Source organism: Galleria mellonella, unplaced genomic scaffold (assembly GCF_026898425.1).
Source record: "Galleria mellonella isolate WM207_F2 unplaced genomic scaffold, CSIRO_AGI_GalMel_v1 utg171, whole genome shotgun sequence".
In the NCBI taxonomy this organism is placed as follows: domain Eukaryota; kingdom Metazoa; phylum Arthropoda; class Insecta; order Lepidoptera; family Pyralidae; genus Galleria; species Galleria mellonella.
The window spans coordinates 3898371-4916429 of record NW_026442014.1 but is presented as its reverse complement, the minus strand read 5'-3'; the positions used below and the strand labels follow the sequence as shown (position 1 = coordinate 4916429).

The window sequence follows — 1018059 nt, the reverse complement described above, 5'->3', positions numbered from 1 at the left end:
GTGATGGTTGAACTGATATAGAGTATATTGCTAGTAATGCGACTGTTAGATCCCATGACTAACTATCCCCTGACGAAGCACTAGTGAAGGATGAAACGGTGAGGATGAAGTCAAGTTAGTTGGTGTGGCCAATTCAATAGAGATTAAGCAAAATGGTTTCCGGTGGGATCGCGTCGAGGCTTAACTGATAAGATCTATTGCTAGTAATGGAAAGTAACCTCTTATTTAAAACTTCTTCCCTAATCCGAAGCATTTGTTCATTATTTTCGTTGTGGTGAAACGAACAATTGATATGTCTCACAATTTGTGGTTTAGACGAACATACTATGTAAATTATTACAGTTTACCTAAATGGTTGTATTTCTAATAAACCATATTAAAAATTGTTTGCTTTTTATTTTGTTTAAATTGACCCACATTGCAATTATCGTTAAAATTTAGTGAACTAGTTTTACGATGAAAATTCTTAGGTTAATAATAAATCTGACTTTTTTTTTTTTTTTTTTTTTACAACACAGGGGGCAAACGAGCATGCGGCTCACCTGATGGTAAGTGACTACCGCCGCCCATGATCACCCACAACACCAGCGGCATTGCAGGTGTGCTGCCGGCCTTTTAAAAAGGAATATACTCTTTTCTTGAAGGTTATGTTGTCGTATCGGTTCGGAAATACTGCTGCTGGAAGTTGATTCCAAAGAATGGTTGTGCGTGGAAGAAAGTGCCTTGAAAAACGCACGGTGGAAGACCGCCACTCGTCTAGATGATTGGGATGAAACTTTAGTTTGTGGCGGGTTGTACGGTGGTGAAAATCAGCAGCAGGTATCAATCCGAACAATTCCTCAGAACACTCCCCATGATAAATTCGGTAGAAGATGCACAGAGATGCAACATCTCTACGCAGTTTCAGTGGATCAAGTCGGACAGTAAGGCGTTGACTATCGATAATTCGAGTCGCCCGACTCTGAATGCGGTCTAACGGAAGGAGTTGGTACTGTGGCGCTCCTGCCCACAGGTGAGAACAGTATTCCATATGCGGCCTGACTTGGGCTTTATATAATTTCAGGCGGTGTTCTGGCATGAAATATCGTCTCACCCTATTGAGCACTCCTAACTTTTTGGAAGCTATCTTAGCCTTCTCCTCCAGATGACCGCAAAACTGGACGTCGCAAGATATATCAACGCCCAGAATTCCTAGACTCGACTGTTTATCAAGGGAAGTGCCCTGAAAGTGAGGAGATACGACAAACGGCGTCTTTTTTGCGGTAAACGCGCAGACTTGTGTCTTTTTGGGGTTAAATTGGACAAGATTTTGTTCACCCCAGATCGAAACTTGATGGAGTGAAGTTTCGATTTCAGACACAAGTCTATTCCGGCACTCATCGGTATGTGCCCGCGAGATCTTTGCATGACCGGTATATAATGTATCTCCTGTACTGTCGTCTGCATAGCAATGAATATTACTTATCTGTAACATATCATTGATATGCAGAAGAAACAGAGTCGGAGATAGTACACAGCCTTGCGGGACACCAGCATTCAAAGGTTTTAAATCAGAGCATGCTCCGTCGACTACGACCTTAATGCTACGTTCCTTGAGAAAACTGGCGACCCAAATGCACAGTCTCGCAGGCAACCCAAATGAAGGTAGCTTTGAAAGCAGCGCTCTATGCCACACCCGATCAAAGGCCTTCGCGATATCCAGACTAACTGCTAAGGCCTCTCCCTTACTCTCGATTGCCACTGCCCATCGGTGTGTTAAGTAAGCTAAAAGATCACCGGCCGAACGTCCCTGTCGAAAGCCGTACTGGCGATCACAGATCAGCCGGTGCTCTTCTAGGTACCGGAGCAGTTGACGGTTAATGATGGATTCCATAACCTTCGAGAATAAGGAAGTGATAGCTATGGGCCTATAGTTAGCTGGATCTGAGCGATCTCCCTTTTAGGGATCGGATGCACCAGAGCAGTCTTCCAAAACTTTGGGACTATGCCCGATGAGTAGCTAAGCCGAAAAAGACGCGTAAGAACCGGAGCCAACTCTGGTGCGCACGTCCTAAGCACAATTGGAGGAATACCATCGGGCCCACTCGACTTATGGATTTCGAGGGAGAAAAGTGCTCTACGCACTGAGCTATGCGTGAATTTAATGTCAGGCATAGAGCTCCTACAACACGTGATGGTCGGTGGTGATTTCTCCCCGTCATCCAATGTCGAGTTTGACGCAAAGATGGATCCAAGAAGATCGGCCTTTTCCTTAGCGTTCTGGGCCAACGAGTCATCCTCCCTTCGCAATGGTGGAAAAGATGACTTACAGAAATTCCCTTGTGCAGCTTTGGCAAGAGACCAGAAAGCTCGAGTTCCAGAGGGCAAACTAGCCAATCTCTTGCCAATTCTACTAATATGCTCTGACTTCGCTGTGGCTATAACTCTTTTGAAAGACCTAGAGGCAGAGTTATACTTCTTTTTAAGAGCACTGGTGTTAGGATCTCGCGACGCCACACCTTTAGCCCAGGCTAGGAAGCACTCCTGTTTCAGACGAGATGCTGTTCTACAAGAGGCTCCATACCAGGGCTGGGATTTCCCGCCGACGGGCACCACAGAGTTAGGAATAAATAATTCCATTCCCTGAAGCACCACATCAGCAATGGAATCGGCAATGGCGTCGGGATCATCCAGTGTGAAGCAAACCTGCCTCCATGGGTAAGATGCGAAAAAAATCCGTATCTCATCCCAGTCTGCTGACCTGTAGTGCCAAACACGACGTCTACCCGTGGAACGTGGTGGAATCGGACTCATGAGAGGCACCTCGCTCCGCACCAGACTGTGATCCGACGATCCAAGCGGAGCTTCGACGGAAATCACATAGTTGTCTGGGTGGGTGGTCAGCAGAAGGTCCAACAGTGAAGGTGAATGGTCCAACACATCAGGTATTCGCGTAGGCGAGGAAACAAGCTGCGTCAGACCATAAGCCAAAGCAAAGTCATGAACAGATCTTCCCGCATAGTCGGTTGTACGTGAACCAAGCCATTCGGTATGGTGGGCATTAAAATCACCAAGAATCACGACTTCAGCGGAAGGAATCTGTTCGAGCAGGGAATCTGTAGCCATTTGGACGTGCTCAATGAGTTGGTCGGTTTCGATGTTACCGCTGTGGGACCTGTATAGGCATGCATAGACTCGAGGATGGTCATTGCAGTCTACGCGCAGCCATAAAATAGACAGGTCCCCGTACCTTCAAGAGTTCCAAGGCGGCGACAGCAGATATCCTCTCTGACATACGCGCATACACCGGCACGCGAAACAAAACAATGTTCAAGTTTATAGCCCGGGTACGTCAGGTATGAAGTTTCGTTTGGAGAGGATATCTGTGTCTCCGTTAGAAAGAGCAATGCCGGCCGCGCCGTTTCTAGGTGGTGGTGGACAGCGTTTAGGTTAGAGTGTAATCCCCTGATATTGCAGAAGCTCACATTGAGCGAAGGGGATGCCGTAGAAATCTTGCTCCGTTTGCCCTTGGTTCCAAAGAGCGGAATTTTGCCCCCCAGAATACGCAGGGCAGCCCGAGCGTGGTTGCTCGAGAGAGGATTCTCCAGCAACATGGTTACTGGTACCTCCCTGGGGTATGTTATTTTTTTTTAATTCCACTGCCATGGTTGCGTGTTGTAAGATAGGGGGACGGGGTTGGGGAAAGGATTTTAGGAATAGGAAAGGGATGGGTATGGGATGGGTATGGGATGGGCCTCCGGACTCCCTCACTCACCATACGGAATGTGATCGCACTGAAAGTGCAACCACTTAGCGTCGGTATTCTGTGAGGGTGTGGTACTTCCCCGGTCGAGCCGGCCCATTCATGCTGCAATATCTTATGGTATTACAGCGTGGCTCTACCACCTATAAAATCTATTAAATCTTAAAGAATAAAAATACAATTGTTATTAATTTTCTTGTCTTGGGTGTGATAAATAATAAAACAGTATATGAAAGAACTAAATTCCTAGAAGTCGTTCAAGCAAACTTATAAGTTGTACCTAGCTATTAACTTAAACTTTCTTCGTGTGGTGACGAAGCAAAAATACAATATGTCTTCACTCCTTTGTATTTCCAGGTTGTTGCTAAATGCAATTAGCGAATAACAGTAAAATTGATACTATGATATTTATGAAAGAAAAAGTTTTTTTTTTATAAAACTCCTGGCTAATTTGTTGGTAATAAATCTCTTGCTTGACTGTGATTGCCAATCCGCCTGCCAAGCGTGGTAACTACTGGCAAAACTCCCCAAGGGGGAGGCTTATGTTCATCAGTGGACAGTTAAAGGCTGATATCACGATATGTTGAATATTTATTGAAATAGGTGAGAGAGACTTCTTGCTTAGCAATGAAATGATTATTGAGAGAGATACTATACCCAGTAGGGATACAATAAAGGGTTGTTACGATGACGATGATGACCGAACGAAATTTTTAATTTACGAGTTATAAAAAAATTGGTTGCATACAACGACTATCATAAATTGCACATTCGAAAAGACTTGCAACCAATCATAATATTCTTGAACAGATTAGGTCTAAAGTACCTATTCACAAGTATGGTGTATAAGCTAATCATCGTTGAGTTTAACCATATTATAGAGAGCCCAACTAGCTGAAGGCCCATCTGATGAAAAGTAACCGTCGCCTATAAACATGAGCATAACAGTACCATGGGCATACTAGAGTTGTGTTAACTTGTTTGCCATTCTAAGTTGTATAAAAAAAAATGCCACATATTTACTTGAATAATTTATGAATGTATTTTCTTTATTTTAATTAATAGTTGATTAATATCCTACATTTATTAGAAGAGATTGGAGAAACTCCTTGCATAGCAATGGGATACCTTTCATTTGGGGAGGATTCGCACCCAATAGAGAAATGATCATCATCATATCAGCTATTACCTGTCTACTGCTAAAAGTAACTCCTCCATAGACTGTCAAAGAAAAGGTCCTGAGCCAACTGTATCCACTGATACTCTCTACAGGTCATTTTTCATTTCATTTATTTATTTTGTGATACATTAGTAACAGTACATAACAATAGATGGTAAAAAGTCCTCTGTGATCAACTTTATCTGTCGAGGTATACAAATTTACAAACATATATATACGAACAAAAACAAATGAAATCCAATAATGACACATTTACAGTAAAAAAAAATCATAGCATTAGCATAATATTGAGGAAATTATATTTATCTCCAAGGAAATCGTCGATTGAATAGTATGTTTTGTTCACTAGGTATTCATATAGTTTATAGTTTTGTAATTTTTTAAGTTATTTGAGGTCGTCACTCTATCTAATGGGACATTGTCCAATACTGCATTTGCCTATACGAGGCACGTCACTAAAAAACGTTTCTTCCCTATTAGAGAGATGATAATAAGCTGAAACGATGGTAAAAAAAATTATCATGATGACGAATTACTTAAAACTAGTAATTTACAAATTACGATTTGGATTTTCTGCCATTAGTATAATATGCATTTTCAGTGAGCTTTCCTATGCTGTTCCCTGTTTATATGCAAACCATATCTCTACGGTCAGAAAGAGAATGTTCTGAATAGTTATAATTCCTTTGAATTCATATAAACTATTCTGTGGAGAACTTAGACTATTCCACGTTACATGCAAGGAAATTTGTTTCTTGTATGTATGTATTTTATTATCATTATCTAGCCTACGTCGATGTACGCTACATTGCGATGTCTCATATATAATTTCATTCCGATATCGACCGTAAGCAACTTTGAGTAGGGAGTCACTTGAAATTATGTACATAGTCGTAAAGTTTATTGTTCTTTTTGCTAAGCAATAAAAAATGTATAGTTCTCAAATATTCTAATAGGTTAAGTGTCACTTTTTTATCTATTTGTGAAATTTAAGTTACTTAATACAATTGTATATAAGTAGAATCGAGTTATCAATATTCTCTTATTGAAATACAAAATTTAAACTTTATTTTATAATTAGCAATCATCATATTATATCAGCTGTTACCTATCCACTGCTGAACATTTACCAGAGGGAGACTTTGTACAAAAGTCGATTGCTTGGGTACCTCTGTCCCATTCGTGTTTCAACCGTAAAGCAGTTGTGTTTGCATGGCTATGTGTCGGTTTGAAGGGTGGGATATGGTGTGAATTTACTGGGTACGGAGGAATAACACCTGAGTCTTCAGGAATGGCAACGCATTATCATGGGCGAAACAGTATAATCTGTTATGTTCATGGTACTGCTCATGTCTATAGGCGGTTAGCACGTTCCATCAGGTGGGCCGTCAGCTTGTTTGCCATTCTAAGTTGTATAAAAAAAAATAGATAGGTCTCCCCTTTACGGCGGGTCTTGCCAGTAGTTGCTACGCTTGGCAGGTGGGTTGGTAATCGACTGCGATTACCAATGTTTAAAGAGAGATGTTGCTGCCCATTCCTCGATTATTAAGTTCGCCTCTTACCACATCCACGGGAAAGGAAGGGGTAGGAAGGGATATAATTAGTAAAGGTAAGTAATATAGTTAATAAATAAAATTATCTATATCTATAATCTAGATGAATGATGTCTATAATATAGATGGCGCTATATAACAATATATTTAAAGGTATTTATTTATTATTCAATTGCTGGATATGTGTAAATTGTAGATATTCTCTTATTTTCATAATCATTTCTAATTAAATACGTTTTACAAATACACCATGAATTACTTGTAGTATTTTTAACGCAATCGTTGTGTACTCGCCTCTTGAGCATGTAACATCTTTGTCATTAGAGTAAGCTGTAAACAAAACCCTTAGTTGTGCCCGGGGGAACGACAGCTGTCCCCAAGCCTCAATCTTCAACCATTAAACACCCACGTCGGGTTTCATAACAATCATCTTCGCAACCTAATACCCACCCTAATCCGATACTCAATAAAGTCGTATTTTAAATCGTTGTTTTATTGTAAGCTTCTGAAAATTTGCAGTGCTCTGAAATAGACTTTAATGTTATACAAATAGATTGCTTTTTGTATAGACTCCATTAAAGGAAATTGTATTAGGACTTAAGTGTAAGAAAAAGTGCGATCAACAGAGGGGATAGGAATTTTACCAGTCGATTACTCCTAATATCTGCAACCGATGTGTGAGTATATACCAAGTTAATAATTAAAATATACATTATTTAATAAAAATATAATTTTAATTACATAATTTTATTTTAATGAATGAATGAATGAATGAGTATACTTTATTTGCATTATACAATATAGGAAATAAACAAGACAATTTACAAACATAACGATACAATTGTATAAGTACAGTAAGGCGGTCTTATTGCTGAGAGCAATCTTTTCAAGACAACCTTAAGGTAAGTTAAGTACCTTTAGTACTACCTAAGTTAGTTACCTTTAAGTAGGTTAGACAGAGGCTGGGAGTATTTTTTCTAATGCTACCGCATACTAAAAATAACTCTCGACTTGTTTAAATATCCAAGTGTTTATTTAATACATTTTTTTCACTTTTACGAGACAAAATTTTATAAAAATCTTTCGCTTTCTTTTGTTTCTATCGATAAGCAAGTATACTCACACGGATGTGTTATTCCGTGAAGGGCGAGATGTGATAATGAAATTACTGAAAACATAGATATAATACCTTATCCGGTGGAAACGAAGTCCGCTGGAATGCAGCGTCGCCAGGTTGTAATTTTTGTTTTTGCAATTTTTTTAATAAAAATTTGTCCGTTCGTAAAATTTTGGAGTAATGAAATTCTTGGAGAAAAGTATGTATTTTATTTTTTTATTTTAGATAATTCTTAGTAAAGTAGAAAATTTATGTAGAAACTTCATAGAGGTATATAAATATGATAGAATATATGAATGAAGATAGCAAAACAGAGGATAAAATAAGGCGAGGGGTGGCCTTATTATATGTAGTCCTGGCATATAATAAGGCCACCACTTCCTTTCTCGTGGGTGTCGTAAGAGGCGATTAAGGGAACTTAATGATCAACGGATGGGTATCAGCGTCCCTCTTAAAATATCACCAAATCCTAACTGCGGTTTCCAACCCGGCTGGCAAACGTGGAAACTACTGGTAAACCCCCCTATGAGGACATTTATATACAGCAGAAGACATCATCATTCAGTTTAATTAGTGTTTTTATGCTATATATACATTATATATGTGTATTGACGTACATAAGAAATAATATATGAATAAAGGAGATTGATTTCATTACACTACCACTAATTATTATTATTAAGACAGGGAGTTCACCCTCATACCTTACAGCTTAAATGGTTGCGTACAACGCGGTTTCAGAGATGTTTTCTCACACGAACACTCAGGTTATGGAATGAGCTCCCTGCCGAGATTTTCGAGAGAAACTACAGCATGGGGTTCTTCAAAAGGGGGATAAAGAGGTTTCTTCAGGGTCGGCAACGGGTGCGTAATACCTCTGGTATTGCAGGCGTTCATAGACAACGGTAACCGCTTACCATCAGGTGGGCCGAATGCTTGTTTGCCATCTCAGTGGTATAAAAGAAAAGTTATTATTAACCATAAGGTCCACCATCCATGACCATTTCAGTAATATATGAATAAAATACTATTTACCATATATAAGTAAAAAAAAACTGAGACGTTTCCAATTTACCTATAAACGATAGTAAAACAATTACAAACATCAATCAACAAAATGTACGCGAATATCGCATTTTTTAACTTATACAATTATAGTAATGAGATTTTAGTGAATTTACGTACAGTACCGAATTCTTACAATTTTTCTTACAATAAAGCTTACCTATACCTCAAATTGAAACCACTACAACTCGCTTTATGCCATTACGAGTATTACAGCCCTCTAATCACTTATACGACCGTCGCACTAGTAATCAGTGCAATTGTTTGACGACAGAAATTATTAGATGAAAATTAAATAAGCGCATTGGTAAACAAACAGTGCATCGGTGGGAAATCGTCACATGGGTAAGCTGTGAATAAATTACACTATATCCACTAAGTGGTTCGTAAAAGTGTGTTAAGCATTATACACGTACAAGTAATAAGTAAACGTAAAATATATTTTTTTATACCACGAATGTGGCAAACAAGCATACAGCTTTTCTGATGGTAAATGATCACAGTGGTCTTTTTTATTTATTTAAACTCTTTATTGTTTCCTTCAAAAAATGATAAAGATTATAAAGATTAACATGTATACAAATAAACTTAATACGTAATTACATTACATTATAAGCAAAGCAAGATAAAGAGCCAACGATTAGGGGCTTTATCGCTAAATAACAATCTCTTACAAGTAAGATGGAGGAATAATTAAAACTGTGTCTGGTCAAAATTATGATTAAAAAAAGGAAAAAAGTGTTAAAAATAAATTTAAACGTACTTTTGTTTTAAAGTTTATAATTTATTTATTTACTTTTTTATCTATTTTTATAGTCTACTGTTAACATTTTTTATGTAGTTAGAAATATCGAACAAGGTGACGGAAAATAGTAAGCGTCACCTATATAAATGAACATTTGTATATTACTTTTGTTTAGTCTTACTGTTTAGTTACAATTTATATGAATATAACGAAGTATTTTAGTAGAATTTAATAAACCATTTAGCCTACCTGATTCTCTATCAATTGTGATACTATGACGTCTCAAAACACTACTGTACTCATGGGTCTTTAGATAAAACTATCATTGATCGGGGAAAGAGATTGTTAGTAATGGGGTCCAACAGCCCTATTTCTAGCAAGGGTATATTGCAATCAAGTCGACTTCCACGTGGTCCCCCCTGGAAACTATCGTAGTTGATTCTTGTTGAATTTGTAACAATGGACTTGCTTTCGTCGTTACCTATCATCTCTTCAGCCAGCTTCTACCATTCCATTTGCATCCATAAACAAAAATACTCATCATCATCATCTTCCTATCCTTTTTCTAATTATTATTTGGGGTCGGCGTAATATGTTTTTTATCCATATTACAAAAAGATTTGGTTTATAATTCTACGACCGGCCACCTGCCTAACGTCAACCCTCTTTGAGAACGCATTTGTTGGTGGTTTCTGTCACGTACGGTATGGAGAAACGGATTGAGGAAAAAGGAAGGAAACGTTGGAAATGGTAAATAAGGAAAAAGGACTTACTTAGGTAAGGATAAGAGGAACACTAAAGGACTTACTTATTCTAGAATCGACAGATATCGAGAAAGGGGACGCATAAACAAAAATACTATTATTGATTAATTCCTGCGACTCTTCGTATTTGTCGGTGCTTATATTCCACTATGTATGTATTGTGTTGTATTATATTATACTACGATCTGTCAAGCGTGGCAACTACTGTCAAATCCCTCCTTACGGGGAAAGCTTATGTTCAGCAGTGGTCAGTTAACAGCTGATATGATAATGATGAATGTCTATAGTGCCTATTTGAAAAATCATCAACAGCACTTTTGAGCAGGCGAACTGTCATCTTCAGTCTTTACTACTACAAATTGCATAAAAATGGCGTATTTTTCCTCGGACGAAAAGGGCGATAACGTTACGATTTTGTTTCTAATCCCAGGCACGATTCGTGTGCCTACTTAACGCGTAGCAACAATCAATGGTCGCGTGCTAAACAAACCAAATTCATCGAAATAAATGAACATAGTGGAGAATTCGTTCTATTTCTGTACGATTCCCCTCGTCGGCGCACGCGCACCGGGCCTACACGGCGAGTTTAATGTACTGAAATGATTGCGCCGGAGAGTGACGGCTGAAAGCTTTCACGTTGAAGTGGCGTTATACGACGTATATTCTATATTGTACTTACGTTGTATTGTATATTAGTATTAATATTCTTTGGTATTTGAATTTTAGATTAAAATGTAAAAGATGTTCATGTATATATCCGTATCATATCGATGTTCTTCTGTCGTATATTTTTTTTTATGTGATAATAATAATATAACCCCTTCTGTCATACCGGTATTCGATGAAAGGGTATCAGTGAAAAATGATAGGTGAATATGAAGTCAGATCAGTTGATCCATTGTAATGAATTCACCGAAAATTAACCATGATGGTTTCTAGGCGGGACCACGCGAAAGTCGGTCTGATTTCTTGACTCGATACCAATAATTTTTCCCCCTATTGTATATAATATAAATTTCACTGTCTAGTTACTATCTTACTGTATGGGCAGATCATCACATTGCCAAATTCGTTTAGTATAGGATCTTATTTTGATTTTACATTTTTTACAGTAGATAGTGTATTTTGCTCCTGTCGTGTGGTCTCGGCATAAAATGGCCTACCCTTTCCTTTCCGCGGGTATTGTAAGAGGCGACTAAGGTAACTTAACAGAGGGATGGGCAACAGAGTCCTTCTTAAAATATCACCAAAGTCTAATTGTGGTTGCCAACTCGCCTTCCAAGCGTGGTAACTAAGGCAAAATCCTCCAATTAACAGTTGATATATTGATATGTATGTATTTTGCTCTCTTAACTACTCTTGTCCACGTTCTGGGTATGAAAGAAGTGGTAATGTCTTATTTTCACTCCTTCACTTTATAATTTAAAAAGTACAGTCTAATTAAAGCCCTTTTCCACTTTGATTTCTGTTAGTAAACATTTAGCCAACCCTTAAGAACTTAATATGTAAGCACACGACTTTACTTGTTCGTACGGCGGCAAAACAATCTGCCAAATACAGCAATAAATTAACTGTACGTGACTAAACCTCTGGTGACTAGCAATAAAAACTAGAGAACTAATTAGACCAACACCGAAGGAAGTTAAGAGGCACTAACCTGTAATTGACTTAGAAAATTTGTAGCCAATATAAGAATAATTCCGCGCGCCTATTTTAGAATATTGATGCTATATCGTAATATTAGGTACCTAATTAATGGATATTTTTATTATTTTCCATAGCACCGTTTAAAAATACAATCATATTCATCTCCGTCTCTATGAATGCTTCGAAAGCGATATAAAAAAATAATTAGAGGTTCTCAGGTTTTGTTGCATATTTATTTAATCATTTTTTTTAGTCTGTTACCTCAAAGCTCCGTAATTTACTAACGGTGTTTCAAAATTATTATTTTTATTTAAAAAGATATATTTATAGATTAGTCTCATTAAGTTTCATCAAAATCAGTAGTTTGATTTTAAATGGAAATAACTAGGGATGCCAAAATTGAAGTTTTTTTTGTGGATAATTTTTTTTTAACTTTGTCAATCGAAATAATTATCCTTTATAATAATTAGCGTACGTATATAAATAAGAAATAATAATTTAAATAATATTAATCTTTTCCCACCTAATATATTTAATTTTTTAATTACTACTACCATTATACTATATTATGTATGCAAATTTGCAAATAGCATCTTCATTGAGATACACACTGCCATCTGCAGTCTACATTCTAGATCGGTACCATCCATATCTGCCCGTACCGATGTCTTCACGGGCTCTGCTAGCTGGAGTTTGGAATGCGAAAAGAAACGCTGTGACGCATAGGGGTCTTACGCATCTTGAAGAAGTCTTTCGAATGAAGTTGAAACAATTGTCGGAAACGACAAAGACAGTAAGTTTATAAACTTCCCGTTGTGCATGTATATATAAGTAGATACTGTTGATATGGTAGCCCATTGTTATGGACCAGGTCAGCTGGCCCATCGTTATTGCCCAGCTGCGAGCTGACCTGGTTCATTCTCACCAATCATTCTTCACTGGTGCCTCGCCATTGTAACCAATAGCGCAGGCGAGGCTATTATTTCACCCACAAACAAAACATCTCTGTGTCTCAATTTTGAGTTATTACCCAATAATTTAATTACGCCATTCAAACTGGTAAACATACTCGTAGTATGCAAAAAAGTTACTTGGTGACAGATATTTAAATAATGATTTTGAAGTATACGTAAGATAGAGTCTACATATAGACTGTCTGTTAAAATAGATCATAATGAAATTGTAACGAAAAAATAAATGATAGTCTTTCTTCTTTTTTAATAAAAATGTATACAATTATCATCGTCATATCAGTCGTAAACTGTCCACTAGTGAAGTGAAGTGTGAAGTGAGTTTTCTCAGTAATTGCCACGCTTGGCAAGCAAGTTGGCTACCGCAATTAGGCTTTGGTGATCTTTAAAGAGGGCTGCTGATGCTCATCCCTCGACCAATATATATATATATACAATATTTATATTATATTATTTAAAAGAATGTTTGAAAACCCTTTATTGTTTCAAAGAAGAATACAGATTATAAAAATTAACAAAATGCACACAAACAAAGTGAATATTTAATTACATAAAAAATTACATAACAGCAAGATAAAGAGGCAACAATGGGTGGCCTTATCGCTAAATAGATATTATATAATAAAAAAATATATGTATTTTCATAGAATTACTTTGTTGTTATATTAATTGAAATGTTCTAATTTTCTTTAAATATAAGTATGTGTGTGTTGTAAAAGTCTAAAAATGTGTGTTCTCATAAATTAATTTTAACATACATTTTATTATAAAGTTATATATAGTATTATCATTAATTTATTATTTACCACTATACTATATAAATCGTTTAAATCACTTCTAGTTAATCTATTAAAAAACCTTTCTTGGTTACTTACGTTAGTATTATAGCTGATGAAGAACCTATTTTAAGTTTGTTTATGCCAACCAAAGCTATATAGGCACGTTTGTTTTGTAAGTAATCGTGTTATGTACCTTATTCACTGAATGTTATTTTGTTCCTGAAAGGAAGTAGGTACCAAAATAAATCCTTAAGAATTTTATTAAAACTTTTTAATGTAAAATTACAAGAAATGGACTTTAGTTCTAAAGAATGTGTACTCGGAAAATTAACATGTGTTGGCTTTGTCACTAAATTTTATATCTGAATACAATAGCGAATGTCTTGCTCACCTGTAACTAGACTAGTATTTTATTATAACCTTAACTACTGTATTGTTATTAAATGTCTAAATATGTACGTCGTTGGTTTACCTTAATAAATAAATAATAATAAATGGGAACTCATGATTTAATTGATGATGAAGGTGAATATTATGATCGTCGCAAAGAAATAAAATTTTAATTAAAATGGGGAAATCTAAATCATTTCTAATATAACAGGGTTTAATACTTATTTTTTTTAGATACAATTTAAATTAATTACGACTTAATTAATTTCTTAGTACCGTAATTTTTTATATTTAAAAACATATGTTATTTTTCTACAAGATTTTAGACAAACCGTATACCGTTATCATTAACACCATTTTGAACTCCGTGTGGCCTGAATTTTTTGTGACAAATATTTTTTTTTTAACACGTAGGTATACGATGCATACACAATGTGCTACACATAACTTTTAACCTTTCGCCTGTCTCATTGGAGTCTCCCACAAGGTAACTCCGAACATTAATAAAGACGTAACTCATTGTTCTGCCCACTTAAATTTAAATTGTGTAATAAAAATATTAGAGTCTATTTTAGCCTGGCTACATAAGTGATTATAATACGTTTAAGTTCATTATCTTTTTGCTTAGGACCCACGTGGTGCACCATATGTGGGCCCGTCCAATACCGCTACAACCCGGGAGATACCAAACAACATAATTTAAAAGAAATTTTATCATTCCATTGTATTCCAATTTTGATGAGTTAAAATAAAAATATTTACATCACAACTAATGTATACTTATAAAATCATTAATAATAATAATCATTAATGTCAACTATGGGTGTTCATAACTATTTACTAAGTTTAGAAAGTCGAAATTTGGAACATAGGTTGTAAGATTTTTGAAAATTTCAACTTTAAAGGAAACAACACACGGAAAACTACAAGGAATAGTTAGTTTAAAACAAAGTAGTTTGTAAGGATAATACAGAAAATAATGAGTTGCGTAATATTGACATAATAATTTTAAGGAAACATTATACATTTCGAATGATTTCTAAAGATTTAAATAATATATTTGACTATTTCTTAAATAAATAAATAAATATTTTTCACCGCTGAAAAATTACAGTAGGTATATTAAATCATATATTAATCAGAATATTAATTATAAATAATATTTATGAAAATCGAGTCTTTTCACAGACAATTTATACAAGCAGAAACAATCTTTTGCTACAGAAACAGAAAAGTAAGTAATCATTAGAAAATTAAAATTGAATTTAAATTTATTTTTATTATACATACCTACTTACTTGTTAATCAGTGAAATTAAGAACAAATAACCCTACACCTACTTAAATGAAGTATAACATCATTAAACTTTTAATTAATTAATAATATTTAAAAAATCATAGTAAATATTATGGTATTCTTAATATTATTCGTCAGTAATAAACACAAGCATCTTTGTGTAGTAATTTTTTTTATGAATCTACCGCCCAGTTCGGAATATATTTTCAACTGAGAAGAACGGGCAAGAAACACAGTTGTTGGTTTTTTTTAAATAAAAGTTAATTTTACAACAAAAAAAGTTAACTGTTACATCATCTAAAGTCTTTGTGTAATTCGGCTTCACATATTAATATAATGAAACCATCTTAATTGTGAGTCTTAATAAAAGGTATTATTTAAAATGCTACATGACAAACGCCAATGAATCAGAAATTCTCATGAAGACAAAGCGGCGCAGGCGCAGCCACATGCGGCGCACATTTCAAATATCTCCCCTCTCCCTCCTCGAGCCTCGTAACGACACCCTGTCTGTGAAACGACTGAAAAAATTGACCACAGCTAAATAAATGGTCCTTATTATTGAAAACATAAAGTTCGAAATGAATTTAATGTTTTTTTTTTGTAAATTATTTACAATGTGACCTTTTTTGTTGATTTAATGGGGTTAATGACCTTATTTTCGTTCTTTCAGGTATATTTACTTTTATTATTATTTGTCTATTTGCCGTCTACTAATACTGTATATGTCTATGAATTAAACTTCTTTTATAGCAAATTATGGGTTGGAAGAAGTTTATAGGTGATTTTTCAACCGACTTCGAACAGGAGAATTTTTTTTAATATTTAGAATGTCATATAATCTGACAGATCGTCAACTTGTATGCCATTTATGAAAAGTAGTAACTGTCGCCGATAAACATGAAATCCACCGTACCATAAATGAACAACAAAGATTTTACAATACAATACAAAATTTCTTTTCGTTAAAGTTGATTAAATACAAATATAATAATAATAATAAAATAACATTGAGTTATAACATCCAAACGATATCTAAGATTACATTATCAAAGATAGTAACTAATATCAATAAATATCAGATTATGCTGGCATCTCAATGGAGATTTATAAAATTTATCTTGGAATATTTTATTTAGAATAGAAAAAAAAATATTTCGCCCTGTGTACCCTGGAGCAGAATGGGCTACCCCTTCCTTTCCCGTGGGTGTCGTAAAAGGCGTCTAAGGAAGGGAGCTTAACATCATCAAAAGCCTAACTGCGGTTACCAATCCGCCTGTTAAGCGTGGCAACGACTGGCAAAACTCCCCTTATGGGGCAGGGCTTATTATCCAGCAGTGGACTCTCTTAACAAAATACAACAAAAATACAAACAGGTACAACTGCAATTGCATATTACAAGAATTTGCCTATTATGTCAGTACAATATTTAATGGACATTTACAGAGTGTGACATTATACAATATTTCTTAAACTTAATAATATAAATTCTTATTCTTTCTTTTTATTATGCAACTTAGTATGCAATCAAGCTGACGGCCCACCTGATGGAAAGTGGTAACCGTCGGCTATATGTACATGAGCAGTACCACGGACATAACAGAGTATATTGTTTCGCCCAAGATACCTCCCATGCGTTGTCACTGCTGAGAACTTAGGTATTATTCCTCTGTACCTTTTAAATTCACTGCCATATCCCACCCTACAAACCGAAACACAGCCATGCAAACATAACTGCTTCACGGTAGAAACACGAATGGGACAGAGGTACCTTACAACTTTGTACAAAGTCTCCTTCTTTCTCCTTCTTTCTGACTGTTCCAGTTTGTTTGGGGTCTGTTCTCCTAATAGTATTAAATCTATTTAGATTTATATATATTTATATAATAATTACCTTTTACCGGTTATCTCACTCATGTGACCGAGTTACATAATAGCCTAATTCCTTCTCCATATTTAAAATATTAGTAAGGACTATTATTAAATATTATTGTTCTACCCGCACATTTGCTTTTTTGTGTTAAACAATTAATTATCATTGTTTAATTGTATTTAAACACACTATTATTCTTTTATGAGACTAAGAATGACAAACAAGCTAATCAGCATACGGTTGCCTATAGACATGAACACCACCACTATCATAGAATACACTGTAAGGTACAATATAAGGTATCTCTTATTCGTGCCACTTATAAGGAATATAATATTATTATAATTACATATTCGGTTGTTTTTTTTTTGTCTTTATTTTTCCACTCTTGATTGTTATAAATTTAATATGTCTGAAGAATTGTAGATTCTAAAAGGATGGACTGATTTTTAGATAGTTTTTTTAAAGGTAATTTGATCAAGACTGATCTTACATTATGATACAAGGAAAACTATTTATCCGTTTATTATGAGAACTATGTGCTCTGTTATGGTTGATGAAAGAAATGTGAGTAATTTATATAATTCATTGATATTGTAGGAATATGGTACCCCTAAATTGATGCTATAGCATGATTTGGAATTATATAATATACAAGTCTTTATTGACGGATCAGAAATATTATAATTTGAGTATTTTCAATAAATAGGGTATAGTCATTAGGATCTAATAATGAAGCAAAGTAAAAAATAATAATAATTTGAATATCAATATGTAATTATTAATAACAATGTGTTCATTGCATTTTTTTATATTTAATTAAATACTTGTACTTATTTTCTAATGAATTGGTTTTTTATACATCGGTGTGTACGCGGAATTCGATAATAGTCTTCAATACTGTGATAAGATATACCAAGATCTATGACAATATGTGACACTTAATCTTCAGTTCGATTTTAGCATATGCAAAAGAATGTGGTATATTGCAAGTATTTTTAGTTTTTTTGTACTTACGTCATGCGAAGGACAAAATCCTGTGGTTTCTATACGACAAGGGACTGTTATTGGAAATTATGTGCAAGATGATAATTATTTTGAGTTTCATGGAATTCCCTACGCCGGTTCTACATCAGGCATCCATAGATTCAAGGTAAAAAAAAAGTATTTAACGCAAATCTAAATATACATATATATCATACATATTGATACCTACTCCTGTTTATTGATCTTTAGTGAAACAAAAAAAAAACAAGTATTTGCTTTAGTACTTGCCTTGATGTAAATAAAATAGTTTTTACTATATAAAACAAAAATGCATTTAGACACAATAATATAATTATCTTTTTAGGCACCTTCACCACCACCCATATTTGAAGAACCCTTTGTGGCTAATCGGACAGACATAAAATGTGTCAGACCTCTAGGCGTAGGATACGAAGGAATAGAAGATTGCTTAGTGGCTAATATTTTTACTCCTACTCTCGACAACAATCGAAATCTACCTGTAATGGTTTGGGTGAAAGGAAAAGAGTTTGATAAAGTGTATGAGCCTGAACTGTCTTTTCGAAACTTCATGACGAAGGACGTTGTAGTAGTTTCACTTAATTTTCGTGAATCAATATTGGGTTTTCTTTGTCTTGGAACTGAAACAGCCCCTGGAAATGCAGGCCTTAAAGATATTGTAGCAGGATTGCGGTGGGTACAAGAAAACATTGTTCAATTTGGAGGAAACCCTAATGATATTACTTTGTTTGGACATGGAAGTGGTGGTGCAGCTGTAGATTTAATCACTTTATCCCCATTAGCAAAAGGGTTAGTACACAAAGCAATTTCTCAAAGTGGCAACGCACTTGCTCCATGGGCAGTATCTCGAGACAATTTAAATTACGCAAAAATTGTATCCGAAGCTCTTGGACATAATTTGGATAGTACAGAAACACTATCTGAAGTATTCACTAAAATCAATATTGGCGCTTTAATGAGCGTTATTAATGAGCTTGATCTTACTGATAATTCATTGGCATTTGCTCCCTGTATAGAAAACAAAGAGATAAACGGAGTTGATCCCTTTTTTATCAAATCACCGTATGAAATTGTTACTGAAGGTGATTATTGGCCAATACCATTTATGATTGGTTTTGTGGATAATGAAGGAACAATTAGAAGTGAAGAATTGATAGAGTTCGATTGGTATGATAAAATGCTAACTTCATTTCCTGATTTTATACAATCTGATTTAAATTTCGATTCATTGGAACAGAAAACAGAAGTGAGTGAGCAGATTAAAAACTTTTATTTTCAAGGAAAATCTGCTACTGATATTGATAGATATCTTAGTTATCACGGCGATACTATGATATTAGTGCCTACTATAAGAGAAGCACGTCTACGATCAGTTACTTCTTCTGCACCTGTCTACTTATATCAGTTCTCTTACAAAGGATTATTGGGCGAAACTTTTGTAGGTCCGTTGACAGATTTTGTAAAGAGTGCAGCGCATAGTGTAGAATTAGCTTTTTTGTTTTATGATAAACATGATGAAGATGGAGTGCCTGTGTTAGATCTAACAATTGGAGATATTTTAATAGAACGATGGACGAATTTTGCTAAAAGTGGGTGAGTATCTATATTTTTTAACATGATGGATTTTTAAGTACAGTTCTGTACAAATAATTATTTGTTAATAAGAGATATTTATTACGATTACTGGAGTTAAGAGCATTCATTTACTTTGTTTTCTAAATTATATTGCATCTGTTTTTCTATCAATACCTAAAAAAGGCGTTTTGAAGCTTTATTTCGTTATTAATTATTGTCACTATTATAAAACTGTAATAGAAGTTATATGTATGGATATTTATGTCCCACCCGTGTTACTGCCATAAATTAATTGTATTCACATGGCATTGTATTTCGGAAGTGAAGCGTGAGATATGACAGTAAAAAAATATACTGATAAAAATATAGTACCATAGTCTTCACGAATGGCAATACTGAATACGTTGTGATGTTCATTGGAACATCACAGCTTATTAAGCGATGTGCATTATAATTGTAGTTTACTTGTTTACCACTTATTACAAAATAAATCAACAATATGTTTTTTTTCAGAATACCAGGTAGTGAAACTTCTAATATACTTTGGGAGCCATTTACTATGGAAGAACAAAAGTACTTAAGAATTCTTGACAAGAATGAAGTTGATTATGGAGGAGAAATAATGTTAGAAATACCTTTAACAAATCCTCATGGGGAAACTATGGCTTTATGGGATGAAATTTACGAAGAACATTTCTTGGATGCCAAAGGTAGATGGAATTTAGGCGAAAGGAGTAAAAAATATAAAGCAATAGATTACGACAACAAATATGAAAATGATGATATTGAAAACAAAGATGTAGATAAAGGTAACAAAGAAGACAATGAAAATAAGAACGAGGATGAAATTGAAAATGAAGATAATAATGATAACGTGGATGAAAATAAAGACGAAGATGAGGATGAAGACGAAGATGAAGACCAGGACGAAGACGAAGATGAAGACCAGGACGAAGACGAAGATGAGGATGAAGATGAGGACGAGGACGAAGACGAGGATGGAGATGAGGACGAGAACGAGGATGGAGACGAGGACGAAAACGATGATGAAGATGAGAACGAGGATGGAGATAAAGACGAAGACGAGGACGAAGACGGAGACGAGGATGGAGATGAGGACGAAGACGAGGACGAAGATGGAGATGAGGACGAAAACGAGGATGGAGACGAAGATGAAGACGAGAACGAAGACGGAGACGGGGATGGTGATGAGGACGAGGACGAAGACGAAGATGGAGACGAGGATGGAGATGAGGACGAGGATGAAGACGAGGATGGAGATGGGGACGAGGACGAAGACGAGGATGGAGATGAGGACGAGGACGAGGACGAGAATGGAGATGAGAACGAAGGCGAGGATGGAGACGAAGATGAAGATGAGGACGAAGACGGAGATGAAGACCAGGACGAAGACGAAGATGAAGACCAGGACGAAGACGAAGATGAGGATGAAGATGAGGACGAGGACGAAGACGAGGATGGAGATGAGGACGAGGACGAGGATGGAGACGAGGACGAAGACGAAGATGGAGACGAGGATGGAGATGAGGACGAGGATGGAGATGAGGACGAGGACGAAGATGAGGATGGAGGTGAAGACGAGGACGAGGACGAGAATGGAGATGAGGACGAAGACGAGGATGGAGACGAAGATGAAGACGAGAACGAAGACGGAGACGGGGATGGTGATGAGGACGAGGACGAAGACGAAGGTGGAGACGAGGATGGAGATGAGGACGAGGATGAAGATGAGGATGGAGATGAAGACGAGGACGAGGACGAGAATGGAGATGAGGACGAAGGCGAGGATGGAGACGAAGATGAAGACGAGGATGAAGATGGAGACGGGGATGGAGATGGGGATGGAGATGAGGATGAGGATGAAGACGAGGATGGAGATGAGGACGAGGACGAAGATGAGGACGAAGACGAGGATGGAGACGAAGATGAAGACGAGGATGAAGATGGAGACGGGGATGGTGATGAGGACGAGGACGAAGACGAAGATGGAGACGAGGATGGAGATGAGGACGAGGATGAAGACGAGGATGGAGATGAAGACGAGGACGAGGACGAGAATGGAGATGAGGACGAAGGCGAGGATGGAGACGAAGATGAAGATGAGGACGAAGACGGAGACGGGGATGGAGATGAGGACGAGGATGAAGACGAGGATGGAGATGAAGACGAGGACGAAGACGAAGATGGAGATGAGGATGAAGAAGAGGGTGGAGACGAGGATGAGGACGAAGACGAAAACGGAGATGAAGACGAGGACGAAGACGAGGGTGGAGATGAGGACGATGACGAAGATGAGGGTGGAGATGAGGATGAGGACGAAGACGAGGACAAAGACGAGGACGAAGACGAGGATGGAGATGAAGACGAGGATGAGGACGAAGATGAAAATGAAGATGATAACGGTTTCGGTTACGGAAATGGTGAAGATGAGAACGGAAACAGTGACAGTAACGAAGATGGGGACGGCGACGGAGACGGAGATGAGGATAGTGAAGAGAACGGAGATGGGGATGGGGACGGAGACGGAGATAAGGACAGTGATGAGAATGATGATGGGGATGAGGATGAGGATGACGGGGGTTCCGATTCGGCATCAACTGCTATCGGATATACATTCACTATAATATCCATATTTGTATTTTTAAATCAATTCCATTTATCTCAAGTACTTTCGTAGAAAATACTAAGCACCTTAATGTAAATACGAGTGTAGAATACTAGAGGCTTTCTATTAAACCGTCTACAAAAAATACAGTCTTGTACAAATTTTATGATTAAATTTGTTACAAAGACTTCATTGCTATAGATGTATTATTATTTAATATCTATGCAATAAAGTAGAGATAGATAGACTTGATTGTTATATAAGTATTTGAAGTATTTGTAGTGAAATAAACCACTAATCTCGAGTACTTTCGTAGAAAATATTTTGCAGATTATTAAAAATGTATAAAGAAACAAATTATGATTGGCCCACTTTATTTTGCATAATATTTGAACATGTTAATTATCTTGTATAAATTTTAGAATGAAATTTATTACAAAGATGTAATTAATATAGAATTAATATTATAAAATAGATTTGGATAAGAAGTAAACAATGTTAATTATTTATATTTTTGTAGAATAAATTTATAATTGTATATCCTTTGATATGGTATTTCTATATCAATATAAAATATAACTTATAGAAAGATTAAATTATATATGATCTAAGTGAATATGAGGTAATAGCCGAACTCTTTTTAACTAAACGGAAAAGAGACTGCATTAATTTGTGGGGGAGGAAATAAAATAATTCTAGAAATATAAAAGTTTATTCACAGTTACAAATGTAATGTTACAAATTAAATTATTACATTCATTATATACAGTAACATAACAACATTTGAAACTAATGTTTGCTAATGCTAACTGAAATTTATTTTTTTTAAGTTATATTTTGAAATACTTTTATTTCATTTATTAAGTAATTTATAGTACCTCTCTAATTTTCATTCACACTAATACGACCGAGCGAGTTCTCACTTATTATTCAAACTTTTCATTAGAATTATACTACACACTAATACTCTTCACTATACATTCATCTTCTTATTCATAGAAACTAAAATGTCTTATAATCTTTGAAACTATGGTAAACGGTGTTGGCGGCAAATTTACTCAATGTTTTCTTTGATTAATGTTATACATATATTAATCTTTATTTTAACACAATACAGTGTTTTGTCACTTTCAATCAAAATGGGAATTTAGCACAAAAAAAGGAACAAAATAGTTTAATAGCCAAAATAAGTTTATGAGATGTTTGAATTTGTTATGAATAAGGAGGTCAGTCCATAAAATAACAAATATCTTGTACTTAAACACATTGACTCCTAGAAAGTTTAAAGAAACTGTCGAAGAGTTTTTTCAATGTCATGTTGGGAATAAAAGTAAATAAAACTGTTAAACAATTTTCATAATTTGTCATCATGTTAGAAATTGTTTGCGTGTTATTTTTTTTTTAGAATCAGTAGGTATTAGACAATAACGTATTAAAATCATTTGAATTTGATTTTTATTTATAATTAAACTTAATCAATAGTGAATATATATATTTTAGGAAAAACATTCAAACTGTTTATAGTAAAAATCGATTTCATAATGTGGCTAAATGATTTTTTTGCAATTTGTTTATGGCACAACTTATAATAATTTGATAATAAGTAAGATGTTGGAATATGATTTCGATATTTTATATTTTTATTTCAGATTAATTATAATAAATAGCTAAATATATATATTTTTTTTATTTTATTGGTACGAGTACCATTACTTACATCAATTACTTTGCTGTTTATAAGTAATTAAAAATTAAATAGGAATATAAATTCATCCCTGTATCTAGCTAGCTACGTGCTGGTGGATAAAAGGTCAGGGGTTTTTTTTTTTTTTTTTTTTTTTTTTTTTTTTTTTTTTCAATATTATTTGGTTCGCGATTGGGAGATGAGTATTAAGCTTTAGAGTTTTAGTTGACTTAAGCTGCGAAAAGGTCAGGGGTTTGCAACTCTTGTTGACGGTCATAGGGTCAGTTGATTGTCAAACTTTTTTATGTAAAATGCACTATATATTTATAAGTATAGGTAAATATAGACATAATGTCACGCAGATATTTAGATGCACTTTATTTTTTGTGTTTAGTGACCTTATTACCTGTTTTACAGTAATTAATTCATTAGATATATGTTGACTTACAACACAAAGTATGTAGTTATGAAAAAGAGATGAATTGACTAAAATTCAACGTTTCGCTGACTGATACACTCATAGCATAATTCAGCTGAGTCATTCCTTTCAGTTTAAAATAATTTACCTATAATTAAAAATACAGACTTGTTAAAGTGTTTGTATAAATATGTAGTGAATCAAAGCAAACAGGAATGACAACCATGACCGGTAACATTTGCGTCACAGTATATTCTGTAGGCTTGTTTGCCATTCTCAAGTTGTATAAAAAAGTTGTTGTTTTCTAGTAATAAACACGTGCGGTAATTATTATTACCTTAACTACTGTAGGAAAGAGGAAATATTTGAATTTTATTTTGTTTGTTTGTAATGGATAAACTCGAAAATAATTAAGTAATTTTAAAAATTCTTTAAAATGCCAATCCCCCTGTCTGGCAACTACTGGCGAAACTTCCCTTATGGGGAAGGCTTATGTTCAGCAATGGACACTTAACGGCTGAAATAATAACCTCTTTTGCTATACCTATCGTCCCGTACGAAGCTGGGTAGATAGTACATTAAAAAGAAGAAGTATAGAGATAGAGTATAGTGATATAACCATATCAGTCAGTTCGTAACAATGGCCAGTATAACCTACTTGGTGTGTCGAGATAAGCTTAGGCAAGTTGTTTGCAGTTGTGTTTGCATGGCTGTGTTTCGGTTTGAAGGGATATGGCGTGAAATTACAGGGTACAGAGGAATAACACCTGAGTCCTGAGGAATGGCAACGAATGGGGGTGTTCATCATCATCATGGGCGAAACAGTATACTCTGTTATGTTCATGGTACTGCTCATGTCTATAGGCGACGGTTACCACTTTCCATCAAGTGGGCCGTCAGCCATTCTAAGTTGTATAAAAAAAAGACAAAACCTTAACTAAAAATAAAGAGAGAGAAAAAATATATCTATTTTAACATAAATAATCTGGTCAAGTACCTCTTCTTTGAAACCATAAATCATGAAATGCGAAAGTCTCGAAGTTAATATATTTAAAAGTTGTACTTAAGTTTGATGATTGAGTAGTCAATCTTTAACGCGAATTTCAAAGAAAAGTGTCTTCTTAGAATAAAATAATTTTCTCATTTACGACATTATCAATTAATTATCTGAAAAGTTCTTATAAAATAAATTTTAAACTTACGCGTTGTTTACACACATTTTAAATACACTATCAAGATTTAACGCGATGAGATTTTTTTGCAAGTAAATAGTACCTACATACCTGCTTCTTTATTGTCGACGTTTCGACCTGTATTGCACCACGTGATGACCACGACATAATGCAATTCTCATCGCATTAAATTTTAATTGATAAAAAATTAATTAATTGATAGTGTATTCAAAATAAGTTTATATGGAGAAAAAACGTAATAATATTTTAACAGAAACACAGTTGCATTGTTGTAAACAAAAGCGCGTGCATTAAATTAATTTTAGAATTTTATGGGCCATTGCATCGAGCCCCCTTAGCAATGTTTATAAGAACAACCAACGGTGACTATAAAACTGTTGGCCATGGCAACCATTAAAATTGCAAAAGTGCAGATTTGCAGTCTGCGTTTAATGTTTCGTAGCATGCTGCAACAGCTGCATTCTCGATATTACCAGCATATTTTAATAATATTGTACATATTTTTTACTTATATTATAAATAAACTTTTTTCTCGTTGCTTCAAACGCGTTTTCGGAAGTAGAAAACTAAAAAAAATCAAGTCTACTTTTAGATGACGTATCACAAAAAATACCAGATTTTCAGTTAAACCTATAGAAACACAACTGTGAAAACCGTGTCCAATTAGGTGCATTAGTTTTTACGTGACGCCAGAGCAAATAGGCAGACTAAATTTAAAAAAAAATATATTATTATTGGCTTTTATTGACCTTATTAAGACTCCCTATGTTATTGTTTCTTAAACATCTCCCATGTACAGATATCTAGTGATAATTTTATTATATTAGTGACATAAAATTTATAATTTTTTTTTAAAAGAATAGCTTCCTTTCTTCCTCTGCTGGAACTAGATTACCACATTTAATGGTAGAATTAACAGGGCGTTTTGTTACTCTTTCAAATTAAAAGTTTAGTGTAAAATCAAAAGACAAATTTTATTGACTAGAACAGGTTTATGAAACCTTGGTAGTTTTTATGGATAAGAAAGTAGGAGTTTGGTTGATTATTAATAAAAAAATAGAATAATCATTAAAATTGGTACAGTATTTTGGAACAAGTGGTGTAATGTTATAAAAGACAGTTATTCAAATTCTACATTTGTTTTTTCTATATGAATGTTGTTCTTGACTGATTTCACGATTTAAAAAGTTGGTTATATTTGATTTATTTTTAAAATAAATGTATTATTAAAAAGATAAAAAAATTAGTATTTTCGAAAAAATTAACAACCTGTATCTATATTACCGGCATTACACCACAGACTACAAAGTACAAGATATGTACATACCAATTATTATGTACTGCAGTAAATACAGATACAGGTTGTTCTTTCTTTGAGAACTTTATTTATTTTTTTGATAATATAACTTTATATATATAAATTGGAAATAAAAATATTTTTCTAAGAAAATTAATTTTTTTAAATACCAATTTTAAGGAATGGGATACATTAACATACTTCATCTTTGACTTTTTTACCTTTTGCTTTTATTTTCATTCGATATTTAGTCCCAAGTAAGTACTTGTGCATATGACTGATTTGCTGAGCACACGTGCTAGCCATGTAAATTTTTAATGTTACCCGTTCTTTAAAAGTAAGAATAGTATGGACATACCACTAATACTACATACAATATAATTATTTATTAAAAAAAAATAAGTCATTATCTAAATAAACATACATAATTGTCGACGAATGCCTCACCTCTGATTATTCTATCACATATTACTGTTACTACATAATTTAGATCGAATAATTGTTACATTTGTAATGAGTTAGGCTAAATTACATATTGTTATTACTAGATAACACTTATACTCTGTTACAAATTTATATATTTGTCATCATCATCATTATACAATACCTACTTGTATAACAATTAGTCTATTACTCTAAGATTGCCTTGAAAAGATTGCTCTCAGCAATAAGACCGCCTTACTGTACTTATACAATTGTATTGTTATATTTATTAATTGTGTTGTTTTTCATCTATATTGTATAATGCAAATAAACTATACTCATTAATTCATTCATTCGTTCATCATTATCATCGTCGTCATCATCATCATCGTCGTCATCATCATCATCGTCATCATCATATCAGATTTTAACTGTCCACTGCTGAATATAAGCCTCCCCATTGGGGGATTTTCTCAGTAGTCGCCACGCTTAGCAGGCAACCGCAGTTAGCTATATTTATAGTTATAATTTGCTAATATAACACCAATTTTACTTTTGAAACCATGTTTAAAGATTTTTTAAAAATATGTTTCCTATGTATTAATTTTATGTATTAAAAGATTATTATGATCGTTATATAATACTATAATAAATCAAATAGGCAGAAAAATACTAAGATTTTTATATGTATAAACTACTGAGGTTAGTAGGCCTCTCCTATTGATACGACACGCTGGTACAATTTCATCGGTGGATTAATTGAAATAAATTATATTATGATTCGTTAATCATGAAATTATATGAATAAATATAAAATCATCTAAATATATTTTAATATTAGAAAAAAGAAATATTTTATTTTTGTGTTTGTTATTTTTTGTTTAAAATGGATACTCTCAAAAACTACTCGACCGATTTTAAAAATTCTTTTACCTGTAGAAGGCTATATTATTAGCAAGTATATTATTTTCAAATTAATTAGAGATCTTTATAAAAATTTCAACTTGCCAACTTGTGCAAAGCTAGGGCAGATCGCTAGTATGTGACAATGTGATTACTTTTTCATTAGCGGTGTGCAAATTTGAATGATTTCTTTATTCGAATAATTGGTAATTTTATTTCATACAACTTAGAATGGCAAACAAGCTGACGGCCTACCTGATGGAAAGTGGTAACCGTCGCCTATAGATATGAGCAGTACTATGAACATAACAGAGTATGCTGTTTCGCCCATGATACCCTCCATGAGTTGCCATTCCTGAGGACTCAGGTGTTATTCCTCTGTATCCTGTAAATTCATTGCCATATCCCACCCTTCAAATTGAAACACAGCTATGCAAACACAACTGCTTCACGCTTAAAACACGAATGGAACAGAGGTACTCAAGCAAACTCTGTTATTACTTATTCATATTATGATGGTATAGAGGAACAAACTAATTTTTTCGATAGCTGATTAGTAATGAAAGTTGCTATTTTTAACCTAATATACTAAATTGGCAACACTGTTGATCATTCCGTTCGAGCGATCGGCTCAACTCGGCTACGTTCGCACCGATTCGTACGTCAACATAATGAATAATTTTAGCGACTGGCAGAAGCAGTATAGTCAATGAATAAAATAAGTAGTTGAATGAGTTTTAGATAAATTCGATTGTTTCGAATCAATTGCTCAGTCGAATAATTAGTAGTCGTATTAGGAAATTCGCGCATCGCTACTTTTATTTAAGATCTACTGAAACAGAGATTAATTTCGATTTGATCTCAGTTTGATTGTTTTAGAAATCACCCCGTTGGGGGAAAGGGATTGTTAGCAATAGAGTTTGACAGCCTCATTGCTAGTAATATGCCTTATTAGGTCGACCTCCACGTGGTTCCCCGTGGAATCCATCGTGAACAATTCTTGTTGAATGCGTCACGATGGGCTAACTGACCTACTTCATCCTCACCTATCATACTTCACTGGTGCCCCGCCGGTGTATACCGATAGCGCGGGTGGGACTACCATTCCATTATCATCCATTAAAAAAAAAATCACCCCGTAGGTCCATATAATTCTCACAGTGTACAGTATGATGCTATAGGCGCCCGCGCCCGTGCCGCAGCCGCCTCTTTCGGGCCATGTGGCTCCACATCCTGCCGCCGACCCGCGCTCACCTTGTTCAGGTTACGACTGCACGGAACGTTATGGGAGGGGAGCTTGCAAACCATTATTGTGTCTACAGTCTATTTGAATGGAATTTAATGAAAACGTAAATGAATGAACGAATGACCCGGTCATAAGATATTTTGTCAATAAAGAATTGCTGTCGGAGATTGATGGCTAAAATGGAAGGTTGTGGAACTTCCAAGGGAACTTGTAACCACGAGTTCCCTTCCCTTCCTTTCTCATGGGTGTCATAAGAAGCGAATAAAGAAACTTAATGGTAGAGGGATGAGCAGCAGCGTTCTTTTTAAAACATCACCAAAAGTGTCAATACGATTGCCAATCTGCTGCCAAGTGTGGCAAGTAAATAAATATTTTTTCTAAAAGTGAAATTTGAGCACTTTTTGGACTTACGGGTAATTATTTCAAACTGTATAAATGTAAATAAATGCATGAAAATATACGAAGGAGTAAGAAAAGCTAAAAGTAGAACTAGAATGAAAGACCTTTTTTCGTCGCCATAGCAAAACCGATACAACATAGACAGCCATACAAGTTACCCTGTGCTCTGGCGCAATTTTGAGTTAACTCAGTGAGTCGGCGCAGTTAGGTGCGCCTGAGTTTCTGAGCTGATTTAAGAAATATCGTCGTGTTAGGGGGAAAGGAATTGTTAGTAATGGAGACTAAGAATCCCATAGCAATATACCTAACCAGGTCGACCTCCTCGCGGTTCCCCCTGGAAACTATCATGGTCAATTCCTAATGAATTCATCATGATGGGCTAATGGGCCTGTTTTCATTCTCATCTATCACATTTCACTGGTGCTCCGCCAGCGTATCTCGTTAGCGCAAGCGGGGTTACCATTCCATTTTCACCCATCAAAAAAAGATATATCGTCGTGTTACCCATGTCGAAAACATCCCTGGCATTTAGCATCGAGGAGGAATTTTTTAGAAGTCACAGATAAAATTATTATTATTTATACAACTGGTATCTTAACTTACCTATAGAATAAAATTGTAACTAAACAATATTTGTCCCGGCATCACATAAAAACTACTACACCAAATTGGATGCAGTTTTCACAGTTGTACCACTGAAGGTGTAACTTAAAAACTGGTGTATGTGTTATTTTAATATACCATCTAGAAGTAGTTTATTTTATTGAATTTTCTACCACTGAAATAGCGTATAAAAAACTAGTTGTTTATAAGTCTATCATAAAAGACTAATTTTCCAATCGTCACACAAATCATTGAAAACTAATAACCGAGTAACACAAAATGTCATTTTGATTGATGGGATAATCTTTCCGCGGCGAACACAGAATAGTGGATTACGATCTGTTAATGAGCCAAGAGTGCTTTTTTTACGATTTGACACTGTAAGTCAATTTTATGAGAACATAAACCTTTGTAGGGAAATAAATGGTTTCGGGATATCACTTCCGATAGATATATGAAGTGGAAAAAGGCCATATTATAACAGTGCTGTAGCGGTAAGTAAACTGCTATAGCATAATGCCATGTTGGCAACTTATTGTTACAAAATAATGTCTTTTTTTGTTTTGTAAATGCTATTGATTGTCAATAGAGTTTTTCTTTTTTCCTTTCTCTCTTTATTTCTTCTTTATTTATTTATATTACCTATATTATTAGTATCTTATATATCTAATATTGTTAAGTAAACATACTAAGAACAAAGAAAGGGGTTCAATTGCTCAGAATTTTTGCGGTTTTGTTGGTGTTAGGTGCAATGAATTTTGGATTTTATTTTTACAACCTGTAGGGTTTATTTCCGTGTCTGTTCCATATTAATACTAAAAATACCATTTTTTTTTGCAGAGAAAAACCTTTTTTTGAATGATTTTACTTTTTACTAATAAATAAAATTTTTATTTGACGTTTTTTAGATTAGAAATATCTAAGAAAAAATTATGTGAGTAGTCTTAATAAGAGAAATGAAAGCTAAAACGATAATTTTTGCTTTGATGAAATGTTTTTTTTTTCTATCTGTCCGTAAAATTGTTTCAGTATCATGCAAAAACTACTGCATGAAGGGATATGATGATTAGATGTGTTTTTCACAGCGGTATTCTAGATGATCTAACTAAAAAACTGGTATAAGTTTTATCTCGATGGAAATTATCTACATATCTGTTTCCCATCAAAATTTTAGTTTTTTTGAAAATATTAAACAAAATAACTAAAAAGAACGAATTCGTCAAAGAAACAAAAATACATTCATAATAAAAGTGTCGCGATATAAATTTAAATGAAGTAAAGTTTTGAAATGTGAAATTAAATTTCACAAGTCATTTCGGAATCACGGAACTTTAGTTAATTTTTCTTGGAGAAAAGTAACACTTTTCATTTACTTTTTTATTTCTTTCTTAGCTTTATGTGGGCGTAGAGTAATTTAACTCTCTGGACAAAGAGAGAAACGTTAAATGTGGGAATCCTTATTAATATTATACTTATGAAAATGAATTTGCTTGTTATCTCATTGGCACCTCATGTAATTTGGCATGCACGTAGTGATTAGTATACAGTAGAAATATCACCATCATTTTAGCCTTTAACTGTCTACTGCTGCACATAAGACTTTCCCATAAGGGGAGTTTTGCCAGTAGATGCCACACTTCGTAGGCGGGTTGGAAATCACAGTTAGGCATTCAAAGACGTTTTACGGGGGACGCTGCTGTCCGTCGTTCTACTATTAAGTTCCTTTAGTCGTCTCTTACGACACCCACAGGAAAGGAAAGGTGGGCTATTCTATGCCAGGACTATTATTAGAAGGATATTGAGTTTTTATTCCGCTTACTCCAACGACATCACAAATACAATAGGTCATTATTATTCATTAATAATATACTACGATTATTACTGAAAAAGTAAGAATAAAAAAAAACGTTAGCTTTAATCGCCATATAACTTCTATTGAACCAATACGAGAGTAAACTTTATTGATTCTAAAAATAATTATCATTGTCGGTTTAGAATTTGCTTCGGTTTACTTATTATTCGGTTTACTATGAACTAAAGGTTGTCTGTAGATTGCCCTATTAAGACCGCCTTTTATACCTTTATGTGTATATTTCGTATTTATGTTACTGTATTTCATTTGAATTATTCACTTGTCATTGTATATTTTTATTTATGGTGCAATAAAGAAATAAATAAATAAATAAATAAAGTAGGGCCCTATGAACGCGAAAATGACTGGATAGACGAAAGATAATATGAGAAACGCGAAAATGAAAAAAGAGAAAAAATTTTTTTATACTACTGAGGTGGCAAACAAGCATACGGCCCACCTCATGGTAAGTGGTTACCGTAGCCTATGAACACCTGCAATACCAGAGGTATTACGCGTGCGTTGTCGACCCTGAAGAAACCTCTTTAAATATATTGTAATGATGATGATGATGTAGCAACTTAATAATTAATCTACACTAAAAAGATACAATCAAGTTGATGATTGAATTTTTTTCTTAAGTCTATAAAAATATACCAGGGTATCATGGGCATTGTGAAATGAAACAATCGAAGGCAACGTAACAACTTGTTGTATAGTTAACAATATGTAGTTGTCAATGACAAACCCAGTTGCGTGCCAATGTCATAGCAAATTTTCATATAGATTAGAAATATCCCGTGGGGAGGATTGTGTTACGAACAAAAAGGTCCAAGGTTCAATTTGATCTGTATTTGTATTGTGTAATATTGTTATTACAATTTATTTATGTTTAATAAGCTTAATTGAGATTTGTCAGTGTTTATATATTTAAAGAATATCTACGTACAGATTTAATAATTTAAAGTAAAAAAAAAAAAATTTCAAAAAGCCAGTGAAAGAGTTTGTAATTATTTGAATTTCTTGTAACATATTTCCTAAAAGGTGGAGATTTGTTGATAAATTTTATACTGTATTTATAACTTATATGTGTATGTATTTATGTTGGAAAAGTCATAATTTGAATTCATTAATCACTTGATAAAGACATAATGAATATTCATTTATTTTGTTTATAACAATTTTACAAATTAGACGGTGATAGGTATGACTTACGAAATTTTACAAACATTTTACAAACTCCTGGCAAATCCCCCCCCCCCTCCCCCCTTTATGGAGGAGGTTTATGTTCAGCAGCGGATTAATGATATGTTTTTTTTTATGCAACTTAGAATGGCAAACAAGCTGACGGCCCACCTGATGGAAAGTGGTAACCGTCGCCTATAGACATGAGCAGTACACATGAAAAACACAGCCATGCAAACACAACTGCTTCACGGTTGAAACACGAATGGGACAGAGGTACCCAAGCAATTGACTTTTGTACAAAGTCTCCCTCTGGTATTACAACTGTTGCTACTGCTGTTTCTGTATACACTAGTACCTCTCTTCAATTTGGGCGATAATCAGCATAAGCTATGAAAATTTATTTTTTGGCGAGCTGATTACAAAATATTGAATTTATTAAAACTTAATTTTGAATATAATATACATACAAACTTTCCATAAAAATATATATAATCTAAATTGCCGCAAAACCTGTATTGAGATCCATTACGTAGTTGAGAGAAGTAAACAAAGAAACAGATGGACGTGTAGATTTTGTTTTATACTATTTATATATTATCGATCAATCTGTTGTACTTTCGTACATGTAACTAAATCCGTATCTATTCCTTTAGATCCTTGACCGAATATTTAAAATCCATTGAAAACGTGGCCTAAAATACTACTCAATAGTATTACGGGCAAGACTTTAATTAGAATTTAGTGCTAAAATTATAGAATTATTTGTTGTTCATCTATTTCTGTTGATACAGATATTTATAACATGATATTGAATGCTTTATAGGAACGGTTTTCTATTTACAATATTGACACGCGAGTTTTTTTAATAGATAACTATAGAATGGTAATTTTGCTTGCTCGTAATTTTACGTTATTATATCCTCTATCTTGCTTTACATTATAGCTTCATCATATCAGTTGTTAACTGTCCACTGCTGAACATAAGCCTCCCCCTTAAGGAGTTTTGCCGGTAGTTGCCACGCTTGCAGCGGATTGGCAACCGCGGCTAGGCTTTGGAGATATTTTAAGATGTTAAAAACTCATATGATGATGATGCAAAATTTAATATCTAAGGGCACACTAAATTTGAAGTCTGTTATCTATTTTGTAATAATAAAATAATTTTTTAGTGTTTTTTTTTTTGTTACTATTCAACGTTTTGTTTAAAAAAAAAACGCAATGATAGTTTCAAATTCAAACGGATCGCAGTTACGTAAATATCTAATTATATTTCAGGTTTGTTCCAAAAATAAAATATGTATTTTTTATCAAAATATAATAGAAATATTTTAACTTATTCGTATCATCGTTATTTGCACATTTTCTTCTTTAATACGACAGTACAATCTAGTAATAGAGAAAAATAGTGCCTTCTGAATTATAAAACCGGCAGGTCGAGGTATCGGGACAGTTCGACAAGCTCTCTGCGAAATGAACAGTCAGACATTATTATAGTAGTTGTGACGGCTAATATCTTAGCTCTTGCACTGCCTCTGAGTAATTGAGGCTATATTTGTACTCGTTTTGACTTTCAATTGATGTAGAATAATATAATATTATAAATTAGCTGTTACTCACTGATTTGCTCGCGTGTATTGATATATACGGTATGTATTAATCTAGAATATGGTTTTTAAATGTACTAAACTTAAGCGTAATTTAGTAACAAACATCTAAATATCTGTTGGTGTATATTCAGGTACATATTTACTATTTTATTTAGTTATATAGTAGCTATTACAGTTAGTTACTCTGTTACTAACTGTAATAGCTACTAATAATATAATTTATTATTTATCATATTATTTTTACACCATATATGTTATGCTTTATAAACAAACACTTTAAAAGATAAGTCTACCTGTGTACATTTTTAATATTACCTTATATTTATATTAAAAGTGAATGTACAAAATCATATAAATAAATATACATCTTAATAAATTCTCAAATTTATAATATTATTATATTATATGTTTAATAATTCTAAGTTCTATTTTTTATACTGCATACAGCTACCCCCTTATTCATAAAAAAATTCTCATACAAACCTATTTTAAATATTACTGTATTTTGTCACTTTCATTCAAATTGAGAATTTAAAATGAAAGAAAGAGACAAAACAGTCAATGACTATAATAGGTTTATGAGAGGATTGATGTTTTTATGAATAAGTATAATTGACACGGAATACGTTCTACATTGCATTTAATTACACAGGTAAGCTGTAAATAACTACCTTTGTAAGAACTTGTAGTTTCTTTAAACGATTTTTTTTATTAAACTTGATTGACTCTAGCTATAAAGTTTTATAAATTTCATGTTATTAAAAAAAATGAAGTAATCCAAAATACGTTCTATTTTAAAATATAATTATTTTTTGGGTTAAAATTTTTTGTTCTAATATGAATTTAAAAAAATAATTAAATAGAACAGAATATGTATGGCCAGTACATAAATATGTAAATGTAAAAAGTAAGTAAAAAAGGATATTTGTTTAAGTGCCTTGGTTTCTTAAAATAAAGGCTTTAGTAACAGTCTTTGCTTTATAAGGCCTAATAATTTGGAACAGTATCGTTGACTACGTTTTTAATATTTTTAGAGTGCTGCATTAATTTCTAGAAATTGTTGTAGGTAGGTGGTAGCTGGTTCACGCTCCTATTAGTGCAAACACGTGGAGATAAATGAAGCTAATAATCATTATTTTAATTTTAATAATGCGTATTCTGTTTTAGTTACATGATTATATATTTTTGAAACTGATATTTTTATTTCTGAGTTAATTTCGTAAGGTCATTATTAGAACATCTTAATGTTGGTATATTCATTTTATTTTTTATTTGGTCTTTTAAAATAGAAACGCTTGAGAGCTATCATAAGTGACACAGTATACTCTGTTATGTTCATAGTACTGTTTATGTCTATAGGCGACGTTTACCACATTCCATCGAATGGCCGTCAGTTTTGACATTTGTTGGATTAAAAAATTTTCATTGACAAATAGATACAAAAAACTAATTTACTCTTAATTTTTTATTTATCATTAGGTTTTTCATTATAGAGATTAAAAAATCCAAACATAATTTATATTATATTTATTAAGTAATTGAAAAATCTCAGAATAATTTCGGAGACATAACACTTTAAGCATCTGGAACAGTAAACATAATAATAGATATCAAAATATGTTCTGTTACTTGATATATCCCGTGGTATCAGCCGTGTGAATTAGTACATAAAGTTTCCTATATATTAAGATATAATTTACCCGAGTATCAAATTTAATATTAACTCGTTCATTAATTTTTGCGTGAAAGAGTGTCATCCACTATTCATCTACTCAGTCATCTATCTATCCACCCATCCATCTATCGTTTCAAACTTTTGCATTTATAATATTAATAGGATAAAAATTGGGCTTTTTATATCTATAGGAAACGGTTACCACATTTCATTTGGTGAACTGTTAATTTATTTGCTACTTCAAATTGTATAAAGAGGGTAATTGTGAAATAATACTTGTAGTATCTACTTCGTGTACGTGATAAAAATTCGTTTATTTGTTAAGTATATTGTATTTTTAATATATTTCTTATTAAATATTATATTAACTTGATCAGTCTATAAAGTATCCTCTTTTCTATGTTACAATGTAACACTACACTACACGTGAACCAAATTTCATTTAAATCTAGTCAGTATTTTTTACGTGAAAAAAATTGTTAGCAGAGAGAGACTTTGTACAAAAGTCGTTTGCTCGGGTACCTCTGTCCCATTCGGGTTTCAACCGTAAAGCAGTTGTATTTGCATGGCTGTGTTTCAGTTTGAAGGGTGCGATATTAAGGTAATTTTACAGGGTACAGAAGAATAACACCTGAGTCCTCAGGAATGGCAATGCATGGGGGATATTATGGGCGAAATAGTATACTCTGTTATGTCCATGGTACTGCTCATGTCTGTAGGTGACGGTTACCACTTTCCATCAGGTGGGCCGTCAGCTCGTTTGCCATTCTAAGTTGTATAAAAAAAAAGCAACTAACATCCATTGTGGTTATGTTAATTAAAAATTAGTATCATTTAATTTACATTAAATATGTAATGCCTTTGTTTAGATATGAAATAATATAATAGACTTACTATTTAATAAAAAAAAAAATCTAACATCTCTCGTACATATAGGTAATATTGAAATTGATAAACATCCACAGTTCCGTATTTCGTTATGTAACTTTGTTCACGAAAATATCTTGTCCTAGATTTCCGGCTAAGGTCTAGTCTAAATCAGGCGGACTGTGCAATGGTTGTCGCTCAATTTTCATTAATAAACTACCAGGTTAAGCGGTTTTCTGTGTTCATAGTCCGAAAATAAATCACCGATGCATTTCCAACTGTTACGGCACATTGTCACATTTGATTAAACGTTTTAAATTGAAACTATATGCATTAATTGCATCGCTGGCTCCTGTTACATTTTTAAATTTTATTTCCAACTAGCTTTTACCTGCAATTTCGTTTCAGTGGATTTTGTAAATGTGATTCTAGATAACATTTTTTATTATTTCAGCCGTTAACTGTCCACTTCTGGACTGGCCTTCCCCATAAGGGGAGTTTTGTCAGTAGTTGCCACGCTTGGCAGGCGGGTTGGCAACCGCAGTTAGGTCTTTGATTTATATACCAGATTTTAAATTGGATCTTGAGAAACAATTGTAAAATCTGCATGTAATTTAATGCAGTAATTTTTGCGTGATGCCGGAACAAATGCACAGACAGACAAGAAAAAAAATCTGAAAAATTATTGAAGTATTGGTTTCTATTGCTTGTATTATTACTTATGTATAGTCATCATCTATTAACGATTTTATTGTATTAGTAAGATAAGATAGGACATAACTATTACAAGCTAGATAATTTTTCGAACATTTTAGCACATCGGTTAGCGTATGTAGTCTAAGGTGAGATTTCACTATATATATAGAAGAGTATATTCTAGATTATTCCCAATATATTTGTTGTCTGATCATATTATCTACAAACATACAGGTTAATATATATTTAATTTTTGTTTTGTTTGACATTTCTCTATATCCTTTAATATATAAACCTTTTGTAAAAAGGCTACATAAAAATGTCAGAACAAAAATTAAATAACGTTTCAATGGGTCGGACTTATTGCTCGCTAATTAAAAAAGTCTGTATCCACAGTTAAATTAAATATTATGCGAAATATTTAATTAAGCCATTTAGCTACCTTTTTTTTTACACAAAAAACAACTCAAAAACGTCCTTGCCCATTAAGTACCCCTAACCCCGTACCCACAAAACGGTAAAATACGCGGCCAATAGGTTTAAGGTCATTCTCTGCTAAGTGACTGGCATTTTAGCACGTGCATAATTGGGCGCGGAAGTGACATGCCTCCCAATCCCCCTGCCCCCTCTTTCCCCCGGCTATCCCCCTTGCCGCAGTGGGGGGCGGGCGTCGACGTGTCAAGTCAGAAGGTAAATAATGCATAGCGCGAGTAGGCGGATGGTTCTACCACTTAGTGGTGCCTGAATAATGTATGCAACAGCTATGGAGCGAGCTATCAGACTGTTTGCATTGAAATCCAGAAACTTTATGATAGTCATTCTTCTGTTAAAGTTCCAAGAAGTGCCTGCAAAGATTTTCCAGAGATAGATCATGGATAAAAATTTAAAATTTTAATATTCATTACAGTTTCGTAATTCATTACTTACATATTAGTTAATAGCTTTTTTACATAAATTCTAACAAATATTAACAATATCAAGTTTAAATAAAAAATGTCCTTTTGTCTTAGCATTAATATACAATTACGTGATTTCCTAATTTGTTCTTAAATTTTGCATTTATTAAAAAAATATAAATAATATTGGGTTGAGCTATTCTAGTTTTACGTTGGGTATATTATATATGTAGATATACACACATTAAAACTGTTTAGAGATCAAGTATATTTTTAACTATAAAAATTGTTCAATTAACATTTACCAAGTCTAGTTCTCCAGAACGGCTTCTCACTTTTATTCATATGTCTAAGTTAACAACTTATCCCTGTCTTTTGTATAAATTAAGAAAAATTACAATTTTTGCAAATTGTAAGAAATTAACCGTCAATTAAATAGCAAAAAAAATAAATAAATAAAAAAGTGATATTTCTTTAAATTTTATTATAAAAATGTAGAAATAGTAAATAATGAAATTTACTAAAAAGAATCAATAGCGTTTCAAAAAAGTTAAAATAATAATCCTCCATTGCGGTGATATTCTAAATAATGATTGTTAAACACTTTTGATATGTATACGAGTATAACGTAATCAGTGGTATTTGTTTACTTCTTACCACAGGATATCCTAATTTGAAGAATAATGATTACCTGACATTTATTTATATATTTAGATTAAAAAAAAAATGCAATACAATGAATGCTTGCGACGTCTCATGTACGAATAGATAGGTATCGATTATAAAAAATTATCTATCAAAATGAATCAGACGCTGACGTTATCAGCGTCACGTAAATAAATCTTAAAAAAACGTGGTTTAGAACCATTATGCGAAATTTCGTGTTTTAGGATTCCATAAATGGAGGTTCATACGAGAATGTAGTGCAGTGAAAACAATATAATATTATATCAGATAGTCGATTGCCTGGGTACCTCTGTCCCATTTGTGTTTCTACTGTGAAGCAGTTGTGTTTGCATAGCTGTATTTCGGTTTGAAGGGTGGGATATGGCGTGAATTTACAGGGTACAGAGTAATAACATCTGAGTCCTCAGGAATGGCAACGCATGGGGGGGTATCATGGACGAAACAGTATACACTGTTATGTCCATGGTACTGCTCATGTCTATAGGCGACGGTTACCACTTTCCATTAGGTGGGTTGTCAGCTTGTTTGCCATTCTAAGTTGTATAAAAAAAATACATTATTATAGTATTTGATAAATAGAAATGTAACTTATAAAGAATTTTAGTACATTTGTCTTAATATAACTATCATTTATTTGTATGTTATATGTATTTGTTATCATTATTATCTCTTTCTTTTACAAAATTATTATTATTATTGCATGTAAGTATACTATATTAATAATAATATACTTATATATTAATACTATATTACATATTGTTCTAGTCCTCTATCCTCTATATTATTTCCAATAAAATCGTATTACGATATGATTTTCTGTAAAAATATACTTATAACTATTACAATTGTATTTCGCGGCTTTGTCCGTAGAAATTAACGAATAAAGTAGGCACCCTATTATATTAACATAGGATATGCTCTATGTATTCAATTCAAACTCATATAAACATTTAAGAGTAATTGAGTAACAAAGATCTAAACATACATAAAAAAAAACACATTTATTATATTAGTAGGTAGTAGGGATGTGTAAATATATAGCAATATGTATATATTAGCATAATGAAAAATACCGGTTGTTTAATATATAATATTGAAATGAGTTAACCGATGCAAACGGAGATATCTGACTAGTGTGAACGATATTGAAATGGGTGATGACCTTTTTTCTACCGCAAATTCCCGAGGAACCCAATATATAGATATCGGTGCGATACTGATATTACCCATGTCTAGTAGATAGTCCCTATTTTATGAGAATTCTCAGACTGTAAGAGGAAACGCCATTAAAATTTTTAAGTTAGCCTTTGTAGTCCGGAAATTTCGTAATTAGTCAGTAAGAAGATATTTCCTTTTTATATTATATATCTATAGAGAAAAGAACACGAAAGATCTTTTATCAGAGTATACGATTTCATGACCTGATTTCAGTACCTACTTATTGGTCGTTATATTGAAAACTAAATTATTATTTTTTTTTTATACAACTTTGAATGGCAAACAAGCTAACGGCCCACCTGATGGAAAGTGGTAACCGTTGCCTATAGACATGAGCAGTACCATGGACATAACAGAGTATACTGTTTCGCCCATGATACCCCCCATGCGTTGCCATTCCTGAGGACTCAGGTGTTATTCCTCTGTACCCAGTAAATTCACGCCATATCCCACCCTTCAAACCGAAACACAGCCATGCAAACACAACTGCTTCACGGTTAAAACACGAATGAGACAGAGGTACCCAAGCAATCGACTTTTGTACAAAGTCTCCCTCTGGATGAAAAATGACGTACTATACATATTATACTTGTAATAAATATTATGTTATGACTTTTAATTCGAGTTTTTAACGTATCCATAGACTGTCATAAGAAACGGTGTTGAGCCACCTGCGTCTACAGACTTCCTGCAATGCATTCGAGGTCGTCGCACCAACTAGTGAGGGGAGAGGGTCATCCTATACTGTATTTACGCATAATCACCCGGGTTACCACTAAAGAGGTTTTCTTCCCTATCGGTTGTCGGTTCTTCGAGCTATGCGACCAGTCCATTGCCACTTCAACTTGCTTAACCTTCGAACAATATCGGCCACTGTTATTTATACTACTATAATGGCAAACAAGCATACGGCCCGTCTGATAATAAGCTGAGTTACCAAAGCCTTTAGATGCCTGTAACACCAGAGTATCACGCGCGCGTTGCTGACCCTTAAGAAATCTTAATACGACCTCTTTGAAGAATCTGTCTTGACGGTTAGCCTCGGAAGGAAGATAATTTCATAACCAAAGTGTTCGCAGGAGAAAATTTCATAGAAACCGTGTGACCATTCTAGTTCTAAGGTATGAGGATGGATTCTCTGTCGATGGTGAGCAGTACGATGATGAAAGGTGGTTGTAATCACTGTACATCTTAGCATCTTTGCAAATTTTAATATTTATTATTATATTATTGCGTTCACTACGCACTAATATGAGCTCGTTCTCGTAGTAGTATTATTTGTCTAAAAATACTGGATATTTTGTGCCGTACCATAAAAACCTCATAATCTAGGCATCGCTTAATTTATAATTATGTAGATATATAATTATCCAATATCACATAATTATAGAATTCAAGGACTTTATAATTGGAACTGTTTCTCTAATAGGGCTCGATAATGATTTATAAAGCTATGATACGTTGTACTTATCATAAGAATATAGTAAATACAGTTGAAAAGAAAGAGTGAATAATGCTTTACAACGTCTGCAATTCGATTCCTGATCTACAATCTTTGACTATCTTAAATTCATATTGGGATTATTGAAAAAGATTACCACTTGTTGCACTGCTTGTCAGTGCAGAGTGCATGTACGGCCGACATCCAGTAAGCTTTGTCAGAAGCCCCTGAGTATAATGAAAAGCTCTAGAAACCACTCTCAAAAGAGAAACAAAATTTACAGGGTACAGAGGAATAACACCTGAGTCCTCAGGAATGCCAACGCATGGGGGGTATCATGGGTGAAACAATATAGTCTGTTATGTCCATGGTACTGCTCATGTCTATTAGCGACAGTACCACTTTCCATCAGGTGGGCGGTCCCTTGTTTGCCATTCTCAGTTGCATAAAAAAAAAAGAGAATGGAATTTATTCCTGTAATTTTTTTTTTGTTTATTCCTATATTAACAACTAGCTGTAATCCGTGGCTTCTCCTGCGTAAATCAGTATTATAAAGTATCCTATGTGCTAAACTAGGATATTACCTATCCGTGTATCAAATTTCATTCAAATCCGTTCATGTGTTTTTGCGTGAAAGATTAACAAACAAATATGAATCCATCTGTCCTCACAAACTTTCATATTTATAATATTAATACCATGCAGGGTTAGTCGTAAAGGGAAACTCAATCAAATCGAAACTCAATGATTCACAAAACTGAACAACTTTCGCCGAGAAGCGAATTCGAAGTATTAAAAGTATATTACTGAAATTTCCAGACAAGTCACTCGGTCACGTGATCAATTTAGTATGAAACATTAAAAAAAAATTCAGATTATGAATACTCTTTTTGGGGAAAATTGTTTATTTATAACGATTGAGTTTCGTCTTATTATTCCCTTTACCACTAACTCTGTAACCGTTTGAAAACAATTTGTTACAGTTTTTGTGTTTAAAATTGAAAAACTGTAAGAATAATATTGAGGTTAAGCGACAATTTTTCAAAATAATGATCCTATCAACACTGAAAGCAAAAAGTCCATTACTCTATACCGTAGTGGAGAGTATTAAAAACCAATAAGTCAGTGCGCATGCGTGACTGATGGAGACGGCGCGCGCGCAGGTGTCGCGCCGGATGCGGCTGAAACGCGAGGGGATATGAGGACAGAGGGGACGGTTGGGACGGAGGAGGGAGGTGAAAGAGGGTGAACACTCCGTGTCCATATCGCTAAAGTGCTACACTCACGGGATTTGAGATTTAGTACGATTTACTATAGGCGTATGATAATCCTCCTTCAATACTCCTTGACATGTTTATGCGTTTCTTACACATATACGTTTACATACATTATGTACTTAGGAGATATTGTCGGCGATAGTTTTGTGTAACTATTTAGATATTATTAAATTTTACTAAATAGTTGTTATTTTGCGGATGTCTGTATCATTTACTGGTCATCTAGATGTGTTCCACCTACATATTTGAGGGGAGAGAAAATTGTTAATAGTGGGGATTAGTAAGCCTATTGCTAGCAATATACCATATCAAGTCGACTTTCGAAACCATTGTGATTAATTTATTGAGAACGTCGCGTGGGCTAATTAACCTACTTCATCCTTTTCTATTTTTCCTCAGTATAAAAGTGGTAACAATCGTTACCAGCTTCTATCAAGTAGGAGATCGCGCATCAAAAGTGGTCATTTGAACATTTTCCAAGTCGGTTAAAAATCCACAGTATAATTGCTGCTATGATATTTAAAGTGGATACAATTACAATAAGTATACTTTAGTAGTCACAAAGATGGCAATTATATAGCTCTAAGTAATTGTACGAAACAATAAAGTATCTATGTGAATATTGGTGTGGGAAACAAAAGATTGGACCAAGTTCTGTTTATATATAATTTGGAATCAATACAGTTATTTGATTAATTAAATTTAACTTTGCAACATTCTGCAACAATATAAAAAAAAGTTTATTCAAGTAAACTTAATTATAAGCATTCGTGAATAGTATTTTTTTTATAAATCTACTGTCGATTTCAGTACGCAATTTCAGCTGAGAAAATTGGGGAAGAAATTCAACTGTCGCTTTTTGCAAATAAAAGTTCAGTTTACAACAAAAATGTGAATGGACAAAATTACTATTGCAAACTTCATATTGATCATCATCGCCTTCCTACTGTTATCCCAATTATAGTTGGGGTTTTCCCTTCTATTCTTCCCTATTCACAGTCATTGCCGCGTTCACTCTTGTTCTGGCCATATCATTTCATATTTATCTATATAATTTTTAAACGTCATATTGATAAAAAGAAAAAAAAAAACAATAATCAATAATTTAATTATATCAACTGTTTACTATCCACTGCTGCAATAGGCCTGCCCTTTGAGAGGTTTTGCCAGTAATTGCCACGCTTGGCAGGCGGGTTGACAACCGCAGTTAGGATTTTGGTGATGTTTTAAGAGGGACACTGCTGTCTATACCTCGAGCATTAAGTTGCCTTAGTCGCCTCTTACGACACCTACGGGAAAGGCAGGAGTGGCCTATTCTATGCTGGGACCACAAGGCGAGTGTTCTCTATACACGTTCTATTTTAAAAAGAATATTATACGCAAATCTCTATTACGTATGTGCATCATAAGGATACTGAAAAAATGCCCCAATAGTAAGCAAATCGCCCTCTGCATAAGCAAACTCCAAATGTTCACAGTTCCTGAGGGCACGAAGGGAGTGACGATGTAATGCACTCCCCCGTGAAAATTGATTTCACGTGTGTTTATAGACAGTTTTACGATGTTGGAAATAATTAATGGTTAAATAGCATATTATTGTTAAGTACTAGCTTTTGTCTGCGTGTTTGTCCGCGTGACCGGAATATGTTTACTAATCGGGATAAGTCTATGGTCTTTTCCAACCCATACAGTACGTGTATATAAAATTTTACAGTGATTAGTTAAATTCTTAAGTCACTATAAGGTAACGAACAAATAAACTCGCTTTCAATTTTATAATATTAGTAGGGATATAGGTATACTAGCAAACTCCTGCGGGTGCATGGGTAGATAGATAAAAAGATAAATTAGTATTTCATAGTAGTTTGAACAAGCATTTTTAATTTTTATTTTTTCAGTTACACTATTGCATTTTTTGTAGGGTTCTCGATTTTTAAGTAATAATATATGTTATTCGTTTATAATATAGTTTTATAAAGACGAAAGAGTTTAATCGGTTGGGTAATTTTAGAGTTTATCCATTACAAACATAAGCAAAAAATAATCATTGCTAATAAATGGAATATTGTCTTTTATAATGTTAGTACAGATAAAGATTAAAAAATTAAAGTACTTATTTAAAGTTAGTTTTTTAGCATTTAGTTTCCTAATTTAATTAAAAATATTGTTATAGTCTAGGGTTTGCTGTACAAATGTTTACAAGGACTATGTATGATTTAAAAATATATACAAATGCCAAAATTAGTATTTATAACATACAAATTCTTATTAATACTATAAATTTTAAGGTATGTTTGTTGTCTCTAAACATCATAATGGCTTAAACAAAATCTGTGAAATTTGCTAAAAATGTTCGTACTATTACTATTTATCTCGATCAATGCATATGTCCCGGTCACGCGGACCAAGTCACGGACAAAAACTAGTCTTATTATAAATAAAGAATATAATGGTACACTAGGTATTTCCCTTTCATCCTCAGGATGTCTTATGATCTGACTACGAAAATTTAATAAGGTGTGATTCTGGCACTTATTAAAAAAAATTATACCTACTGATGCAAAATACGGAGAATTCAATCAACGACTTTCAAAATTCCACAAAAAAATTTCAAAAGAAGTGAATACCTAATTCCTTTGGTACTTCCAAAAGAATTTAATTGCAAAAATATTTGTACGATTAAGAAAAAATTAGGACATGTGTGAATCATAACATTTCGACTGATGCTGTAAAGGAGAGTGCATATGGTCAATGAATAAATTTTAAACATCAAAAATTATATAATTAGATAGGGTTTGCTTAATAAATTTAAAATTAAAACTAAAAAAAAATGTTTATACTTAAATTTACAGAAAGAAATATGTATTAAAATTATTTTTATTAGTAGAAAATTATACTTTTTACAGTTTATAAGAGACGAGAATAAACGTGACTATATAGGTAAGATATGTTAATTTACTTGGGTTATTTCGACCAGGTTACACTGGCCGTGGTCACGAGTAGCAGTAGCGTACATACTCTTATGAACTATAAAATATGTATAACGAAATTCTATAAAAATGAATTGACGAAACACGAAACTTAATGAAAAAGGGTAAATAAAATTTATATTACTCTATTGAAAAAAATAAGGCCAGGTTTCGACTGCGAGGATCATAGCAATTCAACGGATGCAGTAAGGGCGGGTACACATAGTTGGGGATCGGTCATTGACCGCGCGTTTTTGTGCCCACCGGCTGTGCTCGCTTCCTGTCACAATTTGTCTGTATTTTTTTTTTGTTACACTGTTACAGGAATAACGTTTTTGTAATACCGTTATTTGATTTTGGGGTTTCAGTTGAGATAGCGCCTGTTATGTTATTGTTTTTGTTAAAATTATAATTTTAATTGAACTACTTTTCTTAATTCTTATAACCTTTTGTCAGTTATTGGAGCAAATAAAACTAGTGGAATAGAGCGCTTCTTAATATCATATTATCAAGATAAAACATATACCGGGGTTTAGGTTAGAACTTCCGCAGTAAAACTATGAAAACTACATCTAATTTTGTGCAGTAACTTTTGCGTGATACTGAAACAAATATGCTTATTTCACTTGCCAGCAAGTGAGTGGATATTAAAACAAATATACGGAGAGACAAAATTAAAAAAAATATTTTTTTTTTAAATATCTTCCATGTACAGACATCGTTTAGTAACAATTTTATTATATTAGTAAGATAATTCTAAAGGACTTCCAAAAGGCGAATATTTTTAAGACGCTTACATTTCTTTATGCAATCGAGGTTGTTTTTTTGTTGCGCTAAAATATTACTTTTTTATAACATTAGGTGCAAACGAGCATGCGGAAACTAATAACGAATAAATACCTATTTGTAAATTTCGTGTTCTAAACTCAAATACATATTTTATGTACACAAAATATTTACATATTTTGGGACAATTGCAATACTTGTATTTGTTTGCGCAAGAAAATATAAACTTATTACGTTTAATAGAGACAAACAAATTTTGTTTCACATAAACCAGAGATACTTTCAACATAAAGTCATTGTGTGCACGTTGACCCCTGTCTTGTAGTCCATTAACATGACTGACGACGAAGCACATTATTTTACATTTTTTGTACATAAACGTTGCTTGATGAAAGCTTCGCCACTTTTCCTGTTACTTATAAACAGCAAATTAATTTATTCAGTTGCTAAGTAATGCAAATTATTCGTTGATTACCAGTTATTGTGTTTTTAAGCAAGGATGTTTATTCGTAAATTTCTATTAAGCGACTCTTCAGTATGCGAATAATTTTAGAAGTTTGTATTTAAATTTGGAATTGTGAAATGCTCGCGCTTAACCAAGAAAAGAATCTAGATGAAGTCACATTGCAAGGACCTCAATTATAAAGGAGAGATTTATTGAAAATCTACTGCAATCATCATGAAAATAATAACTACTCTGTCAAGAATATACGATTGAAGAGAGAGAAAGAGAGAGGCTTTTTTTATAATAGCTCTACATGTGATGGTGCAACAAATGCCTCCAAAAGCAATTTTCGGTGCACAATTCATGAACAAGATCAATCCCGCTATATCTGCTTACTAACTGCATTTCCACGTGTCTTTTACATATATATTCAAAAAAGAATTTGAAGAATTTAAAATTTTATAATAAAAATATTTTTATTATCTCATTTAATTCTGTAAAAATCTATAAGCTGTAATATAATTTGCCTTCTCCGACAATTTTTTTCTTTTAAAGAGTTTGGTGGCTAAGATATAAAACATTTGTTAGAACTTGTTTCAAATATTAAGAATTAACAACCTGCCTCAATAATAGAAATCTTACAATGCTATCATGGTTCTGAGCACGCGTACTGAAAAGATAAGGCTAGCTGTGCTCGCAACTTCGTCCACCTGACCGGAACATATATTAACTATTTAGGAGTCCAGTACCACAACTACTGTTCCCATTTAATATTCTAATATTAACATTCGTGTTTCAACCGTGAAGCAGCTGTGTTTGCATGGCTGTGTTTCGGTTTGAAGGGTGGGATATGGTGTGAATTTACAGGGTACAGAGGAATAACACCTGAGTCCTCAGGAATGGCAACGTATGGGGGATATCATGGGCGAAACAGTATACTCTGTTATGTCCATGGTACTGCTCATGTCTATAGGCGACGGTTGCCACTTTCCATCAGGTGGGCCGTCAACTTGTTTGCCATTCTAAGTTGTATAAAAAAAAAACATTAGTACTGTAACTTATGAAACTACAGTTATGTTTTTATCAAATAAATCTCATTTAATTTCATATCACTTGACTGCGATTAAAAATTCAGTTATGATTTGGCGTAGTATATCTAAGCCATCAAAGCATCTCACTCACATTAATTATCATACTTAAATTTGTACGTGTGAGTAAAACACATTTATAGTTCGAATTAAAAAAAAATAGCTTAGTTTTTTTACTATTTCGTTTAATTTCTGTATTATTCGTATGCATCACTGACATCTAGTGCAGAGAACAAACAACTGTATCTACCTCTAGCAGAGGTTACAAAGGTTCTCTGTTAGTAATATTTTTTTTAAGTTGTTCGGGATGACAGTCCATTTAATGATAAGTGTTAATGGTTTATGGACATGAACGCCTTATGTTATTTTTTTATGCAACTTAGAATGGCCAACATGCTAACGGCATGCCGTCGCCTATAGACATGAGCAATACTATGGACATAATAGAGTATACTGATTCGCCTATGATACTCTCCATGCGTTGCCATTCTTGAGGAGTTCGGTGTTATTCTTCTGTACCCTGTAAATTGTCGTTGTTATCACACTCTTCAAACCGAAAAACAGACATGCAAACATAACTGCTTCACGGTAGAAACACGAAAGGGACAGAGGTGCCCAAGGAAACGACTGTGTTGCAACAGCATAATATATATAAAATAATAATATAAAACATTATATGCTCTGAAATTTTTCTGCCATAACCTTATCATTTTTACCAAATAACACTTAAGCTGACACAGTTTTTGGCCGGTAGAAGCATGAATAGAAGAATAGAGAAGAGACAGAGGTATATGTACTGACGATTTTTATTTTTTTAATTTTCAAGATGATTCATTATATTGGCTATTTATCATGAGCATATTACAACTACTAGCAAGGTTGTTAAGGCGTCAAGAGTCAACAAACAAACAAATTCACATTCACATGTATTAGTAAGGATTCTGCTGTAGCTGCAGTTGCTAATTTAAATTGACACATTAGGCCAGACGAAAATACACCGCGACCGTCTGGCGGATCGCGGAGAGTGTGGGTCGGGTGTGAACCACCCCTTATCTCAGTTATAGTATCACAGTGCAGTTCCCTGTTGTCATATAGATTGACAGTGTGCTCTTACCTTTACTCATAAAAGCGATGAAATTTAAATGCCTCATATTATACGTTCCAGTCATAAAATTTATTCTTTTTGGTAGAAAGCTATCTCTATTCAGTTTCGCTAATATGCATAAAATTTTCTTTTCTACATTACACCTCGGTACTCCAGTATGTTAGAATTAATATTCAAATAAATCCACGATATTAAACTATATGCTGTCTTAGTTAATGTTAAACTTTTACGTTGTTAACACATATTTCACATAAACGTCGACAATAAAGAACAAGTGTGTATGTAGGTACTTTATACCTGCAAAAATTTTACATCGTGTTAAGTCCCGATAGTGTATTTAAAATATATATGGTACCTTATTAAGTAACAGTTATTCTTTTTAAAAGATGACTTGAGCTGAGAAGCGGGGCATTAAAATATTAAAAGTTTTATAATAAAAATAAAATGATATAGTCACCTTGTCTGTGCTATCGATGTTCAATTAAGAGGCACCAGGGAGGGATGATGAATGAGGATGAAGGCAGATTAATCAGCTCGTCGTGATTAATTATTTAAGAATCAACTACAATAGTTTATAGGGGGACTTGATAGAGTATATTACTAGAAATGGAGTAGTTAATTTCCATTACTAATAATCCCTTTCCCCCGCATTTAAAGGTTGTTATGGTGAGAGAAATATTAGAGTTATTGAAACTGGCGAGATGAGTTATTAAGTTATATAAAGATATAGATATATGTAAGGATAGTGTTTTTTGCCTCTAGCCTCTAAAATACCTCTAGCTACTCCGTATAATACTCTACATAAATATAGATAAATCTGCTATAAAAATATATATTAGGTCATCTTACTACTGTCTATTCTATATATACTTTCTATATATTAAAATGAAGAAAAATATGCATGACTCTAATCTTTGAGAGGGTAAACAATGGTATTTATATGTATATATATATATATATATACATATATATATATATATATATATATATATATATATATATATATATATATATATATATATATATATATATATATATATATATATATATATATATATATATATATATATATATATATATATATATATATATATATATATATATATATATATCCTTAGAGTTTCCTCCTATCGGTGCAACTAATTCATGCATCTTCCTCCAGCCAGCTCTATCCCAGGCCATATCCTTTATCTCCCTATACGACATGACGCCTAGTGTTTCCTTTATCTGTCCCATGTAGTTAATCCTCGGTCTTCCTCTTCCTCTTTTGCCCTCTATCTTTCCTTCTATTACGCTCTTAAAAAAATCGTCATGTCGTATAAGGTGGCCCAGCATTTTGCCTCTTCTATTCTTTATTATTTTAATCAACGTTCTCTTCTCGTTTACTTTTTTTAGGACTTCCTCGTTCGTTAGTTTTTCTGTCCAGCTTATCCTTTCCATTCTCCTCCATGTCCACATTTCGAATACCTCAAGCATCTTTCTTTCCTTCTACGTGATTGTCCATATATATACTCATATATTTCTTCTTTCTTTCTTTCTCATATATATGTATTATATATGATTATTACTTAACATTATGGAGAACAAGTAATTATATAATGAAAATTACAAAAGGCAAATCTACTTTATGATATTGTACCTAAATATCTAAATTAACCTTAAAAAAATAGGTTACTTCAATATGCAAATTTATGGGTGTGTTGATATTTTTTACAAGTATAAATTCTTATTGTAGAAAGTTAAAGATCTATTATTGTAATTGTATTTGTTATATATTGCTCGTTAATTTTGACTGTATGTTTTTAATTTAAATAAACTAATAAATTAAAAATCATATCAATCACATTAGACATTAAATGTCCTCTGCTGTATATAGGCCTCCCCTTGGGAAGTTTTGTTACTAGTTGCCACGCTTAGCAGGCGGGTTGGCAACTGCATAGACTTTATTTTAAGAGGGATATTACTGCCCATACCTCAACCATTAAGTTCTATTAGTCGTCTCTTAAGAATAAATTTTAAAAAACTTTTTAAAAATGCAAGCGTTATTAGATTGTAATTTTGAAAACATTTAATTGAGACCGATCGTAGCACTGTTTCATATTAGAATATAATATACCACAACCTTTCCATAAGAATGACATAATCCCAAGGTCATAATAAAATAATTATGATATGTAAGAATGCGTTTAGAACGTAAGAAATATATAAAGGTCTCTATTACTCTACTTTCAATTAGATACTGAGACGGTAGCAATTTGACTATAAATATGTAAATAGCGATATCTAAAATACAGTATTATTTTAAATTAAGAATTTATAATTTTTTTTTTAAATTAAAGAGTCTTGACCAATACTTTCAACTAACAAGGAAAGTGGACAGTATAATAGTCGCCGGAGTGATACTACGAGAGCTACGAAAGCGCGACGCGCGCTCTTACGGCGGCGCTGTACGGCGTCCACTCCCGCGCACCGATCCTCGCAATCAATGTATAAATAATCGTTTACCAATGCGTCCGAAAACACGCAAACCACCGCCGTAGTACGATATTTCAGGAAGGTATTCCCCCGTCCGTCAGACGCAACTTCAGCACATCCTATTTATAAGCGTCTATGTATAAATTCACTAAAAGTTAACACCACAACACACGTAACGAATATAAACTCGGAAAAGCCTCTATTAATAATCGACCGACTGACTTTGCTACCAAAAATAATAGTCTAATTGTGAAAAGTTTATGCGCGATGGGTCGTGGACCGGGGCTATCTTGGGGCGGCTAAACTTAGTGGTGCGTACGAGCCAGATGGTAAAATTAGTGCTGTGTTTCAGTACGAGACGCTGTCTGCTCGCTGCTCCTCATGACGACACGGATGCCGCGTCCATTCAGCTCACGCCAGCTACGGCGACGGACACGTAACTGCCAAACTTATGACATTCCATTTACGAATTGCGCGCCATGTTGCCAGGTGAGCGCCAAAATGACCGCTCTCTTGCCGCGCTACAATAACGTAGACTGCCCATAATTATGGCATTGTTTAATAGGATCTTGGTAAAAATTTTAAACTTGTACATGAAACCGTCCAAATTTTTTTAGAAATACTAGACTCCTAAGGATATTGTAAGGTTGCCCGAAACTATAATAACAAAGGTAGACAAAAGGTTGTTAAATTTTTATTCATAGTAATATATAATGTAAATTATTAAGTTCTGAACGAAAGCATAACTCAAGGGCTTTTAAATTTCAGGCCCTATTGAGTTTGGTGGCTTTGACCCGATGAAATGTGGTGGAGCGGCAAATCAAAGGGTTTTTAAGGCCCTTTTGTTCCCCGGCCCATAGTAATGAGAGGATAATTATCTCGAATGACCAGTGGGCGTTCCCTGAAAAGGTTTGTTGATTAAAATTTCTCTTACGGTCAGCGGTCAAGTCTACGCCTTGTTGGGTGCTCTAAATACGCTAAACGGGGATAACTTCGATTCATAATTCACAATTATCCCATTAATGTTCCATATTGGTAACGGGATATAGGCCAACGGGCCAGGCGGTTTCGTATACAGATTTTCTTCTACTTGTACTGGTATATTATCATTTGTCTTCGATGATAGTAGGAATAGGTAATATAGATATCTATATATTGCATTGGATTTATTGATTAAATAAAAATTAGGTACAAAAAGTGGACTTGATGCTAGTAGCATTCTCTACCGGTCAACCTTTGGGATGAACAGTGAATCACGAACGCGGTATTTCTTTATTGGAATAGATATTGAAACTAACAACTAATAATGAATACCTATACAAAATAAATAATAGATATAAAGAAACAATCATATATATATATATATACGCAGTTTGTACAAGTATTCTAAGTTTTGTTCCTATCGACATCATGCAATTTCGTGGACGCATAATTGAGCCAGAAGATATGGACTTTGTACTCTTCCTTTAGCATATCTACATACATAATAAACAAACAAATGAAATAGGCAGTAGATAAACTAATTTGTATTCTCCTTAGTATTGTATTCTTATTCTTGTATTCTCATTTGTATCTATGGGACCAACAGAAATATCATTGCAAGAATTTCCATAGTCCTCGTCATATTATGATGTGTGTCACAACATAATATTTGTATTTTGTTTGTAAACAAAAAATATTCCGTCTTATAGAATTTGAATAGGTACATACTTTTTATGATTACTAATATTTCTATTTGGCGGTATTCTATGGCTTTGGCTACGTAAATTGGTTTAAAATATAGTCTGGATATTGATCTAAGATTATACCTAATCTATTCTGATCTAATACATATATTTGTGTATTGATTTCATACAAATGCATTCAGCTGTTAAAACATAACTGAGTACCAAATATCTGATATTGGGGGGAAAGGGATTGTTAATAATGGGGACTGAGAATCCCATTGCTAGCAATATACCCAACCAGGTCGACCTCCTCGCGGTTCTTCCTGAAAACTATCATGGTTAATTCCTGATGAATTCATCATGATGGGCTAACTGACTTGTTTTCATTCTCATCTATCACCCTTCTCTGGTGCTCTGCTAACATATCCCGTTAGGTCAGGCGGGGTTACCATATCATTTCCACCCATTAAAAAAATCCGATATCTTCATGAAGTTTCACATTTGTGATACTTGGTAACATATACGTAAATATGGACGTAATCAGGGGTGAAAAAGTATATATTCTATATATACATATATATATATATATATATATATATATATATATATATAAAGTTTGAAAATAATTAATAAACATTGGTGCACTCACTTTTATAGCATATCTATGAAACAAACGCACAGACAAATTACAATTAATAGATATATAACAGTTGACTATCAGTATGCATTTATTGATGCCAAAAATATATCTAGTTAAAATTTAAACAGTTTCAAGTAACCTTGACGCTGTACCCGAATTCATTGGAATGTTGCCAAAAAAGATGACAATATTAGTGTTTAGAGAGAGAGAGAGAGCTATTAAAATTCAATATATCTGCGTCGTAACTTTTTTGTTTCTTCTACATAAATATATTTATTTGTTTGTTACTCTTTGGCGTCTTTACAGTTCAAATAATCGTCACCATTTGGCTGAACATAATACCTATTTAGGATAGAGAAGAAAAAATTGAAATATAGACAAACCAAAGTAACTGTTGCTGGCAGTTTAGCCAGCCGGTCTTATTTTATATTTGTATTTTTATTTTATTCATTTACATATTCTTTTTAGTATGTATGTTGTTGACATCTTTTTTTTTTGATAGTTCAAATATATAGAGTTTATGTGACGTACAGCTTATTATACCTCTATACACAGTAATCATACTTTGGTTTATCTATATTTCTAATTTAATTCAAAACTGTCCAGCCATTTAAGATTAGTTATACTTGATTGATTATTTACTTATACTTTTGTACACATAAAAATATGTTTTTTTTTTTTTATACAACTTAGAATGGCAAACAAGCTGATGGCCCACCTGATAGAAAGTGGTAACCGTCGCCTATAGACATGAGCAGTACCATGGACATAACAGAGTACACTGTTTCGCCCATGATACCCCCCATGCGTTGCCATTCCTGAGGACTCAGATATTATTCCCCTGTACCCTGTAAATTCACGCCATATCCCATTCTTTAAACTGAAACACAGTCACGCAAACAAAACTGCTTCACGGTAGAAACACGAATGGGACAGAGGTACCCAAGCAATCGACTTTTGTACAAAGTCTCCCTGTTTACAAGACGGATTAAACATCTGATGACATTCTCTACCAATCAACCGTTACACTAAACATAGAGAGTAAATGCTGGTGCATTGGTCTAATAAAATCAATTTGTAAATGAAATAAATATTTTGATAGAAAACAACATTTTAATATGAATAAACATACATATGTACACATAGAATAATAACAATAATTAAATATTGTAAAAAAAACTTTCATATTTTATTATATATTACACAGAAACATAAAGGGAATTATTAATATCTATAGGACATTAGTAGTTGCCACGCTTAGCAGGTAAATTAGCAATCGCAATTAGGTTTTAGTGACGTTTAAGAGGGACGCTGCTGCCTATCCCTCGACCATTAAATATCCTTTGCCACATCTTACGACACCTATGGGAAAAGAAAATGTAGCCCATTCTATGTTGGTATCACCACGGCTATACCAAATGTTACGGCTAATATGAAACGACAATGCTACGCAGAATCACTCCAACTACTACTACGACGTAGCTCTTTGAACGGCCAGTAATAGAGTTTTGAACTTTACTAAAAGCTAAAAAGTTAAATAGATTGTTATTTTGTCTGTAATTAAATAAAAAGTATAAAGATTATTAGAGATTTTTTCATAAATTGTATTGTATTATAAAATATTTATTGTACATAATTTATATTGGACATATCAGAAGATTTAAGTACAAAAGTCAATTGCTTGGGTACCTCTGTCTCATTTGTGTTTCAACTGTGAAGCAGTTGTGTTTGCATGGCTGTGTTTTAGTTTGAAGGGTAGGATATGGCAGTGAAATTACAGGATACAGAGAAATAACATCTAAATCCTCAGGAATGGCAACGCATGTGGGGTATTGTGGGCGAAACAGTATATTCTGTTATGTCCATGGTACTGCTCATGTCTATAGGCGAAGTTTACCACTTTCCATCAGGTGGGCCGTCAGCTTGTTTGCTAAGCTAATTGTATAAAAAAAAATATTGTATTATAAAATCTTTATTGTACATAATTTATATTGGACACATTAAAAGATTTAATATACAATGACAGACTTATAAAGGGATCTCTTACAGTTAAACCTTTGAGAAGCTGAAAGAAAACTATAGAATTTGCAAGGGTAAAAACCGTACAGCTAAAGACTCAATCATATAAATTAAACATACAATAATACAATAAAAAAATAATGGACTATTAATGGCTAATATCGTAATGACGGTTGAGTACATTTAGTATTTTTTATACATGTAAACTTAAGTATTTTTATACTGCCCCCCCCCCTCCCTCATACCCCGAAATGGCTGTCAAGCGCAGCAACTACTGGAAAAACCCCCTCAGGGGAGGCAGTGGACAGTAAAAGCTGATATGATGATGATGATGAAACCTCGAAATATATTTTTCACACTTGAAAGTATAGAGGTTTTCAGAGTTAGTTAAAAAGTAACCATCAATCAATGTACGATGTAACATTTCAATCACACGCGCCATTCAGCCACAAATTTAATTTGAACTGATATTGGTATGTCTTTTTTTATTTTGGTATTATTTTTTGATGGAATCTATATTGTGAAATATTTTTTTTTATACAAGAATAAATACACTGTGACCCCTGTGGTACACATGCGTTAAAGTTTTTGACATCTTAACTATTATGCCTGGAGCAAGGGATTGTTATTAATGCGTATTACCAGTCTCATTGCTAGCAAAATACTTCTTCGCTTCTAAATATTCTTTTTAAATATCGATAAAATCTACTCCCATGTTGGTTATAATAATTTTGTCATAATTGAAGTGAAAAGTTGTTGTTTTCTTTTCATGATATAACATGGAAATGTCACAGTAATGATTAATAATTACAGAGAAGAAATAATCACCTAAGAGCAGGCATTTGTCGGCTTACCACAAAAAGGTTAAACATGCGATAGACAAGTGTTCAATAGATGGTCAAACCTTTGCTAAGAAAATATAACATCTGTTTATGTTTAAATATAGGAAAGTCTATGTTATTAAAAATAAAAGGTGCATAAAATAAGTAATAATTTTTACTATAATAATCTATAGATTTTGGTTCATAAAACTATAAATAAACTTTATTTAATTGACTCACTAATATTGAATCATTTAGACACAGTTTTATTAAATACTGGTTAGATAAATAGTATTTTGAATTAATGAAAACTCTTTATTGTTCTCTTGTGTACAGAATGATACAGATTATAAAAAGTGGCAATCTATACACAAACAAAATTAATATTTAATTACATAAATTTAATTACATAATTAGGAAAAAAAGGCAATAATAGGCGACTGTTTTAATTTTTTTTTGTATATATACTTTTGCTTATTTATTAATAGCGAAATTTAACTTATAAATTGGAAATTTCTAAAAACGTTTGCTCGATTAAAATTAAATGTAGTACACGGGAAAGCCTGGTATACAGTTAGTAAATAATAAGTTAAAATGTCGCCGTGTGGTCCTGACATAGAACGGGCCAGCCCTTTCTTTCGCATGGATGTCGTAAGAAGCGACTAAGGGAACTTAATAGTCGAAAGATTGGCAGCAGCGATCCTTTTAAAATATTACCAAAGGCGTTAATTGCGGTTGCCAACCTGAATAGCAAGCGTGGGAACTACTGGCAAGACCTCGCTTATAGGAGAAGCTTATGTTCAGCAGTGGTTAGCTGTCCACTGCTATGATTGATATTTGATTTGATGATCACCATAGATGATGATGATGATGATGAAAGCAAAATATATTATAAGTTTCGAAATCCCACCAAACGCCAACAGTCTGTATAGTCATGCTAATGGAATGTTAATGTTGGATATACTATAAATTCATATGGTTTATATCGTGATATCACAATAATCTAAGTGCAATAGTTTCTAAAGGCGTTTATTACTCAATCACACTTGGCCAGATGAATTGATTTGAATGGAATTTAGTAAACAGATGGATCACGTTCTAGATTCAACCTTTTAGCCCAACTCACTTGGATAAAGCCTCGAGCTAGTCTATATCTATATTTTAATATTATAAAGATGGAAAGATTTGTTTATTTGTTTGTAATGGATAAACTTAAAAACTACTCAGCTGATTTTAAAAATCCTTTTATCTATACAAAGCTCCATTATCAGCGAGTAACGTAGAATAGGGTCGGCAACACGCGCGTAATACTTCTGGTATTGCAGGCGTTCATAGGCTATGGCAACCGCTTACCATCAGGTGGGCCCTATGCTTGTTTGTCACCTCAGTGGTATAAAAAAACTATATATAGCCTATATTTTTCAATAATATAGTAGATATACCTATTTATTCATGCGAAGCTATCACTAGTGATCTGTTCGATCTGAATAAACTCACTGGTTATTTGAATAGAATTATTTTGTTTAATTCCACTACCATTAGTATGTGTGTGACTGCCAGATGCTAGACTGAAGACGGTTTTTTTTTTTGTAAACAATGTAATTATATATTTTTTTTATATAAAACATGATATATGAAAGAAAAAAAGAGGGTTATTTTATTGAACTAGGTGTTATCTTGCAGAAGACCATATCACTGGTTATTTGATTAGAATTATTTTGTTTAATTCCACTACCATTAGTATATGTGTGACTGCCAGATGTCAGACTGAAGACGGTTTTTTTGTGAAACTCAATGTAATTACTTTTTATTTAAAACATGATGTATGAAAGGAAAAAGATGTGGGTTATTGAATTAGGAGTTATCTTGCGGAAGGCCATATCACTGGTTATTTGATTAGAATTATTTTGTTTAATTCCGCTACCATTTATACGTATATGACTGCCAACACTCGAAGATTGATCTATTACTACCAGAAGTTCCACAACCTTCCATATTAGCGAACAATATTTGACTGTCATTTTGTTTATGCACCTTTTGCGTTTCACATTTAAACGAGGCATCTTCAGACAAATTATTAGATCGCTATTCGGAACCTAGTGTTGATTATTGGTGCCCAAGCTGCAAATCACAGTTAACACTAGAACTGAACCGAATGGCTCCAAGTATCTTACTAATATAATTACTAACTTACTAACGGTAACTAGATGATGTCTGTACATGGAGAATATTTTAGAAAAATTAATATAAGGGACCTCGATCAAACTTAAAAATGCCAAAACAATAATCTTTAGTGGGCTTGTCTTTTTGTTTCTGTCTCTCTCTGACTGTCTGTATATTTATTCTGGCATCTGTACGTATGCACTAAATTCAATTTTGTTTTCACAACTGTATACCTGAAGGTCTACCTTAAAGTCTGGCATATATTTCATCTTGATACAACACCATACAACAAAGTAGTGGGAAAAAAGCCTGTAAATAATAATAATATGAGCGTGTATGAAAAGATTGATACATGCAGTGGAAGCAAAAGAGATCTGTTTGAATCGAAGCATATGGCGTTCCATTCTTTCTCCCTACCCTAATGGGAGACAGTTGTGACAGATATGTATGTATATAATAATAATAAAAAGCGCAACTTACCTATTTAAATAATGCGGTCAAATTGAGAGCTTCCAACTTTTCGAAGTCAGTACAAAATGGGTCATTGTTATTACATATCCAATAGGAACGGGTTTACAGTCGGTTCTTTTTATAGACACGTGTTTATTGAAAAGGTTAGTAAGTCACATTCTGTTGATATTCATCTCTATTTAGTGACGTCACTATGACGTCAGTGGCTTAGAATTTGGCAGGAGATGCTTGCCAAGTGAGGTCTTCCGGGTGAGTCCTGTACACATATGGAATGTGATAAAATAAGTTTTATTTAATTAATATTAGATATGTTCTTTTTTTTTTAGAATACGGAACAATCAATTATTAAATAATATACAAAAATATTTTTTATTCAATTAAACTTAATTATTAAGTATTTTTGAATTGTCATTTTTTCATTATTGTACCGCCCAATTTGGAAAACAATTTAAGCTAAAAACAGGAGAGCGCCGCTAGTATTATATAATTTTATTTATTTACTTACCTCAATTTGTTTGCAATATGTGGTATAGGTATAGAGATAGGTATCTATAAGGAAAAATATAGTATGCACGTATTTCGTTACATTGATTCGTAGCTCTGCGTCCCCAGACAAAGTACAAGAAGGGAAGTGGCTGTAGCATTTATCAGTTATTCATAGGTTTACGAGTGCAGCCTGTCTATTGGTAGAACAAGTGTCGGCCGATGTCGAGGAACTAGATAGTTCGACGTGAGTTTCTGATTGCCACCTCCTGAGTTACACGAAACATAGTTCACTAGTGATTCGCCCCGGATTTGAATAGTTGCCATAATAATTATTTCGTGTAGAACCCATATTTTGTTTGTTAGTAAATGCATAAAAGAAAAAAGTTCCTAACCTATATGCCAGTATGCAAACAAACGACCTAAAAATAAATTTTAATTTATTACAAAACATTAAATTTATCTTTATATTACTAAAAAGGACTTATATTATTTGACAATGAAATTATTGTTATAAATACTAAATTAGTTTCGCCGTTTAAGGTATTTTTAAAAATTTATTGGAAATTAAGGGTAAAGAGTAGGCGAATTTAGCCGAAAAAATCATTTAGGCGATTCTTGTATGTGGCTAGCACTGATTAATTAATTAATTTAGTAAAATAATTTATTATATTGTTTATTCCATTCTATCCCAATATTCCATATTCGAACCATAGTACTATAAATATGTAATAAATATTGAGATATTAAATTAATTATATAAGTATCAATAACAAGAATATACATATAATACAACATTATAATGTTATTAGTCGCAGTCGCTGTACCAAATTATTTCAAATTGATTCAACTATTTAAAAGAATAAAAACCCTTACAAAGTGAAGTAACCTTCTGTCTTATAGCGTTTGAAACAAGGTCTATTTTATCCAGTTACTAGTCAATACTCTATCACTAATGTCTGTGGAAATCCAAACTCGTATACAAAAATTTTTGCCGGCATAGTGTTGCCAACTGTTGAGAATAGAATATTCTCTTTTCGGTTGATCGCATTCATGGATCATATTGTCTCCGTGTTCGCTCACGATGGTGTGGTCACATGTTGTTCTATAACAGAAATAAAAATAAATACTTTCTAATATTATAAATAAAAAAAGTGTTTTAAATTATCATATGTTCACATCCAATTTTTTGTAAAAATCGTCATTCACATAGAAACTAGCGGTAATCAATCAATACTCCAGTCACCTCGACGAAATGTAAATAATAACGAGTTATCCAGTAAAGTAATTTTTTAAATTACATTTTAAATTGATATCAATTATAAAAACTGTTGATTAAATGTCGATTGACAAACGTGTATGGTTTTAGTCAACCAAGTACTATTAAATGTTAAAGGTATTAAATGACCATGTCGTTTTAGATATAGTACATTTAAATAAATTTATATGATGTTAAAAGAGTAACTGATGAGTTTCTTACAGGTTCTTATCAGCAGATAATAAAATTCCGAACCCAGCAGTAAAATCATTAAAGTTCATGATTTAAAAAAGCATGTATATAGGTTGTATTTGAAAAAAATGCTTTGATATTAAATTCTGTTAGATATTGATTTTTAAAGATTTTTCATAGAAATTTGATAATTTTATTTAATGGTAACACAATATAAAACTGGCTGATAACACCTATAGGTTATATTGTTAGAAAATAAAATTACGTTTTATGGATGTTTATACAGCAACGCATATTACGGCGTCCCTAATCTCTCGTCATAGTAAACGGCTCATTAAAAGCCGACATCAAGATGGAAAATGTACGCCTCGGCCGCCGGCGACCGCGAGCTAGCACCGCCACAGAGTAAAGAAATGTAGATACATTTATGCTCATTAAAACAATGAATAAAGTGGAAGGGGATTGTTAGTAAGTAGTTCCATTGCTTGCCATTTATTCTGTCAGGTCGACCTCTAAACAGCTCTCTGGGAAATCATTGTGGTTATTTCTTTGCGTATTTGTTCTCATGGGCATATATTTATTATTTTCTGTAATTGAGGTCGTTGCTCTGTTTAACAGAAAAAAAACACACAGTCTAAGCTAGCTTTTATCTGCCATTTCATTTGTGTGTATATTGAAACAATAAAATGGCCCATTTCTAAATGGCGTATCAAATTAAAATGTACACTAAATTCTCAGGAATACAGCTGTGAAAATCACATATATTTTAGTGTAAAACTTTTTGTGTAATGTCAGTAAAACGTACAAGCAAAAAAATATAAAAATTATGTCGCTCTTATCGAGAGCTCTTATTGTACTGAACTATTTCCAGAGAACGACCATCGTCTATTTACAATTTTATTATATGTAATATAATATGCATTCACAATTTAGAGTATTAATCAATAATGCACACTATTTGTCGTCTCTATTCAACGTATTCGATGGCGGCGTGCGGCAAGGAGAGCAGGGTGCGCGGCAGGGCGGGCGCCGCCTAAAATAGCACGCACGTGCCGCTCGGCATCTGCCCACGCGCAGCCAAGATGGCGGTCCGTGCGTGTGTGTGCCGCGTACGCCCTGTACGTGTTTGTACGTGTACACAACTGATGCAAGCGATTGTGCGACCTCGTTGGTGAGGTACAAATTGTTTATTGTATATAGGGCTCGATTGATTTCGCTGTAAAATTTGATGTATTTCATGCCTGCGTCATTAATGTGAGTGTTTTATTGTATTTGTGTGTATAACAGTGAAATTTAACTCTCCGTATGCTGTAATATTACGTTATGAAATCTTGAATAATCTGGTATTAAAACGATTTCAATTTATAATATGAATTTTTTAACAAAACACATATTTTTATAGTATTTTTTGATAAAATACAATTGAAATATGTTCACGATTGTAGTCTTTAAGGAGATAGGTATTTATTATCATTACAATGATTATTACACACTATATAACACATTCCGTTGAGAATATTTGAATCCGACCTAACGTCGTCACACGGATTAATTTCAATTAAATTTTAAAGTCACCTAAAGAGTTTTTTAAATAGTATATTTGTAGGCTTTAATAATAACAATACTATATAATAATTAATAAAAAGAAATATAAAATTAAAAGTAAACTATTTCCCTCAGACTCAATTTGGCACAATCGAGTGAATCAATGAATTTTTATTTAAAAAATATTGAATTTATTTCAAATAAAAATCATATTGAAGAAACGTTAAATCTTACCTTATTTTGACATCTAATGGATATGACTCCGTTTTTATATCAATTCGATTGCGTCAAAGTCAGCCCAGCCTACGTTGAATAGATATATGTTTTTTTTTCTTTTTATTCCTCAAAAGAAGGACGCCGCTACTGATAGTATTAATGAATCAACTTTGTCTCATCTCACAAGTATTCCGGATACCTATTACTTAAGTATTCCGTCACATATGTGTTCCAGACGGCTACGGAAGCTTAATGAATCATATCTAGACAGACACAATGTAATTGGAGTTGAAAGTTGGTTGTGGTGTTTAGAAATCAACATAGGAATCATGCGTCAACCGGAAAGAAAAAAAAATGCAATAATTTCTAGAACATTAGCTGTGATGATGAATTTGATGACGAAATTGTAATTCAGAATATTATTTAGAATTTGAGCAAAACCATCAGTTGCAATGAATATGCATAACACTACCACTCGATCTCGTATTGTCTCGAGACATTCCGCACAATATAAACGACGAAGTATATATATATACATATGTCTAGAGATATCTATGTATGCACAAAACAATTACCATTTAATATGCGTAGTAGACGTTCTGTTTCGCTTAAGACTAAATGGTGCTGAGTAAAAAAAGTCTAGTAGTAAAAAAAGAAACTTTTAAATCATTGTTATTAAAAACAGCAGCACCAAAAGACCTAACAGGTTAATAGCCAGTTTATAACATGTGTTGCATTAAATACCTAAAACTCAAGTGTGTAGGCGTAATGCACGGCTATGAATAATAAGCTTTCAGACGTCAATATTTACAAGGAACTTCTGGTCCGGCTACAAATTATCTCCAAACAGTCAAAGTGTTAACGCCGATAGAAAATAATAACTTTCATGAAATTTTACACAACGTCGAATATTAATGGACTAACCGCAGTAATGCGTACGTTTGATGTATTTGTTTAACGCAATATGAGCTTGTGGTAAAAGGTTGTGGAAAAGGTGGTAAACCACCTTTTCTTTATGGTGACAGAGGAATACAATATGATACTAATACTTTTCTTCCCCAAGATATGATAAAATTTTGATTCTGCAAAGGTAGTACAATTCACCATTGTCAAAAAAGGAAAACTTTTTTTATTATTAGGGAGGCAAACGAGTAAACGGTCTACGTGATGGAAAGCGGCTACCGTTGCCCATAAACACAACAGGAGTTGCTTGCGCGTTGCCGGCCTTATAAATATTTGTAGGGATGATTTTTTAAATTCCCCTTTTTATAGTGTAAAGAGAAACTTGAAACAAAATCCACCGGGTCAGCCCAAAGACTAACTAGTCTAATGTATATTAATGCTACTATCTCATTCTATCTCATGCAAACACGCAAACGTTTCTATTGAGAGAATAGTTTGCCGTTTGTTTACATGTGACTGAAGTACGAGCAACAATGTAAGTAAATATGCAGTATATAATGTAGTATCTATAATGACAATACCTATAAGGTGATTTATTAACATTTTCCATCAGGTAGGCTGCGTTTACTAATTGCAATTGTAAATGGCGTTTACTACGCAGTTTTTTATACAGTGACTGAAATCATTACTTTAACCATTCTTATCTATTACTGAATATAGGCCCATTTTGTAACGCTCTAGAGCCTTCATCAATAGATTTCCAAGAAAGGAAAGTATAAATATATCGAAATTGTTTGGGCATATTCCAATACTGCTGTGAATCTTTATGCTAGCTTAAATTTCATATTTTCACAATTCATGGTACAAATTAATCTTTTATATAATTTCTCTAACACAATTGTAGTCTTTGATGTAGGTACTTTGATTGGATTTCTATTCAGGTGCAACTAAGTTCACTGCTCCCCAGTCCAGGTACATCCACCATTACGAAAGTACCAGGCTCGCATACTTCAAAAAGAGCTCACGCACACAAGCCCTGCTTGCGCACGCGCATAGCCGGTGCGACGGCGCGCGCGCATCTAAATATAGCAACGTAGAACGCCTCCCGTCGAGGCGACCACCGTCTGATCTGGAGATTTCCAAGATCTTTTTTTCATTATTACTCTTTACACGAGAGGGACGTTGATTTACGGGATTGTTCACCATGTTTCGCAATTTGGCTTCATTAATTATGTTTACTTTTTTATGATACTTAAATCGCAAACAAAGCGACAGCCATTTTGATCTGAAATAATTGCTTACCCTTGCCTATAAATATGAACAGCATAGACATTACCAAATATTCTGTGATGCCCATAGTACCGGATCAGGTCTCTTATGTAAGGCGGTACTTTCAGATATGTTTTTGGAAAGCTTCGTTTGTACTTTAGGGTGTGCACCAGCCAATTCTCCTCTTACATATGCCTATGGGTATCATGCAGAAACTACTGCACTAAATTAGATGAGGCTGATTCAATTGTATTCTTAAAAGTCTAACTTTACATCTGATCTATATTTTACCTTGATACGCAGTCTAGAAGTGACCTATTTTTTTGGTTTTTCTACTTCTGAAATCCACGTGTACGAAGTAGCGGGCAATTAGCTAGTAACAAATAATATAATCTATGTATTGATAACGAGAGCAGAAAAAGAAACATAAAACACCAGCTGCGCTACCGTGAAACAACCATAAATAAGTGTTTACCTTTATCGAGGGCACGCGACAAACGACTCATTAATTAACCCATAAAGTTCAGCTTAAGATCTATACATTTAAACCTTTCTCCGAATAGATTATTAGTAATAGGGACTAGCAGTAATATTGCTAGCAATATACCCTTACCTTTTAGGTCAAATTCCTCATGGTCCCTCTTGGAAACCGTCGTGGATAATTCTTCGTAAATTCGTTCCTCGCTGGCACTTTTTCAGTGTAAACCATAGTGCAGGTGGGGTTACCATACCATTTTAATCCATTTAAAGAATATTATTCACTGAGGATAACCTTCATTACGCATATATATATATATATATATATATATATATATATATATATATATATATATATATATATATATATATATATATATATATATATATATATATATATATATATATATATATATATATTAATTTATTTATTTTAATTTATCGTATTTAGTCCAAAATACACTGACAACATGTAAAAAATTTAATGACTTTCCAATAAATTCTAAAGAGTATGAGAATGTGCAATAAATTGTTTGTTTTTATAAGTAGATCACAGAAAATACTGTAGTGCCCATAATACTCTTCATGTGTCGCTATTTCACCGTCTGGCATATACACGGTGTTTTTTTTATGCGTGAAAATGGCATGGTTGCCCCGCCTGCACTGTCGGTATACACTAGCGAGGTACCAGTGAGCGGTGATAGGTGAGGATGAAAAGGCAGGTCAGTTAGCCCATTGTGATGAATTCAGTGATAAATTGGTCAGGATAGTTTCCAGGGGGAACCGCTTGGAAGTCGAGCTGATAGGGTATATTGATAGGGATGCTATGCAATGGGGACTAAACTCCTCATTAGTAACAATCCCTTCCCCCCTATATACACGGTGCTGTGATATCATTTATATATTCAAATATTCAGTATATAATTTACATCAGTATCACAAAACATAATATACACTTGTGAAGAGTGTATTGAGATCTAGAAATCTGAATGACCTACTCTATTTTTATCTTTAAAATTTTTCAGCGAAATTCGCTATTTAAAAAACTTTTTCTTAAAAAGTAATGATTTGACATAACCTGCGTAAGTAATACATGCCTAAAGAACCTGTATCACAAGTCGTTAGTTTGTAACAGTAATATATTAGAATAGTAACACATAAAATATACTCTATATTACTTAATACATTGTAATAGATTATTTCACAGTTGAATGGCATTTTAATGATATATACTACTATCACAAGTAAAATAATTCAACTGAATGTAATAACAATATAATTCAAGCGAATAGTCTCATGATTTTTGATTAGTAAATATGTTTTAAAAGCACGAGAAAGAATTTATTGTTAAAACTTTTGTAAGCACACATTTAACTTACGTGTACCTAATTAGATCGAAAAAGTTCGACTTGTTTCGGAATTGTTCAGGCTCGTGCTCGCGTCACAATCGCTCATGGCTAAAGATCTCGAATGGATTCCAAAATTTGTTGAGTTTTTTCGATCTTATTACACGTACGTTAGTTAAATTGGCAGTTATTACATTAAAATCATAATTTATGCCAGAGTTTGTATGGATTAGACAGAGAGCATAAAGGATCAAATAGTTCTATATTCAATTCATAACTTGACTATTCATTCACTCTCTTAATTCATCTTATACATAACCATTGGATGTATTGGATTGTTGTGGAAACTCTTAAATTGGTATGACTTAACTAATATCAAGCAAAAACAGAATCACATAAAAATAAAAATAAAATACACTGCATAACAAAGATATTGCACTAGTCTTTTTCGCATTACGAATAGATTAGGGCCCAATTAAAAACAATTCTTGAGGTATACAACAGCGACAAATTTACTACATTACCTTATAGTAGAGTATGTAGTTTAAAAATGATAGGATATTTTTTATCTTGTTTGTTTTCTACACTACGTTTATTTCTAAAAGCATAATATGATGCACTAAAAGCCCAATATTTTGCAGTCTGCTTTATATGTTGTTTGCCAAAAAGATGCAGAATAGATTTAAAAATCAATTTGGAAATGTTTCTATATTATGTTGAAATATTCGTACCTTCGTAATATTTTATCGAAACTACATACTTAAGGCAAATATGTCATATAATTTCACTTAATGTTCTGTTGCAAAATATTCAACTAGATTTAGAGTATTAACTATAAGAATAGTATATTTTTTATTCTTAAACCTAATCTTTAAACATACCTCTTTAACCATTAAGTATTATATACTAAACATACTTTTTAATGATCTTATAAAAAAAATATGCGTGTGTATTTATTTAATAACAAAATACTCAAACCAAAACAAGGGTTGCGCATTTCGAAATCCTGCCTGAAATCGGAAACCGAATGTTTTACTGAGACACGTTAATGTGTTTTTTAATTATCGGCAATAGAGATTATTTTTGCGTGCAATTATGATGTGATTTACTTTGTTTTTAATAGTGAAATGTTCTGAAACGACACGTGCGCCGTGCGCAAAGTAAACTGAGATCCTTTGGCAGCTGCGACTCAATTGTGACGTTTGCATGAGTCACACTTGGGGTTATTCAAACAAGATCATTTTTAATTTAATAAAATATTATCTGTCTCAGATTTTCAAATTGATTTTCATTATTGTTTTTATACATACATATGTAATTATACATACATATATAGTTGTATTTTTTTCATGTAACTTTATTTTTCTGTAAAATTTATGAATAAAATAAATAAATAAATAATAATAATTTTCATTATTAACAGGTACTTTAAAACGTAGACAAAGAAAATCAAGTATCTAAAGTTTCGTCTATATATTTTTTGGTAGTAAAACACTGAACCAAATATAAATATGTTTAATAAAAAATTGTAATTTTTATATTATTTCATTATTAAACATACTCTATGTATAGATGATAATGTATAAGAAATAAACAAATTGAAAGGAATAGTAAGAAAGGTCCTTCAACAAAAGTTTTGGGAATCTACGCAACTAGATAATTCTACTCATATTCCAAATTATGAATCAGCTAATTTAGTGCTGTGTATACTTTTCTTTGAATATTTTGTATTTTATTTACGGATATATTTACGTATCATTATATATATTATACAACTTCGTTTCGTTTTTTTTTCCATCAGTAGGTAAAACGAGTTAAAATTAGCAACTACTTGTGTTAAATAATTCTCACATACTTATAATTTTATATCCATACTTTAACTACACCGGATAGTAACAGACACATCTAAAATATGTATGCAATTACAAAATATTATAACAAAATTTGTTATTATTAAACAATAATGTCTACAAAATCTTCAAGAATTATTAAATTTAAGAGTCACTAATTACATTTTTAATATTATTCTTTACTGTATTAATAATAACAACATAAAATAATAATAACAACCAAAAGTGAATTTATCTCTAAAAAAGAGCCTTTTCAGTCAACCTAACATAGTGACATAGGAAGTAGTAAGTGGGTAGCTAAACAGAAATCTAAACAATAATAACGAGAATTTACAAAATTTACATATTTTACATTATGAATTAATTTATATTTGTAATAAATTTGTAATATATATTATTAAAACTTATATATACAATATTATTTATATCATATTATATATATAAAATTGCAGGGAGTCAGTGGATGCAGGTGGCTCAGGACCGTTCCTTAGTGCAGTCTATGGCGGAAGCCCAGTGTGGACGGATAATGGCTGAAATAATGATGATGCTGATTATATATATATATATATATATATATATATATATATATATATATATATATATATATATATATATATATATATATATATATATATAATTTGAGACCACAATGATGACAATATTGTAATCAATAGTAGTAGCACAAATAAATTAAGTGATATTAGAAAATAATGTGATTTTAAACCTTTCTTGAAGGTACCAATTTTTTGTACCAAAAAATCTCTTTTAAAATTATTATGAAAATAAACTTCTTTAGTTAATAACATTTTATTTTGCATAGCATTTACTCTTAGTCTTAGTATAAACTAAGGCCAGGCATTTAAATTATAATGAATTGTTAGTTCATTTTAGGTTTGTTTTCGTATGTTACACTTGAACGAACTTGATAGAATCGTTGTAATTAAGTCTGGTTTATTCTCCTGGAAGGACCTGAATGCTATTTCGACATTTACATAAACTAAGTTATTAGCATATAAAAATTTGAGCTTTATTATAAATAATATAATTATAAATTTATAAAAAATAAATTCCTCTCTTTTTTTTATTTTGCCATAAGTATGGCATAGCTGAAAAAAAGAGTTTCTAAAGAATTATTATTTAATTCGCCAATTTTTTTTATCTCATTTCAATATTTATCATATATTTTTGTCTAATTTGATAAAAATATTTTAAAAAATAAGCTTACAATTCAGTTTTACATAATTTTTCCCTATATTTATTTTATGTATTTTAAATTGTTGAAAGAGGTTTAAGATTGTTCAAAAACTTTTTAAGATCAGCACCTTAACAGATGTTTACAATCAAAACATAATAAGCTTGCCAATATCGTGTACAGAAAATAATATGTAAAACTCATAGCGAACTACGCGCCTAGTAAATCCGTTAATTCAACCTTTTGCTAGTCGAATCAACGGCACTAGTCGTAAAGTCTACACCAATAAGCTAGGAATGCGTTTCAGCTATGTCCTTAGTTCGTTGATCGCGTAAGCTGACGGAGGTTGCAGTGTGTGTAGTTTCGTAACGAATTTCTATTCGATAAAGAATAATTTTACCAAATACATTAATATATTCATCATGTATTCGTATATGTGCTCAAAAAATAATGCATTTTTTAAATAAAAATAAATACATTATTGAAACGCAATTAATTAATTATATTTAACGAATTCCTTTAAATTTTCAATTATTATAATTAAAATATTATTTTTGGTAATATAGTTAATATACAATGTACGTATACATAATCATAATACATGAGAAATACACGTATGTATTATTTCAATCAAATTAATTTTAACATTTTTTTTTTATTTGTATATAATAATAGTATTATCAGATAGTAATACTTATGAATTCATATTTAATTCACAACAGGATGTTATGCACTATGATAGTTCAGAGAACAAACTTGTAGAGACAGGTGTACTAAATTCTTAATTTGAGGCGACCAAAAGTCCATGACCTTAATTACGTCGACCGATGCCTCATGAAATATCATCAAGAAGAAATTTATTCGTCACACATCACCCACTCGATTTTCGATTCGCTTTCGATTTGAAATGTCCGACTAAGCACAGAGGGGGGTGATTTGGTGTGTTGGCATATTGCCAGGCGGCGTCTTTGGCTTGCAGCCAAATCGGGAGCATACAGTGGAAAAAAATGGCCGTCGCGCATCTTTGATATGCGTCAGAGAGAGGCGCGCACGCAGCCGGGGCCAACGTGTTTTTTTTTCAAGGAAGTTTTCTCTACGATATGTTTTTCAATCGATGTAAGATTTCAAGTGCATGTTAGTATTACGCAAGTAAATTGTATGTGGAATAAATAAGAAAATATTTTTTTTATATTCTTTGTAATACTACGGCATTTAAACAATATTTATGTATTGTTTTTACTGGCGATCAAGTTCAGTAAGCTATTTCACTCTTCAGTCAGTATAACAATGACTAACTAACTTTTGTAGTCGACAATAGGTATATATACTAGTATGTATACTTTCTTCCACGCACAACCACTCTGGAATCAACTTCCAGCAGCAGTATTTCCGAACCGATACGACAACATAACCTTCAAGAAAAGAGTATATTCCCTTTTAAAAGGCCGGCAGCACACCTGCAATGCCGCTGGTGTTGTGGGTGATCATGGGCGGCGGTAGTCACTTACCATCAGGTGAGTCGCATGCTCGTTTGCCCCGTGTGTTGTAAAAAAAAAAAAAACTTTTTCTATATGGATTACTGGGTACCGCGAAAAAAATGAGATGATGGTGTCTACCTACAAAACTAACATTGATGTATGTTTATAATTTTTGTTATGAATTTTATAAAATATACATATATTAAAATAATGAAACAAAATTGTTTTTTTTTACGACTTTTTCTGAATTATCGGAAAAAATAGATGTGATTTTGGTATTGACCTAATTATGATATAATTTGGAATTGTAAATTTAATAAAATGTTAGTTGATCCTGAAAATGTTGTTTTGTTACTTGCCGTCACCTATCGGGCCCGTTTATTGTTATCTGGATAAAAGCTGTCATATCTCTCGAGTCAGATCAAACAATACACATTTACTCAATTTCACTAAAATCAATCAAGTAGATAGATAGATCTCTCTCTCTTTATTGTTTCCTCCAAAAAATTACAGCAATAAACTTATTATAGATACAAGCAATTACAAGAAATTATTAAACTGAGAAAACAATGGGAGGCCTTATCGCTATAAGCCATCTCTTCCGGACAACCTTTGGTTGGATGGAGAGGAGTAATTACGAGTATAAACAGTTTGACAAGAGGCACCAAACTCTGTTAGTTTTTTTTAATACATATACAGATATAATATGTACAATAATGTGAATATATATGTCGTCCTGGCATAGAATAGGTCATCTCTTCCTTTCCCGTGGGTGTCGTAAGAGCCGACTAAGTGAGGGCGAGGGATGGGCAGCAGCGCCCCACTTAAATATCTCTAAAGCTTGATTGCGGTTGCCAATTCGCCAGCCAAACGTGGCAACTACTGGCAAAATCCCTCAAGGGGAGGCTTATGTTCAGCAGTGGATAGTTAAAGGCTAATCTGATGATAATGTTGAACAAACGTACGAACTATTCAGTTTGAGTGATTGGCGTGTAAAATACCGTGTCTTGGGTTTTTTTATTTATAAAAATGAGTTATCTTAAAAAGTAAATACACAAATTAACTGGCAACACCAGCTGTAAGACTAAACGGATCATCAACTCGTATCCAGTTACTTGTATTGAACAATGTGGATGCTTTCAATCACGCATGATGGATGACTCGTACAAAAGTTGTACGCCTACAAAAATATATTTACCGGCACACATATGGGAAATTGGGAATATAGAGAGAATATAGTACTCGGAAAATATATAACTCGATGTGTGATATCTGAGAAATGATATCAAGATTTTTAAATCATAAACACCTACGATAAAACATTATTGATATTTTGTTTCTTTTTAGTTGAAGAGATACCGATTTTTACACGTATTATATTTAATTACCATCATCATATCAGCTGTTAATTGTTCACTGCTGAGCATAGGCCTTCTACATTTCCTGTTGTTGCCACGCTTAGCAGGCGGGTGACAACTGCAGTTAGGCTTTGGTTATGTTTTAAGAGGGACGCTGCTGCCCATCACTCGACCAATATGTTAGACATTTCTATACCTCTACACGGCATATATTTTTACATTTTCTTTTAAATATTTCTAAGCATAGAATTAGAGATGAATATATTTTTTTAAATTAATTTAGCAAAGCACACTAACAGTTTACATATATATATATATATATATATATATATATATATATATATATATATATATATATATATATATATATTTATTTGTTACCTTATAGCGCCTTACTGAACCTGCATTAACCAATCACTATGAAATTTGGTATACACATACTATATGGGATGGTGAAACATATAGGCTACTTTTTGTGCTTTTCAGTAAATATATCCCGGTCACGTGGACGAAGTCTCTGTTAAAAGCTAGTATTAATATTTAATATTATTATTAAATAATGTTAGATTTTTAATCTAATAAATAAATACTGCCAAATAAGAATGTTAATATAAGCTTCCATTTTCAAAATTCTGTACCCTACAGTCGAGTAAATATTCCATAAATAAATGTTTTTGAGTATATTTTTTTTAATAGGTTAAGGAAACGTACATAATATGGGTTATTCTAATAATCATCATCAGCATATTAGGCGTTGACTGTCCATCGCTGAACACAGGCATCCTCCATAAAGGGGTTATTCTTAGAATAGATTGCCATTATTATTTTACTAATATTAATTACGATTAATAACAGCTAGAAAATTAGTGATAAAATTTCATACATCAATTGCGTGTGCGTGTGACATTTTTAATATTAAAATATTTTATTAGGATACCTCATAAAATGCTTGCCAAAGAATATTAAAAATGTAATAAGATGTTGACACATTTTGTACGCTTGGTATTTGCTTGTGAATTATAATGCTCTTTTCTATTTTTAGAGTCCCGCATCAGAATAGACGAAAACAAAATCCTTGTAATTATAATCACTTTGTGGTCAAGACGTCTCTTCGAGGCCCTATTTTTCTAAAATGGTTAAAGGTATCCAGATAAAATCTAATACTGACAGATAAAATACAAATTAATAAATAAAGTTACGTGCTTCGGTTATCTTAATTCTAAAAATTTTTAATTAGAAAAAAAATGTCTAAAGTTGAATAAATAACTCAGTACGGCATTCGCCAGTACAAAGTACAATAACAGAAAGATAATAAATTGAAAAAGTACAGTAGAATATTTATTAAGGCCCGTAACTGAGTGATAATAACATTTTTTTTTACTGGGTCATAATGTAATGGTTTCCCCGCTTGCGCTAACAGTATACGCTGACGGGGTACCAGTGTAGAATGATAGGTGAGAATGAAAACAGGTCAGTTAGCGCACAGTTATGAAATACACCTGGAATTCAGCATGATGGTTTACAGGAGGGACCACGTGGAGGTTGACTTGATAGGATATATTCCTAGCAATGGGACTGGCAGTCCGCATTACTAATAATCCCTTCCTCCCAACATGGAATTTATGATCGTAATTCTGTTTTGTGAATAAGTATTTTTTTCTTATAAATATATAATTTTATATAAAATATAAATAAAAAGTACACGGAACCCTCTGGATGCAAGTTTTACTCCATTTTTATTTTTTATACTTATAAATCTTTTTCAATATACGTATAAGTACCTATGTAGTAAATACACTCTATATTTGTACTCCAAGTTATGCACAATTTTAATATTTTTTTAACGATTTCATAAAATGAGGTATTTAAACTTTATGTCAATATTATAATTGTGAATAAACTGGACATGAAGTAGACAGTGTTTTTTCAACGGATTACAAAATGAAGGAGGTTATTAATTCGGTTATATTTTGTTTTATGTTTGTTATTTTCTAACTCCGTCAGTTCTAATTCGATTTGCAAAAGTGGGAGGGGGGACCCCCTGGAAACCATCGTGCTGAATTCCAGGTATAGTCATCACGATGGCCTAACTGACTTGCCTTTTCATTCTCACCAATTATTTTCACTGGTGCTCCACCAGTGCATACTGTTAGCGCAAGTGGGCTACTATTCCATTATCATCCATTAAAAAAACATGGATTTTATTATTTTTATTGGGAGACGGGCTTTTCTAAGCACAAAATCCTGTGACACCGCGACCTTTCCATGATCTTTTGTGCTCGCCCTTTTTAAAGTTCGCTGCTAATTCCTATCATTGATAGAAATTTTAAGATGTTTTTTGTAGCGATGTTTTTTTTTAATTTTCTCAGAATATAAAGTGTATTTAGAAAGGAAACATGTTATTTATATATGAGTGGGCTACAACTACAAATTAACTACTGTTTCTTCCTCATTGTGACAAAATCTGCAAACACTTTTTGGGCATAAGCCTAGTTGGGCTATGTACTCGTTTAGATTGCATAGTCCAGTGAGAGCGTTTGTTAATAGACACATATTATATATTTATATGCTTTTGTACATTCACTTATAGATATTAGGTTATAACAAAAATGTACACAGGTGGACTTTCAGTCAACCTTGAGAAGAATTATTTTACTCAAAAGAGTTAATTTCTTAGAGTAATTTTCTGAAAATCCTTTAATCAGGGGTTTTGAGTGATTTAATCCAACATGGATATGTGGATATATTCCTCTGAGTAACATTTGTGGTTTTTACTAAAATGTAGAATGAAATTTTGTATATGATTGTTTTGGAACATTTTATTAACAGTATGTACTCTTAAGTAATGTATATTTAAAAAAAATATTATTATTAAGATCACACTAGTTCTATTTTTAATTCTCATCCTATAATACAACTCTTTATGTCTGATATTATGATTATAAAGAAAAATATGTCTAAATATTTCATTGAACAATATAAGACAATGAAACTCATAAAAAAAATTTACTACGAAATTGCGGTACAATTGTTTCTTCTGCCAACACATTAGCGCCTTTCCATCGGTGTAATTATCTCACTTTTTAAATACACGTCACAGGTAGGTAGTAAAAAATATAATAATGACCGATATTGTAAAGAGGACATATACGAACGATCCACTTAGTATTGTGAAAAACCACTGAGCTCCGGTGTGAAGTGTTTTGGCTCGAAGCCAAATAGCAACAGGCTGACCGCCCTCGTCTCCTATGTCGTAGTGTTGTTTCATTCCCAAATTCGTATAGGTAGCTATGTTTCAGTCACTCGTCTATATGCAACTAGTTTTTTTCCGCGTCTCCGTCTGCGTGACCGAGATATATTGCTTGATCGGTATAAAAAGTAGTCTATGTCCTTCTATATTACAAGTATATGTGTGAAAATTTTCATAATGTTTGTTAAAGGCATTAGAATTAAGAATTAATCTATGGATCAATTAAATTCTTTATTTAGAAGAATTATATGTTATCATGATGACACAATACAGAAATATATCGGGGGGAAGGGATTGTTAGTAATGGGGAGTTTAGTCCCCATTGCTATCAATATACCCTATCAGGTCGACCTCCACGCGGTTCCCCCTGAAAACTATCGTGACCAATTTATCACTGAATTCGTCACAATGGGCTAACTGACCTGCCTTTTCATCCTCACCTATCACCGCTCGCTGGTACCCCTCTAGTGTATACCGATAGCGCAGGCAGGGTAACCATAACATTTTCACGCATAAAAAAAAATATAGAAATATAAAAACTACATTCCTATACAACAATACTATCAAACAAACATCTACATAGCTATCAAACAAACTCGCTTCCGACGATGAAAGGTTGAAAACAAATTTCTGTTTATTGTTTTTGCCTCAATTCTTTCTATGATTTTAGATAAAATCAAATGGTCCCATAATCCGTTGTTTTTCTGCTTGTTTTTGTGTGCATTTTACATAATATTTTCGCTCATTTTAAATTAGTATTGATGTTATAAATATTTTGTAATTAATAGGGTCATTTACTTCTATATTTATCACGTCACATGTCACGAAAATTTAAAAGTTATTCTTCCTAACAAAAAAAAAGAAACAATATTATTTTCTTATTTAACTAATTGTAATAAGTATTTTTAAAATTTATATGGTATATTTAGGAAATAAAGTAATGTAATACTAAATATGGGTTGAGCATTACGTTATTTGTGATGTTGCTGCTATATAAATATAAATATTACTTTTTGTTTTATTTTTTGTTGCTTTTTTTTGTTTTTCATTCTTTTATCTCTTTCACTGTGTATTATGTGTATGTTTTTATTGTAACTTGTGTGCTGTAAGTAATGTAAATAAATTATCTATCTATCTATCATAAAAGCCGGCAACGTACAAACAACTTCTATCGTGTTGCAGGTGTCCATGTGCGACGGTAGCCGCTTTCCAGGTAGACCGTCTGCTCCTTTGCCTCTAACAATAAAAAAAATTAAGATTGTAGAATTTTGTCAAGAGATAGTATATATATTTTAATAAAAAAAAAATCAAGATCGTTTATCGAATACTACCGACTCTCCCGGGCATCGCACTTGTTCAATTAATTACAAAACATAATTAAACCTATTTATTTATAGAATAGCGTAATTACGATGTATCGAGAGTATATTTTTACGAGATAATAATCTTCCGTAAAAATATCTAAATAAGATTTACAATATATTAAAATTCATCGAGTGGTTTAAAAGAAGTAAATAAATAAAAAAAGACTGACTTTGTTAGTATTTAAAGAAGAAAAAGCAGATTATACCTACCATTAGCGTATTTAAAGGGCGGAAGGAAAGTAGGTTGTGCCCACCCCAGAATTACCTGAAGCCCACCTCAGTATAAGGAGCGTAGTTTTCAATTTTAGCTAAAGACAAGTCTAAGTATATATATGTGTCTTTTATTAATTAATCAAGCTCCGTCTAGAAAATACACAGTTATTTTTAACTAATGTGGCTGTTATCGTACACTACCCTACAATTGTAATTTTTTATGGTTCCAATAAATACTAAAAAAAAAAAAAATCTTAAATACATCAATGGTGAAGATGATATCAGCCGTTAATTTTTCACCTTCTGGGGGGGTTTTGTCATTAGTTGTCATGCTTGGCAGGTGGATTGGCAACCACAGTTAGGCTTTCGTGCTGTTTTAAAAGAGACGCTGTTGCCCATATCTTGACTAGTAAATTCATAGGAAAGGAAGGGATTACCTATTCTATGCTGGAACCATACGCCAATAATACCGATATTAGAAAATTTAAACAAATATGGAAAATTTTAGTAGTTATTCTGTAATATCAAAGTTCGACAACGAGTAGGCATATTGGCTTCGTTCCAAAGAGCAACAGGCTCTCGTCTCAATTGTTGGTTGCCCGATATTGTAAGCTATATTTTATAAATAATTAAGTTAGTATTCGTCCATAGAAAAATATGCAGGAAAGTTGATAAAATAGAGGCCTATGTTCAGCAGTGGACAGTTAATGGCTGATATGATGAACTTGAAACTAAAAAAAATCCTATACAAAATTTATACTAATGTACTTATTAAGCTGTCGCTGGAAATTTGGGTTTTGTTGGCATAAAAGTATATGAAAAATTCCATAGCAAAGTATGGAGTACATGCATAGTTTATAATAGTAAATTTTAAATACACAATCGGGACTTAACACAATGTAAAAACCGTGTAAAAGTCGTGGTCACAACATAGTGAAACGTCTAAACAACGGCAATAAAGAAGAAGGTATGTTGGTATTATTAATCTGTAAAGTCTTTTGAATCGCGTTAAGTCTCGATTGTATATTTAAAATATGTATAAACAATGTGAAAGTTCAAAATCAACTATTAGTAGAATTACTCATATCTGCAAGGTGTTCTACGGTTAACGTTCCAGCTCATACGCAAAGCACTTTTTAAATAATCAATCATAAATATTAAGAATTATTCAATTGTGTTTTTTTATTTGCTAGATAAATGCGACGTTGCCATACTTGAAGGCTTTTAACAATCTTAGAATGAGTTTTTAAAGAATTTTGTGATAAAGAAAACTAAATTATTTAATTGGTTTTTGCTATTTATTTTATTTGTTATTATAGTAAAATGTACTAAATAATATAATATAAATGCGAAAGATTCTAAAGATGTTTGGATGTTTGTTGAACAATTACGTTTGATGGAGTCGAATAAAATTTCGTACAAAGAATGCGTCCTAGATTAACATATTAGATACATTTCAACCTAATCCAATTGAGCACAGCCATGCAGAACAACTAGTAAATTATAATCTTGTTATTGAAATGATTTGGTTTTCATTATGATTTGGATAAGAAACCAATTTCAGATAAGTACCTATCAGTGTTGGCGCGTAGCCAGCTTTGAAAGTCGTAGTGGTGAAAATTGTTTGTGTGTATGTATACCATGAAAATGTACAGTCTTCCTGATATTATGTACTAGTGCTCCCGTTAAGCATTTGTGTTGTAAGTGACCTAAATAACTGAAGAGCCAAATGGCGTAGATTGCGATTAGTATCTTAAAGTGCCTATTAATAAATTTAACAACATATTATTAGTACATTGAAACAACTAATTTCAGAAGTAGAAATCCCAATAAAATAGACTACTTATACATAGCATATCAAGTTGAAACGTACATTAGATTTTAAGTTAGATTCAATAATACAAAATACACAGGAACAAATATACAGGCAGACAAACGGTCAAAATAAAAAAAAAATACTAGTTAATTCTTATTAAGACCTCTTAAATTATTATTTTTGTTTCAAAATTCACATCGTCTAGTTACAACTTCATTATATTAGGAAGTATATTTAATGCTAGTACTTTCTTTGACTACGTACGCGTAATAGTATTTTTTTTCAAACGGAATTTCAATAAGTTCCACTATTAAAAATAGATGGCGCTTTCTAGATTTTTTTAGCTTACGTTAAATATGCAATATCTCCAATTACGAACCGATTTTGTTAATTTATTTTAAAATAAACAATGCTCGTCCCGTGTTCATTGTGTTACCATTGAAATTGCCTTTTTTTACGGAGCAAAATCAACTTGTCAAATAACCGAACTGTCGCATTTATTAAATAAATTGAATGAACTTTTTTTTACTTTCACAAGTCAATTATCCGTCGTCTTGAAAAGACTACGTGGGACGTAGAGTTGAACAATGGCCTTTACGTGAAATAATCGAGTTCAAGGATTCGTATTGGAATTCATCTTAAAATGGCTCAGAGTCGAAGCTATTATATTATTCACTTCAAACACGTGGTCCTACGGGTTTAGATTTTGAGGCATCACGTTACAAGGTATTTCAAAGTGGTTAAGGTTTACTTTAAACATTTCGTATTTAAAATAGGTCCCAAAATGAGAAATGAGAGTACTGGAGCTTTTATATATTTATATAAATGAGGTGTTTAAATTAAATTATCTTATTTCTGAATATAAACAATAAACAAGTGTAAAATAAATATGACAAAACTGTAAAAAAAATTACTGTTTTGTAATTTTAATGGTTGATATTAGAATGGTAACCATAGGTACGCTATTAGTTTAGCATTGGTGGTTCAGTGAGATATAATAAGTAAGAATGAATTCAGGTTAGTTAACCGATTGTGACGAATTCATAAGGAATTAACCACGATGATTTACAAAGAAAAAGGGAAAGATATATTTCTAGCAATGAGACCACTGTTCTATGTTCTAATAATTTTCTCTGATTTTTTATGCGACTTCATAAGGTCAACTTATATTTTATAAATCAAGAAAACCAAGAAATCACAACAAATTAATATAAGGGTTTAGTACCAAATAAATTGGTCGAACTGTACGTGCTAAGAGACGATGACCTCGAATGGACGTCTAGCCAAATGTCGGCATGCCGATGCGGCACGTCCCTACAGACAAACAGCTCAAGTATACTCGAACGTTTGGGTGTGTAGCGCAACACTAACAAGGCGGCTACGACGTAGAAATACAACGTAATCACACACGCGCACCTGTTTGCATGTAACTGGTGTTGTAGGCAGAAAACTCGTGCCAATTTTCACCGTTCATAGCAAGTGTCGATTGTGGATTTTCTGTATGTAATTTCAAATTGCCTAATTGGTTTTATGTGTTACTTTGTTCGTTTTACAACACTTTATTTTAATTATTAAGACTATTTGACTACATATGTCATTATTATAAATTAAGAGGGATATTTAGAAATTGTGTACTTTCTAATTTATGTCATCATCAGATTGGCCGTTATCTATCCACTGTTGAACATAGGCCTCCCCATAGACTACCATAAGGAATGGTCTCGAGTCACTTACATGCACTTAATATGAGATTATATATACTTCTATCAAAATGTAGTTTGAATGCCTATTTACTAGTATATTTTATATAATGTTTATTAAAATTTTTATTTCAAACTATAAATAAAAAAAAAAAATTACAGCTTCGGAATTGAATTTATTTTAAAATACAATAATATTATCATCCTTCATTTTTCGTTTTCAAATTTTAATTATTTTATTGCAAATTCTAAATCTTTAATTAAAAAATATTGTAAATTCCATGTGAGTAAACATGGTAAACAATAATAATATAAACAATAGATAATCAATATATCTGCAAACAACAATAAAAGTAATCCTGTTAAAAATAATATTAAAAAGGTGTTAATAAATTAATTAATTTTCAATAAGACTACGTGAAGTGATAATTAAGTATACACGTGATTCATTTATAACCAAAAATGAAAGTACGTAATCCTTTTCAAGACGATATTAAAAGACACTTTTTTCAAGAAATACTCGTAGTATGTACGAAAATAAGGGTACGTGACTAATAAGAGATGGTCGGGATAACCGAACGATATTACCTCCTATTGGATTATCTGATATTTATAAAATCCGCCCTAGAAAAGAAGTAGGCTTGTTTCAACTTAATCTGCGAACTAAGGATTCAATAAACATTTTTCTATAATGCTATGAGATATTGAGTATAGAATGGTAAATGTTTCGATGGTATTTGTTGGTTAGATCATCAATTAAACTCTTTTGAAATACTTCAGTTGTATCAAATGTACTATTCTAATAGAAATAGTTACAACTGTGTATTACTATAATACTATTACTATGATATCGTAAGGAGGGCGTGGGATGGGCAGCAGCGTCTCTCTTAAAACATCTTCAAAGCCTAACTGTGGTTGCTAATCCACCCTTCAAGCATGGCAACTACTGGCAAACACCAGTACTCACTTGGAAAGTCCCAAGAGGGAGGCTTATGTACAGAAGTAGAAAGTTGGAGGCTGATATGATAATTATAATAGAGAAAAGGTATTTGCGGTTCTAAAGTGAATAGAAATTTAGTGTTGGTATCTATGAGTTGATACTCATTCAAAACTTTTTTTTTATAACACAGGGGCCAAACGAGCATGCGACTCACTTGATGGTAAGTGACTACCGCCCCCCATAAGCATCCGCTACACCAGAGGAATCGCAAGTACGTTACCGGTCTTTTAAAAAGGATTAAGCTCTTTTCTTGAAGGTACGATACGACTTCGTAGGTATCGGTTCGGAAATACTGCTGTTGGAAGTTGATTCCAAAGTGTGGTTGCGCTTGGAATTTACATGTGTGCGTAACACATACATCGAGAGGGAGGGGGAGATTGTTAGTAATGGAGTCTAACTGTCCCATTTTCATCCTTTAAAAAAGAAGAATAATAACTATAGATCGATATTGTCTTATTGTCATCATCGCTTTAGTCACAGACGTCCACTATTGTAAATATTCCGTGAATTCAACTTTCCTATGATCCACCCTGAAAAACATGTTAAATTCCAGGTGTACTCATTACGACGGCCTAACTGACCTGCTTTTTTATTCTTACCAATTAGCTCTCACTGGTGCCCCGTCAACGTTTACCGTTAACGCAGATGGGAATGCCATTCCATTATTTATTAAAAATACTACCACAGATATTGTATTGTAATTTATCTTTATTTTACATAATGTACATTGGATGCATTAAAAAGATCTAATATGCAATGGCAGACTCGTTCCATAGAGGGACCTCTTACAGCCAATATTTGAGAAATTGATAAAATAATATTATAATACTGGTTTGTGTTTCTTTTTTTTGTAGCACCAGTGAATACAGGAAACTCCATTAAATGCTACGAGTACTATCGATTTTCTAACTTTCTACGAAATGTTTGACGTCACCGCTCGCAGTTGCTACTTCTTTTGGAAACCCTACACCCGGGCTCGGCTGTTTAAAACTAATCTTCTTTTTTGTTTCATATGTATAATAAAATAATACTTTTTTTTATAAAGAAAAATGTTAAATAAATGTATAACAAAATAAAGAAGCTATGTCATCAAACGTATTTAATTAAAAAAAAATATATAATATAATAATAAAATAGAAGCAGCATACATTTAATAAACAGCAATCGTCGTTTAAAAATATGGACAGAAATATAAGCGTCACATTAACTCATGTGTTGCCATTCTTAAGAAATATATTCTTAAGAGTATAAATATTATGCGTCCGTATATATTAATTTTACTATATATATATATATTCTACCATTTAAATCGAAACACAGTCATGCAAACGTACCTATTTGTTGATAGAAATACTGGTGGGATAGAGGTATGTTTACAAATTTTGGAAAAAGTTGTCAATAATAAAATTATTAATTAAACTTACACATAATAATAAAATCCAAATCGTCATCATTTCCACTGTTACTGTCCACTGCTGAACATAAGCCTTTCTCATAAGGGGAGTTTTGCCAGTAGTTGCCACGTTTGGCAGGCGGATTGGCAACTGCAATTAGGCTTTTAGAGATGTTTTAAGATAGATGCTGTTGCCCATCCCTTTTTAACATTAAGTTCCCTTAGTCGTTTGCTACGATATCCACAGGTAAGGAAAGGGTTGGCTATTCTACGCCGGGACCACACGGCCGTATTAAGAATTTACATAAGTGACAATTATCTGACAACACTCATGAGTGTTTCAACAATATTTATGTTTCCTTTGCCAAGAGCCGGCGGTGGGCGGGTTACAGTGGTAATCAATTCACTTTTTAGTGGACAATCTCAGTTGAATGCCTCGGCTACTTGTAATAAAATTGTTGACTGCGCGTTAAATGTGTTTTTAATTCCACTAAATGTATTACTTACAGGTACATAAAATGGAGTTATACTTGCTCGTTTATTACAATTATACATGTACCTTCTTATTCATAAAAAATAATCTTATATAAACCTATTTTATCTGTTGGAGCGTTTTATCTAGGCATGAGTAATGTGGATACCGATCCGATATGTATATATGATTCCTCTGGACATCTGGATTTTCCTGTCATCCAATATTATTTTTTGGATAACAGACTTTTTACACATTCGTTATTGGACCAGTATATAGTATTTGTGATTAAAATATATGGATATTGCTATATATTATCCACTTTAGTGTTTCTCTCGTTCTTTCAAACTGGTAATGTAAAAAAAATAAGACAAAACACTTCCATACCCAAAACAGGTTTATGAGACATTTGTTGTTTTTATGAATAAAGGGATTAGTCTAAATATGGATTACAGAGCCAAATAAGAGAAGAAGTATACAAAGCGGTAATATAGCTGAGTAATATTAAATTATTGTTTGATATTGATGCTCTTTTCCACTTTGGGTTTTCTGGAAGAGACCTCTTTTAGAGTTAAGCTCGCCTTTGTACATTGGCTTACCCCTGTCATGTGTTTTTGTATTAGTAGTTGTAGTATGTACAATAAAATATAAATAAATGGTTGTGAATTTATATGAAAAATCTTAATTATTATTTTCTGCTCTGCAATAAAGTGACTTCAGTCATAATCAAGAATGGCGAGATATTTTGTAGCCAAGTTATATTTAATACTTGAATCAGGACGTAGAATCGTGTTTTAAGCAGTAAATTGTATCGTAGACAAAACGGTGACTTAAATAATCATAAAATTACTATGAGACCAACACAAGCGTAGACTCTATCATTTGTGAAAATATTTTTCATAATTCACAACTGAATAGCGTAACATAGTCCCAAAAAACAATTCAGAATCTCTCTTTTAAAAAGCGCTTGAAAATTGTAATAAAAACATATTCAACCTACGTTATGACGAAACGCATCGGACGCGTGTGCTCACCGCACGATAGGAAATTAATGTTTTTCCCACTGTCGCCATAACGTGTAAATTATTTGTGGAAGCTAGAAAAAAAGTGGAGCTCGAATGTGTCAACACCAGTGAATTATAGGGGCGGCGTCAAGAACACTAGAGTGAAAACGTCTCCTACAAGTTTTTGTGTGCAAAAGAGATTTTTATGTAGAAAAAAATATCTATTTTTATTCACAAAAATTCGCTTTTTCTCCTTGTAAATTACGATGAGATGTATCATTTATGTATTAACCCTGAATATGGCCCATCATCATCATCATCATCTTGGGCAATATTCGTTTACTGATAAATCATTAAGCTATTTTGAACTCCATATTCGATATTATCTTCAATTAACTGTCAGCAGAAATATACAAAAATATATAAAGTCACTTTTAAAAATTATATTATATGTTGTAAACTTACCACACAATAACTTTTTATTTTAAACTTCACCAGGTCTGCTATAATAGAGAGTTACATTTCACCCGTTTAAATATTTGCGAGTACGGTGACGGACAGACAGCAGATAGGCCACTCTGACCTCGTTAGCAGCCGAGCCGCACAGTCTGCGGGAGGCGTATATTTTTGTACATTTTTAAGTTTAAAATCGATTCTAATTATTCGGGAAAAAAGTTCATTATAAATTTGCATTAATAAAAATGAATCGCTAAATGTGTTGCTATATGCAAAACTCAAGAACGACTGGATCAATTCGGTTAATACTTTTGTAAAATATAGATTCAATTTCTTTGATCTTCGATTCGAAGAAGGTTCTAATGAAGAGAAAAACTGAAAAAAATACTCGAAAAAATATAAAAACCTCATTTTTCTGTCTGAAGTTAACAATTCAAATATTAGAGTTAATATTTCGAGAACAAGACATTTGTCGGGTAAAATAATTAACAATCACATTATTTATCTTTTCACATGGTTACTTATAGCATTTTATCATTGGGGAATTTTGTACTGGCCACGCTGGGCAGGCGAGTGTGCAACCACATTTTAGCTTTTGGTGATGTTTTAAAAGGGACGCTGCTGTCCATCCCTCGACCATTAAGTTTCCTTAGTTGCCTCTTACGACACTCACGAAAAAGGACGGGATAGCCTATTCTACGCCAGGATCACACAACAAATTACAGAGTACGGAAAGGTTATGCCATAGTACTCAGGAGTGGCAATGCATGAAAGCTACTATGAGTATCAAATTTTAATCCGTGATTTCCATTTTTAGTTTCAGCTCCCTATCAGATAGTTCATCAACTTTTCTGACACTAAAACGAAAAAAGAGCCGATTATTAAATTTGTATTTATAGATATTACTTATTAAAAATAATCTGTTAGGTACACTATTATTTATTATTTTTGGTGAAAAATATATATAAGTATGAGTATGTATATATATTTATCATGATATTTAATATTCCTTATTACACTAAAATAGTAATAATAACAATTAGAAATAATGTATGCAAAGATGAACTACACCAAAAGAGATCTCTTCCAGTCAACCTAACACAGTGGCACAGGAAGCAGTGAGTGGGCAGCAGTAGTGCAAAACAGAAATCTAAACAACAATAATAAGTATTTGTATAATTTACAAAACATTATCTATTTTTGAAATTGTTTATATTTGAAAAAAACATCTGGATGAGTGGCGGTCTTCTACTGTGCGTTTTTCGAGACACTTTCTTACACGCACAACTACTCTTTAGAATTATTCTCTAGCAGCAGTATTTCCGAACCGATACGATAACGTAACCTTAAAGAAAAAGCATATTCCGTTTTAAAAGACCGATAGTACATCTGCAATGCCTATTGTGTTACGATTGCTCACGGGCAGCGATAGTCACTTACTATCAGCATTCTCGTTTGCCCTATGTGTTATATATATATATATATATATATATATATATATATATATATATATATATATATATATATATATATATATATATATTTATGTCGTTTGTGGACCAGTGTTGTCAAATCAGGTTAATTAGCATTATGAAGAATTAATCATTAGGTGGCAGAAACAATGGAACGCCAAATACTTCGATTCAAACAAACCTTCTTCGCTTCTCCCACATTCATCAATACAACTTAAAATGGCAAGCATGCTATGTATTATATATATATATATATATATATAAAATCCATCAGATATACCGTCAGCATGCAGCAGCATCAACCATTCCCATTAGTAGATACATGTAAAAATATAGATCATTCGTTTCGATATAATAACAAAGCGTGTTACTACTTCCAAAAATAATATAATAATTACTAAGGTTGTTTTCATCATTTACTGTAATGACGTCAATGCTTTGATTCGTCATTATTTTGAATTGACGGACATAGATAGTAATTTATTCAAGGTCCCATGTTACCATTATTTTCATTATGTTTTATCAATCTCCAAGTGGTGTAAGGTATATGGTCATGGCCATCCCTTTGTTTCGCGTAGGGATCTTAAAAGGTGACTATTAGAACTTAACGGAGGGATGGGCAGAGGTTCCTTTTTGGGGGAGGCCTATATTCAGCAGTAGACAGTGGACGGTTGATATTATTGAATGAAAGTAGGTGCATTGTGTCGTAGCGTCTCTAATACTCTCCCTGAAGAAGACTTTCCGGACGGAGTTGTCAACAATTGTCGGATACAACAAACATAATACCTTCATAAATTTTTTGTTACACGTATATAAATACATTGATAAAAACTGAACGTAATAATAGAGAGATCAGTGTCTAACACTGAGACAGATCCAGATCCTTCAAACTACTAGATTTAAAATATAAAAAAAAAAAAAAACTTGTTTGTTACTTTCAAAAGAAGAAAGTTCTGTTACTTCAATTGCAAACAAAGAGATCAGGTTTTTATGTTTGAACGTCTATTTTTTCTCAACAATATGTAAATTCATTCTATTACTTTATATAGTTTAGTATATTTTTTATATTCTCTATGCTTTATTCAACAAACAATCACTTTATACAAACCGTTCATGTTTTAATATTTGCTATTTTATTGTGCTAACGGAATACAATTTGAACGCTTTTTATACTACATTATGCAAGTTGATGGTCAACCCGATGAAAAGTGGCATCCGAATCGTTAAAATAAATTATAGTGTGATTGAAATATTAATGTGGTACCTTTATTAATTGCTGTTGGTTCCAAAAAATATTGAGATTAAATACAAAATACCGAGTCCAAATGCACATATGTTTTACTACTAAATAAAGTTCAGGATAAAGTCAAAAGTCAGGGGAAGAACAGGAATTTGCTTTTTTATCATCATTTCATTCATTATTTGGCAATTCGAGATTAATTGTCTTATTATATTACGATAAAAAATGGTCTTAAACCACCTACACTCACTAAGTTCTTGCGCTATAATAGATTATCGCTCCATCTAGTGGACATTTGATTACATGTTCTAAATCCACTTCTACATCGTAAAAGATGTGGACATAACAAAATCATAAAGAACTCGACTGTAAAATATTTTTTTGACAGTTTATAGCCGCCTTGTTTATTTCATAGAGTCGTCACTAAAACATTCTCACAATTAAAACGAATTTAACGAAGTGTCATTTATAAAAATCCATCAACCGTTCAGTCTACATATTGCGCCAAAGAGTAACTACCGAAAAACATTACCCTCTTTTCTTTGGCAGTCGGGTAAAAATAAATCAAATGCGTTTTCTTCTACGATTGTCTTACGGCCCGTAACCTTTAACAACCGCGTCATACATTGGCCACTCGTTGTATGACTAACTCTCTGGCATCCAGCCAGTAACTCGACCTATATACTGCGTTCGATGTCTTCCTAGTAGAAAAATTAATGAATCAGGTTATGGTTGCATGTATCTCTTTAAATGGCTAATTTAGTACACATTTGTTGTAATTCATTAACGTCCCACTGTTGGGGAGGATACTTGCCTGCACTTACCACTTTGGCCAGAGGGTTCGAAATGATTATTCATTACAAGTCTTCTTTCTTTCATACTGGTGTTATTTTGTTTTGATTGTTTATTCACAATATAATAAAAAAGCAAAATGTATTCATTCAATTTATGAAGATTGCTTTAATTTCCATATTTGTCTATAATTTTGTCGTAGAAATATAGAATTTTACAATATAGTAAAACTATATCGTGACAATAAAATCGTGTCGTGACGTGCTGTGATAAATTATAAGAATGACTATTCCTTGTTTTTTTTTTATATAACATACAATGGTAAACAAGCTGACGGCTCACCTGATGGAAAGCGGTAACCATCGCCTCTAGATATAAACAGTACCATGAACATAATAGGGTATTCGTATACTGTGCTACCCATGATACCCTTCACGCGTTGTCAGTCCTAATATAGTATGTTGTTTTCGATTATTTTTAACAGGACAGGTCAAGTATACTTTTTGAACACGTATGGTGACAAGAGAAAAGTGTGATTAGAAAAAATGGGTAAATTTGAAAGTATTTATTGTAAAATTAAGGCAACACATAGAAAACATGAACATCTTAAAAGGTAGCCAGTAAGTAAACATTTTCACGTGTTAAAATATAAATACTTCTAGTTGTAGTATGAAAAAGTTGAAGGGTGGGATATGGCGTGAATTTACTGGGTATAGAGGAATAACACCTGAGTCCTCAGGAATGGCAACGCATGGGGGGTATCATGGGCGAAATAGTATACTCTGTTATGTCCATGGTACTGCTCATGTCTATAGGCGACGGTTACCACTTTCCATCAGGTGGGCCGTCAGCTTGTTTGTCATTCTAAGTTGTGTAAAAAAAAAAAATTAAATCATAATGTTTGAATAACATCATCGTCTGATTTCAGTCATTATTTGTCTACTGATTATATACTAGTACCTCCCCCATAGACTGTCATAAGGAATGAGGATGTTCCTTATGGCAATTTACCATTGGTGGGATTGAATATTCAATTACTTTACAATTTCTCCATATCATGGCCTATTTTTATATCATAATATTTCATATCATAGGTCTTTTACTCAAATAATTATTTCTGAAAATTATAAGTACTAAGTTCCTAAAACTTTAGAGAAAATTAACTTAATTCGTAAATTCGTAATACTTTATATAGTTTTAAAAGATTATAAGGGGATTCACAGACTCGAGTCTAAAAGTTTTGTTTCTACACAAAGGATTATATTGATGTAATAATAACTATGATATCACATCGATATTTATTTATTTTTATTTTTTTATTTATTATCTTATTATATTATGATATAATATCAATCTTAAAATTTAACTGTGTAATATTATCCATTGTATGTACTATTTCAACCGACGTTTAAAATAAGAGGTTTTGTATTCGATTGTATTTTCTTTAATGTTACTGCTTCAGAACTCCGTGATTTATAAATCAATTTGGAAAATTCTTTTTTGCCTGCAGGGATTTACTTTTAGATTGGTTCTGTAGACATTTTAACAAAATCGGTGCAGCAATATAGGTATTAAATCTATTTTGATTTACTATATATACTAGATACTATATTACTATATATATATAATAGTTATTGATACTAGTTTTTTTTAATGGATGAAAGTGGCATGGTAAATCTGCCTGCGCTATCAGTATACACTGGCGGGGTACCAGTAAGAGATGATAGGTGAGGATGAAAAGGCAGATCAGTTAGCCCATCCTGACGAATTCAACGTTAATTAGTCACGATAGTTTCCAGGGGAAACCGCGTGGAGGTCGACCTGATAGAGTATATTGATAGCAATGGGGACTAACCTCCCCATTACTAACAATCCCTTTCCCCCTATAGATACTAGTTTTGCCACGATTGAAATCGGTGTTTTTTATGGAACAAAATTTTTAATTATTTACCTTAACACTAGCTCATGGAATATGTTGACTAACCGAGATAAAGTAGTCCTTAAACCTAAATTTTATGAGAATAGGTTGAGTTGTTAAGATTCCAGGAGGTAACAAACAAACTCACTTTCACATTTATACAATAATATTAATTAAAATAATGTATATAAATTTCCCTATAGAGATGTAGTCAAATTTTTACAATTAAAATATGGTAAGATGGTAGAAAAAAACTACTATTATTACCATAAATTTTAATAGTTAAAAGCCTTAGATTATATAGATAGAGCATTAAGTCTCAAAAACTGATCAAAATTAATTAGCTGTTTGACTGGTTAATTCCGCTACCATTAGTATGTATAAACAACATTATCCTAATCAAATAAACAGTGATGGACTTCCGCAAGTTAACACCTAGTTCAGTAAAACATTTAGCTAAGTTGACATTCGGTTGATTAAATCTTGGCACATATTTTTTTAAATAAAAACGTGTTTATTTTTCAGTGTTGCAAGTTGGAGTTTCAGATTAGGATTTTTTTTAATTTAAAGTGAGAATTATTTTATTTTATATAATATATACACACATACCCACGCACGCACGCACGCTCTCACGCACGCTCGCTCGCACGCACGCACGCACCACACACGCACGCACCACACACGCACGCACGCACACACGCACACACATATACACACATTATTTAAAATGGCAGCCATTTTTAATGACGATAAAAATATTAAAAATGGTAAAGTATCGTTCCTTTGGACTTTTATGGTAGGATTTACGACAAACGAAATGTTAAACTCCATTTACAGGGTCGATTTCGGTACGAACAAAAACACGAAAATGTGCCCAAAAATTCGGAATTTCATTTCATGATAGACCCCCAGATATCATTATATCAGCCGTTAACTGTCCACTGCTGAACAAAGGCTTGTCCTTAAGGGATTTTACCAGTAGTTGCTGCGCTTAACAGATACTGAGATATAAATCAAGGTAATCAGTAAAACAAAGTATCATTACGAATCATTTACGTACTATTGTATTTATCTTATTCTTTCAAATATATTTCTAAAAAGATTGTTTCAATTTAATCTTACAATAAAATTTCTCTTATATACTGTGTAATAAATATACATGACGGTAACACTATTTACATACACATGAATAAAAAAATTGATCTGTTTTTGGCGAAGCATTTGAATGGAGAGATTCTATCTATACAATGTAATAGTAAATTTCCTTTCATATTTTAAACGCAGTATCTTTATTTACTCTCCTGATAAGTAATACTCGATATGCATAATTCAATTTCACAATTCGAAGAGAAAGAGGCTCTCAAATATAAATACATTTAATTCATTCGTGACACGGCACAAATTCCCTTTCGTGAACGTTGGCGTATAACAATTTCTATATTTAGAGTGGACAACAAATGACTTAATATGATAATGATGAAGTGATGTCTCCCATTATGATATTATTTATAAAATTCTTACAAATATTGTAAATGTGAAAGTGAGTTTGTTTGATCAGATATTACTTCCTTAACAATACCACTGATTGTTATAATATTTGGCATAGACTTTATAACAATTAATATAATTTGGCATTAAGAAGGATATAGGCTACGTTTTATCCCGGTCACTCAGATAAAGTCAACTACACATAGTAATAATTTGGCATTGAAAAAGATATAGGCTACATTTTATCCCGGTCACTCAGACAAAGTCATCTGCATAGAGTAATAATTTGACAACAAGAAGGATATAGGCTACGTTTTATCCCGGTCACTCAGACAAAGTCAGCTACATCTAGTAATAATTTGAAATTGAGAAGGATATAGGCTACGTTTTATCCCAGTCACTCAGATGAAGTCAACTACATCTAGTAATAATTTGACATTGAGAAGAATATAGGCTACGTTTTATTCCGGTCAGTCAGAAAAAGTCAACTACATCTAGTCATAACTTGACATTGAGAAGGATATAGGTTACGTTTTACCCCGGTCACTCAGACGAAGTCAACTACAACTAGCAACATCATATTTATTATTAAGGGAAAGGGATTTTTAGTAATGAAATCTAATATCCCCATTACTAGCAATATACTCTATCAGGTCGACCTTCATGCAGTTTCCTCTGGAAACTTTAATTTACAATTTTAACAAGCACTGTTACATGAAAATAATATTTTAAAGTACAAAGTTGACCTATCTATGCTACGGTCTAAGTTTTTATATTACGCACTGTGTATGTAACAAGTAAATTTCATAAAATACGGTGCTGTATAAAATGTGTGCATTTCATTAATTCAATTCTACAACACTCATGTAATTTCGATATCACAATATATTAATATTTAACTCTAGGAATCATGCGGATCAACAATCTGATACCACAATATTTAATAATATATTTCACGTAGTTCATTCGTTCTCCTACTTTTGAAATTCATGCGTATAATGGAACAGCCATAAAACTAATTATTAATATAATTAATTTTGACAAAAATTTCATTTGTAACAAAATAGGACTATCCTAAAAATAATCTATTAATTTAAATGTAATAATCTTTAAAAGACATTATATAAATAGAGATATGATACAATTCAATACGAAGTCTGTTCCTTCTGGTATTATTTTTCGATTCAGGATTCTTAGAAACGAAAATGGATTGTAATTTCAAAGGGTTTAATGTTAAAGGAGTTATCAGTAAATAGCATTTGCAATATCATAGTGAGTGCTCGTACAATGATGATGAAGAACATGTCGGCTGCAAAGAATTGACTCCTTCCAAGACATTATAAATAATGTCTTGGAAGGAGTCAATTGATGCAGGTGGTAAATAATCATTCCCTGTAAATAATTTAAATGTTTAGTTATTATAGAGTCTATAATAATATAATAAATGGTAAAGTAAATTTGTTTGTTATCTCTTAGCGCCTCAACGGCTCAACTAATTAGGTATCGTGAAATTTTATACACACTGTGTGAGACAGAGAAGGACAAAGTTTAATATTTATTCTGGTCAGTCAACATATCCCAATCAGACGGACGAAATCGCGGGTAAAAACTAGTCTTCTTCTTTAGATACTTAACAATTTGATAACTTTATTTTTGTGTATATATAAAATTTTTTTATACAACTTAAAATGGCAAACAAGCTGACGGCCCACCTGATGGAAAGTGGTAACCGTCGCCTATAGACATGAGCAGTAGCATGGACATAACAGAGTATACTGTTTCGCCCATGATACCCCCCATGGGTTGCCATTCCTGAGGACTTGGAGGTATTATTCCTCTGTCCCCATGGGTTGCCATTCCTGAGGAGGAGGTGTTATTCCTCTGTACCCTGTAAATTCACGCCATGTCCCACCCTTCAAACCGAAACACAGCCATGCAAACACAACTGATTTGGGGTTGAAACACAAATGGGACAGAGGTACCCAAGCAAACGACTTTTGTACAAAGTCTCCCTCTGGTGGTAAGAGTAATTATAAACAATCAAATTGTTTATAATTACTCTTCTTCATCAAGAGGTTGCCTGGAAGAGATCGCTTTTAGTAACAATACCGTCCATTTTTTCTCTGTGTGACCATTTCTAGTAATTGTTTGTGTCTATAATAAGTTTACTACTGTGATCTTTTGAAAGAGACAATAAAAATTATCTATTTAACCACTATAATTAACTAATTTTAAAACGATAAATACTAGAGCAACTGCGTAGTTGCTGCAAATCCCAATACATTTGCAGCTGTGTATGTGAAATGCCTAAAACTACAGAGCGTCATACGAGCATCACTGTGGGCGGGGCGTGCGTGCCCGACAACAGCCGGCGCCCTGACGTACAGTCGTTAAGATAATATATTTTTATATATTCATTCATTCGTGGCATAAAATGTAGTGGCTCTTTGCTGGACAGGGACCTTCCCCAACTGTTTCCATCTTTATTGGTCGATGATCGAAGCGTATAAATTTTTGTAGAACCGAATGAGATCAGCTCTGCATCGTATACTAAGTATATTGCGACTTCTGCTTTGATTAGTAGAAGTCAAGATTTTCTATCTATCGCTTGGCGTACGAGTCATATGTACTTATGCAAAAGTAATTTTGTCAATCTGTGTATTACGTATTAAATGCTGAAACCCATTCGAATGAGAATTAATAATAATTTAAAATATTGTTTTTTCAAAAAAAGAAAAAGTAACTTCAGTCATAACCAAAATATAAGGCTATTTTATATATTCTTCTCCATTATAAACAAGGCACATAGAAGTACTACTTTGCAAATATTTTTTTATTATTAATATGTAAGTTCCATGCAAAACTTATTCGAAAATCGTAGTAATAAATCTAAGTTCCCTTATTAATTACTTAATTACTATATTGTAGTTTACGGTATCACAAAAATGCCTAATATTGATGACATCATACTTTTGGTTTGTTTTCACGTCAGGTATACAAAAATATATTTATTACTAGCCTAATACCGTGGCTTTATCCGCTTTATTCGGAAGGTGGGCCCTCAGCTTGTTTACTATTCTAAGTTCCATAAAAAAATAAACAAATATATTAAGTATCCTATATACTATGTCGGGATATACGAAATTTTTATACCAAATTTTATTAAAATCCAATCTGTAGTTTTTTCGTGAAACAACAATAAACATTCGTCCATACATTCTCACAAACATTCGCGTTTATAACAGCAATAGGATGTTACATAAATCTGTATTTATTAAAATATAATTTAATTGTAAACGAGACGTAGAACAGTTTCTGTCGGCAACTGTAGGTATGTCAGATGCGCGGGCGCACGCCATATACGGGGCGCGGCCCCTGCGCCGCCCGCCCTGCAACACCGTTGGCTCACATTTCGTCATAGATTAAAAGTAAACGATCGATATTATGGCTACAGAGTGTACACATTATAATTCCTAGTACTAATTTTAATTATTTTCGTTAAGCTGTTTTTAAATGTCGTTATCTGAAATATTGTTCTTTTTGGAAAAAAATATTATTCATTTATATTATGCATCTTACCGAGGCAATATAAACTCTGTTATAAAATAAAGATAACTTTAATTCATTGAAATAATTTTAAAACTTTATATTACAATATTTTATACTATATTTTAAAACTCTACACTTCCTAAATAATAATGACTTTAATTTTTATCTTTTATTTTTCTGCTAGCAATTAGTCATTGTAATTTTTTATTTAATGAAAAAGAAAGCATATATAAGAAATATGTAATACTTATAATCTGATAAACTCCAATAGTATTAAATTGTAAATAATAATACTTCTTAGTAGACATATCATAGGATACAGATTTATTATACGTGTCGTAGTATAATGCGAGAAGTAATATGTAAGCAGTTTCTCTTGTTAAATTTTTAGTATCAATATCACTCTAATATTCATAATTGTTACCATCTCAATATCAAGTGTTTTACTGAATTCGCAAGACGTTTTAATATTTTTGTTTTGAGGTCTTAATGACCAGTCACTTATACCAAGCTATAGTGGACGGTGTGTAGTTTTTCTGCCTACTTCCCCGTCTGTCGGTATATAATCATCACAATGCGTACGTGATGTTTGTTTACACGGCAGCCGCGGTGCATTTGTTTTTTCTCAACGCGTTGTGTAGTGAGTTAGCTTGTGTGATATACTCGTTTACTTGTATACGAGTATATAGCAAGTAGCCGATACCTGCGACTTTGCCCGCATGAAATGTTTGGTCACGGTCTTGATTTATGAAAACATGAATTGTTTCTAAGAAACATATTTTTTAATATTAGTCCAGTAAAATAATCGACTATTTTTTTTTTTCACTATATGGTAAAAGCAAGGTTCTGCAGCCATTTTGCAGCACTGTGTTGATTGTGATTTTTTTTTTAATTATTTTTTTATATATTTTTCAGTAAAAAAGCAAACTGCACACCTGATGGTTGGTTAAGTCATACTAAGATAATGGATATAATATGAATGAACTAAATTTCTCTTTATATTCTTTAAAAAAGGCGTATGAGTATTTTTGGACATATCTTCAGTCTCATCCTGTTGCCCACAGGTATTTTTGCGGTAGGCACAACATAGGTATTAAAAGTCTATAGCCGGTGCACTTACACAATGTGTGAATTGCAATTTGAAGGATTTTAACTAGATTAATTATTATTTAAAATTATTAGAAGCATTAATTAGAATTAATTAATTTATTAAGCATATTACTGAGTTATTATATTGGTAAAATAAATATAAAACACCCAGACTAATACAAACAGACATTATTATTAATAAATAATGTATTACACGGAGATCGAACCCATGACTATTAGAATGCAGTATCTTAAACGATTATACCATTGGTTGTTATATGCAATGCAATGCAATATAATCCCATAGTACAAAATCAATATTATCTACTCTTTACTAGCCGTATATTCGTGGCTCCACCCGCATGAATCAGCACATAAAATATCCTATATGCAAAGTTACCTAGTCATATATTAAATTTCAATTAAATCCGTCCAGTAGTTTTTGCGTGAAATAGTAACAAACATTAATCCATCAATCCATCAACCATAACAAACTTTCGCATTTATAATATTAATAGGATCGGTACATATGTAAAATCACACGTAAGTACTAATTGTGCTTTGATGGCGTATCACGTTCTCGCCAGAGTATACTTACGTTGATTTTACGTTGTTTAACGTTAACGCGCTCGATAAATCGCTGTTGCTTCCGTTATATTTACCACCAGCGTTTGGGTTACAGAAGCCAGTTGCACAACACCACGATTTGGCAAAAGGTTTCATTAACCCGAACTTTATCTAAACCCTTTATAATACTTACATTATTTAATCTGACGGCCTGTCTGATGGAAAGTATACTTAACGTCACTGGAGTAATACGTTGCTATTCCTGAGGACTAAGGTCTTAACTAATTCTTTACCGTATGTTATTCTTCAAATTGCAACACATCTGTTTAACCATTTACCATTAAATGGGCTTGTTTGTTACCTTTGTGGTATAAAAAAAAAAACCATCGAAGCACATCCATATCAGATAAGGTAAAATTATTGATACTGATGTCAAGTCCAAACCAATATCTACTGCTATATGTACATAATTAGCAATAAAAGTCTATTCTGTTCTATCCACGTAAGTTTAGCTGCATCACGACGTAAATACGAGTGGGCCAGAGGAAGGTGTCTAAGCAGACGATTTTTGCATAACGCCTCCTTTTAGTTAACATATTTATTTATTTATTTAGAACACTACGTAATTTCAATAAAACGGAATTTATATTAAGATCATTGTTGTCAATACGTTGCCACATTTTATTATAATTTGCAATTTTCTTTTATTGAAAATAATTATTATTATATCAGCCGTTAACTGTCTGCTGCTGAACATAAGCCTTCCCCCATAAGGGGAGTTCTACCAGTAGTTGCCAAGCTTGACAGGCGGTTTAGCAACCGTAGTTACATTTTAACAGATATTTTAAGAGGGACGCTGCTGCCTATTCCTCCCTTATCCCTTAGTCGCTTCTTAGGACAATAATTTGTAATTATGGTTTTAATAAACTTTTATGTCGTAGTCAATTTAAACGATTGTCTAAATTAACTAACGGACGGTACAACTCGGCGCGGGAAGTGCTTGCGTCGGTTTACTGTTCTGGGTTGAACTGTAAACGCAGTTCGTTATATGTTATTACAAAATAATAGGCCTGTCCGTCCGTCTGTTTTCAGCGAGTAGAATTTACTGCCTAGATTTAGATGTCAAGGTGGTACACGTTTACGCGCACAATAATCATAATTTTAACACTAACAACATAGCATTCTAAATTCCACAACATTTTTTGGCAAAGGGCAAAGAAGCATGTGGCTCTTGCTTCTTTGCCCTTTGCCCTTTGCCATTTGCCTTTTGATGGTAAGTGATTACTTATCGTCGCCCATGATCACACACAACACCAAAGACATTACAAATGTGCTGCCGGCCTTTTAAAAAGGTATATGCTCTTTTCTTAAAGTTTATGATATCGCATCGCTCAATATATCTATATGTATGTATGCATATTGTACAAGGGAATGGTCAGGTCGACCTCCACTCGATCCATTTAGAAACCATCGTGGTTAAGTCTTATGGAATTCGTCACTGTAGTTTAACCTCACCCATCATCTCTTATTGCATTTTCGCCAACATAAAATATATTGTGCATACTATATATAAACAATTATTAAGATGAAATGTATGTAAAAAATTTACAATTTTTTAGCTGAACTTTAGCATTTTTTAGACGTTTTTGTTTTAAATCAGCACTTTTATAAGGAACAAAAAAAATAATTCAAAATTTATTCAAAGCTGTTTTTGAGTAGCATGAATAACATACAGCAATTAATTTTTTTTTATATATAGATAACAATATAACAAATACATAGATGTGGAATTGATTTATTTTGGATTTTAAAGTCACTTTAACTAACTATAAAGAGGGACATTTTATTATATATGTATTGTCATTTTGCTTGTAGAAAATTAATAATACTATATTACTTTTAAATGTACACATAATGCTATGTAAACATTAAAAATTGTTTAAAGAGTAAGTTTAAAGAATTGAGTTTCTTGCAGGTTCTTTTGAGCAGATAACAACTTTATGAACTCTGCATTTGTAAAAAATAATGATTTAAAAGTGCTTGTAAACAAATCTATTTAAAAAAAGATGATGTAAACTTAAAATCCAAATCTTTATAACTTTACACACAGCGTTTTAATCTAGTGGTATAGGTACTATCTCAACTAAAAATTATCGCTGTGCCAATTTATTATTTATTTATTTAACTCTTTATTGCACTATAATCAAAAATATATAATGACAATTGAACAATTCAAGTGAAATATAGTAACATAAATATAGATTGAAATATATACATAAAGGTACAGAAGGCAGTCTTATCGCTAGGGCAATCTTTTACAGACAACCTTTTTAAAACTTCTCAAGAACTCTTGGGTGCCTAATTACTCAAAGGGAGACTTTGTACAAAAGTCGATTGCTTGGGCACCTCTGTCCCATTCGTGTTTCAACCATCAAGCAGTTGTGTTTGCATGGCTGTGTTTCGGTTTGAAGGGTGGGATATGGCGTGAATTTACTGGATACAGAGGAATAACACCTGAGTCCTCAGGAATGGCAACGCATGGGGGGTATTGTGGGCGAAACAGTATACTCTGTTATGTCCATGGTACTGCTCATGTTTATAGGCGACGGTTACCACTTTCCATCAGATGGGCCGTCAGCTTGTTTGCCATTCTAAGTTGTATAAATAAAAAAGTACAAAAAAAAAAATTACACAATACTCGCTCACTGCTACAGTGTATACAAATATACTCGACTAAATATGGGCATATTAAGTTTACTTTAACGGCATATTCTCTGTTCTTATGGTAACATACGAAATATCAAATAAACTGTTGATACTACACGCACGAAGTTATTATTTAGTCGGCGCGTGCGCCGGCGCAGCTTGTGGTTGTAATGTGATATGCGCGCGCGCTTTCCGTATTCCGTATACGGTTGTAATGGCGACTGCGGACCAATCACGGCTGAGGGAATTTCGAACGCTGCCGCTAATGGTTATGGCTCTTGTATTTCAATGTAGGTAGGTATATAGAATAATGACGGGTCTACACAATGTCAACTTCGAACGGCAACTTGCTGGCAACTAAAATTCATATTTTTAGCAATTTATAATTGCTACAGTGTGGATCTGGCGTAATAGGTATTAGATACCTATCATATCAGCCAAAAGCTGTCCACTGCTGAACACAGGTCTCCCCCGTCTCCCGTGGTAGTTGCCACGGTTGGAAGAGTTATCGATATTATAACGACTGACGTCAAATAAAAATATATTTATCGTCAATTTGTTTATAAATTGCTTTAAAAGTACATCTATTCATTTTTTGGGGGAGTAATTCTCATCACAGATAGTTTATGTATATAGTATGAAATGAATTTATTTTGCTAGAATGTAAAAAAGAGGTTTATATTTCTATACTATTCTCTATGTCGGCGTGACATAAAAAATAAAAAAAAATTGCTAGCAATATTAAATTTATCAATTGTCTATAATATTTTTTTTTAAATACAATAGACTAATTAATTATTTCTTTACATTTGGGAATTATTCAATTTAATCTCCTCGGCCTAATCATCATTTAAAAAAATATATTACCGGCCTGTAGAGAATATCTCTGACATATACTTTACAATATAAAATTGTGAGGGGAAGGGATTGTTGATAATGGAGTCTAACAGCACCTTTACTAGCAATATGCCCTTACCGGTCGACTTCCACGCTACTCTTCCTGGAAACCATCATGGTTAAATTTTGTACAATTCGCCACGATAATCCAACTAACCTGCTTTGATCCTCATCTATTATCTCTCACTGGTGAGCAACAGTGAAGGATGATACGCGGCAGGACTGCCACTGTATACCATTTCATCTTTATCCATTAAAAAAAATTAGATTGTATGATAAAAAGCTTTCAAATATTAAATTTGTATGAGTTTAAAAGAGACGAACTTAATACGATTATGTTGTATGAAAGTTGATAATACGCTTAGGAGAAAAGTGTGTACAAACAATAACAATTGATGAGGAAGAAGGACAAGGAAAACATATTGCGCCGAACGCATGAAATTATATTATCTGTTTGTTTGTGTATCAATATTTTCATTGTAAGTATTTAGATATACTCGTATAAGCACATTATTAATTGAAGAATTACTTAGAAATTTAAACTGGATTCAATAATTGAAATTTCCAAAGATCTTTACAAAGTTTCACATCCACGGTATAGTCGCGTCGTGTCGTGACTTCAACGATAATTTTCGTGGATAAATAAAATAAAAATTATGTTCATTATAGTACTCGTAAAATTATAGAAGCACTCATTGATTATCTTATTTTTATAGTTTACACTGTTATTTTTTTTTTTACTTCCGAATCATTTAGTTTTTTTCAAATCTCAACACAAATTTGAACTATGTAAGTATTCTTTTCAAACAAATGTTGTATTTTACACTTGAAATAATTTAACGTTACGTATATTTCAGATTTTCAGACGAATAAAAATAAATTATTTGTTTGAATATCGAATTGATTATATTTATATTTTGAATATATAAAAATATATTTAAAAATTTTAGTAATAATCTTTGAGATTTACTGCCTGTTCCAATAAATAGGCAATTATACATATCTCATTAAAATACATATATAAATTATATTTTATACGAAAACGAAGGCATAGGTTAATAAAATTAAGTATATGCTGTATCTACCTACTTTTGTAGGATGTCCACAGAGATTAAAAGTAGAGCGATCGTTTTAATAGTGATCATGATTCATATGTGGAGAAGAAAAATAAAAGAAAAAACATTTAAAATTAGTATTTAACGTGTTATAATTTCAAATATAATTATTAAAAGTAACTGATAAATCTTAAAATCTATTATTTTGTGCAACATAGAATAGTAAACAAATTGACTTTCCTAATAGATATCAGCAATAACCCTATACATATCAGCAATGTTCTATATAATAACTACTCTATTCATTCTACTGAGTGTAACGCAGCTAGCGCGGTTGCGTAGCTACCGGGGGATGCAGCCCCCTTTCATCCCACGTGCCCCCACTCTTGGGAGCTCCAAGGTAGACACTTGTTGATCGGATGCTAGCTAATACAGTATGGAAACATTGGCAAATTGTTGCGTTATTGCGTATAATATATTAGATACAAACTCATTTCTAATTTATTTACAATAATCTAGTAAATAATAAATTCTCTCTCAAAAGGAACTTTTTACACAAAAAAGAACATTTATACAAAATTAAATTAGAGAAAAATAAGTTAAAAACGCTATAAATTGGTGATTTGTGAAGAGCATAATTTTGAGACAACATGAGAAAAACTATTTTTTTAGTACTAGATTAAGAATATATATATATATATATATATATATATATATATATATATATATATATATATATATATATATATATATATATATATATATATATATACTGTTACAATAGAACATCGTTTCTCAACGGGGTTGCGACCCTTGGGGGGGTCGTGTTTGTTATTAAAAAAGGTCGCCGTCTGTTGAAAAATAATAACCTTGAAAGATTCGTTTAACATAGTGATCCGCAACTTTACTAATCCTGCTACAACTTATTCGACTTAGCAATTCATTCGGATTATTTGAATGATTTTTAAATCATTTTCGATTTCATAGTGACGAAGTTGCAAAACTTTTTACTTCATTTTTCGCGACATAAAACGGCTGATAAAAGGTGCAGAATAAAATAAAAAACATAACATACATTTGAATTTGGAACATGCCATACAATAACAAAAAAGAGTAAAGAGATTTCTTCAGGGTGGGCATAACATACATTTAAATTAAAATGTTAGGAACATGTAATATACTCACGACTACAATCCTACTCTAGAAACTTAGAATAAAGTCTTCACTCAAATGCTTCAGGTAAATTTTTTATACCTGTGTGTGTGAATAGGGTTTTCATGATATACGAGCATATTTATTACTCAGTATATAGGAGAAATTATATTGTAAGGTTAAATTGAAAGACAAACAATATTAAAAAAATATAAATATTCTTAAGGATATACTTGTGCTAATATAAGTAAATAATAGTAAAGATAATAAAAATTAAATAATAAATAGGTGATATATATATATCACTATGATATGTATATATGCTTATCTTTACTAAATGTTTTGATTTACATAACTATATATGTGAGAATAGTCATAAAATATGTTTTTGTTTTTAATTCATTCAAAATAACCGCCATTTTAATTAATACACGTATATTAATTTATAATGTATATGTAAATATTTATATTATGTCAGAAAAAAATGTTCCCAATTCAAATTAAAAAATCGGCATGAACAAGTTACTTGAAACACTGAAAAAAACACGTATCGGTTGAGTTTAATACCCGATACTCTATCTATATACTTTAACCGTAGAAAAAGAATGCCACCGCTGGTATCCTTAATCTATGCTCTAGAATATTCATTTTCCGCCATTTCTTAGCATTATATTGTTTGTATTAACCGTAACCACTGACAGTAATGCCATAAATGCTACTAAATAAATCAGACTTATAGGTGCATTATTGTGAGTGACAGTAATGTATGGGGTCGCCTTTGCACGTAAGCCTAGTTACAACCAAACGATGGAAGAAAGCCGTGATACATTTCATATAGTTATAATTAAGTAAACGTAACCCTTAGCTTCCTATATAAAGTAGAAGTAAAAGTGTACCAAACATTAATACGAAATGTAGTCTATTTATATCCCAAACTCCATTAAAGTTTGTTCAGCCATTTAAGCGTAACTGGTTACATCAAACACCCCAATATTATATAAACTTTCATATCTATAATAAAAAGATAATTCCTAACTGATACATTCATCATCGCAGGTTTGAATCTAGTGGGACTATAAAAATGACATTAGCACAGTAAATTGTCTATATACATATACAAGTGAGAGTACAAAAATAAAAAATAATTTAAAACTTTATCCTTTAAAAGTTTGCATCTTTGGGAATTTGAAATTAAATATATATATTATTTCCTAGTTGACAAAATGATAAAATGACAAAATCCGTTATTATATAATAAAAACTAAATTATTGAACTGATTATGGTAAAATTTCTATGAGACATATCTGTAAATACGAGTATAACATTTCAGACAAAAAATAATGTTCCAAATCGTTTTAGTTCTGACGAAGTTATGAGATAACAATAATAAAAAAAGTACAACCAAATTCAGAACTTTGAAGTCGGTAGAGACTTCAAAAAGAAAGAGGTTGAAAGCTAATAAAAAATATCTTAGTTCAATTTCTTTGTTGAGAACTCGAGATTATGTCTTTAAGTATCCTTTGGTATTAAACAAAACTTTTTCAATATTTTAGCAAAACGATCTCTTAAGGAAATGAATTAGAAGTCTCTTGGGGGAATATAATATTTTTTAGATAACTACGATTTTACACTTAGACTCTTGATATAAGCTTTGAAGACATGAATTCAAATACATTTTAAAAACTATCCTCTGACATAGGTTAAATTAAAGAGAGTGAATATCTGTCAGTCAGTGATTTCATTAGAGTTTGAAGATTTTATATTTAGATCTTTAATAGAAAAAATCCTCTTATTATTAAAAATAAAAAAAAAAATATCATAAAAGTACTCAACTTCGTTTTGTCTTTTTAATATCACTCGGCCGTAAATTTCTTTCTTGCCGCCTTCGAAAATAATTCTCTAAGTATAATATAATGGGAACGGTGAAGTAGTGTTTGTTCATCAAGTGCCTACATTTTCGTCGACGTTAAATAATAAAACAAGGACAAGGCCACTATGATTCCACTATTGAAGGTTAATTTAAACTTTCCTTTGTCAAATTACGTAGAGAATTGTCATTTGGTATTATACTTTTTAAAATAACCTATTCACATATGTATGTAGATACTTACGAGTGTATATTTATCCAAAACATTGTTTAAAATAATACTTATAGTATTATATTAGTGACGTGTACGATATTTATATTTTACATATGTAACTAAATATATATTATGCTATCACCCATATCACAATCATTATCGTTTGAGCCCTATTTTGCCCTCTACTTCCTTTCACATAGACTACCACAAGAAACAATTCTGAACCCTATGCATAATATATAAAAAAATAAAAATTCTACTAAAATTAAAAATATGAATATTAGAATATCTGTTAGTCACACGTGAATATCTTTTACAGATCACAAGTTAAATAACATCAGATATTCTTATTCACGTGCGCAAAATCGCGACATATTTACATCTTTCAATAGTAGGCACTTATACAAACATTATGTTTGACTTGTAAGTTACCTACTTAAAAGGCTTGAATGAATTTGTACCATGCGCCCTCCCCTCATTATTACATATCTTTGTATCTTTTAAATGTACATTATAACAAAACATTAATTCCTCTTTCTGCTATGAGTATCATCATCTCAGCCATTATATGTCCACTGTTGACCATAAGCCATTCCCGTAGACTGCCATAAGGAATGGTCATGATTACGTACACCCAAACTCCCTGCAATTCATTTGTGACGGTCACTTCATCTTATGGGGGTATCCTACACTGCGTTTGCCCATACGCAGTCGCCACTCAAGAACCTCTCTTACCCATCAGTTGTGGGTTCTTCAAGCTACGTGACCAGGCCGTTGCCATCTGTTTACTACTAACTACTGTGTATTACTAAGCGCTCTTAGTATCAGGTATTATTTCAATTCTATTCAACAAACAATTCTAGGTAAATGCGGTCCTATAATGCCACCTACGTGAGTAGCAGTTGAAATATTCAGTAACAAGGTCGCCGTGCGTGTTGTAGTATCGATTGGCGCCCAATACAGGCGTCATTACTAGATATCGATAGTTTAATAGGCGGTTACAATGGGTTGTTCCATGTTTAATCACATTCCGATTGCTCGATTGCGAAAAGAATATCGATTATTGTAATATAAAGGTCTTGCAATAATCGATTTAGAAGCAACGTACATTTTACTCTACAAAAAAATCCTATAACTTATTAAGAGACAGAGCCCAGGCAGTGACAATGAAATAGGTTGAATGATACCGCCGTTAACTGTTCATTGCTGAACATATGCTTGCCCTTAGGGAGTTTCGTTAGTAGTTCCTGCGCTTGGTAGGCAGATTGGAAACCGCAATAACCCTCTTAAAACATTACCAAATTCTTGGTGATGTTTTAAGAGGGATACTGCTGCCCATTCCTTGATATTAAGTCATCTTTGTCGCCTCTTACGACACCCACCGGAAAAGAAGCTTGCCGGAACCACAAAGGTTAGTAGGTTAATTCTATAGGGGGGAAAGGGATTGTTAGTAATGAGGTCTAATAGCCCCATTACTAGCAATATATCTAGGTCGACCTCCACGCGGTCCCCCTGGAAACCATCATGGTTAATTTTTATTTTTTTTTGTCGAATTCATCATGGTGGGCCAACTGACCTGCATTCATTCTCACCTATCATCTTCCACTGGTGCTCCGCCAGTGCATACTGATAGCGCAGGTGGGGTTACCATTTCATTATCACTCATTAAAAAAAAGGTTAATTCTACATTTATTCTAAATATACCTTCTATTTATTTATTTTAATTAAATACTCACTTCTTCCGATTAAATATTATAAGTAATACCTACTCTCATAACAGGGATATTAAGTCACGCTTCAATCGCGTGACCATTTGTGTCGAGAAAGCACCGTAATAGTTAATTCGCGGTAAAGTGCAAGTGTATTAGAAAAAAAGCTATAAAATAACTTTGCATGTAAACTAGTCACGGCATGGTATGACGAGATTGAAACATCGTTTGAGATCGTTAATCTCTAACAATTTAAAAACTTTTTTTTTTCTCCTATTTTTTTATTTTGGCAATCAGTATTTCCTTTAATCCCAGACATACTACAATATGTATTTCTTTAATATAGATATACTACAACCACAATATAAAGTACGTTACTTTTATATAATTCTTGTCTCTTTCCCTTTAGGAAGGAAAGTAACCGTCATATGCTTCTATCCTGATACTTCCCTAATTTCATACACATACATACTTCTCTTAATACAAGTGCGTTGATTTCAGGTGCTCCTAATTTATCCTTCCTTTGGGAAACCAAATTGTTTTCATAAAAAGTTTTCCTCTGTAGACATATGTATTTTTATTTCTTCTATGAAAAAAAAATATAATGTGAGGGAGATAGTATCCTATATAAGAAATGTTTTATTTATTAAATTTGAAATTTATAATCCAAAAAACCTCACCATCACCTCTCTGGTTACTTTATTAATATTATAGAAGATAATATGTGTGTATGAGTATCTATCTTGTATGTATGTATATTTATATTTGTATGTAAGTTTTTATGATATATATTTGTAAACATAAGTAATATTTGTTTAATGTATTCATGTAGGTATATGATTATAATGTGCAGCGTTATCCATTGTAAATATATGTTATATAATTTGTAAGTCAATATACGAGTACATACGTCTATAACTGTTTACTCACAACAATTTTTTAATTTTTTACCGCATAATTACTTTTCTGTTTTTTCAAAGGTTGCTGGGAGAGAATGCTATATAGTATTAAATCCGCCTTTTATACTAAACGTTGTGTGATGTGGTCAATAAAGAATAAATAAATAAATACTTAATTGGACACAAAAATCAATAGTAATTATTATTTAATTTCTTTTTCCTCTTAAATATGAATACACTAAATAAGTATAATGAAGTAATAAACACATCTCCTATTATTATTTTATTTACAAAGACTGTTTAGACACAATCGTATTAATAATGCTTTTTACTGAAATAAACAAGTGTGCGGCGCGAGACGTTACAAAGAAATTATTTGATATGTAAATGACACGGCACTTTGACGATATTTATTGCCACGTCTAATTTGGTATGAAAATTACTTGTCATTAATAGGTATTGCATACCACTTTGAACTCTGTACACTGTTTTTAACGCCTGTAGATTTTACTGACTACTTTATTTGAATAAAGGGGAACAGTTTTTTGCTCATTTTTTTTATATAAGATTGAATGGCGAAGAAATTGATGACTCGTTGGTGGAAAGTGGTAAGCGCCATGGAAATCACATAATACAATGTAATACTTATGGTACACCCTAATTGTCATTCCTGGGCGGGAAAGGGATTGTTAGTAATGGAGAGTGAGAATCCCATTGCTAGCAATATACCCAACCAGGTCGACCTCCTCGCGGTTCCTCCTGGAAACTATCATGGTTAATTCCTGATGAATTCATCATGATGGGCTAACTGGCCTGTTTTCATTCTCATCTATCACCCTTTACTGGTGCTCCGCCAGCATATCCCGTTAGCGCAGGCGGGGTTACCATACCATTTTCACCCATCAAAAAAAAATTGTCATTCCTAATAACCATGATAATGGAATGGTAAAGTAAATCCGTTTACACTGTCTATTAGAGGTTTCCTTTCGAGAATTTTTCTTCACCATCGGTTGTATGATAGATTTATTTCAGCATATCTTTCGTACTCTATTAATCACTTTGGGTTTTTCTGCAGATATCCTACTTTCGAGTTTTATCGCACAACATATTCTTAGTCTCAGTGAAAATAGACAAAACCATAATAATTATGTAATTATGATCACCATCATATCATATATACATATACGAATATATATGTATATATACAAAGGGAGTCCCATTCATGCTTCTGCCGTGAAGTTGTGTTTACAGGTGGGCCTTCAGCTTGTTTGCCAATTTAAGTTGCATAAAAAACAAGGCTATCTTTCGATTTTAAGGATGGAATATGACAATGAAATAACAGGGTACAGAGGCATGACACCTTAGCTCTTAACAACGGTAACGCGTGACGTATATCATGACCGACATAGTATATTTTGGTAAGACTATAGTAATATTATGTCTATAGGCAACGGTTATAACTTTCCATCAGGTGGGCCGTCAGCTTGTTTGACTTTCTAAGTTGCATAGAAAATACCTGAATGTCTATGAAAACTAAGCATTCCTTGATTTTTAAACCGTTATATAGACACATGGCAATTTATCAACTGCAAATTGTTTTAGAAATATTTTTATATCAATAAAATAGTTATACTCGTATTTTAAATGGGTAATTAAAAAAATGGAAGCGGTCAGAATTTGAAATCGTACCATACTGGGGCAGTGCGACGGCTCATTGAAGTTTTTCAATCACAATATAATGGTTATTTAAATATTATTTCCATTTTTTAATAATAACTTCCATAATTATTACGGATTTTTGTAATTTTTATGAAATATAATCCTTAATTATTTGAATTTAAGGCTCCTTATTACGCCGTATTCGATTTGTACCTCCCAGGAGCCAACAGTAGCGTGGAGATTCAACTTGGAAACATAATACTTTGTTTGATGCTGCGTCTGATAACGCCCACACGCAATCAAGTGCTCTCCATCCTAAACAAGATAATGATATACGTTATTAAAGTAATTGTGAATGGTTTTCGCCGTAAATAAGATTTTTCATATAATGTAAACAACTTTTTTTATACTTTTTTTTTCAGTAGCTACCAATCAGAGAATAATGAGTCTTAGATGGAGTGGAAAGTCCTGGATGAAAAAAAATTGCAAGTTTTTTTTGTAATTTTATAACGTGACGTCAACTCCTTTTGGGAATGCATTTTTTGTTGGTGTCCGCTACCTACGGTATGGAGGAAAGGATTGAGAAAAAAAGAAAGGGAACATCGGAAATGCATAAAGGAAATTGCTAAATAAGAGGAATAAGGGGCATATGTGGGGAAAGAAGGCGGGGCACTACAGTTGCGGAAAGGATTGAAACACTGCAGCGGCTCGGGAGGCCGGGGTCGCATACTCGTATGCCCTCATTCTAGAATCGGACAGATTTCTAGAGAAGAACACCCCTGATGATAGAAATAAAAGAAGAAATAAGCTAGCATAGATATATATCACAATATTAGTTCATGCACAGGTTGAATCCGCAATTATTAGCGTCCTTTTGAAGAACTATTACCACTTCTACTACTACTACGCGCGCGCGCATACACACACACACACAAACACTTTTTTTTCCAATATTAACTTTATTGTTCTTTTTTTGTTATCTCCTACTATTAATTATTGTTTTATATTTTTATTTTTGGATTGTGTAATTTCAGTGGAATGCATTTCGTTCAATTATTATTTGAACACATATCGGTTGGGGGCCTGGTGATCTGTACTACAGGTCTTAACCTATTACAGACACCAGCTCCTCACAGCAGAGTTCCATATTATTTTTATTTTATTTTATCCTAAATACCTATGTGTAAATTTAAGTTGTTTGTGAGGAGACATAAATAAATATATTATATTATCATATTACTACCACTACTTTACAGACTACCAGCATCCCACTTTGAAATGACTTTTAAATGAGCCAAGTACCAAAAGCTTATCCTTACATACAACTGTTTCATGCACTTTAATAAATAGTATCATGCATATACGCAACTAGTTCCGGAGAAATAAAAAATGGAACATGGTATTTCTGATCATAATAGGTTCATCGAGATCTCCTCTGGTATCTACGTCTATTAATTTTCGTTTTGTATATTTGTTTTGTAAATTTTTTAACTAACATTTTTCCACATGACCGGACTTACGTAACGCCCTTCCTCAGTCTTATCCAACACTTTCTTTCAAAGCAACTCAAATTTACATTAAAAACAAGAACATTTGTTAAAAAGATATTTGAAAAAAGAAAAAACTTTCCTAATGTAATCCGCCATCTTGTGGCTGCGGCCATTTTGAATGATTATAATATCTCGATATTATAATCCGCAGGTACTATACTTAATCTTAGAAAGAGTATCATGCTTCATTTATGATTGTAATACCCTATCATCTTCATGGTGTCAGCCGTTAACAGTCTACTGCTGAACATAGGCTTCTCTCTTTGAGGAGTTTGCCAGTAGTTGCCACACTTGGCAAGCGGGTTGGTAACCGCAATTTTTGGCATTAGTGACATTTTAAGAAGAACGCTGCTGTCCATCTCTCGCTATTAAAACCTCTTAGTCGTCTTTTACAGCACCCACGGGAAAGGAAGGGACGGCCCATTTTATGCCAGGACCACAGTATATGATTATAATTATGATAATCTATAATATTACCTACTTATTATATTGTCATCGTACTGAAATATCAGCAAAATCAGTGTGAACTAATAATTAAGTAGAAACTAATAATTCATCAGCATGCAAAATTTGTTTTAAACTAACCAACAAACATTGTGATTTAAATAAAAGCTTGTAAAAGACAACATAACATAAGAGCTCATAAAACCATAATGCGTTTCTGGATCGCCACTCGTACGATGTTATCGACCGACAAAGCTACCGTAGTTACCGGCGCCCAGGCTGCCACCTGACCCTCTTGACTCCACTTAATGCGCCTCAACTGAAGTACTCCTCAAAGAGGACAGTGTTGCTGGTTTCCTGTTACTCTTATGGGGATCATGGGAAAATGTATTGTAGATATTATAATTATTAATTAGCTTATTAATTATTTGTAGGAATTATAGAATAAAATTATTAAGTATCTATTTATCTGTAGTGTGTATTTATCTACTTTGACCCAAAATTCTGATTAAAGTGATTACTAAATTACTAACAAACTAAACTTCATATAGTATTTCTTTCTTATAAATTTTTGAGACTTTTCAAAAACTATGCTTTCTACATCTTCATCTGCTGCAATAGGTAGCCCAAATATATTTAGACCCGAACTTAACGATTTTCGCTGTACAACTGGTCGACTCGTTTAGATCTTTCTTCATGCTGAACGAAGAACAGAAAGGATAGGGCAGGTGTGGTATGGCCTACGATTGCGCTCCTCAGTCGCAGGACTCCGTCAGTCAGAGAAATAACATCTTATTTCACCAAATCGTATTTGCAGCAGCCAATCTGGTTTAGAAGTCTATTGAGGCATTTCCAGATTGACTACTGCAAGGATCAGTATATCCAAGGGAAGATGCTCATCCAGACGAACAAAATCTGATACTATATCATTCTTACGACAAATTTAATATTATTCTTCTAAATAAACTACAGTACTACTAATATTGCAAAAATATTTGGTCACGTAAAAATACATGAAAATCTGGAACCCCTTCTGTTTAGTTTATCGGAAACTTTTATATTACCACAACACACATACACACACGTACGTTATAATTATATATATCAGTCCCTGTAAATGCATAACTACGAGAATGTATGGACACTCCTCTGGCGCGGACTCCGCGAAATAGTAGTGTTATTTTCGCGGGAGATCGAACTTTACAACCTGCACAATTTTTTTTGGAAATTAATGCAACTATTCGCAAAACATCGATTTATTTGGGATGAGTCTACGGATAATTTAATTTATTTTCTATAAGTGTACACATGAATGATTGGAAATAGGCATCGATAATTCACCTCTGGGAATCTCTAAATAAGCGACCCTAGTGTAAGATGAAGTAGGTGATGAAAGCTAAAATTCCACCGAAATACCTTTATGTAACACCTTTATTCTTCAACTTGTTAAAGTGACAGGGTAAAACCGTTTTTAGGTTCATATTATACCTGCCTATATACTTACATATTATAAATACAGTTCTATAAAATTAGAGAAAACAAATTTCATTATATTTAAATAAATTAAAATTTGGCAATAAATCGAACATTGAAATTAATTTTAAATTTCCAAATCATGGCAAACAGAAATGATAATTTTCTTTTACCTAACAAAAATTTTATAAATTTTACATTAATTTATTACTCCAACTTAAAGTTAGTGACATTTACTTGAAGTACAGGGTGGCCCATAAGTCCTTAGTAATGAAAACAATTAATTAAAATAAAACTAATTACACTATGAATAATATTTTTATTTGTAAATATAGCTAGAAAAACGGGAATTATTTTTTGTAAATAACGTCGTCCAAATGTAATCCGTTACAGTCACGGCACTCTTGCAAACGCCTTCTGAAATTGTCGATGACTGCGCGGCACGTCACTGCTGAAATGCTTGCCATTTCTCTGCGGATGTTTTCTTTTAGGTCATTAATTGACCGCGGGTTAGAGTCGTACACTTTAGCCTTAAGGTAGCCCCACAAAAAAAAATCCATTGGAGTCAGATCCGGGCTACGTGGTGGCCAGGAAATGTCTCCTCTCTTAGAGATAACTTTGTTTGGAAAAAGTTGACGGATAACGGGCATAGCAGTATTGGAGGTGTGGGAAGTTGCTCCATCCTGTTGAAACCATGTTCGGGCATTAAAGCCTGGAAAGTTTTGCAATTTTTGTGTGAAAAACTCCTCGATCATGGCCACATATCGCTCCGAAGTTACAGTAACAGCACGCCCTCTGCCGTCCTCAAAAAAGTAAGGCCCTATGATGCCATGGGCTGACATAGCGATCCAAACTGTAACTTTAGGGCTATGTAAGGGCTTCTGGTGCTTAAGTTTTGGATTAATCGGGCTCCAATAGCGGCAATTTTGTTTACTAACATGTCCGTTAATGTGGAAGTATGCCTCATCAGAGAACATTATGTTATTGAACGAAGTAAACCGATTAAACATTTCATTAGCATAATTCACTCTCTGAATAGCATCAGTTTCTTTTAATTCTTGCACCAACTGAATTTTGTAAGGGTGCATAAGTAAATCTTTCTTCAAAATCCGTTGTAATGATGTCCTGGATACGTTTAATGCACTGGAACGCTTACGAGTTGACTGTGTAGGATTTTCACGAATAGATTGTGCCACTGTGTCGATGTTTTGTTCCGTACGTGATGTCCTTGGGCGACCCAACCGCGGTTTATCTAACGTCGAACCGGTCTCCTCGAACTTAGCAACCCAATTCTTAATCGTTTGGAGAGCTGGGGTGTCATCAAAGTTGTGTAAACCTTTGTGTTCTCGAAATTTACGCCTCGCAATGGTTGCCGAATTATTGTTTTGATAAAACTCGCGCACACAAAACGCACGGTCCGCTCCGGTGAAACGCTCCATCGCGACTAAATTCCCAGAAACCGAAGTTACTGCCCCCGCTTCCCCTGCACCGCTCACGCGCGCCGTTTTCGTTTAATTCAAATTTTACTTTTCTAAGGACTTTTGGGCCACCCTGTATTTATTTTATTATATTTATATAACGATGTGAATTAATAATATTTCAATGCCGCTATAATAAAATTAAATTTATTTTTTATTACAAATCAGTTTCAGAATTTGTATAGACTTCAAAGGTAGGTATTGTATATTCAAAGGAATTTTTAAGTATTATTAGTTACTAGGTGCATCCCCTGGCTTAGCCTGCGTGTATAAGTATATAATGTACTATAGACGTTAGAATATAACCTACCCGTGTACCAAATGTTATTCAAGTCCATTGAGTAATGTCTGGATGTAAGAATAACACACAGCCATTGTTACAAAGTTTTGCAGTTATTATATTAAAAGGTTTTATACCTAAGACATCAGTGTGACTGGATTATGCCAAAATTACATGACAATTGATTAAGTCATTAAGGAGGCAAAATTTTATAAAAAAATAAACAAACAACCTCACTTTCATGTTCATAATATATTTTTTTACGAAAGCAAATGTATTTTGGTAATTGTTCAAGATGAACCTTTTTTACATATACTGCCAATTATAGTTTTTTTTTTTATAAAAAAGAAAATTGATAAACAATTGAAATAGAACAAAAATATATATACAATACATCAAGTCGCATTTTTAATTAATATAATATAATTAATAAATAATATATACAACAAGAACCAGCATATTTTACAAACAGTAATCGTAACTAACTCACCGGGAAATAAAATCAATGGTTTCAAGGCGGACCGCGTGATAGTCAACCTGACCCTATATTGATATCAACTGGAACTGGTCTCCACATTACCGATAACCTCCCCCTTTTTTTTATACAACTTAGAAAGGCAAACAAGCCGACGGCCCACCTGATGGAAAGTGGTAACCGTTGCCTATAGACATGAGCAGTACCATGGACATAACAGAGTATACTGTTTCGCCCATGATACTCCCCATACGTTGCCATTCCTAAAGACTCAGGTGTTATTCCTCTGTACCCTGTAAATTCACGCCATATCCCACCCTTCAAACCGAAACACAGCCACGCAAACACAACTGCTTCACGGTAGAAACACGAATGGGACAAAGGTACCCAAGCAATCGATTTTTATACAGTCTCCCGCTGGTGCCCCCCTCTTTTTCATGTATAATATTTTTTACTTCTCCGGCCTATGCTATCGGTATACACTAGTCAATTAGCCTTTAGTGAAGAATTTGTTACTAATGCCTTTCCTCTCATATACAATGTTAGCACAGTCTAAATAACTAGTAACGCATCAAATACAAGAAATTGTATTAGTATAAACACCTCTGGTATAAGTTAAGGGGAGAAGGAATTGCCACTGATGGGGTCTAAAAGTATATCACTATATCAGCCTTTGACTGTCCACTGCTGAACATAAGTCTCCCCCTTGAAGGGTTTTGCCAGTAGTTGCCACGCTTGGCAGGCGTATTGGCAACCGCAGTTAAGCTTTGGTGATGTTTTAAGACGAACGCATCATTCGCCTTCCCTTAGTCTCTTACGATACCCACAGGAAAAGAAAGGGTGGCCTATTCTATGCCGTAACTCCTCGCCAAAACATCAGCAGGTGTACATAGACATCTCATAAATAGGTGTACACATCGCCGGGCGCCATGTTGCTGACTTACTGGCAGGTGAATTCTTTTTATTTTGCGTTATAAACGTCTAAAAAGTAACATGTAACTTTAAAATTTATAATATTTGTAAGAATTATAAATAATGTTATCAACAAAACATTGCTCGATCAATTTTCTATTCTTTTTCCAATTATTATTTGGGGTCGCCATAATATATTTTTCTCTTTCACTCTTCCCTATTCGCAGTCATTTTGCTATTCACTCCATTCTGGTCATATCATCTTATCTCATTGTTATTATTTCATATGTTATTATTTTTACATGCTACGCAGGCTTCGATAATTCTGCGTAGCATGTACAAATTGTAGCGTATATGGCCTATAGGGGTTACAATGAGACTTCAATATACTAATAACTGCATACAAGAAGAAAGAAGAACCTAAAAGAAATAATGCATCTCTTTCAAAGTTATAAAATTAGTCGTGTACCTTTAAAAGGCTTATTTCTTCTAATACATAGGCCCATAGAGGCTGTTGCAAAGTCGAAAAACTTCTAATTTCTTTATACAATGTGAGTTTTTTTTTCGAAAATTATTACTTTGTCTCCCAACGGAGTTAAATATTCTTGAATTCCATTTGTTCTTGCCTATTCGTACTTAAGTTATCAAATACTTATTTCAGAATAACTTCACTAAATATGAAAATCATTTTGGCTACCAAAATTAATATTATATTTTTTTTCATGAAATTACTGTCTTGGTTGTAATTTTAAAACCTTTATATTCATTTTCATAAAGAGATTATTAAAAATTCGTAAAATCTTAATTATAAGAATCAATATAAATACGTCTGTAACTTATATACATAGACAGACATACGTATATAAATAATTTACACAAAATTAAATTGGAAGAATATAAATTAATTAAGGATTTAATTCCCAAAGTAAACCGACATTAGACGTAGCAAAACCCGTAATTTTTATTTAAGAAATGACCTACAGAATCAATTTTGATAAAATTTCTCTGGAACCAATGAAACCAATCTGAAATCTGAACCAACTTTCAAATAAATAAATAATTTTCCAAATCGGTTTATAAATAATGAAGTTATGAGGTAACAAACACAAAAAAATACATTTAGGTTGATAAATAATAACTTCAATATGGCGTATACTACTAGCACAGTAAAGTGAAAATAATTTAAAATAAAAATAGACAGTTCCGCCGTTGTAAACGAATTTTTAGTCATAAAATAATTAATCACACTGTGATAGGTACGTAATTGGTGTTTAATTATAAGGACCTCGTCTATTTTTTCTTTGATGTGTCCTAAAAAAAACATACAAGGGATTATTATTGGACTACACCATATTTGGAATAATGCTACAAAATTAAGAATAGCCATTAACTCAATATTGTATTTTGCCAGCTTGTATCTTTGATAACTTTCAATACATTCTTCGATTTATATTATTTCGAGATGTATTTATTCCATTAAAAATGTTATTTATGTTCATCCATAAAATGCTTTACTTTTTCCACCCCCGTATAAAAACTAATATCTTCATATCTACCGATAACGGTACTTTATATCAGGTGAACCAAATGCAAATAAAAACAAATCCCTCGAAGTCCGATGTGGTGCAAAAAGTAACAAAACTGTGATTTATAAATAAATTATTTTCCTATCATCCATGTAGCCGAGCTACGAAGCGTGTCGCACCGTGAAACGTATTCATGGGTCATCGCGCCTGCCTCTGAGCCTATCGCTATGTTCAGTGCGCGTGAGATCCTTGCCTTTCCTACCTATCAATGTAGTAAGTGTACCTATATTAAGTTCTCCAACATCGGCCACCCACTCAAAATCACTTAAACCTTCACTTTCATGGGTAGATAGATTCCTATCTATGGCTTTAAATATGCATTTTAATATATAATTTCCATGCACTGGCTGTTTCCTATATTGACAATAACTAATTGCACTTAATACCCATGTTCTAATGATATTACGTATGAACCAGTCATATCGAGTGGATTTCTTGAAATCAGATTATCTTATATATAATAATCTAACAATTTTACAAGCTTTTCACATTATTAGTACAATGTCAAAATTTATAAATATATATTAATGTGTAGATTTTTTTATGTTTATATTAATAAACGCATTTGAATAAAATAATGAAATAACTTACCTAGATTAACATATACTTTTACCCTGATATATGGCAGTACATTTTCGGTATGAAGTCATTTCAATTTTAAGCTAGAAAGTGTTAAAATTCTGTTATGTAACTGGATTAAATTTGTTTATACAAACGCAACTAGATTTAACTTAATAACGATTATTATGAAATAGTGGAAGAGCAAAATATTCATCTGCATCCATTCTAATGAATGGTCGGAGAGATGGGAAACAGCGTTTCTCTTAAAACATAATCAAAACCTAACTGCGGTTGCCAACTCGCCTGAGAAGCGTGGCAAGTACTGGCAAAGTCCCTCTCATTCAGGAAGCCTATGTTCAGCAGTGGACAGTTAACGGCTGAAATGCTGATTCAATATTTGCAAAATACAAAAGTATAGGTGAAAGTAAAACCTCTTCCTTTTGAAAGTAACCTAACAGGAAAAGGTCATATTAATGAAAATAGGTTAATATTGTACATTTAACGTCAATTGTGGTAAGAAAGTTGAAATCTTCAACAAATCAATCGGCATTGTTAAGAACTTCATCTTTCCTCAATATATTTCCTTCACTCAATTTGGATCTACTTAATTCATTACAACTTCAACCAACCGACCAATATATCCCTGAAGTTTGTTGTGAAATACAAATTCTTGATGTAACGTATCATTTTACAGATGGTTATGATCTGAGTTATGAACTTTCTCTATGTTATGAGCAGCTGAGGCTCGGCTTCATACAGCTTTGCTGCGTAGAATTTTCATTTTAAATGTATTTTAATTTTCGAGTATCTAAATGATAAAATTGTACAGGAACCGGATTGTAAATGGCAATAAATATAAACAAAATTAGCCACTCACTGACTACTACGATACAGGCCTGCGAGCCTAGTGTCGTAATCACTGTATAAGAAATTGTGTACCCGACTTTTAGCTACAATAAAGTTATTATTATTATTATTATTATTAGAAATGCAGCTGTCACTTTAAAACTGTCTCTCGGTTCAGTAATCCTGCAGTCATGTAATAGTAGTATTAGTAAAGTTACCCTAGTAGAGTAGACATAATCTTGAATTGTTCTTTTTTTAAAGAACTCCTTACTTTATTAATTTGGAAAAACATTGGCAACTTCCATAAGTGTTTGACTGCCAGGAGAAATTAGTCTCTCCTTCTGTATCTAGAAGCATGTGTAGGTGTTCTGGGTTAATAAATAAGAACAACTGGCTTTATCTATCTACATATATGGTATACAGACGTATATCCAAAAAAAAAATACAGAAAATTTATGTTAATAGAAAAATAGAAATTAGGAATGCGGGAACCGAGCGATCGGGATAGAGAGGATGACAGCGAAAACGTATGTCAGAAGAAACGTCGCTGTCATGTCTATGCGGCTGGTCAGAAAGAAAGAGGAGAAGTAGCTATGTACAATTTAATTAACCTACTTGATGGAAAAGGAAATAATGATGTTAACAAGTGTCTATGAGATGAATATGTACAATATTTATTTATAGACATTTGATTAGGTAGATACATATAATACCAACCTCTCCTTTTGTATTTACAAGTACATCTGCATACTAAGATTAGTATTAGGAGAGGAGATCCTCTCCTGCATTTAGAATCCTGATTGCATATTAAACTCTTCTTCTACATCTATAAACGCGGCTACATCTATCTCTCCTTGTGCTTCTAGAAGCACAACTGCATATTCCTCTAACCTTTCATAGCCTCTCTAAGATTTAGAAGCATAACTGCATTCTGACCTCTTCTCCTAGGTTTTGATGACTTCATACTAACCTATTATGTCTAGAAACAATACTTTATACTGACTCCTCCTACAGCTAAAGCACAACTGCGAGGGGAAAGGAATTGTTAGCAATGGAGTATGACAGCTTCATTGCTGGCAGTATGCCCTGTTAGGTCGATCTCCACGTGGTTCCCCCTGGAAACCATCATGAACAATTGTTGAATTCGTCACGATAGGCTAACTGACCTGCTTCATCCTCATCTATCATCCTTCCCTGGTGTCCCGCCGGTATATACCGGTTGCGCGGGTGGAGTCGCCACTCCATTATCACCCATTAAAAAAAAGCACAACTGCATACTGATCTTTTCTTCTGCGGCTAGAAATATTTCATATTAATTTATCTTCCTACAGTATATATGACTGTAAACTATCCTCTCCTGCTGGGTTTAAAAACATGACTGCATAATAACTTCCCTTCCTTTATTTAATAGCAAGATTGTATACCTACTAACCTGAAAAAATAGGCCAGTTCCACTTGTACTTCCAACTTTCCCCTTGGGGGAGTAAAAGTGGAATTTTTCTTCCATATTTCCCTACCATTGCGTGTCCTGCAGGGATAAATGGAAAAATATACCTCTTTTCCCTAACATTTTTTTTTATAATAATAAGTTATCTAGTGCAAAGGTGATGTGTGGTGCATATTCTTTCTCTTTTCACCTGCGTCAAGGAACATGACTTCTTACTAATCTGCCCTTCCACATCTTTTTTAGATGACGACTGCTTATTAACCTTTGATCCTGCCTCTAGAAATATACAGTCCGTGTTAAATGGACTATTTTGGAATGAGATATTTTGTTTTTAATGATCAATGCGATTCGTTTATTCACTTATCAAATCCAACCCAAACCCAAAGAGATGAAATTGAAGTATCAAATATTCATGGTGAAAATGTTGTACGTATCGATTGACAATGAAATGCTCGTATCAAGGTTTCATGAAAATTCAATTTTCAAAAAAGGTAATATGTTCCTAATCAACTCTGTATGTGCGTTTATAAGGGTATAAGACTGGATATTTTGTCAGTGAATTTATTTATATATTGTATATGGCGAGAATAAAAGAGCAATTTGTGTACTAAAATACATTTCATATATGTAAAACTAATTTCATATATGTAAAATTAATTTCATATATGTAATATATTCAAATATATCGCATATTTTAATTCTATGTATATAAATAGGTACTATTATTGCTGTATGTTTTTTTTAATGGATTAGAATGAAATGGTAACCCCGCCTGTGCTAACGGTATACACTGGCAGGGCACCAGTGAGGGATGATAGATGAGTATGAAAGCAGGTCAGTTAGCCCATTGTGACGAATGCAAGTAGTATTAATCACAATGGTTTCCAGGGGGAACCGTGTGGAGGTCGACCTTACTGGGCTTGCTAGCAATGGAGTCTTTAGTCCACATTGCTATCAATCCCTTTCTCCCCATTATTGCTGTATGATCCCGGCATTGAATGGACCATAATAATAACTTAATAGTCAAGGGATGAGCAGCAGCGTCCTTCTTAACCATCACTAAAACTGCATTACTATCAACCCCCCCCCTCCTTATAAGTGATAATAATGAAGTACCATTATTAAAAACATTAAATATGGATCTTTAAATTACAATATTTAAATAAAAACTACACTTAAAATGTTGTTTAAATTACAACTCCTTTTTACTCCTATACAAGTTCAAATTTATAATATACTTTTTTATTCATCTATTTTTATACATACGATACATAATTTTTAATAAATAAGCAAAAAATTGTGTGGTGTATAAAAATTCAGTACGATTTATCAACAACAACTCTGTCACATAGAACCTGATTGGAGCATATCTCTTTAAAATACTTGTACCGATAAAATAAAATCTAATAAGTCTTTCAGAAGACCTATATCATAATAAATTAATTACACTTGAAAGTTACTGTTCGATAAGTGCATCATTAGGTATATATTGTAAATAGGTGAAAGAAATTTCTCACAGGTAGGTAGGTAATTGATTGAGTACCTGGGCGCAGGCGGCGTGGGCCGGTTGCTATGGTGACGCCCACGCGTTCCCCCACTCCCGGTCCCCCATCCCCGGGCAGCATTGACCCGGCAGACCTTGACCTCACAGCTGATCCAGCGCGTGCGGGCTCCGATCTCTATGATGTACTATGAGGACTCCATCTTTTCCGGATGCAAAGTTCTGAACTTATGTATGTATATATATATATTTCCTGTACGTGGCGCTGGTACTACTGAAGTAGTAATAGTGGTATTATGTAAATAAGATTATTTACATCTTTCTAATATTATTATTTGAAGTTCAATGCACAAATATATAAATTAATACCTATGGTAGACTTAATATCTAACGACGTGCTCTGTCAGTCAGCCATAGGACAAATAAACAATTAAGTAGGCGATACATTTTTTTTATAATGTAGGCTCAAACGAGCATATGGCTTATCTGAGGGTAAGTGATTACCGCTAGCCATAGGCACCCGCAGCATCAGAAAATTGCAGGTGTTTTGGCGGCCTACTATTAATATTATCATTAAACTATCAAATATATGGACTATTAAAAACAAATATAACAAATACTTATATAATATTATACTATAACATAAATTTAATGATCGAAAGATGGACAGGAAAACCCTTTAAAATATCACCAAAGGGTATCAGCGGTTGCCAACTCACCTTCCAAACGTGGCAACTACTGGTAAAACCCCCTTCTGTCGGGGAGGCCTATGTTCAGCAGTGGACAGTTAAAGTCTGATATGATGACGATGACTCTATAATTACAATTTATAGCTGCAAGATTTTCTACCAATATATATCTCGAAAATAATTTTCTTTATAAATACTGTGTGTTTTTATAAACCAGTTTTTATTTGTACACCTTGTACTGATCTTAGGGTGTGTATTCAACAAGAGCTATCATGTGTAATGACTCAGAAATGAATATTACGTCAATACGTAAATGAAAACATAACCCTCTAGTGTGTAAATATCCTAATGTAATATTTTTACGACTTACTGACTAGTGTTACAATAAAAATAAGGATTGTTTAATCTTACGATGCTACCTAATAATCGTAGGGTATCGATTTTTGAGTAATCTTTATTTCGATGAAACTGCTACTAACAAATGATTATAAACAATGATTCGATTATAATTGCTTTAGTTACATTCGATTATATACAATCGATAGTTTCATACTAATAATTAGGCATTATGTATAATCTGTATTGTTTTTAATTAACTATCAATATAATTGATACTGTCGGCACCATCGATTAAATCGATATTATCAATATGCCAATCAATAGTTACAAGTTTGAAGTTGGACAATGACAAATAAAAATATTTTTATAGTTTAACAGGGTATTTTTATAATTTTGTTGCGTAGTTTATGACTAAGTTCAGGTTACCCCAGATTTTCTCCTTTATCTTTTCCGTAACATTTACATGACGGAATTAGTTGCATGACAGTAGATTTATTAAAAAATCGCGCGAAGCACGAACCTGTTTTATTAATTATAAGTTTACATGTAACATTTTTGATCAATTTTTATATCGTAGTAATTTCTTGCTATTAATTTCACAATAGAAATTTCGCTTTATACTTTCACGTATATCAGATAATGCAGTGTGTTAAACCATCATGTTAATTAAATACATCTAATATATTTTAAGATTGATAAATAATAAAATATTTTTTTTATAAATTAATTATTAATGCGTTACATTTACCAATTTCGATAAAAAAATATTTTTTGAAAAAATTAAAATTGTGTTTCACAAAATATAACGACTTCAATTCTGGTAAAACGAATTATTTTCATTTAAAAACTAAACTACCAAAGCAAATTTAATAAAATCTATAAGGGAGTATTCTGTAATATATTTACAGAATTCCCCCTTATAAATTTTATATTTATGTCTTTCAAGTATAAAAGAAAATTTCCAAATCGGTTTACCACTGACGGAATTATGAGGTAATATACATATGTAAATTAAAAAAAAATACCACCGAATTGAGAATCTCCTTTTTAAAATCGCTTGAAAAATTGTTTTATGTCAGTTAGGATTATTTTATTTAACAATGAATATTTATTGCAATATATTCAAACTTAATCGTTCGAGTTTAAATATTTACACAGATTTTTTTTTAATAATAATACTAATTTTATATCCCACGGCATTACTCGCGTTAGGATAAAAAGACTCCCATATTTTAATTTTGAATATAATCCATGTTATAAAATTTTTCACTCAAATCCTTTTAACCGTTAAAGCGTGACCGAGTAACAAACATCTATCACATTTATAATATTTATAAGCTAAGTAGGATTACAACTAGCTCGTAATTATTAAACTTTATAAAACAACTTAAATTGCCTTTTTAATACGGGGCTTTAATGTCTAACGTACTTTATTATTTACTTTTCTATACGGCACGTCCCCCCTACCCCTTAATTCAAGGGTGGTACAGACGGGTGGAGTGACGTCACGGCGTAGCACCGGCGATGTTGTGTGAGCGAGGCACGCGCGCGGCTGCGTCACGCTCGCCCGAGTATTTATTTTAGTATGAAATCGCTCCATTGTGGTTGGGAACCGGTGTGTATATATTATTATAAATAATATATATATATATATATATATATATATATATATATATATATATATATATATATATATATATATATATATATATATATATATATATATATATATATATATGATGATAATCACGGGTATTTTTTACTATTAAGGCAAGGCCGATGATAGATGCTTGCCAAGCATTGCTTGGGTTACGCCAAAAGAAGTATGTATAACCTATGTATTCAATCTTCTTTTTCCTTTTCACACACACAAGAGGTGTCAATTGTAGTATGCAGTTTTACGAATTCATTACGGCTTGCCTGATATCAGTATGGACAAATGAGGCACATAATTTTGAAGCATTGTTTTGGACATAATGTTCATCGTCTACATCCGACTTACTGCTATTTGGTATCACTTTTTTATACTACAAAGGTGTCAAACAAGCATATAGCCCGTCTATAAACGGTTATTGTAGCCTATGAACGCCTGTAACACTAGGGGTGTCACGTGCACGTTTTATTTAATGGATGATAATGGAATGGTAACCCCACCCGCGCTATCAGTATACACTGGCAGGGCACCAGTGAAGGATGATAGGTGAGGATGAAGTAGGTCAGTTAGCTCATCGTGACGAATTCAACAAGAATTGTTCACGATGGTTTCCAGGGGAATACACGTGGAGGTCGTTACGTGCGTGTTACCGACCCTGACGAAACCTTAACCCCTTTTTGAAGAATCCCATATTGTTGGCAAAGCCTCGGCTGGGAGTACATTTCACAGCCTAAGCGTACGCGGGAATAAAATCCTCTGAAACCGCACTATACGTGACCATTTAGGTGCAAGCGTATGAGAATGAATTGCCTGTCGATGAAAAGTGGTACACAAGTTTGGGTAACGACCACTTTTGATTATCGATATCACTCCCCGTACGATACAAATATTTATTTTCATGAATATATACTTAATTGGTTTACATCTGTTTGAAGGACTGTTTTTGGCGTGAATTTACTGGGTACAGAGGAATAACACCTGAGTCCTCAGGAATGGCAACGCATGGGGGGTATTCATGCTCATGTCTATAGGCGACGGTTACCACTTTCCATCAGGTGGGCCGTCAGTTTGTTTGCCATTCTAAGTTGTATAAAAAAAAAAGAATGTATTAAAATCGTTACACTTGTAAAATTTTTTTCTGTATAACAATTTTGCCACAAAACTAGGAGCAAATTATTCGCCTATTAATAGAACGTCATTAAAATGTTGAAATAATATTCTAACGAATTTCAGTATGTTAAATTGTTAACTCAAATTTTACGCAATGGAAGCTATATAATAGACTCATTAAACAATAAATAATAATACTTTAACAATTTTCCAAGAAAATGTTGAAATATCTAATTATTACAATAACTGTCCGTCATTATGAAGCGAAACTTTTGAAATATTCCATTGCAACAGTTTCCTTGTCTACGAACTCCGATGAAACTCGAAGAAGAAAAAAAATCGTACAAAGTCCAAACTCTGTGATATTAACAATAGTGAAGTAAATATGTTGTTTTAAATTGAACTGCTTTTATATATTCTCTTAGATAACTGGCTAAAAAACTTACAAAGGAAACCGAAATAAAATTCTAAAGCAACGACAGTCCATAGACGCATACATTTTTTATTTTGTATTTATTTGGTACACAGAGGGACCGTATTCAGGATTAACTATTTCTGTCAGGTGGGACGTTAGTTTGTTTGCCATTCCAACTTGTATAAGAAAACTGGCCAAGTGCGAGTTGAACTCGCGCACCGAGGGTTAGGGGTAGGCACCGTAAAAATTATAAAAAATGACTTTTTGTAATGTAACTACAAATTTACGGTTTTTAGGTTTTTTTTTTCATTACCTTTGCTGTGCGAGATTTTTTTTTATTAAATTTTATGATTCTATGTTCGCATCTATACGAACAAGAAGTATATTTCCTTTTTCGAGAAAAAACCTTTTTTTCTTTTCAGCTGCAGAACTCTAAAAAACTACACGAGATACAGTTGAGAAAATCTCTAAAGAAAAATTTTCGATTCTCTGTTACTCAATCATGCCAACGACTGAACACGTTTGGACCGAATCTTACCTTACTGATATAATATAATAAAATTCTAACTAGATGTCTGTACGTAAAAGTTTCTTAAAAAAAGTTGATATTAGGTGTCTCAAGCAATAGAAGTCAAAATAATAATTTTCAGAAAGTGGCCGCATTTATGGCCCTGTGGTCCCAGTATAGAATACCTTACCCCTTCCTTTCCCGTGGATATCGCAAGTCGACTAAGGGAGGGCGAAAATTTGTAAAATCTGAGTACGGTTGCCAACCCACCTGTCAAACGTGGCAACTACTGGCAAACCCTTCAAGGGAGAGACTTATGTTCAGCAGTGGACAAAGGCTGATATGATTATGAAGATAATATATTATTTCACGTTGACAAATTATAAAATAGGAAAGAAAGAAGTAAAAGGAAATTGTTATTATAATAAAGAAAAATAAATCCTCGAGCGAATCAGTACTTATACACGTCTTTTTACCAGACAGATTTAGACGACTGTTAAGTAAATTGTGACAGCAAAATTTGTGACAATGTACTAAGAAAATAAATGCTTAATAGCGTGACAAGTACTGGCAATTTAAATAGCAACCTTATAGGGAGGCCTATGTTCAGCAGTGGACATTTAATGCCTGATATGACGATGAAACAATAAGTATTTGGAAATGAATAATGTGAATTAAATTTAGAATAATTTAACTTTAATTTTATTTGAATTTAGAATTTGTGTAATATTGTAAAACTAAACTATTTTTTTGTGTCAAATGGTTATCGCCTTTTTTATTTTTTCCTCTACCCAAAGGTTGTCTGGAAGAAATTGATTTAACGATAAGACCGTCTTTTCTATATTTTGAAGCGTCATATATTTTTTATATTATTCTTTAAGTGGTAATAAAGATTAATGTTAGAAAGTTTCAATAAAGAGTAAATAAATAAATAATTATATTATTTTTGATCGTACTCATACATCATACAGTTTTCAATCGTCTTCAAAAAGAAGTTAGTTCTCAATTCGAATGTATTTTTTTTATATTTATTACTTCGTAACTCCGTCAGTTCTAAATCGATTAGGAAAATTATTCTGAAAGAATATATTATAAAATATATAGTTTTTTATCAAAATCGATTTAGTTTTTAGATCAAAGTAACTGGTGTTGTCACAATTGAAATCTTTTTTTATTTGGGACACAATCTTTAATTATTATAATTTACAGTAATACGAAACGTTATCAGCATATCGTGGTAATAAAGATTGTCTTTGTCTTATGTTTTTTTTTAATAATAATATGACATATGACCACACCATCTTGAATGAACACAGGAACAACATGGTCCATGTATGCGATCAACAGAAAACAGAATGTTCTGCTTTCTAATCACAACTAATTGGTTTATTATCATTGATATCCGCCATATTGTTCTTGCCCTTTGAGGGGGGGGGGGGGTTGCTAGTAGTTGCCATGCTTAGCAGGCGGGTTGACAACTGCAATTCGGCTTTGGTGATGTTTTAAAGGAAATGCTACTGCCCATACTTCGACCACTAAGACCTATTCTATGCCAGGACCACACGGCATTAATGTGACTAAATGCAATTAGTAATAAATACTGGTGATAATTGATATTACCTTTCAAATTAATCAAAAATAAATTAAATAGCTATTAAATAAAAATCTTCAATTTGAATACTACACCTACGGCGATGGAGGAAAATTCCTTTTTAATTTTCTCGCCATTTTCCTTATGTTATTACATAATATTTAACTTATTCGTTACTAGTTTTTACCCGCGTCTTCCTCTGCGTGACCGGGATATGTTTAATGACCAGAATAAAAAGTAGCCAATACCCTTCTACATTCCATATAATACGTGTATATCAAATTTCATAGTAATTGGTTAATCCGTTTAGACGCTAATAGTTTACAGTTAAATAACCTTTATAGTCCCCAAAATACAGGTCTGGCCTAGTTTGGGGACTGATGGTAATGCAGATATTTTTCTCGTTGAATATAAATTGTAAAAATTGTAAATTGTACTTTATGCAACTGTATCTCTTTTGAATAAAAATATTATATTAAACTCACTTTCACATTTATAACATTGGTAAGCATTATTAAACCGTGTTCAGAATTAAACCACTTAAAATGTATAATTGTGTATATCCTATTAATATTATAAATGTGAAAGTATGTGAAGATGTTTGTATGTTTGTTGCTTTATAGCGCTTAAACATTGAACAACAACAATGGCAATGAAATCTGGTACATGAGTAGGTTATATCTTGATAGACTTAAAAAACCGAAACATGGTCTAACAGCTTGCCCGTATATAAAAGCTTCAAACTACTCAGCGGGCTATGGAGAGGATTATGCTCCGAGTCTCTTTGCGTGATACGTAGAATCTGAAACGAAGATATCCGCAAAAGAACCAACGTAACCGACATAGCCCGAAGGATAAGCAAGCTAAAGTGGCAATCGACTGATCAAATAGCTCAAAGCACCTATAACCGATGGGGAAGAAAGCTTTTTGAGTGGCGATTCCATACAAGCAAACGTCTACTAGATGGAGTGACGACCTAAAATACATTGTAGGAAGTCAGTGGATGCAGGTGGCTTAGGGCCGTTCTTTATGGTAGGTGAGGTTTATGTCCAGCAATAGACGAATACAGGCTGAAATTATGATGACGTTGTGTAATGTTTCTCACAGCTTTGTTCATAAACGGTACCTTCATACAAGCTTTTCAATTTGTATAGCGTGTCTGCTAGCATTTAGAAATTAATTTTAATATGATATCTCTCTAGTTAATCGTCTCTAAAAGAACAAACTTGCCATACGAATTTAAATTTTTATCCAAACGTCAAATATTTTTTTATCCAAATCGTATTTCTATACTTCAGTCCCAATCGCAAATTTGTACCTTATTTACAACGTTTTGCTATGCCATGCCATAAAGTGAACGGTGAAAAAATAAAATAAAAAGTATAAACATTACTTCCCTTTCTATTTTTGACTTATGTTAGTTACCTTCTCCTTCCCTGTTTTATCCCATTCTCTGTTTTGTTACCTTCATTCATATATTTTATTGTACCTATTTATATAAATACAATAATATATATACAAACTGTATAGAGGTATGAAAACTGTTCAAAAAATTACCTAAATTTCTCTAAACCCATTTCATTTTTCTCCGAGGATTTCATTTCTACAAAATATCACAGATAGTAAATTTATTACCCAAATATTATGAAATAAATACGCAGTCTGGCAACGCTGACTGTATGTAATCCCTGCAAAGCCGATGTGAACACGGGCGATAACACGTGACCTCTAGTCGTAGGTACGCACCTTGAAAATTAGATGCAATAATGTATGAATGACATAAAAAAAATATTAATTTTGTGTTCTCGATCTTAACAATTTAGGATACCGACTAACCTTCCTATAGCAACGTCACAATGGAATGGAATAGAGTTGGGCACTGTCCTGCTTCCATCCTCCATGACAGATATGTATATATCTATAAGAAACTTTGTTCATACTGGTTCTTAGAATCAAGATTTTGCTGTGATATCCAACTGGAATATTAATTTTAGAAATAGATTTAAAGAAATAGGGCCTCAGAAACGACGCCATTGTAACTAAGGAGCATATAGTTTTTTATAGCAAATCGTCACCATTTCTGTACCCATGGACGTCAGTAACACCAGGTGCGTCACGTGCGTAATATCGACCATGAAGAAACCTTATTACACCATAAAAATCTCCAAGGAAAATGTCGGCAGCTACCTCATTCTTGAGTTGGTTTAAAGAAAGTGTCAATGTAAATAGAAGAAAGAAATTGCTAATTGGATTCGGGGCACGTGGAAAGAATTTCTGATGAAATAACCAGGAAAGAGATGTATTATATACAGGGTTTCATATACTTTTGCTCGGTTTTGATTGACTAATCTTAGTAACATAATAAAATTGTAACTAGACGATTTCTGTACATGGGAGATATTTAAAAAAAAAAATTAACCCCACAAATTTAACTAACTTCAATTGTGACAAAATCAATTATTTTGATCTAAAAATTAAACTAATGACACGATTTTGATAAAATTCTCTATATCTATGGGACCAATTCATGTCTAATAGGTCATTACCCTTCATTGATGACCTGCTAGTGTACACCGATAGCGTAGGCGAGGTTACAATTTCATTTTTACTCATTAAAAAAATATCGTGTTCTAAAGAAAAAATCGAATCTTTAAAACTGGCGATAACGTAGCCTTGAGCACTTGGCCCTCTCTGCCTACCTCGTGAAGGATCTCGCATGTAGGTAGCTCATTCTACAACCGTAGTTTTATTAGATCGTAACTTTAAATAAATTGAGCTAGATTTCAAATGATACAATGTATTAGCTAAAGCCATAAAAGTATTTGCATTTTTGAACTGTGTTTTGCATGGTTGTATTTGGGTTGGAATGATATTATGGAATTTAACTGGCATATCCTTAGATTATGAAGTATATAAGTTATACTAAGTATATATATATATATATATATATATATATATATATATATATATATATATATATATATATATATATATATATATATATATATATATATATATATATATATATATATATATATATATATATATATATATGTGTGTGTGTGTGTGTATCATAGATTGAAATGAATGTCCATCCCTCGCTCACGACTGCAGTAGATTATAACACGAGAAAGAGGCTTAAGTGTGTCTTATAACACCTATTTATAGATATTATGTTATGTACTAGTATTTACGATGTACTACTTATTTAACATTCTACTTATATCATTGCTATATTTAAGTACATAATACTGCTATTTAAAAATTTTGTAATTCGAATGGAAATAAAGAGAATTGTTTGGTTTTATATAAACTATAGGTAAACAGGGAAAGAAACCTTCAAAAGTTGCAACCCCATACGGACACATACAGTGTAGGACGACTCCACACTAGGAGTGGCGACCTCAAATACATTGTAGGAAATCAGTGAAAGCAGGTTGCTCACGATCGTTCTTTATGGCAGTTTATGAGGGAAGCCTATGTTCAGCAGTGGACAGATAAAGGCTGATATCATCATGATGACAAAGTAGATGAATGAATGAACCTTCAAAAGGCAATGTAAAGATCTAATAATTAGTACATTATGTTTATTGAAACATCCGATAAAAACAAAAATATCCGTTTTATTTATTTTTAATTACCCGAGGAAAATAAAATTCAGACGACATTTATACAAAATCTGCCCATTCACGGGTGGGACTGAAGTAGCCAAGTGAACGCCGTCTTTCTTATTGGCGACGATGCCGCAAGCGCCTTCAGCTCGCGTTCACCGGGCCAAGGCACCCAGTCAAATTCGTGCACGCGTCACATTCGCTCATAACTAAGGATCACAAATTGATTCCGAAAGTAGTCGAGCTTTTTCGATCTAATTACACGTAAGTTAAACTGGTATTTATTACATTAAAATATTAGTGTATAATGTTGTTCCCTCAGTTACCTCTTACTATATTCTGGGGAGTGTTGATTGTATTGTATAACTGAAGCATTCACTCGACACTGTTTGTATGTAGAAATATCCACTACTTAGTAATCATTATCACACACGCGTCGTGACGGGGGCCAACGCGACGCAGCGGGAGAGAAAACGTGAGCCCTCCCCTTGCCTCCCATATGTATGTCCTCTCACCCTATCAAGTGGCCACCACTATCGAGAATGTACTAGTGTTATTAGTAAATCAAAACTGTACCTATACGGGAGATTGCGGGGGAAGGGATTATTTGAACCGTGAAGCAGTTGTGTTTGCATAGCTGTGTTTCGGTTTGAAGGGTGGGATATGGCGTGAATTTACTGGGTACAGAGGAATAACTGCTGAGTCCTCAGGAATGGCAACGCATGGGGGGTATCATGGGCGAAACAATATACTCTGTTATGTCCATGGTACTGTTCATGTCTATAGGCGACGGTTACCACTTTCCATCGGGTGGGCCGTTAGCCTATTTGCCATTCTAAGTTGTATAAAAAAAAAATAGTAATGGGGACTAGCAACCCGAATACTAGCAATGTACCCTCGCGGTCCTTCTGAAAACTATCGTGCTTCATTCCAGGTGAATTCGTCACGATGGGCTAACTGACCTGTTTTTTTATCTTCTCCTATATTCCTTCACTGGTGTTTTGTCAGCATATACCGTTAGCGTAGTCGGGATTAATATTTCATTATCAACCATTGAAAAAAAAAAAATAATGAGGAGAAAGTAAGTTAGAAATGAAGGGTAACGATCTCATTGCTAGCAGCATTGCTCTGCGACGTTTTACCTCATAAATGTTAATGGTCTTATATTTGAGTAAACGATACACATATATACATTTGCAAAATTTCTTTAAAATCGGTTCAGCGGTTTTGGAGATCGAAACGAACATTACCGTAAACGAAAATCGTGACACGGGATTTTTTTATATTTATAGATTATATTAACGGTATTCTGTACATATAAACGATTATTATTAACTCTTTAGTAACACAGTGCCTATTTACAAAACTACTGACCAATTGCAAATGCCTTACTAATGACGTCATTTGACATAAACCACTGAGTGACTATTTTAGAAAATATTTTAATTATGTTAGCTTTATCATTTTTCTGGAAATTTGTCTATTTAATTAATACATTTTTTCTTATAACACAGGGGACAAATGAGCATACGGATCGCCTGATGGTAAATGACTACCGCCGCTCATGAACATCTACAACACCAGAGGCATTGCAGATGTGCTCCCGGCTTTTTAAAAAGGAATATGCTCTTTTCTTGAAGGTTATGATGTCATATCAGTTCGGAAATACTGCTGCTGGAAGTCGATTCCAAAGAGTGGTTGTGCGTGGAAGAAAGTGCCTTGAAAAATGCACGGTGGAAGACCGCCACTAGTCCAGATGTTTGGAATGAAACTTAAAAATAATAGATAAATCTTTTATTAATAAAACAAAGATATTAAAATATATTATATTTTATTTCTGCATTTCTGATTGAACATTCGTCACAACATGAGGTAAACAGTATAGGATAAATTTATTAAACAATAAAAAATTTGAGCTAGAGCATTATTTAAAATGTAGTCAGTTACAAAAATATACATTTAAAAATATTTTTTTGGAATGATTTACTTTATAAAGTAAACCAATATATGGTATAACATCATATATTGGAATGCTACAGAAATGCAACTTTTTGGCATTAATAAATAGTAAACATAATAAATCAAAATAGCTGCATAATTCACATATTCAATTATAAGAAATTATATTTATATTATATAAATTATATATATATATATATATATATATATATATATATATATATATATATATATATATATATATATATATTTTTCTATAATTTTATAATAAACTTGACAAAAATATAATCCGTTACATACCTAGCAGCATTATAAATATTTGATGACGGAATAAAATGAGGACGTAGCATTTTGAAATTTTTAAATGCATACATTTTATTTACGTAATAGTACATATCATACATTAAATCTTTCACAAAAATTCATGTAATCTAGTTATTAAAATAGCATAAACAGATGATGTTCGTATACGAACAAATGTAAGGAATATGAGTCGGTCTTTTTTCGGTCATTTGTGAGTCACAAAGGGGATGAAGGTAAACTTGAAATAAGTGCGAGGAATGGCCATATTGTATGGAAAGAAAGAATTTAGAGAATCATGGGATTCACTCAGTAACGTATAAGATGATATAATACTGTAATATGTATACAATGGGGTCGATTCCGAGGCACCAAAAAATTGCAATTTCAATTTGATATCATATTGTGAAATCTTTATTCGAAAGACCAGTATGAATTAAATATTTAATCAATTTAATTCAAAATTATTATAAATTTAGTTGATAATTTCGCAAAACTATCTAATTAAAATATTAAAATTAAAAAAATATATAAATATTAGGTTAAGAGATAAGTTTAAAGAAACGTCACGGAATTGACGGAGAGGTGTTTAAAAAAAGAATATTTAGATGATTATCGTTATTACTATTAATACTGCCATATTAATATAAATAAAGGATAGTGATGTAACACATTGAGCTTTATATATATATAATTATGGATACCATTACTACCACTATATTCAAAATAGTTTTGAATAGGACCTTTGTATTTTCGTAGTAAGAACATGTTTTAATTTTATTTCAAAGTATTATAGTTAAATAAAAACTTATAAGTAATGTATTGTCAGATGTAGATACGATTGGACATTTTTGTAACTGATTGTACTTAGGAAATAAATTAATGAATCCAATATTACTATATCCTTTCACGCAACTCATATGATATTTTTTAAAAAGAATTATAGTGTAAAAAAGTTTAGATATAAACATGTCAATTCAATGAACATAAAGCAAAAATAACACATTTTTGTATTTGGAATTGATAATTGAATATTTTTAAAGACGTTGTCGTGTCTAACACGCATTATGATGTCTAATACAAACATTTATTTACATTTTTTTTTCTAGAATAACGTGACTCAACATTCTAGATGGCGCCACTAGTCTTATCGAAACATTCCAAATTCAAACAAGAAACTGTTTTATGTTTGGCATTCCTTTCAACTATACAATGTCAATAAGTTATACATATAATTGTATACATATGTTGGTCACATTATTCATTACAATTTATATTAAATATTAATCACATCGAATTTGATACATCAATGTATTGGGAACTTACACGTGCGTATTATGTATTTGATACATTTCTTTCTATCTATTTATAACACATAATTAATATGACCTTCTAATGTCAACATATACATACACACACAGTCAAATAACCATATAAATATATTATGAGATAACTATAGATTTAGGGGATGAAACAATAAGAAAGGTGAATTAAAAGTAAACACTTAAAACATAGAATACAAAGAAAGACTAGAAGAAATCTATGTTGATGGTGAGTTATTTTTTTTTTCATCCCGTCTATTTGAAAAACAATTATTGGTTCTTAAAGTTGTTCCGTAAGCGAATTTTCAAAAGATTAAATATAAATTTTTAGTTCTTACTTTGTCTATTATGCATTTAGAAAAAAAGTATTTCTATCACTTGTTTAGTGCCTATACTTGTTTTTTTAATATAAATAGTACATAACTCATCCTGCGCTATCGGTATGCACTGGCAGTGTCTATGTTATAAGTTCTGAGTGGTCTAGGACTAGAGGGCGCTGTATAACAGGTTCAGTATTATTTATTTACTATTTTTCTTATAGACGGGTATAAAAATTAGAATGTATCACTCGGTCGCAATAAATTGCATTCGTTTCCTTGTACAGTTCTTGGCGTGTTATTATTTTGCTCCCTTGTGATACAATCTTATGTACTTTGATAAAAACTATAATACTACATAGGCACTTCAGAAAAATCAGCAGCTAGAAATACTCAGATTAGTCGACGCTAATACTATTGTAAAATTATATTTAAATAAAAAATGAACTAAAATAAATAAACAAAATTTAAGACACCGCAATTAGGTACTCGATTATTACACGACTAAATCAAATGCGTCCCATCTAGTATAAAAAGTTTTTCATTCATAACATTTTAATAAATAAAAAAAAGTTAATAAAGAAAAAACTTAAATAAAACAGATTTGCATAAGACAAAGAGAGGTATTATAGATAATTACAATTAATTAATTCGAAATTTGCAACTTATAATTAAAATGACAAATATTTTATTATGACATAATATATTATTTAAGTATCTATCTATATACAAATCAGAGTCCACAAGTCGTGCCAGCGTCGTTTTTTTTTTTTTTATTTAATATTTGTAAATAATTATACTTAATATTATTATATTAGTATGTTAATACTAATATTTTATATTTAACACCGACGTTACAATTTGCTAATTTTGTATACGTTTCCGATGAAAGGCTTCATCGAACGATGTTGATGAAGGCTTTCATTGATTAGAAATGAAGATACAGTTATCATTACTTATTAAATACAAAGTTATATTTATAGGTATAAGTTATTTTTCTTTTTCGGGGATCAACTGAAAGTTATAATTAAAAAAATTTATTTGTATTTAACTACCTATATACTTAAATTTTTACTGCATTTTAAACTTTGATCGTAATTTTTTTTTTATATCAACTAATAGTTTACAAAGATATTAAAAAAGAGAATGTATTAGAATAGGTGTATTTAAAATGATATTGATAATGATAATTTTTATTTTTATTGGTATAAATGCGTTTTCTTCTTTAGAGTGGACACACTATAGGGTGTATATGTAAGTTTCAAATTAGGACACATAGATACCTTGTTTACAATAATCAGACATTTTATTACCTAATACTAAAATAGTACCTTATTTTATTAATTAATTCATTTATCATATTATTATGCCACATGTATTGTTATTAAATAAGTAAGTTTAAGTTATGTAACGTAAATTTGCTATATAATTCTACTTTGACTTTATTTACCTGCCAGTATCATAAAATAAAATATTTTCACTATTATATCTTGTGTTAATATTATCTTTTTATTTAAACTATATTTTGCCTATAAAGATATTTTAAATTGAGAACTTGACTCTATTTACCATGTCTACCAATAAAGCCTTTGGATATTTAGAAAATAATCTTGTTTAAGTATGAGTGTCTTGGTATTTTTTTTTTGGTTGGTATTTTATTAATAGTGTTTTGCACTTTAACAAATGAACTATTTATATTAGCAATTAATTAATTAACATTAAAATCGTAAATTGTAATAAATCAGATCTATATCAAAAGTAAGACGTATAGGTAAAATAATAAAAAAAAAACATTAAAAATATTATTATAGCATAGTATTTACTATACTAACTATAAATGTCACTGTTTTAAAAATAAGTCTACTTTATGCCCGAGATATGTCTTTACCGATTTTGACTAGAAGATAGAGATATATATGTCAATTCATTTTATATCAATTTTTCTTAACAGTTACATGGATAGACGATGTTGACTTTTAAATATTAAATCTCGTATGAAAAAAAAAAAATTAAATGTAAATTAATTTTAAACATTTTAAAAACTTTAGCAACATTTAAAAATTAATCATAACCTCCTTTTAATTAAGTTGAATTTCGTATCAATCAATCACATTCGTGTTTACTTAATATAGAAAACTAATCAGAAGTTAATTACTATTTGACGCAAATAGAAGGTCAAATTACCCAAAAGTATATTTTTACAAACCGAAGGATCATTTTATAACAAACTTGTATGAAATGCTTTCTACATTCAACCTTAAATCTGTGGCATCAAGGTTGCATATTAATTATAAACAGATCTAATAAATATTCGAAAACATTAGGGAAAAGAAATCTACTGATATATATATAGTATACAATATAAATATGTGTATTTAATATTTAAAGGGATGTTTATACAAGAAATTACCAGTATCCTTAATAATCACCTCATTATATTAATAATTTCATTTTTAATTCTTGTAACAATACAGCAATTATATTGTTAAAAGTTTTTTAAGTAAACATTATATTTTAATGTAAGAAAACTCGGATTACATACATACATACATCTGTCACACATGTCAGAAACAATAATACGCTAAATGTTTGGATTCCAACAACCCGGATTAAAATACACCCGGATTAATATACAAGTTAATCCGGGTGTTCTTCGCATCATCATCGCGATTATTGATATTACAATATATTATTGTTTGTTTTACTGCAGTACAGAAGAAAACTAATTATTTTGTAATTGCCTTCTGTTAGTCAATTATTACTTTTTAGTTTCATATTTTATTATAAACATAATAACATAGTAGTCATTACAATTATCTAATAATTTACTGTTGTTACATTGAGATTTAAAAAAAAAATAAAAAATTCAAGTCTTCATAATTTCATACATAATTCTACCCTGTTATATGAGGAATGTTATGTATTTTAACAAGCTACAATCTGATATATAAAAAAAAACAACGAGATCGAATAGAAATTTCAAATGTGGAATGATTAACTAAATTTAAAAAAAATGAAGTATTAAAAGCAAACCTAAAAAGCAGTGAAATAAAAATAATATTTTTTTAATTTTACGGTCTTAATCAGCTAAAAAAATTAACTAAAAATGTGACCACTAATCTCATTAAACTTATCATTGTAATGGAGATTATAAATTTTTATACTTAACGACATCTAGCGGTGACAATAATAAGTACCACTAGATGGAGTCAATGCAAAATGTGATACATAGACAAAAATCACAGAAAAATATTACATAAGTCAAATTTCGATAAAAAAAAAAACATTAGAGATAGTTGAGGAATGATAAGTCAAAAATAATACCACTAAGATCTTTCCCTCTTTCTCTAATCTCCTTCTCCTCTTATTAAAAATAGAATTTGTTATATAGGCGACTGAGATATTGCACAAAGATTCAGCAATAATTTTTTTTTTGGTATATTATTTTATATAGTTTTACATTGTATTTCGTGTCTTATTATTATCATATATAAATAATAAAGTTTTTAAATTTATATTTCATCATTTTATACATCCACATTATATATTTGTTTTTAGACACACTATCAATGTTAAATATTGTTTATATTTTACAACAAAGAATATACAATATCACTTAGTAAGTTTTTTTTTTTAAATTAGCTGAAGAGAATATAAGATTTGTCGTAATTAATACAGCAAGATTAAGTAAGCGTTCAAGAAATTGAAGAACTTTGAATTTATTTAATTTTAAACTTTCGTGTTGTTTAAACATATTTAAATACTGTATTTACTAATTTTTTTTATAGCATTAAGTCCTGATAGTGTATATTCATAATTAAATGAATTTATTTGAGTTTTATCTTGGTACACATATTAATACTTACTAAACCATGTAAATGATTTTTTAACACAGATAAATTTTACTTTAGCTGTAAGCTGATATTTAGGATATGAATATACCCTGCATTTTAATACACAGGTAATTTAATGTAACATTTATTCTTAAAGAAATTCAAAGATTTCTTTACACATTATAAATATGTTAATTAAGTGAGATATATAAAGTCCATAATATAAATTGGACTATGAGAAAGGATAAGGGACTATGTTTAAACATGTGGTCAGCTTTTACCCAACATTTTCTCAAATATTTGGAATAAAAAGACAAAATTACATTCATTTATTTTCATAGCAAGATTTACCTCTTCATGGTCTAAGTTTACTTTTAGATATGAAAAAGAAAATGAAAAACCGCTTTACATGAATTGTAATACATGATTCATTTTGTATAACCCGTCAAATTAAATAGGCCTCTCGCGTTAAGAGCGGAATATTAACAGGTTTGTGCAGTTTCTTTGACGGGTTATATATAATGGATTCGATTTGTATAACATGAATTAAATCTTACCTCGATTCATGTAACACTGGTTTTTAACCCATGCTTAGTAGTCCAAATATTCCTTCATACATTACAATTTTGCTAATATCCCGTGATTTACAACGTGCTGGCTTCTAGTTCTGGAATGCGGTTGAAATTCAACGGTGCCTTATGCCAATAGTAGAAGGGAGGTCCAGCTGAGAAACAATACTTCTGTTCCAGTGGCGAGTCGTTTTGAACCCAGTACATTAGATAGAAGTTGCACATTTCGTCCTTATTCGTGGCTCTGGGGAAATTTGAAAACATACTTACTTCAGTTATTGCTTCCAAACATATTCATGCAATGGTCGCGCGTTCTGATGTAAAGAAGTTATAGGCCGTACAAAAAGGATTAACATATCTTTTGACGTTTGCTTTTCATTTAAAGCAAACGTCAAAAATTAAAGAAAAAAAAAGCAGTTAAAAAATAATACACGAATCTAAGTTTTGCGTTAAGAACTTGGTGATTAGATCATATTTCACCGAATAAACTATGCTCGTTCATAGTAAATTAGTAACAATATATATAATTAATATTATAGAAAAAGGAACAAAGGACTGGGTTTGGACAGGTCAAATAGAGAAAAACAAATTTTACTTATAAAATAAACAATTTTATAGTGATGTAATGAGAATATATTGTATATGCCATATCTCTTCCAATTTACCACTTTTTCTTTCTAAGATATCGTATGAACCAAAAAACAACAAATAAAAATACACCAGTGCAAGACAAGGTAAAATGCCAAGAAGGAAAACAGGAAACAGGAAACAATTATTATTTTTACATTTAAAAATGTGTGCCCACTAACCTCACAAAATTTCTACCATTGTAATAGAGATAATAAATTTCTATACATAACGACATCTAGCGGTGACAATAATATTTACAACCAGTGATAAAAAGACAAAAAAATACAGAAAAATATATAATTCCAATTTCAATGAAAACAATTAGAGATAGTTAAAGAATTAACAAATGGAAATTGGTCTTTTCGTGGAGAAAATATTAAAACTTTCAAACCTAGCAGTGGGCCGTTAATGGGTCATTAAGATAAAGAAACAAACACTTACCCGATGTTAACAGGGAAATCATTGGTGTTGTTCATAGTGCATCGGGCTGCTAAAACGTCGTCTATACCAATCGGCGAGTCGTTCACAACAGGGTAAAACATTTGAGGCAACTGCGGGTCCTTTTTGCCGATAAGCTGCCAATCGTCGCCGCTGTCCTTTCGGCGAACTACGTATCCGGATACCACTTTGCCTGTAAGGTACATACTTAGATTATATAAATAGAGTATCTCCATACAAATACTTCAAGAAAAGAGGATCAACATTTTCATATAATTTTGCGTGATAAATAATTATGAATGTTCCCTTTATAACTTCTATATTTATTTTGTTTTATAATTTTTGCATCTTTTTAGTGCTTAAAAAGTAATTTTATTAATTATATAATGAAATATAGATACGTCAAGATACATTGTGCGTGAGTATAAAGGACACTGATAAAAAAACGAGTCAACTAATTTGATAATTAGCTGACAAAAAGTTAAGCCGTTTCTGAGACTCGATGCTCTATCTATATAATCTAAGGGTACATATTATTTTACATTTTTATAATTATATATATTGGACATCATAGATCATCATACATGTCATGCTTTGCCATTCCTGAGGACTATGGTGTTATGTAGGTCCCGGTATAGAATAGGCCACCCCTTCCTATTCCGTAAAAGCTGACTAAGGGAACTTAATGGTCCAGACATGGTCAGCAACGTCCCTTTTAAAACATCACCAAAGCCAATTTGTGGTTCCCAACCCGCCTGCCAAGCGTGGCAGCTACAGGCAAAACCCCCCTTATGAGGGAGCCTATATTCTGCAGTGGACAGTTAACGGCTGATATTATGAACAGCTTGGTGTTGTGCCTCTATACCTTGTAATCTCATTACCATATTCCTTCAAACCGAAACATGGCCTTGCATGCACAACAGCTTCACGACAAAAATACGGATATATTCTTTTACGGAAGCGAAACCATAGCGAGCTGAAAATAATCTTAATTGTATAAAACTCACCAAGTGCATGAGTGTGCGTCCTGAATGCAAACGGATGTATGACCTTGTCTTCGCGGACGGTGCACGCTGTCTCCATGTGCTCAATGCCGTTTGGCGGCACCATCCCACCAGTGCCGAGTAGTATCACGCCGGCTTGCCGTGGCATACTGAAGGAATAAGTAAATAAATAAACACTCCTAGATATATGTCATTCAGCGCCATCTACACACAAACTAAGTAACTTGTGCTAGGGATACTAGAGAACTGACTTTTTTTAGAACAGAAGATTTTTTTGGAATATAAGAATCATACTCACAACTTTTTTAAGGTATGATACACCGCTACACTACTAACGTTGTCTAAGTTATTCATTATCTCTCACTGGAAAGAATAGGACTCCCTGGTGATACATTTAAGGTTGTCACTCCTCTGGAGTATATAGATCGCCTTGTCTTTCTTCTATATAGGTTATTATCATGAGCAAATATAAATTCACACAATGGCTGTTTATATACACGGCTTACGATGGCACTAGAGAGTGCGACAATTTCTTTTATTTGTCGTCTTTATTTTTAGATACACATTCAAATTCATTTATTTTGAATCATAATCAATTTATATAGCTTTGCCTATTGTCATATTCCAGGAATAAGATTTCCAACAAATGATCCGACTCGAAGGACTCGAGAAGGAGAGAGACAGAAAGATTATATATCTCCAAAACAGACAATGCAAAGAAGTTAAAAAATAATGTTAAATATCTAATATTTAAAAACTTACTGTTTCTTTGTGTACTTGAGAAATACTCCCGAATTGTCGGTTTTGCCTCCTGAAATTATATAATACACGAATCATGCATAATTCAAATTGTTTTATAAAACGCCAATAAATTAGTCACATCCTATTAAGTCGGATGCTTTGTAATCAAATGAATTTATGTTTATTGATTTTTAATAACATACCTCATTATGTTTATCAACAACTCGGTATCGAGGTATATTTTTATAATTATTTTTATTTCATGTGGTACTAAGATAAAATTATTGATATAATATTTTTTTTTTTTATTACGAAGATGGCAAACAAATTTTCATTCTAGCTTATGAACACCTATGACACTAGGGGTGGCACTTGAATATTATACAAAAAAAAAAAAAAATTCAGAAAATTTTACTACAGTTTGTAAGGAACTAACGAAAATCAATTCAGAATTGACAAAGATATTGCATAATAGAAGTACAGAAAAAATTGCAGCTAAACTGAAAAGCTACAGGAGGTTTTAAATTATTAAGATTATATTTCAAGTTTCATGGCACACGATCTTAATTAATTAACAAATGGCAGTATAATTATTTCGCTGTTTGATTTCGGCATAGAATAGGCCATCCCTTCTTTTCCCGTGGAGGTAGTAAGAGGCGACTAAGGGGGAGCGAGGGTGGTCAGCAGCATTCCTCTTAAAACATCTCTAAAGCCTAACTGCGGTTGTAAATCCACTTGTCAAACGTGGCTACTACTGGCAAAATCCCCCAAGGGGGAACTTTATGTTCAGCAGTAGATGGTTCAAGATAGATTTGCCCATATATAATCCTTCCATTTTATATTTCTTTTAACACGTTGGTTAGCTATTTATAATCAATCAGTGTAAATTTGTTGTAATATGTAACACAACAATACCTATAATCATAAGTATGACGAAGGTTCAATCGTCATATTCGTGGACGCCTTTATAAAAATCATAAATAGATTTCATACCTGGAAAACCATGCATGTAATGCACTTGCAGGACTAAGTACTTGATAGGCGAGTCCTTTCCAATGAGGAAACCGACGTCCTTGGGCAGGTGAAGGCTTGGTGCGTCACGGGCCCAGGCGTACACAATCTGTAATAGTGGAACATTTGTGATATTTAAAAAATGAGTTTTATAAAATTTCTAAGCGTCTTTTTCTGTATTTCTCTCTGCAAGTAATTCATTTTAAATTAAGCTGTGTCCAGCGACTTTGAACAGTTAGTCTAAATTATATCCTGTGTTATTTCATTATAATCAAATATTTTTTTAATTTATTAAAATATATTTAAATTAAATACCATTTAAACAAAAAAAAAAGAACCTTTACAAATTAAATATGATATAAATTATTCAGAAAAATTAAAGTAATTTTTGGTGTGTTTTGTAACTCTATGTTTTAATTAGGTATTAGCTTAAAACAAAAAGACAACACTATTATAGGTTTTTTAGATGTTTGAGATTTTTATACGGGGGTTAGTAGATATAAATAAGAAAAGATGTGACAAGATGTAAAATAGTCATCATAATCATCTTATACCAATTATTATTCAGGTTCGACGTAATGTTTTTCTCTTCCGTTCTACTCTATTTGCAGTAATTTCCGCATTCAGTACCATTCGGGCCATATCATCTCTTACACAGTCCATCCATGTCTTTATAGGTCTTCCTCTGCCCATATAGCCATCTGCATTCCCATTTAATACCTTTTTTAAAATATGCTCCTTATCACTGCACATCACATGTCCATACCAGGACAGACGGTTAATCCTTAACTGTTCTATCACGATGTAAAATAATAACAGACATAATATTTAGACATATTTAATGGGTGGTGTTCGTACTCATGAATGGAAGGGTAGGTTTTTTTTTGTTTTTAATGGGTGATAATGGAATGGTAACCCCACCCGCGCTATCGGTATACACCGGCGTGGCACCAGTGAAGGATGATAGATGAGGATGAAGCAGGTCAGTTAACCCATCGTGACGAATTCAATAAGAATTGTTCACGATGGTTTTCAGGGGGAACCACGTGGAGGTCGACCTAATAGGGCAAATTGCTTGCAATGGGGCTGTCAAACTCCATTGCTAACAATCCCTTTCCCCCCCGGAAAGGTAGGTTAGGTATTACAAAACCCTTTTAATCTTTTACCAACTCATGTTGATAGGACCAAAGATTTGCTGGTAAAACTAAGATATTACCAATGCATGAACTTTTATAGTAAATATAAATTACCTGAGACCCAGAACGGCAGGGACTGGCTGTGTTGTACATATCATCAATCTCGTTGCTTTGCATCTCACCACAACTCCTGGAAATTGAGAGTCAGTTAAATTTCTTTGTATCTTTATATCCATTTATTGAAATGTTAAATATTAAATACATTTGCATAATTCAAGCAAATATATTACAAAAAGCAAATAACATAACAGCCTTGTAAGTTACAAGTTTATCTCTAGTATAGATGAATATCCATCGATTATATTGCATCGAAAAATATACCACGTTAGAGGCTCTCGTAAAACAGATGGCCTTGAAACTTGACGCTAGAGGGCAGCACCCTCGCACAAGTAGTAATAATCACATTCAGAGTTTCCTGACCAGTCAATTGCGTTAATAATATAACTCAATTGGCATCCTTCATTTGATTTGAAGGCGAATGAATTGAAATTCGTTACTTCTGCCGAAATCGAACGTTTAGTTCGCCTTTAACCACGAAATACAGCAAACATATAACAACAGAACGAGCAATAATTTTGAAATTGTTAAAAGTGACAATTTCAGAAATGTTTTTGTATTTTTTTTTAATTGATGAAAATAGAATGATACCTCTCCTTATGCTTCTGTATACACGGGCGGAGTACCAGTGATGAATAGCAGATGGAGAACAAGTCAAGTTTATAGACTCCTTGTGATGAATTCATTAGGAAATGACCGTAATGGCTTCTAGATGGAATAGAGTGATGGGTACCTACATTATTGACAAAGACCACTTGTCCCCATTACCTTTTAATATATTTCCCCTCGAGTAAAATGGTTGATAGTCGCGATTTCATTATTAAGTCATAGTACAGAGGTGATAATGTACCTACGAAATCCCCCCTGATATACATATGTTTATAAAGAATATTGAAATTGACTTACCATACTGAATCATTGGAACCCGGTTCAGAACAGCCATAGAGAAGCATATGATGAGCAGTATGCATAGACGCGTTCGGTTCAAATCCCACTGAAACAACATATATATATATAATAATTTTTAATAGGTACATTCGCAATAACTTGCAATAACAAAAAACAAATATAAAAATGCTTAAAAAAGACACCATTATTTTAAATAAAATAGTATTCAGAATCAGAAATTACGAATATAACACTAAAAGGACATACCTATATAATAGTTGGTTTGTGGTGAAATCCTTATCGGGGTGCAGAGGTACAGCTCGTCCTAAAATTAAAATAAACGAATCATACTTAATTCAATACATTAAAATATTTATTTTTCGAAATTAATATATTCATCTTAACCAATGAAAACATTTTAATGAACGGTCTTATAAAAATCATAAATCAAACCCAGAACTCAACTGAGGCAAAAATCACGTATTAATGCGCTAGTCTGTGAAAGTATTCTACAGTTCTTTGTGTGTGTAGGTATCTACTGTTTTTCATTTATCAATAATAATATCATACAATAACGGAAAATAAAATTTTTCATCGACTACACTCATGTACTGTTCTATAATAACTATACATCACTAATAAATATACAATTCTCATAGCTCGTCGTTGCACTGAGTCGAAGGGTATGAATATATGGGTATGAATTTTTTATATATTTCTTATACTAATTCCACGCAAAAAGATTTGATTACGTAATATGGATGCCAGTCTGTAATAAGAGTCAATATTGTAATTGGATGAACTAAATAAACTATTAGAGTAGGCGTTATAAAAACCAAGTTTAAATATCATTACAAAGACTGAGTAAACATCACCTATAAAATCCACTTAACGACACTCCTACGCGCGAATGTAGGCGTATCGAAGTGGATATTGATCAATATAATCTTTATCAGTGGTCAATTTGATTCCCATCATGTGGATAGAATAGAACTGATATCTAAATTAAATCGCAAATGGCAAAATTGACGATAGACTTTATGGTTTATTGCAGAGAGTCTTATCTTTAACATTAAATACTTCTGTATTTTTTTTTGATGGGTGAAAATGGTATGGTAACCCCGCCTGCGATAACGGGATACGCTGGCGGAGCACCAGTGAGGGGTGATAGATGAGAATGAAAACAGGCCAGTTAGCCATGATGAATTCATCAGGAATTAACCATGATAGTTTCCAGGGGGAACCGCGAGGAGGTCGACTTGGTTGGATATATCGCTAGCAATGGGATTCTCAGTCTCCATTACTAACAATCCCTTTCCCCCCAATACTTCTGTATTAACCTGTATTCGAAAAAGTTATCTTTCATTCATTTATGGAATATAGCACATACTAAGTTATCAAGGTCTGAATAAACAATATTATGTGACCTATGCCCTTAGTTACACCAATTAATTTATTAACAGTATGTTAAATGGGCATGTGAGGCAGGGAATAAGAGAATGTGGTAAGAAGGTATTACGTATGAACATGGTTATAAGTACAGAAGAGGGGGGTGGTAGATTGTTAATCATACTGTTAGCGCAGGCTGGGTCACCATTTCATTAACATCCAACAAAAAAAAGTACAGAAGACCCAGAAAAAGATAGACGCACTGTTAGAAAAATGACACGGCCTGAAAGGAAATGACTAGTGAGATGAGTGCTAATAGAGACGAATGAAAGAAAATATATTATGCCGACTCCAAATAGTTATTGGAAAAGGGCATGAAGAAGATATTATATGTGTATATATGTATGTATGTATCTATATATGTTTGTATATGATAATATTTATATAATAGTGCGCCACCTACTCTTTGTCTTTTTCTCAATGTCCTCTACCCAAAGGTTGTCTGGAAGAGATTGCTTAGCGATAAGGCCGCCTTTTGTATCACTTCTCATTAATATTTACTGTATTTGTTATTTCTCTTTTTACTTGGTGCAATAAAGTTTAAATAAATAAATAAAATAAATAAGATACTTCCCTATGTTCAATGAACAATTCAATAATTAATTTATACTCGTATCAAGGCTCATTAATATTTTTTTAATGGGTGAGAATGGAATCATACCCCCCATCTGCGCTATCGGTATAAGCTGATGAGGTGAGAGTGAGTGACCAGTGAGAGCTATCGTGACGAATTCCAGAAGAATTAACCACGATGATTTCCAGGGGGAATCGCTTGGACATATTGCTAGCAATTGAGCTGTTTTTTTATGGTTTGCGGTACAGTATTCAAGGCATCCCGTCCTCGCTATTGGATACGGGTGACGGAATGCCTATACAAGAGGGTACATGGTGGGCGCAGTTTAGACGCAATATTTGAGGAGCATTAGGAAGGCAAATGAACGGCCAGATACTGCAACAAATGAGTACGTGGTCGACCCCCGAACTGTTGCAATTGGGCTGTTATTACTAGCAATTCCTTTCCCCCTACACTCACTAATATTATATACCAGCTTTTATCCCTTACTTCAACCAGAGATAAGTCTATTGACTAAGAAAGAAAACACTTGTAGCCTATATCTTTCTTTATCCTATATTGGAAGTATATACCAAATTTCATAACAATTAGTTAAACCATTAAGGAGCCAAGATGAACAAACCCCAATTTTTGCATGTAGTTGTGATTTCAATTGGTAGCCCTTGATTCATTAACGACTAAACTATAGAATACACCCAGAAGGAAAGCTTTTATGATGTGCTGAAAAGTATGTAAGGATTGCTTAAATTAATATAATATATATTTTTATAATAGCCACTAATAATTACAGCTTGATCACAGCATCCTTACAGCACAGCATAACTTACCGTACCATACAGCATATGTTTATACTCAATTACACAGTATTCACAGCAGTATATTTGTTATTTAAACATGCTTAAATAGCTGAAAGAATTCGAATGAAATTTGTTTATATCTAACTTAATACATAAGGCAATTTTATACCAATTCACGTGAAATAAAGTCGCAGACTATAGATAGTTTCTTATAATAATAATTTTTAGTAAAATTCTTCCATTTTATTTAATTTAAGATAATGTATTGTTAGAGTGCACCTATAGATGCGAGCAGTTCAATAATATATGCAATGAAGCGGCTTGTGCAGGGTCAGCTATTATCCAATTATTATCCTATACCGTGCATATATTGAAACAGATGTTCCAAATAACTGAAGCCCTGGTTTTCACAAACACACGCAAAAACTTAAAAGAGATGAACTGTAACTGAGGCCACAGGAATACAGATTTTATAATCTACTTACTACTATAGAGTAGTAAATATACTATAGAGTAGAGATACATTTAAGCACAGTAGCATGATGTATCACGCTAGAGACTATCTCTCACTTTCTCTTAGTACCAATTTGTAGTATATTTCTTGATAACCTTTTCAATAAAAATTATATTGGAAAGTTTACCAAGTTTTGTTGAAATTATTAAAAAACACTGCCTTTTGTTTTTATGCAACTTACAATGGCAAAAACGCAGATATCCCACCGGATGGAAAATGTTAAACTACACCTATAGACAGGAACAGTACAGTAGATATAATAGAGTATACTGGACATAGTATACTCTATTATATCCACTGTACATTATATTATTGTAGGGCATTATGGACGACAATCCATAATGCCCTTCAAGTGTTGCCCTTCCTGAAGTATTATGCCTCTACAGCCTATAATTTCATTGTCTTATCTCACCTTTCAAACCTAAATTAAATTACGATTATTAATTTCTAACTGAAATTACTTACAAATCAAGACATTCAATCAACTGATCAATTTTTAATTTGTATTAAAAGTATATTCCACCAAACAGACTTCAATTGTGGCAATACTAGTTATTTTTATTCTTAAACTACCAAACTGATTGTGATAAAATTTCTAAGTGGCCGATTTGAAAGTACATCCTTTTGAATGAAAAAATATTTTTTTCTAAATCTGTAACTGACGGAGTTATGAGGTAACAAAAGAAAAAAAAATACAACAAAATTGAGAACCTTCTCCTTATTTGAAGTCAATTGAAAATAAGAAAATCGTGTTAAAAATATCAAAATCCATCAAAAATCAATGAAGATATTGAGCCATACCAAAATTGTATGAAGTACCAACAAATAACAACAAAATTATTTTGGTAGTGAAAAATAATTCATCAAATAAGTACCTAATAGCTGTTATCAAAAAAATTACTTTTCCAAGGTTATACCTATCCAATTTACAATTTCATGGGCATTGTACATTCAAAACTGTTGATTTAACAAGTACCTAAGGTACTAAAGATATACTGCTGTATTATGAACTTATAGCCATCATTACTTTTAAATTATCTGACATTTTATAAAAAAAGAACTTAAAAAATATAAATCTTTTTTTATAGTGATATTATACACATTTGCTTGGATACCTCTGTCCCATTTGTGTTTCAACCGTGAAGCAATTGTATTTGCATGGCTGTGTTTCGGTTTGAAGGGTGGGATATAGAGTGAATTTACTGGGTACAGAGGAATAACACCTGAGTCTTCAGGAATGACAATGCATGGGGGGTATCATGGGGGAAACAGTATACTTTATTATGTCTATGGTACTGCTCTTGTCTATAGGCGACAGTTACCATTTTACATCAGGTGAGCCATCAGCTTGTTTGGCATTCTAAGTTGTATTAAAAAAAAAACCATTATATTATAAATAGTATAATTTCATAAATGTACATTTATATATTAGATAAACAAAAATAATACACAAAAAAAAATTATAAAGTTAATTTTCATTATTTAAAAAGCTCTGATAGCAGACTACAATATAAAATATATATAATAAGATCTTAATAATCTGAAATTTTACAACATTGTGAAAAAGTATTTTTTAACTTCAAAACCAGAATATAAATGATGAAGTTGGATAATTTTAGTAGCTTTATAATGTTATAATCATTACTTTTGATACACAAAATGACTACAAATCAATCCTCACAAAATTATAGATAAACCCTATAATTTAAAAAAAAATCAACAAACAATAAGAATTAGTAAAGATCTAGCATAAAATAGCTGTAGGAAAAAAATAACAGTTGAATTGAGAATGAACATTTAAAAATGAATTAATAATTAATATAATTATTTTAATTACATGGTAGTTTAGCAAAGCTACCACATGTTATCAGACACCACACAATAATATTAATAAACAACTTGATCTAGAACACCCAAGCTGGAGTCAATTTAAATTTCTTTTTTTTTTTTCTTCTTAAATTGACTCTACTGGCAATTAAAAATTATTTTATAAAACTAAATTGCTCTACAAAATGTACATTCTGAAAATGAAATCTATTCTGAATTTAAATTTAAAATACATATAAATAGTTATCTTTATGGTAACTATTAATATTTTTTTTTAATACAAGACACAAGTAGAGTTGAATACTTACCAATTTTCACAAATTATGTAAGAATTTTTTAGAATGTTTAAAGTACAGTCAGTGGATGCAAGAGATTCAAGATCATTCCTTGTGGAAGTCAACAAGACAAAAATTAGGAACAGGTACAATAAACAACTAAAATTATACTTTTACAAAATAAATAATTACTATTTAGGTGCTAAAGATAATTTTTAATTTTTTTATTTGAAATCATTCTGTAAAATGTAGTCAAATTGCCAGGTACTTACCCTATGAGGCCAAACATTGGGCATGAGAAATTCATAGGTATCCACTTCATAAGCGTTCGTAAATACAAGATAAATACTTAACGTGGCCAAAATTCTAAGAAACATTTTGTTCGTGTCAGAAAATATGAGAAAAACTTAATATAAACTGCACTAATCGAACGGTATTTCCCGCCACGCAAATTATAACACCTATGCTAATTTCTAAGATAACAATATTCAATAAAGTACGGTTACACTCTTTGAAGATTGATTTTTCTCTGAAGGTGGCCAAAACTAAGTGTTTGTGTATTTTAAACGATACCAATAATACGATCGATAAAAACACAACTTGTTACTTGCTACGAACGTCATAGACTGGGTTGTCAGCTAATAATTTTCCCCATAATCGAGGTAGACACCGTAGGTACGTCATAGAAGCAATTCTAACAAAATATCTGCCTATTGGGAAATAAGATCATGAACATACAAAGGATATATTTTTATTAATTTATATTAAATAAATTCTTTATAATTTATACAAGAGAATATTATTTTTTAAAAGGTTAGCGGTACACTTGCAAATCCTCCAGTGTTGTGATTTCCTATGGGCGACGGTAGTCATTATCCAACAAGTAAACCGTTCACTCGTAAATATTTTCGATGAACTGTTAACATATCGAGTGTTATGTTTATCACACAATAACGTCAGTATCTAACAAATGATTTATTACAAATTATAGATATGAGCATATTTATTTTAATATTATTTCCAATTTATACATTATTAACTAAAAACTGGGTATTTGTTCGGCGTATAAGGTAAATTTTATTTAGGAAAATGGTAATATTCAAATGTCAAACATTATTTGAAACGGTATTCTCGTTTGAAGACATAAAACGTCAAAACTTCTCGCTTTATGTTTATCGAGAATAGCATGTAACTTTTATTTTACTTTTAACGATAGATGCCGCTAGTTAAATAATATTCGATATGTACCTTTATATTACATAGATGGCAGTGTTAAGAAAATATTTTTGTGGTATTTTTCGAAGAAGGCAACATTGTTACTAATACAAAACTATAGACCAAAGCGAATTTATTGGTTTAATTCAACTAAAAATAAAGATATATTAGCATTATGATTAACATTGAAGGTTGGAAAAATAATATCACAATCATAAGTCAACGATAAAAAAAAAACAAGCTAGTATTTGTAAAGTTTTATATATCACACAAATATTATAATAGGTAGATAATTTAATTTAGGGTAATTTATAGTCATTAGAGATATCGAAAATAGGTGTTTTTTTTCATTCCCGAGATGATATTCGTAATGAACAAATAAATCATGGTTCGTTTTCACTTCACAATTATGCAAAGCATGCTTGTATTTTTTTATTATATATCTATTTAATGCAACATCTTGACCGATTTTGTTTATTGTATGAGAACATAATCAGCTCAGTTGGCTCACTATAAGGAATTCACTAGGAATTAACCACGATAGAAACACGATATTTTACAGATAAATTCTGTAAAAAGTTTCCGACTGGTAGATTCTGTACAAAAATGTAACATAAAAAATTTAATGCTAAGTATATCATTAGATAAACTAAAAAAAAAAAACTTTGTGCAAAACTCTATCACAAAAAATGTGAGATTAAATATTTAGGTCGATATTGCTTTTGTTGGTGCCTGGCGTTTAGCATAGCAACATTAGCACAGATAAAAAATATAATAATAGTATAAAAAAGATAAAAAAAAAAAATTAAATGATGTGATGAATAACCTAATTTATTATTATTATTGAAATTATACAAGATATAGTCTTTATCAATAGAATTTAATAAAGACATAAACAAACTAATAATCGGCCCGACTATACAACTAATATAGTCGAATATTGTTCAAAAGTAGTACAAATCGAAAATCGATTGAATATTTCAATTTTATTTAGAGTATTTCTGTGAAAATTTCAACTAAACTTGATTCTTTTCATTGAGTTCTATTGAAATCGATTACAAGACAACACATAACACTCATATAAGTAGGTACGATAAGGCTGTGTTATTGCTGAAGGCAATCTTTCAGTTTGGTTTAATATCAAGGGATAAAAGGGGTGTTAAATCACGCAAGGCATATCACAAATTGGCGTTTTATTGACATACCTACAATAAAATGTTTTAACGATGACCTCTGCTGACCTATTCTATGATTTGGTTATCTGTCTATTATTATTATATTAGACGTTAACTACCCATTATTGAATATAGACCTCCCAGGGTAAGGGGGGGGGTCTAGCCAGTAATGCCATGTTTAGCATGCAGATTGGCAACGACAGTTAGGCTTTGGTGATGTTTTAATAGAAACGCTGCTGCCCATCTCTCTACCATTAAGTTCCCATAGTCGGCTCTTACGACACCCACGAAAGAGAAAGGCCTCTTTCTATACCGGGTTCACACAGCAATCTGTATATTCTTCTTTTTCGAGTTACACCCCTATTGGAGGTTGGACAACAAAGGAGTAATTCTAATTTTTGAAACTGCTGCTCTGAAGAACGAGGTGGTATTACAGCAGTGATGACTCCTAGCGTCACTTCTTTTAGCAGCAATCTTACCTTAGATCTATCTATACGGATACCTAATTACTATTATAAATATACAGACTACCATCTCTATATTTTAGTCTAGAACTAATGAAAAGCGTTATTGTAGGTAAATTGCCTAAATACATACTTACTGTTAAATAAAGAATGCTGGCGACTATAATCAAAGTTTAAAAATAGTGTCTGCGTACCAACTATAATCTTAGATTGAGTAGTCAAAGGCATTTATATTTTTGTTTTTTTTTGTTATCTGTGGCATTACATACAGTCAACACTTCGTAAAATAATACTAATACTCGTAGTAATTAGTTATGGTGGCAATACAGTGAGTCAGTGTATAATGATAAATAATACAATAACAAGTCCAAGTGATCCTTTTGATTAGGAACCTTATTGCATTTATAATGAATAAATTATATAGCGAATGAAAGGGTGTACAAATAAAATGTAACTAAGTGACTACTTGCATAATTAATTTGAGCAAACACATAAGGAATAGTATATGTTTATCAGATTAACTAATATACTCGTTTTATCAATTGTATCGACAAAATAATAAGTTTGTGTTGCAATACGTCGACGTAGAATTACAAACGAATAATTTCTATTCGATTATTTCAGAACGAATATTATAAGATTTTATATGTTATTGTAATAATAAAAAAATGACTGAACAATTTGACAAGTTATTTGACAAAATTAAATTAGAAATTCAAAACCAAACCAATATAATAAAAGATTCTACAACGACGACTATACTAGAGAAAATTGATGAACGTTTCGAAGTTTCAGAAGATAATGAAACATTAGAATTAGAATCTGGAAGAATTAACAAAATTCAAGAAGATGACATAAAACAAATGACTGTGAAAGAGTTCCTTTTTTTATTAAATCATAATGATAATAGCCTCGAGAATCGTTTTCAATTCTTGTATAATAATAATGAAAAAAAGGCAGTTGATAATTTTGCAGTTTCTTCAGTAGACAACAATGTTTTCCAGAACAAAAATCCTGATTTTAATTTAGAGAATAACAATGAACCAAGTTTTATGGTACCAACTTTAAAAAGTGAGCCTTCAACATCAAAGGATCTTCAAAGAGATAAAAATATTTTAGTGAAAAGTTTTTCATATTCATGTAAAGAAAATGAAGATAAAATGTTTGATACTCCACCCGTATTTGTTTCTACAGATAAAAGTGTCACTGAATATGTGCCTCAGAAAAAACGCCTTGGTTTTTATTTAGGAGATAACCATGAAGAGAGTTTTGTATCACCAATTCTAAAGAATGAGCCTTCAACTTCAAACGACTTTCAAAAATATACGAAAAATACCGTTAAAACGGTTGATGCTTTTGCAGCTTCGCGTTCATTTGCTTCTACAGACAAAACTATCGCTGAATATGTGCCTCAGAAAAGACGTCTCGACTTTTATTCAGGAGACATTAATAAAGGGAGTTTTGTACCACCAGTTATGAAAAATGAGCCTTTAACTTGGAAGGACTTCCGAAAAGATGCGAAAAGTCTTTCATCTTTGGTCAAAGATCACACTGATACAACTGTTGACATTTTTACAGTTTCATCTTCATTTTCTTCTAAAGAAAAAAAGTCCTACCAAAAATCTGCGACAGAAAAGACGTCTTGATTTATATTCAGGAAATATTAATGAAGGGAGTTTTGTGCCATCAGTTTTAAAAAATGAGCCTTCAACTTCAAAGGACTTCTAAAAAGATGATAATTTTCTTAAAAAAAAAAAAATAAAAAAAAAACATATAATATTCGTAGTTTTATTCCACCTTAATTTGTCAATACATAATAAAAAAAAAAATTAAAATAATTTATTTACAGTAATTTTATTCATATTATTTTTTACAGTCTATATGCTATCTTGAACTGTTTAAAGGACAATAGTAGCGAAGATGAGGATCCTTTACTGTCAATTATGATGACACCAAACACAAATACTTATCTCCGAAAACACCATTGTCTATTATTCGGTCAGTAAATTTGATGATCAGTGACTATTATTGTGAACATTTGAGACACATTCGTAGCTGCTAATGCATAGCAGGCTTTTTAAAATGTTGTAGGCTCGTTTTGTTGTATCGCAAAGGGAAGCCTCGAAGGATCTTTCATTCCATCTAGTCGAATGCCATGTACATAGCAAACGAGGACTAATCTTTTTGGTGAGACGTGCAGTGGTTGAAGGTGAGAATAATTGCCGGTCATGTAACTCCACAGAAAATACTCCATTATATACACGGTAAAAAATTAAGAGAGAAGCGATGTCTTTTCTTAAGCCCAGTGAAAGAATAAGAGATGATAGATAAGATTGAAAACAGGTTAGTTGGTCCATCATGACGAATACAACAAGAATTATCCACAATGTTTTTCAAGGGGGACCAAGTACAGTTAGTTCGACCAGGTGAGTATGTTGCTAACACTGGAGTCCTTATAATTAACAATTCGTTCCCTCCGTTTGCCTGATATTGGGCTATCTTAGCCCAAAGGTGGGAACAGTACCCCACTTGTGATCATATTTGCGCTTTCTATAGTGAGTGTCTAGGAGTGAAATAAACTTTTAAATAAATATAAAATTTCTTATTTATGATAGAGTGAAATTTAAAGAATTATAAAATTTCATTTATTGTTCATCTAAATGTTAGATTGCGATGAGTATTAAATATAATTTATTAATAAAATCAATTTAATATCTATTATTAGAGTATAAGTTTGATATTTAACTTCTATGGTATATATAATTTTTTTTTATATTAATGACACATACAAAAAAGTAGTTTATATGAATTTTTAAAGATAATAACAGAATCATCAATTCGACCAATCGGTTAATATAAATCGAATAATTAAGTTGTTATCCAATTACGCAGCTAGGTATCAAAGATAAGGTATAAATAGTTTTATTTTCGAGTGATATGATAGGAAATAGACTAGAAATGCTACTTTTAAAAGAATAATGTTTGTGAATACAGTAAACAGAACGATCGGTTTGTTTTTGTATTTGTTTATATAACTACAGGTACAGATATTTCCAACATCTATGTCAGTCATATTATTCTTATTATCAAGTTTTACATTGTTTAATTAATTGTGTTCTTTATTTTTATGTTTCAAATAAAACAAGATAAAATGAATGACCAACTGGAACTATTGTTTAATAAAATGAAACTTGAAATGCAAAACCAGAAAAATCATGTGGAACATTTTATAACGAATGCTGTAGCAGTAAAAATAGAAGAAAAAGTCAGTGATTTTATAGACCAAAATACAAGTTATGCGTCGAAAGTTCAGGAAACGAATCTAAGTCGAATATATCAAAACACAGACATGCTCGATGAAAGAAACATGAATAAAATGGACAATACTACTTTGATGGATAATAAAAATATTGTAGTTTTTCAAAAGGACATTATTCATTCTAATGATAATATAGTCGAAGAAATTAATACAGAAGAAATAAAAGACATCAATGACAATAATAGTCCTACATCTTCATTCTCTTCTAAACAGAATGTCAGCAGACGAAGGCACAGGAATACACGTCAAAGTCAAGGAACAATAAAATACATGAAGCCAGATCCATCAGTTAATAAAGTATTTCGTGAGAAGAGAAAAATTGATTTTTATTCAAAGGATAGGACAGAAACAATGGTCTTACATATAGATTTAGAAAAATTCAAAGAAGTGATTAAATACGCATTTGTTCGTCCAGAACCTGAACACTCTTTGTTTACTCCTTGATTAATTTTTATTTTATGAGTATTCATTGCCTATTGTAAAATATATTAGTAATATGAAAATGTTATGGTATATGGTCTTCATATCAGTGTAAATTATCGTGTGTAATATGTTTTTATTAAAATATTTTTTTATTAATTACATATAATTTATATATGTATTTATTTATAGTAAGTTTAAATATATTAATCACAATTTTCTTTCTTTGTTTATTTTAAAGCGCTTCTGGCAGGATGCCGATTTAAAAAAATTTTTGTATAGTCTACTTAAAGTTTTTTTTTTTTATTTTGATTTTTTTTATGTAGTGGATTTCCTAGAATACAGTAATACCATTATCTGTCAAGGCCAAATGAATCACTAAGGTCTCTTACCTAATATAGCAAAAGATCGAGTAACGTAAACCAAAACACTAATGCCCGGTCTAGGTACCAGTATTAAAACAAATGATTCTGAGTTTGAATATTACGTTATATTAATGCTAGCTATTTCTATTACCTAATGTGAATTCAAAATGCATATTCTTAGCGCATACCTACCTAGACACCACGATCTACAAATTTAATGTTCTACAGAATATCTCATATCGAGTATAAAGTTATTATATTGTCTCAAATATATAGGACTTACTATAAAAATAATGTATTTAAGTATTCCTTATTCACATTATTATGAAAATGGTAATTTGAAATTTTATAACACAAAATACGTAATTTATAAAAATGCATAAATAATGCAATGCATAAAAAGTAATGATATTTGTTTTCAACATGGTTATGGTTATTATTTTCATAAAAATATAAATCCTACTTTTAATATAAATGCGAAAGATTGTGAGGTTAGATCTATAGATTCTGTGTGTTCCTTTTAAAGCAAAAACTACCGAATGGAATTAAATGAAATTTGGTGCAAATTTGGAAAATTTGGAAGTTCAATTATTAAAAATTCCACTTAAGTTTTAGCAAATACACATAGTATACAATTTAAATACGTATATAATAAAGATATCGTAGATATTAATGTAAAAAATATCGATATATTATCAAACGTTTTGACAAATTGTCAATAACTAGTAGTAGTTTGTGGCTAACATAAGATGTAAGTATATACATAATATTGCTCGTTTTTATAATTAAATTTTAAGATAATAAGTATACAGTATTAATCTATGGTTAATATATTTTACATTATTTAATATGAGATTTTTCTATTTTTTTTAACCGTATTTATTAATAATTTTATGTAGGAATCAAGGTTATAGGCATGTATTTTTATCAGTATTACTTAGTGTTAGTCATAGTTGTTGTAATTAATGAACATACGTTTCATTTCATGCAGATTAAAAATCAACTGTAAAATAAATAGCGCTATGGCAGACAATTTTGAAAAATTTTTTGAAAAGATAAAACATGAAATGCAAAAGCAAACTGTAGATTTAACATACTCTATAACTACAGCCATAATGGATAAAATCGATGAGAAATTGAAACCTATTTTAGAAGAGAATAAAATTTTGAAGTCAGAAATTGCAATTTTAGAAGAAAAAGTAGAATATTTGCAAAAAGATAAGAAAAAAAGTAACATCATAATATTTGGCGTAGACGAAACAGAGAAAATACGTGATGATTTATTTGAATTAATAAACAGCAATATTAAAGCAGCGTTAAACATGTCTGTAAAAGACACCGATATAAATACCGCGTTTCGAATTGGTAGCAAAAAATCAGAAAGTACAAAACCTAGACCGATTTTGGTATCGTTTACCAATATTTGGAAGAGAGATGAAATAATAAGAAATAAACGAAGATTCAGTAATATTTATGTATCTGAAGGTTTTACTAAAGAAGTCCTGGAAAAAAGAAAACTGCTACAAGTTCAATTAAAAGAAGAAAGAAGCAAAGGAAACATAGCGTATCTTAAATATGACAAGCTTGTAATAAAACAACGCACTGGTAAAGTGGAGCAGGATAAAGAAGATTTTGAAAGTATGAAATCTGCTGAAAATGCATTACCAATACAACGAGCAAGGGTAAAGAGAGATGAAATGGGAAGACCTCTATTAAATTTATATAAGAAAATTACCGATTGATTTGAGAACTTTTCATTTACAAGTATTTTAATACGTAACTATTTTAGCATAAATTTTGATATTTATGTACAATTATGTTTCTTATCCATCCTTGTATTTAAAGGTTTCGTTTAATAAATCGTCAATTAAATCAATCCATTCATTCATCTGGAACTTGAAACTTACTTTTGCAATTTTCATTATTGTAAGATTTTTTTTTGTTTGTATTGGATGAATCAGCAAAACACATTAGTAAATAATTAAAAAATAAAACCATATTAACTATTTCTTGATAAATAAAATATATCTTAATCCATAGAGCTATAATATGAAGATTAAATTAAGATAATGCAGAGCCAGGTGAACGTAGCAAACAAGACCGGTCTAAATGAAATTACTATAGAAATTTATTAAAATTTATTATGTATATTTATTTAATAATATATGAATTTATATATTATTTGTATATTTATTTGTATAATTTATTTTTTATTTATAAATTTAATTTGTTACTTTTTCACGTGAAAAAATATTAATATAGTTTTTATTTTCTTAAAATTAAATAATATTGTATAAAGATATGGGTATACATTCATCGCTAAGGGAAAATTGTGGTGTATCGAGATTTGTTTGACCGAGTCTGAAAAAATTTTTATAAAACAATTTATAAATTGGACTAATATCAATTTAATAATAATATTCCATTGGAATTAATTTAGTCATTTTCTCGCATTGATATTTTATAATAAACAGAAAGATGCTCGTTCTAAAACTGACTGACTTAAACTTCAATAACTCTTTTTTTTTTAAATAAAAATGTATTTCTAAATTACCCACTACATATTTCTAAAAACACAACTGCAATTTCTCTGATGTTACGCGTACTTATGGGCAGCGGTAATAATTTATTATCAGGTGAGCAGAATGCTCGTTTGCCTCTTTATGTTATTAAAGAAAAAAAAATATTTATAATCATAAGTCTAAAAGCCTTCGGGCTTCTAGACTTTTCTGTCTTATGGTACACAGAAAACAAAATATATATTTATTATTATTTGATAAATAAATACACTTTATATCTGTGTATTACCAAGTAATATACAGTATCTATTCAGATAACGGTCTCTTTAGATAGTAAAAATAAAAATCGCTTTTCGCATCTTTTTATCCGCTTGCTTCTAAACCACGTATCGTATTTTGATACAATTTTTTTTTTATTATTTTTATATAGGTTACACCGACGTTGAAATATATTTTTAAAGTAGAGTTTGTACATACAATACAGATGTAATAAAATTTTTGTAAAAGTAGATAAATTCAATGATTTGTAATAAATTGTATCCGTGCGAGGCTGAGAGATCGCTAGTGAGAAATTTTTTTCTTAATATATAAATCATTCTCATGAAAACACATAAAAAAAATCTATTTAACTATTATTAGATATTAATGTAATGGAATGACTAAAGATAAAATTTTGTGCGCGTGAATTGGAACGCAAACTACAAGAAAGACTGATGTCAATGTATGATATGAGTGAAGTGAGGAACAAATGTTCGATTAAGTGTTCGATGTTTGAATGCGACTACACGCGAAAAATTATATATATATATATATATATATATATATATATATATATATATATATATATATATATATATATATATATATATATATATATATATATATATATATATATATATATAGATATATAGATATATAGATTTTCATTTACACATACGAGTAGTACAAAATTTGTAATTTGTATTATCAAGTTATTTGCCCATTATATATTACCTATAAGCAGTTACTATTTTATGAGTTTTTCTCTATATAATGAATTCTTCCTTTATTTGCTTTATAAATATACAGTCAATAATATTTGTACACCTAAATTATTAAATTAAAAATATTTTGAATTACGAATAATTATTGTTATTAGTTTAGAATTTTAACAATACTTAAAGGTAGTTGATTTTTTATGGTTCTTTTTTACTATTTTGGCATAAAACGCTAAGATGGAATCAGGAGATTTTTTTCTTATTCGATTAACTTATAACTATTTTGTCATGTAGTTAAAATAAAGGGAGTTACAATTCACACAAAGGGAGTTAGAAAACATGGATAATATTTTAATTAATTTAATTGTTATTTTAAATTTTGGCAATTATTTTATAGCACACAGTAATGCTAGGAATTATCTATTATATTTAAAAAGATCTTTAAAATTGATTATTTAATTTTTTTTTTTAATTTTTTCTTCATACCATTACAAGTATTCTAATATATTTGGAATACATTTCCAATATATCCAAATTTAAAAATGATTAAATAATATCAAATTTTTATACTGCGACTTTGTACACATTAATTAGTACACAGAGTACTACATGTGTTCACCTAGGATATGGTATTCAAAATTTCATTTAAATCTATTCATCAGTTTAGGAAGGATTAAGTGAACTTCTAAAAATCAAAATGTGTATTTTTATCAAAATTTTATATTTAATATTAACAACTAGTTGATGCTCGCGACTTTATCTGCATAGTATTTGTTATTCCTGTTTATATGTTATACCTATTTGTTATACTTATTTATATATGTCTGGGAATACTGAACCAAAATTAACAAATGACGTGTCGTTCTCACTCTTTGCCAGTCTTCTTATGTCAAAATGACTATACTTAAATACGTCGTATACTAAGTTGTATAAGTCACTACAGTTTTTTAACTATCCCACAGGAATTCTTTAATTTTCCGGGATTAAAAGTACCTAAAATGTTGACCAAGAATGTAAGGTGCCATCATGCAAAATTTCATTTAAATCGGTCCAACAATTTTGGAAATTAGAAAAAAAAATCTGGATGTGTTCTACTATTCTCCTTCTAACATCCCCCTGATTTGGTTTTTAGCATTTTTTTTTCTAAGTAGAGACATTCGACCTCTACAGTTTTATTATATGTATAGATAATATAATAGTTAAAATTATATATCTCACTACAATACCCAATTACATTTCCAGATCATTACTCTCTAGAAAGCCGTGATGTATCTAAAATAATTTCAGATCTAAGAAAGAAATATAGAAATGTATTATTTTATGACGTTTGATACGAGCTAGAATGCCCCATAGACGTGGGCACAGAATATTCGCGTAGACTGGATTTCTTAATTCACGAATTACAATTTACTTTCTACCTATCTTAGTATGCTTAACGTAAGTTGTAGTTATATATATAAGTGTTATATAATTAGTTTAAAAGTATATTATACTATCTAACATGTGGTATCATATTTATCAATAATTATTAATATTGCATCTATAACTATCAACATATTTATATATAATATGATACCACATATTACTATATATACTAACGGAAAAGGAATAAGATAAATGAGAAGTGATTATCCCTTAGATTATAAAATATATAGATTGGCAATGTAAAAGAGACAAAATATAATAATATATATGTGAGAGTGAGATAGATATGTAGGGTACTCATTTACACAATATAATTTCGAAAATGATTTGGCAGGAGTATGAACAATTTCTAATTATTTTTAAAATTAAGTGATAGTTATAAAATTATTTGGATATAATATAAATTAGAAAATAAACCCACAAATTTGCAAATTTTAATGTTTTTTCTACATTTAAAACATTTGTCTCTTTAAATGCGACAGAATAATTGGAAATTGTACAAGCAATGATGGAATAACTCCAAATACAGTAGAATTCATGAACTGCAATTGAAATAATAACAAATTTCGACCTGTTACGTGCACACCTTTACAATACTCGCAGGATTTTATGTGACCGCATTTGCAATCTATTAGTACGTAGTATATTATATAATATTACATTTATGGATTATCTTTAAACTATGTAAGATATAATGAAAAAAAATTGAAAATAATGTGCATTTATAGCTTCATAATTTGATAGTTATTCTAGATATGATCCTCATAATAATTATAATGTATCCTTTCATTAAGAATTTTAAATCAAAATATATTCAGTAACGTTAAATATGATGAATAATATTACGTATTATATATTAATTATTATATATTAATAAATATTATTAATTACTTATAAGTATAAGAAAAGTTTCGATTATAATTTATACATAGTTTTAAATCTTAATATTTTATTGTAGAACCGCGAATGTAATAATTGTTAAATTAGCCCATATCTATATTCAATATATGTTTGTTCATATTAATAATGTAATGTTGCTAGTAATAAAGATAACAGGAACTTTATTTAGAAATAAATAGAGCAAATCTATACATACTGTAACATTTTGTCCACATAAAAAAAAGCACTCACGCACGCACGCACGCACGCACCCACGCACGCACTCACGAACGCACGCACGCACGCACTCACGCACGCACGCTCGCACGCACACACGCATTTACAACAGCAACTTTACCTAGTATTATTTAATGTCTTAATATAATAAATATAAACAAATAGATAAACTTATTTTTATATAGTAACAAATTATTATAATATTTAATGTAATTTAACTAGAATTTTATGTTACTGGGAATATATGACGAACTACTGAAACAAATAAAATTGTTTTACATAAGTAATACTACATTACCCTCTGTGAGACAGTCAGCAATTCTTACAATTGAACTTGCCCTTCTGTTCTCACCTTACTCTTTGCTATCGGGTCATTCGCACACAAATCACGTAGTGGCCGATGTATCGAACCATGCGTCAAACCAGCCGTAATGCGCTCACGTCCGACCTTCACGTGACTTACGGTGCGACCCATTCACCCACATAAATGAGCCTTTGGCGATATATAAAAAAGCAGTATCAGATCAGATTGGGATTGTCGTAATGGTCACTTTTGTGATTCTATTAGGAACTATAATCAATATAAATTACTTATATTGATTATCATAGTTTTAGATCGATTTATGTATATGCCATTCATCATCATCATATCAATCTTTAACTGTCCACTGCTGTACATAAGCCTCCCCTTTGGCCATTAGTTGCCACTTTTGGCGGATTGGCAACTGCAGTTAGGCTTTGGGGATATTTAAGAGAGACGCTGCTGCCCATCTCGAGACTTCCTTTAGTAGTCTCTTACGACGCATACGGGAAAGGAAGGGGTGGCCTATTCTATGCCTAGACCACACAGTCATATATATATATATATATGATTTTATTTTAAATTTCATTAAAATTTTAATTCTCCAATAATTAAATATAGTACAGTAGATATGACTAAAAAACTCCATCTTCATCCAATTCCGCTTGTTTTGATATTTTTACAATTAGTAAATTACCAAGTTCGGCTTCAAAATACTTTATACTATTGTTATAAATAGATATTTACTAGTTTATGTTCACGACTACGTCTGCATAATCGAGATATTATAATTATCGGCCAGGATAAATAACCACTTCCCTTCGTAGCCGTTCTAAGTAAAAAAAATATGTTATCCATACTCAAAAACTGTGCAAAATATATTGTATTCAAAATACAAAATACAAAGTGTTTTAAATCATGCATTTGTTATTTAAAATACAAAATATGAGTTTTAAAAACAGTCAAATGTTAAGTAATGTAAAAAGAAAAAAAAAATCCTTTAATCAAAATGAGATTTTTAAACGTATTGTCAGACAAACAACCTCTTGTTGGAGAATGAATAAAACGTGATAAAAAAACTTTGTACAGGTCCTGATGAGGACAAACTTGTGTTAAACTATATGAACGAAAGATATCGAGAGTTATTTTCTGCAGAACGCACCCACTAATAAGATGACTAAATTAAGGCTAAATATATTTACGTTAAATGTAATTTTTAGATGAAAGAGTTTTATATGCAACTGAGAATGGCTTTTGAGACTTTGTACAAAAGTCGATTGCTTGGGTACCTCTGTCCCATTCGTGTTTCAACCGTGAAGCAGTTATGTTTGCATAGCTGTGTTTCGATTTGAAGGGTAGGATATGGCGTGAAATTACTAGGTACAGAGGGATAACACCTGAGTCCTCAGGAATGGCAACGCATGGGGGGTATCATGGGCGAAACAGTATACTCTGTTATGTCCATGGTACTGCACATGTCTATAGGCGACGGTTACCACTTTCCATCAGGTGGACCGTCAGCTTGTTTGCCATTCTAAGTTGTATAAAAAAAAAAACTTAAAGAATAACAAACCTAGTCCAGTCATAGGTTCTGTTACAAATGAAAATGCATATTTTTATGAAGTAATATTACTAAAATTTATGCCATATTTATTAAAGTTTCAGCAAAATAAAAAAAAATCTATTCGAAATGAACACCTTTGGCTTTTATACAGGTCTTTAATTCATTTAATTGGCTTCATACCCACTTTGTGCAATGCAATCACAGCAATCCTACGGGTATTTTCTTTAACATCCCATTCCATATCGTAATTTGATAATGAACACGAAAAAATATGTGAAATGGCGTGAATTCGAAAGAAGTTTTTAAAATAATAAACGTGTTCCAAATTCAAAATAATTAAAAAGTTGTAAAAAAGAAATGTTTTTATGTAACAGTATTTATGGCCAGACTAGTTATATATATTACACATATGAAATACAAAAGGCGGTCTTATCGCTAAAGCAATCTCGTCCAGACAGCCTTTATCTATCAATTTCCTATAAGTTCACAATCCTACACAACATATCGCAACCACCCCAACTCAAGTCATTTGGAAGAAATCAAAATACCAACGGATACAAAATATCAGTGAGCTGCAATCGTGTTGCATCGCGCCCCTCGTAAATGCCCGGTTTGGCAGCCAATTTCTTTTATCAATAAGGGAAAGCATAAAAGAACTTGTTGGGGTCCGATAACAATACGTGTTTGGTGGGTGTAAGGCCACGAGAATAAGGACTAAGTAGAAGCGACATACTCGCCAATTCAGTAATAATGCCGTTTTCACCGTTTGAGTTATATGTACATATATCAACTTAAAACAATAGAAATAGTATTGTAAAAGCTGCGTCCAATTTGATGCGGTAGTTTTTGTGTGACACTGGAACAAATATAGACATAAATAAAAATCTGAAATTTATCGTTTTCACTTCTAATGCTCTTATTAAAAGTATTTATTACAGTTTTTCTTAAATATTTCTAAGTACAAATATCGTTTATTTACAATTTTTAATATACGCATAAATATAAATGTAGTGCTTATATTTATACACATTGTTTATTTAAATATTAAGGAAGATGTATATATTATATTAAAGCCGACGTAAATCGAGATGGTGAAAATCTAACTTAATATAACATAATATAATTATATATATACACACACACACACACACACACACACATAGACATATACAGACTCTTTTGTTTTTATATCTGTTATTTGTGTGCTGTAAGTACTCCAAATATTATATATATATATATATATATATATATTTAAGCCAACGTAACTCAAGAAGGTGAAAATCTGATTTAATACTTAATATAATATCTATAATCTATCGATCATTATAAGTCATAAAAGTGTTTTATGGCAGAAAAAAAAAATAGAACAGTGGTTCTGGAATTTCTTCTAGTAAATTTAGTAAAGAAAAAATAGACACCTAAAAAAATGCTTAAAATTTCACAAACATCCTGGATTCTAAATTAACGACTCTCCGGCATAACACAGGCTAGAACATTCAGACACAAGTCAATTAAGTAAAGTTCGTTTTCATAATTGGTTCGGCAGAGACTGCAACCGGGGACCTCATTAGCCCTGCCACTTTAGAACCATTGGTGTTCACAATCAACATGTTAACAACCTTATTGTTTGCAGTGAGCTTTTTTGTCAACAAATATCTATGTGATTTTTTACAAGTTCTCATTTCTTTTTTGTTTACAAGTTTTTACTGTTTACCAGGAACTTGCACACTGCTCGCGACTTTGTTCGCGCGGATTTTAAAAGCAGGATAACCAATAAAATACACATTTAAACTATTTCTAGATTTTCACCTTCAGAAACATAACCGTAAACACCTCATCTAAATAAGTATTACCTAAATAGTAGTTTTGTGTGATACCAGAACAAACTAGTAGTTGTAATATTTATTATTTAAATTTTAATAATTATTTGTTTTGGCTTTTACTCATATTACTCTTGTTAAAATTCTTAATTTAAATTCTACAATAATATCTCCTATATGCAGATATAGCATAGTCACAATTTTATTACAATATAAATTTAGAAGGTTACATAGGTACTATGACTCGCCTAGAATGGAGAATTATGATATTTCTTTTCGTGTGAGAGTGCCGGTTTCTGGCGTTAAGCAAGTTCGAGAGTTTTTTTTTATTATAATTATTTTTTCTTTTATTTTTAAAATCAGTAGTTCTTAATTAGTCATTTATTTATTATTTATTATTATTAGACAAAATTCTTATTTATACATTAAGGCAGCGTATCCAAGATATTGGCAGCATTACCTCTTTGGATACTTTTTTCTGCGCAAAGTCTAACTTTTATATATATATATATATATATATATATATATATATATATATATATATATATATATATATATATATATATATATATATATATATATATATATATATATTTATGATATTAATTAGTTAAATTGATAAATGTATATTGTCAACTTCTTCAAAAATGGAGTTGCATTTCTCATACGTACTTGATACCTACTTGCCTAACCCTTTTAATTAAGTTATTTTTGGGTAACGTAGCTATGACACGCAAGGTCGCCTCTTATTTTGACGTCGTATTACAGAGTAAAAATATAACAAAGAGAAAATTGGCATTCGGATATTAAATATAATGATTTACGTAGTAGATTTTTAGTCTGTGCAATGAAAACGTTTTTAATGGACGATGTTCAATTTATGGGGGATTCGCATGTTTGCGTGTTTCATAGTAATTTCTACTGTGAAAACATATGTCATAGTAACTTAAGTAGTGACCAGCCGGGTTACTGGGTTAAGTATAAAATAATTAAAGGACATTTTGAATAACTTGTTGGATGGTAAAATAGGCCTCCCTTAATTAGTGACAAACATGTGATATCGTTATTATTTCTGTCAGTAATTTTAGTCATCTTTAGCCTACACTGATAGTCCCTGGATTTTCTCGTTCAAGTCCTTAAGTATATATTACGACGATTTATTTCTATTTAAGTTTCCTGCAATGGTTTACTTAATTAAAACAAATATGTACTTATGATGGAATAAGTAAAACTTAAATATATTGCGTAATTTCTTTCATACTGCTAAAATTGCGCTATCCTAATTTCTTTTACTTCCAATTCTTGATTATGCCGATATTTGTTACACTCCGTCAATTCTCTTAATGTAAGGTATTCTGGGGGTCTCCAGCTGAAGACTCCAGTATATTTTTCTAGTTTTTACGACAAATCGTTTACGGTGCAAACTGTACGGCTATGGAATAGTTTACTAGTCCCTAAACGAAGTATAAAATGTCTGCCTAGTTTTAAAACAAAACTTAAGGATTTTTATTTGAGCAAGTTGTCATCTTCTTAATTTGTTTATTTGTCTGGTTAGCATACTTATTTCTTCATATATCTGAAAATTTTATAACTTTGTGTTTTACGTATACATGTGAGCAGTATTTATATATTGTTATGTATTTGTGTAGGTGTTTGTATGCATGTGTAAATGTGCATATATAAATATAAAGTATATAAGGATATATAATTAGTAGGGATATATATTTACATTGTTACATGTATCACATCTCTATATATTTAGAAATAATAGAATTTCATCGTGCCTCCGATCAAACTGTTTATAATTACTCCTCTCCATCCAAAGGTTACCTGGAAGAGATCGCTTTTAGAGATAAGATCGCCCATTGTTTTCTCATTGTGATTATTTTTTGTAATTGTTTATATTTATAATAAGTTTACTTTTGTAATCTTTTGGAGGAAATAATAAAGAGTAAATCTATCTAAATAAAAATATAGTTGAACCAATATCCCGAGCAAATATCTTTTAAATTCTATAATGAAGTATGTACAGGACAAAATATGGGAGTCTAGCGAAGCGGAAGGGACTCTCACTGGCCGGGTGGCACTGCAAACGGAATCTATACGATCCACTGCAAATTGTTTATTTTTGTACGGCACATTACATTTCAGTTAACTGTGACCATATAGATGTTTCAATAAATATTTAAGTTAAATTTCGGAATTTCTATAAGCTTCATAGCATTAAGTAAACACTGTGTTATACTTAATAGTTTTTTTTTTTAATGGATGATAATGAAATAGTAACCCTGCCTGTGCTAACGATATATGGTAACGAGGTACCAGTGAGGGATGATAAGTGAAGCATGAAGTGACAGAGTACAGAGAATATGACAAGTGAAGAAGATGAAAGGAGACCAGACATAAATTAATGTTACAACTCTAGTGCTTACATACAAAGTTATATTATCGGTGTTTAACCCGATTCCAGATATTTCTAAGCCGCTTTTAATGTCAGGCTACTACTAAAAACATCAATGATATTTATAGCGTTATTTAATACCTGTACTGCGTGAGTTAAAGGAGCATACTGTTGGTAGGTTAGTCTTGACTGAAGGGATATTAAATGTAACATAATTATTTCACTTTCTCTTTCCTTAATGGCTCAACCAATCGGCATGAATCGCGGTCACTCGGACGAAGTCGCGGGTTAAAAGCTAGTAATAAATAAATAATCCTGAACGGATACAGTTAGAAACTAAGCATAGTTTATACTGGATAATAGACGACTGATTACTGATTAGATAATACATATAATTTATTTGTACTTCACACGACAGTTAATGCCGTGATATCCAACTAGATTAGTTACTCAACATTTACTACTATGGTTTATAAAATAAAAATTATCTATATTCTTAAACGATCTGGAAATGAAGTATTTTTATGTATTTATTTATACTTTATTGACTCATAAAATATGGTACAAAAGGCGGACAATGCTACAGGAATTCTGTACATTAGTTAGTTTAAATAATAAAATTTTAGTGTAATATGGTAAATTATATATACGTACATATAAACATACATATACAATATTCGTATACATATAATATTCTTAATTATTTTTGTATTGTTATTATTTATTTTTCTATTACTCGATTGTTTCATATTTTCAAAATACAAATTTATATTTTTTTAAATTTTTTTTTTAATTTTATAATTGTAGTATAACAACTTAGTTCTTAAGTAAAGTGCGCGCGTTAGGACTACCGTGGGCTTCACATTGCATTCCGTGATGTATTTGGTGCTGTTCAAATGTATAAGAGACGGACCACTTTCCATCATGTGGTTTGTTTGGAATTTTCAGTTGCATAATTAAATATTTTTATTTTCTTATCGATGAGTATTATTTCCAATCAATAGGGTTTACTTCCGTGTACAAGTAAATCCTATTGGCGACGATTGCAACTAACATATTTCTTAGAAAAGCAACATTCTGCTTTTTATGAACCAAAATCTACATATACACACGATTTAGTGTTTTAAATTAGTGTTCATCCGAACGTTTTACTCATTTTAATATAAGATTAGTGATGTTGTTAGTTGTAATACTAAAATATTAATTTTGTTACAATTAAAAAAGAGTTTATAATAATTTATCGTCGTTGCAGAAATGCAAAAAAAGAAATGTTTCCGCCCGGGATCGAACCGGGGGCCTTCTGCGTGTTAGGCAGATGTGATAACCGCTACACCACGGAAACGTATGATATGGTTGACTATTTTCTGATTCGTTTCAAATACGAGTACTTTCAATTTTGTAGCCTGAGGCTGTTCTTTATCTAGAACACGTTGCGTATAACTTGTCAAGTTACTTAATTTGTTATTTTAATGTTTTCGTACCGAATATTCAAATAGTATGACACAAGTTATGTAGTTTGTATAATCTAACTACACGACTTTATATTTTTTTTATGCAACTTAGAATGGTATACAAGCTAACGGCCCACCTGATAGAAAGTGGTAACCGTCGCCTATAGACATGAGCAGTACCATGGACATAACAGAGTATACTGTTTCGTCCATGATATCCCCTATGCGTTGCCATTCTTGATGACTCGGGTGTTATTCCTCTGCACGCTGTACATTCACTGCCACATCCCACTCTTCAAATTGAAACATAGTCATGCAAACACAACTGCTTCACGGAAGAAACACGAATAGGACAGAGATACCCAAGCAAACGACTTTTGTACAAAGTCTTCTTTTGGTCATAATTTAAAGAACTAAATACAGCAAGTAAAAAATAGTGGATAGCCTGTGACTGCTTGTATCTTTTTAGAAGAATTTTCATCCTGTGTCTCCATAAAACTTGATCCAAATATGATAAAGTATGAAACTATAAATACACGAATTAGTTATAAATGTGCAATCATTAATATACGCAGATTAAGGAATACTGTTTCTAGATGGAGTTAAAGCGTAGGTACATTTTTTCTTCGATTCATGAGGACACTTATATACAACTTAATACAAAAATCTCGTAAACGAAAATTGTGAGATGCTCATTCACAGCAGTCTCCGAAATTGTTCATCCTATTTTTTTTTAAATTTTGTAAATGTGTATTCTTTGCTGTAACTTGAGAGAAAGAAACAATGTTTCTTATAATTAATAGTATGTTACTAATTGATCTAGCAAAACAACGTTTCCCGGATCACCAAAAGCCTAACTGTGGTTGCCAACCCGCCTGTCAAGCGTGGCAACTACTGGAAAAACCTCCCAATAGGATAAAGCTATATTCAGCAGTGGAAAGTTAACGGCTGATATGATGATGACAGTATATAGTAATTGTGTATTAGCGTTGCGTTTTTTTTAATGGTGAAATATTTTGTACAGATATTTTTTGAGAACATGGACATAAAAGAAACGGAGTTACATTTCCTAAAATCCTGGGTTGGCATTTAAAATATTAGAGAATATACTGTGATGTCTTTGAATAAAGTTATGATTTTTTATTATGATAATTGAAACAGAATGTGTAAATAATTTTGTCGAGTTGAGTAACACATCCACGAGACAGTGAATATGTAAATTGAAATACACAAGTGAGTTCATTTTTAATAACACTGTGAAGAAAACAATAGCAGTTCATTACTTCGTATTGTTTATAAATATTACAGTATTGTTATCAAATAAGATAAATTGTACTGTACAGACTTGCATTGACGCTAGACAATAATTACAATCACAGAGTCTTACTATAAAAGCTATTTAAAGCACTATCTTCCTATGTATATGTACGTGTTAAATTTTTTTTTATATACAACTTAGAATGGCAAATAAGCCCACCTGATAGAAAGTGGTAACCGTCGCCTATAAACACGAGCAGTACCATAGGCATAACTGAGTATACTGTTTCGTCCATGATATCCCCTATGCGTTTCCATTCTAGAGGACTCGGATGCAATGCAGATGCACAGCCATGCAAACACAAATGCTTCACGTTAGAAACATGAATGGGACAGAGGTACCCAAGCAAACGACTTTTGTAGAAAGTCTCCGTTTGGTGGTCTAAATGATTAAAAATTGTTTAGTTGGTGTTTACATAAATGTTTGTTTCTTCAGAATAAAAACTATAGCCATAAAATCGCAATGTTACCATATTATTAGCATGGCAGTATTTAAGACAAGCCGTATCATGTTTCGCCAACGTGAATAAGGTTATAAAGTAAACTATATGCTAAGTTAGGATATAGTCTACCTGTGTACTACATTTTGTTCAAGCCCATTTAGTAGATTTTGCGTGAAAGAGTAACTTAGAAAAGTAGTAAAGAGTAACTAAACGTGTATTAAAAAAAAAGAAAAATGAATGGTCGCCCGATACTCCATTTTGTAGGTACGAGAAATCAGCTATATTATATATATATATATATATATATATATATATATATATATATATATATATATATATATATATATATATATATTATTTTTTCTGAAATAGAATTAAGAAAACGAACTTTTCGAAATTAATTCGAATCCGGATATTCAAGGTTTTGACTCTAGTTGTTATAGCCTGTTTCAATAGAATTTAATGAAAATGTAAGCAAACAAAGGAGCGGCCCGACCTTGAGACAGCCTGTTTGAAGTCCAGTAGTTATACAAATAAAAAATAGATTAATTGATTAAAAGCTTCGATTTCGATCATTTTATTCAGGGTTTTCTTTAATAATTTTAATAAAATTAGTTCATTTCACTTCTCCATCGAGATTTATTGAAACAATTTGTAACAATTAGAGGCAGACAGGAGGGAAGTTATTGTTAGTATTGTAGACTACCAGTCCCATTGCTAGCAATATACCCTGCTAGGTCGACCTCCGCGTGGTTCCCCTTGTAAACCATCGTGCTGAATTCCAGGTATATTTGTTAGGATGGGCTAACTGACCCATCTCTTCATTCTCATCTATTATCCCTCACTGATACGCCCATGATATCCTCTCATGCGTTCCCATTCTTGAGGACTCATTATTCCTCTGTACCCTGTAAATTCACTCTCATATCCCACCTTTCAAACCGAAACACAGCCATGCAAACAACAATACATCTATATATAAAAAAGTCGTGTGTACATCACACAGCGATTTTGAACTGTATAACACAATTATACCGGGGTCCCAGCCAGCTAAAAGCTCGGGCCTAACTAAATTACTTTCGTTCTCGAAGCGGCGCGACTAAATTAATTACGCCATTTCGCGTAGTTTTCACGTGATATCCTATCGTGTTTCAAAGGGTGTGCCGATGTTTAGCTTGTTTGATGGTAATTATTTCAATTTAAGGGTTGCCTTTTACGTTATATGGAATATCTTTTAGTTCGTTCGTTACTTTAATAGATTTAGTGCAGGTTAGATTTACATAAAAGAAACGCATACTGTATGGCTATTAAAGTTTACAACCATCTACCAAATAACATTAGAGAAGTAACAGCTCATACAGTGTTTAAACGTAAACTTAAAAATTGGCTGTTATGTAACGGGTTTTATACCATTAATGAATATTTCGCTAAGAAAACAAATGCACTTCACAACCTACACTAGAGATACAGTTGTTAAAATATTTTATTAATTTGGACAACTATTGTACAGGCTTTTATTTTTTCTGTTTACTGTAATAAATAATAATAATATATTGTATGACTAAGGAAAGGAAATATAATGTAGAATATATATATATATAAATTTATTATATTGTTAAAAATTTGCACGCCGACATAGAGGCAGAATGTACACGGGAAATATAAACCTCTATCATCTAAAATTACCTGCATTCTAGCAAAATAAATTTATTTCATTTCATTTCAATATTGAGTTTGGATGATCCTTACTAATATTATAAATGTGGAAGAGATAGATAGATACTCTTTATTGTTTCCTCCAAAAGATTACAATAGTAAACTTATTATAAATATAAATAATTACAAGAAATAATCACAATGAGAAAACAATGGGCGACCTTATCGCTAAGAGCGATCTCTTCCAGGCAACCTTTGGATGGAGAGGAGTAATTATAAACAATTTGGTGGGAGGCACGATGAAAAATTTTGTTAGTTCTAAATATGGGAGATGTGATACATATAATAATGTAAATATTATCCCTACTCATTATTATATATATACACACACACACACATGTGTATATATATATATATATATATATATATATATATATACATACTAACACATATACAAATACATATACATACATATACACATATACATACATGCATATAAACGCCTACACAAATACATAAAAATATATAAATACTGTTCACGCAAGAAATAAGTATGCTAACCAGACATATAAACATATTAAGAAGATGACAACTTGCTCAAATAAAAGTCCTTAAGTTTTGTTTTAAAACTAGCCAGACATTTTATATTGAGTTATTGTATATTATTCAAGTATCTTATACAAGTATAAGAGAGTTTGTTTGTTTGTTATAGCGCTTTAACGATTCAACAAATCACTAAGAAATTTGGTATACACATCCTATATTAGATGGAGAAGGATATATGGCAGTTTTTATCCCAGTCAATAAACATATTTTGGTCATGCGGACGAAGTCGCGAGTAAAAGCTAGTAAATAAACACTACAAGGTATACACAGAACTATCTAATCCTAGACTAAGCAGAGCTTGTACTATGAGTACTAGATAATTAATAGAAATACTTTTTTCAATACATGTCTAATATACATAAAAAAAATACATCCAGACGTCAAACGGCAAAGCAGACTATTAACGCAGGTGGGGTTACCATTTTATTTTCATCTATATGTATAAAAAAACTTTCTATTTTTACAAAAATCTAATTTAATCAATACTAATCCTTGAATCTATTGTCAAACCAACATTGCTGTTATAATGTCTCTAAAATTATATATTATTTAATTAATTACCAATTATGATAACAGATAGAGTCGGGGTCGAGCCACCACCTCTCGGTTCCTCCTGGAAATTATAGTGCCCAATCTTAAGTGAATTCGTCACCATGGATTAACTGAGCTACCTTTTCATCTTTACCTATCATCCCTTACTGATGCTCCACCAGCGTATATCATTAGCACAGGCGATGGTGGAACACCCGCCAGACTATACCGTTAGCGCAGGCAGGGTTAAAAAACAGGTACGACTCGGTAATCAATTGCAAGCGTATTCATCACGATGAACTAAGCTAACTATCAACGTATACCGTTAGCGTGGGTGAGAAGATTAAAAAAAAAACAGATAGACTTGGCAATTTTATTGAAGCAAGCAAATCCTGAGCGCGATAAATATTATCTACTTATATAACTTTCGTTTCAGTTGCAGATTCAACAGTTAAGAGATCACGGCGACGGACAGTAACAAAGGAGTCTGTCGTAAAACCGTGGTCTTAAAAGTTATTTACGCGGTCAACATAGTTTCAGACGTGATGAACCAGCGGAAAGTTTTCCTCTGTTTGCCCATTAGCTTTATGGTTCTCTATAAATCTTTGGGGCTGTGCTCTTTTGTTTTTTTTTCTTTTTAATCTGTAATCATTGTTACAATTTAAGACTGTGATCCATAAAAAAAGTACTTTAATCCTGGCATAATCAGTTATTTTTATTTAAAAACTAAATTACAAATCTGATTTTGATAAAATTTCAATGAAACTAGTCTGTAAGTCTATTCTTCAGAGATAAAAAAATATTTTAAGGAATCGGTTTACAACTGATGAAGTTATTAGGTAACAAACTTAAATAAAAATACAATCGAATTGGGAACCTTTTTCTTTTTGAAATGGATTGAAAATGGATGGAGACAAAAGGATGGCTCGATATATTCATGGGCATGACTATTTGTACTGGTTATTACCATGAGGAAATACCAATATCCTAAAATAATAAATTTTGATCTCTGACTATACAAATCTCGCGGTTGCGTTATCGATTTAGTATGAAGTTTTAATAAACTTATTTAGAGATTTTGAATATGTTTTTTGAGGCACGTTGTTTAGTTTTATAAAGTTCGTCATTGATTTAGTATATACACCGTCCGCATGTCTGAGATATGTTGATAGCAGTTATTTTCAGTGACTTTGCCCGAGTGAACCAGTACGTCAAGTATATTATGTGCTAAGTTAAGATTTGAAATATCCGTGTACTTAACTTTATTTAAATTCATTCTGGAGTTTTTTAATGAAAGAGTAACAAATATCTTTTCTTACAGAAACTTTCGTTTTTATATTTTTGATGGGAATCATCATAATTTTATCCATTATCTGTTCACTGCTGAATGGCCTATGACTTCCCCATAGACTGCCATAAGGAACTGTCCAGAGCCACCTGCATCTATTAACTTTCTGTAATGCTCTCCATCTAGTGGGAGATCGTCCTACACTGCGTTTGTCCCTATGGGGTTGCTACTCAAGTACCTTTCTTCTGGATTGGTTCTTCGAGCTATGTGAACCGCCTATTGCCACTTGAGTTTGGCCGGAACAAATATATACATATAATAATAGTAGACCTTGTCGTTTTTCTCCGTTTCTAGTTCATTTATACAAGAGATAAGGAGATTATTAGTAATGGAATCTGGTGATACCATTGCTTACAACATACCCCATCAGATCGACCTCCACGCGGCCCCTTCTAGAAACTATTGTGGTTACTTCTAGGTAAATTCGTCGCAATTGGCTAACTGACTCAACATCATCCAACTCATTCTATCAGATCTTATAGCGCAAATAAAAATGGAATAATAACCTCGTCGTTTCATTTTCATGTGTAATTGTTGATGATTAGTTGAGTCGTTAAGGTGCCAGGAGGAAACATACAAACAAATTTACTTTCACATTTATAATATTAGGAAAGATTTTGCAGTATAATTATTATATTATGTTTGTATACTGTGTTCCTGCGTTTAGAAATACTTGGGGCAGTTAACGCCCCTGTGAGCAAGTTAATTGAATGTGGCTGGCTGTTTCAGGATCTCTAGGTCCTTTGATGATCTGTCTCGTTATTGCTGCTGTGGTATAATAAAATATCATACAAAAACAATATGGCTCACTGATCAAAGATGGCATTTTTAACCTTATATTTACTTGTCTAAGGTTCTTTTTTCATATTAATGTTAGAAATCTTAAACAAATAAGAAATTTTTGTGATGAACATCATTATTTATACTTATCTTACATACATACATATCTTACGTATTAAATGCATCACCTATTTAATTTTCTGCTTGTCTCGTGGTTGACTGGTAGAGAACGCCATTAGGTGTTAACTTATATAATTGTAACTTCAATAGTTTAAATAAATAAATAAAATTAGTCGGACGAAACTATTGTACTGGGTGAAACAGAAATCACTAATACTATTTTAAGGAATAATTTTCCAATGAAACTCAGTATTGCGGATTTTTTTTATACTACTACAAATGGTAAACAAGCTGACAGTCCACTTGATGTAAAGTGGTGACAGTCGCTTATAGATATGAATAGTACAATGAATATAACAGAGTATATTTTGTTGCCCATAATGCGTTACCATTTCTGAGGACTAAAGTGTTATATGTCTATTATTATTATCGTTAAATTGAACGTTAAGAAACGTGGCGAAAAATGACAAAAAATTTTTGAGCCTCCTACAGCCAATACTGAGACGATACATACATCTTTATAGATAGTGTGGAAATTATTTCATAAATTTTATATATCTAATATATGTATAAACAAAAAAAAAGCATTTTTTAAATATATAATATATAATTTTTTTATATCAGTGACGTGGCAAACAAGCATACGGTCCATCTGATAAAGACGAGTAAGTAAAAAAATGGACTTCAAACTAAACCAGTGATTTTGATTTAAAAACTAAACTACTGATTTCGATGAGATCAATCTGTAAGTATATCCTTTTAGATAAAATCAAACATAAAAATATACAACCGAAAGCAGGACGGTCTCATCCTGCTTTTTGAAGTTGGTTGAAAAAAGTTAGTATTATAATCTGTTAACTTACGCACGGTAATTTAAAAACTATATTTCGAATACGCTTCTTGCATTAACGATATATTTTAGAGAACGATATATTTTCATCTACGTTGCGTTTATTTTAGTAAAAAAATGGCGGGAAAACAAATAACTCCAACTGACTAAATTGGTGCTCGTTGCTTTACTTTTTTTGTTTTAATTTTATTCAACTGACGCTTGATGTCATCTGTCGAATAAACGATTAAACAAAACAAATAACGGCAATTCAGGTTTTTAGATTTGTTTATTTTAGAAGTTATTTAGAATAAAATGATGTTCAGTTTATGTTCTTTTATCATATATTTCATTTGAAAAACAACTCATGTCAGAAATGAATAAAAAATATAGTAATTATTTGTATAAAAACTGTAAGCTTGACCATATATTTATAATAAATTACATTGTAAAATCATATATAATCATAGATAATCAGAAATAACCACAGATAATATAATACTATGCTCTAAAATTTATGTGTTATGATATCTGATTTTTTAAAAATTATTTATTACCGGATCACTAGTAATTAAAAAGAAATATTTTTTGAATGTTGGTTGCCCGGCTTTTCACGGTAAGTATAATTTTCAAAAATCCTATAATTATAATAAATGCAAAAGTTTATAGCGATGGATGTATGGATGGCGCAAAAACTACGCTGCCCACACCTCGATCATTAGTCGCCTTTTACGACATCCACTGGAAAGAAATGGGCAGCCTATTCTATGCCGGGACCATACGTCAATATATTCTTACTTAAAATATACGATATTGTATGTACTGATTTACGCGGCCGAAGCTGCGGGGTAAATAGCTCACGTGTACATACGTGAGCTATACGTAATACGTACGTACTCTGCGTACGTAAAGTATTCCAATTGCGAAAGGAAAATCAAATTATGTAATAGTTAAATCAACTAATCGAAGCGTCAAATCTGTAATAGTCTCCAATGAATAAAATACATACTCGTAAATATAACTCCAGATACGTATCTTGCTAATTAGCCCCAACTCTATTTACTGCATGTGTGCACATGCCCTAACCCTTAGGGTTGTACGCGTTAACGGTTCTCTAGTCACGTTAATTGAAAGTGGATTGAAGGTGACAGTGTAGAACGGGCCTTTTTGTTCGCAATAACACCCGCAGTATTTTGTGTCGGCTGCTGTACGGGTTCTGATTTTGCACTAAAAATGAATGGTAAATTGTAAATTGGAGTTTTTTTAATGAATGATAGTGGAATGGTAAACACGCCTACGCAAACGGTATACGTTGACGTGACACCAGTGAGGGATGATAGGTAAGAATGTAAAGACAGGTCAGGTTAGCACATCATGATGAATACAACTAGAATGCACCACAGTGGTTTCCAAGAGGGATTTATAGAGTTTCCATGTGGAGGTTGACCTAATAGGGTATATTTGGAGGGAAAGGGGTTATTAGTAATGGAGACTAAAAATCCCATTGCTAGCAATATACCCAATCAGGTCGATCTCCTCGTGGTTCTCCCTGGAAACTATCACTGTTAATTCCTTGTGAATTCGCCATGATGGGCTAACTGGTCTGTTTTCATTCTCATCTATCACTCTTCACTGGTGCTCCGCCAGTGTATCCCGTTAGCGCAGGCGGGGTTGCCATTCCATTTTCACCCATCAAAAAGAACAGGGTATATTGCTCCTGTTAGTAGCAATGGTCCTGTTAGTCTGTATTACTAACAATCCCTTCCCCTCCTGTGAATTAAGGTTAGTTGATTTTGTATATTCTTTACACTTTGTAGAGAAAGTGATTACGATATAGTACCAAAGCATTTTTTATACTTAGAATAGCAAACAAGCTGACAGCCCGTTTGATGGAAAGTGGTAACCGTAGCCTATAGACATGAACTGCACTATGGTGATCATAGAATAGTGTATATTCTATGGTTAGATCATTGGATTGGAGGGACAATACATAGTCATTTATTTGGTCTTCAGATTTCAAAAAATTTTAAAAGCTATAATTATCCCGTCGCTTCGTAATAAACTATGCTATCTTCTAAATTAGAACATAACCTATGTGTATATCAAATTTAATGCAAATGTATTCTGTAGCTTTTGCATTAAATAGTCACAAACATCCATTTATTGTCACAAAATTTCACATCTATAATAGTAACAGGATAATAACTTCATAGCGGTTTAAAAATATCACATCAATATCGACATAGCAAATGCTTAACTTATTAAATTAAAATTAAATGTATTTAAAACAAAAAAATATCTACATTTATATTTAAGCTGTAGAGATAAAACATAGAGTGTACTGCAATGGGATAGTCCCTTGTCTCGATTCTTATTCTCAAAATAATATTTTTAGAAAAATGTGTCGCGACACAAAATTCAATGTGCGCCGCCGAGAGGCCTCAGTCTCCAGTGAGATCAAACATGTACCGCTTAAGTTATGAGCGAGAGAGTTTATCATATTTTTTTTATTACTATTTAGAAAAGAACATTATACGTAATTAGAGATATTTATAGAATTCTACCTTTAAATATATTCAGCGAAATTAAATATGTTGTGTATATTTAAATCCAACATCGGAGCGACTAATTACTAATAATATTACTTGTAATAATATTTTGGCAATTGTTAATGTTTCTCATCTTTATGATTTTGAGATATCACTAGTTTACATAATAAAATTTTGTTACCAGAATTATGTCATGTGGCCCTGACAGAGAATAGGCCGCCTCTTCCTTTCCTGTGAGTGTTGTAAGAGGTGACTAAGGGAACTTAATGGTCTAGAGATGGGGCAGCAGCGTCTCTCTTAAAACGTCATCAAAGCTAAATTGCGGCTGCTAACCCGCCTGCCAAGCATAGCATCATTATCATCATATCAGTTGTTAACTGTCGTGGTAACTACTGGAAAAAACCCCAACAAAGGCGCTTATGTTCAACAGTGGGCGGTTAACGGCTGATATGATGATGATAACCAGAATTATGGATTAAGCTTCTTCCATTGATAAACTCTTACAACTATAATCTTTTATAGAATAATCGGAAACATTTATTTGTACTGGCGAATATAATACAACGGTAAAAACATTAGATTATGATAGGTAGTAAATATTCTAGATTACAAAAGAATCGTCTGTATAATGTATAGCAAAAAAAGATAATAAAATTTGCGAACATTTTTGATTCGCAATGATTTCTGTCTACTACAACATAATTTTGCGCATGATTTTATACTTCATCTGATGGATAATTATAACAAGACCTGGGTTAGAAACAGAAGACAAGTCTCAAGCGTATACTTCCAGAAACATATAACTAAGTAGAAAGAGCATTCCATTCCTTAATTGTTTGCGTTAGAAATGATGAGGCGAAACGCTTCATGTGGATTGTGGAATTTCTAGAACGTATTAAAATAATTGTGCAATTAAAACGACAGATCTTATACCTCGCACCAGCTCCTAAGGGTCTCCGAATCGCTATCCATTCTGTTCGCCTCTATTCGCGCGGCAAAATGAGATATCAGTGGTTATTGAATGACGGCGTGTTACTGTGAACGCGGTTTCAAATACATATATTCTTTCTCTCTTTTTTTTTTCGTAAAATACAAAAGGGTTTCTATATAGGCAGCTTAGGGTCTCCAATGTGGATATAAATTGTATTGTTCGGTGGGATTACAGATAATAAACAGTTTGTTTGGACTCGCTATGGTGGTTTTAGTTTGGGCATTTCGTTTCCGTTATTGCGCAACATTCGTGTTTCATTGACAATTTGCTACATAAATTTTTATGGTTTCGGTAGATAAGCATTTTATTTTTGGTGAGTTCCTCCTTTGTTAGTAATGTGTATAATTTTTTTGACGATTACTTATTTATTTACAACCAGCTTTTACCCGTTACTGCTATTACCTTTTTACGCGATAAATGGAAGCCCGTTTTGCTTCTCTATCCCCTATAGTTGCCTGGATACTAAAATGTATAGTGATTAGCTAAACGGTAAAGATGCTAAAAGGTAACAAAAAAAAACATACACTCTTATATCTATATTAATATCACGCAGAAAAAAGATTTGTTGCATGAAGTCAAAAACTGCTCAAACTATTTTAATTCATTTTTCATAACGAAATATACAGTATTAGCGATTTACTACTGCTGCTATTAATATTAGTATAAAAACTTAGTTAGTTAGTTTTACTTTTTTATAAAGTACAAATTTATCTTTCTAACTATCTCGGGTTCTGCATGAGTAGACACTCGTGCGAACTCGGGGCGGATCACTAGTCTATAATATTAGAAGAATTAAAAGTCTAAATATTTTTTTATGGTTCCTTCGCCTCTCGTACTACAATATAAGGCTTACCAAAATTGACTATAAATTTTTAAACGGGCGGCAATGCACTCTCAATTTTTCTCGTATGCGTTGAATTTCTGTACAGTAACCATTTTCCATCAAGTGAACAGTCAGCTCGTTTGCCTCTCTAACAACAAAAAAGCCATCAAGAGAAATTATTTGTTTTTTAAAGTTATGATTGAGAGATATATTATATTTAGAATATGATATATATAGGAAGATGGATAGATAAAAAAGCGAAGAGTTACGATGGGAAATACGACCGGAAGATTTACCAGAGGGAGATTTTGTACAAAAGTCGATTGCTTGGGTACCTCTGTCCCATTCGTGTTTCAACCGTGAAGCAGTTGTGTTTGCATGGCTGTGTTTCGGTTTGAAAGGTGGATATGGCGTGAATTTACTGGGTACAAAGGAATAACACCTGAGTCCTCAGGAATGGAACGCATGGCGGGTGTCATGGGCGAAACAGTATACTCTGTTATGTCCATGGTACTGCTCATGTCTATAGGCGACGGTTACCACTTTCCATCAGGTGGGCCGTCAACTTGTTTGCCATTCTAAGTTGTATAAAAAAAAATACGAGTTTATACTAATGTCATAAAAGAGCCACGGGATGTCGTCGATCTTAAATAATGGGAAGTAATGATGTTATCGAAGATGGAACTCGCGAGTCCATGACCATTTTAAATCTCATACACGACATGTTATATCAAGTAATTTTTTTTTTTCACAATCCAGTACACTACGTTACCCTGCATCTAACACAGAGTGCGTTGTTTTTGAGCTGTCAAAAACATCCACTATTGACGAGGGTAACTCACGGAGCGATTATTTAGTTGACCTCAGGCGATTTAGACCGTGTTAATTTACGCTTATCAAAATGTCCATAAACAATGTTCCGAAGACCAATCTGTAATGGATGGTTGGCTTTGGTTTATTAAGGGTTACCTAATAAAACGAATCCATTTTGCTGTAAAGTTTTGAAATTCAGAAAGTTCCATAAGAAGACGCAAATTGTAAATAGATATTTTATTTAATAAGTAAATTAAACAGGAGTTCAGTAGTATACGAATTTTAATTTTTAAATTAAACATCTATAATATATATATATATATATATAATATGTTATGTAGGGTAAAAGGTTTTCATAGTAATTTAATTACGTAATTCTAACTTTACATGTATGTGGTTTATTCTTTAGCAATATAAAAGTTGAAAGCCTTTTAGTAATAAAGATAAATAAAGCATAAGTACTCATAGTTCATTTATTTTAAAAATTATACTATTAAATCATATTTACTTAGTACATAACAAATAATATAATATAAATACCCAACTTCTGTTAATCCATTGTCCAATCCATACTGTATTATTGTACTATACTATATCACATATTTACTTATTTTATTTTGTATATGACATATAATAAATAATATAACATAAATATCCAACTTCTGTTAATCCATTCACACTTATTTAACTATGGTTTCTTTAGAACTTCCATCAAAAACAATTGTGATATATTTTATATAATGACCACGTGATTTTACTATAACTTCTTCACTTTTGATACATCAGGAAGCTTCGCTGTGTTCAACATTTGGACAAAAAGTGCCTCCCCACCCAAATAATAATCATTTTTATATCTATACGACCGAATTCGAGTAATCAAGTCAGCGAAACCACGTGTTCTTACAATTTTATTACTTTTTATTCAAGTATCATGAGTATAAATAATTATAAAATTTATTAAAATATAAATTATTATTATTATACACTACAAGAATAATTTATTACAAAATTTGGAATAAAAGAAAATTACATTTTATTATTTTTAAAGTAGTCAGTTTGATTTTTATTAAGAAATGTAGGTACACAGTTTGACACTAGATGTTTAAGAAAACTAAAGTGTTAGGTAAGGTATCATTTCTGTGTATAATACTTTAAGAAAAATAATTTGTATATTTGACTAAGCTAAGTATTAAAAAAATTATATCAAACCATGTGATATTGAAATTGTACATGTTACACAGGAACCGGATTGTAAATGGCAATAAATATGAACAAAATTAGCCACTCACTGACTACTACGATACAGGCCTGCGAGCCTAGTGTAGTAATCACTGTATAAGAAATTGTATACCCGACTTTTAGCTACAATAAAGTTATTATAAAGTTATTATTATTATTATTATTATTACATTGAATTGTATGTTACTAGCATTTATAAAAAAATATGAAGGGTCTTAATGATAGCTATAGAAGCCAAAACAATATTTAAAAAAATATGTATCTATCTGTCTGTCTGTATGTGTATTCTAGTATCACAAAAAACCCATTGCATCAAATTGAATGCGATTATTTTATTTTAATACGTTATTTAGAAGTAGCCTATTTTGTGTTTCCTACTTTTGAAATATATGTGTAGGAAGCAGCGGACAAAAATCTAGTTTACAAAAAAAAAATATTTAATAAAAAAAATGTATACATTATAGGCACCGGTGTATCTGTATTGAAATCGATCTTAGCCTCCCTCAGGCGAGTCGTTGAAAATAAAATCGAGCGCACCATGGACAATTTGCTGTCTGCTTATTCAGTGAACGGAAAACATAAATAAGTGTCAGTTGTAACGTTCAACTAAAAACCGTCATACGGAAGAGGAGGAAGTGCAGAGCGGATGCACCCAGTCTGCAGCGAGCGCTCTTATTTAGCTCACATCCAATTCTGTACAGTCTGGAGTTTTTGGTATGAAAGAAATTTCGTTTTTTGCAGAAACTGAGTGAAACTTGTGTTAATATTCGACTACATTTTCCATTTAGTAATAATAATATTATATTTTTTTTACTACATTATTGTCCATTAAAATTATTTTATCGTAATTCGATTAAAATTTTCCTCGAACGTTATTATAAATCTAGTCTTTAACTGTGACTTCCTCCGAGTAACTAGGTCATATTCATTGACTAGAATAAAAAACCTATGCCCTTCTCCGTTCCATATAGAACGTATATACCAAATTTTATAATGAATCTGTTAAGAGGTAACAAATTTACGAACAAACTTACTTATTCATTACATTAATAAGGATTAAAGTCTCTTGTCGGACTTAAAAACTTGTGAAGACAAGACATATATAAAATAATATTTTATTTATAGACATAACGTCTCTTGTCCGTGTATGAAAATAATAAAAAAATATTATATGCATATATAAATATAATATGCATAGAATACTCGTATATGTATTAATTACATAAGAAAATTATTAGGTGCGGTATGTTACTGTAGGTACAAGTTTAGTGAAATGAGGTGTTATATTTTGGGAGACCTGCGACTGTGGAACGCAATCGCAGTTCATATCTTGCCCTCATTCATGTCTTTTGTGTCCTTCATCCTACACGAGGGAGGACCTGAATAAAGGGAGTTGGTTCCCTGTGGAAGTTGCTAAGTTCTGGTCCAAATATATTTAGCTACGAATTTATTAAAATAATAATAATAAATAAATAGAATTATTAGTGAATGTAATATGAATGTCACAGTGTATACTGTGCTGCCCATAGTGTTATTCTACTTTTCATCAGGTTTGCTTGTTTGTCATTCCAAGATGAATGAAAAAAGCATGCTACTTCTCAAAAATGATTTGAATACTTCTACAGTTTATTTTGTGATGCATCATGGTGCTGTTCCTTCCTACAGGTGACAGTTGCCTTCGGAAGGCCGTCAGTTTATTTTCTATTTCAAGACGAATAAAAAAATATATATTTTTAAATCGAAACCTGTCCGAATATGTATTTCAACTTCTCACGAAGATCCGTTTCCGCAACGTGTGAAAGAGACGGTAGCGGAAATGAATAAGTCTGTAAGTTTGTTCATTGAAAGATTCTGTTCAATAACTAACTGCCGTCGGAAAATTAAAATAAGTTATCTAAGATTTTATATTACATTGGGTATTTATTTTAACTATTATTATGCCAGAGACTTCCTTCTTGAAGCACTTTCTTTTACTATGAACTTTTTGTGAAACAATTCATATAATTTTTTATGCAACTTAGAATAGCAATCAAGCTGATGGCCGATCTGATGGAAAGATAACAGAATATATACAGTACAAGAAGTGATTACGCTGAAAACGTTTCATATCTCAAACTACGGAACAAATAAAATTTGTCAGCTACAACGAGGTATGTACACAATATTACGCGCCATTATAGATAAAAGCTTCCATTGGAGAGTACTCGAAACCCCGGTAATCATGTTACATTATGATCAAGTTACGTTCCCGATTCGTGGTTGATCCGGGAAAAAGGGCGACTGAGAATATATTTGTGGTACAAGTTCATAAGCGAAAGCGAATTCTTCATCATCATCATATCAGCCGTTATCTGTCCACTGTTGAACATAGGCTCTCCCCATAGACTGCCATAAAGAACGGTTTTGAGCCGTTTGCATCCACTGACTCCTTGCAATGCATTTGGAGTCGTCATTTTATTTAGTGGGTGATTATCCTATACTGCGTTAGCCTATATGGGGTCGCCACTCAAAAATTTTTCTTCCCCATCGGTTGTGGGTTCTTCGAGCTCTGTAACTAGCCCAGCCAGAAAGCGAATAGTTTAATATATAAGTTAACTAACTCGACTAATACTTAATGTAATAACAATAAATTTATAATGTCAAATTTGGTGAACGTTTAAACTCAAAACAGAGTTATTTACACCGGATTATATTATAGGATTCGGTTGGTTTCTAGCTAAAGAGATTATTTTAATCTCTATACTCGACTGAGTTACCTGTGAATTACTGGTTAGTTTTAAATATAGATATCAATACCTTTGTATGAATGAGCTACCTCTTTCTTTTCTGTGGATGTCATAAGAGATCAACAAACCAAGATGCGCATAAAGTAAAACACATGTATGCTATCGAGGATGAAAGCTAGTAATTAAATAAATATTAAAATACAAGTAATACTATTTACGCTATAATTGCATTACTTGGACTCCACAGTAAAGAATACATACGTACATTGCGCAGTAATATTGCTCGATTTCTTTAGGAATTAGATTTTTTATGGTTTAAGTAATTTAAGATTCGCTTTATAAAGCAGTAGGTACTTTATATATGTGTGTGACATATTTTTCTTTTCCAATAATAATGAAAGGTAAGAGGTAAAATTCTTTATTAAATTCTTATACTCATATATTTCATTAAATCTTCTAATTTCTATTATATTACATTATTATTGTAGTTCAGATTTCTATTTGAATGCAATAACTATTAGTTTAACTTACGTATAATTAAATGGAAAATACTCGACTAAATTCGGAATCAATTCTTGATTCTTAGTCATCAGCGACTGGACGCCAGCAAGAACTTGACTGTTTTGATTTTTGTTTTGCATTACTGCAGTCTACTCACTACTTCCTGTGCTACTGTGTTAGGTTGACTGGAAGAGATCTCTTTCAGAGAAAAGTTCATCTCACATTGTTTTTGTCATCATTACTGTGTGTTTTAATGCAATAAAGAATATATTTCGAAGCCTAAATATATGAAATATAAATTTATTTACATGATCGATATTAATCCTATCTATCCTTGCTAATAATATGTGAAAATGACTGTTTCCTTACAACGTCTTAACGGCTTAATCAATTAGTATGAAATTAACTATACCCGACCTATATTGGATGAAGAAAGATATAGGCTACATTTTATTCTGGTTAATAAATATATCCCGGTCATGCGGACGAAGTTATGGGTACAAGCTAGTATAAAAATTATTTAACTAGCTTTATCCGCAATTTTATCCACCACTACGTTCATTGACCGGGATTAAAATAGCCTATATCTTTCACCATCCCATATAGTATGTACGAGAATATAACAAAAGTTATACTTATTGGTTAAATTGTTAAGACTCCTAGAGGTAACAAACAAACAGACAGTCGTATTATACAAATTTAGTAATGAAAACAGTTGTAAATGAAAATTAACGCAATAATAGTAATAAAGTTCATTCAAGTTCGAAAAGAAACAGTTTTTTTTTACAACACAGGGGGCAAACGAGCATGCGGCTCACCTGATGGTAAGTGACTACCGCCGCCCTTGATCACCCACTACACCAACGGCATTACAGGTGTGCTGCCGGCCTTCTAAAAAGGTATGCTCAGTTAATTGGATTTGTTCATAGTATTCATCATTTGTGTATTAAGATTAGGTTTTAAACGAGAATTATTCATAGACCGGTATTAAAAAGTAGTCTATGCCTTTTTCCATTTTATATAGTAATGTAATATAATGTAAGAAAGACTCTGTTTTCCGCACTTAGCCTCCCATTTGGGCCGTTGTGCGTGTGAGTCGTGGCTAGTACAGCCAACCTAGCTCCGCCCAGAAGCGCAGAAGCTTCCTGGGTTCTTCACAGGCTTCACGGAGCGACCTCACCGTTCCGAGGATTTCTAAACGTTGATGGGCCACAGCCTCACATTCCAGGATTACGTGAGCAGCCGTTTCTTCAGCGTCGAAACAGCCTCGACATAGAGGGCTGTCTGTGGCTCCTATTGTGTATAAATGTTTGTTTAATGGACAATGACCCGTTATTGTCCCTATCATTATTTTGAGGTTTTTTCTATCTAGATGTAATAAACGTTTTGATAGTCGTTGATTCAACGTAGGTACGGCCAATTTTGATTGTCTGCAATCAGTAGCCTGTATCCATCTTTGGTTTTGTATGTCAGCGGATCTTTGACGAATCCACATTCGAAATTGCGAGAACGGAAGAGGAAGAAGTGGATACGGGCCTACCACCCTCGTTCCTGAGCCTCTTCTAGCCAGTTCGTCTGCGGCATCGTTACCATAAGATCCACTGTGCCCTCTTATCCATTGGAGGATAACTCGGTTATTGGAAGATATCCTATCCAGTGAATGGTGGCATTCAATTATCAATTTGTTGTTTGTCTTGTTGTTTCGTAATGCTTTTAGTACTGCTGCGCTGTCAGATAAGAATCTAATGCTAAAACCATTTATTCCTAGCTTATGTACAGCTGCAGCAGCCTCGGTTATTGCAACACATTCGCATTGGAATATTGAGCTGTGTACGCCAAGCGGTATGTGCACGTTTATATTCAGGTCTAAGGAAAAGACTCCGGCTCCTGAACCGTTCTCGGTTTTGGAGCCATCGGTGTATATGCGTAATTCATGTACACCGGATTGGTCCTTTTCCTCTTCTTGAATTTGTATTTGGTATTTTTTGTTAAATATATAATGATTATGAGTCCTGTCACACGGAGCCGCAATCAAAGGTTCATATTCGATTGCCTGGTTCAGAATAGAAGTGTGGGGACTGTAGTGATTTTTACCCCATAGATCCAGATGCATTAGTCGGATAGCGGCTAACGCCGCTTCCTGCTGTATGTGCAGGTCTAGGGGTGTTATGTTGAGGGCCAACTCTATTGCTGTTGTAGGAGCTGTTGAAGAGCTGACAGAAGAGCAAAACAGTCTCTGAAAGCTTTTTAGTTTGGCGGCGGTGGTCGATAGTTTTGTCCTCGGCCACCAAACCAGTGCACCATAGACCAACATTGGCCTGATTACAGCTCTGTACAGCCATAGAGTTATTTTTGGCGAAAGACCCCATTTGTTTCCTAGCATCTTTTTGCACTGGTAGAATGCAATTGTGCTTTTGTTAAGTTTGTAGTCAAGATGTTTATTCCAAAGCAATTTACTGTCTAGTATTATGCCAAGGTACTTGACTTCTTCCTTAAGTTTCAGTTCCGTATTGAAGAGTTTTGGTAGTCTGTAAGGACATGTAACTCTTCTATTTGTGAACATGATTAATTCTGTTTTTGTAGGATTAACCGAGAGTTCATGCTGTGCGCACCATCTCTCAATTATTTCAAAAGCTACTCTCATGCGATCACACAGAGTACCTTCGAAGCTTCCTGTTAAAAGTACAGTTATATCATCCGCATAACCTACCGTGTAGAGGCTGTTATCGTTAAGCTCTATTATGAGCTCATTTACGACTATATTCCACAATAGTGGTGACAGTACACCGCCTTGTGGACAGCCCCTACCGACGATTCCTCGTGTGGTAGTATTTACAGTAAATTGTATAGCTCGTTGTTTAAGCATGTTATGTATCCATTCTCTAAGTGTTATTTCTACTCCATGTGTAGCTAGTGCCCGACCTATACTGGCAAAGTTTGTTTTGTCGAATGCCCCTTCGATGTCTATAAATGCACCTAAGGTTGGCTGCTTCGATTGCAATGCATTGCCTATTCGGGATACTACGTTATGAAGTGCTGATTCAGTTGACTTGCCTTCACTGTAAGCATGTTGGTTAGGATGTAAAGGTTTGCACAGGGAGACTTGACATCTAATCTCTTTGTCACATAGTCTCTCCAAAGTTTTCAAAAAGAACGAGGTGAGACTGATGGGTCGAAAGGATTTGGCCACAGTGTAATCTCCTCTACCTGGTTTAGGAATAAATATAATTTTTACCTCACGCCATTTCAAAGGTATGTAACGGTGAGCTATGCACGCTCGGAACAGCTGTACTAAGTAGTCAGCTATGACGCTCCCGCTCCATTTCAGAAGGGCTGGAAATATTCCATCCAGGCCTGCCGCTTTAAATGGTAGAAAGGTACTGATTGACCATAGTAGTTTTTCTTTATCTATAACTCTGTTTGCTACTTCCCAGTCCGAGCTACTGGTTTCCCTTTCCTTGTATGGTTCCCATGACCACTCCGCAGTAGTCTGGAATCCTGGAAAATGTGTGGTTAGTAGCAATTCGGTTGTTTCTGTGTCGTTCTTTGTATAATTATTATCAGGTTTCTTGAGGCAACCTATTGTATGATCTTTCTCATTAGAGAGACATGCTTTTACTTTAATCGCCTGGTTATTGTTTTCTATATTTGTACAAAAACGCCTCCAGCATTCATTTTATATAGTACGTGTGTATCTAATTACAAAGCAATTAATTAACTCGTTAAGGCGCTAAAATGTGACAAACAAACTTACTTTCATATTTATAATATTAGAAGAACTATTCTTTACATTTAATTTTGAGTTATTAGAGATAATATTTAGAGGTAGGGATGTACATATAAAGCTATTAAAACAGCTCACGTTAGCTGCTATTTAAAGCTCTTAAAATCGTTTTAAAGGCTAATATTTTTCAACAACCAGGGATTAATGATCGAATCGAAAGGGATCGATCAAAACTAATCTTTATTGGTAGCGTAATAAAGATGGCATTGCAGCATATCTTATCACCTACACGTCCCAAGGATCGTTGTCACTTGCAGGTCTCCATAACGAGGGTGGACGTAATTTCAGTAGTCGGTCGGACGCCTCAACTTGACAAATCCGCTTAAATTTCTCGAATATGAGGGCCTTTAGATAGGGGTAGGGAAATTTGGAAATAATCACGTTATTGGGTTCGGATTATTATTATATGTATGCTTGTAGGAAGTATGCGCAGGGGATGTTTTGCAGGTAATTTTAAAGTTTGGAATAGTGTAAGAAATATCTTTCTTAACGATTTTGTTTTGTAACTAGTGATCTCTTCCGTAGTCGTAGATGTAGTTTTTGAAGTTATCCATTAAAAATAAACATACAAATGAAACAAACCTTCCTTTCCTGTAGGTGTCGTTAAAGACGACTAAGGGACGGTAAGGGATGAGCAGCAGCGCCCTTCTTACAATATCTCTGAAGCCTGATTACGGTTGCTAATTCGCTTGCCAAACATGGCAACTACTGGTTAAACCTCCCAAGTGGGAGGCTTATATTTAGCAGTAGACGGTTAAGGGCTAATATGATGATCCGGTTCGGCTTCGCATAGATAGACAAAATTTTCGAAAATATTATGTATACTATAGCTTATGTTACTCACTGATAATGTAGTTAAACGAATTTAAAAAAACAGTTGTGTAGTTTTTGACTTTGCCCATTACCAACAAACAATCAAATCTTTCCTCCATTACTAGCTTTTATTCACGGTTTTGTCCTCGTGATCAGGATATGTTTATTGATAGGAAAAAGGTATCCTATATCCTTTTTCATTCGATCATCATTATTTTATGTTTTAACTGTCCATTGATAAAGATGGGCCTTTTCTTATGGAGGAGGATTGGGGGGGAGGTGGTATTACGATACCCCTGGGGAAAGGACGGGTGGTCTATTCAATGCCAAGAATATAGATCTGCTCCTATTGGGGCCTTTGCCAGTAGTTACCACGCTTGGCAGATGGATTGGTTACCGCAGTTTTTTTTTAATGGGTGAAAATGGAATGGCAACCTTCCTGCGTTATCGGAATACGCAGCGGGTCACCAGTGATTACCGCAGTTAGGGTTTGGTGATGTTTTAAGATATTGATCCTCATTCCTCAACCATTAAGTTCTTTTGGTCACCTCTTATGATACTGACGGAAAAGGATTGGTAGCCCATTCTATGCCGGGGCTATACGGCTAATTTAAATATCTAAGGGTGACAAATTATGGAAAATCCATCCTTTGTTATCACTTAAAATATATTAGGAAATTTTGTGTCAAATGTAATACTTCTATAGCCACTATTTTAGGCTGTAGTTATCCCTACATTATTTGACACAAATACGAATTTAAAATAGAGAATGCTAGTGCATATTTTCATATGCTGGTCTGTCAGCTACTCCAAATAAAGAAAGTCAACAGAAAATCCAATATTGTTTTATTAAGTTAAAACTATTATTGGAAATCTTGCAGTGCTCAGAAAATGCAATTACAACTCATCTATAATTGTTAATGGATGAAGTCCCGTTGCACCGTGTAACAAGCCAATAGCTACGAGTATAATTAATTTGGCGCTCCCATCTTATTGACTGCGAGCGTCAATTAATCATAATAAACTTGTAGTTTAATAATCTATGGTGAAGATTGAATCAGTTGATAAGTAATTATTTTGAGTACTCAACAGTATTAAATAATTTATTTTGTATTCATATGAATGTGGGTATATTTTTTAAATATTTTATAATTTTTTGAAAATACATTTTTAAAGTTGTTTTAAATTTAGATATAAAATCCTATAATTAGATTTTTTCTTACGCGGCATTTAGTAATTGATATTGAATTATTGTATTTTTACGAAAGCGATTAAATAGAAGTAAAACATGAAGACTAATTTATTCCATAAAAAAGGTGATTTCAAATCGTGAACACACAAACATACACCGACAAACGACGAGACCTGTTTATATACATGAACAGAATTGCCTTTCATGCTTTTCATCTATTTATTGTCTGTTGGTTAACAATCAAATCGGTACAAATGAAATTTGGTAGGTGCTCAAACATTGTGTGACAAAGTGAAGTTTGGTAGCCGTGTACCAAACTTTAATTAGGCAGTCTACAACAGAAACACTGCGGCTGGCTTAAGAGGAAGTTGTCACGTGAAGCTGACTTTATTATGTGGACAATCATAAGTACGCGCTATAAATGTAAATATTTGGTAAGTTTATGAACTATGTAGTTAATTAAGAATTGTGTAGTTGCTAGAGATCGTTGGTGGTCGGTGATCGGTGAAATTTTAAATTAATTTCTATAAATGTAAATATAATAATGTAAAAGTTTAAATCTAGTCTGTAATTTTTATTTAGAAATTTGTAATTTTGCACGAAGATCTTTATGTGAAGAAGAGAAAGACTGAAAGGAAAAAAAGATTAATATAAATTTAAATATTAGTCATTATTATTAAATTATCCTAAGTTTTATCCATTATTAAATGAATTGCCAACTTTTATAGACAATAAAATTATACTTGATAATAGGAATTATCAAGTATAACATCTTATCCAACATACTTTCCATTTAATAAATGGAAAGCATGTTGGATAAAAAAAAGGGTAAAGGACAAACCTGGTTCACTTAGTTTCCGCGTGTAGGTCTTTTGTACGCGTTCTCGTTCTCTCTTCAAATTACTCGTATCCAACACTTTTATTGATTTGCATAAGATGTCAGTGTATGTTGCGAGGAGATCGCGGCTGATTGAATAATTCGCAACTGGCGGAGATTTTTCGTGATCTTGGCGGAACTTGATCAGCTCGACACGCAGTTGGATTATAGACTGATTTTGTCCATCTACCCCCCAATGTGATCCCAGATTTGATAGGGAATATGGATAGGTAAGGAGGGTAGAAGGATATTGCGTTCGGAAATGTTTAATGCATATACAAATGATGAGACTATATTTACCATATATGTATATACTTGGTAAATAGAATATAGTAAATAAATAATAAATATTATTATGAAATATTATATAGAAATATTTTACACATATAATTATATCGTTTTTTGTATAAAATGGAGTCAAAATTATTAGTTTCCTTGATGTATATGAGCACTAGGTCGGCATATAGGATAACTGTGAATAAAATAAAATTCGTTAACCTCTGATAAGTGAAGATATTCAGAAAAGAATATATTTATGTATATTTTATACTAATTGTAAGAATATTTTCATATACATATTTTTAAAGATAAAACATACCGTCCCTTAACAGATCGGGGAAGTGTCGAACATGCGGTGAAGGCTAGGAACTTTCATTATTTGCATGCCGTTTCCCGTCTGTAGAGTTTCAATTTATTTGTATTAATAAAGACTATGTAGGTATACAACTAATCTACTGCTTCGATTTTGATAAGTATTATCGAATTTAAAATGTGAGTAAAGCCCATATAAATAATTACTATAGACAAGTAATCGATGAATTATATTAGGAATCCTAGTTCGTGTGGTCCTTGCATAGAATAGGCCATCCCTTCTATTCTTGTGCGTGTCGTAAAAGGCGACTAAAGGAATTGTATGCTAGAAGGATGGGCAACACCGTCCCTCTTAAATAAATTAATCTTAATCAAATGCTTAACTGCGGTTGCCAATCCATCTGATAAGCGTAACAACTACTGGCAAAATCCTCTAAGTGAGATACGCTTAACAATAGACAATTAACGGCTGACATGACGATGATGGCACAAAAGTTGTTTAAAAAGGTAAAGCTATCTCCCTACTATTTTTTGCTTTATCATATCTTTTTATTATAATTTTGGTTTTTGATAAGTTTATTAACTTTATTTTAAAAGAAACAGTAAAAAAGTTAATCAACTTCCGAAAAGAGAAGGTTAGATAGATATTTTATTACTTACTTACCTTCTCTTTTTTGGGGGAACGGGATTATTAGAAATGCGGACTACCAGTCCCAATGCTAGCATATTCTCTGTCAGGCCGACTTCCATGTGGTCCCGTCTGAAAATCATCGTACAGAATTCCAGGTGCATTGCATACTGCAGTGTATACTGTTAGCGCGAGCGGGGGTTGCCGTTCCATTATGATCCACTAAAAAAACCTTTTCTTTTCGGAAGTTGATTAAGATAGTGGGTACTCTTTTTTCCAGGTAAAAATAATATAAATGAAGAGCAAAAAAATATTGAAACTACCGTTATCACGTAATACATTACACAGTGTCCTGTTACATGACGTATTTATTATATACCCGCCGAACTTGCCCAACTAATGTCTCCGGATGATCTATGGCGGTGCCGGCGATAAATTACTCCGGCTTCTACTAAAAACATTATTAGAGATAAGCCCGTATAACTCTGTTAGTTGGTAACTTGAGTATTGTATTTGCTCTAGCTCGGTTGGTAATATTTCACTGTGTACCCACTATCTTATAGAAGAGCGTTCATACCAAAACGCGACAATATCAGGTTCTATGTAAATAAAAAAAAAATCAACTTTCAATGTGTCTGATCGATTATTTAAAAAGAAATCTGATAACCGAATAAACCGATAGTTAGAACAAGTTGTACCACTGAAATTTTTACACATATTTTGCTTCTAAAATTTTCATATACTTTTTTGCTTTGTAAATCCAAATTTTCAGTTTTAGCTATAATACTTTATATAAAGTAAATTTTGAAATACTGAAATTTAAATTGACAGATAATTACTGAAAATACTATCTTTGTGTATACATGGTATGATCACACTGCTTAATATCTACACCTGAAGTAATATATATGTACTTATAAAAAATAATAATAATGAATAATAAATAGTATTTATGTGCTAGCGATTCAGCTTCACTTCGTACTAGTAGATAGGATTTTCGAAAATATTGTACAATCTATGTTACTCTCTGATAATGTTGCATTTTTTTAGATGCGAAATAATTTAAAACATTTTTCGTAGTAATAATATTATATTACTATTGTTTTGAAGTGTTTTTTAAGTTTATGTATTACAAACAAACAGTCGAATCTTTCTTTTTTATAATATTAGTATAGGTAGTATAGATTACATTAACCGAAATTAAAAAACCTGAAATTTTCTTTGTGAAATATATCATCGTAACATTTTTTTAACTATATTAAAATGGAAAGGTGAACCCGCCGGTGCTAATGTTCGCTGGTTGGATACCAGTGAAGTATGATAGGTGAGGATGAAATTAGGCCAATTGTCTTATCGTAAAGATTTCATCAGGATCTTTTCCCGATGTACTGCATGGAGTTCGACCTGACATAGTGCATTGCTTGGTGCATTAAGAATTAGCATTCCCATTACTAAAATACCTTTTCCCTCTATCGTTAGATTAAATGCATGTTGTGGTGATTGTTTATGGTATTGTAAAAGTAAAATTGTAAGTTAGTGTCCCATAAAATTTATATTACTATATTATGTGTCCCCTATACTGGTATTATATCTTTATGGATGCCATAAAGTTAATAGTTTTATGAGCTTGCTAAATGGACGATAAAAAGTGTACGTCAGCTAATTTAATAGGATGAATGCACTCATAATTTGATGTTTTTAAATGACTTCTAAAATAAGGTATTTCTCAATTTTTCTGTATTGTTTTTGATTATGTAATGCAATTATTTCTATATTATACTATATTAATAGAATTTACTCCCGTATTGATTTCGTAGTGGTAATATTGTTATTACTAAAGCTGCTATTTTTTACGCATCAAAATTTTGTTTCTTATTAAAATATTTTTAATCTAATGGATGTACAAAACATTACGCGTTTCGGTTGTATACCACGAATTCTGAATTGAAGTCTTTGGCGTTTACGCTTTTTATTGGGTAAGATATACTTGCTACTTATCAAATTTATCAAACGTGTTTTAAATTTTAATATATTTTATAAACAATAGACATGTTATTGAAATAAAGTAATTAAAGAAATTAAAGAAAGCTATTTCAGTTGTCAATAAATTAATACAGTCCATTTGGTGGAAGTTTTTTTTTTATACGACATAGCAAACAAGCTGACGGCCCACCTGACAAAAAAATGGTAACCGTCGCCTATAGACATGAGCAGTACCATGCCTATAACAAAATAGACCGTTTCGCCTATGATACCCCCATGCGTTGTCTTTCCTAACGGTTCAGGTGTTATTCCTCTGTACCCAGTAAATTCACGCCATATCCCACCCTTCAAACCGAAACACAGCCATGCAAACACAACTGCTTCACAGCAGAAACACGAATGGGAGTAATCAATAAGCGATTACAAAAATAAAACACCTACAACTATTAAGAAGAATAAATGACGGTTTTATGTAAAAAGAATAATGTAATTTTAAGACAAAAAATAATACGGTGATCTTTGATATACTCATATTTAAACAAGAATGAAATTAAAATCACTTCGAATGGATTTGAAATGTTGGCAACGCGAAGGCAAGTATTGGCGATGATTTTATTTTACTATTACTTAGACAATCAGCTTGTTTGGTTTCGCTTCCCTAAAAATAAAAATAAAATCTTACTTTATATTTATTATATGCTTTCAATTATATCAGAACTCACCCCGCAGATGTTGTTGGGGGGAAAGGGATTGTAAGTATTTAACAGCCTCGTTGCTAGCAATCTATCCCCTCAGGGCGGCCTCCACGGAATACCCCTTAGAAATAATAGTGATTCATTCTTATTGAATTCATCCTGATGTCCATCAGGACGAATTCAATAACAGACCTGCATTCATTTTCAGTTATCATCTCTACCAGTCTATATAATCTCTGATATACCGCCAGCACTCTTATAATAATATCGTATGAACGGAATACAGTTCCATTCTCACCCATAAAAATGTAAAAATTTTTTTAACAGGTACAAAAAGAAATAGCAATAGTGAGAACATAAATGTATATTTAGTAACAACAAAACAAGGGTTCATATGTAAAACTGTGTCGAGTTGCTTGTGTTATACTCGTACATATGGATATGTGTCTTCTGGAACTGGAGTTAGCACTACTTTCAAATACAAAAGATCCCCGTCATAAGAGAGACCCACTTTGAGCTATTCATTATTCCCTGGTACTAGACTGTAACTGAGGTACTGAGAGAATTAGTTTTTGTGGTAGGTTTTATTGGGCAATTAGATAGATAGATACTCTTTATTGTTTCCTCCAAAAGATTATAATAGTAAACTAATAAATATAAATAATTACAAGAAATAATCACAATGAGAAAATAATGGGCGATCTTATCGCTAAGAGCGATCTCTTCCAGGCAATTAAGTTTATTTTTTTTTTATCTTTTAGATCCTTATTAATATTATAAACTAGTTGATTTAACAAATTTACTGAAATGTTTGAAACAAATAAATAAATATATTATTATCTAGGAACAGTTTGTATGGAAAAAATAAAAATGTAGTTTACGTTTTTGGGGGCATTTTTTTCATAATAAACTTCCTTCAACTTTAACTAGTTTAAAAAATTCGAATTTGTCTATTTGTGTTTTTGAGTTTAGCGCATAGCAATATATACATAGCAAAATATCTCATTTATATACTGGCCTTTGTCCGTTGCCTCATACGCGTGAATTTTAGAATTACTTCTTTTGAAATTGAAGCATAGGAAGGAGCAAATAAAAAGGTAATCATAAAGTAACCACTAAGATAGATCATTGCAAAAACATAGACCATATTGTAAGTAGAACATTTCGAAACACAACTGTGATAACCGAATCCAATTCTATGTAAAAATTTTTGCATGATGCCGGAATAAACATACAAATAGACAGACAGACAAAATCTAAACATTATTGCTTTGGTTCCTTTTATTTTTATTAAGATTCCTCATATTAAGTTTTCTTAAATATCTCTCATTTCAAGTCGATTGCTTGGGTACCTTGTCCCATTCGTGTTTCTACCGTGAAGCAGTTGTGTTCACATGGCTGTGTTTCGATTTGAAGGGTGGGATATGGCGTGAATTTACTGGGTACAGAGGAATAACACCTGAGTCCTCAGGAATGGCAACGCATGGGGGGTATCATGGGCGAAACGGTATACTCTGTCATGTCCATGGTACTGATCATGTCTATAGGCGATCCACTTTCCATCAGGTGGGCCGTTAGCTTGTTTGCCATTGTAAGTTGTATAAAGAAAAAAAATGTTCAGGAATACATCAGTGAATATCAAATCCAATTTGATGTAGAATTTTTTGCGTGATGCCGTAATAAACATACGAATAGATAGACAGACAAAATCTAAACATTATTGTTTTGGTTCTTTTTATTTTTATTAAGACCCCTCATAACAAGTTTTTTTTTATTATCTCGCAATTTATTATATTAGTAAATTGTAGACGAGAATCGAGTGTATGTGTTATTTTTTTGTAATTAATTTCACTATAAATATATGATAATATATTTCTTATTACAATTAAGAGAAAGCCTCCACTTTTCGTATTTAATTTTCATTTCTTTTTTTTTCTCTCTCATGAATACATTCGAATATGGGGGGAAAGGGATCGTTAGTAACGGGGTCAAATAGCCCCATTACTAGCAATATATCCTGTCAGGTCGACCTCCACGTGGTTCCCCCTGGAAACCATCGTGAAAAATTCTTGTTGAATTCGTCACGATGGGCTAACTGGCCTGCTTCATCCTCACCTATCATCCTTCACTGGTGCCCCGTCGGTGTATACCGATAGCGCGGGTGGGGTTACCATTTCATTATTACCCATTAAAAAAAATACATTCGAATAAAACTTAACCGATTAAAAAAAAACTTTTACTTATAAAACGCCACATTATCAGCAAGTAGGTGGGTTATATTTTATTAAAAAAAAATATACGAAGAAGTGGCGGGTTACTAGTTATCAATAAAGTTCCATTCATTCTACAAGGAATTCATATGTTCAACAGCATTTTCTTTTCAATATAAATTCATCACAGCCAGTTTTGATCATTTTTCTACCTGGGACGTTATGAAAACTGCATTCCGTTTTAGTGCAACAATCCAAACTGCATTGCGCACAAAGGCTTTGAATGGTCGCAATAAATTACAAGAGCTATGAAATGATGGCGACAGCAAAACATCGGTGCTTCTGGAAACTCGACAATTTCCTTCAGAAAAGCACTTGGCGAGACCGTAGCGGAAGGTACGGAAGTACGGATAACTCTCACACCGCAATGTAACGGGACAGTGTGAATTCGTGAACTATTAAAATCGTATTCCAATAATAAATTATTTTAAGATTGGAACATTTTAAAGTGGTTGTAATTTGAGTACACTCCATCCATGATATACCAGGGCCAGGGGTCTTACCAAGGGTATATTGTAAAATATCTTTCTAGTGTAGTATAATAATGTATTAAACTCTTCTTAATGAGATAAGACTATTAATTGTGGAAGAGAAAAAATCTTGAAGGTTCACTGGTAGAGAATGTCTTTTTTTATTTTTTTTTATACAACTTAGAATGGCAAACAAGCTGACAGCCTACCTGATGGAAAGTGATAACTGTCGCCTATAAACATGAGCAGTACCATGGACATAACAGAGTGTACTGTTTCGCTCATGATACCCCTCATGCGTTGCCATTCCTGAGGATTCAGGTGTTATTCCTCTGTACCCTGTAAATTCACACCACATCCCACCCTATAAACCGAAACACAGCCATGCAAATACAACTGCTTCACGGTAGAAACACGAATGAGACAGAGGTACCCTAGCAATCGTCTTTTGTACAAAGTCTCCCTCTGGTAAATTAATTAATTAAGTCTATAGCATTAATTCCCCTTTTTCTACCATAGTTTAACGGCGAATAAAATTTAAATAAATATAAGAGATATAAAGAGTAAGAGTAAAAAATATTCGCTACGGTGTATTTGTAGCTCTTGTCTGTTGAAATTGTATCAAATTAGTGGTCAAATATGCGGCGAAATCATTCGGATGCTGAGTTTACATTTTATCTACACAGTCTTATCTCTGCTCGATTATAGCGACCTTAAACCATGCAAATAAGGTTTAGTATAGCATAAAATTTAATTTTAATTCGTAAGACTGACTGTACGTGGTTGTTAGCATGAAAATTGTATGAATTTCTGTAACAAAATCCGAGTAAGTTAACTACATATTTATTTATTTCAAGGAAGTAAGATTAAAAATATAAATAAAATATTAATGAATAATAAAACGTTAGGCAGATAATATAATTAATGCAATTAGAATGGACTTTTTTAACATGTAATTTAAAACAGTTTATAAAAAAGTAAATAAAAGGCGATTAAAAATCTTTATTCAATTTTAATATAATTGGAACAAAGTAGTAAAAGAGGCCGTAATATGAAAGCACTTAAAAAGTAAAAATATAAGTTATAGTTTTTTAGGGATAATACGAGCATTGCGCTTTGCGATTTCCAAATTTGTTTTTGTGAAATCTTAGCTAATCGTCCAGATCAGCAACATATGTAGGTACATAATTCATTCTATCTTTCCAATTTAGTTTAAATACAAAAATGATAAGAAGACTGTCATCATTGTGTTCTCTTGTATTTGATATTTATATGTTGTATTTGACGTGTGTATGTGTATATATATATATATATATATATATATATATATATATATATATATATATATATATATATATGTGTGTGTGTGTGTATGTGTGTGTGTGTGTGTGTGTGTGTGTGTATGTATATATATATATACATACACATATGTATATGTATACATGTGTATGTATATATATATGTGTGTGTGTATATATATATGTATATATATATATATATAATGATTTATAATTTAATTTCTGTCTTGCACTACTACTGCCCACTCACTACTTCCTATGCCACTGTGTTAGGTTGACTGGAAGAAATCTCTTTTAGAGATAAATTTGTCTTTGCTAACATTGTTATTAACTTATTGTTGTTACTGTATGTTTTAGTGCAATAAAGAATATATATATATATAAATGGGAAATTTATTCTAAGCTCAATTTCTATGAGGATTTTATTCATATATTCAATCTATGCAACCATTTTTTACTAAAAATACTACCAACATTAGAAATTGTAACACCTATATTATAGAACAGATTTATCAATACTTAGATATTTACCGAAGCGAATTTTATCATCCGTTGAGCATGAAAATCACAGTAAACAGCCACAAAAAATACCACCCAAAAATCTGTTAAGCTTCTCGCAAAACTGCTAGGGGGTTGTAACAACTCTTGAGTGCTCTCGAACGTCTGCTGATGTTGATCGGAGGGTGTGAACGCCACTCCTTATAGATACCTTAGGGCTGTAAGTGGTTTTAATATAAATAAAACAGAGGATATTAAATTTTTCCAATCGTTTTATCGGGAGTTTGAGCACTATTGTTTTTTAAACGATTTAAAAGTAGGATGAATTTTGTTTTAAAAGTATGTATTAAATTTCAATAGTGTATATTTATATATGTCTGTATGTAGATTGCTTGTATGTATGTAGATTGCTTAGCGATAAGGCCGCCTTTTGTATCACTTCTCATTAATATTTACTGTATTTGTTATTTCTCTTTTCACTTGGTGCAATAAAGTGTAAATAAATAAATATATGTCTATTAAATTGATGCGATAGTACCTTTGTGACTATTTGATTTTAACGAAAAATAAAATTAGTACTACGAAAGTGTATTATAAAAAACCGATGTGAATCAAATTTTTTAAAATATTGTCCAAAGACAATTGTCAGTGAATTGTATCACCAAAAAATGTTTTGTCCATTGATAAATTCTCATCTATTACACATATACTCGTATTACTCTTCATTATTCAGAAAATTTCTATATTTAGTATTATTCTTGGAAAAATACATCTCAAATAGAAAGCTTCTATTATAATGTAACTAATACTTTTATTACATAATGTGTACGTAAGAAAATTTAAGAATTACGTACTTTCATATATATTTACAAACTTATAAAGAAATCAGTAAAATATTATTTCTTTTTAACATCAACACACTTTAATTAGTTGTGAAATAAAGTTCATAATTTTTTTATTATTTCCTTATAAGCATTCCCTATATGTTGTTCACGGTATCAACTGATCACTCCCCTATACCGTGTCTGTTCCTGAGTTCTTCATATCAGTGATAGATCACACATTGCAAAAAATACTCCACGCCACATCCGAATATGCCCGCCCAGACTGAACAAAAACGAAGCAACGATCCAAGTTTCAGCTTTATCTTGAAAGAACCTTTCGACACCAAACGATTACATTTCAAGATCTTTCTGTAAACAATAATGAACTTTATTGTTTAAAAAATAAATATCACTTTACAATTTTTATGAAACACTACTTTTGTTAACTCTTGTCGTCGAATGTTTATTTTTGTGAAAACAAAATATTGGCAATGGCAATAATTTTAACGTAATTAGTACACAAATTGATTCTTATAAAAATTACATGTCATGAGTGCTTTGTATAGATTATTAGCTTTTACCTGCGACTTTGTCCGTGTGACTGGAATATGTTTACTAACCGACATAAAAAGTAGCTTATATCCTTCTCCGACCCTTATACCTAGTACGTGTATACTAAATTTCGCTATGGTGCTATGAGGTATTTTTTTATATAACGGTATGTTTGTCAGATTATCATCATCATATCGGCGATTAACTGTCTATTGCTGATGATTTGCCAGTAAGCAACCGCAGTTAGGCTTTTGGTGATGTTTTAAGAGGGACTCTGATGTCCATTATTAGACCATTATGTCCTCTTAGTTGCCTCTTACGATACTCACGGGAAAGGAAGGGGTGGCCTTTTCTATGGCGGGTCTGCACGGCAATGGTAAGTTACGGAATTGAAAACATTTTTCAAAAGCTTTCTATAAGTTATATTAAGCTCCTAAAACAATAGAAAATAATAAACGTAACGATTCATCAAAATATTTGGTCATAACAAAATATCTATAATTATTTATTAATTTTACTTCAGATCCCAAATATCATATTCAATACTTAGTTATTACAATAAAATAGCACTAATGTCAGCTGTTATTCATACTGCGTTATAATGATATATATGTAATTTTATGCAGTTTTTTTAGAAACCTTTAAATATGTAAACAATAAAACATACTATCGTATAAACAACAAAAGTTTGCAACTACATATATGACGACAACTAATAAACTAACTTCATTAAATAATGCACTGGGAACTTGTCCAGTGAGAATATTAAGTCTACCATGTTAGAATTTACTATTGGATGTGGCAATTGTTGTTTGTTCAACTAAAAATAATATTTTAATAAGCTTGAATATTTATGTGAGGAAAAATGGTAAGTTTTTCTATGAATGTCTTCTGGAAATGTCACCACATAAAGAGTGATTTTTTATTCATATATCAAGTTTCAATATTTACTGTTGGTCACAAATGCCAAAAATATCATTACACGGGTAGTTTATCATATTTTGCTATAAAAAGACTAATCTATGTGACATGATCTATCTATATTCTTAGAACTATATTAAGTTACATAGCTTGAAATTGTTGTGATTATTTATTCTTTAATATATAGACCGATATGATTCAAGCTCACATATCTTAGTTATTTGAATCAAGTGTATTCCCAGTTATACCAAGGAATAAATATAAGTAGGTAGAAAATTTCTCATTTTTTTAAACTTCATGAAAAATAAAAATAAGTTTTGTTCCCAAATTTGTATTCTCTTATCTTTTTGGAGAAAATACTTACCTTGCAGTTTAGGAAAATTTGAAAAACAATTCCTCATAGTCTTTTTAAGAGAAAAACCTGTAAATATAATTAAAGATGCTTAATTAAAAATTGCCCAAAAGATGCTATAGTATATAAATATAATTGAATATAAATGAACGAATAAATGAAAATTCTTTAATATATTCAAAGCATGATACAGATTATAAAAATTAACAAAATGTATAGAAAAAATAATACGTTTTTAATTTTTTTTAAATATAAGTTTTTTACTTAAACTTAATTACATGAAATCAAAATATAGAGGCAACAATGGGCGCTCTTATTGCTAAATAGCGATCTCTTCTAGACGATCTTAGGATGCAGAGTAATAATTAAAATTGTGTCTGGTCAAGGCATAATAGAAAAATAATAATATTTAAAAGGGAGAAAAAAGAGGCTAAAGATAAATTTAAATGTAGGTAGTATAAATAATATAAATAACAATATAGGTACTTACACATAATAATAATAAAATACTTATATTGTAATAATACACTTACTTACAAAAATGTATTTAATAAATATTCAATATTAATATATCACGTCCATAATTATTAATTGTTGCTGCGATCATAGTACCTAACTGTGTTCTACAGTGTGGGAATCCCGTCACCTGAAGTTGGGACGTCCATACAACGTTAACGCTATGTGCTAACTTCAGCGGGAAATTGAATTTTATGAATACACTGAATAATTTTGAAATTTTCTATGACACGACCAAGTGTAGGGTTAAGCTGGTCTTTATTATTAGTACAATTTTCAAATTTATTTTTATTTGTTGAAGTAAACGTTAAAAAATAAATAGTACGGAATTATAAGAAATGTTATAGTATGCATATAGTGCAAATTGTAGGTAACGCTAATGCGTTACCTACAATTTGCACTATATGCAAGACAAAATTTCAGTGATCACTTAGCATTATTACTACCCTCCTTTAATACATAAAATCAATTTATAAGCTGTGGCATCTGTAAATTAATATTTATCTCATAGCCACTTGTAAATATCATTACTTCCTTTTTCATCAAGTAGGTTAAATAAATTTTACATAGTTATTTCGCCTCTCTATTTCGTACTGGCCGCACAGACATGACAGTGACGTTTCTTCTTACATACATTTTTCATAATATTGTCTATGTATTTGTCGCTTGTTTTTTACACTACTTATTGCCTAATTTATATTTTATCTACCTATTATTTGTACTTTTTTTCCATTGTAAATACCTCGTGTATATATGTTAATAAACACAGCTATTTTTTTGTTATTTATATTATATGAACCCAGAACAAATACAAGGTTACGTTAGTTATATACGAAGAACTCTAACGTAAAATATGAATCCAGTAGCAACATCTCTTACTATAATAAAAGGTCAATAAAAAATATGTGTTCAAATTTAAATCTTCTTTATTCAATTAGACTTGTTTATAAATACTTTTAAATCGTCATTTTTATATATATACAGGTTTCGTAAAGTTGTTATCCGTTGAAAAGAATCTGCAAGAATCTCAACAGTTACTCTTTTAAATCTCACATCTTACATTATGTGTATTTATTTAAATGTACTATGTTCTAAATTACAAAAACATTGAAAAGCCCGTGTTTGATCGACCAACATCATGCACATTTGTTATTCAAGTAATATTTTGTTTGCTTTGTTCAATAAGTGTTCTAATAACTTAAACTATACTTCGGAATAGCAAACAAGTTTTATATTATTTATGTTTTGGTAAAGCCCTTTTTAATGTCCTATTTACTGCTGAGACCTGAATTCGGGTCACTTACTCTTATTCTCTCGGGTCCGCTGCATAAAAATTAAATTGGTTTTTTGATAAAACTTGAAATAATAAACAAACTGACAGTCCAGTTGATGAAAAGTAGTATCCGTCGCCTGTAGACAAAAACGGTATCATGCACATCATAGTATATACTATCATACTCACGGTCGTAACCCATTAAAAGGCTTTGCCTCCGTACGCTGTGTGTGCATATCCTATCTTTCAAACCGAATTACGGCCAAGATAACAAAGTTGCTACACTGCAGAAACATGAGTGCGGCAGAGGTATCCATGTTTATAACTTTTGTATAAAGCCTCTGACTTACGATTATTATCTTTTATAGGATAATCAGAGGCATTCGTCAACCATTACCGTTATGCATAAACATACCAACATATTAACTACACTAACTAAATAATATTTAAGCGAAGAAAAGGATTTTCAACCGCACGAAATACATTTCAATTCAAACAAAGCATCTTTGTCATAACTTTACTCCGTAGAATCAATTTTATTTCAATTTGAAATGTTACTGTCAAACAAAATCCTCAGATATAAAGCGCTTGATCGCTACCGAGTTCAATATGTAGAAAATTGTATTCCCCAAATACACATATAGTACTTTATTCTTTGACGTACTATTTTCATTTTGTACTTGTTGGAAGTTAAATGATTGAGCGCCCGCTTGGGTGATCCTTGAACGACGATGCGAAAATTGTGACGACACGTGTTTATTATAAACGTTTAATTAATTTGAAATCAACACAATTAAGATATGCTTACATCAAAGTTTATTTACAGAACTGAAGTACGTTTTCCTATGTAGCGTGCCGTATTTAATAATTCCAACTTGCTCGGCGAATTACGAAGAGGTAAAGCTACGATTGACGAAGTATTCTAAGAAAAAACCAAAGTGACTGAAATAGCACATAATCGTTATAGGAGATCAACAATCAATTGTAAAAATAATTATCAACATCGTTTTAAATAACTTTTTCCTATTGAAAGTTGCTTGAAATATTATTGAAGTTTAAGTCCTTTTAGAGTACATTACTTCGGGAAGAAAAATATTTTTTTTCGCATCGGACGGTGAGGCTTAATAAACCCAAACTTTTTACGCACCATCAGAAAATCATTTCACGCCACTTCACTCACTTGTATATTTCTACAAAATTATTAAGAAATCAAGTACGGTACCGACCCTATGATTATTTAAGAATCAAAATGTATATGCGTAGAAAAAGGCCTTTTAATATGACACTACTAAAACTTGTGAGTTTTGATATTTTTATCTTAAATGTCACTAAAAATAATATTTAAGATACTATACCATATCAGCCGTTAACTGTCTACTATTGGACATAGGCCTCCCCCTATTGGGGGGGGGGGGATTGCCATTGTTGGCATTGTCATGTTTGACAGGCAGGTTGATAGCCACAGTTAGGCTTTGGTGATGTTTTAAGAGAGACGCTATTGCTAATCTCTTGACTGTTAAGTTCCCTTAGTCGCCTCTCACGACTTAGACGGGAAAAGAAGAGGTGGCCCATTTTATGCCGAGAACACACGGCGACGTATTTGATAAAACTGCATCAATTTTGCATAAAAACTCTTTTTATAAATTTACGTTACTAAATAATAAGTACTTATATAGGTATCAAACCAAATTCTATATAAAGTTAACCATCTTTTAAACATACCTTCTCGTGCGCCCATATGCATGAATACACACACACGCACACACACACACACACACACATATCGAAATGAGACACAAATTCTTTCGTAAACTAGTTAAATAAGTAATTACTGTAATAGGCCAATTTTACTTTTATCATTGAACACTGTTAAGACTTCACACTTACAGTAGTGGCACCGGTTGTACAAATTTTGTTCTTCACCCCTGTCGTAAGGGGACTTCGAGTGGGGGACTTGTGTACAGAATGCAATTTCCTTGACAAAGGCCCCTGGGCCCTGGGCTCGGGTCTAAACCGGCATGTTTGACCGATACGAGTGTTTACTTATTTTATTTATATCCACTTCCATTACATACCTAGTTGTATATGTATATAAGTATATATATAAGTGGAAATATATATGTATATATAATACGTAAGTTCACTAAACTATAATGAAATGAAATGAAATTTATTTGCTAGAAACGTTGTAGATAAGATGTTGCATTTGTGAAGTTTATAAGATGTTCATTATGTTTCGCCACATCAAATGGAATGCAAATATTAACTATTGAATTTACCTACAGATAGGTTATTTTATATAGGTAAATTATATATTTAATTTTCAATTATTTACTATATTATATAATACACAAATCACTACTGGTACCAAGGCACACTTTATAAACAGTCATAATAATTAATTAAAATGTACAACGTATTCGCAATGCTTTAAATGCAATTTAATTATTAAAAATTTGCTTTTGATGGTCTTTTGTTTCTTCATTATCTACTAATATTATTTAGTCCAACAGGTATTTTATATTTAGTTATCCAATGGCCAAAATGGGAACTTATAATTTGATCATGTCTATCTATTTATATTATGCTAATCAGTAACAGAAAGTAAGTTATCGTTCTATAAAAAAATTGTCATCGTACTTGCCACAATTAGTAGGGATAAATACAGTATAATTTTTCAAAAAGAAATTGTGATAATTGATTGAGAGAAACATAAATTTGATAGTTTTTTTAAACTAACTTTTGTTTATTTACATAAAGAGAAAAGATAAGATAAACTTACAAACTACTCAATCTTTTAAATGGGGAGCATACCCCATATATCTATACCTCATGCTATATAATAAAATACATTTTAATTACAAAAAACCGTGCAAAGTCGGGGTGGCCCGCTATTATATATATACGATATCTAATTTTATAAATTTTTAGTTTATTTTTATATTATATTTTTACTATTACTGTAATAAATATAAAAGTTTCTAAAGATATTTGGATGTATGTTATTCTATAACGCTTAAATGGCTGACTGAATTTTTATGAAATTTAACATATAGATAGACTATATTCTTAGGTAATGAATACTTATACATTTTATCTCAGTTGAAGTAGGTAAAGCCGCGCAATAGAGTTAGTAAACATAAAAATGTTTATAATCCACTTAGGTGCTATATATAAATGTTTATAGGTCGGTATGTGTGTGATGTTTATGTATGACAGTTCAACACCTACAGCGACTCAATGAAGGCAATCAGCGGTTATTGAACCCAGGGGTGAGTGATCAATATTTCGGCTTTCCATTCCAATCGACGGCCTAATAGGTTTCCGATTATTTGGAATGCCAGTTTATTTAGTAGAAATTATTTTAATTGTCATAATTCCATATTCTAATTAGTTTAATTGTATGAGTATGTTGTAGTTTATTATTAGAGGGTCTTACGTTTCTAGTATTATAAAAAAATTACAATATATCTGACGATATTTTTTTAAATTTATTTGCTTCTGCATTGCCCCGAAATGGATGAATCGATTTGAATAAAATTTGGTTGGTACATAAATAGACAATATTTTAAGTTTATATAATTATATTGCCTGGAAGAGATCGCTCTTAGCGATAAGGTCGCCCATTGTTTTCTCATTGTGATTATTTCTTGTAATTATTTATAATTAATTAATCATAATAAGTTTACTATTGTTATCTTTTGGAGGAAACAATAAAGAGTATCTATCTATATTCTAATTCATTCATTTAATTTCAATTCAATTCAAGTTTGTTTTTTGTATAATAGAATGGCAACTCCGTCCGCGCTAACGGTATACACTGGCAAGGTACCAGTGAGGAATAAGTTAGCCTATCGTAATGAATACACCTGGGAATTTTTTTTGATAGTTGAAAATGGTATGGTAACCCCGCTTGCGCTAACGGGATACGCTGGCGGAGCACCAGTGAAAGGTGATAGATGAGAATGAAAACAGGCCAGTTAGCCTATCATGATGAATTCATCAGGAATTAACCATGATTGTTTCCTGGGAGAACCGCGAGGAGGTCGACCTGGTTAGGTATATTGCTAGCAATGGGATTCTCAGTCTCCATTACTAACAATCCCTTTCCCCTTTACACCTGGGAATTAGCACGATGATTTCCAGAGTGAGCCGTGAGGAGGTCGACCTGACAGAGTGTGTTACTAGCAATGGGGTGGGGGGAGAAGGGATTGTTAGTAGTGGGGATTAGTAGCCCCATTGCTAGCAATATACCCTGTCAGGTCGACCTCCTTGTGGTTCCCCTTGGAAACCATCGTGATTGATTTATTGTTGGATTTGTCATGATGGGCTAACTGATCTGCTTCATCCTCACGTATAATCTCATTGGTGCCCCGCCAATGTATACCGATAGCACAGGCGGGGTTACCATTCCATTTTCATCCATTAAAAAAAACTAGCAATGGGGCTACTGATCACAATTATTAACAATCCCTTCTCCTCCCAATTCATTCGGGTCAGAGGGAGAAGAGGTTGTTAGCAATGAAGATTAGCAATTCCATTGCTAGCAATTTAATTTTAGAAGGTCAAGCTAATAAGATATCTATTAGATTGACCTCCATGCGGTTTCCCCTCAAACTTTCGTGATTACCTCACGTATAATCTCATTGGTGCCCCGCCAATGTATACCGATAGCACAGGCGGGGTTACCATTCCATTTTCATCCATTAAAAAAAAACTAGCAATGGGGCTACTGATCACAATTATTAACAATCCCTTCTCCTCCCAATTCATTCGGGTCAGAGGGAGAAGAGGTTGTTAGCAATGAAGATTAGCAATTCCATTGCTAGCAATTTAATTTTAGAAGGTCAAGCTAATAAGATATCTATTAGAATGACTTCCATGCGGTTTCCCCTCAAACTATCGTGATTAATTTATTGTTGATTACGTCACGATGGGCCAATTAACCTACTTAATCATCATCTATTACCCCTCAATGGTACCCTACCAGTGTACACAATAGTGCAAGCGAAGTAACAATTAAATTTAAAAAAATCGCGCGGGCCTCGAGTCTAACCTTAAAAAATAGAGCATCATTTCATAAATACTTTATTATCACGAGTTTTAGATAGGAATTACTATTTGGAAGTATTTAAACGTTTACAAAGTAATTAGACAATTAAATAATTATTAGGCCATTGCCTGAATAATACCCATGTCTCATTGTATTTATTATGCTTTGTTTTGTACTGATCCGCTTTTATTTATATTATATGAAACGTGAATTTCTTTTATTGATAGAATCAGATAGAGTGCTATTTTATTTTATATAATAAATATTAATTGATTAATTGATTATCGTTTATAATTGTGCAGTTTTGGTACAGCACTGACAATATGTTCATTCATAGTGTCCAGATTTTGTCATTGTGTGCGTGCCATTTTGCACACACACTAACATGTATACGAATGAGCGCTGCTTTTTACAATAGTCGGTAGAGAAATTACTATTTATTTCTTTACATTGCAGTACAGTTGATAATAAATAACCCGTAAATTTTCATCACGAGCGAATGGATAATCCTAATGTAGAGATATTTAATACCCAGTAAATTTACTGCCACATCTCACCTTCCAAACTAGAACACGGTCTCGATTTCGTCAGATTCGTAGTACTTTTAACATATTAATTATTATTGTAATGTACAATTGCATTTGGACATTTTTTTTATAGATGATAATGAAATAGTAACCCCACCCGCGCTATCGGTATACGTTGATAGAGCGACCAGTGAAGGATGATAGATGAAGATGAAACAGGTCAGTTAGCCCATCGTGATGAATTCAACGAGAATTGTTCACGATGGTTTCCAGGAGGAACCACGCGGAGGTTGACCTGATTGGGCATATTGCTAGCAATGGAGCTGTCAAACTCCATTGCTAACAATCCCTTCCCTCCATTTGGACATTATTATTGCTGATTACTGATAGACGTACATGTAAGTATAAATATATGTATAGTATAAAAATAAGTATATTGCCATGTGATTCCGGCATAGAATAGGCCACCCCTTCCTTTTCTGTGGGTGTCGTAAGAGGAGAATAAAGTACCTTAATGAACGAGGGATGGGCAGCTGTGTTCTCCTTAAAACATCACCAAAACCTAACTGTCTTTGCTAACCCACTTGCTAAACATGGCAACTACTGGCAAAACCCCTCTTATAATATAGACCAATGTCCAGTAGTGGACGGTTAACGGTTGATATGACGATGATGATGATATACCTAGTACAGGAATCGAAATCTTAATCGTCGGAAATGCATTTAAATCATACAATTAATTTATTTTATCGCTATTTTTGAGCAAAATACGCAAAATTAAAAGATAAAATGTCAAAGCGGTTTTTAGGGTCCAACAGTCAACATCTATCTCACAATCGCCGGCATAAAGGCCGATCAGTCACGCGTGTTCCGTATCTCACTTGCACACGCGTTCATCCTGACCGGGGGCACCACTGTTAATATATGAATGGAAAATGCGGCGATATTTAAAATTATTTAGTGAAAGAACATATATTTACATATATATATTCTTTATTGCACTTATACTTATTATATATTATATAATTACATAAATAGTTACATTTATAAATATTATGAGCAAGGATGGAATTATTACATACATACATACATATCTGTCACGCCTGTTTACCATTAAGATAGGCAGAAACAATGGAACGCCAAATACTTCAATTTAAACAAACCTCTTTCGCTTCTTTCACATTCATCAATATTTTCATACACGCTCGCCGGTTATGGGTACTTTTAATTTGGCACTTCTTCGGACTTATTAATCAGCATTAATTTTAAAATGATTTGGAAAATTCTTTTTTTATTTGAAAGATTTTGACTCGATCTCTATTATAGATTGATTCCATAGAAATGTTATCACTGTGTTTTGTAGTTTAATTTTTTTTTATAATACAGGGGACAAACAAGCATGCAGCTTACCTGATGGTAAGTGACTACCGTCGCCCATGATCACCCGTAACACCAGAGGTTATAGCAAGTGTGCTGATGGCTTTTTAAAAAGGAATTCGCTCTTTTCTTGAAGGTTATGATGTCGTATTATTTCGGAAATACTGCTGTTGGAAGTTGATTCCAAAGAGTGGTTGTTTCATGGAAGAAAGTGAAGGACTGCCACTCATATAGATTCGGTGGTGAAAATCAGCAGCAGGAATCAATCCAAACAATTCCTCAGAGCACTCCCCATAATAAATTCGGTAAATAATAACTGATTTTGTTATAATTGCAGTAAGTGTTTTTATGGCATACAATGTTTAATTTATTATCCAAATTTACACAGTCAATCCGCTGCACTGGATACAGCTAAATACATAATAAATATATTTTTTTTCATACTTCAATAACATCAAGTATCTAATTACAAATATATCTACATCACTAAATGCTATTCTTAATAACACTACTTTACGTACAAACAAAATTTGTAAATTACAAAAACAATTTAAATTAAATATTCAAGATAAATACACACATCGTACCCATCGAAGTGAAATGGAAATAGCATTAGGTAAGAATAGTTCGCCGGTATTAATTTACTAAATTGCTCAGAAATAACATGCTACGTTTCATTGTCGCCTTAGCTTAAGAGTTTTTAACCTACTTCAAATAAGGAGTATGTTCTAATTTTACTTTTTGATATTACGCAATGATTTTAACTTCGTATCGCAATTTCAGTCAATTTGAAGACAGAAATAGTTCTTGATTCGATTGTTTTATGTGTGTGTATATATTTATTTATTTATTTTATTTTATTTTATTTTTTAGGCGCACATAACAGAAGTTTACAAATAAAAACTTAAATTATAATATGCAAGTACATAACGGGTATCAGGTAAACTTGCCACAACATGTGCACACCGCATGATCCAATAATAAATGCGACTGCAACAAAGCTATTAGGTTGCAACTATCAGTGAAAAATTTAAACATAAAAATAAACATAAACATAAAGAAAGTTAAATAAAAAAACCAAAACAAAATTATTTAAGAGATTTCTAAATATTACATTATTTTATATAATTGTCTGCGAAATTGATAATAACTGAGCCCAAATATGTCAAGGTCATTTTGATGAGCGTCATTGTACGATCTACACACATTGGCTATGAGGTTATTTAAAGAAATATTACTGAATTATATTATTGAATGTTTCACTAATGCTTAATTGGCTTAAATAATTTTTCTTTTCAACCGACTTAAAAAAGAAGGAGGTTCTAAATTCGGTTGTATTTTTTTATGTTTGTTACCTCGTAGCTCAGTCAGTTCTAAACTGATTTGGATAAATTATTTTTTTTTATCTAAAAGGGTATAATTACAGATTGGTTCCATTGGAATTTTATCAAAATCGATTTAGTAGTTTAGTTTTTATATTAAAATAACTGGTTTGAACACAATTAATAAAATTTTTATTTTTGTGGTATCATTTGATTATTAAAAAAGAAACTTTAATGTTGAAAATATTAGTATTGAAGTAACACTTATGATCATTTTACTGAATTTTTTTGTATGTTTTGCATAAGTCCATATCATTAATTAGTTGATATTCGGGATTAAATACATTAACTCTAATCAACTAACTAATCCACTTCATAAATGACTCTATTATAAATCATTAGAAAAATCTTTTTAAAACAAATTAATTAAAATATATATAAACATACCTACTTGTATTTTATCTTTTTTTATTTTCTATTCTTTTGTAGCGAAGTAGTAAAAACTATGCGTATTAATTAAAACCTATGCTCGATTTTAGTTAGATAAAATTTAGGAAACAAACTTTTCCAAAATTGTTCGCCGTGGGTTTTTTCTGTCGTTGTAAGTATACATACATAATATCAATTTAAATTGAATTTTCATATTTCTATAATTAATTTTACAATTTAAATGTAAAAAAAATTCGAACTATTGGTTGCCAATGTGAAATAATTAATACGAGTGTCAATGAATGTGAAATTTAAGTAACTTCAATGTCAGATGGGAATAAAGCTCAAAATGCCATGACTTAAGTAAAAGCAAGCCCTTGAGTGCGTTATCAACTAGAGTGCATCCGCAAACATTACTTAAAACGCTTACTTTTCTTCAATATCAAACAAGTCTAGACAGCACCACTTTAGTCTGACCTCTGTTACCTCATACAAACGTTCTTTTTTCGCATTAGTTAGTACTTATTCAAAGGAACGAGGAAGGTCAATATTTAATGGTCATTATACAGGATAAGGGTGCATCCAGATTAACAGGGAGATCGACAAAGAAATGCAATTAAATGTAAAATGGGGGCTGTTTCACACGAATGTTGACACGGCGTGACGAATGGGGATACGATTGGTGCTAGTGAATTCCTTTTTAGCGTTTTTCTATTTGCATATGCACCCATTTTGAGTGGGAAGTTGGTGATTTGCTATTTGAAAGCGGAATTGATTGAATTCTTGACTGAAAGTTTCTTAGTTGAGTAACTTATTTATTTTTTTATTATACCACGACATGTGTCGTGTATGCGCTGGCATAGAATGGGCCGCCTCTTCCTTTCCCGTGGGTGTCGTAAGAGATGACTAAGGTAGAGCGAGGAATGGGCAGCCATTTCTAAAAGCCTAACTGTTGTTGCCAACCCGCTTGCCAAGTGTGGCAACTTCTGGCAAAATCTCCTTATGGAGAAGACTTATGTCAGCAGTACATAGTTAACGGCTGAAATAATAATATTAATAATGCGAGCACATCGTCCTGAACGAACACAGAGACTATATGGTTCATGAATAGAATCAACCGAAAAGTTGGCCGCACTATACCGTGAATTTTTTAAGTGATTCATACTAAGTGATTTTTCACACTACGTTTGAAGAATCCAAGGTTATAGGTAGTTTATTTTCTTCTAAAAAGACTAATGATCTATTATAATATATCGATAAATATATAATAATGTTTGTATAGTAATTAGTAATATAACTTGCAACGATTTACATTAGGCCCATCACTGTTTAATTTGGTGGTTTTTGAGATGTCGATTATTGTGTTATTGTTTGTTTCAATATTAACTTATTTTATATAATAATTATAAAAAAGTACTTCTTATTTACTTAAAGTACTTTAAAACATCATGTATTTTTTACCTCTTTTAATTTTAGTTAAAATTCTTCAGAGCGATGTTTGAGATATTTGCAAGCTAATTTCGGTCAAGATTTAAAGAAAGATGTTTAAATGGTAGAAATGATCAATATTATACATGTATTTGGTTTTGTATATAAAAAATATATAAACATGTACGTTTAGGTTGGTAGGTATTAGTAAATAGTAGTAATTATAAACGTCTGAATTTTAAATATGTATCGTATTTTCGTAAAGAAAAAAACGTGTAGATTGAAAAACGACAGGAAACCTACTCATACTATGTATTTTGATTGCTGGGGTCTGTTATATCGAAGGCTTAAAATTTTATATCTACATTTTACTAATGTTTGTACTTTGTGAAAAATATTTAGTTTCATAAACAGAAACCTCGTACAAGAATGCTAGCTAATGTTTTATAGGAGACTTTACCTGGGTTATCTCAAATTTTCGACCAGGTTGCACCAGCCGTGGTTACGAGTGAACTAATGATGATATGACTGACTTTGATTAGAATTATTTAGTTTAATTTCGCTACCATTAATATATGTGTTATTGCCAACAGTCGAAGTTTGACCACTATTATTGCTACCAGTAGTTTCACAACTTTCCACATTAGCCATCAATCGTCGACTGTCATTTTGTTCGCGCACCTTTTGCGACACGTGTTCACCTGTAAATGAGGCATCTTCAGGCAAATTATTAAATCGTCGCTCGGAGCCTAGTGTTAAAGTGTAAGTGTTGTTTTTGTTTTGTTTTTAGTGTTAGTGTGTTTGTTGTGGCTTTACTCACGTTTTAAATTCGTTTTAGATAATTACAATTAAGATGTATTTTTATCCGAATACATGAAAGTTAATATGTTAGCTAATAAATTCAATATTAAGCAGCCCGTAAATCCTAAGTCTCTTCTATTACTACTTACATCGATGTACTCCCAGTATCATATATTAAGCGATTACTTATTCATAAAACGGAAAGTTAAAACTCGAGGGAATCCAGTTAGCGGACCGACTGAGCCAAGGAGATTTATGCATTTTAAATTACTCCTGAAACGTTGGGGATAATCCTTACATGCTACGATGTCGACGCGATTTGTGAAGCTAAGAGTAACAAAATTACAAAATAGAATACACTAAAATATGTCTGCCAGTCTCTATAATCTGTCATTGCATTATGGGACTATCTTATATTTCATACTACCCTTATGTGGTCTATAGTACCTCTATAACCACAGTATAAGGATTAATCATATCGTGTGGTCCCGGCATAGAATAGGTTACCTATTCCTTTTCTTTAAGTGTCATAAAAAGCGACTAAGGAAAAGATCGCGGGATGTGTAGCAGCGTCTCTCTTAAAACGTCACCCAAGCCTGACTGCGGTTGCCAACTCGCCAAGCGTGACAACTACTGGCAGTGTTACAAGTGCTACTGGCCATGGTTAGTGCTATATTCAATAGTGGATAGTTAACGATTGATATAATGATAATGAAGGAGTAAGCAGTAGTGCAACAACTTTAACATGCCCCGAACGATTTCAGTATGTACAGGATATTCCAAAGAATTTGGCATATTTAAAATATGATATATCGGGATGCATTTTCTCTTTTCCTTCGGATGACTGCTAGGAATTTTCTACTAAAACTGTGAAACTGTGCTACTGTGAAATCTTATGCCACCTCCGCAATAAAAATCTATCAATCCTACTAGTCGATTACAACCAAAAATCTTGTTCTCTTGGACAAGTGGTGTAAAGCCTTAAGAGCCTTAATTTTGTTTTTTTTTTAAATTAATAACAAGTGCAAGACCATTATACCAACTGCCTGGTCCTCGAGCTAGGATGTCCTGTGCTGTGAAGAACTAGGGTCATCTTCCAGGGTTATCTAGCCAAAGAATACCTGGATGTTCGTTGACTAGATATCCCCAATGCACAATTCATTCAGATGTGAGTCAATTTAGTAGAGTTCGTTCCATATATTGGTAAGATCGAGATTCGAAACCTGGACCTCACTAACGCAAAGCAACATGCCTACCGTTGCACCTCGGAGGTTGTCAAAATATCTGTCGATAGATATGTTATCAACAGGCAGATATGAGAGTAAGAGAGTAAACCCTATCAGTTATAAGAATTATTAAAATCCATTTAGAATTGACGATGAAATCGCATAAGTAATTTACATCCTTTAAAAGTCGCTGAAAAATTAACGCAGAATGCTTACTAATATTATAAATGTAAAAGTGAGTTTGTTTCTTACACTTTAACGGTTTAACCAGTCACTATGCAATTTGGTACATATGCACTACATGGGATGGAGAAAGATATAGGATACTTTTTTTATCCCAGTTAATGAACATATCCTGGCCATACAAATGAAGTCCCGGCTAAAAGCTAGTTAGTAAATATATCGCATAAACATACGAAGAACTGAATACTGAAAAGGCTCTCAGCTTTTTCAGTTTAAAAAATGGTGTTATAAAAGGTCTTGCAAAATTAAGTATATACTTTTTAAAACTATTTTATTAAATTAAAACAAATGACAATGCTCACTTTAAGAGAAGCGAGACACTAAAATGTATCTTGATGAGCTTGAAGAATATTTCATCTATCACCTAAAATACTAAAGGCCAATATAATCCTTATTTCGAGGACTTAAAGTGCATATAATTTCAAAGTACGGATAGGAAGCGGTTGTCGAAAACCAATCTTAATACTCGGGTATAAAGTATACGTGACGCGGCGAATGGCGAGTGCTGACTAGTGATTGATGATGTAACGTCTCCAGAAGACTGATGCAGCGCAAATGTCCGGAAGTGACCTTAGACACTTAGGATACTCTATCAGAGCTCGCATTAGTATATTGGGTATGGCTAATATAATACAAGAGAGTCAAGTTGGGTGTAGAGGAGGCTTGGAATAGTACCATATTTTACTGCGCGATGATAATTATGAGATATTGGATACAATCTATGGTTTTAATGACATAGATAATTATTTCATAGAATATAGAATTTGAAAAAGGCTATAGCATAATGCGGGACAATATTTAATTTTATTATATACTTATTACTTTTAAAACTTATGTTCATTTTTTAACTATGTCTATATACTGCAGCCCGCAGTGCGAGAAGAAACATTGTGACGCAAAGAGCCGTATTCTGGATAAAGTCAAAATAATTGACGATAATAACAAACACAGAAAATCTATAAAATTCTTGTTGCACATATATAGAAAGAAAGAAAGAATATATAGACATACTTCTTACATATTTACTTTATTTATCAATATATATACGTTGAGCCGTTTAAGGGTGATCGAATAGTCTTCCAGCCTTTAAAAATTAGCGTACGAGATAGCAGGGAAAAAGCTAGTAAGTATATAATAAAATTTATATGAACATGAAACCTATGCAAAGAACACAATAATGTACACAATACATTATAAAAATACGCCATGTTGAATTTTTATGAAAATTAAAGGTATGTTTTTACTGTGAAAGTGATTTCGCTTGTGTAAAGAGGGTACTAAGGATCCGCAAGGTGCACCCCTTGTTCGTTTCGTTTGCAAGGGATGATATTAAGCGAGAACTGAGCATGAACTACATTATCATAAAGTGGATGTGTACTTATTCAAATTTATTGGTTATATATAGCTGTAGTGTGTTTGTTAGTTGTTATCTCTTAACGCCTAAGTTTCATAAGTTTGTTATTAAAAATGAAACTAAGAAAATCCTTATTGATATTAAAAATGTAAAAATGAGTTTGTTTGTTACCTTTTAAAATCTTAATGATTTAATTATTAACTTGAAACTTCGTATAAATGCCCTATATGGGATAGAGAAGGATATTAAAAACGTATAAATACTTCACCGCAGCTGGAAAAGAGTCATTCGCTATTTAAGCGCTGAACGGCTAACACTCCACGGCTTCAAGCAGCGATTTATTAATTTGCCTGAAGATGCCTCGTTTAGAAGTGAAAATGTGCGTGGACAGAATAGCAGTCGGAAATTAATGGCTAATATAGAAGGTTGTAGAATTTCTGGTAATAATAATAGTATTTAATCTTCAGTGTTGACAATCGTATGCTAATGGTAGCGGAGTTAAACAAAATAATTCTAATCAACTAACCTATATTTGTTACCTCATAACTCCGTCAGTTTTAAACCGATTTGAAAAAAATAAATATTTGAAAGGATACACAAATTAGCTTTATATAAATATTATCAAAATACGTTAAGTACTTTAGTTTTAAAACAAAATAAATGATTGTGTCACGATTGTAGTCGATTTTTTTGTGAAACATGATTTTAAATAATGTTAAAATTATAAACCGACGTGTTATTTATTATTATTATTTATTTATTATTATTTGCAGTTTACAGATGATTAAACTCTAACACACTGCAGGTAATTTCAATTTATGTACATGTTAAGTTATTAAAAATAATTAATACTAATAATTAACTATAAAAGATTACGATATAAATAAGTGACATGAATACGGAAAACCGTCGCGACGATGCAGTCGTATCCATGTTATTTAAACGTTCCCCTACTAAGTAATGCGGCTAGAATGACAGTTTGATTCACTTAGTTCGTGTTACACAGTATAAACGCGCCATCAACCGTCGGAGGTTTGGCAGGGGTTGGAGCACCTCGTTTTGTAACAGGGTGTTTTTTTCACCACCTGTCACTCAGGACCGAAATGTGGCTTGAACTTTATTTTTCATAGAATTTTTGTCGTGTCATTTGCAAATACATCTGTTATGATGATAGTCAGTAAAGGAGATAATATATTATATATTTGTATTAAAAAAATTACCGTGCGATCCCAGTATAGAATGGGCCACTCCTTTCTATTTCGTGGATGTCGTAAGAGCTGACTAAGGGAACTTTATGGTCGACGGATAGCTAGCAACGTCCGTCTTAAAATATCACTCAAGTCTAACATTGCCAACCAGCCTGCCAAGCATAGCAACTATTGGCAAAACTCTCCAAGGGAGGCCTATGTCTGGCTTGGCAACTATTGGCAAAACCTCCCAAGGGAGGGCTATGTCTGGCATTAGATAGGTAACGGCCGATATATTAATAATAATATAAATTTAAAAAATGAATAATAATTTGATGAAATATCTACAATAAAGTCATCATCATGTCTCTTACTCTATTTTTTTTTGTTTTAATTTCTCTTCTATTCTTCCCTATTTGCAGTCATTTTCACATTCACTTCCATTCTGGCCATATTATTTTTACAAAGTCCATCCAAGTCTTTTAAGTTTTCCTCCGCTCTTATAAATACCCTCATTCATATAAAAGTAAATAACATATAAGCGAACTTAAATCATAGTGTGATTATCCACTGCGATTTCGTTTCTATTTAAGGAGATATATTTATAACTATTTACTAGTTAGGTATATCGAAAACATATGGCCTTATTTTGGGGAATCAGATCGGTAGACAGAGTAAAGGAACAGAGTAATACTAATCGAACCGTATGATTCACAAAGGATGTCGCTCAACCTTTATGCAAAATATCTTCTTTGAGAGCAACTGCATGAATTCGAGATATAAAATATTACTGGAAACGATATGATAAAAATTTTAGTAATCTTACTCAAAAAAGTGAAATTTAATAAAGGTGTTAGGATATTTGTTACTCGTTGCGCTTAAACAGCTGAAATTTAATACACAGGGTACTTTACAGATAGATGCACGTGAATGAAGCGACGGGAAACAGTTGATATCTAATATATCTCAGATGGGAGGAATCCCTAATATGCTTTCATATTTACTATGACATAGGCTACCATTCCATTCTCACCATTTAAAAAAAGTTCAAGCGATGAAGTGTTTGACTATAGCCTGGGAATTTCAAAATCTAATTCTAGCTCAGCCTTCTGAATTTTACAAATCCAGGTTTTGATCTTTTAAAAATGCTTATCGTTTACCTTTGTACTTTTGATGTATTTACATTTAATAATCATTAATAATCAATAATATTATTCTTTAAGTGATACAGTAAAGATTAAATAAATAAATAAAAGTATTTATTAAAATAAACCAGATGATAAGTACTTTTAAAATCTTTCAGTTCAATTGATGATATACTTTGGTTACTAGGTTTGGAATATTACTTTTTCAAATATATTACCTATTTATAAATTAAAAAACCTGATTGGATATAATTACTGTCACAATTAACATAAATATATCGATCAGGGAGGCTTTTTGTGATGGATGCGATGCAATATGATGTTTTAGCTACGTTAATTTAAAACTAAATTTTAAAATTATTTTTGTAATTCTTTAGTTTCGTTTTGGGATAAATTAATTACCACTCTAAGTCAGTGAAGATAGAAGCCATGGAGCGTAAAACTATATATTGCGAAGCATAATATATATGCAAATACGCAAATACGCAGTCCCTTGCTTCATTTGCCTGAATACGTACATAGAATATCCTATGTACTAAGGATATTATCTAACAGTGTACTAAATTTCATTTAAATCCGTTCAATAATTTTCGCGTGAAAGAGTAAAAAGCATCCGTCTTTCTGTCTATCATTACAAATTTTCGCATTTATTATATTAATTATATCTAGGTTATTTACGACGTGTCTCGTTGTGTGTTACCTACAAGTTGAAATATCTTTTTTGCAAAGCAATGCAGATATGTATAATAAATCATATAATGATAAGCTGTAGTAGAAAATGCTATACGGTAATGAGCTCGCTATTTGAACAAATTTCATTCTGCAATAAAAAAAAAAAAAAATTAAAATACTTTTTAATAAAGACAGTGAAATAAAGTATACAACTTTGTTCCACTGTCTTTATTAAAAATAAAAACAACCAGTGAACTATAGTTGCATATTATTTTATAATCAATAGCAGTAACTGATAAAATTGTAAAAGTAAATAAATAAAATAAAAAGAAATCAAATCCATATTATCATTTCTATTCAATTTAGATCCATGTTGAGCAATATTGGCACCGACACGAGCCAGCTACGCGTCGGCTGCCCACCGCACGCGGTTTCGCAATTTCGACCAAACAGTCCGCGCCGTCCGCAGGCGCCGATAGCTGCATTATTACGTATACGAGTACATACATCTGATTCTTCCGTTATACTAAAATATTATTTTCATTTATTTAATTATTATATATTCATTAGAATAAAATATTTTTTGCGAATATTTTCTCATATTTCTAAATTCCTCTTAAATATTCTGTCTCCTAGAATATTTACCTCAGTATTTAAATTTATTATAAACAAATTAGATTAAAAAAAATAAGGCTTGTACGTCTATGGCGATCCAAACGATTAAGTACTTTTTTTAGAAACTGTTTTCCAACTAGAGCGTATGATGAAAACTCTACACAAAACTAGTAGAGATGTAGACCTCGATATGAACATAACTAAAAATACATCAAACTTTTTAATTTATTTTTAAATATATAATGACAATAGACAATTTTCATAAATACAATAAATAAGGAAATATGCAGAATATTTTATTTATTTTGGAAAATAAATAAGTTTTTAATTGGAATAACGAACAAATACATTTTTGAAATAGTTTTTTTTCTTGGGTAAACCGCATGGAGATCGATCTGTAGCTAGATCTAGTATCCGTTACTGGGGGGAAGGAATTGACTTTTTTTATTCAATTTACCCTATAGAGACACCATTACTAGGACCATAGCAATATATTATAACAGGTTAACTGCTGCTCAGTTCCCCATAGAAACTATTGTGGTTATTACATGATGATTGAAAATTATGAATGAAATCTATCAACCATGCAACCGTATGGAGATATCACACTATAGTCTACAATAATAAGAATACATGAGGAGCACCATTGTATCACAGTGCATTCTGTGATATCCATCATGTAGGTCGTTAGCTTGTTTGCCATTATAAGTATCAAAAAAATAAATTATTGGTTATCATTACACGGAATAAGTGCATCAGTCAGTGTCCGCAGGGTTGGTTCGCTGAAATCCGCCGGCCGTGAAATCCTTTGGCTTAAATCGTTTAAGCGGACACCGTCGCCTCATCATGGCCTGAACAGAATTTATTTGTTGCGCTTTTTTACGCTCTTTGCGCTTTTTTCCGTTGTTACACAAAATTAAATTTCTATTCAACACTTCATATGAAATCGCTCGGAAACCTATATTGAAATTGTAATTTCGTCAGAAAATTTCGATTGAGCGTGTTGTTTCATTAATTGAAATTGAAACGTTCAAATAATGGAAACAACATTGAGTGATGTGTTTGTAAATATAATTATCTTTTGCGTGTAGGTACATTTTAATTTGTTTGAATTTATTTATTTGTACTGCATTTAAATTCACTGTGTAGTTTTGTGTAAATATTATTTAAAATAAAAAGTAATGTGACTATGATTAAATAGGAATACAACGTAAAATCGCGAATCTACAAGTACGTATTGGCTCGCAATAAACAGTGTTTTGCTTCATGAAAAATAATGTCAGGCAGGAGCATCACAGTATCAGCTTGTAGATCAATAACTTATTCTCCGATTTGATCCACTGAAACTGCGTAGAGATGTTACATCTCTGTACATTTTCTACCGAATTTATCATGAGGAGTGCTCTGAGGAATTGTTCAGATTGATACCTGCTGCTGATTTTCATCACTGTACAACCCGCCACAAACTAAAGTTCCATCCCAACCATCTGGATATGTGGCGGTCCTCCACCGTGCGATTTTCAAGGCACTTTCTTTCATGCATAACCATTCTACAGAATCAACTTCCAGCAGCAGTATTTCCGAACTTATAGGACAGCATAACCTTCAAGAAAAGAGCATATTCCTTTATAAAAGGCCTGCAGCATACCTGCGATGCCTCTGGTGTTGGTGTGATCATAGGCGGCGGTGGTCACTTACCATCACTTACTCGGTGAGCCACATGCTTGTTTGCCCCTGTGTTAAACGAGGGTTAAATAAATAATTTAATAATCTCATAAAAATTATGTGAGTCAAGATATTAAAATAACTGAGACTAAAATAATTCGAATCAAATAATCAGTAATATGGATTTCCGCAAGAGAGTAGTTAGTTCAGTAAAATATGTACTTCACAGAACAGTACATTTATATATTCATTTATATTTGAAAGCATAGATTTACTTTTTAAATGCGGACCACTTCGGGTGCTTCCAGAAATCATTAGTGATTCTTGGGCTATCGCTTAGATAGTAATATTTTATATCAATGCCCAAAAGGTATCTTTGACTGTTTTAGTATTCAGGCTATCTGTAGGTACTTGAATGCGTTGCGGTTAGTGTAAACCACGTGGGTGTAACAGACACGTAGTGCATAGGACACTTGCGGTTTTAAATGTTCCATTAATTTTAATTTACAGAAAATTATACTTATTTAATTACTAATAAATTAATAATTTTGATATTTATAAATAAGTATTTTTTTTATTGATAGGGAGGCAAATAGTAGACAGTTTGGATTGGATGGAAAGTGGCTACCGTCGCCAATGAACACCTGCAACACCAGAGGAGTTGCTTGTGCGTTGCCAGCTTTTTACATGTTTGTAGGCACGTCTTTTTAAATACCCTATAATGTAAGGAGAAAATTAAAGACATTCTCATTCCACAACTCAAATGTACGAGGTAGAAATGAACGGTATGCATGGACTGTAGTAGTATGCCACGCACCCAAGAAATTAATTTTTGTTCGTATACTACTATGATGTTCTATGTGAATAATTACATCATACATTACTGTGTTTTGATTGAAGAATAAAAGTGATTTCATTAATTTTCAATAGAGACTCTTAAAAGATAGAACACAAATTCATCACTATATAATATATATATTCTTTATTGCACTAAAACATACAGTAACAACAATAAGTTAATAACAATGTTACCAAAGGCGAACTTATCTCTAAAAGAGATTTCTTCCAGTTAACCTAACAGAGTGGCACAGGAAGTAGTGAGTGGGCAGTAGTAGTGCAAAATAGAAATTAAAATAAATATTATATATATTCCATACATAATAATAAATAGCAATAGCTCGGTATAAGTCACCTCCTGAAGAAAGAAGACGACCACGCTTCACCCAAAAGGGGAAGACTTCTAGCTCGCGACGCGATGGTAGACGAAGTTGAAGTTAGGGCAAATTGGTCCACCCCGAGGCTTCCACCTAAACCTTCCTATGAGGGTTTACAAGACCTGTCGTCGGCGTCCACTATCCATGCTGACACTGATATAGTAGTAAAATAACAAAATACAGAGGTATATCAGTTCTCAAGAAAACTTAGCAATACAATGGCATGACGAGGACTATGGGCATCAGAGTATTCTGTGATGTTTAAGTCGTGTGGCAGGCTTATATGCTATTTTAAGTTACATAAAAAAAGCCTAAAAATTACTACCAAATAAAGAAAGCTCTTTTTTAAAACTAGTTATTTTGCTGAAGTCCATATCTCTCATTAGTTGAATAGAAATATTTTGTTGATCTATTAATTTATCTAGAGGTGAAGTACATATCATAAAAGGTACGTGAATTGAATAGCGGTCGAAGATTGATGCCTAATTTAAAAAGTTGTAGAGAAAATATGATAATGTTGGCATTCGCACGCATATTAATGTTAATGGAATTAAACAAAATAATTCTAATAATTAACAAGTGATTAATATAAATTAGTAAATATTACAAAATTATCAACCTCATATAAAATTAAACACGCTTTTAAACAATCTTGGCCCGCGCATCTCGGGCGTGGGTAAATTCACTAAGTGCTTGTTGCAACAGTTGCTTAAGTTGAAGTCTTGAATTTCTTAACTCACTCTAATTACTTAATGCGGAAGAAGTTCACCCCTCATATGTCGCAAGTTCCATAATAGTTATAAGACTTAACGGAGCTCTATAAATATGAAACGTAGCAAGTTTATAGAAGCGAAATATTAACTAGCTACAGCGAGTTATAATGACGTCAAAGCTTAAATGAGTTAATAGCTGTATTCGTGGTTTTGATTGCATTAATTAGGATAGAAAATGCTCCATATATTAACTCAGGATATGGCCTATCTATATAGTGTATCTATCTTCGTGTAGTAAAGAAATAGTGCAGATATCTGCAACTTTAAGCGCGTAACCGGAATGTATTGATTAATCGAAATAAAAAGTAGAAAAATAGTAATGCCCTCCTTTATTTCAAACATTACATCTATATATGTATATTTTCCAGACGGAGACTTTGTACAAAAGTCGTTTGCTTGGGCACCTTTGTCTCATTCGTGTTTTTACCGTGAAGCAGTTGTGTTTGCATGGCTGTGTTTCGGTTTGAAGGGTGGAATATGGCAGTGAATTTACAGGGTACAGAGGAATAACACCTGAGTCCTCGGGAATGGGAATGCATGAGAGGTGTCATGGACGAAACAATATACTCTGTTATGCCCATGGTACTGCTCATATCTATAGGCGAGTTACCATTTTTGATCAGGTGGGTCGTCAGCTTGTTTGCCATTCTAGGTTGTATAAAAAAATAATATAAATCCAGTAACTCTATTGGTCTTGTCTATATTGAATCTATACAATTACGGTTTTGTACTTTAAGTTTTAATAATACCAAGCAAGTTTTCAGTCTCATCATAAATTCACTAATGATTAATATTTTACAAATTAAATCTAAGACACTCTAGTCAGATATATTTTTCTTCATTACTATTTAAGTAAAGCATAAATATTAATATAAATAAGTAGGTATACATTAAATAAACGATTCCGATCTCCAAATTGTTGTTATAATCTGAACAAACTGAAATGAGTGGATTCCAATAAAAGTACCATATTACGTATTCAGAGTTTCAGCGGATTCGTCGGCATATTTGAATAGAGTTAACCCCCATCTGGATCGTGATGGTACGATGATTGATTTCTGTTTGCACTGGGGGATGGGTTGCAATTTAATATCTTATTGTTAATCGTACGCGGCGTTGTTGACTTAGACGCGCGCGTTTGCGTTCCGGCTCCTCTGTTAATTATTATAAGCATTTATCGATATCGTTGTGGTTCCCGATTAAAATTTCGCTCCGTTTGCGTTTGCATTGTAATTTATGTTTGTTGTATTGTGTGTATCTAAAACAGGATGTGGCTTAGAACTGTTTTGCTTTATTAAGAAGAGGGGAATATCTTGTGAAATAAATTAAATTTATTCGAATAATCAGCAATTGTATTAAATTGTAATGCGTTTATTTAATAGAGTTTGATTTAGTTAAATTTTTTTTAGTTACTCTTTTCTTCAGCAACATGAATCGCGAGATACCCACTCTTATAACAAAAAGTAAAAGTAAAACTAACAATTTTAATCTTTGGCAAAACAAATATTTTATAGGTGTAATTAAGTAATTGCACAAAATATATTTTTGTATGTTCAAAGGTTATTTCAAAATTTTAATCTTGATAAAAAATATCAACTAGATAAAATGTTACGTATTAAAACAGAACTTAAACGAGGCAACATAACGCCTAATCGAACTCAAAAATGACACCTACCGTGTAAATGAATATAATATATGGATATAATCTAAATATTTAATATCGATGTATATCTTAAAATAACCAACTTATCTTCAACTATTTTTTTTCACTGCGTAATTACATTTTTGATTTTCCAAAGGTTGCCTGGGAGAGAATATTATATTATTATGCATTAAGTCTGCCTTTTGTATGATACATTATTTCATAATGTAGTGAGTAAAGAATAAATAAATGCATGTATAACTTAAATATTAAATGCAAATTATAAAGTGCAATTTTAAAGTACTAGAAATTTACTGGGTACAGAGGAATAACACCTGAGTCCTCAGGAATGGCAACGCATGGGGGGTATCATGGGTGAAACAGTATAGTCTGCTATGTCCATGGTACTGCTCATGTCTATAGGCGACGGTTACCACTTTCCATCAGGTGGGCCGTCAGCTTGTTTGTCATTATAAGTTGCATAAAAAAAAAAAAAAAAATGATTATGCTAAAGAAAAGATTTAATTGAATATCTGTGCTGTCCTTACCAAAACGACACACTCATAGAATTAGACGAGCCCCTTTTATTCGTAAAAAAGTTTTCATTTACTCTTTATTGTATCACTTAAAGAATAATAGAAAATGTGTACAAATATAGTATTACAAAGTGTTTTTTGTGACAATGAATATTTTTATTAAAAATAAGACCTCAATTTATAAGTCCTTTGTTTAGGCATCTAGTTGGTGTTCTTGATCGAAGTTATTTGTACCTACGAGTGCACAGTGTTGTTATTACTCATTTATCATTCGATTATAACAAGTCATTAGGCTTAACCAAAATGGCTACAGATTTCCCACTGCAGTAACCTGATTAATTTCTCATCAATCTTTGTTTTAGTTTGCAAAATGCAGATCCACTTCTCGGATGAGGTAGTAACGTAAACTTTTTCATTTGATACTACAGTGACAATTTATGCAATCGTAGATAAGTAACACACAGACGAATATATTAACGAACTTTGCAAACTCTTTGCAAAGTTCGTACAAATATTACATAGTTTAATAAGTCCAAGGCCTAAGTAGTAAAACATTTTTTGTAAAAATTCTTCTTTATGCATCTACTAAATGTATCCTGCGGCTTTGCCCGCGTGAATTCGTATATAAAATATCTTATATAAGGTAAGTTCACCTTTCCGTGTACCAAATTTTATCTAAATCCGTTTAGTAGTTTTTACTTGAAATAGTAATAAATATCCATCCATCCTTACAAACTTTCGCATTTATAATATTAGCTAGCTTTTACCCGCGACTTCGTCCGCGTGACCGGGGTATGTTTACTGAACGGGATAAAAAGTATAGTATATCCTTCTCCATTCATTCATTATATGAAATTTCAAACACGTATTCGTGTATATAAAATTTCATAGTGATTGGTCAAGCAGTTGATGCGCTATAGGTTAACTAACTAACTAAATAGACTTTCATATTTATAATATTAATAAAGATAGCATAAAGTCTATTTTGGCGGCAAAATGATCATTTAAATGCTTTTGTAACTCTAAAAAGCCACATTTGGCATAGTCTATTTTGGCGGCAAAGCGATTATTAAAATTGCTATTCGAAACCACATTTGTAGAACAATTTATCTTTGGCCTTAAAAAAGGCTTCGTTTTTACATTTATAAAATTAGTAAGGGCAATATTATGTATAGATTTTTGCATAGTTTCTGATCCTATAATATCGTGTGTATTGAATTGAAAAGAAAATTCGTAATCACATTAGTGTAATTGCGATGCAAGCCGGAAAGTTTGTCCATTAGTGACTTTATTGATGGGTTTCAAATTGCATGTGGTCCCATGGGTTCGAACCCTGCACCAGGTTGATATTGAAGGGGTGACACACCGTGTTATTTTACTATTTTCTTAGTATATTGCTTTGATACTCGCATTTTTTTTCACGTCAAAAACAAGTAAATTTTGTTCCTTAAACAAATAGGTACATTTTTATAATAATTTATTATTGAACAATTGGATGAACTTACCTAAGTACCGCCTGATTATAATATTATGAACGTTGATCGGAAATATAATTGATTGCAAGTGTAGTACTGCATTACTACTTCATGGCATCGCAGAACTAGCGAGAAACAGTATTAGACTGTTAATTAATTATATATCCGATCAACGTGAAATAAAATCATTATTATTATACATATATGAGACGCTTTGTATACACTTTAGATTTGAAAATACTTTTATTCAAAACTAGCTTTTTGCTCACTACTTCGTACTAGTGGATTTCAAAAGTAGGAAGAAAAGTGAAAAAGATCACTTGTAGATGGAATATCAAGATAAAACATATATTAGTTTGTAAGTACTTTTTTTTAGGAATACAACTATGAAAACTATATCTAATTTGTAGCAAAATTTTTTGCAAGATACCGGAACAAATATTATGATTAATGGACAAGCAGACAAACAGATTTTTTTTATTTTGTTATATTTATATATATATATATATATATATAATATTATTAAATTTTATCTATAGCTGTACAATTTTTACCCTCGAACATTTTATAGTATTTTTCCAGCTTCTCAAAGTTTGATTGTAAGAGAGTCCTCTATGGGATAAGTCCACCCTTGTCTATTAAATCTTTTTTAAGTATCCAATATAAATTATGTACAATAGAAGACGTTACAATAACAACAACAACGAATTTAGAACTTTCTTATTTTCAAATTCACTTTAAAATAAAACACTTCAAACCTTAACTATATATGTATATATGTATCTTGCCTACGCATATTTCCTTACAAATTAGCACTAAAAATTCAGTAGGGAGCTTGTGAAAACACTCGAGTGTACCCAATTTGTCGGCCGCTAGCTTGTTACGAACCCGCTGTGACCCAACTTGGCAAAAACTCCGGAACTTGCTAGATGACAAGTTAAGGTCAAAAAGTTGCGCAGAAATTTTACTTACGTGTCTTGTAAGTACGCGTATTCATTTAAACTTTGTGTATTATTTTATCTTTAAAAAATATGTGTATAATAGTGCCACTGGACATTGATGCAGAAAAAAGCTGATCACCAATTTCGATATCGCTCATATTGATTGGATATCTATTTTCGATATGTTAAAAGTCTACTTTGCTTTGGAACCTATTCACTATTAGACCAGTATATAGGTATTGTAACTAAAAAAATACCTTATTTGACAATATCTAATTACTTAAAAAAATTTAAAATTGTAACTATGTAATGTCTATACATAGGAGATATTTAAGAAAAAAATATTGACCATTATGATTATGGAAAACTGCTTAATACTATACATATCACATTCCATTTAAATGTAATAACTATCGGTTTAACTTACGTGTAATTAGATCGAAACTTCTCGACTAGTTTTGGAATCAATTCGTGATCCTTAGTCATGAGTGACTGTGACGCGAGCACAAGCCTGACTATCACATTTCACCGAGCATATCAAAATCCGACTTACAGCCGTTACTAGGATTACTTTGGTTTGTTAATGAGATTTTCCATCATTGAAGATGTATTTTAAATACAAAATCAGTACACCATTCTTGTCGTGACCACGACGTGGTGCAATCCACGTCGAAACGTCGGCAATAAAGAAGTAGGTATGTAGGTCCTATTTACCTGTAAAATGTTTTACATTCCCGATTGTGTATTTAAAATATGTGTAAACAACGCGAAAGTTAAAAATTAACTATTGCAGACATAGTTAGAACTTTAATTGATATAATTAAATATTCAAATGAGCTAACATTTAACAACTGCACGTCATGTAAGCTGGAAACTCGGGATGATTATGTTAGCCAAGTCTACAAAACGCGAGACTAAGTGCGGCTAATGGACTCCCATTTATATTAGGTACAATACAAATTCCCAGTGTTATAGTTCATTTAAATACATTTAAATAACATAAGGCGATAATATAAAAGTAAAATTGTAGATTAGTACAAGTGTTTTTGCAGTTATTATTTCGCTAGCTTTTACCCGAGGTTTCGTTCATGTGACCGGAATATGTTCACAGAGTAAAATAAAAAGTAGCCTATGCTCTTCTATTTCTCAAATAGTTTGCGTATATTGAATTTTATAGTGATTGTTTAAGTAAGTAAGTAGGTAACAAACATGTAAAATCACTTTCACGTTTTTAATTTTGTTTTTTTTTATTTTTTTTTTATACAACTTAGAATGGCAAACAAGCTGACGGCCCACCTGATGGAAAGTGGTAACCGTTGCTTATAGACATGAGTAGTACCATAGACATAACAGAGTATACTGTTTCGCCCATGATACCCCCATGCGTTGCCATTCCTGAGGACTCAGGTGTTATTCCTCCGTACCCTGTAAATTCACGCCATACCCCACCCTTCAAACAGAAACACAGTCATGCAAACACAACTGCTTCACGGTTGAAACACGAATGGGACAGAGGTACCCAAGCAATCGACTTTTGTACAGTCTCCTCTGGTAAGTTTTATGTATGTTACCTTATAACTCCATCAGTTGTAAAACGATTTGGATATTTTTTTAAACGAAACGAGAAACTTATAGACGAAATCTGTAGAAATTTTATCATAATCGGTCCATTAGTTTAGTTTTTAAAGCAAAATAACTAATTTTGCCATAAATGAAGTCCATTTTCTATTGTGGAACACAATTGTTTTAATAAAGATTAAAATATAAAAAAAAAAAAACCATCTCCCTCTAAATTTCGGGCTTTCGTCTAGCTAATACAGTCTCTTTAGTTAGGCCAGCGAGATCCTTCAACTTTGGCACTTTAAAAAGTGAAATGAGGTATCATCTAATGTGTCCCACGGTAGCTATGTGCTAAATTTAGTTTCAAACAGTACCGTAGCTATGGATTTGAACAGCGGCCAACTCTCGCAATCAGAGTCGTATGTAGGACAAGAGGCTGCGGTGGTCCCGTTTCTTTTTATCCATACAAAAGCGACTTTTATTTATTTTCTACTACAAGAATGCCAATGACTTTTCCGTTTGTAGTTTTTAATGTATCGTATAATCCTTCTATTATTTCTAATTTAAAATACTAGTATTACGAAAAGTATAACTCTCTCTATATTTATTTATATTTTATAGTTTAAATTCTATTAATATCTATTAATGAAACTTAGTCAAAATTATGGTTTAGTTACACAACCATTTTGGTACGGACGTTAGAAATAGAAAAATAGAAGAAAACGAAAATTAATTCTATTAATCAATATAACAAATGCGGAAGTTTGTAACGATGGATGGATGAATGGATGGATGTATGTACGTTTGTTACTCATTTATGCAAAAAACTACTAAATGGATTTAAGTGAAATTTGCTATATGGGTAAGTTATATTCTAACTTAGTATATAGAATACTTTAGATGTTGATTGACGCGAATGAAGCTGTGGAATTCAACTAGTATTATCTATGATACGCAAGTAAAATTATTTGTATTTATTAAATAATGTTAAAGATTACTGCTATATCTGTTTGCTTGCGTACCTCTGTTCCATTCGTGTGTCTATCATGAAGCTGTTATGTTTGCATGGCTGTGTTTCGGTTTGAAGGGCTATGACAGTGAATTTACAGGGTACCAAGGCATAACACTTTAGTCCTACAACGAATGGGCGATATCATGGGCGAAATAGTATACTTTGTTATGTTCGGTTACTACCTTCCATCAGATGGTCCGTCTGTTTGCATTATAAGTTGCATACAAAAAACTAACACATACACGTTGGTCCAGAGAAACTTATAACACATAATGTACATATATAAATGTAAATAATCCACACAGCAACATACAACCTATCATATGAGAGGTCTGCGACATAGCAAAAACGTTTCCTATCCCATATTTGTCGGTAAACATGTCTCGCTGATCAAACAACATATCCGATGGAATATTTGCTTGAACCTTAAACATCTAGTATCGTATTTGGTGTGAGTCATAAGTGATATACATAAATGTCAATTTTTGTTGCTAAACATTTATTATTATTACATTAGTAGGTCAATTAATAATATTTATATTTTATAGTTTGATTATAAAATATTTAAAGTTTGCCAAATGTTATAACAACTTGTATCATCATCATCATCATATCAGCCTTTAACTATCCACTGCTGAACATAAGCCTCTCCCGTGGGGGGTTTTGCCAGTAGTTACCACGCTTGGCAGGCGGGTTGGCGACTGCAGTTAAGCTTTAGGGAAGTTTTAATAGGAACGCTGCTGCCCATCTGCTGCAATTATTGGTAGCTTTCTTATAGTGGAGGTTTATATTTAATAATGGACAGTTAACAGTTGATATAATAATAATGAAAATTATTCTGAATTAACATTGGAATCGGAATGTTTTGCTCGGAAAAACGCGACTTCAATTGTATAGAATAAGCAGTTTTTGCTGTACAAAAAAAAGAAACAGCAGTTTTATCACAAAACTATTATGAGACTAACACGAAAACTTTCTTCTTCTTTTTTTCCATTTAAGAGTTTCCTCTTATCGGTGCAACTAATTCCATTCCATTAGTTTCTACTTATGGGATTATAGTGCCGTAGTTTCCCATCTTGCTTTCTGCACCGCAGTTCAGAGACCGATATTTCGCTCTCTGATCGCTGACTAGAAGCCCTTCCAGAAGTCTCTTCCTTGGCCTTCTACCAGTACTAATACGGCTGCTGCCCCATATCAGAGGAATGCTTATTTACTGGCGGCATTGATTCGTCATGTCATAGTATCGTCATAAGATTCTTGTAGCTTTTTATAGGTAATTTTGTCCCACCAACATTCCCACTACATCCTGTTGACACTATAGCTGTTGGTTGGGGGCTCCTTATTCTATATATTCAAAGCTAACCACCATATGAACCAAACCACCACTTATAAACTTATCGATTGAAAAAATAGTTATGAAAAGGGGGAGGTTTTCCTTAGATACTATAGTATGGAATCCTTCAAAAAGGGTATATTAAGATTTTTTTAGGATCGGCAACGCGCACGTGACACTCCTAGTGTTACAGGCGCCCATAGATTACAGTCACCGTTTACTGTCTGACGGACTGTATGCTTGTTTGTCTTTGTAGTATAAAAAAAAAAAGAAAATCGGTTCTAAATTTAAAACGGAACATAAAAAAGAAAACAAATAAATTTAGAACCACATTCTTTGACAGTTGTTTAAAAATATACTTAAAAATGTAAAATATATCGCTAGCGTTTGAGATGAACACCAGCGTACAGAGATGAAACGGGGGTAGTCTACAGGATAGTTTCACTTTTCTGCACCGATGAACTGTGCACCATGAATGTATGTACAGAAAACTTTAAAAGTGGAAATCACACGTCCCCTGTAGAGACGGTTGTTGGAATTTTTAAAATTTAAATTTCGCCTGCATTCCGTCGGAATGGCTCGGTCTGGTCAGAGTACTGAGAGCTATTTGGCTTTCTTGTATGTTTTATTTTTCGTCTCTTTTTATTTAAATTGCTTCTCAAGAATTTTTTTCAAGCTAGATGTCTAAGCTAAATATCTTTACTAATATTATAAATATATTAGCGAGTTTGTTTGTTTATTACCTTTTAAGCCTTTTAAAGGCTGAACCAATAACTATGAAATTAGGTATACATGTACTATATTTGAAAAAAAAAAAAAGTATATAGACTACCTTTATTCCGGTCAGTGAATATATACCGGTCACGTGAACGAAGTAGCGAGTAAAACGTAGTGATATAATAAAACGGAAAAGTTTCTTTTTTTGTTTGAATACCTTAATCTCGGAAAGTGGGGGCATTTCCCCCACTTGGTTGTTAGTAATGCGGACTACTAGTCCCATTGCTAGCAATATACCCTGTCACCTCCGACGACCTCCACGTGGCCCCCTCTGGAAACCATCGTGCCCAATTCCTGGTGTATTCAACACGATGAGCTAACTGACCAGCCTTTTCGTCTCCAGCGTATATCGTTAGTTCAGGCATGGTTACCATTTTGTTGTCATCCATTAAAATATCTCTGAAAGTACCAGTCGGGTTGGAAAGAAATATTTTGCATTTTGAATAGCATTACTTCAGAAGGCTATATAATTCAACATTATGATACGATTACGAGTGAAGCTACGGAATATATCTAGTTAAATAAAATTTCGAAATGCACGCAGAATAATTTAATACTGCGGTTCAAGCTGGATAAAGTTGAAATAGCTTTATTTGAGGCCATAATGAAATAACTTATTTTTGAGTAATTTTGTTGCAAATAATTGCTACCCTAGGAAAACTAATTTATCGGTTGGTTAAGTATGAATAAAAAACGATTTCATTCTATTTCATGCACGCGGTAGCGATAATATATCTACCGACGGTCTCATTTGCCATTGCTCTAAGTAGATAGGCATTAAATGTTAAATTGTTAAAATATCTTTAAAAGGGGGGGTAAAGAGGTTTCTTCAGGGTCGGCAACGCACGCGTAATACCTCTGGTATTGCAGGTGTTCATAGGCTACGGTAACCACTTACCATGAGGTGAGCCGTATGCTTCTTTGCCACCTCAGTGGTATAAAAAAAATATCAGCCTTTAATTGTTCACTGTTGAACATAAGCTTCCCCTTTGGATGTTTTGCCAGTAGTTTCCATGCTTGGCAGGCGGATTAGCAACCGCAGTTAGGCTTTGGAGATGTTTCAAGAGGGACGCTGCTGGCCATGCCTTGCCCTCCCTTAGTCGCCTCTTATGACACCCACTGGAAAGGAAGAGGTGGCTTATTACGCTGGGACCACACGGCAAATGATAATTTCAGATATATACACGAAAAATGCAGTAAATTTGTGAAAGTGTATTTGTTTGTTTTATGTTTGTTACCCCTTAGCGCCTCAACTAATTGTAATGAAATACTTATACCATAGGATACTTTTTTTTATACAACTTAGAATGGCAAACAAGCTGACGGTCCATCTGATGGAAAGTGGTAACCGTCGCCTATAGACATGAGCAGTACCATGGACATAACAGAGTATACTGTTTCGCCCATGATACCCCCATGCGTTGCCATTCCTGAGGACTCAGGTGTTATTCCTCTGTACCCAGTAAACTCACGCCATATCCTACCCTTCAAACCGAAACACAGCCATGCAAACACAACTGCTTCACGGTTGAAACACGAATGGGACAGAGGTACCCAAACAATCGACTTTTGTACAAAGTCTCCCTCTGGTATTGTTTTATGTTTGTTACCCCTTAGCGCCTCAACAGCTCAACTAATCGTAATGAAATACTGATATACCATAGTATACATAATGTTTGGAACATTCTTCTTTCCAGCTATTTTTTTTTTTTTCACTTTTTATTCCAGTAAATCAATATATTTCGGTCATGCAGACGAAGTTACAGTTAAAATTAGTAAGTGAGTTTACAACTAGATCAACATATGTATTACAGGTATGTAGTGTACAGATCTTATAGACAGGACTTTAGAGATAGCAGTAAGCTAGACCCGTCTTTGATTGGAGTATGTTCAGCAAATAAGTCTATCTATTAATAACCTGTATATTTAGCTAGTGTTTGTTTATTCATATCATAGTATACTGTTAGTTAGCTGTGTAGGTCCAGATCGGAACACCTCTTCCTTTCCTGTGAATGTGGTAAGAGGCGACTGAGGAAACTTTATGGTCGAGAGACAGGTAGCAGCGTCCCTCTTAAATCATCATCAAAGTCTAATTATGGATGTTAATCTGCTTGCCAAGCGTGGCAACTATTGACAAAACCCCCTAAAGAGAAGTTAGGGCTTATGTTTAGCAGTGGGCTATTAACAACTGAAATGATGATGTCTGAAATCACTAAGTCTATTAAATTCTTGAATGTTACTGTGGATGATTGTAATGATTGGATGATAAGTGAAACTTGGAGGAAACAATAATTCGTATATTTATTTATTCTTTATTGTACAATAAAAACTTAGTACAAATAGTGAGCTTAATGCCTATATAATATGATTAAACATTGATCTATGAGTTAAACATTGGGTAAAAATAGAAAGTGTATGAAGGGCAGCGGTGGTGAAAAAGATGTGATATAATTGTTATTACGTACCGAAATAATTATATATACACATCGTGTATAATATAGTATATATCATATATGTGTAAGTATATTTGTTATTCATATATATTTATTCGTTTATATATGTAAATTTAGTATGTATGTATATCAATAATTAGTAGTACCGCATTCGAGTATTCTGACACTTCCCTATGGTTGACTGGGAGAGAATGCTTTTAGCATTAAGTCCGCCATGTACACATATTTGTACTAATGAATAAATAAATAAATAAATAAAACATATTAAATATACATACATATAATACATAAACTTTAATTATATATGTATGATTATACTACTCGTAATATAAAAGATATAAGCATTATGAAATGTAGTAACTATTGAGTAACTGTTGTTTCTAGTCATATAGAAAAAAAAACTAAATAATACAAAACATTTTTTGAAACTTGTCTGATGTGTTTTATTGTAAAATGACAGGGTGCTTAAACAAATTTCGTCTTATCACAGTAAACTTGAACGTGCGATAGACAGGTATTCAATACATGTTTTGACGTTTTACTAAAAAAGCATATAGAACATCTGTTTATGTTTAAACAAAAGAAAGTTTGTCGTATTAAAAATAAAAGGTTATTAAAGTAATAAATTTATTACAATAGTTTATGGACTTTGGCATATAAATTTACAAATAATCATTATTACATCAATTAATCAATGTTAAATCAATTAGAGTTTTGTTATACGCTGTTTAGATAAACAGTGTTTTAAATTATTAGACTATGTCTACGAATTTGAATTATACTTATCACGCAGGTCTAAAATATAAAATTAGAAAATATAATTATAATAGTACATTTCAAATATAATTACGCTCGTCTGGATTCTGTCGACAGAAATGAGAAAAAAATACTTCACGGCTAGCGGACAGTTCTTCCCTCACGGGCCAATTCTCGCACTTTCCAATTAGAGGACAAAGGGTAGAATCGTACCGTTTTGCACATAACAAAGGGTAGTTGCGCTCTATTCCGGCCACTTAGTCCCCTTTCTCTTTGTGCGCATTTTAAATTCCATCTAAGGGACCACTACTACACCGCCGCGTAACATTATGCGTCGCGTAATTTTAGCTATTAAAAAGTTACTAGTGCAGTGTCTGTAACTTCAAGTAGACTGTAAATAATTAATTATAAATTTATTAAAATATCCAGAAAATGTCTATTAATTTTTTGGTTCATAGATTTGATGAGCCTGATGACTCTTCGAAATATCTTGAATTACGTACAAAGCACCACTTTATCTCACTCAAGAAATGCAGAAAAATCCTAAATATTACACATGTATTAAGGATAGCTTCTAGTATAGTGGACTGCCCTGAACTACTACGTGAATTAACATTAAATATTTTACTAAACTAGCTATTATCTTGCACGAGTCGCAAAAGGTGCGTGAACAAAATGGCAGTCGGAGATTGAAGGCTAATATGGAAGGTTGTGTAATTTCTGCTGGTAATAGTGGTGGTCAATCTTCTAGTGTTGGCAGTTACACATATACATCAAAATCAAAGACAATCCTACTCTATTTTTGCGTCTAGTGTCATATAAATTATAGATAAAATCTGAGATTTAATCTTTTTCCGAGATTTAAACTTTAATCATCATCATGTCAGCCATTAACTGTTTACTGCTGAACATAGCCCTCCGACTACTGAAGGGCTTTGCCACTAGTTGCCATGTTTAGCGGCTGGATTAACAGCATTAGTTAGGGCTTAGTGATGTTTTAAAAGGAACGCTATTGCCCACTCGAGTATTAAGTTTTCTTTCACACAAAGTGATTTTGTTAGTTGGGAAAAAGTCAATAATGAGGATAAATAAGGAATATTTTATATTGTTTATTGAAGGCTGATAACTCCAATACCACTTACCAAGTTGACCTTCACGCGGTCTCTTCTAGAAACTATCATTGCTAATTCCTGGGGAATTAGACTAAAATAAAAAAAATACTATGGTCTGATAGACGGCTAGGAACTTGGAACCATTGGAACCAATGAAAGTGCAGCGATGCGTTTGGATTTGAGCAATTATTTTAGTTTTGACTCGTTCAAGTGGAAAACTTCTTGGAATGAGAAAGTTTGTTACAGGCGATATTGAAAGTGAGGTAGACCGAATCAAGGTTCTATTCAATTGAATAAACCGTATACTTGTAATATATAGAATACCTACCCACTTATTGAGAATTTCAGAGCTATGAATTGGTTATGTTTATTTTCTTTTTAACGTTTTGGTTTCATTTGGTACATAATATGGTACATGATTTTATTAGTTTTTTTGTGAGTGCATTAATAAATATGTAAAGCTCACCAAAAATATGTATCTATAAATAAATAAATAATCTTACAGACAAATTAAAATTCTATGTTTTTTATATCATTAAAAAAAACTATGATCATTCTGCTATAATGCATAAGTTAAAGCTATACTCCACTGAATAATTAAAAGATTTTTTTATTTACGTTCAGTGGAAAATTTACTTTTTTTTTTTATTTGACACCTGCGTATTTGCACCAAACAATAAACAGTGAAATATATGATAATGTGAGTAAATGGCGAGCTATGAACCCATGGAAGGTTTATGTTTGGACGACATGCTAGGACGGTGACCACTCGCATGACTGTCAACCGTTTGATTCAATGCCTTGGTGTGTGGTACCATTTACAAGCTGATCGTTTTACTTTAAGTTATTTCAAGTTTAGTCACATAGTTCAGTGTTGTAACAACCCATTAGTTTCTCACATAGGTTTTCGACATCATATATATATATATATATATATATATATATATATATATATATATATATATATATATATATATATATATATATATATATATATATATATATATATATATATATATATATATATATATATATATATATAAGTTCTTTTAGTTGCCTTTTATGACACCCACAGGAATGGAAGGGGTGGTCTATGTTCTATGTTCCATGTCGGGGCCCTGTCAGGTCGACCTCCACGCATGGTTCCCCCTGGAAACCATCGTGGCTAATTCTAGTAAATTTGTCAGTATGGGCTAACTGACCTGCTTTAATTCCTCATTAGTCATCACTGGTGCCCCCCATTGTAGCGGAGTTTGTAAGCGGGGTCTTAATTTTTAGCTTTAATATGTCAGTTTATCTAGTTACAATTTAAATATAATAGGTAATTTTAATTAGTAGTTTATTTTAATTACTTTATTAAAAAAAACAAGACAAACATTTCAGTATTAGTCCCTGATAAATCTCTCCATCACCTTTTAATTTTAAATACAGTGCTTTTGTAAAATTATCTATTCGCTTATAAAATACGCCGTTCAGTTTCAGGAACATTAAGGCTTTCTAGGTTTACGAGTTTATAACGACGCGCTAAACACCGTAAATGTGTCAAGTCTTGTATTGCTATATTAAGGCAGTTCAGTGTAGGTATGTTATTTTTTAAGGAAATGTGTTTTTAAGGAATATGTTATTTTTAAGGAATATGTGTACCAAGTCTCGTACTTTCTTAGCATGAAAATATAGTATTTTCATTTGAATGAAATAGTAAGATAATATCATATATTTTATATTTTTTTATTTCTTTCATAATACTATTAGTGTGAGCATAACACTAACTACGATCACAACTTGTTGAGCTTTTTGTATCTAACTCATCAAGGGACTATTATATCGCCATCTGTAGGATTAATTTGGTTAATTAACGGTGTTTTCCATCACACGAAAATTAAGATAATGAACACAGAGTTTGGTATTGTCCAGTTTAGACTGTTATGAGAACTGTTACCATTTCATAATTTTATTTCAGTGAACAAAAATATTATAGTTAGCTAAATTCTATCTGATATTTGATAAAATAAATACAATATAATTCTTAGTAAAATAATTTTAGGTAAATACAAATATAGGATAGATATAAGAAAATATTTAGTGAAAATATAATAAAATTGTGCAAAATCTCTTATTACACGACACTGGAGCGTTTACTTAGTTAGAATTTGAAAATAGAAACGATAAAACGTTATAATATTTCAAATAAATATTGTTGGTAATCTAATATTTACCCTAATATTATATATGCGAAAATGAGTTAGTTTGTTACACTTTTACACGTAAACCACAGAATAAATGGGTTTTGGTATAGAGATAGATGTGATTATGGAGACAGTTATAGGCTACTTTTTGCAAAAAAATTGTAAGGGATGGGGTGAAGGAGGGGTAATTTTTGCTTGAAAATTTATTTACTTGAATACGTCGAACGAATTGCTTTAAACTTTGCAAAATTATTGTTTACAATTCGTAATTGAACTATGCATATTTCTTTTTTTTAATTACTTCTTGCAGGTAGTGGGTTCTTTTTGTAACTATTATATCTCTACCTATATATAATATATCAACAACCAGAATTGTTAAACACAAAAAATATGAACGCGAGTAAAGCCGCAGGTAAAACTAGTATACTAATAAATATGAACTCTACGATTTCCTATAGAAGATGGTCCTCAGTCCAACCGAATTATTTTTATAGTTATATTAATTGTTACCTGTGGCTTTGCAAGCATCGTATCGAGTTTCTTTTTTAAGACTTTTTTTAATACAACTTAGAATGGTAAACAAGCTGACGGCCCACCTGATGAAAAGTGGTAACCGTCCCCTATAGACATGAGCAGTACCATGGGCATAACATGGGGGTGTCATGGGCGAAACAGTATACTCTGTTATGTCCATAGTATTGCTCATGTCTATAGGTGACGGTTACCACTTTCCATCAGGTGAGCCGTCAGCTTGTTTGCCATTCTAAGTTGTATAAAAAAATTGTAAAACAAATCTACAGACTAACAGTAAATAAGACTATAATACCTCATAAGCACATTGCTTACTGTTTTATGCTTTATTCTTAGCAAGTTTATCCGTCAAATTCTTAAATGTCAATCCGTTATGTTTTCTAAGAACAAAAATGTGCAACAGGAAATTGTTTCGCTTATTAACAACACGCCGTGGTTCAGTTTAAAGTTACCAAAGTCCACTCAAGTTCGCTGTAGGCACTTTAGTTGATCGGGACGAGGGCGTCGTCTAAGATAGCTGAGACTTCCCATCATAAACTTAATGTAAATAAAGGAAGTTCACGATTTTGGTATTATTATTATTATTATATCAGTCATTATCTGTCCAATATTAAATATAGGCCTTTCTCATAAAGGTGGTTTTGCCAGTAGTTGCCACGCTTGGCAGGCGGGTTGGCAACTGTAGTTAGGCTTTGTTGCTGTGATGTTTTAAGAGGGATACTGTTATTTATCTATCTACCATTAAGTTATTCTAGTCGCCTATTACAACATCTACGGCAAAGGAAGGGTCGCCTATTTATGCCGAGACTACAGGGATTTTAGTGTGCAAAAAAATAAATATTGTAATAGTGATAAAATTAATATACAAGTAAACTCATTGCAAGATCAAATATAAAAGTCGTTTCGGTGAAGCTGTCGTTTAAATATGAGCACATACATATAAACAAGAAACAATAAATACCTCCATTTTAATAAAGTTTCCGAAGTATTTTAACATGTTTGAATATGCTTAATGTTTTTCGTAAATGATGAAGCATTATCGAATGCTGCCGAATAAAATGTTACTGTATTTTTGTCTCATCTTCTCAAGCTTTTAAGTCCAACAAGAGATACTTTTAGGTATGCTACTGGGAGGAGAGGAATGTTAGTAATGGAAACTAACGGCCCCACTACTATCAAAATACAATACAGTATCAACATACAGTCAGGTCAACCTCCACGCGGTCCCTCCTGAAAACCATTACAGCCAACCGATCTGAATTCATCTTCGCTTATTCACTGATGTCCCATTATAATTCTATAATCAAACATATACTAAAGTCAGTTAAAACAGTAGCTGAATTATATTACAGGGCACGGTAGTACCTTTGCCAAGACGAGCATGGACTTACTGTTCTTTTTATCGAAACGACTCACAGCATTTTTCACCCCCCGATAACTTCATTGTAGATAAAGCAAGAAGTTTGAATTTTCAGTAATCAAGAGGACATACTATATAAGAAAAATCTAATATAAAAATACTGTCTCGATTACTATGTAAGTGCACTTAAGAGTAAAGTATTTTTAATAGAATATTAACGTACTGTTACCAAGTCATTATAATTAGATTTAAGATGTCTAATAGAATTAGAATAAAGATGTCTAATATTGATACGGTTACTATAAATGTTGATGGGCAATTGATTTGATAATAATTTATAACAAAGTTGTAAATTAGATACATTAACTGATTTGCGAGACTTGGAATCTTTTTACGTTTTATTTTTTTGCTGGGACACATACTTACATACATTACGTTAATATATTACGTAAAGAATATGATATTATATAAATGAAAGCAATGAAAATTCTAAAATACGTTATACTTACTTAGACGTATTTTATTTTATAAAAAAACTTTAAATGACAAAAGCGAAATATGAAGACGAGGGACAAAGTTCCAGGAAATTGTGACTCTCAGAGAATATAATTTGAGACTGAGAGGAAAGTTTGGTATATGAGCTATTATAAGGTTATTCTTAATATAACATTGTAATTCTGAGAAAATATTGGCAGCGTACGGTTCTTATCCCAAAGGGGACAAACGCTCATTGTAATAATATACAGAGTAATAAAAAGTATAAAAAATAACGGGATACAGTGATTGTTACCGATGGCATTTATGTATTTTTTATGCAACTTAGAATGGCAAACAAACTGGCGCAAATATACATAAGCAGTACCATGGATATAAGAGTATACTGTTTCGCCCATGATACCCCCCATGCGTTGCCATTCCTGAGAACTCAGGTGTTATTCCTCTGTATCCTGTAAATTCACTGCCATATCTCACTCTTCAAACCGAAACACAGCTATGTAAATACAACTGTTTCACGGTAGAATCACGAATGAGGCAGAAGTGCCGAAGCAAACGACTTTTGTAAAAAGTCTCCCTCTGGTTGAAGGTGGAATAGAGGAATAGATAAAAAAAAGATAAAGAGGTTTCTTTAGTAATGCCCTTGATATTAAAGGCGTTAATAGGCTACGTTAACCGTTTACTATCAAGTGGGCCGTATACTTGTTTGCCACCTCAGTGGTATAAAAAATATGGAATTTACTAGCTTTTACAAAACAATAGTGAGCGGCGACTTCGTTTGGCAGTCGCGTAATCTCTTCGGGTATCCTCTTACTATATTGTGTATTTAAAATATGTGTAAAGAACGCGAGAGTTTAAAATTAACAGAGATTGCATGGAACTGTTTTATTCCAAAATATGTAACTAAGAATATACTCTGTGGTAAGAGAAGGTGGGAAATTTTTACAACAATAATTGTTTGTATACTTTCAAATATAAAACAGAATAAATTTGCAATTTGCATGCAATGTAATTATTATTATGTAATAGATCAGTCCCTACGAGCACCATTCGTTCACAAATATGATGGAGGAGTTAACCATCTTTAAGTTCAACTATGTTACTTTCTGAGCTCATCAAATAGTAAATATAACATTAGTTGTTTAAAAATATGAAAGCAAATTCAATGATTATTGTTGAAATCTATATTATTAGAGATAGCGAATAACTTGTAAAATACGAAGTTGATGTCTCAGTAGTTACTAAGTTATTTAGCTTTCATTTGAGTTTCCAAGTGATCTCAGCTACTAACTATTATTACAGCTAGAAATTTGAGATTGTACTCAAACGTACAGTTCTATGATTCAGTTTCAACACCAATAAAATCTATCTGAACTGTTATTTTATTTAAAAAGAAATACGGTTTATTAGATTCTGCAAAGTTCTATATGAGTAAATAATTTTTCATATGATTTGCATATTATTGATAATTTTATATTTTCTTATTGTTTCATTAGTGCATTGTGCTTTACATCCTTAATCGTCGCTTTCGATATCCAATAAATCAAAAAGTGGAGACGGGTACGTGTAATCAAGTTCCGTCAATACCTGGATAATCAACAAGGTATAGGGGGAAATTAGGACTTCAATTGCTCTGTTCTATCAGCAGCTCTATCAGATAGATTTTTACACGGACATCATCGTGATTTAAAACCCTTGGTGAGGCAGTACAGTACGACCAACTATTGAAAATAGATAATCACTTTTATGTTGATTTCATTTATGCTTCATATTATTCATATATTCATTCAGGACGGTGTGGTCACATATCATGTTGTTATGAAAAAATCATATAGAATTAGCTACTGTAGCGAACTCCTTGCTACATTTTTATATTCTTATTGTCATTTGAAATTTATATTTGACCGTGTTGCCTCTCGAGCCGGATGAAACGGAGATAATACTTTTAATATGCAAGGAGAGGATTTTAGAATGGAAAACTACAGAAAAGATGAGGAGACAGACATTAGCAAAATATATTTGAATGTAAAAACAATGTCAAAAAAATATAAATTTCGAATGACAAAAAGAATATAAAAATGTAGCAAGGAGTTCGCTACAGCTACGATGGACCAAATGACCTGACTTCATTCTCATCATTTCATCCTTCATTAATACCCCGTTATTGTATATTATTGTGAGTGCACTATTCTATTTTCATCGGTTAATTAAATGCAGAAAGTATGTAAGAGGGAAATCAATAAAGGAATTTCACTAAATCCCCGCCAATACAGTTCCAAACATCTGTGACCTATCGCAGCGTTTATATTTCCAAGTAATTCTAACATTCAACAGAACAGTATTCAGCCCAAGATTATTATAACATGAAGGCAAACAAGTGATCCAATATTGGGAGATTGCTAAATGTTTGTGTGTACTGTATAAATATCCCAACATCCTTTAAGTAAAGGTTTATAGGGATGAACCAAGATTTGACGTTGATCAATTTCCTTGTGGATAGAGATAACTCACTACTAAGTTTATAGCAGGATGATTTACATTTTTTAAATATTTACAATTAATATGAATATAAAGATAGGTTTATTTCTCTGAGTGAATTTGATGACACAAATATCATAAAATTGTTCGACGTGAAAAAGAACATTTGGCGTTTTAAAAGTTCGAGCAATCGTCATGAAAATTGTCATATACTCGTATATAGTGGTTATAAAGACATAAATATCTATGTTTGCGTATGTGGGCGTACGTGCGTGCGTACGTGTATGTGTGCGGTGTGTGTGCATTTGAATAATATTCTCAATAGCTCTATAAAATATTACTCCTAATTACTAAACTTTTAATTCAATCCTCCACGCCCTGAAAATTAGTTTTATTATTCCACCAGTACCAATGCTGCCATTGCACTTCCAGACTAGTTGTTCAATAATTTTTCTCATACGAAATCGAAAAAAAAATCCAAGTGAAAAGTTTGCACCGAGCGTGCATGCGGGCATGAACCGCGTGAGTTTCCAGAATTTTCCGAGAGACTGCGCTTTGGTGCTGGGTGCATTCGTTGCGGGGGCAACGCTGTCTCGAGATGCTTTCTTTGACTGATGTGTGAATAAATTTGTTACTACGAGTATATTTGTAATACTAACAACAATTATCACATTCATAAGTTTATTTAGACATATGCTTCCAATGCCTATATATGCTTCGCTAGACCACTGATGAAAGTTAGGTTATAAAGATCTATATTTATTATCTTATATTTATAATGTGTTTAATATGACATTATAAAATAACAAGTGCATTATATTTCGTATAAAAACAATGACTATAATCGAACCAACAATTCATAAACATATTCAATTGAAAACGTTTGAATTTAGAAAGCGAAATCGTTATCCTATAAAAACTTTCATGTTTAATTATCATAAAAATAATATGGAACAAATACGGAAGTAAACAATAGGTAAGTATCGATTAAAAAAAAAGAATTGTTAAAATCGTTTCTGAATTAACGACTTAATCGCGTCACATAATCACAAATGTTGAAACGAATTTTGGATGTAGTTTAAAAACGAAATGTATCGTATTGTACGTATGTATTAATGCAATATAGTCTAGTTAATATAGTACTTACTCGTCTTTGAAAATTGAAAATTATTATTATTATTTAACTCTTTATTGCACCATAAATAAAAATATACAATGACAAGTGAATAATTCAAATGAAATACAGTAACATAAATACAGATTGAAATATACACATAAAGGTACAAAAGGCGGTCTTATCGCTAGGGCAATCTCTTACAGACAACCTTTAGTTAAAGGAGAACAGACAGAAAAGGGCAGGTGGCGCAAGAGTGAATTAATAATTTAATTTTAATAAAAATCCTATTTTATACCCAATTATTATTAATCAACATCGCTTATAAATTTTTAAATATTATTTGAAAGAAGAAGAGAAAGAAAAGGCGTACTCGAAACATAATTTTGTAGGTACCAATCAGACTCGTCATCCATTACTACGTTTAACTATATTTCAGCAAACTTAAAAATCCAATCTAACATCTCACGATCAATGTATCATTTCATATAAATTTACAGGGAGCAGTGTATAACATAAAACTACAATATTTATTTACCTGGTATTTGCAAATACCAACTGTTATTGACAGATTTTGGCAGTTACAAAATACACGCGAATATCCGCAGATAAATACGAGTTATATATGTGTATATCAGTGTTCAGACTAAAGTTTAATGTTTTGTTTATATGTTATATATTGTGAAATTAAAAACTTATACGCCTGATCACTTTTAGGTTCTTTTTTTTCAATGGGTTATGATGGAATAGTAACCCCGCCTGCGCTAACGGTATACACTGGCGGAGCACCAGTGAGGGATGACAGGTGAGGATGAAAAGACAGGTCAGTTAGCCCATCGTGATGAATACACTTGGAATTCAGCACGATGATTTCCAGGGGGGACCACGTGGAGGTCGACCTGGTTGGGTATATTGCTAGCAATGGGGCCCTTAGTCTCCATTATTAACAATCCCCTCCCGATCACTTTTAGGTTAGGTGAGTAGTCAGTTTCTTTGCCATTTCAAGTTGAAATAAGCCCTTACACCTTTACCCCGAATAAAGGTTATTCAAATATTTTATATAAAGCTCTGATTAAGAGGTACAAGTACAAATTTAGCGTAGGTCGTTCCAATAACAGGCGAAGTTTTCTTTAAATTGGGCAGCTTTATTTTTAGACAAAACTGTCTATTATGCAATTCTAAAAAAAAAAAAATGTAAGAGCAAGTTAATTTGATAGTGAAATTACTGTGATTTGATAGTGTGAGGATAAATTCAGTATATAATCAGGTGCTTAGCAACTTCTCGTTTATTAACCAATGCCATCCATCAGTGCCAGGCTGCCAAGCCGGCAGCGGTGCGGGATTCGATTACTTATGCATTCGCCGCAATAGCTAATCCGCAACAACATGGCGCTAGAAACTTACGGTCGTTTGATGTACGAGAAACGAAAAATCTGGCAGTTTTGTTGTCGATCAGCTAAATATAGATGATCAATCTATATTCTCATTTCAGCGTATAAAAAGATAGAAGGCCTCATTAATCTCCCACTGATCTTGACTATAAGACATGGTCAAAAATGTTACTATTTATTTAGATCGCTAGCTTCATCGTGTATCATCGTGTGATAACATAGAAATGAATATATCTGCAGAAAAACCAAGGACGTGAAACTAGTGACCACACAGGTGTCCTTGGCCGAAGCATATGAACTAGATTTAAGAACCGACAATAGACAGGAAAGAAATAAAAATTGGAAAATAAAAGGAAAAGAATAGTACACAATTCGTCATATCAGTCATTAATTGTCCACTGCCGAGTACAGGTTTCTTCCACAAAGGGATCAATAGTTGCTACATTTGGTAGGCGGGCTCGCAAACGTAGTTAGGCTTTGATGATATTTAAGAGAGACGCTGCCGCCCCTCCTTGATCATTTATTTCTCTCAGTCACCTCCTACGACACCCATTAGAAAATAAGGAAGTGCATTATTATTTTTTACTAAATAGTATGATAATCTCATATATGTTACAGGGAGTCGGTGAAAGTAAGTTCAAATTATAATCATTACTCATGACACTTTGTGAGAGTGTAAAGCCCAGTAGTGGATAAATAACGATTGATTTCACTTTTCTCTATTAAAGAAAAATAAATTTAGATTTCAAGTTTGCATCAAACATAAAACAAATATTCATAAATATACAGATGCAGTCAACCGATGCAGAAAACGTGAGCTGTCGTTTCTGCTACAACATCTGTTTGCCCAGTTACTTTAAAAGCAGTTGATAAATTTTATTTTGATTTTCTCCATAACACTTTGCCTGCTGCAAAAAGGTATAAAATGTAAAAAGGTGTTGTAAAATAAAGAATTATTGAATCTCATTGACCTAGATTAAATTTAGCCAAGCCAAGTTTTTGTAACTGAAGCAGCCGAGCCAAGTCTGGGTAGGTATAGTACAAAGTATAGGTACTAAATGGATTACTACTTCGCGACTAAGATTGTCTGCTGGTTAATTGTGTTAATACAGCTATGTATTGAAGCTTGAACCGGCACTCTATGAAAAGAGTAATTTTGTTACGTCGGGTCTAATGCAAAACGGAATCGCCTTCCCTAGAGACAAACTCAATTAATTCCCTTTAAAACAGGAGTCTCACTCAATGAAAGGCTTTCAAAATTTAAACACATTTTGACTTCAACTTTCGAAAGAAGTTCGCGATACATCGAGTACTCGGTTCTAATTTTGTTACGGTGGACGATAAATTCGTCGATGGATTGTGTTCTGAAGCGGTAAGTACGATCGTAGGGCGCATGTCAGTAAGTAACTTGTTGGCTCGTGGAGACTTTGAGAGCGGCAGTGCGGCGCTTCGCTCGCGGCCTACTGTACCTGGCCTGGCGCGTTCCGGTTCCGGGAAAAACAGTTTTCGATTTTACGTATTCACTTTTTATATATATTTTTTTATTAAAGTTTATACTGTGTATTCTATTTTTAAATGTTATAAGTAGTACATATTGTTGCTTCTGTTTGATCACAACATTTTTATTTCTTTTTCAACTTTTTTATTTTAATTGTGTTTATTATATTTAAATTTAGAATTCTTATATCTTTATTTATAGATAAATATATAATTAAGAGATACAATGTAACAATTAAGTTTTTATGAGAACTAAGTGATAAAATGGACTCGAAAGTGAAATTGAAATGACTGAAAAATGATGTGAAATGATGGCAGTCAAAAGACTTATCATAGTGTGGGCGGTATGGCTCGTGTTGCCATTGGCAACGGGCCATCTCAACGTGCTCATCAGTAAGGTGGAAGTAATGAAGCTATTAGGTAAGACTTGGATTTGTCTATTATTTAACATACAAACATGTACAACTGTTCACATTCTATATTTTCGATCATCTGTACTTTGTAATTAGTTAAGCACGTAAAAAGCTCAATAAGCAGAGAGTCAGCAGTTGCCACACTTGGCAGGCGAGTTAGCAACCACAGTTAGGGCTTTTAGAAATGATTTAAGAAGGATGCTGCTGCCTATCTCTCTACTATTAAGTTTCTTGAGTCGCCTCTTACGACGTCCACAGGAAAGGAGGGGGGTGGCCTATTCTTTGCCGGGTCCACACTAGTATTTTTAATATATTAATTTTTAATAAGTTATATTAGTATATTAATTTTAAGAGATATATTTTGGTACTTTACGTTACATTATTGTATATAGCCTCTGTGTAACTCGCTGATAATGTAGCTATAGAAGAATTTTTTAAATGGGTTAAATAGTTTTTGAGTTTATCCATTACAAACAAACAAACAAAAAATAAGACTCTCTTTATAATATTAGTATAGGTAATATGTAAAGGGATTCTATCCTTATTAATCCTTACTAATATAATAAATATGAAAGCAAGTTTGATTGTCACCTTATAGCGTCTTAACGGATTAACAATTATTATGAAATTTGGTATACATATATTATATGGGATAGAGAAAAAGGCTACTTTTTATTACAGTCACGCATACGAAGTCGCGGGCAAAAACTGTATTAACTATGTAATATAATAAATGTGATTTAATTTGTTTGTTCTTTGTTCGTACCATATTGGTTTAACTAATAATCATGTTATGTGTAGTATTTGGAATGGAGATCAAGCAACCTTTATTCCGGTCACTCAATATATTCCGGGCAAAGTCGCATGTGAAAACTAGTGATATATAAACCAATCTAGGGCTCGTATCGCCCGAGGCAGTATAAGATTATCCAAACGAGAATTACGAGTGACTCTCACTTTTGTCCCTAAAAAATGTCTAATACTTGAACTTTATCACTTTTTGCTTGGATACTGCGAAGTTTGGGAATTGATATACATACATACATATATATATTCCCTAGGGATATTTTAAGGCTGTTATTGCCCAAGAATGTAGTAAACCTATAATTTTGTAGATATGTCACGCGACATCATCATTGATTTTGAATTGAATCGTCAATGTTATAACAGGCAATAAAACTGATAAATATAAATTGAAATTATATAAATTGTGTTGTCAAATAATGTATGACAAATTTAATATTGAAGAGTGTCCTCTATAAAAAAAAAAAGAGTCATAGAACTCCATGTCAGAAGTAAAAATTGCTGGGGTTTACAACTTGTAAACGTTGTTTTTGGGTTTGTAAGAAATATTTTTTAAGAAGTAGGTATATATTTTTCATTAGATATAGTTTTTATCAATATACTAATAAAGCATTTATTTATTGAATAATTTAGATATACTCGTATACATCTGAGCGCGACGATCACATCGGAGCAGTGCGTTTTCACTTCAAAAAAGAATAAAAGTAATCATTATACTTATTACATCATTCATCATCATCATTGTTTACTTCTCTGACCCTTCTTTATTTGTTCTTTGTTTTGTCAAGATCCTTTTTGTTTAAATTAACAATAATCAATAATGGCCCGTCAACTTATTTGGCATTCTAAGTTGCATAAAAAAAGTGGAAATTTCTACCAATACCTATCAAACCTAATAGTTTTATAGAAAATTTCAAATGACTAAATCGATATAATAAAAATTGATAGCCCGTTATAACACCCATTTTTATAGTAACAGGAGCGTGATAAAAATAGATGGATACCTACTTTCGATTGTTCTAGAAACTTAAAATTTAGCAACGTAAAGACAGATCTGTTGAGTGTTATTTTTCAATCGACTTCGAAAAAAAAATGATGTTTTCTCTATTCGGTTGTACTTTTTTCTATGTTCGGAGTTAATATAGAAAAAAAAGGTAACCTTTTCCTTTATTTATTCCGTCATTCATAAATTTTTTTTGGAATTTTATATTTAGATTAATGCCATTAAAAAATTATCAAAATCAGTTCGGTAGTTTAGTTTTTAAATAAAAATAACTGCTGCTAACGTCCACTGCTGAAAATATGCCCCTACTCTATCGACCGCCACAATGAACGGTCCTGAGCTACCTGCATCTACTGACTTACTGCATTGCATTTCAGATCATCACTACATTTTGTGGGAGTCGTCATACACTGTGTTTGCTCGTATAGGGTCGTCTTTCAAGAACTTTTCTTCCCTATATGTTGTTGATTCTTCGAGCTATGTGACCAGCCCATTGTCATTTCAACTTGTTTATCGGGCTCTGACAGTTACTTCGGTTCTTTTGCGAATATCCTTCTTTCGGATTTTATCACGCAAAGAGACTTCGAGCGTAACCCTCTCCATAGCTCGCTGAGTAATTTCAAGCTTTTGCATACGAGCAATCATGTTTCATCAAAGTCACCAATGGCAACACGCACTGGTTAAAGACCAGTGCAGTCTTCATACTTTGGATGCGAAGATGTAGCGTAGTTTTCTGAACGCTGGCTCTCCGAATTAGATTTGTCGATTGACCTCTCGGACGAAATTGGAATTACCAGACTTATAACCAGTATAGGTGTGACATAGATGTTAGATATGGTTTTAGTCTTGCCTATGTTCATCTTAAGACCAACTCATTTAAAAGCACTATTGAGGTTATTGATCATAGTACACAAGCAACTTCAAGAAATGAAGTGTAATACATCAAAATTGTCTTTTTATATGAAGAAAAAGTAGCTGTAAGACTATAACGAAATATGTGATAATGTTCGTATTTAGTACACGTTATTAATAAAGCGATTAAATCACATTAAAATTTGAAGAGTTGTAAAATATATACGTTAGTTAATCCGACTATATTTACAATTAAAATAGTAACAACATTCCATTCATTCTTGATCCTTATCTTTAATAACAACACTACCAACCAGCTGTTTTCCATTTATTTGTTCATATCTCTATCTTTGACACTATCAAAACAAGTCTAATACAGAGGCCTTATGAATCGGCATTGTTGACGTCATCCCCAGCTTCCGAAGATCAAAAAAATGTAATTATCAACCCTCGATCTACCCTCAACAATTTATATTTGTTCTACAAATTCGACGCATTTCGTGTACGCAATTGCACACGTGTCCATTGTGCTACGCGATCTGTCACGTTAAAACTATAATATAAAATATATTATTTAGTTTTTATTATGAATGAAATAAACGTTTAATAATATAAACAAATAAATTAAATATTTTGTTATCTTTAATACACTTCTTGATAATTTCAAGACACTTCTCACAAAACATCTATCTACAGAAACAACTTCAGCTGAATGTATAGGTATAATAAGAATTTAATTCGACTTTTTTTCTTCTCATTAACATATCTGTACAAGATGTAAAATAATATAAATATTAAAATACCGATAATGACGTATTTAGTATTAAACATAATTATTAAATACTTACTTAGTAAAGTCGCAGTAATTTCCAAAAGAGAATTCAAATCATGAATAATTAATTGATAATTCATTCTATATGGATTATTATACCTAATATTTAATTTAAATAAAGTTATATTTTTATAGATTTATATAAATAAGCTTTGTATATTTCACAGTCTATGGTTTGTTTTTTATTTTAAAAATATTATGTAATTATAAAGTTTGTTGAACAAAAACCATCAATCAATGGAAACGCACCACCAACGAGCACTATTACTAGTTTATTACTTTAGGGAGCACGAGACATCAGACCATCCGAATTGGAATCTTATTATAGATAAAAGAAACTTGCTCTCGTGCAATGCATACACAATTACGCACTACACTCATATTGAGTCATAAACCGAGCTGTCAAAATGCGAAACAATGTTAGTAGAGTGAGATGTATATATTATAGTTTGCATTAAGCCTATATCACTTTTACCATAATATTTAAACAAATAATAAATATCTATATAAAATCTATACTTATATAGTCATAATACTTATATAGTTATATTGTCAATAATTATTCAACATTATGAATATTAATTTATTTTATTATGTTGATGTTTTCAGTTGGTTACATAAATTTACTTCCAGATTCATCAATATAAGGGTGGTGCCGGTTCTTTCTGAGTAGTTTACTTGTAATTTTCATTCATTCATTCGTTCGTTGGCGGGAACATATGAAAGGTTGTAATCAAGATTATCGTTATTTACAATCAAACAAGTGAACTGTGTTGTTTGGTATCTGATATTGTGGTAATGATTGTCTAATGTCTATTATTATTCTTATGAGAATACTGTGTATTCTTTTTTGTATTTTTTTTATATCTATCGATAGAATAAAACATGGAGTGAATATAGGTTTGTCGTTACATAATAACAGTCACTGTGTAGGTAATGTTTGAAATTAGATGTTTATCTCTATAGAAAAACAACGCTGAGAGCCGTAATCTCTCAAGATGCTAAAAAATTATTAAATTAGTAGAAATAGGTAAAGTTATATGGTAAGCCAATTCAGATCCTTAATCTATGGTCTCAGGTTTGCTTGTATTATAATTTTTGTTCAATTATTCTTTCTTTAGCAAGTATATTTATAAATGGTTGTAATCAGGAGCAGAATTACAGTTATTTTAAAACAAACGACTTAACTGTATTATTTGGTATTTGATGAAATCTCAAGTGTAAGGGCATTTTGATTAAGCATGGATAATGTCGATACTGCTTTGCAATAACTCTATGTTCAGAACTGAACAGAAATTATGGTAAAAAAGGTCTGTACTCGTTTTGATATCGCTCATACAAGTCAGAAAATATTATATATTGAAAAATAGATATATAATACATTCTTTATTGAGCCAGTATTTAGATATTATAACTACAATATATAGATATTATACTCACCCCTAATTTTGATTAATAAATGAAACAAGAGCTAAACTCTAAGGTACTTGTACTACATTGAATAAGTGATAATGACTTTTATGCTTTAAAAAAATAAGGGAAGTCACGTTTTTTCTTTCTTAATAGAATTTTTAAACTTTATAACCTTTTGCCACAGATTAACTAATTTAAAAGGTTTATAAAAAATTTAAAATATTTAATAGAAACTGTATTATAACAGACTTAAATGATACATAAAAAACAATTTTATTTAAGTGCCAAAATATTCAACATAATATTTTACAGAATATAAGCTGTATGGCTTTGTGTTTTTGCCTTTCTCGTTTATATAAACTGTCTACTACTGCTTTGTAATATCATAATAACTAACACCTGTCATAGAATGCAAAGGATATTACAAAGTAATTAGAAAGATGACCTACAAAGATATTTTAACAAAAAAATACCCACCTACCTAACTACATGGAATTACAATTTAATATCTACGAACTCAATCCTTCATTCGATTATACGCCATCACAGTTATAAATCATCCTAAATGACAAATGACAGTTGTATGTGTCAAAAATAATAGACGAAAGCGACATCTGTCGGTCGGCGGGAATTAATGGCAGTTCAAACACCAATTTGGACGAAGTCTTATCGCGCCGCGCCAGCGTGGGGTGCCAACTACTTGCATAGAGGCGACTTAATACCCACTGCATACGGTGGGTGAGATAATTGGATGCTTTTTATATCATAGATGTGAATGGTTTCCCCGTCTGCAACTATCTTAATTACTGCTCTGTTTAGAACTCGTAATGTAGTATTAGTATATATGGTACAGTAATTTAAGATTTTCATATTTGTATTACAAAAACGTGCAATTTGCGTGATTAATTTTATAGATCTTATATATAACTAGAAAATAAATAAAAAAAGTAAATATTCTCACCGTACCTTCACAATACAAGTATATAAACCCAATCGTTTTGTATATACGTAGGAATCTTCAACTGTTTCTTAAAAATGGTGATTTCAATAATCTTAACAACAAATATTCTTAACATTAAATTAGATAAAGTTAATAGGTTTTTTATGAGAATAGGCATTAAATGTTGTAATAATATATCGATGGATATTTTCGATCTACCTTTTAATAAATTTAAAACTTGTTAAAAAAAAACACTTATTGAACAAAGTTTATTCTTCAGGGTCGGCAACGTGCACGTAATACCTCTGGTATTGCAGGCGTTCATAGCCACTGTAATATTACCTGTGGTATCGTGTTTGTTAGTTATTGCGGTTGCCAATCTGCCTGCCAAACGTGGCAACTACTGGCAAAACCCTCCTAGAGGAAGGATTAAGTTTAACAGTGGACAGTTAAGCCTGATATGATGATGATGACATTTGAATAAATACACATAATTTTAACAGAGATTTAAAAGAGGTAACTGTTGAGTTTCTTGCGAGTTCTTCTCAGCAGATCGGAAAGTTGTTTTTCCGAACCCAGCAGTAGATTTATTTTAGAAACAAGTCTATTTGAATAGATTATTTGAATTTGAATTTATATATTTATCCACGCGACCACACCTGTGGGATACAGCTAGTAGACAATAATCCTAGACTAACATAATTGATAATATTACTTTCATTCACTTTTGTCATTACCGTTCAACAATAAAATCTTGTCGTGAGCACAAATACGAGTATTTTTCTGAATCCAGTAGGAAATGAACCACTTGTTGTAACGACGCAGTAGTAATGAAGCGTGAACAAGACGTATTACAGTCTCCCCTGTTATGTCTTCCCGTAGTGTGAGTTGGGGAGTGATAATATACCTTGGAGTATATTAAAAATAATTATATTATTACATTACGCATCACTATTAATTAGAGGTCGACCGTGGTGTAAAAATAAAAAATATTTCAGTCTCTTGTATAAAATTTACACTTAATAAAACTATTCTAAGCTTGAAATAAAAATTAATATCCTAAGATAAGAAAGAATTCTCATAAACGATTAATTCGTGTATATAAAATATTTAAAAAAAAACATATTTTTTGAAAACAGAATTCTGTTATTGCCATAATGTTTTCTACGTGTCATTTTATTATTTATAAGTTATTTTGTCTTGTCATTTGTGCTATAGTTAACGAAAAAGTTTCCGGAGGTTTTAATTTTCCCAATTAAATTCTGTTTTATATTTTTTTTGTGCATTTGAGAAGTATAATAATTAAGACCTATAATGACATGTTCATTTTTATAATGTTTACAAATGTAAGTATATATTGTATATTATACTAGTATGATATAATACCTATTGTTTCAAATATAAAAATAAACATAGAATAAATTTATAGTTATACAATACTGTTCCAAATACAAAAATAAATAAATATGCTTACGATTAAAATGTTAAATTGTCTAAAAAATACCACCGAATTGAGAAACTCCTCTTAATTTTGAAGTCGGTTGAAAATGCAATTTATATATGTATATATATATATATATATACACACACACACACACTATAAATGTAAGTATATATTGTATATATTTATAATTAAAATATTAAATGGTCTAAAAAAAAATACCACCGAATTGAGAAACTCCTCTTAGTTTTAAAGTCGGTTGAAAATACAATGTATATCATTCAGAAAGCATTTTCAAAATTAACCACGAACTTTTACTGTAATAAAATACTATAGATGCATATGTAAATTGCATTTTGCAAAACTTCATTTCAAACTGCCACTGAATAAGTATATAATATAAATTTTAATATCGACTTTGTTGACTCAAAACAAATATTGCACAACACAATATGTAGATAAAGTTCCTACAGCTGAGCGCTATCACGGCCGTTCAATATTCCGCCTACACTGTGCCGCATTAAACTGTTACTAGATACGAACTTAAACTGTTTTATTTTAAAACTCTGTCGCACAAACGAGGTCTCTTAGTCTTCTTTAGAAAGTTTTTTTAGCAATTTGCTGACAATTTACCTACTCGTTGAGTTTGGACTTTAAAGTTTTTCACGAATTTAGACTAACAGCACTAGCAATTTAGTTAAAGAAGGTTTTCGAAAGCCTTCATAATAATTAAAGATCCGACTTCAGTTGTAACAACATCAGTTATTTTCATCTGCAAACTAAATTATTTTTGATAAAGTTTTTATGGGACCAATCTGTATATACTTTCAGATAAAAAAAGAAATTTTTCAAATTGGTTTAGTACTTAAAGCGTTATGCGGTAACAAACAAAAGTAATTGAGAATCTCCTTATTTTTTAAATTGGTTGAAAACGAAGTGATAGTATTTTTTTTATATTTATTACTTTAGAAATCTGTTATTTATAAACCGATTTAAAAAATTCCTTTTCTATTCGAAGTACTTGCAGATTGGAACTGTATAAATTTCATTAAGAATTGGTTCAGTACCGGTTTTAAATCAAATTAACTGGTTTGAAGTCTTTTTTTTTTTATGGAACTAAATCTACTTTTTCATGCCAAGTACTATGAACTATTTAAACCATATTTCAATAATCTAAAATAAAAATCCATTTGGCTAGTCATAATATTTTATGAGTATTGCTCAAGCCGTTTTATAACACGGGAGTATCTCTAAATTAATCTCTTAAATCGATTCAGAATTTGTGAACATAATATTCCAGTTTGTGTGTACCTCTAGCATATAAATATATATTTTAATGTAATAAATATAGTAATAATAACCGATAAACTTATATATAATTCAGTTGAGAAAGCTCGACTAGTTTCGGGACCATTCTGGACCCATAATCTTGAGAGACTGTGACACGAGCATGAACCTGACTACGCGCCTCGGTGCTCGCCTCACCTTGTGTATTTATAAGACTCATAATAAAAAATAAATATAAGACCGAATTGGGAACTACATTCTTAAAAATCAGACTGACTTTAAAAATAATCACGGAAGTTACAATAAATATTTGTGTCATATTTTTAAAATCACTTTCCACATTGCATAAGTCAAATCTATAAACCGTCCACACGTGAAAGTTACTAATGCCCCCCCATTTAGTCCATATCGCGTTTCATTTTAATTGGGCGGTTTGTCTTGTGACATTTTTCATACCGTTCCGAGATCTGTAATACATCATGTTGGATGATGAAGAGGGTGCGTATTCGATACAAATCGTTCTGACTCCAAGATAAATTAATGTGTCAAAGGTTCGGGTGTTAAGTCTTAATTCATTATAATTGAGCCTTATTTAAACTTTATAAATGGTGATTGTCGGTTTGTCTGATGATAGATTTATCATTGTGAAGTACATAGTTGTTTTAATATTGATGATGTATTCAGAGGTTTGAGTAAATTAACATACTGTTTCACCTTCCAATGTATCTGATCGTTTGCATTCATGAGTCATTATAACATTCTGTATTGGTTTAAGTAGTCACGGCTTCTTCCACGTGATCTGGATAAATAAGTTCCATACAATCCTATCAATTGCCTGGTCCTCAAGCCAGGGCATTCTGTGTTATGAGAAATCAGTGCACGAATATTAACAAAAGTGTCTAGGTCGCCTTTATTATATAGGAGGATCTCTGACATAGATTATCTGATGATGGTTTTATGTGCTCTCCGAAGCACGAAGCAGGTGACAATATTTTTTTTTAAACCAAACAATAATTTGAAAATACAAGATAAGGCCTGTATATTTTCAAGTTGCCCTAAGGCTGAAGATACGAGATGAGGACTCTATCTCCTTCTCTTTCCTCCTCCTTGGACTGTAACCGTCGTCCGACTATGCTGTTATTGCTCTATAACAACTGTTACGCATTTAATTAAAATTTTATATACTAAAGTATTAGCTATATCCCGCAATTTCACTTATATGAATAAGTAGTTAAATTATTCTATGTGCTAATTTACAATATATTCTATCTGTGTACTAAATCTTATTCAAATCCATTTAGTAGTTATTGCGTGAAAGAGTAACAAATAATCATCCATCATTACCAACTATCCCATTTTAAAAGTATATCTTCTTCTTCTTCTAAATTTAAATATACACGCTTATATATATTATTTCTTTTATATAGAACTATAAACTGGAGTATTATATTATGTAACTATAATTCTGGCAATTAAAAATTATTTTTATTATTACTTTATTATAAAAAAAATATTATTTAATTATTACCAGAGAGTAATAGTCACAGAATAAATAATCGCACGAATGACAGCAAAGAAAATAATATTAATAGATTCTAACAATGTTTTATCATATCAGGAGTTTTCCAGTAGTTGCCACGCTTGGCAGGCTAGTTAATAAGCGCAATTAAAATTTGATGATTTTTAAAAGGGTCGCTGCTGCCCATCTCTCGACTATTTAGTTCCTTTAGTCGCCTCTTACGACACCCACGGGAAAGGAAGGGGTGGCCCATTTTATGCCGGGACCACACAGCGACAATGTTTATAAAATTGTAAATAATAATAATAAAACTGCAGCTTACATATTATCTTTAATATCAAGCGTGTACTACTAAATTAAAGGAACTCAATTATATATCCAGAATTTATTTTACAATTGCAATAACACTCATATGATAGCATCTGTGGAGCAATCAACATAATCTGATACCTCCAATGGGATGCCATAAACTAGATAGGAATTAAATGACTGTAAAACGTATATTTCAACGGTTATCATTTTTGGCCAGAATTTTGCTTTTCAGTGCCCGTGGGTGCCGTTTGATAGGACATGGAAATATCACGTTTGGTTTTTAAAACGATTTATAGACCCATAGCCCTTCGTTGTAATATATACCTTTTTTTTCATCTTGTCCACGTTTTGCTGTGGATTCCTCTTTGGTCAATTCTGGTTATTATATTTATATTTATACTAGTATTTACCTGCAACTTCGCTCGCGTGTGGTATTCGATTTTTCATGAATTTAATTTCGAGTCATAAGCTTTCGTAAAACTCGTTTTACCCTTTTAGGATTGAATTTTTAAAATTTATTTTTTATTATTCACATACAATACATAAAAAACGTATCAGCAAAATATCAAGATTATAAATTCAATAATTTTGGCTGTGCGTTGATGTATAGGACTGTCAGTCAGTTAGTTGATACCGAAAAATTAGTAGAACATCATGGAAAAAGCTTTTTTGGTTCAAAATAAATACACTACTAGTTGTAACTAGGGGTTTTAGACTTGCATAAATAAGAATAAAAGTATGATAGCAATGTATTAATATGGGTTATGATCTATCTGTATACCTACATACCTAATTTGACTGAGGAAATAATAAAAATCCAAACATTAGAATTTTGAATAATTTTCGTTTTAACAATAATTATATTTTATTATATACGATGTAGTATATGTGTATATATGTTTATATCTACGATTATAAATGTGTAATTTTTATGACATAAATTTTAATGTGCTTACATACTTGTTTTTTTGTATGTTTATAATTTGATCATGTTGTATACACATATTTCTAGAGGGTAGTTTAAACAAAACATTGTTGCACCGTATAAATTAATATAATACTGACAATTCTCTGTAATGTGTACCTACTGAACTGAAAAAAAAAAATTGAAAGATATTTAAGAAAACAAAAAAAAAACTATGTCAGTTGACTTCTTAATTACTGCTTTTATTATTGATTCTCATATTGAAACCAAGACTGGTGCATGAATTCTATATTCAGAGCTCTGAATCAATTAGTGATAACTAAAAATATAAGTTGAATTATTCTTATAAATTTAAAAGTAAATCCGTACTTATTGTCTCTGAAGTAATGCTATAAATAACCTCCCAAAGGGAACCGTGGGAACCATCTGGTGCGACAACGTACGAAACCGTTTGTCAACCCTTTCAGCCAATTACTATTTACCCTGTTCGCGGAACCTTGAGAATTAAATGCCGGTTTACTTGATAGCGTTTGCATTGTTTTAAAAGATATAAATAGAATCGAAAGTGGTAATACTACGAAGACTTACGCCTGAATTACTAATAAGTTTGTTTAGTAATTAAGGACTAGTTTTTATTCGTAACTTCGTTATGGGTACGGAGAAATAACACTTGAGTTCTCAGGAATGGCAACGCATGGGGATATCATAGGCGAAACAGTATACTCTGTTATGTCCATGGTACTGCTCATGTCTATAGGCGACGGTTACCACTTTCCATCAGGTGGATCGTCAGCTTGTATGCCATTCTAAGTTGTATAAAAAAATTTTCGTAACTACGTTTATGAATGAATGAATGAGTATATTTCATGTAAGCCCAAAATATATATTCTATTCATTCCACATATCAATGTGGAATGAATAGAATATTAATATTTTGTTCCATAACAAATACCGACTTCAATAGTGGCAAAACTAGATAAGTATATCGATTTAAAGCTAAGATACTAAACTGATTTTTATACAATTTCTATGGGGACTAATCTAAAAGTATACGTATATCCTTTAAAATAAAAATAATAATTTTTCAAATCTATTTATAAATGATGAAGTTTTGAGGTAACAAACTTAAAAAAGTTGCAACCGAATAGAGAACCCCCTTTTTTTGAATCGTTAGAAAATGTATAATGAATTAATTTAAATGTACTTATTCATATAATTTAAAATTAATTAGATTAAGAATTTAGTACAAACATTGTTATTAATATTTGACATCGTTTACATTGTTTAAGATATAAATAGAGTAGAGAAAATACACAACGGAGACATAACAACAGTGTTTAAATTACTAATAAGTTTAGAGACTAATTATGGTGCACTCAGTTAGTGTCTACTGATATTACGTAAAAGTACTTAAGCCAAGAATTTAATAATATTACACTCTCTATTTAATGGCTTTTATACTGTGTAAGATATAAATATATTCAGGAAAGTAATAATATTATCAAGACCTGGATCAGAAGTATTCATAAGTTCGTTTAGTAGTACGTTTAAAACTAATTTAAACACACTTACTGACATGACGTGAAAGCACTTAGCCCGAGAACTCAGTAACACTGTCCTATCCTAAACGAATTATACACGATACAAACCTAAACAATCTGAACCGGACACTTATGGCCAAAATAAACGAACCGTAAACTGTTTACGTTACGTGAGCCCCGTGTGTATCGTGCATGAAAGTGTACCCTTAACTTGTCTGGGAGTGTTCGTGCATGATGGAATTATAACTGTTGAGAATTTTTTATTTTTGAGCAATGTTGCAAGATAAATCTTTCGAGTGTGTGTTAGTTTTATATTTTTATTTAATATTATTTTATGAAAATTAAGTTTATTGATAGCGTATCAAATAATAGTATTTATTAAGAATATGTAATATCCACACCGCTCTAATATATATATATATATATATATATATATATATATATATATATATATATATATATATATATATATATATATATATATAGAAAATATTTATTGGCAGAAAAACACAATTATAACAAAGTGCAGAAAATAAATATATAAGACGTGTTTCATATTAGGCAAAAGGAACTAGCTCAGCCGATGCTGTGAGTGTATCAATGCAATGTGTACAGCTGCACAGCGCTGGTTTTCAGCCAGTCCCTCTCTTAACGAAATACAACCAAAATGCAAATCAGTAATATATTGGCATGGCGGAAAGAAGGTCATTATCCATGTCTGTACTATGGATAATGGATTATCCATAGTAGTCGAATATCTGTTTTAATTTCATATGGTGTTTCATTTCAATATTATATATTGGATGATCGCTATTTAAAATATTCTTTATTTGACCAATATAAGTAATTCAGAATATTTATCGTTAAATTTCCAAGTGAATTATCATGGATTATGTCTAAGTTCTTTTATATCTGTATCTATATCACGTTCAGACTAGGGGCCATCAGAGCCACGCCTACGTTCACTGTCATATAGTTTGGCGTGCCCAAAGATGAATTGGCGGGTGTGCCAAAAGGAATAGTGAATTGGTGAGAGTAATTATTTTGTAACGTAACTTTTTTTTGTTATCAGAAAATAATATATTCATTAAAAATGTAAAAGTGAACTGGGATAGAAATTGAAGTAAATGCAGCGAGAAATATCGTTGTGTCAGAGTTAAATCAAATATGGTATCGCTTTATAATAACAAATTTAAAACTTTTTTAGAATACTTCATACATCATCATCATATCAGCCTTTAACTGTCCACTGCTGATCATAAGTCTCCAGTCTCCAGGAGTTTTGCCAGTAGTTGTTACGCTTGGCAGGCGGATTGGCAACCGCAGTTAGGCTTTAGAGATGTTTAAAAAAGGACGTTGCTGCCTATACCTCGCCTTCACTTAGTCCCATCTTACGACACCCACAGGAAAGGAAGGGTGCTACTTATCCCATACTATTACTCACCGTAGTTAAAGATACGTAAAGATTCATATAATGAACATTTCAATATTTTTTTTCTTTTTATAGTTTTTTTTATTTCCAGCCAAATTTTATTACACAGGGAAAAAAATGTGTGTACTTTGGAAATACCTAAATTTTATAATTATTGAATTACCTATACTTTAGATTTTGTAATAAATTCCTAAACGCTGAAGAAACGAAGAAGAATCGAGAAAATATCCACATTCACCCGGAACAAAAAGTAGGTATCTACTTTTATTTTTGGATGAAAATAGAACTTATTTTCAAAACAATTGAAGGTGAAACAAAGTTATCTAAGATAAACTTACCGAATGTTTTTTCTTGTGAAGCAAAGTTTCGGAGAGAAAACAAATAACGGACGAAATGATGTGAATTTATTTATGTAACACAAACCACTTGTTGATAGTTAGCCGTGGGTGGTCTACATTTTACCTATTTGTCATTTTACCGTACCGTGTTATAAGAATATATTTGATTACTAGCTTTTTTCTACAGCTCCGCTAGATTGAATCTATATCTAAAGTATAACTGAAGTATAACTAAATTTACTATTTAAAGGCTTATTGAAGTCATTTGAAAATCGGTTCAGAGTTGACGACTCAGTGAACAACAAATCAATGAAGTTACAAAACAAATGAAGTAGGTTTAGTAATACAGACGATTTCTACTGAGAACATTATTGTTTCTACAGCCGTTTAATATTTCTATAGCATCATGGCAGTTAATAAAAATAATATTTTGTTTCCCCCCAAAACATTATCTTGGCCACTTGTTGCCGGTGCGTACGTGCGTTCAGTACCCACTTAACCCTGAAATAACGTCATTGTTGTCCCGGGGCGGATGTTGAGCCATCTTTGTGGGCAAATTAACCGGAAATCCGACGATATCGGTCTCTGATAATACCGTGATTACTTTTGCAATTCGATTGAGGGGCTTGAATGTATGTTATTACATAAAGCTTTTATTGAGTGATATTATGACTGATATGTTATCTATGTCAGAAAGGATTTCTACGTATTTTTATATTATATTTACGCAATATTATATGTATTCCAACATGTCCAAATCTCATTTATATATTCAGTTCAATTAATCATAATTTATTCCCAATGGGTAAGGTCTCAGTTTCTTATTGTCTATGATCTAGTAAAAAATTTACTAGGATTGTCTATGATTAGAATTCTCTTTCATTCGCGCTTGAGGAAGCAAGTGTGTCTCAGTGACCGACTTGACCCACTGAAACTGCGCAGAGATGTTGCATCTCTGTGCATCTTCTACCGAATTTATCATGGGGAGTGTTCTGAGGAATTGTTCGGATTGATACCTGCTGCTGATTTTCACCACCGTACAACCCGCCACAAACTAAAGTTTCATCCCAATCATCTGGACGAGTGGCGGTCTTCCACCGTGCGTTTTTCAAGGCACTTTCTTCCACGCACGACCATTCTTTGGAATCAACTTCCAGCAGCAGTATTTCCGAACCGATACGACAACATAACCTTCAAGAAAAGAGTATATTCCTTTTTAAAAGGCCGGCAGCACACCTGCAATGCCGCTGGTGTTGTGGGTGATCATGGGCGGCGGTAGTCACTTACCATCAGGTGAGCCGCATGCTCGTTTGCCCCCTGTGTTGTAAAAAAAAAATAAGTGATGTATTTCAGTAAATTATAAAAATAAAATGCACTTTGATATTGTAATTGTCAGTGTGTAACAAGAAATAAAACAGAAAGTGAATACAGTAAGTTTGAATTTTATTTGACAAGTTATCAAAACCACGTGTACTAATTACGTGCATACTATATAAATAGAAGTCTATTGTCGAATGTTTATAAGCGCATCACTTCAGCTATGTATATATATCAAGGTTTCTTCAGGGTTGGCAACATACACGTGACGCTCCTAATATTGCAGGCATCCATAGACTATTCGTATCATGACAGATTACCATCACAGAAGCTGTATGCTTGTGTTGCCACCTTCGTGTTATAAAAAAAAAGATACTGTACCTATTACTGATTCTTTTTCTTTTATGTAATCGTCAGGATAAAGTATGAATTGAAAATTCGTGAGGAAAAATGAAAAACTAATATTACAAACAGGAAAGATTTAATTTTTTGTATGTTTCTTTTTCATAGATAAAATCAATAACTATTTAACCGTCGTACATTTATTAATATAGGCTACATATTTTCATGCCTATATCTTACCCTTTAAATCTAAAGACAACCATGCAAGTTTAGCTGCTTGGCGGCAGAAATATGGCTGGAACTGGGGTACCAAAGCAGACTTCTTTTTACAAAGATTTGTTTTGTCTATCCATTAGTGAAGTTTACTATTTTCCATCAGTTGGGCCGTCCGTTTAATTGCTATCGTAAATTATATAAAAAAAGTCCAGTGTATCAATTTTTAGGGTTCCATACTAAAAAAGCAACCCTTATGGTGCGACTTTGTCCATCCGTCCATCCGTCTGTCGTGTTTGTCGTTTCAGCAACTACTGAAACTCAATCGATTCAAAATTTGGAATAGTTTTACATACTATTAGTCTAAATATATGGCAATACAAATAATTTAAAAAAAAATTTTTATACTCATTGCTCTGAAAGGGGTAAATTAGATTAAATTAAATTATAAAGTAAATTTTATAATTTACTTTTTTATTTCGTATGAGAAATGTACTGAGGCTCCGGTGTGTGAGTAACTCGAACCTGACTGGTTTTATTATTTTTAATAGAAACAAATCTAAATAATTTTTCTGATTAAATATATAATGAATGTAACTACAAGAAGCTACGGTAATTCAGTCTTAATAGAATAAACCTTAATACTCAAGGCGTCTTGGTGTTTTTGCTCGGTCACAAGATTTGACTAATGGAGCGACTGTCGGGAACACCCCTGCGTTCCCACAGCTCTTTGTGGGATACAGCAAGCAATTTAATGTAGCTATATAATTTACGAAATACCTAAGTAATTGTTTTAAATTCATTGTGACTTTAGATGAGGAGGTTTGGTTTTGTCGGTTGGTATATATTTAGTGCACAGTTTAATAGATTTTTGTTCTTTATGTTTCATTTATTTATTATTAATTATTATAAAATTTTATATTTATAATGATGACTGCTAATTTTAACAATTACAAATGTCAAATAGATTACATTTGAAAAACATGTCATAATTTAATATTGGCATTTAGTCATTCGGTCACGTTATGAAAAGGTTCTTGCTCAAAAAATGATTTCTATTTTTAAATTTGTTTCTTGGAAATTGTGTTATTATAGATTGTAATTTATTATACATTTTATTTTTTAGATTAATACCTAAGTAATTTCTTTTAATTAAGTAATTTAATGTCACGTGAGGAGTTTTGATTTTCTTAGTTGCTATAACTAAGAAACACATGATAGATTTTCGTTTTTATCTATGCGATTTTTTTATCTTGTATCTTTAGTTGTCTTTACAAATATAAATATGAAAGTAAGTTTGTTTGTCACCATTTGATGACTCTGTCATTATTATAATATTTGGCATACATATATTATTAGATAAAAAGTGGTCACCTGCGACCGTGACCGCGACTCTATTAAATTATATAAATATGAAAACAAAAAAAAGATGTCAGTGACGCCAAAAGAGATAAAAAGTCTAATTTTCTACATCATGTTTAGGATTTTCTTTATTTATTAACATAATATTTTGTCTACTACTTTTAAAAGACTATAAAAATCAGAGCTAATCCTAAGGCAGTGTTAAAATAGTATTACAAAAAGAAAAATTATGGAATGTAAGTAATTTTTTTTCGTATAAACGAAATTAGACGTACAGATTGACATGAACATAATTGGCATCGTTTTAAACAAAAATTTTACGATAATGGCTGAGAATTTCTCTAAAGAAACACGAGAAAAACATTTTATTTATTGCGCATGCAATTATCATGTTTTGAGTAGTTTTAGGAAACTCAAAAAACTCCATATTTCTTTGGGGAAAAAAGTTTAGTTTGCTATGTAAAAATTATCTTAAAAGGATTTTATAGAGTTAGATTGTTGTGTCTATATAATAAATAAGCAACTGAAAGAAGATCTCCCTTCTTCGATGTTGACGTCATTTAGCTGACTATTTATGAAAGTGAATGAGTCATAGCATGTTATCAAAATACATGACTTGGAAAAACTGTGAAACAAGATATTTATATACAAATAAAAATGTATAACAAATTTTTAAAAATAGTAACACAATTGACAAGAAACAAATTTAAAAATAATATATTTTTTGAGCAACATCCTTTTTACAACGTGACCGAATACCTAAATGCCAATATTAAATTACGACATGTTTTATTTATTTTTTAAATTGTAATAAGTGTGACATTTTCTATTGTAAAACTTATATTTATTAGTAATGTCATGTAAATCTATTGTAATGAATTACTAATAACTTTAATATATATTGTATTTTAAAAATATAATGTAATTACGATTACGAGATTTTCTTATACCAAAGTTTTCTCAATGAGATACTATTATTTGTTATGCAAATGGATATACATTATTAAAGTAACCAGTTAGGAATATTTTATTATACAGTTTGTTAATTAACGTAAGACATTCTTTAAAACTATCACAGTATTCGTGATCATTAATAGGATATAAAAAAAAAATAATAGTCTTGAAAAAAAAAATCTGTATCAACATCCTTACACAGTACAAATGTTCTCTTTTAGATTATTTTATTTTTTTAGTTTTTGGTAACATAAAAATGTATTCAAGTCATATTATGTATGTGTGTGTGTGTCTCTCTCTCTCTCTCTCTCTCTCTCTCTCTGTGTGTGTGTGTGTAAGTGTGCATGTGAGTTGTCGTGTGTGCGCGTACGCGCTTGTATGTGTGCGTATTTGTGTGTGAGTTTGTGCGTGCGTGCGATCGTGTACACATACACGATGTATGTGTATGTGTGTGTGTATCCCGGTATCTATATCTAAATTCACATTATACATCTGTTTCGTCAACCTTTTATCTAACATTCCTATCATATGTTCCAACCAATTATAACAATGACTTTAGGTATTAATTTTTATACCGATACTTTATTTTAAACCAACTCACCGTAGCGCTACCGTATTGTGTATAATAAAATGAATGAATGTCTGTTATAAGAATTATATAGTATATAGATACACATTTTATCCTTAATATTAAAATGTTCCCTTCAGGTTTCCCTTCACTTGGCAGGCTTCGTGCAAAAATTACCTGGCAACTCATATTGCGGGAAATGTGATATTTTAGGATGCCACAGATTATGAATAAACCATAAATTACAAACGTCTAGATGAGACATTGGGACACTCGGTGATTGAGGCGTTATTTTATCAAATAACGTCTCAAACAATGGTCATCTAACAGTGAGGTTTGGCTGTTGTGCCGTTTTTTTTAATGTTTTACTATGTGACCGTGTTATAAAAAAAGTAAATTTTTAATGGATGATAATGGAATGGTAATCCTGCCTGCGCAATGGGTATATTTACACTGCTAAGGTGCCAATGAGAATAGAAACAGGCAATAATTTACCACAACGGTTTCCAGGGGTGCCGCGTGGAGGTTGATCTGATAGGGTATATTTTTATTAATGAGGTTGTTAGATACCATTACTTTATAATCCTTTCTCCTTTGAAAAAATAAGTTAGGAATCATTGGAATAAAGGAGCATGTATGAAATAAGCTTTAAAAGTCCATAAGAAATGTATGTGAGGAAAGAGGTAAAGGCCTAGCCTTACACATGAGCCCCTACCCTCTTCTGTCCTTACGAGAGAGCACTGAGCTCTCTCTGTCCACCCACAAAGGATAACGCGTGAAGATAAAGAAACTGAAGACAAATAATTGATAAATAGATCAAACATATTTTGAAGAGAGCTACGGTTAACAATTAAATATATTATTTAATATCCGCTTTATATTATTTTTTTATCAAATAATAATTATTACTATAACTCAGTTACATGTCATAATTATCTACACATTTGAAGTTTATTTATGTAAATAAGGAAAAAAACATTAGTACAGCGATGTCGACTTACCATTTCTATTTCTGATTTTTAGGTTCAGTGGTTCGAAATGAACGATGATATCTTATGACATATTTTCTTTATGAAGACTATAATAAATATATACAAGTAAGATATAGTGCGCACCAGAGTTGGCTCCGGTTCTTACGCGTCTTTTTCGGCTTAGCTACTCATCGGGCATAGTCCCAAAGTTTTGGAAGACTGCTCTGGTGCATCCGATCCCTAAAAAGGAGATTATATAGGCCCATAGCTATCACTTCCTTATTCTCGAAGGTTATGGAATCCATCATTAACCGTCAACTGCTCCGGTACCTAGAAGAGCACCGGCTGATCTGTGATCGCCAGTACGGCTTTCGACAGGGACGTTCGGCCGGTGATCTTTTAGCTTACTTAACACACCGATGGGCATAATCGAGAGTAAGGGAGAGGCCTTAGCAGTTAGTCTGGATATTGCGAAGGCTTTTGATCGGGTGTGGCATAGAGCGCTGCTTTCAAAGCTACCTTCATTTGAGTAGCTGTAGCTTGGGTAGTAAGCCTGCGAGACTGTGCATTTGGGTCGCCAGTTTTCTCAAGGAACGTAGCATTAAGGTCGTAGTCGACGGTGCATGCTCTGATTTAAAACCTTTGAATGCTGGTGTCCCGCAAGGCTGTGTACTATCTCCGACTCTGTTTCTTCTGCATATCAATGATATGTTACAGATAAGTAATATTCATTGCTATGCGGACGACAGTACAGGAGATACATTATATACCGGTCATGCAAAGATCTCGCGGGCACATACCGATGAGTGCCGAGTCTGGGGTGAACAAAATCTTGTCCAATTTAACCCCAAAAAGACACAAGTCTGCGCGTTTACCGCAAAAAAGACGCCGTTTGTCGTATCTCCTCACTTTCAGGGCACTTGCAGGGCACCCTTGATAAAAAGTCAAGTCTAGGAATTCTGGGCGTTGATATATCTTGCGACGTCCAGTTTTGCGGTCATCTGGAGGAGAAGGCTAAGATAGCTTCCAAAAAGTTAGGAGTGCTCAATATGGTGAGACGATATTTCATGCCAGAACACCGCCTGAAATTATATAAAGCCCAAGTCAGGCCGCATATGGAATACTGTTCTCACCTGTGGGCAGGAGCGCCACAGTACCAACTCCTTCCGTTAGACCGCATTCAAAGTCGGGCGGCTCGAATTATCGATAGTCAACGCCTTACTGTCCGACTTGACCCATTGAAACTGCGCAGAGATGTTGCATCTCTGTGCATCTTCTACCGAATTTATCATGGGGAGTGTTCTGAGGAATTGTTCGGATTGATACCTGCTGCTGATTTTCACCACCGTACAACCCGCCACAAACTAAAGTTTCATCCCAATCATCTGGACGAGTGGCGGTCTTCCACCGTGCGTTTTTCAAGGCACTTTCTTCCACGCACAACCATTCTTTGGAATCAACTTCCAGCAGCAGTATTTCCGAACCGATACGACAACATAACCTTCAAGAAAAGAGTATATTCCTTTTTAAAAGGCCGGCAGCACACCTGCAATGCCGCTGGTGTTGTGGGTGATCATGGGCGGCGGTAGTCACTTACCATCAGGTGAGCCGCATGCTCGTTTGCCCCCTGTGTTGTAAAAAAAAAAAAAAAAACCTAAAAAATTATATAATATTAATATTATTAGAAAAAGTATTTTTAATCTTCGACAAATTATATACGAGTGTTTTTTCAATGACATCAACATGTATACATAAGTGATAACATAAGTGATAGTTTGATATTACTTAACTACAAAAATGCTTTTCAAAAAATTATAAATGTGAAAGTGAATTTTGTTATTTTTTTTTGTTTTAGGATAAAATGTATTAGTTTAGGATATGGTTTATCTATATTTATTTCATCTGTTATTGTAAAATAAATAAATACATATTCTAAATTTCCGTTTATTTCGTTTAGCCGAGACCGAGTAATACAAATTTAAACATTATCTACACAAAATTTTATTATAATATATCTAACTAGCCGACCCGGCAAACGTTTTATCAAATATCATGTATTTGATAAAACAACGTTTGCCGAGGCGGCTAATATTTTTTTAGTTCAATAAAAATAGTTAACACTATAAGTGTATGGGGATGTAATTATAATTGAAAGAAGAATGAAGCGTTGTAGACGATTAAAGTAGTTAGCTTATCCGGTGTGAATATTTTTCCCCCTGTTAGTTCTTTTTTTTAAATTAGCTCAAATCGTAGATCATCATATGAAGGGTGGGTATCAACAATAAACTTCAATAATCGTGATTCGAAGAAGAAATAATAATCTTCTTCGAATCACGATTTCTCGTGTGATCGATTGGTAGTTGATCAGTTATCGACCAATGGACTCCGAACGCGCACTTGCCAATCGCGTGGATGCACGTTACGACTACAATAACCTCAATTCACCTTTTGCCAGGCGCATCGTTAGTAAGCTGAACGCTCTTTAAATGAGTACAATAAATTGTTGAAATTATTAAAATCACACAAATTGACAATCACGCTATTGTCATCAATCTTGATAGAACACCACCTTGAGATACGTAGATTCAACGCACCTGTTGTTGACGACGTTGCTGGAATAATGGTTGGCGACTGTACAGCTACGTGACAAATCGTGATTCGAGAAGGAAATAATAATTTTTAGTTCATTACTGATACCCACCGCTCATATGATGATCTCCAATATGCGCTAATTTTAAAGAAAAAACTAACAGGGGGAAAAATATGCACACCGGGTTAACTAGCTACTTTAATTGTCTACAACGTTTCATTTTTTTTTTCAATTATAATTACATCGCAACACACTTATAGTGTTAGCTATTTTTTATTGAACTAAAAAATATTTTCTAGAAATTATTTAAGCGTTACCACTTATCGAGTCTAATTTATGTATGTTTCTCCAAACACGTCTATGACTTTGTCCTCCAGATACGACATGACACTGTTTTTATTTTATCTGTTACTTCTAATTGTTTTGTAAAAGAAAAAATGTATTTATTCAAATATCATTTTCCTGGTCACAGGTAAAAGCTATTCAAAATGTTTTTTTTTTTCTTTAAGAGATAAAAACTTTGAAACATTTTAAAAATAGAATTCAGAATAAATGAAACTTCGTTCACTCTTACACAGAACCCTCGAAATAGAATAAAACATTGAAACAGAGCTTCGCCTCGAGTCAATTAAGAATTATAATGATGTAAAACTTATCAAAAGAATATCACAAAAAAGGTGATAATTAAAAACATAAATTTTAACGAGGCCGATTGTGAGCGCGCTTGATGAGATGTCAGCCCTCGCGAAGGGATATTTCCTTTTTTCTAAAAACGTTGTGATACTGTTAACAATTTTTTATATCATTATCTTAAGTTGGACAATTTTTTTTTCTTAGCTACTGTGCTTGCTTTATTGGTAGCAATTGGTGAACATTTTTTTAAAGATTTTATCGAGAATAAAATGGAACTGACTCTTTTTAGTAATAGTTTTATTATTTTATTATCATTTCTTTAATGAATTTGAATAATGTTGCTGATGCCAATGGGCAGCACTAATCACTTGCCACAGGTATACTGTATGCCCATTTGCCATTTGTTTATTTATTTATTTAAAAAGTTTATTGATCAATAAAATGTAGTCCAAAAGCTGGACTTAATGCTATAAGCATTCTCCATCAGTCAACCTTTAGGATGTGCAGGGATAATCGAAGGTGGTTAAAAATTACTAATATGCCATAAAAAATCTACGTAGGAGCAAATATTGACTACGTATTTCTGTTTTCCAATTTCACAATAAAATACAGTGTTACATTCCACTGTATTTTTAATTAATAATTCACAATGTTAAAGTATAATTAATTACTGTTGCCTTATTCCCATTGAAAAAGTTTACATGATAAACAAGAGAGGAAGCAAGTCACTTTCAATTATGATTGAAAACAACAAATTGCGACTGGAAGTAGCTAAATTTCGCGAATTTCGCTTTTGCGAAATGAGGCCGAGAACAAACTCAAATTTATGGGTCGCGATAAGGGAACTTCGAAAAGGCGGCATAAATTTCGCCGTCTGTACTTTCGCCCTCACTATTCTGTTTAAAGATAAAAATATAATTCATAAAAGATTCGTCTAAAATATTATGGAGGCTCATGTGGAATTTTTCATTGTTTAAAGGATTACATAATTATTATTATGAATTGCAATACATATGTATATTTTAGGTGTTTGTGTATTTACGTGATACTAATTCTTAATGATTAAGACTGTATTTAAGTAACTGGAAAGCTAAAGAGTGTAATAATAAAAATAGATTGGCATCTCTAGCTATGTAAATTGATACTGAGCCAATAATTGCGAAATGATTTTCTTTATCGATTATTTAAGATTAGCAATCGGTTCTGGCTTCACACAAGTCATATTATCATATCAAACTACCCGTTATCTGTCCACTGTTGAACACAGGCCTCCCTTATAGATTGGAGGGTTTTGCCAGTATTCGCTACACTTGGCTGGCGGATTGGGAACCGCAGTTAGGCTTTGGTGATGTTTTAAGAGGGACTCACGAGTAGGTAGATTGAAAAATGAAATCGTATTTTACATTAGCTTTTATAGGCTAATTTTTGATGCCATAAAATTTATGTAAATTTTCGTAGAGAACTCTATTTTTTTTAAATAATATATAGTCTTTGTTAGTTGCTGATAATATAGCTTTCTATACGTAAAAGGTTTTTGAAAATCGATCGAGTAGTATTTGAGTTTGGATAAACTCAATTTACAAATAAACATATTTTTTTTTCTCTTTATATTATTAGTATATATAAAGAATTACAATATAAATCATTGTTATTGATAGTTTTATCATATACTAAAATTTTTGTTCGCTACTTCGTACCCATGGACTTTAGAAGTATGAAAATCAATGAAATAGACTATTTGTAGATTACGTATTAAGATGAAACATGCCCCGTTTTTATTTTACCTTCAGGAGTTCAACTATTGAAACCACATTTAATTTGGTGCAGTTAGTATTACATCATGCCGGAACAAACAGACAGAGTCACAGACAGAGAGAGTGGGTGATGTATGTCTATATATTTTAGTTATAATGTTTACATATTGGTCAAGTAACAGATATATAAAATATATTTTATGTAATATGTAATAACGAAATAAAGAAACCTATTTTAATGAATATAAATATATGTCGGACTGATATGGGTGATATCGAATTGAATGATGAACTTTTTTCGCCCTCAATTTTTAAAGAAAATTAATATATATATATATATATATTGAAAATACCTAATAAATTTTGTCTATCTGTTTGTCAGTGAGAATTTCCTAATTAGATTTGTTTCTTAAATATCTCTATCTCTATATATATATACAGACATAGCTTTACAGTATTAGTAAGAAGTAAGATACTAGAGAGAGAGAGAATATTGTTAACTGGATACCTCTGTAGCACTCGTATTTCTTGTATCTAATAGCTATGATTGCATTAGCAATGCATGGATATATATTTCCATTTGAAGGGAAAGATATGGCAGTGAAATTACAAAGTGTAGAGATATAACATCTTCGTTATAGTACATGCTGTGACATTAAAGATGCTGTAGATAAACAATGGTTCCCACCGTCAGCTTGTTTGCTATTGAATGTTGCCTAAAAAATATCTCTAAGTAGAAATTCGGTCAAATATTCCGCGAACTTTTCATAGCAAAGTTTTTTAATTTTGTTACTTTATGAATATATGAATTTCACAATTTCGGATCACAGTCAATTTCTTTTTCATATGTATCCGAGACAAAGCAAAGTGAACATTGGATTCCTAAAGATTAGATTAGATTATAAAGAATATATTGCAAATATTAAAAGATTGAAGCCGTACAGTTATCCTATTTATCGTAATCTTTTTCTATATTTACGTGCATATGTATATATGTAGTGCGGTTTCAAAGGAATTTTCTTCGGCGAACGCTTAGACTGTGGGATGAGCTCTCTGCCGAAGTTTTCCCCAGACTACAGACTATAGTATATATTTTTTTATACAATTTAGAATGGCAAACAAGCTGATGGCCCACCTGATGGAAAGTCATAACTGTCGCCTATAGACATGAGCAGTACCATGGACATAACAGAGTACACTGTTTCGCCCATGATACCTCCCATGCGTTGCCATTCCTGAGGACTCAGGTGTTATTCCTCTATAATTCCTCCGTACCCAGTAAATTCACGCCATATCCCACCCTTCAAACTGAAACACAACCATGCAAACACAACTGCTTCACGGTTGAAACACGAATGGGACAGAGGTACCCAAGCTATCGCCTTTGTACAAAGTCTCCCTCAGGTTCTTCAAAAAGGGTATATTAAGGTTTCTTCAAGGTTGGTAACGCGCACGTGATTATGCAGTGTTACAGACATCCTATATAAGCTACAGTGACCATTTACCATCAGACGGGCTATATGCTTGTTTGCCACCTTTATGGTATGAAAAATGTATGACAAAATATTTTTGTAAAGTTTTTCATTAATTAATTAAAATGGAATAGTAACCACGTGTTGGTTTAGTTTTCGTTGACGGTGTACCATAAGTTAGTATTAACTTAGGTCAGTTACCCCTCGTAACGAATTCGTCATGGTTTCCAAAAGTATTTTATTTTTCCGAATACCAGTCTTATTTCTTGGCGTGACAATAGTAACTTTACGAGGCTAAAAAAGTGACTATCATTGTTTTCTTTATTGCCTCTTTTATCGCGAGCCATTATGTTGTTATCGTGAGAGAAACAAACTGTAAGTACTTCAGTGGTTTAGGAAGTTCAGAACAAAAATAAAATAGGACAACCATACACGAGCACTTCGCGCCGATGCCATTTGGTCCTGGCATAGAATGGGTCACTCCTTTTCTCGTGGGTATCGTAAAAGGTGAGTAAAGGAATTTAATGGTCGAGGGATAAGGAGCAGAGTTTTTTTTTTAAATCACCATAGTCTTACAGCGATTGCTAACCCGTCTGCCAAGCGTGGCAACTACTGACAAAACCTCCTTTATGAGGGAGGCTATGCTCAGCACTGGACGGTTATACAATAAAAAGAAAATAAGTAGAGCATTATCAGAAACTAGTAATCTCGACCAGCTTCGCACGGGCATATAGTATATTCAAAAATAATTATTTTATTACTCGCTTTATTATCCTTTATTATTCGCTGACAATCTAACTTTCTATAAAAATAAGAATTTTTAAAATCAGTCGAGTAGTTTTTGAGTTACAAACAAACAAACAATTAAATCTTTCTTTTTTGTAATATTAGTATAAATTAATAGAGAGGAAGATTTTTATTTTAATTCGAGCGAGCTAAGAGAGATACTGTTAATGAAAAAATAATAACGTGATAAGGAAATTAATTTGAAATGTTGTTAATATTAATATCATTGGTTAATATAATTTTTCTCAAACATGCTTAGAAATGTGAGCATTATTTTGACAATTCTTAGAGATAAATCAAAATTGCCGTACTGGCCAGATTTATGAAAATCCATATCTGTCGTGTTTTGCGTCCAGATAAATTACTATGTAAGCTCATATCTGTCCTGTAATTTAAAAATGAAATGACCTTTTACTTCGAAACATGGCTACAAAATAATTTCGAAAAACACAAAATAGAAAGCTGTTTAAAAAAAAACAAAGGAACATTATGGCGCTTGAAAAATTATTATTTTTCGTTATTGGTATTGAACTTAAAAAGTAAAATTGTGTTTTTGATTTCTGCGCATTATTTGAAAAAGTTATAAAGCTTGGCCACAACTAGGCGATTAAACATTTGGTTCGTCCAAATACATGTAATGTACTATTAATAAGTAATTTATAAAAAAAAATATCTGTTATTTATTCAAAATAATATGAAAAACACAAGTGATTGTAAGAACAGAAAAAAAACAGCATTCTAAGTGGTCATTTTACCACAAAAAAGTTAAACTTTCGTTAAACAGGTTCAATATATGCTAAGATGTCTTATAACAAATTAAACAAAAGTAAGTTCGACATATTAAAATATAAAAGGTTACTTAAAATATTAAGTAATCAATTTTATTAGAAGAATTTATAGATATTTGCACATATTTTTAAACAAATAAACATCATTACTTTGACTAAACAATGTTTGAGTACTTAGAGTTTTATTAAACGTTGTTTAGATAGGCAATGTTTTAAATTATTTTTGTGGTAAGACCCTAAGAGTTTTGTTAAACACTGTTTTGATAGACAGTGTTTTAAATCATTTATGTGATAAGACCGTTGTAGTATATGTGAAATCTCAAGCTATTTGGCTCGCGTGTTAACCAAACGCGGGGACAATAAACAAACCTTTATCGCCATTTTAATAAATGTGCGGGGAACTTTCTTAGAATAAATAAAGCTCAAGGTGCCTAATAAAAGCACTTTATCTAGAGAATTTCCGAGGCGCGGCAAAAAGACAGGAAAGTTTATGATGGCCCTTTATGAATACACATGAAACAAATGTATTTACATATTCATGAATGTGTTTGCACACTTATTTATTATTGGTTGTTATCGCTCATGATTTTATTAATAGTGACATTTCATCTCATCTAAACAGAAAAGAGCATATTTTTTTCGTATAATAAATATAGATTCTTAAATTAAGATGCTCTCAATAATTAATCTAAGTACGTACTTTAAATATTTGAATTTAGAATGTGAAATTATACGTCTATAAGATGTTTTCATAGAACGAGCACTATTTTTTTTTCGCAAAGAAAAGTGCCAGTATTAATAAATTAATATAGGAGTAATACAGAAAATTGGTTGAAATCGTCAATGTAATTACATAATACAGCTTTAAATATTCATATAAATTCAGAACATTGTTCTTTTGTAAATCGCGAATTCTTTCTAACTTGTAACCTTTTATTATCAAATTAGTAATTTACTAGTTCTTACCTGCAATTTTGTTTGCGTGACCAGGATATGTTCCCTGACTGAGATAAAAAGTAGTCTATATCCTTCTTCATCCCATATACCAGGTTTGTCAACTACGTATAAATTTTTTTAAAAATTATGATTGGTAAATCAATTTTATCCGTTAAGGAGCTGTGACATAATGCATTGTAACAAACAAAGTCCTCATTTTAACATTTTTTTATAATATTCCCCCAAATGCACCCCCGAAGTACCAATTTGGTTTTTGGGAACAAGAAGAAGTCACAGCATGCTGTTTCGTTAATGGAATTTTTACTCAAAAACTCACGGACAACAAGAGAGGTTGGGCAGGGGCATTGTCAAGAATTCAATTTTTATTTTTATTAAACAAATTAATTAAATAACCGACAATTAAAGTTATTTAATTAATTTTGATAACAGCATATTGCTTACTAAAAGACCAGCAACAACGCGGATTTGCTTATGGACAATGATAATTATTTATTATCAGGTGACCAGAACTGAAGCATTGCATGTTCGTTTGTCCTCCCCACTCCTCTTTTTTTTTTTTTTTTTCCGGACAGACTTAGAAACTGGCAAATTTCATCAAGATTGGTTAAGCCGTTAAGGAGCTGTAAGGTAACAAACAAACTCATTTTAACATTTATAATATTCTGCACTACCTTACCAGCATGCTGTTGTTATGCATTAATACTGGGTTTCAAGTTATTTCCTATAACGAATTCTAAGAATAGCCGATAACTAAAGTTCTTTAATTAATTTTGATCACAGCATATTGCTTACTAAAAGACCAGCAACACGCTTGCAATTCCTCTGATATTGCGGATTTGCTTATGGGCAATGATAATTACTTATCATCAGGCGATTTGCATGTTCGGTTGTCCTCTAGGTTGTAAAACATCATCCCCCTATAATGATGATGGTGATATCAACCGTTAACTGTCCACTACCGAACATGGCCCTCCCCTATAAGGGGGATTTTGCCAGTAATTGCCACGTTTAGAATAGGCAATCGCAATTAAGCTTTGGTGACCTTTTAAGAGGAACGTTGATGCCCAATCCTTGACCATAAACTTCACTCTTAGTCACCTTTCACGACACTCACTGGGAAGAAAGGGGTAGCTTATTCTATACCGGGACCACACAGCACAGTTCCCTTATATTGTAAAAAAAGTGTTACTATCGAATGCTCGTGATAGTTTCAGATTGCATGTCTCGTATCTAATTTTACTTTCATTTATTTTAGAAGACAAACCAATCGTATTAACTTGAAAACCTCTCATTAGCCCCACAATGTCTCGGTGAGCCATAATTAAAGGCTCAGCGGTGTCGTATCATTTGGCAGTTTCGTCTGGAATGGTTCATTAACTGTTGAAAATGGAGTGTGTCGCTGTTGTTTGTTTACCGGTAAGTATTTAACTCGCGGTTACTGTTAAATATTGTTATTTTTATTATTAATTATTAAATTAACGGTGCATGTCATTGTTATATGGATGGATAATTAATTTTCTATAAGTTTTTTTTTTATACTAAGAAGATGGTAAATAAACATACAGTCCATCTGATTGTAAACGATTATTACAGCCTATGATAATCTGCAACACTCAAGGGGTGTCATGTGCGTGTTTCTGAGCCTATATATCCAAAATAATATAAATAAAATATTTTATATAAAGCCTAAAATTTTTTATATATACATATTATTTATCCCAAATTATAGATAGATAGATAGATCTTATTTATCCTAAATTATAATATCATCTGTTTGTGTAATTTAAAATATAATAAAATGAATAAAGAAATAACGAAGATACATATGTAGTAGAGGACAGTAAATGTAAGTAAGAGTAATGATAATTCAAGAGTTTTTATCACAAAAAAAATAGCGAGTTCAATTATGGCAATACCAGTTATTTTGATTATGATTAAAAAAGAAAACTGTTGAACCAATTGTAAGTATATTCTTTCAAATAAAAATGAATTTACCAAATCTGTTTACGACTGACGGAGTTATGGGATAGTAACATATATAAACTCAAACAAATTGAGAATCTCCTTCTTTTTGAAAACGGTTAAAAAGGATATTTATCGCAGATTCAACAGCATTTTCTTATAAAATTGCATCATAACTTTAGCAGTACAAGTATTTTTTTTAAGATTATAAAAAATAATTCAATCTAATTCATTTACCATCCTATCTAAGTGCACGTAACATCCCTAGTATTGCAGACATCCATAATCTATAGCACCCGTTCACCATTATACGGGCGCTTGTTTGCGTATAAAAAAAAAAAAAAAACAATGTGATGCATTTTAAATAAATTTTAACAATATTCTAATCTTGATAGACTTATAAAATATATAACTAACAAATTTTGTCGCCAGTAGAGGGATAAAATGGGAATTATTGACTGCAGAGTCAATTTACTAATGATACATTTCGTGTTAATATATGTGATACCGTGTTATTATTATTAATAATAATTAACGACAAATTAATTACTAAACTACATGCGTTTTGAAGCACGTACACCTCTTCCAATGTTCTTTAAGGGTAACAGCGTCTCGTTGTCACAACGGTTTGTGTAGCTACATTTTGCTTTGAGTCATTGATACAGAGGTACGGCTGGAGGCGTGGCGCTCGCTCTGTCATTATGCTTTTAATAACGAGCTACCCTCAAAGGGTATTCTATATATGTAATGTATGTAATAAAATAATTTAAGCTTGAGTTTGATGATAATTACGCTAATAAAGCTTTGTTACGTTATATTTAGACGCATTGTCAATGTTGTTTTAATGGTGGTTCTAGTTTCATTTGAGGTTCATTATAATTATTTTGTTGCTTTTTATAGGACTGATATTGGGGTGAGGATAATGCATTTGAGTGTATATATCCACATTTGTTAAGAAGACTATAGATTTTGATAGATATCCAGCAAACATATAAAAAAGATTTTTTTATAAATACTATGTCGAACTACATATAATAACTACATGAGACAGATTCTTTTCTATACTTAACACAATTTTCTTTCATAATAGTTTTAATGTATTAATACATCAATTGATTAAAATCCTCCCTGTTCCTTTTTAAGTTTCAGTTTTGGAATAAATTATTCAAACTTATACAATTTCTAAGATGCAATCAAACATTTTTCTGCCACGTTATTTCTAGTTAGTTCCAAATTCGAAATAGCTTAGGTAACCTACAATAGGTGTAAAGCTTTTACAACTGAATAGACTTTTATATGAAGCCGATTGTCCAGAGTGTTTAAAGGTAGGGGCTCTCTGTCCCAAATAAGGGTAGTGATTCATCAATTGTGCAAAGTGCCACTTCATATTCAGCCCGTTTCACTGTCTCGTCCGCTTTGACGCCTATAATATGTACGCGGATTATATGAATTGATCCTTTATACAAATATTCATAAAATTTAATATTATATGCAGGAGAATGTCAATAAACGTTTTCAGAAAATAATAAGAAGTATAATGTAAGTTTGTCATGATATATTATATTTATCATGGACTTATATTCCTAACTTTCTTTACCTTAATAATCTGCATATACATTTATAAGTTAATACCAAAAAATGAGATCTTGTATTGAAATTCTATATTAATTGACGTAAAAATGTTTTTAATGTTAATAACAGATTTTAGTTAAAGCTGACAAGCCTATTAAGAAAAAAAATATTAGATATTACCTAAAAGAAAATCAATAATTTTATACAATTATTTTAAATCTCCACCCACTGTAATAATTTGAAATAATTAATTTATATATTTATAAAATTAAATAAAAAAAGATATTAACTTTAATATCAACACAATTTGTATAAATAAGAAACTAACATACAAGTAAAACTGTAAAATTCAAAGAGAATTATCGAAATCTGTTCATAAATTTATGAAGATATCGCATAATGTACAGACACATAAAAGTACTATGAAATTGATAATTTCTTTTCTAAAAAATAAAGTATCAAAACATCTCCGTGTAACTAAACAGAAATGCACTTTTTGGCTAAGCAAATAAAGTTAGTTGGATAATTTGACGTTGCCACGATGCCCCACGGGAATCGAACATGCACTAGGGAGAACATCCATCTGCTTTTTGTGCAATCGTTCGTAATGGTGCAAAAAGAATAATAAGATTTCCTTTTTAGAGAGATGCACTGAGAATAAATAAAGAAGAAGGTATTTTAGTTATTCGAGGGGAAATATTCGTATGGAAATTATTTGTACTAAAGACTATAATCAAATTCCATATTTATTATTTTACGAATTTATTAATCACTCTCTTTTTTATACGAAATTACAATTATTGAATTTAATGTAATTATTTTAGATTTTAATTTGCATTCTAGATTCCCCTAAGGATTCACTCAAGAAAAAATTTAAAGAATAATTATAACATTAGAGATATGACAATCTCGATCACATACAACTGTTTATTATCCCTTTCGCCTCTTTATTGTGAAATAGTGTGCAAAACCACTGCTTTGTAAACGTGGATCAAAAGAAAGAAACTCAATGAAATAGACCATTTTCAGATAATGCATCAAGTTTGCCCCCTGTGTTGTAAAAAAGCTTTTAGGAATATAATGATTAAGAGCATGTCCAGTTTGATTTGGTAGTTTTTAAGTGGTACCGTAGCAAACGTACAGAAAAATCGACAAAATTTCTGAAAATTTTAATAATTATTTTTTCTTAACTATCTGCCATGTACAAACGTTGTCTAGTTTTTTTTTTTTTTTTGTTAACTTATTATGGTAGTAATATAGGAAAAAAGATAAGGTATCTAAGAAAATATTCGTTATTTTTTTGGACTTAATTAATATAAGGCTTGGCTCGACCAAAAAGATGACATAGATCTTTGCTTAATATAGCTAATAATAAGAGAAGATATCTATATATAAATACTAAAAAGGTTTACACATTACTTCATATTACAATACATATATGGATTGCCAATGGGAAATATTAACCCCTATGCGATTTTAAAACATCCATTTCATCTAAATATGGTTATGTGATATATCAATAGCTTGGATTATACAAATATTCAATTTTTTGTTACAGGTCTAGATGCGGAACTGTACTATGTTAGGGAAGGGGTGGTAAACACTTATGCTACCGGTTTCATAGTACCGGTACCGGCGCATATAGCTGACCTCGAGTTCATGTGGCAAGCGCTCGGTAGAAGACCTGTAAGTATTTATTTATTATGACATTTTTTTTACCAGAGGGGACTTTGTACAAAAGTCGTTTGCTTGGGTACCTCTGTCCCATTCGTGTTTCAACCGTAAAGCAGTTGTGTTTGCATGGCTGTATTTCGGTTTGAAGGGTGGGAGTAATAACATCTGAGTCTTCAGGAAGGGCAACGCATGGGACGTATCATGAACGAAACAGTATACTCTGTTATGTCCATAGTACTGCTCAGTCAATAGGCGAGGAACTTTCCATCACCGTCAGCTTGTTTGCCATTCTTATATATAAAAAAAAAAGATATTTATATATTGTGTGTAATTAGATCGAAAAAGTTCGACTGGGTTCGGAATCAATCCATGATCCTTTGTCATGAGTGACTGTAACGCGAGCACGAGCGTTTACGTTGAGGCACGCAATCAGGTTCTTGCTCGCGTAATCTAATTACATGTAAGATAAACTATTAGTTATTATATTAAAATATAATGTGTGCTTATGAAACTTTTAACAATAATATTTATAAATTGTTCCGCATTAAGATCTTGGATTCGATTATCTGATTAGGAAATATCTTAAATAGACTTTTTAATTTGGCACGAGATTAGGTGTTCTGGATCGCGTTTTCAGATGTTAGCTGTCTAGTATTTTATAACATAAATTTTTAGAAACCTTACCTTTTACTTGTGATTTCATTTACCTCATATGACGCCTTTAAAAGTTTATATAAAATAACCTACGATCATATGCAGGATTCAAAGTAGGTCTTTAGAAAAATAAAATGAGAAAATATTATAATATCTATTTTGAAACTACTCTAAACTAGTATTTGCTTGCAAGTTTGTATGCATGGATTTAAGAAGCAGCTATCTACTTCTAAATGGTGTATCGAAATAAAATATATACTTAATATTAAGCAAGGTCTTCAGGAACATTACTGTGAAATCCACTTTTAATTTGCTGCAAGTGTTAATGCGATGCCGGAACACACAGACACAGACAGACAGACAACAAACAAAAAGTATAAAAAAAATATTGTATTGATGTCTATTGCTTTATTAAGATCCCTTATATGAACCAAGCATATAACCCGTTTGAAGATAAACGGTCACTGTAGCCTATGGACGCCTGTAACACTAGAGGTGTCACGTTCACGTTACCGACTGTATTCATCATCATCATCATCTTATCAGCCATTAATTGCCCCTTGTTGAACATAGGCCTCCTCCATAAGGGCAGGAGGGGTTGCCAGTAGGTGGCAGGCGGTTTGGTAATCGCAGTTAGAGCAAGAGGGATGCTGCTGTCCATTTCTTGACTATTAAGTTCCCTGAGCTGCTTTTTACGATACCTACGTGAAAGGAAGGGATGGTCCATTTTACGCGGAGACCACACGGCATAGACCATATTGTATATCACTAAATCATAGATAAAAGAATAAAACTTGTTTTTTTTTTTTCTGTGACCATACACTAAGATTTATAGTCACTTTAGAGCAAAAAAAAGTCGATTTTAGGAAATATAGATTGTTTATCTCTCTTTAATTAATTAGTAAACTATTTTATACTATTTAATGCTTTTAACATTGATTATTGTGTAAAACACTTGTATAAAAAAATCTTAATTATAACTGTCGTTGGTCCCGTACATTCCAATTTGGTTTCAATGCGATTTAATTTCGTGAAACAAAGGGTCCGATTAAGTATTCCTATTACAGCGGCGCCTAACGAATATTTATTGCTCTTGTTACGTTTTTTTTCTGATGCTGACTTTTAATCAACATTTAAAAGTAAAATTTGTTTTGTAGTTCGTGAAATAATTGTCTAAGTAAACCATGTTTTGTTAATAACAAAGGTTCACGTCGATTAAGAAAAACATAATTTTTATAAAATGTGTTCTATATTTTTTAAATACACAATAGAGACTTAACGTGGGTAATAAAGAAGCAGATATGTAGGTACTATTTACCTGTAAAGGCTTTTACATCGTCTTAAGTCCTGATTGCGTATTTAAAATATGTGTAAACAACGTGCAAATACATAATAAAGGCTTGCAACATACAAGCAATTCAACTCGTGTTGCAGGTGTCTATGGTAACGCTAACTGCTTTCTATCAGGTGGAATGTCTGCTCCTCGTCCTTACTAACAATAAAAAAAAAATACTAGCTTTTGACCAGTGACCAGGATATATTTACTGATCGAGATAAAAATTAGCCTATATTCATCTCCATAGCATATAGTACATGTATACCAAATTTTATAGTGTAAGGTAAAGCCATTAAGGCACTATAAGGATAAACAAAGTCACCTTAATTTTAATAAGGATAATATGTATTGTTGATTAAGATAGGTATTTTAATATGCATTTGTATTAAATACATTTTATAATATTGTTGCCATATAAATATAAAAAAAAAAAAATAAAACAAACAAATATATGAAATTAAACGATACTATACCATTGCCGTGACGCCAACAAATCGATTGACAGCTCATTTGTGAAAATTGGTCCCATTAAACGTTAAAATTGGAGGGTGACTACCACCTGTAAATAATTTATGGACATTCCACCAATTACAGATGGAAATAGTAATGATTTCCGTATTATTCTATTACTATTCAGTGTTAGCTACGTGTGAAATAGCGTCCTCTAATGTCAGAAGTTTCTGGAATACCTTAACTGTATTCAAAGAGCTCTGACGTGGCTAAATAGAAAAAGGTTTCCGCGTGCTTATCATTTGTAAGTAGGTATATATATGTTATAGATACTTTCCAATATACAGTTAATATTCATGTTGTAACCATTGAAATTGCTGTTTTTTAAGATCCAAATATTTATATTTTTTACTTGTATTATTATATCTATACATGACGTACTCGTATTAATGAATATCCATAGATGCAACAGTCTCTCCGACCTCGAAATATAAATATACAAAGTTGCATCAATAATATACGTGACTTCACGTAACGTCATGGTCTTCACTTCTTTATGGACTGTAGTTATAAATGTATATTTGGTGTTTCTACTATTAGTATAAAACTAGCTTTTTTCTTCGGCTTTGCTCTCGTGTGGTATTTGATTTCTTGTTCTCTAAAATTTCACGTGTCTAACTTCTAAACTGATGACATTCCATACAAAGTTCCAACCCTCGTTTTAGGGGGTGAAATCTAAAAATCTCTTTCTTATTGTTTATCTGTATTATAACAAAGAACCTATTTGCAAAATCTTAAAATTTTAGATTCAGTAATTTCAGCTGTGCGTTGATATATGGATCAGCCAGTTAGTCAGTATCCTCTTTTATACATAGATATATACGAGTCGATGTAAAAGTTTCTAAGGACATCTTTGACTCAACATACCACGATTAGACAATTGAACGGATTTATATAGATGTAATATTTGCAACTCAATACAGAATATCCAAGTCTAAATATAACTATAGTTTTCCAAATTGATCCAACGATCCAGAGATATTCAAACCAATATGATAACTAATGTAATCTGCTAGAATATTTTCTTACCCGAGATCTCTTTATTGTAATTTTCAACTCACATAGGTTAGGGCATCATGGAGCTAGTATTGCTAGAGTCGCTATTTATTATTTTTGATGGCGTAATTTTGGGCATACTTAGATACACCAACGAAAGTAATAAAATGACATAAAAAAGTTAGCGCAGTAAATCAAAGAATGGCGTTTTTTTGTCATTCATATAGTGGTAACGTGATGTCAATGTAAAAATGTTGCCGTATAGTCCCGGCATAGAATGGGCCTCTCCTTTTTTCTCGTGGATGTCGAAGGAGGTGACTAAGAGATTTTAGTGATCGAGGGATGAACAGCAACGTCTCTCTTAAAACGTCACCAAAACCTAACTGCGGTTGCTAATCCTCCTGACAAACATGGTAATTACTGGCAAATCTCCAAGGGGAAGGTCTGTGTTCAGTAGTGGACAGTTACCGGGTAATATGATAATTATTATGATGAATGTACTGAAAAAGGACACAAGATTCTAATGGAGTAAAACTGAAAGAAATATTATATCCACTTGTAGAAAAAATATTTGTCATTTGAGTAGAAATAAAAAGTCGCTTCGGACAGCACTGGACGGAATTGACGATTCAATTTGAATTTTGTAGTTAATTATAAGGACAAATTAGCGACAATTTAGCAATAATGTAACAATAACGTTATGATTGTTTGTTTTGTACAGCTTCCATATGTGATGGGCATAGACTACGAGAGCCGAGGCGCCATGCTGCCGCCACAAGTCAATATCTCCGAGCGGGGCCTGGTACCTACCACGTTGCAGACTTTTAGGTAAATTATTATACATATTATATATATTCTTTATTACACTTAAACAATATATTCGACAATTAGTTTAACAACTTGTTAGCAAGGGAGGACTTATCTCTGAAAGAGATCTCTTCCAGCCAACCCAGTGTAGTTAGAGAGAAAATGATTTAATTTGGGTAATCCAGTGCAGAAAAGGTACCAGTGAAAATAATGTAAATACATCAAACACTATTGTGAATAAATATGTAAATAAATAAATACATTAATAAATTAATGAATAAATAAATACGTAAATAAGTAAATAGATAAATATATATGCATATGTATAAGTGCATAGAATTATCATGTACAATTGATTAAAAGATGTGATTTCAGTCTTCTCTTGAAGGAAGTAATGGAAGGACTATTGTGTCATTTGTAAATTTGAAGATTGTAAACTCTTTTGAAAACCGAATTTGTTTTTATTCAACGTAGAATGGCAAACAAGAAACAGTATATTTAAGGTCAACAACCTTTGTATTCAGTAATTTTATTGCTATGCCCTCTCCTTTAATTGAAATGCAGTCCTATAAGTACAGGTCTTTGGCATATGGCTTGTATTTGTACCTTCAAGATGTCATGAATGGGTTGTGAAGCCTGAAGAAACCTCAACACACCCTTTTTGAGGAACTTTTTACTAAAGTAAACTAAAAAAAATCATAACATTTATGAATACAAAAGATCAGTAAAGTGTTGCCACCCAATTAAATCAGTTATAAAGCTCTAACTAGTAATAATGACATATTTTCTTTATCCAGAGTTCGCTTGCCATGCACCGGCACACGGAGTGCTGAAATACTTGTGACCATCCAACTCAATATATCAGCACCAGATCGCGCGCACAAGGACGTCAGATTATTATTCAAAAGGAACAAAATTTGTTGGAAAGGTAAGCAAATCGTATTAAACTTATTACAAAGCCATCTTTAATGTAATTATATACGCATAGGAGAGTCAATTGACAAAAGTCTCAAATTTCCTACTCTTCTCTTTATTGTCCAAATCTTTTTCTATGCAAGTAGTTCGTTTATGAAACTCCTTCCCTACTCGCTATATAGCGCGCTCAATATTCGGCTGTTTAAAAAAAAATTACATTTCTGTAATATTTTGTCTATTGTCAATTGCCTATCCCAATAATCACTTAATCCTCTTTAGTTCTTCTTAGATTTATGTATGTTGTATTATATATCTATATTTGTATTGTGTATGTATATATTTATATACATATTTATGTATACATATGTACGGATACAATTTTACTTAACTATGAGTACTGTCCTTAATTTATGGAGCGAGCGAGCAAACATTTATTTATCGGTATACTATTTTGTCGAGGTATGGTTAGCAGTACTCCTCTTAAAACATCTCTAAAGTTACACTGCAGTTGTCAATTGGCTTGTCAAGCGTGGCAACTACTGGCAAACTACCTTTATGGGGGAGGCCTATATTCAGCGGTAGAAAGTTTTGTCCCGATATTTTTTTTTTTGCAAAATACAACATTCATAACATCCCTTTTTGTAACTTGACTCATATATCCACACTGGTTCCGGAGACTATTATTGTTTGTACTATTAATTACTCCGTACCATTTGTTCATATTTAAATAATGTCCTGGCCACTTTCCAAACCGGTTTCGGTAGATGAATAAAAAATACCATCTATGATTTTTATTCTAAGGCAGATTAGTCAGATATTTGTATATTATTTCGTATGTTAGTTATAAAGAAATAAGAACATTAAGAATTCCAAGAAATCCCACAAGATATGACGAAATAGGACGGTGATGAATACTCCATTCGTCTAGTACCTACCTACTTAATATATATGACACAAATAGATTTTGTTCCACAGAAAAAGAAAGTAACTCTGTCTTTAGTACTGACAAAACCAGTTATTTTGATTTAAAAACCAAACTACTAAACCGACTTTGATAAAATTTCTTTGCAAACTAATCTGAAAGAATAGATTTTTAGATAATAAAAAAAAGAATTTTTCAAATCGGTTTATAAATGACGAAGTTAAAAATACTATCGAATCTATCTCCTTCTTCTTTTGAAGGTTTTTTAAAATACACATTTCAATAAAGTAAATTCCTTATACTTATTTAGATGCATGAAATAACGCTTACGCTATTATGTTGATAATAATTTATCAATCGACTTCAAAAAGAAAAATTTTTCAATTCGGTTGTATTATGTTACATGGTTTTCTACTAAATAAGCGAAACATAATCTTATATTAATAAGAGCTAAATCTAATTAAGTTATTATATTTATGACTTTAAAATAATAAACATTCTAGGTACCAGCAGTTTAACAGCAACTGCAATACTTTTAATTAATTAATGTAGTATATTAAGATTGAACTAACAATTATAATACAGCTATATTTATAAATTATAGAGTACTCACATTTTTTTATAATTTTTTTATTCATGCCTATAGGCAAACATTACCACTTACCATCAGATAAGCTGTCAGATTGTTTGCCATTCTAAGTTGCATAAAAACAAAATATACACCAATACAAATTGTACGAATATGTGAAAAGTTTATATATGAACTTATCGAATTTAATAACGCTCTAGCAATTGAAAAACGACCGAACTTAACCACTTTATTTCCCCTTCGACAAATCAGTCTAACGAGCTATGGTAGGTACGGGTACCTACACTAAAAACACATAAAGCAATAAAAGCGAAGTTAGAACACTTTCTCTGTCTACCGCAATAATAATAACAATAAATTTCGCACAATGCACGATGGAATTGGTAGTATAGTGGCGTAAGTACAGTTGGGGAATTTATTGAGAATTTGAAATTATTTCAGCATACACTATGTTCTCTTAATGTATTGTATATGTATATTGATGATTGAATATCTGTACATAATACTACATACATAACATCTAGTAATCTGCGATAACGTTTGTTATGTAAAAATTAGAAAACGAACAATATCCTTTTTTTCTGTAGATGCATGGAAGTAGAATATTATTTTATCCTTAATACATATTTAAAATAAATTTTACTTTTTCTTTGTAAATGGATAATTTTTTGATTCATTTCCTATTTAAGAGCTGCGTTGCTTGTTGGTGGATAAATAGGCAAATTATGCACCCGAAATTGCTTAATGTTAAGAGATTATATTCGATTGCCTTCCATTTAGAATAAATGAATTATGAGAAATCAGACAACGTTCATAATTTTTTCCTTGTAAACGATGTTTTCGTGTAAAATCATCTAATGCAAACATGTTATTTTTCTATCTTCAAAACGCTGGCTCTGCTATATTTTCAAAGATATTCTCTCAAAATTACTTTTCTCAGAAAACGTATCTACTCTTTGAAACAGCCAAAACCTTTATTGGAGCTGTCACTCAGAAATTTATAGAAAAAAAATTGCAAAGAGAAAAATTATACACATATTATTTTCTAAAAAAAAGCAGAATAGAGTTTTATTAAAATTGTTGGATTGGCTGGCTCACTCGACAAATCACTCCCTCGCATACTTTATTAGCATGTAGACGGTTTAGTAGACGCAACAGGATATTTGAGAGGGATACAAGCGTATCTGGGGCCGGAGGCTCTTCCCCTTAATGTGTTTACAAGGAAGTATCGATTGTTCTGTTGTACTTTTATTTGACTTGGAAATTTCTTGTTGCCCTTCCCGAGCGTTAAGTGTGCTTTATTATTGTGCCTTTTCAGTGTTTTTAAAGACATTTTCTATTCTTGGGACGTGTTTTAAAACCACAGTTTAAAGACCGAATCGAGGGCTGAATAAATAGCATTTAAATTTCTGGAATGGATTTTTTGTCCGCAGGTACATAGACCCGAACGATTACGTTTTAGATTTAAAATTTTAATTATACCTACAAAAGAAAAGTAAGAAAGATTAGAAAATGTCTTATTGCCATATTAAATAATAAAAATAATTTTATTTTTTAGCAAATGTAATGTATTTTATCTAAATATTTAAAACAGTGTAATAATATTTTTCTCTATTTTCGTATAAGACACACACACACACACAGAGAGAGAGAGAGAATTATATTTAGATGTGTATGTACACATGTAAATATATGTATCTTTGTGAACAAGTATTATACTCATAATAAGAACATTACTGATTTCGTTAAAATAATGATATAATAGCTTTTGTACCTTTGTACCCGTAGATTTTTGAAATACATAACATAATCTCATGGCGTATCAAGATCATATACCGTAACTGAAATGATAGACGGATAGACACACAAAATTCTAAAAATGATTGTTTCATTTATATTGCTCTCATTAAGACACTTCATGTCCATTTTTCTTAAATATATGCCAATGTAAAGACATGGTTTAGTTACAATTTAATTATATTAGTAAGATTATATTATATTAGTAAGACTGTAAATTGATTTAAAATATATAAAACCTATTTAGATTTTACCATTCATGTATACACTTCACTTTATACTCTCCTCGTATTTCGAAATGTTGGAATTTGTTTCTATTCGTATCGATATTTATTTAATAGGTTCTGTATTCTAGTCTATATAGAAAATACATGAGATATATGTAGATTAGGGTAAACACAAATGTTTATTAACTAAATACTTGTTTTCTTTAGATATATTTTTATTCGTTGGGAACATTATAATTGTCTTTATTTGGAGAACTGTTTTGTAATTCTTTGTTTGTTTACCCATTAAAAATATTTAAGGGAAAAGTTAAGAATTTATTGGAACCAGTACACTTGTATAATATCAGTTAATAATTAGAATGTATAATTAAAGAAAATATATAAAAACAACTAAAAATTTTGATCAGTTATTTAATTTCTACACTATAAATTTCGCCTAATTTCAGACTAGATACCACTGTGTAACATATCATTATATCGACTGTTGACTGTCCACTGCAGAATATAGGCCTCCCTCATAAGAGGGTTGCCACGTTTAGGCAGGAGGGTTGGCAACCGTAATTAGGCTTTTGGTGATGTTTTAGAAGGGACACTGCTGCCTATCCGTCGATCTATAATATCAATTAGTATTTTATTTATTTATATGTCGTCAACGTCTATACATATGTATACATTGGCGATACATTGGGCGAAAAGAGAAATAGGTAGATGGTGCATTCAAAAATTGAGGAATCATAAACTAATACTTAACATATTTATATATTATAAATATATAATAATTTAATACATAAATTATAAAATTAATATATATTAATTTAAAATTATACCATTGTAATAATCTGAACAGGTATGTCATCAATAGTGACGCACAATGAAACAGCCCGGCTAGCTGGTGACGCGTCTCGAGACTCCAGTGGTGTTTTGTTCGTGGCTGGTGGGTGTGCAGCTGCAGCTCTAGCGTTGTTGGCCGCAGCGGCGGCAGCTGGCACCCTGTACAAAAGAGGTAGCAAGCAGAGGCATCATGACTCCATACAGTGAGTATTAAAATTAAATAAAACCTCAATAATATAGACTCTTAAAAATAAAAACGTTAATCTTGTAATAAAAACTAAAAGAAAAAATCGAACATTCAAATATGGAATCAAAACTTTTTTAATTTTATTTATATGACAATTTTGTTTTGGCGCGCAATTAATCAATTGATACAGATTAAAAAAAAGTTATCATATTTTTACCCAAGACATGGCCCATTTTTTTAATAGTTAGTTTTAATTTTCTTATACTTTTTCTTTTGCATCCTATTGTGTATTTAATGCCATAACTTTACATAATTCCTTACGTGACCTGTCATGAAGCAAAAGAAAGCAGTCTGCGTTTGAATGCATTTTAGATTTGGCAACAAGAACATGCCATTGGATTCGTACTGATCTATAAATATTATTAAAAGTACTACCATATTAAAAACAACGATTATTATACTTGTATACTATTGTGGATTATAAGAGAAACATATGTACTGTATTAACATACAAGGATCAAAACGTTCCGTCCAAATTATTCCCTAAACCCTACTTTGGCTGTATTATTATTTCCATTGCCTTTGTAATAGAACTAAATAACATAGACAATGATCAAAAGTACATATAAAAGAGTATAAACACCTCTATATATTCGCCCGCCATAACGGTCTATTTAAAATGTCTGCTAAAACAAAGAACTCGAACGAACGGAGTTTTGAAACTAAATTATCTCGCTTTTAAACTTCATTGCAGTTAACTGTGATGAAAGTAATTTAAAAATTTTGTTTTAATTTATAGAATATTTTATGTTTCTAGTGAAATAATTTAAAATTAAGACCTACTTAGTAAATAGGTATACTTATAACCTAAGGGTATATTTTATTAGACTTTATACCACGAGGTAAGAAAACGATAATTTTTAAATACAATTAGATTAATGATTGATTGATTTATGTCTACAATAAAAATATAAAGTTATTGAGGATCTAGTTTGACTTCTCACGAGTAGATAGAATTTTCGAATATAATATATCGTCCATGCTTAATTATATAGATAGCGTGTATACAAATACTTCGAAAAAAGCGAGTCAACTTTTTTATACAATGTTACGTGATAAATAGTTATGAGTGATTCCTTTATAACTTCTATATTTATTTTATTTTCTTATTTATTTATTTAACACTTTATTACACCAATATTACAGGATTTGTTGAACAATTTTCGATAAGTATAGTGTAGTACAAAATGCGGTCTTATTGCTAAGCAATTTAAAAAATGTTGCATCTAAAGATTTAAATGTAAATACGTCAAGATAAATTGTGTGCGTAAATATATAAAACATTAATAAAAAATCGAGTCAGCTAATTTGACAATTAGTTGACAAAAAGTTAACCTGTTTTTGTGAATCGGTGCTCTATCTATATAATTCAAGAGTTTATATTACTTACTGATAATGTAGCTATCTATAGGTGAAAGATTTTATAATTCAAATTCAAATCATCTTCATTCAAATAGACTTGTTTACCAGCACTTTTAAATCGTATTTTTTTTATATAAATGTAGGGTTGGATAAATTATTATTTCCTGAGAGCAGCCCATAATAAACTCAACAGTTACTTTTTTAAATCTCTGTTAACATTACGTGTATTTATTTAAATGTAAATGTACATGGTTATTAAGCAACTCGTGCATGATCGGCTAATACCATGCACATTTGTCATTCAAATAATCGTTCAGTATGTAATAGGCTTTGTTCAATAAGTGTTTTCAGGCGACTAAGGGAGGGCGAGGGATGGGCAGCAGCGTCTCTCTAAATACATCTCCAAAGCCTAACTGCGGTTGCCAATTCGCCTGCTAAACATGACAACTACTGACAAAACCACCCTAAGGGGGAAGCTTATGTTCAGCAGTGGACAGTTAAGGGTTGATATGATGATGATACCTCTATACACATATAAAAGCATTCTATTTAACAGATCATTCCAAGTATTGTGAACTCTATAAAAATGGTTACACTGTCTGTTTGTAACTGTTTTTAGAACAAATACATGCAAACATGTAGTTACTTGGGCGGAAGGAAGTTTTTAATACAGTCACTACACACGCCACATTGTAGAGGACTCGTAAAATACGACCACGAATATTTATGTATTCAGATGGAAAGTGTGCGTGACAAAGATTTCGGGCGATACTAAATTCTTTGAACAATGGAATCTTTGTGAGTGCAGATTAAATATTAATGACATTTGGTGTTGTGTATATCGGAAATTTATTTATAATAGCGCTACAAATTTTTTTTTTATGAGTGACAATTCAATAGTAACTCCGCCTGCGCTATCGGTATATACTAGTGAGAGACGGCAGTTGATTTATTACGACCAATTTGCCAGGAATGAACCATGATGGTTTCCAAAAGGGACCGCGTATAGATTGACCTCCTACATAATAATAAATTGCTAAACAAGCAACGGCGTTATTCAACCCCATTACTAACAATCCCTTCTTTATCTAATTACCAATTCGCCCTATACACTATATTATGCGATAGAACACATGTATAGTGTGGTTCGATAAAATTTACTGAAAATGTAAACAAACAAATAATTAACTCGACCATAAGACATTCCGTTGATATCCAATAATAGTGCAAATAAAAACATCATTTTTATCATTTCAGTCGTTAACTGTCCACTGCTGAACATAAGCCTTCCCTATAAGGGAAGTTATGCCAGTAGTTGCCACGCTTGGTAGGCGGGTTGACAACCGCAGTTAGACTTTTAAAGATTTTTAAGAGGGACGCTGCTGCCGCTCTTTCTACTAAGTTAATGGAAGGGGTGCCCTATTCTATGCCAGGATAACAGAGCCAATTTTGTTTGGTTTGGATTTGTTACTAATTTCAATTATAAATTTAAATTAGAGTTTCTGTGATAATTAAAAAAAAAAATATACCACTTAGAATGGCAAACAAGCTGACGGCCCACCTGATGGAAAGTGGTAACCGTCGCCTATTGACATGAGCAGTACCATGGACATAACAGAGTATACTGTTTCGCTCATGATACCCCCCATGCATTTGTTATTCCTCTCAGTTGTTATTCCTCTGTACCCTGTAAATTCACGCCATATTCCACCCTTCAAATCGAAACACAGCCATGCAAACAATAAATTAATAATAATTAATAGTGCCACTGTTTACTATACCCGGTAGTTAATTTTTTCAATTTAAATGATTTTTGCGCAGTAAAAAGATAACTGCGATTAGTTGGTGAAAAATTTTATAAAGAATTCTTCGATCGCTGTTCTCAAGATTTCTATAGTGCCGATAAACTTTTATAAAAATAGCAAAAGTGTATTAAGAACAATGGCCAAGAACATAAAGGAGTTTTGTATTCTGTAAAAGATTTATTTAGAAATTATACGAAATAATATTATCTCATAGAAACTAATCCCACAAACACATCTAAAAAACTTTAAAGAAATTTTTACTAATATATATACATATATTTAATATAATAATAAGTGTCATATAATGACGCCAATCACTTGATCCTTAAGCGTGTAGCTCAAGGATAGCCTGTTTTATGGAGGCATAACCCAGACTCGAGTCAATATAGAAAAGTTCGTAAATTGGCCTTACCGAGAATCGAACCCCGGATCTTATTCAAGCAAAGTAACATGTCCGCCACTGCGTCGTAGATATCAACGTGAAACGTGGAAGCGAGTTTATTTGTTTGTTGGTTGCCTCTTAGCATCTTATCAGCTCAACCAGTTGCCATGAAATTTCGTATATCATTTATTTAACCCGATTATCAATAAATGTCTGTTACGCGGACAGAGACGCAGGAAAAGATAGTTAATAATTAAGATATGTATCACCAAAGTCTAACCGCAGTTGCTAATCCATCTACCATGCGTGGCAACTATTGGCAAAATGTTCTCAATACGGGAAAGCTCAATAATTAATGGCCGATATGATGACGATGTATTATCCATAAATTTGTCCATTGTTGTCAACTTCTTATACTTTAAATACTTGCTATTTCATAAATTTTTATTATTTCGTTAACTGACAACTGGCAATTACTAATAAAACTTCCCCTGTAGGGAAGGCTTATTTTAAATACCTTTACCTAATTACAAATTAAACATTTATTTTAATGGCTTATTATTTCGCGGAAAGAAAGATGAAACAGATACACAATGCGAAAATAGAAAGATACAAATACTGAGAAAGGCCTAGACCAGGGTTTTCCAACTTTTTGTTGGGCCTCTCCGGATTATACATATTATTTTCATGCATCCTTTCCCTCGAATTTTGTTATTACAGAAAAAAAAACAGACATTGTTTATGCCTCCCTCTCCTCGGATTTTGTTATCACAAAAAAAAAAACCAGATTTTAATGACTTTTATTTATTTTAATTTTAAGTTATAAAAATTAAATTTCAAATAGTTTTAAACCATGTTTTACTAATATACTTTATAACATAGAACTATATAATTGAAATTGCATGCCTTTTACCAGTTGGTTTAATCTAGATTCAGTTTTAATAACAATAATAAGGTTTATTTAACAAAACGGTAGGCAGACAGTTATCACTATTCATCATACAGGTAATTTTTAATTATCGCAGAAACGCAACCCATTGTTTGTTAAAAAGGTCCCCCACTCAGCATTGTGCAGCAGTTGCTGGACTACAGCGCTGCTATACTAGCTTTACAGCGGGGGTCTTCGGGTACACTCATAAATCGACCTGCGTGATAAAATACGCTGATAATTTACATCGACTTCTGATCGTCAGTTCGAAATAAATTACGATGTTTAAAAAGCGTTTAAATAAACGCTTTAATTTATCTTCTAAAATTTCAAACGTATTAACGCCTCCCCCCTTCTCCCATCCTCTTTATGTCACTCTACGCTCTCCCAAGGGGGCGTGCCTCCTCTTGGAAAGTTCTAGCCTAGACTAACCAATTATAGGTTCGAGAGGTCTCAGAGTGTAAAGCGAAGTCTTCAAAACCGATGTGTAGGTATATAAGAAACGAGTTATGAAAATGACTATACTGAATTCTCTTTGTCTACTATATATATATAAATTAGAATGAAGGTAGATAATATTATGAAGTACCATATGTGTAGTGTAAAAACAGAAACCCAGAAAAATGTTATTCTCAATCAGTTTGAACCCTCCAATTTAGCGTTGCGCCCTTTTCAACCTTTGAAATTTTTCAATAATGGATCAATTTCCACACAATAATAGGCCGGAGTTAACCTAAACTTGTATTTGGTACAAGTTAATAGCGACGTGTCATGATTCAAAAATTTTACAGTTATGGAAGCAATTATTTAACTGTATTTCGTGTGTTTACGATTATAATGTTAAACGGAACTAGTTTTTTTTATTGATACTTAGAATGACGATTAAGTTGATAGGCCCACTTTAATGGAAAGTGGTAACAGTCGCCCATAGTTAAACAGAAAAGGACATCTTATGAACATTCCATGTAATGTGGCAATTTTCTGCAAAAATGGCTTTTAATGCGATATTTATAAAGTGCTATTTTATAATGTTTGTATTTTACGTAATTTTGATCTAATTATATTAATAATTTAATATAAGTAATATGAATTTATACATATTAATTATATAAATTATTTATATTAAATAATTATAAAATTAGTATACAGATGGGTAATAATAATATCCTTACACTACATATAGAAAACTTTATATACTAATTCTCACGAGTGATTCTGCAGGAAACAACTATTTTTTTATACCACTGAGGTAGCAAACAAGCATACGGCCCACCTGATTGTAAGCAATTACCGTAACATATGAACGCCTGTAATACCAGGCACACTATGCGCGCGTTGCCGATCATAAAGATTATCCGTACCCTTTTTTGAAGAACCCCATGCTGTAGTCTAGTTATAAAGATTTTAAATGTCACTGAAAAATTAAATGGAACAATAAATTTTAATTATCTTTTATAATCAGACAGATTTTATCAGAGGGAGACTTGGTAAAAAAAGTCGTTTCCTTGGGCACCTCTGCCCCATTCGTTTTTCTACCGTTAAGCAGTTGTGTTTGCATGGTTGTTTCGGTTTAAAGGTGGGATATGGCGTGAATTTACAGGGTACAGAGGAATAACGCCTGAGTTCTTAGGAATAGCGACGCATGGGGGGTATCATGGGCGAAACAGTATACACTGTTATGTCCATGGTACTGCTCATATCTATAGACGACAGCTACCACTTTTCATCAGGTGGACCGTCAGCTTGTTTGTCATTATAAGTTGTATAAAAAAAATCAACGTATACTTAAATGTAATGATTGTCATCCGAAATTTATTCTCATTCGAATAGATAGACTTTTAACATTAATTTTCTGATAATAATTTAAGTTTACCACATATTACAATCACTTGTATCTTGCAACCTTTGGTAAACTTACATTGTATATAGGGGAACGACCTTGTCTGCTGGGCTTGATGAATGATTATAGCGTCGAAGGTTCATCGATTGAGAAGGATAAAATTATATATTTTTAAATCTTTATTTTTAAAACCTTTATTTTTAAACATTATGTCCATACAATAAAGGAATTTAATCAAGAATAATATATATATCTATCCGCCGCTAATCCGCCTGCCAAGCGTGGCAACTATTGGGAAAATCCCCCAAGGGCGAGACTTATGTTTAGCGATAGGTAGTTAGGGGCTTGTATGAAGATGATGATGATATTATAAAAATCGTTCGCATGGATTTCAAGATTTCATGGATTTCAAGATCAAGATGGCATTTTATTTTGATGCAGTAGTTTTTGCATGATACCACAACAAACACATATACATTCTTTATTGCACTCGTAAATTATAGGTATAATACATTTATAAATGTTGTAAGCAAAGACGGACTTATCTCAGAAAGAGGTCTTTTACAGTCAACCCAATACAGTGGGAATGCATGTTATTAGCGGGCAGTGAATGTGCACGAGTGGGGTACGAATGATATTAATATAGACAGACAGACAAAATTTCTAAAAAATATTGTTTTGGCCTTTATTATTCTTATTAAATTCTTATTGTATACCCACAATTGGGTATACAAGAAATCTACCGAGTCAGACGTATGGGGCCCTGGTTACACTTCAGAACTTTGTTGCTATCTCCCTTATTGCAGCAGTATCGAATAAATTGACTCACTCACCTTATGTACCGATATGCTTTCACGTAGGCCGGTTGGTTGAACAGCAGCAGCTCTAAGATGGAGAATGCGTAGCAACGTAAACTGTCTCGCATCACAGGACACTAGAATCCACACACTTCACCAGTGAATAGTACAAGTATCCATACAGTTTTTGTCACAACACAAAACAGATACGTTCAGGATGCAACTTGAATGTAGGTACCGACGTCCTTTTGGGTTTTTATAAGTCTTTTAATTAAAATATGGCAGCGATAGAAGTTGCGAACGGAGAAATTCGCGCGCGTCGCCATCGCCGAACCGCGCGAACAAACCCTTCGTTCCTATTGGCTGTCGCCTCGCCATCGTCGGGCATGCGCAGAAAAGCCGCGCAGACATTCCGCGCGAGATTTGAGTGAGCCTTATGCAACACCCACTGCAAAACGGAATCGCAACCAAGTTACGGCTCAAACACATGTACAATCATCTTCTAGTTACAATTTTATTGTATTACAGATTATTAAAAAGGAAGATTTTTTCTATGCTAAAAGATAAATAAATAAATATAAATAACAAATAGATGTTGCTCCACAAAAGAACAAATACGCATAGATAGACGACAAGTACATATTAAAAAATTCAAGTGAAATTTTACTCTGAAAAGAAATATAACGAATTGAGATAATTTTTTTTTTTATAAGCAAAATATTAATAAATATTAAACTTTTGGTAATTTTATCTCAACATTTAATGTTTAAAATTATATTACAGAATATTTTTCAGAAATTAAGGAAATTAAACATACTGTAAATAGATTTCATGTTTGAAATATAATGTAAAAAAGTATATAAATTAATTAGGGAAATAGAAACGAGTACTTAGGTATATTTTTGGCATCATTTTATAACAACAAGGAAAGTATTATATTCTTTTTTATTTCAGTACTTTTGTATTTCAAAGAATTATATATTTAATAGTATGATTACGATTTTCCTGCTTAACTCAATTTATATTTTGAGTGGCTTCCAAATAAAACTTTTGAATTAATTTTTTTGTGATTACGTCGTCAATTATGGGCCAATTTTTATTACTTTTTCTATATTACCTATACTTCTGAAATTCTAAATGTGGGTTAGAGTTCGTCATTTAGTGGTTAGTCAGCCAGTTAGTTAATTAGTGTTTAGTATATAAATGATAATTTATATACATAAATCATGTATAATTTAGTTTTAAATCATTCATACTTATAAACAAGTTCTTACATTAATAAAACTAATATAATATTAAATACTATAAAATTAAACCATAATTATAATTAAATAAAATAATAATCATCAAATCAGCCATTAACTGACCACTGCAGAACATAGGCCTCCTCCATTAGGGTTTTTTTTTATTGAATGATAATGAAATGGTAACCCCGCCTGCGCTATCGGTATACGTCGGCGGGGCACCAGTGAAGGATGATAGGTGAAAATGAGGCAGCCCATCGTGACAAATTCGCGTGAATTAATCACGATGGTTTCCGGGGGGAACCATGTGGAGGTCGACCTAATAAGGCATATTGCTAGCAATGGGGCTGTCAAACTCCATTGCCAACAATCCCTTCCCCCCATTAGGGGGGTTTGCCATTAGTTGCCACACTTGACAGGCAGATTGGCAACCACAGTTATACTTTGGTAATGTTTTAATAGGAATACTATACGGTTAAATAAAATAATATAAAAAAAAAGAAAAATTCATCGGTGTTATCGAATAATATACGTAATAATTATTAAAGATTGGGTCCCATATAAAAAAATCCACTTCAATTATGACTAAACCAATAATTTTGATTTAAAAACTAAACTTCTGAGTCGATTTACATAAAATATCTATAGAACCAATCTGTAAGTATATCCTTTCAGATAAAATAAGGAATTTTCCAAATCGGTTTAGAACTGACGGACATAAAAAAAAATACAATCGAATCGAGAATCTTCTTCTTTTAAAAGTAGGTGAAAATTAAATGAATATTCGAATTGAGAAATTCGAATAATTTTTACACCCTCTTTTTAATAACTAAGTCGAGAGTATATCCTCTTTTTAATGACTAACAATTACTCGGTTAAAATGTTACTGGACTCTCTTTTTGTTTTAGTACTTCGTACACAACAGCTGCGTACGGCAGCCATCAGAACGTATTGCTGCGGCTCGATACACTAGGCCGACCACCGAGTTCGACAGGCTCGTACGCCACTATAGCCAGTCTACACAAATTTCCTTTTGGTAAGTTACCTTACTACATAATTTTCCCAAATCAGGGGAACCTAGCACTTCGCAGATGTCTTAATAATGTGCATAGCAGTTTTTCATATTGAAAATGTCAAACTGACGGCCTACCTGATGAAAAGTGGTAACCGTCGCCTATAGACATGAGCAGTACCATGGACGTAACAGAGTATACTGTTTCGCCCATGATATACCGCGTGCGTTGCCATTCCTGAGGACTCAGGTGTTATCCCTCCGTACCCAATAAATTCACGCCATATCACACGCTTCAAACCGAAACACAGCCATGCAAACACAACTGCTTTACGGTTAAAACACGAATGAGACAGAGGTACCCAAGCAATCGACTTTTGTACCTTAATCTGACAATTAGAAATATAAAAAAAAAGAATTAGCCAAGTCGGTGTTAATATTTTAGTTCTCTTCCCATACTTGTATAATTTAATAATATTAATATTTACATAGTAAATAGACGGATATTGAAATCCAAATAACGTATCAAGGATAAAGAGATCATTGTAAAGGCGACAACAGGCAACCACTGACTCAAATGAAGTTCTTACGTAGTGAATAAAGGCGAATAATAATATTATATTTCTCAATAGGAAGTCGGAGATCTCCCTCGCCATATGCCACAACTCATATTGGAGAGCATATTTATGCTAAACCAGAGTCACGGGTGTCATACTATGCGGCTTCAAATCTTACGCATGTTTCTCAGGTAAGAAAAGAAATTAAACAATCACATCAAACGCTCAAGCTCAAGATAGGAATCCTAGCTTGAACATTATATTGAGATTATTCTAAAATATAAAAATAAATTAAAAATACCAAAAATACATATCTCACAATGTGATACTATGTTAACTTAATAATGTAATGTAATATCCCGTTAGACAATAACCTAAATGAGTAGACACTGTACAGTATTCTTTGTGAGTAGTAAATAAAGATTCTTTTAAACAATTATTACCATTATGTATTATGAGGAATCAGGCAAAGAACATCTGAAGTCACAATCCAGGACACCCAGACCCAAGCACGATGTAGAAAATTGGTTTCCTAAATTGACACGGCTGAACTCTCAAACTCACATTCATACTCATAATATTAGTAAGGATTCACAATTAGAGTCGCTTTTTATGAAGTAAAATATAGGTACTTGTGTCATGATGGATTTTAACCTAATTCCCATGGCTAATGTCCAAAGCCTCCATTACACTCAGTACAATATATTTTTTTCCATATATTTGGCATAATATATTGGAACGTGTTGTTTAGGATTAGGTATGTTCTGTAATAAATTAGTGTGTGTGTGGTTTATTTTGGTTTACTACTTACAACGGTTCTGCACTGTTTAAGTCATAAGCGGAAGCGAGTTATGCCTATAATTTCTTTTTAGCTTCTACTCTATATCTATGATAAATAGTACAACTAATATACCAATATAAAATTATGTATATATAATTTTATTCAATATATTATACTCGTAGTTATGTAAAATGGAGGATCCATTTAACAACTACTTGGTTATTTTATTATTTTAAGATTTTGATTTTGATTTAAAAATTAAACCGATATTGATAAAATTTATATGCGACCAATTCGAAAATATAGGATATATTTTTATATAAAAATAATTTGAATTTTCCAAATTGGTTTATAAATAACAGAGTTATGTGTTAATAAACATAAAAAACCGAATTGATAACCTCCTTCAATTTTGAAATTAGTAGAAAAGACATTAGCCCTTCGCCACACGAAGTCTCTTTATTATGTGCTCGCATGTAGTATGTTAGTTTTCTCGTAACTTACACCAAACCTTAAAATTTAGCCACCATCACAAATAAATTAACCCACATTATGTGGTTCCCGTTGATCTTTGGTTAAGCAATCCCATAATGTAACAATTTAATGGCGTTGCCCAGATTACGATGTGGTGCCAAGATATATGACTTTTTATCACTACACAAAGTAGATACATTTAAATTTATATTCGAAATATCTATTCTGTGTACTATCAGTGTGTGTGTGTACTATGTGTGTTTAATATTTACATTGCTTCACTTCCGATGGTCGTGGGTTGTTCACCGCGTAATAATACAAAAAATATATATCGATGACTGTGTATTGATGCTTTAGTACATAATTCACTTATATATAAGTATATAACCGTCGACTATAGACATGAGCAGTACCGTGGACATAACAGAGTATACTGTTCCGCCCATGATACCTCCCATGCGTTGCCATTCTTGAGGATTCAGGTGTTATTCCTTTGTAACCTGTAAATTTACTGCCATATCCCACCCTCTAACCGAAACATAACCATGCAAACACAACTGCTTTACGGTAGAAACACGAATGGGACAGTGGTGCCCAAGCAAACGACTTTTGTACAATGTCTCTCTTTCTGGTATGCCTGTCAATTGTCTAGAATCTATAGTATAACATTTTTTTTAATTTAAAGCCGACAATAATGTACAAAGTTTTGCATTAACAAAGATGAAGAAAACTTTGTACGTCTAGACCTTTATATTTTTAATATATAACTATCTACTAATAAATGACCCGACCAGACCACCCATCTTGAAGAGCTAAGTAAGAAAAAAAGTTTCTGCTCGTAATTAGAGAAAGATTTTCATCTTTTTTGAGGGAATCTTTTACGACTCTCCTCGAGCAGGATGAATTGTGCATAAAATAAGTCCTTTACCTCATTAAGGATCCAATGTGAAACGAGTTACCCGCTCTCCCCTTCAGGTGATACAAACGTAACGCAATTAGCGATCTTTCGAAGGGTTAAAATATTTGCCACAGATAAAAATGACGTTGAAGAGCTTTGGAAATTATTTTTGTATTTAATTTGCCAATGTAAAAAAAATTAAATAAAAAATAAGTATGCCGAATAAGAATTAAAATAAATAAATAAACTTACTACTGTTCATTTTAATGGGGTGATAGTTAGGGTATGTCGAAACGCCAAAGACATTTATTATTTTTATATTAATAAAATTAATTATATGAAGTAATGTAGGTACCCAATAACATGGAATTTAATCATTCGTTACCCTCTCTTCCTTCTTGTCGTATTGTAGTTATTATTGCATGATTATTATTATCATCATCATCATCTCATTCATTCATTGTCCACTTCTGAATCCATTGATGTAGGGGGAAAGTAATTGTTAGTAGCTAAGTACTTCTTAGACCCCAATAGGTCTAATAGTCTTAACGCTAGCATTATACTTTATCAGGTCGATCTGCACCCGGTTTTTTCTGGAATTTACCGTAATTAATTCTTATCGAATTCATCAGGATGTGATAACTAATAATAATAATAATAATATTTTATTTAAGAAAGATACAGTTGCATAAGGTACAATTTACAATTTTTACAATTAAAATAAGCCAGCGTATAAGCCAATAACGCTGGCAAGTTTGTCATTCCATTATAACTCAAAAAAAAAAAAAAAAGAATCCACTAATCTTCTGCAATATATTTGAGTCTGTTTCTTTATATAGTTGACTTAGTATATTCAAATATCGAATAGGTGATCCATTCGCAAGTCTTTATTCCAATTATTTGCCGGCTGTTCGAGTTATATTGCAAGCTCATTGACGCTTTAGCTTGATAATCTTTCATGATTTCTTTTCTATTCCGGATATTATGCGCAACAAAACTCTCTATAATTTACATTGGAGTTCTTCGCAGCTAACGCATTATCATCATCGCATCAGCCGTTCGCTGTCCACTGCTAAATATAAGTCTCCCCCATAAGCGGAGTTTTGACAGTAATTGCCACGCTTGGCGGGTAGATTGGCAACCGCAGTTCGGTTTTGGTGATGTTTAAAGAGAGATGCTACTGCTCATCCCTCGACATTTAAGTTTTTTATATTCACCTCTAACAATACTCACGAGAAAGGAAGAGGTGGTCCATTCTATGCCGGGATCGACACATAATGTATGTTTTTTATGTAATAAAAATTTGTGCTCTAAAATTATAATCAGTAAATTATCTATCATCAATATTAAGTCCGTTTTCTGTACTCTATTTTGCATTATTGATGATTTTGAATTTTTAAATTCAAGTCAATTCCATTTAATTTTGTGTCTCTTCATTTTAAGACTAAGATGAGAACAGTTTTTAATTTGAGGCTGCTCTCCCTTTACTCTCTAAATTTATGGCATTGTGAAAATTCTTTAGAGGAAATATGAATTAGTATTCTTAGAGGAAACTCGTAACTAAATACATAAAGTTGTTGGTGCACATTAATAAAACAAATATTTAATATAAATTATTTTATTATTATATTAAAAAAAAAAAAACGAAAACGGCAATCATGGTATCATGGTAAGTTCAATATATTCCTGTTGTATTTTAATATTTATTAAAAATATAGTGTATATATATATATATATATATATATATATAATTCAATCGTTCGTATAATAAGTATTATTCTATCGTTTAAAAAAAATATTTTCAAATTTAAGAGATCGACCTGATTTGGAAATTTGTAATCGAATTAGTTCAGAAGAAATTTTGACCTGTTTTTGACATTTGATGTTCTATCTATATAATCTAAGTAAAATCTTTTTATAGATACAGAAGGTTGTGTTCTAAATTCAAATATTTTAGCTTGCTATTTTTAAAAGGCAAATACACATCACAGACTAAAATTAAAAATACCAATTTTATTTAACTTTATTTCATCTCTAACACTAATAGGTTAACATATGTCACTAACATCACTTGCTAGTAGAAAAAGCCATTACCTACGATGAAGCACTCTCGCTCAGAACTCGATTAACGGATATCGTTCGGCGACTGAATGCAATTATCTACTCGTACACCTGCAGACACTGGAGCTAGACACAAGACAATAAACCTACAGTGCTACGCGGTAAACTTTAATAGAACACTTCAATTCAATTCTGTTCTATAAAGTGTTTAAAAGTGTTTATTTACAGATTATTGTTTAATACACATTGGCAATCGTTAAGCAAAATCAATTTTTACAAAATATCCTAGGATCCTATTTCTAACTTGATTTACTTCTGTAATCGATAATGGTTAATATCCAATATTGTATTACATTACTGCAGGCATTTTCAATTCAATCAATTTAAGTATATCATGCGTGGCTAAATGGCTTAATAACGGATTCTATTTCGGGTTTTCTTTGTCTTGACCTGATTTATTATATAAGTGTAACTAAAATACGAATTATTGCATCTAAATTTTTATAGTCATATACCATATATACCTATTTTACAAACGGTATACGACTATACCATATCTCTGAAATAAAAAAAATCTGAACTTATTTATGCAAATATTTTTAATAAAATTATAATATTATTATATATTGAAAAGGAAATTAAAATAGTATTTTTTTTAGCAAACAACTAAAGACCGGATTACTGATCCAGCAGAACAACTGCAGTATCTTACAACTGCTCGTGCAAATATACGTCTTGAAATATTAGTCCACGAAGGCACATTTGGAAGGGTTTATAAAGGAGTATTTAAAAAGGAGGATACGTATGAAGAAGTTATTGTAAAAACTGTATCAGGTATGTACGTTTATATATAGGACTGTATTTTAAGTTTGTTGTTGTAAAAATAAAAATGTAACCGGCGAGTTATTTTTATATACAATCGCAAATGATAAATAAGTTAAAAGTCTATCTGATAAAATGCAGAACACAATGGATATCACAAAACATACTGTTGGAACACTTAAAATTGTGGTATATAACGCGAAAATAATTTATTTGATAATTATTTAATCAAAATCGAGTACTCAGAATTTGAAAATGCTTAAATTTCATTCAAAAGAAATAAACTACGAAAGCTTTGTGGACATAATAAAAAAATATTTTTAGAAGCGGCGTCGGCAATGCAAGCAGCTTTGCTGGTTGCTGAAGGTTTGCGACTCTGCGGGCTAGTTCATGCTAATGTGCTTGCGCCTATGGCGGCTTGTGCTGAAGAAGCAAGAAGGCCGCTTTTAGTTTATTGTTGTGTCTCACACTCTTCTAATCTTAAGAGGTAAAGTCCTAATGGTTGTTTTTTTACCATTTCTGAATTACATAACTTTTTGCCATAAACAGGTCTTTTCTAATAGTAGAAACACTTTCAGAAACGTATTTTATTGTTATAACTATAATAATAATAAAAAAAAACGAAAACTTTGAAAAAAGTTCTAACTAAATTACAATTATGGTTTTGATTCTAATACCTAATACATTTAAAATACAAATTATAATACAAAATAGATCAATAATGCTCACAAGACAGAAAGAAAGATAAACAATATTAAAAAAATAGAATAAAAACAAGGTTTTTTTTTTGTTAATAAGAAACCTATTTAATTTGCCATATTAAAAAATAATTTTTACTATACTGTTACAATTATTAATTATCGTACGTTGTAAAAAACGATGTAAAAATTATATTTATTAATTCACATAAAATAGTATCTATCAAAATATTATTTTTTCCAAGATTTCTTACATCCTGTCGACTGGGACATCAAGCCGCACCAGCTACAAGAGAATTGGTGGATTTGGGTGCACAAGTAGCTTGTGGTTTAGCATACTTACATGTTCAGAGATTAGTACACGCCGATATCGCTGCCAGAAACTGCATGTAAGATTTCGAATGTTTTCATTGTTACAATTCCAAGAGATTGTAATTTCCCCTAATACAATTTCTTCGTAATATTCTGAATAACTTGCTTTTATATTATTGCTGTCTCGATTATTTTGAAGTTGCACACTTGTAATATGTTTGCCTCCTTTGAATATGATGTTTATATTTACTGTAAAGGAAAGTTGTAATTTAGTTATTAATCGTACATTATTATTAATTACAACATAATTAGATTTATAGTAACTGACAATTATAACATATATTAATACTTAGAATGATTTTGTCGATTCTAAAGATTCTTAATATACTTAAAGTAATTATTATTCTTAATATTGGATTAAATTTCAGAGTCGATGAGAAATTGAGACTGAAAGTGACAGACAATGGTCTATCACGAGATTTATTTCCTGACGATTATCATTGTCTTGGAGATAACGAAAATAGACCGGTGAAATGGATGGCTCCTGAAACTTTGTTGCAGAACCAATACACTACTGCGTCTGATGTGGTATGAATATTTATTTGCAAAATAGGCTTTTTAATATCCTTTTTTTTTACAATTTTATAAATAATATATTATATTGATCGACTTTTATCATAGTGTGTTAAATGTTTCTTTTCATGCAAATATTTTTTTCCGAGTTTTGATTTCAGTCAGTTGTATTTATAGTATTTATTTAATTTACTTTTCATTTTAAAGTATTATGAATAATGATTTTATTATCAATGAATTTAAGGATGTTATTTCTTTTACAGTGGTCATTAGGTATAACATTATGGGAATTATCTACGTTAGGTGCATCTCCACTAACTGAATTAGACGCAGCTGATGTTGGTGCTTTTCTTAATGGGGGGTACAGGCCATCTCAACCTCATAATTGTCCTGATGAATTGTAAGTAATTTATTAAACGTCTCTTAATTCTGGTTATTGCAATTGTTATCATTTCAATTCATATATTTGATAAAAATTATGCAGCTGTGAATTGATTTATTACATTTTCGTCTCCGATTATAAAGTTTAAATATTTTTCCTTCTACTCCATTATTCGTTATTAGTGTCTATAATTATAAATATTCGTACTATAACAAATTATTCGATTTTACTACATTTTGCTTTTATGACTAGGTTTGTGTTATTTTCAGTATGTTTGTAAAAATATATGTATTATCAGGTATGGCCTAATGTCTTGGTGCTGGACAATGTCGGCGTCTGCTCGTCCAACGGCTCCGCAACTCTTAGCCGCCCTCCACGACTTTAGGCAAGCTCTTAGCACTTACATTTAATACTTACGGCTTTGTATCTCTTATCTCGAAGAAACAAGTACGTAGATATCTATATTGAAACATTCTAGTATCTGACTTTGTACATTTCAATATTTCTAAACTAAAACAACTTGTCAATTGTCACACACATCCTTGGTACTATTTTTCTTTACATTACATCTTTACCAAAGTGCCTGCCAAAGATTTTGAACGTTACGCAATATTAGTTTTTGATTTCATAAATAGCAATTAGATAATTCCAGTAGAAGTCTAACAATTTAGATATTATAAATTTTACACCACATCTCTGTAATATCGTCAGCACAGCATTATATGAATACATATGAAGGCCTAGTACTTAATTACCATGTTTTTCAATCACAACAATAACAGTCGAATGATATATGCATTGCAGTAAATTGTGTTTACAATAGTCAACATTGGTATGGCCTCATCTAGCGATAGAGTAGGCAATAATAGTCCGTTAATCGAATACGTTTTGTTTAATCACTTTGCTTTATTTCGTTTAATGTTGTATCCATTTACAAATAAACCGAAGTGTTCGTTTTAATGTAAACCTTAGGGACATGACAACAAAGTCAATATTAATATTACCAAAAGTTGTTTTAAGCTTGGATGTGAATATTATGGAATAGTTAATATTATAGTATTAAAACCAAATATATAAATAACTGTGCTAATATTAATCGAGGATGAAGTCTAGACGTATTTTAACTAAGAAAGTGATATACATGTAAGTAAATATAAATATTATTCACCATTTCATGGGAATGGGTGTAGAGTTGAAAATGCTAGATGATGTCGTTTAGAACTTAGGTGAAATAGTTAATATAAGTGGTTGGAAATGCTGTAATATTTCAACTTAATTGTATATAAACTGCATGTTCATTCATATGAATTAACTATATTTCCTTAGGTTGTGCTGAAAGTTTCTGAATTAATAGATACATAACTTAAACAATTGAATCTTCAACAAGTTGAATATTTTATGCAAAATCCGTTACTGCCTGTAAGTGCTATAATTAATTTGTATTCGATAAAAAACCGATTTTATTTATGACAAAACTGGTTATTTGCAGGCGGTTTGGCATATGCAGGTTTTGGTAATGTTTTAAAGTAGACGCCGCTACCCATTTATCGACCATTAAGTTCCCTTATAGTTGCTTCTTACGACACCAATGGGACTTGCTTTTATATTGTTGATTAGGTTCAGAAACTTTCAAAACGGCTCACATATGACGTAACCAAAAACAATTTAAACAACAATTTTGTAAATAAACACGACTATATGAGCAGAAATACGCTATTAATCCAATTGTTTAAAATTGTATATACGAGTACATACGATTCGATGCGAAAGGAATTTAGTTTTAAATATACTGAAGTTATAGCTAGGCTGAATAATTGAAACAGTCTAGAGTATGACGGGGACGTTTTTAAATAAAGGATATAGTATTGGATTTACCATACAATATAAGTTTTCTCATCAGAGAATATAAGATTGATTGTCGAAAAACCTAGTTTTTACAGAGAATGTATAAATATAAATTGATGTTTATTATACGAGTTTAGGTTAAGTTCCTGAGGACAAAAAGTCCGTCCAGGCCCGCAAAAGGATCAACACCAAAACAGTAGTTAGTCATGGCATCGTTGGCGATCTGGTTTCGACGAATTAAAACTTTATATATATATATATATATATATATATATATATATATATATATATATATATATATATATATATATATATATATATATATATATATATATATATATAAAGATTTTTAGTAATTAACTATTAATTTTATTTTATTAAAAAAGTCTTCTCTTTTAATTTATATATATTATATATATAATATATATTTTTTGTTTTCAATATTTATTAACCATTTACTTAATAAGAAGATATAATATGGTTCTAATATTAATGATAATGATTAAACGGTACACATTGTATTTCGTTTAATAATTCCTTGAAGCCAATAATCGTCAAATCCATGAACAAGAATATTTGTCTATTATACCACAATTATAAATAGAAAATCATAGAATATACTACTCATACATATATTCGAATATGCCTAAGGAAAAAGGAATTACAATATTTAATATAACACTGTAAATATGATTAAAAATAATTAATTAAATATATTTTGTTATTTTTCATTGATACAACTAGTATTGAAAATTAATATTAAGAATACGCTAGATTACTAGATCTAATAATTATTTTGATTTGTCAGTATTATTAGTGATATATTTTCGTAGTTTTATTTTCTAACATTTTATTAATATTTAATAACAAAGAGCCCATTTGGCTCTTTGTTAAATAAATTTGCTAATAAAATATATTTATTAGCCCATTTAGCTATATTTTTTCTTTAAAACATCCATCTGAGAAATAATTCATTTACTGTCAGCAGAAAACTTAAATCTTGTTCTTAGAATTCGAAAGGTGTTTTAAGAGAAAGCTTTAAGTTTTCAGTTCTGCGAATTCTCTATCTTCAACCTTCGTATTTTAATATAGAAAGTTGTTATTTTTCCGCAATCAAGTGGACATTTACTTGGAAAATGATATTAAAGAGTAATTTATTAAGTTTTTAATATTGATTTAAGCAGAATAAGGTAAGCCGATGATACCTGCTCAAGTGAGTTATGAGAAATCTAAAACAGATTTTCCTCTTCTGTTTTCTACCTTTGCAAACTTTTTTTTTTAATTATAAATTTACTCCAACTGTGACAACCAATTACACTTGTTATATTTTATAATACATATTTTCTTTATAATTATCTAACAGTTTTTTTTTTTTAAGTTTTTGAGAAGTACTATAATAATGCTTAGCAAGAATTTGTAACTACTTATAGGTAACTCCTTGGTTAATTATAGGTAGTTTTTTTATTACTATTTCAACCATTAACTATTTATTGCTGAACATAGGCCTCTTCTGTTCGTCCTGCTAGTAGTCGATACGCTTGACAGGCGGGTTGGCAACAGCAGTTTCGCTTTGGTGATGTTTTAAGAGGGACGCTGCTACCTATCTCTCGACCATTAAGTTCCTCTAACCTCCTATAGGCGGTTATTACTTACAATTGTTACACTACCAATTTTGTTTCACTTAATAATTGGTTACTTTAATATAATAATTATTAATTATTTTACGTTAATGAAATAATGAATCAAAATGTGTACTTTACATGTTTTAATTTAGATATTAAATAATTTAAATGATAAAATATATACCTATAATCCTCGACCTTTTGGATTCTAAACTAACCTAGTAAATTTTTTTTTTAAATTTAATAATATAGATCATTAAAATAAGTCTGATAATAAATGGTTACTTGTACAAACGCCTATAACATCAAGACTGTCACGTACGCATTGTCGACTCTGCAGAAAACTTTATATACCATTTCTGAAGAACTCTATACTGTATTCTCAAAGAAAAACCACGGCTGGAATTTTATTCTACAGCCTAAGTGTTTGCAGAAGGAAACTTCTTTAAAACTATACGCGACTACTAGTTTCTAGCATGTGAGGAAGAATTCCCTGTCAATGGCGATCGGTATTGTAATAAAAAATAACTATATGCACCGTTTTAAAAAATTGCTAATAATGCAATCCGTTATATAAACACACATAAAGAAATTTTGTTACGAACCTAATTGTATGCGAATAAAACTGTATCTCATTTGGAAACAGTTTTGACTATTTTTTTTTTATTTACTAGAATAATTATTACATAAATTTAAATTTTTTTTTCATTCTTCCAATTCTTTAATTGAAAACATTTTGTTTATCTTCTAAACCCCTGTATTTGTCACTATTTATTTATTATATCTCTTAGCATAATATGTACATGCTATTTATATAATTGTATTTACGACACGTTATGGATCATACAGGGTGTTTAACTATTAGGCATTATATGCATCTAAGGTCATCAGTTTGGTAATATCTAGTTTGCGCTCTTTCGAGATTTAGCTTGTAACTTTCTTATTAAAACGTGATTCGGTGTTCTTGTATTTTATATTTAAAGCACCCTAAACTAATATTCGTATATACTATATGTATTTAAAAAAAATAATCTCTGATATAAATATGATTGTAATTAAACTGAAATCGTGTTTTGATATTGTGTCTTCAAATCTTTGAGCTAGCATTGCTTCAAACTGAAATAGTAACGTTTGGGGGAATACTAAAATTATCTTTGGAAAATCGAACACAATTCACTGACTATATTAATATAAATTAATTTTTATGATGAAGAAAGAATTATAGAATATATTGCGTATATTTATTTGCGTAGATAATATCTATGATTTTAGTTATTTGATTTAATTTAAATATATCATTAATATAATTATGTTTATTAAAATATAATTTTTTAATATTATTTTCATTCAAATATATGTCTATATTTGTTATTTTTAATTACAATTAATTGATTATACATAATTTGATAATAATATTGCTTATAATTAATACATAATTTATTTTTAAATTTCTTAACACTATTCGATATTTAATTTAATTTAATAACATTTAAATATTTTCATAACGTGTTAGTTCTTTATTATGTTATTATTTGTTTATTGTTTTAATTAATAATTGTTATGAATCATACTGCATAAGAATTATTTTGTGACAATGAAAATAAATTGACCATAATTAAATAATGCGGAATTAATTTTGTATAAATGTCATGAGTGACATCGAGTGCCAGATGAATGTGATTGTATGTTAAATGTTAATGTATGTTTAAATGTTCTTGTAAGTAACTGTTTATATAGTGTTAATAAAACGTACGTAATGATGTATGTAATCCGTATGGCTTCATGGACAATTAAAGAAACGAAATACAACGTTATTTTACAATATAATTGTGTTTTAATTTAATAAATTAATTTAAATTAATCCTATTTTAATTAATCCTAGAAAAGGCAGTATGCTGGCTTCTTGCAACACTAGATTCTAATAAGACTCGACAAAATGTAAGCATATCAATTAATACATTCACCAGAATGACAACAGTGCAGAAATGCTAAACAAGCATACCGTCCACTTATTGGTTAGCACTTACCATTGCTAAATGCCTGTACCCAATACCAAGGATATTACGCGCGCGTTGCTGATTGTGAAGAAACTTCTTTATTCTGTTTTTTGAAGAACTCCATGCTGTAGTATTTTGGTAGAACCTTGACTGGGAGTTCATTCCATAACCCGAGCATTCGTGGGAGGAAGCATTGAAACCGCGCACTATGTGGTGGCTTAGGCGCGACCGTTCCAGCCTCTATATAAGGGCAAACTCCCTGTCGGTGGCCAGCTGTACAATGAAAGGTATCCTAACTTAAGGAGTAAGTAATTGATGTGAATATGTAGCACTTATTATTATTACATATTATCAGCTATATCTCGCGGCATTCCTCACGTGAATCATTGTATACAGTATCGTATATTTTAAGCTACAGTATATTGTACCTATTTGTGTGAAAGAGTAATAAACATCCATTCTTACAAACTTTCACATTTAAATTAGGAACAGGATTTCATCAAGATAAAATCAAAAAGTGCCATATTGAAAGCAATTTATGAAGATGTAAAAAAAACATGACAATTTGAAAGGTAATTCACATACGAGAATCTACTTTTTATATCACCATACTTTCTTTGATTAATACCGATATATGTTTAAAAATATGATGGTATATAGAATTATTGATATCATAGCCAAATATATGAACAGTCGAGTACCTGAAAGTTAAAAACACCACCTTCGCCGTCCAGTTAATAAATAACAAGTTACGTGTAATAAAAAACAATACAGTATCACGTTACAGTTGAAAACTTTCAGGGCAACGGTCACGGGAAATAAATCAGTAGTTAATGTCCACCACTCCTTTGCGACCATTGGATTATACGGCGTGACCAACTAACTTGTTTTTGTTTAGATAATTTTGTTTTTGAGTCGAGTTGGAATTAATGGGATACTACTTTGTTTGTAGTCTGTTTACCGCATTAATATTTTACTTATATTAAATATGAAGGTTGTAAAGGTCTCTGTATGTTTATTAATCGATCGTGATGAAACGGTTGGGTGGATTTGAATGGAATTTATAATATACATATATATATATATATATATATTGACTGACCCATACATCAACATACAGCTGAATCCGCTAAATCTAGGAATATTGCAGATAGATTCTTTGTAATGTAACATAGGTGAACAGTAAGACACACAGTAACACACACTGCACAGATAATCACCAAAAACATTGCTCTTTTTATTTTATATTTATTTTAATTATTATTTTCACGTACCCTCAAATGGGTTAAAGCTGAAAATCAGTGTTTTGTTCCTTGAACATTGTTACACGCTGAGCTTCGACCTTTTTGTATTGCTGCAGATCACACATAATAACACAATTTTATAAATCTTATGTTGTTCTATGTATTATCTATTCTTATGAACATGTTGTGTGTGATTAGTAACAAACAAATAAACGATATATCTATCTATCTATCTATCTAAGACTTGAAAATTCAACCCAAAATAGTATTGAACGGGGGTTGGAAACTTCTATGGAATTTCGTCAGTTTAGAAGTTAGAAAGACGTAAAATTTTCTAATTGTAAATAAATTTATTTCTGATTTGAAATAAATAAAATACTTTTCACCATTTTAGGAAATTTTCCAAGACGGAAAAGCAATTCTCACGTGAAATCCACACATGAGCAAAGTGGCGGTGAAAGCTAGATACCTCATATTGTAGATGTAAATATAAAGGCAATTTTAATCTTAAAATATTTGGGCCACTCTACAGTCTATAGCGATGTTTAAGATATAATTAACTCGATAATGGTAAATTATTAAAGTTGTATAGTACTTGGCTTAAAGGGAGGCGTGTTAGCCGTACCTACTGACACGGAAGGCCAAGTGGCGTCAGGAGCTACGCATCAATGAAGTTCAGCATCGAAATCGACGTTGGTAATTTTGACTAAACAACGAAATTACACTAGTCAGTGGGTTAGTCTACTAGTAGTACTATCAGCTTACTAATCCCCTTGATAATCTATTTTTAAGGGACGCCAGTTAACATTTTGGTCAAGGGTGTCTGATAAGCTAAGACCTTGAAGTCGTAACAGATATCGTGTGAATTGTCTAGGTGATTATCACACGTAGTAACTACTAGCTGTATCCCGATATATTGTCTGAATAAAACAAAATAAATTTCTATCTATTTAGCAAATTTCAATTCCGTTGAGCCACTCCAGCGTTATTTATTAACTTTCGCATTTTTATGACATTATTTTTTTCTTTACATTCCAATTTGTAGGTTCGTTTTGAATTATACTATAAAAGAATTAGTAGAAGTAATAAATATCCAAATAACAAACCTCACAAAATAATAAGAAATATATTATGAAATAAGATTTTTGGCATCTTTCCAAATTTCCTACAGAATGTCCTTTAATTTTTGATGTCATTTATCTTAAATTATTTCTGCTTTACTGAATATAATTGCTGTCTCCATATAATCAAGATGAATACAACATTTTAATTTGAAAGAAAAAAATATTTCGGAGCTGACGTTTCTAAACAACGGTACCGACCCTCGTTAACCTCTTTGAAATTCAGTAAACTGAAAACCATTACGCGTTGGCGCTTTACAATTTTCGATACTTTTTGTATGGGCGTTAAAAATTTTGCAATTTATTATATATACCTACATATATAAATAGTTAGCGAAAGGCGCGCGCGACAAAGTGGCAATATTGTATCACGACGGGGCTCCTCAAACAAGGGAGCACGAGTGAGATGTACTTATACAACATTGCGTAAGAGCAAAAGAGAATGATTGAAGTTATTAATTGGAGAGAATTGACGGAAGTACACGCCGAGCCGTGTTTTTGACAAATTTTGCTTTGATACGGCGATTACTTTCGCATCGTCGCTTCGGGGGTCGCCCTTAAAATTGACTCGAAGAAAATGGCTTAGGTAACTTGTTTGGAAAAATAAAGACATCATAAAATACATCATCAAAGATATATTTTATTGAGATATCCGAAAATTATTTAGGGGAGGCTAGTCTTTTTAAATTATTCAAACCGACATTGAACTGCAAAATTAACAGTGAATTCAGTCGTAACAAAACAAGTAGTAAAACTGAAACTGCGTCGAGAAGTTGCATCTCTATGCACCTTTTATCGAATATATTATAGGAAGTGTTTTAAGAAATTGTTCGGATTGAAATTTGCTACTGATTTCATCTGCGACGAACTAAAGTTCCATCTTAATCATCTGGATCAGTGGCACTTTCTCCCACGCATAATCACTCTTTGGAATCAACTTCCAGCAGCTGCATTAACCGATACGACATCATAACCTTCAAGAAAAGAGCATATTCCTTTTTAAATAGGCGACAGCACACGTGCAATGCGTCTGGTATTGTAGGTGCTCGTGGACAGCGGTAATCACTTACTATCAGGTCAGCCGCATGCTCGTCTGTGTTATAAAAAAAAGTATTGAATTCCATATTATTTTACAACTAATAAAATGATAAATGACGAAATATTTTATAGGTGGAATTTATTTTAAATATTTAAATTTAGAACGCAGTATCGTGTCTATAAATAAATTTACTTTTTAGTAAGCAGAATTATGTTCTAAGAAAACAATTTAATTTTGTGTTACAAGTATACGGCCCTACCGATGGTAAGCGGTTACCGTAGTCTATGAACGTTTGCGATGCCAGGGGTATTACGCGCACATTAATGACTCTGAAGAAACCTCTTTACCCCCCTTTTGAAGAATCCCATGCTTTTAAATTCAAAATTTACATTTACGCAGGTATAAAATTTAGGATAAAATTTTATCAAATTAAAATAAAAGAAGTTTACTTTGGACTTATTTAAAGCCTAGTAGGCACGACTAAAGTAAACTACTTGCCAAAAATAAAAATAAATTTCTTGTCTAGGTATAATTTATATACTTTTACAAAATTTGTAAGAATTTTTCGGCATGTCTAATTGGCAACGAACAAGTAAATGAATTCGCTCTATTTATCAATGTGTTTTGTGTTTATGATTATATATTCCCAATTTCCTAATTTTTAATAGTTTTTATCAGACATCCGAAGAAATTACCATTTTTACCAAAGTACCTGTCTACACATGCAAAATGTATATACTTCAAAAGTAAGTATAAAAAAAAAATGAAATTCTCACAAACTTAATGGTATCATTGCTTGTTTTAAAATTTGTCCAAAATAGACAGGCAAAGAACCTGACCTATACAGCCTAGTCATAAGCTATTATCAGTTCTTCATAAATGGAGAGAAAATTATTTCATACGTACTTTATATTAATCTTCTTATGAGTTGTAACTACAAAGCATCAAAGTTCTTCGTGAATACAATTCTTCTCATATAAAACAGTCTTCATTTTAACTTCCTCTTCATGTGTAGGTTAATAATATATTTCTTTCATAAAGTTATATACAAAATATACTCAAGTCTTGAATGGTAATTGTATTATTCTTTGTTTTATTTTTCTTTTTTTATTAATGTTTATTTTTTTTATAATTTTTCTTTTTAGTCAGGTAACACTCGCGCAGTGTAACTGTAAGTGAATCAGGTAAGTGGTGCATGACGTGAAAATTTCAATAAAACTAAATAAAATCCAGTCACCCTCGCCATTCAATTTGGATTGAAATTAATTGAATCGCATAGACAAAGGTATTTTCCGTTTGTGACAACGTTCGAACGGTCACATAATCTGATTACATTGATTGTGATGCAACTCTTCAATTAATAAAATGTTATTATTCCATGCCTTTTGATTTATTTACCTTTTTTTTACACAAATAAAATATAGTTATTTTTTGAAGTAGTTTTTTTTTTATTATTATATAGAGGTTGTTAATATAGATATAATATAAGATTTTAAGACAAGATTTTCGTTTCCTCACAAATTTTACAGAAAACAGGCATCTACATGTAAACCTACATGTAAAAAATATAACTATGTATGTATAAATGCATATTTGATACTGTGGAAAACTGGACCTTAAACTCTGAAAAGATTTGTATCTCAGGAATTCAGGCCCCCAATGGCAATACAATTGTTTCCTACATAGATAAGATGCATTTTTGTATGATATACAGCGTCACCAAAGAATAAGTGACAATAGAGATAACTAATTTACAAAAGTTATTTTAGTACCTACCTAAATCGCTGTATAGAGTGTATTCGCTTACTTTTCGTTTACCTGCTGAAAATAAAAATAGACAACAAAAATTGTGAAATTTTTAGTACTTGCTAACTGTTTGATACGAAATCAACAGATCAGGGTGTCACCACTATCTCTCATCATAAAAACTCATAAAATGCTCTTATTCTTTTCTATTCTAGAGGTACCGTGGAATGGAATTTGTCTGGCACGTACGCAATATCCATTGACACAAGATGACAAATTTCTTAATAAACCCCATAAAGGACATTCTCTCATATCACTAAAGAAACCGTAAACGTGGACAAACGAAGTAATTCCGGGCAGTTTGCGCGTCACAATCGCTCGTATATGTGCTATAAAGTGGTGTTTACGAGCCCACCAACGGTAGCCTTTTATGGGTTCTGTTGCTGCACAGAATGGACCTACTTCTGAAATTGTCAACTTAATATCTAGAGCACTGGGAATACAATGTTGAGTCTGTTATACTTGATAGTTAAATTGCACCAAAAGTTGACGCGAACTGCTTGCAGAATAGTAATCCAATTTAAGTCTCGTATTTGTCGGTGATACTTTCATCATTTCTTAGAATGGTTGTTTTATTTAAGTTTCTGTATTTTAAAATATTTATTACTGTATTACACATAACTGAATATAAATTTTATTTTTATGCCGTCTATACTTCGAAGAGTATGATCTGGTATCTTAGAAACAAACTATTCAAGATTACAGGGATTATTGGAAATATAATAAAAACTTAAGTTTTGCACTTGCAACATTAGAAGATCATAGACATAAACCGTTCAACTGTTAGATATCAAATATTCAAATTTTGTTAACGAATAATCATACTACTACACGCACTTTCGTATCGTCTATTTTTATTATAAACATTAAGGCACGGATAAAGCATTTCATTTAACCACAAACTTCTTAGCTTCAAGTGCAAACACAGGCTTTTTAACTTAGTTCAGACTTTAGCTCTCTCAATCCGCTACTGCTTAAAATTTTATTATAATAAAGAAATTATAATGCTTACAAATTTTCTAAAAAATAAATAGAATTTAATTTCAACTTAGAAATTTAAAATCAAGATATAATAAATACCTATAAAACCACATTATCTTACGCGGCCTCTATCTACAATACAAACACAAACAAGATTTTGTACTTTACAAAACAAATCAACCTAAAGATACTGTCATCTGAAAGTATATTAACTTTGTAGTTATTAAGATAAACTTACAATCGTGAAACAGAAGGGGAGAAATACTTTAGTTAAATTTTATTTTCACTCGTATATTTCCCTCGAAGATCCAGCAGGAAGTAAACAAACAACAAGATTCAGCTGAAACGTTTTAATTGTTACTTTGTAATAAGACGTTTCAGTTGGCAACTCTCTTACAATTAATGAACTTTGTCATAACGAATGAAACATCATGGCTTACTTTGGTTTTTTCTTTTACTGCGCATATATTTTTATACTTCAACGGTAGTGTGATGAGTAGCCTATGAACGCCTGCAATACTATAGGTATCACATGTGCATTGCTGACCCAGAAGAAATCATAATATACTCTCTTCGAAGGATTCCGTACTGTAGTCTCTATGGAAAAATTTAGTCGATTATATAAATATACAAAAATTCCAAAATAACTTAAAAAAAGAGCTCATATTTATACATGAGTGCCCATAATAATCTTTTCGAGTGTTAAAAAATATAGGCTTCCAAGATTCATACATTGGTCTCTATTAGTCTCTGTATTCCAAATATTCTAGGGTATACCCTAAACAAACAAATCTATTCCTGCATTATATTATATATATTGAATTGGCGTGAATTTACTGGGTACAGAGGAATAACACCTGAGTCCTCAGGAATGACAACGCATGGGGGGTAACATGGGCGAAACAGTATACTCTGTTATGTCCATGGTACTGCTCATGTCTATAGGCGACGGTTACCACTTTCCATCAGGTGGGCTGTCAGCTTGTTTGCCATTCTAAGTTGTATAAAAAAAAAGTATGAAATTTTAAGAATTAGGATAATGTAATATAGTTTTAACTATAGTTAAAATTATATTATATTACCTAGAGTGACACTGGACATAATTTATATGATAAAATTTTATATAGCAGCTGCAGGAAATAGTATTATTTAAATTTATAAAAAAACTTATTTATTTTTCGTGTCTCACTACTCAGTATTGTTAAGAAGAAACTTTATAAGCATTTATATATAAACCTTTTATATACACTATAAAACATTTGCCTTGCATAAGAGGTAGGCTTTTATGGAAAAAAAAAAATTAATGACGGTATCTGAATCAATAACATTATACGGGGAAATCATAAATGGAGGAGATTAGATAATGTCGAACGTTTTGTATGGGTACCGAAATCTTTGGGGGACCGGTTATCGCCTCTGTTCTAATATATGACAGATGTCAATGCGCCACTAACCTTCCATCTAGGGATTAGACAACATTGACACTAATCCACAACTCGATGTCAATATACATTGGCTATCAACGCCCACGCAATTGTAATGACTACACAATGCTTAGTAGTGGAATTCTGCATTATATAATATTTCCAAAATATATACCTCTTTATTAATTTTATAAAGTTTTTTTTTTATACAACTTAGAATGGCAAACTAGCTGACGGCCCACCTGATGGAAAGTGTTAACTGTCGCCTATAGACATGAGCAATACTATGGACATAACAGAGTATACTGTTTCGCCCATGATACCCCCCATGCGTTGCCATTCCTGAGGACTCAGGTGTTATTATATTCCTCTGTACCTAGTAAATTCACGCCATATCCCACCCTTCAAACCGAAACACAGTCATGCAAACACAACTGCTTCACGGTTGAAACACGAATGGGACAGAGGTACCCAAGCAATCGACTTTTGTACAAAGTCTCCCTCTGATAAGTTAAAATAGGATCTGAATGTAAGTTTAGACAAATTTTAATACGGAAATAAGCTGACTTAAACTTAAATTTGAAGAAATCTCTTCTAGAGATAAGCTCGCCCTTGTGCACTATTATGTTTAATTGTTTTTCTGATACTATTCCTTTTTCGTAAATATCGATAAATATATCGAACGCTATAACTTCAACCACTAAGCTCGCTACTAGAACCATTTTGACATTTAAATATGGAATACCATTAAAATTCAATTAAAAATATAATCTAGAATAATATTTTGAATTTATCGGTATTACGGGAGTCCTTGTATTTTATACATTTTGTATGGAAACAAGTTTAGGTACACTTTCATTACAGAATTGACAGGTATTTTGAAAATATTGCGGAGCTTCTCTGAAGATCGTTGTGGAAAGTAGGTGGCATACGTATGCGATGAAATCCTATATAATCGTCAATTTTCACGAGTTATTAGCTATCTATATATATTTGTGGGCAAAATATAGCATGAAATCCGAGAAAATAATTTACGTTGGTACAGGCATAATGTATGATGCGCCAGACTGAAAATCATGTAAAGAGACGTCATAATCATTGTCGAAGGCAAATAGGGCAGAAGATATCCACCGATCACCTGGATTTCGAAGATATCCACCGATCACAAGGATCTACTGACGAAAGGCTTACCATCGGAGATGTCAAAAATGACAAGCGTAAAAATATGAGGAGGGCTGGCCCTAAATAGGAAAATACCCGAAAGATTGCTTGATCTGAATGAATATCATTAATAAAACACAACATAATTTATTAAATAAACAATTACAATCCTGGATCGTAGGTTAGAAAAAACTTACATACTCTGATTTCTTTTCTAACAAAACTGTATTTTTACTACTACAGTAGGTCAACGCTGGTCAAACACTCACCCTTCTAAAATGGATGAGAAGGCATAAACACAAAAAGTTACACTTACATCCGGAACTAAGACTATTAACTTTGTCATTGAATAATCAAATCCAACCTAAACTTTAAAAGGGTAAGATTCAAAATGACTACCACAGCGACGGCGGTTACGACCTTTGTGTAGAATAGGAGCCAACATTTAGGACACATGTTACGACAAAGGTGAGAGAAGGTATGTCAAGATTGTTCTGAAGATAACCGTAGAGATTGCTTTAGGCCCTCCACTGCGCGGTCAGTAATGAACGATAATAAATCTCTAAATTGCTGCTACCCACTTGATATATAGTTGCAATTGTTGAAATGTTGCCTTGTTGCTATTATATGTTTACAACTTGGTGTGTACTTGTGTAGTTTAATATTTGCTTCCACAAAAAAAAACTTCAATCCTAGCAAAATTAGTTATTTTTTTAACCGACGTCAAAAAGAGGGAGGTTCTCAATTCGGTTGTATTTGTTTTTTAATGTTTTTACCTCATAACTCCATAAGTTCTAAACCAATTTGAAAAAATATTTTTTTTATATGAAAGGACATACAGATTAGTCCCTTAGAAATTTTATCAGAATCGGTTCAGTAGTTTGATTTTTAGTCCAAAATAACTGGTTTTGTCACAATTGAAGTTAGTTTTTTTGTGGGACACAATCTTTAATTATAATTAAAAACTCAATTACTAAAAATCTTTTGAAAAAATTACTATGAGACTAATCTGAAAATAAATATTTTCAGATAAAGAAATAATTTGACAAAACGGTTTATAAATGAAGGAATTCTGAGATAACAAACATAAACAAAGAATGGAACTTAATTAAAACTGTTACCTTTATTTGAAGTGGGTTAAAATACAATAAATAAAAATTGACGCGGCTTTGGCGATTTTAAAAGTATAAAGTTGGAATTTAGATTTTTAAAAGTTCTAATTATAGATATTTTTAAATCAAGTGACTAAGTTTACTACAATTGAGGTCGGTTTTTTTTTGTGGAACATAATCTTTAATTATTTGAAGAACCTCATACTGTAGTTTCTTTGAAAAATCTCACTATTATTGCAGGTACTGTGTATTTGATTTGAATGAATTTCACATATAGTTATAAACAATTCACATAGATTGAAAATAGTGCCTGGTATTCTAGAACTACCTAATAAATTACAACGAAACAAAAAAGTTTTCAGTGACTCAGTACTGAAAACAGCTTGAATGTATTATTTTATCCTGAAAGCTCCGGATATGAAAGACAGTAGAGCTTTAGAGCTCACTACTTCCGGTCGGATCGTGCTTCAAAGGCAACACATGCAGCTTTCAGTTTCTTTGTACTTTTAAATTTGAAATAGGTTTCTGTTTTTACTTTTAAGACTTAAAAGTCTTTTATTCTTTTATTTTTGCCAACGGTAAACAGTACTAAATGCCACTTGCATTCGACTTTTGTACATTTTTATATCTATGGTAATATTTTAAAAGTTCTTACTAGTTGCACCACGGCTTAATATGGCGGCTTTATCTTGAGTGTTCATCTAAAATATTATCAATCTGTATATGAAATTCTATTAAAAATTTGTTTAAGTATTTAGTACACGGGCAGTTATATACCATATACATTAATTCACACACACACACGCACGCACGCACGCAAGCACGCTCGCACGCCCGCACGCACGCACGCACGCACGCAAGCACACATACAGACACACACACACACATACACACATTTTTATACACAATTATTACATTTTCTTTTTATTACATTTTTTTTTCATTTCTTTTTATTACGTTTTTTGTGGCGGTCTATAGAAGAGGCCTATGTTCAACAGTGGACAGACAATGGCTGACATGATGATGATAATGTAATTTTTTTGCAACAGAAATATTTTACAATTATTAATGGATAGAATAGATTAGAACAAAGTTATGATATTTTAATTTACAGTTATGATGTTATTATCTTAATAAACCAAAAGTGGATATTATATTTTTATCGCAATATCTTTTTGTTAGAGATTGTCTTTAAATCATTCTTTTATAAATTATTATTAATGTACATCAAAAACTTGCTGAATCGCGAACTCGAGTCAGTGAGGGTCGTCGCCCTATAGTGAGGTAGAACTATAATAATATCCTGGTAGAATCGACATTCCAGTTAATATAATAGTAATAATTATACTGGTGTGTTAACTCACGTCCTTTTAAGAGCTAAATCTGTCAGGGTATGCAAGAAACAGTTTTTTTTTAAATAACATAGTTTGCAAATGAGCATGTAGCTCACCTGATGGTAAATAATTACCGTCGCTCATAGACACCCGCGGTATCAGAGGAATTACAGGTATGTAATTCCTCTGATACCGCGGGTATGTTTCTATGTCGTCACTTTTTTATTATGCACCAGATTTATAATGGTAATCGTCACCTATAGAAATGAATATGAGCATGGACAGCACCTTAGGTATCACGGATTATTCTGTGATTGGTCATGGTGTTTCCATTACTGAAAACTATAATCCTATATACATTTTTATTTTATAATGTCAATGCAGTGAGAGCGTGTATCTCGCTCACTTATACATGTCTCGCATGAGACGCGTCATATTATAAAATTAATTTTAAATGCAAATGCTACTAGTGGACTTTGTACCATATATTCTTTTGGTCAGTCAAATTATTTAAATAAGTAAATAAATGAAATAAATCTACGCGGAGTCTGAAAGGAAGAAGGGTAGGTTTTGACGGCATTTTTGCATTTACAAAAAATGCACATGAATGTCACTTCTACCTAGTTTTTATTCTTATGGTAGGACATAGTGAAATTTATGAGTGTGCCTCGGTCACCAGCCCATCAATCCCGTTTAGCATGTAATGGGCGATCGAGCATTTGTCACTGAGACACTGTTATTAGAGACGAGAGATGTGTGACATCATGATATACTGTATCTCGTATAGGTGTTGAGGAGAAGCGAATGTAACGAAGAGTGCATATCAATTGATATTAAGAGCCCGTCCTTCTATGTCACTTACGCATTTTTTATGTCTATTTCTATCAGAACGGTATGGTATAATGTTTTATGTATCTCGATTTATATATTAAAATACTATCTATTCCACATAATATCTACTTCAATCATGACAAAACAAATGTGGAATCAACACACATTAAATAAAAAATAATATTAAAAAAAAAACGGTTAATAATTGACGAAGATACTGCGTAATATATATGTACGAGTATATATACAACAGAGAATCTCTTTTATGAGATGCTTAACTATAAATGTATGTAGATAGATTTTTTCTCTTCAAGATCCTTGATTAGCTTGAGATTAGCATTGCTATCAGTAACACATAAGCAGTATATTATTACGAAAGTAAAAAGAGTGTTTCAATCGGTAAACATTTGATATAACACCAATCTGAGAGTACAATTTAGCAATACTAAAAATAATTATTAAAATTGGTTAAGAAATGACAACGTGATCGTATATAGCTTTTATCCACCACTTTATCCACGTGACCGGAGGTTATTCACTCACCAGGATAAAAATTAACCTATGCCCTTCGCCATATAGTATCTGTTTACTTAATTTTATAATGACTGGTTAAGCCGTAAAGGCACCAAGAGGTAACAAACAAGCTCGCTTTTACATTTATAACAATACGAGTAGTAAGGATTACGTTGTACATGAAAAAAAAAACAAAGGAATTGAAGAGTTGACAACGTCATTCTTTTATTAGACACTTAAAATGTAAACTTATTAATTTACTAGTATACTTCATTTGCATTATACTCGTACACTATACGAAATAAGAAAAAACAATTAATAAATACAAATGTATATGTACAATAAAACAGTCTTACTAAAAACAATCTTTCCACAATGAACCTTATTCTTTTAACTTTAAAGCAGTTCTAACTTAAATAGATACAACATCAGTATAAATCTTGGTGACCGCCAATTTCTTGTTCGATTGGCTCTTTAATTATTTTGTCTTTGTTAATGTATCCGATTCCTTTTCAATTGGTCGTCCCATCTATACCGTTTAGTGAGCAATAGTAGCTAACATTTGTCACCGGCACACTACTATTAGATCCATTTCCAAGAGGTCCGTGACGTCGTGATATACTGGACAGAGAGGTCCTGTATATATTAATAGGATTTATAAGGGATGAGATTGGGTTGATTGCTTATATATATTTTATCGGTCACATTCACTTATAACATCGTAAATGTTCACTTATTTTATTAAGCTACTTCCAAAACAAACGATATTTTGCAATTTTCCCGTGTATTGTGATTTTGATAATATTTTTTAAATCAACAGATTTTACTTCTCGTTGGTATGTTCTTATATCAATTTTCTGAACCTTTCTATTATATGGTTTATTTATTTTTATTTATTTATTTATGGTATTATGGTATTTATGGTATTGTTTTTAACCGACTTCAATCATAAGGAGGTTTTAAATTAGGTTGTATTTATGTTTCTTACTTCATAACTCTGTTAATTGTAAAGCGATTTGGATTTTTTTTCTAAAAGGATATGCTAAAAGTTTGATCCATGGAAATTTTATAAAAATTAATTCAATAATTTCTAAATCAAAATAACTGGTTTTACCATAATTTAAATGGTTTTGTTTATGGAACACAATTTAATTAATCTGCGCGTCATCTTCAAGAAGCTGTTTTTTATTTCATTGTATAAAATTTAAATTCTGGTCTCCTCATAGACAAAGTGCAAGTGAATCTATTAAATATATAGAACCTAATATATATAGAATTGTTATCACTAGCAAACCCGCAAGACAGAAGGAAATGGCGACATGCGCTGTCTTGTCCTTTCTAATGTAAGCGATTACTAAAGCGATTCTATCAATAGATTCGTTTGTACCTAGTTTAGGAGCTGATTATGTAAAATTTAAGAGGAAATGGAAATTAACATGATAATTCAGGTAAACTATGAAAAAATATATATAAATATACATGAACTCACTATGTTTTTATCATTTCCTTCTTCAGGCGGCGTTTAGCGCTTCCCGTCATAGCGTCTCGTCTCGCACTGTGTGACGCAAAGCGCTAAACGTACATAAAGACAGGAATAAAAAATGAACTTAGAAGTATTTTCACATACCCTTTAATTCCCATATAAACCATGCATCTTATATAAACCATGCAAAGTGCAAGTCTAAAAGTTAATAAAATAAGAGGAGGTAAACATACTATCAGGCAGCTTGTATTTCCAAGTGTTCATTCTTTTGACATATCATGTTTCAGTTTATTACCTGAATCACCTATTAAAAATGAGTGGGCACTTAATATTTTTATTCTATTATCACAAAAAACATAACCGACATAGCCTTAAGAATAAACAAGCTAAAGTGGCAATGGGCTGATCCATAACCCATAAGAACGGACAGCTGATGGGGAAGTAAGGTTCTTGAGCGGCAACCTTGTACAGGCAAAAACAGTGTAGGACGACCTCGCATAAATTACAGGGAATCAGTGGATACAGGTGGGTCAAGATCGTTCCTTATGGCAGTCTATAAAGGATTATGTTGAGCAGTGGACAGATAATGTCTGAGATGATGACACAGTGACCACAAAAAAGTTAAAAAATACATACTACATAGTACGAAATGCCGCATAAAAAAAAACGAAAACCTACTGCACTAATCCACTTGGCAGCATAGTACGGTTACTGTAAATTTAGACAAGCTGTACGTGCAATATGCGCTTTATGAGAACTAGAGAGTCGGCTCGTGGAGCTGATAGTGGAATTTACGATACTACCCATCTGTGGGGGAAAACGCAACTGAACAAACGTAAATACGGATTTTTCCGGTCTTTAAACTTAATGTCTACCCACTGTTGCAACTGTTTAAACGACAAAAATAGAAGTAACAGTAAAAATCACTGTACCTACTATTCGATTCTAATATTTTCATTTATAAGTTTTTTAAAATACATATATATAGAAATATAAAAAAGAAATATTTTAAATCAAGTAAACTTAGATTCACGCATTTTGAATAACCATTTTTTCATTACCGCCCATATGTATGTATACATATATGGTTTAAATTATATTAATGCAGTGCGAGAGATATTTAGGATAATTTTTGATATTTTTTTTTTTATAACTGACAGAACAAAATGTATTTATAATGGAGAAGGACATAATTTGTATCGTTCAATCAATATATCTCAATCACTCAGACGAAGTCGCAAGCAAAAGGCAGTAGAGTATAAAATAAAAAAACTTTTATTTAAAAAAACATCAAATTAATAAATACAAACAATCATTTATTATTGATCACAATAAAATTATTTCGGAAGACTTGAGCAATCCACCTACAGAATATCTTTCAATAATAAATCGTAAACAGGACAAATTCCTTTCAGCAAGTCGTGAACAGTTATTTATCAAGATTGCTCGCGCCAAAGTGATGGGTATCGTAATTAACGAATTCCCATTACACAACTTTGGGAAGGGTCAAAATTTCGAAAGTCTCACAGTGGAATATACGTCTGTTTCTTGATCCAGAATAATCAACATGTTGCTAAGGTAAAACAAGGGACAAAACCGTCTCGTGTGTGGCTATGGAACAGGTGGACATAATTATTTTTCTATTATAATTTAGAGGTGACTGAGGGAAGGCGAGGGATGGGCAGGACCATCCTTCTTAAAACATTTCCCAAGCCTAACTGCTATTGCCAATCCGCCTGCCAAGCGTGACAATTATCCGCAAGAGTCTCCAAGGGGGAGGCTTATGTTCAGCAGTGAACAGTTAAAAGCTAATATGATGATGATGATGATGATAATTTATGTTCTAAATATTAAAAAAGGTAAAATACTACTATAAGGACGATTGTTTGAAATAGTCCAATCAGAAGCGTAATTGTGTAAGATAAACTACAAAATTCTATATCTTACATTAGTAATTTATTTAAAAATTATATTCCCATATTTGTATTCTATAAAAAGGTATATATATATACTATTTTTTTCATGTCTGCTTGTTTAATTTTATTGATTTTAGTAGGATTAATACTAATAATTAAAACTAGTAGAATTAATAATTGATGGATAAATTATTTAACAATCTACACTGTAATTAGAATAAAATTTTGAGTAAATACTTAAATATTCTTAATGAGCAAAAATCCCGTGGCGATGTTCATTCATGATAATCTTCAAAACAGCTCAACCGATTTAATAAAAAATTGTAAATGTATATTGGTTTCTACAACTTGGAAGATAAGGTAGCTTTTATCTCGATAAATGGAAGTATTTTCGAAAATTTTGTACTCGTGCGAAGTCGAGGTGTGTTTACAGTAATGATCGATGCAAATATTTCCGCTGATTTGAAGGCCTCACTTTCTAGCCTTATGAACTCCCCAATACGAGATCAAACGTTGCTAAGACTTCAAACGATTCGGATAGATTCTCAATGTTCTCGCGTTACCTACTTCCCCGACAATAATATTTATTGGTAATTTGATAGACGTACCTACCATGGTTTCTGGGTATATCTAAAGCGGCGATTATTACATTTCAAATGATATGAATTTCTATATTTATTTATAACTTATCGTTGCGTTCCTTGAAATGAGGCAGAGAATTTAGTGCCAATAACCAGTTATTTTTAATGGCCACTCATACTAAAAATTTATGATCGTTTTAAGACGGTTATGATTTTATAGTATATTTTGTAATAACCATTCCGTTTTTCTCCAGGCGTTCTGTAAAAGAAAGAATGAAGTAGGTACTCATTACATACGCTAGTGTTTAATAAAAAAAGAATGATACTGACTGGCGTCGGTAAAAAAAAATTTATTTATTTATATTTTATCGTACACAAAAAAGAAAAATATAATTTATACACTCCTCGCAAAAATTAAGGGAACATAAAAATTTTTGAAATTTTTGGCTGTATTTCAGTGAAAAATAATCGTACAGGAAATTTAAAAAAAGGGTTTTGAAGCTTGAAAACTCTAGTTTTCAGATTTTTTGGTGAAAAAATTTTTTGAGCTCCGGTTTCCATGCAATTCTTAAACAAAGCTGAAAATATTTTTTTTCTAAATTTTCTAGGTTTCGTTTTTCACTCTATGGGCATGGAAAAATTTTTTCGAGCTACTCCATTGTATAGGTCTCTTAGCGTGTTTATTCAGCTTCAAAAATCGCTTTGGATGGCTCAATTACGACCATTTGTCTCCGAGATATCGAACTTTGAATGCAAAAGCATCCTTTTCCATTCAACTGCTAATATCTCTGGAACTACTGGTCGCACAGCAAGCGGGCGCCGAGTTTCTTTATCTGCATAAAATTTCCAATTAAGCACAGTCAAGAGTTAGTGAAGAAAAAATTTTCAAAAAGAAACTCGGCGCCCGCTTGCTGTGCGACCAGTAGTTCCAGAGATATTAGCAGTTGAATGGAAAAGGATGCTTTTGCATTCAAAGTTCGATATCTCGGAGACAAATGGTCGTAATTGAGCCATCCAAAGCGATTTTTGAAGCTGAATAAACACGCTAAGAGACCTATACAATGAAGTAGCTCGAAAAAATTTTCCATGCCCATAGAGTGAAAAACGAAACCTAGAAAATTTAGAAAAAAATTATTTTCAGCTTTGTTTAAGAATTGCATGGAAACCGGAGCTCAAAAAATTTTTTCACCTAAAAATCTGAAAACTAGAGTTTTCAAGCTTTAAAACCCTTTTTTTAAATTTCCTGTACGATTATTTTTCACTGAAATACAGCCTGTTGAAAATCACCCAAAAATTTCAAAAATTTTTATGTTCCCTTAATTTTTGCGAGGAGTGTATTAAATAAAGATGTACCACAGGATTGCTTAACTCTGTAAGAGTTCTCTTCCAACAAACCCTGAACGGAAAAGATCTTTAATTAACAGCGGGCAGTCTGCGCACGATAAGAAAAGGAAACAGTATGGTTGTTTCTATTAAGAAATAATAAATATGCTTACCTAATATCATTCTTGTGGGGGGAAGGGATTGTTTGTAATAGACTAAAGATCTCATTGCTAGCAATATACTCAACTAGGTCAACCTCCACGTAGTTTCTCCTGAAAACTATCATCGTTAATTCCTAATAATTCATCATGACGGGCTAATTGGCCTTCACTGGTGCCGTGTCAGTATATGCTGTTAGCGCAAGCTTATCATTCCATTTTCACCCATAAAAAAAATCTTGTTCTGACACAGTCTTGATCTAATTTATCTATCTCATTCCAGTTTTGGCGTAGGTTTGGGTTTTGCAAAATCGTCTTTGCTAGTGCATCAAAAGAAGTTAGCACACCAGACTTCCGAGTGATGATTGTCAAGTTACAAGGAAATGTCAATTGCACTCGGCAAGTTTGTACGTATTCGAGACGAGCTTTGCAGAACACGGGGCAGCTTTGAAGTAGGTGTTCTACAGTTTGTTCACTGAAATTGTGTTGCAATTTATAATCTAATTGTTACAAATATTTTAATATTTTTTAGTGACTAAAACTTATTCTTATTGTTATCTGTTGTAATGTTTATATATGTCACAAAATATACTTTTTTTTCTGTTTTTCTTTCTTACATTAATCGCGTGGCGTGGTATCGTGTGGTAGTAAGTATGTGGTAGTAACTGGTGTGGTAATAAGGTGGGGCCATTCCTTTCTTTCTTGTGGATATCCTAATAGGCGATTAAGGGAATTTAATGGTCAATATATGGGCAGCAGTGTCTCTTAAAACATTGTCAAAGCCTAATTTGTCAACCTTCCCATTAAGCATGATAACCTTTAGCAAAACTCCTCCGAGGAGACTATAGGCCTTTGCTAAGCATATTTAGCAGTGAACAGTAACGGCTGATATGGTGATACATTTGTATGTTTTGTGAACTAGTTATGCGATCACGTTCTCTTTTCATCTTAGAATGGCAAACAAACTGATAGGTCATCTGATGGATACATGTTGCCTATAGATACGAACAGTACTATGAACTTAAGAGAGTATACTATATTGCGCATGATATCCTTCATGCATTGTCATTCCTGAGGACTAAGTTATTATACCTCTGAACTCTGTAACTTCATTCCCATCCTTTAAACCGAAATACAGCTATGCGAACACAACTACTTCACGGTAAGAACACGAAAGGGACAGAGGTGTCCAAACAAACAACTTTTGTACAAAGTTTTCCTCTGGTGCCAATTCAAAATCGATTTTTACTATTATTTTTACAATCGATGAGATTTATGCGCGTATTGGTTATATTTTTATGAGATGAAGCAAATCTCACTTGCAAACACACGATTTCACGTTAGATATTCAAATATCTTTAATACAAAAGGTTTATGAAATATCTCGTATTGTTTTGGTTTATATATTTCCGATTAAATTCGCTTTTTTGCGAAACAAAATATATTATAATCGATCCACCGACATCAATCACATAAAAGCATTCAATATATCCTTCAAGAAATAATGTCCTATTTCTGAAACAATTGAATTATGCGATAATTGACATTACCAACGCCTACGTTGTGACTTCGTTCATACTACCCAAGAAACAGAGCACAATTTCCATTGGAGTTGTAATAATTGTGTTGTTTACGAGAACTTGGTTAAAGTTTAATTGAATCGGGGTCTATAGAAGAGTCGGGAAGCGAACCGGGACTTGATGGTAAATTAACGATTTTGTTATGGGAACACTCGTTGTTTACAGGTCTACGCAATCACATTATCACCCTCTTGCTAGAACGCGTTGTTTGTTGGTGCGTAATAAAAATTGCCAAGCCTCTACTTATTCCCGTAAATAAACACCGGTATTGCAAAAGATTTAACAAACACGAGAGTAATTTAAATTACTCTAGTATTCAAGAAATTAGGCAGATACTCAAATGCCTATATGAGGCCAGACAGGAGATGATATTCCAGTCTCAAATGTCATCCTTCTGAAAAAAAAAATAGGATAAATACTAGCTACTAAATTTCATCACCGTACAACTCATCGCGAGCTGAAATTCCAGTCTGACTGAGTGAGTCAATGAATGAGTCTTTTGGTGGTTCCGTGCGCTTCTAGAAACACTTTCTTCTCTATACGTAACTAAATATAGAACCAACTCCCAGTAGCAGTATTTCCGAATAGATACGACATTGACATCTTCCAGAAATCTTCATAAAAGGCCGTTAATACATCTGCAATTTCTCTAATGCTGCGACTTCTTATCGGCGGTAGCATTCAGGTAGACAGGTGGGTCGCAGGCTCGTTTGGTTCCTATATTAATAAAAAAAAATGGTGATATAATAATAATGCAATGTATTAAATTATACATTATTACACCAAACTGAATAAAATGGGAAAGAAGAATCAGGATAAGAAAAATTTAAATTGGATATGGATTTTTATAAGGTACAATAAATGAAAATCTGTAATTAGAAAAAACTTCCAGAATAAGAAAGGTTTTATTATTATGCGATTACGTCACTGATTTTAAACCAATTCATTGATTCCTTTTGCAATCGAAACAGTTTACTTCTATGTTGGTTTCCTGTTAATTTTATTATGATTAAATATGCCATTTCTTTTTCGAAAAAAAAAAATTTTTCTTAAGAAATATAAGTTCTGCGTTCTAATTTCAAATATTTACAAAATAAAATATCTATAAAGAATCATGTCGTGCGTCTGTATGTCTTTACGTTTGTTCGCCATTGAACTCTTCTATTTTAATTAAATGAATAAAAGTGTACTTGTTTCAATATTTATTGTTACGTATTTATAGTCAAGAAAATATAATTTTAAACTCCATTATAAAGTAGAATAAACCAAGAAAATTAAGTTTGCAAGCTTTCAAGATTATATTCAGCACCTCCAAAGCTTTTATAATAGAAGGCTGCTTTGCATAAACTTAGACCTTTTATTTTATAGTAGATATTTTTTTATTTAGGAGATAGGTGTAATTGTAGGTATAATAATTTAATTATAGTAAACAAATAATAAATATTCTTATATAGATTATATATGGCATTTAAACAAATACAGATCTATCTAAACTAAATTTGTGCTATGGGGATTACTGAACTTACAGATATTTTTTTCTAAATAAGTACATGTCAGTATACCATAAACGGACATATGTTTGTATTGAGCGCCAATCGAACCCATATTAATTAGAAGATGAGGCGTGTTAAACCAATATACTACCACGGTCATCATATAGTATTTATCAAGTTATGTATCCACTGAAATACCTACGTCACAAAATATACTGCCACGCCCTTGATCCCCTTTAAGATAGATGAGAATGAGGTGATAGATGAGAATGAAAACAGGCCAGTTAGCCCATCATGATGAATTCATCAGGAATTAACCATGATAATTTCCATGGGGAACCGCGAGGAGGTCGAACTGGTTGGGTATATTGCTAGCAATCGGATTCTCAGTCTCCATTACTAACAATCCCTTTCTCTCCAGATATATTGAAGTGTTGAAATGTATGTTTTTTTTTATAACACAGAAGACAAACGAACATGTGGCTCACTAGATGATTAGTGACTACCATCGCCCAGAAGCACCTGTAACACCAGAAGCATTGCAGATGTGCGGCTGGCTTTTATGTACAGTACGATATCTACGATGCTACGATGTCTATCCGAGTACAGAACCAGAATACGAAATCCAGTGCAGAAAGGTTTAAGACACGGTGACGTCATATCACCCTTTACTTGACTTGCTTCATATCTGAAATTATTTAAACATTAATAGATACTCGGTCACCTGAGTCGTAATTGCTACTATTACTTAGGTATTCTATTCCAATAATTATTTTTATAAAATATAATAATAAATAAGTTGACGGCCCATCACATAAATCAATAATCATTAAAGTATATAACATAAACATATTTTTGTACAAAAACTTTATATTTAACTGAATTGGGCGTTATTTTAAAGTAAGTTTTTTTTTAACTGATAATAATAATAGTAGTCAATATTCGAGTGTTTGTAGTCGCACTCTTACTTATTATTATACGGAATTAAACAAAATAATTCGAATCAACTAACCAGTAAAAACTTTATAAACAAAATGATAACATGCATAAAGTACTTTCAGAAACATTATCAAGATATGCAAATCATGCAATAAACAAATTAAAGCGAACTCCGTGACTATTTAAGCATTAACACGGAATAACATGCAAATTGTACCCGATCGAGAATCAAGTCGCTCTCAATGATGGATAAAAGCGGTTTAAGCCTGCTTAAACCGGATTACACCGCTCCGAGGCGGAGGCGTTCATTTATTATGTAAATACGCGACAAATTAAATCCAATGGGAATTTCGTTTGACAAACGGCACGGTTAAATGTTTCGCTATATTTACTAGATGGGTGCAGAATTAAAAGAAAGCCATATAATAAATACATTAAATAAATAATAAAATATATTATAAATGTTATGTATTTACGTATTCATTTAATGATTAAATATTGATACGTTAATTTATCATAAATTACAAATGAATATTGTTTATTTATATACATGAGTCTTCTTTTCTCACTGACACTTTCAACTTATCCTTGCATTTATCGTTACCCTATTTGAATCATCGATTATTTTCTTTACTCTTCTAAAAAAATATTATATATGTATATAATAATATTTTAAGTTTTTATGTATATTACGTATTTTGGGTACGTTTATATTAGTGTAATTATATGTTTATAATGTATTTAAGTGTTAGTATATATTTATTAAACTTCTGAATGCATCTACCCACTTCTCTGTTTACCCAACGGTTGACTAGTAAAGAAATAAATTATTAGTTGTTATAGTACTTTTTATACTATATACTAAGAAGAAGGAAAACAAGCATATAACCTGTCTAATGGTAAATTAAAATAATATTTGAAAATTATTCAAGGATAATCTAATTTTCAGCAATTAAACTTTCAAGTTTACTCATTCAAGAACTCCCTTGATCCCCGATCTAGCTGAAAAAATAACTTTAAATTCGCTTAGAATAAGTTTTTAATTGCAACGGTAAAAATGAAAATTCAATTTATGTGTAAGTACATTTTTTTACCTTAGTAATGAGACGAAATAAAAGCGGTGATGAATAATAATAGAGTAGGTATTATTAAATAATCTATTTATTTGCGTATAAATGGAAAATATAATTGAATACGTACTTGAACACACGTAATAAATCCATAATATTCGCTTCATTGTTAAATACCTAACACTTGAGTTGTCTAGACGTTTCATAATAATAAACTCACCTCACTAGATGAAAATAATTTACAAAATGAAATATTTATTTTATTTCAAAGAATTTAAGCTTATTATTGTTACATGCCTTTATAGTAGCAGAAAAATAATTTCATTTTGATGTAACATTTCTTAAATATAACATAATCTAGCAAATAAAAGAATTCTATTTTAATACTAAAAAATATCTTTAGTATTTATATAATCTGTTGTATTAGTTTAAATCTTGCCTAATTAATCCAGGTTTAGTTTGAAGTTTCATAACTATTTTCTTTTTTCTTTATATATAATAAATCTGCCTGATGTTCTTTATTAAAGATAAATCCCTAATCAATTTTTAAATATATATCTACCTTTATTCCAAATATTTATTTTGTTTATTTTTATTTGAAAATGCCCTTCTCTAAAGTTTTAGTTAGAAATGTAAGTTTTTTTTGGAATACGTTGTTACGATTTTCTCTAAGAGTGATTAATCTCCGACCATAATTGAATATATATATGATAAGGTCGCCCATTGTTTTCTCACTGTGATCATTTCTTGTAATTGTTTGTATCTATAATAAGTTTACTACTATATTTTTTGGAGGAATCAATAATGACTACATTGTCTATCTACATCCATATCTTAAATATTAATTTCATTTCAAAATACCAGTAGAAAATTTAAACCTATACCTACAGAGAATAATCAAAGTTGTATGTCGTTTACTTACGATTACATGTCAACAGCAAACTTTAAACTTCAGTTTAATGGACTTGTAGAGTTACACCGGTCGATTAAACGATACCCAACTGAATTGTGAAACAAGCAAACTAAATTAACGGAGACGATGGAAGGGAAACGACAGGGATAAATGCTATCTCACAACTTATAAGTCTTCCCAGTTTGACCCAGTATGAATTCTGCTAAAAATGTCACAGTATCAAATTTTAGCATACATGATTTCATCATTTCATTTGTAAAGCCTATATGTATTTTGCTATATATATAAATTTATAATTGTTCTTTCCAACCATATTTATTAAATAATATGTAGTCGTAGCAGTCTTATGATGATGACTCTTGTCTTACAAATATTAAAAAAAAAAAAACTTTAGCATCATATCAGCTGTTAATCATCCACTGCAGTATATAGGCCTTTCCCATAGACTGCCATAAGAAACGGTCCCGAGCCACCTGCGTCCACTGAGTCTCTACAATGCATTTGAGATCGTCGTCATCAAGTGGGTGGGTCGTCCTAAACTGCGTTTGCCTGTATGGGGTTGCAACTCAAGGGCCTTTTGTCCCCTATCGGTTGTTGGTTCTTAGAGCTATATGACCGGCCCATTACCCCTTCAGCCTATTTATCCTTGGGGCTGTATCTTTGGTTCTTCTACGTATATCCTTATTTTGGATTATGTGTATTATATAGCTATTTGTATTTTATGTAGCTTGCTGAGTAAATTGAAGCTTTTGCAGCGAAGAAAAGCATGTCTTATATTTATTTTGAAGTTTTCACTGTTATTCGCCGTGTCATGGAATGAGCTACTTCGTCCTTTTCCGCGGATGTCGTAGGAGGCAACTAAGGGAACTTAAGGGTCGAGGGATGGGCAGCAGCGTCACTTTTATATATAAAAACCGCACCGCAGTTAGGCTTTGATTCATCACCAAAGCTTAACTGCGGTGCGGTTTTTACGAATAACACATTCCTGTTTTCTGGTATTTCAAAATATTTCACTATAAAATATTATTATTTCTTTACATTCTGACATAGTGTCATAGATTACATGATTTTAAAATAAAAAAGGAGAAAATTTTATAATGTTCCGGAAAGAATTTCCACTGTATTTTAGTTCAGAATAATTCTGATCAAGGCAACGCATGGGGTGTATCATGGGCGAAACAGTATACTCTGTTATGCCCATAGTATTGCTCACGTCTATAGGCGAGGGTTACCACTTTCCATCAGGTGGGTCGTCAGCTTGTTTGCCATTCTAAGTCGTATAAAAAAAAAATCGCACAGAAATATTAATGTCTACATTATTTGTATATGTGTTAGTATGTATATATATATATATATGTGTGTGTGTGTGTGTGTGTGTGTGTGTATATGGGTATGTATATATATAATAATGAGTAGTGAATTATAGGTATGAATAGATAATATTTATATTATTATATGTATCACATCTCGCATGTTTAGAACTAACAAAATTTTTCATCGTGCCTCCCACCAAATTGTTTATAATCACTCCATCCAAAGGTTGCCTGGAAAAGATCGCTCTTAGCGATAAGGTCGCCCATTGTTTTCTCATTGTGATTATTTCTTGTAATTATTTATATTTATAATAAGTTTACTATTGTCATCTTTTGGAGGAAACAATAAAGAGTATCTATCTATCGATTATATAAACATATGCGATTCAGTATAGGTTTATTATTTAGTCTGTACACAAACATACAACAATAGTATGTAATGTCGGTGTTTCAATTACGTGCGTAGACTGCCGCACGCCTCTCGGATCCTCTCTATCCAATTAGGATTAAGGGTTAGTCCTCACTTACAACAGTAGGTAAATCTATTAATATCTTATTTAATTAAGTGTTATTTTGCAGAAATCCATATTGTTAAATAAAGTGATTTCGTTGGAATTTTAGCCTTCATTACTTAATTCATTTTACACTGAGGTCGTTAGTTCGGACTCCCGAAATGTGCGTTGTTGACTCCTATTTTTCATTATTTATGTGTACATGTTTTTAAAATAATTTGTCCTTAGACTCACCTTAAACAAACCAATGATTTGAGGATATTTGCACCAATTTTCAAAAACATAGTACTGGCTAGCGTGTTCGATCTCCCGCACAGGGGGAAAGGGATTGTTAGTAATGGAGACTGAGAATCCCATTGCTAGCAATATACCCAAACAGGTCGACCTCTTCGCGGCTCTCCCTGGAAACTATCATGGTTAATTCCTGATGAATTCATCATGATGGGTTAACTGACCTGTTTTCATTCTCATGGATCAAGGATGATAGATCCTTCACTGGTGCTCCGCCAGCATATCCCGTTAGCGCAGGCGGGGTTACTATACCATTTTCACCCATCAAAAAAAAAGATCTCTCGCACAAAATAACAATCTAGTTGCGCGGCGTCCACACCAGAGGGTGTGTGTGTGTGTGTGTGGTAATATGAGAGTGTAGTGCTGTGAAATTATTAAAAATATTGCAAATAAACGAAACACGTGTTGTTGTTTAATATAATTTTGTTTGATTCCGCTAATATTAGTAAGTGCGGCTATTAATATTTAGTGTGGAAGATTGATCACCACCATCAGAACCTCAATGAGTTTCACTACTAGTCACCATTCATCGACAGTCGCATATTACTATTTAATTGATTACTATTATTTTGTTTAATTCCGTCAATATTTGTTTATGTGGAATTTACGACGTTTGGTGTGAAGGACCAATTACCACTAATAGAAGCACTATGACCTTCCCTATCAGTTATCATTCTCTGATAGTTACATATTTAATTGATCACCATTCTTTTTTAATTCTGCTAATATTAGTCATTAATAACATATTAGCCGTTAACTGCCAACTGCTGAACATAAACCTCCCCATAAGGGGAATTTTGCCATTAAATTATGTGCCTGAGTCCTCAGGAATGGCAACGCATGGGGGGTATCATGGGCGAAACAGTATACTCTGTTACGTCCATCGTACTGCTCATGTCTATAAGCGACAGTACCACTTTCCATCTGGTGGGCTGTCAGCTTGTTTGCCATTCTAAGTTGGCAGGCGGGTTGGCAACTGCAATTAGGATTTGGTCGTATTTTAGAGGGAACGCTGTTGTCATGTTGAGGGATGCTCCACCATTAAGTTTCCTTAGTCGCCTTTTACAATACCCACAGGAAAGGAAGGAGTGGCCTTTTCTATATCGAGACGACACGGCACTAATACTAGTATGTTAGCTCACTATGGTACCAGCATAGATATTCTAATGTTTGGTGCGGAATATTAGCCACCACTAGTAGAGACTCTATGACTTTTCCTGTTAGTCATCATTCACCGACCGTTGTTAATCTGTGGTCTATACTCATATTGCTACATCTGTTTCACATTGCAAGCAGTTACGTAACTTTTTTTTTTTCTAAATATTAAATTTAAAGGAGAGTTGTATATTAGCGGAATCATTTCTTACTATACTACTCTGTTTGGTTGACCTCCACGCAGTCCCTCTTGAAGACCATCTTGGTTATTTATAAATAAATCCATCACAATATATTAACTGATCTGACTACATCCTTATCTATGGTCTTTTACTGGTTACCATTTTTTTTATAACACAGAACGAGCATACGGCTCTTCTGATGGTAATTTACTACCGCCGCTCATGACCACCCATAACGCCAAAGGCATTGCAGGTATGCTGCCGGCATTTAAAAAAGGAATATGCTCTTTTCTTGAAGGTTATGATGTCAATTTTTATCCAATGGAAAAACTCATCTCAATTTCGCCTGCACTGGAGCCACTCAATAAATCTGTGCCCCACTGATCACAGGAATGATGTCCAGTATTAATGGGTAGCTTTTGGAAAGGTGTCTGTGATTGCTTTATAATTATTTATCGTGCTCATTCGATTTATTTTGAACATAAAATATATTAGGTTTATGTGGGTAAGGACTTATTTTTAGGGTTCCGTACCTCCAAAGGAAAAAACTGAACTCTTATGAGATCGCTTTGTTGTTTTTACGTCTGTCTATCAAGATCCTTTTTTTTTAAGAACGAGTGGAGATATCAAGTTGAAATTAATATCATATACTCAAATTAAGCTTTTAAATCGACACAATCAAAATGTACGGCCGTATATGTTTCATTTATATCGCATATTTTGACATTTACAAAAGGAATCAAAATCAATAGGGTACTTCTCGTTGACGACATAGAATCATGAAATTTAGCAAAAAGCAATGTCAAGTAAAAGAAAAAAATTCGAAACCCGTAAATTTGTAGTTATTTCACAAAAAAAAAAAAAACAATTAAACTTGATAATTTTGTACGGAAACCTTGTAGTGCTAGTCCTTCTCGCACTTATATTTTTTGTTTTGTTTCTTTATTATAATTCTTAATATATGAAGTTTTTTTTAACCCCTGTGTGGGTGTTGTCGTATATTTCTGTAAAATAAAGATTTTTCTTTCTTCTTTTTTCTTTCTTCTTTCTTCTTTCTTACTAGACCAGCTCTTTTTTTCTGTAAATTTTTTAGACACTGTAGTACTCGTACCATAGCAAATATGTTGTTTCATTAAATTAGTCAACCATCATCACTTCATATCAGCCATGCAAATAAATACATCAACTAATATGCCATCTCAGAGTAGAATCGATCATTGCCGATACGATTTATCTGTGATATCGAGTTAAGAATCGAAATACTCAAGTGTTCGATTCTTAGATAGTTTGATTCATTTCGTTAGATTTCACGGGTGAGAGAATCGCAAATTGCGCCGCTCGCTCCCGACGCGGCTCGTAATCGATTGTGCTGCCATCTGTTGGCAAAATAATGACTCCGTCTGGTATGCTTCTCCTATATTCAATCGTGGTACATGGAAAAATTGCAAAGAAAACAATTGAAAATGAACAAATTATATATAAAAAGCCTAGTTCAATAGTTACCACGTTGTTTTAAACAGATAAATGCCAATTTAGATTATAAGTTGAAACAAGTATAAGTTGAAGCCGTTAACTGTCCACTGCTGAATATAGCCGCCCTCATTACATGGGGTTTTGCCAGTAGTTGCCACGTTTGGTAGGAGGGTTGCTAACCGCAGTTTGACTTTTGGTGATGTTATAAGAGGGACACTGCTGCCCATTTCTCCGCTACAAGCTCCCTTAGTCGCCTCTTATGACGGCGAAGGGAAGGGGTGGTCTGTTCTATGCCGGAACCTACACGATGTTAAAGATGTTATTTTTTAATATATTTATTAACTGGAGTAAGCCTTAGCTTTTGAAATAAATAGTCTGCATGCCCCATCTTTGCTTCTGCTGAAAAACAGCTGTACTTGCATGATTGTGTTTTGATTCGATAGCAATGAAATTATAGGGTACGGAGGCATAACGGCTTAGTCCAGGGGGAGAAGAGATTGTTAATAATGGGAATTAGTAGCCCCATTGCTACCAATACACCCTGTTAGGTAGACCTCCTCGTGGTTCCCGCTGGAAACCGTCGTGTTCAATTCTAAGTGAATTCATCACGATTGGCTTATTGACCTGCCTTTTCATTCTCACCTATCATCCCTCCTTGGTGCCCCGCTAGCGTATATCGTTAGCAGTTATTGCGTTATGCGGGGTTATGATTTCATTATCAGGCATTGAAAAAAAACAGCATAGTCCTCAGCAATGGTATGAGGGTATTATGAGCATTATAGTGCATTATTGAAACTGCCCATCTGCAGAACCACACTGTATCAACAAAACTGTGATATAAAGACTATTAAAATATATAATAAAATACCAAAATCAATAAGAGAACTACCAGTAAGTCACTTTATATTACGGTTAAAAAAATGGTTACTGGAATGCAATTTTTATTCAATAAATGACTTTTTAAAAAAATTTAATGTATGTATGTAAATGAGTAATTCAGTTGTATTGTATGACTTTTGTTATATTATTGACTTGTTATGTATTTGTTTTTGTTTAGTTCTGCTACCATTAGTATGTGTGCGGCTGCCAATATTTATGGATCGACTCCTACTAGGCTATTAATATACGTAAGCCACTAAATTATAATACTAAATTTGCATGCCTTTAGATAAGGCGAAATGTGTAGATCTATTATATTTAAGACCATTATTATTACCACATTTCGAACAAATAAATAAATTATTATTATTATTCTGTGACGTCCGTGATACATGATGGTAACAGTCGCTTATAGTCGTGAGCCTACAAAGGTGACTCGTCAGTTAGCTTACCATTTTAATTTACATAAATACTCTTTTGTTTTAATATTTATCTTATTTTTTTACATATACTGGCCTACAAGGAAGACCAAAAGCCGGCCGTAATGAAACTATTTATCTTGGGAACGCACTGATCTGCCGATACAATGTGAACAAACCTTCGAATCTATCGACACCTCGCCCTTTTATAGCTGTAATCTTGAGGTCAGAGCTATTATAATAGATAGATAGGTATAGAATTCTTAAACATAAGTGTATAAGAATATAAGTAAAATAGTAGAGTGTAAAAGAAATCATAAATTTTGTACTACAAAAAAAAAGCGATAAATATTTGAATTTAGAACGCGAAATCGTGATTACAAATGGATTTTGCTTTACAATAAACAATTTTTACTTCATAAAAATATGTGACAGCTTTTAAAACTTATAATGGACCAAAATTGCTAAATAACAGTAATAACAAACTCTTTTAAAACATTACCAAATATAGGTATATAATAGGCCACCCCTTCCTTTCCCTTGCGATGTCGTAAGAGGCGACTAAGGAGGGCGAGGGATGGGCAGCAGCGTCCTTATTAAAACATCTCCAAAGTCTAACTGTGGTTGCCAATCCGCCTGCCAAGAGTGGCAACTACTGGCAAAAGTCCCTAAGAGGGAGGCTTATGCTTAGCAGTGGACAGTTAAAGGCTGATATGATGATGATAATATTACTATTATTAAAAAAAGTATAAATTTTTATAATATTCCTTTCTTATTTTTTTTTGTAATATCTAATCTTTAAATATACGAATACTAAAATCTTACTTTTTTTATTATGAGTCCATATTTGTGAAATTTTAATGAAATCATAACTTTATTATCTATACAAGAAAAAATGAATTAAAGAACAAAACGTGACTTAATAAATGGTAGGTAATAAAATGTCTCGAGTGCTCTCAGAACGATAATTTAGAAACACATTTTGAATATAGTGAAACAGTTTTTCCTTATTTCATTTATATTATTGCCTACAGGAATGTATGAAGAGAATACACCATGCCTGACTCTTGAAAGAAACTATTTATTTATATAATTTATAATAATAAACTTATTTTTTTTATCAACTATATAATAATATTCATAATAATAATAATAATAAGTGACATACAGTTACAGCAATCGCCTGGTTTTCAATTTAGGATATTCTGTGTTATGAGAAACCTGGTAAAATACCTCTGTGAGCACAACCCACAAAACCACACTGGTACTTTGCTTCACAGTTTTTATTAAAATGTTTTTATTATTTTATTTATAAGCGCGACCAGTTTCAAAACGTCATTTGTAATTATTATTTATATTTAATTAATGTTAATATATCATCTCTAATGAAGAAAAAATTGTTTGGAATAATTATATCCTAACAGATAAACCAAAAAATGAACTACTTAAAATATAGGAAATACCCTGGAAGCAACCAAAACGTACTATGTAAACATTACAGGTGTTGATTGCTAAAGCTTCAGTAAAGTAGGTTCACAAAAAATAATCCAATTAAAAACCTAATCCTTGTGGAAATCATTAAAGAAAATAAGAATAGAAAAATGTGAGGGAAAAATTGAGAAAAATATTTTCCATTATAGAATTTTTATTAACCCATCTTGCAGACTAGTTTTACGGCTCTACTTTATTAAAAACCTTATTAAACCCATATTAAGCCAGAGCAAATATTGCTAAAACGGAACTACTATCAAGATAAATCCCGTCATAACTATCTGGTTCGCACAAAGCTGCATTCGGATGCGTGCACCGATGCTGGTAGTTTATTACAAAATTAAATTATAGGGGGGCTTAATAACACCATGGATATACCGTATATTCACAGGTTAAACCTAAATTTGTGAGATGGCTTTGTTGGCTATAAAGTCTTGTTAGTCGTACCTTTGTTTGGCATATCATACCTAAGATACGGTCTGAATGTAGCTGACCTGTTTTAACCTAAGTTTCGTAGGTATGAATATTTTGCACATTTATAAAATAAGAAAGTTATTCATAAGATGTTGAAAAATTCTATTAATACACTTTTAATATATTTTACATATATATTTGTCACCCCTGTCTCGCATTAGACAGAAACAATGGAATGCCAAATGATTCAATATAAAAAAGTATTGGAGCTTCTGACTTCTCTAATATTTTATTGCTTAGAAAAGCGTCCAAGAATGTTTTTCTGTAAAATTAGTGATCATCGTGCACATCTACAGACGATGGTATTTAATTTTTAATTCTAGAGGTTTTTTTTTTATTTTATGTAATCCAATAATAATAATAAATAAATCCAAACTGCTATATTAATATAAAAAGTCTTCGCAAATTACATAGAAGATTTTTCTGTCCGAAAATTAACCTTCTAAATCCAAGTCTTTGATGGAATTAAAAATCCTAAATATTTACAGAGACGATTACAATTTGCGATATCCATTAAACCGTTAAATGTCAAAGTTGGTGAACTGAAAAAGCTGCGATCAGACAAACATTACACTTTGATCTCGGAGCGACAGGAATCAGACTGTGAGTTAATTATACATTAATTTGTTGGGATCCCCTCGATCGAGTGTTTATTTTGCGAGTTATAATTTGTACTGAAACGTTTCATTACTGGATCAAGATTTTTATACTGAAATTTGTCTCTGAATACATGGTTTTAATTTATTTCATATTAGCTGTATATGGTCGCTGTGAATGTTTAAATTAAGTTAAAATATATCTCATATATTATTTCAATGTGTGATGTAGTACAATAAAATATAAGAAAATATTTTTGCCTCGGGTACGGAGGAATAACACCTAAGTCCTCAGGAATGGCAACGCATGGGGGGGTGTCATGGGCGAAACAGTATACTCTGTTATGTTCATAGTACTGCTCATGTCTATAGGCGACGGTTAACACTTTTCATCAGGTGGGCCGTCAGCTTGTTTGCCATTCTAAGTTATATTAAAAAAAATACTTTATACCCATCCCCTATAAAACATAAAACATGCAGCGCAAAAGTCGAAAGTTAATGTGGTATCATCATTATCATCATGTCAGCCGTCTATTGTCTATTGCTGAACATAGGCCTCCCCCAAAGAGGGACGCTGCTGCCCATCTCTCGAAGTTCCTTTAGTCGCCTCTTACTACACCCATGGATAAGGGAAAGAGAATTTGGTGTATATTTATATTTTGATTGTAATTTGTTACAATATTAATAATAAAGTTAATTAAATAAAAAACATCTATTCATCTAAACTGTTTACAAACTTTTATTTTTGTAATATTACTGTATAAAGATAAAGACGTAATCAGTTGATCATATAGCTTGAAGGGTCGATAAATAATGAAAAACACAGGTTTCTAAGCAGCGATCCCATAAAGACAACCACAATCTGATGGAGATACGATATCAAATGTATTGCAGAGTGTCAAAGGTAAAAGGGATGCAGGTGGTTCAGGACCGTTTATTATGGAAGTCAATAGAGGTGGTTTGTCCCAGTAAATGAAAGTAGGTCATTATTGAATCATTTAGGGAAGCACCTCTAAATATAACGTTATCATAGAATCGTAAATGCCGCTTGCTCCCTGAAATGTTCATCAGTGCACAATGAACAGGTGAGATAGTGATAAAAACAAATTTATTACCCACAAAATTGTCCTATTGGTCGATTTAAAGAATACACACAGTAAACACAATATATCTCAATTTGAGAGACCTCAAGCCACGGTGGACCTAATTAAGTAATTCCTTGGCCGAAGCCAACCCAGCTTTTACTTAATGACAATTTAATGCCACGGATGGAGCTCTTAAAGTGTTTATCCTACTTTCACGGCACTTTTGCCGCATCTCTCCAATCGCTGGAATTACTTTGTATTTTTTTCGTCTTGCGGAATTGAATTAGCTTTTGGGTTTAATTAAAAGAATGCAAATAGAAAGTACCGAGAGATTGCCAAATATATCATTTATTTGATGTCTCATCGCCTTCACTCTGCAAACTGCATCGTTGATAGAGTGACGGATATTTTTATAAATATACGGATATATATTGTCGAAAACCATGAGTTAGTAGTAATATGAATGAATAACATGATCAAGTATGTTTGAAATAGTATTAATTTAATTATTCATAAAATTTTATAATCAACCAAGTTAAGTATTTTTGTAATTTTGTTTCTCATTTATCAATATTAAAAGTAAGAGATTTTTCTATGCAAAAAATTGCAATCGTGATTATATTTTTAAGGGAATTAGAGAATATATTAGCGGAACTATGGAGATCGTAGTATATACTGTGAAATCGATGGTACTACTCATGTTTGTAGGCAATGGTTACCACTTTCTATCAATTAGATCATCAGCTTGTTTACTATTATACTTTCGTAATATTATACGTTTACTATTACATTCTCAATTTCGAAAAAAAAAAGTTTTATCAATTGTAAATAGAATTTCAAACAAGATCGATTCAAAATTAGTGAGGATGAATATCGTTTAATATACACATAAAAAAATATAATCGAATTGAGAACCTCCTACTAGAACCCGCTTAAAAACCGTAGAAGATAATTTAAAATGCAAATAACTACCGTCATTTTAGTAAAAAAAAAAATACAGGCAGCATTTCAAACTTTCGCTCGTTGCGAAAATTATAAACTCCGTCTGATTATCACTAATTACCAAAGGGCGTTTGTGAAAATTTCTCACAAGATGAGGGTGGGATGCGGTTCAGTGACCTCTGAGATCGACGTAACTATAAAAATGACGAAATCATTTTTTTTTTTATCGTCTTCCATTCTATTTTATTAGAGTATCAGTATGACATAAAAAAATAGTTTTATTTTTATGTTATAATGTAACGTTTATTTATTTTTTAAATTTTGGAAATATTAATGTGCTCAAAATTTTTTAAAGAATCATTAACACGAATTTTTTAATGATGCGTTAAGTATTTATCTTACTCGATGTTTGACTAGGTTGTACTAGTTGTGGTCACGTCACAAACAGACTAAAGCGATGTTATTGTCAGTAGACATCATTAGTTTATTCAGCTACGGTTAACAGTTTATCCAATCTCTCTTGGTATCCATAATTATATATATAAAATATCCATCTTTTGGTAATAAATATCTATTTAACTTTTACGTATACATATATTTAAACTATGGAAATTTAATTAACTAACTCAAGTTTTTCTAATTATATATACATAGTAATAAAGTGAAAATAAATTTTACATTTATAATATTAGTAAGATTAAATTTTATATTATTGTTAAACGAATGGAGGAAGATCCTAAAATTGTCCAAATTTGTGATGACCGATTGAAATAATGCTTTTTTTATAATGGTTAATTTCATAGACGTAATATATATATTAATGTTAATTTTATCAAATTTATTTAACAAATTTCGATAAAAATATAATATACGTTCAATATAAAGTAATAAATGGAACACATGTTTTTATATCATATGTGTACCGTTATATTGTACTTGGTATATAACTCTTTCAGAACTGGGCTTTCTTTAGAAGTACGTGAAAGCATTCAATCGAGTGACTATGCATTTTAAAATACCTCCAAGCAAAACGTAATGCGGTGAAAGGGCGGAATAAATGGTTTTGTGTTCGCTTTTGATTAATTCAACGTATTATATGGAAATTCTTGATGTGTGATAAGGAAGGTAATAGAAAAATGTATTATAAATACTGAGTGTTTATAAAGTTATTATTAATACTTGTGTACATGTCAAAATCTATTGGATAGCTTCTTTTTTTCTTTCAGTATCAAAAGAAATTACTACCTATACTTATAGATATATGTATCATATTTGCCTTGTCTTTTAAAATATCATCAAAGCCTAACTGCAGTTGCCAACCTGCCTACTAAAGATGGCGATTACTGGAAAACCCCCACAAGGGTTATGCCTATACTCAGCAGTGGACAGTTAATGGCTGATATGATGATAGTGTCATCTTCTATACTTATAATAAATCTGTAGAGAGGTGAATTCTGTACATGAAATATATTTCCAAAATAACTATCACGGGGTGATTAGTGATCGATACTGATGCCAAAAATGCAATCAATAACATTTTTGTCTGTCTCTATGTTCGTCATAGAAACAAAAACTACTCGACGGATTTTAACGAAACTTGGTACAATTATTCTTCATACTCCTGGGCAGGTTATAGTATATTATTAATCACGCTATGATTAATAGGAGCAGAACAGTGAAGGGAAATGTTAAAAATTTTCACCCGTGCGACACCGGGACGGGCCGCTAGTATTAAATATAATAGAAACTTTTGCTATTCCTCTGCTATAAATATTTATGGGATTTTATGAAAATTAAGTTCGTTTTCTATCGATTTATTAAATGTTTCTACGATTGATATTAATTGTTGCTTTATGAAGTAATTATAACAAAATGCTGTAAAAAGTATTTCATATTTGTTAGCGGCAACTCCTTACTTTGTTATTCTCACCAGCCACCAGAACTATATAAACATAACACATCTCTGTTACTTTATTTGATTTGATAAATTAATAAACGATAATTTATTGATTGTATGTTACATTAATAGTATTATCTTTTTACATATAAATTATGCAATTAATTTGTGTTTGTGCCTTCCTTTTAAACTAAATTCCAAATAAATCCCTAAAATATTATTTATTTTCTTATCAAATATGATTACTCATCAATATTAAAATTCGTGAAATTTCATATATTATTTTGAAATTTTCATATTGTTTTCTTGAAAATATTTCTACAATTTCTATTAATTGTCTTTTTTTTACAACACAGGGGGCAAACGAGCATGCGGCTCACCTGATGGTAAGTGACTACCGCCGCCCATGATCGCCCACAACACCAGCGGCATTGCAGGTCTGAACAAGAATTGTAGCTACGCTCGGATTTCCATTCCATTCACGTCTTCATACAACTCTAACAATAGATAGAATTTATAATTGTACTTAGAATGATATATATTTAACAGTAGATATATAGAAAACCTTTCAGACTCGAGTCAAAGGTGACACCGTCAGTAAACAGGGGCGGCGGTATGATGAATCACCCACTACCCCTTAATATACTCCCAGGAGGGTTGTCTGTTTGTTTGTATTGTCACTCGATATAGTGACAAGTTAATGCAATAATTGCATTTCTTAGATGATCAAAAATATTTGAAAATATTTTATAAACGTTGATTACAGAAATATTCAAAATATATATAATAAATAAATATAAATTAAAAAATATATATATTTTCAAATATATTTTACCCAGTCTTACCACTAATTGTATATTCTACTTCAGTTGCACAATGATTCACAATTGGTAGTTCAGTTTATTAACACAAATAAAAAAAAGAACTTTAATTGTTGTAAAATCTAATATTTTGATTTAAAAACTAAACTAAATCGATATCGAAAACAATTCAATAGAACCAATCTATTAAATCCAATCAAAACACACAATACACCAATCTATCAAAAAACTGACTTAAATTGTGGCAAAACTAGTTTAATTTAAATAAAATTAACTACTGAACAGATTTTGATAAGACTATGAGACCAATCTGTAAGTATATATTTTTAGATGAAAAAAGAAATCGACAACTGGCAGAGTTATGGTATTTACTAACTAACTACTATAAAAAAAAAATTAAACCAAATTGAGAGTCTCCTTCTTTCTAAATTTGAAGTCGAATAAAAATAATAAGTACTTCAAATTATACCTTGTAGTTTGAAGATTAATAATGTTGAGTAAATTGACTTGGATTCTCTGAAGATTGAGAACAAACTGGGGCAAGTTTCAAGCCTCAATAATTTGGCGTTATTGGTTTGGATTTTCTGAATGGTACGAAACAATCTCGAAATTTCAAAGTAATTCTGAAAAGTACTTAGAATTAATTTTCCTAATTTACATTAAGTTTCCATTTCAAATAGTAATATTTTATAGTATCTAATATCATATAATAAGTATAAATCAAATTTAGTTAATTTGATTTATACTTAGCTACTTTATTAATTTTTATATAAGTGATAGGGTAGGTTTTAATTTTTCATTAATATTTTTATATTTTAACTGTAAAATTAACCGGATTGAGTTACACGTAACTCAATCTGATATAGTCAAGAAAACTGGACTAGTTGACATTTTTAATATGATGGGTTGATATTTTTGCATTTTTTAATGCAACTTAGAACAGCAAACAAGTTGACCACCCTCCTGATAGAAAGTAGTAACCGTCGCCTATGATGATGAACTATCGCCATGAACAGTACCATGGACGTAACAAAATATACTGGTATTTCCCAGGTTCTTCATGCTAACAGGGTATATTACCCTGTCAAATCGACCTCCCCGAGGTTCCCACTATAAACCATCATGATTAATTCTTATTGAATCTTACATAATAGGCTAAATGACCTGGTTTCATTCTCACTTATCATCTATCATCATTGATGCTTCGCTAGCATATACTAATAATACAGACGGAGTTACCATAACATAAACATCATAAAATACATTGTTATTCCCATAAAAAGTCCCAAGCTTTGCCATTCCTGAGAATTTCAATTTTATACCTCCATACTGTAATAAATCCAAATTTTAAATCAAAACATATCCACACAAGCTAAGCCTCTTAGTATCTGAAACTCGAGAGAGACAGAGATACCCAAGTAAAGACCTTTTGTATAAAGTCTCTCACTGGCATTTTTGTAATTAATTTTTTTTTTCAACCTTCTATTAATTTTTTATCGGTTATTATTATTGTCTTGATTATTTTTATTTATTTTTGTTTTTAAACCATTCCTGTTTAATATTACATAGTTATCATTATCTGTAATAACAGAATTTTACAAAAAAAATATACAACCAGGAATAAGAGGATGAAATAAATTATTTTAAACTGTAAATAAACGTATATATTATACGTTATACTAGGTTTAATATATATATATATATATATATATATATATATATATATATATATATATATATATATATATATATATATATATATATTACTAGGTTTTAGATATAAAATAGTTTATTATTGTACGTATGTATATCTATATCTTCATACATTTTAATTCACTATAAAAATATTTATAATGAATACTATTTCAATATTAACAGAGGAAAATATAAATTACTGGTTAATTAATAAATGGCCTATCAGATTTTGTAATAAGCGCAATGCATTTAATAGATTATCGGCTTAGTTGTATTGGAACCATAATATATATCTGCATAATGATATATGTTGATAACAAAGCAAGATAATTGAGTCTATAATCCTGTATGGTTCAGATAATGTAGATTTATTTATTTATAACTAACGATCCGCGCAGGGTCGTGTGATTCAGTCATAGAATTGGCCACTTCTTCCTTTCCAGTGGGTGTTTAAAGGAACAGTAGTTTAATAGTAGAGGGATAAAGAGAGAGATGGGTAGCAGTGTCCCTCTTAAAATATCTCTAAAAGTCTAACTGCGGTTATAAATCTGCCTGTCAAACGTGGCAACTACTGGCAAATGTCCTCGTTTGGTGAAGATTTATGTTCAGCATTGGACAATTAACGCCTGATGATCCACCTCGGCTACGTATGTTTTTTATAAACAAAATACAGCCTATTTTATTTGCTGATAATTCTATAGGTGATGTTTCTATAGAGGTGAAAGAATTTTTAAAATATGTTGAGTAGTGTCTGAGTTTATTCATTACAGACAAATGTACAAAAAATAAAATCTTTTCACTTTATATTATAAAGTGAAAAGATTGAAATATATTGATAGTGAAATAATTTTACCACAGGAAGATTTTAACAAAATTCGTCCGGATAGGTGACGCTTTTCCATCTGTATTTCTACCGTGGAGCAGTTATGCTTGCTCCGCTGTGTTTCGGTTTGAAGGTCCTTAGTAAACGATAGTACATAATATCATCATCAGCCTTTAACTATTTATTGCTAAATATAAGCCTTAAGGTGTTGAACATAAGCCTTCCTTTTATTGAGTTTTGCCAATAGTTGCTATGCTTGGCAGGCGAATTGGAAAGCGCAGTTAGGCTTTAGAGATGTTTTAAGAGGGACGCTGCTGCCCATCGGTCGCCCTCCCTTAGTCTCCTTTTACGACACCCACGGAAAAAGAAGGGGTGGCCTATTCTATGACCTTTTCATTCTCACCTATTATTTCTCAGTGGTGGGGTTCTATTCCATTATCACTCATTAAAAAAAATAGAATTTTCCGACTCTTCAAACGAAATCAGCTACACAAACACAGCCGTGTTTTTCCATAACTAAGAATGTGACTGAGATACCTAAGCAGACGACATTAGTACAAAGTCTCTCTTTACTAATAAAGCATAATTAAGATATTCTTAAAATAACTTAAAAGTATTTTATTATTGTATGTATACTATGTTCAATGTATATAGATTCAGATAGATCGCAAACATATTTATTACTAGATACTTTTTCGTTGCCGTTTATGTATGTATTGTATGATTAATATTGAATATGTATTAACATACATCGTCAAAATCGTAGAATACTGATGGATCTGACAAATATTACATATAAAGATCCGTCAGTATTCTACGACTATGACGATATATTCATTATTAATCATAATATAACAGCAAAAATAAAACAAATTGTACGTTATCAATGAATTGCTATAAACTAAAGCGACTGACGATACGTAATACACAAGTCGTTCTCTGGTTTATGCACATACCGTCAATTTTATCAAAAGAATGATTTTTTAATACTACCATTTGTATACTCCTTGCTATAATATAATAATACATAGATAAAATAATTAGTTTTAATTAAGTATAATCTCTTTTAAGTTAAAGCTTTTAATATTCTTCCTTTGAGCAGAAAAAGAAGACATTATTCTTTTGAGAAATAAACTTAAACAGTTTTCATGAGAAATTATAAAACGCCAGATGTCGCTATTTCCTTCGTGCAATAGCGTTATTGTATAGATTTATTTGCCATTTATCTAAGAGGGCTGATAATACCACGAAGACTTCTATGACGCTATCACTATAAGTGTATGGTTAAGTGGCTCTCAGGACCACGTCGAAGTGCTGTTGTGGACCCAAGGTAATGATATTTGCTCAGACTACTTTTAAGGCTAAAACAGATTATATCTTAGTAATACACCAGTCTATATTGAACTCAAGTTTCTTGACATTAGAGTTGCTATTTTGTTTGCCATTATGAAGATAGTGCAGGTCATTCGCGATGTACTCGTGCACTTTAAAGATTTCCTCAAGGAAGTACTCTATCTACAATTTGCTTGTTTGAAATTCATTCTGACAGCTAAAGTTTGCTTCTTTGAAATGCAAATAAAAGTTTCATACTTTTGATTCGCGTTTAAATTATATTATTTTAATGTCTTCATTAGTATTGTATGCATTTATTTTTAATCAATCGACTACCGAAACAGGGGCAGTGTTATTATTTAGTACAATGACACATTTTAATAATTATGATATCGTCGTATTCTTTTGAATTGTGAGAGTCAGAGAACTAGTAACTAAGTTATAACTAAATGATAAAGTCCCTCTTTCAATTGATTGCACAGAAAAAAAAAACTAGTGTAAATAATAACTCTTGAAAATGTCTCAAACTATGGTCTAGACAGGTTTTTAAATTTACTTGATTGTGTTCCTAAAAAAAAGAGATTTCAATTGTGGTAAAACCAGTTGTTTTCATTTAAAAAATAAACTACTGAACTATTCTTTCAGATAAAAAAGAATTTACAAATCGGTTTACAATTGATGGCGTTATGTGGTAACAAATATAAAAATATACAGCCGAATTGAGAACCTTATTTTTTTGAAGTCGATTGAAAACCTTTTTCGTGGAAGACTAAAAGTGTTGTCTAATAATACCCTTATGTATAGAAAGTACCACCAATTGTCAATATATATGACTATTAATATATTAACATAAATGATATCTGAAGGTTTATTTTATCGTAAAGATTAGTGAACCCTAAAAAAAGGAAAAAGAAATCGTGCTACTAATATAATGAATGGCAAATGACCCCTACATAATTTACTACCAATGTATCTCTGTGGGTGGTATTGTTGTCAATACATGTCTATAACATACTTGTTTACTAAAGGGAGTGTCGACTCTGGTAACTAAAAATAGCAAACGGATTTTGTTCCGCGAAAAAATAAAAACACCGGTAAAACTAGATATTTTTATTTCAAAACCAAACTACATAACCGATTTAAATGAAAATATGACGGGATCACTCTGAACGTAATCTTTTCTAACAAAAAAATATTAAATTTGATAATAAAAATTTCCAAATCGGTTAATAAATTCTGCAATTCGGCAGTTCTGAGGTAACAAACATAAATAAAACCTTCTCCTTTTTTGAGGTTAGTTGAAAATTCATGTTCGACATAATATCCCATCTTTTAGTATTACACTAGTTGTATTCTCCAACGTGACCCATGTGTAACTTTACTATGTGTTAATCTAGAGTATGGAATATATGTGTCCCGAATTTAAATAAATAACAAATAAATATTATAATTAAATCCATTTTGCCGTTCAGACAATTTAGTAAAAAACATACAAACGTCTATATTTGGAATATCTATTTCTATAATTCTCCCAAATTAATGTTATCTCTGCTTACAGCGCAAGGGACGTAGTATGAAGATAGACAAATAAGTTAGTATGAATTGGCGAAGACATTTCGTAAGAGACACAAAAACAATTGTTGTTGAAATCTTTTAAAGAGATTGTTACATTTTTTACAAAATTAAACAAATAAATATATTTTCCAGATTAATACAATATTAAAACAAATAATTAATATAAGTAAACAAAATTACTATCAGTCGATTATGAATCGATTGTTATCGACAACATCTACAAAATCTCTATTTCCTATCCCTTAGAATTATTTATTAGAAAAAGAAACTAACAACAAAGACTATATGACACGGCTATTATGCCGCCACGGGCAGGAACAGTCCGTCACTAACGACTTCCGTTGACATGGAATGACACTTAAATTATTGGTAGTAATACTGCTGACCTATGGTTGGCTATAATTAATTGCACAGTTACAAGCGTATATAATACTAAAGCAATAAGGTTGATATTCGGAAACTTCATCAGTTTCAATCTATATAATATAAGGTATCTATTATTACGATTAAAGATTTTAAAGTATTCATTGATGAAACTGTTCATTATGACATTCGTAGTTTGTATGAGCTTGCTGTGATCAATTTAGTAATGGAAATTGAAAGACTGAAATAATGATAATATCATTCCTATTAATTTGGTGTACCCTCCTAATGTACATAGATGCCTTCTGGTGTAAATTTTAAGCCATCTACATTACGCACGAAGCATAATGTAGGCGGCTTATAAATATAGATAAAACAATAATAAAAAAAATAATTAAAATAATGGTTTAAACAATAAAATAAAAAAGACAACCTACTTGAATTACCTATCGTGTTACAATGCAGCTGTTATGCAATAGTCCTTGATTTGACAATGACATTTCTTTCTTTTTTATTGTTGACAAGTGTCTGACATTTTTTATGTATTTTTTTTATATAACATTTCGAATTTTAATGACTTATTTAACATTTATTCTTTTTAAGTTTTAATATTTGCATGCTTAATTATGGCGAAATATGAGGACTTATACTTATTGTAACATCTATACACTTACCATGTTTCTTGTAAATAAATAAATAAATAAAGAATGTTTGCTGTATTATATTCTAACTGACACGGTATAATTAATTTAAGTAAAGAAATATGCAATGAAATATATAATTCATCTGACTTTCCATCACATAAATGGTTTCGATGGTTTTTGTCTTCTTTGACTATATTATATTTCTATGGTAAATTTTCTATGGTTGTCAAGAGAGTATAGGATAGAAATTTAGATAAATAAATATATATATATATATATATATATATATGTAATTTTAGTATAATAATATATAGTATATATAGTAATATCAATAATTACTAGTACTGCATTCGAGTATTCTGACACTTCCCTATGGTTGACTGGGAGAGAATGCTTTTAGCATTAAGTCCGCCATGTACACATATTTGTACTAATAAATAAATAAATAAATGTACTCGTATATGTATATATAGATTGAATATTTTTTTGGCCTTTTTAGAACCAAGGTCTTTAGGGAAAAATAATCATTGATCGAAAGCTCTCTTAAAATGATTACAAATACTTGTATTTCACTTAATATAAAGTCATGGAGTTGTCTCCAGATGTTTGACTTAACTGTTACAGTAAGACTTTGACTTCGTCAGATAATTTTGTTAATTTATGTAGTGATTTGTATAAAATAATCTCTTCCAAACACTTACTGAGTAAAGTTTCATAATACAATGTTTATTCACTTGTTCAGCGTTAATAATTCTCTGAAAGTTCTCGATTTTAATTATTCATCGCTGCTTCTAGAAGCAACAATTTAAGAGCATTTCCATTTATTTCAATATAATAATAATTTTCGCTCTAAGAGAAAAGTTTGCTTTCTTGAATTTTATATATTCAGAAGTTGAGTTTATGTAAATTATTGTAAATTAATAGTAAGCAGGTAGTTTAAAAAATGTAATGATTCTTTTTTAAAATAAATCTATTATTATAAACTTATGTAAATATATAAATAGAGTTTATGTAAGTAATTGTAATTTTTTTATACAACTTAGAATGGCAAACAACCTGACGGTCCACCTGATGGAAAATGGTAACCGTCGCCTATAGACATGAACAGTACCATGGACATAACAGAGTATACTGTTTCACCCATGATATCCCCCATGCGTCGCCATTACTGAGGACTCAGGTGTTATTCCTCTGTACCCTGTAAATTCACACCATATCCCACCCTTCAAACTGAAACACAACCATGCAATCACAACTGCTTTACGATGCAAACACAACTGCTTTACGAATTAATAGTAAGTAGATAGTGCAGTAAATATTACAAGTTTATTTCTATAAATAAAATCTATTTAAATGTCGATATGATTTTCTCGCGAATAAATAAAAATGTCGTACAAATTATATATCTATATTTTATTACTACTTTTCTTTTTAATTATTCTTAAAAACATTGAAGTCACATTATTATAAAAAATTTAAATTAATAATTTATGATATTATTTTTTATTTAAATAAGATACATTTTATTTTTCTATTATATCACAAGTACAAAAACGTGCCGTGCTATAGCCGATTATACTGACATATGTAAAAAAGAGCAAAAAATATGAAATAATATATGATGACACTTAAATTTACGCACACATCCACGATACCATCATGGCGCGTGACGCACCAAATTAAAAAGGTCTACATTTAAATACATTTTGCTGTCCTATACCGTAGTAAGTATAAAATCCATTGCTTTCCACTTTCCACAATATTGGAAGATTCGTACATATGGCGTTTCTTTTTGCAAGTTTCCCCAAATGCTAATGTTGGGATAAACTGTTCACAAGTCGAAACTAAAGTTTGCTTCCGCTATCAAAATATGGCTGACGTTACAACATCCGAGGATTTATATATCCTGTATACTACATATAGCTTCCGGTTATTTGCCCCGAGCTGCAGTAATAAATATTCTATGTATATAGAAAATTAGGTATAATTCGCAGTTTCGCCAACAAAATAAAAGGTTCGAATAATATAAATAATAAGAATTATTATTTACTATCGTCAAATCAAGTTCATAAATATTATTTAAACGAATTATTTGCGATGGTTCCAAAATTAGAAAAATAAAAAAAAAACATATAAGGGAATCATAGAATAAAATAAAAATACATAATTATAAAGTAATAACAACGAGTAAACACAACGCTTGAAAAAATTTATTCGCTTCAAATGATTCTGTTGAAACTAGGGAAGGTTTAACAACGGCTAAATAATGTGATCTCTTGAAACAGAAACGAACACATAAACTGCGATGCTCGGAACAAAAATATATTTGACATATGAAAATAGCTTTTTTTTGTTTTACAGTGATTAAAAATTACTACATATATTATTTTACAGGAATTAACGTTAATAATTTCAATGGGATTTATCATATTTGGTAGAAAAATAGAAAGGAATAATAAAAACATATTTAAAGCAATTAGATGGTAGTTTTTATTTGTAATGTTCACTATACTGCATATAAAAATACCGTCGAATTGCTTCAAATATTTTCTTTTTTTTTTTTATAAAATATCCGCACAGAAAAAGAAAATAAAATTGAAGTCTTTCTTACTGTAGTTTTATAATATGTAAAAATTGTTATCTTTTTTCTACATGTTAATAAAATATCTTTACATATCTCATTAAGTACTTAATAAATAAATAACGTCTCCCGCTATTAAAAGCAATATAGAGTTTAAATGATTTAATGACAGCATTGTGATCTAATTCAAAATAATTTCTTAAATTTCGTTATTTTATAATTGTTGTAGCGTGATAGTAGATAATTTGGTATTCAAACGAAACGATAGGTTTTTTCGTATCATTATGGGTGTAAAGAATTCTTCAAATTACATTATTACTAATAGAACTGAATTAAATACCCCGTAATTATTACAAAATTGAATGTGTTTTGTAATTTTATACTATAAAAAAAACTTAAATATATAATTTGAAATAATAATAATTTTACAAACAAATATACAGAGCCAAATAAGTGTATTAAGGTTCCTTTAGGGTCAATAACGCGTACGTGATACTCCTAGTGTTGCTAGCGTCCATATACTACAGTAACTGTTTACCATCAGATGGAAAACATGGCAACCAAGCATACACTCATGATTATTTGTTATCTTTGTGGTATAAAAAATGCCAAATAAGGTAAAAATACACACACACACATACAACCTAAAAAGATAGCACAAATAAATTCATTTAAATTTTTTTATGTAAATTATTTGTTAAAAAAGGATTATTTTTAAAATATCTATAGTTTATGTAGCCATCACAATAAATAGGTACAATTTAATATGCGGTCTCTCTTTTACAGCAATATTGAGTACTCCAAGACGATTCTTTTGAAATTTTTTCAAGTGTGAAATTCGCTTTCATTCCATTTATTCGGCGTTTAATGAAATTTTCGATACAGTACAGTCTGGCAAGGGACGAACGACTGAATGACTACACGGAATATTAATAAAATGTAAATTTTAATTTATTCAATAATCTCGCCAAATTTTTAGCTCCATTTTATGAATTTAATTGATTTGTCAAATCGTAATTGTTTTCATAATTAGTATTTTTAAAAACACATAATAGTATAGACGGTCAGAAATGTTATGTTACAATTTGTTTAATGTTTCAAAAGCCCAAGCTTTAGAAACACACTTAACAAAATTGTCTAAATTTGAATCGTTAATAATTTAATATTCAATAACAAAAAAGTACAACTTTAAATACGAAGATTTTAATACAGATATATAATAGGAGTAAACGAAATCAATTATAAAAAAAGGAATGTCAAAAGCGAACATATCCATTCCATTGATTTTTTTTTATACAACTTATAATGACAAACAAGATGACAGCCCATCTGATGGAAAGTGGTAACCGTCGCATATAGACATAAGCAGTACCATGGACATAACAGATTATGTCCATGGTACTGCACTGTTTCGCCCATGATATCCCCCATGCGTTGCCATTCCTGAGGACTTGGGTGTTATTCCTCTGTACTCAGTAAATTCACGCCTTATCCCACCCTTCAAACCGAAACACAGCCATGCAAACACAACTGCTTTACGGTTAAAACACGAATGGGACAGTGGTACCCAAGCAATCGACTTTTGTACAAAGTCTCCCTCTGGTGATACATACGATACATACCGAGACATTAGTACTTTCCGTCACGGTGAATTTAGAACGACTTACTTTTTAGCTTTGCTTAAATTTATAAGCAGATCCAAAATGTAAATCGTCAAATATAAATATTAGAAATTATAGTCAAAAAAGAAAATATTCCTTACACACGCGCACATATATACAGCGCACACATATATAAAGTATCCTATATGCTATGGTAAGATATAACCTATCTGTGTATCAAACTTCATTCGATTCAGTAGTTTTTGCGTGAAAGAGTAACCAACATCCATTTATCTATTTATACATCCATTTTAGAAACTTCCGTATTTATTATATGAGTATTAATCGGTATTTATTAATTATAGTACTCCCACTGTACAGTACTATCTCCTACTATATATTTCTCACTGTATAATTCTAATAAGATTTTTTTTTATTTTGTAGATTTAATATTTAACAGGGTCATAAAAACAATATTTTAATAATTATCAGACGTCTCTCATTATTTTAGTATTTTCAAAATTTTTATTTCAATTTTGTTGTTGATTCAAAAAGTTGTTTGTATATGTCAAAATCAACTTCCAATCCTGCAAATAGGAGGCCTCAGGCTCGTTTCTCATTTATTAAAAACAGGGGTTACCAATACTTGCACCCTTTGTAATCTTCACAATTCCCTGCGGCTATCGATTTCTTCATTTAGATTGAATCTAAAACACTGAGACGCCGCCAATTTTATCATATTTCTTATTACGATAGTCAATTGCAAGTTTTTTTATGTAGCTAAGAATGACAAATAAGCTGACGATCCACCTGATGGAAAGTGGTAAACGTCGCCTATAGACATGAGCAGTACCATGAACATAACAGGGTATGTTTCACCTATGATACCCCATGCGTTGACATTTCTCAGGACTAAGGTGTTATTCCTCTGTACTCTGTAAATTCACAATTATATATATATATATATATATATATATATATATATATATATATATATATATATATATATATATATATATATTTTATTTATTTATTTATTTATAGCAAGGCAACAGATTACAAATATTAAATTTGCACTCCAATAACTGCTCTGCATAACATTCGATATTATATACATTAAAAGAATGACTATAAATTTAAAGTAACAAATTGGCAGCCTAATGTAACATTGCAAGGATTGTTGGAAGATATCAAGGTCCTTGCGTACATTGTTATATTTTCTGCACATGCGGATAATTGGATTGTGATACGATACATTATTGTTACAAATCGGTATATAAAATATATTCTTTTATTACCTGTACGAAATGAAACAAGGCTCAACAATGTGCTACTGTCCCATTTATAATTTATTATTTTATAGAGAGCAATGAAATCAGACATAGATCTTCTATTTATAAGAGAATTAATGTTAAAATGATTAAGTCTTAATTCATACGAATGAAGTTTCCTTCTCAGACCATACTTAGTGCTCAAAAATCTAACAAAGCGTTTTTGAATTGCTTCTATTCTGTCAATGTGGTTCTGATAAAAAGGAGACCAAATAACAGAACAGTACTCAAGTGAACTTCTAACTAGTGATGTATAGAGTGACAAGATAGCATGCGAGTTTTTAAAAGGTCTAGTTGTTCTAAAGATAAACCCTAGAGTTCTATTTGCTTTTGCAACTAAATAATCATAGTGTTGTATAAATGATAATTTTGAGTCAAGTATAATACCTAAGTCACGAATGGATTCCTTTTTTTCCAAACGCATATTATTAACACAGTATGGATAACTTATAAGAATTCTATTTTTAGTAAAAGATATGACGTGGCATTTAAATATATTTAAGTTCATATTATTATCAATGCACCACTGATGCAAACGATTGATATCTCGCTGCAGTATTTCACAATCTAGATCACAACTTATCGTACGATATATCTTTATGTCGTCAGCAAAGGCTAAATGCTCACATGTTAAAGTTTGGAGAAGATCATTGACAAATAAAATAAATAATAGAGGGCCTAAATTAGAGCCCTGGGGTATACCAGATTTTAATTCAAACGGGACTGAATCATAGACGTAAATAGTTACGATTTGCGGACGATTCATTAAATAAGATTTAAGCCAAAGCAAAAGTGAGCCATGAATACCCAAATGATGTGCTTTGATGCAAAGTTCTCATGGTCAACCCTATCAAAAGCCTTCGCAAAATCCACATAAATTGAATCAACTTGTACTTTGTTATTAAAGGCTAATATAATGGATATATTCAAGAAGATTTGTCAATGTGGAACGATTATTTATAAAGCCATGTTGGCTGGAATCAATAATATGCCTAAGATGAGAATAGATATGTTTATACACTAAGGATCTTAGCAAAACAAGAAAGAATGCTTATTGGTCTATAGCTACTTATATCTGCTTTGCAGCCTGTTTTATGTATTGGCACAATTTTAGCAATTTTGAACAAATCAGGGAAACTTCCCGATGACAACGACTTGTTAAATAATATAGTTAGAGGCTCAACCAATGCTATTGCACAATTTTTAACAAATATTGGCGGTATTCCGTCGGGCCCTGCACCCCTAGTAGCATCGATAGATTTCAATGACTTGATAACATCGTCTTTTGAAATATAAATATGAGACAGACATTGCGTTGCCTGAGAAAACTTTGGGGTATATGACTTGGCGGTAGACTGGCTGTAAACGGAAGAAAAATAACTTGCAAACAAATTAGCAACACTATAACCATCGTTTGCACGTTGCTCTTTGTAAAACATTTGGTTTGGAAGATCGTTTGTTAATTTTTTAGCCTTAGTATATCTCCAGAATGCTTTGATATTAGTCTTTATATTCTCTTCCATTTGTGATATGTAAATTTTAAAGTTTTTATCAAATAACTCTTTAGATCTGGATCTTAGTAACGAATACGTGTCAAAATCACGCGGGTTGCTAAACTTTTTATATTTGCGATGATATTTATATCAGGGATTGAGAGAACCAGGACGGATATTTGGATTTTTTAGATTTGGCCACGGGAGTATATTTTTCTATAATTTCCCATAGGACATTATAAAATATATATATATATATATATATATATATATATATATATATATATGTACAGTTAATGGCTGATATGATGATGGTGATACAAATAGTCTTCTTGTAGAATAGAAAATATTGATTAGCAGCAAAATAATTTTACAAGATATTAGTGCATGACCATAACATAATTACTCGTGTGGTCTTGGCATAGAATGGGCGACCCCTTCCTTTCCCGCGGGTGTCGTAAAAGGCGACTAAAAGAATTTAATGATCGAGGGGAAGGCAGCAGCGTTTCTTTTAAAATATCACAAAATACTTTTATCTTGCTTTTATGTAATGAAGTTTATGTAATAAAGTATTAATTTTGTTTGTGTGTATCGTGTCATAATGTTAATATTTATAATCTGTATCATCCTTTAAATGGAACAATAAAGAGTTTATATTCCTTCATTTATTTAAATACTTTGCATGGCTGTGTTTCAGTTTGAAGGGCGGGATATGGCATGAATTTACAGGGTACAGAGGAATAACACCTGAGTCCTCAGGAATGGCAACGCATGGGGGGGTATCATGGGCGAAACAGTATACTCTGTTATGTGCATGGTACTGCTCATATCTATAGGCGACGATTACCACTTTCCATCAGGTGGGCCGTCAGCTTTATTGCCATTCCAAGTTGTATAAAAAAATACTAATTGCAGTCACCAACCCACCTGCCAAACGTGGCAACTACTGGCAAACTCCCAATTATGATATGATAATATATGTGTAAATAAAATTAAATATTTCATAGAAATTAATAATTATGTATGGTATAAGATATTTGTTGCACCAACAATTTATTCTTAGTACAGCTGAAGTCCACGTACAAAACATGCATCAACAAGAATAATCGTAGCAACGTCGTAATTACATTACAAGGGGACATAAATAACGTGAATGCAAATCTTGAATAGCTGCACGATAGCATAGCTTTAGACGGCATGAATATTTGTCATTAAATAAAGAACATACCAGCATATCTAGTACACACGACCAATGGAAATATTGGTAGATATAATTTATTAAGTATTCGTAGATTGAGGCATCCTTGCCAAGCTTTCATCATCATTATTATTATATCAGTCATCTATTGTTCACTGTTAAACATAGGACTCCTTTAAAGGGGATTTTGCCAATAGTTGGCTTTGGCGAGCCATTAACTAATATTACAAAGGTGTAAGTGAGTTTCTTTGTTACTTCTTAGTATGCATTTAGTAATAAGAAATAGAAAAAAATATAGATTACTTTTTTCCCACTCCCAGTGAATTAATATTTTCTAGTCACGTAAAGAAGTCAGGTAAAGAAGTGGCAAATAATTATTAGGTCTTCAAACTAGGATTCGTCTTACAAACTAATCAGAATACTACACTTTGATTTTAGACAAAAAGCCGAGATGCAATAATATTGTACATACGATCTAAGTCTAAATTACCATAGTTCTTAGTCATCCAAATTGGAAATTAATAACTTTGGCACCTAAAAGTCGAGGCCATGAGCCTATTCCTAGATCACAACTCGTTTATTACGATGAATTCTGAGAGATATTCCATTTTTTTTTTGTTAATTTAGCGTATTTTTTATAGAAAGTAAATGGTATAATAACTCTATCTACATTATTTGTATACGCTGAGATTTTAGTGAATACTACAGTACTAATATTTCTAAGATCCTGGGGGGAAGGGATTGTTAGTAATGGAGACTAAAAATCCCATTGCTAGCAATATACCTAACCAGATCAAGCTCCTCGTGGTTCCCCCTGGAAACTATCATGGTTAATTCATCCGTCGTCATCTGATGAATTCATCATGATGGGCTAACTGGCCTGTTTTCATTCTCATCGATCACCCTTCATTGGTGCTCCGCCAGCGTATCCCGTTAGCGTAGGTGGAGTTACCATTCCATTTTCATCCACCAAAAAAAAAATCCCCGCCTTCTTCTTATATCAAACCGAAATTTTAATTTTAGAGATAGATAAAGGCATTTGAGATACAATCCCAATGTAACGCTTACTACGCTATGTGATTATAATGAACTTGTTATTAATTTTGATATTATCCTCACATACAACAACATCCATAACGTTCACAAAGTAGCCTTTATTACAATGTCAGCACAATGTGTTTCAAATTGCGTACATCCAATTATGTTCCAGCAAATAAGGTACCGGAATGAGAAGCAATCCGGCGGCTAAACAGCGGAACCAATTCCAAGCTCATCCGTGTTTGTCAAAGTGCTTCCTGTTAAAGTACTACCAGTATTCGACAGTTATTCGATATTTCCGCGTTAATCACTCGATATTTATTTTATTTTCGTTTTCATAGTGAGAAATCATTGACTTTTATCAGTGTACCAATTTTCTTAGACCAAGAATTATTTCATGCAAATTAATGAATAGTTTCACTGTTTATTTATTTTAAATGAGCTAAAAACATTCTAAAAATATTGTGAGAGTATTTTTCTATTTAACAGAATTTAAAAACAATTATGAGAATGCAATATTATTATGTACACTTAATTGACGAGATTTTACGAGCTCAACGTAAAACCCGACAGTTACGTATTAATACGTATTTATAGCTATTTAATACAAGTAGTAAATAGCTATAAATATATAATAATAATACATAATACTAATAATAATACATAATAATAATATGTTTATCCGACCATCAGATACGGTTTCTTGGTCTCTAATAATTCGTCGTTTAAATGCAAAACCGATAATTTTATTTCCTAATCCTACGTGATTCTATATTCTAATTCTTTCCTCATTTAAACTTTAATTTTTTAGTCAAATTTCTTCTTTATACTCCATTAGAAGACGTGTCGTTTTTGTATAACTTCATATTACTCTTATGAAACTTTACCAAACTTCGTATCGAGAATTAATAGTAGTGCTATGAAGGAAAGGTACAGGAAGCCAAGCGCCCTGCTGTGAGCGCTTTGAAACTAAAAACCGGAAATTGCGTCGCGTCGCGTTGTCTTCTCTCAATGCCTAGACGCGCCCAACATCTTCATTAGAGGCATAAATTAAATGCTTTCGGTATTACCTGCTTTTTTGTTCGTCGTTTAATATTGAGGGCATAATGCTAGAGGAAAAAGGTTGTATAATAGCTACTACAAGACTGGACTGGAATAGCTTTTAAAAAATATAGAAATTACGATTTTCTTATTTATTAAAAGAAACCATGACCAGAAAAAAATAAAACGACTTCGTTCAAGTAAAATTGCGTCTTCGAATTTGCTGCGTCCTGATTACAAATGCCACTTTGATCAAGGTATATCTATAGACCATTATTGGGATTTATATTTGCATTTAAAAAAAATATAGTATTTAATAAATAAATACTACTAGACACATTATCGTGTTATTATCCTGTGTGTGTAGTAAGAGGCGACTAAGTGAACTAATGGTAGAGGAATGGACAGTAGTGTCCCTCTTAAAACATCACTAACCTAACTGCGGTTGCCAACCGGCCTACCAAACGTGGCAACTACTGACAAAATTTCCCTTATGAAGAAGGCACTGTTGGCTGTTAATGGCTGAAATGATGATGACTAGACACAACACAACGTAACCTAATTCGAAACTAAGTAGAGCTAAGTAAGTACTAACTACTAGTACTAGTAGAGTAACTAAGTACTATAACAAGAGATAGAAATACTTTCAGCATTAATTAAATCCACTAAATTTGTATATTTATTGTAGTACAATTCGTTTTCATATTTTTCTAAATATTCATCAAATATTTTTATCACAAGAATCAGTTCACATTTGTGTTAACATATACTACCTACATTTTACATTCACTATATACACACTAACACAGTACAATTATTATCATTAAATTTAATTATTAATTTATTAAAGTAAAAGCAGCTAAATTTATTTAGTCATCAGGATAAGACCGGCTTATTTTGTTTATTACGTATATAAATATATGTAACAAAATATAATTGTTTATAATAAAGTCGAAGTCAAAAATATTATAAAATTTTAACTGTTGTACTATGTAAATATTTAAGAAAAATTCATACCTCAATAAAAACAATATGCTAAAATAATAATTGTTACAAAATGTTATCTATCTATTTGTGTCATGTTTGTATCCAGCATAATGTAAAAAGGCTGTACTATTTTCCACTATTATGTTCCTAAAAGTGTAACTAAAAATCTTTGTACCTATATATATACGAGCATCCTGGTGTCCTATCTACAAGTGACCTATTTAATTGGTTTTCCTACTTCTGAAATCCATACAGACGAAACAGCGGTCAAAAAGCTAGTTTGTGTTACTATATTTTTTTTATAATTAAATATTAAGTAAATGAAATTAGTCTTATGAAGTCGTTGTTACGTTCCATGTTAAAATGTTCAACAAAGTTCAGACATAAAACGTTATTTAACGTTTTAACGGAAATTCCGTTGAAATTATAGTCGAAATTCCCTGCATATGTAACTTTGCTTTTTCCGAAGCAAAGGAGAATTTATTTACGTTTTTGTTTCCACCTAAGTTACTTACATGAATTTTGATTATTTAGAGAAAAAAAGTAATAAAAACTGATGCGTTATATTGTGAGTATGAAAAGTTGAAACCAAGTACGAGTTAGCATCATTTTATGTTTATAACTGTCGACTATTACCGTTGAGGAAAATGAACAACAGACAGAAGGCTAACCTACCGTTATCGATAAGATTCATGTTGGTTTGTTGACGGTGTTTACCATCACTGGAGAGATAGTCGATAATTCAATTTGACACAACGTTAAATGCTCTCTAACAACTGCACATTCCCAATTTAGATAGGTTTCCAATCTATATTAGATTCTCTATATTATTTCTATATTAGAGTCTATGAATTAATCCAATCTTATATGTCTATGAATTAATCTCTTTTATTATACTACTATAATGGCAAACAAGCATACAGCCCGCCTGATAGTAAATAGAGTTACTGTAGCCTAGAATAAAAATAGTCGCCTGTAATACCAAGGACTTCACGCGCATGTTACCAACCCTTAAGAAATGTTAATACACCCTTGATGAAACCCATGCTACAAGCATGCACCTACTTAATAACCGACCTAAGTCCTATTCTGGTATAGGATATTTTTTCATGCTGTTCATAAAACCAACACGTCACAGTATTAAAATTTCTATCGTGCGTCAATTGCTTATGGAAGCTGTCAGTGGATTGTTGAACATTTTATCTTTATTACTATTTATGTTAGAAACAGGTTCTTTTGTGGCCGTAATTTTAATTAAACGCTTTGAGGATTTTCATTCTTCTTTTTTGTTTTTGTCAGATTATATATTTTTGCTGGGGATTTCTTAACTAATTTAAAATAGTGTTTCTAATAAATCATCATATTAGCCGTTAACTGTCCACTGCTGAACATAAGCTTTCCCTATAAAGGAAGTTTTGCCAGTAGTTGCCACGTTTAGCAAGTGGGTTGGCAACTGCAGTTATGTTTTTAGTAATGTTTTAAGAGGGCCGCTGCTATCCATCCCTCTACCACTAAGCTCTCTTAGTCGCTTTTTACGATACCCACTGGAATGGAAGAAATGGCTTTTCTATATCGGGGCTATATGGCGCTAGTTAATAAACTTTATCAATTACCATATTGATGTTTACTGTAACATAGTAAGTATTGAAACGAAAAACAAAAAAAACAGTAATTACACATCTCTCTGTCCCCCCCCCCCCCCCTCCTACGTCAACGAAAACTCATTTGTATTAAATATAGACACGTCAAGATGTATGTTAACGTATGTTAAAGTGTAAGTATATAGAACACTCGTAGAAAAACGAGTAGTAGCTAGTATTGTCAACTAATTTGACAATACTAGCTAGGACAACTAAGTTGACCCGTTTTTTAGGCTTAAGGCTCTATCTATATAATCTAAGGGTTATACTTAGTTCATTAATCTGAAAGCAACCTCACTTGTATATATTAATATTGTCTTATTTTTTTATTATTATTTTAAAACTGTAAATTACATCGTAGTCGACCATATAGTCACTATGTGGCTTGCATAGAATAACAGCGCTGTAGCAGTAAATAAACTGCCATAGTGCCATAATGCTGAGTGCTAGCCACATTGGAAACTAATTGCTACAAATTGGTTTATTGTCTTTTTTTTATGTTATTTTGTAAATGCAATTGATAATACACCTTTTCTTTCTTTAAGTGTCAAAAAATTATTACTCGTTACACTTCGTGACATTTAATATAAGTTAAAAAAAAAAAAACAAATAATTCACATAAACTCGGAGTTTAAAATCATAACAGAATCAATTTTTCACGAAAAGCATCTCATTAGTTCACTTCAGTGTGAAATAACAGTCTAAGTTATAAAAAGTAACTTAAATCAACATGCTATGAACAAAAACTACATTTACATACATTATTTCACAGTGCCAGTGCCGACTCTACAAGAACAATGAAGTTCCATTGTTTTTATTCGGATACTCGCTAAGAAAAATAGCTCTTTCGAGTTTATTCGGGAAACTGCGAGATCCGTTAAAGTTCAAGTACTTTTAGCTTGTTATTATTATTGAAACAGTTTTATTATGTCACAAAATAACGTACTAGTTAATTTAAAACAGGGGAATTTTACACACATATTTTAAATTCATAATTGAGACTTAAGGCGACGCGATTGGAGGTAAACATTAGCTAAATACCTGGTTTTTATTACTGATATTTATTACTGATACTTTTGCTGCTAGAAGAAGACACCATTCACTTCAGTCCAGCCACAATATGGTGCAAGGTACATCTCACTTCGAAATGGCGACTGTAAAAATCAGGTATCTAGGTACTATTTACTGTATTTACGCGTCGCCTGTACGTACTGTACTTAGGTTTTGGTCGTGAATTTAAAATAACTTGAAAAGCAGAATTCTCAAAAAAATCTTTATTTAATTGGTTGATTTTTATGTCCATTATAATATTTTTTTGGAATTTTAACTTAATATCAGTTATCTTAGTTTAACTGTATATATATATATATATATATATCATATTAAATTCTAATTAATTCTACTTTCTTATATTCAAAGATTTATTATTATTCTATCAGGAATGGCAACGCATTGTTACTCTGTTAAGTCCATTCTAAGTTGCATTTCCAAATAATAAAAAATAATCAAAAAATATTCATAGCCTGTAGTGATACACTATTAAAAAACATCGATAGCTGCTAAAATTTTGGATTGGTATTAAAATTTTTTATTTGATTAAAAAATTCAATTTAAAGTTTAATGTAATAATGTCATTCATAAAAAAATTACGTTGATCGTAAGAATGACTAAGGGACCTTAATAGTTGAGGGATAGGCAGCAGCGTCCTTCTTAAAACATCTCCAAAACCTAACTGCTGTTGCCAATCCGTTTGCCAAGCAACTACTGGCAAAGCCCTCCGATAGGGAGAAGACTTCAGTTTAGCAGTGGAAAGTTAAAGGATGGCTTGATGATGTGAAATATTTTACTCTTAGATATTTATTAGAAAAACTGCTAAAATAAAATCTTGACCCATTAATTAACAATCAAAATTTATTTGTCGTTTAAACCACAGATAACTGACTGAAAATTCCTAGGTCGGTATTAAAATTTCGCAAACTTGCGAAAGATTTTCCATTAAAAGGATTGAATGTAAAAGCTTACGGCTTGATTGTTCCGTCTGCAAACAAATCATGAGATTGATTTTTGTGCAAAGATTTTTAGATTGTTTGTTATGGTTTACTAAAAAGCTGTCTAAAGGGATATAGTTTACTACGTAAGTATACTATTTTTACACTATTAAATAGGATAAATAGGGTTTAATTTATAAAAGTTATATAAATGAAAAACATAGTATTCCTCAAAATATCCTGACATAATAATAATAATAATTTTAATAGTCATAACATCAATTCATGATATCTAAGAACTAAGGCGTAATCAAAATATCCAAAGTTTGACAAATTTGGATTTTTTTAATAATAATAATTTTATTTAAGTCATGTAACATCAATTCGTTATGAGAAAGTAAATGGCGGATTGAAGAAAAACAAAATTGATTTATGGCACAATCAGCTATTTTCATTTAAAAACTAAACTACTAAATTATACTAATTTTATAGGAGTGAATGTATTTTTCAGATAAAAAAATAAGTTTTCCCAATTCGATTTATAACTAATGGAATGATGAGCTAATAAATATAATAAAATATAACCGAATTTGAGAACCTCTGTTTTTCTGTAACATTTAATACCTCAACAAAATGACAACCGATGGGAAAGAAAGCTTCTTGAGTGGTGGCCCCGTACAGGTAAACGCTTTGTAGGACGACCCCATTATATATATATATATATATATATATATATATATATATATATATATATATATATATATATATATATATATATATATATATATATATATATATATATATATATATATATATATATATATATATATATATATATATGTAATCTAAAGAACTGTAATGTGTATCTTAAGAATTTACTAATAATTATGTAGTATATTAGAACATAACCTTTTCGGTGTTTTTAAATTAAAGTTTCCAAGCTTAGAGCTATTTTATTTCTTGACATACAATTTATACATTTGCCTGTTTCACAGTATAACCTCTTAGTATATAATATAAAAAGTGGAAAACCCGAGCCGCACGTGACGCGCTCGACAAAATGACAAAAGAGACGTCACAAAAAAAGTAAACTTTCACGAATGTAAATTATGTGAGCGCCGAAAATGCAATACGACTCTGACGCGTATAATTTTTACTAGTTTTTATCTGACTTTGTTTATGATTACTTAGTCTGATTTTAATAATATATGTAACTTTACTAAATAAAGTTTGGTTTTTTTTTAAATAAAGTATTCTATTTATATAATTAAACTTTTTGAAAGAAGCAACAGCTGAGTTTCTTGCCCGTTCTTCTTGACTAAAATTGCATTCTGAATGGGTGGTAATAAGTGACTATTCAAAAATGCTTAAATCTAAGTTTAATTGAATAAAGATATTTATTTTTTCTGATTTTCTTAATACTTAATTACTAATTTAACCTCAAAACCTTCATAAATCTAATAAAATATGTATTATTCAGCAATATTTATTTAATTTTATTATTCTAAGGTTGCCTGGAAGAGATCCCTATTTAACAATAAAGCCGCCAATTGTTGCCTCTTTATCTTACTTTTATATAATTAAATTTATATAACTAATTATTAATTTTGTTTGTGTACATATTTTGAATATGCACATAATAATTATATATTTATTTATTTTAACTTTTTCACACAATAAAATATGTCTACATGGCGGACTTAATACCTAATGGCATTCTCTACCAGATTCTATTCTATTCTCTATTCTCTTTTTTATTATTTTCTAATAATGATGTATGTATTAATGTTTTTTCAAAATTGAGTCGCAATGTTCACAAATTGATAATTTACAATTTTTTGTGTCAAGGAGCGTTAAAAAGTTAAAGTAAACCTTTTTCTGATACTTCCAAGAAATAAAGTGGAATATTATGTAGTATTGATTGCACTGATTACTATCTTATCACCCTCCAGACAAAAACATTGCAAACAATGCAGACATAGCAGTTATAAAAGAAATAGTTCAAATTTCTAGATACTTGAAAAAGTTGCTTAACTATATTACTGCTTAATTATATAAACTTCTATAATATATTTGCTTGATCGAGAGCACACACACATACACACACACATAGATATAAATATTTTAGGTATTTGTTCATTTTATTTAATGGAATAATGACACAGTTGTTAAATCGAAGTCAATTAATATCCATGTCATTAAAATTAAAACGTACATATATCTCTTTTTCGAAAGTAGTAGAAAACAAATTATTTATTAATTCAGTTTGTTAGTTCCCGATAGTGGTTACCGACTTAAATCCACAACTCAATTAAACTTTAAAGGCCCTTGACAGAGCAGTTTAATGAAAGACATCGAATAGCCGTTGCTGCAACATGCCAATATCAATCTTGTTGTTATAGACATAAAGGTGTTATTTGATGTCAAAAGAAATACTAGTAAATCAAAATATTTGTTGATCGAAGTACCGTTATATCAGCATAATAATTTCCTAGAGATTCCCATTATAATCGATCACCAAAGTTAATATTAGATTTCCGGAAAGTTATATTGTTTGATAATACTTGAATACATGACGATTTTAAGTAATTTCTATCACTGGTAAGTTATAATTATCGTACCGCGATATTGCGAAAGTTTTGAGTCCCATATTAATATTTACACTATTAAGATTATCATTTTTTTGCAAAGCAAAATCTTGTTATTCTACCAAAATTTTGTATACTTACTATTTTTATAAAAACATTACTCATATAATAACAATAATATATTTTTATTTATATAGTACATTCTCAAGTGATGTTAATAAACTGGGAATTACATGAATTCCTATATAATTAAGATTAATGAAATATACCACAAGTTTCTGTTGCCATAGCGACAACACTGTGGCTGGAGACAAATGTACGGTTCTAGTGTTAGAGGTCTTAACTTAGGTATGTCAATTTATTGAAGTATATTATATATACTAATATATATTATATATATTATGAGTATAAATTAAAATTATCTTTATTCAAATGAAATTGTTTACAAACACTTTTTAATCGTCACTTTGTTATCAATGCAGGGTTCGGAAAGTTGTTATCTGTTGATAGAAGAGACTTAAAGAAATTCAACAGTTACTCTTTTAAATCTCTATTAATATTATGTGTATAATAGTAGTATATAATAGCACATTTAATTAGCAAATATTAAATCTGTTAGTGACTTCTTTTTTTAGTAATGATTTAAGATTTTGCACCACATAAAAAAGAAAATCCAAAAACTACAAGTTACGTACACGAATATGATAAATCCAACTATTATTGGATTCAACCATATCTTAGGTAGCTCAATAACTTGGCTCATCATATCCCTCAGACTACTCCTTCCATGCCCGTGATGGTCCTAAGAAATGGCTAAGGGAAGTTAATGGTCGAGGAATAGGTCGCAGCGTTGCTTCTTAATTCTCTCTAATTAAAGGAGGTTCTTAATTCTCTTGTATTTTTTCATGTTTATTATCTCATAACTCCATCAATTATAAACCAAATTGAAAAATTCTTTTTTTATCTAAAAGAATGTATTTATAGATTAGTCTCATAATTTTTTTTTATCATAATCTATTTCGTAGTTTAGTTTTTAAATCAAAATAAATGGTTTTACCGCAACTGAAATCATTTTTTTTGTGGAACACAAACTTAAATTATAATTAAAATAAAATAATAGTACCCGCTCGCACTGTGCCACGCCTTTACATTCATCATCCAACCATTTCTACCAATTCGTGTAATTTGTCATTAATTTGCGCTGAATTTAATTATACTACAAGCACAGTTAGTAGGTACAATTTAATAGTTGTTTGTTAATCGTCAAGCTATATGTCATTAATATTTCATTTTATAATTTAAGTTTAAAGTGAACGCTCGTGTTTATATTGTAAATTAATATTTCTTAATTATGATGTTGTAATTTGGGAAATACATACAACTTCCTCATGTTATAGTATTTGTATCAATGGAATTTAATTAAGTTTCAGACATAATTTAGATATTCACTCACTCTTAGTATAAATTCAGTATAAATGTCGATAGGTAATTGATTAAATAACAATTTATAAGAAAAATATTGAATAGGTGCTTCCATAGACACTTAAAGAACTGACTTGGTTTTACAGAAGATCTCACAATTTTTTGTAGTGAAAGTTTAGTTTTTAGTTTTTTCCTGCTTTGCGAGACTTGGCATTTTTTTACATTTTATGTTTTTGATGGGATTTCTTACCATAATTTCGATTTCATTAGATATATATTAAAAATTCAAAGCTATATGGCTCAAATCACTTAAACTCTGTTCGAAGCCTCAGCAGCTGTATGGCAACTAATGAATAAATCATGCACGAGACGTGACTGTAATGTTTCCTAACACTATTGGAACAATGCCAGCCAACTACCTATCTGGTAAGTAGGGCATCTACGCTGTTCACTGGAAGCTAAAGATAAACACAGATCCTCTTCTAGGCCTAACATGTAATATCAAAAATCAAATCAATGAAAACAAACTTTATTCATATATAGATAGATAGATAGATAGATACTCTTTATTGTTTCCTCCAAAAGATTACAATAGTAAACTTATTATAAATATAAATAATTACAAGAAATAATCACAATGAGAAAACAATGGGCGACCTTATCGCTAAGAGTGATCTCTTCCAGGCAACCTTTGGATGGAGAGGAGTAATTATAAACAATTTGGTAGGAGGCACGATAAAAAATTTTGTTAGTTCTAGATATGGGAGATGTATATAATAATATAAAAATTATCCCTACTCATTATTATATATATATATATATATATACACACACATATACATATATATACACATACACATACATATACATATACATACATATATATACACGCATACACATATATATACATGCATATAAACGCCTATATACATCTGTTACAGACTCTTATGATATGTCATTTTATAATTATTATAATTACTATTAAAATACTTTTTATTAGTTATTATAATAACTAATTAAAACAATATTGATTAAATTAATTAATACTCATCAAAACAGAATGAGACGCGGAAAAAATAATTATACACTTCATATTAATATAATTTTCTAATCTATGGATTATTGTCAATGATTATTTAGTAATTTTTTTTATAATGTGCTTTAGTGCAAAGTCCTTTTTATATATACTATATCTTAAATTTTCTTTCATTTAAATTTAAAATCTCTTTTGGAAATTTATTATAAAAACGTATACAGTGCCCCATGAAAGACTGACTGACTGACTGACTGACTGACTGACTGTTCTAAGACGGTAACTAGGATTTTTTTTTATTTCTTGTATTAAAAGTATGTATACTACTGTTCTTTTATTGCATAGAAAAATATTCTATGTTCTCTCTAGGTATGATATACTATAATGAATGCATTCTGCCTGTTATTTTAGAGTTTTGACGTTAAATTAACATAAGATATGGCACTCTTTAGTTATTTCAGATTATACAGGGGGCCTGGCATGTATAGTGCATATTGAAATCGCTATTATTTAGGTTTTACACTGGTAAAGCCTACAAAACCACTGAATTGCCACACTTGGCAGGTGGATTGGCAACCGCAGTTAAGCTTTGCTGATGTTTTAAGAGGAACGCTACTGCCCATTCCTCGATCATTAAGTTTCCTTAGTCTACACAACATCACTATATGCTAATTATCAATAAAACATATTTATAAAATTTACTCATATACGAGAATATCAATAGAGTCATCCACAATTTCATATACAATATGTAATTGAGAGTGAGATCTACATAACATAAATAACCATACCATCTATTATGTACTACTTTTATAACAAATAAATTTCATTTCAATTTCATTAATTTCATTTCATTTCATTTTATTTCATTTCATTTCATTTCATTGGGATTCATTATGAATCAATAAATGTATATACAATAATAAAATTTGTTTTCGCTAAACGATCTCATATAATGGTTAATTATTAAGTGCCTCAAGTAACACGGCCCTATAAATAATAACACCCTTGTCAAAAAGGCTTAAGGAGGCCTAGTAGCGTGACGACGGTGGATGTTACACATCGTACCAAGTAAGAGATGACCTCGTGTGAATGCGGACTAAAGAGGAATTATGTAGGGTGTTGTTTATTTTAATGAAATTAATCACTTTATAACAAGAATATTAAATACCAGTATATAAACTAGAAAGCATATGAAATACAATAATAATTCTCAAAATAAAGATTGCATATACGGAATTCGTAATTCATATTTAGAAAATATTTCTAAAATACAGGAACCTAAATGTAAGTTTGAGAAATGTTACGTACTAATAGAAGTTTTACCCACTTATATTAAGAAAGATTCATATTTCTAAGAAATGTTTTCCTAATAAACACTTGAAACTGATCGAAATAAATGTTAGAAACATTAAAAAACTCTTATATGACAACAGTCGGTTGACTACTTAAGAATGCCATCAGGTATTTATTTATTTATTACATCAATTGGATGAGATTTACAGTTTCCCAATACGCTCACCCAGAAATATAGTATTAAGTTCGCCCTTGTATAAATATTTTAATATTTGCAAAAAAATCCTTATTAATATTATAAACGTGAAAGTGATCGACTCTACTATCAATCCAAACTCTTCAGTTTGTAATAAGAAACGTACTCAACTCCCACATCTCCCATATAAATGTTTTTAGTCAAAATAAAAGTAAGATTGGAATTTATTTTTAAAAGTTTTTTATTAATATGATATGATTATATGAATAATTATAATATTACTTGATAAAAAATTTGTACAAGTCGTATGTATGGATACTTTTGTCCCACTCGAGTTTCTACAGTGAAATGAAAGAAACACAATCATAACACCTTAGTCCTCAACACGTGGGCGTACCATGTGCGTCACTATATTTTCTTTGATATTGGTGCTGTTCACAATATTATGCGACGTTCATCATTTTCCACCAAGTGCGGCAATCGGCTTGTTTTTCTTTCCTTTTCTTCGTAATTTATTTATCAAGGATTTGTTAAAATGTATATCAAAATATGTGCAAAAGGTCATACTCTGACATTTCCGATTAATATTTTTTTAACCTCCGGGGAATTAATGTTAATTGCAATAAACCCACGTTAAAAATATTTTTATATGGTAATGGGAAACTTGTATATATTATATATATATTAAACACTCAAAACACAAAAAAATAATATTTCAAGATACCATTTTATTTGATTCCCAATCAGATCAATTTATATAAAATTAGCAACATTCAGAGGCTTTACCCTCTTAAACCACTTTATGAAAAATCTTAAATGCTTAATACATGTTAAATGCGTTTATTCCTTTTTTCTTTTTTTCTTTCTTTCTTTACTTATTTACCCGTTTGCTCGTTTACTCATTTACTTATTCATGTATATTTTATCTATTTATTAATTTACTTATCTATATATTTATTTATTTTTATAAAATATGTGTGTAAGTGATTGACAATCCAAAAACTGGTATCTACATTGCGCAAAAAAATAACTTTAGCAATCTAAAAAAGCAATTCTACCAGTATCTTGGGTACGCTGCCTCGTTGTGGTGCGTTGGAAGAGTGTTAGTGTACTAACACTGGAAATATTTTTAACTGTAAACAAAATAAAACATATTTAGAAGAGTGGCAAATAAGCATACAGTCCATCTGAAGTTAAGCGGTTACTATAGCCTATGGACGCCTACAATACTAGGGGTGTCTGTATATTCGCATGACCGATCTTGAAGAAATATAAAATAAAATAAATAATGCAACTGATTTAAACTGAACTAATAATGAATAAATAATGAAAATAATATACAATGATATCTCAGTAACATATATTTTAATAGCAAAACGAAAGTACTTGTGTCGATGAATAAACATTTACATTTGTACATTAAATCAGAAATAATATCCTAGCTCGTTAGTGTCACAGTACGAGAGAGCGGAATGAAGTATAATCGCGGACGTAGCCAATAAAATAAACAGAAGCGCACCCCGCACTATTTTAGTGTACACTCGACAAATTGTTTTGTATTTTGTAAAACAGTTTTGTATTTTTAATGTTGAACAATTTTAATAGAACAATACGTTTTATAGGAAAGTAATATATTCTCATAACCGTAGTTCTTCAATAGAATTATATTATCTGTAACTATATACCGTCATTGGTAGGGAAGTTACGTTTTAATAAATGATAATGGAATGACTACTTCGACTACACTATTGCCATGTACCAGTATACATACAATGTGTGCGTGTGTGCAAGGATGTATGTGTGAGTGCAGGATACTAGTAAAGATTGATAAAATCAGATTAAGCGAGGATGAAATTAGCTTGGTTGGTTAAAGTTTGACTTAATAGAGTACATTATTAGTAATGGGGTCATTAGTTCTTTTTACTAACGATCTCTCCTCTGATAGGATAGTTATTAGGAGAAGGGATTTTTATTAAGATTCAAATTGTAGTCGTAAAAGTCGAATAAAACGATTAAGCTACCTACTTATGCTTTAATCCTTTCTACCCAAAGGTTGTCTGGAAGAGATTGCTTAGCAATAAGACCGCCTTTTGTACTACACTATACGTATTGAAAATTGTTTTAACAAATCATGTTATGTTGGTGCAATAAAGTGTTAAATAAATAAATAAATAAATAAATAAGCAAAAAATACTAGAGCAAATGAGAAAGACTAAACAAAATTCTATTTCAAGCCGGTGGCTCGCATGGTGTCAGTGGATTAATATAAATAAATAAATATTTATTTAATATAATTAGGTTTACGTATCTATCACGTAAATTAAATATGAGATTTGTACCTTCAATGAAAACAATCATAATAATATAAATATTCAAAATAAATTGAGGAAAATCAGCGGATATTCTAAAAATGAACCCAATTCAAATGGCATTCACAACGTGTATAACACACCTATATATTTTGTGTAATTTATTGTCAGCATAGATCTTTTACATATATCACTTTTAACGCTGGAACTCAAATGGTTCTCACGGGACGGTGAAAATTGAACTCTTTGCGTTAAACAATAAATCGGATTTTAGCAAAACTGAACATTGATTATATTTTTTATGCAATTTAGAATCGAAAACAATATGAAGGATCATCTGAAGGAGAGTAGTAACAGAAGCCTATAGATATGAAGGGCATGGATATCACATGGAGCAATAATTGATGCCGATCCTGAGGACTATGGTACTGTGTGCATGTAGCCGTGTGGTCCTGGCATAGAATGGACTACCCTTTCCTTTCCCGTGTGTGTCGTAAGAGGCGACTAAGGGAACTTAACGGTTGTGAAATAGGCAGCAGGATCTCTCTTAAAAGATCACCAAAAGCAAAACTGCGATTGTCAACACGCCTTTCAAGCATAGCAACTACTGGTAACCCCCCCCCCCCCTAATTGTAAACTGCCGTAAGAAACGGTCTAGCTCCCAATGACATTCTATTGGGGAGGCCAATATTCAGCAATGGACAAATAACCGCTAAAAAATTTCAATCCGAAGTTCCGTCTTTTAAATTATAATATAATTGTAAAAATTTGCGATACAAGCGTAAAAACACAAATGACAATATTATTCAAGCAAATACTTTTCTACTTTAAGGTTGTATAAAATTTAACCTAATTATTTCATATATTTTTTATTCCACTGAAGTGGTAAATAAGCATACGGTCGGCCTGATCCTATGCGGTTACCGTAGTCTATGAACGCCTACCTCTAAACACTCGTGAAGAAACCTCTTTACCCTTTCTTTGAAAAAGCCAATCCTGTAGTATCTTCATTATTTTACATTAAACGGCTTCTGCCGTCTTAATAATCGCCCAGATCCAGCGCAATAGCAATATATATCACTTTTATTATTTGGGGATAAAAGCAAAAGCTGGACGGTTTCCAAATTAACTCTTGAGGCTTGCATTATAAGCACTTATTGTATAATACCCTATTAGATATATCCCGGATAGTTATAAGAGTTAAGTACCTTATTCTCTAAAGCTTAAAGTTTAATTGAAATCATTCAATATTTTGTTCCTATTCAGAACATTGGGTATTCAGTATCAGAAATTTATTTTATTGTGATTTAGCATTGACAAATACATACAACTTCAAATTTTCACCCTTTTACGATCAACTCCTGTTTTTTAATCGTGATTTTTATATTCTACATTAGGGTTGCAAGATGACAATCGAATATAATAATTGTAGTACGAGAAATTTCCATGTATAGTTTATAATTACAATTTGCTTTAATTGTATATTTTTTCTCAATTTAAATTAATCATTAATCCTCACCAGTCGATAACTAAATAACTACCAATCGATCAGTTACATCACGGAGTAGGGATGATAACGAAGCTGGCCACCTTTCACTCTCTATACAGTTTTCGCCCATTTTTTTTGTGTTTTATTTGTATCTTGATCGTAGCAGTGACTATTATACGTCATCATATCATTTTAACTTTTCAGTGCATCTCTCATGTTAGTTTTACTATCATAGTGAATTTATTACTATTTTTATGTTGCTATTAAGCGGTCATTAGTACTTTGGACAAGGTATACCCGCATTATCATACACTAAAATTAAAAAATGAGCCAGTCGGGATGTTTTGTTCATCAGGAAAGTGCAACTAACGGAAATTGAAACACCACCTGAATCATTTCACGGCTTACTTATTGGTACAGATCCAGATTCTATTCTGTTCCTAAAATCAATTCGCATATTCAATTCATGTTTCCAAATGTCACCTTTCGGAGCAACAGAAATAATTCAAATTATTGCTGCAAACGGTCAAAAATTTAATTCCACGTTTAAAATCAAGGACCAAGTTTATCACAAAGTGAGCTCATTGCTGCCAATGCCAAGCGAATCTCATAAATTTTTACAAATTTACTTTATGGGTGGCGAAGACTCCGACTGCGCACTTGCCAATCGCGTGGATACACGTTACGACTACAGTAACCTCAATTCACCTTTTGCCAGGCGCATCGTCAGAGAGTTGAACGCTCTGTTAAATGAGTACAATGAATTGTTGAAATTATTAAAATCACATATGTCCAAGCTACAAAGTGACATTACGTTATTGTCATCAATCCTGATAGATCACCAGCTGGAGAGTATATATGTAGATTCAACACACCTGTTGTTGACGACGTTGCTGGAATCATGGTTGGCGACCGTACAGCCCTTTTCAGATTCAGATCTCCAATATGAGCTAATTTTATAGAAAAAAGCTAACAGGGGGAAAAATATGCAGACGGATCAGCTAGCTACTTTAATTGTCTACAATGCTTCATTCCTCTTTCAATTATAATTACATTCCCACACACTTATAGTGTTAGTTATCTTTTATTGAACTAAAAAAATATTTTCTACAAATAAAGTGAAACTTTAAAATTTTTTACATAATAACATACATTACTTAAATTCAAATTTTAATTGTACAATAACTTTGTAACTATCAGAAAGTTTTGCACATATTAAATATAACTTATATTATAAACAAATATAAATAAATGAATAAAATATAAATTATATAAAAAATTAATTAAAATATAAATTGTTAAATATTTACTGCATATACGATTAAAATCCTTACTACTAGTAGTAGTTTTAGTATTTAGGTTTTGTGTTTTTTAAGTGTTTGGGATAGAGAAGTTCATAGGCTATTTTTTATCCCGGTAAATCAATCCCTGCTACGTAAACTAAGTCACGGATTAACTCTAATAGTTACATAAATATTTGGTGTGTAAGAACTACATGTGTTACTGTAATTAAATGTAAATTAATGACGGATTATAATGCATTCATTTGAAACATCTATTTCCCAATACACGATACGTGTACAAACAGTTCATTGTTTACTCACAATGTTATAGAAACAGAGCAATAAATCCATCAAACACCCATCGTACAATGTAATCAGTTGAATCAAGTTACAGACTCGCGCGATTTATGACACCAATTTACTATGTTTTGTGTATCGTCATTAAATCAGACATGTTTTGAAGTAATCATGCTGTAGATCAGTGTTTTTAAACATGTGAGTCGCGATCCCTGGGAAGTCACGAAACCTCTATAGGGGGGTCGCGAACATTACTTCAGTAAAAAACAAAGTTGTAAAGATAGATTTATTAAGAATAATGATAATTAAAATATTTGTATGTTAATATATAAAATCAGGCAGAAATGTATGTAAGGGATGATCGTGTCACAAAAAAAAGTTTTTTTTTAATCTACGTTTAATTTGGGATTTTTGTTTTTAACATGACAATTCCATAAAATCGAAACAGGTTATCGACTACTATAATTATAACTAAACAATTTTACTTACTAATTTACTTCAGCACAAAGCAATTTTGGCAGTAGGATTATTAAGTAGCATTATGCTCTAAACAATACCCACATATAATTTATTATTATTAAATGTTTTTAAAAACGATTCCCTTTCCCTTCGGTTCCTATTACATTCCATCAATAGGTGATGCTCATCTTCAACTATTCCACAGACAATGCAATTTATGGTGAATTTTCTTTTTTCATGAAAATATGTAGTTGAAAAATACTTGTATATTTTTTTAAGGTAACCATAAAATAATTTTAATAAATTTTATTTAATATGTTTTTTACCACCGTGGGTCATTTGTGATGTCACACACACACACACACACACACAGACATTAATACATAATCAAAATATGTCACTTTAAAAGACAATTGTAAATTATAATCGCTCGATTAGACCAATAGTGTCAGTTGTCACGGGCCCGATAATCCTGTCATGGGACGGCAACCAATGAGGGGATTATGCGGACGTCCTTGTATAATGGCAGTAGAAACAAATAGTACCCTTCTATAGGTACCTACTTACGTTATTACATTCAGATTTCATCCTACATAATCGTTTCTGATTAACAAGGACTTTAGTTCAAAATGTTATAATATTTTATTAAGTTATTTCAAAATGGAGTAATTTTTAAATACGATTATTCGTTTTTAGTATGCAAATATATTACGTGTTAATATTACTAACTTTAAACAATTTTCTTTTTCACTTTTGATGATATTATTTATATTTTTTTTATAATGTAAGTTGTAAACGAGCATGTGACTCGCATCAGGTAAGTCATTTAGTAGGTGATAGTCACTTACCTGATAGTAAGTAACTACAGCTATCTATAAGCAGTTCAAGCGCTATCAGCCATTTAGGAAGAAATTTAATATGCTTTTAAAGACTTATTAACTAAGTTACGTTAATTTTGTAACAGTTGAAGCTACATTGAAAATATTCAAATTCAGAATGTCATGTCACGTGTCTACAGAACATGTAATTTTTTTATTCTCCACAAAAAGTTTTAAATGTGACAAAATTATCCCAATAATATAAGATTAACACAGTAATAAACCCTATCCATTGTAAAAAAATCATAAAAATTGTTTTAGAATTTGTGACGTCATCGAGTAGTCTCAAAAAGTCAGACAAATTGAAATGTGGGCCACATTCGGAAGTTGTTCATAATGCTAATTTTCATTTTGTAATAATTCCATTTGTCGAATATCTAAGTAGGGTACTTAAGCATGATCGTAAATAAAAACCCAAGAGCTGGTTATGGTTTATTTAACCGTTTCCCGCATGAAAGCTGAACATTGTTTATAAGTCAGTGGTGCTACGCCGTAGCACGCTATCTACGCACGTAGCATACTTGCGAATAATATTTGCCATTTTCTTTGAAAATGTATACTCAGTCATTTATTAATTAGTTTTCTATGTGTAATTTATTTAATTCTTTTTAATTATTCACATTAATTGGTATAGACATATGTATGTTCCATTAATTACATACAGTTGTAGCTAGTCATTGTCTTTTATATATGTATATACTTTATATTTATATACTTATATTATAATAATAATTTTATGTTATCTATGTATACATTCTTACTACTAGCACTAAGTCCTTTTGCACCATTTTCTTTAGTCAACAAAGTTATTTAAATAAATAAATGTCAGTTTTACATGTTTACTGTTAAAATTATTTTATAGCTATAATATTTTTAAATATGGAGTAGAAAGTATAAATAATAGCATTTTTGGGGTATCAAATGTAAGTCATCCTGAAAAATCTAACTAACTCTGTTACCCTTGACAATATCTTTTGATCTTTAAATATGATCATTAAACTTAGTAATAAAATTTATTTATTTATTAGTCTTTATTTTAATTATCTTACAATATCCACTGTAAATATGATTTTAAATCCCTATAAAGAATTATTTTTATTGAGTACGAATTAAAAGTCTCGCTTCACAAAATCGAAACGGAGATTTTTCGCTTCACAAACTTTAAAAACAAAAGATGGGAAGAGGGGAGGATGGCGTTTCTTTTTCCTATACTGAATAAATTTTAAAAAGTATTTTTTATTATATTTTGATAAACTTTTCTAGTCTTTTACCATTTTCCTAGTTTTATTATACTTTAATTTGTATCTTGTAAGCTTCGTTTGATGCAGTATATTGATTTTATTTTAAAATTTCTATTTTCAATTTTACTTTACCAATTTTCCGTAATCTTCTAAATCTAAGAGACGAACGTATGATATATCTGAAAAGCCGCAGAGCCTTAAAAATCCCTTCCGTCTAGTCTGTTATTGGATTGTATGGAAGTCGAATTGAATGAAACGGACCACAGAAAAGGACAGGTGTATGTGAAAAGAATGAGACAGACTAAAATGCTTCCTATATTATACTTTGCAACGTTGAATTCCATGACATCGTAAACACGTTTCTAAAACGAACAAGATGTAACAAATTTGTGTGTTGTATATAAAACTGAATTGTTACGCTCATAGTTATAAGGTTTACTTTTGTGTGACGGCGAAGTCCAGTACTTTGAAAAGGCTTAATAATTTTGAAGGCGTGCCTAGTTGGCTGTCCGAGGGATTTTGAGATTTGTCGTTGGTTTTTTTATTGCGATTGCGGGTTTATTATCGCCGGAGGGCGCCACTAGATGAACTGTGCTTTTTTTAGTTCAATTCTTTAGAATGTTAAGTGACGATGTGTTTATTCATGTTTGGGAGATACGCTGTCAAATGAACGTAAAGTTTTGGAATCTTTTCAACGGTCCTTAAGGAATACATAAGTAAAATATACTATTAATAAAACATATTTTAAAATAGTTTAAAATTGTGTTCCATAAAAACGAGCCGACTTCAAATGTGGCAAAATTAGTTATTTAAATTTAAAATCTGTAGAACCGATTTTACACAATTTCTAAATGTATCCTTTCAGATAAAATAAATAATGTTTCTAATCGATTTATAATTTTGTCTGATATCGAATCTATTCGCGTATAGCGCGGTTTCAGAAACGTTTCCTCCCATAAAGGCTCAGGTTATAGAATGAGCTCCCTGTCGAGGTTTTTCCAAGAGACTACAACATAGGACTCTTCAAAAAAACAGAAAAAGAGATTTCTTCAGATATTGCCTGCCCCTGCGTATTGCAGGCGTTCATAAACTACCGTAACTGCTTACCATTTATTAAAAAAAAAAAACAAATATTATAAATAAAAGATCTATCAATATTAATTTATGTATATTTTACAAAATGGACGAGATTGTCCTAAATAAATCATATATTCATATTCAACGCAAACTTGTAACAAATAGCGAAGTTTGTTTTGTCTGGGGATTCGTTGTAGCATAATTGAAACTTCCGAGGCACCTTAAATTAAGGGAGGGATGAAACAAAGTCTGCCGTATTCAAACTCACAATTAATTGTTGACACGAAAATATTTATTAGCGGAGTTTTGACAAAGATTTCCTATTGATGTTGATGAAATGTTATAATAATTATTGTGGAAAATGTTTAGTTCGGCAAGAATTAACAAAAGCATTATATGCTTTTGTTAATTCTTTTTATTAAAATTGCCATTTTAAGTTACATAAAAAAATTAATAAATATTTTTTTTATGAAACTTAAAATGGCAAACAAGCTGACGGTCCGCCTGATGGAAAGTGGCAACCGTCGCCTATAGACATGAGCAGTACCATGTACATAACAGTGTATACTGTTTCGCCCATGATGCACCCCATGTGTTGCTATTCCTGAGGACTCAGGTTTTATAGTTAAAAGATATTATTATAGTTTAAATATATTATTTATTTATATATTTATTTATTCATTTGCCACATTTATTTATCAGAGGGAGACTTTGTACAAAAGTCGTATGCTTGGGTACCTCTGTCCTATCCGTATTTCTACCGTGAAGTTGTGTTTGCATAGCTGTTTCGGTTTGAAAGGTGGTATATTGCAATGAATTTACAAGGTACAGAGGAATAATACCTTAGTCCTCAGGAATGGCAAAGCATGATACATTTTAATATAGACATTTCTAGATAAAATTTAGCTAAAAATAATAAAAATTAAGCTATATTTAGAGCCAAAATTTGAATCGTTAATATATTACATTTCTGAAGAATATAATTTTATAAATAAAAATATCATAAAAGTGTACCATTTATATAAGAATTATTGAAATATATTCATGTATGTCAAAAAATACAAAAAAATACAGATTACCTGCATGCATTCTGTATTTAAAATCAACTGAAAAAGGAAAAAAGAACCAATAATATTTGACATTTGACTTAATTTTACCATATATGATTACTATAAGCTTCAATATATATTATGGCAAAGAATTAGACCGGCTCCCTACCAGCGTCGACCCACATAGTAGTTACGGAGCTCCCAAACACAATAAACATACAATTTTTATGTCCTGAATAATAAAACAACGTTGATAACATATTGTGAGCTCAAAAGCTATAACTTCATCACCTCTCCATACAAATATCTTAATGGAAACGAGAAAATCAACCGTTTTCAATACACCTATCAAAGAGGGAGTCGCCGGTTCGATGCCGTGCCATTATTAGCACCAATTCAGAGGGGTGAATAATGTGAGCTTAATTTGCTTACGGTCTTGTGAAAATATGTACATACATTATGGAAATTTACCGTATGATTACATTCTACTATGATGTATTATATAAATGTATGTATATACATATATACCTAATATGTATGTATATATAAAATTATATATTGGTTTAAAGATAAAATAAAAATTGTTTTTGGCTCTACTGAAAATTTGTTATTTTGTTTTGTACCCTTTCTTACATGAGGAACAGCTACACAGAAAATAACGTATGATTACATTATACTCTAGTCTATTACACTAAAATACGTATATATATCTATCACATATGTACGACAAAAATCGAAAAAGGAATGTTGCGTTGGTTTGGTAATTTGGAGAGGATGGATGAAAGAAGAATTACGAAAGAGATTTATCGAGCAAGAATGAATGGAGATGTCGGTAGGGGCCGCCCTAGACGGACGTATGTCGACCAAATAGGCGACGTGCTGAAGAAGGGCCAAATTAAAAGTACCCGTAACCGGCGAGCGTGTATGACAAGATTGATGAATGTGGAAGAAGCGAAAGAGGTTTGTTTGAATCGAAGCATTTGGCGTTCCATTGTTTCTGCCTACCCTAATGGGAGACAGGCATGACAGATATGTATGTATGTATGTACGATTTATTAATGAAAGAATAGTGTGAAATATAAGTACGAGTTGGATGTGTGCTACTTTTAGAGGACACTGAGACATATCAAAAATAGAGGGGAAAAAAAGGATGGTAGCAGCGAAAGGAACTCACGACGTATATATTCGATACATTTTTTTAATAAAAAAGAACCTAAATAAATGTATATATATACATACATACATATCTGTCACGCCTGTCTCCCATTAGGGTAGGCAGAAACAATTTTATTCATTTATATATATATGTATATATATATATATATATATATATATATATATATATATAAATGAATAAAATCGATTATTCCTTTTTTCTTGTTAAACCCTGATCCAACAAATAACAAGGTTATGCAATTACACTATACGTAGATTATTTAGTATCAGTACTTCGTTTCAATTTCAATCAAATTAATTAAAACTCCCAAGCACTTAACGATACAAGTCTGCACAATTAAGAATTACGGTCCAAGGTCAAGTATTAATAAAGCGCCTTAAATGGTAATCTCTTCTATAAATTCCAAGTTAACACTACGAGATTCAGATTCGTTTCAAAAGTGCGATGATTAAAACTGTAATTTTTCCCCAGCGAATGTTACTTAATTCGAAACAAAATCGAAATATCTCTAAAAGATACATTAAATATTTTTAATACCTTTTTAATAATATATATAAAACAAATTAAAACACAATTACGTTAGTGTCACTAATAACTGTGCCATTTTTTAACTGTATACTCATTCAAAGTATTTTTTTAATTAAGCGTTGTTTCAAAATTCATAAAATATTAATATAAAGGATTAACTACATAATCGTAGACAAAGGGTAGCCCTAATATGACAAAACCCATGTTAAACCTGTTTTACATTTCAAATCCATAGTATTTAACTTAATCTTAGCAATCATTTGTAATGCTATAATATTAATATTATTTTAATAGCTGGAACAAAAGCTGACGAGTATTTTAATGGATAAAAATGTAATGATAGATATGTACATATGTATGTGTGTGAAAATATAAGGTTTTGTTTTACGCTAACAGAGTACTAATAAGGGTTGATAAATAAGATTAAAGTTGTGATGAATTTATTATGAATTAACCACAATGATTTATAAATAAACCGCGTGAAAAGGTATATTTCTAACAATTGGATTGCTAATCTACAATTTTTACAAACTAACGATATTGACAAATTTATTCAATCGTTTATAATAATAATATGATAGGATTACATATATACAAGTATTATATATAATCATAGTTTACTTTAGACTTGAGTATTTTTTTATTGTTTGGAAAGAGCAGACGGTCCACCTAATAGAAAGCAGTTATTTATGCGTTACTAGATTTTTATATGTTTGTAGTACTTATTATATTTAATTAAACGTAATAATAAATTTAAAATTATAAAAGGTTTTTCTTTTTTTATTTCATAAAATGTTGCGTGAAAATAATAAATGTTATACTTTACAAAATTCCAAGTAAACAATCTGCGTCATATAATATTTTCACATACATTACGTGTCACAAATTACAAACGTTTCTGAAGATTAAGGCGGTGTTTCTTTGATGTTGGCTCCTGCCAAACGTTAAAAACTCGTTGCTATCAAAAACGTGACGGTCCCCAACGGAAATTTTAACAGATTACCTCACGTACTGTCGCGAGCAACCCACATTAGCCCTACCATAGGCACTTGATTTACATAAATCTCATTTTTTGTTATTAAAGTGAGTAACTTTCGAGATTTTTACCTGACAGATAAATATTGTAGGTGGGTGGGATTTTTATTAATGAGGATATTAGTCTTAATTGCTAGTAGTACATTCCATCAGGACTGTAGTATATTCTATGATAGTATTTATGCCTAAGGTTGGTAATATTGTTAATTTGATATCTTGTAAATTTTCAATAATTTTCAAATCACTCTGTGTAATGGCGTCTTCCTATATTAAATTACATTTCTGTTATTTTTTATATATATAATAGAAGAAAGTTATTAAAGGATTATAAGCACATTTAAACGTTTAACAATATGATAAGAATGACCTCTATGCAGTCATATTTGGAAACCATCATGGTTAATACAATACGTAGTGTTTCCGCCACGTCGGGTCAACTGACCACAGGGCCTCATATGAAATGTTTTCCGAAATTTCGAGTCCAAACGAAACTCAAACCTCATGTTAAAATTACATAATGCATACCGTTTAAAAATATTAAAAATGCTAAAATATAATTCCTTTTGACTTTTATGGTAGGATTTATGATGAACAAAATGTTAGGCTCTGTTTATTGGATCGAACAAAAACATGAAATTGTGCCCGAAAATTCAAAATTTCATTTCACGGTAGACCCCCTGATTTCATCCTCATCGCTTCATCCTTCACTAGCGACTTGAAATGTATACCGTTAGCATAGATGGAAGCACCATTTCATTTCTATCTATTAACATAGGGTATATATTATTTAAAAAAAATAATAATAACATAACCCAAGATATCAAAAATTTACCTATTAGCTTAATATAAAATACAAATTTATTCTTCTACCTGTCTATTCATGCAAGGCCAGGGCGGGTCACTAGTTTATAATTTAAATTAACATCTGGAATTCACGAGCGCTTTTTTATCGAGTTTTAATAGTAGTACATAACGTTTGTATAGCCAAAACATGCAATCCGTCATGTTATTGTGCAAAGGAACGGGGTATTTACGTGAAATATATCTAAACATAAGACTTTACTTTGCGTTATGGCTCTTTGTTTATGGGATAACGTAGGCGTATGTGTCCTTTGCCTGTTATTGTTATGTTACATTGTGTCCAAAAATATTTAATCCATCAAAACTTAACAATAAAATTTATTTAATTTAAAATGGTTTCATTTGATAAGAGATACGAGGTTTAAAACCAGTTGGAGGAGAGATAAATATTTTCTTCTAACATTTAATGTTGCCAACAATGTCACTCTCGTTTATTTATAGTCGTTTTGAACCTATTAAAAAAAATATTCTCAGTTCGACAAACAAACAAATTTTTAAGAAGGTTTGAGATTCAGTTGATATATATACCGTAATGGAAATTAAAAAATAAGCGAAAATTGACTCTATATCATCTTAAAACTGAAAAATTTATGCTGAGATATATGTGTTAAAAAGGCTAATTAATTTCATTATGACTTACATATTGATAGTATTTTTGCAGCAATTTCCTTTTGTGTTTCCTTCACTTATACTACTCGTAAATATATGTGCAAATGTTATTGGCTTATCATATCTGACTTTTACTGTCCACTGCTGAACATAAGCCTCCCCTTGGAGGGTTTTGGCAATATTAGTTAATAAGTTACATAATTGTGTAATAGACATATATGTTTTTAAAGCTACATTTATTATTATTTCAGCCGTTAACTGTCCACTGCTGACCATAAACCTTCCCCATAAAGGGAGTTTTGCCACTCCCGACAGGGGAACGCTACTGCCCATCTCTCGACCATAAGTTCCCTTAGTCGCTTCTTGTAGCACTCACGGGAAAGGAAAGAGTGACCTATTCTATGCCGGAACCACACGGTGAATTTTAAGCTGTATGTTTGCCTAAAATAAATAAATATCAGTCTAAATATTATACTAACATTAAAACATATCTTATAAATGATGATGTCATTAATTCAATGAAACATCAGAAAAAAGAATCGTTAGAACCTACACTTTTTATGATATTGAAAAAAATTTTTAAATATTGAAAATAAAATATAGACAGGCATTTTACATAGACAAAATACAAGTTAGTATAAAAAAAAGATATTGTACATAGCACAAAAGTTACGTGTAAATATTATGGAGATCAGTAGAATAGTTTAGCTTTGAAAGTGGAGCAAACAAACAAACTCGAAGAAGGAAAAGGGAGTTTTGGGATAAGGATATTTTATCCGCAAATCGAAAAACATGTAAATCTTAAATTGAATAAAAGATTTGCTAAGATAACATATGTTGTTTTTAAAAAAAATATTTTTTTAAAAATTAATTCTTCATTATATACTGTACATCATGGCTTTTAGAGAAGAAAGATTATAATTAGGAGGAACTAATCATTGCTATCAGGTCGACCTACGCCTAGTCCCCCTGGAAACCATCATGATTACTTTTTGATAAATTCGTCACGATAAGCCAAATGACCTGGGGGTTGACCATGAAATGAAATTTCGAATTTTCATACTCAGTTCCGTGTATTCGTTCAGTAAACGGAGCTTAACATTTCGATCGGCAGACCTATATTTTAGCATTTAGAAATTTTGTAATGATAACTGTCATATAATTTTAACATCAAATTTGTGTTAGCTCGGACCTGAAATTTATAAACCTCTTTCTTTTTGAAGTCGGTTGAAAAATATGGCTTCAGCCGATGTTATATTAAAAATGCTATTTTTATACACATAAGAGTAGTATTTGGGCATGTTTGCGTTGGTTTGCCCTTGCCGATTGGCTAATACAAAGTTTATATTACTGAATTTGCAGTAATAACGAATTTGTTGTTGTTTTAGATATGATTTTTAATATGCAATATTAAAAACTATATAAATTTACAATATTTTGATTATTTGAAAACGAAGAGGTGACGGTATATAATGCAATTAAATTATAACGAATGACGTGAATGTGGCTGTTGATTAGTAGGTCGTCGCAATTTACTTCACACTTCACGTTCCTTTCAGTAACTATAGATTATGCAGTAACAAGTAGACTTCTAATAAAATAATTACATTTTTTTAAAGATTTATGATTAAAAAGATCAAATTTCAAGGGCTTAGATTCTTTCACATTATTAGTCCTTCATCATCATCAACATCATCATCTCAGCCGTCAACTTTCCCCTGCTGAACATAAACCGCCTCCATAAGTGGGATATTGCCGGTAGTTGCCACGCTTGGCAGGCCGGGTTGGCTTTGATGATGTTCTAAGAGGGATGTTGCTGTTTATCCCTCGACCATTAGGTTCCCTTAGTCGCCTTTTACAACACTCATGGGAAAGGAAGGGGTGGCCTGTTCTATATTTTTTTTAATTGATGATAATTGAATGGTTACCCCAGCTGTGCGAACGGTATACACTGGCGGGTCACCAGTGAGAGGTGATAAGTGAGAATAAAAAGACAGATCAGTTAGCCCATCGTGATTAATACCCCAGGAATTCAGCACGATGGTTTCCAGGAAGGACCACGTAAAGGTCGATCTTATGGGGCATATTGCTGGCAATGGGACTGATAATCCGCTTTACTAACAATCCCTTTCCCCCCATGGCTCATTCTATGTTCTATCATCTACATTATTAGTCCTCACTTTCACTTTATGATTGTCGTATACAAACAAATTATTACAGCTACAACCTCATTATATTCTCGTTTATTTACATCCTTTCAATCTAAATACAATCAGTGATTCAATAAATATGTACTAAAAAGTATTCGACTTGAATCAAACGTATCAAATTTTCCTCGAGCCACGCTCCGAAATCATTGCCATGGCGACGCCTGCGCTGCCTCTCGTCAGTTCATTAACTTTTTCACAATTCACACGTTTGTTTTAAGTTATAAGCGAAAATATATTATTTTTAAACCGAGCTCCTAAAGATTTTTCTATGAGTGTAACGAGATTGTATTCTCAGCACTGCACTTATTTGGATTTTTTTTGCAACTGTGTTGGTTTATGTACTCCGGTTTGGGTCCCATTATAATTTTCTGATAATTGGAGCTACTGTTTTTTTTTTTTTTTTTTTTGTGGAGCAAAAATACCGCTTATTGCGTAGGTAAATTCATATGAATGTCCAATTTAGTATTTCAACCTTCTTATTGATAAAAACGACAAAACTTCTCATAAACCTATTTTATCTATAATTGTTTTGTCTCTTTTTTCTGTTTTAAATTTTCAATTTGAAAAAAGTTTGAAAATAGTGTTATTATTATTTATTTGAAAAAGAATAATACAAATATATATATATATATATATATATATATATATATATATATATATATATATATATATATATATATATATATATATATATATATATATATATATACTGCTATTATTTAAAATTAATTTGTATTTGAATAAAGGAATAAGTTTTTAACCTAATTTACACCTATCATATAAATAACTAAATAACTATGTCGTAGACCATGTGTATTTTGTTATAATAGAGGTCATTGTATTTTTTTCGTCGTATGAATTTATGGATTATTCTAACTCTGTGTCTAGGTACTCAGTACCGAGTGATTACATATTGTGCTATGTATATAAACAAATAAACCAAATAAAATAATGTCAAACGATTATCACTATATTCCGAGCAGCGATCTATTAATTGGACACTAAAAGTGTCTCGTCGAGAGGTTAAACACGAGTCAAAAAACGTGAATAGAAAAAATGACGGTCCGAGATAGAAAATTCTAGAACGTCTGATAATGATATTAGTAGTTTAATGGTAGCAGAATTAAACAAAATAATTCTAATCCAATAACCAGTAATATTGAATTCCGCAAAATAATACCTAGTTTAGAAAAATATTTCCAAATTAAATAATTTACTTAAATTATATTTTATGTATGTATTTTTTGTAGGTACAATATTTTATTCTCTTCCTTATAATTCATTATTAGGCTATAATCTCCCTCGTAAAAACTCGAGATGCAAAATATTTGTTGTCGCAAACGTAATCACATAAAATCATAGTTTCCGTTTGCATTCACCCTCGTCGCTCATGACTGGGTCCCTCTCATCACGACCCGTAAAAAATCTAAGCAATAAATCTTTATTGCCGTGTTGTTTGGCCCGCATTATTTGTGCTGTCGCGCAATTTTCGTTTCCTTTGACGACTTCATATTTTACGCGGGTCGCACCGCGTAATTGTCGCTATGTAGCATTTTATATTTCCCGCTGTAACTTTATTATATTTGTCTTTATTTCATTGGGAAATACCGTGCCGTTTATTATTTGCAAAGAAAATGAAATAAAAAAAGTTTCGCAATATATTTTGCGTAGTTCTATATCATATCTAGAATGGTATTTATTTTAGCAAGTAAAAATGTGAGGAAAAAATATTATGTTATTATTTATTACATCCTCAATATTTTTTTTGCAATGATAGTCCTGCGATTTTTATTTATAAATTTAATGCTTATTAAAACAGAATTTGAGTTTATTATCTCTTGGTTATAGTTTAATTGATATCTGTTAGATATTCAATATCTTGTATAGAGGTCACCAAACCTGACTTTAGGGGCATGTACAAGATTCACTTAAAGCGCTTATCTACTGTACACATACTATAGGGATATCATATATACGTTATTGATCTTACTTATAGGAAGGAATTGTTGGTAACGGAATTACTATCAATATTAATATATTATTAGATCGACTACAACATGAGTCGGTACAACAAGAGGGAGACTTTGTACAAAAGTCGTTTGCTTGGGTATCTCTAGCCCATTCGTGTTTATACTGTAAAGCAGTTGTTGTTTACATGGCGGTGTTCCGGTTTGAAGGGTGGGATATGACAGTGAATTTACAAGATACAGAGGATTAACACCTGAGTCCTCAGGAATGGCAACGTATGGCTCTCATGTTTCGCCCATGACACCCCTATCATGGGCGAAACAGTATACTCTGTTATGTCCATGGTACTGCTCATGTTTATAGGCATTCCATCAGGTGGGCCGTCAGTTTGTTTGCCATTTGTAGTTGCATAAGAAAATATGCCCCTCTCCTCAGAATCGTAGCATTTGATTTTTTTTTTTTATAATATATAAACTCAAAAATACTTAGCCGATTTTAATCATTTTTTCACCTACAGAAAGTAAATTAATATGCTGTGCTTTATTTAAAAAATCCATGCGAAACAGGAGCGGTTTGCTAGTAAAATATAAAGCGACGAAACCTTATACAACAGGTCAGTGACACGGCGTAATTAGAAAAGTTCAACCCGACGCCTGGTCCCGTTTGTAAAAATACCATCTCGCGGGGTACTCAATAAGGGAAAATTTTAATTGGATACACAATACTCTAACAAGTTAACCCGTGTTCGTCAGTAGAGTTGAATAAACGGATTCCATGTCTACCGTTAACGAGATATGTGTAAAGCTTGTTTAAATAAAAGGGCGGAAATAAATAATTTAATTTGATGGATATTTCGACATCACTCGTGCCGCGCTAAAAATCCAAACTCGTGTTTAATTAAGTTTAAAAACATTATCTATTTATCTGATCGTTACAGAGAAGACTTCTTTGAAGTTTCTCGTTTCATTCATACATAGAAATTGTCATCAGATTATTATATTTTTTAAGTTGATTTTAAATATATAATTTAAGAGATCGCTATAAAAGTAATATAGAATTAAGATATGGGTTAACACTAACTCATATCTTAATTCTACTTACCGAAAACATAATAAAAATATACTACAGAATATCATCTAACCCTTGTCCTTTGGGTACATTTAAATTTGTCTTTTGTAGTATGTATTTTTTTTATGGGTGAAAATGGTATGGTATGGTATGAGAATGAAAACAGGCCAGTTAGCCTATCATGATGAATCCACCAGAAATTAAAAATAGTTTCCAGGGGGAACCGCCGGCTATATTGCTAGCAATGGGATTCTCAGTCTCCATTACTAACAGTCCCTTTCCCCTCTGTAGTATGTATTTTCTGTGCATCGTGCAAAATACAACCAAAAAATATTTTCTTTCTTTGAAAAAAATCTAAACCATGAAGCATTACGAGGAATAATCTATTACTACTATTTGTTAAAGTTTGTGTAGATGTATGTTTATTACCTTTCACGCAAAAACGATAGAACAGATTTAAATTTAATTTAAAAAAAAAAATACACGAATAGGTTATACCCAAACTTATAATATACTTAGAACATGTATTGATTCAGGTAGACGAAACGGTAGGATATAGCTATTACTATATATAACATATACAATCAAATATTTATGAAAGAAACAACATGCTTACATATATCTCACATCAGCAGTCTAACGGTACGACACGCAAGACTGCCAAATAGCCGACTACTTGCCATTTAATACCAAAACAGGCAGAGTTGTTGCCAAAACCGATGCCAAATATTCATGTGTTTCACGCCTAATGAGTGTCGGTGATTTGGCGTCCTCGTGAATACAGATATATTGTATTGGAAGCCTTGAAAGTTTCTGAACACGAACATACATAATTGACTGATTTTAAAGCAATATTAAAAACAAATTGTTTGTGTACTTATTTATATTTTTCAACCGACTTTAAAAAGAAGAAGCTTCTCAATTCAATTATTGTTGTTGTTTTTACGTTCTCTCATAACTCCTTAGTTAGTTTTAAATCGATTTGGATTTTCTTGTATATATATACGATTAGGATAACAAAAACAATTGCATCAAATTTGATTTCCATTTCCACAGTCATATTTCTGGAAGTTTAAACTTATTATATATATAACTTCTACTACTTCTGAAATCCACGCGTACAAAGTGGGGGCAAAAAGCTTGAAATAAATATAATATTAGGTTTTTTGCAGTTTTTAATATTTATTTAATCCAAATATCTTTATATTGTTTATTTCAAATACAGATACATGAAATTTGTAAATACTTATTATCATTGTTTTGATTTCAGTTTTGCACTACTATTGCCCACTCACTGCTTTCTGTGCCACTGTGTTAAGTTGACTGGAAAAGATCTCTTTTAGAGTTAAGTTCTCCTTTGCTTACATTGTTTCCAAAAGTTCTTATTACTGCATGTTTTATTGCATTAAAGAATATTAATCATATTTAATTTTTTAGATACATATATTAATACCCGTTACTTTTAATTTTTAATTGAAATTAAAAAAATTGTTACATAAATAAGCCACATCCTAGATTTACATATACGATATTTTTATCCCAATTTATACAGTCAAAGACGAGATACGACTATTTACGTTTTAAAACTCTTTACAGTATTTAAAAACAGAAATTAAACTGCATCAATAAAAAAAATGCATGAACATTGAATTGGACAATTAATAAATTAAAAATTCCACCATATCTCTTAGCCTTCAGATAAGTATCGTCGCGTCTAAGAACTCGCGAAGAAATTTCATATAAATCGCTCGTCTCGAATTCTTTCTTAGTTCTATAGATATAGTAGGTAGCACTTCTAAAATCCAACACGGATAAATTGGATAGGTAACAAGTTGGAAGTGCTGAGGCAGTAATGAACGGCGTACCTCACATTCCTGGCTGCGAAGACATTGTACCCAGTCGCAGTTATTGGATTTCACTGCTCCGAACTGTTGGAGCTCACTTGATGATATTGATTCTTTGAGGATTGCTTTTTTATTTTGTAATAAAAATTTATTATTAAATAAAATAAAAAAATATATATATATAACAAAATATATGAAAGTTTACAAGGATTTTTAAATTTTTATTTGCCAATCATGCTTAAACAGCTGAATGAATTTAAATGAAATTTGGTACATAGATATATTATACCTATCCTATTTTAATATCTAGAATAATTTATATATTTATCCACGTGAGTAAAACTGCGGGAAATAGTTATTTTCCTTATCCCTCCACATCCCGACAAAAACTTCCCTTCTGTTCAGTCCATCGATATCCCAAAACGAATTAACCTCAAATGCGTTGGAAAGCGATTTTATCCTCAAGATACTCATTATTTTGGTAACAAAAAGTGGAACCGATTAAATTGCTGGCAGGAGACAGAGTATCAGCAATTTGCTTTACATGTGGAAGATTGATTAAACACGGTTACATTTAATATATTAAGGACTTTTAATGGTTTAATACAATGCCTGTTATCGTTACCACCACTTCTGTCGGTACCATCACTACCACATTAGAATCTTTTTTTTATGCCACAGAAGTAATAAACAAGCATACAGCATGTCTGGTAATAAACCGACACTATAGCCTATGGGCGCCTGAAACACTAGTAAATATAAAAAATGACTATTCAAAAATGCTTATAATTAAATTAAATTTAATAAAACATATTTTAATTCTAATTCTACCGCTAATATTACCATCAGATGTACCGTCAGCTTCTTAGAATGGTGATATGTTAAGTGGCATAAATAAATAATTGTATAAATAAATATAACTGCAACTGTTATTTCTAATGAAGTAATTAGAGTGGCTGTTATTATAATTTATTAACTATATTTTGTCGTACACAATTAGAAACTTTTATGGTCAGAGGAGAGCCTACTACCGTCTCATAGGCTAATTCTAGTTATCTAGTTTATAACAATTTTTAAGAAGGCCTTAGATTAATGGGTATTGTTCTACAATAATTATTTAATTATAATGTAATAGTAATTTTTTTAAACAAGTTAGAATGGCAAACAAGCTGACGGCTCACCTGATGGAAAGTGGTAACCGTCGCCTATAGACATGAGCAGTACCATGGACATAGCAGAGTATACTGTTTCGCCCATGATACCCCCCATGCGTTGCCATTCCTGAGGACTCAGTTATTCCTCTGTACCCTGTAAATTCACGCCATATCCCACACTTCAAACCGAAACACAGCTATGCAAACACCACTGCTTCACGGTAGAAACACGAATGGGATAATTAAAAATTGTGTCCGACTTCAAATGTGACAAAATGACTCCGTAGTTTTATTTTGATCTTAAAATTAGACTACTCAACTAATCATGATAAAATTTCTATTATATCAATCTGTAAGATTATCTTTTCAGATAAAAACAAAATTTCCGAATCAGTTCAGAACTGACAGAATTAGAAGGTTACAAACGTTAAAAAATACAATCGATTCAAGAACCTTCTATTTGTACTCGGTTGAAAATAAGACATATTCATAAGCTGCCAAAATCTTTAAATTTGTTATCTTTAAAAAAGTAAAAACAAAAATTATATAAGGAAACCTAATAACGTTTCAAACCAATTAATATATACTTATACTCAATTACTGAATAGCATATATTGTATATAAATTACTAAATATGTAATTTAGTAGACATCCACTAAATTACATAGTAGCAAAAACGGAACAGAAAATTTTAATCAGACAAATTGTAACACTTTAATTTTTGAATAGTCGCTGAACAACATTCACTGGCATTCATAATGCGTTAACATGACTGTGTAATAATAAATGATGAGGTGTGATGTTTATGAAAAATTATGGTAAACAAAAGAGTGTTGAGTTGTGAAAAACGCCCGCTATCCCACGTCTAAAAACACTTTTAATCACAGTTTAATCTAGTAAATTGCGGGACCCCTTAGTTTGTTCTACTTGTAACTTTTTGTTGGTAGTTCTCGTGGCCTATTTGCATACATATGTGGAGTCGATGACCTACATCGTTACGTTTTCCCTGAAAATAATACAAAAAAATATCATTGATCAGGTAATGTACAAGTATTTATTTACTTAGAAAGATTTACTTTTTAAGATAAAAAATATTATATTATATAGAAAAAAAAAATATCTAAATTTATAATAATAGAAAATAGTGATATTTATTCATAAATAAACATGATTATAAGATTAAATAATGTTATAAATGGAAAAATAGTTTTAAGTTATGGATGGTGCCCCATTTCGTGGTTCAGTTATTTATTAGGTAACTACTAATATCCCATGAGATTTTCCACGTAGATTGGGATAAATTAAATTTATTTTTAAAACATAAGGGTCTGTAAAGGAAATTTCACAAATTAGCTGAAAAGTTGATGAATTAAACAAGTGAGAAAAATAACAATGTCTTCAGAAATTTTCATTTATTATCTCTATTACAGAAAAAAACAAAATTATTTGCCGCTGTCTGCAGGTTTAGATCGTTTAAAATACGTAACGACTTTTAATTCGCTGTTTATCCATAGATAGAGTAAACCAGGAGGAAAATTTATATGTACAGTTTAATATTATTTTGTGTTAATTTGTTGTAATGTGATGATAATTTTTCAAAATCTCGTAAGAAATTAAGTCAACTGAGAGCATTCATCGAAAAGGCTGAAATATCTATAAAAAATAATGTACGGTGAAATGATTGAAATCATTTCACCGTACATTATTTTTTATATTATTTATTAGGACTACAAAAAAGTTAACGATAACATTTTATATTATACAGATAGCTTTCTATAACCATTTCAAAGTTTAAAAAAATTTTACTAATCATGTCAAGTTTGGAAATTTGTTTAGATGAATACAATAGTAACATTATTAATCAAGCCAGACTGACACCATATTGCTTTTACATTGCACTCGTGCGAATCCGGACAGGTTCACTAGTTTCGTAGATTATGTTATGTTTCGTAGATTTTGTTTAGCTTTCAATTATGACAAAATTAGTATAAAAACGATACGGAAGTAAACTGTAACGACTGCAAAAGGAATAAACAAAATCAGTAAAAAGTACAAACAAATGGAGAACATCCGATTTGACCTTAAAAATAAAATAGAACAAAGCAAAACATAAACACGACTACTGTAAAAGTAAGGATAATACAAATCCCTTCTTCACTTTGTCGATGTCTTTACACTTTATGTGCCCCGACAGATACATTTTAGTTAGAAGAGGAACAAATCAACAGTCTAAAGTGGATTTGAGCTTCAACTACATTCCAATCCCAAGGGTATCGGGTCGACTCTGCCATACGACTGAGTACTCAAGAAAGTACGAGCAATATATAAAGTTCGTAAATAAACATAGTAATACGGGTATATCTATACCAATATAATAAAGCAGAAAGTATTAGTTTTTTTTTTTTTTTATAATTTTTGTTCGTATGGATAAACTCTAAAAGTATGTAACCGATTTTAAAGATTTTTACATTTATAGAAAGCTTCATGATCAACGAATAACATAGACTGTACATTATTTTCAAATAATAATTAAAGATTCTTTCGTGCACGAATTTTTTTATTTATTTTTATTATTATACCCACCGTTAACTGTTCACTACCGAACATAGGTATCGCCTATAGGGAAGTTTTGCTAGTAATTGCCAAGCTTAGCAAGCGAGTTGGTAACCACAATTAGGCTTTTGGTGATGTTCAAGAGGGACGCTGCTGCCCATTCCTCAGCTATTAAATTACCATATTCACCTCTTACGACACTCACGGGGAAGGAAAGATTGACCCATTCTATTCCAAATATACACGGCGATAACAATATCGTAGTAAATAAGTCATGTTTATGTATTATATGTACATTTCTTATGTGTATATTATATTTATATTGTGTATTGCCTTAATGTGTTACTATAATTGTCATATATTTTTCACCACATCTGCCCTTCATACGCTTTCTGTTTTTACCCAATGGTTAGCTGGTAGAGAATGCCATATGGCATTAAGCTCGCCATTTGTACAAAATTTTATTATGCAATAAAGAATAAATAAATAAAATATTTGATCACCGTACAGGATAGGAGGTAAGCAAATTTTTTACGAAAATTAAAATTGGAAAACATTAAATAAGCTAGACATCATTATTAACTCGTCACTGCGCTTCTTATGGTAATAAATTCAAATTACTCGCCTCCGAATACCACAAAAAAAATCAGTCCCTACCCGGGATATTACCGTTGTAATCCGGTTCGTTACATCGTAGATAATTTGGTACAGAGCGAACTAAACCCGAATCCGCTGCAAAGCCAAATTGCTGTAATATGCTTTGTTTTCATGAGTTACGGATTTGATAGAATTACTTTTTTATTTTATGTTCTATTTTAAATATAAATTAAATTAAAATTACTCGATTGATTAATCGTTTTAAAATGATGCCCAATTTCGATTCTCGTACAGGGCATTTTAAAAAAGAACTTTTTCATAATTAGCTTAAGAGTCGATAATTATTATTATTCTGAAATCTTTGGAACTGAACTTATAAACGTCACCGTGTCATACACACCGATCCGTCAACACGTCACTACGACAGTCTAGATCACAGACTGACTTTTTATGTTTTGTTTCAAACACGAATCGAAACAACTCAGACACGATTTAACTTTGAATTTGTATTGTTTGGTCTCCCCACGCCGTTCTATCGACGCGTCGACAACGCACAATGCATGTGAAATTTGCATACAGATACAATCGTCTATTCTGTATACCTAGATAACTTTGCTGCCATCCAATATACACCTGCATCCAACAAATATAATTATAGAATAAGACCGAAATTGTTAGCTCTTTTTTTTACCAGTGAAACTGGACATCTTCATCGAAAAAAAATCATATCATCATCCTCCTACCGCGTAATATGATTTTCTTTTCCATTCTTCTCTATCAGTTATTTCTGCATTCATTCGCATTCTGACCATATCTTTTCACACAGTCCATCCATGTCTTTTTAAGTCTTCTAATGGCCTTTAACGTAAAAACGTAACTTTAAAAAAAAATTATAAGCCTTCCATGCTAAATATTTATTTACTTTATTCCAACAAATAAAGTTATTAGGTTAGTAGCGCATTTTTTATTCCCGTTTCTATCCTAATATAGAATATATATACAACATTGATATCAAACTATTTCGAATCACAGGATGAGACTTTGAGAAAATTAAGGTTTCTTAAAAGTTGGAAACGCTCATGATATCCCTGGTGTTACAGACGTTCATAGGCTACGGTAACCTCATTTAGCATTAGACGGGCCATATGCATATATATTTATATAAAAAATACCATACTCTCGTAAGCTAAAAAAAAACACAAAAAACCTACCGCAAGCACCAGTCTCTCACAAAATTGGTCTTCATACAAATTGTACCTCAAGTTGTCACTTTAGTATACTACCTTTTGTGAAGAGAAAATAAACCATTCATTCATTCATTCATTCAACCTCATCTTTCGAACTCATTTGATAAAAATAAAATGATATTGATTACTTATAATTAAAGATTTTGTCCCACAGAAAAAAACCGACGTCAAATGTGATAAAACCAGTTATTTTGGTCTAAAAATTGAACTACGGAAACGATTTTGATAATATTTCTATAGGGTTAAAACTGATGAAATTATGGGGTATAAAACGTAAAAAATATAACCTAGTTGAGAATCTTCTTGTTTTTGAAGTCGATTTAAAAACAAGCTTCTTGTGTTCAAGCTTGTATTAGAGTAGGTATATGTGTAATATAGGAACACAAAGAGGTCATAGTTTAGCTCAGCGGGAAACATTGCTTAGAGAGCACAACGTCTTTAAGAAATGTAGAAATAGTGGTGGTACGTTGTTGCAATTTTATCGCTTAATGGTGAAAACTGCCAGTGAACACTGCGGTTTTGTGTATCTGATACAGAAGATAGTTTCAATGGAATTCGTCTTCTTTTTACCATATTTATCAACAAAAAGAAATTATGTCATTAGATTATTCCAAATATCTAATTAGATACACTGTCTGATTTCTACAGAATTCCATATTTAAAAAACAAGTTTTTATTTAAAAATATCTGACTGGCTGGATACAAACAGAGACAAAACTGCCTAATTCCATATTCAAGATGTTTATTTGAAATTATATTTGAATCAGTAAATTAAAATCTATCTGTATTTATCCTGATACATTTTTCATCTCTAATACTAACTTATATTCGCGATTTTGCTCGCCTAACCAAAATGGGAAATTATTATATTATTTAACAGAGATAAAAGTAGTACATAACCATTTTTATCTTAAATGCTACATGTATACCAAATTTTATCATGACATGAATCGTTAAGGCGCCAAGAAATATCAAATAAACAAATTCATTTTTATAATATAATACTGCAATATAATTTCCGAGAATATTATTATATTTTGCTGTCATATATTTAAAGAGAGTCGACAGCGTCATATGCAGCAATATTCAGTGCATATCGTCAACATCGTACTAGGTACACGCACAAAGGGTCCGTCTGAGTTAGACGTCATAAATTGGACAGACGTCGGAGTTTTCAGTGAAGGTCCAATTTACAAGCGAAAGCGATTTGTGTATATATTGTAACAGAACTGCTTAGATTTCACAGATAGCCGACCGATTTAATTGGAGTATAGTATGTATATCTTTCTAATATAATAAGTAAATATGAAAACTTGTAAAGATGTTTATTGTTCAATTATATTTAAACAAATGAAGAATTTTATTGATTCATTCATGATTCAAAATTGGTGGTTACCAATTTTCAATAATCATGAATGAATCAGTTCTATTTGGTTAATTAGGACTGATTCACACGGCCAAAGTTGTGAGCAAGATTTAGTAATACATAAATTTAGGAAACTGTCAACCATTATGAAAGGGTATATTTTAAATTTAAATGAAATTAGCTTTTAGGAGAGTGCAGTGAGATGCAAAAAGTTTTATGTGTGACTGTTATTATAACTTCACAAAATATAAGAAATATTATTACGTGAATATTAATTATAATGACAATAAGATGAGTACAATGTATACACAAATATACTACATTGACCACATTTCGATCAGAAGCGGTACTAGTTAAATTAATATAAGGTTACTCGCCTAAAGTTTACTCTTTGTACTGTACGTTTTACGGAGTCGTTCCAAAGAGCTTGGAGAGGAGGTGAATAATAATATAATTTAATAGTTCCTAAAAAGAGGAGCACTTGTAATTTCTATCTCTTGATGATTATTAGTGTAGCTTTTATTTTCAATGTTTCTTTTACTATTAGTTATGCCATATTCTCGGTGATATAAAAAACTGTTATGCGGTGAACATTAATATTAATAACGTTATTATTAAAACGAGATAAATAACTAGATTATGTGCAGTTTTATTTTCTCTTATGCAGTTAAAATATTATAACTGAAATAATTTGTAATGATTAAGATATGAAAAATTATGAGAATACTATATTAACATTTTCTGTTTATTTAAGTTACAAACGATATATATCATTTAAAAAATAATTTCATACAATTTATGTATGTGGTCGTAATTTGTCAATGAAAAAGTTTTTTAATACAATTAAACTGCGTTTAGCCAGGATACATTATGATTTCACTATTCGTCACCATTCGCATATAATAATAGTGAAGCAAAATGTACGCAGCTCTTTTATTTTTGAAGAAGCTTTGCTTCCACTAAATTACCTCAAGGCAAATTTAGTAATTATTTTACTAAGTGTTATCATATGGAAGACTATGTCACTAGTTATTTGAATACAATTGTTTTGTTTAATTCCGCTACCATTAGTTTGCAGATTGGTAACCACAGTCAGGCATTAGAGATGTTTTAAGAGGGATGTTGCTGACCATCCCTCACCTTTTCTTAGTCGGCTTTAACGACACCCACAGGAAAGGAAGAGGTGGCCTATTCTATGCCAGGACCACATGGCGAATTTTATTTAATAATACACATACATATAACTTAATTCTAATTATAGTCACAGTACCCATATAAATGTGAAATTATCTTGTACCACAGATAATTATAATACTATACTAGTACTTGTACATAATAATTTGAAAAGAGTAACTGTTGAATTTTTTGCGGATTCTTCAGAACAGATTCCGAACTCAGCAGTACAATAATAAAATGATAATTTAAAAGAGCTTATAAATAAGTCTGTTTGAATAAAAATTATTTTTATTCTATTCCAATACTGGCCCTCTAGATAAGTGACAAGCGAATCGTCAATGTAATCGACATCGCTAGCGAGTCCGTAAGTTGGAATGAATTATCCGGTGTTGCTATCTCATTCTATGTCATGGACTAGCTAGCGATGTCGATTCCATCGACGAATTCGTTTGCCATTTGTCTAGAGGTCCTGTATTTTCAGACTTTCATACAGTATGAAAAACTTTTAGTTGGTTTTTTTAACACGCTCCATCTAGTGGTGGAAAAATGGAATGGTATACTACTGTATAATACTGGCGGGGCACTAGTGAGAAATGATAGGTGATAAATTAAGCAGGTGAATTGATCCATGGTAACGAATTCAACAAGGATTAACCATGATAATTTCGAAGTGGAAACGCGTGAAGGTGGACCTGATAGGGCAATGATTGCTCGCGATAAAGCTGCTGGGAGGGATTGCTAATAATGCGAACTACCAGTCCTATTGCTAGCAATATACCTTGTCAGGTCGATCTCTACGTGCCTCACCCCACCTGGAAACCATTGTGTTGAATTCTAGGTGTACTCATCATGATGGACAAACTGACCTGCTTTTTCATTCCCACCTATCATTCCTCACTGCCCCGCCAGCATATACCGTTAGCGCAAGCGGGGTCACTATTCCATTATTATCTATTAAAAAATAATCTCCCGCCTCCCATCTAGTGGTTTATGACCTTGTAAAATATCTGCGACGTCTATCTCTATTTATATCTGTGTTTCTACCCTATGTGCCTCTAAAATTGCACTGAGTACAGTCAAACAAACAAACACAATTTCGGATGCAGCGCGTCATTACCATATCCGCTGCCCTATTCTATGCGAAAACACTTTCGTGGCGACTTAACGCCAATCACGGCTTTGTGACACCCAGTACAGGCTGCTGGGTAGATTAATTGAATAAATTTGCATTCCATCCCGCTAACATTTCCATTTGTTTCGAATTAAACGAGCTACCGTGCGTGTACGCGAGGCAGAAATTGATTTGTGATTATTCGACAGGACAACGCGCGAAGATATTCTTTCGTTCGATTATATTTTTTTTCATTGGATGAGAATAGAAAAGAAATGTTGTTAAAACTCACGAGGAATAAAAAGAACAACTCCAACTAATCATCCAAGGCAAGATTGCTAGTAAAAGAAGTGCTGAGAGGAGGCAGCACTCCTGGCTGAATAACTTGGGGTAGTGATTTGACTGTAGAACTATCTTGCTCTTTAGAGCGGCAGCTTCAAAAATTAGGATTACCCTTTTGTGGTCTACCCTCCAATATGAGTGGAATTCGAAGAAGTTGCCAAACCTGCTTACCTTATCGATATATGCTGGCGAGGTACCAGTGAAGAACGATAATATGATGAAGATAATTCAGATCAGTTGACTCGGCGTGAATCATTCAACTATGATAATTTCCAGGGTATATTGCTAACAATGGCTCAACAAGTCCCCATTACTCTTCCCCCCTCTCGGTTGCCTATTAAGATTTTTTTAAATACTTTTGCATTCATACAACTGCATTTGATGAGGGTTCTACTGATATATCTCGTCTCCTTGTCCTACTTACATATATGTACACATTTACGCTATGTCAGTGACGTCATCCACATGACTGAGTGAGATAAAATGTAGCATATTTTCTTATATATATCAAATACTACGTGTGTACCAAATTTTGTGTTGATTGGATTATTAAGGAAGGCGCTACGTGCGTGGAAGCAGGACAAATATATATATAATTGAGTATACTTAAACTTAGTATAGCATATAATACAGCAGTAATAAGCATGTACATAGATGGATGTTTGTTACGCTTTCATGCTAAAACTAATAATGGATTTAAATAAAATTTGTAAATGCATAGATTGTATCTTAATTTACTACATAGGGTACTTTAAATACTTATTCAGACGAACGTAGTCGCGGGACATAGCTAGGATTATATTAATCCGTTTAGTGACACTGAGACATTAAACTTTTACCTTAATACGATTCGTAGTATTATAATAGATTACCGGACACTAAACGAACTTTACCTAGTATAGTATTATATTATCTGTGGTCATACTTCAACGTCTTACTTTATTTGTTATAAGATGCCGGCATAAACGTCCAAATAACTATATCAAGTTGTCTAAAGACCCATTTGGGCTTAAGAATAGAAACGTGATTATGAATTAATTAGTATAAGTTAGGACAGTTACCGTATTCGGAGCACGGAGTCTGCAAGCTAGTTTGTTTTGGAAAGTTGTAATAAGGTCGTATTGTAACAGGAACTTATATTAGACAAGGGAGTGGGAGATATGATATTCTGCAGCAATACATGGTGTTTGGAGATTTTCTCCAATTATAAATAAATAGTTATTACAATAACTAGTATTCTGCCACCAAATTCTGCGACGATTTTGCTAGTAAAAGACGAGCGAAAACATAATAAAATACACCTGAGTTACCCGCTCTAAGTTAACCGCAACCAGATTGCCAGGTGCCAAACTTTATTTGTCCCCTTTTTTTAAAGGCAATCCTATATTGTCGTATACGAATATATTTAAAGATCATTTAGAACAAAACTATAGATGCTAGTAACCCTTACTTGTGACCATTTTTCATATATAGGTAACCATGTGTTATCGTGTATAGAAAATAATTTCTTCTATTTAGTGTAAATCTTATCAAAAAACATAACAAAATTTACCAAATTGTTTATATTTAACAAGCAACTCAGATGTATTGTTATATATTTTTGCTCATCTTTTATTAGACACGTATGTCCTTTTTAGTAAAGAGTCTCTGGAAAAGCGTGTATGTATGAGATGAATTATGTAGATTGATGAAGCATACAGCAAGAAATGTATGTAAAAATAATAGACTTTTGTACTCTGTTCTCTTTATCTACCCTTCAAGAACTTGACCTAAATATACATAGTTGTAACTCGTGGTATGGTCTGTGGGCTGTAGATTAGAATGAAAATGTTCAATAGCTTTATCTTCAGGAATTTTTATCTATACAACAAATTTAATTTAAACACTTTAACCACATGAGCGTGATCCGAACACCTAAATATCCCAACATTTATATCTAATATTAATAAGTTTTTTTATAAATCTATACTGTTAACAAACAGGTAAAACTACAAAGAAAAAAAGCTGTAATTTGAAATTTAAGTTTATTTAATAACGTAAACATTTGGTGTTTTTTTTTTTACTTTTAATGTAAAGATGACATGTAAACATGACACACCTTTCTGAGATGCCGCCGACAACTGCTAGTCAATAATAATTGATTTATATCATATACAACTATGGAATGTCCGATTGTCCAAGGCTCAATACTAGGCAAACATTCACAAGGTCAATCACCAACATGATGACTGACCTTACAGCAAAGCGGCCATACAGCAATCTATTTGGAATGCTCTTGCTCGGCTGTGAGCAGAAATAGATAGAGACACAGTGCATCAGTCGTGAAGAAGAGCTTTATGGGCAATTCATTTTAACCATAAAAACTACGACCACATTGTCAAGAGTATACGTCCGAAAAAAAAGATATATACTACCTTTTTTTTAATACAACTTAGAATGGCAAACAAGCTGACGGCCCACCTGATGGAAAGTGGTACCGTCGCCTATAGACATGAGCAGTACCATGGACACAACAGTTACTGTTTCGCCCATGATACCCCCCATGCGTTGCCATTCCTGAGGACTCAGGTGTTATTCCTCTGTACCCTGTAAATTCACGCCATATCCTAACCTTCAAACCTGTATATACTAACTCTTTCTTCAGTCTTATCGTCTTCAGTTAAATATGACCAATAAGGTGTAAATAACTTGAATTATTTTTATGTATAACTAACTGCGTTAACTACCTACGAACGCGTGGTAACCATTTCATTACTACAGCACTGAATATAATGTTACGTTTGCCAGATAAACAATATATTGCAGAAAATTTAAATCTAAACAAAATATCGGATGAATCAAAACAACACCTCCAAGAATATCGAGTTACAAGTCATCATCTTTGTAAACCGTATTTTTTTCCAGCGTAACTGATACCATTGCTTGCTTCGCATTTCTGTCCGTTCATAAATCCACCCTTCTTTTTAATATTTCGTCACCCCCGCGGCAATTTATCTCTCGTTTTATTTACTAGTACTCTTAATGAGCTCTTTTGTCACCTTTTAATGTTGTATTCCACGGCGAAATGGTAACATCTCGAGTTTCTAATATTATTAACGACGCAAACAAGGGACGTTATATCTGTGAATAAATTTACCTTAGTTTGCTTCGTCCTGTCGGTATTCATTTACGAGTAACATTGCATGCTACAACGCACACGTATTGTGCGAGTACACGGCTTACACAAAGGGACATTTAGTTCGCGGACAAAAAGTTCCTCGTTTGTCTGCGACAATAAAGTTAACAATATAATGCCCATCATCTGTATATGCCTTAAAAAGAAAAATCCGAGTACCATCTATGTAAAATCGTAGACTAGTTATGAATCTGATTTACTCATTAAAACGAGATATTTTGTATAAAGTTTACCTTCTTTCTTGATCTATGGTAAATGATGATGATGAGGCTCATCCCCGATCTTTTTGGAATACGCTTGCTAAATTATGGGCATATTATTGTGAGCATCCCAATGGCCAACAGTCGGTTCAAATTATTTTAACTATTAGGGATTATAACCATTAGTTTATTTCATTCACACACATTTATACATAATATAATTGTTTTCTTATAAAAATCTGCATAATCTATAATACATTTTGTAGTTAGCGTTTTACCTATTTGGATGGCAACATACATTTATTTGTTACGTATAGGTAAGTGGGTATAGGGTATGTTTCTATAAAATGCATAATTATTTTTTTTTCTAAATATAAAAATAATGAACCGTAAACCTTAGGTGATCCGGCAGTGGTATATATGTGTAACACGACCCTAAAAAAAATTTAATTACGGGCTTAGCTTTGAACATGTTGTAATACAAACGAATGCTCTCTCTAATTACTTCATAATGCCCTTATTTATATCGCGTGGTAGCCGCCACTGGCATTAATGTAATTAATATGATTAATACAAAACTTACGCCTTCATTCGTCTTACTAAATTGTATTTTTACTAGCCGTATTCGCGACTAAAAACCGACCTATGTGTTTCTTATGCCAAATTTATACTAGTGGTCGCCCAGTGGTCATACATACATATATATATATATATATATATATATATATATATATATATATATTGTTTGAGCATTTTTGGTTCTATTACAATGGGAGATATTTGAGAAAAAATTATATAATATTTTCTTAAATATCTCCCATGAACAAACATCGTCTAGTTACAATTAAATTATATTAGTAAGATTATTTAGGTGCTATTTATATGTAAAATATAGGTTATTTATGGATGGCCAATGATTTAATTAAATCATAAATACTTTCTCCATTTAAATTCTCGAGGTTCACTGTAAAAATTCCCTTTAAGGGTCCTAAGTTCACCTGTGTTGGGGGAAAGGGATTGTTAGTAATGGAGACTAAGAATCCTATTGCTAGCAATATACCCAACCAGGTCGATCTCCTCGCAGTTCCCCCTGGAAACTATCATGATTAATTTCAGATGAATTCATCATGTGGGCTAACTGGCCTGTTTTCATCCTTATTGATCACCATTTACTGGTGCCCCGCCAAAGTATCCCGTTAGCGCAGGCGGAGCTACCATTCCATTTTCATTCAACAAAAAAAAAAGTCCACCTGTGTTCATTTTGGTATAACCTAACATCTATATTATAAGCAAATGTACAAAAGCATATTAATAAATACATAAAATAAATAATTCAATTAAACATAAAAATCTTCGACGAATACTGGTAGGTACTATTCGTGTTTAGTAACAGTACTTTCAGTATATTTGATCCCAATGGGAAAGTACGAGTACACCGGACTACTATCCGACATATTGACATTTCTAATAGATATAATCCTCAATTTGAGAGAATTTCACAGAGGAAATAACCGTCCGGGAACCTGTTGGTAGACACAGTATAGGGTTGCGTAGATACTTTTGTGTATATTATCTTAAATTTGTAAATCTATAAATATTTATAAAACAAATAAATAAATATTCTAATAAATAAAATAAAGAAAAAAAAGTTTGTTGATACTCGTAGTATGCCCCCTCTAGATTTTTTTATTCAAATGGATTACACTACGCCATCTAATCTAAAACTAAGTAGAGCTAACTAGAGAATAAATAGATATACATATATGAATAAAAAAATCTCTAGATCTATACAAATCCTAGTCCAATATAAACAGTCATACTGATAAATAATGTAATGTAAATTGTACATAATATAAGAAATGGAGAAGAAATTTTGCTAATAACTGAACATATTCCTTCGATGCCGCGAACAAAATTGCTGGTAAATGCTAGTACCTCTATAATTTTAAGATAAATTTATCCATTCTAAACGGGTAGAAGTTAGATAAAATTTCCATAACTGAATACAATTTAAAAAAAAAAAACACAGGCAATCAATATCTCCCCTCCTTTCAATTAGTATCAAATGCACCTTTAATGCCCAGCCTCCGGGAAAAATCTCCGGGGTTACCTTAAACGATTTAGGGGAATCCACAACTAAATGAAATCCGTCGCCCAATAGAGGGGGATACAACGATAGAGTAATGGCGTTTTAATACATTAAACTGTATCTGAATAGTAATTATTATAGCGCAGGAGGTTTATTAAACTATTTAGGGATGATTCAATAAATCAATCACGGTATTTACTAGTTGAATCTCGTGACTGCGTCCACGTGGAATGCGATAAAAAATATTCTGTTTTAATTTAGCATACGATCTATATACTAAGTTTATATTTAACAACGCGGTTTCAGAGATGCTTTCTCCCACGAACACTCAGGTTATGGAATGAGCTCCCTGCCGAGGTTTTCCCAAGAGACTACAGCATGGGGTTCTTCAAAAGGGGGTAAAGAGGTTTGTTCAGGGTCGGCAACGCGCGTGTAATACCTCTGGTATTGCAGGCGTTCATAGGCTACGGGAACCGCTTACAATCAGGTGGGCCGTATGCTTATTTGCCACCTCAGTGGTATAAAAAAAAATACAACACTTAATATAAATATGGTAATATATGCACATCAGATAACGATGTACACAGCATTGTCTCTAAGATATTCTAATTTTCTCTGTTAATGGAGTCGATTGCTTGGGTACCTCTGTTCCATTCGTGTCAACTTTCAACCGTGAAGCAGTTGTGTTTGCATGGCTGTGTTTCAGTTTGAAGGGTGGGATATGGCGTGAATTTACTGGGTACAGAGGAATAACACCTGAGTCCTCAGGAATGGCAACGCATGGGGGGGGGGTATCATGGGCGAAACAGTATACTCTGTTATGTCCATGGTACTGCTCATGTTTATAGGCGAGGGTTACCACTTTCCATCAAGTAGGCCGTCAGCTTGTTTGCCATTCTAAGTTGTTTAAAAAAAAAAAAAAAAAACTTAAAGCTTTTGCAGAAGGATATGTTCGGAATTCACTCACGAAACTTCGATCACGAAATGAGGATATCCGCATTTCGTGTTCCAAGAACCATAGTGACTGACATAGTCCGAAGGATAAACAAGCTAAAGTGACAATGGGCTAGTCACATAGCTTGAAGAACCGACAGTCGCTGGAGAAGAAAGGTTCCTGAGTGGCGATCCCGTACGGACAAACGCCGTTAAAGAAGTCTACTAGATGGAGTAACGACCTCAACCTCATTGTAGAGGGACAGTGGATGTTGGTGGTATAGGGCCGGTTCTTATGGTAAGTCTATAGGGGAAATCTATGTTCAACAGTGGACACATAACGGCTTATATGATGATGATGACGATCCAAAGGATGCCTGAAGAAATCACTTTTAGCGATAAGGCTGCTCATTGTTTTCTCCGTGTGATTATTTCTTGCAATTGTTTGCATCTGTAATAAGTGTACTACCGTAATATTTTGAAGGAAACAATAAAGAGTATTTATCTATCTGTCTACAAATGCAATAAACGGTAAATTTTCGATATTATCTATCTATGCCGGTAAACTGTCAATATAATTGTTGTATATCATTGGAGTTAATATATGAAACCAGTAAACCAGTATATCACAGTCTCATTCAATTTGGCTAAACGTAATCGGATTACGGACGTGTCACCGGCCGGTACTGAAGCCGGATTAATTATGTAAATTGATGTTATTCCCCGTAAAGATACACTTGCTTTTTTTTTCTATGTTTACTTCGAAATATTAAATTCATAATATATAATTACATTCTAGACATAAAACAAAATACAAAAAAGAGACTTTGTACAAAAGTCGTTTTTATTTTTTTTTTATTTTATTTTATTGGCTCATAAAACAGATCACAACCATGAAAAACTTAAATAATAGTTACATTTGTGATTCGGCTAGGTTATAATCCAATCACATTATGTGCACTGCTTGAGTAATTCATGAAAAGCAAACACATAAAACAAAGATAATACTTAAAATGTTATATAAATATATAAAAGATAAAACTATATAAAAAAAAAAACATATTTTCAATCGTATTCTACAAAATAGAAAACAAGTTCTTCCTAAAGAGTTCATTTTGTACCAAATATGTCGATGGATTTGTGGTCAAGCAGTAAGTCGTTATAATGACGACACATTCTTACCACAGGATTGTAATAAGAAGTGTTATTTTTGTAGACTTGTAACGTAAACAATTTATGAGTGGGATTATGTGCTTTGTACCTCATATTAAAATTTAAATTAAGCAATAGAGATAGCGAATCTATGACGTTATGAATGATTTTGTACAGATATAGTATGTCACTACGCTGACGACGCCTTTCTAAAGATGTAATATGATTGCTTGGGTATACTCTGTCTCATACGTGATTCTGCCGTGAAGCAGTTGTGTTTGTATGACTATGATTAAGTTTGAAGAATGAAATATGTTTGAAGAATGATATATATAAAATTACAGGATACAGAGGCATAATACCTTAGTCCTCAAGATTGGCAACGCATGAGGGCCATTGTGAGCGACACAGTATATTCTGTTATGTCTATAGTAATGTTCATGTCTATAAGCAACGGTTACCACTTTTCATCAAGTGGCACGTCAGCTTGTTTTCTATTCAAATTTACATAAAAAAGATGTATATAACGCTTTATTCGTATTTTTTTTCATATGGTATTTTTTAATACAACTTGAAATGGTAAATAAGCTGACAGCTCACCTGATGAAAAATGACAACAATCGCTTATAGACATGAACTGCACTAAAATGCAGTACACACAGAAATTATCCTTAACTAATATATAATTTTGAATTTTTAATAAACAATTATTAAAAAATTCAACGTTGGGCCTCTCGAATTATTGATGATCAGCGCTTTACTATCCGACTAGACCCATTAAAAATACGTAAAGATGTTGCATCTCAGTTCATCTTTCACCACCACCTTTCACCAAATTTATCATGAAGAGTGCTCTGAGGAATTACTCAGATTGATTCCTGCTGGTGTTTTTCACTACCATACAACCCGTTACAAACTTTAGTTTCACCCCAACCATCTGGAGAAGCGATCCTCCACTGAGCCGTTTTTTAAAACACTTTCTTCCACATACAACCACTCTTTAGAATCAACTTCCAGCAGCAATTCAAAACCAGAGGGAGATTTTGCACAAAAGTCGATTGCTTAGGTACCTCTGTACCATTCGTGTTTCAACTGTGAAGCCGTTGTGTTTGCATAGCTGTGTTTCGGTTTGAAGGGTGGGATATGGCGTAAATTTACTGGGTACAGAGGAATAACACATGAGTCCTCAGGAATGGCAACGCATGGGGGGTATCATGGGCGAAACAGTATACTCTGTTATGTCCATGGTACTGCTCATGTCTATAGGCGACGGTTACCACTTTCCATCAGGTGGGCTGTCAGCTTGTTTGCCATTCTAAGTTGTATAAAAAAAGCAATATTTCCGAACTGATACAACATCACCTTCAAGAAAAAAGCATATTCCTTTTTAAAAGGCCGGCAGCACATCTGCAATGCTTCTGGTATTACAGGGGCGGTAGTTACCTACTATCAGGTGAGACGCATGCTCGTTTGCCCCTATGTTATAAAAAAAATAGTATAATTCTCTACAGATATTTCGCCAAATACAGACTGATTTTTTTTATTTTTCACTAATTAGCGAAGCGTCTGAATAGGAATACCAAAGCATAATAGTTATTAAGACTAACTTAGTCTTAACACTAGATATAGAACAATATAATATATATAATAATTCCAAATACAATACTTTTATCTTGATTTACCGAAACCGTGTAATTTTAATAGGAAATATTAAATATAGTTTTATTGCATATGTTTAAAAAAAAGCTTCAGTGAAAATCAAACGTTGTCTACAACATTTAATTTTATTCACATGTTGAACTTTATTTGATGTGAAACTCCATCTTAGCATCCTCTGACCCTATTTGTTAGCCTACGCACAATAGAAAATGATTGACTTTGATCCAAATCTCTCGAGACAAGAACACCGCCCTGGAGCAAGATTTACTGTCTATGTGTGCAATACATGAATATTTAGTCCGTTATATAAATAATCTACCTATTTAAATATAATAAAATTTGTAACTGGACAGTGTTTCTATATAAAAGTATTTAATGTATTTTCTATGCGTAATTAAAAAAAATATATAAACATTCTGCACTCCTTCTCTATATAAATTATAAATGTTCGAAATATCATACTCGTCCGTCTGCGCAATTTTCGTATAAAGGGATACAAAGGTTTTGCTTCACGTATTAATATATCTATATACTTAGATTATATACTTATAGTTTATTGATAATCAGTTTTTATTTTTATTACTTTAACGACTAAACCATTTACTATGAAATTTAGTATACACTACTGTACAGGATAGAGGACATAAGCTACTTTTCATCCCAATCACGCGGACAAAGTCGCTGGTAAAAACTAGTGTAATAATATTTGTATGAACGTCGATGTACTTAGTAAAAATTGCACAACGCAAATTCAACCTTCAATGGGAGCCGGCCATAAGCCGATTACCGTGCTCACCGTTTTCATCCGGTCTTCCAATTTGGCAAGCAAATCTCTTCTCACCTCCGTACAATGAACACCTCTGTATAGCTCTAAATTAGACTGTGGATTGACACGACGTGGCGTGTTCCGTTACACTTTTTTCGATTAAATGAGAAGTCGTATGAGTGGCTTTCATTTGCGTATACGTACACATATAATCTGAGGAATCCTGATTACATTAATTACTAGTTATAACCTAAAAATATATATATATATATATATATATATATATATATATATATATATATATATATTTAATATATATATATATATATAGAAGACTTACGAAAGACATTTATCGAGCAAGAATGAATGGAGATGTCGGTAGGGGCCGCCCTAGACGGACGTATGTCGACCAAATAGGCGACGTGCTGAAGAAGGGCCAAATTAAAAGTACCCGTAACCGACGAGCGTGTATGACAAGATTGATGAATGTGGAAGAAGCGAAAGAGGTTTGTTTGAATCGAAGCATTTGGCGTTCCATTGTTTCTGCCTACCCTAATGGGAGACAGGCGTGACAGATATGTATGTATGTATGTATGTATATATATATATATATACATATATATATATATATATATATATATATATATGTATATATATATTTATATATATATAGATATATATATGTATATAATTTTTTTCGTATATTTTCATATAGTGTTTTTAATGCAATTTGTAATGGCAAACGAGCTGACGGCCCGCCTGATGTAAAGTGACAAAAGTCTGCAATAGATATAAACTGCTAATATAGTTTATATAGAGATAGACCATATTCCTTATTAATACATAATCTTATATTAATGATATCTAGTAGTTGTTAATTTTAGGGTTGTTTACACATATTTTAAATACACAATAGGGACTTAACGCGATGTAAAAACCTTTACAGGTAAATAGTACCTACATACCTGCTTCTTTATCACAGATGTTTCGACGTGGATTGTGTCGTGTCGTGTTAGTGTCCTGTCGTGACCACAACGTGGTGCAATCCACGTCGAAACGACGGTAATAAAGATGCAGTATTTTTAAGCAATATATTTAATATATCTAGTGATTATCTCAAAAATTACTGCGTAATATTACATATGATTTAGTACCTACATACCTGCTTCTTTATCACAGATGTTTCGACGTGGATTGTGTCGTGTCGTGTTAGTGTCCTGTCGTGACCACAACGTGGTGCAATCCACGTCGAAACGACGGTAATAAAGATGCAGTATTTTTAAGCAATATATTTAATATATCTAGTGATTATCTCAAAAATTACTGCATCGAATTACATATGGTTTTGGTATCATTGCTAAGCACAATTTAGTTATTATTCCATTCAATCAATACATGCTAGTCAGTTTTACGAACGAAGTCGTAACTACAGTTAGTATCTTATTAGTAAAACATAGGTTTTCTTGCAAGTAAACGTTGACAGGCCACTTAGACTATTAAATGTCATTACATGTTACTATTAGGAAGAACACGCAATATTCCAACTGCAGTATTAGCAAATAGATATAAGCTTACCGAGCGTGTTCATTTGTGCAATATTTTTAAAATACATAATTGTCTTCATTATAAAATAATATAATAAAACTGTAACTTTTTTTTATACAACTTAGAATGGCAAACAAGCTGACGGCCCACCTGATGGAAAGTAGTAACCGTCGCCTATAGACATGAGCAGTACCATGGACATAACAGAGTATACTGTTTCGCCCATGATACCCCCCATGCGTTGCAATTCCTGAGGACTCAGATGTTATTCCTATGTACCCTGTAAATTCGCGCCATATCCTACCCTTCAAACCGAAACACAGCCAAGCAACACAACACAACTGCTTCACGGTAGAAACACGAATGGGATAGAGGTACCCAAGCAATCGACTTTAATGGTGACTACACAGTTTCTGTATGTTTGAATGAATGGGTGAAAACTCTTTATTGTTCAAATAATGATAAAGATCATAAAAAAAGAAAATTATTAGATACTACGTCTACGTCTGAAATTCGGCACGATGGTTTCCAGGGAGAAACACGTGGAGGTCAATCGGACAGGGTATATTGCTAGCAATGAGACTGGTAGTCTATATTACTTTTAATTGTCCTCTGCTGAAGCTATCCCCTTGGGGGGGGGGTTTGCCAGTAAGTCCCACGCTTGGAGTATGGATTGTCAACCGCGGTTAGGCTTTAAAGATGTTTTAAGAGGAATGCTGTTGCCTATCCCTCGCCCTCCCTTAATCGCCTTTTAAGGCACCTACGGGACAGGTAGGGGTGGCCTGTTCTATGCCGGGACCACACAGCTTTAAAATACTTTACCACATGTTTATTAAGTTATCCAATAAAAACTGCAGTAGCTATTTGAAATAGACATTTACTTTTTATACCTAACAACCGGTATATATTACCTAACTTTTAGTTATTTCAATTCACCTCTTTACCACTCTAGAATGAATTCGTTGTATTCCAATCTGCACATATCTATTTAAATTTAGAATTTTATATTTTTAAAACATATAGAATAAAGAAAAAATAATTTAACTGAAACATTTTTTGCGGGATGCCGCTTGTCAATTGTTTGTTCTATAAATTGAATGCCAACCTAATTAAAAGACCGTTCGCAGTTTATACCGAAAATTTAAAGATTCATATTCATATTTCTTTATTAACCAATGTAACAGTTTTCGTTGCACAATGGCAAGTCAATATTTACATTACAATATTTTAATTTACGAAATAAATAATAATAATGACAAATAATAAATTTAAAATATAAAATAAAAATAGCATTATACATAAATTACATTTAATTATATGTCAATAATGATGATCACAAATTTTAAAAATTGAAATGTCACGCTTGTACAATTAAAATTTAATAAATAAAATATATCATAATTTAATATTGGCATGTAGGTTGATTCAGTCAGGTTGTAAAAAAGACGTTGCACAAAAAATCTCATTTTTTATTTTTAAATTTATTTCTTGGAAAAAATTATCTTTTTCTACAATTCTTTTAATTTTTTGGCTAAATGAATGTTTTAAAATGAATTAACTTTCCTTTCTTAAAAAATTAAATACTTCATAATACTTATTAGAACTATTGAGGACAGAAGGGGAAAAATGTTGGGACACTTGATCTGACACGACGAACTTATGAACATTATAATAGAAGGTAGGATAGACGGAAGGAGGGGAAGAGGAAGACCGAGGCATAGTTACATCAGGCAGATCAGAGAAGGAGTTGGTGTCGTGTCGTATCAAGAGGTAAAGAGACTCGCTGAAAATCGTAGTGAGTGGCAAGAGCTTCACAGACAAGAGCGCAGCTCTTAAATAGGATAGATAGAAATACTTTTGGAAGGATATCACCTCTCCATCTAAGCATCACGAAGCGTTAGTACTTAATACTAATTCACACATAATTTAATAACGGCTGTTTCTCTCATTAGTAATACCTGCAAATAATTAATTGAAGGTAACTGACGTGCCGTTAACTACTAGGTATGAGCTAAATCAACTAAGGGAACTTAATTGTTGAGGTATGGGCAGCAGCATGCCTCTTTAAGTATCACTAAAGCCTAATTGTGGTTCCCAACCCATCAATACTGGCAAAACCTATCAATAGAGGGCATCCTATGTCCAGCAGTGGACAGGCAATGGCTGATATGATGATGATAATGTTGAACTAAATTTTAAAAAAAAAAAATCTTTACTAATGTTTTATTTTTCCTTCATAATTAACATGGTATTTAATTTTATGGTTAAAAGTAATAAGGTGAAACTTTAGTCTCTATGTTAATGCCATAAAAATACCATTATATAACCAATATGATATCTAAATAAACAATAAACAAGTACCTATTACAAGATTTATTTTTATATTTAATTATGAGTACTAACTTAAAGAATCAACTATACAGAAATAGCTTAAACCAATATTTTTGTGTAAAATCATTTAAAATTTTAATATTTCATTAATTTATTTCAATTTTGAACACCGAGCGTATCGCTGTATGAATATGCAACAAATTAATTTCAATCTTATCGTACTATACTTAAAGACTGTATTCGTATAGAGCAAAATGAAAATAAGGTTTGTAATTTCAAGCTGAAATACATGTTATGAGATCTCTAATTAACTGCCACACATTTGCCTCAACTAATTTAGTTCAAAATGTAATGTAATTAACATAACTTTGAATAATAGTTGCCTATATTTACAGGGGAAATCAACGACAATTAATATAGTCATATAATATTTAATTGAACTATATGTTGCGCATAATATAACAACTTATATCAAATTTCAATTCAGATCTTACTACCTTCTAATAGTAATTAGTGTGTAATCGAATTATTGTAGAATGTTCTGGATACATATAAACTAGCAATATCTCGTGGCGTTGCCAGCCATAAATATATATATGGTAAGGTATAAAAAATATCCTAAATCTTAAGTTACTATACAACTTTGTATTAAATTTAATTCAAATCTGTTGAGTAATTTTTACGTGAAAGACAAACATTTTCGCAATTTTTCGCTTTAGTACTTAAGTATAAATAGAGAGAGAGAGAGAGAAAGAGAGAGAAATAGAGAGAGAGAGAAATAGAGAGGAGTTATATAATACTATTAGTAGTAGATATAACTCCTCTCCGTGTGGGCCCGGCATAGAATGGGTCACCTTTTCCTTTATCGTGAATGTCGTAGGAAGCGAGTCATCCCTCAACCATCAGTTCCTTTAACTTAACGGGTTAAGAGATATGTAGCAGCGTCCCTCTTAAAATATTACCTAAAAGTAACTGCTGATTGAACTGATTGTTTGAGAGGTTTGAGTTTGAGAGGCGTTACAAGTACTGGCCACGCTTAGTAGGCGGGTCGTTAACTGCAGTTTGGCTTTTGGTGATGTTTTAAGAGGGACGCTGCTGCCCATCCCTCCACCATAAGCTCACTTAGTCGCCTCTTACGACACCCACGGGAGAGGAAGGAGTGGTCTATTCTATTCCGGGTCCTACTCGGTACAAAATGTGTGCTTTACTAAAATTACAAAGATAGATTGTCTATCGTCAGATTTAAATGTCTGAGAAAACGACGCTAATATAATTAAAAATATTGTCTACTGACAAAATATCCCATATCTGTGCAGGCCATTAGTCAGAGAGTGAATATTTCGCTTTTATTTATGGTAGACTGAACATACTCGTGTGTAGTTTAGGGCTGTATAATACTCGAACAAATGGAGAGGGCTGTCACGCATTGATACATCCACTAGAAGCAGGAGTAACGACTGGCCGAAACGTACCTATATTAGCGTTAACAGCTCTCGGCACTACAACTCGAGTGGGGATCGATATGTACTCGTTGCTTAATCGATACAGAATTGCTAGATGAGAACAATTTATTATGGAACTAGAGATACTCTCGATTATAATTAGTCGATAATACATGAGAAGTGGGCCTTATATATATTTTTCATAATCACAAATAATTAGTAATTAAGTTAGTTTATTAATTTTACTGATACCAATAATATACAGATTTATGTCAATTTTTGACGAATGAATTTGAATGAGTTATGTATAGAAATAAATCATAGCCCAACTAACACAAAAAAAAAATTGTCTTAATTAGTTCAAATATTTTTGTTTTATATCTTATTATTATATCCGCAGTTGACTGTCCACTGCTGAACATAGGCCCCTTCCTATTGAGGTGTTCTGAGAGTAGTTGCCATGCTTGGCAGGCGGGTTGACAGTCGCAGTTAGGTTTTGGTGATTTTTTTTATACAACTTAGAATGGCAAAAAAGCTTTTTTTATACGATGGAAAGTGATAATCGTCGCCTATTAGCAGTACCATGGACATAACAGAGTATACTGTTTGATATGCCCCCCATGCGTTGCCATTCCTGAGGACTCAGGTGTTATCCTCTGTACTTTGTAAATTCACGCCATATCCACCCTTCAAACAGAAACACAGCCATGCAAACACAACTGCTTCACGGTTGAAACACGAATGGGACAGAGATACTCAAGCAAACGACTTTGTACAAAGTTTCCCTCTGGTTTGTATATTTGTTACCTCTTATCGCCTTTACGGCGTAACCAAATACTATGAAATTTGATACACATATACTATTTAAGATGGAGAAGGGCATGGACTACGTTTTATTCTAGACCATGACGAGCTATGAGAATTGTCGATAACCCCAGGCTTGCATGCGGTATCGAACCCTTAAGTCTTAGGAGAGATTTTGCCTCACTCTGCGTGTTCTGCCGCTTGTACAACGGATTGTGCTCAGAAGAATTATTCAATATGATGCCTGCAGCCACTTTCTATCATCGTACGGATCGCCATCGACAGGAAGTTCACCCTCATACCTTACAGCCTAAATGGTCGCGTACAACGCGATTTCAGAGATGTTTTCTTCCACGAACACTCAGGTTATGGAATGAGGTCCCTGCCGAGGTTTTCTCAAGAGACTACAGCATGGGGTTCTTCAAAAGGGGGTAAAGAGGTTTCTTCAGGGTCGGCAACGCGCGCGTAATACCTCTGGTATTGCAGGCGTTCATAGGCTACTGAAACCGCTTACCATCAAGTGGGCCGTATGCTTGTTTGCCACCTCAGTGGTATAAAAAAAACCATGGACCTGGTCACGCGGACTAAGTAGTGGATAAAAGCTTATAGTAAATAAATTATGCTTGGTCACGAGTAAACTAAGCATACACACAGAACTATAAAATGATATACTCAATAAATTAAATGGCGGACAACGGAGCGCTGTGGCGCTCGTAAATTAAGGCCTTAATGAACCATTACCTAGAAATTAGCCAAATAGCATGACAGCGCGCGGCTGCATGTCGCTTGGTCTCGGTTCACGGGGGCGTTATGTTTCAAGGGTCTTCTCGATACAATAAATAGAAACCGAGTGTATAATAATATTATTATATTATAATAAATAAATACAAATATTTAAGGAAAGAAATTTTTTCAAGCATTTTTGAATAGTCAGTTTTTATGAATCTATCGCCTGTTCTAAAGGAAATTTCCGCTCAGAAGAATAGACAAGAACCTTAATTGTTGTTTTTTCAAGTCGAGTTTACAAAAAAGAAGTAAATCGATAAAGTGACAATCACAAATTTTATATTGATAAAAAAAAACTAGAATTAATCACTGTAACAGACCTTTCCCTACTACAAGCAGCCGTTCACGAGTATGACGGATGAGTCAGGTGTCGTAGTCTTCAACCATATTATGTAATATTATAACATACTAACATTATATATTAATATAATTATTACATTTCAATATTTTTATTTATTCATCATTTCATCATTTCAGCCGTTAACTGTCCACTGCTGAACATAAACCTTTCCCATTATAGAGAAGTTTTCCAAGTAGTTGCCATGCTTGGCAAGCAGGTTGGCAACCACAGTTAAGCGGTATACTCTGTTATGTCCATGCTACTGCTCATGTCTATAAGCGACGGTTACCACTTCATATCAGGTGTGCCGTCAGCTTGTCTGCCGTTCTAAGTTGAATAAAAAAAAAGCTTTAAGAGCTATTTTAAGAGAGATGCTGCTGCTCATCCCTCTACAATTTACTTACTTACGACACCTACAGTTTGTCTGTATTTATGTTTGCCTAGTTTTAAAACAAAATTTAATGGTTTTTATTTGAGCAAACTGTTTTCGTCGTAATTTGCTTGTCTGGTCAGCAAAATTATTTCATTATTTTATGTATATATGTAAGTGGAAATATATTTATACATGTATTTAAGTATGTATATTTAATATAGAGTAAAAATGTACATTTATATTATTGAATATATTTCATCTCTATATGTGTTTAAAATAACAAAATTTTCATCGTACCTCCGATAAAACTGCTTATCCTCCTTAACTGCTCCTCTCCGTCTAATGGTTGCCTGGAAGAGATCGCTTTTAGCGAAAAGGCCACCCATTGATTTCTCAGTATGAATATTTCTTGTACTCGTAATTGGTTGTATCAATAATAATTTTACTACTGTAATCTTTTAGAGGAAACAATAAAGAGTATCTAGCTACTGGATAGGAAGGGATGACTTATTCTATGCTGGGTATTATTTATTAACACTGTAATATCTTCTGGATGTCCACAGAAGAAAAATACAGATATTTTTTACATTTTCGGTTACAAAACCGGGCAACTGGCTGGCTATATATCCATAGCTTGAATGACAAGCGTAGTGTGGGCCGATCTTCCGCGAAATAGAGTGACGATCTCAAAAAATTACAGGGAGTAACTGGATGAAAGCGACGCTACTTCTACGAAGCCAAAATAATTTTAGAAACGACAAGCACTAAGTTCATAAAATTCCCGTTGTGTTATGTATATATTGACCTGTGTATTAGTTATGCGTAATAAGTATATATCTAATAAAAAAAAGTATTTAAATATGTCTAGTAAAGCTTCACTCAGTTTGAGACTATATAAATTGCTTTGTTCAATATATCTAATGTATTTACTATTATTTCTTTCTATCAAAATAACAAAGTATAAAATAAACCATTTTGCCAGAGGGAGACTTTGTACAAAAGTCGTTTGCTTGGGTACCTCTGACCCATTCGTGTTTCAACAGTAAAGTAGTTGTGTTGGCATGGCTGTGTTTCGGTTTGAAGTGTGGGATATGGCGTGAATTTACTGGGTACAGAGGAATAACACCTGAGTCCTCAAGAATGGCAACGCATGGGGGGTAACATGGGTGAAACAGTATACTCTGTTATGTCCATGGTATTGCTCATGTCTATAGGTGACGGTTACCACTTTCCATCAGGTGGGCCGTCAGCTTGTTTGCCATTCTAAGTTTTATAAAAAAAAAAAACAAATATCTGTCCAGCTATGTTGGAAAAATAAATGTTTTTGATTGATTCATTTGATTATTACTTAACATTATTTATATATAGTTTATTTTAAAATACCTATTTCCAATAAAGGACATGTTTATATAATAAATATGACTACTCATAATCAATGATTTGTATATGTGTGAAAGACTGTCTTGTTATTAATAATTTATTAGTATTAAACGACAGATGCATGTGTGAGCAATTCGTAATATTGATTATTATTATTTACAAAGAATTAAAATACACTTTATTTAATAGTGTACCGTAGTACCACCCCTTAAGGTTCGAAATTAACATATGACAAAAATATCCACAACTCTACAGAAATACACAGATATGAATGTAAATGGATAAGGCAACTGAATGCACTATGCGTGTAAATTTTATAGGATCAAGCGAGGTCTACTTGATCCTATTAGTTAATAGAGCCTAACGGTTTTACCTTACCTTCAAAATAAGTTATATATCGTCGTTCATTACTTCTTTATAAATACATTAAAAAAATAAAATATTAAAAATTGCTAAGAATGCCTAATATTAGTTAAACACAGATTTACATTATTGCTGAATAACATTGAAAATTTGTATTGAAACTTAATAAAGTAATCCGAATGATCTTTCTGTACTCGTTTATTTGATTAGAGTGCCTAATATTAGTTTAACATAGATTTACATTATTGCTGAATAACATTGAAAATTTATATTGAAACTTAATAAAGTAATCCGAATGATCTTTCTGTACTCGTTTATTTGATTAGTGTGCCTAATATTAGTTTAACATAGATTTACGTTATTGCTGAATAACATTGAAAATTTGTATTGAAACTTAATAAAGTAATCCGAATGATCTTTCTGTGCTCTTTTAATTGCTAAGAATGCCTAATATTAGTTTAACATAGATTTACATTATTGCTGAATAACATTGAAAATTTGTATTGAAACTTAATAAAGTAATCCGAATAATGTTATCAATGTATTTATAAAATATGTAATGTAGCTTAATCTTTGTACAATTCGCACTAGAGATTCTGTGCAAACAGAGCAGTGGCATTCTTAGTTAACATAAATTGAGATCCTTGTCTCATCTACCTTTATGTTTGAAGATCTATGTTTATTGGTGCAAACAGTGAGAACATGACACTTGTTGATTAATACTGCACAGTTACTTCAAAGGAAAATAGCTCTTTACTGTGTACCGTTATTAGAGAACTTAGACTTAATGCTAGTATGAAATTACTTGAAATATTCACATGACTATAGGCAGTTATTCCTACTAATCTTTTAAGTTTTTTTTTTTTATAACACAGTGAACGAGTATGCGATTAACCTAATAGTGGCTGCTACCATCAGCATCTACAACACCTAAGAAACTGCAAGTATATTACCGACCAAACATGTGACAAATACGTATTTTGCAAAATATATATTTTGTTTTTAAACTTTTATATTATGTTTATTTAACTTTTATATATATTGTAAAGCAAGACTTTATTCGCATACATTAAGATAGATAGATAATTTATTTACATTACTTACAGCACACAAATTAAGATAAAATGTATCCTATGACATAGGACATGTTTTATCTTTGTCGTATCAGCCATTAACTGTCCACTGCTGAACATAACCTCCCCTATAAAACCTTATGGGGGTTTTGCCAATAGTTGCTACGCTTGGCAAATGGCTTGACAACGACAGTTTGGCTTTTGGGGTGCTCCTCCCCCCCACCATAAGCTCCCATTTTATCTTAAATACTTTTTACTTTTAATATATGTTAATATAAAAGTATATATATATATATATATATATATATATATATATATATATATATATATATATATATATATATATATATATATATATACACTATATATAAAAGTATCCTGTATCCCAAACGATATTAGTTTAATATATTCGAGATATAGGCATATGCTAAATACGCTCTGTGTAACAAACTTCATTAATTTCATTTAATAAATAGACAATATCTATGGGAGATATTTGAGAAAAAATAATATGTGAGATACAATATTTTTTAGAATTTTGTCTATATGTCTACATGTTTGTTTTGGCATCATACAAAAACTACTGCACTACATTAAATAGGGTTTTTACACTTTTTTTGAAAATCTAACTTAAAATTTGGTGTAGGTTTTATTTACTGGGTACAGAGGAATAACATCTGAGTCCTCAGGAATGGCAACGCATGGGGGGTATCATGAGCGAGACAGTATACTCTGTTATGTCTATGGTACTGCTCATGTCTATAGACGACGGTTTCCACTTTCCATCAGGTGGGCCGTCAGCTTGTTTGCCATTCTAAGTTGTATAAAAAATAAAATCTGATATGCTATCTAGAAGTAGTGTATTTTGTTGGTTTTCTTACTTCTGATAATCATACGTATGAAGTACCGGACAAAAAGTCAGTTTATAATATTAGATGAATTCTCAAATTTTTTTTTTATTTTAAAAAATTAAATTACATAAGTATATTTATACTAGTAGAAATACAAGTCCTTACGGCATCTACCACTCCTGTATTGCCATCCGTAAGTTTTACAGTATTTTGCCTCCGTATTCTAATTAAACCGCCGTATTAATTAATAATAATAATACTTAATAAATAACTATTAATAACATTTCGGATAGAGGTACTGTTACTGTACTGTACTGTATTTTACTGTTTTTTATATATTCTGTGACGGAATTTACAAAGGCTGGAATGTTTACTATATGTTACTGTAAAATCTAAACCGATGTTATAGTGACCGTTTACCATCAGACGGGCTGTATTTTATTTATTCATTTTATTTTGTTAAAACAAACAGTATAGTTAACAAATATAAGTATTACATAGTAAATATTTATTAACCAATAAAGTTTCTACTATTAACTATTACATACAGAGCAAACGAGGTTCAAAATACAGCAATAAATACAAAAAAGAAATACTAAGACGCAATTATATAAAATATTGGTTTCTTCATGCAGCATACATGAAGACTCCAATATTTTAGTAAATGCGTCTTTATTGTTTACCACCTTTGTAGTATAAAAAAAATGTTGTTTCTTTTACTTTGTCGACTTTAGATTTATCCTTTAAAGCTTTGGTCTAAGGAAATAAATAAATATTAAACCTAACCACGGTACAGAGATATACGTTCACCAGATATAGACAGAGATACTTTTATATACAGTCCTCCACATGTTGAGTCACTGAATTTTGCAGAATAAATACCGCATCTCACTGCTTGCAATATATCTCCATTCCTCACGTAACATCTAAGTACCACAACGTATTCCATACCAAACAAGCTTAGTATTACTATTAAAAGAACAAACAAAGCTACTCGTACTACCCAAAGTCACAGCGCAAAGGAAGCAATAATCATAAAGTGCTTCTCATATTTCCTGGCTTGCAGTTCCACGCTGTAGTTTGCTGCGTTTTGTACGCGTTTGAATAGCAGCCAAGTGTTATTTTAATATTATACGGCAGTGTAATGGGCGATATTTTTTTAAATCCCCACCCGAAGGTATTTCTGTTGTATTGTTTGTTTTGTTGTAGTAATGGAGAGAAATGTAGCTTATTTTAACACATTCGGTTTTATTATATTTGAAACTATATTTCATGCTTTAGAATTTCACAATATTGTAGCAAGTGTAGAATTTTCTTAACTCATAAAGAAGGAGGTTTTTAACGTCATTTAGACTGTATTGTTTATATATTATGTTACAAGCTATATCTTCTCCAATACTAAATCGATTGTCACTATACAAAAAATTTGAGAAAATCTTCTACTAAATATTATGTTAGCATCTTTAAAAGCAGGAGGTTGTCAAATGGTAATTATTCTATATTTTATATTAAATTCTGGCAAAATCCCCCTTATAAAGGAGGCTATGTTCTGTAGTGGTCAATTAACGACTAATACAACAACAACATTATTTATTTCTTTAAGAAAAAAATTTCTCCTTTCACTACAGTTTTCAAAATGTGTAGTAAGCCATAGGTTCATGTTACAAACTTAAAAATTTATGCTACATTTAGAAAATCTATCTAATTTTTCATTAAAAATATAAATATCTGGCTACTGAGCAATCAGAGAATTGAACAGAACAGGTGCGAACCGGTGGTGCCTATAGTAATTGGCATGCATGCAATCGCATGCAGCATTGAGGTGTACAAAGGACAACGACTGAGAGTTGTGGGTTTGTACAATATTTTTATATTATATTTATATTATATTTTACCAGGGGACAACGTTGACAGTTGCGAGTTTGTCTGTTCTACTGTTGAAGAAAATAGTGTATCGTCAAATCACATTTTCGACGAAATTTTTCTATTATATTTTTATATGTATTTTTGGTTTACTTCCGTGTCAGATTTATTTTAACATGTAGTTATTTTAAAAGGTATTAATTTATTGTATTGTATTAAGTAATTAATATATAAAAATCCTTCGAAAATGGCCAAAGGATTTTAGTACAGCTTAGTAAAGTTACATATATTGTTTTGCTTCAACTTAAGATATAGTTTTTTATCATAATAAGAAAAAATGGGCCCGCTATATAGTAGTATAGATTAAAATAATATTTGCCGAGTTAGCTATAAATTCTATATAAAGAACAAAGAAATCAAAGTTTTATTATCGCACAACTCGTCGTGACACCTTGTCATTATGAACCACCGTACCGTTTACACTTGATAAACACTTGCAAGCAATTTCATTTGAATAAATTAACCAATATGCAATTATTAGCTAGTAACACCACATTTATGGTAATTATGTGGTGTTACTAGCCATACTCTTTCCATGTAAAGGCTCAACTGCACTGGACAGAACTGACACGTGACGATCATTCCCCTTCATCGGAACTGATGTGCTTTATGACAGATACTATTTTACACACGGATAGAAAAGGTTATTAAAATAAAAATTCTTACTCTATATTATTTAATAAATGGTGACTTAAAAAGTAAAAATAAAATACGGAAAGAACTCATTCTAAGTACCTATATACACGGTCATTCAACTGAATAAAGTCAGAACTGTCTATAAAAAATGTAAGGATGGAACGGAAAATGTAAGAACATTTCGGACTTTCACCATTAATAGTTGGTGAATCTTAGGTTTAGCCTTGTGCTTCCATCATAGAATTAGCCACCACTTCTTTTTTTTTATACAACTTAGAATGGCAAACAAGCTAACGGCCTACCTGATGGAAAGTGGTAACCATCGCCTATAGACATGAGCATAACAGAGTATACTGTTTCGCCCATGATACGATTACTACGGTTTTACTAGAATATTTTAGATTTGCTGTAATTCGAAATTTTACAATAACATATAAATTCTGTTCTGGACGAAGTAGTACATAAAATAACTAACTTTAAGACTTTCACGCTGCATATTTTATGGTTTATCAGTGGTATAACATTTGATACGACACGACGAACTTATGAATATTATAATAGAAGGTAAGATAGAAGGAAGGAGGAGAAGAAGGAGACCGAGACATAGTTACATCAGGCAGATCAAGGAAGGAGTTGGTGTCGTGTCGTATCAAGAGATGAAGAGACTCGCTGAAAATCGTAGTGAGTGGCAAGAGCTCCACCGATAAGAGCGTAGCTCTTAAATAGGATAGATAGATAGAAATAGTTCCCGTCCTCCTGTTTGAGTTAGTTGTTTTTTTATGGATGGCCATTAAATGGTAAACCTGTATGCGCTATCGGTTTACGTTAGCGGGGCACCAGTGAAGAATGAGATAGGTGAGGATAAAGGAAGTTTGTTGGCCCATCGTGATGTCAGAAATTTACCATGATAGTTTCCACGTGGAGGTCAACCCTATTAGGTCCTACACTATTAGGTATATTGCTAATAGTTGCTATAGTAATGAACCTGTTAGATCTCATTACTAACACTTCCCTTCCTCCCCGCTTAAGTTAGTTGATAGAACCGCTTTCGGGCAGGATGGCTGAATATTCATGATTATCAGACAACACATGAGGCGTGGTCGTGATTGACTGGGGTCAATATTATGCTAGCCGATAGTTCGAAGTTCAGCTTGAAAATGTAGGTCATGTTTACATTGTACATTTATATACGTTTATTAGAATACCAAAGTACATAGAATATATTCTCTTAAATACTAGGCAGGAATATTTAAAAAAAAAATGAACTTGTACCGTTAAATGTGTAAGTTTGTAAGTAGTAAATAATATATTTTATACTACATTTCTTGGAATCCATGATAGTATTATATCTTAGAGATATATAGCACTTTCCAAGAGGTGCAAAACATATCTGTCTTATTGTTCATACTGAAATAGCATTTTATATATTTAGTACCTAATAAACAATCAAATACTTTTTGGATTGGTCCCTTGAGCTATGTGACCAGGTCATCGTTACTTTAGTTTATAGAGGTTTTTCTTTATGCAACTTAAAACAGTATACAAACTGGCAGCCTACCTGATGGAAACTGATAACCATCGCCTATAAACATGAGTAGTATCATGGGCATAACAGAGTATACTGTTTCACCCATGATACCCCCCATGTGTTGCCATTCCTGAGGACTTAGGTATTATTCCTCTGTACCTTGTAAATTTACTACCATATACCACCCTTCAAACCGGGGGGGAAAGGGATTGTTAAAAATGGGGATTAATCCTATTACTAGCAATGTACCCTATCAGGTCGACCTCCTCGCGGTTCCCCCTGGAAACCATCGTGATTGATTCATTAGTGTATTTGTCACGATGGGCTAACTGGCCTGCGTCATCCTCACCTATCATCACTCACTGGTGCCCCGCCAGTGTATACCGATAGCGCACGCGGGCTCACTATTCCATTACCATCCATTAAAAAAAACTCTTCAAACCAAAACAAGGCTATGCAAACACAACTGCTTCACAGTTGAGTTTACCTACTATATTTTTTTATTTTTTTTAACGTTACTAATAACTAATAAAATATTTTCTTTCTGCTTTCATGTTTTAATACTTTAATCTTACTAAAATCTGTGACACTATCTTTTTGGAAATATTAATTAATAAGAACGAGTATGTGCTATTTACTAAGCGTCCCATAAACACAATAACTGTCCTAAATTCAAAATATCTGAGTCTTTCCAATTCATTGACTTGTAGAGTATATAACCATCATCATACTTACACCACTATCACCACCAAATTAAGTTCCAAACGAGTGTACCCTCGGTAATCACGAGCGAAGTGTGCCTTACAAACAAGTCAATCTTAAACCGGGTTTGCATAGATTAGCGAAACACTCGCTTTTAGAACACATTTGTTTATGGTGTAAAGCAAAAGCGGAGTGTTAGATACCGTGAAATCTTTTATTAAATTTCATTTAATTTATTTACTTCAGTAGAAATTATTTTTTTTTAAAATGCTTTTAATTTTTATATTATGCTAAACTACTACGTAATAATATGAAATCTATTAATTCTCTACGCTTATTAAGAGATAATATGTTGAAATAGAAAATCCTGTACCTGTAAGCTCCTAAGGTCTTAGATTATCAAAAGTCAGATGACAGAGAATATTTTTTTATACACACTTTAATCATAAAATATGGATTGAATAATGTGGTCGTCAAACTATCGAATCATACTTCAAAGTGCTTCGAACTAATGAGTAATATAATTTTATTTAACTTTTTTAATTTACAAATTCCTTTACATTGCGAATTACAGAAATCAAAGCTCCTAATGCCGTTACTATAATAAATCATTTTTAATATGTAAACTTTATTATATTACTATATGTAAAAAAACTGAATAAACGGTTTTCTCTCGCTATTAAAATTAATAATGATAGTAAACTCACACTCTCTTATCGCTTAAACAGGATGCATCGCTCTTCTAGTCGTTATGCGACGAGCGGCAATCTGCATAATACGTAGACACACCGCTATAAAAATGGTAATGCAACTCTACACCGGCTTTGCTTCCAGTGCAGGGTAATAGGTCGCACGTATACGGCTTCAGGCTGCATTACACGAGTAGATTACGAAAATCCATCTCAAAGACATATGTACTATCTAGTAAATACTCAATTGCACCACAAGTATGTAGTAAGGAAGTGATTCAAAATATTGTTGTCAAAAGTGGAATGGAACCTTAGTGAAAATTTTCAGCATCACAACAATTATTAGTCATAGATTTACCTACTTTGTACAAAAGTCGATTGATCACCCATTCGTGTTTCAACCGTGAAGCAGTTGTGTTTGCATGGCTGTGTTTCGATTTGAAGGGATATGACGTAAATTTACAGTGTACAGAGGAATAACACCTGAGCTCTCAGGAATAGCAATGCATGGATTTTATTTTATGTCCATGACTCCTGTCTATAGGCGACGGTTACCACTTTCCATCATGGGCCATCAGCTTATTCCATTCTTAAAAAAAAATAGAATATGCCTATTAGCTCGCTATTACTACTCTGTCTAAGGAACATGAAATTGAGATTTTATTTCGACTCCTCTTTTATTCGTGTATTTTTTTTTTAAGAATATTACCTCAAAGGAACACAGGTCGCAAAAAATGACAATTTTGGGTATCCCATACCGAAATGATTACATCTTGATTGTCGCCAAGCTTATAACTGCGTTTGAAATCTGAACTGAGATAGCTAAATTATATACAAAAATAGTTCCAATGAATAAAGAAAGAAAGCTAAATAGAGAAAATAAAATCCTACTGACATCATATTACATTATATTAACATTTTTGTATTTACAGCTAAACATGTTTCACATCATCAGAGACCCTAGTATAAGTTCGAAGTTCCTTTACTGCGTTAGTGTTTATGTCAAAAATGTATACTGAAATTTAGATTTTCAGATTTATCGACCTTAACGTAAACGTGATTTGTAACGTATTTTTTTTTTATATAGAAATCGTAGTACTAACTCTAACAATTGTAGCGACTTTGCTAAACAAGTCACTAATTATACGTCAATCGTTATGAGCCTGCTAAATAATGATTTGGGAGATATCGCACACTTTATGCTCGATATTAGAATGACGTACACATTTATTGTACATGTACATCCCACTAATAAAGGCCTAGGGGTGTTCATAAATTCTCTTAAGGCAATAAATAATGGAAAATTGCCCACCCTTGTCACGCAGTATCAAATTGCTGTTGCGCTCATGTCAGCACGGGCTCCTCGAGTATTTGCCAACATTATTGTGTATAGCTCTGGATTATGTTAACAAAATATAGGACGGCTTGTATGATACTTTACACAGTATAACCAAATAGAATTAAATATTTCGCTACCTACGAACCAACGTCTCATTTTCATATTTGTATTTTTCGTCAACAAATTTTTTAACCATGTTCGCTCCCGAAAATTCTTCAATTTTATGTTTCTTGTAAACCAGAAAAGATACGGCACGAAAATTTAAAAGTTAATATTAAGACACAATTTTAATTATTCCTCTCTATCCTAAGGTTGCTTGAAAGAGATCGCTGTTTAGCGATAAGGCCGCCAATTGCTACCTCCTTATCTTTATTATTTCAGTCATTAACTGTCTGCTGCTGAACATAAGCCTTCCCCATAAGAAAAGTTTTACCAGTATTTGCAACACTTGGCAGGCGGGTTGGCAACCGCAGTTAGGCTTTTACAGATGTTTTAAGAAGAACGCTGCTGCCTATCCCTCCACCATAAGCTCTCTTAGTGGCCTCTTACGACACCCACGGGAAAGGAATGGGTAGATCCGTTCTATACCGAACTGATACGACGAAATATTTTTCATTCATTCATTAAGTATGTAAATGACTACGGAATAAATATTTTCATTAAAAATAATTGCATAATAATAAAACGATATCAAAAGTGAGTGCTACAATATATATTCACTTTCTAATATAATCGTATTTAAAAATAAATTAGTAGATAGTAATTATTTAAGGTTATAAAGCTTACTGGAGTTTACAATTGTATTATTTATGTATTTTTTACTAAAATAATTTTAATTATTTATTTATAGAAACATTATTGACGGCCATAATACAAATTGTTATCCAATAAAACAATAATTTTCCTTAAATAAATAAATTATATAATTGCACTTTATAATTATTGTTAATCAAACATTTGAATTTAGAACACGATACATATTAATAATAATACGGCAACCATCAATCATCAGCAAAAAGTTAAAAGTCGACCAAGTTTTAAGATATCAGCAGGTTCGTACACCATCCATTAATCACAACAGCGAACTTTGTTTTTGCATTCCTCTTCGGGTGTAGCCTAATGAATCGGAAGATGTTACAACGTAAGTTTTCAATTTAATTAAGGGCATACAATAATTGAAATCCGTATAGCTATAATCAAGAAATATATTGATACAGATCAGCAGGATACACTAAATAAGCTTATTATTTAAATTGTATTAAAATAAAATAATGTTCACAAATAATACCGTGATAACCACCATCCCCAAGGGGGATGCCTAAGTTTAACAGTGGATAATACGGCTGATATTATCATCATACTCCAAATCATCATATCAGCCGTTGAAGTGTCCACTATTGAACATATGTTAGGCCTCCCCCATACGGAACGGCACCGAGTCAAAGGACTAGGGTCAATTTCTTGTATTGGCCATTGGGAGGTTTTGCCAGTAGTTGCCACTCTTGGCAGGCGGATTGGCAATCGCAGTCAGGCTTCAGATATGTTTTAACAGGTACGCTGCTGCCCATCCCTCGCCTTCCTGGTTGGCAACTGCAATTAGACTTTGCTAATATCTTAAGATGGACGCTGCAGCCTAACCTTAGACCAATAAACTTCTTTATTCCCCTTCTTACGACAGCCACTGGAAAGGAAGAATGTTCCATTCTATACAGGACCACACAGAAAAGTCTAAATATTATTACGTAATTGTTTTTCATTGTATATTCATGTATAAAAAAGTTTCTCAAAAGTACCCAAGACAAAATGATACAATATTTTTATTATACTTTATTTTATTTTAATACACGTAATAGCTACGTTACATTTACAATATCAATTGCAGCTATTTTAAACCAACTGAGAAATGTTTCCTTCGTTTTATCGTTCTTATCACTTTCTTCGAATGAACGAATGAAAGAGTATATTTGTGTTATACAATATACGGAATAAGCAAGACAGTAAATGTAACGATACAGTTGTTTAAGTACAATAAGGCGGATATGTGATATTTGTGTGTGAATATTATGCAGTGTTTTAAATTACTTCAATCATCAGTTGGGACCATAATATATTTTGATATTAATATTTCTTTGAATTAAATTAAATGGGCGGTAGATTCTTAAAAAAAAAATTGACTATTCTAAAATGCTTATTATTAAGTTAACTTGAATAGAAATCATTATTATAATGTTAAAAGTATCGAAACTGTTTTATCAAAATGCAATTCCATCATTCATTATGTCGTTTGCTTTCTATTCTGTGTGGAATTGTAGATACCCGCGGAAAATATTTCCGATTACTGCAATTAGTACGTAAGCTTTATTTAAATCTATTTATTTAACATAAAATGTAAGGTATTTGTCGAATTAAATTGGACAATAGAAGCGGAGGAAATTTATTTGGTTACATTAACGTTAATTCGAGCATCGAAAATTAAATTACGTGGTCATTGTTTAGATCTCTTAAAATAGAATTTATTATGTTGTTAAACAATTTATTTCTTAGAATTTAAATTAGACAAATATTAAAACATTATTTACTTAATTTTACAAAAGTTATTTCATTTTTGGTAATGGAATAGTATGCCAGTTTATACTATCGGTGTACGCTAGTAAAGCACCAATGAGGAATAATAGAATGAAACGGAGCCAATTGGTCCATCGTGATGAATTTATCAAGAATTAACCATATATTAACAATGTGATAAATAGGGATATATATTTACATTATTACATGTATTATATCACCATATTTAGAAATAATAGAATTTTCACCGTGCCTCCGATCAAATTGTTTATAATTCCCTCTAAAATCCCTTCCATCCAAAGATTACGTGGAAGAGATCGCTTTTAGCGATAAGGTCGGCCATTGTTTTCTCATTGTGATTATTTTTTGTAATTGTTTATATTTATAATAAGTTTACTATTGTAATCTTTTGGAGGAAACAATAAAGAGTATCTATCTATCTATAACACATTTAATATTAATATAAACTCTAGATAAATTTCTTCTAAATGGTATTACGGCAATAACTAAGATTATGTTTAAAAAAAAAAAATTGTCCAATACACAACTCCAATTTTGTATTGAATAAAACCAATAATTTTTATTTAAAAATTAAACTAGTAAACCGATTTTAATAAAGTTTCTATGAAACCGATCTGTATGAATAGATAAAAAAGAATTTTCTAAATCGGTTTACAACTAACGGAGTTACGAGGTAGTAATAATAAAAAAATACAACCAAATTGTTCCCAATTCGGTTCTTTTTGAAGTCGGTTAAAAACATTTGTAAACACAAAAATTTACCTAAGTATTACGCTCATGTATATAATTTGCATATTGTTATATCCTCAACGAGTCATATTAGAGTTGTTTCTCCTTCTCATAAAAGTTTTCATTTTGATCTAATAAAGGTAACCATGGGGGCGCTTTGTCCCGACTTATATTGCCACTTCACTCCATAATCACTCTTCTTCCTGCATCTCGTCCATTTAGCCGACTTTAAAAAGAAAAAGCACGCTAATTCTTCTGCATTTTATTGTATGAATGTTATTTCAAATTTTGTTTGTTTCTTTAGAGTATAAAATAAAAACAAAAGTTAATACTTTGGCGCGTAAAGTTAAAAAACAAGTTAAAAAAAATGGAATAGTAATCCCGTCTGCAATATTATATAATATAATATGGTAATTTTATCACACTAATTTTTAATATTTAAAAACATGTAATTATTATTAACTTATTGAGTATTAAATATATTACTCAATAATGCTTAAACAATCAATCAAAGAGGAGCATGTCTTAAGAAAGGCATTAAGAATGAATGAAATTACAAGGACTGAGAAATAATACCCAAAAAGATATGCATGGGCTGTGTGAAAGATGATATACCAGATTGGGAGTGAATACGGGAATGCCTGCAAATAGAGAAGAATGAAATGGAAAAACATTTTACGCCAACACCAAATAATAATTGAGATAACGATTGGAAGATGATGGTGAATCAATCGAATTTGAATTAAATTTAGTATACCAATAGAGTACATGAGAATATTCTACGTGCTTTACTTTATGTAAGTAAAACTATGGGATATAGTTGTTTTTATATAATATTCATTAAAGGACTAACTGCGGTTGTCAATTTACCTGCCAAGTATGGCAACTACTGGCAAAACTCGTCTTATGGAAAAGGCCTATGTTCAGCAGTGGACCATTAACAGCTGATATAATGATATAATATTTATAACATATGAAATCTCGTGAACACATAACCTAGTTAATATACTTTCACGTGTGTTATTGAACAGTAGAAAGTAAATGTATTTTTTAAATAATAACATTGAGTTTCCGTGGTGTAGCGGTTATCACATCTGCCTAACACGCAGAAGGCCCCCGGTTCGATCCCGGGCGGAAACAGTATTTTTTGGTAATTTAGATTTATTTCATTTTTAGTTTTTGTTTTTTAATATAAGAATATCCAATAATCATAAAGCCATTAATTTGTAAAAAAATATTACTACATTTTTTTATTTAATTATCCATTTATTTATATCATCAGTCCCAGTTTTTATATTGTATTGTGAACAATAATAGACTAAACAAATAATAATCAGGAGGCTTCATACTTCATATTTTTTTTAGAAAAATTATATAAAAAAAAATGCCATATTGTATTATCAATAATTTATTGTTTTCTCACAGTATTTAATTTCTTTGTAATTTTATCAAGTATATTTATTACTAGACTATAAAGATTATCTTATTATCATTATTACCCTAAATTCTTTGATAAATATACGTACAATAAAATAAATTACCTTACTTTAGTAATACGAGAATATTATAAATATGACAGTTTGTAATGTTTGTATGATAATGAATACATATAACTAATTAAACACATAAAATAATTTATAATAATATACTGATTCATAATATACTGGACATAACCACGTGATATAGCTCGGACTTTTCTTAATACTAATATGTAATGCTAAGAAATAATAAATATATAATAATAAGTACTAGTACTATACTGTTTTCACATCTTATTGTATGCACACTGCCCGCTAGTAATTAATGTTCCTTTCCACTCAAGGTTTGCTGGAAGAGAAATCTTACAGAGTTAAGCTCGCCTGTTTTACATCTTCATTTAATATAGACTTCAACTATGTAATTTTTGTGTACAATAAATTATAAATATAGATAGATAGATAAATAATTTATTTGCATTACTTATAGCACACAAACAGCAATAAACACAAATGCACAGTGAAAAAAGATAAAAAAAAGATACATGTACAAAAAATAAAAATAAAAACAAAATGCATAAAATTAGTAAAAATTTTTTCACTATATATAATATATAAAAGAAAATATAATACTTCTAAAAAAAACAGCAAATAATATAATTTTATACTTAAGCTACTTCTAAAGGAAGGTTTTCAAATCGTATGATTTTTTTTTGTGACATAATTACATCGCTAATCCTGAAATGTTTTTTACATTATTTCTTTTAAGTAAGAAAATCTAGGAATGTCGTAATATCAATAATATACTAAACATGAACTTGTACAAAAATAAAATCCCTAAACATTCCATATCTTCATATAATCTTCAAGTATGAAAACAAATCATTACTTTTTTCCTACTCAATGATGTCATTCGTACTAAATATTTGACTATTTCTTTGACAAGTTTCATAAATTAATGATGTAGACTCAACACTCGAAACGAGCATACAGGTCAGATCGTGAATAAATTCGGTCAAGTGTAAGTTCGTATGGACGGTAAGTCCGTCCGGGTGTTTTATTTATATTACTGATATATAAAAATATATTCTTATTCATATTTATTATATAAAAACCAATAGAAAAGTAAATAATTTTTCAGTTATTACATATTTATGATATAATCATTTAAGATAGTATTCCGCAAAAAATCCGACTTTAAATAATTGAAGTAGATTTTGATAAAATTTCTATAGAACTAATTTGTAAAGTATTTGTATATCGTTTCAGTTAAGAAACAGTTTTTCAAATCGGTTTATAACTAATGAAATGATGAGGTTACAAATACTATAATAAATAATACAATCCAAATAAATACAATCGAATTGAGAATCGTTTTTTAAAGTCGATTGAAAATATATCAAATGAACTTAATTCATATGCTTTAAGTCACTCAGTGAATTAAAAGGCTATGTTTAAATGTTGTGATAGATTTCGAACCGTGGATGTCTGCAAAAAAACTAAAGTAGATAAGCAATAAACTACAAGTCTTTTTAAATCTACAAATACTGAGGATTTTGTATGCTGGAGCGACAATGATCTGGCCATTTAGTTTGAGCAAGCAACAACCAGTGAAATGAAAAAAAATTTCAAGTTGAGTGACCCTATGCAAGCAAATATAGTGTGGTCCGATCCCATGAAATGGTATGACGGCCTTTAAAGTATTGCAGAAAATTGTTAGAGGCAGATGGTGCAATATGTTATTAAGTAATAAATTGTATATATATATATATATATATATATATATTAGCACTGCAAAAGAATCAAAATGTAACATATAGCTAATATAGAGCGAGATAAGTATGTATGACACTATACAATATAACCTCGAAGCTGATTTGGCGGGAGTGTAAACATAATATTTTATTCCTTTGTCGTACAAATTGTCTTTGTTGCAACATATGTTATTGAGTACAACTTAGTTCTTAATAACATATGTTACATTGATTTACTTTCGATTCATTTTATTTAATTTATAAAATATATCGAGTAAATGCAACTCTCTCTGCATTATAGGAACCTGCAAATTAATACAGAACTAACCACGACAAAACAGATTTTAAATAAAAAATTGGATATGTTCTTTACAAATTACATACATATCTGTCACGTCTGTCTCCCATTAGGGTAGGCAGAAATAATGGAACGCCAAATGCTTCGATTCAAACAAACCTCTTTCGCTTCTTCCACATTCATCAATCTTTTCATACACGCTCACCGGTTACGGGTACTTTTAATTTGGCCCTTCTTCAGCACGTCGCCTATTTGGTCGACATACGTCCGTCTAGGGCAGCCCCTACCGATATCTCCATTACAAATTATTTAGTATTAAACGATTTTCTGAAGTCCTTACCTATATTTGACTAGTTTTTTTTTTTTTTTACCGTTATACAATATTTCGGTGAGATACCTGTCGAAATGACACACTTGGCTAAGGACAACAATTTGTCGTCACAGAGACGCACTAACGAAGGCAACGCAGTGTAAACATGTTAGTGAGCGCAAACAAGGCGTCCGCCTCTTTCAGGCGTGAATCTCTATGAGTATGCTCACCCTTCACTCTGTTGTCTTTGCATATTTGTGTTTACATGATTTAGATTTAGTAAATCATTATGTTAATTATTATAAATGACTATCACTATTATTTACTTCTATTTAAAAATTATATTAATCAATAAAATAAAATAAATATGTATTTATTTTATTATTTTATGTATAGCAAGTAAGTAACTTTCTTTCTTTCACTTAGGTGTCGTAAGAGGCGACTAAGGAAACTTAATAATAGAGGGATGGGCAGCAGAGTCCCTTTTAAAACATCACCAAAACCCTAACTGTGGTTATCAACCCGCCTCCCAAGTGTGGCAACTCCTGGCAAAATCCCTTATGGGAGAGGCTTATGTTCGGCAGTGGATAGTTAATGGCTAACATGACGAAGTATTTATCTATGTTCAATAATGGATTGGTTGTAATAATGACGACGTTAAATATAATTAATGACACTTCTAAATCATAACTCTCCTTTTTGCTTCGCAATAGTCGGGTAAAAGAACTTAAGAATTTTTTACTCCGTAAATAAAAATAGTAACTTCAGTCAAGAAAAAAAATATGTCTAACACGAGAAAAAACTCTATCGATTGAAAATGAAATTGTTAAAATTGTGAATCTTAGTATTAATACAACATAGAAAAAAAATTACAGGCAATAAATAAATGAAGTAATAATATACGAAGACGAAATTGAGACAAACATCTTAATGTGTAAATAACAATCAATTTCCGTATGCAAATTTAAATAATTATTTTTTGTTGTATTTGTTATTGTCGGAACAAACTTTGTGTGAATATTGGAAACATCGTACGATAAAGTAAAATATTTAGATTTAAAAAAAGAGAATATATGTTTTTTTTCTCTAATTTGTTCAAATCATTTCTATTCATCACACACACACACACACACACACACACAAAAACCCCTATCAGCAAATAACAACAATCATCATAACTCATGACAGAATTATTCACGAAGATGTCAATGATCACCATTCATCATTGACCACAGATAGCAGCTAATATAGGCTTATTGATTACACACAAATACATGAAAGCGTATGACAAGCCTTTACTTTAAAATTTCGTTTCCATTAAATATTTTTTTAATACATGCTCTTATATTTGATGCAGGCTAAAGAATTCTGGTTGCATTTTTTATTCATTAATACAGTTTATTGTTTTATTTTTTTCCAACTCAATTAGACTGTGTTTTGTGTATATATATTACGCCTATTATAATAGTTAAGTATAAATCCATTTGAATTATTTATTTTTAACAAAAAAAAATGATAAGGAATAAGTATAAAAAGAATTATCTTTAATATTTTTATACAAGTTTGGTATAATATTAAAATCACTTTATTTGACGTCCAACAAAGTTTGAATTTATCGTTTTAAAAATGTACGAGTAATTAAATATGTTTTCTTCAAATATAAAACTTTTTTTATAATACATTATAGTCATTTTGACTAGCTAAAAGATTCAACCATCTTGCCACATTATTTCAGCATATATTTTACTTGTGGAAATGAAAGATATGCTTTCAAAGATTTTATAAGTTTTCAGAGTCGATACAGTTTTATTGCTCGGATACGAGAATTCACTGCTCTCCGCTCAATGAATACTAAGGAAACCTAGTTGATGCGAAATGTGTTTTCCTATAAAACTACGAATGTATTTGAAAGTGTTATTGTCTGTAGTATATACATATATATATTTACTATTAAATAAATATGCATTTTATTAGCATTCATTATAGTTTATTTTTCTTTTATAACTATATTAGCTGTTAACTGTCCACAGCTAAACATAAGCATCGGAATTAGGCTTTGGTTACGTTTCAAGAGAGACGCTGCTGCATATCTGTCGACTATTAAGTTCCCTTAGTCACCCTTACGACAACCATGGGAAAGGAAGGGATGGCCCATTCTATTTGTAATTCCTTTTCATGGTATATTCCCAGAAACAATACTATAGTTTTAAATTTATTTATTTTATATTTTTTGGTAATTTTACGGAAGCATAACATAGCCCTTAGGTACGTAAACGTATAGTTACTAAGAGAAGATAACTTTAGTAATAGGGACTAGCATTTCCGTCGCCAACAATATAAGATATATTGCTCATTATCAGATCGACCTCCACGTGGCCTCTATCTAGAAATCATCGAGATTAGTTCATGGTAAATTAAACACTATGAGTCAACTGACCTGTCTTTATTTTCTTTTACCATGATTTACCATTTTCCGTGCGATAACGTGTCCACTTGTTTACCATCTATTGCCCTATAAAAATGTACATTTATTATTATAAACAGTCTATACAAGCACAAGATAAATTTTATATTATTTTTCAATATTTTTAACTTAATAAACAGAAGATTATATTCTGAATAAGGTTCATATTATTATTTCAAAGCATCAAATTACACGAGAAATTGAATAAAATTTGCACTCGAATTCATACTCAATCTATTACGAAACCAAATAAAAATCATTTAAGTAAGACTCGATAGTGAAGGCGAGCCAATCAATCCGGGCATTCGACCAAACTCTCTGTACATATATCCGACCAGTTATATGGACACCTGGTGGTCACATCAGTTCCTTCTCTGGGGTCAACTAGTGACAATATCCGAAGAGGGGTTAGAGGTCTTCGTATACTGGTTGACAGTCAATCACATTGTAATTGGGTGCAGGCAGTAGCAAGATACCCGTGAAATGACGACTGCTCTCTGACAAGGGTTCCGTATGCATCAAGGCCCTCGACGCTCTTTGTTACTTGTATACAAAATAAGTTAATAAATATCTACATACTTATATATATTCAAGCTGAAAAAGCGTTACTAATAATAAACGAATCAGAGATACATGGATCAAAAATTTTTTTTTAACCTTTGAAAGATACACGTGAGTAAATCAGTAGCAAAAATAAATATCAATGTGTGTTTTTAACACGTTATTGAAGTAGATTACAATATAATTTGGTGTATGTTATATAAATGTGTACTAAAATAGAGGCGAAAGGCATCTCAGCTAATGGATTGACCAAGAAAGATCAAGTAAAATTAAGAAGATAGCTTAGAAGGAAGAGTTACTAGAGACTAATTATAGCTGAAATTAGTAATGCCACACTAAAGTAAATCAACATTAAGAAAAAAAAACTTTGGCCCCTGCCCGTAGAAACTAATTATTCGGATTGAAAATCTAAATATAAATCTTAGATATTATTTATTATTAAAGGTCATTATTTTTGGTCTCTTACGTAACATTATCAACGTCATTTCACCTGTTAATCCTTACATTTCCTATTGCTTTTCTGTGCTTAATTCTCTTTAAGTCATCACTCAGTTTAGTGTGGGCCATTCTACACCTCACTTTTTTTTTCCCTATGCCCCCTGAAACGATTGTTTTGGTAGATACTCGTAAATATCACTCCAGGATAATTTTCTGTATCTTAAAAATATCATCATCATGTACTAATTTTTATTTATTTATTCATTAGTACAAATATGTGTACATGGCGGACTTAATGCTAAAAGCATTCTCTCCCAGTCAACCATAGGGAAGTGTCAGAATACTCGAATGCGCTACTACTAATTGTTGACATACATACATGCTAAAATTACATAATTTTCACTGCTGCAAACAGATATTCTTCGTATTTTTGTATATTATCTTTCTGTACTTAATTCACTTAATGACGTTAATTCATGTAGTGAAAATTATCCTACACTATGTTTGTCTATGTTTTGATTCTTTGCCCTGTGCCATTTGAAGTTCAGCTTGATAAATATCTCTAAATTTTAGATTATTACATATTTCCCGTACTTTGTAATATATGTTTCAAGTTTTAGTTATTATAAGGTACAAAACATAGTTACAGATTTAAAATACAAAACCCAATTGCACAAACAAATAAAATTTCTCTATAAAAATATTCATTTCCATGATTAAAATCGTAAATATTTTTATTTCAATTTCCAGTCTGCGCTCTCGGTTAATTCTCAATAGTACGGATAAGTTCACGCCTATTAGCAACACCCTGTGAACACAGATGCACGCTGCGTCGCCTCTCGTCCTCTATCTTCATCACGATACCACACCGAATAGTCCAATAGACTGTAACACCATTGAATATTGGCTATAATCCAATGACCTCTCGTTTTGAGAACGCAAAACAATTTTGGCATAGTCCTATCACTGGTTATATACATACTATGACCGCAAAGGTATACATATAGGTTATTATATATCACTACCATAGTGGCTAAGTGGTCGTATACGATGTGGAAGCTTCAGTCTGATATGACAATTTTGTCTCGATATTGTTATGAATAGAATGGACTTTTGCTTAAACTCTACTGAAAAGCGTTTTCTATGTCAGATTGCCACATCCTCCTTCTAATTAAATGTCTAGCTATCGCTTTCCAGAAGAGCACAATGTTAATTTATTTGCAACCAGTATTCCTTGGTCTGATTTATTTATTTATTCCTTTCCTTCTCCTAGTACTTTCCAATATAGTCTGTTTCTAATAGCTTGGATTCTATTTTCTATCAACTAATCTTTCTTTTTGGCAAATATTCACATATTTTTATTCTTTTATACTATCACAATGAACTTCACTTATACCTATTAAGGCAGTAGTGCTGACCAGGTAGTATCAGGACTATTTTTCATGCACGTACATTTTACTTGAAAAAAAAAATAAAGACTCCTACTATTTTTTTTTTCAAGTAAAATGTACGTGTAACAAACGTTACAAAGCGACTAGAGAAATAAAGAATATACTACCACATATACTAGTAAAACTCGAAATAAAACATTTTATCAAATGTATATATTTGGTATGGTGTATATGTGGTCGGCGTATTAAATTTACACAGTTATAAAATTTCTTTGAACAGAGTTCAAAAGAATTTTATAATTTTATTCAGCTGTTTCTCGTTTAATACACTTATTGATTCTAAAGGTATTGTGTGTGTTTCCGATTGATTCATATAGTAATTTACATTATATTTCTTTCAGCTTTCCTTTTTTTAATTTATGTAAAAAATCATGTAATTAAATTAATTTTTTATACAGATTTTATGACCGTTACAATTTTATTAGTTATATACTTTATCTCGTCTACGTTTCTATGTAAACTTCTACCTTCAGTATCTTCATTAGAATTTTAATGAATTATTCGCTCCGTTTTACCTTACTCAACGAAGCATGCCTTATCTAAAATTGTTGACTTTTCCGTTGGGGGTAAATCAACATCGCCGAATTCCAGGTACTAAAAGTGAGTCGTCGGGAGATATGATACCGAAGTTGAACAGCCCTTAGGTCGAATCGAGAAAAATATCCATGTTGAGTAATTTTAAGATCTGGTATTTCTTTACACTTTATAAGTCATAAAGTATAGAATAAAAAAGTAATAAAGAAATCTGTTTAAGAATGGCCTGATAAAGTCTTTTCTTACGCAATATGGACTAAACGGCCCATATAAAATCCACATGTATCAAGTAGCAGGCAAAAAGCTAGTGCAAAACAAATAAGTGAACAAAATTGCTACTCCAGCTCTATCTTACGATTACCACTTTCCATCAGGTGGGCCGTCAGCTTAGTTGCCATTCTAAGTTACATACAAAAACCCATCACCTCTTACCAGAAAAAAATTGTATAAAATTTATCTGCTTGGGTACCTCTGTCCCATTCGTGTCCCTACCGTAATGCAGTTGTGTTCGTATGGCTGTGTTTCGATTTGAAGGGTGGGATATGACAGTGAATTTACAGGGTATTTAAGTAACACCTTAGTTCTCAGGAATGCAACGCATTGTGAATAACATGGGCGAAACAGTATACTCTGTTATGTCCATGATACTCTAAATGTCTATAGACGACGGATACCACTTTCCATCAGATTTGCTGTCAGCTTGTTTGCCATAGAGTTGAATAAAAAAAAAAACAGAAAAAGTAATATGATAATACATAACCAGGCAAGTCACAGAAAAGTTTCCCATTACTTTCTTATATACCTGCACAGAGCCCAAAACTATGGGGTACTTTTTCAATTTCAGCGTTATGGCAAGAGGGTCATTCAACTCCCAGGACATTCTCGCGAGGACCTCCTAACGCACTTTCTCGCAGTTTCTCACAAACGCAACAGTAACAGCTATAAAAATTGGACGTGTCTCGGTTATGTTCATTTTCGTACGCATAAATTACACAGGAACGTTTCTTTTTAACTTCATCCCCTTTTTATTAAGTTACCCGACAAAGGTACGTTTGCGGACCTTTTATTAAAACGTTGTAAATGAAAAAGAGATTTGTTGTCAGTCAAGTGGAAAAGGTACGGGGCTAAATGAATTAGTTAAATTGGTATAAAGTGCCCTCAAACGAACGATTTCTTATATACTCGGTATATCTTTCCTATATTTTGTTGTTACGGTCCGCAGTTGGGCGGTAGTCATACCTTTTTGAAGGTCTATTGAAACCCGTTTTAATAAATACTTTTTTTTTTATTCAGCTATAGAAAAAAGTAAAGGTAATATTTTTAATTGTTGTAATACTTATAAGTCCGGGCCAATATTTCTCTATTTTTCCTATATGAGGAGGATATAACCTTCTATTGACTAGATTATACATAATACTTTGTTTCTTTTTCATTATATTGGTGTACTCGTATTTTATTTTATTTCTTTGCCTTTAGTTCTTTCTATGTCTCAACCAAATCAAAGGCTTGGCTTTTAGTTCGGATGAGACATAAGTAGAACTACAATCCCTCCAGCGGTGCCAAATTGAATATAGGTATATCAAAATGTAGAAATGTATGTATAGAAAGGCTACGATGTCTATCCGAGTACAGAATCAGAGTACGAACTCATCCCAGTACAGAAAGGTGTAAGACAGAGTGACGTCATATCCCCAAAACTGTTTACAGCTGCATTAGAAGATATTTTCAAAGTCCTGGACTGGAAAAATATGGTATAATCATTAATGGCGAATACATCACTCACCTTCAATTTGCGGATGATATTGTAATTATAGCCGAATCTCAGGGAGACTTGAGTACTTTGCCTGGACAAGTATGTATAACTTGTTCGACTAACTAAGTCCTAATTCGACCGAGATGTCAACCGGCGAATCCAACTGGGCTGGGCAGCGTTCGGCAAACTACATCACATTTCCTCATCCAAATTACCTCAAAATTTGAAGACCAAGGTCTTTAATCAATACGTGTTGTCAGTGATAACCTATGGAAACGTAATATGGTCCAACATGGTTACTTGCATGCAAAAGCTTCAAGTTACTGAACGAGCTATGAAGAGGGCTATGCTCGGCTTTCTTTGCGTAACAGAATCAAAGATAAGAATATCTGCATAAGAAACAAAGTGATCGATATAACCCAAAGGATAAGCAAGCTGAAGTGGCAATGAGCTGGTTACATGGCTCGAAGGACCGACAACCGATGGGGAAGAAATATTCTTGAGTATTTACTTCGTACGGACAAATACTACGTTTGTTCGGAGAACGACTTCCTACTAGATGGAATGACGATATCAAATGTATTACAGAAAGCCAGTGGATACAAATAGCTTACAACTGTTCCTTGTGGCAATCTATGGGGTAGGCCTACGTTCAGCAGTGGACAGATAATGACTGCTATCATGATGATGATAATGATGATTTTATTTCTAGGATTGAAAGGGAATGGTGTTACATAGTATTCATTTTTTATAATACTTAGAATGGCGGGGACGTAAGGGGTTGTTGGCAATGGAGTTTGACAGCCCCATTGCCAGCAATATGCCCTATTAGGTCGACCTCCACGTGGTTCCCCCTGGAAACCATCTTGAACAATTCTTATTGAATTCATCACGATGGGCTAACTGATCTGCTTTATCCTCACCTATCATCCTTCACTGGTGCCCCGCCGGTGTATACCAATAGCGCGGGTGGGGTTACCATTACATTATCACCCATTACAAAAAATATACTTGGAATGGCAAACAAGCTGACATCCCACGTGATAACTATGAAGTGGTAATCGTCGCCTATAAACATTATTCCATCGCCAAACAGAATATAAACCAAATATAAACCAAATAATCGAAAAATATAAACCAAATCTTTAAAAATTTGTTATTGACACTTCTGGTAGATCTATTTACTTACGTATAAATGTCCACGTACATATATATTCAGTATTCATACCTACAAATTATCACCAAACTCCACTCAGACAGAACATAATGAAGTTATCCCCCCGTCCTGTCTGTTTAGCAAACAATTAGGTATTAATGTAGACCCGAAGGGTGCTACCAACCCGTAATTCACCCTTAACGCCTAGGTGCAAATAGCTTTACCTCATGGCTTGTCTATACTTGCTAATATTCTACCTGTATTGTTATTTTGGCATTAATTTAAGGTATTCATTTGTCATCTTGTAATTAGCTTAGTACCATCAAAAGTACTAACTTTATGATAATACTAAACTAATTACGACATGAAAATGCTAGTAATAATATTTGAAATGGAAAAGACATTCTTTTTTTTTATATCCCGTATGAGTATGTTACTTTTTAACCCGATTAATCTATATATACATCTCATATATGCAACAGGAACCGAGCACAGCCATTTATATCATACATTTGACTCGACAAATCACACGTTTTGCTTAACTTATCTCTCTCTCTCTCTCTCTCTCTCTCTCTCTCAAGTAAATGATAAATTTTTTTCATACAACTTAGAATGGCAAACAAGCTGACAGCCCACCTGATGGAAAGTGGTAACCGTCACCTATAGACATGAGCAGTACCATGGACATAACAGAATATACTGTTTCGCCCATGATATCCCCCATGCGTTGCCATTTCTGAGGACTCAAGTGTTATTCCGCTGTACCCTGTAAATTCACGCCATATCTCACCCTTTAAACCGAAACACAGCCATGCAAACAACTACTTTACGGTTGATACACGAATGGGACAGAGGTACCCAAGCAATCGACATATAAAGCATATTTACAAAATTTCAATAAAATCAGTTAAACGTAATAAGTTAACATTTAACATTAATAAATTTGTTCAGAGCATAAAACATGCTTCTATTGCCAAAATTATTTTGTACTTAAGTTAATTAGTAAATAGAATTATTTAGTAATATTATGGCATTATGGTAATATGATATAATTACGGTAGTAGATAACCTATTTAGATATTATGGGATTGCATGTTAAAACAAAAATCCTAAATTAATCGTCGATTAAAAATTAAATGGTTTAACAACGTTTCTACAAACATTATTTCATAACACAACTGCATATCGCAACTAGCTTGTCGCAACATGCAAAACACAATTTTGGAATAATAGCGATGCACGTCAATTTGGCCCTGTTTCAGACATATCACAAACAAAGTGAGTGTCCCTGTGTTTATATTGGTTGATCTAGTTGAAGTTAGTCTCTCAACTCTATCCACTCTGAATATAAGCCTTCCTCATAAAAGAGTTTTGCCAATAATTCTCACGCTTGATAGACAAATTGGCAACCGCAGTAAGGCTTATAGAGAAGTTTTAAGAAGGACGCCGTAAAGCAGTTGTGTTTGCATGGCTGTGTTTCAGTTTGAAGGGTGGGATATGGCATGAATTTACAGGGTAAAGAGGAATAACACCTGAATCCTCAGAAATGCCAATGCATGGGGGGTATCATTGGCGAAACAGTATACTCTGTTATATCCATGGTACTGCTCATGTCTATAGGCGACGGTTACCACTTTCCATCAGGTGGGCCGTCAGCTTGTTTGCCTTTCTAAGTTGTATAAAAAAAAACATACATACATTATATGAATACATAACAGTGGAAAACCAATGTACAAATGCGAGCTTAACTCTAAAAAAGTTTTTAATATACTTTTATTTGTTGAAAATAAATGTAAAATATATTAAAAATTAGTGTATCTTCGAATATATGTGATGGTAGAAGTGTAATAATATAAATATGATGTAGTTAGTTCTATTCCAGTCCAGTAGTTTTTGCATGCAAAAAATATTGATGAATATTAATGAAATTTTTAAAATTTTTAGCTACATACATATAAATTTTATATATTCAGCCAGTAAACAAGTTGTAGAACGATTAAAAATTATTCTCTTTGAGAAATAATCTATCTATCTTCTTCTATCTTTCTTTTATCTTCTGGGTTCTATCGTTATTTCATTAAATGTAAAACACTTTTCTACGGAACTCTCTACATACATAATATTATACCTAATAACTTTTTAATTTTAATAAAATTATCAAAATATGTAAACCTAATTAGGGATTAATATATAGGGAAAATAGAACGTTAAATAAATTATTTCCCAAAGAAGTTATATCGTTATTTACTCGTATTTCAAAGTCATATATTTGGAAGTAGAAATTGACTATACTTAACAATAGATGGCGTACAAAGTGTAAAAACTAAAGAAAATATTTTGTAGAGATCAAATAATAATAATCAAATATAATACACACTAATAAAATACCAGATGTAGATAGTCTATATACATAAAAATCATTTCTCGAAAGTAGATTGTACGAGATAAAATGTTTGAAAATTGCATGGAAAAGTGGCATATTAGTAAACCCGTTCAAAGCCGGAGCGAGTAGTTTTAATAATCATGTAGATACACAAAACAAAATAAAGGTATAATAACAACAAATTGGATACACAAGCGATTGTTTTGTTACTGTCCTCGATCTTCGCCGTTCCGTGAAACTTTCGTCTGACAAGCCATCCGTCATAGCGAAAAAGTAATTTGTTGCTGGATTTATTACTAAGTAATTGTGTTATAAACAAGTTATATTTAGGTTCCTACACGCAATAAATATTGTAATTAATAATTTACTTGTATTGTAAAAAATATTATTTACAAGCTGAAATCTGCGGCTTTACGCGCGTAACTCATTACATAAAGTATCATACATTATAAGATAGGATATGACTTATAGATATGGTACACGGTACCATGTTTCATTCAAATCTGTGTAGTAGCTTTTGCGTAAAAGAATAACAAACATTCATTCGTCGCATCACTACAAACTTTCTCATTTATACATTAACAGGACTAATAGGATGGTATATTAACATCTCTCTGTTTATTCTCTCATTCAAAATCGCCTGTGTCGAAACTGGTTGCATATATAATTATATTAAAAAAGGTTATTGTAGATAGATTACAATAGTAAACTTGTTATAAATATAAACAATTACAAGAAATAATCACAATGAGAAAACAATGGGCGACCTTATCGCTAAAAGCGATCTCTTCCAGGCAACCTTTGGATGGAGAGGAGTAATTATAAACAGTTTGATCGGAGGCATAATGAAATGCTATTATTTCCTTAATGTAGAGATACGATACATGTAATAATGTAAAATATATATCCCTACTCATTATATACACTTATATATATACACACATACATATACATACATACACATACATACACACATTCATATACACATATACATACATACATGCATATAAACATCTACACAGATACATAAAAATATATAAATACTGCTTACATTTATATATAAAACACTAAGTTATAATTTTTTTAGATATCTGAAGAAATAAGTAAATAATGACAACTAGCTCAAATAAAAATCCTTAAGTTTCATTTTAAAACTTTGCAGACATTGTAATTAAACATTCAATAAAATATTCAGATATTTCTTAGATATGTTAAATTAAATCGAAAATATTTGCATTTAGAATACAGAATCGTATGTCTACAATAGTTTATACCGGCTATAAGAAAATTAATATAAAACCAGGGCATGAGCTAGTGCCATTGATTACAAATAATAATCGTAAAAATTGATTAACAATTGTCAAATAAAAAACATAGCCACAGGAAAAAAATAGAATTAAGATGCTCCTTCTTCTGTACATTGCTCACATACATACGTAAATATCTACCACGCCTGTCTCCCATTAGGGTAGGCAGAAATAATGAAAGTTTAAATGCTTCGATTGCTCAAATATTACTATTTAATAAATTACACTTTAATTATTCAAATTATCACATTAAAAAATTAATATTAGTTACATTAATACGTAGTAAATTTTAAGCAACTTACAAAAAAATAAAAAAATTAATACGTCTGCTTTTTGTAGCTATATCATCAATATTGTAATTAATTTAACAACAAAACGATAGCCACTGCCAAATGTATAGCCGATTTTCAAAATGGAAACATCACTTTGTCTTCATTGAAAAACATTAGTGGGGCGGTGTGTTTGTCTTCGCCGGAGGAAGCGCCTCTCAATATCGTTGTTCAAACATGGCGTAATAGAAAATAGCTCACTACCGGTCGGAAGTGAAGAAGCAAACACGGTCCTCGGCGGTACCAGGATGTGAGCTCTATTGAAATTTGCTTCAAAAATAGCCGTGCAAAAGAAATTTTGGCGTACCAGGCACGGTACTTTCGATGCTATTACAAAAAAAATGATATAAGTCCCTATATTACATTGAATTTGATACAATACAAGCTTATTAATAAACAAACTTGTTGATTTTATAAACTGGTTACAATATTTTTATTAGTTCTAAACCAACTTTATATTAGAAGTTTTAATATTTAGAGTAAATTTTTTATGTATTAGGCAATACCTTCGTTAGAGGAGTGTTTATTTTCATTCTGGTTGTTTACTAATTCTGTTAAAATACCGATCAAGATTCTTTTTAAAAACAATATTAAAATAAAAATTATAATACTATACAGTCCAGCAAAATAAATACCTATGAAAGAGCTATGAGATGTAAAAAAAATTGTGCTAATAATAGCATGAAATTATATCACAGAATACAATAAGTAACCCCCATAAATACAGCTCTATAGCCGAGTCCGTTGAGTTGATCCAATGATAGTTGAGTATAAACGCAAGTGAGTGGTGTTTCCATGCAAATAGTAGTAAACAGTGTCGTCACATGCTTATGGAGTTATTTCAGTTACGGCAGGAGCATTTGATATGAAGAGGATTTATGATTTACTAGCTGTACATACAATTTCGTCGGCGTAACTAGTATATATAAATTGACTGCGTTAAAATGTGCCCTACATCCTTTTCTAACCTACAGACTCCGTATATGTTTTTTTTTATTTTTGGAATGGATAATAATATAGTTTTATGTTTTTTTTTTTTTAATAAAACTTTTTTGTGCATCTTACAATGGAAAATAATATAATGGTTTATTATAAATATAATTTTTATGCCACTTAGAATAGCAAACAAGTTGACTGCCCATCTGATGAAAAGTGGTAACTCTCGCCTTTAGATATAAGTAGAACCATAGACAACAGAGTACCTGTTTCACCCATGGTACTCCCATGCGTTGCCATTCCTGAGGACTAAGGTGTTATGCTTCTGTACCCTGTAATTTCATTGTCATACCCCACTCTTCAAACCAAAACAACAAACTTCTATCACGTTGACTAAAATTTGTATATAAAACCTTTAAATGCAAAATTTTGTATTTAAAGATAATTCAGTATATTTATACTCCGAATGTGACAGCGAAAATACAGTGCAGCTGAATTTCATTCATCTTTTCCGTAAAAATATCTTTTCTATACAAAAATCAAGCTGTTTTTACTATTTATTTAACTTAAATGTAGACATTATGATTTTATTAATAGTATTAACGAGATATTTTTGTAGCAAATACACAGACGTTACTATGACTGATAACCTTGGTAATAAGTTTACGCAGAACATCGTTTCTCCATTCGTTTCCTCGAGAACTAGGTAGCTAACTAAGTTTTTGGGTATTCACTCTACTTGTTTGGACAAAGTATGTCCCCATACATAGATAAAGCTTTAAATTACTTGTAAACTAAATATACTTAGAGTAAATAGTGTAATTTATACTTAAGCTCAATTTATGAAAATATCAATTTCTTAGATAAATTCTAAAAATATAAACATAATTAATTTTGGTGTTTCTCAGCACTAATTTAATTAATACATTTTTTACAAAGTTTTCAATTTTGATTAAATTGCTGGGTATTTTAATATGTATACCTTTACAAACTAAAAAACAAAAACAAATTCATTTGATTTCCAATTGACAAATATATACAAAAGACGCATTTCACACAAAGTAAACACAGTAGTATTAGAAATTTCTTAAAAATTTAATTTAAATAAATCTATAATTAAGTTTCCAAATTAAATTTATATTAAAAAAGTATTATATTTAATTTATTTCCAATTAGCTATTCACTCCGGCTTCGCACATGTAGATAAATAGAAAGAAAATTTAGTATATTTTTGATACTTTGGGTTGCATTATTGCTAATATATAGCATATTTGTAATATATAGTAAATAGTGTAGCTAATATATAGTATATTGAAAATAATATATAGCTTATGTATACGCCGAAATGTAAGGAATTTATAAAATTGGTTGTATAGTATATCCATACTAAACAAAGTTATCCATTGCAAATATATAAACATACGAAAAAATCAAATCTCTCCTCTTTCTGATATTAGTATAAAATTTATAATTAAATAAACTTTAAAATAAAATGCAGCGAATGATTTAAAAATGTTACTAGAGATATTGGTGAATTAATAAAATAATTTACAGAATGGCTCGCGTGGCCACCAGACCGTTGCGCCGTTGTCGGTTGACTTATTCAACCACCGTTCAGGTTCAGTTGTAAATCGATGTTCCCAGTAAATTTTCATCGTACATTTACTTATATATTAAATATATTTTTCACTTCTCGTTTATTTTTTATGATTACGTGGTCCATCATTAGTAATAAGCCGACTAGCGACGTTGCATGAACTTACCACTTTGTTGTCTGTGTTAACTGTCCACTGCTAAATATACTCTCTTCTATAAGAGGACTTTTGCCAGTTGTTGTCATTCTAGGTAAGCGCATTAGCAACAATAATTTAGCTTTTGGTGATGTTTTAAGAGGAACGCTGCTACCTATCCCTCAACCGTAAGCTCCACACACCTCAAGGCTTACTAATACTAAATAAATCTATAGAGATATAAATGGAAACCTCATTTATTTATTTATTTACTCTTTATTGCACCACTTAAATACATAGATACATATATTCCGGCTTAATCGCTAAAGCAATCTCTCCCAAAAAACCTTTGCGTAGAGGAGAAAAGAAAAAGACGGAAGCTATTGGCGCAGGAAGTGATTTTTTTATAATGAAAAAAAATGCTAGTGTTAATAAAATATATGCAAAGAGGGAATCTTTGTACAAAAGTCGATTGCTTGGGTACCTCTGCCCCATTCGTGTTTTTACCGTGAAGCAGTTGTGTTTGCATGGCTGTGTTTCGGTTTGAAGGGTGGGATATGGCGTGAATTTACAGGGTACAGAGAAATAACACCTGAGTCCTCAGGAATGTCCTTTTAGAAAAAAAAAAACTTTACAAAACGGTTTTCAAATAACGTAGTTCTGAGGTGACAAACATAAAAAAAACAACTGACCTGAGATGCTCCTCTTTCATTGAAAATCGGTTAAAAATACAATTTAATCGAATTTAATATATCGTCATAGTCGTAGAATACTGCCGGATCTTTATATGTAATCTTTGTCAGATCCGTCAGTATACGACTATGACGATATTATAATAAATGAAATATATATATATATATATATATATATATATATATATATATATATATATATATATATATATATATATATATATATATATATATATATATATATATAATTCACATTACTTTCATCAAATTACAAGCAAAATTTGATCTATTGTAATCGTATTACTACGATTTCATTACCATATCAAATAATTTTTGCTGTCACTGTTCCAAAATATATAGCAGATTAAGCTCTATGCTAGAGGTAACAAGGGACATTTTCCAATGACATGCGGACTATAGACATGCATTTTCGTACTGGCGTATGTAGAATCCAATTATTTGGACACAATCAACGCGGAATTATCATAGCAATCTGGTGTTATTAGCTTCGGTATGGGATGCAGCTTATCGAGTTTCTGTACTCATGGAAAAATATGCTAGAATTATTCTTAATCACTGTTCAATTTTATAAATCTGTTGTATTGTCTCTGTTCATTGACCCCCTTAACCTTTTTTTTATGCAACTTAGAATGGCAAACTAGCTAATGGCCTACCAGATAGAAAGTCGTAACCATCGCCTATAGACATGAGCAGTACCATGGACATAACAGAGTATACTATATCGCCCTTGATACCTCCCACGCATTGCCATTCCTGAGGACTCAGGTGTTATTCCCCTGTACCCTGTAAATTCCACTGCCATATTCCACCCTTTAAATTGAAAAACAGCCATGCAAACGCAACTGCTTCACGGTAGAAACACGAATGGGAGAGAGGTACCCAAGCAATCGACTTTTGTACAAAGTCTCTTCTCCAGTTTATTATTCATAAAAACTAAAACGTCCTACATAACTATTTCAACAGTTAGAGTGTTTTGCCATTGTCTTTCAAATTTAAGAATTAGGGTAAAAGATAGGGACAAAACAGCTAAAATTTGTTTATAAGAGGTTTAATGTTTTTATGAGTAAGTGTACAGTGTTAAGTAATATTTAAATCAAAATAAGAGAGCCAAATAAATAAAAACATATTATTTATATCAATCAAAATAAAAGAGTATGTTTGTTTATTTAAACACACTAACTCTCTGAAACCACCAGTCGTATTTAAAAAAATGTTTTTTTTATTTAATAGTTTATTTTCTAGTTGAAAATTACAGATAATATCAGGCTACTGTCACAGAAAAAGTCGCTAGATATAGCTAATTATTAATAATTCATAATCAAAAAATTTGATATATAAACCTTTTTATTTTATTTAAATGTTTATTTAATACACTGATTATTTACAAAACAATAAATGTAAAACTTCGCAACCGGTGCAAATTGTAAATAGGTACAAAACTTCTGTAAAAAAATATCCGAATAACAATGAAACCCGTATTCAAATTCCATTGAGTGGATTACAAAAAGTAATCTGTGAAACAAATAACGACATCATCATTATCATCATCATCACATTAGGCATTAACTGTCAACAGCTGAACATATACTTTCCCCTTAAGGGGTTTTGCCAGTAGTTTGTGGAAACTTGGCAGGTGGCTTAGCAATTAGGCTTTGGTCACATTTTAAAGGGTACGTTGCTGTCCATCCCTCGACTATTAAGCTCCCTTGGTTGACTATTTAATCTAATACCCATATTGCATAATTGTTGTTGAATAATTTAAACAATAAACTGCTTTTAACATAAATGGACTGTGTTTTTATTGTAACTAATTTTTACAAGTAGGTAACAGCTATTACATAGGGCGGTTACAAGCAGAAAGAGCATAGAGTCAGTTTTTAATAATACTTTTTAACTTTTGCTATTGTTGCCATGCTTAATAAATTAAAAATAAAAAAACAAAACTATTTTATGGTTAAATTGTCTTAAGCAATTATAATATATTTATCTAAAGACATTTAATTATTTCTAACATCTATAAATTTATCTCAATTTGGGGCTGAAGTCTATAAAGGGACAAGTCGTAACATAGACTTATTGACAACGGGTATGACTTGTTTTCTACACCATCATTCACTTCTTTGTATTAATGGCAAAAGAAGTCCTGTATACAATGCCTCAAACTTTCTCAGAAATAGGATATTAAGTGATAGGCTAATAGCGTTCAAAAAAGCAAATTAAAATTAATGATTTTTTTAATAATATATGGTATTGACAATATTTAGTTATATTTACGCTTACTAATACGAGCGTCTGTCGCTATTGGTTTGTTACATTTTCCAATAAATCTTCTAAAATATGAAGTACAGTATGTAGTAATAAGCATATTCCTTCTTAAAAGACCCATACAAATGTTGTACATTTGCATTTTTTTCCAATGTTGCCTATAGACAGCTATAATCACTTATCATCAGGTGAGCCATCTGTACATTTTTCTCTGTGTTATAAAAAAATAAGATTACTTCGGTCAAAATATATTGCATTTATCTCTCATTTTATCAGATGATTTATCAAAGTAATAGATACCTTTGATTACTACTCCTAATAATCATAAACGTAATATGACTATTTTAAATATTGAGGAATATTTTTTTATTATTTCTCAATATTTAAAATAGAAGTATTAAAATGGCGTCGACGGTAGGGTACTGTTGATAAATTACTCCTTGTTATATCTAATTTAACCTCCTTATTCATAAAAACATCAAATCGTCTCATAAACCTATTTTAGCTATTGAACTCTTTTGTCTCTTCAACAAAATTTGCAGTTTGAAAGAAAGTGACAAAACAAAGTAATAATTAAAGTAGATTTTTACAATTTTTTTGTTTTTATGAATAAGGAAGTAAATCTTTACAAACAAGTCTCAATGATTCGTCAAACATCTTGAACTACTTTTACGCTGACTCTCGTAACTTAAATAAATTTTCCCCTCCTCCCTACCCACAAAAGACAGCATTCACAAACCACGTCTGGGTACTTCGTAAGACCAATATTTTCTTCGTAAAGAAGGGATGGTACGACGATAAATTCTATCCCTATTGATAGTTAGTAGCGCATTAGTTCTTCCTTTGTACTTCGGGAGCCATTCAGTTGAAAAAGTGGCTTATGGCGGAGTACGAACGCTTTATAGCTGTTCTTTATTCAAAGATGAGGCTGCATGGAAAATCCCGTAACGTGTAACTGAAAAGTAATACGCGAAATATTGTGTATGGCATTTTAAATACGAATACTTATTTGCAAATTTAGCAAAAGCATCGTCTAAGCTTAGTGGGGTAAGTGCGAATATAAAAATTTATAAATTTATAAGTAATATATAAATTTATAAATTCAGATATTAAGATCTTATAGTTCATGAGTTGGATATTTACAATATATAAATATATTACGATATAACGTTTACATAAATTTAAATTTAGTATTTTCATCATAATTATTTGGACTTATAAGTTGACATAATTTTTTTTTTATGAGTAAGAATAAAGTATCCGGCGCATATGGATAGCGCAGACAAGGAACCCTGCCTGCGTTGTCAGACCAACAATCAAATATGATAGATCAGAATGAAAGCAGGCCGATTAACCCATCGCGACAAATTCCACAATAATTAACTACGATAATTTTCAAAAGAAACTGTGTTAAGGTCGGTTTGATAAGATATGTTACTAGCAACGCAAACTAACATTTCTATTACTAACAATCTCTTCTTCTACTGATATTGATATTTTTAAATCCCATTATATTCATGAGTTAGAACCTGGTTGATATCAAATTCTATTCATTTAATTTTCGAACAAAATTTTTGATAATTAAGAACGTTGTATGTAAACCAAATTCATTCTAGAGATGGCGGTAAGGTTGTTATGGTGTCAGATATTGAGTGAAAAAAAAAAAGATAGAAGAAATAGGAATAATCTTTATTCAAATAGACTTAGATAGTATTTTTTTTTATGATTCAACTGCTGGCTTCGGGACGTTGATATCTGCTGGAAAGCACCCGCAAAAAACTCGACAGTTACTCTTTTCAAATTATTATGTACAAAATAACTTTACATCTGCATGGGTACTGTGACTAGAATTAGAATTACATAAGTTCTGTATACATGTATACAGAACGATTACCTCTATGTCTATAATACTATATATATTCATAAAGGAGTAGTTACAAAAAGAATAAAGACCTTAACAAAACTCAATAAGAGCTAGAATACAAAACAATGTGTATTTAAATTAAAGGACAACGTTGTAATCCAAGAATTAATTAAAGTTATTGTAAGGTGTGGGTGCTGAAATTGTCACATAGTGAGAACATTATGCTCTTGTGTTCTTTTTAAATGAAAATGTAATTCAAATTGAACAATAAAATTATAGAAAATAAAAAAAAATTGTTTAATATTAAATTGACTTGAATAAAAATGATTTCTATTTCTTTGCAAATAATATCGATTCTTCATTTTTATTACAAAAGTTAGTATAAGTGTAAATACATCACATTTCATACATTATTCACCATCGACATTAGCTGTTAAATAAAAGTAATAAATAGTACATAGTAAATCTAGAATACTTTTACAACACTGCCCATAAATTGAAGCCAATTTCATTCCTTTTATGAGTTACCATAAATTCTTAGAACTTATAGGTAATTTTCAAGAATGAAGCATGCCTTATATGGGTATGTTTATCACGAGACGGAAACAAAGTAGTTTCCAATGTTTTCTAATACAATATTATGTTGAAAAACCTACCTTAATAAAAGCAAAATTAGTATGGAACCATCACAAAAAGAGTCTTCATGCTTTAATAAATACCAGTTATTGAGCTTTAAATATTTTTCATGTAAAAACTGAAATATCATTTGCTACGTGAAATCATAAATCACTCTAACTACGTCGCTTCTTATAAATTGCTGCATATCGCTCTTAATAAAATTGCAGCTAATCACTATTTTGCTAATTTGACTATTTTGCTTATTTGCAGACAGCCAAAGGGGCAGTACAGAGTGAGCGAATAGAGACTTTATCGAACTGCATGGAAGTCTCTAAAAATCATAATTTATATCCCACTTATATATTAGCAAACATTATGATTAATTATGATTGGATGTCGTACCCGCTACGGGTACGACATCCAATCTTAACGAGCGAAGATTATTTTTATGATTTATTCCAAATCATAACACTGTAATTTAAAATAGCAGTTTTACTAAATGATAATGTAGTAAATGTAGCAATTATACCCATGCCTACCTGTATTGTTTTTACTGCGTTTTTTTTTATTTAATTATCATGTAAATATATACACAAATCATAGGAGTTCTTAGTACCACTTAAACTTGTAGGGCTTATGTGTGACATTTTACATTTCATTAGTCTGCAATAATATCTACATTTTGTGATTGTAAACATTTTTTTATATCACTGAGGTAGCAAACAAGCCTACGGCCAACCTGATGGTAAGCGGTTATCGTGGCCTATGAACGCCTGCAATACAAGAGGTATTACGCGCGCGTTGCCGACCCTGAAGAAATCTCTTTACCCTTTAATATTCTGTTGTATACCAAGATTGGAAAGAAAATATGCTCTTAATTTAATTTTTATGTTTCTGAAAGTCGGTAGGCAAAGAATTTACTAATCGCGGTATGAGGTAAGCGCTCGTTTGCTCGCCGTAATACTTTTTTGCTCGAGTAGTGGTTGGCTTGCTTTGCGCGGTGGAGCGTATTTATTACGCACTTACTGCGCGTTATCATGATAATAAGTTAACTAGGTATAGGCAACGGTTACCACTTTCCATCAGATGGGCCGTCAGGTTGTTTGCCTTTCTAAGTTAACATACATAAAACTAAATGGAATAAAAAATCTATTTCTAATATATATATATATATATATATATATATATATATATATATATATATATATATATATATATATATATATATATATATATATATATATATATATATATATTTATATATATATATATATTTTTTTATATATATATATATATATATATATATATATATATATATATATATATATATATATATATATATATATATATATACATACATATATATATATATATATATATATGTATATATATATATATATATATATATATATATATTATAAAAAAATGGCTATGTGAGCCACATTCGAGCACACCAATGCCAATAACCGATAATCTAATGGCCCCCTATTCTCATCATCATCTCAGCCATTATCCATCCTCTGCTGAACATAGACCTGCCCAAAATCTACACAACTAATTAATAATAGCGGAGACACGTTAAATCAAAAAGATCGCTGTGACCTAAAACGGTGAGGGTTCGTAATCATCAGCATATATATTATTTTAAAAATTATATCTACACGTGAAATCTAATATATAAAATTCTCGTGTCACGGTGTTTGTTACCAAACTCCTCCGAAACGGCTTTACCGATTTTCATTAAATTTTGTGTGCATATTGAGTAGGCCTGAGAATCGGCCAACATCTATTTTTAATACCCCTCAATGATAAGGGTGACCCACCCCTAAAAATTTTTTTTTTATTTTTTGACAATTTTTTTATTTTTATTTTAATATGATTTAGCATTGAAAAATACATACAACTTTAAATTTTCATTGTTTTATGATCAACCCCTGTATTTTAATTTCTTTTATATTTCGCAATAAGTGGTAAAACAACGTAACGAAACGTAACGAAAAAATAAAAATAAGACTCAATTTCAAAGATACATCACCAAATTGGAAGCATCACGCAAAAGGCTTCTAAAGTGTTACTACTATAAAAAGAAAAACTTCTTACGTAACAAACGTGATACATTCCATGCAAATATTCTATAAAACTTTCGAGAATATATATAAAACATCCAACAAATTGGCGGTATCATAAAAAGGGCCTGCGCCTCATTACGCGAAATGGACGAGCAGAATCGAGGCCGAAAGTCGACCTATACATTCAGCTATCATCGTGTCCTAACATTGAATATGTATTTTATTGTTTGGGTTTCTACGGAAAGGAAGGGAAATCTATTGACCATATCTATCTTATGGATATCTAGAAAACATTCAAATGTGTAGGTAGAGTCTGTTTCAATCATTATTATCATATATGTCGTCAACTGCCCACAGCTGGACATAGGACCTGCCTCATAATGGGAGGTTTTGCCAATAGTTCCCACGTTGAGCAAGCGGGTTGGCAACCGCAGTTAGGCTTTGTTGACGTTTAAAGAGGGACGTTGCTGCTCATCCCTCGACCATTAATTTCCCTTTAATCAATTCTTACGATACCCATGGGAAAGAACGGTATAGACCATTCTATGCTAGATGCCAGCACGTTCATGGCTATCGTCCTTGCTCTTTATTCATACAAAAGTAGCGCCCTCAGGTCTCTGGTATTTCTATGCTGTCTATGAAAATCACTGACTGAAAAGATTTCACTGGATATCCTTCTCCTATTATTCCATTCCGAAGACCTAGTTGTATTACCACGTAAATAATCCTTACCAATATTGAAAATTGTCGTGTGGTCTCAGCATAGGATGAGCCATCCCTTCCTAGCCCATAAGTATCGTAAGAGGCGACTATAAGGGAACTTATTGATCGAAGTACGGGCAAAATCCTCCAGTAAATTGAGGCCTATGTTCAGCAGTGGAAAGTTAATAGCTGATAGTGTATGGTTGTGTATGCAGCCGTGTGGTCCCGACCTACAATAGGCCACTCCTTCCATTTCCGTGGTTGTCGTAAGTGTCGACTAAGGGAGGGCGATGGATGAGCAGCGGCGTCCCTCTTAAAACATCTCTAAAACCCTGAGTGTGATTGTTAATCTACCTGCCAAGCGTAGGAACTACTGGCAAAACTCCTCCAAGGGGAAAGCTTATGTTCAACAGTGGACAGTTTAAGGCTGATATGATGATTGCTGATAGTACGCTAATACTATAAAAGTGAAAGTGAGTTTCTTTGTATGTATGTTTGTAACTTATACCGTCTTAACACAAAGAGACAGGCTACTTTTTACCCCGGTCAGTAAACATATTTCGGTCACGTGAACAAAGTCACGGGTATGAGATAGTTTCCTATAATTAGTACCTTAATACACTTTTTGTCATAAGCAGCCATGTACAAACGCAGACTTGGCGCACTTTACAACGCGCCAGGCAATAAGCGCACTCTAGTCGTCACATCAAAGCAATGTACGTTTTTAATTGCCGCCCTTGCGCCTCCCGCCCTTCAGACGAGCAAGGGTAATTTTCTAGTGCCCATTATGGATAGTAGCAATCTGGTTGAGCTATTTATTATCTCGCTTCGTGCGTTTCGGGAACTTATTTATTTGTTGCTATTTGGAAATGTATAGTTCGTATACTATTATCCCATATGTAACTAAAGTAGCGCCTTCTGGTCTCTGGTATTTCTATAGTGCCTATGAAAGCTACTGATCTATCTATCTATCCTATTTAAGAGCTGCGCTTTTATCGGTGGAGCACGAGTCTCTTCACCTTTTGATACGACACGACCCCAACTCCTTCCTTGATCTACCTGATGTAACTATGTCTCAGTTTCCCTCTCTCCCTCCTTCCTTCTATTTTACATTCCATTACAATGTTCATATGTTCGTCGTGTTCTATCAAGTGTCCCGGCATTTTTCCCCTTCTGTACGCAATAGTTCTAAAAATTTGTCTTTTTTCCTTAACCCTAAGCAGGACCTCCTCATTGAAAGCTACTGATCACTGGCTGAAAATATTTCACTAGTTATCCTTCTACTATTCTTTTTCGGGGGGGGAGGGATCCCCTTCACGAGGTCCCCCCTGGAAACCATCGTGCTAAATTCCAAGTGCATTTATTACGATGGACTAACTGATCTGCTTACATCCTCACCTATCATCCCTCACTGGTGCCCCGCCAACATATACCGATAGCGCAGACGGAGTCATCATTTCATTCCCATCCATTAAAAAAAAGCCAAACAATCAAACTTTAATCTAATTCCGAAAAGTACTAGTGCTAGTAAGAACTGGTTTGTCCAAGAATACTGTAATTGATTGTAACTTTGTAGGTTTTTATTTTTTTTATTCAAATGCATTCATTCTCTCTGACAAAATAACTCCCACTTCTTGGCTGCTTCTTTCAGAGTCTTTGACTTCGGACTAGTAGTACCCAATATATCGGTCATAAGTAGTAATAGAGCAGCCTTTCTTCTTTGTTTCACTCACTCCTAATACATAATTTTTTCTCTCTTTCATTATCTCACATATTTCATCTATTTTACTATCCATACCTCCACAAACATTCATCGTCGCCATTTGGCATTCCTTTGCCCTCTTTTATTTTCTATCTTTTTATCAACACAAAGTTTGTGATGGCCATTTTATTCTTTCAAATTTTTTTTTGTTGTAAACTTAACTTTTATTTGTAAAAGAACAACAGCTGTGTTTTTCACCCGTTCTTCTCATCTGAAAGAAACTTCATTTAGTCAATTTACATGCCGACCGCTATGCCGATATAATATATCCAATGATATCGGTTTCTGTCTGCACATAATTATATTACAAATGTACACAATTGACACAGTATATTCCTTACCAGTATTATAAATGTAATAATATTGAATGTGAGTTTGTTTATTAACTTATAATACCTTAACAGCTTAACCAATCACTATTAAATATAATATATACATACTATGTGGAATGGAGAAGGTTATCGGGTACTTTTCATTCCGGTCAGTAAACGTCACCCGGTCACGCGGACAAAGTAGCATGTAAAAGCTAGTCCTGTATAAAACGTACACTAACTACGTACGATTCAGTCATACAATACCAACATGCAGATTTCATACAAGTACAGACGTATAGAGTACGACGTCGAATAAACACGAACGACTGCAGGAAAACTGCTTAAATTGCATCGAGATCGACGCACCACGTGGAATTAAATATAGTGGAAGAAACAATAAAGCAGTTTAACATAACCTGACTGCCGAAGATTGGAGGGTGATATTTTTGATTCGCATGTTTGTATGTACATACATGTACATATGCTAGTGTGTACATACACAATGTAAAAATATCTAGACACACATGTACATTTATGTCTTGATATTTGACGCAATCTGAAGTCCAAAAGGCTTAAAACATATTTTGATAAATATCGTACTATTAAATTCAATATACTTGTGAAATGTTAAAACAACGATATGAAATAAATACGGTGGTTATTAATTTTACTGAGAACAGGATCTTAAAAAATAATTTATTTTTTATACCACGAAGGTGATAAACAAGCATACAACCTGTCTGATGGTAAATGGTTACTGTAACTTATGGAATCCTGTAACATTAATTTTAAAGTAATTCATCTCATTTCCTGAACAGAGATAAAATAAAATTCTATAATGTCATAAGGAAATTATTTATAAACCACAAGGGCAATATTAATAGGATTAAATCGTGAACGAACAGTTTCCTAGTGGAAACTTCGAGATCAGAGAGTTTACCATGGAATGTTTCCCGAAACACAAAGATGTTAAAATTACATAATACATATAGCGTTTAAAAATATTAAAAGTTTTAAAATAGCATTCATCCCTTGAACTTTTATGGTAACATTTATGAAGAAGAAATTATTAAGTATCATTTACTGGGCCGATTTCGATATAAATAAAACCAAAATTGAGTCTGAAAATCCAGAATATCATTTTATAGTAAACCCCCCATTCACAATAGTCACTTTTGTTGTAAACTTTATTCACCATTCATGTTTTTGGTTGTTCAAAATTTAGATTAATACACGTTGCTGCGTTATGATTGGCTTTATGCAATTTGTAATGACAAAGAAGCTGACGATATCTAAACTAATACTAAAAAAAGAAAAGACTCGATTTTGTTTGTAAATAGTAAAAATAAAAAAATATGCTTGACCGATTTTAAAACATTTTTTTTTAATATGGGCCATATTTTATTAAAAAAAAAAGTGCGTAGCTGGGAAGAGTCGCTTTTAAATTATAATTGTGTGGAAATTGATCGCCATGAACAGAACAGAATACACCGTGGTATCTATGATCCCCGTACGGATACCTCTATTAGATTACCGATTGCAAAATTTGCACTGTTGTGTATGTATATTCTGGTTATCTATGTTATGCTTATGCGAGGGCAATGCGAGGGAATTAAAGGAGCTGTCAAATCCACAACCCGGTGTTTTACTTTACTTCCAAATAAATATCAAAAAATGAAGACCTTGGAAACATATATAAAATGTATGAACACACAAACAAATAGAGAAGAAATGGTAAAATATATTTGATTATTTGTACGCGGTTTATTATGTCCATTCCAGTGACCAGGGTTCTATGTATGCCACACACGCATAGTTCGACGTTAGCGCCAGATGCAAATTATTTGCTCTCACAAAGCGTTCCCGGCTAAAATGAACGAATATTCGGAAAATGTGTGAATGTTGCAAATGAACAATTTCGTTCCGATTTTTTTTTCTTTTTCAATAAAAACTTGAATTTAACGCGTGGAACGTTGTTTGATTACGAGTTATGTACGAATCCGAACAAAAATCATTGTTTTTAATAGCAAATAACTAGTTTTGAATTATAAATTAGTGTCTGTGAATGCGTACGTTTTTAAAATTAATTTCATTTCTGTTGCTGCCGGGGAGTCGCCATTATTATATTACATATATTAGTTTACTGAATGATTTAACCTTACTAATGTTATAAATGTTAAAGTGAGTTTAATTGTTTATACCACCTTAAAGGCTTAAAGAATTACTATGAAATATATACATACTATATGGAATTGAAACGTACTAATTTATATAATGCAGAGTTAGGAGAGACATACAGGGTGTTTTGGTAACAATAGAACTAGTTCGCATTACTAATAATCTCTCCGTTCTCGTCACTATGAAATTGATCTTTAAAAAAAAAAACGTTCACGCTTTTTTACTTTATCCGAGTAGTAAGTGCTTTATATTATTCTCAACTTCGTATATAATATAGTATATATCATATATGTGTAAGTATATTTGTTATTTACATATATTTATTCGTTTATATATGTAATTTTAATATGTATGTATATCAATAATTAATAATACCGCATTCGAGTATTCTGACACTTGCCTATGGTTGACTGGGAGAAAATGCTTTTAGCATTAAGTCCGCCATGTACACATATTTGTACTTATTAATAAATAAATAAATTTGGTACAGACACATACTATGTTGGGTGGAGAAAGTTATAGGCTTCTTTTTATCCCAGTCACGCTACGAAATCGCAGGTAAAAGCTAATACATTAAAAACATTCTGGAAGTGATTGATTATATTTGTATCTACTTAAATAAAAATATTAAAAATGGTTAATAATTTAACCGTTTTATGTTTTTATCTCATATTTATCATCATCATCATATCAGTCATTATCTGTCATTATCTGTCCACAGTTAAATAAAGGCCTCTCCCAAAGACTGCATTAAAGAACAGTCATGAGTCATCTGCACCTATTGACTCCCTGCAATGCATTTGAGGTCGTCACTCCATCTAGTGGAGCTCTTTCTACACTGCGTTTACCCGTACGGGGTCCTACACTATGTCTCATAATGCTATGGATTAAAATTTACATTAAAAATATGTTTTTTTTTCTGTTTCAATAAAAGTTAATAGCCATAACAAATAAGTCAGGCCCATTAAACGACCTGTAAGATGATGAGATGCCATAATAAAAGAACCAGGAAAATATACTACTAGAACAACATTGAAATGAAGTAATGGCGGAAGCAAAAGAGGTTTGAATTCAACATAGGACTACTGTATATTGTACAGGGGAAGGTGCACATATAAAAATAAAAATAAACATATTTGCTGTTTATATTTAGCTTGCGTTTATTCTCTTTTCAATCGACTTAAAAACAAAAGACAGTTCTCAATTGTATTGTGCTTTTTTTATATTTGTTACCTCGGAATTCCGTCATTTATAAACAGATTTGGAAAAATATGTTTTATTTGAAAGGCTATACTTTCAGATTGGTCTCATAGGAAATTTATCAAAATCGGTTCAATTGTTTAGTTTTTAAATCAAAATTTCGATGATTGAAGTAGATTTTGTTTTTGTTTAAAAAATCTTAAATATTTTACAAAAGTTAAAATAATATTTTTTTATACAACTTTGAATGGCAAACAAGCTGATAGCCCACCTGATGGAAAGTGGTAACTGTCGCCTATATACAAATATTATCTTTTCTATTTTTTTTTATATTATAAATTGTATAGAGAACATTACTATGTTTAAGAACATTAACATTTATATATAGACAAACAATTAATATTCTTATTAATTGTTTGTCTTATAAATCTAAAATTACTAGATTTTGTTTTGCTCTGCTTATTGAAACATGCCTTTAACACCATGTCAATAAGCTGAATATAGAAACGCATCAGTATCATGCAGCGTATAGAGAACACGCTGCGTGATGATGTTTGATTTTTTTTTTTATTTTATTAGAAAGATATTTTTGTGGAACTAAATCTTAACTCGTCTAAAATATAATTCCGTCAACGAACCGACTTCAATCTTCGATTATTAAAACCTCATCCTTTTAAAATCGGTTAAAAAGCATGCAATCCAAAACGTTGAGATATCCTCGTTACCGTACCTATAAGAATATAAACAAAATCGTGATATAAAAGTAGTTAATTACAGTTTTCTGTTTAACTGTCAAATATATCAACTTTAATATAAAAATTAACTTTATTTACGTAAGTAGGCCTATATAAAAGCTATTTTAAACAGTTATATCTAATTCCAATCCAAAAAGTATACATTATGCGTTTAGTTTACATTTGAGTTAATTATAACAGTTATCTAATAGCCCAAGTAAAATAAATATTTCACTTATATAAACTACAAAAGGTTATATTAAAAAGGTATAAAGGTTAAATTAAAAAACTTGTAAGATACTATATTTATAAATAAAAAAAAAATAATAATAAATTTATATAAAATAAAGAATGAGGTAGTTTTAAACATCGGTCGGTATTCCTTTGTTATACCTACCCTAATGTTGAAAAAAATTGGTAGATCAAAGTCCCCTATCCCCGGAGCTACAGGCTTCATTTATGAATGAACCGTTTGATACACTTTAAGCATTTTTAGTACGAAATTGACGAAATTGTTTTTTGTTCTTCAAGAAACATACAACGTCTTTTGATGCTGTGTTTTGTAAATATTAGGAAAATCCAGTATCGACTTTAAAAAGTAAAAGCGTAGTGAAATTGAATTGTTTCCCCCGTACTCGGCGCTCAACCGCTTGAACAAAGCGCTGCGGTTTGCGGCCTGTCATGTAAAGGTAAGCGGTAATGTGGTGAAATACAATTCAATGCGGTACCCTTATAATAAAAGTTTGTATACATATAATAAAAGGTAACAATTTTCAAATTATTGTTCAGTATTTTAACGTGAAGTTAAAGAAACCTTCATAAATATTTGCTTTATTTAAACACGATGTAAATAAATAATATAAAATATACATATATATATATATATTTAAGAATAGTATTTTAGAACAGTATTATTAGTTTTTGGGCGCAAGTTTGTCCGCATAATGTATTAATTGATTGAAACAAAAACATATTTATATATTCTCTCTCTTTCTTTTCCATCTAAAATATAATAAATATGCTAAATTTCAGGATGTCTTCATTGACCAACTCATGAAGCTGTTATTTCTCACTACTAATAATTTTCCCCTCCCATTAATGTAATTGAATAGAAATAATCTTTATATAAATAGACTTGCTTACAAGCTATTTCAAATTCATATTTTGATGAGTCTCTGCTGGGTTTGGAGCAATTAGACATTTCACAAATTATTTTTTTTAGTAAATGTAAATGGAATAGTAACCGCGCCTGCGCTATCGGTATACGATGGCGGCGTACCAGTAAAGGATGATACATGAGGATGAAGCAGATTAATTATTATGATAAATACACCAGGAATTCAGCACAATGATTTCCAGGGAGACCACGTGGAGGTCGACCTGACAAGGTGTATTGCTAGCAATGAGACTTATAGTCTGCATTACTAACAATCCGTTCCTCTTCCAGAGGTCGACCTGTTAGGGTATATTGCTAGCAATGACTCTGTCAGATCTCATTAGTAACGATCCCTTTCCCCCATTTCACAAATTAACTAAAGAGGCATTTCTAGAAAAATCCACGAAAAATACCAAATTCTCACTGGCAAAATTCCTTTCTAATACGTTTTCAATAAAGACCCCCGCGAAAGTCCGTGACATTCCCTTATACTAACTTAACGCTCAATGCTTCAATTATATGAATGAATGTTAAACAAAAATTTCTACTTGGCCGACATCAAACGAATACTTAAACGTTTTGCACGGATACTTTGACAAATTTAATGTAACCTTAAATCGAGGTGAATGAAAAAATATTTATACACAAGATGAGGCTTGAGTAATTTTTCTTTAGTGTCTTCAAAGAGATTTTGTATGTGGAAATCATATCAAAAGTGATTTTAAGCACTCGAAATCATCTTGGAACTGTTATTCGCAATGTCAACTGAGGGAGGCAATTGGCTGTTCAAATATTTGATTGCCAAAATTATTTTAACAAGCTGAGTAATAAAAGAAAGCGTTACGGCATTTAATACCCCGAAGACCGTAAAGGTTGTGGGTTCGAGCCGAGTGTATACGTAGCACCAAATATTATACCATCATCTTTATCGACTTTTATTTGATTAGAATTAATCTATTTAATTAAGCTACTATTACTATGTCATTACCATTACATATATTAGTCACACACGACTACCAATAGTAAAAGATTGAAGGTTTTGAAACTTCTGGTAGTAATATTAACGTGGTTGTTGGCAGTCACAGAATTAAACAAAATAATTGTAATCAAATAAGCAGTGAATGTAAATATATCCTTTCAGATAATGATATAATTTTCCAAATCGGTTTAAAACTGATGGAGTTATGAGATAACAAACATAAAAAAATTAAAGAAATTAAATTAATAATTAAATTATCTATCTATCTATCTATCTAAAGATGCAACCGAATTAAGAACAATTCGGTTACATTTTTAATTTTTAAACAAAGAAGGTTCTCCTTCTTCGTTTTGTAGTTGGTTTTAAAAAGTGAATACCCCTTAATCTTCGATAATGCATAAAATTGTTAACAAATAAATGTAATTTAAATACGGAAAAATTTAATGGGCGATGAAAAACTTGAATTTTCTTTTCCAATTTCTTTTTTTGCTTAAAGTTGATTTAAACCAACATTTCAACTCGATACGATTAGGAATTGATAAGAGGCACTCTCTACCACGCACAACCACGCCATTTAATTAACTCCCAGCAACAGTATTTCTAAATTGATAATACAAGAAAAGAACATATTGTTTTTTAAAAAGCCGTCAGCACACCTGCGATTCCTCCTGTGTTGCGAGTGCTCATGGGTGGCGATAGTCACTTACCATAAAGTAAGCCGCATGTTCTTTTGCCCTCTGAGTTGTATATATATACATAAAAAAAATCCTAACATATAATTAGATAAACGAATGTATAAAAACTGATCTTATAATAGCTCAATATTCATTTTATGTATAAAAATAAAGACACGATAATACCATAAAGTTTAGAAAATGAACAACATTGTTCTAATAGCGTGCTCAAGGAACGCTTTAATACGGAACACGATTGCAATTGTCAACACTATTACGACGAGAAAAAAGTACGCTAAAATTCCATTAGCTTTAATACCGAAATTCTTTTGAGTTGATACCAAGCAATGTCCTTTTAAAACTCGCCATCTTTCTATTAAACACCAACATGAAGATTACTATCAGAGCAGCGAAACGGCGATATTGCCAGCGGTTTTCATAAAGAAATTTTAATGTAATAAGCTTTCTTTGTGAGCAGGTATTTCAAAGGCTTTTAGTTTATTATCCTAGGTTATGAAACTACCGGCAGAGCAGAGCTTAAAGTGTTGCAATGAGTGGTCTAAGTTACAGACTAAGTTACTAATATCCTATTGCAAAAGTAACTTATATTAGAATCAATATTAATCCTAAAATTACCTCATTTTCTATCTATTCCAAAAAGACTATACAATTAGGGATTTTTTTTATAAAGGATCATACAAAATAATAATATACGTATAAAGTTTTTCAGTAGTAGAAACTCCAGTCTCCATTCTTAATAATATAGAAAGTGAAGATTAGCAACGCTACGTCTGACGGGTCACTTGTGCAAATGGGTGTACCTCAAGGATCTATTCTCGGTCCATTTTTATTCCTAGTTTACATTAATGATCTCCCATATGCCATGCAGGATAGATGCGGCATAGTATTGTTTGCAGACGATACTTCATTGATTTTTAAAGTTAATAGAATGACTAATAATTATGACGATGTAAATAGTGCTTTGCGGCGTCTCCTGCACTGGTTTACAACAACAATCTTATGTTAAACGCTAAAAAAACAAAATGTGTTAATTTCTCTCTATCTAAAAGTTTTAATACTAATTGCAATATTAAATTAAATGACGAATCTCTCGAATTTATAGAATCTATTGTCTTTCTAGGAATCACACTAGATAATAAAACACAATGGGGTGCACAAATTCAAAGCCTTGCAGCGAAACTAAGTTCAGCAGCTTTTGCCGTGCGTAAAGTTAGACAGTACACTGATACTGATACTGCTAGATTAGTCTATTTTAGTTATTTTCATAGTTTACTCTCTTATGGAATATTACTATGGGGAAAAGCGGCAGATATTAAGAATATATTCATATTACAAAAACGTGCCGTTCGAGCGATCTACTGTATGAAGAGTCGTGACTCATTAAGAGAGAAATTCAAAGAGGCAAATATTCTCACCGTTGCTTCTCAATTTATATATTCAAATATTCTATATGTTCATAAAAATCTTGACTTATTTCCAAAAAACAGCAATATTCATAATATTAATACTAGATTTAAAGACAAACTTGCTGTCCCCAAGTATCGTTTAGAAAAAGTTAATAGGTCTTTTATGGGAATAGGTATAAAAATTTACAATAAGATACCAAAGGATATGTTGGAATTACCCTTAAATAAATTTAAAACATCTGTTAAATCATATTTACTGAGCAAAGCCTATTACTCACTAAACGATTACTTGAATGACGAGTGTGCATGGCAATAGTTGTTCATGCACTGAATTTTCATTTAATGTTAGACATAGACACCTATATAAATATACATTGTAAATAAACTGGCTTTAAAAAAAAAGTAATTCAATTGAGTTTCTTGCCAGTTCTTCTCAATTGGATCTATATACCGAACTGGACGGTAGGGTAAATATAAAATTATAATGTAAAAATTTGACGTTCATAAGCGGCTAAAATGTCCTACATGAATAAATGATTTTTGAATTTTGAATTTTTGAATTTTGAATCATATCACGTTAAATTCCAAACAATTTTCCCATGGAAACCCTCGTGGTTATTCTCGATGAATTTGTCACTATGAGCCAACTGATCTGCTTTCTTCCTTGCTTATGATCCTTCACTAGTACCAGCTGATTTCCTCCAACGTACATCATTCCCTCGTCATCCATAAAAAATGCTCGTTTGAAGCTTCCAATACGCTGCCTTTGTGTAACGAAAGACTTCGTAAACGTTCTTTCCTCAGAAAGCCACAATTATTTTTAATTAATAAATAAATCCCAACCTAAGCCTCTGAATTTAAAAATATTCATATTTGAGATTCAAATTTAAAATTCTAATTTCTCGAACAGTCAATAGTTTTCCGATTGAGTTGTTATCGCTCCGCCTTACAAGGTGACTTTTATCTATTTATTGGTTGTTAATATTTCTCTAAGACACATTAATCACAAACGCTATAAATTCTTAACTGTTTATTTATTTTATTTTATTTTTAAAAATATGACCGAGATAAGTATATGTACAAAGGCGAGCTTAACTCAATTAAAAGTGTTCTTTTTCAGCAAACCCAAACTATGTACCTATTCTTAGTTAAATTTCTTTTGTATTTTTTACAAAATAAACTGGGTATAGCCACTCGCAAAATCTTATAGCTCGCAGTGACGGAGGAAATCCGCGGATTTATATTTTTCTTATAAAATATGTAGTGTGAATGAAACTGTTTCCTATTATGTGTAGAAAAAGTTATAGCGACTTTATTGATTTTTAACTGTATATCAAATTTATTAATTATATTAGGTAAATTGCGTTACTTAAAAATGTCTAGTACCTATTTACGTAATTATGTTATAAATAGTAATGACTATGTTAGGTACTTAATATTTCGTACTCTAGTAATTTATTTTTTAATTAGTTACATTTAACATGCCTACAAACATTTAAAAGGCCGGCAACGCACAAGCAACTCCTCTCATTGGCGACGATAGGCTTTTTCCATAATGTGGACCGTCAATTCGTGTTTCCATAACAATAAAAAAGTACTAGTTAATTACGAAGTATTATTTATTACCTACCCCATAAGAGATTTGGTGTAAAAATATAAGATACATGGATCTCATTATATACATAAATATAAATAATACGAAGAGAAACACATGACCAGCAGTGGAATGACAATGGGTTGTAATAATAAAAATAAAATTATACAAATAATGCCATTTGATGGCGTTGTATGAAACTAAATCCCAAAATCACTAAGACAAAAGTAAAAGTTTCAATAATAATAAAAAGTAACTCAGATAATATTTCTAAAAATATAACAATTTTCATAATTATAGAAATTCAACGATATTCAACAAGAATTCTTTATAAATTATAGTAACAACAATATATAATGTCATTGTAAACGCGTTTTAAAGCTAAAGAAACTACTAAATTTCATTGATAAAACCAGCGATTAAAATTATCTAAAACTTATAATCCTGTTACTGATTTAAATATGCAAACTATAAATGTTTTGCGCCATCTATAGGTGCATAAGTGTACTTATAAGCGCAAGAGAACAAAGCGTACTTGTTTTGCGTTCCAAAGAATAAACCTCAAAAACTGTCTAACTAACGGACAGTTTCTGAGTACTTCGATAGATGGCAGTAAAAGTATATATTTCCAAATAATATAGAAACAATTTTTATACTTTTTAAATATATATAATTGGACATTGAAAATAATAATTACACAATGAAATGGAACCTATAGATATACCAAATATATAGATATCAATTTTTACTAATTAGATATTTTTTTTAATTCATTGTATTTAATTCGTTATGATCCACCGATAGATCAGCTTCCATTCTCATTCTCACTTGTGTTCCCTAGTGACCTATTGCTAGCAACACACCCTCCAGTCGACCTCCACACAGTCTTCCTAGTTGTGGTTTGCTAGTAAATTCGTCACAATAGGCCAATCGACCTGACTTCATCCTACGTCTTTCATCCCTCTCTGATACCATGTTTCCGTATATCAATAAGCACAGGTGATGTTACCATTTTATTGTCATCTATTAAAAAAAGGACCAGACTGTAACCTCATGTCTAACTTGCAGTGTAATTCAATAACATAGAAGAGGTAGTAATACTCAACATCTTCTATAATTCTAACTAAAGGTGTTGTGCGTGATCATGGGCAACTTACCATCAGGTGAGCCGCATGCTCGTTTGCCCCCTGTGTTGTAAAAAAAATATGTATATAGTAGTAACTATTTTATTATTTAATATATCATTACACTCTGTTTATTGTATTGGGGGAGAAAAGGATTATTAACAATAGGATCTAACTGCCCTATTATTAGCAAAATACCCTATCAAGTCGATATCCACGCGGTTTCATCGTGTTAAATTTTGAATGAATTCGTTACGATGGGCTAATTGACCTGGTTTCATCCTCACCTATCATCCCTCACTGATGTCCATACCCATAACTCAGGCAAAGTTGCCATTCCATTACCAGTTTAAAAAATAAAAACATTTATTGTCCACTGTTGAACGTACATAGGTCTCCCTCATATTACGCCAAACGTAGCGTGAAAAAGCACTTAGTGACGTAACATAATGCGGTCAACCGTTGAGAGTAAATCAATCTTTTTTCGGTTGATCGTATTCATGAACCATATTGTTACTGTGTTTGCTCACAATGTCAAAATCACATGTCGTGGTATAATAAAGAAAGTACAATTCGGCGTCGTTTGCATCCAGCAAGTCCTGTCCACTGTTAAGATCCTCACTCCACTTCGCTTGTTACTTTTTAAAAAAATCATTTGTTTTACCTTCCTTGTTGTTTAATCTACCTACAATCAATACAATGATTACTATAGCATCATTTTATGCATTCGATTGTAAACAAAACTGAACTGAAATGTCTGTTGAAATTGAAAACAATTGAATCCTTATCAACGGTCAGACAAAAGTTAGCATTGTTGTTAGCGGACCCATGAAAATTGTTGTAAATTTGTATTACCATTTAGCTTATTGCTAGTAAAGCAGAAAGTACTTATTACCTATTGGTTTTGTTATGACACCATTGAATTCACCAATGAAGGCTGAAATTACTAGGATGAAGTTATGTCAGTTGATACTTCTGCTCCTCCTATACTCGTATTGTTAGCAATAGGACATTCCCATTAGTGACATACTCTCCCCCCCCCCCCCTCCATACCTACCTTGTAGGTTGTGTAGTATTTCAGAAACATTGAGATGATTAAATCATAAATGATTTAACTATTCCTTATTTATTTATTTTAAAAGGTACATCAACAATGTAAATACAGACATTAATTTTAATTGATATGCAGGGCTTGCATCTTGCTTTTACACCAATTACAGATGTACACAACATTTTCTTAAGTCATCGATTACATTCTTTTTACGGTGAAAGCCCCTTTTTGTAGAAAACCATTGTTTTTATTAATTAAAGCAATTATTAAAGATAGTTTACATTTCTTTTTTATTTTTACCCTCATAAAAGGAACTGCATACTATAGTCTCTCAAATTACCCTTTCATCCTTAAATCATTATAATACAAACAATTATCGATGACCTTCATGGACCTATGATGGGCATTACGTAAATAAGGTCCCGGGTTAAATTCCCGTTCGGGTCAGTTTAGGAAATGAACTTTCTAAATTAACTCTGATCTGGGTGTTCCAAATTGCCTTCATTGTTTAAATTCCGTTCTTCCGTTAAATCTTCGTTGTCTGGTTTCTCAGATAATCTAGTTTGAGGATCAGTCGGTTACTGTAATAAAAAGAGCAGTCCAAAAAAATTTTGTACTGTCGAACATACGAGCACTCAAAGAATTTCTTGAAACGTTTCCTATCTGCACGAATCGTGAGAAAAGTATAAAATTCAACAAAACCATTGTGCCATTTAAGTAAGGTCAAAATAATGTGACAGATAATGATCACAACAAAAATTATCCACCACTCCAACTCCTCAATGACAAATTGCGAAACCTGAAACAGAGATAAAAATTGTATTACTATGAAGACAATCATTTTTCCACGTGGCTTTACGACATTACATTTGTTAACGCGAGCGCCATTTTCTACGCCGGTCGTATTCGTGGTTAAAGCATTTATAACAGCGGCAGATTATGTTTTTAAAGGCCTACAAATAACGTACTCGTATTTATCGTCACTAATTATATTACAACTTAGAATGGTAAACAAGCTGACGGCCCGCCTGATAGAAAGTGTTAACCATCACCTATAAATATGAACAACACTATGGATCTTACAAAATACAAAAAACGAAAAACAAAATTAGAAAGATTATTTACATTATTTACGTGGGAAAAATAAAAAATCCCATGCGGTAATTCTGATTTTATCCCTCCTGTTCTGCAAGAGAGTATTGATGCTGGAGTTTCTAGTCTAGAGTTTCAGGAGGTACGAGATACGTATAGGCATTTTTTTCGTCCATCAATTGCATTTTATGTCGCAAATAAAAAATGCAAAAAGAAATATTTTTAAAAAGAATATACCTGTCATCACTCGGGATGATTGTAAGCATAATAAAAATATTCCATGTATCCAAATTCGTTTTGTCATTTAGATGTCAAGATGGAATAAAAAAAAATTTTATACAGATGTAAACTTCGAAAATATTGCGTATATAATTTTTTTAGCAAACATAAATTTGGAATTCTAGGTAATTAGAACAAGACCTAAGCAATTTATGCTATACCATATTATAATTAAATAAAACGATTTGTAGACTTCCAGCTACATAAAGCAAATTGAATTAATAATAAATAACAATAGACAATAATATTATAACTATACATCTATACATTTAAACTAAATTGAAATCAAAATTTTAAAATAAAAACAAACTACCACTGTGTGTTGTATCTCAACAACGACGCACCTTGGCTTCTAAAAATAAAAAAAAAAAGTACCCATACCGAACATATAGTTCGAAATATTTCTAGAAACTTTAACGGAATCATTTGGTTTTGCGCAGTAGGAAAAATCTAATAGGTTTACTCTTTTAAACGTACAGCAAGTCTTTTTCAAGATCGTGCAATGACTCATGGTTAGTTATAGACAGTTTTATGTATACTGCCTCCAACGAATTAGATCAGTGATAGCTCAAAGGTGACCTTGGCCTGACCAGGGGCAATCAGGTCAATTCAGATTCATTACGAAACATTATTAGGAGATCGCGATGTTACCATATTTAATGAAATCTTCCTTGAGCGATTAGGCAAATCTCTAAATATGTTTAATTTTAATTCCCATTTAAATTAATTGCCTTCGAACTTTCGGTTTTTGCGCAATTGATCCTTTTTCTTTGCTGCTACCTACTTTTTTTATGTAACTTAAAATGACACACAAGCTACACCATCCACCTAATTGAAAGTGGTGGGGGAAGAGGTTTGTTAGTAATGGGGTCTAACAGCTCCATTACTAGCAATATACCTTATCAGGTCGATTTCCACGCGGTTCCTCCTGGAAATCATCGTGGATAATTCTTGTCGAATTCTTGACGATGGGTCGACTGACCTGCCTTCATCCTCACCAATCATCTATCACTGATACCTCGCTAGCGTCTACCGATAGTGTATACATATAGATAAAAAATTTAAAGTGGTAACTATCGCCTTTAGACATGAACAGTACCATGGACATATCAGGGTATACTGTGTCGCCCACGATACCCTTCATAAGTTACCTAATAAAGTGAAAATTGAAGTCTTTTTTATGATTATTCATCATCATCATCATCATCATATAAACCATTAACTGTCCACTGCTGAACATAGGCCTTACCCATAGACTGCCATAATGAACAGTCATGAACCACCTATATCCACTGACTCCCTGGAATGCATTTGAGGTCATCGTTCTATCCAATAGGGTGTCATCCTACACTGTATTTGACTGTACAGGGTTATCACCCAAAAACCTGTCTTCCCCTTTTTTATTATTATTTCGAAAATAATTCTATCTAAAGCTACAATTTCCTTTTACAAGTTCGCGTAAATTTGTAAAGGGGAATTCAATCTTTTAATGAATGGAAATTTAAGAAAAATCTTTACTCAGAATTGAATGTTTCGAGTACATTTTAATATTTTGGACGCAGACTTCTTTTTATAATTATTTTTTTTTTTTTTTATTATTCAATAATATATCAGTGCAATAAAGCACAATAAAACTTTGTATAAATGGCGAGCTTAATGCCATACGGCATTCTCTACCAGCTAACCATTAGTTCAATGATGTATCTAATCATGAATTCGTTTTATTATATTATTTTAATTATAGAGTGAATATCAATATACTTTTATGTATTTTATTTTTCCACTTTTGAGTGACAACCAAAAAAGATTCAGCCGACCCCAATCACAAATCTACTTTTTTCCCTCACCAAGAAATTATCACCGCGCCAAATATATTTGACCTTAGCGTGACTTTAACATCTAAGTACCTACACAACACGTATGACATTGCCAAAAAAACTCTAAGTAAAAACACACAAGCATTCTTTGTGTACGTCTAGCCAACGACCTTCGGAGTGATATACGGCTTTTTAGCCGTAAAAAATGCCGTCCAGTGAATTTACCTAACTTTTTGTCGGCAATTCTAAGAACGACCGACCTAAAACCTTAGGTAATACATTCCAGATTGGAATTATAGCTTCGATATAAAAGTTTAGATGCCATAATTTGGGTAGATAAAGATCCGTGGACTGATCTACGTGTTTCGCACAGTTTCTATGTTGAAAATGGAACTAATATATTTGTCTTTCTAAGAATCCATTATGAAAGCGTGATTTAAAGAGAAATTGTACACCAAGTGATGTAATCTTATTAATAGAGATTAAAGAGGTCTTAGAGAAGTAAAAGTCGAAGTACCTATAAACAGTACAAGGCCACGGGTTACCCTATTTGCATAAGTTTGTAAATATTTGTGTCTATGTTACATGAGTCCAATTTTAAGTCTGCAGTCCACTGTAAGAGGAGAAGTAAATAGCTTTCAACTGCTTATATGAACAAAGTAAACAAAAAAATATATTGTACTCACTATAAACTAGAAAAGAAGTCTCCAATGTCAAAGATAATAACAAAATATTTTTTTATACATATACTTTATTCGACCGCATCTTTATCTTACGGACATCATTATACTAGTTGGTAACATTATTTGCGTAAGTAAAAAATAAATAAATAAATAAAAATCAGAATATCTTTAAAATTTTTTTTTCTATCATGAAATATAAGATGACATATTTATTTTAGCGAATGAAAACTCACTTACTTCGCTCTCCCCGCGCTTCTGTTTCTCTTTCGTGGTGTAAAAAGAATATCAATGTACCACAAATATTATATTTAATTAAAAAACAAATATTTTTTTCTCTCACTGCACGATCTCTGTCAGAGATAAGCTTACCCCTGCTAACAAGTTGTTAAAATAATCGCTGTATCTTTTTTTTTGCAAGTCCAATAAAAAAAATTATAATAAATAAAAAAAAACTATTAAACAAATTGGAATCAAATAATAAAAATAATATATATAAATATATAAAAATATTGGAACTTTATGTGCAATACTATTTTTTTTTTATAGTTTCGATCTGGAACACGGGCATTACTTTAGAAGAGGCGTAAAAGCAATATTTGTTTGTTGGTATTAAAAAATAAGTAGGTAGTGTGATTTGATGAACTACCAGCACGTACACACAATCCTTGAGCTTACATTTTTTTTATTCGTTCTTTGAATTTAACGGTATCTAATAATAAATCATACATAATATTTGTACGGTCATTTTTATAGAGCTACCGATAAAAATTTTGTCAATGAATTGAAAAGTATAAGATATAGTACGAATTTTACGAGAAGACAACATATCTTTAATAGATGAAAATAGAATGGTAACCCTCTGTGGGCTATCGGTATACACTGACCAGTAAGAGATGATGAATGACAAAGCAGGTCAGGTCCATCGTGATGAGTTCATTTAGATTAATCATGATAGTTACCAGGAGGAACCGTGTGGAGGTCGACCTGCTAGGGTATATTGTTAGTAATGAACTGTTAGATATCATTACTAACAATCCCTTTCCCCTTGTCTACATTATCTTTATTCCTTGTCTGACTGTTGCTATACAAGAGTAAAGTAAATAATAATTTACTACTAGTTTTTAACCGTGACTTCGTCCGCGTGATCGGGATATGTTTACTGACCGGGGTAAAGGTAGCCTACATACTTTCTATCCTATATAGTACGTACACAGGCACAGGCTCAGGATAGGCGAGAGTGGAAACGGTTGGAGGAGGCCTTTGCCAAATGGCAAACAGATCTTCAAAAAATAAGTAAGAAACAATTATTAGAATAAGTTATTTTAAATTTTTTATTTTTTATTTTTTTTATTTTATGTTTGTTTTTAATGTACCAAGTTGATCTGAATAAACATATAATTCACTTTGAAATTTCTGTAAGCCCATGACTGTATATTTTTATGTGCAATAAATCTTTATTATTATTATTATTATAAAGGCTATATTATTATAGTACGTGCACACCAAATTTCATAGTGATTAGACGCTATAAGGTAACAAACATACTCACTTTCACATTTATAATATTAGTAATGATATGAAAAAACTTCAGAGGTTACGATTTCGAATCTAGCTAGGCCCAAACTTTGATTTTAATAACAGTCTAAATTGAATCACATAAATTTATTCTAGATCAAGTATCAATTTAAACTTTCGACAAAATCTTTGGTAATAACAATAATTTAACATTGTGTTCCTCATAAACTAAATATAATAAATTATTCTATATATATATTCTAATCTGTAAGAACATCCCTTCGGATAAAAAAAAAAACAATCTTCCAAATCGATTTATAACTGACGGTGTTATGAGATATCAAATATAAACCATATACAACCTAATTAGGAGCCTCCTTTTTTTAAAAGTCGGTTAAAAATCGTATAATTTTTCTCCATCACGATGTTTCAAATAGCTGTCAACCCAATGTTTTTTTTTTTTTATACAACTTAGAATGGCAAACAAGCTAACGGCCCACCTGATGTAAAGTGGTAACCGTCGCTTACAGACATGAGCAGTATTATGAACATAATAGAGTATACTGTTTTGTCCATGATGCCCCCCATGCGTTGCCATGCCTGAGGACTCAGGTGTTAATCCTCCGTACCCAGTAAAGTCACGCCATATCCCACCCTTCAAACTGAAATACAGCCATGCAAACACAACTGCTTTACGGTTGAAACACGAATGGGACAGAGGTACCCAAGCAATCAACTTTTGTACAAACTCTCCCTCTGATGTAAGATTATATTCAAGAACATATAAGTTTTCTTTCTTTATCCGCTTATTATGTATGTCCGCTTTATACAGTAAATAAAACAAGTCTAACGATCTGATATCGATTAATAGAAGAATCGATTTCTTGAACCAAAAGCATTGATTTTTTTAAATCGATTTATGCAGTGAAACAATTCAGCATATAAATATATCACTCTACAAAACCGAAATTAGATTTTTTCTGTTTGTAAGAACTAATTTTTTTTTACAGATACTTGAATATACCCAAACACCACCTTATCGCCAAGAAATCCTAATAAAAATATTCGAATACCACTGCTCATTAATCACATATTCATTTCTTACTTCCTCCATTTTCATCATTTGTCTCGTGCACGCGTCATCGATCAATCGATCAATCGATCTTATTTCTTTGTAAACAAACGTGCAATACCCACTTAAGAAGATCATGAACTTAACATTGTAATTTATTAATGAAAATCGATAACATGTTAGGTTAACAGGTTTCCATTATAAGCTGTAGGTATTTTTGATCTTCTGTCACAAAACAAACATATTTTATATTATATTTATAAATATGATACTTATATAATTTTGACCCTTAAAATTAAAATTATGTTTATCATGTTAGTTTTTTTACTAGCCACTTTTCCATTCGAATCGAAACATCGTATTTTTGCTTTATGTCAGAAATAGGTAACAAGCTGGTCAGATATCGCAAAGTACTCCAAACTAAATGAACCTATATAATATGGACTTGAACTATTTAAATGAATGAATAAATGAAAAATTGTTTTTTAATCTGTATCATTCTTTGAAGAGTCAAAAAATGACACAGATTACAAAGTTCAACAAACTTTTTTATAAAATAATACTACACGTTCTTCTAAAAATCTTTCCCTTATGACTCTTTCTCATTCTACTAAATTTTAACACAATTCCTTAACTGTTTCCAGCATTAAGTTATGCAATTCATTACCTATTGTTAATAGAAGTGCAAATTCCATTGATGCTTTCAAACGACAAGTGAAAGATTATCTTCTCTCTATCTGATTGGTACTTCATTTGATAAATTGTCATTCTTTATTTGTGTATTTTTTATTAAGTATTAATTATTTATTTTATATTATTTTTTTATTCTTTGACCTGTAATTATATATAGCTCATATTTATCATATATCTTTTTTACTTTATCCGAGCAGTCAGTACTTTATATTATTCTCAATTTCGTGTATAATATAGTATATGTCATTTATGTGTAAGTATATTTATTATTTATATATATTTATTCGTTTATATATGTAATTTTAGTATATATGTATGTCAATAATTACTAGTACCGCGTTCGAGTATTCTGGCACTTCCCTATGGTTTACTGGGAGAGAATGCTTTTAGTATTAAGTCCGTCATGTACACATATTTGTACTAATGAATAAATAAATAAACAAAATATATGTAAAGGTTTATATATTGTATATAGTTCATAATTTTATTTTTTTAATTTAATATTAGGTACTTATAATTATTTTCCTTAATGTTTCACGCTGTTAACTTTCTTAATTACATAATATTATCATACCTACTTGTACAACAATTAGTCCATTACCCTGAGGTTGTCTTGAAAAGATAGCTTTCAGCAATAAAACCGCCTTGCTGTACTTATACAACTGTATCGTTACATTTATTAATTGTCTTGATTATTCCCTATATTGCATAACGCAAATAAAGTATACTCATTCAATAAGGAACGTTAATATCTAAGCCAAATATTTAAACCAGGAAGAGATTATGCATAGAAACCGAAATGTGAAAAACCTATAAAACTACTATTAAAGCACATGACATCATGCGTTTGACAACAAGGAAAATTTTTAGACAGAAGTAATGTGTGTATGTGAAAAAAGAAAAAAAAATAAGTATTTAATTACTTAAGTCATACCTATTACTATTATGTACTTTATAAATGATGATCTAATGACCTGCAAGTCAACTGTCTTGCAGATAAAGCTGCCAGCGTGTTGAAGTATAAAGCTGGCCATTGCAGGCGACATAATTTTTATATTAAAACGCCTGTATACCTGACATTTTTTATAGAATATATCTTCTAAGAATATATATTATTCCGTCCATGTCCGTATGGTACCAGCATAGAATAGGCCACGCCTTCCTTTCCTGTAAGTGCCGTAAGAGGCGACTAAGGATCCTTATGGTTGAGAAATTGGCAACAGCATCCCTCTTAAAATATAACCAAAAGCCAAACTGCGATTGCCAATCCGCCTGCCAAGCGTGACAACTACTAGCAAAACTCCCCTTATGAGGAAGGCTTGTGCTCAGCAGTGAACAGTTAACGGCTGAAATGATGAAAATGAACTAAATTTTTTATCATTTTTCAACAGTCGTGTATGAAAAAAAAACGGAAAAATAGAAAAAGGTAGTCCAGTATCAATTCTACTATAATGTTCAGATTAAGAAACAATTAGCTAAACAACCTATATCGCCTATCCTACTGAAATAGGAGATATTCTGTTGTCACAAGTGAAGCTAAGGAAATTGCTAAGTAGTTACGTTATAAAATAAAAGTAAATCCAATTTAAATTCCCTTAAAGCTAAAGAAAAAATAAAAAATAACCTACATAAAAAAAAATTAAAAAACGTTTATTCAAAAGACTAATTCAACAACATACAGTTATTAGCACAAAGAGTACCGCAAAAGCGCTCATTTCAGTTAATTAACATTTTATTAATGATCAAATTAATTAATGCACGTTCATACAGGCGGCAATTGAAAGCTTGCTAAGGGCCGTTCCATGTCGTGACTGATTAACCCATAAATCCGACAAAGCTAGGTTTAATACGATACCATTAACTAGTGGGTATTATCCTTGCCTCCTACAACACTAAACGACCTTAGGGATGTCTAAAATTGTATAATTTATTGATTTTTTATTATTATTATTCAATCACATAATTATTATAAATATTAATGAAATTTAAAATTGTTTTGCGAGATTGGGTAAACTTATAATTTGTCTTTAATTATTCCTGATCCTAGAAAATAGTGTTGCAATAACAAACTAAAATTTTAAATAAGTACGTAGAATAGTTTTTTTTTATTTTATAACATTTATGAATATATATGTTTATTTTATAATTAACTATCTAATAATTGATATATTTTTTTTTTATTTCAGGTATTATTTAACACATGATATATCTCATGCTTTTAATATAATCACAGGAACGAATACTTGATCGAACTTTACGATCAAAATGCATCAACTGCCAACCCTGGACTCTTGAAGAGGTGTGAAAATGACAAGTTACCGAGCGACGTAATAGCACACAAGTTCACAATTAATCCGGTACTTCATAACAAGGATCATCATACATATTCAGCTAATGTTTTCTGTCAATCACATCTATTGTTCATTTGACGCAAATTGCTCTGTGTAGGCTCTCCAAGGCATAAAATTAAGACGATTATTGTGTGCAGTTAAATCCACCAGCAAGGCTATGTGTGGTCGCGCAGCGTTATTTAGTTCATGGAAGACATTTACGTTCAACTTACACAATTTTATCACTTTGCATGCGTTGTATTAAATTGTTAAAAACATTAAACTGTTGGCTGGGAGAGAACTCTATTAAGGATTAAGTACGCTTTTGTACCAAACATTTTTTTTTGTAATGTGGTCAATAAAGAATAAATAAATAAATTAAATTAAAAACCGGACATTGTATTTTTTCTGTGCAACACTTAGAATGGTAAATAAAATGACAGCTCGTTTGATAGTAAGTGGTAACCGTCGCCTATAGATATGAGAAGCACTATGAACATCATATATTGTAACGCGCACGGTATTTTGTTCTTATATTGCCATTCTAAAAGACTATAGTATTATACTTCCGTACTCTGTAATTTCTCTGTCATATACTATTCTTCAAAATGGGGGGAGGGATTGTTAGTAATGTGAAATAAGGTCAGGTTGACCTCCACGCGGTTCCTCCTGGAAACCATTGTGGTTAATTCTAGTGGAATTCGTCACGATGAGCTAACCTTTTCATCTTCACCTATCATCCCTCATTGGTGTCCCACCAATTGTGATTAACGGCTATATTTCGATTTGAAGAGTGATCAAGTTTCAGTATAACAATTAAATTAAAGTACAGAGGCATAACACCTCAATTCTCACAAATGACAACACATAAAGGGTGCCATGGCTGATACAGTATACTCTGTTATGTCTTAGGTGCTGTTCAAGTCTATAGACGACGGTTACCAGTTTCCATCAGGTTGGCCATCAGCTGATTTGCTATTGTAAGTTGCATAAGGAAATTCTTTAATATATTTTATTATTGACAACTAATTATAATTAAAAGTCACATAAAAAACCGACTTCAGTTATTTTGATCTCACGATGAAACTACTAAACAGATTTTTATTAAATTTCTATTGAGCCAATCTATAAGTATAACCTTTCAGATAAAAAAAAAATATTTTTCCAAATCGGTTTAGAACTCACGGAGTTATGAGGTAACAAACATAAAAAAAATTAAACAAAATTGAGAATTTCCTTCTTTGGTCTGTTGAAAATAACAATATCCCATAGATTATAGCTGTATCTATTCGATAAAAAGTAATTCAATGTACTTACGTTAAAACTTTGTATATCAATTTGTAAACTTCCAAACAAAACGAGTTATAAAAAAAATATGTATTATTATTGTAATTATTTATATTTATAATAAGTTTACTATTGTAATCTTTTGGAGGAAACAATAAAGAGTATCTATCTATCTATCTGTCTATATATTAAAATCAAAAAAATATACAAATTAATTCAAGTGACAGCGGTACGCCTACCTCTTTTCATATTATATTAAAATGTGTTAAGAGAAATATGGGTATATAGTGTATTACGTTCACCATAACGGTAGACGTCGAAAAACGCCTACGATTACCCCATTAGATATTACAGTCGTGAGTATATTTAGTTATTTATTTTATTATAGGTATCCAATACTATCATGGTGTACATTCACATAAACACTACTATATACAGATACGTTATTATGATAGTAAAGTGTAGATGATGTGAAAACCGCTCGACTCCAAGGCCCCACGTTCGTTACTGCTGACCACTGAGTTAAATATATAGAGCAGTTGTATAAAATCTTATCTTACTAATATATTAATAAGAAAAATACGAGTAGAAGCCAAAATAATATATTTTAAAATTTTTGTCTGTGTATTTGTTCCCGGATCATACAAAAATAATTAGACTTAATTGAATGGTTTTCACAATTTCCGAAGGCATATAACAAATAGAATGCACTTTTTCTATACATTTCATCTTTAGAATTTATAGTAAAGAAGACGAGATAACCTTATGGAGTTTTCCAAAGATAAAATCATACAATAACATTAGTAAATCTAATTAGTTGAGAACTTATAATTTCCATATATCTGTTGGGTACAAATCATCAATCTATAGAACTTATACTGATTATAATTATCGTAAATGATACTTTATCATAATTTATTGAGTAAATTTTAAATATTTTATTGCTTTTTGTATTTACCCATTAAATTTATAATTACTGGCAATTTTACAGTCTGATTATAATAACGGTTTTTCTTAGTATTATTGACAGATAATAATATACAGTTGTTGGTTTTATGCTACGAAGTATTCAGTGTGCTAAGATAGTATAAAATCTACTTGTGCCCCAAATTTTATTTAAAATCGTTCAATAATTTTTGCATGAAAGAGTAACAAACTTTCACTTTTATAACGTTATTAATATTTGATTTGAAGAAGGCAAATACCTCTCCCAGATTCTTCGTCATCTTCCACTTTTTATCTTTTTATTTATTGCCTTTCAAAATATCGAACTATTAAATTGCCCCCTCTATTAGATACAGATCTCAGTGTTACTAACCTTCCAAGAGGCATTCGTGATTAGAGCCGCCAATCAACGCTATCGAACATAACATAAGATTTATAGAGTTTGTGTAAATTATATCTTTATATGATTTTTTATTGTTTTCTTAATAATATGTAGCAGCTATATTCTTAATAGTTTCATATGAGACAAGCCTTGTTTTTCATAGACCTTACCTACGACTTCGATGCGTGACTGGAACGTTGACTGGCCAGGATAAAAGTAGCCTACGCCCTTCTCCACCCCATATAGTATATGTACACGGGATGAAAAAAGACATAGGCCATTTATAATTAATACTAAACTTATAATTATTATTTACAGCGCTAAGAAGTAACAAACAAACTCACTTTCGCTTTATAATTTTGGTCCTTTGGCGAATTACTTTGTTTCAGATTCGACCCCTCTGAAAAACTTAGAGATAGATAGATAGATAGATACTCTTTCTTGTTTCCTCTATAAGATTACAGTATTAAATTTATTATAAATACAAACAATTATAAGAAAATAATAAACAAAAAATAAATATAATATTTATATTAGAGTTGCTAGCTTTCGAAATCTCATTGAACGAATTTTAGTTGGTAGGTTAATCTTTTAGTTAGTGTCCACAATTCAGCATCATATGTCATGACAAAACGTGAGATAAAAGTATAGAAACTGCATCTTATTAGACGCACTATTTCTATACTTTTGCCTTTAGAACTTGTGGTAAAGTAAACGAGAAAACCTGACGGAGTTTTCCAAAGATAAAATCATACAATGACGTTAGTAAATGTAATGAGAGGAAAATTTATAATTTTTTCATATCTGATGAGGTACAAATCATCGATCTGTGGAACTTATAGTAATTATAATCATAGTAAAATTGATACTTTATTATAATTTTAAGAATTTAAAAAGAAATTTACTTATTTGAGTACTTATCTATTCAATATATAATTACTGCCAATTTTACTATCTAATAATGGTTTTTCTTAGCATTATTGATATAACTATTTATTTATTTTATTTAATACTTTATTATACACAATAGTTATAAAAATATGACAGAGGTAATCAAAAGTACAAAGGCGAGCTTAACTCTGATGGAGTTTTCATCCAGCAAACCCAAAGTGGAAAGGAGCATTAATGTCAGCGGATACAGCAGTGTACAATTTTTAAACAGACAAAATTAAATTAATTACATTATATTTAATCGTACAAATACACATATACATATACACAAATATATACATACATCTATGCATATACTTACACACACATACTCATATACATACAATATACCTACATATATAAATAAATAAATACATGTTCATAGAAATGGAAGATGCTCTTTAAGTCTACTCTTAAAAATATTTAGGCATTGACTCTCACGGATAGATATGGGAAGAGAATTATGTATATTAACATATTTTTTTATATACTATAATAGCTGTATCACGGGACCGTTCACGTAAATCAGTACATAAAATATCTAATATGCTAAGTATATCCCATATAACCAATGCGTGCACCAAATTTCATTTAAATACATTCAGTATAATGTCAGTATACATTCAGTAAAAAAGTAACAAAAAACTATCTATCCATCGTTACAAACTTTCACATATTAAAAATAATAGGATTAACACTAAATGACAATTACGTTAAAAATGTTTAAATATTATTTCGCTGTTCTTACTAATAATATAAATTGGACAATGAGTTTGTTAGTTTCTTTCTTAGCAGCTGCACAAATCGTATTGAAATTTGCTATGTAGACGCAATTAGAAAAGGAAAGACTACTTAGTATTTTTATTATAATCTATCAATATAAGATATATTTAATTTATTTGTATTATTTACAAGACACAAATAATAATACATAGACAGACATACACAAAAAAAATAGATAAAAGAATACATATACAAAAATATATATAAAAAAAAAGAAAAATACATAAAAGAAATAATATAATTTTCCTTTCATGCGTGTGTCATAGTAACACAAAATTTTGCCATCAAAAGATCAAAAGAGCTTGACAGACGGATTGGCAATCGCAGTTAGGTATTAGAGATGTAAAACATCTCTGTTTCTGTGATGTTTTAATAGGGACGCTGCTGCCCATAACTCGCCCTTCCTAATAGGCCTCTTACGACACCCACGGGAAAGAAAGGGGTGGCCTATTCTATGCCGGGACTACACGGCACAAGCTAACAATAAAATAACAAAATTATCAACTGTTTATACAATATATAATAATATACAATATAAATCTAATATAAATAAATTATAAGCTGCAATTTATTTAGTAGCTTTGTTTCTTTGTTTTTCATAGAATCCCATACCTCTCAATGTGCCCAGATACAAGTATACTACATTCCAGGCAACCTATAAACGGACAGTAGCTATTTGCCATAAAAATAAAACCCATGTACACACCATAAAAATGTTTCAACATCCATTACACAAGTATTCTGCCCATTGTATTCCTGTTAATTGTCTAATCGCAGCCACTTTTCCAGTGTTAACACTTTCAATGGTACGGAAGCGGTATTATTGTTACCTATTTGCATGTCATTAATGCAAGCCTTTGCTACTATGATAGAAATCGAGCCTCAAGGTCGCTATAATAGCATTAATTGTGCCGGCATTACATACATATCTAATAGCAGCAAGATAGATGATTATATTCATGCGATTATCTTTTTGTTACCTACGTGTAATGACTTATTTTTCAATCGACTTCAAAAACGAGGAAGTGGTAATTTGACTGCTTTTTTTTTGTGCATTACACGCGATATCGTCGACAGTTCTGTATCGATTTTCATTATTCTTTTTCCAATCGATAAAATTTGATGTCGTAATAGTTTCAATGTTATTTCTTTCAATTCTATATGGACTGAAATACTAAATACTTTTTTCATAAATACAAAAATCTCTTTTAGAGATAAATTCGCCTTTGCTAACATTGTTATTAAAATCTTAACGTATTCTATACGTTTTAATGTCATAAAGAATATATATAATAAAAATAGTTATCATAAAAAAAATTACTGTATGGTCTCGGCATGCAATGGGCCGCCCTTAAGGAAACTTAACGCGACTTAAGGAATTTAATGGTCAAGAAATCGGCAGCAGCATCCCTATTTAAATATCACCAAAATCCTATTACGGTTGCCAACCTGCCTGTCAAGCGTAGCAACTACAGGCAAAACCATCTCTTTATAAGGTAGGCCTATGTTTTTTATTATCCTATGATTTTTGGAATATAACTTTGTAAGTTATTTATATGGTATATTTTTTGTTTGTTAATAAATAAATAAAAAAAAAATTAACCGCAGTTTGGTTTCTGGTGACGTACCAAGATGCGGGCGCGTCCTTCAATCATTAACTTCCTTCTTACGATGCCCACGGTAAGAGGTAACCATTCTATGCCAGGATCATACAGCGAACATATTAGTAAATAGTGAAAATTGAGGTCCCTTTATTTCTACATTCACGTCTTATCATTAATATGTCAACACGATATCGATTAAGACATATATCATTATTATATTTGAATATATTTACGTATATATAAAAAAAATGTATCTTGCTATACATTTTTACATCTCGTTAATATTCATTATGCCTCAAGAAATCACGGCCGTTGGATAATTTATTGACAGTTCAACTAATTTGCACGCTTGTACAATTATTTAATTAAAATATCTCAACAAGTAGATTTCAAAATTACCTTCTTGGCTAAGCTGTACCTATAACTAATTGTTATTACAAACATACCATTTTCCTTCGATACTAATAAACTTTTGTTTGACTTGTAGGTCTCGGCTTAGAATAGGCCACCCCTTCTTTCCCCGTGGGTGTCGTAAAAGGCGACTAAGGTAACCTATGGTCGAGGAATGGGCAGCATCGTCTCTCTTAAAATATAACCAAACTGCGATTGCTAAACGTGGTGACAATTGGCAAAACCCCATATACTATGAGAGAGGCTATGTTCAGAAGTGGACGGTAACGGCTAATACAGTACAGTACGAATGAAGATTAATATCGTCCAAAATAAATAAATAATTATTTCGCATTATTATTAAAATCATCAGTTTAATTAGTAAACGAAAATCTATAAAATCGTATGAGATCGAGTAATAATTTGCCTGATGATGCCTCGTTTAAAGATGAAACACGTGTCGCAAAACATGCGTGAACAAAATGGCAGTCGGAAATTACTGGCTAATAGAGAAGATTTTGGAACTTGTAGTAGTAATAAGCGTGGTCAATATTCGATTGTTGGCAGTCACACACATAGTAATGGTAGCGGAATTAAACAGAATTTGTTTAATAAAATAACTATTAAAATGTCTATGGTACAGTTCACGCCTATAGCCAACCGTTACCACTTTCCATCAGGTGGGCTGTTAGCTTGTTTGCCATTCTAAATTCATGACATTTGGTGTTCCACTGTTGAGCAAAAGGCAGCAATCAACTTCTATTTCTAATGATCATTTACTTCATCTATTTCAAATTAGATTCCAATAAAAGAGAAACAGTATGAAATCATCCATAATCCAATACAATTCTAATTAGAAAACTGCATCTCGAACTTCCTACGCGAATAATTACACACCGGCAAAATAATTTCAAAGCAAAAGGTCACGCTAACCATTCATCATTCTCTAATACATAAAACCAATATATCAAGACCTGAGATTAAATATAAAATCTCTTATTATTCAATTGTTTCGCAAAAAATTCGCGGGGAGTAGAAGACCAAATTTAATTGGTCGTTTAAACGCTTCCCATATTCGCATGCCGACTAAATATTGATTTGATAATTATAATCAGTACTAATCTTTTCCTTCTAATAGATTATTACAACAAACTGTTATTGTTTTTTCCGGAATAGGAAAAAGACTATAAAAAGATAACCTCGTGGTTGGCGAAGATACATGCTCTGGAAAATTCTAGGTGTTTCCGTCTACGCGTAAGCTTCCGATCTGATATCTTTGAAAATATATGTACAATCACCGTATAATAAACAAAGATTAATACCAGAGATTAACGTAGCTTAATTTTAAAATGGATTCAATTACACATACGCACGCACGCATCCACGCACGCACGCACGCCCACGCACAAGCACACACGCTTCGCCACAATTACGCAATCGCCCGTATACTTGTTTGCCACTTTCATGGTATAAAAAAATATTTTGGTTTGAAGGATAAAACATGATAGTGAAAAAAATAAAGCACAAAGGCATAAATACTTAGTGCCGGTATATTGTATGATAGATTAGGTGCTGTTCATATTTATAAGGTTTACCATTCTCCATCACGAGGACCGTTATCTTATTGGCCGCTCCAAGTTGTCTAAAAAATCTTAAGAGCACCCACATACAAGTGTCTGTAAATTTTCAGTGACAATTTTCAACATTTTTGATAGATTATTTAAAAAATTCTCTACTAACAAACAAAAACTTTAATTATGTAATGCTTATAAAACTACCAATAAAAATTTGGATTTAGATAGCAAAAATATATTTGAAGTTTATAATGCCATATATGAATTAAGTGCCAATTTTTATAGATAGATAGATAGATATATCGTTTATTTGTTTGTTACTAATCACACACAACATGTACATAAGAATAGATAATACATTAAACAACATAAGATTTATAAAATTGTGTTATTATGTGTGATCTGCAGCAATACAAAAAGGTCGAAGCTCAGCGTGTAACATTGTTCAAGGAACAAAACACTGATTTTCAGCTTTATATGTAATATATTTTATGATTAACGTTGCATTTCGCTGACAGAGTACTTTTTAAATAATCAGGCAAGAACATTGATGAAAATGGTTAATTGTTTTTTTAAATTGACAGATAACTGCGACGTTGCTACAGTTCAGTTAGCAAAAATTATAAACGCTCTAAAGTGTGTATCAAATCGAATAACACTGCAATAATTTAATTAAAAATCCATACGCCTATCTAAATTATCTATCAAAGAAAAAATAGATTATGATTTAACATAAACGGAAATTGCATCTACACAAATACGCCTATGTCATTATGAAGGGAATTAATGCAGGGCTTTTTAATCCGACTGAATTCTAGAGTGTTATCTGCAGCTATACATTCCAGATCGATAATGGCTTATTACTAAAATTATCTGCAGAAAGCAAAGAGAGGAGATGCGAACCAATTAAAAGTAAGTAGTGCCATCGCATCCGCTCGAAACATTAATGATTGCGTGCGTGACAAAATCTAGTTTTTATTCCAGGTTTATAGATGTGGTCTAAGTTATGAGATATATTCTTTTTGTCATTTATCTTAATGTAACTGTAAAATAAACGTTCTTATTTTTATAAACACATTTACATTTTGTAATTAGGACAGACTTGTTATTTGTTGGTAACAATAATAAAAAAGATAGGTAACTTATGTTAGAGCCACAAAACGTTAAGAGTACGCTTACAACATTAGTGTAAAAGACTCTCTTGTTAGTTACTATTTTATAATTAAATCATTATTTTCCAATAAATTTTTATTTGAATAACGATACGAAAATCATAATTGGAACATTTGAACTAAAAAACGAGATCGCAGGACGACAATCTAAGTCGTGAGTACATCTACTATCATTTAAGACAGTGACACATAGTCACTTTAACCACATATTGTTTATTGTTAATAATGGAGTCTAACTGCCACCTTGCTAGCAAAATGCACTATCAAGTCACGGTTCTCCCTGGAAACTACCATGGTTAGTAATTGTTAAATTCGTCACAATGTGCCAACTGACCTACTCTCATCCTCACCTATTTTCTTTCGCTGGTGTCGGGCCAGTATCGATAGCGCAAGCAGGGTCAGGATATAATTTTAACTCATTAAAAAAAACTTCCTGAAGATTTGCAATAAAAAAAAACAAGAGTTGCTAATAATCACACCAGTGCATCATATCACTTGTCACTTATACCATACCGCATATTAGTTTCCGCTGCTCGTCCCTGAGAGGTACCGTTATCCGAGTTGCTGGACAGCTCAGCTTAGCCGTACTGTTCTTATAATTGCAGTTAATTCTGCGGTATTGCTTGGACAAGCTGCTTGGAGACATTATACGTTCGAATAAATACAGTGCGTCAATTAATAATATTCAATAACGCTATTTGGTTTCATTTTGTAATCGTAGTCTATCCTATTATAATGTTGACCATTTATAGTATTAATGTATGTCTATATATATGTATAATGGAAATTTTATGAACTTACTATGTTTGACGATTCCAACAATTGTTTCGACTAAATCCGGAAGTCTTCTTCAGGTGGAGAGATGGAGTGCTTTGCATCACAGTATTTCATCTCGTACTACGAAAAATGAGCATATGTTTTAAAAAAAATGTTAATATATTTTTATGACAAAATAATGTTTTATTACAACTGAGTATTATTTTACCAATTTTTTTATGCAACTTAAAATGGCAAGCAAACTGACGGCCTATATGACTGGAAGTGGTAACTGTCGCCTATAGACATAAACGGTACCGTGGACGTAACAAAATATACTGTGAAACTCATGATACCCTTCATGCCTTGCCATTCCTATAGATTAAGATGTTATGGCTCTGTATCCAGTAATTTCAAAATTTTGGTTCAACTGATTAGTTGCTTCGAGAATATGCAAAACCATACTTATACCTAAGCGAATCATAGATAGACGTTATACAAAATAGTTTACAAAGACTTGGCATAAAATCGTTTACATATACTTCGTAACAACAAAATTCATATGTACAAGTGTATTTTTAATAATGTCATCTACATAGAATAAAACAGTCGCCATCAAATCATTGATTGTTGACGTTAACTTCCACGTTAACTGCACAAAAAACTACCTTTAAAACCCTTCGATTAAAAAGTCATTTTAATACATATTTTTTTAATAACACATACATCAATATTCTTAAAAATAAATTTTACATATTCCTAAAATAGATGCACACGAATCGTTTGAATGAGTTTCATACACTCGCTGGCCACTCACAGGACACAGGTGTTCAAAACCGTGGGAAGGCTGCCTTGCTCTTGAACTACGATTGATACTTCTTTTTATTTTTACTATATAACCAACACTTTCATCTGGACTCTAAAGAGCTGCGTAGACGATGGACATTTGTCCGCGGAAAAAAAATCCTTTACTGAAAGCTCTATAGGCACTTATATAAAAAGCGAGACATATTATTATGACTGCACTAATAAGTATGCCGTGGTTTGTCTTACGTACATTTTAATTAAAAGTACTCATAATTGGCGAACTCGTATGTCATGTGTTTTAATTTTGTCCTTCGAAAATAAAATATTCGTCAATTGCATAGGGGAAATATATATATATATATATATATATATATATATATATATATATATATATATATATATATATATATGCAACTAGTGGCAAAACCCCCCCTTGGGGGGTTTTGCCACTAGTTGCCATGCTTGACAGGTGCATTAACAACCGCAGCTAGGCTTTAGAGATGTTTTAAGAGGGACGCTGCTGCCCATCTCTCGCCCTTCCTTAATCGCCTATTACGCCACCCACGGGAAAGGAAGGGCTGGCCTATTCTATGCCGGGACCAAAACGGCGAACAAATTACTGTACATTATATTATATTAATTATTATAATAATTTCAAATTAATTATTTTTATATATTAATTAAGTAATTATATTAAATTATTTAATTATATATATATATATATATATATATATAATGTATGTATATGTATATATCCTACCTTTATCCCAATTATTATTTGTCGGCGTAATATGGTTTTATCCATATTACTCAAGGATTAGGCTTATAGTTTTACGACCGGCCGCCTGCCTGACGTCAACCCTTTTTGGGTATTTCTTTTTCTTATATATATATACACTGCAATAATATATGTATATAATAGCCTGGTAATGGTACACATTGGGGGAAGGTTGTCCATTGCTAGCAATCACTAGTCAAATCGACCTCTGGAAATCATATCGGGTAATTTCTGATGAATTTATCAATTTCACGATTGGCCTCCTCATCCTCCTGACTCCTTCATCCTGGATCCTGCATCCAATGCATAATAATAGCGTAGACAAAGTTGCCATTCCATTTTCACCTCATTAAAAAAAAGCCTGACACACACACTATCACAAAATATGCACATATATGCATGAGCTATTGTGTCTATTGAGTGACAACTCCCTACAGGCAAAACCAATGTAGAATGAGTCCCAACTTGATAAAATGATAATCTCAAATACATTACAATTAATGCAGGTGACTCAGGATCGTTCTTTATGGTAGCCTAGAGAAAAGGCCTATGTTTTTTTTATACAACTTAGAATGGCAAACAAGCTGACGGCCCACCTGATGGAAAGTGGTAACCATCGCCTATAGACATGAGCAGTACCATGGACATAACAGAATATACTGTTTCGCCCATGATACCCCCCATGCGTTGCCATTCCTGAGGACTCAGATATTATTCCTCTGTACCCAATAAATACACGCCATATCCCACCCTTCAAACCAAAACACAGCCATACAAACACAACTGCTTCACGTTTGAAACACGAATGGGACAGAGGTACCCAAGCAATCGACTTTTGTACAAAGTCTCCCTCTGTTCAGCAATAGACAGCTAACAGTTGATATGTTGATGATGATGATGCATGTGCTTATATCCACAATTAAAATCTATGTGTACTGATAAATTGCAAGAACTCTTCGTGAATTTATTTTCCATTGTAGGCTTTCGTTGGGTATTTTTATTACACTGTATCTTACTGTACTCGTTTTATCATGTTCTGCAGGTTGACATAGCTATTATAAAGAGTGTAATGGATCTCCCATTATAGACGATGCCCATATAAAGTATGACAAGCCATTATTCATGTAAGTAACTGAAGTAATCACTATCATTTCATTTTAATTAAATTAATTTAATAATTATAAATTCATGCGGATGTTACAAATAAATTAACTTGTTGTTTCTTATAACAAACCAATTCATTTGTATCATCATGTTTAAAGTAATAATACTAATAAATATCTATGATTGTTATTAACTAAAGTATACTTGTAAGTAAAGAATACAATAATCTTATAAGATGGGCAACAGTGCAGGTAAATAAATATGGTTTTACATATGAAAATAACAATAAAAATAATAAGACATAACTTTAGAAAATACTAAAGTGAAACTATAGTGGAAAATACTTATAGAAAATTTAACAAATAAAGATTCCTATGGGTGTCGTAAAAGACGACGAAACTTATTGTAATTCCTTTTTACAAAGATAACATTTTAAAATTTTGTTAAAATTAAATTCACTTTTTTTTTTTTTCAATTGAATCTTATTTCATTTAATTCAGCGATTCATAATGTAGTGGTAGGTGCATTAATTTGCGTTAAAAAGGTTTTAGGTTCGATTTAGGACACGAACTTTTCTGTATTGGCTTTTATTGTTCTGAGTTATGCTTTCAGATCTCTGATATCAGGTTTCTCATATCGTAGGTTATCTTAGCTTGAACTTATGTTTTTTGTTGTTCGCATTTAAAATAAATTAAAACCAATAAACAATGCTAATAAATATAGTGTAACGTACAATTAAAAAAAAATCACACAAGTTGACAAAACGCTAATGTTTTAAATAGATTTAATAATACTGTAGAGAATATAACACTGTACTAGTATGTTAATATTATTAAAATATTTTCTAAGGCAATCTAACTAAAGAGAGCACGTCAATCTAAAAACGCCCCTAACTAGACGCACGTCCAAATGTACGTCCAAACACACCTTTTACTTTTGCAATAACTATTTGTAATTATACATTGATTGACGCTGGCTTTGTCTTAATAAGCCTGAAACTATAAATTATCTCACATTGAAATTAAACGTCATCTATGTTAGATCCAGTGGTAAATTTACTGAATTGAGTTAACAAAATCAGATCTAGCTACAAATTACCTAATAGTTGCTACATCTCATAATACTTATAGTTGTGTTAATATATTATTTTTAAATGACGTCAAAAATAAGGAGTTTCTCAATTAGGTTGTATTTTTTTATGTTTCTTACTACATAAATCCATCAGTTCTAAACTGTTTGATTTATTTGTTTGTCTAAAAGAATATACTTACAATTTGGTCCCATAGAAATTTTATCAACATCGGTTTAGTAGTTTAGTTTTTAAATGAAAATAACTGGTTTCGACAGAATCGAAGGCGATTTTTTGTGGGGCACAATGAATGAATGAATGAATGAATTTTATTGCAAAAAATGTAGTACAATATGGTAGTTTTATAATGGTTTCACACATTACTGACGTGCAACAGTCGTTACATAAGTTATGAAAAATATTTTTTTAATATAATAATATAATAAAATAACATGTCAAATTTTTAAACAATCTTTAATTATTATATATTGTGTACATACATACTCGTATACATATATATTAAGAAAGTAACTTAGATTCTTGAAACTTAGATAAAAAGCTGATGGTCCACCTCATGGAAAGCGCCATACACATGAACAGTACCATAGACATAACAGACTCTATTGTTTTGCCCATCATATCTTTCATGCGTTGCCATTCCTGAACACAAAGGTATTTTGCCTCTGTACCCTGTAATTTCATTACTATATCCCATCTTTCAAACCGAAACACATCTATGCAAACAACTGTCTCACGGTAGAAACACGAATGGGACAATCCAATGTATCTAAACAAATGACTTTTGTATAAAGTCACCCTCTGATAATATATATTAAAAATTTTATATATGTAATTATAATTTATTAAATATATAATTAATAAATAAATAAATTTATCTGTTTTTATGATTCAAAGTGGCAATCAGGCTGATGACCCACCTGATGAAAAACGGACGAACAAAGGACTAAGACGTCATGCCAGACCTTGTAAATTTAACTCTTTACGCCATATTTCAAATCTAAACACAGCCATACCAACTCAGCTGCTTTATGGCAAAAACACGAATGGGACATATGTACCCAAGCAGATTAGGATTACCACAAACTGTTCAATTAAAAAGTAAAGTGCTCAAGCAGATCGCGATTACGACAAACTGTCCAATTAAAAAACAAGGTGGCGCCACTGAGCTAATAGTGTTTACGCTTCATTAATGTTATTGATGGACAATTAAAACGAAACCGTAGTTAATAATAAATAGGTGCATTTATCAGGACTTTTTATATAGATTGTTGTCCATCGATTTGCATCCGCTCATACCGTTATGTTCTACGATGTGATAAGAAAAGGAGACGGTACTTTGACTGATTTTATAAGTGTTTCTTAGTGTTCACCTACCTATATATATATATATATATATATATATATATATATATAATATATATATATATATATATATATATATGTATATATATATATATATATATATATATATATATATATATATATATATACCGCTGCAGTGTCCCAGTCCTTTCCGCAACTGTAGTGTGTCCCCCCCCCTTTCCTTTCCCACATAAGTCCCTTATTCCCCTCATTCACCAATTTCCTTTACGCTTTTCCAACGTTCCCTTTCTTTTTTCCTCAATCCTTTCCTCCATACCGTAGGTGGCGGAAACCACCAACAAATGCATTCCCAAAGAGGGTTGACGTCAGGCAAGTGGCCGGTCGTAAAACTAAAAACCAAATCTTTTTGTAATATGGATAAAATTATATTACGCCGACTCCAAATGATTGGGATAAGGGTAGATGATGATATATATAAAGAGCTTATCTGCAAAATTTCAAGATTCAGCAATGCTGGTTAATTACTTCTGTCCTGTTCATATTTCTACTATATTTGGGATTTTAATAAAGCAATAAAAGCTGATAGTTTTATAATTAAGTTAAACACAACTGCAAATTGTCATAAAAAGTATAAACAAAACAGGGCAGTTTTTACCTACTCACGTACCCAAAACTGTTACATATTTAAAAAATTTAATCAGCCTCTAGTTCTTTTGTGCTTTCACAACGGTTTCAGTTTGAAAGGTGAGATATGGCAGTAAAAATACGTATTGTAAATAAGATACGGAAATATAATAAATTAGTAGTAATTAGGCAACGCTTGAAGTATATTGTGACCTTACACTCTGTAAGTTCAAAGTACTAGCACAGTATCAAAAAATACTTTAACTCATTACGCTGTGATATTATTTATATCCATAGATAATGGCTACCGTATTTTCCATCAAATAAGTTGTCCTATTCATCAACCTTTGTTGCATAAAAAAACTATCATTAATGCCATATCCACATGGACTATGTATTATAAGCCTCGAGCCTTATAATATCTCCAAACCAGATTACCAAGATCTTTCTTAGACCCGTTAATTACGCCCCATCTGAACTCGCTCCCTACCACCTGGCCCTAACTATTTTTTATCAGAGTTTTCGTGGGAAATGCTCGCACCACCTGTGTATGGATGTCAATTAATATTGTATAATTTAAAATGTTTCAAACTTGTACGCGGATAGTAGTTGCAGCTTGATTAAAAATGTAGCGAAAATATAACTATGAATTTTGAAACCAAATTAATAGTACCTATAGAAATTGAGATGAACAGCAAGCTAACCTCAACTACCTACATGACAGTTACAAGGAGAAAATTATAGAGTGGCGATACCTTACAGGCAAACGAAGTATACGACAAACCCCACTTATAAAAATAATGACTTTCAAACGTTGTTCCTTATAACAGTTTCCTGTGTGGGATATGTATATCTTTTAGTGTACAATGAATTACTGAAATGGTGATAGTAGTGATGAAAAGGATAAAATGTGATATATGTATTATATTGTATAGAATAATTTTATAATAATATACAAAAATAAGTCTTGAATCTATTTGTGAAAAATAAAATGATTAATTGAATAATTACATTAAATTGTAAATGAATGAAATTTAATGAAGTTGTGTAATTACATTTATAATCATGATTATTTTTTATGAATTCTATAAATATGCATCTATAAATATAAATGTAATATCATAAAATTCTCTTTCCTAATAGTTCATTTACATTCCAAACTAAAATATTAACTAATATTAAAATACTGGTATTATGTTAAAAATTATTTTATTTATATATAATATATAACTTTATAATGATAACCATTACTCTTCAATATATCTCTTTTTTAATTATCACATATTATCATATAGAAACCATGATAATAATATGAGATGAATATGATAATCACATTTTATTTCTTCTAAATTAATGATCAAACGTGTTACACACATGTGCACATAAAAAGCAGTTGAGTGTTTAAAGCTACCTTATATGGGTGCCAATATATGAAAATAAAGAAGTGTTCTAACTAGATACGAGTAGGTGCATAGTAGCCGATAAGTCAGTAAAGGTGCAACACTCATGGTTATAGCTTATACCTCATTTTTCATTTAAGAAGCGTATAGTTATTTTTAACTGACCGGAACTGCAGATGTGATCATATCCGGTGTCAACGATGATTCGATTGACAGCCTCCTTTGATAGGTAAGGGTGAGAGTGTAAGAGTAGCGTTGAGCGAGTAGCGAGTAAAAAATTGACATTAGAAATTAAAAATTTGAATTTACATTAATTACTCAATATTATAATGTTTTTTCTATGATTTTAAATATATTTCTTATTTACTTATATTTAAAAAAAAGTATTTGATTTATATCGGTATAGATAAAAAAATCGTGTAATGTATATAAATATTAAGATTTTTCAGCTTTTTTTAATATAAAAATTGTCTGCGGAAAACTTAATGATCAATAATGTATTTAACACAAATTATTTACCAGACTGAAAGTAGTCTTATGTAAAAATTTTACTCGGTATATATCATAGGTGTTTTAGTATTGCGGTATAATAACTAACTTTGTAAATTTTCCGAAAACGATTTTTCTAATAATTTATATTCTCTGTCAAAAATCTTGCTCTGAAAATCCATTTTTCAGAATTGTAACCTAATATTGTAAATTATACTAAATTAATTGATATTCTTAGTATATATAATTTTCTTTTATAACAGTATATTAATTTTATTAGATTTATTAGATATCAAAATTTACTACCAATATGTAATAAACGCTTTCGCTCATCAATATGGTCGTGACTTGTAAGACCATGTGTACGTATCTAGCTGGCGTCTAAGAGCAAATAAACCCCAGAATACAACTGTAATTATAAAAGACCATAGCGGTTTTCCAGGCAGGATACACCTGTCAGATGTTACAGTGTATTTATGGCATGGTATAGGTTTTCATCGGCGGTGCTAACGGTATTTTAAACGAGTAAGTAAAATTTTTAATTGGTGGTTGTAATTCTTCATTAAACAAGTCTATTTAAAAACACTATTCTAAACAAGCACTTATAACGCAATTCGTCAACTCGGCACGGAGGCTATATTGAATTTTGTATGATGCCATTAACTTTATCATACTTTACTCTTGAAGTCCTTTTATTTTTTTTACTGATGATAATGTTTAATATTTATTAAAAAAAATAAAAGGCAAGCAATGATTGGAATGGCAACCTCGCTCGCGCTAACGGTATACACTGGCGCGGCACCAGTGTGGGGTAACTGGTGAGAATGAAAAGGTAGTCAATTAAGCCATCGCGATAAATACATCTGGGATTCAACACAATGGTTTCCAAGGGGGACCCCGTGGAGGTCGACCTGACAGGATATATTGCTAGCAATGAGTTTTGTGATCCGCATTACTAACAATCTCTTCCCCTCAATACTTTCATTTGGCACCCATATTAAGGGAGGTTGAAAAAAATACATATCCGCTATCTTGTGACAACAACTAATTAAATAAAGTTGAATATAAATACCTAATTCACTTGTAAGTGTGGGTATTTAATATGATCAAAATTTATTAAGGATATCATGGTAATTTCGTTTTTCTATGATATTTACTCTGACTTTTAGACTTTCTAGATAAGACATCGGAATTAATGCGACCATTTAGGCAAACTACAACACATTTACTTGGATAATCTCGACATTTCGAACAGGTTTCAAACTCTCCGCGATCTGGAACCCAGTTATCCAAAAACATTATCTAGTTATATTGTGCAGCTAGTAAATGCATTGAATTTAGATAGGGTCAGCGTTATAAGCAAAATCCCTGAGTATAAAAACACAGTTTATTTGATGTGAAACAATGAATGGGTAGAAGAAAAACTTCTGACTTGGAAGCGAGTGCATGATAGTGCCACGTCAGTACACTTGTGACCACGGTCGGTGTAACATCGTCGAAACGTATAACAAATCAAATTAACACACGTGTCACAACCGTATTAAGAACTTCTTCCTTTAATGAAGTCGATTAAGTATACACGAATTGAGAAAATTTAATTTTTCTCACAATAAAATTAATTGTGAAATATTATACGTATTCAAAATATATAAATAATATATAATCTATACTTATAATAAATCTGTAGAGAGGTCAATTCTGTACATGAAACATATTTCCCAAATAACTATCAGGGGGTGACTACTGATCGATGCTGATGCCAAAAATGCAATCAGTAAAATTTTTGTCTGTCTGTCTATATGTTCGTTATAGAAACAAAAAGTACTCGACGGATTTTAACGTAACTTGGTACAATTATTCTTCATACTCCTGGGCAGGTTATAGTATATTTCTTTTCATCACGCTATGATCAATAGGAGCAGAGCAGTGAAGGGAAATGTTGGGAAAACGGTAGACGTTACTCCATTTTTAAGCTTCTGTCGCGTGTGCAGCCTTAATGGCCACTTTTTAAAATGTATAAAATGTCCACCCGTGCGAAGCCAGGACGGTCTGGTTATACATAAATGTTTTGTCACGGTAGTAGCCCCTGTTAAGATTCAGATATACTCGGCGAAATGTGGGCGTATCGAGTATCCACATAGGTGACAATCAAGAAATGAATTGAATGAATGAATAAATAAATAAATAAAAATTATAGTTCCCTTTAAAGAATTATACAGATTATAAAAATTAACAATATGTATTAACTTTACTTTTTTATATGTATTAATTTTACTTGTACTTGTATTTTACTTGTATTTTATTATATTTTTTGCAAATTCTAGTGGCTACCAAATAACTATTTAAGTATATAATTATGTATTATTTTAGCTGTTTGTTTGCCTTAAATAAATACATAAAATAAAGATAAAGAGTGTGTGATGTGTGAAAAGGCAACAATGAGAGGCTTTATCGTTAAATAGCGATTCCTTCTAGGCAACTTTAGGATGGAGATGATTAATTAAAATTAACTACCCCATTAGGGCTTACAGTCATGAACATGTTCATTTCTATGTTCCAATTTATACTTTATTCATAGGAACTTTACATATAAAATTCTTCAAAACTTACACGAAACGAAAAAAATAAAAATAATATAAAATTACAATTTCATCGTGTTCGTCTGTCTGTCACGGTTCTCAGCTATAACAGTGTTTGTCCAATCTGCATGTAATTTAGCTGATATATGCTTCAAATGGTAATATCTCAATTACTGTATTCAATAAAACCGGTTAAACATGCACATGTCTAAATTCCGTAGATATTTACACTGTCGTGCTTTTTAGTATTTTCACATATATATTTATATATGTGTATGTATGTATTATTTGTATTATTATATCAGCTTTTAACTGACCACTGTTAAAATTAGGCCTTCTATATAAAGGGATATTTACCAGTAGTTGCCAGTTGCCACATTTGATGATTAGGCTTCAGTGATGTTTTAAGAGGGGCGCTGCTACTCATACCTCAAACATGAATATATATATATATATATATATATATATATATATATATATATATATATATATATATATATATATATATATATATATATATATATATATATAGTTGAATATATGTATAATAGTTGAATATATGTATAATAGTAGAATGTTACTGAAATCTATAATACTAGCGGTATTGAGCCTACAATAAAAAAAAGCAGTGTCGTTGTGATAATATAGAAATTGCACCTAAATATAAACTAACTTATAATGTCAAGTTAAATACACACAAATAACATACAAGCAAACAGTGCTTCATAAAAAAAAAAACACCAATTTGAATTATAAAAAACAAATATATACGAATAATTGAAAATATAATATAATAATCCTTTTTGAAACAACAAATTGAAAACAGTTTATAAATGACAGAATTCTTAAATAGCAAATAAGAAAAAAATACAACTGTATTAACCACGTTTTCTATTTTTTTTTTAATGATTTAATACACACATATCGAGAAGTACATAAATCTAATTTTTCTCACGATAGTATTAATTGTAAAATATTATACGTATTCAAAATACATTTTTTTATACAACTTAGAATGGCAAACTAGCTGACGGCCCATCTGATGGAAAGTAGTAACCGTCGCCTATAGACATGAGCAGTACCATGGACATAACAGAGTATACTGTTTCGCCCATGATACCCCCCATGCGTTGCCATTCCTGAGGACTCAGATGTTATTCCTCTGTACCCAGTAAATTCACGCCATATCCCACCCTTCAAACCGAAACACAGCCATTCAAACACAACTGCTTTACGGTAGAAACACGAATGGGACAGAGGTACTCAAGCAATCGACTTTTGTACAAAGTCTCCCTCTGGTATATGTACATGTACTTTATTACCTTCCATTATTCTCATAGTAAAATGTGTTCGTTTTTTTTTTATATTTTGTTTTTGTTATTTCACCTTGAAATAAAATAAAAATATATGTACTTACACATATTTTTAATAACATTACCATCATTATAATTACAATATTGTGTGAGAAAATTTATAGCTTAGTTTTTGTCAGTTTATGGCCGTCATATACTTGTATATATTTTTTACAACTGTCATGTAGCTTACAAAACTTCCGCAATTAAGTCGAATCTAAAGTGACATAATATTAAAATCCATCAGGCTGTATAAACCATATGTTATGTGTACAATATGGATATACATCGTAGTACATACTCCCAAAAACATTAGTCTATGGAAATCGATTGTGGTTAATTAAGGGTTATTGAAATTTTGGATATTTGTTTGTTTGTCACTCAATCAATCCTGAACTGATTTAAATTAAGTAAAGTAAGCAGAATAAGTGTAATATAAATTAGAACACAGGGTTTTTATTCTAAATCAGGGGTTCCCGAACTTATTTTATCTACTGCCCACTTTCAGAATAAATTATTTTTTCGCTTCCCCTTTTTTTTTACCTATGTGAAAACCACTATTACTTCAAGATCAACAAATCACCCTCCAAGCCTCTACACAACGCCCCCATATTTTTTCTGGGTCTCTTACTGCCTCCCTTTAGTCCTGCAGCGCCTATAAGGGGGCGTTATCGCCCACTTTGGGAAAGGCTGTTCTAAATGAAGCAGACGTAGTCAATACAGCTAGATGTATATACTAAAGTAACCACACTAGAATCAAAATAAAAATATCAAAAGTCATCAAAGAGATATTCAGTTTTTTTTTCTACTCTAAAACCACTTTATAGACGAGGTTTAATTTTTATGTCCTTAATTTTTCATGCAAAGATTCTTCATTCCTGTCCACATAGCAAAATGCTACGAAATACTTTGACATTTTAAATCTTTTTTTTTATGTCACTGTTAATGAGCAAAATATGTTCAATTCAATAATTCCTAAGTTACAAATCTGTATAAATGAATGGATGAATACTCTTTATCAATCAATTAATGATTAAATAAATATATATGTACGAAAAAAATGCCTAATTACAAGAAGCAAGGTAAAAAAATAACAGTAGGCAGCTTTATCGCTAAATAGTGATCTCTTCCATGCAGTCTATGTAATTTTTATAATATTTATTTCACCGCCATCTTTATGATTTCATTCACATTGTTCACTATTAAACGTCTGCCTCCCCCATAGACTATCATAAGAAACAACCCCGACCCATCTTCATCCATTGGCTCCCTGCATCACACTTGAGGTCTACCTAATGGAGTCGTCCTACATGTGCATATACAGGGTCGCTATATACCATAAAAACCTTTGTTCTTCAACGGTTATTAGTACTTTTAATTACATGGTTGATCCCTTACCACTTTAACTTGCCTATACTTCGGCTTATAGCGATCACATTAGTTCTTCTGCGTATATCGTAATTTTGGATTTTATTACGCAGCGAAACTCTGAACAACATGAAAATTATATTAATTTTTTTTTTTTATACAACAGACTGACAAACAAGCTGACGACCCACCTGATGGAAATTGGTAACCGTCGCCTATAGACATGAGTAATACCATGGGCATAACAGAGTATACTGTTTCGCCCATGATACCCCCCATGCGTTGCCTTCCTGAGTACTCAAGTGTTATTCCTGTAAACTCACACCATATCCCTGAAACATGAATGAGACAGAGGTACCCAAGCAATCGACTTTTGTACAAAGTCTCCCTCTGGTAATTCTTAATCCATTAATTAAAAGTCATATCCATATACCGATATGCTTATCATATTAAACTAGATTAGGTACTATACCTAACAATTTCTTATTACCTTCAGTAATCAGTGAATGGGTGGTCTTCCAGCACCTGCTTCTTAAATATACTGTTTTGATAGCAACGGCTCAAAACATGTTAAGTTTAAAAGGATTATAAGTTAATTCTTTAATTGCCGTATTATGCGGCTTATCGGCAACATACGCCAGGAGAAATGATCTCGAGCCTCCGAGAAATGCGGCCTTGGCGGGACATCGAACCTGCACTCAATGCTACAGACTTTTTTCCATGCCAAAAATAAAAAAAATAAGCTTGCCAAAGAACGGGACGCTCAATTAAAATGCGCGCACGTAAACAGTGGTTTTAATGTTGGTCTCTTGAACATGTATTTATGTAGTGGTGAATAGTTGTAACTTTTTTTAGCGACTTTTTCAAGTCGTATTCTTTCAATTGCTGTGTGGACGGTGAGATGATTGAATGAGGTATAATAATATGTATAATTTAAAAAAGAATATTCACATCTGTTATTCTAGATAGTTGCCAGGCATTGACTGTGTCTCGAATCTTATACTCGTATACACTACCAAGAAATAATGTAATAATATTTTTTCAGTCAATATAATTGACTGGTAGAGAACATCCGGTGTTAAATCCACCAAATGTATATATAATTACATTGTGCATTAAAATTTAAATATATAAATAAATACTCATAAATTATTTTGAGAATATTTTTTTCAATCTAGTCAATTAAAAGTTTTTGAGCAAAATTTGTTCTGAAATCAGATGAAAGTCACGATAAAAACGTCTAACAATGTACATTTTTTTTATACCACTGAGGTGGCAAACAAGCATACGATCCACCTAATGATAAGTGGTTACTGTAGCCTATGAACGCTTGGAATAATAGGGATATTACGCGCGCATTGCCGACCCTGAAGAAACCTCTTTACCCCCCTTTTGAAGAACTCCATGCTGAAGTCTCTTGGGAAAACCTGGACAAGGTGCTTATTCCATAATCTGAGTGCTCGTAGGAGAAAACATCTCTGAAATCGCGTTGTACGCGACCATTTAGGCCGCAGGATATTTATTATATTTATTCATTAGTACAAATATGTGTAGGTACATAGCGGACTTAATGCTAAAAGCATTCTCTCCCAGTCAACCATAGGGAAGTGTCAGAATACTCGAATGCGGTACTACTAATTACTGATATACTTACATACTAAAATTACATATATAAACGAATAAATATATATAAATAACAAATATACTTACACATATATGACATATACTATATTATACACGAAACTGAGAATAATATAAAGCACTTACTGCTCGGATAAAGTAAAAAAGTGATTATATTATTATATTAATTGTGCTAATAATAAGCTTAACATAAAAGTTGTTAGGTAAATAGTCAACTATATTGGTATATTTCCACGCGAAGTTTTCCTTTATAGTAAAACTTATCAATGGTTATTAGAATTATTTTATTTAATATCGCTACCATTAGTATGTGTATGACTACCAACACTTGAAGTGAATAGTCGATCTAATCAAATAACTTGGACTTCCGCAATACAGCACCTATTTCAGTAAAATATTTAAAAAACCTGTCAGTTCAAATCTTATTAATGAAAAATTTTAACTCCACAATGTCTATACTTAGGAGATATTAAAAAAAAATTGAAATAAATGGTCTGAATAAATGCAATAGTATCCAAAACAAAAATTTTTAGAATAATTATCTGCCTGTTTGTCTGTTTATATTTCTAGTGGCATCACGTAAAAGCTGATTGCGGTTTACACAGCTGTGTCGTTGAAGATCTATCTTGAATTTAATATCGATATCAATCCAATCCAATTTTGTATTGCACTTATAAAATAACAGAAATTAGTTTACAATTGAGATCGGTTTGCAATAGTTTGTATTGGTAAGTTACTCTTTTTAACAAAACAGTGTGGAACTATTATGTCGCTAATGATGCAGTTCAAGAGTGTGAAATCTCTCAATTCCAATATCGATTTATTTGAAAACCACGCGTGCGAACTTGTCTTCTATATATACTAGTTTATTATTAGAAATATATTTATTTTAATAGTTACAAATACATTTAATAGGTCACTGTTTTTATAATCAATTCATCTAAAAATAAATGCTCATACATGGCTTTAATGTAAAGGTCACTATTGCATATAAATAAATATTGACTCTATGAATTCATATAAAAGGCTAAAGGTACCAATATTAATTATTTTGTGACCATAATTGACATACATTTTTTCTAAAAGTTTTAAGTGCGTGTTATTACTTATTTTTCAAGATTTTTTCTTAATTACAATGTAATTTTAATAAAAAAAAAATGCTTACGAACTGACGGCCTACCTAATAGAAAATCATAACTGTCCTCTATAGATATGTCTAGCATTACAGATATCACATACTATGCTTTGATACTCATGGTATCTCTTATTTACTACAGACTACGATGTTATGCACTTTACTGTAAGTGTCGTAAGAGACGACTAAGGGAATAATCGAGGAATGACAGCAGCGTCTCTTTTAAAACATCATCAACATCAGTAGCCAGCTCTCCTACCATGCTTGGTAGGAGAGCTGCCTAGCTCTCCTACCAATCGTGGAAACTAGTTGCAAAACCCCTCCATAGAGGAAGCCCATGTACAGCAGTGGACAGTTAATGGCTGATATCATCATCATTATATTTGATGTAATAATAATAAATTATGATATGGCTCTTTATCCTGTAACTTCACTGCCATAATCCACCCTTCAAACCTAAACAAAGTTATACAAGCAAAGTTAATTCACTGCAGAAACAGTAAACATAATAGTATAATACCTAATTTATGTCAATTTCCGAATGCAAAATATATAAAATCGTATAAGTATAGTAACTTAGCTTTTCCATACAACATTATGTATGCAAATCAAAACTAAAATGTCACTTGTACGACTGCTTGGAAGGGTGATGACCTAGAAACGCATGTCATAGGTACACTATAGTTAATGTACATTATATTAAGACTTAATAACATTATTAGCCGACTTCAAAATAGGAGAATTATAATTAATTAGTGTGTATTTTAAATTTTAAACGTCTTTCAAAGAAATGCAGTACCAATTGGTTTAATTTTTATAGCGATTATATCACGCGATTGCATCACCAATTCTGAACTAATTTTCATTATTCTATAGGTATTTGTAATCGAACTCTCATTTTGATGTATAAATATATATCTTCTCTTCCACATATATGCATAGAAGTAATTTATATATATTAATATTATCTCTTATATGGATAATTACGTGGTGAAAAGTTACGTGGTACTTGTTTGTAATAAATTCACGATAATCATGTATTGTATGGACGATCCAAATGTATGAATTAAGCACGTACATACAAACAAAGAAGAATGCCTATTTATATATATATATATATATATATACATATATATATATATATATATATATATATATATATATATATATATTTGAACATTTCCTTTATTGTATTTGTCTTTTTTTTTTTTTGTTCATCTTTAGCATACGTCTCTTTCTAAAATTAAAATTTTAGTTTGATAAGAAAATGTTTATTCTATGATTTTTATTAAATTATTAAATTCTCAAAGAAGATTGATATCAGGCAAGCGGCCGGTCGTAAAACTATAAGCCAATTTTTTTTGTAATATAGATATAAAGAAACATTACGCCGACTCCAAATAATAATTGGGATAAGGGTAGGAAGATATATACCGATCGGATCGCTAGTATTAAATAAAAATAGCCTATATATTTCTACTTTCTAAATACGTTAATCATCTCTTATATTTTCAATATTTGAAATAAGTTTATTTCTTCCTTTTCCCATCCATTTCCTATTCCCAATTTGAAAGTAAGTAACAAAACATTTCAGTAACTAAAATAGGTTGTAGGAGGTTTTAGTTTTTATGAATAAGGGGGTGAGTGTCAAAATTGGGCCGTTCAGCCAATAAGAGATTACAAACATACACTCAATTTTCATTAAATCAGCCGTTTACTGTCCACTGCTGAATACAGGTATTCCTCTATAGGGAGCTTTACAAATAGTTGCCACACTTGGCAGACAGTTTGGCAACCGCAGTTAGGATTTTGTGATGTTTTAAAGAGTAAGCTGTTACCAACCCCTCGACCATTAAGTTTCTTTAATCGCCTCTTACAACACTTACGGGTAAAAAAGAGTTGGCCCATTTATTTATTTACATGTATGTACATGGCGGACTTAATGCTAAAAGCATTCTATGTCGGAGCCACATGGCAAACTCACTTTTATATTTATATTATTAGAAAGGACAACAGATGGAACGAATACCTCATACTTGTTGCAGGGAGTATTTTTTTTTTACAACACAGGAGGCAAACGAGCATGCGGCTCACCTGATGATAAGTGACTACCGCCACCCATGATCACCCACAACACCAACGGCATTGCAGGTGTGCTGCCGGTCTTTTAGTCTAGTCTTATATAAATAATAAAATATACAGTCATAATAAAAAAAATTATGTTAATTCTATCAACATTGCCGGTTTTTAGTGGAACAGTATCTTTAATTATATATTACAAGCATCTATATGCAAATAGTTTTATGTTAAAATCTATGTATTACTACAGTAATAACATTGTTCTATCTCAACATCCCATTAAAGGTTTTCGCGCAATGTCAAACGTACAAGACAACTCTTTGTAATGAGTTGCGTGTAGGGCAAGTCTTGGAACAATAGAACCAAGCCTATCATTCTGGTAGATAGCGCACGTTAATTTCTAGGGTTGCCAACCGTGAGTAATGGTATGGAACAAAATATTTTTATTATTAAATATATAAAATAGATCCATCGCCTTTTCAGTGTATCACATATTCAATAATAAACTTACTAATATTAAAAATGGTAGATTATTTTTATGCGTTTATGAGGAAAAGATGCGCATCCCTGATACGCAGAGCCCGTGCCAACGCCAACAGTATCCTGAGTATGATAGAAAGCAGGATGGATTGTATGTAAGTAAATCCCTGCTGCGAAATTTCCAATAGAATTGTACAGCGGTGATTTATGTAAAAGTATTGCATGAGTGTGTCATCATCAACATCTGTTAAATCATATTTACTGAGCAAAGCCTATTACTCACTAAACGATTACTTGAATGACGAGTGTGCATGGCAATAGTTATTCATGCACTGAATTTTCATTTAATGTTAGACATAGACACCTATATAAATATACATTGTAAATAAACTGGCTTTAAAAAAAAAAGTAATTCAATTGAGTTTCTTGCCAGTTCTTCTCAATTGGATCTATATACCGAACTGGACGGTAGGGAAAAAAATAAAATTATAATGTAAAAATTTGACGTTCATAAGCGGCTAAAATGTCCTACATGAATAAATGATTTTTGAATTTTGAATTTTGAATTTTGAACATTTCAGCCGTCAAAAACACCCAGAATAAAACATAATTATGTATATAAATATGTTAATTTACGTCCCCGTCTAGGACTTCTTTTGATACCTACATTTATTTCCTCCTCTTGATTGACTGGAAAATATTCCCTATAGAAATATGTCTACAAGTAAATTCAGAATTACAAAACTATTACAAATCTGTAACCATTCTAAAATTGTAAGATTAATTATAAAAGTTCTAAATATGGTTTATTATAGCAAAAAGTTTTTAGCAACCCTACAAATACTTAATCTAGGTTTAATGTTACTAAGCTATTATATTGGGAGTTTGAACGCCACAAAGCGTGGCCGTAGCACTATCAATTGAGGTATTCAATCGTGACAAATCACGAAATTGGGTACATTCATTAGAGATACACAAGTGCATTTAGCATTTTTATTTCCAATCCTTACTATTATTATAAATATGAAGGTACGTTATTTGTTACCTCTTACCTTAACCAATCACTATAAAACTTGGCACACATATACTATAACGAAGAAAAAAACATAGGCTACTTTTTATCTTGGTCCATAAACATATTCAGGTCACGCAGATGAAATTTTGAGTGAAAACACCATTTGTAATATATCTAAAATTATTTATGTATTTATACTTTGTACAGAAAAAATACATTCTTATAATTTATATTAAATAAAGATGTACAAGAGGCGAGCTTAACTCTGTAAGAGTTCTCTTCCAGCAAACTTTGAGTGCCTACCAGATATTTTTTATCGAATACTTTTTTATTCCCTTTTATTCTATGTATTATTTCAAAACTCCAGTAGTTGAAGTGATGACCTCATAACGTCACGGAGAATCGATGAATGCAAATTTGAGTTTAATTTTGATGGAGATCTATATTCAGTAATGAATAATATATTGTAATGATTATTATTCTAATACAATTAAAAATATTAAGCCTGTATATATGTATTTATAGACCTATATTAATAAAGTTAATATTTAATTCAAAGCTAAATTTGACATTTGACACTCCAAAACAAGTTTTTAGCAGCATAATAGCAAGATTCGAATAATGTAATTTTACTGCAAAATTTCCAATACATTTCCTGACAAAATGACATTCATCATTTGGAACAAAAAAAAGTTTGTATAAAATTTATGCAACCAGTTAATTCAACTTGAAGAATTTACACTATAAATATGGGTCTTTATGATACCCATTGATATGGCTATTTTTGACAGTTATATGTATATTTAATTATAGAACACTATGAATACACATTAATTTTAATGTACTGTAATATTTCTACGTTTATTTTTCAAATTTCACAATATAAAGGCATCATCTTATAAAAAGCATAGCGATTACTTAGTAACCAAAACATAGACAAATTCGTACAAGCATACTTTAGCGAATCGTACAGAAATCTACCATCAGTTTATGTGACAATGAACAGTCAACCCAACACTTAGACATTTCAATACCACAAGTGCTGTGCGCGCTCGACCCCATTCTGTAGTATTGCGGTCAGTGGTTACAACATATCGGTTTATGAATTAGGTCAAATGTACCTAACATTTATTAATCTCTGTCTATGTGACGTCAGTAGGAACAGCATTAGTTCGTGTCTAAAGGCGATTGCCTCAATATACACTCATTTGAAATTATATGATCGCAAAGTCAAGTAACAAGTATTAGTAGCATCTTTACTTATATTATAAATGTGAAAGTAAATTTGTTTGGTAAAAGCTAATATTAACGTAAAAAAGGTAGCAATCTCAATTGTAGTAAAACACATTGAAGAATAAAGAAATGTTTGATAGACAAATTATAATGAAATAGCGACATCAGTAATTACAATCCTTAATATTACGTGAATATGAGATCGTTTGCTAGTTTCTTTATAACGCCTTAACGACTTAACCAATCACAATGAAATTTACTATACACGTACTATAAGTGATGGAGAAGGTCATAGGCTACTTTTCTGGTCAGTGAAAATATCCTGGTCACACGGTCTAAAGCTATAAAGACTATGCGGGTAAAATTTAATATTTATATTAAAACAACAGAAGATAAAACGTCACATATAATTAATAATAATGTGAAATATGATTCAGAATTGACGACTTAATAAAATGGCATAGCTCCCTTATTTTGAAAGTTGCCTAATTTTTTTTTTTTTTTTTTTTATAATACAGAGAACAAACGAGCATGGGGCTCAGGCGCGTAAAATCAACTTCCGGTTTTTTTATAATTGAAAATTGTATGGTAACCTGGTAACCCCGCCTACGTTAACGATATACGCTGGAGAGCCATCAATCATCAATTGGTATATTGTGAAAAATTTCAAGAGAATTAACCACAATGGTTTCAAAGTGGAGTCTACTTGATAAAGTTAGACCCCATTACTTATAATCCCTTTACCCTCATTCGTCATCCGGTTAGCCATATTAACGGGGTGGTAGAATCATAAAAATAACTCTATAAACAATCCCCCTTATATAAAGTAATGGTATATCTAACAAGATTAGTAAGATACTACGAAGTTGTTAAATATCTTGCTCGCCAGATGGTAAACTATTCAATGCAATTAATTTGATATTATATTTATTTAAACAAAATTTAATATAATATCTCGATAAATTAGATGACTTGATTTTAAGCTTAATTATAATGTTAGTGTTTAATTTAATATTATGACAAAGGTGACTTTGTTAAACGGCGAAAATGCAGTTGGAAGGTCCTTAACGTTTCCCTTTTTTTAGTAGATGATGCGAAATTCTATAAGACGTTTGATATATGAGAAAAGAATACGAACAAAAGATATTTTTATTGGTTCTGTATATATTTTATTAAATGTTTAGATGAAGTTTTTTTTTTTTATATAGATGAAAATGGAATGGTAACCCCGCCTGCGCTAACGAGATAAGCTGGCGGAGAACCAGTGAAGAGTGATCGATGAAAATGAAAACAGGCCAGTTAGCCCATCATGATGAATTCATCAAGAATTAACCATGATAGTTTCCAGGGGGAACCGCGTGGAGGTCGACCTGGTTAGGTATATTGCTAGCAATAGGATTCTCAGTCTCCGTTACTAACAATCCTTTTCCCCCCAAAGCCGTTTAAATGAAGTATGTGTGTGTCTTTTTTTTCACTACATAAACCTCATATAATACAAGACACAGGAGGAGAAGAGATTGTTAGTAATGGGGAGATTAGTCCCTATTGCGATCAAAAATACCCTATCACAAACTATCTTGTCTAATTGATCGTTGAATTCGTTACGATGTGCTAACTGACCTGCCTTTTTATCCTCACCTATCACCTCTCACTGGTACCCCGCCAGTGTATACCGATAGCGCAGGCGGAGTTACCGCTGCCATTTAAACCTTTTATAAAAAATCAAGTCACATTTTGTCGTCTATACTAGTCTATATCTATATTATAAAGAGGAAACATTTGATTGTTTCTTTGTAATAGATAAATTCTGAATTTCTAAAATCGGTTGTATGGTTTTTGAGTTTCAAAAACTCTTACATCACTCATGGGCAAGGAAAGGGATAGCCCATTCCAATTCCAAAATTCAAGACTACCCAATAAATATAAATTTTCATTTTTTTCAATCGATAGAATCTGTCGTATTGGTCTTATAATTTATTTTTTTATTATTGAATTAAGCTTTTTTTTTTCAGAATAAAAATTTTTATATTTTGAATTTTTTCTCAATAACTAATAGAACAAATAAGACAATGGAAATAAAATGTATTTTGTCAAAGAACTCTAAAATTATATTCTAAGCTCATATTAAAAGGATTAAATTTATGAACTGAACAATAAACTCTTGTAAAAAATACATTGAGAAATGTTTCACATTGGGAAAGAACGTTTGAAAGTCAGTTTGTTTGTCTCGGGGCAAAGACCTAAGTTAATTAGAGATAGGGCACGGAAAGGTCATCAAACACGGCTGTGTATTGTTGATTTTTAAATATATTTATTATTGTCCGAATTCACAATTACTTGCGAAGGATTTTAAAACTTATTAACATGTTTACGTATACATATTCAAAAATACGAAATGCATATATATTTATATATGACGATAAAATAAAAAAAATGTCTACTTTGAAAACGAAAACAATTCTCAAAACGATTGTATTTTTTGTATATAATATAATATGTTTACTAATTTTGAACTGATTTGATAACTTACATCACAGCACATACATTTAAATAATTTATATCAATTTATATCACAATTTTAATCAAATTTTATATCAAATCGTTATTCCAAGGACTAATATTAACTATAATTATAATAATTTAAATTCATATTTATTATGAATTTATTTCATGAGATGGTCCATAAAATAGTACTTTGGCATAACTATTAAATTAAAATATTTAAAGATATTAGGGAGTGCCACAGAATCAGCTTTAGTAGCGACAATATCATTTATTCATTCAACAGATATATCATCAAAAGAAACAGCGTTGCCTTTCATAATTACCTTACAAAGAGTTTTTATCCAAAACCCTAATTTAACACAGTTACCCTTTCACTTCATAGTGGTACAAACATTCGTACTGCGCCCAACTGTCTCCCGCTTTATTTACTCAAGGGGAAGACACGCTGACCTATATCCTGTGCGATACAAAGGCCCTCTTGTGCGCACACGTGCACTTGTATATGTTGCGGGAAAAATAAAATATTAAGAATTTCATGAAATGCCTAATGGAATCGCGAATTTTACAAAATATGGAATCAAAAACAAGCTAACCGTCCACCTGATGGAAAGTCACAAATGTTGCCTATAAATATGAACAGTACTATATACGACACTAATAATAAAAAATGAGGCTAAATTTTAAGGACTAATACATTCTTGAAGACGTTACGCTTCCGCGCCCTGACACTGACACTATCATATATACCACCTTACAAATAGGAACAACTACTCAGTGGCAAAAACACAACTGAGACAAAGGGACTCAAGTGAATGTTTTTTGTACAAAGGTACTGGTTTGAAATTTAAGAAAGATGTCAATAATCTATTACGTTTTCTTATTGGAAAATTCTAGTGATTTGACAAACGCTACTATATATTCAGTGCCACATCATATTAATAAAATAGACCTAATAAAATGGGACTCACTTGTATGGATTTTTATTAAGCAAATTAAAATGCCATTCTCCTAAACATAGATTCCTTGGACGACAACAAGAACCAACAAAAACTTTAAATTTATTAAATTAAACATAATATAAAATATCTTATAAGAAAAAGCTTTAATTAGATATTCGATTCATAAAAAAAAGAATACATACACTGTATTAGATTTAATTTATTGAAACGATCTATCATTAAACATATTTTCTTAAGTTTTTAGTAAGAAGGCTTAGTAGATTAAATTTTTCGGTTTCTTCCATGATGCCGTTAATTTTCTAGGTATTTCCTAAAATTCCTAATATTCTCATTTTTCTGCGACATATACAACACACACACATCATAAACAGACATACAAATACACTGACACAAGTCAATATGGTTGTAGACATTAGATTTTCAAGTGTGTGTTGCAATAACGCAATAGCTCGGATGAATGAGGCACTTAGGTAATATTCAGGGACTTTTAATAAAGTTTAATATATTAATAAATAACTAATAAGTTTTATGATTATTTCATTTTACAAATAATTTTGTCCAATATCATTTCCATGTGGTCCCGGCATAGAATGAGCCATCGCTTTCTTTTCCGTAGATGTCGCAAGAGGCGACTAAGGAACCATAATGGTCGGGGGAAAGGGATCGTTAGCAATGGATTTTGACGGCCCCATTGCTAGCAATATGCCCTATTAGGTCGACCTCCACGTGGTTCCCCCTGGAAACTATTGTGAACAATGCTTGTTGAATTCGTCACGATGGGCTAATTGACCTGCTTCATCCTCACCTATCATCCTTCACTGGTGCCCCGCCGGTGAATACCGATAGCGCGGGTGGGGTTACCATTTCATTATCACCCATAAAAAAAAAACCATAATGGTCAAGGACTGGCAGCAGCGTCTCTCTTAAAACATTACTAAAGGCTAACCGAGGTTACCAACCCACGTATCAAGCATGACAAATACTGGCAACCCCCCCCCCCCCCCTCAATAGGGGGAGACCAATTTTCAGTAGTGGACAGTTAACAACTGTTATGATGATGATGAATCATCACGATGAATATCATTCGTTTGATATAATATGTATCTGTAATAAAACGCCTAATCCTCAAGTTAGATTATCCTGTGTTATGAGAAACCAGGCAACGAACTATTAGCAGCACTACCCAGAGGAGCCAGGCTCAAGCCAATTCAGAAGAGTTCATTTCCTAAATCGTTCCCACCGGAAATCGAACCTGGACTTCATTCAAGCAAAGTATAAAGCAATATATATAACCGATAAAATAGCTAAAAGATTGGTTAAAAAAAATATTTTTAATCAGTTAAGTAGTTTTTGAGCTGAGTTTTACATTATTTTTAATGGATAAACAAACATATAAAAATAACGTAAAATAATGAAATTTTAATTAGACGATATCTCTATGTGGGAGTTTATTAATGTCTAAAGTTGCTCGATCAATTTTATTTTTTTTTCTTATAAAAAGTTTTTCTTCCGTTTAGAAAATGCACCCGGTAGATGGCAGTAGAGAGCAAAACAACGTTTGCTCTGTCAGCTAAAATATGCATATAAATATGAAAGTGAATTTATTTATTTATTACTTCATAGCACTTTAACAGTTAGCACTTTAACAGTTAATCAGTTATTATGAAATTTGATTAATAAACACATACTATATTAGATAGAGGAAGATATAGGCTACTTGTTGTCCCGATCAGTAAATATATCTCAGTCACAACGGACAAAGTCGCAGACAAAAGCTAGTACAATATAAATATAATATAAATATACTAATTTAATCATTTAAAGTGGTCCACAATAAAAAAAAAGACGTCGAAATACACAAAAAACACTATATTAATGATAATCTTAACCTTTTGGAGGTCGGTTAAAAATAACCGCTTCGTATTTACTGTGTATTAGATTCTAGTCGGTATTGACAAAGATAAATCACCATGGACTACATAATTTTCGCCGCGTACATTATTAATTGCATTACTATATTATTTATAAGGTTGACAAATTTGTATATTATGATAATCTGGTCTAACTAAAGGACGTTTAGATGAAGTCTAAACGAACTTGTTAATGACTGTAATTTATTATTCATGCACTGGCTACTTATATATCTATTAAATAATAATAAAAAAAAAGTGGCAAAACCAATTATATTGATATCAAAACTAAACTTCTGAACTCAAATTCATAAAATTTCTTTGGAACTAGTCTGTAAATGTATGTTTTCAGATAAAAAAAAAAGAATAACTGACGGTATTATGAGGTAATAAATATGAAAAATAAGTTTTTTTATGCAAATTAAAAAGGTAAACAAGCTGACAGCTCCCTTGATGGAAAGTGTTAACCGTCGCCTATAGATATAAACAGCATCATGAACATAACAGATACTGTTTCGCCCATGATACCCCCCCCCCCTTCATGCGTTGCCTGAAGACTCAGGTGTTACTCCTCTGTACCCTGTAAATTCACTTCCATATCCCACCCTTCAAACCGAAACGCAGCCATGCAAACACAACTGCTTCACGGTAGAAACACGAATGGGACAGAGGTGCCCAAGCAAACGACTTTTGTACAAATTCTCCCTCTGGTAAAAATAAATATGGTATATTGGTAAATATTTATTATTATCAACCAACTTCAAACCGACATCAAAAAGAAGAAGAATTTCAATTCGGCTATATTTTTTTTTATTTTTTTTATTTATATAATCCTACTTATATACACATACAATTTACCTTTTACAAAATCATCCTATTAATATAATAAACGCAAAAATTTATAACGACGGATGAATGTCTGTTACTCTTTTATGCAAAAACTACTATACGGATTTAATTGAAATTTGGTAAACGGGTAGTTTATATTTTATCTTAGCATATAGGATACTTTATATACTAATTCAGGAGGGTAAAGCAGCGGAATGGAGTTAGTATTATTATAAACCTATTGCAGTAATCCGCGACCCACACGTGTTGCACAAATCATTGTCCGTGCTATTGTGTTTCCACAAAAGGCGCTTTTTGCAGTCATTTATAAAGAAAAAAAAATCTCAAACAGAAGAATGCTTTTACTTTCTTCGAAGATTTTTTTGTTGCCACCTTCGAGATTGGGGAAGCGTTATGGTTCATTTAAAATTTTATTTGATTATACGTACAAGGAAAAGATTAACGTAATTATATGTTATTAATAATTTATATATATATTTCATAATATATGCAATGTTTATTACTCATATTAATTAGGTATTAATTATATCTATGAAATATTTATTTATATGTATTAATAAAATAGTGTTCCGCAAAGATAGAAATTAGAATTAAATTAAATACATTTTAGAAAAAATCTTCACAAATTGGTTTACAACTGACGGAGTTATGAAGTAACCAATATTAAAAAAATACAACTGAATTGAGATCCTTCTTCTTTTCGAAGTAAGTTGAAAATAACAATTAACAAAGATTTAATTAGTTTGTATCACACTTTTTAGGGTACCGTTTCAAAATAGTACAAAGCAACACTAATGGTGTTATTCAAATTGCTGGACAAAATATATGCTATAAATTTAAAAATTTGAATTATCGTCATCATCATCTCTGCCATTATCTGTCCACTGCTGAACATAAGCCTTCCTCATAGACTGCCATGAAGAACGGACCTGATTCACAAATTTGAATATTTTTACCTAAATAGATAAATTTGACTTACATTTATTACAAAAGGAAATAATTGAAAAAATGTATTTCCTTCCTGTACTAAAATATATATTTTGTTAATATAGATAATCCACACAACTAGTTGTATTGTATGTATTATAGGGTTGTGTAGTCTCGGCATAGAATAGGCCGCCCCTTCCTTTCCCGTGGGTGTCTTAAGAGACGACTAAGGAAGGCCGAGGAATGGGCAACAGCATCCCTCCCAAAATATCTCTAGAGCCTAACTGCGGTTGCCAATCCACCTGCCAAGCGTGACAACTACTGGTAAAACCTCCCAAAGGAAAGGCTTAATTTAAACAGTGGACAGTTAAAGGCTGATAGGTTGACGATGATACCTTATAAATATACATATCTACCTACTTAATTTTTATTAGGTTTTATGTAGTCCATAGAATTTATGTAATTTATTATACATACGTTAGGTATTATTTTATGCTAATGTAATCAATAAAGGCGAATATTAATGTTACTAAAATACAGCAGTGAACCACAACGAAGACCTTTTTTTTTGTAGTAAACATATTGCATCGTTTCGTTACCTGCACGCATTCCCACACTCCCATCTCATACCTTACATATGTCTTTCGCACTCTTTCACTGAGAATGTAAAGCAACCGTCTTGCTCTGACACGCATGAATCCACTTTCGACGTCATCTTTCACTCTCACTATCAATTTGAGAACAAGCAAAAATAACAGATGCTACATTTTTAATTAAAAAAAAAAAGAAATTACATTTAAAAAAAATTAATAGCTTTTTATCTACAAACTTATTATTTTTAATTTATTTTAAAGAAATTATTATATGCAACTTAGAATTATTTAGGTATTTATATTATATTTTTATGATTATGTTATAATCATTATGAAAAGTTTTAAACTGTTTTCTATTTAATTTTTCGTACCTGTTATGTTATTATATATACCGTTAATGCTTTGTGTTAGTTAGTTAGTTCAAGTGTTGTGTAATAAATTATTTTTATATGTACTATAATTGATTGGCACTGTCATTATATAAAAAACATACCAAATAATACTTAAAAATATGTCTTATGAAATAATAAATATTAAAGTCTATAAACTTAGTAAACATAATTGCATAATACAGACACATTCTTTAATTTTAATCTACATTTCACCCATATACTACGTGTGACGTAAAACCGTTCAGCTGGATGCGCCCGCGCACTTTCTTCAAAACGAGACACCAACATAAACAGTCGTTGATTAAAACGAGATAGCAATACAAAACAATGACGATACCTTTTTTACGAGCAACAATGATAATTCTGTTGCAACACTTTCTTTCAGTTTTTACCGACTCGCGTTCAATTCGTTGACTCCAATTAATCGGTGAAAGAGGGATAGTGTTGTGATGTCACTGCGCACGCGCACACTTTCAAAGCCAATGACTGATGAGCGACAGTTTTTCTCCATTTAAACTGTTATGCTTCAAATGATCCGAGTGAAAATCATTTAGTTTTACTCCTTTGTTCTTCAGCATGTAAAATGAAGCTTTCTCGTAATTAGAATAACATGAAAGCATAAAATTAATCAGTCATTAAGTAACATAATCCGAATCAGATTTTTTGTTTCAGTTTTGGTTCATTGGTTCATAATATAACCTTTGGTTTTTATTCTTAATTGAAAGTTTATTAGTTTTATCTGATGATAAGTAAAATGTGTGTTTCTTTAAATAGATAATTATTAATAAAAAATATTTGCCTTTAATACTAAGACCATTGCACTTGTATTATATTTTTCTAATTATATATTTAAGTAATTATGTTTATATTACATTAAAGAGATAGCTTACGACTATTGTAATGATATATATACGTCCCCCTAATGGGTGAGTAAGAGGTATTTACTGACAGTTATCTGATTGTTGATTGATTATATTAGAATCCAACAAGACAAGGATCGTGTCATCCCCAATCACTTAAGATGCATTTCACGGGAATTAAATTTGAATGTTTCTTTTTATTTTTTATTTTTTTTTTTTTGTAATATTCTTTGTGTGTGTGTCGCAACTTTATTATTTCAATTGTTATGTTATTATTTAAAATTCATGTCGCAACTAAAATGTTTTTATTGTAATATGTTTTTATTTATCCACGCCATTGGTTTCAGAACATCATTTTTAGGTATCTATTAAAAAAGCATTTGTTATTTTTGTACACTTTTGATTTTAATGCAAATAACAATTAAATTGTTATTTTGTTAAAATTTGTTCAAACTGGAAGTATCTATAGATTAGCTTTGCTTATATGATATTAAATAATTGAAATAATATTAAATAAATGATTGAAATGAAGATGTTGATCAAGAATAAAATAATAACGAGGCTGTAGCTGTAGCAACCTCAGATCATGCCATGCAAAAAGTTTACCTACCGTACCAGAGAGGTCATGAAAAAAATCCAACAGAAAGCAGTCTTATATTTCTATTCCATATATCGAACAAAAAACTCTCTATGAAAATATTCATTGAACTTTGAAACTCAAAAACTTTGTAGATCCGCCGAACAATAACACAATACCTATTTATACGAAGACACGCGTAACTTGAAATTAAGAAAAAAAAAATGCTTATCCCTATTTTATTATTGAACTACGAACGTGCGCACACAAAAACCAACGGCCGATCTAAAATTCTTGCGGGTAAAAAAAATTAGTTAGAGAGAGACGGAGAAATCATATTTTTTGTATGTCTTTCACATAACTTTCCCCGGGCATAATAGTAGTACTGTCCAGGTAGGTGGAATAAAAAATGGTGCGCCCTCGCGCCGTGCTCAGATCCTGCGATAGTGACATTTGTAAAGGTCATGATTGCATTTAAAACTTCTCTCGGGTCTCGCGGTGTGATGAATTGTTTTCTTTTTGCATTTTCGTTTTTTATTTTCGATCGATTTCTGCGATTTATTTCGACCAACTTCATGAAGGGTATTAGAGTCGATTTTGAATCTTCATTTCTCTAAACCTATCTTATTAGCTTTAGTATTTTAATTTGATAGCTCTTTTTAGCAACTTAGAATGACAAGCTGACAGCCCACCTGATGGAAAGTCTGAATGTCGCCTATAGACAGGAACAGAACTGATACAAAAATTGGAATATTAATTTTAGAAATTGGTATAAAGAAATAACATCTCAGAATGAAAAATTAATTAAGAGTGTATTCCACAAATAAAACCGACTTCAATTCTAGTAAAACAAGTTATTTTGATTTCATAACTGAACGTACTGGACAGATTTTGATAAAATATATTCTATAGGACCAATCTGTGAGTATGTACTTTCACATAAAAAAGAATTTTCCATATCGCTTTATAATTGATAGAGTTGAGAGAAACTTTTTTTTATACAACTTAAAATGGCAAACAAGCTGACGGCGCACCTGATGGAAAGTGGTAACCGTCGCCTATAGACATGAGCAGTACCATGGACATAACAGAGTATACTGTTTCGCCCATGTAACCCACCCTGCGTTGCCATTCCTGAGGACTCAGGTGTTCTTCCTCTGTACCCTGTAAATTCACGCCATATCCCATACCCCACCCTTCAAACCGAAACAAACACGGTAGAAACACGAATGCGACAGAAAAACCCAAGCAATTGACTTTTCTACAAAGTCTCCCTCTGGTGAGATTAAAAAAATGTAACCAAATTGAGAACCTCTTTCTTTTTAGAATCTATTGAAAATTAACCATTAATTAGGTAGCATTAAGGTAAATTTTTTCAATCTGAACAAAACTGATACGGATTCAATACGGAAATAAATTTTATCAATTGTGAAAACGGTTCACAATTAAAAATTATTACACACGAAAAAATAAAGATGAATTTTGAACTTCCTTCTTTTGAAGTCGGTTAAAATTTTATATATTTTTTTCACACAATAACATAATAGTATGGAGTTGCTACAATAAGACGAATTATCAGTATTGAATACACCAATCGCTTCCATCGGTATTTATAGACGGTGATTCTACGTAATGTATATACGGTTATTTATTTCCTAAAGTATATAGGAATGTTTATATTACATTATTTACTCGAATGTATGCCGTTCAAACGCAAGTAGAATGTGTGAAGGCCGACGAATGTCCACGGTCATGTTGATAAAGGGACGCCATTTAGAATAATACGTATCGTTGCCTCGTGATGATGATTTTAATATGTCTATGACAAACTTTAAAACATACTTGCTAGTTCCTTCGACTTTACGCGTAAGTCCTTATATAAAGTATCCCATATATTAACATGGGATGTAAGTTGCTAGTATTTTAAAGATTAAGATGTAACTTGCCAGTATTCTAAATTTCATATAGACCCCTTCAATCGGAGAGAAAGGGATTGTTAGTAATGGAGATCATTAGTCCCATTGCTAATAATAAACCCTATCAGGTCGACCTCCACGCGGTTCCCCCTAAAAACCATCGTGATTAAATTTAGTGTATTTCATCACGATGAGCTGCTTTCATTGTCACCTATCTATCATCCTTCACTGGTGCTCCGTCAGCGTATCCCGTTAGCGCAGGCAGGGTTACCATTCCATTTTCATCCATCAAAAAAAAAACCCCTTCAACCGTTTAAGCGCGGATCTCATCCCGTTAGGTACCGATCGTGTATTTAAAATATGTTTAAGCGTGAGTGAGTTAGAACTTACAAACATTTAAACATCCAAACACCACATTTATAATATTAGTAAAATATATTTTTACTTGCTTTTACCTGCGACAGGATACTTGCCTAAGTTCACAAGTACATACAAACAAACTCACTTTCACTTTTGTAATATATATGTATATTAATAAGGAAGTAAGTATAATAGGTTTGTAATAATCCTCTCAATTCTATTTATTATAGTTTTTATTTTACTTTATACTAATATTATAACTAATAAAACTTTTAAAGACATGTATTTAGACTTTTTTTAATGGTTGATAATGCATAAATAACATATGAGATATGAAAACTTTACCAATAGATGGCGCCTACGTTATGTTTTGACGTTAAATAGAGTTTAAAAAATTAGCTACCTGATTATATAAAGTACTTCTTCCGTAGTGCAACTAAAGTGCAAATTTAAACCTTAATTTTTTTACATTACGATTCCTAAATTGAAGATTAACAATTTAAAAAATATTTTCAAAGTAAGTAAAGTAACTTACACTTCTCCTATGACATAATGACAGTATGATTATATTATATACCGTAGTTTTCTACTTACTTCATAAATATAATTTACCTTAAAAAGGGAAAAATAAAGAAACAGTTTTTTTTGGAAATTAAATCTTCTTATAAAAGAGATGAAATAAAAACAAAAAATAAACTAATGCTGACTTTTAATTCAAAAGGACAAAGTCTGTTTGAAATCAGTGCCAAGCCCAAAGAAAACAAGAACATTAATTATGATACATACAGCGTTAATAAATAGGGAAACATAATTCTAATTAAATACTCAATTATTTTTGTTATTGGTTAAAGACAAGTCCTTAAACAACTGAACCCTTAAGCAAATGGACAATTACACAAATCTGTCAACAATAATACACATCAACTGGCATCGACTCCGCACAGATTTCGTTTTTTTTTAAATTAAAAGACAATATCAGTTTATATTTCGCTTTTTGGTTGTCGATTCATCTTTTTTTTATGTCGGTTTAATATTAAAAAAAGTTTGTTTATAAATAATATATAAATTTTGTTGTAGAACACGTCATTGTCATAAAAGGTCATGTGTTCTTTTAGTAATTGTAATTAATTAACAAAATGAAACAGGTTTCATTATGCGTCCGTCAGTCTAAGTGTCAAAAGATAAAGTTATGAAAATCAACAAGTGGAAAGGAAAGTCGCCTCGTTGTGTGTCGACAGTGTTGCGCAGGCGCAGCGCGTGAAAGGGGATCTCGTGTTATCATGTTCTGACCTATTTTGTATCTAGATATAGGTATATTATTGCACCTTATTGCTCGTAAATTATTTCATTATTACAAAAATAATACCTCAATGGGATATTTTCAGTATTCAGTGAATTAACACTACATCAATTCTCAAATTCGTAAATTAAAGAGATTTTAAAGGATTGGATGGCTCAGGATCGTTCCTTATGGCAGTCTATGGGGGCGGTTTATGTTCACTGTTGAACATAGATCAATAATGGCTGATATGATGATGATGATGATCATAATGATGTAGCTGAAAAAACGAACAACTTTATATGTATTATGCAGAGTTAATGGCTTAGAATTCGGAAAACTCAGCGTCTTTTATTTCAGTCTGGAGAGAAGCCTGTGTTTATTAATGGACAATAAATGGCCAGAATTATTATCGTAAGTGTCATCATTTCGAAAGAATCTTTTTTAAAAAGAAAGTTTTCACTACTTTCACTATTCATTTACCTGAAAGTCTAGAAGTGACAATATCATAAAAATTTTAATAAAACGTAAATTCCTGATAACAAATATTTGCTTATGTATCGACTAATCAAAATTACATTGGGTGATTTTAATTCAATAATGCATAATTTAAAGTTTCTTTAAAGTATACAGATTGAACGTTATGACGAAAATAATTTTAGTTTCTATACGTTCATAAGGTCTTTCTATTAATCAACTTGTCTGACCTTTTATACATGATGTAACATAATATCTTTGAATGTTAGATGGACAATGTCGTGCCAAAACTTTCACTGTAACCAAATTTCAACAAGACATTAATGTTACGTTTTCTTTGAACATATTTTACATCCGTATTTGATGTAAAATGCATTCTTACTATATTTTTTTACATAATAGTCGAGGAATGGGTGGAAGCTTTCATCTTGAAACATCACAAAAGCCTAACTGCGGTTATTAACCCGCCTGCCAAACGTAGCAACTACTGGCAAAACTCCCCTAATGTGGGAGGCCTATGTTCAACAGCGAATAGATGGCAGTTGGTAAGATATATTTTTTATTGAGTAATACTGGAAAGGTAAAACCGTCTGCACTATCGGTATACTCGTGTACTTGAGGGGTACCAGTGAAGAATATGTAAAAAAAAATTGGTAACCATCGCCTATAGGCATGAACAGTAATATGAATGTAACATTTTAAAAATCGCAGAAAACAAAACGAGTACTTTATAAACTATCAATAGTACTGAGCAATCCATCCAATTTTCCCACTCTTTGTACCTAATTTTAATTGGCACTAAATTGTAAATCATTCTCTTATACAAAATACACAATTAATTAATGTACTACAACTGTTACTATTATACAAACTGTCAAATTTCTCGTGTTCAAATTAAGTCCAATGTACCTATATGTAATCATAATTATAGATTTTTACTAATATATTACAGTAATTTAAATAGTATAAAGCAAAGCTATCTGCGTATATTTCCCTGTTTACTTTTTCTAAATCACGCAACAGACTTTCATACGAGTTACATGTAAATATTTTTTTACAAACGATTTGTTTGTACAGGACAATTTATCTCATTTTGCACCTGGAATAAAACTGCGGCGGGTCACTGATAAATTTGTATTACAGTGTTTGTTGTTTAATGTTGTGTCCGTGTGGTCCCGGCATAGAATACCACCACCTCTTGCTTTCCAGTAGGTGTCGTAAAAGGCGACTAAAGGAACATAATGGTAGAGAGATGGGGAGCAGCGTCTCTCTTAAAACATCTATAAAAGCCAATCCGCCTGCCAAGCGTGGGAAATACAGGCAAAACTCCCTTATAGGGAAGGCTTATGTTCAGCAGTGAACAGTTAACGGCTGAAATGATGATAATGTTAAAATTATACAAATATCTATATTTTGTGTCAATAAATATATAACTGTTAATGTTATTATATAAGTATTTAGTATAAAAACTAAGAACTAAAGATGTGCGATGATTCACACGGTATTCGTAATCTTTATAATCAAAGTTGGCGCTCTGACCCAAATCCATGCAACCGTCGAGTACTTTCATTGTGAACGCTAAACTACTCTCACACTTGCGCAAAACACAAACACGAATGCAGTACACTAGCAAAGATAGAACTCACAAACACTTTTGAAAGGAAACGGACACACTAACGCAAGTCTTGACAGTGTACGAACGTAGGGCTACAACCACAAACGTGTTAGTTGATAGAGTGCATGAAAGATATTTGCATATTTTATAATTTGCTATATTTAGGCTATGTACATGGTTTAGTGTACGTGCAGACTGCACATAATATTCTACATAGGACACACTTTTGTTAAGAATAATTTTAGGTCGTACACAGTGAATATTTACATTCAAATGTTTACACATACTACTACATAGAATTATGGAAGCCGTGAATGTGTTAACACTAACAGTATTGTACTTCGGCATTAGACCGAGAAGAGATGCGTATAATGTATCATTTAGAAACAAGGCCATAATTCCACTATGTTTCTAATTAGATATAGGAATGAAGAAATGATTAATGATGCCGTGTTATGTCGCTTCTTATAAAATACAAGTGTTGAATATTAAATATGTGATGTCAAGTTTTATAAGAAACTTGTCTCTAATCACGTCCTCGACTCTTCGTTTTCGTAACCGGGTTATATTGACTGACAGGATTAAAAAGTAGCGTACGTCCTTTCCCATTCCAAATAGTACATGTATCTACGCCAAATTTCGTAACGACTGAGCCGTTGAAGTGCCAAGAGGTAACAAACAAATAAACATACTTTTACATTTATAATATTAGTATATATTAGAAATACCCATATTGTACATATTTTTTTAAGTAATAGATATGTAGGAACAACAACTTGACAATAAGCTAACCAAAAACTTGCTAATCATTTTTGGTAACGCTATTTAAATATAACTAAGGTTAATTATTATTTTATATTAATAAATACTAATTCTTTCCATCTATTTACGAATATATCGAAAGTAAGTATTTAATTATAAAGAATTTTGAATTTCAAACTATCATATGTACTATATATACTATTAATAATGTTTCGTTTCAGTAGTAAATATGCAAAAAAAAAACATATTGATATGAATATGTATAATGTTCGTGATTAAATAAGCCACTGAGTAAGTGAAAGTGGAAACAATGTAATTGTAGTTAAATTGTATGAGATCAAATATCACAATGACAACACAACGACAAACCCATCAAAAGACGATTAAGCAAATAAGAAAATAAGCATAAGAGACGGAACATTGTTGTAAGGGTTTGTGTAATCCCATTTAGTAATATTCTACCAACAATCTACGTTCTAGTTATCATTAGACACCGTTTCTAAATAATAACTTTGTTTGGTGTCTACTTTCAAACGCTTTACAAATGGAACTAATATAATTGTTCATGCTACGACAAATCTTAATACAAAAGTCAATGACAATAAAGACACCAAACCATTTCCCAACATTAATTAATCTTTGTTAAACATCAAACGTAAACCAATCAGCCACAATGATTAAGTTGCTTTAGTTGCTCAGAATCGACACCGGAAGCTACTCCTAAAGAAATTGATTACTTCCAACAACCATTCAAATCAGTGTCATACAAACAAGAATAATCTCTTCAGAGCATTACGCAAACTCGCTATACTGACGTAACCGAATCGAGCTCAGCGAAAGTTGCCACGGTAATTTCACTCTCCTCCCCATCTTTCTCCGTATTATCTGTCTCTTTCTTTTGTATTGATAAACTATTATAGTAGTGATAACTTCTCGCTCACTTATCAACAATTATTGCATCTCTGTTTCACATATAACTCTGTGATATATCTTTCTCTCTTTCTATTGATTCATCATATTGCTACTTCAAACTGTTTTTTTTTTCTCGGTTTTACGTACAGTGGAGGCGTTGCCACTGCGTAATCAATTGTCTTTTTCACTTGTTGAATAGATCAATTCAGGCGAAAAGTATTTATTTAACAATACTTTTAGCTTCTATTATTATAATTTATAGTAATAACAAAGCAAATATCTCACTTATGCGTTTATTTACAACGACATCATTAACCTATGTTAATTATTCTAATACCTTTATATGACATTTTGTTATTACATCTACAATGTTTAAATAACGTCATATTACATTATAAAGTCACTTTTAAGTTTTAAAATGCTAAATGGTCTTATAAATACTTAAGGAATGACATTAGGTGTAAATGTAATTGAGAGATCATGATTACATATTCCATATACCTAATGTAGGTATATAACTTTTTAAGTTTTACTTCATGTTACCTCATTTTATTATGAGCACATATTGAAAGAATGAAATAAAAAATTGTTTTCGGGATATAGAACTAGCCCAAATACTACGTTTTTTTTTTATTAAATGAGACGTTGAGATATCAAAAACTCAGTTAAAAGACAAACAATCGAACTTTTTATTTACCTATAATATTTAAAGAAAGTGGTCCTCAATTCGTAAATATTTTTGTGTGTAGATATGTATAAATTGTATACGCTAACATTGCACACCGTTACAATTTTTTACTTCAATGTGTGTGAACTTATACAGAAGTACTCTGTTTGTGTTTGTAAGGAAACGTCTTCAGTAGTAGTCTAGCTAAAGGAAAATTATATTCCTTGGTCGAAACCTTGTAAATGATTTTACTCACACATTTTTAATTCTTTGGACTTTAGAAGAGGATCGTAGACTTTTTATACCTATGGCACGTGATATCTTCATCAATTCTGATTGTGATAATTATATTCCAAACCGATAGGGTGTAGATTCCTGCTAGACCTACAATAGTTTTCGAGTTTAAATTGAAGACAGTGGCGTAACTTAACCACCTGAAACCCGTGGTAAATTAATTAGATGGGGAAAGAAAGGGTTCTTTATTAAAGCTTTATTTTTTAAATATTATATAATTAAATTGGCCGTGTAGGTCTCGGCGTAGAATAGACCACTGTCCACAACTAAACACAGACGTCCTCCATAAGGAGGGTGTACCAATAGTTGCCATGCTTGGCAGGTTGGTTGCCAACCGCAATTGGGCTTTGGTGATATTTTAAGAGATACTCTTAACTAATTTAAAAACAATAACTTCTTTGCGGAAAATTCTATTCCAAGTCGTTTATTCACGTGTTCTATTAATTTTTAAATAATAACATATAAATTGACTACTCTATATTTTTTGTCAAAATTTTAGATCGAATAAAATTTTAAATTATCAAATTAAACCAACTACAAACTAAAGTGAATTCTGTAGATTTTATATAATAATACAGCTTATATCTGCCCATGTTTGTGGGTTCTGGTGATCGTTGAGCCTGTGCGCTCAAGGTTGCAGTGGAAAGTAAACGCGCTAGCATTCCGCCAGCAGTGAAGCTTTCGTCCGGCCCACAAGGCTACCGCTCATAATCTTGCCTATCTCGCCATTTATGTACTTAATGAAACCGGTTTTTCATTATGGTTCGCTCAATTTTGGTAACGCCCGCTGTTTTTAATTCCGCTATGCAATATTTGTTATAGAATCCTAAATCGTGACGAATAGATTATTTGAGAATCATTGCGTATGTATATGCATAGTTGCCTACCGTATGGTCCTGGCATAGAATGGGTCACTTGGGTCATTGCAATCAATATTTTCAAGACAATCTTAGGGTAACTGACTAGTTAATGTACAAGTAAGTATGATAATACCATATAATTCAGGAGTTTTAATTGGAGAAGGAGGATTAATTTTAAAAACAAAATTATGAACTAATAATATAAGTATATCATATGTTTAAAGTACCTAATATTAGAGAGAATTATTGACCATAGGGAGACTTTGTACAAAAGTCGATTGCTTGGGTACCTCTGTCCCATTCGTGTTTCAACCGTGAAGCAGTTGTTTGCATGACTGTGTTTCGGTTTGAAGGGTGGGATATGGCGTGAATTTACTGGGTACGGAGGAATAACACCTGAGTCCTCAGGAATGGCAACGCATGGGGGGTATTACGGGCGAAACAGTATACTCTGTTATGTCCATGATACTGCACATGCCTATAGGCGACGGTTACCACTCTCCATCAGGTGGGCCGTCAGCTTGTTTGCCATTCTAAATTATATAAAAAAAAGGTAATCTTTCACTTGTCGCTTGAAAACACTAATTGTTTTCGTAGTTTTAATAGCAACAGATAATGAATACCGTGTGGTTCCGGGATAGAAAAATCCACTCATTTCTTTGCCGTGGGTGTCATATAAAGTAACTTAATGAAACTTAATGGTCGAGGAATGGGCAACAGCGCCCCTCTTAATTATCACCAAAGCCTAACTGCGGTTGCCAACACGGTTACCAAGTGTGACAACTATTAATAAACCCCTCTAAGGGAGAGGCCTATGTTCAGCAGTAGTCAGTTAATCGCAGATATGATGATTATGAAAGATTCTTAAAATACGATAATTACATATTTATTTAATAATCCATAAATAATACTCAATAAAACTATAAACAACAGTTTAATGATTTCTCATTTACCTTATTAATGATTAATAAGTATAATGCTTTTAAGGAATTTGTCATACCTAACGCATTCAAATATCGCTACGTCTAATAAATACTATATAAATAATACACACCTCGTGTGAGTTTAATTATAATAAGCGAATATTAATAATAATAATGTTGATTAACTTCGCACTTACACACTTAATAATTATTCAAATATTAACAGGAAAATTCTATCTCGTGTTATATAGGTACACACAATAACGACCTATTCGGTCATAGAACGAGAATAGAACAGTTCTATAATGTGATGAGATAATATTATTTATACTCTTATATAGTACAAGTACTTGTTTCCTAATCTATTACTATTCCAAGTTCCAAAAGAAATAGGATATATATATGTCTGCCTCTAGTGTCAAAAGAGCTTCAAGTCGACTTCGTTGTACGCGAAGACGAGATAGAAAGACGAAAAGATAAAGATTGTACCTTCTGAATTTTTTTTTTTTATACAACTTAGAAAGCAAACAAGCTGACGGCCCACCTGATGGAAAGTGGTAACCGTCGCCTATAGACATGAGCAGTACCATGGACATAACAGAGTATACTCTGTTATGTCCGTGGTACTGAGGACTCAGATGTTATTCCTCTGTACCCTGTAAATTGACGCCATATTCCACCCTTCAAACCGAAATACAGCCATGCAAACACAACTGCTTCACGGTTGAAACACGAATGGGACAGAGGTACACAAGCCATCGACTTTTGTACAAAGTCTCCCTCTGGTTAACGAATTAAGTACGAAGTAATCATGGATAATATGGATTCCGATCTGATATTTATATATTGAGTTCATCTGAGCATTGCTGGTGGAAAAAAAGGTTATCATCTATTTCGATGTCGCCCATATCGGTTGAATATCTAATTTCGAATACATATGTATTCGAAATAACATATGTTAAAACTCTGTTACCAAATACTATTTTTTGGATAACAGACTTTTTTAACACGTTCGTTATTGGACCAGTATACCTATAGATATTGTAACTAAAACATATAGATATCGATGTCTTAAATATATAAATATTGTATTACCGACCCCTACTAGTACGAAGTAAATGACAATTATTTTTAACTGTCTTCAAAAAAAAGGAGCTCCTCAATTTGCTTATATTTTTTTTTTAATGTTTGCCCCTCGGAAGTCCGCCATTTATAAATCGATTTGGAAAATTCCTCTTATATTTAAACGAATGTGCTGTCAAATTGGTTTCGTAGAAATTTCATCTAAATCGATTTAATAATTTAGATTTTAAATCGTATAAGTGGTTTTTTCATAATTGAAATCGGTTTTTTATGTCACGTCTAAAAAACACGTGGCATATAACTGAGTGACAAAACTGTCTGTTTTTTTCTTTTTGTTTATTTTTATTATTACCAATTTTTTTTTGTTTACTATGTATAGAATTGAGCGAACTGCTTAATATTTATCTTATTTTTTCTTTTTTCCACTATTATGTAATAAATTATACCCGAAATTTTCTCCATGTGATCAGGATATGTTGATTGAGTTACATATAAATTAGTCTCCCTTCTAGTATAAAATTTAGCACACGGGTCTTATTTGAGTCTTCCTAAATACTACTTTCATAATAAATTTTATGACAATTGGTAAATAACTAACTCATCATTTTTACATTTATTTATCTTTTGTATTAGCTTTTTTCGCCGTGTGATTCCGCCATATAGAGGCGCATATTGAAGCATATATAAAGGCGACTAATAGAGTTTAATGGGCGAAAGATGAACAGAAGCGCCCCTCTTTAAACATCATCAAAGCCTCACTGCCGTTGCTAACCTGGCTGCCAAGCGTGGCAACTACTGGCAAAACTCTTCCAACTATGGGATATACCTATGTCCAATAGTGGATGAATAATGACCAAGATGATGATGATGATGATGATGACAAGATTTATTTTTTTATATTAAGTAATTATTACATATGAGTTACTTCTATATTTTGAATCGTATATTATTTACTAGCGACTTCGCACGGGTGCACATTACATCACATCACATTTGAAACCTCTAAAATTATCAATGTTTCTCTACTATATTATGCATGTATTATATATATAAACCTTCCTCTTGAATCACTCTATCTATTAAAAAAAAACGCTTTAAAATCCTTTGCGTAGTTTTAAAGATTTAAGCATACATAGGGACGGACAGACAGCGACAGCGACTTTGTTTTATACTATGTAGTGATTATCATTGAGTTTATATAACTTTATAAACGGAAAACAAATATCAAAACTGGTTTGTTAATTGAATAAAAAAAAAACATATCAATTACATTAATAAGTAAAAAGCTCTATTTCCCTTCGCTGTTATTAGGCAATCATTTTTGCCAATTTAGAATATATAAAAAAACCATAATGACCAATAATATCTGACATTGAGACAAAAATGATACTAAATCTTAATATATCGTGTAAGTATATTACTAAAAACAGGAAATACAATCATGTTTAGATGAATAATCGATGTATACTACTATACTACATAAAGTATATATATTTTATAATCCAAAAACATTAATTCAGAATATTAATTGTAATTGAATAAATATAAAATGAAGCATGGCATTGAAATTCAATTGATGGATACACGATCAGCTTTTCGCCTAATTGATTTTTTATATAAACATTTATAAAAGATGTTTAAAGCTTTATAAAAATTGTATTATAATATTCATGTATTTTTTTTTATTAATACCTATATTTTTTATAAAGTTACGTATTTAAATTTAATTATAGGATTAATTAATTAATTTAATTATTATTGGTTATAACCAATATCCTATAATTAAATTTAAATACGTAACTTTATACACAGGATCTTACGGAGTTTTATAACGTTTATATATAAACGTTATAAAACTCCGTAAGATCCTGTACCTGGGATACTTAATGCGAAACAGAAAATACAGTCTTCTGCAGCTTATAATACAGGGAAAGGTCCAAGGTTGCTGAAAACCGGAATAAGCCGAACCTCCTAGTAGACAGTGATTCGAAATGACCACCAGTCACTTCGATGATCGCCAAACTCAGATAGGACATGGCACCTTAGAAAGAAGATAGTATATTGATAGATCTTGTAATGGCCATATTATCATTGCCTTATCTTCGAATATGACGATATAATACGACTTGGATTCTAATACAATACAAACATTTGTTTTAATATTTTTATGCAATAACTACTGAATTAACTTTCATGTATTTAAATCGATATAGCTCGACTAATTTCGGGACCATCCTCATGACTAAGAGTCTCGGAATATAATTTTTATACCTTCATAATCATTAATAATTCATGTCTAAAAATTCCAAAAAAAAAAAAAAAGGATTAAGATATTTTTATAACACATCAATGAATTAAAGATTACATGGATCTGTATGATATCCAGGTTTATTTATCATTATCTCATTCCATAGTGGCAAAATGACACGAATTGGATTGTCAACCCGGTACCGGACTATTGTGTCACGGTTTGCTGATAATTTCAAACCGGATCCAGAATTCAATCCAGTCAACGGAACAACAAAACAAACAGTATGTTTGTTGTATAGGTTTTTAAATCAATATAAAAAAAAAACTTTAGATTCACATTCCTAATAAGGCCGTCCATTGTTGCCTTACATTTATGTAATTGAGTTTACGTAATTAATTATTTTTGTTTTTGTGTATATATTATTAATCTTTATAATCTGTATCATTCTTTGAAGGTAACGATAGTTTTCATTCATTCATTCCCACACAAATGTTAAACCCAAAATTGTCACGAATTCATATTGAAGGAAATAAGGAAGTTTCCATAGGATACGGTACAAATGGAGCTATTTTCCGTAACATAAAAATTTCTTGTATTGTGTACACTTTTGTAAAATTTGCAAGAACATTTCAATACGTTTGGTAACATACCTCAGCAAATATTTAAATATTAATGCATAAAATAGTTGTTATTTTGGGTGACGTTTTTAAATTCGTGATTGTGTATCTTGAATTTATTGTATATCAATAATTTTTATAACCATTTTTTAATTAAAATATGTGCAAAAACTGCGAAAGAAAAAAGTTAAAAAAACAATAACTCATATATTTTTGTAACACAGAGGGTTGTGTCTCTCTCTATCTCTTATGATTTTCTAGCTATAAATCACTGTTTTATTCACCTGAATTACTATAATTATTAATATTAATTGACTTTTAAAAAGAGAAATTTATCAATTCGCCATTTTTGTGTGAGTTTATTATGTGATACCTTCATTAATTTTAAAAGGATTTTAATGCTCGTTTTTACAAATCAAATTAATCTCATATTTTTAGCTTAACAAATTTTTGTAGATCGTTGCATCTAATTATTATTAGGGACTTCATACATAAACGATACACAAAACGAGATGCAATGTGTATGTAGCATAATAAGTCACGAAGTCACCTTCAAAGGACATCAAATGAGTCACGGGCAGGTCACAGCGACCTTTCCTTCTTATTTTAGTGCTTAAATAACATCGCCGGAAGTACCTAATCAGGATTCTTGGGTACCCCTTTTAATAATTTCGTTTTGGTGCCGTTTTTATTTTTTAAATCGATCCGACAGTTTTTTGCGAAAGCAAGCTTTTTATGCCACTTGGAAATACCAAGTAAGCACCCCTCATTACATAACCATTCGTATAAAATCCGTTAATTTACCTGTTTTGTGGTAAAATTGGAATGGTCTATATAAAAGTTGTTTTTTTTTTAATGAGTGATAATAGAATGGTAACTCCACCTGCGAAAAATGAAAAGTGAGTATAAAAGCAGATCAATTAGTACATGTTGATAAATTCCACCATAATTAGACATGATGGTTCCAAAAACATCATAAAGATCGACCTGATAAACCCTTTATTGCTAGCAATAAAGTCATATCCCCTTTACATCCATTTTCTTCATGAAAGATAATGATGAAAGATGATACTCGTTAGATACTAGTGGCCTTAATGCTATTAACGTCAGACCAAACTACACGCAGTCTCCTTAAAAAAATAGCAGTTGATACCTGATGAATTCGTCACGATGGAATCAATTATGGGGGAAGTATTTGGTATGGTAGGTATAAAATGAACTTTATTTTCATTATCAAGATTTATACAATCCCACTGCCACACCAGTGAATACCAATAACGTAGATGAGTTTATCACACCATATACAGCCATTAATAATAATAAGTTGCAGTTAATTAATTAATAATAAATAAGGTAATTGCAGAAAAGTCATAGCCCATATATAAGCCATGTGTAACTAGACACATATGTATGAATTGTATGAATGTATTCTCTTCTTAACCTGCTACGAACATATTATTAAATTTACTAACAAATTATTATTAAAAATGCAAGTGGTTCGGGACCGTTTCTTGTGACAGTCTATGGGGAATGCCTATGTTCAACACCGGACAGATAAGGGTTGATATGGAGATAATGATGATTATTAAAAAAAAGTCGAAAAACATCCAAATAATAACGAAACAAACCATTTGACTTTATATTATCCTTACAACTATTATGCTTTCCTGGTAACCCTATTAAAGAATGATGTTACAGAAATAATATTTAAAAAAGAGGCATTTATTTTTACATATGGCAACCCAACTCCAGCGAATAGTCATGGAAAGGATGTAGGTATAATAAGAATGAAGTCTACATTCTAAGTAAAAGTTATTCAAGTTCAGATGAATTGAGCTCGATTCGTATTTCTACGAAATAATATATTATGGTTTTTTTTCCTTGATATTTACAATTATAGAATTGTGAGCAAAGGCGACATAAATAATTACCATATATTATAGAATTATTTATTTATTGCATTTTTTTTATATATATTGTGTATTATTAAACATTAGTTAAATAACTAATTTAATTATTGAAAGTACGATATTACCATATTTTAATTCTTAAAAATGGCAACACATGAGGGGTACCATTATCATCACAGTATACTCTGTAAAATCATGTCTATAGACATCGATTTTTATCTATTTATATTCATGAGGTTGTATGTACGTTCATAGCGATCATTCATAATCCTATTTTTGTGCATGTATTTACAATAGAAAAGTATTTAATTTTATCATAAAATTTTCTAGTACGCAAAGTATGAATACCTTTACATAGTTTAGCACTATAGATTGGGTAATATATAGCAATATCTATATATTGTAGTTACAATGTCTATGTGTTGGATAGTAATAATAGATAAATTAAATATCGGTTATATAATATATAATATCGAAATAAAGAATCCATTCGAAACTAACATAAATATTCGACCAGTATGGGTGACGTTGAAATAATTTTTGAACTTGATCTTTTGTCCCCCATGAAGATCCAAAGAAATCCTACATATTGGATATCCTATATATCAGAGCTGTACTGATATTACCCATGCCTATTTAGGACTAGTTGGTGCTGTGTGGTATATTTAAAGCTATTTATTTATTAACTTTATTAAATCACAATTTGATGTAATTCCTATTAGTATTCTAGACGAGAAAGTTTGTAAAAAGAATGGATGTTTGTTACTTTTATACGCAAAAACTATTGAACGAAATTGATTGAATTTTAACACTAAATCGCTTATATCCTATCTTCTTTAAATACTGATTCATGCAAAGTCACAGGATATTTATTTATTTATAAATCGCTAACGACACTTACAGTATCCCAAAACGTGTGCCATAGGTTTATTTTACAAATTAAAAAAAATTAAACAACATTTAAAATATATATCCAATTTGTCATTAAATATATCAATATCTGGCTGCTGAGCAATCAGAGAATAGAGCAGAGATATAGCTATTGTAACAATAAAACTTAGCACAAGCTTTTCTTCTGATCAAGGTAAGGCTGCCTGGTGACGTGTAGGTAGGTATATGGCGACCTACATGCGCGCATCCGTACAAAGAGTCAAAGTTCGCGATGCAACCTTCGCTAGGAATCCAATCAACTATCTAATGAACCGGCTCTAGGAATAAATTGCGTTGCATTATTGTTAATAACATCGATTTGTCATTATTTTGTCAAAATATAATAAATTTAAGCATTCGTTTCACAAAAAAAAGACACCGACCTCAATCGTGGCGTACCAGTTATATTGATTTAAAAACTAAATTACAAAATCAATTTAGACAAAATTTCTTTGCAACTACTCTGAATGTAAAAGTCCTTTCAGATAGTAAAAGAATTTTCCAAAGCAGTCATAAATAACGGAGTTATGAGTTAATCAATATAAGAAAATTTTATAATTGTTCTCAATTCGGTTGTTTTTTTTTTTTAATAAAACACAATTTTAAATCTTGCCTATTAATACGTATGAAAAAAGGCAACACACTAGTAACTCCTTGCTGTCAATGGACTGCAGTGATCACTTACTATCAAATTAGATGACATGCTCGTTTACCAACCTTTCATATAAAAAAATAACATCCAATGCTTAATTTTAACCAAAGGCAATATCCTTTTATCAGCGCTCCGGTTACCATCGACAGAGAAGTTATGCCTACCCTGGTTTTTTCAAAGACAGCAACGCGTTCGTTACACCTCTAATGTTGCAGACGTCCATAGGCTACAGTAACTGTTTACCATAAGTCAGGTTTTATACATGTTTAGGCTGTAACATGTTTGCCACTTTCGTGGTATAAAAAAAATATTAGCTCGCAGCAATTAAGTTTTCTGCTCTGGTCATTTTTCTAACTAACGTCCTTTAAATCGGTTCCTACTTGTAATTTTATTATCTGGCATATTTGGCATAGTCAAAAATGCCTAAATTAAAAAAATTAATTTGCTTATTTGTCACTAATAGAAAATAAAACGATAAAGCTAGACTAAAGCCTAAATGGTCGCGTACAGTGCGGTTTCAGAGATGTTTTCTCCCACGAACGCTCTGGTTATGGAATGAGCTCCCTGTTGAGGTTTATCCAAAGGACTACAACATGGGATTCTTGAAAAGGGGCGTAAATAGATTTCTTCATGGTCGTCAACGCGCGTGTAATAGCCCTGATATTGCAGGCGTTCGTAGGCTACAGCAATCGCTTACCATCAGGTGGGCCGTATGCTTTTTTGCCACCTCAGTGGTATAAAAAATAAGAATTATAATGCACTAGATTTTACTCGCATCTTTGTTCGCGTAACCAACATATGTTCACTGAGTGAGATAAAAAATATGAATTATAGTAAGTAGTATATATAGTAGTGATTTTCCTTTCCTGTGGTTGTCGTAAAAGGCGACTAAAGAACTTAATGATAGAAGAATTGGCAGCGTGCAGCTTGCCTCTTAGAACATTTCTAAAGCCTAACTGCGGTTGCCAACCCGCCTGCCAATCGTGGCAACTACTGGCAAAACTCCCCTTATGGGAAAGGCTTATAATCATCATTGGACAGTTAACGACTAAAATGATGAAGTAGTAGCCTATGTCCATGTCCATCCCACATAGTACCAAATGTCATAGTGATTGGTAAAGCCGTTAAGGCGCTAAGAGGTAATAAACAAACTCACTTTCACATTTATAATAGTAAGGATAAACACATAGAAAACATGAGCGATCATATCACTAAAGCGATCTCTTCCAAGCAACCTTTGAATCAATCAAATCATAAATAATTCAGTCAGACGATCTACCTCAATTAGATAAATAATTTATTTTCTTAAACAAAATAATAATAAAGGAAATTGCTTATACAGCCCATCGATGTTAACCTCTAGCTAGAAGTAATTTCGCAAAACCATAGCCGAGCCTATGGTCCCATGGTGTCGCAAGCTGCACAATACTTGCGGCAAGTTATGAAATACTGTCACATTGTTGGAATAAACTTTAATGGCAGTGTGAAAATGACCACACATTTTAGCATGGCTTCGAAAGTCACATAAAGTAGAGTAAATAGCATTACGAATATTTAAACACTAAAGCCACAAATGGGTATTACACGATAAGAGTGGTTTAGTTTTAAGTTCTGTTCTAATCTGTTGACGATTATTTAAGTTAATGATGACTTAAATTATTCACTGCTAGATATAAATCTTCCCATCACGGTCATATCAGCCGTTAACTGTTTAGTGCTGAACATAAACCTTCCCCATGACGCGAGTTTTGCCAGTAGTTGCCACGCTTGGCAAGCGTATTAGCAGCAGTAGACTTTTGATGATGTTTTAAAAGGGACGCTGCTGACTAGGCAGTACTCTACCAGTATGTTCTCTTAATGGTAGAGGATTCTTATGACACCCAAGGAAATGAAAGCAGTGGACTATTCTATGCCAGAACGACATGGCTAAGATCTTTTCATAGGTTCTGACAATAATAATAAAAATAAAATAATATTGATAAAAATAATACATAAAAAATATTACAATTTAGTTTTTTTTTTAATATTTAAATTTTGTTTAGCAACAAGCAATTTTTGCTCCGCAAAAAAATCCAGCCGTGTTACATTGTAACTGCAAAAAATTCGGATATATTCCTGTAAAGTAACATTTGTGCTAAGAAAATTTTGCTAGAGGGAGACTTTGTACAAAAGTCGAAAGCTTGGATACCTCTGTCCCATTCGTGTTTCAACCGTGAAGCAGCTGTGTTTGCATGGCTGTGTTTCGGTTTGAAGGGTGGGATATGGCGTGAATTTACTGGGTACAGAGAAATAACACCTGAGTCCTCAGGAATGGCAACGCATGGGGGGTATCATAGGCGAAACAGTATACTCTGTTATGTCCATGGTACTACTCATGTCTATAGACGACGGTTACCACTTTCCATCAGGTGGACCGTCAGCTTGTTTGCCATTCTAAGTTATATAAAAAAAAGAATAGGTTTTTGATTTAATTTTCTAATACATAATCCGTTAAAAATATTATTATAATATGAATATTTATTTTTGTCATTAGGAATTAATTATTAAGTATACTCCAGTTAATCGTAAAGAAAATATCACTGAGAGGAGGCAGCGCTCTTGGTTGAAGAAGCTATGGGAGTTTATTGGCTGCAGCACAACCTCGCTCTTAAAGCGGCAGACTTAAAAATAAAAATAATCGTCATGTTAGTAGTAACCCTTCGATAGGAAAACGAGCATTTAATATAATAAGCCTATTACACAATTTTAGATAATTATACAACAGATTACCGTGTGGTCCAGACGTAGAATAGGCCACCCCTTCCTTTGCCGTGGGTGATGTTAGAAGCGACTAAGGGAGGGCGAGGGACGGGCAGCAGCATCCCTCTTAAAACATTCCTAAGTCGAGAGCTACGGTTTCCAATCCGCCTGCCAAGCGTGGCAAGTACCGAAAAACCCCCAAAGGGGATGGCTTATATTCAGCAGTGGACAGTTAAACACTGATATGATGATGATGATGTTACAACAGATTTTGACATAATCTCTGAAATAAATCTCAATTTGATATTACGAAATCAATGTTCTAGAGAGTTCTTTATAAACTAAATTTTTAAAAGATATAAATTTAAATAAATATTTTGAAATAGTGCTTTTACTATACTATTAAATTAAAATATTGCTTTCAGAAATAAGTTTGGGAAATGGCGCCTCTGGTCGAGTTCAGTTTCGTAGAATAATGATATTAGGTATGTTTACTAGAACTTCATTGACATCATTTTATTGTTAAAAATATTATCTAATATAATAATAATAGTTTATTGGAATCAAAAAGACATGCAAAAATTACATTAGTATTTATTAAATACATTTTCTATATTTTTATATTATTATATTATTAAATACATTTTCTTTAGACTAGGCTTCCCTGCGTCGTGAAGTATGGGCCTACTTCTAAGTAGAAAATTGCCCATGAAAGTATAGTAATGATAATAAATAGTGGCAATACAGTAAGTATTGATAAAAAAAATGGTTTGTGATTACAAAGGTAAGTACAAATTATTATTTTTATTAATTAACAAACGAATATATGCCTAAAACTAAATATACAGTTAATATTCAGCTGGTTGTAAACGAGTATTCGTTTACAACCGACTTCATAAAGAACAAGGTTCTTAATTCGATTGTATTTTTTATTTACGTTTGTTACCTCATAACTATTTAGAAAACCTAATTTTCGTTTAATAGGATATGCTTACAGATTGGTTCCAAAGAAATTCTGTCAAAGTCGGTTTAGCAATTTAATTATTAATCAAAATAACTGATGTTGTTACAATTGAAGACTTTTTTTTTTGTGGAAACAAAATTATGATTATTATACACATAATTTAATAATACAATTTTATTTTTAGATTATTATAATGATATTCAAGCACAAACATGGCAGTACACATATCTAATACACGACACATTTATATACATAAACACATATAGAAATACATACTAGTATATATGTATATACACATAAACATTACGGTTAATGTAATATATAGGGAACTTAGAGGAGCATATGATTAACAAAATAAACCCATAAATACGTATACTTTTAGTTAACAGCAGCACTAGATAATTGAAATGATAGTAATGTTTTTTCCTTATTTCACGGGGCAATGGAATCAATTAAAAAACCATTTGGTTCACGTAAATAGACTAATTGGCTGTTTCGCTTTCGACAATCTATTTATTTAAACCACTGATTATATCACTCGTTTCTTGTTAACTTTTTGTTCTGGTTCAGTTTTAGAGGTATATTCACAGATATCATTGCTATAGAAGTTCTATAAATAGATGTAAATAAAAGAAATAATTTAACAAATCTATCTATCTATCTCTCTCTCTATCTAAATATAGATATTAAAAGTCTACATTTTTTTAAGTCCGGTGTAAATTATATTTTTAGCCAAATTTTAATTACACCGGATTTAAAAAAATGTAGACTATGTAAATGTAGACATATTTTATTTTATTTTTTTCCTTCTTTTCAATTAATAACACATATCCTGCGATCGTTGCAGAAATCTTAATTTCGCAATGACCCTGGGTACGTCTGTACCAGGAACCAGGAAGCCATTGGCTCTAAAAATTCACGGCGCAGAATCTTGGGCGAGTAATTTTCGGTGAGCGACGTGATGATTTTGCTTCCTTGTGAAACTTGCAATACACTGAGTGCATTTTTATTTATTATATTATTAAATTTATATATTTTCATATTTAAAAGTCTTGACATAGATGAATTTTTATTATATATATATATATATATATATATATATATATATATATATATATATATATATATATATATATATATATATATATATATATATATATATATACATCGTTATTAACTTATTGTTGTTACTATACGTTTTAGTGCAATAAAGAATATATATATATATATATATATAGTTCTAACGTGAGACATATGCTTGCATACTGTATTCCAATTTAAAGTGGATTTAAAATGGATGGAAAGTAGATGCTTTTGAAATTATAAGGCGGAATATGGGTATGGGTATAGAGACAAACATTAGTTTTCAGTAATGGCAACACATAAAAGGCACCATAGGATAACAATACGAGATTGTATATGACGCCAACAATTACCACTTTACAGCAAGAGGTCTGTAAGCATGTTTACCATTTTAAGTTTCATAAAAAGTAATTTAACCAATTGTTGCTTCTCATCCTTATTACCTAATGGATTTATGCCATTACCTGCTTCTGTAACAAATAAACAAACATAGGTTTTTTTAGTAAGTATATAAAGTAACTTGTGTCTTAAATTAGGATATAACTTATCCGTGTACAAAATTTTGTACAAATCTGTTATTTGAGCGTGACTGAATGACAAATATCCATCCATACATTCATCCAGAAACTTTTGCATTTATATTTATAATAAGATTATTAGTTTTTAAGTATATACTACCACAATACCGAAACAGAGACGAAAAGTATATAAAAATTATTTACATAACACTGTCTTAATCATATGTCGAACACTAAGCATCTGTGCTTACATAGCTGTATACCGCTAAAAATATTCTATATACCAAAATTCACTTAGTCGCTTGGCCAGTATGGTAAATTGTAGTAAGAAAAAATACTTCTAATTTCAATGGATGGGACATTTTGACGGATAAGGTTTACAATTTTATATTATTAATTTTTTTACAGATATTTTTTTATACAACTTAGAATGGCAAACAAGCTGACGGCCCACCTGATGGAAAGTGGTAACCGTCGCCTATAGACATGAGCAGTACCATGGACAAAACAGACTATACTGTTTCGCCCATGATACTTCCCATAAGTTACCATTCCTGATGACTCAGATGTTCTTCCTCTGTATCCAGTAAATTCACGCCATATCCCATCCTTCAAACCGAAACACAGCCATGCCAACACAACTGCTTCACGGTTGAAACACGAATGGAACAGATGTACCAAAGCAATCGACTTTTGTACAAAGTCTCCCTCTGGTAAGTATAAATTTGAATTATTGAAGTTTTACATACACTGCAAAGCAAATAGTAGTTTACCTCATGTGTACATATATATGATGTAGTACTATAAATTACTAAAATACCTATTATCTTGTTTTTTGGTTCATAAAAATCACATCATAATACATCATCTACATCAACAATAAAGTTTGCACAGACAAAGTACAAAAAGAAACACTATTATTGAAAATTAAAGCATTAAAGCAAACATATATAATAAAAAGATCCTTATCTCTATAATAAAAAAGATAATTAAAGGAAACGGCTCACAAATTACCACAACATAATATTTAAATTTCATTAAATCAAAAGTAGATCGCGTTGATAATATCAGCCTAGCTTGTCATATGTCTATAGACATGTTACAAAATGATACCTGTCAGTGTTTATGACATAAATATCAATACTTTGACAGCTTAAAATTTAATGTTATAAATTTTAATAGTCTATTAATTTATAAGATATGCAATCAACACTTCATGTTTTACTAAAAGTGAAGCAAAGTTGTGCAACACTACAAAATTACCCATTATTTTTACTCAATCCGACCATTTTAACAATGTATATGGGTATATATTTTTTTTATATAAGATTTGAAATTATAAGTGTGTTGCCTAGTAACATAACTACGATTACATTATGTGTCATGCATATACGAGTATATTTACACTTAATAAACTCAATAGGGTGAACTGGGAGAAAAGGAATTGTTAGTAATGGGAATCGAACAGCCTCATTGCTAGCAATTTCCCTTGGATAACATGATGGTATTTTTTTTATGAAATTCGGTACGATAGACTAACTGACCTGCTTTTATCCTCATCTACCATCCCTTACTGATGCCTCGCCAGTTTATACCTAGAACGCAGGCCGGTAAAAAGTTATTTTTAACTCTAAATATTCCTATATAATTAAATATTTTTTTCATATACTATGTAATATGTATTTATCTATGTATAAATATGAATATTATATATTTATTTATTTGCCTGGTTAAATGTAATTAAAATAACATAAGGAAAAAAAAAGATGCTTGTCAAATATGAATCGTCAATTTTAGTAATTAATATAGTTAAAAAAAGATGTAAACGAAAAAAAATCAGCGCTCAGTGTGTCACAGAAGAAAATCCTCTTCAATACTCACTTATTTTACTTGCGCACACACATAACCTGCGCCGGCGCAGACCGTTTGAATGACAAATTTCATTGGACCTTGACGCTGGATATTTTCCTCGTGCGTGATTCTAATACAAGATACATTTTTTTATTTATAAGCAGTTAACTTTTGGAATTTGTATGGCGCAGCCTAGACTGAATATTTATTGCGGAAAAGAATTTCTGCCAAGGATAAACTTAACGAGCTATTAACGTCCCACTTCTGGACATGAGAATAGGATTATTACAATCGTTTCTATTACTATTTAAAACCTCTGTTAAATCCTATTACCTCTCACTTTAGAACTATTTTCCTGTGTTCTCTCTTCGTTTTCCTTCGTCATTTTTTTCTGTTGTATGTGTGCTGTTAAGTATGTGTATGTTATGTATATATTTAATTGTGTATATATTATATATGTATGTGTATGTATGTATATATGTTTGTATATGATAATATTTATATAATAGTGCGCCACCTACCCTTTGTCTTTTTCTCAATGTCCTCTACCCAAAGGTTGTCTGGAAGAGATTGCTTAGCGATAAAGCCGCCTTTTGTATCACTTCTCATTAATATTTACTATATTTGTTATTTCTCTTTTTACTTGGTGCAATAAAGTGTAAATAAATAAATAAAAAATAAATAAATATTGTCACACTGATCATACCTCTAGTTTCTATTCTCTTTAAGTAGATATCATATCAGTCGTTAATTGTCCACTGCAGAACATAGGCCTCCCTCTATTGAGGGGTTTTGCCAATAGTTGCCACGATTGACAGGCGAATTAGCAATCGCAGTTAGCCCTTGAGGGATTCTACTGCCCATCACTCCACCATTAAGATCCCTTAGTTGCCTCTTACGACACCTACGGGAACGAAAAAGGTGGCTTAATCTATGCTGGGACCACACAGTTAACTTTTATACTGATCTCTATTTATTTTATTCCTTCATATGGTATCCTGAAGATAAAGAGGAACTGTGATTATATTTTTACTCTCTCATCTCAAATATAATATTGTAATGAGAGAGTAAAAATAGACATGAATGAAATAAACAAAAATGCAGAGAATAAAAAGAGACAAATTATATAAAACTAGTTTTTTTTTTCAATGATTTGTCCCCGTGAATAGGTTTATGTTGAACGGAAAGGAAATAGTAACAGTATACTGTATCAAGTCGACCTGCATGTGGTCCTACCCGGAAATTATCGTGATTGATGAATTCATCATGATATGTTAACTGGGCTGCTTTATTATTTTTTTATACAACTTAGAATGGCAAACAAGATGGCCCACCTGATGGAAAGTGATAACCGACGCCTAGAGACATGAGCAGTACCATGAACATAACAAAGTATACTGTTTCGCCCATAATACCTCTCATGCGTTTCCATTCCTGAAGACTCAGATGTTATTCCTCTGTGCCCTGTAAATTCACGCCATATCCCGTCCTTCAAACCGAAGCACAGCTATGCAAACACAACTGCTTCACGGTAGAAACACGAATGGGACAGAGGTACCCAAGCAATCGACTTTTGTACAAAGTCTCTCTCTGGTATCCTCACCTATCTCATCATTTACTGGTTTGCTAGCATATACCAATAGCGCCTGCGCTACTATTCCTTTATTACTTATTGACCAGGTTTGATAGTAATAAAAATTTGCCTATATCCTTTTATCTCGGTCAGGTAAACGAAATCGCTAGAAAAGCTAATATTTATACAGTTTTATTACATGGAAAAATCTATATTTGGACCACTAAGATAACCCAATTCCCAATACATGGTAAGATACCAAATAACGGTCATTAAAGCGACACAAAGTCCTGATATCAATAATAGAGGTTTTTAGTTCAACAGACAAATGTTAAATACTATTAATACTTATACAGTACTAACGACTCGTTCTGGCTTAGCACGGTTACAATTTTTATAAAAGTAATAGTGCAAACTTTTTAAAAAATATCTAAATAATTTTTTTTTTTTGATAGGTGAAAATGGTATGGTAACCCCGCCTGCGCTAATGGGATACGCTGGCGGAGCACCAGTGAAGGGTGATCGATGAGAATGAAAACAGGCCAGTTAGCACATCATGATGAATTCATCAGGAATTAACCATGATAGTTTCCAGGGAGAACCGCGAGGAGGTCGACCTGTTGGGTATATTGCTAGCAATAGGATTCTCAGTCTCCATTACTAACAATCCCTTTCCTACCTAAATAATTTATTTATATATTTGGAAAACCAACAGCTTTTCCTATAATAAAAGTGAATATATAAATTATAATAACAAACAGATAGTCAATAATAGGTCTCCACAGACAGTTAAAGAATATAAAACAAACGAGTGAGATAGCAGTAAAGGCAAGTACACATACATGTATAAAATGATAAAAAAATACATCATGCTTAAAAGCTAACACTAGAAACATATATAACAAGAATACAACAACAAAATTATGCTTGTCATAATAATGTTGTTATAATAGTGAGACTTAAATGAATTTTTTTTTACATCATGAAGGTGACAAACAAGCTTACAATCTGATGTTAAATGTGTTATACTCACTCTCCATCTGGAGATCATCAGTCAGTTGTCATTCCATATTGTATAAAAAATATGATATCATAAACTTACTTTGAGCTTCGGAGTCTACTAAGTTACATCAAAGGCTACGGTGTGGTCTTCTCCGTGCCCCTTCCTCTAAGGAAAGTGTAGATTAGACCTTCTGAAGTGCTACCTTTGCTCTATCATTCGCCAAGGTTATCTTATCTTATCTCATATTCGCATATGGGGCAGCTAAGCTGTTGCACGTCGACCTATCGGGATCTTTTGTGCTTCCCCCTGCCTTATACCATCATTTCATAGATCCTCTGTGTTACCTTAACGATATCCCGCGGTTTCGCCAAGGTTAACTATCCCCGGATCATTTCTTCATCTGCTTGGTAGGCTTGTTTGTTTTGTTTTATACAACTTAGAATGGCAAACAAGCTAACGGCCCACCTGATGGAAAGTGATAACCGTCGCCTATAGATATGAGCAGAACCATGGACATAACAGAGTATATTGTTTCGCCCATGATACCCCCCATGCGTTGCCATTCCTGAGGACTCATGTATTATTCCTCTGTACCCAGTAAATTCACGCCATATCCCACCCTTCAAACCGAAACACAGCCATGCAAACACGCTTCACGGTTGAAACACGAATAGAACAGAGGTACCCAAGCAATCGACTTTTGTACAAAGTTTCCCTCTGGTTAGACCTTCTGAAGTGCTACTTTTGCTCTAACATTCGCCAAGGTTAACTATCCTCGGATAATTTCTTCATCTGCTTGGTAGGCCTGCTATCAGAGGTCATTTTATATAATTAACTAACATTAGATCCTCACCCATGCATCTAATAGGTAAACTTAAATCTGGAATTTTATAAAAGCGAAATTATCGATATTTTAGTTTTACAATTAAATTATCAATATATATATATATATATTATCATATTTAAATATCAATCTTAAATTTAAATATTAATGGATAACAATTCTGCAATAGGTGGACACAGGTGCCTTTGGATGTATCGGTATCTCTATTTACATATTTTCTTTAAAGAATATATAATAATAATTATATATATAATATTAATATATCCTTACAATACACTCAAGGATACGCTTATCTTCTTTTTAATTCTAAAAATAATTAATCACTTCTCTTGCAGCTGCTCAAAAATGCTTTCTATTGGTCAAAAATGTTTAAGACTATTGCAAATTTCAAACTGTATTGGTAGTTACCGAGATATAACATTACGATAGACATACAGTCACACTGCATGGCTTTCTTTATATCATTTTCACGAAACTAAAAATGAAGGATGGACTGACAAAGTAACATTGTTTATTGTTAATATATTTATGTACTTTTTCCCATAACTTCCATCCTGTAAGAATTGCAGAAAATTCTTCACAGCACTCATTTAATTAAAAGTAAGTTTAAAGACCTTCATAAAATATCAAATTTCAATTTTTAATATACGTTACAATTATGTGTGTTGAATAACTAATTGTCCACTTCTATCGCAGACTTAAGTCAAGTATACGAGTTTGACGCAGAAAGTCTTTCAATTTCTTTTCAATTAATAGTACGTACCCACAAATTCTTCGTATACATTATTTTGTATATTAAACTTAAATTGAAATAGGTACATATGCAAAATGCCAACTGGCAAGAGCTTAATTTATAATTTCATATACTAAATATACAAAATATAGATTAAAATATATATATATATATATATATATATATATATATATATATATATATATATATATATATATATATATATATATATATATATATATATATATATATATATATATATTATATAGTAGTCCCATTGCTAGCAATATACCCTGTCAGGTCGACCTCCTATTGGTTCCCCCTGGAAAGCATCGTGATTGATTTATTGTTAGATTCGTCACGGTGGGCTAACTGACCTGCTCTTTCATCTCACCTGTCATCCTTCACTGGTAGTCCACTAGTGTATACCGATAGCGCAGGCAGGGTTACCATTCCATTATCATCCATTAAAAAAAATCGATGAACCAACTGTGCTTTCAACTTTGATTCCCCAGAAAAGCCGATGTCCCCGAATTACGTCGTGTCGTTTAGAGCAGGCCACGTCCTCTAAAACTGACCATAATTTGAAGTATAAAGGGTTGAGGTCTGGGCTAGATGAGGGCCAGTTTTCAGCTCTTATAAAGTTCGGAACGTTAGTCTCAAGGCAGGCTTGGGTAGTTCGTGCCTTGTGACCAGGTGCAAAGTCCTGCTGGAAAGTCCACGGTATATTTTTAAAAAGTGTACTGCTGACAGGTTTCACAACACGATCCAAGACTGTATCTTGATAAAGTTTTTAATGTGGCTGTGTTTCAAAGTGGCTGAAGATTTCACTCCTTTTTAAAAAAATGTAGTTTTCTGACTCCTTGATAAGACACGCCCTACCAAACCATCACTGACGCAGGATGATGACCATGTTATACCTTTGATCGGTCCACTCTCTTTAATCGTAAAGATTAATTTATGGCGTGTCCTATATATCGACGATAAGCAACGAGCTTCAGGTCTTGTTTTATAATACGCGACAGAGTCGTAGCAGAAATCTTCATTTCTCGTGAATAAGATTTTTTGCTTCCTAATGGGGTTTCGACGAATTGTAGTTCTAACAGTACGCGGCCGCCCCGATCTTTTCTGGTCTTTGATAGAGGAAGTGTTGTTGTATCTGTTGACAGTACGATATACGAACATATGGCTGATACCACAGCCAGAAGTTCATATATTGTATTGTCAATTTTTTGAAGTGTCTGATATATGATCTACGGCTCCATACCCACTTTGTACAAGGCGATCACTGCAATCTTATTTTTTTTAACACCCCATTCCATATTGTAATTTGATAATGAACATGAAAAAATATGTAAAATTGCACGAAATCGAAAGAAGTTTTTAAACTAATAAACGTGTTCCAAATAAAAAATAAAAAAAAAATAATAAAAAATTATGTAACAGTATTTATGGCTACACTAGTTATATGTATGTATTATTTATTTGTGTCTCTTTATGTAAGTATATTTTAGTATTTTATAATTATTGTGTGTTTTATTTATATCGTTTAAATTTATCTTTAGCTCTTTTTTCTTCCTTTTTAGACTTATTATTATTCTGTTACGCCTTAACCAGACACAATTTTAATTATTCCTCCTCATCCTAAGGTTGCCTGAAAAATATCGTTATTTAGCGATAAGACCACTCATTGTTCCCTCTGTATCTTGCTTTTCTGTAATTAAGTTAATGTAATTAAGCATTTATTTTGTTTGTAAATATAGTTTTAATTTTTATATTCTGTTTAATTCTTTGAAGGGAACAATAAAGAGTTTTATTAGCAGTAATTTCGAAAAGATGCGACACTGAAACTTTCTAGAAAATGCATAGTCGAAAGACTAGACTGAGTGGTGCCGGCCTTTTTAGAAAACTAAAAAGACCGGCAACACTCGGTAAACCGCACTCTATTATATAAATGAAAGTTGATACTATATTACCCAAATATTCTTCTATTTAGCTAACTTTCATAAGGAATGGTAGGTAAATGAATTTTATACACTGTATTTAATATCATAAATTTCACAATATTATATTTAACTAACCGTGACACTGAAACGATACTGGAATCAACACTTGTATCTACATATTGTATTTATATAAATGTAATTTAAATTGTCTCTATTTATTAAAATAGAAATTAATAAATTTCAACATATTTTCCAGAATTTGCATACATGTACTGTATGGAATGAATAGGGGACCGCCATAATGCGCGTTTATATATATGATTTGCTATTAATTAAACATATTTTTTTTACGCAACATACAAAGAAATCTCCAGATATTAACTATTTAAACAACCTCGATAGAGCAACGATAGTCATCCAATGATTGCGGCTTTGATATCTGTAAAGTACATTTAAAAGTTTTTACCAGTAAATTGCCAGTAAGGGATGACAAGTACCTAAGGGTGAAATTAGGTTAAACTATGATAATAAATATACCACAAATTACCCACGCTAATTTCTAAGGGGAACCACTTGGATGGTAAAGTTTTTTATATAACTATATTAACCTACCATACAATTACAGAAAGAGTTACAAGGCCGTATGCATGTATCTTATTCGTATTTCTACCGTCAAAAGCTGGAGCTTGACATGATAAGGCAGGAAAATTGTAGAACATGGAGACATATCACCATAGTACTATGAAAAAGAAACCTATGAGGAGTACATGAGGGTCACAATATATTCACTATTCATGTCTATAGACGACAGTAACTACTTTCCGTCAAGTGGACCATCAGCTTACTCACTTTATGTGGCTTATTTCCAAGTCCCAATAAAAAAGGGCACAGCAAACTGGCAATAAAATATTAGGGTAGTGGTTAATTCAATAATCGTAAAATATGAAACAAGATGATAATATATACTGGCATCAATTATTCCATTACCGTCACGACCATAGACTTAGATGGAGATAGATATCGCTAGTATTTCAAATTTATTAACTAAAAGATTCACTCAGTATGAGCAAATGCAATCTAGGACGACCACCCACTAGATGGAGTGATAACCTCTAATATATTGAAGGAAATAAGTAGATACAAGTGGTTCAGGACCGTTGCTTATGACAGTCTATAAGGGAGACCTATATTTAGCAGTGAGCATATAATGACTGATATGACGATGATGGTGATGAGACGAGTCACTAGAAAGTTGCTTTGTACTTCAAATACTACCGTGTGAGATAACAAGAATTTCCAGAACGCCTTTGTAATATACGAAGGTCTCTAACTTCTAAAAACTTAAAATCTAAAATGATAGCAAACTTTTGCCTGCCCTACCATTTCGAAAACATCATCTGTATTACTGTTATTGTTGATTCTCTAAACTTTTTTCCATATTAATTATAGGAAACTCGGAATCAATATTTAGCCAAAAATAAATTACATCTATTGAGCTTAATTAATTAGTGAATGCTGGTGACTCAGGACCGTCCCTTATGGCAGTCTATGGGGGAGGTCTATATCCTGTAGCAGGCAAATAATGGCTGAGATAATGATGATGATGATGATTGAGCCTAATTTAAGACAAAAAATTAGTTCATATATAAAGTTGCGATATCTGTTTACTTAAATATCGTATCTATGGTCGAACTAAGATCAAAAGCTAGGGCCGGGCTCAGCATCAATAGGACAGGTGGGTGGACAATTACAGAGTATGCAAACATCTGTGCCCACCTGAATACCTACCGCGGCAGTAATTAATGATTGTTACTACAAAAACAATGTACGAACACTTAGCGACTTGTCCTTTTAGGGTGACTATATTTTTCGAAAACAAATCATAGATTTTAGTTTAAATATTTATATACTGTTTAAGAAATATATAAAAATAATTATTTTTTGTTTGCAATCATTCCTTAAATGCTTTACGGTAGAAATGTCTAGAGGGAGACAGAAGCTATGCAAAAGACTTTATGCAAAATAATGATTTATTTAACAATAATTGAAGGTTAACGTTCAGTTACAATAGTACATATCTCTATTTATGCAATACCTAAATTTATTATCTCGTCTTTATGAAAACTGTTTCCTGGTTAAAAATGATAAAATATAACTAATAAATATGTATTATAAATTATTATTAATAATCATATACATTTGATACAGAAATAACAAATATAACAATTAAAATGCTATAAATGAAGCTTGTAAAGTTGTCCAAAAAGGCATATTTTTTAGATAAAAAATTTAATTCAGATTTATACTATTACTTATAAATTTTAAATGTACTTATGAAACTCGAAAGCCCATTCACAATTTAATAAATTCGGATTAACATATTGGAAGTACATCGCTTCTTGCGACAACCATCACATTATCTCGTGTTTTTTTTTTATACAACTTAGAATGGCAAACAAACTGACAGCCCACCTGTTGGAAAGTGGTAACCGTCACCTATAGTAATGAGCAGTACCATGGACATAACAGAGTATATTGTTTCGCCCATGATACCCCCCATGCGTTGCCATTCCTGAGGACTCATGTGTTATTCCTCTGTACCCAATAAATTCACGCCATATCCCACCTTTCAAACCGAAACACAGCCATGCAAACACAGCTGCTTCACGGTTGAAACACGAAATAACGTATAAATGCTTTGTAGTAAAGTATACAATCTTTCACAACAAGAAAAGGATATTAGTGATTAGTGATAAGGTTATTAGTAGACCATTATCATGCTGGCCACGTGGCTACATAACAATAGCGTTTCGACTTTTCCTTCGCTCGTACTGTGCTATATTGTGCTTTATTCACTTAGTCGTCTTGTACAATATTTCAAACTATCCAACATCAGAATTTTTTTACAACACAGGGGGCAAACGAGCATGCGGCTCACCTGATGGTAAGTGACTACCGCCGTCCGTGATCACCCACAACACCAGCGGCATTGCAGGTGTTCTGCCGGCCGAAATAAAAAAAAATATATAACACATTTTATTTTTACTAGTACTTTTCACCCGCAGCTTTCTCCACGTGACCGAAAATTGCTAACTGACCATGTAAAAATAGCCTATGTCCTTCTCTATTTCGAATAATATCTATATACCAAATTTGATAATAAATGGTAAAGCGACGAAGTGCTAAGAGGTAACAAACAATAAACTCAAACAAAATTTAATGAAGAATCCATCACATACTATTTCTATAAAATGTCTGTTTGTAATATTGAAATAACAGTTTTTTTATTACATGTATATGAATATATATACGGCATATATACCAAAATAACATTTTTTTACAATTTTTGTCTGTTTGTCTGTCTATTTGTTCCGGCTCATCTCTGAAATGGTTGGACCGATTTTGACGGGACTTTTATTAACAGGTAGCTGATGTAATAAGGAATAACTTAGGCTACGTTTTTTTTTTAGACAAATTATTTTATTTTAGAAAAATAAAGTAATGTTGCATGCCACCACTGGGTCAAGTAGGTATCATAATAAAAAAAAACAATAAATATAATAAAGTGACTATTAGGCAGAACGAAGTTCGCCGGGTCAGCTAGCTAGCTAGCTATTGTATATATATACTCTATTTCTTATAAATATTACTAGCTGCAAAACAAATCTCTACACTTTTAATTCATCATTATATTTTACCAGAGAGAGACTTTGTACAAAAGTCGATTGCTTGGGTACCTCTGTCCCATTCGTGTTTCAACCGTGAAGCAGCTGTGTTTGCATGGCTATGTTTCGGTTTGAAGGGTTGGATATGGCGTGAATTTACTGGGTACAGAGAAATAACGTCCGAGTCCTCAGGAATGGCAACGCATGGGGGGTTTCATGAGCGAAACAGTATACTCTGTTATGTCCATGGTACTGCTCATGTCTATAGGCGACGGTTACCACTTTCCATCAGGTGGGCCGTTAGCTTGTTTGCTATTCTAAGTTGTATAAAAAAAAAATTTTGCATCCGACCCGTGCCCGAAAAACTTGTCACCCTACATAAAAGCTGGCGGGATAACATTTTGTTGAGTGTACGTGGGTTACGAAATGATTAATAGAGTATGTCTTATACGAGCTTAATTACTTATTTAGATACACACCACAATTGAATATAACATAATAATGGGTTATTTCAAGTGTTACACGTCATGTGAACGCAAGTAAATTTTCCGTCTAACCACATTTCGAACGATATTGGATATGGCAGTGATAATACAGTCACGTAGACATGTCGGCTGGGTGGTGTAAACATGTTGTCCTATTCTTGATACCATTTTGGGATATTACGTACGATGTGTGCACATCCATGGTTTGCCTTGTATGTTTATTTTCATGTCTAAGTAGGTATGTCGCAGTGATAGGTACTTAAAGTTATAATATTATAGAGACCACCCATGACTGTAGCTTATCCAATGTTAAAAATAAGAAAGAGTGTTTGTTGTTTTGCTATAGATTAGTCTGAATAAAATAATGTTTGAAACATTTGAAATACATGTATTATTTAAGGTAAGCTATATTTTATCAATTAATATGTCGACAGGATATATTCGATCTCATACGAACAAAGTCTTAGGTAAAAATTAATTAGAATATTCAGACAAAAGAAAATATAAACAAAACTTTGATTTTTTATGCAACTTAGAATGGTAAATAAGCTGACGACCCACCTCATGGAAAGTGGAAACCGTCATCTATAGACATGAATATTATCATGAACATAATAGTGTATACTGTGTCGCCCATGATACCCTTCATGCATTGCCATTCCTGAAGACTAAGGTGTTATGCTTCTGTACTCTGTAATTTCATTGCTATATCCCACTCTATAAATCTTTTATTTATAGAAACTCAGCACTATTAATAACAAATTTAAGCCAATGTTTTTTATTAAACTTTAATCATTAGTAATAAAAACTAAGTGCCATGTGATCCCGGTATAAAATAGGCCACCCCTTCCTTTCCCGTGGGTGTCGTAAGAGGCGACTAAGGGAGCTTAATAATAAAGAGATGGGTAACAACGTCACTCTTAAAACATCACCAATGCCTAACTGCGGTTGCCAACCCATTTGCCAAGCGTGGCAACTACTGGAAAAACACCCCAATAGGGGGAGACTTATATTCAGTAGTGTACAGTTAATGGGTAATACGATGAAGAATTAAGTGATTATAAATACTATCACGATAAATATTATCACGATAACCAAGTCATCTCATTGCTGGATACCACCTAGATTTATTGCTAAACCCATTTAGTTAAATAAATAAGTTTGGCAGTGGATCTAAGGCTTAGAAAGACTTACTAAGGCCAGGTCAGTACTAAGCTAGATAGCTTATATTCTCACCTATCTGGCTTAGTACAGATTTCGATACCAATGTTAATACTTAACTTTAACGGTAAATATATACGGTTCTATTTCATTAAAATTAAGTTACTTTTAGTTCTATATCAAAAATTAGTATTTACATACTTACATACATATCTGTCACGCCTGTCTCCCATTAGGATAGGCAGAAACAATGGATCGCCAAATGGTTCTATTCAAACAATCCTCTTTCGCTTCTTCCACATTCATCAATCTTTTCATACATGCTCGCCGGTTACGGGTACTTTTAATTTGGCCCTTCTTCAGCACGTCGCCTATTTGGTCAACATACGTCCGTCTAGGGCAGCCTCTACCGACATCTCCATTCATTCTTTTTTGATAAATCTCTTTCGTAATTCTTCTTTCATCCATCCTCACCAAATGACCAAACCAACGCAACATTCCTTTTTCGATTTTTGTCAATACATCGTCTACATTTTATATAAATCTTGTATGTAATAAAATATATTCTAACACGAGTATGTTACATAGAAATGATAAGAACAATAATATTTATTTTAATATTTCTGATACATAATGACATGACATAAAGGAAAATTTATAATCCAATGCGTGTGGTCGGTAGATATTCATTTAAATTTAATAACACATAATATACTTTTTGTGTATAAACATCACAATATTACATACCTAATTTTTAATGTACTCTTTATGAAGATCTAATAATTTACAATGTCTAAATTTTAACAAAAGACAAATAAATCATAGTCTAGCGATTATTGAATTATAATTTGAGATTGTGTTCTACAAATAAAAACAACTTCATTCATAGCAATACTTATTATTTTTATTTAAAAATTAAATTACTAAACTGATTTTCATAAAATTTGTAACATACCAATCTAAAATTATATCCGTTCAGATAACAAATAGAATTATCTGAATCGATTTATAAATAAATGACGAAGTTATGAGGTAACAAACATGAAAAAATACAACCGAGTTGAGAACCTTCTCTTTTTTGAAGTCGTTTAAAAACCGTGAGAAACGCGTGAATTAATATAAAATTTTATTATCATTTACAGTACGATTTACTAATATCATTATTACAGTGGCAGTAAAATTACAGGGTACATTACACCAAACTCCACAAGAATAGCAAAGCATGAGTATCACAGAGTATTCTGATTAATTATTAATTAAGTCCATGCTGTTCATATCTCTGTAGGTGAATGTTACCGATTTTCATCAGATGGTTGTAAACTTGATTGTTATTCTAAGATTCATAAAAATTAATTATTAGAATAAAGTTATACACAAACATAATTTTCTTATCTTTATATATTACCTTTTTTATTACAAATCCAATGTATATAAGTACCCAAAATAGTAGTACTATTTTCAAAATAATTAAATGTTTAAAAAAAGAAAGTTCCCACTTTGTCTGTACTACATTTACAATTCTTTTTACAATAAATAAAGTTTATATTTTATTACAAAACCGAGGCGTCTGAAGCCATAGTTTTTTTAACGAAGCAAAAAAATTGTTTGTTGCGAAGCAAATTTACTTTAATATATACAATTCCGTGTTCTAAATTTAAATATTTAAAAAAATGTGTACGTAACTTAAATTGTAAAATATATAGATTAGCCTTAAAAGATTAATAATGTATAATATATTAAAACGAGATAACGAGAGAGGCACATTTTTCATGTAATTACGCCTAAAACATATCTTTAAATGTAAAATGTATTTTAGAACAATAAAAAATATTTAGTAAAATAAAAAAAAACATGTCTACTTTAACTCAAATAAAAATCTGAATGTCCACGGATAGAAATAAAAATGATAACAAATACGTGGTTTTTTGCTGTCTTTACAACTTCAGTTCCATATAAAAAAATGTCACGTGCACACATTTGTAAATCACGCACACTAGCGTAATCTGTTGTAAATAGCAGTATGCATTAATAAAACATATATGTATTTGAGATATAAAATAATAAGTTTAGTGAAAAAATACGAGACATGTCTTATAAAAATCTGCTTTGAAAAACTTGAAGGACGGGTGAACTATGTAGATTGAAAATATATGAAAATGTCTCGTATTTTTTCACTAAACGTATTATTTTATATCTCAAATACATATATGTTTTATTGCTGCATCCTGCTTTTACAACATAATCATTTTCTTGTGTCATTTTTCAGATTACATTGGCAGTTTGTCAGTACGTAGTACGTTATACTACGTCTATGGTACGAAATATCAAGTCGTTTGTTTTTTTTTAATCATGATTAATGCCGCTGTTTCTTACGTGTAAAATATACTTGTAACTGAGCAATTGTTAATATTTATGTACAGTTCATTGTTTATATACACTATAAACTTGATGAAATTTACAAAACGGGGAAAAAGAATAGTTAGTCATTACTAATGATACCTTTCTCCCCTTTAGGGATGAAATAGAGTCGTTAAACCCAATGGAGTTTACCAGCTCTATTCTATTGCTAGCAATATACGCTACCGTGGTTAATTCTAGTAGAATTCGTCACGATGACTTCCTGTGGAATTAGTCCGAAAGGATTAATTGACCTGCTTTCATCTTCACCTATCACCTCTCATTGGTACCTCACTAGTGCATACCGATATTGTAGGCGGAGTTATTAATCCATTTTCTATGTGTTTCGGTTTGAAGGGTGGAATATGGCGTGAATTTGCAGGCTACAGAGGAATAACACCTAAATTCTCAGGAATGGCATCGCATGGAGGCATCATGGACAAAACAGTATACTCTTTTATGTCCATGGTACTGCTCATGTCTATAGACGACAGTTACCACTTTCCATCAGGTGGGCCGTCAGCTTGTTTGCCATTCTAAGTTGTGTATATATATATATATATGAAATAGAATAATTAATGTCAAATTTTATTATTCAGCTCTGCTAGCGTAGGACAACTTTATTGTAGACGGTAGCAGTTAATGTGCTAATCACTATTTTAATAGCTAGAATAGTTTAAAATGATCGATAGAAGGCGATTATATTATGCAGATTTTACTTTGATTTGCAACCGCCCGTCATTGTGCTCGTTTTATTGTTATACTAGGCAAACTACTATGTAATACAAGTACGAACGTGCCTACATTTTTTTTTGTAAAGGTCGGTAAGGTACTAGCAACCTCATTACATTTTTTATGATATTTAGAATGGTGAACTGTGACGGCCCTGATATGAAATGGTAACGGTCACCTATAGACGTGGACAGCACATTACAGAATACACTGTGACGCCGTTAGTATCTCATTCATTGTTATTTCTAACGACTATGGAGTTATGCTCTTTTTTTTTATATTTTTACTGCCCTATTCCAATTCCATGGAGGGAAAGGGATTGTTAGTAATGGAGACTAAGAATTCCATTGCTAGCAATATACCCATCCAGGTCGACCTTCTCGCGGTTCCCCCTGGAAACTATCATGATTAATTCCAGATGAATTCATCATGATGGGCTAACTGACCTGTCTTCATCCTCATTGATCACCATTCACTGGTGCCCCGCCAGCGTATCCCGTTAGCGTAAGCGGGGTTAACATTCCATTTTCATCCAATAAAAAAAAACATATACCATGTCAGGTCAACCTCCATGTGGTCACCCTGGAAACCATCGTGCTGAATACCAGATGTTTTCATCATTATAAACTAATTAACCTACCTCTTCATTCTCACTTATCGTCCCTCTCTGGTGCCCCGCTAACGTATACTGATAGCGCAGGCTAAGTTACCATTCCATAATCATGTTTTAAAAATAAAGTCCAGCTACTTGATAACAGAAATACGAATGGGACAGAGGTACCCAAGTAGCATTACAAATGTTAACATGTATCAGTAACTACTTCCATTAGATATACCGCATCTTGTTTGCCTCACTAACGATAAAAATAAAGTTTTATTTGAATCAACCCAAATAACGTTCTTAACGTCCACTGCTGAACATAGGTTTTTCTTATAAGGGGAGTTTTGCTAATAGTTGCCACACTTGGCAGGCGGATTGGCAACCGCAGTTAGGCTTTGGTAATTTTTTAAGAGAAACGCTGCTGCCCATCTCTCGACATTAAATTTTATTTATTTATTTGTATTTTTTTCTGATTAACAATTGATTATTAATTCTTTCATTCAACTAAGTAAAAATACAAAATTGCAATCAAGTGTTTTCTTCAAGCAAAACATGTTAATGTTATTTCTTTTTAAGCAGAAGCCAGAGTTATGCCCCCCCCCCCCCCTACAATATTTGAGATATCCCAACATATTTGAGATCGTTACTCCATCTAGATAGACCTAGACTACGTTTTCCAATACAGTAAGGTCGCCACTTAAAAACCTTTCTTCTTCAATAGAAGTATTATAATTTTCATAATTACCAAGTCAGTTCAAATCTTCAATATTCAGCTTTTGTGCATGCTGCATACACATAAATTAAGCATGCTATTGTACCATTTATTTACCACAATGATCAATAGAAAACCATAAGCCCAATATGCAAATGATGCTGAAGCTTATTAAAATAATATAATCATTGCATTGTGGTCCAAAATACAAGCGCTGAGCGATATGAGAATAGTTATTTATTTTACTTTTTTTAAATAAATTAGTGCCAACACTAAATACGCATAAAATACGTCAAGAAAAATCAATCTTACTATTTTCATTACAAGGAACATTAGAAAAGCTCCTACGATTTTAACTGTAACAGGAAGGATGTTTTTTTTTGTAAATACTTATGACGTAATTATAATTATATCTTAAATTAAATTAGATTAAATATGATGTAATTAGTTATGTGTAAAGTTAAGTTTGTTGTTCTTCCCGCTGACATTGATGCTCCTTTCCACATTGGGTTTGCGGTATATATATATATATATATATATATATATATATGTACGGTGCGGTATATATATATATATATATATATAATATAATATATAATATTAGTATTTTTTAAATGAAAGAATATTTAAAATCAGTTGAGTAGTTTATGAGTTTGTCCGCTATAAATAAACAATCAAGTCTTTCTTCTTTATAATATTAGTATAGACTAATTCAACTCTCTTCATTTGTACTAACCATTGTCTGCGAACAATTTACAAGAAACAAAACAAACAGACAACAATGTACGACTTTATCGCTAAATGCCATTGTTGATGATAACAACAAATTATATATTTACAATAATGACTAATAAATGACAATATTTATAACATAAATAACAAGTAAGAAAAGTATGAGTAAGTATACTAATGGTGGGATGTCATATTAACATAGCACGTGTAATGTTAAAGTAGTAAATAATAAATATCTTATTTGATTAACTACTTTGTTGCACTTATTAACATAAATGTTGCTACATACTAAGCAAGCTAAGAAAACAAAGTGGTAATAACAATAAAATTTTAAATACGCTATTGGATCTTAATGCGACGAAAATTGTAAGTAAATAATACCTACATACCTGATTTTTATTACCGACGTTTCGACGTCAATTGCACCACGTCGTGTTTACGACAGGAGTAAAGTGAACGATGTTTCTTCTAGCAGCCTTCAGGTAGCATCATATTGTCACTATTATTGACTACAACTCTAAATCCACAGCCGTTTAAAAATAAAGAAAAAGACTAAAAAGAATTTGAAATATAATTTAATGTACATTTGCTCTTATTACTTGATACCTATACGATGGCAACAACTCGTTGGGGACAACGTAGGACCTTGATGTAATTAATTAGATACAGACCGCCAAGTTGCCGGTATGCATAGCCTGCGATTACTTATACTAAATATAGGGATCTTCATGTGGAATTGCTTTTATTATAGTATTTTCTTGTACTCAATTTTTTTTTTTATTAGTGAAAATTTTGTTATAGTATTTTCTTGTACTCTCATATTTAAATACTTTTATATTTTTCTATGCCTTATAAATATACATTACAATGTGGTCCCGGTATAAAATGGACTATAACTCAACAAAATGGTTAACAATATAACAGAACAAACATTCAATCAAAATTTCTAAAAACAATTTTATTATATAACGAACAGAGTTTCGTGCCTCCAGACAAACTGTTTATTATTACTCTTCTCCATTCAAAGGTTGCCTGGAAGAGATCGCTCTTAGTGATAAGGTCGCCCATTGTTTTCTTAGTGTAATATTTTCTTGTAATTGGCTGTATTTATAAAAAATCACCAGGTCCTCACCCCACGTTTACTATGTAATCTACACACATATAATATATATATATACATATATATATATATATATATATACACATACAATTGTCTGTATTTATAAAAAGTTTACTATTGTAGTCTTATGGAGGAAATAATAAAGAGTATCTATCTATATGAGTACAATAATGTGGTTGTAAATTGGTAACAATAGTGTTAGTCCCTGCCAAACGAGATTTGGAATCTATCATTGATATCAGTGTGAATAAAGTAGATACTCGATTGTGGTAAATTTTTTATACCCCAAAGATGGCAAACACGTGACAGCCCGACCATGGCGAGCGGTGATAAAAGATGGTTATAATGGTAAACCGTACCGTAATATACTGGAATGGCCAATTTTGCTATCAATATTTTTTATACGATTTAAAATAGCAAACAGCTGACGGCCTACCTAATGGAAAGTGGTAACCGTCGCCTATAGACATGAACAGTACCATGAACATAACAAAGTATACTGTCTCGGCCATTATAACCCCCATACGTTGCCATGTCTAAGGACGCCGGAGTTATTTCTTTGTACCCACTAAATTCACTGCCATATCCCACCCTTCAAACCGAAACACAGCTATACAAATACAACTGCTTCACCGTTGAAACAGGAATAAGATAGAGGTACCCAAGCAAACGACTTTTGTACAAAATCTCCCTCTGGTATCCTCTCAGGTCATTCTCTACATAGCCTTCCCTGGAAACCATCGTGCTGAATTCCAGGTGTATTTATCACGATGGGCTGACTGATCTGCCTTTTCATCCTCACCTATCATCCCTAACTGATGCCCCGCCGGCGTATACCATTAACGCAGGCATTGCTATTCCATTATCATCCATCAAAAAAAAAAACATTAAGTGTAGAACATTGTCTTTTTGGTTAATTCGCATCCACAGATAATACTGTCGCATCATTTAGTATTCAGTATGGTGTAATCATGCACAATTATAAAAAAAATCTTTGGAATAAACTGTACCAATAAAGTTAGCGTATCCGTTTAGACAAAACACCTTCTAAGAAATAAAATATATACCGAACTATTGAAGAAAACAATCATTTGTTACCACGACTATCAATTTCGGATTCAAGTCACCCATTATTAAAGTTAGCTGTACCTAAATTCGTCGAATAAATCAACAAAATTACGTATGCCGCTCAGAGCCATACGCCTAAATTTAGCCTAATAGTTAACGCATCGCAAGGTCTTCCTTTGTTTTACTATTATGATCTACACATTTGCAAGGGAATAGTAATTAAATATTATTTCATTTGTTGTCAATAGGCACTGTAAACATACTTAACTTGCATAATTGTATATCCGTCTTTCATCATCACCCTACTTGACATTGCAATGAAATTTGACAAAAAAGAACCTCGGTATGTCGTATGGTTCCGGCGTAGAATAGGCCACCTTCCTTTCCTGTGGATGTCGTAAGAGGCGACTAAGGGAAGGCGAGGGATGGACAGTAGCGTCCCTATTAAAAACGTCTCCAAAGCCTAACTGCGGTTACCAATCCGCCTGCCAAGCCCGGAAATTACTGGTAAGAATTGTTGGTGCCCAATTATATTGTCATGATTAATAAAATAAGCACCATGTTTGCTGCATGAAAAAATACTACAATCGTGATAAAATACCACTTTTCAAATATTTTATAGACATATTAAACTGAAATTATTTAAATTTATAATGCAGAAGAGATTTGTAAAGAAAAACGACTGCTTCAATCGTAAAAAGAATTAATATGGTACTTGAACATTTGAAAATCCGTTTAGAATTTACAAGGTAATACTGATAAAAAAATTAAAACAAACTAAAAATCCTATTCTTCTAAGAGACGCTTAAAATTATATTTTACAAGCTTTTACCGGTAACATAATTTGCGTATCCGGGATATATTTACTATTCGATATAAAAAAAAGCCTATTTCCTTCGCCATTTCTTGTAGTACATGTATACCAAATTTCATAGTGATTGGTTAAGCCGTTAAGGCGCTGTAAGGTAACAATAAACATAAAAAAAAACAATTATACATTTATAACAATAGTAAAGATTGTATTGAACTCATATAATGATTCCCAATTTCCATCAGGTAGGTCGACATATTTTCCTATTCTAAGACGCATAAATAAAAACATACGCAAAAAATAACATTAAATTAGGATTTTGATTTATTTCGTTCAGAAATTGTTTAAAATAAAGCAAAAAAATTAATATATAAATCCTCATTGTATACCATGTAATACGAATATAATATATCCACAACAAAACTGCAGTTACCAATTTCGGATATGAGATGGCGTTGATTGACACCTCGCAAGTCACGTACTACAAAGTAGATGTTTTCAACATCTTTCTACTCTTGGACTGTGACACTTAGAAAATAGAGTTCATAATTGATTTTCTCATCGGCAAAAACAGTCAAGTTGCATAGATTTGACCTTGGACAGTGGAGGAATCGTAGCATATTAATAACGTATCACGTATGCGATCACCGTGCAGAAGACATAGCAAGCAAGGTGGAAGAAAGGGCATGGAATGTCAGTGAGTCCCAAGGCCGTCCGTCTGACATAAGCCAGCCAATTTGAAAATCACTACGTGCCAAGGAAATTAAACCAGCTTATTGTTCTATGTAATTCAACTGTGTCGTACTTAATTGCAGTGCAAATACGCTGATGACTTCTCTAAGAAGGTAAATAGCTATGTTTAGGTGTACATGCGAGGCCGCTGTGTTTCTTCTGTGAAATGTCAAGGGTTTCGGTCGTTGTTATTAAGGTATAATCACCGTTTGTAATCTCGCAGGATCTATTACAGAGTATGTACAAGTAAATCGTGTAGGAACATTAATAAGGAAATGATATTTGAACCAATAAAATTTGACCTCTTTTATGTATGTACAAGTGTTATTTATATATATATTTTTATTTAACTCTTAATTGTAAAAAGCCTACCCTATGAAATATCATATAGAATAATCCTGAGCCACCATCCTCAGAAGGAGAAAATCGCCGCTCCGTTTATTCTAGCAATAGGATATATATCAAGCTTGCTGGAGACAACTGGATAGGGTATATTCATAGTTACCAGAAATATAGTCTATCCAATCGACTATCATATAGTCCCTCTAGTAACTATCATGGTTAATTTTAAGCAAATTAATCACAATGAGTTAGTTAGATTAGCTTAATCCAACTTCATCCTCATCTACCATCCCTAACCAATAAATATCTCACTCACTCCCTCAATAACGCAAGCGGGGTCACCATCCCATTTTCATTCATTAAACAAGATCACTTAGACATGTCTAAGGACACTACAGCATTGCGTATATTACGTATTTAATTGTTTACATTGCGTATAAACGGATATTACATTAGTATATATCCCTTGTAAGGAACAGCATGATTATTCATGAAACAATGACCACATAATCATTATGTACTTACTATTTATTTTTGTTATAATCCGATTAAGACCTTGCATGGTATATTCATGTTATATCGTACAAATATGTACATTAAAAAACTTAAAAAAAAAACGTTTTTAATAAAAACCCTTAAAGTTTTTAATACACATGGTGATACTAGTTTCATTTAGATTACGTGGACTTGTTTCGCATTTATTTATTTATTTTACACATTATTATATCATTTATAATAAATACAATAAATTTAAATGAGAAGTGATAAAAAAGGTGGCCTTATCGCTAAGCAGTCTCTTTCAGACAACCTTTGGGCAGAGAACAAAGACAAAGGATAGGTGGCGCACTATTATTATATACCTATTAAATGAAATTAATTTAATACAAAAAATAGGTTTAATAATCCAAATGTGTAATTTTTTTTATTATTTATTATCACAAAAATACAGAATTACAGAAAGTATGTCACATTAGCATTTACAAACCACATAAGTTTATATTAATGCTAAATAACTAAATATATAATTAAATGCTACTAATATATATATATATATATATAATTTTGTATAGGTATATGTATATAATTAAATGCTATTTAAATAAATAAAATAAAAATAAAATATTTTTTATACGTAAAATTGTTGATGAAATTAATTCATTTCTATTCCAATGATACTAGGCATAATTTATTATGAAATGACTCTAATAAATTTCATGAAGAATAGATAAGACGCCAAGAAGTAACAAACAAAGATGCATTTTCTTTTATATTTATAATATTATTAAGGATGTTGTTAAGGAATCGATTTATCATAACATCAAATGTCAAACATTCTAACTTGACTAACAAACTGTACATACGTTTTCTATGAAGCCTCCTTGAATAGCTAAAGTCAGTGTGTTAGACTTTTGCAATTTCTGAATTTGAATGGTGAATGGACGTTTTAGTTATTATGTATTACAAAATTTTGTGTTTAATACTAACACCGACTAGTTAACAAATGTAAAATAGCCACTAATAATATTATTTGTGATTTTACCTCAAATTATTATTCTCTTTTCATTTAAGAGTTTCCTCTTGTCGGTGCAACTGATTCATGCATCTTCTTCCAACCAGCTCTATCACAGGCCATATCCTTGATCTCCCTATACGACATGACACCTAGTGTTTCTTTTATCTGTCCCATGTAGTTATTCCTCGGTCTTCCTCTTCCTCTTTTGCTCTCTATTTTTCCTTCTACTGTTATCTTATTATTATTATTACTTTTTTTTTAATTATTTATAAAAAAATATCCTAACATAAAACGTATTCTTACTAAAATTAAAAATGTGAATGTAATGATATTCAAGCTAATGGTTGAAAAAGAAAACGTTATTAAATTTAAGAAAAAGGAAACGAAGAAAAGCCCGGCGCTAATTTTTTTTTTAACACAGGGACCAAACGAGCATACAGCTCGCCTGATGGTAAATGACTATCGCCGCCCGTGAGTACTCGCCACACCAGAGGCATTGCAGGTGTGTTGCCGGCATTTTAAAAGGAATATTCTCTTTTCTTTCATGAAACCTTTCAAAAGAAGGTACAATGTCGTATTGATTAGAAAATACTGCTACTGGAATTTACTGAGACAACAAAAAATACTCAATAATACTCTAAATTGATTCTTAAAATTATTTATTTAATCTTAATTTTTTTGCTATTTATATCACTAAAATAATTAATTACTTAATTATTTTATTTTATTTGCATAATTATTATTATGAAATTAACGCCGGAATAAATTCTATTTAAATAAAAAATCAAATTCGCGTCATAATTGGCGAACATAACGCGTAACACACACATACAATAAAAAAAAAAGACCTCAATTCGAATGTTTTTTTAAGTATTAATGTAATTATTGTAACTCGATACTCGTCCATTATTTCTCTTACAGGTAATATTTGTATATAAAAATTAAACTTTTGATGGCATTATAACTAATGCGCTAAAAATTATGTAGTATCAACGTAATTATCACCTTTGATAATGTCCATCACGTTATGGCAGCTAGATTATAAGAGGATTTAAACGTTAATCGTATTACTAAATGTCAGATCAAATTACGTTACGCTTTCTTCTTGCAACGAGGTCTTACAGCATGGAGATGGATTAAAATAGATGTCGCAACAGTTTGCAGTTTGCATGCCAATTTTTTGCCCTAATTAAGCTTACAAGATACGATTCGTAACAGAGTTAGAGAAGAGGAAAATATGCACAGATGTAACCGATATAGCGTGAAGGATAAACAAAATTAAGTAGCAATAGGCCAGCCATATACTTTGAGCCGACTGTCAATGGGGAAAAAATAGGTCTAGACAACCCTCGTGATATGCAGTTACAATCTCAAATCTGTTCATTCATTATCATTATCATTATCATTATCATTGTCATTGTAATGATTATAACCTATCCATTGACTATTTCTGAACATAGGTCTCCCTGATAATACGTCACACAATACGATTCTATTTGAATTCAGCGACTAATTTCCATTAGTAAATATAATGAAATAATATATTATATTAAAGCACATAGGTATCAAAGAGTATTGATAGATGAAAATGAAAGTAGATCAGCTTATCGTAATGATTTCCAGGGAAATCACGTGGAAGTTAATTTAATGGGGTACATTGCTGACTATGGGATTACTACTACTAATGGATTCTAACAAGTTAGTAATTAGTAACAATACACCTTAAATGTGTTAAGAAGTGGATACTGTTGGCCCATGACCATTTTTATGACAGTCTATAACTGAGGCCTTTGCTCAACATATGCAGGTCGAATAGCTTATATGCATTCAATTCAGAGTTTTAAATTAAAATCTTATATGCTGACAAAAATATAACAACTATTTTCGAAAGAATTTGTACTGTAGGAATTTATAGTTTTTGTATCATTACAGTAAGTAGAAAAAAATATGGCATTTATTCTTATACCTATATAATACTTATTATACTTATATTGTGGTTAATTTATTTTTGCGACGTCTATCACTATTTATGTCCATGTCTTATAATATACACTGAATAGATACGTACATCAAATGCAAATTGTATGACCTCAGACAGTGAGTTTTGTGTGAATTCACAAGCCATGGTCAAAGGCATCCTTTTATTTGAACAAACAATGAACAAGCTAGTCTGTAATACGTTAGGTCAACAATTCAGTAGAAGATTGATATATAACCTTGAAAAAAAAAACGATGTTATTTACAAAATAGAAAAATAGTATATTACTGTCGAGGCCGGAAATAAAACAATTTACGCGCGAGTAATATTGAAAAGAGGAGGCGCAGCCGAGTGATTTTTAATAGTCGTTAATTACTATCTCTGTAGATATTTCTGTACCATTTTTCTTTAATAGCAAGATGTTAATAATTGAAGATATATTATTAATTAAAGTTTTTTTTTTTATACCACTGAGGTGGCAAATAAGCCTACGGCCACCTGCTGGTAAGCGGTTACCGCAGCCTATGAACTCCTGTAATACCAGGTGTATTATGCGCACGTTGCCGATCCTAACGAAACCTCTTCGCCCTCTTTTTGAAGAATCCCAGTTCAATACATATTAAAAATTATATTGCAGTTTGTACAATTACACAACGGTAACTAATTCTATCGCTGTAGTAAAATTGGCGATCTAAGAGGCAACTAAGGGAGCTATGGTTGAGGGATGGGCAGTTGCGTCCCTCTTGAAAAATCCGTGAGCAAATCGGAAACTGTGAGGGGGCGGCGCTGATGTTAACTGGGAAGACTGCTAGTCGTACTGCTAGTGCTAGGATAGCTGGTGGGTAAAAGTCCCATAGTACCCATCCGTTGTCCCGCCAGCGGATGGGTCTCTTTCTGAAGATTTTCACCCTAGTAAAAAAAAAAGGTGCGCCCCTCTTAAAACATTAGCAAAAGCCAAACTGCGGTTGTCAACTCGTCTGCCAAGCGTAACAACTATTGCCAATGTCCCCCTCCCCCCCAAGAGGGAAACTATATAGCAGACAGTTAACGGCTGATACGTACATACATGCATTGTGTTTGCATAACTATGTTTCAGTTTGAAGGGCCTACCCTTCAAACCGAATATATCCGAACCGAGTCATACTCATATCCTAATATGAGAGTGAATTTACAGGATACAGAGGAATAACACCTAAGTCCTAAGGAATGGCAACGCATGGGAATATCATGGGCGAAACAGTATACTCTGTTATATCCATCTTACTGCTCATGTCTATAGACGACGGTTACCACTTTCCATCAGGTGAACCGTCAGCTTGTTTGTAGATTCTAAATTGCATAAAAAAACGTTCATACAAGTAATTCCAATTACAACGAACTGCATTTTTTATTTAATAATATAAAATAATACTTGTTATTAAAATATTCACTCACAACACGAATACAAAACGACTACATCGATCATAGGTAAAGAATAGTGCCTCCCTACCTATTTACATGCGAGTCAATTCAGCCGCACGAATCGCATATGCAAAATGCGCATTTAACCTTTAGAATATTAAATGTATGCCTAAAACACATACCTAATATATCTTTGGTATAAAAAAAACTGTCAAACAATTTCTGAATATATTGTCTTTGGATAAATATAAAAATTAAAAAAAAAATTGTCCAGTAATTTCTATTATTTGTTGCATTATAAATAGCAAAAAAGCCGATTTTTTATATATAAATAATTTCTAGTCAAGTGGACGTGTTTAAAATGAACCTTTTTACATACATTGATAGATGTAGCTTTTTATAAAAAAAGAAAAATGAAAAACAAAACATATATTACATCAAGTCAACAGATGATATTTTTACTTACAATCAATATAATTGATAAATAATAATATATAACAATAAGAAACAGCATATTTTGTAAACAGGACGAAAGAAATATTTACATTCATTCAAACACCAATATATCATAACTTAAGATTAAATGAAATTTTTTTAAAAAAGTAACATTAGACATAAATAAAAAAAAAGTATGTATTATCAATATAATTATGTTCACGTAAACTACAACAATATTATGTCAAATTTTGACATCGATTGAAGATATAAACACTCGCAGTCGACTTACCTGATTTATAGGCGTAGGTACAAATAAATGTACACTCAAGGAAAAAATGTACAATTTAACAAAAACGCCATTTTCTTTACGAGATCTATTTGAGTACTCAATATACTGACAGTGAATACGATTGATCGCAGCATTCCGACATTCATTCTACAATTACGAACCATTACGTCGCTCCATATCCGCAAGGTCGCCGTCGTGTGAAGTCGGTGCCTATTAGATGCGTGTACAGACGAGGAAAGAATTCCTAAATAAGACCTCTTTGTCGAACAACGCACTACATGCGGTAGTGTTTGTATAAATAGAGCTCGGTTGGCATCTTCCATAATAATTTAGTATGAAGTCTAGTCAATATCCTGTCAATGTATTCTGCATAATTTAAGCGACTTATTGTAATAATTTAGTATGTTACATATTAAATAATGAAACATATTAATTTTGTCACGATAAAAGATCATTATTTGCAGAACAAAATCCTAATTTATATTACCTCAGTACTTAACTTTCTTTATAAGAATATAAATAAAAAAAAAAATTAAACGAAAAAATATATAGGTATTTTTAAATTAAAAAGTTATTTTATTTTCAAGATTTGCCCTATCAAGCCTGTATATTGATAAATCTATACTTATGGCAAACCATTTGAGTACACACACGATTTTATAATTATATATTTAACACTCAGTGTGCTCTAATTTATACTGAACATACTCATAGCTAAAAATAGATAGGGCTGACTCCAAATATACTACAGGATTTTTTTTATTTTTGAGGTCACTTTTGAATTCATGTTTGAATCACAGAAATTTATAAGTTACTTTTACAGACTACTAGTGATCAACGTCGCAACTTTTTCCATCATCATCATTATCATCATATCAGCCGTAAACTGTCCACTACTAAACATAGGCTAACTCCTATTCGAGGGTTTTGCCAATAGTTGCCATGATTGGCAGTCGAAGTGACAACCGCAGTTAAGCTCCAGAGGACATTGCTACTCATCCCTCGACCATTATATTTCCTTAGTCGTTTCTCACGACACCCACGGGAAAGTAAGAAGTGGTCCATTCTATGCCGGAACCACACGGCGCCATTTTCCATACTACAAATTAATGATTCCAAAAAATAAAACAATTAAAAATTTCTGTACGTTCAAAATAAATATAATAATCATAGTACGAATCCATTAATTACGTATACTATAAAATCCACTTGTCTTAAAGTACGAATATTCATAATATAATGTTGTAACAACACATGTTAATATTGTGCAATTTTAAGTTTCTATTCAATTGCAAAGGGCAAATATCCACTTCTGTCAAAAATGACACTGTAATTTTGTAATAATTTGCAATTGATACTAAATTATATTATAATACGAGTTATACTAACCTCACTACTGTTCGCAATGTCATATTTACACATTTAATTTAAAATACAAATGAGTTTTTACCTGTAAGTAATTAATTTTAAACTGATTTTCTAATGTAAATATTTGTATGCGTTATAATAATAAATAATGCATTACGTTCGTGCATGGGTTCAAAGAGTCATTTTGTTAATTTCATTTAAATTAAATCAATAGTTTATTCGTAAAAGCAAAACAGGGTAAAAGCCAGACAAAATTTTGCATAAAAATTACATCCAATTCTGTGTAACCATTTAAGCATAGTTAAGAAATATCTTAGCAAACTTTCGTACTTGTAGGTATTAGTAGAATTACATTTTTATATTATCAGTAATATTTCACAAATGTTTACGTAATTATATTATACTAGTGACCCGCCCCGGTTTCGCACGTATAAATAGCGTAGGAATTAGTATTTTTTTTTTAATAAAATATATCCCATATTACCCGCTCATAATGCAGCTTTTACAGGTGAAAGAATTTTTAAAATAAACTAAATAAACTACCTTTACCTTTTACATATAAAAAATAAAGTCCTTTCTCTTTATAATATTTTATATAGAATATTTAATGTTAACATAATAACATTTATATTTTTTTTTAATAAATTTTAATTTCATTTGAATGTTAACTTTTTTCCTCGACTATTTACATACGTATATTACTGCCGAGCCCCGAGCGCGTCCGGCGTGAGCCATAGAACTGAGAGGAAGGTCGGGAGATTTACAACCTTTTGTGTAACGTTAGATGCGCCTGCGCACTTTGTAATAAGCGTAATCTGTTATTGTGCCACAATCAAAATCTTAAAATGCCATGTATATATAAATATATAAGTGGTTATTCAATGTAAAATATAAATAACTAATAATTACCTAATTTTTTATACCATGAAGGTGTACATAATCATACAGCCCGTCTCATGGTGAACGGTCACTATAGACTATGAAACCCTGTATGTCTGCGTTGCCGACCCTAAAAAAACCTTAATTCATCCTTATTAAAGAATCACATACTGTAGTTTCTAGGGAAAATCTCGGCAGGAAACTCGTGAATTAAGCTACCTGTCAAGCATTTCTCCTGAGCTTGACCGTTTGCGGGAGAAAACTCTTCTGAAACTACACAGTACTTGACTATTTATGTTCTAGCATGTGAAGATGAATTGTCGAATTGTGAAAATTCATTTTATTTATTAAATAATTAAATATAGATATGCAAGATACATTGTGTGTGTGAGTATATAGAACACTTATAAAAAAAGAGTTAGCTAATTTGACAATTAGCTGACAAAAAGTTGACCTGTTTTTGAGACTCGATTCTCTATCTATATAATCTAAGGTTGACATATAGCATATGGCATTTTTTAGGAAAAGGGCTATTGCCTTAATTTAAACTTTATTTTAAATTTATTTTTATTATTAAAGGAAGACATCTGCCCTCTCAAGTGTTCTGATCCTACATAGCTAGAATAAGTGTATATACAGATAAATTAAATACCTAAAGACATAGCTTCAATATAATAATCAGGCACATCACATTTCGGCAAAAAAGACAATGCATGCGCCGACCTTGGTAGCTAAGTCAAATTCTTCTTCGTGTGGGCGCCCGCAAAAACTATCCTATGACATTGCTATGCCTTATTGGCACATGGTTCTATAATAAAGCGGTGCGTAATTTACTTAGAACTTTGTTTTAATAAGCATTTGTTCGAATGTCGGCTGGACAATTGCTTCAGCCCACGCTCTAAGATAATGGTATGGTTCCACTGAAAGAGGATTACCTATACCAATATTAATTCGTGGCAATCATTTACATTCCGAAATACTAATATAAAATAAAGTTTATAAAACACCTATACTGACTTGTGACTTAAAGTTTGAAAATTATTCGAATACTAGCTGTGACCCGTGATTCTGCGCGTAAATCAGTATATAAAGGATATTTACTTGATTCACTAGCAATCATTGCAATATTGAATTAATGCATTAAGTGTCCTGTGTGCTAAATTAGGATATAACCTACTCGTGTAGCAAATTGTATTCAAATCTGTTCACTGGTTGGATCAAAGATTAACATACATCTGTCCATCCATCTAGCCATCTATTCTCATGAACTATCGCATTTATAATATTAATAATTTATCTTGTGCGAGTTTCATGTAATGACTTTCTTTTAATTCATGTCTACCAACTTATTTATAGACGATGCGATCATTTCATAACTAAAATTAGAATTAAACAACTTATTTTACAATAAAAACTAATCAGCATATTTATAGTAAAGCAACGCTATATAGAGATCTTATCTTTTATTTGCATATGGGGTCAGCTAAGCCGTTGCTTGTCGTCCCATTGCCATCTTTTGTGCTTTCCCCGACCTTATTTTGTTACATCCCTTTAGGTACTCATTTAAAATACTTGAAACGAAAATTGGTATTTTTTAAAGAAAATCTATACGTAATGAGATTTACAATTCCCATTTAATAGTGTACGAGTATAGTGTATGTTATCTGATAAGTATGTTCACCAATTCTAAACCGATTTTGATATATCTTTTTACAGTGAGTAAGATTAATTCTATTCAGTTTCATATTATATTTTAACTACGAGCTACTCTTTTTTTAGCGAAATAAAATATACTTTTATATTTTATAAATATCAAATACTCCTTTGAGTAATCGCTTACACTTAAGCGTAACAAGCGCGTAGGCGAGGAAATTTCGGCAGGTAGACTTATGTTAATTTTGTATACAAGATCTTTTGTCTTGATACCATCACACTGTTAAGGTCTGATGCACTTAAATTTTTGAACTCATTCCGGGTTTAAAGATCAGCCACTCATTTGAATTATTGTATTATTACTTAAGCACATTTGCATTTAGAATGCAAAATGTGACTTTTGTGAAATTTTAACAATGGTATTAGTAATGTCACAATGAATTTTTTTAGCAACAATTTAGAATGACAAACAAGGTGTGCAACAAAGAGTGACAACAACAGCCCACTTGATATAAAGTGGTAACCGTTGCCTATAGACATGAACAGTACCATGGACGTAATAGAGTATACTGTATGCCCACGATACCCTTCATGCGTTACCATTCCTGAAGACTAAGGTTTTATGCCTCTATACCCTGTAAATTCACTATCATACCAACCCTTCAAACCGAAACACAGCCATGCAAACACAATTGCTCCACGGTTGAAACACGAATGGGACAGAGGTGGCCCAGCAAACGACTTTTGTACAAAGTCTCCTTTTGTCATTAACTCCCCTACTGAATATAGGCTTCCATAGGAGCTTTATTTTTTAGTAGTTACCACGTTTTGGAAGCGGGTTGGCAACCGCAGTTAGAATTTGGTGATGTTTAAAAAAGGATGCTGCTGCCCATCCTTCGAACATTAAGTTCCCTTAGTCGGTTATTACAATGTTTTTTTACAATACTTTTTAGTAAATGCCAAACTAATGTAATCATACACTTTATATACGTATTATTCAAGAAAACTATAAAATAAATAAAAAGCAAGATTTAGATGATACTTATATATGTAACTTTATGATAAATATCAAGATTTAGGATGAAAGTGAGAAAGGACAGATATATTGAAATAAATATTTACAAAATACATATAATCGATTTATTTACATTATCATACAACAAAGCTTACTTCAATAACATTGGCGATTAACCGTAATACTATGCGGAGTGCCTCAGGGCATCAATCTAAGCCCGCTGGTTTTATCACGTTTTTATTTTCTTGCATTAATATAATTATGTAAATGTAATATGCGTTTACAAGTGATAACATAAATCAAATCGATAATAACACTTGAATCATACAAACTATATATATTAATATAAATATACTAGCATATCAAAATAATTTAAATGTCAAAATAAAAACTTGTAAGTGGATATATAATGTATTTACTGTTGCTATTTTAGTAACTACAGGATTTAATACTATGTCTGTAAAAAGTCTGAATGACACTTGAGAACCTCTTATTACTTTTAGCTACATTCGTGTGTGAACGGTAGGTAATTGAGCAAGCTTCTTGCATGTAAGGTTAAGTTTTTGCTTCATTACATAATACAATACAAATTTTTTAGAAAAAAAATCAAGGAATAATTAACTTGTACGTATTCGTATAATTTAATTATATTAATATATTTACTGTGCGAAAAATAGATAAAGAGAAATATAATCGAACAAAAGAAATCCTTGAAAGTATTAAATTTGCGTATTTAATCTCTTAATGCGAGTTTGAACAAAAAGATGTTCACTACACTATACAGTTCTAATGATGCTTTATGGAAAATTTAAAGTATATTTCAAATAATTATATGAGACAATTATCATATCAGCCATTAACTAATCACTGCAAAACATAGGGCTCCCTCTATTGGGAAGTTTTACTAGTAGTTGCTGCGCTTGGCATTCTGGTTAGCAACCGCAGGCTTTTGTGATATTTAAAGATGGACGCTGCTGTCCACCTCTTGACTGTTATATTCCCTTAGTTGCCTGTTACGACACAAACAGGAAAGGAAAGGGTGGCCCATTCTATGCCGAGACATGACAATATTATGGGATAGCAATAAAAGTTATTCTTTAATTTATTTACTTACGATTTATTGCACTAGCCACAAAAAAAGATACAATAAATTTTGCGAAATGATAAAAAAGACGGCCTTATCACTAATAAACAATCACTAGTAAGTTAATATCGGAGTACAAAATGTCATATCAATAAGCATAGGTAACAAGAAAAATCTTATAACATAAAAAATATATATTAAAAGTGTATCAATTAAAACTATTTCATTGAATAGGAAGCTATAATAGGCGCAAGGCTTAACATCAACACATTCTAAGAACAAAAGGAAATCTGGTTTCAGACAATAAATCAGTATGTCAATACTTTGACATGTTGACAAAGTAATTAATTAGATATGTAGATTTAAATCTTATGAACATGTATGAGAGAACATGATTTTCATTACAATGCAAGTGACAACAATTTTTAGGAACAGTAAAATCTGGTATTTTATTAAATTTTCTTTTGATAAAAATTATGTAAGTTACTTGTTAAGGTGTAGTATGAGTTTAGTGTAAAGAAATATTAAAAATTGGGAATTTAAAAATTGATCATCTGATCATTAACTGTCCACTGCTAAACATAGACTTCCCCCTTTTAAGGATTTTGCTAGTAGTTGCCACGCTTGGCAGACGGGTTAGCAACCGCAGGATTATAGGTGATGTTTTAAAAGGGACATTACTGCCCATTCCTCGACTATAAAGTTCCTTTAGTGACCTCTTACAACACCCACTGGAAAGAAAGGATGGCTAATTTTTTATGATTCAAATAATAATGACACCTACATTCCAAATGAAAACAAATCTCACAGTGTACATTTATTATTCCAAACAATGTTAAAAAAAATATCATTCCAAAATATAATTGACGAAAAAACAAATCGAATTTTTAAGGTAGTCATACCTAACAAAATATACAACAACAATATCGTTTTGGTCACGTTTCGTGTGCATGTTCTCCGCTCTCTTATTTTTCCATAAAGAAAGCAATTTTTCCTATTAGTTTCGCATCCATTGCTACCAAATTAGTAGCATTAACTGAACCAGCTTGTACAAATGAAGAAATGTAAATAAATTTCGGTATTAGATTTCTTAGTCAGTTTTTGCGGGCCCCTTTTGCCGTCTGGTTTTTTGTCAATGAAAATGATCGCTGTTCTTTGTGTGAATAAAACAATCTTTGGTCTGACTTCTTATTAGATGATTCATTCTTGAATATACTGTATACAGGTATATTCTCAATATTATGCACTAACTTGGAACTTAAAAATAACAAAATTAGTTGAACAGACCACTACTAGATGGCGTAGAGTTTAAGTTAGATATTTAGAAATATAACTGTGAAAACTGCAGTCTATTTGATCCTGTAGTTTTCATTAATGCCGGATCAAACGTACACTTAGACAAAATTTCTAAAAATTATTGTTTTGCTATCTATGTATTATTCTTATTAACCCTTATATTAATTAAATTCTCTTAAATATCTTCCAAATCAATCAGATATCCATATACATATATATGTCAGCTGTTATAGGTAATGATTTTTGACAACCTTGGAAATATATTTGTGAATAGTATATTTTTGTATAAAGCTGAGCATTTTTTATGTACTTATATGCATACATAAATATAAAATATGTGTGTTCCTAACAGTCGTCTAGTAGGTGCGTTGAAAGTATCTTACAATCTAATGCGAAGATTAGGTTCTCGGTTTATTTCTGAACAAGTAACAGACACTACCAGTCCCATTTCTACTAATATATTCCATCAGATCAACCTTTTTGTTAACTCTTGATAATTCTGTCACAATGGGCCAACGGACCTGCTTGTAACCTGTAACGGACCTGTAAGCAATAAACTGAGTTGTGACCATTTTGTGTTACTATGGCACACGCATGAAGGAAAGGAAAGAAAGGAAATTGTTGCTTTTTTATTTTCATTCTTTTATCTCTTTTACTGTGTATTATGTGTATGCTTTTATTGTAATTTGTGTGCAGTAAGTAATATAAATAAATTATCTATCATCTATCTATCCTCTGGCGGATTATTACTATTCTATAATCATCCATTAAAATAAAACCTCCCCAAACCTTATCAACCTCTTTTAATACTACGCATAATATTTATAATGGAAAAGGGCATAGGGTTTTTTTATCCCAGTCGCAGGTAAAAGCTAGTGATTGCACAAAATACATATCGAAAAACAAAAATAAATAGAAATGGAAATTGTCTTTATATATTTATACAGACGAATATTTTGTATTGTCACTTCCATTTATTTTATTGTGTGTACTATTACGTTACCATAAAAGTGGCACAAGTATGAAAACTACGTGCAGGCAAACAGTCGTGCGGTCAGTTAATCCGATCGGCCCCGGTAAGGTTGCTGCTGGAGGGCAACCATTGATTTATCTAGCCAATGAGCTATAAAACTTACATAGCTATCTATTAGTAACAAGTATATTATAAGAATGTAAGTATTACTATTATTATAATGTATTTTATTTTATCTTTATAAATTAAAACACGTTTGTAATACTTCCTTCTTTACTTATTTTGTTCCATAAGAAAATATCAACTTCTATTACGACAAAATTAATTTAGAATCAATAAAAGAATAAACATATCATTGCTGTATGAAAGTCAGAGTGAATTACTTTCTTTAAAAGACGATAAATAAGGTTACTTCAGGTTCGAGAGAACAATGGGCGACCTTATCGCTAAAAGCGATCTCTTCCAGGCAACCATTGAAAAGGAGTAATTACTATTCTTTAAAAAAATACATATTCACGTCTTTACTTTTAATAAAAGTCTTAAAAATCTTATGATTGACGTCACGTGCTTACACGTGTTTTTTACTGTTCGAATTGAAAAGGAAGGACAAAATAGTTGTTTCTTTTACATAAAATAATTTAGGAAATCTTTTTTTCTACCATTTTACGCAATCAACACAAGGTCGATATTCCAAATTTAAAAAAGTAACCGTTAATTAACATAAATGAATACATAAGAGTTTTCTTTTTAACAGACTTCAGGCAAAACAAACTTTCAAACAGACTTCAAGAATTGGTTCTGAATTCGGATGAATTTTTTTTTTGTTACGTTTATGTTACCTCATAACTCGGTCAGTTTTAAACCGATTTGTAATTTTTTTTTTCTAAAAGGAAGAAATGAAATACTAAATACTTGCAGAATGGTCCTATAGAATTTTTATCAAAATAAGTTTAATAGTTTAGTTTATAGATCAAATCAACTTCAAATCAAAAACAAATCAGGTTTTGTCACAATTGAATCCGGTTTTTTGTGGGATACAATCTTTACTTATTATAGTTGTATATGTATATAGATTATTAAAATCGCCTGAGCTAGCGGAGAACCAAGATTATAGGAGGGAATAAAATAGGTTCATTTGAATCATTGTAAAGAAGTTTATGTTGGCCGCGTGGTCCCGGCATAGAATAGGCCACCTCTTCCTTTCCCGTGAGTATCGTAAAAGGTGACGAAGGGAGGGCGATGGATGGGCAGCAGCGTCTCGCTCAAAACATCTCTAAAGCCTGACTGCGATTACCAATCCGCCTGCCAAGCGTGGAGGCTTATGTTCAGCAGTGGACAGTTAAAGGCTGATATAATGATGAATGAAGTCCAGGATGATTTCCAAGCAAGAACCATTGAAAGTCAACTTGCCGGAGTACATCACCAGTAAAAAACCCTTATAATTATTTTATATTATATTATTAGTTCACTATTTAATAAAATATTGTAAATGTAGGGTACAAATCTCTGTCTTATTTACTTATATTAAGGTTCATTATTCTATTATCATTTATTATTAAGTATAATAGTAGTTACGTAGCTATTTCCCTTAACTTTGCCAATTTGAATCAGTATATAAAGTATCCTATGTATTAAATTAGGATATAATCTACCAAACGGATTTAAATAAAATTAAATCAGTTCATATGTTTAATCGTGATTAATTAACAAACATCTTTCCAAGCTTTCACATTTATAATATTAGTAGTATTACCGCAATGACCATGAAATGTTATCCGAACTTACGGGATCGAACGAAACACAAATTTGATGTTAAAACTACATTATAACAATTTTAGTTTAAAAAATAAAATATATTAAAATAACATGCCTTTAGACTTTTATGGTAAAATTTATGACGAACGAAATGTTAGCTCCATTTACTGGGTCGATTTCGGTATGTACAGAAACACTTAATTAAGTTCGATAATTCGGAATTTCATTTCATGGTGGGTGGTTTAGTGTAGGATTTGAAACTTTTCTTCTTATGCACTGGTATATGATGTTTTATTTCCACAGGACTCTTACGACACCCTAAGGATGAAATAGAGTGATTTCTAACTTTCTAATGACTAGTGAGTTATTTTCTAACTTCGTCACTGTGTGGTTTTTTTTTTATATATATATTAAATTTAAGCGAGTTTTTTTATACAACTTAGAGTGGCAAACAAGCTGACAGCCCACCTGATGGAAAGTGGTAACCGTCACCTATAGACATGAGCAGTACGATGGACATAACAGAGTATTCTGTTTCGCCTATGATACCCCCCATGCGTTGCCATTCCTGAGGTGTTATTCCTCCGTACCCAGTAAATTCACGCCATATCTCACACAGCCATGCAAACACAACTGCTTTACGGTTGAAACATGAATGGGACAGAGGTACCCAAGCAATCGACTTTTGTACAAAGTCTCCCGCTGGTAAACTCCTCCTCCTCCGTTTGACTACAATCTCTTCACATGACGATTTGGTCTTCGATGTTACACGCAGGCTCAAATAATGCCCATTCCCTCTGGCTTTGAAAGACCCTACGTTAAAGAAAACTGGAAAAACAGACGCCGGAAAAGAATTTCACTTCATGGCTGTTTGTATATGAAGCGATAAAGTGAAGCTCTTCGTATGAATAGGTGGAACGTCAACCGCATTCAACTCTATGAATCAACCATGCAGACAAAATTGTTTCCAGCGTCTTGCTGTTCGATGAAGGAAGGGTGCTGAAGGAATAAGATTTTGAAGTCCCTGCGCACACTTTTCAAAATATTATCTGTAAAATACCAAGCCACCATACAGCGATTGACTTTGGAATCTTTTCGCAAAAATTGCCCCTTATTACACGTTGGTTATAAGAGCCCAGAGCACAAACCCTCATGCTTTGCGGGATGCTATATTGTATTTTTTTATTCCCTAGTAATATAAAAGTTTAATATTAAATGCTAAAAAAGTGAAGAAACCGGAAACTCCTTCTCTGCTTCTAGGGTTCTGAGGCACGAATACGACTGCAAGAATCGGCTACTGTCTATTTTTTAAGGTAAGTGATAATTAATATTTTAGTTAGCTCACTCTACACAAACATTTAAACCCTATCTTGTCCATAAACAATCTGACAACCTCATAAATAAAACAATTACGACAGTAAACATGGTAATAAAAATACGGAACGACGTAGATATAGAACCTAGTTTTTGTACTATCTTCTATACGAGTAGGTATCTAGGTACATTATAATGTTGGTAGTAAACTTCTGCCTCTGAATGTATCATATTATTGGAAAACACTTGTAGAGTTATTAGATATTGTGATTTGTTTCATTAATGGCCTCTTACAATATCCTTAAGATGAAAAAAAAATATCATTATTAATACTACATATAGGGTGAAAATATATATATATATATTCTTTACTGCACAAAAACATACAGTAACAACAATAAGTTAATAACAATGTTAGCAAATAATTGCCATCCTTTTAATTGAGTGTTCATTTACTTTTTAAATTATTTATATATTACAATTCTATACGTGAAATTAAATATTTTTCCTAGAGGAACATGGATTGAAACACTAGAAAAAAAATTGAGCCGCTCAACTCACGACATATAGACGGGACGTCTATATGTCAAGTTAGTAAGAAATCCTAAAATTTTTCATTATTTATCAAGACATATTTGTTGAGAGAAATATACAGTTTCGTTCGAAGAACAATCACATAAGAGGACGCTATCAATTTCAGCCTGTGATATTACTACCTACTTGATTATCATAGTGATAAATTCATTAATTTATATCTCTAAAACATAATATTATGTTGGCAACATAAATAATAACAAAATTTAATCTGTATTTTTACCATATACATGGCAACTGTCTATTGTCCCGGCTATGACCTAAGCTAGGATTACGAGAAAGCCGTGGACAAGTACATTTACTTCACGAGAAAGGATTGTTAGGGAGACCTAAAACTCCCATAGATGTCGCATATGAATGTGAAAAAGGAAGGGCGAGCCTCTCATTTAGGCAGCAGCGTCCCTTCTTAAAACGTTTCCAAAGCTAACTGCGGTTGCCAATCACCGTTCTTGTCAAACATGACAACTACTAACAAAATCCCCGTGAGCAGCTTATATCCAGCAGTCGACCATTAAAGACTAATATAAGTGATAATGATGATGAACTATCTGTTTAATGGACAATGGACTTTTTTATTTACAGTCGCACCATTATCACTTCCTTCTCTAGAACTACGAGAAAGCTGTGGACAAGTACATTTACAATTCACACGATTGGGGGCAATCAGTAGAGATCCATCTTTGGTTTTGTAATGGAGATTTTTGAACTCCCATTGCTAGCAATATACCCAACCAGGTCGACCTCCTCGTCGTTCCCCCTGGAAACTATCATGGTTAATTCCTGATGAATTCATCATGATGAGTTAACTGGCCTGTTTTCATTCTCATCGAACACCGTTCACTGGCGCTCCGCCAGCATATCCTGTTAACGCAGGTGGGGTTACCAATACATTTTCACCCATTAAAAAAATCACACGATTCAATGCTTCGTTTTGTAGTATTTGTATCGTAAAAGTTGGTCCTTCGAGCCAGATATGAACCAGCGACCTATAAATTGTCTATGTAATTCATAAATTCTAGAACCTTGTGTTTTATTCATACATTCGTGTTGCATTATGACTGTATCCTCTGTAGTCATTTTCTATAACTAATAATTATTTACCACAGGTATTGTATATAATTAGACATGACATTAACCATTCGCCCGTGTTGTGTACAGCCTGAGATTATCGGTTCTGCCTATACTAAAACCAACATTATAATGAGTATTTGTTAATTAATCTATCACTATTGCAACAATAATTATAGGTGCTAGACGTATAATGTTAGAAGAGAGAGCACAGAGTTAATTTGTATGATTATTTTGATGTACAATATAGGTTTTTTTTTATACAACTTAGAATGGCAAACAAGCTGACGGCCCACCTGATGGAAAGTGGTAACCGTCGCCTATAGACATGAGCAGTACCATGGACATAACAGAGTATACTGTTTCGCCCATGATGCCCCCCATGCGTTGCCATTCCTGAGGACTCAGACACTGTTATTCCTCTGTACCCTGTAAATTCATTTTTTTTACAACTTCCAGTATTCTTACCATTGTAGGCAAACAGTCGGAAAGTGGTATCCGTCGCATAGTATAGATATAAAAATCACTATTGCCATTGTAGCATACACTGTGACGCCTGAATATAAAGACTAAACTGTTATACCTCCGTACCCTGCAGTTTCACTTCCAAATATTCTTACCAATACCAAACTGTAACGTAGCATTGCAAATATTGCTATTTAACAGCAAAAACACGAATAGAATAGATATATGCCCAACCATAAAGACTTTTCTCTAAAGTTTTCTTCTAGTAAAAATGTATTTAAATGTTTTTGATAATTGTCAAGTACACAACTCTTTTATGCCCTAAATAAAAGAAAAAATTGACCTGGCGGCGAGTTCTTTTGTCCTCGCTTCTGTTCCAGAGATCACGAACCTCAGATCAGTGTTGCATGTCCTAGAAACGGATTATGGTCATCTATACTATTCTGGAGATGGATTTGCTATTTTTTTCGACTAATAGTCACAATACAAGCTTAAGTTTATTTGAGACTAGATGGCATTTGTTTATTTTTTTATTTAACTATTTATTGTACACACTAGTTATAATAATAAGACAGAGGTAATCAAAAGTACAAAGGCGAGCTTAACTCTGATAGAGTATTCTTCCAGCAAACCCAAAGTGGAAAGGAGCATCAATGTCAGAGATACAGCAGTGTACAATATTGTAACATTTTTTAAGCAGACAAAATTAAATTAATTACATTATATTTAATCGTACAAATACAATATACATAAACATATACTTACACACATACATATACACACATATACATATATATACGTATACACACATAATAGATAAATAAATATATGTTCAAAAAGATAGAAGATGCTCTTTAAGTCTACTCTTAAAAATATTTAGGAATTGACTCTCACGGATAGATATGGGAAGAGAATTCCACAATCTAGCAGCATGGACGATAAAAGATCCACTATAGCGCGTAGATGAGTGTGAAAAGATTTTGAGGATAAGAGATTTCGTCGAACGGGAGGACACATCATGGGGAACTAGAAAATCAAAACGTTCACGAAGATAGGAGGGAAAAGAAGGATTATATAGAACAGAATATAAATACGACATAATATGAAAGTCTCGACGCCTTCGAATTGGCAGCCAATTCAATTCAAAAATTATTTTAAATATTTAATAATAAATATATAAATAATAATAGAAAATTAATTAATAATGTTAGTAATAATTAACAAGGCATAGTTACCACATCATCTTCAGGCTTTATTAAAGTGGTTACAAGCCATAAGTCTTAGAATAATTAATATATAGAGATCTTGGAATTTGTGCCCATTTTTTGTCATTGAGAAAATATTAACAAATAAATAAAGCAAGCAGCAAGGTCATAATTGACATTTCACACCGATAACTAATATTTCTTTAAATCATTACTGTTAAGAGAAAATGTGCGTTTTTTAAACATTCAATTTAAAAGATTCGAAATATAACTATTTACAGATAGCAAACTTCATTCCTAAACCAATTAATTCAAAAATAAATAAATAATTGATAAATTGATGTATAACGGTAACAACCCGTCTTTTTACTTCCTAAAAGAAAATTAAATTTTACAAATGTAATACCTAGAATTATAATACCTATTTCACTAATACAATACAGTCTATCATTACCTAGCAACAACTATGGTTTGCATCTCAAACATTACGACACTGAACACCTTCTGTTCTACAGTTAGGCCCTATGTGGTAACCGAGTAACGTCCCACTTCAGTCAAGGTTTTGACATAGACAAACAGTTTTGAACGAAAAACGACCGTAACTGTAGGCGCTTTAGAAACTAATTCCAATATTAAATCTATTCCATTAAAGCATATTTTAGCATAAGCCGATGGGAAACTGATGATACTTTTTCACGTCCCTGCCAAGGCCCTACCGCGAGGTAGTGCACATATTACTCTAGCAGTCATAAAATGTCTTATTATCCTAACATTGACAATTAAATTTGAACATTAGTCCCCAGAAATACGATTGAGTTTTCTTAAATAGGTTCATTCGATTTTCATATTTCAGTTGGTACTTATATATAAAGAAGTCAAAATAAATTATTACACTGCCATATATAACTTGTGATTACATTTATCACATATTATTATTATTATTTTAAATAATAATGTTTTGTTGATTTTAATATAAATTTTTACATAATTTTAAATTTCAATATAAACATTACATATTTCTTAATGCAAAATAATTATTATGTAAATTAAGTTATAAAAATAACCAAGCGATTTATAAATACGTTTATAAAAATATACATTATTTCTTAACTTTATATTAAAATATATATAACTAAAATAATTTAACTCAAAAATTTAACTCACCTATGATGATACGGAACTCTCAAGGTGTACGCTCTATTCGCACTTGTTCATTTTCTAAATTCCGAACCCGAACAATCAAATGACCTTTTATGGTGCTTATGGTGCAACTTTGTCACAACCCTATATTTCAGTAACTACTTATTGCAGGTACTTAGCTAATAAATTGTTAATACACATATAGCCATGTTTATAGATGAATTTCTATCTCTCTCTTTAATAAACCTTTACTAAAATTATAAATCTGAAAGTGAGTTTGTTTGCTCTCTTAGCACCTTAAAGGCTTAAACAATCGTTATAAAATTAATTAAATAATGGTATACGCGTACTGCATAAGATGGACTTGATGGATAGGCTACTTTTTATTTCAACCAATAAGTATATTTTTTACGCAGACGAGGTCGCGGGAAAAAACTAATATAATTATAATTTACAGGAAAGTATTCTGATGTACTTACGGCTAATACGCGTAAACTACTTTCATTGCAGTCCTCAGGGCATAAGTCGATAGCAAGGCATAACTGTGTCATTTAGATATATGAACACGTAGGTAAGATCTCTAATTAACTAAGTTTCCTTGGACACCTCCGGTGAAAGCTCCGGCTATTAGACTAGAGAAAGCAAATTACTTGAAAAGTAAAATGTGTCTTTAAATAAATAATATAAAATCATGTAAATACATACACGAATCAAAATAGATGACGCAATCGTCAATAATAGAAATAAAAGAAAATAAGCCATACAGCCTAAGAATTTCCACAAGCCATAAATCTTAAAGTTTAAAATAATGAATATGTAGAAATCTTTGAGATTGAGCATGTTTTTTGTTAAAATTTTATAGACACAACAAAAGAGTATAGCAACTAAAAGGTCGTGATTGGACACTTAATTTACCACGATTAGAGACTGCTTGGCAATAAGGTCGCTTTTTGTAGCACTTCTCATTAAAATTCACTGTATTTATTATTTTTATAAATGCTGCAATAAAGATTAAATATACAAAAATAAATAAATGTACATTTTTACGACACTCAATTTAAAATACCTGAAATATTTCATTGATTGGACACTCCATTCCAAAACCAATATTTTCAGAAATATCATTTATAATGACTCGTACTTCTTTTAACTTCTTTACTTAAAATTTAAATTGGAACTCTGAATTAAAATTTAGTAGAAATTAAAGTGCTTACTTATTTTGAACCCAAAATGAATTCAAGAAAACATTTTATTTATTATTAATATAAAATTCTTTACATATCGCATTCTTTACATACCAGAGGGAGACTTTGTACAAAAGTCGATTGCTTGGGTACCTCTGTCCCATTCGTGTTTCAACCGTGAAGCAGTTGTGTTTGCATGGCTGTGTTTCGGTTTGAAGGGTGGGATATGGCGTGAATTTACTGAGAACAGAGGAATAACATCTGAGTCCTCAAGAATAGCAACGCATGGGGTGTATCATGGGCGAAATAGTATACTCTGTTATGTCCATGGTACTGCTCATGTCTATAGGCGACGGTTACCACTTTCCATCAGGTGGGCCGTCAGCTTGTTTGCCATTCTAAGTTGTATATAAAAAAAAGAATAAAAGGAATTGCTATTTAAATGTAAATTGCTCCAGATATAACAAAATAAAATAATTATGTTATTAAATTCAAGTTTATAATATAAAAATTAGAATTGATCACGTATGTAATAAATCTTATATTAGGATTAATAAATCAATCAAATAGATATAAATTATTATGATTAATAATCTAATCGCTTTAGATTAACATTCTTACAACTCACTTTTCTTGTTATAATCTACTTTTATAGCATGCTAGCTGACCAGTAAAGGTTATTTTATCCTATTACTACTATTACTGGTGGCAGTAGGTGGCGAAAGGTGGCTATTGGAACCTTCTTTCTTATCGAGATAATATATTACCCCTCGGACAGTCGTCCCACTCCCAGAGATCTCCTGAGCGCAGGCGAAAGGTGAGTTCGGATCTAGTACGATGCATCCTCTCCCAATAATCCCCTTCTCTCTTCATGTACGTAATATACATTTATGATAGCCAATTATTACCAGACTAGCCGTGTTTTTCATTGTATTAGTACACAAAAATACGCTTCTTTTTTCAAGCACTGTGCTTATAGTAAAACTGTGTATTTACTTACTGAAAATATTGAAAATGTTTCCTTTTTTCCGCGCGGGAAAAGAAATTATCTGCAATGGGCTAGCGTCCCCATTGTTATCAATATATTGTCAGTTCAAGCTCCACGCGATTCCCTCTGGAAACCATCGTGATTAATTCTTGATAAATTCGTCACAATTAGTCAAATAAGCAAAATGAAAGGTCTCACTGGTCTAAATCTTAACAGAATATACCATTTTCAACTAACTTTAAAAAAAGAGAGTCTCAATTCGGTTGTAATTTTTTTTAATGTTTGTTACTCCATAACTCTACAGTTTAAACTAATTTGGATATAATTACAATTTGGTTCGATAGAAATTTTATCAAAATCGATTCAATAATTTAGTTTTTAAAGTAAAATACATAACTAGATTTATCGCAATTGAAGTCGTTTCATAGAATGCAATTTAATTATCATTCATTAATAAAATACTATAACACCCAAATACAGGGGGAAAAGAATTGTCAGTAGCAAGGTCTACCAGTCCCATTACTAATAATACACCCCATCAGGTCGACCTCCACGCGGTTCTCTGTGGAAATCATTGTGGTTAATTTTTGTCGAATTCTTCATGATGGGTAAACTGACCTGCCTTCATCCTCGCCTATCATCTATCACTGATACCTCACCAGCATATACCAACAGCACAGACAGAGTTACCATACCATTTTCACTAATTAAAAAAAAAAAACACCCAAATACGAACCGGAACTCGGCTCATCGATGTATATCAACCCGACCTTTCAACTCTAGTGCATGATACTAAGATAATTGAACAATTGTTCTACCGTTCATTTAAGTCGGATCCGTTCACTTTTGCGCGACTTTTTTTGGTGCACGTCCTCGGTGGCATCCGCTTAGTTCTAGCTAAGTCGTGAGACTATTCATATGTAACATCGAAATAATGGTATACACAATACATGCGACTAAAAACTGTTTTACTGTCCATCAAAATTATTGCCATGTGTGTCCCGGCATAGAATGGGCTACCCCTTCTTTTCTCGTGGCTGTCGTAAGAGGCAACTAAGGGAAGGCGTAGTATGGGTAGCAGCGTCCCTCTTAAAGCCTAACTACTGGCCCAACTCGCCTACTAAGCATGCCAACTACTGGCAAAACTCCTCTTCGTCCGCGTAATTGGGATATATTCAATAATCGAAATAAAAAGTAGGCCATGTCGTTCTCAATCCCATATAGTACATGCATACTAAATTGCATAGTGATTGGTTAAGTCGTTAACACGCTAAGAGGTAACAGACAAACTTACTTTCACCTTTATAACTTAGAAAGGATATCGAAAATTAGTCACGAAAGTAACTGAAATAAATTCAAATGCACATATTTTTAAGCTACATAATTATACTATGGGCTCATACACATACATATGCACACACACATACACACACACATAAATATCCCTTTTTTGTACATAGGTATTTTGGGTAAAAGTAATATATATATATATATATATATATATTTTTTTTTTTTTTTTAAAACAAGAATCTATCTATGTAGTTACTTTCCTGGTTTCCTTTGTCGCCCATAGATGTCTCTTACGAAACCCATGGAAACGAAAGAGTGGTCCATTCTATACCAGGACCAAATAATATTACCGTGTGGTCCCTGCCCATCCCATACTATCTACAATACAAGGAGATTATTTCTTTATCTATTTAAATACAATTTGAACAAACCTACCTACTATAAACGAACCTATTTTCCATTGAAATCGTAAAAAGTAATATATATACAATACAATACAATTCAATGTTTACCCACAAGTTAACGATCTTGTCTCAACAACAGAAACACAATTGGTCACTAACGATTGCATAAAATCGAATATTTATCAGTATCAATGAAAAAAAAAGTGGTCGAACGCAATGAAAAAAGGCCGATACTCGTATCGGTTGACATTGTAACACATGCGTTCCACGGTCTTTCGGACACGAGTTCATTGTAACTGATTTACATACGAAAAGACACTAACGCGACTGACTTTGTCGGTTCTCGCATCGACTTTCGTCTAAAAAGGCGAAAATAACCGGTCATAAACATTAAACAGTACCAAGAACTGTTTTTGCTCTAATAAAGTTGCAGTAAAAATATATCTGTCCGATTTTTTGTAGCATGATCCAATTTTTTTTTGTGAACTATTGTCGAAAGCGGACAACAATGGAACTATGTCGTAATGTTTTGAATAATGCTTTGTTTATATACGAACTGCATGGTCCTTTTAAGAAGCCGTTGTTAGTTCAGAAACAATGCTCAATAATGCGATTCGTAAATATTACTCAAATGACACTTTCGTTTTTTTTTTTTTTTTTAAGGGCGTGCGACGTGCTCCTTGTACCACGTGTCTCGTTTTTCGCTAATATTTCTAAGTAACGTTCCCTTTTAAGGTGTCTTTGAATAATATTTTATTACTTTGACACTTTACAACAATAACGTATTAAAACCTATCAAAAGAATGACATATTGACACTTCCGAAAAGTGAAGGTTTTGCAGTGGTTTGGTCAGTTTTGGGCAAAGCCATAACGTAACTTAGAACTTTGAATCTTTTCCATTAGTCAACACTCTCTATTTCCATATACATCTATACTAATATTGTAAAGGGAAAAGATTTGATTTTTAGATTTTTATTTTTATTTATTTATAATGGATAAACTCAAAAACTACACAACCGATTTTAAAAATTCTTCCACTTATAGAAAGCTATTTTATAAGCGAGAAACATAGGCTATAGTATCTTTTACTTAAAAAAAAATAAAGATACTACGAAAATTGCAATAATTGTTACCTTGTGTTCAATGTATCAAAAATTTGCTTATTAAAGTTGTGTTGGGTTGTTGTGGCCCCTTAACACAAGTAATTATATTAACCTATTTAGAAGCCCAGTTCTATAACATTTAAAATTATAATATCAATATACTATAACTTCTTTAAACTACAATTGTGTTTTTTTTTTAAATCATTACATTTTTTCAATATGAAATATTAACTTATTTTTCAATTTACCCGTGCGTGCGTGTTTTTCGGCACATTTTTTTTATAATAATAATAATAATAATAATTTATTTATTTGCTAGAAATGTGGTAATAATAATGGTCTTAAATATAATAGATCTACACATTTCGCCTTATCTAAAGGCATGCAAATTTAGTATTATAATTTAGTGGCTTACGTATATTAATAGCCTAAACGACTTTATACGACAAAGTGTATCAAACGAGCATACAGCCCGTCTGATGGTAAACGGTCACCGTAGCCTATGGACGCCTGCAACACCAGGGTTGCCACATGTGCGTTGCCGACTCTAAAAAAAGCTTAACTTTTTTGAAGAACTTACTGTAGTCAACATTTTAATATTACGTAACTTAACACTATATCTTGCACTCGTATTGTTAACACTTACATATAATTTTATAATTAATTATTCATTATTACGGGCAACGCCACGGGAAATAGCTAGCACAGTAATAAAAAAATACAACTTATTTCCTCTATCTAGAAATGAAATAAGATCCTTACCATTAAAAAGTTCATCCGGGATCTTGTTACTAAAACAAATCGCGACGTCTAGTATCCGTGGCTAGAGATAACGAGAACTGGATATCCTGTTAGCATCTCCAAATTCCAAATGATGGACAGGTTTTATGATAATAGATTAAAAATATTTTCTTAACAGAATCCCTTAAATCCTATAATTCAACGTTTAAGTAACGCGTCCTAATTAAATTAACTCTTGTAAAGCTTACATTACAAAGCCAGTGTCACAATGTCACTGACGACAGACAGAACAAATAATAATGAATCACGCCACTGAATAATGTCTTTTTTTTTTTTTGTATAAACGATAATGCAATGGTAATCCTGCTTGCGCTATCGGTATACGCTGGCAATGCACCGGTAGATGATTATAGATGGGGATGAAGTCAGACCACTTGGCTTATGGTGACGAATTCAACAATTAACCACGATGATTTCTAGAAAAGACCATAAGGAGATCGATCTGGTAGGGTGTACTGCTAGCAATGGAACTGTTCATCCCCATTACCAACATTCCTCCTTCCGCCCTCACACATACACTGAATAATATAAGTATCTACAAGAAATTAATGCAGCGCAATTTTAAAATAAAGAAATTACGAGCATAAGTATGTATGTGGCATTCGTTAGTCATGACCTATGTTAAATATTTAAAATTCAAATATAAAACATACATACGTTGTACTAGACTTTATAAACAGACTAACTATACTCCTCGGCTTTATTCGTGTTTCCTTATCTATATATATATATATATATATATATATATTGCCCACTGTTTCATATACGTGGATATCAGCAGTAGATAAACCAATGAAATTTACCTCTCCCAAATGGCATATTAAAATAAAACTTTGTAATCAATTTTCAACAGCAGTATTACCGAACTGATACATCGTACCCTGCAATAAAATAAGCATATTCCTTTTTTAAGACCGGCACCAGACCTGTAACGCCTCTAATGTGTTGGGTGCTCATGACCAGTGCTAGTCACTTCCCATCAGGTCAGCCGTATGTTCGTTTGCCCTCTGAATTATAAAAAAAGAAGATAAAATATACAACAGATTTTAAATTAATTCTACAAAAACACAACTGTGAAAACCGCATGTAATTTGGTGTAGTAATTTTTGCATGAGGCAAATAGACAAAATATAAATATTTTGGCATCTATTGTTCTTATTGAGACCCTCGTATTGTTTTTTAAGTATCCCCTATGTACAGACATCATCTAGTACAGTTTTATTATATTAGTATTATTATATCACCTACAGAAGATTTTTAATAAAAAAATGCTGCTAACAATGAAATTGTGCATTTCACAGAATACAGATAAGCCTGTAATTTTAATACCTACCCAGTAAAAAATCTTTATCACTGAAATATCATTGAAATTATAAATCAATAATTATTCCCATATATATTTATAAAAAAATACAGTCATAATGTCTCTGCAATAGAAAGCAGTTAAAAAAGAAAAAAAAAAAACAAACAAACTGTACAAACAACAATAACTAACAGGTACGGAATCTCCTTTATCAATACCGTCCGAAAATGAAAGTGAGGCCATAAAAAATGGTATACAAACCGTTCTGACAGAACAAGTAGCGAGGTTGTAAAACTTTACGATACTAGGGTTGCCACTTTCACCTTTTCCTCTAAATATTATGCGTGCATTGCCGTAATTATGCAACGAGACAATGGTCGGTCCCTTGAAAGAGTAGAGTATTGTTCTGGTAAGGCTTTGTGTCTGAGTGTCGATAACATCATAATAACGCCACTGGTATTTAGTATCTTTTGTTTCTTAGAGCAAAATCGTGTATGTCTCATGTATACTCGTATATAGATGTGCTTGCCAGACCGCGTAGTAAAGCTATAAACCCTGCCCGTTTTGGATTTACTTCAATAACAATAATTAATAAATTAAAAAGGAGTATCTTATGAAGAATAAATGGAGAATTATATCATCATCATATCAGCCATTGTCCACTGCTGGACATAGCCTCCCCATAAAGGAGATTTTTTTTAACATCTTTGTAAATTATTGATGCCCATTAATTCCTCTTTTTCCGTGTCCAGGAAAAGTAGATAAAGTTTTATTTGAGAAATCAGTTCAGGGTACGATAGGACTAATATACCTGAAGAAGGTAAAAGCCCTTAAAAAATGGGACTTTTGACGGTGTTTTAAGAGGGACGCAGGACGAAATATATTCAATAATATAATTCGGATCGTACGTAAACTAATAACAATTCCAAAGATTGTTGTAACCATTTAAAAATAGACAAATTATTAAAATTTACCTAATTAATAAACACAATATTGACCATTGGATTCTATTTAATTTTTGTCGGTTATTTTATATATAGGTATTTCAAGGTATAACTCATTATTATCATGCCTACCTTGAATTACTAAAATATTAATTTAATAGAAATATTAAAGTTTACCAAGAATCCTATGATTATGCATTCAGTCATAGTAAAAATACTTCATAATATAGAATCCTGTAATACATTTTGGTTTCGTAAACAAATGACCGCAAAATGTATTTCACGTCATAGAGCGTTTATGACCAATAATTTATCATTAGTTAGAAAACTGGTCGCTACCACAAAAATGTACTATCTATAGACTTTTGGTTTAACCTCTTTATAAAAACAATTTAAATTCAATTATGACGCATAATTATGACGTAATTAATGGAGAGTACCGGAATTAATTATCATTTTCTATTTTCCATCAATTACTTTTCTTTAATATCAACTATCTACTACAATCTACTAAGTGTCTACTAAAATCATTGAGATTAATTCTAAGTAAATCTGTCATGATGAAGATGATTTTATTCTCACCTATATCATCATTCTCTGGTACTCCATCGAAATATACCATAGAATAGTTGAACAGGTAAGTAAACAGTATGGGCGAATTTATCATTTCATTCCTTAAAAAAATGGTAAACGTCTCTAACCATCAAAAACTTTATTTCGACGCAAATGAAATCTCAGTTATATTAAGCAAAATTTTTTTATTTATCTGCAATTAAATAAATTCGCAATAAAATCCAGTTTAAGTACAAAATCTGGATATTTGAATGAATTGAAATCTATTAAAACAACCTAAGTTGAAACATAGCTATTATTTTTTTGTCTCTCCGAATTCACAATTTCTATTTGACATTTAAAGATTGAATGGAAGAAATCTCTTTTACTAAATAAATCCGCCATTATACTTATTCTTTCTTAGGAACTCTGTATCCTATAATTTAAGACTTTGCTATACAAGAAAGTGTTACAAACAAACAAATTTCTAAAATGGTAAATATATTTTAATTGTATTAGTAAATCCTGATTGCAAAAAGAAAGTCGATGCAGAACACGTAACCAAATGTACCTTAAATTAAGAAACACTTCCTTTTGAAGTCGATAAAAAACTAATTTTGAGAATTCGAAACAGAAAAATGCTCCATCGTGCAAACTGCGTACAATTGTACGGTTATTACCCTTATACATTCCACAGTTTTCTTTCAGCTTCTCAAAAGTTGACAGTAAGAGATCCCTTTATGGGATAAGTCCACCATTGTATATTAAATCATTTACCAGTGTTTAATCTGAGTTATGTACAATAAAGATTTTACAATACAATACAATACTGCGTTCACCTACGCGGTTTGTACAGTGGATCATTTTTAAATCCGACAAGTCTTCGGAGAAAATGATTCAATCCAAAATTAGTCACATCCTATAAAAGGCATTTTAGTATTTGTAATGCCATTTTCATCTGAGTTTTCGGGGTTGACAACGCACGAGGGATGCCATGAACGATGTGTCATAATAATTCGGTGTAATCAATGATAGTTACATGTGATTTATTTATCTCGTTTAGAGGAAAAATTCATAATTATTTGCTTTCTTACAAAAAATGATGCAATTCAGTGAAAATCTTCCTAAAACAAGTAGGCACTTTTATTTTCTTAATTTATTAGATCATTGCTTTAATATTGCAGCATGATGTCTAAACCAAACATTTCAACTGATAATCCTCCCTTCCTGGTTAAAATGTCTTCATGATGCGGTCAGCGTGCGTCACTGTATTACTATGTAATTCCACATAAAGTAATTTGGCGTAAGTAGTAAGTTTAAGCGGCTTATGGGTATATTAAGAAGGCTAAATGCACAAGAGTAAGGAACAGAAAGGAATATAGTTAATTATAAACTTTCTCGTTATCTACAAATATTTTAAATACACAATCGGGACTTAACGCAATATAAAATCCTTTACAGGTAAATATTTACAGGCAATAAAAAAGCAGGTATGTAGGTACTATTTACCTGTAAAGGATTTTACATCGTGTATTAAAAAGATTTTTTTTATGTAACTGGCGGCTCATCAGAAAGAAAGTGGTGACCATTGCCTATAGAGACGAATAACACTATAAATTTCATATAAAATATACTAAGATGTTCACTTTTTTTTATGAATAAATATTTATTCCTAAGAAACATGGTAAGTATTATAAATAAATGTTAACAATAAGTATAAGTCCACATATTTTGCCATAATTAGGCATGCAAAATTTAATAAACAAAAAAAAATGCTAATTGAATTAAGTTTTAAAACAATTAGTAATGTTCAAATAAACAATCAAATATGCAACCATTCCTGAAGACTGCAATATCATTTTTTTTTATCTTGTTCTGTAATTTCATTACGATACATCACTCTTAGATTGTCGTGTGGTCATAGCATAGAATGAGCTCCCCTTTCCTTTCCCATGGGTGTCGTAAGGGGCAACTAGGGGAATTTAATAGTCTGGGGATGGGCAGCAGTATTATAATGTAAAAGAGTTTCTCAGTGATAAAAACCTCTAATCCTGTCCTAATAGGATGTCTATCTCTCTCGCTCCTATTACAATGACTAAGAGGTGCATATGTGTTAATTAATATTATATAATTGTTTATGTAGTATGAATCCGAACGACATAAATGTAATAAATAAATAATCTCAATTTTTACTACTCATTATTAATAAATAATACTTAACTTTAAAATAATAATTTCACCCTGTGGTCCCGGCATACAATAGGCCACCCCTTCCTTTCCCGTGGGTGTCGTAAAAGTCGACTAAGGGACACCGAGGGATGGGCAGCAGTGTCCCTCTTAAAATATCTTAACTATCTAACTTTAATCACTCTAAAACGCAGTGTCACGTTTAGTTCGTGTACGTAAATAATAATTTGATAGACGGGTTTTAGATACTTTAAATTTCGATTCATCAAAACAAAACAATCCAATCGTGATAAAAACGAGACATTTACAGGATTAAATTCTATCTATAAACGTACCCTATTTATATTTATAATAAGTTTACAATTGTAATCTTATGGAGGAAACAATAAAGTGTATCTATCTATCTATTGCAAAATAAATCATCAAAATCGATTTAAAACTTAGCACGGTTTAAAAATCGCTAAATGTTAACACTTGCACTAAACAACACGTCAATCGACTTTCAAAATGGATCATTAACAAGTACTCAACACTGTCACGATCGCGTGGGGGTAAACGCGGCTCTATGATTTGATATGTTTAAATTTGTATGAGAGATACAGTCGTGTTTACCGGTTCCTAGCTATTAAACATGATTAATAGTTTATTATGATTTACACTATGTATTATAATACCTTTTCCGTGTAGTAACGGAATAATACCATCACTTATGAATGATTAAAGATACAAAGCATAATATATCGATTCAAGAGTTGAAAATTTCGAAATGAAACCATGTACAAAACAGGGTATTCCGTTGGCTCACCTACCTCATGAAAAATAGTAACCGCCTCATATACTGGTTTCGCTTTAAACTCTTTTCTCCTAGTACCGCATTCGAGTATTCTGACACTTCCCTATAGTTGACTGGGAGAGAATGCTTTTAGCATTAAGTCCGCCATGTACACATATTTGTACTAATGAATAAATAAATAAGTAAAAATAAATAAATAATTATGAACAGCATAGACGCTACGTTTACCCTCATGCATAGTCGGAGGGAGAGATTGTTAGTAATGCGAACTACCAGTCCCATTGCTAACAATATACCCTGTCAGGTCGATCTCCACGTAGTTCCCCCTGGAAACCATCGTTTTGAATTCCAGGTGTATTCATCACGATGGGCTAACTGACCTGCCTTTTTATCCTCACCTATCATCCCTTACTGGTGCCCCGTCAGCGTATACCGTTAGCGCAGGTGGGCTATTCCATTCCATTGTCATCCATTTTAAAAAACCCTCAAACACGCTACTACTATCTGAGGATTAAAATTGAATGGAAGTACCCGTAACAGGCAAGCGTGTATGAAAAGATTGATAATTGTGGAAGAAGCAAAAGAGGATTGTTTGAATCAAAGTATTTGGCATTCCATTGTTTCTGCTTACCCTAATGAGAGGTAAGTGTTACAGATATGTATGTATGTACAATACAATGCCTACATATCTTGTAATTTCACTGCCAATTCTCACTCACTTTAAGGGTAGTGTTTTCATTTAGTCTGTTAATTTATTATATTATATATTTAATGTCATGTTATTCTAGTACTTTAAAATTTATTGTTACTATAGCCAGTCATCATGAGTCCTCAAAAGAGTAAGACTTTAAGAAAAAAAAACAATTATGTTAGAATTTAATTCATACGTATAAAACTTTGAATCAGTCGTAAAATTGCATCGAACATAATGTATGCCCGTCGAACCAAATCCACCGGATTTCCTTCAAAAGCAAGCCTCAAAGGAAATTACTTGTTCGAATTTAATTGATACGTTCTTTTGATTTGTCTATCTTGATCTTGAAACCTAGAATAATTTGATTAATAAATGATTTTTCATTCTTTTGACAGGCATGTAATTATAAAATACGTAGACAAAAAATATAATGAAAAAAACTTTAAATGAAGAAAATAAATTTATAAAATGTTTATGGTATGAAATTATAAACATACTCATTTCAACCGACTTCAAAAAGAAGGTTCTTAATTCGGGTGTATTTTTTTATGTTTGTTGCCTCGTAACTCCATCAGTTTTAAACCGATTTAGAATTCTTCTTTTGTCTAAATATTTTGTCTACAAGTTAGTTCCATAGAAATTGAATCAAAATCGATTCTGTAATTTTATTTTAGACCAAAATAACTGGTTTTGCCAAATTTATGGCCCATGTGATAGCAAGCATTATTACAAGAGAGATGTACTGTCGAAATTGACCATTGGTATCTATAAATTACCATAGCTATATATTATAAAACAAACTGTCTGTGTGTTCGTGTATATAATCGGTATTAAAAACTACTGAACAATTTTCAAATTTAAACAAAATTATTCCTGAAGATGCAAATCTGTAATATGACGATGATAGTTGAAGACAAAAAGTTTGGAAGAAAAAAGTTATCTGTATATTTTTGGGATTATTTGTATTTTATAGATCTACAAAAAAGTCTGCGATAGCATTTTACTCAACGTAACAAGCGTGCTTTCGCATGCTTGTTTTCTGCTTGCTTTCAAATACTTTAAGATTTTATGCCAATAACAAAAAGTAGTGATAATAAACATCATTCTAGAAAAGTACAACACTAGATATTTTTACAACAATTTTTTTTTAAATTGCAATAAAATTAACTTTGGATGCAAATCTGTTACTAAGTACATTTGGAAGATTATCGTTTATTTTTTGTAAACATTTCTGCTATCGAAATTGTTTGAGAAATTTTAATACTATATTAAAAACGTCGAGAGAAGGACAGCAGCATCCCTCTTAAAACACCTAACTGCGGTAGCCAACCCGTCTGTCTAACATGACAACTACTGACAAAATCACCCTTATGGGGGAGACCTATCTTTAGCAGTGAACAGTTAATAGCTAATATGATGATGATGATGATGATGATAATAGAACATTAAAATGTACTATACTTTGATTAATTACTTACAGATAGATAGATGAATATGTATTGCGCTTTCACGTAAAAATTAAATTTGGTACACAGATGGGTTATATCCTATCTTAACACATAGTATACTTTATGTACTAATTCAATGCGATTCAAGAGCAAAGCTGCGAACTACAGCTAAGTTCTGATATTGAGGATATAATTTTACTATAAACTTTAACAAGCAAAAGATCCATCGCTGGTCTTAATAAAATCCACGATGAAAACTAAACAACGTTACGTAATGTCATACATATACCAAGTAACCTTAACCTTTTACTTCGTGATAATGGTAAAGTGGATTGGTGTTTTGGACAAGTTTGAGACGGATAATAAAAAAATTACTAAAAGTACGTACCTGCATGACTCACTAAGTACGACTCTCAGAATTTTTTTAGATGATTCATTTATAGAGGACATTGTTATAGTAAATAGCCTGTATTAAATAAGAAACTTGTTTGTGTCAAGACAAGGAAGGGGCTTGTTATAGTTGAAAATATTCCGTTTTATTTTCAAACCATGATTACACAAACAACTATATAATCCATAGATGTAGTATAACACACTACGTATTGACGGGTTGGCAATGCAATCACAAAAACGAGACAAAAACATTATTTCACTAGTGTGCGTGTTTTCTAAATGTGTACACGTGACCGATTTGCATTTGTATGGAATTGACATCGCAAAAATGGCAAAAATCACTACTAAAAATTCACTTATTAGTATTATTTTAATTTCGATTCAAGGACGTTCGGACTTTATTTGGATTAAATTAAATATTTTTTCTACCAATTCTTGTACAAAATATTTCTGATTGTTCTAAAATATTACGTTTAAAGGTATATTCATAGTGTAATTACATGAAAAATATGCATTTTTTCTTATATTTTTCTGGTTTATGGTATGTTATATTCAGGTACAGCACACTAAATTCTTACGATCTACATTAATTTAAAACTAATACCACTTCAACTCGTAAAAATAATTAGAAATGATTATACTATCGCCAAATCAGCATTCAAGGATATATTATGCAATTTTATTATCTCTCTGTATCATAAAGAAATATTTTCTCTCTTGTACATTGCCAATCTAACTATATATACTGGGGGAAAGGGATTGTTAGTATTGGGGGTCTAACAGCCCCATTAGCCCATTAGCCCTGTAATTCGTTACGATGGGCTAACTGACCTGCTCACCTGTCATCCCTCACTGATGCCTCGGCAGCGTATGCCGATAGCGCAGGCGAGGTTACCATTCCATTTTCATCCCATTAAAAAAACTATATATACTTCATAATCTAAGGTCTGATCTATAAATCTACATAGGAACAATACAAGAACAAACGCTATCGATTACAGAAAGAATCAAACTGAAAGTCGGTTGACACCACCAGTTTTTGAAATTGAAAATAGAAAAATCTTTCCGAGCATTTAATTAATTTCCAAATTTCATAGTCAATCAGGCATTGAGATCAATGTTCTTTCATGGTAGATAGTCGAGATTCGCTCGAGTAATTCTATTAAATACAGAAAATGACCTTACTCGATAAGTTTGTACTATCGATGTAATCTATAATAACAATAATTTATTTGCTCTAAAACACGATATACAAATGCTAGTAATAATATGCTATGAATATGCGTGTTTTGCCAAAAAATGGCATGTTAAATTTAGGTGCAATAACATCAGCAAAGTTGCATCTATATTGTCTATTTATAATCGATACGTAAGTTATTCTAGGTGAATACTATCGATTAACTAAAGATCGATTATTATTCAACAATTAGTAATTACATATTAAATACATTCTGAGTCATTTAATTTCAAATTGCTGTTATTTACTTAATGAATGGTCTTTCTCGGTAAAAAGGCTGAAGTTCAATGTGAATTCATTGTGACACTATGTGTAACAATTCATTCTTACTATACCTACTACCTTATCAGTGAGATAAATTAATAACAAGAAGGCTATGGTGAAATTTTCTTAGCAAACAATGCATTTCGAGACAAAAAATGATGTATGCAGTGCAACTGTAAAAATATTGTTGGTTTGTTTCTCAGAATCCGTTAAATTGAACTAACTGATATCAAAATACCACCTGATTTCTATTATCTCAATGTCAATAAGGAAAAAGAGAAATAGATTGTTTTTTTTTACTTTGTCATGTTATCAACATCAAATTTGTACCTTAGAACTAGTTTTAATACTTCTGTGAAATGACATACGTTTTATGGACTATATTTGTCATCAAAATTAAATATGAATAACATCATCTACAAAACTGCGATATGAAGAGATTTAAGTATAAATCGAGATGAGGGCTTTGCATAAGTCAATGTAAAAAAAAATAGGCATTTTTCTTAATTTGTTTGTTAGAAAGACAAACAAGCTGACAGTCCACCTGTTAAAGTGGCTACCATCACCAATAAACACGTGAGAGCATATGTAAAGCACTAATTAAGTGTGTTTTTAAAGATACGATGCAATTAAATAAATATATAAAATATAATATAAAAAATATAAATACTTTTCGTCGGCTGGCGTATCAGATAAGAAGGGCTGGTCCGGTTCAGGCCGTTTTTCTTAAATTTCCATAATAGCTCTAGATTTTCTAGGGAAGAAAAAAAATAGAATTTAGTGAAAACAACGTCTGTTGAATTAACGAATAGATAATGAAAAAATAATTCAGATTCTTAGAGCTATTTAGGCATACCTAAAACTAGTTGTTTCATTTGACTAAAATGTTGAGAAAGAGGCTGGATCAACCGGTCTCGGCAAGAACGACCTAGCACTCGCCGCACAGGATTGTTATAAATGTAGTCTTTTCTGCAAACATTCTGTGAATCTTATGATCCTAATAAGAGAAAATAAGACATCGTCATCATCATCATATCATCATCATACCTTTAGACCTTTAAATCAATCAAAATATATTTTTGTATGCCGCTTAAAATGACAACTAGCACCCCATTTAATGATATCACAAAGTATGCTAAAACGTTCATGATACCATTCATGCATTGCTATTCCTAAGGACTATGTTATACCTCCGTACTACCTGTACCCTGTACTTTAATTTCCATACCTCACCCTTCAAACCGAAACAATCATACAAGCATAGCTGCTTCACGGTAAAAAAAAATGAGTAGGACAGAAGAACGCATGAAGACATTTTGTGTACAAAATCTCTTTCTGGTAAAATTTTCACATACATATTTTTACAAATATTCACATTTAAAATAAGAGTCTTATTATTGATAGCTACATTATAGTTCATAGCCAACCTCGAATTACCTATCACGATGAACACAATGAAGTAATCCAACAGTTAGCTTGTATGTAAATTAACACGTGAACTAAAGACTGATCATTAAACTGTAAGGAAACGATTGGTTATAGGTAAATAAGAATATGTAAATAGGTAGTTAATACCTGGTCTTGATGTAGTCACGGTTTGATCTCAACGGATACATATTTGATCTTAATATTTAGTATGCTTTGCTAATTGCTAATGTCTTTGACGCACGTTTTTCATAGAAACACTATTACTAAGCGAATGTACTTATATACACAACACAGAAATACATACCGTAATTATTGTCACGCCCAAAGGAACGTAACTCGCTCTATACTATTTCTATCCGCATTATATTGTATTTATTATCAATTTCCTTGTACTTTACATAAACATAACGCAGTTGAAATTATAGATTATAAAGCTTTAATTGTTTACTATACGAGTTTAATATATGTACTATGTACTTAATAAAAAAAAATATTGTATTTCAATCCAAAAATTTATTCAATAAGATATATTGCCAATTCTATCACAAAAGCATGTCATCATCATTAACGCCTCATTTCATCTAAGTATAATTCCTTAGTATTCTCTAAGTCTGGAATCATCATATCAGCCATTAAATTCCCTTAGTCGCCTCTTACAACAGCCACAGGAATAGAAGAGGTAGCTCATTCTATACCGAGATTACACAGAGAAAGATTGATGACACTCAGGTTATGGAATGAGCTCCCTGCCGAGGTTTTCCCAAGAGACTACAGCATGGGGTTCTTCAAAAGGGGGATAAAGAGGTTTCTTCAGGGTCGGCAACGCGCGCGTAATGCGTCTGGTATTGCAGGCGTTCATAGGCTACGGTAACCGCTTACCATCAGGTGGGCCGTATGCTTGTTTGCCACCTCAGTGCTATAAAAAAATGTAGTAACAAGTATTGACTTACATTCTATTTTGTTTAATTTAAGTAATATATACATATGTATTTATATTTACTTGTACTATGACGATAGTTATAAACACATTAATTTAATTTATTTGTTTCTTTAAAAAATTATCTTCATTAGTTACGTCCATTTCAAGGGCATCTATTGTATGCCTACCTGTGTAGCGTATCACTTGACCTTATGAAGGCATCTCGATTTCTTGAACCTTGCGTCCGCGCTATGATAACATAATGGAAGGAAATGAATAATTATTCATCTACAATTCGCAATCTGTTTGCTATCAGTAAAATGTTTCGCAAGAATAAATCCTTTCTACCTGATGCAACATTTCATCGGATTTCGTCGCACCGAATCCTGTTCCGTGCCGCAATTGTAGCATTTTTGTAATTCCGTTGCCTAATTTCGAGCTAAATTGGCGAAATTGAGCATAAATTAAAATTTGTTTAATGAAAAAATATTATTTATTAGAGGTAACGCGCCTTATTCGCATGTCTCTAGCGGAGTAATTCGTAATGGCAAATAGTTTCCGGCATGCTTCTACTTCAATTTTTTGTAAAAAATTTACTTACGCGCGTTTACAAAAAAGATGCATTCGAAACGCTTTTTATGAGTGCGACAAATCAACAAAAAAATGTGTACTAAATTTTCGAGAGTTTATTATTTGTGGATGCCGTTTTTAGTTTAATTATAGTGATCTCGTATCCTAAGGCCTACAGTATTTCTAGAATTAAAACTAATCATACCAAACTTTATTAATTAATAATCAATAATTTACTTCCATTTGTCTACATAAGCAATTATGTCAAACATACTTATATCTTTATTGAAATTATTTACACATAATTTTTTGAAATGCGAAGAGGTTTCCTATCTTGTTATAAAACAACAGTGAAACTAAATCGTTGAACAATTCGGATGCAAATTAATATAATTTCTCTCTCCGTTCTTTCTTGCTAATAGAACTTGTAGATGAATAAAGTTAGTTAACTTTTTTAGTTCGTTTTGTTTTACTAGTAGAACAGAATGGATTATTCAGTCCGTTCGGTTCTACTAGTAGAACTAAATCGTAAAACAATACGGATATTCTTTCTTTATTCTTTATTGTACACAAAAAGTAATTGTATCAGAGAAACAAACATAATAGTACACAATCAAATATAATCAATTCTTATAATTAAATCTTCAAAGTACTACTCTAGTACTACGTAGGTACACAGTAGTCAATGTAATTTTCAATAATAATTGCACCTTTCCATGTTATATATTATTTTCAAATTAAAATTTTGGCAACTTCAGTCACATGACATTACTATTACGGCAACTATGAGGTGCCTCATAGAGTACTCTTCTTAAATTACCTCCAAATAAAACAATTATTACCATTGACAATTATTGTCAATTTTCACTAAATGATATAAAGAACAATATAAAATAATCCATATAAAATGTATCATAAGTATATATATATATATATATATATATATATATATATATATATATATATATATATATATATATATATATATATATATATATATATATATATATATATATATATATATATATATATATATATATATATATATATATATATATATATATATATATATATATATATATATATATATATATATATATATATATACTATAAATAAATAAGACATATTTATACTATAAATAGTCAACATTATAATAGGATAGATTACTAAAATGTGGAATACCAAGCTGCCAGCATCGATTATAATAATAATGTTCATATATTAATGTCCCTATAATAATTTGCTAATAATAATTGCCAATTATATTATCCATTCATAAATAAAGGCAATTTTCATTTTAGTCCAATAATTTAGTAATAATAGTATACTAACAAAATTTGCATTTAGAAACAATAACTAATGTTTCCGTCCTACTCATCCGAACACTAACAGTTGCTTAACTTAGAGATCGTGTCCAATCACCAAATAGGTGAGTTTCATTTCACAAAACGCCATAAAAAGCGGCGAACACTTCTCAAGGCGTGATAATGAACACAATGCACTGACTCACATTGTGAAATGGAGCAATTTTCCTTCGTTAACCGTTGACTCACAGCCCTAACTGTTGCGTAGAGTAATTCGGAAATTTTCAACTGCGCATTCAATAACCGCATTGTTAATAATTAATTTATTGTTTTTAACTGATTTCGAAAGGGATGTGGTTTCAACTGCCTTTTTTGTTTATATGTTGTGTAACCAAAGGTCTACGTTAATTGTAAACAGGTTTCAATAGTTTATTTTTTTCGTAGGAATTGAAAAAGAAGGTTTTTTATTAGGCTTGGTGTACCTGTTCTATTATAGCTTAATTTCTTACTTGCTCAAAGGTTAGGATATTTGACATTATTATACCTATTGAATTTATATAATATTAATATATAAGGCTTATTTTTTTTCTTAATTTTAAATAAAATTAATATTAAGAATTCAATATTTACATGCGTATGTATCGCGAAACATGTATTTTTTTTTTGATAGGTGAAAATGGTATGGTAATCCCGCCTACGCTAACGGGATACGCTGGCGGAGCACCAGTGAAGGATGATAAATGAGAATGAAAACAGTTCAGTTAGCCCATGATGAATAGCCATGATGAATTCATCAGGAATTAACCATGATAGTTTCCAGGGAGAACCGCGAGAAGGTCGACCTGGTTGGGTATATTGCTAGCAATAAGATTCTGAGTCTCCATTACTAACAATCCCTTTCCCCCGGTGAAACATGTATTTATGCCTATTGTAACACCATGTATCTCATGTTTCAAGTAATTAATAAATAAATAAATAAATTACTCAGTTACGCTTAAATGGCTAAATGAATTTAAATAAAATTTGGTACACAAAGATACTATATCTTGAATTAATTGCTTTTCTAATTCGAGTAAATAAAGTCATAGTATTAATAATATAATAGTCTAATAAATGTGAAAATTAAAGAGAACTAAAAGTCTGCATATTGACCAAATCAACTTTACTTGTATATAACAAACTGTTAATGAACAAACGAATTCATAAATAACAGGTCCGACAACCGTTCCGCGTGACGATCTAGCCACAGTGAAGCCCCGGACGTCCCGCTAGCCCACGAACAAGAAACTCCTATCCAGCATTGTTTACAATAGTATAATAGCTAATGAGACTAGTAACCTGTCCCTATTAGCAAGCAATAAAATAAACTAACGATGGATACGTTATCGCTGCCTCATATATAAGGTACCTAGTGTGAGACGGCAACATCTTTGTTCTTTCCCATGCGCGCGCCAACAATAACGTATGAGGAGTGAATAGAAAGTGATTTATTTATCTCTTTCATAATACATAAAAACAATAATAGAAATTAAATGTAATCGAAACTGCTTATATATTGCATATATAAGGCGCATGCCTTTCATTAATTTAATTTTTTTATGCAACTTAGAATGGCAAACATGCTGATGGCCCACCTGATGAAAAGTGGTAACCGTTGCCTATAGATATGAACAGTACCATGAACATAACAGAGTATATTGTATCGCCCATGATACCATGTGTTGCCACACCTGAAAACTAAGGTGTTATACCTCTGTACCCTGTAAATTCACAGCCATAAATTCCCATCCTTTAAATTCTTATCCTTAAAAATATTATAAATCTTCAATCGATCACTGTGAAAGTCGATATACACGAACTACATGGAATAGGGAACAACAAAGGCTACTTTTCGTCCCATTCAGTAAACATATCCCGGTCACGCGGACAAAGTCGCGGGTAAAAGCTAGTAGGTAATAAATGAATAGTTACTCAGTCTTTCTAGTTAGATCGGAACTAAGTCCGTAAGCAGGTGGCATCTCGACGGGAGGTAGTTGTGTTGCAAGAACAATTTCGCGATCCGTAAAGTTAGGACATAGCCATTGACTATGCCACGCCTTCAACTTACAACTTGACTTATATTACATAGTTGTATATTTCGTAAACTCTCCCATTCAGTAGTGTGGTGCTTGTCTTCATCTTTACATAGCTAGCAGGTATAAAAATATCGTCATGAAGTCAAAATTATATAATAAATATTTTTAGAAAATTGTTATTTTTAGTAGTTTTGATAATTTATTTTGCAGTTTAGTACACATACTCATAGTGTATGTAATAAACCCAGAAGCAACAATTAATGGCTGAACAAATTAAAGATCAAATCCCTCAAGAAAAACCGACTTCGATTTTGACAAAACATATAATGGCTGAACAAATTAAAGATGAACAAAGACTGAACAAATCCCTCAAGAAAAGCCGACTTCGATTTTAACAAACTAGTTATTATGGTCTAAAAATTAAACTACTAAACTAACTAAGAGGTAAGAAACTAACAAACATTTACAGTATTAGTAGGCATATAAAATTATATATTATTTATAAAGACCAGTGGACCGAATAGAAAGTAAAGTTCTATTTATCTCATTCACACTGCACAAAAACAGTAATAGAAATGAAACGTTACCGAATCTGCTTATTGCATGTTCTGCCTTTCATTTAGAGAGGCGTCGCGAAAGGCGTTTTTATCATCCAGCCAGTAATAAAGTTTGCGACGCACTGGGCTTTGTGTTCACTAAAAAAAATAACCAAATCCTGGGAACTTATTGCAAATTTGACAGATTTTGATCACGTGACTACGAACTGGTCTATTTTCTCTGTATTAAATTGACACTAAAGCCAATTTGCAAGACAGGTCGATGTAATCTGTTAAATTAATCGAAGGAAAATATATATAGTATTGTTTTTGTAACAGTGACAGCTCAGTCGGACAAGACTTGACTGCAGTCTGAAAGATACCAAGATAAAGTTTCAGCATAAAACTTAAAATTTGTTTGCTTGAAGATTCAAAGGACCAGAATTATATCGGAAATCTTTGTTACATACGAAACTGATGAAAGCAGACTATAAACTCTGGTGTTCAGATCACTAATTATTAAAGCATACATTATCATTATTATATCGTAAAAAAACCTTGTAAGTATATATAATTAATATGCTAAATGTCTCCAGACCACCAAAAAAAGACTTTGTATATAAAGTACATGAGTACCTCAGTCTTATTCGTATTTCTGTCGAGAAGTAGCTGTTACATGGCTGTGATTTAAGTTTAAAAGGTGAGATATAGTAGGAAAATTACAGGGTACGGAGTCAAAATACCAATCTTCAGAAATGGTAACACATGAAGAGTACCATGAGCATTACAGTATACTCTGTGATGTCCATGCTCATATCTATAGGCGACAGTTACCACTTTCTATTAGATGATCCGTCTGCTTGTTTATCTTTCTAAATATCATTAAAAAACAAAAACAAAAAGTTTAATTAGTATTTAAATATCGTTGCATGATCTTTAAATACTAATAATATTTATTTCTTTATCATATAGTACAGTAGAGTTTGCAATTTATTTATTTAATAATATATTCTAAGAATAATAATTATTATACTCAAAATATTATGGTAATCATCACATTTGACAAAGTTATATAACATCTCATGACTTTGCCAGATGATGCTGAAATTCAATTGAACTTGTTACGAATAAAACATTTGCATATGTTGCGTCTGCGCAGTGTTTCATGTCAGTAGATAATACTGTGTCTAACTAATATTTACTTCGCTTTTATGAACTACTTTCAATTGACAGATTATCAACTATGTAATAAATACAAAAATTGTATAAAATAAATACAAGATTCAAATTCAGAACTCCTGCTAGGCCATGAATGGTATTTATGTAGCTTTCATATAAAAAAAAAAAAAAACTTCAATGCTATTTTAGTAGCAATTTTCCACTCGGTATAACCACAACGTAATAATGAATACAAAAATGGATAATTGTTCGCTTAACACATAGTTGCATTCATCGTATATAAAAAGTAACCAATGCTTAATAAGCGTAAAGTAGCTCGTTAAATGCTGTTCTCTTTTAACATTATACAACTGTAAAACCTTAAAACAGTCTTTAAAGTAAAATCTATCCAAAATTTTTACTGTCTCCTATTCAGCCAAGTTCACACAGCAGAAAAAAAAATTTGGTAGCGATGAAATATCACTACTAATATTCACGTCCGTCTGCCAATTTTTTTATAACACAGGAGGCAAACGAGGTGGATGTTCACCTGATGGTAAGTGACTACCGCCACTCATAAGCATCGGTAACACCAGGAGGCAGGTGTGTTATCAGCCTTTTAGGAAGGAACATCAGTGAATTGCCAGAGACCAAATTCTCTGCCATATGAACCGATTGTTATAACTAGTAATTCAATAAATAATTAAAATATCTAAAAAAAAATTATCTAATGGACGCGTGTTTTGGAGGTCTAAAACTATACACAGTTTGCAATTTTAATCGTCTACAATTTGCACGTATAAACGGGGCTTTATAGTTAGTAATTCGATAAAAATTATCGAAATCAATTCTATTTCTACACAACTATTAAGGTGTAACCTAAATCTGTCCTGCAACACAAGTCGCGGCCGACTGACAAATGTTCTTCGGGCGATATGTTGAACTAACGTCGGGTGAATGCTTGGGAAACTATCGATCAAGTACTGAATAGCACTCAATCGATTATACTTGTTCTCGATTAAAGGCCATTTAGTTCTGCGGTAGGAAATCGTTATCCGAAATCAGTCAAAGGGATACTAAACGCAACATTGATTTATGACTATTTATCTATATGTATACATATAATAAAATTGTAACTAGCCGATGTCTGTACATATAAATAATTCCCTGAATATCAACTGCTTGCATATTCGAATAGTGTACCCATAGCGTTCGAGTTAAAAGTAATTTAACAAAGATTTACAACATCATCTTCACACCAGCCATTAACTGCCCACTGCTGAGTGCCTTCCCCATAAAAGTGGGTTTTACTAGCAGTTGCCACGCTTGGCATTTGGCTTGGCAACTACAATTAGACTTTGATGTTGATTTAAAAAGGACGCTCGTACCTATAGCATTAAGCCCCCTTAGGCACCTCTTACAACACCCACGGAAAAGAAAGGGAGTGGCCCATTCTATGCCGGGATCACTCGACAATAATAATTTTTTATTCAGCAATAAGGAAAACTAGAAACTTCTATTACAAAACTATTATGAGCCCATGTAAATCAAAATAGCTTACTGCCTATTTTTTGTACGTTCTAGCGTGTTGTTCTGTCTGTTGTTACTAGTAACAAATAATAATGGAATCCACACAGTACCGCCGAGATCTGCATCTCATTCATTGTTTAGTTGCCATTTATTAGCATGACTTGTGGAAACGAAATATCAGCTGTAAAAGTACATGTCACGTTCAGCAATCACCTCATTTACTACCGTCCGCCGGTTGACTCTCATTAAAAGAGTATTCAAATATATCTTTAACTAGAATTTAATTTTGAAGGTAATGCTGAATAGAAACTATGATCTTGTAATTTTATTCAACCGATTAAATGTGTTTTTGGTTGTTGTGTGGAATGAAAATCCTAAAAGACTTCCTTGTCGAAGCAATGAAAAATATAATAGAAGGTTTGTTGGTTTATCATAACATATTCATGAAGAAGTAAGTCGGAGGGTTTCCAAGAGTAGCATGTTCTGCTAATTACTATTGTGTTGATAGTAATAGGGCAGTTAGTTCGTTTTTAACAATCCTCTACCCCGTAAACCAGACGTTGATCAAAGAAGAATGCATAATTAAAAGAAGAATGCATAATTTAAAGAAGAGTGCATAATTTAAAGAAGAATGCATAATTTAAAGAAGAATACATAATTTGTTTGATTGCACTCTATTTCAAGTAGTCAATTTTAATACCTGATTGTATATCTTTGATCATTTCAAATATCGATGCAAAATGTTCAAAAAAGATATTTTTACCCATTCTCCAAGCAGAGAAAGTTGTTCGATTTCATTTATATTATGGCTGAATTTCGGACTTCTAGATTGTTGTACGAGAACGTGTCCAATTCTGTAAAAAAATATTTATATTCTTTATTGCACTTAAACAATACATGCGACGATAGTTTAACAACTTGTTAGTAAGGGAGGATTTATCTCTGAAAGAGATCTCTTCCAGCCAACCCGGTGTAGTTAGAGAGAAAATAATTTAATTTGGGTAATTAGCCGTTAACAGTCTACTGTTGATGATAAACCTGCCCATATTGATGGAGTTTCCCAGTAGTTATCACTTATATATGTATATAAATAATTTTAAAAGTACAATCTTTGACAAATTATATATTACTTGTCTACATACAACTGCTATGTTTTACATATCCTTTCATTTGTCATACATGTGTATTTTAACATGACAAGGCTGCGATAAATACAAGTGTATATGTAGTCGAATGTACATTACAGATACCTAACGAGATGTTAAATTGTAATTCATATGTCAGGATGCAGCTATCTGAAAATTAATTTATCAGTACCATTGTTGTAGCGTCGTGATTAGACAATATTTCAGACATGCAAAATAATGATATCATTATACCTAATCTAACGCTTACATAATCGATGTTGTGACCTTAAGCCGTGATGCATGACTTCCCTTGTCTCGAAAGGTATAACTTAGTTCCCACATTACACACAATGTCACAAAAAAAAACTGACAATTTGGGCAACATGTGGTCACCATGCAAGGTTAGGCGGGCCTCAATGTTATTGTGATAGATAGACTTTTAGATGTGGAACAAAAATGATGAAATCATCTGGAATGACGTAAGTGCAACCAACTCGAAGATTATTGAACGAACTTTTTTATAGCCATTACACAAATCAACTCATTGATATCGTATTAATTGATAAGAATATTGGGCCTTGTACATTTGTCTATGGATAGACGATGACATTACAACACACAAAACGTCTGATAAGCTGAATAACAAATTATTATAAAAGGTAGGCATACTATTCATGAAACATTAGAGTCGTGTTTCCTTAAAAAAAAAACAAATAATGAATTTTTTTTTACAACACAGGGGGCAAACGAGCATGCGGCTCACCTGATGGTAAGTGACTAATTTTCACAACATACTGCTACACATGTTCCTCTTCTCACAAGTGAGAACTGAGAGTGTGGTAATAACGTTTAATTTCAAGTTTTCTTTCCCTTAGATGCCTCAAAATAGTTTAATGTAAATACAGTTTTACGCCAGAATAAACTAGAGTTAACTCCTGTAAAATACATATTGACTAACAAACAGCTATAATAAAATTTAAAAGATTCATCCAACCATTTATTTACAGAACCCTAAACATTTGTATTTGTATTTTAAACATTTTTTACTTGCAAAATAATAGACTAGGACCATTTTTACAACGGCAATAAAACAATTTTAAAATAATAACTGCGTGAAATGGATCATAAATTGCACTTCACTCTAAATTGCGCAATTTTATTTCACTTTGTCAATAAAAGACAATAATTTAAAAAACCACAATGTATCGTATTTTGTGAAGGTTCATAATGGATTTTATAGCTCTAATAATTCATCACATCCACGCAAATCGTCATTTAAACATAGTCAAGAACAAAAGTTTTATTACCAACCTCAAGACAAGCGATTATATATGGGTACTCAAGAATAATTCGTTTGCAAATAAATATGGATAATTTAATTTAAAATTCGTAAATATATTATATCTGTCATGTATTATTATTAACTTTAAATCATTTAATATTTCAAATCTTATTAGCTAAGAGTTTAAGTTGCCTGAAAGGACTTAATTTAGAATGAAATTTAATATTATATTATTATATTATACTAAGCATTTATGCAGTTCTTCAAAAAGGGCGTATCAAGGTTTCTTAAGAGTCAGCAATGCGCGCGTGATATCCCGTTTACCATCAGACGGGCCGTATGCATTTTTCCCACAATAGTAGTATAAAAAAAATATTCGTGATATAGTCCATGTATATATAAAATTTTATGCACATATTTGCGCTTACTTAAAGATGATTTAGTTCAAATACTCAAATATCTGAATATTTTTACCAACTTTCACATTTTTTATATTAAAAGTTTTACCTCGCGGCTTTTAAAATTTTTATTTATTATAATTTAATTTTAACATAATTAAAAATTAGGTACAAAAACGGTGCAATTTAAATTCAAGTTGAAGGGAAAAGAAGGTGTTGTCGTGTCGTCCTTTTTATAATTAAAATTGTCCTTAAAATTTCTCTCAATTTCTTAATTAACAATTATTAATTTTTTAACACCTGGGAACTCTTCCAGTCGATGGTGAATAAGACTTTTCTAGGAAACCGTGCTCAAACCCAGATCGTATAGGATTCCTCCTGGAAACTATCATGGATAATTCTAATGGAATTTGTTATGGGTTAACTGATCTGCTTTCGTGCTCACATACCTACAACGACACTGCAACCAGAGTTACCATTTCATTCCCACCTATTAATAAAAGACTATCTTACAATAAAAAAAAAACAAAATTATTGTCATACGATAATTTTACGTTCATGTATTAACCGTATTTATAGGAAAGATAGAATTTTAGCAAAACGTTAAGTGAAATGTAATTAATTATAACAATGAAGTAATGTTGTTTATCAATAACAGATAGATATTATAATAGTTTACGTTGGTGTTTACACCCAATACGTTTACCACGGCACAGATCGACTCAGTTCCCACAGAGAGCGTGCGATAAAACTCGACTTAACAAAATAAATATTCAACAGTTTGTGACTATAAACAATCTGCGCGCACTTGTTCCTGCCTCTTGTAGTGTTAGCAAAACAAATCTATTTTTATCTAATTTAGCATGGAAATAAAATTATTGGTATAATGTAATGTTGACAAACAAAACAATAGGCAATGGCAATAATCAGCAATAAGTTTTTGTCTAAACAATGGGATTACAGGATATACCATAATACCCTGGGTATTTGTACATAGTACACGACATTTTTATTTTATTTTTTTATTGTGTTAGTTTCTTTAGAATTTCTTTTATCAAAATTAGTACAATAGCGAATCTAAGCAATGTCTCATTTATGTGAATCGTTATTGAACTTAGGGAGTTTTATTATACCACTGAGATGGCAAACAAGCATACGACCTACCTGATGGTAAGCGTTTACCGTAACCTATAAACACCTGCATTACTAGGGACACGCGAGCGTTCCTAACCGTTGAGTTCATTATAATAATGAGCAAAACAGTATACTTTGTTATGTCCATGGTACTGCTCATATCTATAGGCAGCGGTTCCCGCTTTCCATCAGATGGACCGTCAACTTGTTTGCTGTTCTGAGTTTCATAAAAAAAATCTCTACTTATAAAATAAGTTAATAAACATGAATACTATTTTAAAATAAAACGATAAATGAAATACGAACACATCATTAAAATTTTGTTTTCTTTATTATCTATTCACGCAGTTACTCATATTCGAAATTATAACATTAATTAGAAATACATGTAAAATAATTTCATGATTTCAGACCACTTCCTGTTTACAAGTAACAATCTGTCCGCTAATGAGTATTCTAAGCGCGACAAATTTAATAAAAATAATATTTCCTGTTGTATAGAATTTGTTATTTCCTTTTACATATTCTCTAATTAATAAAAAAAAAATATTTCCTACGAAACAAATATTTTAAATTGACATTTTAATCACAGTTTGGCAACAATTGAATACAACATTTGAAAATATTTACTATTCCATTGTAATTACTTACGTATTTCATTATATTTTTTCCTAATTGATGTGAAACTATTTGTGGTACATGATATTTCTAATAAGATATGTTTAGTTAAAGTATTTCCTTGGAAAAACATTAAATTAACACACATATCAAAGCTGCAGTTGCTTTTTATAATACCTCGGTTAGAAATTAATTGGAGCACAATACAATAATCTGAACTCCACGTGAAGCTAACTACCAGTGCTATGACAAAAGTGTGCAAAACAAGTTTGTCAGATACTTGTATTTGAAATAGTATTTTTATCCATTAATGTATCCCGCTTAGTTTATTCTGGGCATAGTCGGCTATAATGAACGCTGAGTCGAAAGGGATATAACGCTAGTATTGTATTTAATTAAGGTACTTGAAGGAAAGGTACACAATACAAGTCTACCAAAGCATATGGGATTTTTTTTATGGTTTGCGGTACAGTATTTATGGCATCCTGTCCTGGCTATTGGAAACGGGTGACGGAATGCCTATACAAGAGGGTACATGGTGGGCACAGTTTAGACGCAATATTTGAGGAGCATTAGGAAGGTACTACAGCCGGATACTGCAACAAATGAGTATGTGGTCGGCCCCCGAAATGGCGACCTCTACTGCTGTCTACCGGTCTCCAATTCGATGGAAAGCATATGAGATTGAATGTTGATATTGAATGTACATAAAGATACAGACTGATAATTGGAAAAAATTAATTTTGTGTTGTTTTTTCTGCTGTCGCTCTCACATTTATCTATGCGTTGCTATTACATAGCAGGGACATGCTACGCACGAAGGCTGCTAATACAATTAAATATTTTTACTAAACAACTTATCCTGTTATTTGCCTACTGCTTTTATAATCTGTAGAAAATAACTGGTTTTGTCATAATTGAAGTCGGTTTCTTTACAGTGAAACACAATTTTAAATTATCAATCCCACTGCACGTATAAACCAAAATTGATGACGATTGGTTGAGCCGTTGAGACGCCAAACTTACTTTCAAAAATCCATTACTAGCAATATACCCTAACAGGTCGACCTCCACGCGGTTCCCACTGGAAACCATCGTGATTAATTTTTGATGAATTCATCACGATGGGCAAACTGACCTGCTTCATCCTCACCTATCATCTACCTCATTCGTCACTGATACGCCGCCAGCGTATACCGTTAGCGCAGGCGTTTGTTATTAATCCATTATTATTATTATTTCATCAATAAAAAAAAACTTTAACATTTGTAATATTAGTAAGAATTTGTGAATACCTGAAATGTTTATAAATTAGTGACTCATCATCAGCTATCATGTTTATTCAAAGCAATTTTACACACCAATCGCACGTACTTACATTGACTAATAAAAATCTTCTAAACAAAATACCTACCTGTAAAACGTATTATTACTCCACTATCAACACCTTACTACGTTGTTTACTATTATGTTATCTTAGAAAGATAAGATTATTATAATAAAATATTGTGAAAGTAACACGGGCCGTGTCGCACTTTTATATTTTACGGTTGATGATAACGCACCTTAAATAATGTATTATTTTGGTGATAGATAAAGATACTTAACTGATAAGAGAGAAATATTTGACACATCATATACAGGTGGTGTCGATAAACCAAGTTATGCAATGTCAAATTTTGTTTAGTGACCAACTATCTTAGATAGGTCACTACACAAAATAAAACAATAAATACTAGATGGCGTTGGAGTCGAAACTTGTGGTTTTTGTCGATTATTTTATAATTAAAAATAGTAAAAGAAGTAAAATTTCTAAACTGGTGAGTGATTTTTATTATTATGTATGAATGTGAAGTTACTGATAATACGCGAAGTTTTCCTAAATGAATTTATAATCCACACGATCGCAATGTTTCTTGTTGTTATTTATATGCTTATTTACAAAGTTGTACAATATAAGAGAATCAAGACAAAAATTACAATAAATTATTACTATATCAGTAATAAATAAATAAACCTAATTGTCAAATTAAAAAAAATTTACCTCAAGTTATCTTTAATTTAAAAAAATTAGCAAAAATCAAGTTTCTTTAATTCAAAATCAGAAATAAAAGTAAAAGAAAAAGAGAGAAAACTTGTTTTTTTTAATAATAAAAGAAAAAGGGAAAAGTATGTAATTTTGAATTTCAAGAAAACAATTCTGTCTAGACTATTACTGCTAATAGACTCTGCCTAGAAGCTTGTAATAATTCATAACCTGTTTTTTTTACTTGTTTTAAAGCAATTGGTAAACAAACTCGTCTTGAAAAATAATCTTGTCGTGTGTTTTTGTAAATTTAAAAACTAGTTTAAAAAACAGACCTAAAAATAATATGCACTAACACATACGTAATCAATTAACACAATTTTTATTCTAGTCATGCACATATCAATTTAAGGCATTGTTACATCGAGATGACCCTTCGCCCGTAAAAATTGTCCGGTTATTCTGACAATTAAAATACTATTTATTACTAACGATGATCAATTAGTATAGTAATAAATAGTCACTCGACTAAATTCGACTATTTTAATCTTCAGACACGTTTTAATGTTAAATTGTTTGCGATAAATTTACTAAAGCATTTCGAACTAGATATAGAAAAAATACATTTTTTTTTAATTTTATATCTTATATAAAATTTAAAAAATGTACTTACAACTTTATAAAATAGCCAGAGACATTTTGTTAGGTGCTGTCATTATGATGAACTTAATAGTTGACCTGCTCACATTTTACGATTTATATATTAGAATTCAACGTGACAGTGGGCGACCACAGTCTCTCGGATTAATTTTAAGTTGTTATCGATATTTTCTTTCACCAGAATGTTAGTCAAAAATATTAACTTACATAAAACTTTTTTTGCAAAATCTGATTAGAATATTGAACTCTTGAGGTGTAAAATTGGAATAGTATGAATACTGGGCCGCAACGCTTTCACATTATAATAAGCATTGTAGGCCAGTAATATATGTAATATGTAATAAAAATACATCATCATTACACATAGGCCTCGCCCATAGACTGCCATAAAGAACGGTCCTGAGCCACTTGCATCCACTGACTCCCTGCAATGCATTTGAAGTCGTCACTCCATCTAGTAAAAATTATAAAAAAAAAACATATAAATGTATACAAGCTTATATTTAATTCGCTTATAAAACAATCTGCTGATATCCAATCAAAAATCACCAAAATAGAAATAAATTCATATAAAAATTCAATTTAACTAATTTAATGTTTCGTTTTATTTCCGTTTCATTATGTTTAATTGACGCGGACTGTAGTATATTTTACTTTTTTATTATTACTCGTATTTTACATTTAACTAAAGCTAATAATTAAATAGATTTTATTTTTATTTGTACAGCATTTCGCTACACCGGATTTCCTGCAGGAGTTTAGATAAATCTGCATTATGTCGACTGCTTCTGTTGTAGTCGATAATGACAATAATTATATCCAAATAAAATATTTGCACAACATAGATTAATATATATAAAACATATAGATTTTTTTAAACATATTTTATTTAAGTCAAATAATGTTCTTATTACTAAAATTTTACATTATGTAAAATTCGAATTTCCGGTACTTTGCTTTTATGTTTTTTAACTGTATACAAATCTAATTATATTATTCAATTTAAAATTGTAATTAAAAAATAGATCTGATTAATTAAAAAATCTTTGAGTATACAAAAATGTTGCTTAAAGTTGAATGAAGTAATAAGCTTACGACTGCACCCTTATAGACTACCTGACTTCATTTGTTGACATTTTACTTGCAAAAAACAATTTGTAAGTTACAAGTTTCACTAATAATTTTCACCTTGTATATATTTACTATACTGTGTACACATTTTTCTATAGATTGTAATACATGACCATAGCTCTTATCTATAAAATGTTAGATAATCTACTTGTACTTTTCCATAATTGATTTTGTTATTATAAATTATTATTTACCGTGTGGTCTCGGCATAGAATGGGCCAGCTCTTCCTTTCTCATGAGTATCGTAAAAGGAGATTAAGGCAAGGACTTATCCATTCCTCGACCATTCAATTTAACTTTACAATGATCTGAAGGAAACATTCTTTTCAGTAGATAGAATTTGTTATTTTTCATCATATACTTCTCTGTACCCTCATCATCATCATCATATCAGCCGTTGACTGCCTACAGCTGAACATAGGCCTCCCCCATAAAGATTCTATAGCGAAATACCAGTGAGAGATGATGTGTGAAAGCAGATCAGTTAACCTATTTTGACGAATTAAAAAAAAAAATAACCGCGATGATTTCCAGAGGAAATCGCGCGAAAGTCGACCTGATAAGGTAAATTGCTAACAATGGGACTGTTAGGTTCATAATTAACAATCTCTTTCCCTCCACAATAATATATTCAAAAGGACTAAACTCGATCAATACAATACCTAAGTAAGTTAGGTACTTACTAACTAGCGCATACAACTCCCACGGTTGAACAAGTACGACCGCCTTGTTGGGGCCTTGGGGTACACGACTCCTACACTTGTGAAAAATGGCGCCCGCGAAAATGTGACGCCGACAAAAACTGGCATCACAATAAAAAACAACGAAAAAAAAAACAATTTCGACAGCATGAAATATTCAAAGATGGCCGTCCGGTACAATAGGTGGCGTGCGACCAGTGACGCTATTAGCCGAACTTTTTGTGTGAATGTCACTTTTCCTGCGCTCCTTAAGTGTGTTGTACTGTTTGTGTGTACGTCTAAAACCGGTCACATAATAGTTGTATAGAAAAAAATGGTCGGTGAGATCAGCTTTGCGACCTTGAGATCGTGTCGGTCGCTGCGCGCAACTTGAATTGGACAGTGTTAATTTGTTTATGCTTTTCTTATTGTAAACATCATATTACTTGTATTTACCTAAAACATATTGAAGACGAAGAAAAATACGACGCAATAAGTATAACATAGTTTTAGATTCTTTTTTATTTTATTTATTTATTATTGCAATTTGCGTACAGATTTGCTATTAATAATTATGTAAATTAATTCCTTATATTTATTTTCATCATTATTTACTCTTATATAACTTAACATTTGTCTAAATAGTGACTGGTATAAGATAGCATAATTATGTCATGTGCTCGTATTAATATGAATATACCAGTTACATGCCGTGTGGTCCCGGCATAGAATGGGCTATCCGTTCATTTCCCATGAGTGTCGTAAGAAGCAACTGAGGAAATTTAGTGGTCAGTAGCGTCTTTTTTAAAACATCATCAAAGCCCACTGCGGATGCCAATCTGCCTACCGAGCGTAGCTACTACTTACAAAATCTTTCTTATAAAGAAGGATTATGTTCAACAGTGGACAGTTTACAGCTATGGGCCTACCATGAAATGTTTTCCGAAATTTCGGAGCCAAACGAAATACAAATTTGATGTTAAAATTACATGCCGTTTGGAAATATCAAAAATGTTGAAATATTGTTCCTTTGGACTTTTATGATAGGATGTATAACGAACAAAATGTTAAACTCCATTTATTGGTCCGATTTTGGTATAAACAAAAACACGAAATTGAGTCCGAAATTTCGGAATTTCGTTTCATGGTAGACCCGCTGATATAATGATGATAATGATATACACCAATTAGAGTTTCTGGTGTCATATTCTTAGAATATAACACAAAAACTAAATCTTTGCTAAAATAAATATAATTTCTTAAGTGAGTACATTTGCTTATTACCTTTTGGTGCTTTAACAACTTAACGAATTGTCTTGAAATTTAGTGTTCTTAGTATCGAGAAAGCAATAGAAAAGATAGATAGATAGATAAACACTTTATTTGAGCCATTTAACACACGTAAATTAATGAATAAAATGATACAATTTGATTATTTACATTTTTTAAAATATAAAACACATAGACTTTTCATTATTATAAAAGTTAGTAAAACTTAAATAAAATAAACGTCCATATTAAATCGTTTTACTACACTAGGTGTTATTTTTCGAATGTTCATATCACTGATTAGTGAATAATTCTCATCAACTAACCATTTATATTAAATCCGCAATCTGAGTAACACAACGGGCCAATTCACAACGCCCTTATGACAAACGCAGTGAGAATGAAATTTGCGATAGCGACTCGTCTCGTTTCCTGCTTCGACCATACAACATACATACAAGCCATACAAAAACACTAATTAGCCGACAATGAAACCGATACTATACTCAGTATTCCATTGCTGCTACACTCGTAAAACTATATGGCGTTATATTATTTTATATCTTTGGGCTTGCTTGAATTATTTATCTTCTACATTGTCATAAAACATCGGAGCTTAGACGCAAACAAGGGACATTTTCATCCGCGAAGGACAAAATATACCCTTGTCTAAGTTGAGTTTACGGACATGTATTCTACTATATAAAGTATTTACCAGAGGCAGACTTTGTACAAAAGTCGATTGCTTGGATACCTCTGTCCCATTCGTGTTTCAACCATGAAGCAGTTGTGTTTGCATGGCTGTGTTTCGGTTTGAAGGGTGGGTTATGGCGTGAATTTACTGGGTACAGAAGAATAACACCTGAGTCCTTAGGAATGGCAACGCATGGGGGGTATCATGGGCGAAACAGTATACTCTGTTATGTCCATGGTACTGCTCATGTCTATAGGCGACGATTAGCACTTTTCATCAGGTGGGCCGTCAGCTTGTTTGCCATTGTAAGTTGTATAAAAAAAAAGTATGCATAGTCTTATCTATATGATAGATTAGATGGCGCCTTTTTTATCATATTTGCAATTCTTCAGGCAAGGTTTGATGGGTATTTTGAGGATCAGATCATCATTACATACAACGGAAAATTATATGAATGTATATTTTTAATTAGTTTATAGTTGTATAAAAAAAATAAAAAATTAACTAATAACCAAAATAGAAATCATATTTTAGTGACTTCAATACGGAAAGGATACTCGATTTGCCTGTTTTGTGTGTGTATGTGTGTGTGTGTGTGTGTGTGTGTGTGTGTGTGTGTGTGTGTGTGTGTGTGTGTGTGTGTGTGTGTGTGTGTGTGTGTGTGTGTGTGTGTGTGTGCGCGCGCGTATGTGCACGTCCTCGTGTACGTACGTAGTTGGTCGTGTTAGTATGTTACACAATATTTTCGCCAGTTATGAATTAATTTCGATATTTTTTCTACATAAATAAGGCTTTTTCTATATTTATTTGCCCATTTCCCATCATTGAATTTGCTATTTCTGCTGAGCAAAATCGTAAATTACAAATATAAATACTTTCATTGCGGCGTAGTGTAATATAGTGTATAGTCGCTAAGTGATTCATTACCCGACCCATACAAGAATGACCTCATTCTCGTGGGTTGGGATAGTACACTCATTTATTTTCATATACTAAGACTAACTATAATCCGCGACTCTGTATATATAATACAATTAAGACTGTATTAAGAAATCAAAATCATTTATTCACATAGGACATTTTTATCACACATTCATATTATTATAACCGTACTTTCCAGTTTGGAAAGTAAATTTAGACGAGAACTGAAAATAAACCTTTCCCTAACCGATTCATTCGAGATGAGAAGGGATTGTTAGTAATGGGGATTAGTAGCCCCCTTGCTAGCAATATACCCTGTCAAATCAACCTCCTCATGGTTCCCCTGGAAACCATCGTAATCGGTTTATTGTTAAATTCGTTATGGTGGGCTAACTGACCAGCTTCATTCTCACCTATCATCCCTCACTGGTGCCCCGCCAGTATATACCGATAGCACAGGTCGGGTTACCATTCCATTATCATCTATTTAAAAAAACCGATTCATTCACGACGAGTTATTTAAAAATCATTAGCTTTAAATTTATATTTTGTCTAGTTATCACTCAGATTTCGCATGAGATAGATAACTTTATCACTTAAAATTATAAGCTTTAAAGTACAAATTGCAACCGATTGATCAATATAATATTAAATTACATATTTTTCATCATCATATCATAACAGTATCCTGCTGAACATAAGCCTTCCCCTTGGGAGGGTTTTGCCAGTAGTTGCCGCGCTTGGTAGGTGGATTGGTAAACGCAGTCAGGCTTTAGAGATGTTTTAAGAGGGACGCTGCTGCCCAACCTTCGCCTTCCCTTTGTCGACTCTTACGACAGCCACGGTAAAGAAAAGTGTAGCCTATTTTATGGCTGGGCCACACAGTCAACGTCTTTAAACATTACCAAAGCATAAGTGCGTTTGCCCATCCGCCTGTCAAGCATGGCAACTAATGGCAAAAGTCCCCAATAGGTGGAAGCCTATATTCAGTAGTGGAAATTAACGGCTGATATGATGATGATGATATTAGTAATAACAAGTCTTAATCTGAGGGCTTACCATGAAATGTTTTTCGAAATTTCGGGGATGAACGAAACAGAAATTTGATGTTAAAATTACATAATATGTACATATCGTTAAAATTATTAAAAATGTAAAAATATTGTTCCTCTGAACTATTATGGTAGAAATAATGACGAACGAAATGTTAAGCTCCATTTACTGGTCGATTTCGGTACGAACAAAAACACGAAATTGAATCCGTAAATTCGGAATTTCATTTCATGGTAGACCCTCAGCTTTGGAATCTCACTAAAATAATAAAATTATAACTTGACTATGTCTGTAGTATATAGTATCTGTCATAGGAGATATTTAAGAAAAAACTGATATTAGGGGTCTTAAAAGCAATAGAAGCCAAATCAGAGTACAGCATACAAAAAATGTTTTTATAACATATTTTCATAGACAAAGCTTTATTTGACAAGCAAAATATTTTAGCCACTAATAATAAATTTTAATAATATACTCGTAATTAAATTGTAACTAGACGATGTTTGTTCCCAAATCACGCAAAAACTGTACCAAATTAGTTACGATTTACAGATTTATTTTCCTGAAGTTTGACTTAAAATCTGGTATATCTAATACCTTGATACACTATCCAGAAATGGTCTTTTTTTTTACTTCCATGACATTAAGTGCCCATGATGTTAAAAGTCATAATGTATTTTTAACCGACTTCAAAAAGAAGGAGATTCTTAATTTGGTTCTATTTTATTTACGTTTTTTATAATTCTGATAACGGCTTGAAATGGCTGGCAGTAGTTATTTTTTGCTAACACCATTTGTTGATCCTTCTACATAATAAACACTAATGTGTTAAGTGAATACTATATTGCCTACAGTTTCATTATTTATGCAGGGTTGGCAATATTGTAAAAGTTTGGGATATAGTTAAATTAATTATTTAATGCCTAATTATAATTAGGCATTTATATCACAATTATAAGAGTAATTATCATTTCAGCCGATATACTATATATATAATAATTTTTTTTTAATTGAATTAATATAATATGAGTATAATCACTAAACCATTTATCAACTAATTTCGTTTAGAATGATAGAATATGTAAATTAAATTTTAAAATATAGAGACATACTTTAGTCCTCAGGAATGGCAATGTATAAGAAGTACAATCGTAGTCACGAATTTAATACATAATTAGACAGGTACTCTTTATTGTTTTTTACAAAAAATATTTTAATGTCATTCAACCTCACGCATCTAGATATATATAATATAAAATACAATAATGTTATTTAGAAATAAATAAAACAAAGATTAATTGATTACAATAATAAAATTAATATATTTATTATAATAGTTTATTTTACATTATCGTATAATATATTCTGTGATATTTAAAAAGCTGTTTCCCAAAAATTGTCGAAGAAGAAGAACAAGAAATACCGCATCGACCCCAAATAAATGGGAAAATGCAAGGCAGTAATCTATGGTGCTGTTGATATCTATAAGTAATATTTATAAGTTCTCATCAGGTGGATCGTGAGCTTATTTTTCATTCCAAATAGCATTAAAAAAAAAACACCAACTATTACAAGTTTTACATACCTTTACTACCTGTTTCTCTATGCATACTAACTATATAAGTTGGCGTGAATACAGATTAAATAATAACTTTTGTCTTCATCGCATTTCCATGATTCACTTCTGGCAACCTTATATTTGATGCCATCATTGGACATCTGTTTCTTGACATACAGCAATATGATGTAAGCTTCCAAACAATATTTTGTAACTACTGGGATCTGTGACGACATGTTCTAATTTTGTATGAGTACTTCATAATTTATCGTTTAAAATGTTATAATTTAAGATTTATTTCGACAAAAACAAACGCCAAACACTCTTTCAGATAAAAAAAGAATTACTAATTGGCTTATAAATGGAATCTGACCGGTTTCACCTTTCATTGCATCTTCAATGATTTATTTAAATTTGTTTTCCAAACAAATTAAACTTGTAAAAATTTCAATGAAATTATTTGAACATAATTTCGTAGCAACTATCCTAAAAAAAAATATTAATAAATAAAAAAAATCTTTATATTCAATCTCAATAAGGTATTACGAATTTGGTCTATCTAATTGCATGGTTTTAATACAATCATAGCTACATATAAAGTAATAAACAAATAAGTAAAGACTATATTAATAATTAATTTATTAACTGATGTATTTTAAATAGGTAATCTCTCAAATAAACTGTAATAAATACTACTTACTACTCGTACTAAACGGATCTTACGCACGACCTTCGAGAGAATGGTGAAATCCAATTCCAATTCGTATAGGTACATGAGAAATGGCACGTAGTACCTCTCATTATAAGGAAACTTTCTCACAAATTAATATATAATAATGTGCTTGATTTCCTTATGACGTTGTAGCTATAAAAATTAAAAAAAAAATTAGTAATTTATGACGTTATAACTATCAAAACTACAGCAAAATTCAATAACTCTACTCCCTTATGACGTTATAACTATCAAAACTACAGCAAAATTCAATAACTCTACTCCCTTATGACGTTATAACTATCAAAACTACAGCAAAATTCAATAACTCTACTCTCTTATGACGTTATAACTATCAAAACTACAGCAAAATTCAATAACTCTACTCCCTTATGACGTTATAACTATCAAAACTACAGCAAAATTCAATAACTCTACTCCCTTATACGTTATAACTATCAAAATTACATCTATATTTAATAACTTTTTTTTTATACAACTTAGAATGGCAAACAAGCTGACGGCCCACCTGATGTAAAGTGGTAACCGTCGCCTATAGACATGAGCAGTACCATTGACATAACAGAGTATACTGTTTCCCCCATGCGTTGCCATTCCTGAGGATTCAGATGTTATTCCTCTATACCCAGTAAATTCACGCCATATCCCACCCTTCAAACCGAAACACAGCCATGCAAACACAACTGCTTCACGGTTGAAACACGAATGGGACAGAGGTAGCCAAGCAATCGACTTTTGTACAAAGTCTCCCTCTGGTAGTATACTGTTATGACGTTCTATCAAAATTACAGTTAAACTTATCAACTTTATTTGCTTATGACTTTATAATGATCAAAATTGCAGCAAAATTCAATAACTTTATTTCTTTACAGCATTACATCTATAAAAATTACAGCAAATTGCAATAACATCTTACCATAAGGAAAAGTCATAAAAATTGAGATAAACAATAATTATTCGACTTTTTATAAACAGATTCCAAAAGTATTTTTGTATATCGGTATATTACTGTATGTCTATGTCATTTCTGAATCGATTTTTACTCCATATATATTACGAGTATACTTTATAAACAAACCCTACTCCTTTCAGGTTCTCTATTCTAATTTGTTCATTACTAAGAAAAAATCAAATCTTTCCTAATCAAATCATTTTATATCAATCTAATGAAATTTAAACAAAATATCTAAGACAAAACACGCAAATGTTTACTATATCGAGTTAAGTCTATAATGGCTGTTTAAATTTCTAATTATTGTGAAAAAAATGTCACAAGGCCGTCTAGTTATTTAAAAATATGCTAATTAGAAGCTACTAAGGTAAAAATAATACATAAATTCCAATTTAATAATGGCATAATTTGTATTATATCATTTCCGTAGATAAGCCAGGACGAGTGTTAAAAAATGCGATATGTGACATTATTTTTAGCAACATTGTATTCGTATGATAAATTAACATCCTTTCTAATTAGAAAGGATGCAAATTTATCATAAATATTATATAATATATCATAAACTACTTTTTAACTTCGTCCGCATAACCAGGATGTGGTCACTGACCGGGATAAAAAGCAGCCTATATCTGTCTCCATTCCATATTTTAGTACTACTCTGTTTCATATTATTTGTTTCAGCAAAAATGTGATATAACAACATATGGAAGAGGGTACTAATTCCTGATACAAAGCTTTTTCATACCTACCTCAGGTGTTAGGGACTACACACTATTTGTAACAATAACTGAAATAAAGATTCATTATTATTATTATATAGTACATTTATAACGAATTTCATAGTGTTTGGTTAAGGCGTTAAGGCGCTAGAAAGTAACAAACTGCGGAACCAACTCCAAGCAAAAGTTGTTTCAAATAGATACGACATTGAAACATTCAAGACAAGAGTATATTCCTTCGTGTAAAAGGCCAGTAACACACCTGCATATCCTCTGAAGTCAGTTATCACCGCCCATAATATATCGGCGGCGATAATTACTTAGCATTTGATGAACTGTCACGCTCACTTTCACATTTATAATATTAGTAAAGATTTTTTTATTCCACATAGTTTTTTTTTTTTTACAACACAGGGGGCAAACGAGCATGCGGCTCACCTGATGGTAAGTGACTACCGCCGCCCATAGTCACCCACAACACCTACGGCATTGCAGGTGTGCTGCCGGCCTTTTAAAAAGGAATACGGTCTTTTCTTGAAGGTTATGTTTTTAAGTACATTTTCTATCCCACATAGTATGTGGATTCCTGTTATATAATCAAGTGAGTATAGGGTATTATTTGTATACATTTAATAGTCTATTATACTTGCTCTTTTTTTTGTTATTTGCTATACAGCTACCTCTACGTAACTTTTTTTTTATCAAAATATAAACTTCCCTATCTCTCATCTAATCTTTGTCAGATGCCCACGATACAGGTTCGCCTAGTGTGGGTCCCATTGTATCTTGTAATTGTAACTTTGTTTTTGTCAAATAATAATTTTTTATTTCTATTTTACTTCTATTTCTAAAGTTGGAGCAAACAATACATATTTACGAGACTTTATTAAAATCTGTTAAGCATTTTCGGAGATTAGTGAGAACAAACATCCTGACATGGAATTTTTATATATTAAAATATAAGTTTATGTATTGCATATTATGATATAAATAGAAAAGTATGAAACTGTCCGTTGGTAGAGAGGATACGATTGTCACTATCATAATCCTGAGTCACGTTTGTGTTACAATCACCATCGTGACTATATCCGTATACCTATTATTCAAATTGAATGTAAACGCTATTTGCGATCTCAAAACATTTTTTTGTGACTTAAAGCCGTCCATTTTTATTAACTACCAGCGAAATGTGGACAACATATTTCGAATGAACATAATTATAAGTGAATATTAGCAAATAAGGTGCTGTTAATTCGTCTTAATTGTGTATTTTTCTAATCTTTTTTTATTACAGAATGGTGAAAAGCTAAAAGCCCGTCTGATGGAAAGTGGTAAATGTCATCTATAGACATGAACTAGTACTATCGATATCACAGAGTATGTCGACTGTGACGCCCTTGACTCCCTTCATGCATTACCAAAGACGTTGTTATGCATCTATACGATGTTTGCATTTTTTTTTCTTCTGTTATTTTATTTTGGCTCAATTTTTTCGCTCAATTTTTTTTCCCACTGGTTTTCTTATTGAAGGTGATCAGCTTTTTTCTAATAGTATATCTTTAGCCATTTTACTCTCTCTCTCTCTCTTCCTCTGTCATTTTATCTATAAATTTATTTTTTTCTGGCAGAGACGCAAGTGGGATAGATGTATGGGTACATCTGTCCCACCTGCCACAAATGACTTTTGTACACAGTCTCCGTCTAGTAAAACTTACTTCATCATATTATCATATAAGCCATTAACTGCCACTGCTGAACGTAGGCCTGCCCGATAAGGGTGGTTTTGCCAGCAATCTTTATGCTTGGCAGACGGGTAATCAATCGCAGTTAAGCTTTGGCGAAGTTTTAAGAGGGGCGCCCATCCCTCGACCATTAAGTTCTGTTAATCGCTTCTGACGGTACCTACGAGAAAGAAAAGGCTGGTCCATTCTATGCCGGGACCGCACGGCAAAACTTCCTAGCTAGTTTCCATTTCAGCCCAGTTACTTAACGCTGGATAAATAAAATAACCAGAAGCGTATGTTATTACACTTTATATAATTCAACAGATAAGCTATCATTATTTTATCTGCTTAGTTTTACAGACGTTACACCATGTTCATGGTCATTCATTAGTAACCTAAAGCACGCTGTCGCTATCGTATTTAGACACCCGTTAGACGACATCAGTGTTTTATTTTTTATTTTATTTTATTAATATAATAAAATTATTACTAGACAGTGTTTATATATGGGAGATATAAAAATAATAGGGATCTAAATGAGACTAATTCCAAACAATATTTTTGTTAAACGTTGTCTGTATCTCTGTTCCGCCGTTATGTAAAAGCTACTGTACCAAATTGGATACGGTTTTCACAATTGTGTTCCTGAAGGTCTAAATAAATAAAGTCTTGATGCGCCATCTAGAAATAGTATATTTAATTAATTTTTCTACTTCCATAATTCATGCGTACCAAGTCGTGAGTGAGAAAGGAATAGGAACTTATTTTACAAACGTATAATACTTTTTTTTTAATCTGCATTGTAATTATCTATGTTGGCTTTACTCAAGTTTTATATTCGGGCATGTCCAACAGATTTCGAACTCAACAAAAGCCCTTATTCATGAGCACGGTCATGGTTATGCCACGAATACCACTAAAAAAAATATTCGTTTAAATTTCAATTAAAAGTAATAACATGAACGTAAAGTTATTACAAATATTTATACAGGCGAATTGATAACCTCCTTTTTGGAAGTCGATAAATAAATGGCAAGCCTTTCTTTATTTGGTTTATTGATAATGTTCTATCTTCACGCAAGTTCCCTTATGGCGCACTCCGACATACTCGTACTTTGATAATTAAAATTGTAACAAGAATATTTTTTTTTTTTTATATCTTTTGCTTGTTTTGTATATGCATTCTTTTATCTCTTTTTACTGTAGGTATATGTTTATTGTTATTTGTGTGCTGTAAGTAATTCAAATAAATTATCTATTTATCTAAAAAAAATGTGAATCTACACACATCGATAAATGACGAAATGTTAATTTCATAGCTATAGCTATAGCAATCCGCCCCGGCTTCGAATGTTTTTTTTTTTTTAAAACGTACAGCCTTATTTTTTTAATATCGGATAAGTGTTTTTTAAAAAATAGTTTCTTATTATAATATTAGTTTAAAAAATATTTGAATTTAGAATGCAGAATCACGTGTTTACGAGCATTTTTTACTTTTCCAACACAAAAGACAAACGGGAGCTTTAATTATTACTAAATTAATATTCGATCAATCTTATCAATTACAAAAAGAATTGTTAAAATCGATATCGATCGACTTAACAGGATGTATTGCTTACAATGGGGCTGTTAAACCCCATTACTAACAATTCCTTTCTTACATAGTAATTAACTAGAATTATTTTAATAACAAATCGTTAAAGTTATAAGGAGGTACTATTTGCATATTATTTCTGACTAGCGATTCAGCCCGATTTCGCACGAGTAAATAGAATTTGCAAAAATAATATATAGCTTATGTTACTCGCTGATAATGTTAGTTTTTTATAGATGAAACAATTTTTAAAATCTTTTAAAATTTTGTTGTTTTGAGTTTATTCATTACATGATATCAGTATAAAAAAATAAATATTATTAAAATATATACAGGGGAATTCCCATGTAGTCCCAGCATAGAATTAGCTATCCCTTACCTTCTCGTAGGTGTCGTAAGAAACAACAAAGGGAGGGCGAGGGATGGGAAGAAGTGTCCCTCTTGAAACATCTGCAGCAGGCGGATTGGTAAACGCAGTTAGGTTAACTGCGTTTGCCAATCCGCCTGCCAAACGTGGCAACTACTGGAAAAACCCCCATCCCTTAAAAGTAAGGCTTGTGTTCAGTAGTGGACAGTTAAGGGCTGATATAATGATGATACAGGGAGATCCAAGAATTGTAGAAAACTGGGAAGAGGGCGGTCCTTCTAGTTAAAAAGTCTAAGGCATCGGAATGCGCACCAGGTCCCTTTTCAGGACGACGATGGACAAATTAAGAATCAACATGTTGATCGCCAAACTCCGATAGGAAATTACACCTTAACAAGAAGTATATTAGATTTTTTTATGTATTTTTTTATGCAACTAAGAATGGCATACAAGCTGACGGCTTATCTGATGGAAAGTGACAACCGTCGCCTATAGACATGAGCAGTACATTGGACACCACACAGTTATACTGTTTCGCCCATAGCCTTGCCATTCCTAAGGACTCGGGTGTTATGACTCTGTACCCTGTAAATTCACTGCCATATCCTAACTTTCAAACCGAAACACAGCTATGCAAACACAACTGCTTCACGGTAGAAACACGAATGGGGAAAAAATTAATAAATAATTCTTTGTACTCGTCTTTATGATTATTACTCTTCTATATATTATTATGGACGGCTTTATAGTCGATTCCGACATTTCGCATTCATATATCACGTTTTCCGGTTGCGCAATGTTCAAATCTCGTCTGGGTGATAGCTAGTTTGATTCCCGGGCGGGGTTATCAATAGTTTTGTAACAACGCGCCAATCAAGGTTGTGACACAGTTTTCTTTGTTCCATATTTTTTTTTATCGTATAAAAATTGAGTATGGGTGCGTCTAAGTATCGTGCGATTGCTATGGTAACATATGTAATTCTAACCACAATGTGTTATTTTATGAGTATCATATTTTTTTTATAGTTGATGATGGAATGATAATCTCGCTTACGCTAACGGTATATACTGGTGATGAGGAATAACTAGTGAGGATGACAAGTGAGAATGAAAAGGCAGGTCACTCAGTCCACCGTGATAAATTCACTTGAAATAAAACACGATGGTTTCTATTCCAAATATGTGTCGACCTAACAAGACATATTACTATATCAAATGGGCTACTGATCCCCATTATTAACAATTCCCCCTCCTCTAGGATCCTATTTTCAACCGACTTCAAAAAGAAGGAGATTTTCAGTTCGATTGTATTTTTTTTTTTTACTCCTAGTCAGACTCTTAGTCTGCTCGAAGTTCTGCTGCTGCTCCTGGTGGAAATATTCAATGTGGCACTTTCCTACCCCGCGTAAGCTATCCGTAACACTGGCAGGGCAAAGGTGAAGAGAACCGTTTAACCTCATTACTAACAATTCCTCTCCCCCCCACCCCTCAGTAATGGGTATTGGTAGCATATACCCTGTTAGGTCCACCACTACGCGGTCCTCCCTGGGAACCATCGTGCTTAATTTCAGTGTTTAAATCGTGAATTTATCACAATGGAATAATCGACCTGTCTTTTAATTTTCACCTATTATTCTCCATCGTATAGAGATAGCGCATGTGGAATTAGTATTTCACTAAAGTGACATAAAGCTTTGTCCTGAAGAAGCCTTCCGGATAAAAGGCAAAATACAGTGAATTCGTTAATTTCCCGTTATAGGTATATCTATAGTACTCATATAATATGATGAATATTTTACAGAAGAATCAACCGGATTAAGAAGCGGAGCCTTTTATATTTTAAATTAAAATTTTTAATTTTCTCCACAGGTATTATGCAGTTCAATTGAGTAAGCTGTGCTTCAGCTGTGTAAATTTTGAAAATAACTATGCAATAATCGACCTACAATGCAACAAAGTCACAGAAACACATTTGTTAAATTTCTAAAGTCAAATAGGTATTTTATAATTAATAATGAAAATGAAGTGTGTTATTAAAACTCTAACTAAATATGATATATATATATACACTAGTGGAAAAAATTAAGGAATCAGCCAAATTTTTTGAGGTTTTTCAAAGTAGCTGTATTTCCTTTAAAAATGGTCGTATTGGAATTTTAAAAAATGGATTTTCAAGCTCAAAGTTTGTAGTTTTGAGATCTTATGATGAAAAAAATTTTTAAGCAAAGTGTTCTGCTCAATCCTAATGAATACCGAAACGAAAATTTTTTCAAAATTTTTTTGGTTCTTTTTTTTGGTCTACGAACTTGAAAAATTTTTTCTAAACCACTATATGGATCGGATAGCATATTCATTTAACTTTAATTCGCTTTTTTGCAAAGTTCGATACGGTTACTTTTCGCTGAGATATCGAACTTTGAATGAAAAAGATCTTTTTGTCTTTAATCATCAATATCTCAGCAACCGCTTTAAAATCCTTCTTTTAAAATTCAAATACGACCATTTTTAAAGGAAATACAGCTACTTGAAAAACCTTTAAAAATTTGGCACTTTTTCTGATTCCTAAAAAAAAACACATCTTATTTCTATAAGGTTTTTTTTTTTTGCAAATGGCAAACAAGCTGATAAAAAAATACCAACTGACAAGAATTCTTCACACGTTATCATTCCTGAAAATTTATTGAGATTGAGAAATTATGTTTTAAAGGAAACATAACACCGTACCACCGCCAGTCTACTAAATTTCATTAATAATTAATAAGTGATGTGATTCACATCTATAAGTGACAATTACCAACATTTTTCTTCGAGGAGGCCGTCAGATTGTTTTCCATTTTTAGTCATATAAAAAAATATTAGTATGCATGTGTATTAAATAATTAAAGTAGGTAACACAGTTATAGTTTTCATAATTCTCTAAGATTGACAGGAAGAAAATATTTTTACCATTATCACCTTGTCTGTTTTATTTATGTATATGATAAAAAATAAATATTCATTGTTTTTAGCAATAAGTTCGCCTAACAATACTTATACAACTGAATCGTTCATTTTATTGCTTATTCCCTATATTGTATAATGCAAATAATGTATACTCATTCATTCATTTATAAATATTTATTACACTAATGATCTTGACACTTCGAAACTTCATCTTAATTTAGTTTCAGTCCGTAGGTCATGTTGTGTAAACATAATAAAACCATAGAAGGAGTCAATGTCAAAAAATATCTGTACACATAACCTTGGGAACGGTTTTCACAACATCGCTACTGCATATTACATTATGTATTCGAATAGAAAATTTGTTATTCGCCCCTCGAATAGTATTTCATATGTTTTGACGTCATTTATGTTTATATAAATAAATAAATAATAACACAATCACGTTTTATAATATGTGAACGTTTTTGTACTTTGTCGTAATACAGAATTGTATATGTAGATGATATTTCTTTACAACTACCTAAACATTTATACTGACACAATTCAGCAGCTTTTTTTAAAAACACGTGAATTTAAATATACAATTTAGATTCTCAAATAAAATTCAACATGCTTTGGGTTCAATATATAAATGCATTTATTCTATTTGGGAGTAAACAAGACACTTTTAAAGGTCACGAAAGATGTTAAGATTTTATTTTACTGTTTTCAGCTGTGTAGGTAAGAATGCTCTAATTCAGTCAGCAAGCTACAAATTCTAGCTACATGTAGAAGTCAAAACGCAGGTATTAGCAAATTAATAACAGTTTTGATTATTTTTTTGGGTAAGTAAATTATTTTTTAAATATTTGTGTAGTAACATAGGTTTTTTTAAAAAACGTGCCTATAAACTCCTAAATAAATTTATTTTATTTTATTTTCCCAATAATCCTCGCATTCTCCTCAATTTATTGAGACTGTATGTACTGTACAATAACTGAGCCAAAAATGAACATATCTGAAATTTAGGTTAATTGTAAAAATTATATCCTAGAATTTGTTTTTTCCAATCTAACAATAAAAGAAAATATTTCAATCTGCTTTAGTCTTATGAGGAATGTAAATAATGACATTAAAAATATACTAATATCTTTTATTACAAATATAAAAGTTACTTAACTATATATTATAGTATAATTATAAGAATAACTAGTATAATAATATTAACAATAAAACTCGTTGAACGTTCTTGACAAAAGTTGACGTAATTTAATGTGGTCATTCTTGATAATAATTCGTCTATTACTTTTGGATTTATCATTTCAGCCGTTATCTGCTCCTTTTAAACATAGGTTCAGCAGTGGACAACCTCTCCCATAGACTACAGGAGCGTTCTTATGGCAGTTTATCATTGGGAGATAAAAGGGATAGGAATAAAAAGAGATCAATCCATCCATCGTAACAAATTTACCACAATGGTTAAGGTTGCTAATCGTATTTAGTCTCTACTATCTACTTTAAATAATCCTATTTCTTACAATAGAGCCGTCTACATTACTAACAATCCCCTCCCCCTATATATGTGACGTCACAATATATAATGCAGCAGAACCCAATAACAGCTAGTTACTGCTTAATAAAGATGTAATTTAGATTAGTTGGAACATTTACCCACTTAATGAGTTATCCAAAGACCAATTATAAGAAATTAGGTAACCTACATTAGAGAGAGAGTTGACGCTGATAAACAGTTTGAGCTAAGGGTTATCAACAGTTAAACTATTGGTCCATTTTAGAGTAGGCATATCTGCTTTGTTAGTTTTTCGACAAAGATTGTAATGAATATCATACAATCTTTGTGGAAAATTTGTTAAATCAATTACAATATTGTTAATACTAACATATTAATTTTGAGAAATTAATTAAAAAACCCGAATTTTAAAGGACGTATTTTAACAACCCATTAATGTCCCACTATTGGGCTTATGTCCATCACAATAAGATATTAGTCTAGTATAACATAAATATGATGATATATGATGATGATGATATATCATCATATTTATGATGATACGAGGTCTGTCCGGAAAGTTCGTATAAAAGTGTTCTGGAATGCGAGAAAGAGGAGTGGGGAGGCCAGGTAAGCGCAGGACCCCTTCCTTATGTCCCTAACAATGCTTCAGTTCTGGTCTGACCGCCGTGCGGTGCGAACTGGCTTGTCACGCCATCTGTGAAGTTACCTCTTAACGAAACCCCGTCGGCATGGAGCCCGCTTCCGTTGAAGAGCAGCGCGTCGTAATCAAGTTTCTCTCGAAACTCGGCAAGAATGGCCGTGAAATTTTTGCCGATCTCAGAACAGTTTATGGGGATGATGCTGTGAAGGAACCAACCGTCCACAAGTGGCTAAAAAGATTCAGAGAGGGCCGAGACAATGTTGATTGTTTTTTTCGATGTTCGGGGGATTGTCCATCAAGAATTCGTCCCTCCAGGCCAGACAGTTGATGGAAAATTCTACGTCGATGTGCTCAGACGCCTCAAAGCTCGTGTGGCACGAGTTCGTCCAGAATTGGCGCGAGAGGGGCGTTGGATTCTTCACCACGACAATGCCCCTGCCCACACCTCTCTTGTTGTCCGTGAGTTTTTGAGTAAAAATTCCATTACGGTGACCGAACACCCCCCTATTCGCCGGATTTGGCCCCGTGTGACTTCTTCTTGTTCCCAAAAACCAAATTGGTACTTCGGGGGCGGCATTTGGGGGACATAAATGAGATAAAAAAAGCTACGACGGGGCAGCTGAGAAACCTACAACCAGAGGACTTTCAAGGAGCCTTCTCACAGTGGAAACGGCGTTGGCACAAGTGCATTATGTCACAGGGGAGTACTTTGAAGGGGATAAAATTGATTTACCTGAATAATTGTAAAATAAAATTTTTAAAAAACTTTTATACGTACTTTCCGGACAAACCTCGTATATCATCATCATGATCAGGCAGCTTGATGTAGCATTTTAAGTTTTCCTTTTCTAAGAATAGTGTTTGTTCGCTTAATCTTACTACACTTTGGACAAGAAAATAGGGGAATAAATATTAATATTTGCACTTACCAAAGTAATGTATGTAATATAATTATATACGATAGTTCCATTAAAAATTTATTAATATTTCATAATAAAATAATATAGAAAAACAAGAGTTACCAACTCAGAACTAGGTGGCTTGAGACAATGATAAAATAGATAAAACTAAAGCAATTGTTCTTAATAATATGTTGGTCGTAGAATTGTGCAAATAAAATATATCTTATAAAATGTAGTAAGTTATGACAATGCACCGATGCGTGAAATGTGTGCGGATAGAGAACGTTAGCATTGAACTCTTTTTGCTTACTTCGTAGGCATATAACATAAATATATACACAGATAGAAACCTAAATTTTGTCACGCTATAAATGAAATGATTACCATTTCATTTACACCTGTGCTATTGGTTTACACTTGCGGGGTACCAGTATGAGATAGTAGGAGATAAATACAAGTAATTTTGTCCATCATGAGAAATATGACAAATTTACCAAGAATTAATAAACATGGTTTCCAGTGATTTTCATTGCTTCTTCAACTTTCGTGCTTCTGTCATTTCAAATCATCTTTATTCAAATAGATTTACAAGCACATTTAAATAGTACTTTTTTATGACTCTGCTGCAGGGTTCGTAATGTTATCTTCTAAGAAATACCCACTTAACTCAACAGTTACTCTTTTAAATCTTTGTGGGCATTATGTGTATTTATTTAAATGTTTTAGACATTACATGGTTATTAAAAAGCCTATACATGATCGATTGGCACCACGCACGTTTGTGCGTACTTTGGAACCGTGCTTTGGAACATAAAGTCGTTACCCATTAAATCACGTCAGAGATTTTTTTGAACAACAAAAACGGCGTAGAAACTCCTGACACCAGAAAAAAGCATCCTTATACATGTGAAATAGTAACAAACATCTATTTCTAAATTAAAATTTTTGACAATCGTCATTTTTCAACATTGATTTGAAACAGGAATCCGAGACTCAATTTAAGCGAAGCTAAAGTTTAAGAAACAAAAATACATTTTGTTTACTTAACACCAAAATGGGCACATGTGACATTTGCTTAAATGTATTAAGGTAGAATGAGTTTTGAATACAACAAGAGTGTCAGTCGAGTAGCATGGTGAATGTCCACCGCAGAAAAACAAGACCATAGTCACAATACCCAGAAATTTCTCTACCAAATAAGCTAGTTTTTTTTTTTTATACAACTATGGAGACAAACAAGCATACTGTCCGTCTGATGGTAAACGGGATTACCGTAACCTATGGATGTCTGTAATACCAAGGAAGTCATCTGCGCGTTACCGAGCCTTAAGAAACATTAATACTTTTTTTTTAAGAACCCCATGCTGGAATCTCTAAGGAAGGCCTCGGCAAGAAAATCATTCCACAACCCGATTATTCGCAGTAAGAATCTCCTCTGAAACCACACCGCAATCCTTACACCTTCGAACCAGAACAGTGTGACCATTCTGGTTCTAAGGTGTAAGGATGGATTCCCTGGCGATGGTGAGCGATACGATATGCGCTGAAGGCGAAGGTTATTGCCATTTCAGAATTCTGAACATATGATTCCATTACTGTAATTTTTTCTGGGACAAAGAGAATACATAGTTGGAAAAATCTTTGTAAGAAATACATTCATGAATCAATTTGAGTAACTTGGTTTCCAATACTGTAAAACAATATGATATATGATAATCTACATATGATAATGCAAATAAATAGTAAATATTAGATTACGCCAAAGTTGCTAGTGCCATTTCTTTGTTCTTTTATTTAGAGAATAAGAATTTCAAATTTGAATTGCATTGAATCGAATTTGGGTGCCCTGGATTATCATCTCATCTTTCCATTATCAAAAAAGGACATTAAAAAAAATCGAATAAATTAAATCAATCAAACAAAGCTATCTCCTCCTCTCTTATAAAACTATGTGGAATAGTCATACATTTGAATGAATAAATATTCATGCCATTAAACAGTGGATGCACATGCGTGGAGCCAGCCACGTGCGGCCGACTCTGATATTCGATACGCAGGCCGACGTTTCTAGTGTTACGTAATACAATGCTGACTTTCAATGCCGCTTCACCGCTGTCCACTGTAACTATCTTTGTTACAATCTAATGTAATATACTCAATTGTTGGACAGTACCTTGGACATACAAACGACGGTCAAAGGTGGGTTTTCTTCATTAATCTATATTTTTGTGGCTAGGTTACATCGCCAACTGTGAACTTGTTTTGATAGGTACATGATACTGCACTGTTTTAATTGCATTTAAAAGTTCATGACAGTTTTGTTACAAGAACTGAGGGTTGCAGACTAGTCTCATCATCATAATAACTCAAAAATACCCTACATTTGGTCACAGATCCTGATTATTAACTAATTACAAGACCATAAAATAAGCGAATATCGAATAACAAACACGACTCATGATTTTATTTCGAGTTTTGAAACCATACTGCTAATGTAAACCACAATATACTCATGATAATTTGGTAAAGAAAAACGGAACAGGTTAAATAGGTTATTTAATACCTCTATAAAAAGTTCATAATTTTGTTTCTAAAATCTTTGTTCCTAAAATTATCATAACTTGATTATATAAAATGCGTAGATGTAATCCAAAGAAAAGTGCCTGCAATTTAATAAACATGTGCACAGATGAGAAAGTATTCAAATCTGAAATTTGCTTGTTTAACTTAAAAAGCAGTTGAAGTTGAAAGTGAATGCATACTTTCTACGACCCACGGCCGAGGCCGACCTAACCCAGGCATTTACTTTTCTTTGCTGAGTTGTGTAACACTAAACGTTGTATAAACTAATCTTCCGACTGCAGCATATTATTGCAGTTTCATATTTATAATTAGAGCTCAGTCGACGTTAAGGTTGCCGTCGATGTAAATTCAGGTTTCAAGTATTTTTTTCTACGACATCTGATCAGGAAGAAATATTTTTTTTTTCAAAACAGAGAAAGGCAATTTGCTCTGAAAGTCCATTATTTTGAATTTCTAAAGAGATTATCATCATATTAGCTATTATCTGTAAACTGCTGAACATAGGCCTCAGCCTATTGGAAAGCTTTACCGATAGTTGCCACGCTGGGCAAGCGAGTTGGAAACGGCAGTTTGACTTTTGGTGTTATTTTAAGAAGAATTCTGCTGTTCCTTTTTCAACCATTAAGTTCCCTTAGTCGCCTCTTACGTGAAAGGAAGGGATGGCTCATTCTATGCCGGAACCACACAGTAAAGAGATATATCAAAGAAATTATTGGATACGGAAGCACAATTTCCCAGCCCTCAATCAAATAAAGTCCCTTATTCCTTGATAGTCTCATCACATATGTGATTTTATTTATGTCACAATATATTATGTTGCACCCATGGTACTATTTTTATCTATAGACGATCTGTCTAATTTGCTTCTATTTTTCGTTTGCAAGCTTAGAGTTTCATACAATACCATTGCAAATGGAATCTGAAAATTTAAGCATCTAACAAATAAAACAAGCTAAGCTAATGTACATAATATCTATATTATGCACCTTAGCTTGCTATTTTATATTAAATACATCTGGAATTAAATGCAGATGACGTTTACCTAGAAAGCGTATGTATTCGATAGAGACTCTGAAATTTTGGAGTTATAATTGAAAAAGCCAAACGTTAATACTATTTATGGTCATATAAAACACATATATAGCATGAAATCATGATACAAATAACTTGCCAAATGTTGCAGCTACATCCCTATGTTTGAAATTAGCGTCTGATTGATTCCGTGCTATGAGATTATTATGTACACATTAAGTGTTTTTTTCGTAGTTATTACTAATTACTGGATAAGTCTATAAAGACACGATATCTCAGTTCTTATGAATAGCAAAACATGAGTTTTACGGTGTCTATTTATAGTGTTAATATTCAAGGAGCAACTTTTATGACTTTCGTTACCTATTTTCCGACTATCACCATACTTTATTAATTAAATTCAATGTAGGTATTAAACCTCTACATATATGGACATGCCAAAAACAATGCCCTCCATTTAGTTCACATTAACTTACTAAAAATAAGGTTCATATTGGTTCGCATGACAATAGACTTAGTTTCCATACAATGATAGTACTAGTTGAGATTTTAATCACGTTTATTTAGAGCACTGCTGTTGTATAGTAGCTAGTTCTCTGACATTTCGCCGATTTATTTCTCTACAGCCCATTTAATCAACTATTCAAGTGCCTATTGTCCTGCAACTCATTGTCGCACGCACGGGCGTGCACAGATCATTAACACAAACACCTTTAAGTGCATTGTACAATTAAGCAGAAAGAGAAAGTATAATCAAGAATACAGTTATTTTACTATGAACCAGTGCATATTAGTTATTTACATAAACGATTAATTTGCCCTAATTTACAAAATTATTTAGACTTGAAAACGATTATATTTTAGTCAGAAATATTTTCACGAAGAGAAAGTGGATGTTTAACGTTTATTAGATCATTATCGATTGCTCTCGTTGCAAATTAGGTGAATAGTTTGTTGAAACATGACATTAGTAAGTAGGTGTGTTCTCTATCTGTTTCTACGCAATATGGCCCAGTTACCGTAATATGCAGATCAGCGCACGCGGCGGAGTCGCATCGTGACGCGTCAACCGCGGGAAGATTGCGGGGCTCGGAACAGCATGCGCGGGAGTGGCGGGAAGCGACCTTGGCGAGGAGCGAGGAATGAATCACCGCAGCGAAAGTGGGAGAAATGTGCCGCTGCGCCCCGCGCCCGCCGCTCACTTTTACTTTCCAGTGTGGCGCAACCGACGACGGCGCCGCGGCCGCGCGCGCCACTCGCCCGGCGCCCGGCCCGCAGCGCCGTCGCGCCGATGCCCAAACGCGCTCTGAACGCAAAACAACCGCGCCTGTGACTGTGCCCGGATTACAGTGCTATTACAGTGCATCCCAGGATTGAGTTTGAGTGTTCGTGGCGAAAGTCGAAACCGGGTCGCCGATAACGTTGTGCAACTAGCGCGCGGAACTCGCGCGCGGCCTCGCACTCTCCCGGAGGAAGCGTGTCGCAAGCGGGGAAGTGGCGCAAGCGCCGGGAAGCCACAGCGTGCGCCACTGCGCGCACAAACACCCTGGATTGTCCTGGTGATACTGACGGATTCTCTTCTAAAGTTATCCCTTGGTAAGATATAGATCCAATGAACCCATGTTTTCTTCACTTTTTAATTCTAGCACTATATTTGCGAATGGTATCATCAAACAGTATGGAAATTGAAGCGAAAAAGAAAGACGTCATAATTCGGGAACGAGCGGGAACGTCATTGTATACAAATCTGTTTACCGGGAGATCGCAGTGAAGGGGACTGAATGTCACCATCATACTTAAAAAGTACATACAATTGGCGTCACCGACGACTGAACTTCGGCTCGGGTGTCGGAAACGCAACAAATAAAGAAGTGAAATATCCAAGGACAATACAACTTTCAAGTGATTTCGCGCGCGGCCGACAATAAAAACTTCGTAACGCCTGCGCAACCTCTCGGTCTCACTTTCGACGTCTGCAGCGAGGCTCATTCGCCGAGCCGCGCTTTCAATGACTGTTACAAAACCTTCGGCATGTCGAATTTTCTTTCGAAAGTTATTTGTCTATCAAATCATTTCGTTTGATACGAAATAAATCTAACAACGAAGTTTTTGAATTGTAATTGCAAATACCTTTTCCAAACCATAGCAATAGATAATACAGTGGACAGTAACGCCCTAAACTGTTTCATTGTCGAACCGTTCACAACATTACTTGGAAACCTTGCAGACTCCGTGACCACAGCTATACGGTCATTGAGGTGAAGCCATTACAAGCAGCACGTTTCAAGCAACTGTCATCATTAAGTAGAACTGAAAGGAACATGGTCCAAGGCTAGTTAAATAACGAATTTTCGTTTATTATTAATAAATGGCAGCCACGGTCGATCGTGACGGATCCAATGACGGTAGATGCGGATGCATAACGCTGTTTCGATTGCTTCGCTCGAGAAACACTTTCACGCGAGCTATGGCACTAATACGTAATTGAGATAACCGAAACAAATCGAAATAGAACACGATATTATATGAATGATATAATCGTTGCCAATAAAGAATTTTATTACATGAATTCAGCATTTTGATTATATTCGTAAATTGAAGCAATTTTAATAAAAATTAATTCATCATACACGTTTATTAAAGAGTACCTACACAACTATGTATCAGTAGATATTTTAGATATAAATGAAAACTCGTAATACATTATTATTATGTAAAATACAATCTCAGTGAAAGAAACTCTTAAGTAACAAAAGAGCACTCAATTCGAAACCATAACGCCGCAAACAGACACATAGAAAACGTTCACGCTGTGACTTCTTCTTTCAGTGTAAGTATACAAATAAATACTGAGAGATAATATTAAGACGTACTTATACATAACATAGATAATTTTTAGGTTGAGAGAAGAACCACTTAAAAATACTAGGTTCTCATTATTACGAATTCAACCTATACTTTTTCTGTTTCCTATCTTTGCACAAGTCAACATTCTATCAAGATAACAAACATCCATCATGCGATTACACAAGTATCTGCAGTTTGAAACTTTCATTACGAAGTTAGTGGGTGTGTCGCTAAATGTCAGGACAAAGATTTATGATAAAGATAGCGATTAGCCAGTGACAAAAGTACAATACATGCGTTAAGAACTTTCACTCGAAGAAATGTTAAAGCGAAAGTTTATGGTACAGTGAACAGTATCGGTGACTTCACTCTTGTTTCGCGCCCGAATGAATATACCTAAGTAGATTTTTTTTTTCGAAGACATTCATAGAAACGTTCTTCAATCAAAAAATTCAAAAACAAAAGGACAAGAGGATTATGCCCTTTTCTCATATCTATTTGATGTCGAAATATTTTTTTATCTTCTTTTCATTTATATTTTATTTCATGTTTACTCCCTTTCTGGTCTCTTTCATATCAACATAAATTTTATATATCACTTATACAACAAGTATCCTGCATAAATAAAAAAAAGTTATTACATACAGTCCATGCGCTTTTGCATATTTCAAATTCCAATACCTACAACTTTAGTTTGCACTTTGATAAACACTAGTATTCATTCAAAATTCCTGGATTCGATACCTGTAACTTAAAATTAAATTTAATAATTTGGTTATTTTATAATAATTCTATAAATCGCATTGCTGCCATCAATAAATTAATCAATCAACGAGAACATAGATAATTATCCTTTTAATATTATAAATGCGAAATTTTGTAACAATAGATGTTTATTACTATCACGCATAAACTACTGAATAATTTGTTACGGGTAGGTTATATCGTAACTTAACGTAAGATTTTTATGTACTGATTCCATGGAATTGTTTGGATCAATCATACAAATCATTAAAATACATGTTTCTCCTAAAAACATATTCTTACATTTACCACCGTCCGACACGTAAATCTAATAAACAACCTAGATCTATATTAAGTGAAAACACAAAATAGACACGTGGTAATAATTTTCAGCAAATCTTTCATTATGGTTTATTTTTATAGGTAATGTAAAGTGACAATATAACTTTAGCATTATCAATTCAAGTTGTTTATTCCCCCTTCTAATTTTTTTCGTGACAATACTTTAGGATGAGACTGAATCATTATTCATAAAAATATCTAATCTCGCCTCTTTTAGCTATTGCAGCGCCTTGTCTTTTTCTTTTGCTATATATTCTCAATTTAAAAGTCAGGTTTGTAGGACGTTTTAGTTTGTATGAATTAAAGGGAAAGTAATTGGCGCCAAATATGTATATAGGTTATAACAAAACATTGGAACTACACCGCGCAACTATTACTAGTATCGTCACTATACCACTATAATAGCTCTTTCAATGAAATACCTGCAATGGTATATCCAGCTTTAGTAGTGTTTAGCGATTACTAACTAAACAGTATGTTAATTAAAGATATCCATTCTTTACGACTAGTGTTAATATTCATAAGTATAGAAATTGTTTTACTGTAAAAATGTATGTATTACTTACTAAAAATTAAAGTAAAAATAAAATTTTCAAAAAGAAAAACAACCAGTATCAATACCAGCGGTCATTACATATTAACATACTGTATACTTAAAACTAATTAACTATTAATTGAATTTAATTTTTATCTAGTTTAATTAACATAATATTCTAAAATGTTAAATATTTTATTAACAATAATATGTTTTTTTAACTAATAATGTTATCTTTCTAAGTGTTACCTTTACGAAATCCCATGGTTTAAGATACCTATACTCCCCTAACTTTGGACATGATGTTCCCAGTCGACTCATACGCATACTTGCTAAGAATCACAGTTATACATCAGGTGTTCCATGGAATCAGATTTCTCACTGTACAATCTGCATAGAATGTCTGAAGATAGATCCATCTTGTGTAGTATATGCCTTGTTTCGCTTTCGCTTCAAAAGATACCAGCTTCCGTATCTGTTGCCATTTTGGAGCCATCCGTATACCAATATAGGTAATTTTCCTTCAAAGATAGTGGGCCATGTTCCCACACTATGGTATATGAACAATGAAGTTCCTCTTAAAGATGTACTTTAGTTCTTACCTATTCAGGACAATTAATAAAAAAAAATATTAGATTAATATTTTTTTATTGGAAAAAAATAATTTTGTAATTATAAATTTAACAAAAGCAAACACTAGTAGTAATAGCCGGAATTAATATTGTCAGATAAAGAAAGGTCAGTGACAACAAATAATAAAAATGTCTATTGGACTTTATAAAGAAAATATATCGATATACTCGTATGTTTTCATTGACACGACTCAGGAACGATCACCAACACGTCTATGATTTCAAAAGTATCCCGTTGTTATTAACAATTGGATCCCTAATACCTAATACGAATAATCTCATCCTCTGAAGTTCATTGGTTCACTGCCACTAAACCACAACGATCTCAAATAATGCCTTATATAGACAATAAAACCTGTCATTCGTTTAAGTACTTTCGTACAGTCGAACGTTACATAGCACTGCGTGCTAGTTGATAGACATTTAGAACTGAATGGTCTATTGTTTTGCAATACATGCGAAAACGCGTCGGTATCAAACAATCCTGCTCTATGACACCATCCATATTTATAATGCAAATAGAAATGTGTCGTACATTTACAATTAATTTCTTGTTCTTTTAATTATTTTACAATAGTCTAATTATTAAGTTGACAGATACATTTTAGCATAAATACATATAATAAATACTAACAGAAAAGAACTTCTGATACAAGAAACAAAAATATAATCTCCGGAAGTGATCAAGAAATGAATGCCATTGTCAACAATGTACATTAGATCAACGATTACCATTTCTATCAGATGAACTACCTAAGATCATATCTGATTATCAGTAATGTTGTAAATGTAAAATGTAAATTGGATTCCCATATTCCCGACATACGTGTAAGTCGTGGCTAATACCTACAGCCAGTCTAGCTCCGCCCTGAAGCATAGAAGCTACCTAGAATCTCCATAGGCCTCACGGAGCGACCTCACTGTTCCATGAATTTATGAACGTTGAAGGGCCACAGCTACACATTTCAGGATTACGTAAGCAGTCGTTTCTTCGGGGTCAAAACAGCCTCGACATAGAGGAATATCTGTGAGCCCTAACGAGTATAAATGTTTATTTAAAATGCAATGGCCCGTTATTGTCCTTATAATTATTTTAAGGTTTTTCTATATAGATAAAATAAACATTTTAACAGTAATTAATTCAGTAATGTTATAAATATATGATTTTTGATCAAATTAAACAAATGACGATAAACGGGAAAAAATAAATACACAAAATTTAGTAAAGCGTCGTTACTAATATTACAAATGTAGAAAACGAGTTTGTTGTTTGTTTATTACCTTATAGCGCCTTAACGACTTATCCAATCACTATGAAATTTGACATTCACGTACTAAATGAGATGGAAAAGGATATAAGTAGCCTATAGCTACTTTTTATCTCGGTCAGTAAATATATTCCGATCACGCGGACGAAGTCGCAGGTAAAAGCTAGTAATTGTATAAAATTAATTCTTGGGTTGTGTGTTCAATATATCATTGGCATGCCAATTATATTAAAAATTACGTAATGTATTAGTATATATTTAGTAATGGATTTATTCAAAATAAATAAATATTAGGATGCTGCGAAATAATAAATATTTCCTAAGAATAGGATCTACATTACAAGATCGGATCACTAAATAATAGTACAACTGTTAAAAACAGGATATTTGCAAGGGTACCCCAACTCAATGTGTAAACTTTATAGTTACACGGCAATTTTATTTTTAAAGTTCTTTGTTTTTTTCAATTTGATTCACAAAGCTTAAGACACTCGGCAAAGGTTAGACATTAACACAATGTGAGAACCTCTCACTTTACAAAATAAAATTTCAATAACAAACATGAAATTAAATTAAGAGATGCAATTAAAACGATTCTCACAGAAGCCGATCTGTTAAGTTTACGTAATGCATATAACATCTTTGGATGAAATTCGCAAGTTATCCAACCCGAGCATTCATTAGACAATGAGATTAAGGAAATGAAAGTGAAATGCTATTACGTTATGGAAACGGAACGAGTCGCGCTAACCAGTCGAGAGTTGCTTTATACTATGCAACCATTTTTGTTTATGTTCTATTTTCATTACAATTCTAATTATTTTTACTTACAAAATACGATTTGTGATTTTTTTTATTTAAATTAAATACTTGCTTATGTTTGTCCAAATTTGCATTGTTTATATTATTATTATTTTTTGTATTTTAAAACCTTTCTATACAACTGCGTGCAAATAATGTTGCTTTAACTTGGGGCAATTAAAGAAAAAATGATATCTCCTCAACATATAACATAAACTATAACGGGGTCGATTCTGAGACGTAATTTCTCTAATCCTATCTCTAAAATTAAAATTTCAATTTGATATCACAGCGTTAGTATTATTGTAAGGGCCAATATGAACTACTTTTCAAATAAAGTTAAAATCATTGTCATTTTAGTTTATGGTCGTCCATGGAACAATAATTTCCCGAAATTCATTATTTCCAAATTAAACTATTAATAAACCTACTAAGGTTAAGAAATAAGTTTAGGGAAATGCCGTCCCATAATTGCCCCTAATGTTAAATCTAATTGCGCATTTATAAGCATTATATGTAATGTACTGCACTGTTGAAGAATTAGATCATTAAAGTAGCCATCAGTGACCTAGTTTCCAACATTATCTTAAACTGCTTCAGCAGGCGAAATTGCGCAACAATTTCCATTTCTCACCAACCACCCACGTTAAAAACGTGTCAAATTGCAAATACCATTATCAACTTTCGTTGCATCATCGTCACAGTAATTACAATGTTTGTCCATGCAGCCACTGCTTGTTTTAACAATAAACCTATCTGTTTCGCTCATTAACTATTGACTAGGCCAATGTATATCTTATGACTATGAGTAAACTGCGTCTGATCTTTACAATACTCTAGCGGAGAATCGTGATGATTGAAAATAAACACTTTATATGAAACCATCGTTTAATCTGTTGGAACCGTCAAGTAGGTAACAGCAGCGTAGGCGATGGCGGTACACATTGCAACGTGCCGATTCATATCCAAGGTCTTTCCTTGTGGAAGAGAACGGAGTTTCCTGCGACCGCCTATCTCTCAGCTCACACCGACATTCGCACGTGCACGCACACGCGCCTCCGTGTCTTTACACTTTGTGTTCAATCTTTCCTAGCTACTGTTAAGGCATCTTCTTTTTGTGCCGTCCACGGGCATTTGAAGTTTGAGGCTCTGAACGCTTCATTATATAGGCGACGGCGATGTGCGCGCCTCGCGTTAGTGTGTCACTAGAGCCGACGCGAGAGGTGGCCTGCAAGGACTGTGTAGCGCGCCGCCAACCTTTTTTTTTCTGTGCGTGCGATGTTTTCACTTTCGTCATTTTGACCGGGCCAGTTTGATTTGACGTCGCTCGCGCACGGACGTGCCTAGGATTGGACGTTGTGATTATCCTGTGACCGCTGGTGCTTCGGATTGTTTGTTTTTGTATTGTATTTTTGTGCGCAACATGGCTGTGATATAGTGCTAATATGTTCGACAGTAACATCTTTCTGAATTTCTACAATGAGCTTGCTACTCAAAGTGCATTACAGTTGGCAAGGTAAGGTAGTTTGTTTACTTTTGATTTTATTAGTTGTAGGGATGCACACGGTGCAGTGTGGGTGGCGCGATTCCACCTTAGTAAGTCCGGTGGGATGGTCGGCACAACCTTGTGTCTAATGAACGCACTATTCGCGTTTCATCCGCCTCTCGCCTTCGCCTCTGGGCCTCGCTCGACGAAGAGGTTAATAGGTTCACATTAGATGGTGGTTTGCGAAATCGACTGCGCTCAGCGTATGAACTGCGCCCGCGCCGCTTTTCCATGCCTGGTTTTGCGAGCATTTATTTAAATCAAAATGTAGTAAATACCATGTATCATTCTGGGATTGGTCTTTAATTATATTATAATTTTATTTATTATTTTTAATGGCTCTTTAAATTCAATGAAATTTACAATCTGTCCAGTTAAATTAATTAATATAAAAAATAATTAATAGAAACTTGAGTCATTAGGTACCCTTAGTTGCTAATTATCGTAATTAAAATCCGTAAGTAAATGCCGTTTAGTATCATAGCAAGCAACTTTTACTATTAATTGCTAATAAATTAATGTCACTTCTATATTCAAATCAGAAAATTTAAAAATCTCGTTTCAAAATGAATAGTGAAACACCTTTTTTCACAACATCATTTTCACAAGAAACGTATCTATTTATAATTAGTGGATTGAAAGTTTGTTTATAACTTTCAATAGAGAGATTTTTATTACACCTAACGTTATACGCAGTTTCTGAAAATGAACAAATTTATCACTATGAACACTCTGTAAAGAATTTAGTTTTATACATATATATATAAAGAAAATAATATAATTATACTCTTTAATACCTGTAAAGATAAATGTGATGATGTATTAAGAATCTGTAAAAACTTTAACTTTTCAACTTATTTTTTATTTGTACATATATTACTTTAACAAAGATATTACATATGAAAAGTTTAATGAAATTTCCTGCGATTTCCGCTTGACGGAGCACGGTGCTCCGCGCGCCTGAATCTAGAAGATTAATTAGATAGGTATACATTATAAATTAAAGGAAAATACACAAACCAAACTCTAATATGCTTAAATCAACTTCTTTAAAAATAGCAATAATAAGTTTTAATGAATCGGCGAAAGACAATTCAAATAAAAACAACTCATTCCAATAAGTCGATGACGAACAAATTAGAAAACACTAAAAAGACCAACGAAGAAACTGTTACATAAAACATGATGAAAAATATTTTACAACTAAACAATGCCAGTTAGTATATACATTATATACAATCTTGAAATATAATAAAAGATAATTGTGTCAATGAAGCGCCAGTGTTGGCACGAGTAGAAATAATTTAAAGGGCACTACACCAGGCCGAAGTTTTTAAAATAGGTACAAGCATTCCAACCACGTTAGATATAAATATTAATTCTATCATCACAATTATTCATAATTAGGTGTACGATAAAAAATGCAGAAATAATCGATCTGTAGCTGAATACGATTTAGAAGTATGTAATAACAATAATTGATGTAATTGATATGAAAAGAAAATCGTTTCTGATTTTATTACCGTCATTGTATGTATGTACGTAGAAGTATGAGGAAATGTAATTATTATAAAAAGTAATTCGTATATGAATAATACTTATTAAGAGATACTTCAAAAAGAACGAAGGGGCCCGATTCGAATCTATTATTTTTTTATTCGTTACCTGATAATTCTGCCAGTAAAAAATCGACTTAAAAATCTTTTTTTATCTGAAGGGATACTTATTAATTAGTCCCATAGAAATTTTATCAAAATCGATTTATAGTTATAGATAGTTTGGTTTTAAATCGAAATAATTCCAATCCATTTTTTGCAGAATGTTGTATTATATATGATACAATATATTTGAGAGATTTTTTTTAACTTTAAAATATATAACTCGAGTATTAACGAATTGAACTTAAACTCTTATGATAAGATTCTGATTTTATTAACTATTGATAAAAATAAACCGATGACTACTTTATCTGTCCTTTATTATCGAATCAGTTAAAACTTCGCTCCACTATCTAATCCAATAGGTATTGTTTCTTATTTGTTTTATAAGTAAAAACCTGTGTGCTAATATTTCTTTTGCCTTTACATGTAGATAATTAAAACGTTTAAACAATCATTATTGTTCAATTTCTGCGTATGTGGTAGTTTTAAAGAACGTATCTAATTTTTTATGTTATTTAAATCTACACTGTTATACAAAGAAAAATACATATTTCTATAGATACCTATTAATTTAAGAACAATAACTGTAGGCATTTCTCTCTTGTGTACTTTTCAGTAACTGAATTGTGTTATTGAGATTCGTAATTTAAAAATACCTAAACACACAACATGCAAAATAAAAAATCCGTATCACTCAACTATCACACATACACACAACTGGTGCAAGTGCGTATAGTCATGAAGTGATAGGTAGATAGTAAACATGAAAAGTTATAATTGATTATCAAATTTATATGAAAGATAAAAATGAGTTGAAATTTAAGTAAGTACATATAATCGCCAAATTTATTAATTGTGTCACAGTATTGTCGTATTGGATATTCACTTATTTATTTATATTCCTAATCAATCTTGTACTAATAACGCAAAACAAATAATCTAATTCGCATAGACAAACAGTGTCATTTTCAGTTATTTACTAAGTTTATCACTTACACGTGGTACGAAACTAGTTCTCCCCTATTATGTTCAAACAATATGATTAATACTGTTTCCTTTGTCCATCTACAATACTGCTAATTTCTATGGATTATTTTAAATCGAGTAATTTTACACCACCAAATCGGTTGCGGTAAAAAATAAAAAGTAATAATGGTAATATGCCTATAAGCAAGATATGCAATGCATTTTTATTTTTATATTTAAATATAATTAAACATATTTCCATTACGTCATTGATAATTTAAAACTTACAGGCGACGGCACTCACGATCAGGTGAGTCCCTTATATCTGTTATAGTAAAAAAAAACCTTATATAAATTAAATAATTAAAATTTAATAATTAAATAATGAATAATAATAAGAAAATACGTACCTATAGTGATACAATTTCAATGACTGGATAATATTGTAACAGATTCTTAGACTACTTCTAAAGTGAAAAAAAGTGTTGTCCTCCTCTCTCCTACTTGCTGTGCCCAACAGGGTCCATAATTGAAGTTAAAATGTTATATACTAATCATATTATGGAATGCAATAAGAAATAAATAAATAAATATAACAACATTTCTATTAAAACATAATAGAAAAATGTGGTTTTTTTTTAATAACAAGTTTTTATATCTTTTTATATCTAAATGCAACTAATTTGATGATTATTTATTGTATTGGATATTCAGAAATATTGAAAATTATGTCATTTTCTAAATTATCAGATAATACAGACGAGATCAAGATCATAGTATCATCAACATCTTTTCAGACATAATGTCATATAAGTGCTTTTTTTTATACCTACTAATTTCATTAAATTACCAAATTTCATTAAAATTTGTTCAATAGTTTTCCATTGTTACAAATTTTCTCATTTAGTATTAATAGAATTATTAGTTGTCTATATTTAATTTACAAACTGAACTTGTTTAAAAATATTTTTAACTCAATACAAATAGAAAATAAATAACATGGACTTTGATCACAAGAATCATCGATATTAATGCGCACAATTATAATTTTCCATCCATAGCCCACGTTACTAATATATGAGTATTAATTAGACCATCGTTGGAAATCCACTATTATATATTTCCTAGTAATAATATAGAAAACTTGTGGTTTAATGAAAATAAACAATGTTGTTACTGTTTTGTTCATTTCGTTTATGTCACCTTCAATGAAGATTAAATACATGAAAATTTATTAATTACTAATAATGATCCTAATTAATTTGAAACGACTTTCATATATAAAAGAGTTATAATTAGCCTGTATAAGTATTTTATGTATAAATACTTACGTGATATTTTTGCTAATTAAAAACCAAATTTAATAATAATAATTTTTTAATCAATACAGTTTTTTTCCATGTTGGTTCCGTGTTAATTCAATTATATATTTTCTTAAATATACTCGTTAAAATATGAATATTAAATTTTGTTTTTATATTACTAAAAATAAATGTAAATAATTTCTATTGTACGTAACATTTATTATTGGTATTATGTATTCGTAGACAATTTTACCAATACATAATATTGTAGGTATAAAGAGGAAAGGGTTTGATCATCATATGATTATCGGCAACATATAATTACTGCAAATTACCTGTTAAATAATAATCTTCCTTCCCGCCGATTACAGACTTTCGATAACCAATATAGGATTACAATCATTATAAACTCAGAATCGATGTGATCTTTAAGTCTACTTTTATGCCACTATGGCGGCAAAGCAAACAGCCAGATTGATTGTAAACGCTTACCGTAGCCCATGAACGTCTGTAATGGCATATCACTTACAATTTAACGACCTTGCAACAAACAAATGTACTTTTTGAAAACATCATAATATAACTTCGGAGAAACGGTGACAGGTAACTCGTTCCAAATTTAAATTTAATTAAAAAGTGTTTTTAATTAAATTTAAATTTGTACTAATGAGATACTATTTTAAGTGTAGGTATTATTTATATTGTTTGCTATATAAATTTTCCGTCTACGCTTGATTTATTTTTATATTCAGTAAGGAAAGAGAAAAATTATATAAAATGAAAATCAAGTTATAGCTAATTAGTTAGCTACAGTTTGAATATGAGAATAATTTGTAATACTATTAATTTTTCCTATTGATTTTTAAAAATTTATCTTTGTGCTTGTCTGTTTATATTTATTCCGGAATCAGCCATAAACTACTACACCAAATTGGATGCCGTTTTTACATCTGCGTTCCTGAAAGTCTAAGTTAAAGTCTAGTAATAGAAATATATCGTGATACGTCGTCCAGAAGTGGTCTATTTTATTGCATTTTACTACTTCTGTTATCTGCGCATACGCAGTAGCTAACAAAAAACTAGTCCATCATATCAGACATTAACTATCTACCTACATCTTTGGGAGGTTTTGCCAGTAATTACCACGCTTGGTAAGCGGGTTGGCAACCGCAGTTAAGATTTTGTGATATTTTAAGAGAGACCCTGCTACCCATCCGTCAACCATTGTTTCCTTAGTCGGCTTTTACAACACCCACAGGAAAGAAAGGGGTGGCTTATTCTATGCCTACTACATATATAATTTTTTTATCACCTTTTTACTGAAACTTATTTGTATTGCCATTATCTAAATTTAAGTCTCGCCACATCTATACGTTGATATTATTTTTTTATATATTTTTTTGTTTCTATTCAAGTGGTTCTCTCGTCTTGTATCTATACGTATTATATATATTGTTACTTATAATAATGAATATAATTTTTCACTGTAACCCTATTAACTTTTACCTTTTAAAATAATGTTATAACCTAACCATTGGTAACAGGTAATAAATTAACAGAAACTTTCAGTCACATATCGTAGGAAAATACCAAATTTTCTTAATAATACCAATACTAATAACGTTTTAACAGTAAACGTTCAACGAATCTAGGTTTACAACTGCAAAACACAAACATTTCTAAATTTTCAAACGCAAGAAGTTAACGCTGAATGCGATGTTGCAACCCGCATCGCCCCTTGCAAACTCGACGTTATTATATATTTTTTCTGAGAATTACGAAATTGATATGTTGATACGAATTACGAGTTGAAATTGAAACTTGTTCCGTATTTGTTGAGTGATAATATAATAATAGAATCCCGCGTCTGCGACATTGAACTGGATTAAAAAAAAAATGTTATCGGGAACTAAACATGTTGTACCTTCCATATACTGTGTAACTATTTAGTGTACGAGTTTAACATTAGTAGAGAGGTGCTGTTAACATCTTTTCCTTAATTTTAATCGTTATTTAATCGCATTTTAATATATCTCTACTACTCATAAGATGTTCGCTGTCCGACTATTAACACACTTAATAAGTTCCAATTCAATTAAGCGTAGATTCTGCGGTTTCTTTAATAACATTTCTTGTTTTTTTTTTCTTATTATTATTAAATATTATCTCGCAAAAGGTTAACTACCTTATATGAAAATACGGAGTTGGTACGAGTACTTTTGATTACAATAAAAAAAAAAAAACATTTCAAGGCTGAGATGACCTTGCTATTTTAGAAGTGTCAAAAACGTGTACGTGTATAGAAAGGTCGATAACAAAAAAAAAACAGTTGGTAGCGACAGGACAAAAGAGCGTTTGCGCCAGCAACAATAAAATTTAGTATGGTCACTGTCAAAATTACTCCAAGCCCTTTCTTGTTCCCGTTCACGGTACAAATTACCGAAGGACGTTCGAACTGGGTCACTTCGGAAATAGTTTATTGTTATCGACTAGTCTGCGCACACGCAATACTTACGCACGTTCGTGTGTATACGATTTTCAAATGTTCACGCACACCAACGTATCCCCGATCCATTTAGGGTTCATCCTTTACGGCTGAACGATCGCTCGCACTGGTTCACCTTCGGATCGCTAGAATCATTCCACGATCGATAGGCGCGGTGTTCATTAGAGACTTCCGCTTTCGTACAAAAATCAATTCCACACTTTCATAAGGCCGACGAGTCAATAAAATTAAAAAGTCGTCAGATTTAATATTTTCATAATATAAACTATATGTCCTTACAAGTTTCAAAGGCCAAATGTTTTGGTCTATTAGTTTTATTACGTAGTTACCCTTGCGTCGAATCATAATCAAACGCCGCTTTCGATAGGCCCTTCCGTTATTCTATTACGTTCTGCCATGAGAACGTAACTTGCAAGGTCCTTTTCAAATTGTTATATTACATCTATGGAGGTAGATACATTCCATAACTGGTACGTATGCCCATAAAAACGACTGCCTCAAAACCTACAACATTCATCTTGAGCGCCAAAGATCTTTAGCTTGAACATATCGCATCAGATTACCTTCGAAGCCTTGACCAAGCCAATAAATTAATTACAGTCAGTTGTCATGCTGCGTAATAAAAATTCTCATCTATGTATAGCGTTCGTTAGCAATTTTATAGGCAATTCGATTGCTGACAAGTTGTAAAATAACTTAGAGGCCTCAAGGCTCACAAACAATACCCTACACAAGCGAACCGACTGGCGGCCACACAATGACTACTTGTGAAGCCAATGGTAAATAGATAACGCATAGAACTACCAATTTGGTCTAGTACATTTACAGGCACACAAATCTGCGTTCGCGTCCGGTATAGGGCGATAATGCGAGTGTGGGACGGGACACTCACACTACTGCAGAGTTTCCCGCAAACTCCCACTCTGTGGTTGCGCCTGCGCACGTGTGCAGTGTACTTACACATAGCGTACCCCGTGAAATACTGAAACTGAATCATGAACGAAAGCGCGCGTTTTACGCCTGAAATTATATTTTTAGTGAATGTGTACGTGTAGGTCAGTTACTACTCGTATTATGACTGAAAGTTTGATAAGACCTCGACTCTTGCAATGAGACTTGCGCAACTTGGATTTTACATTATTAAAGACACAGATTACAGATCTTAATATTATTTTGTATTTCTTAAATAACAAATATCTAATAAAGACATTGTATAAGATTTCTTTTATCTTATTGTCCACATCATAAAATTCTGACAATAACTGGTTTATTTTAAATGGATGATAATGGAATGGTAACCCCGCCTGCGCTATCGGTATACACCGGCGGGGCACCAGTGAAGTATGATAGGTGAGGATGAAGTAGGTCGGTTAGCCCATCGTGACGAATTCAACAAGAATTGTTCACGATGGTTTCCAGGGGAAACACGTGGAGGTCGACTTAATAAGGTATATTACTAGCAATGGGGCTGTCAAACTCCATTGCTAACAATCCTTTTCCCCCCGACAATAACTGGTTGGAAAACAACATAGCATAAATCTTTGGTTTTGAAAGTAAATTAAAAGAAATAAAGTAAAAATATAAAATGTTGCACAAAAATATGATATTATATTTATAGGTAATAAAAACTTATATACTGTAACAAATAAAGACAGCATCTATATTAGATAAATTAATTAACGGTATATTAAACAAAAAAAAAAGAAAAAATAAACAAGATCATTTAACATCCTCTAAACTGTAGATTGTAATTTGTAACTGACTTTAGACATATGGAACAGATTTATTAACATCATACTAAATTATTATTATTATATACACTCAATCCCAAAATTAAGCGATTATCATAAATCATTGAAGAAAGTTACAAGGAAAAAAATGCAACAAAATATAGAAGCTATTTTTGAATGAAATTGAAACAGATGTGTAGAAATAAATAGTATTAAACAGTAAATGAGTCATGAAACGGTTTTAGATTATCAAAGCATGATTCAATTTCACCGAGACACCAATTTTAGTGAAATGCTCGCAATGTATCAGCATCTATTTTTATCACTATACGCAATCGATTTTAGGAAGTCTCTAATGAGATTAAGTGAGAATTTCTCATAAGAATTTTCTAATGCATTGTTGAGCACTTGTTAGAAAATTGAGCATTATTCTTTAATTATTATTGTACGAGTACATATTAAAAGTTATTTTTTTTATAATAAACTTTATTATCTAGTTACACGGGCAACATTTGCATTAATTTGTAAATAAACAAAATATATTAATAAATTTTGTAATAGAAAATATATTTTTCGAAATATATTTTCCAATATTGCATAATTTAGAGATTCTCGTAACTTCTAAAAATAACACAGAAAATAATTAGAAGAATTATAATCATGTCCTTAAATTAAGAATAATTAATCAGTCAATGTCATATTTAGCGCTTTCTTTATTTTATTATTATCATACAATTACATTATTACCATACAAAAACATTACAAGTAGTCATTTCGTAGCACTTGTAAAATTTTCCAGTATTTTCTACAAGTGTGGGCGTTTCCTTATTGCATTTTCCTCTATTATAATTGACAGCACATACCATTATGGTATTTAAATTTCCATACATTGTGAACTGTTAAATATTCATACATTCGCTGTCACTCCTAGAACTATTTATTTTAGTTCTGTTTATCAAATTTAAGAAAATCTAAATATACTTAATCAAAGGCCTATCGTGGCTTACTTTTTGAAAATAAATAAGGTCTGAGCTGTGAAGTCTTGGGATCTTAGATTACATATAAGTAGATGTTTGTACTATACGAGTAGAAGCACCACGCGCGCGTTACTAACCTTTATGTCATAGGAATCTTGATTCAGCGTACAGAGTAATTTGGACCGTGCAAAGTAATTTCACTGCGGTACTCACCGGTGTGATAATAAAATTATTCAAATCGATACTGTGATAAGTCGTGGGTGTTCGAATCGAAACATAAATGCAGGGTTGCCAAATGCAATTTTTTATTTTTCTCCAAATCAATGCAATCTTCTTTACTTTTACCCAATCTCAAATTTGTATCCATTTTAACTACATTTTACCATGGACCACGAACCAAAGCGAACGACGAAAAAACCGTCGTTTTATATGTTTCTAATATTACCTTTCTTATACCATTTTGCTACCTTCTTTAAATATTTTGTACACCGCCATAGGTTGAAAATACTAAAACAGTCAAAAAATTAAATCAAATTTCTCCAAGGCTATTTTCATTTTCTCCAAAAGTTTGTTCCTAATTTTACAAACAATAAATTTTTTATCTAAAATTGAGAAAAAATATCCAATTTCATAAAACTGCATAAATAGAGACAAGCTAATGACAGAATATAAATCGCTATTCCCAAAGTCATTCTACTTTTAGTTTAGCTTACAATCTGATTGTAAAGCAACATTGTGCAAAACGATGTCTATCTTAATTAAATTACGTACACATTTCTCACTTATGAAATATCCCACGTTTTAGTTAATTAAGGAACATATTGTAAGGTAACAATTGCCATTATTATATATCTTTCTTAAAAAAGATTTATATCAAATACGTATTATAACATGCATACTAATTTAATTTTTTAATTAAATTTTGTTTTCTTTTTTTTTTCTAAAATTCACTATATAACAACTAAAGTTAAGAATTTATTGGCATGAATGAATTAGAAGAATAATTGAAGATTGTGTCCCACAAAAAAAACCGACTTCAAAGATGTTGTTTTGGCGTAAAAACTAAAATACTAAATCGATTTCGATAAAATTTCTATGGGGCTAATCTGTAAGTATATCTTTTCGGATAAAAGAAAAATTTTTCGAAATCAAGGTAACAAACAAAAAAAATACACTCGAACTGATAACCTCCTTCTTTTTGGAGTCGGTTGAAAAATTTCATATTTATGTATTAACCGAAGATACGTTCCTTCTGTATACCATAATATCTAATTCCAATCCATTTAAGTGTTAAATAAAGACTGAATAAAACAAATAAGTAAACATCTTTATAAATAGGTACAAATACTAACGTGTTAATGTAAGGCATGCTGACCCTTTTAAATTGGATTTGTGGCCGTTTTCACGTGATACAGTAACATGCATACATACGATAATTTAAAAAATTACAGTTTTATTATTAAAAAAATTTTGTAATAAATTTTAAAATCATCCTTTCGTAACTGTTAGTGATAGAAAACTGAAAAAGTACAACAAAAAAATATTATTTTTTATCAACAATGGATATTTGGAAATTCGGCAATAAAAAAAATAACGATGCCACTTTATTGACGTTCGCGGAAGCAAATAAAACATGCTCAGATTCAAGAAGGCGTAAATCCGTCTGCTTTATCTGTCGTGCGGGTGCCAACCAATACACGAGTTTATATTTATTTAGCTGATAACCCAGAAATTGGGACAGAGATTGTATTGTTGATTGCAACGGAACTGGATAGCAATGCAATAGCCTACTTACGATTAAGTTAATCTTCAATTTATAATTTTGCTACTGAATAAATTACTCTGTCATTGTTGTGAAAAACTGAACTATTTTATGACATATAATAATTATGGGACAGACCTATGTTTAACAGTGGACAGTTACCGACTGATATGATGATACAGTAATTCCTAGAAAAAATATCCGTAAAAAGTCCGACTAAAAGAAAGTAGAATTTAACGATTTAGGTATTGCCCTATTTACGTTTAAATTAATCTTTACTCTCGTCATTTCGTGCTACTGAATATATTGCTTTGTCATTATTATGAAAAATATCAATAAATGATTATGTTATATGTAATAAATTGAAGTTTTCTATAACTAACATGTTTTCTATAACTGAGTGAAGAAAACAAAGTTTTACCTTGGTATGTTAGCGGTTTAATACACTGTCTCGCTTTCCGATGATTGTGGATTCGATACTCGCACATTATAAAACTTATATAATATTCATAAATATTCGTATGTCTATTTTATATTTATTGTATAATATTACTTTAATATAATTTTTTTCGATATTCTCAGAACTATAATTTTTAACCAGGAGTAGAATAATTATAGTATTATTTAGTCATATTTTTAAGTTACAACTACTTTATTTATTGTGTTGCCATTAAACGTTTCCATTCTTTCTTAACTATTTGTTTACGAATGTATTTATTTTTGTCCGAATCTTCGCTCCAATGTCATGTAGCCTAAACTGCTTGATGGATTTTTATAGATGGGATGTCGTAGAGGTTATAAACAATCTGACACTTCTACGAATTATTTTTATACTATTTAAATAGTTAACAGCGACTTCGTCTGCGTGTCCAGGATAAATTGATTGACATGAGTATAAATAGGTACCTCTGTCCCATTCGTGTTACTACGGTGAAGCACTTATTTGCATGACTGTATTTCGGTTTGAAGGGTGGAATATAGTAGTGAATTTACAGGGTACAGAGATATAACACCTTAGTCCTCAGAAATGGCAACGTATGGGAATGTCCCGAGCGAAACAGTATACTCTATTACGTCAATAGTACTATTCATGTTTATAGACGACGGTTACCAATTTCAATTAGGTGGGCCGCCAGCTTGTTTGCCATTCTAAGTTGTATAAAAAAAATATAAATATTCTTTTCTGTCACAAATACGAATACTATGAGTATACTAAATTGTATGACGATTGATTAAGCCTTTAAAGCGCCAAGAGATAACAAACAAACATGCTTTCACAATTATATATTAATAAAGAAGCAAGGACGGAAAACAGGTATTTTCAGACTTATCTTATTTTGGATGTTTATCTAAATGTTCCTCTGAAATTATCCACGCATGTGTGTTCATTAAAAGATAATACATATATTATCATTTCTCCTCATATTTCTTGTTTTCGTTTGTCAAATATTTACCTAATTTTTAGCAACATTTACAGGCAGTATGATAAAAAAATCGTGCCATTCGACCATAAAATGATGTAATAATAAAACAATATTGCTTTTTAATGTCATTATATCTTTCTTACTAATAATATCGAGTAGTTTTAGTAACAGCCGTTCATATAGGGTTACCATTCGTCTAGATTTTTCCGGTTACGTGCGGACTTTCGACCTCCTAATCGGACTTTGTCTGGTTTTTTACTTAAATAAATGGAAAAATTTCATATGAATATTTAAATACCTATCGAATTAGCTAGTAAGTTTTGCTCCGTATATACTGGAGACCTCAGTCTTGTTAAAATTTAAATCGACTTGTACTCTCACTATAAAATAATGTTTTATCTTATAGTGAGACTAGCTGTATCCCGTGGCTTTTCCCACGTGTATTTATTTATTTAAACTTTAACGCGTAGTAAAATTTTATTTAATACTTTATTGTACACATTAGTTATAAAAAAATGTATGTACATTTTATGACGTGTTCTTTAACACTCAATTATTGGACTAACCGAGAAATAAGCAAATAAAAGAATAATATTGTAAATAAGTGTACCAATGTATAAAGTGGCCTATGTGCTAAATTACGATGTAACCTATCCGTGTACCAAATTTCATTCAAATCTATTCTGTACTTTTTTTTTTTATACCACTGAAGTGACAAACAAGTATAGGGTTCGCCTGATGATAAGCAGTTACCGTAGCTTGTGAACGCCTGCCATACCAGGGGTATTACGCCCACATTGCTGACCCTGAGGAAATCTCTAGTTTTTTCGTGAAACGTCCATCCATCCATCTGTCGTTACAACTTTCGTATTTATAATATAAATAGTATTATTGGTTGCTATATTGCACCGATGAACGACGAGATGTTTCGTAGAAATATTTATTAGCTTTGTAATATTTTAATTTACAACATGGAATTCTGTGTCTGAAATATTTTTTTCCAGAACGTCGTTTACTGATATTTTATGTTGAAAAAAAATTTTTTAGTTCATTATCTAACCTTAACATGACCTATCATGAAATGCTTTCCGAAATTTTAAGGCTGAACGAAACAAAAATTAATTGTTAAAATTACATAATACATAGTTTTTATGAATATTAAAAATGTTAAAATAATGTTCCTTTGGACTTTTATAGTAAGATTTATAATGAACAAAATGTTAAACTCGGTATGGACGAAAACAGGAAATTGAGTCCGAAAATTTGGAACTTCATTTCATAGTAGACCCCTTGACTGCATGTAAATACTACCTACATACCTGATTTTTATTGCCAATTTATTGGTTTATCTGTTTTTGACTATCGATATGTGTTCATTATTCGGTATTTTTTTTTTGATGGGTGAAAATGGTATGGTAATCCCGCCTGCGCTAACGGGATACGCTGGCGGAGCACCAGTGAAGGGTGATAGATGAAAATGAAAACATGCCAGTTAGCTCATCATGATGAATTTATCAAGAATTAACCATGATAGTTTCCAGGGAGAACCACGAGGAGGTCGACCTGGTTGGGAATTTTAGTCTTCATTACTAATAATCCCTTTCCCCCCTGTTCGGTATGCTTACGTGCTTATCCCGGTGATGAATTTAAAATGTATGAAGAAAGCGAAAGATTAAATATAACTAAAAAATATTCTTAATAGTCACATCCTGATTAATTACAAAAAGAAGTATCAAAATAAGTACACAATTGGCGATGAGACCGTGAAAAATACACACAAATAGGTATTGACTAATTAATAAATATTAAAATAATTACAAAAGTATAAAGTAACATTACCAAGGACTGACTGCGGTTGCCAACTCACCTGTCAAGAGTAGCAACTACTGGCAAAACCTCCCACAACAATTAATGGCTGATAAGACGATAATGATGTATTCATAATGTCAAATAAATTCAGATATAAAACAAGTAAGTACGTATAATAATGTGAAAGTTTGTAATGATGTTTCTGTGTTTGTTATCTAATCATACCTAAACAGATGTATGTGAATAAAATTTTGATGAATGTAAACAATAATACTATGTAAAAGACAAGATTATTGTTATATTAATTACGTACGTTACGTATGTATGGCGTGAATTTACAGGGTACAGAGGAATAACACCTGAGTCCTCAGGAATGGCAACGCATGGGGGGTATCATGGGCGAAACATTATACTCTGTTATGTCCATGATACTGCTCATGTCTATAGGCGACGGTTACCACTTTCCATCAGGTGGGCCGTCAGCTTGTTTGCCATTCTAAGTTGTATAAAAAAAATTAGATTTTAAAGTTATTATTGTGAATATACGGATTTTTATTTCAATAAAATATATTGAAAATACACATTATTAATACTATTAAAATAGCGCGAAAAATATAAAATATAATTAATTTAATTACAACATTATTAAACAAATAAATCAATAAAACCAAATTACAATCTAGTAAAAAATAGAAAATGGTATTAAATATCCTATAACGTTAAAGAATAATTAAAAATATACTAATAAATCTATTAAATTAAATAAAAATATCGTTAAAGATATAAAATATTTTTAATTAGGTTACAACATTATTAATCAAATGAATCTATCGGTACGAATTAAATATCTCTGTTTATTTATTTATATATAATTTATTTTATTCTATTCGATAAACAAAAATCTACTTTATTTCAAAATACAAAAATTCGGCTTTCAATAACATTATATTTGATTATAAATATATTTTTTCATACATTAAAGAAAACAGTCTATAGAAATGGCGTCTTTAATGAAACTTGCTAATTCTCACAGAAGCGTCACAATATTTTCCAATGTGTTTTATTTGCACATTTAGGTACGTGATGTTTTTCAAGCATTCGTTTTCCGTAAACCTTGAACCAACTCTAAAGTATAGCCAAAAACATTTAAGCCAAACCCATTTTAGGCAAAATAACTTTAATTTGAAAACAAGTCAGAATCTTTAAAAAAGTTAGTATATTAGTCCAGAAAATCTCCAAATACGGTAACAATATTCAAGATATTGCACCCAAAAAGCAACTTCAATCGCATTAAAATCACAATATGGAAGTAAAACCTGTCGAATTCAAAAATAATTATCGAATTTAGTATAGAATTAGTGAAAATATCGCAAAGCATACAAAAAATACAGATAAATCAACAACCTCCATTTTGAAATCGGTTAAAAAGTAAATAGCACTAGTCAAGTGACCCGAAAATCTACACCAGCGACGTTCAAACCGCAAGATGCTTAAATCAAAATCACCGAAAAATCACGTAACAGTAAAAGCGAGGAAATCAAAACTAAAGTTACGTAGACATTACGTAAAGCCTTTCGCGCACTTTCACTGTCAGCAAAATTTAGCGTTCACAGTTACGCAACTACCTACACGAAATGGTAGTCGGCTAAATTTCATCATTTCGAACGAGAAGATCACTTCGCTTGTTGTACCTATATGGAAGTAAGCTCTGTGACGAAATATGATTGTGACGTGATTTTCTCCTCTGTCGTTTTTGTTGCTTTATTAATGTAGATTACTATTGCATGGTGATGCTCTCGAAAATTTAAATAATAATAAATATATATATATATATATATATATTTTTAAGAATTTGTGACTTTATTATTAAGTACATCATTGCACCTTTACCATTAATTGGTACAAATTATTGTTTATCACAGAATATAATTATTAATTGATTCATAAATTTTGATGTATTATTATTTATTATATAATTTATGTTTTTAATATTCAAAATTATCTCAAAATATTTAAACTCTTTATTAATTAAATGTATCATTTTTTTTTTATTTTTTTATTACATTACATTTTTACATAACACATACATATAAGTACAACAAGTACTCGTATACTGAATTGATTAATAGTAAACAAATGTTATATTACTCACAATATACCTATGCAGATTATAGTAATAAACATTATTACTGTAGTAATCGAGATAGGTATATAACAGGTCTGTTTTAATTGCAACTCCAGTACAGGAACTGCACAATTCAATACGAGAGACAAGTGCAGTAATTCTTCTAATCCAGCAGATTAAAAATGTTAAGAATAGAAAAATAATATTAAGAATTTGCTTTATTTCATGTTCTATATTTGAAAAAAAAAATTATTGGAGAATAACTTGTATTTAGTCTTATTTTATAGAACAATTTTATATTGGATTAACAAATATTATGTATATAATATAAAAATAACTTTTTCTTATAGTAGGTATTTACTAACTATATATTATATACCTACGTCTAATGCAATGTAATTTACATATTTATTTTTATTCAAAAAATTAAAAACACCTATATAAATAAAATTGTCATTCGTTAGATATCGTAGCATTTGGTTTTTACCTAATACTGGAGTCTATATGTGGTAACTTTCTAAAAACTGCTTGAGTGACCTTGAAATAAAACGCTATTACAAAACCGCGGGCCACTCGCCGGCGCTGCCTCCCCCCTCTATGCAACGTGCCGCGGATCTACGCACGCTCCACCAATACAAACGCGCGCGCATCGTGCCTCTGTGTGCGTCAGTCACTACCACATACATTGTTCCAACAAACACAAACACGTGCGTTTGCGTGTGTAAGTTAACTAGTTGAATGTGTAGAAAGGAGTGGTGAAAAATCTAGTTCGACCTGCAAGCCTTTCAACTCAATTGACGTTTTATACAGTTCTTTCCCCGCGTGAGATCATCCAATAGAATCCAACACAGGAATTAACTGTGGTCAATTCTATTGAACCACTGAATGACACACAAATACATTATACAATTTGGTTTACATCAACGTCAACGAACAAGGGAAACCCAAAGAAAATTAGAATTACCATACTTTCACGTTGTTCCCGCCAATTATTGTTATTATTCTGTCGAGATTTACCTTCAGCTATAACAAAACATGTTAAAATTCTGTCAGTTTTGAAATCAGCTTCCAAATATGTGAAATCCTTGAACGTGGGTATGTAGGTCATGACCAGGTTCTAATATGTCTCGTAGTTGTTTATTACTATTAGCATAGAGTTCTGTGCGCGCGCGCCGATACGTTGCGCAACACTGTTGACTTTCATCCTGAAGGTCAAGTGCCATCCTATTTCAAAACGGACCTTGGTCGAGTCTAGTTTGCCTCGGACTGGTCGCTGAGAACAGCCAAGTAAACGGAAGAGAATGATTTCATTAGATATACATAAATTAAAAAAAAATGTGTTTAATTGAATTTTTCATTTAAACATAATGGCCAAATTTTAGAAACCGACATTTTTTTTGTTCTATATATTCATTTGGAAAACAAAAAGTGCGCCAACTTATTAATAAAAGCACACGAAGCACACGTTTGGTGCAAAGTACCAACAGATCTCAAGGTCAACTAATTTTGCGGCGTGAGAACCGCCTTTATAGACGACTTAATTCATCGTAATTTGCTATAATAACACTAAGAGATATTCAAATGACTGTCGACAATCAAATCCGACCTTTTCTTATACACGTTCTTTATAAATATTCATCTAACTGCCACAGTGATCGCAAAATGTCGAACACGAACTCAATTTGTTTCCGAACCTAAACTGTTGCGAAAATGTAGAAATATGCTGGAGGCGTTTCATTAGATTTGGTATCTTTTGCCATGAAAATGCCATAAGAAGAAATCTTCACCTGACTTAATAAACTCACACAGTTCACAATGCTCACTCTTGGGTACCACGAATTCACGACAAATATTCTTAACGTTCTTTTGCCTATTTCTGATAAAACTAAAAATATGCAACACTTTTCTAATAACCTGATTTTACAATCTTACTTCAAGTCAAAAATTAATAAATAGGTTAGTATCATAATTGCTAGATCTGTAAAATCTAATCACAACCACAACAAAGAGTATGTGATAAGCATAAGTATTATTGAAGTAATAGGCATTATTTTAATTTGCGTGTAATACCTTAAACAAAGATAAAAAGACAAATTCAGAACTATCAAATCTGCAATAAGTATATATCACAAATAGACAGTGTCACAGCAATGCAATATTTGAATAGACAGTGAAACGGCAATACTGTATATAGTATTACGATTCACCGATGACTTTAGATGTACCTATAAGTGGTGTATTTACGGAGTTCTTTGCAGTAACAGTTAACAAATATCTGGCACAAGGGATCGATCGTCAATCAAACGCAAGGTGAGAGTGGGTAGCTATTTTAGCATCATCGAAGGTAAAACCCATTTGCGCTTTCGGCCCAAGACTCTCTCGTGCAAGGGTACAATGTCATTTATAAATAAGTACATCTGTCAGTTGCCAACGAAACGAAAAGTTTTTGCATAATCTAAACATGCACACTAATAATGTAAATTATTAGAATGGAGAAGACAAAATCATTACGCTTGTTTACCAACTAACCTAAACTGGCCCCATCAATTAACAAATTGATTTTACTTTTAATAATAACATTATTGTAAAATAATAGAAATACCGTTAAACTCTTAATAAAATCACACTTATCATTAAATTATCATAATGGCAATGATCTCATTTGACTCAGCGACATTGATTAAAATAACTAATTTCGATAGTTCCTTGTTTTAATAACGTAAAAGAAAATAATCATCGATAAGCTTATCGATCCAGACGTAAAATTCCTACGATGTTGTATTAACTGATCAGTTTACATTTGTAACTGGTAGCGACAGAATGTTTGTGAGCAAAATAATCCGGAAATCTTTTGAAGGAAATTTAATTTGTGTTATTAAAAATGTCAACGTAACCGATGGGTCACAGATGGCTAAATTGGCCGTGGCTCTTATGAATGAGCTGGCGTTTGTTGTGGAGTTGATGTTACATAATGGTTGGTTGCTCAGTACGTGGTGCGGTGCGCGGTACCGACATATAGCACTGTCGATTCTGGCCTAAACATTTCGTCCGAAGGCCGTTTAGCACAAAGCGTGTGCGGCATATCGCTCGCCACGCGCGCCCCGCGGTTTCCTGTTTGACAACTATCGACTACACTTACATCACTATCGCTTTCTGTCATACTTTGCGCGGCTGTTAGAAGCTTGTAAAGGGGTCTGGCCTGTTGCTAAGTACCTTTGTAAATGCGTTTGTCATTGAAGATATGTACTGCCGGCATTATTATTACGACTTCCCAATCTCATAACTGAGAAGTCTTCCTTATTATCAAATTATTCAAATTGCTTGTTTTTGTTATGTCATTATAAAATCATCCAGCGTTAATTTTTAGTATTAACATTTCGTAATTGATAAGCATGAAGCATTGTTGTTTCTGACGAAATTCTAGCAGGTACAGATGAGCTATAAAATATTAACAGACAGTTTAATTTGATCAATCATTTTGTAAATAGAGCAGAAAACCGGTCACCGGCATGTAAATGCGACTCATGAGATTTTCTGCAATTGTGACCAACCGGGCCGATAGCGACGTGCCTCTGTCAATCAAAACCCATCGGAGCATGCCCAGATCTAGCCTAGATAATTTGACAAAATAATTGTTTGTTGCATTGATGGAAAATTGATCTATTAATCTGTTTAATAATGAAGTAGACGGTTAACTGCATAAATTTATCAAAATAATTACACAATATTGTCTCCTGTTAAGGCATTCATTGTAATATCAAAATTTATCATTGCAGATTATATAACTGTATATATACATATATATATATATATATATATATATATATATATATATATATATATATATATATATATATATATATATATATATACAATAATACACTTGAATAATCATTGAGGCAACATAACTAAATTTATATTTAAATAATAGTGTGATGTGTAAACAAGAAACAGAAAATAAATAAAGAGATACACGTGCCTCTGCAGAATAAATAATGTCTACAAAAGTTTAATATATTACAAAGAATAAAAATGATCCTTGGGACTTGTGTAAAAGTAAATACATACATACATAGCAAGTACAAGTCGAATAATCACTTACCATATTTTGAAATGACAAGCAACTATAGAAAAACTCACCGTGAAATCAGAATATTTTTAAGAAAGACACAGATGATAATTTATGTGCAGTGTAATGGAAAAATATTATTAATAACGATAAATATATCATTATATTCTTATTTATTCAATTAATATGATATAATTTAAGACTTTATTCTGAAATCTTGAACAAATTAGTACGAAACTAAAATGAAGATACCTATTATTTTTATATTAGTCCATTAAAAAAGAATTATCGAAGCCATTTTAGAATTAGCGAAGCTATTGTGAAAAATATCACTAAAAATTTAATCAACTTGAAAAATTTCACTTTTTTAATTTCATTAAATATAAGTAACACTCGTCATGAGTTCTTACGATGAAACGAAATGAAATGGAATGTTGATATATTTAAGTACTTCAAAAATTTATGTTATTATATTCATACAGATATATTTATAAAATTAATCACATACATAGGATCGGAAGTATGAAGACAGTTATTGTTGCTGCTTGTTTCACAATCGGTGAGTCGATCAACATCATTATTACATTATGCTGTGTATAAATTAATTTGACATAGACATTTTCGTAACTTTCAATTATTTTGAAATAAATGGGGAAAGTTAGAACTTTTTTCCCAATCCTACGCTCCAGTAGTCCAGCAGAGGTAGTGTCTTGTACAATTTCTAGGCTTGCAACACCGACATCGCGAAATATTTCGTAAACACGATTTATAAACCTTTTAGACATTTAGCCTTTATAGTTTCCAACGATATGCCCAATTAGTTGACACCTAAGTAACATTTGGTTACAACTGCAATATAAACAACTGTACAAATATTGTAAGCTTTCAAGCAAATATTTTCCTCTAAAAAGGCAGAATTAGCTGTAACTCTACTGTTTCATGCATAATTTGTTACGAATATTAAAAACATAAAACGTAAACATTTCTTATAATGCAAAAAAAATCAGATTTACTGTTATTTAAATATTTATTTTTTATTTACCTTATTTATTCTCCTCTTATGTAATAACTGTTTCTGTGAATTAACATAATTGCTACACAAATTTCATGACATTTAACGTGTAAATAAATTAGTGGTCTAACATTACGATTTCTCGATAATGCTTTTCCGTGTGATAATTTACAATTAAATTCACACGAAGTTGCACCTAAAATTTAATTACTACTTTTTATGTCTTTGAGTCACCAAGCTCGAATATTACTAATACAAATGTCTTTATTTTAACATTTTGTAAACTAGACGCTATTATCACTTGTATTTTCCATAATAATTTCCAAGACACTACAGTCGATGTTGTTACATGACCAAATATAGATCTCGATAATTAAATTGTCCACTTCGCTTTTTTTATATTCACTACCATTCACTTATATTCCTCCTATTACAGAGCCATGGTTGTCATAAAAGCCATTAACGACCACAATCCTGAATCGGAATGGATCTAGTAAACTAAAGTAATGTAGTCTACCTACCATTCTAGGCCGGTACGTGCTTAATTAGTGTGGGCAGAATTATGTAAGTTAGTCGGGCGTATTTCTTTTATGATCCAACCTTGAAGTGTACACTTGATTCTTGGACTGATTGAAATATTTTTATTATATATGTGTATATGGTTCTTCATACATAAACAACGAGAATCAGCTTCCTTATTATTTCCAGTTTTTAAGCGACTTAAGAAAGCAAGAGGTTCTCAATTGAACTGTATTTTTTGTTGGATGTATATAACGCGGTATCTTCGTTCGATTTTAATAAATCTTGTTACAGTCACTTGAGTTAACTCCCAAATTATAATTAGTTGTTTGTTTGTGGACCAATTTTTTATTATGGCATTCTTAATAGAAATTTTATAGAATATGTTTTATGATTTCAATAATTTATTTAATAATTTCCACAGCATCAATTTATATTAAGCTACTTTCTAAAATATTATACAACACAAATAAATATTTATATCAAAGATTACGTTTGTGTAATCAGTTCATCATATTTGGTGTATCCAAAACAATAACTTTTTATTGACTAATGAAATCTAATACATAAGATAGGCTTAATGCTATTGGCGTTGTTTATCAGCTAATCTTTAGGAAGTACAAAGGTATCCGTAAATATATACTCTATTAATCATTATCATATAAAAAAAAATTCTGTTACCTATTTACGTACGACAATGTAGGTAATATTAATGAAATCTATACAAAAACTAATAACATAAACAGAATACATACCTACATATTCTGTTATATAAATTATATAATAAGTACAAATACATAGAAGATGATGAAATGTTACAGTTCAATGACAAACAAGTTTGAAGATCAACATACATACTTTTCTTGAAATCGCATTTGATAGAAGCACGCGGATATATATTTTGTGTTAAGACCGTTAGATTCAGAAGCAAATTTGTAATGATAGAAAAAGACTAGAAAATACTTTTAAGGGTAATAGTATGAGCGTGGTAGTTTTAGTGAGGTTTATGATCTTAGTTAACTTGATAGTAAACGATTAGGATTACAATATTTTTGGTATTGGTTGGTAGTGTCTGAGATATAGTTGCTTATCAGTTATTCCAAAGAAAAATGACTACCGCAATCTGGAATTGGAAGCCATGTACATAATTTTGTATGGTGACAGTATAAAGAACGACCGAAACTAAACGAATAAAGAAAGAACGAAACGACAGTAAAGCAAATAAAATTATTCATTTTCATCAATTTACTTAAATATTTAATAATTATAAATCTGAAAGCAACTCGGTCAGTTTGATTTTAATGCCTGAATAGGTAAATCAATTTTCTTTAAATTTCAATAGTACCTTGATTGAACCCTGAAGAATACAGGCTATTTTTTTAAATCAATATTGCGTAGAAACAATGAAAATTATAGAGAAAGAACATCAAAGAAAAGTTAGTATTGACGTAAAATATGTATTAAGGAAAATGATAGAAATCATAAGTATAAGTATCATTAATTTTCAATTTATTAGTTCTACACAATGATTGTGATAAATAAGATGTGAGTAAGCCTCACGAGATGAACATTCAATTCGTTCACATTATCAAGTACTCACGTTGTTTTTGTTAAAATGTTGTTTTTTACTTTCGTTCAACCTTAATAATTACTTTTTCAAAGCAATTGCCCAACCGAATTGCCTTCGTTGGATACCAAATCAGTAAGTAAAAGGTAAAGAGAATGTGTTTACTCTACATTTCCGGAATTTTGTTTACCACAAAAAAGTGATAATGAAAGTAAATTTATATATAAAATGAAGGTCAGCATTCTTGTTTCATTGAATGATTATTAAAAAAACATATTTTCCATAGTTTTATTACTTATAGTTCTGTTAGTTTAATTGTGTTAGTCTACTGCACTGCTAGATTATTTATCGATCTTGAAGCGCCATCTATGTGTTTCTCTTTGAAAAGACATTTATTGCTATCTAGTAATCTGTTTAGTTAAACAAGATTAGAGAAAGTTCAGCATTAAGCTTCAAGATGGCGTTAAGAATATTGTTATTCATTGATTAAATTCAACTCTGTATTATAATAATAAATATATTAAAATAGTAAATTTTTGTATGGTTTTATATATCTCGTATATTCTTTTATTTTACTTATAATAAACGTTTTATTATTCTATTAGGTCTTTTTTACATTTCCATCTTATAGAAGCAACTAATTTGTATATCTTTATTCATCTGACTCTTTTCTTTATTACGCAATGAGAAAGTTGAAGAATGATACTTTTTTTTAATAACATTAAGTATTACATATCAGATTGTTTCTAATAGTTACATTTAACAATAAGAATATATTTTACAAAACATATATTAAATGTTATCTTTTTATTATCATTATTATTTTATTTCAGTGCACAATAAATACAGAGGTTTTATTATTGTTATTACATTTTACAAAAACCATAAATACTAAATCGGATTACCAAAAATAAGAGAACAAAAAATATGAAAACATTGAATCAGTAAATTTTTTATGCGAAGACAACCCTGCAGAAGTAGTTTGATGCAAAACATGTGAAGTGCAGCGTTTCGAATGGCTTCACACGGACAATGGCGGGTGAGCCTGCCGCGCACCGCTGCGCCTGCGCCGCCCAGAAAATACACCCGCCTACTCAATAGCAGGCTCTTCTGTTATTGCACATTAATGGAAATAATCACTGTCCTTATTATTTACTGAATATCACCATATTCTGCGGCTTTGCTCATAGAAATTTAAATAAAAAGTATTCTTTTCATTTCGCAGTTTTAGTATAATTTAAAAAGAAAAAATAAATTTGCACCACACTGTTAATATATTTTAAATATAAATTTATTTATTTGTTGCCTCTCAGTATCTTAATTACTCAAAACAATCTCTTGTAATTTGGTTTAGTTAAAGAAGGACATAGATTACTTATTAACCCGGCCAATCAATATATCCCGGTCATACGGAAGAAGACGCAATTAAAAACTAGTACATTTGATAAATATGAAAATAACAGCATTGATTGAGTAACGAACATCGAAATATCTTATCTTTAAAACTTTCACATTTAATTACATAGTGGAATGAATATCAATAGTAATTTGAACTTTTGATTCAATAATTATATTATTATCACCTCGTTACAACTTACATAACAAATCAACTCTAATAATATATATTGTAATAGTCTCATCGCAACGTAAATGGTCATCTAAAATATTATCTTCGATAAATTCGGCAACTAACGAACTTTTTGTGTTCTCTATATATGGCTTGCGATCATTTAGCATACGACCTTCAATTAGACGAGATCGGCCCACATTCATCGCCCAAGGAAAATTCAACATCACGTTCCCCCATAGATAATCTCATTGCTTTTTTTGTAATAGCCAGTAGGTACAACAATATTTATTATTCGATATGACTTCACGTTTCCCGCGCTCAAGGAAATAAGTCTTTGTTCTGACTCCATATGTTTTTCATTGAGATTGGTAGGTACGTTTAACTTCATAAAAACTGACTATGTAAATGTTAATGTGATAGAAACAACGCTATTAAGAGATCACTTCCTTGACCTGATAAAAACAACATACATAAAAAAAATATTTCTTACGAACGTATGTCTAAGAAGAAGAATTCTAATGCAATAGAAAAAAAAACTCGAAACTAAATGCTGTACTAAGATAACTGGCCAGTGTGATAGTAATAAAATGTTGTTATAAACGAGTAGTATGTGAAAAAAGAGCTCAATATAGTATCAAATTTTATATGGCACCAAAACTAAAGTAAATCCTAATAATTATATTTAAAAATATAAAAATCGGTTTAGAGTTGATGAATATATGTATAACTAGCTATATCCCATGTCTTCGCACCCGTTAAACATTATTAAAAAGTATTCTACGTTTTATTTTATGTACTCATAATTTATCCGTGTACCAAATTTCGTTCAGTAGTTTTTGCGTGAAAAAGTACGTAACAAACATTCATCATACGTCACAAATTTTAGCATTTATAATAGTGGTAGAATGTATGTAACATACACTCTGATAATGTGAGCAAAGATGAACTTATCTCTATAGGAGATCTGTACCAATCAACTGAGCACATCGGTATAGGAAGTAATTAATGGGCAACATTAATACAAGTACTCATATAATTCTATATATTTAAGTCTACTATTCTAGTGTATTATTTCTCTGGTGTCATATTTAAAATTAGAACAAACAAAGAAACTAAAATCATTACAAAATCGTGACACGATTCCGAAAGATCATCTGTTTTGCGCGAATATTCCACGACTATACAGAATTCACGACTGTTAAATCTCGCATTGCACTTTTATGTTGCGATCGCCGCAATTATATATGACTTTTTGGTGTAACAGTGCAACAATAGAACAGTTGCTGACAACAATGGACGTTATTCTGACGATTGTGACCCCTACCGTTGCTAAATACCGACACAATGAGAGAAGCGCCCGTTGATCGTCTTTTAAACGATCTTGCACTCCTATCGCAACTCTAATAACACGTTGCGATGGATTATCGGGCCAAGGTCCTATTGCAACAGGCTTTCTAGCACCTGCGAATAGGACTTCTGTAACTGTTTTCGGCTGTCCAAGTACGCGTTGACTTAACATTCATTTAAATTCTTCTCACCTTTTAACCTTTTTAATTTTGTTGCGAAATGTTAAAACTCGGATTGTTAAGATGGTACCATTGTTTTTGATGTTTCAATTTATCCGAGTAATTTTGTAGTGGTGATATTGAAACGTTTCGTAACAGATGACTAGGTACAACCTTGTCTTCTTTTATACCAGCGGTTTTCAGTCTGGCATCGAATTGAACTAGTGAACCGAAAACATTACGCCGGGCCTCAAGTTTAGCATGATTTCACTTATTTGCAGCGCGAATTATCGCACGCGGCTCATCACGAAAACACATCAGTTATACAATTTAACATCTTCATTGATAATAACACTGGACAAAGAAAACACGTTGATCAGAATATCTGATAATTGCTTTTGTTAATTGGCGTGTTATTATCGCAATATATATTATTATCAAACTCAGTACTTACTTCCTTATTAGGTATATCAGTATTGAAGGCAATCATTTTGATTATGTAATTTATTTTATTACTGTTATTAAATATTACCAGCCAGAAATCATATTTAGATATTTAGTTTTCTATGTTTGATATATTTATACAAAGTTTCTAGTAAAAATTAAATTTTATATTAAATAATATATATATATTTTTTGCATTTGTAGCAATCTAATGAATTATGGAAGTCACAAATGTCCCAATTAACATTTTCTACACACACACGGATACAGCGATGTGATGACCTTATCTGTAATTATATTAAGACTATCAATTTTTACTAACGACAATTTAACGGAAAAAAAAATATATAAATTGAGCATATCCTGTACAGTACGAAAATATTTAATTATATTCAAGTATTAAAATTAAAATTCTTTTAAATTATTTCTGAATAAATAGTCCGATTTCATTCGAAATTCAATTATTTTAATTGAAAATACTTGTAGACCAATCAAAATCAAATTAAGACCTATAAAATCATATATAAATACAGCATTAAAAATTAAATGCAGATTTTTTTTTATTAAATCATACGCAATTAATTCTTTCTGATTTTATTAATGTCTTATCATTCGATTATTAATTGAAATGCTATAAAAAGACATATTTACTAATATAAATAAAGCATGTTTTTTTAGGAGCCCTACTAAATAGAAAATTTCAAAAATAATATTACCATTTATACTCCTAAACATATTTATTTTAAAAGAAAATAAATAACAAAAGGCCGACTAATCAAATCTTGGACTTTTGTATTTTTTTTCTCTCTTCATTTATTTATTTATTTTTCTTATAGATTATATGCCGTTTTTGGTAATATTATCAGTAGTACTAACATTACATTATCTTCATTCCAGTGCTGGAATGATGGGCGAGGGCCTGCTGACTCTAACGTACGGCAAGCACCACGCCTGCATCCTGAACGAGGTGGGGGCTGCGTGGCGTGGAGCCAGGTACTCAGACCTAGTGCTGGTTTGCGACGACGCTGTACCACTAGCTGCTCACCGCATCGTTATGGCTGCTGCTAGCCCACTCATCAGGTAAATATAAAATACCAATCAATGAGGGCAGTAAAAAGCTCACATTACCAGAATCATAATAGGATTTGTTTAACTTACCTACTGAGGGGGGAAAGGGATAGTTAGTAATGAGATCTAATAGATCCATTACTAGTAATATACCCTACTAGGTCGACACGGTTCCCCCTGGAAACAATCGTAGTTAAATTTTGATGAATTCATCACGATGAGCAATTAATCTGCTACATGTTCACCTCACTCACTGGTGTCCCGCCAGCGTATACCGATAGCGCAAACGGGGTTACTATTCCATTTTCACTCATTAAAAAAACCTACTCACTGAGATTAATATGCTTCTCTTGCTAAGGTCATAATATTAATAGAGCAGTGCATTTACATCAGCGGGTTATACTTGTACAAAGCTAAACCTATTATGATTCATGCAATAAGGGCTTTTTAACCGTCATACGGTACCACATCAAAGGTTTTCGTGTACAACGAAAGTGATCTAAACACTTTGACAACAGAGGACAATAGCCTCACATGACTAAGAGTAGTACTACTACATAGCAACTGAGACGCAAACAAAAAAAGAATACAATCAAACTAAGAATTTCGTCGACTTTTTTTTTCGTTTAAATAATATCAATTTTCGAATATCGAAGAATCTATCAGATATTCAATTAAATTTAAAAACATAACTTACGGCAAGTATCCTGTAAGTAATAACGATTCAATAGTCATTAGTGTTAAATTAAGGATATAATAGTTTTATTTGATCTAAGACAATGCAATTTAGTTGAAGGTTTACTAGTTACCTAATCGTAATTCTAATTCGCTGTAAACACGTACAGCGATTAATCTGTGTATCTACCGATATTATTTTGTTTTTGCTTGTATAACATATCGATTTATTGATTGTTTATTAGTATTTGCTAACTTTTGTATTATTTGAATGCCTGAACAAAAAAGGCATAGGACAACCCAGCTATATTTATAGTATAGAAAAGCTTTTAGAAAAAAGAAATTACCTATTATTTACTTAAGAAATTATCTATTATTTATTAATCATGCGTTGGTGGAAGGACAGCAGAAAGAAATAAATATCATTGGATACTTATCCCGTGTTAGTTTTATTATCTTCACAAAATGATGTATCAATAAATAAATACATATATCAGAAAACATATCCAAATTCGAAAAATATAAAATCTAAATAAGGTATATAATTATAAAAGAAAGTCCATCGCCAACGCTACATCAATTTTGATAGTATTTTTTAATCCATAGGATTTATTTATTTTAATATTTATTCACAATTGATTAGTTTTTTAGGAACACATTTTGTGATGTCATTAATTATTATATAATTTTATGAAATATAAATAACCTTGATAATTTTGGTTTCAGAAAAATTCTTGATGACACTCCATCTGTTGAGAACCCTGTCACTATTCACATGTCAGGTATCAACAGCACTCTCATGAGGCATCTTCTCGTCTTTCTGTACAGTGGTCAAGCATATATCGAGGTAATTCTTTATTGAATTTGAAATTTTATTATATGTTTTTTTTTTAATAAGTTTTAATGTTCAATTCCACTTTAATTCCAGTCTGGTGAAATTGATGATATGCAAGAGCTTTTTGAGCTCCTGGAAATAAAATCAGATGTATGGAAATCAACAAAAGAACGACAACAAGCAGAGGAAAGAAATAGATCTTGTGAACGGTTAAAAGCAAAAAGTCTCAAAACAGATATCAATAGTAATGAAAGCAGTAAACACGATGCCCCTTCAGGGTCATCACATTCAGAAAGCGATAGAGTCACACCGGGTGCGGGATACAGTAAAGAAAAAGATCGGGAATCAGAAGCTATGAGCATAAAAAAAGAAAACATGTCCACAAGCAGTAATGATGAAAGAGAAGATGATGATCAAGACGGGGAGAACAAAGAATGTGGAAGATTGACAGCACGGCGGAGAAGTTCGTCAAATCCTGTCAATTTATCGGTAACAAGAAACTCAGAAAATACTGGTAGTGAACATGACGACTCGCAGGACGTCGATGTGGAGACAGTTGCAGCAAAGGTAATTTTTTATAAATTCTAGCAAGTTAAATATATACTTTTCACTTACACTTTGTATTTATACTTTTCAATTTCACAACAACCACATAAAAATGAAAACTAAATAAACGGCGGTTACATGCCTAATCGCACAATTAGATTTTGGTCATAGAATAAACACAAATTATGTATGTATAGATGCCTATCTATTGCATTGTATTCTGTATTATATGTAATTTTAAATACATAATACAACCATATTTTATAATTCCAGAATATTGAAAGGAGGAGATCAACATCATCCAGCCAAGACGATCAACCTCGCGAAAACGTATACAGAAGACAACTGCTCAGTGATCGACTAGGTCGCACAATAGAAAGACCTAAGAGGAAATCACATTACCTAGAACCGCCTGAGTTGGATCTTCGGACCGCTGTCAAATTAGAAGATTATGCACACCTAAAGCCACCTGATCAAGATTTGATGTCACTTGTTCAAACGTCACCGGAAAATTACGTTGTTACACCTCACCGGAAAAGAAGACCTGGATTTCATAATTCACCTTCTCAAAATCCCCCGTTTGTATCATATCCCCCGAGTTACTTAGAAGAAATAGCACATTTACGATACCAGCAAGGACCAGCAGGAGCCGCAGCAGTAGCAGCAACCGCAAGACTTGGAGCCCTACATCCGCTTAGTACATCAGCGCCACCATACTTACCTGAAAGAAGCGCAACTCCACCTACAGCAACACATGAAGACGCTCTCAAGTATCGGCCTCCCAGTGCGGGTTCATGGGGGCCTTGGCTGTGCCAACCACAAATGGGTGGAGACGAACCTCCATCAACAGAACATGATCAAGGATCCAGCAAGCAAGCGCCAGTACGTGAATATCGTTGTGAATACTGTGGCAAACAATTTGGTATGTCGTGGAATCTCAAAACGCATCTTCGAGTTCACACGGGTGAGAAACCTTTTGCCTGTCGACTCTGCGTTGCTATGTTTAAACAGAAAGCGCACTTGTTAAAACATTTATGCTCGGTTCATCGTAATGTAATATCTTCAAGCGAAAATGATGGACGTACTAATACGCCCGGTCGATTCAATTGTTGTTTCTGTCAACTTACTTTTGAAGCATTACCGGAACTCATCAGACATTTATCAGGACCACACAACAGTTTACTGCTGAGCAAAAATCTACACGAATGACGCTCGCCCACATGACGCTACTCAACGCGTAATTATGGACTATGAAATTTCTTCTCTCGATTCGAGAGCTCAATTGTGATATGTGTTTAAGATGGATACTAGGTTAAGATTTAGTTTTAAGATGTAATATCGCAGAGCGATACTCATAGTGAGTGAGGCATTCGCAGAATTCTACTGCGGGTGTAGTGTTGATGACTAATTTAAAATCACATGTTTGCCGAATGGGTCCAAATTATTATAATTTGTTTAAAAATTATAATCCGGGACCAATACCTTCCAAGATAGTATTTATTTGAAAGCTGTATTTCATTAGGGTAAATAATATTTAAAAGCCACCGACACATTAATTCCTTAAGTATAGAAAATAGACACGATTGTCAATGAAAAGTTGCGAAAGTAGTAGAGCCTAAAGAATGTCACTTAAACTACCTCCTAATTTAAATCAGTAACTTGATGAAACTTCAGTGGCGTCGATATGGGTTGTAGCATTGACTGTAAGACTTTCTCCAATTAAAGTATTCAGTCAATAATTCTAGTCAGGTGCGGAACAAAGAGTTATATCAAATATACGTAATATGCGTTTCTCATTTTGATGAATCAATATTTAAACAGTAAGGTTGGACAATTCACTTTAATAATTATTTCAATCCATTGGACCTTTTTTTATAATATGTACTCTTATCAATTTTTTTTTTAATTAACATGCATTGCTTTTTGTAAATTTGAAAAAAAAGAGGAAATAAGCTTGACAGCAATGATAACTCTTATATTACGTGAATTCCATCTTATCTGTTTCATTTTCTTAATAAGTATTTAAGTACACTTTGACGAATAAATTCAGCCATAGCTTTGTTCCATTTTATTAAATCGGATTTGGCATTTCGCAGCTTTTTAACGACATTATACAATCTCAATATTAGGTTTTATCATTTATGTAACTTCTAAAATAGAAAAAAAAAATGTGTTCGTAATATTATATTTTTATAATTATTATGCCTTTATATACTTCATTCGTTCGTACCGATTATTTGCAATGTGGTTGAACACCAAAGATTTGTAAAGCATTGAAAATATTTTGGTGTACAATTAAGAGAAATTAAAGGGACCTGAAATGATAATGATTTGTTAAACTTAACGTATGTAGGTACCAATTTTTATAATCTCATCTCTGTAGTTTATAACTACATATTAACTTTGATATTTCTGTAACCATTTCCATATTTCTACTAAGAACTGTTGTATAAAACTTGAATATCTTTCTATTTTTCGATTAATTTACTATTTTAGTATTAATGTGAAGCTTATCAAATATAATTCAAATGAATGTATTCATAAACTCGCTGTATTTTAGCTGCGCTAATGAACTCAGAAGTGCTTTCGAAATAGTTTTTGTCGAACACATTATTGTGGCCAGTTATATTAAAACTATTGTTATAAAGAAGGCTGGATATTCAATTATCTTTTAAGGTTTCTAATAAAAGTGTCTGATATTAAATTATGTTTGTAAAATTTATTCCAATAATACTGTCTACATTTTTTTTGTAATTGGAACAAGTTTTATATAGTATCCGTAATACTCATTTTGTACAAGAAATATTACTTTTGCAAAATACGTATATTTCATAAAACAGGCATTATTATTAACAAAATGCAATTCCATTATACACTGCCGTCCAAAAGTTTGGGAGCACGTCTATTTTTATCCAAAAGATTGTCGACTGTATGCTGTAAAAATTAACAACGAACAAATTTTATGACATTTTACGACTGATTATACAAAAACCAAAAATATATAAACCCAAATTCAAGTCTTACCAAATTCCTTGATTTTAACTAAACTAACTAACAAGTCTAAACATGTGTTTTATGGCCTTATCCGTCAATTACATTGTTTTAGGCGATAGCGTGGTTTTATAGGAAATATTTGGTGTAAAATTTTTAACCTATTTTGTCAATTTTATTACATTATCAGAGTCGCCTAAAGCGATTTTAGATTTTCACCCAAATATCTAATACTTTTCCTTCAAGTCGATACGATTTCGTTTATTTTTTCACTTCGTTTTATCATGTACTACAAAATGAGCGACGAAAAAAGCACTCTTTATTTGTTTATTCTTTATTGTACACAAATATAATGTTAAGAACAATTAATTTTAAATATAATATACAAAGGCGAACTTATCTCTAATAAGATATTTCTTCCAGCAAATCTTATTTTTATTGTCATTTCCACTCTTATTTCTATTGTTCATTTTACATTGTACAATTTATTGTATTTATATACCTCTATACACTTTACAAATACCATAAATATCCAAAAATATACTCAAATTTCTCTGAGCCCATTTGATTTTTCTCCAATACTTTCAGTTCTACTAAATGCTTCTAATTTTTGAGTACTTCTGGGCGGCGGTAGCTACTTACATCAGGTGAGCCGAATGGTCGTTTGCACTTTGTGTTATAAAAAAAAACTTCGTCAACAGTAAATTATTACCCAAAATAGCGTAAATAAACACCTGACAACCCTGATTACTAAAAAAAAAAGATGTACGCTTTGATAAAGCTAAAATGTAATTTAAATTTCATTATAATAGTTTGTCAATTTTTTATGTTGTTTAAGTTCATCATCATCATCATTTCAGCCATTATCCGTCCACTGCTGAACATAGGCCTCCCTCATAGACTGCCATGAGGGACGGTACTCAGCCACCTACATCCACTGACTCCCTACTATGCATTTGAGGTTGTCACTCCATCTAGTGAGGGGTCGTCCTACACCGAGTTTGCCGGTATAGAGTCGGCACTCATAAACCTTGCTTCCTCATCGGTTGTCGATTCTTCAAGCTATGTGTACCAGTCCATTGCCACTTTAACTTGCTTATCCTTTGGGCTATGTCGGTTAATTTGCTTCTTTTGCGAATATCCTCGTTTCGCCATAGCCCGCTGAGTAATTTGAAGCTATTGCATACGGACAATCGTGTAGGACAATGTTTCGGTTCCATAAATCATCACTAGCGACACGCACTGATCAAAGACCTTCGTCTTTAAACTTTGAGGTATTTTGGATGAAAAGATGTGGCATAGTTTTCTGAACGCTGCCCAGCCGAATTGGATTTGTCAGTTTGTTTAAGTTATTTTTTATTAAATTTTTAATTTTATACCAATACAAATAAGTTTACATGGTTTTGTTTTACTTAATTTTATCGTACTGCTTCCAAACATTTGGACGATAGTATATTTACGATAGATACCTGTAACGATGCAATTCTTGCTTATGCTGCCATATAAAGAGCGATTTATCGCTTCGGTCGATCGAAACGATAATCCTGCTCCCCTGGACAACATACAAACGAATCTATCGATGGAATCGCTTGTGTAAGAACTCGTAAAGAACAAGACAGTTCAGATCACTGTCTCATTCTATCTCATAGACTCGCCAACGATAACAATTATATATTATTAGATTAGTTTATACTTTGTCTAGGAGGGCTGAAATCATTGCAATAATCGCTCTGTATATATGGAGCTTTATTAAGTGTGTGTATACCACAATTAAAACTAAAGTTACCAACAACAAGTTCAAAACATAGTGTAAAAGATAAATTTGTCGAAATGCTTTAATGATTTTCATTCGAACGTTACCTTTCGTTATACCTGATGTTTTATTTTTTTTCTTATTGTTTTGTTTTTATGTCAAATATTGACATAGTTTTCGTAATTGGGGAACAATTTAATCTTAAGAATTGTGATTTTGTGGTATCATAGATTATTTTATGTGATAAATGTCTGTTTTTATTATAATTAGGCACATCGAGGACGCTGTCTTCCATTGCGTTTTCCATATTTTCAACACTATTTTGTTTTTTGATGTAAATAAAGTTAGGATTAAGTGAACTGTGCATGACAAGACATTCGTCCATAATTCGTCTGCTTAAACAAATAAGAGAACATTTAAAATCGAACAAACTTTACTTTTTTGAAGTCCAATCATTCTTCTGTTGAATGTTGTGATATGTTTGAAGAGAAAAATAGCCTACAAATAAAAAATAATCAATGCAAAATAATTGTAGTACATACTGTATTTATAATAGAAACAAACATATAACAAGAATGTTTTCTCGATTTATTACAATAAGCTTAAATTTATTTTATGAGGTACTTAATTGAGAGTATATGTAATCATTAAATATCCTAATATTCTTCTTTAAATACTGATTTTTACTATTAAAAAATAAAATCTAATAGTTACTATGGTAACTTACTAAATATAATATTAATAAATCCGGTCTTAGTTGAGAAGAACTGGAACTTGTGACTCAAGACCATCAGACATGGAAGACCTTTCTACGTGCCCTAGGACTCTCATAAGGGATAAAAGGAGGACATAATTATCAATAATAATAAACAAGTACCTTCTTTTATAAGCTGCATTAAAATAATAAAATAACTGAGTAATATATAAAATGGAATTATAATTTAAACACAGAAAAAAATGCCGTTAACATTTATTTGAATGTGAAAAAGTTTTTTTTTTTTGGAACTATTCGAGTTTTCATTTATTAATTTATTATAATAATTCGAGAAAAAATTCAAAACACAAAACCGATTTGATACAAGTTTTCGAAATATTATTATCTAAAACATGACGTTGTTAAGAATTAATGTAAATAATAAATAGTTTTTAAGGTTAATGATGAAAAAAAAAAGCTTAACTTAATATTGTTGAACTTGAATATTGATTTTTCTCTGTTAATTGTAAATTAAAAGTATTTTATAAGAATTCACATAGTGTAAATTTTTTTGTAGATAGAACATTAACATTCTGTAAAAATGTGTTCTTACTGTAGTAAATTAAATAACGAGAATATTTTAGTTACACAACTCACTGTTATTTATTCGTCTATTCCTCATTTAAATAAATAAAAATCCATATAATCCATACAAAAGTTACGTTAAATCTGTCCCGAATTTAAATTGGACGTAATTTAGAAAAAGTCAACCCACAAACTTATCAAACATAAGGTAATGGTTGGTACTAGAATTATCTGATTCCTACATTAATAGGTACTTCATACAATATTATAGATAGATAAATAGATACTCTTTATTGTTTCCTCTATAATATTACAATAGTAAACCTTTTATAAATACAAACAATTACAAAAAAATATTATCTGCTTTCTCATAATTTTGTAGATCGAGTCTTTCTATTAAATAACGTACAATTGAAAAAATAAATAGTTACTATAGGCCAAGGCATAAGTCGAATCGAATACTTACTCCAAATAAGGAACAACATATCTAGACGTTATATTTCTACAAAGTTTTTGCACGGAGTACAAACGTCATTTCATGGTTAAAAATCAGTACAAAATTTTTATTTTCATGTCATGGACATATATTATATATTACAATTACTATGTTAGTAGATATTTATATTACAATGAAACCCTGGTATTTCTAACTGCGCCCTGCCCCTTCAATCTATTTAAAGCATAATGTAGCCTATGTATTCAACTAGGATATGCTCTATTTGTATTAATGTCATTCAAATTCATTCACTCTGAATTGTATTTTGTAAGTATGCTAACCAACTTCTCCATAACTCCTAACAATTTCTGTAACCAGTGCAGGAATACATCGATTGATAAATTACAAAACTCGTTCTTAATACTACTACTAAAAATTACTTACAAATTTGTAATTATTTATGTCAACTTTACTTACGTTTTAAATTCGGGAATATCTGATTAGAGATGACCGCATGCGTCCAGCGATCTGATCGCGCAGTGCTACCCGCAACACATCCATGAACCGCGCTTATGAATAAGGGCTCCTATAGAGTATATAAATACATACATATAGATATTTATAGATATATATAAAATAAAGCTTTGGAAGTAATTACATGCTAGTATGATATATACAACTGTTTTATCTATTTCTTCTGTAAATGAACAAATTGCATAGAAAAATTATATAACAAAATCTCTGAAATTAAACACATAACTTAGCCGTCTTATTATCAAATGGTCTTATTATAATAATGGTTATGGAACGTTGAGTCCCCATTCCAAATAATCAATATACTTAATCATTCAAGATATATATATATATATATATATATATATATAGAATCAGTATAGACATAATCTGTATTCAAATATATTCTATATAGTATATACCATGGTTTCTAGGGGGCACGTAGCGGCATTGGTTCCGCATTACCCCCCCCCTGAAAACCATCAATATTACCTAAAGTAACTTATCATCTGTCTGTTATTGTTATAGTTGTTGTATTCAATAAGTTTGCCCGCAGTAATCAGGATAAAAGAGTCATTTATATTTATTTAATAATAATCAAGTGAATTAATAATTCCAATACCTACGTCGACATATTGAGTAACGAAATTTCATACTTATATACCAATTGTATCTGTTATGCATATATATTATTAATCTGTTATTTTATTGTTATGAATAGTAATGGAATGGTAACCCTGCTTGCACTATCGATATACGCTGGCAGGGCACCAGTGAGAGATAATAGTGAGAAAAAGGGATCATTAGTGACAGGATCAGCACTATTGCTAAGAATATACCCTATCAGGTCGACCTCCGCGCGGTTCCCCCTGGACACCATGGTGGTTAATGTGAACAATCTCTTTCCCCCTTTTACGGGTTATCTTGCAAATAAAAGAAACTTTTACCAGTTTAAATATATATGATGAACTGATGACTTAAATTAAACCACAACTTAAGTCTATGTTGGACTAAAACTAATTTTGGCCGCCAGGAGTTTTTATGTTGCTGCGGAACTCTGCTAAAACCAGACCACGGCTATCCTCAGGGATAAATAATGTGTAACTTCAGGATTCAATCAAGGACATTTCCTTAGGCTACAACAATGAAGACACATCGTCATTAACTGTGATATTATGTGTTCCATGTAACTGTAATTTAGGTATATCAATTTTTAAGTCTGAACTTACCCCTACGGTATGTAATCATCTAAAATCACTTAAGATTGGAGAACTCATTTAACAGTGATTTACTAATGCCAATAATATTTAAATACCGTTTCTGTTCACTAGTATAATAATAACGATACTCAATTAGGTCAGCTTAAACCACTTGATAACTTTCCGTATTGCACCTCTCCAAACGCCGTTTTCTCTCACCATCTCATCTTTCTGTACCTACATTTTATTGATGATATTTGTTTTTCGACTACCCTGTGACTACACTATATTAATAGCTAAACATATACGGGTGAATAGATCTTCCGTATAACAAATAGTTCCTTAAAAATCTTATACAATTACAATCTACCGTAATACCCCTTACGGCACTGTCAAGCTTTATTACTGACAGTCAACATACATACATGCCAGTACAACTCTCCTTGGGCATGCATTTGTTAGCGGTATCCGCCATTTGAGCGGTCGTGTGGTCCCGGCATAGAATAGGCCATCCCTTTCGTTCCCATAGGTGTCATAAGAGGCGACTAAAAAGTCGAAGGATGAGCAGCAGCGTCTCTCTTAAAACATCTCTAAAGCCTAACTACGGTTGCCAATCCGCCTGACAAATACGACATCTACGGGTAAAACCTTTCAAAGAGGGAGGCTTATGTTCAGCAGTGGACAGTTTTTTTTTAATGGGTGATAATGGAATGGTAGCCCCACCCGCGCTATCGGTATACACCGGCGGGGCACCAGTGAGGGATGATAGATGAGGATGAAGCAGGTCAGTTAGCCCATCGTGACGAATTCAACAAGAATTGTTCACGGTGGTTTCCAAGGGGAACCACGTGGAGGTCGACCTGATAGGGCATATTGCTAGCAATGTCGAACTCCATTGCTAACAATCCCTTTCCCCCCAAAGCAGTGGACAGTTAAAGGCTGATATGACAATGATGATGATCCGCCATTCTAAGTATCATAAAAAAAAACCCCTATATAGTTCAATCATGCGATATGCTTACCTACTTACTAAGCTGTTAATTGGCCAAGACGAGTATGTTATGTACAGTATACATACGCATGGTTGACCACCGAAGCCCTATGTTATAACACGAATTATAACAATAGTGAAGCATTTCAAGTCACTGCGACGGACACACTCAAACAGGTGAGTTGTATACCTTCACTTTATAATACTTTTACAATTTATTTCATACTAGTAGTATCCCGCGGATTTACCTAGAATCAGTATGTAAAGTATCCTATGTGCAAAAGTAGGATAAAACATACAAATGTGCCAAATTTAAATGAAATCCGTTCATTACTTTTTACGTGAAAGTGTAACAAATATCCACCCTTCGTTACAAAGTTTCGAATTCGTGATATTAATGGGATTAATTTCTATAAAGTTTTTCTTACGTCTATTTATAATTTTATTCAAATGTAAAACTGCATGTAACGGCATATTTTACTTGATTTGGATTAAAAATAATCTATAGGTATGTTGACAGAGAATATGATCTGTTTCTAAAAGAAATCTCATTCAAATTTTTTCAGCCGTTTAAGCGTGATTCAGTGATATACAAAACATATAAATTCCTTTAAACATCTATGTAGTTTTTTAAATTTATTTTAAAATTTTTACATAAGTGGATAGTATCAACCTTGATCTACGATTATACATAAATAGATATGTAGCTTAACATAAAAACACCTAGCCTAAAGATATATATATGTACTAAAACCGTCAACTATCGGATTTCAAATGTAATAAGTTCAATTCTAATTAACATCGATAATTTTGTGTATCAATTTCCAACTTCAAAATAAATCCTAGTTTTTGTGATAAGTTACCAATTACAATAATAATACAATTTTATATATTAATAACCAGTCGATAACATTAAAGGGAAATAAATATTTCTATAGAGACATTATTATTTACTATCTAGATGATTAAATTTTCATAATATTGTTAAATTATAAGCAAACATTATTAATATAGCTGACAGGTATGCCGCATTTGTTTCTGTATAAGAACGAGTAAGAACTAGTTCTTGGTTAGTGTAATTAAAAAGTAATAACCACTTTGTAGGTAGACACTTATCCAGTTCCCTCACGCACAACAGCTCGCAAACAGAAATGACTGAAGAAATAGCATTTCTATCATACGCAGTCCTTAGTTTTGATCTTTGAAGATCTATAGAATATATTATTAAAATCACTGTAATGTATAAAATTAATCATGTCTTTTAATATACAAAAAGTAGCCTAAATCCCATAAATGAATTTCAACCAATTTAAAAAAAGAAGGAGATACTTAATTTGTTTGTATTTTTGACAAACATTGTTACCTCATAAATCCGTCAGTATAAATCGATTTTGAAAAGTTATTTTAATTTGAAAGGATATATTTTAACCCCCTTATTCAAACAAACGTATTTTAACTACTACAAGTTATTTTCTTTTAAATTGCATAACTGAATTTACAGGGTACGGAGGCATAACACTTTAGTCCTCAGGATTGGCAACACATGAGGGGGGAGGGGAGTAACATGGACGAAACAGACTACTCTGTTATGTCCATGATACTACTCATGTCTATAGGTGACGGTCACCACTTTGCATTAGGTGAGGCTTCAGCTTGGTTGTCATTCTAAGTTACATGAAAAAAATTAAAAATATAGCTCAAAAAAGAAAAAAACAGTTCTATAGCTAAAATAGTTTTATGATATGTTTAATTTTTTTTTTAATAAAAACTTTTCCCTTTCGTTGTATGTTAAATTGGTCCCATAGGTCCTATTATTATCTCCCAGAGGGAGACTTTGTACAAAAGTCGATTGCTTGGGTAATTCGTGTTTCAACCGTGAAGCAGCTGTGTTTGCATGGCTGTGTTTCGGTTTGAAGGGTGGGATATGGCGTGAATTTACTGGGTACAGAGGAATAACACCTGAGTCCTCAGGAATGGCAACGCATGGGGGGTATCATGGGTGAAACAGTATACTCTGTTATGTCCATGCTACTGCTCATGTCTATAGGCGACGGTTACCACTTTCCATCAGGTGGGCCGTCAGCTTGTTTGCCATTCTAAGTTGTATAAAAAAAAAAAAAAAATATTATAAATCGGTTCAGAAATTTAGTTTTTAAACAAAAATAATTAGTTTTGCCACGATTGAAGTAGATTTTTATTTGTGAAACACAATCTTAAATTATAAATTTATGAATAGAAAATCGTTAATACATTATAATAACAGATTTCATCATTTTTCACTTTCACTTTCATGATATTTCACATTTCGTTTCATATTTGCGTTCATAAAACGCATTTTATCTCCACGTAATATATACAAATATACATACGTAGTCTGTGATCAGTGTTAGTATCATTAAATATTTAATAAATTTCTAAAATAATTATACATATATATTGTTTGAAAAAGCACATGAAAATATGTACCACATAAGCACTAGAGAGTGATGATAGATGATAAATGACGAATTAATCAGAAATTAGAATAGAGGTAAATTAAAGTAGAGGTCTATCTGGCAAGGTTCCTTGCTGGCAATGGGGCGGTCAGCCCCCACTGCTAACCACTACTGTATAGTAAAATCTCTATGATACATACTTTAAATTGAATTAATATTGAAATATATAAAGTACAATAGCGGACTTATCCAATAGAGGGATTTCTTACAGTAAATTTTTGTGAAGCTGAAAAGAAAGAAGAAAGTTTGGCAATCCAAAGAGGTAATGCTGCCAGTATCTTGGGTACGCTGCCTCGGTGTGGTGCGTTGGGGGATTACTTTTAATTGTTATTAGTATTTAAGGAATTTTATATTAACTTTAATTTATTGAAAAGAAACTATTTATAGAATAATCCAGAATAAAAATTGTATAGCTAATGATAACAATCATACCTAGTTAAAATTAAACATACTATTAGGATATATTCAGAATTAATAACTTGGTCAATTAATAATCAATTAAACTGATTAACAATTTTTAATCGAATATTAATTGATTATTACGCAATTATACAATTAAAAACATAACTGGACGCTCGTAATCAAGAAAAAATATAAAAAAAATATGTGTCTATCATTTATTTGAATGATTAATTTAATTAAATGAACGATGATTTCAAAAATAGTCACAACCCTAATTAGAAATGTTTATACATACAAAGTAAATTGCAAAAACAGGCCAGACAAGCAGTACACTATCCATACAGGGTACAAAGTTTTAAAAATAGAAAATAAAAATGGCCAGCCTGTATTGTGGAACCGGTAAGTTGGCAGATGGGTCTTGCATCTTTTTACTTTACCATTTGCGAAGAATCTCTTGGGAACATTCCATTCGATGCTTTTGTATTAATAATTAGCTAACTAGATAATGGTATTTTAACGATGCATACAGATTAACTTTCTTCTGTTTACATTTAGAGGAAACAGCTTTTAAAGTGATTAAGTTTTATTTTTAAATTTTTATTTCACTTTATTAAACAAATATACACTTATTTGTACATATAAATGATTAATAAGTTTCATATAGTGTATCTAAACTTAACTACTTGTTCAGCAGTGGACTGTTAAAAACTGATACAAATACATTCGAAAAAAATTACTTTAATTTCTGTTTGTAATATGTGCTGGTTCTTAGTATTTAATTATATTATTATTTATATTATATTATTTATTATATTATATTGTAAATAAAATTACCGTCTGTTGACTTGAAGTATATTATGTATTTTTTGTTCTATTTCAATTGTTGAATTGTTTTATCAATTTTATTTTTTATAAAAAACTACAAATGTCATTGTATGTAAAAAGGTCAATTTTGAACAATTTCCACATAATCAGAAAGGTAAAGTTCTATGCTATATAGGAGTAAAGTTTTTGGATTAAAAAAAACTTATTAAAAACATTTCTGAATTCAGCGAATATTATTATGTATTACACAAATACAAGTAAGGTGAATTGAGAACCACCTCCTTTTTGAAGTGAATGGAAAATATTTTCCAAAACTTATTTGAATACAACGCAAAAAAAGCAATGGGACCATTAGTCCCCATTACTAACAATCCCTTTCCCTCCTTTAGTATCCTGTTATATAATCTTATGTGGTACTGGAGAAGGATGAAGAAAATTTGCTGAAAAGATTGAATTAGTAATGAGATGGTACTTGTTAGAATTAACCCTTTCCACTCCAAGCCTTTTTTTCTTTTTAGTCCACCAGCTCCAAGCTAAAATTGCGTTTTTTAACTTTTAGGGGTTTTTCGTATTTTGTAAATAAAATTTATTTTTTCTTATATGATAAACTTTATTTTATGAGTAATTACAGGATACTATATTATAATTTTTATTTCTAATCTTTATAATCCCTTTTGGTATGGTACAAAATGAATGTCGAGTGACACTCGACATTGGAGTGGAAAGGGTTAAGGAAAAGGGACAAATTATAAAAACGATTGAGGTCAAAAGGGAAAAATGTTAGGACACTTGATATAAACACGACGGACTTATAAATATTATAATAGAAGATAAGATAGAAGAAATGAGGGGAAGGGGAAGACCAAGGCATCAGACAGATCAAGGAAAAAGTTGGTGCCGTGTCGTGTCAAGAGGTGAAGAGACTCGCTGAAGATCGTAGTGAGTGGCAAGAGTTCCAGCAACAAGAAGGCAGCTCTTAAATAAGAAATGAATGGGATGAAATTATCTTAATATAGTTTTTGGGTTTAGTTAAACTGTTGGGATCGTTGTCGACCCGTTGGTATCTGTTATGCTTCCCCCTAGCTTGTACTATCATTATACTCGTATAGGTCCTATGCATTACGTTAACGACATCGCACGGTTGAATATATCTATATTCTCCTGGCTCCAGATGAGTCGTGAGATTCATACGCAAACTTGCTAAGAAATCGAGCAATATCCTATTAAGAGAATACCTCCTTGAAACTATAAACTGTATATTTTCCCAAACTATTAAAAATACAATAGAACCTCCTTTTTTGAAGTCGGTTAAAAATAAAATAAATAAGTACGAACGTTTCTATGCATATAGACAAATTTGCGGGCATAGGTAGTGTTCAAATAAATTAGGGATATTATCTAAAGAAAACGCTTATTAACAAATTATTTTGTGTATAAAACTCTCAGCCAGGAATACCAATATAAACTTGAAGTGACTTAAGCATTTTTTTTTTCAAAGATGCTAACAGAATTGTGGCACAGATAGTAAAAATTTAGTAAATATTATTAAATCGATTTTTTTCTATGTCTTACTCTTCCGAATAAAACCTAAGACTCCGAAAATCCGACATAAATATGTATACCTATTTATTATTTTTTTCATAATCTTACTGTAATCATAAACAAGTCTGAGGCCTATCTGATGGAAAGTGCCAATGGTCGCTTTGAGATATGAAGAGTAGATAACTTGTTTAGGAACACGTTATAATTAATATATATACGTTATAAATAATTACGCTGCATAATTTATGTTTTTCTTTTAATAAGATGAAATGAAATGGTAATCCCGCCTATTTACCTATATACACACGCGGCACCAGTAAGAGATAATAGACGAGGTTAAAGTCAGGTCAGTTAGCCCATCGTGACGAATTCGCTAAGAACTAACTCCGAGGGTTTCCAGTGGAGAGCACGTGGATGTCGACTTGACAGGATATATTCTAATGACTAATAAGGACTCTACTTACCATTCGTCGTTTGTCGTTATACAAAGTGTTTATTCGAAAACATGCGATTATAGCCGTGTAGTTCCCAGCATAGAATAGGCCACCACTTCCTTTGCCGTGGGTGTTGTAAGAGGCAACTATGAGAGCTTATAGTGGAGGGATGGGCAGCAGCGTGCTTATTAAAACGACCTGCCTGCCTGCCAACCGTGGCAACTACTGTCACCCCCCCCCCCCCTCCGCCCTTATGAGGGAGACTATGTTCAGCAGTGGTCAGTTAACGGCTGATACAAAAAAAAACGAGTAAATCAAAACCGACAGACAGAGCTGCGACTTTGTTATAATTATGCTTTTTTTGTGTATGAGCTGTAAGATTGTTTGTCGTTGCTAGCCATATATTTTATTTTTTTATTTTATTTTATTATGTACTTTATTAAGGAAACATACAATTTCTGTAGCACATAAATAATAAATGTATCAATAACATATATCAGTGAAGTTTCCACAAAAACTTACATAATAAATAAACGAGAGCAAATGACAAAATAGACTTAATATATTCCGATCAAATTGTTTGTAATTACTCTCCTCCATCCAGAGGTTGCCTGGAAGAGATCGCTTTTAGCGATAAGGCCACCTATTATATTCTCAGTATTATTATTTCTTGTAATTATTTATATTTATAACAAGTTTACTATTGTAATCTTTTGTAGGAAACAATAAACTGTATCCATCTAATCGTAGTTACAAAACAATCTCTTTGACAAAACAAGTTATTTTGTTTTATAAACTAAATTACTGAACCAATTCTGATAAAAATTCTATGGAACTAATCTGTAAGTATATCCTTTCAGATAAAAAAATCTAAAACGCTTTAGAACTGACGCAATTATGAGGTAACAAACATAAAAAATACAACCGAACTGAGCACCTCTTTCTTTTTGAAGTCAACTGAAAATAAAAAACGTTTTATCCAATGAACTTTATAGATTTACTTAGTTAAGGTCTGACTTTCAATTTTGTACAGCAACGTTAGTAATCTAAAAAGAGATTGAAACCGCTTTCAAGATTTAGCAAGTATTAACAAATTGGTACTTTGCTTCTCTCTAGAGTAGAAAGTTTTAGATATTAAATGCTAATAATAATAATATTTATTATATGAATGATGTTAAAGGTTTCGTCAACTGAGTAAGAATTCACATATCTAAAGGGGCGGGGAGGGGAAACCTAAAGGAGAGATAACAAATTACTTGATCCCTCAAAAATATATAATTCCGAACATTAAAAGATTATATTTCTAATCTAAATAATATAAGATTTTGTCCAAAAAAAAAAAAAAACAAAAGCTACAGTCATAACATAACATTAATATTGGAAAACAATTTAGGCGACAATACTACATACTCGTATTAAAAAAAAAGTGTTACAAACTTTTTTATTTTAAGGTATTTGTCAATCGGAAATATCTTTTATCTATCTAAACACTCATTATAGGCAATAGTTTTATATAAACTAACTGTTTCGCCTAATAAGGTAGTAATAGTCTTCAAACTTCAACCGTAATGTATCGATACAAAAGGAAACTTAAAGAACAAATTCGAAGATATTCCAACAGATTGCATTTAATTCAATTTGGTAGAATGATATTTAAAGTAATAGAAAAAGAGAACGTCTCTAAACACCTGGACTGACTACATGACACAGATCTCATGATATATTTACATATATAAAAAAAACAGTTTAAATTTACAGATATACATAAACAAAATGGTGATAAAGTTGTCGCCTCAAAAGTAACGTCAGAAATTACTACTTTTATATAAAAAAAAAGAACCTTATCGGATCGATCGTATTACAATATTGCACATACGTTAAATTTTCACGCGTATCCAATTCCAAATACAGAAACTGGTTCTTATATAAAATATAAATGTAATATAACTAAAGTAGATAATTTAAATAGAATTGCCCTAAGAATATTAAAAACCCTGCTGATTGACATAACAATATAGCGCTTTGTTCTATAGTAAAAAAAAAAGAAAAAAAAAAGTATCTCCATGAGCAACTCCCAACAAACAGAAACGAAAGCAAACAAATAAACACTAATGGCACACACATGCGCATTACCTAACAAGAACTGCGAAATTCATTGCTTGCCGTGCCTACTGGGTCCGCAATAAATCAGCCTAGGTTTACTAGATAAGGAGATCCATTAGATGCGTCTTCAAGTTCAAGACCGGTTCCAGAGAGCTGCGAGGGTTTATAAGCGAGTGTTGGGACATCGGAGGGCATTCCTGTGTCGTCAGTCCTGGATACCCGAGCCTCCGCAATGTGGAAAATACTCGCGTTAGCCTTCATCGGTTCTGCGTCTGCGCAGATCCCATCTTTAGGATGGTGCCCCGACTTTCAGGTATTTATTATTTTTCTTCGTTTCTTTTGACTTTGTTTTTAAATTGATTCCTATATTTATTAGTTTTTTTTTTTTATATTTTTTTATTTAGAATAGGTGTGTCTTATTAATTAACGTGAATCAATCAATTAATCTCCTATTTCTATATTTACATTTATTCTCAATAATTGTATTACTTTTGGTTGCTTATTGTCAATATGGAACACAATATAATCAGAAAAAAATTCTCATTAATATATCTTTATTTGTATGTAATAAATATATACTAGCTAATAATATTTTATATTCATACATTAAACTATATCAACTTTAACTTATTTTATAAATGAATGGTTACTTTCTAAAGTATTTTCTTTAAAATAATAATCTAGTTTTACTTATCTAACATTTTGTTGAAACATCAGTGAATAATTAAATTACTTTAATAATTTAATTATAATAATTAAATAACATGTATTGCTTCTCCCAAGAATCCCAATTCAGAATGCAAAAACTTCTTAGCTCCCACATTCAACGTTAGGTGAAGCCTAAACATATGTGTTATAGAAACACCTCAGTTTAGCTAAGGTTCTGTAAAGATCACATGATAGTGAAATTACTGAAAAATAATTAGACATGATAACGAATAAGAAGTGCAATGTATGAGCGACAAAGAAAGCCAAGAATGGAAATTGGAAATAAATGTATGTTAATAAAAGGAACTTAGAAGGCTAGAGCCGTGAAGGGAAGCCAAAAAAAGAAACAATAGAGTTGCGTGTCAGTTTCTTATTTGAAAAATAATATAAAATAATAATATAAAAACTATAAATGATATATGTAGCCTGTACTCCACACTATCACACATACACAATACTGGGTAGATCTTCTGTATATTTTCGATGCTGGTTATCTAAATAGTAAACGATAGTTGTCACTTTCCATCAGATGGGCCATTAGATTTTTTGCCAAACCAAATCATATAAACAAGCATAATACACATAACTAAAATAAACCATTTAATACTTAGCAACTCACGGTATTTACTATAAATTTAAGTGGAACTTATCACGCCTAATCAATTGAATCTTGACTTGCATGAATTATGCAAGTCAAGATCTTGATGATCCTCAAAACTTCTAAGTCTTAAAAAGAACTACATACAAAAGAACTGACTTTACAAGAGCAACATTTGTTTCTTACTGTTCAAACCAATTAACACTACTAAAAGTAAAATTGAGGAGTACACGACTACAGACCAGTCCAATCAATCTTACATCAGTGTTGACCTTAACCTCAGTTCTACCATTACACCTGATTGTACAACTTATATAACAGAACTGATCGCGAACAACAGGACCGGTCGGATGCGGTCCCGCGGTCATTAACACTCATTGGACGGACTTTCGTTTTCAGTTATCGCCTTTGGCATCAAGTTTTCTATTAGTCGATTCTTAATCCTTGCCTTATATGATATATTCCCTTATATCTTCTTCTATTCTAAAGTTTTGTTAAATTTAGAAATAATTCTAAAGATTGGTCCAATTCTACTTTAATTGAAAAGATTTTCTTTAATTATGACAAAATCAATATGATACTAGCACAGGAGCAACCTCTATTGATTCCAGAAAGAATTATCAGACAAAATACAAGTGAATGTACAAACAAAGTACAACATCTTTTCAAATTGCAGGTCTTAACTTCTATTTATTGGATTGTAAATATGTAAATCATTCACGATAGCTACACATAACGCGACAATCAAGATAATATGTTATTTTACAAAAAATGTTTTTTAGAAAAAGTTCAGATTCGATAGTAGAATTCTTACTGCTTACTTGTTGCCTTGTTAATTTAGTTTCCTTTTAAACTCTGCCTCTCATATATATCTTCTAAGTTATGTTTTTGTTGTACAGCCAATGGCCAACTTCAGTATGAATCGTTTCCTTGGCACTTGGTACGAAGCCGAACGATACTTCACAGTCAGCGAGCTGGCCAGCCGCTGCGTCACGACCAACTACGTCAGCACCCCAGAAGGCAGGATACTCGTCGCCAATGAAATTATTAATTACTTGTTAGTATTCTCTTACTTATTTTTCCTAGTAATAGGCCAGTTTTTACCTGCGATTTTATTCTCGTAACCGGAATAATAATATTTCGATTAACAGAGAATATAAAATATTCTCCATCCCATATAATACGTATAGGTTTACCAAATTTCATGATCCGTTAAAGCATCATAAGATGTCAAATAAATTTTCATATTTATAATATTAGTAAAAAAGCAAGAATTGTGTCCATACTTTCATAAGAATCTGAAAAATAAGAACTACCATAAGAATATGTTCCCGCTGCTAAACGCAAGCTAATGCTATGAGTAGTAAGAAAACTCCTAACAAATGGCTAACCTCCTGATGCTCTCTCTCTTTTTCTCTTAATTGATTCTTATAACTCGCACCCTTGCCTAAATTCTTGTTCGTATGTGATGTTATGTGGAACATTGATAAATACTTTATTTCCAGAACTGGTGTGAAACGAGTTATGGAAGGTAGCCTCCAGATGATCGGACGTGAAGGCGAAGGACGTATCATGGTGAAGTACTCCTCGTTGCCTCTCCCTTACGACTACGAGTACAGCATTCTAGATACCGACTATGACAGCTTTGCGGTCATGTGGTCGTGCAGCGGCTTGGGACCAGTGCATACCCGTGAGTTGCTTTTCACATAACACTTAAGCAGTAATACAAAGCTAAACCTAACTTTAAACACAATTTTTTTTTTATAAGTGTTTAATTTTTGTCTGACTTAAAACACAAAAAAATACTGGTAGGTTATAATAGATATATAACCATAGAAATGAACAATACAGATACGTCTATGTTACGCTTATGGCAACTTCACATGCGTTGGTATTCTTAAGTTCTGAAAACTAAGGTTTTTATTACCTTTGTACTTGATGATTCCAGAATAAATATCTCTGAATAAAGATATAATCTATCCATAACATGGCTATAATATGCTACAAACTACTTCATAGTTAGATTCTTTTTATAACTCTAAATGCCAAAAAGTCACACAGTTTATTATGTGATGGAATATGGAAAAGATCGTTTTCTTGCTTAATGCCAAAAGACATAAAGTTGGTTGAACCTTGATACTATTTATACAATAAATAAATTTAATTCACTACCTTCATATCTGAAAACTATTAAGATATCTATACGCATTTAACAGAGAGCGCGTGGTTACTTACACGTGATAGACTGGCGTCTTCGACCGTGATGCAAAGGGCTTACGCAGTGCTGGATAAATACAAGATCTCCAGAGCTTTCTTCGTGAAGACCAGCCAGGCTGACTGCACGGTGTTGCCTGATCCTGCTGCTAGTCCCATCGCTGGGAAGAACGCTGGACTGGCAAAAGAGGCTGTGAAAGAACTCGATGCGGAAATACCCGCATTAGAACCTGTCAAGGTAGCGTCCTTTATTCATAATATAATAAAAAAATATGCTAAAATGTTGATCTAATAATTGGTAATAACAATAGTAATGAATGGGAAAGGAAATTATTACTTTATATTTTCGCACTGGATAAAAATTCAAATTTGACTGAATATTATTTGTACTCGTATAATAAAACTGAAAAACTTTTTTCAACAAATATAGTTATTAAGGAACAAAAAAAAACGTATTAATAATGAGAATTTGCTGTTTTATCCCAATATACCAAAAAAAAAAAATAATTAATAAAAAAATTTAATGTTATGTTTGTTCAATAACAGCCTTTTACTTCAAATATTTTTATATCACGTCACTGACCGTAATCTTATTACAGGGAAATGATAATCCACAGAACAAATTACCCGCCAAATCACCTGAACCAGAGATCAAAGCCCAGCAAATTCCCGAAATAATCTTATCCGAATCTGACAAAATAGAAGAGGGGATGGAAAAATCAGCGGGCCCTGTAGAGGTGCAGCCGAACGTAGTCGAAAAGTCGAAAGAGAAGGAACAAGTGAAGACGAAACAGTCCTGATTATTTTGTCTCATAATTAGACGTAGTCTTTAAATGTGATCAGCCGTGTGACGCTTTATTAACAGAATAAGGCTACTTTACCAAATAAGTATAACATACAATCAAAAATCGATTCGATACTAAGACACACTTGGTGTCATCAGATCGATTAGTTATAGCACGATAGTCACTACAATTGTAATGAAAAGTAAATCAGTTTGGAAATAAATGATATAAATATAAATACTATGTGTTTCATTGCGCAATCTTTTAGTTTACATCAAAAAATATAGAATATATAATAAAATAGAATAGAATAGAAAATATTTGTTGCCAAAAAAACATAGGTTCAACAAAATATACTGTCATATTATAAGTTATATAATAAGTGTATCATATCAGGCACAAGGAATTGGCTCAGCTGATGCTGTGAGTGTCCCAGTGCAATGTGTATAGCTGCACAGCGCTGGTTTTCAGCCAGTCCCTCTCTTAAATAATAAAGAGCATATATACGTAGGTCTAAATATAACATAAAAAAGATGCCTACTTAAATTAGAAAAGAAAGTAACCTAAGGAAATTTACATTTATGGTACAGACATTCAAAATTTTAAAAATCCAAATATCATTCCAACTCTTAAACAGAACATTTGTACATTAATTAACTACAATTAAACTATTACAAAACCATTAGAATTCCGTATTATAAATTATATGTAAAAATGGACATATAATTAGGATAAATTATTGACAAGTTGGTTACAGGAAACTTCGTGCGAGACCGATACACTCATTGTCAATTATTATAAAATTTACAAAAAGTAAAAATAAAAAAATACACAGCTACCTATCACTATTAATAAATTCAAATTCAATAGACTTGTTCATAAACACTTTTAAATCGTCATTTTCTTATGAATCGGAAATTTGTATCTGTTGAAAAGAGCCCACAAGAAAATTAACAGTTACTCTTGTAAATCTCTGTTAACATATGTAATATGAACTCTTATTTATATAAATGTACTATGTCTTAAATTACATGTCGTTAAAAGCCCGTGTATGATCGATCATAATCATCATCATCATCGTAATACTATCCACATTTGTCATTCAAATAATCATTTAATGTATTTTTAGAATTTTTTCAATAAGTAATTTAATAACAGTTTAATCTTATTAAAAGGTAAATCTATAATATCCTTATTCTTATTGTAACATTTAATATCCAGTCCCATAAAAGTCCCATAAAATAAAATAAAACACTTTAGTACTATTAAAAAACTACTATACAAAAGATTTTAGTATTTATAATAAAATAACATTAATTTATAGAGTTATACAAAATAGTTATTTTCAGTTATATTACATTCTATTACTTTATTTTCAAGTAGTAAAAAGAGATGGGTCTGATTGTATTTGGTCAGGCTGTTACTGAGCACCTACTCACGGGCGCGATCCCACTACTGCTCGACACGGGAACTTTTGGCTGCTAGGTTTCCCTCCTGGCCCGTTTCGCTCCTCCTTAGACAACCTGCACCCGCCGGACTCCTCCGGGGGGTCCATATTAATACCAGGCTTAGTGTGGACGTCCAGTCAACATGGGCCACTTAGCACCAGGACTCCCGACCTCAAACCATCCTCCAGCTCCGACCTCCGAGTAGCCGGATTACAGGAGACGCCACGCTCCCAGTCGAAAGTCGCTTCAAAATTAAGTAACACTTATCACTATTAGGTTGTGAATTCAAATCTTAATGAAATACTATATAATTTTTAAAATATTATGACGATGACAACTATTTTTTTTTTCTTTATATTTTTTATTTCAGTTTAATTTATCTTTTTTTTTTAATTAACAATAAAAATTAAATGTAATATTTTGAAAACTGCTCGAGCGCCATCTATTTTACTTTTTAGTAACTACAAATACTAACAGAAAGTAGCCTGTAAAAGAACTACTGTTTTTTACCCACTTTCACAGAGGGCGCTTTTCATATAACAATTTTGTCATTACAAAAATAAGAATATCACAATAAATATATTACATTATATATAAATAACAAAGTTTACTCCGGTATCACGCAAAAATTGATAACACACAAAATCGTACATTTGTGATCTGGAATCCTCTGATGTTGCAGATGATTTTGGGCAACGGTAACCGCTTTCCGTCAGATGATCCGTCTACCCATTTGCCTCTCTAACAATAAAAAAAATTACTGCACGTGGATGCGAATTTCACAGTTATATTGTTAAAGGTCTAACTTAAAAACTGGTATATGTTTTAATATTGTAACGTCATCTCCAAGTAGCCTATTTTACTGATTTTCCTATTTCTAATATACGCGCGTACGAAGCAGCAAAATAATTATTGTAAAAAATCATTATATTCTTAGGTATATTTTCAAATGATATTACTCACATTTTATAGATAGAACTCATAATATTTTATTATTAATGATATCCGCCGTTAACTGTCCACTACTGAACATAGGCCTCCTCCTATCGGTTTTGTCAACAGTTTCCTCGCTTGGTAGACGGGTTGACAGCCGCAGTTAGACTTTAGTAATGTTTAAAGAGGGACGCTGTTGTACATCCCTGAAATATTATGGAAAAAAAGCAATGACTCATTCTATGTCAAGACTGCACGGCAAAATTCATAATAAAATTACCTAATATCACTGGAACTGGGGGGGGGGGGGGGGGAAGGATTGTTAGCAATGGAGTTTGACAGCCCCATTGCTAGCAATATACCTTATTAGGTCGACCTCCACGTGGTTCCCCCTGGAAGCCATCGTGAACAATTCTTGTTGAATTCGTCACGATGGGCTTAACTGACCTGCTTAATCCCCACCTATCATCCATAACCGGGGCCCCGCCGGTGTATACCGATAGCGCGGGTGGGGTTTCCATTATTATCCATTTAAAAACACAAATCAATGGAACTGCACTTTATGATGTTCGTTTGATCATATAGGTGCCTACTACAGCAACTATGATTACTTTGATATTTCTATGCATATAATTACGAGTATAATCCTACCTCTACTGCATCGAAATTAGTCGTACACACCTAGTACCTATTTATTTATAGTTGGGTAAAAATTCTACAGTAGAATAGTATAGTACAAATGTACTTTCTGTAATCTTATCTTAATAGTCTTATTCTTATTTTTAATGGATGATAATGGAATGGTAACCTCTCCTGCTCTAACGTTATACGCTGGCGGAGCACCAATGAGGGATGATAGTTGAGAATGACAAAGCAGGTCAGTTACCCTGTCGTGATGAATACATCTGGAATTAAAGACGATGGTTTCCAGGGGGAACCACGTGGAGATTGACCTGATAGGGTATATTGCTAACAATGGGACAGTAGTAGTCCGTATTATTAACAATCCCTTCCCCCATTCTTACTCTTTGTAATGTAGTAAAATTGTAATTAGACAATGTCTGTACATAGGAGAAATTTAAGAAAAATTTATATGAGGGGTCTTAATAAGGCTAATAAAAACCAAAACAATATTTTTTTTTAAATTTTGTCTGCCTGTCTATACGTTTGTTTTGGCACTACACAAAAACTATACACCAAGTTAGATGCGGTTCACAGTTGCGTTCTTGAAGGTCCAAATTAAAACTAGTGTATATTTTATCTATACGTCATACAGGAGTAGTTTATTTCATTCGTTTCTTACTTCTGATATACGAATAAATTCTGAGTAGCGGGCAGAAAGCGATTTGTAATTCATCAAGCTGAATTCCAACTGTATTCATCACGATGAACTAATTGGCCTGTCTGTTCATACTCTTCTATCATCCCTCACTGGTGCCCCGCTAGTACACACCGTTAGTTCAGACCGAGTTACCATTCCATCATTCATCACATATTGAAAACAAAATATATTGTATATATGTGTATAGATTATTCTAAATTATATATTCAGATGTCCAGATGTAATTTACTAATAAACATCTGAACATTCTAAAATAAACTATCACATTTATAATATTAATAAAAAGAAAAATTAGTAAAATAGTGACAACAACAGACTGCCTCACCATCCGATGATCACGGATTCTATCCTCGCACGTCATGAAATACTAACAAAATTATTATTTTTTTTTTTTTTTTATTTCATGAGTACGTCAGTTATATACTAATTTTTATTGTGATTGGTTAAACTGTTAAGGCGCTATAGGGTAACAAACAAATTGACTTTAACGTTTAATAATATTAGTAAAGATTCTATCAATTGTCTTTTATCCGTTGTGAAAGTTCTGCTAAGTCTAAGACTAGAGGGCGCTGTGTAATATTATTATAACTAGTGGTATTGCTATATACTACTCGAGAGTAATATATAACTTATGTTACCCGCTTATAATATTAGCTTTCTATAGATATATAAATCAGTTGAGTAGTTTTTGAGTTTACCCATTACAAACAAAGAAACACACAAATCTTTCCTTTTTATAATACTAGTAAATATTATGCATAAAAAAAAAAAACATTAGTGGGGCATTAGCATTTACCTTTGTGAGTACGTTCTGAATTAATGTAAAGGACCACCTTTACCAAAAGTTCTTTGTAATATTCGTGTTTTTCCTTTTTTTTTTTTTATAAGACAGGGGGCGAACAAGCATGTAGTGCACCAGATGATAAGCGACCACTGCCGCCTATGATCACCCGCAACACCTATGGTGTATATTGCAGGTGTACAGCCGGCCTTTTCTGAAGGAATATGCTTTTTCTTTATAAATTTGTACGTATATATGTATATAGAAAGCTCAGAAACCAAGTTTTATAGAAGGATACGTTTGAAAATCTGTTTAGTTCCACAGTAGACGTTAGACCGGTCAGAGTGACGCCACGGTGCGCGATCTCATAATACGAAGTGTTAAATTAACTTATAAATATTACATACTTCCTGAATATACAAACTTCAAGGTGAGTTATAATATTTATTTATGGTTATTCATAGAGCGACCAATTTTAATAGATTGTAATTTTGTTTTTATGTAACATTTTATATACTTATTCTTTTTTATTTTAGCGTAACATATTTAATACGATTCTTATGTGATAAATTTAGTTAGAAGACGTTTTATCAATTGTGATACTTTTTTAAATTTACTTAATTTGTACATTAATATATAACAAATATGGTATATTTTAATTTTACTAAAATATTTCAATCATAATTGCAATTTTGAATTACTGTTAAAAAAAATTCATTCAATTAGGAAATGATCTATCTGCGCACAAAACTTAATTTATATCTATTCAGTCATCGTGTAATAAACATTCAAACATACGTATAAACTTTCACAAAGATTTATATAATAAACATAAGTTAGCTTATAATTATTGTGATTTATCTTGTTACTTGTATGTTATTCACTTAAATAACATCTTGTACATTTTAAGTTAATTAATAAATTTAATTTAATTTTAATTTACATTCCCATACATATCATTTGTAAGCATTATGCTTAGGAAATTTACATTTCTCTGTAAAAACCTCATGTCGTAATTAACAACCCCATCTATTGGCTTAATATAGCACTAAAAATCATTTGGAAAATTAAGCATATATACTTTAATAATAATATATAATATAAAATAAACTCTTTCTTTTATATTGTTATTTCAATTAAGAATTATATATTTAGACCATAATAATAACTAAAAAACCGACCGCAAATCTTTTAAATACATATGTGCATGACTGTATTTCGATTGCAAAGGTTGTAAAGTCATATTTCAGTGAATGGACACGTTACTTGGGTGTATCCTTATACCTTAAACACTTAATCATCAGGAATTATAACAAATGTACACACAATACCATGAACATGCATACTCATAAATGACACTGTTTTATTATTGATATCCATAATACTGTTCATGCCCATATAACACTTTCCACTTCGCAGCAGGTAGGTAAACTGCAAACTTTGTTATTCTTAGTTGTATAAATATAAAACAAAACCAATAGGTTACCCCCTTTCGCTTGGAGCTTAACAAATCAGCATCAATAGGTCGGGATCCCGTTACGAGATACCGTAAAGCTGCACCTAGTAAGGACAATCGTCCCAGTTTTCTTTAGTGTGCAGTTTTCCTCTCTTGTGTTTACTGGTTATGCTCATTAACGGTATGTTCACCTCGACTCGGACAGTTATTGCCTCTTCACTACGTGAAGTCGATGCACTCGACATCTAATATTCTAACTAGCTAGTATAGCTATGTACCCATGTATAAAAGCATATAGTAATATATGGGTAGATATAGGCACACGGATTAGAATACATATAGTACTTAATTAAATAATAACGATATAATGATTTTGAAATTATTAATTTTTTGTTGGTCTCGAATGTTGCAAGTACTACTTTTCGAGAAGAACCCGTAAGAAGTTCGACAGCTAAAAATTTTTATTTTATCATTAAATACTTGTCAATTACCTAATTGCAAATTTCAAATTAAAATTACTATACTTTAGTACATATATTACTATAGTAATTGCGAATTGTTATTTAATTTCAAAGCAGAAATATTTGAATCCACACTTTATGCTCTTAAAAGTTCAGCTCAAGCTTTAATGATTACATACAAACATTTATATATTTTTCATACCTAAAATAAATGTGAAAATTTGTAAAGATTTGTATGTTTAGATGTTTAGTTTTGCATATCATTTAACTTACAAAGAGAGAATTATAAGTACTAATATTTTTTTTGTAAAAATATAATTAAAAATCAAGCACAAACACATAACCATTAGGTTTTCAGAGATGAAAGTAACAGAATTGAAATGGCTAGATAGAATAATTGGACGCGTTCTAAAAAAAACAATTTATATTTCCAGATGTCAGTGCTGCGGGCCATAGCGGTGTTTCTTTGCGGACTAAGACTATGCAGATCGCAGTTAGCTTTCCCAGGAAACTGTCCAGATGTCAGTGCTATGACGGACTTTGATCCAAGTCGGGTAAATATTTCATTTATAGTTCAATAAACAAAGAAAAATATGCTAAATATTTACAATGAAAACACGATCTTTTTAAATTACACGACTGTGAAATAAAATAAATAAAAAACTCATCTCCATATTATTTTCTACACAAAAACCTTAGCGTGTGAATCCTATTTACACTTGACTGTTTTTTTTTATAATATAATAATTTACTGTATTTATTATTTTTCATTGGTGCAATAAAATGTAATTAAATAAAATAATACTCTCCAATTATCTTTCCCCTCTCACCGTACTGGTTACGCTTCAAACTCTTTTCTCCTACATTCTTCACGACTCTAGAACGCGCTTCCTGATGCCATTAAAAGACTACCGTCTAAACCGTCTTTCAAAAAAAGCGTTCACGCTCACTTTTTGTCTTTATCCGAGCAATAAGTGCTTTATATTATTCCCAAATTCGTGTATAATATAGTATATATCATATATGTGTAAATATATTTGTTATTGATATATGTTTATTCGTTTATATATGTAATTTTAGTATGTATGTATATCAATAATTAGTAGTACCGCATTCGAGTATTCTGACACTTCCCTATGGTTGACTGGGAGAGAATGCTTTTAGCATTAAATCCGCCATGTACACATATTTGTACTAATGAATAAATAAATAAAAATAAATAAATAATGTGACTAGACCCAAGCTCTGTACATTTAAGAATAATCCTCGTTTTGACAATTAAAAGAAGTTTCTCCGAAACTCTGTCAATAAAAATGCCAGTACATATGAAAGAATTTACCAATAGGCTTATTAGTTTGAAGCCGAGAGCGAAACATTTTAGGCTAAAACATTTTTTTTTTATAAACACAAAGTTTCACTGGCAAAAAAACTGTGAGTTATATTATTGACAACTTATAGTATCTAATTGTAGAGGGCGATAGGGGTGGGGAAATTCAAATAGTCTACTGGCGGCAAATATGTAATTATAATAAAAAATATATCTTTTTATAATAATCTCCCATTGTAATATAAGTATAAATTTATAGAATTCCTTTCTCTTCTCACTATTTACAGTATACTGGCAAGTGGTACGAGGCAGAGAAGTATTTCTTCTTATTCGAGTTCGGAGGCAAATGTGTGACAGCAAATTACGACACTAAAGATGATGGAGTTATGACAGTAACCAACAAGCAGCTAAGCAGTTTGTATGTAATAGACTCATTATTTGAATCAATTATTCCTATCATTAATTTATTTACTACATTATCGTGAATAAAATAACTGTAATATAACGTTTATCGTAATGGGTACGCCTACCAAGCCGAAACCATGTCATAGAACATTGAACTGAATAACTTTACCCAAGAATTATAGTCTGAATAATAATAATAATGATATCTGCCATCAAATGTTCACTACTAAACATAGACCTCTCTCTTAAAGGGTTTTGCCAGTAATTGCTATTCTTAGCACGTGGGTTGGCAACAGCAGTTAGGGTTTGGTGATGTTTTAAGAAGGATGTTATTCCTCAACCATAAAATTTTGTTAAATGCCTATTACAATACCCTCGAGAAAGGAAGGAGTAGCTATTTCTATTGCCAAGATCACACGACCATGTAGTATAATTTCTTTTAAACTCTCATACTACATTCACCTAAATGCGTGTTAGTGATATTTTAAGCTTTCGACTGTGCTCCACGGAAACTCTCATCTGGTTGAATCTCTTTAAAAAAACCCCTATGAATTAATATAATCCTTTTTCTATATATTTTTTTCCTCTAGCAAAATTTTATAACTTTATTTTATTTTCTAATTCCAGTACGGGCATACAATCAGAGATTGATGGTGAAGCGACTCAAATAAGCCGGTCCGACGAGGGCAAGCTATCCGTTCGATTCCCGTCTCTGCCAGTAAACGTTGCAGCACCATATTGGGTCGTAGATACTGACTATGATAATTATTCTATTATTTGGAGTTGCAACGACTTCGGGCTCTTCCATACACGTGAGTATTTTGCTGAAATCCACAGCCCTATTTATTAAATTAGTGTTATTTTCTTTGTCTGCCATCATTACTAGTTTTTCCATTTTGCCTATTATATTATACTAGATATACGTACAACCATCCATTCAATGTTTACAACTTTTGTATTTATTGTTTTATTGCGATTTTGTTTCAAATTAGCAGTTTAAAGGGGTTTTTTTTTTTATCCCATATACAAGTTTTATACATCAGATTACTCGCTAAACATTTTCCATTTACCTTCATTAGGTTAGATAAAAGAGATCTCTTTCAGAGACAAACTCACTCTTACTAACAGATTCTATAGTCGCTGTATATATTTTTACAAAAGCAATAAAAATAAATATACAATTCAAACCCGCATCTCATAGCTATCTAGACTGAATGTATTGTTTATTTATTTCACAAAGTTTAAAATGGCAAACAAGATTTGCACATCTATGTAATGGTAAATATTGCTGAACCATTGTAATTAATTTTATGATCTCCTACTGACGATCACCAATATTTAGTAAATAAAATTCATTCATTCATTCAACAAGTCGTAAACTTATTCAGCTGATGGTAAGGAGTAACTGTCACCTATGGTCATGAACAACACTGTGGATGTCCCACAATACTCTTTAATACCTACGGTACTTAGCATTCAGTGCCATTTTTGAGGAGCATAGTATTATGCTTCTGTATCTTGTAATTGTAATTGTTCCCGGTGTTGGTAATAACATTTAAAACATAGATAAAGTAACTGGCGTAGTATATCTATGGCTTAAATATTGTTTTTTTTTTTAGGTAACGCATGGATACTGACTAGAGAGAGAAATCCTTCACTTTCAGTAATGGAGAAAGTCTACAAGTCATTGGATAAGAATAACATTAACCGTTCCTACTTCCTTAGGACTGACCAATCTAATTGCATAGAGGACAATGATTCATAAAACATGGAAAGTATAAATTCAATAAATAAAAAATTTAATTACCGAACTGATTTTGATGAAATTTCTATGGGGCCAATCTGAAAGTATAAAAACCTTTGAAATAAAAAAGAATTTTCGAAATCTGTTTGTTAATGACGGAATTCTGAGGTAACAAACACAATAAATGGAATCGAATTGAAAACCTCCACCTTTTTATGAAGTCAGTTGGAAATAAAAGTGTTTAAAATCATAAAAGGAATTAAGAGCGTTCATTCTATAGTCTAGCAAAGTATATATCTGTTTTTATTACGACTTTCAATAGGAGCAGATTTTCAATTTGTTTATATTTAATATTTCAGCTGCAAATTGTTTGTGGCTGTAAGAATTCAAAACTACTGTATTTTAAAACCATATCATGTTTACTTCAAAACTCATCTCACTCAAGGAAATCTTTTAAAGAGTAATAATATTTTATGCATTTATTAATAATAAGGAAAAGTGCCCATTTTCATGACCATATTTACTTTGATCCCTTTATATTTTCGATCAAACGCTTATGAAAATGGACGCGATAATTTTAAATATTATTTACAATAGAATATACTTTTTATAATATGTTATATAATAAATAATTAAGATTTTAAAAATATATCGATGTCATATAAGACTGGGTTCATTAATTTAATATGAAAATTATAACTAATAAAAACAACAGACATACGAGAGAACAATTTCAAATTGGATAACAACATTAAAACAAAATACATTTATCTACAACTTAAATAAATTAAAGCCTTATACAAAATATGCTTTCCGCTTAAACTGATAACACGCGGAACGTGTTGATTTTTTTTTTTTTCTTAAAAGCATTTGTCTCGTTTCAGCCAATCAATTCTACATTGACTATTTACAATTCTCATATATTATATATATTTTTTTTCGCCTAAGTGGGTGCACTGTCGTCGGAATGCCAACTTTTCCTGTGTTCACCAGTTGCCTCGTCGTATGTAGGAGGTGGGGGTAGGTTGTCACTCTTGGTCTTAGCTGGCAATTTAGTTGGTGGTACTAAGCGATCTTCCTCGGCTTCCTCCGGTATGGAATCACGTCGACGAGTATCGTACTCTGATAGCACTGGTTGAGATATATTATTTCGTTGTGCCAAACCCATCAGCACCAATTTTGGTGCGCTCTGAGCTTGCTACAAGAATAGTAAATTTCATTTTAATAAAATAAAATAACTACAAAATATTAATACAAAATCCGCCTTGTAGTTCCCGGTATAGAAGTATTATTCTTGAAATACTCATAAGAACATCCAAAAGACATTTTAGGCTTGTTTATGTATATACATAATGTAATTTTTGTAATTTTTTTTTTATACAACTTAGAATGGCAAACAAGCTGACGGCCCACCTGATGGAAAGTGGTAACCGTCGCCTATAGACATGAGCAGTACCATGGACATAACAGAGTATACTGTTTCGCCCATGATACCCCCCGTGCGTTGCCATTCCTGAGGACTCAGGTGTTATTCCTCTGTACCCAGTAAATTCACGCCATATCCCATCCTTCAAACTGAAACACAGCCATGCAAACACAACTGCTGCACGGTTGAAACACGAATGGGACAGAGGTACCCAAGCAATTGACTTTTATACAAAGTCTCCCTCTGGTGAGCAAGTAAATGTATCAAATGTTTTCTATTTGTACAGAATTGGTGTTGTAAATATGCAACAACACGTCACATCTCACGGTAGTGTGATAATGTACGCAAACAACGGAATTTAAACAAGGTCCTATGATATTTATAGCATTAGTGTCTATTTGTTGTTTATTAATATTTATAACAGTGGTATTTCTCGCATTGATAAATGTTTAATTAAGTTATAAGGTCACGTGTTACCTATATTTATACAGTTTACCACAGCTCATAGTATTAAAATTCTTTTTTTTTAATATAACGACAAAGGATTTAGAAGAATTAAAACGTTCACTTAATAAACACAATATTAAAGCCTGCCATATCTTCTAGTTTGTATACAGTAGAACATTAATGATTAGACAACAAAATTTGTATGAATACTACCCCAGAGTACAAGACATCATTACAAGCAAAGGAATTTATGATTTTTTTTACACCGGAACAATGGAACAAAATAGGGTTTAATTTATGCTTAAGAATTAATCCCTATTCCAGAAAACTTGTCCCATCCTTATTTCAATATTACAGTCTTCTTCACTATTGCAATTCACTATATTAAATAAGATACAAAAGATTTAATAATTATTAAATATTTACTATAAAGGTCAAATCTAATGTCATAAAGTCAAATATTGATTTTAGCCGTTTCTTATACAAATCACAGAAAAAGGACCGCAGGTACTCTGAAATGATTGTCAAATATGAGTAAGTATATACTAATAAACTGTATTACGTAGTAGGCGTGAGTAATACATAGCAATAGCTATATATTTTTGGAGCAGTATCTTTATACTTGTCTAATAACAAATATGTTAAAAGTCTGATATCCAAAAAGTAATATTGGATAATAGATTTTTAACATATTCTATAATAGATATCCGACCAACATGGGCAATATCGAAATAGGTGACGACCTTTTCTCGCCAATAATGTCCAGAAAAACCCAATATATAGATATCGTATCAGTATCCATATTACCTATGCCTATTTCGTATATGTATACCTTATAATGCACAGGCCTGTGAGAACTCGATAGTACAGGATTTGAAATGTGACTCTTGGCATTCTGATGGCTGATCTCCAACGCTGAACGTAGGAGATCGACTTTAGAGGCGGAACCTTCGTAGTTACTCCCTCGTCGCTGACTGTTACTGCCGCTCCGACTTCTACAATGTTCATTTATATCGCCTTGGGAGAACTGTAAGGTAAAATGAATCCTTTTTATTGTAGGCAATGTGCAATGTCAAATAAACCTACGGTCCAACTCACGCAACATGGTAACCATCGCCTATAAACATGGATAGCAAAATTTACTTGTCAGTCCTGTCAATATCATGACTCCGTATGCTATTATCTCACTGCCGTATCCAAACCGAAATACAGTTACGACAACTACTTGGCAGCAGAAGCACAAAGCAGATGAATTTTTGTACAAAATCTTTCTCTAGTATATCTAATTTGTGAAATGAATAACGTTACTCAGCTTCTAAAATCACCCACTAAAGGCGCAGGCCGTCTGAATAAGTGGCAAGCGAATCCATCAACAGTCCATGAAGTAGAATGAGATAGCAACGTCTGATGTCTCATTGTTTTTTATACAACTTAGAATGGGAAATAAGCTGACGATCCACCTGATGGAAAGTGGTAACCGTCGCCTATAGACATGAGCAGTACCATGGACATAACAGTTATCATATAACATAACATAACATTTCAATACTTGGACTCGCTAGCGACAACGATTCCATTGATGGATTTGTTTGCCACCTGTTAGGCAGCAGCTAAGTTTTAATTACAAAATTATCAACTATTGGCTGACGCGTGATTTCTTTTAGCCGACTTAAAAAGAAAAAAGTTCTTAATTTGGTTGTATTTTTTATGTTTGTTTTCTCATAACTTCGTCAGTTCTCTCCCTATCAGAAAAAATAGCTTTTTATCTGAAAGAATTACAGATACGTCCCATAAAAATGTTATCAAAAACGATTTAGTAGTTTAATTTTTTAAATCAAAATAACTGGTTTTCTCACAATTGAAATCGGTTTTTTTTTTGTGGAGTACAATCTTTATATTGACTGTTTAAATATTTATTCCCCTATATCGATGTAAGAAATAAATAATGAATCACCAACTACAATAATTTAAAGAACGCATCTTTAAGATGCGTTCTTTAAAATATTGATTTTGATTTTTTAATCATTTCGAAAGAGACTCAGTGTCAATAAAAATAGTCTAGATATATTTATTTATAAGTTCTTGGAGTAGATTTAAATACACTTACTCTTGAGCGTGAACCTCTGGGCAAAGAGTGGAGAGATCCCAGCGGATTATACCGTGTAATCATATGCAACCTCTCCAAGGAGATCATCGTCTCAGCGTCCTTGCGCAATGGCTCCCCATTCAATTTGTCGCCTTCGCCGCTTTCTGAAGTCAATATAAATTATTTATATTTAACCATTATAATACTTATACATTAAGTATAAGTATTATAATGGTGAATGAAAATTTTAAATAATAAATTAAATTAATTTTCGATTAATATAGCTAACCTAATAACTTTTTTTAAGAAATAAACGCCAATATTGTTCGTTGATAAGTACTTCGCCTGAGAAAAGTTACACCTTGTACTATTTTCAATAATTTATTAATTATAAAAAAAAAAATCTTAATAATCCAATAAAGTGCTTAGTAAAATAATAAAAAAAATAATTATGCAGCAGGATAATTTTCTTTTAATTAATCTAAGATATAATCATATCTGTGTACAAAATTTTATTTCGAAACGTTCTGTTGTTTTTGCATAATTAATATAATTATGATATATAACATTATACATTAAGGTATACTAACATTAATTTTAGTCCTGCACACACTGCGACGAGAATAAAACTGAAGCGCGATAACGTCGTCCAGTAAGCCTTGTCAGAGGTCACTAGAGGGTGCCATTTTCACACGAGTACTAATAATAGTACAATGACATACCTGTGTCCGGATCACTGGACTCTTCAATTCCTTTCATGTTTATATTCCTAAGCCAGAAATAATGCAATAGGCCGTATAGAATCCCTCCGAGGAATGCAATGAGTCCCATGTACCGGAACGCTTCCCTTGTGCCTAAAGAGGCTATCAGGAGACCTCCACCAAAACTGCCGCTACCCCTTCCTGTAGAGGAAAATGTACAAATATTTTTAATTTATGCAACAAACTGACAGCCCATATAATGGAAAATTGTAAACATCGCCTATAGACAACAGCACCATGAATGCTCATGATACCCTTCATGTGTTAATATCATCATCATAATATCAGCCATTAATTGGCCACTGCTGAACATAAACCTCTCCCATAAGAAGGGTTTTTCCAGTAGAAGCCATTCTTGGCAGTTGGGTTGACAACCACACCTAGGCCATGGCGATGTTTTAAAAGAAACACTGCTGCTATGCCTTGACCTTTAAATTTCTTTAGTCGCCTTTTATGACACTCCCGGAAAAAGAAGGGGTGACCCAATCTATGCCGATATATAATAATAATTTACTATTTCCATTACTAATATTATAAACTATATCTGACCCATAACTTTGTAGCGTAGAAATAGAAAAACCAATTAATTACGAGTAGTCCTCTAGATGGCGTAGGTATCGAGATAAAACACACGACAGATCTTAAGTTGGTCACTGAAAAGCGCGTACAATTCGTTGCAATAGTTTTTATGTGATAACGAAACAACTAGTGTGTTAATATTAATAATATTTTTTTTATTTTCATTTTTACACCACGTTCATTTATTTTGATATGACGTAAATGTTATCTTCAACTGTATATTCGTTTGCAAACAGTAGTTATTAGCTAAACACATTTTAAAATTTAATTGTAATATTGTATGTTTTTATATAGATTAAAGTTCATTATCATTTATCTTATTGCCTTACAATCGAGTATTTTTAGAATAGAAAATTCATTACAATGTATTTTTATAAATGTTGTTCAAGTGATATCTTTTTATATATAGTATACTAGTTGTTTCCCGCGGCTTTGCCTTTGTGAATCACCATATTAAAAGTATACTGCATTGTTAATTAAGATATGTACCTACCCGTGTACCAAATTTTATTCATATCCATTCTGCCGTTTCATATTGATTGAATACATACAAACCACACACATGTAATCAATCAAATATCTTTATAACCAAAAATAATAATTTTAATTAATTATAATTAATTTTATAATAAACTAGTTAGATATGTCCGTAACTTTACACCACACACACACACGCACACACCACACAGTCGAATACAGTCTCTTCTTTTAAAATTAAATACTTCTAATGTAATAACCTGTATTCAACCAAATAAAGTTATCGTTCATTCATTCATTCAAACTTTACCTCTGCTTTAGCTATTAAAATTTTTCAAATTCATTATAACTATCTCTGTATTGTATATAAAGTAATAATACCACTTACATATATGTAAATAAGATAAAAGATAACAAGCCAGCTTCATATGAGCTACCTACATAGTAATATATGAGTATAACGTAATAAAGACGTTTCAGAGAAATAATTACATTTGTAAAAAATTTCAAATACATGTCAGTTCCGCATTCATTCTATAATGTGTCATCCAACTCATTTTGTTTTTTCTAATTCAATTTTAATTCCTTACTCATCCAAATGCAATTACACATTTTTTTCTAAATATTACTATCTGTGATATTACTAATCCTACTGAATGAAAACTTTTCAGAAATAAGGAAGTTCACAATATGGTTGTATTTTTTTTTTTTGTTAAATATACTTATAAATTGGTCCCATAACCTATGTCTTTCGCCATCTCACATAATATGTACGAGTATACCAATTTTTTTTATAGTAGTCGATTAAAGGACTAAGAGGTAACAACCATACCAGGCGGGAAAGGGATTGTTAGTAATGGAGACTGAGAATCCCATTGCTAGCAATATACCCAACCAGGTCGACCTCCTCGCGGTTCCCCCTGGAAACTATCATGGTTAATTCCTGATAAATTCATCACGATGGGCTAACTGGCCTGTTTTCATTCTCATCTATCACCCTTCACTGGTGCTCCGCCAGCGTATCCCGTTAGCACAGGCGGGGTTACCATACCATTTTCACCCATCAAAAAAAAAACTATCATACCAACACACTTTTACATTTACGACTATAATTTATTCATTTCTTACCACAAACAAATTAAGGACTTACTACCTATAACTTGTCGAACATATTAACAATATTATTTGTGAGAGCTGGTGCCTATACTAGGTACAGGCACCAATATTAGGCAATATTGTTTTGTAAGCAGGTAAGTACTAATATCAGTAAAGTTACTAGTATGGTATTATATTATCTTTTTTATATAACTTAGAATGGCAAACAAGCTGACGACCCACCTAATGGAAAGTGGTAACCGTCGCCTATATACATGAGCAGTACCATGGGCATAACAGAGTGTACTGTTTCACCCATGATACCCCCCATGCGTTGCCATTCCTGAGAACTCAGGTGTTATTCCTTTCAATTTGAAACATAGCCATGCAAACACAACTGTTTCACGGTTGAAACACGAATGGGACAGAGGTACCCAAGCAATCGACTTTTGTACAAAGTCTCCCTCTGGTACGATATACCTGTAGTAAAGATATACTAACCAAGACTAAAATGTGCCATTCCCAATACACCTATGAGTGTGGCCAGAAGGCTTTTCGGAGCTAACATAGCGCAATAGGTTGCAGCAGCCACCCACATCAAATGTACCGACAGAGACTCCATAGCTTCGAACGGGAAACACCACCAAGAATTTCTGTAATAAAATAAAATAAAATAAATAAATATATATATATTTCGCTCACGACTACAATTCCTAATGAAATAGTCAAAGACTATTACTGTTGTCATTGTAATACATGTAGTTGTACCACTCGCCATTTTCAAATTTCGAGTTTACGAATATTAATAGATAGATTAATAGAATAGAATAGGAACCTAGCTTATCGCCGTCACTCTGATCAATTCAATATGTTATTGATGTTTTCATTACCGGAGAATTATTCATAAATTATTCAATTATTGTAATAAGAAGTATTAAAAGTAAATTGACACACAAATTTTAAAAAATATTCTTAAAGGTAAAGTTATAAATGATTACTATATGCATCAAGTTAAATGTATACAATAATTATATTATTATTTTAACGTGTACCTTAATTAAAGTATTAAATTTTACTTGTAATTTTAAGAACTACAAGTAAAATTTAATACTATAGAAAAATAGATTCTACCCTGGACCTTGTCATAATGAGATAAATTCTATGATGTCTGTGGAAAGAATCCAGACTCTCTGGAGTTCACGTCATGGAAATTTCTTTTTTTCTCCTTTAATTCCTGTGCTTATAAGCATCAAACGCAATAATAAAAAATATAATGTTTGAATTTTTAATTTTTAGTGAACGCCAAAAATACTCGCCAAAAATATGTATATAAATAAATAATCCTAAAATATACCTTAATATTATTCTCTGAAGACACAATAAGGTTATTTTTTTATACCAGCCGATAAATGCCTGCAATATTATAACTATCATATGTATATACAGCAAGTTATGAAAACGATGAAGCTGAGAATATATGGAATGGTATTTATAACTCTAGTGACCTACTCTGACATGAAGGTAATTAATAAAAAAAAAAGTAAAATAAAATTATAAATATCTATATATATAGTTTAGAAATAGTAAATAAATGTAGTGTAATTTAATTAATTTAAATCAGTTAAAACTAAACTACTGAACCGACTTTAATAAAATTTCTATGAAACCAATCCATAAACATATCCTTTCAGATAAAAAAAATTATATTTTCCAAATCGGTTTACGACTGGAGTTATGAGGTAACAACCATAAAAAAAAAATATTATAACCGATTTAAAAACCTCCTTTTTCCCGAAGTCGGTTGAAAACTCTGTAAAACAAAGAAGCCGAGTACAGATATTAGGATTTAGTTCTCAGTTGTCGTAGGATTTTACGTATTGACTTATGTCTTTATTGATATCGCGGGAGATGAGAAATTTAAATACCTACTTATGTAAAAATTTGCACTTTAAATTGCGGTCTCATTACATTAGTTTATAAGATTAATAGTAAGTAATAATTATACAAAGCCGAAATCCAATAAAATAGTATTTTTTATGCAACTTAGAATGACAAACATATTGTCGGCCCACCTGATTGAAAGTGGTAACCATCACCTATAGACATCAACAGTACCATCGATATAACAGAGTATACTATGTAGCCATTCCTGAGGACTAAGGTGGTATGCCTCTAATTTCTTTCCTATAATTTCATTGTCGTCGTACCCTTCAAACTGAAACACAGTCATGTAAACACAACAGTTTTACGGCAAAAACACGAATGAGACAGAGTTACTCAAGCAGGCGACTTTAGTACAAATTTAGTAATGCAAACTACCAGCCCCATTGCTAATAATATACCCGATATATACGATATACCTTCGACCTTCACGTGGATTATTTTGCTGAATTCTAGGTGTATTCTTCACGATGGGGCTAACTGGCCTGTCTTTTCATTTTCATCTATCATTCATCACTGGTGTCCGGCCAGCGTTTACCGCTAACACACGGTTTACCTCCCCATTATCATTCATTAAAAAAAACATTTCGAATTCGTTTAGCGACGTATGTATTTCAACATATAATATTTATAAGTTTTTTTTACTACATCATGGTGAACGTATACAGAGACAATATGGTTCATGAACACCATCAAAGGAAAAGAGAATGATTTACTCTCAAAGATTGACCGTACTATGTTAACTCACTAAGTAGTTTTTCACGCTACATTTGAAGGATTTTTGTTTATGGATCTGTACCAATAGGTTTATTTTGTAAACCTATTTCAACTATTGTCTTTGATTTCTATACTGAAATTTTATTTTTTTAAATTAAATTTTATTTTACCTTTATACCATTATAGATAGATAGATAGATACTTTTTTATTTTTTATATTGTTTCCTCCAAAAAATTACAATAGTAAACTTATTATAAATATAAATAATTATAAGAAATAATCACTTTATACAAGACAATGTATCAATAAAAACTGTACGTATTCAATGTCCGTTTTACTTATCATCCTGTGTCGCATATTTAATATTAACGACGAATTATCCGCACATTAAAAAATAAACGTGAAGATTCCCAATCCCATCAGACGTTAACTGTCCAATGCTGAACATAAGTCTCCCCGTATAAAGGGGACTTGGCTAGTAGTTGCCTCGTTTAGCAGGCGAGTAGCAATCCGCTGTTAGGCTTCGCTGATGTTTTAAGAAGGACATTGCTGTCCACCCTCGGCTATTAAGATCCCTTAGTCAGCTCTTACGATACCTACGGGAATGGGAAAGGAGGCCCATTCTACGTCGGGATCATACGGCAGACCAAACGTAAATACATAACAATCTTTAGATTACATATTATGTTTCAGTACAGAATTCTTATGAGTTTTAATCATAATGCTAAGACATGATAAGTATACTAACGAATACTGATGCAATGGTTTATTGTATCTGTAATGCTTTTGCTAACGATATAGTGGAAGTCAAAGATGCTTCAGGCATCAAAAGAAAGACTATCTTGTTAAGCGCACTCAGTGTAGCTGTACTTATATGTTCGAAGCAGATTTGTTGTTACCCAAGGATCTTTAGTTAATGCCATTTCAAATACGTATGTAATAACACAATTTAATATTTATATACGTTTTATTTTTTACAAATGAAGACTGAACTATTTTTTTTATAGGACCGTAATATCATATTATTATTATATTATACCCATAAAACACTCCCATAGTTATTTTAATCACGCCTTATTTATTAAATATTCGTTAAATATCAGTGAGATCCGCACTGTAACCCGACTTACTGAAATATATAGATATTACATATATAGATATTGCCAAAAAGCATTACCCTCGTCTATATACATATGTAACGGGAAATTAATGAAAACAGTTCGAGAAATTAATGAAACGAGTTCGTTAATTTCCCATTATATATGTATATAGACGTCGGATAAATATGAATATAAGTTTTAAAAATAATACAGCATTACCCTCCTTTTATTAGCAGTCGGGTAAAGAGAAATACACGAACATTATCATCTGCATTCACCTGAACGGAATGTGTACCTTGTTATTTATATTAACGTAGTATCCTCGAGAGTAACTAAGATGCCGCCCACGCGTCGTTGTGCTCATAAACTTGACAATGCTTTATCGTCGTAAATACATTACCGCCGCAAATGATATTTAAATTGTAAAGGACATATCAACGGGCACACACAAAGATATACGCGTTTGTTATACCTGTTACAAGTATAAAGAGCTACAGTTTCACTCACGCGGAAACTGTGTGCCGTTCTAATGAAAAAATACAAAAACTTTTCTCAGGTGAAGGTTACTTTTTTGCATTCAAAATTCTAAGTTAGTAGTAGTGGGGGGAAAAGGATTGTTAGTAATAGAGAGTGAGAATCCCATTGCTAGCAATATACCTAACCAGGGTCGACCTCCTCGCGGTTCTCCCTGGAAACTATCATGGTTAATTCTGATGAATTCATCATGATGGGCTAACTAGCCTGTTTTCATTCTCATCTATCACCCTTCACTGGAGCTCCGCCAGCGTATCTCGTTAACGCAGGCGGGGCGTGGCTACCATACCATTTTCACCTATCAAAAAAAAAGTTAGTAGTAGTATTCTAAGATAGTCTGTGTATTAATATCAATTTAGGTATAATGTTAAAATTTCCACTTTAATCGAACCGTGAATCTTTATTATTCATTTTATAAGTGTACTATGTACAACTCGATACCCAATTGGTAAAGTTTTACGAGTGTGCACGGACATTACAAATTCAGCGTGAAATATCAATGGATTGTATGAAAATAGAATTCGATCCCTCTATGATCAGACATTCAGATTTGTAAAATTTTTAACCGACTTCAAAAAAAGGAGGCGGTTTCTCAATTCGATTGTATATATTCTTGTTTTAAGTTACTTTATAAAAAGTACCTACTTAATTCGACAGTATTTATTTTTTTTTTGTTTTCTTTTTATGTGACGCGATATCAGCGCCAATTTAAAACTAATTTTGATTTACGTCCCCATATTAATTTTATCATGATTAAAATTGTTTCTTTTTATTTTGGAATATAATCTCAAATTATTATAATACACAGATACGTAAGAACATTTTGTTATCTTCATATCTGTAATCAATCAACAGATAATGCAGCTTGCACTCACATTCAACACTCATTATTCTTATCTTTCTTTGTTTCCATTTACATAAAATTATTGTTACCCAACAGTACTGTAATTTATTCTAAACAAAATTTTACACAATCCTTCCAAATCAACAAGTATTTTAAATGGATATTTAAAATAATGTATCTCGTAAAAAAAATTATCGATTCAGATAATAGAAAATAATATTTTCTCTTTAATTCCTATGCATATAATAATCAGTAAATGTTGCAAATAAAATAAATTAAGAAATCATATACTTAGAATGTTTCTTAATGTTAATTTCTCTAAAGAATTAATAAGGTTCTTTTTCCAAAGTTTTATTTAAAAGCATATTATAAATTGCAATCACGCATTTGGGAGCTCAAAATACCTCACAGGTAAAGTACAAATAGTAATTCGTGCATTCACTTAATAACTGATTTTAAGGTTTTTACAAAAATAAAAGCAATGAAAGAAAACTCACTCAATAAATGAGTATCCGACGAGGCGAGCGGCGTGGGAGAAGAACGCGACAATGATAACGTTGACGTGGCCGATGCGGGCGGTGATGGCATCAGCGCCGTACAGGAACGGGATGCTGCTCAGTGTGCCCACTGTCACGGTTATACCTGAACACAAGATATACTATACTGTATATATTTTACTGAGAAAAACATTTTCAACGATGTTACTATATACGTGTTAGATAAATATTATACAGACAATTTCCATATATTATCTATTTACTTGTAATCTTGCAAACAGAATCTACTTGCATTTAATGATAAGTAGATTCTGTTTCGTACAATTAAACATTGATTTTAATCGGAACATAATCAGTTATTTTGATTTAAAATCAAATTACTGAACAGAATTTGATAAAATTTATATGAACCCAATCTGAAAGTATACTCTTAAAAATATTTTTTTTCCAAATTGATTTATAAATGACGGAAATCGTAGATAACGATTTTGAAGTTGCTTAAAAAATAATTTTATTGAATAATTTCAATCTTGCCGTGACCATGACGTCGAGGAATCCACGTCAAAACGTCTACAATAAAGAAGCAGGTTTGTATATTTTATTAACGCGTTAAGTCCCTATAGTGTATTTGAAATATTTGTTAAAATTATCTCAGAAAGACTTTCTAATTGAAATTAGTAACAGCTCGAAACATTCAATAAATTAATCGAATTTAAATTTGTTACTGGTATTTAACATCAAAATCTATCTCATTGTCAGGCTAATTATTAACGGATTATAAAGTTTTTCTCGTATAGCTAACTAAAAGATATCCAATAATACATAGGTAGTCAGCTTGTTTGTCATTCTGTGTATCATAAAAAAATGTTTAGACGTGCTGCTTGCTTTATATGAATAAATTCAAATCTTGATAATGTGGAAAATAAATGCTTTGTCTCGAATCTAATATTTTAGATTACGCTCATAAAAATGTTTTGTTCATAGATATTTTGAACTTGGCCTCATTTTTTGTAACTATTTAATCTATACCTAATCGTGCTTTATCTAAAATAGTTAATTCTTTAGGAAAATTTTTATAATATTTAGTGTGTCCTAGATATATTATTGTCATAAATGTATTTGTTACATAAATCAACTTACAAATTTATTTAAAGCAACAGAAAACCATCATAATTAACTTCTTACCTAATAAAAAATTTGGTGCTCCTAACTCCTTCAAATATATGAAGAGGTAAGATTCAATGAATCCCCAAAAGTTTCCCAATGCGAATAGGAAAAATATAAAAATAATTATATGTGGCATTTTTATTATATTCACTAAATCTCGTAGTAAATTATCCGCTGGTAATTTGGCGCCAAGAGGCATTACAGCAACCGTAATTGCTGATACTAGTAGTAACACGTCGTATGTATAGAACGCAGCGGAATAATCGGTGTAACCTGCAATCGACAAGCAGTTGTAAACATCCAGTAACACATTATTGACAAAGGAGATAACGATTACGAGATGCCACTACTTACCAACTTGTTTACTTCTCATATCTATGAGCATGCCCGTAATAGGTGAAAATATAGCCATTCCAATACTAGAAAATAAACGCTCTCTACCGAAATCACCACCATACTTTTGTATCATAGTCAAAGCAATAGGATCCATAATAGTAACGCCAGCAGACAACATTATAGTTCCCATAAATCTTAAGAAAAAATAAATATAGAAAGTCTTATCGTCACTTTCCTTGTAATCCGGTGGGCATATATCGGGACCGCCTCTTCTGTAAAATTCCAGCGATAATTTACCTTTGATATCATAGTTTATGTAAACTTCAGATAAGCAATAAGCAGACAAACGAAAAGTATTTTTTTTTTGTTTTTGATAATCCTTATAGATTAATATATTACCTGAAATCACATTTCTGAACCATACAATCAGCTGATAATATTTCCAAACGCTGCTGGGAGAGTTTAGTCATATTATGCACCATAACAAGACCACCGCATCTCAAATCTTCTTTATCTAATGCAGTTATATTTACACCTTGTGCTATTAAAAGTTTCTCGCCGAATCTTGATCTAAAATCTGTTACTTGGTCATCGTCATCCTAAATACATAAAGGTTATTTTAAATTTTAACTTGCAGTTAAAATTATTAAACAATATGTAATTCTTTTAATCATAAACTAAAGCTATATTTAATATATTGTACTTCTTCTGTGATTAGTTTTTCTTGTATTGTTTCAATGTAATCCTTCTCATTTTTCCCCCTTAGTCATTAGATAAACAATAGCAAAATAAAGTACATCAAAGGAAGGATATTCCGATATTATTATACTCATACCATAGTATTTGTAAAATATCAAAAAGATGACTGTCTCAAATATTATTTGTATTTGAATGAAAAATAACTAAAACACTTACCCGTTCCATTTCTATACCAAGTTGTTCTTTTGGTTCACCCAAATCGTCATGCACTTCTATCAAAAAGAAAGCTGCATCATTATAATCTTCATCTTCAGTCATGTTTTGGTGACTAAAACAAAATAGTAAATAAATTTACTTAGTTGCCAAATTTTAATAAAAAAAAAAAACTATTATCTAGTACGAACAGATTGCTTCATTAATTAGGTATTTTCATATTTATTCCATAGAGACATAGTTATCTTTTAATTTGTGTAAGACTTTTCGCATATTATGTATACAATGACACATAACTAATATGAGTTTAAGTAATGACTGAATTTGGATTTTGGTCTTAACAATAAAATAATTTTCAAATAGGAATCGTTTCAATTATTAATAAAATCTTAAAATGCGATTTATACAGATATAATATTATTCGTGTACTGATTTAGCCTGATTATAACAATTACCTGCTATTGGATAAATTTGGAGGCTGTATTTTATGACTGATATGAAAGTCAAGATCGTCTTTATCATCTGCTGGATCACTAGCCGGGCTCTCTGTAGGTCTGAACAAATGACAATGATCCACACATCGATCCAGTACAAAATCCACCGTTTCGTCCTCGTCGGGACATTCTCTACTAGGACAAGGACTCCACCATATCTACAAAATATATAAATAACTAAACATACTAAGAAGATTAATTAAGCATTTCAGATAGGCTAAATAATACAATATTTTAAATAATGTGAAAGTACGGAAAACCAAAGAAAACTAACTACAGTCAAAGAAATTGCGCAATTTTAAGTATGTAAACAAAATTTCGTTATACAAAACCTTAAAATACCAAAAGAGTAGATACAAAGCTGATATGTGATATAAATAAACGTCATTTAATTTCCTTAACTAATTCAGATATACGGACTCAGGTTATGACACTGGTTAATTCGCCCTGATGCAGGCCGGATGAAGACGATTTGCTTAAATTCTTAGAGGAGTCTGGTTTATCTCGTGACTAAATAACGAGGATCAAATCGTTAGGGGACAGTTTCGAAATAAATCTTTATATAAACAGAGTACCTCAACACTATTTGTGATCGGATGTCGCATAACGTATGCCGACGGCATCACGCCCGGAGTTTCCTGATGCGGGATCAGGAGCAATGAATGATGAAATGCGGCGTTAAGAATCAAGGCAGTAATCACAACAGGCTTGTACTCTCCAAAACGATCCACTAGAAATCCTAAAATCAACAGATTCTACTAAACACAGTTCTCCAAACACAAACACTCTACAGATAATTCCGCTTACCTGTTATTGGGGGGCTTAAAAAAGTAGTAAATGGCAAAGCTAAATACACAAAAGAAATCTCAGGCACTGTGAGTCCTATACTTTGCATATGTATCGTCAAGTACGGCAAAAGAGAAGCTGTGGCTCCGTACATCACAAAAAGAGTCACTTTCAACATAATCAGGTTCGGATTGATGCGCAACCAAACCATAATGCGCCCTATCTTGCCGAGCTCCTCTTCACTTTCCGCCTCCATCATGTCGTCTTCGGAATACTTTTTCGCGACGTCGTTCAACTTGGCCATACCTCGACAACACTACTCACATTTTCATACCGATTGAGTTGTTAGCTCGTAGAGTATATCTTATCGACTGACGTTCCGAACAGTAGAAAAGCCTATCGGTTGTAAATGTGACAAGTGTTTACTTAGACCCGATCTTTAGATTGGGTTGCGAGAGTTAATGTTTTTTTAGGTTTAGTGCTCGGAGCTATCGGGAGATCCAATGAGGGTCCCGTGCTCCCGAGCGACTGCGGCGGGAGCGGACAGTGGCGGACGTGGCAGCGGCACACCAATTTACAAATAATAGCAAATTACCTTCGTTTAAGAAGTGTCACAGCGATTGGTGGGGATGTTGGCTAAATCGGTTGGCGATCCAAAGACCTTGTAGGTAATAGCCGGGATCGGGGCGCTGCTTGATATGGGCCTTTAGTTCCCGATGTGGTGGCACGGGTTGCGAATTAGCCGGAATCTTCTGATGCTGTCCTGAATTGTAAGTATTCATTTTTTTATATAATTTATTGAATATAACATAACCCACCTACAGAAATTAGTAATTCTGTATATGTCAAACATAATGCAATTTGATCATTTATATATATAGATCTGAAAAACAGGAAGTAAGTGATTTTTTTGTTATTTTTGAACACTGATAAATGAGTTTTGAGTATTAATTGCTTATTCGATATTATTTAACTTTTTTACGGCGACTACTACTGGCGACTCTATTGTTTGCCACCAATAGTGACAGTTTTTTTTAATGGGTGCTAATGGAATGATAGCGCCCCACCTATGCTATCGGTATACACTGGCGGAGCACCAGTAAGGTAAGGATGAAGTCAGGTTAATTGGCCGTATCGCGATGAATTTGACTATAATCAACCACGGTGGTTTACGGGGGAAACCGCGTGGAGGTCGACCTGATAGGATATATTGCTAGCAATGGGGCTGTTATACGCCATTACTAACAATCCCTTTTCCCCCTATTAAATTAGGTTAGGTAATGAAAATTAGATACAGAGTATAGAGGTGTCTATAGGCGAAGGATACCACTTATCATCATGTGGGCGGTCAGTTTGTTGGCCATTTTAAGTTGCATAAAAAAATCTGAAATGGAGCCTTGATGAAATTATCATTACAAGCATAATATTATTAAATAAGTAAAAATACAATGCAACCTTTTTTATCCATCGCGCACTGCTATGCCATTCTTCATCAATGTTTCCACCATTGGCGTAATTAAAATTATTTACGGTGGGCTTGAAGGCGCGTATATGAACTTACAAAAATGTTTACATCCTAGGGTTAGCACTAGACAATTCTGGGGTGGTTAAGACACCCCCCGTACTCCTACTTAAATACGCCTAAGGATTTCCCAATTTACTATTAGAAACTACAACATGGCTCGATTATTTAACGAGGAAAAAACTTTTCCTTTAATAGAAATTCGAAAAGGACCGAATTATTTCTAATAAGTAATCAAACTTTTGAATTAATATATTTATAGTAATTTTATAATAAACCAGTAATCTTGATGTGAATCTAATGCAGATCTACAATTCCATTAACAATAATTTGTATGGAAAATTTGCTGCACCTCTGGCGGCTTCTGGAACAAAAATTTCCATATAAACTTATCGACGAAAACGTAAACAGCCGTCATGCAATTCTTTGTTGACTCTTGTCACTTTGATGCTAAAAGTAAGACATAGTTATTATATTAAAAATTAATGTTTGTTCTTAGAAATAGAAACATAACTTTATAAAAGATATTTAAATTGAAGTAACTGAATGTTTATGATGAGAACTTTTTAACAATTATGAAATAATAATATTTAAGAAAGTGTACGTTTTAAAATACGATATTAGTATCTGCGTAAATGTTTTAATTTAATTATTGTATTATTTTAGTAACGTATGTAATGACATACGTTACTAAAATAATACAAATAATACGAAAATATTTACAATGCCACTGCCATCTACAGCCGAGTAGTAATAACTACCGATGACAAATTGTACGTATTTAATGCGCCATCTTGTGCCCAGAAGAATTATAAATCAAAATTAATTTATTCTTTAAAAAAAGAAATAACAATAAAAGTTAGGTATATTTTTTCTTTATAAAATAATAGTAATGCATAATATCTAATAATCAATCTAATTGCTTAATAATTTTATTCAATATCAATTGACTAAAAATTGACCTACGCCAATAATGATTGTATTGCATCTTTCCTGCCTAATACTCTCTGTATCTAATAATATAATAAGTAACCAATAATTATAAATATAACCGTATAATAAAATTATGTATATTATCGATAATTAACTATTAAAATTGTTGTGATTATTTTAATTGCATTTATTAAAGAGGATATCAGCGCCCCCAACTAATAACATTTTGTAAAAAGAATTCAATTCTATTTGTCTATACAAATAATTACATAAAAAAAAGTTACTGTTAGTTAATATTATGTAAAACAATATTTATAAAAATATTCTTTGTTATTTCTTAATATCTTAAAATTATTTATTGTTGGTACTATACTGGCATCTAGCGACCATAGATGTCAACTAAAGAATAGACGTCTAGAATGTCTATAGTCGTCTGCAAATTGTCAACCATAATGCATTGCGCATAAATGGCCGCCATGTTGCTGCCGTCTGAAAGATGTTCGCAACTGTGTGTGTTTACTAATGAATTTTAAGAACTTAAATACTTAAATTATTGTGTTTGTGAAATTGTGAGTGTACAATGCTTTTATATTTTATACGTTGTTGTGTTTAAAAGTCTATCAAATGTCTCTGAAGCCAATTAACAGTGAAATTTTCTTTAGATAGTCATTCAATTCGGACGGCATAATGGCTGACAATCTGATTCAAAAGTCACATAAAACTAGTGAGAAAAACAAGTATAACAACGTTGTTCACCGAACTACGAGCGAATCTCTTCGTCTCAACGAGTCGGAGAAGGGAGTGACTCACCCGACGAGCCTACAAGCCACACATAACCCAAGGAAAATATCTTCGTTTCAGATCACCAGTGTGACGGTTGGTTCTCGAGTGAGCACTGATGCTGGAGAAGATTCGGCCGACGATCTAGATGAATCTCACACCGATGACATCTCAAGAGTGACGGATATCGAGAATGAGACACCGAGTTACTCCGAGGACACCTTTTCTAAAGACGATGTGTTTTACAACGCGTCGAGTGCATCATTAGGTTGTGCGCCCGTCATTCCGACTAGTTCCCAGTACGGTCTCGCGATCGTCGGCCAGGATAACAACACCAACCAAATAGGAGGAACAGTGCCAAATAGTAATAGTTCTGAAGTGAGTGACATGCACGTCAGTGTTACTAACGCCGGGACGGGCAGTATCATTAATCTCATAGGAAATGCTAAACCCCAAGAAGGTATGAAAGAAATACAAGAACATGTTAGGAATGAACGATTTAAAGTTGTTAAAATTGAAAGTACAGAACCGTTCCGTAGGGGTCGATGGATGTGTATGGATTATTTGGATCACACTACTACTCAACAAAATGCACCAATTACATTAAACAACAATTTAGATGTGACAGATACTAATACGCTGCAAGCACCTGACAGTGGTGTTGTGATTAACGATAGTCAACATGATGATATGTGTAATGATCTGACAAACAAGGGGCCTAAGGATCTTCAAGGAAATGCACCTACCATACAACAACTGGAACAGGCTATTCAAAAACAGTTCCCTATGGCATCACCTGGGCAATCACTAACTCAGCCTGTCAATGTAGTGCAACAGCAGATTTCTGGAAATCAGTCTGTTTCTGTGCAATCACCACCGATAGAGTTGCCTCAACAGATGTCAAATCAAACCCACACTCAGCAGGTAACCCAGCAGCACCCCCAGAGCATGACACATATTACAATGCAGAATCAGCCCCAAAATCATCCTCAGCCGCCCCAGCAGCAACAAGTTCAACAAATACCACAAAGTTTTCCACAACACCAACTGCAGCAAGTTATTGCACAATCGCAGGGCATGGCTATGCAACAGATACCAATGCATCAACAAATGCCACAACAGATGCAACAAATTCAGAATCAACAAATGCAACAGATGAATCAACATATGCCCCAGGCGCAAATGACTAATATACAACAAATACAGCAACAAATCCCACAAATGCAGCCAATGCCGAACCAAGGCCAGATACCACAAGTTGCTAATCAACAACCACAGATGCAACAAATGCAAATCCAACAAATGCAGGGCCAACCAAACCCTCAACAGATGCATATGCAACAAGCTCAAATTTCTAATATGGGTCAAAGTCATCACTTGCAAGGGCAACAGTCTATGGGGGCACAACAAGCGCAGCTTCAACAAATGCAAGCTCTACAAAGCCAGCAGATACCAAATCACATACAACAGATGCAAATGCCTGCTCAACTGACAGGAGCTAGCCAACAAATGTCACAGATGCCTACTCAAATGCATCAAATTCCTACACAAGCGCAGCAGTCAGTTGTACCAGGTATGCACCCTCAATTACCACAACAGGGTATGCCGACTGTTCAGACTCAGTATAATCAAGCTGTCAATCAACAACCTAATGCACAGTCAATGATTAGTGCTACTATGCCATCATCTCAACAGCCTATAGTGCAGGCTCAACATAATGTTCCTCAATATCATACACAGCAATCACAAATGAGCCAACAAGGTCAAACATTGCCTCAAGAGGTGCTCACAAGTATTGTTACATCACAGCAAGGTGCGACTCTTCCTACAAATCTTCAAACTATGGCTTCCCAGCCACAAGGCTCAACATTACCTGCGAATCTCCAGAGCCTTAGCCAGCAACAAGCTCCAACTGTTCACACGATGGCCCCACAACAGGGCAATGTGCCGCAAGGGAACATGCAGATGATGACTGCCGCGCCCCAGAATATGCAGATGACTCTAGACGGGAATCAGCCTAGTATGCAGATACCCGCCTCAGATCAGATATTCATGCAGCCTGCCAACGTTGGCCAGCAAATGCCTGTTGGGCAGCATATGGCTCAGCAGAATATGTTACCGCAGCAAGTGAGCGGGCAGGGACAGATGGGTGGCGTTCAGTACGTGCCTAATCAACCCGTGTCACAGGTGTCAATGGGACATCAGAACATTCCGATGTCGATGCAGCAAAACATGCCGGTTGGTATGGGTGGCGCGGTTCATGCCAACGTAGTGCAGTCTCAGACGAGCATGGGACTAGGTTACGGCGGTGTGGTGCCAGTTATGTCGCAAAGTAGTGTGGCGCCCGTCGAAGCAACTGTATCGGGTACTAACTCACCGGTGGTTTCATTGCCTGTTAGTTCGACTGCATATGTGGCTAATACGGCACAACCTGGACATGACAATCAAGGTTTTGGTAGCCCAGTGAGTGCAGTAGTGTCTCATGCTATCAGTAGCGCAGTGATGAGCAGTGTTAATGTGAGTGCATGTGACAGTGGTGCTCCAGAAGTGCCTGCTGAGAGTCTGCAGGCTGGTGATTCTAATGATGGAAAGGAGGAGTCGCAGCCTGCTCCACAACCTGAGGATGAAAGGTCAGTCTTTCATAGTTTTATTAATTTTTACACCACTACAATACATTTTGCAATGCAGTGTGCTGATGGAATAACAATATTTCCTTTTCACACCTGAAATGTTGTAAGCAATGACCTAAGGAACAAAAAAATAAACTGGTGCAATGAAAGAAAAACTTGGAATAAATCCCTATGCCAAGCTGCTTGTCAGAACATATTGAGATTACTATTAGGTTAATCTTTCCCTTTTGTTTGGATAGACTCATGCCCTCTCATGTTTCTGTTATGGTAATGATACTATTTTTTATTAATTATTAATCCATCATACAGATTTAACATTAAAATGTAACAAACCTGTATTTAAATGGCAAGGAGGTCATTTAATTGTCAAATTAATTTTTTTTTAAGAAGATTTTGTCAATGAATACTTTATTATTAGTTTAATATTTATTATTAGTTTAATAAGATTTTGTTGGAAAGTTGTTACTTAAAAATAATTGAAATAGTGTGTATATTTAGTTATGTTCTTGACTTTTTTTACTCTTAAATGTCTTATTAATATACATTTTTTTTTATATAATAATCTGTTTATTTAAGACAGATTGTTATAAAAAAAAAATTATGTATTTTACAATATTTAAAATTATACTTAACATTTTTAACATTGTCTGAAATAGAAATTTTAATTAATTTTAAATAATAATTTTGTTAACTTATAATTAAGTTTTGTTAAATTTTTTCTAGTCTAAAAATGACTCAAGAATCAAGAAGTATTTACTTAAAATATTTGAAAAATTTATAGTTTTAATTTTGTAAATAATATTTCTAATATTTACCTACTAAGTACTAATCTACTGCTACTATTTATACTAGAAAATATAATAATAACTTTTGTGAAATATTATCTAAAGAAAAATTTTAAGTACTCAAATTTAATTTATACACAGTAAGAAAGTCACACATACAGTCAACATGCTCTGTAATTTTTATATGTATACATATTTTAGGGTTCCCTTTTTAAGTCTATGGTATAATGAATGAAACCTTATCATATTCTCATGTATGTATGTTTGTACACCATAGCGTGCACAGCCCACTGAAGGTCTTTGAGAATTAATGGGATGAAATTTGGCAATATTCTGAATGGTCTGATTTGCCATTGTAAAAAGAAATATTACAATGTCATATATACCGGATTATAGCTTAATTTAGGATATCTTAAAAGCTGATTAAATCACTTCACTCTATAGACATTTACTGAGAAATATAGGGAGATTCATTTATCAAGCTTACTTCGCTTGCGTGACCATTTTATGTAGATTGGTCGGGATAAAAACCCATACATTGGTAAATTTTAGGTTTGAATAATAAATCTTAGGATTTGATTTATTGATTAGAACATGGCATTTGTAAATGTGAGGATTTAATAAAAAAATAACATAACGATATGTTTAGTGCGTGGTGATCATGAAAGGTAAGATACGTGCGTTTTTCAAGGAACTTTCTTCCACGCACAACCACTCTTTGGAATCAACTTCCAGCAGCAGTATTTCCGAACCAATACGACATCATAACCTTCAAGAAAAGAGCATATTCCTTTTTAAAAGGTCGGCAGCACACCTGCAATGCCGTTGGTGTTGTGGGTGATCATGGCGGCGGGTTGGTAACGGCAGTTAGGGTTTGATAATGTTTTAAGAGGACTGCTGCTGCCCATCCCTCGATCATTTAGTTACCTTTAACAATACCCACGGGAAAGGAAGGAGTGGCCCATTTTATTCCGGGACCATTCAGAGTAATTCGGATTTAGTTATATTTATTGTTAAGATTGTTTCACTGGTTGGGGACTCATACGCATGAAAGGATTGTTACCTTCAGATACTTATTCATCTATAACATGATAAACACTGTGAATCAATTAAGTAGGTATGTAATATTCGACATCCTTTCAATTTTTTTTTATCTATTTAATTAATGGACTACCTTCGTGACGCAATGTTGAACACGTTGGTTGCATAAATGTGGTTACAGGTTTGATTCCCGGTCGGGCCAATTTAAGTAATTAATTTTTATAAATTAATTCATGTTTGAGTATTCTGGGATGTGCCCCTCCATCGATCGTTGTCTGGTTTCTCATAATAGGGTATCCTAGCTTGAAAACACCAGGCGATATTTGCGATTATTTGGCACTTATTATTAGGGGGGGAGGAGGTTTATTAATAATGCGGACTACAAGTCCCATTGTTATTGCTAGCAATATATCCTTTTAGGTCGACCTCCACGTGGTTCCCCTGGAAACCATTGTGCTAAATTTCAGGTGTATTCAACACAATGGGCTAACTGACCTAACTTTTCATTGTCACCTATCATCCATCACTGGAGATCCGCCAGCGTATACCGTTAGCTCAGGCGGGGTTACCATTCCATCATCATCCATTAAAAAAGGCGCTTGTTATTATTATATATTTTTTTATTTTTATCATGAAAAAATACATTATTTATATCATTGTTACAAAAATTATGCAGTTATTGGCACTTATGCACTTGTGGTTTAGCGGAAAACGCCGTTTATTACATACTTCAAAGCCCAGTGCAGGTCATCAACCCTTGTTTAGTGTAATACTTATACAGGAAACAGAAAAAAGAGTTTGCTAAATCTTTTTATTATATATTTTTTTAATCCCATTGACAGGCCGTGCAATATTTCCCGTGTTTGCTGTATGTTTTCTAACGTCATGTGTATTGCTAGTATTTTGTCAGCGTGAATCAGGATAAAAATATTAAATCTGTACAATTACGATTTGGTTTATTCAACCGACTTCAAAAAGGGGGAGGTTCTCGATTCGGTTGTATTTTTTTTTATGTTTGTTACCTCATAACTCTATCTATTGTAAACCGATTTGGAAAATTCTCTTTTTTTTTTTTGAACGGTTATACTTACAGATTGGTTCCATAGAATTTTTATCAAAATTAGTTCAGTAGTTTAGTTTTTAAATTACTATAACGGGTTTTGGCATAATTGAAAAAAAGAATTTGTTGTACACAATCTTTAGTTATTGTATACCAAAATTGCTTTCAGTTACATCGCGCCGATAAAACATCATTGAGTAACAAACATCCAAACATTTTTATAATTTTTCCACATTTATATATACATAAATGTATACGGAATTATATGATTTTATTAGAATAAAATCTTTGTCAGAGCCAATTATCTTCAGTTAACAACAATAAGTATAAGCACACAGTGCATCCTTACATCTGCCAAAGTGTTCAACCGATCCTGTTTCCATCTGCAAAAATAACATCCGTAGACAATGGTGGTTGTTTTCTTCCCGGTCGCGGATCGCGCTGCACTCTGGAATCCGACGTCCCTTTGATGCTGTTTATTTGCGCTTCGTCCTGCGACATAAATAGGTGGTTGACACGTACGGTGCATGGTGCGCGTAGGTATGCCGCCGCCGGTGACTCACGCGCAGCGCACCCGATCCACCGGCTGGCTAAAAAAGCGACGGGCCCGCGCCGTTCTTTTTCGTCTGTCGAATCGTTCCGCTCCTTTTTACTAGTTAACCTGACATTAATAGGTACCTAGATTTCTCTTGTCGCACTACACCTTTGTTCACTGCCGCATCGCCGTATATATTATCCTCGTACTCAATTCTACATAGTGTCGAAATGATAATGATTATTGTGTTGTTTCTTTTTTATTGTTAATGTTTTATTTAGTTTAATTATCACGAAATCATAAATCAGGGTTGCCAGATGTGATTTTTTGTTTTTTACTCAAATATCTATTTTTTCTCTCTATTATCCCATCCTCTGTTTTGCTACTTTTATTTATATATTTTATTGTATACTCGCCTTCGCCTATGATTTTTTCCGCGTGACCGGGATATGTTCTTGTCGGGATAAAAAATAACTTATGTCCTTCTCCATCCCATGTTGTATGTATGTACCAAATTTCGTAGTAATGAGTTTACCCGTTAAAACGCTAAGAGATAAAGAGACAAACAAACACTTTCATTTTTATAATATTAAATATATATATCGCTATACGATTTATAAATACCGAAACTAGAAACATGCTCGAATTTAACTTTTCTCCATAAATATCTCCAAGAATTTCATTTCTCCAAAAATTTGCTATTAGAAATTTTTTACCCAAAAATGCGAAAAAATATCCAATCTGAAAACGCTGTCATGAATACTTAGCATACAAGTACGTTTTGTTTCTTAAAAACACAGCGATCTTCGGTCATCGCTGTTTCTCATCATTATTTGTCACTCATGAGTGTGTTTTGTCACGATTGAAGTGTGTTTCGTCTAGAGAGAAAGAAAGAAATTGTACGTGGATAAGTTTTAATTAGCAGCAACTAGAATTTTATTTCACACAACAACTGGGGTGAATACTAGCGGCTGCAAAAATTCAAAATCACTGCGGCGTAATTGCATAAAACAGCCTCAAAATCCAGACTAATCGAGAACTACTATTGAAGTCACTTAAAAAATATAAACGAATCTAGATAGAAACTCTATCTATGGAAGTCGCCTATAAAGAAAATGAGTTTTTATTGTCAATGTAAAACACTTCCTTATTGTCATGTCCTGAACCGCAACAGAAGTCTAGACTGGCGCCAGAGCTGCGACGTCACCGTCGTCGCTGGTAATCGAGTCGAGCCTCGAAGGCCACGAAACATGAACCTTCCATTCGCTGCTGGTCGGCTGACATGCCTCAGTATTCACTACCGACCGTTGTTAGGCAAATCTATAAGATTGCTTCATCCACAGACCTATAATAGTAGAACAGTTTACCTATTCAAAATATTATCTATATTATATTGAAATTAATTTTATATTTTAAATGATAAAAAAGAAATATTTTGATAAGTATATTAAGTAAATAAGTATTTTCATACCGTTCCTATTTTAAGAAATAAGTTCCATGTTCAGAAAACGATCTTGTTACTGATTTTATTTTTATGTATACATGCTATATTATTATAGTCTTTTTCAATACAACTTAATATAAAGTTAACAGGTTTTGTTAAAATTATCATAGACATATTATCTAAATGTAACTAAGTAATAACTAATCAAACATTTAATCAATTAATACATTTTTATTTTATTTATTCATCAGCAGATTGTTTTCCGATCCAGTTAATTATTTGTTTAGTGAAAATCACAAAGCTCTATTGTAATGTTAAGTATATAGTTATTATACTCCATTATTAATAAAAACTAAAACTTTCTATAAATTTTCTTTATCTAATGTGCTCTTTAGTCACATTTTAAAAAAATTGGAATTTATTGTAAAAGAAAGAAACAAAACAGTTCAATAGCTAAAATAGGTTTGTGAGAGATTTGATGTTTTTGTAAATAAGGAGGTTTGTGTAAAAAATTTAAGAGATTTTTATTGTATACAGAATATTCAAAATAACTTCTAAGTAATAATTTTAATTTTTTTGTCTATAGCTACCACTTTTCATCAGGTGGGAGGTCAGCTTTGCCATTCTAAGTTGCATAAAAAATTAAAACGTTAAATATATTACGGTACTTTAAAATAAGTAAAAGCTAATGTTTCTTTTTTAACGAGAGAGTTGCTTTACGTGTTATATAACACTATTGATATCATTGGAAATTGATGGAATTGATTAATGGTTCCCTCGCGACGTTGTCATACTAAATTCTGCTATAGATCATTGTAGCCAAATTGCATTTTTTTTTTCATCATGTGATAAACCAAACTTGTGCAGTATATTCCTTGAGACTTATTTGTTGTAATTTCCTCGTAGTTGAAGATACTGTCGGTTTAAGTAATAATAAAAAATAAACAAATTTATTGAAAAACAGAGAATATATACTCGTAACACAGCCAGAAATAAAATTTCTCGTCTTTTTCACTGCAACTTTGCTTCCTTTCGTTGTTATTAAACTTCAAGTTCATAAAATCAAAGCATTTTACTATTTAATCCATTTCTTATCATCATTAGGTGTAACAGCTTTATCTTGTCAAAGTCTGAATGTATATTTAAATATTTAATATATTCTTATAATTTTTTGATCCGAATGAAATTTGTACACAGATGTGTGTTAATTAACATTTCATTTCAGCCGTTAACTGTCCACTGCCGAACGTAAGCCTTTCCCATAAGAGGAGTTTTGCCAGTAGTTGCCACACTTTGGAGGCTGGTTGGCAACCACAGTTAGACTTTTAGAGATTTTTTAAGAGAGACACTGCTGCTCATTTTTCTAAAATTAAGTTCCTTTAGTCCCTCTTACGACACCCACAGGAAAAGAAGGGGTGGCCTATTTCTATGCCGGGACCACACATGCATATTCTATTACTTTAACTATGAGAAGTATCCTATGTTAATTATCACATATTATACTTAATAATTTTGTATTAATTCGCACAGACAAAACCGTGGGATACATCTACAATTCTAATTAGTTCTGTTTGATAGTAGCACGTTCAATTCAATTAATTTCTCATTGACTATTTCAGACCTTTTAACATATTAAACTTGTTACCTAAATGCTTTTAATTGTGTAGTAGGTAGTGCTTATTTGGTAAACGAATCTAATAGTTATTTAATTTCTTTTTTTTGTTTTACGAGATCCTAAACTATTGATAGTATTAAAATTTGTTTGAAGAATTCCATCGGAATTTAAAAATCGATTTTCCTAATACTTTTAAATTCTTGCATCTATACGGAATAAATTTTTGCATTAAAAATTAATTTAATAAATTTTGCAAAAAACATATTTTTTGTAAAAAATATTCAATACAATTCCAATACATTATTAATATTATAAAAATAAATAATATAAAAATAAATGTAAATATATTCACGACTATAATGTCTAATGGAGTAATCAGAGACATTTGTCGACACTTGTGGCGAACCTATTACAAAGAATATAAAGATAGAGTAATATAATTTTAACGACTATGTAAGTACTTCGGCCATTGAACAAATGATGCACTTACTTGATTATGGTAAGACAGTTTCACATTCTTCGAATAAATTTTGTTTTAAAACTAAAATGGCGTAAATCAAAGCAAAAATGTGCATTTTGATAGCTCATTAAAGATATTAAAAAAGTCTCATCTCGCGTGCTATCAGATTAGTCAACAAAGCGAGCATGACCATCTTAATCCTAGATCAAATCTATCGTCACATGATGAGCCGGTGCAAGCGCATTTTCTACCAGCTGCATTCTATTGGCGTGCCAGTATTGGTGAAAGTAGATGTACGGAATACTGTTCAGTTGATCTTTATGACTTTAGATTTTCGTTGTATAAAATACGTTGGATTCTCAATCACAATAACATAAGTTCTTACTAATATTATAGTTATAAAAGTGAGTTTTTTATTACCTTATAGCGCTTTAACTGCTTAACCAATCTTACCAAAAAATTAACATTCACGTACTATACGGAATGGAGCAAGATAGACTACTTTTTATTGCGATTTTTTTATTTAACGCAGACGAAGTCGCGTGTAAAAGCTAGTACACAATAATATGACATTAATGTTTTTTTTTTTTTCTATTTATTTCTTATTTTCCTCCATAAAAGTTGTGCTTATAAATTTCGTTGGCATGTATAACATAGACACAAACACAGCGCAGTATACAATATGGGGTTCATAATCCCGTTATGAGATTTCTTATGGGTTGGTTAGAGGGACGTGATACCCCTGCTGTTGCCAGCGTTATAGGATAAGGTAATTATTTACTGTCAAATTTATTATTAGTGTAATTTTTTTACATTTTCATTACGATTTTTGTTGGAATGTTGTTTTTTTCTGAAGACATTGATTTTGCCGTCGTAGAAAATATATAATTCCCATACATTAACACCGACAAAGTTCCTTGTCCCTAGTTCCATTCTTAGTCAGTAGTTGTTGAATGATGTGCTCATATACAGACAAAAATAAAAAAAAATGGTATTTTTATATTCGCAAGTGTGTTCGTACACTTTTTTTTTTTTTCATTAAATACATGATAATGAAATGATAACCCCGCCTGCGCTATCGTTATACTCGTACGCTAGGGGACACCAGTAATAAATGATTGGGTGAGTATGAATGAAGGTCTGTTAGCCCATCGTGGTGAATTTAAGAATTGACCACGATTGCTTCCGTGATTAACTGCGTGGAGGTGGTTCTTTTTTTATACAACTTAGAAGGGCAAACAAGCTGACGGCCCACCTGATGGAAAGTGGTAACCGTCGCCTATAAACATGAGCAGTACCATGGACAACAGAGTATACTGTTTCGCCCATGATACCCCCCTTGCGTTGCCATTCCTGAGGACTCAGGTGTTATTCCTCTGTACCCAGTAAATTCACGCAATATCCCACCCTTCGAACCGAAACACAGCCATGCAAACACAACTTCACGGTTGAAACATGAATGGGACAGAGTTACCCAAACAATCGACTTTTATACAAAGTCTCCCTAAGCTATATTTTAATATTGTATATATTATATCGTGACGACAAAATCCTGATGTGTCGTGCTACATATGTTATATAAATAGCATAAATAGATTTTTTTCTGCAAAAAAAGACATCTTCAACCACATAAAAAGCAAATATTCTACTTACAAATCAACGATTATATTGATATTTCTGAGTGGGACCAGTCTGAAAAAATATCCTCTCAAATAGAATACACTTTTCCAAACGGTTTACAAATGAGGGAGTTCTAAAATAACAAATATAAAATATAATACAACCGAATTGTGAACCTCTTGCTTTTTTAAAGTCTGTTAAAAATCGCACATTGGATCTTTTAGGGAGACACTAAAATATATTTGTTGGTCATTGATGGTTTGTTTACCTTTCTGATTTCAGTAAATGTATTTTCAGACTAATATGAAAGTGTATAAGGTGGAAAATATGCAGCATGTTTTTTATTTCATTTCGACGCTTAAAATACGTTTCATGCAAATTGTTGATAAATACGGCTATAACTTCAATATGTGAATGTATCATCAAAAAATAAAATAAAAAATTACACTACCGTTCATGAAATTACCTTATAATTATTAAGAATTGCATAAAAATTCGTTTCACGATAATTTTTTATTCGCCTTTAACAACATGCATTCACTTCCTTCAAATGAAAGCCAAAAAGAGATTGTAATGTTTCTAAATGAAAGACATTATCGGTTAAAGTTTTGCGATAAATAAATAGTCGTTATAAAAACGGTTCAATATAAAACGCCTTTAAAATGTTTAAATAACACTCAGGGTACGTATTATAAAAATATGAAAATCATATTCCAATAATTATTAAGCGACTACAAATTTCGAAAACTTTCAGAGTATTTTGACTGTGTTTAAATAACACTTGACAAATTGTAAATTTGTTATGATACGTCAAATTGATTTCCAGTGCATTTTACTAAGATTACATTCAGTTTGAGTATACTGAGAAATAATTCCAAAGTTTCCAACCGCGATTTAGTGCATACGATAAAACATGTTCGTATTAAAATCGGCACCTAACCAGAGGACCTACCATGAAATATTTGTCGAGATTTCACGGTCGAATGACACATAAACTTAATGTAAAATTACATAAAAATACATACCATACAAAAATATTAAAAATGTTAAAATATCGTCCCTTTCGACTGTTATGGTGAGATTTATGACAAACGAAATGTTCAGCTCCATTTACGCGGCCGATTTCGGTATGAACAAAAACATGAAATTGAGTGCGAAAATTCGGATCGAAATCATGGTAGACTCCCTATATATGACATTTCGTATGTCACAAAACCCTACCATAAAGTGTCTGAATAACCGAAATCATATCATTTTTATTGTATTTCTTTTGTACTTAAAATTAAATTCCTATTTCTTTCAGCTTTGAACTAAAAACAATTTTTTATAATTGCTATTAAGCTAGTTTTCACGTGTAGGACGTCCTGACGTCATCATGAAGTGCATATCAGTGCGCAGCGTTTAAATATTTTCATAAATTCATACAGTATGTACGCTATTGCACTCCACATACGCAAATCATGACGATAACAGGCAATGAAGTCACTGAAAGAATCAATCACCATGAATTTTTCCATTACTTTATATAGTGTTTTGTCATTTCATTAGTAGCGCCAAAAACATCAATAAGATGGAAACCGATGGCAGTTACCTGATAGCTATGTGCGTGACGATATTTAGTATCGAACGGATGTATGTAATGAAATCAACTGTACATAATAATGGCACATTGTATTCTCTCTGTCTGTCTACACTCGTACATAATTAGCGAAATATAAATTCAAATGTAAACACAATTCTACCAACTATAAGTTACGTTTTGTTACGTATAATACAAATTAATTATATATGTGTTAGTTACAGATCTTATTCAATTATCGTAAATGCGAAAACTTAATTATTTAGTTTAAATTCTAGGTTTTATTACAGCGCTGACGTATAATATGAACGTGCGCGTTTTTGCAATATCAAAGCGAGAACAATATACGTGCAAGCGCTTTAATTAGAGCGAGAGGTGATCACTGCCGTTCCCGAGTTTATCATAATCGCGCATGTCATGATTGTTGTCAAACAAACAGCTGTAGGTTGACGGTGCGTGACGATGCGGCGCCTAGCAAGGACGGCGAGGGCTGAAAAAAACGTGAACTGCCCGCCAGCCGTCTGACGCGTTCTGTCATATCGCGCACAGAAAAACACTGTTTTTACTCCATATACTCTAAGTAACATTATTGATCATACACGCAGATATTATAAAACTGCGGCGCAATATCTACTCTTGCTCGGGTCACTTGTCTGACAAGACACCTTATTTGTACACAATATAAGGTTTAATACTGATTGTGTGTTACATAAAAACGTAGTACCTGTGCTCAGGTATTTAAATTTTTATTAATAAAATCTTGTGACATTTCGTCTACTTCTTTAACGAAATGTTATATTTTAATCAAGTATAATCTAATGTATCAAAATAAAATAATGACAAAACAATTATCTTTTTCAATTCTATTTTTATTTGAAATGCTTTATCTAAAATTTGTAAATCACTTGATTGTTTTATATAAAACTTTTCAATTCAAAGCATAAGAACTTTATCTAAGTATACTTTGTCTACATTGATAAAAGACAGTTTATTAACATTTATTTTGTTCTTTTGTTCAATTAAATGTACAAGGAAGTGGATTTGAAACAAAGATCCTATAATAATGTATTTAGTAATATAAAATTTAGGATAACGCACAAACAATACATTTCCTATTTAGGTAACTTGTTAACCTCACTCTACTGAATAATGTTTCGTGCACATAATTATTATCTATTTAGTCCAGAGGCCAATGATTTAAAGGATCTCACGCGCATTCTTTGAATATTTTAAACCAATTTACTTCATATTACGACCTTCACACGTGTAAAAGGATTGAGATTCACTTAAACTATATAGGTAGGTATCTATTTTTTTTTTTATAAATTTAAAAGATTATAATAGGGAACTAAGAACGCTATTATAGAATCCGTAATTGGGCATAAATAATAACAACCGTTTATATTTTTATTAGACAACATTACAAGGATGTTCCGAGATACTTGTTAAATGACGTGAGTGCGAAGATTTCTTCAGACATTTTATCGATATCGTGTTATTTACAAATAAATCGATTCATCAAATATTTAATCGATACAAGCATTGTTTATATTCATACTGACAACCCATTAACGTTCAAATGTTGGACTGGTGTCTTCCCACTTAAAAAGAGGATATTGATCAGACTGCTTATTGCAACGATGGTGAATCGATATAGAACTATACTAAACCGTCTAACTGGCATGGTAATAGTACGCTAATATTCTCCTTTTATGGTGAAAAATCCGTGTCCATGTTATGCAGAATGAAAATGATTGGATTGATCATTGAATACCAAATTCATTTTCTCCTATCTTTATTGCTAATTTGCATTACACACATGCGACAGAGAAAAATATTTTGCACAAGAAGCTTATTTATATCGCGCTGGTATTAAAAATAGAATCAGTTTGTAAATGTGAACCCAGGCAATGTTATCAGTTCCCTGCTGCGATCGCAGATGCTCGAGGTTCAATAATCCAATAATAGTGGTATATTGTTGACCATTACAACTACGCATTTTAATTGACCCCAACGCTTGTACAGTGTTTCTAATAATACACCTTTATCATTCATTCTATAAACTCCTTATGCATCTGACAGTGAAAAAGAATTATTATTGAAGTGTTTATTTAACTTATAATTTTAAAAATCATATTTGGTGTACAATTATTTTTAAAATATCGTGTTTCTAAATATATTACGCAATAATTGTGTTATCTAATTACAATGCTAACTTTTTAACAACATTCCTATTTGTTACATAAAATCTTATTATTATTTTCATAAACGCCTATTAGGCGAGGTTCATAGAGAGGTAGCGCCTAGATAGATTTGAATTTGCCACTCGGGGCAGTGAATAATACTACGCATATTTATAACAATTAAGACAATATATATGTATATGTCATTGACGTAGAAATTCCACTTCTACAAATCAAAAGACGGGGAACAGTGCTTTCTGTAATATATCCAGCTTTTCACTTCGCATTTGGCACACGTCTGCCAATCTTAAAAATCATTCTGAAAGAAAACTTGTATTCTCTAGTGAATTGTCGCAAAACAGAAACTTATATTGACAATCTTCTAGCCTTTCCTCCATGCTTGATTTCACAGTTTGAATAATTTTCAGCGACTTCAAAAAGGATTTATAGTATTTGAGCATGTATTTGTGTATACATACATACAGAAATAAATTCTCATGAATTGCAAATATCTTGAAATATAAATATAAAATCTTGAAAACCGCTTAAAATATAACTTAATTCTCACATGGTAGCTTATCATAGACAGAAACTTATAGTTTCTGTACAAATATAATATTTTTGTAATATTAAACAACTTAAAAGGTCTTCAGAATTAACTTGATTGATAAAGGTATAGATCTATTTATATTACCAACTTTTTAATTAATTGCTTCTATTCCAACCAGAAATTCAAAGTATTTAAATTAACTGAGTAAGTACTGACAATGTTTCATTAGTATTGAAAGGCGTAGGAGTTAGATAAGGTTCGCTGGTCGAGTGCAATTCTAGTCCACTATCGATATACCATTATATATCGCGTACGATAAAAGCTTCTCGGTTTATTGACCCATATCAACATTGATTTTAAAGTCATTCGCTGCTTTATACCGGTTTAATTTCTTTGAAATACTGCAATTAACATTGGGATGTTCTATTAAGGTGCGAAGGTGACGTACAATCCATAAATGACGCATGGTGCAACCGCAATTAATACGTAAGCTGCTTGCACATGTAATTAAAGCGTCAGTCGCCAGAACTAATCGGCAAATATTGCCGCTTGCCGGAAACGAACCTTAGAATGGCACAGTGCCAGTCTTAATGAGTGTATCCTCCTTACACCATGTACCTACATGCGAGTGAAGACCCATAAAATTATTGCGTTTCGAATAATTCAATTGATCTTCCAACAGCATTAGATTTTGCTCAAGAAAAATGAACCAACGTCTTTAATAGTGACAAAATTGCAAAAACAATTCTAAAAATTATTATCAAAGTCTATTTAGGAGACATCGCGTAATGTACTAAGTAAATAAAAATACAAGCTAATGAAGAATATGTATTTCTTTTTGTTAAAAATGAAAGGGCATGGTATACTCGTTTGGAACTTACAGAAAGAATGTACAATGTACAACAACAGAAAAATAGTCTACAAATGAAAGGATAACCAGATTATAAATTAAATCGTATACTGTGAACTGTTTCAAGTAGAAACCAAGTCTCTACAATTGCCATGGCATGCATGAGATGAAAGATGAATTATAGACGTATCAAGAAATTTTGCATGATTAAAAACCATTGAATTCGTCTTGTTCAACCCGAAAAACGAAGTACATAAATTTTGTAGGTTTCTCTTATATTTAAAATATTTATATATCATCAATCATATAATAAGTGGATGTTTTGCAGACATTATCAATTTAAAAGCATTATTTACCGTTTCTACAAGATAGCAATGAAATTTCAAGCTATAAATTGCGCCTGTAAAGTTACGTGGTCGTTTACGGATGGCATCTCTGAATTTATGGCTATGCTAAGGTGTTCGGGAAACTGCTTCTCCGATATTACATATGACCCAGTCGCTTGAGGCTGCAATGCTTTCCCGACGATGCGCCAAGTTCATTGGCATCAACACCATCGACCACTTGCGCCGTTTCCTCGAGCTCCGGTCATTCCTAAAACTAACACGATATTGTTCTCTGTAAATAGAAAGTAGTTAGTTTCGCCATTGATGTCTATTTTTAGCGAATGGACGGTGAGCAGCGAATAAAAGATTAATCAAAAAGTATAAGTGGAACCATGAATCAGTGGACGGAAAGATTGATTCAAAGATAATATATTGTTTCTGCACGGAATTCAAATAGATACAGTATATTTGACTTTGTTATTTACTTGTGATGTGACCCGCTGTGATTTCGCTTGGGTACTATTTGTAAGACTCCGAATCACTTATTGTATTTTCTGACTTTGTTCTTTATCTACTTAATTACATTTAACGTAATATTGTATAGATTTCTACAGATTTGAACAACCATTGATTAACCCTTTTAGTGCCATTGATTTTTACTCATATCTACTTAAAAATGCCAAAGAAATATTTGTGTTCATGTCATTTACCCTTGTCTCTAAAAAAAACTATCTCCTCCAAAAATTATTAAATTTTAATATTTTTTTTTACAGTAAGCTAAATAGCCACTGATTTCACGAGCGCTATGACGCTCGTGGCTCTTTTAGTTGCAATGCGCACGAGCGCGATGGCGCGCAGCACTCAAAGGGTTAATAATTAATATAAATATCGAGTAATTTCAAAGCCTTAATCAAATGTACGCAACGGGTAATTTTATTCTTTCAAAATTTCACAAATATTATCAACAACGAGTTAATTATAAACAATAAGCTCTAAAGACTAAACATCTCTATAAAAACAATAAAACCTTATTTTACTAACATAAACAACACTGCTTATTCGGTCCATTCTTTCTAAAACTACTGAGCCAACGAAAAATGGATAGATGGATCGTTGTTTTGTCTATATTTTCTGTGGGTGGTTGTTAGTACAAATAGTTCCTATATACGGCGTGGCTCGTCGATATTTGCAACTCGCTTATAACTAATGTCAGATATGTATTATTGCCCAATTTTCGCGCACAGGTTATTGACGTAGGCGTTAGTCGATGAATAATAAATTATACTATCTCTGTAAACCAAGCAAGGAACATAAAACGATCTAAAAAGTCCTCGGCGATAGGTAACTTTTCTTTCATTCGCTAAAAAACTAGTAGTAGTAGCATTTGAGTAAATGAATCTAACGTCACGCCAGATCTATTAGAGGTAGGAAAAAAAACTGAGGGCCAAAAGGTCGTAGCTACGTGATGTCATCAATTATTTAACGCGTACAGTCACAGATATCTAGTAAGTGCTCTATGTATTTGGGCAGACTCCGACACACAGTCCATTGATGTTAGATTAGAAAAAATATCAGTTCGTATTATTTCATCATATTCTAATAGTCTACTAGTATGTCTTAAAGAATAAAACACATTATGCTTGCTTCAAGGAATTCGCAATTAATGTACCTACTCAGCTATAATTGGTTTATATACAAATGTTCCTGATGTAAAAGACTGTTCTAAAATAACTTCATCAATGAGAAACTTAAAGTAGCAACTGCAATCTCGGTAGGGCACACCTTATTAACCGGGCTATTACGATCCCATCCCATTTGCAATCAATGGGCATTTACATATAAACTGCGTTGTCGCCAGTTGCAACTTGCGAGCAATCGCAACCATGCGATGGCCTTTATGTGCTTGTATTGCATTTAATTCACATTTGGCATGGTTTTGAATTTTATATTTGTAGAAACATCTGTTTGATCATGATATCTGTGTGTAATATACCCTGCTAGATTGACCTTCACGCGGTTTCCGCTGGAACCATTGTGGTTAATTCTTGTGGACTCTATCACGATGGGCTATCTGATTTTCTTTTATTCACACCAATCATTTCTTAGTGGTGCCTAATCAGCATACACCTATAGCGCAGGCGGCGATACTATTTCATTTACATCCATTAAAAAACCTATCTACTTATAAATCTAGGCAAGTTATTTATACAAAAGTAAAAAAAAATTGCCTATAACTATTCTCATGTTTTAATTCTGATAATATCTTTTGCAATCAGTACTATTTATTATGAACGACGGTAATTACTTACCAGCACTTCGTTTGCCCCCCTATGTTATAAAAAAAATTACTTTCGTATTAATTACAATTTAATTTTGTCTCGACTATTTCTGTTTACGATTCATCATCACTATATATTATGAAACAAAATCCTCCGCTGCGTCTTTCTCTAAGTTCACGAGGATCTCATAAAACTACTGAGCGAATTTTTCTGTGATTTAATCATGAATCAACAGAGTGATACTGGCAGATTGTATACTCTCGCGTCACGAGGGTCGGCAATACGTAAACGTGGTCATGTTGTATGAAGCATTCATGGCTTTCCGTGTCCTTCTGCAATCAGACGGACTGCACCTCCGTTATTTTTAAAATATTTGAACGTAATGTGTTAATTGACTTCAAATGGCTCACAGCATACCCTTAACCTTTTGTTTATAAATACACAATAGTCTCCCATCGATTACTTTAAGGTTCATTCCATAAACGAACATGCCAACAAGGTCACGGTACCGCACCAGTTGGTACCACGTAAATTTCTTTACCCCCGTACGTATATACAGAATAAATATACCTTCATTGTCTTTCCCTTCTTTTATTTAATAATCGATTGAAGAAATATCTCAGATGTGAAAATAAGTGCCTGTATATTTGTAATCTAGAAACAATTTTAATATATTATTGGACGTAGGTGATTTTTAATCGTTAGCTCGATTGTATAGTATATGTAAATGTATAGTATTTGTAACCAACCCCCCCCCCCCCCCCCCCATACGAGACTTATATATGTTCAATAGTAAACAGTTAACGGCTGGTAGAATATAAAAAATAATTACTAAACTAAGGAAAGATTGACGTAGAGCCATGCTCGTTTAAAATCTTTGTTACAGCTGTATTATTTTCTCGTTCAAAGATTCAATACCTGCATTGTACATTTATATCCGTTAAGAATTTGTTTTCAACAAGATCCGTACCATCTTATATCGGTGTAAATATATGGGGCTTTTCGCTATCCACGATATATATTGTTTGGTTATATCCATTCAGCATTAATAAAATTCATTATACTCGTAATAAAATTTGTTCAATTTGAGAAAAATAAATTTTAGTCCTTCTGTTTAAAGTACTGTCTGAGTAATTCAGCGCTTAAATATATCTGACTGTTAAAATTGTTTTGTTGTATAAACAGGAAAATCTAATTATGATAAAAATATCTAACCACTTTAATTTCTAATTGACGAACGCACACTCATATAACTCATCTATATGTATATGTGCATTGTACTCATATGTATTCGAAAATCAAGTCCACTTTGTATAGTCAGAAACGTCTAACTAAAAATACCGATTTTCATCGCAACGAAAGAATGCGACTTTGAGCCATACTCTAAGGCTGACTGTCCTGTGATAAGCTATATATATATATATATATAGCTTATCACAGGACAGTCAGTAAGTTGCTAGGAAGAATTACGTAATGAAACGGTTTTTATTTGCCAAACAAATCACTACAGTGCCAAGGGAGCTTTTTATAACCTTCTGTACCTCACACTTAATTTACGTTCCCCTTATATTTGCCTTAGTAAACGTGCACGCATGTTGTATAATTCACACTCGAATGTATCCATATATCTATTTGTAATTTATTAAGTTCTTTTTTATGATTAAAGTCGAGTATATTTATTCACAATCTTACCTAATGCTGAGTAACGACGTGGTTTGTGTTTTGTGCAAACTTTATTGTCTGTTTAATTTATCCCTAAAAGCCTTCATGTTACGCGAGTTAAAATTTTTGAGTGCCGCGATAATTCCATTCTTTGCAAGTATCAAATAATCAGCGAAACACTAAGCAAATTGGTGGAACATTAACCATACAACAGTAAAACACTTCCATAATCTTGTAGTCCGATGGAAGAAAGGGTGCAGGTTATTTAATAATTTATCTAAATATTTATTTACATTAAAAGTGACAGAACATACTCATATGTTATAAAAGACATATCTTTCTCATTTCTACTGGTGGATAGCCAGTCTAAAGTCTAATGTTGATATTGAAACGTTTGTAATAAAGCTTCTAGATCATAAAATAATCACCTGTAGATCTATTGGCTGACTTTTCGAGATTTTATGCTATCTATCAGAAATAGTTTTTGAAATGTAATTAAGCACAAGGCGTTGCGGAGACGAATTTATTTTTGCTCGTGTTGCAAATGTGCGTTTTTTTTTTTGGGTGATTTTCAAGGTAAGAAGTCTTGACCTATATATTGGAATGCGTTTGAGACATTCATAAGTTTGCAAGTATATTTTAACCTGCGACAATTTTTAGGATATTTAATGTTTTCCACACGTCTCTGATTATTTTAGTCTCGTACAATCTTATTGCAATTTGAATATAATATTGCAGTGTAAGTTGAGTCCAGTCATAACAACACCTGCCTTGTAATGTTCTTGTTCACTGGTGCAGCTGTCCATGTTCAACCAATCTGAACAAACATTAGATTAATTAAATTTAAATACCTGTTTGGCATATATACTAACTTTTATTAATAACCTAGTTAAGTAAAGATTAGGTACGATGAATATTTTCGAATATTTCTGTAAATTTATTATGAAATATTCGATTATTTATTACGAAAGTTGTCATTTTCACAAATACTATTATTGAGCTTCGAAGTGCCTTTATATTTTTTATATTTACTGGTGTTATAGAACGGCAATGTGATAATCAGATGCAAATAAAAATAATATAGTTATTTTTTGTTACTTTAATAATTATTGTAATAAATGTTTAGCTTAAGCTATAAATTCGTATCTATAACAATGTTTCTTAAAATCTCGGCATAGTAGTGAAAACGTATTCGTTTTTAATTATTCTCGAAATTAGCGCGACCATGCCAACATTCACGGCGCCGGAAATTTCGTAGAAAGGTCAAGTTTGTACATTAATTTAAAAAATGTCTTGGTTTATGCTTCTATTGATACAAGCGTATATACAGAGTCGTGTCTAATGGATTAACTAATCCATAATAAAAAAAAAAAAAAAAAACTTAATTTGTCCTAAAGGATTCTTCTAATCGTTTATATAAACCTTGAGTGTGCTTGTAGATCACACGTAGTCAAACATCAGACCCAGCCTTAACTACAGCACTGCGCAGTACTGTTAGACCTTCTATGGTTTTACATACTGCAATATTTGCTCACATACGTTCAAGATCATGTGGTAATCTCTTTTAAATCATTCTAAATAAAGTTTTCGCTATTAAATGCATACTTAATATTTATAAATTTACCTCAACGGTGATGTACTGAGATATCGCTCGCGTATAAATGTAGTATAATGATTTTAAATACTTTATCGTTATCGCACTCTTTAATGTGGTTCGAAATGTGCTGTCGATATAGAGAGGATAAAGTTGATTCAATAAGTGAAGTGAGATTAACCACATCAATACCATTGGAAACTACACCAACTGCATATCACGAAACCCATTTTTCTAGAAGTGGACAATTTACGTGTCACGCTAATATAGACTTTGTAATTATTATTGTAAAGCGTAGTTTTTGTTAGGACATTGATAGAATTTACAGTATGTGTGAGAAATACTGTCTGAAATATTCTATATACTCATCTCTTGTTATATCATCCTATTCAACCACTCTCATTGCTTATCGCAATTAATGTCATAAATCAATTGCGGATGTTTTTTGACTTCTTCTCTAGAGAATGTACTATATGTCTATTTGACTGCGGTGTTTTAGATTTTTGCCTGTGTCTCTTTCAATTTTACATTATTAATTTGTGTTTTATGTTTATTTAAAATTCTTTACTGTACATCACAAAAGGTAAATTTACATTAATATATTTGTTTATTATATCCCAAAGAGGGTTGACGTCAGGCAGGTGGCTGGTCGTAAAACTAAAAACCAAATCTTTTTGTAATATGGATAAAATCATATTACGCGGACCACAAATTATTGGGATAAGGGTAGAAAGATGATGATATTTGTTTATTATAAGTTAGAATCATATAAAACGTACAGGAATATTTTAGATTGTGTTAACTGCGAATTGTCGACCTCGTTGTGTTCAGTAGTAGACAGTGAACTTATAGGTCATCATTGGCGCCATGATTTAACGTTATTAAGACATAAATGTATGTTATCTTCTTAACTAGCTGACATAGATAATAAAATAACGGATAACACAACATTTTTCAGATATACATGTACTCTATCGATAGTGAAGTGTTTATTAAAGTGACAGTATCTTTAGTAATTAGATTCGAAATATATGTATTGTTTTGTATATTAATAGGTATTGCATTATGTACCTAACAGCAGATGGTCAAATACTAGATGACGTGAACGCATTGTTGTACGTGGAAGCAGTAGGTACCGACAATTGTTTGGCTGTGTCGTCGGTCGTCGCAAATATTTTGTAAGTACGTTGCAATATCTTTTTTTGTCGTTACAATTTCATATTATAAATAAAATAACGTTCCGGTAAGGATGTTGTTAAATGAATATTGTGAGTATGTCAATTTCATACGACTGAAGCTTTCAAAGACATATGATCTATCTGCGTAATAGGATATTATATGAGTCCCATTATTTTACATGTTCTATAAGAGAGTTTATATATAAACGGAAATTGAACAAATTTACTAGTATTGTCGTTTAAAAAGAATGAAGTTTTAGAGTTTTGTTTGTGTCAGCTCTCTGAAATTCAATATTTTGTGCATTAAATTATTATACATTATAGATTATTATTATTCTTATTAGAGATCACTTTTAGAGACAAGTTTACCTTTGCTTACGTTATTTCTAATTGTTATTATTACTGTATATCTTAGTGCAATAAAGAGTTTATTATAACAGAAGATATATAAGAATTATTATAACAGAGTATGCTACATTAGCATTTTGCCCGCTTCTTCGTACGCGTGGATTTCGGAAGTAGAAGATCCTATAAAACAGACCGACAGATAGATAGACGTAATAGGATAAAATATACAGAAAACTTGAAGATAGACCTTTAGGAATACAACAACAAAATGAAAATCGCATATTATTTGGTGCAGTTTTTCTTTTTTCGTTATGCCAAACATACCTACAAACTTACGAACAGATAAAATAAAAAATAAATTGTTTGTGCATCTATTGGTCTTATTAAAACCCCTCTTAACGATCTCCCATTGTACAGCTTATCATCCAGTTAAAATTTTATTATATTAGTATTATTTTAGGCCAAAGATTACAGCTGTAATGTAATACAAGATCTTTAATATTAAATCAGGTTTTTTGTATACAATTTCTCTTATAGTTTAATGGTCAATACTCACAAATTTCTCTCGCACGAATCTTGCAAGTTATTGTTAAAAATATTATTTTCTTAATGATTGTGAAGCACAGTGGTAATTTATTTATTCATTTATCACAACGATGCCAATTTTAATTCGTAATTACAATCGTGCCTCTTTAAAATTTCATAAATAACCATTCGCCAGATTATGTTTCACAGTGAAAAAAAAATGTGTCTATTATATTAATCGTATAATAATGGCCTTTGCAAGGAGTTTCTAAGCCGCCTCAAATTTAAATGTTCTGAAAATCTCAATTGATTTTAATCATTGCGTGTACTGGTAAATGCGCGGCAGATGCTATCTTTTTTTTTTGTAGTTATTTTATGATGCACTTCTCCGAAGTCGTGCTTAACAACTGATTCGAGTCATACTTAGCGTGATCCCACTGCAGTCGACCGAGCCATAGATGTCTCTCTCGAGCAATACCAAATCAGTAACGTTCTATTCGCGATAGTGCGCACAGTCCTTCAAAGCTAGTGTTTGAAGTTTGCAGTATGAAATGAATAATGTAAGGACCAAACTGCACAAAACCGCACTACTAATGTTTAACTCACAATTCTGTATAATATACAAATTGTATAAATCGCTAAAAATTAAACTGAAAGATAACTTTGAATATGCGTAAAAATATCCGTGCTGTAAAAATTCGTCTACAGCCTATAATTAATTAGTCATGTCCAGCTTACATTTTATACTACGAAATTTTATTCATAAAACCTTCAATAACATTTCTTTCAAATCAGAATTATAAGCTTGAAAAATATTTTTATACTATTGGCAATGGTAAACAAGGTAATCAACAAATTAAACATTTATTACCTAAATTAAGCTTGTTAGATATCCTACGTTTTTATGAATAAGGTACCTGATTTTCTCACAAAAATGCTCATGCTTCATCTATCGTCAATCACATTTACCTCCTATAGATATACTTGCTACTAACTATAAACCTTTATAGGTCCGATGTAGCACTTTATGATTCTTTTATAGCGACTATGATCGTTCTCGGAACACCGCTCTCACCGCGTTTCTTTTGTCTAGTGATGGCGCAAAATGAACTGTAATTTCCTGTCCGAATTCTCTAATTCGCATCGAGCGCCGAATGACGACTCGTTTATCATTTCTTATATTTTTTACATTGGGCTCAATCCTGCACCATACATTCGCTTTCATGATTAATTAAAAATAACACAACCAAAAGATTGTTTAACTATAAAGGCTTTACAATCACTTTCAGATAACGCAAGTCCATGATCGTTTAGCATCAATGAAAATAAATGTTGAGACTTTTAAATCTACTGATAAATAATTCGTTATATAACTTTGTATCAAATTATTATTATCGGTATTACACATTTACGATTACAGGGCGGGTCTCAGAAACTGCCGGTCATCGACCTCTCTGCCAAATCTATGACTTTCTAATGAGATTAAAGTTAGTTACACTGCGCGAGCGCAAGATGACGCGCAGTTGGAATGCAGCTGCTGCGCCGGGCAGATAATTGCAACGGTTGACGTCTAATTTTATTATGTGCAGCGCAAATAACTCAAATTCCTAATGCCGAGCATCGTCTTTATCTTTAGATAGAGTATACTTGCCATAAAATTGGAAAGGTTGTATCGGCGTTCTGTCATTATACATCGTGTTGTAGAGATTTATAACAATAATACGTAAAACATTAAAGTTCTCGTTGTCCGTTAATGTCACTGATTCATTGAATCGTTTTACTGAACGTGTGCAATTATGTTCTTGCAGAGCTAGAGATCGCAAGGGCAGACGGGCTTTCACCATCTTGTCTCGCGAATCTTATGACGTTCATTGAAAATTGTTCCTGCTGCTTTCCGTTAAGGTGGTATTTCGGTTGCCATCATTAGGCTTCCTAACTGTCTGCGGCTGTCGCGCGGAGGAGTTATTGATTTGGCTCTCAATTTAATATGCCTTTGTACATTATGCTTTATGCTCTCGTGTCATGGTTTATTTGTGCTCGCACAATCAGGTGTATATCGTGCAATCACTAGGAAACATGCCGTCGTCGCAGAATAAGAGGATTAGCCCAATTCCGCAGACAGTTTTCACGATGTCTGACATTTTATCCTTTTAATGTACATGAAAGTAGACTCAGAGGTCGAGGTCTTCCAGTCAGTCGAGCCCTGTGTATTATAAATAAACCATCTGTTTATGGAGCATCATCCCAATAAGTGCAACTCTGACATCACACAACATGATGTATTGCTTATGTCGTTTTGTATGACCCCGGTCTCTGTATAAATTCGAATAATGTAATTTTACTTTTTGGATATTATAATTCTGGTTAAAAAATTATAAGTTATTAAGTGAACGATTCTGACATGTTTGTAACAATGATTCACTTATTTAGCATAAAAAACATTAAAATGAACAAGAATTAAATCCTCAGGAATGGCAACGCATGGGGGGTATCATAGGCGAAACAGTATACTCTGTTATGTCCATGGTACTGCTCATGTCTATAGGCGACGGTTACCACTTTCCATCAGGTGGGCCGTCAGCTTGTTTGCCATTCTAAATTGTATAAAAAAAAGTTAAAATCTAAATTCTAGGTATGCTAATTATTACAAATATAAACAATATTTCTTTTCCTTAATAAAATTACAATATATTATTACCTCTATAACTAGAATTAATCTATAGTACGATAATACCCTGATGAATGGTTTGCAATCTGAATTATATTCTGAATCATCAGCTATCGAGTCTAGTAACAAATTCTTAGTTAGCTATTCTAATTTTATTGTTCTTTTGGGAATTGGTTTCTAATTTTTTGCGGTTTGATTTCTCATAATACAAAGTATCCTTGTTCAATAAAATCAATGTGATAACATGATTATCAACAGGTCCTCATCGAGGGTGAACTAATGTATCTTTTACTATACGGATGTTTATTTATCATAGTTTTGACAAGTCGGAATTGTGTATTTCCGGCGCCTCCAATGTCATATCTGTAAAACATTCTACGTATTCGATTTTATCGTGAAGCTTTAAATAGCTTTTATCTCGTCCGCACTGAGGTCAGTAGGCGCTACGTCGAAGTGTGCTCCATCGTTACCGGCTAAGTAATCCATTTCTGACTATGTTTTATATAATTTTATTATTGTATATCAAATTAGGTTAAATTTTTTTTTATTATGGTTTGTACATAAGTTGCATAAAAAAACCTACTTGGTAATTACAAATAAAAAAATTTAAAATATAATTATTGATCTAAATTATTACTTGCAAATAAATATATTTCTTTTTAAGCAACTTCAAAAACAAGATTTTTCATTCCACTGTATTCTTGAGTTTTTGCTATTTACATGTTATATATTCATATAATGATAACAAAAAATTAAATATAAATTGATGATTATAGAAAGGGACAGATTTTTAACTTTGATTACCATTACATCATACAATAATGTAATTTTAAAGGGACCTGATTCAAATTTAATATGAAAAATTTCAAGTTGTGAATATAATTATTATATTTCAATAAAAATAATTATTATAGGACCAACAAGTGAATAAATCTTAAATATTTAGTTAAATAAGTTGTGTTTTTATTTTAATAAAAGTTTACAATTACTTCAAATATTCTGTTAAATATTTACTTTATGAAATGTTACTTCAAACTGTATATAGTTCTAAAGGAAATGAACTCAAATTTTATAGGTGTCGTAACCCATGTTTATATTGAATTCTCATCTGGTGTGTCCTAGGAAATGCAATAAATGGTGAACATGTTCAAAGTCCACCATTTCCTTACATGATTTACTTAAAGGAATAAATGGAATGCTGCATTTTTAAAACAAGCTATACACAACTCAGCCAGTAGAAATTTGCTTAATTCTAGTAAACAAAAAGCATTTAGTAGATTTTGTTCTCTTATTCGTCAGTTGAGACAGATTTTTATTATTAAAATTCCTAAAATCCTTTAATGGTTTTATGGCAGAAAATTTTAAAAATATATGTGGTACTACGATTTTGATAGAGACATATACAGGGTAATATTTAGATTTCACTGGTTTATGTAGATGCAACGTTCCGTTTACGTAGTGAGTAATCTGTGATTCCGTTAAAATATTGCAGACCGTATGCAATTAGTTCGAGATATTTGCATATTCCACGCAATTGCCGTGGTTGAAAACCTGTTTAGATTAGTCTTTAGAACCGGGACGCTCTGAAAGTTTCTTGGTATTTGGACTTTGAGATAATTGGCCTTTCTCATCTTGCAATATTGCAGCCGTAGTATGTTATTGGCTTATCTCAATATTTTTAAATACCACAATTTCCGTAATTTCGCTGTTTTCTTCTCAAAGTAAAATTTTCAACATTCACAAATTTTCGGTATCGCAGGTCTCGAGACTTCAGTATCGAGACTCATTTCTCATAACAGGCGTTTAATAAAAATATTTGACTTTATAACTAGTCTGGCCATAAATACTGTTACATAAAACTTTTCTTTTTTCAACATTTAAATTATTTTGAATTTAGAACACGATTATTATTGTAAAAATTTCTTTCGATTTCGCGACATTTTACATATTTTTTGGTGTTCATTATCAGCGCAGATGATCGCCTTGGACAGAGTGGATATGGAGCCGTTGGTCATATTCCAGACACTTTAAAAGCTAAATATCAGCCGTATGTTCCTATATCGTACTATCAACAGATACAACAACACTTCCTCTGTCGAAGACCAGGGCAGAAGATCAGGGCAGCCGCGTACTGTTAAAACTACAAAGGCTGTTAATGCTGTTAAAGCCAGAATTCGTCGAAACTTCATTAAAAAGCAAAAAATATTATCGCTAGAAATGAAGATTCCGGCTAGGACTGTCGCGTATTATAAAACAAGACACTGCGCTTATCGTCGATATATAGCACATGCCCTAAATTATTCTTTACAATTAAAGAGAGTGGATCGATCAAAACGCCTTCTGTCGCGATACGCAGGTGAAAGGTACAGAAATATCCTCTTTACCGATGAAAACATTTTCGCAATTGAAGAACATTACAATAAGCAAAATGATAAAGTTTACGCTAACAGTTCTAAAGAAGCTGCTCAAGTGGTCGGAAAGGTACAACGTGGTCAGCATCCTACGTTAGAGATGTTTTGGTAGGGTGTTTCTCATTAGGAAATCTCAAAACTATATTTTTGTGAAAAAGGAGTGAAAACTTCTGCCAAAGTGTATCAAGATACAGTCTTGGATCGTGTTGTGAAACCTCACAGCAGTACACTTTTAAAAAATATACCGTGGACTTTCCAGCAGGACTCTGCACCTGGTCACAAGGCACGAACTACCCAAGCCTGGCTTGAAACCAACGTTCCGGACTTTATAAAAGCTGAAAACTGGCCCTCATCTAGCCCAGATCTCAACCCTTTAGACTTCAAATTATGGTCAGTTTTAGAGGACATGGCCTGCTCTAAACGACATGGCGACATTAAGTCTCTTAAAAATCTTTGGAACAAACAGTAGCGAAATTGCCCTTGGTAACAGTGCATAAATCCATAGATTCGTGGCCAGACAGATTAAGGGTCTGTATAAAAGTCAAAGGTGGACATTTCGGATAGAATTTTTTTTTATTTTTTGCTGAGACTTTAATAAATGTGTAGGTATTAATTATAGTAATATTACATTATCCATTTTAATTTGTAACAGTACTTAGACTGGACTAGGTATATTGTATTCAAGAAGATGTCTTCATGGACACCTTATTTGATGTGATCTGATGAAAACAATTCTTCTTTTTACTGTTTTAATGTATCATGTATGTATTGAAGCTCATAAAAACATTGTAACTGTGATTTCTTTATAACACTTTACATTTCCTGTACTGTCTACAAATGTAAATGTAATCGAACTTAATTTACGATGTTGTAACAAATAAACTTTGAAATAATCTACATTTTTATAACTCATCATTCTTTGGGATATCTCCATTATTTGGCTTCGGCACATTAATGACATTGAGATCATTCTGTAATGATTTTAATAAGTTTAGGCTGTTACCCGATTTGTTATACTTTCAATTCTCTAGTCTATAATTTTTTGAGACTAAAACTTTCTCTTTTCAAATTTGATCTCACTTTTATCTTTTTTTAGGTTCCCAATCGTTCAGCTAGTGATTGGATTGTAACTTTTATTCGCTTCGTGTTTGCTTAAATATATTTTATATATTAAAGACGCAAATCATTTACAGCTAAATTATAATAAATACATAGATGCGTAGAGATGTTGCATCTCTGTGCATCTTCTACCGAATTTATCATGGGGAGTGCTCTGAAGAATTGTTCGGATTGATACCTGCTGCAGATTTTCACCATCGTACAACCCGCCATAAACTAAAATTTCATCCCAACCATCTGGACGAGTGGCGGTCCTCCATCGTGCGTTTTTCAAGGCACTTTCTCCCACGCACAACCACTCTTTAGAATCAACTTCCAGCAGCAGTATTTCCGAACCGATACGACAACATAACCTTCAAGAAAAGAGCATATTCCTTTTTAAAAGGCCGGCAGCACACCTGCAATGCCGTAGGTGTTGTGGGTGACCATGGGCGGCGGTAGTCACTTACCATCAGGTGAGCCGCATGCTCGTTTGCCCCCTGTGTTGTAAAAAAAAATACATATCATGTTTCTATCCTTAAACGTTAAAGTTGTTTGTTAAAGTGATACAACTGTAAAATTTGAAAACCATGAAGAACGGAAAAGGAACATAGCTTAATCCTTATGCATCTTTGACGTCACGCCTAGCTTCCTATTTCCTCGTGATTTAACTTAAACGTTATTAATAACTAAGAAATTAGTTAATATGACGTAGCGTTATGATAGAAAGTTTCCATATTATCTATTCATTTGTTTACGTCCTTGTGCCAATTTCTTTCGTCTACTGTATTTTTGTATCCTGTATTTCTGTATCATAGCAAAAATATTATGAACAATAAAAGTCAAGATGCATTATTGACCGCTAAAATCTGTACTGTTCTTTAATTGCAAAACAAAATTATGTAGAACTTATAAGATTCAAACAATATTTTCACTTATCGATCCATGTTCTCTGAGGAAAGTCATTCACTTTCATAAATACTATCGAAGTATTTTGACTTGTTGCTATTTACATTACATTCTTTATGTTTATTACATAAAGCATTAGTTTATATATTTATTTTATCTATATTAATTACGGCGTTATCCATATTGCTATTATATTCTACGCAGTTATTACGTGTTGTCTTGTTATTTCTGGCAGTTTAATGAGCTTGCAGTGTATTGGTCCGCTGCGCAGTTAAGAGATAATGTAATCTGTTGTGGTAATGTTGATTTAATACATATTAGTGTTGCTATTGTCATTTAATAATTTTTACCAGCCGCTTTAGGTGTTAGCCTTTTAGTACTCTTATCTAATTACATATTATTTCCCTTTAAAATTTAAAGACTTATGTGCGAACATTGACCTTGCAATTTGTTCACTACCTTTAAAAACCGAGGAGTTTATCAATAATAATTTTACTGCATTTTTTTTTTTTTTTTTTGCTTATGTTACATGATATTTTTGCTATTTGTGGACCACTTTTATTTATTAGACAAATAGACCTTTATCTTGTTAATCAAGTAAACGAGACGATGTTTTATAATTTACTAAAACATAAATTTTCTAATAAACAAAGGTGGCAAACACTAGATACTGCAAGTCATATATGGTTTCAGTTACTTGGATTATATGGCACAGAACAACTTATTAACACTTTCCTGCTATTCAACATCCTCACTGCACGTGGCTTACCGAACATGCTTTTCTATTCGCACTCGTCCCGCAATAAAGCAGTTACTCAATGAACTAAACTGATTAAATGCCATCACTGGCGGAATGCCAGTCCGCAGTCGTATAAACATTGCAAATATAAAGAAAACGTCATTGCGTAAGTTGCCTGAGATAAACTATTTAATAAGATTCTATAAAATCAATATTAGGCTGTATTTGATGTGTGTTGATGTTAAATATGAATATAACATGGTCATACCTGTCTTAAATCAGAATTACGTTTTAGGACATCTCATGTAAATGACAAGTCTTGAGTTACAAAGCATTTGATGAATGGCCCAAAATTCACGTGATTTGTAACTCTGTCACTTGAAGGGCTTCCAGAATTATTACAAAGACAAAACATTTAAAAAGAAAAAACAAATTTAAATTTATACTGTAAACATCTTGTAAATTGGAAAGACATTCATCCTGCATAGCTCAGATAGGTTTGAGACTAGTCGAAAGCGTTATTTGTCAATCCGCTGTTTAGGTACTAAACTAATAGTCTTAAATTATTGTTTTCCTCTTTCAAGACAGGCGTATACTCATAAGCCCGTAATTATTTTATAACACGTTGCATTCTAAAAAGTTCTTGATAGGACGGACAACGTTCCCCTTCTTCAAATATCCTTATTGACAAGTTTAACTCATGTCAGAGGATTGAATGTTTCAACCTAATATTTAAATAGTAAATATAACGCAATAACATTAACAAACTATAATACTTACCAGAATATAATTTACAATCTTCACGTATTTATCATTCCCCCTTCATTATGTGAATTTATATTTACACGTATAATTATACGAAGACAGTTTCGTGTTATTGTTTCATATATATCGGTATTTTATAGGTCTTTTCGTTATCATTATCTTGTAGTTTGAACCTAATTATTTAGAATCTGAATAGGCGTATTATTACTTTTATAAATTACTTGCTTGTATATGCTTGGACTTGTGCTTTGTTGACAGATTATGAATTTTTTTGCTATATGTATACTACTAGCTAGTCGATATTTCATATTTACCATGTAAAATTAAACGTGGGTGCACCGACCTTACTCAAAACAAAAGTTTTAAAACAGCCCAATCCATTCCTGGAATGAGATATAATTCACTCGTTTCGCCTACTGGAATAATCTTGTTAGAGACATTTCAAGTGCGACTCATACTGTCTCCAAGTTAGTCATGAATCGTTGTATACATTACAAATCAATTTATTTTCAGCTAATGACGACATTACTGTTCAAATTTCTCTTTTCTCGCGTTAAAATCTCAATCTATTATTTGTTATAAGTAAACATCATAACAGTGTTTATCGAACAGTGCTGTAGAAACTTTTAAAGAGAGACAAAGGACACTGACGGCACGACCCGAACTATTTTCCCTAATTTTAATAGTGGTAGAAAATAGGTAATATATTTATTCAGCTCTATTTTTACAAAGCTGTCACGAGTTTATTAATAGACGATTTAATATGACAGCGCGTGGGCTTTACGTTCATGTACTAGTTAGCATCTTTCAAGTTATTAGAATTTCCTTTTCCTTGACGGCTACTTAATTTGGTGTGCGTAGATTCATTCGACCACCAACAACAGTCCACAATTGTATTCGGAATGTAAACTTGTAGAATCTACGCACAGTCATTCAAGAATCCACGGCGTGAATACTCAACAAGCTTACCATACAAATACTTAAAAAGTCGCTTGTAGAAGCTGTTTCACATGTCGAGACATGTCGCCGCAATTATTATTGTGTATATTATATTGGTGCCGGCGACAGGTGGCATCCTGTACATTGACTTCACGGCCTTGACGGCCCATTTCAATGGTTCGCTACATTCGTGTTATGGTGTTATTGCCTACAATATTTTTTTTCTGTTAAGATTAACATATTGTAATCGTGATGATCATCTATAATTATAGCAACTACAATGTCAGTTGTTCAGTAGCCTTCCATACTAAGAATACCCTTGAGCGCCTTGATTTAGTAAAAGTTTACGAGTACGTTGCTAAAACGAGACGCGGAATTGTTGTTATTCAACAGATTTTTATTATATTCTAATACAGTGTGTTTATTACTGAAATTAAAATGTTATCCTTCTGACCTTAGTGTCACATTTATATATTTCAGAAAAATGACACTAAAATATTAGCACATGATATTAGAAGCTGTGTGGTTATGGCAGATAATGGGCCACCCCTTCCTTTCTCGCGGGTGTCGTAAGAGGCGACTAAAGTAAATAATGGTCGATGGATGGGCAGCAGCGTACCTCTTAAAATATTACCAGGGCCTAACTGCGGTTGCCAACCCTCCTGCCAAGCATAGTAACTACTGGCAAAACTTATTGGGTAGGTCTATGTTCGGCAGTGGACAATTAACCGCTGATATAATAATAAAAATGTTTATTACTGAAATTAAAATGTCGTTCTTCTGTTCTTAGTGTCACATTTATATATTTCAGAAATATGACACTAAAATATTAGTACAGAAGTTTTGTGGAGTAGACAGACTATAATTATTTATAAAACAATAAAAGTTGTATTGATTTAGAACCTTAGAAAGCAGGAAATAAGAAAAAGAAATAAAAAAAAAACTGCTTAGTATGCCGAGGTCTATAATTAATCTATGGATCTCATTTAGTTATTAGTTTAATAGTATTGATTTGAATTGCGAAGTACGTTCTTTTTAGAGTCTTGTAAAAATGTATTAATAATGGGTAATGTATAAATACTATTTTTGTAACTACCCGCTACTAGTAAGTAATACAAAATACCTATATTTTGTGCTATAATACCAGTAACAGGAACGTTATTAACGAATGGTAATGCATTTATATTTACAGCCACGCAAAACTTTCCACTTAGCTTTAACGATCATTTTTGTCTACTTTAATTCCTTTATTAATTAACGTGACATGCCAGTAAAGTTATAAATGTATCAACTGTAATATTTAGAATGGTATCAAATTAGAATGTACATCTATGTAAACCTTCTAGTAGTTGCCTCAAATAAGAAACATCATTTTAATCATAATAGTCTCTTTTAAACAATAGACGAAGATGACAGCTCTCTGGCCCAATTGGCTGATCAGTAACGTGACGTCATCAGTGTCTGCGCTTCGTCTGCTGTCGCTTCTCGGAACGGTTGTCCATATTGCCTTCCTGCTGTTCACGCCCCCATTATAATTATGAATGAGCTCTCTATACGTGTGTTGCTCTCGTTAAACAAATGGAACGTCAACGACAATGGAAAAGTGATTGAAGCGGCCGCCCTAATTGGCTTTTCACTCGGTGACGTCATCCACGTCTGTGCTTCGTCTGCAATGCTGTCCACCACTGATCCACTAACAAATAGAATAGATTTTACTACTTACATGTCATTGAACTTTGGGCTGCTTACAGTCAATGTAGGTGTGTCGAAAAGTGAATAAGGACACGACAGTGACGTTTAATTATCTTGGCTTTTCTATTGTATATTAGTTATTAGGGTTTGTAATATCTTTGTTTTATATACTGATATTAATTGTTTTCGATTTGATACTAGCTCAATGGCGTTTTCGTTCATATTCCTTGACTTTTAGGGTATATATTTTCTAAAATTTTTGTTTAGTGCTTATGTAAAAAGATTATATACTCTTACAGTAAGAGTATTTTGCTTCAAAAATGTTTTAATTGTTGAATTTTATTAAGAGAATTAAAAGTAAATTTATATATGGCATATAGAGGTCCCGCTAGGATAAGAACGCTTTGAGTATACAATTTCTAAATCACTTTTAGTATTCGTCAAATGTTTCGTCGGCCAGGAAACGGTAAACCGTTTACCTCACATTACGTTAGCTTATTGTGTTTACAATGTATTGTTCAGCAAGTGACTGCTTGCATTTAAAATTGCACATGTCCAGTCGTGGTTTCCGTTTTAAATTTACTACTTTCTTTTTTTTTTTCATTCTTCAAATTTTATAAAGTTCAATATATAAGAGATTTTTTTACATTTAAAATACATTTTACTATTCATGAGAATACTAGTTTATGAAAGATAACTAGAAAATTATATAATAATTACTTATTACTTGCCTACTTTATTAAAGAAATAGTAGAATTATTTGCTAATTGCGGTATTAGCATAATATAAAAATAGTTACTAAAAAAATTTTTCTATAATGTAGTATAATTAAGAAATTGTGATGTTATGACTATAATAATGGAATTTTACAAGTTTTTATATTAAAAGTAGATTTGCACGTCATTTATGGTAAAATATGAAAGCGTAATAATCCAATAATGTACCATCTGTAATAACCATATTTCAGCAAATAAATTATTATTATTATGTTATTAATTCAACCAAACATTAGTAATATTAAGAAATGCCTAAATGTTAACAAAGACGCAATTAATGCGTAATAAAATATTATTTGGTATGAAATTCTATAGTCACGATGAATACTACTAACAACGCACTATTATGTACAGCATCCAATATTCCAAACATTTTTTAATTAAGAAAAATCATGAACTTAAGAAAAATACTCTTAGGTCTCGGAAATCAATGTAAGTGGTGTCGCACTGCAGATGCCTACTTTTCGCCGGCTAGGTAACAGGAGAAAGTTCTCGACCTATTTCCCAGGATTCTCTATAATAAATATAATTTTTTATGTCTTCGCTCGTTCTGAAATGTACGGCACCGTTTCTCTATTGGTCAATGTTTAAAAAAATTTACCTACGATTCAATCTAGGATACATATAATATATAGATTTCGAAATAATTATTAAAAACATCTAAATAAATGCCTATTATGATGTATACTAAATGAAAAATACTTTTTTTAAGTATTTATTTCATTCGAGCTCCCTAGTCTAAGCTTAGGCGAAAGTAACGTTGAATTTGCTTACATTGCGCTGAGTATATGAGATTTCAGCTTAACCCAGATAAGCCTGAAACTAAAATTTTCTGAAAATTTTGAAAAAAGTTACATTATTTAGTTTATTAGATCTTATGCAACATAAAAAAAATTATGAAAAAAAAATTAAGTGTAAGGCTTTCAGGGAAACAGCCGTCCTATATGTAGGACAGTAGGATAATAAGAGGAAATAAAAGACCATTTATGACAAAACAGAATGTAATCAAAAAGTGTAGTTTATTAGATAACTATTGATTATATTACCCATTGTTATATGTAATTTACTAGATTAACACTATTTATGAATGATATGTTTCAAAACACTTGACACACACTCCAACATCACATTTCTTGCAACGTGTCAAACATTTTTTGTGACATTGACGACAGCGTGTTTGCTTCGATTGAGGAATAACCAGATGATTCATTTGGTCTTTACGACTATCAGCATGTTCATTATGGGAGGGTCGGTTAGGCACTCTTTTGGCATTTTTTCTGTTTGATTCAATCAAAGCAATTGCTACCCTTCTGCGAAAGCCAAGATGATCCAGTTTTCCATGATTTATTTTATATAACTGCCATGCATTATGTTCGGCAAGATCAATCATGTGTGTGAGCAACGGCATGTACCATTTCTTACCTCGTATACCAATTCGGTAATGTGAAATATTTTCATCAGACCGATCCACTCCTCCCATATATTTGTTATAGATGGACACCATATGTGGTTCTTCTATGACAATGTTTCTCTTTTCACTTTGTGAGAAGCGTTTGGCAGATTGTTTAGGATTTATTCCTACAGCATTAGAAGCAATACTGAATATATTATTGTCATGCCATTTAGCAATAATGAACGTGTTGTCATGTGTCGTTCTGTAATCGACAGCACCACGTTCCTTTTTTTTCAGTAACTTCGATGTAATCAGAGGACAACTAGATGTCCTGTTTTCTCGAACTGTCCCAGTGCAACGAAGGCCTTTCTTTGTTATCTCTTCCAGCAAGGGCGTCCCAGTAAAAAAATTATCAAAAACTACGTGGTAAGGAGGTCGAAGCCACGTGAAATCAGCACATCACAAAAAGTGAGAACAACGCTTGCACCCAGCCCCAATTCTTTATATATTGGATTGCACATAGTTGTAGCACCTTGGTATGGTTCCATCCATAAAACATACCCTAACCGTGTAGCACCAACCCAAGCTTTGAACCCGTACCTAATAGGTTTACCTTTTATGTGCTGTTTGCAGCCATGTCTACCATAGTAGGGGATCATGGCCTCATCTACACTGTAATGCTCTTCAAGAGGAGAAAACTCTAAGAACTTTTTATTTAGAAGTGTAACTAGGGGGCGTACTTTTGTGTATTTGTCTTGCAAATCCAGATTATCATTGACATGAAGGTGGCGAAAAATAAAGTCAAATCTATCCCTAGTCATAGCCGAGCTGATCAATTCATTCTTTGTATCAGGGGAGTTTTCCCAATACATTCTTCTACGGGGGAGCCATGAATAACCACTAACCAACAATATGCCGATGAAACATTTCATATCTTCAGTGGTTATGTCTCCAGGCAAATTCTTTTTGACAGCATATTTATTGCTCTCTGACACCAACAACGAAATAACATCTTCATCTAAGAAGTTTTCAAACCACTCAATTGGGCGCTTATCTTGGCAAGCGCCTTGAACATCTGGCCAATTCACGGGATTTTTTGCCAAGTCCCGTTTTCTCCATGCGTAGGTACGCCTACGTTTAGTTCGACCTGTAGAATCAGAAGGTTCTTCTTCTGTATCACTCACCATAATCTGCCCTTGAATCATTACTTCAGCCGGTTGAAGCAGAATGTTTCGTGGCAAATTATTCAAAGTTACATTATCTTCTTCACCCGAATCTTCGTCAGTGAGACAGTCAGGATCAACAGGAGGAGGTAGAATACATATCAGTCGTTCTCTATAATCTTCTTCATTATCAGAAACATTTTCTAAAGCATCTAAAATTTCATGCGCAGCTAACGGTCTGTAAAGAAAAAGTTGTATTATTGTACTAAAATCATGTATATTATCCTACTGTCCTATATATAGTACGCTAGTATTTGTAACAAGTTATACGTAATTTATTTATATTATTTTGCTAGAATATTTATTTAGTACAAAAGCTAAGGTTATCAACTAGATATTAACACAGAAAAAACAACTCACGAGTAAAATAAAACTTTTTATACATACCTGTCATTTGCCATGTCTGCAACGCACTTTTATTACACACTTATAAGGTAAAATATAAGGTAAAAACTGTTAAAATAACTGTCTTTTTATTTTTTCTAATAAAGCTGACACGTTTCTTACTGCAAATCATAAGACTAAATAATCTTAGATAAAGAGGGTATTCTGATATTTTTTTTTATTTCTACTGTCCTAAATATAGGACAGTAGGCTTATCTGGGTTAAAAGGAGACAGGGAAGCGAACCTATACCTCTGGGCTCACAAAGACTTAGTAAGAAATAAAAGAAATTGACATAAACTTTAATGTCGATCAATTTCAATTTACGACCACTTCACTCATACCATTATGTAATTCGTTTAAATTACTTATTACATATAATAATAGCATTACTTTCTTCATATCGTGTAATTGTGTATTTTCTCTCATTTAAATACAAAATTGTTGGAGACTTAAAACTAATTCTCTCAATCGAGGCGTGTCATAACGATATGCACCTCGGCCATCGCCGTCCATAATTCCGAATGAATGGTTTATTACAGTATTAATTTAGAGCCGTACAGAGATCGGATCTCGCTGTCGGCCAGAGGCGATGGTCGCTGTTGTCTTCAATTAACCCAGTTCTGTTGGGACCATTGTGCGCAGTCTGTGCGGTGTCTGCTTTCTTCCAATGGCCCGTAATGAGTATAAGTAATGAGAGTGTTGCCGCCAAGGCTTTGTTTAGGTATTATTAGAGCTCTCCACACATACGCTGTAAGTACACCAGTATCATTTATCAATGTAATGTAGGTAGTTGTTAAGACAAATAGGTTTTTACAACTTGAAATGGCAAGAGAGCCTACGGCTCACCTAATCGAAAGTGGTCTACGTCATGGACATCTCGGAATACGTAACGCCTATTGTATCCGTCATGCATAGCCATTCCTGAAAACCAAGGTAATATGCCTTCATAATTTTACTGCTATTCCTTACCCTAAGTACTCACCAAATTAAAATTAAATCTGATTATATATAAGACATTACTATCTGCATGTGATGGATGATACAAATTACAGTAGAATCTCGATTGGGTGGAAAGGGATTGTTAGTAATGGAGACTGAGAATCCCATTGCTAGCAATATACTCAACCAGATCGTCCTCCTCGCGGTTCCCCCTGGAAACTATCATGGTTAAAGTAGAATCTCGATTATCCGAATATTCTGTTATCTGAATTTATTCTTCACGGCTCTAATATCTACCAATTTAGAAATGGTATTAATTGGGTAAAAAGGTATTATGTAAACCATTATCTTTATAAAATTGATTTTTCTTATATCGTATTGTCTAAATGACGTATGTAAAACTCTTTACATAACAAAATAATATTAAAACTTAATTACTTACTCTATGATTTGACTATGAAATCGATTATCCAGATTTTTTTAATATACGGAATACCCCTTAGTTTTATTTGATTCGGATTTTTGAAATTTTACTCCACTTCATATCTATATAAGTTAATCAAGCAAAAAACTCAATATATTACATAAAAATAATCCCAATACCAATTTAATTCAGGCGAGCAAAGTCCCGGGTTGCAGTTAGTCTTATATAAAGTTTGAAATTTTTAAATGCACTATGTAATCATTTTATCTTAAAAAATCTTCAACACAATCTACGCTTGACATTTGTTTATTTAACCTTAATAGAGCTATTAATAGATGTTGGCTTCATTAGAAGATTTTTGCCAAATAAAACAAATCAATTGTATCTCCTTCTTGGTTTGTTATTTCTTATTATGTATTTGTTTATACTGTACTGTACTAAACAAATCATTAAGGTCTCACTGTTGAGCATTGAAAGAAGGAAAATAAGGATAAAAGAAAAAAATTAAGGAAAAAAGGGCCTACTATTGGGTATAACCACTTAGTATTTTTACCTAGTTTTCTTTCTCTTTTATGATTCTTCAACATTTTGTTCTTACACATTTTATTCTTATTCTGAACACGTCATAAATTATTGTTCCATAGCTCTAAATACAAATACATGTATCATATTCGATATACTTTTTATATCTTTAGCATTTATTCTATAAAAGTTTATCTTTAGAAAATATCGCCAATAAAAGTTTACCAACTTTGATCACAAAAGTGATTTATGTGTATAAAAATAGTTACTACGTTCTCTACGGTTACGTGTGTCCTTTTATGTCATGAATAGTTCATGAAGGTTATATATTTAAAGAAAAGACCCTATTTAATAGTAGCTCTTTGCCCGCTACTTCGTACGCATGGATTTCAGAAGCAGGGAAACCAATTAAATAGACCAATTCTACATGATGTATTAATATAAAATAAATATCAGTTTTAAAATTAGACCATCAAGAGCACAACAGTGAAAACCGCTTTTAATTTAGTGCAGCCGCTATTGCGTGATGCTAAAACAAACATACAGATAGATATAAATTTCTAAAAGTTATTGTCATGGCTTCTATTGCTCTTATAAAGACCCCTTATATCAGTTTTTCTTAAATATCTCCCGTGTATAGATATTGACATCTAATTACACTTTTATTATATTAGTGAGATAATATGAGAACTAAATATCTGCTTGTACCTTACCTTGAGAACTCGTTAAAGTCCCGCTATTGGATACGGGTCTCCTCGTAAAAGAAGAATTCAAGCATAGTATTACCACACGGACGGCGTAGAATGGGCCACCTCTTCCTTTCTCGTGCCTGTAGTTAGAGACGACTAAGGGAAGTTAATGGTCGAGGAATGTGCATCGACGTCCCTCTAAAAACATCACTAAAGGCTAACTACGGTTGCTAATCCTATTGCCAAGCGTGACAACTATTGACAAAACTCAACTTACGGGGAAGGCCTATGTTCAGCAGTGAAGAGTTAACAGTTGATATAATAATAAAAAAAGAAATATGTTCAGAAGTGAACAGTTAATGGCTAATATGGTGATCATGATGATTATGATGATGATGATGATGATACGGGCCAAATAGCCTAGTATAGGATTTATTTCTAATTATCCTTGTTTTGCTATAATATACCTATTGTACTTTGACTTCTTTATCGCCCCTTAAGAGATCCTCGGGATGGAAAGTGATGGCATGTTATTCTTACACCATCATCATACGGAACCTGTACTTATAATAGAAAGAATTATTTTCGATACAAAAATTAAAACAATAGTTTAATATAAATCCTTAATGTTATGTATATTGATTATAATAATTATTATTAATAAATAATTCCTGATATATTTAACCACAGCTATATAATATACATTTAAATAGATGCGGCGAGTACACGAGAACTCTGCCATAATGTTTTTATAGCATGTACTTAATAAAATTTATGACGATTGTAATATAACTATTTAATGATAGCAAAGCCACTTCCGCGCCAAATCGATTTGATTCGATCACTCCACCTGAAAAATAGTGTCCTTACTTATTAGTAAGTTATATATAAATACAATATTTTATAACTATGAAAGTGAGTTTGTTTATTTGTTACAACTTGGCATCTTAACGTCTTAACCAATATCACTATGAAATTTGGTATACGTTTACAATATGCGATGGAGAAGAATATAGGCTACTTTTTATCTCGTTCACTGAACATATTCTGGTTACGCGGACGAAGTCGCTGGTAAAAGCTAGTAAAAATATATTTCGTACAATGAACAATATTTCTCTTTTGTAATTATACTGGCTATCATATCATCGTCATATATTATTATTTTTTGATTTGATTAAAATTTGAGCGCGGATTTGTGTTAATTAACATTTCATTTCAGCCGTAAACTGTCCGGCGCTGCTGACAATAGGCCTCCCCCATAAGGGTTTTTTTTTTTTCACTAGTTGCCTGTTAATATTGGGGGCTATACGATATATGTATTCCAAACTTCATAAATATTAATTTTGTACAAAATTATACTAGGAATTGTCATTACGACATTGGTTTCCATATGAAATACTATGCAATATTTTATAATAGATTAAATTCTCATTAGTAATATACTAGTTACATTTAAAATCTTATAATGACTGTCTACCCGCAAGAAAGTCGTGAAGATAGATAATAGGTTATTATATAAAAGACTAAAAATTAATTGATCCAACAGTCGTGACATTTTGTTCAGTATTTAAGGTGTGGTTTGTTCTGTTTAGGACCTAATCGCTTTCTTTTGTATCTCGTACACGTTCACTTGGCTCGCCTATAAAAAGAAATATCGGATCAAATTAATTGATTGATAGTTATGATGTTACCGTTTCATGTAGCTATTAAATAATACCGAACATTATACACTTACGTAACGTCGACTGTGTTAACAAAAATAGTATCAGTAAGTGAAATCAAATGGATTTCAAATTTGACATAGCAAAGTAGCGATGACGAACAGTTGTCCAAACTATGTCCAGCTAAGGTATATCGGCGTTAAATGAAAGGCTCATTTTTAGGATCCAAAATACAATTTACAAATATTCAAACACGCGTTTAGTAGGTATGCATAGATATACTCCATTCATGGTTCTATTATTACGGAAAACATAATTTTGTTATATACTAGCCGACTCGTCCAACTCCATCTACAACGGAAGCTATCAAAAGGAATAAATTTCCCCCGTTTTTGCAACATTTTTTAATGATGTTACGCTCCTATTAATCGTAGCGTGATGTTATATAGCCTTCCTCGAGAAATAGGCTATCCAACACTAAAATAATTTTTCAATTCGAACCAATAGTTCCCGAGATTAGCGCGTTCATCCAAACAAACAAACTTCAGTTTTATTATATTAGTATAGATGGATCACTCGCTGTTTCCTCTTGGGAATTCCGTGCTTTTAGTACGTTAGGTACAATAATATATAAGTGACTATATATTTTCAGGCCTTCTCATTTAACACGACTAAATTGGAACAATGCTCGAGGCATTAGATACATGTTGCCCTTTTAAAAAACATCACAAATGTAGCGGCTTTTCTGTTTTTAAAGTTGAAATTTCCATATTTCTTTACATACATTATATTACTCCAGCGACTGACCTATTTGGCACAGAAGGAATATGGAAATGAATTTGCTTCCTTGATCTTCCTTCGTAACCTAAGCCCGTCAATCTGTTATTTGCCTAAATTCAATTAGACGCTTTCTCCGCGTTATATTCAAATTGTTTTGAAACGTTTTATCGCTGTCCTTACACATTAATTACGAGACTTGCGCTCTATCCAAACTGTCTATTAATATCAACTATTCTGATGTCTTGGAAAAGCTACGCGCGAATCTTCGTTCATTAATACAAATTAGATAACGCTTCACAAACAAACACAGTACTCTAATATGGTAGTCTTCTATTTTATTTAAAAAAAAAAATACACTAATAATCTATATAATTCGATGCAATTAAAATTTTGTTTTTGTAGAAATAAGTAAAATTTATTTCCTACTAATATTATTATTATTTAAAAGTTTTACTTATTCAAGCTTACACAGCTAAATGGATTTGAAGTAGTTCAAAATGAGAACACCTATAAATGAGGTGATACTCGCTTATACGATTTTGACGCTGAATAACATTTAGTAGTATTGATCTTGTACAAATGCCGTGCATTTGTATTTACTGTATTGTATTTACTAATTTGGCATTATATTGCATTTTGTCATAGTTAATTGTGATTTTCACCTTTCTGCTATTATAACAATTGGCATCAAACACAAGAGCAAATTATGGCAGTAAGAGCTCCGACGCGATGCTACAGTAAAATACAAAGTTGGCAGTAGTGTACGCATGCGCTTTTTTTATCGTTTGGCGCTGTGCGTGGTAGTGGCGTCTGCCGGCGCCAACGCATCTAAAGGTAGAGTTAGACCAAACGAGCTAATTCTATTTCATTAGCTACTCCCTTAATATTTGTTGAATGTAAACAGAGAATACCGAAATTTTCTTAGTACATTTTTGAAGCATTCATTCTTTGACGCTTTACTGCAATTACGAACAAATTGGTACGTTATTGTTGCATTGTTTTTTTAGTTCAATTTCATCTGTACTGTCACGTTCAGTTCTCAAGAAATAATCCCTCTGTCGTATTTCTAAAAATTTCCTCTGATATGCACGAATTTAACTTACAATATCAAATTTATCATCGGTTTTTATCTACTCTTGAATATAGATAGATAGACGCAAAGGACGTTCCTGAGTCATCAGCAATTTGTCAACCATCCATTCAGTTTAAGTGTATAACGAACCTTGACAAGTTGAAATAATTAATAATATCTCATTGACGTAAAAAGACGTATATAAGAAATACACTGGTAATTTACGAATGTGTCACCTGTATTAAAATACCCGCTTTAACGCTAATCATAATAAAAGTCATTTTGAATAACCCGCCGAGTTTAATAGGTGTCTCGCGCTGAGAGTGCAATATAAACAGTTGTGTTGTTTCACAGGTGGATTATACGAAATGGATCGTGTTATAATTTGTGTAAAAGGAATTTTTGATCTCACGATATTTTTTGAAATTATTTTATTAATGACGTAAGAAGAGGTCCTACTACCGTCTAATCTAAAATAGATTATTTTACGACAAACGTCACTTTAATTAAACGCCTCTCATCTTGGCACGCAGTCGCATTATGATCCGTTTCGTAATTTAGCATCAAAATGTTTTATGATGAGACAAATTCCCGAGAGCCGTTTAACGAAATGCAATCCTTTGACATTTTGATCTTTTAGGTCTCGTTTAGATAACTAAGTCAAATACATCATATCTGTGAGAAATTATCCAAACGTTTTGCCAAATATTGATTCGAATTTGTAAATAAAATCTATTTCTGTTTCGGCATTTAAACTATTCATTAAACTTGTTATGTATTAAATTATACAGTTACGCGAAACATTGTTTGTATGATGTAACGATTCGATGTTTGGTCCTCATACATAATTTCGGTGGTCATGGTACATTTATATCGCGATATTTACCATTTACGCCAAGGGACCCGCTGTCTTGGCAAACTTCTTGGCATATAGAAATATAACGTTCTTGATCTACACTAGTGGAGTAGAATTATATATTTTTATAGCTTTACAATAGATACTAGATATTCAATTGAGTTATCGTATTTAAATGAGATCTTTGAGACTAACTGTGAAAAATTGCTGATTTGGTAAAGTAACTCCGCTTGAAAAAAAAACTTTTTGAAGATGGGTTATATATTTGTACACGGCAATTGGTATTGCAGCCATGCAAAGGCTACGGTATCTAACAGCTAAGTATTAGGGAAGTCGATTTATTTAACTGCTACAGCAATGATGTGCTTAAAAGGAATATACTATAATGAAACTACTAAAGCCGTCTACAAGCAGTACTATGTACGAGATGGTACAAAGATTGTTAATTGATAGCAAAAACCTCATCCTGAACTAAGCCCTTTCGGTGTAATGCTATTTCCTACATAAGAATATATTATGTAAAGATTCACAATCAAAAATCCGGAATCAATTATATTTAATTGCATTTAATTTAAAGTAAAAAATTGACACGTACATCTATTTAAATTCATATCTGAAGATCGGCTCGATCTCTCCTCACATGTACCTGACTGATCGTCTTACATCCTGACATACCAATTAACAGGGATCCGGCAGATTCTGTGCCAAATCGTGACGTTCACAGATAACATAAGATTTCTCTCTATCTTTCATTCTAAAACATTTAACTTCATTACGACTATATTGACAACTCGATGTTATGCCAATTCACATATAAATGTCAAACATTCCGTTGGCCATACTCGTTTATCGACATAAATTAATTATTGCCGTATCTAATTGATATACATAGGTACGTTTATTTCGCACATTTCTGTGTATATACGAATATCCGAGGTGTGTAATACGACAGACAGACAGTCAAGATTTTAGTTAAACATCACTGTATAAATAAACGGTACGATTTTGAAGTAAATATTTTTCACGATCATAGTCTAACGTTTTTTGTTAACTTTGTATATATAACCTTTACTTGATTGGCTCCTTTAAATATTTTACTACTGTTTTTACAATATTACTTTTTTATTACTATACTTTAACCAGCCAGGCATACGTTGTTTTGTCCTCTACCGCTACCTACCAGCTCGTATTTTTCTTATCGGGATTAAAACTATCCTGTCTGTAGTTGGGCCAAATACACACATTTACAAAATTTTATTAACGAACGAACATCGTGACATCGGATTTTTGTATATGAATATTGCTGAATTTTCGTACACACCTTTTGCGAATCGCAAACATTTGATTAGATAATACTTTATTTAGCAAAAGAGAAGCTCAGGCTTAAATAAAATTGTGAAAGGTTAAATATGAATGATTACCATTTAGCGTTTGGTCTTAACTCTCTATTTATCATAACTTTCATTTACTCGACTGAATAGATTATAATTGATGTATATATAAATCCTATTTTATCTAATAACAGTGTTGTTTTGCTTAATTATAATTTATTTGTTTATTTGTATATATTATATTAAGCTCAAATGGATTTTCTGTTGTTCCGTTATGCTGCAAATCTATATTCCAATACGTCCATTGTTTCATCGTCAAATAACGTCATTGTTTTATGACGTCCTCTTTAGATATTTTACTTCTTTAACACGGACTAAATACCTAGTGCCTATGTTATTTTCATTGCTGTTTGTGATACTTCATTGTGTAGCAACGCACTTACACAGGTTATCGCCCATTTCAGTTACACTGAGTAAACGTTCAAATACCACCGTGTCTCGAGTAACTGGAAGTGGTTTTCTATGTAGTAAATGTAAATACTTATCGTATGTACCACTACCACATATTTATAGTGCGGCCCGGTACATACCACAGGAACCAGTTCTTTCCGTGCCTAGACCGTCTAGAATTCTTAACTTTGTTATGCAAAAAATTCAAACTTGCTTATTTCAAGCTACAGGTGTATACCTCAATTAAAAATAAAACAGCTTCATTGGTTAACACCAAGTTTTATATGCACTCGTAAAGTTATGTCATAAAAATAATATCCGTATTATTAGAATGTTCACTAGTATTCAAACGGTTTGAGTCTGTAAATTATATTGCAGTGTATAAAACAGCTTTATTATGCTTTTAGTTCATTAACTCTTACAGTAATGCAATGCAAGAGAGAACTAATATACACCTCTACTCTTTATCTACTTAACTATTAGTTTAAAATTTTCGGGTTCGTATTTTTTACAAAAATACTAGCATTCTAAACATTGTAAACTTTTTTGATATAAAAACAAGTAGTTTTTATATCTGTAGGCGACGATCAGCACTTATCATATTTAGCGAACGCTTGTTGCCATTCCCGATGGAATAGAGTATTAAGAGTCTCGTGAACCGACATGCATGACGTATGATGTAAAATTAAAAATGGACAAAACATGTGATGTAAATAAGGCCGTTGAGGTCGTTGACATTAGGTTCTCTCTGTTTATGTTTTCTAGGAAATTCCTACCACAGAAATTTTAGGAGTGACTTTTGATATAATTGGTTAGCACATGCTAGTTTTTTTTTTATGAATTATTTAACTAAACTCCATTTCATATAATACAATATGGCAGAGGTATCATGAAAGACAAGTTTTAACAGATATCAAAACATTTTCATAAACTTTCACGTTTTAAATATTAGTAACTGAAAGACAGAAAACCGGCTAATGCAAAAAATGCTAGTGATTCACATAATGAGCGACACACTATAGGCATCGCATCATCCACTCCTACCGTCATAATAATAAACACTTAAACAACTGTACGAATTTGAAAAAAGTTTGGTAAAAAGAGAAAGTATTTTTCTAATTATTTAATTACTAATTATCCTATGTATATTAATACCCTCGAGGAAGAACTAGTACAGTCATAAAATGATCGCATTTTTATTCATTGAAAAGAAATTAGGTTCCACCATAATACATATAAATATACCGATATATATTTTTTGCCAAAACTTAAATGTACTTGCGTGACATTGTATGACGGACAGGGGATGTACGATTTCACCTTGTAATTATTTCCTGCATTTCAGGTTTTTAATGACCGGTCAAATAATTCCAATTTTTTTATATTTATTTCATCAAATATCCGTGAGTTTGCATGGTTACGTATCTGTTGCTAATAACTTTTTAAGGGAAACAAGAAAAATTTACCTTTAGGTACGTTTTATTTCTTAACTAAGCTCCTAATCCAATCAAACCAATTTTTTTGTTGACAAATAAACAATGTTACTTTGTTTTTGATTTTTTTTATTTGTTAATAAATACGTAGCAAGGTATCCAAGTACATAATGAATCTTCGCAATACATACATTGATTTCTCTACCAAATTATTTAAAACTATTATATTGTTTACGAGAGAATAGTATATTATGTTTTCATTAGTATAGTATATTATCATAATTGTTACTTTAGATTATTTAAAATAGGTAACATTTACATGATATGAACCTTCTGAATTGATTCAATTTTTTTTATTAAAATCGTAAATAATTTTATTTTTGTGTATACCACCAATAATTATATTGAAACACTGAAAACTATTCTTTTGTATAAGCTTTTTGTCTTCATGTTTTTTATAGATCACTGACCTCATCAAGGTAACCACTGAAAAAATGTTGCGTGTACCTACTTCTAAATTTTAACCTTCAGAATCCATATTTTATATTCATTTGTTATTAGTACAGGCAATAGCGACTAGCAATACATAAATTTATGTTGTGTTTATTTGGGATTTTAGGTAGTAGCTAAACATTTTTAAGCCTAATGAAGGTTTTTTTAAAGAGGAATATTAATCCGCTAGATCTTAACCCTCACTTAGTAATGTTTAATATTTTTCTAATAACAGGATTCCATTTTTTTTGTTTTAAGATTTCAATATCTAAATGTGATAAATTGTTTCTAGAATCCAGATATCTATTAACCTCGTTCCGTCTGACCAAGTCTGCATTTTTTTCTTCATTTTGCCTACCACAATAATCGAGTACCTACTTGGCAACTTCTAAATTAGATAATATCCATATATCTTAAATTTATTATACCTTATTTATGCTAAATTCTTCCAATAACTTATATCAGTATTTTTTAATGTGTCCACCATATGTTACGCGACATTTTCAATTAATATGAGAGATATGGATATTATTTGAAAATCATCTACTTTTCCACAAATTGTCATAATAAACACGATTGTTTTGGCCGTTTAAGATGTTTTCATAGATTTATTTATATTTTTCTCTTCTTTCAATCAATTAATTTTCTAATGATACCTATTTATGTTTAAATTTCTATCAAATGCCTACAATCATGGCTATTAGCACAATATCTAAGAGGTTTATCGATCCAGGATGTCTTGATTAGCGAGACGATTTCCACAGTAAAATCTAGTTTCCCCAGAAATACCTGTTCTGATTTGTTGTCTACACTCGTCTCCGAAGTTATGCGTGTTATTATGGTGACGTGTCTACAAATTATGTAATTACTCAGAAGGTCAATGTAAAACCCAAGGCCGATCGTGGGTGATATTAAACCTGTCCAAGTGGCTAGTTGGATGTGAACATTCTTGAAGCAATTGACGCTACCTTACTATTATGTTATTTAAGAAAAGGGAAGAACTTCCTTCCCATAATGTTGCTTTTGGTCTCTTTAGTAAATACCTGCTTGTTACAATATTACAGTAATATGCTATCTACAGCGATGACATAGCAGTCGGATAAGGCTCGACTAAGGTCCTGGTCCTACTAACAACTTATAATTTCAAATTTACGCTTGAAAATTATCCTTAAATGGGATGATTGTTACTTCGAGGGTCACGTATAGCCGTTGTCAATTGACATGTTTTTGTTACAACGAAGACGGTCTAAAAACTTAAGACTCACATAAGTAGTACTGTATTAGCATACAGTAATATTACAGAAAGCTTAGCTCTCAGAAAAATCTGTACTCTGTTTTCCTAACGAAATTCCATCCTAGACAAATGTTTGGCTCCCTGAAAGCGTATTGATTAGTGTTGCCTGACTGATAGACATTTTTGTTGCACGGAGAGTTTCCAGACTAGGCTAGGTGCGTCTCGATGGGGCGTTGGCTAGCCTACGTACCGACCGCATACAACAATTTATTAAAACACGTCATTACTAGTACAGATAATGGATTATTATATAAATAGCGTGGTTCATTCACATTGCGCTGTGAAGTATTAATGTAATTTGTATTCCAGTTATTAATTAATATTTATAATATGAATAAATACCTAAATTGAAAGGAAGTGTTCTTCTACGTTTGTATAGTATTCATACTAGCTATTTCTAATATATTAATTGATATTAGAAACTACTAGAATGTCTTTTCGATTAAATGTGTATGTGTTAAATGTGTTGTAAATGTGTTTTATTTTTATAATAGATATTATGTAATGGGATCGAATTAAAATAATGAATCAAGTAGATTTAGACAAAAAAAAAATTGAACATACGAGTACGAGATTTAATGTATAAATACTGTTTATAAAACAGTCACAAAATTGCGGTTCATTTCTTTTCATTTGTGCCGAATTCCGATTAGTAAACAAAAACATTTCACGGCTCCTACAAAGCAAACTGCCGTGGCCTCAGATCAAAATGGTACACATGAAGGTAGGTCAGTTTTGGTGTTGCTGCCGCTACGAGCAAACCGCAACGAGTTTGTGTCATAAAGAAAAAAAGAAACAGTCGAATTACTTCTGTCCATTGCCTGTTCATGACATCGCTTTATCAGTCACTCGGATCAATCGCACGAATTTCCGTACACATCTCCGGAAAACCCGAGTATTTCCGGAATATCAAGGTGGTTTTGTATCAAACGCATGAACCCTCTTTCCTTTAGACCTCCAATTTTTTTAGCGACAAGGTACTAAGAGGTAGCTAAAAGTACTAAGGGAGTGTTCTAAATTCTGACATTGTCATCTTCTTTTTCTTTTTTGTTCTCTTTTCTACTCTCTTACTTTTTATTCTTACTCTTATTTACTTACTGGAATTTTACTTTACTTATTAAATAATTTTATTGTCTATTTATAATATATACATAATAAAAAAAAAATTAACGGTCATAATGATAATAGCATTCTGTCTAGGAGGGATAATTAAAGTTTATTTTCCACAAAAAAAAAATACTAAACGTAAAAACTAAACTACTGGTCCGATTGTAAATTTCTATGGAACCAATGTGTAAATATATGCTTTCAGAAGAAAAAAAGTATTTTCCCATTGGATTTACAACTGACGGAGTTAACCATTAACGTTAAGTTAAAAATTAACCGAACTGAAAACCTTTTTGAAGTCTGTTGGTTGCCGATTTACATGATCCTTTTTATGTAAGATATTAACTTTCATGATAATCTCATGTTAATTGTGTTAAAGTTGATGTTTGTTTGTATTCACAATTCTTTAAATTGTAATTTTGCTATTTTTGTCTTTAATTTTATAAAAAAAAATTCATTTTTAACAATCAAGATTTTACATTGTATGCTTAATTTGATTAATTCGAATTACACTTACTTACCTATGGCTTTATTTATGATTACAAATGAATAGATCAATACACATGATTATCTGTGTATTGATCCATTACCGATTGCATACTGAACAAGAAGTTATGTATTCAACAAAATATTTTGACACAATTTATTTTTGGTTATAAATATAATATGTTAACTCACTTTACATCATAATAAAACGGATCCATATTGAAATATTAGTCATAAATATTACAATGTGTATGTAAATAAACACAGCTAACAATGTTGAATATTTAAATTGTAAACACAAAAGATGTCGCCACTTTGTAACAGCGAATCTCTTAAATCTTTTTACTTTTATGTAAATGTTAGGAATAAGAATCGAGATCCCGGTTTTTGTTTATAATAGTCTTGGGCACACTGGGCTCTAAAAAGCTTGCCTTTTATTTTGCAATTTGGTAAGACCAGTCAAGCCTTCATAAAAATAGTACATTCGAAAGTGAACTAATCCGTCGGTCTCTCTAAATCTAAACAAGCCACAAGGATGCAGGCTTTGCGATTTGAAAGCATAAGATCGAATCTGCAACTAGAGTTTCTCGGGAAAGTGTCTTTGTAGCAGGCTAAGGAATAATAAACAACCGTGTGGGCGCAGCGGCGGGTTAACCATTAGAGCTGGTTCACGCTGGCCCGGACTGACACGTTTATCGAGACGATAACGATTTTACTGTCTGGTCTCTCTGTAGTCGGTGCGAATGGTACGTGCAAGTTACAAAAAGTAAATACAGAAGAAAGGTACAAATTTAAATGACATAAGAATGTTGCTATTTTAATGGATGATAATCCCGCCCGCGCTATACGAGGTCTGTCCGGAAAGTTCGTATAAAAGTGTTCTGGAATGCGAGAAAGAGGAGTGGGGAGGCCAGGTAAGCGCAGGACCCCTTCCTTATGTCCCTAACAATGCTTCAGTTCTGGTCTGACCGCCGTGCGGTGCGAACTGGCTTGTCACGCCATCTGTGAAGTTACCTCTTAACGAAACCCCGTCGGCATGGAGCCCGCTTCCGTTGAAGAGCAGCGCGTCGTAATCAAGTTTCTCTCGAAACTCGGCAAGAATGGCCGTGAAATTTTTGCCGATCTCAGAACAGTTTATGGGGATGATGCTGTGAAGGAACCAACCGTCCACAAGTGGCTAAAAAGATTCAGAGAGGGCCGAGAAAGCGTTCAAGATGACCCACGTTCAGGACGTCCTTCCACTTCACATTCCGACGAAAACGTGGAAAGAATTCGAACTTGTGTTAATGGGGACCGTCGTTTAACGGTCAGACAGTCGTGTGGCACGAGTTCGTCCAGAATTGGCGCGAGAGGGGCGTTGGATTCTTCACCACGACAATGCCCCTGCCCACACCTCTCTTGTTGTCCGTGAGTTTTTGAGTAAAAATTCCATTACGGTGACCGAACACCCCCCCCTATTCGCCGGATTTGGCCCCGTGTGACTTCTTCTTGTTCCCAAAAACCAAATTGGTACTTCGGGGGCGGCATTTGGGGGACATAAATGAGATAAAAAAAGCTACGACGGGGCAGCTGAGAAACCTACAACCAGAGGACTTTCAAGGAGCCTTCTCACAGTGGAAACGGCGTTGGCACAAGTGCATTATGTCACAGGGGGAGTACTTTGAAGGGGATAAAATTGATTTACCTGAATAATTGTAAAATAAAATTTTTAAAAAACTTTTATACGTACTTTCCGGACAAACCTCGTATACGATGGCGGAGCACCAGTGTGGGATGATAGGTGAGGATAAAGCAAGCTAGTTGGCCCATCGTGACGAATTCCACAAGAATTCACCACGAAAGTTTCCAAGGGGAATTGCGTCGAGGACGACCTGATATACCTTATATTGCTAACAACAGGATTGCTAATCCCCATTACTAACAATTCCTTCTCCCTCCAGAACGTTATTATTATGGCTATTAGTACCTATGTGACCTTAACTATAAAAATAGTGTTTGTTCCACAAAAGAAAACACTTCAATCAAATGGCAAAACCAATTGTTTGAAAAATCAAACTACTGAATCGAATTTAATAACATTTCTGTTGGACCAATTTGAAAATAAAATAAGAGATTTTTCCAAAAAAAGACAATCGAATTGTGAACCTCCTTTTTTTTTTTGAAGTCTGTTGATTATACCTGTATCTTTTAGTAACAACACAAACGTGACCTGTATCACATTAGTAGCTTGAATGTAATTTTATATAATAACTATGATTAAATTATTTATTTAAACAAGATTTTTTGATCAAATGAATATTATTACATAAAGCAGAATTATTTGTAACAACATTCTTTACCAGTCAATCTTATCAGCAAAATCATTATCTTTCTTGTTTTGTTTATATACAGAATACAAATCTAAATGTATGTCGTCGTAATTATATTAAATGCCTAACGAATTAATAAAATGTCCTAGTTTAGGACACGAAGAAGACATGGACATGGGCATGACAAGAGCGATACCGCTCCTCAGTGGGTTTTGATATCCTCGATTTATCAAGGGAAGGGGATTCTTATTAATTGAGATGGCGATTGTCCACAAAATGGGGAATCTATGATTTTTTAATGGGTGACGATGAAATGGTACACCGCCTGTGATTTCGGCAAGGAACTCGTGAGTGATAATAGGTGAGAATAAAATCAGCGGGGTAAGTTTTGACGCCGTGGAATCGAATAAACGTCAAATCAACGTTATCTCGCCTTATTCAGCGTTTATTCACGTTCGTCCGATTAGATTTCTTAACTCTTTATTGCACCTAATACATAACAATAGGGATTAGAAAATTTAAGTAAGATGAATTACAGATCAAAATATAAACATAAAAATACGAAAGGCGGTCTTATCGCTAAGGCAATCTCTGACAGACAACTTTTCACAGATACAAGGTATCGTCTATGTGTTGTATATATTCAATACAAATATGCTTTTAAAAATTTATAAAAATTTCTACAATTTACATTTCATCGTCATCATTATGGCAACATATCTAGCTTGCACAAAACTTGTAATTTAGCTGAATTTTTGTTTAATAGCTAGGTAATTTGTTTAAGTATAAAAGTAATCGAAAATTAAAATAGGTTACTATTTTTGATGTTTTGAACATCAAAAGACACTTTCTTTATTAAATGGCATACAGTCGGTTCATAAGTGGCGATAATATTATATTTCTATTTTGCTAAAGTTTGACTGGTAGAGAATGCTATTATAGCATTAAGTCCATTTTGTGCTTGTGCTCAATAAAGAATAAATTAATAAGTAAATATTATACAAGGACAAAAAATATAGTCGATTAGGGGAGCTTCTCCTTTTCGAAGTTGGTTAAAAATAAAGCAAATGTGTTCATGTACATACATAGTTTGTTGCGTCGGTGAATTCATAACGGCATACCGTTTGCTAAATCCCGATAAATCACTGGTTCCCAAACTACCGATGATATGTAGAACGCGGCGATTGTCACAATATTTTGTATAAAATTTTATAAAGTATATTTTTCTCATCTTATCTTACTAATTAATATAATAAAATTGTAACTGGACGGTGGCTCTATAGGAAGTATTTAAGAAAAAAAATATGTAAGAGGATTTATTAGGAGCAATAAAAGCCAAAACAATTATTTTTATAAATTTCTTGTATCCATCTGTATGTGTTTATGTAGTATCACGTAAAATTTACTGCACCGAATTTGTTCTTTTATTTAAGGCAAACTTAAATGCAGACTTGAATTAAAATTGAAAACGGTTTTCAATGTTTTATTCCTGATAATCTAATTACAAACTTATGTAAGTCTTTTCATCCCAGGATATCATAATATGTGACTAAGGGAATAATAAAGCACAATTCACTATTGTGTAAGTGTGAAAAATCTAAATAAAACTTTATACAAAGCCGCCAACTTGGTAATATCTTCATGAGAGACCTATGTTCAATAGTAAAGTCAATAAGTTCTTAGGCGACTGTCTATCTTCACCCCAAGTCCCTTGCCGTGTAGACAGAGAATCAAATGCTAAAGACCTCTAACCCATACATCTCTTGCTTGCTTGACCCTTCCTCCAAAAATAACACAGTATCCAATCGTAATAGGTTAGTCTAGGTCCTCCTAGGCTATTACATCCATGTGTTTTATCATAACGCTAACAGTACTTAAAAAAATACCACAATTATATATATATATATTTTACCTTAATAGATGTTATAAAGTCATTATCAAAGCTAACTTTAATGTCTAGATTATTGATCACTGTAAGTCAAACGTAATTGAGCAATTTCATAACTTGCGTAGCAATGTAACAACCACTACATCATACTAAGTACATAAAATCTTTTGATAGTAGGTAAACACATTTATTTTAAAACTTGTTCTACCCGTGACTTCGCCGCGTGATCGGTACATACGTATATTAATTGATCGGAATAAAAACTATTTGTTTTTTTTTTCACAATACTGGCCAATATGTTATGTTTAAAACTTTAAAAAATTACCTTCTAACTACTTTTATTTTTATTTCTTAATTTAACATAGAGAAGTACTCTACTCGACAATAGATGGCGTAAAAAAGTAAAAAAAAGTACACTAAGTAGCGCGCAGAACAGAGCTAGTTTATAATGTTAATAAGGATAACATTGAGAAACACTGTGCTAAGTGAAACTGACCAACTTTTCGTCTGTTACAGGTACTATGACACTGAGCGACGCACGCCACCGTGAGTCACACGCGCCGATAAAATGACGCTTATCGACTAACCGTTCCGACCGGGTGACGATTTGTTTTAGTAATGAATGACACATCTCGGAGAAATGCTTCCCACTGATTTATAGGACTGACATAATGTTTATATGTCAAACGATGAAGTTAATTAATGTATTTGTTAAAATTAAGTATAACACATAAAGGTGTTATTGAGGTATTATTGAAGAGATTTTTTAACAGATTGGTATCGTTCTATTACATCTATAAACTTTTTTTTTTTAAGTTGACCCAAATTACATGTCAAATATAAATATTACTTATCCAGTCTAATCGATCAACTCGTCCATCTAAGCAAACTCACTATGATGTAAATCAGTTAATGATACCACTGATTTGGCACGATTTGTTTGAACAATGAGGTTTGTCGGCAAGCGTCGTTTTAATACACAATCAAATTCTACATTATGACATCATCACTCTAGTAAGGTCTGTTTCCTATCTATATAAGTATGTCAATCTGTCACGTTTGCAATTCAGAATTTGTATAGGTATTTATTGAATCAGGTTACCAAATGGGGTTAAACACGACCATAGCACAACATACGTAGGTATGGGATCTACACGGGACTAAACGTTTATTCAATTTAAAAGATTATAAAATATTCATTGGTATTGAGAATCTCTGTTCTTTTAAAGTCGTTTAAAAAAGGAGAAATAGTTTAAGATTGTATTCTGCAAAAAAAGAAAAACCGATTTAAATTGTGGTAAAACCAGTTATTTTAATTTAAAAACTAAACTAGTTAACTGATTTTGATAAAATTTCTATTGAACAAATCTAAAAATAAATCCTGTCAGGATTTGCTAAAATTCAATAGATAACAAAAAAAGAATGTAGCAAATCGGTTTATAAATGATGGAGTTAAGAAGTAGGCAACATAAAAAAAATACAACAAATTGAAAATCTTCTACTTTAAAATAAGTTAATAAACTGAAATATTATAAGAGAATAATCGCTTTATATTAAAAATAATGATTATAAAATCTGCAGTGTAATAATAATAAAAAAGATGAAAGTTTTAGGAAAATATACTGGAATTGAAAAACTTTTTGGAGTCGTTTAAAAAAAGACAAACTAAAATAATAGCACCTATCAATTACTTAACAATAACGAGTTCTGTCTACCCCATTAGGGAAAATGTCTCCTTACATATTACTTAGTGTACTTACTGTGGGTACATATTTTACTATTTAGTATTTATTGCATTACATTTAAACAGACCTTACTACGACTGATGCGTCAATCTATTTTTTTTTTTCCATTCAAGGTTGCAACTCGATTGCAATAACAGCATTTTCCCAATTCGACATACTTATCGAATAATTATAACACGAAACACGTTAATTTTTTTAACGACAAAAAAATTACAAGCGCCAACGCTAAATTGTGAGCAGGTTTGTTTGTTCCTCTAGTGAATTGTTCTTTTTTTTTTATTATTTTTCGCGTTTAAAAATAGCCAGATAAAAGAACTATCTAGAATGATTATGAAGATTATTAATGCTTATGTTTACACACACGCATGCACACATAACGTTTGAAATATACAGTAAATACTTAAATAGGTGTATGCCTAAAATTAAATTAAAAGAAAACTTTATAATCTTTCTACTAAATTAAATAGCTTCTTTTATTTTTTTTAAATTAAGTCGTTCTATTTCTAATATTAGATGTTCGAAGAATTCTGTAGTACATACTATAGAATTTTTGGATTATAAAAAGTTTTGAATTTTGTATTCCTTGGTACTATTCAACATATGTTTTCAAAACGCCACGCCAACATACACAGTAACACCTAGTGTATGTCGGATTTAAACCACGGGACCCGGAGGTAGTAGTTTCCGGAGTTGAAGCTGGGGTAAAGGAGTAAGCCCTGAGGCTCCTATCTCGCCCGTCTACACTATCTGGCGGGTCTAGAGACAACCGATGATGATGATGACGTATGTTTTGTTTCGTAAATCTGATTACAAAAATAGAAATTAAGTTTTGTACTGTAATAAGCGAAGCACAAAACTGGAATATTGCTATAGAAATCATCTCGAAAACAAATAATATTTTATTATTACAAAAAATATGTAAAAATTATATGATTGATTTAATTATGTGTTTACGTCAACCAAAAGGTCAATCAAAACCTACTTATTGTGTAAATAAGCAGGCAACATTATTTAAATTTGAAATCAAAATTATTTAGGACATACGATGGTATTTCTCCTGTTTTTACTCCAATGATGAGTTACCAACCCAAGAGGGATTTAATTTATTAAGAATAGTAGTGCCATCTAGCGACGGAAACATGTGTTGAATGTTACTTTGGTGCATAGCGCTATTACTGTGCTCTTGCTGAAGTCATCGGAAGCAGCAGATCGTCCTCAACGGTTTTCAATTCCAGGTCTCATAGCAAGGCTATTTGTGTTTTTTACTTGTTTTGTGAATGTTGTCAGAAAGTGATTGGCAAGTATTAATTTTTTATATAATTATTATTTACTTACCAACAAAATTTTCTGTAATCTCGATATTAAACCTCTCTATTCCCATTTCATTTCTACTCGAATAATTATCACTACTTAAATCCACTATTATTTAAGAAGTATTAATTTATAATTCAACGTCAAACTTTTATTACATAGATTCAATTTGCACTGCTGTTTATTTATTTTTCGATTAATATACCACTCAATGTCAAAATAAGGGCATTTTCTTTACGCATAATGAAAATAACAAATAATTTTTGCCTATTTAGAATGGCTACGTTATGTTATATAGCTTGTTCTTGAACAAAAAATCTTTTTAAATACATCTATGCACAGCGCCATCTATGATCGAATAGCATCTGTATGAAGAAACATCGTCTAAAACTATTTAGGTATATTAAAAATCAAATCGTAGGAACGAATGCCTAGGTACCTATAAATTAATCCAATTAATTTTCCTATTTTTGAATATTAAATGATACTTCACTATTAATAAATATTAAAAAAATATTAATTTAAATATCTATTTGTGAAGATGCCGAGTACAATAAAAGCAATGGATATTTACAATTAAGGTATTGTCGCAAAATGATGCAATTTTAAAATTATTAATGAAATCTTTATTTAATACAAAATAGTAGTTATCCGAGAGTATACGTCTTTTACGTCCACTCCGACATGAGCCCGGATAGCTCAGTCGGTAGAGCATTGGACTTTTAATCCAAGGGTCCAGGGTTCAAGTCCCTGTTCGGGCGGCCTAACTTTTTTGTTTTTTTATTTTATATAATTTTGCAATATACTTGCCTCAAAATATCACATACTTAAATTATTATAAGAATTATCTAATTTACTTTAATTTTTATTATACTTTACATATTATATAATTTCTAAGTTTGTCTCAGTAAACTAAAAATAATAAAATGGTATAATCCAAAGTAAACACCATTTATAATTTATTTAACAATTTTTCTTATTATTTTTTTTTTTACATTAAATAATAATAAATAAATATATTTTTGACGCTAAACATATTAAAATAATTATATTTCGGTCTATGTTTGTATCGTACTTCTATAGATTTCTAAAATATTTACATTTAAGAGTACAATAGTAATTTTATATTTATTGAAAAATTATGAATTATATTTTTATGTGCATAATTTTTCATTACAATACCAATATTGCATTAACGCCATCTAGTAGTTACTTTTAAAATTTGTATTACTAATATCTCAGTTTGCTGTATTATACTGTATCTCTAATAATACTTATAACTTTCTGACGTATTCACTAGATGGCATTATAATTTATATTTTATTGTGTAAATAAAAACATAGATGGCGCTACTGGTGTCATAAAAACAACTAGAACTAAAATCAGAAAATAAATCATTCATCCTAAGTATTTTTGTCTATCTATATGTTTGTTGCAGCATCATACAGAAACTACCACACTGAATTGAATGTAATTTTTACAGTTGTATACTTGAAGATACAACTGAAATCTGGCATAAGGTATTTTGATTTACCATTTAAAAGTGGTTGCCTCCTCTAAAATCTAAAACCGAGTCTATTATTTAAAGCTTAATTAATAAATCTGTTTCGTCATATCAGCCGTTAATGGATCACTGCTATATATATATATATATATATATATATATATATATATGATAGAACACCCCCTTGGAAGGTTTTGCCAGTAGTTGCCACGCTTGGCATGCGGGTTGGCATCCGCAGTTAGGCTTAGGAGATGTTTTAAGAGGAACGCTGCTGCCCATCTCTCCACCGTTAAATTCTTTTAATCTAGTCCTTAGAAGGGGTGGCTCATTCTATACCAGGAGCACACGGCTTATTGTTGTAACAATCAGAATCAATTTAGGTATGTCATCAAATATCTGTTCAAAAGTTACAAATATATTCATATTTCTTTATGAAAATTCTAAATTGATGCCAGCCAATAACGTTTAATTTTAATTTATACATATAAAAATATCCCTTACTAATTGCTTTCAGAATTATTACTACAATTAAAGATATTTCTTACACAACAAATAAACTAGTCGTGGCATGCCACTACACACGTGACTGGTCACGTTGCATTGACATTATACCTAAACATATTATTGTTACTACTGTGTTTCTATGTAATGTGCATTAATTATGCATGCCTAGATAACTTCATCGTACATTACATTTTATTACTTGTAGTATTATTTTTTATGATAATGCATAATCCACTTGAAGGCATCTAACAATTAGAATTCAGGGGGATATCTACAAGTAATATTTCTACGAATTTCGTTGGAAGGATTGTCAATAGAAATCTTATGTCAACTCTTTAGTCTCCTCTTACCAAAGTAAACAAATGAATCAAAACACCATTTTAGGAAATAAACAAGCTTTTACCCGCGACTTGTCTACGTGACCGTGATATATTTACTAAACTGGAATTAAAAATAACCTATATCCTTCTCCATCTTATAAAGTGTGTGTGTGTGTGTATCAAATTTCATAGTGATTGGTTAAGCCGTTAAGACACTATAAAGTAACAAACAAACTCACTTTTACATTATAATATTAGTAAGGATTATATAGAATTATACAGATAAGTTTGGTATAGGTATGAGGGGGTCTTGTTACAAATTACGAATATCAAATTACATCGTGTTAAAATTGGCAATATATTAGAATAAAGTATATTTTACAAATATTACAATAAACGTAATTGCTCTTTCATTGCTTTGAATGAGAGATGGGGAGCAGCGCCTCTCCTAAAACATCACCAAAGCTTAATTGCCAATCCGGCTGTCAAGTGTAAGCAACTATTATCAAAACCCGCCTTGTGGGTAAGGCTTGTTTGTGTTCAGGAGTGAACAATTAACGGCTGATATGATGATGACTCTGCTTTGTAAATAATAGACAAAAACATTAACGTTTAAGTCAATAATTTTTGACGAATTATTTATGATCTTGAAATTAAATTATTTTATGTAATTTTTTTTTTTCACAATCAATCGATCTGTTATCGTGTATTTGTTAAGCAACACGAGCACAGCTAGTTTTATTGATAAAGTGTACGCCGTTTTCTTATCATTAAAATATAGATAAGGAATCGAAATTCCACCGCAGCGTTTTGCAAGCAGCTGCTATAAGTTTTAATGTAAACAGAATAATATTATTATACATATGTTTAATAATATATAAACACACCATATGCTAACATCCAAGTTCAATGTTGTAATAATACCAATACCTAAATTATATATAAGTATTATTATTTATTTTGCAGAACGCTGTTAGTGTATACAAGCTATCTTTAAATTATATTCTGCATTAAAAGATTGATTAGAAATTGATTAATCAATAAAGTCATAGACAGCATTTGCAAGAAATACTGCCTATAGATTACAGCATGAAGTTCTTCGAAAAGAACAATACACTTTTTAAAGGGTTGGCAACGCGCGCATGATATCCCTGGCGTCTATAGGCTTCGATAACATACGTACGGCTTGTCTGATGGTAAACAGTATACCAACAGACCAACCGTATGCTTGTTTGCCTCTATAATAGTATAAAAAACCTGAAATACCTGTATACCTAAATAGAAGATAAAATTCACACTCGTTCCACCTTTAAACCACTCTAAATGGATCTGAACATAAACAAACGCTCCTCAGTATGTCACCGCCAAAAATAGAACACGCTAAACACGACCGCACTCGTGATTTATGGTTTGTGAATTTGGGAATATGTTAAATAGAGTTGTAACTAACCTTTGAACGATAACAATGTACATATCTAATCCTGAATTAAAGTACGTAGGTTTTTAATGATAATGTAATGGTAACCCCGTCTTTGCTAATGGTATACGCTGCGGTGGGGCACCAGTAAGGGATGATAGATGAGGATAAAAAGGCAGGTCGATTAGCCCATAGTGAGAAATTGAAGTTCGGAGTTATACATTATATTTTTTTTGTTGGGTGAAAATGGAATAGTAACCCCTCCTACGCTATTGATATATGTCCATCGTAACGAATTCTACAACATTCAATCACGATAATATCCAAGGAGAATCGCGTGATAGTCTTCCTGATAGAGTTATTATTGCTAGCAATGGAACTGTTGGACTCTATTATTAACAATCTCTCTCCCACCCCTACGATAATTTAGTTGAACAGGCTATTTAAAAAAAAAAGAATACTCGCCTCGCCGGCGAGATACCAGCACAAAGTGAGATGAGAATAATTTCGGGTCAGTTAGTTCATTTATCTATCTGCCTAGTGAAATTCCATATTCCATTATTAGTTCCAGGTTCATTCAATAAATTCCGAACAAGTAATGAAACGACAAGCAGGTTTTTAGAGTAAATACAAAAAAGCAGTCAGTCCAGTCGTGATAAAATAATTTGAGATTAAACGCGAATAAACTTTATCTAATAAGAATAAACAAACTTTAAATTAACATTATATACAAAAGAATGCTGGCTACATAATAACTTCCTTTGCGAAATGTAATAAATGTAATGTAATCTCTATAAAGACAAATATAGCACAGTATTATCAAACCCACAGCAAAAACATCTGGATTTAAAAACATGAAATTTAGCAATTCGTCAAATATAATTGAACGAGATTACCATATTATATTACTCAATAGAGGTATACACTTGAAATAAACGTTAGTAAAAATGTATATTATATGTAGATTACTCCACTTACCTAAAATGTATTTGGTAAACCATAACTAATTATTTTTTTTTACAGTAACTATCTCTTGTTCACGATTCTGTTTGTTTAAAGCCTAAATATTTATTTCTGTATATGTATTAGTAACATTATTTATACTTATTTTAGTAAAAATGCACCACCTACTTAATTTTCTGCTTACCTTATGGTTGACTGGTAGAGAATGTCATTAGGTGTTAAGTCCGTCATATGTACACTTATACAATTGTGCACTACAGTTTAAGTATATAAATACATTTTAATATAAAAAAAAATACAAAATGTAGTGCAAATTCCCATATCAATATGAAAACGGTGAATTATTATTAGATCAGTGTTAAATTGCAATTAGTAAATTATTGCAATGTAATCTGTCTGTAAAATTATTACAGATAGATTCAAATTATTGCCCTGTAGCTAATAACAAGAAAAACAAAGTATTTTAGTACACATTTAATATAACAATCCTAAAGTTTATGTGAATAAACAGCAGTGTTTGGGATTTATATTAAAACATTCCTTCTCAAACAATAAATACTTTGCATATTTCACAAAGGATACATTTCTTAATTGTAGCTTCAAAAAGTAATATTGACTGCCTTGACGAGCCAGTCACTAGCTTGGACTTATTTAACATAACTTCAATGTTTTAAAATCTTTGAGGACTTACGTCTGGCTTTAACGTATATTCAACACAGTTTTATTTTACTTATAATTTGTACATAATGTATTATTCTTTATAATATTTGTTTTCCATAATTATGAAATAAAGAAATGGATATCCATGTCTTAATTCATTTCATTTTCTTGTACACAGCAGAATAGTTTCTCCTTAAGTATTAATTAAATATTAATTCCCTAAAATAAAATTAGTAGTATGTATTGACCCAGTAAAAAATTAAATTAAAATTCATAAGGTTTACGCATGGTACACGCAAAGGTAAATAACCCAAACAATCTGCTATACCTCCGCTATGGACAACGTCAGTTTGTTTAATGGTCACGTCAGTTTATTTTTATACATATTTTACGTACAGAATCCAAATTGGTTACAGTTTGTATATAGACATGGCTATCATTACCAAAAGCTGCCGTAAAATGTCTCGGTCCGTAAACATGTTTTGCTCGTATTTTATAATGTTATGGGTTTATTATGGTAATGCTCTATGTATTTGTTTACATTTTTTGTTAGTCTGATTTCATTTATTTGAAGGTCGCGTTCTCAGATTTTGTTGAGAATTTGTTGTCGATTTCTATATACAGAAAATAAAAAATAAGATTTATGTGTCTATTAACTTTTTCTGTATTTTACTAAAGATTTCATGGTTTTTTTTTATTTTTTTTTTTATTTATATATTTATCATGAAACGTTTAAAAAACTCTTCTTAGACCTAGCAGATTTTTTGCGATGTTTCTTTTCAATTACCATATCAATTTATAAATACATTAAAACTTATACTAAATTAAAAATTTCAATATTGTCAATAGATATAAAAATGAAACATGTCATTCAGTAAAATAGTGTTTTAAGGTTCATAAATTAAAATTTGTCAACTTTTAGTGGTTAAAAAGGAATCCGGTACAAATGCGGTTAGAACAAAACAGGTTGTTTTATTGATAAGGAAACTAGTCTCAGTTCCATTTATTTCATAATCGGCGTTTTAGGTCAAGGTTAGATTTACTTCCCAGCTTGGAATACGTCCTAAATGTTCACCTATACGTTAGCTTGTAAAATGTTTCACGGACGTTTAATTAAAAGAATTTAATATTTCCTATAATAATATAAATATAATGACAAATTAATTTTTATGTTACAATAAAAAGTATACTCTCACCTACACGTTCGGTTGAGTTTCCACAAGTTAATATATCAACAGTGCGTAACTGAAACTGTAATCAAAACCGCATTTCTTGACCGTACTCGTATATCGAATCGGCGCAATCAAGAAAACTTGTGATAATATGTTACCGATTCATTAATTGCATATTAACAGGTAACACGTTACGTATGTTACGCACATGTTGCACAGTGAATAATACTCGTAATGCACAAAGCATAATGCAAATAAATGGACATTTATAATAAATACGACTGTGAAATGGACACAATGGCAAGTGGAGCATCGCTTCTGATATTCTTCATCCGTGACGAGTACTGCGAAACGGTAGATCCAGCTTCAACTGGTGTTTGTTATAAAATAAGAATAAAATTTATTTGTAGAATAAGTACTTTCTCGAGTTTAAAAAAAAAACTAAAAATTTATCTCCATTAAATGAAATTAATGAAAAGAGACAGCGCCATAAACAATTACTAATTGACAGTAGGTATAATTTGCCGTATTATTTGGTCTTAATAATTGAACAAATTAATCTCACACCGTTTTAAGACATGCCATCAATATTGGACGATGAAAGTATTATAATTAACCAAATCTATACTACTATTTTTAAAATTTATTTGACTGTCAAGGAAAATATTAATATATCTTCGAAAATTGTTTCTCATTAAAACACTTCAAAAGAAGACGTTTCCTTTTTTTAGAACAGAAATACCCTGTCGATGCATTTAGAATATTTTGGACTGGAATAGTGATACTTTCTCGTGCTTTAAAAGGGATCGTAGAAGGATTTGTTTCACGCTTAATGTGATATCTTTTTAAACAGTTTCCGTTCTTGGAACTTTTCTAATGTCTTACAAAGAATTCCTAGTACTTTTTGTTTGTATTTCGCTCTCAAAAGGAATAAACTTCCATTCTGTTTTGTTTTTACTTACACAAGGTATATTATGGTACGCTGCTTTCAAATGATGATTTAACATAAACCATTTTTAAGCATAGCTTTATATTATGCCATAAAAAAGTATCAAATAAAATCCTCAGTGTACTGACTACACTTCCATTATTATGTCTGTCTTCACACTAAGTCTATTAGATGGACGGGGAGAATACTAGCATTATTTAAATGATAGTTTTGCATTATATTTAATAATCTAAATAAGCATATTATCAATGAAAGTCCAATTAGAATACACATAATTCAAAGTTTTATGCCCAGATTTTTAATCTGCTAGCATTACTGCATTCCTTACAGTCCTCTGATATTTGAAACGAATCTATCTAATCCCATTTGAAAAAGTTATTTAGGCTGCAAGTTGCATCTAAGATCTGGCCATGCGTATATCCAAAACAATATTGTCCAACCTTTCGTTGGCAGTCAGATGAAAAAGGACAGACTTCAAAATATCAATCACAGATAGCAATGTAGAAAGTTTACCTTTAACACTGAATTAAAAGGAAAACATCTTGAACCAGAACTGCGTAAACGATTTGAATATCATTTCCACGGGTACAGTGAAAGTAAATTGAATTTTAGAATTGCTCAACCAACTTGTTTTCTCTTGTCTACAATTTATTTATTAGTGTTCGCATGCGATTAATTTATACCACTTCTTCCCTATGAAATGCAACTTTACAATTATGAAATACTTCATCCTCGACATTAAAACATGCATTTCACAAAGTATTATATAGGTATATCAAATATTTGTTTATTATTGAAAATACGTCACGAAACGTCTATATAATATCTTAGAAAATTTTAATATTATTAAACCATATAAATCTTCATAACATATTACCGGATATCTTTAGGGGTAGAATTGTCTTCGTTCTACAAATTTTATTAAATCTACAAAGATTAAACAAATTTTAATAAATACTATTTAATAATATAACTATTAGTACGAGTAAATAAACCTCTTTTTTTAAAAGAAAAATAAAAAGAGTATAAATAAAATTGTGTTTAAATGATTACGCGTACATTGTTTATGCTGCTAGTATTTTGACTTAATTGTTTATTTATTATTACATTACGTAAACCATTGCATTTTTCATTTCATAAGTCGTTAGTTTACTATGTCTTACTGGTTTGATGCTCAATGACTCTTTGATTTAAAGCCTGCTCATTTATATTAATAGAACAGACTAATAAATCACTCTGTAAAGCAGTGTAGGCCAACTGTTAGAGAGTAATCCGATTTTGTGTTTCATAATTTTAACATTTCGTTACATTTGTTGGCGGCATAACACGGAGCCGTAACATTATAATCCTCAAGAATGGCATGGAGTACCAGTGGAGTCATGGTGTATTCTGTAATGTTCATGGTGCTGCTTATGTCTATAGGCAAACATTATCACTTTCCATGAGGTGGGTCGTCAGCTCATTTTCCATTCTATTTAAAAAAAAACAATTGTCGCATCTAGAAGCTTCTTACCTGATTAAGTATTTACATTTTTTTTTATCATCTTTAGTATTTCATTTCAAAACGTTGTTATGTGGCTAAAAAATATCAGTTACATCAAGCTGATGCACTTAACAATGTACCTTGTCCCATTATATATTTTTTTGTGGACCTTGGTCGGCGCGGTTTATTTTCCTTTCCCACTGATCGCTCGTCAGATGTGTCAAATCTGGGCTCACTGCTATTTAACGCAATGTTTGATATACTTTACAAATTTCATCCAGGTTCTCTTTGGAATTTCCTCCACATACTTATTGAACTGCTTTAATATTTTCATTCCTCTCTCTACATGAAAAATGTCGTTTACCTACTTCTCAGTTTCTGTGGTATTGGCCCAATGTTTTTAAAATATCGTATTGCAACTATATCCTATTTATTTAGTCTTACCACACGGACGAATAAGTTTGTGTTATCTTTCTTTATATTATCAAACTATGTATTACTCAATTTGTATAAAATGCTGTAATAAATAGTTGATGTAATTCCTAGGTAATATATGTAAATTTGAACGCAATAGGCATATATCTTTGTTAACTCAGCACATAAGCAATGAAACAAATTAATTAGATAAAATGAAGTTTTTCTTATAGTTTATCTGAACAGTAAAAATGTTCGTATTTTTTAATAACTATCTTTAAGCCGCGGCTTTGTTCACGTGAATGGAGATAAGAATTATCCTGTGCTAATTCAAGATATGGTCCATGTATATACATGTAATACTAATGTAATAATGTATATAAATGTAAGTCTCATTCAATTCCATCTTACATTTTAGCGCTTTTGAATATTAAACTTCCGAATTATATAAATACTACAAGATATTAAACAGTCGATCATATTCATTGTCATCCGTGAACTTTTTTTTTTTAATGAAATTATTAGGACTTATATGTTATCGACAAAGATTCTTAGTCAAAAGAGGATACGACAGAGAAGAAAGCTTTTTTTAACGATAAAAAAAAGGTTGACTCACAGTCATTCCTACAATAGGATACATATTGACCAATTTGCTTATCTATTCATTTCTCTGTGAAGTTCAAACGATATCTCATCTTATGAACTGTGCATTAAGTCCCAACGGTTGCATTTGCACGATAAAGGACCTCTATGAGGCCAGTAGGTACTGGTCAAAACCAGTGTACCATCAATATGAAGAGATATATACTAATTACTGAAATCATACTGTAGCCGTGTAAATAACTAATAATAACTATAAATAAATACGTAATCTTCAATGTATATACATTACGCCATATCATACTGTATAGAAACTAGCACACTATGGATTTTTAATTAAAGATATATAAATTATTCTAACCGAATACCATCATTAATACAAGATTCAAAGAAGTATTTTATTCAATTATGCACAAAATGTTGTGGCTGGTAATGTATACCTTGGTTATGTCAAATATTTGGTTGTGCTATCCCTAATACGGCTTCGATAATAAAATATTTGCCCTGTCTCGTGTATGATGAAACAGTTGATAAACAAGATAAAGAATAATATATTGCCTATCCACCTGTCTTGCACTGCCCTACATGACTTAACCTCAAAAAACATCCGCAATGTAAATCACCTGTTACGATTTACAATACGAGTACAGTAATTGCTATAGTGTAATTTAATTAGTTACATAAAGTCAATTTTTATATTATGCATATGATTGAAAAGAATGTTTTCCATAACAATCGATGCCCATTCGATACACGGAACCATTGTGATGTTCCGCGTTCTTTGATCGATACAGAAAACGTTTTCTATTCATATTTTTTTGTCGTTTCACTATGACGTAATATAAAGTATAGTGTAATTCAGAATGTACCTATTACATATAATGGCTTGAATATCTTTTTTATATAAATACATATAAAATTATCTAATTGATCTTTGATGGAGTAAGAATTCAATGTATCACCACTACATTTCATCCCCAGGATGTTGTAAGCCGCGACTAAGAGAAGAAAGTACATCATACTAGTGCAAAGAAGGAAAATTCTAAATAAAACTATTTATTCAATTGTTTGGCTAGTGTGATAATAGTAACTACATCCTTTTATGGCGTGAGACTCAAATATACTATTTTTTTTTATTTTAACATCTAGAATCAACAGCTTATATCTAGATTAATTAAAAATATTATATTCACACCGTACTTTAACCAATTACAGATTCCCAATTTGTATACCAGACAATGGTATACTTATTTTTGGAGGGTAGGTTAAATTAAATAGAAGAAAAAAATATAAAAATAAAATCTATGGAGATACTTATTTGAAACATTACATCACTGGAACTTCAAACGTATGAACGTTTATAAATTGTTATGATTATGGTATTGACCCTCAATGCGTATAATATCTGAAATTGGATATGAGAAGATAAATGTAGTGTGACAAGCGAGATGAAGGCCACGATGGTATGCGAAACATTCTCTGATGTCAACGATGATGATGGATGATTCGAGAATGTAATCCCAACTGCATAACACGATTCTAAGTGTCCTATCAACTATATCGATATAGAGATTTCACTAACAATAGAATAAAAGTATGTTCGAATCTTGTATAATGTCTTAATTAACAGACAGCTCGAACGAATGTTCCATTTGCAGTTAGAAGTATTTTATGGTCTCCTTCTAGTATCTTATTAATGTACCCCTATTGTTTCATTGTTAATTAATGATGCTTTAATATAGTGTTTTTAAATTGTATTGGAAAACTATTGTGTGAAATCGTAATTGTACAATGCAGGGTGCATTGTACTATACGACTAGATGAAGTTACAATGAAAAATAAAATTTGTCCCATTAATTAGCTCTGTGTGGTTTTGAAATCCAGGCGTAGTAAACATTCTAGAACTTTAGTTAATTTAGAAGTATTTCATTTTTTTGATTTTCGTTTTGAATTTGTTTAGTTTTCGCCAAGAATATATGAAATTGAAAAAAAAAAAACGGAAACAATAAATACATATTTATTTTTCAACTCTCAAGGGCTTTAATTGCCCTTGCTTAGTCCTTTTATCGAGGAAGTAATAATGAAGTTACAAGTACGTATATTAAATGTAAATGTTAATGTATATATCCACAATAATTAGTTATCGGTGTTATTTTGGCACAGTGCGGAATGAATTCCCATTACTTTTAAAATAATTTTTATATATTTAACTGAATTATATCACTGGTTAACATTAGGCTCCGAGCAACAGTCTAATAATTTGCCTGCAAAAGTCTCGTTTAAAGATTACGTATTGCAAAACAAAATGGAAATAGAAGGTTGTGGAATTTCTGGTTCCAATAATTAGTAGTATTAGCAGTCACACACATAATAATGATAGTGAAATAATATACTTCTAATAGAAAAACCAGTAATTTTAAAAAGTTGCAGTTTGACAAGTTTTAAATAATAATTATATTATTATTGACGTATTATGACAATTTACCATTCGTCGTCCATAACGTCATTAATATCTTGAAAAAAAAAAACCACGAACAGGCAAGGCCCAACTGACAGTGAAACAAATTTATTTACGCATAATATTACACTCCAGGGTTTTCAACCGCGCACTGTATAATGTTTACTAATTGTAGTCCTCACGTGTGTTGTAATTACTCACCATAAAATATAGTTTTTTCCAACCCTGTTTCACATTAGGGTGTGATTAAGGTCGGCCGAATACGCAGGGTGATCTCACCGTGACGTCATATCGCATGCCGCGGGGTAAACAAGCCAAGCTTTTTAATCCATTTGTTTATATCGTTTTTACATTACTGATGTTAGTTTTATGCGTGGGCAGTAGAATTTGTGCGACTCGTACCACCGTTTTACCTATTTCTGCCGTGAACTAATGCGCGCTGTCTGAAGAGCAGGTAAAAAATGTTGACGCAGACAAAACAACTGACTATCGTAGAAATTTAAAAAGTATATGAATCGCTATTAGTGAAATCACAGCAGCAATATACATGTTGTTTGATTCGATGTGAGGGCTAAATGCAATTACTATCACAAAGGGCTTCTTCCTAATCGTATGATCACGGCTGAGAGGCGTGATTTTGGTATGCCTATGCTACTGTCTGCCTCGGGGCTACACGATCTGGTTGGATTCTTATAAGGTAGCTTTTTTTATTTGCTACTTCTCGACTTGTATTTATCTTCATTCCTTAATATTTATTTTCCTCTTCCCTTATATACTGCTTACTTTTTTCAGTCAATTTAGTAATCACATCTTTTACCAATGACTTCAACCGCGTGACTGCAATATGTTTTTTTTTATACCATTGAGGTGGCAATTAAACATACGGCCCACCTGATGGTAAGTGGGGTTACCGTAGCCTATGAACACCTGCAATACCAGAGGTATTACGCGCGCGTTTCCGACCCTATTTATATTGTTATATTTATATGTTGGTTAACCAGGACAAAAACTGGCTGATTTTAGCATATTTCATAACAACTGATTGAGCCCTTAAAGTGTCAAGAAACAATAACTCACTTTCACAATTATAATATTACGAAACATATATCCGTATATTTATATCTCGTACAGCGTCTACTAGTTTCCTTTTGAATTGCATCAGAATATTAATATATATCACCTCGTTCATGGCATCCAAGTAGCAAATGGTTCTGCTTTTCACTTTCATCATATGTGCTATCAACCTGTTAATCATTTTTAGAAAAATAAAAAATTATCAAATGATACAACAAAAGTTTTTTTTTTTTTTAATTTTGTTAATAATCACGGTTGTCTTGGTGGCACTTTGAACACATATTGATATAATTACAAAAATCACTTGTACTCTCCTACAAATCATTATAATACATGCCTAGTATAATTTTTTCTACTATTGTGATATTGGCAGTAAATTTTTACATGATAATAAATAATGAACCTATCTTCGTTACCATGAGGATGTAATCTGTATTAAACCGAAGGCAATATACTTTATATTAATATTTATTAACGTGATGTAAAACAACTAATGTATGATTAATTACCCTTTATTAGCAGGACCAATTATAAATGGAAATGTGTTTAACTATAATCATTATAAATTCTTGTATTTGATGACAAATGTATGAATGATCATATTATAAATACAAAAGGAATAATCATTAAATAGATAAGGGAAAACTTCTCAAGTAGATCTCCACTAAATTTGAATAATTAAACCATATTACGAAAGCATTTTCCGAAAATTTTCAAATTTCCGATGTGTTTACTCCTCATTTTCATTCTTGGAATATCGTGTGGAGCGATTAATAAAACGAAGCATACTAGTGCAATAGAAGAAAAACTAAATAAATAATACTAAATCGATGTGAATCAATTCGAATAAGCATATCTTGTCCTTTTAGAGAGAACCTATAAAGTCTGTGTATAATTATAACATTTGACTTTTGCATTAATCCCCGAGCATATGCCAAGAGTAGAGCCTATCGCCATCGCACTATTTGATAACGTTTATTAAATATCAGTTTTGCAGTATATATTTGCCGCGTGCTATAATTTCCGCTTGACGCAGCAGAAGGCTACCGAGTCGATTAAAAATATAAAGTCTAATGTAGTCCAGATTTGAATACGCACGGCTGTGACTTGAGTTCGGAATTATTAGTTTGAGACTAACGAAAAGTCTAAACAAGCTCCCGTCATAAAAACTAATTTTGGTTCGTCATCATCGCTAATCATATTTATTTTTGAAACAGCTGTCATATAAACATCTAAAACATTAAGAGTTCACTGTCCACTTATTTCTGTTTACCACCACGACGTTAATTCTCGCATAACAGTATTAGTTGACACTAAGCAGCTTAACTGTTGTGCCTGTTAGTATTTTGCGGGTAACTGCTAAATGTGACGTTCACTAACCATAAGTGATTGATTTACATTACAGCCGATAAAGTGATAATTCCTAAATGAGACCATACATAATACAATGTATGTAATGTGTAAATACCTAATATCTAACTTTGCTAACCTATCATGTGTTAAATGGCTATTGATTATATCGGTTACCTCTGCTAGCGATATATATGCCATTAAGATTTTTTAACTAACTTATCGGATTACTGTCAATTTAGGTAATCAAGTTATTATACTAATTACTACTATATACTACTATAATTTAATTATGTTATTAGATTTTGCGAAATCTCTAGTTAATATAATATCTTTAGTTAATAATATATTGAGTTCTGATCAACTTTGTTTTTATCTGAACAATTAGAAATTTTGATAGAATTCTTTTCCAACATGACTAACTTAAAACTATAACCTATGTTTACAAAATATATTGTCAACAATTAAGGAACATAATCTAGTATAGATAAGTAGTTTATAGTAATACAATACCTAAGTTGAAATCAAAGTTAATATGCAGAAAGAAAATTTTCTGTGGGCCGATTAAAACGAAACTTGATATAAACATTTTGTAAAGCAAACAAACAGATTCTCACGCAAGATAAATAGACTGGTATACGATACGATAAGGAACTCATATTTTACTAGAATATACTGGATATAGATTAGATTTTGTGTTTTTAAAAAGATCAGATAAATGGTTTATCTGATATTTTTATCGTAAACCACATATGGTATAGAGTAGCTTCATGATTTACCTGATCATTCTTAAAATGTAACAAACAATCGAGAGTTTGCGGAATAAGCGTGCACAAATGATATAAATTATGATAGTAGACAAAGGCAGAAATTAAAATATTCACTACACACTAGATCAAGGGAAATAAAGGCCGGTGAACAAAAGCAGTGTCAGGGTGACAAATAAGAAAAGGACAAAGAATATTTGGCAAAGTAACATGGATGAGCATAAATTCTTTGCAAGAGGCGTCATAAAAATCGCACATACAAAATCTAATTTGTGTAGGGAATATAATATTCCATGTATATACGAAATAGATAAAAGTAATAAACAACATAGAATTGAACTTGATGCATTAAACACTCGATTCCGCATTGTGGTTTACATCTTTACATCACTTTTACCGTCATTTGGAGCAATCACGTCGGTTTAGTTGATGTTATACTAGAGCGCCAGTAATAAATAATAACCGCACTTGTAAAAGATTTATCGTCAGACATTACGTCTAACTTTAAGACGATTATCTTGTAACTTATTATAGTATCGCTTTTACGTTAACCAGTAGTTATACTCTGCAACAATACAAATAGTCCTCCTTTAAAACTATATGTATAATGTTTAGAACTTCATTAAAATCTATAAATTTATGATAATGTAGTCTATAATTTGTGCTTTACGATGATAGAAAAAGTTTTTCTCTGCCCTCTCAGTTCATTTACCTTGTCGAGTCAGCCAAATATAACATCGTAAGACCTGCCGAAATTTTAAGAGCCATTATAACGAAAACAAGAATAAATTTCGGGAGTACGTAGGCTTAATTGAGAAGTTTTAAAAATTAGACTACCACAATATAACGCCCAAAAATTTATACGTTACATTGTACCATTTTCTTTGTCTAATTTGAACATGTATGATCGTAATTATTACCAGTCTGTTGTTGACATTGAAAGAATTTTCCCTAATATAAAATTGAATAGATAAATTTATAGCTCTTAAACTCTTTTCTACTTTCTAGTTATTCTCGGAAAAACGTTCATGGAATATCTCCTTATATCATATAAATATACGTGTAGAATGTGAATCATCATCATCATATCAGCTGTTTCCATTGCTGAATGTAGGCATCTAAAGGCGGTTTGACCTACACTGCGTTTAGCAGTACAGGCTCGCCTCTCAAGGACCTTTATTTCCCATTGATTGTCGGTTCTTCGAGCTATGTAACCAGCCTATTGCCACTTCAGCTTGCTTATCGTTTGGGTTATGTCAGTCATTTGGATCTATTGCGGATACGATGTGAATATTGAATGTTAATGCTGTATTTGCTGTATCAAATCTTACATTCACTATAATAAGAAATCTGTATGAATCTATTTACTTAAAAAATATTAATTTCGGATTTCCCTTGAGATGTTGATTGATATCTGGTTAGCAGCCAGTTGGAACACAACACTGTCAAATCTCACGTGGAAACTGTGTGAAAGATTTGAATGTTTGTTACAAGTGACAAGTGGGATGACTGAATAAAGACCAGAATAGAAAACAGAAACAAAAATATATTAAGCAACTATAATTAATGAATGAACACCTTCTACATCAATCATCATCACAATGAAAAAAAAAATTGATGGGAACAACACAATTTTATTTAGTAAATTATCATCAATTAAGATTTAATAAAAATGAATTTGTAGTATTTTTAAAATTATAATTGTTAGGAAACTGACACACACGCGTGCTTTTTCGAACTTTAAATTTGGCTCTTCTTTTTTATTTGCTCTTATTTATAAACGATTAAAAATAGTTTAGATAGAATGTTTTACATATTTAATGAAAAAAAAATCAATCTAATTTTATTTATTTAAATTTCAATAAACAATTATATAGGTAAGTGTGCATATAGACTTAACAACTAACGGCGTTCTCTACCAGTTCACCATCAGGCAAATAGAAAATTATGTAGGCGGTAGTATTTTTTATGTACCTAAATTTGTTATATTGGATACCGTCCTTTGACGCTCTATTGAAGTCTTTTTTTTTTAATTGACAGCATCGATCCCTTTTCTGAACAAAGAATATATAAGTCCCATAGCGACAAAATAGGAAAGCTATTTTCGTTAGGGTATCGGTGGCAGGTGTTCAATGTTGCTATTTATATAAATAACATTTTCGAATTATTTATAGGACCTAACCTAAACCATCAGTCATTATTACATGCTAATTATTCGACAATTTAAACGTAGCACAATACAATTTAAACTTTTGAATCCTGTAGATTTTTTTTTTGTCATTTAAATCTAATCTAAATTACAATCAGGTACTAATGTATACTATGTATATTGTATTATCATTTTGCATAATAAGCCTAATAATTCATTCGATTTATGTAAGAGTCATGTATCATGACCGTAACATTTAAAATTTACAGGGTTCATGTAATCGGGCAATTAAACTTAACAAATATTACATAGTTGGTATAAATATAGTAATTTGTAAACATTACAAAAGCTAGCCTTTAATTTTACAACTAGCAAAGCAATACATTTACTGTATTATATGACTACAGATATTATTTCAGAAGTACGCTTTCAACATTTCAACTGCTTTACTGTTACGAAGGTAATGTTATAATTTTAAATGCCTAGATGCTCTGAATCATTATGGACTATGTAAATATCTCATTTATCTTTACCATTTACATAAAAAATGAACAGCCTACATTAACTGATTCATTCGCCGGATATATGTTATCTTCGTGGAAAAATATGTGTACGCTTCTAGGTATTTCGTGTAATTAATACTGTATTGACTGTACAATTACTTACATATAATTAATAAATTATAAATACAAATTGATGAGTTGCATGGAAACAGATTTTTTTTTTAAAAAATGTACTCTAAGTAATAAAAAATTAAAAATATCTAAAACTCTAAGAAACTAAACTTATATTACGAGGAAGAAAGTAATGTAAGAGAATAACTGTAACGGATAAACTCAAAAATAATTATAAAAATAAAAAAATGTTTCACATATAGAAAGCTACATTATTAGCAAGTAACATGTACTGTATTTCATCTTTAAAAACCCATGCGAATCCGGATCGAGTCGCTAGTATTTAATAAAATGAATGTGTTTTTGTTTTCTTGAAATTTAGAATCAAACTAATTTCAATAATTGTTCTTTTATTTGGCAACAAATTACCCAACTGAAGATTTGTGGTCAATTGTGTAATTTTACAATTATAAAAAGTTAGGATATATTAAATCGCCTATTATTTAATTAATTTCGATGTATGATGTCAGATATTTACGGAAAAGGCCATTACACAGATTATGCACAATATCAATAATATGCATATTGGCATCTCTGTAAAATGTCATATATTTAATAGAACGTTTGAAAAGTGTGCAAAATTTGATATGTTAACAAATATTTAATAGAATATTTTGAAGAGGGTTCAAACAATTTCGAATAATTTTACTTGCTTTTATTTTGTTATGTCAATTATTTTCGTACATACCATTTCATTCTTACTAATATTATGTTTGAGTTCGTTTGTTATCTCTTATGGTCTTTACGGGACAATCAATCTATACACGTAAAATTTGAAATGGAGGCGCAAAAGAGTACTTTTTATTCTGATTTGAATTATTATTATAATAATAGTTCTTATAGTAAAATTCAACTCCAACAAAACGCATAAACATGAATATTTAATGGACTATTTACATCTTTATCTATTTTCATTTCGGGAAGCCTATCTCAGACAGTAAATGGCGAACATATGTATGTATACAGAACGTCATTTATTCCTATCCTATATTTCCTACCAATTATGTACGAGTATGAATAAATTAACAGACATCAATCCAAGTATTTCCAATTATAAAAAAATATACAAAAAAAATCATCACGCGGTCATTGACCCACTAATGGAGCCGCAATGACTTCCCATCAATCATTACATTCGGTACCCGGAAGCTCGAAAGTTCGACGTACGACCTTTCTAATGCCGACCTTGGTGTCGAATTTCAGAGGGTGGCGATGAGGGGCGACTGACGAATGGCGTAGTGAGCCCTGTTTGTAAATAAGTTACAAATATTGACTTATTTGAATCTATACTTTGATATCACTTAGTACTGTTGTGTATACTAATATTACAAAGAAGAAATATTTGATTGTGTACTTGTTTGTAACGGATAAACTTAAAAGTCACTCGACCAATTTCAACAATTCTTTCACCTATAAAAAGCTACACTATGAGCGAATAACATAAGCCAATACTGTTTTTGAAAATTCTATTTACTTGTGCGAATAAAGGCCGAATCGCTGGTTCATGATATATTTTATATCTACTATTACGTCTAACTACCATTTAAAATAATCTACTATAAACTATGAAATCAGCAATATTGCATACATAATACAGAATATCTTGTAGATAATCGTGTTCGTAATAGGTCATCATTAAGATTTGACAAGTATAAATATAAGATTACTTTCCTTGATTTCTCGACTCCTCTCCTATTTATTGATATTACTTGTGTTTATTGTGATAATAAATTATTGGCCGCCATTCTAATACTGCCAGATGCAGTTTTATCTGATCTAGTAAGCAAACGTAAAGTTTCAAATCCTTTCCTTAAGTTCTTAGATAGTAAAAAGTATATACTTAATGCTCTAAGATACTAACTGCAGAATATGAATATTACTACATACAATGTTTCGGTTGCAGCAATGGCAACCGTCGACGCAACAGCGTGGAAAACATAACAAGAGATTACCTTTGTCATGCTGTCCTCGGTTCATTGATTTTATAATACCATAGCTTATCTAAATGTTGTTAAAATTTCATCGCTCGAAAGTAAATAATAGATTAGACGATTAGACACGCACTGCTGTCCCCTCTTAGCCGCCCCCTTCGAGATTCAATGCTCGTCCTTGACGCCTCATCACGTATCAACTAACTAATGCAATTATTAATGTTTACTTACCGTGTAAACACGCACATAATCTGATTCAGTCAATTTTTTTTCGGTCTACGTGCTAGTTTCAGTAATTAAGGATTTTCCGTTAAATTGTCATGTAATCATATGGCTCCCAGACAGAAACGAGTAGTGGTAATATTATAGTAGTTATACATGCCGCTCATTATTACCAAAAACACTGATTATGGACAAGCCAATTTTGCGTTTGCTAATATTCGTGTATATTTTTGTGAAATTATCAGTTATTACGCAATGTTACTATTCTCTAACCACCCAACGGTGTACTCATATTTCTTAGCTTCAGACATTGACATCGATCTAAATACTCGTTTAGTGGAAATTAGTCGTCAGCAATTATGTTATATGTTTGTTAGTGATCGCTTATCGAGTTACCGACTATTAAGAAAAGTACCCTATCTACAAATTTTCTTCTCTTGCTGTGCTAAATACTCGTAAATATCTTATTTATATAATAGGATATTTTCCAGATCAACAAACTTTTAATTAGACATCTACTAATAGACATTAATACAGCAGATCATGTTGGTTGTAGAGGGTTGAGTACTGAAATAAAACTTCATTCTCTTAAAGTAATTATGGTTTTCTTTATTAGCACTTGTCATAAATAAATTTTCAGAACCCAAAAATTACAAGTATTCATATAAATAATAAAAGGAATGTTTGAACAAAATCTGAAAAATAAATTCCACTAATAGTATCAGTCAGTAATAATTTAATTCACATCAGTAGGTATTTCTTAACGTCGAGTATGCAGAGAAAAACTAAAAATAATACTACGTCCAACGCATTCTGGGTGATTATTAGCGTTTAATTTTGAAATGATTACAAACTTAATCTTTTTGACGGTTATTGTGACACATTAAAAGAGAGCATTATTACATTATATAAAACGATTGCGTTGTTTATCAACCCGATCCCGGCGCAGTGTTTGGTTTGAATTCGTCATAAGTTAATTTCGTACTACGTGGGTGGCACCGATGATGACTGCTTCCACACTATTCAGTTTATACTTTGTTTTAACGATGCTGGTCGTAAATTGTAGAGATGTTTTAATTGAAGCTTTCCAATTATGCATTACTCAACTCATTACTTGTTTAACATCGTTCTCACATTGCCGACGTAACTTTGCTGTATACCAATATTGTAAACATTATGCTTAGACTTTAATAATTTCTAACCATTGAGGAGTGATATTTTTTAATACACATTGAATTAATATGTTTCTTAATTTAATTTCATTATTTTAATAGTACCTTACCTTATTATTGCCCTCATTAAGTATTTAAGCTCAATGGCTTTTTTAATCTACTGGATATGTGGATAATTCTACAGAATTAGTCTCATAAAAAGCAAAGTTCAAATGATATGTTCAAAATCATCAGGTTTAGGTATAGCTAATTAAAATTTATATATCCATTTAAAATACATATAAATATAATAAATATAATAAAATATGTTATATAAATTGTCATATCCTGTCTAGCGCAATAGTTTTTTTTTTTGTTTTGTCATAATATATTTTAATGTATACTTATATGCACGTCATATCGCGCTAGTCTTGTTAATGTAATTTATTTAGTACATAATTACTTTGGAAACCATCTCATACATTTCAAGGTTTTGGCTCCAAAATATATTCCGTAGGTTGCATATCATAAATATTATTAATGTACGAGTATATTTTGTTTCCTGTCGCCTATTGCTTTCTAGAAAACGCCATGTGGCTAACGTATAAACTATGTTCAAATACTGCGACAAATCAGGACCTAAATACAGTAGCATCGTGGTTCCAGTGAATGTTGGCTCGTTCCAAGCCGTGAGGTTGCCAATTCTGTATTCTTATTACCTGTTTACTTACCGGAGTATTGTACCAAGGGTTATCGGAGTGCGCGCGTTGAGACAATCTGATGTCTAGACCCAAGAGTCAATGTCTCAATGCCAACGTGACCTTTCTTGAACAATCACCTTTCCTTTTGTATGTAATTACAATTCTTCTAACGAGGCTTATTGAACATGATGAAATTAAAAGTATCCATTGCAACTGTATCTACTGTAATTTAGCTATTCATATTGATTCGGTGTTTGCTTTTGCAACAGTCAAAGATAATGGTTACACTTTGTATATTAGTCTTACCTAAAATTTAAGAACCATTCTGTTTACGCCGTCGTAAAAACATGAATGAAAATAAATTCTAAATAACGACTGTCTATCAGGTTGGTTGTTATCTTGCTAATTTTACTCCGTTTACATCCACTAATCTTGAAACGTTCCGGTTTTGTTTTCGATTTTTATCGTAAACAGACCGTTAGAGCTGAACGTAAAAAGAATACTGAAATCTTTATTTAATTCTCGTTAAACAACACTTCTAAGGAAAGTTCGAAACAAAAACCAACAACAGCGACCAATTTAGCCACAAAAATATCGCACAGACACGTGTAACCTTTTTTTTTTTTGTAATCAATTAGGGAACAGACTGACAGCCCACCTTGGGACTTAGTAACTGCTAAGCATATTATAAACTCACAAAGGTTTGTCACGTATGCCGAAAGCATTTTGTATTGTTAATACTAAAATAAAGAGAATAACTCATAACATAAATAAATGGCATTACATATCATTTTCAAATCGATAAATAGCCTATATAAAGTACTGCTTACTTACGATGACCAGTTTTAATAGAACTTTGCAGTTACCATTTATTTCTACTTTTCCTTCCGTGGAATTGACCCTGCGAATAGGCGATAAGGTCAACTTTCATTGGCCGGTTGCACTGTTCGCGAGCTTCGGTCAAGGTGAGTGCGGCGCCTGACTGGAGCCGATGAATATAAACAATCGGTTGTGAATAATTCTCCAAATCTGCTAACTGTCCGGATGCTGTCACAGGTGGAGGTTAATCGTATGTTTGGTTAAGGACGCGTTTGTCATTATTTAAACATTACAAATATTTGTATTCGGAGATTTGTACGCCTTAATTTACATCTATTAATAGTAAACATGTCTATCAATAGTAAATAGGAAATTATTATTAAATGCAAGGACAACGTGAATGATCACTAAATAACACAAACAATCTAGTCATAGGTGTATTTAGAAGGAGTATTTAGTTTTAAAAATGTTTCCGCCTACGAACACTCAGGTTGTGGAATGAGCTCCCTGCCGAGGTTTTCCCAAGAGCCTACATGGGGTTCTTGAAAAGAGGAGTAAAGAGGTTTCTTCAGGATCGGCAACGCACGCGTAATACCTTTGGTATTGCAGGTGTTCATAGGCTTCGGTAACCACTTACCATCAGATGGGCCGTATGCTTGTTTGCCACCTCAGTGGTATAAAAAAAGTCTTCAAAATCTTAAAAATCATCTGGTGTCTACCCCAAGGTGCAAGCAAAGCTTTGCAAAACATGTCTGAGAATACATATGAACCTACCAAATCAAAAAAATAATCATAAACACTCTCATGCATGTGGTATAACCCATCTGAATGAATAATCGGATATTACAAATATTAAATATCTATAATGTCTTCATTAGTTTTTTATGATGTGCGCAAAGTGAAACGGGTACTAATGACCTTTCCTCATCTTATTATTTTGTATGTTCATAGCATTTTTACTCATTCGATATTTATGTTGGGTCGGTCCTGCTAATTTTAAGGCTTTAGAGTAATTTGTCCAGTTTGGGTAATCATTTTTCAATAAATTATGCCATAGTGGTCCACTAGATAAAAATCATATTCTACCTTTTCTATATTCAACCTCTATCTATATATACCAGTATGTTTTAATATCGTGGATCATTTAAATGGAGAGAAAAGGGATTGTGGGAAAATAGCGTGTTGCATGTTTCTAGCCTTAGCTTTGTGTATGTGAATTTGAATAAAAAAAAATGCATACACTAATCAAAACCTGCCCAAATAAAATCATATATTAATAACATAAGATCTGGTTTGATCTGGTTGTAATTAATGCCAGATAAGTTAAAAGTTAAGAATCACAACAAATATCTACCTATACCTACTAATTTGGACTTTGGTTCGCATGTGATAATAAATATTTACATAGGTAAATAATGTTATGTATAGTTACTATGCTATCAACCCGGGTCAACACATGTCGTTAATACTTGTTTTTACCTACCTATTAATTTATATGTTTACATTATTTTAATTAGTCACAATTCGCAGTTTATGTTACAGCAGTATGTAACATGATGTTTTTTTTTAATTTGCACTATATGTTTGCAATTAAATTTATCACATTTGCGGTCATGTGTAATCACATATGTTTTATTTTCAATTCCTCTCCTTCTAACACGAATTTGTATAAAAAATGACATTATCTTAACTATTTGACATTCCTCACGTTTCATTAGACGTTCCTTTTTGCCACATAAATAATATAAACTTCATTGCTTATGTCATATAGCTTATTTTTAATTAATCCTGTTTGTTCGTGTTATCGCGCCGCGCACGCGCTACAAACGACGTCTTTTATGATTTATAACCTAGGTTATTGAAGGATATCATTGTTAGCTTAACGGCTACGACGATTACACAATCGCATCGTTTGACTGTTGTCGAAGGTTATCGCTCACTACACGTTGTTCGCTTGTGAAGTTGACCGCTTTGTTATGGTATTTCACGTTTCTGATATTTGTTCCTACCCCGGTTATTAGCCATTGGTTGAACTATTTGGACTTACTGACAACAAAAATAATGGGTGGCTATTTTGTGGTATCAAATCTAGCATTATTTCACAACTACTAATTGTATAACTACTAGAACTTTCAAATAATACAGTCCAGTTGATAATTTAATATCGGTTTAAATTAGCTTATAAGATTATTTTTAAAACTTATGTTCATTTTTTAAAGATGTCTACGTACATGCGTAAATGCGTCGTTACCCCACTGAAAAAGACTTTTGAATGAAGTCGAAACACTTGTCAGAAATGACAAATACAGTATATTCATAAAATTCCTGTTGTACATGTATTTAGCTTGGAAAAATCAGACAAATTTTAACTGCATATATTGCCCTCGACATAATGGTCTTGAATTTCTCTTCTTGACCCCTAACTGGTGTATGTTATAAATAAATAATTATTTACTCATAATTTTATAACACTCAAATCAAGATAGTTACTTAAAAGTAAATAGAAAAATACGCTTTATATCACTCTCATTGTCCAAGTAATATCAGACTTCAGTTTAAACAAATTAATTTAATTAGATTATTCAATTACAATTTTATTTTTCATGCAGATTAATGATTGCATAAACAAGGTGTTGATTTTACTAATGTTCTACATTACCACTCACTGGCAAGAAATACAGTCGCAATAATTAGCGTTAATCAATTTCACGCTCGCGGAAAATACAGCACTAATTGCTTTCAAGATCCAGATGATCTATCTCCCCATTTGGTGGTCTGCCAGTACGAGTTTGCAAAGCGAATTCCAAGTGATCATTTCCTTGCAAAACTGAATACCTACAAATACTATACGCGAGCGTGGATTTAGTTTTAAGTCTCTAATCTCTTAGAGTATAGAGAATGTGGGCGCGTTTTAGTCTAAATTCTACAACTTAATATTTAGACAACAGATTTGTTTTGTATTTTTCATTCAGAGCTTCGTGATTAGAAACATTGGCCACTACCTACTTTAAATCGCCAATTTTCATACAAATGATTTGCAAAGAATTCTGTATCGACGCGTCCTTAGTTGAATTTACAGGGTACAGAGGAATAACATCCGATTCCTTAAGAATGGCAACGTTGTCAAAATTTTGTTACCATGGTACATATTAACTTTCCATCATTTTTTTCTAAGTTGTAAAAAAAACTTAATGATAAATGGTTATGATAATGGTTAGCTGGTAGAAAATGTCATATGGCCTTGCAACTTGTACAAAATTTTATTGTGTAATAAAAATAAATAATAATAATTCTTATTAATCCACCTGCTTTTCAAGATGTTTATGACATTTTCCATAATACTATTTTATTTAACATTAAAATATTAATCGAGATGTACCAGTCTTAATATTTTTTTAAATGTATTTATTCATCAAGTTTCATATAATGAGCCCATTTAAATGTTGATGACGCAAAGTAAATTATGTAAATGTCCCATTTTAACAAAACGGGTTATATTAAATTATATTGTTCTATTTTAACAAAACAAGTTATATAAAAATATAACGTTCTATTTTAATAGAACGAGTTATGTAACGCGATGACAGATGAAATATGTTATCAACAGTTCAAAACATGAGCTGCCACGTTCTACGAAATCGCTACATTCTCGTGAAGCATCACGTAACAATATATTTAATTGAGCTTCTTTTATTTAAAATACATGTCAAAAACTATATCATTATTATATAATCTGTCCTCGAAAAGGAATAAATTAAATATTATTTAGCAATTACTACAGATTACGCTAAACAAGTAACAACTCACCGTATGGTCCCTGCCAAGCGAATAACTACTGACAAAAACCCCCCAAATGGGGAGGTTGAAGTTTTCCAACTCTTTCTCTATTATATTATATTTTATACTATTATTAATCTTTTTACGATATCCCTAGGATTAAGAGGAGGATTGTTAATCAATTGTTATTTTAAATTTAGTACATTACTACGACAAAAATAACATATAATAATTACAAGCAAAAGAATTGTACCTTGAAATAAAAAGTCACAATTGTGTACATTAAGAAAATCTAACAGTATTTTTTTTAAAACCTGATGTTATCAAACTAACCTTCGCGTAGACCTTGCATTGCTTCTAGTAAAATGTTATTGCCAGTGCAATCAGTGTGTCGATATTTTAATATATTACTCAATGTATGTATGTTCGTGAAATATTAATTGTAATTATATTGAGAACTGGTATGATTGTTTTAAATTTATTGCTTAGATCAAGAATGAGAGTATTCTTAACATTTCTAGCTAAATAAATAGGCATTGACAGAAATCCGCAACTTATTCAGTAATCTTTTTTTCATCACATTATCATTGTCTTTATTTAACTATTTGTTTTATAATGTAATAACAGCCGTTTTAACTTACGTGTAATTTCGAAAAAGCTCGACTAGTTTTGGAACCATTCGGATCTCTTAATCTTGAGCGGATGATAATATAATGTGTACTTACGAAACTTTCAATAATTATTTGTCGTTTGTAATAAATGAAAATATTTCTTAACTAATGAATCGGCTCACTTCGCACGGATACATAGAAATTTTGAAAATATTATATAATAAAATTTATTAACGTCTTTCTGCAGAGCAAGTCTTGCCCATAAGGGCAAGAAATGCCTATTATTATCACACTTGGCAAGCGGTTTTGTATTATTTATATTTTTTTTATTTTCTTGCATTGGTGTGCTCTGTTTTGATATTTTTTTATTAAATACTAGTGATTCGGTGCAGATTCGCACGTATAGATAGTATTTTTCGAAACCTTTGTTACTCACTAATAATGTAGTTTTCTAAAGGTGAAAGAATTAATTAGATGATAAGTTTTTTAGTTTGTCCATTACAAACAAATCTTTCCTCTTTATAAAATTATTATAAATGGAAATTGATCAGCTGTATAAATATTATCTGTCGTTTATATTTTTATTTATCAATTTCTCAAGGATCCGGTATAAAACAACAATAAAATGTAATATATACGTCATGACATGCAGTCTTTCAAAACACTACAACTGTCTTTGTCATGCGTCAGATATAATCAACACGGAGGTAAAATGCACTAGGAATCAACGTCATCGCTGTTGCCAGTCAGGGTGAGATTGCACTGCGTAGACGTTTCCTACATTGCATACTAGGTACTAACAGTTCTCGCGACTTGTTCAGAGTGAAATGATTATGATTCTGATACTGGTCTATTTCATCAGTAGAATTAAGAAAAATTGTAATCAAGTTTTGTTAAATTACGACACATAAACACTCTGAATGAAAAGAATAACAAATCGAAATGTACGATCATTTAAATTACTTTTTTTTACTACTATCGGACATAAGAAGACTATTTTAGGTCGTGTCAATCATTTGTTTGTTTACATTAAGTCTATTAAAATAGACTATAACTAAATGCATTTATTATTCGTTCGCTGTAGAAAACACCAAAAAAAGATTTAACAATTTCAATAAAAAATAATAAGAATGGAAAAATGTGCGTGTTAAATCACAATATTTTTCTTTCTTGTATTATTCGTTTTTATTTATTTATTTAATAACCTTTAATTGCTTATATTACAATTTCACATAAATAATACGTTTCACAACGGTTAACAAATAGATAAATTCAATTACATTGTTTGGTGAATACAGTAACAACTGTTCATACTTTTATTCTCATGTTATCTTCCAACGTTTTCAATTTCTCTCTATCATCTGTGGTTTGTCGCCACTTTGACCCTATCGCTTTTTTCAGCCATTAATCGTACTTAACATTTATTTATTTATAGTTTATTGTACAAACTAATAATACTTAAAGAAGTGTGCATATTTATGCAATTTTAAGTTTCTTATAAAAAAATATAACAGTGGAAAGCAAATGAGCTTCACTCTTCAAGAGTTCTCTTCCAGTAAAACATTTTCATACTCTTTAAATGTTCTTTTCATACAAGTCAGGTCATAATAACCAGTTACGTTACTAGAGAACGAAGGAATTCTCTAGAAACAGCTTTAATTATCGTCGTATATTACTATGTCGGAAATACTTTACAAGTACTATTTATTAATTTAAAGTAGTTAATTTAATATCTGGTTCGTAATTGCACTGTAACCTTTCTTCGTTTCACACTCACTGATATAACACAAAGGTCACCTTTGTGTTATAACACTACCAGTATTGGTCAACAGAAAGGTTTTACTGTAGTTCAAAAATATTGCTTGTATTTATTATATATAATAACGTATTTTAATTAATAGTGTTTAAAAAAATACTAAACATTAGACAAGCTCATAAGCTTGCTATATGCATGAGACAGCTAATAGCGATGTCTATTTTATTTTACGTACATATTATACGTTAAAATTCAGATTCAGAAAAAAAAAGGTCTGACACATACGAGTACTTGTGATAATAAATGTTTCTACGTTTTGATCATACACAAAATGATTTTATAGCTGAAATAGTCTTAATATTGTACCAAAACGTACAAATTATCAATTAATATATATTTATTCCATGATGTGATGTAAATGTGGCAATAAATTATTAATATAGATGATGATATCCTTAAATCCTTATAGTACCTTATATAAGCGGACTATGACGTATCTTTGTATACGTTTTCACTCTAATTGTCATCAAATTTGTCGTAAACGTGAGATTCATGTTAATATTGGTGTTAGAATTACATCATCTGTTATTTTTTTGGTTTTGTAAGTTTACATTTATTTATATATTTATCCTCAAAATACACTTTTCATTATATGCTATTTTCTTTCGGCAATTGTAAAGTGACGTGCACGCCCACTTAACCCATCTAATTGATTTTATAATTATATACACTTAGTAGATATGTACTAATTATAAAATCTACTAATACATACTAGAAGTTTTTAGTTTTTTATGAAGTTAGTAAACGTAAGCTGTATTTAAAATTTCCGGACTCTTACTTTGTTTAATAATCTCCTCCAAAGTATACACTGTAAACTGTTACTAATTGCAATAAATATAATTGCTTTCTTAAGTCTTAAAGTTATTAAAATTAATATATTTTACAAATGCTTTGTTAATAACATCTCTGTTACAAATTCCTACTTCCTGTTCACACTCAATGTCGTCATCGCCTGTACTGATGGTTTTGTGAAAACAGATACTGATATTAAAATGTTTAAAGTCGGAAACGTTACATTATTACCCCCGATATTGTCACGGAAACGTACACTGGCCTTCTAAAAACACACATGTGGTAAACGATTTGCAATAATTTCATTTGTATCATAAAATGTCACGATATTTTGTTTGAAAAATGCAAACTCTTTTGTGTAAAGGTTTCATCTACTTGTGTATACATCCATTACCATTCATAAGCGATGGATGATGATGAGCTATGTCTAATAAGAATCAATGCTACGTTTCTTTTGTTTGTCATTGTTTTGTTGTTTTTAGGATTCCGTGCCAAAAAGGTACATTGAAACCCTTATGGCAGGAACTTTGTCCGTCTGTCCGTCAATTTTCAACCGTAATCATGGCCCAAAATAAGAAATTATAAATTGTGCCAGTTAATTTTGAACTTTCGCATTGTTAATACATGTTTTAAATATACTGTCGGTACTGTAGCACCACGTCATGATCACGACGTGGTGTAATCCTCGTCGAAACGTCGACAATGGATATCAAGTATAAGGGTAGTATTTTCCTTCAATTACGTGAAAATAGTATGTTTAAAATGCAAATTGTAGGATTAATAATAATAACTATTAGATATCAATTTCGTATGAAATGTAATATAGATAATTTTATGTACGGAACCCTGAGCCTATGAGATCATTTTGCACCTAACTTGTATTTTGCATTGTTAAGCGTACTTATTGTGTAGAACTCCATTTACTTTGATTATTTAGAATTCATACCCGTCAATAGATTCACATAACTTTTCATAGTATTTTTCTAGTATTTTCAAATTAGTGACATAAATAATTAACTGGATTTAGAGACGAAGTGATATCACACGTTATCATAGAATACAAGTTGTGCCTACTTTTACACTCATAGTATCAATAGAAATGAAAGTTCGTCATTAGATTACAAACTATAGAATATTAGCATTTAATTCTATCACAATCTCACATAGAAATTGATCCCTAAAACTAATGCAAAACATGTTAATACAACAATTAGTTGCTGAAGTATCTTCTCTTTAACAATAAACAACCTTGGTAATGGCGACATATTGGCTGTGCTAGCTACCGACGTCTGTAACTGACGTGCTCAGTCCATTCATACTCCGGTTGCGTACAGCGCGACATATTTCTAGTTCGTTGACGTAGAGGGACCGCCTAATTGCCCGTTCTCGCCCACTCGGCCTGCGTGACCGATTCCCAGAACGACTTCCTTCTAACACTCCATCTTCCTCACCACTGTGATTGGCATATGAATCACCGTCATCTTCAATTACTTATACTATGGAAGCATTGACTGATTTATTTTGTCGTTAACTGCCGTCTAAATGGCTTCTATTGTCGGGCATAATTTTAATTAACTAGATATACATGGACTCTGTCCAACTGATGCATCTCAACCGATTAAATATTATCAAATGATTTTTATTTTATAATATTAATTCCGGAATGCTTGCTTGCCATATGTACCCATATAACTGACACCCCGTTGCCTTGCCACTAACTGAATATCACTGCTTACGTATCTTCGCCCCGCTGAGAATGCTCTGCTTCGCTCCGCTGTCTGTAGTTATTATAAGCGAAAAGCGAATTCGCAACATAATAAACATCGGCCTTTATAATAATCCAGTACTTAAATACTTAGCGTTGTATCTATCATCGATGTAAATAGAAGAGATTAGATTAGTGAAAACAAACAGTCCATAACAATAACAATCCTTAGATTTCATTTCCAAGCAAACGGCTTATCTGCTCCAATATTGTTACCATAGACGTTTAGAGACCCCGTAGCACAGTAGTTATTAAAATGTTTAATTCATGCTTGTGCCCCATTTTTCTTTTTTTTTTTACAATATATCCCAGTATGATGGTCTGTGTGATTGAATTGCAAGTTGGAGCAGCTATGCCAGGGTTATGAATGCTCGACGCTAGGGCAATGGTGATATGGTGATGTGTCGGCAGCATCAGCGGGCTGGCGTTGGCGCTCGGCGGCAGCGGCGCTGGCAGTCCCAGTGGTGCGCCAGATACCAGGGAGCAGACGGCAACGTCGTCTCGTGCAGCGTCACCGCCACCTTCCGACAGGCAGCAACACTGCAGGTAGCATTCCACGCTCGGAACGTTTGGCTTCTGTGGCAATCGCTGTGTGTTCTATACGACGGGAACTGCTAACAATGTACATACTTTTATAAATTATATTGATAGAGTATCGCCATAGAAATGTTTAAATAAAAACGTGTCAACTTTTTCATATAATTTTGCGTGATAAATAGTTATGAGTGATTCTTTTATATCTGCTATACTTATTTTGTCTTACAATTTCTGCAATTTTTCAATTCGTAAACTATTATTTTATTTATTAAATAATACGTCAAGATACATTTTATGCGTTAGTATGTAGAGAATATTGATAATAAAAAAAACGAGTCAGTTAATTTGACAAGTAACTGACCAAAAGTTGACACGTTTTTGAGGCCCGATGCTCTATCTATATAATCTAAGATACTTCTATAAACTACATGAGGACTCTTGACAGTCAAACGATATTTTTAAATGTTAAAGAATGGTATTACAAAGCTAGCATTTCATTGTCATGCTGTTGTGGTGTTGGTTATTGTTCTTTTGATTTAATTACTGTTTTGTACATTTTGAAATGTACATTCAAAATTTTACATGTTATATCAGAACGCCATACATAAACGTTCCTGGTATGTGTGCATGCTTGCCTGCCAAGTGTTTTTGTTTCTTTCTGTTTTGGTGGTGTTGCAGATTTGTTTATGTCTATGTGTATAATGTGTTTATATATGTATTATAATATCCACATTGTTTAAAGAACATCGCTGAAAGTTAAAACTTGTTGACGCACATACAGAGGATGAGTGCGGACAAGATCTTGACTTGACTGTCTCACTAAACACATAATAGTCAAGATATTAACATTTCATGAATAATTCAATGAGCAAATTAGCGTAATGCCTTCTTTTACAATGTATTGTCAAAGTTTTGCAATTTATGCTTCGTTTGCTTGACTTAGACATATTTATTGATCGGAATAAAAAGTAGTCTATATTCATCTCGATGCCAAATGTAATATTTCATAATGTCTGCCAATTCAGAACCGATTTTTATAATACTAGTTGATGGTAAGATTCTACTGTTGTAGTAAATGTAACAACTGATGATGATATTTTTAGACCTGCTTTTCCTACTTCCATAAAATTTACAATTGGTTTTATCTCTGTGATTTATTCTAATGAGAATAGCAAACAAGCTAGATAATCCGCCTGACTACATGTGTATGTTTTCTTTCATGAAACTCTATCTAGAATTGGAACCGTATATGCTTTATTATTCATATATCTAAAGCATATTGGTGGGGGAGTACTTTCTATTGAATTGCTTTTGATTGTAGTTTTCAAGTTTACATAGCCTTGAGTTTTATTAACCTACATTATAAATTCATTCGATATTTACTACTTTCATTCCTAAGTGAAGCATCACCAATAAATATCATTTATTTTTTATTCTCATAGGTTCAACGTTGTTTGAAATTACTATTTATTTAAATAATGTATTTATTCTATTATTGCTTCTAGTTTGTATGAATCTTTTTTTATTGAGGTGGCGGTAGTTTGATGAGATTTATTTTTCTTTATGGTAATTATCCCTATAATATGGCGATTTCAATTATTGCGTTTATACGTAAGAAAATGGAATGGTGACCCCGCCTGCGCTAATGGTATACACTGGCGGAGTACCAGTGAGGGATGATAGATGAGGATGAAAATGCAGGTCAGTTAGCCCATCATGATGGATACACTTGGAATTCAGCACGATGGTTTCCAGGGGGGACCACGTGGAAGTCAACCTGACAAAGTAATGTACTCAACATTGCTAACAATGCGACTAGTAGTTTGCATTACTAACAATCCCCCCCCCCCCTTTGTACGCATATTATTATACTAGTATTATTTTGATATTACATCTAGTTCACGTTATAAATCTTATGGACTACAGACAGAGAGAACTATCTCTAACAACTCTATCCTATAAGTACTTTACATACATTTCTCTTCATCCACTTTTATAACTCCGCCTCTTGTATATACGTACGCCAATTCTGATAATTCAATATTTAAAAGTATATTTTCCTCTATAATATTAAATATGACTTTTTTATAAAGTTAAAATAAACACTAATTACTGTACCTACTATACTTATTGCGTCGTTGGTCTGTACTGCGTATGCAGACGAGAAAGCAATAGGCAAAAAACAAAAGCCTGTTTGCTTTAATCGTAATTTATCCAGGTCCGACTGTAGGGTATTTGAGAGAGCGATATCTCTTTATATTTATAAATATTAGATATTAAATATAAAAGAAGAGTGTGTATGACTAGTTGTGTTCGCAGCTTAATCTTAAATCAAACTATTGAGACCTACGCAGTAGTAAATAAAATAATTTTCAGAAGTAATCATCAAAATTGGTTCAGATTTGGCATAAACGATCTGACTCGATATGTATCGTATGCTATTACGTCAGTCTTAGAGATTGTACTAGAACGTTTTTGACATTTAATGATTTATTAATGTGACTTTTAAAATTAATTTAAAAATATAATCTAGATTAAGATTTTGAATTTACTAGTAATAATTAAAAAAATTAAACAAATTTAAGTACACTTTCACAGAAATGTCAGACATTTTGGGAATATTACGAAGCTTCTTAAACGACCTTCGCGGAAACTAGCTGGCATGTGTATCCGAAAAGGTCGGACAATTCCCACCTACATAAGCATTAAGTGTCACACGTTGTTAGTTGTTGTTTTTCCTTTTGAAGTATAGAATCCTAATAAGATATTACTATAGTGTACTATATATTCATCAAACCGCAACAAACACTGAGTGCGCCACTGTGTTTAGCTTAATTTGACCATACACTCGAATTGGAGGCTTACGTCATTCTCTCAGAATAGAACGCGGCTTGCTTTCAATAGGGACTGAGTTATTGTAAGTTTTTGCGTGGCGGTTATTGACTCGCCTTTAGATGTCACAGCAAGGGCGCATAACATGATAATCTGTAATTGATTGGGTCTGATGTTGTTGATGTGTATTCGATGACAACATCAATTTAATTTTTTTATATCAATAAATTTTATATAAATAATTTATACATTTTGTACCTCAAAAAAGTTACTTCCGTCGTGAGAGAACACATCGATGAACGACGAGCTGTTTTTTTAATAGCTAAAAATGAAAGTGATCCCATCTGCGCTATCTATATATACTGGCGTGCCACCAGTGAGGGATGATAGGTCAGTTGGTCCATAGTGATAAATTCATCAATTAATAACCGCGATGATTTCCAGAGAGAACTCAAATTCAAATAATCTTTATTCCAATAAACTTGTTTATAAGCACTTTTATACGATCTCAATAAACTTACCACTAGATACAAACTTGCTATTCCGAAGTATCATTTAAAAAAATTAATAGGTATTTTATGGGATTTGGCATTAAATGTTATAATAAGATACCAATAGATATATTGGATCTACTTTTTAATAAATTTAAAACTGTTATTAAAAAACACTTATTGAACAAAACCTATTACACTCTAAACGATTACTTGAATCAAAAACGTGCATGGTGTTAATCGCTCATGCACGGACTTTTTAATGACCATATTAGACATAGTACATTCAAATAAATATGTGTATACTTATTATATACATAAGTTGACAGAGATTTAAAAGAGTAACTGTTAGAGTTTCTTGCGGATTCTTCTCTGCAGTTAACAAGCTCTTTTAAATCGTGATTTTCTATGAATCCATTGCAGCGTTCGGAATTTTGTTATCTGCTGAGAAGAACCCACAAGAAATTCAACAGTTACTCTTTTAAATCTCTGGTAACATTAATTGTATTTATATATTGAACCATGTGTATGTTGACCTGATAAAGGGTATATTACTAGTAATGGGACAGTTAGACAGACAAATCATTACTGAGAAACACTTGCACAATGACGAGATGTTTTGATTGAAAATCTTTAAAGTAAAAACTCGTAACCGTTTGGTACAAGTAGAATTTTCAATACACAGTACAACAGGCAATGTGTTGTTCGACAAAAAAGACATGAAAAATGTCTTCACATATGGGAAAAACACGAAATAATAAATCGTATCATTTACAAAAAGAATAATTAAAATCAGTTCAAAATTGTTAATTTCTATTGTACATATCTATTACAGTGTCAGAAAAAAATACAAAATAATTGAGAATCTCCTTTTAGTAAATAGACCTGCAAATGGCGCTTAAAAACTACTAAACAGTTTTTAAGCCACTTTAAGGACAAAAAAAGATTAAGAACCTTATTCTTTCATGTGTTTTGTTAATAGTTATTATTTTTTTACATATTGTATAACTATGATGTATCTCTATACTAAATTTCATTCAAATCTGTTCAGCTTTTAAGCTTAAGTTTAAGCGACGTTGAATAGTGAGGATAAGAATTACATTTATTTTAGGCGTTTATAGAAGCATTACCTGCTCCTATAACAAGGAACTAATTTTTAAATCTTCCTTCTGTTGCTTCTGAGGTACTTTTTATGTCCTCTATAAATATCAAAATGCTTAAATATTTCCGTCATTCATTGCAAGTTTTATACTTAACGCTTCAGTTTGAGCATCAAGCAAAGTGCTCACTTAGTGGCGATTACCGCGAGTTGGGAATCCACTCGACGGCCGCGAATATGCGTGCCTATTATTCTTTCGTGAAAGCACTTGGAAATAATTGCTAGCATTAAAAACGATTTTTGTGGTACTCGAGTGAAATTTAAACCTTTAACCATCAAACCATTTTCATTTTGCCCAAGAAATGATTAATTGTGAATATTGAACATTACATTTGAAACGTAAAATTTTTCATATTTCATATAATATTCATTTTCGCATTGCCTCTTCTACGAAGAAATAATTTTATAGCCTAGCATTGAAATGTATAATACGAGAATACTGCTTTAAACTAATACAATTAGTCGTCTGACCCTCATTATTATTAATTTAATAGGATCAAACAACTCGTTTTAACGAAAATTACTTGTCAAGAACGTATCTCGAGCTCCTAATCTCATCCACAATACTAAAAGTTCGTTTTTATTTACACCATTAAGAGATCAAAAATTGAACTTAGATGTAACGTAAACCTATTCGTCCTGAAACTTTTGACAAATATTTTTTATTAGTTACAAATATTTGAAATAGTCAAAGGTCAAATACTGTCTTTAAAATTAATCATTTCCTAAAATAAATTCATCATTTCTTGTTAGATAAACAGAATGAGAAATGAAAAGATAAGATTTCGTGCTTTATTTAGGTTATATTGTCTAGCCTTTCGCTGATCTGAAAGTTATTCCAACCATTGTAATATCATATCATTATTATATTAGCCGTTAACTCTCCACTACTGAACATAAGCTTTCCCCATAAGGGGATTTTGCCAGTAGTTTTCACACTCGCTGGGGATTGGCAACCGCATTTAGGCTTTGGGGATATTTTAAGAGGGGCGCTGCTGTTCATCCCTTCACCATTAAGTTCCCTTAGTAGTCTCTTATGACTCCCACGGGAAAAGAGGGAGTGGTCCATCCTATGCCGGGACCACACGTTATTTGTGTTATATTATTTCTAAAATAAAAACTAAATGTTTGACTGTTTGTTTACAGTAAACACCGGACAAAATTTGAATGAAACAACACTGTTCTCCTAAGAGATGAGAACATTCGTAACATAAAAAAGAAATCCATATAAAAACAACACATATGACTAGAGCTTACGACACCTTTTTCAGTTATATTTTGAATTCATCAGGAATGAAACGCAATGCTTATCCAGTGTTACTTAGTTTTTCAACCATGTAGCCCGGCGACTGTCTGGTCTTCGGTAACCCTGTATCTTCCACTATATTATTATTGATCTAAACTGTAACACCGTTCTCTCGTCGACTATGCCATATTCGAACTGAAAGTTGAATCCTATCCTAAAATATTTACTCGTCATCATAATCTCCCGCGGCGCACTCGCTCAGTATCTAATTGTTAATCTATTGTTTGTCAATCAAAATAATTTCTTTGCGTTGTTATAATTTGCGTTCACTTATTGAATTTTTCAGTGTAAGTTCCCGCTGCTTTGTTGCCACGAATCATTTTTACTATTGATATTTTTTTCCAATAACTTTTGATCCTCCTCCTATAGTCTATTCCTGCACTCAAGGAGTGATCTTTCAATATCCATAAAATCTGTATCATACCAGTGCCTTACATATTATCATTGTCTTGATTTTTGATCATAAAATTGAAGCAACTTTCAAATTATTTACTGAGCGATGGAGTTCTCTTCTATACAAACAATTTTGTCATTGTAAAATTTTCAATTTCATCACCAGTCCCATATCATCATCATCATATCAACCTTTAACTGGACATAAGCCTCCCACGGGAGGGAAGGGAGTTGCCAGTAGTTGTCACGCTTAGCAACCGTAGTCAGGCTTTGGAGATGTTTTAAGAGGGACGCTGCTACCCATCCCTCGCCCTTTCTTTTTAACGACACCTCCGCGAAAGAAAGGAGTGGCCTATTCTATGCCGGGACCACACACCAGTCCCATATACTTAACACATAATAAACCGATGACGAAACTCCTGATATATTTTTCGTATATATATTTATAACTTTCGTAATTAAAGCGCTCCATGAAATATTAATTATATTTGACATTGCGGCATAAATATAATATTCGAGATATAATTCACATTAAAATTAATTTTAACTTAACCTTGCTCCAAGTTCGTTAGCCGCAACATTCGACAGTGGACTTCAAATGTCGCTGGTCATTTTGTAAACAATATAATAATTTATCTTATGTTAGCAAAGGACCAAGACCAAGTAAACCCTGTAGTACTAAGGACGTTTATTGCAGAGACCGTTTGTTATCTCTAGGTTTCAATACATCTCTAACGTCAAAGGATTTTAACATCATGTCATTGAAAATTGATCTGAGTATTTAAAAATAAACCCAGGCGCATTTGTTCTAAAAAATCCTAAAGGTCTAATCGTTACACGTGTAAAGTGATTTGCATTGTAAAGGCCCGTAAAGAGTTTCTGTACTGAGCTCCGTTATAATCTGCTTAGCAACGACCAACCACGACTGGGTTCGATGGCCGGCGAAAGCTTCGAACTCAATGTGGCGACCTCATGGATTCGCAATTCATCATTTTCTACAATCACTGACATTATTAAATGCACTGTTTGAAAAAGTGCCGATTCGCATTACAGCGTTTTTTATGTTAGTATTGTACCACTTTACAAAATTATTAGAATACCCTAAGAATACATAGTTCTAATCATCATATATCTGACAAATAGACCTCCGACACTGAGTTTTAGTTCTATTTGTTTAGTCAAAACACTCATCGCCTTTGATATTGCATCCTCAAAATGTTAATATTTATATAAATTGAAAACAGAATATAAACTCATATTGTGTTTATTACAAACGTAAGAGACCTATGAATTAAAATAATTAGATACACAAAAATGTACCTAATGTACCTAAACCAGTTATTTTGGTCTAAAATACTAAACTACTAAACCGAATTTGATATAGTTTCTATGGAACCAATCTGTATGTCTTTTCAGATAAAAAAAAATCCAAATCGATTTGGAACTGACCGAGTTATGAGGTAATAAACACAAAAATATACAACCAAATTGATAAACTTCTTTTTTTAAGTTTATCGATAAAAATGTCTCATTCTCCTTTATTTTAAAATGAAACCAAAAACAAAATTTTCGCAAATATTTTAGGCGAATCTAAAAGTTGTAAACGTACACCTTATTGATCTTTTCTCTCATATTTTTTGTCTCATACCACCGTAACTAACTCCCTGTCAATCAACTATTGTAACAAGCCAATATTTTTTTCTGCTTCTGGTCTCCACATCTTACCTAGGTGTGAATATCGGTAGTCTCAAAACCTAGATAGATGCTCTGTTCATTCGTGTCAAATTTCTTTCACCTGAGCCCAAGAGATGGCCTAAATCTGCCATAGCTATTAGCTTCATAATTCAATCACGTATTTCGGATACTCATTCAGAGTTCGTGCAAAAAATATTATGCGTTCCCATTAATATTTCTTTTCGTCGTGTACCTTAAATTTTTCATTAATTATAACGTTGGGTTACAGTTATTATTCGGCCCCATTTTGTACAAAGTAAAACTGAATTTTTGAATGCTAAATACTTGAAAAACATAAATAACTAAGGTATTTTTCATATATTTTGAACGCAATGAACTGATTACGTCAACGATATGCTCAACTAAAAATAGTAAGCAAGGAGATCATATTGTGGTCTAAAGACTGCATCCTTGCCCTTAGCAACAACGCACCAGCGTCACCGCACATGACATTGAAAGGTATCCCAAGTGGTTGTAACCTCAGTCACGGGATACGTCCAAGCACCGAACCGTGCAAGGACTCCAGATTACGTCATCTACGTTTACATTTAAATAGCTATACACCTTTTCGCATAGAGGACAACGTTTAAATTTAAATGCCTCCTCAATCAAAGGCTTCAAATAGCTCTTATTATGTTGTACCATACTGGTACCATCAAGATGTAATGACAAATTATGTATAAAATATCTAGATGCCATAAACTAATGCAATTTATTTAATAATCCGAAATAAAATTGAGACGATGATGCCATACACAATAATAATGAAACCGCATGCAATCAGTTTTATAGGAAAATATCCCGCATTGCTCATCAAGTGTAAAATTTATATTGCTGTAACACGTCAAGTAATATGTAATAATATACTATAACTCCATATATGTATATCATTAAGAAAACTTATAAATAAATTGTGTATTTGCAAATGTTTAGTACATTATATGTATTTATGATGGCTTTACTTACGTTTTAATTTCTCGGGATGACGGACTAGCTTCAAACTCAAGAAGAGCCCTTATTCATACAGTTATTATTCAACAATTTGCTAAACTATTTAGTACATTCTTTATTATATTTATGTTTTTTTTATCAAGAAACTTCGAAAAAGATTCTCAATTTCTCTGTATTTTTGTGGTCATGTTACGGGATTACACGTCATCAACTCTGAACCGATTTTTAACCGACTTCAGAAAGACTGGGCTTTTCAACTCGGTTGTATTTTCTGTCATCTCATATTTCTGACAGTTATGAACTGATTTGAATATTTTTATCTGAAAGATTATAACAAAGATTGGTCCCATGGAAATTTTATCAAAATCGGTTCCGTATTTTAGTTTTTAAACAAAATAATTGATTTTGCTACGATTAAGGTCGGTTTCTTTTTTTTTTGTGGAAACAATCTTAAATTATGCCAATTAATAATTAATTATCGACCAAAGTTGATCCTATATTCGTTCCAAATTGTATGACAATTGATACTGCCGTTTTGTTTGCAAGATAATAAGCTACTTGTGATAGAAAATTAACTTGTAGACATACGATTCTAACGGCAAATAAGAATAATAATAAACTTTATTTCCTTAAATAAAATTAGCCTGTAGTACAATATAACTATGACCCCACAATTCACAATTTTATTCAATGTCTATAAAACAATTTATCGTTCATCTTTATATATGTATTCACTACTTTTTTGTGGAATAAAATATTTTTTTCTTAAAGCATTTGAGTGAAATCTAAGTTGGAACCAGTAGAAACAACAAATGATGACTTCACTCGACTTGTTTGTTGAAGACAACGTCAAACACAGCCCACGTGTATCAAACATTATACAACTAATTTGCAAAGAGATTAGCATGTTGCGGCTCTGGATACCTGTAAACAAGAACGATTGAGCCTTTCTAAACATATTGAGTCATACTTGTCACCAGTACCAGCACTAGGTTGATAATACAGTTTGTTCTAGAAAGGTATTGTAAGTTAATAGTTACAGTATCTCATAGCATTCACTCGAGCGATTTGATATTAAATGTATAACTTAATTGATTTTTCTTCAATCATTTTTAGGAGATATTAGAATATTCGTTCATTGTAGAATCTCATTACGATGACTGAGATTGCATGGTTTGTGGATTAGATTAATTTTGTTTTGCAACAAGTCTTTAATTTTTTTTTTTATTTAAACGTTTTTGCAAATCAATTATCAAATAAACCCATGCAGATTTTTTCATAAACAAATGGTAAAAATAAGCCCATTTGATGCTAAATGGTCACTGCGTTGTCGACCCTGAAAAAACCTTAATATACTCTTTTCGAAAAATCGCATACTCTAGGTAAAACCTCAGCAGAAAGTTCATTTTGAGCCACAACTTGAGTGTTCGCGGGAAGAAACTACTCTGAAACCGCGCTGTACGCAGATGTTACTTAGTCAAACATAAACCACTAAAAAGCTTAAGATAAACTGAGATACGTGTAAAGTATGCCCTGTACTAAGTTTTTTGATGTTTTTCATCTTTTCAATGCGTTTACTTGGGATCATTTACTATATCGATATTAAAACGTACAAGTTGTGGGTGTAGTACGTTATCATATTGATGGTAAATACTCCATATTAAAATTATATCATTGCTTTATCTGTTTATCTAAATACATCATATAATCGTATATAATATCATTATATGCATTACCTTAGACAAAACATAATAAAGGTAATCTAATAATGTTAATAAAGTCGTCTCACAAGAAAATGTTTCTGTTTGGTCTCTCATCGGTACCTCGTCAGATAAATGCTAGGATAATTCGAAAGTTACATTGAAATTTTATATTAATTTAAATTCGCCATACAAAACCAATCCGTAGTTTACATTTGACTTTAACTTGACCCATATTGTAGTTTATTTGCCGTTGTCTTTTATTGGTAACCTTGATCGTGCAAAAGGCTGTAATTATATTAAAATTTATCATAAATAGTAGTCTAATTATGCATTTTATGAATAATATTCATTTTATTAAATAATTGAGATAAAGTTATCGTTAGATCCTATTTTAACTTAAATAATTTGATATAAAAGTTTATTCATCACATTTTTAATCATCAAAGGCATTTAAGGGCCCTCTTAGATGCCTTGTAAATTTGATTAATTTGACAGATTCTTGATAATGGGTAAGTTTGACATTATTAGACATTTTTTTTTTATTTAATTCGGAATTATTTTTTCGAAACAGCTGCAAATAGAAATTTTGCGGAATTCATTAATGTCCTCTATAAAAAATAATAGTGCAGTCGTTGTCTTTACAACGTTGTTACAAGCACAATAATTATTACGTTTATAGATTTTCGAAAATGTGTTCTGTTGTCTTTATATTAAAATTTATATTGAAGTTTAAATGACCATTGCATATCATATCATTATTTAAACAGATAACATTTGTTTTTCTTCTTTCTTTTTATTCTATCGACCATAAACTATACATAATTCTCAATAATTACATAATAAAAAAATATATAGACTGGCAGCGTATATATACATTTGTCTTTATTAGGATTGATATAGATTTGAGTTACATTATGATTTTTTTTTCTATCCTTCCAAAGTTAAACTGATCGGTAATAAACCGATTTGCATTATCTAGATCTTTTTTATGAATTTATACTAAACCTTCGATTAACGAATAAGAATAGAATAAGAAAAATAATTTTTATTTCAGTAAATTTAATTTTAAGCGTTTATATATAGTAATTTTTTTATGTAATGTATTTAACATCTATTCGGAATGCAATTTCAGATGAGAAGAACTTTTTTGTAGTAAACCAGATTCCGTCTATTTTATTACTATACCCGGTAAATATTAACAATAATAGATTGATTCAATTCAGTAACAATAACACACATGAACAAAAAATAATTTTGAAGATCTTTTCTTTTTTGAAGTCGCTGAAAAATCCACGTTAAACTCTGTCGTAGTTAGACGTTAATATTAACGTCTCATTTATATCTGTAACAAAAATCACTATCTAACAAAGTTATAATTTATTAATGTAAACCGCAATTCTGTATTAAAATAAGCTTATGAAATGTGACATATAATTCACGGTATGTTTTATTTCATCCTCAATATCATTCAGACCTATACACAAAATGGGGCCGCGACTTTGTACGCGGTGCCAAAGATTTGCGACCCAATTGCCAAGTATTCACGATCATGTTTGCCGAACATCAGTATGCGTATAAGAGCGGCTTCATGCTTCGTCTCAATTATTTGTAAGCATAAGATTAATTGGAAATTCATGATTGTAAATTACAGAAAAAAATTGCAAAATTGTTTTTTAAGCTAAATAGATTTTGTATTGTAGTCATCTTTATCGTATTTTCAAGAGCTCAAACAAAGAAATATAAGCTTGAAATTTCAAGTTCTTCTCAAGTCCATAGATAGTCCGTACTATGTAAAAATAATCCATATAATAAGGTTACACACCATAACTTTATTTGACTGTAGGACTGATCATTGGTAGATATCAAAGATCCCAATACACCCAACAATATTTCTTTTATAAAAGCTTTATCATGCTTTTATAAGAAAAATATATAATGTCATAACAATTTTTCACATTTAGCGTGAAATTTATTACGGCATCACGTATTTTATCGTTGTAAATTATCTCTTTCCTGATTATCTACAATATATAAAAAAGTCCATTATAAATTTATAGAATGTGAACGATTCTGTGACACTCGCTAGAAAATAATTATCCGTACGTACCAGACGCTTTATTAAAATGAGAGATTGACGGCACTGGATTCTCTGCTCGTGTTCCAAGTGTTTTAATTGATCATGTGTTAACATTGACCAACACAAATAGCACGGAGCAATTTAAATACACGTTACTGTAATCTATTTGCGTATGACTTTAATTTGCAACAGATTATTTGCCCACCACAGAATTGTCCATTTACCATCCTTTTCTAAAGAGTCGCCCTCTTCCTCCTGGAAAATATATAAGAAAACAGAAAATGTAATAAATGTTTATAAATATAGAGACTGTTAGAACTTTGTATTTTATCTCATAAATCACGCATGACGTATATGTGATTCGCAAATTAACACACCCAGTGTTATTAGAAAGATTTTGCATTTGGAGGTAATACTAAAACACCCACGTTTGAGCCAAACTAAAAATATTTTCTAATGCTCTTTCGTGGCCTGACAAAGATTCAAACTCAAAACCTTATTTACACAAAATAATGCGTCACGAAGACTCAAAATAAATACAGGTGACTATTATGGTTATTGGTCGTCGCCGCCTTTATATAACTCTTCACCTAATTTGGTTATATGCGAGGTTACATTTGCTTTGCAACAGTCATGAACATTTCATTTGAAATTACAACTAGGTACGTTTAGCGGTTCAACTATCTCCTAATTTAGACCACTGCTACCGCTCTCCAATGACATCATCCATTAACATATTAATCTTATCGTATATAAAAAAATACAGCACATAATTATGCGGAGCCCATGCTAATAAAACTTGTACATTGAATAATATTCAGTTTGTAGGCTAACGCACATAAGAAGTGATGTCTGTTACCGTTATCTGTCAGTAGGTTTTATATCTGATTGACGGTGCCTTGGTAACTAACGGTTCTATCTATACAATGGTGGTCTGCTGTGTAGCCTAGGGGTGGCACAGTTAGGTGCTACGAGTGGTTGAGGGGCAGTGAGAGATTGACAGAATTGTACTTGATCGAACACCGCTAAATGTTCATTGATGTCAGAGATTCGAGATAGAACTTCTTTACATGGTTTCATCAATGCGTCTATTGCTGTTTAATGTAATAAAGTTGTATATGTACTCTTTTTAATACTACGAATGCATTACAGAGAGTCAGTGGTTCTAAAGTGTGCGGATGTATTCCCCGGTTACAATAAATGGTTTAAATAAATAGATGAAATATAAATACGACATTTTTACTCCAGACATAGATTTCGTAATACATATTTTTAAATATATCATGTGCTACGACAGTGATACTATAGTTTACCTTATAAATAATGCTACAGTACAACAGTTCTGTCACGATACGAATATGTTTACATATTTCTATATTATTAGTTTATTGATAAGCTGCGAAAACATGCAGATACTTGGTTTTCACACGAAATCAGAGTATAAATGCAGGGCGTTTCTAGACATAAATACAAACAAACATTATTATTGACACTCCCTCCTGTTACGCTATGCTTACAGATATTCCCCACAACACGACGTAAAGTAAATATTTGATGATAGTGCTAAGAGTACTCGTTTGTTGGTATTTACTTGTACACAACAACATTAGCACTGTGCCCCAATTCTGGGCCCCAATTTACGAATGCTTCTAAACATCGATAGAATAGTTTAACACATCAAAGTATATGTATACAGCTTAGTTTGTATGAAAACTGAAGAGTTGTAAATGAGTATTGTTAGGAAATTTGTATATTGATTTGTGGCTGATTGGATAGGTAGTAGACCTTAAATTATAATAATACTATTCAATAGCATTTTGTAAAGTTGCTTGATTTAACATTGTTGGTCGTTTGTAAGATCAGAAATAAAGCCATTAAATAAAAAAAAACTCATCGTAATAATCATGATTATGCTAGTATTGCATCCAACGTGTGAACATATATATGTGTGTGTGTGTATATGTATTTACATGAGACGAGTTATTAAAATTGCATAAAGCAAAAGGCCTATGTTCAGCAGTGGACATTTAACGACTGATATGATAATGATGATGAAAGCAAGAGATGTGTGCAAGGATTTGGCCTGAAGGTAAGTAATTTTTGTGCATCTAAAAACACAAAGTTGGAAAACATCGTTCTAATTCAACATTATTGAAAATGAAAATTGATTCAGATTATTAGCATTGAAACATGGTTACTTTAACTGTTTAGTTATATATACTTCGAGCTATATGTTTCACAATAATACTGGTATGCAAAATTTATTAAAATACTATAACCTAGCCATTTTGTACATAATATAGGAGTGTCAAAAATAAATATCATGGGACTTGTAAGTGAACAATAAACACTGCGAAGTGAGGACAGTGATGGAAATTCAAAGATAATTTCGTAAGAGCCTAGAGAGTAATTAAATGACTGCGTGCTCTGTTTGATACTTATCTGTAGTTAGTCCGGCGTACAATATCCGGTTGTCTCCATCATAATCTATGACAGAGTCTCTATGTCTACCACCAACGACTTAGATAACCAACGCAGGAATTGATTTATCATTTAAACCTCAATGAATCTTGAGCTGTTCTATGCGTTCTCTTCATCCATTCATCCGTTTTTTTTTTTTTTCTGACAGCCAACAGGTTATGTTTTTCGAATCTATACTTGTATGTGGTGATATGTACTCTTTATTTTACGGTACAACTGAATGGATTATATTTGAGTTATCCTTAGATTTATCGTGATGCTCCAAGTGGAAGTAAATTGTAAACATGGCGACAGCAACACGTCATATTATCGACGCGAGACGTGAAAAATAAAATCCGACTATGTGATTAAAGATTCTGAAAATAAAGTATATTAGTTATTTATTTCTATGTTGAACATGTGATACCTACATATGTTCTTTTATTCTATATTTATTGAAAGTCAAACATATTTTTCTAAATGGTTTTACTCTTAGAACATTATATAGTTGACCACTAATTATACGTTGATTTGTATAAATGACAATAAAATTGATAACAATCCGCTCGTCCGGCAGCATGAGACAAAACGTGATTTATAAATATCGCGCATGCGCCTGCTATTGTATAACAAAGTGTCTCAATAACCACCATATTGCGATGTTGCATAGCACTATAGCGGAAAACTTTGCGATTGTTAATAGCCGAGGTACATACTCAGCGCACGAGCTCGAGAGGCTTGCGAGATTTTAAACAGATAATTGTAGTTTGCAGTTTGAGCGGCCATTGGCTCACCAGAACACTAATCGGGTCCAAAGCAGTAAATAAAACGGTCATGCTCACTACTTTGCTACATGCTCAATGAATTCGACTTTAGGATTAAGTTGTTATTATACAGCAATATCTACTTTTGGACTATACGTTTTTGTACAACGGCAGTAGAACTCAATTATGCTCTTCCTCTAATAGTAAGCTGTACCTCTCTTTTCATAACTTAAAATTGACCAAAGAATGTTTTGAATGGAAATTTCTCTAGAACAAACCTGGATTTACCTTTATGGGCGGCAGATTTCAGAGGGTGTTAAAGAACTTTAGGCATAAGACTCTAAGACTAAAACTCAAGTGGTCAACAATACAACCATAATGTAAATTCGGGATTTCTCTGCCTTATTTAAAAAAAAAAAAACCTTATTTATATTATTTCCATAATAGACTCGTTAGTCTTGAGCGACGAAGAGCCCCGAATGATCCCGAAACTAGTCGAGCTTTTTCAACCAAATTACACGTAAGTTAAACCGGTAGTTATTACATTAAATTATAATGTGTACTTACATTATATTTTAATGTAATAACTACGAAACTATTTCCATAACATCAATAATACGTAACATGTGCCATGTGGCACAGAATAGGCCACCCCTATCCTTTCCCGTGGGTGTCGTAAGAGGCGACTAAAGGTACTAAATAGTCAAATTTATCACCAAAGTCAAATTGCGGTTAATAACCCAATAGGCAAAGGCCTATGTTTAGCAGTGGACAATTAACGGCTGAGATGATAATGATGAATAATACTTGAAGTAACATATTTTAATTGTAGAGCTAGAGAGTATGATACGCTAAGACAACGCTAATTCTGAAACAATTTTCAATATTTTACAATTATGCAATCAATTTTATGTGTCCCATTTTAATTTTGTGACAATTAAATCTATCGTTTTTCTACAAAACATCTCTTTATGGATGCATTCACGATTGAAGAAGATACTTGTTTTTTTTTTAGATTTTTGTTTTTTTTTTTTGCGAAGTAGCATTAGTTTTTTACTTGTCAGCCAGACATGTAAGTAACAATATATTTTTAGAATTACTGCTTTTAAAGGTCAAAGACGGATATCAATATCAAAAAACAAGACTTCTTTCTTATTGTGGATACTTTACATACGTAACTTATCCTTTTTGTTATTATTATCTTTTTAATTATATGACATCGTACTCGTATATCGTATTTTAATAAAATTCACAAATTATTATTTAAAAACAACTACATGTACAGATACTTACAAATATCTAACATAAACTAACTGGTTGCCAATTTTCAGTCTGTTAGTACAGATGGGAAACTTGTACTATTCAATTCGCTATATTGTATTTTCTGTGTTACAGCTATTATTGTAATTTACTCCCTTTTTTTAATATGAATAATTTTAAACTTACAAAGATATCGACATTACATTGTTTTAAGTTTCGCGAAAGAAAGAAATACAAAAATTATTTTTTATTCTATTTTATAATTTTGTGCCTACTTTTTCTCTCAATTTCAGTGTTTAAGATTTGATATTATCTCTGACAATTATTTTTAAAAATTGGACTATCATACTTATTTATGTAGTTATGGGCATTTTCATACTTGAAAATTTTTAAGTATGCACCATCAGTATAGAACTTGGTCATCATTGATTACGACTCTGTTCAAAAAACTAGTGCGTGGGTTGACAGTTGAGGTAGATTGATCTTCCGAGTGTTTTTGTACTTATATCATTACTACAATTTGTCCGCAACTTTGTCTACGTGCTCCAGACGTAAGTTACAAATAAACATTTATCATCAATATTACAAAGTCACTTTTATATATCTAATATTAGATATTTTTAGGAATACCAATATCGAATCTGCTACATTTTCACAGTCACTGCGTATTATTTATTTTGTACATTTTTAACTAAATGCGATGCAAATCGTAAAGCATATTGAAATATTGCCAACTTTTAGTAGGCATTTTAAAACTTGGAATTTCTATTTTTAAGTGTTAACATGTTCTCAACGAATAGCCGAATAGCTTTCTATTAAGAACTTTCATACTGAAGTGTGGCAATGTCGGAAAGTGATTTTTCAAAAATAATTAAACCAATTTTCAATATTCCTAAATGTTAGTAAAAAGGTGCTTTAATAGTCAACTAAAGTTTTAATCAGCTTGGAACACTGGATTGCACATAAATCTCACGTCAATTGTTTTAACCATCAAAATCCAAAGTTTCGGTGATAGGTTAATGATACTTTCATTTCAAATTAACGTTTTAATTCACTCTCTAAGCGCATTTTATGTAATCAATTACAAATAAAGTAAATTGTCATTAAAAAAAAATTACAGATAATTCAGACGTTCTGTCTTAAATATTATGTTAGTATCACACCTCTAGAAAATGATCTTGACATTCAAAACGAATTCTGATGCCAGACTGTTTTCACAACCGTGACATCTAGTGACTGGTCATTGGCCATATATAATAATACTTCGCTAATGTTCGCACCAATGCTCGAATCAAATATTTGCTTAATACTTATAAATATTCAGTAGCGCCAGTCAGAAGTTGCAAAATAATCGTTTATCTTGCTATTGACATGTCATGCAAAAGGATGGAATTCAATTTTATTGTTTCCTTTCTTAGCCATTTTTATATTTCTTTACATTTTCAAGAATGGAGTCGATTTTGAAGCCTATTCAAGGTTTATTCTAAACCTATCTCTTAACCTAATATTTGAGAGTAAAATTTTATTTAAATTAATTAAATTATTATTTTACGGGCCATTTAAATTTATAGTAAATTAAATATTGGAAATTTTGTTCATATTGATCCTTAAAATAAAGATTTCGCCGTAGCATCAAATTTAAAGAAGTTTGGAGATAGATTTAATGCATAGTTTCTCAGCTTTGTTTTGTTCACCGTCTATTTTGCGAATATGTTTTTTTTTTGTTACTAGTATCTATCTTAATTTTACTTACGGACTTTTTTAGACTATATTTTTAATATGCCCACGCCCCCTCTGCACCCTCTCAATAATGGACGATCTCATCTCGTCCCCTAATTTTCTCTGGGTCTTTTATTGCCCTCCTGAAAGTCTCAAACGCCCACAAGAGGGCGGTGTTACCCATGTTGAGAACCTATGGTTTAGAGTAATTACGCCTCAAAATTCACCCTAATATTCACATTTTAAGAGAGTTTATAAATATTAATACCATAATAGATGGAATTTGCAATCTCCTTGCAGGAGAGAGAAACTATCAAAATCCTTATTTATGTGAATGTTAGTTAGTTTATTATCTCTAGGCGTCTTAACGTCTTAACTAATCTGTTACTTTTTTATCTTAGTTATTACTTTCACCACAACGGCCACGGTCGACAAAGTCCTCTGATTATCTTGGGAATTATTGTCGTGGACGCAGCATGTATCAATTGATAATTTCTAAAGTATATATTTATACAATAGAAAAAAACAAAACTATGTTACTCGCGTAAAAGATGACGCCATTATAATTATGTATACCATCAACAAAATATGTATATTTATGTCGAACAAATACAATGTAGTACGCTATCAAATATTTTATTAACTAGGTCACTTGTTTTTCATTAATAAACGAGGAACACGTCGAACGTGACAGCGTCATTTGAGAAGCGGCCAGTTTTCAACAGAAGTTTAAACAAAACCGAATATTTTAAATATGTAAAGTAAATAAAATGTAGAAATATTAAAGTACGAATATAGCAACCCTTGTGTGTAAATGTGTAAATTTTGAAGCGCTTATAGTTAGCTAGTCCCACCCGCTTCGAATTTTTTTTTATTACTCAGTGATTATTGGAATATTATTTTTTTTATATTTTAATAATATTTTTATATCAAATTACAAGTATGTAATGAATTTTCAAATATATAATGGTATTGTTTTTAAGGCTTATGTTAATTTTTTAACAATATCTATTAAAGAAATGTAACAATGGGAGAGTAGTCAGTTACTTTTATAGGATGATCTGTAATATGTATATTTTACCGTCAAGCATCTTGCTTTTTGTACCGTCTCATTTTGAAGAGTCTGTTCAATCACAAAGTTTGGTAAGCAAAGCGCGAATGATCTCTACTATTACAAGCAATCACGGGCTAAGATGGCCTCTTGCTTTCAAGTAGATTTGATGCACTTTCCCGTCCTCATTTTATAAATTAGATATATTTCAAGATAGTATATAAATATTAATCCGTATATATATAGTTCAATTTATTTATGCTTTTGTACATTCACTTTAATATAGACATTACGTTATAACAAACATATACACAGGCGAACTTATTTCTTAAAGAAATTTCTTCTAGTCAACCTTAAGAACCCGAAAGAAAATAATATATATAGCGTGTGTATATAAAGCATAGCAACCATGTATATTATTATCAGTAACTACTGTAGAATATTTTTGTATATGGGCAATATTCACTGGAATCTATTTCGAAGATACAAAATTTCTAGACCTGTAGCAAGAAACTATTTGACTTATATACCCGAAGATTTAATAGCAGACTTTAGGGATACAGCTTAATGCAAATAGGTTTGTCTGCTCTTTATTTTTTAATTTCTTTTCCATTTTTTTTTCCATCATTTAAATTCAATGTCATCATCATCATTTAAAACATAAATACAGACAAATAGCTTTCTTTTCGTATTGGTTTATTATATGTAAAAGAATAATAAAAATAAATCTAAAAAATAAGCTGTTTTTATTTGAGTTTGTAACTTTTCATTTTGTTTTATGTCCTTACATATAAAATAGAACCAGAATGAACCGGATAAAAAGATATTAAAGTTATAAATACATTCAATCTAGTTCGCTCGTGTACACTTTTTAACACCAATAAAACAAGATACAAATATTCAGCGAAAATGTCCCGAGATGAAAAAGTGGGTAATTATTTGATGCCATATATCTCTTTGTAATTGGCATAGCGACATTATGACTCATTCACGGGATCTCATCTGGCAGGTCGCCGACGTGCTAAAAGACGTTTCTGACCCAAAATGAAAAAATGTACTAAAACTCTGTAAATCGTCTATAAAGTCTACAAGAGGCATTCAAACTGCCATTATCTACTCAGTTCTAAGATGTTAACTTTTTTAAGTGTATTTTCTATACTATTATGGTGGCAAACAAGCACACGGCCTGTCTGATAATATGGACACTTGCAATACCAAAGATCTTACACACGCGTTGCATTGTTTTAAAAACCATATTGAAGAATCATATGTTGTAGACTCTAAGGAAAACCTCAACAGGAAGATTTTTCCCACAATCTGAGCGTTCGCAGAAGGAAGCTCCTCTGAAACCACACTGTGCGTGATTTTTAGGTATAACGATAAATTCCCTGCCGATGGCAAATGGTAAAACAGCAGTCGAACAACTGTTATCCATTATAAAGTAACTTATTCATTAAAACATAAAATCTCTCATAAACCTATTTTAGCTATTGAACTGTTTTGTCTCTTTCTTTTGCACTACATTCCCAATTTGAATGAAAGTGTCAAAATAGTGTAACAGTTAAAATAGATTTGTAGAAGGTTTTAGTTTTTATGAATAAGGGAGTAAAAAATGGAATCATCATACTATACAACAATTAAACAATGAACCAGGTACACTTAAACCAATTTGTTGACAAGGAATTACGATTAATTCCTTTAATATATATCATGTATACATTACTGATACCATACCTATTTACATCAGATATTCGGTATCTGCCGTCCACGTGCAACTGCGTGACGACAGAACACTTTATTAATAAATTGTACACATTAAAACGTCGCCGGTCAGAAAATCTTCCACGGATTTATTTTCAATCACGCGATAATACCAATGTGTATTGCGTGATTTATTTTTATAAATATTCCTTCTAATCTATATACATAAAAACATTATAATCTGAGTTGATCGTGAAATCTCAAAATCTACATGACTTGCGAGGTTGAAAGTGGGCTAGTAATCTCTTGTGATATAGGAAAAAACAAGGCGCAGCCGCGGCCAATTTCTAGAATTTTTATAAACTAAAATCCATCCATACCTTAATATTCTAATACTTATTAACCACAGAATTTTTCTATTATATTTTATTGAAAGATTTAAAAATCCTTTATTTAGCATTATATGAACATGATATAATTGGACTTAATGCTAATAACATTTTCTACCAATCAACCTTTAGGATGAATCACGAATTATTTTAATATAACAATAAACTTATTGATAATTTTATATATTATTTACCTACTTTGCTTAAAAATAAATGAAGTTTAGTCCAGACAAATTAGAATTCATTAAACTCGCATCTAACGATGTAACTATTTCTGTTTCAGGTAAGGCAATGTCTTCTAAACGGGTGACATCTTTAACAAGAAGGAGGTACGTCAACTAGATAATCTGTCAAGAGTGTTTTCGACCTGTTTTATGACATTCAATCTCTCTAAAGACTGTAAATTAAAGAAACCATTTAATATATTACCAACCATTATGGTATTGCTTAAAAAACCAACCAGTCCCTAAATCTGTACAAAGAACAAAGAAACCTTTACATCTTTGGTTCTCCTCAGTGGAAAAATAACGAGAAACTTTTAAAAATTATTGTGGTGCAAATGAGACTGAAGTTATTAAAATTTATTTTCAATGATGAGTATGAGTTCCTTAGTGGACTCGCGAAATGTTTGGCAGTAAATGAAATGTCTGTTATCCATCAAAATCATCCACACTTTTGTCTTGCCTTCGCGTTGTTTAAATAATGTGAACCTATCGTCAACGAGATGAACAGTCGGTCATCCACCTCAGCAGTTACTTAATGTCTAACTAATATGAATAATATACTCATACCAAAGTCAATATTTTTATAACGCTCGTGTGATCTTAGATTTCAGAAACCATAATTTTTTGTCTCACGTATTAGTTCGTTGGTTTACTCATGGTACACTACTACATACTACACTTGGTTATTACTCATAGTTTATTGAGTTTAATGTATGTCATATTCGTGCCAGAAATGGTGTTTTTAATGTCTGTAGATCTGTTTGATTTGAAATCTCTTATGAAATTTATTAGCCTATTAAAAACTTATTTACAATAATTCTAATAATTAGTTTATGTACCTATTATAGTTGATTTTGGAAACTAGTCTCTAACTTAGATTAAAAACCTTTATTACCTATACTAATATATAAAGCAGAAAAGTATATTTGAACGAACTAATCTTTGGAAATACCAGTGAATAATTATCATTCTTGAGAAAATTTTTAGACATTATCACAATATACATATTATCATGAGCAAAGTTGTGGAATACACCTAGTAAGGTAGGTTATATTACTACTATATGACTATATATTACTAGATAAATGGTATCTAACTCAACAATCCAATTCAATACCTTTGTAGTTAATAGGAATTTGTCACACGATTGTGTACAAAGTCCTTGTGTACTAAATGCTTTATACAAAGACAAAAATCTTACCACTGCTGCTAATGTAAGCAACATTTCCAAATTTAAATCACACATTTGCCAGTCAGGTAGAGGGAAGTATGTTGAATATGAATCGAGTTTCAGATCTGAAATAGATTGTTTACGCCATGTCCGGGCACCAAGCCAACAGTCACCTGAAGCCACTATAATGTTTTGGCACGTTATTAAATTTTTATCAACCACAGTTGATTCATGTTTGCTTGGCAAATTGGATACCGCCTCTGAGAAATTGATTTTTTTGGATGGTATAAACATTCTTTTATTGGTAAATGCTTTTATAAATATAGGCTGCCGTTGGAATGCCTACTTTACCAATTTATAGATACAGTTTTTATTACTTTGACTGTCATTTAAAATCACAGTGACCTATATTGTTTTTATTTAATGCTAACTTTTTCCTGCTACTTTTACTTACTGGGATACATTCACTAAGTGGGATAAAAAGTAGCCGATGTCCTTCTCCGTCCCATATAGTACATATATGCCAATCAAGTTTCATAGCTTAATTTCATATTGATTAAGCCCCTGAAGGCGCTATGAGGTAACAAACAAACTAACATTTCACAGTTATAATATTTATAAGGAATAGATAAATGTTTGGCTTCACACGTAAATTCATAATTGATTAAAATTTAGATATAAGAAAAAAATACTCGTAGTTATACTACGAATCACTATATTATATTAAGAAGAAGAATTTGATATAAAAATCAAAACAGATAAGTAATCAAAAGATGGTCATAGGAGACCCTAATATCTAAGACATATCCTATAAATTTCCGTTGGTTTATTTTGCTCATAAAGCTTACTTACCCTGCTTGAATAATTAGATTGTTTTATTATGTACTTGAATAATAAATGATGATCACAGTTTCATGATATAAGACTTTAATGTTATAAGAACAACAAACAAAGATTATCTCTGTCACATTACTAGTAGTTCATGCAAGTTTATTAAATACGTCTCCCATCTCTTTCAATATCTCTGCATTATATAAAATGCAAAATGTTCTTGTTAATACCTAAGTACTATTACATATTCTGTACTGTTAGCTAGACCTCAGTCTATTAAAAATAATAAATTACAGGTACGTAAGGGCATACCACTATAACTTCACCAATCCGCCGACCTACGTGAGAGAGCCATTTTCTGGATTCCACGTACGGGCCATAAAACGCACTTATAAGAACTCGCAGTGCTGAATACAAAATAAATATTATAATCATACTATCGGATATACACATTGAATCGTTCTTTTAATTTAATTTTTATAATTTCATTTCATTGTCGACGTTATTGCAGTAAAGAAGAACTTCGTATTGTTTTATTATTTCGCATTGTCCATAAAGTAGCCTAACTGAGAATCAATTCTAGAGTTGAGAAATTAATTGATCCCATTATCATAGTTAAGTTTTGAGTTACTTAAGCGTAATAAATATGATGTTATTCTTTGTGTGTGCGTGCGTGTGTACTTGTATGTATACAAGCAGAACATTTCCTTGATTTATTAAAAATAAATAAATCTAATCATAATATGAACTTGTAAACAAGACTTGTTTAAACTAATAAAAGGATGATGTGTTTTTTTAATAGAATACACATCAACAGCATTAAAATCACTCTGCTAATATTTTGTTTTTTTATATTAATATTGTGTATTTATTCCATGTTGTCATAATTACAAATCAAACATAACAGTAGTCATAACAAATTTGATATAAAAAATAACAACAGTCCTACTAATATTTTAAATGTAAAAGTTTGTAAAGATGTTTGTATATTTGTTACTCAATCATGCTTAAATAACAGAAAAGATTTCAATAAAATTTGATACACGGGTAGGTTTTATCCAAACTTAACACATACAGGATACTTCATGTATTAAGCATAAACGCAGGAAAAACTTGTAGTATATAAGTCCTCCTATTTATTAAAAAGAAATACGACGGCATAGTATTAAAATCGGTAGAGTATGAGTAAAGATAGAACCAGGATGTTATTGTTCCGGTGATTTGGTTTCAGGTCAAGATGTAAATTAAATTTTAATATGCTTGATGTTTCATTACAACAATAAGATTTAGCAAAAATCCGCTATATTAACAAGAGGAAATACTTGATTTGTTGTTTTTAATTGATAAACGCAAAAAATACTAAACCTATTTAAAAAAAAATTTACTGTAAAGGAAAACTGTACAAATTTGGCAGTATGTGCAAAAAAAAAAGCAAAGCTGGGCGAGTCGCTAGTTCCGTTCCATATACGATAAGATAACAATTGTCAACGTATTTTTTTATACGTTCACTATTGTGTCTTATTTAGTATCTGTGAAAGTGTCAAGAAACATTTTTATAATTCACAGTTTCTGTTATTATTTCTTACTAATTATAGTAAAGTTCATGTATTTATCCCCGTAACGTTTATTGCAATAAAAAATTAACAGATTTAATTATTTAATGTATTTTATAATTCGGAAAAAGAACAGCGATTTTAAAATTAATATGTGGCAAAAAAGGAATTTAACTTTATAAATTAAAAATAAAAAAAAATGTATTAAAAATATCGCGTCAATTACAAAAAACAATGCAAGCGAATTGGAAACCTACTTTATAAGCCGCTTAAAAACTCGCAACGGATTTTATGTTATGATGTTTATATAAAACATTTTGAAATAAAAAAAAAAATGTTTAATTGCATTCATTACATAATATCATATATTGAAATTAAATACCTTTAATCAACGTTGGATCCTTTAAGCATGATAATTATAATTATCACAACTTCGCTAAATCGAAGTGTCGAGTTGTAGTGATAAACGATAATGAAATAACTGGTTGGTCGTACTTTCAATGTGTATTTAAAAACCATTTAGCGTGTAAATGTAAATTTTCAATTAGTACAATTTTATTATATCTGACATACATATATTTAGGTAAGAATAAAATGCAATATATTAATAATTAGTGATATATTGTTACTTCATTATAAAGAAAATTGAGAATATGAATTGAATATAGCATTGCATAAGGATGGGTGTTAAGTTGTACACTATTGTTTACGTTAGAAACAATTGTATTTTATATATATATATATATATATATATATATATATATATATATATTAAAAAGTATTTAAAATTATCTATTTTATGTTGTTAAAAATTAGAAATAAACCAAATGGCTTCAATCTAAACAAAGTCGCAACATGAGGATTCCTTTGTAACTTTTTGGTACGTAACTCTAATAAGACCAACATGGATGTAAACACTATCGATCGCAAAAGAGTTGTCAAAAGGATATTAATAATTTATCATTCCTAAATGTAGGTGTATAATACATTAAAATAATAAAAGTATTATCGTAATCAATTCATAACGTTGACGTTTGTGAGATAAAAAAATATACGCAAACCCTTGGTTTTGACGTTCAAAATACAAGGTAGCAGATCATATGGGATTTAATTGTCAACATTATGAGACAGGTAATTTATTAATCTATTACGTGTATCATATTGTGTAAAAAATAACAACTAAACCGTAAAAACAACAATATTAAAGGGGAATTAAAGATAAATAATCAATTAATTTAATCCCTTGGTGTTTTTATTGTAATCATGCTTGGCCATGAATATGGCAGTCTAGATAAATTACCTAGAAACTAGCGTTCACTTTGTTTACAGATGAGTATCTTTTTCGGAAGTACTTGTTTATATTCCGATAACAATATACGCGAACAATGTTTCTGGAACTACGTTTAAATCTAATCAATTCAACTTTTTGGAACGTCGGCCTTCAACTGTATATTTGGTCTTGTTTGTCTTGTAACTCTTTTATGTTTACTTTATATGATATACCTCATTTGTATTTATATTTTTTATTAGTTTTAATCGACTTAAAAAAGAATGATAATTATTATATCAATTCCCAGGTATTTTTTTTATTTTTCTGAACTTTTACTAATAGTATCCCTATTTGTAGTAGTAGTTTTTGCACTCAATAGAGGATTTACTCTCGTATCGGTCCCATATTAGTGTTTCACAATTGAAATGATTGAACTGTCTTCCAACAAAATTTTATATTATTAAATAAGTACTTTTTAAGTTATTAATCAGAGAAAAACAAATGCCTACTTTTGTGACGTTATTTTTAAAATCTTTAATTCAGACAGCTAGGTAGACAATAATTTTCCACTAGAAAAATAATAATAAGTGCTATTGAATTACACTAATCGTCGGGTACCCAATCTTGGGATACCCTATGTAATAAGGAACCAGGATGTGGACATCTGAAAACACAAGCCAGATCACCATATTTTAAAATAAAATTTAAATATTTAATTACTCAAATTGTTATTAAACCGTTATTTCATCACGCTCATCTCTATCGACAACATTTATATCTGCAACAATCATATACCCGTTTACATATAATGCCAGTAGCAACATGATAACATTAAATTTTCACGAGTGTCAATCTTCTTAGAACCAGTTCATAGATATTTACCACTCATTATGTTTACTCTCACAGATACTGATAAGATTCGGGAGTGACGCAAATTGTTTTGCAAGAATTACCTGCCCATGCGCAGCTAATGATTCATCGTTTCAGTATAAAACATCTAAAACTTCAGGTGCGATAATCAGATGTGTTCTTGATTATTTTACTGAACAAGGTCTTATTTTACGGAAGTCCATATATCACAGGTTATTTGATTAGAATTATTTTGTTTAACTCCGTTGTTTTTAATTAATTAATTGCCTTTAATGTGACTAAGTCGCAACATGTAATTGTACTAATTGTAGTAAAATTAAACAAAATAAAACCAAATAACCTGTGTTCTCCACTGTTACTATTTTATACAAGTTGGAAAGGCAAATACGCTGACACAGCCCTTATAAAAACTTGCAAAATACACTTGAGGTCCTCATGTGTTGCTATTCCTGTAGACTAAGATGTTATGTCTCCGTAGCCTGTAGATTCACTGCCATATTTAACCCTCTATATGGCCGTGTAATCTGGGCATAGAATACGCAACCCTTCATATCTCATGCCGGTTGTAAGAAGCGACTAAGGTAACTTAATTGTCAAAGGAAGGGCAGCAGTGTCCCTCTTAAAACATCACTAACTGCGGTTGCCAATCCGCCTGCCAAACATGGCAACTACCGGCAAAACGATGCAATGATGACGGTTTATTGTTTCGCCTGCGTGAATTAAGAGAAAACGTACCATATACTCGTATCTTATTTCAAGATATAAGCTAAATATGTACTAAATTTCATTGTCGTATGAATAAAATTTAGTACATATTGGGTAAGAAACATCCGCTTTATTGCATTTTTGTATTGCTTGTTATTTTCTGCCTTATTTGCCATTATGGATCAGTGGATGGTAAATATAAATTGATACTAACTTTTTGAGCTATATTAAATTCACAACAGTTTTGAATTTGTCGTAGACAATAACTCTCTTCTACGATTCCCCTCTGGTTCTTATAAAAGAAATCGCCCCCTCGTTACTTTTATGGTTGCATCTCCTGAGATGTATTTGTACAATATATATTACAATAAGTAGGTATATATATAAGGTAAAAGAAATAAACTTTTTACGACTTTTTCCGGCTTTAGACCACGATATTAGATGTTGCTTGATGTTTACTGAGGCTTCAGCCACGGGATCGCATTCCTGTAGTTATTTTGTAATACCTTTTATAGTTGTCTGCAAATTGTTGTATTTCAACTGTGCATTAGTGAGCTTTCCGTTTGTTAATAGAATAATATTAATTTTAAATCTATTATTTCGCAGATAGGCAAATAATAAGAATATATATCAAATACTACATGTATGACATTTCAGCCACCAAGAGGTAGGCAGAGGTAAAATTTGTTATTAATGGGTTTAAATAGGATTAATAAGTAGGTTTCGTTATATCAAGACCTATTGTCTGTCACTAGCCGGGCGGCCTGGTATAGTTTAATTTCAACCTTTCCTTCTCTTTCCCTGGTATAATATGCTCTATTCCCGTAACCACCTCTTACAACATCCTGGTAATAGACAGGAATGGTGACACTATTGAATTCTCATTCCGTCACCACAGGTACGAGTATATGGAATATATTTGGAAACCTAATCATCGATCTGATGCAATCGATGACGTAAACCATACACCTCACCTACGAGTATTTAAATATACATATTATGTGCATTGTAAAATGGTGCGGGTGACAATTTACATTTTTAGTGTAAATGAAGAGTATTTATTGACTGGCTTTTGGAGTCGTAGTCAATCTAAATAACCATAATAATAATAATAAAGTATAATTTATACTTTATAAGTTTATATAGTCTTGTTTGTCATCTGCACCATACTATAACGGATGCATTATATACCATTCTCTCTCTAAGATAGCTAAGTTTTTTTATTTGTGATGATTTCGCATATATACATATATACATTTTTATAGTATGTATTATTTATCAAATATCTAGCAAGATGAAGAGGCCTTTGCCCAACTGTGGATCAATAACATAGTATTATATATATATATATATATATATATATATATATATATATATATATATATATATATATATATAATTTGAAGGTTTTGTGTTATCTATAATGTGATTATATTTCCACTACTACACGTGGATAGCATTTTTTGTTACACAACACTCCTCCGTATAAACAAGCAAGCATACCTAAGCATAATAAACAAAAAATACCAAAACGCACGTGTACTGACACGTGAAAATATATTTACTTGACATCTCTCTGGAAATAACATTTTTTAAGTAACTCGTCATAGTATGACCACATAACCACTAGTGAATACAGAGACAGTACATTCCGTAATTCTAAACAGCCGAAGATGAAGTCTTCCCTAAATGGTTGGTAATTTTTCAACTGCTCACCAACTGCTTTTTTGCATACATGATGAATAGAGAAAGAGAGAAGGAAAGATGAAAATCGAGTGGTAATCCCGTCGGTGCCTATGAAGTATGGGTACCAAGAGATTAGTCATAATTATGACTGATAATGGAGTCTCTACTTCCCATTATTAAAAGTTTCCCCTTGAATACAATATGCTTAGGTATAGGTTTTTTTTTATACAACTTAGAATAGCAAACAAGCTGACGGCCCACCTGATGGAAAGTGGTAACCGTCGCCTATAGACATGAGCAGTACCATGGACATAACAGAGTATACTGTTTTGCCCATGATACCCCCCATGCGTTGCCATTCCTGAGGACTCAGAAGTTATTCCTCTGTACCCTGTAAATTCACGCCATATCCCACCCTTCAAACCAAACACAGCCATGCAAACACAACTGCTTCATGGTTGAAACACGAATGGGACAGAGGTACCCAAGCAAACGATTTTTGTACAAAGTCTCCCTCTGGTAATGAATATCCAAAACATTACAACCTTCTACCACCATTTCGTAATTCACTTGAACAATACTTAGGTAACAACTTTGTATTGACAAAAGTATAGTTTTTATATAATTAGAGAATTACAATTAGTTTCTTCTGTAATTCAAAGGTGAATTCTAATTAGAATTTACCACACAGTAGGATTGCTTTGTAGCCAATGTTTGTATTATTAGATATGTTAACTAATTTGAAAACAATAGAAGCGTCCTTTGAACAATATTTTATGCAACATATACCGTATTATGTTTATTAATAATATTAAAATTTGGAAAAACACGAAATTGTAGAGGTACAAGGATGTGTTTTTTTTTTTATGTAGTGACGCTATATTTTCTTACATTAACATTTTCACAATTGCAAAAAATACAAAAATACTCTTTATGTATATTAAAAATAATTTTTGTTATATCATATTTTACTCATAAAAATAACTTGTTTGAATACGTAATTATTGTAAATCGTTAGTCAGTGACACAATCACTATTCACCCCAATGATCCTCAAAGGTTTTTTTTTACTCTATAGCAAAAGAAAGAGTTTATGTGTATCTTTTATATTAAAATGCACAGAGTCAGTAGATGGGGTCTTGGTATCAAATTCCTTCAAAAATATTTCTGAAAAATATACTTTTATGGTAATTAGACTGGCAAACGAGCTGACCGTACGTGACTGAAAGTAATGACCCTCGCCTGTAAACATGATCGACACCATGAACAGTAGAGATTTCTATTATGCTTATGGTACTCATGCATTGGCATTCGTGAGAACTTGTTTTTTAATAAGTGACAATTGAATGGCCACTGGTTAGTCGATTATAATTATTTTGTTACATTCGGAGATCCATGACTAATATGGAAGGTCATAGAACTTCTACTGATAATAATAGCCAATCTTCAAATATTGGCAGACGCACAAACCAGTGATATGGACTTCCGTAAAATAATACCTAGTTTAGTAAAATAGAATGGTAACTCCGCCTATGCTATCAGTAACGCTATTAAAGTACTAGTTAGAGATGATTGATGAGGACGAAAACGCAGGTCAGTTAGCCCATCGTGATGCATTTGCCTAGAATTAATCATAATGGTTTCCAGGGGGAGCACGAGAAGGTCAACCTGGCAGGGTATATTATTAGCAATAGGGAAGCTAAAACCCCTTTACTAACAATCTTGTCCCCCTCATCTGATTTATGGGAATTAAGATATTGTGCTTAATCTTACTAATTATAGTCATACCTCATCTAACATGTGGACGAGTGACGTGAAACACTTAAACAACAGATGACTCTTATCTGCTTATCTTGTCTTTGACGTCAAATAAATTATTATAGCCTTGTTATTAAATAAAAACGGGAGGTTGTATAATCATAAAAAAATCAATATTTATTACTTTTATAATTAACACAGCGTACCAGAATAGGTCACATGCGTATCACAATCACAACAACCATGTAACGATAACCTACATGCTGTCCCCGGTGTTGTTTACTCCAACGGGCCTAATTGTCTAAATACGGTCAATTTGAGTATAGTACCGAACTGCCTATAATATTTATTCATTTACTAACTCTTACCTGCGACTTGATAAAGCGTGATTGAATTTAATACATATATATACAATAAGCGACTTCCAAATTAAGGAATTTTCAATTTTATATATATATATATATATATGTTTGTGTATTGTGTCGCAAATACTAAACATATTATTATAATTTCATTTAAAATAGATACGGTTTATTCCTAGGTTTATATCATAGTTTTGTAACCATTGAATCGACTGTTTTCCTTTGCAAGGCAAAATCCTGCTTCTTGCGAAGTAAAATCGTAAATAGATTTTAAAGTTGACTGGTAGATAACGCCATAATTAAGTCTGCTTTATTTGTTTATCTTTAAATCACTGTCTAGGTATATTAAAGATAAATAAATAGATTTTATTTCAATACTAGGTGGGTTAAAAGTGGTCCTTCTCCATTTTCATATGGTACAAAATTTCACAGTGATTGGTGAAGCCGTTAAGGTGTTATAAGGTAACAAACAAACTCACTTTCACATTTATAATATTAATAGGGATTAATACGCCATTTATGTGTTCTAAAATCAAATATCTTTAATTTTTGTGTCTACTAAACATCTCGTTATTTGTTGGTGTTTTGACAGGATTGAAATGCTGTAATTTGTTTTTGCGAAAAAATAAATGTACTTGTTTTTCTTTTGGTTTTGGACAAGCTGACGGCCCATCAGATATAGGATAGATACCGTCGCACATGAATATAAATAACACCATGACTTCATAGGATATAATGTGTCGCCCATGACAGATGTTGTGTCTCTCGTGTCAGAGATTCTACAGCCCATCTTAAACCTTTCACAATTTCAGACTGAAGCAACAGCGTGCCCCATGCGAGAAACAAAACTGTACCTAATGTTGTATAATAAACTTGCCAAGAGTCAGTTCGCTGTTTGACGATTAATATAATGTATATAATTACTTTTTTTTTATTGAATACCCGAGATAATTATTAGTGAAAAAGTCCGAAGCGACGCCCTTCGAATGGCTAATTATTTTGTTTACAACCTAAAATGCTTATACCAATTACGTAACTCCCGATAACTGTATTATTGTATCGTTACATATTATGTCATAGTTTAGTTTACTCTGTTGCTTCTTTGTAATCCGTGTTGTTTTTACGATAAAAAAGGTTTTATACTCCGCTCTAAATCTGAATGTCGTGCGCTGACTTCATAAACATTGTACTTAACATTTCAAAATAGGAATCGAGCAGTTATTAAGCTATGTACTCATGGTGTACTGTTCTTTCGGAACAAGTACGTTTATTTTGCACCGTAAAACACAATTTCAATTGTGAACACACACACGTCACTCACCGTGAACGACCATGTTTTATATACACATCATACAATTATAAAAGATAAGGTGTGTCAAAGACGTGTTAGATAGAAAATATATATTTTTAAAACAGTATTGTATGTTCTTTGCTCTGCAACAATTTTTTGAACCGCAAAAATAAACAACTTTAACAGTCACAGAATTTATATGTAACTAACACGAGAGTGAACCCTATTGATTGCAAAAATATTGTTAAAAATAGTTATTATTTAATATCATCACAAAACAGAAATACAAACGAATTGAGCACTTTAATTTAGAAGTTACTTAAAAATATTAAATTATTATATATAATATATCGTAACTATTAAGCTCCCTCACTCGTGCGTAAACTTTTCTAAATAAAGTTGCATTAACGTGTATGTGTTGTGAGTCTGTTGCAAATGTTCGCAAATTTTGCGAGTAGTAACTTACTGACAACACATTTGCGAACTTGGTAATAGCTGGCTGATAAGTTTTTGGCTGGGGAGTAAGCAACAGTAAACTCAATTTAACAATAATTGTTTATGCGTTTGGACGTGGTTATGAAAAGAGAAATAATCATAGCGACACTTCAACAATTACATCCTCTAATACTTTTGCTATTAATGTACGAAAATTTAAACGCAATGGGAGGCAAATTTTCGAAGATGTTTTTATAACCCATAAAAACACAGCTTCGAAGGTTCGTGTAAGTGCTCTCAAAAAGCCGTGTAGGCCGATATAATGTCATTCTTTTTAAACCGGTCCTAGTTTATTTTTATATACTGACTCGTTTTATCTCGTAATAAAATTGTCTAGCACAAAACATGTGTTACATTCATTGACAAAATCCTCCTCAAAGTAATAAAAGATATATATATATACTACTATTAATAAACAGGTAATATCCAATAAACCTATTTTAACAAGTAACTATTTAGTATTATGTCACTTTCTGTCAAAATAATATTTAGAATTTATTTATAGCTTTATAAAATAAAAATTAGAATTTGACTTTCATGAAACTATTGAAATATCGGCGATATTAACTCATTAGGTGAAAAAGAGAGGAGAACAATTGTTAGTAATGAGGTGTAGTAGGTCCAATGCAAGCAATATATACCCTGTTAAGTCGACCACCTTTTGTCTAAAGTAAATATGTCATGCTTGTGTTAAAAATATTATTTGTAAGAAAACATATGAGTATCTTTCTAATTCGTAAAGCCATTCTCCAACACTTAAAAGATCCCTATTTTTCTTTCTATATTTTTCCATAAAAAAATCAATTATATATTTATCAACCAATTTTCAAGCCTTTAACTTTTTTAAAATTTAATAGCTTTGTTTTATATAAAATTCTTTCAATTTGTATTATTTAAATAATATCTTGTCATCTGTGAAAAAATATTTAAGACTTGGTTTTTATTTGTAATCGTATTTAAATCAAAATGTCAACCACTAAATCTTAAATATATTATTGTTAATGTTGTTATTAGCGTATAAAATCAATATATAGCACCATAATGAGCCCGTTTTCCTGTGTTTCAGTTTTTATTTCAGATGATGTCATTATTATGTCAGTCTAACTTATGATCTCACTTTCAAAGTCAGTCATTATTTTAAGCTTTTGTCATGTCATTAGAGCTCACCTGGGAGTCATATGTTTGTCGGAGTTATACACATATGCTATCAAGAATAATAATTTGCAAAGGCAACAATGTATTTGTATTTTACTTTCTTGTCAAGTATACTACTCTCAAATAACTACAACGTTATCATCACTGTACAAAAATAAAACACTTTGAATTATCAAAACACACTGATTTTGTAAGCAAAATGATGTAATATATTAATATTGATCGATAACTTGAATAAGGACACTAATCTTGTTTTTTTTTTCGTAACTAGAACATTTAAATGTATGTCCGATATTATAATCAAGTTCAGACAACTTTTGCGGAAATATCGTTTTATTTTCTAAATAATTGTCGATGTAGATCATGTCTTTTAGGTACGTAAGGTGCTTATTTTTAACCATGACATCAGAATTCAGTCAAAGAAAGCGTATAGCTTGAAATTATTTAAAACAAGTTTACCGCCAGACCGCAGTAAACCAAAGAGCAACCAATCGCATGATCGTTGCTGCATCACGCCACGCTACTGAATCACCAATGACGAACATAGCTTTAGCTTCTAATGATGTCACTGATACCGTCAACAATTTATACTTTATAAGGATACAGTATAAAACTTATTAAGTTCTCCGATTATGGTCAACTACTTTCAGGTCATATGCGTATCCTACTTTCACCACTTCTAAAATATCACTAGTGTTTATGCGTATCTTATGACATCAAGATATTAGCATTCAACAGTCGCCACCTAGTCTACCGAGTCCGACGTCACATGCAATTTGTATCACGTGCAGTGAAACTGCACGCGACGATAATAACAGGATAAGCTGTTAATACTATAGCGTAAAATATCCAGTGATAGAGTGGATGTCTCTAAACGAATCGATTATTACTTATTGAGGATATGATCATTTTCTACACAAATTTTACTGAAACTAAAGAATCACACAGAGAATTACAAGATATATAAACATGAATTACGCTGTAAAATTTGTGGCTAACTAAATGGAATACATGGATGAAATGATACTTGACAAATGATATTTTCGCTTACCTAATGGTATATCAGACACAGCATTGACCTAAATTCAGATTCATCATAAAGAGACGCAACAAAAAAAAAAAGAATACTGTTATTATTAGTACGTGATTAATTAAAATTGCAATATTGCTATCAGAAGAATATAATACAGCCAAAAATAATAATGTCGGCATGAGGCGTAAATACTATATATCGACAAAGAAGAAATCAGGCAATCGTGACGTGAATAAGTTACTAAATATAATGTTTCTTCATAGATGTGTAATTATATATTTAGAAAAAGGCGCTTTATATCAGTAACAACATATTTACAAATTACTAAATGTTTGATAATTTTATCATAACCTATAATGTAGATTATGAAATGAGAAAAAAAAAATGTACTAAACTAAATTTAAAACGCAAGACGACAATGTCGAATAGCATTTGTCTATTTGTTAGTAATTCAAGCAACCCATAAGTCATATTACTTGATGTTGTAACGTAACATATTGCTTGCATGAATAGATTGTCACCGTAGATAGAATTGTATGTGTCTTATCCTACATTCGTAATCTCTAAAAAATATACCAAGTTGCTAAATTAACTGTAAAGTGTTCAAAACGTGATCGCAGCTTGTGATATCAGATCGATTTACCTTTCACGCGTTCAATTACTTAATTATTTTATTCCTTATTCGTCAAAAGTTACTGCTTTCTATCTTCATCAGTTTGACAATATCTTACCCCAGAAAATGTTTATTTAAAATGGATACTGTAAATATTCAAACAGTCCCTTTCGTCTAAATTACCCAAAATTCTAAAACAACGTTCCAATCATTAATAGGTCCATTTTAAGTTTCTTCTTGCCATTCTAAATGCGAAAAATATTTGTCACCAATCATCATAAAATTACGTTTTATATTCTCATTACGTCACGCAACGCGCACACTGTTTTTATATCCGCGCCATGGTCTGCAGACGCTCTCGCTTGCTCACGTTCTTAGACTATATATCGGTCCTTCTCTAGAGCTGGCGGCGACAAGCCGTCTGGTGTTTTCAGGCGGCCACCGCATCGCAAACAAAACCCTAGGTCACGGGCACTGGACATATTTTCCTACTGCGCCTAAAGTTGGGTTTTTGCCGCAGATTCGCCATGCACTGGATTGTTTAACCATCTAATACAGTGTCACGCAATATCCATCCGTAATCCATTAGATGTCCTTGTTTTATATTAGTAAATACTTGAAACTTGTCATACTTCTTAACTTCAAGGATATCCAAATTTCCAATACGAGTATGTATATGAGCGGATGCTCGTAATGTTAATGACCTTCACTATATTTTTTACAATTCATAGATATTGTTAACTTCTAAGGTGAGACTAAGGTGAGGTATTCCCACAACCGTTCCGCCTGCCAAAACTACCACAAGGTCAATGCGATTTTAGCCCGACATTCAACATTTTTCAAAAAACAAGGAGACCGAGAAATTGTTTTTTAATGTTGCTGGCTGTTTCTCGTTTGCTCTAATTGCATAGTAATCTGATAAACCTACCTCCTTACAGTAAAACGTGCCAAATAATACATTAGCAATCCGTTTTAAATACGCCATTGTAATAACCACATCGGGTTAATGTAAAAATAGTAAATCAGTTATGTTACTAGAGATTCAAACAGACAAAATTATTTTTTAATTAGACCTAACGATTCCTAATTTTAGCTCCAAGTACAATTTAGAAACCGGTTCACCTCAACGGCGTTGATTAAATGGGATATGAGCAGTTACATAATATGCTAATCACTTTGCGCCTTATACCCATGTACCGTTTTCTATATATGATTAATCATTTATGCAAATTAAGACATGAAAGGAAGTAAGTACATGTATAAATACATCGACTACACATGAAACTAAATTATTATTAAAGAAAAAAAGTAAGTATATTAAAATTAAACCTGTTTTTATATGCATTCTAAGAGAGATAATATCAAACATTTGTTAATGCACTTCTCTTTTGAAAAATCTTGGTACTGTATTTTTCAAAAGAGGAGAAAACACCACTAAAAAGTACGATGGTACGTATAATTAATTTTAGTGAGTATAGGACACCGCGTGGATTTCTGTCTACACTAACACATTGCGGTGGTCTTTTATAGTTTGTTTTGTTATGGTTTTTATGGGTTCCTTTAAATAACGTATAACTCACACGCAAGCTGTTTTATCGCTTGTATTTTATAGTTTATCTTTATTGCTATCCTGTGAATCACTGATTGATTGATACTGTTTTATGATACCGCGACACATTCTCTTTTATAATTTTGATGTATGTTTTTCTTACGTAGCTTGCTAAAATATAATAATCTTCACTCGTAAGATTGTTATTTATACATTGTACCTAATCGTTATTTTGGCCATCTATCACAATACTTCATCACCATCTAGCAGCACGTGGTATTACACTATTACCGGAATAAGCTTGGCTCCTGATAGTCGTGGTGATTGACGAATGTCTTCCTGTCCATTTTACCGCATCACTTTTTCATTATTTACATCATTTTGATTCTTATGTTTTTATAGTAAAGACACTTTTGGATTATTATTTTGTGAAATAGTGTAATCGTCAACTTTACATCACGCTTCTGTTTACCATTTTCTTATAATGTACTAGCTATTTCCCCCAAGTTTATCTTCCGTTGTGTACTTTACCCTATACAATATTTTATATTTCTTCACCCAACAATTACTGCTCTATGTTCACTTGTCAGTCTTTTTCTTCTTTTATATAAACCATATAAAAATTTTAACGTATGTATTTTATTTTACATTTTTTCTTTCAAATAATTATTATTTGTCTCTACCATATATATTTTCTCCATTTTATTTAATATTTTCAAAAGCCCTGAAGATTAATATTGTATAAACATTTATTATTTTATGAGCATATAAACAAAATTTGTTATATTACCCAAATACTAGTAAAGTAATAAAAATTTGTTTATACCGCACTCTGTTTGTTAAATTGCTCATAATTATTTACTGCGTAGTATTATGTGTTCATTACTTAAGTCTTTTAGTTCATCAATTGGAGACACCTGAACACATAGCGAGCTACATACATTATGTTCAATGCAAACGAAGCATTGTAAGTACCATCTGTCGAGCACGAACAAAAAGCAATTCATCTCACATTAACGCTACGGAGCACCAGCAAAAAAGGATGACATCATTTGCTCATTTTGGCTGAAGTACACGGTCTTTGAATCCAGTAACGACCGGTTTGCTCGGCAGCAAATCGATACCAATTTTAATCTACTGAAAATACAGTTAAAATTACAACTATTTCAACCTGAATGTCAATGTTAGCTCGTAGCGATTGTCGAGATCGTTCTGCGAGCCGTCCAATGGTATATTAAATACAATAAACGAAGTAACACTAATTATATTCTAGAACGGATATTGATGTCAAAGTACAGCTACATTAGAGGATAAAGACAATAGGCTATTTACAATCTTTTCATTATGTAAAGCGATTGATCAAATCATTTTCATATGTACTTTAATACTACATTAGATTCGTTCTAATAATTTTTTATGAATGAACACATGGCGTTCTTCCGAAATCGTTCTTCAAATTAGACAATATTTCCTAAAGGTGCCCACTGATCCAGTATTTAACATAATTAGGTCAAAATTGAAATAATTAACGTACTTTTAGGTAGTGTCCTATTAATATAAGTAAACACTTCTAGCAAAGAAACATAAGACGAAAACGACCCTCAATTTCTAATAAAAAAAATACAGTAAAAGAATACTAATGATTTTGATTTCATAACTAACAGCATCCTACATACCAAGTATGTGAATTATATTAAAGAAAGTACTAAACGACCCTTGTTATTTCTCTCTATTTGATATCCTCCGTATTTTTCGCTGTTAAAACCTAATCGTTAATGAAGAAATTGATATTCTTAGCTCACGCACAGCACTCATAAACTTATCCCGCGACTTTTTTGTTAAGTGTTTTTTATCTACTCTTCGTGTACAGCGATGGAACGAAACAGAATAAACAGGTCTGTTTTTGTAAGAATTTTTTCATGGCGAAGATTCGGCTTTAATCCAACGTCACGGTTTGATGGAAGCGTTTTAAATTACAGCCTACGGTTAGTTTTTTTTTATGAAAATATGACCTTCGCACGAGTTTCTTTTTTATTAAAAATACATTATGCTTTACAATGTGTACTATCTCTTTTTGTTATATATATAGAAGTGATATAATCTTTACTACCATATATACTGACCCACTAGATTTTCTGTTATTCTTTACATACTGGTATTTAGAGAACAAGATTTATTCACCCGTAAAGTATTTTCTTCTTATTCCTAATTATTACTAAAATCCTCATCTATATTTTATAACCTGCAATTATTATTAAGTATCGACTCATTTTTAACATTTACGGTTATTGTGTTATTTTGGCTTATCATGACTTTAATAACTATAATGTTTATAATTTGCAACTAGAGTATACTCATAGCTCATTATAGTTCATTTGCATATAGAAAGGATTCACGTTTCAAGCCCTACTTTGACTGACCCTCGGGAATAATAGGCCCTCTCCTGGACGTATCCAAGGCTCATAAGCCTCGCTTGCTCTCGAGTTTAATTAAAAATAATTTAAACTTGATAGAGTACTTAATGAGTAGGCAATTTAAGGTAGATACAAAGTATATCTACCATAATAGGCACGTTACATAAACTACCATTAATCTCAATAATACGTTTGGAATTTAGAAATATACTATAACCATCAGTTTAAAATCTCTATGCCCTCAATACCTTCCACGCCCTACTTGCCGATTACGTTTCGAGAGACTCCTAAAACTGACCGCAAATGCACACCTGGCGGCTCAGCTTTGCATAGTTAAATTTCTTGAATATGTCTTTTAATGCAGACAGTTATTAAAATGCCTATTGCTTATTCAAGTATATGATCGCCTATTTTGAGCTGTAAGAATGGATCATTTAACACAATGCGTGCAAAACTGATCGCGATATAATCAATGAACCGGCGATTGTTGCGCGAAATAATCGCACGCCCGCGCCCGTAGCATTGACCTTCAAAATTCTCAATATGCGCCCGTGTGTCAAACAATGTATGTCTATTGCAAAGAGTTTCAATACATTATTTTAATATTCGCGTCGGTTAGCGATAACCCATCTCTTTTTGTCCGCTGTAGTTTGGCATAATAACAATACACGTTCTAACTTCGTCGATGATGTCAGCCGTTGTTTAATGGCCGCCAGATCGCCTGGAGCTTTTCACGAGCGTAAACAGTGTACTTTTTATTCATATTTTAATAAAAATTAATCGTTATTTACTTGAATGCATAAACTGCAAATTGTTAACGATCATTTACAATAATTAGCCCCGTTTCCTGTGCGGCATATCGAATACTAGTTGTTTACATATTGAAATAGCTACCTATATAGAAATCGCGTAACACAACTGGTTATTTTGCAATTCGGCACGCATATGTATGCAGTCATGCCCATAAACAACTACGTTCGTCTTGAAAAATCTTCGAAACCAATTATTACCCTAATGGCCCGCCATCAGCATTATTTGGAGAACGAAGATCATCAAAGTCATCAAAAAATTAATGGTATAACCTGTAGCAAACGCATGTATATACAATGAACAGGTTAAAAGATATTATTAGCAATGTTTTGAGAAAATCTAAATTACATGCGAGCTCACTTGGATGCTGAGCTTTTCGGTATTCATTTTGGTCGTAAATAAAACTACTAGTTTATTATAACATTCATTAGTACTGATATCTCAGTTTAAAATGGTGTACTAAAAAACAACGAGACAAACGTACTCGGCTGTTTTAGTTATTATCGTTTTTTAAAAAAAGAATGGCTAACACGCCAAAATCTCCATTCCTATAGATGTCGGTAAAATCCTTTTTCTTAGTACTCTTATACTGTATAAGCAACCCTTTTTGCAAAATCTCATGTTTCAAAAACCAGCAACTACGTGTGATAAAATGATGTTTATTCACTAGCTACTGCTAAAAAAGCATACATACTTAGATTTAATTGTGTGCATATTAACGAGGTAGTGATTTTCATCAGGTCATCCAGGAAACATTTGATCATTAGTTTCTCTAATCATCAACGTGCAACAATTTTGTTTTATTTATAACTTCCCATTATAACTATTTACTAAGTATGCATTCGATTTCTAATAACCGTTCTTCCCTGCCACTTACATTATTAGCATCAGTAACCTATTTATCATTTACAGTTACATTGTAATTTATTTTATCCATTTGTTTACTTATATCAGTTTTATTTATTTCAACCTTATCATTAAAAGCGAGAAAATTGTTTTGAAGAGTTTGATATGACCCCGCTTAGTTGCCAAAGATAATTTGTTCGACCTTTGCGTCTCTCATTTATAAAGGGAAACGAATACGAATAGGGCTGTCATAATATTTTATTTTAACATATCTCCGACAAAATAAGTAGAAGACGAAGATACATCCTCAGCCTTGGGTAATTTGTAACAGTGTATGAATAATAATGCTGCTAATGTTTCTCTCTTTTTAATTGGAACACGTAATGTATAAATATTTCATGGTGAATTTACTAATGATCTTCATCTTTTATAATAAAACAAATGTCCTGACTAGAGTAGTCAGAGCATTAACTAAAATAATAAAAAATGCTAGAGTGGGTTTAAAAACAAAAAATCTGCCCAGAGATTCTGTGTGATTAGGGTCTATCAAAGGTTTTTGAGAATACACAACAACGGGTTATTTGTAGATGTTATTAGCCTAGCGGACGCAGATGTGATATACAAATATGGTTCTTGTTATTAATGTAAAAAGATGTGTAATAATGATTTAGCTATATAGGTAATTAAGTAATGAATAAACAACATCTGTAACAAAGTTTCTATTTGATAACGGAGCTTTTGTAGTCCAGAATGGTTAGAGCGAGTGACATTGATTTAATGTAAAATGAAAGTTGTGTTGCCAAGCGGCGGCTAACATTTTGTTTTATGTTTAGTTTAATTAAAGTTCTTATGCAGCTTACAAGAGCGAAGGTCACAGATTCAATTTTTGAGAATGAGTTTGCAGTTTAGTTTTAAAGCAATACGGGGTGTTATTTTTTATTCCCCTTTTATTTTCGTCCATCAAACGATTACCAAATCTAAATTTGAATCAATTTTCGTTGCGAACACTATTAAACCCTTTAAATAGCATGGAAATGAAATCAAAATTTCTTCATAAATGACAAAAATGATTTTTTATCGATTCTTTGATAAAGGGTCAAAACGAAAAAGAGGCAAGTGTAAGAGAATTTTGTGTCTGGTGGGATTAATCGTAGTAACAACTCATTATAGCATCATATATTATTCAAGATACATATATAGTTCAAGATCAAATTTAAATAAAAATTCATACACAAATATATCATAATGTAGTATGTGACGAACTCCCTCATACTTTAAATAATATATATTTTGTTCCGCAATAAAATATATATGTATGGTATACTCTTATTTAATATTTACATTATCCAAGTTTTAAAATTAATAAATTATATTTTAATTTAGAACACAACAGAATCTTGTCTAAAATGACGTGACTATTCAAAAAAAGAATTCAACGTTCTAGAATTGTGGATTTTATTACGCAAAATAAATGGAATATCAAAATCAGTTCAAAGCTGGGCAAACACAAAAATACAAGTGAATGCAGATGGTGGTATAGTTATATAAAATACATGCTAATTGACTAAAGTGAAAGTACCAAAATACAACTAAAAATATCTTTCACGACATACCTATGTGTTTAAAATGTGATATTAACAATCAATAGGCAAATAGCAACACCCTGTTACAAATGAAAATAGTTTCAAATCAATACAGTTTACAGCAGACATTGTAGATAAAAGCATCAAGAATTATTAATTATTATTTGCGATACATAACCACCGTTCATATCCTGTCTGTGATTTTATTCATCTTTAGTTATTTCCCGCGGCTTCGCCCGCCTGGTCTCATTATCTTCTATTTCCGTGAGAACGGGTGATAATAGGGTGCATTTTAAAGTTTACTTTCATATTATCAACCTATCAATCATAGCTATTAAACTAAACTGGCTGTAATTATGACGTGAAGGATTAAAGTAATCCCTGTACACGAATCCTATTAGAATTAATTATGCATAACTCGTCGATTAAACTGACGATTCGCAGTTATTTTAGTTTAGAAAATACCAGTTTTAGAACAGTTTTTATAGCCTAAACATTTTTAACAATCAGTAGAAATTTTGAATTAAAATTTAACTGGAGGAAATTAGACTAGTCACTTATCATCAGATGAGCCGCATGCTCGTTTGCCCCTATGTTATAAAGACTACTAAACATTAATTTGAAACCAACATTGAGACGTAAAATACGAGGTCTGTCCGGAAAGTTCGTATAAAAGTGTTCTGGAATGCGAGAAAGAGGAGTGGGGAGGCCAGGTAAGCGCAGGACCCCTTCCTTATGTCCCTAACAATGCTTCAGTTCTGGTCTGACCGCCGTGCGGTGCGAACTGGCTTGTCACGCCATCTGTGAAGTTACCTCTTAACGAAACCCCGTCGGCATGGAGCCCGCTTCCGTTGAAGAGCAGCGCGTCGTAATCAAGTTTCTCTCGAAACTCGGCAAGAATGGCCGTGAAATTTTTGCCGATCTCAGAACAGTTTATGGGGATGATGCTGTGAAGGAACCAACCGTCCACAAGTGGCTAAAAAGATTCAGAGAGGGCCGAGAAAGAGTTCGATGTTCGGGGGATTGTCCATCAAGATATCGTCCCTCCAGGCCAGACAGTTGATGGAAAATTCTACGTCGATGTGCTCAGACGCCTCAAAGCTCGTGTGGCACGAGTTCGTCCAGAATTGGCGCGAGAGGGGCGTTGGATTCTTCACCACGACAATGCCCCTGCCCACACCTCTCTTGTTGTCCGTGAGTTTTTGAGTAAAAATTCCATTACGGTGACCGAACACCCCCCCCTATTCGCCGGATTTGGCCCCGTGTGACTTCTTCTTGTTCCCAAAAACCAAATTGGTACTTCGGGGGCGGCATTTGGGGGACATAAATGAGATAAAAAAAGCTACGACGGGGCAGCTGAGAAACCTACAACCAGAGGACTTTCAAGGAGCCTTCTCACAGTGGAAACGGCGTTGGCACAAGTGCATTATGTCACAGGGGGAGTACTTTGAAGGGGATAAAATTGATTTACCTGAATAATTGTAAAATAAAATTTTTAAAAAACTTTTATACGTACTTTCCGGACAAACCTCGTATATGAAGTTGTGGTATGTATATGATCCATTATCTGTGGTATCAAATCATAGTGTCCTTACTACGCAAATGTAATGCTCGTCTGTTATTTACCGTTTCATAGTTCAAGTTCACACTCCATTTCGAGAACTTTACTACTACTGTGCATATCATATTAACAACTTGTTATTTCTCTACTAACACGCTTTATCAACTTATTTATACTGAAAAGAATGAAGGTTATTCTTACAGTATCGATACGTTCAAGGAAAGGTTGGTTATTTTAAAACTATGTTTATTTAAAAGTAATTGGAGAATTAATAGCGAATGGGTACTGATCACTTTTATTGCTTATTTAATATTTTGATGTTCAATAGAAAATCAGATGTCATGAAGACTTGATAATGAAATGCGATACAACGTTTTCAATTAGTTTCAAACGAGTCAATGCTTTATATCCTCGAAGACCCTTTTTTCTGTAATAAAATATCTTCACGGCTTCAATCCCAGAATGAATAATTTGCCAGTGATATGAACAAATATTCTATCACGATTTGTTCATATTTGACCAACTGTATCAATTTATGTTTGAATTTGAAAATATTCTGAATTTACACATTTAGCGATGCTTCAAGCTTACATTGCATGCATCAAGAATTAGATCTTGATATCAGTATAATCGTCACTAGATGACAGATTTCTTGAATACTTCTACAACAGATTAATTATTTTGTAACTGATTGTATCTTGCAATTTTGACCGCATAAATAAAACAAAACAAATTCTAAATAAAATAATCGAAAAAAGTTAGTGTCGTTTTTAATATTAGTAATGAATAGTGTCTCTCGCTATTCAAAATCTGGCTTTTCGCCATCATTTGAACCATTTTCAAAGTGTAACATAGTTGCTACGAGGGCGGTTTTCAAAAGCTCCGTGCCATTAACTGTTTCCTCATAGCGACTAAAATCATTTCGTGCACGTGTGAACAGCATCAATGTGGCGATTCATTAACCGATCATGCGTTGGTTTGGTACCTACATTGTGTAAAGGTTACATTGTAAGTACCTATATATAATTTCTACGTGGGATGACATTTAATTTCTTTTACAAAACGTTCCCACAGACCATTTATTTCATTACAACAAGCTGATTTTCAATCGTGATATAACTGCTCCTAATCAGTAATTTTTGATGTAACTTGAAAATAGTAAACAAACTCACGCATCATCTAACGAAAAGTGGCAAAGGAAACCTATAGACTTAAACAGTACCATGGATATTATGGAATTCACTATGTTGTTCATAGTACCCCACATACGTTGCCATTCCTGAAGGATTAGGTGTTATGATACAGCATCTTGTAATTTTGTCATGAGCGACCACGTAGGCAATAGATCTCTTTGAAGCGATAGTACATATCTTTTTGTTGTTTCTGTTTTCATTATTCAAAAAACATGGCATGAAGGTTCTAGAAACTGTTGAAATCTTTAAAAAATGTGCCTTCCTTGTCAGTCACTAATATAAGAATTTATTTATTTCAGGTACAGTTCATGTCATTTTTCACTTATTACTGCGAGTCATCATAAAGGTATTTATAAAGTATAAAATAACTGAACAAACTTGCCTTCCTGGCTATATTATATAATATTTGATAGTTAATACGGACGATAACCATAATAACTGCTTGTAAAATCCCATCGATTTAATAATCTAAAGCGATTACTTTACGACGTAAACATAGCCACTTTACACGGTTTTGCAACTAGAAAACGTCGGTGCTACGAAGAAATTCGTTCATTTTGAAGAAATCGGGGTTTATTGGTCTCTCGGACTCGTTTAATTTAATTGCAGCTTCCTGTCGCGTTTAGGTTTTAAGTTACGGCCTTTATAGACGTTGACATACATTTTCGCTGCACGGTATTCTTAGAAAATCTTAGGCTCGTTTATTTTTTTCTGGTGCTAATAACCTCTTTGAGCGTCAACGCAGTATTCTAGTACTCGATACGGTGGTTGTTTTGCGCGACACGGACTCACGTTGATCAAAGGACAGCTCGCATTCTCGAATTGACGTGGTTAATAATTGGTCGGATTTCAGAGGAACGGCCATGCCCTTTTTGCGGTGACAATAACACGCAGTTGTCTATCTACCACCGAGGCAGTTACGTGACATTGCCGGCTCTGTGATATCGTTGACATGATATTATGAAACATTTTTCAACTTGAGATAAAGTGCTATTCAAGTCTTGGTATTTACTTGTATTTATAATTTCGTAAATAAAAATACCATTTTGGTATGAATGCTCATAACTTTTTATCGTTTTTGGGACCATGTTTCGTTGGGGAAAATATTTCGTAATCCGTCTACTGTTGCCAGAGATATGAGATAATATAATTGCAAAAAATAAACACAAAAACATTTTTTCTTTTATGTCAGTGTAATACCAGCATTGACTCTTTTATCTTATCGTATTTTTTAAATTTCAAAATGTTCACTGTCGCCTTCTGCGTGCATTCCTGAAAATAATTGACCAAGTAGTTCATTCTCGGTTTATCCCGTACAATAATTAGCAGTGGCATCCTTCCTTTTTGGCGCTTTGCAAGACGTGTTTCTTTGAAACGCAACTTTTTCCTTTTGGCATCGTTATGACAATTCGAAAGATCAAATATTCTCATCACAACAACATCCTCATCTCAATTGAAGAGTCACTAATCACGATCATTAATCTACTACAAAGGTCCAACTTAGTCATTAGCCTGAAATAGCATTGCAACTGTTGCAAATTGTAACTAATGACTGCAATGTCTTTGGGCGATACGAGCGCATCCACATGATTGATTGTGGACGGAGGTAGGTAACCGCTTGCTCCTAACATGACAGGTATATTTAAAGACCGACTTAAAACATCTACTTACCTTATTGTTTTGGTTTTATAATAACCTTAAAGAAGAGGACTTCCAAACCGGATGGAACTGCTTTAGGAGATAAGATAATAGTCCTGTTCGCTATCAACTGGAGTTGAAGAGTGATTGATGGGAGAAATTAATGTCATGAATGCAAAACACAGACACCTTTACGAGTAATCAACAATTGCATCGTGGAATTTACATTAGTGTACTATTATTACACTATTTTAAACTACTTCATACAAGAGAAGGTTCTCAATTCATTTCTATATTTTTTGTGTATGTATGTAATATCACGTAGATATTTTCATTAAAACTGATAGATGATTATTTTTGTAATAAAATAGTATATTTATAATAGGATTTACATGGGAGTAATTGATACAATTTACTCCCATGTAAATCCTGTATACGATACTATAGTTATCAAAATGTGAATTGTGTAGTACATGTATTCTCTCTTTCTCTCCGTCTTATATTCATTTGTAACAATTAAAATAACCGTTGTTTTTGCGGAGCAAAATCTTACGTTACCCTTTCTATGCTGATTATGTTGAACATTATCAAAAATGTTATACAGAACACATATCATGTAGTTCAAGGTCAGCTACCAGCACATAATTCAACGCATTCGTCGCACATTTTTTTCACACCGTCTATAATTTCGTAGAATCTCTAGACGCGATGGTACTGGGAAAGCCGATGCGGCACATTGCTTTAATTGTAATAACATATTGGCGTGAGAATCTCGCCCACTGCCGGCAGACAGTCATTACTGGCATTCCCCGTAGTGTGTTGATAATGAAGGTAAATCTATCTAGGTATTATCGTCATCGTACATTCTACCTCGGCGACACTCCACTGCACTACATTTTAAAATTCAGATAAACGTAAACTTACTTGTTTAAGCATAAATATAGTAAGCACGTGGAGATCCTGGATATGTTAAAGTAATTCGGAGAGTAGATGGCATTTCTGGTACCTTTCAAATATAAAACAAAAATATTGCAAGATTCCAATTATCATATATTATAAAAATTATAACGTTTTAAAAAAGTTTCCACTATTCGGATTATATAATATTTAAATGAACAATGAAACACATTTTACTGTTTATGAATTCCATTAAAAGTTCCCATTAAAATCTTTTAACTTTAATAGTTATTGGTTATTTTTTTTTTGTAACTGTCTTATTAAGCTATAATTCAATTTAAAAAATTAATGCATAACACCTTAGTCCTCAGGAATGGCAACGCATGGGGGGTATCATGGGCGAAACAGTATACTCTGTTATGTTCATGGTACTGCTCATGTCTATAGGCGACGGTTACCACTTTCCATCAGGTGGGCCGTCAACTTGTTTGCCATTCTAAGTTGTATAAAAAAATGTCTGTTCTGATTTTAAATGAGAAAAACAAAGATATCAAACTTCGAAGTGTTGGTAGCAACACTGAACTTTACAGTAATGACAACTAAAATTCTTAGGTATCCATAAATCATAGAGTTCAACAGTGGGCTTGGCATAATTGCAGTGTGCCTAGAGCTATCGACCCACCGAAGTAGGCACTCGGCAAATTACGTATGAAACAACTTGTAGAAAATTGTCAAGTCACTGTTTGGTATAAGTCGGGTGTGTGCTGCAATCGCTCGCGCTCTGTTCGTAATGAGAATCATGATGGATGCTTGCGCCATAGATCAGACTGAACGCGTGCGCGGCAAGCCGATAGCGGGAAATCGCTTGTACTTGCGTAAACACTGCCAGCCACTGGTCTTAAGATTAGATTTAGTTGATCGAAATCGCTCTAAAATAACCACCAATGTAATTTAGCACTCGCCGCTGCTGACGCCGTAGTAACATTTCCTTTGGTGCTGTCCTGTAATAAGAAAGTGTGTAGATATGATTTCTACACGTTTTCATATTACGTTTTATTTATCTCATGTATAAACGACTTTGAAGGGGAGTAGGTTCTCGATTCGGCTGTATTTTTTTATTTATATTACGCGATATCTTAGCTAATTCCGAACCGGTAAGGTTTTTTCTCGTTTTGATCCCTTATTAATTTTATCACGGTCATCAATAACTAGTTATTTATTCCTTTTTTTTTAAATTCTGTATTTTATTTTTCTTTTAGTAAAATATTCTTTTTTTTTTGTCTATTATGTCAGCTATGTTAATGAAATTATATACATTTGCATAGTTAATTTCATGCACATTAGTTTACATCCAAACTGTCCAGTATCACACTCAATACAATTAATTCTTCTAACATGTCAAAATACAAGAAATAGTCAGTTATAGTAAGTATCACGACACAAATATACGTGAATAATTAAGCACGGAAATATTGATCGCCGCCCGTGTACTTAGGGGGGATATTTCATGGAAATATCAATTGGGTCACAGCGTATCAATAGAACGATGCACGCGAGCCGAGACACCAGCAGCTGCCGTTGATTGCATACAACTATGTAATTTTCTCGTGTCACGAATGCAACCACGACGCGTGCATTCGCTAACAAAACTCCGAGGACGCCGAGCGATGTTACGTTACTAACCAGTCTCATTATCAGTATAACAAACTAGTAGTAAGTGCCGCTGTTACAAATATTATTATATAGGTAAACGTTGCGAATTATACCATGAAATTGAATTTCCATGTAACTGGCAAGTGGCAAAGGTGCTTTGCATAACTCCTTTTTTTGTATTATATAGTGGAATGAAATCATGGATTTATATAATACATATTTCTCTTCATAGTTCATGTATATTATCGTATTAGCTTTTAACTGTCCACTACAGAATATAAGCATCCTCCTTGAAGGGTTTTGCTAGTAGTTGCCATACTTAGCATGCAGATTGGCCACCGCAGTCAGGCTTTAGAGATGTTTTAAGAGGTACGCAGCTACCCATCCCTCGCCCTCCCTTAGTCGCCTCTTACGACACTCACGGGAAAGTAAGGGATGGTCCATTCTATGCTGGTACTACACGGCGAATTTTATAGTATACATATTGCTAAATTACTTGCACTAAATTTACCGATATGATTCTGTATACGAAATTTTTTTATGCAATTTCCAAATGGGAGTTATTGATTTGTCTATTATTTCCTTTTTTTTTTTGTCTGTATCTTATACCATACGTTATCTTCGTCAAATTTGAAATCACTTTATTAATTATTATTTCTGCAAATGATAGGTTTTATTCTTATACGAGTATTAATTCCACATTAATTGAGTCTTTAACATTATTTTATTTTTGCGAAGTACGTTATTATCCTTATTTTTCATTACGGATGTATCAAGGTCTAGGTAGTTCATCCATAATATATCCTATCAAGCCATACAATATTTAACAATTAGGTACATTAGATACAAGTAACTTAAGTAAAAACAATACTACATCATTAACCTTAACACCAATCATACAATCTTATTAGTTGAATCTGATAATATTTACTGATATTGGGAGTGGCTAGGTACTTGCTTGAAAAACAACTATGAACTACAATAGTTTCATATTGTTTAGTTCCTTGTATAGATGTACTAATTGTAGAAAGATAATCACTGTTAGTGGCGTTAAAATTATAAACAGTGGCTGGTAGCTCCATTAATAAATTAATAACATTGAATGTCGCACATTATTATATTATTTATGGCTGAACCATATATCAATAACACAGTAGGTGATCTCTTCGAAAACAATTGTTTTTGTTTACTTTGATTATGGTTGTCGTTGTAAAATTTATTACAGTATATTAAAAAAACATACAAACACACAATTCATATTATCAACATTGAAACACAAACGACAAAATAAATGAAAAAGAAATAATTGTAATCATCACAACACAGTTATATTTTGATTAACTAAATTGCTTTGCTGCTATTAATTATCGTGACTTATATTATTACCAAGTTGGTTTGTTTGTCCCAGTTCTAGGAACTAGCCACGAGTCAGTCGGGAGTTGTTGTTGTTTCTTGGAACATGAACGAGTTGTCGTCCTTCGCTTTCGACAAAAAGATCATCGGGAAAAAGACGTGATGTCATTTCGCGGATTGTGTGCACTTGTGATTGTCTTGTAAATGACTAAATAAGAGATACAGAAATAAGCTCGTCTTAACTAAATGAAACTTAGATAATAGAAAAATTAGAATTGGGTACTTTTTATCATGTAATTGTATGTCTTTACACCAATTTAGATAGGGTACTGAAATGAATCGATTCTTTCATCTTTTAATTCATTCCCTTTTATAGTCTTCTCTGAAGCAAGTTACTGTCATATTTTAAATTATCCATACATTGATTGCAAAATTCGGGAGATTCCCTGAAATTTAAGCTTAGAACTCATTGATCACAGTCAAGAGGTGTCTGGCTGAGCTGATCTATCAACATAAAGATTTTTTTTAATTAAATGTAGTATTCAATCCATAATCCATAATATATTCCTTAGGTGATCTAGAGCCCTGGACATACATTTTTTATTAAGAAAAAAATTTAATACCCACTAGAACGGAAAGAATACCATTTGTACGGCCAAAATCGCATATATTATATTCCAGTAATATTACATAATAATATCGTATTATAAAATAATTAACTCAGTCTCTAAGAATTAAACCTTAAAGCTTATTCCAACTGAGGTTCATAAAACCTTCATCTTATTGACTTTGCGTCACAAAGATGTACACATTCATTATTAATGTACTCGTATTGTCAAGAATACAAATTGTGATCGAATATACATTGAAAATTAAAGGCATTCCTCCAGTTTCGTCGCATCATTACCAAAGTTTAACCCAAAGCCATCTAGCAACAATAGATCAACGAACCGCAGGTCGATGTACTCCACACTTGGCGCGAAGAAATTCGATATGTCTTTGATGTTCTCCAACCGAGTTTAGCAGGTCATAGGAGTTGTTCATTAGTAGCATTCCAGGCACCACTTGTGGGCATGGCAAAAAGCGATTTGCGTCATTTCACCGCCTCTCGGATGGTTGGTGGGAGATGTGTTTTTTTCATGATCACTTGTCGGAACGGTGTGTCCGTCGGTCCGTCGCGCGGACATTGACCGTGTTTACTATTTAGGGTGTTCGGTTTCTACGTGGACACTATTGACCGCATGCCTGCTTTTAGATGTTACCTTTGAATTCATAGTTATATTTTCACTATCTCATTGTTATTGCTCTTATGTAATACACAAAGGTGAATTTGTCACACCAATTCATAGAACATTAAAATTTATAATTCTCATCAATGTATATTAAAAGTACAAGTAGTCTTTCAGCTAAGTCCTTCTGTGCGTGCTGGAAAGTTTTAACTATTGGGTGATACATTAGAGAAGTTTTTCACTTAACCTGACATTTTAACAATGGCTCTATCCTGGTGGCCAACAGTTTAAACTTTTATATATTTAAAAATTTATATTATAATTTTTTTTCAAATTTTATAATTTTTTCTATATTACCGTTTCCTTATCTGATGATGGGATAGTCAAAATGCTGCAGAAAATTTTCCAGTTCAATGACTTCAAAAGAAATTTGGTACTTCCTCGCTACTAATTTATGGCTATCACAGTTTACAGTACGTAAATCAAGGTGTGCAGGCTGTGCGTGGTGACTATACGTATAGATATCATGGTGAGCGGATATCGGGCGGGCGGCGCGCACGCGGCGCGAGCGCGCCCAGTCAGAGTGCCGCCGCGCCGCTAGACGCACGCGCGACCTGCACGTGCAAGCAATTACTCACAACTAGCCAGTTCATCACTGAACTTTATATTTTATCATCTATTTTCTTATCTGAAAGAGATTACACGATGTCCGTTTGCATGTACCTCGTCTGTCCTTGGTTCTTACTCGTGATCTACTTGGGTTTTCTCATGCTGGACGTGTGAACCGGCATCGTCCTTAGTGTTCACGTAGCTCAAAGGGCGCAGGCGCGGCGTTGCGATCAATACGTCGCCTCGGTTGTCTTGTAGCGGACGGTGTAAGCCGTGCGCCGCGCGAGCTAACACGCGGGTGGTTTGGCGCGCTCCGGCGACGGTGCGAGCGGGTGCCGCGTGCCGGGAGCGCCGGTGGTGTTATGCGGGGCGGGCGCGGGCACCGCCGTGCCTACTGCTGAGCCAGCCTAGCCGGCCGTCACGATCGCTCCGCACGCGTCAGGCACGCGGCCGCGCGGCGCGCCCGCCATGAGCGCGGCAACGCCGGAGGTACGCGGCCCGCCAGCCGATGCCGCATCGCCGGCAGTTGCGTTACCCAGGATCAAGCCGGACCTCGGCCTCAATGATGCGACACTATTCGCAGTATATTGCTTCATAAAAAACTTTATCGGGTAAGTCGCCGTTGTCTTTACATCGATTGGTTGTTCTAGAAACTTGTTCCTCAAACATTTTATTAATATCTTCTTATTTGCTAGAGTTAGCCAAAATACAGCAGGAATTCGCAATATAAACTCTTATATCACTAATTTATAGGAGAAAATAACAATCAAATTATACAGCATAAAACTACATACTACATCTTCAATTTAAAAATCATTAATCATACCTTTTCATATGCATACTCGTATATTATCTTTTAAACTAAGATTTAAAATTGTTAAAATATCATTTTTGACTAATTTAACATCAACATATTATTAGTTTGAAATCGATGGTAAAATATCACAAGGCTAGTTTGAATGACCGTCACCTTTATTAAAGTCATTATTAAGCTATAAATTATTAAAATTCATATTGCAATTCGATTTTGAAATTTATTTTGAAATATGCAGCTCATAATAACAAGATCTATGTAGTAAAAAAAAACGGCAATATAAAACTGTCAGACCAATACATTTCTATATATGTGATTAATTTGCATTCCTATAAATTTATTATTAACTAGTATTGTTTATTTTGATAAACAATAGCTCAACCTTGACAGAGTCGTTGGTCGTTATATCACACATGTTAATGATCAGTTAGTAACAAGTCAACATGAATATGTTAACTATTTCTTACCTTTGATAATGATGAATGACCACTTTACTATGAGTAATTAATTCCTTGACCCTAATATATCTAAAATATAAGGTTTCATTTACATTTGTTGTTTTCATTAATGTCATTCCATTAAATCAACAAAAAGGTTTAGTTATTAATTAAATCGATTTAAATTTCAACCTTGAATACACTTCAATACGCAAACAGGCAACCATATTTACCACTGTTATCATACTCCGATAATACTAGGAACTACGCCCATTTTTCATGTTCTTAAGTAATTTTGCAATTAACGAAGTTTCCTAATTATTAGCAGAAAGACTGATATTGAATATATAGAACTCGGAGAAAGTTTTCGTCTAGAAAGCACGCTTTGTTTCTGTGTCGATCTTGATCCTTGCTACTTGCAAGATAAGCACCCAGTTCATTAAATGCAACAGATTACTCGGTGCGGTTTCGCTCTCGACTCTTTCTAGGACTAAGAATTTCCACTTGACAATCATTGGCGTTGCGCCACCATTCCTTACAAATGCATTGATAATTAACATATTGAGTTTCCATTTTGCATATCTAAACAGATTGACGTTCTATTTACCATCAATTTGATTGAATGCATTTAAACTCGGCACATGTCCGTTGTTGCTATGAAATCTCATTATCATTTTGTTGCAAGCATTCACGTGTACGTCTATGTTACATGGTGCGATCGCATTGCACATTTGCTCGAGAATTTTACTACAAATAATTTACTATACGAGTACACTCATGTGACTAGGTTGAAATATCAACGAATTGCAACGATTGATTCCTAATGCAACTGCTACTCTTTGTTGTAATAGGAATCATCACTTTCACGAGAAGAAAAGGGAAAGTCTACGTGGCGCCTGGTACGCTCCCTTGCGGTCAGATTAGCTTAGTCTATCGGCCAGCACTAATTCCTCTTGCTTATTTCATTTCACACTAATGACTGAATACCAGTCTTTGACGATTTCAAATATTACACCGTAATTTAAAAAAAAAAACGTTCGCTATTGTCAAATTTATCCTTTCTGTGTTTTTTTTTTTTAAGTTACGAAATATCGGTGAAATTCACTAACAAATTGCATAACATTAATCATGCACATTTGTAGTCACTTATATAATAAAGATTATATCTACTGCACGTTTGTTGATTTAATCTCTTTTATCAATCTACTTGGGATGCTGTGCCATTACGCACTTGTCACATTTCTATGACCTCAACGTAATATCGGTCGTACTGTTTCATTTATGTCAGCAACTCCTTTCTCTTTCAAGCTTCATTATTACCTCATAAGACGCTAAAATGATACTAAAATATGCACCAGGGCTCATATAGTATATATTTTATTGTTTTTCCTTTGTCTTTAACTGATGGCCTCATTAATATTCTTGTCTTACATCCTGATTAATTTCTTTGCTACAACAAATCTGTGTTGCTTGTCGGATTAGATTTAAGTAGTTTTCACGTTTCATTAACTTTCTTGTGTTCTTTCTTTTAACTTTTGCTTTTAATTAACGTTTCCTTCTTACAACATTATCTATATTTTTAAGATACACAACATCTATACTTTGTCCAATGTCCACCACATGTAACATTATTTTACGATCGTTGTCAGTAATATTTTTTTTTTTATGATTTGTTACTATTTATATGAAATCATTATCGTTTATTACCATATTATGTGCTATAATCATGGTTATGGAAATAGGACAATTTGTGTATAAATTTATGTTTGGATAAAAAAATCTTAGTTGCATTATTACTACGCAGAATAATAATAGATTATTTTTAGCAAAATGTGGTCAAACAATTTTTCCAAGCTTGATAATTGTATCCGACAGCTCGGATTTTATCCGCATCTGTTTTACAGGCAAATTCTTTTCAATATCTTAGAAATCATTAAGCAATAATATTCTTTTTTTATTTTTTTGGGTGTAGTTTCGACTTATTTAGTCCAATTCTCAATCTATTTAGATTGTTATTTTCAATTGGGTTTATTTCCATATTGATCGAAGATTTCTTTTATAATGACAAAGTCACCGCTTATATCTATAAAGCAACATCCACGTTTTGTAAAGCAAATTTACTTGTAGTTAGACACGTTTATAGGATCTAAATACACATAGTTATTTTAATTTTTATATATCAACGAAACCTCCCGTTGATATACAAGGATTTCTTCCCCTTGAAGAAGATTTCTGAATGTAGTTGGAATAATTATCGGAAACGACATACACAGTAAGTTCATAAAATTCCCGTTGTGTACGAGTATATATGTACATCTCGTTGTTCATCAGTGTTTTTTTTATTCTTTTTAAATATGAGTAGTGAGATTACTAATCAATATTAATTGTATCACGATCACGATTGATTTAAGCCTACTTGTTATGTACTTGCCCCTCTATAATAATTGAAATTTCTATCGATCAGCCTGTCATATTCGCATTAGTGCGTATTGACATGATGTAGATAGTGCGTAAACAAACGCACATGCTTTTTTAGCACACGTAACTTCACGCTATTGCATAATCAGTTTTAACAGTATTCGGACACTGGTGCTGTGCATGGACGTACTGTGTTATATCATTTTATTAGTGTCATTAGACTCCATAATGTTGCCCACATTTTTATAATAAAATCGCGTTCGTTCCGCTATGGTGTAGTAACAATGTTTCTGTTACTTTGATCTTCAGTGTTTGAAATTTTTTTCATTATAACTTTTTACGACGTAATTTTTTAAATGTATTTAAATTAATGACCCAGTTCAGCTTTATCCGAATAGCTTATTACACTCTTGAAATTTTTTATACTATTTTACAGAATAAACTCAAGTGTACTTTACAAATACAATACTTTGTAAAGTATATACCAACAAATTGTTTTTTATACTATATACTCTTTTCTGTTTCCTTTAAAAGATTACAATAATAAACTTATTATTGATACAAACAATTACAAGTATATATCTACATAATATTGTTAACGATTCTACCGACTACAAAACATTATTACCAATTAACATAAGATGTACATTAGACTATCAAATATATCATCTCTAGGCTTTATCTAGTAATCAACCTATCAATTTTCCAAACAAGTATTTAACTTTGCTGTAAATAACTAAAATACGGAATATCAGTTTTACAATATCTTTGTAGTTTAGGAATCTTCTACAGAGATCACTTTCCCTATTTAACTTTTACTAGGTCAACACATACAAGCATTCTCGACATTTTTGCGTTCGACTAAGTAAGTTCAAATATGTTAACCACGAACAACTTATAACTTTTTCATGATCCACATATTCAAATTTGCTCGTATGAAATTTAAAAACATCAAAACATACTATATATTCTATATTATATTCTAAAGTGTACATAAATGATCCTGTATATTAGATAATGTAAAAGTCTCCATTGTCACAATATTTCAACTGTTGATTATTTTGAAGTAATATATAAAATACGTATCGCATATTGTGTACTGAATGTTTTAATTTTATTTCATTATGGTCCGAACAGGGTGGAATTCTACAAGTTGCTTTTGGTCTAATTCCCGTAGTCGTCTATAAAATCTTTTTTAATCTCTTATTCCTTCCAATCTTCTTTTCATCTTCAATCCAGCGCTTTTTGAGAAAGTTTTTGATAGCTTTTAATATACTTATTAATAAATGAAAATAATAATTGTTATTAGTAATGCAGGTTAGAATTTAAAAACAAAACATGGTAATTATGACATTATGCAATTGCTTACGTGTACAGCAGTTTATGCGTACACGCTTACCAGTTGCGATCTGCTTATGATTTATTTTACTTCGCAAAATACAGGAACTTTGACAAAATTAATAAGCGACCAACGCGGGAGTAAACAGTATTCTATTTCAAAAACAATAACTTCAACATTACACATTGTAAACGAAAAAGTTTCTGAAATCTTATAGTCTTCTTGAAGTTTTTGATGTCTCTACCATACTATTAGTATTAGATACCTATTATAAACTTGTATATTAATGTCCTATATAAAAAAGAATATACCAGAGGGAGACTTTGTACAAAAGTCGATTGCTTGGATACCTCTGTCCCATTAGTGTTTCTACCGTGAAGCAGTTGTGTTTGCATGGCTGTGTTTCGGTATAAAGGGTAGGATATGGCGTGAATTTACAGGGTACAGAGGAATAATATCTGAGTCCTCAAAGTGGCAACGCATGGGAGTTATCATGGGCGAAACAGTATACTCTGTTATGTCCATGGCACCGCTCATGTCTATAGGCGACGGTTACCACTTTCCATCAGGTGGGCCGTCAGCTTGTTTGCCATTCTAAGTTGTATAAAAAATAAATAAAAAAAAACCTTTTTAATGTACCTTTCAACTTTTATGCGTTTGTCATAAATACAAACATGTGCAAAACCTTAGTATTGATGTCTAAAATGAAAAAATCTTATACTGCCATAATGTGAACAATCGCAATAATTCTTCAACTAACTATCAAATATATGACACCCTTTTTGAAACTGTAACGTAGCGAATTAATTTTGACGATTAGCTTGGGATCTCATCTCGCATATTGATTGACGCGCTGCCTTGACGTGCTGCTATGGCGCCACCCTAGTAAAGCGCCCCTTTCACGCAAGGACGTCGCGTCGGGACCAGGAACGCGCGCATACTCACTACTCTCTTCTGATACTCGCTCAGTATGTGTACCTCGACCGTCTAGGGAGGACGCTCTCAGTCCGCTTTCACAGAAATCAACCCGCCAAAGTGTAACTGAGTGATTAATTGAATTAAAAACTAAAGCATTTACCCTGGAGAGTACATTGAAGCGCCATTTGTGAGTACCAACCTTTTGTAGAGACTGTTGACTTGCGATAAACTAAGTAGGTCACGCTTCCGCGTCCTACGAAAGGTTTTTTTTTTTTTATTTATGAATGGGTGTGTTGGTTTTGTGTCACAATTTTATCTTATAACAATTTTTCAGGCAATTTGCTTTCCCCTGTTATTGGTTTTATTACTAACGGGTGTTTGTATTGACGCAACTTCGTTTGCGCAGATCAAACTGATCGGTTGTTATATGGTCGTGTAATTGTTATCCTAAACTATTCAAAATTAATAATAAGTTATACGTTGACGTAATATGTAATAAAATTTCTAAACATAAGTAATTACCTGATTAGTTATACGATTTGCACACTATTGTAAAAATAAATAAAAATAAACTGTTGATGTCTTGTGAATACTTCACGAGTTACGGTATAACTAAACTAAAAACTTTAATCTCCATATTTACTGATTTACAGCAGAAGAACTGTATATAAATTATCATTTTTGTATTTTAAAAAATGAAGGATTTACAATAAGACTTCCTAAGACATCCTGTAATATTTATATTATATATGTTTATATATATTATTATCTTCACTAAAAAAAATGAAATAAAAGAAATCAATTTATAATGTACTTGTTTTTTATAAAGTAACTTATTAAGAAGAAATACTATTTCAGGTAAATAATGTTTTGTACTTTTGTACTTTGGACTAAAATCAAATCACATATTTATAAAAGCTTCTTTACTATCCAAAAGACAAATTTCCATGTTTATTTTATTAAAGTCCATAATACTTTTCTGAAATTTTGCAATCGTCGAAAAATGATTGCCCTTTTATTGCTGAGTTACGAAAGAAAAGTAAAAGGGCTGTTATGAACGGCCATTCTCAATTACTCAGCATAAATAATTTTTTCTTCAAATTGTATACGACGAGATTTTCTGTATTTCTTAATAATTGTAATCAAATACACACTAGGAAGTAATTTCACTGAGTTTTTGCTTCCTCTTTTCTGTTCACAATTGTGTTGTAATCGGAAGCATATCAGTGTGCGTTTGTACTATATTACACACGGATAGCAACGGTATGAACTCATTTGTCTTCCGAAAGGGAAAGTTATCTGTCACAGGACTCGATCTGATTGTCTTATCGTTAGATCGGTCCCATTAATCATCTTTGTGTGTAGTAGTAAGGAAAACATTTATTGACAATAAACATAATAGTAAGGAAACCGAACACGCAAGAATCGTATCATTACATATTATGTATGATACAAACAACAACTGTGTTTATTTCATTATTTACGTAACGTAACCCAAGATAAGTAAATTAACACAAGTAGGAACCAAAAATGTTGTAAATTAATTGTACGGGAAATTTTAAGTTAATCTCTGATATTGATGATGATGTAAATTTTTTAATTCTGCATAATCAGAGAACGCATTACCGATGCACTTTAATGCATATCACTTGCACTTTTATTTCTAAGCGAGCTATGAACTCGTTTCGATATTCGTCGGATTCGAGGCAGCTGTCGCCCCTTCCAAAAATAAATTTATACTCACAGCCATAAAAATGCTACAAACGGTCACTTTCGAACCCGAGAGAAGGACGAACTTTATTGCCGAAAAACCAAATCGACTGTAGACGACTTTTGATGATGAAAGTTGTTGCGTGAATATGGTTATATTTCCAACTAAGTTATTTGTGTTTTATCTTTAAAATATAATGTTCCTAATAAGACATTTTAATTTTGATCTACTCTCATATTCTACAGCTAGCTACAGTCAGATTCACAACCCATTTATTATCTACTATTACATTACTGTTGTCTTTAACATTTTCAATATTTTTGACACTAATAATTTCTTTTAATTTTTTTTTTTAAATATTATACTATCTATGTTTAAGTATCTCCCAATTTGCAGTGAAAGAACTGTTATTTCCCTCACCACTGCTGCAGCGGTGCGTTCGGTCGGCCACACTTCCTGTACCGGCGTCAGGTGGTGCTATTTCTACCTCTCCGTGAACCGACACACTCACAATTCACGTTCAAAGTCGATTATTTTTAATGCATGAACGAAAATCTTGTTTTTGAACAGAATATATTTCAAGGATACGCGCTCTGTTCCATTTACTGAAATTCAAATTCGTATTTATACTCTACAATCCGAATACCTTGTACACGCTATCGTAAATGTGCAAATACGATCTGTCTGGCATGTCCTTGGACCAATTCAGCGTCGGAAGCATAAGAGCGTTCTATTTAGCTCAACTCTTCATTTTGAACCAGAACAATGCTCGTATGACCTCATTTCTTCTCTTAAGCATTGTGATGGTTGAAGACGCCGACCTATATATCTGAGTGCTTATTGGACTGCAATTAACGTAAATACCGTAAATAATTGCAAATAGCCTTTTGTGTCATAACCATGAAATGACCATAAAGCCTTTTTTTATATCTTATTACTTTTATATGTGGTTACCACAAATTTTCCTTAATCACTTTCCCTAGTTTATATTTTTGTCTGAAGATAGCAGCATGCGTATCATGTATTTGTTCTAACCTAAATATAAACATGAAATTCATTTTGTCTCGCATACAACACCTTGCGCACTCATCGGGCACTTATAAAAAGCAGCGGCGAGGTCAAAGCGGTGTTCGCGACTCGACAGTGCGGAGCCCGCACGCGCCCTGTAACGACGCTTCTCTATCGATATCGATGTTTTATTTATTATCACGTACAGCAGTGACGTCACACGTCGATGCAACAACTGAGCCAATGGCTCTTGGCAAGTTGAGGCCAATTGATTGAAGTGTATTCTTCATAACTGTATTAGGAACGGTGGTGTAAAGTTGTGTCCGCATGGTGCAGAAGTTGATGGCCGAGCTGAAGGTGCTCATAGGGAAGCGAGCGCCGGCCGGGGTGCCACCCCCCGCGCCTGTCTCGCCCCCTCTGCAGCAATACACACGCAAGGACTTGAAAGCGAATCTCCATAGGCATATGAGTATTGTACTCGACAGGTTAGTAGGGTCGTGACGATTCGGTTTTGTGGATTTTGTGTTCAGTGAAAACACTTTTGTATTTATAAATTGCTGTTGCGACATAGATTGTGCATTCTCAAACTATATTAGGTGCATTTTGCTGCGAAAAAAAAAACAACGTTATGTTTTTACGGCGTGTGTATGCTTTATAATATTCATAAGGTCATATTTTTATAAACACTCTTCACATCAGGTTTACATTATAATTGTGATAATTCGAGAAAATAGTAACGAGTTTTTGAAACTTTGAACCACGATTTGATATCAAACTCGTTATATTCTTAATGGAGCTGAAATAATCAGAATTAAACAAACTATTCGAAGTATCTTTGTTGCATTTACTGATCTGCATTTATCAAACATTTTAATCTGTATTGAGTGCGGTCATCATGTTGACGGGCGACCGTATCTCAGTTCAATCGTTTCTTTGCTTCAGAGGGCACGTCAGCTAAAATCAAAATTCTTAAAACTATAACGGCACGATAGTGGGCTAATCCCTATTGAAAATAAATATTGAATATATGTACAAAAAACAAAAACATTGTGTTTTGCAATATATTATTATCATTTGATTAACTTACATTAATGACTTAATATTAATCTGTAGCGATATAAACAATTTAATTCGTAGACATTACGAAATAATGAAGGGCAATGCAATTGCTACAAATATCAAAGATAAATTAAATTACGTCTTACCTTGTTCCATACCTGCAGGTTAGGAACATACACAATTTCCGCAATGGTGTAACCTTCAATGGAAGTGATACCCATTGCTTCCATTGTAGGTTAACTTTGTAAAGTGACACTAACATTACTTTATTTCTTTCCCAGATAGTTACGAACTTACTAGCCATAAATAACCACTTACTATAAGCTCTACTATGCTATAAATATTTAAAACACCAAGGTCGTATTCATTCACTATTTAGCTGAGTGCAACGCCAAAGCGTAATGCGTGAAATCACATTTTCAATGTTTTTAACGTTACTGTAAAAATAGAATAACTAATAATTCACAAATATTTGCATTGATTGTTATTAACCATCAATATTATGCACCACAATGGTTTCCCTGCAATCAACAATATATTAACACACCTAGTTCTGAAACGACTGTAATTTAAAGAGAATGCCGGATGGTTGTGGAATATTCTTTGTTAACATTAATTAGTGAAACGCTCAATTTAACCTATTTGTGGTCAACTTTATAATGTAAATCCACCGTAGGCCTCTGTTATGATTTATTGGACGTATGTAAAAATTATGTATTGCAAAATATTTTCTATTATTATTGCTAGGTTACCGTACAATTGTAACTTATTAATACTTATTGTAACTTAATAATTGTTATAGATAGATAATAATTATATATAGATAGATTCTTATTTGAAGCCCTACGATACAGTCGGCAATCATCTGCATTCATTGGACTTTCTAGAATCGTCGTTACAAAAATATCTTTGCTTCTACGAATAGGGCCAGACTAAGTATATATTTCTAACAAATTATTACTGAAAAACCTTTTTTTGCTTAACAGTTATTTCTTCTTCAAGCTACGTGAAGCCCTTTGGTATTTCAATCTACTTTCAACCTATATATTTTTACTTTTCTGACTAAAATACTTAGATTCTTTTTATAGTATGGAGATATCCTAATATAATATGTGAATCTTATACAATATATTTAAACATAGACAATGTAAAGTTTAAACACTATTTTATCGTATATAATCTACTCTGTTTATTTTAAAATTTCTATAAACGTGTTTATTTTCATAAAATAATTATTTTCGTTTTGTAACTATTCCCACATTTATCCTAGGCCACTTGAAATGTAGATATCGCCACCCATGTCAAAATTGGACTATTCACTTGAGAATCAAAGGTTTGTCTCGTGTCTTGTTACCAGTAACCTCTTATTAGCGATTCTGTGATGTGAAGTGCGTACATTCATCGTGTTTACTATTTCACTATTAGCTTCGTTTTCATGTCACTTCAAAAGAGAGGACGTTCTTAATTCGACACTATTTTTTGTATTCATGATATTTTCACTACTTCTGATTCGATATTAATTAATTAATTATTACAATGCACAAATACAACAACATACATTGTTTACACGTGTAATATATAATCCCGTTACAGTTGAATGTTTTCTTTTTAGCCTTATATTATCAGAACTTAAAATTTCCAAAGAGGGTTGACGTCAGTCAGTCGTAAATCTATAAGCCAAATCCTTTAGTGATATGGATAAAATCATACCCACCGACCGACCCCAAATAATAATTGGGATAAGGGTAGGAAGATAATGATTATCAGAACTTAAAATTTTCAAATCTTTCGGTTCTGTTTTATTGTAGTATTTCGACATTAAATATAATTTTGTAGTCGAACGAGAATTTTAATTGAATATGGATTTAACTACTTAAAATAAGTTACTTTATAATAATACGCTAATACAAAAATTATTAAAAAAATATATATAATACTTTTACTCTTATTATCCACAAAATAATTACTTTTAATAATTGTGCCTAGTACTTTCAGCTAAGAACTTACATTGGTTATACTCCGAAAACAAACAAATTACACTTCCAAAGGTAAATTTATTTGATAGAAGTTATGAATATAACATAGATCTCTATGTGCGGTATTCATTACAGCTTTCTTAAAGTCAGTCCAATAATTTATTGCAGGATTCTGTTAAGTATTTTCTGACTCACCGGATCATGTTATATAGAAGTAATTAATGGGATTTAGACTCAAATCCTTCGGAATATCTTGAAGATTCAAAAACTTCGCGAATGACAAATTTTAAAATGTTACCTCGAAAGTATACTTATGACGTCATTATAAAGATTTAATCGGGCGATAAAATCAGCTTCGCCTAATATACTTATTACTTTCTATAGGGTGGTAATAAAGTTCGGAGCAATAATGTGATTGTAATCAGGTCACACGTGTAGTGCAGTCGATATTTTAGTTCATGCAATGGTGGCGTCTCCGAAAAATCGATAACACTTACCATAGTCTTTGTCCATGTTCACATAAAATATTAATGTTATACCGCGGTGCTATGTCTTTACAATACTTAAAATTAATATAAAACTTTATGTATTTTAATGCTACCGGTAGTATTGTATATAATTCTCTTACTTTAAGCATTGCCAAGTGTGTTTCGGTCTGAAAGGCAATATTTAATTATTACCGTCAACTGTCCTCTGTTAAACATAGGCCTCTCCCATAAAATGAGTTTTGCTAGTAGTTGCCGCTCGTGGCAGGCGGATTAGCAACCACAGTTAGGCTTTGGTGATGTTTTAAGAGGGATGCTGCCGCCTATTCATGTTTTAAATTTTGCATGCCTAATTATGGCGAAATATGAGGACTTATACCTATTATTAACATCTATATACTTTCCATGTTTCTTGCAAATAAATATTCATTCATTCATTCATCCCTCGACCCTTAACTTCCCTTAGTCGCCTCTTATGACACTCTTATTCCTTCCTCGTGGAAGGAAAATGTAGCCCATTCTATGCCAGGAAGACACGGCTTAGTTGTTATTATGATTGGCTTTGCAAAATATTTTTATAATTTTTCAAATCGTAATTTACAATTTTCGTACAATATAAAATTACTGTATGAATGCTTTAAAAGATTAAATCGTTGTTGAATAGTTATCATACAGTCTCGTCACCTAGACTGAACGCACGCTCTTAATCACACCTTCACCGTCCAAAGTCCGTCTGTCGCTTTTATCCGGTTTTGTGGCATAGATTAATTTATAAATATCATAATATGATATGATGCCTTTCTTTTTTTATTTTCATACTAGCTTTATCCCGCGACTACACCCGCGTGAATTAACATAAACTATCCAATATGCTAATTTACGATATAACCTACGCTTGTACCAAAATCCATTCAAAATTTTTAAATGAAAGAGAACATACATTCATCCGTCTTTCGTTACAAACTTTCGCATTTATAATATTAATAGTATTTTTAAGATGGCATACAAATGCACTATATGTATTGTATGCCCATATGCAATAGGTCAAGTTACTCAGCAAACTATGGAGAGGACAATGCTCGGAGTTTCCTTACGTGATAGACTCCGAAATAAGGATATCTGCAAAAGAACTAAAGTGACCGACATAACTCGAAGGATAAGCAAACTGAAGTGACAATGGCAATGATCAAATAGATCGAAGAACCGATAAATGACATGGAAAAGTTCTTGAGAGACGACCCTGTGTGAACACAAACGCAGTCTTTCAAAGACCCACCGTCTGTTAAATTATACGGTAACATCAAAATGTTCGTACATTTTTAAACTTCACCAGAGAAAATATAGAGATCTGTGTACCTCTTTTCCAAAATAGATACTGTAATGTATGAAGTGGTCTGATAAAAGATGCTTGTTGGAGAAAGTTTATTATAATATTGACATTCGTATTGTTAATCAGAATACTCGAATGCGGTACTAGTCATAATTGATATACATACGTACTAAAATTTACATATATAAACAAATAAATATATATAGACAACAAATATACCTATATAAGTTATATTATACACGAAGATGTGAATAATAGATAATACTTACGGCTCGGATAAAGTATAAAAGTGAACATAAATGTTCATAACATATATCTGTGTTGTCAATGATTTTAGCAACGCACAACTAACGATCGCGTTATATTTTGGATGTTTGGACGTGTATATATAAAATATATATGTGAATATTTGTACTGCGTCCCTAGCGGATACGTACTGAAATAACAAAGGCCTTGCGACTGTTACAGTTTTCAACACATAATGGAAAGTTTTCAGGAACGATAATACTGACCAACTAGTTATATTATATTATATATATATATATATGATTAACATAACTGGAAATAGTATTAAAAGCTTTGTTTACAGGAAACTGTATGCACTGACTACTAGTGTATCGTCAAAATATACCATAACTGTCGATCAAAATTCATAAGTTTGTTTACTGTTATGGTAATTATCATATCTCGGATGATGATATTTACACGTCGCCTCTATGTGTGGCGGCCAATATCGCGCTATTTACAGTGATGCATGTTGAAATGTGTCGAACTCTTGGCAGCTGCCTTGTTTATGTCACCGTTACTTGTGCCACTGATCATAGTGCGGCACCGATCGATTTGAACGGTCGCTTCCTTGTGTGTTCGGGAACGGAAACATTAGGAGATTGCCATTTGTGCCGTCCACCTATAATAACATTTAATATAATTCGCAAAGGTAGGGAAACGTTAAGTGATTAAGAATGTAATGACAAATTCGTTTAATAATTACTTTTCCTTTCCTACATAAAGCCTGCTCAAGCTACTGAATTGTATCGTTTATTATATCAAATAATTCACATCCGAAATAGCCTAAGCTATTTCAACATTTTATAAAAGTCTCTGTAGTGATAAATATCATATGATTAATTTCTTTGCACAATTTATAGCACGGTTAGCCTATAAGTGTTAGAAAATAAGAAAGATTCCAGGGCGACAGAAGCGTCGGCCTTGTACCCAATTTATTAACGATCTAAATTTTGCTCGGGAGCTTGCTTTAAATTATTTGTTTATGTATGCTTATCATTACTTATCGAACCTGTTGATATACGTCGGTACAGCAACGCGTCTTATCGACAAAGTTCGAATAACATTCCTTGCAGAGCTGTGTTTTGTATATTTTGTAACTAACTTAGGTACAAAGTAGTAAAAATCAAAAGGTATAAACGAGTTTGCTGAAAAATAAATTATTCGTCCTAGAAACGTCCAAGTGGTTAATGTCTATTTTATTTGTAAACATACCGTCATCGAGCTCGTAATGTGTGACAAAGAATTACGGGACTCCTGAGCATTTTGTAGGAATATCCCTATGGCAAGGATTATTTATAATGATTAGCCACCTGGATCGATTCCAGCGGAATGCCGGAATAGTTCTTCGCATAGAAGCCACGACATCTCGACGCCTTGAATAATGTAATATACCTATCTAGGTATTCATCGTATTGTTCACCGCAAACATCGATATCTTCATTAATGTTCGGATTACGACGAGCGGCGGGGGTGATTTGTACCAATGACCGCAGTCACATACACTGAACCGCCTGAGCTCAACCGCCCCGAGGCCACCGCGAAGCCGTTTTATGCTATACAGTCTAGGTCAATACACTTGTTCGCGTGTGTACCTTATCGTCCTAATTATCGTAATAAACCTATTTTGTCCGTTTATCGATCGAATGCTCCTTAAGTTTGAATAGCGCCTTGAATTTTTCGTGCGGCGAACGAGAGCGGTCGCGCGTATATCAGCCGTCGGATGACATCAGTTAAGCCACCACGTCCGTTGGAAACAATACGCGCTCAGTGTCCGCGGCGTGATCGGCTCGGACGCACGAGGGACTCAATGGAAGAGGGACGCTGTGCAACTTGCGAAGCCCTTGGCCGCCGCAGCTTGTCTAGCAAGCTTCTGCAGGTGGCCACCGCGCAAGCGCATCTGAAGACATGCTCCAGCGCTGCATCCTCACCTGAACGAACACATGATTCAGATTTGGCATCTCGTGCGTTAGCAGCGAAACGTCGCAAATCAATAGCGAGTTTCAAACTAAACCTATCATCACCTGAAGCACAACCGAAGCAAACATCAACAGAACAACCTCGATCGCCATTCGCCCGCAGAAACACGTGGTGTTCGTAAGTGCACAAAATTTGATATTATAAAGTTCACTTTGACAGTTGTTGACAACTGCGCATCTTCGCTCACATACTCGTAATTGTCAATACTAGGAATGTTTATGATTATTGAAACATTATATTTGCAATATTTATCGTGATTGTCTGCATTATCATTTTCATGTCATATCGCACCTGTTCTTATCATTTTCCTTACGTGATTGTTGGTAAAATTCATGTTTAAGTGTTTTCATCATACATCGTTGAATTACATGTCATCGTTGAATGCCATCACATAACTCGGAACTAAATAAGGAGATTATGCTACGCAATATTTCTTCTAAATTACTCTTATATTAAATAGCACTCCAAAAAGATCTTGAATTGTACACTATTCCCCTCACTTCATGGAGACTTGTTGACGGACATTAATCGATACAACCTTGGTTATGTCGGATGGTAAATACAGTCACGCGTATTTCAAATTATACTCAATATAATCTTACGTTAATTTATTGCTAGATCTTATTAAATGTTGTAACTTACTTAATTTTCTTATGATGCAATGGTAATAATAAATTTATATGTAGGATAACATTTTTTTAATATATTCAAAGACATTTAACAATTAATGTCATTTCCTTTACACATGTATATATAATATTTTACATAATATAACCTAAACTGGTTACGTGAAGAGGTTATGGCTTCTGCTGTCTTATATTGTATTCAAATATAGTCTGTATCAGTCACACACTATGGACAATGGAATCCATTAGAATCTGACGGAAATCTCAATTTGTACAACTTAAATCCCATTAAACGAGTAACAAGATGAGGATGATTCAAGATCCGGTCACTTGAGAGAATTTCTCTGTTTGACGGTTTCATACTTATGAAAAAATTTCTTATGTTCTTCTAACTACGTATCTCCTAAAAGTACCGCTTAAAAGTTATAGATCTCTTAACATGACAAAATCAATATAAACCATCATTTAATATATTTTCCAATGAACGAAATTTTTTTATTACAAAATTAACGTTACTACTACGATAATATGTAATTACTACAATTATTATTATTGTAGTTTATATATTGAATTGGCTGTTAAGACTACTTATTGACATTTATTTTTGAATTTTTGAAATAATTTATTGAATGTGTTCTTTTGTATTTATCTTCTGCGCTTTATATATCTTCATTACACGGAGATAATCCTCATAATTGCGTCATTGTATCTAGCAAAAACAACAATGGTGTGTATCGTGTTTATCGTGTACTCGTATATAAAGAATCATACATGGATGTAAAAGGTCAAATATTGGTCACCCATATACTTAGCTTCAAATGTTGTCTACTTTGCGTTTGAGTTTATATTATATAGTGATATATTATCGTAATAATAATCGTGTATTTTTCTAAAATATGCTCTGTTTTCAGTGGCAGTTATTAATTAACAGAAATCAAATAATAACAGTTTTTATAATACTAACAGTACATTTTATATGATTGAATTTAAATAAACTGTATCTACGAAAAAAGCTCAAGGACTTAATTTATACTAACAGCGCCATTCCAGTTCAATATGTAATTATCTATTGACTAGTGAACTAAATAACCGTCTAACAAATACTATAGAATTCTTTAAATTTGTACAATATAAAAACATTTTAAACAATCATGTTGGAATGCAATACAGATACTAAAGCTATTTCAGTTGTTGTATATATTAAATATTTAGGTATATGAAAATAAAGTATTTGCACGGGAGTACTTAGAGACTGAAGCGGACACAAAAGGATTTCCAAATGTAATAATCTGTCAATAATTAAAAACGCAACATCATTTAGTTGGACATGTATTTCTCTGTCTCTACTTACCTTAATTGAATAATTGAGGTGAGTTTGAATTATGTCGATAAACAACCAATATACGACACTCTCTTGTAATTGTAACCTATTATTTAAAATATAAATTAACAGTATAGCAACCATTATTAGAATTCTCACTATCAAACGTACTAAAGACTAATAGCGTCGTAAACTTAATTTGTAAATGATGTTTTCTGCCATACGGCCGCAATGCATATGATTTAAAATTATACGATCATCGTATGGTCTGACTGTTTTCATGCATATTCATACTGGTAATAATAATCTTGCAACGTTAATTTTGTACTTTATTATGTAATATACAATGACAGCATCAAGGTCGACGAGCATCGGATTTATGCTATTTGAAATTGAAACAAACTACTATGTAGGCACAATTACCATTCCTCGTGTTAATTTTGCCAGTTGTTTCATTGTAATGACAATACGAGTATCAAATAACTGAGCAATTATAACAATTTATTGGACCATATTATTTCATTGTCTCGTACGTACATTACAGAAATTACAAATTCATAATTTTAAACAAATATGAACTCTGTATTGTGAAATGTACTATCTACCTGAATACTTAAAGTCATGTAACAATTTCATAATGTACGTATTTTGTAAGACGAATCGTCATGTCAAAATAAATCTTGCAAAATGCGCGGCTAAAGAATCCGCAGTGTTCATTTAGAGTTGATACCGTGTGACGTGCCTTGAATGGTAGCCAAGCCTTACACTCGCAGGTTGCTGCGACCTTCGCTCCACAACCGGCCATTTGGTGGATTATGATCACGTCGACTTCCCATTGTTTACCTGTATCTCTTGTCATTTGCGTTTATTGTATGAATTATGCATGATGAATATTGAATCTATTATTTACAGTAACCTCCAGCTTACTAGAAGCCAGATGTCTTAGCATATATTACGGTTTTAGCAATGACTAAAGTTAAGATTGATAACGAAACAAATACTTATTCGCCGTTGTTTCAAGTGCTGCTGTGAAAATTAGTCGACATTGGACAATCGTGATAATTTCATATATCATTTCTGTCACCTAAACTAATATATGTTTGTGTATATACTTTATATACAAAAACTATATACACTTTATCCTTTCGGGTTTTCAAGGTTACCGATAAGAAACCCCTTTAAGGGATAAGTCTGCCTGTGTACATTTTTGCTATAACCTAATATCTATACTATAAGTGAATAAATAAATGAATGATAGATTGTTTTACAGGAATGTGTTAATAGATATACTAATCATATTTACTTACTTTTAACACTGGTGTAACATCAACAAAAATAATCTTCATATACGAAATGCATTTAATAGATTTATTTAGAAAATGGAGTATGAACTTGCTTAACTCTTATTTATTAACTATTTACCACTACAATTGTATTAATATATATTTGTGATTTGTGAGGTGACGGAGAAATAATACAATGTTTCACCATTTATTTTCGTTCCCAGGATGTCGAAAGATACGATTAGGGAAACAGTATAATGCTCGCGTGCAACAGAAAAAAATGGGTCGAAATGATATATACTTATAAATAAAATAAAACTTGCTACTGATAAGTAGAAGTAAAAATATGATAAAATTTCAAATATAAAAAAGTTAATCAGAAATAAGTATGTACTTCTATTATTATGTACGATTATTGCACAAAACATAACCCTTGTAAAACAATACGCGGAAACATCTTCAGTTGCAATGACTCCTGCAATTGTTTGATGACACCCGTCTAGTTGGCTCTTTAATAAATGCCTCGTTTTCAAACTGACTCATATCTGAATCTTTACTGCAGTTTTGTCCTTCTTCGCTGTTGTACAATTCAATGAAATGTGAAATTTTTGTCATTGTTGTTTACAACTGTAAACTGGCTTTTGATTGTATTAAATTCACTATTTGACTATGCTCTCATTAAAAAAATATGTGTCGATTTTTTTTTATAATTTATACAACAATGTATTCGACGTTATTGTATAATTTAGGATCTTAGTAGAATTAGTCTATTTAACTTAAATCTATTTTGGTACCAATAATGCTCTTACCTTGTATTTTTTATTACCTCACTTTGGAGCTGTTTTAAATTAGCCTCCTTTTTAATCTAAAGTTACTATAATTATGACATCAGTTAGGTTTTACTCTTTAAGCAACTGTTCACCTTTTTTTGTTTGCATTTATTTATATAATTTTTGTCCAACACTAACAAAAAGCAGACCGAATCTGGACAGCCTTGAACCTAAGCGACCGTACCATTTAAATTAACTGCCTCAGCATTAGATGCAAGACGCGGCGGCTCATAGATTCATTTTCGTTTTGAAGTACACAACGGGTGTGTCGCAAAAGCGTTGCCTAGGTGTTTCGAGGCGCCATCGTAGCCCGTAGTAGGTAGAGTCGTGCGCGCGCCACTTGCTCCGGTCCCTCTCTCCCCCCTCTCCACTTTGCTGCGACCGGCCCCGGTCCCAGTTTACCGCAACGCGTCGATCCGGTTGCTCGCGCGCCACCAACCGATTTTAAACATTAAATCTACCTCAGACACACACAAACGTATCAAATTTAAAAAACACAAAAACGGCTCCATTAAACCCAACAACAGGGACTCGACAGTCCCGCCCAGTGCAAACTCTAAGTCAAGTGGGAGCCATGCAGACTAAACTCATAAGTGCAAATTACACGTCCATCATGAACAAGCAAGATCTACTTAGGGAAGTGGTAGTCAAGTATATCGACTACTTCTACCCAGTGTAAGTACCTTAATGTTCGTCTTCAAAACCTCTGCTCTTGACGCATTGCAGACTTTGAACGTCTGTTATGCTCTCCTCGCTGTATTTTCTTGGTACGATTTATTTGAAGGTTCTCACGGTGCTCAGCTAATTACTAAGCCGGTAAGTCGGTGAAGGTTCTACAGCAACGTGGCCGGCTGCAGCCAGACAAACCGTTTCGATTGGTTGACGTCAGCGCCGCCTATTGAACTTAAGTGTTTGTATCGTCTGACACTGTATCGATCCATTGCACTAAACAACAAAATTCTATACTTTTTTAATCCTACAATGACCTCACTGATCAGAACAGAACATCGATTTTTCATTTACCACACCCTCAAACCATAAGTTTACATTTTATTTTTAGTCGCTAACAGGATCTCTTGATGAGTAATGATTGTATTTTGACGTTTCTTGATTATCAAACCTTCAATCTTAATATTCAACAAATCATAAGTGTGAATGACTTTAATGTACCTTACATTCAAGATTTACTCAAAAATATATTTACATTCATATTTAATAAAAACTTAAATTTTAACCGTAATTAAATTAAGTCATTCATAACAACGGCACGGGTTCGTGAAATCCTAGGGAAAGCTACAATTGCGTGACCGATTCGCGTGACTACTATTCACTACATCGTTCCCCTGCGTCCTACTAATATCCTTTGCGTCAAATTAAATTTTATTGTTCACGTCCTTGCTTTTTACGGACAGCATACCAACCAAAACTTGATATGTCACGTGAAATGTTTATAGTATATTCTTATATCACTAAGCTGTCATAAAAAGCTGCATTTCTATCTCCAAACAACTGAATAGTGTATTTCTTAAATACATCCACGCCATCTCTTTTGATAATTGAAAGGAACGCGAATGCGGCATTATGAAACATTGTAACGAGATGTAACAACTGCAATTGAGCCATTGGCGCCACCGCCATGTCGACACGACAACCGTCGATTTCCCTTCAATGACCTTCGCTCACCACACAATAACAATACACGTTCCCAACATGACTCCATGATAACTCTACGTTGTTAATCTATATGTAATTTATGTTGTAAAAGTATTATTGACAAAGCGCGTTACATATAAGTCATACATATGAACGCATTCATAATTAAATTGTTTGCAACAATCATAATAATAATCATCGCGCTGCTAATAAAAGCAGCAATCCATTTGACAAGCAATTTGATGCAATATGAACTGTCTCGTAAAATGTTCCACTTACAATTAATAGTTACTGTTGGTGTCCCAAAGTGCCACTTAAGTTTCGTTTCAATTCATGACTAACACATTAAATTTTCACGTGGCTTGCATAATTTTACCACGACCTTTGTTTTCTAGGTGGTATTGTTTTACAATTACAACGCAATTCCTGAAAGCGTGATTCATTATGCCCTTTGTTATCATCATGATAGTTATAATTTACAATACTTTCACTGATATATGCGAATCAATCAGTTACGTCAGTACTATCAAATAGCATCTTCTCTAACTCTCGCTTGCTAAATATTTTTATACGCACACCCAAAATAAAGGAATACCAATCTTTTTCTTCGATTTATCCTTCCCTAAGGAAGTAATTTTAAATGAATTATATAAACAATAGATCTACTTCTTATACAATTTAAAAAAAAAATAAGTTTTATAAATTCTTTTTTTCAATCCTTAGTTTGCCTTTGAAATTATATTTCGACGAATCTTGTATTTTATAACAAAAGATTTCCACTGAAACAGGTTTGCAAATTTTGTATCAACGTATATGGCAGATGCTATTTTAATCGCGGCAATAACCATATTGTGAATATGGTTTGTATAAAGTCTATTCGACTTTAAGATGTGACAATTCTTTGTTAAGATATGTTTACTTGCTAAGGCAATAGAGCAATGTAATCAACACACGCATGCACGTGCGTAAAGACAAAACAGTTATCTCTTCTTTGTTTGATGCTCATATTTACTTAACATCTTTTTTCCATATTTGTTTGACGATTCCAAACCAGTATTTGTAACAAATCCATGTTTTACCGGTTTTAAACGTTAATGTTATCAAGAAGTAAAGTTAATATAAATCCTAGTTTTTTATAAAATATGTACACATTTTAAATAATGAAAAATCTTTGAAAAGTATTTATAACGATGACTTTTTAAAAAATTGTACGTCAAAAATACTTTGCTGCCAAATCTGTTTTGTTGACTAACACGAGAAACTCGTTTGTTAATATATTTGGCAAGCAACCGTTTACAGATATTGGTCGTGAAAGTCTCATGGGTTATGAGCCTTGTAATGTCGCCAAGCAGTGCGATGAACTCAAAATACTAAAGACTTGAGGAGTGATGCTTCATTTGGTACTTAATTAGTACTATTTAGTCGTGGTCTTCACCGTGAAACATTGCGTCTATACAGAATACTTTCTCTACTTCTTCATTTCGTCTGTATTTCTACTTTTTCATGTGCCCCGTTACTGTCTGCAATTTTGTCAACTTCCAAACTTGCGTAATCGTTGACAGAATACTTAAACTTGTTTTTGTCGAGTTCCGCTTAGAGAAAGCTGCTTTATTATCTTTATTTTATTGTTGCCATAGGAATTAGCTTTCGAAGGTTGTCACTCAACTGAACAATTACAATCACACTTGCTACGTGTGATGTTATACTTCCTATCTACCTATTTACATGTTAAAACGATACTAAATGGTGCTTGGTTATCCGTGTTTGTTCTTGTAATGAACAGAGCATATTCAAATATACACAAATCTTACTCTTCCTCTTCAGTAATTTAACATCAGTTGTTCAGCTCATTGACCTAACGTTGAATCTTTGCAGGAGAAAGTCTCCTATTTAGTTCTATAGCTGTGTATCGTTCTACATGTTGACGCGAGATCGATTAGGACTAAATCATAATAGATAATTTTGGCGAAACATTAGAATATAATAATGCGTTGTCACCAAGTAGAAAACTAGTTATGTTATGGTTGGCTATTGTCTTCTTTCTTATATCCATGTCTTTTGGTTATTAAACATTTATAATACAAAACAATATATGCAATAAGTAAAATCAATTTTTACATTAGATACGATATTGCTATTGTTTTTTTTTTTTACATTAAAGAAAATGTTATTAACTTATATACTTTAATCTTATTACTACACATCTCCGAAATAGACAATGATTTAGGCATAATCATGTGCTTAGCGCAGCACGCACCTCGGGATTTATCGAAAATTTAAAGTGTGTTAGATGAATTACAAATATCATCCAGTATCAACAAAAACTATTGTTTATATTACTTATATTAATTAATACCAGATTAATAGTAATTATTTACTTTACATAACAAATGTATCGTGCTGTGATGTTTTTGTGACTTTGTTATATTTATTTGTTTATTGTTGGATACTATGTCTACTGTCTATTACCCTTTTTGTTTATAATTATGTAAGGAAGTGGGGACTTCTGTACCCCACCCTACCGTACCGTTAACACACGCTCCATTGTTCGCCAGCTTTGTTACAATTGCGACCGGTTCGTCGGTCATGTCACTGGTTTGGCAATATTTATACACAATAGTTCTACATTACCATAATCATCCGTGTCGTGAACGGAAGCTTTTCTCAAAATTATTGGTCCATACTTATCCATTAGTGACACAACTATATGCGGTAGGTATACATTTTAAACGCGATTGTATATAGATTCACAACGCCTTTCCAATTTTACTACGGTCGACGAAGTACGTATATTTGCCAACACAGAATTTGCCGCATTTCTTTATACAGTTCCGATAACATGATTTGTACGCATTCTTCAGTGCTAATAAAAAGCTAATTTTGTTTACGTCCAGTAAACGTTAAATCGTTAACGCAGTATGTATTGTAATTTTATTGTTTATTAATTAAATTCACAATTTACGCTGAAGAGCTATTTTCTTGATCGACATTTTTCTATACTTTAATAGATTTAAAAACGCAATATGTGATACTAGCAGTACTAGGTCTTCACGCAACTTTATTCATGAAATCATGTTTTGATTTTTATTAAAATTTTCTTTTATACATTTTCTTGCCGTGTGGTTCTGGCATAGAATGGACCACCCCTTCCTTCCTATGGGTGTCGTAAGAGAGGTGTCTAAAGAAGCTTAATAGTCGAGGAATGAACAGGAGCGACCATCTTAAAACATTATCAAAGCCTAACTGCCGTTACCAATTCGCCTGGCAAGCGTGGCAACTACTGGCAAAACCCTGTTTTGGGGGAGGTCTGTGTTTAGCAGTGGACTGAGGACGGCTGATATAAATACATGAATGAATGAAATTTTCTTGCGGTTTTTTAAAGACTGAATAAGTCATCATTATCACTGTCTTAACACGGAATCATTGTCTTAACAGCTCACACCGTTTTGTCTAATTAATAAGTTATTGTATGATTCATTAATTATAAACCACGTAGCTAATTGAATTCATTTCTCTTTGTTACAGCGCATCGGGTACAAGCGCGGTGGCGATCGACAACAAGATCGAGCAAGCTATGGTGAGTAAAATGTCCACCTAATTTTATGACCATTTTTATACACAAGAGGCTAAGGGGATTATTACACTATGAAATTAAAACTAGACTTTAACAATTAAACAAAAATACGTAGATCAATCTATCAATCAATGAAGCTTATATTTCGTGTATATTAGGAATAGTGAGACACTATTTTTTTACTTTATAATTTACATATGATTCCTTATTTTTGATTACGTAGGTAATAAGCTCTTAAGACAAATTGGAGCAGTCCAATATCATAAATTAAAATTATGTAAATACTCATTCTGTGTTAGAGTTTTCTATTGTTGAATACGATTACTTTCTGAAATGTTCAATTAGTACATAAAGAATTGAATTATACTGTAATGGAAAATTATTTACATTCTAGATTATATATGGGTGACGTCTCGCGTGCTTGGGAACCATAGAATATTTCAATCAACTATTTTATTTTAATCGCATTTGAGTGCGTACGTGACTTGTAAGCTAAACTGTGCTTTGTTGTTGCCGCGCACTATTATCATAATTGACCGTAAATAAAGGAAATCGTTTATTATAATGGTATTAGAAACATCGTTGACGACAAACTAGTAATGCAATTATTTTGTTGTCCAGAGCTAAATCTGAGAAAAAATAATTCTCACTGCATCCTTAACAACTCACCGTCCTACTACTATGCATAGATCTCTCCCTGTAATCGAGCATATAGCTTGCTCTTATCATCTTAAAGTTCATGAGAGACGAGAATTAATGCGATCATTTAGGTAAACTATGATAATTTACCTGAGCTATCTCGACGTTAATTCCCGGCTCTTATAAACCATGCAACACGAAACTCTAAAAGTTAATATTATTAGAGAATATTAAAGAGTTTTCATTCATTATCATCTTAATCAAGCAGCCTAATTTCGAGATTTCTTTCTTCTTTTCTAGATACAATTAAATTATCTATCTGTCTATCTTTTTTTCCTGTTTATTATTCTTTGTACACTTAATCGATATTTTCTGGACATAGACATTCTTCTTCTTCTGTCGCTATAATAGATACATCATTGATTACATTTTTATCATTATTATAATCATTATTCTGTTGAGCTAGGATAAATTTGACAATAAATTTCTAAAGAGAAATTGTTTGTAAAATATTAAAATAAATAAATTTTTAAATTCAAATACCATTGCTACTTTAGGTTTGAGTATCTAGTCTATTAGTCATGGAAAGGGCCATCTGGTCGTTGCTATATGGGAAAGTTCATGTCAGTTGAATGTAGAACACTGAAGAATTGCAGCTGTCGTGTCAGTTGGTCGCTGAGTTTCCGTGTGCGCTCAATACACAGTATTCTTGGAATCTAACATAGAATTTGATGTGCATTCAATTTCATGTGATTGAACATCTTGCAATTGCACGTAAATCATTTATTATTCAGCTAAACGTAGCAAATACCACAGACAAAAACATCAGACCCCAACAAAAGTTGATAAACAACTCGTGTATCGAATATCGGTCAAGTAATTCCATTGGCCGATAAATGTCATGATTCCCCAATAAATTTTACAGTTGTACATTACTAATGTAGAAATTAAATGATATATAATAAAACTATCCACTAGATATGTATCACGATTAAGTAATACTTATAAATTAGATTATTAATATAATTCAGTCTATCGCGATAGTTGCGTAAAAACTTAGTTTCCTTGGAGACCATCCGTGTTTATAATAATAGATATGATCATCTGCATAACGCCGTTATTTAATTCAATTTGAAGTGACTGTAGAATTACTAACGACTTCCTCCCTTTCTTGACCAGGAAACACGTCCTTATTTGCTTTGAAGAATATTTAGAGCATTGTCATTTTTTAAATTGACCTTTTATCGTCCCTTAAGTTCATTTTAATTTGGTGATGTTTACACACATAATACAATAGGTGCCTGATTAATATTAATTTTCTTTGAGCAGCTATTTTGAGTTTGAAATGTTGAAACTTATTCAATATTGTTTGTACCTACTCATTATAGTTTTGCTACAACATATAGCTATGTTCTTTTGTTTTTACTACATATTACCAAAAATATCACAATTGTGCAAACGTATATATTTAGTAAAAAATAATGTATATACAAATAAATGTATTGTTATTCTCATAATAATTTTTGAGTATCTCAAATTTGCATTTTTATATTTATTTAACTATATTTCATAGTTATTTTTTACATTTACAATATTAATTAGGTGTTGATAAATAAGTCGGTGATAGCTAATAAGTTAATTTGTGTTTATCATAGTGCAAATATGTTTTCACTAGTTTTCTTGTACAATAGTTGTGTTCGATCATTTGTTTGATCGTTGTTACACTATTGGGTTCGTCTCCAATCGTCTATAATTAGCTACCGCAGATGGCCTCAAGCGATTGACCCCAATCCGGCCCTCATGCCCACAACATCGCATCGTCTTATTTTTATCACGCCCTATCCTTCACGGTAGTCTGCTTCACCTATCTACCTTATAGGGGATTATGTTATATCTTGATAGATTTAAATTATCAGCTGTGTATAATTATAATATGTATTTATCACTTATCATTGTATGCATACGAGGTCTGTCCGGAAAGTTCGTATAAAAGTGTTCTGGAATGCGAGAAAGAGGAGTGGGGAGGCCAGGTAAGCGCAGGACCCCTTCCTTATGTCCCTAACAATGCTTCAGTTCTGGTCTGACCGCCGTGCGGTGCGAACTGGCTTGTCACGCCATCTGTGAAGTTACCTCTTAACGAAACCCCGTCGGCATGGAGCCCGCTTCCGTTGAAGAGCAGCGCGTCGTAATCAAGTTTCTCTCGAAACTCGGCAAGAATGGCCGTGAAATTTTTGCCGATCTCAGAACAGTTTATGGGGATGATGCTGTGAAGGAACCAACCGTCCACAAGTGGCTAAAAAGATTCAGAGAGGGCCGAGAAAGAGTTCGATGTTCGGGGGATTGTCCATCAAGAATTCGTCCCTCCAGGCCAGACAGTTGATGGAAAATTCTACGTCGATGTGCTCAGACGCCTCAAAGCTCGTGTGGCACGAGTTCGTCCAGAATTGGCGCGAGAGGGGCGTTGGATTCTTCACCACGACAATGCCCCTGCTCACACCTCTCTTGTTGTCCGTGAGTTTTTGAGTAAAAATTCCATTACGGTGACCGAACACCCCCCTATTCGCCGGATTTGGCCCCGTGTGACTTCTTCTTGTTCCCAAAAACCAAATTGGTACTTCGGGGGCGGCATTTGGGGGACATAAATGAGATAAAAAAAGCTACGACGGGGCAGCTGAGAAACCTACAACCAGAGGACTTTCAAGGAGCCTTCTCACAGTGGAAACGGCGTTGGCACAAGTGCATTATGTCACAGGGGGAGTACTTTGAAGGGGATAAAATTGATTTACCTGAATAATTGTAAAATAAAATTTTTAAAAAACTTTTATACGTACTTTCCGGACAAACCTCGTATATATATTTTCCGTTAATAATCCAGTGGTTATTTTCAGTTTATCGTTTATCTTTATCAGAGGACTTTTTTATCGACATAATTGTTTTATTTCTAGATTTATGGCTTTAATTCCACAAAACTTGTTCGCAATGCAATTAACTAAAACTAAATTACTAATAACAATAATTACATCAATACCCATACAAGCAATGCCTTTTATGTTTGAAAATATGACTTAATCAGTCTTTGAGTTTGCCAACAAAGATCTTTGATAACGTAATGATAGACCTACGTTGCATAATATCTGTGATTAGTGACTTGATTGTAACACTTGTAGTATATTTATAATTTCTACATGTTTTCTAAAGTTATATATGCTCACATTTATCTTCAACTGTCCTTATTCAAAAATGTTTAGCTGGTTTAGTGTTTCTTAATCCAGCGTTAACAAAATGGTCATAAAACTAGTATTGAAACTGGTTTACCTTGATACGATCTATTTTACGCGACTTGATATTTACATAAATATAGGGATATATTTGTATTTATGGCCATTACAAAATAAGCTGACTATCTCAGACACCAAAGCAATTTATTTGCGATGGTGGAGACATGCACAATATCAAGTTACAGTGGTAACGTCTCTATACATTTCGTCTTTATCAAGCAAATAAAAGATTACTTAAAGTATTAACTAAAATTTATATATAGGTAAGTGAATCAATTAAAAGACATTGGAATAATTGTTCAATAAATAGTAAAAACTCTTTTTCTTTTCTCCTCTACCCAAAGGTTGATTGGCAGAAATGGCCTTAGCGATAAGACCGCCTTTTGTACTTCATAAATGTAATATATATTTATATATTAGCAATAAAAAGTAAATAAATAAAGACTCATAAATAAAATTAAGAAATTTAATGTGTTCTATGTTGAGTGCGAATTCAGAATGTTTATATAATCGATGATAAACTATCTGAACTTAAATATAATATATTTTTATTCAATGATCAAAAAGTAAACTTTATTATCACATTTAATTAAAAAAAATATATTGACGCAGATAGTATAATTTATTAAATAACTAATAGATTAATACAATATCATATTCCACCACGATATAAGAGATCATTTTTAAATCAGTTTAATTTACATATGACATTGGAAATTTTATCTGTTTGTTATGTTTTTATAATTATAGTGAAGGCCTAAAATTATTCACGCACATATATATTTTATTGAACGCTTCATTTTGATAGCTCGTGTGCTATTTGTGAACAAATTCCACGCTACGATTACGCATAAAGCGAAATGTCACTAATTTCATTTAATATCATCTTCTCCAATATGCACAGTTCTAAATAAATCGTTTCGGTGTCTGAGATTAGTCAGTTTATTTTGTAATATCCACCTCCACAGTAGAGGCGTTATATCATTGCAGCGTTGTTTACCAGGGTAGTGCCCAATCAATGTATAACAACCGGAGCTCACACTACTGACCCGATTTCTTGCATCTGTTTGAACATAAATTTCTTTCATAGCGCTCAACATTTTCGTTGAACAGTTTCTTTGAACACCGATAAATGAACAAAGTTGTTTTCCTATTAAACGTCCCGTTATTTTCTATCCATTATTAACAACTAGCTGTTATTCGTCCCGCGGCTTTACTCGCAATATAACAAAAGCGTCTACCAAACTTCTTTCAAATTCATTGAGCCATTTAAGGTTGATTAAGTAACAGTTCAAACATCTTTACAAATTTATTTATAATATTAGAAGGATTTAATAAAGACGAAAATGCAGTTCCTTGAATCAAGTTTTTAATCATATAGAATGCTTTTACCACGCTCATTCCCATATTGTACACGTGATTAGCATGAGTCAAGCTTGACCTGTAGGGCTCCTCAGTCCAAGAATAGACACGGAAGGAAAGCCAGTCAGTGGAGACACGTGCTCCCCAGATTATACGACCAATTCATGTACAACCGACACATAGTAAGGGCTAGAAGATGTTAGGAGGTCGCACGAAACAGTTGGGCGCCACCTTTCGGTATCTAGTTACGAATAATTTGCAACTGTGAACGACTTGGAGAGAGCACGCGCTAGATCAAAATCTCAGCACGAAACCATTGCGAGCTAGGAGAAGTTGATATTTTCTCGGAAAATAAACCTACAGCCATGTAATGAAGCTGTCACGTTCGTTATATTGAATCAGTTATTCGAATAAATGGACTCAAATCACCCGTAGCTACATATAGTGGTCTTAAGTCTGCATACGAGATTTGGCAATATAGAGTAAATAATGTTTAATTGGTCCCTCATCGGGTCAAGAAACCAGAGAGAACTAACTATGTTGTGGATATAATACCATTTTGCAATAATACGTGTACATATGTAATCAATGATTTAAACTAAAGCAATGACGTAATTTTACAAAATAATGATAATTTTCATTATTCATAATTATTTCAACTATAATAAGTTAGCCCTTATGTAATTTACATTGATTGTAAAGATTTTAAAATGCTACACTTATCGCATTATTGGTTGGCTATATTTATTTTTAATAGCGAACGAAATTCAATAACAAGATAACACACGGAAATGTACTAGCTGCTCGTGTAATCGCCTGATATATCTATCGAAGTCTACTCAATCGCTCTAATCTTATACTAAGTGCCGGCAGACCGACTAAATCGAGTTTTCAGTAAACATGTTTGGGCGTAACGCTTCGACCTTCCTTTTAAGACCCGATGTGCGATAGTTTTGTTTATTGTTATTATTATCATATTTATTTTATATTCGAACACTGAAGAGATACTCCATTGAGGCTGTTATCATTGCGCTAATCTTTTGTTTAAATCCTTTATATTTCAGTTTTGTTGCAAATGCCAAATTAATTTATATGTGGTCTGCTAACCATTTACGTAGAAAAGGTTAAGCGGATTTAAATAAAATTTTTACACATACATTCTTACATACATATTGAAATAAAAGATATCTTCGGATTTAGTAGTTGTTCCATTTCTTATGTTTAGTAAAAAATGTTCAGTGTATCGTGAAAACTCGTAACAACAGTTCGAAAAGTATTAACTTGTCGAATTAATGCAAAATTATTAAATTTTGCATTAATTTTTAGAACTTCCATCCTATAGTGTTAGTTGCAAGTACTCTATTTATTGGAACCTTCTAGAACTCAATCGTAATAGATTTTTATTGATTTACGCATTGAAGGCTTCTGTCGAAATTAATTGAAATTAAGGTTATACACCAAGGACGTGAACTCTATCTACTCTTCAAGATTGAGATACTTGTTATAAAAGGTTAAGCCTTAAAAAATTGTTAGTTATACAAGTAGTAGAAATTTTGCCTCAAAATTGGTTTTCTTTAGACTTATTAGTCTAAAAATACTCGTAATTATACTTTTTATAATCCTAAATAGTCTAGAAATTACTATCTAATCTATTAGACTGCATCTACTGATAAAATAAATAATATATAAAACTTTTGCAGTGGTGATTCATAAATGAATTGCAAAGACGAATTAATTTTTGTAACTAATTTAATATATAAAACAAATTAATTATTAATATGGGTCTAAAATGTATTATTTTTCTTTACTTCAAAGTCATTTCTATATTCGTTGAATATATCACTCCGGTTAAATATTTTATCATGACCACCTAACTTAATATATGTATATATATACAATATATGCTTTGGAATAATGTTTTATGTTTCCCTAAAATTGACTACTTGATAAGTTAATTTTGTATTGCAAAATTAGAGCTTCAAAACAGAACATGAGTAGCAGAAACTCAACCAATTCACGCTTCTAAATACAATCAACCATAAACAGTTTTAAATTAATGTCTCGAATATCACCACTTCTGTACTCTTTTTGTCCATAACCTAACTATATGTCGATTTCATTACTAGTTGTAAATGTAGTTGGTAAGTACAATTAGGTTGGTCAAAATATAGGCTCTTAAAGTATGTATAGTTATATCTATTGATCTTTGTCCGTGTAGCTAACTCTCTCTTTGTCCCCGTATACGGACATAGAGTTATTAGTGGTGTTTATGATGTCATCCTTGTAATTGTAGGAGTGACGCGACAACTCGCCTCGTGTGAGATGCAGAGTTGTAGCCACAAAACCACAACTAACACAATGCCTCCCACAATACATAAATTACAGTTTATAATTTTCTACTGTAAAAAGATTGTGAATTGATTTATTGCGTTCCTAAGATTGTTAGGAATCTTCATATACTTATAAAGAATTTGTTCATAAGAGACTTGAACAAATTTCTTTGATAAATGCATCGTTTCAACTGAAATGTTTGAAAAACATTTTATAATTATCAGCTGCCTCTAATGTGCAAAAAAATCATTAGTCAAATTATCATCATCAACAGTCGCTCGGTCATCAAATTTGTGCTTTGTGACTTATTTGGAATTTATTGTTTCATTCACTATTTGTAAATCAACAGCTTCTGCTGTAATCATCCACCCACAGTGACTGTTCAGGTGACATCACCGCGGGTCAGGCTTTTGACCTTACAGTCGATTAACTTTGTTTTGTTTTTGAAGCTATCACACCACAAGTCACCGTCTCGCCGATAATTTTAATAGTTGTTATTTATACGTTTACGTCATTACCTACTCATTTAAATTATCACAGCTCTTAATTTTATTACTTATTTTCGATTACAATTATAGGAAGTGACCTCATCGTGTCAGGACAATACGAGTACTCAACATTAATGTTTTAATAATTATATTTGTGTTTAAAATATTTTATTTGCATATTTTGCATAACGTTTTTGGACTGTTGTGATATGTTATTATTTAATTAATAGTTTATAATTATCAGGCATGTTTTTTATTAATCTATGTATTATTTACATTAGTTGCAGTATATGTTCTCACTATTCAAATATATATATATATATATATATATATATATATATATATATATATACTTTAATATTTTAAAATTAAATATTACTGCTACGTCTTTCACTAAGTTGAAGTGATGAACTCGCAACTTGCCGAAAGTTGGGGATAGCAAGTGACTCGGACCATGAGGAGGTTGCGTATATATTAAATAATAAAAACAATTATCATATCAACGATAACTTGCCACTGCTGAACATAGATCTCTCCTGTAGACTGCAATAAAGAACTGTTCTATGCCACCTGCATCCATTGACTCCCTGCAATGCATTTGAGGTCGTCGCTCCATCAAGTGGTCGTCCTACACTGCGTTACATACAATTAAAAATTAACTTAAGAAAACTGGTAATCATTTTGTTTATCATATTTTCCTATAAATAAACTGGAACAAACCGGTGAAATATTTTAAGTAATTACAGGCAATACTGCGGTAATCGCTTTAAAATACATAAATTAGACATAAATATGACATATTTATACACACAGCAATTTCAGTTAACAAGTAAGATTTCAATAGTAACAATTAGAAACATCTAATTATTTATTTAAACTTTGTAGTACAAAAGGCGGAGTTAATGCTATAGCCATTCTCTTACCAGTCAACCTTGACGATGTGCACAGATATTTGACGACGGTTTGGATAAGAAAATAATTTTTATTTTACTGTAATATGACAAATTACATACATACAGACATGTATAAATTAATATTATACATTATATATATATACACATATTGTGAACTACTACCTACTCTGTTAATTGTTTTGATTTAGAAGACTCAATAGGTATAATTCTGAGCATTTACTGTAAGTAGTGTTAATTGAAAAATGCTCATAAACGGATTACTCGTATTTAGACTAATAACAACTAAAATAATTTTATTTTTACTTTAATTACATTATTAGCTTACATAAAAGAGTAAGTATATTTTAAACGAAACAATACAATTTAACATATTTTGTAAATTGTATCACCGTTATAAATAGAAAACAATAGAATTCTCAACATAGTCGCTCACATCTGAATAAACATTACCGGGGGTGATATCAAAATTATAAAAGAAACGTTTAATATTATAAGCATATATTATGTTTAAACAAATGCTTATAAATTGCGATGATACTGCACTGCCGTGAATAACGTTGACAAATAAGAAAATTTACGATATCTTTTTATCGACCAAAAACAAAACAACCATATAAAACTAAAAATCTATCTTTTATTCTCACAAAATTAATTTATTTTCGGTTTAAACTATCATTAATGCTCGTTTCGTGTCCACCTCATCGTTTCGTATAGTTATTCAATAACAGTAAAAAATAACTCGATAAAAATTTGCTACGTAAAACTGTCATCGAATGTTAGTGATTTCAAAGCAAAACGCCTTGAAACTTACCAAAAATACTTTAAGCAATTTCAGTATTAATGCGAAATAATATTTTTAAGTCAATATTATTCTATTATAGAGAAGCAAATAGGTAGTTTCAAAGTCAATGTTAGCTAAATTATGAGTAATTAGTATTTACTATTCAGCGTATTTGTCGGAGGTTTCATTCCACATTTTAAACACACATTTTCTAAACGAGTCGTCAAAGACGCAAAACTTGATGTAAACGATTCCTGAATCGAAAAGCGGCAGACCGGTCTTATGTGTGCATAACTCTTTACAAGGTAGTTAGTTGCCACACCATAAATCTACGCAAATTGTTGAACTCTTTCCATTTTATGGTGGAATCATTGAATACCGATATGTAAGTGTAGCTTGATACGGTTGCTATAAATTCAAATGAACGATTTTGTTTCGTAAATACTAGACGAAAATATTCAATTCATAGAGTACATAGAAAGTGGTTAAAGCTTCAAATTTCTTTTTTAGATTTCTTAAATCAAAGTTGAACTAGTTTATGGTCAATTTTAGTGTTTTCTTCGATTCCATATTTTATTTTATTTTTTTATTTCATTTACTTTTGAATATGAAAGATGTTCTCAATATTCTAATTTCACTCTTACAACTAATGATTAGAATTTTATTATATCAGAATTATTGTCCTTTATTTTTTTTTAATGGGTGAAAATGGTATGGTAACTTCGCCTGCACTAACAGGATACGCTGGCAGAGCACCAGTGAAGGGTAATAGATGAGAATGAAAACAGGCCAATTAGCCCATCATGATGAATTCATTAGGAATTAACCATGATGGTTTACAGGGAGAACCGTGAAGAAGAAGAACAAGAAGGTTGACCTGGTTGGGTATATTGCTAGCAATGGGATTCTCAGTCTCCATTACTAACATTCCCTTTCGCCCCTATTATCCTCTATTGTTGTGTAATAAATATTGAAATTAGTAGGTACTAAGTGTAATTTTTTGCAACTTCTACTAAATTATTAGTTAGCAAGAAATTGCAAAGAAAAATAGATACCTAAATATAAAACTAGCTAAATTAACTGTGTCAATCACAATGTAACACATTTTTAAGTCATTGCAATTATTTATATGAATAGTGAAAAATTACTTAGTGAATATATACACCTACTTAACGTTACATTTACGTTGATTATTTTATGCATAATAACAAAGTCGTAAATATAACAAGCTTATAAACAAACTGTTATTTATTTAACCACCTGATTACTCACGAACGGCCCAAGCGTATATGGAGGTGATGTCATATTATTTTAACTTATAATTAATTTTACGAACGTCTTATTGTTCTCGATCGTTATGTTTTACGTACGAGCATTCTATGATCATAATTTGTTTTCTTCCCAACTATTCGAAATGCTAATGAAAATTTAATCGTGTTCATTCGTATATTATCGTTTTTAAGTATTATTTATATCCTGATACATATATATTTATATCATATTAATAACTTTAGTCTTTCTAGATTATTATCGTGCTTTACGTTGTATTGCAAAGAAGATTAAAATCGATAACATGACGTGAGCATCTGAAAGTGTGCACGTACGCAATAAGATACCACTACTTTAGTAGTGTCTTTGTTATATTTGGCCGTAGTCTAGTTAACCTGTTCGAAATTTATAAAGAAATCAATCCACTGTAACTAAATATGTTATTTACAGTAATTTAACAGTACTATAAATAATTTTAGCAAATTTTTGTTAGATTTTAGCATATTTATAATGAATTGTAATGCGTCTTCTAGCTACACGTGCCACATAATTATCACAGACTTTATCATTAAAATAATAAGTCTAAGATTATTATAATGCCCTTGGACGAATTATATCACTCGCTACTGTATTTAGCATTCGCGTAAGTTCAGTGCACTGATAATGAAAACGTTGCACCTTTTGTCGGTCACTTTCGTTCCGCGAACAATTGGCTGGCGCCACTCAGTGTTATATTTCGGACTTGCAGTGTCCGCGTTGACTTTAGAATTTTTTTATCGTTTCTACTCTATATAAACAGGCAACAAATTTTAAAAAGATTTGATTATTTTAATGTAACCAAATTTTATTTTTTTAAATATTTATCATTACCATTTATCTTTTGCAAATATGTGAATATGGGCAAAGAGTTTGTGTGCTTTTCGTCTTATCTCAACAGTGACATGTTTGTGTGCTATTTTGTTATCTAATTACCCACTAACATAAAAACATTTGCACGAATAACATTCACTGTTTAATTTACAACTATCATCTATAGGTGTTATAATTACAAGGAAACGGTGTATAAAAAAATCTTGTTCTTTTATTTTTCAAACGCCTCTTACAATTAAGAATCAATTTTACAAAGTCAATAAGTCTATTGGCTCACCCATCAATCTGCAACTGTGACGCAGGCGTCAATACTTTAACGAGATCCAGTGTAAACTAGCACTATTTAAGCGCACCACGGATTCCATTGATTGAGAAGGTCGTGACACCCACGTGAGACACCGCTAATAAAATCTTGTTAAGAGTCCTATTTTTATCCTGTTCTAATTATAACTCCAGACAAATCAGCTCATGCCACTTTTAGTGTGTCCTAAGTGTATACCTTGACTCATTTGAAAATTGAAAATACACGCTTTTAAAATGTCTCTACATACTCACATACTTCTGTAGGCGTAACAGAAAATATCTCATTCGTTTAATCTACATTCTCTGTTTGATATATTTATCATTTTGCAACTAAAATTTCGAAATATATTTTTATATTCTATTGTATATATTCTTTTGGCAATTGATTACGTCAATATTTCTGCTACTCGTATGATCCGCTATGGATTCTTTAATTATTTATAAATTATTGAATAGATAAACCGTATTACGTAATAAGTTTCATCTCCTTGAGTTTGCCAATGAGATAAGAGCTGATATTTTTTTGGTATCACTATTTATAATGTACGTTATAAGCACAATAATATTTGTTGATACTTTTTTAATTAAGATATTTTAATAAACACAAATGAACCTTAATTGATCATGGTAAACATCATAAGTGGCCTAAACATCGCAGCGGGGCTCCTCGCTACGACTTCATATATCTAATTTTAGCCTTTGTGGACTTTGGATAGTAATATTTCAAAGCTACGTGCTTTGTATTTCGAACCTAAGTATGCTTTATATGGATTTTTTACTTAGATCTTTATGATGGCTATTTCTGAATTCTTAGAACTGTGATAATTAAACGTGCACGTAGCAAGTTCTCTTGAGATAGACTTTTTATTTGCTCCAATTTAACGGAGAGTAACGTCAATTACTACATACGTATCCGCATGCTTAGTGCCGCTGAAACTATCATATATAAAGCAATTATATACACTCTTTCGAAATATCAAGAATGTTAGTAATTTGCACAATTTCAGCGTATTATTTTCTTAATAATAATCGATAATAATTAGTACATATTAATTTATATGATCAAAAATCTTCACATTAAGATAATTACCTTTTTTGTTTACTCCTAAACAGTTGACATGTTCCTGTTCTACTTGAAGATCATTATTCTTCTTGACAGTTCTGTTTTGATGTATTTTACTAAACATAATCTATAAAGTTAGGGCTCGGTTATCGATGTAGGTTGTGTTGTCGAGTTCAGGGTGCATGTATGAACCGCGTGGCAATGACGTGTGCGCCGCCATTTTAAATAGGCCGTGTGCGCGCGCAGACCATCAGTCGCCTGCTTGGTCGCGCAAGCGCTACTTGCTCTCGCAGCCGATTATTATCACTAGTCGCGCTTCAGTCGTTGCCGGTTGCGCACATATTATTTATTAGTGACCCTGAAAAATTAGAATAACGTTCAAATATGATCGACGTGGTGCAACAATCACGAGATGGCTGCCTCTATGAGATCAGACAAAAGGGACAAAAAGATCCCTGCTACGTTGTCGTGCCTGACACTAATGTACGTTGCCATCTTACATTTTTAATATTTCTTTTGACGTATTAAGGTTTTGTCGTGTAATTTATTTCTTAATCGCGGATTATTTCTATAAATGTTTTATTGACTACATTCAGTGTTTCTTCTATATTCCTCAATTTGTATTTATGATCAGTGTTCAGAAATCTTTTTCTTGTATTTTTATTTATTAATTATGTAAGTAAAATTCAATTTTATATTGTTACAGGATCTGGTCAAGAGTCACTTGATGTTCGCGGTGCGCGAAGAAGTGGAAGTTCTGAAGGAGCGCATCGCTGAACTGATGGAAAGGATCAACCAGCTCGAAGTGGAGAACACATTCCTGCGCGCACACGCCAGCCAGGACACACTGGCACAACTGCCAGCGGCGGGCACTAAGCCGCCGCCGCAGCCGCAGGGCCCGCAGCCGCCGGTCTCGTAGACCGCCGGGCTGGCGCACCTGATTATGACCGCCGGCCCCCGCCGGCCACGAGGTCCAAGGCCTCCCCCCTCGGCGCGCGATCCCGGCCGCTGCGCGCTGCACGCGGGACCCACGGAGTCACTTTGGCTGTGCTATGTTAATTCGTAGGTTAACAAGGAATGAGTGTAAGTACACTGGTCGGGCGCCGAGGGATGCTGCGACCGCGACCGCTGCCCTGCCGCGACCGCGTCTCGCCGTACGATGTAAATCACACAAGTGTCTAGTTAGCGCATCGCCACTAGCGCGGCCCCGTCCACTCATTGTATTCGCCGGGACGGGCCCCGCACACGATGAGCCTTCTATATTATGCTTCTCTGATTCATAGACGTATATTTTTCAGTTAATTAATATTTAGGGTGCAGAATTTCGTGCTAACTGCCATGCTTTTGCTACGCATCTCAGCAACGAGTCTTTAGTGTTTCAATGTATGTCGTCTATAGTTTTTATTCTGTTATCGTTTAGGTGTATACGCTATCCACATATTATTCCATATAAGATATCTTATAAGACGTGTGGTTTATTATGAATGTAATACAATTGTTGAGTATAATATTATGCGCATTGAACAATGACTGTGGTGTGTTAATTTATTTTCTATATTTTTTATATATCTAAGTTATTTATCAAGTTTTACATCTGTGTTATTGTTAATTTGAAAGCGTTCCTGGTCTGTCGGAGTTTAATGATCTGTCGATTCTGAATGTGTTGTGTGCCGTTTTCGTTTAGTTTATAATTTTAATTACGTGTTACATTTTTAAATGATAAATGTTGGAAATGTATTCAATCTGCAATTAATGTTTAAACCTTTACTGAAGAAGTAATTAATAGATAATGATCGTATAGTTGCGAGAACAAGAACTCGTGCGATTGCTGGCTTTAGTGGATTTTGCACGCTGAAATAAAAAAAAAAACTATTTTTATTCCAGCCCTAAGTATATCAGCTGTATCACTAATAGACGTTTATAGCAATTTAACATTGTATTTTTTTAATAATTAAATTGTTTGTATATAGTACAAGTTGTAATAGATACGTGAATAAGGAATGATGTACATAATGAACGAATGTGATGAAGGGAGACTTATCCCTTGGTCTGTTTACAGACAAGATAGCAGTAAATGCGATATATATCTAAAATATATAAGTTAAATATTTGCTGTATTTAATACTAGCTTCACTGTTATCTAAAGAGCCGAACAAAGCGCTGGTGACAATGTATGGATTGGAAAGTGCAAGAGTGAGTGTTTTATAGGCGGAGTTGAATGCCAAAGTAAGTTTGGATGTCCCAGCGAGTCGAGTGTGACTATTTTAACTATAGATTAATATTTTGTACAACGCTACTATGTGTATAGATGAAGTTAGGTCATCGTAATTATTGTGAATATACAGTAATTAGCTCCTACAAGCATTACCCTAATATAGATATGAATTATATGATACTGAATGTGTAAATATACTATATACAGAGAATGTCCATTGTAGCTTATGTTGAACAGAAAGGTTCCTCATATCCAATAAATAAATACAAAACTATTAATACGTGTCTTTATTATTATGACTTAATTATTCATACCCTATACATACCCGATCCTATCCCGAAAAATACCTATAGACAACTATTACATACATTACATATAAATAAAAAGAAATTGAGCAGTTCACACAGAGCTATTTATCGTTTCGATCAATTGAAACTAGAAGTTTAAGGTTCCACCTTTTGTACAAAATCGGATATGATATCGCCATACATACGATCCATCGTTTGGTGTTTAAATTATTAGTCCAATTTATATACTTAGTATACATAGTTATACAACTTTAAACAAGTAATTTAACAATAGAGTTGATTTTAAGGCGACACAGGGTCGATTCTGAGTAGCTATTTCTCAAAATTCATCTTTAAACTTTAAATTCCATATTACAGTGAAATTTTTACTCTAAGGGCCAATATGAACTAAATTTGTAATAGATTTAAGTCAAAACTATTATAAATTTTATTTATGACGGTCCATAAAATAGAAATTTCGCGAAACTATCAACATTAAAATGTTAGGTTAAGAGATAATTTTAGAGAAATGGTGCTTCCAGAATCATTCTCTAAATTTGTTTCTCAATTGAAATTTTAATGTCATAGTTTAACAAAGTCTTACACTACGAACCACAAAACTCGATGTGAAGGTACTTTGATTAAATTCTACAATTTCTTTATGTTGAGAATAATAATTTCATTGTAATAACTGGAATTTTAGAAATAACGCTTCAGAAATAATTCAATAATTCTCTATTTTCTCTGCTTACTCCCAATCATCTTAACGTATAGGTAGTTAGAGTTTAAAAATGATAAGAACCTACCTACCTACTTATATAATATTTGCAATATGTCTTAGAATTTACTTTTAAAAGTTGTAAATAAAGGATAGATTATAATACTTATTTAAATTCCAAAATCTTACAAGAAAGATCATCTTTTAACCCATTAATATATATAGATAGCTCGTAAATTTTTGTGGTATACAAATAGTTTGTTTAATGGTCATGAAACACACCAACTGCTACTATCTTGGAAAATATTACATAATGAGTATAGGTAATAGGTATTATATTATCTGTGGTAGTACTTACGTACTCTAAATTCTGAATATAAAGTAAAAAAATACTAGGTAAATATATACTTACTACATAATTATTATTTTTTAGTTTAAATTTCGAATCCAACAAGACGAATATTTGGTGCTAACATCGCCATCTATTTATACTCTATTATAGTCCTAAACAATTTGTGACCGACGCCATCTATTGATGATCTACGGTAGTATCAACGATGTTCTAAATAGAAAAATTGTAAACTGACAGCAAACATTCTAATAATTAAAAAGGACCACTCTATGCTAAAACGCGCTCCAGAAGCAATTGAGTTAGCCTTTGAAACAAATTGTAAGTAGATGTATGTATATATCTGAGACCATACATGTATCCTATCTATATTTTACGTTTTATTTTGGGTAAATACTGTTCTTTATCTATGCTATGACCGTTGAAGGGATTCATAATAATTTTGACGTTGATGACGTTTTTATGTCATTTTCAGTTATTACTTACCCTGTGTTACTGTCACTTTAGTGTCGAAGTGAGTCAGAGTCATAGAGCCATGTCATAACATAATGTCAACATTATAGGCTTTTAACTAATACAAAGTATTAATTATTTATTTAAATATGGATAATATGAGTTTAAAAGAAATACAAAGCAAATTGTTGCTTTGGGAAGGTTCAGACAATGCTTTGGCTCCACTTACTTCAGACCAAAGGGAAGCAATACTCGATTTAGAAGCACTTATACTCGGTGGATCAAATGAAGTCAAAGAAGTTTGTACCTATACCTTGATTTTATTGTAATATCATAAAGAATTAAGACCACTGTAAAAATAATTCAGTATTTATAAACTTATGGGCTCTAGCCTATTGCCAAATTTTGTATAATTTTTTTACTATTTTTAATCTAGTTGATGTAGTTATTAACAAAATTCTACCTAATAAGTTTTTAATAAATAACTAAATGTATCAATATTTTACATATATATATGGATATATATATATGTCGAGCTGGAGCTCGTTTATATGTTTATAAGTCATAAAGACAGGTAGGCAGATGTGTTACATGTGCCTCTTATAATAAAACCAATTAAAGGCAATAAATGAATTATTATTTCTTGATTTTCAATATTCTTCTAGGAAAAACCTCAAACAAAATTAAGTAATAATAAAGAAAATGCTTTAGTCCCTTCTGTGGATACAACATATGAATTTCTGGAATGGTATGAGAGTTTATGTAATAATACTATAAAGGCTGATGATGCACCATATGAAACATATTACAAACAGTTGGAAGAAAGAAGAAATGAGTGTGTTTCATTAACAGATCAGGTTTGTTATAAATATTTTAAATTTAAAATTGAAATTTTGTAAAGAAATTTAGATATTTATTTCTTTATTAAAGAACATTTTTTAAAAATGTAAATGACAAACATGCTTACAGCCAATTTGATAGAAAATGGTAACATCAACTTTTTTCAAAAAATTCAAAATTAAAAAATTATTTATTCATGTAGGACATTTTAGCCGCTTATGAACGTCAAATTTTTACATTATAATTTTATTTTTTTCCCTACCGTCCAGTTCGGTATATAGATCCAATTGAGAAGAACTGGCAAGAAACTCAATTGAATTACTTTTTTTTTTAAGCCAGTTTATTTACAATGTATATTTATATAGGTGTCTATGTCTAACATTAAATGAAAATTCAGTGCATGAACAACTATTGCCATGCACACTCGTCATTCAAGTAATCGTTTAGTGAGTAATAGGCTTTGCTCAGTAAATATGATTTAACAGATGTTTTGAATTTATTTAAGGGTAATTCCAACATATCCTTTGGTATCTTATTGTAAATTTTTATACCTATTCCCATAAAAGACCTATTAACTTTTTCTAAATGATACTTGGGGACAGCAAGTTTGTCTTTAAATCTAGTATTAATATTATGAATATTGCTGTTTTTTGGAAATAAGTCAAGATTTTTATGAACATATAGGACAACATATATTTGAATATATAAATTGAGAAGCAATGGTGAGAATATTTGCCTCTTTGAATTTCTCTCTTAATGAGTCACGACTCTTCATACAGTAGATCGCTCGAACGGCACGTTTTTGTAATATGAATATATTCTTAATATCTGCCGCTTTTCCCCATAGTAATATTCCATAAGAGAGTAAACTATGAAAATAACTAAAATAGACTAATCTAGCAGTATCAGTATCAGTGTACTGTCTAACTTTACGCATGGCAAAAGCTGCTTTGACATGTTATTGTATTAAATACTGAGAAATGTTAAAGAAAATTTTTATTTATTCTTTCCCATACTACTCCTCTTCCAGATTGATGCAACAATGGCAGATTTGAATAAATTGTCCGAACAGTATGAGTTAGTCTCAAATAAAACAAATGCATTACATATAATGAGTGAGCAACTGTTGGCTGATCAAAATAAACTGTCCAGCATTGGTAAGTTTAATTTATTGTTTATATTTTAACCTTAAAAAAGTCTTGGAGGTTCAGAACATTACTTTATTGGGGGGGAGAAGGGATTCTTAGTAATGGGGACTGGTAGCCCCATTATTAGTAATATGTCCTGTTAGGTCGACCTCCATGCGGTTCCCCCTGGAAACCATTGTGTTCAATTTATCACAGTGGGATAACTGACCTGCCTTTTCATCCTCATCTATTAACATTTACTGGTGTACCTGTTGCACAGATGGGGATACCAAACCATTACAATCCACTAAAAAAAACATTACTTCACTTGAATCATGATAGGATTTGCTTAGCATAATCTGCCATGTTTAGTGAGCCTCTTGCGCTCAGGGTATAATGTTAATAAACTGGTTCATTTACATCGGTTGATTATATGAACAAAATCCTATTCTAATTTATATACAACTGGGTTTAACTCCCTTTTTAAAGACATTAAATTCTGTTAATTTAATCATAACTTTATTTAGTAATAATATTCATTTTGTAATGTGACTGTAGACTAATTTATTTATTTTATTAATGATTTTCATGTTTGTGTTTTTTATAGGTGAAGACATAAAAAACAGGTTGCATTATTTTACACAAGTGGAGCACTTGTCTCAACGACTGAATAGCCCCACAATGTCTGTGAACAGTGAGACATTTTTCATTGTTCTTGCAAAGATTGATGAATGCTTGGACTATATGAAAAATAATGTAAGTAAAACATGAAAAAATAATGTACTATGCTTACTAGTCTATAGTAATTATTTATTATTGATGAATTTAATAATATAAAATTCATGTATCACTATATTTAGACATTGTTTAAATAAATTTAATGTATTTTTGTGAATGTGAATGTTTAGTTCTAGACTGAATGATAGGTTTGATCCTATGCTATTGTGTTCGGGTAACAAATCTCTTTTAGATATGAGTTTATCTTTGCTCACATTGTCTAAATAATCACAATAAATAATTGAATATATTAATTGAGTTTGTTAAATCCATACACTGACAATTACTCTCTCTGTTTGACATAACGGTAGACTGGTAGAGAATGTCATTAAGCATTAAATCCATCCTGTAGGCATAGTTTAATGTGTGCAAAGGTATAAATAAATATACAGTTTTGGATTTAATAAATGACTTGTTGTCAAGAACTTGCAACCATAAAAAGTTGGTGTAGACCCCTAGATGAAATGAAATTTATTTGCTAGTAACATTGTAGAAAAGGTGTTGCATTTGTGAAGTTTATAAGATGTCCATTATGTTTCGCCACATCAAATGGCATGCAAATATTAATTATTGAATTTATCTACAGATAGGTCATTTTATACAGGTAAATTATATATTTAATTTTCAATTATTTACTACATTATACAATAAATCACTACTAGTACTAAGTGCACACTTTGGTCATGCATTATAAGCAGCCAATAAATAATAAAAATGATAGAAATGTCAAATAAAATTAAAATTACAATTTAAATTTCAAACTAAGTCAATGTCACAACATTAATATATACATTTATAGCTTACAAAAATTCATTAATATTGTAAAAAATATTTTCTATTAATCATGTTTTCAATTTTAATTTAAAATAATTTAACGGCAATTCTCTTATTTTTTTCGGTATTCTATTATAAATTTGAATAAAATTATATCCACCATTCTGTTAAAACCAACAACCAACTGTTAAAATCAAATAGGTTGAGCTACACTAATATCTACATTATTAGTAAATGTGTCATCATCATCTCCCAACCCTTATCCCAATTATTATATGGGGTCGGCGTAATATGGTTTTATCCTTATTACAAAAAGATTTGGCTTATAGTTTTACGACCGGCCGCCTGCCTGACGTCAACCCTCTTTGGGAATGCATTTGTTGGTGGTTAGTAGATGATTAGTAGTGTATAATTTGAAAATTTCAGAACACCTTCAAGGAATCACATACCTACCTAGTCAAGTACAGGCATCTACAAAATCGTGCTATTTCGCTTATCCGGTCTTACGTCACTCATGTGCTAAACCATGCCACGGAACAAGTGCTATCTCCTACAGATGAGGATCAGACAGACCAAGAGACAATTGACACAGCATATGCTGTGTACTTTGGCAAGTTTCAAGCTGCTGCGCCGAAATTGAAATTAGTTATAAGTGAAATAGAAAAGAGGGCAGAAGTAAATACAGAGTAAGTATTTTTTACACTTACTGGTTTTTACCTGCAAGTCGCAGTCGTTTGCGTAACCGGTATGTGTTTACTGCAAGGGATAAAAAGTGTAAAATTTATAAATCATTAAAGATTTGCTTTACAAAAAGTAAGTTATCAGCTTTTAGTTATCGAAATCCATATTTTACAATTTCTTTATAAAGTAATTTTTATTTAAAAGAATTTATACTAGCGCATACCAAGGTATAGCAACGTCGCAATTATCTGTAATTTTCAAAAATAATCGAAAAATTTTCAATGTTTCTGATTGATTATTTAAAAAATACTTTTTTAACAAATGTTAATCATAGAATACTTAGAGTATAAACCTACTACTAAAAACTTTGTATTGTTTACTTGCCGTTTTGTAATATACGCGCGCATGCTGTCAAAAGTGCGTCGTGTACAGCGATTCACATTTATTTTTTTGCATTGACAACTCTAGTGATTACACAGATTCGTGTTCCAATTTCGTCAGTATAGAGGCAGTGCCGACTATTAACATAATGTTTACTCACCAGAGGGAGACTTTGTACAAAAGTCGATTGCTTGGGTACCTCTGTCCTTTTCGTGTTTCAACCGTGAAGCAGTTGTGTTTGCATGACTGTGTTTCGGTTTGAAGGGTGGGATATGGCGTAAATTTACTGGGTACAGAGGAATAACACCTGAGTCCTCGGGAATGGCAAAGCATGGGGGGTATCGTGGGCGAGACAATATACTCTGTTATGTCCACGGTACTGCTCATGTCTATAGGCGACGGTTACCACTTTCCATCAGGTGGGCCGTCAGCTTGTTTGCCATTCTAAGTTGTATAAATAAAAAGAGGTTACTAATTACGGTAAGGTACGCGCACGTGCTGTCGGAGGTGCAGCAGGCGTACAGCGAGCGGCGCGGGCGCGTGGCGGGTGCGGCGGCGGCGGCGGCGCTGGCGGCGGCTGCGCGCGCGCACCGGCGCGACCACTGCGGCCTGCTGCGCGCCGCCTGCTCGCTGCTCGCGCACGCCTGCCGCGACGAGTGCGCCCTCTACGACCACTTCTTCCAGCGCACCTCGCCAGCGCTCGAGTGAGTTGCTTTATTTTGTGTAAACTCCCATCAGTGTATGCCGGCTGAAAACCCAGTGACCCGGAGGTCGTCGCCTCCGGAGTTGAAGCCGAGGTAATAGGGTATGCCCCGAGGCCCTTACCTCGTCCGCCCACACATCATCCGGCGGGCAAGAGAAGACCATGTTGTTGTTCCTTATTACATTAGGTAGTTGTTTGATTTTTTAAGGGACTTCCTAAGGAAAGAAATTTTGATTTGTCACATCTGCTTTTTACATGATACCTTCAACAGCATATAGATTTTAATAATACTTATTGTAATGTGTAGGATATTATTTCGGTCACAGTTTCATATTTAATTTTGGCATGGTTGAAGCTGTTATGTTTCCTTTACTGAACAAAATCTTGTTTGTAGACATAAATTTTAAGTAAATCCAACATGTAATTACACGCTTTGGCGATCATCAATATAATATTACGCTAAGTAGACTATTTGTGGGCCAGCAAATCCAATCTTAGGCCACATTATCACTTTCCATCAGGTGTGATCGTGATCAATCGAAGGACCCTTCATTAGTAAAAAAAGATATAGTAACTGATAACAACTTAGCTCGAAGGACCAAAAACATGTGAGGATTATTCTTACACTTTCGTGATGTTGCTACTCGTATTTCATTATTTTTATAAAGGTTTTAAAAATAAACCATCCTTAAATTGCTTTATTGTTATTAAAATTATTGGCATGCAAATAGGTATGAGAGGACTTTTAATAAATGATAATGGTATGGTAACCCCGCCTGCGCTAACGGTATACGCTGGCGGGGCACCAGTTAGGGATGATAGGTAAGAATGAAAAAGCAAGCCAGTTAGTCCATCGTGATAAATTCACCTGAAATTCAGCACGATGGTTTCCAGGTAGAACCACGTGAAGGTCGACTTAGTTGGGCATATTGCTAGCAATAGGAGGTAGTCCGCATTAATAACAATGCGGTATGTGAGGTCGCCCATACTTGTATTGTTTAATTTTAGACTTTAATGCATTACATAACGTTTCTAAAAACACAATTAAATATGTTTTCAGGGAATATCTCCAATCACTATGCAACGGACTGTACGAAACACTACGACCCCATATCATTCACATTAATCATTTGGAGACGCTCGCGGAATTGTGCGTCATATTGCGTGTAGAAGTTATCGAGGAGCAAGTTAATACTGACCGTGAGTGTTTTTTTTAATTAATATATATATATATATATATATATATATATATATATATTAGTCACGACCGGTTTATTTACTCGTCCAACTTCGTCATTATTGGCCACCACCAGTCCACTGCTGGACGTAGATTTCTGCTAAATTATGGACTGGCAAATCTTCCCTTATGGGAAAAGCTTATGCTCAGCAGTGAACAGTCAACGGTTAATATAATAATATAAATAAGTAATGTCTGTACAGATGAGAGACATGTCCCTGAAAGCAAAACTCATCGCGTAAGCATTAGCCGCGTCTATCAGTGGTAGCAGTTTTTTTTTTACAACACAGGGGGCAAACGAGCATGGCTCACCTGATGGTAAGTGACTACCGCCGCCCATGGTTACCCACAACACCTACGGCATAGTAGTACATAGAATAGCCATAAGGTAACTAACATTACGGAGGAGTATAATATAAACGGGTACTGGCTTCGCTTCAAATTATTTTCTCCTACATTCTTCACGACTGTGGAACGCGCTTCCTGATACCATTAAGAGACTACCGACTAAACCGTCTTTAAAAAAAAAAATATTCATGCTTACTTTTTTACTTTATCCGAGCAGTAGGTAAGTACTTTATTTTATTCTCAATTTCGTGCATAATACAGTATATGTCATATATGTGTAAGTGTATTTGTTATTTATATATATTTATTCGTTTATATATGTAATTTATTATGTATGTATTTCAATAGTTACTAGTACTGCATTCGAGTATTCTGACACTTCCCTATGGTTGACTGGGAGAGAATGCTTTTAGCATTAAGTCCGCCATGTACACTTTTTTTTATACAACTCAGAATGGCAAACAAGCTGACGGCCCACCTGATGGAAAGTGGTAACCGTCGCCTATAGACATGAGCAGTACCATGGACAAAACAGAGTATACTGTTTCGCCCATGATACCCCCCATGCGTTGCCATTCCTGAGGACTCAGGTGTTATTCCTCTGTACCCTGTAAATTCACGCCATATACCACACTTTAAACCGAAACACAGCCATGCAAACACAACTGCTTCACGGTAGAAACACGAATGGGACAGAGGTGCCCAAGCAATCGACTTTTGTACAGAGTCTCCCTCTAATATGAACATGTGTTGGGGGGAAGGGATTGTTAGCTATGGAGTTTGACAGCCTCATTGCTAGCAATAGACTCTATCAGGTCAACCTCCGTGTGGTTCCCCCTTGGAAACCACCGTGAACAATTCTCGTTGAATTCGTCACGATGGGCTAACTGACCTGCTTCATCCTCGTCTACCATCCTTCACTGGTGCCCTATCAGCGTATACCGATAGCGCGGGTGGGGTTACTATTTCATTATCACCTATATATAAAAATAAAATATGAACAAGTGCGTACGTGGTGTGCAGCCCGCGAGGCGCTGCGCGCGCTGGGCGGCGCGGCGCGCGCGCTGCTGCAGGACGCGCAGGAGCGGCTCGTGTTCCGCGCGCACGTGCACCTGCGCGCCGACGTGCTGCACTACCGCGCCGCGCCCGGCGACCTCGCCTACCCCGACAAGCTCGAGATGATGGAGGTACCGCCTGCCTCCACCTACCCACCACTACTCACCTACCGGGGGGAAGGGATTGTTAGTAATGGAGACTGAGAATCCCATTGCTAGCAATATACCCAACCAGGTCGAGCTCCTCGCGGTTCTCACTGGAAACTATCATGGTTAATTCCTGATGAATTCAACATGATGGGCTAACTGGCCTGTTTTCATTCTCATCTATAACCCTTCACTGGTGCTCCGCCAGCGTATCCCGTTAGCGCAGGCAGGGTTACCATTCCATTTTCACCCATCAATATAAAAAAATATCCGACCTCCACGCGGTACCCCCTGGAAACGATCATGGTTAATTCTCGTGGATTTGTCATGATGAGCTAACTGACTTGCTTTCATCTTCACCTATCATCTTTCACTGGTGCCCTGCCAGTGTATACCAATAGCGCAAGCAGAATCACTATTTCATTTTGATCCATTAAAAAAAACTACCTACCCACCTCCCTATTCAAATTGCGTTTAATTAAATTCGCTAGGTGATCTTTAAAGTAATAGGGAAGGAGAACGGGTCAAAATACCTGCACTGACAACATGACATAATGATATGTACGAGGTCTGTCCGGAAAGTTCGTATAAAAGTGTTCTGGAATGCGAGAAAGAGGAGTGGGGAGGCCAGGTAAGCGCAGGACCCCTTCCTTATGTCCCTAACAATGCTTCAGTTCTGGTCTGACCGCCGTGCGGTGCGAACTGGCTTGTCACGCCATCTGTGAAGTTACCTCTTAACGAAACCCCGTCGGCATGGAGCCCGCTTCCGTTGAAGAGCAGCGCGTCGTAATCAAGTTTCTCTCGAAACTCGGCAAGAATGGCCGTGAAAGCAAAGAGTGGAAGACATCCGGGGAACCACGAACAAAAAAATCAAGAAAATCCCGCTCAAATGTCAAGACAATGTTGATTGTTTTTTTCGATGTTCGGGGGATTGTCCATCAAGAATTCGTCCCTCCAGGCCAGACAGTTGATGGAAAATTCTACGTCGATGTGCTCAGACGCCTCAAAGCTCGTGTGGCACGAGTTCGTCCAGAATTGGCGCGAGAGGGGCGTTGGATTCTTCACCACGACAATGCCCCTGCCCACACCTCTCTTGTTGTCCGTGAGTTTTTGAGTAAAAATTCCATTACGGTGACCGAACACCCCCCTATTCGCCGGATTTGGCCCCGTGTGACTTCTTCTTGTTCCCAAAAACCAAATTGGTACTTCGGGGGCGGCATTTGGGGGACATAAATGAGATAAAAAAAGCTACGACGGGGCAGCTGAGAAACCTACAACCAGAGGACTTTCAAGGAGCCTTCTCACAGTGGAAACGGCGTTGGCACAAGTGCATTATGTCACAGGGGGAGTACTTTGAAGGGGATAAAATTGATTTACCTGAATAATTGTAAAATAAAATTTTTAAAAAACTTTTATACGTACTTTCCGGACAAACCTCGTATATATAAATATAAAAAAAAAAACATTTTTTGATGGATGAAAATGCTATGGTAATCCCGCCTGCGCTAACGGGATACGCTGGCGGAGCACCAGTGAAGGGTGATAGATGAGAATGAAAACAAGCCAGTTAGCCCATCATGATGAATCCGTCAGGTATTAACCATGATAGTTTCCAGGGGGGACCGCGAGGAGATCGACCTGGTTAGGTATATTGCTAATAGTAAAAATTGTCTATTGTTGAAGTCACGTTGATGCCATCACACGGTCTGGTCGACGTCAATACTGGGCACGTTATGCTACATCAGCTGTATGAATTGCTGTCTATCCAAAATTCCATGTGTATTTATTGGGATCACGCAGCAGCACGAGCGATATTATACAGCACGAGCAGTTCTCGTGCTGTATAATATCGTAACAATTTGTAATCATAAATAGTGGAGATTGTTGATATTATAAAAAATTCGCCCCTCGAGATGGGTTTACTGGAAGTATTTTCTGTCTGGTCAATCTCCACGCAATTTCTCCTTGCAAACTGTCATAGTTATTTCCTGATAAATTCATCACGACGAATCAACTGGTTTGACTACTTCTCATCTGTCCCGCACTGGTACTTTGTCAACGTAGACCAATAGTACAGGTGGGGTTACCATTCCATTTTTAACCCTATAAAAACCAGCATTCAGGATATCTAATATTTTAATTGCCTATACCCTTAAATTAGACAATATTTCAATAATAAAAGCTGTATATTTTTTTTCAGCAAATCGCGTTATCCATCCAAGAGCAGAGTTTAAAACGAAGCGATTCCCGCAACTCAATGGTATCTGACATTTCTGCTACTTCCCAAGAAGTAGCCAATATCAATGTGGACGCCCAACGAAGGCCCCAAGCCTCCCCAGCTGATCTTCACGGCATGTGGTATCCAGCAGTGAGAAGGACATTAGCAGCACTTTCGAGACTATACAGATGTCTGGAAAAGAAAGTGTTCCAAGGATTAGCCCAAGAGGCGATATCACTCTGTGTACAAAGCATAGATAATGCAGCGCAGCAGATTTCAGCGAGCAGAACAAGCATAGATGGAGAACTCTTCCAAATAAAACATTTGTTAATCCTGAGAGAACAAATTGCACCTTTCCAAGTGGATTTTGTAATTAAAGAAACCGTATTAGACTTTAGTAATGTCAAAAATGCCGCGTACGGTTTGATACAGAAACCCAGACAGATATTTTCATTGAATACCAACAATGCATTGCTAGAGTTCCTTCTAGAAGGTACACCGATGGTGAAGGAGCATCTCTTGGACTCCAGAAAAGAAGTAGATAGGCAGTTAAAGGCCTGCTGTGAGATGTTTATTAAGGATGCTACTGAGTTATTAGCTGGACCACTGATTACTTATATTGAAAAGGTAATTTCTTTATTCTAAATATTGTATGTTTTTAAGAATTAGAGTAGAGTGATGGACAGTGATGCACATTAAGTCGTAAATTTAAAAAATTTCATTGCGCGGCGTCAAAAATATGAATCGTTAATTATATGACTGTGGTGCATTTCTGGTGGGAAAGTAGTCTAGCTTCTGATTTAGGCCATTTTCATTTTGGCTAAACTGTCCCTTCCCTGTATATATTTTATTCGTCATTTTACCAAATGTTTTAGAATTTTATTACCAAGGAAGGTAGACGTCGGGCAGGGACAGTTGTAAAACAGAAAACCTAAACCTTAATGTTTAGTAATAATTCACTCTGACTCGTTCGTTCGAGCTCTCTCGCTCCCGCCACTCAGCACGTATAACACGTCGTCACTTTATATATAGTTTAAAATAATAAATAATCAATATTACTAAGTGCCTTTGGACTTTACATCCACTAAAACCTGCATACCATAGTAAGGTATATAAATAATATACACTTAAGTAATATGGATAAAAAGATATTTCGCCGACCCTAAGTATTCGGGATAACTGGATAATGGCTGAAAGATGATGATGATTAGCCATTGTATGCAAGATTATGAAATTTACAATTTTGTTTTCATTAGATATTTCTCTAATTCTAGGCTCAAGCATTCACACCTATTGAACAGTTGAAATCCCAACCGTGGGCGACGCCGGAGGAGACTGCGACAGTAGTGAAGGAAGCCCAGAAGAGAATCAAGATGCACCTTGCACCTTTACAACGCTCTATGCAACTGTATCTAGCAAATAAGGAGACAGAATTTATACTCTTCAGACCAATAAGAGTAAGTGTGAACATACTTTTCTCCTACAAAGACTGAGGCTGTGGAATGAGCTCTCTTCTGAGGTTTACTACTAGAAACTATAGTATGGGGTTCTTTAAAAGGGTGTATTAAGGTTTACTCAGGGTTGACAATGCGTACGAGACACTTTTAACTGCAACACTAAAGGTGCAAAAAAAGTGCCACAAACCAAAATAATTTAAGATTATATTCCACAAAACAAACTGATTTTAATTGTAACAAAACCAAAATTTTTTGTTTTTAAACTAAACTACTTAACCGATATTTATAAAATTTCTATGGGACCAATATGTATATCGTTTCGGAAATAAAAAAAAATCTAATTTGTTTATACCTGACGTAGTTAGGAGGTTTTTTTTTACTAAGTTTACATAGTTTGTAAGAAAACTGTTAATAACAAAATGGACCAAATTGTAGTCTGAATAATAAAGTATATTATAAGTATATTATTATATAACATTAAAACAATACAATTGAATTGAACCCTTTTTTTGAAGTCGGCTAAAAACAGACAGTCCGCTATTAGAACACTTAAAATATACAATCAAAACTGTTGAAAATTGTTTTTTTTAAATTGACAGATAATTCTAATGTCTTACAGAATAATGTCGTCGGTTACTTCGTACAAATTGAACAAACTCTCACAAATGCTGGTTACTCCTACGAAGATACTCTCATAGTCGCCTGCCCAACTCCTGAACAGGTGTCCGTCTTTATTTCCTCTGCTAGTCTAATAAGCCACAACGAGCCAGTGTTACCATACGGCAAAAAGAGGAAGACCAGTACAGTGCGCAAGCCCAGTATTGCCAGCGTGCAAGAGAAAGAAGAAAAACCCACAATTGAACCCACTGGCTCTGCTAATGTGTAATTTATATTAAAAAAGCTATCAAATATTAAATATGTCTAAATAAGTTTTAATAAAATGTAAAAATATTTATGAAATGATTTACTTGTTTTATTATATCAAAGTTTATGTATAAGTACCTCAAAGTTTGAACACAAAGGTTTTTAACCAATGCGTGTTGCCAGTGATAACTTATGGAATCGAAACATGGTCCTACACGATTGTCCGTATGTAAAAGCTTCAAATTACTTAGCGAACGATGGAGAGAACGCTTGGAGTGTTTTTGTGTGACAGAATCTGAAACGAGGATATCCGCAAAACAACCAAAAACACTGACATAACCCGAAGGATAAGCAAACAAAGTGTCAATGAGCTGTGAGCAAGAGTATCATATATTGTTTTTTTATACAACTTAGAATGGCAAACAAGCTGACGACCCACCTGATGGAAAGTGGTAACCGTCGCCTATAGACATAAGCAGTACCATGCACAACAGTTTCGTCCATGATACCCCCATGCATTGCCATTCCTGAGGACTCAAGTGTTATTCCTCTGTACCCAGTAAATTCACGCCATATCCCACCCTTCAAACCAAAACACAGCCATGCAAACACAACTGCTTCACGGTTGAAACACGAATGGGATAGAGGTACCTAAGCAATCGACTTTTGTACAGTCTCCCTCTGATAATAATATATAGCTCAAAGAACTGGTAGGGAAGAAAGGTGTTGAGTGGCAACCCTATAAGGGTAATGCATTGTAGAACGACATCCCACTAGATAGTGACGACATTCTTTATCTGTCCACTGCTGAACGGGTCTACCCCATAAACTGCCATAGGAAATGATCCCGACTCGTTTGCGTGCACTAACTGCCTTCAATGCATTTAAGAACGTCACTCCGTCTAGTGGGAGGTTGTTATACCCATGCATTTGCTCGTACAGAGTCGCCACTCAAGAACGCAGCCCAACTTAGTTGGATTTGTAAATTCCCTTCTAAATAATGACTGAGATGATGATGATAATTATATCAAATAGTTATTTATAGGTCACTAAACTACTACTTATATAAGAGTTTCTAGGCCGTATCATACGAAATATTACATCTTAGATGTTATACATAAAGTTTTAACTTTCGTGTGCTGAACCATGATTTTCATTTGCTCTCCGACGCAAAAACCGCTAAATTGGAACTTTATTTATTTTTGAAACAAGTCTAGAGTAGTCAAATTTATTATTATTTTGCTGTAGACTGATAGTGTCTACTTAATATCGATATCGGCGACCCTATACTAATATCATGGAATTTTGAAATTTTACCTTATGATTCTTCGCTCCCAACTGTCAACCTAAAAAAAAAACAAGGTTTCAAGTCACCGGAGATCCGCAATTCACTCGACAATAACAATGTATAAGATCGTTTACTGATCCTATGAATTTCGTAATTACATGCAAAAATGCTCATAGTTTGTCTTATGGAAAGATAACTATTGTCTAAATAGAAATCAAAGGATATATTGTACGGCCTCAATACTTAATTTAATGCCATTTATAATTGGCACTAAGGAATATGCTTATTTTGAAAAATTGTATTTATAGAATTCACTGAACTGCTATACCCTTCAAATGTGTGAATTAATGATTTACAGGTAAAAATAAAAGACATTAAAAATATAAGCAGGTTACATAATAAAAGAAAAAGCAATATAAAAAGATGGATTTTATTTACATACACATTTTATTTACTTATTTTCCTATAATAAATACATGTATATCACCAAGACATTGTGTTTTAAATTAATAAAACAACAAACATTGGGTGAGCATTTTAATGTGTTTTCTTGATGTTAAATGATTTAAATAACAATTCTAAAAGTACACTACAACATTTTATGCTCTAAGCCAGTACATTCCACCACGGATCCTAGTGTAGTCTGGTAGACCTTCTGTGGGGCCTACAGCAGCAATTACAGGGCAGCGGTCAAATATATATTTATAGCAAACATCACGCACATTCTGGGCAGTGACAGCTTCAATGCGAGCATCTAATTCATGAATGGGGATGCGGCGATTGTAGCACAGGATCTGGCGACCAATGTCTTCACACACTGGTGTAGTGCCATCAAGTTGGAGGAGCATATTGGTCTTCAGCAAGTTCTTTGCACGCTCTACTTCTCCCTCAGTGACAGATGTGCTTAACTTCATCCATTCATTCTGAATATTGTACAACATATCTTCCAGTTTTAGGGGTTCAGCAACAAAATAAACACCCCACAAACCAGTGTCCTTGTAGCAAGTGTTAAAAGACTGGAAAGAGTGGCACAAGCCTTCAGAAGCAGCAGCACGAGCTAAGTATGAGGCATTGTTGCCACCACCACCTTGGGACCTGTCCCATGCTCCGATTAGAGTGTTTGCTACCATCAGAGGAATGTTATCAGCGTCAGTCCATCCTGCACCCTCTACAGCAATGGCAATATGAGCCAATGGCATCGAGTCATCTCTGACACGAATTTCAGAGCCAGTGTAACGGCAGGGCGCCAACTCTACTACAGAGTCTGTGTTCTTCAATCCACTGAAATGCTTATTAGCGAGCTCAACCAACCTTTCATGTTCAACACCACCTGCACCAGAGAGCACAATGCGACCAGGCTGATAATGAGATCTAATGTATGCCTGGAGGTCAGCTTTGGAGATCTTTTTGATATTCTTAGTTGGTCCAAGGATAGTCTGACCTAGTGGTGTGCCTTGAAAAGCTGTGGCGTGGAGATGATCAAATACAACCTCTTGGAGGTTGCTCTCGACATCCTGCATCTCTCGAAGAATGACACCTCGTTCGCGTTCGATTTCGGGTTCGGCGAGTGATGAATTTTGAATGATATCGGCAAGGATTTCTACAGCGACTGGTACGTCGTTAGCAAGACATTTAGCATAGAATACGGTCTGTTCGCGTGATGTATAAGCATTTAAATGTGCACCCATGTTTTCAACGAGTAGCTCTAAGTCGGTCTGTGACCTTTTGCTCGTGCCTTTGAAAGCCATGTGTTCGAGAAAATGCGCAACCCCATTATTCTTTGATGTTTCGTATCTGGAGCCAGCATCGATCCACAGACCTACGGTGGCAGTGGGGGCACCGGAGTCTTCAGAAGCAACTCGAATGCCATTGTTAAGTACTGTAAGTCTTGTAGGGGGAACATTGACCAACGCCTGCTTATATCCAACGGCAGTGGCTAAACATCGTACCTGATTGCCCTGTTTTGAGACTAGTCTCAATGTAGTCGCTACTTTCAGCATTTTTCTTGTAATCCTTGCACTATAATTTTACTACTCGCTGATTTACGTAATAAATGGGCAATAGTTACGTTAACCTGTCAAAATGAAATTGTAAATGTTGCCAGTAGAGACACATTTAATAAAAACGAGAATGCATGCTTATCTAAACATCGATATGGCGCTAGGGATTGCTATTATCGACAAAGTAAACAAAAATTACTTTGTCGATAAATCCCTAGCGCCATATCCTTTTTAAAGTAATTTTAGAATGTACCCTTAACTTTTTATCCACAACTACGTACGCGTGGATTTAAAAAGTAAAAAAAAATTAAACAAGACAAAATATATTTTAGAATTATATTTTAGATATTCAGGAATTAACTGTAAAAACCTTATCCAATTTTGTATAATATTTTTAGTATTTTGTCAGAACAAACATATAACTAGACAAACAGATTAATTAACGTAGACAGATTAATTTGTCAATCAATTATAGCTTTATCTTCCATACTTCATAGGTTTCCAAATTTTAAATTATTAACATATTTTACGTTTCTTTTTTATAACACAGAGTGCAAACGAGCATGCGGCTCACCTGATGCTAAGTGACTACCGCCACCCATGATCACCCACAACACCAACGGCATTGCAGGTGTGCTGCCGGCCTTTTAAAAAGGAATATGCTCTTTTCTTGAAGGTTATGATGTCGTATCGGTTCGGAAATACTGCTGCTGGAAGTTGATTCCAAAGAATGGTTGTACGTGGAAGTAAGTGCCTTGAAAAACGCACGGTGGAAGACCGCCACTCGTCCAGATGGTTGGGATGAAACTTTATGACGGGTTGTACGGCGGCGAAAATCAGCAGCAATCAAAAAAAAATCAGGTATCAATCCGAACAATTCCTCAAAACACTCCCCATGATAAATTCAATAGAAGATCTTAGTTTGTGTATTCTTTGTATATGTTACTCTATGGGAAAAACCTCTTTCATCTTATTCTATTTATGTCTATTTGAAGTAACATATTCATTTTTCCCTGCTATTTGTATAATATCATCGATTACTATATACCTATTGGGCCCAGTTACTTTGTTACTTGACAGTTTCATCACATGTCTTTCTGCCCTGCAGATCTTCATTTCTGTTTTAGACTACACTAGAGAGTGTCTTTCATCTTGTTTCTTTTTAATAAATTAATACTAGGTATAATATGATAAAATTCTATTGATTCTCGAGTTACGTTTTAATAAACCACTGTTAAAGTAACCAGCACAGTTTGTTTCATAATAATTTTAAAACAAAAAGAACAATTTATATACTATATTACTTATATACTTTTATTATATTTTAATGTAATAATTAACAATTTAACTTATTCGACTAGTTTCGAGACCATCTAGGACCGTTAGTCATGAGCGATTATACGCAAGCGCGATTCTAACTTTGCGACTCGGCTTGCAGTCATTTTTCAACGTCATTTGTTATTGAGAATCAATAATTCAGTCAGAGTCAATAATTTACTTAATAATGGATAGCATTTAAAAAAACATTTTTACTATTTGATAGTGTATTACCGCCATGTGGATCTGGCATAGAATCGGTCTAACTCTTTCATAAGAGGCGACTAAGGGAATTTAATGGTAGAGGGTAGTGGTGTCTCTCTTAGAAGTCACCAAAAACCTAATTACGTTTGCCAACTTGAGTGCCAAACATAACTGCTGGCAAACTCCTCTTATGGAGAAAGATTGTAACTAATTCAATTTGAAATATGTCAAGAAAATAAATAAAATATGTGTAATGCACAAAAATTTCGGAATAGAATAATTATTCTTCGTTTTTAAATGATGCAGGGTCATATAGTATTGAGATTAATACCTAACAGTCACAATAATAGGAATCAATTAAATAATATTAGTTACATAAAAAAATATTAGTACAAATTATACGATTAAAGATGTAGATAATATATTTGAGTCGATTCTGAAATATAATTTCTTTAAATACATACTTGATCTAATATTTTTTTATTAAATAATTTCGCATAATAACTGTTTAATGGGCTATTATAAACTAAATTTATAATATTTTTGACTTCAGTCAAAAAATTTTTATGTTCATATTAGTTCTAACAATATAGGTTTTGTTGTGATATTTTAAATTTTATTTTAGAGTTAGGATTAGAGAACTGGTATCTCAGAATCGACCCAATTTTATTGAGGCAATACTTACCATAGCAAAAGCATTTAAAATTACTCAAATATTTAAATATTAATGAAATATAAAAAATGTACATAAATAGACAAATGAATCGACTATGATCTGATCATTTTAAGTAAAATTTGTATATAACAATCTTCAAAAAAATTAATTCTGAAAATTGTTTAGTTTTATCATTTAATCGATTGAAGTTCTAATTAAATCGAAGCAAATCAAAATTTGGAAACTCTATTTTTCATTCATTCAACATTGAATGAACAAAACGAATTCAATCTATTCATTCGTTTCATTGTCGTCGAGTCGTTGCACGTAATTTCGTGGGGTTAATTTTATGAGCAATATGAAAAGTGAAGGCTGTTTTTTATTTAATTTATTTAACGAGTTCGGGGAAAGTGTGTGCCGGTAGATATAGCTCAATTATAGTCCTGCAAGATGTGTAAAAAATTTTTGTCTGTGATCTAGTTTAAAACGTCATGACTACAATGAAGAATCCAAATTCGTCGTCTTCTAAGCTCGCTCTTCTCAGTCATATAAAATATGAGCACCTGGTAGCTGGCATATCAGGTGGCGTGACATCTACTTTGATTTTGCACCCTTTGGATTTGATAAAAATTAGATTTGCTGGTAAGTTGCTAACTATATCATCGCCATGTGATATTGCGTACTGAACGTCTTGAGTAGACGAAGTAACTTATCGATCGCTCATACGATTGGCCAAAATTGACCATTCGTTTATGTAACGTAAATTTGATTGAAAGATCGCGCGCGACTTGCGACATCTCACAGATTTGGCCTTGAACTTCAGTAAAAGTACAGTCTACAGTTTCTTTGTTTACATTGTTCTCAGACATCCTTAATAAATCTACTGCAAAGTTTGAATTGGTCTAATGTTTAGACAACTCACAGTCTGACATTGACTGTTAATAAAATTATATTGGAAATATTTACTTGTAATGGAAAATTTAAATAGTCTTAGAACTGTTTAGGCCCTATATTGATGAGCTATCAAATTGCTTAAGCATTGGTGACAAATACACATGTATTAACTTTTATCCATAACTTTATTCACATGACTTGGATATGTTCACTGACTGGGAGAAAAAGTAACCTTTGTACTTGTCAATTCTTTAAAGCACATGTATATCAAATTTCATAGTCATTGTATATAAAAAAATCTATATGTCAATGTTTTTCTAGAACCACCTCCATTTTTGTATCCTATTATGGAAAAATCTATTTTTATGTAGGGTTTTAAAATTGTCACAAAGTATAATACAATGTTCACAATAAAAAAAGTCATGATTAATACTGCTTAGTGCTTTACCTCATTTGATCTATAATAATAATGATGAGTTAAAGTGCTGAGAGGTAATAAACAAACTTACTTTCTAATTTATAATTATTTATTTATTTATTAATTGCTTCTATACTGGGTGTGAGTCAGTGGAATATTAAAAAGTCTTGAAAAGTGATGTGAGTTAGTATTAGGAACTTCTAGGGAAATTTTGCTCAACAAGGATGGGCATTCGATCAGATCCTTGTTCATCATTAACATTGCATTAGCCACTCTTGTTCTACAGAACAGAGATAATAAGTGTATGTTTACAATGGTTGTGTAGTAACAATATGGAAATTTATATTTATATTAAAGCAAATAAGCTGACGGCCCACCTGATGGAAAGTGGTAACTATCATCTATAGACATGAGCAGTACTATGGACATAACAGAGTATACTGTTTCGCCCATGATACCCCCATGCGTTGCCATTCAGGAATATTTGTAAGAAGTTGCCATGCTTGGCTATGCTAGACAAAACCCCCCTGGGTTGACAAATGCAGTTAGGCTTTAGTGATGTTTTAAGAGAGACACTGCTACCTATTCGTCTACCATTAAATTCCCTAAGTCACCTCTTATGATACCTCTTGGGAAAGAAAGGGGGGCTCATTCTATGCCGGCCACACAGTTCTTTACATGCATAGATTTTTAGAAAATTAATTGACATAAAATTCTGCAGTGTTATGATCTTTTCATATGCAATATTAGTTTTTAATCTGCTACTTCATACCTACTACTTTCAAAGGAATCAACCACTCCTAGATGACATCTCAAGATGAAACTTACACCACATTTTGAGTAAATCCTTCAAGATTACAATTGTAAAAATCACATATTATACTTATATTATATACTGGTACAAACATATAAAAACAAATGAATAGACAGTATTTTTAAAATTGTTTGTTTGGTTTGTCTTGCCCTTATTAAGATCTTATATTAAATTTCTTAAATTATGTATAGACATCATTAACAGTAACAATTTTATTATGTTACTAAGATGTCCATAAATGATAGCACTTAATTCTTAATATATTTTCTATAGTATCTCATTTCTTGTTTTCATATCTAACTTATTATTGGATTTTACTTAAGTATTTGCGACATAAACATGTTTGTTATTGTATTCAGTGAAGTTGTTATGTCCATTTAGATGACTCAAATATACCAAAGATAGATATATCAGATACGAGGGATATGTGAAAATTATTTCTGTACTCAATCTTACTAACTTCACAGAAAAGGACAATGGTTCTAAACATTTTGCATAAGAAAGGACTTCTTTACACTGTACTTATATTATCTATGTGATTTTTTTTTATATTAAATAAGAGGATGTTGGTTACTCAGTCATGCTAAAACAATTGAGTGAATTTGAGTAAAAGAATGAAATAATTTTTATTGAAATAAACTGGACACAAATGGACCATATACTAGATTGACACAAGATATTTTACGTCAATTCACAGCTGCAAAGCTGCAGGATATAGCTTGTATTTAACTATGCAATATATTATTGTACGCATGTTATCAAGAATTGTTATTATTAAAATATAAGTTATATTAAACACTTTTATTTTAAAGAGGTCAAATTCATATTAATAAGCTGATTCTTGGTACAGTTTTCCTTAATTTTGTAGATAAAAACGTTTATGAGCGCAAATTAGGGTAAAAACAAATTTTAACTGGTCAGAATACCAATGTTGTATTTTTATTCCTCTACAAGTATTGATGGCTTAACCTGAGTAATTGTTATTAAGAACATGTTTGTAATCTGCATCGTAAAAAATTTGGAATAAGGTTTTATGGTAGATCCATATAGCCATCTGTGCCTATAATTAGTTGCTGCAACTTTAGAGGTCATTGCCCTGTCTCGCACTAATTGGTTTTGCTTATAAGTACATAAACTACATTATAATAGACATGGAAATTATCGTAATAAAGTAGCATCCGTAAAATCATATTTAATGTGAAGCCTTTAAAAAATTTTTCTAAACCTAATAAAATCAAATAACAAAAAGTTTCGGATTATCTATGGTTGATTGATATATCATTGATTTTAATTTCATAAATGGAATTGCTTATCAAATATTTATTATGACCTTGCCCTTCCTTTATGGTTGGCGCTGCACGCGACATAGACTAGGTACTTATTTATTTACAAATACAGGTCATGAGACTAAATAGTTCACAATGAGACATATAATTACTAAAAGTTTCCTAGAAACTGTTATTCTAAGTAATTGTTTCTCACTATCGATAAGGAATTTATCCACATATCCTAGAGTCTAGGATGACTATTTTGGTCTAGGGCTTAAAGCAAAATGGTCACGCATAGTGTGGTTTTTTTTTATGGGTGAAAATGGTATGGTAACTCCGCCTGCGCTAACGGGATACGCTGGCGGAGCACCAGTGAAAGGTGATAGATGAGAATGAAAACAGGCCAGTTAGCCCATCATGATGAATTCATCGGGAATTAACTATGATAGTTTCCAGGATGAACCGCGAGGAGGTTGATCTGGTTGGGTATATTGCTAGCAATGGGATTCTCAGTCTCCATTACAATCCCTTTCCCCCCGCACAGTGTGGTTTAGGTGAGCTTTCCCCTCGCGTACGCTCAGGTTGTGGAATGACATTCCTGCTGAGATTTTTTCTAGAGACTATAGCACGGGTCTTTCTAAAAAGGGCGTGAGTGATAATATTTCTTAAAGGTCGGCAATGTGCGCGTGACATCCCAGCATCATTGTAGGCGTTTTTGGACTATGGTAAACCATTTACCATCAGACAGGTCTTATACTTGTTTACTACTATAGTAGAATAGAAAAAAATATTGATGCTGGCTGTGTACAGAGTAGGTTTATGTCGCAGTCTATTCTACGAACGTAAGCCAATGCTTTTGGACGAAAGCCGTGTTCGACATTTTACACTTTCAGTTTGTCTGAATGTCAATGTACAAATGAGATGGCTTTGACATCATCTTGTTGGCAATTATTGTGCACACGTTAATGTTCTATTTTGAGGTTTATGACACACATATGAAATTATGCTTTGTTTTGTACTTGCCTATCGTAAATTTATATTGCACTTTATTTGAAATATTTTAGAACGTGGTTTTAGATAGGTATATAGTAAGTACCTACTTATGTTTAATTCGATTATCGATAATAAATTTCCATCAAGAAGTTAAAATATAAACAGTGTATTATATCGATTAGTAATTTTTTTTTCTAATTTGCCAGTCTTTATATTCTACCTACTGTTTTAAATATATTTATTTCTACAATATCTATTTCATTATTTGCTATCTTTTAGGACATAATTCTTTTTAAATTTTCCTTAATTATATTAGTACGTCGTGTACTTTTTTTTTATAACAGAGGACAACCTATCATATAACAAGATAAATTGTAAATGTGTAGTTAGCCTTTTACAAAGGTCTTCCCCGATTTTTTTTTCATTTTACACTGTTAAAGTTAGGATATATTTATTCTGTGTGCTGTTTTTTTTTTAAATCCGTTCAGTGGTTTTTTGTGAAAGAAGAAAGAAATCCATTCATCTATACATTCATCGTTACAAACTTTCGCATTTATTATATTATGTTATTAATATGATTATGTTTTGACTTGTAGTAATCTGCGAACAAAATATTCCTCGCTGTGCAGTTCAAAGCGACATTTAATTTTGAACTTACAATATTAACAATTGCATTATTTTGCAGTAAACGACGGCAGGACCGCTACAGTACCGAGATACGATGGACTTGGCAGCGCTTTCGTAACAATAGTTAAGAAGGAGGGAGTAAAAGGACTCTATAGAGGCGTCACTCCCAACGTTTGGGGCTCCGGGTCGGCGTGGGGATTTTATTTTCTATTGTAAGTATCATAAGATTGAGATTTTACTTAACAGCTATCTGCTTAGTTGATAACTCGGTCCTAATTGTGTTACTGCCGAATAGCACTTTGTGATTTTGTGTCGATAGTGGGTTTTAGAAAGTAAAATTATGGAATATGAGAATTAACACGTTAGCTCTCAAGTATGACAATGCATGTGATACCAAAGTGGTGAGTGTATTCACTATTTTCCATGGTCTTTTTTAAAGACTTATAGGCGATGGTTACCATTTTCCATCAAATGGGACTTTAGCTTGTATGTCGTCCCAAGTTACATAAAAAAAAAAGTAATTCTTCAGTTAGCGTAACTTGATTGGAAATGTATGACGAGATATTTAATAACACTGGGTATAAACACAATAACATCAGATTAAATGTAAAAGTATACTTATGTTTATAGTAAAATTATCATATACGATGATTTTGAGTGACCTCCAAGGTCATAGATAAAAAACATAACGTACCGAATACGGGAAAATAATTTTTTATCACGAAATAATTTGCAATGTTGAAATACGCACGGGTAACAAAACAAAGGTCATTATCACTCATTATCAACGCGTATATCCCTGTTGTGCTCGTATAGGTATGATGCCAAAATCTAAAAGGGGATGCGAGGTAAGAGAGCCAGGTTTTTAATATTTAACTGATAAATACATATATTTTGAAAAAACAAAAGAAAAATAAAATAGCCGCTGAAAATTTGACAAGTCATCGAAACTTGAATGATGAATAATGAGATGTTTTGTTAATATTTGTTTTGTTTTGTGACCTTTTTGTGAACTATAGTAACACAACAAAACGAAACGAAACGAAAAAATATGTTTCTTATTTTTATGTATTTTACTTTTTTTGTGTATGTATTTTTGTTACTAGCGATCCAAAACGGCTTCGCCTGAGTAGACAGAATTTTCGAAAATCAGTGCATATAATAAAAAAAGTTTCAGACAATTCAATTGATCGGTTATTTTATATAATTTTATATGTGATTCTTTAGATTGGTATAACTTTTTTATTTATGAACAGTTTGAAATAAAACAAACATTAAATGTTAGGTGGAGCAAGCCGTAATACGTTAGTGAAAACCGTATTGGAATCGGTTAAAGGGTTTCAGAGATTAGCGTACACAAACTTACAGCTAAACACAAATATTCTGTCATTCACTGTCTATGTAACATATATGTACATAGGAGCACAGACGCTTGGCAGGCGGGAACTATTGGTAAATGCCTATGTTCTACGTTAGTAGTGGACAGTTAACGGCTTATATGGTATGGGGTTTTAACCCCCTAGTACAGGAGGGGGGGGGGGGATACTGCCAGTAACGTCATTGATAGCAATATACGATGTCAGGTCGACTTCCTCGCGGTTCTTGTAAATCTTTGTCTTTAATTCCATGTGGATTTATCGCAATGATCTAACTGATGACTTTTCATCCAATGTATCATTCCTCATTGGAACTTCGCTAGCGTATGACATTAGCGCAGGCGGGGTCACCATTCCATTATCAACCCATAAAAAACCGCAGTACAAATATACTCGAAAATCACCAGTCAAAACAAAGATTGTTATCGCGTGGGAACAGAGATTTTATTACACTTCTCAGTGGATCATAAGGTGATCGGTAATAGACGCTACGATTACCTACGTCGACACGCTGTCGGGTATTATTGGCGCGTTGACAGACCAGTGTTTTTCAAAGTGTGGACCAGTGATTTTTGACAGTGTTCGCGACCCCTGGGGTCGCCAAGCCTCTACAAGGGGGTCGCGGAAGCTCGCGAAGCCCTAAAAAGCAATGGTTTTGTAACGTAATCGATGTCTGATTTAAGTACTTCATTGTGCATTATTTATTGTATTTAATTGACACCTAATTATGAAAATATAAACAAAAATGTACGGATTAGATATCTAGTATATATAATATATAAATATTGTGTCATGGTGTTTGTGGTTGCACTCCTCCGAAAGAGCTCGACCGATTTTTATGAATTTTTTGGTAGATATGAGAATAGGTAAAGAGACCAGCAGCACGCCTGCAATGTCGTTGGTGTTGTGAGTGATCATGGGCGGCGGTAGTCACTTACCATCAGGTGAGCCGCAAGTTGGTTTGCCCCCTGTGTTGTAAAAAAAAGTATATGTATGAAGTATATTTTATACTGCTTGGTGATTAGGGTGTCCTTATCTCTAATTTATGTGGCAGAACAACGTTGGCCAGGTCAGCTAATTAGTAATATAATAAAATATATACATCTTAGGAACCGTGGAGGGTAGGGGGTCGCAAAATATTATAACTTACAAAAAGTGTCGCGCTATGAGAAAGTTTGAAAAACACTGGTATAGACAATCAGGCAAGCGATATTGCTATTGGCAAAGAGTCACTCGTCGTTAAGAGCTCACACATTATACAATTTCAAGTGAACCAAAATGAATAGATGTAGTATTGGCAATTAGACTTCGCTCTGAAATTCGCTTCAAGATTGCTCTGATGAGAAAATTTTGTACAGCCAATAATAACTCTAAGTGTAATGCGACTCTGCATAATTTTAATACATAATCCCGTGTCATGGTATTCGTTAACGCTAATCTTCAAAATCACAACCGATTTAAATGATTTTGTAAGTGTATTGTTTGCTCGATCTTAAGATATAGTTTATATCTCGATAAGACATTAAGAGTGTATTCCACGAGGAAAAAAAGAGATTTAAAATGTGGTAAAACGAGTTATTTTGATTTAAAAACTAAACTACTGATCTGATTTTCATAACATTTCTATTAAACCAATCTATTAGTATATCCTTTCAAATAAAAAAAAAAAAACTTCCAAATCGTTTTATAACTAACGGATAACAAATATAAAAAAATACAAATTAAAATTACATACATATATTTGTATGTATATGTATGTATACATTAATTAATTATGTATTAATTATTTATTAATAAATAAGTTCATGTTTCGTACAGTTACGAAATTTCGTATAAACTTTCGTAACGGGTTGGCCATGTTAAATTCATAACCAGAGGAAAAATAATCTAACACTGAGATTCTAATGTATAAATATTGCATTGCTTTCTATTGACTATTGTACATTGAGGTATATTATTTTAGTACAATATTAAAAAAAATATCGACTGTTTACAATTGTTGTACAATTTTATGCTTAGAATGAACGTTATCAACTGAACTATATTGCATTAACCGTCGCTTACTAATTAGGACTGCATATTAATTATGTGTTTGGACATATGTCCAATTAATTATATGCCAATTAAATGCAGCCATGTCTGTAATTACAATGTATATTCCATACATTTTAGTTTTGTTCCTGGTTATTTTAATTGTACACACAGATATAAATGGAGATGATATGAGACGATGCAAATAAAACTGTCTATAAATCAGAATTAACATCGTATTTAGTATAATTACCATCATATTGTCTCTACTAATAATAAATAAAAAGCCAATGGCAGACTAAAGGGGAGATGGAAGGAGCGGCCCGTCTCGAGCTTCTGTTCTTGGGGGGTCCTCCAAACATATTTTATGTCTATTTATTTAAGTCTACTTGAAATTTCACTTGCACAATTTTAACTAGATAAAAATAAAAACTTATATATACAAATGTGAACTCAATAAATTTGTGATTTTAAAATTATACTAACTTCCTAAATTTGGGGTCTTATTCAGCTTTGTCGCCCTGGCTCTCTGACAGATTTAGTCCGTCACTTACAAAAGCTATATATTAATACTAAATCTACTGCATTAAATCCTTTCAAAAACAACGGCAACAGTCGAAGAAGGAACGTAATTAATACTACACTATTATTTTTTGTTAATCCTTTACTGTTTTTTTATACAAATAAGGAATTTCGAATCGAGAAACCACAGTTCAATTTTCACTTTTAAAAATTAATACGTAATATCTTCTTAATCAATGTCTGTGTGCCAACTGCTAACCGTTTTCAGGAAACAATAGTTCATATACAGTAACCCGAACGTAATGTTAACGCCGTGGTTAAGTGCTAATTGTAAATTGCATTGTCATCGAGTTAACGTCAACACAAATGCGTTAATTGGATGTAAACGACTGTTACCTAACCGCTCTTTCCGGATGATAAATTGAATAAACTCAAGAGTTTAGTTCTTTAATAAATTCAACATGTTACAGGTTTTAACTAAATCTGATATCTTTTTTTTCTTCTATATTTATAATATATCTGTAGAGAGGTCAATTCTGTACATGAAATATATTTCCAAAATAACTATCAGGGGGTGATTAGTGATCGATACTGATGCCAAAAATGTAATCAGTAAAATTTTTGTCTGTCTGTCTGTATGTTCGTTATAAAAACAAAAACTATTCGACGGATTTTAACGAAACTTGGTACAATTATTCTTCATACTCCTGGGCAGGTTATAGTATACTTTTCATTACGCTACGATCAATAGGAGCAGAGCAGTGAAGGGAAATGTGTCTGTTACATCAAAACCACTGAACCGCGAGGAAGGACAGGCTACTTATTTTACGAAAAATGACGGAAACGCGGACGAAGTCACGGGGAACAGCTAGTTATTAAATAATATAAAATTGCGCGTCATTTCTGAACCTTTAAGAGCTATAAATAGCATCGAGTATCAAAAGCGTATTAAAATTTAGTCAACTGTTTGACGTTTGGCTGATTTTTTTTTAATCAAAACAAAACGCACTTTTGTGTCATAGTTGCAATTAATTGTATTAAAAAGTACATTGTATTAAAAGTAGTTTGAATTTGGAATTATTTTTCCTGATAGAATATTTTACTTATATAATCTCCTCCTGCACATATTTTGACATTATTTTGCAATCTATAGGGTTCCGTGTTGGTCCTATATTAATTTTATAATAAGTGAAGGAATTGTTTTTCTGTGAGACAAATTGCAATTGCATTTATTAATATCTAATTGCATTGTATTTAACCGTGATGCAAATTTATTTATTTACTAGCGGTCCGTCCCGGCTCGCGCGGGTGGACATTTTTACAACGTTTTACATTTGTATCGTTGCGTTCACTGCGTAGGGAGCTTTACCTATTTCATAGATGTGCCTGCCCCCACCTGCCCTACTCCCGCGCCGCTATAATGCAGTGGTGGCGTGAGCTGCGCGCGGTACTGTACAGTACTTGGACATTGCAACATTACTTTATTTTTCTAAAAGAAAGGATTTTTTTCTAAAATAAACGTAGCCTAAGTTACTCCTTATTACATCAGCTATTTGCCAATAAAAGTCCCGTCAAAATCGGTCCAGCTATTTCAGAGATTAGCCGGAACAAACAGACAGACAAAAATTGTAAAAAATGTTATGTTGGTGTATGTACCGTATATATACATATACATGTAGTAAAATATTTAATAGTAGGTTATTTTAATATTACAAACAGACACTCCAATTTTATTTATATGTATAGATTTATAGAATTACCAACATTAGATACAGCGAAGCATTTTAATACGAGTATAATACACTAGTGAATTTTTTAATGGGTGATAATGGAATGGTAACCCCACCCGCGCTATTGGTATACACCGGTGGGGCACCAGTGAGGGATGATAGATGAGGATGAAGCAGGTCAGTTAGCCTATCGTAATGAATTCAACAAGAATTGTTCACGATGGTTTCCAGGGGGAACCACGTGGAGGTCGACCTGATAGGGCATATTGCTAGCAATGTCGAACTCCATTGCTAACAATCCCTTTCCCCCCAACACTAGTGAATTAGATCTAACTGATTTTACATTTAGAGGCAATCACATCATGCTTTGTTTGAGAAACTTTAAAGAAACCGACTTTGCTCTTTGTTATTATGTACTTTGGTTATTGTTCAGTTTCTTTTATCCAATCGGTCACGGAGCGGTGAAATCCACAAAAAATGTCAACGTGTTTTGATTTATTTAACGACCTTGGCGGTGTAACCGTTTGTGCGGCTCGTTTGTGCAGCTTGCACAGTTCTCTAACTTCCGATTGTCGTGAGTTGCATTCTTGTACAATATGCATAATTGTATTCATGGCTATAGGTATTATATATTAAGCACTTGCTTAGTATCCATAGAAGAAAAAACTTTTATAAGGGGAGCTTTATGAACGCAATAAAACCTAAAACAATGATTATTACAATTTTTGTCTGTACATTTGTGCATGCTAATCTCAGAAACGGCTTAACCGATTTGAATGTAGTTTTCACTAATGCGTTGCAGTTTATTTCACTTAACATTTAGTGTTTGTTTCATTTCAATCAGTTCATACATAAAAAAGTTATATCAATCTAAAGAATCACATATGAAATGCTTCAAAATCAGTTGAATTGGCTGAAACTTTATGAAGGTATTAGGTACGTAATTATCATTTGAATATATAATACAATATAAGACCGGATTCATGAAGACTTCCAATGGGAGTATATACGAGAAATACTAAGAAGCGGGCAGCGCCGCGGGATACGGCTAGTCTAACATAATTATAATTATAATCTAACATAATTTTATAACGTTTAGTTGTTAAGGCGCTAAGAGGTAATAAACAAACTAGCTGTCACATTTATAATATGAGTGAGGATAATAAGTGACTAAATTATACTTATAACTTGACAAAATAAAAAAAAAAAAACTCGTCTGTTAAATACCGCGATTTTTCCGCAGTTTATAGCGGCCATATTTATTTTCTACTGTCGTCATGTCACCCATAACACTTAAGACACAATTAAGACAGTATTTTTAGAATCGTGACATCATCTTGCCACCTGGATAGTGGGATGTTAATGGATGTTCATGGTTGTGGATTCACATAACATTAGAAAAATTTGAAAACGATTTTCATTCTTACTGTAATAATTATAAATGTGAAAATGAGTTGTTTTTTTATAGATAGCAATGGCAAGCGATCTTTCAGCCCACTTGATGGTGAATGGTAACCGTCGCCTATAGACACGAATAGCACCATGGACAACAGAATATATTCTGTCACGATGGTATTCCACATGCGTCACCATTCTATTTATTTGTTTATATCTTACCGCCTCAATGACTCGACCAACCATCATGAACTTTTGGTAAACACGTAGTGTTTGGAATACAGAAGGATATAAGCTTTTATCCCATACCATAGGATGCTACATTAGTAGTTGCCATGCTTGGCAGGCGGGTTGACAACAGTAGTTACGCTTTGGTGATGTTTTAAGAGGGATTTTACGGCCCATCCCTCGACCAATAAATTCGCTTAGCCGCCTCTTATACTCACGGGAAACGCTTAGTCGCCTCTCGATACTTAGATGGCGATGCCTTTACACACACGAATGATAGTTTTTTTTTTGATGGGTGAAAATGGTATGGTAACCCCGCTCACGCTAACGGGATACGCTGGCGGAGCACCATTGAAGGGTGATAGATGAGAATGAAAACAGCCCAATTAGCCTATCATGATGAATTCATCAGGAATTAACCATGATAGTTTCCAGGGGGAACCGCGAGGAGGTCGACCTGGTTGGGTATATTGCTAGCAATGGGATTCTCAGTCTACATTAGTAACAATCCCCCCCCCCCCTCCGAATAATAGTATTAGAAACTATTATTTCAATACTATTTTTAACACAATATATAATTCTTTTTTTTTTTCTTCAGCTATAACGCAATAAAGACATGGATTCAAGGGGGCAACGCCCGTACACCTCTTGGACCAGGCCTCCACATGTTGGCAGCCGCCGAAGCTGGAGTCCTGTCCTTGGTTATGACGAATCCCATCTGGGTGGTAAAGACCAGGCTGTGCTTGCAGTACAGCGAGGAACACTTGGCCGAGCACAAGAGATACAAGGGCATGGTCGACGGCTTGACCAAGATATACAGGACGGAGGGCATCAGGGGGCTTTATAGGGTAAGTTGTTATATAATTTGTATGTTGACAACACCGTGACATAGTAGAAGTTTCTTTTTTATTAATTTGTTATATGTCTTTATCATGTTATTTTCTTGCCAAAAACACAATCTGGACTTAAAATATTACTTGACATAAAAATTACTTTTTCAAGGTACATTTGAAGCATATTTGAACAATTTTTCCTAAAAGAAACATAAGCCGACAAATACCAGATGGATACTTTGTAGAAGTCGTCTGCTTGTCCCGTTTGTATTTCTGCCGTGAAGTTGTTGTATTTCCATGGTCGTGTTTCGGTTTAAAGGGTGGGATATGGCTATGAAACGGCTTGTTTGGTCTCCGTTTAGTGTAATAAATAATCGATTGGTAGAAAAACCATCAAACATGTAATTAGCTCAGTATACGATTTTTATAGTTTATTTTTTATACAACTTAGAATGGCAAACAAGCTGACGATCCACCTGATGGAAAGTGGTAACCGTCGGCTATAGACATGAGCAGTACCATGGAAATAACACAGTATACTGTTTCTCCCAAGATACTCCTTATGCGTTGCCATTCCTGAGGACTCAGGTGTTATTCCTCTGTACCCAGTAAATTCACGCCCACCCTTGAAACCGAAACACAGTCATGCAAGCACAACTGCTTCACGGTTGAAACACGAATGGGACAGAGGTACCCAAGCAATCGACTTTTATACAAAGTCTCCCTCTGGTAAGTGTGTGTAGAGCACATAAAATGTGTAAATGAATACGGTTGGCAACCCTACGGTTGATCTAAATACATAATATGCATGGTCGTAACGTCGCGTACACGTGCCGTAAAATAAACATGGAAAGTTTGAATCGTTAAACTGATTTGTATAGTTTATTTTCCATAACAATATTTGTGTTAATCTTAATCTCGACTACGATAATTCGTGTAGATACTTATTCCTACAATGGTAACTAATTCTACCTATCTTTGCGTTACAATACGAAGGCCGATATATTGTTTAGTGGCAATAATGTATATATACCAGAGGGTGATTATATTGCTAGCAATGGGGCTGTCAAACTCCATTGCTAACAATCCCATTCCCCTTTTTTATGTTTGTCACTTAAATTTAAATTATAATGACAGGTAGTGGGATTTAGTTAGGTTCTTGAAGATTGTTAATGACTGGGCGCTGCGTATTGAGGATGGTACTCCTCCGAAACGGCTTTACTGATTTTTATGAAATTATGTGTGCATATCGGGTAGGTCTGAGAATAGGCCAACATCTGTTTTTCGTACCCGTCAATGACAAGTGTGACCCACCCCTAAATTTTGTTAATTTTTTTTGTCAATTTTTTTTTTCAATTTTAATTTAATAAGACTTAGCATTGAAATATACTGTATGTATATTTATAATTCAAGTTTTCACGCTTTTACGATTAACTCCTGTTGTTTAATCGTGATTTTTATATGCCGCAATAGGGTTGCAAGATGACAATAGAATATAATAATTGTAGTACGATATATTTTCATGTATAGTTTTTGAAATAATGTATACGGTAAAACAACGTTTACTGAGTCAGCTAGTTTTACTATAAACACCTCTATTTATACAAATGTTATGTATTTACGCTAAAAAAAATTTCATTTAATAGTATACTCGTAAGTTGACAATTTTGTTTATGTCACATTTAAATAATCGTGCTTGGACAGTAAACATAATAATCCTTCATTAATACATACGGAAGTGAGATTATTTGTATATTATTATGTTTTTACTGTCAGCTACATTGATATAGAAAAACACAAGATTCACACTCACATATAAAAGTTACACTTTGAACTGTCCTGAATTTTAATTAAAAATAATAGATATGATAAGGTATGAATGGAGTCGTATATTTACTGTAAATAGGACACTACACATCATAGATATTATATAACAAAATTTGTATTAATACTTATTTTTTTGCTGTACCGGGGCCATTTGGTTCCGGTATAGAATAGGCCAGGCTTTCCTTTCCCATAAGTGTTCTAAAAGGCGACTAAGGGAATGCGAGGGATGAGCAGCATCGTCCCTCTTAAAACATCTCCTAAGTTTAATTGCGATTGCCAACCCGCCTGCCAAGCGTGGCAACTATTGGCATAACCTCCAAGTGGGAGGCTTATGTTCAGCAGTGGACAATGTAAGGCTGGTATGATGATGATGATCACTTATTTTTTTACTGTGAACATCACGAATGACGGTTAGAAATTAGTGCAAAATTTGGTTAAATGCGCTCTTTTTTTTAGTCTCTAATTGTGTATCTAGGATTTTTTGTATATCAGTGGCGAGTGATTACAACCGAAATGGACTTCAGTTCTGTTAATTTAGTAAATTGTTTCATAATGTAGTGATGAAACAATTTCAATATTATATGTTTAGTTTGTTGTTTTTGACACTGTTGACAATTTTTTATGTGAATATTAAATTATGAAATTAAATGAAATTTATTTGGTAGAAACATTGTAGAAAAGGTATTGCATTTGTAAAGTTTATAAGATGTCCATTATGTTTCGCCACATCAAATGGCATGTAAATATTAATTATTGAATTTATCCATGGCCATTTTATACAGGTACATTATATATTTAATTTTCAATTATTTACTACATTAGACAATAAATCACTACTAGTACTAAGTGCACACTTTGGTCATGCATTAAAAGCAGTCAATAAAGCTATTATAAATAATAAAATGATAGAAATGTCAAATAAAATTATAAATACAATTTAAATTTCAAACTAAGTCAATGTCACAGCTACATACATACATTTATAGCTTACAAAAATTCATTAATATTATACTGTCTTCTTTACATAGTTCCAATATCCGTATATTCATATAGGTACATAGATAGCGTTATATAGAAGCATTTTAAAATTAGCAAAATTGGGGCCCCGTTTTGGGTGCAAATTTTTTTTACATCAAAGTTGGCATGAGTTATGCCTCGTGTAGTATGTCATTTCTATGTAATTGTTTATTACGTTTTTAACCGATTTCAAAAAGGAGTATTTGAAATTGATTGTTTTTGTTTGTTTATTACCTATTGTAATGATTATTTTTTAGAGAAAAAGGTCCTTTTAAGCATGATTTTTTTTTTGTAATCGATAGAATTTATTCCCAGGTCCTCTTTTGTTTTTTTTTTGCGGAAATAATGTTTATTGTGATATCAGGCATTAAGTATCCTCTGTTGAACACAGGCCTCCCTTATAAGAAAGGGGGGTTTTGCCAGTAGTTGCCATGCTTGGCAGACGGGTTGGCAATCGTAATTAGGCTTTGTTGATGTTTTAAGAGTTACCCATCCATCCACAATTAAGTTTCCTTAGTTACAACTTACGATACCCACGGGAAAGAAAGAGATAGCCATTCTATGCCAAGACCACACGGAAATGATGTACTTATAGTAATAACACGGATAATAAAACTGATAGAACAAAACATTCTGTTACGTTTACACGGAAACAATACTGGTCACACGCCACACGTGCAGAATTAGAGCAAGGACATACAGCTAGATCGTTGTTGTAAAATATGAAACTACTGCAAATAGCTTTATATCATTATAATATCGTTTATATACCAGAGGGAGAAAATTTAACCCTTCAAAATGTTAAATTTTTTTTTTATTTTCAATAATGAAATGAAATTAAAATAGATTGGTTTATAAATCTAAAGTTTTTGTTTTAAATGATATATCCAGGACACTGAATTCAATCGAAAGCACGTAAGTCCGTTTAGTGGGTAAATTGGCTTCTAAAGATAGCTCACGGAAAGTTTTTACTATTAGCGAAAGCTGTGCCAAGTCACTGTTTCGCATGCCATTTATTTCTATAGATTATAGGGATTGAGAGTGTACGTTAGGTGCCCATTACATGTTTTGTTATTAGTGTGGCCATTACTTAGAAATTACCAGTGAACGACGGTCAATGGAATTTAGGACGTCGATATTTTGTACCGATAAGTCACATGTTCCGGAGGTTGATTACTAATTATAGTAATTAATAAATATTTTTCGAACGGAGTATTACGTAGAGTGGTAGCTTTAACGCTAGATGTTTTTAGGGATGATATTGGAAGGGTAAGCTCGCCTATCGGTTTACACTGATGGGGAAACAGTGATACGATGATAGGTATGAAAGAAAATAAGTCACTATTGTAACGAATTTACTAGAAATTAACCAATGGGAATCGCTTGGAAATCGGCATAATTGAATATGCCCTATATTGCTAGCAAAATTGGGTTGTTAGACCCCATTAGGTACTTAGAATTCCCCAGAATGAGAATTGTTCGTTCGGTAACCGCTTTTAAGTAATACAAAACAAACATAAACGTAAGATTTGTGTAATCAAGGGACCGTTTTTTGTTTATTATGGTTTCACAAACTGTGTCAAAATTTGTAACAAAACCTATTTGTTATTTATATAACTATTTCGATTATTCACAAATTTCGTATATAAGTTCATATGTAATTTTGTTATATATAATATGCAAGACAAACCGGATTTGAAGTTTAGTTGCATAACACCATTCTAGATAGTTTTTATAATAGATTAATATTAAATTTTATTAACTTTTTAAAACAACCAACAATATAAAAAAATACCATTGGATACGACATTGAAAATGGAATGTCTACATATAAATTATGCATCCATTTCTAACCAGCCAGTGAGGTTTATAGCCAAACTTAAATTTTATTGTAGTTATAGACGTCCATTGAACGGTGAAAGTTTTTTCTTGGTTTCATTAATATTATCACTAAATTGACAGAGCCTTTCATAATGTAATATAAAATAAAGAAAAACAAAATAGTCGCGTTTGTGTTAATTAATTATATAATGCTTTATTTAAAATTCTCAATTCCAAAAGTAAAAACTCCTAAGATCGTTTACTATATATATTACAACTAATACAATAATAATAATACAAGTGATGACAGCTGTTCAGTCGCAACACCTTAAACCATTGTTGCGGGATCGATGACGTCAGTTGAGTGACGTTTTTATATACCTATTATAACTAGCCTTGTTTGTTACGTATGCAATATTACGCAGCTATTAATAAAACTCATTTTTAAAAAGTCACCTAACTGACGTCATCCATCCTGCAACAATCGTTTATTTAGATCAAAGATTTCGGAATAGAATGTTCTTAGATTTAGATATGTGCTGCGACAGAACAGCTGTCGCATTGTGCAGTATAATTTGTTTTTTTTTTTGCTCGAACTATTTAGCATTAAGAAGTTTTATCTTTCAGACATTGATAATTTAAAATGAAACGGGAACAAATAATAAATATAAGATAAATTTATATTATTAACATAAACATAGAAAGAAGGTTTTCAATTAAATTGTATTTATTTTTATGTTTGTTTTAAACCGATTTATATTTCTTTTTTTATCTGAAAGGATTTACTTACAGATTGGTCTCGTAGAAATTTTATTAAAATTGATCAAGTAGTCTAGTTTTTAAATCAAAATAACTGGTTTTTCCATAATTAAAGTTGTTTTTTTTTTGTGGAACACATTCTCAAACTATACATTGTCTATATGTTACGCGATGGCTTTGTAAATTTAAAACAGATTTTTGCAATAGATCGAATATGACTCCAGTATTGGCATAAATTTTATTATTATTATTGTCTTGCGTATTATTCATTTTGTCACTGTTAATGACTTTTATGGAGTAAAATCTTATAACATTGCAGTTTTTTTATTTAAAAGACTACAGACAAAGTGAAGTATAAAAGCAGATTATAGTAGGTGGTATTGCATCTGTATTTGTGTCCATAGATTGTGGATGTGGCACATATTATCGCATTTACTTATGTCAACTATGTGGTATATCAACTGTGGTCAGAGGCGGTGTAAACTGATGTTATTTTAATAGATTGTATATTGGATTATACGGAAGAATTTTGTTTTTCAATGGCAAGAATTTTCATCATTTATTTATTTATTCATTAGTACAAATATGTGTACATGGCGGACTTAATGCTAAAAGTATTCTCTCCCAGTCAACCATAGGGAAGTGTCAGAATACTCGAATGCGGTACTACTAATTATTGATATACATACATACTAAAATTACATATATAAACGAATAAATATATATAAATAACAAATACACTTACACATATATGATATATACTATATTATACACAAAATTAAGAACAATATAAAGCACTTACTGCTCGGATAAAGTTAAAAAGTGAGCGTGAACGCTTTTTTTGAAAGACTGTTTAGTCGGTAGTGTCTTAATGGCATCAGGAAGCGCGTTCCAGAGTCGTGATCATCATTCAAAATCATGATGATGAAACACTGTATAATACTTATAACATTAAGCGTTTTCGGAGTTTAGCTTCGTGTTGAATAACGTATATGTAACAACGTATGCTAAATGATTGTTGAATTCACTTTATCTATTCAAAAGTTCGCTTATCGGTTGTAATGTATGCATGTTCGGAGTTTTGGGGCAACATGTAACCTATTTTTAGTCACGACTTCATTCGTGCAGCTAAGATATGTAGAGTGAGCGGGAAAAAAAAATATTTTTCCTTTTCCATCACAATTACTATGTAAAATTTCATGGTAATTGGTCGTGTCGTTAAGGCGGAAAACAAACTTTTCCCATATTAATAAGTAAATATTATAAAGCTAACCCAGTCGATCAAATAAATAACATAAATAAATTTGTCCAAAGTTTTCTTATCATTGTTTCCATTAACTTGCATTGATTTCCTTTTTAAAATAGTTTTTTTTTCTTAAAACACTTATCTGTTTGTTTATAACCTAACGTTATCCAATATTGTAACTGCTTTGGTTTAGTTTGGTGATAAATATTTATTAAACGTATGCTTATAGATTGGTTGAGTTCACGAGATAAGCGGTGTAGACTGCAACGAAACATAACTAGTTCTTACGTCAGCCCTGCAATGTATCTGATTGTATCGCCTCATATTGTTAATTTAGGACACTATTATCTAAATTGTTTCGCTTATTATTATGTGTACTTACCTATATATATTTATTTTCACGCTAGTTCTCTTGCAGGATAGAACTGTGTAGTGCAGTGGAAACTTAATCTATACTAATATTATAAAATGGAAATATTCCATTTTTTTGTAATTTAATATCCATGTAATGGATAAACTCAAGAACTACTTAATTGATTTTAAACTTTATTTCATTTATAGTAAGCTACATTATCAATGAGCAATATAAGCTATATATGTGTGTATACTATATGTGTGTGTATGTATATCTCAAATAATTTTGATTTATCTGATTTCTTAAACGTTTGTTGGTCTGTTCCAGGGGTTTGTGCCAGGCATGTTTGGAGTATCACACGGCGCCTTGCAGTTCATGACATATGAGGAAATGAAGAATCGTTACAACCAGTACAGGAATTTGCCTATTGATATAAAATTGGTGAGTGTTCCAACTACTTACAGCTATACTAAATACTCATTTAAATTAATTAAAAAGCTCTGAAATAATATTATATTTTAATTATTTATTAATTAAATATTATTGTGACTTAATAAAATTTAAAGCTACTATTTCGTTTCATTGTAATATTAATATTTGTATTTTAATTGACAATTAAGTATATTAATGATAATTAAAAAGTAATTAAATATATTTCTATCTTTATCGCCGTGTGTGCCACGCCATAAAATGGTGGCCCATTTTTCTTGCCCTTCCTTTTCTGTGGGTGTCGTTAGAGGCGATTAAGGGCGGACGAGGGATGGGCAGCAGCGTCACTCTTAAATTATCTCTAAAGCTGAACTGCTGTTGCTAATCCGTCTGCCAAGCGTGGCAACTACTAGCAAAGCCCCCAAGGGCGAGGCTTATATTTAGCAGTGAACAGTTAAAGGTTGATGTGATGATGATGATGATATAAAATATATTTCATTATATATTTTATTGAAAAGTTTGTATACGCAATTTTTCAGACGTCAGTGGAATATCTGACATTCGCTGCGATATCCAAACTGATCGCCGCCGGCGCCACGTACCCGTACCAGGTGGTGAGGGCGCGCCTCCAAGACCACCACCGCAGCTACGACGGCGCCTGGCACTGCATCCGCGAGACGTGGAGGTACGAACGAATCAGAGGCTTTTACAAAGGCCTAACGCCCTATCTCCTACATGTAACGCCTAACATATGCCTAGTTATGCTCATATGGGAGAAATTCACGAACAACGATTGAATCCACCTTATCTGATGGGAAAGTACACGGCTATTTATATTGTCTATGTATGTATTATTTTTTAATTTGATCTTGACAGCTGTCATTTGCAGGGTTTACTTTGGTGTCGTTTACGAGGTAAGATGTAGAGTTTAAGCACGAATTTTTTATAAGTACAACGTGTTCTTAATTTGAAAGTGCATTTTTAATTGTATACATATTTTTATTTTTGTTTATTTTGGACAATTCTACTTAGATTTTTTTCTTTGTATAATTTAATGAAATTTGCAATAATACTTTTTGTTATTATGACAGGTTTAGGATTGTTGTATTTTGTAATATTTAAATATTGAATGTAACAATTATATATTAATGTATGTTTCTATTTGTAAAACCATCGACAATTTGTGAAGCGACCTCTTTAATATTTAGTAAGTAATATGACTATGGTTACTCTAACAATTGTAAAATCTGTCTCACGACATATGTTGTGTTTTATATATTATATATACGAAATAAATTACTCGTAATCTCTTGTAAATAGTAGTAGTATCTTTCCCATCAGATCGTGACTGAATTTAATTTAATAAAAGCTGGCAACATTAGTCGGGTGTTGCCATGCGTAGCACAATTTAGTTTTAATTTGAGAATTTTGTGATAATAGGTACGTACTTATATGTTTCGTGTTTTATTAAATTGCCTCTTTTAAAGATCATTTTGTTTATTTTCAATGATAACGTTACATGTGTGGTGAGACGTTAGGCTATTTATAAGGTAGATTGTTTCAACTTGCTATAATTAATATCTAATAATAACAAATAATAGTTATTTAGTTCCTCCCCTTACACTCTCATAATTAAGTTGTATGCAAGTATGAAGCAATTCTAACTTAGATCCCTAATGTATACCTAGACTTTATCCCCGCCTTTGCTATATATAGGTTATTACATAATTTCTTGTCATAAAAAAAATAAAAATAAAAAAAAAAACTTACACTCAGTCGAACCATTTCATGTTCTATCGCATAAAAACTAGTACAATTAAAAAAAAAAAAAAAACATACTATAATTTATAATAAATACCATAGACGTAAATAATTTTATCAATACGTTATATTTATCGAGTTAAAAAATAATTCAAAATAAATTTACATCATTAGTTGGCGTATTGTTAATTAACCCCATGAAATACATCGTTGTGTATCATAATCGTTTTATTTAAAATATACATTAAGTTAAAAATTGGGTTAATAATAGAGTGGGGAATTTGTATCGTTTATTAATTGTAAATTCTGCGCGGGCGCATCCGTTTACGTTTCGTTTTATTGGCGTTATTATATCACTAATATTTAGGCAAGTCGAGAGTTAACAAATGTAACAAAATACATGCTTATTTGAAATATGTATAGTCGAATGTGATGTGACGTTTCGATTAATATTTTTTTTATCCTGACTACCACGTGACTAGGTGCCGCCTTTATTTGCGAATAATAAATTCATAAAATATGTGAACGAGTCGATTTCAGAGACAAGTCATAGAATGAAACATAATAAAATACGATTGATATTTTGTTTAAAGCCCCCGTAAACGATCAAGCGGTTTTAGTCAAGCAATAGCTTTGCCTCTTGGAAAACAAAGAAGGCGGAGCGACTATCTCTGATCAATATATGTGTGCTTGACTAAAGCTGCTTGACCGTCATATTATTTCCATTGTCATATTAGGAAGAAAGGAAAGTAAAATATTAGCCATATTATTATAATGAACAAGAAACAGAAATTAAGTGAAGATTTGTAACAAAAAATACTCTAGACTTGTTTTTATGTAAACAGATTGAAGTGTTGATTCTATATTAATAAATAATACAAATAGAGAACGGAACGCATCAGCGTATTCGATATTTGGAAAAATTGTTTCACTACTTACCGTTAAAAAAATATGTTTGAAAAATATGAATAATTATAATAAGCTATCGTTATCCTAGATGGATGGGACAGACAATTAACATTAGTAAATTATAGTAGACTTTTGTTGTAAACAAAAGATTAGTGCGTGGGTCAGTAGGAAACGCACCAATAATAAATGTGATTGAAAAAAATGCGTTATAGATTTCTTTGCGCTGAGACAGCGATATTTATTAATACCATATAACAACAGCTCCTATCATATATTGTGTATTTAAAATAAAAATGTATAAGAACTGAGGTGATTGATATATTAAAACAAAATTTTCTCAAAGTGTTTTTTAATAGAAATATAGTAGTATTCTCTCTGACTACCTCGTAAGGAATCTGGCGTGAAGATGGTAGATATTACAAGAGCTGTTGCTGTATGTTGTACTTTAGTGTTAATTGTTTTAAGTGGCTGGCCACAAATATCATTTAGTAAGACGTTATATTTTTATAATAATCGCTAAAGTTCCACTATTTCCACTCACTTCAATTTGTGTAATCAATAAATTATAACAAATTGACTTTGTGTCTGTTGTTTTTTTTTCTTCGAAATTATCTTAATTTTTTTTAGGAACCTTTACTTATAATCGAAGTAGGTAAGTGCCTCTTACAATTATCTAGTTATTTGGCAGTAAGGTACATAAGCCTATATTGCATAATAGTTAACCGATTTATTTAACTTGCTTTTATATCAAAATTAATGAAAAATAAAATTACAGTAACCCTAACCTCCTTATTTATAAAAACGTCAAACTTCTTATAAGGCCATTTTAGCTATTGTTTTGTCTCTTTCTTTTACACTAAAATTCAAATTTGAAAGAAAGCTACAAAACAGTGTAATAGTTAGATTTGTATTAGTTTTTATGAATAAGGGTTAGAATGTACATATACTATAGATTGTATTAGGACATAAAATTCGCAAGGTGAAAATTCAAAAACGAAAATTTTTAAATAAAATGTGCCATATATTTTTTCTACATATTCGCGCAGTTTAAATTTATAATACATTTTACATAGTCAAGTCCTGTTAATATATTGATTTTTCAGCCAAGATATTATTTCGAACCATATTTATATCGGTATATTTTTTTTTTCTATTCTATTATCTATTTTAAAAAATTATACAGATTATAAAGGACTTATAGAGGACAAATTATAGAGGAATTATTCATTATTTATTTATAAAGTTATATTCCATCTTTTTTTAAACACAAACAATTGTGATATTTTATTCATGCAAATACATAAAAAAAAACTAGGATTTTTATTACCACTTAAACTGTTTGGGCTTGTGTTCTTAATAGGTCTTATATTCGATTATAAAAAAAATAAAAAAAGTTCATTCTTCATTACTCATGGTAAGTAAATACACTAATGAACGTATCTACTATTCAATATTAAATGTACGAATTCCTGTTATTTCCAGGCACGAGGGATGGCGGGGTTTCTACAAGGGTCTGAAGCCAAATTTGGTGCGGGTGGTGCCGGCCACAATGATCACGTTCTTGACATACGAAAACATGTCGCATTACCTGTTGAAAAGTGCGCGGGAAATAAAGCTGCCATCTTAGTAAACGGGAAGGAGGCGGGTGATTTGATTTTTGAAATAAGAACATCATGTTCTTAGTTCAAAATAAAAAAAAAATTGAAACAAACTTTTTATATTAATTTCGAGGCAAAGGTCGTCGTTGCGATAATCCTTTATATGCTATTGGAATTTATATTTACTTATTTAATGACTTGTGCGATAATTAATCAGGCCCTCTAGACAAGTGGTTCCATCGACGAATTCGCTTGTCACTTGTCTAGCGGGCCAGTTTTATCAGTTCTTGCATATCAGAGATGAGTATTAATAACTAGCTTTTTGCCTGCTACTTCTGTGAACGAGTGAATTTCAGAAGTAGGAAAACCAATGAAATAGACCACTACCATACGCCATATCAAGATAAGCCATATACTACATTTTCAATTAGATCTTCAAGACCACAACTATGAAAACCGCATCTAACTTCCATCAGCCGGATCGAACAAATTTTTAAACACGACTGTTTTCGCTTCTATTGCTTTTCTTAGGATCCCTGATATCAATTTTTCTTTAATATGAGAGATATTATGTATAGACATTGACTTCTTACAATTTTACTGTATTTGTAAAATAATTTTTCAAAGTCAAATATTGTAATTATGAAAAGCACCACGGTATACGCCTAGTGTCGTAATGGGTTGCCAATTGCCATTCATGGGAATTGTTTTATCTCAATACCGTGTAATAATATTGTATTGTAAAATTCTTTATTATTCATTATTTCATAATTAACATTGGACACAAAAAAGATATATATATATATATATATATATATATATATATATATATATATATATATATATATATATATATATATATTTATACTTAATGCTAAAAGCATTCTCTCTAAAATTACATATATAAACGAATAAATATATATAAATAACAAATATACTTACACATATATGACATATACTGTAAAAAAAAAACAACGTTCACAAAGTCGTAAAAAAGTGAGGGTAAACGTTTTTTTTGAAAGACGGTTTAGTTGGTAGTCTCTTAATGGCATCAGGAAGCGCGTTCCAGAGTCGTGAAGAATGTAGGAAAAAAGATGTTTGAAGCGAAACCAGGTCGGTAAGAGGGGATACAAATACAGGGTTGCACTGTTTCATATTTTTTGCCCTGGCTTACAAATTAGGGTAACCTGTGTCTTGTAAGCCAGTTCCTTCCAGCCGTTGTAAGCCAGTTTTATGAATCTTATCGGATGTGGATATATTGTTTGAATGCGAATACATATTCATGATTTGCTATTATACGTGAATGCATTTATTATTTCTATGATAAAATGAAGAATGGAAAACAATATAATTGTATGATTGGAGTCTTAATTGGATTAATTGAATTATATTTTGATAGGATTTTAATTTTTTTTTAATCGGCCAGTATTTTTGTGTATGTTACGCTTTATATTTGCCAACTGTGCATCGATTTTTAATGATTCTTTGATGATATCACAATTAAAGTAGCCATGATTTTTGGTAAATATTTTTTAAATTATGATATCATATGCTGCGTCATTTTTACCATAAAAGTTCAGAAGTTCGATGATAAAATAAATTATCATCGTGGATTTTTTCGGTCATTCATTATCTGGTTACTATAATGGTTTTTTTAACGTCTATAGTGTGTCCAAGTCCATTTGAAGCCGAGCTAGTACCAAGAACTGATTGACTGACTGTAAAAAGGATTTTCCTGAGAGGATTTTTTATTTAAAGAATACGATAAATATGTGGCGAGGTACACTGATAAAATATTATTAGAATGTACTATATATATATATATATTTTTATTATCGAGTAATTGAAAAAGATTTCTTAACGGACAGGTAAATAGTAGTATTAGCTAATAATTTCGACGCGGGTGTTTAATGAAGTGACAGTTTAGCTGGTAAGAGTATTGGCAACACTGTGGTATGGAAGGCAAATTAATTATAGTTCAGTTTAATTCTTTTTTTAAATTAGAGGTAAACTTGTTTTGACTCCTACCGGCACCTACCGGGTACATTTTTTCTTATCGATATCAACAGTAGCAACAGTAAACAATACACATTTACAAGACTTCATTAAAATCGTTTGAGCAATTTCAAGATTAGCTTGAATGAACATCGTGACACGACATAATTTGGAAATTAATTTTAATATATAAATATATTAAGATTAATTTACAAATAATATTTTCTAAAATCTTATTCATAAAATCGTCAGAACTCTCATAAACCTATTTTAGCTATTGTACTGTTTTGTTTATGTCTTTTTTTGCTAAATTCCCAATTTAAAAAAATGACAAAACAGTGCAGTATTTAAAATAGGTTTGAAGAAGATTTTAGTTTTTATGAATAAGGGGGCAAATTTAAAAATTTTGAATTGTGTACTTATATATACTTGTTATTATATAATAGCATTAAAGTACTTGTATATTTCATATACCTATCTAATTAAGGCTTAGTTTAATTAAGTTTTAGGTTTATTACAAAATTATAATTAGGACTTGAGATTCATAATTTAAGTAAATTTTATTAGAATCACAAAAATTATCATAAAACTATATAGGTATTTATTAGTTGACTCGAAAAACGTTTTGTACCACCCCTACCACATTCATGAATTACCCATCTATTCGGGATAAAATTTATATTTTTTAGTCGAACAAAATACATATTTACAAGATTTCATTAAAGTCATGAAATTCGAAGATTAGCGTGAGCTAACATCATGCTACAGGATTTTAATAGATTAAGAATTGAACGTAGGCTGTGCACTTATGCAGTTCCTTGTTGTAGTTTTAATTTTCCTTATAGAGTACACACGTAGGTACGAATATTTATTATATTTTTAACCAGTTGTAAAATTTATGGTACAGTAGTCGTCTCCTCAAACTTCGATTACATAGTGTCTCCATACAAATACTTCACCAAAAATAGGTGAACATTTTTGTCCATTTTTTATTAAGTATATGGGAGAAACTATGTATATGTATGTATTGGGAAAATTAGAAAAAAGAAACATTACAAAATTTTTATGAATTTATTTGAACCAAGAAAGTAAACAGAGGATTCATCCTTATATTTACTTTGATTTAAATTCAAGTATACACTTATATTTTTGTTTTAAATTATTAAATATAGCCGCCATATTAATTAATGTATTTATATTAATTTGTTACCAATTCGAAAATATGTATGTTTATATAAAAAATAAGTGAAATTAAAAAAAATCTAAGCTGATTGTTTAAATTTCACATTTCTTTTTCTGTCTTGGAAATTACTTGCAACATAGAAAAAAATTTGTTATTTTTTTTTCAAATTGTCAAATTGGAAAATCTTAATTTCAATTTAGTGTATTAAATGTTGACATGTTTTTGATACTCCATGCTCTATCTATATAATTTAAAACATTCAACCTAATGATGAGTGAAACAATGATGGATATAAAAATTCTAGTTACTTTTTGAGTAGACTTAAAATTAAGTCTTTTGAAATTATTATCACATAACGCTGATTTTTATAAAATAATTCAACAATTTATACGATTTAGATAGTTTATTTAATTTTTACTAGATGGCGCTGTTTGATATGAGTAATATATAATATAAGCAAACAATAATTAATTATGGTTGGACCTTAACACAGTCGGCTGATGTCTAATAGTAGGATATACCAAAATTTATTGATTGAATATTTTGGTTTGTTTCAGCAACTTTATTTAGATAATTTATGTTATAATTTCAATAAAACTTCACGTTAAGTTCTGTTGAAATAGACTACGATTCGCTTAATTCCGATTTTTATCCCTCTGATGTTGATTTAGCAAAAAAGAAATATAGAACACTTATAATTTATTTCATGTTGCGTTGACAGATATATAATAGGATAAATTCACAGTTTCTAAAATTGAAATATTCATTTGGTAATTTAGCGAAAATATGATGGCAACATTAAGAGTGAAAAATAAAGAATAGTGCTTCAGTGTCGACTCCAGTATATTAAATTTTTTTTTCTTTGTGTTTCAGAATGTTGATGCTATTAAAAAATATTTAGGTCTTAGTTAATTTTTATTTATAATATGTTAGATTAACATAATAATTGATCGTGTGAGTTTATAGTGAGATGGGCCAATGCCAATTTATTTAATAAATACTATTTGTAATTAGGTAAAGTAATAATAATTCTGCAATGTTCTTTTAATTTGTTAAATATCTTTAAGTGTGTATGTTGTTATTGTTGCATAAATAAAGCTGCATGTAATGCCTAAAACTGTTTTATTTCCATATGACTAAATCCATCGCAAATCTGTAGTACTAGCGAAGTGACGATCGTAAATGAGGAGTCAGTGGATACAGGTTTTTTTTATACGACTTAGAATGGCAAACAAGCTGACGGCTCACCTAATGGAAAGTGGTAACCGTCGCCTATAGACATGAGCAGTACCATGGACATAATAGAGTATACTGTTTCGCCTATAATACCCCCCATGCGTTGCCATTCCTGAGGACTCAGGTCTTATTCCTCTGTACCCTGTAAATTCACGCCATATTCCACCCTTCAAACCGAAACACAGCCATGCAAACACAACTGCTTCACGGTAGAAACACGAATGAAACAGAGGTACTCAAGCAATCGACTTTTGTACAGTCTCCCACTGGACTGCTCTTTATGGCAATTATGGGGGAAGTTATGTTCAGCAATGGACGATAATGGAATGGTAACAGCCATCGCTATCGGTATATGCTGGCGGAATATGTTCAGCAGTAGACATAATATGATGATATCAACTGGTGTGACGTAGGGCTATTTATTAATCTAATAAAAAATTTACTTGGGTGTACTCTTTCTAAGAGCTTTTGTTTAAAGTAAAAGAGAATATGGAATAGTACTAGTTAGTAATCGACTGAATAGACGGTATTGAGTGCATCTGAGATAACGAGTAGAGGGCCTACCATGAAGTGTTTTCCGAAATTTCGGAGCGAAACGAAACAGAAATTTGATGTTAAAATTACATAATACATGCCGTTTGGAAATATTAAAAATGTTAAAATATTGTTCCTTTGGGCTTTTATGATAGGATGTATGACGAACGAAATGTTAAATTCCATTTATTGATCCGATTTTGGTATAAACAAAAACACGAAATTGAGTTCGAAATTTCATTTCATGGTAGACCCGCTGTTTCCTATTGATACGCAGTTGACTTTATCCATATACTTACGCAGAATAAATATTGTTAGGTCTCTAAACCTGAAGCGACAGTTTTTTTGTAGGTTTTTATATAAAAGATAACTAGGTTTACAAACATAGAAATCGCGAAATACAGAATGGCATGCAAATATTCGGGTTGTCTGGTCAAAATGCATAATATAAACGTCGATGATTACCGACAGCGTTGCAAGACATTGTGAGTTTGGCGGGAGATCCCGATTTTTAGTCCAAAATCAATTGTCCTGCATGGGAGAAGTTTAGTCTTGCTTTCTGCATAAATTTTTAGAAAGGACATTTAAAAGATAATCTTCACAGAGATATTGAATAAATAATTCGTAAATAATGTTTTATTTATTTATATAATTTATATTCATCTGGAGGCTAGGTAAATAGAGTTATTAGTAAGTATATGAATGTAACTGCATGGGTACCTCTGTTCCATTCGTGTTTCTAAACTGCCGTGAAGCAGTTGTTTTCGTGGCTATGTTTGAAGGGTAGGAAATGGTTATGAAATTACACGGTACAGAGGCATAACACCTTAATCTTTAGAAGGTTTGTAAAAGGTATTATATATTAATTGAGTAAATAGGTATTATCTTCATAGCTCATACTTTTTTATATCATGTTGTTTAAATGACGTATGTAAAACCCTTTCTATAATAAAAAAAATAAATATTAAAGTTTCATTACACATTATTTGAATTGACTTTGAAATCGATTATCCGAATTTTAGATTATATGTAATACTCCTGGTTTCATTTGAATCGAAATTTTACTGTAATGTATTTTTTTTTTTATTTTAACCATTATGGCATCAAGTTTTTTAATCAAAAGTTTTTAAAATCCGCTAGTAATGGGCCTTTTAGATCTCATTACTAATAATTTCTTTTTATCTATTCCTATCTATCCTATCATTTTTCGCCTATCATTTTTAATTACATAGGCCCTTGGCTAGCTTGCTATTTCACGTTGCGTAAAAATTACATTATTCTTTTCTGAACATTCTTCATTATAAACAATAATTAGGTCACTAGATAATATCGATAACCAGTGAAAACATAGATTAGGAATCTACAAGTGAAATGGTGGAAAATAAATTAGCAGTCTATCTACGCTAGGATTAAACGATAAATGATCCTTCAATTTTTAAGTAGTTTTGTTTACATATAATATATATATATATATATATATATATATATATATATATATATATATATATATATATATATATATATATATATATATATATATATATATATATATATATATATATATATATATATATATATATATATATATATATATATATATATATATACATATACAAATAGGTTACACATGAAGTATGGTACTATGGGGGAGGTCTATGTTCAGCAGTGGATATTTAACGGCTGATATGACCATGTCGAATGAATTCACTTTAATTGAGGACAATGAATTTCAGGAAAGGTCGTGAAGAGGTCGAGGCATATTACTGGCAGTAGGGTTACTAATTCTCATTACGGACAATCACTTTTTTCCATATTCTTAGTTGTCCATATTCTTGTATATAGATTTTGGTACTTAACAATTCACTCACTGGGATTGTTACATGAATTACAATATATACCTAATTATATTCGTGACCCAAGCATTGAAATCTTATTTATAATTTTATTCTTAGCATTCATTATCTTTATGAGGGCAAACATTGACGTGTTAATAAGAACAGTTTTACTTTACTCCGTACAATAGATAAGTAAACTTGCGTTCTGTCCGCTATTTGAATACGAGTGTAATACAATAACAATAGTTTTGATAAATTGTTTGCACTTTATTAAAAAAAAAAAGTAATAATGATAGAAATATAAGTAGTAGGAAGACTTTTCTCGCAAATCTTTTCGCGCCTTTTTTTAATACTCGCGTAACTTCTTGTGACGCAGAAGTTTTTTACGCATAAAATTTTAAAATAATAGGTTGGCAAAGGAAATACTATCATAGATAAAATAGTACTTTTTAATTTTGTATTTTAAATTAAATAAAATATATATAAATAGAAGGGCAAAAATATATTAAAAACATTCTTTTGAAAAGTAGATAATGATAAAAAACTTGAGTAAACACAATGTTCAGGAACATTTGTTGAAACAAGAGAAATTAAATGAAGCGAAGACTAAATCGAAATACAGCGGCAACATGGCAGCAAACAGAAACGGAAGGTGGCTTACACAGGTGGGTGATAATGACATATTTAATATAAGCCACGTACGCGTCTTATAATTATTGTGTATAAATTAAAAAGAATTACTCTTAGCGTTTTGTTAATTGGTGTTTAAATCGAAAATGAAATGTGGCAGTGCATTTTGGATCTTTGGTTTATGTAAAGGTAAGTACATATAATTACATATTGCATCCAATAAGGCTTATGCAAACGATTAACATTAGGTCACGGGGAAACATTCTTTTTTTTTATAACCAACCAGAGGGAGATTTGGTACAAAATTTGTCAGAATAAGCACCTCTGTCTCCTTGGTGTTTCTGCTGTGAAGCAGCTGCGCTTACAAGGTTCTGTTTCAGTTTGAAGTGTGAGATCTATCCATCCATATTAGCCATTTACTGTTCACTACTGAAAATAGGACTTCCCTATATGGGAGGTTTTTCTCGTATTTGCCACACTTGGCAAGTGTGATTTGCAACCGCAGTTAGGCTTTGGTGATGTTTTAAATAGGACCATTAAATTCCCTTAGATCGTCTCTTAAGACAACTACGGAAAAGGAAGATGAGGTCCATTCTATGCTGGGACCACATAGCAAACATGTTTAAGATATTTTAAAAATCACCAAAACTCAAACTGCAGTTGCCAACCCGCCTGCCAAGCGTGGCAAACCCTCTCAATTGTAAACTACCATAAAGAATAAAGCAGTTTCTTTTGACAGCCTATAGGGAGTGAATTGATAACCTACTTTTTGAAGTCGGTTGACAAGGCATAAAATTGTTTAAGTAGATAAATATGACTAATACAAAATAGATTTTATTGTCTGTTATCATTGCCTATTTTATAAACAAACATAAAAGTTGCTTCAACGCCGCTCCTGTGTTACCGGCGGAAATCTGCTGAAGTCTTATCAGTTTGTACTGATAAGAGTCGATACTAATGCATCAAACACCTATATATTACGATAGTACATCGACACTGACCGAATGAAATACACTACCATGTGTTTATTATATAACAGAAATAATTTACAAGTGACATAAGTTGTTTAGTGTAATAATAAAAACAGTACAGAAAAAACCTTTTGTTTAAACTGTTGAAAATTTAAGTGTAAAGTGTAAAAAGGTATGACTGGTGCTTAATTTAAGTTAGTGACAGTGTTGCCATATTAAAATTATAGAAAAGATGGCTGAAGACGCTATAGAAGTTGAATTAAATGGACGAATCATTGTAAGTCAATATTGGATCAATTGTAATAATATCTCAGAGAAATTTTCTCCCACGAACACTCAGGCTGTGGAATGTGCTCCCTGCTGAGGTTTTTTTTCGATGCGTGAAAATGGTATGGTAACCCCATCTGCGCTAACGGGATACGCTAGCGGAGTACCAGTGAAGGGTGATAGATGAGAATGAAAACAGGTCAATTGGCCCATCATGATGAATTCATCAGGAATTAACCATTATAATTTCCAGGGAGAACCGCGAGGAGGTCGACCTGGTTGGGTATATTGCTAGCAATGGGATTCTCAGTCTCCATTACTAACAATCCCTTTCTCCCACCCTGCTGAGGTTTACCCTAGAGACTACAGTATGGGGTTCTTCAAAAAGGGTATATTAAGGTTTCTTCAGGGTCGGCAACGTGTACATGATACCCCTGGTGTTGCAGGCGTCTATAGGCTACAGTGACCGTTTACCAACAGACGAGCTGTATGCTCCTTTGCCACTTTTGTGGTGTAAAAAAATTAAGCCTATATATTTCTTTGGTTATTTAATACATATATTTGACTAAGTTTATTTATTTATGTTTTGTAAAAAAATATATAAATTCAGTCATCATATAGATATACATATATATGACAGATAGTATAATATTATGCAATATAGTATTTAATATCCTTCTAATATAATTAATACAATAAATTAGGACCATTAGTCGAGGGAAGGGTAGCAGCGTAGATTGGCAATCGCAATTAGGCTTTAAAATGTTTGAAATGGGACGCTGCTGCCCATTCCTCGCTATCCCTTAGTCGGCTGGTAATGATCTCTTCTATGTCGGGACCACACAGTCATATCATAGAATGCATAGTATTTTATTAGCTGTTCTCTTTTCAAACAAGTAAATAAAAAGATTATGTACCTACGCAGAGTAATGTGAGGTAAATATTGTTAAGTATGTTATACATACTGTTTGTACCTACTTAAAAGTACTATGAATATATTAGTCATATTATCTAATCTAAATATAGATACACATTCATTTGAGAAATTAAATGTTAGTCAAGTGTTGATAATATATTTTTTTATACTACGAAGGTGACAAACAATCGTAAAGCCCGTCTGACGGTAAACAGTTAATGTAACCTATGGACACGTGCAATACTAGGAATGTCACGCTTTACCCATCCTGAAGAAATCTTAATATACTTTTTTTTAAGAACCCCATACTGTAGTGTTTAAGGTAAACCTCGGTTGCTCATTTCACAGCCTAAGTGTGTGCGGTAGAAAATCCGTTTGAAATCGCACTGTACGTGACCATTTAGGTTCAAGCGTGCAATATTTTGTCTATCAAAACAAATAAACTATAATAAAATAATCACTACGATAACTTTTTTTATCTGATTACTATTTCATCTTATTTGAAAAAAATTGGGATATTTAATAAATAATATATCGTGCCGTTTATTTTTCTAAAATACAGTACACAAAAAAAAACAGAGCATTAGAAGAATAAGTATATTTTTTTATATAGAATATTTTTTATATGTATAGTCTTTTAGCGAGTTATTTATTAATTCCTAGCTTTTACCCGCGATTTCGTTCGCGTGACTCGGTCATTAAACATGGGCTATGGGCCAAAAGTAGCTCATAGCTGTTAAGGAGCTGCAAGATAACAAATTAACAATCTCACTTTTACATTTATTACATTAGTATGGAGTGTACATTATTATTTTTATATGATTTATTTATAAATATATAATTACGGCACAAAGACATGCTACGATTGAAAATAAATCATGTAAGATGAAATACATACATACATACATATACGCACATTGAATCGAGCGTACAAACATTTAGAAATAATTTGCATTGCTCTATTAAACGGTACTAGTCATTATTGATGCTTCCTGTGCGATCTGTAAGACATCTCGTCGGTTCCCATTACAATCTAAACAGACCTATGAATTGATGATATAAGCATTGAACAAATACTTGTGTAACAGCTATATACGCAGTAGGAATTGCCTTGCTAAAAGGTCAGAACTTTTCAACCGACTTTAAAAGAAGATGGTTATCAATTTCGTTATATTTTTCTATGTTTTGTTATCTCATAACTCAGATATAAATCGTTTTTGAAAATTATTTTTTATCTGAAAGAGTATTTATGGTTTGGTTTATAGATAACATAGAAATTTGGGGGAAAGGGATAGTAAGGGACAGGTCCCCTTCGCTATCAATATACCTTATCAGGTCGATTTCCACGCGGTTTCCTCTGGAAACCATCGTGATTAATTTATCGTTGAATTCGTCACGATGGGCTAATTGACCTGCCTTTTTATCTTCACTAATCATCTCTCACTGGTGCCCCGCCAGTGTATACCGATAGCGCAGGCGGGGTTACCATTCGATTATCATCCCTCAAAAAAAAAACCATAGAAATTTTATTTAAATCTGTTCTGTAGTTTAGTTTTTAAATCAAAATAACTGTTCTAGCCAGAATTGAAGTCGGTTTTTCTTTTTGTGGAACACCATCCTAAATTATTGTAAAATAGTTATAAATTGTTTACGAGATAACATGAAACTTCCCTCCAAAATACAAAGAATTAAAAATGTGTATGTGTAAATATTTACAAGGTTTCGATCATGGACAATAATACTTCTCTAGCCGGACCGCTTCTGGAGAAGTTGACTCACAAACACAAACAAAGCACTATGTAAATGCTTACATATATTGAAGTACAAAGTAGGAAGGGTATGCTCGTTACGTAATCTTCATCATAGATAAGATTTTGTCATACAATATAAATTGAAAAAATAAAATGATAAAATTTTACAGTAATACAATAAAGATTTTACAATACAATACAATAAATATTCAATTAGTATTTAATTAATAAAGGACTAACAGCTCCCATCTTGACCTTATATTGAATCCTATTCGACAGTAAAAATAATAACTAAAGACAGTCCAGAAATAGAGTAATATATGTACATAAAAATTTAAAAAACACAGAGATTAAGAGCATTCTCAATTTTGACCTAGGCTTAAGTAATAAATAGAAACTAGTTATTTTTTTTTATTTTTTAAATATAATAACGCTATCATAGTGAAAATAACCATTTAAGAGAGTTTGTAAACAGGTCTATAAAAATATCTCAATAAACAGCTAGATGCTTTTGGCGACAACAGAATATTAGTGTTTTGCTCTTTTGAGGGCAAAACAATAAACTAAGTTGTGACCATTTTGTGTTACTGTGGTATACTTACGAAATGAAAAATTATGTTACTTCTTTTATGTATTTTTCTTTTTATTCTTTTTTGTTTTTGCGTATATATATATATATATATATATATATATATATATATAGTTATTTGTGTGTTGTAAGTAATGCAAATAATCTATCTATCTAAATCATCTGAAGGATTTTTGTAATTTATAACTTTTTACTTAACCCTTCTTTGCATAATGGTGGAAATTTCCATCATAACATTCAATGCTCATACATTATATAACAGACCAAGTTTACTTTAAGTTGATCGTGTCTGGACACCTTTTTAATGTCCATTGCAGAAAAAAAAAACGTAGCTGTCAAATTTATTTTTAACCATTTTTCCTTTAATTTTGATCATGAATTATATCACCTTGATTTATTTCACCAATAAAAAAAATCATGCAAAGAACGAATTCTTAAGCAACAAAATATATTATCTAATTTTTCTACTAAATAATTTGGTAGGTTCATTTCTAAGCGATTTTACATCCCTTAATGTGTACTATAGAACGGTGGTCGATATCAAAACTACATTATATGGTTTCTCTTCCGTTCAAAGATTCCATACAAATGCTATTGGCATAATAAGAGATAATGGCGTTGAGTATTTATGGTTGACAGACCGAACATTCGAATCATAGGGTCAATGAGTAACGAAAGTAGATACTAACCGAAGCTGTATATGTGCACCTATTTGACTTAATTTAGGTAAGCCACAAACCGGCAATTAGGATTAATAACAACGCAGCAATCAAATTTTTACTGTTTTTATAAATACAAGTTGTACAATTCATGCAAGTTGTGCAATACACACAAGTTATACAATATATACAAGTTGTGCAATACATACAAGTTATGCAGTACAAGGCACATTATGGTATCTACATATAGTGATGAGAGCATTGTCAGTAATATATCATTGCTCAGTATTTATAGTAATACCTACCTGTAGTAAGATATATTCTTGTCAGACCTTCACACGGTCCCCATTCGTCAGAAAATCATCGTGGTTAATTCTTAGTAAATTCGCTATAATAATACATGGCGAATTCATTTGAAGTGTACTTCTGGCATAGAATGGGCCACCTTTTCTTTCCCGTGGGTGTCGTAAGAGGCCACTAAGGAAACTTAATGTTCAAGGGATGGACAGCAGCGTCCCTCTTAAAACCTCACCAAAAACCAAACTGCGGTTGCCAATCTGCCTGCCAAGCGTGGCAATGACTTATTCTTATTAATTAGATTATTATTAGACAGATTTATTCATATTATAATGTAGAAATATTCGCCTTATGATGCGTCAACTGACCCGATTTTATCCCTCACTGGTGTTCCGGGATTATAAATAATTACTATATTTATTTATTATAATGGAATTATAATTCCCTTATTATCCAAAAAAGAAACATCGTAATTATTTCCTAGTGAATTTTCGTTTATTGAAAATATAATCTCACTATATTATTATTAGTATTAAAGGAATTTTATATTAACTTTAATTTATTGTTGTATTGTTTTTATATAATAAGAGCTATTTGTAACGAATTAAAATATTAAATAATTATTATAGGAATATTCTGGTCACATCTTAATTCGTGAAAATATAACGCCAATAAAATCTCACTATATTAAGTGTGCCAGCCATGCAATTCAATTGTTTTTATAGTATTTTTACTTGCGTTAAATAGATTACTATCTATTCATTATGTCTGACTAGGCTATCAAATATCTTCATGAGTTTTTGAAAGACGTAATCCGATTAGTTACACTGTGCACAGGTATTGTTCGTTGCCAGTATAGCTTTTGTTTTCTACCAATACGCACATCTTACGTGAAAAAAAAATTTGTAATGTAAAAGGCGGTGAAAATTATAATGTCTGGATATTTAATATTCTTTTCATTAATATGTATTGGGTAAGTGACAAAAAATATTATAAATTACACAGTTATCAAATAGTGATACAAACAAAGACGGTATTGATAAGCATGGGTTAAACGGGTCCCAAAACTCCCAAACGAATCTACGAAATATAAGATAAAAGACTTAACGCTCTGGCCGTATCTGACCATTATGGTATCATTTCATTTCCGATTACATTAATTAATATACAGAAAATACTAATTACTTATATCATGTACGCTTGTGTCCTTAAGTTGAACCTAAGTACGTACGACTTGATGTAATTTTATCCGAGATTTAGACGCTGATCAGGACCAAGGCTACACTGCCCTTACGCCGGTTAGACGGTGAGCTCGCGGCAGTCGGCGCGGTGCTCTCGGCCCACCACCATGCTAGACGAGGAGCCCCCCCTTCCGCCCCCTTCCCCGACAACCCCGCGTTCCGGGCCCTCGCGTCTCCGACGCACTCTACGTTCGCTTCGCTCGCCGTTCCGCTCTGGCTCGCCCTTCCACACTGGCTCGATCAAGCGCACTGGTTCTACTAAGTCCTGTGCGTCAGACGGCGACACTACGAGCGACGAACGCACGATGCGCAAACGGAATAAAAAGCATCGCGATGCTACCAGCGACGCCTCTCAGAGCACCGATAGCTCTCCTAATAACGATAAAAGGAAAAAAGACGGTGGAAGTTTTTTACGTAGGATGAGTAGTATAGGTAAAAGACGTGCAGAGTCGACACCACCTCTATCACAATTGAGGACAGTGGAGTCAACTATAGAAACTCCGACTCCCCCATCTGAAAAAGAAGAAAACTTCGAAAAGGATGTGTCTCCTGAAAAAGAAACTCCGGCACCTACGCCAGAGTTTACATTGGAAACAGCTTCACAATTAACGCCGGAATCCACACCAGAACGAACACCGGACGCTACACCAGAACCGGTCAGTCCAATTGCAGTAGAACATCCAGTTGCGACGCGACTATTTACGAAAGCCGCTTGGAAAAGAAACAGTGAACCTGAGATGGAAAGACCTGTAGAGGAACCGAGCCCCGAAAGTGCTTTGCGGCGACGTATTGCGTTTGTGGCTCAAGCATCTGCATGTTTATCAGAAGATCACGATGACGGAGAGAAGGGTGGGAGCGAGGTGGGGTCGCTGGAAGAGGCGGTGGCACTGGCCCGCGTTCGTCTCGCCGCGCCAGCGCCGCCCTCACCGTCACATTCACGCGACAACGATACCGAAGAGGAGGGGTGTACGGACGCGATGCCGGCGTACGGAGACCTCATCGAGCCGGACCACAAAGCCGGGAATAATGAATCGCCGGTGAGTGTTGTGTCGGTTTCGGCGCGTGCATTGCGCGCGTAACAGCCTCAGTGAGTTAAGGCTCTTCGTGCGATGCGCGCGCGCCATGACCTTCGAAGAGACGGGTGACCAGTGCTACTTAACGGTGTGTGAGTGTTGCTGTTTTGGCGCCGAGACCTCCCTGTTGGACCCAGTACGTTTCATTTCCCAATAGTTTTCAGCGGCCACAATCAACGATGCCCTTCGTGAGTACGATACGACATGCGAGCTCGCTTCCTTGTGATCTTGCTTAGTATTGCACTGCATTATGTGGCATTGGTAAATTTTTATTTGTTCAAATGCACGATAGTTAATTATGAATTTTTGTATATTATCGTAACAAAGGTACTCCTTTACTAGTTTGAGTAAAGTGTTATTTTGTTAATTGTTTTCTCAATGAATCGAGTATCAAGTAGGTACAAATATATCACGTAGCCGCGTAAATGATAATTTTGAAAACACATTTTGAACATGCACTGATCATAATCACGATTAGTATCTCGATAATATCTTCGATAATTTTACAAATAATTATATTTTTTTACATTTTGTCTTTAAATGAAATTGAAATTAATACTATTATTAATGGAATATTACAAATCTAATGTTGAAATAAGCTGTTAACGATAACAAAAATATTATGATTATTACTATGACACTGTTTATTTGTTAGAAAAAATTTGAATAACAACTATTATGGAATATTTTTAACAAATTTATAAATCTAACAGAGTGAACGCAAACTCGTTTGCCCCCTTTTACTAAAAAAATACCGTACGGTTTATAATTCAATATGATACCGACATTATACTGTTTTTGTTTTAGTTAATTAAAATTAAATGTTAGATCTATGTTAAATTTTCAAATAAAATATACATTAGTTTAAAAATATATCACTGAAAAGAAAGTTTAAAACTTAAGAGAATACGTAAATAGGGAGGTAGATACGTATAATGTATCAAACAATATTTTAAAATCGAGTTGAACTAATAAATACCTTAATATCTATAATGATAGAAGTCATATTATAATTTTTTACAATCTCTTATTAACGCCATTACCTTACAGTCTGTAATTTACTGATTCGTTGCATCATAAAAATAAGTAAATACATTATACTCGTATAATTTGCCTTTATGTTGCAGTTGCAATATAAAGATTTGCGTTTTTTTATTGTCGGGTACGATTTCTCGTTGAGGTAATATAAAAAAATCTAAATTGATTTGGCTTCTGGATTGTTCGTCCAATTATCCTGGTCAAGTAACTACTGGGAATATTTCGAGAAAGCAATGGGTATTATTGTATGGTAGTCACTGATTAATTATCATGAGGTACCTACTCGTATAAGTAACTAGTTATTCTTCGCGACTTTTCTCCTCGTCATTCTGCGTATAAATTATTTATTTATTTATTCAGTGTACCAAATTTTATTACAGAAATTTGTTTAGTGATTGTAATGTACGGAGATTGTTAGCGAAATTGTATTCATTTATCAAATTGAGTTTGTTATTATAAGTATTTAAAATTTATGCTTATTTTTATAATTTATATATGTGTGTGTGTGTGTGTGTGTGTGTGTGTGTGTGTGTGTGTGTGTGTGTGTGTGTGTGTGTGTGTGTGTGTGTGTGTGTGTGTGTGTGTGTGTGTGTGTGTGTGTGTGTATAACGATTTATGTTTGTCGCTTTCGACAAATATTTTATTTCGACTGCAACCGTCATAGTGTTTCGTCACAAATTTTTTACTGAGTTTTTTTCCACAAATAATAATTGAGGAAAAACTTTAATTAATGTGACTGATTTGTATCGATTTTATTTTTACAAATTATATGTGTTTGTGTCAATTTTAACTCATTTGATCGATTTAGGTGTAATCAATACTACATAAAAAAGTAATCGATTGGATTACATGGTGGTGAACATAAATATATAATACTTTGTGAATAAACTATTTAAAATCTTAACAACTTTAAAATTTATTTATGGTAGTAATAATTTTTTATCACAAAAAGATAACACCAAATACATTAAAATTAATATAATTTATGGACATTATTATATATGAATGAAATTAGTTATCAAAATTGTACAAGAAATGGCAAAGCTATCGCGTAGTGTACGTTACCAAAAACTCAAAATGAATTTGGTAAAAATATAGACAAATTGATTTTTAGTGATACTATGATGATGATGATGATTATAGTGATTTTTAGATTATTGAAACTGAAATAAATACATATATATTTGTACTTGTAGATACAATAAAGTGCAAGAGCTCTTTTTGTATATTTGAATGCGCTAATCTCAACTAATCGAATCTCAAACAAACGGAACTATCAGTCGACTATCAGATTTCAAAAATTGTTTTTGCATTTTATAGAACATTCCTTGATGAAACTATTAAATGTCACGATACGATTACGTACAAAGTCGCGAGATACAGTTAGTGTTATTATTTATTTATTATGAATGAAGATTAATTTTTTTCTTAAAAATAGCGTTACAAACAAACGCAATACTAGACAAGCTTACCATTTCGAAGTAGCGTTTAGAAAAGTTATATAAATGAGTATTACTATTCTGGACTATTATTACAGTAAAAACTGCGCAATTTAAGATTAAAAAACACGAGATTCAATATTCAATATTTCACACGTATTCAATATTTTTGTAAAAACAGTTAAGATTCTTGCCAACTTTTGGCTGTACATATCTATTTGACGGTAGAATAGAAAAAAAAAAAATACGTGCATAAAGATTTTGATGAAAGGAGATTCTCGGGTCAATTAAAAATACTTATATTACAATTTAATTGTTCTTTATTTGTCACTGTTTTATATTTTTACTAGTATTATAAATGTGAAAGTGAGTTTGTTCGTCGTACCAATCGCTGTGAATTTTCGTATACATCTACTACATGGGTTGGAGTAAGATATAGGCTACTTTTATGCCGGCCATTAAACATATACTAGTCACGCGGACGAGGTCATGGGTAAAAGCTAAGTTTTTTTATAGTTTAGTTAAATATATCTTTCATTAAAAAATAAAGAAAAACATACAATTAATTAAAAAAAAAAACTCTGCATGAGAGTTTCTGTCCCACTTGTGTTTATGCCGCTGAGGAGTATACCAGAGTAGACTTTGCACAAAAGTCGATTGCTTGGGTACCTCTGTCCCAATCGTGTTTCAACCGTGAAGCAGTTGTGTTTGCATGGCTGTGTTTCGGTTTGAAGGGTGGGATATGGCGTAAATTTACTGGGTACAGAGGAATAACACCTGAGTCCTCAGGAATGGCAACGCATGGAGGGTATCATGGGCGAAACAGTATACTCTGTTATGTCCATGGTACTGCTCATGTCTATAGACGACGGTTACCACTTTCCATCAGGTGGGCCGTCAGCTTGTTTGCCATTCTAAGTTGTATAAAAAAAAAAAAAGTTGTCCTGGCATGGTTGTATTTCTGTTTGAAAGTTGGGATATTGCAGTAAAATTACAGGGTACGGAGGTATAAAATCTTATTCCCCATTGTGAGTAATACCCTATTAGTGCAAGTTCCCTCTGGAAACCGTCGTGGTTATTTCCTGACGAATTTTTGACTTATAACTGACCTGCTTTCATCCTCACTGGTGCCCTGCTAGCGTGTACTGATAGCGCAAGCAGGGTTACCATTCTATTTTCACCTATCGTAACCTTTAAGAAAAGAGCATATTCCTTTTTAAAAGGCTGGCAGCACATGGGTGCTCATGGGCGGTGCTAGTCATTTGCCATCAAGTGAGCTGTATGCTCTTTGTCCTCTCTGTTATATAAAATAAAATCTTAATCCTCTGGTGTGTGCAACGCATGAGGGCTACATGTCCGTAATAGTTATTATTATAATCGTGTATATTTACACGTATTGTCGTATCTAAATGTTATACATGATAATGATAAAATGCCTAGGTGTTTGCTTATCAATTCGTCATAGTTTTTCATATGTGTACATAGAATAAGATAGGAACTACCTAGCTTGTTTACTTGAGTATTTTTTTTTTCGATGGGTGAAAATGGTATGGTAACCCCGCCTGCGCTAACGGGATACGCTGGCGGAGCACCAGTGAACGGTGATAAATGAGAATGAAAGCAGGTCAGTTAGCCCATCATGATAAATTCATCGGGAATTAACCATGATAGTTTCCAAGGAGAACCGCGAGGAGGTCGACCTGGTTGGGTATATTGTTAGCAATGGGATTCTCAGTCTCCATTACTAACAATCCCTTTCCCCCCAATTACTTGAGTATTAGGAATGGGTAATAGACCAATATCTATATACTGTGGTTACGATATCTATTTAGTGATTTAATAACAGATATGTTATATCGGTTATTCTATATAACCTATTAATGCGATTGTTTATAACGAAACGATGGATTGATGAATGTTTGTTACTCTTTCACGCAAAAACCACTGGATGAATTTAAATGAAATTGGTTACAAGGTTAGGTGTTATATGCCAATTTAGCACATTTTTATATTATTATTTTATCAGCCGTTAACTGTATGCTGTTGAACATAGGTCTCCCCCATAGGGGGGGTTTTAGCAGTAGTTGCCACGCTTGGCAGGCGGGTTCGCAACCGCAGTTAGGCTTTGGTGATGTTTTAAGAGGGACACTGCTGCCCGTCCTTCGACTATTAAGTTTTTTTTTATACAACTTAGAATGGCAAACAAGCTGACGGCCCACCTTATGGTAAGTGGTAACCGTCGCCTATAGACATGAGCAATTCCATGGATATAACAGAGTATACTGTTTCGCCCATGATATCCCCCATGCGTTGCCATTCCTGAGGACTCAGGTGTTATTCCTCTGTACCCAGTAAATTCACGCCATATCGCACCCTTCAAACCGAAACACAGCCATAAAAACACAGCTGCTTCACGGTAAAAACACGAATGGGACAGAGGTACCCAAGCAATCGACTTTTGTACAAAGTCTCCGTCTCCATTAGTCGCTTCTGACGACACCTATGGGAAAAGAACGAGTGACCTATTCTATACCGGGATCACATGGCAACTTAGCACATAGGATCTTTATATGTAATATTTGTCAGATCCGTCAGTATTCTACGACTGTGACGATATGTTGATACACACAGCTGCAGCTAATATTTAAGTGAAGAACCCGATCGAAATTAATAAAGATCGGATATCTAGTACGGGCGATATCAAAATAATTGACGAGCGTTTTTCCGCCATTAATGTCTACAGAAACCTAAAATATAGATATCAGGGGGAGAAGAGATTGTTAGTAATGGGGATTAGTAGCCCCATTGTTAGCAATATGCCCTGTCAGGTCGACCTCCACGTGGCTCCTCCTGGAAACCATCATGATCGATTTATTGTTGGCTTCGTCACGGTGGGCTAACTGACCTGCTTCATCCTTACCTATCATCCCTCACTGGTGCCCCGCCAGTGTATACCGATAGCGCAGGCAAGGTTTTTTTTTGATGGGTCAAAATGGTATGGTAACCCCGCTTGCGCTAACGGGATACGCTGGCGGGGCACCAGTGAAGGGTGATAGATGAGAATGAAAACAGGCCAGTTAGCCCATCATGATGAATTCATCAGGAATTAACCATGATAGTTCCCAGGGAGAACCGCGAGGAGGTCGACCTGGTTGGGTATATTGCTAGCAATGGGATGCGCAGGCGAGGTTACTATTCCATTCTCATCTATTTAAAAAAAGGTAGAATGCCGCGAAGATGATATATAGATATCATACTAGATAGAGTACTTCATGACCTCGACAATGTTAGAAAGTCAAAGGTATATCACGTTCCGCGATGATAATTCCTAGTCTTGTCACTTCAGTTAAGTCTGAGGCCGCCATTCGTGCATGTCTGATATGTGATACCTGAGCTGGACTCACCGCAGCCTCGCGGTTCCAACGGTTGTGCAATGCGCATTCTAGTGTTAATAATTGTCATTCTCCATGAGGTATATTACCTTACTTTAACATTCTATTAAAATCCCAGTATTGGGCATACCTCTTTTATTATAAGTGGGCGTGATTAGCCAACTACTATGCGCACGCTATCAAGTAACTGAATACATTATTTATCTATCTTCACCCCTGGGAACTATCATGCTGAATTGTAGATGTACTCATCACGATGGGCTAATTGACCTGCTTTTCATTCTCAGCTATCATCCTTCACTAGTGCACCGCCAGCGTATACTGTTAGCGCAAGCGGGGTTACCATTCCACTATCATCCTTTAAAAAAATCCCAACTATCGGTATTCAAAAGTGTCAACCTATATTTTTAAGTGCCAAGATTCGACATTTCGGACTCTAAATAGGAGGCTCATAAAGAACTTGTGTACAAAGCCGTAAAAAATATAGATAAAAATCGGTATTGCGCTGGCAGAACACCAGTGAGGGTTGATAGGTGAAGATGAAAGCAGGGTCACCAGAGGAGACTTTGTATATTACGAGTATTTATCCATCTAGCGAGATTGTGATAAACAATATCGATCTAGCAAAATAAAAATCGCGGGATAACAACGTCAATAACACAAAAAATGCGAGCACGCCGAAATCGCGGGGTGCGTAAAATTAAACTAGTACATACTGCACGCGGAAATCGCGATATGCCCGGTCAGAGAGTTAACTGTGCACTGTTAAACATAAATTTCTTCCATAGACTGCCACCTGCATCCATCAGTAGGTAGGTAATTTACGCTAATAATATCATCATCAGCTTTCAAATATCCACTGCTGAACATAAGCCTCCCTTTTAGTGGGTTTTGCAAGTAGTTACCACGCTTGGCAGGCGGATTATCAACTGCAGTTAGTCTTTAGAGATATTTTAAGAGGGACGCTGCTGCCCATCCCTCTCCTTTGCTTTGTCGCCTCTTACAACATCCGCGGGAAAAAAGGGGTGGCCTATTCTACGCCGGGACGGCACGGCTACGCCATGCTAATAATATATTTTATGTAAAATAAAACACTGTTTTTTCTATCGTATTGGGAGAAACTCGCCTAATGCAACTATATACTTAGTTAAGTAATTCACTGCAAAATACGACATCCGCAGGCAACGAGCCTTTTAGTGACTGACGTTTCTTTTTCTGTTACTTCGACAATCGATATTTTTTGTCGCGGGCAACACTGGTTGAATGAACTAGTGTCATTTTAAATGTCTTGCCGAAATCGACCTAACGGTTAGGTCGGCGGTTCTTAAACTTTCGAATTCACGAACTCGTGAACTTTTTTATGGTATCTCACATCAAATGAAAATAATTAAAAACATTTTACATTTTATTTTATTAACCTATCAACATATTATTTATTAATTAGAACATTATATATACATATATATTAATACAAATATACCATAAATGAAGTGAGAAAAACATTTCGAAACATTTTGACAATAATTTTTAAAAACTTTTACAACATTATTCAGAGATAAAATTCGTCGTAATTTATTTTTCTATGTAGCTATCGAAAGGATGTTTTTGGCAGTATAAGTAATATATTTCTATCTTTTATAGTTTAATCGTATTGAACCTATAAATATATTTTTTTTCCCGGAATATTTCTAATAGACGGCCTTGACAATGAAAGACATTTATAGAATTTATGCCCAAATACAGTAATATTTAGTTGGTCTCGACTATGCTTAATTATTAAAATATATAAAAATATAAAAGTATCTAACTAACTAGCTATTAATTTGACTAAAATAACACTAATACATCGGGACCCACTTTAGGAACCGCTGGTTAGACAATTTTCGAAGCGTGACGAAAGCGTACAATACTCATATATGAGCATAATTTTGTATACTTATTACTTTATAACTACTTTATAACGCTTTCACTTTTCTACACTAGAAACCACATTGTCTATTTACTAAGTGAATTTAGATTATAAACGTACGCCGGATGGCATAGTAAACTTATCTATATCGTAAAACAAAACAAACTAAACACAGCATAAAGATATATAGTCGCTTCTGTAATATAAACTGGCAGAATGAATAAACATACAGAGTATATAAACATACTATTTCCACAAAAAAAAAAAAACAAAACACACTTCAATAGTGGCCAGTTATTTTGATTTAAAAATTAAACTTTTTTTAATTAACCTATTTTTATATAATTTCTACGGAACTAATTTGAAAGTATATCCTTTCAGATAAAATAAGAATTTTACAATTCGGTTTATTAGTGATGGAGTGTTAAAGTTACAAACGTAGAAAAAAAATACAACATAATGGAGATCCGCCTTCTATTTTTAAATTCTTTTAAAAAAGATGAAAATTGGATAATATTTAATCCTTACTAATATTATAAATGTAAAAGCGAGTTTATTTGTTTGTAACAGCTTAACCAATTAAAAACTAGTTTTAGATATATTCATACTAGCTTTTATCCGCGATTTCGTCCGCTCGACCGGGATATTTTTACTGATCTGGGTAAAAGTCTTATGTACTATATGTCATATATATAGTCCTATGTGTCATTTCATGTAGTGCATGTATACCAAATTTCATAGTAATCGGTTAAGCCGTTAAGTCGTTATAAAGTAACAAAAAAACAAACTCACTTTCACATATAATATTAGTAAGGACAATAGGATTAGTAGCAAGTAACATTGTAATTTTTTTATCATAATATTCATTCAATAATGAACTGGTTTTTATTTATATTTAATTACAAATAATTATGTAAACTAACATGATCTTGACCACGTACGGGTTTTTTTTTTTGTATTATTGTTATTTATTGAATATATGCCATTTGTAAATAAGTAGTAGATGTAGCATCAATGTTCTTAACCGCAGTGAAATTTTTGGGCAATTACGACCATCTATTAGATATGGTATGGGTCTCACAGTGTATTTTATATCTAACTACTGTCAATAAATTTATTACGGAATAAACCAGTTTATTGATTACATACATTAAGGAGTGCGAATGACAAATACTTGTCTGTTGTTATCAGGTGCCCGATAAGAATGTTTGTTCCACTTTAACTCACTTCATAAATAAACGGTGATCGGACCAAGTGGATAGTTTTATCTTGTCGTCTGGCTGTTTAACTTGAATTCTTTAGCCGTGTCCGGTGTTATAATTATACAATTTGTGTTTTTTTCTTTATCTTTGTTATTGGAATGTGGTGTTCTAATTACAATTGAATTACATTTAATAAAAATAAAAAAAATATATAAATACGAAATTCAAATTGTTGCCGATGATGTGCTCTAATTGCATTTATTAAAAAATATAATTCGAAATTTGAATTGGTAACGATGTGCTCGTGGCGTTGAGTGTTTATAGTGCGATGTGGAATATCTTATTCGAGAATAATCCATACAGTTCGAGCGATTTAATTTATTGAACATATTTTTGTGTTTCTTGACAAATTAAGATTAGAAATCTTCGTATTGGAACGAAGATGTCACCGAAGCCTAAGCCTAATAATACAAGCGTGAGTATTTGTTTCAATATAGAATTTTTACTAAAAAAAGAAACGTGTTTTAGTGTATTTTGATAAAATTGTGAAATTTTTTTGATTAAGTTATAAACAATTTAACCTAATATATGCCATATTAAAAAAAGTATTATTAATTTGGAGTTGACAAACTTTAGATAAATGTAAATCACAACCTATGCTCTTTTTAAATTGCTATTTAAATTAAATGGTTTCGTCATAAAAACAAGTGGTATTAGTTTTATTTTCTGAGAATTTAGAATTTTTGTTTTATATTCCAATAATATTATATGGTTACGTTTCGTAATCGAAAGAACTGAAAACCAATGGAAATCATTTCCGAAAAATTTAAGAAAATAATCAATCGTCTTCGTTTAAAATCACGTAATCTATGATATTATGTGTAAATAATAGCAATGTAATATACGTATTAAATCAGCTGTGTAAGATTAATGCCCCAAGTGTACGAAAACTACCTACGAAGATACACGCGTTTTAGGATTTTCACGGGTCGTGTGGATCGTAAAATTTCAAAAATTAAAAATGATTAATTGTATAGCTATGGTGCATTTCCGGTGGGAAAATAATCTGCCATTTGATTCAGTCATTCATCTGAGTCAGCTGCATTCATTTTGATCAATCTATCTATTTAATTCATCATTGCTGATGGCGAAAAAAATGTAATCACTCATTTTGATATCACTCATATCAGGCGGATGTTTGTATTAATTTCGATCGGGTTCTATATTTCATGTATTCTATACTTCACATTTTTCACGTAGTGACTCAATTTATGGGTGTACCCGAAGGCTCCCACTGAAAATCAGCGCTGTAGTCTATTAACTGTCGCACAATGCTGAGCGGACTTTTTGACAAACAATAGGTTGCATTTCTGAGAATACCTGTATGATTTATAACGATGTATAGTAGTTGACTGGTGGTCTACCAGTGGTAGAGAATGCCATCAGGCATTAAGTCCGCCCTGTAGATATATTTTAATGAGTGCAAAGGTATAAATAAATAAATAACCAGAGGGAGACTTTGTACAAAAGTCGATTGCTTTGGTACCTCTGTCCCATTCGTGTTTGCATGGCTGTGTTTCGGTTTGAAGGGATATAGCGTGAATTTACTGGGTACAGAGGAATAACACCTGAGTCCTCAGGAATGGCAACGCAGGGGGGGTATCATGGGCAAAACAGTATACTCTGTTATGTCCATGGTACTGCTCATGTCTATAGGCGATGGTTAACACTTTCCATCAGGTGGGCCGTCAGCTTGTTTGCCATTCTAAGTTGTATAATACATAAAAATAAATAAATACCTGTAAGCCTACTGTTTTGTTAAATAACCGTTATTATTATTTTTTTATCTGTTATAGTATCGATTAATGGATATTGTAACTACAATAATAGGTATAGTTATATATTATCTATGTATTTTTAGTACTTATATAAATATATTCAAATAGTTAATACCTACATATGCGTATTCAATCAAACATGCCTCCTACTGAGTTCTGGAGCAATTAATATTTCTGTTGTCATTAATAGTCAATTGTCTTCGTTGATTGCCTTGTTTGAATTTAGATAATTATTTCCATTCAATATAGTCATATGAATACGAATACTTAGTACCTTTGTAGATACTTTGTAGATAGGTTCTTCAAAAGGAGGGTAAAGAGATTTCTTCAGGGTCGGCAACGCACGCGTAATACCTCTGGTACTGCAGGTGTTCATAGGCTACGGTAACCACTTACCATCAGGCGGGCCGTATGCTTTTTTGCCACCACAGTGGTATAAAAAAAAAGATACTAAGTATACCTTTTACAAAGTACTATTTTTTTATGCAACTTAGAATGGAAAACAAACTTACGGCCCACCTGATAGAAAGCGGTAACCGTCGCCTATAGACATGAACAGTAGCATGGACATAACAGAGTATACTGTTTTGCCCATGATACTACCCAAGCGTTACCATTCCTGAAGATTCAGGTGGTAATCCTCTGTACCTTGTAAATTCATTGCCATATCCCACCCTTCAAACCGAAATACAGCCATGCAAACACAATTGCTTCACGGTAGAAACACGAATGGGACAGAGGTTTTTTTGTACAAAGTCTTCCTCTGGTAAATGAATATTAATAATAATCTACTAAATACTAATATTTTGTTATTATATGAAATAGTTTCTACTACAAAAACACAGGAAACGCCATTTTGGAATTTAACATTACATACCTATGTTACTACAAATATGATCAAATATTGCGTTTAGGTGATTTATTAATATATTTTTTTATGTATTTAATTTAGCTCATGAAATATGAAGGTTTCTGATGAACATAATATCTGAGTCACTCAACATAGTATTCTTATTTATTTATCTTTCTTTTTTTTACCTTATAGCGCTTTAATGGCTTAACGAATACCTATGAAATTTCGTAAACACGTATTGTAAGGGACGGAGAAGGATATAGGCTACTTTTTATTCCAGTCAATAAACATATCCCAGTCACGTGGACATGTCGCGGGTAAAAGTTTGAATAAAATAGTTTTTTTTTTTAATTCCAAAAGGTAAATGCATATAGAAAATTCACTGCGCGAACAACGTCACGAACTCGCGAGTACAACTGGTGTACCTTGTCAAAAACATACAGAATTATTTGTTTATTATTCGTTATGATTATGCATGATTAAATTGGGCATCTGTGTACCATTTCGACTAGTACGAGACCCTAAATAAGTGGGTCTCCAATGAAATCGGCGTAAGTCCATTGAATACATATTCGGTCAAACAATCTTTGGCATGCTAGCCTTGACTTCTTTTGGGGGGAAATCACGTAGCTCACTTTCCATTTCTATTGACAATTATTTTTATTCTAACTAGAGGTGGGTAATATGTTTTTTTATATACAATTTAGAATGGCAAACAAGCTGACGGCCCACCTGATAGAAAGCGGTAACCGTCGCCTATAGACATGAACAGTACCATGGACATAACAGAGTATACTGTTTCGCTCATAATATCCCTCCATGCGTTACTATTCCTGAGGACTCAGGTGTTATTCCTCCGTACCGAGTAAATTTACGCCATATCCCACCCTTCAAACCGAAATATATATATATATATATATTATAGATACAATATCTATATATTGTCCCCGTAACAGATATATGAAATGTCAGTTATGCAATATATTACATTGAAATGAAAATTTTAATCGAAATTAATATAAATAGCTGATTGATATGGACAATATCGAAATGGGCAGTGATTTTTATTTCTGACATTATTATCCGGAGGAATTCAATATATAGATAATTATTTATTTATTTATAGCAAGGCAACAGATTACAAATTAATACATTTATAAAATAAATATTACCTAAAACGGTATTAAATTTGCTCTCCAATAACTGCTCTGCATAACATTCGATATTATATACATTAAAAGAACTACGGCTATAAATTTAAAGTAACAAATTAGCAGCCTTAATGTAACATTGCAAGGATTGTTGGAAAATATAAAGCTCCTTGCATACATTATTATATTTTCTGCACATGCGGATAATTGAATTGTGATACGATACATTATTATTACAAATCGGTATATAAAATAATTTTTGTATTCTTTTATTACCTGTACGAAATGAAACAAGGCTCAACAATGTGCTACTGTCCCATTTATAATTTATTATTTTATAGAGAGTAATGAAATCAGACATGGATCTTCTATTTATTTTGATTTATTTATTTATATATATTTCTATTTTCTACTGAAACAATACCGATATTTACCACATATAATTATAATATCTTATTAAATTATATAGATTATTGTAATTTCCGCTTGCTCATATCTAGTAAATTATCACTTATAAAATTTCATTTCATTTCACACACTTTTATTCTACGAGTATAGTTTTTTTTAGAGTTATTGGGTAAGTACATGATAAATTACTCGCACGGATAATATTTTTTTAAGAACGAAATGTCATGATACAAGTACTGTTTATCCTACTAATTTTTCTTTTTTATTTTAAAGTTTCCTCTTGTCGTTGCAACTAATTCATGCATTCTCTGTCAGCCAGCTCTATTCTAGGTCATATCTTTGACTTCCTTATAAAACATAACATCTAGTGTTTTCTTTATCTGTCTCATGTGGTTAATCTCAGTCTTCCCCTTCCTCTTTTGCCCTCTATTTTTCCTTCTAGTATGCTCTTTAAAAATCGGCATGTCGTATAAGGTGACCCAGAATTTTGTCTTCTATTTTGCCTATATTTTGCCTCTATCATTGTCTATAAAACATCACGTCGTACATCGTTGTGTTTGTATTAATTTTAAATTTTAAAATGCAATAGCGAAATTACTAATAAATACCTATTAATTTTAAAACAATTAAATAAAAGTTTTTTTTTAGAACAAAATATACGTATGTAAACATTAATCCATTAGTAAGAGTAAATACAAATAGTATTTACTCTTCTATATTGTTTTAGTTTTTTTACTCTATTAAGGTAAATAGGCAATTATTTGTTTTAAACAGTTTATTGTCGAATTATAATAATCTTTACTAATATGATAAATGTAAAAGTGAGTTAGTTTTTTTTTATACCACTGAGGTGGCAAACAAGCATAAGCACATCTGATAGTAAACAGTTACCGTAGCCTATGGTTGCTTCTTGGCGTTTTAACAGCATCACCGATCATTATGAAATTAGATATATAGATACTATATGGGATGAAGAAGGACCTAAGTTACTTTACTGGAAGTGAACATATTTATGAGTATAAAGTTGTGGGTATAAGCTAGTATTGGATAATCTATAAATTTTAGTATAATAGTGTGCGTTCATCAAGCCAGAAAAACTTTTGTTATACAGACAAAAAGAGGTTTGCTAAAACATTTATTCAAATTTTTTATATATAACACTTGTTCCAGTCTCAAGCGTCCGCCAGCGCCGAAAGACGAGAGCACCTCTACAAAATTCTAGTGATCGGAGAACTCGGTACCGGGAAGACATCTATCATCAAGAGATACGTGCACCAGTTCTTCAGCCAGCACTACAGAGCCACTATCGGAGTTGACTTCGCGCTCAAAGTACTAAACTGGGATGAGCACACAGTAATACGCCTGCAATTATGGGATATTGCAGGTATTTAGTTTTTTTTATTTATGATCTAGCAGAAATCCTACTTGGTTTGGGGGAATGGGATTGTTTGTAATGCTGGCAATACACCCTATCAGGTCGACCTCCACGCGGTTCCCCCTGGAAACCATCGTGGTTAATTCTAGTGGAATTTGTCACGATGGACTAACTGACCTGCTTTCATCCTCACCTATCATCCCTCACTGGTGCTCCGCCAGCGTATACCGATAGCGTAGACGGGGTTGCCATTTCATTATCACACATAAAAAAAATCTTACTAGGTAGATAGATAAATACTCTTTATTGTTTCCTCCAAAAGATTACAATAGTAAACTTATTATAGGTACAGAAAATTACAAGAAATGATCACAGTAACAAAATAATGGGCGGCCTTATTGTTAAAGGTGATCTCTTACAGGCAATCTTTCGATGAAGCGAAGTAATTACAAACAGTTCTATTATAAATGCGAATTTTTAAAGACATGTGGTTGAAAGCTTGTCACTCTTTCACGCAAAAACTATTCAACGGATTTGGATAAAATTTCGTATACAGATAAGTTACGTAAACTACTACCGAATGCAATTATTTAGCGTGAAGGTATTTTTACTATTATTATAAATATAAAAGGGAGTTTGTTTGTCAGGAATGGCAACTCATGAAGAGTTTCATGGGCGAAACAGTATACTCTGTTATGTCCATGGTACTGCTCATGTCTATAGGCGACGGTTACCACTTTCCATTAGGTGGGCCGTCAGCTTGTTTGCTGTTCTAAGTTGTATAACAAAAAAAAAAACAAATTTTTTACTTCTTAACGCTTATTAAAGTTCAGCTAATCGTAATGGAATTTGGCATTCACGTACCTAGTATTTGCTAGGTTTTTTACCTTAGTTACTTGACATATTCCGTTCATGAAGATGATGCCACGGCGAGGTCAAATCTAGTATTTATGTAATAAATAACACAATAGTATATTTAACTTGCTTTTGTCACCTACTTTATACCCGTGGTTTTCAAAAGCAGGAAGACTACTTCTAGATGTAGTAATATATCATACACCAGTTTTTAAGTCAGACCTTCAGAAATACAAAAACCGTATTCAAATTGGTCAAGTAGTTTTTGCATGATGCTGGAACAAATATATAGTCAGGCAGACAAAATTTCTAAATATTATGGTATTGCCTTCTATTGCTTCTACTAAAACCACTATTTTTATACCTATTTGTCTTAAATATCTTTATCGTCCAGTTACAATTTTATTATATTAGTAAGATAAGATTTTTAAAAGAAGTTTTGTTGAGTCAACAAAACCAGCTCTAGTTACAGGTTACTCAATAGTTATTATATCTCATAATGCTTATCGTTGTTTTAATTTATGTATGTGTATGTATATATATATATGTATATATTTCATATGTATTAGTTTATCCATATATATTAAAAGTAATGTTTATGTATTATATATGCATTTCTTATGTGTGTATTATATTTATATTGTGTATTGCCTTAATGTGTTACTATAGTTGTCACATATTTTTCACCACATCTGCCCTTCATACGCTTTCTGTTTTTACCCAATGGTTAGCTGGTAGAGAATGCCATATGGCATTAAGCTCCCCATTTGTACAAAATTTTACTGTGCAATAAAGAATAAATAAATAAATAAGATATTTAACTAGTGTATTTAAAATCATAAAAAAAGGTTTATATTCATATTAATACTTTATTATCTTTGAAAATAGTAGATAATACTAATTGTATTGTCTACTATTCTCATTATCGTATATAATATTGTATATCTATGTATAAGTATATTTGTTAATTATATATATTTATTAATATCTATATATAAATAAAAATCAATTCCCGAATGTATGTAAGCGCTTCACTTCGGAACGGCGGCTGTTTAGCTTATTCTTTTTTGTTATATTCATAATTGTCACGACAAGGTTTGTATGAAATAAAATGTTGGTAAAATCGTATGAAAAATGAAGTATTTGGGTTAAATATTCTTCATATAAAAAGTGTGAGAGTGAGTAAGAGGGAAGATTTGGTCTTATTTCTTCATTAGTATACTGCGCAAAACGGGGTTGGACAGCTAATATTATAAAAAAAAAATAGTATAATATGTATGTATATCAATTAATACTAGTACCGCATTTGAGCATTCTAACACTTCCCTAAGGTTGACTGGGAGAATGCTTTTAGCATCAAATCCTCCTTGTACTAAGTATAAAATAAATAAAATAAAAAAATTAAAGGAATTAAAATAGAAATAATGTGCTTATACATACAAGTGACTACACAGTTTCACGGTCTCTTTGGCATGAAACGATTCGCTCAAGACTTTCTCAGCGGCCTGTTCACGTAGGCATCGTAGGGCTAGGCCGTGCCACGTGCACGGCGTATTGTAATGAACTACGTGTATATAATTTGTTCACGTGATATACTTAAAGACGTCATCAAATGGCGTTATTGCCTTCAAACGTAAATGGTGACGACATCAAATTGTCTCTGCCATAAATATAATGCGATTTAACGATAATAGTTTCACAGAATAGATGTTTCATTTTTGTTACTATCTTGTTATCTTGTTGCTTTCTGTGACTTCATCTGCGTGGTAAGGATATATTGA

The 1018059-nt window shown here is 32.1% G+C and overlaps 12 protein-coding genes, 4 long non-coding RNA genes and 3 other non-coding genes across 34 annotated transcripts in view; 12 read left to right on the top strand and 7 right to left on the bottom strand.

Annotated features, from left to right (window-relative positions):
* The first annotated feature begins 18069 nt into the window (after positions 1 to 18069).
* On the top strand, positions 18070 to 24916 carry LOC113518052 (serine-aspartate repeat-containing protein I-like). The gene is made up of 4 exons (XM_052892902.1): positions 18070 to 18275; positions 18474 to 19741; positions 20237 to 24159; positions 24279 to 24916. Exons 1-3 carry the CDS (start codon positions 18099 to 18101, stop codon positions 22419 to 22421), a joined length of 3630 nt encoding a protein of 1209 aa, XP_052748862.1. The 5' UTR covers positions 18070 to 18098; the 3' UTR covers positions 22422 to 24159; positions 24279 to 24916.
* A 38399-nt stretch (positions 24917 to 63315) lies between these two features.
* On the top strand, positions 63316 to 84557 carry LOC128200215 (uncharacterized). The gene is made up of 4 exons (XR_008252613.1): positions 63316 to 63677; positions 78568 to 78598; positions 83609 to 83689; positions 84333 to 84557. It is a non-coding gene; the product is annotated as an uncharacterized LOC128200215 (long non-coding RNA).
* Positions 84558 to 140456: 55899 nt separating this feature from the next.
* Positions 140457 to 153880, bottom strand: LOC113518254 (peptidylglycine alpha-hydroxylating monooxygenase). The gene is made up of 9 exons (XM_026903084.3): positions 153521 to 153880; positions 148080 to 148137; positions 147831 to 147918; positions 146922 to 146997; positions 145654 to 145780; positions 144682 to 144730; positions 143923 to 144068; positions 142919 to 143108; positions 140457 to 142091 (listed from the first exon to the last, which is right to left on the bottom strand). Exons 1-9 carry the CDS (start codon positions 153623 to 153625, stop codon positions 141923 to 141925), a joined length of 1008 nt encoding a protein of 335 aa, XP_026758885.1. The 5' UTR covers positions 153626 to 153880; the 3' UTR covers positions 140457 to 141922.
* Positions 153881 to 158994: 5114 nt separating this feature from the next.
* Positions 158995 to 160062, top strand: LOC113518404 (uncharacterized). Its single transcript, XM_026903310.3, has 2 exons — positions 158995 to 159143; positions 159249 to 160062. The coding sequence occupies exon 2, from the start codon at positions 159254 to 159256 to the stop codon at positions 159863 to 159865; it is 612 nt and encodes a 203-aa protein (XP_026759111.2). The 5' UTR covers positions 158995 to 159143; positions 159249 to 159253; the 3' UTR covers positions 159866 to 160062.
* A 13536-nt stretch (positions 160063 to 173598) lies between these two features.
* Trnav-aac (transfer RNA valine (anticodon AAC)) lies at positions 173599 to 173671 on the bottom strand. Its single transcript has one exon. It is a non-coding gene; the product is annotated as a tRNA-Val (tRNA).
* Positions 173672 to 256222: 82551 nt separating this feature from the next.
* LOC113518053 (tyrosine-protein kinase Dnt) lies at positions 256223 to 320077 on the top strand. Of its 2 annotated transcripts, XM_031913349.2 has the most exons (14): positions 256228 to 256288; positions 256472 to 256689; positions 291121 to 291248; positions 295454 to 295560; positions 296337 to 296467; positions 300837 to 301023; positions 310334 to 310461; positions 311070 to 311185; positions 315868 to 316042; positions 316355 to 316517; positions 316974 to 317117; positions 317469 to 317628; positions 317877 to 318013; positions 318294 to 320077. In XM_031913349.2, the coding sequence occupies exons 2-14, from the start codon at positions 256578 to 256580 to the stop codon at positions 318403 to 318405; spliced, it is 1800 nt and encodes a 599-aa protein (XP_031769209.2). In that variant the 5' UTR covers positions 256228 to 256288; positions 256472 to 256577; the 3' UTR covers positions 318406 to 320077. The 2 variants fall into 2 exon arrangements, with proteins under 2 accessions (XP_052748907.1, XP_031769209.2); XM_052892947.1 differs by having other exon boundaries at positions 256223 to 256689.
* Positions 320078 to 452265: 132188 nt separating this feature from the next.
* Positions 452266 to 452338, top strand: Trnav-aac (transfer RNA valine (anticodon AAC)). The gene has a single exon. It is a non-coding gene; the product is annotated as a tRNA-Val (tRNA).
* Positions 452339 to 492566: 40228 nt separating this feature from the next.
* On the bottom strand, positions 492567 to 634608 carry LOC128200224 (uncharacterized). 5 transcript variants are annotated; one of them, XR_008252621.1, is made up of 5 exons: positions 634493 to 634608; positions 631093 to 631200; positions 630402 to 630618; positions 511851 to 511946; positions 492567 to 493300 (listed from the first exon to the last, which is right to left on the bottom strand). It is a non-coding gene; the product is annotated as an uncharacterized LOC128200224 (long non-coding RNA). The 5 variants fall into 5 exon arrangements; XR_008252622.1 differs by lacking the exon at positions 634493 to 634608 and adding an exon at positions 631270 to 631401; XR_008252623.1 differs by lacking the exons at positions 630402 to 630618; positions 631093 to 631200; positions 634493 to 634608 and adding an exon at positions 592814 to 592930.
* Positions 634609 to 648016: 13408 nt separating this feature from the next.
* On the bottom strand, positions 648017 to 649508 carry LOC128200219 (uncharacterized). The gene is made up of 2 exons (XR_008252619.1): positions 648981 to 649508; positions 648017 to 648766 (listed from the first exon to the last, which is right to left on the bottom strand). It is a non-coding gene; the product is annotated as an uncharacterized LOC128200219 (long non-coding RNA).
* A 15732-nt stretch (positions 649509 to 665240) lies between these two features.
* Positions 665241 to 708867, top strand: LOC113518103 (transcription factor Ken). 2 transcript variants are annotated; one of them, XM_031912973.2, is made up of 5 exons: positions 665241 to 665584; positions 700551 to 700733; positions 702123 to 702243; positions 702325 to 702798; positions 703051 to 708867. In XM_031912973.2, the coding sequence occupies exons 2-5, from the start codon at positions 700558 to 700560 to the stop codon at positions 703984 to 703986; spliced, it is 1707 nt and encodes a 568-aa protein (XP_031768833.1). In that variant the 5' UTR covers positions 665241 to 665584; positions 700551 to 700557; the 3' UTR covers positions 703987 to 708867. The 2 variants fall into 2 exon arrangements, with proteins under 2 accessions (XP_031768833.1, XP_026758672.1); XM_026902871.3 differs by lacking the exon at positions 665241 to 665584 and adding an exon at positions 672378 to 672673.
* Positions 666530 to 671688, bottom strand: LOC128200200 (uncharacterized). Its single transcript, XR_008252599.1, has 3 exons — positions 669939 to 671688; positions 668706 to 669058; positions 666530 to 667579 (listed from the first exon to the last, which is right to left on the bottom strand). It is a non-coding gene; the product is annotated as an uncharacterized LOC128200200 (long non-coding RNA).
* A 3149-nt stretch (positions 708868 to 712016) lies between the features above and the next one.
* On the top strand, positions 712017 to 733978 carry LOC113518406 (uncharacterized). The gene is made up of 9 exons (XM_052892838.1): positions 712017 to 712116; positions 719890 to 720053; positions 721946 to 722103; positions 722552 to 722736; positions 723263 to 723498; positions 730901 to 731020; positions 732081 to 732211; positions 732826 to 733010; positions 733818 to 733978. The coding sequence occupies exons 2-9, from the start codon at positions 719973 to 719975 to the stop codon at positions 733961 to 733963; spliced, it is 1242 nt and encodes a 413-aa protein (XP_052748798.1). The 5' UTR covers positions 712017 to 712116; positions 719890 to 719972; the 3' UTR covers positions 733964 to 733978.
* A 428-nt stretch (positions 733979 to 734406) lies between these two features.
* On the bottom strand, positions 734407 to 750673 carry LOC113518188 (uncharacterized). The gene is made up of 13 exons (XM_026902988.3): positions 750164 to 750673; positions 749932 to 750095; positions 749318 to 749514; positions 748866 to 748977; positions 748350 to 748549; positions 747969 to 748222; positions 747633 to 747887; positions 746448 to 746592; positions 741315 to 741466; positions 738624 to 738803; positions 737923 to 738065; positions 736648 to 736842; positions 734407 to 735140 (listed from the first exon to the last, which is right to left on the bottom strand). The coding sequence occupies exons 1-13, from the start codon at positions 750444 to 750446 to the stop codon at positions 734886 to 734888; spliced, it is 2535 nt and encodes an 844-aa protein (XP_026758789.1). The 5' UTR covers positions 750447 to 750673; the 3' UTR covers positions 734407 to 734885.
* Positions 750674 to 750802: 129 nt separating this feature from the next.
* LOC113518030 (protein bunched, class 2/F/G isoform-like) lies at positions 750803 to 941188 on the top strand. Of its 3 annotated transcripts, XM_052892836.1 has the most exons (5): positions 750803 to 750912; positions 753459 to 756007; positions 845884 to 846018; positions 925349 to 925400; positions 939402 to 941188. In XM_052892836.1, the coding sequence occupies exons 2-5, from the start codon at positions 753765 to 753767 to the stop codon at positions 939612 to 939614; spliced, it is 2643 nt and encodes an 880-aa protein (XP_052748796.1). In that variant the 5' UTR covers positions 750803 to 750912; positions 753459 to 753764; the 3' UTR covers positions 939615 to 941188. The 3 variants fall into 3 exon arrangements, with proteins under 3 accessions (XP_052748796.1, XP_026758579.2, XP_026758580.2); XM_026902778.3 differs by lacking the exon at positions 750803 to 750912 and having other exon boundaries at positions 753046 to 756007; XM_026902779.3 differs by lacking the exons at positions 750803 to 750912; positions 845884 to 846018 and having other exon boundaries at positions 753048 to 756007.
* Trnak-uuu (transfer RNA lysine (anticodon UUU)) lies at positions 814118 to 814190 on the top strand. Its single transcript has one exon. It is a non-coding gene; the product is annotated as a tRNA-Lys (tRNA).
* Positions 941189 to 942774: 1586 nt separating the features above from the next.
* LOC113518056 (conserved oligomeric Golgi complex subunit 3) lies at positions 942775 to 955425 on the top strand. Its single transcript, XM_052892837.1, has 11 exons — positions 942775 to 943016; positions 943383 to 943574; positions 944588 to 944714; positions 945292 to 945440; positions 946662 to 946921; positions 947783 to 948001; positions 949061 to 949200; positions 950609 to 950772; positions 952988 to 953632; positions 954280 to 954462; positions 955082 to 955425. The coding sequence occupies exons 1-11, from the start codon at positions 942867 to 942869 to the stop codon at positions 955346 to 955348; spliced, it is 2496 nt and encodes an 831-aa protein (XP_052748797.1). The 5' UTR covers positions 942775 to 942866; the 3' UTR covers positions 955349 to 955425.
* A 1605-nt stretch (positions 955426 to 957030) lies between these two features.
* LOC113518212 (mitochondrial-processing peptidase subunit beta) lies at positions 957031 to 958718 on the bottom strand. Its single transcript, XM_026903017.3, has one exon. It carries the CDS (start codon positions 958612 to 958614, stop codon positions 957214 to 957216), a length of 1401 nt encoding a protein of 466 aa, XP_026758818.1. The 5' UTR covers positions 958615 to 958718; the 3' UTR covers positions 957031 to 957213.
* Positions 958719 to 961074: 2356 nt separating this feature from the next.
* LOC113518136 (mitochondrial folate transporter/carrier) lies at positions 961075 to 989928 on the top strand. Its single transcript, XM_026902914.3, has 6 exons — positions 961075 to 961432; positions 965863 to 966016; positions 973685 to 973934; positions 981272 to 981385; positions 981913 to 982058; positions 985526 to 989928. Exons 1-6 carry the CDS (start codon positions 961282 to 961284, stop codon positions 985668 to 985670), a joined length of 960 nt encoding a protein of 319 aa, XP_026758715.1. The 5' UTR covers positions 961075 to 961281; the 3' UTR covers positions 985671 to 989928.
* Positions 989929 to 992631: 2703 nt separating this feature from the next.
* Positions 992632 to 1018059, top strand: part of LOC113518330 (ras-related protein Rab-32) — a 31499-nt gene continuing 6071 nt past the window's right edge. Inside the window, exons 1-2 of one of the 8 annotated variants that reach the window (XM_026903196.3) lie at positions 992632 to 993089; positions 1015219 to 1015432. In XM_026903196.3, coding sequence (XP_026758997.2) covers positions 992958 to 993089; positions 1015219 to 1015432 — 346 coding nt within the window. In that variant the 5' untranslated portion in view covers positions 992632 to 992957. The other 7 variants (XM_026903198.3, XM_052892886.1, XM_031913128.2 and 4 more) reach the window with 7 other exon arrangements.

Bases quoted from the DNA above. Each gene is read 5' to 3' on its own strand.
- LOC113518052 (XM_052892902.1), top strand. From the start codon at position 18,099: ATGTGGTATATTGCAAGTATTTTTAGTTTTTTTGTACTTACGTCATGC. The intron at 18,276-18,473 runs GTAAAAAAAAAG...TTATCTTTTTAG, and splicing joins CAGGCATCCATAGATTCAAG to GCACCTTCACCACCACCCAT. The intron at 19,742-20,236 runs GTGAGTATCTAT...GTTTTTTTTCAG, and splicing joins ACGAATTTTGCTAAAAGTGG to AATACCAGGTAGTGAAACTT.
- LOC113518254 (XM_026903084.3), bottom strand. From the start codon at position 153,625: ATGTTTCTTAGAATTTTGGCCACGTTAAGTATTTATCTTGTATTTACG. The intron at 147,919-148,079 runs GTATGTCCTTTT...ATGTTGTTTCAG, and splicing joins ACAAACCAACTATTATATAG to TGGGATTTGAACCGAACGCG. The intron at 145,781-146,921 runs GTAATTTATATT...CCACTATTACAG, and splicing joins CCTGCCGTTCTGGGTCTCAG to ATTGTGTACGCCTGGGCCCG.
- LOC113518404 (XM_026903310.3), top strand. From the start codon at position 159,254: ATGAATGACCAACTGGAACTATTGTTTAATAAAATGAAACTTGAAATG.
- LOC113518053 (XM_052892947.1), top strand. From the start codon at position 256,578: ATGATGGCAGTCAAAAGACTTATCATAGTGTGGGCGGTATGGCTCGTG. The intron at 316,043-316,354 runs GTATGTACGTTT...AAATATTTTTAG, and splicing joins TATTGTAAAAACTGTATCAG to AAGCGGCGTCGGCAATGCAA. The intron at 317,629-317,876 runs GTATGAATATTT...TTTCTTTTACAG, and splicing joins ACACTACTGCGTCTGATGTG to TGGTCATTAGGTATAACATT.
- LOC113518103 (XM_026902871.3), top strand. From the start codon at position 672,603: ATGTTCGACAGTAACATCTTTCTGAATTTCTACAATGAGCTTGCTACT. The intron at 702,244-702,324 runs GTAATTCTTTAT...CTTTAATTCCAG, and splicing joins GTGGTCAAGCATATATCGAG to TCTGGTGAAATTGATGATAT. The intron at 702,799-703,050 runs GTAATTTTTTAT...TTATAATTCCAG, and splicing joins TGGAGACAGTTGCAGCAAAG to AATATTGAAAGGAGGAGATC.
- LOC113518406 (XM_052892838.1), top strand. From the start codon at position 719,973: ATGTGGAAAATACTCGCGTTAGCCTTCATCGGTTCTGCGTCTGCGCAG. The intron at 722,104-722,551 runs GTTAGTATTCTC...CTTTATTTCCAG, and splicing joins AATGAAATTATTAATTACTT to AACTGGTGTGAAACGAGTTA. The intron at 733,011-733,817 runs GTGAGTATTTTG...TTTTTTTTTTAG, and splicing joins CTTCGGGCTCTTCCATACAC to GTAACGCATGGATACTGACT.
- LOC113518188 (XM_026902988.3), bottom strand. From the start codon at position 750,446: ATGGCCAAGTTGAACGACGTCGCGAAAAAGTATTCCGAAGACGACATG. The intron at 748,978-749,317 runs GTAATTGTTATA...ATTTTGTTTTAG, and splicing joins CCAAATTTATCCAATAGCAG to TCACCAAAACATGACTGAAG. The intron at 738,804-741,314 runs GTTAGTATATCT...TTTCCTCTACAG, and splicing joins AATGGCACATTTTAGTCTTG to GAAGGGGTAGCGGCAGTTTT.
- LOC113518030 (XM_026902778.3), top strand. From the start codon at position 753,285: ATGGCTGACAATCTGATTCAAAAGTCACATAAAACTAGTGAGAAAAAC. The intron at 756,008-845,883 runs GTCAGTCTTTCA...ATGTGTCGGCAG, and splicing joins CCACAACCTGAGGATGAAAG to CATCAGCGGGCTGGCGTTGG. The intron at 846,019-925,348 runs GTAGCATTCCAC...TCTTTGTTACAG, and splicing joins GACAGGCAGCAACACTGCAG to CGCATCGGGTACAAGCGCGG.
- LOC113518056 (XM_052892837.1), top strand. From the start codon at position 942,867: ATGGATAATATGAGTTTAAAAGAAATACAAAGCAAATTGTTGCTTTGG. The intron at 948,002-949,060 runs GTGAGTTGCTTT...ATATGTTTTCAG, and splicing joins CGCACCTCGCCAGCGCTCGA to GGAATATCTCCAATCACTAT. The intron at 950,773-952,987 runs GTACCGCCTGCC...ATTTTTTTTCAG, and splicing joins ACAAGCTCGAGATGATGGAG to CAAATCGCGTTATCCATCCA.
- LOC113518212 (XM_026903017.3), bottom strand. From the start codon at position 958,614: ATGCTGAAAGTAGCGACTACATTGAGACTAGTCTCAAAACAGGGCAAT.
- LOC113518136 (XM_026902914.3), top strand. From the start codon at position 961,282: ATGACTACAATGAAGAATCCAAATTCGTCGTCTTCTAAGCTCGCTCTT. The intron at 961,433-965,862 runs GTAAGTTGCTAA...ATTATTTTGCAG, and splicing joins GATAAAAATTAGATTTGCTG to TAAACGACGGCAGGACCGCT. The intron at 981,386-981,912 runs GTGAGTGTTCCA...GCAATTTTTCAG, and splicing joins TGCCTATTGATATAAAATTG to ACGTCAGTGGAATATCTGAC.